Consider the following 842,353-nt stretch of genomic DNA (forward strand, 5'->3'; position numbering starts at 1 on the left):
AGAAAAAATATCCGTAATTCACACCAGGATCGTCCTCAGCATTATTATTTGTAAGCCTTATATTTTACATGCTGATAATTCAAGAACGACACCATTTCACATGATGCTGAATTAAGGAAAAAATTCAAAATCTATGAAGCTAATCTCAAAATTCTAAGGAGGAAATAAAAATGAAATTTTCACCACATTGTATTGATAATTAGAGAACAGAAGCCTAAAATTATAATACAAGTATGGGTTAATGTATAAGTATGGAAGAGCCTCAAATATTGACCATATTGTTTACTCTGCATATGCTCAAGTGTTGGCTTGTCTTGCTCATTAGCTTTACAGCAAATGGAGTCAGTTCCGCTATTTACGCGCCATGAAAAAATATGTAATATTTTGACGCATGATTTAATTACATTAGCAATCTTCATGTAAATTTTCTATAGATTCGCTCCTCCAAACGGAATAAAGGATTTAGAAATTCATTTTAGTAAGAAAAAAATGTTATAATTCACGGATATCATTTCCTCCAACGCCACGACTATATGTTCCATATTCTATATTACCATCTGTATTGTTTCCTTCGCTCACAACTTCAAGAATTATATACGAAGCTCCAATTAAACCCGAACAAGATATTCTCTTAATTTCAATTCTAGGTTCGCATAATTGTGTGATTTCGTTAATTATGTCCCCTTTCGTCAAAGCAATCCTCAATGGGTACAGCAACAAACTGTACCCCAAAACAGCCTTGACAGTTGAAACAAAGAGTCACTCAATATTGCAGGGATTATTGCACTTAAACAGAGATTTTTGCAGCTAAAATCTCTGTTTAACAGCCTCTTCTTACCATTATTAGCTGATGAATATGAGCTCATCAATGAATATACAAATCAGAAGCCCTAGGGAAATGCCTTGATAACATAGATGACTGAGAAAATACATTAAAATATATCTTCACTTATAAAGCTCAGTTTTGACATGATTTCCATTTTTAAAAACACTTTTTTTTCTAGTCGAAGATAGATTTTCTTGCAAGTACTGATGAGGGTTGATCCTTCAATCTTGAAATGCCTTTGCTTACACATAACACAGATATATTTGGAGAGCAAAATCAACACGTCTGATTGCCGTCAAGATTCCATCGGTAGAACAATTTCCACGAAAGGAGAAATGTACCAAATCCCTAACAGGTGCAGCAGTTTAGTGAATAGGGCTGTATACTTGGCAATTAAGGAAATTATATTGCAACAAGCAATAATCAATAATAATTAAATAATTGGATTTAATCAACACCGTTTGTGCAAGGACAAAAATAAATTCCTCGGTAATAATTTGCTATAAAATGATAACGGTGATACATGTTGAAGAAACGTAGAATCCGAGAAAGGAAAATGAGAATATACTCAAAATTTCTACACGCCAATATGTAGGAAAATTGAGGAACACCAATATTCGGTATAAAAAAGAGGATTAAAAAGACCCGGATGCATGAAAGGAGAGCAATAAAACGGCAGAGAGTATGGATGGAACATTCACTCAAATACGTTAGAAAAAGTAAAACATGAAATGCTGAGAAGAGCAAGGAAGATAATGAACATGATTCATTTATTGCATGGAGACGGAAATGCAGTATTTCGATCTATGAAAGGAAACACAATTAACAATGTAAGCCAGCTGTTTGATCAGCGGAAACATAGAATTAGTGTAGCTTTCTCTCTAGAATCATACATTAATAACGAAGTAATCACATGATATTTTTATGGCAAATGCATATTTGATTTGATTGAATTTTAAAATTATAATTTTGCTGCTTATCTAGTACTCCATTATCTATCGTTTTCTATTGACTCATCTTTTGTACAGCGCAGGGGATTCAATGCAATTTTTAATGTATTAGCAACAATGTAAAATAAAAACCCCAAGTTTTGAACCAACTGGTCGCTGAACTACACTTTTTTATATTGCCGATAAAAATCTGAATTTTGGTGGGTACTTAGTTAAATGAATAACAAAATTGCACTCCCGTTTTCTGGAATTAGGTATATGAATCAAGATGCTGATTTAAAGGTCAAAAATCTAGGGCACATGCCATGATTCGCAAACTTGTAATATTATGACTTTCAATATTCAAATTTATGTAGAGATGAATTGATAAACACATACCCAAGCTATTTCTTGCGCTTTATGCACTAAATATGCATTGGCTGCTCTATCGTGTTAGAGGGAAAACTAAACACCTAGAGCCCTAGAAACAAAACTTAATGATTACATATTCTGAGCAAAAAAGATTCTACAAAATGGCAAAAGCCCTATCCTGAATCACTTATCCTACGCAAAATACCAATAATTGTATTTATTATTATAATTATAATTGTTTCAATCAAAGTTAATTAATTCCACCAAATTACATGACAAAAGGAGGTGAAAGATCTCATGAAGCCCATTAAAATTAAACTGATAAACACGTAATATTTCTTCCTGAGAGAAAAAAAAGGGTTAGAAGGTGGATACGGAAAAAGTTAAAGGAACACTTGGTAAGGCGGCCTTTGTCTTCACGCACTTTCGCCTGAATGCCCATCACAAGCGAAGGGATCGACCTAATGTAGCGTGCCCACGTTTAAAAAAGCATTTATCGTAAATTAATTAGCGTTTTAGAGGCAACCACGCCAATGAACGCGAATGGGACGAGAAACAGAGAGGGTTGAAAAGGCCGGGGCAAGGATGTCGGAAGCTCTACCGCAGCGAGGGGAGATAGCTGCGGAGTGAACGACATAATTATTAAGGAACTTCCACTGAGAATTTGGAAATAAATGAGAGCACCATCGGGTTAGAATACATAGAATGGATACGACGAGGCGTGAAATCTTAGGCAACATTCGATTTCCTGCGTGAAATTTTCCCTCGTCTTCCAACGGTTGCATAATTCCACCTCCATCGAGCATCGGGCCAGAACTTATAGCAAGCAGTAAAAAATTGCCAAAATCGCATATTCTAATTTTTTCGCGATGTTCCACCACCTAAAAAAATATCTATACACTGGCCGAAAGATATCCAATGACGCCATTGAAAAACATTTTTTCTTCGTGGCCCTCTAAAAATTATTTTATGAAGTCATGCGTTAGAACTACTCAAATCGACGCCATTTCGCCATGTCCCACCCAAAATTCTTTTAAAAAATTGGACATCTGCCTTAATGAATAAGCTTTAAAGCCGCAAACGGAATTAAAAAATATGCTTTCTTAAAAACATTTTATGAAGACATGCGTTAGAAATTTTCAAATCGACGCCATTTCTCCTTGTCCCGCCAATAATTCTTGAAAACAATTGTACATCTGCCTTATTGAATAAGCTTTCAAAAGCCGCAAACTGCATTTAAAATATGCTTTCTAGACCGAGATATCAAAAAAAAACAGTGAAAATCGTAATTTCGAGCTAGCCGGACCTTTTGGGCCTCTAGCGGGCTGGATGTGTGAGGAGGTTAGCCCTATTTGATCCCAAATTGCATGCTCTAAGTAGGGGGAAAATCACAGAGGGGGAACTTTCACCCTCTTATTCAGCCATGCTCTAACATACTTGATACAAAGATAGCTGTAGAGGGAGAGATATATTAAGTAACTTCCACTGAGACTGGAAATAAATTTAAACACCATCGAAATACAACACATAGAATGGGTTAGGTGGATTAAAGGAGAGGTGAAATCTTAGACAACGCGATTTCAACTGATTTTGGCGTGACTTGGTTGAACGATGAGATATTCATCGTGAAACAAAAACCCAGTACTGTTCCACAAAATTTTATTTGCTGTCAACAAGTTTCGACAGCTATAGCGTTATCATCAAGGCAAACAGCTTGTCTTGATAATGACGCTATAGCCGTCGAAACTAGCCGGCAGCAAATAAAAGTTTGTGGAACAGTACTGGGTTTTTGTTTCACGATGAATATCTTAGACAACATTCGGTTACCACGGTAAATTTTTCTCGGGTCTTCCACTGCGTGAATAACTTCACCTCCGTCGATGTTTCGACCACCGACTTAGTAATCATCCTCAGGACTTAAAACCTTAATGGAATGCATGCCTTAATGCTGACTTCTTCGTCTTATATACTCTTAGTATGTTATCAGGTGCCTCTTGATTACCGAGTCGGTAGTCGAAATGTCGATTGAGATGGAGTTACTCAACCGGTGGAAGCCCCAAAGAATTTCACACAATTGATTCGATTGCCATCAAACTTTTTTTTGCCACGTCGTTGACCTGGAATGGTTAGAAGTCAACTCTTATCAACGACACAAAAGTTGAAAAATGCTTTCAAAAACTGATAAATTGACGACAAATGGTACCTTCGTGACGTTTAAGAATTACGCATAAGTCACAAACTTTGAACACTTTTGCACACATGATGAAAAGATAAATGATCTTTACAAATTAACGTACTTCGCCGTATTTATATCTACAAAAGTCATTTTTTACACTGACAATGAGCATATTGACCTGAACCTCAATCGAATTTCACACCCCAATTACGATTACTTATACCACTGCGGAAACTTGAGCCTTGGAAGCTAGATGAGAATGAGAATAAAATAATGAAGTTATAATAGCTTAAGTCGTGTAATAATGTGTCGCGAGCCAAGCTTATACCTTTCCAAATTCCTTTTCCGGCCGGCCTCGGTGGCGGTGGGGTAAATTCCTCGACTGCCAAACCGTAGGGTTCGAATCCCGCCTGGGTAGGTGATCCTTGTCCAGGGCATGGATGTTTGTGTTGTACTTTGTCAATGTTGGAAACCCTCGTAGTAAAAGGCCATTATGTGCTGTTTACGGGGAAGTTGATAAAAAATAAAAAAAATGTCCTAAGGGAGACATGTATAGAGCAAGGATTGGAGATATCTTTTATCCTCTGAAAAATTAGTTCCTGAAATAAAATATTACTAAATTTAATAGTGGATCTAACTATACAAAGGGTGTCTGTTTTAGGAGCTACTGTTGGGTTCACGGAAATTCGGTTATATTAACCAATAACATTTTGCGATTTTATACATCAGTAAAATAAACCATTCAAAATTCCTGTATTCATTTTAGAGGGTGGAGCAGTACCGATTGAAAGTTAATTACTGTACTCCCATCGCACAATATTAAGAGGCATAGTCCAAAAACTGAAATTCAAACCGAATTTCATCCTATCTACTTTAGATTTGTTATCACAACTTGATCATTCTATGTTATTGCAATAGGAAAGCTTTTATGAGCTATTAACATGTCAAAATAGGAGCCCATTTGTTTTGGAACGTAAGTTGAATAGCTAGAAGATTGCAAAAATCAAGTTAACAAATTGCCTCTCATCACAGGACCTTAGGCTTACGTAGCGAAGTTTCTTGGGAGTAACTATTTAAATAAGCCACTCAAATAAGATACCATTTTTCTCAATAAAGTCGTCATTCACGAGGTATTATATTTCGGAATTGAGTCGCATGAAAATATAATGACATCGCTCATTCTACCAACGACGTAATCAATTAGTTATTAAATACTCTTAAATGCGATAGGTAGGCTACCTCATTTTACACTCAAGAATGGCCTAATATATTCATGTACAAGACCCAAATGGAATACATGCCAATAAAATATTCCGCACACATAAAAAAGCCACAATCACATCCGAAATTTGAACGAAAACAGCTGACCTTAATTGTGAGAACATTTGAATTGAAAATCCTCGAAATAGAATTAAAGAGCAGACACTGCTTGTAAAGATAAAGTATGGAGGTAATAGAATTAGTGCAGGGAGTAATCAAGGTTACGTATTTAATTACGTCCACGAGTACCCTGCAAATAAATTTCTGTAGCAAACGTGTTAAGTATTGAAGGGGTAAAAAATGATATTTTTGTAAAGCAACGGATTCTGAACAAAGAAATAAAAACAAACTTTTAGCAGTTTCTCAGACGCTAATTTAATAATACTGTGTAAATTTCATTAGCCCTTTAACTAAATAAAAATTATCTTAAAAAGTCAGGTCAATTCAATTTAAAATATTTGTCAAACTCAAGTTTGATAAATATGCTGAGTCGTATTCACACGCATGTGAGGAAATTTCTTGAAGCTTGAAACGAGAAATTTCCGCTGTAAGGATAACTCTCACTCAATTATTAAGGCCACAAGTGACGTCATTTAACTTGTTCGGGGTCACGAGCGACATGTTGGCCTGAACTGAAAGCAGAACCATCATAAACGATACAACTTGAATGAAATTAGCAATTTTGCTGTTAGAGACTGGACAAACACAACACAGGAAGGAAAATAGCACCGCATTGCATCGGCAAAATCAGTGGAATATCTCTCCAATTTAAACTCACGGTTCATTCAGCGAATTGGCAACTTTAAACGTACTCCCCAGCTTCCCCAGAGGTTTTTCGCGAACACGACACGTTAAGATACATCGGAGCGTAGGCAGCATCCTCCTCGTCCATTGGTAACGCAACTGCACTGATAAATACTCATACATTTCAGTTCATTTTTTTAATCGACGAATGTTGATCATGGTCTCCGTTGGACATGAGCTTTGTGACGATAAAATCTCTCCATTATTCCCACAGCTCCAGAGGGCTTTATACCCATGCCAATCCCCCGTCAATTCCCTGTTCGCTGCTAAATTTGTTCAAATGAAGGGTCGTACTCGATATAATGGAAAAACAATGAAAAGTAGGTTACGCAGTAATTTATTACTTAGTATTCGCTTTCACTAGTTCTCATTAAAGTAAATTTCATAGAAGATAAACTTTATATTTGTTCGAAAAATCCACTGAGAAAAAAATCATTCGCCTTGACCGGGATGCGAACCTCGATTTTCACAGAGGAGAAAGACTTAGCTTACAGAGGAGAAAGATAGCTTAACTGGCTGCAGCACTCGGCCGAAAATCGAGAGATCCGGGTTCGAATCCCGGTCAAGGCCAATGACTTTTCCTCTGTGGATTTTTCGCACAATTTGTGCATTACGAGTGCCTCCGTAAAAGTTATCACCGTGGCTAGTCCCGGTATACTTAATACATTTATATTTGTTTTGGATTGTAAGTTGAGTAACATGAAGATTGCAAATGCACTGCATGAAATTTCCTGTCATCACAGGACCTCAGGCTTACCTCGTACCTGTGATTTACCACCTTAAAAGCCAATCAAATGAAATACCATTTTTCTCAATGAAGCCATCATTCACGAAGTATTACATTTTGCATTGAGTAGCATGAAAATATAAGTTTTGCTCGTTCTAACGACGACTTAAGGAAGTAGTATTACAAAAACCCTTACGTATGAATAATAGTACTTGCTTTTATGCAATAGGAAAGCCACCACATATATACACTGAAATGAGCACATACATTCACGTACAAAACGCATACAAAGAAGAGAATATTTCATAACTGGATACTTTCATGTAAGTGCCTGGTGAGTGTGAGTTTTCATAACTGAAGAATAAATCTGAGATACTGAGCAAAGATTAATGCATGAATGAAATTTGTTCATTTTCCTGGGCCTATACCCCTTAAGAACAAGAAAGTATACATTTTTTGAACAACTTAAATAACTAGAATATTAGCATAAATGAATTAATAACAATTTGGAACTGACACTGTGAAAATTAAATATAAATTAATAACTATACTAAGAATTTTATCGATGACGCACGATAATAAATTCCTTAATGCCTTCCATATACGTATGGAATCTTTACTACCCGAGAGAGCACTTGCAAAGCATTTCCGTTTAGTGTCATTTATTATGTGTTTCGTCAGATTTCATAACTTGGTAAATTGAACGTACAAATTTTGATAGTTGGTACGAATGAAAGCTCATTAAATATGATTTCGTTCCTCCATTTAATCAGAGACTAGCGGCCAGTCAGTGTCACTCGAGAGGGGTAGTATTCAAAGAAATGGCAAACTTGGATCTTGGATTTCATGATCATATGTAAATGGGTGAGAAGGCAAGGGGTACAAGTGATTTCTTTTTTATACATAGTTAAGTACAGAAATTAGCTATAGAATACAAACGCTATCAATTAGATACTTGATAGTGCATTTGATTTTCCACTCGATGTCAGCACAGAACAGAGACTCACTCGTATCCCTTGGCAACCAAGTTTTTGTGTATCTTATATATAAAAATGAATCGCAAAATGTGTTGGTAAGCGCATAACTCAACAACGCCTGGACCAATTTGGCCAATTCTTTTTTTAAAATGTTCGTTGAAGTCCAAGGATGGTTCTTACGGCGAGAAAAAATCGAATAATTGCCGGGAAAACCCTAAAAACAGCCCTTTTCTTTTTCACATACAAACGTTTTCTAACTAAAACGTAGAATCAATTTGAGCTTTATTGCTATTATATTAAGTTCATATTAAATTACAAGCACTCACTGTTATCTAAGAAATGTAGGCGTGTAATGTAACATTTTAATTACTAAATATATTCAAAATATTAATTAAATTGAAATTACATTTTAAAAATTTAATTCGAGCTGATTGTTAGCCCAGCCGTGGCCCAGCTCGAGTTGACACTTCACTACCGTGTTTGTAAACAAATCTCCAAGCAATTGTTGACAAACGGTAATGTCCGTGTTCCTGTCGAGGAATCGAGTAGTTTTAACTCATTTCCTTGGAATGATTACAAATTAGTTTCAGTGAGCTCATCAACAAAGAGTTCCAGAATATGATTGATCACCAAAAGAATCAAAGATGGTTGATTTAGCGAGCAAGAACGAAGATGTGGATGACTAAAACGAGGTAAATTCAAATAGTTCGTACTCTGCATGGATTCGATCTTTTAAATGTGTAACAAACGAAGACGAAATCACCAAATATCTATCTGAATATTTAAGTCCTTGGACGTACCTGGCTTACCAAGGCACGATTTACAGAAAAATGTAGTTTCTGTGCTCATGATCTTTCGAAGCCTAAACCAACCATAACTATCCAACGGAACGTGTTTGATCATTAAAAAAATTGGTGATGAATGTGATTCAAGCAACTTTACTCAAAGGAAAATTCAAAGGTTAGGAAGTCCTCATTCCGTAGATTCCATGATCTCAACTCATATGCCCTTTTGAGCTTAAAGGTATTCAATTTACAATTCGTGTTGCATTCGTGATAACGATTAAAAAATCGCATGGTCATTTTTTCAGTTTTTGGGTTGTTTGTGCTCATGTGCTAATGAAAACCCATGATTTTCTCATGGTCAATTTAGCGTGCTATGTTCACGAGTCGATAAACCATCCTCTGTATTTCTTCCTTCGCTTCAAGTGCGTAGCTAGGATAGGGGGTTTTGGGTGCAGCTAATACCACGGGTCTGTAGGGAATAGAAAACTCGCTAAGGTGAGCGGGAAGTGTGGGGGCACTTCCCCCAGACATTTTTTAAGATAAATGGTTCAAAATAGTGGGTTTTGTGGCTGTGTGAATAGTTAAATATGTTTTGTTTGTTAGTCATCCGTCCCCCTAATATTAATAACATAATCTTTCATAAAAAAATTCTCTAAGCTCTTGGGGGGGGGGGGTTTATCCCCCAAAACCTCCCCTCGCTGCGTCACTGCTTTGCTTCGCTATATTTATTTAGCTTCATCCGCTTCATCTTGCGCCTGATAACAAAACAAAAACTGTTGTTTCTCAGAAGGTGCTTGAAGCAAGACATTAAACCCGAATGTGTAGGGCTCACCGTGGTGCGTTTACGCATGCAGTACGTTTACGCAGTGCACTTTTTCCAAACAGAGATACTAAAACTGGCGCGCCTTAAGTCATTTAATGCGAATGCTGCTTCATAGGGGCTTTTCTTGCACGATTTTGAGCATTAGTCAAGCGTCGGTCTGGGGTCGTGTCAACCTGCCCCCTGAATGGGCCAAGTGTATGCAACAGACTTGGACCTAAAAACATTTTTTTACAGCTAATAACGCAAATAGCCAACAACTGAATGCGTATAATTTTTATTTCACGAACTGCTTTATTAAACCACAATGCCCAGAATTTCTTAAGCTAAAACGTAAGAAAATTTGTTGAAAAAAATCCGCGTAAACGTGCTCCGATTCACCCTATGTAGATTCGATAAAGAAAATGTCTTTCTGACAAGCAATTTTGGTTCTCATTTACGTAGTTTTATTGAATTTGTATCCTTATTTTATTATAATATTAAACATGATTAAAAACGATACAGCCGCTCTTGATTTATAAATGGTGTAAGTAAACTGTAAGTTCATTGATTGTTAGGCGGTACGAAGTTCGCCGGGTCAGCTAGTTTCTTATAACAATTAACTTTACCTAACTCTGCCGAGAAAAACAAAACTTGTACCCTATGGGTTCTCACCACCTCATATGACTTTTGAGTTTTCTTTTTGAGGATGTCAATAAGTGTGCCTACCCGGCAGGATGTCCAACCACAGAAGATGTTTGACGTAACAAACGGTCATGAGAAAACGATGCAAAGGACGCGTTGGATGTAACTAAAAGTAGCACTACGGCATTTTAGAGCATGAGTTGCACATGTGCACCAACATAGGTTGCAATCATTGCAGCCATACGGATACGCATAGCGGACAGACAAGCAAAAATCCTCTTCAACACATTTAGATGTCCTTGGTCGGCCAGGGAGTGTTTGGGCGCTTAGGTTGCATTTTTGCACGGGTGTATGGAGGTTGAAGCAATTTAGAATATTCTCCTTGAATATTTTTAGTTTGAAGTCGATGTCATCGGACTGACACATTTTTTGTCCAGTCAGCGGATGAGAGGTCGTCAAGAAATATTTCTTCGTTCAATTTTCTAAGATCGCAAAAAGTAAAGCGAGGACGTTTTGGTGATCGGAATACGAATTTATAGAAAACGGATATTTGATCACGGGCAGATTAAAATGGGTCAGGAGCTGTGAAAAGGAGATTGCTTGGTATAACTCGTCCACAATGTATATCCACAATCCAAGATTACATTTTCATCCTAGACTCTAATGCTTTCCTATTTATATTTAAAAGTATTTGATATACATGTTAAAATCATTGTCTGTCTTTAGTTACAAGGTGTATTCTTTGTCACAACAACAGATTTTTACAATAATGCTTGAAATGTATCTGGCTACGGAATTTGTAGATTTTCTTTATTTTCGAAATTATTGCTATGGCTAACCATCCTACTGATCATATTTGGCAAACTAGAAAAACAACCTGTATATTAAGTACAAGTAATGACCGTATCATCTTATGGCCTACGTTATCCCAGTGTAATAAAAATGGCTATTTGTATGCTAAACCAATATCAATTAAAGTATCAAAATGGCATTCCATTGAAAGAACCTTGAATTTTGTATGATAGGTCTTCAAGAGAGTTATAGGGTTACATCTTTAAGCTTAACATTCTTGGTTCAATTGGCTGATAAGTACACAGTTTTCAAGGTTTACTATAAGTGTTGTTTGTTCAGTGCACAATCTCAGTAAACTTTTTTGAAGCTTTTTCATTTCAGTCCGATGGATTGTCCGTCAGCTGGTACTCGAGAAATTCTTGCTAAATAATTGCGTACAACTAGGTACTCAGAGAATATATTTTTATGGGGTCGAATTAATTTTTCACCTAATAGTTACACTGCCCAAGATGGAGACGCATGATAACCAATCAGAGAGAACTTAAAAAAATAACATCTCGTTCAAAATCTATTATGTTAAAAAAATTATATCTCGGATAAGTAAGAGACTATTTCAGCTTTATTTTATGATAAGCCCTTGAATTTCATCATTAACTATTAAATATTCGAATGCATAAAAAGTGACCTTTAGAAGCCTCAAAGAAAGGCAGATTAGTGGCTAAAACTGTACAACCATGATCGATAAGGAGCCTTTACTATAGTGAAATCTAGAATAATTACTGCCTCATAACTGTCTCTTTAATTACGAATGAATGCGTAGCAAAATCAGTGAAAAGCGCGACAACGACGTTATGTGGCCAAACAGCGGCCCGATTTCACAGTGCCTTTCGCCTCAGGAGCCCACTGCGCACGCATCGTTTACTCCGGAACCGTTTTGGACTTACAAGGGAAGTCCCTCCTGTGTCACCACAAAACTTTTTTCGTGTTTTAAAGAATCTCAGAAAACCAAAAATCGTTTCGAAGTATAACGAACAAGGAATGTCCCTACAGTGTAACCACTGGATCTCGTAAAAATTTCGCTAGGTGATAGAAAATGAATACCCATGACGCTTAGTTTGGGTTTCAGCCGCCAACGCTCAGTACTTTTCGAGACATTCGCGACGGAAAGTTAAAAAAAATCCTGAATGTATGCAACACAGAGGACATCATTGCACCAACAGTGTGCTTCGTCTTAGCATCCGCACGTATATCTTTGGATTTTATAATCCACAGTTCCCAGCCAAACTGGCTGTATCCTGGGTATTTCATTTTTCAGTTAGTTTCAGACAGCAAAAATCACTTGATCATATTACAAACTGAGTCATGGCAATATCTTCCTCCTTGCAGTGGAGTATAAGGGATCATTGGAGGGTTGCATAAATTTAGGCGTGCCACTGTAACTTTCCTTCGCTAATGCCACGAAAAGTATTGAGCATTGGCATCTGAAACTAAAACTACAACTCATGGGTATCCATTTCCTGTCACCTAGCGAAATTTGAACGAGATCCAGTGGTTACACTGGAGGGACATTCCTTGTTCGTTAGACACCGAAACGATTTTTGGTTTTCTGAGATTCTTTAATACGGTTAAGTCACACGTTCGTTTCGAACCGATTTGCACTTCAAGTGCATATGCTCTAGGAAATGTTAGGTTTCGTAAATAGATTCGGCTACCGACTCATGGGTTTCCTGCGCGGAAATGCACTCCTCATCGGAAATGAAAATTCAACAGGTCCTTTTGACCCGTATGAAGGCTTTCCATCAACTACAATCAAGCACAGGTTTGCATCCAGATATTTGAAGATGTTTAACGGATGAAAAAGAAACTAAATCAGACGATAGCCAAGGAAGTTTTGACGAGTCAATAAATCATGGTACAACAAACAATTCCTTCAACCGGTGCACAATTAAAATTCAGACAAAAGAAACTAGAAATATTATAGAAATCTCCTTATGATCACTGTTACTTGCAAAGTGACAGCTAGAAAATGAGGAAGCACAGCGAGAGCTATTATATTTTTCACGATACAAAAGAAGCATACACATTGATACATGGGCGTGCCCAGAGTGGGGCAGCTGCCCTCCACGCTGGAAGCAAAAATCGCAAAATTCTTTAAGGAAAATCAGATCTGGATTAAAGCGAAAGTTTTGAACAAATTTTCTTTAAGCCCACGAAAAATGATAAAAGTAACTACTACAACTAAAATAAAAAAACTACTAACATACTACAACTAAAATAAAAAAACTTTTTTTCAAGCAAAAAATTTTAAAAACCAATAAAGCCCTGTTGCAATGTTCGTACCATGTTGGTTTCATTCACCTTTTCCGCGCTAAAATGCAACTTTAACGATCATGGCTTGCTCCACCTAGTTTTTATCCTGGCTATGCCCTTACATGCATATCACCCTTCTACGGATTTGCGTATGAAAAATTAAAAGGGAAGTGCTTTTTCGCATTCGACCGCACACACCTTGAATATGCACCAAGTATATGCGAAACGGTGCAGAAAGACTTCAATCCGTGGACTAAATGAAATACAAAGGAAAGCTGCGCGACTCGTTAAAAAACTGCTACGGGCGTACAGAAAGTGTTACTCAGAAATGTTAAAGAAATTAGGCTGGGAGCCGCTAGAGTCTCGGATGCAGAGCACAAGGCTTAGATTGCTTGAGCAATTGAGGACAGATATCTTTAAGAGTGACATGGAAAACGCCATATTAGATCCCCACTATATTTTCAGGTCCGACAGATAGGATACATAGAAAGATATATTTTTTCCTTTTCATTTGATAACAACTGGTATCCCAACACCCCCCTCCATACGCCAATCGAGGCAGCTTGCGGGGTAGTATGTAGATGCAGATCCTTTACACCAGCCAGCCTTTACACCAAAAGAAAAGCAAGAAAATCAAATTTAATGCCTGGCACCAAATCAGTAACTACACGTCAAAACTAAATTCCAGTGTGCAGAATAAATACTCCTACTATAATTAAAGGTGGTTTTATTTATATTCTTGAAAAATATTGGTTCCGTAGCGAAGAGCGTGGTAGCCTTGTGGGTAGAGGGCTTAACTACGGTTCAGAGGACCATATATTCAAAGCCCCGGTGAAACCTTTGTACACTACACTATTCCCACCGCTCCAGAGAGAAAGATTCAAACGTAAATCTCGGTAAATACTCCTCGCATTCTGATTCATCCATACATCAATTTCATAATTCCGGTTTCCATGGCTGAGTAACCAATTATAATTCCAAATAATACCCAAACTGAAAACGCAATAAAAATGAGCTCGAAAATGGAAAATCATTGTTATTTTAAATTTTCAAGATTCTCTTCCGGTATAGGACAGTTTCTCATTACTGCTGAAAGACAATTATGTCCACCGAATGACCTTTCTGCGGCACTTCCGAGGAAGCGACGCAATATATTTCCAGTGGCGCTGAGTCCGGTTAGACTGTTTCTCATTCCACAGCTGCCTACGTCATCCGAACGGAGTGCGTCAAAGCTTTTAACCTATCTATCCACCTACTTAGTTCTACCGCGAAGCCGACGCGATAAATTCACCCGTTGGATGGGCCAGTTTCGCCGATAGAGACAAGAAAGCGTCGCGACACTATGGCGGACTGGACGTCTTGAGCCAAAATAAGGGTCGCAACTGGATATAAGGCGCAACTGATAAGCGCGCTTTTTGCGAAGAGTCTAAGCCAGCGATCGATTGACAAGAACGGTGACTGACAATCGATCGGAAAGCAAAATCTTTATCAACTAAGAACGGAAATTGAAATTATGAAAACTAAAAAACAATACTTTGCACGACATAGTACGGTTCAAAAATGAAATCTACTGGTAACAATTCAAATTGTTGAAACGCACCGCGCTATAAATTTCCCGACGTGAATACTTTGAATTTTTTTCTATGAATAACTAAAATATGCCTGAGAACTATTATCAGCTTTTCAATAGGGTGGGAAACCACGCGGCAATATATAAGAAATAATAAATCTTTAATGAGTTCATGTCTTTATAGCATGCAAGAGCGAATTTTTCTTGTGATTAATGAAGCTATACTGAGGAGGTGAAACGAAAGCTAGCACCAGATTAAAATGCTCAATTCAATATGTATACTGGAATGATCAAAATTGTATCCTTTAAGACAACACACTTAATTCAACACAAGTTTTTGTTAAAAATATTTTTTTAACTTAAAGGTTCGAAAAAAAATATTTTTAGTAGTTAAAATAGTAAGGAATGACATCGCTAGAATAGATGGAAGATACGAAAGGAAATGAAATAAATGATTCTTGCTCAGAATTAATTGAATTAAAAATATTTTAAAAGAAAAATATTGAATCATTGGCATTTATAAACAATTAATTACAAAATACAAATTTCCAAATTTTAATACAAGCAATCAGCAACAAATAATTTGAAAATACGTCATTAACCATTTCCCCGATTATGTATGAATCAAAACATTTTGATTCATAATTAATTATTTTTTGTTAATAGAATCTTCGGCACGTTTCGGCAAATATTTAGGAAAAATATTCTACAGACTCATCTTTGCAAACCAATGCATGAGATTTATTACCACTCTATTACATCCATACTGAATTTATAAGGCTAAGGCCTCACCAGTAAGCTTCGCTCGCATACTTTCTTCAGAAGCTATTCATATGAATTCAAGACATTAAGCGAGACACCATTGTTTTATTTTGAAAAATCCTACATCAATTATGTTAAAAATGAACAAATGTTCTCAGATTTCACGTGACCTTTTGTGAGAGGAAAATTGGTCGTGCTGAGGATATGGGAGAGAAAAATTATCTTTTTCTTTCCCGATAAAGAAGAAGGCATAAGACGAAATAAAACGCCCCAGATAGCTAAAAATCAAACAAACCGCATTGTATACTCTACGATGAAAAGAGCACAAAGTTTCTGGATGAATAAGATCTCTAAATTACGCTAAGCACCTTTCCAAAATGGGAGAATCAAAGAAATAAAATATTAGTGAATCCTAACGGACTGTTCACCAGAAAAGAAACTCTAATCATAGCAGTGAATGAATTTTCTTCTTTAATACTAGGTTCAAGTTTCCACGCATAATAAATCATTGATTTAATACCAAGGAATACATATGGTCACCATTTTCATGTCGTCGGCTTCAACCTTCTAGCTAGCATTTCGCTGCCACATACCTACCTCGAATACTCAAGAGGGCAAGGTACAGACCTAAAATATGTTTTTGATAAATTTATGAGTTAGCCAAGCGGTTGGTGCTCATTTTTCGTATTGAGCTAATAAGAAGAAATAAATGAGTATAAACACAGAATTTTTACGTATACCAAATTTGCTTTGTTCAGCTAAACAAGTTTTCTATGCGTAATTGTAAACGGACGGTAGGAGAACGTTTATCACTTTGTGTCAGTTATTTCATTTTGGGTATAAACCTTAGTTAAATGAGTAGAAATTTCAAAATGCTATTTGAAAAAATTAATACCTCAATAATAAGAAATTAGGTAAACGTGTATAAATATTATAAAATCCACTCAATTACGCTACACGGTCAAACGGTAGATTCCGCCCGGAAAGCAAATCTTTAAAGTGTTCGAAGGTCATAAACTTTTACCGCATGCAATGGCAAGACATACTTTTTTAAACCAAAGATAACCAAACCTAGAGATCGGGAGAGCGTGATAGACCACGAGTATTAGGAAGCACTGCAATTAATGAATTCAAATTGAAAACCTTGAAATAGCAGTCAGTAATGAAGCGCAATTATCACTGAATAGACATTATCATACTTTTGATCATGCGATAAATGATATATTTTGTGGGTGGACAAAACAGTCGATCTGAGTAATAATGAGCAACCTATGCTTATACAGAGCAGTAGTAGCAGAGCATGTATAGTAGTGTCTGATATATGGAAGAAGGAAAAGTTCTGAGGGATGGAAAAATGGCAGGCGTGGGAGATGCCGAATGACGACAGAAATAAGAATAGAAGAGGAATTCGAAGATCTGATTGCCTTTATTTACAAAATATGGAGTTCTCACGAGTGTGCTGTATTGCGATCAATATTTTTTTCAAGAAATAATAAAGGGGAACCTTTTGAGGGCCATCAAATCAGCATACGAGGAATTTGCACGCACCTAACATTCCCACGTAAAATATTATCGATCGTTTCGAAGACAAATGTTTTGAATGATGATTATATTGAATGGAGGAAGAGAACGAACAAATATTTTAAGCCCATAATACAGTTTTTAAATTTTTGAATATCTGAGGAAATGCTTTAGAACCTGTACTGATTACGGATGATAATATAAAGCCTTGCTACTCCCTCCTTGGTCTCATATAGTCAACGGATACCCGCCCATTACTTCAGCTCCCTGCTTTACAAAAGCCCATTGTTTCTACTTGACTGCTTTGCCACATGTGTGAGAATCATTTACAACGTATTATATGAAGTTGATGCGTAGTTTTCCACGGCGTTGTCTAGATGATGTCTCCATGTTCCTGGGTTTCACCGCGTGGATTTTCTTTGTGACGACAGTTTCAACCTGAAGACGCCGGTTGGAATACCGGCGAAACTATCGTCACAAAGAAAATCCACGCGGTGAAACCCAGGAACATGGAGACATCATCGTGTTATATGAAGACAGCTTAGGTTGATTAAGTTGAATATTCAGCCACTCATCGGCCTTAAATAATTAATTAAAAGTTTATGGCAATATACCACTCTTTTGCATTCGTTGCTAATTCCATTGATTCAAGGAAAATTCTTTCCTTCATCTCTTTTCATCACTCTTTCAGTTCCTTACTGAGGGGCATGCTATTAGATTTTCCTTCTGCTGCGAACTTTTAATTGGTAACTAGAATGAGAATGTCTTTAAGAATGCGAGCATTCCATGAACTTGTTATTTTCATCCTCAGCATATTTTCTCACTTCTGCATTGTTCAACTTTTTATGCCCGCTTCTTTGTTTTGCCCTTACCTCCAACGAATACCCTCGATGACTTCCATTATTTTCTGAGCGGCTTTTCTAGTGGTCAAAGTTAACGACCCATTTTTTCAACACGCCTACGATAATGTTTTCAATTTTTACTCTCTTACTTCGAGCAAGATCTTCTAGGAGGTTTCTCCAACATGAATGCTTTCTTATAAAGTTGTTCTTAGTTCGGTATCCGTTTTTCTACCCGTGTACCACAAGGTGCTTCTTCCTCAGAAAATCTATTTTCTCCGCTTCCCTCTTCTTGGCGAGACATTTACTTTTATTTTCTCCTATTTTTAGCTGCCAGGTCCTCCAAGTTTCAACAAGAAGGTAGATAAAAATAAATGTCTCACTATTCCAATGCTGGAATAACTGCCCAAAAAAGCACAACGTCAATTGTCCTCATCAATAAGTTACTTGGGGGAGAATACCGCCCGCTGAAGCCATTTGATCACATGACTAATCCATGTTCCCAGGGCACAAAGTAACAAGGAGTGAAATTGCTCTATGGAAGAAAAAGGTCAAATTAAACCAATTACAAATATATTATTGGCTTTATTTCTCAATTATTTCCTCTGCCGTGTTATTTTCCAGGCAAAGAGTACTTCTGAATTCGCATAATGAATTTTTATAACAACACCTGCACTTGAAATGGTTTTCAGTAGTATTTAATGTATATAATATTATCATCTAAAACATGAATCTTTGAAATCAAACGTGAAAATTAAGTCCACTAAGATCAAATCAACACTAGACACTTTCGGTCATTATCATTTTCAATCACCACGCATATTTAGAAGGAAATTCACATGTAACGCCTATTACTAGTACACCTAGTAAACGTGTCAGTAAAAATAGAAAAAAAGTCCTTGTCAGAAAACGACAAACACTCATATGCTTTGCACAAAAAATACAATATTACGCTTCCTGTTCCTTGCTGTCGTTGAAATACTGATATTCTATCAGCATAAACCTAGAAGTAGGCCAGGTAGGTGATGCTGGGGACAATGGTGGTATTTGGACTCACTCTACGGGCTGATAGAAGTTAAGAAGAAATATCATAAATAAAAATCATATGTGAAGAGAGCTATAGAGAGGTAGGAAATAGGTAACGACCTTGACCCCCTGTCTCGAGTCATAAACTTTATTCACCAAATTGACCCTCATAAATTAATTACATTCTTAAACAATGGCATGTGTTCCGGTGCCCTATAAATTAAATATATTTCAAGAGTATTTTTTAACACATCATAAATTAGCACAGCACAGGACACGAATATAATCGCAAACTCTCAGCAACACCATTTAAATTATAAACTTCTGTTTCATTTCAATACGTTTCACAAGAGTAATAAATGGAGACAAAGTACAAACCGAGAACATTAAATTCAAAACCAAGACTACTAGAAGGCTTCTCGTTTACATTTTAAATTTAAGTTTTAAAATATCGACTCACCATTACTTTATGTAACATACTTTATTTTCCAGATATCTCTCCAGCATAAAAAACTGGTCTTAAAAAGATGCAACACAATGTTACGAGGCAAAACTTGCTATTTCACGTATATCAAATAATATACAGATATATACGTATTTAGGATATAACTTTGAATGAGTAATGGAAATTTAAGGCAAGTATGTCTTTTCTAAGTGTTTTGTAGTTATAACGTTAGATATGTACTAGAAAGTTTGAGTAATTTGTATTTTTTTAGCTTAATATTTGTAGTTTGTCTTCCTAGCTTCACAGATTCACCAAAGCCATTGTTAACACTTCAGCATTAAAAAATTCAACAGATTGACTTGCAGAAAAAAAGAAAATATTCGTGATATACCATTCATGTTGGCACTTCAATCCTAAAATATTTCAAAATGTGTGGCTTGGGAATAGCGGTCAAAAATTCCTTATATAGAAAAAATATGACATCCAGTATCCTAGTATTTGTTAAAAACTCTCCCATTTTGGGAAAACATGAATTAAAATTTTTTTATCCATGCACGGCTGAGGGCATTAATACTTACTGATATCGCATAAAAACAGTCTGCAACTAACCACAGAGCTTAAAAAGTTAATTTATGCATGCATTGATTGAAACGCTAAGGCATTCACAATTTCGCATTTGAAAAAAATTGTCACCTAATAATAACACCGAAGTTGCAAAAGGTAGAGTGAGGTTGTTAAAGGTCTGTAACAAATTTTAGAAAAAACCCAAAATTACGTTAGCCATTAAATTATTATAAAATATGTAAATATCAATGAAAATATATTCCTACCCTGCTTCACTTCAGCACTCCTATTCGCTTCGCATTGACCCAAAGCAAGGAATATCTTTAATTGGAAAAACCTGGGTGTATAAAAAAGCTACTTGTATCCGAAGAAGTTACATGCCGAAACTTGTTATCAGGAGTTATTGGAAGACAGCTACTAAGAAAAGCCAACTCTTACAGAAGGGGAAGTGAGCAACACAAAACTTGTTTCTGGTAGTGGAAAAGAAAAAGAGAATAAGGTTTCATCAGAACTACACATGCAGCAACCTCCATAATAGATTTCCTGACGAAAAGTGTGATAGATAGTCTAGGCTCATAGACAAGTTGGTTACAAATTTTTTGTCCAACTTATTTAATTAAAAATGTAACCAAACAAAGGGTCACGAATCAAATATTTTTATCATTCTATAAATTATACGACGGCATTTGAAAAGAATTGACTCTATGATTGACCATTGATTGACCCTTGATTTTACTGCTGGAAATCTCCGTAAAATGTCGGTTTTCATACCCTATAAACCACTCAAATTGAGGTCACACGAGAGTGTATCTTCAAAGAAATTGCTTTAGTATTCCACCACATTCGTAAAGCAAAATGTCCAGCAAATCAATAAGGACACGGTCTCGTTTCATTTACCTTCATGCCATAACAATAATAGTTTTTTGATCTTGGAAGAGTATAATCTGCGAAACAGCTGAAAACGCGGTCATCCAACAGGCCTGAATACATTACTAGTAATATAAAAAACGAAGTAATAAAAAAATAGAAGAGTTGTCATTCGTAGCATTATAAAACCAGTAATTCTCATCAACAAGCACATAAAAATTTTCTTGTGCTACAGGAAGCCGCACGCAACTTCTTTCTGAATGAGGGCAAAAAATACAAAAAGTTTACGACCCCCAACATTTTAAACCCATAAGAACTCCGGAAATACATTAACGTGCAAAGGGCAATCTCCTAATTAGGTAGCCTAGGATAAAGAATGGTATTGAGTTTCGCAGGTTTAAGGTTCACCGGGTGGTTTCCTATTATTTTTTTATTGCCTAAACCGAAAGATTATTACTCCTGGAGTACGTATTTCACGCTTTTAGATTTATAAATGACGATATCTATTTTTCGCGATTAAATGAAAAGTGAAAATTTTCAAGCGCGCGAAAACGCGAAGGCTAAGTATGAATGCTGTGAAAACTCCACGTGACGTCGTTCTGGTTCCTGCTGTCGCATATGAGGTGACCTTGGGGCGAGGCTTTGAGCGCTGATACGACGCAGGATGCTAGCAGGTAGAAGAGTACCGTACTAGCTGGTAGCGCTTGGCTTATATAAGGATTATTAATACCTTATCAAACGAAGAAAACTTTCCGACCTTAGGCAGTTTTAATAGGTGATTATTAAGACACGATTCCCTGAGCTCTGTGCCTCATGCATGCCTGCGCCTCATCATTGGTAATCATAGACGATGTAAAACTCCTATCTACTCGTATAGAAACTAGGTCCCTGTGACGTCACGTGGAGTGGCATCGCATGGGCGCCAATCTGGCCTTTTTCAAATGAGGATAAAATTGACCATTGCCATTCGTCTAAACTGGTATTTCTAAAACCATATAATTTGTATAATATGAATACACTAATGGTAGGTAATGAATCGCAATCAATGCTTTTCGTTTTCTTTGATTAAGGAAACTACCATATTGTGGCATGGATGAAATAAGTAAACATCACCACGATTGGTATCGGAATGAGGATAAAGAAGAATCTCATATCATTCGCGACTTTCACAAAACCACACTTAAGTAAGCGCCAGACAAAGTAAAGATATAATTTTCTTAATAGTGTAACAGACTATATATTGCACAAATAAGTACATATAATTTCCGCATTATTATCAGCGATTTATTTGCCCGTCTACGTATCGAAAATTTAGTTCAATGGGTCCAAAACGACGACTCACTATCAAGAGTCCCATCAATCTAATATTTCCTGGCATGGCCTGGGGTTTCAAATAAGACAAAAAGCATTTATTTAAAAAAAAATTTCATAGCGCTGATAATAAAAAAAATCATGGACATTTCCTAGAGTTTCACAGCGATAAAATATAACCGTATTTAAAAATTATAGTAAGTTATACTGTAAATATTATGCCATATCAAAATTTTACTAATATTTTTAATAAATTACTTATGCTATACCATCAATAAGCGACAAAAAATCACATGAAATAAGCTTATCACAATCGCGATTAAAAATAAAAAATAATTCAATGGGCTGGACAAGCATTATGTGGTCTTACGTTTTAAGCAACTCATAGCTCTGGAACTTATCTCCTGCATCTAAAATATTAAGAATTACTTCCGAAATGTGTCAATATTAACGACAATCATCACTGATTGAAAATGGACGGACCATTACATGACAGCAAAACTCAATTACACAAGGCTAAGTGATTATATGTCGCTAATAAACACCAACTACTGGTATACATAAATGATTAAATAGAAGCGATAAACTGTTTTCATAAGTTTGTCATCCCTACTATCCCGAATGTCCAATTACTGTCTAGGTTTTAGCAAACAGTGGAATAAATGAGAAATACTGGAATACATATATATTTTATTATGAAAAATACAGCTTCTATTAAAGATAGGTAATGCAGTGCCAATATACTTATCTTCATGCAGTGCTAATATACCTTTCTTTAGTGCTAATATATCTTTGGTAGCACAAAATTATTAATATCCTGCGTAAAAGTTCTTGCGAACAATAGGATGCAAAATCAAAATACGAATACTTCATTCAAATAAAGCTAAAATTACCAAATCCAGCCAGCAATGAATAAAATCAAAATTTAATCAAAAATTTAACGTAATTAAAATCGGACATGATTATTATATTAGCATTCATGCACTTAACTTTTAAATCTCAAACGGTTACAGAAATAAAGAAAGAAATTTAAAAAACAAAGAGAGTTCATAGAAAAAGATAGAATAAAAAAGGAGCGACGAAGGAGCTTAAGGTGTGATTTAATTAACATTGAGATAATAAGATAAATGAATGAAGATATTCTGAAAGTTTTACACCCTCATATTATTCAAAACACCATCGCGATTTCCTTGGAAATTCAAGCGAAATACGGCGGATTCATAGGCTGGCTCCTTTAACGACATCACAGGAGCGGTTGAATGAATCGCTAACAAGACACAGTTTTGCGCGAAAAAAATCTCGCAAAATTCACCATCCTCAAAGTATTTTAAAAGGGCTCTGAAAAAAACGACAGAACCCGAGGGAACAGGTGGAGAGAAATCCTTTAGAAACGACGGCTATTCCTTCAACTACAGATTCGGGAAGCTGGATAGAAGGAAGATAGGGATCATACCAAGGAAGACTTGAAGCTTGCGCAACACGGCATCGGAGCATTTTCAATAGGCTCGCGTATGGAAAGGAAGAGAGAGTAGAGTAGGAGTTGTGACACTTTACTTCTGGCGCTTCACGACACATGGTGCTAAGCCGTGGAGCATTGAGACGCGCACAGTGACGAGAGAACGATCCATGATAGGCATTTTTTAGGCTCATCAAGCATCCAATCACTGAAAAAGTCTGGGGGGCTTAAAAAGAAGTGAAAAAGGAAATTCTTCTACCGAAGTCATCAGATTTTCCGTGAGCGTGTATTCGCGTTTCAAACGACACATGATACTTTTCAAGTGGCCGCAAACATGAACACGAAGCGCTTAAAATTCAATTTCCCAAAATGGTCTCGCGGGATGCATAAAGAATATAAGCTGACGTTAATGAGGAACTATGCGGGGAAACAGGCGATGATTTCAAGGAGGTTTTTCATGGAAAGAGCAAGCGATTGATACTGCTTTTACGCTCCGATTAACAAGAAGGAGAACGCTAGAATTACACAAAAAGAATTATATCTTGCCGATTAGGGTATTGCCGGAAATGATGGGCAGAAAGAAGTTGCGTGACACAATAGTGAGAACTATCGATTTGACATACGTGCAAAATAGGCATTTACGCATTTGAAATCAACAATGGTCGATAGATAGGTAATGAATGATAAATCGATAAAATTGAATCGTTAAAATAAAAATCGTTAAATCGATAATATCGTTAAATACATAACATCGTTAAATCGATAACATCGTTAAATGGATGCATGTGTATATAATTCGCATTCAAATGATGATGGCTCATTCTGAACATACCTCTACCTTCACCTACCCAAACCAACGGATGGGTTGTACCATTGAGTGAGTGGATGCTAGTACCAAAATAGTATTTATATACTAAGTTGACTTTTAAAAATATTTAAACCTCAGTGCTTTTGATATATGCTTCTTTTCACAATATATTTTGACCACTGGTCAACGGGAATACCTTCCCATGTCACACACAGATGAACCTGCAGATTAGCTTTCGGAGATATCTTGTATGGCCTTGTGGGCGAGGGATAATTCAACTTTCCTTTCTGGAGAGTGAAAAAGACAAGGTCCCACGTTCTGCCGAAAGGCGAGTGATCTTTCTGACCCTATCTCAATCAATCAATCATCAATTTGCGTCACGTCAGGCAAAGAGGTCTCCTTCCATCGCCGCAAAGCACTCCAATAATGCATCCTCACATGGGGCCTTCGAACAAATTACTTAAAAGGACGGCGGCGAGGCAACTTTAAAGCTACTAAACTCTCTTTGTTTTTCATTTTTTTTTTCTTATTTCTGTTTTCGTTTGAGATTTGAAAATTTAACTCTTACTTTCCAAGCATCAATGATATACTTATGCATGTTTTTTTCCAAAGAAATATACGCAAAATTGTGGCAAAAATGAAAAACTAAAAAAATTAGAGTACTGTGTAGACATGTGTACGCGCTATTGCCCTTTGAAATTCATCAGCTCCTTCGAGGAAACAGGAAATATCGAACATGAGGATCGTGAGAAATTAGTGGATTTTTTTTCACCTTCTAACCTCTTGGTTAGAAGGTGAAAAAAAATTTGCTGTTTAAAGTCATGCAAGTTCAATGGAGAGAGAGTTTCCCTGGTTATAAATTCCCCAACGGAAAATAAAACAATGCAAACGCATCGGCGTTCTCTCAGTTTTCATTAACGCGGCATGCTAGGAATTGCACAAGTAAACTCTCCGTCAGATGTTTCAAATATTATGGAGGGCCCCTTTCACAACGGGAAAGGGGATCCGTTAAGGATGTATTCTCAACTCAACCCGCATTATTTGCGCAGTCATAGGCGGAGGTTCACGGTATGCGCGGAATAAATTGAGTGCTAAAAATATATGCAAAAAAGTGTTGTATAAAATTAAAATCAAAGGAAATTAACTAGAGTGCGGATATGTTTAGCGTTGTTTCCCTTTGAAACTCACAAAGGCCTGCGAGGTAACTGGAAGTATCGAAAAGGAGTATCGTGAGAAATAAGTGGACACATTTTCTTCACTTGCTAACCAAAATATTCTGTATTGCTAAAAATCATGCTGGTTCAATGGAGTCACGTTTCCATGACTAGTTATTTATTATTATAATAAAGTACTGTTAAAAGTCGAATATTCGGTCGGGTGGTAACATAGATACAATTAAATTGTTTAAAACACACGAACAAGTAATACAATATAAACGTTAATCCAAGCATAGTGAAACATACAAAATGAAAAGACCCTTACAATTCAATCTCATTCACCTTTGCCATAAAAAACTTAATATTTCGAGGGAAGTGTTCCAAAACTACCTTAGGAAGACCGTTCCAATCCCATACCCCCGGTGCAGGGAAGAATATTTCACCGAATTAGATAGCTGTTTCGGATGGTGTATTTTGTGTTTGTAATATTTTCTTGACAAGTGCGGCTCTTTAAATCTATTTTTAGTATCTATCGATTTAGGATCACCAACATAGGATTTAAAAATCCCATTCAACCGCGCTTTATTTCTCCTTAATTCAAGTTGTGCTTTTATCATCTCCATTACACTGGCCTACCTTGTGAAATTCCCGGTCACGAATCTGGCAACAAAAAGATGAACTTCCGATAATTGTTTTACATCTTGTCCCACGTAAAGATACCAAACTGACCCGCCATATTCTAAAATAGGCCTTAAGAATGTTTTAGGCAAAATCTTTCGTAATGTTGCAGCTTTTTCCAATGGTTCTAATCAACAAGCATAATGCATTAAAATTTTTCGCTGTCCTGCCATCAACGTGCGGTCAACATTGTGAATCCATACTCATTACCACTCCTAACTATTTGCAGCAATTAACCTTCCTGAGAATAGGGTAGTTTCCTTCATCAAAGAAAACGAAGGCATTAATTGCGATTCGTTACCCACAATTAGTGTATTCATATTATACAAATTATTTCGTTTTAGAAATACCGGTTTAGACGAATGGCAATGGTCCGTTTTTATCCTCATTTGAAAAGGGCCAGATTGGCGCCCATGCGATGCCACTCCACGTAACGTCACAGGGACCTAGTTTCTATACGAGAAGATAGCAGTTATACATCGTCTGAGGTTACCAATGCATGCATGAGGCGTAGAGCTCAGGGAAACGTGTCTTAATAATCACTTATTAAAACTGGCTAAGGTCGGAAAGTTTTCTTCGTTTCATAAGGTATTAATAATCCTTATTTAAGCCTAGCGCTACCAGTCAGCAGGGTACTTAGCTACCCGCTAACAGCCTGCATCGTATCAGCGCTCAGCTTCGCCTCAAGGTCACTTCACAGGGCGGCAGCGGGAACCAGAAATATGTCCCACGGAGAGATTTCCCGGCATTCATACTTAGCCTTCGCGTTTTCGCGCGCTTGAAATTTTTCACTTTTAATTTAATCGCGAAAAATAGATATCGTCATTTAAAAATCTAAAAGCGTGAAATACGTACTCCAGGAGTAGTATTTTTCGATTTAGGCAATGAAAAAATAATAGGAAACCACCCTATTTTTCCAATAATGCAGTAATCGGCTAACATGGCATTTCTACTTTTCTTGAATCTAATTAAGTTTTTTTTATTCCTATTTATTACCATTCCATTATCGATTGCCCACCCCTCCAAATGTTTTAGGTCTTGTTGTAAAATTTCACCATCCTCTACCTTCCCGATTTCTCTATAAATAATGCAATCATCAGCAAATATACAAATGGGGCTATTTATATATCTATTAATGACGTTCATATTCACATTCTCCTCGATGAAAAATGAAAAAATGAAAATCTGTGTATTTTCATTGCAACAATGCAAACGCATCGCCGTTCTCTCAATTTACATTAAAGTGGCACGTTAGTAATTGCATTGGTAAACTCTCCGTCAGATGTTCCAAACATTAAGAAGGACCCCTTCCACAACCGGAAATGGAATCCGTTAATGATGTATCTTAACACCACCCACGTAATTTGCGCAGTCATGGGCGGAGGCTGATGAGTTTGCGGAATAAATTGAGAGTTACAAATAAAGCTCCAGGAATCAACAGGAAAAATATATAGTAGCATGCTGAGATTTTCGGATGACAAATTAGTCGTAGCAGAGACAGAGAAGTATTTGAAGAAGATAATGAGAAATATAGAGAGGAAGGTGGTCGATATCAGTAGAAACACAGTGCGATAAAAATGAAAAACAAACTTTTATTTAAGTAAGTAGCAAAGGGGAAAGCAAAAGATAAGAGGGCAATACTAGCATTTGATTCGGTTAGAGTGTGGATACAAATTATAATTGAAATTGATTATTTAGCCCAAATAATCGCTATAAAAGACTTCATCGATCATATTTAAAAGGAGAAAGTTTTGCGAAAAAATTTAACAAAAATGGAGTAATTGTGCACATGAATCTTTTTAAAACATGACAAAAAGTCTATATATTTGGTCAATTAAGCAAATTCTTAACTATCTTTATGCGTTTATTTCACATAGAGACAGCTTACTTAAAAAAAGGTAGGGTGTGCTCCTAGACTGGCAGATGAATAATAACTTCTCATTTAAAACCCTCGGTACCAATCAAATCGTGCATTGACATATTAAAACATGGTGATTTTATTTATGGAATTCACGAATTTTCGACACACTATTTTGCTATAATCATGATCAAATTTATCGATAACTAAAAAGAAATAACCCTTTAAAACCAGTCCAAGCATTAAATTTAAAGTCATAAAAAAGCTAACGTCTTCTACGCAGAAACGCATAAATACTGTTACATATTACTGAGACTAAATAAGGTATAATATATTGATTATTTGGTATGAATTAAGGCAATGAGAGGCCATGGGGCACAAGTGATATTTTCATAGTTATGAGAAAAAATTTTTAAAAAGTAGTTTGGAGTAGCTGGGAAAAGGTTTAGATAAAAAAGTTCATAATGTCACCAGATGTCAGCACAGAACAGAGACTCACTCGCATCCCGTGGTTACTAAGTTTTTGTATATTTCTTCCAACAATTCTTGCACCTAACTTTGTTTGAAATAAAATCACTAGTACCCCTTGGCTTCTCACCCCCGAAATTATCAATTTCAATTATTATTTGCATTCACACAATAACCAAGTCAAACGCCCCATCCTCTTTTACTACTTACTAATATCATGCTCTTTTATTACTGTTCTTAATTTTTACCATGCTGGATTTCTGCTGATATTTGACCATCTTCCTGTACACATTTCACAGTTTAATTATAGTACATAATATGCAGGTATAATAGCATATGTATGATCCGTAAGACAGTGCGATTATTCAAGTTCTCGGAAACAGGCCGAGGTTATAAAAAAATAAATCGTAATACTTCATATTAAGAATCACAAAACCCGGAAATGGGGCAGTCTGGTTGTCTCGAGCAACTTACGGCAAACACGTGTTCACCCTGCATCGCGGAAAAAAACTACGGACGTAAATATTAGAAAAGATGATACAAATATTCCGAGTTTCGCCTCTGAATAAGTTTTTCTCGGGTCCACTGAACTCCACGCCGGCTATTAGAATTGAGCCATTCGAAAACAAAATATCGGCCCCATCGGCCGTGTCTCCCCATATGAGTTCCTATACCCATGGTACAAGGAATCATGGCCGAGCACGCTCATAGAATACAAAATGCAACAAGACTAAGGGTTCCCAAGATCGACGATGAATTGCAAATTCTCTTTTATGCCGCGAGATAAGAGAGGTAGACGGCTATAAATCTCATCGGAAAGGATGCAGAGGGAAGGAGCATAAGAAATCTTTTTTCTCCAAAACATTGGAGTTAATACAAGGTAAGAACTTGGATAACATTACAGAATCATCTTTATGATCAGATTACAACCAAGTGAGTTAACATCTTCTCTGTTCCTCGTCTCTATAACACTTTTCCAGTCACTTTGCGCAAAGTTACTTCCTATTTTTGAGCTCATCAACAACACAGTAATATGAATAAAACTTTTAATATTATTTTCATTTCCTAAACCTATTTTCTTTTTACTGTTTTGCTACGGCTGACTTCCCAGAGAAAATACGAATCTTGTCAATATCGCATTTAATACTATTTTACCGCGTTAAGCAATCTTTAGGCGAATTTCTTTTCCGCTAATATTTTCGAAATGATACACTACCCAGTGATGCAATCTAAAACATAATATAATAATAATATTTATTGCAGAGATTAGAAATTTTACAAAAAACGTATAACATTAATCAAAGATGAAATGTCATTTACAAGAAAATACAATGTGAAAAAAAAAGTCTAGGTCCCGCTAAGCCTTTCAAGGCTTGTCAGCAGGTGCCTATTTGTTTTTTTTTATTCGTGGTCGTACATTGTCTTTTAAAATTGTGTATCTCATAATGTTTCCACTATTACCAAAAACATATTATAAAATTATTGGGAAGCAAGAGTACATACATAAATACACATTAACATTACAGGAATATATGTATTAAATTTTTTTTTATAACGTGATTGCATTGGAGATATTTTTTAATTGGAGACAAAATATATGTATCTTTCTTATATATGTATAAGACATAAATTTTGATAAATTTTAAACAAAACAATGTTTAAAATTTTTAGCAGTATAATGTCATTAAATTTTTAACAATAGACTTTTTTATAATATAAGAAATTTAATGGCAGAGATTAGAAATGGTAGCAGAATAGGTTATAACTTTAAACAAAAATGAAAATAAATGTATTATCACATAAGCAAACATGAATTCTCACCAATAATGTTTCCACTATTACCAAAAACATATTATAAAATTATTAGGAAGCAAGAGTACATACATAAATACACATTAACATTACAGGAATATATGTATTAAATTTTTTTTAATATAACGTGATTGCATTGGAGATATTTCTTGTATTGGAAGAAAGAAAAAATATATGTGACAAAATAAAGACAAAATATATGTATCTTTCTTTATACATGTATAAACCATAAATTTTGGTAAATTTTTAACAAAACAATGTTTAAAATTTTTAGCAATATAATGTCATAAAATTTTTAACAATAGACTTTTTTATAATATAAGAAATTTAATGGCAGAGATTAGAAATGGTAGCAGAATAGGTTATAACTTTAAACAAAAAATAAAATAAATGTATTATCACATAAGCAAACATGAATTCTCACTTATAATGTTTCCACTATTACTAAAAACATATTGTAAAATTATTAGGGAGCAAGAGTACATACATAAATACACATTAACATTACAGGAATATATGTATTAATTTTTTTTTTATATAACGTGATTGCATTTGAGATGTTTCTCGTATTGGAAGAAAGAAATTATATATGTGACAAAATAAAGACAAAATATATGTATCTTTCTTTATACATGTATAAACCATAAATTTTGATAAATTTTTAACAAAACAATGTTTAAAATTTTTAGCAGTATAATGTCATTAAATTTTTAACATATATACATAACATAACATATTTTTAAGATATATACAAGACAAAGAAATAAATGTATTATCACATAAGCAAACATGAATTCTCACATATCGGTATCATTATATTTCTCTAGTAACCAATGTCTCAGACGCGTTTTTAGTAGAGAAATATTTTCTATTGATTGCAAATTTTGTGGTAGCGTATTAAACAATTTAGGAACTACGTGTTCCAATGTTCTTTTCCCGTGAGCGTTGATGAAACTAGGTACATTATATATTCTAGTACTTCGGAGTCCTATATCGTGTGTTACATTTCTTATAGTTTTGTAGCTATTGTGAAAATAGTTGTCCGTTATTAATATGTAGTGTAATAAATCGCGTATTGGAAGCATGTTTAGATTTTTGTAAATTTTAAAGACATTTCTTTCTCTTGGATCCAATTGTAATACCATATTGTTTTGGATTTTTTCCACCTTTTCAACAGGGTTTTATTTGTGGAGTCCCAGATCGTTAAACCATATCTGAGTACTGCTTCACCGAGACTCAAGTACAACATTTTTTAAAATTGAATTGGTAAGGTATATTTCACATAATATAGTTGGTACAAAATACATCTAAGTCTATTACACAAGTGATTAATATGCTCACTGAAGTCAAAATTTTCGTCTACGGTCAATCCTAAATATCTAAAGGAGTTGACTTGGGAAATAAATGAACAGGAATATAAATGACAGTTACTCTTTTTATGGCCAGGGTTACCAGTATGAAGGCATAAATGCGTGTGAAATCTTAAGTTTATTAGTTTTCTCGTTACCTTGGCATTTCGAAATTGCATGGTTACCGTTTTCTTATCATTTATTACTAATTTATTGTCATGGCACCAGCACTGTATCGCATAGAAATCCTGTTGCATTTTTTCCTTAGCCATTTCAAAAGATTTGCTGATTGAAACTAGCGCTATATCATCAGCATACATATATATTTTAGAATGATTGATATATTCTGGTATGTCGTTTACATATATACAGAAGAGTATTGGCCCTAAGATAGAGCCTTGTGGTACACCAGAGGTAACAGATTTAATCGTGCTCTTATGTTCAAATAATTTTACAAGTAATTTCCTATTGGTGAGATAGCTTTCTAACCATGTAAGCGGTATTCCTCGTATTCCACATCGTTCCAGTTTTTTTTAAAGGATGTTAATATCGATAGTATCGAAAGCTTTAGTGAAGTCGATATATACAGCGAGAACGGACCAGTTCTTATTTAGGCTTTTCCTTACATCTTCACTGAAGTTCTCCAGAAGCGATCGTGTACTTTTGTTTCTTTGGTACCCATATTGATGTTTAGTGATAATGTTGAATTTTTCTATGAAGTTAATTAGTTTTACCGCAAAATATCTTTCTATGACTTTATCCAAGGAGGGTAGAATAGAAATGGGACGATAATTGTTTGTGCCGTTTTTCTTTCCTTGTTTATATATCGGTCTGATTACCGCTAACTTTAAATCGTTATGTAATTTACCTTCAGTTATGCTTTTGTTTATTCAGTGGGTTGTTGCAGCAATGATGTCATGTTTACAACTGAGATCGATCATTCTTATATTACCGTGCCCTGGGCATTTATTTTTTGATTGCTGTAATATACTTTGGATATCAACTGGAGTTGCTGGCAACAATAAAAAGGTAGATGGAATTATTTTTTTAGCACCAGGGTTGAGAATGTGTTGTGAGCATTGGGGCAGTATTTTTTGTATGTCATTAGTGAATTGAGATGCAAAGGATTCGCAGACATAGTTTAAATTAATATTCTTAAAATTTGATTTTATTTGCATATCAATGCTTGTCCTACTGGTGACACCCCTAAGGCTATTGATCAGTAGCCAAGTCTTCCTAATGTCGTCTTTGTTCCTTTCGAGATTAGAGCGAACATAAGAGATTTTAGACCGCCTTATCAAGGAAGTTACCTTATTTCTTTGGGTTCTGTAATTATTTCTATGCACTTTGTTTGTTGGATTGGATTTGTATTTTTTGAATAGTGTGTCTCTTATCTGTATTTCTGAATAAATAGCATTATTCATCCACGGAAGTTTAAATGTATTATTACCGATATTTTCCCGTTGCCTGATTTTAGATAATGAATAAACATGATTTAACTTTTCGCACAATAGCTAAAGCGACGCACATCCTTCTCCATTTTTGTATCTTCCCGCGTTTGTTTTTTCGGCTTCGCTATGGTGGTCACCTGGGCATCATCATCGCTGAAACATCGTCGCAGTTACAGGAACCAAGATTAATTGAGAACACGGCGAAAAAGTGACGACAAATACTCCCGAGTTCTACACGGAAAAATTCCTAGAAATCACTTTTCAGGTTCCAGAAAACCGTTATGTCAAGTAAAATTTGCTTAAACTTTACTTGGCATTTACGCACTTAACATTTGCGCACTACATATTAATAACGGACAACTATTTTCACAATAGCTACAAAACTATAAGAAATGTAACACACGATATAGGACTCCGAAGTACTAGAATGCTGTCAGAATCATTGAGTGTAAGTAGTGTCGACCAGTTTATCCTGTTTATTAATTGTGTTACTCTCCGGTCGCAAAGATGAGTAGATTGTCCCATAACCTTATCATCAGGTAAGTTCTTATCTGTGTGTATGAAAACACCAACAGGGAAGTGATCAGATATTTTTGTTTTGATAATGAAACCATCTAGTTTTGAGTGGAAACCTTTAACGTTAATGTGATCCAAGCATGAAGCTGTCACTTTACGTTTTTTTATTTCTATTCTAGTGCTTTTTGTGATACAAACAGTGAGCCCATGGGATGCAAGTAAATTTTTGTATGCGTCCACATTAGTATCTTTTTTCGATTTTAGATTCAAATTAAAGTCACCGATCAATATTATCTGGTTTTCTGATCTACTTTCGAGGAAGGATTCCAGACTAATGAGGAAATCCTTCTTCTTACAATGTGGTGGTCTATAAACACATATGTATTAATAACACTGTGTTAGAATCATAAACCATTTTCAAGATCAATGACTCGCATTCGTCCAACTCGAAATCAACAACCGTTGCAGGCAAGACCTCCCTCAGAAAGACAATCATTCCTCCACCCTTTCGTTCTTCCCTCAGTTTATGGAAAGAGTTGAAACCTAGTAGGTTGTAAGGACCCAATTCTGATTGTTTTATATTGACCTCAGTCAACATACATGCCAATACCTGACCCCTATTATTCAGCATATTGAGCAATACTTTTACTTCATCCCAGCCTTCAGTCACAGTATTCCACCATCTTTCTAGATTTTCCCTGCTTGCATTGCAGCGGTCAAAGAGCCGATTCCTTGCCTTCTAGTGTATTAAGGGATTAAACATTCGGGAGATTATATACACCCATGTCCTTAACCAATAAAAGCTTACATGAGATTTGAACATTTGGATGAGAAACGAGGCCATTTACCCAACCGCCACCGAGGCCGGCCTTGATTCCTTGGCCAGGGACTTTTTCACTTTTTCCCGATAAATTGCTAATTGGCTATATCATTGCTACTTTCCCTGATTAGTAAATACGTTCGAACGAAATATTGTATCCGGATAAATTGTAGACACTCTTTTCATTGTTATCATATCCACTTACATCTACTTTATTTGATTCCATAACGTTTATAGGACACGTGTCATAACTCACTGACGTATTTTGAAGACAGTACGACCCGTGCTTGAAGAATCAACATAAAACTTTTCTAATTTTATCCTAATCGGTCGCATCAAATCCACACACAGATTTGGACCATTTAAAACAAACAATGAGAGTTTCATACTACACTTCATCTAATATCTAAGATTTTTTTCTGTTAATACTGTAAAATACAAATCTGACGGGTACGATCTCTGTCGGGACTGCCTGTTTATATAAATGGGCTACGTCGGACTATCCTATGATTTCAAATACTTACGTGCACTAATTTCTTTGCTGTAGTCTATGCTAGTCAGCGCGGAAATCTTTAAATGACAAAGTGAGTGCCAAGAAAACAACTTGGGCAAATATTGTTAACGAAAACCAAAGTTTAAAGGTGAACTGGGTCAGAAATTCAGTAAACTACGAACACATGCATTTCATTAAAGTATACTGACGGCATGAAGCTATAGGATCCAAAAATATCTGGCATATCACACAACAAGCTCTGGATAATAGTCCCATCCAACTTAGAATTTTTTCCAACGTTCATTTATTATTAGAACAGAATGAATTGAAATGACGTAATTAAATTGAATTCGAATGTAATATTTTGAATTTGGAAACATAGAGAGATGACAAAGTTACTGAAATACATGATTAATCAACCATGATGCTAGAAAACAGATTGACCTGAACAGTTGCTCACTATCGACGACTATCGGTTCACTACAGCCGGATAAACACGCAAACAGTAAACACGTGAATGTTGGCTGCCATAGCGGACACATTAACACGCTCGACTCGTATGATGGACGTTCAGAAAAAGAGTGACTGCGGGGATCCGGATGCTGAGGTGGCTGAAGTGCTTGTTTCCTACTTATTGTCAGTCGAACCGGGTTCAAATCCCGGCGGTGGAAGAGATTTTTCAGAGGTTGCCCGATCCCTGCTTTTTGGAGCAGTTTCCTGGATATCAGACAATTACTAATACCACTTATTTTTTATCAGAGCGCGACCCGGGTCTCAATGAATTATCATCATCTTTAGGCGCAAATTATGATTTGTTTATCTTATTATTGTTACCTAGTTACTTGATGAATTTTAAAACGGACGCCAGAATAGGGGAAAAAGATGGGTAGAGATATTCATTTATAAGAGTACTGTCCTGACTTTCAATAATTTTTAAAATTTCTAACTGCTCCCTAGAGTCCAGTACACGGCGGTCATTGCAAAATTTTAAAATATTCATTTTAAAATCGCTCCTATGGCAGTTTCATATTAAGTGTTTAGCAAAATTACTTTTTTCATTTTTGTTATGCTTGTAAGCACTTAAATGTTCTTTCTTCGTGATTTCAAAACTTCTTCCTGTCTGTTCCACGTACACACCATTGAAATCGTTGCATTTCAATGAAATGAAATTGAAATGAAATGAAACGAAATTAATGAAAATTAGTGATTATTTGGAGCACTTCTAGCGTAGCACTCCGTCCGTCGAATGGGACGTTAAGCCATGGTCCTCTTGGCGCCTTTCGTTAGGAGCAGGTTAATGCCGACGCCGGGTTTCTCTCCACCCTTCCCTCCCTACCCTTCCCTCATGGCGCAAATGACCTTAGCTGTTGGGCGTCTTTTCCAAATAGCTTGCCAAATGGCTGAATTGCTCTACTTATCGTAGTTTTTGCCCATTTAGTTGCGATAACGTTGATTTAATAAAGGCAAATTAATTTCAATTTCCTACCCAGGATAGAGCAATCGTATGCCAAAATTTAAGAGTACATTCCCATAAAATTGAGAAGATTAAAATATTTCTCATATTTGTCCACAAATGTCATTAAAGAACGCTTTGGCACTCTTGTGACCCTCCTGTGCTTCCTATGGTGCCGGTTATCTTATTTAGCAACTTTTATAGCACAAACTTTGACATTCAAACACAGGTTCAGAATTTTCGATCCGAATTGACATGCGTAAAAAATTAATGCGTAGTGACCGTCTAGGTTTGGCCAGTGAGATATTAAAACCCTTACTTGTTTTCGAAAAAAAAAACGAATTCGCGTACCAATCCGTTCGGCAAGGAATTTCTCTTTCTCATTTCTGTCGCAAGTTGAAATGTTGCGCGTTAAAGATGCTTTTTCCCGTGCCACTCTAAAAAATACGAGTGTATTATCCCACTGTACAATAACTTGGATCTAGAATTATCCAATATTTAACCACGAACAGGTAAGGAAATAAGGAAACAATATTTTTGGGTAGAGTGGCTATTATTTGCCATCGCTAATTAATCCATGAGTTCCTATGTCTATCAAGCAGTGACAGCAAATATCGCTCATTCAGCTAGAGGATTACATTTCTGGAATACTCTGCCCAAAAACGTAAAAAAATTCTTTTGTAGCTATTTTTAAGATGACATATTATAATATGTTACTTACTGACCACCAAATGTGGCTATTATTATTTTACTTGTAGTAGTTGGTTTGCATATCTAAAAGTGATATTTTAGCGCAGTTCTTCCATTGTTAACTTTTAAAAAAATATGCAGATGAGTTACTCTACATTCAGCCTTATAAATTATGAATATTGGATTGATATATATTTAATTTTTTTCACTGTGTTTGTTCCATATTTTTCATTTTTCTATTTATGCTGCTAAAAAAATGTATACATATTTTTTTGCTCTTAAGAGGTATTGCCCCAGAACAATTAATAGATTTCATTCATTTATTCATTCATTACTGATGAACCATGGGAACGTTTTTGCTACAACCAATCTTAGCTCTCTCTTTCCCATTCAGTCAATATCTCGCCGCGCCGGTCCGCTGCATGAAAAACATATCCTCCTCCTGGTAGCACAAATGCGCGATACGATAGAAGCGACTCATAAAGCGTCTGTGGCTATTTATGGACAATGGCTGCATAAAAAACCGTTGCAAATTCCCATTCCCGACGATTCAAGTTGTCTAGCGTCCTCACAAGAGGTCAGGGCGGTCACCCCATACGAATAAGAAAGAAAAGAAAAGAACTTCACCACCACGCAAGAGTGCCCCAGCGTTTAACCGACGTTTGGTTGATGAAAACCATCGTAAAGAGAGGGAGAACTAGCATTTTATGTAGTACTAGCGTATGCCAGAAAACTTCAAGATGAGTTCTCCCGACCGATTTTTACATTCTATCGAGCGAGTCCACAAGTACGCCCGTTTTTTTTTAAATCTACATCTATATTCTGCCCAGCAATAGGCCAGTGGCGGGATGCTGTGGTACACCGGCCGTTAACCTGTGAGAGATCACTAAAAATTAACCCTTAGCTGCATGAATTTCTAAATACGTGCCGAAAAAATTCCTCATAGAATATGCCCAGAAACGCTTCAATTACTACACTTTATTAACTTTTTCTGCGATTTTTTTAATTTTTAAGGAAAATTTGAATACATACTACATATGATACATAAAGGTTTAACCGGACGGATATTACTGCGCGCGTCGCTCTCATATTTTCGGCTTCTCCCACTAGAAGATGTTATTTCATCATTTCTAAGTCAGTACGCGAAACGGCGGGGGTATAGACTGTTGTAGCGAGCCACTGTGACCGTTTATTTTCGAAGAGACCCCTTCGATTTTTGACTAGGCCGATATTCGAGAAAAATGTGCAGCGTTGAAATTTTGTTCCCTATTAGGTAAAATTGTGTCGGACACGGTTAAAGTGTTTCCTACGGCTTATAAGGGACACGCCTTAAAAAGAAATGAAGTGCACGAGTGATGTTCGCGATTCAAACGCGGAAACAAGTCGATCGAAGACATTCAACGCCCGGACCGGCCTTCCAGGTCCAGAACTGATGAAAATGTGGAAAAAAAACTCTTACCCTTGTGTAGGAGGATAAGAGGCATACTATTTACGGACTGAACAATCTGATCATTCGTGGTGTTCATTACAGCAAATTTTAGCTTAATACAGTGGCGTAGCCAGAAATTTCGTTCGAGGAGGGTCCAAAACCAGGGGGGGGGGAATATTTGAAAAAAAGGGTACTAAGTATCCTGTTTTTAACTAATTTTAACACTTTCCATGATAGAAAAAACTTCATTTGTTAAAGAAATTATTCCCTAATACGGGCAAGGTGAGTCTGTTGGACTCATCGCATCACATTTTTAAGAATTTTATTATGTTATTGAAATGTCAGCATACTGCAAATTTTTTACTTCTTCTAATTGTATATTTCCTATAAATTAGAGTAATTAAAACTTCTTTCGGAATTAAAGTAACTTAGAAGTAATTTTTTTCCCTGAATTCCCACAAATCCGGGCAAGGTGAGTCTGTTTGCACAAACTGTAAAAAGTAATGTGCATTTTACAAATATTTGGTTTGAATTGTCAAAATAATGTAAAATTATCACTATGTACATGTAACGATAAATATTTGGTGTTTTATGTAGTGAAAACAGAAAGAATTAGTCAAATGGGTCCACTGTACTGGCTGTTTGACTATGTATGAAATTAATAAGTAATGTAGAATTTTGTAAAACAAAAAATAATCAATTTTATGTTAAATGATTCTATGGTGCACAATATGGAAAAATTGATGTGAAAAGTAATATTTTTCACTGTTTAATAGGTTAAATTAAAAGTATAAGTTATAAGAGTCCATTGGACTCACCTTGCCTGATTACGTCAGAAAAATATGTTGCCCGTATTAGGGTTAAATTCATGATTTTTCAATATTTAGTTTTCTTTTATGAAGGGAAATGATTGCGTTCATATATTTCGGGGTAGGTCCGGACCCCCCGTAGTTCATCCCCCGCTCGTTGCCTCCTGACCCAAAGCGGCACGTGTCGCTCATTGCCGCGACTTGAGTTTTTGGTAAAAAAATTGAATGATACTGCTTCCTCAACCACCGTACTCATCTCGCACCTTTTGATTCTTCTTGTTTAAACCGGATGAAAATAGTGAGGGAAGGGAAATATTTTGGTCATATTACGGAGATGAAAAGAAAATCGAAGGCGGCGCTGCAAGGCATCGGAAACGACGAGTACCAAAGGCATTTGCGTAGTGGAAAAAACATTTTAAGGTAGATGCAACACCAGGTCGTATCAGCCAAACAAGTTTTTTTTGTAAACCAACCTGGTTTATTTTACGGTCAATGTTTTGAAATTTGTGGAACGAATCACAGATTCTGTTACCATTGAAAGTGTAAAAACTAAAACATTTATTGATTGAATAAAAAAAAATAAGAGAAGCTTCATTAGGTGACTGAAAGTAGTGGTCTCTTAAAACACATAATAGTAAAGTAACGAAATACTCCAAATAAAATGAATTAGTTAAATAATAACGTTAGAATGTTTAAACCGGATGAAAACGGTGATGAAAGGGAAATATGTTGGTCATATTACGGAGATGAAATGAAAATCGAAGGCGGCGCTGCAAGAATTCCGAAACGACGAGTACCAAAGGTGTTTTGCGAAGTGGAAAAAACATTTTAACCAATGTATCAGAGTAAATGGAGAGTCCTTCGAAGGTGACAAACATTTGTAAGGCAAAAAAATAAATTTTGAATTAAATAAAAGTAAGTTCTGTTATTTTTGGGTCCCCCATCGTATGCATCATATGATACACATACTCATTAAAAAAATTCCTACTAGCGCCCGTTATCTTCACTAATTACTTTCTTATAATGATAAAATAATAATACTGATCACTCCAAAGGTGGCTTTGAAAAATCTTCAGGTAGTCATCCGGAGAGCGGACTTCCTTCTACATCATGAGAAGCTGATCGCCTATAAACCTAATGACTGCTTCGAGAACCACAAAGTGTAGCGGCGGGTTGTATCATTTCTGATGCACCATGCGTTAGAGAGGAAGAATTGTGCCCTTCAGAAATAACCGGCACTGAGTGTAGTGTATCATACATGAGGGGTTGAGAAGCCAACGGGTACAAGTGATTTTTTTCTCGACAGAGTTAGGTAAAGTTAATTGTTAGAAGAAATGCACAAAAACTTGGTTGCCAAAGGATACGAGTGAGTCTCTTTTCTTTGCTGACATCGAGTGGAAAATCAAATGCGCCACTAAGTATCTAATTGATAGCGTTTGTATTCTATAGCTAATTTCTGTACCTAACTCTGTGTACAAAAAAAATCACTTGTACCCCTTGTAGCCCGGTCAAAATAGACATTGACTCTTGCATAAATAGCCAACAAGCTGAAAATTTCCAGGAGCGTTAGGGATACCACTCTAATGAAATCCTGAAAAGTCCCCATCGATCCCGTGTGTGCAGAAAATTTTATTCAAGGTCAAAGGTCACAAAAATGGGTTTTTTGGATTTTTCGGCCAAACGGTTGGTTTTACGATATAAATTGCTCAGTTCAAAATTGTAGAGCAGTTAATTTTCTACAAAATTGTCATCATAATTTTCTCTAAGGTTTATCATTTCTGAGATAGAGCCATTCGAAATTACCCGTAACTGTATTCTCAGTAATATGCATAACTATATTATTGCGCTCTCTGAACATTATTGGACACGTAACACGTGTATTGCTCGAATGGCTCTATCTCAGAAATGATAAATCTTAGAGAAAAAAGTATATGAACAATTTTGTAGAAAATTAACTGCTCTACAATTTTGAACTGAGCAATTTATATCGTAAAACCAACCGTTTGGCCGAAAAATCCAAAAAACCCATTTTTGTGAAGTAACATTGATTGCAGAAATGGCCCTCTGATTTACGCCTTTCTTCCTTCCGAGTCTTGGCCTAATTGGAATTAGTGCATCAATTTTTAGATAGGTATCTAAATGTACCAATGGTATGAAAATATTAAAGGGGCTGGAAAATTTATCAAGAAAGAAAATATAAGTTCGAGAAGCATAAAAATACTTTTTCAGCTTCCAGAATTGGATTTAAACTAGGACCACGATAACACTCACTCATTAATTCAACCAAAACGTCGATTTGGTTTTGGACACATGCCAGGTATACTACCAAAAATTCAGGTTAGGAGGGCAACATCCTTTCCCTGGACAACTTCCCACTTCGAGGACTTTTGTCTGGATACGCAGTGTTGCAGAAACCCATTTACATGGCCAAAATGGGAAACAATGAAATCTCAAAGGATGTTATTTTGCTCTGTGGGCTGTACACAGCACTTCATAATGCGTTCAAACACGTTATCAGCCCATTAACGTGTACACGCAATCCATTGTTGAAGGGACTACCGCAAGCGCAGTTGAGCTGAAGCGAGTGAAATAGCGGCTTCGATAGCGAACTTTGAAGGGATATAGAGATTGGAAATTCCAGCTGTTTTTATAGCCGTAAAATGTCGTCAATAGATGGAGGTAATTAAACTATTTAATACCGGAATGCAGACTTATTTTAAGAAATAACTGTTATACGTTTCGTTTGTCGAAATGTATAATATTTCGAAGACTTGCGCGTGAAAGGCGGTGAAACATTCACGAATTGCCATGAGAAAATTTTCCCCTGGATTCGGAATCGAACCGCGGACCTTTGGCTTCCCGTGCCTCTGCGCAGATACATTTGCCATTGGATTTCAGGAAACTGAATTGCGTAAAAGTCTGAGCTGTGGCCCTATAAGCCAAAGGCCCGTGGTTTGATTCCTGATTCATGAGAATTTTTTATCATGGCAATACATGTATTTTTCAAAATATAGTTTCAATTTACTTTTGGCCACTGAATGTCGCATGAATATAAATATATATGAGTCTTGTCTATTCCTGCGTTCTAATGCATTTCAATACTGGAATAAATTTATTATTGCTATGTAAATGCAAAAACCTAATTTGCCTAATTTGGCCGACAGGTTGTGAGAAAAGGCTTCACACGAGATTTGAATGTAGGATCCCCCGTACAGCAACCCAGTGTCCCACCCACTGGGCCACCACGCGCCACTATAATAAAATTACTCTCTTGAAATTATGGGTTCGATTCGATGGGTGAAGAAGTGACGACAGGAAAGACGAGTAGTGAGGAGGACCAACAAGGGATCGGTAGAAAGCAATATCTGGCCCTTCATTACTTGAAATAGAATATGCCAGATGAACAGGTAGAGCGCCCTTTCTATGGCTTTAATGAAATAGTTGGAACCAAATTTTTTTCCGTATAAGAAATTTCATCAGGTTTACCTGAAAAAAGGATCAAATTTAATTCCTTGATAAATGTTTATAATTACTTTGTAATCACCCTAAACTACCGGTGGGTGTATGATTTTCTATTGTACTCGTCATTTTTTTAAGTGATTTTTGGATTATACCTACTTGTTTAAAAAAATATTGATCATTAGATGTTTCAAGTATCAACCCTCAACGGTACTGGCTCTCATGTTTGGTCTAATTGGACTTTGGCGTCCACATGAACCATATCATTTAATGCCATTATCCCTCCAAGAGTAGGTATACTTGACTCAAAAAAAAAGGAAATAGGACTATTACATATTTCAGGCTTAACCACTCTTCTCATGGCAGGGTAGTATTTTTTTAAGATTCTAATGTGCCTTTGCTCGCATTTAAAAACGATATATAAGATTTACCAACATAACAAATTATGAGACCACTTTCCAATTTTACATGTTATCTTGGTATCACACGAAAGGTGATTCAAAAATACGTTTTAATTTATGCTAATATTTTAAAGGTATCTATGCACACACGTTCTGCAAGTTAATTTCAATAACAGAAATGCATCTTGTTCACTGCAAGGTACAATTACCCCCAATTAATTCTTACCAGCTATCAAAGTCCATCAATTATAATTATTAGTCAATAGATTCAGGAGCAAATATTAGACTAAAGTGGCCGTGTGGGGCAAAGAATAATTACAGTATACCTGAAAATATATATGTATATCCCTTGGTAATTAATATATATGCAAATAAATCAGGACCAATAAATAAAAATTGGCACTCTTCCACTTCAATAAAGATATTTGTCTATTAAATGCGCAATAAAAGTACGCATAAATTTTGTTTCAAAGATGTCTCAAAAAAATTCACAAAACGTTCCGACAAGACACTCTGACAAGACAAGCGTCTTACGGGTTATGACATCGCTACCGAAGAGGTTGCCCTTATCAACGTTGAACGGCAGATATAGAGTGCACCACTTTATTATATCACAAGTAACAAAGCCCAAGGAGTCAACCTTATCTTTATGGACTCCTCCTTCAGTTTCTCGGAAAGTGTTTCCGAAGAGGGAGCTACGACGAAACTGAAGGATGCGAGACCTGGCGCCATAACAACGATTTTTTACCAATACTCTTCGCATCCATCTTCCGTTATCTTTTTCCGCTTAATTATACCAATTTTCACCGGAAAAAGTCCCGTAATTAATAAAAACTTAAGTTAATATAAAATAATTAGAGTCTCCTAAATATCCATGGAGTCTATAATAAATAAATTATTAAACGATTATATAAATAATTAATAAAGTAAATAATAGCATTGATAGTTGTTAAAATATATTTAATTCATGATAATATATAAAATTAATAAATAAATAATAGTCCTAATTTTCTTTGAACATTTGCTTTTTAAATGTACATGACTGGTGTCCCAACACCCCCTGCCAGACGCCTTTTAGATGGCCTACAAGGTAGTATGTAGATGTACGTATAAATATATATATGTACATACATATCACGTCTCCGAACTTAATTATAATTAGGTGAGCTCTCCGCAATTTGACTTGGTACCTACCCTGGTAAAACATGGAAGGTGCTTGAAAAAAATGTTTATTTTATGCTGATATGTTAATAAAATGCATTTATGCACACTTATCCTGCACGTTAATATCAATAGCAATACTGCTACCCTTTTCACTTCAATGGAATATTACCCCAATTAATTATTACCAACTCAAATTTCATTAATTATATTACGTATGTACTACATATAAAGGAATATAATTAATACATCTGAGGATATGACTTTTTTCTTGACAAGTTAAGAATTAGGGTCACAATTTTCTCTTTTGAAAATCAAAGAGGTATGTTAGATGGTAATTGACTAACGATGGAAAAATCGCTACAACGGAATTAGATAAGGGAAAATACTTACGTAAAATGTAGAGAAAAAATTTTTACAGCACAATAACGTACGGTTGTTGCTTAACACTAGTGGGAAGTTACGATAAGGATATGTAAAATAAGAAAGCGATTATTAGAAATGCTGGTAATGCACTTTCATTTAAATATCCATCAAATGGCACATTGAAATATTTACGCGTTGAGGATACCACTCAAAAAGATTAAAAAGGTGCTTTTTCTGAAAATGATCCATTTAAGTCAAATTTTCAAACAGATATGAAATTAAATAAATTTCAAATTGGTAAAATTGTAGATAGATAAATTTTAGTTTCGCAATCATGTCATTTGTATTCAAATACGTGAAGATAAGACTTGATTAGACAAGTTCTAAATATAATAATCCATAACTGAGTCAAAAATAACAGTAAAAGAAATATAAAATACAGCATGGAGTGAATAATATTTTATTTCCAGCCTCTTATGTAAAATGGGAGAGAAAAATTATGATTCCGCAGGAGCTTATATTTAGAACGGATGAATACACAGATTTGATGGTGGTTCAATCCGTGGGATGAAAATAAAAAGTCATTATATTTTCCTCAGTCATCACTATTAATATCTGAAGTCCAAAAATCCTCCTCCTTATCATGGTTCTTGTCTTTTAAATAAAATCTTGTTTTTTAATAAGATGAGAGATGCCATTTAGCGGAGGAATCAAAAACCTTTATTATTCTAGTCAAAAGAAGACTGATGAAAATTAAAACGGCTATTGAGAGGAATGAAATTTTGTCTGGATGCATAAGTTGCTCATAATTTCGCACCCTGAGGATACAAAAATATAAGAACAGAAATTAATGTGGTGATTCAATTTCAATAAATTTATTTATCACAAAATACAATAACTTCTTATGCATTCGATATGTGGTCACTTAATATCATTGCATACTTTCAAAGGAACCAAGCAAAAAAGGATTACCCTTGATGAAGACATAATTTTAAATTGTAATTGAATTTTGACTTATTTTGATTGACTGATGATGATTGTGGTTATTCTAATGTCCTGAAAATGGAGAGTAGAAACCTTCGTGTCATTATTTTACAGTGAATCATTTTAAAAAGATGAGATACGAAGGAGACAGATGGTATGGATGGAGCAAGTACTCAGCAGGGAGGAGATATTGAAAACAGTGTTAGAGGGTGCAATGTTGGTTAAACGAGGGAGAGGAAGAAAGAGAATAGGATTTTAAGTAGAATGAAAGGGAGTAGGACATATAGCGAATTGAAGAGGGAAGTACATGAAAGGAAGGGGAGGCCACCAGTACGTTCCTTAAGTGTTCCTTGGAAACCTATCTTGATAGACAGAATGCTTTAACAATTATACATTCCAAATATGTATGCAAATAATTTTCCAAGATAAAACGAGCAGCTTGATCCCTGCCGGCTAGTTATGCACATAGCTTTTACCACTAAGTAAGTTTTAAGATAATGTAATCATGTATAAACTCCCTAGGCCAAATACTAGCTCACCATTATTAGAATGACCAAAGCTTTGATAATTAATAAAGTTGAGATCAAAACATATTTTAAAAAGATTAAAATAAATAGGTGTATTAAGTTCATCAAGGTGTAAAAGCATTATAATTATTTTTTTTTCTTTTCTTGACCTTATTTAATATATAATATGGTATTTCCTGGACCTATACTCCAGGAAATACCATATTATAAAAGCATTATAATACATCAGGAGTACATGGCATTTAATGGAAACTTAGAACAAAATATCCCATTTTACAACAACAGAGTAGGGAAAACATCTGAGAAACACTTTTTATATATATCACGAAAATCAGAGGAAAAACAATGTCATTAACTTAGCAACTAACTTATAGATATCCTATTACATAGAGATCGCTGTGGGAAACTAACTACCGTCGAATAAAAACCGCCATGGAAAAACATATATAGAAGGGAACAAATGATCACAAATTTAAAGTCTGTAGATGGAATGATAACGATTTTCTATAAGATTTAAAAATTAAAGTGAAGAATTGGATCATCCAAAATCATTTTGAAAAGGTCTCAAATGGTGATAACATGAGCGCCACTACAAGAAGTTTGTCCTAGTTTAGCATTTGGCCACGAGTGCCGCTGTAACTCTCGATGAATAGAGGGGCGGACACGATTTAAAATCACGACGTGAGAAAAACGGCGACGTTCGATTAATTACCAAAAGAAATATGAAAAACATATGGGCTTCATGATGAATCACACCAGTGCTGTCAACGGTAATTTACAACATGGAAACCAATGCCTGTGGTGATTTAAGTCTCCAAGGAAATAGAACGAGTAAACCAAACTAAACAGTAAATCTATATTTTCAATTGTCAATCCATTCTTTGATGTCCGCTCTCGTTAAGTATTAGCACATATGATACAAAATTGAGTTTCCAGATGAAGCAAGAAATTCCAATTTATAACAATTTTCTCCTCATATTTTAACAGAACTGCCAAGAAAATTGAGCCTTTGGCTGAAATGTAATGGATTATTTATTTCTGGCTTTTTTCTGTGTTTATATTTGACGAAAAAAGTTGCAATAAATACCCAATGGTACCGGATATCTATTGATTAGTTTTATTCCATCCATACACAACTTTCACATCAACCACAAAAAGTTCTATTTAGGTGAATCATTCATATCAATGCAATCTTAACCAAAATAACGAGAAATCAATTTACAAGGAGTTATGAATTCTTAGTGATTACTGCCAGTGTTTATATATACATAAGAGTATTTAAAATTGCTACCAAGGATTTGAAACCGAGATCCTATAGTCAGATGTCAACCCATTTCGGCCGGATAAAACTTCGGAAACCTTGCCAACCTACGTCAATATTGCAGATATGATTCTTCTCCAAATCCATTGATACCTATCTCCTACATGTTGGCATAACAGCGTCTTGTTACAAGATAGAGGAAAAAAAATATCGACAGTCTTCTTCTGCCTAAAATAATGACCAACAGGGACACCGCCTTTAGTCATCGGAGCGACAAAAATGAACATATTTAAGTGGATTGTTGAAGCCGCTTTACTGCCGATACTCATCACGGATTAAACAACTTTTCCTAAAATTATGATCAACACAAAAACTGAAAAAATAAATTAGAATTTTACTGTTTGTTGAAATTTTGAAACTTGGAAGCAAAAAGTGTGATAGAAGATATCAATGTATTTGGAAATAAATTAACGAAATATTGACCCGAGTAAGTAGCAAGTTTTGCCGGGAATTTAAAACGCTCCGTGAAAAAAAAACTGGCAAAACAAGAAAAACAAAAAGCGCATGTAGCTCCAGTAGAAAGGACGTGTCGGGCACCATTCCAGATCAAATGTTGGACAGATTATATCAATGTGTTTGGAAAAAAATAAACGATATATTGACACGGACTGGTAGGTTTTACACGGTATTTAAACATGCTTCCTGAAAAATAACTGGCAAAGCGAAGAAAATCAATAAGCGCACGTAGTCCCAGAGAGAGGGCTCTGGGATCATTCCAGATCAAAATTTTGACAGAAGACATCAACGGATTAGGAAAAAAGTAAACGATATATTGTCAACGGCTTGCAATTTTTGTCGAGTATTTAAAGATGGTCCCTGAAATAAACTAGAGAAACGAGGCAAATTATAAAGACCACGTACCTCCACAGGAAGGTAAATTTTACTTAAATATACATATAGCTCGTGCAGTGATACCACGGCTCTCTCTGCACAGCGTAGTGCGTACCTTAAAGCTACTTATTAAGGGTTTATTTTTAATTCATTTAAGCCAAATATTTAAAAGAATGTTTGCTCTACACTCACTCTGGTAAAATATGTAATTTCCAAAACTTTTTTTTCATAGAATTTGAAATAGCAAATTTCTGAGGAAACATATTCTTTACCTTTGGTTCTATATGCGAATAGCATATTTTAAACAATGTCAAATTTGGCTTACGTGAGGGTACACTTTTTTGCGCAAGGTAAAGGGAGAAGGCAGGAATTGGAATGTTTCAGAATTACCTCTTCTGGTATAGAAACACCGTAGAAACTTATAAATATATAGATGCCTCGATGGATGCAAATGTACATGAAGAAAAAGATCAGATAATGTCTCCACAAGGGCGTATACAAGATCAAAACTAGGGGGGGGGGGCAAGCCATTTTAGCACAGAAGAGGTGAATGAAACAAACATTTTAAGAAAATTATACCAGTGCTTTATTTGTTTTTAAAATTATTTGCTTGAAAAAGGAACATTTTTATTCTAGTTACATGCACTATATTAACATCAATTTTAGTAGGTTCAAATAAAACTTGCTGAAAACTAAGTTTCCTGGGTATCAGACAATTACTTTCACCACTTATTTTTTAACAGAGCGCGTGATTTAAATTTAAATATTTAAATCATAATGAATTTAATGAGATGATGATAATTCATTGAAACCCGGGTCGCGCTCTGATAAAAAAAATAAGTGGTATAAGTAATTGTCTGATATCCAGGAAACTTATAATGTAATGCCACAAAGAAAAGCAAGAGTTCGTGAATTTTGTTGAAAACTTTCGTTTCAATCCAGTCATGATTTTTCTTAAAGACTTCTGCGATTTTTCCTTCTGGGGGTGGTGGGGGGGCAGTTTGCCCCCTCCTGCCTCTCTCTGGGTACGCCCATGTGTCTCCACGCAATTGCGAGAAACATTGCGATGAGGGATGAGTAAGGATGGAGGGAGAGGGAAGTAAAAGATGATGGCAGGCATAAGGTTGGCATTAAGTGCTCTGGCCGTGTGCTCCGTCTTGATGAAACCGCAGTGCCAGGAAGAGAAGGAAGCGGATATTATGATGATGGAACGAACTGCCCTGGCACCCTCGCACGGTTTTTATTGCCCCTAGTGGACTCGCCCATTTTCTGACGCATCACCGCATCTTACCCTGCTTCCTGCACCCGACCACCCAACCATTTCCCACCTCCGGCGCGGAAACTCGAGATCATACTCAATAAACAACATACAACCATAGGAAACGATTACCTACATATTATTCTTTTCATAGCGCCTCCCAGCATGCTGTGGGTAAGTTCTTGAACTTCGCCGTCAGAGTGCGACTTCGGTAATCCGACACATATCGATGGCTAAGTTCTGACAACACGTATCTCAAAATTTGGCCATTTTATCAAAGGTATCTTGAACAAAGTGTAATAACGTTCAAAAATACAATTCAAGCAAAAAACAACTCTTTGTTGGCAAATTTATGCTTCTTTTTCAGTTTTAAGAATTTTTGGTATTTGATTTTAGCGTATAATTAGAAAAAATTAACCGTTTTTTGCTCCCCTGAAAAGTTGCTCTTTTTGAGATAAGTGTTGTTAGAACTTAGCCATCGATATGCACCCGTGACGTAGACGGATTATCAAAAACGCCGGATCATTAGAAACATGCAGGAAACAAACAAAATGCACAAAACACATTTTATCATTGATCATTTTGCAATTAAATACATATACTGATGCCAACTCTCCCTACTGCATGGGATCTGAATCAAGGTAGATAACCAAATCAATGGTAACGATTATGGTAGACTAGCATGACACCCGGCGTTGCTCGGGAAGGATAGCATCGACAGAAGTGGGTACATAATTGGAACTTAGCATTCATGGTCACCTAACAGAATTTTTATGTTTTCACTTTGAGGTTGTGAAGAGGTGTGCCTACTCGGCAGGATGATCAACCGCAGAAGTTGTATAACGTGACGCACCAAACAGTAATGACGGAAAAGACGCGTCGAACGCAGCCAAAAGTAGCACTACGGGGTTCGGTAGCATGGAAATGAAAAGGAGACTTCGTTGATTTCCACTAGTTTATTTTGTCCGTACGACATGTTTCGAACCATAGAGGTCATTATCAAGTTGATAATGATAAGTTCGACTTGATAATGACCTCTATGGTTCGAAACATGTCGTACGGACAAAATAAACTAGTGGAAATCAACGAAGTCTCCTTTTCATTTCCGAGTATTAACTTCCACATAGTTGAGCCTAATGCAATTGAACGAGTTCGATAGCATTATATGCAAATCCGTGCAGCCGTATGGAAACGCATGGTGGACAGACAAACAGAAATCCTCTTTTATGTATATAGATAAAGGCAAAATATACCATGGACACCACTGTGACACTGCAAAGAATACTTCTTTTCCCGATTCAGTGGGTCACTTAACCAAAACTTAATGCGAATTGTGAACTGATGAATACCTACATACATAATAGCTAGACAAATACTTACTATGTTTTAAAAATATTTTATTTAAATCTGACGAAATTTTATTAGCCAAAGTGAGGTCGCCAGCCCAGCACGCCAGAGAACTGGACGTGTCTGACTACCGTAAGACTGTTTAACGGAGAAACACTATATTTCATTCGAAAGTTTCAAAAAGGATAATTATCTTATGCGATGATTTCGTGAAGCAAGAAGGGAGAGGGACGCCAGCCAATCAGGAGCCATGTGCCTTGAGACTGACGGTTCGGAATCGATATGGAGGTGAAAAAATTCGGTAGGTAATAATGCAGGGTGAAGGGCACTAATAATACACTAATTATAGATTTTTGGGATTACGATCCATGTACCCCAACTATATACACCCTGCTACAAAAAGTCCACAAGCCTCAACAACTACATCTTTACCTCCTTCTAATCATAGGTTATTGTTTTGTATAGTTTCTATTTACAATTAATTCATTGTGTTATTAAAAAAGAACAAAATTGGATACAAAATTATAACTAGAAATAAGCAATACAAATTGCTGGAAATTTTCTGCAAATTCACAAACAATTGGCAAACAAACTAAATAAATTTATCAGAATGGTAGCACCAAAAAATGTTTTAAATGGAAAAATATCCAATTAAAAGAAAAAATCAATAATAAAATTGTCGTTTTACAAACGTATTGCATTTGTATTGATGAAATACTTTTGTACTCAGTAAAAATATTTATATTTATGTTTCTATTTCTCAATAACACCACTAAATACCAAAAATAATACACATACGCTATTTTTAATGCATAATTGTAAACTGGCTGGTTGGGGTGAACAAAGGCTCACTGGTACAGCAAGAATATTCGCGCCTTCGGTGCAGTCAATCCATGAGGTTCATAACCTGGAATCAACGCCTTGAGGACAATGACGGAGTTAGCTACTGAAACATCAGCAGCAAAATATCTAACCCAGTTGAAAACCCGGAAAGAATCTTTTCGGATTTTGTTGATCTTCTCAATCGATAGTCTTAACAAATCAGACCGACAAAACTATTTTGCGCAAATGAGGGACTCGTTTTATACAATAAAATACCCAAGAAAGACAAAAATGCCTCAAATTCTCACATAGGTTACAGGTTTATTTCTTGCGCCACGATAAGCATAACTAATACGTTAGATAACAAACATTTAATTCAAATTTACACTCCAACGAGACCCAGAGAGATACGACGGATAAAAGTTACCATTAATAAAAGGAATATAATTCATGAAAAAACAATTACTTACAGAGATTAATTTGCTATAAAGCAATATACATATGCATACAGTACACATATGCGTATAAAAAACCCTGAGTATGTATCCCTGGCGAAAAAGCAAAAACCATAGATAAAATCTGACGCACGTTCTTTGTCAAAACGCAGGTCTGAAGACTTCCAGAGCTGTTGAAAAAAGGGGAAGATAAAAATCTCACTTTTTAACAGTAGTGCCTTTCATTCCACGGACACTGCCAGAGGCATGAATTGGATCAAGACCCGAGGACATAACGCTATGAATGGAACTCAAACCCCCTAAAAAGCTCCGGGGATGGCATTTTGCCCAAACCGTCGACTATCAAGCGTTTGACGATAAAATTTATAAAAATCAAGAATTTTCTAATGAAGATATTTTCTTCGGATCATTCATATATTCTATTTATTATACCTTCAAGCTCTTATGAAACTTCCCTTATAAAAAAAACAGAAAGCCCAAGAGACTTGAGAAAATTGATTTTCCGGAAAGCAAACAATTGCCGCTATCGAAATGGATAGCCTAAAGGAGTCCGCGATTTTTTTTAAACCATCATTTCTCAACCGTTTGATGTTTTCAGAATCCTCACGGCATCAATCTAACCTGGGCCACCCCCTTCTAAATAAAAAAATATTGGAACGAAGCTGGATTTGTTTACTCAATGGTGGAAACAAATCTGCCACCATATGTTGCTCAAAAGACGAATATATCAGAATAGACTTATTTTTATGGTTACTACTCTTGTAAATAAATACATATTTATTGATGGGCTATAAATCAATTCCAATTCCTCTAATCTTTAATTTATTTAATCAGAGTTCGACTCGCCGCACTTCGTAAGACATGAATTATGTGCCATCGGGTGGATGTGGTGGTAAAGTTAACCCTTCCGACCTCATTGTCCTTGGTTTATATCCCGCAGGTGGCAGGAGATTTTTGAGGTGTAGCTAGATCTCTGCTTCAGTCCTACGTGGAGGCTATTTCCAAATTATCCGAAATTTCAAGCCGTAAACTGGAGGAAATACTGATGGAATCAGCCATTTTCAGCATGACTACTGCTGATACACCTCAGTCCATTTTGAAAGCTATATCTCTAAAAACATTCATTTTTTTCCGAAAAAGTTTTATCCGCATTTCATGGTATCTTACATGGTAGCTCATATACTTAAAACATAAAAATAAATAGATGCATCTCCATTATATTAAATATATATTCCACCAGGCCAGGAAGACGCCCAGAAAATAAGATTAGGCGCGAAGTTTTGTAAACTGCCAATGAAATTCAGAGATGTAAAACAGAACGAAACGAAAACAATGAAAAGAAGGATTATGAATGAACCTTCTCTGTAACTTCTTGAGCTGAGAGCTGTTCGCCAAGCTATTTCCATTCATCCTCATATTGATCGTTAAATTTTATGACCAATTTTACTCGCAGCAATGGAATGAAAGATAACGTCTGGGATGATGGGTCAAGTTCGAAGTAAGAGAAGCATTATAAATTCGGTAGGCCTTAGGTTTCAATTCGATCTTCATCGTCATTTTGGTTAGCACGGCCATTTCAATACGATTGAAATAGTGCAAGTGACCAGTGTGATTAGGCACGAACGCCAAGGGCTTGTTTTTTGATCATTCCAGGCCTGGATGTGACCAGACATTTTTGACACTACTGAGGCATATGAATTAAAAAAAAAATAGTAATCTATTCTCAACGTCAAAAGCTCTCCCGAATAAAATTACCACATAAAAATATTCGCATCTCAAGCCTTGAATCACCAGAGAATGGACAGGGCACGAAAGAGTAAAGAAGATGAATCTCATACCTTTAGCTGTCCTCAAGTGAGTGTGCCGGCGTTGAGGAAATTTTTTAAAAATTATTTTTAAAATCATCATCACTCGTGAACAATCCTAAGATTTGTTCGACGAACTAAATTCTCCTATCAGCTAATCTTTTCACACCTACATCTATCTTTCCTTTCACATTCTTCTTTACTTGATCCATACATTTCATTCTAGGCCTTCCTTTCCCGATCTTGCAATCTACTAATCCTTCGACGATTGTCTTTATCAGGTCATCGTGTCTCAAGATACGGCCAATTAGGCTGTTCCGTCTTTTTGTCAAGGTTACCTGGAGGCTTCTCTCCTACTATTCTTAGTGCTTCCTCATTACAACATTTTTTAATTAATGGTTATTTTATTTAATAATTAAAATAATTAAAGGAAAAGCGCTTGTAGTTGACACATAGTCATAATCCGGGTTGAAATGCAATGCTTCTAAAAGTTATTCAGCTCAGTACAAACGAATGCCATTGAGGGAGATTACATGATATATCCTTATGCTATCGCTGTATAGAGTACAGTGCGGGACACCAATATATTTTTCAGTTTCTCTGAAGAGCCTTGTATTATTTATTTATTTATTTATTCTCATACCACCGAAAACATCTCCATATGGCCCTTCACATAAGGGTTTTCAACATGTTAACAATTTTAACGTACACGACCAACCATTCCCTGGATAGGGAAAACCTACCCAGGAGGGACTCGAACCCGAGACCTCTTGTTTGTCAGGCGAGGATTATAACCCGCCGCCTCCGAGTCCGGCATTTTTTCATGAAGGCAACTTTTCTCGTTAACATTATATAGGTATGCATGGCTGTATTTTGATGACTCATTTCACATGCATGACTCGATCCCGGTGAATAATATTCTTAAAATTTCCGGTAGCGAGACCAAAAATTTTTCACGAATTTTATATGGGTCATACATTAAACCTCATAAAAAATATACACTCTCAGCAGATGCAAATCCGTACGGGAGCGAAACAACTTAGCAGCTTGGCTGACTAACGAAAAATTGTAACCATGAAAAATCATATATTTTGTGGAATACAATATCAAATACGAATTATAGACATTTTCCTCTGTACCAGCTTATTTGATGGAAAGCACGTAATATATCCGTGATGAGTGTTCTGACTATTAAATGTTAGCTATTAGCGTTCTAGATCATTATCGATGGCTCACGTATTGCCTCGTGTGATACAACCACCAGCGCTAGGAGAGGACTATACAAAAATTGCCGGGGCTCCCTGGTATACAGGGGCGCCGACTTATAAAAAATATTGGGGGGGCCCATATCGGGGTCTTGCCTCGGAAAGAGGTTAAATTCAAAGTGTGTATCAGCACCGTAACACTATCATAATTCACATCACTTGTTTTCAGTTAACCTGCTTACTACCTTATAATTATTGTTATAACACATTGTTGAATGTATTTTAAAAGGTAACTATCGTCAAACATGGGAAATAAAAAACACCAATATATTTTTGTGATTTCACAAAGCATAATATAACTTAATTATTATCTTGAATTATTGAGGGGGCTGCGCCCCCCCAAACGAAACTTTGAGGGGGCTCGGGCCCCCTCAGGCCCCATAGAGTCGGCGCCACTGCTGGTATATCAGATATAAAGATATAGGAAAGGATCTAAACATAACTCCCATCCTTACTGAACTAAAGGCAAACCTAGTACCTAAATCTTGAAAACTCTCTGACCGCAACCAATAGCAGTACAATTAGAAACCCTAGGCACTATAATTCTAATGCAAAAGACAAGCATAAAACGAACAAAAAAAGCTTTCCTTCCCTATTATATCCCCTACCCTTAACTTTTCTATCTGCCACACTATAACTTACCCATGACTGATAATTCCTGAAATGAAAATTATTGAAACCCGCTGTTGACAGCCAAAAGACTGGGAATAGCGATAATATCAAATAGGAAATTTCGGCATAGCGTGGCGGTTCTGCGGGATTTTCATGGCAGTGCGGGTTTTATGGAATTTTGAAGGACGTATAATTTAAATAACAATAATTATAACTACTTCTAGCTCGTTTCAAGAAGAATGGAAAATATTCTTCATATTAGCATTTTTTATCAGACTTAGAGTTTGGCAAATGAACTGCACTCCTTCAAGTACATAGTAGTAATCGTGAAAGATAAACGTTGATAAAAATATAAACCTATTATGATCCCTCGAAGATGATGACCATCTATATGATAACAAAATAGTTTAGACTATAAATTGGGCGTTCGAAATTACGGAGTGATTTATTGTTTAAGTACCACAGAGCACTCAAAAGGCTAACTCATCAAGATTCCACACTCTCCGATTAATAACCAAGTAAAGGAGACGTGTACTCATACATTATCGCATTCAATGAGTTTTAATACTCCATCTGCTTGAATACGTAAGGTTCTGTCTACATATGATATCTCACAAGTACTTTTTTTTCTTTTATCGTTATTTTTTACCCAAAATACCTATGCTCAAGGTATTTCCTTGGGCGTATCGGCGCGTACGAATCAAGGGAGTCCTTGATAATTTCTATGATACCCTATTCATTCTCTATTTATTAATAACATCACTTTAAAGATTTGGAGGTACTATTAGATCGCTCGTCTTCAACCATTCAGCTGTCCACGAATACAACAATTTCGAATTCGTACTTGGTCGCTTTAAATTTTGTACAGATTTTCCTCTCCGGCAGTGCTTCCATTCATATGTGTTTGTAAATCTGTGAAAAAAATCAGTATTTGTCCGAAATAGATTGCTTGCGAATCCTTTTTTCCTCACAATAATTTTTTATACCGAAATGCTTGCTATACTCGGAGTTCTTCGCGACCGTGGTGGTCCCTCCGTCTACCATACGTCAGTGCTCATTCGTACTCCAAAAAGAGCCACCGAAGGTTATGAGGAAAGAGAGAAAAAAAAGTAAGGCGGACGAAGTGTATTTTAGCGTTTCTTTCGCGCCGTTCACTCCTCGCCAGTTCATTCGAAGAGCTGCCGGGTCCGTCTCCCTTCCCCCGCGCGGGGTGTCATCTCCCGGCCAGCACAATCGGACACTTTGTCCAACAGCTTCGGCGGTTCGCCCTTTGACCTCATCCCTCCCTCTCCTTCACGCACTCCCAAGGCCGGCGGAGGAGAAATAAGAAATGGTGCGGAACAAAAAGAAAGAAAGCGCATAATGACCAACGCGAGATTAGACGAAAAATTTTCGGGACGAACGAATGCAATCGCCAGCGTATTTTTCGGGTGCTGGATGCTTGTCGATTCTAAACACGAGACCAAAATCTCTCATAACGGTATTTCAATCAGTAGTCGCGCATATGTTATTCAAGATATCCTCTGAGTACTGGGGCGAGTAATGTAGCAGGAAGGGGGCCGTACATAATAAAAATAATGTACATTTATTGTCGTGGACCCACACTATACCAGATACTTCATAGAAATTAAAGTTTTGCAACATAAATAACTTGCATGAAATAAACAGCTTGAATATCCGGCTTCAACAAACAGCAATAAAAAGAAAGTATCATCTTGAATAAACAGCAACAGCATAAATAGCATGAAATAACCAGCTTGCTGGGACGATAGAAAACAGTAAGAAATAAAAATACGTGTCAAAAAATTACAGCAAAAATATTACATTACAAAAATAAAAAGGACCTTCAATAAAGCAAAATTAAATTCCACTCAATACATAACTAGTCATGAAACATTGATTATCTGAAGCATAAAAAGCACTACGTGCAACTCTGGAGCACAAAACACGCATATAATTTCGTACCAGAGAGATGATTTGAAAATATAACAAAATCGCTTTTATATAAAACATTACTTTCGATGACAAAAAGGACAGCATTACAAATGAAGTAGTGTAATCAACATAAATAGCTTTGAACAGACGATTTATCAACATTAAACCTTTAAAAAGTCGTCATGGTTGTTACCTTAAACTTACGACATCACTATGAAAACCCGTTTCTATCCAAATCTTCTAAATATGCAGAACCCTCTATCAACTTTAAGGCTTGTCAAAAATAGCGTTCGTGAGCAACTCTCACAAACTTGAAGCAAAAAAATGGAAATAGTATGGTTCGAAATCCGGTCCAAAAGTAAAATAATTTGGAAATCTACATCTCTATGAACCCGTGGTTGCTAAATTCAAGTTGACCAGAGGTACTTAGACGAAAAAAGGAGCAGGTCTTCGGCTTGCCAGTGCATTCATCATGCCAGGAATTCAAGCAGAGCCAAGGAAATAGCAATATGATCAATTGGTCGCTACAAAATCCCCATTGCCAGGGTGGACATCTCCGCAAACCAAGGGTGCCCATCTCCCCAATGCTGATGGCGCATTCCTCCCAAAAGCAACAATCTCCCAATATGAACATAGTTACTATATTAAAAACCGCACTTTTTTTTCTCCTGGAATAGTATTTTCTACGGCGAAACTAGTACCATAAAATATGGCCGGTTCTGCAGCAAACTATCCACCAAGGAAGTTTCTCACACTTTTTGAAACCTAGGCATGTTAAGCAGTACAAAGGGATTAATCAAGAAAACGATAAAGAGATGAAGCCCTTCAGCAACACCGGCAGTGAAAACAACAATTCCCTTAATGAAGAGCCCGAGACGAACAAGTAAAATACAGGTTTCTCAAAACCCTAATAACGAACACTCAGACCAATTTTCAAACATTGAAACCAGCATAGAACTTAAATCGGGAGAATTCCTTTGGCTAAAATGCTGGAAGAACAAAAGAATTTTTAAACGTAATATCAGTCGGAGATTATCTTCACCCCTATAACGTCAAGAATTGAATACGGGGAGATAGTAATAGAGCTGTAGAAACCAATCCAAAAGTAATAAATGCGTTGGTTGAATAAATATAGAACACAGAAATGTATTCCTATTAAATGCGCTAAATAATAAATTATAGATGCATAAAATTTTATCCAATGAATCCAAATGAATTTTATCAGAAAATGACATTCGGTAGACACTGTACGGACGTATATTTTCATGAAATTATGTAATAATACGTGGACCAAACGCAAAAGAAGGGCAAGGAATACGAAAAAGGGAAACAGTATGAATGTAAGAGGTAAAGAGTTCGATCCAAATAATTCTTCTCGCGCTCCATCGAATTGGCTGAAAGAATCAACATGCCGTATTGCAAAAACACATACAAACTCATCATTCCGCGTAGTCTATTACTCGTAGATATTTTACCAATAGGCCTCTCTTCTCAGAGGATTTGAACTACAATGTCTTAAATTTCATAGCTGAGCTCAGTGCAACCAAGTCAGTCCAATAAGCTTCATGCAAACATGAGCATATATCTATAGACGCACAAACGACAGCAAAACACTCAAAATGAACTCGAGATTTTTCTCGCACATAACACTTCTTGATCGTTCAGCTGGCCACTTGAGGTCACCAGATAACATACCACTCGGATATTGATCCCAAAAAACTTCCGACAGGAAATGACGTTTTATCTTGAACATGAGGACATTACAGACTTTTACGACTCATTATTGATCATTAGGTTACGAAAATAGCACCCAAAGAAAGCTACATTCATTATATTTAACAGCAAATGGCAGTTTGTGTATACTCTCCTTCCTGCAGAAGAAGACTTTTTCTATGACATCCTTAATTTTTTTACTTCCCACTACAGTAAAGTTCAATTAATATTTCAAAAAACGGCCAGGAGAGTCACCCATGAGTCACGAATTCAACAGTAACATCTCCAACAGAAAGAATATGCAGAGATAAAAGAATACTTAAGTGCTGTGGGATGTAAGATAGTGGATCAGTCAGTTTGAGATACTGAAAAAATACAGAGTAATTACTAATCAAATTCCAAATCACCCCGAATCAATCAGAGAAAACAGTTTTATCAAGACGAATAGTCACTATGCAGGTACGTCCTGGATAAAGAAAACACACCAAATCTCCACGAATGCCTCAGTACCCAAAGAAGGTCATCAATGTAAATCCGTGAAGAGGAGAGCTGTTACAAGTAGACAGAGCCTTATTGGCATTCACGGCTAAAGAGTTATACCACAAACAGATGGCTACCATCTCCCAAACGCTAAGAACTGTGAAGCACATTCCGACATACCGAAGGAGTTAAAATATTGGCTCAGAGTAAAGGGGCAAATTCGCATTTATGCCTGTGTTTCATCATACTTTTGCTTATAGAGCCCGTGAGATTAGAGCTAAAGGTGTCTATTTAACATATTATGGTCCGCTCACGTAAAAGTACATGTTTCCACAACCAGCGGTAATGGTCCGGTCACATATATTCACGTGTTTTTGCAGAGTGATTAGTGACTCTTCTCAACGGAATTATTATTAAATAAACAAAAACACACGAAAAATATATGTTTACAATAAGAATGTGTGTTTTAAAAAATTAAAAACATGCATTAGTTCTCGAGTTGCGTGAGTTCAATCGTATACTTGTAATCATATACCCATAAAAATGTAAAAAAAAAGCCGGCCGCAAGGGCTAGTCAAATGCAAAGGACCAAGAATTATTAAGAATATGAGGCTAGCTACACTCTATAGGGTCGAAGGTCAATACTCTCGCGAAATCACTTACAATTAGAAATTAAACCTGAAGGCTGGAATGAGTAAATTTGAGGAGAGATCGCTACAAATTCAGTCAAAGGAAATTTCACGCATTCAGGGTAGATGGGATAATTCCTTTCCCTGGAACCCCTTGAACTTCTGTTCTATTCTTTATGGGAGAGAAAAAAGCCTTGAATATGCAGCGAGCATATGGAATCCGGTGCAGAGAGACTTAATCCGTGAGTTGCATACAATACAGAGGAAAGCTGCGCGATTCCTCAAAAACTGCTTCGGGCGTAAGACTGCGTTACACAGATGTTTAACGAATTAGGTTGGGAGCCGCAAGAGGCTTGGAGGCTACGTGCTAGGCTTTGATGCTCGAGAAATTGAGAATGGAAATCTCTATGAGCGACACGGAGAACATCATATTAGAATCCCACTGCATTTCCAAATCTGACCGAAACGATAAATTAAGAGAAATAATTTGCCGAACGGATAGGTATGGGAATTCGTTTTTTCTCCGAACAATAACGGACTTGATAAATGCTCTGCGGAACTTGATATAGATGAAAGGCATGACGCGGATGGAAACCTATAAATCCATGGGCGTACCCAGCGAGGGGCAAGGGGGGGGCAGCTGCCCCCCGCCCATAGAAGCAAAAATCGCAAAGTCTTTAAGCAAAATCAGTACAGAATTCAAAATAAAGTAGCCAGCAAATTTTCTTTAGACCCACGAAATATGACATATATTAGTATAAGATATGTAACTAAAATAAAACTATTTTTTCAAGGAAATAATCTCATAAAACCCATGGCTTGAACCCCCCCCCCCCACGCCAGTTATGATCCTGCGTACGCCCTTGTACATATCAGGATCCAAATACTCTTTCTACAAAGCTACCACACTCCCGGCACTCGATGTCGCACCACAAAACAGAAATCAAGCTTGAGAGTGCGGCTACAACTTAAACCCGTGACGCCATCTCATTGGTATTATTTACTCTAGGGTCTGGACGCGGATCGCCCGCCGAGGGAGCCTTTATGGAGGCGGCCACGCGGAATAGCGCTGACTCCTTGGGGCGGGCAGTGACACTGTTGAGCGGACAACGGCGTGAAAAAAGCACTGGGGAGGAGGGAAGGGGTAGCGTATGGGCGAGGGAGCGTGTGGGATGGGTTGTAAATGAGAGCGAAGAGATGATGCGAAGGAGGGAGGCGGGGAGGAGGATTGTACGGGGTTAAAAAGAAGACCAGGGAAGCAAGCAAGGGGGAAGGGGTAAAGACAGTGGTGGAAGGCGAAGACGAAGAAGAAGAAGATGGGCCCGGAGACATTCCGCGTGTGTCAGTGGTCCCCGGGTGATGCTGGAGGGAGGACTGCCAATAGCGACGGGTGACCAACTGGGCAAGGCGGCGGCGGCGGTGGAGGGGCGGAGGCTGCCCTCACGGACTATCTGGTGCTCTTGCAGCTGACGTCGGCCACTCTCGCGGACCGGAGGGACAAACTGGGGTAAAGACCGGAGCGGTTGGAGAAGAAGAGGTGGAAGAGGAGTAGATTATTGTTGTAGTATTGTGGTGCTGCTGACCGAGGAGGTGGGGTAAAGGGGGTTTTTCAAGAGAGACAGGGAGGGAGGAGGGGGGAAAGAAGAAGCAAATCCAGGAGGAGAACCCGAAAGAAGAAGAAGTGGAGGAGAGGTGGTAACCGAGGAGGACAGACGTGGTGGAGAGTGTTTTTTTCTGTGAGTGACGGATCAGAGGATATTTATTAGGGAGAAGAGGGAGGGAGATTAGAAGGAAGAGAGAAGAAGACGAGGGAAAGTAGGAGGAGGAGTTTGGTGGAGAGCAAAGGTTGCGAGGTGTGGAGGTGTCCGTCCGCATCATGGCCCTCTTCCTCCGTCTCCTCGAGGCCTCCACCTCCTCCTCATCTTCCTCCTCCCTCCCCCCTCGACGCCCTCTTCGGCTCCTCCTGCTGCTCCTGATCGCATCCATCGTCGCGGGAGCAAGTGCAGCCGATCCCTCAGGTAAGACCACACGCTTCCTTATCACCTACTACAACTAAAGAGTAAACCTCTTTAGAACTCGCCCACTTCTTCAGAACTCACCACCTTCGATGAACCAACCAACCAACAATTAGGGGAGGAATACGAATAGCCCACTCCACCACATCGCAATGCCACAGCAATAATTCCGGAGATATATGCGGAATATAATAGTAGTCATTTGTTGTCTACTTCATAATTGGTAGAGGAAAATGTGCTTCTTCACAACTCATCTCTTCCGAAGCCAGCTCCTTAGAATCAACCATTTGAGGGAGAAATATGGATAGCTTACCACATCGTTTTGCCAAATGACACCAGTAGAGTACAGTTGAAGACCCAATTCAAATTGAGCTCTGCTGATGAGTGATGACATACTTAGCGTTGGCCAAGAATTTCAGAGAGCTTCTTCTTTGCTATCTACCCATTACAAAAGATGGCCATTCATTTCTCTACAGACAACTTTGCTCTCTAACTCTTAATTTATCGTACTAGTTATGATATCTGGTAAGGTATAGGAAACGTTACTAATGTTTTGATGAAATTATTGTGCCGTATCAATACCTCTTTAGAACTCATTTACTACAATGAAATAACCTTTTCCGAAGCCAGCTCCTTAGAACCAACCACTTCAGGGAAGAATCTGAGTTGCCCACCCCATCGTTGTGCCACATGACATAAAGTAGAAGAATCTCGATTCAAATTGAGATCTGTTGGTGAAATGAGGATCTATTTAGCGTTGGCCAAGTTCTTCGTTATCCATTAACTACTAAAGCGTCAATCTCTAGAGAACTCACCTACTTCTTTTGTACGCACCTCTTCCGAAGCCAGCTCCTTAAAACCAACCACTTGAGGGAGGAATATGAATAGTCTACCACATCGTGTTTCGAAATGACACCAGTGGAGTACAGTGGAAGACCCGATTCAAATTAAGCCCTGCTAATGAGTGATGGTACGATGATATGGTCGTATATTTAGCTTTGTTCAAGAATTCCAGACAGCTACTTCTTTATCACCTACCCAATACTATAATCAACCTCGTGAGAACCCAACTTTTCCGAAGCTAGCTCCTTAGAACCAGCCAATTAGGGGAGAGAGACGAATAGCCCACCCCATCACATCGTTGTGCCGAATGACGCCAGAAGAGTACAGTAGAAGATCCGATTCAAATGTCTTTATTACAAACGAAGTTAGGTCTGCACTAACAGTGCCAAACTGCCTGCTCCACAACCAGGTTGACAATTATGCGCTACCGGCCGTTGCCTTGTCGCCTTTCGTTGTGGGGATGTTGCCTTTCATAGTGTTGCACCTTTTGCTGGTTGCTGGAGTTTTGCAAAGGAGAACCACTGTATTGGGGAGACAAGAATTCATTGTGGCTTGCCACTGTCTATCTCTCATTTTGTGGGGAGGCGGTTTTTGGTCCGTTTTCGCACTTTTTCCCGTAACTTTACGCAAACTCGAGCTACAGCGCTGGAATTAACTCTAAAATGTGCGTGAAGATATTCTACGTCGAACGCACCGAATTCCATCCCTGTAGCACTTGGTACGACTGAGATAGACCCTAAAGTAATACTGCGCAAAATGCAGACAGACTAACACACTAAAAACCTAACATTAATAGATAGACCATTTAAAAAATTTAATTGTTTGACAATCAAATTTGTACACTTTTTGACATTCATGTCCTGAATGGTGGTAAATCCACCCAGGCGGGATTCCAAACCAAGACCTTCAAGTTGGCAGAAGGGGACATTGCCCCGGCGCCACCAACGCCGGCAAATTGAGCTCTGCTTATGAGAGATGATATATTTAGAGTTGACCAAGAATTCCAGGGAGCTTCCTCTTTGTTATCTTGTCACTACTAAAGAATCAACCTCCTTTTAGATCTCACCAAATTCTTTGGAACACACCTCTTCCGAAGCTAGCTCCTTAGAACCAGCCACTTGGGGAAGGAATACGAATAGCCCAATTCACCCCATTGTTATGCCGCATGACACCAGTAGAGTACATTACATGACCCTATTAAAACTGAGCCTTGCATGGGTGGTGATATATTCAGTGTTGACCAAGAATTCCAGGGTTTTTTGCGGAATATAAACAGTACTTATTTATTGTCTACCTAATAATTGGTAGAGGAAAATGTACCAGGAAATGTAGATCTGAAATTATACAAAATTTTCTTGAATTTCTTTTCCGTATGTTTTTTTACTGCATGTATAATTGCATTAAGTATTAGCAATCAAAATTTACACTCAAATGATTGCTATATCTATTGCAGTTATTCAGTGTAAAATCAAATTAATTCTCTCCTTAAATGACCAAAATTTCGGGCGCATAGGCTCTAATTTGGGAAATCGTATCACGGTTCACAATTTCTATGCATCAAAAATTGATGCCTTCGCCTCATTTTTATCAACTCTAAAAAAATGGATGGTTTAATAAATTAAAATAACATTTCGAAAGCAGTTTTCGAAATATTTATCATACTCGATGGTGAAATCCAATGTGGTCCTAGTTAGAAATGATACTCCACGAGTAACAGTTGCACCTCATGAGCATGTTAAGAGTTAGCAGAATATTTTAAGTTGACTGGAAAAATAGATGCAGTAGTAAAGTGACTGCAGACTGAAGTCCCTACACAAAAAATATTAAACGAAATAGAGGACATCTAAAAGGAAAACCAGTTTATTTTCTCTAATACCCATCGTCTTCTATTTCCTCCTTTGGAAATGGTAGCTGTTCTCAAGTATGTTTTCTAATATTTCCCCATTTCCTATGATGCACGGAAATAGGAAAAAAAATGTATAACCGGAGAGGCACTTATGATCAGCAACCAACTTCAAAGTGTGTTCACCCGAAAAAAATTTTACACTTCTTATAATAAGGGAAATTTCAACGGACTTGTCGTCATGAACGTGATACTGGGGGCGGTAAACATGATGGTATAGACCTATAAATGAATGATACGGAACTGATTATTTTAATTAGTAGTTTACCAAATAATTATTTACTTCATTTCGTCCATTGACCAGTTAAGATTTCAAAATTCATAGTCTAGAGATACCTACTTGCTTTAGCACGTTCGTTTTTCTCAGATGATCATAGCATAACATTGAAACCTAAGCATAAATATTTCGAGAAATCACTTTTTCAACCTCAAAAAGGGGAATTATGAAAGTTTTCACCCGGTTAAGGTTATTTTACAGTTAGAACGTTTTGCGGGTTAGATTAGTCTATTTACCTCGTATAGATGACCTCATACACATATTTACATTTTAGCGAAGAGGGGTAGAAATAATTCGAAAATAAAACGAATTTTTATTCCCCACCATTTTAATTGGATAATAGAGCATTAAACAGATCTCAACATTTATTGAATCCACAGGCTTGAGCTTCATTCTTTTAAGCATCTTTAATTTCGTAGGGAAAATAAATTACTTGGTCCAAGCCATGATAAACTAGGCTCACTGTTAATATTGTTATGCCAGTAAAACAATACTATATTTCTGTTCCTATAATTAAGAACCAAGATATCTGTCAGTCTATGCAACGCCAATGTATGGTTTGTTAGTCCGAAAGCATAACGTAATCACTTAGTGAATCCATGGCAGCAAGGGATCTCGCAAAAGGATAACATGTGATGGATAATTTTAAATAAAATAAAATTAAGAAAGGTGTATGTAGCAAAAGCATTCTTACCCACTTTACCAAACTGGAGGAATAATCGAAATTCACCAAGTGTTTTGGAATCACAGTGATGCTATAATTGTTTTTAAATATTATGGAAGAATTACTATCAATCATTTATCCAGAAATTTAGCAAAGAGAACTACCAAACAAATCTACCTTCGACGAAATTGCGAGATGTACAGCGGTATTTCTCTCCACGTAAATTTTAATCGATTCGTGACATATAATCAGATTATTTAACTCACCTTACAATCTATACGTAAACCTATGAGTGGCCCAACTCACATTTTTAGAACATACACATCAATGAAAATATATCTATTTACAGCAATGATTGCTGGCAGTGTACTACAGCCTCTGATCGCTGGCTACAGAAAGCAAGCCCTGAATTAGAAAGACCAATTCGGAAATATTTAAATGTACATTTCTCAGCGTAGTATGTTCAAATATAGCCATGATGTCGATGAACCTCCATGAGCGCCCGATATGACTGAGAAAAGTCAGAAGAACGGCCTTGAAAATTATCAAATTAAAGGTTAAAAAAAACTCATCCGAAGTCTTTGCCGAGGTCTGCCGAATTGGAAGTAATCTTTTTCTCTCTTTCAAAGCTTAAACTCCATTTTATATTTGAATAGTCCCTGGCCGATGAAAGTGGATGTTAGAGCAAAAAAAGTAAATAAGATAGCAGAGGCGACATCATGAGCTGCCGTTTTAATTAATTTTAGTTTTAATTACCTTACCACCAGTAATTAATAGAAATTTAAATGGAAGACAGTAGACGATTGAGAATAACCAATTACAGCTTAGATGTCAAGGCAAATACCTATAATATTAAGCAAAATCGTCACTTAATAGAGAAAAAGGTGGATTAGCTTCCACCATTACTTACGTGCTATCATTGAATGCGACGTTAATGTCCGCGTCAGATCTTCTAAAATTAAATCGGCCACAATCTCGAGTTATTTAAACCTACAGCATCTGATAAATGAAATGACGTAATGATTTAATCGCAAACTTCTACGTTCAATTGAAAAAAGAGGTGGTAAACCAAAATAAAGCTAATGAATACAAGACTTGAGACTGGATCAGTGGCGCCGACTCTATGGGGCCTGAGGGGGCCCGTGCCCCCCCAAAAATTCGTTACAGATGTGAGGAAAAAATGTGTCAAGCTTGTCGATCTTCCCCGGAGTGTCCAGATATCGAGATTCGAGTGCTCAGGGTTCTAATGTTGATCATATGACTCTTCTAAAATGCTTAAAAAACTTAAAACTCACTTCTTATAAAATTTACCGGGTCAAGGTCCCCGGTTTGGACCCCCTCAATATTTTTTGTAAGTTGGCACCCCTGGACTGGATAACAATTACTAAAACTAATTCCAAGTCAAACTTAGCAAACCTTAGCGCAACGGTGACACAAGTCATGAAAGCCTTTATTCAGGTACCTCTATTATTACTTTCTCCGGCGGTATCCATGTTTTAACAGAAAGATTTATTCGAACTATGCGGCTATTCGTCACTCAATACATAGGGTGAATTAAATATTCATTTCTCCGACGAAGCAAAAGATACGTTCTAATCGCGCCAACGCAATGATATTTTCGTGGACTCAGACTGATAATGAAGGATAACGGTTACAAATAAAGGCAAAAGAAATGTCTTCCATTCATCTCATTCAAGATGTTCTATAAGCAATTTTTCTTCTGCGCCAAATTTTCTCGTAATAATTTATGGACTCGGCTAAACATTTTGATAAGAAATGACATCCAACTGAGTGTCCATGAGACGAGTTAGCGAGATCCTTTAAAATGTATTAGAGCTTTTATCCAGGACTAATAAAAGTATGAAAGCAGTTGTCGCAGCCAAAATTTGATATTGAACACTTGTTAACTCGCTAAACGATAAGGGTATAAGGTCATCGCAATATTTTTTCAATGCCATCTGGCATTCAATGCCAGATTTTAATTCAGCTACTTTTCCTCACAATGAATACGGATATTCAGGATTAAATTTAGATATTCCTCCGACTACTTTAACCTTAATAACTACGTAAATGTAACAATAAAAGAAGAAGCTATTTAATCTACAACCCGTTTTCCAACTTCGCTTCTGTCATTTTTAAGCAACAAAAGTGAAGTGTGAGCAATTAATGAAGAGAAGAACAACAACAGGAGATTATTTTTCACATCTTTTACCTTAATTTCCCCACCTCACCATTCACTTACTTCCCGAAAATTATTCTCGCACGGCTTCCACGAATTGGGGAGGCAAGGGGTCCACTTTGATCCAGGCTTCCAGATTTCGGAGGCCTCTGAATAACTTTAAAAAATCTTCCCAGTGCTCTTTAAGTTAGGGTGGAAGGGGCAAAGAAAACATTGGACGAAACTGCATATTAGTGCATGGATACTCAAATTAAGAGATACAATCTTCCATTCGAGCAGTCTTATTTTGATGACTTAATACTTCAAGCTTTCGCAATAATTTTGAAATTTTTATGGTAAGTAAAGTTCACATTTACCGGTGCCTTTAGGAGTGAAAAAAATTACAATAATATTTTATCTGATTAAAATTTTCATATTTAAGGTTTAGATAGACGACAATATGGGTGTACTCTATACACCCGGAAAATTTCACGATGATAGATTAAGCTTTTAAAAAACAATAAGATGGGTGAAACGGCAAAAGAAAATGCAACTAAATATGATCGGTCGAACGGGAGTGATACAGCATCTAAAATCTATTCAGCTTATCAGTTCAGAAGCCAGAATTCAAACTCAAGGCCAAGCATTCCGTTGGCTTCTTGAGAGTTTTATAGTCTCATACCCGGAAAATATACGGTGACAATCCCCAACATATGTTCTTAATCCGTGGTCTCGGGTTTAAATCCCGACGGTGACAGAGAATTTTCTGCTCAACTCCTGCTTGAATGTAATGTGGAGGACATTTCAAGCGCAACATTCCGTCCGTCGGGTGGGACATTAAGCCGTGGTCCCCTTGGCGCCTTTCGTGAGGAGCAGGCTAATGCTGACGCCGGGTTTCTCTCCACCCTTCCCTCATGGCGCAAATGACCTCAGCTGTCGGTCGCATCCTCCAAATAACATACCATTATCATTTATCAGCTACCTTTATCATTCATCTAACGTTCCATTATTTCTAAAACAGCACGCCTGATAACGCGACGTTGTGCATTGCATAGAAAGTAGCCAAAGCTAAAACAAACACCACGGAGCTAACAACAATGTGGGAACTTAAAATTATTTAAAGTATATCATTATATTATTTGGGAAAGCCTAACTTAAAAATGCATATTGAATACACGTAGTCGCTTCATTTACTTGATTCAAGATGTATAAAATTAATTGCAGGAATGGAGGCAAGGAAATTCAATTATTATACGAAACCAAAGAAAATACTTTTTAACGTGATTCCTATTTAAGATTCACAAGTACGGAAAACTTGATTGCTTACAGGAATTCCTTTTTATTCACTACACACTTCCGCCAAAAATTGGGAACCTCCCCGGGAAATGCTTAACATTCCTAATAACCAAGCATGTATGCCACAAAACTCGTCGGTGAATTAAAGTCCAACGATGAAATTTCCATCCTCGTCATACCCGTCAAGCAGCTGCCGTAATTCGTTCTGGTCACTATTATTTCAAAATCTCCACAACGTAGTATTCTAAGCTTAATAGTAAATAGACCTACTTCAGTATGTAAAAACAATATGCCCTGTGCATTCGAAATATTCTTAACCTATAACAGAAATTGTGCCATATGCTATATTTAATGATTATATATGATTGGGTTAATATCTATGTCATTATAATGAAGGCCAATGCTTATTTAATTCAGAACTTTTGTAAAGATTTAGCTCGCTAAGGTTCTCCTCACGATCGAATTCATGGAATTCCCAACCTAATTTTGCTTTTTTTTACCTCTGGACATTGCCTTATTTAACATAGGGTACATAAGATCCAAGATACCTAATAAAGGTTTTACTGATTGTTTCTAACGTTGATCATAACTATCATCTCCATCAAATTTATTCGAAAATTATTCATGGAAGCTCTAAACAAGATTTCCACCATGGCATACGATAACAAAGGTTTCTTTCTCAAGGGAGAGTAGCGTAGAGAATAGGAAGTACAGGCGAAGCCTAAAAAGACACTTGAGATAGCAGTCACATACATAGCAACCATTTGGCACGGATTCTCCACGTTTTCCGCCTTGACGTCCTTGAAAGAATGACATCCTGTAAGTAGGTTGGGCTGATACAAGCGTGGGCCAAAAAGCAGAGCCAGTTCCGCATCAGCATGCATAATTTTTGCCAAGCCAAATGAACATCATGAAATTTATGGATTAGTTCCACATCCAAAAAAGGACAAGAGTACTTATAGAATAAAATGTAAAGATTTGCATTAGAACAAAAACTGTCATCCAATTCTTATTAAATTCTTGTTGAGCTTCAAATTATAATGAAATAACGAAGATTTTCCATGCACTATCTCCAGACCAGCATCATTGCTCCTATGAATCATTCTCGATACTAAAATTGACATCAGGCCAACAACGTTACTCTGGATGATATAATCAGCATCATGGACAAGTAATGGAGCAAGTCCTCACACGACACAAAAGCTTACAGTGCACCACAATGAACGCGAAGAACTTACATCAACATAACGTTTGAGAAGATTTACACAAGATAAAAGAAAGGCAATTCATAACATTCAGAAGCTTTAAATTAAAATTCTAACAGGTTTTAGGTCTATGAATGACCACATATTCAGATTCACAAGTACAGAAAACTTGATTGCTTACAGGAATTCCTCCTATCCACAACAGACTTCCCACAAAAAATGGGAGCCTCACCCGGAAATGCTTAACATTCCTAATTACCGAGCATATATGCCTCAAAACTCGTCGGCGGACTGTATCCTTTTAGGCTTATGAATGACCACGAATTCAAAAGCTTACAACAAGATTCCTTTTGCTTTAGAACTATGTTTTTTGGGAAACTTAACCCGTAAAAGATTCCCTCTTTATTAAACAAAATCATCAATTCATTTAATGGTATGGAAAAGGGAGCATGAAAGCTTAAGCAGCTTATCCATAGGAAAATATCATAAATAATTAGTGAGATGGAATCGGTTTCGCTTCAGTAAAAAATAAATTCACACGCAAAAGTAAGTTCACTTATTCGTGTGGTAAATGGATGCGCGTCGATCACTTCTTACAAGCAGCCACGTTTCCCGAGTAGGGACCCATGGAACATATGTTCCAGTTCCACTCGTTCGTAAACTCAAAATTTTAAAATGAGTTTGATACAAAGGAAACATTAAGCCATAAATCCCTAGATAAACGTTTAAAATTCTCTTTTCTTTCCACTTTTCCAAATGTGAACATTAATCTGAGAATGTTCTAAAGAGACTGAACGCGGCGGAGGTGTTCAATTGCATCTACAGAAATGAACCTACCTCGATCATTGGAGGGATGAAAATGGAGTTTAAAATCGATAGATAAGAAAGAGATAGCGTTTTCCCGTTTTTTCCTATTTTTTTCTATTTAATTAAATGGCTTTTTAAATCAAAACGAAAATTTTTGCATATTATAGGTGAAATATAATGAGGGAAAAATGTATGAGAAAGTACAAGGAATAGCATGAGAAGAGAAGAAATCACTAAATGATTTGAACTGTAAGTAGAGGAAAAAGATGGCTGAACATTTAAGGATGACAGCACCAATACTTCAGGTAAATGGGTCAGGAAGATAGAAAAGGAGCCCATGGTCTATGGATGAGATGGAAGTCAAACCGTATATTCTGAGAGGAACACGATTAAAGAATGGAAAGCTACCGATGAGATGGGTAAAAGCAGCGTATTACATTCAATTTCAAATGGTAGATGACGTCTAATCATTAAAATCTCTCTTCTCTAACTAATATCAACCTCAGTAACGTTGCAACACAATTTGATATTCATTTCCAAGCACTTGGGCGAATATATATTTATTCCTTTACTTATTCCCATACCGCCGAAAAAAGCACTACATTGGCCTTATCTTCGGGGGTTTTTAACAAGCTAACAACTAAACGTAAACAAGCATCCATGACCTGGATAGGGATAATCTACCCGGATGGGATTCGACCCTCGGCCTTCGGTACGGTTTTATAGTCTCCGATAACAATTTTATTTTTACCTACGGGAATTTTCCAAGGGGTATTTTTTTGCAAGTACCACCAATACTTCAGCTAAATGGGCCACGTGGGTCACTAATTAGTAACTTTAACATCATGGGTAACTCTATAGTAGAACATAAGTTGTTAAAACAATTACAATACTTCAGGTAAATGGGTCAGTAAGACAAAAGGAGCCCATGGTCAATGGGTGATGGATTTATTCCCATACCCTTAATTTCGGGGGTTTCTAACAAGCTAATAACTATACGTAGACAACCATCCATGACCTGGAAAGGGAAAATCTAAAAGCTTTTACTAATGTAACATCTTTATTCCAAGAATAAAACATTAATTAAAGCTTTTCGAGGAACCAGAGCTGATTGAAAACGCCTATTCCCCAACCAAGATTCTATCTCCCATAATAACCACTAGTTTTAGTCACATTTAATTGTGAGTCCAAGACCGAATAAAAAAGACGGAGTCAGCTATCCAACGGGTCGGATACAGAAACTGAAATTGTCGCATTTTGCACGATCTTCTGACGGAGCGTAATGCAAAGATGCAATCCAAGCGCGACAACTGGGCCTTTCCATTCCCTCAATTGAATAAACGGAGTCCCTCTTGGCGGACACATGCGAGAAGCATTACGCGCGCGCGGGTCTCGTTCCCGCTTTAAAAAGCCGGTGAATGCGGAGAGAGACAGACGGGTGGGGATCTAATGCTGCCAGTGACGTCACTCGGCTGGACGGCTTTTAAATAGAAACAATGCTGTCATCTCGCGGAGAACTCCAGGAAGCGATAAAATTTATGAGGCTATTTTGAGTCAAAATATGGAAAATACAACCGCAAAACTCCAAGTCGGATTCGCCGGTTCCGCGCTTGAAGTTTAACATAGTATCTTTTCACCAGTAATAAGGAAGTGCACTGGATCAATTAACCCAATACTTTGAGGAAAGAAGAGTTTTTTGAACCTTATGTTATCAGCCATTGCTGGTTAATTAGCGTTAGAAATCTGTAAATTTTATTCAAATTAACAAAACATTTACGATCACATTGCATACAGTATCCTAGAAAAGTGATACATTAAATCCTTTCCACCAATTACTGAGTCTGATTTAAAGGTTTACCGATGTTATTGGCACATCCTCTTCTTTTTGTGTTGCTAGCTGTAGATCTTGCATCTTTATAGAATAGGATTGCACGCTTTAACGAAGATAAGTTAGAATAAGTAGGCCTATTTTTCTAAAAAAATAAATAAATAATTTAACACATTATTTCATCACCGCTTTCACACAGCCACGCTGTAACTTATTCCGATTTAAAGGTTTACCAATGCTATCAGTATATCCTCTTCATTTTGTGGTGCTCGGTCGCCTGAATATTTTTATGATAGGATTGTACGCTTTCAGGAAGATAAGTTAAAAGAGGAACCTAGGCCTATTTTGCTCATGAATAAATAAATTATTTGATATTTCATTCATATTAAATATTCTCATTAATATTCAAATTCAAAACTAATATTAACGGCTTAAGGTAACTTACTACACCAATCTTCATCATAAACTACTATTGACGAATTTGCAAATTGGTTCCCCCGCTAGATAATTGCTCCCCTTAAAATAAATGACTACCATTTATTTAATAATTCTCATAATTACAGCAACGAAAATTTTGTAGCCAAAAAAATTACAGCGCCTTTATCTCCCATAATCTAAATATTTTTACAGCTCATCTTTCCTTACTGATTCTTCTTATCACTTGGCTCTGATGATTGAGCATGTTTTTCATATCTATTTGATTTAAGTCTTCATTTTCTCTATGCATTATTATCCCAATAGCAATGCCAATATAAACTACGGTAGAAAAAAATCCCGACAGCAAAGATCTAAATAATTCAAAATAACCATCCGCTCCTGTAATTGTTTTTTATAAGATAACTTTAAATTACTGAAATGAAATACCAGCTGAGATAATGAGTACGCTTTGAAACTCTAGGTGAAGGAATGAGTATATATTTCCTTTTTATTCGACGTTTTACAGATAATCTCACTTCTTTACCTGCCATATATTTCATCCGATTCGTCTAGCAAACCTTCCCTACGATCGCACGAGCAGTATCAGAGGCTGCACGATCGGCGTAGATTGCTAGAGCAATTGAGAGAGATATCTTTCGGAGCGACACGGAGAACATCATATAGGGACTCCAAAATATTTTTCGATCCTACAAAAACGATAAATTAAGAAACATATCTTGACAAAAAGATAGGAATGGGAACTCGTTTTTCCCCGGACAATAAAGGACATTAATAAAAGGTAGGCGGAACTTCGTTAAAGCATTTCCTTTTTATTTGTTAAAAGTTGGTGTCCTGACAGCCCCCGCCTCAAGTCTATAGAAGTGTTCAGCTTAGTAAAACCACTTGTCTGTTTCCACACACTTTTGTTAAAACCGACCATGGTTTCGGCAACTCGTGCCATTATCAAGGCCTTGATGGACGCGGAAATCTTTGATATTCAGCTTAGTAAAACTGCTTGTCTGTTTCCACACACTTTTATTTGAACCATGGTTTCGGCAACTCGTGCCATTATCAAAGATTTCCACCGTATCACGCCGGACACTGTATCTTGTATTCTAGTTAAGTGGCCTGCGGGGTAGTAAGTAGATGTAGATGAACTTTTAGGCTAACTAAAAAACTTCGGTACATGTTTCGCCGCGGGTGGTTTAAGGACTTTGATGCATGAAAAATTGAAACTAAAAAGTATGGGACTGCGAGCAAAATAAAATTGAGGTACCCATATATAGAGATGAGGTCAATACGCTTCAATTAAGCAATCATTTGCGGCCCATGGAATACTTCAACTCATAAAAACTTTGTAGGGAAATATAATTAAATCCGCAATCAATTTAACTATAATTTTTTTCTCCGCGTTCTGATAAATAGCAATAATTTAATACTAATCGATGACTAAGTTCTAACAACAAGTATCTCCAAATTTGGCCGGGTGTCAAACACAGGTATCTTAAACAAAGTGAAATTACATTAAAAAATAGAATTCAAGCAAAAAGCAACTCTTTGTTGGCAAGTGTATGCTTCTTTTTCAGTTTTCTGAATTTTTGGTTTTTAATTTTAGCGCACAATTAGAAAAAATTAATCGTTTTTTTTTTTTGCTCTCCTGAAAATTTGAAATTTTTGAGATACGTGTTGTTAGAACTTAGCCATCGCAATAGACCATTATAACGTAATTTACTTGACTTCGACAAAAACATTTTGCGTTCATATTTTCGCCTCTGTTTTATTGAGCATAAGGCTTTTGTTAACTAGCGGAACGAATATTGGGCTATCGATAAACACCGCGTAAAAATAAAGATACCCCGAATATTTATCCTTTTCAGTGATTAAATAAAAACGGGGCAATAATTACGATCGGATTCTCATTCCGAGGCAGATTCTTTCTGCATCCAATCCCTTATTATTAAAAAATATCCTATTTACATTAGGTGATCAATACATTCTTGCTAATTTCTAGGATATAATAGTAATTTTAAGGCAAAACAAATTGTAATTAGCATACAACTAACCTAACGTCCATCAAATTAAGGCTTAATTCAGTAACTACCCTGTAGCCTTTGCATCAAACAAGTATAAAATTTTAAAAACTTGGAAATGCCTTCATGACCTTAAATGCATTGACGCTGGACTCATTGCCAACCACTTCTTCCGAAAAATGCAGTCAAACGAGGCAAACCTCTATCATATTTTCAGCGATAAAATCTGCATTTACGTGTATTTGTATGTAATTGAATTACCGAATAAAATCACATTTCAACAGCAGAAAAATCAACGAATTTAGGAATACCATACCAATAACTTTAGATGCCTTTTAAAAATACAAAACTCTCTAGGCGTCTCCAAACAATTGTAGTGACATTAATATATTTATTTATGCAGTTTATTGTGCATATTTAGTAGTTGCTAGCATTACATTTTCGTGTTTTCCGCTAAATAAAATGACAATTTTAAGCATTTTTTCCATAAACATGGGGTCTCAACTACTTAGGTATTGAGCTATGGAAACGCAAACATTTATTTGAATGCACGTCGCATTTACCATGAAAATGGTTTTTCTTGAGTTTCCAGTCTTATCGAAATTTTATTTAAAATTGTGGACTTTTTAGGACATTAAATAATTGAGGTTGGATGAAAATTTGCTTATATAGTAGCCCGAAACTATTAATATCAAATTGGGCGATATTGCCTGATCATATCGCTCAAAATCTCGTTTAATAAAGCTCAAAGAAAGCAGTTTCAGACAATTATAATCGCTTATTTCCGTTTAAACCTTAGATATTTATGGCCCTTAAAAATTCAGAGTGCTAAATAAAATGTCGGAAAGGATGGATACCCAAGAAAAACAGTTTTCATTATAATGGCAATGTGCATTAAAAAATGTTTCCGTTGCCATAGCTCAGTAACTAAGGTGCTGCAACCCCATGCTTATCGGGCAAAAAAATGCTTAAAATTGTTACCCCCTGAAGTAGGTACAGAAGATTTCTCCTCAAATACCCTGTATAATGAACAATGACGATGAACAGCAATTAACAGCAGAAGTTAACGCCATCGACTTCGTTTTCACTGACCATGTAATCCGTATTGTTTCCGAAGCAAGGAGATCCATGCACATTGAGTGGGGAAGCTAAAACGGAATTCAACTGAGACGGAAGAAAGCGAAGGGATTAAGTGGACCCGTTTCACTTGACCCTAGGCGCTTTGCAGTCGCGGACGGCGACGAACGCTAACCAAGGAAGATGACATTTGCCTCCAGAATAAATAACATCAGTTGACTCATAAATAGAGATGGAAATATATTTAGCTGCAGAAAGCGACAAGAGAGTGCCTAACTTTCTCAGAGATGCTTTGGATTTTGCAAAGACTGGGTAGGGTTATGAAACTTCCGAAAATTTTAAAAACAAACATATTCTTTATGTGGACCTGTAAAAATATCGCGTACGGTTTTCCACAATTCAATTTTTGCAGTGGAAACTAAGTATTCAACATGTAATTTTTCCTGTTGAAATAGTTTATTTCAGGATCAAAACAAAACAAAATAAATAGAATACACGGGAAGAATATCAGAGGACTCTTAAGTTAACCACAAACTTAAGAAAACAACCACCGACTTGACATAATACAAGAGAACTACCACCATATAAATGTCATGCTAGGATCTTTTTGACGTTATAGTATTTTTTGTATTTTCCATGGATGACTTTAAATCTCGTCGTTTGTCTAATTTCCAAGAAAACCTGTTGCTGATACACGTGCTAATGGCTCCCATGCAATATTAGAAAAGTAGATGTCAGTGTGGCCGATTCTTTCTTGAGATAAAAAGTAGCTAATGGAGGATGCCAACTAGAAGCACTGGCGTTACCTTTAAAATATTAGCTAATGCTAGAATTACTTGGAGATCTACACCAAAAAAACCCTAGGACTATTGACTGCTGTTGATATTCTTACTGAAATAAGTCTTTTTATTATTTCAAAAAAATGCCCTAAAATATAATGACATACCAATATATCCATCTCGGAGATCTCCATCTGGAATCGTCTTTCCGTCTCCGTTGATGATTCGATGAATGGCTCGCACACCATCTGCAGGGCTAAGAAGATGATTAGCAGGTTGATTAACAAAACGTCTGCGGATGCGAAGGCACATAATTTCATGAGGAATATGGATGGTAATGATTTATTTAAAGAAATTTTATCTCGATCTCTTTTTAATCCTGCAGGGTTATTTGATCCTTTTTTCTGCAAAAACCACTATTTCACTATTGAAGCAGGTGTTACAATAAAAGGTAATACAAAATGGAATGTAAACAATCGTGTTAATGTAGCATTATCTACTGCGAATATTCCTCACACTCATTGAACTAATATAGTGCCTAAACATGGAATTGCAGAAAACAAATTAGTAATTACAGTAGCTCCTCAAAAGGATATTTGTCCTCAAGGTAATGCATACCCTATAAATATCGTTCCTATAACCAAAAATAAAGTAATTATTCCTATTGGTGAAGTATGGATATATTTATAAGATCGAAGCGAAGATACTATTCTTGATAGATCCCAGTGGATACTTCACCCAGTAATCACATCAGGCAAAAATATTACAGGACCTTCTGTCATTAGTCACCTAGTTGTCAATTTCAACACCGGATATAATCTTGCATATATCTCATTGAACACATCAGTTAAACCACGTTTAGGTTACATATGAAGTAAATACAGCAAATTATGCAAGAAAAATGCCAATATTACCCAAATTCTGATAAATTACCTGATATAAAATGCAAAATACTGATTATTCCGCCGTATTTGAGGCAAATAATAATCCATTATCCTTCTCACTGTCCCGAACACTATATCAAAGCAAAACCAAATTCACCGCAAGAGAGAGTTTTCGAGTCTAATTTTAAGCTTTGATGCCAGATACGATCCGTGGATGGCCTAATAAAACAGAATCTTCCCCTCTATAAAGGACTTCAGTTATATTTGAAATCCGACGGCAAACAGCGATCGAAATTGGTTTCCCGTTTTGATTGATCAGAGGGAAATTATAAATTCACCACGTGAGACTTACAGAAAGGGACCGAAAAGATCGGGAAAAGACTCCGAGCACATTGAAAGAGGCGCCGACGTTGTGATCAGTTGGGAAGGAAATAAAATAAAAAGAAAAAAGTCGCAGTGGAGAGACGTTCCGGAATTATGAGAGGAGGTGGGGGAGAGAAAGAGTGTTGCGAGGGCCGGCCGAATGATTAAAAGGAATTTGTTTTTCGGCGTTCGACATGGTTCCATGATGGAGACAAATGTCCCGGGCTTCGTTCTTGCCGGGCGCACGATGAGTTGTTTGGAGTGGGGAGGTTCTCAACCGAGGCCAGAGAGCCCCTTCCACCGACGCCACCACCGCCCGGCATGATGAGACGGGCAGCCACGGATCACTACAAATTGAAAGCCGCCACTTAGAGCGCGCCGCGAGATGGCGGGAAAGCAAATCTTCCGGCTACAATTCATTTGAAATAGGAGGAAATCGACGCAAGAAATCCGGAATTCACAAAGTTGGAAGAAAATTGGCAAGAATTACTCCAATATTACGCCTTTACCGAACAATTATCTGATTTAAAATTCGAGAGATTGATTATTCTGCTGTTCATTTTCCTTCATGCTGATCGAAACATAAATGGCATCGAAACAAAGCCCAATTCAACTGAAATTTTAAGCAATTTCCGGCCTCGGTGGAGGCAAGGTTAAGTTCTTGCCTGCCACACAAGAGGTGACATGGATGGCATGGATGTTTGTGTACGCTTGATTCTTAATATAAATATTTCGATGTAAAAGGCCGATGGAGGTGTTTTCATTGGTACAAGAAGAAATACATTTTTAAAATAGAAAAGGGAAGTTTAAACTAAAATATGATGCCAAATGTAATTTGTGTCTCAATCAGTGTAGTCAATATCTGAAGAGAATCAAGAGATGAATTCATATTACGACATGATCATTAGAGGAACACGTACGTGCAGTGGCTATCATGGCACCCTTCTCACCCTATGGGCCCGGGGTCAAATTCCTGGCGGTTGCAGAGATTTGTCAGAAGTTTCCCGATCCAGATAGAAAGCTGTGCAGAGAGCACATCCAACTACAGCACTCCGCCTGTCGAATAGGGTGATAATCCGCAGACCCCTATGCGCCTTTCGTTAACAGAAGGATATCGCGTCTCTCGCAACCCTCCCTTCCCTACTCTTCACTCACGGCTTAAATGACCTAAGCTGTTAGTCGCCATCTGTAAATAAATCCTACCAAAACAACTTGATTATACATAAGCTCATCCATTCGGCTAGGCTCGATATATATTACAATGTTGTCCCCTTTTAAGAAAAATTTTAAAGCCAAAATTTACGTCTGCCCGCTTTCTAAATAAAATGACCAAAGCGTACAGTGAAATTATTCAGTCAAAAAATTAATTTTAGAATCGTGAAACAACATTACCTCCTCAATTCTAATGAGACGTTCAGTAAAACACTATCCTCTCATGGCTCAACTCAACGCTAAGTTCGAAAGATCCACAGAGAAAAAATCATTCGCCTTGACCGAGGCGAATGATTTTTTCTCTGTGGATCTTTCGCACGATTGTGCATTGCGGGTGACTCCCGTAAAAGTTATCACCGCGGCTAGTCCCGGTATACTTTAAACTCAACGCTAAGTTATTTGTCACATATTATTATGTTACTGTAACATGAATAATTGAACTGGATCCAAGGTAGAGCTATAGTACTTAGGCTTTCCGATTCCAGAGATTGCATAGACACTGGCGAATCAATCCAAATCACGTGAAATCACGGTTTAATAATGCTTTGGGAAAAACATTGATCCACGATTCCTTTGTATGATTGATTCCTTGGATTAAAAAGCATAACAATAAATCCTCTTCGACTACAAGCCGTATGGAGATAACAGCGGAGATTGCATTTTTATCTTCTATTCACGGATTCTTTCTTTTTCAACTCCCTTTACAAAGCGTTACAAGAAATTATTCATAGTAGCATTAGCCTGTGAAATGATGGATAAAAGAAGCTAAGTAAATACTCTTCGGTAGATTCCGGTAGACGTATAATTATCGCAAAATATTTTATATTGAAAACTCAAATTGTGATGTTCCATCAGCGACAGACGGACAGTTTGCTACAGAAGGTTTAATTTATTTCATCAAAATAAGTTCAGTATGAGAGATGAAAAGGTAACCCAGTCTCAACACTCATCTTCAAACTTAACACCGCCATTTCAAACAATTAAATCTCTCCAACCAACGCAAGATCTATCTGGGATTTCTTCAATGAGACTGAACCCTTAATTTGGCAAAGGATAAAAATTAGCCGCCACATCTTGGGTGTTTACGAGAAGGAGAGGGTTACGTGTAACACCATTTGCAGTTTCATATGTCTCTGCATCATCAACCATATCAACGGAGGGAGTTGGATTCCTTAATAAGCATGAAGTAATTATTCCAATGAAAAGCAACAAAATCATTGAGTAACCGAGTCAACAGATGGAAAAAGATTATGCTAATTGCCATGTTAAATCATTTAGATTTCGAACTGAAATTTCTAGACTTTCTAGATTTTAAAGACTATTAGGAAAATTTATCAGGCATTTGATTTATCACAGTTAAATATTAAAATTACAAAATTATGTAAAATAGCAATCACTTTCATCACAAGTCAACAATTGTAAGATTGGCTTGAAAAACTCCTCCATTCCGCTCTCATATCCGCTAGCCTTTTCATAGCGACATATTTCATCTCTTTTACATCCTTTATAACCTGTCCTATGTAACTCATTCTGGTTCGTTTCCTACTCTTCTTTCTGTCCACCTTTCCTTCGACGATTTTCTTCACAAGCCCGTCATGTCTCATGATGCGGCCGACCTAATTGTACCGAATTCTTCGATATAAAATTAATGTCAACAGTTATGGACCACTACTTTCATAGTATTAAGGGAATAAAATGTTCAGACATCAAAGGAATTCCAAAACAATTGAGAAAAAAACCAATATACATTTTCAAACACTTCTACAGTATCAGGGTGTTTGGGTGGGGTGATGGTTTTAAATCTGTATGCAAATTTCTATGGGAGACTAAGATTCTACACAGGTACTTATAGATGTGAAATACGCAATAATTAGTTTATTTTAACCTCGCCACTTAATTTACTAAACAATTTCATATTTTAAAAAAAATATAAAAGGGTATGATGAAAAATTATTATATATTACAATATATAACAAACAATTATGTAGAAAAATTATGTGTGTAGCACATAATGATAGTCGAAGAGTGAGTCACTATCACTAAATAGGAAACACATAAAAAGAAAAACTCACACGGGAAAATTTTCTGGAGCTTTCGTCGGTAAAACATTCTTTCTCAACATCTATATTATATTATAATTTCTATATTATATTATAATATAGATGTTGAGAAATATTACATTATAATATATGTAATATAATATTATTTATTATACTTATTTTTTATTTTATTAAAATTATGGAATAATTATAATAAAATATAGTATATAATAAATAACATTATATAATAAAATATATCGTAAAAATATAGAATTATTATTAGGAATTATTAACTCTAACAATAAATATGGTTTTCTACAAGAGAGGAACCCTGTAGTATTGGTGCCACATTGACAAGGGATTAATATTTCGTCCGACGCAAAGAGTATGGCTTTACAAGCACGGTTTCGTCTACTGAAATCTCTCGCTATCCCTATCCTGAGCATGAGAATGGACTTACAGCGTAATGAACTGAGTACGACGGCAGGCGCGATTCTTTTAACGCCCACTCCCACCGAGATGGAGGGGGGTATAGGGGAGGGAGGGAGTGGCCGAGATGAGGTCCAGAGAGGTCGAGGGGTGAGCGTACTAAAGATGCTGGGGGGCGGGAGAGAGGCTGTGGAACATTCCCGATGATGCGGTGAAGGAATTCGGTTGGGGGCTGACGCGACTCAGTCAAGGCGCAAGGGGGAAGGCGATCGCAAAACATCCGAAGGGTAAGCCGCGCTACCCGAGGTAATAGGCTAAATGCATGTAATAATACGTGGAGTAGGTGGACTGGATGCCGTACGCCGCACAGAGGTTCAAAATTAATAACTCACAGCAAATATAAAGTTTTATAAATAAAAGTTATAATACTTATAATAAACTTTTTTATCGCGAACTAAAAAGAATACAAACACCATGAACGTTGGAATACTTTATGTATTTCTATTTGTATTATTTCTTTATTTATTTCTATTTCTTTATGTATGTATTTCTTTATCTAATTAGGATGCACATATACATCCAGTTTTAAGCGCAAAAAGTAGAGTCATTGAGAAGAAATATTGATTTTTTCACAAATGACAAAACAACTTCGTATTCTTACACGGATTTAATTTTTTGGTACACAGTTTCTACCCCAAACAATTTTTCCTCAGCACAACCACGCTATAAAATGACCTCAGGGTGTTAACAATAGCAGCATGGGTGCTTTGATTTAAATTATTCGCCTTGGTAGCGTTAATAAAATTTCGCCATGGCCTTTCCCGCGTTTAATTTCTTAATTGATAATTACGTTAGGAAAAAAACAAATATATATTTTTTGAAACACTTCCACTTTCTCAGGGTGATTAGGTTGAGCTGTATAGGCCACATCTTGAGACATGATGGCCTGATGAAGACAATCGTCGAAGGACAAGTGGAAGGCAAGAATGGAAAAGGAAGACCCCGAACAAAATATATGGAACAAGTAAAGAGAGATGTGAAAGAAAAGAAATACGTAGGTGTGAAAAGATTAGCTGATAGGAGAACTGAGTGGAGTGCTGCGTCAAACCAATCCTAGGATTGTTGACCAGTGATGATGATGATGAGACACCTTTGCCGTAAAACAGAGATTCTACAAGGCCATTTATGGAGGTGAAATACGCCACATTTAGTTTTTTTTTAACCTTGAGACTTATTTGCTAAACAAGTTAATATTTTCTCAAAATACGTTAATTAAGTTGTAAATTTCACTTAAACAAATTAATACATAAATAATTAAAATAAAAAAATCAAATTAATACAGAAATATTACAAACAATAGCCCTGGATAATTCCTCATGAAGAAAATCGGGGCGAAGATACGTACCGATACTTCACAAATTTAGTCAACACAAATTGCAAACACTCTTGTCCAGGAAAGGTTATCACGACAGAAATCAGGAGTGACGAAGCGTTCTATCAGTTCACAAATCAAATTTACACACAAATTGCGAACACAATTGATTACTTCCGGCGAAACATCGGGAGGGACGACGTGTAAAACTAAATGCCACAATTTTCAATAAAATACTCCCCTTTTTATTTATTTCGTCGTAAACAAGAATGGTTGTCCATTATCACGCGATTCTCCTTGTTTCTAACATCGTCAACAAGAATTTTTACAAGGTAGACTGGCTGTGCCCACGCCTCACATAGGTCAAAATCGAAAAAAAAACTGACCAATGCCTTTAATATCACTGTTTAATAACCATCAACAAAAATTGATTACCCTCACATATATTTTGCGCCGCTGTATCCGAATTGATATAGTGAAACGAGGTGATGATATCATATGATTGTATTACAATTTTTATTAGGAAGATACACAAAAAGCAGAACTCAGCAAGTGTATCTCCTTCAGTTAAATCCACATCATTGTAAAGCGATGGACCGTCAATATGAGCCATGAAGAAATCTGAGATGAGTAAGAGAGCATAACGAATTCTTCAAAATTTTTGGAAACTGCCCCGAAACGTTGCTAATACCGAATCAAAATTCCTTAACAGTGCTCTTGATTAAAAGACCCATCTCCTCCTATTAACAACTCCTACGCTGCTGGAACAACGCATGCGGAAACCGCTGGAATGTAGCGCTACAGGCCAAGAACATTCATTACGCCACAGCATTTACTCGGGAACAGCTGGAGCAGAAAATAGGGCTTTTCTTAACCGGCAACCGTGATTTGAATGATCGCACCAATTTTCAAAAGGTATTTTCACTCCCCTACCACAGGAAGTTTCTTCCAATTCTAACGACATAAATACAGGAAATAGATTCAGCAATTGGATAATTAAAACTATTTAATGACTGATATTCATTTAAAAAACAATAACGGAGGCTTTTTAATGGTCAAAATAAAAACAAACTCCTGTAGAGTAAGCGAGAAAGAAATATTTGAAATCAAAAACAATCTATTAGGATAACTTCACAGGATATACTTATGTTACCGATCCAGTTCTGATAAGCTATGTAAATATAAACGTCGAGAGAATTGTAATGTTCATTGGCTAGAGCAAGATCCTTAAAAAATCGTTGCAACCAATAAGACAAAATTTTGATAGCACATATTTATACTTTAATCTTTAACATACATGTATGGAGTACTCCTTCCAGAAGAAATAAAACCAAATAGACCCCTGAACTTCTGCTGAATATGATTTTCTTTTGACATCTATACTATGTACCTCCAAGCTAATGAATTAAATTGAAAAAAATTGTTCTCACTTGATTCGTAGGTTAGTCAAACAAGAAATCAACACGTTAGCGGCAGCTTACATGAAATATTATTTTGCAATATTGTGAGACTTAAATAATAAGAACTTCAAGAATCCAAAATGGCTTAAAAGCTGAGAGCTAGATATTTCCTAGAACAATGTATTACATGCTCTATATACGATCCATTGGAGAACAAAGAATTTACTGGAAAATGTTTAACCTCCATTGGCTACTGAAAGATCCTTTAAAAAATCGTTAAAGCCCATAAGACAAAATTTTGATGGCATACACTTATAATTTCATCTTTAACATACATAAATCCGGACGTTGACAGCAGCAGAGAAGTCAAGAGTGGAAGCATTCGAAATGTGGTGCTACCGAAGAATGATGAAGATAAAATGGATTGACCGTGTGAGTAACCATGAAGTGCTAAGGAGAGTAGGAGAAAAGAGAAGCCTCCTAAAAACATAAAGCAGAAGAAGGGACAACTTAGTTGGCCACATTTTGAGGCACGATGGTCTGATGAAGACAATCGTTGAAGGACAAGTGGAAGGGAAAAAGGGCAAGGGACGGCCCCGAATGAGTTATATCGGACAGGTTATAAAGGATGTAAAAGAGAATAAATATGTAGCTATGAAGAGATTAGCGGATAGGAGAGAGAAATGGAGAGCTGCGTCAAACCAATCTTAGGATTGTTGACTAATGATGATGATGAAATCCATATTAATAATGGAAAAGTATAACTGATATTCAATTTGCAGATAACTTTTCAGAGACATACCTAGATAGTGCAGACAGTTTCTTGAGCTGCCACTTTTTTCCCACTAAGAACGCAAAACAATGAAGCGCCATATGACCCATTGTGGAAAGCGCCACTGGTATTTTCTTGACAATTACGACGATTACATTAAGTTGGGGCCAACTTATACTTGCATCTAACAGCTCCAACAATCCGCAATCGTGATCATAGCATCGTAGTTACCAAAGGCTAATGATTTTTACAATGAATGGGAAGGCTGAGGTTCGCGAGGTTTATTACCGAATTTCATTCATAATTCAACTGTGAATGAGACTGGAGCCAATTAACACATTCTTAAACTTCTGTCGTAAAGATTTGACCCAAATTTAAACGGTATAAATTCCACATCAAAACAATTGATTCAAAAACAAATTGTTTACATCAAGACCTCACATAATAGCTTAATAGGTAAAGGAAAACTTGATAATTTGACCTCTTTATCAATGGTAAATTTTTATGAAGGGTAAACGCTCGGAATCTTTGCGAGACTAATGACGCTGGAGTAAGATTAAGAACCAAAAGTGCTGACTCCCGAATCGAAAATTACAGCTGGTGAATATCAATGAAGTTGTCTTCCAATTTAAAGGACACTAAATAAAAATCATCGTTCCAGACCCGTCACGTAAATGAAACATGCTTGAGACGAAGGATAACAGCCGACAACCACGCAAACGCGGAGGCGGTCTGGGCTGAAAAAAACGGGGGGCGTCCTTAAGGCTCCTACGGCCGAATTAAAAACCGTCCAAGTCACACTGTTTAAGTGTTTTTTTCGATGCGTAAAAACGCTTATACACAGCAATCAAAATATAAACGCTGCTTTTTAGATATAAACCTAGGATAAGGCACGTAATGAGATTTATTTAAAATCGCATGGTAGTAAAAAAAAACCTTCCACGATACCTAATGAGGTATTGGCCAAAATAATATTTTGACTACAATAAAAATTCCATAGTTAAATAAAAATATTCGATTCGGCTAAAGGGCAGACGAAGATTCATTTTAGAAAAAGATCCATTGACCAGGTACCTCAATATCGATTTTTAATATCAAAGGATTTCATGAAAGAAAATGGGGTTATATTTCGAAAAACGTCGGACACAAATTCATCGTTTATTTTGGATGGTGTAGTCACACAAGAACTCCCTTGTTCCGTGGAAATGTTCAGTATCTAATATCTCGAGAAAACACTTTCCCAAGACACAATTTAGCTCCAACCAAAGTTACAATGTACAGTGCTATTACCGAAGGCCAAACCCTCAATGCTTGCACTAAGTCTGATGCTGTATTTGCCAGTGCATGCTAATTGGCGTAAATATTGCCAGTGAGTTTTATAACGATATAGTGTCTGCTGAGCATTTAGGACTAGAAAATCTAACTACTTAAGTCATGAAAAACAAGTGAATATATTTTCTTGAAAACAAAATTTAATCCTTGCTGTATTTTAAAGTGAGCAAGAATATGTAAGTAAACGGAAGTGCTTGGATTTATTTTTTAAATCAGCTCTCCATACGTGATTGCAATCGTTTGCACAATATAGATTGCTAATATCATTAGATAAATGAAAATATAACCCATGTACAAAAACCGTTCCCAAAGCATACTTATGTCGAAGAGCTCGCGGATAAGATAATTTATGGGATATTTCAATGAAGAGCTGGTAAAGATTTACTTCAGAGAAGAAAAAGAGTCATTGACTAGGTACCTGAACTTTGGTTTTTAATTCCAAAGGATTTCTTAAAGGAAAGTGGGTTGATATTACGTAAAATGTACGACTGTGGCATATCATTTGTTTTCGATAGTGTAGTCACGCAGGAACTCCTTTGTTACACCGAAGAAGATGAATAAAATACCTCAATCGGAGATTCAACTCGAAGGTTGGCATAGATAAGTGAGTTAGAGCTCACCGCAGACTAATCCGTATGAGAGTGAATGTCACACATTCAGTTTTTAATTTTCAGCTTATAGTAAAGTGACGCCGCTTCTTTTGACTGTCTACCTATGCCACCACAAACGGATCGTACGCCACTTCTGTATTTGTCTACTTCTACGTGTAAACCTGGATTGACATTCGACTTCTAAAGCAGCCGGCCCAGGCATATACACCAGTCATCATCATCATAAGTCAACAACCTTAAGATTGGATTGACTCAGCTCTGCTATCCGCTAGCCTTTTTCATAGCGATGTATTTCTTCTCTTTTACATCTTTAATAGCCTGATGTATGAAAATCACTCGAGGCGTTCCCTAAAACTGTTTCCTTACCACCTGTGCTTAGTCTACGATTGGCTTCATTAGGCCATCATGCCTCATATTATGACCAGCTAAGTTGCCCTTCTTTAAGTTGTCTTCTCCTTAAAGCCTAAATCACACGATCATTTTTTTTTCGTCGCGAAAGTGATCACTATCGCGATCACTAGGCGAAATGATCGTCGCCGGCAATTGTTTTTCGCGTTCGCGATCGCGATGAGGATTCACATCGCTATTTTGCATCACTTGTCCGGTCGATTTTTCCGTCGCTAAAACCGTCACTAAAACCCCATATCAGCCAATCGGAACGCATTCCCCTATGGAGCGATTGCAGCGCAGCGTTTGACAATTGTGGGAACGACATAGCTAAACAAACACGCTATTTAATTTCGTGATGCATGTCCTATGACAGCGAGCTGTGATATAGGAAATGATGCGAAAAGCGACGGCGGGAGCGACCTTGTGATTCAGAAAAATTATCACTAGAGCGATCGCTTACGCGACGGGAAAAGTGATCGCGATAGTGATTACTTTCGCGACGAAAAAAATGATCGTGTGAATCAGGCTTAAGGTACCTATTTATAAGACTTTTCTCCCACTATTCTTAGCACTTTCCCATCACTTAATCGGTCAATCTATTTTATCTTCATCATTCTTCGGAAGCACCACATCTCGAATGCTTCCACTCTTGAGTTATCTGCCCCTGTCAACGTCCAAGGCACGCTCCCAAAGATAAATACGCTCCATACGTAACATCTGATGAATTGTTTCCTCACTTCTAAGCTTACACTCTCAGCTGTAAATGACGTTTTACACGGGGTACGTCATTGCGCAAACTGACGTACTATGTGCGAAGGAGCAGTCAAAATTTCATCGTGTAAAGCGGTGAATTGCTCGAGATGGCAAAATAGCCCCTTCTCTAATACCGAGCTCGCGTTATCGCAAACAAATATTTTCAGTTTTAACCTGCGCCATGACTTGCCCCGTGTAAAACAGCCTTTAGAGGATTCTTCCTTTTGTAGAAAGCCCTATTAGCCTGCGCTCTTCTACTGACTGCTTCTTTCTTGCTCCGTCCATATTTGTCAAAAAGGCGCCACGAATAAAGTATTACGAGCGTGATGCGCCCGCTCTTAGTGGGCTTCCCCCGTTCTTTTCAATGCAGGTCCACAGAGGGATAGGCGCGTTTCTAATTTTAAAATGTAGAAAAAAAAGGCAGAGTCTTATGTACAAATTTAATTGGAATGTTTATGTACAAATTGAGGTAAGAGGACCTCTTTAAAGACAACATTGGAAGTAATTACACTATCCTCTGTTAATCGCACATGATGACTCATACTTACGTATCAACAGGAGACTTGAATGTGGAATCAGCCGCATTTTGATAAAAGTTATTTAAAGAATGCGAGATATTGTTGCAAATGAACAAATGCATCCGTTTAGGCGCCGTTAACGTCAGGAGTATTTACCAATTTTTGATTTTTTTTGTTTTTATATTGTTTTTTATATTATTTAAAAACCAATTTTAGGAAACAATAGCAATATTTAGGAAGTAAGATATGCCGTCGCTTGTTCTCTGATAAATTCTGTACATTTTGGTACCTTATTTGTAGAGTTTGGTTGAGTATAAGTTGAGAAAAAGGTATCTATACAGTAGAAATAATATAGAAGATAAAGTATTCTTTTTGTTGACAGCCCTTTGCTTCCTATCTTACTGACGATTTCTTTCTTGCTTTGTTCATTCCTTGTAAAACAGTCGCCACGATTAAAGTATTCTTAAGTATATTTTTTTGTAGAAAGTGCCTTCACCTGTGCTCTTCTACTTACTATTTTTTTCTTGCTTCGTCCATCGTTGTAAACCAGGCGCCAAAAAAATAGAGAATTCTGAAGCATAGTTTTTATTTCATTTCTTACTTCGTCCATCGTTGTAAGCCAACCGCCACGAATCAAGTATTCCGACACCCGCGGAAAGGATAGGGTCGAAATTTGACGCGCAGAGAATTGGGACGATTGCGAGCAAGTCGTTCGCGAGGACGTGGAGGCCGGACCAGATTGGAGAGGCGGGATGGGCGGAGAGGGACGGGGGAAAAGGAGTCGGGAAGACGAAAATTCCCAGAGGAGAGACAGCGAACGGCCGACAGAAAGCTCGGGGGCGGTCGAGGCGATGAAGGGAGGAATGGCCGAGTGGGCTAACGACAGAGGCGGGAGGGGAGGAAGAGGAAGTCTGGAGAAGCGCTCAAGGCGAAAGAAGAAAACAGACCCTCGCAGAACCTCCACGACGATTTGGAAGAAAACAACTTGATTCCTGCGACCGACAGTGGCTCAGTAGGCAAGATCATGTCGTCTGTTCAGTGGACCCTTGAATCTCCTTATATATTTCTACTGTGTAAATACCTTTTTCTCAACTTATACGCAACCAACTCTACAAATGAGGTACCAAAATGCACAGCATTTATCAGAGAACATGCGACGGCATATTTTACTTCCTAAATATTGCTATTGTTTCTTAAAATTGGTTTTAAAAAATGGCCCTTGATATTTCTCTTAGGGGATGAGGCGATCCGCCATCTTGACGTCATGCACTTGCTCCATGGTGCAGAGCAAACCTTTAATTCAGGATATTTAATTGATACCAATTTAGTTTCAGATACATATTATTATATTTTTAGCAATATAACGCGCTTTCAATAATTATTTCGAGTTAACACAGAAAGGTCTTGGACTCAACACGTACTCAGTCTATGGCCATTTTCTGTCTCTCTTTCCCTGGCCTTAATATTTTTGTAAATATAGCGCTTTCCTTAATATTTTGTAAATATTAAGGAAAACGCTAAACAAGAATTAACAGAGGATAGTGTAATTACTTCCAATTTGGGTTTAAAGAGGTTCTCTGACCTAAATTTGTACATTAACATTCCAATTAAATTTGTACATAAGACTCTGCCTTTTTTTCTACATTTTAAAATTAGAAACGCGCCTATCCCTCTATGGACCTGCATTGAAAAGAGCGGGGAAGCTCGCTGGGCGCATCACGCTCGTTTATATAAATGCAAATGATTTTCTACGCATTAAATATGATGAAAGCACTTTCCTATATCCACACTTCTTTAATCTTTCTAGCGACCCAGTTTTCGCCACATGATGCCATTTTCATGGTGCCGAAACCTGGGTCGATACAAAGAAAGAAGTGTGGTAAAAGACGAGTGGTTTAATTTAGGTTAAATGTACAAGGGTTCTATCGAACTGCGCCGGAAACTGTATTTTTATACTAACAGTAAGTGATTTTCTGCGTAGTTGACCAAGATTAATAGGGCAAAATCCTATATTACACTATTCCTGACGTCTAATAACGGTAATTTCATATCTTTAAATACGGTTTACTTAGATTTGAAATTTAATTTACATTAACTTCAATAATCACGAAAAAGGAAACGAATCAGAATTTGGATAAAATATCTTACTCAGACATTCAACCTGGATGTAGTCAGACCCTTGGCGTGGTTCACCTTGCACCTCGAGGATTTTTATTTAAGGGTTATTGCTGGCATTGGTATTTGATCTCGGGACCCTTAAGTCAGTATTCTAACAAAGCGAAAGAAAAAAACATACCTTCGCATGACGTCCACGACGATTTGGAAGAAAACCACTTAATGGGCGTGGGCGAATGTTCTTCATTGTTAATTGTGAATTCCCCATTATAAAGGCCGTAAATGTGCAGTTTATGGGGTAATGGAAATAATTAAATAATGGAAATAAATTAATTAATGTAAAAACTCTTCTCGGGATACCGCGCGGGAAGACAGGCTTTGGTAAATCCATTGACATGTGATACGCATCAAGGAACAACATTTGGGCTTCTTACACGGGTCTCATTTTCAACCAACTAATGGAGTGGGCATGTGATCAAGGGAATTTCCTACACGGGGCATGTAATCATGCGAACGTTCCCGCTTTCTGTCTGACCGACAGTTGCTTAGTAAGTAAGGCCATGTCGTCTCTTCCAGAGAGTGGACAGGGGACGCAGAAAGCTTGTTCAATAGACCCTCAGACTTAACTTAAACGCAAGGGATTTTCTGCGAGGTCGACCAAGATTAAAATAGCTAAATCCTAAATTATGCAATCCCTGAAGGCTGATAACGATTGCGTGATTGCGTAACTTAAAATACTTTTTTATCTTAAAATACTTTTCTGTTTTTTTAAATACTTTATATCTTATTTAAAATTCCGTTTCTTGTTTACATTGACTTGAAGTTTCATTTACATTAACTTCAACGCTCGCGAAGAAGAATAGGTTTCAGAATTTGAATAAAATATCTTATTTAGAGATTCAACCCGAATGCTGGCAGGGATAGGTGAGGGTAGAGTTCCACCCAGACCAAGCCGCAGGTGATTGAATGTCACAAATTCAGGCTAGAAGGCAAGTCAAAATACTTTTTAGAAGCTAATTTCTTCCTCTGTCACTTTCATTTCGATCCCGTGCTTATCTTAATAGCTACCTGTCCATGTAGAGTATTCACAAGCGATAGCACCACAATGGACGTGAAACTGAAGCAAAAAAAACTAGACTCCATCAATACTATCAATATTCGACATGATTCCTTAATGGAGGTGACTAAATTACAGAAGATGGGAAATATTGAAGATTTCGAAAGAGAAATCATCCTCACTTCATTGACAGAAAATTACATTAAATTTTGGGTTATGATTGATGAAACACCTTAGGTTTTTCAAAAATCACCACTTCTAATAAATTGCGCAAGTAACTTACTGCACGTGAAATGTCATTGTATTATTCGATGAAGAGTCGGGTTAGCATTACATCATTTCAAACACTTAATTTATCTCAACTACCCCCTCATAACTTTTATCTCCCACACGCGTTACATAAAGCTACCAAATTAATGACATCATATTCTCCAGAGCTCTTCGAGTCCGGAAAAATATACCATAGAGACGATCTATAGCTTCAATTCAGGGCACGTATTCTAAGAGTAAATTCTAGCCCACAGACGATAAAATCGAGATGAAAGCTTCACCACAAGGTCCATAGAAAAAAAACGTTCTTAAAGATCCTGATAAATTAGTGTTCAACGTCTAACTGGGTGTAATCACTCATTACTGGAATATAACGTGATGCATGGAATGGTTTTCTTCAAATGAGGAAACCTCATAGAAATTACTAAGGAATTCCATGGTTAAATCCCTGGATATCAGAAACCAAGTCATCCATATTATATAAGCTAAGATCTACCTACTACATTTATTAAAAGGATAATTTATAATGCCCACTGCTCCGTTAGAAGCCTATTCAATGTGCTTCAATAATATTTGAGCAAAAATGTCTAACAAGGAAGTCCCACGTGTATCACTACCAGATCTCGTTCAAATTTAGCTAGGTGATAGGAAATGAATACCCATGAGATGTAGTTTTGGTTGCAGCCGCCAACGCTTATTACTTTTCCAGATATTTGTGACGGATAGTACCAGATAACGCCTAAATTTATGCATCCCGTCGGTGTATTGTTTCCTAGCAACAGAATTCAAAGCTCTATGTTGTGATGCAGGTTGAATAACTTTAGGCATGTTCTTGTACTTTCCGCCGATAATACTCGAAAAATATTGAGCGCTGGTGGCTGAAACTAAAACTACAGCTCATGGGTGTCCATTTCCTTACATCCATCAAAATTTGAACGAGATCCGGTGATGACACTTGAGGGACTTCCCTTGTACGCGATTTTTACGTAAATGGAGTACCCTGAATAGACTCCACATGCATAAGATATAATTCCACTACCTGACTTTCACCATAAACACTACATGCATGAATAATGTATAGCATTTCTGTTCGTGGGTGGAACATAATTCCAAAATTAAATGCTGGTTGCTTAATTCATTTAGATTTATATATTAATGAAAACCTCACACGGAGTTATCATCAATCCTCGCTGATCAGGAAAAAAGATTTTTATTCAGTGAAACTTTCACACTTGCGAGGGACTTCGTAAAGGGGTGCCACCGGATTTTTCGCTGTTATTTCTTTAAAATGATTTTTGAAAGTCTCTAAAGGAAAATGAACGGAAAATGGATATACATTAATCCGCAGTAAGATAAAAGAAAAATACTAAAGTTGATGGTCTACAAGAAACTAATATTTTTATATGCCAAGAGTAAATCATGATTTATCTAGGTACGAGTGATTATTTTTCATGTATGGTCTATTGAAAGTTACTTTTCATACATTTGCACCATTCCCATTCTATACATGAGTAAAAACGAGAAATATCAGCTACTTCCTTAAGGTATTTTAAGAATAAAACATCAAACCGCGAATGAATCTCAAAAAAGAGTTGAAACATCTACTTAAGTCTAGAGGATGAAATTTATGACGAGACTTACTCTTCCTTAAGTCATAACTTTCACTCTCTCTGAAATCATTATCCAAACTTTCAACAATCCCTCGAGCGTCCTCGTAGTCTTCAGCTCCGCTTTATCCAAGAAAAACGAACAAGATCATCGGAAAACTATTTTTGCATAAAATGTAGTAAATATGCGCCATGAATCATTTTAGCCTATTTGACGACTCGTCTACAACAATGGATCTTCAGGCCCCATCAGCAGTTAGGCGTTACTTATTCCTTATTCCTCCAAAACTGACATTTTAGATACGGTTTCGGGGTGAAGAAAATATTCGGAAAAATGAATAAAAAGCGAAATTCTGAGAGGGTCAAATACTTACTGGACAAATATTCTTCCAATGCAGTATGTAATAAATATGTTGATGATTGACCAATGACCATAACTCGAGAAATCTTTAATTAAAATACAGACTATAACTCAAATTTCAAATTAAATTATGGATATGGAAGAACTTAATATTTCAATTTCTATTTTCCCTTTGGAAAAGTAATTAGAACAACACTCTAAACTCTAGCTACATAATTTTCATGAAAAGGCCCTAAAATATCGAAGACAACCAAACCTATAATCCTCAACGTAAACCCTATTACAAGTTCTATTTCCGTAAAGCTGGAGTTTTAAGTGTCTCAAAATAAATAGCTACTTCCAACAACCGCAAAAGAATTCATGATACGATACTTTTGAAAATGACCAAAAACCGAAAGGATGCAAATGAAATTTTTTATTTTATTTATGCCGATAAGCACGCATACACGTATGAAAAGGTGTAAATCAGAATGATCTCACGTATTAAACCCCAGTACAGGGCTATTGCTATCATATATGAGCTTTCCACGGTACAAACAAAGCCAAAAGAAAACAATTTATTCCGAATATCTTCGCTATGCGTAAAGAGTACATTAACAATCATTGAGACAGAATTTACGAATGATGACATCTAGGTCTCAGATCTTATTGCATCTTTTAAACAATAACTATCCATTTCAGTAGATTTTAATGAGAACATGAGGATTCTAATATGAATTGAATTTCAAATTATTATAACTTTCTGGTCGTAGCATTTATTCAGTGGTCCCCCAATTCATCAATTTTTACAAATCATCAACAGATGCACGTCTTTCTATCACCCTAAATTGATGGATAATCGATTTAATCCGCAGTAGATTATCTTCATAACGAGGTAGGGATTGAATTAAATTTCTACTTTCACTACTTCCAAGATCGACAAGTTCCACTAATAGTACCCCATAGGAAACGACATAAAAATGTTTAGGAGCGTATTATTTACCGTTTTCTTTCTAAATACTTCCACTCATTGCATATCCTCTTTCCCATGAAACTCAACACTTGATGATTTATTGTGTTATTAAATATTCCACCTCCGAAATTCGTTCCATAAACATATTATAGCACCAGTCAACACCTCTCTCCACACTTTCATGATATTCAAGTTTTCCGAGGAATGCTGGAGAGGGGTAAGAAAAGAGTACACTTTAGAAAAAAAATTATTTTAAACTGTGGCTGAGAAAACTTCTATTAGAAAAATTGATTGGGAAGTCTGGAATGGAAAATCCGTTTTGCCTTCTTATTTTAACGCGCCTGGAACATTTATAAATTTACGTTAGAATATCGCAAAAAATATTTCAAATTATACATATTACAAAAGAATAAGAAATTTTAGGCATTTAAGTTTGAGGTTCAACGATTTTTACCAAAAATATTCTAAAATTAAGTACCCTACCTTACATATGAAGGGTGAGATATATCGTGAAAATATCATTTAACAAAGCCGGTTCTGGCAAAGTTTGGATTTGTATCTCCAAATAACCAGTCAGGTATGGTACCAGTTAAAAAGCCAAGACTACTTACTCCATCGCCAATTTCAAAATAGGTTTTCAGAACAAGGTGTCTAAATTCCACTTTTTGGCACAGGAGACGGTGGCCGTGCTTGCTAGGCCACTGTTGTAAACAAAACCTCAGTCGCTACTCTTTTATGGGTGTTTTCTAAAGCGCTGAATGCAGTAAGTGACATCGTTCGTGCACGGGTGAAAATTTATTTAATCCAAAGGAGAAAATTACCATGAATATCTTCTTTACCAGTCACCCCATCGCAAAAATATACACAAAAATATCCTTCCACATTGAAAAATGATTTCAACTGATAAATTAACATGCAAATATATTACACACTAAGCCGCAATTGTTTGTGCAGCTGAAGCTGGAAGAAGTTTAAACGTTCGAATTAGAGAATATAATAATTCCTATTCTAATCAGGGTAATTAGTCAATTTTTTCGAAGCAATTTATTGATAATCATCTTTTATCCACAGTGATTCACATAAATGAGACGATTTGCTACGTTGACCATCTTTGAATAAAGGGCATTCCGCTATTGGTACAGGGCATAACTTGTACATTAAGTATTTCCTATGAACTCAACCGCTTTATTACCTGGGAGCCCCCCTGCCTCCTTTACAATAGTTTCCAAACACTGACCTCTCTCTTCATCTGAAAATATTCTTTATTTACCTTACTACCTCACCCTTATCCCAAATTTCACCCCCTCTGGTTTTAGGAACAAATGTGAATGACTGGGGCAGTACGATATTTTTGCTACCCCTTGGCGGTGACGATGAGCCGCTAAAACCTGTCGAGCACAATTAAACCACTTGGGCGGTAAACTACTAATATTAATTCCTCGCTTTCCAATTTTAATGGGTTAATTAAACAAGGTCGAGCACTTTTTAGTGAAACTAAAGTTAGGTTTACAACCGCCCCTCAGTGAAGTGTTTCAAGCCAATCCTGTAATAGTACGCTAGATAATGCTGAAATATATGTTTCATACTGTGTGCACATATTGCTGTCTCATATTTTGGCTACATTTTTGAGCTCCAAAAATAATTATTTTCACGTAGGACTAATAGAAAGCTCATAGAGGATAGAGTGGTCACAAGGATCACATATATACCTTTTGACCAGTTTGCCACCGCAAGTAGTTTAATAATAATATAATTTTGTGAGCAGTTGTACAACCAAGCAGCGGGTAACTATCTCATTCGATTTAAATGCTAAGACTTAATTAATATTTGAATTCATATACTTATTATACAATTGGTTCGCTCAAAGCTCGCGCCCTCATTTGCGTATCAAGGGGTGAGAAGGTACGAAAGGAAGTGGGAACCATACAAATACAACGAGCCCAGCTTAAGGCCACACAATTTTTCGATGTGTTAATCGAGCTTGTGAATACATCAGAGAGTGGGCGAAAGATTTGATGGAACTAGACCACCGGAAAGAAGTGGCTATTTTTTTCGAAAAGAATTTCGCAGAAAAAAAGGCAATTTCGCAGATACTTAATCGAAAAAGCAGACAATGATGGAAGGCGCACGAAAATTTAGGAATCCTGACCATATACCGAACGATAAAATGTCGCTATTATCCACACCTTTTATTTTGCCAATTGGTGTCGATGTCACAGACAAATAATGATTTGAGATTTAACTGTCATAACTCTAAATTGACACCTAATATCATATGCATGGAATGTCGCTCGACGTGGAGAAAACAATTCAATGTGAAGGAAAGATATTAAAGACCAAACAATCATTTTTCTGCAAGTAACTCAGGAAAGAAATATTAAATAATTTGACACATAAATTTTTCTCGTTTCCGGAAAATTAAACGATACGGAAAATATTCGGAATGTAATGGACTTGTAATTAAAATATTTTACGAAACAGTTATAGCTCTATACAATCCAATATCATTCTAACGTAATGTCCACAATTTAAATTTACGAGCACAACATATCTCCACCAGCAGGGTATATATTAGTACCATGTCCACAAGTACTGAAGCTTATATTTCTATCGAGACACGAAAACCCCTGCTTTCTGTACAAAAATAAGTACATGTAGGTAGTGCATGCAGATTTTATCTTGCTGGAGGAGAATATTCAATCACTTATTTTTAGCAATACAATTTACTGTATTTAAAAATATGACAATTCGTATTTATTTCACAGCAAGCCCATTGTAAAATAACTGAAATAATGCCGCAGTAGGAGTACCGTAATGAGAGCCATATGTAAGCAATCAGCAGTAAGGTAAACTAAGAAAAAAATATTGGAACCCAATGGAATGTTAACCCAAGCCAAACTACAAATTCCTATACTTTATGCTTATGGGATCGTATTGCTGATATAAATAGCGAGAAAACTCCTTTGCGCAAGTAATATATATCATTTTAATGATTTTTCAGGAACATAAAAGAGATTTTGGACCAACAGGCACACAACAGGATGATAATGGCAACGGCCACTTTTCTCCCTTCGAAATAATAAAGCTAAATGTGAGTAAAACATAGTTAAAACAAATAAAAACTGGAATTAAATACGAAAACGATAGTTATGAAAAAAGTAAGATTTTGTGAAAATGAGAAATATTTTTGCAGGATTCAACTATTATGAAATAGGTTTTTGGCTGATGCAAATTTTAAAAAAATGTTAGAATTGAGGCTTCATGACCCCATGTACATTGTACTATTTGTTAGTTAGTAGTTAAAATCAATGGATAGTAGAGTTAAACCTCTAAGATGTACACCGTGGAAAAAGAACGCATGCCAGCCTTGCGAAGCCACCAAGGCGTGGAGGAAGAGAGCCAGCCGTCCTCAGCCCTTTATAAATAAAAAAAATCTTCATAAAAAAGTAATGGCTATGATATATTAGCATCCCGGAGTCCAAAAAGACGTAAAAAGAAAACTCTGATAACTGCCGTTACAACAGAAAAAAGACGAAAGTTTAAAACCATAAAAACGGAGAGCATGGTGAAAGAAACAGCACTTCGTGCAAGGGGGGAGTGAATGTTATCCCCCCCTTCCATTTATAGCACCAAACTTTCCACTACTCACGCGGATCTCTTCGATATATAATCTCTCCGAGTATACGCGTTGGATGGTTTGATGAAGAAGATACCATCACAGATGGGTCTGTCCATTGAAAATACAATTGTCGCTTTTGTAGTCGATTTCGAAGGTACCTAATTCATTGAACATTATCCCTTAAAAAGCGCCAGATCAAGGATAGGGACAAGGGGGGCAGCTAGGTGGGGGAGCTGAAGAGTAACCTCCCAGCAGTAGTGGGGGTCCGGAAGAAATTACCATTTTATCTGGTGTAAATTGGATACCCAAAGGCGGGCCTATAGCCTCACCCAGCCGCTTTCTGAATCCGCCATTGGCCACTACTATGATGATAATTCGTTGATCTATTGACATTCCACTCCAAATTAACGATAGGATATCAGTTTTCCATCTCCAGTCGAATTACTGTCGACATTAACAGAATATGGATTACAAATCGATGATAGGCAACCGATCGGCAACTGCTAATCACGAGTTATTAAATATCGACCATCAACTGAGGACCCTAGAAACCAAGAGGTACCAGAAATATTTTTACAATTTTGGAGATGATTGGAGATTGTGGTTGGTGGGATACGCAATATTGTTGTGGCAAAGGGACACAAGTGAATCACTGATAAGTATTAATATTTAGATCAAATGACTCGACCTTATCCCTTTGCCGCAACAATATTGTGTACCTAACCAAGCATTACATGCACTTACCTTCAAAATTATTAAAAAATAAAGTTGAACCCCTTGGCTTTTAGGGGCCTCCATTAGGGATTTCATTTTTTCATCCCATCGCCGATATTGAAGCCTTTAATGAGCCACCAAAAGTGAGAGGCAAAAATCGCCAATCGAAAATTTCTGCCGTCGTCGCAAATTAACGGTTTCTTTACTTCAAATTCTAATTTGTCGTTGAAATATCAAATAAACATGCGAGCTCTACATTGCAGCGGGAAAAGCTCACCCCTACATCCCACGGTATGGAAATAGCCCTATTTTATTCTATACCGAAACCTCCTACGATCGAAAAAAGTTATGTGCAGATCACCATTGCCTTGTGGTAACTGTGGAAAAGATTGACGCAAAATTAACATAAAGAGCTGGGTTTCAAGCTATATGCATGAAATTGTGATACATTCGATTACATACTAATCGAAAGATAAAATAAAAATTATCATAAATTTTATTCATTTATCTCTATACCATCGAAAAAAACACTATTGACGACGTTTCGGGGTCTGACTCGTCACTTATCCTCAAAGCTACTTAGCTTACTTTGCCTTAGCCGTCTTAGTAGCCTTGAAAATGGGTGCTGAGTCGGAACCCGAAACGTCGGCGCTCTTAAAATATCTTACCCGCGCGGAAACCCGAGAAAATTTTTAGTATTCTGTTCGGGAAGAAGTAAGATCATTCTTTCTGGGAAAGCGTACAATCATTCATAACACCATTAACCTTTTACATCGGGATTTTGTACCTTGACAATCAAGCGTACAGGAACATCCATGCCCTTGATAGGAGCAACCTATCTATGCGGGACTTGAACTCGCAACCTCTTTTATGGCATACGAGGACTTTACACCGCCGCCACCGAGGCCACTGGGTTATAGTAATTGTCGAAAGTATATATATAAGTAAAATGTCAAAATTATATGATGCATCCGATTGTGTTGCAATGTAGCTTTGGAGGTTTATATTTTCTTCCTTTGCAAACAGGTTCTCCGCCCCCGTGGTGGACTCCGCCAATTGATCTGTTGGAGTGGACCAGGGTCCGTGAACTTCCCTTGGGAGTTACCTCGGCTCCTGGCATCTGTGCACTGAGGCCTTCCACGTACAACGAGTCCACTGTGCCCGACGAAGCTTACCGAATATCAGAGGCAGCGTTGCTGACGGCCAACACGGCGCAGCTATTTCCAGGTAACTATCGTCAACACCTCTTGTCAAGTCTACTTGAATCTGCAGGCATCTATAACAAGCCGTATCAAGAGTGTTTGGCAGGCAGTGAGCCCTCAGCTATACTGCTGCTCAACCAATGACATAGACACGCATGGTTCGAGTTCCTTCCATTTATGCACCGCCTCACGAACGAAGAGCTACATACCTTGGAGAACTGGGTAAGGTAAACACGTTAATACTAATTCCGGGTAGGTGATTAAAATTCACTGTATTCGTGTAATGTTCACAAAAAATGAAATCACGTTAAATTATTCTGAAGACTGACTCTCATAGCGTCTATTTACCGCGGATGGAATTCACTGCCCGATAATGTTAAAGCACGTAAATCTATCGAAAGTTTAAAAAAAAAAGTTTTCGCTTCGATAAATTCAAACATGTTGACATGAAAAGTGAAATTTATTTCGAATCAATGGTTCGCTATTTCACAACGTGGAATGGTGACATAATAGATTCAAAAATAAACTTTGTCATATTCCACATAGTATTTATTAAACATTCTAATAGTTATTAATAAATAATGCGTGGATATCAACAAAAATTATTTTTGAATCTATCGTGAAATTTATAGCAGTATTTTTTGGGTTACTATATATTACGTACACATTCTCATTCATTCTACGTAATGTTATGTTCACATTTACTCAGGATCTTCTAATAGTATGTTTTTAGCCATTTTAGGTTTGAGTATTCCTCACTCATATGCTCCCCTACTGACTTGGGCTTCGTAAATCTCTCGGCAGATGGCTTCCCGCCGGACTTCTCGCTCATGGCAGTGGTGCGGGTGGACCCCCCTAACGGGGACGAGAGTCAACTGGAGCGCGCACGCGGCCCCGTCCTCTTCACCGTGTACTCGGACGTGGGCGACGAGCAGCTATCGCTGTCTCTGGGCCGAAAGGTCGGCCTATTCTACGGCGACGCCGACGGAGACCCTCGCGAGGAACACCACCTCCGATTCGACTTCAACGTCTCCGACGGAAAGTAAGTGCCCACACACGCACGTCATGAATCATCAAATGGAGTGTTAGGTGGAGAAAATGGGTTTAACATAAAATTTTAACAAGTGCATACTGCACATAATGCACAAGAGATGGAAACTTGATTTGCTCTAAAGGCCTGTTTACACGGTAAATTAACACGTACGGGTTAATGTCTGAATGTATGAACGCGAGAATGAACGCCCTAATGCACCGTATAACTACCCAACTTGTGCGAATGCATGCACAGAAAATAGAACCTGTTCTTCTTTGGTTCATGCATTCGTACATGTTCCGGTCCACAAACATCATTCACGCAAACAGACATTAACTCGTACGTGTCAATGTATCGTGTAAACAGGCCTTAACAGAACGAAATTGTAACTTTCCCCGCTGATTTTAAGTTGAATAACGATCGTAAGTTCCCATTCCAAATCGCATCTCCAGCACCTCACCTCACCTCCCACTCATCGCCCGTTGACGTCATTATGAAACACCCCCTTATTCACATTGCCTTCTCTATGAGTGAATCCCCCCCTCATGAAAGGAAAATGATGTACAACAAATATCAAAATATATACAGGGGGATCGGGTTGGTGTGGTGGCTAGAGTGTTGACTTCCCACCCCGTGGGCTTGGGATCAAATCCCGGCGGTGGCATAGAATTCTCAGCATGACTGATCACTGCTTGAATGTTGTGTGGAGGACATTTCAACCGCAACCCTCCGTCCGTCGGATGGGACATTAAGCCGTGGTCCCCTTTTGTTAAAAGCAGGTTAATGCCGACGCCGGGTTTCTCTCGACCCTTCCTTTTCTACTCTTCCCTTACGGCGCAAGTGACCTCAGATGTCGGTCGCCTCCTCCAAATACCATACCATAAGATATGCAGGGTGAAGAAAAATTGTCACGAAATTTTAATCCTAAATCGCTGATGCCGGTCAGAATCAAAATTATTGATGATATTTTTGTCGAAAATCCACCATTTTTAAACTATAGAAACTTTGAGCCAAGCCTTCCGATTGGCGGCGAGTTTGCCCCTGCTTCCAGATGCTCTGGACAACTCATGACTTGGAATACTTTGCCTTCATTGGCCTTTATCCAGAACATTCGGCAACAGGGCCAACTCGCGGCCAATCGGAATTCTTTGCTCGAAGTTTCTGCAGTTTAACAATGGCGCCTTTTCGACCTAAAAATCGTCATTAATTTTGGTTCGTACTCGTATCAACTATCCATGGTTAAAATTTCGAGACACAATTTTTTCCATCCTTTTTATCTATATTGACTGAAATGCACAATTAATCTGTAACCTTTTAAAAATGTGCGCTCAATTCTATGCTCGATCCTCGCAGGTGGCATCGCCTGGCCTTCAGCATCAAGGGAAACTCGGCCACCTTGACAGTGGACTGCGACTCTCAGGGGACTTTACCTTTACCTAGGAAGGACAACGCGCCTCCACTCAGCACTGCTGGCATCGTGCTCATTGGGCAACAGCTACTTAACGAAGGATACTTCACGGTGAGATAAAAATCTATTCCGAAACGGCCAGAAAATATTCCACATTCTTAAGGCTCAAAATTCAAACCCACGTATTAAAAATTGCTATGTTTCAATAATAAATGTTGTCAAATATAAGCAATATATCTTTTATCTTTTCCACTAATTTTCTAAAGACAACTTCAGTCATTTTCAGGGTCCATTATTTTAAAAGATTGCTCTCAGCGTGAAACTTCCAGGTTTATCTTAAAGTTATTTATTATCATAGGTTTGGAAATACAGAAAACTTCCTATGTGTCATTCCAATTTTTTATACTATTTCAATGATAAGTATTAATACCAACGGAAAATACTGGTAAAATTTCAAACAAATTCAAATTTCAAAAAATTCCAACTAGACACTTTAAAACATTCATCCACAAATAAACCCATAAGCAACCTTATTTTGTGATTAATTATTTTTGCCTCAATCCCTTATCTTCAATAGCTTTATTTTTTTCGCACCACCTCAACGCGTGTTGTTAAAATCTTGGTTTAAAGAGCACCAAACTAATCGGGAAGATATGCTGATGGCTTCGTATATTTTCACCAAATATCTCCAGAAATCCCTGGTTTTAAAAATGGAATGGAAAGATCAGCACCCATTTTTGCATTCCATTTCAGGGAGATGTGCAAACGCTTCTGATATCTCCAACGCCGGAGGCTGCGTATGAGATGTGCAATGCCTTCGTGCCGGAGTGCTCGAGGCCGTTGGGTCCCCCGCTGCAGGGGAGCCCTGCCTGGGAGGCGTGGACTAAGAGCGGAGGGGGAGGAGGACGGCGGTGGGAGGTCCGCGGAGGTTCATCTTCAGGTGAGGTCAGAAGTCCCTCCCACGAAAATATAGGACAAAACCTCCATTCTATTAGGAATCCATTAAACTCTAAATCAGGGGTCTCCTATTTACTAGGCCACGAGGACCACATTCCAAGTTCCGAATCGCCCCGCGGGCCGGATAGCGGATTTACCGATGACTGAAGTATTCGATTCCAACGTCTACTGAAGCATCCGGTGGCGTATTTCTTGTTTACGAACAATTGAAGGCGACTTTGACGCGTAGTACAGAGAAGTTACACAGAAGTTACACTCGCGTCGCTGACGGGCAAATTGATCCGAGTAACACGGGGAATTAAGGTATAATTAGGGATATTAATCGAAATTTATAAACATGATAATGTGATTTATCAAATTAATAACTTTTGAACGGTATTCCTTGCATTTGCAATAACCAGACTGCAAAATATTTGAAAAAAAAGGATCACATTGCACTCATCACCGCGCCGCGGACGTTTTTGAAAGCCGATTAAAATGCGATCGAACTGGCAACAGAAATCAGCCTTCCATGGGATGGAATGGGGCCTCCTCTATGTAGTCCTCTAAAATTAAATAGTGGTAGAACGAGGACCCAGGACGGGCTAACTGGGTTATTCTCCCGAGGGCCGGGTCTATAAGCCTTCGCTTTTCACCCGCACACCTTATATGGGGAGGACTGGGAGGGAAGAAGAACAGGAGGCGCCGTCGCGATGAGAACCCGACGATGCTTCCAGGATAGGGATGGAAGGGAAGGGATAGGGAAAAACTTACGACGTCATTGGGACGACGGGGCCCACTACTAGCGAAACTATGCTTTGCTATTTCTTAGAAAAAATACTATGTATGAGCTTGATATTTTTTTGGTAGAGTACGCATAAATAGGATAGAACCTAACCACATAATTTATGGAAATTCCATCAAGCAAAAACGAATTATACAATCAATAATAGCTTTCGCTAACTGTTATAATAAAAATAAACATAAAATTGTAACGAACAATTGCTAATATTTTTCATTTCATATGATCGGTAAATTGGGCATAGGGTATATCACGTAACACGTATCCTGATTGCTCCGCAACCACCCTTCCTTCATTGAATTTTTACCTATTTCTAAAAAAAATAGTCTTTCATTGGACATGAGACCTACGTCAATCTTATCCTTTAATTGCACCTGTCTGGTCTTGGATGAAGTTGTTACGGGCTCCATTTACTGTTATAAATAAACAAATTATTTCTCTCATCACACCATAAAAAAGACCGAAAGTGTCGGTAAAATGCTGAAAGTACTGGGATGGGACACACTAGAACGGAGAAGAAAAATAAATAGGCTTTGCGCACTCTTCCGCACACTGAAAGGGGAAAAGGCATGGGGGGAACTAAGGAAGAAGATTGAATATCCCAGCTATATTGGTAGGAATGATCACGAATACAAGATGAAATGCCGGCCGCAAAGGACTGACGTAAAGAAATTCTCGTACCTCAACGATTACGGAATGGAATAGACTCCCTGCAGAACTGTTTAAGCCCTACCCTAACAACGTAAGGATTTTCAAGAAGAGGTGTAGAGGATTAATATTGGAAAATTAATATCACTGAATTTTAAATATTCACTTTTCTAGTTTCATTTTGGTAATGTATTTCTCATTTGCAATATTTTTGTTTTTCTTTTACTTTTTTGTATAAACTGTTACCACCTGGCAAATAGCCAACTTGTAACTTGTACAATATAATAATAATAATAAAAATCAGCAGCTGAATATAAATTTTCCCTAACCATACATTTTCGGAAAATGTAACATTAAAAGATATCATACACTTGAAATGCTAGAGAGAAAAACCTTAATTATTATATATCATTCTATCGAAGGATTGATAAAATATTGCAATCCTATCCATCATTTTCAACAATATTGATCATAAATAATTTTAATAATAAGCCTACGATCATACCTTTTTTCGTTAACAGCAATTCGCGCACACTGAACTCTTTACCCAATTTTCTACCACAGGTGACAATTGAACACCATGGGTACACAGCGATATTTATTTTTGGGTGCACCGGCATCATGGTTGAATTACTGGCCAGCAGTTTCGTCTCCACTGCTGGAGACCTACTAACAACAAGAGCAATGATGCAAGAGTATAGTCATAATATAATTACTGTCCGTCCACCATTTGATTTCAGAGTCATTGAGATTATAAATTTAAAGCATGATTTTAAGAGTATAGATTAAAAGAGTGTGGGCTTTGGTAAAATCCTTGAGCCTAGTTATGCTTTGGTAAAGTTAAATTGTTCTTGCTCCTCCACAGCATTTCACTATTCTTCACTCAAACCTTTAGAGATTCATACGGTATTAGGGCAGTCCCAAAGGCACAGGTATCCCACCCGTCCTCCATAACACCCGTTGGAATTTTCCACTTTATAGGCATATCAGGTGGCTGGTCTTCGTCTTCCAGTACGTTCACATCGCTGGAGCCAGGGCAAGGAACTGGAGCTACCGGTAGCGCTGGAGCTACCGGTAGCGCTGGAGCTACCGGCGGAGGAACCTACACGTCCTGGAGCACGGGTTCTGGTGGTCGCTCGGAAGGTTCAGTAGCCGGAGGACAAGAAGGAACAGGGAGGAGAACTGGTTCCGGATCTAGGGGTGGTGCATCGTCCGGTGGCAGACAGGGGTCTTCGGCGACCTCGCAGCAAAGAGGCGGCTCGAGGGGCGCGGGAGGTGGTTCGGAATCCAGAGGTTCAATATCCGGAGGCTCCGGCGGTGGCGGCAGGGTCAGCTGGTCCAGCGGGTCGAGGTCCTCTTCGGCCCAGGGCGGAGTCGAGCTGGGCGCCGGCTCTGGCGGGCTGCGCGTGACGGGCTCCGGTGCCTTTGCTACCGGCTCCGAGGACGCAGACGGGTCCGGATTGGCTGTCGAGAGGGTTGGGGTCGGGGCGAGTGCCCAGGCACCGCCAGTAGTCACGCAATCGATCAAGCCCAGGAATCGAACCAGGGTAAGCTCCACCATAGGAGGACGCTGGCTAATATTCTATCCTAAAAACAGGCTTTAACTCATTTATGGTTTACTTTTTGTAACGCGATCAGGCCCAGAGTACCACGCGATGGTACGACTAAGGCTTTCCATTTTCTTCTGTCCTCTGCTATGTTCTTCCAGTTCGACCAAGTTTCCAGCCGTTGCAAATCTTCTCTTACTTCATCAAACCATCACTTGCGAGGTCTCCCCAATGGTCACCTTCCTTCTATTGTCATATCCGTAGCCATCTTATGAAATCTTTCCCCACTCATTCTAATTCCAATCTCCTGCTTTTTAGCACTTCTAAAACGTTCGGTTCTGTTTTAAGACGTTCCATAAGCTCATTGCTTATCAAATTGATTCGTAAAGAATAACTCCAAAGTTCTGAAACTTCAAATTTTGCAAATTTATCACCCAAGTTTATAAGCCAAAAAGCTACTTACGAATGCAAGGTATATCAAATAGTGGCATACATTTGACCGATTTCTAGATTTTAGCCTGGGTAATATAATTTTACAGGAAGATTCCCTAAAAGATATTGATGCTGGTTATGCTCCCAAAGACTTTCTCTGAGGTAAAGCAAAAGCTGGCTCACGTAGTTTCTCTTAAAGAGTAAGCTACAAAATATTTCTCAATGGCACATTTAGATTGCAGTCAGCAGTGTGTGTGGATCATAAATTGCGATGCATTTGTCTACTAGAGCTAGTAAAGCCAACCCTCCAATTTGCCATTCTAGTAAGCACATTGCATAATACATTTCACACCTCAGTGAGTCATAATTTTAGAGCCTGTCTTCCTGATAGACCTCCTTATTATTGTTACCTCTCCCAACTTCAATGCCTGGTTTCTCATGTTTTATATCTTCTTGATCTTCAATACATGCCTCTTTTATTTCAAGTTTTCTGAGGTCACAGTTATTATACACAAATAAAAATATTCCACAGAGATTTATTCGCCAATGGTACCTTTATCACTGGTTCTATATATGAATAGTAGCGGATTTTTAAACAACAGATCCTCACATGGCTTCGGCTACTCTTGCTTCATGACATTATCATTCTCCATGAGTGCCGCAAACAGCTTTATCGCTCTCAAGTAATCAAGAGGAGCAAATGATATCTGCATTTTTATCTCGGGTTTTCTTCCGCGTCAGTTGACTGGTGTTTTGCTGGCAATTCTTCTTAAGGACGAAGTATGCCCACAAGACAACTGACGTGGAAGAAAATGCGAGAGGATAAAATGCAAAGATAAAACCATCACCGCGGAAAACTTTTTATTCTAACATAATGTGTGCAAATTATATAAAAACAAACGTTTCGGTGTAAAACATTAATGCATAAGCACAAATTATCAATAAGTCAGCGAAAATTCTCCAAAACGTAAGGAAGTAAAGCAGAATTAATAATCTTCTCTCCAGTTTGCGCGCGGGTGAGTAAATCTAAAGAAGACTACGCTAGGGGTTTCGTTTCGCTACCCAATCTCAAGGCTACTATTACAAGTAAGAAGCCTAAAGAATGGATAATGAGACGGAAGCGGAAACGTCGGCTGCCCGCCCGCGCGCAAACTCGAGCGAAGTTAATTCATACGCCAGGAAAGTGTTAACTCATATATAGTTAGGTTAATGCCACCCTCGCCATACTTTGCAGTATGCCTTTCAAAGCGCGCTGGACGAAGAACTAGAAGAACCACAGTATGGAGAGGAAGGCGATTACGACGAGGATATAGATGGTGACACTGATGGAGACCTCGATGGCGACGAAGATGACGAGGAAACTGAACCTGAACCCGATGGCGACACCGCAGGCCTGGCAGGACCAGTGGGGGCGGGTGAACCTGAAGGAGAGGCGGAACCGAAACCGGAAGGCGAGGCGGAACCGGAGGTCGAGCCGGAACCGGAAAGGGAACCGGAGCCCGAGCCGGATGTTGAGGAAGACGGGGAAGAGGATGTGGACGAGGTGGACTCCTACGCAGCTCCCGTTTCACCACAGTCTGGGTCGGGGCACTACACACCCTACACACCCAGCACTAACCGGGGACTCCCAGGACCCAGGGGTTATCCCGGTCCGCAGGGACCTCAGGGTCCACCTGGGCCCAAAGGAGACACAGGCCGCGACGGAATACCAGGAACCATGGGAGTGTCAGGGCCTCCAGGTCACGTTTTCATGATCCCGGTAAGTCATAAATTGGAGGGCAAAATTAGCATTTCACACATCACTTTTCTATTATGGAATCACTATACAAATCGATACAAAGAGCTCAGAATGCTTGTGAGACACATTTAATTTATTCTGAGGCATAACTGAGTACATACAAAAACTGCAATTGGAACAAATGGTGACTCTTATAAACTCGCCTTTCCGTAAAAATTAGAGGTTAAAATTTTTATCAAATGGAATAGTTATAATTAATGATGCAAAGGGCTCAAAATGTTGGTGAGACACATTCAATTTATTATGAGGCATAACTGACATGAGTGCAAAAAGTGCCTCTGTTACTATGCTTGCCTTTCCATGCATACCTAAGGTAATAGCTGTATCACAATTAATTATAACGGTAGCATTCGTAGCCATACAGAACTTTCAACACGATTTTTTCCACTTGCAATATGAAACTAAATTGGAATATTATTAGGATTACGTATTTCTGATTCCACTGACGGTTCAACTTCATTTGGCCATAAAATTAAACATATTGGATTTCAATTTTAATTTATTTAAAAATATTTTCTGCGTACTGAATAGTTAGGAAACATTTTTCAGGCATAAAATTAAGGGTGATGAAATAATGAACATAATCGTAAAAGTTGAGTTCAGTCTAACAGAATAGCGAAGGAAAAAACACATTTTTTTCGAAAATCGGCGATTTAACTAATTTTGGCAGTTAGCTTCCAACGACCCGGGAAAAAGGAGAGAAATATTTTAACGCTTTATATTACATTTTGAAAAGTGGCGGAAAGAAGGTAAAGGCAGATATTTGCCTTAAATTACAACGTATTTACTGGAATCACACATCTGATAAATTCCTGGTAGTTTAAGTAAAAAATAACTTCATTATTGACGGTGAAAGCATAAAATTTTAATCGAGGAAATTTTCACAGATTTTCAACTTTTAATTAGCTAGTTAGTTCAACAAGAATAAGACCGATCACCATTTGATGCTGCATTTTGTAATTTTCCCTTATTAATCTAGGGTAAGTTCATACCAAATGCTGATTTACATACAGTTATAAGCCATATTACTAACTTCCACAAAGAGAGATGAACTATGCGTTTCAATTTTTCACAAGATTTACTTTTATTCAATTTTTTTACAAGATTTCATTATTTTCGAGCTTTCAAAAAAGGCTGCATTACGATCTCATTGCTTCTTTATCAACTTGATCATTTCCTTAGTTATAACTTTTTTAAGTATGTAAGTACTAACGCAAATCTATAATAGCATGAAAAAGCTTTGAATGACTGATGAGACTCATCACCACTGTTGCAGCTCAACTCTCAAGGCAATGAAAAAGGACCAGACGTGCAAGCCGAGCAGTTTCGCCAGCTTCTTTCGCAACATATGGTAAGTAAGAAACTTTTATTTACGTCATAAAAATGGGGGAAAATTATGAAAATAATTAATTTAGTTGCTTACATAAGAGTGACCCAAGATCAATTACACACTATTGAATTCCATTTAGAAATAAACAATAATATGCAGTCAATCCGAGTGTAGTTTGATTGCCATTTAGGTAACTGAAATCGGTATCATTTAGCTGTTACAAGTATAAACTGTTTTTCTATGATTTATTTCTAAATTATAGAATTGGATGGATGAGGTAGATACTTTGTGGAGATCCATTATGAGATATGAAGTGAAACACTTTGCACTTTCCACAAAAAAATTATTAAACTACAGTCGACAATTTGGAGTCTTGATAATGCTGCAGTGCAGCGAAACATGTCGACTGTAGTTTCATAAATTTTTATGTGGGAAGTGCAAAGTGTTTCACTTCATATCGTATAAAATTATAGGCTAGGTGAGGCAAACCTTTTGGCGATTTGAGAGCCAATTCAAAAAAATAATAATATACCACCTGAAATCGCTTCTCAACCCAACCTATTCCCCTTAGTGCCTTTTCCCACATCTCTACGAGCTGAAATAATTTCACTACGTGCCCCTTTTGATACGCGTGTTATATGCTCGCCACCCCACTATAGACGTCTATTTTGATAAACTTCGTGTTGTGATAGGCATTAACACATAAAATGGTGCCTACTGGAGGAGGCTTGTGGTATTATAATTTAACTGTTTAAGCTTAAAATTTTGTATCAATCCTTAATGTTTTGCAGTATTTAGTCACAAAATTTAAAATCAAGATCTTTACTAATCCAGCAAACATATAGTTTGCTCATTTTTCACTTCCTATAGAACATACTTCCCTTATCCATTCTCACAAATACCTATCTCAAGACTCTTTTTCCTATGATTAACTAGCAGTGTAATTTACGGAAAATTTCTTACGTCCTATTTTATTAGGAGGTACGTATGTTTTCCTGCACGAAAGAAAAATTCGCAAAGGAAATTCTAATGTAAAAGGGAATTTTCTTCTTGAAAAATGTGTGTTTACTGATCACCTAAAAAATATTACTATATTATTAAGGCGATCCGCGACCTAATATTAACTCTCTTATGACGAATATTTTATATTTAATTTTAGTGAGTATTTTGGATACCTACAGCTCTTTGTAAAGATGAAAAATAATTCAATACGACATGAAATATATATCGTCACATAAAAACTGCCATTATAGGATAAAAGAGCAGTACGCTAAATTACAATTGTGTTGGTCAATTAAACGCTAACTGGCGACAGATGTATACATGTATTAGATTCTCTACACGTAAATCAGACAAGTAATTTGCAGCAATGTACTAATACTTTGTAACCCTACCTTCTTGCAGATGGCAATGAGAGGAGGGGAAGGCCCCATGGGCCTCACTGGAATTTCTGGACCAGCGGGCCCTCCAGGACCGGAAGGGTTGAAGGGGGAGCCGGGGGACGTAGGAGAGCCGGTGAGAATCCCCGACAGGTAGCAGCACTATCGAAACCAATGAATGTGGTCCACTGTGGTCTAAGAGAAAAAATAGAAACGAATTATTTCTCGAGATCAACAATTTAAAAAATATTCTGCCAATTACCACACAAATCAAAGTTTCACTTGAGGTAATAATGACACGAATTTTCTTCATGCCAACATTTGCAATACAAATAATCGCTTTGAAAATTCGAGACGCTCTGCAATGTTTGTCAGCAGCTATTGGGTCATTAATATCTGTACAAACTAATACCATTTCATAATGATCAAAACTCAACAAATAGTCGTTGCATATTTGTAATCTTTTTAAAGCTTAATATCGCCCTCCCCAATTGCAATTGAATATTCATTCCGATTAACTAAATTTTAGTTATCTAAAATACAACCACATGTACTCGAGTTTACCCCACTAGGATTCTACCAACACAAAAACTATAAGATTTCGACCTTTCTCGAATACTCACGAATTTTTATGAGCATATACATAGATTTCGTGAGATTTTGAGCAAAAAAAGAGATATCGTGAAAATGACCCAGTGAACGAATTCCAAGAAATTAATTTTCAAGTTGCGAAAAATTTTATTCGCATTGTTCCCCGGATTTTACATCAAAATCCAGCCGGAAACAAAGTACGTTGTGCACCGATAAGAAATATGGACATCGCGAGTGATAAGGGTTGAACCACGTACTTGATACGTGAAAAGTATGTCTACATGTCTGGAACCTATGCTTCACATTCCAGGGACCTCGAGGCATCCGTGGCATGATGGGTCTGAGTGGTCGAGAAGGAAGAAGAGGTAGACCTGGAAGGGACGGAGACAGAGGCCTCACAGGTCCCCCAGGCGCTAAAGGAGAACAAGGAGTCCAGGGTCTCCCGGGTAAGAGTCGCGCAATACACAGGACCGTATTCTAAGACGTTCCTAGAGGAACGACTCTTCCTGTAAGACGCGTTCCTAGGAGGAAGTCAACCTCTAAGCGTTTTTGAAACGTACCTCTTCGTTTGTAGGACCAACTCTATCTATAAGCATATCGTATCTCTCCCTACTTTTTTGAGCATGGCTCATACCATGCTACTAAATTGTAGGAACGGTTCCAAGGCCTAATATGGCGGAATGCGTAATCACCTCCGGATTTTGGCATTTTTTTAAGACACATGTCGCAATATGCGATCAAAATGCAGTAAAAATGTCGCTTTTTCAACCTGACGATGTTTATTTATTTCATCATGTATTCCTGTTATAAGGAAACGTATAAAAAGAAAGAAAAAAGTGAAGTCCGTAATAGCAATGAAGTAAACAACCATTGCAATAACATGGACGCAGAATTTGCAGAACCAGTGTCATTAAAAATCCGGGATTTTCAATGACCTGAGCAAGCTCATCCACCTTATCTGTTGAGAGGTCAGAGGGATTACCAGAAGTACTTTACTTGTGTGGTTTATGTCACAGGTAAAATGCTAATTAGGCCATTTCTTCGAATTTTTTGCCTCTTTTGCTGCGCATAAAACACTGTCTCCAAGGGACCGTAATTTGCATAGGAAATCAATGTCAAAGATTGAAGTCGATGCTGAAAGTTTTCAGGGAAGCGTTGATAATTATTTATTACTGTTTGAAATTAATGTGGAAAGCATTATACAGAGCTCAACCATTTAAAATTATCTCCAATTAGAGATAATAATAAAATATTGCAAGCCACCTCAGGTGTGTCTGGATTGGGATTTCTTTACAAGTCCCACAATGATATCCACACTTTTCATGAATTCCTTATGCATAACATCGCTCAAACGCAAATATACTTGCCACTAGACTAAGTTTCCATCACGCAAGCATCACTTCAAACAATACTCATTGTGAGAGGTAATTGACAATGAAAATATCTGTTACAGAACAAAACAAATAACTTCACTAGATTTGCTAATGATTTTGGTTCTATACGCATCTTGATTTTAAAATAGAGCCAATGTTTCTTCACCCATGACGGATGCCTCTTTAGAGATCCTCACATGAAGATGCGGGTAACGGCAAAACACTAGCAAGTCAAAGGGGGACTGCGTAAGTTTTTACAACTTTCCCGCAATATTTTAGGAGTACCCAGTGGTCGTCGGGATGAAGGGGTATCCAAAAGAGGATGAGACCGATTCCAGCTTTCCGACTGTCTAACTGCCTTCTCCCAAATTCCAACAATCAACTGATCTGTCCATCCTAAACCTTAAAACTGAAAGAATATGCTTTTGAAGGTTCACTATTACATTTAAAAAGCACGACCCCGGTTTCTTAACATGGTTACATCTTCAGGCGAATCGATCATGCATGCATCTCGTTAATATCAAGTTCAGCGCGACAGTAAGGACATCTACCTGTCGGGAAAGAGTAGGATATATGGATAGACACGACAGATGGACGTCCTTACTGTCGCACTGAACTTGATATTTACAGGATATAGATATATACTGTATATAGATGCATGCATGATCGATGCACTGAGTCAAATTCTGAAGATGTAACCATGTTATGAAACCTGGGTCGAGCGTTTTTAAATATACTAGTGCACCTTAAAAAGTATATTCTTTCATTTTCCAAAATAAAAAGGTTTCACAGATTTCAGCCTGAAATCATCAGTTATTTCTTACGACTGACTTTTTCCATTGGTCACTTCTCCGAGTAACCAAACAATGTTCGCAATACATAGGAATGCCCGGAGAGAAAGGCGAGAGAGGACTACCCGGTAAGACAGGAGAACAGGGTCTGACGGGGCACGAAGGAATGCAAGGAGAGGAGGGATCTACTGGTCTTCCGGGAATGCCTGGAGAAATGGTGAGTTTTATCGTCAAAGTTTTAACCGAAAATTGTAGCGTCGACATTCCAGGTTACTGGGACCATGTCAAGTCCAGATGTAACAATACTTAGAGTAAAATTAAAAATTATGCCGATGTATGTACTGTATTTAATTCAGACCATTTTTAACATAATGAGATCACTTGTCTACTTCCACACTTCCTTATTTCTACAGACTATGTTTCGGAACATAATGCCATTTTTGGGCATAGGCAAGTGCAAGGCAAGGATTGAAAACGGCATTACATGCCGAAACCTGTGTGAGTAGAAATAAAGGAGAGTGGAAATAGACAAGTGCTTTATTTTGTTAAATATCAAAGAATCCCAACGAATTACTCCGCAAACCGTATCTTTTATCCAAAGACTTAATGATTTATTAAAAATTGATTAATAAAAAAACCTTATCTTTTCTAGTCCATATTATTTCTAGGCAACATATAATAGGATCCCCAGACGGTACAGAATCCTCCGTATCTAACTCGTATGCAGATAGTATCCATTGACGAAAAGCGACGGAGCGGTAGTCAATGGATACTATCTGCATACGAATTAGATACGGAGGATTCTGTGCCGTCTGGGTCCTCATGGACAGCTACTTTCAGAAACTATTTCAGGAACTCTCGTCGCAATATCACCAAAACCTTCATAATGCACACTCCTCTTAGTTCTGGTGTACTATTTTTATCGACGGCACACCTAAAGTTTCGCTCCAATGAATTCCGTATTTTTTTGCCACATGCCTCATACCTACGTATTCTTACTTAAAAACCTAAATCTCGCAATGTTAGCTCGTGCATTATAATTTTAAAGTCAAACGTTTTGACACAAAATAATTAATTTTTTCAATACAGGTCAATTTTCAGTTGGTGGGACCAACATAATTAACGCAGAATAGGTATTAAGCAGGGGCATTCATTCATCGCATTAAGTGCTCGTTTGAACAGTTTGAAAAATGACTGAAATTAATAATCGAGATTAATTGTTTATTATCGTAATGAAATGGAATTAATTAGATTGTGGGCAACATTTTATTTGGAAATTTCATAGAAAGGGAAAGCTTTTAATTAAATTATGAACATATTTTTTTACTGAAGTCGTTTATATAGCTGGTAAAGCAAATAAAAAGGAAATTTTAAATTTTGATTCAGCTTAGGCGACTTATAGCCGATGTGGGACAATTATATTATTACATTAAGAGCGTCATTAATTGTCAATTACGATCGGAAATATATATTTTCCCGATGAAATTCTTCCTGGAAATTGGGCAGTGTTTGAAAACGCTATTCTCCCAAACAATTGCAGCGAGATCAATTTATGGTATTATCATATACAGGGTGTTTGAGGAGGAATCTGAAATACTTTAGGAGTTGGTAGGGGAGATAATTTTGAGCATTTTTTGTTCATAAACATTGGCTCGCAACTCCTTAGTTACTGAGCAATGGCAACACAAACATTTTTTTGGTGCACTTTGCAGTAGCCATGAAAACGGTTTTTCTTGGGTATCCAGCCTTATCCCAGCCTTTTATTAAATGCTCTCGATTATTGAGGTCATTAAATAATTAAGGTAGAATAAAAATGCGCTATTATAATTTTCTGGTACTATTAATATGTGAGCTCAATTAAACGAGAGCTTTGAGTGAGTATCAACAATACGATTGCGCAATCTCACCCATTTGGATATTAATTGTTTCAGACAATTATAATGGCACATTTTTGTTCGAATTTAACTATTTAATGACCTTAAAAATCCAGAGTATTAAATAAAATGTCGTAAAGGCTGGATACTCAAGAAAAACCTTTTCATGGCAACTGCAAAGAGCATCCAAAAAATGTTTGTGTTGCCATACCTCAATTACTACGGAGTGGCAATCCCAAGTTTATGGACAAAATATGAATAAAACTGTCTCCCTCACCTTCTGAATTTCTGCAGATTCCTCCTGAAACACCCTGTATATTCTCCATCTCCTAATCACAGTCTGTACATGTCTCTCTCAACTTCCGAAATCATAAAAGCACACATGCAGGTTCTATCTTATGAAATGGAATGAAAAAGTAAAAAATAACGTGTAGGGTAGAAGGGATATATAATAATGGGAATACGTTTTCAATATAACTGTGAGAAATAGCTAATTAAATATGCCACATAATGCGATAAAGGGTATCGGGAAACAACATCAATTGTGACATTATCTTCCAAAAGATTGCGGTATTGATAAAATCTATAAAATACAAACTAATCCCTAATTTTATAACAAAAGTTACATGGTTGCTTTAGATTACCGCAAATTTTTAAATAAAATACGCGTCCGAGTTAGATTACTTTCGTAGATATATTGAAAAAGCAATTTATCGAAATCGTTTTTAAGTTTCTTAGAGCTAACAATTTTTTAAGTGAAATAGAAGATTCTTTAAAAAAACATACGCTTTTAAATAGCACAACTTCCGTATATTCTTTTCGGTGTTATGCACCTAATTCTACCGTCCATTAAAAAACAATCGGTTACGTCTTTATTTTAATTAATAGTTTCATAGATCTAGATCGTAACAATAATTTTCCCTCCGCCAAGGGACCTAGAGGTTTCCCCGGACCCCGAGGCTTTCCCGGAATCCCAGGACCACCGGGAATCCCCGGAAGTGAGGGACCGGTGGGCCCAAAAGGAAATGCAGGGCCTCCAGGACAGCCAGGTGCACCAGGACAGCCGGGACAAGTTGGACCAGTGGGGCCTCCAGGACCGCAAGGACTTCTTGGACCGCCCGGACAAGCGGTATAATTAATACGGTTCACCTTCTTATCAATGTTAAAGTTTTAGCCTTTAAATCGATTCGGATTCTAAAATGAAAACCTGATTTCGGGCTCCTGTTCCTCCCAATTTCCATTTTTGAAGTTCCGTAAAAACCTGACTCAAATCTCAAAAATTGTTATAGGTGATAGATGATTCTCATTGTAAATAGTTTCAAAAATTAAAATCCTTATATTTCCTTTGTTTGGCCAATTACCCCCTTCTAGAGGTATCAGCGGCGACGCATTGACGTTCATAAAAGGTTCACAGAAAGATGCGGATGAACTGTGACGTAACCAAGAATTTCGTTCGGGGGGTCCAAAACCAGGGGGAAAATATTTGTAAAACGGTACAAAGTGGGGGATTTAAAACTAATTTTAAGACTTTTATAATCGAAAAAACTTCATTTTTTTGAAGAAATCTTTTGTAAATTCGCCATTTTTAATATTTTATTTCCTTTTACGATAATGCAAAGTAATTTTGTCTATATATTTCGGGGGAGGGGTCCGCACTCCCCAACCCCCCCTCGCCACGCTAACGGGCGTAGGAAGTGATTCATGTCACTCACTGATCCCGTCTGATCACCACGGACGCTTCGCAATAATCCCTTCCTTTGTCTCCTCACGAGTGGAAGGTAGCTTTCGTGATCCGCTTCTGTTTTAATGCGCAAATGAGGAACCCAATGAAAGACAAATAGTGTTCCGAAAAAAAACTGATTTATCCATTCAGCAAGAAAATTCATCGCAGTGTCAATGTTTCCGATAAATGCGAAGAATTGTTTCAATGCCTACGCTTCGTTTCATATAACCATTTTAAGGACCTCACACCTCGCCTTTTTGAATCTGTTGAACGATTATTTCATTCTCTCAAATATATTTCTATCTTTCATGACCAGAATGCACCCACTTGAAGCACAAGAAAAAATATTTTCACTGAAATTGCATAACCTTTACATTTCGTTTCGAAACTGGAATAAAATAAAATGTCTTTTGAAAAAACTGGACTTAAGAAAAATCATCCGTATTCACTTTTTAAGAGACTTATTTGTATCTATAAATGTTGAGGGACATTTATAATTCAAATCTTTACTCAATAATATGCTAACTCACGGAAACATACTGTCTCTGCTATTCTAACTTCCTCTAATTTAAAAGTAACTGACGCAGGGGAGGATGCGTTTTTCATTTCATTCTCAAATACACTGTGTCGAAACGCGTGTTACATTATTCGAATGATTTGTGGAAAAAATGCCATCTCTCTCTCTTTCATTAACTCAATTTTTAATGTTTTAAATTCTGACTTATTCGTGTATTATTAAAACACAGGTCACGGAGTGTATAATTTGAATCATCATCATCATCACGGGTCAGTAATTCTTGATTGGTCTGACGCAACTCTCCACTCCCAATCAGCTAATATTTTCACTCCTACGTATCACCTCTCTTCACATCCTTCTTTATCTGCTCCATATATTTTCATCGAGGTCTTCCTTTTCGATTTTTGCCATCTACTTGTCCCTCGGCGATCGTCTTCATATAATTTGAAAATGTACCTATAACAAAAAAGGGAATATAACACCTGCCGTCATGTTTCACTAGCAACTCTTTCATAAAAAATGTAATTTAGGGACCGCAAGGTAAGCCAGGAATGCCAGGTCTACCGGGAGCTGAAGGTTTGCCAGGACATCCAGGGAACGCCGGAAACCCAGGAGCCAAAGGAGACACCGGAGCACAGGGACCACAAGTGAGTCCAGCATCAACCATTATTCCCATAAAATTTGCCTTCTTTCGTTTGAATTCAAAACTGCTGAAATCAATTTCCTTATAAAATCATATAGGAGCCTGACCGCTCTTCTAAATGCTCGTAAAAAATTCCCAAAAATATATGGTCATTTTCGATAAGAAAATTAATATTTTCTGAAATATCTACAGCATAAATTAAGCATGAATTTTGCAATATTTTAAATATGTTTCAAACACCTAAAAGCCAGTTTCATAATATCTTTTCCGTTTAAAAGATCAGAAATTTAGTCTATAAACAGGGTAATAAATAGGATAGGTATATCACGTAGGTAATTGAATATTATTATATTAACATGAGAATAGTTTAAGCTACGCGATTAAGGAGTTTTAATGAAATTATATCTAAAATGAAACCGATAAATTATAATAGGTCAGATAGAAAAATACCTCACGTTAGAGTAATAAAATTATGGTAAATTTATCCGTTAAAAACGCGTTTCCAACGATTGCTAGGTTTTTTCTTTAAATTTCCATTTTCCGCGCGTAATTATCACAAAAATAAAATCTGTCGTTTTAACATATAAACCTTCATGGTTCGCGTATGTTTTTCCTCGCGGAGAAATGCCATTTGGACCATTAGTAGCATAATTTAAAGGCGGATGCCTAAATGTATAGAAAACATGAAGCCATTTTCATTACTTCCTCCTTCTCGTTCAGCTCTTTAATTAAGCAATATAGTGGTAAAACGCTATCTTTAGTTTACTTTAATCCGACTTTGATGTCGACCTCACTCATATCAAATCAATCCTCAAGTGGTGAAGCAAACTTTTATAAACTCCACATCCCTTTTTTTCTAAATTCTTCTCTGCCAGTGCCGACCTTTTCAATTCTTTTTCCAGAGAAGTGGGTGTATTGAAAGCAGGTTAAGTTATAGTGGGCGAAGGCGCGAGAGAGTTATCATCAGTCCAATGCATGAGTAATGAGACGATTCCTCAACGCAATGCAATACCGAGATGTAAGAAGGGAAATGTAAATATTGCACTAGAGCCTGCACAGGGGCGTAGCCAGGACGATGTGTTGGAGGGCAAGACCACGGAGGTCAGGGGGTGGAACCACCCTCTGGGACAAATGTGAACATTTTTATCTCCAGAAATGAAATTTTATGCTATTTTGGCACTTAAAATTACACAATTGATAGCTCTTCGGGAAGCTATTTTGCCAAAACATGTTATTGAAATAGAATAAATTTATTTTATAGGTATATCTGCTAAAATTAATTGGTTTGTGGGGAGCCACTTGCCTCCTCTGCCCCCCATGGCTACGCCACTGAGCCTGTATATATTCTGGGTATCTTTTATTAATCTCGTGAAATGATTCCGTTTACTTCTTCTCTTCCAGGGTCCGGTGGGCTTCCCAGGGCCGAGAGGTGTGAAGGGAGACGAGGGTAAACGTGGAGGCAGTGGTGAGAAGGGGGATAAGGGAGAGCGGGGATCGGACGGCGAGAAAGGAGACCTCGGGCCCAAAGGGGAGCGCGGGACGCAAGGACCGCAGGGCACGCACGGCATCGAAGGACCCGAGGGCCCCAAAGTGAGTAATAATTTATATATTCATTAACCAAATTCAGGACGATTCAGTCCTCCCTTAAAACTAAGTTGATAAACTCGCATATGTATCCGTGACCTAGACGGGGGAAAATCCACCCGGGTGGGATCTGATCCCGCGACCCGTGGGTAAGCAGACGAAGACTTTACCTCGCCGCCACGGACGCCGGCATAGTGAACCTGAGTGAGTAGTTACCCGGTCACAAGCATTCTTCGTCCCACTAATGCCTTTGATGGCAATATTTTTCAGGGATTTAACACTTTCTCGGCGATTAGAATGAATAAACTTTTCTCGGGTTTGCGCGCGGGTGAGAAAATCTAAGGCAACCGACGTTTCGGGTTCCATCTCGTTACCGTAGACATTCGTTCTCATAGCCTAAATAATAGGTAACGATCGTGACGGAGCCGGAAATTTCGGCTGCCTTAGATTTTCTTACCCGCGTGCAAACCCAAAGTTTATTCATTTTTCAGGGATTCAATTGGAAGGAAGATCAATTGTGGGAGGAGGGTTCATTTGAGGGTGTACTTCCCAATTTAGGGAATGTGGGATTTCACCACCTCCAATCTAGCTACGTCCTTATGAATTGAGCCTAATCTCTGAGGGTAGATCTTACACCAGGCAAAGCCACAGGCGACATGTGACATCACACATGCAGGCTTAAGGGGCCACCCCCTTCCCAGGGTCACCTCGCCATTCGAGGGTTTGAGTGTGCCCGATGGCTTCATCCGAAATCTGAACCCTGGACCCTTCGGTCAGTAGTCCTCTTCCCAATCAGTAATTACCTTTAAGTGAAAGGTAACACCTGTAGTTAACTATGTACAGCACTATTATTCTTTAATTTGCATAAAGTAAGGATAATTGAGGAGGTGAGGCGCTAAGGGGTACAAGTGATTTCTTTTTCTAAACAGATTTAGCTACAGAAATTAGGAAAAGAAACAAACGAGATCAGCTAAGTATTTAGTAGAGCATTAGATTTTCCACACGATGTCAGCACAGAACGGAGACTCACTCCTACCCCTTGCATCGCGTAACCTGTTAGGGCCGAGAGGGGAAGCTGCACCCACCCCCCCCCCCAAAAAGCAAAAATTCCAAAAATCTTAATGAAAATCAGGAATGGATTGAAACGAAAGTTTTCAACAAATTTTCTTTAAACCCACGAAAAATGATATTAGTATAATACATGTAACTAAATTTATTTTTACAAGCAAATGTTTTTTTTAACTAATAAAGTGCTGTAATAGTTTTCTTAAAATGTTTGTTTCAATCAGATTCCCATGCTAAAATGCTACAACTTGAACATCCATGGCTTTCCCCCCCCCCCCCCCCCCTAGTTTTGATCCTGGGTACGCCCTTGATCCCTTGGCCACCAATTTTTTTAGTATTTCTTCAGCCACTTTCTGTACCTAACTCCGCTTAGAAAGAAATAACTTGTTTCCCCATGCCTTCATACCCCCTTAATTGTTAATTAATTGATTGAATAAAAATTAAGCGATTTTTATGAATACTCAGAAATAAACCAAAATATAGGTTTTGGAATGGAGTTATCAAAATACTGCAACCACAAGATTGTAACTATTCACGAAAAATCAAGCAGCTGACAATAAGTATTAGCAAATACATGGAAATTACTAAATCCTTTCAATGCATCTAATTAATTTCTTATTGATTTTATGTAGCTCTTTAAAATCGAACCAATTTAATTTCAAATAATACGCCACATTCCAGGGCTTCGAAGGACCTCGTGGAGAGGTCGGCACCGTCGGCCCTCCAGGAGAGAAGGGGAAATTAGGAGTGCCAGGGTTCCCAGGATACCCCGGCCCACCGGGAGAGAAGGGAGACAAAGGAAGCGAGGGAAGATCAGGGCAACAAGGAGAGAAAGGAGACAGGGTGAGCAAAGAAATGACGGGTGACTCATTCACATGCATGAGGTTGAGCTGGGAGTGAAATAAATTTAACGCGAAGTGATACTCGGAATCATTGGAATTTTCCCATTTATTTTTTTCATCCGCAGGGCAACTCCGGTACGCCTGGCGAGAGAGGAGAGACTGGACAAAGGGTGAGTATGGCATGTAGAAATAGGTGAATCGCCAATGGAAAATACGTAGAAACCTGCATATCGTAAGTCACGCCACTATGATACCAAAGTATGTCGGTGAGGACGAAGACGGAAAAGAAAATTGACCTTTATCAACATCACCCAAATAAATGATAGAAATGATTTCTTTCGATAGGGCCGATCTTCAAGTATAAAAAACTGAAAGGGACAGGGTCGATCTGGCCAGGTCGGCTGGTCGGCAATCGCCGAGAGCCCCGAGCTTAACGGCCCTGGAGAGCTCGCTGCCATGAAAAGTGTAATAAGAATCAAAATTCAGATTATACAAACCAAAATTTTTTCAGTCATAAAATTCTTCGTTTTCATTAGTTGCTTTATTTATAACATACTCAATGTTAAAATATTACTATATAAGATATAAAGACATGAGTAGATGTAAAATGAGACACTGATGCTTATTTGCAAGGGTTATTCGAACTGTTTAAGGTTTTTTATACTTCATTGCATTCATCTTCAAGGAAAAAATTCACTAAATAGGTAATAGAGACATAGCATACTACATGTTAAATTTTATTACCTGTAAAATTCTCTCTTTTCATATGATTTTTTTCTTGCGAAATTGATATTTTTTACTATCTTTTATCCAGTTTTTAAGATCCAGAATAGAGTTAAAATCCATTTCCGGCATACGATTTCCCAAATATTTTCCGGTGGAGGACCTACGAATACTCCGGCAAGGAGTGCCCCATTATGATCCCCAGCCGAAAGCCCCCAATCACCCCAGACCGCCCCTGGAAATTAAATTTCAACAGCTCTCGGGCATATTAATGGAAAATTAGTATTCACAGATAACAATGAAATAAATTAATTCACAATTAGTAGCTTACACACCTTTTACTGAACAACCTTGACCGATTTCAAAAATCGGGCGCCCTTAGATATCGACTACAAGAAAATAAGTAATACATATATATGTAATGTAAATTACTTGATATGTTATAAAATATTATAAAATAATTTATCTTAATTATATTTTAAACTCTATCAAGTTTCTAAGCTGTTATCCGAGTTGAATAAACTGCAGACGAATTTTCGCGTTGTTTTATTTTGCTCTTTTCATAAATTAGCAACTATTAAATGTTAAAAGGGAACGACAAATTCAGATTCACGCACGGCTCTATCAACTGATAAATTAACTTGAAATTAAACACAAAGGATTTCCTCCTATTATACCTCTAAAAACAGTCTCGATTTCAATTTTTAGAAATAATGACGCTTATTTAATTTTTGAAAATTCATTGTTACAAGCCGATAGATTCACATTATAGATCAATAAGATTTTTAACCAAAGAATAAAGTTAATATTATGTTGCAGTATTGAGACTTAGCGTAACAATATTTTTCCCAAAAGAATCGAAAACATGGTTTAAAATTCAGGCTAACTGGCGAATAGATTGAACTTTTCTGTCAATACTCTCCCACGAAAATGGACAAAACAATTACTTCATTCTATGCAAAAATTCAAAATTGAGGAAAAAACACGAGCAAAAATGGCCATAATTAGGGGAAATTAGGGGTCATAAAGTCAAATGAAATAAATTAACATAAGTAACGGCACTATACCGAATAACTAGATGGGTCTAAGATAATCCCGAGGTAATACAGACCAGTCTACTGTCCTAATTAATTTTCATCACGAGATGAGGTCGATTAGAAAATATTGCTATTTTCCTCATATTCTAACAATTTTTAGCTCTTTCCATGCCCTGTAGAGCTTAATTCCTTCCTAATTAATTCAAATGAACATCTCGTACCTACTATGTTATCTATTCACCAGCATATTTATATAGACATTGACTTAAATTTGAAAATAAGGACTCGCAAATTTGGAGTCCATGGGCTATGGGTGACAAACATTAAATCATATACAGCCAGTAGCGGATCCAGGATAGAGGCGGGGGGGTTAAGTGGGTTGTAAAATTCCAGCAGTAGTGGGGGTCGGAAAAAATTACCATTCTATATTCTAGTGTAAATTGGATATCCAATGGGGAAAGCCTATAGCCCCCTTTGACCCCCCCCCCCAAATAGATCCGCCACTGTATACAGCCTATATTAAATTATCCCATCACATATCATAAATTTATATCTACCCCTTATTTTAATCTTAAATACGTTTGACTAAATTATAAATGTGTCCATTCTCAGGGTAACCGAGGCGTCAGAGGAAGACGAGGCCTTGAGGGTACTCCAGGACCAAAGGTAAAGCCTACAAGGTATTCGTGAGATTTTGCACGGCATGTAAGAGGTGCAGTGGTACGTTACTTATGCCATTGTATTAATATGGGCAGGGTGACACTGGTCAACCGGGATCTTCGGGACCGATGGGCGAGCGTGGACAACAAGGGCCAGAGGGACCTCGAGGATTTGCGGGACCACCAGGGCCCGTTGGAAGTCCCGGAAAGGATGGAATGCCAGGACCTCCAGGAGAAAGAGGACCTCCCGTAAGTATCATTAACCGTTTAGGTGCGAGCCCATTCCGGGATTCGTGAGCGAGGTGAGCGAGGATTTCAATTTCCAGTTTCAGTTCGTTCTTTGCACCTATACAGAGGGAGGTTGTGAGCTGGAGCAATTATCTAATTATTCGAATTTAAGTAAACCGGGACTGGCCACGGTGATAACTTTTACGGGAGTCACCCGCAATGCACAATTGTGCGAAAAATGATTGTGAAAAAAATGAATGATGAAAAGGCGAATGATTTTTTTTCTCTGTGGATTTTTCGCACAATTGTGCATTGCGGGTGACTCCCGTAAAAGTTATCACCGTGGCTAGTCCCGGTATACTTAAATTCGTCAAAGAGAGAACACCTATATGTGTTCTAAGTTCGGACTTGACTCTCCGGCTGTGGCGCCGTGCGCACGATTTGGACTGCTCGTCGCATAATATGGTCAGCAGTCCATACCACCTTGTCCGGTATAGTCCACAAATTTCCACAGGGATGAATGACGCCTCGGTAGCTTAACTGGCACTCGGCCGGAAATCGAGGGATCCGGGTTCGAATCCCGGTCAAGGCGAATGATTTTTTCTCTGTGGATTTTTCGCACATCTAATTGTTCGTTTATTTTAAGTTCGGGAGGATGAAATACTTTAAATAGCCAAATGTAGGTTAATTCGAGTGAATTTAGTTTAATTGTGGGGTCTGTGGAGGGAAGGGAGGCCAAAATGGAAGTAGGCAAAGTGGGTAGAGTTCCATTACGCCTTGTGGTTGTTTATTTATTTATTTAATCCCAAAAAACTAAGGCCTTTACATTAGGTTTTATAAGCAAAATAAATGATGTCAAATATAATTAAAATAAACAAGTATAAAAATAATCACATAAATAACTACCATATACAACATATACAATACATACAAAAGGTGGGTATCAGAAAGATTGGTCTTTTAAATTGGTTGTTGAAATTGGTGCGGGAGGCAAAGAAGTCAATTTGATCAAGTCAAAGAGGTTGATTTGAAGGTTTAGGGGAGTTGACGACTTCCCTAAAAAGAGCGGAGAAAAATTGCGCCGCGAAATTTTAACCCTGGATAGCTGATGCAAGCAGCAACAAAATTACTAATTATTACGGAGGCTTCCGCAATGAGTTGATTGGTGATTGTTTTTCGGGTTCATTCCGCGTTGACTCATAATATAAATATGAGTCAACGTGGAATGAACTCGAAAAACAATCACCAAAATTACTAATGATTTTTAGGTGGAAAACGCACCATTTTTAAAATGCAGAAAATTTGACTCAAGTGCTCCGATTGAGTGCGAGTTTGCTCTGTTGCCGCATGTCTTGGATACATCGCGATCTCCGGCAGACGAAGCATTGGAAGTCATGAGTTACCCAGAGCATCCGGCAACAAGGTTAATTCGCAGCGTGCATACAGCATGCGATGAGTGATATAAATATAGCTTATCCAACTGTGCCATTCCGATTACAACTGGTGCTAAATCATTGATAAAATTATTAAAAATATATGCCTTTTTTGTCATTCAAAGATGGCATTTCTTAAATATAAAAAACAAAAATTGATGTACCCTAAATGAGTCACGACTTGATGTACTATGGGGGAAAAAAGTATCCCAACAGAGTGTGTGCCGCCACCATCGCTTCGCAGGAGAATGGGTTCCCTTCCTAACGGTATATAATCCTTGGAATGGGAAAGGGAAATTCAAATACGGTCTTATTTCAGCCACCAAGGTCGTGACGTTGAATTTGCCTGCCTCGAACCGAGGCTCAAATGTATTTCGTACTTCTCTCTAGAATGTTGGCGCATTCGATATCCTTAGGAATTGTGCCTTCCTTTTACCCGCTGTCTCCCTCTAACCCTCCTTTCCGCTCCTTCTTCGCTCCTACTGCGGCACTCGTAATACAATTCACTGAAAGCCCATCTCCACTTCCTCATTTTCTCGTCTCTGAAAATTTACGGGGTAAATATTCGCTAGACGTAATCTGCAAGGCAGCATTGGCGAGGAAAGATTTTGAGCATCAGGAATTACTCTAAATACACTGGTCAACAAAAAACTTTTTTCTATCCTAGAGATGTTGTTGGGTGATCCTTTTCGTCCTGATTCCAAATCTGGGCTCAGATGTTTTTTATCAAGTCTACTTTCTTTAGGGAAACTGAACTAAATAAGTGTTCAAGGATATTTAAGTAAATAGATCGTGATTTTTAAAAATGTGAAAAAATGTAATCTCATAGGATTTTCTCGTATATTTAGCATCTGGTAAGTCCCTATTCAGTGTCAGTCAGTAATTTGCCAACATGTTGCTGAAATTTTCTTGGTGCTATTTTTCCAAATGTAAAATATCTTGGTCGAAACGCTCACCGTGTTCATCTCTAACAGCGCTGGGGTTGGTGGAAAAAGACAGGGCTTGAGTCGATAAAATAACTTTTTTATATAAAAATAAAGTTTTTAAATTCATATTGCAGCCCATATTTTGGTACGATTTAATTATATTAATATAGCCACCAGATCATGATAATTTTCAGCCATGATATTTCCTAAAACATGTTCAGATACATTTCTAAATGCGTTCCACGCGCTTTTCTCCGTTGACCTAACTTACTGTTGAAATTCCGAGTCCTTCAATTCCTAATCTGTGGCCCAATGCATATTCCTTATTTGATCTTTGCCTCACTTAATTAAAGGACTTTTTGTTTCAAATTAGCAAAACCAGCACCATTATTGTCCATGGCTTCAGCAAAATTTAAAAAAGTCCTTATTAAATATGCAGAGGTGGAAAAAGAATATTTTTTGGATCGACCAAAGGCTGACGAAGGACGTTTTTGGATCCAGGGACGAGTTCATTACGTTCCGGAAAAACTTTTTTCTAGTAACAATTTTTTATGTCTCTGATATCCCATTCACAGATGAAGCAACAACATTTCGTATAGCCAAGCTGTAATCCTAGTAACATAGAAATTACTTTAAGTGGCCACAAATTTTCCATTTATATTTTTGGTAGTGATTTTTTTCTGAAAGTAACTGCATATTCTCGTAAGATTCTTTCATTTCAGTTTCATGAGTTAACAGTATTGATGGGAGCTCATTTACATTATGTAAGAGTTTAGCCTTTAAGATAACCTAGGAGGAATGGATGAACAAACGCTAATCATCTGTGTTTAATTCAAAATTAAGAGTATCCGTAACAGAGAGAACATCATTGCAAAAAGCAAATCGTTTTTTGGAGAATAAACCAAATTAAATTCGTCATGGCGAGAGCGGGACATCAAAAGTTTCGTATTTGGATCCAACAATTTTCAACCCTTTAATCGTGATCCTTAGATTTCACCCTGTTTTTTGGATAAAATGCAAATCGTGCACTAGATCATTTAAATCCTCTTACGTTATGAAATGAGGTCCAGCAGATTTACTCGGTCCAAAATTTGGGTCCTTCGAGTCTCCGAATCCTTCATTATCACGTTCTTGATTACTTTCTGAATCTTTGCTAAGATTAACATACTCCACTTGTAAATTTTCGACACTTGTAAATTTTCGGAGTGAGGGAACGGTAGTATCGCTGATTCAAAGTTGCCTGGATATTTTACTGTGTGTTTTGACTTCGTTGTAATTCCTCTCATTTTTGAAATTGTAATATGATTTGCCAAATCATGGGGACGGCAAATTCCTTACGACGTTTTCCCTTCGATCAACCAGTAAGAAGCTAACTGGTGCCACACAGCACATGGGGAGCCCATCCTTTATCTTGGCCACCCTACAGGCAGTCAAAATAAAGCTTATAACACTGTCTGGAAAAGGGAATAATTTTCCACCTTTGAGCCTTAAAAGTAATTTCACCGTATACATAATAAAAGTCATTATAGATGGTTCACGCACTATCTAGGTCTGATTAAAGCTAGCCACTTATCAGCGAATACATTGTAATAAGCTGTAATTTCCTGCGATCATCGAAATTCTCCATCTTCTACTATTTTCAGAGAAAGCAAACGTCTTCACGCTCCTACAGCTGGTCACATGCTGATGTGAAGTGGCAGCTGAGGCATTATTGCTTTGAACAAAACGGTCAGATAGTACAATTTTAAACATATTTTGACAGAATAGCAAGGCATGACATCGTAGGACAACATGTTTTTTCAGGAAAGTTTTATTTTCACTTTCTCATGCTATCACGATACATAAATGAATTGATTTACTACTTTCGTAAAAGAAAAAAACAAACATTAAGCTGTCCTAAAGAAACTAGAAGTGATAAAAAGAATCTATTCCAGATTCGGAATCAGCGCGAAAAATACGTCTAAGATCACTCAACAAGGTCTCTGGAACAAAATCCTTGTTGGCCAATGATACCTAAACAATTATCGCTTAAGGTTTTAGTGCGTCAATTGCGACTGAAAATTTCCTCAATGTTATGCATATGATTGCTACAAATTTAATTGACGACACACAATTTTTCGAGGTAAATAACATAAATCGTAAAACAAAACTAACATTTTATTTTTCCTATCCAGTGGCAAAAAAATTTATTTTCTGCAGTTTGAATCCTCACTTTTTTCAATTTATTTGAAAACAAATTTTTTTAAATTAAAACAATGCATGCAATGCTGCCAAATTACTTTTGAAATATTTAAGTGTAAAATAAAATATCTAAATTAATGTAGCAAAAAATGAAGGACAAAAAATATAGTCCAATGAATTCATACTTCACTTGGGACAATATCTCTCCTTCTATAAAATTCGAAATGTCAGCAGCACTTTGATATATTATAGTATGTCAGCATCAACATCTCCGGTTGTACACCTAGGTCCTAATCAGTCACTTCTCAGGTGGAGGAATTCTCCGATTTTTCAATGCATCATTACCCTCCCTTATGCGTTTCTCCGAGTAGTGCACGGTCCTTCAATTTAGATTCATCCTTCGCTCTGTTTCCGCTACTGTTAAGCCTGCTTCCAACATGCTGACTACTTCTCCCTCTTTCGCCTGCTGACAAAGGTATCTTCAATCAAGAAAGGAAAATATCCTTCTCGATCGAAAGGAAAACGCGTTCTGGCAATGTGCACGGCAGTCCTACCGGAAAAGCTAAAACTTCTCCAAAACCAACTGCATTCCAATACGTGGCCTACCGAATATTCTCGTTGACCGTCTTGTTTACCTTAAGTAAAAGCTTGCTATGGCCCGTCGTGATTTTTGTCATTTCGTTGAGATAGGCGAAGGAAAATGCAGAGGAGCGTTCCCAATGTGCACACATGATGCAGTCGAATGCCCCTCAATGCTACGGAGTTCATCGCCAGTCATGCTTTTGGTTGCGGGAGACTAGGTAGTCGGTCGCGTATTTGGACGACGAAGATAGGAAATGGTTTGCCTTGTTTGAATTTCCCTCACTGGCCAAAGAATAATAAACCACTGGAAAGGAAACCCAATTTCCCGCGGAGCGATAGTGGCGGCACAAACTTTGTCGGGATACTTTTTTCCCCCATGGTACATGACGGATAATAAACTAATTATAATACAAAATAGATATTAAAATTACTTTATTTAAAAATTATCTTCTGCTTTGAAACGTATTTTACGGCTAAAAACTCATCTAGAGTTAGAATCTATCAGCCATGAAGATAAACTTTTTGATGAACGACAATATAAATCATGGTCGTGCGAATTAAGTTTGCCGCACCGCAATACAAAGGCTAATGAACGTGGACACAGTTACAGTCAATGATTCTCACGATTGATTTCTCCTTTTTTCAGGGTGAAGCAGGATCTCAGGGCCCTCCCGGAGCCCCCGGGGTAGTAGGACCACCAGGACCAAGCGGAGAACCAGGACCAGTTGGCGAGGCTGGATTCCCCGGTCACCCTGGGCTTCCCGGAGAACCTGGGGCCCCGGGAGAGAGAGGAAAAGACGGCGAAAGAGGGCCGCAAGGGCCGCCAGGGAAGACGGGAGCATTGGGAGCCGCTGGAATGCCAGGATTCCCCGGAGAGAGGGGTCTACCAGGAATGCCGGTGAGTCACCACAAAACTACATCGCCAAATGAAACAGTGGACAGTCGAGATTATGATCCATTCAAAAGAAACAATTTTCTTTCATCCGAACAACTATTAAATTGATATTAAATCGTGTGATCTTGCACAACACGTACAAGAGGTATCTCGGTGCACTACAGAGCATATTATTTTGATGCCACACTGCATTTCCAGACCTATCAAAATTTCGCACCTGCCTACTGTCCTCACGAATTAAATACCAATTCCCGGACAGAATAAACAAAGAAACTCAAATCAGATGTGTCTCCGAGGACCACAGAGCATATTATTTTTATGCCACACTGCATGACCAATCAAACGCATTAAAGAATGGCAGTACAGCGTCAATCATAGGCGAGGGTCTCGCTACCTCCAATATTCTTTACATATAATAGCATAAGTATACGGCACTTATGCTATTATATTAAATTATTGGGGTTACACATGTTAACTGCGGGATCCCCAGAACCTATGGGCGATCACATTCGATTCGAAGGGCACATTTCTTTATTCAGGCAACTGTTTAAATAAAAATTAAGAATAATATCTGGTGATTCTAATGAAAAATAGTGGAATTGGAACAAATAAGACGCCTGAACCGGAACACTAAATTTATACCTTTCATCAGCTCAGAGTTAATATCAGAATATCATAAGACTGGTTGTATCAGAGCAAAGCTCACCTAAGACTGAGTACTTAATTTTTAAGCCAATGTTACACATGCACTACAAAGATGTATTATACCATTCCCCTTCACTAAACCGTCAACAACTACCCCTGTCATTTCTGCAACCACAAAATCGCACCTTGATGTTTTAAGGAAGGAGTGGGGTATCCTTATGTTTTACCCAGATTAGAAACAGAATTCAGCGGTAATTAACCTATAACTCTAATATTCATCCACTTAGTCACTAAAACCTTAATTTATCAATTTAACTTGAAAGATAAATATATTGATTCTCGAAGCAAATGTTGCTATCCAACCATGTTTCTTGGGCGTCTATTTCCAAGTAGACTGTCATGTGAAGTCGCAATGTTCTGGAGAGTGTCTATAATGGAATGCCATGAATTATACGGATCAGTACCAACGGCACGGCACGCTATAATCTATGTACCTCATTTTCTTAGGGCACGCCGGGTTTGAAGGGAGAAACTGGCCCTGCAGGTCCTGCCGGGGCCCCAGGTGACAAAGGACAGCAAGGAGAAGCGGGAAAAGAAGGGCCACCCGGACCTGATGGACGCATTGGACCTCCAGGGTCTCCAGGACCATCTGGATCAAAAGGAGAAAGGGTGAGAAAGAAAAGCCAAATTAACAGTGTGGAAATTAATTTTTCCTTTCGGACCACATTTTTCCAGGACGATATACAGAATATCAAATGAAGCCTCGACAAATTCCAAGAGATGCGTTAACAAAATGGCAATGCACTGCCGAACAAATTGCAAATTACGGGAACTGAAAAGACTCGTATTTTCAATAGGGTGGTTTCCTATTATTTTTTTATTGCCTTAATCGAAAGATTATTACTCCTGGAGTACGTATTTCACGCTTTTAGATTTTTAAATGATAATATCTATTTTTCGCGATTAAATGAAAAGTGAAAATTTTCAAGCGCGCGAAAACGCGACGCGTTAGTAGGAATGATGGGAAATCTCTCCGTACGTCGTATTTCTGGTTCCCCCTCCGCCCGGTGAGGTGACCTTGAGGCGAGGCTTAGCGCTGATACGTCGCAGGCTGCCAGCGGGTAGCCTAGTGCCCTGCCGCCTGGTAGCGCTTGGCTTAAATAAGGATTATTAATACCTTATCAAACGAGGAAAACTTTCCGACCTTAGCCAGTTTTAATAAGTGATTATTAAGACATGTTTCCCTGAGCTCTGCGCCTCATGCATGCATTGGTAACCTCAGACGACGTATAACTCCTATCCTCTCCTATAGAAACTAGGTCCCTGTGACGTCACGTGGAGTGGCATCGCATGGGCGCCAATCTGGCCCTTTTCAAATGAGGATAAAAATGGACCATTGCCATTCGTCTACACCGGCATTTATAAAACGAAATAATTTGTATATTATGAATACACTAATGGTGGGTAACGAATCGCAATTATTGCCTTTTGTTTTCTTTGATGAAGGAAACTACCCTATTGTATATCCTTCCAATTTGACGGCTTCGAAGATTCCTGCCCTACACAATCAAACCAAATTCTTTGGGCATTCTTTGGCACCAGGAAACAAAGATTTTTATATTCGTTTATTAAGCTACCTCTACGAAAGAAATCAAGGACATAACTTCTTTCTTCAAATTCAGCTGAATAGGCTGTTTAATTAGCAGTTCAGAGACAAACTATACCTTATAAGAACCTTTTAGGGCACAATATATTAGTAATAGATGCTATCATATCGACAACTTATTGATTACATAGCGTAATTTTAATGCCGAAAAAGTATACTAATGAAAATATTAGAAAATGTAAAAATCCGATGAATCAAAAAGCAATAAATACCTTTCCAATCGTTTTTTCTTTCAAATGAACGGCTGCTAAGATTCCAGTCCCGTTGAGGAAAAGGAGCGTGGTAGCGTGTTGACGCCGCTTGCATGCATTACAAGTGAGAGGCTTTGTGTTTAAAATGTTCAATGAATGCTCCCATTTACCTACTCATGGATTACTTACAGATCCTCAAAATAAGAAAACGAACTCCTCAATCCCCTTCAAGTCCATAATCATCCCCGCAAGCTGATACACAACGCGATTTTTTTACAAAAAAAAGCGATTTATTTTTTGAAAGAATTTTTAGCAAATGGATTCTCGCTCATATGTTTTTCATCAAATCATTAGACAGACTTTTTACGCCACATTCATGATAAGCTCATGGTCAGAGAAGCATTCACATGATTCAGCTCGGTCGCTGGCATGGAAAAAACGTTATTAGTTTCGTGAGTGAAAAATAAAAACTAAAAACTATTTTTAAAAAAATAATTTATTTCTGCCATTTGCACTCCAGGGTGAAATTGGACCCCCGGGTGCAACCGGAAGAGATGGACCACCGGGGCAGAGAGGTCTTCCGGGGGCGCCTGGACCAATAGGTGCGCCAGGAGAGGATGGTGACAAGGGTGACGTAGGACCACCGGGAGAGAAGGGCTTCAAAGGATCCAACGGGGAAGCGGTAAGTTAGCACAACGGTAAAATTTTATTCTTCCCTTCTCGCAGCATAAATCTTTAAAAAACTAATTATCCTATCAAAATACCTTTTTCGCTATTGCAGTATTATATTGCAAATGTCAAATTATGTTTATAGAGAATTAATGTGTAATTAGCACCAGGAAACATAAACTTTTATTTTTACTTATTTAGCTCATCATCATCACTGGTCAAAAAAACCTAAGATTGGTAAATTGATATCAATTAAAGGTTCTATCATATCGACAACTTATAGACTACGCAGCCTTTTTTTCATTATAAAAACGGATGATGTTAGCGTAAGTTTCATGAGAAAAAATCATACAAATGTCAATATTAGCAAATGTATCAATTCGATGAGTGGAAGAGCGTTAATTGACGAGATAGCGATTTTTCTGCTGTCTCATAACTTCGTCCATAACTTTTGGCACTACGATGTACATCTGAAATTATCCCACTAGCTTTGTCCCCCTAAAAGAAACGATTCCAGCGTTATTAATAACTATATATTATTTAAATGATAAAGCTAAGAAGACACCAAGTCAACATTGAAAATATTCAACTAACAAAATGATTAACATCGCTCTTTCACCAACTTCAGCTGAACAAATAATGTAACCCTAGCAGAATACTGGAGCATTGGAGCCAATTTTAAAGCTCACACGTCACATTCTTGAACGTAAAGAAAATTTTTCCGTTTCTCAATCCCTCGCCTACTTCTCGAGCTATTCGTGACTAAAAGTCGACGGCCTCAACCTTTTCGCAGAGAGAGTTTATGACACCACGCACTCCTGTCGAGCGGGTCACTTCTCAATTACTACTCGTTCTCCCGCATCTCCCTCGCTTTGTTCGATATTGTTAATAATCTTTTAAGCGATTCCTTCCCTTAACGAGCGGTTCTCCCCGAACGAATAAATGAACCGGAACTCTAATGACGTCACCAACTCATGAAAACTGACCGGCGACTTTCGAAAGTTTTTTTGTAAGGGATAGGGAATGGCCTCCTCGCGAGGATCGTTGCTGTTTACAATATATTGAGCGATTCGTTCCCTTGGAACGATGTTATAAGAATAGATAAATAAAAGAATGGAAAATAGAATAAATAACAGAAAAGAATAAATGAACCGACACTCTAATGGCGTCATCAACTCGTGAAAAAGTAGCCCGCGACTTTCGAATTTTTTTATTAACCGATAAGGGAATGGCTGAATTAAGAAGATATTTTCATTATAACTAATATTTTCCTTCCATTCACCAAATTTGTTTATGGATCGCAATTTCTGGTCTGAGTGAATGATCCCATCCTTGCAAGGTGTGACCAAATATTTTTATGCTAAATAAAGGGACCAAGTGGCGCTCAAGGGCCTCAGGGACCGAGGGGAGAGCCAGGATCACCAGGACCACCAGGAGACCGCGGTTTGCCGGGAGAGCTGGGAAGGCCAGGCGGCAAAGGAGAGGACGGTCCACCGGGATTGACCGGTCCTCCGGGACAGCCAGGAGCACAAGGCCTTCCTGGGCCTCCCGGGCCCAAGGGAGAGATCGGAGATGTTGGTGGAAAGGGTAAGCTAACGTGTACGCGGACTCGGGCATCACTTAGACCAGTGGTTCCCAATGAGTGGTCAACGGACTCAGGGGCGCAGCTAGGAAAAAAGGCTAGGAAGGGTTTTAGGCGCAACTAATACTGGGGTGTCTGGGAGTATGGCATACCCGCCAGGGTAAGCGGGAGGTGCGGGGGCCATCCCCAGAAAAAATTAGGATAAACAGTGACTTTTACGGCTTTCTGAGGCATATTTTATAAACCCTTACAAAATTCTGTAAGTAATATTAATGCAATTGAGTAAAATGGATTTCACTTTAAGAATTTTATGAGCTCTGGGGCGGTTTTATCTCCCAAACCCACCCCCCCTCGCTGCGCGTATTGAACGGACTCACTGTTCACCTATTTGTCCGTTTGATAAAAAAATTAACAAAAGAAAGGAATAAAGTAGGTCTGCGCAATTAGAGTAATACGTGTCTTATCACATGAAAGCCTTAAGAGGTCATTTTGGCTTCTCTTTAATTTCATTTCAAGTTTTTCATACTATTTTCATAGAAAGAATCGAAACCTTTTTTTATCAATTGGACTAGTATCTCTTAAACTTGGCCGCATAGCTTTGTATCTGCAGATGTTACATTTTATGCTATCATAGCTGCCTTTTAACCCTATCTTATTTCCTTTGGCCTTTTCCAGTTTGATTGCTTATGCTTTGAGAATAAATACTTTGATTGTGTATTGTTGCCTTAGCTTGCTGAAGGCTTGAGGCAGATATACCTCTCTGTATCCTTCGGAGACCGGCAACCAGCACATCAACGAACTTCCTCATAGTGGTATTTCTATAGGTATTATACTGGCAGTCAATGAATTGATGGAGCACAAGTCAACCTTCATTCCTGATCCAGTCATTCAGGCCACGTAAATTTTTATGCCTAAAATCAATAAAAATGCTGTATTCTCTACATTTCAATATTCTGCTACATACTGCTGCTGGCTACATACCCACCCCTATCCTTAATAATATTTTGCATTCATATGGCTACATTTTTTTAATCAAAGCTTTTCCAGTCAATTTTTCTCGCATATGCCCACAGTAGAATTATGAAAAAAATGAAATAAAACATAAAAGTTGTCCATCCATTACTTTTACAGCATCCTGCTGTCATTATGAGATTAACATCTCTAGATCTCTAATGAATAAATATTAAATACAAACATTCACTTGACTTTAACTTTAAATTAACAGCAATAAATTTTATAAAAATTAAGTTGATGCAAAGCCAATTCACAAAAAGTCGCCTGTTTTCAGTAAGACCATGAATTTTGATGAAAATTCTGTGAGAATGTTTTTCTGTCGTACATAATTGCTATTGCAATTCAAATATCAAGCAGAGGATCACCAGCTTCGTATAAAATAAGTCAAAGCAGATTATGTACTTTCACTTAATAATGAGAAAGAATTTAGCTGCCAAAATTTCACACATCCAAATTCCAAAGCCAAATTATTAATGAAAAATGTCATGTAATGTCATATTTTAGGGCCCCTTGGACCAGCTGGACCTCCAGGTGAAACTGGCCCACGAGGGCCAAAAGGTGTGGAGGGTATCTTAGGGCCCCCAGGACCAGAAGGCCTCCAAGGTCCAAAGGGAGACCCTGGACACTCAGGGCCACCAGGCCCCACTGGAGCAGATGGAAAACATGTAAGCAAACAGTTTAAATACAAAGTTTATTAGCCTTCTCATTAAAATTAAGAAGATGCATAGCCAATCCACATTAAGTAGCCTAATTTCAGCAAGACCACAGATATATTACAACTGTGTATATTTTAACTTTTGTATTTCTTAATAGGAGTTTACTCTCCAATAATTTTGATAGGATACAGTAACATCTATCCAAGAGTCAAGAATACCAATAAAAATTGAGGGCAATATTTTGCAGTCAAATGACAAAAATGAAAACCAATGACAACTGAAGTCAATGAAAAATGAGGCATTACCATTCTAATGTGTTTTGCTTTGTTCTAAATAGGGAGAGAGAGGGCCGCCAGGACCGAAGGGTGAAGAAGGAAAGGCTGGCAGTCAAGGAGGCCCTGGACCAAGAGGTCCTCCAGGGCCAGAGGGGCCAAAAGGAAGTCCTGGCCCTCCAGGGTTCCCTGGAGCCCCTGGAGAGCCTGGGCTAGTGGGTTTGAAGGGGGAGCCGGGCCGTGACGGATCTGACGGTGATCCTGGAGAGGCTGGGCCTCCCGGATTGACTGGACCACCTGGGAAGATGGGCTTGCCTGGGCCATCAGGGAAGCCGGTGAGCTCATTTTTACTTTTACTCATTTTAACAATGATTTAAACCCTATGGCCGTATTCTAGAATTTTACTCATACCATGATCCCCCACCAGTGGCATAACTAAGGAGGGGATTAGGGAATACATCCCCCCCCAAAGCCTCAGAGAAATGAAAAAGTTATTTAAACTATTGTCTAGTTTTGCAATTTATTGACTGCATCCGCTTAAAGTTAAATTTTTAGTCCCAAAATGATGAAAAATGTATATCCAGGCATGTCATTTTTCAGAAATTCTCCCGGACCCCCCCGTTGCCTGGGGGGTCCTACCTCAGGCCATCCCATCCCCCCCCAAAGCATATTCCTAGTTACGCCACTGATCCTGACTCGAACTAGATACTGTCGCCACATTGGTATTACCAGACCTTACTCAAGTCCCTAGATGCCTCCTGCCACCACCTCACATTTTAAAAATGAAACATCTCTCGTAAATGTACTTCCACATGTGATATTGTACTACAGTAATGCTAGTTTATGATGGGCAGGAGACCATGTTTGAAAATAGTTTAGGTGAATGCATTATTTTGTACTTTTTACAAAAGTTAATTGAGCCCAAGTGAGTGAAGTTGAAGTTTATTTCTAAAATATGACCTCTAGCTTAAACTTAACTTGAACTTGAGATTTCAACCACTCAGATAGTGAGGACTCAAGATTGATTCAGATTTTGGAATACGGCCCCTAGTCCTCATAAGGCAAGGCAGCAATGTGGTTGATATTTTTATCCATTACTTTTTAATCATTACATCCAGCAGAAGAATACTAGAAATATTCTAAGACCATACCAAAATCTCACTCCTAACAGAACACTCAAAAAAAAATCTTAGCAGGGTTTGAGGAAGGTCTAACAAAAATTGACAAATTGAAGGTGTAAAAAAAAGCTGACATTTTACCATGTGGAGAGATCCTCATTATGGCATTTAATTGTGAACAAGCAGATTTCACATTCTACCATTTTTCACCATCCACAATACCAAAAGTCAGTAATGATGTAGATATATATCTCAAATACCATGACCATTGAACTCTCTCCCAACTTAACTTATCTTTCCAAAATCTGTAAATAATTAATTGAACGATACTTTTTGCAACTTCTCAAATTCAGATCCCTATCAGCAAAACAACCAAGCAGACTGAATAACATATTCCATCCTCTTCAGACCATTCTCATCAAACTATCCAAATGTGGCTAACCTCCTTTACCCTTGCTTAACTCAAAATTCAAAGCTTTCACCCCTTCCAAACATTTCACATGCTTCCTGATAATTTTATCAACACTGATGTATTTCAGTAACCAAGTAAAAAACGTTTTTGTAAAAAAAAGTCATATAAATGAACCTTCCCCAACATGTCCCTTTCATCAATGAAGCCTTCTCACCCTCACACATTACTCTTAAGTAAATATGTATGTAGCTTGAAACTAATTCAGCCATAAATAGCTCATGCACATATAATCCCTCTCACATGAAAAAGTCAAGTAAATTTTTCATATCCCATGGATACCCTAAGGAAAACAGTGCATCAACTACACCATATCCTCAATAAAAATTTAAACTGTCACCATTCTGAATGTCTTCCTGGTGGCCCAACAGCTTCTGCATTTTCATATCCTAATTCATGGTCTCAATTATAACTCTGAAAATAAAAATCTGTTGTGACACTAAAAATTTAAATCTGCAAGAAATTTGCATGCATTTCCTTATCCCAGAACTTCATCATCATAGTAAATTTTATATACCTAACTCCATACATTCTTGAACTTCAAACTCAACTCTCTTCCTTCTCTCTAGGTACCCAATGCTTAAATTTTGCAGGCACATCAGCCTGTGTCTAAATAACTATATTTCATATCTTATAATAAATAATTTTGTCAAAGGGCAATGTAAGAGCACTTATTATGCATATAATAACAGCAGAAATCAAATCTCGATAAATATAATCACTATGATCTGATTGAAATGCTCAACATATTACGACTTCACATCATCGGCTATGATAAGATTTAATGGAATTTTATTTTATTGCTTCATATCAAGGGTCCACAAGGAGCAGCTGGGCAACAAGGAAGTACAGGAATGCCGGGAGAAAAGGGTGACCGAGGACAAACAGGGCAGCCAGGGCCCCAGGGGCCTATTGGTCCTCAGGGTATCCCTGGGCCTCAAGGAGGACCAGGTTCTAGGGGTTCACCTGGTCCAGCTGTGAGTATGGATCATGAGACCGCATGAGCATGGATAGGCATTATATTGAGAGCTATAAAGCCTACAGAATTTCCATCAAAACCAGACTAGAAACTTTTATTGAAAAATTAGTTGACAAATCCGTTCATGAAAGTCTCCACTGAAAGTTCCTGGCCCCTAGGTAGAGTCCAATTTCCTGCCATTGTACCAACATTTATTTGGGAAATTCCCCCATTTATAGGTATATGACTAATATTATCTGCTTTTTAATACATGGAATAATACTAATCAACAGTGCTTGATTTCTAAAATTTTAGGTACAGGAACCAATACCAGCACATTTAATCCACACAATTTTCAAGTATAAGTACATAGCCCCCTTAAATTTCTGCCAAAAAAAGTTTTAACCTTGTAATAAAAGTTACAATGAAGAATTATTTTTTACCAAGTATAAAAAACAATGATTTTTTTTTTACAACATCAGAAACTGAGGCACCACTATGAGATTCTCAATTTCATAAGGATACAAGAATTGAGAAGGAAATGGAAAGACTAAGGATATGATCACGGTCATATTTCAGGGGGATGTCGGACCACCTGGTAAAGCTGGAGCAACTGGTCAACCTGGGAAACCTGGTGAGGCAGGACCTCGAGGCCCGAAAGGTGAGAGGGGACGTCGAGGAATCAAAGGCCACCGTGGAGAACTGGGAGAACCTGGACGAAGAGGAGAGGCAGGCGAGAAAGGAGAAAAAGGGAACTTAGGCCCTCAGGGTCCAGAGGGACCTAAAGGAAATCCAGTAAGTGGAAAAAAGCCCGCACAACTTTGATCTCCCTGCCAATGACACGGTAATGCATACTTTCACAATAACAGTAAGCAGAGGTTTTCCTGTAAATATATAAAGTAGCTATCTAGGCTTATGCTGGAGTACTCTTGGCCTTTCTCTGAGGATTTTTCCTTCAATTAAGTTTCTCAGGTAATTGCTGCATCTTATGGTATGATCACTCTAAGGTCTTGCTTGAAATGTGGTACTCTTTGGTGCCTTTTTTTCCTATTAATATCTCCTTATTTCTCATTTATTGTGTTCATTTTTTCTTCATTACCTCCTGCACCTTCAGTATCTCCTCCAGTGCCAGGCCTGGAAGGCATTCTACTCTTTTCTGATCAACTATTCCAAAAGCCGATGCCACTCCCCAAACAAATGTTAACACATACTGTTTATTGGCAATGTTTAATACCTCTTAAACTTGTCGAGTACCTTTAGTCTTCCTTTGGCTTTCTGTAGTGATTGCACTAGCACTTCAATCTCTTCACAAAGTGCTCATATCCAGACTTACACATTCTTGAAAGATAGATGCACAAATAATGATTTAAGGACATTCTATCCACTTTCTTTCATTGCTGATTTTGCCTTGTCTCCACTATCCTTGAGGTGGGAGCTTCAGATATAAACAAAATTCCTCAAAACTGAATGAAATCCCCAACCTTTGTCGGTAAAGTACTATAAAATGCATCTTCAATTCTGAAAGAGGAGATTCATACAAAGTATATTACTACAGCGACACCTAGGTCTGGTAAGTCTAACTTAATTTCCAACAGATTTTAGAGTAGATAATTTATTTGCAGGGACCAGTCGGCCCGATGGGTTTGAAGGGTAGCGATGGCCCACAAGGGATGCCAGGACTTGAGGGACCACCAGGACCGAAGGGCTCTGAGGGAGGTGCAGGTGCTAAGGGAGAAGCGGGGCCTGCAGGACCACCAGGACCTCCAGGACCACCTGGAGAGCTGCCAATGCTGCCCCCAGAACTTTTGTTCCAGCGAGACGCCGCTTCTGCAGCACCATGGGCATCATCACGTAGAAGACGTAGCACCAGGAGAGGCAAGAGGTAGGAGGGCATTTCCATATGGACAAATAAAATGGCAATGAACTATGGAAAGATTTCAAATGTGCTCACTGTATTAAGTTGCCTTGGTTCTAGAATCTCAAACTTTACCAGGCCCAACATACCTTTCACCCAGTGGGAGACTCAAAGGAACTCAGAGCTATAATTATTTTAAAAAATTTACTGCAATGGAGGATTCATTCACTCTTTCAGATTTTAGGAATGTTTTAAAATCAGTTGAAACACCTGCTCTATTTATAAATGGCTCCACCAAGCCCAAATCAGTAAAAATTCACTAGATGCAAGCAGGAAGAAAAATTCAATAGCCAAATGTACATACTTCAGACTACTCTGTAAAACCCAACTCAGAGGGCGCCGATCCCTTTCCTTGGCCTCTGTCCCAGACCCTAGAAGGATTAAAAGCCCCTTCCTAGCACGAGTTCACGGTCAACTGGCTAAAATATTAATGCAAAATATATACAAATATTTGTTACTCGCACCGATTTTTTTACATTCAAAATGAATTTTGTGTTTTTTCTGAGCGTGCAGAAATTTTAAACGAAGTTCTAACGTTGATTTAGACGGATTTAATGTATTTACTAGTTATTCTATAACTCCGTTGAGATTAACGTTAGAATTTTGTTTGAAATTTCCATGTGGTCAGCAAAAAAAGATGAGTTCATTTCTAGCATTGAATTTCAAAAGTAAGCAACAAATATTTTTTTTGGAAAACACACTGCAAATAACAGTAGTTGACCGCGTGGAGAGGATAAGAAAGGGTCGACCTGAGTGGCCGAAGATGGGACTGGGCTCACGCTAAGGCGGATCGTGAGGGGCGACCGTGTCCGTGGGTCTATTGTGTCCACGACGGTCACTTTTTTCGACCTGTGCCGCACAGGTCGAAACAGGTGCTCATTCGTTGGTTAGGGTAAGAACATTCAGGATGCACTGGTGTGGCATTCGTTGTTTAAGGAAGAAAATCCTCGCCGCACAGGTGAGGCATTCGGCGCGAAAGGGTTAAAATGAGTCCATGATCAACTTAGTGCATAAACAGTATTTTTTAAAATAATTATCGTATATGATTTTCAATTATTAACACTAATACTAGAAAACCTAACATTTTTAAAGCATTAAAAGGTTACTATGTAGATAGGACAGCTGAATGTAGAGCTGCATCAAATATTAATCGGAGCAAATTTTAGCATTGTTGATTCACAGTGATGATAATGAGGGATTCTTCAAAATGAGCAAACCCATGGCTTGTTTGCAATCTTTTTGTTTTTTGTCCCAAAACAAATGGAACAACTGCCATGATACTCCTTTAAATTACTTTTTAACCTTTCTAAAGTCTTCTTAATATATATTTCATCATGCCCAACTCAATGGCCTATCAAGATATGACCAGACACTTCACCACCAATTGGAGAAAATAATTACTTCATTCATTAAGCCATCTAGAAAAAACTCCTAGCTCTCTATTTCCAAAGAAAGTACTTTCAAAAAGCGCAATATTAAACCATTACCAGAAACCCAATGTTTAATAAATGGAACACTATTCATGCTGATCAGCATCGATCTTGGATGCAAAAACATCCATTTCTACATAGAGTACAGCTTTCCTGTAGTGGATTCCACAATTAAGACATGGGCAATTTTTTGGTCCGCTAAATTTTTGCTGTAACGAGGCCCTACTCTACTCCATTCATACATTAACAATTTTTGATCCCTCTACTTAACCTTTTTGGTGCCAGCCTATTTTGCCTGGTTTGTCTTTTTTTGTCGTCTTTGAAGGCTTGCTATAAATAAATTATATACAGCCTAATATGCATTTTCGGAGACTAATTTTTTTTTCGTTCACTCTCAATACTTACGGGCATGACAGATACTAAAAAATAGAGACAAAATCTACACGAAACTCAAAAAATAAAAAGGTGTCAGAGCAATAAAACCCAGCCGATAGCACTAAAAGGGTTAATACTTAATAGGTACCTACATGGAACAGCATCCATGCTCATCATTGGAGCAGAGTCCAAGTATATTGATCTTGGATCTACAAACATCCATTGGCACATAGAGTGTACTTCCCAATATCAAATTACACCATTATGAAATGGGCACCCTAAATTTTGCTGTATGGGTTCCCAAAATTGCTATATGTATTAGTATTCCATAGTAGTAAAAGTGGAGTCACCTGAATTCATGCATAAGCTTTAAATATTTAAGGTCACTGGAGGATGAAGGACTGGATGAAGGTGAGGAGGAAGAAGACGAGGATGAGGAAGAGGAGGACGACGATGACTTTGATGGAAACGGAGGGGTAGGTCCAGCCAGTCGGAAGGACAAGGAGGAGAAGGGCCCCATTGGACAAGGACGCCTAGTGGACATGTACACGGCCATTTACTCGCTGAGGAGGGAACTCGAGAGAATGAGGAAGCCACACGGGACACGAGAGAACCCAGCGAGGTCCTGCAGGGATATATTCTTTGGCCACCCACAGTTCAAAGATGGTGAGTGGTATGCCTCCTACAAGACTACATCCAACAATCTGCATGGTCACTTACTCTAAACCCAAAATTGCAATTATTAATGCGTTCACTGCTGCTTTGGTCATAATAAGAAAAATGAGTCACTTTGTTGGCCTCACTCAGCACAGTGTTGGTCACAGCTACTTCGGTGCCGTCCATATGATATGACCGACACGGTGCAAGTAGCTGGATGCACACGAAAATTCAGATAGAAAGGATCCCAGAATTAAAGCGAAAAGAAAAAGAAAAACGCATTGACATAATGGGTGAATTTATCTAAAAATCCACAGCAGGGAACGTGTTAAAAGAATTCATTACATGGAAGGGACAGATGAGTATTGGCATTCAACTTTTGACTATTAACTCGTTGACTGCCATTGTGTTTTAATACATATCTCCTGTGATGTCATCCGGGTTTCTTAGTCAGTTGTGTATCATTGGTTAATGGAATGAAGCAACATAATTGCTAATAAATCTAAAAATTAATTTTACTCTTTTTTAAGCAATGCGGTCATAATGATTACCTGATCACATTCCATTTCTAAACAATTGGTCTCAGTCACCCGTGTGTGGCATGATTCCATCAGAATTCAGTCACTCTGTGGCCAGTCACTGAGACTGGTATGGCATGGTGGGAACTTTCAATGCCGGTCGCTAAGACCAGAGCTGTGGTTCATTAAAAAAATATGGGTGCTATACGAGACCATTAGTCATATACAAGAAGGTTGTTTCATGAAAATATCATACTTTCTCTAAAAGATGATTGACTTCTCTCCTATTTATCGTCACCTTTGATGAACCACGTTCCTACCCTACATCACCTTCCCTGTTTTGGTCTTTTAAATTTGAGAAAATAATGCTGTATTTTATCACAAACAGTAAAACAAATTCACTTTTGGATTATTGTTTGGCCAAATACTCATGAGGCATTTTGTGGGTAAACAAATAATTACAATTAAATGGTATTGAATAACTATCCTCATACATGTATTTATGCACCATGTTTATTTCTTATGCAGGCTGGTATTGGATAGACCCAAATTTGGGAATGTCTGATGATGCTATATACGTGTTCTGTAATATAACTGGAGGTGGTGAGACCTGCGTCTTCCCTGATATACACTCAAGCAAGATGCCAAACATTCCCTGGAGGAAAGAGGCATCCGATACATCAAGGAGCAGCAATGGGATCGACAGTGGAACAAAAGGAGTGTGGTACAGTGGCCTGAGGGGAGGATTTAAGGCAAGTAAAACATCAAAACTGCTGCCACAGTTTTCTTAGATAAACTTAATTTCTATTGCATAACCATAAAAATTGGATAAAAACATGCTCTCATTTCAAAAGACATATAAACTATTTGCCTTCCAAATGTTTATATGTCTCATTAATGCATGAAAAGCAAATATTGCAAGGTATAGTTTCATCAGGTAAATCCTAATTAAAACCAAAACAAATAATTCCAAAAAAATTTGGGGGTTTTAACAAGCAAAGAACTGAGAGTACTATTCATATGCATATACATCTATAATTTCCATATTTTAAAATCTTTTCACAACAGATATTCCTAGTTCAATAAATCTATTTTCATCTTATCCTCTAATTAAAGGAAATTGTGAGACATCGAGATCATTACTTTTAACCTTTCAGCTGGGAAAAAGTAACATATTATAGGTACCAGTGACTGCGGGAAATACCAACAAGAACATTCATTCATCTCCTACGACCTTCTGTCCCAGGCCCTCATTATCTTTAAGGCCCTTACTATTTCTTTCATGAATGCGACAATTTGCAACCCTGCCATCATACCCAAACTAGTCCCTCCCTTGCTTGTTAGCAGTCAAATTCCATTCCGTACTAACCTGCCCTTACATTATCCTCTCAATGCACTCTGGTGACTGAGTGCAAGAAGCTAAGATGTATTGAAAATTTATAACCTATGTGGATAAATATCTACCAATTTCCTTGGTGTGTGGTATTAAATAAAACAGAAAATTATGGCCACACTTCATAAAATATTTGTTTGCAGAGTGTGGCTGACAAAATAATATCACAAAATTATCTGATAATACACTAATCAATCCCTTAGTGGTAAGGGCCCTCAGAGAAACAGCAGGAGGGGATTCGAGGGACTATTACTTGCTCTGTCCCTTCCAACAGAAAGATGGTCATGGCCTCGTAGGCAAATTTTCCACACAGAGTGAAATACTTGCTCTCTAATTACCGCAGCTGTAGTGCGCACGCGACATGAATTGACAGATCACTTCATGACGCCGCACAGTTAAGGGATCTTGCCAGGTTGTCAGCTGACCAAAGATTAAGAATATCTCAATCAAGTTTTAAAATAAGTTTTATTGCAGAAGATGAGTATATTCTAATCACAAAAGGACTAAAAGTTCTTACCGATGAACCATAGAAATCTCCAAGCTCCTGTGGTCACAATCCACGACCGAACTCAATGAGCGACCAGCGACGACTGACTTACTGCCTCTTACTGACCGACCCCTACTGACTCACCCCTCTTGGTAGCCGTGCCAGTCTTTATATATTGTCTGTCGTGGATTGTTGACGCAGGAGGCGGAAGAGGAGAAGAAGCTGGAAGTTTCCACAACCCGAAAATATACAGTAAAAGTCCGGGAGAAAATCTCTCGGCAAACGGCTGAGGGCCATGCGCCATAGGTCGAAAGTGAAATCACTTCCTTGGTGACAAACAGGCAAAAGCGAAAGGGAAAAATAGCACAATGGAAAATAACAGAAATCGAAAACAATCCCCAAATAATCCCGGTCACAACACAGCTAATGGTCAAAGCCCTAGTCAGCATAGATGTAATAGATAACATAAAATAACTGACTGAATATAAATTTTTTCACCTCAATAGATAACATATGAGACTGTCGGAGTGGTTCAAATGACATTCCTACGATTGCTAAGCCATGGAGCACGCCAAAACTTCACCTACACTTGCATCAGTTCAGCAACAACCCTACCTGGGGCCAATGGTGCCTCTCTAATCCTTCTAGGGGATGACGGTCATGAATATACATCAACTGCCTCTAGGAAAGATGACCGACCAGTAATCATTGACGATGGATGCAAGGTAAGTCCAATGAATACCAGCATAAAGACACTAACACTATCTTTGGTATTAATCACAGAATACCATATGCATTCTAAATATTAGTTAATAGCTCTCATGAGCTTATTTAAAAGCAATTATCTAAATTTTTAAAACTCCAGCACCATTATCCCTAGTTTAAAAATATTGATGATTATAACTTGATGATAATGATTGATGATAATGACATTAAAACTGATTGTAAATCTTTGATTTCACCAAGAAAAAGAATTTAAGGCCTCATTTTATTGTGTGGCATCATAATAGAAAAAAGTATGGTATTCTGCCAAAAATAATGTATATAATAATTTTCCATTCTAAATGTGTAAGTACATATCGAGTGCCATAACATTTTTAATCACAATGAAAAGGATTCAACAGTGAGCTAAAAATAAATGTCAAGAATATGAATAAAATAAAATATGTCTGTTAGAGGTATACCACTCGCTGAAGTCCGTGAACGATTTTCCACAGGGTCGCCAAAGCAAAAGCAAGACAGTGATGGAAGTGAGGGTGGTCTCCGCTGGTCACCGGCCACTCTCACGGCTACCAGTTGTTGACTTCATGCCCGTAGATTATGGAGCACCACATCAAGCATTCGGATTTGAAGTTGGGCCTGTTTGCTTCAAGTGATTCGGAATTCCATCGAGAAGGGACTCCAAATGTGAATAATTGGAAGGAACCAACAGCAGTGGATAAGGGATCATACGTTTCATCCAAGCATAAATCCTGTTGGGAAGGAATTCTCCTTCAAAATTTGTTACAAGGACCAAGTTTCGAGGGAGTGAGCAATAGGAATCGTAAGGAACTACTTGATGCCAAAAAAGAAAAGGATGTGTTCATAAGTTAAGAACTATCTGTGACCAGAAGCATGATCACAGTGCACGCCTCAAGAACTTAATCACAAAATTTACATCTAAGTCAATTTTTTAATCATAAATCCTATAAAAATGAGTTTTTCACAGAGCTATTCAGAAAATAATTCATATCTACTTCAACATACTTTCAAACACCAATTGTCATGATTTGAAACTCTAAAACACCTAAGACAAAATTATTTTTGCACTTAAAAAAATATATTTATGGCTCTTATTTAAATGAGTGCTCCTGGCATCGAAGGCAATTGGTCACTGTGATAAATGATTGGCTTTGTATCTTAAATGCCTATAATCTGCATTATCGTGAATTTAAGTCCACTGCCCAAACCATCAACTATTTATTGCTTCCAAAATCAGCAACTCAATGCATTAGTCAGAATAATGGCAAGTGCAGGAAAGAGAAGTGGATAAGATACAAAATTAGTGGACCATTGAAATCAGATTTCCTAGGATGTGAGGTTGGTAATTTCACCTCTTAGTCTTTCAAACTTACAGGACTGTTGAAATGGCCAAGAGATAATAATTTTAAAATTAACATAAAAATATATTTATAGTAAATTGAAATTGATAAAAATTTTCTTTCATGGACTTTCACTCTTACATGTGCATAATTTCATGCATCATTCAAATAAAACTTTAAACGAAAAGTGAAACTCTCAAGTACATAGTTAATTCAGCCAGCAATTGAGTGTCAACTTGTGCATTTGATTATGTGAAGGCTGCAAAAATCACATTGCACAATTGTGCATGGTAGCTGAACTTGTGCATTGAAGGATTCAAACCCTGATCCGGATGATGAAATTTTATAAAATTCCAGGTTAATCTTATTTGATTATTGCAATGGATAAGGATTTTAAAACACCCTAAATTACTTCAATACTTTTAAATAATAATAATTACTTACTATAGTTTTACTGATTTTTAAATTTGGTTAGTAGGTCTTTAATGAAAAAGAATAGGGAAAATGCACTAAATAAAACAAAAGTAATTTGAAGGATGCTTCAAACAAGAAAAAATAATACCTCTTACTCAACTTTTAAGTAAACCTGGACTGGCCACGGTAAAAACCTTATGGAGTCACCCACAATGCACAAATTGTGCATGGTGGCTGAATTTGTGCTTTGAAGGATTCAAACCCTCATCCAGATTTGAATACCTGTCAAGATGAATGATTTTTTTGAGCAATTTTTGCACGATCTTACTCAAGTTTCCTCTAACTAAGTGCCCACTATGAGATAATGTGCAGAGATATTAATCATCTTCCACCACAATAACGTAACACATAATTATGTGACCTCTTAATAGAATACCTCCTTCAGTAGAGCTACCCCATAAATTCTTCCTGCCATTTCCAATTCTCAGAGGTAAGCAAAGAAATATTTTGTCAAATGAACATAAAAAAGCTGTCAGGAGTCCAACTCTGCCAAAATGTAGTAATTGATTTACTGCATGTACATGCTCAACAAACCGGTCATTCAATCCTAATTGAAATAGCAGTTTCATCATGAATTTGAAATATGGGTGGGAAAAGAGGTTGTTATCATTCATATATGTACTTCTACTTTCGGCCACCAACTAGTGAACAGCAGACAAAAAAAAGTTTAATCCCTCCTGGTAATATTGTGAATAGAGGTAATACATGCATATTATATTTACTGGGGCATAGAATAGGTAAAATTTAAATTTATTCCTATGCTATGAAGCTACTTCGACCTCATAAGAAGATTTGTCAGAAGAGATGTCACCAGGAATTCTATTCTTTGTGTTTTTGAAGATTAATTGAGTCAGAGACGTTCTGATTCTGCTGTCTTGTCTGACATTCCACGTTTCAATGCGGCTGTAAAAATTCTACTATGCTACTGCACTTAAAATTATGACAAACTCATTTTAGGCCAGAAAATGGGTGTCGAACTGGTACAATTTTATGTGAAATGAATATGAAATAAAATATTTTGAAATTCCAGGATGGAGCAAAGCACAATTATCGCCTTTTCCAGTCAATGGATTCCCTGATATTTTTAATGTTTGCTCATTACCATGAAGTACCACCGTGCCACATACTAGCCCCCTTCTCCTCCTCCATGACATCACTGTTTCCATTGCAAAGTCATCGAAAAAAGAGAAAAGATGAAAAATGCATCCCAACAAAAGGATATTAGAGACACACATAATCGATATTCACAAAGTGACCACCTACAGTAAATCATAAAATAATGATTCCCTAATCAAAATTAAATGAAAAAAATTATTAGAAGATTTTTCGCCAATTTCTCAATAAATTAAGAAAAACATGGCAGCCAGAAATGCATAATATCAATATTAGGACTTCAGATACTGACTTACAAGCTTTTTTCTTATTAGAGGAATCCGAAAAAATTACAAATTCAGCTTTTGTGATGACTATAGGTTGAAGACTTGTATTGAAATGCCCATGTTATCCTCAAAACTGAATTACAGGTATGTACAATGAAAACTATCAGCAATTCATGAAGAAAGCAATTCCACTTCATCAATATTTTGTCAAATGAACATAATAAAGCTGCCTGAAGTCCAATTCAGCCAAAATGTATGAATGGATTTACTGCATGTAATTGCTCAACAAACAGGTCATTCAATCCTACTTAAAATAGGAGATTCGTCATGAATTTGAAATATGAATGGGAAGATAGGTTGTTATCATTCATATACTTCTACTTTAAGCCACCTAGTCAGTCCGCCAGCCAATCAGCCAGTTTCCCCAAAGAAAAGTGACACTTAACAACCTACCGCAGAGCCTTCAAATAGAACCATTCATTTGTTAAATTAATGCCCGAATTGCTAGCGACAAAGGGTCAGACTACCTTATTGAGAAACAAATCCTTCATCCACGGTTCCCACTCAAACTAAAACATAAAATTCACGGTTTTTCCAGGTTTTCATGGTATAGATGTCGTCAAATTCACGGTTATTAGGTAAACAACTTTAGGCAGAAATATTGATCGCATAACGATCATCGGCCATGCGTCAACTAAAAATTTAACAAACGCGACAGACGCCGTGAATGCAAACGCAGCAATGAACGTGCTATCTCTAATTACATCACTTATCGTTTGCAAAATTCAGCTCTCGCTAAAGGTTGTCAGCGGGAAAATGAAGGGACCCGGGTGCCAGGAAAATTAAGAAGTGTCTGAATTTTCGCCAGGGTTAATGAGTACTTTGGTTACCAGTCTTTGGTACAGTCTTAATGTCAATGTGTCATCATGGCACACGGACCAATAATTGCGCTTCGAATATTTATTTATTTATTTCCATCGCCCCGAAAACAGCTCACAAGGCCCTTTACATCGGAGGGTATAACATGAAACAACAACTATCACACACAACCATGCCCTGGATAGGGGCAACCTACCCAGGTGGGACTCGAACCCGCGACCTTCGGTTTGGCAGGCGAGGACTTTACCCCGCCGCCACCGAGGCCGGCAATATACATGCGCAAGTAAATTCGTGGACAGTGTCTGCACGTGACTGACGTTGAAATATGATGGACATTTCGATTTTTCTATTGATCTGTCAAACGTAAATCTAAAATCAAGTTTGAGAGATTCTTTTAAGGTTATATGATGAAATTCACGGCTTTTCCGGTTTTTTTCATGGTAGACGAAATTCACGGTTTTAAGGTTTTCACGGTTGAGTGGGAATCCTGTTCATCATTAAACATGAGCTGGCTTACAAATTTTTATTCACTGCTGACTGTAACAGTTGGAAAAATGAAGAGACCCATTTGTTTCTTAAGCTGCCTTACACCCGAGCTGTTCGTGCAAAAAAATCAATGGCCTTAAGGCCGTTTTACACGGGGCACGTCATTGCACAATCTGACGTGTACGAAGGTGCAGTCAAAATTGTGTCGTATAAAGCGGTGAATAGCCAGAACACATGCGAGAATGCGTGGACGTGAGATGGCAAAATAGCCCATTCTAATTTTGTTCATGCAATCGTACAATTCCATACCATTTTAGAAATTAATGCAGTTCTAACCTGTGCAATTCTGTGCCCCATGTTAAACATCCTTTAGACCTTTCGCTGTTAAGTTGATGACAAGAACTTCTCACAAGTGGGTTACAGCATCCAAATATGTGTTTGTAGTTGGTAGCTCATTCATAATAGCAGTACGGTATGGGTGAAGTGGGGTAGGTGAAGAATAAGTGCTATATAAATACACAGACACAAACAGAGAAAGATTACCCTGTGGACAGATGTAGGCAGCTACCCAGCTTACTATGAGAGCTGTGGGGAGCCGAAAGCACCTTGCTCAAGGTCCATACAGACTTAATGAAAGCATGAAAGATGCCCTGAAATTCGTATCAAGTGACAGCAACCAGTTAAGGACAAATAATATAATTCAATTCACTCGCACCAGAATAAAACATTGAATAACAAATCAGGTATCGTACACAGCAATTTATACCCAACAGCCAAAAAGCCAAATCAGTGGACAGAAATCTTGTGCATTGCAGGTGACTCCGTAAAAGTTATCACCGTGGCTAGTCCCGGTATACTTAAATAACCATATGGAATTTTCCACCTTTATGGACAGTTGCAAACCTTGGAGAATTTTCCCCCACCTGACTTCTGATATCAGCATACCCAACCCTTCGAATACACATACATAACCCTTCTGTACCATGATGTCATCCACCTATCTTCTGAAGCCAGTAGTCTACCCTCCTAATACACACAACCCTTCTGTAGCATGATGCCATCCACGTTACTTAGCCACCAGATGGAAATTGAACTTTCCACACTTCATCTAGCCCTTGGCATGTAAGCACCTGCTCTCCTGCCTGTTGTTGGTCTAAGACAATAAAAAAACTGAGAGATTTTCCTGCTAACTTTAACTGGCATTTGAATTTCCTGCCTTAGGACATATATGTACAAGGTATGATCAAAATAAATACCAGACTGGTTTTATAACTTGTTTATTTCGACGGATATAGCTTGATCGAACTTGTCTACCTCAAAGTACGTGCCTTGGCTCACGACACACCATTGCCAATGTTTCTTCCAGCTCACGAAACCTGCCTGGTGAGCTGCTGTAGGGATCCTATTCAGGTCCGCCATATAATTAGTTTTATTGTCTGCAATAGAGTTGAATCGATGCCCTTTCAAGGTTGATTTTAACTATGGAAACAAAAAGAAGTCTAATGGAGCTACATCTGGAGAGTAGGGTGGCTGCAGGATCACGGAAGTTCTGGTTTTGGTGAAAAACTCTGTCTCTATCAGCGTGTGAGCCGGCGCATTATCGGGGTGGAAACGCCATCACGAGGGAAAAACTTTGTTACCATGCACATCATGCCCAAAATGTCTATTAAAGTTGTCTGACAGTATCCAAAACTAATGTTCACTTCTTCGGCTACCTCCTTAACATTTAAACAGCGATTTTCCCACACTGATCATTCACCAATGTGATATGGTTCGGGTCTGTCGATGTGGAAGACCACGAATCTTCATTCTTGGAGTCAGATTTAAAACGACTGCACCTCTCCAAACACTTGCTTTGACTCATAGCTTTATTTACAAAAACTTAATTAAACATTCCAAACGTCTCCGTAGAACTTTTGCGAAGTTTGAAACAAAATTTCATGCACACACGCTGTTACATCATTGCCGCCGTTGCACGCAGCGACGAACAGGTTAATACATGTACCGCTGCTACTAAGTAACGACTTGAAGTAAACAAACGCAACACCTCTCATTTTAGTCGTCAGATGTGTCGCATGTTGTCACACTTTGTTTCGTTTTGATCCGTTGAACAGTTTGCACAGAATAAAATCAGTCTGGTCTTTTATTGATCACACCTTGTATGTACAGACAGCTAATGACTAAAGGACCTTCTGGTAACAAAGAGAAGGGCACCATAATTCTAATGCCAAAAGCTGTCATAAATGGGTAACCCTAGCCCAGGACACAAGAGACCCACTGATCACCTCAGTATGATGAAACATGCTCAATTAAGGTAGGCTTATCTGTAGTACAAACTTCCCTCGCAATAATATAAGGTATGGTAGGAATGTACATATCATGTCAATATGGAACGCACAAAGCATCCATATTTAGCTGAAAATGAAGGTTTCAACAGTATTCTGTGAAAGGACAATATATTTCTAGATGCATAAATTCATTTCATCTAACGAAAGGTCCAATAACTCATCCAAAGCAATGTGATTGGGAGGCCTGCCTAAGTTCTAGCTCAAACACTTTTCCCTGGATTCTAGGGTTTTATAGCAATAAGGAGAACACAAAACAAAGAGCCAATCTTTTCCTTATCTAAATAATTATTGAAGGTTTAGATACCCAGGGTACTCTAGGCATCCTAAGCTATTGACCAGAGCCCTGCACGGAAAACCAAGATCTGTGCCCTTTTGAATCTTTTTGGGTGAAGAAAGCAGAAAGTAAAGATTTTTGGAGTTATTCTCCAAATCCCTTTTTATCCCCTACCTTCATGCCAAATTTCAGCTCTAGCTCTTCTGGAATTGGATGGGAATTCATACCATCCAGAGAGTTAGTCACGATAGGGGCTTTTATATGTAATGAGCATGCTTTATTCGTTAGCACAATGAGTTTCTCGTCCCTTTATAAAAACTTCCCAACAGGATTTTACAGCAACTGCTAAATTTTTGACCTCACATCTTCAATTAATGTGAACTCTTTGCTCATCCCATCATAACACAACCCATAAAGTACCTTTGAATAGCAAACCCCATAGCAAATAAATTGTTACAAAGAGTAGTAAAAATTAATTGAAAGCGTATGATCGAGAAAAATAAATGATTGTATGTTATTCAAACAATTCTCCAACAGCATATTACACAGCTACACAACAATGAACACAGGTATCATTGAAAGGAAAACCAAGGGATGATTTCATCAAGGTGATGTAGTTCTCTTTATCAATGTTTTCATAAAAAATGAAAACATCATAAAAAATGAAAACAAACAATTCCGTCAACTACCTTTTGTGCCATAAAAAGTACAGAATGTCACATACTCTCCAGGATGATGAGGAATGAACAAAATAACCCACCATTTTTCAAAAGTGATCACAGTCGTCAGAATCCTCATAGTCTCATTTCCTCAGATCCTCCACTTCAATGATGAGAACAAAAACAGCCAAATGTTTGCAAGAATTTGGTCCTCGTGACTTGAAATATCAAGGCCATCAAAAATTCATTAACATATGCACAATCCATTCATGACAACTTTTATTTTGTTTTCTTCTTTGGCTTGAATCTGTCTAATACATGAGCTGGTTTCGTCTCTTCTACAATCTCTTTGCTTTCATCCTTCTCCTCTACATCACTAAGATCACCATCATCAGGCAGACCACTTTCCAATTCCTTAACCTTTCGACGGAATTCCTGAAATAAAAATAAAACATTATTTGGCATTAAGTTCAGGAGTCCATAGAAATAATGAGTTTCCTATCCTCACAGAAATCATATCTCAATGGGCACTTACTTTATTACTTTGCTCTTGAAGTTTTCGTCGTACTTTAACAGCAGCACCAGGACCACCTTTACCTTTCCGCTTTTTATCCCATTCAACCTTAGGAGGTTTGACAAACTGCAAAAAAATTTAAGAAATGAAACTGATATTTAAGCAGGACAGCACAAGCAAAAACTACTAAAAGTTTCTAAATGCATTCATTTTCCATTTGAATTGTGGCTTGAATTTTAAGTGTATGAATTTGACTACATGAAGAGATGGGACAGGAACTTGAAAAATACCATTGAATCTACGGATTAAGTTAAATAAGGATGTGCATCACTAATTGGTCAATTTTCCATTAAAAAATCACAATTCTCCAGGATGCGCTAATTTATGGAGGAATCATTGCATGAAAACTTAGGTGAAGACAAATCGCGCAGCTTGCTAGTCAAAAGTACCTGCGCTGCATTCACAGAAGAGTGCAGAGGAAGCACTACCTGATAAACTGCAAAGACTCTTACTTGAGTTTCATGTGAATACTCATGTTGACAAGTAGAAATCCAAATATTTGGGTTTTTATTTGCTTGAAGCTATCCCGTTTTCAGAAAATAAATCAGGGCTATGCGATGAAAATAAAATTAAATACGTCCCCAAATGACACAAGCTCCTGTGGACTACTTCTGCCAGCATTAATACCAACTTCTACCCAAAATTAAATCGCCGAAAAAAATGACTGAAATGCACCTATATTCTTCGTTATTTCATTCTAAACAAATAGAAACTCAGGACTAAAAAATTCTTTCATCCAACAGAATTATTTTTAGTGAAGAGGTTTGTTATACAGAGGATGAAATGCATTGTTCTTATGGGAGGAACATCAGGAAACCAATTGTTTTCGCTGAGGGGAGGACACACATTCTGTAGATGTTTTTTCTGAAGAGGTTTTATTGTATCAAAAAAAATCTTCAAACACAGCTACTGCTATCACATTGCAAAGTTCACCATAGAAATAATTAATAATAAGAAATAAGCAGTAATATCATGGACAAATTCCAACATCCATCCCTATTTAAGATCCAGCCTTTTATAAAAATGCCACCCAATTAATGGTGTAATACAAAAGGCACTTAGCTAAACATGGATCCCCCTAATTTTATTAAATAATCACTCTTCACTGAGCACAATTGAAACCATTTAAGGCAAATTTATTTCAAATAGAACCACCAATATTATGATATCATTAGGGAATGGAAGTGATACGACTTGAAACCACAAACTGTTCAGCTACCCAAACCAGGGTTCCCACTCTAACTACATTATAAAATCCACAGTTTTTTTCCATGTTTTCACGGCATAAATGTCATCAAATTCACTGTTTAAAGATAAGACATTTTAGGCAGAAATATTGATCACATTACAATCATCGGCCGCATGTCAACGAAAAATTTCTCCAACGCAACAGATGCCTTAAATGCAAACGCAGCAATGAAATTGCTATCTCTTATGACGTCACCTATAGTTAGCAAAATTCAGGTCCAGCTCAAGATAGTGTGTGGGAAGATGGAGAGAGCAGGGTGGCAGGGAAGTTATGAAGTGTCTGATATTTTGCCAGGGTTAATGTCTTCCAATCGCAAGCTTAAGGTCAATGTGCTGTCATGGCACAAGGACCAATAAATAATTGCGCCTCGAATACACGTGTGCAGAAAAATGCGTGGACAGTATCTGCACGTGACTCGGCCTTGAAACATGATCGAAACATCGATTTTTCTTTTAATCTGTCTATCGTAGTTCCACAATCAAGTTTGAGAGATATCTAAGGATTTATGACGAAATTCATGGCTTATTCACGGTTTTAAGGTTTTCACGGTTGAGTGGGAACCGTGCAAACAAAACCCATTCCTCGATTAAATAGCCATCACAAACCTTTAACTTTTGTCTAGCTTCTAACTTCTCCTGTAGAGATGGAACATCAACTTCTTTGATAGCTTCAGTGTTGAGAGTAATAAGCTCTGGCTGAATCTGAAAATAGAAAAATAAAAATATTATACACAAATAGAGAAAATTTTCTCTCCCAGACTCTTTCCCAATGCATGACGAGTGTGTGTCATCATGGGTTTTTTATTTCTCTAAGCACAAGATGAGTATGTTTCATCATTTAATGTATATTCACCATCAAATATCATCATTCACAATACACATAAAATCAAGTTAGAGAAACTACGAATGAAGACATCATATAAGTTACAGGTAACTTATTCACTCCAAATACTATGAAATTTCAAATTACTAAAAACAAGTAGTAAATATAAATCCTAAATAAATAATTTATAAGCCATTGAAATAGAATTCGGGTGGGGATGAGGCATGACACCAAAATTAGAAAGGGTCAAGAATGATTTGATATAGAAAGAAAACTACAGTGCAACCTCGATATAACAACACCCCACGGTGCACTAATAAACACTCGCTATAGCGAATTGTCGCTTTACCGGAGGTGGAGCAAATAATAGCCAATATACCTGTTGCGAACAGATATACAGGAACAGGAGTGGTGCGGCGACAGATAAACATCTATCCGATAAACGTAAGCATAAATCCAGACGAAAGGCGATGTTTTTTTGCATCACTAAATTTCCTTACTCAAATAACGACTAACTATTCAAACAATTTATAAGCGCCGCACTGAATAAAAACATTTAAAGCATTGTTTCGTCAATCATTATATTTATCGAACGAGAGTTTACCACATAAATTTGAGACTGAGCACTCCATTAACTTCATTTCTAACAGATCGCTAGCAGTTACAGAGATTAAGGAGTCTTGATGAAAGTCTTCCGGCGATGAAACCCTCGCTATGGCGAGATCCAACGCCGAAAGGGTCTCGTAAAAACGAATTTTTTAACACGCTTATTATAGGGTCAATTGACGGTGCATCGGCTATCTCTCGTAATAGCGGGGGTGTCGCTATAGCCCGTACTCGCTTTAACGAGGTTCCACTGTACTATGTTTTGGATGCGTACAAAGGATGGACAATGTCAGAATTTCAAGGGCTGCCATAAAATGGGTCCAAAAGTTACAAGAGGACATTGAAAATCCAGAATGGGAAATCATGGATTGGTGGTGTGAGAAAATATAACCCTAAAGAAAGAAATGGGCAAGTGAACCTGAGGAAGGACCAAAGAAACTCTTGATTTCATTGGAACACCCAACATAAAAAAGTATTATACTATATCCATTGATTTCAAATATAAAAATACAGTAGAACCCCGTATTTGCATTATCGGAATTTACGTTTTCCCGCAAATTGCAAGTTTTTTTCTGGGTGCTGTCATATTTCCTATCTCTCCAATGTAAATAGATCCCTGTATTTATGCCGTGTTTTTTTCGTTTTCCGCCATGTGCATCACGACGCGCCGGCTAAAAAAAATTATTTGCCTACTAAAACAATAAATCGTGCATATCAGCCCTTAAAAACTATCTTTTGGCTTCCTTTCGCGCATTAGTATTTAAAAATCCAAGAGAAAGAGACGCAATGAGAACTATTTTTGGGAAGAATTTGAATGTGGCGGGACAGAACGCCACTAACGTCGGAAAGTTGAACTACGTCATCTCGTTTTCTGTCAGCGGCGGAAAGATTCACGATATGAAAGTAGGTGTTTTGAGCAATCGATCGATCTCGCGAGCTATGTAATAATTATAATGCAAGAACTCCTGAAGCAATGTTGACAATAATCATGTAGCCTATAATTTGATACGAGAGAGTGAAAGGAAACCAGGCGTGCTGAAACGTGATAAATGCCGGAAATATAAAACTTGACCGACAACTGGGATCATTTGCGCTGACTTCATTCAACAGTTGCGTAGCGTAGATGGGTTAATTAAATACTTTTAAAAAAACTTATTTAAACTTGAATTATCCCATTCACATAGCAGCGTATCGCAAACAACTGTAACTTTCAAAAATTATGAAGTCGCACGACAGTTTGTACTACGCACTTGATCGCCGAGGAGTAGTTCAGATACTCGTGTGTTGGCAAGTTATCCTCAATTAGTACGGGAAATAGAAATTATCCTGCTTGAAAATGGAAATTCGAGGTGAAAAACGGACATTTTTAACTGACGAGAAAATGAAAATTTTAGAGCTAGTTGATTCCCACACCGGAACCCGCATCGATTCAAACGCTGGCGAAGCAACTCGAATGTTGGGATTGGCAATCCGATCGGATTCCCAGTCTCTACATTCAATACCGCGGTGAAAAATCGCGATGCCATTGTAAAATATGCAAACCAGTGTGGACATTTATCAAAAAAGATAATATATGTGAAGAATTCCAGGTAAGAAGAAATAGAACGAATTCTAAAAGAGTAGTTTTTAGGTGCAACATCATCTAATGTTCCAGCAAATGGTGTCATCTAAAGGGCTGTTTACATAGTACATTAACCCGTACAAGTTAATGTCTAAATTATGAACACAAAAATGCACCGTGTATTCACCCAACTTGTGCGTATGCATGAATAGAAAATAGAACCTGTTCGAATTTGGTTCATGCATTCATAGTCTGATTTAGGGACGGGAGATGTGCCCCTCCCCCCCCAGATGATTAAAAAATAGACAAAATTTGAATACGGTTAGCACAGGAGGATCTATGGGCATGTGCCCCCCCAGACACTTAAAAAAATATGCAAGATTTTTAATACGGTCCAGTTATCATTGCGTTCGTTTTGTATAACGTGGTATCATTGTGCCCCCCTTCAGAACAAAATCCTGGATATGGCCTCGCTTGTGCCCCCTAGAAAGAAATCCTGGATCCGTCCCTGATGGTAATCATTACGTTCGCTTTATTTTGTGTATTACTCAAGGAGGCTCAATCATTTAATTCAATAAGAATAACTTTGATATAAAAATAAAGAGAATTTAGTAAAGTCATTGTTATATCTTGTTTTTAATCTCAATTAAGACAAGATCTTTTGCCGGTCAGGCCCTCTGTGCCCCTCCCAGAAAGAAAAATCCTGGATCTGCCCCTGCCTACATTCGTACATTTCCTGTTCCGTTCCACAAAAATCATTCATGCAAGCAGACATTAATGTATCGTGTAAACAGGCCCAAAGGCCCTTGAGAAAAAGTATTTCCCCAGAAGATTGGGAATCAAAGATTCCACGGCATCTATAATGGTTGGTTGGAAAGATTCAAAAATAGGTACAGTCTTGTATACAAGATGGTGAGTGGTGAAAGCAAAGATGTTAACATAGAGACAGCAACTCAGTGGAAAGAATCTGAATATGACTTCTGAAAGGTTACAGCCCAAGAGATGTTTTTAATGCAGACAAAACAGGATTATTTTTTAATTTTTGTTGCCAGCTGTGCTTCAGAGGGAAACAATGTTATGGAATAATGCTTAGTGAACAATTAAAAAATCAACATTTCCAAAGCCAGCATGTGAATAAAAGTGAAAATTCTCTATTTCCCACTATTTGCATTTTCCCGCAATTTACACTTTTTTTCTTGGGTCCCTAGAAAAGTGTAAATATGGGGTTTTACTGTATATAAGAAGACAGGGGCGGATCAAGGATTTCTTTCTGGGGGGGCACCAACAAGGCCGTATCCAGGATTTTGTTCTGGTGGGGCACAAGGATACCTCGTAATACAAAACAATTGCAATGATAATGGGACTGCATTAAAAATCTTATTTTTTATGGTTCTGGGGGGATGGCATGCCCCCCCCCCCCCTCCCCCCCACCAAGATCAGCCTATGTTTGAAGGCAGCAAAAACAAATATTTTAATTTAAAGACCCACTACTGATAAGATGGTAAAAATATCACTGGTGCACTCAGCATATTGTGTGATACCTTGCATTTCACCAAGAGGTTCAATTCCTCTTAACATAACAACAAAAAAAGCATTCCTACCTTCTCCAGCAATGCTTTGACTTCAGCCTCTCTCCTTTGCTGCTTAGTCTGGAATGGATTACTCTCCAATGCATCAAAGTTAGGCTCACCACTTCCTAAATAGGAAAACAAAGTACTTAGTACCTATGGTGAAATTACAAAAAAAGGAAAATAATAGGAAACCATACATTTATTGGAACAACAAGTATTCCTAACTTACAAGTATTTTTCAAAAAGCAACATGATAAAGGTCTTCCAAAAAATGTTTCCACCGAGGAAATTTATTAGAGTTTAATATGAATTTCGGCTTGAAATATACTTTAATAATTACTTTTAAATTGCACTTTTGATAAGCAAAATCTTCAGAAGGACTATTTTGTAGTGAGAATGGCCACTAGGCCAAGCATTTCGGCTTTTTTGAGTCCAAAGCCTCAACCATCCTAAGGTGCACGTGCAAAAAGAAACAAGCGATATTTTTCTATCAAATACTGAGGTATAACTATGCGCAAAACGTTGAAGTTGCACCTTTTGACTTTTAAAGCTACAACATTTTTTTTTCAATTTATTGTCATGGTTCCTGAAATACCATGACTTAACCTGACACATTGAAAGTCCCTCACTTTCTCTGACTTTTCAGGTTTCCCTAAGGAGTGGAATTTTCAAATGCAGAGGACCATTATGAAAAAGTGAAAGTGCTTATAATTGCAATTCAAGCATTGGCCAACTAATAGAGATCCATCATTAAAAAGGTATAAAAGCCAAATAACAGAATAAATTATATAATAACCTACCAGGAATAAGCACACTCTGGAATCCATTATCAGAAGCTACACCAAGAAAATCTTCATAAGGGCAAAATGCAACCTGAGACATTCTCCCACGGCATCTATGACGCATGTAAGGTTTGTCTACAGGCAATACAGTGGGATCTTGATAAACCTGAAAAAGAACAGATATATGGAAACATTACATAAAATAAATAAAAAATGCCAATGGTTAAGTTATTAGTAAAGTCACCCTATTTCACCCTAAATTGACAATAGGCATAGCACAGCCATTACACACACAAAGAGCATGAGACGTTGAGGGCATATGCATAGTTTAATATCATTACGTGGGGATAGTAAAATACCAACAACGGATATCAAGGATCAGAATTCAAGTTAATCCAAGGTTCATAAGAGAATCCAATCCAATAAGAAATTGACAGAGAGGAAGGGATGAAGCAAGCTTCAAAACAATTACTACCATAAGTTTTAGTCACATTAGCATCTAATTCAACAAATATTACCTCAATGACATTCCCCATCCCAGCAGCTAACAGGCCTTTCTGGCTGAATGAAAGATCTGCCGGAGTATATTTCAACTGATATCTATGAAGAGCCCCCATATTTCTCAAGTCCCACACCTAGAATAAATAACAAATACATAAGTTTACAAAGTACAGTGCAACCTCGATATAACAACACCCCACGGTGCACTAATAAACACTCGCTATAGCGAATTGTCGCTTTACCGGAGGTGGAGCAAATAATAGCCAATATACCTGTTGCGAACAGATATACAGGAACAGGAGTGGTGCGGTGACAGATAAACATCTATCCGATAAACGTAAGCATAAATCCAGACGAAAGGCGATCTTTTTTTGCATCACTTAATTTCCTTACTCAAATAACGACTAACTATTCAAACAATTTATAAGCGCCGCACTGAATAAAAATCATGCAAAGCATTGTTTCGTCAATCATTATATTTATCGAACGACAGTTTACCACATAAATTTGAGACTGAGCACTCCATTAACTTCATTTCAAAACAGATCGCTAGCAGTTACAGAGGTTAAGGAGTCTAGATGAAAGACTTCCGGCGGTGAAACCCTCGCTATGGCGAGAGCCAACACCGAAAGGGTCTCGTAAAAACGAATTTTTTAACACGCTTATTATAGGGTCAATTGACGGTGCATCGGCTATCTCTCGTAATAACGGGGGTGTCGCTATAGCCCGTACTCGCTTTAGCGAGGTTCCACTGTATATTCTTGGTGCTCAAAAGATAAATACAGTGGAACTTGGTTAGTACGTTCCTCCTTAGTACGTTTTCCTCCTTAGTACGACGATTTCTCTCGGTCCCGGTACCAACGGAACAAAATACAGGTGAAAGTATTTGGTTAGTACGTTTGAAAAAATTGCGCTTTCCTGGTTAGTACGCTCAATTGCTAGCCGTGACGCAACCCGCAATTTGTTCTCCAGTATTTTCTTAAGGGTCGTAAAGCTCCGAATTCATGATTTAATTTACTTTAACTAGCCATTAAAATTCTTGCATTCATTCCACATATCTTTCTTCGGCCGTGATTTATCCAAATGCATTTCTCAATTGTTATGACGCCATGAATTATAAAATATGGCCATTTATCAGGAATGTCTGACCATGCAAAACTGCAGCCAATGAGAAGCCCCAATTTTCCCCACCCCGAGCTCCTCACCTTCTGTTGCCTCCGGAGTGCCCACTGCGCACAAATTTCACGAGTGGGCAATTATTGCTATGACACGAGTTATCATGATGAAGAAATGAGTCTTATTCAATTCCCACTTTATCTAAAGCAGTACTGCACGACGTCAATGCTACGTAGTACGTGCGTATTTGACACCTGCAGTGGGAGCAGACGATGCTCTGGATCTCCACGCGAAGCTTAGCTTAAAAATACTCGATCTCGGCACGAAAGCAGACGACATTAAACAAATTTTAAAAGTAAATTTCAACTGTATAATATAAAATCTTCTTGTAATTACGTCGTAATCTAATAATCTTGCGTGTTATTATTTGATATATCGATCGCTATAACAATCGATATGGCTTTATTCCAGAAGCGCGAATGTGTACGGCTGTTGCCGTAATTTAAGGTTAATATAATTTTGACCAATTTTTATGATGTTTAAAAACAACCCGTTGACATACTCAGGGTTGTTTTTATATTCTCCGAGTATGCTGTGACAAAAAAGAAGTGACTTAGCTATACTTGTCCTCTTTCTATAAATACATATAGGATAAATCACGGCAGAAAGACGCCGTTTTCATGTAACTGTCTTCGGGAAATCTATGAAACATTGTGATTTTTACTCACATGGTATTGTTTTTCATTGTAGCGCCCATTTTCTTTATTTTAAAGGTGAAAAGAGTTCAGGAAGGCGATCCTACGAGAACTACCGATAGTAATTGTAATTGTGACGACTTTTCCACAGATTGCAATTACCCCGACTGCTATTTATTACTTTCCTCGTTAGCACGTTTTCCTGGTTAGTACGTTCATTTTTTGTGGTCCCTTCAGAAACGTACTAAACAGGTTCCACTGTACTTGAAACAAGTGGACAAGAGAAAAAGATATTGAAATTACAAGATGATGGAAAATATGAATACACAAAATGAAGACAAATTGCAGAAACAATGAGTTGGAGAAACAGCTTACAATAGGGTGGTTTCTTATTATTTTTTTATTGCCTAAATCGAAAGATTATTACTCCTGGAGTACGTATTTCACGCTTTTAGATTTTTAAATTACGATATCTATTTTTTGCGATTAAATGAAAAGTGAAAAATTTCAAGCGCGCGAAAACGCGACGCGTAAGTAGGAATGATGGGAAAAAGTCCGTGCGACGCATTTCTGGTTCCCCCTCCCGCCTTGTGAGGTGACCTTGATCAAGGCTCTGAGCGCTGATAGGACGCAGGATGCTAGCGGGTAGCTGAGTACCTTGCTGGCTGGTAGCGCTTGGCTTAAAAAAGGTTTATTAATACTAGTGATGGGTCGGTTCGATTCCTCGATTCTTCGATTCCTCGATTCTCGACCAAGAACCGGAATCGAAAACGAGTACTTGCCAAGGTGAAAAATCGATTCCGATTCCAGTAGTACTTCAAAGAACAAAATATCCGCGTTTCCAACAGTCATTTAAATTTTCGCGCCACGCAATCGTAATGACAAAATACATATCTTCTATGTGGGATGTGCGAGTACTCGAAATTTCAAGTCGATCGAGTATTTGGTACTCAACTCGAGCGTTTCGAGTAGCATTACGAATGTCGAGTCGAGTAGTTAACGTTACAGAGCTTTCGAGGCTAGTAGGTCCAGCAATCTGCCGACAGGAAGCGCTATCATGAAACTAATGTGATAATGCAGTTTTTAAAGCCGATAAGTCATTCTAATGCCTTGGCCAGGTAGTTTCAGCTAGCCGAATACATTGTAGTTGTCGACGTGGGCGCCGAATACCTTTACGCCAGCCGCGGCGGCCGATCGTCTTCCTACCCGGCGCACACTCGGAAAAAAGCTGGAAGTCCTAAATGACCTTTTTGGGGATAGAGACTTGAAACTTAGCGTAAATACTCATAAATCATTACCAGATATAGATTTATATGTCATTTGACATTAATACGACCCTTTAGTGAGATACAGTGGCCCAAACATGACCAATTTTTCAATGCCACGCGAGATATCGTTTTTCCTCAAAAAATCTTTGAATTTATCCAAGTGGTTTTGCGTTGGTATGAGTTTTATGGAATAAAAAACGCAATATTCCTTTGATCTGGTGCTTTGCCTATACCTTCAATGACTTTTGAAGATTTTGGCTCTCATCTGTCTGGTTTTACAACGTAAAATGGCCGACCCGTTTTTCTCGTGAAATTTGACATAAAGTTGACATTATATTTCGTTTACGAAAAATATAACTCGGAAAATTTGAACCACTATATAAAGTAGAGATTTCTAAAGAGTACTAATTAGAAATCTTGGAAAAAAAGTTTGCGACGAAGGAAATAAGAGCGATTTTTCAATCGCGCGTCAAGGCTGAGCTACACGCCGCGGAACTCTGAGGCTCGGAAACTGAGGCCGATTTTTTCAAGTTTTTTAAAACATTAGCCTTGAAAATCGTCATTTTAAGCAAGAAAAATCGTCTTCATTGACTTAAAACACTTAACTGAGGATATTAAAAAGGATTATGTATAGATCGACTGGACCATTTAGCGCATTACTCGAGTGAAAATACTAAGGATTGGACATTTTTCGGAACCATCCCACGCATAAGAAATATGGCTCGGGTATTGAAGTAAAGTGAAAAGATTAAGTCAGCACGCTTAAGAGAGAGAAAAATGAACTGTTTCCGTGAAAGGCAACAACCGATAGGCAATTTTTCCCTTTCCACCTTCGCCGAGGTGAGTTGCGCGGAAAGGGGAGTTTTTCACACCACAAGGCTCTTTTAGCCTTTTTTTATTACTGCGTCCGTCCGATGTGATATTCATTTGTAGCGTTTAGTTTCTTTCTTGAACTTAAAAAAGGAAAGAGATTTTAAGGTTGATTAAATGACATGAGAAAGAATTTTTTTGGCTTTACAAAACTTAAGTTTAGTTCTATAGTTCGTTCGCTTCGTCCACTTGAATTCCATGAAGATTCAAGAATCAAAAAAATCGTTGATATAATTTGTAATAAAAATTCCAAAGTCTCCATAATATTGCAATTTTGGTATAGGAAAGTACTTGCCCAATCACACAAGTGTGTAGCAAAAGGCAATATTCTGCAGGCAGTAATACTGTAACTTCAAAACCTGCTGGCTGAGCATGTAGAATAATTGGTTTTTCTGCTTGAGAATTTGAAAGGGCCAAATATTACATGATTCATACACATAATATGTAATCTTTATTACAGCTATGAAAATTTCTGTACTCAGGGCTCTCCCTTGTAGTTTGGATACATATATATGGTCGACATATTATGAGTGCCAATATTCTAAAGTAATACCTGTCATGTAACTCCACTTTTCAGGTATGATTTGAAATTTAGCTATTATATTTTAATTACATAGTGATGATATGAAAGATGCTTTTGTCAACTGACTCTTTCACAGAGTAATATTTTTAAAAGTGGTTTTCTTGTTGCCTGGAATTAAGTCATATTTTTCTTGAAGCCTATGACATCAGAATCGATGGAATCGGTATCGGTAGAATCGGAATCGAAATGTCAGAATCGGAATCGGGATCGGAATCGATAAAATTTTGGAATCGACCCATCACTAATTAATACCTTATCAAACGAAGTAAACTTTCCGACCTTAGCCAGTTTTAATAGGTGATTATTAAGACATGTTTCCCTGAGCTCTGTGCCTCATGCATGCATTAGTAACCTCAGACGATGTATAACTCCTATCCTTTCGTGTAGAAATTAGGTCCCTGTGACGTCACGTGGAGTGGAATCTCATGGGCGCCAATCTGGCATTTTTCAAATGAGGATAAAATTTGACCCTTGCCATTCGTCTAAACCGGTATTTCAAAAACCAAATAATTTGTGTATTATGAATACACTAATGGTGGGTAACGAATCGCAATTAATGCCTTTCGTTTTCTTTGATGAAGGAAACTACCCTATTCCAAAATTGAGATTGAAAGTCTTAGCTACATTTAGAAGTCAAGGGTTTCCAAAACATGACTTATCATTCCAGCAAGCAACATAAAACTTTGAAGAAAGAATACATACATTGTTTAACATTCTACTGGTTCATTACAGTAAAACTTTGATTTACGCAGTTGGAGGGACCGAAATATGAGCACTATGTAAAATCAAAGTGTGTAAAATCAAGAGTTGGTATTGAGGAGGAGTATAATTTTATGGATAACACTTGCTCATTATTTTTAGAAGGCTTAGTCATACCTTTTTGTACATATAGTTCTCATTGAAGCCAGAAACGGAACCAGAAAAAGTCTCATATGTGAAGTTTTACGGTAAATGAGCATGAAATCCTTTTCAATCACATCAGATATATGTTTTCCGGATTCAATTACTCATTTGGAGGCAAGAAAATGAAGGCTAATTATTTACTCAGAAGAAACACCACAGATGACGTGCTACCTTTAACTTCCTTTCCGTTAAAAAATAAACACTTGCCACCTAGCGGAGTTAAGCTAATAGCTATTCAAGTTCCAATCATATTTCATTTAAACCCACTGACAATGAGATAGAAGTTGAGTCAGTTCTGATAAGTGCGCCGCGCAATCAACTATCCCTCGCCTCCATTCGTCCCGCTGATGTGGGGTTAGCCCGTGGAATGAGACAACGCATGTTGCTTTTACCATCGTGTTGAATCACCGTCGACTTACATCCATACTAGAAGTACGACTACTTTTTTGGATCACCTCGGAAGCCAAAATTTTGGCACGGGAGGATTTTTAACGGCTCATTTCGCCGTTATATTTCGCTGGGGCGACGGAAAACATAGCGTTGGCAAAATTCTAGAAAACCTTCCGTTAGGGACAGATATTCCGTAGTTCATAATTCTGGATTAACGACCATCTACTGTAATTACAATAAATATGTTATAAATGATTGCCGTAAGTTTAAGGTTTCGATATCCTTCTACGGCAAATTTGAACCAAGAGCGATATTCGCATTCGTAAAGGAGCCTGAAATATTACTGAGAGGACGCAGGGGGAAGCAATACAGTAAACTCTTGATTTTACGAAGTCAGTGGGACCGGAAAATTGGCACTTCGTAAAATCGAGTTTCGTAAATTCAAACCTTTTTCATAAGTCACGAAAAAAATGTTCGCTTTTGTTTCTTCCGCCGTTTTTTGTCTTTAGTGGTCTTATTTAAATGTTTTCGGTGGTTATTCTCGGTATAATTCATAGAAAAGGCTTTTTGCTATCGATTTATGATGTGAAAAATCGTTAAATACCACCATAAAATTCCCATTTTTAGTTCATACTTCAACATCAACGATCGCTAAAGAAATTCCCGACCAGTTTAGAAAACGTAATCAAATAATGAATTGCAATGTTTATTATAAGAATTAACAGTAATAAATTTGTGGTTAGGAGCCAATAGCTACTATTGAGTATGCAAAAGATAGATATTTGTTTCTGACACCCACGGAATTTTAGCGGCAGCCGGCCTAACCGCCATTTATGTCGCCCTCTATCGCTCAGTGACGAGAAAAAAAAAGAAAAACAAGGGTCTTAGCCCGTTTCCAAAATAACCTTCGTAAGTTAATATTTCGAGTTACTTCGTATTTTCAGCAGAATGTGCTCTATTTTCACTGAGACTCAATTACGATCATAAATAACGTAGGATGTGATTATCTTCTGGCGAATATTTGAAGTAAATTCTGTTTGAGTTCTCCGTCCGACTACTGTGTTCCATCATCTTCGCAGACGTTGCCATAAAAGACTTAATTCTTCATCAGGACTGTATTCTTCATACCGGGTGTGAGGAGACCTGTTCATATAGTATGTTTCTCTCCTTTTATGCCGACAGGAGCAAGGTTCCAACCGGAAAACGACAGGAGAAACATCTTACAGTATCGGAGAAATATAGATAGAAACGTTATTATCCACATTGATTGTTTTCCTACAAGAGACGTTTTATCATTTCTCAACGTGGTTAAGTATTGGTTCGCTAGCGTGAATTCCCAAAAAATGACACGCAAAGACCTGTACCGTCACCTCATTTAGTTTTCGTGTTCCTTTCTCCGCCGTATTGAATGTTAGGCAAAGGATCATTGACATAGAGAAAAGATTTTCTTAGTTTTAGCACTAAAAAATAGTCGCGCCATAATCGTAAATAAATATAGTGTGGAAAGAGCAAAGAAATGAATTTCAATTGAAAATTCAGCTGAGAAGAAGAGAGACAATTATAAGCGCGGTCCCATTTTCCCGATAGTGGAAGATACTTCTTCCGCCTCTCTCCGGTTAATAACTTCCCCCCGTTGCAGGTAAAGATGAACCATGCCCTTCTCCACAATCGGGGAAAGTTCCCAGTGGGTGGGGTGAATAAGAGTGGGATGGGGATTGCCTGAGGGAAGAAGTGTGGTCAGCACAAGGACTGGTGAAGGGGGCAGGACAAAGAAGGGTGGGGAAATGGCCTTCAGCTCTGCCTCAGTCTACTTTTGGGGGCCGTATTTTTTTGCGACGCACACAAGCACAGTCTCCTTAGGGAGGGAGTGAATGGGAAATGCTGGGGAAGGAGGGGTTTGGGATGCGTAAGGTGGGTGTCAGCAAGATCAGCCAAAGGCGGCAGGAGGGAAGGGACGGCTTTGGAAAGACAGAACCCCAGCATGGGAGAACGGGGAAGCGCGTGAGAAGAAAGTTCATGGTTAGACTTGGAAGTGCGTCTTCATTACGAGAAGCCTGAAATATAAATTGGCGGTAAATAGAGCCCAGTACTTAAGATATTTAAGTTGTTCATTCACAAAGGCCAATATATACACGAAAAGATATTATGGCGCGGATTGCATGTATCAACGTCCATTTCGGGATGTTATTAATTTCTGTTCCCATTTATAAAAGTAGCAAATAGAGTTGAAAGAATGATAATCATGAATAAAAATATCTAAATCGATATCCAAACGCACATGAGCAAAATAGATGAATGTATACATACCGATCCATCGCAAGTAATACCGCTCAAGCTTCTTCCGGTATAGGACTTTAAAATCCTGGATAATGCCTTGGTCCAAGGGCTGGGACTTGCTAGTCGAGTTCGGGGGTAAAAAGAGGACTCGAACATTAGCCAATTTTAGATCTTCCACGTATTTATGAACGGTGGCATTATCCATTATTAAAACAATTTTGCTGTTCTTTCCAGCAATTTTTCTCTGTAGACGTATAACCGTTTGCTGGAAAATTTCTCGGGTCATCCAGCTGTTTTTATTTGCATGGTAAAAAACGGGGAGGGCTTCCAATTTTTCATGTTTTAAGCACCGTGGCCTTTCAAATTTCCCAATGACAACGGGCTTATTTTGTCCGTGCCCGTTTGGTTGACGCACAGCCCCACAGTAACACGCACTTTACTCTTTTTCCCCCCATGGCACCTTTGCCCTTTGAAACCCAGGGTTGCGTCAGGTAATCCATTAAAAAATAGCCCAGTTTCAGGGGCCAGCGAGGGTGAGCTCGTCGAGGAAAGGGTCCCGGATTAGGGACCCTTCGAAGTGCTTCGGCGAAAAGTAGTCAAGTAGTCTTCGAAGTACGTTCACAGCAGTGCAAAGGGTTAATTAGGGGTGTACGAAATACTCCGCGCGACCTTCCTGACATGTTAAACTACGAATTATTGTCGATGCCATGTTTACGAACAGGCACGTAAATACGGGCATAATGTCAGCCGCAATATTTTAACTGAACTCCTACTCCCCCTAAATTCCCACAGTGAGGTTTTTGGCGACCCATTTCTCTCCAAAGTTGCATTATCATTTACGATTTCGCACTTTTAATGGACCACAGTTGGAAGCGCTGATTTTTTAGCTACTTACGCCGGCGCAACTAGTTTTGTTGACAAATTTTTCGCCGTAGTTCGTATAAACGAATGCCATTTGCTCCTAGGGACCGAGCCGAGGTTCGTAAATTCAAAAAATTTCGTATAATCGAAACTTCGTATAATCGAATAGCGCCATGTATTTAGCATAGGCTTTTCACCGGGACCGCAATATCACTTCGTATAATCGAAAACTTCGTAAAATCCTGCTTCGTAAAATCAAGAGTTTACTGTAATTAGATTCGCGATGTTTTTAGTTTCACGCTCAACAGCGCGACGTCATTTCAACCGTTCCTGTATTCAATTCGAGGAATCAAGCGAGATGGAGTGGAATTGATTCATAATGAAAAACTTACTTGCAATTTTCCACGATGTAGTATCATTGAAACTCGAGTCGTAGTTCCTGTATTCATTTTTGCAACTCATTGAGACGAATAAATAACTTAACTTCATATTGCTCCATTCGGAATTTTCAAAACAAGTCAAAAGACAACTGCGTAAAATCAAGATTAGCGGCCTCTTGGGGGCTGGGGTAATGCTGCGCAAAATCGAAAAACTGCGTAAAATCAAGAAAAGATGTAAAATCGAAGTTTCACCATTGCAATTCCCTATGCTTTCCGGCCGGACTTGAGTGTCGCTGCGTAAAAACCAGACTTGATGTAAAATCAGTGAGTAAAATCGAAGTTTTACTGTATATACACAATTCAATGGTACAAAAGGCAATTTGATCATTTCAATGGTAGACCAAAATGAGTCTCATGCATGGTTTGGTAACAATTTATTTTTGAATTCACTCTAACAGACACCACAATGACCACAGCACTTTGATGAAATAGTGGAGAAATTAGAAATGTGATAAACTAAATTTCTTTTGCAATTTAGAATGATTTACAGTGGCTTTAGAATGATTTACAGTGGCATGTCCTTTTTACAGATTCATATAAGCAAATATTATAATCTTTTAAAGTATTCATTATTCATATCTGATTAATTTATAATTCATGACAGTATATAGGCTGCAATACACATTTAAAACCACAAACATTAGCCCAAATTAATTGGACTTTGATAGCAACTCCTACTAAAAACTGTAATAGAACTTACAGCAAGGGTCCGATCTGCAGCGGCAGTAACCATATAATTTCCTGACGGATGAACAGCTAGGGACTGTAGTGGTGCTTTATGACAAAGCATTGAAACTAATGGCTCTCTGCTATTAGGACTCCACATCGTCACAACACCTGAGTGAAAAATTTTCCATCAATGAATGGTGAATGAAGATCAAATATAACGATGTATGCATATCACTTGACCACACATTAATGACAGGCTTTGCTCTCTCCCAGGAGCAGCAGCATCAACAACTTTTGAGCATAAGTTCTTCCAGCCATTAAATTAATCAAGAGTACCACAATCACTCTAAAGAAATACAACATATATTGGACACTGAGGCACGCATATGGCATGATTATTGATCAACATATGTGCAACAAGACCAATCTGAAAGTTCTCAAGCAAAATCTGTCCAGACCAACTTTTTCACCAAAATTGCCTGAAAATGTAAATAATTAACAACAGATCTCAGCACTGTACACCAAAAATCATCTGAGTTTCTTGTATTGTAAAACTGCCAAATATTCAATGGGCTATTCCATTCTATTCAGCAACAATTAAACACTCATGATTAACTCAAAAAATTATTTGTTCATTCATGCCCCTCCACATTGATTATTAAAAAGATTCTAAAGAAAGCACTTTACCCGATTAGTACTCAACATCATACGTACAATTTTATGCGTATTCCATTACAATCCCAAGAAATATAAATATTATTTCAACAAAAAATTGGGAAATACTAGAACAGAGGAATTTGTTACATACCCTTGCTGTGTCCAACACACATGAGTGCATTTTGAGGATTCTGAACCATTAAATTAAGACGTCCTTTCAAAGCATTAAACTGGGACACAATTTTTCCCACCGAAATATCCAACCATGTCAGGAAGCCTAAATCACTACAAGAAGTCAAAAGAAAATGGAATGGTAGAAACTCAAGACGAGTAACTCGATCCATCCTCTTCAAGCAGTGGAGTTCTATACCTCGGTTGTCATAAATGTAAGTCCAACTACGCTGTGCAACAGCATACATTGTCTCGGTATGAAGCCATCTGAAAATTGATGCATATGATAAGGCTTAGTACAGGCAAAATTTAATGTGATCACTAAGCAAGATATGTTTAATCTTTCTACATCAATAAATGAAATACGCTCGTAAGTGGCAAGCATTTTAACAAGAACTGTATGATATCTACCCTTAATATCTGTTCCATTGGGAAATATTATGTAAAATGCAATCTTACTCACTCCTACTGAGAGCATTAAAACAATGTGATCTTCAGCACCATCTTACCCTTCTAGGAGTATCAGCATTTGTTTTACCATTGTTTGGTGGATTTGAACTTTGAAAAGAAAATATTGCCTGTAGGGCAATTGAAGGGGCTAGCAACCCTTTCAAAAACTAGCTTTGGTTGTAGCCATCCTCCTTTTCCAAATTATTTTCCATTAAAGCTATCTCCATCGCTTCTTGTATTACACTTGAATGATTATCATGTCTTAGTCAACATGCTAGGTTAAACATTTCTTTATTTATAAAATAAAGTTCAAACATTATTTCTAACATGTTAGCAGAAGATTCCAGCATCAACCCATTGCAAGGTTAGGTATGAATTATCTTTAAATTCAGATAAATTTTGGGTGGCTGCGGACCTCAACTTGCTGACAAAGAAAAACTATTGAGAGTGAACATGGTTTAGAAGCTCTTTCATTGGAGCATATAGAAGCACCTTTCATTTTTAAGCTGAGGACTGCACCCAAAGTCATTATATCCTAATATCTTTAGAATTTTGGATGTCAAATGACCTCAACTTGTTTTCGAAAAAGAGTGGCAAAAGAAATTTTGGATTGCTAAGATGGTTTGATAGGGTGAAACAGATCATAAGTTGAAGGTAGTTAGATAACTTATATGTACCACTGAAGAGATACTCCTCCAATTACATTCAGATTTTGTCAGATCTTGGAGGATCAAACATGCACTGCACAAACTTTCCTGGATTTAACATAATGTCGACAGATGAAGTGAAATATCTGGGAGTTACAGCAACTTCAAACCTATCATGAGGAACACATTGAGAAAATATTTGTGGCAGAGCCCTGAAGGGGCTAGGATTCATCAAGGAGGTTGTGGGAAGATTTTCGAATGAAAACTTAAAAGAAAGGTGCTATTTCGCACCCACCTGGCAACACCTTGAATGTGCAGAGAGCATGTGGGACCCAGCAGAGAAAGACTTCATCTGTGAACTTAATGTAACACAAATGAAAGTGGAAAATTTCATTAAAACTGCTATAGGAAAACAGAAAGCATTACAAAGATTTTAAACCAACAACACTGGGAGCCGCTAAATACTTGGAGGCTACATGCTAGGCTTACATTGCTTAGGCAGTTAGGAAAAGACATCTTTTAGGGGGACACAGAAAACATCACACCAGAACCTTGTTATATTTCCAGGTCCGTTTTATGAGGGTTAACTTAAAATTAAGGTCTCCTATGTCGTTGTGTTGCCGTATGAAGCGCTAGGCACTAATCCGCTAACACCACTGTGTTCCTTGGTTCCTCCACTACCATTCTTGACCACCCATTTTTGACATAGCAGCTGTCTCCATGAAGCTTCCCTTCACATCTCCATTCAGGTTTGAAATTCAGTCCGTCACACAATTTTTAACCGGGAAATCGGTGGCACCTATCGACATTTATCACCAATAGGTTGATCTTTAAAGCGAAAAATGTACGGATGTTAACCCTTTAGAGACGGCGGAGTTTTCGTCTTAGCATGACTGCTGTACTGAGCCCCAAGAGACTCTTCTTTCTCATGGTACGGAGCATTTTTGGAGGACATTCGTTAAGAAGGGTCTCGCTGAACCATTTTCGACCCCTCCACGCAGGGACTCCACATTATCTCGAACTCCGAGAGTAGTTGTGCTCCCTCCTTTCCGGGTTTACGACCATACCTGCAGCACTGGTTCACGGTCAACTTACATATTGCTTATATGTATTTAGCAAATGGATAATTGTTGCTTTCACGTAAATTGCAGACGTTGAATTGAATTCCTCATTTTTATCTGAGCATTGTCAAATTTTAAACGAAGTTCTAAGGCCATTATTAACACAGCAACAATTTCCACGTAGATGTTTATACATAACTCGAGATATAAGTTAATATTTGTCGTAGAAATTCGTTTCAAAATTGTAAACGCTGCTCCAAAGACAAATAAGACCTTCCTAAAAGGGGATGAGCTAGAAAACGTATATATATGGCTTTCGATCTCCTGGCCGGGCAAATCTCACACGTATGTATACGCCCGTCGTCTCCCGGGCCAGGAAACGTCCACACGTATATATACGTGTACAGTAGGGAAAAGGTTAAAAACGTTCATAAGTGGTGCCAAAAGTTCCTTTACGGCCGTGCAAACGTCCTCTGCCAGGTGAGTACACAAACAGCTCAACGAAGACCACCAGAGGCAGCACGTGGAATGTGCGGAAGAAGTTGTGTGCTATTTTGAAGAGAAAGAAATTATTTTTTTGGACTCAACCACCCAGTGATTTCTATATGTTGCTTGCCCTGAAGAAACACCTTGGAGGAATGAAGTTAGTGACGGATGACGAGGTGTTAGATGAGATCAACGCCCATCATACAACGCACGCAGACAGAAACCGGCATGACAAAGGGATTTAAGTTTATCATGTGGATAAGGAAAATTAATCGAGCGCCAAGCCGACTCAATTGCAAATTAGCTGAAACCATGACATTTCAAACTATGTATACAACAATGTAAATAAGTGTCATATTTATGATTTAAAAAATTGGAGACCTTACTTTAAGTTTACCCTACAGGACTGAAAAAATGCTAGGCAGAACTTCGTACATGCATTTCATTTCTTTGATAATGGTTGTTGTCCCAAAACCCCTACCACATGCCTGTTGAGGCAGATTGCACGCACAGTTGTATGTAGACGTAAATGAGCACGGTGATCTGCTAAACATTAATAAAAATCTTTAGACAATTTGGCCATCGAATAAAATTTAGGAAGTCATCCGACTGGGCTGCACACATACCTGACATCATGGATGGATTCCATCACATTAATTTCACACATAAGCTTCTTAGTAACCCAATCCATGGCAGCCACATGTCCTTTCTTGCCACCCAGTAACAGATATCGTCCATTTCGAGAGTAATTCAGTCTAAAAAGAGAAATAAGAATCGCTGTAATACTTGGAAAAAACATAGCATGTTTTGCAACATAAAACTACAGAAAAATGAAAAACCAAATTCTATGCAAAATTGAAATTACAAGTTTCATTTATCATACTCTCAAGGGTACAGTGGCAATTTTTTTATCTTAGAGGTTAAAGTTGTTAATTCATTTGCCACAGTAACAAGAGGTAGAGGAGCATGAAATAGCCCCCAGTGTGAGTCTTCAGGAAGTTTGAGAGAAAAAGATTGTAAATGTCTTATGTGATTATCCCATTTATACTGACTATCTACTTTCAAACATCGACAACAAAGAATTAGTGAGTTTTAATCCTAATAAACTTGCACAACCAATATTTCTGGTCCTCACTGAATGCAAGAATCGACGGACACACATTCCTTCCAAACTTACACCCACCTATATGGACCAAACTGATACAACTGAAGTTCAAAATGCTTGGCAGCATTGGTGATATCAACTTCCTTCACGATCTCACTTTGCAAAATACCGGCCGTATCCTCGCCATCCTCTGGGATCAAATATCTAAAGAAAAAACAAAAGATTTGTTACTTCAACACACACCCCTCACTGGATATCAATGCGACTAATAAATCGGGAACGTATGACAGGACCTATACTAAGTATTTTTGAATGCACTATATACCAAATTCATACAGGGTTAATTATTTCCCTTACCCACTTTCCTCCGTCAGCAATAGCTCAGTACGGGCTGCCTGTTCAGCAGAGAATTCGATCAAAGTTTCCTTCCGTTCAAGTCGTTTTTTATGAAATTGGCCTCGCACACCTTTAGAGTCAACTTTTTCTCCTCTGCTATATCGTAAAATCTTTTCCTCGGGTAGAGAAACCTTCGTAGACGAATGCACATTCCTTCCTCCCCTTACACGACGTGGTTTCAAATTAGCTACAGTAACAACTTCTCCAGATATCGCGTCATTAGAAACATCACTATTTCCCTCGAAACTCTTAGGCTCCGGCTTTTTATACTTGAAGCTGTTTTTATTCTTTACAAGTTGCTTTTTCTTCGGACCAGAACCATCCCCTTCTTTCTTGTCGTCAGGTTGATTGAAGTACCGCTTCATTTTCCTTGAATCAAACCGACATATGTGACTGATTCATAGCTCCTTAGCAGTAGAAGTACGAAGGTCAAACAAAAATATTTAAATACTATTGTTTTAGTAATCAAAGACAGATACAACAGTTCACAACACACGAGGACCACCGTTGAAACGTGCATTAGAAACATATGAACACTGAAATTCGAGCACGAAAGGCGCGCGCTTTCAATTCCCTGACGAATGCGTGGAACAAATTTTATTAACGTTTCAGCTGTAATTAATGGTCCTTATCCACGCCTAGCACCGATAGACTAATCTTTGACTTTTAAAAATGAATTTTCCATAGTAAAGAAGGATTTCTGAAAAACACCCACCTGCCTAGAAAATATCCACCCGAAAAACACCCACCTGCGACGGTTACCCACCACCCACCTGCTACAATTGTATGCACTATATTTTTCTAACATGGCATTGTGGTCTTTCAGGAATTGTCCTGAAAGTTTTTTATCAAACATGAGATAGTTACACTTTCTGCTGAGAAGGTAAATGACTACTCTATATATTGCCCACTTTTGGTTATACAACTCATTACATAAGAGGGTGTCCAGCCAATCAAAGCAGAAAAATTCATGCATAATTCTAGGTTTCCCAGGGAAATATCCTGGTTAATCTTACGTTGTTATCGCGATAGATAAGAATTGTAAAACACCCAATAGTAAAGTAAATGCATACATAAAATAAGGCCAGAAAATGGGTGTTGAACTCAACATTTTTTGCATGAAATGAATATGAAATAATCGATTTTGAAATTCCAGGTCAAATCAAAAGTTAATTAATAATCCATGCATAATTCCAGGGACTACAATGTCACACTTAATAGGGTAGTTTCCTTCATCAAAGAAAACGAACAGCATTCATTGTGATTCGTTACCCACCATTAGTGTATTCATATAATACAAATTATTTGGTTTTAGAAATCACAGTTTACACGAATGTTAATGGTCAATTTTAACCTCATTTGAAAAAGGCCAGATTGGTGGCCATGCAATGCCACTCCACGTGACGTCACAAGGACTTAAGATGCTAGATGCATAGTCAGGAGTTTTACATCATCTGAGATTACCAATTATGCATGTGGCACAGAGCTTAGGGAAACATCTCTTAATAATCATCTATTAAAATTGGCTAAGGTCAGAAAGTTTCCTTCGTTTGATATGGTATTAACAATCCTTATTTAAGCCAAGTGCTACCTGCTAGCAGCCTTCATCGTAGCAGCACTCATAGCCTCGCTCCAAGGTGGCAGCTCACTTGGTGGCAGCCGGAACCAGAATGACGCCAATCGGGCTTTTCCCAGCATTCATACTTAGCCGTTTTCAGGCACTTTAAAATTTCCCCTTTTCATTTATACAATCGCGGCTAATAGATACCATCGCGAATAATAGAAAATCGAAAAGCTTGAAATACGCTCTCCAGGAGTAATGATCTTTCGATTTAGACAATGAAAAAAAATAGGACACCACCCTATTCCAGATTCTCCCAGTCACTGTACATCCTGTGTAATAGCATTGCTTTCTTTTCATAGTCCATAGAGCATTTGTTGTGGCGAATATTTAAAGAAAACTTATAGTGAACATGAGAAGTGTCTTCTTCATATATATTATATGTGACTTTAATATATACTTTGAACATTACATTTCATCTTGATGTTTGTGAACTACTAATTTGTATGAATCTCCTCCCAATTTTTTTATGTGTCTTATATCTTTTTTGTAGATCTTTGGACAAATAAATTATTATTATTCTCTTCATTCTGTGGAGCAACACACTTCTAGTACATAGTCGGTTCAAGTTTGTATTCTCTGGAAATTTTGAGTCAGCAGCATAATGCAATGTGGCCATTAATACTGAAACTTATCAATCTTTCCGGGTTACATATTTTCACAATTTTCCAGATATTTTATAACAAGAACTTCACTGATCATAAATATTTTTAGTGGTTTTAAATGTGATCATGTCCAATTAAATTACAACCTCTTAACAAATATACAAAAATTACAATTTTTAAATGCATATTATAGCATTGGTGGAAAAAAATGTATAGCACTAATAAATAACTAAAAAAAATTAATTAGCACTAATAATTATTGGCAAAAATGCAGACAGCTCCAGAACTACTTCAAGTCAGTCAACAAAAATTTTGTACATGTAATGTTCTCATACAACCAGGAATTTTCAAACTGCAGCTTTCTTGTACCAGGGAAACTCAATCATATATGTCAGCGCAGTAAGACAACGAGCTGGAGCTGCTGTCAACTTTCCAAAAGGCAAGGTAGGAATTTAAATGTCAACAAATAGATAAGCACTCAAGATATCAAGGTTCATCCTCTGGGCCTCATGATCAGATCTGAAAAGTTTTTGTGACCATAAAGGTCCACAAGGTGTGTGGAGGACCCTATCATCCATCAAAAAGGCTTGAAAAGTTAAAACGTCTGAGCAATACATAGCATGCTACACTACCCCCTACACCACCATGGCTGTGTGCTCTTAGGTCATGAGGGAGACCAACTTAGTAGGTTGCCTATCCCTTCACTAACCTTTGGTTTACCACCAAAACGTACAGTAAAAGAGGCCTCTAATAATATAATCCAAGTTGGCCTCACACATGATCAAAGAGTACACAGTCATGTGATTTGTTAACACCAGAAAGCTCCATAAAGAGGAGAAAATAAAACTCTAAAGGCTCTTGTATTTCCCTAAGCATGGTTGAGGCATAAAGATTTCACCCTATAGAAATAAGATTAGACTTTCTCTAGGGAACACACTGAGGTGTACATGAAAGTGGAAGGCACGAAGAAAAAGACAACACAATTTCTGAAAAAAAATATTTGTTTTAAAAAGATACAAACACTTCCAACCGGATGAAAAATTATGCATCCACTTTCTCATTAACTCACCCATAATGGGTTAAGATGCAAAAGGAGCTGGGAATATTTAAATAAGTTAGATGGGTAGACACATTTTGAAACATAAAACTTGCACTCCTTTCACATTCACTTTAAATGGGCCGAGTTCATATTGTTGTCATGATAGTTCCACAAGCATCCATAAGCTGTAGGTACTCATCAGCTCCATCCTGAAGTCTCATGAGACAGATCTGCCAAAATACAAATAATATTACAGGTGACAGATGAAAAAACCATTGCCAATTGAACCAAAAATAATAAATATACTTAACAACTTGACCATGAATTTAGAACACTTACAGCAATTTTCTCACATATGACAACTTTCTGCATCCTATTCAGGTGATCAGAGAATATCACTTTTTCATTCAGCTGCTCAAGAACCTACGTGCGACATTAAATGAATCAGGAATGTTCCACAAAATATATAAATAATATATACATGAAACCATCAGAGAGGTGAGAAAAAGATGAAATACAAAATTAAAATTACCTGTGAGCCAGCATATGCCTCAAGAATCAGCTTCTCAACATATTCCTGCACATTATCATACACATGTGTTTTACAGACAGTCAATATCCCATCAACCCACTCATCAGGCACCACCTTAAAAAACCAATTTCAAAAATTAGAAACAAATCCAAATACAGTAAAACCTCTATGTAGTGAACCTCTTTACATCATAAACCTCTATACTTCATACCACCCCTACGGTCCCGTCAGATTTACATGTAAATTTATGGGCAAACCTCTTTGTAGTGAACCTCTTTATCTCGTAAAACCTCCACTTATCATACCAAGGAGACACCCCCGGGACGGCCTAACTACCTCCGCAAATCGTACCGAGACACCCCCGGGACGGCCTAACTACCTCTGCAAATCGTACCGAGACAACTAGAGACCATTAATACAGCCGTGATTACGTACATGGAATGACATATTCAGCAATAAGTGTTTCCCCCTTATTTTTATTTTCTTATAGACCTTTATTATGTTGTAATTTTCATGTTAATCATTAGTTGTGGTCATTTTGTTCCATATGAGAACATGCCTAACAGCAAATAAGAAAAGAGGTATCCAACTATCCTAATCATTTTAAGTGACTGTTGAATTAAGGTAGATCACATCCTTTTCTCTCAAATCATGTGATAGCACTCGCTTTCTGTAATTGTTAAATAATAAATATATGTTCAATAATTCATGCACGTTTGTTTAAATACATAGATATGATGGTTTGAAAGAGATTAGTGCTTTTCATCTCCAAAGGATATGAAAAAATGGTGCCTATCACTTAACCCTCTCTATAGTGAACCTCTATACACCAAATTGCCAAATTTTGGTCCCCTCCATTACGATGTAAAGAGGTTTTACTGTAATAAATTTCCTAGGAAAGTGTAAAATTATAGAATTTTATCCAATAAATTATCTTGCAAAATCAATAGCAAATTCCAGGAGGAAAATTGGTATAAAAACTTCCCTCGCTGTTAAAGCCAACTTCGAAATTATGCATATGAAATGGGCCACATGATGAATAACATACAATGAAAGAGAAACAACTAATACCCATATTCAGATCAGATTGTACAGAATTTCCCAAGGCACTAATGGCTCACAAGTACCAAAACAAAATATAAATCAAACTATGGGGAGAAAATACTAATATGTGTTTATATACTAATATGTATAATTTTTTTATAATATATAAGCCTTTATATAATATATAAGCCTAACCCAAATTTTTTTGGGTTAGGCTCTTGACTCGGAGCCTTTTAATTTCTGATCCAGTTTTTAGTGTAAATAGGAATAACTGAGGAGGAGCCACCCCATATGTTCTTCCCATAATTTCTGGCCTTAAGGCATAAGAAGAAATTCAACATAAATAGACTGATAGCTTTGAATTTGAAACTCTTCAACAAAAATGCAATGAAAGAAGCTAAAAAAATTGGTCTTCTTAAATAAACCTAAATTATCAGGAATTACAAATGCTTAAGGCCTGGTTACACGATACATTAACATGTACGGGTTAATGTCTAAATGTATGAACGCGTGAATGAACACGAAAATGTACCGTGTAACCACCCAACTTGTGTGAATGCATGAACGGAAAATAGAACCTGTTCTAATTTGGTTCAAGCATTCGTACATGTTCCGTTCCGGTCCACCAAAATCATTCACGCAAACGTACATTAACTTGTACGTGTTAATCTACCGTGTAACCAGGCCTTTAGACAGTTAATGTAATTTCCCACCAGTTTTTAAATGAATCTATTTCCATATCCCAGGTTTTGATGTTTATGAATGTGCATCATTACACATGTTTCATACATCATCACCAGAATATAGTCTGCCTAATAATGGTACATAAAATTATTATATTTCACACATATCTTACCCCCATTATTTCATACACATCTTCCAGCAAAACATTCTTCTCAGCCCTTAGTGGAGCACACGACTGCAAACATGTAAGAGCTCGCCGCATGTCACCACCAGAGAGGGCAACCAATTTCTCAAGAACTTCTGTCTCACACTTCACTCCTTCACCTTTGCAAACCTCCTCCAGTTTCAATTGCATCTTGTCTACACCTGAATAAAAGACAAAACGAATGTGACAACATGCATGACTAACACCACTAGTCATGTCAATTAGATCTAGGGTAATATTTAAGATACAAACTAACTGTTCCCAATGAAATGATCAATGATAGGATTACATAAATGGTCAGAAAACAGATCAAAAAGTAATCCTCACTGAAAATGAGAAAATTAAAATAAATTTTTTAAACCTGATCAAAACAGGAAAAAAATTTCAAAGCACAAGGCAAGTTGGTGGTATGTACATACACAACAAGGCAAGTCAGTAACATTACAACTGATATCTGAATTTTGGTATAACATAACGAAAATTTATATTATTTAGGTCAAACAGCAAACAGACTTTACATATACAGCATCCACACAATATTAATTAATAAGCTTTCTGGTAATTCAATGAAGAGATTAAGTCACAAGTGCTTCCAAATATTTAGTCATCCTGAGTCTTTTTCAATCATCGATTTAAAAAATAGTTGCAAAACTCACTAAAAACCATCTTGTATCTTTTTTCAAAGCAGAAATTTTCCAACCAAGCTCCTGCTATATGTGTTCACTTTATGTTTGTGGGTGAGCTTTTGTGAGATCCCATACACTTTCGTAAGGCTTCGCTGATGGGGGGAGATGAGTACTGATAGAGCAGGAGCGAGCTCAACATTGCCAAATGTACATAGCCGCTCTTGTTAGTCACTGAAAACAGGTGAGTCTTGGGTGGCCAAGGGCATTTCAGGCCCGGTGCCGAGATAATACACCAACTGATTAGGAGGGGATTGAGGATAATCCATGACATTGTCAGCTACCACGCTGAATGTGATGCCTCACAGTGGAACGTGAATCAGTGCAAGGGAATTTGTGGAGGACAAGGATAGGAAGACAGTGGAAAAATAAGCATGACCATTTACTTCTCTTTCAAGCTACGTAACCAACATAGCTCGAGAAAGAAATAAATGTAGGACCCATATAAAAAAAACAACTGCCATCAGGCAAAATACTTTATGATAGAGGAAAATATCAAGGTATTTTTTTCACAAGAAAAGTTTGACAACACCAAGGCAGTAAGTAAATTTCTGGCATTTGCCAAAGCTGAACACCATGGTGTGCACTTACCCAGAGGTCTGAAGCGGAACTTTGAGCACCTTGACGTGAGAGGATCTATGATTCTAGACACATAGTTGCAAATAAGGCAGAAACGTGTAGAACGAGTTTCTTTTTCCATCATTCGCCTCAATGCTGCTTGGGCTGCATGGGTCATAGAATCTGCTTCGTCAAGAATGATAACCTTGAACGGTGGGCATGGTTTTCCACTGAAAGAAGAAAAATTAGGAGAGTTTTACCAGTTTTTGTTAATGATATTCCTATTATTGAAAGAATTCCGAAGATTGTAAATTGAAGGCTTTAGTTCCATTCAGCATAATATGTCATACTTCAGAGGAAGTCGATGTAGAATGAGATTGAAGAAAGCGAAGGGCCAGAGCTTGTGGTAAATCAAAATGTCAATGATTGAATAAGCATACATTCTGTCAAAGATGACCTTCCAGTCATGCCTCAAGTTTGACTCACTGGGAAATATGGTAATACTTACTCGGGTCGGAAAGCACTTGCAGTCAATTGCGCGAAATTCTTCACCTTTTCTCGAATAACCTGAATGCCTCTCTCATCCGATGCATTTAACTCAAGTATTCTGAAAAATCGGAAACAAAATATCAACGATAACAAACTAAATAACACCTACGTCCACATAAATTATGAATACCTTATCAATACCAATGTACTCAAACAAAATAGAGGCGGACACTACTGTACAATAATCCCTTGTAAACTAAAAGAAAATTTAGATAAAATGAAAATGCCTTTACATACAAGGTCCATGAACATAAAACAAGAAATCACAAATATACAACTGTACATATGGTTAACTGCAAAAGACTGCGTGGGCGTATTACCTGCTTTTATAAGCATCACCAAAGAGCTGTCTACAAGCTGCGAGAATCGTGCTGGTTTTACCAGTACCAGGAGGACCATAGAAGAGTAGATTAGGGAAGTCACCACCAACGATTGTTTGCCTCAAGACTGACACTACTTCGTTTTGTTCCACCACGTCTTCTATTGTTTTCGGTCGGCTAAGAGAACACAAGTTACAATTTATATTGCCGAATCTCAGAGCAATAATTATTACTCATCAAGAATACTTACTATTTTTCAACCCATGGTACCACCACAGATTTCTTTTTCACTTGCGTCGAAGACGTAGTAGCCTTTGAATGACCACTGTCATCACTAGGACCCAATTTTCCAGTTTTCAAAAAGCTTTGCATTCTGTAATTACTGAAATAGACGCCTAAAAACAGCAAAATAAAATGAAAACACTTTGAAATTACTAGTGCTGAAATGAGCCGCCGAAACGGAGGGAATCGAGGGAATTATTTGCTCGCGCGAGCCAATTACAAAAGAGTAAACAAATGACGGTCGCTATGCCCAAGATTCACGCACAAGGTTCAAATTTGAGTCACAGTGAGTCCTTGGTGTATAAACATTTTCTCGATAAATGCGCCCAATTAACAGATTCAACGCATGATATTTTTATATTAAAGAAGAAATTTGAACCTTAATTTTGTTCAGCTTGTAAAGCGTGACGAGCAAACAATGCAGACATAAACCGAATACACGAAACATACGGTACACCAATAAATACAAAAAGGGAACCATTCACATGCATTTTGTCCCGCAAGAGCATTCCAAAATTATATTGTAGGTTTTTATCTTGGAATTATAATCAAACATGATAATTATATTATTAATATTTAATAAACTAAAATTTTTAAACGCCCAAGCACGAGACTGATAAGGATAATAGGACAATTTTAGCAAGTAAAATATTAGTTTTAAACGCGCATTTGTTTTTCTTTTATGCATCAATATCGAATACATGGTCCGTATCAGTTCTCAATTTATAAAATTTTAGGTACCGCAACGTATACTCACACATGATTTTCAAATATAATCCCCACCCCCTCATCCAACATCTTCCGAATTTTTTTTATTCCAGTAACAGTTACAATTAGGAATAACTTTTTACCATATATTAAAAAATATGACATTTTTAAAAGATTTTATTTATATATGGTACACACAAATGATACTTGTTAATGGTACCCAATTTTCTCTGAGAGGAAGGACGCTCCGGCCAATATTAAGCAGTCGATGAAGATTATTTTTTATAGACTCAAAACTCAGCTAAAAACATAATTCATCCGCGAAAATTTCGGCGAGCACATTTGAGGTAGGAATCTTCTTATTCTAGTACTTTTAAAAAGCGTGCATGTTCCCCATTGGTTTTTAGCCCTTGAGAGATAACATGCAAGTCACAGTATGTATACAGAGTAAATTCTGGACCTCTGGACACCTATCAAGATAAAGACCTTTCTGAAAAGTACGTGTAAATATTAAGCTAAGTGGTGTAACACTTTGGCCGTATAATCTTGCATTCTTTTATTTCGAGCATTTGAAATAGCTGTCACTTGCCATGCAAGAAGAACGTAATTCGCACCACAGCCATCTTGAATGACGTCAGCTCATGCAATAGTGTTGTTGGCGTCCGTGCGCATTACTGCAGAGGAGGTAAAGAATTAGTGATATTGTGGATATTACGCCGTTTTTGTTGTCGTACGTAATTTGTCGATTTGTCGAAGTGCAGCTATAAGTAATGCATTGTGCCTATGTGCAGTAATACTAGTGGAAATGCCTCAAATAAGTATTTTCACACGGTCCCCCAAGACGGTGAACGACGAACTGTTCGGATGAAAAAGTGCCGGCGAATTTCAGTTTCTTGATTTATTGGTACTTTCTAAGAAAACTCTAATATCATTAACTGAAGTAATTCACTCTTGAAACTAGGGAAAGACTGGAGTTTACAACGTTAGAGTAACTCGAATATATGCTTTCAAAACCAAATAAATAAAAAATAAAAAAGATACAATACCACTTAAGAGTGAAGTCTTACGTACCCAAACTGGCTATGCAATCCTTACACGAAAGAGTCACAACTTCGCTTTCGCCGCTCTCCTCCAAAAGACGGGTTTCAACAACATAGGCCTTCGATCGAACCTACGAATACGAGCACGGACGATGCATTCATTTTTATCACGCTTAACTTGCACGTAACCTATAGCATCATCGCGGTATTCTTCTCGTCTTCTTCTTCTCGTCTATTCTTCTATGTGAAAAAAGGATTTAGAAACGTTAAGATCAACTAATACCCTAAGAAAATCAATTTCCAATCGTGGCGATATACTCACCTAGCCATCTTCACTCCCCGGGTCTCAGAATTTATGTAGTTACTATTTCTACTTATGAATGTAAACATTGAGGCAGTTGAAATTTTAGGCTAGTTTCTCGCGTCTCCCTTATCGAAACCAGGATCCATGATGCCCACAGAAGCAAAATAATATCCGTAGTAACTTTTTCACTCTTCGGAAAAGCACGTCACGGCGATATTATGTACACTTCGCAAAGTGACACGCTAACGAAGTGCCGATCCGTGCTGAAGATCTTGCAAATCCGCCGATCCCCCATGAATTTCATGGGACCGCCGCATGGTTGCATGAGCTGACGTCATATTTCCGTCAGCCAATGGAAATACGTATTGAGGTGGGAGTGCCTGCTGTTGAGAAAAGCTTCCTTTTCTTGCGATTAAAAAACATTCCATGGAAAATTATTACATATAATTAACGTTTTACGTATATATTTATCCTTATTGATTTTTTAGAACATATTTGAAGGCAAATTAAAATTTTGTCCAGAGGTCTGTTCCACGTACCAGTAATATCAGTTTTTTTGTGATAATTAGCTCCAATAACGCTTACGTTTTTGCACTCGAAGCGAGGAAAATATGCACTATATGATAAATAGCCCCTTAAAGTTCCCTGCTTTAAGACTATTTGCTAATGCCAGTTCCAGAATGCAATTTTTCGCTTAAAGCGCCAATAACGGTATCGGTAACGGCTTTCCTCACGTTAGTGAGTTTTGGAATATGCCTGTAAAGTGAGTGCCTTAAAGTGCAGTTAACGTGTCCATTAGTAGAAAGTACGAATCGTTAGCGGGTTCCAGAATATGCGTGCTGGTCCATAAGACCACCGTGATGCAACAGTGTAATAATGGGGTCGGCAGCGATTCTTCCGAGTTTGGCCCCTATTAGCCGAGGCAATCAGACGCGCCACCGGTGGCGCGTCGGGTGGAACTTGTCAGTCGTAGGGCATAGAATCAAATGAGTCCTATTAGCCGAGGCAACCAGACTTTCCATCGAAACTAGTCGCCTGAGCCCCGCAATCGCGTCTTCCACTTTGGGTTGCTCAGAATCGTTCCGGGGCATTGGATTATATGTAGCCTAATAGCCGAGGCAACCAGACGCGACACCTGCACCGGTGACTGAATATTGCATGCGCGATCATCACACTGCCCTGACCACGACGCTCCAGGCAGACACACAATCTCAGTTCACAGTTCAATCTATTGGTGAGTTGTTCGCTCTTGTGAATTAAATTTCTGTGAGTTACTATGTGTCGAAGTGAAGAAAAAATGGAGGACCTATGTGCACGACTACAGATGGAAGAAGCGAATTTGAAGACGGAGATTGATAAAAGCACAGTATCTTTCGCTGCAGATTATCGACGCGGTAAAATGAATTACAAAGAAGATATAGTGTATTTTTCATGTAACGAAAAGGGTCATATCAATGCTAGATGTCCGAAAAGGGAGTTTTCAATATGTTAGCGAGCTAATCATTCAGAAAAGGACTGCTTTTTACGAGAAAAATGTTGTAAAATAAATAAAAAACGAATCAAGACGCAAACTATTGCTTTTTTGAAATAAGGGATCGCCAAATGAAAAAGTTATAAGGACAGAAAGCCGAGAGAAAGTACAGTAGCATTTTAGCGTCTAATATTAATAGTAAGAATACATTTGAATTTGTAATAGATGGTGAAGCGTAGTTGATCTAAACGAAACCGAAGCCATGTTAACTCAGGCAGTTAATTTAGATTAGGATGAAATTAATGGCGAGAGAGCTGGAAACATGCGAGTCTATAGGCACAAATTCCGGCCAAAAATATAGGCCGAATTCCGGCAGAGATATTACTCGGAGGTGGCCAAACTATTTGCGTAGTTTATAGAGAATATAAGCACACTGTTCTTTGAAGCTGTGACACTTCTTTTGAAGAGCAGGCTAATGTCGCCTGCGTACGGCAATAGACGTGACGTGACTTAAAAATGACATAAAATAACAGAATTTAGGCTGATGAATAACTGGAGAGCTATTTTCTTAATTCATTAAAAATAAATATCACAAAGCTAACCCCGAAGAATTATGTTTTGCGCTCCACCATTTTTCGGCAGTTGGCACAGGCCTGTTATGAATAAGACACAATGTGTTCTGATAGCGGTTAATTTGTAGTATGCAAAAAAGCGAGAAAACCTCAGAGTACTATTTTATACGGCATTGCTCAAACTATGAGAGGTGTCAAATTTCAAAAGTAATAATAATTCACAGGAGCATTTTGAGCCACGTCTCAAGGAATCTAGAGTTATGATAACAATGAGGAATATTATGTTAGATTCCACAGGAATTTTCTTAAAGTCACCACGGTACACACTGCAGGTTAAGTCGAACGATCAACATTAACATACGCTATGAAGTTTCTTTTTTCATCGAGTTCTTCGGTACACAGTCGTATATGTATTTGAAATTTCTAAAGGTTTTATACGATTTCAAATGGTTTTTTTGCCGTCCTTCATACGATATAATCACTTCTTGAGCAGTAAGAGGGATTTAAATAGGAGTTTTATTTGGCTTAAAAAGTAACAAGTTTCGTTGAATAGGACCTCAGAATGATCGAATGGGCTGATGTCAGTGTCATAAACACTATATTTATTATATACTTTACTAATTTTTAAGAAATAATTGAACACATACAATTTAGTCTCGTAGTTATTTAAATTCCACTAATGTTTAAGAAACCACTGAAAATCAGACTAGAATATTTCCAATTTAGGCTCGCATAAATTGTCGTAAACAAAATTTGTGAATAACATCACTTGAAGGCCCTCGAGCCAAGCCATCTTATCATTGAGAGTTCTCCCGGAAAAGGTAGACGCGGCTACTTTTTTTATTTCTTCGTCTATATAAATTACCAATAAAGATGTTAGCGAACGAGCCCATTTTGATTGAAATAGCGCTTCTTGTTCTGAACTTTGATAATTTTTCTGATTTTGATAATAAAACTTGCAAAGCAAAAACTTAAGACTCTACAGACTCCTTCATTCCTTCAATGGGAGTGAGGAGCCGTGTAATTTTCATCTAACAGTTGCCCATATCTCTGCCTCCATTCTCCTTTCACAGGGGAAATGACAGCGTCCAAACTAGAATCTTTGCCATGCCCCCAGGCTGGAAGGAAAAGGATAGAGGAAACAGGAGCGGAAAGGGCACCCATTCGAGATAAGCAGAAGTTGATGTGTTATGGCAGAGAGAAAATATGGCCTAAGCGGGTGCGGGGTAAGAAGCTGGCATGATTCTGATAAGTTATGCGGGTCGGAAGAAGTTCTGGAATGAAATTAGTCGGAAACACACAGCTACGTGGGAGGAGTGAAATGGTCCTCTGTGATATGAAGGGGTAATTTTCTGGTTTAAATGCTCCGTACAGATGGCGATAATTTTCCTCATTTTTATTATCAAGTGTTTCGGACGGATGACGAAGATTCTCGTAATTTAGGGGCGTCAACTTGAATATTCTATTAAAACTCTTTAATTTAACCCAGTTGAAAAGAATGATACCCTCTCCTTCATATAACTCCAGCCACTTTTCACGGTCACTAATACCACCACCACCAGCAATAGGGTGGTTTCCTATTATTTTTTAATTACTTAAATCGAAAGATTATTACTCCTGGAGTACGTATTTTACGCTTTTAGATTTTTAAATGACGACATCTATTTTTCGCGATTAAACGAAAAGTGAAAATTTTCAAGCGCGCGAAAACGCGACGGCTAAGTATGAATGCTGGGAAAACTCTGTGTGACGACGCGTCGTTCTGGTTCCCCCTGCCGCAAATTAGGTGACCTTGGGGCGAGGCTTAGAAGGCTGATACGACGCAGGATGCTAGCGGGTAGCTGAGTACCCTGCTAGCTGGTAGCGCTTGGCTTAAATAAGGATTATTAATACCTTATCAAACGAAGAAAACTTTCCGACCTTAGCCAGTTTTAATAGGTGATTATTAAGACGTTTCCCTGAGCTCTGTGCCTCATGCATGCATTGGTAATCTCAGACGATGTAAAACTCCTATCTACTCGTATAGGAACTGGGTCCCTGTGACGTCACGTGGAGTGGCATCGCATGGGCGCCAGTCTGGCCTTTTGCAAGTGAGGTTAAAATTGACTATTGTCATTCGTCTAAACCGGTATTTCTAAAACCAAATAATTAGTATATTATGAATACACTAATGGTGGGTAACGAATCGCAATCAATACCTTAAAGCATAAAATTAAACAAAACAATTAATTTAAACAATTAAATAAATAGCACCTACCCTATTTTAAAGCATATCATAGGTAATTTAATCTTTTTTTTTATCTCGGCAAACAGTGGCAGTGAAGATTTCTCGGGTTTCGCACCGGCTAAGTTCCTCTATTTCTCCTTCAGACGTTTCGATATTCAACTCGCCCATCGTCCTCAGGGGTTCAGCAATCCAAAAAGTTTCTTTTTTAATTTATAGGATTTCTAGCTCGATGTTTATCCCGCTTGTTAAGGTATAACTTGAAGGATGTCTCATCCACTCTTCATCAAGTAATGGAAGTTTTTTTTTGTACACAGAGTAGAATTTTTATTGGTTTCCTGAATGGACGATGGACGAGTTGCACATTGAAACGCCAGAAGGAGATATGGAGGAACTTACCCGGTGTGAGACCCAAGAAATCTTCACTGTCATAAGTATTTGGTAGTACGTTTTCAGCTGCTGTTCGTCACTGATCATGAATGGATGTATGTTTGATTACGATGTTATATCTTAAACACTTACGATGTTTAAACCGTAGGAAGTTAGCCCAAATTGACATATATTTTCAATCTCAACACCTCTACCCTTATTCGTTGTTCCCCTTCATTGGAATACCCCGGTACCTAACGTGTTAATAAAAACTACCCACACGAGAATTATACCTTTAAAATAATTAAATCATCTATGAATGGCAAAGTGAATGGCGTTTTGATATTTTTTCTTTTTTTATCCACGCATTATCAATTTAATAATGTAACCATTTATATAAGACGACGGTCCAAATCTATGTAACGACGTAGTTATTAGTGTAAATAATCTAAGTAAGGGACTGAACTAGATGGTGCAAGGTGCAAGCAATCCATGCCCTTGCCTGAAAAGTGCTGTGATATATCCCCTAACCGAATTTTGATGACTCCTGTAATATTACGCAACTTTTCATAGAAATGACGCAAAATACAAATTATCTGACCACCTATCCCCAGGGTGCATTCATTTGTAATTATATATTGAATTTCGAATCCAAGCACATCTGTTTTAATTTGAAAAAAAGAGCTTTTGTGTGGAAAACTGAAAAATAAAGATAATAATCGCGGGCAGAAAAAAATGTTTAACATTTCTAAATATTTCTTACTTTTTTTATTTCTCTTTCGAATAAAAACCGGCATTGTGAAAAATCAGAATGTTTTCCACGCTAAGAGGATTATTTTACATCACTAAATCCACTTTTTTTAGTCTCGTATTCTATCCTCTCCTCTGTTCTATCCCTTTATTAGAGAACGAATGGGTATTTCTGGCCAGGTAAAATACAAATCAAATTTGATTCTAAATTCTTACAGGATAGGAGAGCAACTGATAAGGTCAAGACTTGAATTACACAGATGATAGGCATTCACGCCTGTATGTGATAAAGATCGTGTGTTGAGGGAATCGAGCTTCAGGATGGGTTATCAGAGAGAGGAAGAATCAAAGGCATCAGGACACGATGTGATTCTTTTTTTTTTTCAAAAAATTTATTTATTATATTATTCAAACACAGCCAAAATGGCCTTTGCATTGAATACAAAACATAAAATCTGCAGCTTTAACAAATGTAAACTATAAAAAAACTATAAAAAGGATATAAAAAAGAAAAAAAAAGGGATTCAGTAGATGGCTTTTCGAAGCTGCCTCTTGAATAATCTTATGGGCATTGAAAGATCCAGGGAAGGGTGAGTACTCGAAATGGCATTGAAAGAGGTAGGGAGTTTGTAAAAAAGTGATCTCTGAGAGAGAGAAAGACGGAATTTAGGTTGGTGTAGTAGGTGGTTATTACGGAAGGAGCGGGAGGGAATGTGGAGTGAAAAGAAAGGCATCATATCTGAGGATCGGAACTTGCCATTTAAGGCACAAAAAACATGCCGATTCCCGAGCATTTTCCCTCACGTATAACTATAAACGCATCCATTCCTGGAACAGCCAAGATAGCCGATTACCTCGAATCGTAACCTGGCAGATATGATTTTTGAAGTCTGCCGCAAAAAAGCAATCTTATATCAGTGGTAAGCGATAAACCAAGATTCCCAATGCATGTAATGTGAAATGAGATGGAAGAAAAGAGAAACCTGGAAAAGATAAGGTTTTGCTAAAATTTGGGGCTTCGTCAATTTGTAGAAGCAAAACAATGGGGAATAAGAATAGAAAAGGAAGATAATGGACTTTAACGTGGAAAAGGGACTTTAGATGACCAAAGTAGAATACGAAGGGAATACATATCAGTAAGAATTTGAAATAAACTTAAATGAGTGTCAGTTTTATTCGCAGATATCATTTTTTGCCATAAAACGACATAAACTGATAAGGAATATTGTATTTGATTAATGTCCGAAAATTCCTTGGATCAAAGTTGTCTTTAAGTACTGAAACGCTTTCTATTACCATAAAGAGAAGATAAATAATAAAAAATAAGTATTTGGGGAACAACTGAACTTTTAGCTAATGCAGAGGTATACATTATGCGCTCTCAATATACTCGCATGTTTTTAATATCGTTTCAATTAAAAAAAGAAATTTTTACCTGGAAATGAAATGTATTAAACTAATAATAAAAGGCCAAAAAGTGCTATCCCATGGCAGCGAAATAGGAACAATAACGTGGGCAACGAAGAATAGAAGAAAAGGAAATTGTGTAAGAATCGAAGTTTATTGGATTGGATATCGAAATATGTCATGGAGGAAAGGGAAGTAAAAGATTGCACATCAGAGTTATTGGCGACTAGATTGCCGATTAGATGAGAACAAGGAACTGCTTTTCAAGCAAATGAAAAACCCCTCAGGGCACTTAATTGATTAGGTCCAAAGAGAGGGAAGTAGAAAATCTGTACCATCACAGAAGATACAATATAATTAGGAAGTCAAAGTGAAAACGTTCATGAAATTTAATTTATTGAATAGCATATTACGGCATTGGTAGAACACTAAATTACAAAATTTAGATACAATAAAAAAGGAATAAATATGAAAACGAAATCCAGTGCCTAAGTCAGCTAAAATTTCCGACAACTCGGAATTCATTTATTTCGTTTTGCAAATTTGAGGTTTCGACTTCACCCATGGTAAAAACACCAAATTTGGCCCCGCGTATTCAAAAATAATATTAATGACATTAATACCATCATTTTTTACTTTTTTAGCTAATAATAAGTGTAGATATTGGTAAAACATGGATAGGAAGTATTAAATTTTTACTTAAAGTTGTCTTGTAATGGAACTACAATGAATAATTTTTCTCACGGAGCTTTTAAGTGCACTACTTACATGGGCTCACTGGTACCTCAATTCACTTCCAGTGGCGTATTTTTTACATTAAACTCATTACAGTCAGGAAACAGTCGTAAATATACCAAAAAAGTTATAATACGATTTAACTATGAGGAATCGAGTCGCAGCCAAAGATTTAATTTTCACAATGAATAATTTGAAAAAATATAATATTATCGAGGTAATATGGTAACAAGTTCGTTTTAGACGGATAAACTAGAAGTAGTGAGAGGGCTGCATTTCATGGAGATTACTATGGATCCACTTATTATTGATCTGTAGTTCCTGCATTGTGTACAATGTTGTCATTAAATAGCCAAGTAATTTTTTATTAATGAGGGAGCTCGCATTTCTGCAGTACTTGTGGATAAATAGAAAAATCACGGGTATTGAAAAGTTAAACTTGATCGCAAAGAATCACGCACTACACTCTTTACCGCCGCCACGCATAGAGCAATTCTTAGGAACAATCAAAATTAAACTTGAAAAATCAAATGGGTGATAACTATCGACGTGGTAAAATATTATAATTATGGAAAAGTACGACTAGCTTTCATATTAATATGTCATACTTGTACTATACCACGCCGGAATCGGTTGAATTTATTCGTGTGTTACATTTAATAATACCATTGCAGGAATTTCGTATTATATGAATGAATTATACAATGAATAATAACTGTAGCTTATAAATAACATTTTCTTACAATCTTTCACTTCAATGTGCTTATTCCCAATTGCTTTGTCTCCAGTGAGAGGGCTGCACTCCATGGAGATTGTAACACCTATTTTTTTATCTCTAGCTCCCGCATTTTTTACAATACAGTCATTTTGTAGCAGTACCTATTGATTTCAGTACTGTTTGACTGAAGGAGCTCTCATTTTCTGCTTTGCTTTTGGATAATTTGAAAAAAATGAACGGTGTTTAAGAGCTCAATTTGATCGCAAAAAATAAGCATTACTACCTTTACCACCGTCACACATCGAAGAACGTTCAGGAGCAATATATTTCTCAATCAAAATTAAGCGTAGAAATAAAATGCCTGGTGACTGAAAACGTGGAACTCGTTTGCTAAGTAATAACACAAATGTTGTTGATTGAATAATAACATAATGTATTATAACTATACTTGATAAATATAATTTCCGTATATTCTTATAATTCACAAAGTATAACTCTTTCAATAGTTCCTTCACATTGTACGAAAAATATGGATGTATCTGCAGTTCTATGAATCATTTTCATGTATGCCAAAATAATTCACTATCAAATGATGTTAGAAATTTTACTCCTATTCATCCAAGTTTTGGAAGTTTTAGCATTAAGTGCAATTCGTCAAGGTCACTTGCAAGGTTAAGATGGAGACGGAGCTCCACCGGTGCTAGTCAGTTCGTTCACCCTGTGCGCGCCGGGGAGCTCTCAAGGTGCCCCTAAAGAACTGCAACCAAGCAAACACCGCAGGGTAGCGTAGTCACCCCCTTGTCTCCGCGGGCCCGGCAACAATTTCATCTCGTACGCCTCCCGTAAACTATCTCTAGCTTTCGAGATCGATTTCATCATAATCATCGTAAATAGGAACTATGGATTCTAAGAATGATTTTTCAGCCAAATGATTCACCGTTAATTCCCACGTAACCAAATAGTTTGCCCTCGTTTATGTGAACAATCTATCTAAGTAATATTTTCGAATTATTCTTCTTTCAATTTTTTTAGGCACAAGTATTTCTATGACTTTTCAGAATAGATTTGTAAATAAATTGAGTTTATAAATATCGTTTCCGTATAGTCTCATAATTCACAAGGTATAACTCTTTCAATAGTTCCTTCACATTGTACGAAAAATGTGGATGCATGTATTTGCAATTTTATCCATATATTTCAATTATTATCGCATATATTTCAATTAAGTAATATTTTCGAATTATTCTTCTTCCAATATTTTTAGGCACAAGTATTTCTATGACTCTTCAGAATAGATTTGTAAATAAATTGAGTTTATAAATATCGTTTCCGTACAGCCTTTTACTTGCTTGAAGCAAACTCCCTCAGATTGCGCAATCATTGTGTAAAATTTCCGATTTTTTACAACATAGAAAAAATGGATATATTTTTCCCTACCAATTTCTAATTTATTTTTGGCATTCCTGTTAAATTTGTTGTAAAATAATACCAAAAATTTAAATTTTAACAAGGTGATTGATGGGCTTTCGTCTTATTCCCCGAGCACCAACCTCGCATTAACTCAGCTAGGATGATTATTTTCTCTCGTGTCTTTGCCACCTACACTCATTCAAAATTTCTATCTGATATTACTTTTATTTCCGGGTAGTGAAATTCGCCCTTTCGGATTCTTAATGCATAACACATTTAGCACAAAAAATTTTATTCTTTCGTCGAAAATGGCATAAAATTGTTTTCGCATCCACACTGAAGAAGGGGTTGACACACTACCTAATTGAGACATGATGTCTATGCCTTGAGCACTCGGACCTCCCCCTGTCAATCATTTATTTTCTACAAGGCACTTAAAACCCATGCCCTACTTCCATCCCACAATTGAAGATTTGGCAGGAGTGACTCAACTGAAAAACAAAAGGAACCAGTCCAAGGAGATTGAAAATGCGGAAATGGTGGAAGAGTAAGCAAAATAATTTAGGTCAGAAAAAGCCGTGGGATATAACAAGCGCAATTTATCCAATACATTTTTAATATGTGAACTGTGCTTATTATAATCCGATTGTTGAATGGCAAATGAGAAAAAGTCAGAAAAAAGTGATGAAGAGACTTCATTGGAAATATACATTTTACGATGCGCATGAAATAAACTGAAATAAATACATTGTCTTAAAATGTATCCTTGATTCACAATACCATATATTTAATCATACCTGGTCAAATATTTACACTTGTAAATGCAGTTATGTTAGCCGGGATTGTCCAAACAAATAATTTTAGCGCGCACGTGAAAATGATCTGCATCTTATAATACGCACTATGTCATATAAGTAATTTTCCTCAGCTCAATAGAAAAGGACACTCAGAAAAACCCTTCATTATTATTATTTTCAGATATTATCAAAACAAAAATTTGCTTTTTCCTGCATCTCATAATTCCAGTCTTTATGTACATGTTCATCAGATGACTTTCAGTATTTCTTTTTTTGGTACTTATTGAAATTTAATTTCCCCTCTTACTTATTGCGAGAGGAAATTTTGCGTTAACAAATGACCCAGCCATTTTCCCCTTATATTTTATTGTGATTTCATGGGCCATTATCAAATTTTACTCGTATTCAGCACGAAACCATCAATTTTCCATAATCTCCCTGACGACGCAACCCCAAAGCTAAAGCAAAATATCTATTTCATGTTAATAGCGACATACATACATTAAAAAAGTTTTAATAAGCTTGGAAACAGACGAGAAATGTACAACTGGGTCGCATAGGCATTTCATTTGTAGCTTTCAACACAATTGGCTAATTTAAAGATCACTCACACATTTTCCCTCGTGATTCATTGGATCATTTAATATTTTAAAGATTATTCTTTATATTTACGCTAAACTAATTCCACTTTGGTGTTACGATTTAATTAATTTTCGTAACTACGTTACGTTTATAAATTGTCGTTACTACGTGGCATTACATCCGAGATCAAGGATAAGTTCAGAAACGAATGGGTCCTGAGGGTGATTTTGGGGTTGGTCAGTGAAAGAACATTAGGGAAAATTATCACTTCTTCTCTGGATTACAGAGAGAAGTTTTGATCTCAGAGGACTAAATGAGAAGTCATAGAAGTTGGGAAAAATGGAACAGAAGGTGAACTGCCGCAGTAAAATATTAGCGCTACGCGAAAGGAAACTACTCTAACTCAGCAATTTTAACAAATCTTCAGTCCACGTATAAAATAGATATTTCATTCAGTATAATTTTCAAAAGAGACGTGAAGGAAGATATGATGCGCATACCGTTAGGTAATTTATATACTATCTATACAGTGTACACATATTGAGAAAGCAATAAATGTAAATGAGCATGGAAAAGGAGAGATAATCAGATCATTACATTTTGCCGAATACATTGTCGATCGCAGAGAGGAACAACTTGGATCTTAGTTTTCAATGAAAGAACTGGAAGATGTAAGACTTTAACATACACATCAGCAAGGTAAAAAATGCAGGAAAACGAGGAACGAAGTCATACAACCAAAGAAACCACGAATTGGAAAAACTGGAATGTTCTTCTGCTTACAGAACAGAATTACCACTATGTAAACCAAGAAAGAAAAAAATAACAAAATAATTGGTATTTATGATATTAAAAAAATCAGTCGAGCGTAAAATAGACGATTTCAGTATTTGAGGGAAAATTTCATGGAAACATACGTATTGAGTTTCTTTCTACATGACCGCATGACATGGAAAATAAATTCTTCAGATAGGAAGTGATAGGAAGACTCAAAATCCACTGCAAAATTGGATCATTTAATATTTTATAGATCATTCTCTAGGTTTATGAAAACTTAATTCCGTTTTGGTGTCATTAATTTTCGCATCTACGCGACGTCACATCCGAGGTCAACGATAAGTTCAAAAACGAATGGATTCTATGGGTAATTTTGAAGCTGGCAAGAGAAAGATTATAACGAAAAAATACAACTTCTTTTAAAATCACAGATTTTTGTCCTTTGAGTCTTTTGACCACGCGTATTTATCGAAGGAGGAGCTGAGAAGAAGAGAATAGCGACAGAGAATTCTCAGGGGAATCCTGTGAGAGAGAGGAAAGACTTGGAGACTTGGAGGCAGTGGAGTCGAGAACATTCTTCGGCAACGAGCGCTTGATAAAGGCAGCCATCGGAAGAGGAGTGAATGGAAAGAACTACCGAAGACTTAAAATGAGATACCTGGCTCAAATAAGAGAGAGCGTAAAAAATAAACTGGTGGAGTTGAAGAGATTGCCTGGCAGAATAATAGAGGGGGTGGCTGCGTCAAATCAACCTAAGGGTTGATGACCGGAAGTAATGAAATGACCGACAGTATCTATCACAGCCAGGTCTACACACAAGCGAGACTTTTTCCTGGTCCAATGCATAAAGTTCCTTCATATTTTCAGTATGACAAAGAATGTGGAAGAGAATATCACATGATTATTTAATGATGAGAAAACTTAGAAATTACCCAGAACAAATTATAATTAAAACATTCCTCTTATAATAATTTAATAAATACATATTATATTATACCCAAAATACAATTGATACCTTTTGAAATATTAGCATTGCATTTCCCTTACGCTCCCGGTGTTATATACGCAGTTTTTTCACAAACAAGCTTTACTCTCAGAAAACTTCGATTTAGATAACTACAATTATTCAATTGACTAATTAACCACAAAGGCTGAAATGTTCAATTTGAAAGTAAACTAAAATCATGTCTTATATCATTTCATTACATTAACGAAAGAGAGTTTATTTTGCGAATGAGGAGGGATGTGTTTTTGAAGAGCAGTTTCTTCCCCATTTTAGCCATTATTTTTCCCACCTTGATTTATAACCTCAACTTATGACTCATCTCCGCCTTACCAATAGTGAAGTGATATTGACTTAAATCACTATTTATAGGTAATTTCATGGCCTAGACCAGTGACGAATATTCTTGCAATTGATGAGTCTCCATCCTATCTCGAGATGAGCTACTTTCTATTTTCATGAGTTTTTCCCCCATTTATTCATTTAATTCTCTATTGATAAGGTCTACTTGGCGATATTTTTTTCTGGGCATTACACGTATATCAGGTTATATGGAGCTAGTTTTAAAATTGAGCTACTCATCAAAGCCAACCATTTGACAAAATTTCTCTCAATTTAAATTAGATTTTTGGATAGAACTTAAGACGCTCTACGTTGAATTCAAGTTTCGACCTTCAAGATGACAAAAGGGGATGAAGACATAGTGTTTTGCCTACCAGCTCGCTGGCTTTGTCCATCAAATTAATTTTAGTGGAGGTGATTTATGATTGTTATTTAACACATTCTACTATCTTCGGTATCCACTTAGCACAAATCAAGTCACATAAAATCCTTTCCGGTATCCCAATTATCACGCGACCAAACCTTTGTTTAACGAAACTGCTCATGCCGTAAGAACGTGTAAAATCATCGGTCGCCAGAATGTTTACCCGTGGAAGGAGAGCAATACGCTTGTTTGTACGCACTGCTCGCGGAACCGGTTAAGGGTCAATTGGAGAAGCGAACTCATTTAGCATGAATTGTGATGAATGAGCTCCATGCGTCGGACACCGCGAGATTTTCAAAACGGACGACCTTTTTAAGGTCGCAGCGAGACGGCGAAAAAAAATGAAAACAGCAGCGTTGCCCTCCGGGCACAGCCTCTGGGCGGAGCAGCGGTAGGAGGGGCCTTAGATGAAAGGATGGAGGTTGAAGGACGAAAGGGTATGGAAGGACGCGGAGGAGGGTATTCCGGCAAAGGGGTGGAGGTCCCCGCGTATTCCATTGCACGTAGGCAGGCTTTGGTAAATCGATGGGGCGGGGGTGTGAGAAACTAGGGCCCTGGACTCGCGGGGTTGGAATGAGTCCCTCTCACATCAGCCCCCAACGAAGACCCCTTATTCCCCCCCCTCTATATTCTCTTCGCAAAACCCCCTTTACCCCATCCCCCCTCGGGTTTTCCGCGACCCCTCATTCCATGTCCGAGACCCCACCCCTGTACGGAGGCGCATGCTCGGATTCGTCAAGACCTCGCCGGCGCAGTGTTCTGAAGGACATGGTCGCGGAGGGACCCTGCGAGAGATGTATCGGAATGGCCGCCAAACGCACGGTGAGTTTTCATTTCCAAACCGGCATGCTCGTAAAGATGCAATAAGTAGTGATTGTGAACGATTTTTGGTCGGTGCATGAGAATGCGCATTAATGAGCTCGACATCGTGTTCGTTCACTGTCTCACACTGGTAAGGCAGAGAGCACATGTCTATTGCAATAATATTTGCTATTGAATGTCGGGCATATAGTCTCAAAAATGCAATGAGTAGTGTTTGCAGAGGGACTTTGGTCGGCGCATGGGAATGTGCATTAATAAGCGCGATATCGTGCTCGTTCAGTGTCGCAAACTAGTAAGGCAGAGAGGACATGTGCAATACAGTAAGATTTACTATTATTTGCTGAGCATTCTGTCTTTCATTCAGGATGCCGCTTTTTGTTCATCATATGGCGCATTCAAATGCACAGGGCAAAAGGTCTTCCTATATAGATTCGAAACCTTAGCTGCATGAGACAAATTAATAGCCATTCAATTTACGAGCACATGTGCAAATGGATGATGACATGTTTTATAATCTAAAGAACTCGTTGTCATAGTATGAAGTATATCCTATCGCATACAAATGTGTAGAAACATATTTTGATGGTAAGAAATTGCTTCATTTGCGAGAACTCATAGCTCTCAGCGAGACGATACGATTGTGGGCTTCGTGCGGTGCGGAACCGAGGTGACGAACGCAATGCTGTTCATTTTATTTTTATATCATTGCATTACTTTCCTAATTCGAACGTTAAAGTCACCTCTTGTCAACGTTGTAGAAGTTGAGGGGGCGGCGGCTTTCCTCGAATACGTGAGAATGTCACAAGGGCGGCGTGGTCTCGGGAGCTCGCTTAGGTGCCGGCGTGGTTGCGTCATTCTGCTTTTTCGGCTTCGGCGCGAGGGGGGATGGGACGGATTCGAGCTTGCGCCTCGCACGCGCCGGTCAAAGCGTGGCGGGATTCGTTGGAACGAGAGACCTGGCGATCGATAGCGCCAGGGCCCCGGCGGCGGCTGCCAGCAGAAGCGTGCTCCCGCGTAAAACGGGGGCACAACACACACATCTTCAGCCGCCCCTGACTGGGACCATAATCCCAGACCACTCCCCTCCTCTTTCATGGAACATTCATCCACCCACACGTGCAACATACAATTCTCGCGCCGCAAAATTCCCCCTCTTTTGCCGGCTACAATCAACGACGCAACTCTCGTACCCTCTCAGACGCGAATTTACGCGAATATTTTGATCTTTGAAGGGAGAAAGAGGGAGAGAAACATACGGTGTGAATGGTTGGGTGAATTTTTGTCATTAGGTGGTCGACAGTTAATTTTATTCGCATCTTAACGTTTTGGGAATGGAGAGAAATTCGGTGAGAAAACCAAAAACGATTCTTGTTGGCTCCTGGTAAAATTATGTTCTGATTACACCCAAGATATATGAAAATTTCAAACCGTAAATTTAAACTTAAATAAGTTTGCATGTATTTGAATGCATGCAGAACTATTTATGATCCGATTATGACTCCACAGCGTATTTTTATTCTGTGAAATATTATTGAGCCCTTTATCTCTGATATTTTTTCAAGAATTGTTTTAATGGCTCTTAAAAAGACATTCAATCAGCAATTGAAAAACCACCATCATAGCCGAACCCTCGTTGTGGAAAAATAGCCCTCCGGTTACGTAACTACTTCCCCGCATTTAATCAGGGGTCATTTTTGTCTAATTGCCCTCTACTTCTTTGCTTGTGACTTCAGTACACAACTGAAAAACAAAATGTTGCGTGCTCATTAAAAGCCATGATCAACATTGGCTGATACCTTATAATAACAGTTAACATGGTCTAACATGCCACCCTCCAATGTGTAACCACAGTTGCAGACTAAAAAACCGACATCGACTATTTTTTTCGCATACAATTATTGTTAGAAATTTCCCTTGACTTTTAAATTTTACTTTCAGCAAATTTGTTCTAGTTCCGTGCGGTAAACGCTGGCGTCTGAGCGTGAATCAATGCTTATACCAAGCTTCAGGCCACTATTCACGTGGTGATTCAGAAGAAAACTTTCGTTTTTTTTTAATATCTGCATTGCATCCGGGAATGCAGAGCAAGTAGTTGGAATGAGAAGAAAAATATTAGTGAACTAAGCATTCCGATACTCCTGACCGATAAGATATTTTTGGTAAAACATGAAACCCAACATGCTTCATACATGAAACCTTTTAACGCATGATACTCCGGAAAAAAGATTGTGATCCATGAGGTACATTTTATGCACATTTATGTACTGATAGTTTTTATTAGCTCGTCGTATTGTACCCAGCATTTACCTCGGTAAACGCTGAACTAAAACGCTAAACTAAAACCCATATTTTTCCTTATTTTATCAGAGGATCATTTTACTGGAATCAACAGGATCAGTATTCAAAATCTCGATTAACAAATCGGAATCGAGCGACCGATTCTGCACCAACCGAAATTCGCGTTACAAGGGTAATTGCAATTATTTCTTGCGTACGTCTAAAATTTAGGAATATAATTTAAGACTGCACCGCACCTAACACAAATCATTATTGCGCTAGAAATTGGACATAATGACTTTCACATTGTTTACTCTAAAATTTGAATATATTTCAAAATTAAAATGTTATGCATAAGACATGAAACGAGGTAGTGTAAGAAATAAAAAATATTAATTCTGATATGATGAATTCGTATCAATAAAGGCCACTTATGGGTTACCTCATAATTTTGTGATAATTTGCGTGAATGTCAACATTATCTTGACGATAGATACGTTTGGATATTTCTCAAGACTTAACTACTTGGATTTTTCTGAAACAGTACAAAAAAAGTTTACCCAACTGAAGTTTAAGCCTGAGTAACACGATTTTTTTTCCAGCCTTTCCGAGGGACAGGTACAGCGATTGCTCCAATGATTGTGGGAAAAATGGCAGTTTCACGCGATCGTTTTCGCGATGGCTACAGGGATGGCAATTGCATCCCTTTTTCCACCACTCAGCACGTCCCTTTTCCATCGCTGAACCCATCGCTGGCACTGTCCTTTAGCCTATCAGAACGCACGGCTTCTAATAGCGATTGTAACGCCACCCATGGCTTTTAATTAAATTTCCGTTTTCAATACGGAAAGTGACAGAACAAGCGATGGAAAAAGGGACGGTAGAAATGACCGTAGGATTTAGGATATGATTGCTCAAGCGATCACTCTTTTGGTCCCTGATAACTTATCGCTTGAGCTATCATTCTGGAGGACGGAAAAAATGCTCGTGTGATTCAGCATCTAGTTCGTTTTATTAGGGATGAGTCGATTCCAAATTTAGATTCTCGATTCCACTGATTCTAGGGTATGGAATCGGAATCGACAATCGATCGCCTATAAGGTCGATTCCGATTCTATCGATTCGAGATAGATAAATATTTTGAAAATAGACTATAATCTTTGGGCATAAAAGCTGCCACACATCTGAGCTATTGTGCCCCGTACACCTTTATTGGAATCTCATTTATGAAACAGTAAAAGTGCTTATTATTCTATTTGAGCAGAGGCTATATTACTATGATACTAACTCGCTATTTTTAATGAATATACTTCTTGAGCCACTTAATCGTCTTTGATATTGTATTCCATTCAAATCTTAAAGTTTAATTGCAACAATTCTTCTGAAAACTCAATAGCTGTTAGTATGAATAAGAATCAATGGAATCGAGAATCGGGAATCGATTTTAAAGAATCGTAATTTTAATTGGAATCGAAAAAAAGTGGAAGCGACTTTTCTCAAATGTATCGTGTATGATATTAATTTGCTATTTTTCATAAATATACTTGTTGGACCACTTAATTGACTTTGCTATCTCATTTCATTCAATTCTTAAATTTTAATGACAGAAATGCTGCTGGGAAATCAATATCATACCTATTAGCATGAATAACAATCGATTGAATCGAGAATCGATTTGAAAGAATCGGAATCGAAAGAAAGTGAAATCGACTCGTCTCTACCATAATAGTAAATCGCTGTTTTTAATGAATATACTTTTTGGAACTTCATTATTTTAATTGTCTTCGCTGTCTTTTTCCAATATATTGTTTAATTTTGATTACAGCCATGATTCTGACAAATGAATATTGAAAATAACGATGAAAAAGAGTGTAATCCCTGGTTTTTGGTAAAGCGATAGCACGGTTTAGCGAACAAGATTCGCTGCTCCCACTCATTCCCTAAATACGCGCTAAGGTCTCGCGATACGCACAAACAAAGGCGTGCGAGCGTGACTACACCGTAGGGCGGTGCACGTAGGATGAGAGAAGGGGAATCACTACGCTTCACGGAATGGCGGGATACTCGCTGTGGAGGCCGAATGAGCCTCGGGAATGAATGAGAATCGTGAAGCAAAGGGGAGAGAGACGTCAGAAGGGGAAATTTTACCTCTCCCCACCGTCTCCGACGTGCAAAATCACGCGAGGGGACGCGATCACGCAAAGGTAACCGTCGGCGAGACAGGGTGCACAAAAAATACCCCAGACAGCCATCATAAAAAACACCCCCAATAAAAACCATTCAAGTCATAACGGCAATCTGAGGTGACCTTCGCCTTCCGAAACGCATTTCCGCATTCCACGTCGTCTTTTCCATATTTCTCCATTTCCTTATAGCAGTATTAAGAAGGCGCATCACTTTTCCTCGACCGGTCTTTTTTCCTATCGTTCTACTTGTTTAAAATCTACGCTAACGTCTTGAAATTTACAAGGACGGTACAAAGAGAAGGCAGGGGTGGATTTAGAAGAGGTTACATGGGTCATGACTCCCCCCAAATTTCATCAATATGGTTCATTTTTATTACTTTAACAGTTTTCGTATCCTTTTAACCCTTTCTAACCCAGAGCTGCCTATTGGGGAAATTAAATTTCAATAATTCTCATTTTTTAAATGTGAACATTTTCCGCTCAAACATAATTATAGTGGCAGCTATACATTTCGCCTTTTGATTTCACAGCACAAAAGAATACGTAGTTTAAATCTTTCCTGAATAGAGCTGAAAATGTATACATATTTGATGCTACTTATTGTTAGAAGCAACATTGGGTTATAATGGGCTGAAGGAGTAAAGGGAGTGCATATGCAAATGCATGGCTACAAGTCTCAGAGGAGTTTGAGTTGTATTTATCGTAGAGCGTGGCACTCCCTATTGTAAAAACGTCACATCCACCCAGAGATTATTCCATACTTCCTGGACCCAGGATATAATTTGATACTGAATTCGCCCCTGAGAGTAGGCGTTAGCCAAAGTTTTTATATATCCTTGATATTAAAACTTTACCATATTATCTTCTTGGAGGTAATTTTTTAAATCTAAAATATGGTTAAATGTATATAAGTTTTTATTATTTATGATTATAAAGTTTCTGGATGACAGCGCAAGTTTCAAACGATTTATACGCATGATAAAAGACAAAATGCGGCCGGCTGAGCGATAGTGATGCTTCATCTTAAGCACGGCGTGATATGGAACGATGGCTTATGTCCCTTGCCAATTTTAATTTGACCATGCATAAAATCACATGTCAATTAGAGAAGTTCCTCTTCATATGCTGCAGGAATCGGAACTGCGCATGCGTCATAATAGCTTTGCAATGAGAATACTCCAAGCGACGAACTGAAAGGATTTTTAATACCTGCGACTGGCTTAGTGATCCATTTACAGCAATTTTATATACACATCAGTTTATATTTTATATAAAAAAGATATCCTTCTTATTTTACCAAATGCTGGAAGCAACGAGAGCTCAAGTTATTAATTCCACATATCATGCCCATTTTGTTTTAATGTCTCCAGCTCAACTATTGAGATTTACCGACTCAAAATTGGAATTTTCGCGAAATAAAGAAAAATGTAACTGTTAATAAATATAAACACAGACACCTACTTCTAACATAGAACGAAAATTCGCGAAAATCGCTGCCCACTCCGGAATTTTGTCGAGTTATCAGAAAACCGATTAAATTTTCCATTTCACGGAATCATATTATCCTCGTTGCGGAAATTGATGGTTGGGGGAGGAAAAAAAAACATAGGTAGATATTTAGAATAGGATTTGGGATAGAATTTGTTGGCCAAATGCCAAAAAATGGAAAAATATCTCCTTTTTCAAAATCAGTCGGAATTTTTATAGAAAAACTATTTTTATGAGGAATCTAGTTTTGATGAATTTCCCGATGGAGATCGCGAAACTTAGCGCTCAGAATGATTGGACAGACGTATTTTTATTTATTTGCGTTCAATAAAAAATAGCTTTCCTCTGTAGAATATAACGATGAAAACCGTCCCAAAAATTCAGCCTAGGTACAAAATCAACCCAGGTGGGATTCGACACCGTGTCCTCTAAGTAGCGAATGTCCTCTAAATTAAAATGCGTAGAATGATTTTTCCAGTCCCATGAATGTATAATATAATAATACTATTCCACCATGACGCTAGCTTGACCTTAGGTCAACTTATCCATGTGTTCAATTAAGTATTTATGATTTTTAATTGTTTGGGTTAGCACAATGCATCGCTTGACTAATTTCATATACAATCATTTGATGTAATTTAGCATGCCAGTAAAAACACTGCAGCCACCGTCATGCCGGGTATTTTAGGGGAACAGAGAGGGCGCAAGAATCCCTCTCTCCCAAACCCTGGGACAACTCCCTCTAACTGGGGCAAGTTGCGGAAGGTTTGGGTAGGAGGGGCGGGGCAGCGCGGAGGATGCCGGGAAGGGTTTGCAGCGGAGAGAGAGAATTGTGTGGAGGTGCGCGTGGACGCGAATGCCCCTTAACACGACCGAGGTCAATTGACAATTTTATGCGGCGACTTGCTACGATTAGTCGGCACGCGAATTCACAGAAGCTACCGCGAGAAAACTGACAACCTCTGTTGGTTATTGAAATTGTGGCAACGGCGATGCGTGATTAGGTTAATGCTGCGATGTTAACCTTAGGTCTTGTTAACTCCATTTGGGCAAAAGGGTTCTAGGGATTAATTCTTACTCAACTACGCTCTATATATATTCACTATGTGTTCCTTTTTGTATTTATGATTTTTATTTAATTGGGTTAGCACAATGCACCAGTGAATTAATTTCATTAACCACCATTTTATTTTATTTATAATGCCAAAAAGATATAGGATCATTTGGAACTCACTAGGCTATGTTATTGCACATATTTTCACACTAAAAACCCATTTACATCAAAATAACTTCGATTTCTATCGCAGGTAGTGACTCAATTAATGTATGAACAATAAGCTGCTTCTAATTAAATTCCAGATTCATTTTGTGTATAAGCTTAATTTTGTTGCTGAAAAATGAAGTGCGTTTGTATATTTGTATTGATTTTGATTTTCCACTATTTTTTAGATGATATCTTTTGCACATGTCAACTGGAATAATTAACCTTTCTTCCAAGAGAAAATTTTTCCACCGAACCGCACAAATCACAAGACCTTATTGAACGGATTGAATTAAATGATACATAATGTATAGCAGAAAAATATATTCACTATTAACTATGCGGCTTTTCCATTTCTTATTACTTTTACAATGCAATTTCAAACTATATTCATATCACTTTCCTCTGTGGTTCCTATTTATTTATTAAAATCTATATATATCTATCATATAATATCGTAACTGCGGATATACATACTTCTCTATAGATTGAAGTATTTTAGAAGCGGTCTCTGACTTAAAGAGGTTAGCCGGAAACTCATAATTCTGGAGCAGGAAAATAGTCTACGGGAGAGCCTGAGGTCAGTTACTAAATTAAAATGTAATTGAGTGGAGCTAGCGTGAAAATTTATTTGTTCCAATCTGTTACAATGGTATTTTTTCTCTCAATGTAGCCGCTTGATAAAAGAGTAGCCATTGACTGAAATAAATGAAATTTAATTTGAATATTTCCCTGTAGGTTATATACGATTATCCTCCGTGATTACCATAATTCCAATGCCGACACAAATATCTTGTATGTAAGCATATAAAACATGGGCGTACCAAGCAAGAGGCTGGGAGGGGGGCAGTTGCCCCCCCCCCTTAGAAGCAAAAAATTTCAAATGCCTTGAAGGAAAATAATATTTTTCAAGCAAATAATTTTAAAAACTAATAAAGAGCTGTTACAGTTTCATTAAAATGTTGGTTTTATTCACCTTTTCCATGCTTAAATCTTACCTATAACTTGAACAACCGTGGCTTGCCCCCGCCTAGTTTTGATCCAGGGTACGTCCTTGATATAAAATAATAATATGAAAATAATTACCACATATTCACCACTTCTACAAAATTTAGATCAAGTCGGCATCTCTTTCATGTGTTAAAAACCCATGAAATTAAGTGAGGAAGCCTCAGGTTTTAGGGGTTCTCAACAACATCAATAGCTTCCGAGTTTATCGGGTTTCACGAGAAATCTCTTTGCCAACTTTAAGTTAGGATTTTAGAGGAAAATATAGCTGAAAATAGGCTCCTCAACTACTTCAAACTTTTAACGGGCCAAATTTAAAACATCCGCCGAGTTGAAACAACGGACTATAAAGCTAGCCAAAAATAACAATGACAATACAATCGTAGGAAGAAGAGTTTTGGCAATACAGATGAAATATTTATTCTAAACGTTGGACATTTATGGGCATACAATAGAGATAATTGGGAGCTTATGTAGTTTATAACAAGAATACGGATGCAAAAATTTCGGTGAATTTAGACAGGGTAAATCTGTACATGTTCACCATCGTCATTAGTCAACAATCCTAAGATTGGTTTGACGCAGCTCTAAATTCCTTTGTCCCATCCGCTAGCCTTTCACTCTTATTAGTTCTTCCTTATTATTTATTCGTTCGACCCTTTTATTTCAACATTCTTCGGTAGCACCACATTTCGAATGCTTGCACCCTTGACTTCTCTGCTGCGGTCAACGTCCAAGCTTCGCTTGCATCGGGAAATATGGTCAATATTTAGCATTTGATGAATGTTTTCCTTGCTTCGATGCTTGTATTATCTGGTGTAAGAAGATTCTTCTTATTGTAGAAAGCCCTCCTCACTTGTTACAGGACATTCTTATCTTCCCTTAAGTTTGCCTTAAAAATCTCATCGTATGGTAAAGGTGCACCTAGCTGATGAGGTGTTTTTTCGATTGCAAATAGGGGTATGAACAGGCTTCTGGAGAGCTAGTTAACGGGAGGCATTTTCGACGTTTAATTTTCCATCGCGTGACCTAATCCCACCGCTCAACTCTGCTGACGTGCCTCTCGGGAATCGCAAGACGACTTTCATTTCACCTCGTAGATTCCGACACCATCCCTTAACTACTGTCTTCTTGTGCCTCCTCTTTATATAGTCTCTTAATGCCACCTCTTCATGAAGAAGAAAGCAAGACGACCCTTCCCTGTTGCGAACAATACCACCCAGGGCGCTTAATGTGACCTCACCACGAATTTGCTATTTATTTAAGAGGACGCATCGTACAAAAATTACGCCACCATTTCATATCTTCAGTCAAATTTTCCGAGAAAAAATACTTTAGCAACTTGAAAATGAATTTTTCCTTTTGCTAAATATCGCCTGAGGTATACATCATATATACTGAAAGTTTCTAGATGACAACCTAAGTTTTAGACAATTTACTAAAAAGACCGATTGAGCGAGAGTGATGTGTCTTCGTAGGTAATATAATAATATATTTATTGCGGCTTAAATAATTTAAGCGTTTTATAATATAATACATACAAAAATAATTTTGGAGCTTTAGGTGATCCGCGAGGCCTGCCGCTTGTTGGAGGGATCACCTTCTGAAAAACAATCGTAATACTGTGCATACTGTAGCACAACAAAAAATGTCTCCGAGATGAACTTATGGTACATAAGTAACGTACAATAAAGGTACACTCAAGAAAGAACAATCGAATTGAAATCAAATTAACCAAATTCAAAAAGGAATATTTTTTGAAAACAATTCTATGAGATATCCCCTGTGATATTTTTCCTCTTAAATAGCCAGAGTTTTAAATGATTCAGGAATATACATATGTTGTTTCTATCTTTGATTGTTTTTGGCAAACATTTGTAAAGTTTTGACCCCAAGAAAAGAAATCTTCGTTTGAAAAAATTAATATTTTGTTTGGATAAGGCATATTTAGTATTTTTTCTTATATAGTATGAATTAGACTTATCCAAATGCAAAGGTCCGCAGTCCGAGCCACTGTCGAGGACTGCGGATGCAATGCATTCACCACGATGAAATATTTTACGTAAGGGAGGTAAGAGACTAGATAGATAACCATCCCATCTAACACGTGACTGTAGCTTCCAGTCTCGACACAAGACACCCACCATTGTGTTTTTTGCTTATCAATGGTTAATCTATTTTCAAAAAATGTTAGACCACCATCGAAAAATAACTACAAGCAACGAAGGCTAATGTACGATCCTTTCAAGTCGAAGGCTAACAGCATCAAAATATTACTGAAAGAATAATTGCTGGTCGACGTTACATGATTCGATATTTATATGCATATGATTGGAATACTAATCAATCGCGTAACTACAGTTATCGAAAGTTATCCGCGAAAAAATGGAACTTGTTTATTTCAACGAGATAAATGGGAGCAGGCATTTTATGTGTAAAATGGCAGTCATATTAAGAGGAAAGGTCTAATGAAGATCATCATCATCATCATCATCATTAGTCAACAATCCAAAGATTGGTTTGACGCAGCTCTCCATTTCTCTCTCCTATCCGCTAATCTCTTCATAGCTACATATTTATTCTCTTTTACATCCTTTATAACCTGTCCGATATAACTCATTCGGGGCCGTCCCTTGCCCTTATTCCCTTCCACTTGTCCTTCAACGATTGTCTTCATCAGACCATCGTGCCTCAAAATGTGGCCAACTAAGTTGTCCCTTCTTCTGCTTAATGTTTTTAGGAGGCTTCTCTTTTCTCCTACTCTCCTTAGCACTTCATGGTTACTCACACGGTCAATCCATTTTATCTTCATCATTCTTCGGTAGCACCACATTTCGAATGCTTCCACTCTTGACTTCTCTGCTGCTGTCAACGTCCAAGCCTCGCTTCCATAGAGAAACATACTCCATATGTAGCATCTGATGAATAATGAAGATCAGCGGTATAATAAAACGGGGATTCGGATTCTGCTTTAGGTTTGGTGATCGGCCACGAACGACCATTTTTCAGCATACGAAAATTTCAATTTCTCCGCATATGTTTCAAATAAATTCTCATTGGCTGTAGACAGAAAATTTCCACCTTTTGCGGGAGCTACCATCAAGATTAATGATCCTAAGCATCGCGATGGTCTGATTACCGACCCAATAAGCCAAAATCCTGCTGTCCGATTCCCACTTGTGATATTTTCAGCGGCAATTTTTGAGAACAGCCGACTACACAGTTACTACGCAGTATTAAGAACTACGGTTAGTCACAAATAATGGCCGATTCACATTATGTCTTAACATAAGTTGAATAATTGGAGCAGAATATCCTAAAAATTGGGAGCGTCCAAATAATATTTTAGCATAGCTATAATTATATTGTCAATTAGATATCTTTCTAATATGGAAAAGATTTACAACTTTGGTTTTTAATGCACTTTCTATCCACGATTCCAATCTCTCTCTCTATTCGAGAAATTATTAGACATTTCGAATAAAGTGGAAAATTTAAATAAATTTAGAGCCGGTCAACTATTGACAGGAATTAATATAATTAAATAATTATAAAAATATATTTATTACATACTCATGAAATAAACATTTTCGAGAATTACGTGACTACGGAGGCGTCGCAGGGGTAAAAATAGATAATTTTTAACCCTGGGCAGAGGATTCTTCTCAATTCACCCTTGCGATAGCAAAGGGTCACCGACCCAAAGAAAAAATATTGAGTCGGGGATCCTACCATCGGGACAGGATGACTCCTGAACTCGTGATATCAACGCAAACACCTTTCTCATCCATCTCCCCCAACCGCTACTTCTCCCTCCCCCTACTTCTCACCCTTCCATTCCCCCGACACAAACACTAAATGAGAAAAACATCTCTCTCTCGAGAGAGGGACAGGGGGGGGTGGGTTTGAAACGGTGAACGCTGATTCGCCGAGCGTTTTGGCGCGCGCGTGACGTCATACGTTGACAACTGCGGCAGGAGCTTTCGGCAGGGGATCGGGAGGGTGAGCTGGTTAGAGTGTCGACTTCTCATCCCGTGGGCTCGGGTTCAAATCCCGGCAGTCACAGAGAATTTTCAGGGACTGCCCGATCCCTGCTTGAATGTTATTCGGAGGACATTTCAAGTGCATCACTCCGTCCGTCGGATGGGACGTTAACCTGTGGTCCCCTTGGCGCCTTTAGTTTCGAGCAGGCTAAAGCCGACGCCGGGTTTCTCTCCACCCTTCCTTGCATACCCTTTACTCATGGCGCAAATTACCTCAGCTGTCGTTCGCCTCCTCCAAATACCATACCAGACCTGCTTTCCGCACTCAACTTTGCATGATAGTTCCATAGCATGGACATTATTCGATAGCACTGAGCATCGAAAATGCGAAGATGACTTTTGATTTCGATGGCAATCAGTTAGGACCTATTTCGGATTGTCTTTGGCCGTTGCTTCCGATTTTTTGGGGCAAATCCACTATCAAAGAGCTAAACATTTTTCAATGGCCGTGCACAGGGGGATTGAAAAATACGCAGGAAATTTTAAAAATGCAAACCAATCCTTTCGAGTGCTAAACATGCTAAATTTAACCACCAGCTGAACGCCAATAATCTAGGCTGCTGTACATGGGCGAAGTTTGGAGTTTTGTGTTGGAGGTATGGGAGGCAGCAATCCTGCCGGGGGTGTGGAGGCTTTTCCCCCGGTGAAACGGGGGCAAATTTTCTTTGCATTATCCCCTGAAAACAGCATTTTAAGTCCTATCTAAGGCTAAAACTAATTTAAATTTTTGATATTTTTATTTTCATTGCATTTAAATGTACGGGTTTCGTACTTTTTCCGACAAATACCCATTTGAGTTTGGCGGGGGGGGCGGCAGGCTTCACCTGGCCATGCCAAAACTCCGCCCATGCTTCTGCATAGATTTGAATAATTTCGCTACATTCAATTTTAAAACCAAAAAATGGAGATAGTTGATGACAATCGGGCAGTATCGATTCAATATTCGTTCTTCAGAACCGACAGCATAGTCCAAGGATTAAATTCAGCTGTCAATTGTCGCAGTCAAAAATGAGTCATCGGAGTAAGCTATTCCAAACTGCGCACTTCCCCTACATTTTCCCCCGACCTTTCCCGAGCACCCCTTGGTGTCTCTGATTTTGACTCCGCCCCAACCGTACGGAGCATCCCCTCCCTGCATCCCCCACCAGGGATCCTTCGACCACTTCGTACCCCTTCCCCTAGTATTATACCTTCGGCTCGGCAGTTCCCGGAACCTCATCGGGACCCCAGAAATTCGGATACCCCTTCCGTTTTCGGTCTGGACGATTCTCGACTCTTTCCCTCCACACAAAAAAAACAAACTCGTTTATTCGCTCCCTGCGATGAAACTCAGTTTCCTAGTGAAAAGCGTGGAGAAGACGCTGAGGGAGACTCGAAGCAGCCATTTTGGAGTCATGTGTGATAAAGGCATTGCTCTACATCATGGCGTCATGAATACTTAACTAAAACTTCTGTATTATATCTTCATTGTTTATTTAAATCTCTTTTCAATATATTCTTCTCCGTATCAAAGAGAAACAATATCATCTTCCCGTAACTCCACATAAAAACGTAGAAAGGCGTAAACGATAAAATAACAATTACATCCAATTTAAAAAAGTCAACCACAGGTATTTAACAGCTGTCATAGTGCCACTTCAATATAAAAGTCATTAAACAAGGATTTTTATCACGGTTTAGTGATATCATCTTAATTATTATATCCAATTGAATTATAATGAAAATTGAAAAGATTACAGGGAGAAATGTAGGAAGTAATATGTTCTAAATTGCCAATATTTGGAGTAAACTTTAGCCAATAAATCCGCTATACCGGTGATCAATTTATTTGATTGACCTTAAGCTATCTCCAACTTCATGATATTATACGTGAAATTTAGGGTCGCAAATCATCGCAAGTGCTGTACCAAGAGAATTTTCTCAAGGTAATTAGCGTTCTTCACCACAAAGACTCAGCGCCAATGATGATGGATAATATGTACATAAATTTAAGCATTGTGCCATATTTTTAATCAATTTTTACATGCATAACTCGACATGATTTTTTAATATTTCCAAAGAAAAAATAGAGCTGGTACGTATGTTGTGGGGGTATTTATGCATATGGTATGTGCGTTTTGGAAATTTCGCTCGATTGAGCTTCGACATCTCAGGGATAAATTCAATCTGCAGCAATGGAATTCTTTGTAATTACTATAAAATGTACAAAACAATTCTTGTAACGCTTACAAATGTTATATTATACTTATAAAATTTATTACGCAGTGCTTATAAAATTTATAACCAACTTTATGTTCAAAAGCTTTAAATTTCAATTATTTATCTTAAAAAGCAATTTTGGGCTCTTTCATGGGTTTTTCCCATTTCTGATCATCGTGACGCAGGCAAAATGCGCAGTATCACAGAATGAAGATCAAGAGAAAGCTTTCACCGGCAGCCCACTACGAGAGGGTATCAGGACCTTTTATCCTGTCGCATTTAATCACCGTTAGGGTACCAAAGGTTTCTCAAAATGACCCCTAACGTTTTTCTCATGCTCCTACAACAGGAGAGATTTAATGGCTGGTGACCCGAAGGAGCGTGGGTTGGACTAGTCCAATGTCCAGGGAGTCGGGTTTTCGGCATGGGCGGAGTTGTCAAGACATTTGGAGAAAGGAAATAATGCTTTTCGACATCTGCGCCAAAATGACCAGGCAGCGCTCATGGGTCCATTTTTTTCATGGAGAGGGAGACATTCCCGTTCACATTGGTTTCGCATTTCGGCGGAGCGCTGGTCAATATAGAGAGTGGCGTTTCGCAATATTCTTCTCCACGCCAATCCAATAGTGTGAGGGGTCGGAGATGTCCATAACCGTCACGTATTTTAACGCGTCACACCCATAGCATCAGAAGCGGTCTTTTGAATGATGTGACGTTCAGTAAAATGCGAAGAGAAATGATCTCCGTCACTTTTCCAAAACGAGGACGACGAAGTTCGAAAACGACGAACTGAAACAATGCTGATTCGTCAATAAATTCTTTGAGTCCAGTCATGAGGTATTTTATAAATTATTGTCCTGAATATTTTTCTAGGGATGAAAGACTAAATATTTTTGTCCGAAAAATAAATTAAAGGAAAAATAAGCACCACAATTCATTGAAAACTGCTACGAACGAATTTCGTATTCGGACGTATTGAAGGATTAGCTTGCGGGTTGCTTGACAACTGAATTAAAATTGAGTAAATGGCACAATTTTTAGTTCTCACTTAAAAGGCTGTGAATTTCCACATCAACCAATGTTTTGTAACATTTGCACCTTCAATTGACGATTGAGCTCAGCGACGAAATTGGTGATCGTGGATTCAAATAAAATATTTTATGTAGCAACCAAGTTTATTTTCTACACATAAAACCTGATGCGCGATTCATTCAATAATACACATTTAATACACATTTATTTGGGTTTCTTATTAGGGAAAGTCGGATATTATAAGAGCGAGCATATTGACGTGCAGGAAACGGTGCAAGTACCCCAGCCATGTATAGCATAACGAGGCTAAGAAGTAATGTATGCACTGCGTTGAGAGTACTATGAGTAGAGCTCAGTGATTTCTGTGGTTATCAACTGTGTGCGGGAAAAACGAATTACCGAGAAAATGATTGGCAGCAAAGTTACGTATGCTCCAAACTGATTAGACAATGCTAGATTATCTTTCTGCCTTCACTTAATGGAATTTTTCCATCCAATCACAATGAAATGATACTACTTCCAGATAAAATTTACTGCGACGACGAGTTTCGGCACTGACTTAACCATCACTTGAAGGTGCAAATGTTACAAATCAAGTCGTTCTGTTGAGTTTGATGTGGATATTCACAGCCTTTAAACTGAGAACTAAGAATTCTACCACTAACTCAATTGTTTCCCAATTGTCAAGCAATGCTCAATTTAATCCTTCAATAAGTTGGGATACGAACGTCGTCCGAAGCATTTTTAGCAAAGCCAGCTGCTTTTTTGCCTTAATTCATTTTTCGGGGAAAAAATTCAATCTTAGATCCCTAAAGCCAGCAGAATATTCAGGATGCGATCTGTAAAGAGCCAAATAGCACCTGCCTCTTAATTTATCATCCCGAGACCTTCCCGCAATACGCCCGATAAATTTGAATTCATTCACGGATGAGGAGCAGATGAATCGATTATTTCTGAGCAGTTTTTTACAATTCTCTAAGGCTATAATCATCAATAAGCAGCAGTTGATTTCTCATTAAACTTTAAATTAGGATTTTAAAAAGTAAGAGGTTGCGAGAACCAGAGCCAAGACCTTCTCAGAAACTTCCTTCTGTGTCCTTCCTCGGAAGCATCCAGAAAAATGTCAAGTGACTCTACAGCCTGTGTATTAATAAAATAGCAGAGAAACTATGACACTAGTTATGTATGATTTTAAACTTCCCCGGCGAACAGAATATTTAAACTTTTCTCGGGTTTGGAATATCTTAACCGCGCGAAAACCCTAGAAAACTTTAAATATGACACTTGTATTCGTGTACAGATAAGGTACCGACTGATTACTTTTAACCACTATTTAAGGTAGAGACTAATAGCCACATTGACATTAATCTTCAAAGACAAGTGACCAGGTAAAATAATGCTATAAACGGGCCATAATTTATTCTTTTGTGTATCCAAGTAAATTTCTCCGTAGGGTTTCCTTTACAGAATACCCTATGCAGATTAGAATATCTATCCACGGTCAACTAAGCTGTCGACAGTTTCATGTAATGGATTTTGTGTCAAATACGGGTTCAAACCTAAATTGGTGAAACATTTCTCCAATATGTCTTATAAGTAGAGGTTCGAATTTTCGCGAATCGCGATTTGAAATACGATTAATTTCCACCGTACTTTTACCTACAGTTGTAATAAAGCGTAAAAACAATGCCTACAGATTAAAATATTGCATGCTTTCCCGGCGAATACTATCGATAAAACACTCTCGGGCTAGGCACCGATTAAGGCTGTTTAAGGCCAACGTTTCGATGTGGGAGTTTCTCATTCATAAAATTTACATGCAGTCTTAATACAATAGGGTGGTTTCCTATTATTTTTTTATTGCTTAAATCGAAAGATTATTACTCCTGGAGTACGTATTTCACGCTTTTAGATTTTTAAATGACGATATCTATTTTTCGCGATTAAATGAAAAGTGAAAATTTTCAAGCGCGCGAAAACGCGACGCGTAAGTATGAATGCCGGGAAATCTTTCCGTGTGGCGTATTTCTGGTTCCCGCTGCCGCCCTGTGAGGTGACCTTGAGGCGAGTTGAGCGCTGATACGACGCAGGCTGCTAGCGGGTAGCTGAGTACCCTGCTGGCTGGTAGCGCTTGCCTTAAATAAGGATTATTAATACCTTATCAAATGAAGAAAACTTTCCGACCTTAGCCAGTTTTAATAAGTGATTATTAAGACATGTTTCCCTGAGCTCTGCGCCTCATGCATGCATTGGTAACCTCAGACGATGTGTAACTCCTATCCTCTCGTATAGAAACTAGGTCCCTGTGACGTCACGTGGAGTGGCATCGCATGGGCGCCAATCTGGCCCTTTTCAAATGAGGATAAGAATGAACCATAGCCATTCGTCTAAACCGGTATTTCTAAAACGAAATAATTTGTATATTATGAATACAGTAATGGTGGGTAACGAACCGCAATAAATGCCTTTCGTTTTCTTTGATGAAGGAAACTACCCTATTATGTATACATAAATTGAAATAAAATTTGATGCTTTCCCGGTGGAATATCTCGTGGATGAACTTTTCTCGGGATTCCCACCGGGTTAAAAACATCTGGGCTGCTCTGTAGGATGTGCCTCCGACTTGGCGCTTCGGGAAAAATGGAGTTTTTAACCCGGTAGGAATCCCGAGAAAATCTTAAACACGAATTGTTTAACTAAACTCTGAGATTTTTCTATTCGATAAAATTCGGTGCCTCTGCTGATGAGTCAAGTTGAGCTGCGTTTTTGGACGCGGCTCTAGCCATCCTTCTTAAGCCAATACCCTTGAAAGTCGCCCTTGTGGCAGCTCGCGTGATGTTTTTCTTCTGGATCAGAATGATTTACGAAATCAGAATGAAGGGGAACAGCCGCCCAAGCCATTTCGTTCGTCACGGCACCACGATGTAGTCGGGAGAATTTTTTTTTCACGGCCGGAGTTTACTTTTCCTCCTTTCTTCAATAAATAATGACCGGAGGATTTTACAGCGCGTCACCACTCCCACACAACACCGCCCACGCGCCCAAATATGTTTCCTTGCTATATCACCTGCGACCCTGGCCGAAATAAATGGAATGAGGTAGGATTCTCTATCTCCTGACCATCCCCTGAAAATACAACGGGACCGACCACACTTGTTCGCTCGATTAGTATCTTGCGTCACTGGCATATAAAGATAGCTGAAAAAAAATTCGGAAGGGACAAAAATAAGGGGTCGAATAGTGGCTCAGGGCGGGAAGAGGAGAGAGGAATGCGTTCTTCCTCAGGCTCCATTTTCAGCATGGATGGCCAAGTTTTTTTTTTCATGTTACTCCTATACGATTGGTATATGCACATTTTAAATTCATTATGATTATTGGCTCATGATTGACTGCGTAGCACTCTTATTACGCTTCTGGGACTAACAATAAGATACCAAGGAAAACGTGGATGACCAAGTCTGAATTACCCAGGGAATCGAAAACTTTTTCAGAGGTAATACTACCTCTACTCAGGAACTCTCTGAATCGAATAAAATCCAAATATCCAAGCGTGATGGAGTGGAATTTTTCCATCGTGGTGCTCCACCTTGAAGATGATGTAGTAACACTGAAACCTATATAGAAATACATTTTGTAATCGCGGAAAAGTGCAAGTGTTTATTTCAATATACCTGAATCGTGGTGGTTATCTCCTTGAAAAATCTGTACAAGCTATCTAAGTGAAGGGAGAATAGAATAGAATAGAATAGATATTTATTATGCTCTGGGAAAAAACCCTTGGAGCAAAAAACACAATTTACAAAAAAAAATGGCTCATCAAAGCAAAAAGTTCATGAAAAATGTCAAGTAAAGTTGTTTGATACGCACCTATAAAAAAGGAGGAACTGCAAATATTTCTTCACGAGGGTGGAGGAGTAACATAATTCTTCACATAAAATTGAAAATCAGAGCGGAGTCGCTGAAGATGAAGGCACAAATTATTTTAAAAATTCCATTAATAAGTGACCCAGAACTCTTGATTTTTGGGAGAGGAATAGATCACCAGAAATCGAAGGGGGCAATACTTTCTGATCCCTCGATGTTGCCCCACTGTTAGGGTGTACTCAGATGGCCACTTAAACGCAGTGCCTCGTCGGTCGGATGGGATGTAAAGTCGTAATCCCCATGATGTTTTGTCAAAAGTAGAGATTATTTATAGTGCGAAAATCCAGCTAGAAAAACTAGCCACGGTTGTCACCGTGGCTAGTCCCGGTATACTTAATAAGATTATTTATGCCTTAATAGTTTATACTCCTATTCCAATACCTCCCATCTAAGTTAGATTACTCATTCCAGTCACATGCCTCTGTTTATTCAGATGATTCTGGCACGAGATTAAGGTACTTTTCTGATAAGACTCGTACTCCACTATGACTGATGATAATTAATCCTAATATCATGGAATAAATATATGGAACTGTAGTTATATGTAGATAATAAATAGAACCTTAAAAAATAATGAAATACGACCAAACGAAAAATAAGACACTTAAAAACAAGTCAGTCTACTTGAATTAAATCACCATCCAATTTGCAGCTGGAGTTTTTTCTTGTCAGAGTTTAACTTACCTATCCTAAGGCCATCCATTAAAGCCTCTTTCCACGACAAGTAATCTGGCCAATATTTAGTGTCACCTCTGGGGGCCATCAGCGTAGCCTAGGGCTTATGGGGATCGCGTGGGTAAAAGGACCACCTGAGGCCTCAGTTTCCAAACTTTCCTCATTCCTTACCTTCCCTCGCGCTACGCAGATTATACATTTCCTCTCGCATACTGAATCACTGGGATTATTTCTCAATAAAATCATCTTTTAGATGGATTTTTCGCAGAGTCACCATCGGCAGTTTAGTCTATTTGAAACTATCTTCCTAATTCCCAATAAGCCAATCTCATAAGCATTCAAAATTGACTCCTTTCATCTGACTTTTGCATTTATTAATTTTTTTCCAAAAGATTCCCACTTTAACAATAAATGCGCTCCATTTAAATGCTGTATTGAATATTCCAACTGATTTTCCAGTTAATTTTCCCGGAAGTGCACTGCATCTACTATGGTCATGTCTAATGAGTTTTCTATGGATTTAAAAAGCCTTTCCGATGATTTCATTGCTTTCCTTTACAATTATCCCAAAACAAATCTTTTTGTGGCAATGTAGGAAATTAAAAATGAGAGGGATCCCAAAATTGAGTCCCGTTTATCAATGAGTAACACGATTAAGTGGAGAATTATTAAATTAATGTGCAAAAAAATCCAAATTGAAAAAAAGCACCCGTCCTTTCAGGGGAGAGAGAAAGAGCTCTAAAAGGAGACTCCCAAATCGCGCGGAGTAATTTGCCAATTTTTACACCAAAGTAGCTGTAACATGATATAAAATAACCCGAAGTCTCATGCAAAATAAATCAAGCAAAACTTTCCGAGCAGAAATTAATTTTGAATTAACTAAAAAGTTAAAAATACCTGCATTTCTGTCGTAATGAAAAACGGAGACACGAAACTCAAGGATTGGCTTTAGAAATACAGTTCTTGGCTTGGAAAATTGAGATATAACTTTTGAGTACGATAATAAAAGAGTAAGTAAATGGCGAGAGACAGCCTTTTCATGGGACTCATATGGGAAGCTGTGTATTTTCCGGGCAGTTTTAACCGGCAATGACGCAGAAAAAATAAAGAAATTTTCTCTGGCACAAAATTGCAAAGGAAATGTGAAAAAATATAATTTTCAGAGGAAAGAATTTTCCAACATTCAACTACTCTCGACAAAATTACAAACTCTAGTTAGCTGAAATTGCTACCCACACGAAAACTTCATGAAGCGATCAGAGTTTAAGTGCATTGGTAGAAGTGCATTCACTCGCTATAAAACGAGGAAGGGAAGGGCATATTACGTAGCGCCAATTGTGATTACGCAGGAGCAACGATTGATGTCAACTAATGTCTGCTCCCAGCTCCCTTTACGGGGTACTAACGTCGATAACTCTTTCTCGACTGATGAAAAACTAAAAATAAAACAAAAACGATGAGGTTATTTAAACTTTCGCGGTCCATATGTTGTCAATTAACAAAACTTATCGGTTAACCCTTGACTTGTTGCCTAAAAGTTAACGTTTCGTCCCTTCTACCGGAGTCCTCTTCAGGACTAATGTAATGTGCACAGGAGAAGAAACATCGAATTTTAGGCCACAAGACGCTTCGGTGGACCCCAAATTTTGTTTTATTAATTAACAAAATAAAAAAGATTTTAAAAACACACTTTTCACAAAAACAATGTGAGATGCACTGAGAAGTGAAAAATTAAGTATTTCATCACTCGAAGAGTATAAGCGTGAGTGCTGAATAGGTGTTTTAGAAATGCATGTAGAAGAGCGTTATAGGTGAGTAAGGATTGGAACGCAACATTAATATCTAAACCTTATCAACACCCACTTTTTATTCGCCGGGTAGTGCAGTATTTTTAACCTCATACTGTACTTGGAAAAATTATGTTTCTTCAAATTGTTATATTTATTTTCTACTTTTTAGTGATGAATCATATGCTCGATTAAACCTGAGCTGTTAAAGACCTTTATATACCGAATAAATTAGAGCTACACATAACTAGGGCTATCTATTGATAAATTCTAAAACCTTTTTCTGTGTGGAAATTTAGTTAATTAATTTGAGAACAACGGTACAGAATTTCAAACGTCTGGTTATTGAATATTATATTGCCATAAGAAACAAGCAAGTCTAAAGAATTTCTAGTCGATCCTAGAATGGAAAGCGGACTAAAAATAAATAACACGATTCCATCGATGAAACAGAAGATGACATCTAAGAAAAAGCGTGCAAAAAAAAATGAGCAGGATTATTCTGACACATGTCAGGACAATTCCGTGGTCACTGTTGTTAAAATAAAGCACGGAAGTAAATATTCGTCATTATTATAACCGGAAAAATTGCATCATAAAGAATTTTTCCTCGCATCAACGGCCGGAATACCGCGTGCGACGTCACACTCCAAAACATTCGCCGCGGAGACGGGATACTTCAGTGAGGAGGACTCAAGCCAGCTGGCCCGCGTCACAAGGAAGAAAATATTTCGTAAATAATCGTGAAATCCAACAACCTTCCGAGTCGTTAAGGAAGAATAAACGAAATGAACAAGAATCGGTATCAGTATAGTTTGTACTTCCATCAGGTACATGAATTAAGTTCTCATGGGAACACTTAAGTAGCAATGACTCATATTTAGCATAACCTTGCGTCAGGATTCATGATGGAAGTTTGTGACTACACAAGGGCGCAGACGAAGCAAGTTAAGAAAAGGGTGTAAAAATGCATATTTTCATTTTAAAAATTCAATCCGAATCGGTAATAAAAAAAATTGAGTAAGCGAGACCAATGAGAGGAAGTGAAGTAATTGCTGAAGTTCACTTAATTTCCCGCTTCCACGTAGAAATTGGCGGTGGCGTCGCGACGCGGAGTAGCGCAGGTCAGCGCCCCTATTCGGCGCCAACTAAAGCGGGAGATATCCCTCTCCCCTATATTCCCTGCACGTAGGCGCAGCGTCCTCCCTCCGTATATCCATCCGGATCAAAGACCGATGCGACGAGGTGCGAGAGGGAGTTGGAAGTGGGGAAAGGGGAAGTGGGGAGTGGGGGAGAAAGGTCATTCGCGGCCGTGCATCCATATCCCCTCCCCTCCGCCGCGTGATCGTGCGTGCCGGGCTCGCCAAAACAATCCATTTTTTTAAGGGTCTCGACTCCAGGCGTTCCCGCGCGGGGAAATTGAGAGTGATTCCGAATTAGCAGCGAGTTGTAGCAGCAGTCTGAACGTCCCCCGGTAAAGAGCCATCGAGCCACTCTGAATGATATCGCAATTAAAGAAATGCCGCTTTTCTTCTTTTGCTGTCCGTTTCAGTTTCAAAATTTAAACGATTCGGATGATAAATATTTTATCTCATGATTATTAATTCTTCCTCACTTCTATCTTTAACCTCTCCAATCTTCCAACTTCAATGTCATGCTTATCATTATTTACGAAAACACATGCATCAACACTAAGCTTGATTTTGCCGTTGAAAAGTTAAGTCAAGCATTTTTCATTAACTTTTTCTATTTTTTTCTGCTAAGATTTAAAAAAAGAGCCCTGTCTTTTGAATCTGCGGAATAGGTTAAACTTTGGTGACGTGTAATATCATTAACGTGTCGTTAAATGCATCATCCTTTTCCATAGATCTCAGTTTTGATATTTTCTTTAATAATATTACTCAGTGTGAAGATGATATTTTTTCTTTATTCAATAAAAAACTAGCAAAACAAAGTTATACCCAAAAGTGATGAGACTACCGCCGCGGGAAAAATAAAGAATCTTTTGATGGATTTAGGAGCGAGATACAAGTGAGGATTCGGGTATTCTGGGTATTCACCATTTGGCAAAGATAACACTCATCAGTGTTGTTGCAGTCAGCATCTTTTTTACTGTCATACTTTTCTCCGATCACGTCAAGAAGGCTTTATTTGTAGGAAATTATATTCTTCTGGAAGTAAATAAAAAATTAAAGCCAGTCTCATTCTTAAGATGGTGTTCAATAAACATCATTTACACAAATAAATAGGTTGCAGAAAAATCCTACCGCACCTGGAGCGGCCCATTAGAAAATAGTCATATGCACACTCAAGTCCGTGAATAAGAAACATAACTTTTAGATAATGTTTCTTACATTTGGTTTGGAATTGCATAATGATCCTAACCAGCCTAGAACTGTGGTTTAGTCACCAGGGCTGCATATAGAGATCTCCCTTAGGTTCAACCGATATAATTGAAAATTTATGTTGCTTAAGATGCTAAAAGACTTAATTTTAACTATTAGAAATACTTTTGATAGTGGTACTGTGATCGTTCCATACCATATATTCTTCAATCATTTTCAAGTCTATCCGGCGTAAATTTTCGCCTTAAAACCAAAAAGGTGAGTTAAAACAAGTTAAGCCGTGATCCCTTTCCCGCCTGAGAACGAAAAAGCTAATGCCGGTGACAGGATTTCCTCGTCATAAGTGCATCTTCTGGAAGAAAGTGCAGATTCGTGTGGGAAAAACTTGAAATGCAGCGATGAGAAATAAAACTTGTGCATGGTAGCCAATCAGATAGAGGGCTTGGCTACCAACCAGAGGTTGCCGGGGTCATATTCAGGGTGAAGCCTTTTCATCCCCTAAAGTGAATCCTCGAGATGGCCCGGGGAAAGTAACTGGGCCCTTGCTCCGAGTATGTTATAATCGCACAGTGAGCAAAATCCAGGATCTTGGCGGAAAAAAATCTAAAAACCGACTTTACATTTGGGACAATTTTTGCCATTCGATACCTCCAATGCACAAACGGTCAACAATCACCCAACGAATCAAATCCGCTCATCTAATAGCGCTAGTAGTACTAGATGATCGCATTTGATTCGGCGGGCGATTGTTGAGCGTTTGTGCAATGGAGGTATCGCATTGATCTCATGCCTGGATAGTAGGAGCACCCTTTTCCACCTTTGAGGCCACTACCCTCGGCATGATAGCACCGTTAGGGCCAATGGAAGGCATCCTTTCTCCGGAGACTTATTCCGACCGGGATCAGTTGTGTTTCAACAGTGAAGGTAAGTGATTGAAGTAAGGTGACCAGTGCACAAGGCATATTACAAGAACTTGGCCGGGGCTGAGGTCTAACCTCACTTATCCGCGCTAAACCTTCTGATTTAATCACTGAGTCAGTGAAATCAAAGACATTATTGTAAGCTATGCATCGATATGGAGCGCCCGAATCCAATATTTACTTCACCTAAAGAATTTTTCCCATCCCTTTAAGCAACTATTTTGAAGAAAATAAGTGAAAAACATAATTTTTTTCAAACGTTTTCCGCATCCGACTCTTGTCTCAGGCGTCCGCACTTTTCCCCTAAAATGTTCTTCCATCCCGCCCTCTGATCATCTCCCATTCCCTTTACCGCGCCACACTATATTTAAACTCTCCCGAAAGCCTCAATCATCCCCTTCCCTAACTATCTCGTGCGCGAATCCCAGAGACCACGGGACTTAAGAGAGTCGGGATAGCTTCAGAAGTGGTAACTGTATGTGTGGGTGGGTCGAGAAAGTGACAGGGGAGAGAGAAAGAGTAAGTGAGATATCAGGGCAGGGAGATTTAATCACAAGCATAGAGTGAGGAGGATTTTTTTCCGGATTAAATTGGCGTTGGAGCCCAGGAAGGGAACGAGAGGAGCGACGAAAAATGAACCATCCTCTGGACAGAAAATGGCGCTTTGATAAAGGGTCGTTACTCCTCGAAACAGTTTGGAAGGAAAAACAAAGTGTCTGCCGTAATTATTTTCTTTTTTCCCGAGACGGCATCTGCAAATAGTGAACATATTGATGCATAGGTTCAAAGCTAAACCCCAGAGTATGAGACAGTGATGGATCCGTTAAATCTGGGGAGTACTATTTAAGAAATGAAAAAAGTGCTGTGATGGGCAGCAAGTGCTTTAAAACTTAATGATTGAAATCAAAATCCATTTTAAAGTTCTTAATTCGGATAAAATTAAATGCTATATGAGTTGATGACTTCAGTTTTTCCAATTAAATATTAATTATTAAGTCAATATTCACTGACAAAGAGTGTAAAAAGAAAAATCTTACATATTTTAAATTTGAATACTGTGGTTATTTAAAATATTTCGTTAATCCTATTAAATTATCATGTATCATTTTATTATACCTATATGAATCAAATTTAGCATGCAGTGACTATTGACGAAGGATGCATCTTTGAAGGTCTTAAGTTTTAATGCCTTTCTTTGCTAATGAAGCTCATGAGTAAAATTATCTGCGATTGCGCTTACGCTAATCCCGAGTTAGAATGAAAAATATAATAATAAGAATGTGGACATCTATTCTGTCAGATTAAATTATCAAATCTTTCACCCCTAACAATTTAATCAGTTCTAATTTCATCTGAGGCCCGACTAGCAAACAATTAGTTGCCTTGAGTGATCAAACAATTTTAAACTATTCTTTTCTATTAGATGAAATAACTGCTATACTTTTTTAGGGTAATCGGTTACTCACATATTATAATGTAACTCGTAGTATATTTTTACGGTTGCTACATAAATCAGAGCCCTATTTCAAGCTATTTCTCATGATATTATGTTCATGGATAGGCAGTCGATTTTTAAATGGAAGATGAAATCTATAAACCATAAAAACCACGTCGGACCATTCATTCGCTCATAGAAATTTTTGGTGGGAATGAGACCAGATACGCCGAAAATTCAGTATCGACCCCCTCTAAAATCCCCTGGAACCCTGGAAAAAAATTTCAAAACACTAAATCTGTTGCATTGTCGCGAACTTCCTCTTTGCATCCACTTTTCGGGGGCATTCGAAAGTCAAAAATCGATTTTTTCAAAAATTTCATTTTTCAAAACTAGTCCACGATTGAGGTCGAGATTGATTGGTCGAGAAACCAATTTTCAAGACCGATTGCAGCACTTTTTATTTTGGCCAAATCGTGAAATTCCCCTATTTCGCCCCTTATTTCGCCCAACAATGGAGGGAGATACGGTGTTGCGTCATATGGTTTAACAAAAATCGTAACAACTGGCGGAGTGACCAGGCATTTTCCTGGGGGGTCTGCAGGGCAGAGCCCCTAATTTTATATATATATGTTTCAGAGAGTCATCTGAGTATTGATTAAAATTATAGATACCAAAGAGAGATATCAAGATTAGATAAAGTGACAATAAAACAGCAGGAAAATTCGTTAAGGCCTTAATTAGATAAGCTCATGACTTTCACCTTAATTTTTTTCCAACCATGGGAACAAATAAAGCTCTCCTCCTTCACATCAAATTATAAACATTTTCTCAGTCAGGGTAAAAGGCCCACCATTCCCAGCCACCACTTAAAATTGATCAATGGATTCCTCTCAAAATAAAGACGCAATTGTTTCTCCTCTCGACCAGCTCACTTTGATGGGGTGTCATCTCTGCAAGCTAATGATAGGGAACGAGACACTCCAGAGCGTTACAGTGGGGAGACAGTAACGTGTACCGCTTCGTAGACAGTTTTGTTCGCAAGTGATATCGCTCGCGGAAATTGGCTGAATGAAACTGGCGCGACAGTCAATAAGATGGTCTTCGAGGTCCCGTGAACGTCGAAGTTGACAGCGAGTGGAGACATGTCGTTAGACGGGAGACTTCTAAACACACGGAAGAGAAAACGAGCTCGAGGAGGATTTTTAGAGCGCGACTAGTAGGGTGGTAAGAAAAATAAAAATATACCGAAACGTTAGCCAAAATTTTTCATTTAATTATTTAATACCTACACCCCACGACACTAATCAACATTAATATTTAAGTTGCTCATGGCGATGAATTTCATGAAATTATTTTCACAAAAAAAGACCGAAATATCTTCTTCTTTTAGCATACTGATACAGCAGATGTCATACTAATAAATGTCATTAAAAAATAATAAATGATGGCATTAATGAATGTCTTTTTAATAGTATTATTAAATATAATGCCATTGAAAAACTTCCATTCGCATTTCTACATTTTTATCAGTTCTCCTGGTAGACATTTCACTACTTTCCAGTATACACGAATAAATTAATTATTCATTCACTCATAAAAACTCAAATCCTCCACTAGGGGTTTGTTTGGATTGGCAAGAGCGGAGCCCCTCCCGGGATAAGCCATCTCGCGCCTGGAATATCGGTAACAGCAATGGGATAGAAGTTTGTAGATTGAGTCATGGTTTTTCTAATTATAAGTAAGAATGAACTGATTGTAACGTTTTTCCTGCGTAAAAAATAGAGAAGAATTGAGTTTAAAATGACTGTGTGTAGCTCAATGGATTCCTGTCCGGTCATACGTACGGCCGATGCATGCGCTTTTGTTACTAAATAATACTTTAGAGAGGTAAAAAAAACTACAAACTTTATGTTATACCCTTAGGCCTACCCCTTGCAATACAGTTTTGAAATTGAAGAGCCTTGAGAACGAAGGAACTAGAAGCGCCGCTGGAGCAGGTTGGCCTAAATTCTCTCATGTCAATAGGTATATAGTAGGAAGGAATTTTGGAAACTCGAGCTCTCAGTTGGCCAAGAATCTCTACAAAGACCTTTTATTACGACACGTGAAGCTAAGTGAACATTATTAAACCTTTACTCAACGACATCGAGAGCATTTTCCTTCCATTTTTCGTCACTTCGTTACGTAACATACCTGCAAATACATGAGAAATTTCATGTCTTCATATTACGACTGAATTTCTCTTGTAAAATAACTCCGCTGATTATTTTATACTCTATTCTAAACTCGGAGTAAGAATTTTTTATTATTTTTTATAAAAACATTTTATGCATTTCAAAAATACATTATTAATGCTCTTAATTCATGGTATGAAAATGAGAGGAACTTTACTTATGGCTATACTTTTTATGTGTAGGCCCCTCGTTGAAATCGTGTATGGTGCATTAAGACACACTCAAAAAAACAACTCCCCTTGGCGCCTTTCGTCAGGAGTAGGCTGATGTCAACGTCCGGTTTCTCTCTTGTCAAGCGACTAAGAGCGCACATATAGAAACTTATTATACATGCAGAGAATACAGTTTGAGACGAATATTTTGAATATTAAAAAATAAAAACTGTAAGTAATTCTGTTATCATTTTAACCAATCTCAAAACAGCACCATTCAACCTTTGATTCAACGGCAGCCTTTGATAACCCTATGGATCAATGATTTGGACCGACTAAGGTGTGGGCTCTAACCTAACCTATCCAAACAGAGTAAGGATAGGTAATTTTTGGGCGTGATTTTGGGCTAATAAAATGTGTGAGGAAATGAATTAAACAATATCAATCATTTGACATAATGTAAAGCAGGCAGTTCGGAACGAGGAAGTAATGGCATAAAGGTCGTTTTACACAGGGCACAGAATTGCGGAAGTTAGAACTGCATTAATTTATAAAATGGCGCGGAATTGCGCGAATGCATGAACGAAATTAGAACAGGGGCTATTTTGCCATCTCACCCATGTCCACGCATTCTCGCATGTGTTCAGGGATGCTGACTTACAAAAAAATATTGGGGGGCCCAAACCGGGGATCTTGCCCCGGGAAATTTTATAAGTAGTGAGTTTTAAGTTTTTTAAGCATTTTAGAAGAGTCATATGATCAACATTAGAACCCTGATTAATCGAATCTCGATATCCGGACACTCCGGGGAAAATCGACAAGCCTGACACATTTTTTCCTCACACCCATAACGGATTTTTGAGGTGGCTCGGGCCCCCTCAAGCCCCATGGAGTCGGCGCCTCTGCATGTGTCCTACCAATTCACCGCTTTACACGACGCAATTTTGAATGACCCTTAGTACCTACACACGTCAGATTTTGCAAGTACATGCCCCGTGTAAAACGGCCTTAATAGCAAAGGGAGCAGCAGAAACCTACTTTTCTCCGAAGTCCGATTCGCCTTTCAGTTGCCCTAAAACATCATGAAAAATGGATATTGACGACATGGACAACGACAGGGACGATGTGGAAGAAAGACCAGTGACTGCGTTCACGACCGTAGTCTAGTAGAGGGAAGAGCTTAACGGCACGGAAAACTAGTGGTGTGAACGAGACGTGTTTTCGTGCGTGCTAGGAAGAAGACCGTTGGCGCCGAGACGCTTGGGTGAGGAGACGGCCCGTGCAAAAGGAGTAAATGAGAGGGAACGAGGGAGGGGGAGAGTGGGAGGAGTGGGTGGAGGAAGAGGAGGAGGAAATGACGAGGGAAATTAAATTTCGGCGAAGAGAAGCTCGGAGAGAAGTGGAAAGGAGGAGGAAGGGTGAGGCGACACCTTTTTGGGTGTGGACGAAAACTTGGAAGGAGGTCGAAGAAAACGAGTCTCTTAAGATGGAAACGAGAGGAGATAGGTTTGAGTAAACTTCATATCATCATAGCCACACAAAAGAGGAAAATATTATAGAAAAATTACGACGAACAATCGTGGCATGGACTTGGAATCGTTTCACTTTCGCCAAAAATGACCTACTGTGTGCACCAAAAGTATACATTCGACATTGAACGCTTATAAAAACCATAGCCTTCAACCTTCCGTCGGACACATCGGATCTGACAGGCACAGCGCAAGTTGTTTTTCATTTCTCTGCTCCGCTAAGCAGCATAGACCCTTGGCGCTTATAGTAGCTTTATGTTTTGACACGATCTGTGCAACCATTCATTTTTCGCAGTTATGCCGATTGATAATTGGCGGATAATTCAGGATAACTGAGCAAAATATTGGCACAACTAAGTAAAATCAAAGCATTATTCGGTAAATAAGATTGCAAATTAAAAAACATTGATCTTATAGAATTCACATAATTACACTGCGTACAACAACATACTTAAATATTTATGTGCGTGTTGTTGAGTAAAGTACATTTTTTTCTCTCCGCATATGGTTTTATAAATGTAACGTCAAGCAAACGGAAAAGTGCCAACGCAATGTACACATAAAATAGGGGAAATAAGAATAGAAAAAAGGATCGGCAAGGCAGTGAGAGAGACGCTTAATAGCTAGGAAAGCGTTAGCGTTCCTGAGTGAGTTCTTGAAAACTTCTTGCAAACCCAAAATTATCCAACTGTTACCGTCAACAACGGTAGGATTTCCGTCGTAAGTTTTCCAGGTAGAAAGCACTAGATGCAAGCATTTAGGATAGAAGATGCCTGCGCAATGGCCACTCGTGTATAGAATTGGTACACAAAAAAATTATATTTACTCTCCGAAAAAATAGAAGCGAGAGCAAACTGGCAATCCTTTTGCCTCGGCGAGAACACATACCTGTGAGAAAGAGCGTGAGTATCGTACATACAGGGTGGTATCCAAAAGTAGTAGGACTGATTTTTTTTTAATTTATTTATTGAACATTTTGATACATCGACTCAATACTCTTCAAAATAGGCCCCTTGGGCATCCTCACACTTCTTGTTGGTCGTGAAGGCCTTCCGGAAGTCGTCCTTCGGGATGCTGTTCAGCGCCCTCGTCGTCGCCTCTTGGACCGCTTCCACCTCATCAAAACGATGCCCCTTGAGGTGCCTCTTGATCCTGGGGAACAGGAAAAAGTCCTTTGGGGCCACTTCAGGGATGTAGGGGGGTTGAGGCAACGTGGAAACGCCGAATTTGGCCAGGAGATCCCTCACAATCCACGCGACGTGGCACGGTGCATTGTCGTGGTGGAGCTTCCAATTCTCCACCAGGTCTGGTCGCACGCGTGCGTTCCGATTTCGCAGCCATGTGAGCACTTCCACGTAAAATCTTGCATTTACAGTATGTTCAGGAGGTACAAACTCCTTATGGACAATTCCACGACGGTCAAAAAATGCAATCAACATCGATTTCACTTTCGATTTCGAGATTGACGGATGTCCGGCGCGTTGGTCGTCCTTGGCGACCTCTCTGCCCTCCCGAAACAGCTTGTGCCACTCACATTTCGAGGAACGGATCATGGTATCCTCCGTGTATGCCTGCGTAAGCATTCTCTTGGTTTCAGCTGCCGAGTTTGTAGCAAAACTTGATGACGTACCGCTGCTCTAAATTTTGCTCCATCGCAACCAACGACGAGGCGTCAAAACAGAAGGTCACGAAAACAGTAGTCCACACTCAACTAATGCACACAGGCGAATACCACGCATCATAATCTGTTCCCAAGGCTCCCCCCTGCAACATCCGGTCTTGCAGACCCCCCTCAATCTTTCTGCCCGTGCGGAAAAAAAACAGTCCTACTACTTCTGGATACGACCCTGTAAATACATGTTATGAATAGCCATGGTAAAAACGCAAAAGGTAATTTCCGCACTTTAATTCAAAATTCAACTACCGACCACTGTTTCAACCGACCATTTTATGTCATGTTCAAGGGAAAACCTTGAAAATGACATAAAATGTTGAAACCAAGGTCGGTGGTTGAATTATGAATTAAAGTGTGGAAATTATCATTTGAGATTTAACCATGGATAAATCAAACTTCCACTAAAGTAAGCCTGAAACGATTTTATACGTTTGTAAATACTAATTCACTTCTTCAAATTAAACTGGAAATTTTTTCAGTGCATAAAAATGTGAAGGTATCGCGCAAGAATTACGGCAGAGGGTAGTCTAGGATATGCTGCAGATATAAAAAAAAATCAACAGATTGTACAGAATAAAAATAATGCCTACGGTGACTAGTGCAAGAATGTGTACACAAAGTCAACTCCCTCATAAATTTAACCTTGGAACGTAAATTAAACCAGAGATTAAATTGCTGTTTCCCGCAAAAGATACCAAAAATGAAGGAAATATATCAAGAAGAACAGATCGTCTTTCCATTTACAAGTGGCGCGGACGCTCAAAGGCTTTTCTCGTTATATTTATAAGATCAAATGAGAGATGTGGAGGGGTCGTTGGAAGAGCCGCATCTGCTCAGAATAGCGAGGGAAATAAACGAGGAAGATAGGGTGGAAAATACGAAGTTAAAATGGGAGGATAAATTAATTACATGGAAAAAATACACGAAAAGAAAAAAGACTGCGATAGAGTGCCGCACATAAAAAATAGTCGAATTACTCAATTGATTAAACCACAAATTTTTACGCATATTTTCAACCTTTAGCAAAATATTTACGGATTATTCATTTTTATTCAAATACTTTTTCTGGGCCACAAGAGAACCATTTTCAGGTATAATTACTGACTGGCAAGCCAAAAAACAAATTCATTCAGGTATATAGACAAAATTCATAATATTATTCCTGATTAAATACTTATCTATCGTTAAGAATCGGGAAATACCTTTAGACGATTTATTTCGGGTTTGAGAGATGTATCCCATCATGTAAAAAAAACGTATTTTGACCTACAAACATATTGACTTTGAATCAAATGAATAAAACTAAATGTTATCGAAAATATAAAAACAATTTCTCGTTAAAAAATCAGAGTAATAACATTTTTTAACACAACAGCATACATTTTCGTGAATGTTATCAAAGACCGAAATCAAAGTTAGAATACATATATATTATCAACAGTTTGCAACTGCCTAATTCTTAAGCATATTGCTATGACGTATTCTGACATGGGTAATCTGCTACCTTGAACTTTCCGAGAAAAACAATCCATCGTCAGAAAAACCAACTGAAGTAATCTGGCCGATTGCTTGTCGTCCTCTGTCAATACTTCTATTCAGGGGATTTCTTTATTCCAGTAGCAAAAATGGACAAGCGCTGAGAGAGTTGAATCATTGCTATCTGGTCGGAGAGTTCACGAAAGAGATTGGATTCTGACACTTTAGGATGGATGACGTGTGCCTTGTCTGCCTCCAAGGAATTGACCTCGTGACTGTTTATGCGAATAATCCGGCGCTTACACAATGCTTACCAAGGAAAAAAAACGTGAATCAATTGAGTACTTTAAAATTAACGGATTTGAAACACCTTCTCAAGGCAAAAAAGCTTCCTGGATATATTATTAGCATAGGATTTCTGATTTCATATCAACTTATTTCATTATAAAGTTTTCGTTGACTTCGATTCTTAAAAGGAGCGAATATCGTGAGTCAAACACCCTTTTTATGAAAAAATACTATAATAACAAATCCTAAGATTGACGGAATATGTAAATTTTATACAGGTATTTCAACTCCTGTCCAATGTAAAGATATTCAGGTTTGACAATTATAGAGTACCAAGAAAGTAAATTGTTTGGTATTTCCCAGATGTTTGTTTTTTTAGGTTTCCTAAACTTGTCAAACGGGTGAGACGGAGATAATAAATTTATTAGTAACTAGCGATGCAAATTCAATATAAATAAATTGTATCGTAATAATTAATCCTAATGGGAAACAAAAAAGTACTAACGATTGCTTTAATTGGAAGCAAGCGAATTTTAAAGGGGGAATTCTCGCACGCGAAGTTTAGTTTAGTTTTCGTACAGCATCGGGAGTTAGCGCGGTTAGAGCAGTTAAAACGGAAGGCCATGCAATCCGTTTGAGTACGCAGTGCACAGCGGAGGTTAGCATTTAAAAATAGAATTACTTAGGACAAGAGAACGATCATCAATTAGTCACGAGTGGAGGGCCGAATCGCTACGAGCAACATCGCGCGTATTGATTTGATGTTACCGATTTACAAGGACGTGGCTCCAAAAAAAATATTACAATAATATTCAACCAACGTATTCGAATCAACCTAACAAATTACTTCCACATCTATTTGCTCATTAAAAAAATTGGATAGCGTTTAAATTTACCTCAATAATATAAGAGCACTCATTTAAACAAGTTCATATAATGGTTACGATTGCAAAAGAAAATTCATACTAACAATAAGTTATATTTTTTTAAATGATATGCTTGTACATACGTTGTATATACGTTTTTTTGTCGATTTGAAATATTATGATGTTTGAATATAACTTATGATTTTAGGTTTAAGTGTTTAAAACCTTTCCATCGTGGAAATTGAAAAGAATAGACTTTGCTAGGTTCACTAATATAATTGAAAAAGCACGACTCGGGTTTCATAACATAGTTACATCGCCCAATTTACACTAGATAAAATGGTAACTTTTTCGGACCCCCGCCATTTCTTGGACGTTACCGCCCAGTCATTCCCTCTTGTCCCATTCCTTGATCCGCTACTGTCGTCAGGTAACCATATTATGAATCCTGGGTCATGCTTTTTAAATATATTTTAGAACCTAACTCAAAATCAGTATAAACTTTACAATTCCAATTGTGCTCATTAACTTCGTAATCGATCGATTCATTAAAGTAATCGCAAGTTATTATTAATATTTATGAAAGGAAATAGGCCTCAAATGTTTTTTTTGTTAATATCTTTTTATTGTACATTATTTACGCTTTCCAAATCAGTGCTGACTGTGATTGCATAACATACCCACGCTTGAATATGAATACTTTCACATTGTGCTTTTTGAACGAGATTACAATTATTGTCAGCGTTTTTCTGAGTTTTTGTAATCATATTTATGCTCCAAAGGAAAAGTCCTGGAGCAAATCAACTATCTATCCATCTAAGTCGACAATTAAAGTCGATTTAGAATCGGCAAGGAAGAGGTGGGGGGAGAGAAGAAAAGAGAGACGAAAGTAGATGGGGAAAGGGGAGCGTACAATGGGAGAGGCGTTGAGGGAGGGCGGAAAAAGGGGATGGGGGAAGAGAAGGGGTGGTGTGCAAAACGATTGCTCGGGAGGAGGGGTGGTAGATGTGCGTGCGAATGGAGGGGAGGGGTTGGAGGGAAGGGGAGTCGGGGAGGTAGTCTCCGGGAAGGGAAAATAGGTTGAGGGAGGTTAGGGGAGGGCGGTGCGCACAAGGGGGTTGGGGGTGCGCGCAGGAGGGATATCCGAAAGCTGCCGCGGGCCGCTCTGAGCCTCGCTCTCAGTTTATCTCGCCTAGCGGCTGGGGATGAGAGGCAGACTCTCGCTCAAGTGGTGCTTCGCAAGCGGCCGACCCCGCGATACCTCAGCGCCAACCCTAGCTGCATCATCACCCGGTGAGAGACAAAATACCAACGACACCAATTAAAATAATAATAATAAAACATTGCATAAAAAAATATAGGCAAATATGACTGCGCGGCATGCGACAGACGTCTCGTTCATGCATGAATGCTTGTGGACGTATATAAGAGGATGATGTAACGAGGAGAAGAACGTAGAGGCAGGGAAATTATTACGCGTTTTATCGATGTTCGTCCGGTAAGAGAATCCTGCGATAAAAATGCATTAAAAAACTTAGAAGAGTATAAATTCAGTAAAGGATGATCGCGAACGTGGATTTAATGATGCAAGAGGAGACGAGATTTCAAATATTGTTTTATGAGCATATTATTAGTGAAATTTCAATCGGTTTCTGCCAGGTTGGTTCGGTGTTATCGAAGTCTCGATAGCTCTTGATTCACTCCTCGTATCAGGGACGATGGCTGAATCACGTGGATCGAAACGGTAGGATACTCTCGGCGTATTAATCACTTTTGGAACATCGACAAACATAATCTGCAGCGGCTAGTTATCGATAAGATTCAAGTTTATTGCGGTTAATTCAAGTCTAGAGGTAATAATAGCTGATTATAAGCCTGTGGTGACTGCAAGTTCACCCTAAAAACCTTGTTCATAGATTCAGTACATTAATAAGTTATAGAACGTTTATTGTCTTTATCATTATTCCAAAATGGTTGGAAGGAAAGAGGCTAAGTTTTGCGACATGCTTCTCCTCGTCGAGTGCCGTGATGCTTATGATACCTAAAGATGCATGCAGCATTGCAGTCCAAATCACGCGACGACTTACTCCGGACTCAACGCTTTGAGACATCCACGAGAGCTGAACGCAATAAGTGCAAGGACTCTGGTTAAAAGCAGTATGAATTCTAATCTTGATTTTCAAAATTGTTCCATTACAACGAATAGCCCGCCTTATCATACCGCTTCATTATGGCTAGATGTATTCTCATTGTGACTGTGCCATTTAGGTCTGACAGAAGAATTAATATTTGTTTGAAATTAGCTCGAGAAATTTTTACGGTGACGCCTTCGTGTTTGTGAAGTTTCCATGCCATCAATGGCTCGAATTTTCGCCTGAACTGTCCTTGGATTTCGTCTTAGAGAGCAATGACAGCGATTTTAAGGAGCTGCAGAACATAGAAAAAACATACAATTAGTCTACAAACGTACATGTCCAGAAATTATTTCATATATAAGAAAAGGATAACTTCTATAAAATTCCATTTCGTACTATTTATTTGTGCGATGATGCGACTTTTCGCGAATCAAACCTTTTTCATATACAATATTTAGCTTTCAAAAAACTTCAAACAAGAAAGCATTATTAGGAAAGCAACCTTATGTCACCGCGTGAGTAAATTAATTCAAAGTAAAACTTTGGAATATTCACTCTCTTTTACGACTTATTTGTAGCGAAACCAAAGTTCTATAAAATCAGCGCTGTGGAAATGAGGCTTGAGATATAAAGAAATCTAACGTACTCCCTATAATGCTCTTTTGATCTTCAAACCCCTGTTCTTTTACTGACTAGAAGACTTGAAAATACCATCGAGTACAGCGAACGAAAAAAAGATATAGACATTGACAATTCAGTGGAGAGATTCGCAGTGGCGGATACAGATGGGGGCGCAGGGGGCGTCCCCCCCCCCTAGTAGGGCCACCCGTACTGCCAAACAATGCAGATCCACAATTGTAACTTTTTTATATCATAAGATGGCATTTTCTTATATTTTTACATAATCGCTTTAATTAAAACTTCTTAAACTTTACATGTGACTTAATTATTTTTTATGTAACTCAAGGTATCTTTTGCGCCCCCCCCCCCTTGAGTTTTTTCTGTATCCGCTAATGGAGATTCGTGACGACACCCTTGGTTGTCTTAATGCTGACGAGCGATGCAAGAACAAAGAGCCACTAGATTACGCAGTTGGGCTTAACTATGTTACATAGTTGACGATTTATTTTCTGTTTCGTATATTTTTAGTTTTGTTGTCCTTTCACTGGTTGCACGATTTTATCGTGTTTTTTTTACACATCTTGCTGATGAACTTCTTCCAACATCTTCGACTTGAGAAATATTCTGCCCGGGCGGCAGCGGCGTGTCCCACCGGGTTCCACGCCGTCCCGCCTGCGCCTTGATGGTGCGGCGGGCGCCCGTATCCCGCTCAACGGCGCGGCCGGGTGCGGTCGGAAGCGCGTGGAAGCGAGGGAGGAGAATGGTAGGAGAAGATTCTCAATCCGCAAGCGATTGGCCGTTGCACGGAGTCGGCGGGAAAGCCGAGAGAATGTGTAGGGAGAGAGAGAGAGGCGATCGATAACGGGAGGGTTGGTGAGTCTGACGCCCGGGGGATGCAGGGGGGAACCGCGGGGGAGAGAAAGTGGCCGGATTGGTCGATGGACGAGGTGGAATACAGGAGATGAAGATAAGATGAAGTACGGAGAAAGGATGGAGAAAGGGAGCAGAATGGGCTTACGATGCGAGTCGCCCGAGTTCGATTCCCGGATTTTTTTGTGATCCAATTCCTTTTAAGAACTCTGGGACAACACATCGTCCGTCAAATGGGACGTAAAAATGTGCCGTCAAGCCTACCATACGGGTGGTCGAATCTCTAAGTTCGAATCCCGGCGGAGAAAGACGTTTTCATAGAGAATATACGATCCAACTTAAATATATATAGACGGAGTGTCTTCACATACATTATAAAATATATGTGAAGTCACTCTGTCCATGAAATGGGACGTTAAACTTTGACGTCAAACCGCGTGAAAGTTTGGCCAGCTCTGGGGAAAAGGGCTGGGCTTGACTTGGCCTTCCATTCCCAGGTTCGATTCCCGGAGGGGGAACAAATATTTTTTAAATTTTATCCCACTTAGGGACAGCACCCCGTCCGTCAAATGGGACGTTAAACTATTTCGTCCAACCGTGTGAAAGTCAGACCAGCTCTAGAGAAAAGGGGTGGACTTGAAGAGGCCTACCATAGGAGTCGCTTAAGTTCGAATCCCGGAGCAATTTTCTCATATAATCCCACTTAAGAAAATATGTTAAGATCCTCCTTCCCAAAAAAAAACATCTCAATCAGTTGACCTTTCTTAAAAATATTAGTGGAGCCGAATGGTTCCAAGCGGTGATCCCAAAAATTTAATGTGCGTGCATTTTTCAATTTTTACCACAAGCAATTCAAACATATAGTCTGATAACATATTTCTGTATTTTTTTCTGCAACTAAAATGTTTACTTTGAGTTTTTATCGAATGAATAATAAACATGTTTGTGTACGGACCGTATATTAAAAAAAAGAAATTTCGTTTTTTCGATTAATCGATCTTCTAGTTGAAGTTTCGAGTTTTATTCGATTAAAATTGGATTGATCGAAATATTGAAATTTTTACCGACATTTTTCCATCACTGGACGGAATTGACGGTAATCTTTCACGCCTTTTTCCCGTAATTCCAGTTGAGCTGATCACAACTGTCGCGCCGGCGTCCCCACCACCACTTCCATAGCTTCCACAACTACAACGACGCTTATCCTCCCAAGGCGCCGATTCGTGGGGAAGAGGCATGGAATACAATTTAAGGATGAAATGAGAAAAGCGAGTCGTGAAAGGCCTCGGGAATGTTGCTGCGTGAGAAAATTTAGGAATGCGAAATAAAAAGTCGAGTAGAGACGTTCCAATTAGTGAGACCGGCTCCAGCACCGGGGGAGAATAAACATTTTCTCTTCATTGAGTTTCCTCTCTTTCCGCTTCATTTTTCTTTTTGTTTCTTCATAGAGATATCCGCAGAACTACGGAAATTGCCGTAAGAGGACGCATCCATCCCGCTCGATCGGTCGTCTTTTGTCTTTTTTGTTATAATTACTGTTTTAAAATTGACATTATCTCCTTAGAAATGTTTGAGCACATATAATAGACCTTGGTTAGCATTTGCCGGAAAAAATTTTGACTGAGATGCTGCGAAACCTGTTTCGAAGATTAATAATGAAAATATTTTGCAATTTCCACTTAGACTTTTAATTGTGCACAACGCATTTCAACGCTACAACGATAAATTTACGCGTCGCACAGTGGGCGGAAATCGGAAAAAGCCGGACAAAATTACAAAATGGCTTTTTTTGAGTTATAAACTTGAAACTTCGCAGGTATACTCAGAAATGATTGAAATTTATGGATATGTACTTCATTTGACATAGATCCTACCCGTTACTACGATACAGAGGCTCAAACGTGAGCAAATTTCCATAAAAACGCCCGTCTTCAATTTTCTCTGAAAATCTTCCAAAGTAAGTGGATGGTGAAGTTATGGGTGGATTCTTGCGAAATAAAAAACCACATAATCTGTTGGCATGGTGTTTTTTCTTTAATTTTCCGTAATCTTAAAGAATACCGTCCAGAAATTCTTACCGTGCAGTAACAAAATGGCGGATACTGTTTTTCGACAAAGTTTTACATTTAGGTAGAGTTTCAAATAGGTTTTCGGCAAGGTCGCGCGGAGTAACTTATATGAGAGCATTTGTTGAAGATTTCTTAAGGTATTTATGCAGTTTTCTTTGAAATAAGTTTGCGTCGCCGGAAATGACATTGATTTTTAGACCGCGCGGCAGGGTTCCTCTCCGCGCGTCGGGGGTTGGATTAGCCGCGACGCGGTAAGGTTATTGAAGCTGTATGGGTTTTAACGCTCACCATTCACCGTTTTTATGTTTTTCTTCAAGACACCGATTCTCAAATGGTCTATGGTGAAGACAGTGGAGGTTTTTCATGCGATGTAATTGCACGTTTCATCGAAGTTGATTCCGTTTTCTTTGGATACGATCGAAGAACATACTTCTATTAAAATCGTTCAAACCTCGAAAAAGTGAGTTGTTTTCCTGGGAATCATACAAAAAGACCTACCAGAAAGATACCAGCTGAGACCCTTATACCTTCTTCACTCTCCGATCCCTGACCCTCAGGATTCTACTTCGAAAACGGTCGTTTTATGACACCGCGGAGTGGAGCCTTTGACCGTCTTAACGGGGGTATTTCCACCGGAACTTCTAGCTTTTTAAAAATGTGTATCATACCCTCAGTTCTACTTTGACTTATAGATTACCATGTCTTTTACACATTTACCATACGTTCTTCCCCGTGTACTCATTAGGATATTGGATAACCATAGGTTCGACAAATTTATTATTTCTAAATTTTACTAAGGCTCCATCCGCCACTCAATAGAAAATGCCAATGAAGTAATGAAATAATATTGGAATTGGGAAAAAAATTATTCACTCGGAAAAAAAATATTTGCTGAATTATTTATCGCAGAGGCTGAATTTAAGAAAAGACCCTGATGCTCTGAAATTTCTCAATGACTTCCTGACATACAAAAGTTGGCTCGCTGAATCCATAACATTTCCAGAATTTGTCATGCATCACTTTCCCGATACTTCAACGACAGCCGGTTGGTATTGTATTTTTCTAAAAATATATTCCTCTCAAATTGATTGAATTAAATAAAATTCCCCCTGTAACTTCATGTTACAAAATTCATATTATATTTGCTATGCATTCCCGGGCGGCCAAAAAAATGTCGCACCTCATGTATTATATCACGCAGAAGAAAATTCAAACTTTAAAAACTACTGCTACTACTGCTGGGCTTGCTCTCGCGGCATCTGTGAGTTTGAGAGAGAGGAGAGACACTGCAGCAGCTCACCTAATTGCAGAAATAACAACTACGACCCCTACTCGGGCCATGAGAGTTTTTTCAAAGTGGAGGACGAGTGAAAAGGTCCACACTGAGATGACAGTGGAAGAGGCACTGTCATTGATGATTGCGTCTGAGTTGACCAAGAGTCAATATCGGTCTTTCCGTAGGACAGCTCTGAGCCATGGACACGATTTGTCCCGGATACGACAGAATAGCGCTAACAAAAAAAGGACTTTTATAACGAAAGAATTAAAATAACCGAGACCATGTGCGAATTAAACCTTCAAGCACCACTGACCCACACCATATCGAGAACAATAGCCTGCTTAGCCACCACTTCCACCTCTCAAGAATTAAAATGTGTGGTGAACTACACATTAATCTCTAAGTACGGTTTTGATGGAAGTTTGGGCCACTCTCAATATAAACAAATGTGGCAACAAGTGGATGCTGTAGACGAATTCCTATTCATGAGTTCCCTTGTATCTCTTAGTTTGATTAACGACGCTACAGGTAACGACTAAAGTCTTATTTCCACTTTCTCTTGGTTAATTACATTTATCTCTAAACTTTTGATAAAAAATTTAACTTCCACCAGAGGCACTTCTCACATCTGGGCTCTACAATTTAGGTGACACTATCTGGGAAAATCCACGGCCGACGTCGACACGATTTTGTCATCCCATCCGCTTTAGGTGAAAGAAAGAGACGAAAGAAGTTACAAAATCAGAAAGACATTACCTATATCGAAAGGCAGGTGGATGGCCTTAATGATTTCAACTCTGGATTTTACACGATCAAGTTCTGTTTACTACTGACCATGATCAACGGAAAAGTAATGCTTATATTGCTCACCTTATTTTCCTAATTTTTTCTTAATCTTAAAACCCATATAATTTATTATTCTACAGGAAAGTATAGTCATTTCGAAATTAAGAAAAGCGATAGTTTTTAGTTTGCAACACACTGACGGACAGCTGAATCATGAGGTTCTAAATCTGCGGAGCAAGAGCGTCGGGTATGAATAACTTAGGAGATGTAAAATATCGTACACCTGATACCGATAAATATTCTGTTGGTTTGTGTACGCTGCACTGCCACATACGATTTTCTGAATGCATATTGTATATAACTAATAACTTCAGGCTTTACTTTGTGAAACCTCTCCACATTGGAAGTAAGGAAATAAAACTTTGTAAGGTTCACTGTTATTTAATAATGGGCACGACCCGGGTTTCGTAACTTGGTTACATCGCCAGGTCATCGTCAACCTGACGATGTAACCAAGTTACGAAACCCGGGTCGTGCCCATAATTAAATAACAGTGAACCCAACAAAGTTTTATTTCCTTACTTCCAACATATTGTAAATGTCGTATCGATTGGAATTTAAACAGTGTCATTTGATAATTTAAGCTTTAATTTATTTTAGTTAGGAAAGGAATGCTAAGAAATTTTTCAGCAAAAATTAGTAATATAAATTAAAATAACTATTTTGAAAAAGATGTTCGGGGATTTATTCAAAAACGTACTTATAGGCAAGTGGAATTTTGAAATCTCTACGCTCCACAAACAAATTCAAGTCACTTTCAAAAATTCTGCGCATTCAAGAGAACTTAACTTTCCTACACCACAGTCAAAGTAGAACTGAGGGTATGACACACGTTTTAAAAAAGCTAGAAGTTCCGATGAATTGCCTACCTAAACTACCCTATCTTCATCGGATCTGCTTCAACAACTTTCTAGTACTTACTGTAGGTGCCGAACATGAGATTGTCACGCGATCCATAATTTTCGTCCATAAAATTTAGATTATTTAGTTGCCATCAGATGTTATGCCCTAGCTTCATGATTAGTAGTTATGTTAAGTCACTGAACACTGTATTATTAGCCATATTTATGAACATTATTCTCTGTTTCTCAAGAAGAAAACATTTTATGGATATAAAGTAGAACTGAGGGTATGATACACATTTTTAAAAAGCTAGAAGTTCCGGTGGAAATACCCCCGTTAAGACGGTCAAAGGCTCCACTCCGCGGTGTCATAAAACGACCGTTTTCGAAGTAGAATCCTGAGGGTCAGGGATCGGAGAGTGAAGAAGGTATAAGGGTCTCAGCTGGTATCTTTCTGGTAGGTCTTTTTGTATGATTCCCAGGAAAACAACTCACTTTTTCGAGGTTTGAACGCTTTTAATAGAAGTATGGTCTTCGATCGTATCCAAAGAAAACGGAATCAACTTCGATGAAACGTGCAATTACATCGCATGAAAAACCTCCACTGTCTTCACCATAGACCATTTGAGAATCGGTGTCTTGAAGAAAAACATAAAAACGGTGAATGGTGAGCGTTAAAACCCATACAGCTTCAATAACCTTACCGCGTCGCGGCTAATCCAACCCCCGACGCGCGGAGAGGAACCCTGCCGCGCGGTCTAAAAATCAATGTCATTTCCGGCGACGCAAACTTATTTCAAAGAAAACTGCATAAATACCTTAAGAAATCTTCAACAAATGCTCTCATATAAGTTACTCCGCGCGACCTTGCCGAAAACCTATTTGAAACTCTACCTAAATGTAAAACTTTGTCGAAAAACAGTATCCGCCATTTTGTTACTGCACGGTAAGAATTTCTGGACGGTATTCTTTAAGATTACGGAAAATTAAAGAAAAAACACCATGCCAACAGATTATGTGGTTTTTTATTTCGCAAGAATCCACCCATAACTTCACCATCCACTTACTTTGGAAGATTTTCAGAGAAAATTGAAGACGGGCGTTTTTATGGAAATTTGCTCACGTTTGAGCCTCTGTATCGTAGTAACGGGTAGGATCTATGTCAAATGAAGTACATATCCATAAATTTCAATCATTTCTGAGTATACCTGCGAAGTTTCAAGTTTATAACTCAAAAAAAGCCATTTTGTAATTTTGTCCGGCTTTTTCCGATTTCCGCCCACTGTGCGTCGGTAGAATTTTTCTTCTTTCTTTAGACTACATAAAGAATAAGTCTACCTTCTAAAAACAAGTGTACCTGATGATGACGCAGTAGAGTTGAAACGCGTTGCACTCAATTAAAAGTCTAAAAGGACATAGCAAAATCTTTTCTTTTTTATAATTACGCTATCTCTGTATTATTTATAACATATATGCATATAATAGACCCTGGGCAATATTTCCCTGTGCCTCAAATATATAAAAGAAATTGTTACTGAGACAATACTAAGGTAAAATTTTAGAAAGAGGAAAATGGGTCTGCCTCAAGCGTTCTGAATATTTCAAGATTATATCATTTAAGCGAATCATTCGTAACCAAAAAATACGATCGAGCAAGGAGTTTGCGACCCCTTAGAGATGCCAAATAAGAGCTCAAATATCAGAAAAACTCATTATCTCTATATTTTCAGGCTCAGCCTGCAAGGTGGAAGTTCATTCTATCGTAAATGAAAAGAAAAACTATGTCATCTTCCTTCAATTTGTTTTCAGGTACAACTAGTTTCGACGCAATGACGTCATATTCAGGTACAAACCTTGATTTTACTCTTTGAGTACCTGAAGAGACGCCGCTGACATGAAAATAAATTAATATGGAATATTTTGTGGTGGAATAATAATGGAATATTTTGTGGAGGAACAAAGTTTTTTTCTTTTCATTTGAGATATCGAAAAACTGATTTTTTTAGAGAATGAGATTGAATAATTTTATCTTAAGTAATATCCATCGCATTTCTTTGGCTTATTAATAAGCATTTGTTTTAATAGTCCTAGCGAAATCATTATCTTTACAACGAAGTTATATGTGATGCCTTTTTCATATCTCTTTTGATGTCTCTGTACTTCATTTTTCTTCCCTAGCAACACTGATGATATTCTGAAATAATTTTTCGAAGCGGTGTACTTCGTAATACTACTGCATTCCTTTTCCTTAAGTCTTCAAAGCATGCTATACTAAATGTTGCAGTCCCCTAGTTAATTATTTTTCTCATTGAAGCGAAATGAAATGTCATCTCCTTGACTTTTTTCTTCGTAGTAATACTTTTAAAGAGATTAAGCATCTAGCCTCTCAACATTCTACTTTCAACAGCCCTGAAGATAAACTATTTCAAAAAACAATCAATCAACAGGTTTCCTAAAAGAAATTCAACTAAACGATATTTTCCTGGAATTCTGACGTCTTCAGCTGTCGATACGATGTAAGGTCGTATTAGACAAGAGAGTAAAGGGATACAACATGCCTCTTCTTACTAAATGCTTGGGAGATGTTGCCTTCAGTATCACCCTCTATATTACCCCTTCTCAATTTTTACCCTCCCCCATGCTTTTTTTCTAGTCGCGGCCTTGATTCCAGATCAAATTGTCGTGGAGCACGCCAAGTACATTTTCTACTCAGAATTTATATTTAATACAACTAAAGAATTGCAGTGTTTATTTAAGTCTTAAGACTTATCTATTAAAATAGAAAAAAATTTGAACTCTAATTTCTGTAAATTTAGTGTCTTGGAGTATAGACCTTGTAGAATTTTAAATGCAATTTTTTCCCACGTTTCGTTATAATTATATACATTCATCAGGGCTCTGGATGAATAAGAGTACATAATTTTGATACATAAAAGGAATAAAATGTTATAAAAATATTTAAAAATTAATTTAATGGTTATAACAATTTTTTATAACATAAGTTCAACAGATTCAGGCTTCAATTGGTGGAAGTTAGACGTATTTAAGTAAATAAAAGATCGTAGCACTTTTCCACAAGAGTTTTTAATGCGTACAACGCGTTTCGGCTCACTGAGCCATCATCTGGTACAAGACACTTGTACCTTCTTGAACCGTTCTTGTACCAGATGATGGCTCAGTGAGCCGAAACGCTTTGTACGCATTAAAAACTCTTGCGGAAAAGTGCTACGATCTTTTATTTACTTAAATATTTTTTATAACGTTGGAAAATTTTTGGATTTAAAATTCTTAAAGACCTCCACTCCAAGACAATGAATCAATATTGAACATGGAGGTCAAGAGAAGGAAAAAATCTAGTTTATACAAATTCCTACGCTTTTTTTCGCTTCCGACGAAAATTAATTGTTTAACTTGCGCTCACAGCGCTTACTTTTATTTCCCATTTTCTTGTCTATCCCATTCGTCTGCGTATTTTAGACTGTCTCGCTTAGGACAGGTACAATCGCATCAACAGTTCGAGACACGACACCGTTTCCAGAAACGAGATCCTGGATAGTGAACCCGGAGATGAATGGACCGATTCGAAGGGATTGATGGAACAACTCGGTTTCCCTCCCTTGGTTCCCTCAGGAAATCGGATACCGCATGTCACCGACTATTTACGTGTTTCACTTTCGCCGAAAACGAGAACATTGATCGCGTACGTGGATTAAATTGAAACAGGTCGAAGCAATCAATCTCGACGTTCCTCGTTTCGTGTGGAAAAATATTGCGTTTCACTTTGGCCAAAAATGACCAAATATGCGGGTCGCTTTCTTCAACGAACTGTGTGTGCTTCATTGCTTCCAGGATTAGTATGTTTGGAGCCACATGAGACCCAGATGTTGCACACTAGGGTCAGAATTAACAAAACACTCACGTCAGACGTATAGAATAGAATTTCAAGGGCGCATCATAATGCCTAGTTAGACAAAAATCACATATATGTGACACACACCATCAAAATCATGTGTAATAACAAATGTACAAGGACTGGCTCACTTCGTGGGTAATCAAAAGACAAAGTTCAGCATGGCTTAAAACACTCCCTAGTAATATTCACTACTCTTTCCCTGAGAATAAGAGATAGCGAGGAAAAAAGTGATTGACTATTCTGCCCTATACATTTCCACTAGGTAATTGTGTATTATCAAAGAGCATATTCTATGGTATTATACACTACAGTATAATATACCATGGAGTAACTGTACTATGTACCAATTATGGTAGAGTTACCTGTTTCTTGGGTATTATTGGTATTATATAGTTATCCCCTATCATCCTGTTCTTGATGGATACACTGCATGAGTGGGGTCTAAGTGAAGGGGAGATAAGTAAAAAAAAAGTTGCGGTAGTACTGGGAGGTAGAGATGTACAAGATGACGTAATGAGAGAAATCAAATTGCTCAGGAGAAAGACATGGGATGAAGTGTTGAGGTTTCTGTTTAGAGGAATTTTCTCCCTAAAGAAATTTACGTTGCTCGTCCGTCCTCTCATCAAGGTCTTCTAATTCACGGCACGCAATCTGCAAAATTTTAATTACCTTCTCTACCCTTTCCTTCCGCTTGAATATCTCGCAAAAATACTAATTTTTTTTTATAGGGGCACAATTTTTTATTTATTTTAATAACTCTCAAGCCCATTCCTAGTTTTGTGAGAGCACAAAGTTACGTCGATTTATGCGTGAACACCTGTAAGTGTCCGGTAGAAGAATTACTTAAGCAAGGTATAATTGTTAATTAACTGGTAGCTCACGTTAGGCTGTACACGTTGGAAAATGAAAATGATATATGCATGAAGCAATAAGATCGTTTAAGAATAGGTACTAAAAAGTTAATCATTTCTTTAAGGACTTTTTTCTATTTTTTTGATCAAGGAAATTTTTTTATCGAATCGTAGTTAATGATTCATAATTGAAAATGGTGCCGAAGTTAACTTACCATCAATTTCCACGGTTGCATTTTTTTTGTGCCTCAAGAGACAATAAGACGCAATTCTATTCAGAGTGATATATTTGCCAAAGTGCTTCGAGGAATAATAATTTTACGAATTCGTGATTTATTTATAATTATATATAAAGTGCACGGTTTTAGAGAAAAAATATATTTTAACCAACGGGAATTAATACGCGGTAAAATTCACTTATGACGCTCATTCAACATTGGTTTCTTTTTCAATAGACTAGAATACATTGCCGTAAATTAAACTGAATATAAATACCTCGTATAACTAAGAATCACATTTAACAAGATAGAATCCATTTTCAGCGAAGAGAAGCAATTTCATCTACTGATAAGCTATGGAAATACGTAAGGAGCTGTAACTCCACTCATTTTCAATGCACTCGTAGTTTCTTAAGTATTTCTTGACGAGAAGTAATTGTCTCAAAACTTTTGCTAAATTCCTTTCCGAGAATAGCACAAAAAATCTTTGGAATATCACTGAGATAGAAACCAACACGACCCCAGTACAAAAATCCATCCTGATTTTTATTCTATGGAGCGTGTTAACTTTTTTCTCGCTTTTCATGGCATGAATCTGGTATTTTTGTTTCAATAATTAACTTTAAAAAAACTAAATTAGAAGTTCCAAAAAAATTTCAACTTTCTTTAGTTTTAATTTTGAGCTTTTTAAGTTGATTAAAGTAAGAATTCCATCGTGTTCGCCCGGTCAAAGTTCCCCTAAACCGCATGACATTGAAATGACCTTCAGGGCGACAATGCTCGCAGCCTCCCACCAAAACTTTTGCGTCTCCTGAATTCCAGCAATCGATCGAGCGAAGCGCCACCATTAAGCGCGTACGATGACGAATCAATCCATATCATGGAAAAGTAATATTTTAATGGCAAATTTTTTCTGGAATTTTTATAAGTAATCAAGGATATATAACATAGCTCTTCTCAATTTGTCTGCTTTAATGAAAGACGATAATCTTAAAAGTATTGAAAAGTAATTCTTACGATTTGGACAAATAATCTCAAAGTTTTAAAAGCGATAGACTTTTCTAAAGGTTTTCTTTTCCCTGATCTAGCTTTCAATTTAAGGTACGGAATTTTTCAACCACGACCAGTTTTTCAAAGAATTTTTAAAACGGATTAATCAACAGTATAGGTAAAAAAAGTAAGCCTTCTACATAACTGAATGGCTTGACATGTGAGCCTATTTTTTTTAATTTGAGGGTTTAAAACGTTAAAATTCTTTACTTCCGTAGACTGGCAAATTAATTGGACTTAGGAAATCCACATTGGGGTAAGTCTCGAAGGAAAATTCGGAAATCATATCTCGGAATTGCAAATTACATCACATAACTCAGAAGAGTTCAAATAGCTCATTTTATTCGAAAAGAAAGTGGATGCTAAGGCAAATTAGCCTTTATCCTTGATGGATCAATGAGGAATAATTAATTCAATAATGTCGTCAATTTACTTTTTAAGAAAAGTCTTCACATATAATAAGTTGACTGAAACCACTAGAAAGCTTCACTGAGTATATTGACGGAAAATCTCTCTCAGCTGCACTCGACTTTCAAAGACGCATTATCTCGTTCCTGTATTTCAAAATAAAAATGAATTTTTTTTACCAGGAGCTCATGTAATGGGGCTATTTTTACGGACATTCCAAGCTGTCTCACAACTCTTGACCGATTTGGCAAACCAACGGCATAAAAATAGCTTGTAGCTCATCCAAAAATATAAAACTCAAGAATTATCAAATATTTTTGAGGAGTATCACCCAAAATTTACTTATAAAAATCGTATCTGAAAGAAATTTTATGATAAACGTGGCTTATTAATCATCTGTTGAAATCCTCAGGAATAGTATTTTGAGCTTCATCGAGAACAGTTTGTCTTCTGTGCGATCGTAATGCCTTAAGTTATTGATTCAAGATTCATTACGTTTTGTAAAATACAAAATAAATTTATGAGCATTCAATCGTATGAGAATAAACTTAAAGCAAACACGAAGCGTTAACATCAATATCTTCAATTAATTAGAGCAACGATGTATATTTGAAAGCAAAGGTTTAACAATGTCACCGATGCATTTAATTCAAGTGCTGTTTTCTAACGTGCAATACATTGTTGGAGTGTCCTTGGGAGCAAAAGAGTTCCTGTTAAAATAGCTTAGCGCTTTTTTTGAAAGCTCGGCTGTTGCTACTGCCAACTACAAAGTGGGTCGAATTGAAAGCCTAGGTAAAACGAACTTCAGCACAACGCTGCTTAATACGCGTCCAAAGATGTATCGCTTTCTATTGATTGAGTATTCATTTCAACACTGAATTTCAGACGAAATTCCGAAAAAAATTATCTATTTTAAACGACGTATCAGTGTAAAAAATGCGTATAAAAACTTTAATTTCATTCATAGGGTCTCATTCATGGTTGAAATTTGATGCAGTGATATTTGTATACTTTGCCTTGGAACATGGAATCTTATGCCACTACGATTCGGTTAGCTAAATCATGAAACTGTTGGTCTAATAAGAAAATTAAATAAACCTTAAAAGTTGAGCACGAGCTTTCTATTCCTATTAAAGTCGGTCATCAAATATGAAATATTAAAGGTAAATGTGGCAATAACGCTGAATACAGATCTGCAATCACCACAAATCGCTAACGGTGGATTCAATTTACTTGGTCCATAGATTTTTGAGGGAAAAATAAAATTATGCAAGGATGCATTGTAGGAAGTATGAGGAAATAAAAACTTCATACATACAATGTAGCGCTGAATTTATCCTAGTTTCCAGAAATAAGAAACAATCCAAAAATATCGTAAAACGAGTTTTGATCAACAGCTAATACCTACAGCAGTATTAGAATTGATAACGCTTTTGTTTTTTTTATTACTAATCATCCATTTCAAGTATGTATGCACGGACATCGAGTACAGAGAGATAAATTATGTTATTATTTGATCTTCTATTTTCACACACTTTCTGATTCTTTCCCTTCAAATATGTTTTCAGCAAAAACTGTCACTATCGGAAATATTAATTTTGACCGTAATAAACTCAAACCAAACGAAATGTAAAGCTCTAACACTACTTAAGGCTATCTCTGCCTTGCTGGTAAAGTCAATCAAATCATTCAAGACGTTATTTATAGAAAATTGTGCCATAAATTTGAAATTCTCAATGACATCATCCTACGATGCAGAAATTAAGATCAAATCAAAAGGATTTTGAAGGATATCATACTTCTCTTCATTTGCCCAAAACTAGCGCAACTGACAGCCTTCTGTTTGAAAACGTGGCCAATTCGGTGCATCAGCGTCTCCAAGTTTACGACATATTATTGCGAAATTACGTTACCTCATAATGTTACGACATGCCTACCCTTTTCCACGATTAGCGGCATGATTCTCGCGTTAAAAGCATCCGAGTTTTCCATTGTTCAAATCACCAGGATGAGAAAAGAAGGCAGTAATTGAAGAAAGAACTGTACTCAGTCACCTAAACACGGTTGAATAGTACTACTCAGGCGGAAAAAACATGTATTTTAATAGCACAACTACCAAATTGAGACTTCATAATATAAAACCTTAAGAACAAAATCTGAAAATTTGCCACAAAAGAACTCTTATTCCCAACATAATAAGTGATGTATAACGCCACTGACAATGAGTAGAAATAAAGTAGGCAGGTATAGGAAACATATCTAATATCTTATTTGAAAGATGGTAGGATGTATCACCCTCCGGTAATATTCGTTCGGAATTCACGAAGGTAGGAGACAGTTAAATATCGAAATAAAGGAATAGGAGATGGAAATGAATCTTGGTAATATTTTCCCCTGGCAAAACATGCAATAAATTTGTGCCCACATGTCATTTATACGGACGCAAGTGAAAATCCATGGATGAAACATCTGCATACGTGTATGACAGTCTCATTTAATGAACAGTGAAAAACTCAGGTACAAACATAGAACATACACTCAAAAATATACATTTTTACGATGGAAGGGAGGTCGTTTGCAAAGGATTGATAAACATAATTTTGCGCCACATCTTTATTCTTATAAATAATTAGGTTCAATATTATTTTCATTTCACCCCTCATAAATCAGTAATTTTGCAAATTTCATTTTACTTTAGCAAGCACCATTACAGCAACTAGCAGAAGCTTCATGTATGGATAGTAAGCACGCAAAAATGAGCAATGCAAGCAGTAGCTACCTTTTTACTTCCACAGCGAGCATACGCTACATAATGCCTAGTATTTATTTCATAATTTCAAGCATCCTTCACAAGTATAGTAACAAATAACTACATTTTTTTACAATTCCTAACGAATTTTTGAAAGAATAAACAATGAGTTCGCTTCGCAGAATAAACAATGAGTTGTTAGTAAAAATAAGTTTACTAACGACATAAAAACAAACCCGACAACATTTATTATTTAGCTGTACCCTTTTTCGCGAAATCCAATTCCAAAAGTAAGCGTGAGCAATATTTATTCCTCCAGAGCTATCGATCTCCAATCATTCTAGATGGTACATCCTTTTCGCTCTATCAAGCCTTTTCAATTCCCGACTTCCGCCGCGAGACACTTCAAGGTTTGCATTTCGCCCGCTTTTCCTTCCCCGAGTCGAAGACTGCTTAAAGTAGTTCTCCAGAATCCTCCTTTCTCCTCCACTGGCCTGAAACTCTTTTGCCACGCTGCCTCTGCCTCAACAGTCACCCTGTGATCTGATGCTACGGAGCAATACGATGACGTCTTTCCTCGTGCGATACCCGGATACCATCGTGTTCGCTCAGCTCACTCGATGATAGTCGATCACTCAACCACTCTACGTCTTTTCCTGATTCCTATATACCTTCCATCCCCTTCACTTCATCCTCTCGTCTAAAAGACTCTTCTGGGGATATTTCACCTCCTTTAAACGAGCTTTGTGGACAGAAATTCCCATTCCTGGAAGATTTTCTCGCAGAAAAATAAATCGGTCCCAAATACCAAAAAAAACTAGCAATATCGACTCTTATTCATGCTAACTCCTTGAGTGGGTACTTGCTCTAATACACTGCTAAGTTAAATACAGTGCAATATCCATAGAAAACTGACGATCGTCATACAACTGTACTTAATGCTTTCATTGGAAAGATTCGGTGTAAGCAATAGAAACAGGAAGGATATGGCTACCGAAGCTGCTGTCCAAAAGGCAACACTAAAATGTAGTCCACATTGTGACTTTCTCCATACATAAATTAGTAGATACTCAAAGCATTGCGTAGAACAGGAACTTTGTGCGCAGTCACGAGCACAGGAGCAAAGTTGCTTACACCAAGGATGAAATTCGCCGTGAAAAAAATCATTGGACTTAGCCGAGATTCGAATCCGGATCTCCGGATTGCTACGGTCAGGTATGCTACCAGTTCTATCAATTACACCAACAAGCCATCTTATTCCCATTGGAAGGACCATTGCACCCTTTGAAAAAGATAATAATAGGGGCATAAGTAAAAGAAGGCTACCTTTCCCAGTGAAATAGCGTAGCAAATGGAAAATTAAAGGTTTCAGACATTTGGTTATCAAAATAAAACTCAAAAATATTCCACTAGTCCCGATTTCTAACCTGCCGGAGCGTATAGCCCATACTATGCATATAATGATAAAAAATGCAGCCTTCCTACGCTGCATTTTGAGCCATTCTCGGTCGTCGTTATTTCCAAATAATATCACCAGCACAGAAATTCGAACTCCAAGAAACTTCTTGAGGACCATGAATAGACGAAAATTACTCGACGCTCTGCGCAGGATTCTGAAGGAGTGTTTCTGAAAGGAGGAATTTGAACGCTTCTTGTCAAGTATTCCGCACCAGCCACGTGCAAATAAAGCCATCGGTGAAATGACGGTAGACCACCAGAACTTTGCCGGTACTCAGGTCACCTAACACTGCGAAAGACCAGTTTCAAATTCGAAAAGCTCTGACTCTTGACGCATTGCGAAAATGACGGTAAAATTGTATTTTGTCCATTCTATATTCCGCTGATCCGTGAAATTCATTGCATTCAAATAAGCACAGAGATGCAGAATTCTTGTTTAATACTCCAAATAGGTTTTAAAATGCTTGGAAAAGGCTTTACGAATGGGCAATAAAATAATCAAGTTGCTTTTTTCTAGCTTCACCCCTAAACTCGTTAAGAGCCAACGCGTGAAATATAGGAAATGCGAGTCCCAAGTATAAAAAAGTCAATTTCTAACACATTCACATTGAAGATAATGATAGATATACATAATTCTGACATGGTTTTCTTCGCGAAGAATCAGAAAGAATAGCTTATTATTGGGAGGCAAAATAAATTGAAAAATAAGACTCGACTCTTCAAATTATTAAATTAAAATATGCAGGGCAACATAAAACGATAGTTTCAGTCAAATCAAATTCCATTTCATTCATGGTAAAAATTTTCAATACTGACCCTTTAATTCATTGCAGTATGTAAATTTGAATACCTAGATTTCTGATTGTGAGAAACACTCTACTCTCTCAAATTTTCCTGGTAACTTTTTATTTGAGAAATACGGAGAGTAAAATAAATGCATGATAATACATCAGCTCGTGAGGGAATGTGACACTAATTGTGATGGATGGCTTAAGAGCGCCGGTCAGTCGAGAGGTTTTCACGGGAATATAAAATGCACACGACCTGCCTTGATGTCCAAGATAGATTACTCTCTTTGAAGCAAAAGGCGATAGGAAAATTTGAGAATACAAATTATATTTGTCGTAGATTCTTCGTTAAGTAGAAAATTTTAACGTTGTTGAGTATTTCAACGCTTTGCAGGAATTTTGAGTGAATTAATTTATTTTCAAATCCCTCAAATTTTATTTTTAGTTACTCCCCATAAGAATTCCATTGATTTCTCCAGAGAATTTTCTCCGCATAATTGTAACAGGACTGGAAATCATGCAAATATAAAATTAACGATTACCACCATTATTATTTCCCTTTACATTACATTATTACTATTACGATTTACAGTAAACTGCGATTGCCTGTCATTAAGAATTTCCATCGCATATAATAATTGTGGATTCCGACAGAGGAGCTCTCGATGATTTCTATCTTTAATAATTCATGCTTGAACAAACATGATCATAGCAATCTTTCTATGCCATTTTTTCTGGCTGCCGTCCCTGGGAAGTTTGAATACTCACCGTTATCATGAGAGCGTCAAATTATATTTTTATTCCAATCTTTAATTCCCGTATAGATGCATGACTATATATCCTGTGCGCATAATATAATATTTAATAATCTTAAACATCCATTCAATACCTGATCACTGCCAAGTTATTTATCCACACACAATAAATAACTAGTAATGAAGACGAAGCCTAGGCATTTCTCTTGAAGATATTCGTTTTTCCCAGTTTATTCCTGTTTTTGCGGTAGCTATGATCATGCAGACAGAATCGAATGAGCGTCAACGATGTCTTATAACGATGACTCTGCACAATTACTACATTTCCGCAATAAAATCAAACTCAAGAGGCTTTGAACTGCCTTCCATAATAGAGGTTTCAAAGGAACTCCACCGCTTTCACAGCAGCCCTTAAGTAGTCAGACAACTTCGAATCCCTTGAGAATCAGACTTTATGAGGATTTCTCTGTGCCTGTCCCTGATTCTTAGATTAATCTTCCGTGACCCCGCATATATCAATCTTTATTGCCTCCTCTTATGTAACTCTCGTAAGCCCTCGGCAAGGACAAAGTTTTCCAATATGGTGGCTTAAGATCACAGTGAGTAAATGAAAGGGAACATTGCTTTTGCGAATTAAGCATGGAGTAACAGAGTAGGTAATTTGGTGGATGCAGTATTGACTGACCATTCAAAGGCAGCAGGTAGGTTGGCTTAGGAGTAGATCATCCTGATGGAGAGAGGAGAGAAGCGCTTCCTATCCTATTTGGTGTAGAAATATTACTATGATCAGGTCTGTTCAAGCATTAATTGTGAAAAATAAAAATCTTCGAGAGCTCCTCTGTGTAAACCACAGTAACTACGTACCGTGATATTTCTTAATGACAGACATAACGAATTTAATGTATAACATATATGCTATCGTACGAACGAATGGACACATTTTAATTTCAGTGCGATGTAATGCGTGTTTCAGAAGCGTATATATATTTATGGGTTCTTAGATCTATGTGAGGGTAGGTAAAATAATTTTAAATGTAGGCACTTCATGATATCTTATACTTAAAAAATAAGGAAGTACGATTTCATGTACTTGAAAATGTATAGAAAGTACTGCGATAGCTGTAAATGGCAAGAAATAAAAAGCTAAAAAAAATTCCTCATCTCGATGGGATGCCAGGCGTAACTATGTCATCCTTATCTTTTTGAAGAAATTATCTAAAAAGAGAAAGTAGCATAGACATAGGCTCTTAGGCTTGATATTTTATTGACTACCTCGAGAAAATTACGATATGAATTGATTAATGCCGACATTGAGATTCTCTCAACTACATCTCCGTTCCCGGAAGAATCGCTCCTATCAATTTTATCCATCCTCTAGTGTGTAGTTGACAAAAAGGTTGAACGGTCACCTTGCCCTACACAATCAAAACGAGTGGCCGATAGCTAGCATGTTTTCACCCCCTATTCCCTGTTTATTGGGACATTCATTATTCAAGGGCGGATGTTACGATATTTAACACCTCGCGAGCATGGAAATTGTATTGTTTTTTTTTTAATCCAAGGCCATGTCTTCCTGATCCACACAATGACGTCCAAAGCGTAATTTATGAGCACCGCTCTCAAAAACTTCACGCAAGCCAAACTGCCGAAAGCCAGCGGCTGGGCGTTGATGATGGCGTGAAATGGTTATGGGCTTTAGAAGGATTGAAATCGACAGCGACATGACCCTTCGCTTCTCGCTCGGCCCACAGAATGACGATGACAGCGGCCATCGCGTCGATTAGAGATTATCTACAAATTTATAGAAGGCTCAAAAGCTCGACGACCACCGAAGGGCGCGTGATTCAACGCCATCGCATGTGACTGAATAATACCCTCCCAGTTAACACTCATTATTGTTCCTCAGTACATGGGCGTACCCAGCGAAAGGCAGGAGGGGGCAGCTGCCCCTCCCCCCCCCCCCCCCCCCCCCGTAGAAGCAAAAATCACAAATGTCTTTCAGGAAAATAATATTTTTTCAAGCTAATAATTTTTAAAACTAATGAAGAGCTGTTACAGTTTCCTTAAAGTGTTGATTTCATTCACCTTTTCCATGCTTAAATCTAACCTACAACTTGAACAACCATGGCTTGCCCATCCCCTAGTTTTGATCCTGGGAATGCCCTTGCTTCAGTATTCTCTCGCATAATTACGAGCTTCTTGTCATTCGGTATATGGAATGAATTATTTCTTTAAATGTACCTGAAAGTACCAATTGATAATTCTCACGTTATGCATGTAATCGTCAATTGAACAGCATTACTCTTGTAAGTGCTATACTGAAAATCTACTACGATATCCTTAAGATAATTCTGAATTGACGAGTTTTGTTTTAGTATCCACACTTCGAGTTTAGTTTCGTTTTGCTGACTTTTATTTTATATTGTGCCAACTATTTTGCTGCTGTAATTATTCAATAGGGAATATTTTATTTTCTTATTTTCATTACCATACTGTATGTTTCATATAAAGGAGTCCACTTGTATAAATATATACATCAAAGTTCCAAATTATCCAGGAAGCAAGATTCATTGTTCAAAGAGGGATTACGTTTTCTAGTATCCGCGATAATTTTGCCATCAATGCAATACCTAAAAAAATACGCTAACTTCAACGAAATTCATTTCTCCTCGAAAAGTAGTCAATGAAACCCTCAATTCACTATCTGAGGTAAAACTCATAAACTCTCCAAAGATAGACCACGGGAAATGATTACCATTTTCATCTTTGTAACTCAGTCCTTTTTGCATAAATTTAGCATTTCCTCAGAGTCTCTGCAATTCATTCGAATCCCCTTGCTCTTGCATCGCCATAGGTGTGTGTGAATGACCCTCTTATTCCACGCCATCGCCGCTGAATATCTGTCCCATTCCAAACACGCCTCCTACCCGTTTTCTTCCCGGACAATCTCCCCCGTCCTTCGTGTTAAATGGTGGAGAATGAGTTCCTTGTGCTTCTCAGCTATAAAGACACCCTTAACATCCAACTCCGTTCCTTCTCGCTGCATTTGTTTCCATCGCTTTTTTCAATTTTCTGATTTTTTTCACTTTCTACGCGGTTGCGCTCTCAACCTCCTCAAGTCCGCAAAATCAACGGTGTTAAAACCCTCTTAAATACTAAGAAACGCAGAATTTTATAAATGAGAAGGGACAATTTTAGTGTTTTATTGTATTCATTGTGTTTTTTAATTTAACGGCCAGTTCACTGAACTTTGCAGATTAGAGTTGTCCAAAAATATTCCTCCATCTTTAATCAAGATATCCCCTTCATGATTTATCTTTTGTAATTTACTATTACAATAGCTTTTATTAAGCACTAGTAACCCATTTTGCAAGTTAGTTTGATATGCGTTGAATATATTGCACTAAAATAGTCTAAATTATGCGCAACAAGTGAATGATTAGACAATTGTTCGCAGGGCTTATTAAAGATTTTTTAAAATATATATAACAGGATGCTGAGCACTTATTGCGTATTGTGCTCATCAGCGCCTGCTGCCCCGAGGCTACCTCTGCAAACTGCCCTTGTTCAGAATGTTGACTAGTTTCACTAGTTTCGAAGACTAGCGCTGTTTGACCCCATCGGTATTTTCTACAGCCTCCTTCAGGCGTTAAAAAACTCCTCCAAGACTCTTTTTCCTACGCAGAGATAGAGCGAGGTACCAGTTGATAGATCAAGGCAATGAAGGCGCTGTAACTTGCCTGCTAAACTCAAACTCCAATACTCATAGTTTAAGACACCGAACAGGAAGGTTTACACAACTTTTACACGGATCAGGTTGGAAGCCGCTAGACACTCTTAGCTTACGTGCTAGACTTAGCATGTTTGAACAACGAAGAAGATATTTATTTCAGAAAGACTCGGAATACATCATCTTAGACCTGTTCTATAATTCCAGGGCTGAGAGATAAAATAAGGTATAAATAGAAATAATTAAATAATAATAAAAAGATACAGGAATTCTTTTTTTCCTCGAACAATTAATAAATTTCAGAAATGCTAGGTCGAACTCGGGAAGTCATATCCTCACAACGTTCACCTAATTTTCTTTAGTAGGTATTCTCGTATATGTTAACGCCCAGTGACCAAACACCTCCTAGCACACGCCTAACGAGGTGACCTGCGGGATAGTATACGGATGCTACTGAACGTACATACGGGAGAGGTATAGTAGCCCCCAAAAATGTAAGCAGGTTCTTCCAATTTCAAAATGGGATTTAACTAAACGTTCTAACCAGAATATGAATGAATTATTTACCTCCAAGTAATTTCGTTGAAGAAAAGAGGCACAATTAAGAATAACCTTCTAAATAAAATCAACTGATTCGGGCGTTACTTGGTGGAACGATGAAATGTTCATGGTGAAACAAAACCCAGTACCGTTCCACAAACTTTCTATTATTAGCTGTCAACTAGTTTCGATGTCTATAACGTCATTATCATGACTAAGAGAGCAATAGCGTGCAACGTCAAGCCTTATACACCCAACAACAGTATGAGGGAGGGAGGGGGGACCCAAATGATGAAGAGGGCGTGGGCAGGTTGGATAGACGGTCAAATCATAAAATTATAAAAGCTGGGGGGAAGGAAGGAGCGGATAGAAGGTCATATGGTGACGAGGTTAATGGGGGAGTAGGGGGAGGATTGTCAATTGAGGATTGGATATATAAGGCTGGGCGTTGTACGCTATTGCTCTGTTAGTCTTGATAATGACGGTATAGACGTCGAAACTAGTTGACAGCTAATAATAAAAAGTTAGTGGAACAGTACTGGGTTTTGTTTCGCCATGAATAACCTTCCAGTTCGGAAATTACGTCATAGTTTAGACTACTACTGCACAAAGATCCATAATAAACACATCCATCAAGATGTGATCGCACTAAAAAACAGTCGCAGGCATCACGCTGAGGGATTGCGTATTTTCTCCCCTGAATAGAGGGTCTTGTGCGTGTGGGTATAATACCCTCAATATACATTTCCAATTTCGGAGTTTTTCTCATATACCATCCACCAAAGAGGGAAAGAGGGAACCATCCATAAAAGAGGGAACCCAATATTTCCATCACATACACGATGACTCAATACTTTTCCGGGCACCGACTCTTCATTCCGTTTGATTCCTTTCATGAATCTCAAGACTGGCTAAAAATACTCTTATATCCATTTCTCCATTAGCCCCCGACCCCTACGTTCCCTCAAAGGCTCCGTAAGGAGGTATTACATTTCATCTGCCTTTCAAATTGTTTTTTGTCAATCTTTCATGATTAGGTCTGCCTCGTAATATTTAACATTGACGATTTTCATTTGCAATTTACGGAGAGACTAAGGATTCCCTCTTCACATATAGAATTTTTAAAGATAAAAATAACCTCATTAAAGCAGATTACTCACATACACCACAACACGTTTCAGGAGCCCTTTTTGGTTCGAAAATCTAATATTTTATTGATTTTTCGCGCATTGTACGGCGCAGGTATTTCAATTTTAATTCCAAAGCTAGATTTCAATGTATTTCACAGTATTAGTTGGGTATTAGTTAGAAATATACAAGTATACCAAAAATATATTTTCAGATACTTTGATTCTGATTACACTTTGAGGTAAAAAAAGCTATAAATTTAAAAAATCTGAAATTATTACTGGGAGAGTCATGGATCCACAATGTTTATAATTTAGGTTGATTTCTAATTGTGACTACGCGAACAATTTTACTATTCATCTATAATTACGTACTTAATTTGAATAAAAGCTCAATCCTTTGAAGCATACAATAGATAGTTATTAACGCGCTTCAGAGCGCTTTTGGAAGGCTGCATTAAAGTTCAATACTGGCTAGTCTACATTCTTTTAAATCTCAGAGATTTGTTTATTCGAAGGGAAAAATTGCGAGTTCCAAAACGCGTGGGAGCGGAAAGAAGTAAGACGTTCCTAGGAAGGGAATAAATTTTAAGGAGAACATGGCGAGGGGCACAGAGCACATTTTTAGTCGCATTTGTCACCTCCTTCGGAAAAAGACTGTAATTCCAAAGAACGTCACCGCGGATATCGCTGGTATGAAAAGACTTCATTTTTATCGCAATTTAAAAAAAGTAACAGCGCAGTGCGGATAATGTACTACACGTCCCCGATTCCCTCGGAATCTCGCCCGGCAAGGGCACGGGTTTGTTGGCCTGAATCCTTCTAGCCTCTCGCCAAGGGCGGTTCCAGGATTTTTTTCTGGGGGATGAGGGCACATGGGTCTGACAGGCAAACTGTCTTCCCATGTTTGAGATCAAAAACAACATACAACGATTACTGCATGAAATATTCTCGTTATTTTTAAATGAAAATATCAATGAGTTATATTCTATTTACTCTATTTATCTCAAATACCCCGAAAACAGCACAATGAGGCTTTTACATCGGGAGGTTAAACTATCAACATCAAACGATCACACACACACACATATCCTAGAAGGAACTACCTACCCAGGCGGGACTCGAACCCGCGACCTTCGGTGTGGCAGGCGAGGACTTATCCCCGCGGCCCCCGAGATATATAATAGTAATAAATATGGTTTTAGTTTGCATATATAATAATAATAGTTACATGTATAATCACGACAGTGAGACTAAAAACAACACAGAACAATTACTGTACGAAATATTCTCTTTATTTTTTAATAAAAATATTAATAGGTTACATATTTAAAAATATTAGTAACATATATAATAACGACAGTTTAAGAGCCGCTTCCCCACTTGGGTGATGCTGTTTTTTCGAGTGCTGACTAGCGAATGAGCAAAGACCGGCAAATCTGTCCTATTGGCTTGGGTTCAAGACTTCAATTAGCGTGGCTCCGTAATATAAAAAAGCGAACGAAATGATAACATTATTATAAAATAATTTATTGAAAATCTAGTCTATATTTTAAGCCCCATTCCTCCCCTCTAAATCTCCATACCCTTCCCGCCGCACATGAGACTCTCTTGTCGGTCTTTTGAATTGTACCGCAGGGCCGTCCTACTTTTCCCATCGCGACCCGCAGCCATTCTGTCATTTGCGTCCCGAAGCATATCCCATCCACGTCGCCACATCCTGTGAATGCTCTCCTTGATGAGGTTCTCCCTAGTGTGTCATGGTGCCGCCATCGCACAAAAAAATACTTGATGACGGTATCTTCCAGCTCCTTATTCGAGGCGGTAGACTTCTCCAGTCACGGGCGGTTTGGCCGGGTCGGCTATTCGACAAACGCCGAGGACCCTGAGCTTAGGGGGGCCCCACAACGCTCGCGTCTATCGTGAAGCGAATATGAAAGGTGTAATAAAATAAAACATCGGATTACTTGAGCCAATTCTTTACAGTAATAAAATTCTGCGTTTTCATTGGTTTCCTTAAACCGTATCCATACTCAGTGCAAAACGATTGTAGAACCATAATGCATTATTTAATTTTATAAGCTGTGAATTTCTCACTTTTCGCAGTACTTTTTCTTAACAAATTGCTACATTTTTATAGACTTTTAATTGGTTTTAAGGGCCAGAAAATTGCCAAAATCTATTTCCAGGCATGCGTTTCTACGTTTTAATTAGCTGCTTTTTCATTATATGCATACTCAGTGTAAAAATGTTATATCAAATAATAAATAAAATAAAAGTGTCAAAAGATAAAAGAGAACTAAATGCTGTTTAAAAAATATTATTCGAAAAGGTTATTTTAGAGGTTTTTATTAGATATCAGCGCAGTTTCAAGAAACAAATTCACTAAATAATAGATAGTAGAACCATAATGCACCATTACTTTTATGAGTTGTGAAATTATCACTTTTCATAATAATTTTTATTACGAAATTTCCATTTTTTTATCAACTCCTGTCTAGTTTTCAACCCTTTCTAACCCAGAGCTGCTTATGGGAGAAATTAAATTTCAAGACTTCTCATTTTAAAAAGGTGAAAATTTTCTACTCAATCACAATTATTTTGGCAGCTAAATATTTCGCCATAAAACTTTACAGCACAAAAGGATACCCATTTTAAACCTACCCTGAATAGTACTTACTTACTAGTACAAGTACTAATTTTTTCGGAGGAGGGCCCAGGAATAAATGGTGCCCCTTGGAAAGGGGGGTCCCATCATGAGCCCCAGCTGAGGGCCCTCAAATCACCTCAGACCACCCCTGCTCCTTCTGCACCCTTGAGGATCCGGTCCGAGGAAAAAAATCAATGGTCTCACCGTCGTTTGCGCCGACGGCGGACGGGAGGAGTCTCTTGAGACCTGCCAGAGGGGTACATGTGCTATTTTTCTCCCGCGAGAAACATGCTGTGGTCGTTTAGGGATGCCGAGACCATCCTACCCATATGGTATGCACACGGCGAGTTCAAAGAGTCCCTCCTCTCCCCAGAATTCTGTGCGAGACCGGCCCTTTGATCATGGTGGCAGTCCTGTCCTATCTCAATCTCAAAGGTAGCTCCTATTAGTCCCAGCTTCCCAGTTCGATCAACAGCAACAGATTAATGTGGTCAGCGGAATATACGTTCACAAGACTCCTTCCTCAAGTCCAATTCTGTATACAATTAAACGTTAAATTTCCAATCAACAGGTTATTTCATTCCCTAAAATGCTTCATTTTGCGCAGTTAACTGTAAAGTGATTCGGCTTTTACTCAATTATGAACGTTGGTGTAAGTCCTGGTTCATCGCAATAGTGTAGTCGCATCGCAATCACCTGCAAGTGAATAGACGATTTTGAATAGGTCCTTAAAGTTAACCTTGACTATACGTAACGAATTTACCTTAAAATCAACTTGATACTGAAACAAGCAATACTTGCATAGAATAAGCTAATTCCACTTTTCTACAGCCATACAATTAAAAATTCTTGTTCTTGTTATCGATACATGTAAAAGAGAATGTCTGCTTATCTGTCCGCTATAAGTTTCCACACGACTGCACTGATTGTGACCAAAGTTTTCACATAGGTGTATTTCATGCTCTCGGAACCCGGAGTACTACTTTCAGCTGCGTCAGATGCGTCCTTTGCGTCGTTTTCCCATTAACGTTTGTTACGTCACATCATGCAACTTCTGCGGTAGGACATCCTGCTAGATAGGAAAAAGCATACGCTCAAAATTAGAACATAAATATCCTACATAATCAGAAATCCAAGTTCCAAGTTTCCCATTCCTCTGTGTACTAACCTTTCCGAGCCATGCTGGATAGCCTGCTAGTTATACTATAATTATGGCGTACGTGGTGAGAAATACATAATTACATAGATTCAGTATTCCTAAGTGTCCCTTCGCGGAGGGTCTATTAAGAAACTTGTAATGATACTTGATGAAACTTGTAAAACTTGCATATTTTAAAATGTGGTTATTTGGAAAGTACTTGCTAGTAATTCCTATTTATGGCCACGTTGTCGTAATTTTATATCAAAGTCCTCTTGCAAAATCAACTTTATTTATCGCTATTGACAATAAAAAGTACATAATTGATCGGTAGCAAGGGTGCATTTTTCCATCAATATTCTCGAACGAACTTCTACTGAAGATAAGAAAGAAGCACGTGACTCAAAGTTTCCAGCTAGAAAACACTGACTGGGTATAAAAGATTCAATGAATTTTGTCTTACAGTCCCAACTTATATCTGTCGCGTGAGGTAATGAAAATTATCTTGCATATTGGATTACCACTTGCAATAGTAATAATGTTTGGAGAAGCATTCCGATTCAACTTTTTTTTTCCGACAAACACGCACTCTTGACACAGAAAAAGAAGCACAATGCTCACTTCGCAACCCGCGGTGGTAAAGCGTGCACTTCTGGAAAGTTCACCGTTAGAATACAGCTTTCTACCCCTAGGCGTCCGTGTGACAGTGGTTAGCTTACCACTGTCGGCGTAGGTACCACGTGAAATTCTACCAAGCAAGAGTTCCGGAGGGAGGAATGGTTAGGTTTCCCGAGCCACTTGGTAAACTTAATGCATGTATTTCACGGAAGATAAGACTTAGGCACTGAAACATTTACTAACTACTACAAAGCATCAACGTACAAAGTCAAAAAAAGAAATTTTGGCTTAAAATACAATATATAAATGAAAGCTGTATAAATTAAAGTGTGAATAAAATAAATCATAAAATCATTGTTTCGACGTAGCGAATAGCTTCTAAACTTAATAACTTAACTTTTAACATAACAAATAACTTTCCTTAAATCCACGTTCTGGTGATAAAGCGTATCTTGCATAATATAATAATGATTAACATAATAATATTTTAGAGTGAAATTTCGAGTTTCCGAATTTTCAAATACGATAAATATTTACGCAAAATGTGTAGATGTTTTTTTTTTCAAGTGCTAATCAATTCATTCTCGGAAATTCTATTATCACGTCACATGCTCTTACATAAAAAGCTAATTTTTTTTCAAATACAAAATGCCATAACACCAGTAAACTTCAAATGTCGAGATGTTTAGATTAATGAGTAAAAGGTTGATGGACTTTACTTTACTGAAAAATTACTTTTCTTAAGATGTCCTACCCCCTATGGAGCATTTAATTTAATCCGCGCAACTTCCATCCAGTAGATGAACGAGCTACTGAATAGTGGTGAGCTTTCATAATAATAATTGCCGCGATACCCTCTTCTTCCGCTTATCGCTAACGGCTATGGCGAAATGACGCTAAAAATAATTTCTCGAGAATAATATAATACTCCCAGGTAACTATCATAATTTTTTCTTCGATTTTTCTATAATTTTCCCTCCCATTTGAAGTCGTTTTCCTCGATACACCTCCTGCGATATAGACGCATTTAACGGGAATCTTCCTCATCGATTCCGATTACATATTAAAATATCGAGTTACTCTTAAATTTTTTTCTAACATCATAAACTCGTGTACTATATTGATAGTTCGGGACGAAAACTTGATCCCAGCGATATTTGGATGCCGATAATATCGTTTTTCAGCTACCCATCACAAATGTACGACTATCGTTGATGGCAGACGGAATTCAATGGCCGGAAGAGGTCAATTGTCGAATAAAGAGCTGAACATCGAAATTCGCAGAAATTTGACGACAGCAAGTTTTATTCAGTTAGCCATTGTAACGAATCTCAGGCTGTATTACGATGCTCGGCTTACAAACCTTTCAATTAAGACGATTTCCTATTTAAGATAGATATCAACAATCCGCGATCTTTGAAAACAACGCAACAACGCAGTCGATGACTTTCATTAACATCGGAAGTCCCAATTCATCGAACTCAATATGATGGAATGAAGATATACCCTCACTGAATGAAAGGGAAAATTTGCGAATCAAGTAATTTTGAGCGGAACCTCGAGTACTGTGCTCCTTTTAAATGCATTTTTTTGGGAAATCGTGCAACTTTAAAATTTTTTCACTAAACACCATTTGAACCTTGAAGATGACGTAGTGACGTCGAGATCTAGGTCGGAAGAAATTTTATAAAGCCTGAATCCACTATCATTTTTTTTCGTCGCGAAAGTGATCACTATTGCGATCACTTATCCCGTAGCGAAAAGCGATCGCTCTAGTGATCATTTTTCTGAATCACACGGTCACTCCCGCCGTCGCTTTTCGCATCATTTCCGATATCACAGCTCGTTGTCATAGGACCCGCATCACGAAAATATACAGCGTGTTTATTTATCTATGTCGCTCCCACGATTGTCAAACGTTGCGCTGCAATCGCTCCATACGGGAATGCGTTCCGATTGGCTGATATGGGGTTTTAGTGACGGTTTTAGCGACGGAAAAAGCGACCGGACTAGTGATGAAAAATAGCGATGGGAATCCTCATCGCGATCGCGAAAAACAATTGCCGGCGACGATCATTTCGCCTAGTGGTCGCGATAGTGATCACTTTCGCGACGAAAAAAAATGATCGTGTGATTCAGGCTTAACTGTGGAAAATTGGAAGGGTTATTTCAATACCGCTGTTTTGAATACAGTACATCAAGTGTCCAGGCTTCCATTGGTGAAACCATATATCTATAGTACGAAATAACTCACTCTGCATGTGTTCCACACAACTTTATTATTCCGACCCTGGGTTTTAACTAATTCGGAATAATAAAGTTTCGCGGAACATTACGAAGTAAATTATTACGCACTATACCACTGTCCTCAGTTCAATGTCCCCTTCACAGCGTCGCGTAGGCAGGAGTCTCGATTAATTGAGCCCCTGTCAGAAGCCTACCTATGCAGAAGCCCGCGGCAAAGTGATCATGAACGTGGATTCAATGGGGCGTTGACCTACGCCGTCGCCGCCCCGTCGCTCCACCTAGACGAGAGGGGAAAGGCACTTGTCCCCTGAGACAACTGGCAGGTTGAGCGAATGGCCTTTTGAGGCCATCCAATACACCCAGCGGCCACATGGAAGGATCCTACCGCAAATGTGGCTACGTGGAATCCCCCGGGATGGTGGATGCTTTGGAGAGCTATTTCACGTCAAGGAATCAACCACTGGAAGCAATTCCTACGTTTGATTTCGGGGAAAGAAACTCTTTCATCGGACAAATAAGTTCTTTCCGGGAAATAAATGAAAAGAGAACGGTCCCTTCTTTTTCAACCGAAGACATTTTCCTCTTTTTCAAGTTTTTTTTTAACAAGAAAAATCTTTTGCGCGTAATTTTAGCATCAGAGGCAAATCCCTTCCGTCTTGAGTTATTATCGGCTTGTCTATTCCAGGTGAAATGGATAGAAGATCGTTGATTATTACAGGGGAATTTGGTAACCTCTCGGTTTTAAAACGGACTGATCGAAGATAAACAACTGTTCTGTTTAAGCTCAAAACTACCACATCGACATTTATAACATACTCCTACGTAATTGAACTTATGCTGATTTTTTATGCTTTAAGAACATGTAAATACGTCCTAAAACTATAAAGCGCTTAAAAAAATGTTTAAATCTGCACTATTAGTGAATTTTTTATTGCATGCTAAATAATACAACGGCAATATTTTTATAGGTTTTAGTTGAGCTGAAATAATACCTCCATACCTCAGATCCAGATTCAAATGAGACATCTTTTAAAATACAATCGCTGCATTTTACGCAAATTATACCACAGATTTTACTATCAAATTAAAATAAACACATCCCATATAGTTTAACTTTATGAAATCATAATGATTTTCACTACCATAATTTCAAAAAAATGGTACATTTTCCTCTAGACCATTTTTTACCCATCAAAAAGAAGCAAGAGAGTATGTAGGTCATTTCTTTGTCCTCGCCTCAAAAATAAAACTCTCGCTCAAATTTTCTGCCCAAGGAAGGCTACACACGTGTTATCACCGTCTCACAGGCACCTGCACCTGAGCCTGTTTGAGTCGCCAACCCATCGAAGATACCCACTTAAAGCCTCACTTTGCCTCAACGCATCGCATCGCATTTCCATTTCTTACAACGCAACATGATGAAAAATTGCGAAGGCTGAAAGCTAAGAACTTCAGAATTGTATCTAAAGCCTATTTGTGATTGAGTGGAAATTCTTTATTTTAACTTTCTCAAGGGACTTTTATAATGAACAAACTTTTGAGCCTTATCTTCATTGATATAACAGAAATAAAACAGAATATACATAACATTATCCAAGATTCAGCTCTTAGTTGAAATTAATTAGCTATAATTTGCAATAATTTACCTAATTAGCATGAATTAAAAACCAAAATTTTCATAGTTCAATCAAACAATCGATAATACAAATCTTTTATAAGTTTCAAATTTCTTACTTTTTCAAAAATATTAATTAATTATTATTCATACCCACTACCTTGAACCTCAGTATGTAATAGCCATTCTTGGTGGAAAAATTCAATGGGCTATTATATTCGCCACAAAGATTAAAAGTATAGATTAATAATAAGGACCCTAGCATTTCTAAATATATTGCCAACTCCACAAGGTCAATTTTAGCAAAAGAAATTTTCGCAAAATAAACTCAGAGGATTCAAAAATTATCATTTTAACAATAATTATTGCACGCAATATTTTTACACTCATGATGTTGATCACACCAGTTTCCAAACTGACTTCATCTCTTTATTAAATAAGAATAATTTATTTCTCACTTTACACTACAGGAATAAGTTATTTTCGATTTAATAAAAGAAAAATCTTAGTACAGACAGGCTTAAATTAGTCTCTAAATCTAATATGATGAAATTAAATTCAACCTAATTAATATTTTATTAATTTTCTGAGAAAAAGCTTGAATAGACTCCGAGGAAAAATTTTATATGCACTTCGAATCCTTACAGCGACGCATTCTTCGCTACGCTCGAAGACAAAGCCGAACTGGTCCGTAAGGTATAGAGAAAAATAAGGCATGGTGTTCCCAAGTTAGGAGCTCATATTTTTCACAATAAAGTCCACACCTCATTGAGTTTCAATTGGAGACGGAAGGGCTAAGACCCCCTTCCACGCAGACTTGGCCGGTTCGCAGAGATGTTCCTAGCGCAATGCTCACGCTTCGCTGGATTCTCCGTCAAATTCTCACCGAACACGCGGTCGACTGAGAGGGATTTATCGAACCTAGAAGAGATTGCTTCCTGGTTTTCTATTTGCGGGATAAGGCAGGAGTGAAGGCGGTTTTAAATGGGACACTGCGTCAGTGGCAATCGCTTAGGCGTGGGAGGCAGCGTGACGTGCGATTGACCAACCCTTCACCGCACCCTCCTTGGCATGAAACGAGTGAAACAGCCTTTTTTTCGTTTTTTTAATCTTAAAACATCGCTGAAGCGAGGATACCAGTTTTGAAAGTCCGATTCTCATATTTTGATGGAAATTTCAAGATTTTTTTCTCATTCAACCTTACATTGACGCATAGAAATTACCGATCGCTTAACGCTTAAATTGTTGAACTATGTTGATTCATTCAAAGAACTCATTTTCGTAACGTCGGATCACCTAGGCCTGACTTTTAAATGCTCTAGTATCTGCGATCTTTCGCGATATTCTTAAAACATTATTCAAGCGTCGATACCGATTTTGAAAGTCCGATACAATAATTTTTATGAGAATATAGATATTTTTCCTCATTCATCCTTTCCTTGGAAGCATAAAAATTACCGATCACTGTTATAAGTTTTTAAATTTGTCAATGCGTATCAAGAACTCGTTTTATAATTTCGGATCACCTAGATTCAACTTTTAAATGCTGCATTTTTCTCGTAGGATCCCAGATGAGTTGTGTGCCTGAATGTGAGAAAAGTCGGTTTTACAAACAAGACGCAAGAAATGCAAATAATAAACATTTATCGTAAGAAAATGTGATAATTTAGATTCTTCATCTCCCTTAAAATAGCAATAATTATGCTTCGATTAAGTTGTTTAATTAGTTATCAAGCTAGAAGATCACCAAAAAGTTGCCAAAACCCAAATCGTATTCAATAAAAGTTCTGTGAAAAAGCGAGGTCTCTTCTTTGCTACTGGTAAGTGAACATATACCCACTACCCCCAGGATTCCTTCAAAATGCACTTTACTTATTTCTTTCCAGCAGATATTCTAGCCCCAAGCTCATGGGCACTTACGCGGTATTTTCCCGAGTGCCTAATCTCTTGCATCGTTTAGAATGTCGCAGCGTTGAAAAGTATTCCCCCACCTCCGTCCGTCACGCCAGGGAACGTGTGCATCGTGGTCCAATTAATGCACCCGTGGGTAGATTTTGGAGCGCGGAATATTTTGAGGTATGTAGGAAAAGTTAGCACATTCTCGAAGGAAGGCATACTTAAGCTCGCATGAGTCACACATCCCAAAGGATTGGAGGGTTTTCAGCATCATGGAAACTATCATCATAAATTCAGATTCCTTTTTCAAAAATCACTTGACAGAAAAAAAAATTGAAAAATATATGCTCCAGAGACTGCAGCATATCAAAATTATCAAAACTAATAACTTATCTGCAATTCTTCCGCAATTTATTTTTTGATCTCAGCATGCCAATAGCTTGATGAATTGAAGTTGCGAACTAAACCTTTTACATTAGCTTAGAAATTTTTTTAATGTATATCTCGATTTGCTTCAGCTCGAAAGTTATTTTTTATTACTCCTCTATTTAAAGAGCAAATTTGATATTTTTAAATTTACCGGTTTTAGTCCAGACATAAACTTACCAAAAAGAGCTCAGAGCTACGTTAATGACCGAGGAGACAAAATCCTATGAGAGCATTTAAACTAATCTAATTTGTTCATGAAAAGAAAGGAAAATAAAGCAATGTACAACATAAATCCTGACAAATACACCTATTTCTTCATACATTTTCTTTGACAATGCGTAATAAACAACAAAAACTAGTTTTCTCACAGTCAAACAGTTTTTAAATGTCAAATTCATGTATTCAAAATATTGGAATTTTTAGATCTAAGTTCACGATTTCACCTATGAAAATTCGTTCATCACCAAAGCATGCAAGTTAAAAATAAAAATAACTGGATGGGTGCTAAAGGAAAATAAACTAAAGCTGGAAATCAGAATTAGGGTGAGATAGAAGGAAAATTAAGGTATTGAATGAAATCTACGAGAGATAAATCGTCACCGATAAAAAATAATATGAAGATGTGTTGCACGAGAACGTTGTAGACTCTTGGAAATGCAAAATAGCAACCCATTAGCGAAACGCTTCTTTTTTACGTCAAAAAAAACTGCAACAAAAGAAAATTTTCATCGGTACTCCATATCTTACCACAACTCTTCCTCGCTGTTTCCATAAATCTCATTAAAATCACACCAGCGCTCTCGGAAAGAAATTTCATTATTTTCACCCCGAATCTCGTGGATGCGTCTGGCTTAGGGCCAAATGGAAATGAAGTCGTGAATATGTATATGATAGAGTCGTATCATGTCGTACAAACATTTTATCGTGAATTGCATCGGCTTTGGAAAGGTATCCATCAAAAATAGTTCTCGTCTGCTGATCTCCAAATATATCTTGAGCATACAAAATGAATGAACCTAATTCTTATTTTAGCGAGCGAATATATAAGGCCGCAAAATTAAAATTTCCTTTAAAACTGTAATTAAAAAATGACATGACAACTAAAATCACAGCGTGAAAGCTGTAGCTAAGGCAGGAGGTTGGAAATTATACCACCTAGTAATTTCATTAATTCCAAACTTGCAACTTTCATTCCCCATAAAAGTTTTGCTAAACCAGTTTCATTTATCATAGCATTAGTATCACCGCATCAAACTGCAGGAGGTTCATCGTGCAAATGAAAATTATTACAAAAAATACTCAAGGATGTCGAAAAAGTTTAAATACCACTTTTTGACCCTATCTTTTTAATAAATAAATAAGCTCAGCCCTAGGATATTTCATACTTGGTTTAATCAGCCGTACCTTAGATATTTAACTTCAAAAGGCTCCATATTTTGCGCTGAGCCTTGCGTACTTCAGCTTCCTTATTTGAAAGAAATTTAATTCAATCTAATTATCAGCAGGAAAATCCAAAAACCAGAAGTAAATGAGAATATATATTTCAAGAGAATATATTATATATTACTTGAAAGCTACTAAAAGATATTTTGGGAATAAAATCCTAGTCAAAACACATTTAGCCTCCTCTCCACGTTGATGGACGATTAATCAATAAGAGTATGCTTACATAACCCACTCCTCGAGCATCCTTGAACTCAGAAGGCATCGCCATAGCTTTAAATATTCATGACGCCAAAATAAGGACAAACTCATCACTAGCCACATAATTTCTGATCAGTATCCACGTCGCTCAATGAGTGACCTATTTATACCCAAGACTCAAGGCTAGCATTTTCAATTAAACCTCTCAAATCTGTCACTCAAGTTAATATTCTTTCTTGAAGAAACGATTTGCATCTCTTCTATCCTCTTTATTTAATGGAGTGCACAGATGACCATTACAAAAATTAAATAGGGGCATAGGGAGGCATAAATAGGGGGCTGTCGCGCGAATACTTGAGTGAACGATTATTGTAGGTTACCCCTTTTAATAACATACTGTACTTTAAACGCAACACAATTTGTATGATGCCTTTACACTCTAAACGGCTAGGAGACTTCAGTCATGTTGCGAAATTCGTGTCAATGGGATAGTTTGAGGGCGATCGTTTTGTTTTTTTGTAAAATTCATAATTATACCAAAGACGGCTGGCAGTGGCACCGAGAGAGGATGATGATAAATATGTATGAGTTTAAATAGTCGAGAAAAAATAAGTCAAAGACGAGATAAAATATATATTTATGTACTTAATAATATTAACTATAGATGGTTCCGTCATTTTAAGCGTTACACAGCCATGTATGCTATTAATTTTGAAATTAATTGAAACCAAAACTGGTCAACGCAACATGATTTTTTAGATAGGGCCCTCGATGATAGAAATAGTGAATGCAAAAACATACATAAAGGCCATGTAGATAATGAAATGGCTAATATCTTTCCAAGTCACTAGTTTGTAACGGCTATTGCTCGAATGCAACATTTAGCGATCTCCACATGACATTTTTTTCAGGTATGCACCAATTACTTACTTAAGCAGTGTATGCGATAGCTATGAGCTTGTATCTGCAGATCTTCCCATTGCATATCAAAGAATCTTAAGCCATTGGAGAACCATAGATACGAAAGAAATTATTATTTGTAGTTGAATGGCCATTTTCAATAATACATGCACTGATAACTTGGTTGCGAGAGACAACGAAAGGATTAAATGCCATGGACACCCAGACTACCACCTCTAGGATACCTCGGACGTCGACGGAGCGGAAATCCCTCCTTTCCAAAAGGTCAATGTTTGTAAAATGCTTTAATCGCTTTGGGACACTTAACCCTTGGAAGTAAATACCCTGCGGTCCTATTTGAGTAAAGCCCCCGATTATAATCGCTCTAACTTGCCCCCACATGCTTACACCAACTTAACTTTAAACCGATGAACACACAGTCCTTTCACTAGGTAGGAAGATAACAGGATGTGGGTAGGCGTAACAGGAAAGCACACAGTAATTGGAGTCATCTCCATTCCATTTGGTGTTGCACGTTGAGATCATGGACCGAGTCTGGGCATTAAAAATACATAGGGTTAAAAATTTGAAATTTTTTATAAGGCTTGATTCTCTATAAAAAAAGAATGCTCACGGATGATGTACAATATGTTCAATGTGATCCAAGACGCAAAAGATCCTAATCAGACCGATTTTAGAATGCGAGTCACTAGTGCGGGACCCGTATGAAAAGCGAAAAACAAAATTCATCGAGAAGGTATAAAGAAAGGGAACAAGGTACTTAATGAGGAAGAATAAAAAGAGTGACGGTGTCACTAAAATGCTGCAAGTACTGGGATGGGACTCACTAGGACGGAGAATAAAAGTAAATAAGCTTTCCGCACTCTTACAGGAAAAAGTATGGGGGGAAACTGCGACATAAGAATGAAAACCCCAGCTTTATAGGTAGGAATTATCATTGATCACCAATGCAAGATGAAATGCTAGCCACAAAGGACTAATGTAAAGAAGTTCTCATATTATAACAGGAAGATTGATGATTGGAATAGACACCTTGCAGAACTGATCCATCTTTTTCCTAGAAATAAAAAGATTTCTAAGAGTCGGTGAAAAGAATTATCTCGGGAGACTAAAGTTAATATTTCAATGCTAATTTTAAACTAAAATTTAACCATTGAAATAAATTTAATTAAAGTCAATTTCGACTTCAAAGATCTAGTTTTATTTTGGTGATGTATCTTCATTGCATATTTACTGTTGCCATCTGGCATATAGCTAACTTGTAACAATTTGTATGATGTGATATAATGTAATATAATATAATATTGAACGAGCTCCAACGGAGTCGGAAGTTAATTCAAAGTTAGAGGTATCTAAAAAGTTAATTTCAAGTTTAGATACATATTTAAATTCCTGTGTGCTATTTATATTTCATACTTGACTCAGGATTCATGATCACCATAAATAGCGCCAGCTTAAAAGGTGGCTGTACAATTTCGCAGCGAAGAAGGCATCAATGGTTTCCACACTACAGCAAAAATATTGAAAATTACTACAAAATGTGCCATTATATAAATACTTGATCTGAACGACTTCATTTATTATATTTTCATCGATACATTTGTTTCATTGATAGCTGGGGCAGAATGGTATTCAGCGAAGCCGGGTCGCGAAACATGATCCGAACGAATAAGTCATTTTTTTTAATAGTTACAATTTTTTTATTGATAACTCCGACAAAACAGGAATCAGCACAGCCGGGTTTCAAATCATGATCGAACTAATTAAGTCATTTTTTTATAGTTAAAATTTTTTCATTGATAGCTAGGACAAAACTGGAATCAGCACAGCCGGGTTTCGAATCATGACCCGAACGAATTACGTCATTATTTTTCTTCGTAGTACAATTTTTTCATTGATAGCTAACAAAACGGTAATGAGCACAGCCAGGTTGTGAATCATGACCCGAATTACGTTATCATTTTTCTACATACTTACAATTTTGCCATTGATAGCCGCGCCGAAATGGAATTCAGCGCAGCCGGGTAGCGAATCACGGTCAGTGGCTGCGCCTATTTTTATCCTGGAGTGGCGGACCACGCGGTTTCCGCAACACCCACGCCATTTTCTCACAGAGTCTGTTTCGTCTCTCGGTCGGAAGGGAAAGAGATAGAGGCGCACAGATAGCGAAAAAAAAGGAGCCGGATTACGCGCCCTCACTCGTCACCACTTAAATCTATTAGTAGTCGCCCCGGCGCGGCGGAAAGAGTCCGATGCTCCTTTTTTTTCTCTCCGGCTTTCCCCCACGCACCTTCCACGATTTTTCCGGGCTAGCTGTGCTATTTGGCAGACGCCGCGGAAGAAGTGAGAGTTTATTTTACCCCACAGTGGTTATGTTTCTCGTTTTCAATCCTCTGCGCGAGATTTTGGAATCCAGGTGGACTGTTGACTGAGACAAAAATACTACTCATGAGGTTTTTTTTATCTATTTTTTAACTTCTATGGGGGAAATGTTCGCCATGATGTAGATGTTGCCACAGCAACACATTGGTTAGGATGGCTCTCATAATAACAACAGACGAGAGAGTTGTTGTCCGTGAAATCCAATACAAAAACCCTTCATTCGGGAATCCTATATAAAGATGTACTGATGATTCCTTTCGTCTATTAAGTAATGGCTTGAAGTTTAATTCGAGTGACTACTTCTGTTACAGACCATCTTTCTCAAATATCCTTTAACGGATAAATCAAGGGTCGCACTTCAAACGATTTCGGACTGACACTTCTTCCCTATAGCCAGTAAACTTTCACGTGTATGACGACGTAATAATATTACGTAGGTAAACTTAATATAATTACGTGTACCAACTTTATTCTGCATATAAATCCGTTGAACTCATATAACCGTACTTCTATTTTTTTATACACAATGGCATTCAGGATTCAGCATATTTATAGTTAAAAAAAACTTTAAATAAAAGAAATAAAATATCACGTATTTATATTATGTTCTAAAATACGTATGGTTTTTATTCATGATTGTTTAAATCTTTCCTCCAGGGATGAATTTCGCTGCATTCCTGATAATTCTAGTTTCCATCAATTTTTGCATGAAAACCATTGGATATGAAATGGTTGATTCATAAAAAATTCAGAAGTGGAGCTAGAAAAACATTTCAATGATTTCGTAAATGCTCTAGGCTTACATGATGATTTTGTATCGGTACTGTAGCAAACAACATAGCGCTCAAGAGAGAAGACATCTCACTGGATTTTTCTCACAAAACAATAGAGAATCCTCATACTTTAACGGCTAGGCTCTTAAAACTGTTTTTTTTTTTAATTCTCCGTTCCACGCAATGCATTTAAAAGGTCATCCTAAATAATCGTGCATCGTGTAAAGTGGCCCTAAGATATGCTATGCGCTGTACTTCACGCTAAAAATAAAAGCTGCGTAGTCCTGAGGCTTTTTCTCTGATACATGCCAAGAACGTAACTATTCGCCATGACCATTCTTATTTTTCGCTAAGCTTCATTCTGTTTGTGACTTAACCAATTATCTTGGACGGGAGCTCAAGCAGCTTCCGTGATCTCCCAATGAAACATCAAGACGACGCAGTAACTTACGCCTACACTCAAAACAACCGGGGTGAGAAATAGTTTCAACAGTAAGGTAATCAATAAAATTAGCCATTCCCTCAAGAGGGTATCACTCGGATAACTGCCAAGAGTTCGTGATCGTTCAATTCACCCCTCTCCCCGATTCTAGCCAGCTCGCGCTTTTGCAAGGGGTCGGACATTTATTCAATGAAATCCTGTCTCACGCTTGTCTTGTCTTCGCATTCTTTGCGTCCCGCCTCAACACTCCGTCCCGAATCGCTTTCTCGTTATTTCGGGGAGGAGACCGAAAACTAAAATCGTGAGCGCCATTAAGGAAAGGAGGGTAGGTTAGTGAGGGAAGAAATATTGGGAACGAAGAAAGAAGCGGGTCATTAGCTCCGTTCTCAACCAATAGTGTCAATGGACTCGGGAAATGATTTTTATCCACGGAGCGTAAATAAAGCTTTAGAGGGGGAATATACCTTCACGAAGTAAGGATGGGAAAAATTGGCCTTCGCGCATGCAACCAAGGTAAATATATATGAAAGATAAAAAGCCTTTAAAAAAACACCCGAAGTCACGTGATCCCCCATTTGCTTCCAACCTTAGAGTAAAATGAACTAGAGCGCTTTCGGCTCCTACGCATTTAAGTATATTGGCCGTGATGTGGTGGGATAACAGGAAAAATAATCAAACGAAACTTTTTGTATTTTCCACTATTTAATAGCGAAAACTAGTCAATTGAAACGACTTCTGACTCATAGCGTCATCATCTGGTCGATTAAATAATTGTTTAATAGACCTGACAATGACTATATGTGTCTAAACACGTAGTTCATAACAAATGTTTGCTATTAAATAGAGGACAGTAAGAAAATGTTTATTTTGATTCATTCCTCCTATGCGAACAATATCCAAACGGGAAAATCAAAGATCACACGATGGGTCTTATTGGTGGACTACTAAGTAGTGTGTTTCCATGCTGTTACTTTCGATTGGAAATTTATTTTCATCGAATATAATGCCATTGTAGGCGGAAAAGAATAAGAATTTGTAAAAATCTAAATATAATTTTTACATTCGATAACTTTTTCCTTCTCCCATAACAATAAGATACCTCCACAGAAAAAACGCTCAACAATCGCCCACCGAACCAAATCCGCTCATCTAGTAACCCAACAATACGAATCCGCTCTGCTAGCAGTGTCTGGAGCAGAAACGCTCATCTCCTATTCTCCAAGCTTGGAGGTGAGCGTTTATGCTCCGGCTGCTGCCAGCTGAGCGGATTCGTATTGTTGGGCTACTAGATGAGCGGATGTTATTCGGTGGGCGATTGTTGAGCGCTTTTTTAGAGGAGGTATCGAATACTTAAGTGGTGGTTTCAGGGTTGGCCTCAGTCTTTGATTACTGCGACAGCGCCTCGGGCGTCGACAAGGACGACAACAACATGGCTGATTTCCTAGAGAACATTGTTTAAAATGAAGTGGTCATTTGATTCAATATGTATAAAAATTTAATCACCATCATTAGATAATTTTTCATACGCAAGCATATGAACAATGAAAATGTTATCATCAACTTGTTTGCACTATTTCCTTGGGTAAAGGATAAACTGGCACAAAATCATCATGAAGTTTAGAAGGCAAAGGAGGCAACAAAATTCCAAAAAACTATTCTTTCTCTGCATTTTATCAATCGGTCTTCATTCACCAAGAGATAGGCCAATGAAACACGGCTGATAGTGCTCATTGTAGTACGTAATCAATGATTTTTTTCTCTTGTAGCCGCGATTAGTAGCAATTAGTAGTACCATTAGTGGTATTTATATTGGTTTTAGACATTTTACGGAATTTTATCTTTATGTTCGACCTATTCCCAAAGTAATCTACTAACAATAAAAGTTAAATACCTATACTTTAGTCCCTATGGATTCCGCATTATTCTGAATAACCCATAAGGATTCCATGCGCCCAACCAAAACCCCTATAAGCACCTTCATCTGGAAGGAAAATATTTTTTTATAAATGATACAGACCCTACACTATTTAAAAAAATAAATGTCAATATGAAATTATAACTACTCTTTTTGAATTACGAATACAAAGATAATCAATGTGAAATTAAAGTACTACTCTTTCCGAATTGCAATGATTTGCAAGTTACACGACTGAGGAAACTCCGCATAGGTCAAGCAAATCCGTACTCACTAAAACTAAACGAACTTCAAATAATCACGTGCACTGAAAGCTAAGTTTGTAACCTCCGTCGCAAATCCACATACCTCTCCTTGCATTCACAATGATTACGTCCCGTAATTCACTCCGCGAGCGAACGGACAACCGACCCGCTTAGAGATGCCGAGACGGCAGCGATTTCGTCACGGTCCCTCGAGAATGATGAACTCCGCAAGGATGGCCGTAGGAATAGAGTCGGAGGTAGGTTGGCAGAATAGGGGAACGTTGGAGAAGGGGCAGGGAAGGTCTCAAGAGGGGCAGAGAGAGATACGCCCACATAGGAACCATATTATTTCGCTAAGATGTGGGATTGTGACGTCGGAATCGCTGAAATAATATAAACTTTCTTGAAATTATTGTATGGATAAATATAAGCTTAGTTTTTCCACAGTTTTTTTTATTATAACACGACTATGGTTTCGACGGTTACCGCCATCTTCTGGTTAACAGTTGAAACCATTTATTGCATAATGTTTACATTGGCCTTATATACATTATATATAATTATTATTCAGATGTCTATCCTCATATTCGAACTATTTCCTAAGGAATCTATCCAACCATGGTTTCGAAGTATAACTTCATCTTTTAGCTCAGAAGATGGTGTTAAAAATAACAACCGCCTTCTCTCTTAAACTTTCTTTCTAACAATCCCCTTCTTTTTATCAACATCACGTAGCAACGTTCTTTTAGATGAACAATATGCAATTTAAAAAATCAACCGAGCAAAACATACATTAACGTATAAATTAATACAATCACAAATCCAAATAACGAACGACATCAAATAAATAAAGTTAAATAAAATACACAGTAAGGCGCGAGGTTTTAAGGTCCACGTGGTTACGGTGAATTCTGCATGACGGAAAGCGATGAGCATTTTTGCGGCTTCGGAGTGATAGATAGTCTCTCTCATTATCCACAGCGATTCTTAGCATCATGCCAAATCCTCCACATATTACGTGGATAGCGATGTCTTTTCCGTGAGCAGTGAGATATTGTACTGCTACAGAATGATTTACCGCACATGTGAAGAACAAATTCGCATAAAAGTGCGATTTCAATTAGATCTTCAGGTGCAGTAAAGCTATGCTTAGTTAACAAGGAAATTAACACGTATAAAGGATATTTTAACCCCCATGAAATGAGAACTTTATCTGAAAATTTCAGGGAAAGGGTCCTTCTCCTTCTTCAACATCCCTCTCACGCACCAATGCATGAACCGGCGTGAAAAACCTCAGGCCAGCTTCTAAAGGGGACGAACATTTGTGTACCATCAAAAGCAATGAGCATAAAAAAACATTGAGCGGTTCCAAATGGGACAAAGGTTTGTTTAAGGGGAAATCAGAAGCCTCCGAAGAGACGTAGCAGACGTATGTCGACACCCATCCCAATGTCTGAGGACCAAAACACAGTTCGGGGTGCGAGACACCACGCAGTTCACAGTAGATGACCTTCGAAAATCCTCCCTCCGCACATCGATCCGCTTTTGTTATCTGACGCGAGGGCCCGTTACCCAGATTGTAACTCGGCGATGGTAGGGGGGCGGGGGGGGGGGGGGGAGCTAGCGTATGAGGACATAGGTTGCCAAGGAGATAAACAGGCAAGAAGAGAGGGGGAAAACATAATATTTGGTATGGAAAATAACCTCTCTAGATTCGACTATGATGCGGAATGATATCATTCGAAATTATTAGAGGAATTTGAAGAAAAAACACTTTCAAAATGAACATTTTTCCGGTAAATACCAAAAATAATTCTGCTCACTGCAAGCCTGCCTATGATATCTGATACCTGTGTCCTTTCAAAGAGGAAAATCATGGTATTTTGCATTATCAACTCGACGGGCTTCAGCGGTGATTTTCCCTTCTAGCAAAAGAACATCCGTTGACCCCAATTTCCATTTTTTTACACATATGCTATCCTTCATTCGGCGATAAAAATCTTATTTAATACTTAGCGGTTTCCGTTGAAAAAAATAATCGGTTTATAAAAAGCTCAATGGATTAAAATAGGCGTACTGTACAAAAAAATTATTTTACTAATTCACAAGGGAGTACTCGTTATACTATATAAATTATATCGCAATAAAATAGTTATAGAGCGAGATTATCCCCATCCTTCAAGAATCGTCTTGCAAAAGCTGCGTATCTTCAGATCCGTTACAGAATCCAATTCTTTACCGTTCTATTTTGATTTAAAGGGTACTTATGCTACAGTCAATAGTGAGTTCCAAAGCTTTCTTAAGCTCATTTTCTACCAATATTTTCTAATTTCGATTAATTCGAAAAATATTCTAATTTTAGGACTCCTTTGGATGTGATATTTACCACCTGTATCAATATAATGTATTTATAAAAAGCACTTTAGCTGACTTAATTCCACACTATGCAAAAGAAATCTATTATTGTATACGCAAAAAATCTACGTGATTCCTCGACGACTACCAACTTTCTGATTGATACGAATTTCATCACACCAACCAGCCGATAAAATAAAATTCCCACCGAGTGCTTTAGCCAGTTAAGCTACCGAGGCATCATCTCCCATGTGGGAATTTGTGGACTATACCGGACAAGGTGGTATGGACTGCTGAGCATATATATTATTATGCGTCTAGCAGTCCAAGTCGTGCGCACGGAACCATAGCCGAAGAGCAAAGCCCGAACTTTGAACACGAAGAGGTGTTCGCCCTAGACTAATTTCAGTATACCGGGACTAGCTACGGTGATAACTTTTATGGAGTCACCCGCAATGCACAAATTGTGCGAAAAATCCACAGAGGAAAGAACATTCGCCTTGACCGGGATTCGAACCGCCCGAGTGCTTTAGCCAGTCAAGCTACCGAGGCGTCGCACAATTTGTGCATTGCGGATGACTCCGTAAAAGTTATCGCCGTGGCAAGTCCCGGTATACTTAAATAATTATAGAATGCTCTTATGAGGTTGAGTATCCCCCGAACATGTTTCAAATTTTTGTTAAATAATTAAATTAAATTAAAAATAATAAAAAATTGTTAAATAATATCCCTATTGGGAATTTGAAATAAAATATTTTCTCTCTCTCTACTACATACAAATCACCGTGCGGCAATCACGTGCGGTAACCCACTCTCCTGAATCGTCTTCATTATCTCTCTCTCTCTCTATTACCGAAGAAGACTCGGCCCGCTACTCGCAAGGGGCGCCGTGAGGCTAGGGGGAAGGGCAAGAACTCTATTTCGGGCTGATGGGAGGGAGGGGGATTGAGGGGATGAGGTGGGTGAGTCTAACCGTGGTGAACCCTGGCCCAGCACCAATGGCCGCGTCGCCAGCCAGACAACTGAGCATCGACTTCGAGTGCACTCGCGGAAAAGAGGCTCGGTATCCGAAGCATCAAACGCCAAACATGGGCCAAGATGCGGACTAGGGCTTGTGAAACCTACCTTATTGACCGCTCCTATGGATAACTAGGTGAATCACTTGAATCCCTAATTGCTTTTTTTTTTCAAATTACACCCGTTTGAGTCCTCTAGTGAGCTGTTTAATCGAGGAATAGGAACACCTTTCGGAAATATTTATTCTTCGCAACCTACCTATCAGTAAAATATACCTTATTGACCGCTGAATGGATAACTAGGTGAAGCTCTCGAATCCTTAATAGCTCTTCTTGTAAATTTCACACGTTTGAGCCGTCTAGTGAGTAGTTGCGACTAAGAATGACAACTAACGGAGATATTTTTTCTTCGTAACAGAAAATTTCTAAATATCAGTAAGGTGTAGGCGATAAGATGGTTTCTAGAGAGGCACTGAACATACTAAGCCTGTGGAGTAAATAAGGATAATCAGCGGTCAAATCTGATATGAGTAGAAAAAAAGGAAATAAAAAATTCGGAGTAATTTAAGCTCGCAAATAAAAAAATCGGAGTTATAATATTCCATATTATATGTGTTTACATTAAAATAAGGAATGCAGAGAGAAGTAAGGTAATAGCCAGACAAAATTCGATAGACATTAGCCCGTGACAAACGTAAGAAATGTAATCATCGAACAGACGATTACAATATGTGGAAAATGTATAGGAGGAAGTAGAAGCTCAGAATCCTGGAGAATAGTAAGGAGTTTGAAAGGAAATTCCAAGAATAGGGTAAATGTTATAAGTATAACATCTAAAGAATGGGTTAAACATTTTTAAAAGTTTTTGGAAGAAAAAATACCTCAATATTTGAAAAAAACACAAGCTTAAAAATACAAACGGGAGAAATATAGCGATGGAAATACGCAAAACCAGTAGAAAATACCATACGGACACAAAATATAAAAAAATAACCGAAACTCGACAAATTTGACTCACTCAACTTAAAATAAATGCTAAGGTAGTTGTTTTAAACTTGCTTAAATGGAGAACCCACCCAGCCAGCTAATTTAATATCTTCCCAAAAAGTTTGTTAAAATCAGCCGCCGTTTAACTAACTGGGATGAATACTCAAATCTTATTGGCACATGAATTACTTAGTGCTACCAATCATCTACAACCATTATTGAGATATAGTGGGATTTATTTAGATAGCTGTCGCATCACATAGTGAATTTTCCACGAATAGTGCTGTATAATTGAAAACCTCTTTAATTATAAATTGTGATAAAAATGAATACTGGATGTCATCCAGACCTCTGTTACTATATCGTCAGATGGTTATTTGACTATAGAATTTCATAGATACGGGCTATCATGTACTCAAGAAAGGGCTTTTATCGACGGGAGAAAATTTTAATAATACGAAGAAGGAATAAAGGATATAAGAATACCTCAAACTTCGAAAGCGTTGACCTGATTTCATGCCACTTAACGCCACGTAGTCAAGTAAAACGTTATCTCCTTTCGCACACCCTATTGGCAGACTTAAGATCTTAGGTACTATTCCTCGTCCTCCCTCATCGCCTTCTCTATGCCTTTGGAAAAACCTTTTTCCGAGGAATTATTGAAAACGTCCTGTCAAGAGGCTCAACAACGATGCATATTTTATGAAGAATTTAGGAAACCATAATCAACGAACAAAATTATGTAACGTATAACCATTATGTTCCAATTTAGACGTAATTTTTTAGAAGTTTAGAAATCGCAACTCTGTTACGAAATAATCTATTACTCCATCTCTTCAACTATGCGGTTAGCTTTGAAAGATGGGGGTGAAGCTCGTACCAAGCCTAAAACGCGGCGAGAAGAATTCTAACGTTAAAATATACTAGAGGTACAAGTGTCTTCCGCTGAGTCACTAACACACTAGCAATTCCCAACAAATTCGCAAAAACCATGTAATAGTACCGCGAGGATATACGCTGGCGGCGTTCCAAGGCCTCACCTGGATTTGAACCCAGAGCCTTTTGGCCCAGAGCCCAATTCCCAATCTACTGTGTAAAAATCCATGAATAGCTGAACATGACTGTCCGCTCTCTATACGCTGCTCAGCGCCTTTCCAATTTTCACCTATTCGATGAATGTAGGTCACAATGCCTCTCCCACTCAGCGCTCAATTTAGTTGCTATTTTAGCCCGTAGATTTTTACAAGTTCAGGATTACGTTGATTTGGTGAACCTTGTGAAAAAAATGAGATGTAGAAGATGTTGATATTCTCATCTTTGGTCTTGGATGCAGTTGGTCGACGGTAAGAGGACTCTGAGTATAAACTGCTAGTTCTCCAGGGGTTGGTCGTGAGGCCTTACCCTGAAAATTTTTAGTGTCAGGAAATGGCAACACCATGCCTCGGATAAAGACGGAAAAAATGATATGAGGAAGGTGGGATCCCAACTGGATATGGCAAGCGACCGTAGGATGTGAAGGCCCTTGTTTATTGAGGCCAAGGACCACCTAAGTTTCCAATGACCACAGGATTAAGTAAGAAACTTGGGAAAAAATTGTCAATTTTATATAAATTTTATCTATGCATGCTGTAATCGAGTGAGAATTATGGCGAACGCCACACGTCATACTCGTACAAAGCTCCATGAGACTAAGCGAAGAAAAATTGCCAAAATATTTTGTGATTTCGCACCGGTGCTGTAAGACATGCGTTTAGCTGATAGGGCCAAAGACCATTTAAGTTTCCAACGGTTACAGGACTAAAAAAGCAAGAACCTTGGGAAAAGATTGTCAATTTTCAATTATTTTGATCTATATATGCTGTAATCGAGTGCGAATTATGGCGAACGCCACACGTCATACTCGTGCGAACCTCCATCAGACTTTGCGAAGTCTCAGCTTCCAGACGAAAAAAATTTCCAAAAGATTTCGTGATTTCACCCCGGTGCTGTAAGAAGTGCGTTTGGCTGGTGAGGCCAAAAACCGTTTAGGTTTGCAATGGAAACTATAAAAAAATAAGCGAGGTAAGTAAGTAAGAAACTTAGGAAATAATTATCAATTTTCTATAATTATGACCTATTTATGCTGTAACCGAGTGCGAACTATGGTGAATAGCGCACGTCATTATCGTATAAACTTCCATAAGACTTTGCGAAGTCTCAGCTTCCAGACGAAAAAAAATTGCCAGGAGATCTCGCGATTCCGCGACGGTGCTGTAAGAAGTTGAAAGGGATTTTCTACGTAAGCCATCTCACCTCTCACTCCCTTCTTCTCCTCGTAAACTCCCCTCCATCCCCTCACGACTCTTTGTAATCTCCCCTCCCGTCGACCCCCGGTCCCGCGCACGGGAGTTTTATTTATAAAACGACCTCAGCATATTCCAGCAAAAGAGGGGCATCATTTTTGTCAACGACTGCACGCGAGTCTTGTTGTGTTGCGTCTCTCCCCTCCGCAGCTGCTACTTTTACGATCCCCTTGGGGGCACCTCTTTACTACCTGTCAGGCGGAACGATATGGTCGTGCCGACGCACAACCTTGGCACTTGGAGAAAACATATGAGCGCGAATCTGAATATGTCGCAAGGATTCGCACCAGAAAGACAAATATTAAAACCGCCACGTGTTAAATATGTGCCAAACTTTTATCCGGTTTTGACAAAAAAAATGTTTATTATTATGGGCGTTTCTTATGAAATAAGGAAAATTAAAATAGAAATGTTTGGGTTAAAAGAATCCCTATTAAGATATAAATGGAAATATTGTCTCTCAATGGAATTTCGAGTGCTTGGCAGGCACCTGCAGGGAGTAGAATGATGAGGTGCTAATTTGCGAAGTGACAATATTTGAATGACAGCTATTATTCTCATTTACAAGTGATTTTTTGGCAAAGACCAAAGGCTGAAGGCTTTTAGCCACACAAATGAAGTAATTTTGACGATAGTACATTGAAAGTTAAAAACATAATGCCTTAATAAATGACAATTTGTTTATATTTAAATTCACATGCATTCTGTATCAGCGAATGCTACTTTACTTTTCCCAATAAAAACATTTTTTTCTCTAGCCCGGAAGTAATATTTGACAGTATTATTCTGTTTAGATATTTGTACCCATGTACGATAACTGTTCATTGACAAGGATAAATTATCCTCCTTGAACTCCCAAAATCAAACCATCAATAGTTTGATAAAATACTTTGATGGTTATTATTGGTCTGAAACTTAAACAGCGACAAATAGGAGGCCACTTGACAAACAATTATATGAAATAAATAATTCGCGAAATGGAGAGCGAACATGTGAGTTGGCAAAGATACTGACTCCTTACAACCACGGTTTTGTGGTTCTGAATGTGCCCTCGTCTGGTGGTTGAGAGTTTTCAGAGGAATCCTGATCCCAATTCGAGTGCCGTGCAGGAGGCACTTCAAGTACAGAACTTTGTCATTTGAATGTAATATTAATCGTTGCCTCCTAAAGGCTTTCATTTTAATTAGTAACCGGCTCTCAATCAGCCCCTTTTCTCTTATTTAATGAGGAAAATGATCTCAGTGCCGATAAATTTGCGACAAATATCAATTATAAACCAGAATAATCTTAATTAAAACTTTTATTCGTAAGATTTCATAAAGGGATGAATGCACTATGATAGAATGCTCTACTTGATACCATGTGATTTTAATTATATATACTTTTAACCTTGACAGCCACATAAAAATACAAAATAATCATTTCATACCGAATAGCTCAATTTTTTATCTTAACGTTCTTTAATTTTAAAAAGTGCCATGTATGCGATGCAATTTATGGCATATTTCTTTCATTTTCTCATCTCCGTGAAGATATCCCCGCAGCTACGATTTGCTCTAGATTTTAGAAGAGTGTTTTTTTTATACCTCGACGTCGGTTATTTTATTCGTGAAACACTGTCCAGTGGCACAAAAGGCGATTAAGAGTTTTGGCAAACGTCGCCCGACAAATAAAGATCCATAGAGACAAATTTGGCGCCTTGCCCTCTCAGACACAGTGAATCGCCGCCCTACCCTCAAATTCCTTCAACCGTCTTGATTCACTCGTATTTTGCTGTATTTTCACTTTTTGTGGAGTCCAATAGTTTTAACGACATCGCACAACATTTTTAATTTTACCACTCTCACCCGTTTACCACATGATATTTCGCTACCACGTTTTTACGCTATGTATCGCTCTTATCTTGTGTGTCAATTACATTTGGTATTCCAGTCCAAACCAAACTCGGACCAGATGAATAGAAAGACCCAACAGTAATGAATAATTAATTGCAGTTCCGTTTACTAAACATAGCCAATAGGCATAGCCTTGCATTGCAATCTATTTTATTATCATTAATATAATCGTGCAACTCTGAAGAAAAATCGTTAGTATTTAGTTAAAAGACGGGGAAATCAACCAACAAACTTACTGATAGACTTTATTTATTATATTATTTTATTCTATTTCCTCGTCTCCAATAGCTCTTATTCACTATCCAAAATGATGCTTCTCAGAAAAAAATCTGTGGGCTTTACCGCAAAAATAGTCTCCGTAAAGAAAATATTTTGGAAAATTTTCGCTCCTTCGACCATCATCCTAAAAAGCACATAATACAATAATGCCGCTTTTTTTTATTTGCTTACTTGAGTCGAGATCAAACCTTATGGGTTCTAAGATTACCACTAGTCCTAAGGATCTCCAACATATGAAGGTAAGAAAAGACTGGCACGCAGGAGGAATCATTTAGTAAGCCAATTCATTCATGATCCAAATCTTCGAAAAATCCTCTTATTTCTTTCCCTTTCTCCCCAACGGGACCACCGTGCTCGTCCGTCCGCCACGCCGCAAACGGCTGAAAGGAGAATAGAAGCGGCGACGGAAGATATTCCAACTCCTTTGGACAGCGCCCAGCTCCGTCTTTACCCTTCCATTCTCCTCCGCGGCGTCTCCGAACCCCCACCACTTGCCGCAAAGGATCGCCACCAAACAACATCCGTCGTCCACCCCCGTAGCATACCTTTTGCAGTCCCTTGTGTGTGTCGCATCTCGAAATACCTCCGCTCCTTCCACTCCCTTTCGAATCATCCCAAAACCATTCTTATTCCTCAGTCCCCATTTCGCTCCACCGCGGGTTTTACTTGCCCCTTGCTCTGAAATCGGGGTTCACTCATTTTCCACCCTCAACACTCTTATTTCCAGGTACTTTGAGTGGTACAGGCGAAAAATGTCAAAGGTATTCCAATTTAATATAACATCTTCGAGAACAAAACTCTGTTACATCATTTTTTGGTATATCAGCATGCTGTTTTTTTTATTTTATTCTTATTATTATAATTTTTAACTGTATTATTCCTGATTTTTATTCAAGAGTTAGGTTGCTGCATAATTAATTACTTGAACGATTAACAACCCCAAAGCCGATATATCGGCTAGAGGTACTTTTCAGTTGAGAAGCAAAAGCCGTTAAATCGGCCCGCGGCACTAAAATGTTATTGGTGCTAATATTTTGTTTTCGTCAACAACACATTCCTGTCAACTACTACCCCCAAGATATCTTCTCCTCCCAATCTGCCGAACAAAGGACTCCCAACTATAAAATTTCCTTTAGAAAAACAATAGATTTGTCAGTTAATTGTAGACTATATCAAACCCTTACTTCCTCGAAAAATTACTACTTTAGAATTTCTTTTAAATAATGATCACGACATTATTTTATTCACACACATTGACAATCACGTAGCCTTTAGGTATGCGTAAATAAGTGTCTCATAAGACGTGTGTAAAAAATATTAGTATAAACAATATTATACTCAAGTTCAAATCTCGCGTGTAGATCGACAATTCTCGGTAATGATTTTATTGTATCGCAATAATCTCGTAATATTTCTGTTAATTTTATACCAATCCTGGCCGTATTTGAATACTTTCAAGAATGAACTTGAGCGCAGTACGAGCACAGTACAGTACCCGTGGGATGGGACACAAAGCTGTCCTCGAACTACTTTTGTTAAGAACGCGGCAAATGCTGAATGTGGATTCTTGTTCTAAATTCCACTTATATCTTCAGTAATATTCCTACCTAACTGAAGCACTCACTCACGCGAGATGGGCATGAACTACATTCATGAGTACTGCAGCGTCCATTTCTTCCGTTCTCGCCTAATCTTCCCATCCTGAATTGGCCTGTTTTCATCTCTGCTCAACCTTAATTTCCCGCTCTTTTCTCCCGCACAATCCCTGTCGCCGCCTTTACTCGAGACATCTCACTTTTCCGGCACACTTCACCACAAACCTCCAACCGCAAACCCGTCGTTTGTCGGAGATCTCCCCGCAATCCCCAAGCTTTCTACCCTCGGGGTGAAGAGACACGAGGTGCGCGTTAAATACATTCCAGACGGCTCGACAGCTTGAATTAAAGAATGATTTTTTAGTAAAAGACAGGCGTTTTTTCATAATGAAAGAATCTACGGTATCTTAATCCCTGATCGCCTGTGGGTATCATAAAATACTTCGTTATCTACCATAAAAAAGACCTATGTCCCACAAGGTAACGAGTGTTGAATTAGTATTTTTATCTCTTTCATTTAAATATTTCAAGGAACATTTTTACGCCCTGCACGCGATTCAGTGAGCGGGAGAAACACGGGGACCGCACTAGATGGAAAATTGGTCTATGTATGCATTTTTGGGTTATCTATTTCATTGTGATTATTTTTGATGTGATGATATGAGCAAAAATAAGTAGAATGCTCAAATAGATTCTGCACTGCATTATTTATGGAGAAACTAGTTAAACGCAAAATTATTCAAATCAGTGAAAAAAGTACGTCATCTCATTCGAAGCTCAAGTAAGCAAGTATTCTCTTAAATAAGATCTGTTTTCGAAATGATGATTACAGAAGATAATGTATGCATTAAGGGTTTGCATTAATGGACCCTAATACACCAATTAATCTCTTTTAAATGCTTCGCCAGAGGAGGATAATTAAGTGTCAGATAAACTATCAGTTATTTCCAGACGATTAATAAGCTCCACATTTCTATATTTTCCTTCAACTTTTACCATAATCTAATGAATTATTAATTTTAAATTATGATAATTTGATGCAAAAAAATACTGAAATCTTATAGTTTTTTCGATAACATAGGTGTGTAAATAAATATGACCTGTTGGTACCTCAAAGAAATTTTATAAAGTTAACACTTTTAAGTGAATTATGGAAGTATTTTATGCCTCATCTTGGCATGAATATTTAAGCAATGTCTCAAACAATAATATTGTAGAGAATTTTAGTTAAGCATTAAACGTGATCCAGAAACGATATACTTGAGACTCGTGTAATGAAACATTATGAGAAATAAATGATGTACTTATTTTAACCTATTACCCCTAGAGCATCAATAATGCTAATCTTATAGCCACATTAAAAACTGTGTTGTCTTTTTGTAAGATTTAGGTCCACAAATTTAAATGAATCACATTACAAATAATTATCATTGAATTCTTCAAGAAGATTCTTTTTTTGACTAATATGCAATGTTGCATGAAAATAATAATGTAGCTGATTATGAAAACATTATGCTGCATTTTGTTAGAAAAGCTTCCGTGGCGCGAATACTCACTCGAAATGACGATGAAGATCAAATACTTCCCATACAAAAATTCCAAATCAAAGTAATAAGTTCTAAATTTTTTAGAGGATGCACGAAATACTTGAAATTTTTCGAAGAACGAAATAACGAAAAAAACGAAGAGCTTGAAAATTTTCCAATGCGTTATTTATGGTTACTGAAAAAATTGCATTTTATATTGCATCGATAAATATTATTTTTTAACTAAGCACTCAAAATTGCCTGTCGAATTGAAGCAATTACTGGGTCACACGGTTAAAGTGTAATGGAGAACGGTGATTTTTCAGGATTGTATTTGATAATATACGACGCCTTTCGACGCGATTCTCAATTACAATGTGGTCCATAAACTTGTGACCTGATGATCAAGAGGCGTCGTACATTATCAAATGAATTTATGGAAAATTACCATCTCTTTTTTTCATTAAATCAGGACGTCATTCCACTACATCTCGCCTGTTCCAGCTAATTTAAACCGTAAGAGTGATAAACTGACTGAATCTTGCGTTACTCACGGGCTTGAAGTCGTTTCAATTGACGGAACTCACCACAACAGAGTTAAAAGCAGAACCTGAACGTATAACGCAACACGGCCAAAGCACGTGAGCAAGACCCGATGCAATTCGAACAGCGGTCCTCGCGGTGTACGAGGAAATCCACCTTTTCCCCATCGCTCTTTCTTCTTTTTTTTCACGTGTTGACGCCGAAGAAGCGCGTGACGATGAACGAGCCGGGAAATCAAGGGGATTAGCAGCGGAGGGGAAGGCTGGGGAGAATGTAGGGGCCACACGTCTGCCTCGAGGCATTCAGCCTACGTGCCCCGAATCACGGGAGCGGCTCGAACCTCGAGCAAAACCATCAAAATAACTAGAGGGATAACCCTCAGGGGTGGGCAAAAAAAAGTGGCAAAAGTGACGACAGAAGAAAGGTTGATGATATGGGAGTGGGTTAAAAAGACCCGCGGAAGGTGCAGACTAGAAAGCAAAAATAAATAATGAGGTCAGACCGACGTTGTTCTTTTTGGTGGGAATGACAACGAAAGCTTTGAGACTGATGCGAGAGAGTCGACGTGATCCAGTCATCCATCAGCAAGTCACCACTGTTGTTTACCCCCGCTAATTGGATAGGAAATAGGGAGGAGGGAAGAGGTAAATTAGAAGGGGAGGGATACATCTAAATACAAAAAAAGCATAACGCATATTTTGCGCCACGATGTACAAATATTTCTCCTCGTGATAAAAGATCGCACTAGTCTTGAAAATGATACAGTCCATTGAAACTAGTCAACGATTAAAGGTTAAGTTGTAGAAAGCAAAGTTGTTTTTTTCTTAACTTAGCGTAGGCTTTCTCCGCGAATACTATTGATAAAATCTTCTCTGGTTGGGCACTTAAGGTCTTAAATAGCCTTACCCCGTGCCAACACGAGAATATTTTATCAAACTTTCCTCATATCGAACAAATTTATAAAATATTTTTTCATTAAAATCAAATAATCCGGTGGGTTTTGGTACCCAATAAAAATTGATCAAACTCCATACGCCAAAAAATTTTGTCATAGCACCACAACGGAGTAACAATAGACAATCTGTAGACCACGTATGGACGAATTTTATGACACGCACTTTCACATGATACCACCAATCATTGAAAATTTTGACATGAGAAAAACTTTTTAAAAATACGATGATCACGTAGCAGTAATGGACAATAAAATCGATCTGCGTAGCCTCACAGCTATTTTGTCAAGGTTAGTAAGAATCAAATGGGGAAAGATTAAGTCACTTGGTTAGGTGCGGCGATGAATTTAAAGAAAATTACGAAATATAAGTAAGAAAATGGACACTATTTACTATCCGTATTGACATTCCCGTAATTATTGGTCAACGCACAAGCATCGAAGGAAAGAATTTTTTGTTATATTGCGCCGCGTGACGTAGGCAATAATTCGTAGTTATGTGAACTGATGGTGAGTATACCTTCCAGGAGAAATTTCCGTCCCCGATCGTCATATGGACTTCCAATGGATAGCTCGTGCACATCACGCAATGCACCTGAATTTTAGAGTGAATTTTATCGCATCCATCACACAAATAGTGCCGACGCTAGTTTACTCCAAAGAAATTCACCACTCGTCTCATTCATTTAATCGCGTTCCATAAGTTAATTATTCCTTCGAGAGCCCCCAGAGTTGGAACGCCGAACAATTCCCTTGTTAAGAGCAATAAAAATATCGAGAGGCAATTTAACTGAGAAATACCTCGCCAAACGTTTACCACTCAAATGATTTTACAGCCTTTCGTTACTCTTTTCGTCACGAGATGGTGATATGAAACGTGGGAGCCGCTATTCTTCTCAGCGCCCCACGAATTCCACTTGTTATGAATTGCGTGTCTCTAAATTATTTTTTTTCGGATAAGATTTCCATCGGCCATTATGGTTTGACGAATTTAACATGCATTATGATCAAAGCCCAAAAAAAAGCCGTTCAACGCCGATTTTATGGTAGCTAAAATAAAATTAGAGGCATTTTGTTATCCGAATATCGCAGACATTTCCGCTTCTCAAAAGGACTAATAAACAGCCATTCAACTTGACAATGGAATATCACAAGGTGGAAAAGTTCTAAGTTTGATCGCTTGAAAGATATTTCGTTATATTAATTCATTTTCATATTCCTTCACTTATTTCTCCGGAACTGCCAATCATCTACTTTTTCAGTCTAATTTTTTTCACTAACCACCACCTGGAGTCACATAATTTGTTTATGAGCTCAATAATTGCAATTACCACGAGATAGTTTCAATTTTTTTTCATTTTTCGACATACATCAGACTTTTAAAAGTGGTGGCTATTACTCCTCATTAATTTGAGTCTCCACGATTAGGTTAATATTCATATTCCATTTGATTTCAGCATTATTACGGCCTAATTTAGAACAGAAAGAATATTTAGGAACTGGCTTGGAATATACTATATGATATCATAAAAAATGGTTGTAAATGATATCATACGGTATATATGATATCATATGGTATTATGATATCATATGGTATACATGAACTCAAAGCTGAGAGTATAAAAAACAAGAGAAGGAAGGAGAATAAAAGGAGCGTAGGCCTGAATGTGTTACTGGAATTTGTAAAGGGATGACAGATACGCTGGCGATGGTAGTGAATTGAATGACTGCCTTTAAGCGAGGTTGATTGTCTCAATTGGAAACGAATTACAGATAGCCGGCGAGAATAGACACGGCATGACCAACTGCGCAATGCGTCGAGTCGTTAAATATTCACCACGTACAATTGACTCCCTACAATATATATCCGAGGATAGGAGATAAAAGCATTTCCTTCGACACGATACAGCAATTTTCGATAATATTAGATTAAATATTGCACGCCATATCGTCATAATGGCACACAAAATGATCTAATATTCTTACATGACATTCACCGTTTGTTGAAGAAAGCCACGGAAAGTGAGGACAATACCTGAAATTGCAAAGTTTCTACGTAGCTATCCCAGGCACTCATCACATTTGCTGTCCTCGACCTAGTATTTCTTTCATTTTTTCATTATTTATGCTCTTTATTCTGTGTCTTTCATTTCCTATCGGTATTGAATGGCTCTTCACTTCAACTCAGCTTGAAAATATTAATATATTCCATGAAAAACTTCACATGATTTTCACCGCTAAATATTTTATCCGGTCAAATTTCAATTCCCATTACTGAGTGCATCGTGAACTAGGACTTGACACAGACCGTTCATCGTCATAGAATCCGCGAGTGTTACATGTGGGCTGTGACATTACATGAAATTTCTCTCCTCACGGTCCTAATAAAAAATAAATATCCTCGATTATGGATTAATAAACCCAATGAACTGAGTTTTTTCAATTGACAACTTCTTTCGGCCTTTTTTAATGGATAAAAATTACAGTCACACACGATTCGACACAATTAACAGGCGTTCTACGTTTTTTTTAAGCATTTACGTTTAAAATTTAGGGAAAGCGCTAGAGAATAAATAAAATCTTAATAAATTCGATTTCCAAAATGCATAATCGATTGCTTTTGACTACCACGCATTATACATCTCCTACATAGAAACTAATTAGTCATCCAAGGTCATATATCATACTTTTCCAAGGATTAAATACACTTGCGTCAAATTTACGGCCCAAAATCGAAATAATTACACAATAGCCTACTATTTTGGCCGATACTTCCTACTTATCTTAAGTTTAATTCAACTGAACACCCTAAAACGCTTTCCCCGTACCCCTAACTTCAATATTCCGCTTCCTACTAAATTCATGATGAGCACCGTGCCTACCAATGGCGACAATATCAGTCATAGCTCGAAACAAATGGCTGTGGGTGTTTCAGACCTTCAAACTAGTGTACACTTCCAAGGGCGGACAAAGGGCAAGGGTACAAGAGGAGACGCATGAACGCCTGCCTCGGACTATGTGCTTCATTTCAATTTCCGACGGGGTCCGGTAGATGTTCGCCCCCATCCGGGATCGCTTGCAAGGGTGATGCGCAGATTACTGGCACAGGTAACAGTCAGGACAGAAATTGCATCCTGCACTTCCGAAATAGTGCGAATGATATCTATGGAACACTGAGCCTTCAGGTTAAATGTCGTATTTAACGATTGCCTCTCAGTTTTACCTTATGTCGTCCTCCAGCATGTGGTAGATGATTCAAATGGGAATTCATAAAGCATTATTTTTTTTACTGAGTCCACGCCGATAATTACAAGATATTCCAAAAATCGTGAGAATCGTCATGGTATCGTAAATCACAACAGGTCATTGTTAAATTCAATGAAAATTTTACCTAAGGTATTTTATCGGAGTTCTCAGTGAATAAACGGCGCGGAACATTTAAGCCCGGAAAGTTCATCAAATGAAGCGAATAAGTAGTGATCAACGAAGATTTTTTTAATTACAGCTTACTACACGTGTTTCGATTGTTACACAATCATTATCAGGAACCTACAAGTATTACATTAGATATGTTGTTCTCAACATCTCCCCGCAAAAGTTGATTTTTTACAAATAAAGTATATCGAACTATTTTTCCGGCTGCCTTTTCATTTAACTGCAACTGACTACAATGTTTTTCATTTCAACACGTGCGTAAAATGATGTATGAACTCAGCTATGTCAAGTTTTTATCGAGAGTATAGATATATATGTATTTTTATATTTTTTAGCTTCATACTTATGGCGAATTAAAAGTTTAGGCCTAGGAAGTAAAGAGTACTAATTTTATTCATTGGCACAATAACGTACTTTACGAGCTTTGCAGAAACCTGCAATGGCGTTGTAAGGTTTTTCATGAAATGAACTTATTTTTTCCGAAACCTCCAGGTCATTAATTAAATTAAAGTACATTTGCCGAAGTTCGCCAATGGTATGCGTGATTCGTCGTTAGAATGGATGCAAACCAGGAAAAGTTTGACGGAGGATTTACGGTGACCAAAACTCTCACTTAAAATAATCAGGTTTACTTCTACTTTCCACGCCTTTTTAGTCTGCCTTTTTGCTCAGAGTCATTATTCCCCCTCAGTTAACAGCTTTTAGCGACACGTGTTTCACTCGTTAAAAGGGGTGAACAATAATTTGGGCCATTATTAAAAAAAAAAGAGCTGGGAACTTAGGAGAGGGAAGCAAAAAACGGATAATGGAGAAAATGCTGGAAAAGGACTGAGGGTCATCACCTTGCTTTCATTAAAAGAGGAAAAGGGCTACAAATGAACGTCCCACCAAACGAACGACAAGCTTGCTTCCAGAAATGCTCGACACTAATAGTTTACCAATATAGCTAACATTAAAATGGAATTGCGATAAATATTCTATTTAAAATAGAAATACACACTAGTTATTTATAAGAAGCAGGCCAAAACCCTCCAACAATAAAAAATAAACACGCTAAATTCAAATATATATTGCTATAATTTTCCAAGGTAAGCAACCAAAGTTCCAGGAAAATCAAAGATTATACTGTACCCTTGCTTGATTGGCTAAAGGTCAGAGTATACGTAACTAAATATTAAAATATGCTATGTAGCACATAAATACGTATTGAGGATTTAAAAGAACCAGGCTGAAACCCTCGAGCAAAAAATAATAGATACGCCCAATGCAAATATATATTGCACTCTCGTACATACATTATGACACGATAATACAAGGCAAGTATCAGAACTCCCGGGAAAATCAAAGATAATACGGCACCCTTCTTAGCTTGGCTCAACGTTAGAGTATACGCGACTAAATTTATAAATATGCTATACAATACATAAATACGCATCAGCGATTTCTATGAACCAGTCCAAAAACCCTCGAACAATAAATAATAGATACGTATTAGATTAATATTAAATAAAAGATATCAATGCAAATACATATATACAGCACTTTCGCGTTTATATAGTTATATATTCTAAGCTACGTACCTAAAGTTTCAGGAAATTCAATTAGAATACGTCACACTTCTTAGTTGAGCTTCACATCAGAGTATGCTTGACTAAATATTTATATTGGGTTACTCAGCATCTCTAGCACCATTATGTTTTCACTTCTATGACCTTTATATCACCGTAACCCGTTAATCTGATGAAATTTCATTCTTAGAAATGTAACAACCCTTGAGCAAATTATTCCTTATGATACATTATATTACATCAGAATTTTCATCACAGGAGCGACAAATTTCACAAAAAAATGCGCCGCAACAATTCACCGGAAATGAAAGTGGAACGAGGGCTCGCTACCTTTTCAAAATTCTGGAGTGATTCCTTGATTCAACGGAACTAAATGATGTGCCCCTCGTGTGATCCATTAAAGATGGCAACACAAAGGATTGGGAAGCTTCAAAGAAACCTTACCCGTTGGGCTAAATCCCACTCCAGTGCTATAAAGCCTCGGTTGCCAGAGCATGTGGAAATTCCGAAAACGCAGCGTGAGGGGCGAAAAATACTCTGAAATCACCACGAAAAAAAGTTTCCCTTCGTTTTGCACAGAAGACCGGATTTCTTCACCATTTCACCAGCATTTAACGTCCCCTGCACTGCAGCGTGGAATGTCAAAGGGTGACTCCCAAGGTCACCAACGCGCCCCCGCTAGGATACTGTGATCCATAGGGGTGCATTGGGGGCAGACAGGGTTGCGCGACCCGGATAGAAGCTCGTAGACCGCCCCCGCACCAAAACGGTGAAGTCCGCCCACACGCTAGGAGTCGAAACTCTTATTAAGACCACCGAATCACTACATTCAACCCCGGCGACTTATTCATCTCAATGAAATCTACCCATAGGATAACCTATTACGAGAAATATCGTGCGAGAAAGATGGGAATAATAACTTGATCTTCTTAAGAAGGGGTCAATATTTTCATTTCCTAAATTATTTCGGCCGTACTTTTATTTTAAGGGTGTGGTTACAATGATAATTTAACTGCGGGAGTAAATTGTGGCAATTTGAAAGATTAGACCTTGTTAGTCCATGTAATGTCCATGTCCAGTCTGTGTAACTCTCATAATACTTAGTATTAGCACAAGATTATTTTATGAGAAATCGATTAGAGCAAGCTGCTCGTTTTATATTTGCGTGTGAGTCATTACACTTTTAACAATATTACTTATGAAAACATATCAACGGAAAAGACAAAAAATACCGATCGACATTGCATTTTCCTGAAATAAGCTCAGTTTATCCTCTGGAGTCCCTGGTAAACCAAAAAAAAAACCATGTAATTTGCATAAATATATATCGAGTTTTCTCACCAAATGATGGAAATGTGATAGATTAATCGAGTAACTGCAGCGATGGAAAGTCATAAAATACGTTAATTAACCCCTACAAATCGCCGACCATTCGTAATTCCATCACCATTTGGCTCAAATTTACAGTTCCAAAAATTAAGGTAACCATCGCTTGGTCAACGAATTAATTTCGCAAGTAACTTTGTGAAATTCCACCATTAAATTCCATGTAATAACTTCAAAACTTATATCTACGTCTACGAGATACCGTGCTAGACACCACCAGGGTACAGGCACACCAGGCATGCAGCTATCATCCAAGCCATGATCAGGCACGCGCTCGCTTGCCGGACGCAGGCCAAGCACTCAGAATATACAGCGACAGGCGGTTAGACCAGAAACTAGGAGAGAGCTAAAGACACGTGCATACTACCATGCAAGTTGAACTACAAGTTAGTGATAAAAAAACGAAAAGTTAGCTTAGTAAGAGATTCACGCATGACTTATGACATACCAAAAAACTCATTCATATAGTTGGTATGTTAGAAACTGATAAGTTATCAACTACATATGCAGAGCCTATTGTACCCAGTCTGAATCAAGCTATAATATAGAATATTCTTGCCCTTTCATAATCAAATATATATACCATATTTTACAAAGAAGTTTACATACATTATATATAAGTGATAATTTTATAAATGCACACCCTCATTTGAACCTGATTTCGGTGCTAAGTATTATTACCACCTGATTTATTTATTTGAGGTTTTCCAAACTTTTGAAACACTCACATTTAGGTTGACTTGGTAGAGAATGATGAGCGTCTTAGAAATTAGGCATTGTGGTATAAGGGGCAAGAAGCAAAGTAGGTAAGAGAGGCGCGGCGACAATACAAAGAGCTATTTTTATCCCGTAATGGTTTCCCGGCAGATAGCCCCGAAGGACGAGTGCAGGAAAAGGCGTGGGTAAGATTAATGACCGCAGAGATTGATCCAAAGAAAGACAAGTCGTGCACGTGGGAGTTGCCTTCGCTCCTTTTCTCTCGCTCCCATCTATATTCACCATTATCACATTTTTACCCTCCATGTCACGTGAGGGAGACCCGATCTAAAATCGCAGACTGTGACATAAAATCAACCTCAATCGTCCATTTACACACCCACTCAAAGGCGATCTATATACTATATTAAGTTTGTAACCTGTCAGTCTGTCTGTATTTTGCGCGGTCACACTTTAAAGTCCGGGGTTTAGGGTCAACCTATTTTCCTATATGTAAACTTATCTAATTAACCCTTTCTAACCCAGAGCTGCTTCTGAAAGATATCAAATTTCAAGATTTTTCATTTTGAAAACTTGAAATTTTGCACTCCACCATAATTATCGTGGCCGCTAAATATCTCGTCATTACAATTTACACCACAAAATAATGGGTGGTTAAGATATTTTCTAAATACTTCAGGAAATGTATGTACATTTTTGATGTTGCTTAGAAGCAACACTGGGCTATAATGGGTTAATTGGAGCACAATGGAACAAAGCTTCAAATGTCTAATTATTGAATATTGTATTTTCATCATAAGCAAGTGTTCAAAATTTTCAACAGATCCGACAATTGAAAGTGGGTTAAAAATCAATTTCAGGATTCCATCGAGAAAACACGAAGCAAGTTTAGAAAAGCTTCTGATGGAGCGGATTTCTTAGATTTTGCGCCACGAAAAAGGCAGCTCGCCCACCTGAGGGAAACCATTTTTGAACGAAGCGACGGAGGAATCCGGAGAGCTAAAAAAAATAGAATTGGCGAAACAGGAGAACTTTCTCGGTCTAATTATAACGAGCTTTCGCCCATTTTCCACCAACCAAGAGCCGCGATTACCTACTCGTTTCTCGGTGGTTCATCCATCTAGCTCCTCTTTACGTCACTTCCTCCCATCACACTGACAAGGAGCTCTTTCATCTTTCATTCTGACTTGACTGATTTTCTTAAAGCTTTTGCATCATATTTTGACAAAATGATCAATCAAAAAACCACGCGGGGTAGGGTATTCTACACTTTAAACTTTATATGCATAGTATAAGAATTATATAATTAATTAAATTTAATAAATACATTGTAAATATAATAATAGCCGTGAAAGGATTCTTTCGTGTTGAGGAAATATCTCAATATAGTTTCACTTAAGTTGCATATTCTATTGAAACTCTTTAATTTAACCCAGTTGAAAAGAATGATACCCTCTCTTTCATATTACTCCAGCCACTTTTCGCGGTCACTAATACCACCACCACCAGCAGCAATTCAACTCACCTAGAGGAACCTCGACCCATAAAAGAAATGTTTCCGATTAACTTGCTTTTATTTCAGCGATTCATGCATCGAGTAAGGTTCTTCCTTTGTACATAATCCCAACTATTGCCCGCTTCATCTAACATGAGAAATACGAAAACATTTTTATCTGGATGATCTCTGCATTCTCTTCGGGTTTTCACCGCGACCGTTGGGTTTTGGTTAAATATCATGGGGAGTCCTCGAACATTTATTAGAAGCGTGTTCTAGTATGTGTACGTTTGATGCAGACGGAGAATGTAGATCGAAGAACATCTAACTTTCGCATACACCATTCGTATGCGAGGAAGTTGCTTGAACAATTGGTAGCATTAATTTCCGCAGTTTGTGAAGAATATGCACTATAGGACGAATTTGGTGGTGGTATAGTCAGTCGTCGAGGATATGAGCAGAACCTACATTTTTATCTGGGCACCCGTATTACAATGGATCTTTCAATGGATTTCAATCTAGGTGAGAGATTCTGATTAGTATTAAACAGTATTCTTGCGATGATAAATCTCTTGAGGATGGCAATCAACTTTAACTTAAAGTTCAACCACATAAAGAAAATGAAAACAACGCAGAATTAATTTCCTATCTCTTAAGACCCTTATCCTTATTCCTAACCTTAACCCCTTCTGATAATATCCTGAATATATAATAATAAGAAAGAGAAGAGAGTTTTCAGAGGCAGTGTTTATCAATGGGAAGAGGTGATGAGATAAACAGTGAGAACCAATAGCAACACGACAGGCGCGAGTGAAGAATGAGCATAGGAGTGAGAAATCAAGTTGTCTGCGGGGGTACATTTTTCCAATACCTCTACATCCTGCAAACTTTAACCCTGCAAAATTTGGGTCGTCAATTCGTAATTAACAACTACCGTACTCAAACTTACAACACGCTTCCATGAATTTACATTCCTCCGATTGGATACTGCATATAGAATTGGTACTAACAAGCTCGTAAGCCGGAAAGGCACATGCTTGTATTCCACGAAGGACAAAGGCACACATTCTTTTTTGCCTTCACTTTAAAGCAAAATATTCCGAAAAAACGTTTTTGCACAAAAGAAAACGGCCGAAAAAAACTCACAAGAAAAATAATTCTATGAGACTGAAAAAGGAATAACATTTTAAATTCAAAAGACTATCAAATTGGATAAATTGATAAAACTTACTTTATTTCCGATCAATTCCAGGGATGCATTAACATAAAATTTAATAGAGAAGTCACGAAATTATTAGAACAAACTTAAATACTATACGGAAAAAACAATACACTCATGAATATGAACCACAAAGTATTTGACAGGGATGCACCAATGCACAGCTTCATTTGTTCTTTCTGGGTCTACAGGCTAATAAAGACGTTCCTCTTTCCTCTTAAACATTCGTTCATCGAAGGTTTAAACTCATTACCTTGAGCTCTCAAAACCCAAGAAACAATAATCTTATTAATATAAAACCACGAAATATTTGACAGGGAAGTACTAATTCACAGCATCATTTACTCTTTCTAGGTCTACAGACCGATTATGACGTTCCTCTTTCCTCTTAAACAGTCGAACACCAGAGGGTTGAACTCAGTCCCTTGAGATCACATAGCCACACCCCACTACCCCGATATAATTCTCTGATTTTCTCCGGGGGCCGGGAGCGACGTTAGCTTTCATAATACGTGACTCGAGTTCGTGGAAGCGGAGGAAGTCAACTCTACAGCGGGATGAGGTGCTTCGGAAGAAGTTTCGGGGCTGGCGTGACCCGCTAGCCCGCTCTTCCATTTTCGTCCGCTGACAGGTGGAAGGCCACGCCCCGCACATTATTTTTTCTCTCGCTCCCGTCCCTGAACACACACAAGGGCTCTCTTCAATATACTCCCCGCGCGGTGTCCCGATTCCAAGCAACCGCGACCGCCCAGGCCATGCCTCTGTAGGACACCCACCGCTGGACACCTATCGGCGATTTCAACCATCAAAATTTAATTCACGAATATTGCATCCACGTGATATTGTATGATTGCATGCATGATGTGCTATCACCCATAGCGCACTCAAATGTCTTTTTTTTTTCTCTTTGCGGGTTTCTTCGCACTCAATTTTTAGAGCTACCAATACGTGTACATTTTCCCTTTATTTCCCTATGAAAAAAATGCTTACCTACACCTCAAAAATGAGAAAAAATTAGGAAAAATAGAGAAGCCGTAACAGCAAAAGGTTTTTTTTAAGGCCGACGCATGAAATCGGAAATCATCGTCAAACTAAGAACAATCGACAGTCAAAATAAAGCAGTCGATCCAAGGGGACTGCATAGAGGAGGCCCAATTCTATCCCATAGAAGACTGGTTTCTGTTGCCACGTCGGTCGCATTTCATTCGGTTTTCAAAAATGTCCGCGGCGCGGTGATGAGTGCAATGCTATCCACTTCTTCTATTTGCAATAATTTGCATTGAAATACTTTTAATTTCGATAAATAACATTGAGCTTTTATTAATTTTATAGATTGCATCATCATGTATATAAATATCGGTTAATTCCCCGAATAATACCTTATTTCCACGTGAAATACGGATCACTTTGTCCGTCCGCGACGCTAGTGGCGACTTTTGTAAACCCATTTAAATTCGCGGTGGTTGACAGCTCATTTAGAGGCAGACATGTGGATCCTCTTTGGTACTATTCGTGGGTCGATCCATGAAATAAATATTCTAATTCCCCACAGCAACGTCGAAAATAGGAATTGTGGTTTCGATTTATCGAACTATCGAACAAATCTAATAAAGTCGTCACATCCTCACTCACCCATCACTCACACCTCTTGCTATCACACCATTGTACATCATCGATTCGGTCATCCCCTCCGAATACTTACCATCCCTACCATTCCCAAACTTTTAGCCAATCCATATCTCCTGGGTATACTACCGTGACCTTCGACATCCCAAAAGTTTGGGCCTCACCTTTTGTTTCTGACCTTTCTTCTCCATCTGATGGACTCGAAAGTAGGCCACTAAGCCGGGGAAAGATGAAATCACTCTCTGAATTCCAACAAATTTGTGATTTTTTATAGGTAACATCAAATTATCTTGTAGGTTAAACAATTTTATCGTTCTGATCCTTGCGTAATAAGGTAATACACCTAAGTTAATACACAATACAAGGATATTTCACTTTTATCCTTTCGTTTTTTTTTCCATTTTTTTCTTTCACTATCATTTCACTTTTAGTTATATTAAAAGTGAAATATCCAAAACACCTTATAATCGAATACCACACAGTTGAGAATGACTTAGTGAACCTTGCGTAATACTCGGCCTCAACCACTCCCACCCAAGTTTATTATTCCTTACCCTAATGAGTGGCATACAATGTCAAAATTATTGGTGGTAAATTTATAAACTTGTATAAACTCTCGTAGCATCTATTCATTTCTCAGGCGAATGGCAGAAATTCCCTCCAAAACAACACTTATCATGTCACGGCTGTACTGCACCACTGTTCAAATGGAAAAACAGTTAATTTATGAAAGACTCAAGTGGCTGCCGATATAGAATTCGAATCAAGGAGTTAAATTATCTCCAACAACTGTCGAAGAATTAAACTCTATATCTTTATTCTCAAGCGCCCATTTCTATAATACCAAAACTACTAATAAAGGGAGTAAATAAATATCTTGGCGCATTCTTCACTAGAGGTGTGCGTCGTTAGAAAAAATTCAATGGTAGCGAATCTGGGAATATTTTTGGGGCTTGCAGCATCCTCCTAAGGCGGGACTAGGTCACTAACAGTTAAGAATTGGTTTCCAAGAATTTAAAAGATCAAATATTGAGTATGCACCTTACTACTGATCATATTCTGAGAATTTCACGATCAACAGACTGTTTTTATAGACTTATCCCGGACCTAACACAAATACGATGATTGTGACGACACTATCTTTTTTCTAACATAAGTGATAACATGATAACAGAAGATTGTAGTTGCTCAAGTAAAGCATTCTTCGTCATCCATTTTAATGAGGTTCTCAAACAATGAAATTTAGTAATGTTCAACGATAAACAAGCACCTTTTTTGACATTGATCTAGTGAATAGTGTAGTACAATATCAAAATCCTTTGTAAAATCTTCACTCTTCAAATTCTTCATAATAGATGTACTTACCTCCATCTTTCATAAAAGATGTTTTACAAAATATTTTACAATGTAATCCGGGCCTTAGTGGTTGTACCAAACAATGGTGGGATGCGACGACTCCATTTGCTAGTTATGATGAGGCAATCTAGGGGATTCTCGTCAAAACTCGAGACAATATTTGCCAGCCAGAGTTTCCACAGGCTTTGAGAGAGGATGACAGGAGTGGAGGGTGAGAAAGGAGAGCGAGAGCCCTGTAGCGTGCGCCTCGAAAGGCCTTTGGCGTGTCGAAATTGCTCTCCAAGGGTAGCAGCTTCATGAGGTCAAGGTCACAACGAGAAAAATGATAAACAGCATTCTTTACTTTGATAATACTTAAATCACGATTACCACAAAATCCTCAAATCGGCCAAATATTTTACTGCAAAATATTGGAATAAAGTGGATCGCATTGCAATTACCACCGCCAGTGGCGTAGCGAGGGGGGGGCACGGGGTCTGGACTCCCCCGAAATATAAATCACAATTACTTTGCTTCGTCATAAAAGAAAACAAAATATTGAAAAATTATGAATTCATAAATATTTATATGAAAAATGAAGTTTTTCGGTTGTGAAAACTGCTACAATTGGCGTAAAAACCTCTACTTAGTACCACGTTTTACAAAAATTTTCCCCCAGACCCCCCAGTTTTGAACACCTTCCCCCCTCCCCGAACGAAATACCTAGCTTCGCCACTGATCACCGCGCCGCGGACATTTTTGAAAACCGATTAAAATGTGACCTAAGTGGCAACTGCTCTCTATGGATGGAATGGGCCTCTGTTTAGTCCCCTTGACTTAAATATTACGAGGAATCGATTCGATTCACCATCAACAGGCAAAGAGTATGCCTCCAGGGTCAGGATGTTTAATCTTACAGTCCAATCATGATGCAATGCAAACCTATCAATTAAATTGAGATTCAAGTGATTGCGTTCGATTTTCTTTCTCTAAAATATTCCCCGAGAACTTTAATGGTGGTGGAAAAATTCCTGAAGTTCAATCGAGCATTCTGAATTAAAGATCTCAGTATCTTGATGTATGACAAATTGCACCGAGCAAAGTCTCGCAGAGAAAAATAAAACTTTCACTTTACGTGCCTCGGAGTGTTTCGCGTGAATTAAAGATACATAAGAACTACGCACGCATTTTCCACCATTATTTTCCGCCCACTTATAACATGAATCTACAATATGGGACCGTCTTTTTCGATAGGATAGTGATACAAATATTTGATCGAAGAATAATCCATGCTATGTAAAATACTCCTTAAAATCACAACCACACGGCCATGAGCCACTCTTCAGAGGGTCGTCTGAAAATACACCGCATTAGATTAAAAAATTGGGAGAAATTTCCATTCTATCCTCGAATAAGCTATGTCAGGCTTCGATATACATTTAGTGCGACTTCCCATTCTTTCTGGCTGGGTTATTTGGGGAGTGACGCCAGTCTTAGGAAAGGTAAGCACTTATAAGGTCTCAAACATCTATAGCGTGTCCTAAATTATCAATTCTTTATGGGTAGAGGGACGGAAAGAAAAGGCAAGGTAAATGGATAACCTTGATGTGGGGTATAAAACCCAATCATCGATTGCCATTTCTATTTTACCACGCGATCTAGAAAAATGGATCCTATTTCACCCAAACTTTTACCGCATAGGTCACGATTTTACCACAACGCTTTGATTGCCATAAATTATATAGAAAATGATTCTGATGAAATTTGAGGTGACATGCAATTTTCATTACGATGTCCCAATATTTCCTAAGATAATTAATTAAACCAGTTCCTGATAGAGTTAGTGGGTAGGATAGCGGAATAGACAGTTGCGTCAAACCAATATTAGGATTGTTGATTTATGATGGTGATGATAACAATGACTTCACCTCCAATCCTACGAATTTCTCTAGTTTTAAAAATGATACTGAAAGGATTTTTATTACAGCTTTAAACGTTTTCATATACTTTTCCCACAGTTTTTCCACGGGCATAGTTAATTTTGTGAAAATGTTTTCTTACGAATTGTATTACCAACTACGTTTCCTGAATATTCGGAATAACATTATTATCGGTAAATTTGTAAGGTAACCGGGAAAGTAGGTTCCCCTATCTCAGATAAATATGCCATCCGGATGTTCACACGTTGGGCGGGGTCTTCCAGCGCCTAGCAGACAGAACACGAATTCACACGGGCGCGAAAACAAACGTCGACCGAGCCCAATTTTGCCCAAGCGACGATCATGAGCCTTCCACGTTTCAATAACTTCCCTTCTCACTTTTCCTTGTTGTCATTCCGGAAATCCAAGAGCTTAGTCGAACAAAATGCTCTCATAAAACCAGGTCGTTGGTTGCTCTACCGCCCACTCACAAAAATTTAAAGTTATTTGATGAGCACAGAAACAAAAACTCGATTTATCAACCTTTTACGCTCTAATTTTCACTCAAGCTGCACCGTTAGAACTGAGTCTTTCCAAATTAATGACTGAGAGTTTTCATCAATAAGTGATATTAATATTTTGACTATTACTTCATTGCAACTTAATCTTTTCACACTGCTTGAAGCCATAATAGAGGCATGGATACAGAATATTTAACATGAAAAAATAACAATTCTCGGCATAAGCATCGAAATTTCAATTAAAAAATGGCGGAAAAACTTATTACACATTTCCACAAAACTCGAGATGCTATATAAATAAATCTATTTCCATGGAAACGTTGAAAAGCATTTGACCTTCTAATAAAACATTGAAATAAGTTGCAAGGATAACAAATAGTGAGCCGAACACAAAATTCAATTTTAACTCAAGAAAAGCCATCCTTCAAATATTAGAATTTACAATCAATATACGATAAACACATTATAACTATCAACATAAATGTACTTATCGACATGTATGACGGTAATTTTTATGATAGATGTACTTACATACTAAAAATAATTTAGTGTATAGGTAGAATTTTTTACAAGGAATTCTTGACATTTTGACCAATCCCAGTGACTCATGCGCATTCCTTTTGAGATTGGGTCCATCTGCAATGCGGCGTCTGGGGGTACCTAGAGCCAAAAATTCCTTAGCAGGAAAATTATCACCTAAAATGTATATCAAGTGACTATAAAACATAAATATACTAAATGACCCCTGTCTCCGGAAAAATATGAATAAAATCAATACTCTCGGGAGTGATACATAGTCTGCATCGATGTCAACATTGTCGTCTGTACTGTTAATTTTCCTATTTTTAGTTAGAACACTGCTGTTAGGATTTCGAAGAGAGTGATCGTGAATGACTTATCTGGAGTTACATACGTAATACCAATCATAATAATATAAATAATTCGTGAATCTTTAAGTTTATATACATTTTTCCATTCTGATACACAGAATTAGGGACGTAGATATTTATTATTTCGGTAAACCGTTATATTTTAGGAAAAAAATAATATATTTTAATGGATTTCATAGATTTTGACCTTCATTAGTTTTAGAAATGGTTTTAACTTCATTTACCAATATCAGGTAAACTATAATAATTGCACTTAAATTATATATTTCTGCTATGCTTTATTTTTCATCAACGGTTTTTGCTAATCAATATTTTAATTAATCGATCGTTAATCGACGAGTTAACTCCGTGAAAATTCATGGTAACAAGATAGAACTGCCGTAGTAATTTTACACACTTTTTTTATTTATCTCAACCGGTTTCACCGTTTATGCAGATGTCATTTTCAAGAGTTGTCTCATGAAAGAGAGACAGCTCATGAAAATGATGTTTCTATAAACGTTGATAACGGTTGAGATTAATAACTAAGCGTGAAAATTACTACGGCTGTTTCTACCTTGTAATTCTTTTTTAAACACCCTTAACGTTAAACCCTATATTGCACTGAATACAGCGACCTTTATGATGAGGATTAACTAATATGACATTAGCATTTTGCACAGAATTTATATTTACGATCATGAGGAGGGTAAAAAGTAAGCGATAACATGGCGGTGTCTACGAGGTAAAGCTTTCGCCTGCAATACTGAAACTCGGGAGTTTGACGCCCGCCTGTGTAGGATAAACACAATCAGCCAATCAGCGTGTGGCTACTTGTCATAGTCCATTGTTGCATGTCATAATCCTGTACATTTAGGGCCGGTAGAGGCTGTTTTCGGGTGCAAAATATTAAGGGCCGGTTTTACAATGCGTTAGCGATAAACCTAAGATGACGCAGCCTTCAACTTTACCCGGCGGTGGGTGAAAGTTCTTGTTAGCTTGAAGGCTGATCTAAAATAGGAGCTAACCAGAAGTTTCAGCCACCACCATGTGAAGCTGAAGGCTGTATCATCTACGGCCGCATAGGTGGATTTAGGGAGGGATGGGGGCACGTGTACCCCCAGACGCTAAAAAAATAGACAAGTTTTTAAATACGGTTATCATTAAGTTCGTTTTATTTTGTCTATAACGGAGCCTCGATCATTTAGTTTAATATTAATAACTCTCATATAGAAATGAAGAGAATATTGTCCACAGTAATTGTTGTATTTTGTTTTTAATCTCTCTAGCATGAGAAGACCTATCAGACCCTTCCCCCCAGAAAAAAATCCTGGTTCCGCCCCTGTTTGGCCGGCCACGGTGGCGGTGGGGTATAGTCCTCGCATACCAAACATGAGGTTGCGGGTTCGAGTCCCGCCTGGATAGGTTACCCCTACATTGGGAATGGTTGGACATTTAATCGTTAACTTTGTTGGAAACCCCGACGTAAAAGGCCAATATCTTTGCTTTCGGTGGTTTGGAAATAATTTTTTTTATAATAAAAATAAAATATTATGCTTATCACCAACCAGAACGGGCTCTAATCCCAATATCTCCCATATCGTATGATATCACTAAAAAATTAACAGATTTCAGGCGAAAGCTTGCATATCAATTAATTTAAAGCGAAAATTTTTCAAATCTCATGTGGATGTATAGAGAAGCATACCTAATAGATACAGCATGGAGGTTAGATATACATATATACAGACAGATAATTACGAAATCTGTTCATATTTAAGTGATATGACATGATTTCACCGGGAGGTAATGGGTTAATTTCTCCGTATTTAGAAGCCAAACACTTTTTTGCTCGCTCCATCTATGAGAGCGACTTTTATGTATGGTGTGACGTGACCACCCTGACGTGTCCTTTCTTTCTTCCGCTGCAGGGAATGAAGCTTTCAAGGGCGGCGCTGGTTGGGGAAATGGCGGTTTGGACGCAGAGACCGGCGGCGGCGGGGGGTTCGTGCTGGGGGCGGAGAGGCAAGGGCTGGCGCCGGGTGGGAGGCAGGAGATTGTGGGTGTGGGGCTCGGGGGCGGAGACGAGCTGGAGGGGCCGGGCGCAGCTAAGGACGACGCTCCTCACCTCGAGAGACGGGTGGGACTCATCAGTGGGGTGGCTCTAATCGTCGGGACGATGATCGGTGAGTATACTTAATAAAACCGGAGGCGTGCCTCAATGATGAGCAAAATTATGATGCCCGGAGTTTCGCAGACACTTACCCTGACCGCTGCATTGTTAAAATTAGGTATTAATGACACAAACTAAAAATATTTGTTAATTTAAAAAAAAGTTTTTACCGCGAACTAAAAAGAACACTTGTATACTTTTCTGCAATAAATTTTCGATAAAATTAAGTAAACAAATTTGTTTATGTAGTAACATTTTCCGCTCAACTTTTCAACAGAATGAGACACGGACACTTACTTTGACCTATGCATTATTACAATAAGGTGATAATAATTACACAGACTAAAAATATTTTTTAACTGAAAAAAGTTTTTATCGCGAACTAAAAAGAATACCAGTTCTTTACTTTTGTTCAATCAATTTTTCGATAAACGTTGATTTAAACAAATTTTTTAATGTTGTAAGTTCCTTTCGGGAAATGCTACGTGCTGTACTATATATGTATATCCTGTACTATATGTATATAATATGTATAATGCTGTAGGAGTGAAACGTTGAGCGAAAAATGTTTTCAACGCAGAATTTCCCGAAAGGAACTTACAACATAGCTAAAGATGCTGGGAAATGAATTTGATACAACAAAAACAAATTTGCTGTTATTACTCTGTCATTCTCGTTCGTTTAAAGGATCGCAGCACCGCCATCGGATTTTGGGTGCCATTTTTTCGTCTTTCATTAGTGCAATTGCTTTAATGCTTATGGTAATTTGTAGCATAAGGCCCCCACTAACTGAAAGCAAAAGCACTCACTATAACTAGGATATATTCCCTAAGAGGAAACATTACGAGAGCACTCATCGGCGCCTTCTCATGGGACCAAGGTTGAAAGGTCAAAATACGAAATCAGGAGATGGATCTGTTTGGCTGACTACGACTGTAGCGTTTGTTTTCATGTTTATCATTTCGATTGGAAATTTTATTTCCATTTCGATCACGTCATTTAAAGGCGTTAGGTTTGCGACTGCGAGATCCGAAACATATATTTTCTGCGTATGTCAATGAAAAGAGTTTTTCCATCATGGACGACAATAACGACTCAGAGTATGGATATTTAAATTCTTATAATTTGAGAATAGTGCTTTTCCCAGCTGTGTGAGTCGACCATAGCGTCATTTACATGTAAATTACATGATTTAAATGGAAATAAAAGTCTCAATCAAAATCGAAATTACGCTTTTTGATGAGAAACCCTTGGAAAAAGCTGAACCAGCACTCAAAATTTTACCCATAAGCCATTCTTAACGCCTATTTTAGAATATGGAGGTTCTGTTTTGGATCCTTACGTGGGGCAGGATATAAAACTACTATCAAATGCTCAACATTTAGCAGCCAGAATTTCAGAAGGAAGACCAGTGTAACTGATATAATGAACATACTGCGATGGGAATCTCTTGAATTAAGGAGGAAAAAAGCGCAATAGTGGGACATTTTCAAATCCTATGGTGGTGATCCGGCGTGGATAGACATCGCAAATAGATATAGAGAGCCGAACTATCTGTCAAGATAATATCACAAGAATAAATTAGACCCTCCGAAACAGCTTTCAAATTTTAATAAATATTCTATCCAGCATCTAGGGATTGGAACGGTCCAACAAAGGTAGTTTTTGATCCTTTCCCGCGTAACCTAAAGACCTTCATGAGAAGGTTAAATAATATTGAATTATAAGGGTCTTTCTCATTTATGTAAGTAAACAATGACTAGGGTAAAGTTTATATTGTATCATTGTTGATGTGTTTCTCCATGTATATACAGGAGGTATGTATTTTTTCGTTGCAACGCCATTAACCTCAACTATTTTACCACCCGATCGAATGGTCGACTTGTAACTTTATTTTTTATAATAAAATAATAATACTAACTGAGGCTAAAAAATCAAAATAAAAGGTCATAGAATGTGGATATGTCAATCCTAATATCTATAATACATTAATATAATTTTTTCGGCGATTTGAGCCGACCGTTGCCACATTTTCAAGTAACTAACGTGATTTGACTTCAAATATATCATTCGTTTGGTAATACCACATAAATTAGCATATTGGCGTATCTATATTTAATATTATAGTAATTATAAGGGCCTGACCAAAATTTTAGCTATTTCTCTTTAAAAATATATATTTATTCTATCTGTAATCAATATTGTTTTCTTGGCTTTGAAAATTAACAACAAATGAGGCTGTATAAAAATTCAGATTTTCAAATGAAATTTCCAGAAACCAGGGTACGGATAGTCTATTTAGTTGTGACCGTTTATCAAAGTAGTTCAGCTATATGTTTTTTTTTAAACTTTTAATGAAAATTATAGATAGATATTTCGTTTTTTGTACCAACCTTCAATAACATACGTGAAAATTATGTTTTTACCGCGCAATTGCTGTCCTTGACTTACCAATTAGCGATTCGATCAAAAGTTAAAAATGTAATGATATAGAAAAATATCTTACTGCCCATCAATTTTATTTTAACAGCTCACAACACGTGTTTCAATTGCTGTACAATTATAATCGATTGTATAGAAATAACACGTGTTGTGAGATGTTACAATAAAATTAGTCGGCAGTACGATACCTTTATCGTTCGATATGTTGTTCCATGATATCTCTCCGCAGAAATTTGACTTATTATAAATTCACCCCTCCCAGACCTTACTTATTGCTTAACTTGACTTCGTGTTTTTTCTTCACAGGTTCCGGGATTTTCGTGTCGCCTGCTGGCCTACTGGTGCGAACAGGGTCTGTGGGTTTGAGCCTCATCGTATGGATTGCTTGTGGAGTATTATCCCTATTAGGTAATCTTGGGAGATTTGCCGCCTCTGAAAGAACCAATTGATCGCAATCCTATCATCTGTTGTGAGTCCTGTACCATTGTAATGTATCGACCGAACTAAGAGTTGATTTATTCCTAGCCTTTTTGAAGCGATAAATGAATGTTTTCAAACAGTTTCAGCTCATCCACACCAGCGGCGTTCCATCAGGGGTTCGGTAAGAGCACCTTACGAAGTATAAGTTAGTACGGTTTTTTGGCAACTAAAATCCACTCAAAGTATCACTCAAATCAAAGCCATCATTTCTTTCAACCAGGTTTCTCACTTGTCACAACGGCGCCAGAATCGCTGTCATACCATACGCATATCATCCACTAATAAACGAGTCAATTTTATAGCTAAATTCAAAATATCTTAGGTAAATATATACTGAAGAAATATCAAGCATACTTTTAGCTTCTCCCCAAAATTCAGGCAGTTGGAAAACTTGGTTTTTAAGGGTCCTAAATTCTTCACATGAACAGAAACGATCGTCCACATACATTCACGATTCTGCATCAAACCTAGTTCACTTTATCTCTCAAAATTTTTTTGCCATACTCATTTAGTTCTAATTAAACTGTAAATGAGATATACTTATTTAAAATTTTGCAATCGCGTCATAAGTTTCCCTTGCTTCCTTATTTAGGCGCTTTAGCTTACGCAGAGCTGGGCACAATGAACACATCATCCGGAGCGGAGTATGCATACCTGATGGATGCCTTTGGTCCTGCCACAGCATACCTCTTCTCCTGGACATCCACGCTCGTTCTTAAGCCGTCACAAATGGCTATCATCGTACTCAGCTTCGCCCAGTATGCAGTACAGGCATTTTCGGGAACGTGTGATCCTCCACCTCACCTTGTCAAGCTGGTAGCCATCTTTGCCACGGGTAAGACTAAACTATGTTGGGCTGAGTGAGATGTCGACTCACAAGAATTACTGCTTTCAGGCTAAATGCAAAGAGTTTGCTAATTGTAGACAGTTTTCATTGCTTATTGAAGATTCAGATAACTTAAAAGAGCCCTGATTTTAACTTTTTTTATAAATATTTGGTCAATAACAATATTATACAGGGTGGAGATAAAATTTTGTCACGAAATTTTAACACCGGATAGTTGATGCCAGTAGAAATAAAAATTACTTTTGATGTTCAGGTCGAAAATGCATCCTTTTTAAACTGCAGAAACTTTTAGCTAAGCGCTCAGATTGGTCGCAAGTTTGCTCTGTTGCCAGATGCATTCAACACATCACGATCTGCGACAGGCAAATCATTCGAAGTTATGAGTTATCCAGAGCGATATTGGTTTGTCATGGCATCAGCTATCCTGGGTTAAAATTTTATGACACCATTTTTCTCCACCCTGTATATTTAATTCCAGTGTATGGTAATCCACAGAAATAGTTTATTTATAAAAACTTTGGCGAGGTATTGAGTATATTTTATCATTGATCAACTCTTAAGAACGATTAAAACAAACACACAATAATTAGTGGACAAGTGATCGAATAATTACCTATTTTAATGATGAAAAAACGGATTAACCAAATATACTCCTATAGAAAGGAAAAGAGTACCATACGAATATTTTTATATTCATCGCAGTATGATTTTGAAGCACAAAAATGCCAAAATAGATGTTAATACGTATCTAATGACCGAATCGAATCTAATAAACGATGATACAATAGTATTTTTTGCTTTCCTTGTCAAATCAAGTTAATTTTTGCTAGACTACTAAATTAAAATCTCGTTCAGCAGGTATTAGTCTAATACAACTGTACTTGAGCGTTTTTTTACAGTCATCATCCTACATTATTTAAATCATAAAAGTTGAAAATTTATCTCCAGGCTTTCCATTTTATTCGGTGAAGTTCTTAGTACCCCAACTTATTTTGCCAAAATCAACGACCAAATGCTCCTTAGTTTGACATGTCTTGGTTTTATGGTACATTATAAACATGACCTTCGAGATTTATCACTGAGTTAAATATTAATCGCCCACATCTTTCAATGTAATCGCATTAAATTAAAATTTGAAAATAAAAAGAATTGCGCGTTAAAAAAGAGAAATAGCAGAGAAAGGATCGCCACGCCTCCCCATACTATTTTCGATTACAAATATTAATTTTCTACTTTCTGTCAGATTTGCTTATTGATAGCAATAATCACTCACAATCAGATACATACACATGCATACCACTAAAGGAGCGGAGTTCGATGGAAGCAACGGAAATCTTCGGCTGCCTACAATTTTTTATCGATAGCCAGCCCCCAAAGCACTGTGATAATATTTTCATAGAAGCGCTTCCTTTTTCTCTAACATAAATTAAACTATAGCAATACAATATGTAAGTTTTATAAATTAAATACTTAAAGAATGTACATCCTTAAACCCCGCAAACTGCCAAACTCTCACGTACTGCAGGTTAGTCGAGATTCCTGGAGAGTTTGCATATCGTTTTGCTATGGAGACCACGCCATAAGTCGTTCACCATGTTTCTTTCACGCATAAATTAAAATGAAACGCCTATTTTCAGTTTGAAGTTATTGCATGAAAATAAAAATTATAATAATGCTATAATTCTAGGTACAATTCTAGACGAACGCATACAACACTGAGGTAAATTTTAACTACACCTCTTACACAGCATAATGGATTCTAATAAAAAAAGAAACACGCTCAATCCTTATGTGATGAAACTTCACTCATCATCGCCATCACTTATTGAGATAACTCATGGTGAGAAAAGAATTTTTTACCTTTACACGTTAATTTGTATAAGGAATAAGCTACGCGCTGTTAATATTTGTAACTAAGTCACGAATATTATAATTAAATATTTTTCCAGTCGGCCACTAGATGTGTTATTCACCAGAGCGCATTTAATGGGTTGACAAAATTCTCCACTCGCATCGTTGACTGCATAGCGATCCGAATTCCACAGGGAAATGAGCTATAATTAGGGCTGTTTGCCAAAATTCATTCTCGTGATAATACAATGTATTAAATTTCTAATTTTTAATCACTATTCCTTGCTATTAGTTAAATAGGACATGGCAATATTTTCATTTAATTTATTTTCGCACGTGAAAATGTTCAAGGGAACGCTTCTAACGAAAATAAATTTAGTGTAAATATTGCGATTTATTATTTAAATAATATTAATAACTGTTACTACATCGTGTCGCATATTACACAATACCATTCCTATTCTAATTTTAACTTTTGAAACTGTATGCATATGTATTTGTTTAATGGTTACCAAAATATTAAACAATTAGCTTTTGAATTGAGAAAATTGTTATTGTGATATTTAATTATTCATTGTGTTAGTTCCAAACTGATAATATTTTATTTATGTTAATATTCCATTTATGTCGCTCAAAAATTTATTTTTTTTTTGTTTTTGAGGGATAAAACCCCAGGAAAGTTCATAAATTTCATTCGTTTAATTTGAATCATTCCTTGCGATTTCAAATACTCAATTGCAAAAATTGAGAATAACTGTATCGCGTTGCACTCACCGCCGTGCTTCAGAGTTTTGATAACCGGTAAAAATGCGTCCTGAATGGAAATATAAATCAACCCTCCACGGGATGAACTGGGGCCTAATTCTGTACACGGATACCGACGATCGTCGGTGTCGGTAGCTACCGACGATCGTCAGTTGCACCGACAGAAACGCGATTCACAAAACGCCTCTACCGACAATCGTCGGTACGGTGTACAGAATTCCGCCCCTGGTGTTTCCTCAGTGGTGACAGAGGGGACCCAATTCCATCCCATAAGAGGATGATTTCCGTTGCCTCTTCGGTCGCATTTTAATCAGTTTTCAAAAATATCCGCGGCGCGGTGATAAGTGTAATGCGATCCACTTTTTTTGCAATATTTTGCATTGTAGAGTTTGTAATTGCGAGGAATAGCATTAAAAAGTTACGAAATTGATATATCACATCATCATGTATATAAATTTCGGTTGGCACCCCCATAATTATACATTATTTTTCCGTGAAACTCGGATCACTTTGTCCGACAGCGACGCGAGTGGCGACTTTTGTAAACCCATTTAAATGCGCGGTAGGTGACAGCACATTTAGAGGCCGACTTGGGGTCCCCTTGATTCAGGGAGCCTCATACGCCCATGCTGAACGGGACATCGTGGTGGAGCAGAAAAAAAACGGGAGTCAAAAACCTTGGCCAATGTTGCTTCGACGAGTCTACAAAATTGCGGTGGCTGGAGTGGGGGAGGTGGACAGGGGTTTGGAAAAGGGTCCAGAGTGAAGGGGAGGAGGATGGGTAGAGTGCAAAGGCCGGAACGAGACGGAGAACGGGGAGTGGGTGGGTTGGACGGGAGGGAAAGTTAGATCGATTCCGAAGGCCGGGTGAGAAAAGCGACCTGTGCCAACGTTCGCTGCCGAAGAGCAAGGGAGATTGTCTGCCCGCACTTTCTCACTCTCGTATCTAGACGCGCGGCTGGGGGAAAAAAACTGAATCCCTGGACTCCTCTTGAGGTTTCCACGGTAGGGTGGTTGAATTTCTGAATAAAAATTATCATATTCGGAAAGTTTTTGGATCTTCAAATGAATCGTTCAAAGAGTCACTCACTCCTTGGGGCTACAACGTTGGCTCGATGGAAGAAAACGTTTCCTGAGAAGGAACTGAGCCTATTAATGAACGTTTTACACGTCGTACGCAATAGCGCAGGTCAGAACTGCATTATTTTCTTATGATGGTGCGCAATTGCGCAAATGTACGAACGAAATTAGAACATGGGCTATTTTACCATCTCATTTCCACGCAATTTCGATGCGTTCTAGCAATTAACCGCTTTACACATAGATCTTTTACAAAAGATCTAAGGCTTTACACGACGCCTGACTGCGCCTTTGTACTCACGTCAGATTGTGCAATCACGTGCCCCGTGTAAAACAGCCTTAAGTGAGCCTTCACTCGCGCGCCGCGACGTCGGCGGTTACTTATTGAACTTCCAAACAGTGTACGCGATTAGCTAAATCTGCGGCTTCAACCGAATTTGAGCTTAAATTCGGAATTACAGAATCAGCTAAAGTCCAGGTTGCTTTTCGTTTTTTGGGTGATTCTTTGGGTCCAGCGGGGACAAATGGTTGGAAGTTGGATCAAACTGTAAGTAGATACCTACATTTGCGTAGGAACGCTAAAGTTTCAAGTAATTCAACACATAATTTAATACGTGCATCATCATAAGTCAATAATCCTAAGATTGGTTTGACGCAGTTCTCCATTCCGCTCTTTAATTCGCCAGCCTAACCATAGTGACCTTTTTCTTCTCTTTTACATCCTTTATAATCAGTCCCATGTAACTCATTCGGGGCCGTCCCTTATCCTGCTTCCCTTCCACCTGTCCTTCTACGATTACTCCTATCAGGCCATCATGCCTCATAATGTGGCCAACTAAGTTATTCTGTATTCTCCTTTAAGTTTTCAGTAGAGCAAGCTACTCCAATCAGCGTCTCGGCCACTCCAATTTTTAAATATCAGACATGACGGTAAAACATTCCTGAGGTAAACTAATCCTTCTTTCAGATATCCGGGTGGGGACTATCCGAAAGGGTACATCGGCCAACTGTGATAAAGTGATGAAGATAGGTACTTGGAACGTGAGATCGCTCAGTGCGCACATGCCCATACATTGAAAATTCGATGACGGCGGCGTCTGGGCGTACTTAATGCGGCGTGCGCCTCGTCAATGTCCACGCCGATGACTTCTACAGCGCGAATCATCCACCAACGATTAAACGTCTGCGTCTAGTTCCAAGAATGAAGAGATTCCAAACTATGATTATGACTCGAGAATGCATCATAGTAAAAACTATTTTTTGGGAGTTTCACGATCACTTGGCCGCGGCGTAGCCGTTCTTTTCTTCTCGGACAAGGGAATCCTCTATTCCCTTCGCACAAAAGCGGAGCATTCCTGGGTAGAGAGACGAGGGTCTAACAATACGGCGAATACAAAAAGAGCGCCAAATATTCGTAAGGACGTGACCAAAAATTTTACGATGGAATTTTCTCTGCCCGCACGTCAGGAATGCGGTTCCGCGAGGCATGATAGAAATTCGCTACTGGCTACAAGAGAAAAAGAAAAAAATATATAAAAGAACGAATGTGATTTTTTTTTTTGGAATTGAAATTTTTTCTGAAATTTGAGAATTCCTATTTTGATGTCCAGTAAATATAACAAAAGTAAAAAAATAGGAATTCCAAAAAAGCTACCTGTCAGAGTGAAAAAATGCTAGACAGAAATATAAAAATACATATAACTAAAAATAAATACCAAGACCAGTGAAATGCACTATCACGCATGCATTGTAACACGGCAGGCGATGCAATAGCGAAAAAAGAAAAGAATACTTCAAAACGGTAAAATATTTCCTTACATCAAAATGCTAAAATGTACAAGAGCCATTCTGTTTGTCAACATCGACAATGCAGTACATCACATGAATTATTTTACAATAATTTGCTTTACAAAATCAACCCTAGACTTGATAGTGGAAGAACCTAGGTCTCAGAAATAGGAAACTGAAAATTTTAGCCAATTATCAACTGATGCAGAGGAAAAATATAATATTATAGGTTTTCATATCACTACATGAAGAACAAAATTATGCTTACTAGGTCCGCGGAATCTTTTGAAAAAGTTATACCATAGAAAACATTAATAGTGGGAGCCATTTACATGAGGTGACTGATAATTGCACAGCAAGAGGCATGGGATTCCATAGACCAAAAATAATTCTTTAGGCATGAGTTCCTCCTTTCCACTAAAAAATGGAATGCTTGAGTTTTTAAAAATATTTTTCGAATAAAGTTTTTTTCCCAGATGAATCACAAAATGAAATACATGTGCTCATGCTCTCAAAACTTCTAAAAACATTAGGAAAATCTGAGGAGAAAACAAAATGTATAACATAGTTAGCTTTTTAATATGGAACCGGACTGCCATGAGCAGTCAGGAAGAGTTTTAAAGTGGCTTTAACACTCCTACCCCAACTATTTGCATTGATACTATCACACTTTATCATTAACATAATTCAATAGATAACTAAATTCAATAGCTCTTACATAGCAATATGTACACCAATGTTGAGACAGGCTCCCCGCAATTCTTTCAACTTAATATGTACTAAAAATATATACATATTCAGCCTTACACAAGGTACATTCTTATTAAATAAACACAGAAATATTACATAAGTTATTGTAAATACATAAATTACTTAAGTATTCCAATTATGTTTTTTTTCATTTACAGCTATTATCCTGTTCATCAACTGCTACAGTGTAAAATTGGCAACAGGTGTACAAAATGCATTCACGGCAGCGAAGCTTGCTGCGATTCTCATTATAATTGTTGGAGGTGCCTACAAATTTGCAGAGGGTAAGTCAAATCAACCATATATTTTTTTCAAACAATACATGAAGCTATAAGTCTACTTCACAATACTATTCCACATGTTTTACCAAGAATTGATGATTATTTTTTTCCAAAAAATAAGCATTATTATTATTGAAGTATGATCATGCTTTCGTCCAGAAAATACATCAATGATGGTTTCATTATTCACTTAATGCCTTATAACTTGAGTGATTACTTGTAAACATTCAGTATATACTAAGTTGAAAGGTAAGGCAGAGTTTAGTTTCAGAATCATCATGTTTATACAAATGATGAAAACGGGAAAATTTTATTTTTTACTACAGGAAATACCAAGCATCTAGCAAATCCATTTGTGGGGACAACAAACTCCTTAGGAAGCATTGCAACTGCTTTCTATACTGGTTTATGGGCATATGATGGATGGTAAGTCTTTCATACCCCATGATTTATGATTTGGCTTATTTGAGCTATAAAAGTTCATTCAAAGCTATGATTTTAAATTTGATTACATCAAATGATTACAGTAAAGAGTGTCAATTATTTGCAACAATTTAAGTAAAGCAATATCATTGAGATTTTATTCTAGATATATATTAAAAATATGTATACACCTCTAGATTGACTTAAGAATCTCATCATAATCGTTTGTATTTTCAGGAACAACCTCAACTACGTCACAGAGGAAATTGTAAATCCGTCGGTGTGAGTAGCCATACTTATCTTTATTCTTTATTATTTCATGACAACTTTAGGTCCTGAAACTAGAAACATAATCGAATCTCCCAAATCTGATTAGACTCGTGGATGATTATTGAAAACAAAGGGTGCACTGCTAATAAATATAAATTGATTGTTAGATTATTGAGGATTTAATTCAGAACATGTTTTATAAAATGCAGTTCCTTAATGCTGGAAATGCTTCAAAACTAAGACTAAGCTTGGAGGTAGCCTTCACAGCATAGACCATTGTCTTGCTGGAACATTGAGTAAGTTGTCTCACAAATGCTACACAAATTAAGAGGCCAAAAAATACTAAAAATACTACTATGTACTAGAAAAAATTGCTAAATATAATTGTAAATTAATAACATAAGAACGAAAATTTCTCTTTGATGTATATTTTGTTTGGGCAAAATGCAAAAAGTATATCTTTGGTTTTATTCCAAACAATGCCCAAAACTTAAGTTTGGGCATGTGATATCAACTTGCATATGAACTGAATGATATAGACAATATTGTAATGAGAATATGTTCTAGCATTAAATTTACTACAAGTTACTGCACGAAAAAACATTCGGACTCATTTTGCCGGCCTTCATGGCGGCGGGGTAAAGTCCTCGCCTGCCGAACAAAAGGCCGTGGGTTCGAGTCCCGCCTGGGTAACTTACCCCTATCCAGAGCATTGTTGTTATTGTACGTTTAACTGTTAACATGTTAATAACCCCGATGTAAAAGGCCGATAAGAGCTGTTTTCGGTGGCATTGAAAATAAATAAAATGAATACATAATAATAATGATTTACACACAACTTTATTTCTATTTACAGGAACCTACCACGCTCCATCATCATTGGTATTCCATTAGTGACAATGTGTTACTTTTTCATCAATATCTCATACCTGACAGTAATGTCAGCTGCTGAGCTGATTGAATCAGAGGCAGTAGCAGTGGTGAGTTGGAGTCCCATTGCATGCATAACTTCCCACACCCCAATCAATGACCCATCATTTATTTCATTCAGGAGCGCTTATAAAGGTTTCAATTAAAAGAATAAAAGAATTTCTAAGCCTTTTTAAAAGCATGGCTTGAGTACAGTAAACTGCTATTAAAAATTGTCCAAAAGAAAGAGCTGAGAAACAAATATAATTAAAATACATTTAATTTTCATTTAGAAAAGGACAAGCTCACATGTAAAATCTTAGATTTTCAAGTTGTCATCAATAGTAGCACCATGATTATTTTTCCTGGGTGAGGGCACAAAAATGCATTTTTGGATCCCTCCGTAACTTAATTGCAATGATAGCATCTTAGAGTTGCATACATCATTGCGTAATTGGCTAAGTTTAAGTTTTGAAGACCTGGTATTAACAGCCAATAATACTAAAGGCAATTAACCAGAAAAGCATAGGTAAATAAGCCATTATGAGCATTTCTTCTTTTTGAGTATGAGCAAAGAGCAATGAATACAAGAATACTTAATTCAAAAAGTTGGGAAACACATTGTGCTACTATGAAATGACTTTCATAAAAATAAAATAAGGTCATGAATTTGCTTCAACCAAGTGCTCTTGGGAATAATCTAACTTCATATAAACTTCATTTTGACTCCCTCATTCCTACTTACTAATTAACCTTCCACAAGCCTCAGTGGAACATGATACACTTGTGAATGATGGACTGTGATGATCATCAGTCAAAGAACCACATAAGAACAGGCTAATCAAACAATCACCATATATTGAAGTCTAGTGATTACCTAATTACATTCAAAGTACCATAAATTAACAGTTCCTTACTATCGACTCCAACAATGACCTTAAACGTTAAAGTTAACCACACCTGTCCACCAATCCTTGTGGCATTTACACTAATCCTAGTAATCCATAGAGCCATGTAATTGTTCAGCCTATCTTATTCCTTCCTGTAAGTCTTTACTACAACATCCCAAGATATTTCATTACCCTTAAATAAAAGGCTTGATTCTGATTGAATTTTTAAAATCAATTTCTATAAATTTATCAATCCCCATTTGAGACAAATTAAATTTCAAATTGCAAAAAGATTTTTCTGTTCATCTATGCTCAAAATTGAGTAGAGAGAAAAATCACTGAGTGACCGATTAACGGTGCAGCTAGTTTTTAAAAAATTACACCATCTGCACGTGGTTTTCTGTCCACGTGCCATTTTTGTTCAAAAAAATTCAGTCCATCATGATCAAGGAGTGTAACACTAAAAGTGGAGAGGAGTGTGCTTGCTGGGTATGCGTGCTTGTTGAATGTGTGTGGCAAAGGGTGGAGGGGGACCCCCGAGCGGGCCCTCGCCCACCCTGCCTTCCATGACTGGGTCTGCCTCCGGTCTTTTATTCTGCCCCCCCACGACGTGCCACCCCTGGATCCTGAACATGGCCAACCACCCCAAATGAAGACTTTTGGCAACAGAATCCTTGGCGTCATGGCGTGGCTCATGCCACTCTCGGTCACCATGTCAACCTTTGGAGCAGCCAACGGAACCCTATTTGCGGCTGGACGGTGAGTATCACCCTCCGATGGTAAATGACCACTGTCATCAAAAAAAAAAAGCCCCACAAAAAAAATAATGAACGACCCACGGCCTCCCCTCCTGCCCTGGGAGGGAGGGCAGAGGGACGCCAGCCAATCAGCCTTGTACCTCCTATTCCCTTGCCCTTGCCATCATCTTCACCAGCCTCTGCTTTGCGGCCAGCCGAGAGGGACATCTATTGGACATCCTATCTCATGTTCACGTCCGCAGACTGACCCCTGCTCCAGGCCTGATCTTCAATGTGAGTTTTATCCCCCCAACATTTTATATGGTCCCTGTGTCTATACACAATTATTTACACTAAGTATCCGCTATGCTACATTTGCTATTTTTACCTCAGCCTCTTAATTTTCCCCATTTAAACTCAGTATTCACCATTTTCTTTGCACAAAATGAAAAATTTAGTGGCTTAAAATACAAAACAATCCACAAATTGAATGAAATTGAACCAGAATCAATTGTATATCTCAGCCACTCAGATTCCTTCATCATAACATTAATTACATTCAATTAGATTTATTAATTACATGACACTATCTGACCAGAAGAGTGTTCAAAAAATGGATTGAATGCTATGCCAAATCATACAGAAGGTCAAGTAACAGCCATAGGACCAAAATACATCAAATGCTAAATCACTATCTTTAAACGAATGGAGTGCAGAAGGCAGCTAAAAATTTGGCTCCAAATTTCTACATATTAAACTATGCATAAGCTAAAAAAATGAAAAAATTAAAGAAACTACAGAAAAATAAATCCAAAATTCCCTACCTTTACATTCAGATATATTGAACATCCCATCCAGATAAAACACAACGCATACGTAACAAAACACTTTAAGGAAAAAACTTAAGAGAGCAACAATCAAGAGCATTGCCAAATTGAGTAAAAAAAACTCAAATTTATGTTAAAAAATGCAAAGCTGATATTATTCCTACCAAGCATACGCAATAATGAAGCCTCCATGTAGTCTGTAAATAATGATTAAATAGCCATGAAAAGTCACAAACTATTTGACATCTTAAATAAAAGTAGCATGCATAATCTTTAAAAGCTTTTCAACTGACCATTGTGTTTCTACAACTACAAGTCAAAAGAACTTGATCTCTGTGATGAATTATGGCAGTAAGATATCTACAGTGATATCATAATTTCATATAAAATAAGGAAGCCTAATAATGCATAAATCTTCTGAACTGAAGGGCCTTGATGTTAAAACAATCGTTTTGACAAAAAAAAGAATTCGGGGAATCACACTAACCAAAATTAACTGCGCTCTATAGATGAACAATGACGGCTATTATATCCTTAGGGTGCATCTACATTGGGTAAACGCTAATCCTATTTAAAAAATTAAGTGTTTTTTTCATGAGAAAAACACAACATTACACAAGCTAAGAATTTGATGCGAAAGTAAATCGAGTATCTCTCTTTTTCTGATTTCCTCCATGAAATAGGCCATCATCACTTCTGCCATGGTGCTCTCAGGAACCATTGACAGCCTCATCGACTTCTTCAGCTTTGCGGCCTGGATTTTTTATGGCAGTGCCATGCTAGCTCTCATTGTCATGAGATTCACCAAGAAAGATGCACCACGCCCATATAAGGTGATATATTATGCCATCGAGAACTTAGTTAAAAGAATCATTGGCCTGAGGCCTCCAAAATAAATTAACTTATGGTCAGACCCCAATACTTAGGGCTTTAATGAATATAAGTTACAAAACAAAAATTAAAATATCAAATGTGCAGAAATACAACCAGCTTGATAAATAAATACAAATTCACCACATGCCCCAGATTCCATTGCCAATGGAAATACATAATGAAATGAAGTGATTGTTACATTGATCACAGACAAAAGCAAATGAATACACATCATTAAGGGAAAAAGCAAGTAAATTAAAAAGATTCAAAACATTTCTGAAGTCTAAAAAAATCTGAGTGCTTTCACAGTCTTCACCATGTTTGCACGAAGATCCCAAGCGAAGGGCTAATGTGTTCCGATTATTTCAGAATCAAAATAAATGGAAATAATAATGCCTTATAGTCATGCCACACATACCTGATATGCCAAAGTAACAAGAAGCATATAGACAAATAGTAGATGCTATACATTATAGTAGCATTATACATTTAAAGAATTGCTTGGAAAAGGCAGCTGATCCCAGATGCACAAAGGGGCAAAATCCACAAAAGCTGGCCAAAATTCCAAAAATGAAGTTTCACATATTGAAATTTATAACATTCTGGGTAGATGGTACAATGTCTGAGCTAAAAAAAATGCATTAGATGTGATGGCAAGTGTGCGCCTTCATGTGCAGTTCACTCGTTTGAGTTAATAACTTTCTAGATTGCAGTTTGCAAAGATGCGGGCACAATTTTAAAGGCAATTTCCTGAAAGCCCCTTTAGTAGCCAATTGATAGTATTTTAATATCTCAAATGGAACCAGCTCAGAAATGCAAGAAAATAATAATGTAGATTGATAGCAGGGATAATTTTTATCAGTAAATTCATACGAAGTAAATTAGTTGACATTTTCCAAAATAATTATCTTTTTAAGTGAAAAAGTCTTGAGTGTCCCACTCTGCACCATATCCACATTTTTACAGGTTGTTTGTGGATATGTCATCTAATGGATCAGCACATGTGCTCCCCTGACAGGCCCCTCTTGAGTTTGAAAAATACTTTTACAAGTGTCTCACAACTACCACCTCTATGGCTCTTAACGCCAACGTTTTAATTCGCAATAAATGCAACCTGTTTATTTCATTCATCACAGAAATATTTTTATTTTTATGCAGTCCACTTTCATAGGATCATAACATATTATAGTAGGCTTTGTTGAGCTGGCTTCCTCATTTTCTGGCAAGCAAGACGATAATGGCTAAAAAATTGCAAGAAGGGTTTGTTTCTCATAATGGTATGGAATCTAGCTGGAAAACAGTGGATGAAAACCGAACCTTACTTAAGTAATTAATTCATAACAGCACCGATTTTGCTCATGAAACCAGAAAGTTGCATAAATCATTCCAAGATATATAAAATGATTCGAATTCAATCAATCCAAAGGCTGGTTGGGAGAGGATAGGGATACTACCCTGACTAAGCCATAGGCATGTGAATAATACACATTCTTGGTAGGAGACCGATTCCTTTCCCTCAGCTACCTTTCACTTAATGTTTTGCCATTTGAGAGTGTTCAATTTTTTAATTTGAAGCGGACACCCCTCAATCAATAGCAAAGCACTAGGCAACCTGACTCCTAATGATTTAAAAAAATTTTTTAAATGGATCATGGGCAGAAAAACTTGACACGTAAACGATTGAAGCAAAGTCATCTGCAACTATTAAGGCATGGATGATAATTATGAGCAAATAAAAAGTTACTTCCAATGAATGCAGAATAGTTGTCCAACTCATCAATAGGTCACTACATAATAACATAAGATAGGGAGAGCAGTCTAATGTGATCCACCCAAACGTACTTTGTCTGAGGTCTTGACAGCTAGTACTAAATGAGCAATCGCCTTCAAAAAATACAAGATGGCAGATCACCCAAATTTCCAATAATCCATCAAAAGAAGTCAAATGAAGACCTAATTACTATGAAATACCACATTGAAAGTGACACATGGAATTTTAAACACTTAAAAAATAAATGTGGTGCACGAGCAAAGAATAAAATATGCAAAACTCTACACAGTCAAATGGAATTAATAGTCCAAATTCCAAAAAATACATTGGACAAAAACCAGTATTTAGCAAAACCTGTGTGCATATAATGAAAAATGCATAAAATGTTTTCTAAACTTCATGTAAGAGAGCTCCCAGCAAAATTTAAGGTATCATCACGACAGTTTACCCATTCTACACCAAAAAATCAAATTGTTGTCAATTGTCAACTGTGCAGTAATTTCTCTCATCAATTAACCTCACCATATCTCCTTCTACATTTACCTCATCATATGATCCACCACTACTCATTAGATTTAAAACAAAACTAATGCTCCGTCCTTAAACTGATTATTTATAAACTTCATACAGAATGGATAGGTTTTACAATTATTCTTGGTTCCTTATTGCTCCCTTGAACAAAACCATCCATCTCAGCCTTAAATTGTTAACTCTCTTTTTCATAGAAAATAACAAAATTTCTTTCAGGTGCCTATAATCATTCCATTGGTGGTACTTGTGATTTCGGTGTACCTGATAGCAGCTCCCATCATAGACAATCCACAGATCGAGTACCTCTACGCAGGGCTCTTCATACTTGCTGGCCTACTCCTCTATGTTCCTTTTGTTCATTATCATTATGTGCCCGCAGTAATGGGTAAGCTTCCACTTTTGTAATATTCACATGGAAGAGTCTCATTCCAAAATTTTTCTTGCTGTGTAAAAAGTCATGACCTTTAAAATGGATTGCCTTATAAAAGTGACACTACTGTCTAAAACAGCACTCAATAGGGTAAAATAAAAATTTCTTAAAATCAGAGTGGCAAAGATGAGGCAGAGCAATTAAACTTGAATGTGCTAAAATGAATACTGTACTAAAGTACTGAGCTTTTTTATTAGTTAGAGCTTTAACTATAACTCTGTATGTTCACTATGAACACAAAAGTTGTTTTCAACAATGGAATTCATAACATGCAGTAGAGTATGGTTTTGATCAATGTTAAAATGTTAAAAGCATGCCAGCTTTAGAATGACAAGGAGAGAAAATCTATCATTTCCTATTTAGTTTCTTTTCCACGACGTTGTCATTTCTTAAGGAAAAAAATTATAATTAATGAAATACTTGTACATGGTAGGTATCCCAGGCAATGCATATTTGATATTACAGAATAAATTATTAAAAACTTGAATCCCATAATAAATTCTCACTAAAAGATCAACAAATTCTCAGTACAAATTTGAATCAGCCTGCCTTTGCCTAGGGCTTCAAAGATACCAATTTGAATGTTGAGATATGTACTTTATAATTGCAGGAGGTACTACAAATATCATTCTACTAATAACCTGTATTCTCCCTCTAATCTATTTAGAGAAAATCACAGTGTTCTTCCAGCTGCTGTGCGAAGTTGCTCCAACTCAAATGACTTTTGACTAAGGGCAAGAGGAGAATTTTTGGCTGATCCATTCCGGTTTTAATATCCAAGTGAGGAAAAATGCTTCACCTTGGAGGTATCCGCTGCTGAAACTGGTCCTTGCTGTTTTCCATCCCTTCTGGCATTGTACGAAGCAACCTGCTTCTGTCACCAACATCCCAAAATGGACAAATTTTTATGAAGTTTTGATAACCATTGATATTTTAGTCTCTTTTTTGCCTTATGAGGATGGATTTCGAAAAATTTCTTTTCCAAAATGATAAAATATACATTTTTACATATATTATATATATATACATGCTCATGAATGATTTTCATATCCTTTTGTACGTTTTCCTTTTTTTAAAAAGACTTCATCTTTCACTCTGAGTAATAAATGCATTGTGTTCTTCCAATGATTCCAATTTGAAGGATTTCTTCACTCAAAAAAATAAGACTTAGACACATAGCAAACTTGCTTCATTAGAGTGTGTAATGAAATGCCAATGTCATTCAAATTCCTCCAATACATGCCTAAATGTCATGTGTGCTCATAGTGATCTAATGGCAAGGAAGAATTACAGGATCATCAAAAGCTGCTTGATGTTTTCACTCATGTATGGCCAAGTCATGAAGTGAGTGACTACAGTACCTTCATTCACAAATTAAGAAGTCAGAGGAATAGAAGAATAAGCACTAGGAGTCAACTTGCGTTCCTCTTGATTGTTTTAAAGGTCAAAGATACCTTAACCTTCAATGTAAATTATTGTTTATGCCATTTGTATAAAGTGTACTATAGAAAAATACAATGAAGTTCAAATTGCATTCAGCTACATTTATTCACCTAATATTTACCTAACTTAAGCAAAATAATAAATAAGTCAAACAGCATAATCCTTAGAGAGAGAGAGAGAGAGCTTAGAATTCCACTCTTCAGTAGATATCCCTTTCTCTGAGGAAAAGTATTTCCATCAGATGTTAGAGCAGTAACCATCAGAGCAAAGAAAGGAATGGATATGCTGGTTACAATGTTTATTGCTTAGGCTAGGTAATTATGACTACCAGCAATGCATTATAATGAAGCTCAGTTACCTCATGTACTGTGGGTAGGACATTTTCAAGTTCCATTAGCTTCAGGACATAGAACCACATACGCCTATAATAATTAAAGAATCTCACAGACCAACCACTGATCAGTACATATTTATACCCTTTCTCTCCGTTCCAGCTCCTCACTCTACTATCATTCAAAATATTTTGTTCAGCGCCAGCATGCAGCAATTTTTGTTGAATCATGCTCAACAAACTTAAATTATGTCAGAAATATTTCATGTACAGACTGGTTCTTTTTTAAATTTTGAGCTCAAAACCAATGTAGTAATCTCATGGAAATTGAACATCGCCTGCCACAAATTAGAAATTATCAATTGCAGTGAAGTTTTCTCGGGTTTCGCACTGGGTCAGGTCCTCCATTTCTCCTTCCAACCTTTCGATGGACAACTCGCCCATCGTCTTCAGGGATTCAGGAATCCAATTGGATTCCTGAATCACTGGAGAAATGGAGGACCTGACCCGGTGCAAAACCCGAGAAAACTTCACTGCAATTGTTCGCCGGGAAAAAACCAAAAATTATATCAGTAATTCTCAACTTTGGGCCTGGATTAAGATGAAAAGAGGCCCTAGGATACTCCACTAATGAGGCCCTTTCACCTCCAATTTTTAAGTTTGTAAATTACAAGAGAAATAATAGAATACATTACATTAATTTACATTAATATGTCAAATGAAACTTGTTGTGATTGGTACAAGCATTTATAAGAAAATTATAGCGTTCACTCTTTTAGGAATAGTGTACTGTTAATGCTGCTAAAATTTTTATGTAGGCCCCCCTTGATCTGAAGCCTAGAAGAAAATCCAGCCCTCGGCAATTCAGAGCCCAGAGACTCCTTTATCGGCAAATAACGCGAAAAAGGGATCATGGAATCAGGTGGCCTGTAAAAAGGCTTGCTGACTAGATAGAGGGAGGGATGAAATTCGTCGATCCAAGTTAAATCATTTCCCAATGTTTTCATGTAACCTGATACATTTCCTTGAAGCTTAAGAATCTTTCTCATTCCTCGAAGCCCTGAACTTTATCATTCCCCACCAACTTTGTGTCCCCTTTCCACTTCTGGCAACACTAGCAGTGCTTCACCATATTATGAAAACCAATAAAAAGGAAAATTTACTCACTTCTTCTGACTTGAACAAGAAACAGAAATTCTTATTCACATCAAAGGCACATACCGTATGTGTCTGAATGTAGTCCCCCCTCTTTTTCCAAAAATGCCCGTGATAAAAGTTAAGGGGGGGACTATATTCAAACCCATTTTTTAAATTTTTTCCCGAAATTTAACCCTCAAAATTAGGGGGGGGACTATATTCAGAGGGGGACTATATTCGGAGGAATACGGTAAATATTTGTGAACATGATTTCCTTGCTCTATTATTATTTTTCACCTTTAGCAATAATAACTCTTGATTTGTTCAATGCTATCAACTGTTAAATTTACAAAAATTCACTTCACAAAATTCAAAAGTTTTAATAAATTCACCATACTTAAGTTTTTCTGTTATGTTATCATTAGCCACCATAGTTCTACATCATCTCATGAAGTTTAGCAGGGTTTTCTGCCAGAGTTCAATTGTGTAGATGTATTAATATGGAAGAATCTAATAATTTATCTCAGCCAATAACATTTAAAAAGGGAGATAGTTTCTAAATGCTATTAAGGCTTGAATCCATTCATTCTTCTATTTTTTTAAGAACTCTCTCATATTAAACAAAACTTATGAAATCATAGAAATAAGTAATCCAAATTTAAAATTTACAAAAACGAATATTAGTTGAAAATAATAAAGAATGGCCAGATATGTAAAGAACAATGAATATTGCACACAGCACTCTTTATTTCCAACAGAGTAGACAATGGTCAATGATCACCGAAGGCCCGTAGGCAGAGTCCGATGCCACTCCACTTCGACAGGGTAACCATCAATATTTTTAAAATCTACTAAAAATTTTGCCAAAATTCATGGCAATTGACTTATACGGCAGCTGCAAAGTAGGCGTTCAACGCATTGTCCGAAGAACCATTAGTTAAAATGTTAGCTAAGTCAGTGATTTTGCTACAGATATAATATTGTAATTATTGTCTGTGAAAGTTTATCTGAAATACTGTAATCATCAGTTTAAGGCAAATTCAAGAATTGGGACAGTAAATAAGGCCCCAGATTTTGAAAATCTCCAGGGTCATAAGCATCATTATAGAATTCCATGGAAAATTTAAATTGGTTTGAAAATAATTCTCCTATTTTTTTTAATGCCTTGAAAAAACAACCTAAAATTACTTCATTATTAGAAAACATAGACGAATATACTAAAATAAAACTATGTTTTAGATTATAATATAATATTTTTTAAATTATTTAATTCAATCATTTTGCATCAATGACTGAATCTGCTACTTAACCCTTAGACTCAAGGTACCAATATATCGATCCAGTGCTTTCATCCCCTCGTTCTACATAAACAAAAGAATTTGTCACTTCTTCCAAACCCACAATGAATTCTTATATCAGGCTTGAGCTTTCTGGGAGTGAAAACAGAAATTGCCATTAGAAAGTGAGGGCTAACCACACACAAAATTTGAAAAATATTCCCAAGTTCTACTTATTACTTCAACTATGTTACCTCAGAAATGATTAATTATATGAACATATAAACTTTATAATCATATTTTCTTAACCTTCAAAAGCCTAAAGCACAAAAGACAGGCATATTTGTATGAATCAAAGAAAACTCAGAAATAATGAAGACTCATGAATAGCATAAAAATATAATTTATTACCTCCTTCCCTTCTTCCTTACATTAACAACCTCACCAGCTAATCAAGCTGCCCTGAAAGCAAGATAAGAAAATTATTAAAAACAAGAACTTATGGGATAAACATTCCAATAAGTAGGTGCCTCCCTTCATTAGTTTTTATTTATAATGCAAGCAAATTCGCTCTAATTAACTTTCCTTAAGGTGTTAGTCATAACTTATATTGCAGGGTATTACCTTCATAGTTCTCTGTAGGCATTGCAGGTCAGACCTACCAAACAATTTAAAGACTACCACCCAAAATTTCAATGCTGCAGTGGACAACTACCCCCATATCCTCTTCTCAAGAGGACTGATGGTTTATTTACCCCCTAATGAATAGACAAGGAAAGTTAGAAAACATTCTAGTTGCCATCTAGGAAATTACCTTACAATGCATCCTCCAGATATTCATTAACACAGTAGTAGCATTTTTCAGCTAGGAGAAGTTTTAGTTTCTTTTTAAATACAGGAATTCCCAAGAACCTGGTAATTTCAATTTTCATTTATGAATGTAATTGTTTGTAAATTTTATATTGGCATTAGCCTTGCAGATGTGTGTACTGCCAATGGTGAAATAAATTTCTTATTATTAAGTTCAATTAACATTAAATTATCTATCAAAGCTAGTGCTATTGACATATGTATTTCATTAAATATTTCGTCAATTGCAATAAAAACCAGCAAGAAGATACTTGGCCAAAAAAGAGACAGCATTCAAAAGGGGTATTGGTCTATCCTTGGGTAAGGAAGGCCATTTAAATAGTACCATAACTTACATTTATTTAAATATTGAAACAATACTCTTTTTGCTTAAATATTGCCAATGACATAATAGCCGATTGTTGTCCACACATTGACTACTATCATCTCCATTTTCAAAACCAAATATAAAATAGCACATTGAAAATTTTCTTTTATTGTAAACATTCAAACTGAAAACTTGGCATGTAATTGTTGACTCACACAGGGATTTTAGCTCTAATGCTTCGAATGCGGAATAGAATATGAAAATGCTCCAAAAGCCATACCATATTAAACTCGTCTGTTTTGGACCAACCTGGGTTTACTGTCTTGGTTTGTGGGGATGGAGCAAGTGACCGCAGCGACCTACCACAGCTTCTCAACTGGCAAGTCTAGACACCCACTCACATTCTAACACACAAAAAAACTCCCTGATCTTGACCAGCTTCATTTTATCTTATTCTTCCAAGATAAAATAAGTGTTTTATTCTGTCCTGCTGCACCTTTGTTGTTCACGCTTTAAAATCACTCTGTTATTGATAAAAACAATTTTATACCATTGTAAAACCACACACGAGGAATAATCATCTCAAACATGAAAAAAAATCCTTTCTGCACCCTGTCCAGAAGAGATGCATTCACTCCTCAGCATTTGCTCACCCTCTCAAGCAATTGCTCCACTTTATTCATACAAAATGCTTTAAAGTTGAGCATTTGCTTGTGCTCCGCTATGAAAGTGAGCATTTGCTCACACACTGCCAAAAGAGCTGAGCTAATGCTTACGCTCTGGTTTTTTATTCATACTAAGTGAAGCAAATGCTCCAAATCCAATGAGCATAAGCATTTGCTCACTTTTATTCATCTAGGCCAGTGTATCAGTTATTGGAGAGTATTGGGGCAAAAATGTACCATTACTGCTGTCCAAGGATATTTTTAAGGCCGTTTTACACGGGGCATGGAATTGCGCAGGTTAGAGCTGCATTAATTTCTAAAATGGCACGGAATTGTGCGAATGCATGAACGAAATTAGAAAAGGGGCTACTTTGCTGTCTCGCATCCACGCATGTGTTCTAGCAATTCACCGCTTTACACGACGCAATTTTGATTGCACCTCCGCACGTACGTCAGATTGCGCAATTCCGTGTACGGTGTAAAACGGCCTTTAGAGTTTCCGCTCTTTGCATCAATGGAGGTTTGACTGTTTGTATTAAAAAATAAACACTTTCCAAACCTCTTCACCCCTATCCAATGACTATCCCTCATAACAACAATTTTTCAGTGGTTGTCGCTTAATACAGGTTTCACTATTAAAATTTTTGGCCTTTTTGCCATACAATGCTATGCCACAAAATTTTGTTAACAAACCTCGGATTCGGTTTCAGCAGTCCAAACACCACAAAAGAGGAAGAACTCATGACAACCTAAAAACTTTCCAGAAAAAATTACAATTTGACTGAACTACATAACTGTCACCCTGGTTAAAGGGAGAGAGGAGATTCCCCTAGCTCATCCACATTACATATCATGAGGGGTTTGGCCTTCAGTATTCATAAAAACCATTCTATTACCAATAATGAAAAAGAAGAAAGTCATGGAATGCAGAGAATGTAGGATCATTAGCACAAATCACCACAGAACATTTTTCCACATAGCAAGGCATACCTCAAACATGCGAAGTTCATTTACTACTTACATGGCAAAAACATTATCACTATAACACTATACTGACAAAATGTATATCATGTGATTGCACAAGCATTCCGACTTCCAAAATAAACTTAAGTATAAAGATAATTTTAAATAAATTTGTATTAACCCTTTCGCTGCTGTTCAATCTCCGAAAACCTACTCCTCACATGCGGCGAAAATGTTAAAATGCGTTTCCTGGGCCCATGGAGCAGGTACTTCCAATATGGGTGTGGTACACCCTCCAAAGGGTCGCTAATCCGCGGCCCTATCCTTGACGAGCTCACCCACGCAGGACCGTCTCTTCGACCCTACCAGAAGGGGGCCTACCTCCCGAAAAGGGACCACTCTGACTGCAATTTGAAAATCAATCACTCAATCCAATCATCAAAAAATGATTGTTTTCATCGCAATCCGGCCAATCAAGCATGTCTTTTAACCGTGTTTCTACGATGAAAAATAACGATTTTGTTAACTTTTCTAGAAACGTGGCTGTGGACAACAGGAAAAATGGCCATTTTAGCAAAGTTAACAAAACCGTTATTTTTCATCGCAGAAACACGGTTCAAAGACGTACTTGATTGCATGATTGGCAGGAGTGCGATGAAAACATTAAGTTTTTGATGATCGTATTGAGTGATTGATTTTCAAATTGCAGTCAGAGCGGTCACTTTTCGGGAGGTAGGCTGCCTGCTCGTAGGGTCGAGGAGATGGTCCTGCGTGGGTGAGCTGGTCGAGGATAGGGTCGCGGATTAGCGACCCTTCGAAGTGCTTAAGCGAAAGTGCTGATCGCATGGCAGGGAGGAAGAAAAAGTACGTCCACAGAAGTCTGCCATGCGGACATACTAGGTACGTCCACAGCAGTGAAAGGGTTAAAATGGGTATTATATTTAGATCTCACACTAAATGAGTAATAAGCTGCGAGGTGATGCATAAAGTTGGTCAAACTTCCCATGTACAACAAAATATCCTCTAGATATCTAGAGAATGTTTACAATGTCTTGGATATTTTAGATATCTACTAGATGTCTAGAATAAGTCTGTTCTATGAAAGTATGGCTACTGCTTAGCCTTCAAATATACCAGAATTTTAGATACTGAAAGTAATTCAACAAAAAGATTGTTTAAATAAATGATGCATATTTCAAAAACAAAAAGATTTGTGATGAAAGAGTAGATATTGACAATTCAAGCAAAATTTATTGTTAAACGATTTTAATTTCTCTTGGTGAATACTACTGACGAATTCTTCTCGGGTTCTCAACCAGTTCATTCTTTTGCATAAGCCAACGTTACGGAAGACGACTTATCTCCCATCTTCAAGGCCGTGTTACTCATTGAAAGTCCAATTTCACAAAATCTGGTGTGAAATTGGCCTTTCAAAGAGTTACACAGCCTTGAAGATGGGAGACAAGTTGTCTTCCGAAATGTCGGCTCATACATCAGAATTAAGTAACCTGGTTGAGAACCACGGAAGAATTTATCAGTAAATTGTATTATTTCATTAATCAAAACTGATACGTAACTATGAACTGTCTCAGCTTAGTTATCTTCAATGAACAAATCCAACTCAGTGGAATAAAAGGTACGACAAAATTATAGTCCCTCTTTTAATAAATAATTTAAAACTAAATTTTTACTATCATAACAAATATTGTCATAACCTTTTAAGTATCACAGTTATGTACTCATTCATTCATAGCCCTGATGAAGGTGTTTAAATACGTTGGCTAAAACTTGCATAAAAAATGCTTCAAGACCTATACTGCAAGACACGTCTGAATCACCATTCACTGATTATATTTCAGACTCCTTTGAGAAATCTAAAAGGAAATTGTTAGCTGCATCAGAAATTTCAAATTTGGAATTGGAGGGTGAAGCCCCTATTATTATTTAGAAAGAAGCGAAAGCCAGACAGGTTCAATATTCAGGAAGAATCCCCAGAAGACACCCTACCATCACCTACCGCTCCATCAGCAGGCTGTCCGTTGAAAATAAACTCTTACCATACCGAAGCATATTATATTTGAGTCATTTATCCTGAATTTTCCCAGTGGAATATTCAATTCGATTCATTTTTTCCAATTTGAATATGAATGTCTTCTCAAGAAGTCTTGTAGATATTAGAATAGCGGACATTCAGAAATCCACGAAAGACGAATAAAATTCAGAAATCTAAAAAAAGACCATATCTTCAGATAATGTCAAGAAGATATTTTCTAGGCATTATCTCTAAACGTTCTAGATATTTTCTAGACATCTAGCAGATATTTTGTGCTAAGGGTTGATACATCACTTAACCGTCCTCGGTTTTTTCACTTTTTTGGCTACACAATAATGCAATCTAAAAACACAATAGTGGTCAAGATGGATTAGACGAACAGGTTATTCATGACATCCTGCAAAGAATTAAATATATTTACTCACTTCTTTTTATTTCTGCCAAGTTTTCCGTATGAGTGAAGGATGGCCACTTTATTTTTGTCTTTAGTTTGTATCTTGCTCTTTCGTTTGCCCTTGCCTTTTTTAATTTTCTCCTTGCCCCTCATTAGTTTTGCTTTTAACTTGGCAATGGAATGGGGTTTCTCTTCAGCAACATCTTTTTCGGTTTTCCTTTTCTGATGGAGTTCTTTATAGTTTATGTAATCTTTTTTGGGAGGAATAGCCCCCAAGCTCACCGCTAAGGCAACATCGGCCTCCTCTCGTTCACGTCCTTCTAGTTTTGATGAACTAAACTTCATGACCTCATATCGAACACGCTTCATTTCAATATCTGGTCTTTCATGTGTATTTTCTTTAGAAGGATGTTGCCGATTATGTACTTTTTGCAGCTTTTTATCGGAGGGAAGAGAATTCACATCACTGCTATGAACTTTGAACTCAAATGGTGGGCGTTTTCCAGAGCACACCCGACTGCACTTGGTAGGAATTAAATGAATGTCAGTTTCCATGTTTGATTTGTTAAACCACCAAGCAATTAAACCAGGAAATGGTGAGGAATATTAAGCACAGACTTACTCCGGGAAGCCTGTAAAAGAATAAAAAGTTTTCAAAACATAACAGCACAAACTGGGCAAATGAAATAACAGAGCAGAACCAGCAACTCGGAATACGCTAAACCAGTCTAAAGGTCTTGAGTTCATAACTTTGAGATCAACATACAGCTCGATTAGAGCTGCAAAGTAAAACAAATAAGTCACCTATAAAATAGCAAATGAAGCAAAAAATCCTACTGTGCAAATACGATTTCTGAAACAATCATATTCGTGAATTCTACTCCCGATTGAGTTACTGCAGAAGTCATTCCGACCACATCCATATACTCATTTGCCAAGAAAGGATGGTTGTAAACTTCCGAATGGCCAAAGCCCTATTATTCTCTACACTAAATTCTTTACTTCAAAGAATAGGAGGATTGAGCAATACATTATAGACATTTACTGAAAGAGACCCCGCGTACAAACTACTGACCGGAGTGCTATTTTTCATGAAGTTTCACCACCGGATTCTGCATCCTCCTGATTATTCGTATTTCAAATGAGAACTCGTGGTTCAGCCGATGCGCCGATGTTAGCGATGGTAGCGATTCCTCGTGTTGTATCGCTCCTTCATATCGCAAGTCCACAGAAGCAAGAAAAGGAAATTTTTACATCATATTTTTCAATTCCACTGCTTTCCTGCTGAAAATTAATTTTCCCTGACGTAGCGTAAATTCAAATGAAGGGCATTTAATGCTTCATTCGTAGTCAATAAGTGCCATTCCGGTCAATTAATAAGTTGTTTACATTTGTCAGCAGACGTTAGCGCATCTATTTTTTGCAAGTGCAAGATCGACAACCCCGCGAGAGTTTCGATGGGATCGACATATGATGTATCGATACAAAACTCGATTATAAAATGGCGATGGCTTAACGTTGTGATTTCAGGGATGTGCTGAATGTCTTTTTTATTTTAAATCTTTAGTTCATGCCATTGTGCAAATGAGGAAAATGAAAATTTTCTCCTTCAACATGGTGTTATTATCTTCCTAAAGACATTTCAATCGCGTTATTTCACTGTCACGGGCAAATGAAGTCTATAAATATTATTAAGTGAAACATTTAGTAGAAATGGCTCGAGAGTTGTGGAGGGATTGTGCCACTTGGCTAACAAAATGTGAGGTTTTACGGCAAGATCATAAAGCAAACTGGCCCGAAGCTACAGTCATTGATCTGGCGTATACTCTGAGAGACGGCGTTTTACTGTGTAATCTTCTTAATATGTTGGATCCAGGATGTATCGATATGAAGGAAGTCAATCAAAAACCGCAAATGGCACAGGTTTGGATGCAATAGTATTTAATTTGCCTTGTGAAATCTTACTACACGCATATGGGCTACCAGTTTATTTCTCCTTTCCTTTTTAGTTTTTATGTTTAAGGAATATTAAGATATTCTTACGGACTTGTAAAGCTGCGTTTGGCATCAAAGATGAAGATCTTTTTGATCCACCTTTGCTGTTCGACTTATCAGACTTCTTCAAAGTTCTTAACACACTTTCTAAGCTTTCCAACTGCCCGAAAGTGCAGCGAAGAAACATACCGTAAGTAACATTTATCCTCTTTCTTTGGTCTTGATTTAATTTGAAGGTGTGTGTTATTAATCACCATTTTCCTATTTTATACCCCAGAGGGTTTACTGCAATGAGTAGAAGGCCTCCGTCTCAAGATGATATATACCGAAATTTAAATTCCAGGTTAGTGCTTGTCTTTTTCTGAGTAACTGTAATATTGGTGTATTTAACTGTATTTCCCGAATTTGATGCATCGGGTATAACAATGCATGTGTATTTTTGTGGTAGAAGGTTGGATGTCAAGTCTTTATCTATCTATAAACAGGAAGGAGAGTATTTTTAAATGTTATTTTTATGGGCCTGGGCTCCGCCTATGTTGCTGCTGGTGCATTAAAGTTTTTGAAAGTTACTGGAGTCATTCCTTGAATGCTATAGTGATTTTAATCATTTTACAATAACTCCCCTGTCAGTTTTGCTTGTTGTTCATGGGCGAATGTTTACAGAAATCCCTTAAAGTGGTGGAGTCAACTCATTTATGTTGTACAAATTCACTTCTGTTGTTAGTCAATAAGTTACCCCAAGGCATGTACGGCTAACTTCAAAGGTCATGCTGTGTTTAATTTCATCTTCAGATATCATTGATGTGCTCTACTGCCCATCCAAGTTCAAGGATGGTCAATTTGCTTTCCACTCTTACCATCTATGGCCAATAGATGGTAAGATTCACCTCATGTTGCTTTGTTTTATCATCTTGTTATACCTAAAATAGATATTTCTTATTTAGGTATGTATTCTGTTTATTTTTTATGTTATTAATTTTAGTTCTTACTCGAGGTCTTGGTTTTATATGAAAGTCATCCATTTATCACTTTATTTACTTCACTATCCTTATTGGTGTAATAACATAACAACCTTATAAAAAAACTTTTACTTTATACCTTAATGCATTCTGTGCTGAGCACGTCAATTGACGTGGCCCTGTCCAAGCTGAGATACGGAGCACGTCAATTGACGTTCAGGGATCGGGTTGGTGTGGTGGCTAGAGTGTTGGCTTCCCACCCGGCGGGCTCGGGTTCAAATCCCGGCAGTGGCAGAGAATTTTCAGAGACTGCCCGATCCCTGCTTGAGTGTTGTGTGGAGGACATTTTAAGCCCAACACTCCGACCGTCGGATGGGACGTTAAGCCGTGGTTCCCTTGGCGCCTTTCGTTAAGAGCAGGCTAACGCCGACACCGGGTTTCTCTCCACCCATCCTTCCACACCCTTCCCTCATGGCGCAAATGACCTCAGCTGTCAGTCGCCACCTCCAAATACCATACCAATTGACGTTCTTTGCCAGTCGGACCTTTTGACGACAGGGGGCCTTTCTCCGCCTCCAGACGTGACTAATATCCACTTACGATTCTTGCGATCGTGTGCATGGCCTTCAGCAAGCTTCCCTCTTTCGACCCGTGTGCACCGTTTGTAAATAGCAGTATTTGAACTGAAGTTATGGCACGAAAACCACTCTCTATTTTTCTTTCTTATTTTATCAGCCGATTCTGACGACTTTCATGAAAATCGGGCCCGCATTGAATGTGTTAACACCTTCCCTTAAGGTTAAATGTTTTCAACCAACTTTATCGTTACACAACTTTTTACAATAATCTTGGTAGTTTTTAGAACTTAATTCTAAATTTGCAAACAGTCTTCTCGTATACATCAGTATGCAGTTCATTAACATTGTTCAAGTAAAATGATCTCATTCATTAATACGATAAAACATTCCAGTAATGACTGATTTTTTTAAATCAAATATTTGTTTGATTATAGGTGAGAATAAAATTCCTGAATCTTTCATACTTAACACTCAGCAAGGGTTTCATTAGAATATAGGCTACTTGATTTTCTGAGGGACAAAACTGCAAATGAAATAATTCTTCCGAATACCCCCTACTTATAAATCCGTGTTTTGTTATCTTTGTCATCTGACCAGATTGTATCATTATTATTGTACGCTGACTGTCTATAATTAAGGTTACAAATACTGGTTTGCCTGTTAACTTCAAAGGACACACATATTACTTTCGGATTCACGTATGGACTTAAATTTCTTTCTTTTACTATTGCCTTATATACAAAATTTATATTTCTAATTAGAATCTCTAATTTCTTCTTGATTTATGTTTTTAACCTTTTTTCTGCCTCTACTCTCTTCAGTTACTTTATACCATCTATTTTCTTCAAGTCTTGAATTTTAAAGTGCCCTAGTATTTTGTGCCATAGTGCAGCAACTGCTTTATTCACTTGCATTGGATAATTATCAGGTTCTTCCTCTATCCTCTATTTCCCTTCTTCTGCCTTCCTATTTTCAGTTTCCAATTTTTCTTTCTTCCTATTTTCAGCTTCCAATTTTTCTTTCTTCCGATGTTCAGGTTCCAATATTTCTTTCTTCTTCTCTTTTTCTTCTTTCTTCCTATTTTCAGTTTCCATTTTTTTTTTCATTTTTCTTTCTATGTTCAGTGTCCAATTTTTCTTTCTTCTCTTCTCCTTTCTTCAATTTTTCAGTTTCCATTTTTTCTCTCGTCTCTTCTGATTCCATGATCTCACTATAATTCAATGATACCTCTTCTGTCTCACATGCCAGAGCGTATGCTATATAATTCTTCTATTTTGATGGTGTTATTAGATTTACTGTGGGTCTTAAATTGTGTGTGGCCGAATCTCTTTCTTCATGTCTTACTTCTGGTTTATTTCTTTCATTATATCATGTTTCTTCCCTATCATTTTTTTTTCTTATATCTTCATCTTGGTTTTCTTCTGACTCTTGAGATTCATCAGAATTCACCAGATGCTTTTTTCACTTAACATGGCTTCATCGGTTTCGTTTAGGTCAACTACAAATAATCCATTTGAACCTTTCTTTCCTTCTATTACAAAATTGTGTTTTGGCATTTGTACTTCACCTATTTTTATTTTAACACTATCCTTTGTAAATATTACAGTTCCATTATTCTCTGTAAAATTAGAATCTGACAATTAATTTTTAGCTAGTTCAGGTACTCATTACACCTCTTTTAGTTTACATTTATTCATTTCTAGACTTCCTACTCCTTTGGCTAACATACTTGTATCTTTCTTAGCAACCTTAACCTTATCATTACATGGATGCAAATTTTCTACTACTTTGGTGGAATTAAGCATATGTTTTGTCACTCCACTTTCTATTACAAATTCAAATGTTTTCTAACTTTTAAGATAGACTCAGAATCTGCTGAAAATGCTACTTTATTTTCTCTCTGCTTCCTGTCCCTTTACCCTTTTTCATTTGAGTGACCCTTATTTCTAAAAAAAAACAATGTTTTCCATCATGATTCGTTTTCTTACATATTTTACAACATTTTTTTTGTCATAAAAAGCAGTCCTGTTCTGTATGATTAGTTCGTTTACATATTGAACAACTCCTTTCAGGACATTTAGCTCTGATAAGACCCTTTTCGTTACATGAAAAACACACCATATAATTTTTGTAATTCATTTTACTGTGTCGATGATCTGCAGCGAGAGATACTGCACCTGTGTCAGCCTCCGTCTTCAACTTCGCTTCTTGCATCTGTAGTAGTGCAAATAGGTCATTGATTGATTTTACCGTTCCTTTCATGGAATCCCATGTGCTTGACAAGGGGCGGTAGTCTTCGGAAATAATGGTTACCATTTTTGTCATTATCATTAAGTCGTAAATGGGTTTTCAGTCCGTGTAGTCTGTAGGCAATATTTTGAAGATTGCTCATATTTGCCATGACGTCCTTAGATCGATTGTATCTGTAGGCGCAGAATTCTTGCAAAAGCTGGCATTTCTGTGTCTCTGTATCCTTCTCGTATAGTATATCAACTTTAGTTTTTCGAACATCTGCTTTGCTGTTTTACATATTATTATATGATAGACCACTGACTTGTCTATAGTCGAGACTATGTAGTGTTGGGCCTTGCCATCTCTTGTATACCATCTATTGTTGATCTTGATACATTTCTTTATCTTGGCTCAAATCGTCTCCTTCAATAATTTCCTTCATTTCTTTGGCTCGAAATAATATTCTTATTTGGAAAGACCACATCGTGTAGGTTAATGTGTCCTTCAGTAATTATAGTGTGTAACATCTTCAATTGACGTCATCATATTTTGTATTTCTTTTTTTCCGTTCTTTCTTCTTCTGGCTTAATTTTTACAGCAAATATTGCTCTGGGCCCATAACCTTTTGGGGTTAATATTAATTTTAGTTCTTACTCGAGCTTTTATATGGAAGTCATCCATTTATCAATTTATTTACTTCACTATCCTTATTGTTGTAAGTACATTACAACCTTATAAAAACATTTTTACTTTATACTTTAACAAATATAATTCATGTGTTGATGCCACTGAATATGAAATGTTGAAGCCTATCCTCTGCTGTGGTTTAAGAATCATCAAGATAATTGATTTAATTCATAATGAAAAACTTGAAAGTGATGCTAAAACTCGCCAAGAATTAGGAAGGGCAGTGGATGTTGTTATATGTACAGCCTTTGGTCAAATTATGTTGTTTTATAGATCAATGTTTACAGCAAAGCTTTTTCTAAAACTTAAGAGAAGTCATGGCTTATAAAATATTTTGTATCTCTGAGGATATTTCTCAATTAATATTTGAAATCCTCGTGATTTATATAATAGACATGCTAAGTTTCTCTACAATAGGATGAAAAAAAAGCCTGGGACAATTAATTTTCCTTTGAAAGTACAAATGGCCACATTGGCACTGTCTTTGAAAAACTGCAGTTACTCCACGACCTCAAGTGGGTGTGAAAAATAAACTTGTGGAGATAGCATGAAAAAAATTTGAGAATGTTTCATGAGTACATCAAAGGATGAAAAATGCATTTTTCATTAAAATGCAAAGTTTCATTAAAATCTGATGATAGTGGGTGTCATGTCTGGATGAACTGACATGGAATGATCTGTAAGAGACACAACTGGGCGTAAGATAATTCTCCAGGTGGTCAAATTCAAAACCTTGAACAAATCAACCCAGCCTGTCCCCCTTGTCATGTTGAATTATCTTCTTCATTTCAGCTTGAGGCCTATTATTCTTCATTTTATGCACAATTTTCTTTCCCTGCTTCCTCCTCATCCATTCATATAGGGGGGCTATGAAAGTTGAATTTGTGATTTAAATGCTTTTTTTGTTTGGCACAAAAGGGAAATAGAAATAGTTATGTATTTAGAAGTTATTTTCTCCTACTCCTTGTTTCTTTATAGTTAATTATTTAAAATCATAAAACAGCGTACGCATTGTCATTGCTCCTGGGCCATTGGTGGTGACAATCAGACTCGTGGCAAGTGTTTTGAGCTCCGAAAACAAAGGTTTGGCTTGAGACCAAATGAAGCATTTTTTTGTTTTAGTTTCGAAGTTATTTTAACCAAATAGGGTAGTTTCCTTCATCAAAGAAAACGAAAGGCATTGATTGCGATTCGTTACCCACCTTTAGTGTATTCATTAAATACAAATTATTTGGTTTTAGAAATACTGGTTTAGACGAATGGCAATGGTCAATTTTTATCCCCATTTGAAAAAGGCCAGATTGGTGCCCATGCGATGCCACTCCACGTGACGTCACATCAGGGACCTAGTTTCTACACGAGAGGATAGGAGTTTTGCATCGTCTGAGATTACCAATGCATGCATGAGGCACAGAGCTCAGGGAAACATGTCTTAATAATCACCTATTAAAACTGGCTAAGGTCGGAAAGTTTTCTTCGTTTGAAAAGGTATTAATAATCCTTATTGAAGCCAAGCGCTACCAGCTAGCAGGGTACTCTGCTGCCTGCTAGCATCCTGCGTCGTATCAGCACTCAAAGCCTCGCCCCAAGGTCACCTCACTTGCGGCAGCGGGAACCAGAACGACGTCACACAGAGTTTTCCCGGCATTCATACTTAGCCGTCGCGTTTTCGCACGCTTGAAAATTTTCACTTTTCATTTAATTGCGAAAAATATATATCGTTATTTAATAATCTTAAAGCGTGAAATACATACTCCAGGAGTAATAATGTTTCGATTTAGGCAATAAAAAAAACAATAGGAAACCACCAAGGGCGCCGACTTATAAAAAATATTGGGGGGGCCCATATCGGGGGTCTTGCCCCGGAAAGAGGTTAAATTCAAAGTGTGTATCAGCACCGTAACACTATCATAATTCACACCACTTGTTTTCAGTTAACCTGCTTTCTACCTTATAATTATTTTTTTTCACATATTGTTGAATGTATTTTAAAAGGTAACTATCTTCAAGCATGGGAAATAAAAAATACCAATATATTTTTGTGATTTCACAAAGCATAATATAACTTAATTATTATCTTGAATTATTAAGGGGGCTCCGCCCCCCCAAACGAAACTTTGAGGGGGCTCGAGCCCCCTCAGGCCCCATGGAGTCGGCGCCACTGGAAACCACCCTATTATGATGTTCAAATTGAAATTTAACCAATTTTCCTTCCTATTTCCCTGAAATTTGGGGACTTAGTGTGTAGTTACTCATACAATGGTTATTCATAAAGAAGTTTTGTTGTTACATCGAGATTTTTATAATGGATTCAATACCTAGAAGAATGGCTATGGGTCATCTTTATCTTCATATAACTGGTCCTCTCATGTTATCTCTCATGTTTTCAGGTTTTCTCTCCATTTTCTTTTGCATGTACTGGGTATTAATTTACAGATCAAAAAACACATCAGAACAGCGTTAGAACGTAGGTTTCCGCAGCTATGGTTTGATCTCTGCATTTCTTCCGGGTTTCCTTCCGCGTCAGCATGTTTGTAGACAACAGTTTCGCTGGCTATCCTGCCAGCGTCTTCAGGTCGAAGGTATCGGCTGTAGGTTTCTGCCTCGCTTATATACCATAGGCTGGATGGGAGCTGCAAATCAGGGAAGCAATAGAAATTCAAAAAAACACCATTGAATTTCAATAGAGAAGATGGATACTTCCTTCATAGCGCGTGGAAAAGAGTAATCAAAGAGAGAGCCAATCAGATAGAAGCGCCCAGTCAAACAGACAATCACAGTGCAGCTCCCATCCTGCCTACGGTATATAAGCGAGGCAGAAACCGACAGCCGACGCCTTCGACCGGAAGACGCTGGCAGGATAGCCAGCGAAACTGTTGTCTACAAAGAAGCTGATGCGGAAGAAAACCCGGAAGAAATGCAGAGATCACATCAGAACAGATTTAAAAAACTATAATTAAAACCTTATTATTCCAGTCCTATGTGATTCCCTGATATCTAGGATTTTGCTGCATTGTGGGTTGCCTAAAAATACATCACAATAATGACCTCATTTCTTTGAATCAATAAAGAATTATTTTTATCTCAGCAATTTTATCAATAGCAATTTATTCGTGACAGAAAACTTTAAGGGTCAAAATTACGTTTGTCCATCCTAGGTAGTGGTAAACTCCCATCCTTTTAGTGTTAAATGAGTCGAATACACTTAATGATAGTACAAATACAAACGTCACTGGTTAGAGGCCTAATGAAGCTATTTTTTATTTTAAATGAGTCGAATGCACATGGCAAGCATGGAAATTGAAAAAATCTTTTGAAACATTCATGATTGCTAAAAGAAAAAAAAATTTTATGCATTGGGCCGTGAACCAGCAGCCTTTTCATTTGGAGTTCAGTATGCTAACCACCAATCTTGAGTGCTTGATAATAGCCCAGGTGCAATGAGTACGGGGAGGCTGATTAAAAGCTGAGGCTGAGGCAATTTTAAATCATTAAATGTAAGGAAATGAGGAGTAGATGGGTCAAATAAATACTGTGAAACTACGTATTTTTATTTGCCCTCTGCACCAAACAAATTATGTGGCATTCAAATCCAGAAGTCAGCACTCTCTACCCCCTCCTTGTCTCCTCAATTAGCTTCCCCTTCTCATCAATCAGGGATAGAACTTCCTCTTTTTCTGTCTATCAGTTTTCTCCTGCCCTACTTCTATCACATCTTTTTATTTTCACTCCTGCACAATGACTGACTCATCAACGCTCTTCTATTACTATATGTATCCTTTTCCATTGCCATTGTATTCCTGATACCATAAAAGCTGGAGGGTTCAAAGTCCTCGATATGTCTTCAGCTGCACATCGGAGGGAAAGACAACTCCCTAGAACTCTATGCAAGGATAGCTTTCCTTTTGTTTCCTCTTTTGCTTTAATTTTCACTCCAAATTGTTAAGTTACTTTTCCTGTCCGCATGAGTAACTGACTATTTTGATGATAAGGCTAAAATTCTTTACCTGTATTGCTAGCACTGGTTACCTTACACATTGAGAAGCACCTGCAACCCTTTTGCCAGATAGCTAATCAATGCATGATCAGCTGCAAACTTCAGCGACATCTATCTGCCCATTTAACTCCTGCATCTAAATGGTCCCATGCTTTTTTTACAATATCTATTGCGTGCACATTAAATAACCAGGGTGACAGCTGTCCTCACATGTGCTGTCTGGGCCTAGTATAAATTTCTAGTGACTTATCTTTCCCTCTGATGTGCAGCTGAAGATAGGTCAAGGGGTTTAAACCCCCCAGAAATGTTTCCCCCTTAGTCTCATGTGTCTTCCCTATAAATGAACCCTCCTCTCCCGAAATATACCTCATCCGTAAATGAACCTCTCCTGTTATTCTTATTCTGGTTATGGCCATTAAGGGGAAATTTAAAGGCCTTCTCAGACCAATGATTCCAGGAGTGGTTAATATCACATCAGGTAGGTGTTGGGCTATGAGTATAATTGTGCTTAATCATATCATCACCACCACTCTCTATGGCCTTTTTGTTAAGAAAAATGAGGTTTTTTATCACATAATTGTGAAGAAAGTATGTGGAAATGTGTTATTAGTTGTTATTCCCTTTTGGCCATTAATGTTTTTCGTGTGGAATGTAGCTCTATGGAGATGGAAAATTGCTTGTTGATGTTACCTTGAGGCATGCATTAGAAAAATGTTAATTCATATAAGATTTATTTTTCAAATATGTATGGTAATGAATTGTTTTCTCGTGACTCTCAATATTTTTATTGATTTCCAATTGACTATTAATGCCAAAATAAGTCTTAGTGGCATTAAATATCATTCATGATAACCTTCAAGCTATACCTTTCTTCTTGGCATCATATTTTGTTCAATGAGAACCTATTTTGAATTCTTGTTATTGCTATAAATGCTGTCAAAGTTTTCAAGATAAATTTATGTCCATTGACTTCACATGGGACATTAAATTTAGTTATTACTCTCAAACTATGTATTATCATTTTTTTCTGTTGTGTAATGGTAATGGTTTTAGCTCAGGAAGATAATGGTTTTAGCTCTTCAGCGGTATCAGGTCTGGTTGTTTATAGATTTTTTATAAATTAGGCAAGGGAAATTAATTAAGTCTTATGAAATTCTAAGTCAAGTATTAGCTAATGGGGGAATTTTTTCAGCTGACTTGATCTTGACTATCTTTACTCTGATAGTGTGGAAGTAGTCATAATTGAGCTGTGGTTGCTATGCAGTTTTTATATTTGACGGACAATATTTTTCAGGACTTTGATTAAACTCATTTGTGTCTTTCTACCCCCAGTAAGTTTACCAAATCATGTGATAGTATCATATATTTCACAGCCATTCTGGATTTTCAGTGGTAATAATTTGGACTATGAATTGTCGTCAACCTCTTTCAAAGAACACTTACCCTATCTTAATGACCCTCAGTGCTTGATTGTCTGCATTAGAATATTAGATAATTCAAGAGCTATGGTTTTGTTTGGTAAAAAAATGCAAAAGAAGACTAAGATGGAAGGATAAATGAAAAGAATGTTTCATACTTATAAAGAATGAATTTGAGCTTTTTGGATACATTATAATTTTTACCCTTCAGTTTTTGTCACTCACCCAAAATACATGTTTCACAGCTGAAGGGTTAAAGACAATTTTTAGCAGCTTGTATTCATTTTGTAATTGTTGATTTGGCATAAGTCTAAGTCCATGGTTTTCACTGGTGAATGATGCAGTGTGGTTGGTGCTGGGTTCAGTGGAGATGAAGGATGCTCCTCCTCAAATGCCTGGAAACCTCCCCGCCCTCCGAAGAGGGCATCAGAATGGCCCGAAGGCCAATCCTTTTCTATTGGCCCCGTTTTGAACCTTACAAGTGATGAGGATGAGATGGAGAACAGCGTCTACGAGGACCTCTGCTATGTCAACTTTTCTTTTGAGGTTGTCCATCCTCAAAACACTGTCTTCTATTATCCTTTCTACACATTGATTCCAACTGGATTGATTCTTCATGAATGTCAATTCTAATGTGTGTGATGATAGTTTTGAATTGTGCCGCATGTTTGTTATCTGTTCCTTGTCATGTAATTGATTTGGTGGGGCGGAAATTGGGTCAGTTTTGATAGTTATAATTTAATAACAAGTATCAAAAATTTGATATGAAGTAGACTTTGGGGACCAGTGACGTAGCCAGAATTTTGAAATTTGGGGGGTTTACCAGAGATTTCAGGGCCCTTCCGGGGTGTATGGAAAATACCCCATGCCATTGTGAATTTTGTCTTTTGAAATGTCAAAGAAAATTTTTGGATTTTTGATGTTGAAAATCAATTTTTAGGAATCGAAAACAGTAATTTTGTGCAACTATTTATTAAAATAAAGTATAGATATAAATTAAGACTCAAGGTGGGGTTGTTACCTCTCCCGTGGCTATGACACTCTTGGGGACTCCCTCTTAGTGATATTTACCCATTCTACAGAACATTTAATGTATACGTGAGGCAAATTCCAATACAAAGTAATGATACCATGTTAGGAAAAGGTTGTTTATTGTCATTATTCATGAAATGAATGGTTAATATTTGGAAAGCTGGAATTGATTAATCTGGGATAATGTAAATTATATTTTTTTAAAGGTGTTTTAAATTTACTTTGGCTGAAATAAATTCTGTTGCAAAAATATCATAAATTTTCCAATATCCTACGATGGAGAAATGAAAACAACCTTTGAAAATTAAACCCATAATAAATCAGGGGGGTCTATCTCGCCAATTTTTTCGTATCTCTAAGTAGCTCATTACCTCCAGACCATCCAACTTTTCAACTTATTAATTCAATTTTTTCTATAAATTTTACCTAAGGTCACTGTATATTAAAAGAAACGTTTTGTGAGGCTAAGGAAATGACAATTATACACTAATTTAAAATGAGTTGACTGCTACCCAAGTTTCAGCATTTTACTCATTATTTTAAGTAGTGACACAGTTTTCCTTATGTCGCTTGAAGCTTAAGTAGATAATGTCTTAAGTACTTGGTTTTCCCTTGTGAATGATGAACGGTAATAATTGAAAATGAGAAACTTCCAGTAGCCATAAATTTGCTGAAGAAATGAGAAAATTGCCTTTTTGCTTCAACTTTATAATGCTGAAATGCAATACTCTTGCACTTGAATTTTCAGAATTCTGTAAAACATTTTGTTTTACAAAAAAGGCAGAAAGGGTTATTGTGTCATTATTTCTGTCAGCTGTTCTTAAAACTTTGATATCAACCACTTGATGTTATGTACCTACCTCCTAAAGTATTCAGTTGTTTTTATTCCTTTTTGTTTTTGACAAAATGTATGTTGATATTTATCATTGAATACTGCATGGCATCAGATATTAGTGGGCTGATTTCCTTTAATTTACACTTGATAATATGCATCAAAAACATGTGTTGGAAAAGTACCTTTGAAAAATAATGTTTCTAAATTATCATCTACTGCCAGTATTGTTGGTACATTATCTGAGTCCTTAATCTTTTGAGTAATGAGTTTCTGTGTCGCATGGTTGCTGATCCTTGAGATAAAGTATTTTTTCTAACGAACGAAATAGCCAAATATCAATAGGTACTTGAATTAAGTAATAGGTAGTAGTACTCTTTAAAGTCATTATGTATTGTTGGCTGGATTATTCAGCCTAAAGGGTACAGGGTGGGGTAGTTTCCAGCTAAGGGATGGCTTGCATTTGGATATCTCCAAAATGAATGAAAGAGACTTAAGCTATTTCCAATTTGTTAAAAAATATATTTCACATTTTTGTTTATCTTAATGAATCATGAATAAATTTTATAAATGACTTAAGAGTGATGTATTATCATCGTAACAAGCTGTGAAGTTAAGTTTATGTAATGTAAAATTAGCTATTGTCTTTCGTTCATGTTGCAATCGTTCAATGCAATAGGGTAGTTTCCTTCATCAAAGAAAACGAAAGGCATTGATTGCGATTCATTACCCACCGTTAGTGTATTCATATTATACAAATTATTCGGTTTTACGAACCCCAGTTTAGACGAATGTTAATGGTCAATTTTAACCTCATTTGAATAAAGCCAGATTGGCACCCATGCGATGCCACTCCACGTGACGTCACAGGGACCTAGATGCTACATGAGTAGTCAGGAGTTTTACGTCGTCTGAGATTACCAATGTATGCGTGAGGCACAGAGCTTTAGAAAACATCTCTTAGTAATCATCTATTAAAATTGCCTAAGGTCGGAAAGTTTCCTTCGTTTGATAGGGTAAAAATAATCCTTATTTAAGCCAAGTGCTACCTGATAGCAGCCTGCATCGTAGCAGCGCTCATAGCCTAGTACCAAGGTGGCCTCACACGGCGGAAGCTGGAACCAGAATGACATTACGCGGGCCTTTCCCATGATTCATACTTAGCCGTCGCATTTTTGTGCGCTTGAAAATGTTCACTTTTCATTTAATCGCAAAAAATAGATATCATCATTAAAAAATCTAAAAATGTGAAATGTGTACTCCAGGAGTAATAATCTTTCGATTTAGGCAATAAAAAAACAATAGGAAACCACCCTATTTCACCCAAAATATTTATTCTCAAAGCAAAACCACAGAGAGAGATAACAATGGAAAATATTTCTACCCTATTTGTATTCATTAGTCTAGTTTCATTAGGGTTGTGCATTTGCCTTCCTAAGTCGCACATATTTTGTGCCAAAATTCTCAAAGGTACTTCCATTAGATATTTTTTTGTTGTGGATAGCATAAATGTTCTTAATTCTTTGAAAAATTGGTCACCCTGCAACATATGAAACATGTGTCTGCGAGGAAAATTGCTTATTTGTCTTTCATTATTCAGCTCAAAGCTGGAAGACTGCATGTCGAGTGGCATGAGGATTTACGTGAATGTTCATGCTACTCAACCGTTTGAAAGGTTTTAAAATGTTTTCTGAATGGACACATTCAGCCACGCTGTGTGATCGCCTCTTATCAAGTGAGCGGAATGACATGATGTGACAGCACTGATCGCTCACTGGTTTATTGATTGAGGAAAATTTTCCCTCGCTTCAGGGAAGTAAACAAGTGAGAGTCTCCCTGCATTTCATTGCTTTTAGTGCACCCTCACCGAATGATCACTGAGGAAAGTGCGGCTGAATGTACCCAACATTAATTTTAATTTGGCTGTGTGATAGATTTGAAGTTAATCTGTGGTAAACACACTTAAAAATTTTCCCTAATGTGTCTGCATAATTTATGTGTATGTATTGTCTATGTTGTATTTTATCATTAGTTCATGGTGGTTAAACGTATTTTTTAGATGTAAATAACGCTATAAATTGTATTTTACATTATATTTTGAATCATTTTCTACTTTATTTTTATCTGAATTTTTTTTATTATTATTTCAAGCTTTATTTTATTATTGCTATTTATGCCTATTTTTGCCTATTTATTATGCCTATTTATACATATTCAATTTGTTTTTGTTAGTGATGAGGAACCTTACCATGGGGAACATGAAGATGTGGAATATGAAAGTTACTCCTATGTCTCCAATGAGGATATTTATCATGACTTGTGTTGTTCGGAGAGGGGTAGTATTGCTACTCCTGGGCGGGAATCTCAGGTGAAGCCTAGTCTTCTTTTATTTTGCTGGTACTAAAGAATTTTTGACGCTAAACACTTGCTGTTCAAGTGGCCACCACACAATGAAAACGAGGATCTCATTGCAATCTTAACTATTTCAAAATCTTTGAGAATGTATCTTATTTTTAATATTCTTTAGAATTCCTATTTTGTTTATATTATTTTCAAATGACATTGAGTATGCATTGCATGGTTATTATTCAGAACGGCTGAATGCAATCCTGTCACATGAGGAAATTAATATTAGGTACACACTTTTTAAACAATGCTATTCCAAAAAAATCCTTCATTTGGCTTGTTTCTCATGTTTTAAATTTTTCACTATTACTGTCTTACTAAACAAATTAGTTATTTCTGAATTCCTGAGGATCAGTAACGAAATTGAATTTTTTCCTTTGGGTACAGCTATTAGGTACATGTTAGGTAGAAAGATACCATTAATGATGATTAAAGGCATTGAAATTATACCTGGCAAATACCTGAAAACAAGTTGTTTGACAATGAGGTTTTTAAGAATTATTTACAGCTCATTGTAAAAAAATTACATATCGTTAACAGTTAAAAAATTTACAAAATTTCTTTTTATGGGTCAGTTGGGTACCCATTTTTCAATGATTATATCACTTTTTTCAGTGAGCAAATGAGTTATTACTGAGTTATTATTATGAGTTATTATAACCCATCAAACAAGCTATCCTTTATCTCAATTTCTGTAGTAAATTAACTGACAAGCGTCTTTTTCCAGTCCAATCGAGAAAGGAGTTATGCTGTTAATTTACATTTGAAGGTTTTTTTTAGGATAGCTTATCTGGCTTGTGAAATTCGATAAATTTTTGGTGATTGGGTAAAGCATAATTTCTCCATCTCCTTAACTTGTAAAGATAAGATTTTCTTTTAAAATCTGAGTTAACAAGTTGAAAAAAATGCCTTTATCCAGTCATAAATAAAAGGAAAGAGCACTTAAGTGCTGAAGTTTGCCAACTGAATAAAAGATGATCACAGAGGGAGATGTAAAAAGGTATTTACACCTTGGAAAATGGGCATCCAACTGGCTTCTGGATGCACAAAAACAATTTTTGTGACGGATGGCTTTTCATGAAAAATACATGCATTTAACGTAGATCCAGGTTGGAAACTTTTTGGACCATTACTCCAGCATTGTTATCACATGATGGACATGCAATGCATAAATATTAAAAATTCTGAATGTATTCAGTATTTTGTATATTGGAATTATTTCTTTTAAGAGTTTTTGAGCTGTTAATTTTGAATCTTTAAAGAGCAGTCTTAAACTCTTGATTACCTGTTAACCTTGTTTGCAATTTTTTATTGTGTTGATTTTACTCAATTAATTACCTTCAGTTGCTCATTGATTTGTTCTCTTTTCTTTGATATTTTGTGGTGGGAACATTAGTATGTTTCTTATTTTAAGCATATTTTTCCAAATTATGCTATCATTTTTTTCTGCTTGCTTTTTATTTCATCAAACTATTACTTTCATAATGACTACCTAAAGGCATCACGAAGAATTGTTCATCCCATGGTTGACCATGGAGCAGCATCTGTTGTTCAGGAAAAGAGGGATTATATCATCAATGAACTTGTGGAAACTGAAGGAAACTACCTTCAAGTCCTTGTCACTGTTATCAACCATTTCAAGCTTCCTCTTTCTGCTGTTTTACGGAGGGAAGACTCTGCCATCATATTTGCCTGGTATGAGGTGAGTGGTATTTGTTATTTTTTTCTTTTGAAAAGGATATCTAACGAGTAGAGTTCCATGAAAGAGGTTTTATTTTTTCCTAAAATTTGTTTTAAAACTATGTGATTTCGGTGTTATAGAAAGTCTCGGCGGCGTTCTTGTAATGTTACAATTTTTGCACCCTTGTAGATGTTTTATTATTTTTTGGTACATGTTTCATAGTTGCTTTTACTTTTATTTCAGCATTTATACAGGGTGTCCCATTTATCTTGACCACCCGAAATAACTTTTTGTACAGATGCAAATTCAAAAATGTGTCAAGCAAATGTTCACTAGCCGTCAGGGTGACATTAATCAGCATGATTGCCTTCCTCGTAGCTTTGTTATTTACAAAGATATGAACATCGGTATGTCTTTTTTAAAGGGCACCCTATATTTTTTATTCGGCAATTCATTACCTCTCCTAAAGACTTAATCATAAATGTAGCACAGTAGACCATTAACATAAACATGGAGTTAGGAAAAATGACTGACTCGCTAGCGCTTAGTGCAGGTATGTGGGTATTGGAGCTACTCCACTTGCTGACGTTGACGGTGAACAAATGAAAGCATAGTAAAATGCACACCAGTCACACTAGAGAAAAAATTGACCGAATAGTATTGAAATTTTTTTTCAGTTTCATTGTATTAATTTAGACCATAAACTGAATATTGAAGTTATTCCTGCTTCTTTTTCCCTATAATCGGGATGTATTCTTGGCAAATCAGCAGATCAGCAGACGGCTAATCCCCACTACCCTTCATGGATGTACTTTAAGAGCCATTCCTGAATATTTGGAGTTGTAAATTTCTCTGTGGTTTATCCGAAATATTTATTATTTATGGCGTGGATTATCCGAAATGTGGTGCTACAGAAGAATGATGAAAATCAAATGGATCGACCGAGTTAGTAACGAGGAAGTCCTAAGAAGGGTAGGAGAGAAGAGAAGCCTCATGAAAACCTTAATAAGAAGACGGAACAACCTTATAGGCCACATCTTGAGACATGATGGCCTGATGAAGACAATCGTCGAAGGACAAGTGGAAGGCAAGAATGGAAAAGGAAGACCTCGAACAAAATATATGGAACAAGTAAAGAGAGATGTGAAAGAGAAGAAATACGTAGGAGTGAAAAGATTAGCTGATAGGAGAACTGAGTGGAGAGCTGCGTCAAACCAATCCTAGGATTGTTGACCAGTGATGATGATGAAATTTCTCTGCACTAATTCTAGCATTTAAAAATGCTTCAGTAGAAATTATGCAGTATTCAAACTCAAGGCGTACTTATGCGTGGATTTTCCGCAACACTGATCAGGGTTCCCACTCGACCATGAAAACCTTAAAACCGTGAATATGCCATGAATTATGTCTACCGTGAAAAAACCCGGAAATAGTCGTGAATTTTGTCATAAAACCTTAAAAATCTCTCAAATTTGATTGTAGAACTACGATTGAGAGATGAAAAGAAAAATCGATTTTTGGATCATTTTTCAAGGCCGAGTCGCGTGCAGACACTGTCCACTCATTTATCTACACACGTGTTTTTGAAGAGCAGTTATTGGTCCGTGAGCCAGGGCGACACATTGACCTTAAGCCTGTGATTGGAAGACCGGTAACCAGCAAAGTGTTCATTAACCCTGGCAAAAAATCAGACACCTCTTCACTTCCCTGCCACCCCGCTCCTTCCATTTCCCCGCTCACAACCAGGCCCTGCATTTTGCTAACGATAGGTGACGCCATAAGAGATAGCACTTCATTGCTGTGTTTGCATTCACGGCATGTGTCACGTTTGTTAAATTTGTAGTTAATATGCGGCCGATGATTGTTACTTGATCAATATTTCTGTCCAAAATGCCTTATCCGCAGACCGTGAATTTGACGACATTTAGACTGTGAAAACCTGGAAAAAACCGTGAATTTTATTATTCAGTTGGAGTGGGAATACCTGACGGATACACCACAGCCGGATAATCAGGAGTCTGCTGTGCAGGAGTCTGCGGGGGTGGAGCAAATAATAGCCAATATACCTGTTGCAAACAGATATACAGGAACAGGAGTGGTGCGGCGACAGATAAACATCTATCCGATAAACGTAAGCATAAATCCAGGCGAAAGGCGATGTTTTTTTGCATCACTAAATTTCCTTACTCAAATAACGACTAACTATTCAAACAATTTATAAGCGCCGCACTGAATAAAAATCATGCAAAGCATTGTTTCGTCAATCATTGTATTTATCGAACGACAGTTTACCACATAAATTTGAGACTGAGCACTCCATTAACTTCATTTCTAACAGATCGCTAGCAAATACAGAGGTTAAGGAGTCTTGATGAAAGTCTTCCGGCGGTGAAACCCTCGCTATGGCGAGAGCCAACACCGAAAGGGTCTCGTAAAAACGAATTTTTTAACACGCTTATTATAGGGTCAATTGACGGTGCATCGGCTATCTCTCGTAATAGCGGGGGTGTCGCTATAGCCCGTACTCGCTTTAACGAGGTTCCACTGTATAATCTTTAAAGTGTACGTCATTAGTCATTCTGGTTGAGTGATAAATATAAATATTTTTTCGTAAGTTCTTAGAGTTATTTTTAACTTAAGTGACACAATTGAGTGTATACAGTGATGGAAATGTAAGGATTTTCAGTTCATTGTAAAGTGGTGAGCCTGGTGGTCGCATGGAAATTCTAGCCATAGTTTTGGCTGTACGTTTCTGCATAGAGGAAACTTTTTTGCAGTAGCTAGGGCTACCCCAAAAGATGATGCATTAGGTTAGGCATGGGTATATTTTGGCGTAATAGATCATCTTTAAAGTGTCAATGGTAAATAAGTTGTGCGAGAAATCTACAGAGAAAAAAAATCATTCGCCTTGAACGGAATCTCGGTCAAAGCGAATGATTTTTTTCTCCTGGCCTGGACTGTGGTGGCCTAGTGGGTAGAATCCTTAGATACTGATCAAGGGGTCCCAGGTTCAAATTCACAGTCTCCATTGACGAGGAAAATCAGGAATTGTGCGTGAATTTATATTCCTTGGAATTATGCATGAATTATTCAGCTCCAACCTGGAATTTCAAAATCTTTCTTTTCGAATTCATTTCTCATAATATTTTTCCAGTTTAACGCCCATTTTTTGGCCTAAAATGTGTTTGTCATAATTTTAATCGCAGTATCTCAGTAGAATTTTTACAGCTGCATCAAAATGAGGACAGTCAGACAAGACGACAGAATCAAAATGTCTAGTACTCGTGACTCGAGTAAGATTCAAAAACATGTAGAATGGAATTCCAGGTGACATCAACATCTACTAATGAGGTTAAAGCAACTACTTGGCTTGCTTTGAATAAATTTCAATTTTAAATACTATGTGCTAGCTAACCTATTCCCAGTCAATACATTAATATAGTATTATTTAAAAGTATTGAAGTCATTTTGGGTGTTTAAAAATTCTTGTCTATCACGGTAATCATAGAAGATTAACTTGGAATTTTGTATGATTTCCCTGGAAAACCAGGAATTATGCATGAATTTTTCTGGTTTGATTAGATGGACACCCTGAACTCCTAGGTTAATGTATCTCCTAATCCCCTCAAAAGAAATCTTCCAAGGGCAAGGTGGCTCAAGGAAAGGAATTAATCCTCCTACCCCTTATGTGTGAAATTCACATGTCTGTTGCTTAGTTTGGGGTGAGCTCTATCCTCACCCATTCAAACGTCTGTGGCAGTGGGGTTAAGTCCTCACCTGCCAAACCAAAGGTTGTGGGTATGAGTCCCACCTGGGTAAGTTACCCAGGGCATGGATGTCTGTGAACGCTTGGTTGTTAAATGTTATCAACCCCTTTGTAAAGGCCGAACAGTGCTGTTTTCGGTGGTGTGTGAAATAAATAAAACCAAACCCTTTGGGTTGAAATACTGAGTAAATGTAAATATTGCAGAACTTTTTACACTAAAATTTCCGAGGTTGTTTATATATCAGGTTTTGGGAAAGGGTTATGTCATCTAGCTTGAGGGGATAGAAAGCCTCAAATAACTTTAACTCAGCTTTTTTAAGTCTGACCTTTCCAATCCTTTCTCTGAATTCTTTTTTCTCCCTCTTTTTTAACTTTGGTATATTTGCTCATTTCAGGAACTTTGTGATATACACACCGGATTTCATGAACAACTGCGAATAGCTTGTGGTCATTCCACACCTGATGGAAGTCATTTGACTCACAGAGAGTTGAGACTTGGCGATGTGTTCATGGCATATAGGGAAAACTTCCTGATTTATGGTGATTACTGCACCAATCTCCTAAAAGCTCAAGATTTACTTCAGTCCATATGCTCACGCTCGGAGATTATTAATCAAGAAGTTATTGTGAGTATGAATAATTTAAATTATCAATTATGTATTTATCATGATTTTCTACAATAGGGTGGTTTCCTATTATTTTTTTATTGCCTAAATCGAAAGATTATTACTCCTGGAGTACGTAATTCACGCTTTTAGATTTTTAAATGACGATATCTATTTTTTGCGATTAAATGAAAAGTGAAAATTTTCAAGCGCGCGAAAACGAGACGCGTAAGTATGAATGCCGGGAAATCTCTCTCCGTGTGGCATATTTCTGGTTCCCGCTGATGCCCTGTGAGGTGACCTAGAGGCGAGTTGAGCGCTGATACGACGCAGGCTGCTAGTGGGTAGCTGAGTACCCTGCTGGCTGGTAGCGCTTGGCTTAAATATGGATTATTAATACCTTATCAAATTACGAAAACTTTCCGACCTTAGCCAGTTTTAATAAGTGATTATTAAGTCATGTTTCCCTGAGCTCTGCGCCTCATGCATGCATTGGTAACCTCAGACGATGTATAACTCCTATCTTCTCGTATAGAAACTAGGTCCCTGCGACGTTACGTGGAGTGGCATCGCATGGGTGCCAATCTGGCCCTTTTCAAATGAGGATAAAAATGGACCATTGCCATTCATCTAAACCGGTATTTCTAAAACAAAATAATTTATGTATTATGAATACACTAATGGTGGGTAACGAATCGCAATCAATGCCTTTCGTTTTCTTTGATGAAGGAAACTACCCTATTCTTTCTCATGCAGCTTTTCTCATCTCTTGTCTTATTCTGCCATTACTAGGTTTTGTTATTTGTTCGTAAATCTTCTTGAAATGTGTTATATGTACTTCATGCGGTCTGTGATCTGTCTGTGGTCACACAATAATGTTACCTTGTTTTTATTAATCTTCTATACTTTTGATGCTCTTGTGAGCTTGTCCTTAAAGTAAAAATCCTCCAAATAACCATTACGAAATATGTATTATAAAAAATTCTGCTGTCTTATTAAAAAGATTTAAATATTAAGGATTCATCATGCTGCTTGTGACTATAAAATTGGATATGTAGTTTTCAGCCAATCTCCCTTTGAGATGGTTTTGCATTCATGTAAAATTGTGAGTGTGAATTGAATACCTGAGAATTCATTTTTTAAAGTGGTAGTTTAAGTCAAGATATCCATGAGAATGAACTAAAATAGTAAACTTCCACACAATTTTATTTAAGCACCAACCCGGTTTCGACGCATTCGTATCTTTTCTTATTCTGCCATTACTAGCTTTTGGTATTTGTTTGTAAATCTTCTTGAAATGTGTTATAAGTACTTCATGTGGTCTGTATTAACTCTTATCATTGTAGTTCTCATAATTTCAACTTTGCATGCGTTGATAGATTTCATGAGTTTGTTGTTTTAAATGCTATTTATTGTGTTACTTTCGCACATTTTATCAAGCTAATGCTTATTTTCTCTTGTCGGTTTCAATTATTAGAAATGCCAACAGGAAGCTAATAAGGGAAAGTTTAAGTTGAGAGACATTCTCTCTGTACCAATGCAGAGGATTTTGAAGTATCATCTTCTTCTGGAAAAACTTGTGTCAGAAACCCCTACTGTGAGTATCTTTGAACCTTAGTGTCCGGTGCATTTATTTTCTTGTATTGCACACAATAATGTTATCCTCCTTTTTTGCGCTTCTACACTTTTGATGCCCTTGTGAGCTTGTCCTTAAACCCTTTTACTGCCAGCCCATTTCAGCCCAGCAGATGTTTTTTTTTTCCGCCTTTCCTTTTGTCCACTAGAACTAATTTTACTCTAGTTTTCATTAAATGTTTACCTGGGAGTGAATTAATTAATTAATGATGTCATACATTTTTACAAGAAAACAAGATTTATTTCTATGTAAATTGTTTCCCATATCATTAATCCAAATTTTTGCTTAAATCAGAACCATGAAGATTATAGAAGCTTGGAGCAGGCCAAAGAAGCAATGATTGATGTTGCTCAATGTATAAATGAAATAAAGAAGGACTCTGACACCCTAGAAATCATGCATAAAATCCAGGTAATGGCTGCCTCATGTTATTGCTAAGTATCATTTATTGTGATCATCATCATTGTGTACGCTTGAGTGAATGGTCCATGTAAATGTTTTCATGAGTCAATTTCATAACTCAAAAGTACATGCTATTAGCTCATAAATTCTTTATTTGTCATAAAATTTTTCTCTGCCTTTTTTGTTTGTGTAGCTTATCAGTTGTTCCCAGTGTAATTCATTGACTCTCGCTTTCAACTAAATTATTTCTTTGGATTGTGATTTGATTTGCGATTCTTAGTCATTTGTCATGCAATTTGGCTGTCTATAAAATGGCCTTCCTTAGGTAATTTTTTCAATGTCAGATTTTCCTTTTATTACCATAGAGAAGCATAGTTGAGTGGAATATGCCTGAGAATACTGAACTCAAGGATTATGGGCGTCTTATTAAGGATGGTGATCTGAAGATAAAAGCTCATGATGACCAGAAGGTGAAACTGCGGTAAGGAGTCCAATAATTGTTATGCCATTCATTCGAAAACAAAGAATAGAATTTATAAGAAATTGTCCCAGGTAATTCTTGGTGGAAGTTTATATCTTCATAATAAAACACAATTTTTAACTCGACATTTATTTAAATGTTGACTGACCGACCAAGGTCACCGAAAAAATGGCTATGAGCTGCTGAAACGTGGGTTGATCAGCATAAAAATAAGTGTGGAATTAACAACTGGGTTTTATTATTAAAAAATATAAATAACATCACCATGTCACCTCCCTTTAGAAATTTCTTTTTAATGCTTTAATAATCTTTTTTAGTGGTTGAGTTATCTCAGTAAATTTTCTTTATTGATCTTTTCTTATGTACTATAGTCAATCATTCATGATTGCTTCTTCTATTTAAAGGAATGGGATGCAAAAATAATTTGAATATAAAAAAGTAGTTGATGTCAGTAAACTCAATATCCGCCACCTGTTGCATATCCTCTTAAAATATGAACTCTAAAAGGGAATAGAATTTTCTTGGGAGGTCATTGACCTTTTGTTTTTGATTCATTCTTATCTGGTCATTTAAAGTTTTCTCTTATTTGAAATGGTTTCTGTTTTAATTTATAATTTCTTTTTCTACAGGTATGTTTTTATTTTTGACCAAATGATGCTGATGTGCAAAACTATGAAGGTAAGTACTCATTGTAGCTGAGTAGCCACTTTAAGCTGTAGAAAAAGTGTTATAATTACATATCGCAAACCATTAGTCTTTTTATTAAGATAATTTTGCTTATGCCTAATTTTTTCCCATGATCAGTTTTTCTTTCAATTTACTACTCCCTATTTCTTATTCCCAGATGTTGTATCTCGTTTTTTTATCACCAAAAGTAATTGAGTAGAGCTATTATTACAGTAAACTCTTGATTATGCGAAGTCAGCTTGACTGGAAAATAGGCACCTTGTAATATCGAGTGGCTATTTAAGATGGAATTTTATAAAAATGCTTTTTCTTATTGATTTTATACTGTGAAAGATCGTTAAAAAACCATGTGACCCTAAACTGCCCATTCTTTGAAGTTGAATGTCAATGGTCTTAGCGCTAAAGAAATTCCCGTCCATTTTAGAAAACGCAATCAAATAACATCTTCAAAATTTTTGTATGAGAATGTTGTGGTCAGTAGCAAATTACAACTACAGTAGAACCTTACTTATGAAACTTTCAGCGGAAAACCAAAAAAAGTTTCTTAAGTGAGGAAGTTTCATATGTGAGGTTTTTCAATATTTAGCATGAAATCTAGTCAGGTTTGTTTCCAGAATGCAATTTCTCATTTGGAGGCAAGAAAATGAAGCCTAATAATCTTATTTACTCACAAGCAACATCACAGGTGATGTGTTACTTTAAGAGAAACATAATTTTGTGTGTAATATTTCTGAACCTGCCGCGTGAACGGTGGCGAAATATACAAGAATTGCCATGAGAAAAAATTCCCCTGGACCGGGAATCGAACCACGGACCTTTGGCTTTCCGGGCCACTGCGCAGACCACTACGCTATCCAGGTTCTTTAATTCTCATGGCAATTATACCGAGGCTCATGGTACTAGGTGTTAGGTTACACAATTCTTGTATATTTCGCCGCAGTTCACGCAGCAGGTTCAGAAATATTACACATACCGCTTTGCGCGGCTTTAGCGCAGGTTTGAGGCTCTCAACCGGTTGTGGCTTCTTGGAAGTCCTTCTTCCTCGCGTTGCCATCCTTGATGGACCGCGAGGGCCTAACACCTAGTACCATGAGCCTCGGTATAATTGCCATGAGAATTAAAGAACCTGGATAGCGTAGTGGTCTGCGCAGTGGCCCGGAAAGGCAAAGGTCCGTGGTTCGATTCCCGGTCCAGGGGAATTTTTTCTCATGGCAATTCTTGTATAATTTTGTGTTCCTGAACAACATTACCCACGGTTGAACGTCTAGCATTTCTGGCACTAAGCACTATTATACTTGAGAAATTTTGGAATGGTGATACTAAATGTTCACAGAGAAGCCGATTTTTGAAAAAAAGTTGACTCATTAAAAGCAATTTTCAGGAAATTCATTTTACCACCTATAGACAAACCCAAGATTGGAGATTGAAGAAAAGAAATACTTGAGGAAAGTCATCCAAATTAACCCCATAATTAGGGAGCAAAATTTCACTAATGCATCAAGAAGGCTTCACACCCTGTGGACCCGTTTCATGTCCTGGCAGAGACAGAAAGTTTTCAGAGATGGCTGCACACCTGCTTGAGAGTAGTGTGGACAGAACTTCCAGTGCAACACACTGTCCGGTAGACGGGATGTTAAGCACTGGTTAAGCATATTGTTACAACCTGGCTTATTCCAACACAGGGTTTCTAACCTCCCTCCCTTACCTCACGGCAAAAATGACCCCAGCTGTCAGTTTCCTCCCTCTAAATACCATGTCATAGATAATATGGAGCACCTGGCTGTGGGATAATTTTAGTGGGGGAATGAGGGGATAGATCCCCCTCCAAAGCCTCAGAGAAATAATAAAAAATATTTAAAACAATTGTCTGGCTTTGATATACAGCAACTGCATCTGCTTAAAGCTAAATTTTAAGTGGCAAAATGATGTAAAACATATTTACAGGCATGCCTTTTTTTTATTTTCCGGGAATCCCTGATGCCTGGGGGGTAGGGGAAATGGGGGTAGCCGCTCCACAGGTATTACCATCCCTCCCAAAGCATATTCCTACTTACGCCACTGGCACCTGGGATATTCCGTGACTAAGATTTTTCCTGTGCTTAGATCACTTATTACCATCGTGTTGAATCACCATCGACTTACGTCCATACTGTGAATACGATAATCTTTTTTGGACGACCTTGGAAGCCAAAATTTTGATACGCGAGGATTTTTAACGGTTCATTTAGGCATTATTTCGCTGGAGCAACAGAAAACATCACCATGGAAAATTCTAGACAATCTCTGTTAGAGATAGTTATTCCGCATTAGCAATCATCTACTACAGATAAATTAATATCTAATTAACAGCATCGCTCATTACTAAAACTTATTATTCCTTATTGAAATATCTATGTAATGAGCACATACTACTCCCGTTCCTGTGACTAAAATCGGCACAGGTACAGCAATCTTCCCGTAGAGCAGTTATCTGGCAAGTGGTATAAGTGAGGTATTTTATCTCATTGGACTGGAAAAATAAGTTTCATAACCAAGGTCGTCGTATAAGTGAAAAGTTCCATAACCGAGGTTGGAAATACATGGGTTTATATGGGGTTATTCACTGGACCAAAAAAATCGGTGTATAAGTGAGGTCATCGTATAACTGAGGGTCGTATAACCGAGGTTCTACTTTATTATCTATTAGTGATGATCGATTCCAAAATTTTATCGATCCCGATTCCGATTCTGACATTTCGATTCCGATTCTACCGATACCGATTCCATCGATTCCGACGACATAGGCTCCAAGAAAAAGACCACTTATAACTACAAGGGAGAGCCCTGAGTAAAGTCATATTCACAGTTATAATTAAGATTAAATACTACTTGTATAAATCATGTAATATTTGCCCCTTTCAAATTCTCAAGCAGAAAAACCAATTATTCCAGCCAGCAGGTTTTGACGTCTCCATGTTACAGTATTACTGTCTGCAGGAAATTGCCTTTTGCTACATAATTGTGTGACTGGGAAAGTACTTTCCTCCCAAAATTGCAAGTTATCGGAAACTTGAAGTATATCATCGATCTTCATGGATCTTGAATCCTCATGGAACTCAAGTTGCCCAAGCAAATGAACTAAAGAACTTAGCTTTAGTTTTGTGGAGCCAAAAATATCCATACTTCTCACGTCGTTTAATCAACCTTAAAAACTCTTGTTTTTTGAAGTTCAAGAAAGAAACTAAATGCTACCAATGAATATCACATCGGACGGATGCAGTAATAAAAATGTCTAAAAGATGCCTTGTGATGTGAAAACTCTGCTTTCCGCGCGACTCACCTCTGCGAAGGTGGAGAGCGAAAAAGGGTATCGGTTGTTGCCTTTCGAGGAAACAGTTCATTTTCCTCTCTCTTAAGCATGCCGACTTAATCTCTTCACTTCACTTCAATACCCGAGCCATATTTCTTATGCGTGGGATGGTTCCGTAAAATATCCAATCCTTAGTATTTTCACTCGAGTAATGCGTTAAATGGTCTTGTCGATCTATACGTAACCCTTTTTAACACCCTCAGTTTAATTTTTAAGTCAATGAAGACGATTATCCGGGCTTTAAATGACGATTTTCAAGACTTAAATTTTAAAAAGCTTGAAAAATCGGCCTCAGTTACCGAGTTCCGCGGCGTGTAGCTCTTTTTTCCTTTTTCGCATAAGTTTTTTTCCAAGATTTCTGCTTAGTACCCTTTAGAAATCTCTACTTTATATTGTGGTTCAAATTTTCCGAGTTATATTTTTCGTAAACGAAAGATAGTTTCTACTTTATGTCAAATTTCAAGTGAAAAACGGGTCGACCATTTCGCGTTGTAAACCAGACAGATGAAAGCCAAAATCCCCAAAAGTCATTGGAAGTATAGACAAAGCACCAAGTGATAGGAATATTGCATTTTTTATTCCATAAAAATCATATTAACGCAACACCACCTGGATAAATTTAAAAATTTTTGAGGATTAACGAGATCGCGTGTGGTTTTGAAAAGTTGGTCATGTTTGGGCCACTGCATCATCACTAAAGCGTCGTATTTAGGTAAAATGGCATTGAAGTATATATCTGGTAATGATTTATGAGTATTAACGCTAAGTTTCAAGTCTCTATCCCCAAAAAGGTGATTTTGGACTTTATTCCAGCTTTCTCCGATTTCGGACCGGTGTGCGCCGGGTCGGTAGACGATCGGACGCCGCGGCTGGCATAAAGATATTCGGCGCCCAAATCGACAACTATAGTGTATTCGGCAAGGTGAAACTACCAAGCCAAGGCATTGGAATGACTTATCGGATTTAAAAACAGTATTATTACATGAGTTTCATGATAGCGCTTCCTGTCGGCAGATTACTGAACCTACTACCCTCGAAAGCCATGTAACCGTAACTTACTCGACTCGACATTTGCAATGCTACTCGAAATACTCGAGTCGAGTACCAACTACTCGATTCTACTCGAACTTTCGAGTACTCGCAAATCCCTAGAAGATAATGTGTTTTGTTGTTACGATAACGCGGCGCGAAAATTCAAATGACTGTTGGAAACGCAGTCATATTTAAATTTGTGGTTTGAAATACTACTGGAATCGGAATCGATTTTTCACATTGGCAAGTACTCATTTTCGATTCCGATTCTTGGCCGAGAATCGAGGAATCGAACCGACCCATCACTATTATCTATGCATAAAATAGATATTTGTTTCCAACGCCTACAAAATTTTTAATGGCAGCCCACCTAACTGCCATTTGTGACGCCCTCTATCGCTCAGTGACAAGAAAAAAAAACTTGGCTCATAGTCTGTTTCATAAATAACCTTCATAGGTATGTTTGTAGTTCCTTCCGTATTGTCAGAAGAATTTATGATTTTTTTAATTAGTTATTTTCATTATGATTCAGTTACAATCATAAATTACGTAGGATATGATTTTCTACCAGCGAATATTTGAAGTAAATTCTTTTCAGGCTCTCCGTCCAGCTGCTGTGCTCCATCATCTTTGCGGATGTTAAAATGGAAGACTTTTTATTTGCCATCAAGGCCATTGATGCTAGGAGTGAGGTGCCATGTTTATATAATAAGTCTCTCTTCTTTTATGCTGACAGGAGCAAGGTTCCTACCAGAGAAAAGCAGGTGAAGCATCTTTTATAATTGGGGAAATAAAGAGAGAAACGTTATTATCCGCATTCATTTTTTTTCCTACAACATATGTTTTATCATTTCTCAAGATATTTAGGTTAAGTATTGGTTAACTTCCACGAATTCCCTAAAATGATACCCCAAAATGTATACCTTAACCTCATTAGTTTTCATATTTTTTTCTCTATCGTATTGAAAATTATGTGAAGTATCACTAAGAACTTCAGGCTTGACTTTATGAAACCCCTCCACATTGGAAAAAAAGGAGTAAAACTTTGTCAGGTTCACTATTATATTAATGTGGGCACAACCCGGGTTTGGTAACGTCGTTAAATCTTCAGGTCCAACCGGTTACACCTTAAGATGTAACTACGTTACGAAACCCGGGTTGTGGCCATATTAATATAATAGTGAACCTGACAAAGTTTTACTCCTTTATTTCCAATGTGCGAAGTATCATTAATTTAGGGAAAAGATTTTTTTATGTTAGCGCTAAAAATTAGTCGCGCCATTATCGTAAAATAAATGGTAGCGTGGAAAGGACAAAGCAAATAACTAATTTCTATTGAAAGTCTGCTGAGAGGAAAAGGCGTTGCAAGGAGGAGAGGCATTGATGACGATGGACAAGTCTTTGATTGAATCATTGGCAGAGAGGTTGATGGAGCGCCTTACTCGGACAGACACCCTAGAAGAATTCAATTCGATCATTACAGTGCAACCTCGATAAAACGACACCCCACGGTGCACCAATAAACTCTCGCTATAGCGAATTGTCGCTTTACCGGAGGTGGTGCAAATAATAGCCAATATACCTCATATTACTCCTTTATTTTCTCGCTTAGACGTGTTTGGTGTTTTTTTGGCCATGGTGTGTTTCATCAAATGCTTACTATTCATGCAACTCATGGACGTGCGGGTATGCTGACGACTGCTTTCTGTCGCCCGAGGAACAAAAGAAGATCAAGCATTCGCGAATGCTAATGCCACAATATTTTCACCAAAATTAACTACTTACTTATCGAAAGACAGTTTACCACATAAATTTGAGACTGAGCACTCCATTAACTTCATTTCTAACAGATCGCTAGCAAGTGCAGAGATTAAGGAGTTTTGTAAGTTTTTCCGGCGGTGAAACCCTCGCTATGGCGAGAGCCAACACCTAAAGGGCCTCATAAAAACGAAATTTTTAACATGCTTATTATAGGATCAATTGGCGGTGCATCGGCTATCTCTCGTAATAGCGGGCGTCTCGCTATATCCCGTACTCGCTTTAACGAGGTTCCACTGTGTTTAGTTTTTTCTATCTCCCATCCACGCTAAATGCAATTCCACCTATTTCTAGTGCTAACACTAAAACATCTTTTTTCTACACCAGCATTACATGGCATCATTTTAAATACGATGAAGAATAAAAACTAAAGATAGACAATGTATTGAGATATAATTTTCAAGAGTTCACGAAAGTAAACCAATATTGTAAAATTTTAAATTACAAGATTTTTAGAAAATAATCAGCCCAAAACAAGACTTATTTCTGGCATCATTTAAAGTTGTTGATCATGTTTATAGTAGGTTTACAAAAGGAAAAAATAAGCTCATAATTTCAAATTGATGTCAGGTTTTGGCTCAATCTTCCCTAATATTAAGCAGATTGCTAATTTTTTAATCCCAAGAACATAAAATAATCAATTTAAAAAAGATGGTGTTTCGTTTAGTTTTCCCCAATATGTGATCCGTGCTTCCTACCTTGGTTAAAATTATTAGGGTCAATTAAGGAATTGGCGAGGCAGGTAGCCCAGCGGTATCTTTGCCAGAACGGAGTGGGAGGGCAAGCTAATCTGCCAAGTCTCATGGGAGCAAGGACAGACTAAAAATATGTCAAGAAATGACAAAATAAGGGTCGTAGCCAATAAAATGAATGTGGATGACAAAGTTTTCCTTTTCATTTCCCCGATAATGAAAAATACTTCTCCAGTCTCTCTCCAGTTAGAAACTTACCCCTGTTGCCGGTAGAGATGAACCATGTCCTTCTCCACAGCAGCAAAACATTGCCTGGTTGAGGAAGTGGGGGTAGGATAAGGAAAGGTTCAGAGGGCGGATGGACGAGGGGTGGGTAAAGGGCCTTGAGCCTTGCCTGAGACTACTTGTGGGGACCTTGTTTGTTTATGACACACTGAAGCTCTGTCACCCGAGATGGGTGGGAATTGCTAGGGAAGGGGAGAAATGATAGTGGAGGGGGGTTCGGGATGCGTAAGTTGGGTGTCAGGAAGATCAGCAAAAGGCGGTAGGAGAGAGTAAAAAGGTTTTGGAGAGAAAGATCTCTCAGAATGGGGGAACTAATAGGAGTGCTATAAGAAAGTTCATGGTTGGAGCTGAAAGTGCCTCTTCATTACGTGTAGCCTGCAAAATAAATTGATGGTAAATATGTAGAGCCTAATATTCAAGATTCTCCTCACTGTCATCATCGTCGTCACTGCTGTCATGTCTAGTCCTGGCCACTACGTCTTCCCACTGTTTGCAGCTTAGACACTAGCTATGCACTGACTGAAGCCCCTTACACATTCATTCATGAATTTAGTTCAAGCCCATACCTTTCTATTCAATGCTTCCAGGATGAAAGATAGCCAAACACCGCCTCCCTCGTGTATAGATAGCGAGGTAATTTTGTGAAAACTTAATGCACAGTAGCGTCAAATCTCCGTTCAAATTGGCAATAGAGGAGCCATTTTACCCTCAGTATGTGCTTGTGTGTAAAGTGTTATATCATCTGTGATACTTTACTACATCTCCTCTCCCAGTCATTGACAACTGCAGTATTTTCCGCGACCTCTCCCCCTCCGAAATATAATGATGTCTCTAAAATGAAAGTTTAATTTGAAAAATATTTCCTTTATCATTGAGGGACTTAATTCTCTTCTTTCCTCGTATCTATTGATTTGAAAAGTGGTGTCACGAGGTCGCTTATTTTCCAGCAAGAAAATTGAAATTTGAGCAATTTTATGGACTTGCAGCATTTTCTTGGTATGATTCAATTATATAGGGCTGAAGTAGGAGTGTAAGAAATACCACACATGACCTTCCTCGCATGTTAAACTACGAAGTATTGTCAAAGCGATGTATTGTGTCAGCCACAATATTTTTACTGAACTCCTACGTCTCCTCGATTCCTACAATAAGTTTTTAGGTGAACCCTTTCCCTCCAAATTTGCGTTTCATTTACGATTTCACACTTTGATGCACCATAGTCAGAAGCACTGATTTTTTTGCTGCTTTCGCCGGAATAACTAGTTTTGTTGACAAATTTTTTGCCGTAGATTGCGTAAACGAATGCCATTTGCTCCTGGGGACCAAGCCCATTGTTCGTAATTTCAAAACATTTCGTGTAATCAAAACTTTGTATTATCGAGTACCACCGTGTATTTACCATAGGCTTCTCGCCTGGACCACTATTTCACTTTGTATTATCGAAAATTTCATAATATCCTGCTTCGTATAATCAATAGTTTACTATATCTATCATAATGTAGGGCAAGCTAAAATGGATAATGAAAAAGAGAGATAATCCATATGTGATCATTTTCTTGGTAATTGTTACTTGGTTTTCTCTGTCTTTGCATTGTTCTCCCAATCCATTCAGAAATAATTTTTTGGGGGGAAAGGGTAGAAAATGCAGGATAGAAGTGGGACAGAAAGGAAGAGCTTTTGAGGAGGGGACTGGCTGGAGAAGTGTGATTAGTGCATAATCTAAGAAATTAGTAATGGAGGCTGTAGTGTATGTACCTATTTAAAGTATGTTTACTGTAGACCCTGGATTATGTTTTCCTGCGATTTCTATTTAAGTGCACCTTTTAAAATTTTATATTCATCCCCTCTATGTTCTTTTCATGCAAAATCAAGGATATTTAGAAGTGTCTTTTATCAATTTCAGTTATCTATGCTAAAATTGATAGCTAGGTTATGCTCATGACTTTTCGTAGCACATACATATTGACTCTGTATATATATATGTATACATAGTATTAAAAGTGACTTTTCTTATTATTTTTCAGGGTGATCAGTTCAAGTTCCGTGAGTGTTTGCGTCTCTGGGAGTATAAAGTAGCTGATGAAATAGGCCGACGTACATTGGACCCTAATATAAGGTGGAGTTATCAATGGTACCTTTATCACAAGACTGAAAAAACAGCGTACACTCTCTATGCTCGCACTGAAGATTTGAAGAGGAAATGGATAAAAGCAATTACCGATGCTCTGTAAGTTTGCTTGCTGGTAATCATTACCATTCAGCAATACTAAGATTGATTTGTCATGGCTCTCCACTCCTTTCTCCTATCAACTTATCTTTTCACTCTAATAATAATAATAATAATTTTAATAATAATAATATTGTTCTTCTCCTCCATATTCTTCAGCACCTCTTCCTTACATTTCATCTGTGGCCTCCCTTTGTTATTCTTGCCATCTTATTTTCCTTCAAAGATTATCTTCACCAGACCATCATGTGTCATGATTTTCTGATGAAGTGTTTCGGCCTTAACGGTTTTCTTACCACCCATGCAGAACTGTATCCTACTTATTATCTTCCCACCTTCCTTTTCCATCCTTTACAGCAGAGGTCTTCAACCTTTTTTAATCATCCGTCGGGCGTAATGCATCTGACAGGCAAAGTGCAAGGTTGTTTTTTTTTTTTTTTTTTTTTTTTCAAGGCGGCATAGACCCTTGATGCTTTTTGTTTTGACGTGTTCTGTGCAGCCTTTTTCTTTTCACATTTAAGCCGAAAGGTCTGTGGTAGATTATATTGCATAGTTCAACAAAATAATGGCACAATAAAGCAAAATAAAAGTATCATTATCTAAATAAGTTAGCAAAATAAAACACACTTGTCTTGTAGAATTCACATGGTAAAATACTTTACATATAATAACACTTAATAGCCTAAAGATCACATTAAATCGCACCTCGCTGGATTGGTCCTGGGCTGTATGACGGCATGTAAAGGGGTCTATGCATAGCACAAATGACTTCATGTAAGTGTTCGACTGCATTAATAATTTTACTTTAAACTTTAAAGGTATACCACTAAGCCATGCTATGAGTCAATAATGATTCTTCACATCTGTGCCTCTCAGGCACATTGCGCCTAAACAAGTTGCGCCTGACGAAAGGCTAATGCAAGGGCCAAAAATCGATTTCACATCATCCGGAGGGCCACAAGGCTCCACGTCACTTTACCGCCACTTCAATATCATTTAAAAAAGCATAAAATTTCAAAATGCAGTAATCTTTATTGGTTAAGAAGCTCAATCAATCAATGCCATTTTTAACATTGTTTATATTTGACTAGTGTGTCAATATATACAGTAGATTCCGGTTAATTGGGACATATCGGGACTTGTGATTTCACCCCAATCAAGCGGCTGCCCCAATTAGGCGAACTCTCTTGTAAATGGGCATAAAAAACTTTGAAATGGTAGAAAGAAGACTATATAATGTTTATAATGCAACATAAGTTTATTAAACTATTAATTTAATTAATAAATCAGTGATTTCAGTTAATTTATTATCATTTTTAATAATTATAACATTTTTGTTAAAATATTTTTCACAGCCTCAGGGGACGCTGGATGAATGTCTTTTACTAAGTCCTATCCTCTTGTGGATAGTATAACAACAAGAACTTTCAAAATACGGCAAGAATAGGAACATTTGTGAAAAATAAGAGTAAATCAAAGGAGGAAAATATAAAAATAGTATTCTGAAGGCAAAAAAAATTGATTTCGTCGCGAGTATAGAGTCTATGTCGCCGACTCATGGCCCAATAAAGCGGTATGCTGTCCAAATTAAGCGGAGAATACTCTGAGATATTCTTCTATTGGGTTCTGTTCTTCAAGATCTGTCCCAATTAAGCGGCTGCCCCAAGTAACCGGTGGACCCATTAAACGGAATCTACTGTATTTTATATTGAGTGGCGTGATACAATATTTTCATTAGCCTCTAGAGGCCACAAGAAATTAGCCGGCTGGCCGCATGTGGCCGGGGGTCCACAGGTTGAAGACCTTTGGTTTACAGCATTTCTCCACCTCTTTATTTTAAGCTTCCTTTAGTCCTCTTTCATGTCATCCTTCTAACTTTGCCGTGGCCCTTCTCTAGTTCTTCTACACCCTGGTTTTTCTTCAAAAAATATTTTAGACATTCTGCTCATTTGCTGCTAGTAGTTCTTAAAGTTGAATCATTGATTTAATTATGTACACATTTAAACATTTGTTTCCCTTGGAAAAATGCTAATTTTTTTTTATTTCTTTGTAGTGACAATATAAATCCATCAGGCTGTAAAGATACTGATCACAAATTTCAAATGCGCACAGTTGATCGGGCAACAACGTGCAACCACTGTAACAAGTTCCTCAAAGGTATACTATTTCAGGTGAGTATTTGGATCTATTAACCTGCATGCAATATACTGTGTGCATCTTAGTACTTTAAATTGAAATTGTAATTTTGACATTGAGGTTGGATGTGTCAGTTTCTTGTTGGCTATTTTTTTGATCCATTGGTTGAGTTGCAATTAAAATTGAACCTTTTGAAGCATTCGAAGTTTTGGATCATTCCCTATTGTCCTACTCCATCATAGTTCTCCCTGGAGCCTAAGGTATAAGTGGCTCAGGCTAAAGATATAGAGGTAGATAGAGTCCTTAAAATGTTTTTAAGACTATCTATTTTCTCTTTTGCAACCTTAGTAATCATTACTGGATTTTCCCTAAATTAATTTTTTGATCATGTTATATACCAATTTAAGTTTTAGCCCCTTTAGTGCCAGCCTATTTTTCTCGGTATGCTGAAGAATGGCAGGGCTTTTCTTTTGGCGAATTTGTAGGTTTGTGCTTAAAAATTAACGTAAAACCTAAAATGCATTTTCGGAAACTTTCTTTTTATTTGCTCCCAATACTTACGGGTATGTTAAAGCATGACAGATACTGAAAATAGTTACCAAAGCTACGTGAAACACAAAAATAAAAGGAGTTAGTGCACAAAAAACCCGACTGATAGATGGGCCCTTGGCACTATAGGGGTTAATATTAAGCGATTGACAATTGTTTTCCTTTCATGGTGTTTCAGGGCTACCGATGTGAAAGGTGTTTGATTTCCGTCCACAAACACTGCATCCCCAATTCGGGTCGATGTGGACAAATACCCCCTGAGCTACCTCCTCGCCCTCCTTTGCCGTCTTCAGCATTCTTGCCTACCTCGCATCAGCTTCCTGCCAATGTGAACTCCCACCTAATCAATGTATATACACCGGAGCAAGGTGCCCATGCTCATGGAAATATTTCGTCCTGGGTAAGAGGTTTTTTCATTTTATCTGGAAGAGAATGGTTTGCATTTTTTTCAAATTTGTGATTTTTCATGGGATATGGTGCAGTCAACTGCTCACCTTCCTAAATTCACAACACTTGCAATGGATGACATGCGGTGGAAAGTCGGAAGGTTTATAAGAGGCGGATGAAATAATTTGTCTCATCATTGTGCTTTATGATCACACTAGTATCTGAATTTTAACTTGCCATAGGTTTAAAGAATTTTTCTTTTTTTTAACAATGATAGAAATTTCTGCGAGCATCAAATCAATGTACCACATTTATTGTTGCAGATGAAAATCTTAAATGAGTTAACATGTAGCTTAATTTTTGACGGCATTAATCTCTAGTACTAGATCTTGAACACTTGACTGGAAAAAGAGATGTGCAAGCTTTTTCGTTTATTTGCACTTGCTTAGTGTTCATGCGGTAATACTTCCTTTTACATATGACTCTCATTAATTCCTTTATTTAAAAATAAAATCAACAGATTTGGGCGTTACTTGGTGGAACGATGAAATATTCATGGTGAAATAAAAACACAGTACTATTCCACAAACTTATATTTTTGCAGTCTACTAGTTTCGACGTTTACACCATCATTATCAAGACTAACTCAAACTAACTTTACACCGTCATTATCAAGTTAGTCTTGATAATGACGGTGTAAACGTCGAAACTAGTAGACTGCAAAAATATAAGTTTGTGGAATAGTACTGTGTTTTTATTTCACCATGAATCCTTTATTTAAAGTGAATAAGTAAGATGTTTTAAGAGGCTTTATTCCAAAGTATTTATTTTCAGTGTGTGAAAAGTTTTCAAATCGGCTTTTGCATCAATTGAATCTTTTTAGTTTTAGTTCTAATTCTGATTCGAAACTTGATAATAGGTGTAACTAAGAATTGAAGAACTGAACCAACCCATCACTAGTAGAAACACTGTAAGGAAAAATGTCAATCACTCTTTTGATATCATTTCATAATTTTGCAGCTGTTGATCAAAAAAAGAATTTTTTTATACTTCTGGGAATTCAGGATCAAGTTTAAAAGGTTTTCAAAAATATATTTTGCGAAATATTCTTCACATTTCATGGAAAATGAATGCTAAAAACAATAGTTATAAAATTATTAGCACATGCCATTTCCTTGAGGTTCCCTATCTACCAAACTTTAGGGCTCAAAAGCTTCCTCTATTTCTTTTTATTCTAATAAGTAACTGTAGAGTAACAGCTTAGTAAAAGACATTGTTAATCATAAAATACTGCTTTGGTCAAGATGTACAACTTACATCAGCAGTGTAAAAAGAAAATATTTGGGAGAGTGGGGGGCAAGATAAATTTAAATATAGTTTAAGTATTTTTTTAATACGTGCAACCCATGATATTTTATGTTTAAATTAAATTTTATGTAAAAAAGATCAAGAAAATGTCATAGTAGTGGATAAAAGTAAATTAACAGAAAGTGCTTAGAGATCTCTAAGTGGCATACTGTAAACAGATTTATTGCTAGTAATTTTCTTCTTATCTTGAGGGTGCAAGACAACCTGGGCCCTCCCTTATGTGTGCCCCTACCTTGTATGTTCTCATTTTAACAGAAAATTAATTTTGTCTTTTTTTAAGCAGGAAGCTTCGTCCAATGATGACCACTGCCAAATTACTTTAAATCCTCCACGTCCTTCTCTCCACCTTTGGTTCGTTGGTGAAATGGGCAGAGAAAGAGCCACTGCTCTACTAGAAAGGGAAAAGGATGGAACGTACTTGGTTCGAATCCGCCCACGTGGTCCAACAAACCCCTCTGAATCAGCATATGCTTTAAGCCTTAAGTAAGTTAATTATTCTTATAGAAATTAATAGTTGTTTTTTGGCAACTCCTTAGTATAATTATTTATGTAAAAAGTGCTGAACATAATGTAAGTGCTTGAAAGGGACCTGGATTATTAGCTTTACTTTTATGGATTACGTAACTGTGACAACTAGTAGAACATATGAAACTGTGAATGGTTTGAGTTACATAGGTAATTGAAAGTAAACCTGGATATGTGATGCATACAGTCATGAAACAAGTACAGTATACTCTTGTTATTACGAAGTTCACCGGACCGACAAACTGGAGGTTCGTAATAATGAAGTTCGTAGGAACGTTTCTTTTAGGAATTGTCAAAAAAAAAACTGTATATTATAAACGCGATTAAATTACGCGGAAATATGTATAAACAGGAAAATTCGTTTCAGTTTTTCAACTGAAGAATGACGGCATGACGCAATCGGGGGTTGATATCTTCCCGAATACATTAAGTCTGATATTCGAACTAGATGCGTTCCAAGACCTTGTTCCTAGGTTGATAAACTTACTGTCCGGCCGCCGAGAGTCGTCCAATGACAGACAAAATGGTCTACGTCTGGGTAGGGGGCAAGGCTGCCAGGTAAGAAAGGGAAACGCTAACAAAGGGTTCCGTGAAGAAAAGAACCGGAAGGGACGACAAGCGTGAAGGACCTAGAGCATGGGTTCCCAAACTTTTTTGTACCACACCCCCCCTGCTACACATGTCAGCTTTCCATTTTGCAATACCCTATTTCCACGGTGCCGTACATACCAACCCTACTTGTACAAGTACTTGTACTCGTACAAGTATGTTCCTACTTGATACGGTGAGTAGGTAGATTTTTTTGTTCACTGTTGAATGCAGTAACGCAGAATGGAAAGATTCAATAATTGTACGTATGATGAAAATTAAAACAAGTATTACATGAAAAACTGACTTACCGTTGCGTCTGACAGTAACTGCTATGGAGGGGGACGGTTTTGAGAACCTTGAACTCTTGTGTGTTTTGTAGTTTTAAAAACTGTAACCTTCTTTGATAAAGTTTACAACTTTATTGAAACTTTACAAAAACAATTATGAAAACTTAGAAAGACTTTATTTCAAAGATCTGAGGAAATTATTTTTGTAATTTTTTAATTTATTTCATTTGGGTGTTACAAACCCCCCCCCGGACTTTCTCCACGCCCCCCAGTTTGGGAACCCCTGGCCTAGAGGAACAATCACTTGTTTTGGTGATTCAAAGAAAGGGCTTGTTTTGGTGGCTCAGGCTTATTTTGGTGCTCCATTTATGCATTTGACAAACGTTGTATGACTAGGGGAGGGTGTGAGGTGCGTTTGGGGGACAGTGATTGGCTTTAAACCGTGATGGCACAGGATTATCCACCTCTCCTGTTGTGACATAATCGGACAGCTCTCGCCAGCTGGACTGTATGCAAGTTATCAAGGAGTACGGTTATCCTGCAGAATGCAACACTGCGTATTACACGTATGCACCTGTTCACGATTGTGACGAACTGATCTAGTGGGGCATGCGATGCATCCAGTGCCGAAAAAATAGCTCCGGTGACGAAGAACAGGCGAAACGCTGAACAGTTCCTAAATTCACACCGGATTCAATGATACCTTGTTCAGATTGTTATTACAGGGAGAGTTTCCCAGTGCCACACCGCGTAGTATTGGCCGAATAGATAGATATATAGGCGCCAAATTCGAAATTTGAAAATTTCGAATGCTCATATCTCTGAAAATTCGTAAATCGAATGTGCATAGGAAGATGACTGACTGTACATCCAATTTACGAATGGTTATGAGTGGGTCACCATGACTTCACAGGAATGAAGCTTGTTATGTGATGTTGCGTGTTAACTGCATAAAGAACCATAATTGACGCTCTTAGGCACAGTACACGAGAAGAACTTAAACTTGGCGGGATTATTAAAACTTACGTGTAGTGAGTATCCACCTAAATGCTGTGACTTATGCGTGGAACTTCGTAATAAAGTTTATTTTGTAACTGCCGGGACCGGGACTGGGACTAAGGTTCGTAATTTCGTAATAACGAAAATTTCGTCATAACGTTTCTTTTACTATAGCTTGGATAGGCCTTTTCGTCGGGACCAACGATTTGCTTCGTAATAACGTTGTTCGTATTAACGAGAGTCTACTGTAATGTGTTGAGTCTTGAGACTTAGTGGAGTAGAGAAACTAGTGGATATGTTTGGAGAAAATAAATGTGGTTTATGCTAAATAATGTTTTAACGAGATGGAAGTGTACTGGTAGCTATTGATACAAAAACTACATATTTATTTATAAACATTCTCAGATCTTATCATGTATGCTTTGTGATGCAATCTGTTCTAAATTCTAACTATTGATTAAAGGAGATATTGCACAGTTTTTCTCTGAATTTATTTCCTCACACAGTGTTTTGCTGTTAATTGCAACATTCTCATTTGCTCTGTGTTTCACCGAAATCATCCTAAAATATGTCCATTTACTAATTAGTAGAGGTCCGTATAAGTGGTTTTATTTTTTGCTAAAATTTGTGTTAAAACTGTGATTTTGGAGGTACAGAAAATCTTGGTGGTGTTATCATAATGTTACAATTTTTGCACATTTCTAGGTGTTTTATTATTTTTTGACTCTACAATTCACGGCACCGTGCCGTGAACGGCGACCGGCAAAAATTCGTACCCTCTGAAAGTGGCCTTTCAGCACATTATAGATTCAAAATCTCAAATTCTTCATGAGAGCAAGCGCATCATTCTAGATGTTTCCGTGAATTGTAGGTTTGATAAATGTGAATCGAAGAGAGAGGCTGTGATAAATTTAATGGTAAATTCTGGCCGAGACCTCACTACAGTGCGCAATGTAACACTGATGCGAAATGTGCAAGACGAAACAAGCCAATTGACCTTGGAATCATAATAAGATGAAATGACACTGCTTAAATATCTTAAAGCCATTATGGTGATAAAAATATTGTCTCATGTCTATGGTTGCTGCAATTAAAATTAATGAAAAACTTGACGCCCTATGATCACAATGAAGACAACAAAAGAAACCGCCATGATGATGCCCCGAGCCCTGGCCCCCTGGGTGGGAATCACGTACGCTACCACTACCTCACCTGACCCGTCTACTGAGTAATGCGAAATTTTGGAATTATATACGGCTTGTGAAAAATACCGCATGAATATTAATTAATTACAGCCAAACTAAGGCCCATTCTACGGAACCAATACTAGTTCAGAGATGTGTTCACCATTCCGAAGGCCATAAAAAATACGGCATTGAAAAAGGCGGAACAAGGTACGTGCTCTCCTGTTGAAAGTACTGAAAACTACACGCGGGAAGCAGGTGAAAAATTATTCAATAATACATTCATACCAACAAGTATCTAAAATATTTGAGGTAAGGGTGGGGATCGTGTGTTGCAGAGTGGGAGTATTTAGGGTTGTTTTAGAAAGGGTCATTTTTAAGGGTCTTTGGAGGGGGAGCATGGTAGCCTAGTTGATAGAGTACTTGGCTGAAGATTGAGGGTTTATGAGTTGGAATCCCGGATTAAGCACACGGATATCCCCAAACAAAATCCTTGGAAGTGCAGGTGACCCAATGAAAGGATCTGGCCCCTCTATCCTGAATGTGTGAAATTCACTTGCTTATGGCTTAGTCAGGTGAGCTCTACCCTCACGTAATCAAACCAACTTTTACTTAGTGAGTGAAGAGGGGGCAAAAGATTTCTGGGTGAGGTCACCACCAAAAACAAAAGAGAATGCTACAGATGCACGAGGTACCCTCTTCCCCTTCCCCTTCAAAGACCCTATAAAACGACCACTTCTCCATCAACTCTCATTATTCCTACTCTTCGACACCCAAGCCCCACCATTCCCATTGCCCTCACTCCAATAGTAAAAGGACTTATTTAAGGATGATCTTGGTGAAACACCCAGCACTTGAGAATGTTGTATTTAACAATGAAATGCTTAGTGAGCAAGTAAATTAAGCGGGAAACTGTTACATGTTCCAATTTAATCATTTATCATTTTTAACTTGATAGAACTATTATCAATAACAGAGGAAATTACTTATGTGGTGATTTTCAGCATAAATTTTATTTAAATCGAACCAATTTTTGTCAATTTGACCATCTTTATCAAGTTCACAATGAGTGAGAGAGTAATGGTGTCTGGGAAAGGAAAAATATGGATAGGTACTGAGGCAATGGAAGCAATTGCATGATTGGCCCTTAAAATAAGGTTAGGTTTTCAGCATCATAAGAAGTTTTTGTTTCCAAGCAAGGTGGGAAGAAAAGTGGCTGGGGCCATTTTGTTCAATGCACACAAAATTTATCATTTTATTGAGTTTTCAGCAACTTATAGATTTTCCAGAAGGTTCTGCTTGTGCCCCTTGGTGTTGAGTGAAAAAGACAAATAGAATGAAGTCACTTAGCTAGTTTTCTTATATTTGAGGCTTGGAAGGCTGACAGTGCAAACATTTTCTTTGGATTAACAACTCTTTCACCATGGTACAGATAGCACATCCTGTTTTACAATGTTGGCAGTTTAATGAAAGAGCTTTTAAATTGATCCAGTATACACTGCTTTATATGGAACATCAAAATTGTTTTTTGAATTAAATATCAAATTTTCATGGAAATGTTATTTGTGAAACGATAGCTTGAATTTGTGCCTGGGTATGTTATTGGCTTCAAGTAGCTTGAAGGGTGAATACTGAATCTCTGGTTTATGGATTTTTTCTTCAAGATATATGAAATTCATTTAATTTTTATAGCATTTAAGTGATCGTACTCAACACGTTTGTTACAGATGACACCAATTTGTGTCATCCGGGTCCAACTCAGAGATGCCAAACGGTATCATTTTGCTCCCTAATTAAAAAATTACATATTGGGATAAAGCTGACAAATTTTTAACCGCATCAAATGAGCTAATGCTAATACTCATTTAATGAATCCCTTGCGCTAAATGAGGTATGATTATGATTTGCATTACAAGGAGGTATGTATGGGATACTGCTTATGATTCATAGTAGGTATCGTAATTGGGACATTAATCTTGTACATGAGAATTTATAGTCTCACTCTTCTTTCATCTACTTTTATTATCTTTTGTCATGATGGAAATTACATGCATGCTCCATATGCTCTTACAAACAATTCTTACTAATGTCACTTATAAAGCTTGTCGAAATCACTTCTTTTGTAACAAGGATAATCATGTGTTTTTTGTTGGATAAGATGGAAGTATTCGATTTCTTCATCCCTAATGTTTGAGTAATCATGTATAATTTAATGCCTGACTTGTTTCTTGTCATCTATGACTTTTGAATGAATAAACTTTACCTATTAATCCATTCTCTCTCTATGGCTTAGCAGACAAAGCATGCAGTAAATGCCTACTCACGTATTTCTATTAGTAGACCACCCACTATTCTCATTTCACTCTCCCCTGTTATACATGTGACCTGCAAGCACTTCTCTATCATTCAGTATGGACTGCATCAGTTAAAATGGTCCACACTGAACTGACTAATTACCTGGAACAGCCACGTCAAATTATGAGGTCATTTTATCTCCGCAAGTTTTGTCTTTCTCTGCTCTGAATATCCCAGAAGTTCTTTTGGCTGGTTCCCATTCTTATTTGTGACCTTCAGTCAGATATCATCTTAAAATGCGTGCCTTCTTTTATGGGCCCTATTTTCAGAAAAGTTCAGAATTCATGTCCCACATTGAGTGCGTAAAAGTACTCCGTGCTCAATGAATGTTGCGTGATTGACACTCATTTTTTGAAATTTGATATTTCAGGACTGACTCGAAAGTGAAGCATATGAAGGTGTATGAGAAGGAAAATAATGGAGCACGAAATTACTGCTTGTCTGAATCGAGGTTTTTTCCTTCAATTGTAGATCTAGTTGATTGCTATGAGCAGACAAGCCTCGGTGAAAATTTTGTGGGGTAAGTTTTTATCTATCACTCATGCAAATAACGTTATCTTCCCAGTTTTTGGCTCTCAATTTCCAATTTCTCAATTTTTAGAATTTAGAAGTGCACATGTAAGGTATTATTAATGTTGATCAGTTAAATGCATGTTTTCATTGTTTTACTCTATTCCACAGGTTGGATGTGAAACTCCAATGGCCATATGGACGAACAGAGGCTGTTGTACAGTTCGATTTTGAACCAACAGATACCAATCAGCTGAGGTTGTATAGGGGTAGGCATTTAGTAGTTTTAGGGAAGGAAGGTGATCATAAGGGATGGTGGAAAGGAAGAATTGATGATCAGGTATGGTCATATTTAACTTCAAATTACCATATATTCCTGAATATAGTCCCCCCTTTTTTTTCATAAATGCCCATGGTAAAAGTAAAGGGGGGGACTATATTCAAACGCATTTTTTTAACTTTTCCCAAAACTGAAGCCTCAAAATTAGGGTGGGGGGACTAAATTCAGAGGGGGACTACATTCGGAGAAATACAGTATATTTTCTATTTTTACCATGGCATGCATAAAAATTAAAGCCAATCTTAATCTAGGAAAGTGAATGAAACCTGCCACACATTTTTATATCCAAAAGCCATATTCTCAGTCAACCCTGTAGGGCTAATCGACCCTTGATACATCATCAGCCCCTACATAAACCAATCTCGCCCTACATATGGCCAATTTGGGAACTAAATGGCCCCTGATTGATATAGGGCATCTGAACCAGCCCTACACCCTACAAAAACATGGTAGCCTTATGGGGGTCTGCTGGTCAATTCGATTAAAAAAATCTACGTAATAATGCGCAATAAGGAAGATGAGTTTACACAAGCCATTTTAAAATGTAAAGAAACAGAGCATAAAGGTCCTACCACAGGATATCTATACCCACAGTATACCTAGTAATCCTACTACTAGTATACCTATTAAGTCAAAAAAATAATAAAATTGGCTGACGTCAAGTATTGTTATACATGCATCTTGTTTTGTGAATATATTTTAATATTTTTCACTTTTGGCACTCCGGCATCAATGGCCTTGATGACGAATAAAAAGTCTTCCATTTTAACGTCCGCAAAGATGATGGAGCACGGCAGCTGGACTGAAAAGAATTTACTTCAAATATTCGCTGGTAGAAAATCATATCCAACGTAATTTATGATCGTAACTGAATCATAATGAAAATAACTAATTAAAAAAATCATAAATTCCTCTGACAATATGGAAGGAACTACAAACGTACCTATGAAGGTTTTTTTGGAGACAGACTATGACCCTTGTTTTTTTCTTGTCACTGAGTGATAGAGGGCATCACAAATGGCAGTTAGGCATGCTGCCGTTAAAATTTCGTAGGGGTTGGAAACAAATATCTATCTTATGCATAGTTAATAGTTGCTATTCGCTACTGACCACAACATTCTTAAATTAAATTCTTGGGAACCTGTGTAGCTGAGGAACTGAACTAACCAGTGATTTTGTTCAAAATTGTGTAACTCTTGTCTTATTTCAAATACGATATGTTTATTATTTTAAATAGATGACTCATTTAATGGATAATTTTCATTGTTCCTTCATTCTTAAAAGTAACTTGTGATTCTCATTACAGATTGGCTTCTTCCCAAAGGAGTACGTCCGAGAAATTGTAGACTCTACACGTTTAGTATTTCCGTATGGACTAAATCATGACATTCCATGATCTGTTCAAATCAGCATTACGACTCACATTGTTGCTCCTTCCGTGGAAATGTTACCGAATGCAAGAGCAGACTGGAAAACAAGCATGTCCGCACCTGGCAAGACATATTCGCTCCAAAACATGATAAACTCTTATATGTCTGATGTAATTTCATCTGTCAAGTATTTTTCAGTCAGAGATACGAGGTATTAAGAGGAATGAAGATGTTGATGAAAACATGTTTCCTACCCAGCATTATGGAGTTTAATTTTAGCCAAGCCTCTTCAGCAAGTTTTAGCATTTGACTTATGTATTTCTAAGATAGTCTGTTGTAAATTTAATGTTAGAAATAAGTACTGACAAATGCCAATTTATTGTGCACATTAGGATAAATGTAATTAGTACATTTTTAGCTGTGGCACAATATTCTGTGAGTGATGAGTGTTTCGAAACATTTATTGGCTTTAAATCCTCACTAACTATTGCAAAATTAGAAAGTAAAAGTTATCCTGGCAATGATGTTTTCTCAATTTCGAATTTTTAGTCTTTTTATGAAGTTTATCATTAAATTATGCTAAACAATGCACTGATGGTCTTCCTTATGGTTCCCTGCTCTACAATTATACTGATTTTGTGTATTATATACTCATCTTTTAGTTAACATCATCATGTGTGTGACTTGAGCAGTGCTTACTTTCTTTGTCAACTCTGTTGAAAAAAATAATAAGGATGTTATTTATGTATGTACATAAAAGAAAACCCCAAAGAATTGCTGGGATTTTATAGATGTATTTAAATATATATATATATATGAGAATGTTTATCGCATTCTAATGAATGTATGTTTTAGTCAACATATGTGCATTGTTATATGTATATTGGACTCCAGATGGAGAGGAGTGCAATTTTAAAAGTGTATTTTTGTAATCAAGGGAGATGTGTCCCTGTTTCTAAAATTCACTATTCAAATTCTCTAAGTCCATGTTGAATTACTGTAATTGTTGCTTTACAAATTATCATGTTTGACATGTTAAATATTATCCATGTGCATTCCATGTGCTGTAATGCATTTCTATGTGCCAATGAGAAATCTATATACTGTCGAAAACTTTGGTATAATGTTTGTTATAAATATTATTTTATTATACATGAAGTCCTTTCTTTGATTTTTCTTATTGCCACCCTCTCTGTTCATGTTTTTTCTTCTCTTTCTCTTTTTTTATTTTCTTCAACTTCATTTCCTTTCATAGAATTTTCTAAGTAAGCGCATCTGTTTTATACTCCGGTGATAGCAACTAGAATATGCACTCTACCAGTTTTCATGTGGTACATGTACATATACTAATTTGAGAAATTGCAAAAAGTTAATGTGTACTACACTCTTTATCAGATTGACAGTCACGTGATTTATGACAACATGGCTTTCATAAAATTTGAAAGTATATGATGCAAAAATTCATTTAAAAATGTCCACTGCCATTTCTCAAGTCTTAGGAACAATTTTTTTGTGTGATTACCATTAGTGAGTGTACCTTTAATTTTCAAAAAATATGTATTATACTCGATAGGAATATGCTAAATTATGAATTTGAATGAACTGAGTGATGCTAGATACTATTTATTGACTTGATTTTTTTGTCTCAGTTTGTAACTTCTGGATGTAGGTTTTAAGTCCTATTGCAATGATGGAGTGAAGGCTAGACAGAACCAAAATTATTTTGTGGTCTCAGTACCAGTTCAAATATGTTTGCAATGAATATGGTAAAAACCTGTAAGTATTAGTAATGATAATAAATTTTATGATCATTTGGCCAAATTAGCAATAGATAAAGCCAATTCAAAATACATTAAAATAACACTCTACAGTAAGAAAAAGAAAAAAATCAAGCATTATTCATGCAATATCTTTGCATTCCAGAAACTCTGGAAGATTATAAAAGGTATGTAAAACCAACCAGTTCTAAATTTCATTCTTATGCACATTAAGTGGCATGTGCTGCTTTACATGTGAAGTAAGTCTGTTAACCCTTTCATGCTAAATGGTGCTCATATGCGGTGAGGATTTTCTTCGCGAAAGAACGAAAGCAGCACATGTGTGGCATCAATTTTCTGATGCAAACAAATGAAAGCTGCATATGTGCAGCGTGGAGGAAAGTGACCTCAGCGAAGATAACAGACCCAGGTGAGTGGTCATCCCTCGATGCCCAACTTCGAGCAAGCCCAGGCCCTTCCTTGGCCTCTTAGAACTACCCTTTCCCATCCCCTCATAGCAATCAGCCACTGCTTTTTGCAGTTTTTTTTCCAAAAAAAATATTTGTTGCTTATCTTATAAACTAAAGTCAGAAATGAATTCTTTTTTCGCTTATTACAAGGAAATTTCAAATGGCATTCAATCATAAGTAAGGGTTAATGTGCTGTACATATGTACGCTATCTTTTGTTGCTGTGTGCAAAATTATAGTAACGGCCTGACCCCTGTTTGCTTTTTTTTGGCATGTATACCCTTAAGGTCCAATAAATATTAGAAACATGGTCACAGCGTGCCAAGAAGGAAAAATTAGAAAAGTTATGTCATATAAAGAATATTTTGCCTGTTTTTGCCCTTCTTCACTTCTGGAGTTCTATTTCCCTCACTAAGCGGTAATCCTCTGCCAATATCATCATGACTATTTCACAAAACCACATCCCGGCAATAGTGGACACCATGAGGGTAGGCACATTGTATTCCACTTTCCTTTTTGGCAAGAGTTAAAGCTTGGAAGAGCATTTCATGTATTTAAAAAAATGTTATCATGGTGCAGCTGCGCAAAATTAGCTTATCCTTTACCAAGGTTCTTAGACTGTATGAACTTACTCTATGAACCTTGATCCTTTACATACATTGATAAATTAATTAAATTTGGGATAAATTAAGTACTCAAAATTATGTTGCTGTTTTGTGCGCTCCTGGGGGGAAATAACGCAGATTATTGATTTCTGAGTTAAGTGATGGAAATGGTGGTCGACTTATTCATTGATAATTGAATTCACGTAGCCCAGTGGCGTAGCCAGGAATTTTGTTAGGGGGGTCCAAAACCAGGAGGGAAAGTTTTTGAAGAACAGGCTTCTAGGTAATGAGTTTTTAACACTTTTCATGATCGAAGAAACTTCATTTGATAAAGAAAAATTTTGTAAATTCATGATTTTTTAATATTTTGTTTTCTTTTATATGGGAAAATAATTGTGTTTTTATATTTGGGGGGGGGGGGAGGGTGGTGCAGACCCCGCCCCCTTAGCTACGCCACTAAAGCAGCCCATGGGATTGTGCTGCTCTTGGATCGCTGGAGCATATTATTTCATACCTAACCTTGAATTAAGCACAATTATTTGTTTCATGATTGAACAGAATGAACAACATGAGTAACACCTTCAAGCGATGAGCAAAGGCGAGTCGAAATCGACGGCTTTAGCTTTGATCATCGTTTCATGGGTTCAAGTACCAGTATAAGTAAGCATTCAATTAAATAATTTTTATAAGTGGATAAATTTATACCCATCGTGAGTAAAGACTAAATATCTTAACTGCAATAATTGTCCTCAACGATAAACATTTCAAATCGTAGTCCGTTGGTACGTTGGTAAGTAAAATATGAGTCATAACCAGAATGTTAAATAGGGTTTTCAATAAAAAAATGTAGTTTTTTTAACTGTATTTTCTCTTGAGTTTGTATTTAATATATTTTACAATTTTTAAGCGTGTGTATAGAGAATTTATTGACCAAATGTAGTGCTTCGAGTGGTACTTCGACTTATTTCACTTCCGGTTAATACTCGTGTTTATTTGGATATGGTGGTTGACACGTTCATTGACATTCATTGACAAATTTCACGGAGCCTAAGGGATTTCACTGTTCTTGAGTGGCTGGGGCATGAGATTTACATGCCTAGCTTCGTTATTAGCAGTATTATTTGTTTAATGGTTGAACAGAATTAACAACATTTAGTAACACCTTCAAGCTGTTTCATCAGGTAACATTCATTGAATCGAATTAGAGCATGACCTATAATTCGTGATAATCTCTGTCGCGAATTTGCTGCGGTGGTGTAAACATGTGAACGAGCTTGCGTTTTCATCTCTTTATTTAGGGGAGTAATTAAATGTTTTCGCAGCATGATAGTTTTTTAGGGGAAACATTTGAAAAAAATATAACATTGGTTACCTTGTTAACCATTTACTAACGCTCTCCCACGTGATCATGCATTAAAAGTTATAATCGTCATTTAAGTATTAATTTCTGTCATATCACTAGCAGCTATGTGTTTTAATTGTTAAGGTATGAGAGTACTGTCCTTTCCGATAGTTAAGTACATGTTGTATGCCAACAGAGTAATAGTAATTGTTTGACTGTCGTTCAGTATGCGGATACTTTTGCTTTTAATGCTCACATTCCCAACAATGTTTTCGATTGAAGAATCCCTGCACAACAGGCTTCTATTTCTAACGTCAGCGTTAAGTTGGTGTAGTCTGAATTGTTGCATTGCAGGGCATATAATGGTCCATAGATTTGATGTCGAACATTATGTAAGAGTTAGCAGTTGTAAGAAATAGTAATATTCGCGTATGATAGCGCAGAGTCTGCTTATATGCGCTAATGTTCAATATTTATATAAGTTAACTGCACGTTTATGTCCTAGCGATTAGTGCCTGGTAGTGTATGTCGTAAGTCACTTGCTTTTCTCCAGTCTACGTGTATAAACTTTTACTAAGTATGTCAACGTTTACAATTGTTGGAGAATTGCTCAGTATTTTCATAAATTTTTGCTAACAAAACGTAGTCCAAATTTTGTTTTGTGTTATTCTTGCAAGTGCCGTCGTACACCCAGGAGACAGCTGCAAAGCTGGGAACTGCGGAAAACAACAATGAGAAATATACTTGGACTTGGACTGCCGTCGTACAGCTTTTTAGACGTTAACAGATAGCATCACATTTCAAGAAGTTAACTTGATGTTTACAAATAAATTCTATAGTTTCAATTCATTGAAGAATTTTATGCGCTTGCTAAAAAATTCTAAGTATTAGACATGTGTTTTATGTCGCCTAGATAGAGTACAGCAGCTTTTCTATTAACTGTGGGTGGCTGAGAGTATACAGTAATGTGTGGGAGTACAATTTAATTAGTTAACAAGGGTAATGGAGAGCAACAGCTTTTTCAGCATCATTGGTCATGTGCTACCAAGTATGGATTGGTTAGTAAGCTCAACTGGTCTTGTACATTAGAGATTGGCATTCCTTGGTATTCATAGTTAGCTGCTTGCCAAATAAACAAACTGATCATAATGTTTTCAGTATTGCTATCTTGTCAATAAGGCATTGTTATAGCCGTGTTGAAACTAGTATTTTTTCTCTTATCTATTTTATAAGAATGTTTGATAAATGTGTGACTGAAGAACTAAGTTTTTGGTAATACCCTGTTTTTCTTTGTGTTATTATTAACTTTGATTGTTTTCATGAGCTATTCATTTTGTTTTGTTTTCATGATCTGGTTTTACGTTATCATTTTTTGTATTATGATGCGTCAGGTGTTATAAGTTATGTCCAATTAATATAATTCTGCTTGATTGGAGAATAAACAACACTTCAAGGTGTAAAATTCTTGAGTCTTTGTTATTGGTATTATTCTTCTAAGCGTGATGCTAGGTAAATTATCTTATTCAAAAATTAATTTTGTTGAAAGGGAGAGCCTTGGTCCTAGTCCACGGAAGCAATTAAAATTATTTTTGAGGGAATTGGTAAAACACGCAACAAAACTTATTAAAATTGTGCCAACCTAAGAATTGTTAGTATTTTTCAAATGTAATTTGTTGCATAGTCAAATCATTGGCAAAAACTTAGTTCCTCTTCAATCAGATAAGTTAATGGACGATTGTAGACTTTCTAGGCAAATGATACCTGTAGAATTTTCTCAAGTTTGGCATGTAGTAAGACTTATAAAGGGCAGGATTACAATGACTGACTCTTTCTATGTAATCAGGGTGTAAGGTGGTTGCTGAGTTGGGTTTAAGGCAGGTTTTTGTGGCTGACTAACAATGGTTGTACCTATCTCTGCCCAGCAAAACAAGTTATATCTCAAGATTTTCTTTCATGAAGATAGTCAGGGGTCAAATTACTTGTGTTACGTTAGAATTTTTTTCAAAATAAAAGATTTAAGCAATGCAGGGATACCCTTGGTCACATGCTTAAATTTTGTTAGGTCCATAAGGGTATTATGATAGTTCAAGGCATGTGATTAAGGGTGGATTGAAGAAGTTAATTGTATGTTTCACTTTTACTTGAGGTGACTAATCCGTGTTTCATAATTTTTCAGCTAAATAATGGCATTCCGTGGCGGAGGGAGAGGTGCCAGGTTGCTGGAATTGCTTAACAGCCAACGAGATGAAAGAGTAAGTGATGAGTAAAACTGGTCTATGCATTTAAGTTTCCAATAGTGGCATGATGAAGTTTTTTTTTTTACTTTGAAATTTTTTATGCAATTGGATTTTACTGAGAGGTAAACAATTATTCCACCACCTCTTTCCATTTTAGTTATTGTGTTCTCTTGAGGAAAATTTAAATGAAAAAGGAATCAAAAATGCTATTGTATTGCTTTAAATGTTGACTGTTTTTGAGATCATCAATATATGTGTTAATGTAGGATAAATATTTCAGGTGAAATTTGGAATAAATGAATCATAAATTGTAGGTTTTGTGAATGGGGATGATAAATTTTTTACACGTATCAACAACAGACTGGCTGGTGAAGCTTCCCCTTTGATCTATTTATTGTTTTTGAAAATTATTATAGAAATGCAGATTGTCAGGAAAGTGTTAAAGTACTTTAGACCATCCGTTTCAGTTAAACCGGGTTTACAAATACATGTTGGTGTAGTTTTCCCAAAGACTATCGAATTTTTAACCAGAATTCATGTAATGAATGTCCCGGTCCCGGGACATCCCGGTCAAGGCGAATGATTTTTTCTCTGTGGATCTTTCGCACGACTGTGCATTGCGGGTGACTCCCGTAGAAGTTATCACCGCGGCTAGTCCCGGTATACTTTAAACCAGAATTCATGTAAGTTAATAAGATAGCTCTTACCCCAAGATAATATAGCCGTCAATAGAGTCAAAATATAATTGGTTCTAAATTTGTGGATAACACCCTATGTTCATGTGGTTTGAAATACAGTAGAACTTTTTTAATACAATTCTGCCACATACAAGGATCACAAAAAATGAATTTGCTATCCAGGAAAAACATGCTTACCAGGCAAGTAGATAATAGCAATCAGGATTATTGCACTCTGTGGAAAAATCATAATTACTATTCTTTCGGAAGTTCTCGTAGGATCGCCTTCCTGTACTTGTTTTGCATTGAATATCAAGAAAATTCTGCATTGCAAGAACAGTACCATGTGAATGAATATTGCAATGTTTCATATATTTCCCTGAGACAATTATGTAAAAACAGCATCATTCTCCTGTGATTTGTCATGTATATGTCATAAGAATTTTTAAGAGAGAGAGTTTTTATCATCGATTATAGGCAAGATACTTAAGCATATCGTCGTTAGCAATATCATGACCTTCTTGGACAGACGTAACTTCCTCCATGACTGTTTAGGATGGAGTTTGCTGCCTATTTTTAATGAGGTTCAGGAGAAACCTTCAAGCACTCATTGGAAAGTCAGGCAGTTTGAAATTTCATATCTCTTATCTCATATTTGAGTTATCTCTCTGATATCTCCAATTTGGCAGCAGTTTATTTTATATTTATAAGTGTCCGTGTACTTGAGTTTCAGACATAATAAGTTGATATATGATAAATTTTCAGCCTGCGGAAGAGCCAGAACCTCCTCCTGCTGCCCTTCCCACAAGGCCAGTTGGAAGAGGGGGACGAGGAATGCTTATCCTCCAATCCTTGGATGCCAATCGTGCACAGCCACAACCACCAAGTGTTGAGGTAATCATTTTGTGAGATTTAGTTAAATATTTTTAAGAAAAAAAGCAACAAATTTTCAATGGGAAAATTTCATTTCAGGCTTTATCTGGACAATCTGGTTTGCGTCAACCATATGAAAACTTATTGGAATCTCGTCTGGCTAAGTTGGCCGTTGGCCCTGGGTAAGAAAAATTCTAAATTTCATTCAAGAGAAAACTCCTTTTATTCTTCTCTCCCTCTAGTTATGTGCCTTTGTTGAGTGATATCATTTTTATTAATGATTAATATCTTTATCATTGACATGTCAATAATATTAAGCTTAAAGGGCTGAGTTTAAGTGTGAGTTCTTAAAGAATGTATCTGAAAATTTGATGAAACGTGCACAGCTATCTTAAAGGTTGTTTTCACTGGAATGTTGGTCAAGGTAATGCGGTAGCTGTAAGATAAAAGATAGGCCTGATGGAGTGGCCTTTCCCTGATCCATTGATTTACGTTACATTTTGAATTGAACAAATGTTAGCGGTGAATACTTTTCAGTACCTTGCAGGTACGATTGTAGAGCAAGAGGAATGAGTGAATGTACTAATTTTTTTTAAGCCCACCTCATGCCACCATTGAAAAATTAAACTTAAAAACCTGCAATTCTTATTGCTGCTATTGTATTTTCTTTGTTGCTTTTCCATTTTTTAATGACACTAGTAAGAGATGATGTGATTAGTTTGAGTGGATTCATAGTTGAGGTAAAGCAGCGATATTTGCTTGAAATAAAAGAGAGTAATTGTTTAGACCAAATTGTGTGTTAAGGCGGTTTTACACGGTGAATTTAACATTCGAATGATCTTGTGAATGACCATCATTCACCGCTTAAAACTGAAATTTCCTGTTTTCGAATGACCATTTGAATGGAATTTCAAGCATGTTCTAATTTGCTTGAATGATATGAGTGCACGGTATCCATCTTACCATTGGCACCACCTCAGAATTTTAAGATCATATTTAAAAACTTAAGAAGCATAGTAACCCATGCAATAGCTCAAATAATTATTATGTACTTTGAGAGAGCATCAATTCTCTATAGAGGGTAATTTGGAAATAACATTCAGGATATATAATGAATGAAAGGTCTTTTTCCTTCTAGATTGCTTTGATATATATAGTTTAATTTGCAATTATGAAACTATACTTCATGATTTGAACGCTAAAGTTTGGGGCAAGAATTGCAATTAATGGCAAAATCTCTGTTTATTTGATGAACACAGTAGAACAAAAACGAGCTGTTATATCATATTGGCTCACCCATGAAATCACAATATTGCCTATCATCCATGAGTAGGGACATGCATAAGTCGCAAATGTGGTGACATATTTTAACACGAGTTCCGGGGTTTTCCCGTGTATATACGAATTTTGTGTTGATCGTGATTTTCACCAATTTAGATGCGATTTTCATAATTTTTTTCTTCTGCTCATGCCTTTTCCACGAATTTGTTTTTCGAGGCATATATTCAAGCCGTAATTTTTTCACTGCATTGACTGCTTTCCAACTCGATGAATTTCCGTGGGCCACCGTTTATGCCACAGCGCAGTAAGAGAGATGTCTCATTTGAAAGCGGCCTGAATTTCACGGCACCGTTTTGTGAATGGCGGCCGGCACAAAGTCATCATGTCTGAAAACAGCCTCAAGGTAGCACTGTGTGTATTTCACGCCATAGACGGGACACCGCCGGATCGGATTGAAATGGGCACCTTGCTGACCGTTGACAACGTCATGCCGTCAACTACACGATTCGACTAGTTTGAAGACATCGATTGAAACTAATGGTCATTTGAAAGAATGGTGACATGCCATTGATGACAGTCGGAGCAAAGCCGGCTCGTCTGAAAGCGATAAAAACCGGCGGTGTGCCGTGAAATACGCACGGAGCTGCATTGAGGCAGCTTTCAGCTGAAACGACTTATTGCCGGATACTGTTCCCGGCACTGCATCATGGAATTCAGGCCGCATTCCGATGAGACGACTCTCTAACACATTCGAGGAAATAAGGAGAAAATTCGAGGAATCAAGCGAGATGGAGTGGAATTGATTCATAATGAAACACTTACTTACAATTTCTTGAAAATGATGTAGTATCATCGAAACTTAAGTCGTAGTAAAAATTTTATTTTTGTGGAAAATTGCAAGTAAGTGTTTCATTAGAAATAAGGAGACTTGTTCGTCAAAAGGATGTCTAAACAGCATTCACGCAATGTCTTAAAAGTAGCCAAAAATAGGAAAATCTCAGACGAAAATTTCACAATAGCAACATTTCATTTGAAATTACAGGCATTTAAAAGTAATTTCTCTCTCTATGTAAGCTGGATATATGGATACGCAAAGGATAAAATATGTAAAATAAGTGAATTCAGTCAGTACTCCATGTATATTATTGCTTAAAATTCACCGAAATCATTCTCCTTGTAATTCAAAAGATCATTTGAATGATCATTCACTGTGTGAAATGGCCTATAGTAAAAAATGTTAGTGAGTTCATGTTTAGTGAGGAATACTTGCATGGCTCGATCACAACTAAAAATTTTGACGGAAGATTAATATTTTAGTTCCAAATTTAAGTAGAAACCATAATTTTTCTTACTAAACGTTTATTAACATTAATTTTTTTAAAATGTTGTTCTTCAAACGTTAAATGTTATTGGACATTTTTCTATTCATTCAAAAAGCATGGGCAAGTGTGATTATGAATAAGTGCCTCTACCCAATCATATTGTGTATGTACTCAGTATATTTGGAATGAAATTTTTGGGAACACATCCACTTTTCTACCATCCTTCCACTTCCCTGGCTACATTGTTGATCCTTAATTTCCCTTACATCACTTATGTATTGAAATTATAATCTGGAATGTTTTGAGTTAAAAGTAGAAAAATATTTTTGCTCTGAATTACCTCTGCATTTGTGGGCTTGAAAGATGCAAGTTAAATATTATGTAATTTTTAATTTACTCTATGTATAGGTGCATTCATGTTCTTATTTTTTTCTTTACCTAGTGGGGATGCTTGCACTTCAGCAAGCCACGAAAAAGTAAAAGAAACCAGACTGAAAAATGGAGATTCCTGTAGTGATGATGGAGATAATGCTAGGGTTGAATCTCGTCATGGTACCTGTGGAAGATTGTAAGTAGCATATCATTTTAGATTTGCCTTGATTTGCTGAAAAAGTCTGTTATTTTTCTCATTTTTCTGTTATTTCTAAGGTTTTTAATGTTATTATTCAAGTACCTTTTTGCAAAGTTGGATGTTTAGTACCAATTTTCATGTAACATGGACTTTTGGCTATTAAGTTATCACCTTGTAGTGTGTGCGCTAAGGTTTCCGATGAACTCTATGGTACCACTGAGAATTGGTGCATATGTTCTTGTTCTTATTGGACGCAAAATCATTGGAATTACGGCATTAATGCTAGGATACTCCGGGCTTATTATTTCTGTTAGAATCCCCTTCATACAACGGAAGCGATCGTGCGCTAGCTGCATTCACGGGAGCATGGTGTTCCTGTATCCGAGCCTCACAGTGCATGACCGCGCTCCATGATCACGGATTCACGTCCCACAGCAGTTGCAACCCGGGCAACTTGTGTGAGACGTGACTACGTGGTGTGGTGCCTAACAGTGTAGTTTCCGATGTCAAGCAGTGGTTTTGAAGCATTCTTGCAATCCACTTTTCTGTATCCGTGATCACACAGCCACGAATGTGTGGTTTTCGAAACCAGGCCTTACGTGGAGCAGTAATAATGCGAGTACAACCATGTTACCGCCGCTAAAAAGATTGCGAACTGGCGAAGAAAGCTCTCAATGAGTCCGCGAAGCACTCTTAAATAACAGAATAACTACATTAATAAAAATATATTGTTTGTTTTATGTAGATTATGAACGTTAAAAGACATTAATGTTAAAGTTTGGAATATCCGTGTTTTCCGATTATTCATGCCGTCTCTCCCCATCATTAGCCCGGATAATCGGGAGTATGCTGTAATTGTAATTGAAATTAAATACCAAAAATGAGAAAAAGTCAAGTAAAAGACGTGTCAATTTGGAATGTATGAAAGTGTGAATTTTACGGAAGTAGAGTGTACGAAAGTCAAGGACCACCTGAATATCTAAATATTTTATCTATCTATAAAGATTAGATTGAATAAGTTCTATTAATAATTTTGTCTCGTACATGATTATGTATTTGCTATTTTTAATCTAGAAATATCTGAATATGTTTTTCACCACTGGAGTATGAAATTAATGACTTTTGCATTCCTGGGGCTATGATTTTTACCCCACTATATGCTAAGTAAGAATATTTACCATTTGTCATGGTCCCCATCTGGGGACCTACACTAAAGGTCTTCCCATGATAGTGTTTTCCCAATTGCTTGTCTTTTTGACAAGTGTTTTTGGGGACTTTTATGTAATTATTTAGCCTATTCACTGTGGACCTTGCCAAATGGCAGAGAATGTGTGCTGCAATAAAAAATGGGACCAGTCATTCAACGGGATCTTAAAAAGAATAGAAGTTGAAAGAAAAAAATGTCATTCAAATAAGATTACAACTTACAAGCTGGAGTGAATGGGTTAAAGTGTTTAGCATCATTAACTCATGTTTTTGTCTGAGTTATTGTTAGTGGGAACAATTTTCATTTGGTGATTATTTTTTTTGTTATTTCAGAGTTAGAGCAACATGTAATTACATAAACCTAAACATAAATCCTGGTATGGGAGTATTTGAGTATGAAGTAAGATTTGAACCAAGAATTGATTTCCTGAAGTTTAGGAGAGCTCTACTTTTCCAGCATGAAGACAAAATTGGTAGAGCTAAGACATTTGATGGGGTAGTTCTCTACCTACCTCATAAGTTGCCTGATGTGAGTATTCTGTAAAGTTAATGAAAATTCAGCCCATATTGATTTTCAAATGCCTGACAGTGTAACTTAGAGACATTTCCTTGGTGAAATTTTACTATCAGCCTTAAATGGTGACATTTGTTTGGCTATTATGGGTCATAAAATTTTTATCATGTACTTGCGAACTATTTTTTCATACAATTATTGCCATTTTGTGAAAAATGTTAAGTCTATCCTTTGTTATTTGTAACAGCTTTAACATGTACTGTCTGTAAAAAAACTGGGCACTATAGTTTGATGAAATGTATCGTCTAATCAAAGTGATCAGTTTCAATGCAACTAAAAGGATAGAAGAGAGTTTATTTCTAGGCTGGCTCATATACTGTAACAAGCCCTCAGCCCTGTTGTATTTCTTGTACTAAATTATTTCTTAAGAAAGTAACTGTTTTTTGCATGAAAAATCGTGTTGCCCAACTTAAAGTGCTGCTTATTCCCAGTTTTTGTTCTTACAACTTGCAGTAATGATATAAGGAAGTGGTATCTTTTCCTATCTGTTTGCAGTAAATATAATGTTTCACTTCAAAAATCAAAGAGGTTGTTGTAAACAATTGATACCTCTGCTAACTTTGAAACCAATGAATCAATAAAAAAATCTGTATATTGTAGAGATGGGTCGAATAGCAGATTTCTCGAATTCGAATATCGAATTCGAATATTAAATCATTGCTCGAATATTCGAATACCTCGAATTTCGAATACCTCGAATACTAAATGATGAATGCTGGATTATTTGACTCGGTTGCCTATGCAGCAGGCAACACAAGATTTTGGGGAGTAATTTTGATTTCCTTTAAATGATTCGAACAGGAATTTAGCTGATTAATGAATATTTTAATTTTATGGAAACAATAATATAATTAATTCAACTAACATCGCTTTACCCCCACTCCTGCTGCCAAGGGCTAGCTGACAATCTGAGGCATTTTGCAAAATACAAGCTCTTTTCCACCGGATTTTATTCAATTATTTTCAGTCCATCTTTCGGAGTTCTCATGAGATAAGAAGATGAATTGGAATTGCTATCAGGGAGAAAACAAATATTCTGAGAAAATATCCCTTCGTCTGTGACTGTAGCAATAAATATTTATAGCACCACTCATAAATTGTAACTTGATATATGTTTTCGGAAAAAAATACCTCATCAACTTCGGAGAAGCTCTGCTGCTCATATCGAGTTTCGCCAGAATGCTAAGTCTCCGTCCTATTTTGACATTTATTTCTTTGCGTAAAATGCTTAAATAAACTCAGAAATACGTCGTGTTTGGTCTTATTCTTTTTGAAATTACGCGCACATTACTAATATTTCAATTCAATAAAGGTGTAACATCAATTGACGAAAGTCATTCTTAGACACCTTTTGTGCTAATAGATGACTCATGCAGCGGTTGACCTCTACAGAAATGGGGAACTTCGAAGCTGGTAGGAAAAAAAGGTCAGTGGGGGAGAAAAGGGAGGGCCTGAAACACGTTTCTATTGTTCTCGTGTAACTTGGTATTTTTTTCGAAGCCAAGGTCTTCGTAATATGATCCCTGCGCGAGCTCTGACCTTTTTTTTTCGAAGAAGAGGAAAGCCACAGAGGGGGGCTAGTACTGAATTGAGAGGGATACCGGATCTTGGGAAATGCGCTAATATAAGTATCCCGCGGTACTCACACAGCAGTTGACCTCCAGAAATGGGGAACTTCGAAGCAGGTAGCCAGAAAAAGGTCAGTGGGTGAGAAAAGGGGGGAGGGCGTGAAACACGTTTTTATTGTTCTCGTAACTCGATATTTTTTTCGGAGCAGGGGTCTTCGTAATGCGATCCCTGCGCGAGCTGGGACCTTTTGTTTGATTTCGGAGAAGAGGAAAGCGTCAGAGTGGTTGAGGCAAGTGCTGAATGGAGGGGGATAGCGGATCGTGGGAAATGCCCTAAGGTTGCTATCCCACGGCACTGAGGTTCTCCTGGTGGGGGGAATCGGGGATTTTCGGATTTTTTCACCGACCATTTTCGGTTCCCCTCGTCGAACTCTTTTCACCGCTAAAATCCACGAATTTGATGTAATTCGTCAACTTGCGTAAAACGGCGCTGTGAGCACTAAATGACTACATATCTCTACATTTTTCCGAGTCAACTACCAACGACGTACGTGCGATAGTGTATGACGCGAAATTCAAAGTATTCGAGGTATTCGAGGCGGTACTTTTCGCATAACTATTCGAAACCTCGAATATCGAATACTAACTAATATTCGAGGTATTCGAGTATTCGCGGATACTATTCGCACATCTCTAGTATATTGTAATTAATGTAGGTACTTTGGGAGTATTCAAGTAGGGTATCAGTAGTGTATTCATTATTGATTGATATATAGCCATACTTTGTGTGATGTAGGTTTTTCATTGTCTAGAGAGGGAGACAAGAATGAAGCTAACAGGAAAGGGAAGGTTCCTTGTAGATGTGAGTAGATGTCACAGTGTGCATTTTGATTCTCAGAACAATGGCTGCATATGAGGGGTGGTCGGATCGGATACCTCGGATCCAAATATCGGCGGATAAACCCTTCACTGGATACTTTGGATCCAAATTCGCTGAAGACATGGGATATGGATCCGAAATTTTAAATGAATGCTTCAGTGAATGCCACGTGCCATAAGAGGTATCATCTCATTGCATGCACCGTTGCACTGCAATGCTTGTCCTACTCATGAACCATTGCAACCAATCGGGGAATCTCACAATCAGTGCTATAGGAGAATAACTACGTCACAGATTTCAAAAAGCCACCTACTGGTCTCCATCAGCGCGTCTCTCATATTTTTTTCTTGAGACAACGTAGACCCTAAATCATTATCTTCAAAGGAAAATATCAAGTTACATGGGAACAATGTAATCGTGTTTCATCGCTACCCCATCCCACTGACCATTTTCATCCTACCTGCTTCAATTCACCATTTCTGGAGGACAAGTGCTAAGTGAGTGACTTACTGGGCCTGAAGATGTTTCGACAGCTTTCGGCAATTGGATGACATGAACGAGATTCAAAAAAGAATGAAACCAAACTCGATGCATTTATGACTGTGTTTAGGTTTTTTTCTGCTCTTATTGATTGACACAAAGTTTTTTTTAGATACAACAAAGCCAGTGGCGTATTATCTTTAAGCAGATTTAGTTATTATATATCAATAATTGACTAGTTTTAAATGTATTTTTTATTTCTCTGAGGCTTTGGGGGGGGATCTATCCCCTCATCCTTCTCAATTGTTACGCAACTGAACTAGACTATACTAATATTCAACATTGTCCCAGCAGCACAATTTTCAAAGAAACAAGTGTGGTATCAGCACCCTCAAACAAAAAATACGGACTGGAAAGGCCAACTGCATATATCACCCCTTCACTTGGAAGGCAACGACATCACTAAAGCAAGGTCTGATGTTTTAGTGATTGAGTCCCTCATTCGTAGACTTGTTGCTTGAAAGACAGAGGGAGCACGCTCCTTCTGCTACATCTCTCCTTCACGTGCTTCTGCTGCCTGACCCTCCCTCTGGCTGAGTGGTCCTCTCGTTGCTCCCGCACCTCGTTGCACGTAATGTTAATGTTGTTTTATACACTGTTAATTGTATTGCAGATTGTGTAGTTGCAATTTAATGATATACAGATATGTCTTTCATTGTGTAAAAAAATTTATATTGAGCTAAGGAGAAGCAATGTATGCCATGTTTGGGCACTGTGGTGTGAAACTATTGCAAGGAAGTGCTAACTCCACCTCACCATAACTGAAGCATTTGGAGGTGAAACACAAGTCAGCATGCGATGAGAAAGTTTAAAAATTCGGGGGAAACGTGTGAGGAAAATTTGAATTCAGTCTGTGGTTTATCCGAAGATTTTTCTTATTTTCGTTGCCTAACGCAAGTGTAATGGTTTAGATCCTTAGTGTGTAATGATAAATGTGTTTTTAAAAAAACAACTTGAAAGCTTGCAAAAATGATTTTTAATCAGAAAAAATAGTGTAATGTGTATGGCAAAGTAAACAGAAATGCTTTGATTGTATGTACCCGGAAGAAACTTGAACGATTACTTTGTTTTATACCAGGAATTTAAAAACACATTTGTATCCAAAAATATCAGAGGATTCGGCTCCAAAAATCAAGGATCCGATCTGAAAAAAATCCTGGATCCATCCATCCCTACTGCATATGAATCATGAACTGTTAGCTTATGCAGTGTTGATCGCAACCATGTAGGTCTTTCCTCTTCCCTCTCCCATGACTGAGCTGCCATTGTTCCGAGAAAAAAATTCATTTGAGTAACAAATGATGTTGGTTATACTGTTAGTATTTAATTAAAGTTTTCTATGTTGCTTAAATTCTACAGCACACAACAATATCAAGAAATTGCCAATTTCATCATTAGTTTCAAAGTTAGCAGAAGTTTGTATTTTGTGCAATGACTTCTTTAATTCTTGAAATGTAAACAATTTTTTTACTGCAAACAGCTAGGCATTGATATAGCTTCCTTACATTGTTATTGCAAGTCGTGTAAACAAAAACTCTGAAAATAACAAGAGCTCAAAGTTGGATAATGAGTTTAGATGCAAAAAATGGTTACCTTTTTCTATAAAGATAGGAGTGTCTTGAATACTGTTGGAGAGTGGATTTTTTAAAGCATACAATCTAACAGAGAAATGAAGGCCTTTTTGTACTATGCTGCATTGAAATATGTTGTTTCTCTAAAACAATAGTGCTCCTCAAACTCTTGATGTCTTGCTTTATTTTACATATGGTAATAATTATTTGCATGCACATGTAAGATTCCCTTACCTTGGTTTGTAAATAACTAAAAAAATTATGGTTTAATAAATTTCTTACAAAGCTTGTCAATTTGTTTTAGTTAGTTGCCAAGTTTCATATTATATGTAATGCGTGTGATTACAATACATATAATTTGTTATGTGGATTATGTGATTATTAAATAGTTGTACTTTTTTAGTTTTTTGTCTGTAGTTATCGGTTATTTAAAGTAATTTGAGGTTATTTTCATTTTTAGACAATCCTGGCATCGAAACATCCTACTGATGGTAGTGATGTAAATGTGAAAATCATATTCAAGCGGTATTCAAAGATGAAGGATACTATTCATTTGTACAACGTACTCTTCAAGCGCATTATGTCAGCGCTTGAAATGACTCGAATTGGTAGGCATTTTTACTTGTCGAAATGCTGCTCGCAAATTCCAGCCCACAAGTAAGTAATTTTTTGCTACTAAATACTTTGTTCATACGCTTTTCTTACTTCTTCCTTTGCCTAAATACTGAGTGTTGCTTAGTATAATTTTAGCCAATTTCATTAATTACTATGGACATTCTTGTATAAAGAAACATTTTTTTGGCATGAATGTGCAGGATATGGAGTATGCATGGCATAAATATGAATTAGAATTTTCTACATGTTTTTATTCTTGCCGTGTACAATCAATTATTTAAATTTTGGATCTGTCAGCATCCCATCAATGCTTGATAAGGGTTTTCCTGTTTTGCAAGTATTGCATAGAATACAGTATACTCTCGATTTTTCTAAGCAGGATAATATAAAGTTTCGATAATACGAAGTGATATTGTCATTGCTAAATGCATTCTCACAGTTTTTGTTTCCACAGCTTCCAATAATGATATAAGGAAGCTATATCACTGCCTAGCTGTTTGCAGTAAAAAAATTGTTTATACTTAAAGAATTAAAGAAGCTGTTTGTATTATTAAAACTTCATATTATCGAATAGCACCATGTATTTACCATAGGCTTTTACCACCGGGACCACAATTGCACTTCGTTTTGGTGAAAATTTCGTAATATCCTGCTTTGTATAACTGATAGTTTTCTGTATATTTCAGTTTCCATTGAATTTGACTGATGTGAGCATATTTTTTACTTTTGAGTTGGTTTAATGGCTAATAATTCATTTTTTTTTGTTCTCTAGAATTTCAATATTATCAATGGCTGTAGTTCTTGAAGAAAATAGAAGTAAAATTTAGTAATAAGTCAGTACCAAGCAGATTTAATTTTTCCTCGGTGTTCGGCACCAGCTCTTCATGTTTACCAATTTTTGGTACACCATGAAATGATACCATTTTTCTCATTTTCAGACTGGAAGTGTGGCCGGGATATGTAACTGCCGTGGACGAATATGAAGGTGGAGTGAAGTTGTGCATAGATAATTCTCATCGTGTCCTTAGGACCATGACGATTTTGGATACTATGTAAGTCAATCCCTGAATTTCAATTTTTTTTCAAACATGCTGGACACAGTGCTCAGTTTATCATGGCATTCTTAGTGTATTATTTTTATCCAATTACAAATGCTGAAGATGCTGAAATTAGGATGAATACCATTTGTAGTTAAAAATTTTACTTTGACATTTAATTTCGTGTTTTGCCTTTTTTATTCCTCATAATTAGGAAAAGTTCATAAACTAAATATTTCTGTCATCTTTCAGGAACCGTATCGTACAGGATAATCCAGGGAATTATAAACAGAAAGTGACCAATGAAGTAATGGGTCACACTGTTTTGACAAGGTACAATAACAAGACATACAGGATTGATGAGATTGATTGGAATATGACACCTCGGTCAAAGTTTTCTGGAAAGGATAATGAACAGGTAGCTATTTTTGCAACTTTTTTAGCAGCTCCATTTATTTGGCCTTGATGCTTTTTCATTCATTTTTCAAAACAATTTTTATGTATTTTTTGTTGAAAATTAATTTTTTTTGCATCTTTGAGCTGATTGCATATTAGAAACTGAAGATGGTTAATCACTTATAATATAGGGACATGCAAAAGTTGGGGTTATTTTATAGCCAAAAGTGGTGTTATATTTTTACAAACGTGATGTTATTGTGACGTGAAACGTGACGTCTGAAATCAGTGTTATTTTAACGTCAAATAATTGATGTTGGTTGAGAGGCATGCTTCCAGTGGCCCTCCCATTGCCCTAAATTTAAGATATTATTAATCGGGGATAATTTAAGCAATAATATACATGGAGTATTGACTAAATTCACCTATTTTACATATTTTATCCTTTGCATATCCATATATCCAGCTTACATAGTGAGAGAAATTACTTTTAAATGTCTGTAATTTCAAATGAAATTAGTAGAACCTCGCTTTTACGCCCCCGCAATATACGTTTTCCCGCAATTTGCGACATTTTCGTCAAGTCCCGATGATTTAAGTATCTCTACAATGTTAAGTCTTCCCCGCATTTACGCTGACAAAATTTCAAATGACCCGCTATTTACACCAGGCCTCCGAAGGGAACATGGCGGATAGCGCACTGTAATCAAGAGGAAAGAGTTTTAGATATCGGAGGTAGGGGTAACCTTTTTGCAAGAAGGTTGTAAGTATAGGAAAGGAAGATGTATTTACAACCTCCTTGCCTTTTTGGCATACCTGTCACCAGCGCCACTATCATTAATACGGCCTCTTTGAACTACTAGAATAATTCCTTCTTCGTTTGTTTCTGACCACTCGCGGGTTTTCCTGAGACAGGTTGTTTGCGAAGTTTAAATTTCATTCCATTTGTTGGTAGTGAGTATTGTAGGTTTGCCACTTCACTTGTAAGCATCATATTTACGAATATAGACGCTATGTTTATATTCGTGGTCGTTCTCGTGATGATCCACGCACTGGGTGTTCTCCTTCGCATACACTATTACCAAGTTCTTCGATTAATTTTAAAGTTGTTTTAATGGTAATCTCATTTTCCCTGCTTTTTTTCGTGACACCGTCTATAAACGCGAATCAAATACAGAATGGCCCAGAAACGAGAGAGGAAAACTTTTTCAATAGAAGATAAAATAAAAATTTTGGGGAGAGTTGACTCGCATGTAGGTTCACGCGTTTCCCTTGCCAAAGAACTTGGGATTCCAGTGTCCACATTAAACACTGTTGTTAAAACTGGCAAAAACATAGAAACCAGTGCAGTGGAATGTGGACCCAGTGCAAAGAGGCGAAAATATGTTAAGTACTCGAAATATGATAGACTAGAAGAAATTTTAAAGGAATGGTTTCAGTGCACCAGGTCCTCTAACATACCCATCAGCGGAGTTATTCTGAAGGAAAAAGCACAACATGTGGCAATGAGGCTGGGAATTGAACACTTCAAGGCTTCAAATGGATAGTTAAGCATGTTTAAGACTAGGCATAATGTTGTATACAAAACAATTTGTGGTGAGTCCAATAGTGTTTATCCCCAAACAGTGGCACAGTGGAAGGAACATTGTTTAAGTGAGCATATAGAAGGAACCAAAAGACATTTTCAATTTAGATGAGACGGGCCTTTTTTTTTCAATACACTTCCCCATAAGACTTTAGAGTTGAGAGGTGAATCTTGCCATGGTGGAAAGCTTAGCAAAGCTTGTTTAACAGTATTGTTAGGTGCTAATGCTAATGGTAGTGAAAAGTTGAGGCCATTTGTCATTGGAAAATCCAAATATCCCAGATGTATTAAAAATATCAAGACATATCCCACAACCTATGCCGCTAATACCAAAGCTTGGATGACGTCACATTTATTTCAGGAACAAATGCAGCTTGGCTCTAGATGCCAAGATGGGTGGACAAAATCGAAAAATTGTAGTATTTTTAGACCAATGCCCAGCCCACCCAAAAAATATGAATTTGAGGAATATAAAACTGGTGTTCTTCCCACCAAATTGTGCCAGCCAATTACAGCCATTAGATTTAGGGATAATCCATGTATTCAAATCCAACTACCGCAGGATTCTAGTGAGAAAAGCAATTAATCTTATAGTCAGTGGGAGGGACCCTAAGAGCTTCAAAGTATCAGTTTTAGATGCACTACACTGCGTAGCGCGATCATGGAAAGAAGTTGATGAGGGTAAAATCGAAAATTGTTTTAAAAAAGCAGGATTTAGTTTTTCTTAAGACTACAACTTGGAACAGGATGGTGAAGAATCACTGTAAGAAGGGATAGGTGGTAATATAGCTTTGGGAGCCAATGATCAGTTGCCATTATTTGGAGATGAAATAAGTTTTTCAGATTTTGTGGGAGTGGATGAGCTATTATCAACATGTAAGTCACTTACTATTGATGAAGCTATTGACCTGCATGACAGTGATGAGACAGCAAGTGAGGAGGATGATGATGATGATACAGAAATGCCAAAAGAAAGCACAATCAATGCTATGTCTGCTGTCAGTGCACTGAGGCAACATTTATCAACTGTTGCAAGAAATGAGAAAGAATTAGAGCGGTTGGACATAATAGAAAAAAGAGTAGAAATAATTTGCACAAATAAAATGACTAAGCAAACAAAGATAATGGAATATTTCCAGAAGAAGGCTAGTTAACACTTTCAACGCGGCGGCAATTTTTTAAAGTTTTGCCGGTGACTGAATTTTAATTCTTTGGTTTTAGATGGTTTTGGTCACATTTTGAATAGATTGTTCCTTGGAAGTTATGAAAAAATTTTTTTTTTATGAAAAATCGCAATTTCAAATTTGACGACGATCGTCGTCCGACGTCACCGGATAGCATTGCAGTAGTGTAATGCGTGGTTGCATAATCGAGCCCATTTTTCCGACGACTTTTTCTTTTTACCGTATGCCATGTTCTGTCTCTAATCTGACATGTCAATTGAATATAAATTGATCCGTGCCATAAATATTAATTACTAGCTGACCCGACAGACTTCGTCCTGTCAAAAAAATTTGTAATGTGGCAGTGTTTTGTTCCTACCTTTTTTATATTCTTTGCAAAAAATTATCCTGAACAGAACCGTCACCCTGGTAATAATTCGGAGTGAATTAAAAATAATTAAATAAAACACTATAAGCATTTAAAAGTAAGTAATTTTAATCATGTAAATCATAATTATTAACAAAAAAAATCAGTTCTATTTTCATTGTAGTGCTTTGTGATAAAGGATGTTTTTTGTTTGATTACCTGGCGCATAGACAAACAAATCTGATGGTTTTCCAATACGGGAACAGGCAACATACAATTGACCATGTGAGAAACATGGGTTTTCCAAATTAATACCACAAACACTTAATGATTGCCCCTGGGACTTGTTTATGGTCATAGCAAAAGCAAGCCGCACAGGAAACCGTAGTCGTTTAAACTCAAATGGCACATCAGTCGGAATCATTGGGATGCGCGGTATGAGAACATCTTCTCCTTTATACTTTCCTTTCAATATAGTTGCTTCTATCACGTTGTTTAGTAGTTTTTTTATCGCTAATCGTGTGCCGTTGCAAAGGCGCAGTTGGTTGATATTTCGCAACATTATAATTACCGATCCAACCTTTAATTGAAGATTGTGAGGTGGCAATCCTGGCAAATCCAGCGAGTTTAAAAATTCCGGTGGATAGTTAACTACATCGTCTTGGTTAGTTGCCGAATCAACTGATTTATATATCCTCGATTCGCCTGTAATTTGTTCTTGAATTTTGAAATTTAATTCATTTACATCAATGTTTTTGGCTGCCAATATAGCTCGTTCGCTTAACCAATAATGGTTTCTGTAATTTTGAGCAACATCTGGAAATACCTTCTGAATGAGTTCTTCTTTTGATTGAGTTAAATGACAAAAACTTTGAGGAAAGTTAATGCATCCAGTCAACATGTCAATAGAAAATTGCCATTACCATTGTCAATGAGTTGTTGAGAGAATATGCTTCCAGATTGGTCATTTTGCAACTCAACACGCATATTCTTGCTTAAATGAAGTACTTTGACATATTTCCACAAATTGGATGACTTTAGACATGCGTTGAGTTCATCAGCTGGCGTTGATCGTGGAATCACTGGCAATGTTTGACGAAAATCTCCTGCTAATAAAATCATTGCACCACCAAATCGGTTCTGATTGCTCCGTAGATCTTTTAAGGTTCTGTCTAAAGCCTCCAAAAATTTTTTATGTGCCATCGTGCATCCATCCCAAATGATCAATTGACATTGCTGCACCTCGTCTTATAGGAGGCATTATTAAAATATTGTGTCACATGCAATAACTTTTTTTTCATAGGTAGATAACAAAACACTGCAAACAAAACAAAAGCACACTCAGTAGAGTATAACAGAAAATCCAAGAAAAACAACACCGGCAAAGGCGGCAAATCGACATTGACAGTTGTTTTTTTAATTTGTTTTTTTTTAAATCTGATATGACTTGAAGTCAAATCCTTTAAAGCCATACCAATGTTTTATTTTTTTTGTCGCCTGCCAAAAGTAAAACAAAAGAAATAATATCGCGAAGCCAACCAAGTTGTTATTATTATATTTTGTGACTATTCAATTTGGTCGGGTCCGCGATCACTTTTTTTTAGTTTCGGAACGCGACATTAAATCCTCCAACGACGTATTCTGTGCTCCAACGCACACACGCACACTGTTTTGATAGATATGATTGAATTTGAACTTTGTATAGGGGTAAGAAAGTGCAAATTTACTTTTTGACGTTAGGAACACACCTACATTTCTTAGATAACAGTGAGTGCTTGTAATTTAATATGAACTTTATATAATAGCAATAAAGCTCAAATTGATTCTACGTTTTAGTTAGAAAACGTTTGTATGTGAAAAAGAAAAGGGCTGTTTTTAGGGTTTTCCCGGCAATTATTCGATTTTTTCTCGCCGTAAGAACCATCCTTGGACTTCAACGAACATTTTAAAAAAAGAATTGGCCAAATTGGTCCAGGCGTTGTTGAGTTATGCGCTTACCAACACATTTTGCGATTCATTTTTATATATAAGATCAAGAACGTTGATGGCTGTGTAATATTCGAATTTCTTAGTCGTTGATAGAGAATTATGTGGCATAACCTTTTCTGTTTCAACTTTTTGAATTTCTATTTGAAGGATCCGACGAGGAATCTATCTTTCAAATCAAAGACGAGGTGGGAATTTAAAACAAATAAAGATGTAAATTTCATATATTGAAATTAACACTAAGAGGACGGGAGTTTCGCCCCACCTGGACGGCTAGTGTTCATTTGATCACAAATTCCTTTTATCGAATTCAATGCCGTTTTTCTACCCATTGACGGTGTTATTGTAATATTGTTACATTCCATTTTTTAAAAACTTATCTAAGCATTAACAATGGTATTTCTGTTGAAAACAACACGTAATTATTATTTCTGAAAATAATGAGTTATATTATGTTCAGTTGTCATGAGTCTCGAAGTAAATTCGCTCAAATTTCAAAATTATATTGTTTTAAATGAAAAAAAGGACCTGCTCTAACCATTTATCTATATATAAAAAATGATTTTTCATTCATTGAAACTAAAATGTATAAAATATTTCGAAGCATAATTTTTCAGACACGTTTTTATTTTTTCGGCGCAATTTCCGGGAAATATATTTTTGCGTTGAAACAAACAGAGGAGGAGTAATACAGAGAAGGAGACGACATTCCAAGTGCATACAAAAATTGGGTTTAGACGACAACTTCCGAAGTGCTTTTCACCCGAACCCGACCCGGGTGCTGATCCCTATCTTCTAGGAACTTGCGCTAATGCTTCTTACCCGTTCCAGGAGGGAATACCGAAGTTAGGAAACAATAGAATTTTACATCCTTCGCTCTTCCTCTGCCCTCCCTAAAAGAAACAACGGTTTTCACCAGGTAAATGGTGGGGGGACAGAAAACCAGGCAAAATAAAAAATATTTTGAAATTATTATCATTTAATACTTAAATTTTACATAAAATAAGTATAAATGTGATATTTAATACATTAAATCATTTAATACATACATATTACATACATAATACTAACAATGAACATTTCTATGGAATTCTTGAAAACATGGCTTAAAGCACAGGGGTGGGCATCCCTCACAGGCGGGGCAAAAATATGCCGTATCCTTCCTGAACCCTCTAGACTTACAGAACGTGCAGCGTCGTTGAGGGACACGTTTTCGTTTTTGGTCGATGTCATGTGTCTCCGGAAAGTGCTTAGACAATCCAAGGACCCTGGAGGATAGGCTGGGAGAGGAACGAGGAATAGGTTCGGAATATGACGGACTGAGGAGTGTTCTAATTACAGATAAGCGGAAATCATGGAGAGGAAATTTAGGGTGGGTTTTACGGAACAGGAAAAAGCTATTCACTAAAACGAGGTGAAGTATGTGGATGCCCAGTTTTTTATACCACTTCAGTGTCTTGCGCTCAATGGGATAATATGACATCATTTGATCATGGAGATCGATGCCACTCATTGACTCGTTGTACCGAGCAATGGCCTCCGGTTTGGAAGTGACGCCACCTCCACGCCGGCGACGGACATCGATCAGCTCACTCCCAAATTCAGAGCTGATCATCAGTACATCCCGCTTATCCTTCCACTTCATCACGCAGACACCTTCGGAACTGAATGCATCCACTACTTCACCACGTTTTAGTTTTTTAGAAAGAACGTGAGGTGGATTCCCCTTCCGATTAGATCTAAGAGTTCCCGTACAATAGGTACTCCGCTCTAGCAAGCGGTGGGTCAAGTCAACGCTGTTGTAATAGTTATCCATGAAGAGGGATCGCCCAGAATCTAATCTCCCCTCCATCAATTTCCATACAACATTGTCAACATGACCCGGCCCGCCCACATCAGAATCGGAGGACCCAGTGTAAACGAGAAATCTTAGAACTAATCCGGAAGGTTCAGTGAGCATGTAAAGTTTAATCCCATACCTATGTCGCTTACCTTTCATATACATACGAAAGATAAGACGACCTCTCCAGAGAACCATGGATTCATCTACGCACAGTCTTTGAGTCGGGGTCACAATATCGTCCATTGTTCTATGGAAAATGTCAATAAGGGGCCTTATTTTGTAGAGTCGATCAGACGGTTGCGGCTCATCACGACCAGGATTACTCGCAAAATGCAGAGCTTGCATGATCGCGGCGAACCTGTCCCTGCTAATGCATTTCCTAAAGCAAGGATAATTGAAAAGGGGGTCTACACTCCAATAGTCGGATATTCTACTCAATGGGCATGTGCCCATGTGGTAGAGAACCCCCAAAAACGTTAAAAATTCCACCGATGTGAGCGGCTTCCACTTCAATATTCTTGCTCTGGGAAATACATTAGCAGAAATTAAAACGTCTGCTTGTCTATTTGTCTCCGTCACTATCAAGTCCACCATGTCATCTGTCATGAGGAGGTCAAAATATTTACGGGGATCGTTTCCTGAGTCTTGCGTATTGAGGCCAGGGGTGTCAGTGAAGGGGAATTGTGGGTGGGTTGGTCTTTTGTCCGTCCAAGTGTAAGTCCTTGTCGCAGTTCTCGTCGTAAGGGGAGGGGACTGAGAGCCTAGAGGGCCAGGAGGGGAAGGAGAAGCATATGTTGAGGGATCACCCACCCTGCCTTCTTCTTCATCCTCCGAGGATCCCCACTCCGTTTCCCCGAAGGAGGAATCTTCACTTTCCTCGTCCATTGAAAGAAGTTCCGCCATCTCCTCTGCGGAAAGGATCCTCCCGAATCTTCTTTCTTCCTCCGTTCTCTTCCTTTTTGGGGGTGGAAATGACCGCGAGGCCGATGGCTGCGGACTTGGGGGACGAGAAGGGGTGTCAGGGGGCTGGCGGCTTTCACCAGAACTCGAAGGGCTGGGGTTACTGCTGGAGGTTGGAAGGGGAGGTTTTGAGGGGAGTTGGGTGGTTTTCTCCGGCTTTGACTGGCTTTTGACCGCCCGCATCCCTTTCTTCGGGACCCCTTTCCCCGGTAGTCCCTTCCCTTTGCGGTCCATTTCTCCTTGTTACCCCCGCGTTTCCTTTCTGAAAACAAGAATGTTTACAAGTACGTGTTTATATGAATGTATAACAAGAAAAAACATCGCATAGCAATGAAATAATTGAGTAATGTTTATGATATCACGTACCTTACTGCCAAAGCACTTGTATCGGAAGTTAGCAGGAAACTTCTGTAAATTTTCGCTTCCACTTGTTTGCTATATACAGGAGAAAAAGAAACAATATCAGCAGACAAAATTGAAGCAAATCAATAATAGTACTTTTATTAAAATTACAATAACAACAAGCGCAAATGATGATAAATATTTATCGAATGTCATAAAGGAAATATTCAAGTTACAAGTGACTAGAGTAAAATACTGCAAATTATCACCTATTGAAGACAAACTAGTAAAAAAACGTAAAATATTTGCTAATAGCATATTCCTGGTAAAATAAAATGCAGCAATGTAATTACACGGTCCGGAATGCATTGTAATGCTTAGCCTCAATCTAAACTAGAATCATGAGTATCTGTCCAAAACGGAAATTTTTTTCACATAATGTAACAATTTTACTGAACGACTTTACTTCTCTGCTTTAAAATACAATTAAAGAAAACAACTTTACATTCACGAAGTTATTTTGTAAACGCAATTACAAAACTTTATCACAAGCGATATATCTACAAAAAACATTATAAAAAAATAAAAAAACACCGATGAAATCGTAATATGGGTACGAGGAGAAAGGGGGGGGGGGAGGAAATCGCAAATAAAAAAATGCAAAACTTTCAACTAATGATTTTTACCACATACGAAAGTTGTTTTACGTTAAAAAGGGGTCGGTACACATTAAAACCACAAAAGGAGAGTGATAATTAACAAAAAAAAAGTGTAACTTACCACCGAAAAGAAACAGCTGTAGTAACCTTCCTGGAGATGAGTCGCTCCGGCTACTGACGATGCACTCGCTCTGAGGGCTATTGAACGACTGACAAGCGAAACGGAAGCGCTATGGGTCGGCGTCTCTCGTATATGGCCTTGGAAAGGGAGAGCGGACTTGGACGACGATCGTCGTCCGGCGTCACTGGATAGCACCCGGCGGACGACGATCGTCGTCAGTCAGCGTTGAACGTGTTAAAAGAACATATTGTAATGGTAATTTTTTCATCACTTAATTCATCCCAGAATGTTTAATTTAAATTCTGTGATATATAATTATTTGCTTTAAATTTTGAGAAGACTTTTTGAGAGTTAAGGTTGATACATATTGTTTTTAATTAAATGTTAAATGGATTTTAAGTCAAATATTTTTGTTTCGTTTGTCCAAAGATTAAAATATTTTTACTTTAGAAGATTTTTTTAAGTTTATGGAGTTAATGGAAAATGTTTATCCGTTTTGCTCATTTATCAGTATTTACTTATTTATCGTCCTGTGTTAAAGGATCTCTTTCAGAAGACTGATATTTTGTATGATCTACCTCACTGAGAGTTCAGTACTAATAAAGAATTTTTTGGTATCATAATTAAAGGTAAATTTAGAACATGATTCTTATGAAAAATAGAACATTTAACTATATTTAAAGGGGTTATTTTTCATTAAATTGTGCCTAACCTCGATTTTACACTTTCCTGCGATTTATACTTTTTTTCCTTGTCCCCCTCAAAAGTGTAAAAGAGGGGTTTTACTGTATTGCTATTGTGACCAAATTGTCTTCTTTTAGATTTTTTCTCTTCTCTGTTAACACAGTGCAGGAAAAAAATCTTTCTTAGTCCATAATGAAAGATGATTTGCAATTTTCTGAGTCCACATTTGCAGAGGGGATCCAGATTGCTTAAAGGCACTTAGATGCAAATGATATCTCAGACAATTTGAGCTCCTGATTTGCTCTAATTATATCCACTGAACCCCGGGAATTTTGCATTGTGGTATTTTCTGTAATTCTCCCAACCCCACCATCTACTTCTCTGTCTCCTTTAATTCGAGGCCATGAATTTTTTGTCTTTAAGTCAGGGTTCACGTCTGTAGTCGAAACTTCATGGGGATCAAAAACTTAGATCTTTTCAAATACCTGTTTTCCTGTTTAGGTATTCTACCATCAGAGAACTAAGTTTGGTTGATGCCTTTTTAGCCATCTGCACAGGAATTGACTTTACAGCAGCTGCTTTAGAGGCTGTCATGTTTTGCACATGTAATTAGTAGTTTTATCGAAAAAAGTTCTCTTATAAATATTCTGGAGACTCATTTATAACCTCCTTAACTCTTTCGAGACAGTGGAGTTCTCTCCTTAGCATGACTTGAGGACTGAGCTCCATGAGACTCTTTGGTTCCCTCTGTATGGAGCATTTATGTTGGACATTGTATGTTGTTTAGAAAGGTCTTGCGGATATTCACACACTCTCAACACCAACCTTTTTCGATCCTTCCTAGGGGGTACTTTGCATTACCTTGGACTCCTGAGGGTAGTTGGTCTCCCTCCTTTCGCAGTTTATAACCCAACTAGCGGCATTGGTTTGCTGTCAACTCATGCTTTGTTTATATGAATTAGCTATATGGATGATTGTTGGTTGCACGTAAATTGCAGACTTCCAATTGAATTCCTCGTTTTATTCTGAGAATTTTCAGATTTTGGACTTAGGTCTATTTTCAGTATTAACGGATTTCATGCATAAACAATTTCCATGTTGATTTTTATACTGAAATCGAGATATTAGTTAATATTAATGATAGAATTTTGTTTAAATATTTTAACGCTGCTCAAAAGACAGAATTCAATTATTAGTTAATATTTTATAGAAAGAAGCATGTATTTATTTCGCAAACTAAATGAATGAACAATTGTATGACTGGGTCCCTTACCACAAAGAGGGGTATATAAGATGAGGGGTCCGGGTACCTGTTCCCGAATTTCGAGAGTACGGCCTAAGTCCCACTAGTTAGGTCCCGAAACTAATACTTTGCGAACTCACGACTGTCATAAAAGGGGGAGAGTAAGGAAATGTATATTTTAGGCATTCCTTCTCCTGCGTAGAAAAATCTCCGTCAAAAATTTGCGGCTTTTGTCTCCCGGGTCAAGAAACGTCCTGCCGCATATTTTCGTCGTTAGTTGCAAAAGGGTTAACTCTCTATAGAATGTGTGTGCTTTAGGATAGTTGGAACCTTCCAGTAATTTGAGTGAGTCAACCAGCAGATTCCCATGGCACTTAGGCTACTTTTTAGGCATCGTGTGAACGCGGATTAGACATCCTTGTGACAAACAAGTCGCCTTATTTCCTCGAACGTGCTTCTTTGTGGAAATCATGAATTTTTTTCTCTGCATTGGACGCTCACCGACGCGATGAATTTCTGCAGGCCACCATTCATGGCACAGCGCCAGAAATCCAGTGAGTTGTCTTGTTGGAAAGTTGCCTGAATTTCACGGCGCTTTGCTGGGACCAAAAAAAATCTGCGTATTTGTGAGCTCATCGTATAACTGAGGGCCGTATAACCTAGGTTCTACTGTAATTTTTAATAAAAATTCCAAAGGTTCCGAAATCTTGCAATTTTGGTAGGAAAGTACTTGCTCAGTCACACAAGTGTGTAGCAAAAGGCAATTTTCTGCAGGCAGTAATACTATAACATGGAGACATCAAAACCTGTTGGCTGAGCATGTAGAATAATTGGTTTTTCTGCTTGAGAATTTGAAAAGGCCAATTAATACATGATTCATATACGTAGTATGTAATCTTTATTACAGCTGTGAAAATGACTATACTCAGGGCTCTCCCTTGTAGTTTGGATACATATATGACTTAAATGGTCGACGTTGGTTTTTCGTTTTATAGCTATCAAGTGGCAAACTGGTATCCATAATTTTTTTAAACGTATTATGCAACCAAATTGAAGTTGAGAATTTTGCATCCAATTGTAAGACAAACCCTCTTTCTGCAGGAGATGGCAGGGAGAAAACCTTGTCTTAGATTCGTGCAAATACAGTTTTTGATGAAATTTGACGTATTATGATAATATTGTATGACTTCAATAATTACCTCTCTCCTCCTGATAATTTTCTGGGTTTGCTCCTTTCAAATGGAAACGGATGGATCACTTTTTATTTTTACTTTTTCTGCTGTTGGAAAGCTTCTTTTTGTGTAACAAATACATACGTAGGTAACAGTTTCACAGTTCATTGCTTGTGTAAGATAACGCTTCCAATACATTACATGTTAAGCAAGTATGTAGTGAAATGGTCCTATTAGAATACATTATTCAGAACTGTTAAGGCCAGAGCCCATCAGTAAGCTCATGGAGAATGATCTACATTTATGATCCCTTGGTCACTAAATGTGCTAAAATATTAAACCATTGTTACTTTTCTCCTAGAGGTGTAGACAAAAGTGGGGGGGACTAAGTTCAGAGATGCATGGTAAATCTTAGTTCTGATTTAAAAAAATAGATTTTTTAGATAATGCTTTCTTTTTTGTGAATATCCTGTTCCAATTTATTTGAAAGTAATAGTCGTTGATAAATTTAAATTTAATTTCCCACCACTGTTTTATAGAACCCTTATGATAGAATCCAATAAAGAAAGCCTTCATTTTCTGCACTATGTGGGCAAGTGTTCTAATTGCTTTGTAGTTATCCCAGAGAATAGTGTTTCCAATGTTATTTAATGGATAAGATTGTTTGTTAATGCATTTATCTATTCCAGGTGTCTTTCTTAGACTATTATAATCATCAATATGGGATAAAGATCAGAGATGAAAAACAGCCTTTGCTGGTGTCAAGAGTGAAAAGACTACAAGGAGAACAGGTCAGTCAATTTATGTAACTTATTCCTATCTCATGTGAGCTTCATTGAAAGTGTCTTAAGTTATTTTTTAAGGACAAAAATTTTCATGGCGCAGCCATATGTTTATGCTTCACCCTCTGCAGTATGTTCTGCGTAAGACGTACGTGATAGCATCAGTTCCGAACTTTACCTCGCACAAGTGGTTCTGTAATTTCCAGGGTGGGTTGACTTCAAACTAGCGAGTGTTCTCCGTGTGGGTTTAATAAAGTAAGGTTTCATTTTTATTAGTTTTATTTTTATCTGTCTTCGGACCATCGCCCTTCCAAAGAAACAAGTGAGTACTTTAAAAGATGGACTGAAAATAATTGATATGAAGAAAAGCATCCGGGATAGAAGTGCGTGAATGTTGGAGAACGCCTCGGGCGCTCCGCCAGCACATGACTGTAGGGGTGGGGGTAGAGCGAGCTACCAGGTGAAAACAATAAGTGAGATAAGCCATGAAGTCGAGGCTCAGGCAGGCGTGCCGATGACGATTAATGCAACATTGTTCACGCTGTACACATTGCCAAAATTTCATAAAAAATATATTTATTAGACAGGAACATTACAAATAATTAACTATTTTTGGCCTATATGATCCATCTCACAACCAATCACTATGCCGGCGAAAGCAGTAGTTTTAGGCATAACATGCACATTGCTCTCTTGAATACATGTACTGGAAATGGCGTTTCATGGATTTTTACATCAGAGAGAAATCCATAATAGCAGGGTAAATGCCGAGTGGAGAGCAAACATTTTTAGCGAGGTGGCGTGTTCCTTTTGGATATTTGAAAGATATTATTCGAATCAACAATATGACCTAAGTGTCTTGATAAAGTACTAGTATTCCTGTAATTGGCTAAAACCTTGCTTGAATCCTTTAACGAATATCATAATTACGCGCCAAAATCCTGCATTTCCTGGGACATTGGCAACCTATCCAAACATTCCAGCATCAATCGTTTTCCCGCATACATCGTTTTTTATCGCCCATCCTCCTGAAAAAAGATAGATCGAGGTTCCACTGTATTGCGGTGCAGCCAACAGTAGCCTCCTGCCCTGCCACAGTTTTTTCCTGGAATATCAAAAACATGGCATAGCTGTTTAGGACACACTTTATTCACCACCAATTTTATGAATTAATTAAAATTGTTACGAATTTAAGTAAGACCTTCTCTCCGTGAGTGCTTACAATATGCTAAACATTGAAATAATTATTAGCTAACAGCCACACGAACCACATTGTTTTGCGAGTCAAATATTTCCGGACATGGCCTTAAAAATGGGACTCCAACAGGGTAATGAGATCGAATACACAAAGTTACTAATACCACCTCTAACTACTCTCTACCAATTATGAACCAAGTTGAAAATTTTCTCCTGGAATTGCTGAGGCACGACTTTCATTTTCCCCGGGTATCTTGAAATGAGTGAGATTAAAAAAATTGAGAATACCATGACTCTTCTGTTTACTGAGATTTTAGTGCTGATGACAGCACTACAGACTTATTAGCCAAGATAAGAAAATGAAATTGGGTGAATCCCTGGGGAGTTCAGCTTTAATAACTGTATGAGAATTTTAATGAATGTAATTATAAACATGTTAATGTCTCCTGTGAAATTCACTCGTTGTAAAAATTTTAGAATTGTAAGATATTTTTCATACTTATTAGTATAACAAGGTGTTTGTAAGGCGTGTGAAAACCTTTCACCATCGGAGCTGAAGAGATCTAAATAGAGGTCCCCTATTGTGGGCCCTTATTAGTGAAACCACGCTTTGCTATTCCTACAGAAATGAAAGAATATTAAATAATTAAGAATACTCCACAGGTTTTTCCCTAGATCATTGTCTACAGGGCCAATCTGCCACAGTCGTCCACTACCTACTCGCGGCTTGTGTTGTCAGCAAGAAAACCAATACAAACAACCAATCCGCTAGCCAATGCGTACTCACTCACAATTCTCATTGGTTTATAGGTGGTAGGCAACAATGCTATTTACAAGTCTTCTTACCCAAATCTTTTGTCTTAGTTTTTGCAATAGATTATTTGTGATGGAGCTCTCTCATTTTAGGATGTGAGATGCTCCGGGGAGCCTTGTCTCACAGCATTCAGAGCACATGTTATTTGCCGTGTTGTAGCGTCTACTGCACATAGATATTTTTAGATCAAATAACCTTTTTCCTATGCATTACGAAGACTTTCTTTCTTTTACGTTTTAATCACTGTATTCCATGTAAATTAATTCTTTCATTTTCGTAATTTCAGGAGGTCGAGACTGCAATCTGTTTAATACCAGAATTGTCCTTTATGACTGGATTAACTGATGAACAGAGGGCGGACTTCAGGCTAATGAAGTCAGTTGCTGTTTACACCAGAATAGCTCCAGAACAAAGGCATAGATCACTTTTGAATTTCGTTAAAAGTGTCAATGGTAAGCATTTTTGTTTTTGTTATACCTAAGTCTTAAGGTGTGCAATGTTTCAATTCTTACCCTTATTTAAATTATAGCCTCTCATTTTAAGTTGTTCTTGATTTTTAGAGCTGGCTCGGTATTCACAATTTAGAGGGGTATTCTGTGTTCACTCTCTAGGGCCAAATCTCCCTTGATACATCATCAGCTCCTACTTAAACCATTCTTCCCCTAAATGTACCATAGCTTATTAATCCTGACAGTGGTTGTTTTCAGCACTAAACTGCCCCAGCTAGCTGTATGTTAACAGTATCATCCCTAAACCCTTCATACAAAGAGGTCATCTGATTTTTTCCGCTGTGCACTTTGATAAAAGAATTTATGGTATAATGGATATGATGCAAGGTACACCAATACCTCGTATAACACAATTTCGATATGGCACAAATTCGATCCTCGGGAAAAAATCGCAACGCAGTGTAGCATAATCAAAAAACTTCAATGCTCTCATGATAAAACGTGAACTTCCGCGAAGTACACACAAAATTGCTATCATTTTACGCATATTAATAGTATTGCTTGCCTCAAATCTTCTTTTTGTATATATATTAATCGAAATCCATTGCTGTGCAATGGCCAAAAGCATTACTCGTCATTGGGTCCAGATAGCCGGACTACCGAAGTAATTTATCTCTTCTCCTTAACAGAATGACAATATAGTAAAATTTTGATTTTACGCATCCCTATCATGATGATTATGATTATCTTCCCAATGTTAAAACGCTCTCATATAAGCCTCATTAAGTAACTGCATGGGAAGTGGTGGGGGTTGTGCCACCATTCTTGTGCCAGAGCACATGGCAGGTCAGTCGGTGTCCAGCTGTGGTCGAGTGAAGGTGGTCCGAGGGCTAGTTGTTTTTCGGTCGCTTGCCAAATTGTGTGCTGCAATGGAAAATTCCTGCCAAGTGTGAATTAAGTGTTATTTGATTTTTCCCAGCTAAAAATATTTGGTGGCAGCTATATTTGGAGAACTTTGTGCTGTGTAAGGCCCTATGGTAATTAGTGAAGGATTTGTTCGGGAATGGGTGCATTATTTTAAATGGCTGAACAAATTTCCACGGCAAAGAAAGAAGTGGCAGACCATCTGTGGTTACCGATGAACTGGTTGAGAAAATCAAAATAAAAATTTATTACAACCGACATTTTACCGTCTCAGAACTTTCAGAAGAATATCCACAAATTTCCAGGGCTGTTTTGTGCAAAAAAGGGAGTGACAGGTTAGCCAATTAAAAGTTTTGTGCTCGATGGGTCTTGAAAGTTCTATCAGAGGATCACAAAAATCAATGAATGACCTGCACTCTGGACTTTCTGATGCATTATGACCTAGAAAGAGAATCCTTTCTGAACAGAATTGGGACCAGTGGTGCAGCAAGGGGGAGTTTTGGGGGATAAACCCCCCCCCCCCCCCAGAGCTCAGAGAAATTTCTAAGTTTCACCCATTTTACTTAATTTGATTGATTTTACTAATAGAATAGAGTAAGGATGAATAAAATATCCCTCAGAAAGCCGTAAAACTCACCATTTGGAATAATTTATCTTTAAAATTCCGCACTTTATTAATCTCGCACCTACCGGTTATCCTAGTGGGTATACCATACCCCACACACCTCGGTGATAGTTGCACCTAAACCCCACCCAGCCTTAATTCCTAGCTGCGCCCCTGATTGGGACAGTAGATGAAACTTGGAACAAGTATACGAATCCTGAGACTAAAGAAAGGTGGGGTCACAGGGCATTTTCACACAAACCAACAAAAGCCCAGCAAGATTTTTCTGGTGCAAAGCTCAGCTGGCAACTGTATTTTGGGATGCAAAAGGGATGCTGATGGTTGAATTCATGGAACGTACAGTGAGGAATAATGTAGATTCATAAACTGAAACACTGTAAAACCTACGACGGGCAATCCAAAACAAGTGCTGTGCTCATCTTTCATCTGGGATCATTTTCCTGCATGGCAACGCTCATCCCCACACTGCTCAGAAAGCCAATGACCTTCTGGGCCAGTTCAAATGGGATGCTTTTAGGAATCTACCATTAGGCCAGCGCTTATTTTTTCAAAATGATCCGAATTAAAAGTTTGTGGTATCAAAATGTGTGAAATTGTGAGAAAAAAATTATTAAAAAGTTTCAGGTTCATGCGATGTTGGATAGCTGTGCCTGAGGTGCGTAAAGGTGCCTATAGGGCCTATTTTGAATGTTGAGTTTTGGCCCGTATAAAACATTTTCGTAAGCAAACATATTTTAGAGATCTTGAGGCAAAAATGTCAACCGTTTAGTTGTATCTCGGTTCCTTCATGCCGAAACGCTGCCCCAAAGGTGCCCGCCGCACGCCCCTGCCTCCCTGCCGGCGCCCTGCGCGTTTCTTGATTCGCACGACAGTCCTCAGTCCACTTGTGTGTTTTATTTATTAAAAAAACTGTGAACTTCCGAACAGCCCTTGTATGGAAATATTATTTCAAAAATCATGATTTTGAACAGTCCTTGTATCAATCAGTGTAAAATTGATATTTTCAGAGACTCCAAAAGCAAAGGCTCTACTGGCTGACTGGGGTCTTTCACTGAGCCCTGAAACAATGGAGCTAAATGCTCGAGAACTGGATGTTGAAGATATAATAGTTGGAGGAGGTAGTCTCAGGAATACGAAGGCTGATTTTGGTATGGATATCTGCAAGAGAGAAGTTATTCATGCGGTAAGAACTTCAAATATCCTAATATCCTAGCCCTTCAACTGCATATTTTTTTCCTAACAAAAATACTTTTTTTGCTAGTCAATCTGGGAACAATCAAAAAAGAAGGATTGTATTTTTATATCAATGCAATTTTCTCAAACTTCCCAGTTATCGATTACTAATCAAGCTTCATTTTGCTACAAAGAATTATTTGGGCACTAATTATTAGGTTTAAGATTCTTTAAATAAACCATTGCTTATAGGAACAAGAAATTAATTTTCAATCGTAACTATCAATTCATAATGTTTTTTTAATTATTAAATCTCCTTTGACTTCGTGATGATTAGCCTCAACTATGGAAATGTGTACTATGATCTTTTTCCATTGAGCTTTGTCTTTTCCGGAGTTTCATTCTCCATTCCATGTTATATCCATGTTATTTTTTTTATCCTAAGATGTCTTCTTACATGATTTATGGATTGGATTGGCAAAACAAAGTAAAAACAACATGAAAAACCTAAAAGACTTTGGCATTGCCTGTTCCTAAAATTTCATGATAATTTTCATGCTAATTTCCCCAAGTTCCACACTACTTTTTTGTATGAATAATTTGATTATTATTTATTAGGGTTCCTAGGTTTTGGTAAATACAAACTCCACCATATACATGTATTGGAGAAAGTCGAAAAATTTAGTTACACCATTTATAACTCTAGAATGGCGGTACCGATTTTAATGATATTTGGTTTTTTGGATTCGTCTCAGCCCTGGATAACAGAATAACATTAAAAAATAGTAAAAGTTCATGAAAAAAATTGATCTTGATCTTAGGGTTACTTTGTTGGGGTTGGTAACACTGCAAAAGCTATCAAGTTGGTCAGAACTAGATGATTTGTTTTAACTAATTGAATCTGAGCTTTAATTAAAAAAATTTCAATAGTTGAAAAATTATTTGAAATATTAAAATCATTTAATTCGAGGTAAGCTCAGCTGGAATTGAGATATCAACAAACACGTCTCTACCGTGTTTGTGAACAATTCTCCAAGCAATTGTTGACTAACAGTAATGGCTGTGTACCTGTTGACGAATCAAGTGGATTGACTTCATTTCCTCGCAAGCTTTGCAATTTCGTAACATCAAAAGATGAGCTTATCAACAAAGTGTTCACGAATATGATTGGTAACCGCAAAAAGCACAAATGGTTGATTGAGCGTGCAATTTTGGCAGCTACGAGCAAAGATGTGGATGACTGAAACTTGTTATCAATCAGGATAAAATAGTTTGTTCTCTGCATTAATTCAAATCTGTTGACTGTGTAACAAAGAAAGACGAAGTCACCAACAAGCTATCTGAATATTTAAAGTCCTTAGATTTGTGTGGCTTACCTCGGCACAATTTACAGCTGAAGGTAGCCGTGGTGTTCACAATGCTTCAAAACCCAAACCAACCAAAACTATGAAATGGAACGCGTTTGGTGATTAAAAAACTGATAATCAATGTGATACACGCGACAATACTCAATGGAAAATTCAAAGATGAGGTAGTTCTCATTATGAGGATTCCCATGATTGCAACAGATACACCCTTTGAGTTAAAACAAATTCAATTTTCGAGTCATGTTGCGTTCAAGATGACGATTATCAAATCACATGGTGAGTGTTTGTGCTGTATGTATAGAAACGCCATGTTTTTCTCATTGTCAAATGTATGTTGCATGTTCACATGTTGGTAAACCATCTGCTTTGTTTGTTCTTCCGCCTGACTACATAACAAAAACTGTTGTATATCAGAAGGTACTTGACACAAGTGAATAAAGCTGAATGTGTGGGGTAGACATTATTACAGATACATTTACGCATCGGACACTGCGGCAGGTTTACGAGGTGCACTTTTCTGAACCAAGTTATATCTGGCACGCTGCAAGTCATGACATAGTAATGTTGCTTTTAGGAACTATTTTCACGAGATATTGAGAGTCAGTCAAGCATTGGGCTAGCATTGCATGAACTTTGCCCAAGAACGGGGAAAGACTTGGGCCTAAAAACATTTTTTTACTGTTAAAAATGCAAATAGGTGAGCAACTGACTGCATAAAATTTCGACTTTATTAACTGCTTTTTAAAACCACAGTTTCCAACATTTCTTGAGTTAAGACGTAAAAATTATAAAATTCATTAAAATAAATGTGTATATGCGTGACCCGGTCTAACCTATGTAGATTGAAAAAAGAAAATATGTTTGTAAGGAGCTATTTTAATGCTTTATTTGTTGTTTCATTGAATTTTTTTCTTAATTTATTTAAATAAATCAAAAATCATTAAAATCAGTACAGCCTCTCTTGATTTATAAATAGAGCAATTGTTATGTTCATTGATAATTAGGCGGTACAACATTCGCTGGGTCAGCTGTCTAAAAAATTGGTATAAAGATCCAGCTGTCAGTGAAGGTGGTAAATAAAATCATGAAACCTTTTTCATGTACAAAATGAAAATTTTAATGATCCAAATGCACCTATGGTGGTTGAGGATAAGTCTGTAAAAGCAGAAGTAAGGCTCCTGGGCCATATCTCGATGGGAAGGGGTTGTAGTTCAGGGGTAGTTTGGATTGAGATGCACAATATCATACTTTTTAAAGATATGGGTCAAAAATGTAATTAATGCGACACTCAAGGTAATTTTTTCATATTTTTCGCAGACATGGTAATTTTTCAGTTCCAAAAAACTTGATTTCATGGTTTTTACGAGGGTTGTACCAAAAGTAAGGTTCCCATGTTTTTTACAAATACAAAGCTTTGTTTATTGATATTATTTTTCACATCGTTGAAAAGCTTACACTTTTTCCTATTTTTCAACGTTTTCTCCCTTTTTTTTCGACACACTTTTAAAGATAGTGCTCCAGCTTTTATATCCCTAAGGCGACGAAGTCTCACGCCAACCCGTTGAGGAAGTGTGTGACATCTGCTCGGACTTCATCGTCGCTCTTGAAGCGTTTGCCACCTAAGAGTTTTGTTTCGGGGATATAATGAAATACCCATGCTTCATCATCTCCGGTGACGATAGAGACCAGCAACTTCTCCTTGTTGTCCCCCCTTTAAATTGTCGAAGAAATTTGTGAGTAATGTCAAGGCATTGCTCCAAGAATCCGTCAGTCAGCATGCAAGGGACCCAGCAAGCTCACATCTTGCGATAAACCAACGTTTATTTTTAATTTCTTTCAATTGTGCCGTAAGAAGCTTCAGGAATGCGTTCAACAAATTCACGGACAGTGACCCTCTGATCTTTGAGCAGCTCACTGTGGATCTTCTGGGCAATCCAAAACCGGCGGTCTTCCTCTCCGTTCTTCATCGTTAACTTCCGTGTGACCCTCAGTAAAAGCCCTGCAACATTAGCGGATGTGCTAAACGGACATGCACTCATCACCATAAAGTTCAGTCAGTTGCTGATGAATCTCCAATGGGAGTAACTTCCTTGCAAAAATAAATTGGATTGCTGCTCGATCCTCACACTTGGTGGGAACGGGTATCATCACTTTCATTGTTGACGGTTGCTAAGCCAATAATGAGCTATAAAGTGAATCGCAGACTGGCGGACTCGAGAGTAGGGAAACCACTGTGCATGGCAATGTTGTGGGATTTAGCCTAGCACTTTCGCTCAACATTGTAGCTCATCGGGAATCTTACTTTTGGTACAACCCTCGTAATACTTGGGTTTATCAGTTCCTTAGCCAGATTTTAGCATCCGAGTATGAACTTCACTGTGATCTTTTGGAAATCAGGAAAACACACATATAAAGTCAATAGAATCCTGTGCTGAGTGCTCCCTACTTATGTTGTATTGCTTATATTTTCTATAATCTGGCCTTAATGTGGAGTTTCCAGGTTATTAATATTTCAAAATAGACCAAAATTCTCCATTCAAGTGAGAGCTAAAACATATCATATTGTCACACTTAGTGGAAAGTTTCTTATTAGCATGATTTTCTCTGTGAAAATAATGATTTAATTTTTCTTTTCCAGATTCATCTTGAAAATTGGGTCCTGCTGCATGTACAAAATCAAACTGATACAGCAAATGAGTTTGTTCGGCTTTCTAAAAGATTTGGTCCTACAATGGGCATTCAAGTCCATGAACCTAGGAGGATAGGTCTTCAGAATGATAGAATTGATACTTACGTTTCAGCATTAAAAAAGGAAGGAAGCGATGTAAGTAATTTCTTTGTGAGAATATATCTTGCAGGGAAAGGTTTTCATAATTGTTAGTAGTAAAATATTTTATTTGAAAGTTCATGAAGTCTACAGGAAGAATTGAATTTAATGGCTACACCTTAATCTGGGTTCAAAATTTCTGATCATAAGTAATTGCTATTTGAGCAATGTAATGACAGAATTCTGAATTTCATAGTAGGATATTAAATTTTATTCTGCTGTTCTTTTTTCCACTTCACCTTCCTATGCATGGATGGTTTCCCTGATCCTCATGCTAAATATCCATGTGAGAGCATGCAGATCAGTATGTTGATGTGAACTCCTTTTGAGTACCAATATAAAATAAGAAATCATCCAGTACTTGCTACAGTTTGTGAGACACCCACCAAAAGGAGAGGTTACTGGGGAACTGTCAATTGACCTACAGTGAGTCCTCGTTCTACGTCACCCCGTTTAACGTCATTTCGCGATAACGTCACGAAAATTTTGAGACCGTTATTCGTTTATCGCACCTACGCTTCGCTATAACGTCAAGTCTTTTAAATTTCGCACGAAAAAAAAGGTGAAGCGGCTGGCGTTGCAGGTTGTTCGTTGTGTGGGCGGTGATACAGTCATTCTAAGCAAAGTGTAAAATGGTGTGTTTATTCTTAATTGCGATTACGGTTTTAGCAAAAATTTCTGCAAAATGAATTCTTGCATAGTTGCGTAAGGTTTTACTTGACTTAATGGTTTTCAGGAACCTAAAAAGTGATTTCAAGGCATTTTTCCGTGTAGAACTCTGAGTTTTTATCGTCACTTTCTTCGCTGAGTTCACAATAATTTTGGTTCCTGTAACTGCGAAGATGTTTCAGCAATGATGATGCCCTGGCGACGCTCGCCCGGGCGACCACCATAGCGAAGCAGAAAAGCAAATGCGGGAAGATACTGTAACCCCACCGCGCGGGGCACATTCGGGGAAGGGGAGATTGGAGGGCAAAAGGGGAGAGCGGAGGTGTAGCGGGGATATTCCGTGCACCTGGGGCGAGGGAATGGGATTTTGGGAAAGGGTAGGAGGGGAAGTTTAGGGGTGATGAGACCTGAGACAGGAGCGTTCGGATAAAGAAAGCCGTTCGACTGCGTAGTTCGCTCAACATAAATTTAATGAGTTTAAATATGATCATTTACAAATACAAGCAAATCAATAGCAAAAGTAACAATTAACTTCTTCTCCTTGAATTCAATGAAATACAACGCATAATTCACTATGCTGCACAACAGAAAAATTTCAGTCCTTAACCTAAACCCAAAAAAAATCACGCTACACGTTTTCACATTCATAACCCATACAAAAACCACAAGAAAAGGGGACAAATAAATAAAAAACAAAAAGAAACGGGGGGAATGGAAATATGAAACAACGAAATAGATATTGCACTGAAATTCACACGGTAATAGGGGAAGTACTGTCCTCTTCTCTATTTGTGAGGGGGGAAATTTTACAAACGTTTTTAATGAATTCTCTTCTTGACTTGGTGAAGTGGGAATTTTCTTCTGTTCCTTGAGGGGGGGGAGGAATGGGATTTCGTGGCTTTTTCTCTTACAGTTTGTTGAATTTTCGGGGCTCTCGATCTGCTGATCGTGGCGATTCGGTTCCGCGGCGTAGGCTGCTCCGCATCAACTCCGGCAGGTTCACGAGTGGGAGATGGCTTCTCTGCGACAGTTGGGAGATCCTTTCATCGGCACCACGAGTCTACCTTGCAACTCCTACTCGTATTGGGCACCCTCTCTCTCTCTCTCTCTCTCGGGATCTCTCCACCAACTTTTTTCTCTGCCTCCCCACACTCCGCCTACTCTTGGGAGCGTTTTTTTCTTTGTTCGGAATCGCCAAAAAAGAAAATCATCTAAGCCCCTTTTCCTCCGGTGCACCACGTTATATAGCCATTGAGGGGAGGAAACACCGGGGAGGGGGGGTCAGGGGAAATAAAGGGATGATGCACTTGGGGCTGGACGGTCACTTCACCAAGGACACGGGGGGGGGGGAACCACGTTCTTCTTCGTCTTAAGAATTCGACTTGCACACATTAGGAGGGGGGGGGGGGGAAGGGAGAGCATTACACATTGTGGGGAGGAAAATAGGGAAACATCAAATGGGGACTCAATGATTCATGACACTCACGCACACATTCACACGAACACATATCAAAAGAAAAAAAAACGGCCTTCCTTTACCTCGCACTCCCGTCTCATGCGCCACTATGTAAGTGGGCAGAATGCACCGGTTACAATACAAAAATGGAGAAGGATTTACGTCACTGCTGCTATTGTCATCGATGAAGACAGGAACTCGTATTTATGCGATAGATTAGAATTCCCACCGTAAAAAATGCCCCAGATATGATAGGCTAACATATTTTTCGCGTAGGAATCGTGAGGTCTAGGAGCCGATATTCACTTTTTACATTGTTTCTTATGGGATATTATGCTTCGATTAACGTCATTTCGTTTATCGTCACATTTTTCAGGAACGGTTTGTGACGTTAAACGAGGACTCACTGTATGATTAGCAAGAATAAACATTTGTTTAAAGGGAAAGAATAATTCGGGGGGACTCCACAGTAACGGTCACTGGGATTCAGTGCCGAAAGTGATCGCTGTAGTTTGAATTCAAGGAGAATTTGTTTGGGTGGAAGGGGGGCTCTAGAGCGAGGAAAAGCATGGAGGGGAGGGGGACCGAGCTCCTATTCTGCAGTGTCAGATTTTGGTCTGCTGGCGGTCGGGATCACGAATGGCCTTGGGAGTTTTTTGTATACAAAAATGTGTTGGGTGGTCAGCCCCTCAGTCAGTTTCTTCTGATCTGGATGGTTCCTGCTGTTGAATTCTGCTTGCTTTTTTCAGGGTCTTATGTCTTCCTTCATTCTGCTCTTAAGTGAATGCATGGGTGTATCAAAAATTGCATTGTATGATTATTTAATAAGACAGCATGAGAGACTTATTGCATGTTGGTAATCAATACTGCACAACATAATGGATCGTAACGAGAACGCGAGAAATCGTGCATCACTTTCGTAAATTGCTGTTTGCTTTTTCTCTCTACCTTTGTAGTTGCAATCAGTCACAAAATCCACGTTTATATTTCTTCATTACCGTGTATTATTGTGCACTTCAATTCTAAATTTTCCTTTGATGGCAACGACAGTATAATTTTTGTAATAAGTGGGGTAACCTTTATCAAGTTCACACTGTAGTGTGTTACACAGTCTTATTAGATGTGCTGATAACTGTTGTGATTGTACTATAGGAATCTTCTAGAGGAAAAATATACAGCTTTATTTTAATATCATCCCAGCCAAACTGAGTTTAGGGACTCATTCCATGCAGTTGTTTGGTCTTCTCTATTATGTTGTAGATAAACAGACTTTTTAGTTAGCAAGTAATATTTGACATTAAGTTAATTTAAAGTATTAATTTCTGTACATTCCTCTAAAAATGTTCAACCCATTCAGAAAGCTTACACTAGTCTGTATGTTGAATACTTGAAAACTTTTAAATGCATCAATGCAAAATTTTTTTCTAATTTTTTTGTGAGAAATAATGGGGGCTGCAAAATGACAATGCTAGCTGCAAATAAATCTGAAATGCATTGACATTGATTAAGAATCAGACCGCTATTTTATTGTTCACAGTTTTTAGATGATGTATCTAATACAGAGTTTATTAATGCTGGTAGAAAAGTTTCTTAATTAAAGGACTGGTACTTCTGGAAATGAAATTGATGAAAATACTTTGTTTTATACGAATCCATTTCAGGCTCAAGTTGTGGTCATAATATTCCCTACAAGTAGAGATGATCGGTATGGTGCTGTAAAGAAAGTTGCTTGTTGTGACTTAGGTGTTCCCACTCAGGTAAAATATAGTCTGTGTCTTTGAAACCTAAATGTATCTTTTTGAATGAATTGACTTAATACCTTTATCTATTTTCAGGTTATAAACAGTAAAACATTAAGAAATGAGAGTAAAGTACGCTCTGTCGTACAGAAAATACTGCTCCAGATTACTTGTAAATTGGGTGGGTCCTTATGGACTGTCAAAATTCCTCTGGTAATCCCCATCTTATTTTGTATATTATTATTTCCATTCTGTTGTTATTTGTCTTTTTGCTATTCATTCTTTTACATCTTCTCCTTAGAATAACGTCATGATCTGTGGGACAGATGTGTACCACGACCCCATCAAGAAAGGAAGGAGTGTTGGTGCTTTCATATCGTCATTGAATAAAGAATGCACTCGTTGGTACTGTCAGACAAACTTCATGGATGCTGGTCAAGAATTGGTCAATCAGTTTGTGGTTTGCATGGCAAATGCTCTTAAGAAATTTTATGAGGTATGCCACATTTTAATTATGATTTTTATTAATTTAATTAACCCAATAGCAATTCATTTTGATTGGTGCATTTTTGTTGGATATCAGGTAATTTCATTGAGATATCTTTAAAGCCAGTTAGCCTAGATGCTGCCATGACAGAAAAAGGCAAAACAAGGGTGGCGTTTCACTATGACACCTCACTTGATACACTCTACATGGCACTCACGCGTATGGCAGAAGGAGAAATACAAATACTGGGTTATTCCATGTCAGTCCATCCAGGCATGACACCCACCGACGCAGATTTTGATGACACTTGGCGAATTTCATCCGTCCATGTAGGCATGTAACAGTGTAAAATATTTCTTAGGTGAAACTGCAGTTTTTCAATGAATCCAATCTCCAGAGGCACTTGTACCTCCAGAGGGAAATAATTTGCTTCAGCCACTCTTTTCATCCAATTGGAATGAAAATTTGCAGGTCCACTATAGAAGTCATGAGGATTCCAAATACTAATAGAAAAATATCCTAGGGGATGTTGAATATTCTCTAAACTTGGATGTTTCATAAGATTTTAGAAAATTTTGCGTCAAAAACATGGTTCTATAAAACATCAAATTGTGACCTGAGGCAATATGTGAATCAAGCTAAATTATTTTTTCTAATATTCCTTAAGGTATGACCCACCACCTGTAAAAATAAAATTCATGGCTTTTTGCTTGCTTTGTTGTCAAAAAAAAAATTATGCCAAAAAAATTCCCTTTTCACGACTCTGGTCAGTGTTGGGTCTTCCTTCAAGTTTGATGAAATGCTTGTGTTAACTGTTTTCTATGCTTGAGCAAATATTCATGGCATAAATCTAGTACATGAACAGTGCAAAAATTAAAACATTTTTTAAGTGCAGGTTGTTTTTCTCCCGTTAAGAAAAATATAGATATTTTTTAACAGGAATATTTTAAGGAATTTATAGAAATTACCCATCATTGTTGAGGATAACTTGATTGCTGCTTTATGGAACAAATCAAAATACAGGATTTTTTTCGCGAGATAAAGTTCGCTCTGAGAAAATGGCTTGATGGTGGAACTGGTTAACACGCCTGACTGGCAATCAGGAGATTCGTGTTCGAATCCCGAAAAAGTCAAATATTTTTTAATGGCAAACTTCATCCGTTGGTGTATTCAATTAATGTTAATGTATTTGTCTATTCCTTAAATTTAATTTTTTCTTCATTACAGATTAACGGTCAGTTTCCGGTAAAAATAATTATTTATAGAGATGGCATTGGTGACGGCCAATTGAAAGTTTCCCAGCAACTGGAGATCCCTCAATTCCAAGCATGTTTTGACCGTGTCAGCAGTGGGTATAAGCCTCAGCTCACTGTTTTGATTGTGCAAAAGCGGATTAATACCAGGATATTCTCAATTGAGGTAAGTGGTTTTGTGATTAAAATTTTTGTTTTTCAGTAAGGCTTCCTTGAAAATTCCTTGTTCATAAATGGTGATAACTGTTCATTTTGCAGAAAAATGAGCTAACCAACCCAAAACCAGGTACTATTGTGGATAATGCCGTGACTAGGAGGAATTGGGAGGATTTCTTCCTGGTCTCGCAGTCTGTACGAGAGGTAAGTTGTTTCAATCCCTAAATATGTGGGTTTGATAACTGGCTGGGTATGTAACAAAACATCTGTTTATTTTTGGGGCCAATTGAATTTTTTTCCTCTTTGTTCTCTGAAGTTGTTGGGGTTAAGTGCTTCAAGTTTATTTTTTTTGCAAGTTCATTACCAGGAGGTCAAATCCAAAGTTTAATGAAATCAGAATCTTGATAATGTTTTATTGGGTTGCGTTCAATTTCGTGTTAAACTTAGGCCAAAATTTCCTCTCCCTTGCTGGAGAAGCATCAGGCTTTTAGGACTTTATGCATCACTTTATATCTTTACATCAAGGTCAGAGAATAAGGTAGGTATTGGATCGATAAATCTCCAGGTCCAGAATGTGGAGCATTCTAGACTGTTGGGTATTTCTCAATAATTGATCAACTCTGAGAAAATGTGTTCAAACAGTCTTTATAACTGGAATAGATTTGTATTTCAAAGTAAATATCATGTAGACCGTTAATTTACCATGCTCATCTTCCTTGAACTTACTATTATTCTAATTCAAAATGTTGCCTTAAGATTTTATCCTCCCTTGTTAAGATGGTGAATGATACATGAAAAGTTGAAAGCCGTTCTTGCTTTTTTTAACCGGAAGTTTTAATTTTGAAATATTGCAGGGCACGGTGACTCCCACACACTACATAATTTTGCATGATAGCAGTGAAATGAAGATTGACCACATACAGAGGTTGACGTACAAATTGTGTTTCATGTATTATAACTGGCCTGGTGGTATTCGTGTTCCTGCTCCTTGTCAGGTAAGTGTATGACCACGGTGATTTGTCTTATTTTGTTTTATTTATTTATATTATGTAAATTTAGGCATATTGTGTATTTATTCCTGGAAAATATCTCGGGTGTGGACTGAACCTGGTTTCATGATCATGATCAACAAGGGGAAGAAAGACCTCTATCACAACTACCTATGACAATATCTACTAATTTAGGTGAGCCAACATGACGTAATGGCTCGTTTTCGTTCTACTGTGTTCACCGAAAAAACAGAGCTTTTGTTATTAATTGGGACTCTCACACCAAACTTTAGCACTCAAATCGTGAAGTATAGTTTAATAATTGTAAATTAAACAAAATATTGACGAACTTTAGAAGAAAAACGGCGTATTTAATGATTAAATATCTCGAATGTTATTTCCGAATTACTCACTTTAGAGAATTTATGTTCTCTCAAAGTACAAATTTATTATTTGAGCTATCGCATGGGGTAATATGCTTCTAAAGTTTTTATATATGATCTTAAAATTCCGAGAAGGTGCCAATGGCAAGATGGACATGGTGTCCTCACATCATGCGAGCAAATTAGAACATGCTTGAAATTTCATTTGAATGCAGGAAATTTCCGTTTTACACTGTGAATGATAGTCATTCGCAAGGTCATTTGAATGAAAATTCACCATGTAAAGTGGCCTGTAAATTAAAGTTTCTGTTGGATGAATAGTTTTTGGTGAATTGCTCAGCTTTCTTAAGGCCGTTTTACACGGTACACGTAATTGCGCAGTCTGACTTACGTGTGAAGGCGCAATCAAAATTGCGTCGTGTAAAGCGGTGAATTGCTGGAACACGTGCGAGAATGCGTGGATGCGAGATGGCAAAATAGCCCTTGTTCTAATTTCGTTCATGTATTCGCGCAATTCTACGCCATTTTAGAAATTAATGCAGCTCTAACCTGCGCAATTCCGTGTACCGTGTGAAATGGCCTTTATGCACTTTATTAAGTTCACTAGTTAAGTCTTATAGCATGGGATCCCATATGCTTGGTGCATGTTCAAGATTGGCCTGACGAGTGTGAAATAGCACCTCTCTTGTACTTTCCCTTGTGAAAATCTTCCCACAATACGCCTTACGAATCCTTGCTTCTTCAGGGCCCTGCCACTTATATTTCTTATTTGTGTCCCACACGATACGGCATTGGGCTTACATAGGAACATGATTTGAGGTGATTGTCTTTCATAGGAAAATATTTGCATATAAATTTTATATTTGACGTATAATGCTGTGATTATGTGAGGTTTTTTAATTCCTGTGATCATGATCTGAGAAAAATACACAATTATGTTACGATACAAAATTTAGTCCATAACCCTGTTTAAGTGAAAACATTCCGTGATTTTCCTTAGATCAGTTAGTGGAGGACTAGCTGTATGATAAGTTTTACGGGAACCTTCTCTGTACATCTCATGTCATATATTTATCCTGCCTCCAAGTCATATTTTCTTTTGAGGAGAGGCGGGAACTGTGATTTCTCATTCAGTCTAGTGTTAACTTCCAATCATTTGGTATTGTATTGGCAAATTGATATGACTTTGTATTGGTTTAATAATGTAATTGTTCTCCTTGTAAAAGGAACAGTCCTCCCTGCAATTTTTTTAAATGGATAAATGATCATAAAATGTTGTCTCCTTCTTTGTATTATGTCTATGATTCAATAGGGAATTCCACTGAAAATGGATGATTATGAGATAAAAAAATATCCTTAGTTCCAAAAATTACAGTGAAGGCAGTTCTTCTCTAACCTGCGTATTATTCTTAAAATTCCTCTTTGAAAATTGTAAAGTAATCTTGCACTCCAAACGACCCATCACCATGTTGGCTGAGCTTGGAGTCCAGTAAACAAAACGTTTACGTGGTGCTAGTAACTATTTGTCCCAGTTTGAGAAAAACCTATGCATTTCTCAGTACAATTTATTTTTTGCATAGCATTATATGTTAACTTCATCATCAGTCATATGAAATATTTATCCTGAATAATTGACAGGTTTAAAGAATGCAGATGCAAAGAATGCAATGGAAGATGCAGCACAGTCATGACAAATAGCGCTTATAACTTTGTCATCCTCCTTATTAATGGCATTTTCCACTGTATAAGATTATTATTCTCACTTGATGTTCTGGTGGCACCTTAGCCCCAACAATGCAAACACTCAAATTTATTAACAGTTGAACCTAATGCAATGCTGAAACACCGTATATCTCTCTTCCAGACCTTGGGAATGCTAAGTAAATCGGCGTAAAATATGATATGTTGTGTTTCTCCAAAACGTTCACACATATTCCAATATTGTACCAAGAACACATTAAAAGCAATTAGTAAATGACAGTAGTTAAATGAAATACAAACCAAGCTTTAGATTACTAGCGAATGAGATTGTTGATTTACTTTACGATACGTTTCTATTTCGTGGCTTCTCCACTCCGGGCCGAGAAATCTTCATTACTAGAGAAGAAATAAGCGACCATGACCTTCAGAATGTTCCTAGGATGCGTCTTTATGAAGTTGGAGTCAGCCACTGCGCAATACACGCACCGTAAAAACATTTAAACCATTCACAACTGTTTTTGACCCACCCTTCAAGTTATGAATCGGTATCGTCGTAGATGTTTGTTATCGTTGTTACTGTTTTGTTATTGCCATGGAGCGAATCTGCTTACTAGCATTCTGACGTCACAGGGCGTTTTTGTTGCACGAAAGAATTTAGTAATTTTTGCGAACTTTGAAGCTCTGTAGCAACAAAAACATTGAAAATTATGAAGTCATATTTTGCATATGTTAATAATTTTAACTTACCTATCTAGATATGTAAAAAAATTTCCTTTTTTATTTTATGAGAGCACCCCATTAAGTCACATTAGCTGTTTGTAGAACGTCTTAATAATCCATATCTAAATGTGTGCTAATAATTTTTTATAACATGTAACCAAGTGTAATATTTTTATTTGTAATTAATCGTCTGAAAACTCTTTTTACAGTATGCCCATAAACTTGCTTATCTCACGGGACAGCATACAAGGAGCCCACACTCAAATAAATTATCAAATAAGTTGTTTTTCTTGTGAATTGTTGTTTATGATGCCCCTGTGACATTTACCAAGGCATTGAATTTTACTTACAACCTCAAGTTTGAAGTACTGAAGTTACCTAACCGAAGTTGGTTATGAAGTTTATTTTAAAGTACAATGACGATTTGTGATGTTCAGATAAATACTGTGATTGCTGTGCAATTATATATTTTTGTAATGTAAAGATACCCTTGTTGGAAGAATATTTGTTTTTGTACCAAGGGTGAAAGTATTAATACATTTTTATTCAAATTATACATTTATGGTTGATTGCATCTGTTGTTCACCATTGCTCCGATTGGTTTCTTGTGTTGAAGTTGGACCTTTTGCTTAACCTGGAGCCCAACATGTTAAATTAAATAGTGAAATGCGAGGCTGCTCTTATTTCTACTCCTGCCTAAAATTGCTATCATTATGAAGTACTTTTTGAGGTTTGTTCTAATTAATGATAATTACAATGTTTCTGCAAGAAGTAGTGATTCTAATACATATTGGTACAATTCGTTTCAGTTATGGGAAAGGTATTTTTTAACACATCCTCAGTTTTTGTAAAAATGTTTTAAATTTTTGCAAGACGTTGCTAATGAGTAAATTTTCCCCTTCAATTGGATGATTATGGTGAAGGAAAGAGTATATTACTCTTAACCCTTTCGTGATGCAGTTCTCTCCTTAGCATGACTGATCCCCAAGAGACTCTTCGGTCCCCTCTGTGTGGAGGATTTTTACCGGACATTTGTTAAGAAGGGTCTCATGGATAATTACACACTCTCAGCATCCTAGCAGGGACTTGGCATTATCTTGGACTCCCAAGGGTAGTAGGGCTCCCCCTTTTCTGGGTTAATAACCCTACCAGTGGCATTGGTTGGCAGTCAACTTATGATTTGTTTATATGAATTAGCTACATGGATAATTGTTGCTTGCACGTAAATTGCAGACTTTGAATTGCATTCCTTGGTATTTTCTGGGAATGATCAAATTTTTAAACAAAGTTCTACAGTCAATATCAACAGATTTAATGCATCAACAATTTCCATGTTGATGTTATACTGAAATCGAGATAAAATTTAATTTTTTTAAATGTATTTTATTTACTTAATTTCTCTTTAATTTAATTTAATATTCATGATAGAATTTTGTTTAAAAATTGTAAACGTTGCTCAGAAGGCAAAGAAATCAATTCTTCGACTATATTTATTGAGAAAGGAAATAATATTTATTTGTGAGTATGATAAACTTTGACTGCAGTCCCTTACTAGAAAGAGTCGAGGGGTCTGTGTACCTGCTGTAGGATTTCAAGGGTAAGGCCTGAGCCCTGCTGCATTGGGTCCCTAAACTAAGACTTTCATCTACCCGTGACCATCATAAAAGTGGGAGAGCAAGGAAACATTTTCGGCATTCATTCACCTGTTTAAGAAAATCTTAGACGAAAATTTTCTGTTTTCATCTCCCGGGTCAAGAAACGTCTTGCCTATTAGTTTTGTTGTTAGTAAAGAAAGGGTTAATAAGAGATTTAGTCATGTCAACTCAGCACATTCATGCTGTGCTAAACTTCTCTTTATTTTCCAATTTTTGCATAAAAATAAAACACTAATGGTTCATTACAGGGATACACTTTCTATGTTTCATGTCTGTGCATATATACAATTTTCATACAATGAGAAAGACAAAAGTAGTAAACAAATTAAAAACATATTAAAGTCATTCATAAACTATATTCGTACATTAATCTTTTAAACTTAAGAATATGAGTGAAGAAAATAAGCTGCAGACAAATAAATCTGAGTTTCTTAAACAAGGTTTTTCAAGAACTCAGAAGAATGTCAGCTATTGTCAAAAAATAAATACTATATTACTCAATAGAAAATAGCTTCATAAGCTAAAATAAAAATTTGCACCAAAAATCATCATAGTCATCTAAATTTCCATACTGATGAAGATAGCAATAAAGCTGCAACAGTCCACAAGGTGGTAGAATCAAAAGGTAAACTGCCAACACAGCAGACTTATTTACACTTTTCCAGAGTCATGTGGTTGACACACCGGGAAACAATACACCTGTACACACATTTAAATGCTTTCTGCGCACAAGGTAAGTCTAAAGTAACTTCTCTTTTTAGTAGTATTTTTGTGTGACGAATCCATTTGTAAACATGAGTCTACACAAGAAAATACTTGATGGTAAACATAATAAAGTAATACCTAAAATACTGTACGTAGCAAAGCTTAAATTGTTTCAGTTTTGTCTTTTCACTGAAACTATTTCCAGCACATATTACAGCCAAATAGCTTCAACTGAGGGTATTTCAACAATTGATAAATCTATTAAACAATGACAATAGATATTATTGCGGTGTGATAGGGTATTGTGCACACATTAATACTACAAGAATTTCACTCATTTTCTTCCATTTATACCTTTCTCTCTTCAATACTAAACCTTTACTTTGTCATTAATTTTATTTACATAGCACTTTATAACAACATATTTCAGAGGAGCTAACATTTAATAACACTTCTAGTACAACATTTAAGGTTACCTGGGGCACCCCCTCGAAAAGAGGAATCTTCATACAGTATTTAACCACCAACATTAGCTGTCATCAATTCTAAGACAAATCAGTTTCTACATGGACTTTCCAATCAAATAAAGCACAATTGATATCATAAAAACTTAAATACAACTCAATAGAGTATGTACAGGGTAGATGCATATATCAAACAATGCCTTAATATCTAATTCAACTGAGAGGAGCTTGTGAGAAAGCTAGAGGAATTTGTTACAGATCATTATCTTCTCAGATAGAGGAACCTCATTTATGAGGTGCTCAAAAACACTTTAAATGTAGAGATCATACACTTTGTGCCTGGGGAAAGAGAATGAAGTAAGCAGAGCCTCAAGCAAAACATATCAAACCACCATCAAACTTAAATTGTACTCACAGGTACCATAAAACTGGAATCACTTTTTCAACTCAATCTGGAGGAAGGTAGCTGAATAATCTGAACTTGTCGCGAATATGAGGCCTAACATCCTCCCTCTGAAACAAAATTAAGTAGTAATTAGAATTGAAATCGTTAAGAACTACTGGTCAACATAAGAATTAAAATATCAAATTAAACTTACCATTACAACTAAATCTTCCAGGAAAGGGAGCAGCTTCATAAGCTCACAATCTGTTTGGTCCATAAACCAGCTTTCAATTGGTATTCCGTTTTCCAGTTGGTATCCAAAAGCATGGGGGGAATTATCAACAATGATTGTTTTTGATAAATCCCTTCCTAAAATCGTCAAGTCCTTTATGTAATTCCCATTCACACAAACACAGTGCTCTCTAAAAAGCCTGTATCTGAAAAGGCACAGAAAAAAACTCAATTAGAATGGATAATCACCAGCAAAAATAATTCTTAGAGAATAAATTCCTGACTCGTCTACATGGATTTCCCTTAGGCAAAATTTCACTTACTTAATCCATCGCCTAGCAGGATCTAACAGGTTAAGAAGCTTATCAGCATATACTCTCTTAGAAGCAGTAAACAAAATTACTTCAAAAAGAGATGATACCCTCTCCAGGAATTCTTGAAAATAAGGTCTGGTTCGTACAAAGACCTGGTAACTAACTTCTTGGAAAAGCATTGGGAAGGAAAAAGAAGCATCCTCTAATTCTTGTAAGCTGCAGTGTACCAATGTTTCATCCTGCAAAAGACATTTGACAATTATAATACCTTTTACTTGATACAGTTCAGATATATAGGTGTATAATTGAAGATTAGTTGCATCAAGGTAGCAACTGATTTACCAACTATGTTACCCATGGTAATCCCTTTTAATTTTTGGAAAAAGTTTTTCTCAATATGCCTACATAATACGTAAATTCAAAATATTTAGACATTACAGAGATAATATACCTTTAATACCCAAATTATCAAATATTATGAAATACTCCTATGCAATATGACATTGGAAATTGCAAAAAAAGACTCAATTGCATATCAGTACACTGAGCAGTGACGTTTGAAATGGCACAGCTTAAAAAATGATATAATGAATTGCATGGGTAACCTGTAGGCCTAGAACAAATTATTAAAAAGGTAATTACCATAATTTTAAGCAGGTATTCATCTTAAAGTTCTCTACTGATTTGCCACAAATAATACTTTATGGCACTCAATTAATATGAATGTATTCCAGAAATTAGTATCTTCCTAATAATCATAATAATATTTAATTGTTACAACTCACTGAGATATTATTTGCAGCATAATGTTTGATTGATTTCAATTCAATATTTTCAAATTTATGCTAATTCCTGGCTGGCCATGGGAAAGGTGAAGTCTTCTTTAAAAAACTATTTTTGAGGACTTGGGACTCATTTCTCTGAAGGGGGCCATTTTAAAACCACAGGCTGGACCATGAGGACTTGAAAACACAGCAGCTACATCTTGAATGTGCAGACGGTTACAAAACTTATCAACCACAGTGAATGTTTAAAATACCCAAATCAAAATTGTTAGAAAAAACTTATGGCACTTAATGGTGTGTATCTCATAACAATCCCACACATCATATCGGGCACTGTTGTGCACATCAACATATTTTCTGACAGCCTCTTGATTCAGGGTAGCCACTAATACTCCAGATGACTTACATACTTTTTATATCACATTCATTTAACAAAATTATAATTTATTTAAAACTGTTAAAAATTATTGATTCTGTATCACTGTAGCCTTTCTATCAAAAGAAATGACCATTTCAAATGTTACTTCTTATTTTCTATTTCACCTCGGAAGAGAGTTTAGTTTATTGCTATGATAATGGACTAATTTTGATACATTCCTAATTCCTTTAATGTCTGCAGGACAAACAAATAAATACATTTACTTTAAAAAAGTATACCTTATTTTACAGTGTCAGTCATTCCTGACAATAGTCCTGTTGTAAAGTGATATTATCTGTTCTTAAATGTTTAAGCAATTTTAAATTTAGCATAGTGCCTTATGTTTCTAGCAGGTACCAAACTAATCCATCTGAAAACTACAAAATGCCCCACTCAGAGCAGTTTATGGCGAATCACACCCCTATTTATTTCATTGACTAAATCTTTCTGTGCTGGATACTGTATTTGTAGTAATATATACGTGTATGAAATAAAAACTTGCAATGAACTAAAAGAACAATAAATCAGTTGCTATATTACTTCATGGCCAAGATATTTTTGCTACCAAATCATGTCCTCCCAGAGAGAACAACAAATGTTCAAAATTATTTTCTATTTAAATTGCCTGATCACATAATCACGTATCAAAGAGACCAAAAACTAAATGGAAATTTCTGATACATCAAAAAGTACACATTTATCAAATCTAATTATGCATGTTATTGGATTAAAGCAAAACTTTGTAAGAATATTATCAATCTTCTTCTTCCGTAAGAAACCACAAAGAAAATTCCTCTTCAGCAGAACACTATTTTGCTCAGTAGGTAGCAGTGATACACCTTGATTCCAATATAATTACTGATTATATGACAGGGTACCCACTCAACCGTGAAAACCTTAAAACCGTGAATTTCGTCTACCGTGAAAAAACCTGGAAATAGCCATGAATTTCATCATAAGACCTTAAAAATCTCTTAACCTTATAGAAAAAGAACTACAATTGACAGATCAAAAGAAAAAGAAAGATATTTCAAGGCCGAGCCACATAGAGAGACAGGTATATTCGAAGTGCAATTATTGGTGCCTTGTGCCATGACGGCACATTGATCTTGAGACTGTGATTGGAAGACCGGCAAACAAAGTGTTCATTAACCCTGGCGAAAAATCAAGATACTTCTTTACTTCCCTACCTCACTGCTCCCTCCATTTTGCCACTCACAACCTTAAGCTTCACCTAAATTTTGATATTGATAGGTGACGTCATGAGAAATAGCACTTTCATTGCTACGTTTGAATTCACGGCACCTGTCGCAGTTGATAAATTTTTAGTTAACTTGCGGGCGGTGATTATTACGTCATCAATATGTCTGCCTAAAATGGCTTACCAACAGACCGTGAATTAGACAATATTTAGTCCGTGAAAACCTGAAAAAAACCGTGAACTTTATAATTTAGTTTGAGTAGGAACCCTGTATGATAAATTAATAGTCCAATTACCAACAGTTTTGCCCATTTTTAGAATGCACAACAATTTAACTACAATAATGCACACATGAGCCAAAACTTGAATAAGAAAAACTAGAGAATATCTTAGTTTCATACCATTAATATGTATTTTTAAAAATTATGTTAGTGTTTAATTTTCGAATGGAAAAAAAATTTTATTTTCATATGAACCAGAATATTACTCACAGAAAGTCAGTAGTAATTTTGACTTTTGAAATGAAAGCTAAAAGAAAAATGAAAGTTTAAATAAACTTTTCATTTTTCACCTATTCGCCTATGCTGCCATACAAGTGGGATTCGGCTCCTCAAAAAACTTATACGGAAATAAATCAAAACCAACCCATAACTTTAAAGATAAGGTTTAAACACGTTAAATTAAAATCGAAAGGCGATTGCCCTTAGTGTTCACCTGAATTGGACGCAAGGGAAAGGAAAACAGCTAATTCACATAGGTCTTTCAAAGATATACGATAAAAGGTAATTAACCCGCATTCCCAACGAAAACGTAAGTGGAGAATAATGAGGTTCCAATAGGGTAGTTTCCTTCATCAAAGAAAACGAAAGGCATTGATTGTGATTCGTTACCCACCATTAGTGTATTCATAATATACAAATTATTTGGTTTTAGAAATACCGGTTTAGACGAATGGCAATGGTCAATTTTATCCTCATTTGAAAAAGGCCAGATTGGTGCCCATGCGATGCCACTCCACGTGACGTCATAGGGACCCAGTCTCTAGACGAGTAGATTTACATCGTCTGAGACTACCAATGCATGCAAGAGGCACAGAGCTCAGGGAAACGTCTCAATAATCACCTATTAAAACTGGCTAAGGTCGGAAAGTTTTCTTCGTTTGATAAAGGTTTAATAATCCTTATTTAAGCCAAGCGCTAGCAGCCTGCATCGTAGCGGCGCTCATAGCCTCGCAATAAGGTGGCCTCACACTGCGGCATTCGGAACCAGAATGATGTCACACAGTCTTTTCCCAGCATCCATACGTAGCCATTGCGTTTACGCGCGCTTGAAAATTTTCACTTTACATTTAATCGCGAAAATAGATATCGTCATTTAAAAGTCTAAAAGCGTGAAATTAGTGCTCCAGGATTAATGATCTTCTGATTTAGGCAATAAAAAAATAATAGGAAACCACCCTATTTTAAAACCTGCCACCGAATTATCAAATGGGCTGGAGAAAAAGCAAGTACGAGCTTATTGTTCGAAAACCCCACCGCTCCTCTCTTCCAGGCTCATTAACGCTTTCGCATGTTCCTGAATACCGACGAAAAGAATGATGGGGAGAAGATAACACGAGTTTCGCCTCAAGAGCACATGACCGTATCCCCCCACGAACGAAAAGGGGCGACCAGCAAAACTCTTTAAAGCCCACGTCGCATCTCCAACTTGAATACTGATTTGTCGTCAACAGGTTGTAGTCTAATTAGTAGAGAAACTAAACTACCGTCGCGAATTGAGCCGACCTTCAAACGGAAAAGTCGGGGATGATAGCCAGTCAGCTGCTAAAAGCTAATTCGACTGAAAAAAATATATGCTTCAGACCACGGAAAAGATATCAAGGTCACGAAAATACGACCACGCGTGTCCGCTAAATACATCTACGAGCATGGTGCTCGCCCAAACCGTTCGGGGATAAGGTACGCCTTAAATTTGGCTACGATGGCTCTCGATCACATTTCCTCCACACAGTGATGACCCTGGGCGGCGAATTCGGCAACTGCCGCCTCAAGGTCACTAACACCTCGATAAACTACGACTCGGCCTCAACCACGGCGGCGGCCAAATAACGCGCATTAACTTTGTCGACTACTTATCGAACGGCGATTAAACGTGATAAATTAGTATATAGTTTCAGGCGAGATGGAGTGGAAACGTGACATAATGAAAAAGCAGGAGCAATTTCCACAATTATACATTTATTAATACTACCGGTTTCGCTTTTCAGCATCATCAGGTCCTGACACCTGATGATGCTGAAAAGCGAAACCGGTAGTATTAATAAATGTAAAATTGTGGAAATTGCTCCTGCTTTTTAATTTTTCATTGCGATAAATTAAAATCGAACGACGATTGCCTCGATAAACTACGACTCGGGCTCAACCACGGAGGCGACCAAATAACGCGCATTAACTCTGTCGACTACTTATCGAACGGCGATTAAACGTGGTAAATTAAAATCGAACGACGATTTCCCTTCGTATTCACCTGTATCGGAAGTAAGGGGAGGAAAAAACAGATTGTTCATCAAGGTCTTCCCTAAAATCACGACCTGCGCCACGGGCCACCGATTTCCTAAGTCTCACCACGGGCTTGCGCGGAATCAACGAACCAAATCTATACTTGCGTGCGTTTCATACCTTTTTACCTTCCTGCTACACCGGTGCAGGGCGAGAAAAAATGGAAATTGCATTCAAATCTACTTCCATTGCGACTGGCCGAAGTCATTATCACGAGGCTCAAATACTACATTCGATTAGATTCAGTGGCATTAGGGGAGGAACAAAATATTTAGTCTAGAATCAAAATAGCCGAAATGCATTGTGTGCATTAAAATAATTGTGGAAAAGTGCAATTATATTTAATTAATACGCTCAAGTTCCATTATATCTCCCCAGAATCAGTTGAATTTTCTTGGTATAGTAGGCTAATTTATAGCAGTTGGCATTACTTGTAGAAAGTTGCACGCATTTGTTTTCAAATTTAGCATGATATGCATAATATAACATTCATGGTGAAATAAAAACACAGTACTATTCCACAAACTTATGTTTTTGCAGTCTACTAGTTTCGACGTTTACACCATCATAATGACGGTGTAAACGTCGAAACTAGTAGACTGCAAAAACATAAGTTTGTGGAATAGTACTGTTTTTATTTCACCATGAATATCTCATCGTTCCACCAAGTAACGCCTAAATCTGTCGATTTTATAATATAACATCTTATTTTAATTGCAGCCAAAGATACACTACATGGCACATTAATTTCATCGGAGTAAAACTAACATTCCATAAATCAACTGTTGCAATGAAGAGAGCCCAAATATCTACCTCATGCACCTGTAATTTTGTCCTCCCAAGTATTGCATGCATGGGGATTACACAATTATAACATTTATATGGGAAAACGTGGCATAAAGGCATTGGAGAAACTTCAGTGAATGACAGAAGATTTCCTTATCAAAGCTGCCTTGCTTGTTTACCGAAGGAGTCTGCAGTATTTTAAAATTTCAGACAATGAAAAACTATCCTGAGATTATATTTATTGAAATGAGGTCTCATTACTCAGAGTTGATATAAGATTCCCAAATTTAAAAAAATTCAAGGCTATTTTCTGGCAAAAAACTTCATTTCCCCAGACTCTAGCACTCTTACGATCATTACTTAACATTTTTGAAGAATAAGCATTGGTTGCTTGTGGCCTTTTGAGGGGATGAGGGTCAGGGGCGGATTCAGCATCAAATTTGGGATAATCCAAATCCATGTTCCCTAGTGCCTAACGATTTGGGACACAGCTTACTTTATTTTTGAGCTTGTTTTTTGTTTCAGTAGGGAGATCCATGCTTTCTGATAAATACAAATTGAGCTTTTCCCACGTGTGGGACTCGTAGCCATGCACATGTCCCCCTTTACAAAGATACAAAAACTATTAAACCAATAAAATTTAAAATTTCTGATAAAATTTGGGGGAGTTTATGACCTCTGTGACTCCCCTCTCAAAATCTACCATTGGCAAGGGGCTGGCCTGACCCTCTTCTTGGTACAGCATTTCCTCCCCTACCCCAACAAGTTAATTGAATAATAGCCAAGCAGTAATATTTTTTGTAATTTCAGTACTTATGTTAATAATAATATATTACTGTATAATCTTATATAATTACTAAAATTCCATTCCTCATCTTCCTCTAATCGCTTGCTGAGTGAAAAATGTATTACACGCTGGTGATGAGGGACAGTTTGAAATCAAAATGAAAGCATTCCTGAACTCGACTATCCCACATGAAATCCTAAAAAAATAAATACATTGACAATGCCTGAGATATAAAAGGGAATTGAAACCTGTCCCCAAGAGGGATGTGTCCCTATGCAATGGTTTCACTGTATTTGACCCAGGAACATGGGCTAACTCATGAAAACATCTATGCAAGAAATAAAATTATTGCAATACTCACCAGGTCCAGGACCAATGAAAACTCAGGACTGCTTCTAGTTTTCAGAGGTAAAGCAGGACATCGCGCTCTCATTTCCATCGTAAGTGGTGGCAGGTGCTTGATGAAAAAGTACGGATCAAAGGCTTCCCAATCTTCCTCTTCCACTGATGATGATGACACAACCTCGACGACTCCTCCACCACTCCCGATGCCTGCCACAGTGTACTCCTCCACCACCTCCCCTGGTTCCCCTTCACAGGCACCACAGAGGTGTTGGTGATAGGCACCCTTGTCTTCTTCTTCCCCATTGCTCAGCCCCCTGCATGCAACCCTGGCCCCTAGAAGCATTCCCCCTATACCCCCGACAACCACCATTCCATCCTCACCCATATGCTGCTCACAGTATGAGAGGGCTAGGGTTGCCTCCTCATCAGACGTTATGGTATAGCCGCAGTGATGAGATAGTTCTAAAGGTGGTGGTTAATCAAACCAAAGGTCATTCAAACTGATAATTACACAATACATGGCATGAACCTGGATCTCTACATTGACTCCAAAGGCCTTGTGAAAAGTAGCTGTCAATCCTAGCCCTAAAGAACTTGATCAAACCTAAGTCAAATATCACACCATTTTGCCCAGCAAATGATGACCATGCACGGAAAGCTTTTTCAATATAAAGACTCATTTAAGTAAAAGGCAAGGTTCTTCCCACTAATGAAAAAAATTATATTTTTCTTTCAACAAAAAAACAAGGTTGCTTCAATTTCTCCAACACATTTGGACAAGAGAGATTCCAGGATATATTTTAATATTAATGTAAACTATTTTCCTGCATTAAAAGGACTTACGTCATATATTTTACGGAAACCTACTTTCATGAGCTATAAACTGAAACAGCAAATCCATTATGAAGCCATATTGAACAATGAAAGGGGAGGAGAAATTAAATACAGTATTAATTTAGCAAAACATTTCTAGATAACACAGCTGAGCAATGACAAAGAACAAGAGATTGTGCAACCCCAATATACATAAGCCAAAACTGATGAATCAAGATTCCACATTACTTCATTTCGTTCAACTTTTTCTTGGCTTATTTTCCATGCTATTCAATGCACAGTTAAGACCCATGCATCAAACATGTTGCTGATTTACAGAAATGACCATTGTGCCCATAGAAGTCAAAAAATTTCCGGAGAATATTGAGGAGGATACTTGACATGGTCATTGGGTGGAGTGCTAATATGCAAAATAAGAGATTTCAGTAAGTATTCATAAGGATTTTCTGAGTCTAGGGGGCATAGAGTCAGGAGATTTGTAGTGAAAGTGAATGAAAGGTCAGGAAGTAAAAAATCTAAGCTTGCAGCTTCATAAATCTGTTTTGACCCCTCTTGTTGCCCGTCAACCCACCAATGCAGAGATATTTTCATTGAGAGTAGCTGGCAACATTTTATAAACCACATTTCCCAAATTCTATTCTTATGGCAGGCACTTAGTTGAAAGTAGTAAGCTAGCATCCCTTGACATTGAAGCTTTTTTTGCTCAATGCCTAACCATGAGGTTTTTTGCACCGCAAAGAAGAATACCGTATAAGCGTGTGTAAGAGGCGCACCCCTAATTTGAGCAGGGGCGGATACAGAAAACACTCAAGGGGGGGGCGCAAAAGATATATTGAGTTGCCTTTACTTTTTATCGCGATATCGCAATAAAAAATAATCAAGTCACAGGCAGAGTAAAATAAAATTTTAATTAATGTAATTATACACATATATAAGACAACTCGCACGCTCCGCGCGCTCGTTAAGGGGCTCCGCCCCTTAAAACCCCGGTTCCGGCTTCGCCGTCTACATTTGTGGTCGTTCGAAGACTTTTGAAGTTCGAATAATCTCAACACGGCTAGGGGCCGGCTTCGCCGGCCAGGGGGTAGGGAGGTGCCCCACTCATTCCTCGGAACGGCTTCGCCGTTCCTCGCTGAAGGGCGGCTTCGCCGCCTGGGGGTTTAGTGTGCCAGAGGGCGAGGGCATTTCGGAACTGTTTCACCGTCATTCGTTTAAGGGGCGGCTTCGCCGCCCAGAGGTGGGGGGAGTCCACAGCGGTTGCGCCGCTTGAACATCGGGGCGGCTACGCAGCCCGGGGATTGCTGAAGCTCCCCCTCGCCTACGCCAGTTCCTCGTTGTGGGGCGGCTTCGCCGCCTTGGGGTTGAGGAGCCCCCCCGCGGCTGCTCCGCCTAGCCCTTATAAATGGTCTTCCCCACCGAGAGGGGTGCCCAGGGGGATTCGGGGATTTTAATGTGTTATGCATGCGGTGACCAAAAGTGCACAGTGATCATGTAGCGATGATTGTAAAAGGTAGTGCAATGCGGATTAATAGTGGCGACAAGTACCCATAAAAGAAGACTTAATGACAAGTTTTTCATTTTTTTTTCGGGGGGTTCCTACGGAATACCGGGGGTTTTATACTTGTGTTAAACCAGTGGTCACTAAAAGTTCTCATAAATTCCGTGCCGATAAGTCCTAGGGGACCGGAAGAGTGGTCTTACGATTCTTTTCCCTGGAGAGGCTATTTATTAGAAATTTTTTGGGAGGTTTCACGGGGTTATCGGGGGTTTTAATAAGTGGTAGGGGCACCGGTTAAATTGTGTCGAAAACTATTCGGAAAGGCGAGTTTAAATTTGTTTTATTTTTTTTTCAGCGATGTTCCAGGAGGTAATCGGGGGTGTTCTGGTATTTTTTCCCGTATGGTTTACGGTGGCTCGCCCTCACCAAATATTCCGGATCTAGAGCTCAGAGGGGACGGGTAGTGTGGCGTAATGTTTGCGAGAAGTTCCCAAATAGGAGACTAAATGACACATTTTACATTTGGGGGGGATTTCACGGGGATACCGGGGGTTTAAATGTGTGTACTCCTGGCGGTCACCATCCATTGACATAAATTTCGGGGGGATGAGTCGTTGGGGGCGGTGGAATAGTCACGAAAAGTACCGAAAAAGTAGACTTATTTGAAAATTTTTTTTGGGGGGGGGGGTGTATGTGGGTTTACCGGGGGTTTATAGGTTTTTACTGCCAGCGGTCATCAATCGTCCACATCAATTCCGTAGCGATGAATGGTAAGGATTGGAAAAGCGGCGGAATTGTGACGAAAGGTACCCGACAAGGCTACTTATATGCTAATTTTAATTTTTTAGGGGGTTTTTGGGGGTTAAAAGATGACGGTACTATATGGTCACATTCATTTACTGTCATGTCTAAAAGAATTGTGCCCTATGACATCCATATTTCGAAAGTAATACAATAAAAAGCAAACCAGTCCCTGAAAAATGTTAGCAGTGCCCGCCATTTTTATTTTTTCGCGGTTAAATCCATTAAACTATTATTAAAATGTTTATGTTTTCTGAAAGACAATGCATAGGTGTATGTAACTACATAGTTTGAAAGAAATCGGTTGAGCGAAAATTGACAAAACCTTGTGTTAATCTTTTGAAAATCGTAATTTTCGGTGATTTTCGGAATATTTTAATTTTATTCTCAGTAACCAAGGACGATGAAAGAAAAACGTTACCTACATTTCGTAGACTATGTTATGAGCATATATAATAATCATTTTCAATATCCTACACCTGTAATTACGACTAGGGGAGCGGAAGTTATGAAATATTTTTCGAAAACCCAATTTTTGAACGCCATTTTGGCAGCAAATTTCTTAACATGAAACTTATAACATAACATAATTACGTTACTACATTTACCAGCTTTCAAAAAATGCATTAACGATCCGTGTGGCATGCACGGTTCGCGCGCAGTAAAATAAAAACCGGAAGACGGTCCCCGGAAAAAGCGCAATTTCGGCCATTTTGTCGTTCTAGCGACGACACGTGGCGGAAACTTCCGGTTTTCGGATTTTTCCTCCGAATCATTTCCGGTTCCCCGCACGCGTGCCAAATTTCAGCTCTCCAGCACTTCTAGAAGTGGTCGGGAATTTGTATCCATCAGTGAGTCAGTCACCACGAGGGCTGTATATAGATAGGATGCCATCTTATGATATAAAAAAAGTCACAATCGTGGTTCCGTCATGTTTGCCAATACGGCCGGACCCGCAAGGGAGGGGCGCGCGCCCCCCGCGCCCCCCATCTGTATCCGCCACTGAATTTGAGGATCAAAGCTATAAAGAAAAAAAATTTTGCGACATTTTTTTTATCCTGTCGTGCGGTGTTGCAGACGTATGCCTGGAATTTCGACAGTTATCGAAATTTCCTCTTTCATTACTATTTGAAAGAGGAAATTTTGATAACTACGGCGGTAATAGCGGCATAAGAGGGAGTAGAAAGGGTTCCGATCCTCTCTTTGCATACGGCATCGCTCTACGTTGCTTGTCCTACTCACGAACAATTTTGTTTAAAAGCTCTCGCAGGAGTATTGCAATAGAATTGCAGCCGTGGAAAATTTTAAGGCAAAACACGACAGGCACATAGAATGAACCTTCCCAAGAGATTGGACAACAATCGCGGCAATCTCAGGACCGTAGGATAATAACCACGTCGTAGATTTAGGGCCCCTTGCACACACACACCGATTTTGGACGGCCGGTAAAATATCGGCCGTCCAAATTCCAATAGTGAACAATGGGAGAGCATTGGAGCTTGCACACGTACCGACCACGCACCGGCAAAATGCCGGTTAGCTGCCGGCCATTGTCACTGTGGATCGCCGGCGCCGGCTCAAAAACATAGCAACTTATCGTTTGACCGGTAATAATCCGGCGTATGCGCACGCATCGCTTCGCCGGTAAAATATCGGCCGATATTTTACCGGCCAAATTCCAATAGTGAACAATGGGAGAGCATTGGAGCTTGCACACGTACCGACCACGCACCGGCAAAATGCCGGTTAGCTGCCGGCCATTGTCACTGTGGATCGCCGGCGCCGGCTCAAAAACATAGCAACTTATCGTTTGACCGGTAAAAATCCGGCGTATGTGCACGCATCGCTTCGCCGGTAAAATATCGGCCGATATTTTACCGGCCAAATTCCAATAGTGAACAATGGGAGAGCATTGGAGCTTGCACACGTACCGACCACGCACCGGCAAAATGCCGGTTAGCTGCCGGCCATTGTCACTGTGGATCGCCGGCGCCGGCTCAAATAATCGGGATAATATCGGCCGATATTTTACCGGCCGTCCAGAATCGGTGTGGGTGCAAGGGGACTAACGGAACTACACTCGGCCCTCCATCAGCCAATGCCTCCGCCGTTTTTTTTCTTTCCGAGACTCCACAGGAAAATAGGAAAATATCAAGTTACAGGGGAACAATGGAAACGTGTTTCATCCCTACCCCATCTCACCAACTGACCTTTTTCGGTCTACCAGGTTCAATTCTCCGAGGTCAAATGCTAGGTGAGTCACCTTCTGAGCTCGAAGATATCTCGATATCTTTCAGCAATTGTATGACACGCACGAGGTTCTAAAAAGAATTAGACCTAACGCGACGTATATCTGAAATCATATAAGTTTTTTGAGCTCTAATTGATTGACACAAAGATTTATAGCTAAAACAAGGCTACTAATATTCAACATAGTCAAAACAGCACAATTTCGGAAGAAACAAGCGTAGCATAAGCGCATTCAAACAAGACGAGACGGATTGGAAACTTCAGGCAACGCAAACTGCGTATATCACATTGCTGCGCCTTCGCCCCTTCGCTTTAAAGGTAACGACGTCACATGCAAGATCGGACGTGCTATTCCCTTGCTCCTTCGCTCATAGCCTCGTAGCTTGAAATACGGAGGGGAGGGAGCGCGCTCCTTCCCCTCGACCACTCCTTCAGCGCTCTTCACTTACTAGCATTTCCGATTTCTTCTATCCACCATTTAGTCCAACAATGAACACACTCGTTCGAATTTTTTAAAATGCAGGTTTTGACACAAATATAATTTTCAGTTGCATAAATCCTCATATTAGCGTCTGAAGATGATTTTTCAAAAATCAGGTGCTGTGCGTAATGTAAATTGCTCGGCAAGACAGATGTTGACTATTAACCAGGTATGTCCTTCAAAACTACGCGTTTCTATACGTTTGATACGCGATTACTATATGCAATATAAATGCCGCGGGATGCCCACTCGTGGCAGTAAATTAAGCGCGCGCTCCGGAGCGAATCACCCCGCGCGATCTTTTCAATGCACACCTCCGGGGTACCGACGTGACGGCGCGATGCTTGCAAGAAATTCAAACAGGAGCATTTTAAAAATACGTCACTAAGGGAGAAACTCCCCTGCCTGCCGCTTGAATTTGACCCAGGGTTTCAGATTTCAGATGACTCACGCTGAAAACCAAGGCCACTCAGTTCCCCTTGGACTTGCGACCGGGGAAGGGGAGGGGGGGGAAGATAAGAGGTTTGTATAAGAGGCGCACCCCTATTTTCGGCTACAATGTCTGGGAAAAAAAGGTGCGCCTCTTACACGCGCTTATACGGTAAGTCTACACTTATATATTCATTGTAAGATACTGGTTCCCATTCTTCCATGAATCTGATGTTCCAATGAAATAAAATAACCAATCCAAACTGAAATTTTATACATGATTTTTAAGCAATGGACACAATAAAAATTGAGGCAATAGCATTAGGAATTCTAGAAAAATATTTGTGCCCTTTTTTCTTCAAACTCTACCAGAAAAATTAAAACAAACTCTAGCACAAAAATTTTATTACCAAGTTAAGTTTCTCCTCAAAATGTGAGTAGACAGTAACTAAACACAAAGAAGTATTATACATCCACTTTGTCTGTACTGTGCCATGATGAAGGGATGATACTATCTAGGCTGGATCTAAGCTTTTAAATTTATGCCAGATGCCAATGACAATTTTACACGTAAACAATAAATGTTTTAATAAAAATTATAACGTTAGGAGTCATGAAGTTGGGAGGAGAACGTAATGATATTCCAAGTTAATTTCTAGACACTCAAATCCACATCAGTGACAACTCTATGGTATTAACACCACTAACTAAAGGGTTCCTTGAATAAGGGATCAGAGATCAACAAATTCCTCGGTATTAGATCTACTTACCAGTGCCCTTAGCATCATCATCGTCTAAGAGGCAAGTGATATCATCTGGTGGGCTTGGGGAAGGAGGTGATGCTGGAGATGGCAGGTGTGCTTCTCGCAGTCCATTTTCCACTTCGCTCAAGCCATCCCTCAACACAAGTCCCAATTCCTCTGGTTTAGGAGGGGGACTGCCCTCAAATGGTTGAACAGAATGAAAGGGGGGACTAAAGAGAGACACGTCTACAGTTGCAGTCCCCTCTTCATTCACGTCCAGCTGCTGCCAGTTTTCCTTTGTCTCTTCATTTTCCACGCAAGACATCAGCTTCAGGGGCTGAAATAGTAGTTTCATTTGAGATGTAGATATATAGTCAGGAATCATCATAAAAATTGACCGAGAAATTACAGGTCATATTAATTACAACAAGAGGAAAAGGGAGGCAGAATCAGATGGAGAGGGGGTAAAATACATTGGTGGCTTATTTGGAGGGGGGACACATTAGACCTGAACACCTTGAAAACATTTAACGTGGGTTGAGGAGGTAAGAGGGGGGAAGAGGGTTTGACCCCCCTGACCCACCTCATCTAGCTAAACCTTTAAGAAGTACCACATAAAAGAAATTATACTGCTACATATTACATTCCACTTAGAGATCGTATTATTGGCACAAAAAAAGGAAATCCTTTGGAAAAAGAAAAGCCTTTGTACCAAATTCAGCAATAATCCCACGTTGTGAGACACGGTACTTTACTTTTTGTTTGTTGGAATAAAGAAATGCTTTTGAGTGTTTGACCATTATTTTTAACTTACTACACTGTAGTTACAGTAAGAAGAAAAATGGCAAGAGGATTGTATCCTTCATTTTGTGAAAACTAAATTACTATACAATTGCTCCACTTATATAATTTTTAATTTTACTGAGAGAAAGACATATCTGCAAATTGCTCTAATACATAATTATACCCCTTATTAGACTTTTGAAACAGCTGAAAACAATATCCATGGCATAATAAAAAAAATGAAAATACCAGAACTGCACATGAGAATATATTGCAAAACTTTTCATGAAAAGTAAATACCTACATATTGGTATTTTTCCCGACTCCAAATCAATCACAAAGAAAAATGCTGTGGGGGAAATGATCATTGTTATCATGCACACTTGCTAACAATGAAACTCTTGACCACACACTTATAGAATTTCACCGGAAAGAGGAGCTGAGTGCGATGATAATGTTGCCAGTTGTTTCACCATTACCAATTGCTAAAAATGGTCTCATTATCTGCCGCAAGGCAATTTTATTCTCTGTTATTTATTTTAGGGCTAAAGCAAGAATCAACATGTACTTTCAGGAAAAAATAAGCAAGACTTTTCGCACAGCAGGTATTAAGGCACACACAATGTCAATATTATTACAAATTTCTACAAACATGAATCTAGCAAGTACCATTTTATAGGTCGTTGAATGGAAAATGTTAAATTTTGAAATAATAATTGCCATATAAATGCATTGTTGGTAGAAAGAAACCAGTGGAACAAACAGGCAATAGGGCAATGGCAAAGGAAAAAGAGAAGTTTTCCTATTTTTTTCTAGCATGTTTTTCTTCACTATTTTTCGACCATTGAAACTGAACTTAATCATTTATCCACTCTTTCATGAATTCAGAAAGTATTTAGTAATATAAAAAAGGTGTAAAAGAACATATTACATGATTCTATGGTGCAACAGGAAAGATAGTACACTAAAATTTCAGCATTTTACCTCATGTATAATAAAATCCTGAAATTTCAGTAAGAATTCACAGTCTCACAAATTCTGAAAACTTTTACAGGCCTCAAAATTCAAAGGCCAGCCACACTAATAAGTAAATTCCATTACAAGTAGCACCCTCACCTTTACATTCGGCTTGGTAGCAGACATCGTTGTCCCAGGATTCTTTGTGATTAAAGGAGTAGAAGATATGATGGTTTCATCATGAATCATGTTGTCATTAATACTATTCCTCCTCCGTTTTCTTTTTTTCTTAAGTTTCATCATAGGTGATGCCATAGCAATCATTATAGCAGAATCTGTAGCTGCTGTGGTAGCCATTTGCTGTTCGCTAACCCTTCGACTTCTATTCTCTGAGTTGGCTTTATGCCCTTGCTTGGATGGAGTCACCAGCCCAGATTTAATGTGCAAAACATTTCCTCTAGATGTCTGAAAACATGAGAATATTCACATCAAAAAGAGAACAAAGTAAAACTTTATGCTGATGCTTTATTTTCACTGAACCACAAAGAGCAGGATGGTACTCTATATTTAGGTATTATTATTTTCCTACTGAATTCACTGATCATAGGAAACTAACTCCGGCACAAAAAGTCCTCAATTGTAATCATACAACACAGCAAAGGATATAGGGAATAATAAATACAGTAAAACATAAACATATACACAGAATCCAAAGAAAGGAATTCGCCACATACTAGAGGTGGGCAAGAAATGACCCAATTCTAAGTACCTATTACTGCATGACTTTGCTTTTCACAGTGGGACAAAACCACTTTTAACCTAGATTTTAATTAAGTAACTACTTCATATTCATAAATACCAAGAGAAGACTAATATAAGAATGCATGGAATTATTGTGTGCGATGACCAACAAAAGAACAACAACTGCTACCAATTACACATTTGAATAGTCTGATAAAAAATTTGATGAGGTAAAATTGCAAGAGGAAACTTCCATTTAGTATTCGCCATGCTTCTCAAATTATCCGTAATAATGACCTGGACTACAAGGCTAGTTTCCTTGGTTACATAATGACATACGGCACTTTGCCTTAATTGGGGGAAAACATGTTTTGCTTGATAAACTATGCCAATATCTAAATGACAACTATGGTATTTAACACATATATCCCTTCTGAAAAGAATACGATGCTTAATTGAATCCTTTCATTTGATATGTTACTTACACTGACTGGATTATCCCAGACTCCCAGTGAAAAAGTTGGATTACCGAGCCACTTTAGTGCACATTATGAGGTACCTGCTAATATCCAGTTAAACTGCATCACATAAAGGGGTCAATTAAAGAAATGTACGGACAAATAGCTGCAAGGAAACTGAAAGTATGGTTCGGTACCTTGAACGAAGCATTCTCAACGAGTTAAATCCAAATAGACTACAACACAAAACCTTTTTTCTTTGAGCATTATAAACCATACCCCATACCGTGTATATACCTGTGTTTTACAGTATTTATTACTCCCTATACCTATGAAGCAAATGAGCATATATTTTTTAAATGGTAAGGAAATTTTATTCAGCATACATATTTCATGCCTGCCACATGAAATGCAGTGAAGTTCACATTATTAGCTGTGGGAAAAAATTTCCCTGTTCCAGGGAATTGATCCACCGACTTTTGGCTTTAATAGACAATGAGCAGACCTTTATACAGTTCAGGTTCTTCAATTTTTATGATTGCTGGTAAAATTGTCACGGGATTTGAGGAACTTGGATGGCTTTGTGCAGAGGTATATAAACATTTTTATGTGACGGCCACAATATATATTTCCCACATTTATGTGGGCTGAAGCATTAAAGAGAAAAAAAAAAACAAATCAGAGCTAGTGATTTAATTTCCTCAAAAATTAGAGTATCAGCATTGAAAAATTAAAAAAATATCTTATTTAAAAAAATCAGGGTAAACCAAAGAGATTCCTCTGCTTAGTTTTATGCAACCAAATTAGTGTGACGAATGATACTGTCATTTTGACTTCAAAATGTCATTACAATCACCCTCCAGATTAGATGAGCCAACTATAAGTAAATACACAGGGATTTGTTTGGCAGGCCGAATGAAATTATGCGTTGGGCCAGACGTGGCCTGTGGGCCTTGGTTTGGAGATTGGTTATATTATTGGGTACATTGGATACCCTGGATACCCTGGCTCAGTGGCATGTGGCGTGCCACAGAAAACCATAGGCTTGCGGTAATATTCAGGACCCTAGGGATTTTTTAACCCATAACTATGCGCAAAAGAGTTGAGTATGGGATAATATTTTTCATTGCTACAAGGAAACCTGAGCTATATGCATTACACTTCCGAAGGGACCCCCAGAAAAGCACTAATTAGTGTGTAAAACAGAAAATTTTCACAGAGGTATTGGCTGGAACATATAAAATATGAAAACAATAGAGGAGTGCAAACCTACAGGTTTCATCATACGAGTGAAGAATTTTGGCTCATTGTCATCACTCTACATTCATCACTCATATAAATGAAAACATTAAAAGCTTCGTTCAATGAGACATTTTCCAATACATGTACCAGCAAACTAGAATATCTCAAACTTCTTCCTCCAAATTTCGCAGCTTTGTTTGAGATGAAGAAAAAGCTATGCCAAATTGAAAAATTGAGGGCTGAGTCAGGAGAGAAATAGAGCAAAAAATTGAGAGAGAATCTCATTACAAAATTTTACCCCTGAAACTTTTATTGGGATTTAAATGACCAATAGAATATGCACACACACTAAACAGTAGATGATGGTTACCAACCTCTTTCAATAGATTCACACCATTTCGTTTCCTGCAGCGACATCCTCCCACTCCTCCATTAGTAACCATTCGCCTTGCACGATTGAGCCTCTTGACAGATCCAGTTCGTGTACCACTACCTATTGCAGTTCCACTGGAGTTCACTAACACCACAGATGTCCCTCCCCTCAAGGAGCGACCGATACTCCCCCCACCACTTCGCTGCTCACTACGGAGCCACATGCCACAGTTACACACCAGGCCTTTCACACTGCCCTGGCCAACCAATGGTCTCGTTACAATCACCACTTAGGGGCACGGCAGTCGAATCCCAATTAACTGCAAGAACTAAAACTGCACTTAACAGGGAGTGACATGTCAAAAGTATGACTACACTACATACTCAAAACTTTGATCTTAAATGGAGCTCATCCACTTCACCTAGCAGAGAGCACCATTGAGTTCCGTAACTGTTTTCTTGGAATCATCTGTAATTAGGACAAATTACAATCAGTCAGAATACCATAATCGAATGTTATAAGTTTACAAATGTGATTAATGACTGGTATATAACTTATACATGAATAGATCATGATATTGATAGCATTTCTCGAACATACTAATTTCCTCCACAAGGTAACATAAACCCGCAGGATGTGGTCAGACAGTCATGGATTTAGCAAATTCGTGCATGGACAGTCATTTATGCATTTAAGATCACTCAGACAGTACTGAAACCGCAACGATCATTTGGAAATGTGATGGTAGAACTCAACGGACTAAGCCACAGGTATGAGAGATTCATATTTTTAGGGCTCCCAGGTGTAGGCCTGGGCAGTATTGAAAAGTCAATATTATAATGTGATTCCTTTTCAATATAGGTAATAGAATAGTCAATTACGATAACCAATAACTATCATCTCATTGGGCCTAATTAAATATTATGAAAAAATATCCTTAAATGCTACCCAATAAAAAAATCACCTCCTAATCATAAGTCAAGATATATACAATAATATCAGATGATACATTGCGATAATGGATATCAATAAGATAAGCTATCAAAATATTTTCAACTCGGTGGCAATATTTTTATTTTTCCTATTGTGTGATGTAAGTGTTATTTAATGTGAGTGAGGAAATCTCGAAGACCACGCCACCGCTGGTTCCAAAAACTCTCTAGCTAGTCTCACATGGCTACTTTTGTCCCCTCAACCCTAGAAGCCACTCATCTCACGGCATTCCAGATCCCAACTGTCCCCTGTATCATATTATTTCTTTTGGACATGTTTTGTTGAAATTTCAGAGCTCACATATTAAGTGATGACGATACATGATCCATTATAAAACTTTTATCGAGGATTAACTACCCCTCAGCAGCATTAGTAGATTAAAAATCACTCATTTTTCTTACAAATCAACAATACCAAACATCCCCGTTAACTATTGAATCATATTTATGAATGAGACTTCCGCCATCATAATAATACGATAAAATACATTTCAGAAATTTATTGCCGCTGAAGGCCCTTAAGGTTGACAGCTATTACTGGTATGTTATGGACTGTGTTAAAAAACCTTACATCTACATACTACTCCGCAAGCTGCTTCAATAGCTGAGTGGTAGGGCTTGTAAGGACATCAATCATTAAATTTTTTTTATTAAAGAAAAAAGGAGATGCCCATATTGAGTTCTGCATAGCATTATTTTAATTCTTTCCCTCAGAGGAAAAATGAATTTCTGCACCAATCCATTTAGCAAAAAATCTCTTTTCATTTATTTGCTCCTATTGGACCAAAAAATTAAGTGAGGTTCTAAGACATTGCTCTGTGTTGCTCTAAAAATATCTATTCTTAAATGCTAAATCTATTGTATCCAAGATAAATGACTTAATACGTTGTCTTTATGTTAACATCATCCATAACATATTTTTGGGGATAGTTGGACAAGGCTATGAAAGAAATCCACAACGTCAACTGACAAACATTAGCTTAAGGGGATGACCAACCTAATCTGCAAGTTAATAGATGCAGAAGAGATTACCATATCCAGTGGGATTAAAAAAAACACCCATAAAAGAGGATGTACATTTGTTTGGAATTTCAGTAAAGACAGTATTTAACATATCAAGCTGGAAATAGGCAAAATTTCAGATTGCAAGAAAATGAGCATCAATGATTCAAATGTACAATGAAAAAGGACACTGGAACCTGCATTTAATCCATGTTTCTTGTTCTTGTGTTATAATTACACCAACAATCATTTTACCTAAGGCAATGCATTCTATTCGCCAAAAACGTATTGCTTTTGACTTTCAAAGACAGCTATAACCTTTTACCATTGAATTCAAGATTTAGGATAATAATTAATGGGAGTTTTTATGAACATTCTCCAAAAACCAAAGGATAAGAATGGGTGAAAAAACCTTCATTACTGTCACCTTTACTTTATAAATTCAAAATAGGTTCTAATATAATTTTTATAAAAATAAAAAAAACTTATCTCTGCTATAAGCATTTACATTACGTCCACATTCAACATATTAATCATAAGTTTAGCAAGGAAAACTGTCCTTCTCAAGTAAAAATTTGACAGCACTCAAAATACTGGGCAATATTTATTCATATTTAGGCAATAACTGACCTCTCGTTTACTATTATTACCATTATCCTATCAACAACACAGCTTCGCTTTAATGTGGAATTAATTGCTCAATCACATTTTGTATTTCAAATCATCACAAACCTAACAATCCCTCATAATACGCACTTGGCTATTACAAATAAATAAAAACTGCAATATGAGAAAAAATAACTGCGCCAAGAAATTATACAAAATACATTTCTATTTTTTTTTTACATAATAACAAAATAAAATAGATGCAGAAGGTAAACATTTTCGTTAATTTAGGAATAAATTCAAATAAAGTTGATATTTCAGTAAGTAATTTCATTTAAGACTTAGGATCCTTTAAAACATTGTTTTTTTCCGAGACGTCTCTCACTTTCGGCTCGATTAATCAATACGCGCGAAGAACGAAGTGTGGAACACGCCCGGGGGAGGCGACGTTATGACGTCACCGCAAATTCATGGCATCACGTGACCAAAAACGCCCCCACTCCCAGCCCCTCACACCACCGTCTTGAGCTGTAACGATCTCTCAGACTGGTGTAATTCAAAGATGCAAATACTGACGAGCGGAGAAATTTCAAAAATAAACAAACTAGGTTTCTTGCAGTATTCTGTAATCCTGAATGAAACCAGTTTAAGTGCAGATCTTATAAAATTTGAAGTAAATATTACGCTCCTTACATCGTACATACGTATTGTCATCAATTAGGTAGCAGCCGGTATTCTTACCCGTAAAATGTTTTTTATAATAAATTCTTGAAAAATTAAAATTAAGACCATATCAATGCGAAAACATGAAAATTACTCAAAACAAAAATAAAATAACATGGGACCACACGATCAATTTACTACAGATGCATGAGAATCCTAGGACCATACGAAGTTTCACGTGAGGAAAAAAGACATCCAAGCCCAATAATGAAATCTGAAAACTTGAACGACTCTGCTAAATGCACGGAATATTGAGCAAATAAATTCACGCCATCGGCCAAATTATAATCACAAATCAATAACTGTCACAGCTACGTAGCTAATACAATGAAGTCTCTCATGTCGAACCGGCAAGAATATCACTCCATATCCCCAGCTTAGGAATTGCTTCAACATAAAAACCTCATTCTCAAGTAACTCCCAACAATTTAACCGTTACGGGATTAATTTACTGAACACCTATCCTCCCATAGGACATTACTTTACCCACATTCAAAAATCTTATAAATATTCCGAGTGAAACTGTGCTACAATTATTAAAAGCAACTGCCAGCGCATCAAGCCGGTCAGCACAACAAAATTCCTACACATTAGCACGTGATTAAATAGCAACACTTTAAATACCATAAAGGCGGGCTTTTCTCCCTCCAAATCAAAAATGATGGCTGTCGTTACGGCTTCAAACACACATCAATTTCCTTTCACAAACCTCACAAGAGCCGATGATCTAAAGTCCGTAAAATAAATACGGTGAGCATGCAAATCACTATCAAAGGTTCAGAATTTTTACCTTACCTCGTAAAAACTTGAGATCCTTTTCCTAAAGGACCTTCTTTAGCGCGTCAGATTTGCCCGGATGAGGCTCACTGTCATGGTGGACGAAATAAGTACTAAAATGGTGGACGTTCGATCGACACGGGTAAACATCGCCGTTGCAGTTCGTACCATTCCCGGAAATTGTTTTCATAAAACTTATGTCTTAATATTAAAAAAAATTCCTAGGTTATCTTAACTAAGAAATATTAAATCCAGAAAGTTCCTTGAACTTTCACCAGTAATGAACGCCATCATTCGGGAGTATTAGTAACTACAGCTCATTTCTGTAAGGCGTAGAAGGCAGACAGCTCCTGAGTTCTGCACTGGATGATACCCTCAGATTCTTACGTATCTCAAAATGAAAAAATGGAGCGGAGAGGTACCGAGGAGAATCAAAATCTTATTCATGAATGACATGTACGGTAAAGGACCATGTATTTATACAAATTAACAAGTACATCAATCGAAGAAAGATGAAAACTTTTATCTTCTATCCGCTTTTCCAACACCTCTTTTCCCCGAAAAAAGATGCTTCGGCATCTTAGTGCCAATAAATCTGTCAGCCTCTCCTTTTCTGCCATGTTTGGCTATCTTCTTTTTCAGTGCCTTGTGTGCGATGTTCTTTAACTTCATTTTCATCTGAAAAATAAACATATGGTTGACAAAAGTGAGTAAAAATTCAACAATACACAAAAATTAACATTCCAGCTAAATGCTACGTCGATTAGTCGCAATGCCCTTCCACCAGTATAAATATAATGAGGAAGCCATTACATAGCAGAAATATATTTAGAGAGGGTGAAGTTCAAAGATGAATGAGGGCTCAACTCCCAAAAAAATATATTTAGTTTGGACGCATATACACTACATTCCCAACAGAGGATATACCCCCTCCCCCTTCACATTTTGGTCACAAATTAATCATTTGAAACTGGCTATCATCTTGAAGATTCCAAGGCATGTGTGGTAAATACTATGCCAACATTTGCCTAGATCTTAAATAGAAAAAAAATCATTGAAACAATACTAGTCTAAAATTTCATATTTGAGATACAAGCAAACATTGAATAGGGTCAACTCCATACACCCTGTAAGTTTCAAGGGGACACAATAACTTTGAAGAGACTGATTCATCGGCAAACAAGACCGGTCCAGCAGGCAAGGTAATCAAGGACAGATGAAGCAAATCTCACACTGAAGCTATTACCAAAATAGTCAAATCAACCAATCATTTACATGAACTCATCCTAGCCATTGTAGGAACTTTCTCATCCAGGATGAAGGAAATAATAGTGTGATTCAGGTTCCACCAACTGCTGAATACTGATGGAGCAATATCCAAAAATTCCAAATATATGGATCGGCCACTAATTCAGCAGTAAGGTGTACATGAATGTAACAAGAAAACCCTAAGACTTAATCAACAAAATAAATAAAGTAACAGGTGGATTTGCAGAATTTGGTGGACAGCATAATCACAGATATATAACATAAGACCCTTAAACCCTGAAGGTGAAGAGAAAATCATTCTCCAAAATATGGGAAGATAGTGGCACTAGCCAAGTTGCAGACCAAGAATTTTCCTTTCATGCCCAAGTCGCTGGGATTAAAAATAGTTGACCGCAAACCATTGCTTCAGGAGATGAGAGATGCAGACACACATTAAAATATGTGCAAGCCAGTCCAAATTTTAAAAGAATACACAACATGAATACGGTTTACAAAATAGTAATTTGTTTGCAATACTCACTGGTAGATCTTTGATTCCGGTTTCATCTCTTGGCGGCTTCGATACACTTCGAGACCTGGATCGAGCTAATGATTCCGTCCTAATTTTCTTCAGTGGAGGCTGAGATAAAGACCTACTGCGACTCTTTGTTCGAGTAAAATGAGCCTGAAATAACACACATAAAGCATTATTCAGATGAAACATAAAACACAAGACTGTTTGTCGGATTTCAGTGAACCCAAACACTTACTTCCTCAGTTCCACTCATGTCCACACCAAGTTCACTCATTTGTTTACGAAGTCTAGTAACACTTCGGCCTCTTTCGACAGCAGCACTGGTTCTTGGCATTTTTGGTTTAGTACAAGCCTTTCGTATCATTGCTTCCTGTTTAGCAATAGCTTTCTTGTCTCGGATTTCTTTAGCGAGAGCACGAATTTCCTGAAGGCTGAAGTCTTCTTTTACATCAGGTGGGTCATAAACACCAGCAGCCATTTTAAGACCCTCCTCCTCTTCCAATTTCTCTAATTTCTGGAATAAAATAATGCCTAACATTATACAGAGGAATATAGACCAGAGAAGAAACCCATAGTTTTCTAACAAGGAATGTGGATATAACATTGACCACTAAACATTATTTATAATAGATTTCCTTTGGTCGACAGTTAAAATACAAACGACAGCATGAGCCTTTTCAAACATTGTCACTCAGAAGTCCAACTGTACTAGGCAAGATACATTGGAGCACCTAAACAAATTGAAGTAAATAAAATAATTTGTACTGTCCACCATTGAATGGTGAATCATATACAGAAATGAATGGCTAAAAATTATTTTTACAAAATTTAGTCCCCTATTTTCTTTTCTCCCTGAAATTTTGGGGGAAAGGATGTAGCCCCCACCCCCTTGGGTATCCAATTTACACTAGAAAGAAAGGTACATATTTTTTTCCGACCCACACTACTGCTGGAATTTTAACCCACACTTAGCCCTCCCCCCTTGTCCCCATCCTGGATCCGCTACTGGAGCTATGTATAAATGACACTAAGCAACATTTTTCTCTACATTTATAGAATTGAATGGCTAAATATTAGAGATGGGTCGAATAGCAGATTTCTCGAATTCGAATATCGAATTCGAATATTAAATCATCGCTCGAATATTCGAATACCTCGAATTTCGAATACCTCGAATACTAAATGATGAATGCTGGTATGTTTGACTCTGTTGCCTATGCAGCAGGCAACACAAGATTTTGGGGAGTAATTTTGATTACCTTTAAATGATTCGAACAGGAATTTAGCTGATTAATGAATATTTTAATTTTATGGAAACAATTGGGCATATAATTAATTCAACTAACATCGCTTTACCCTCACTCCTGCTGCCAAGTGCTAGCTGACAATCTGAGGCATTTTGCAAAATACAAGCTCTTTTCCACCGGATTTTCTTCAATTATTTTGTTAGTTTTTTTTGTTAGTTATTATTATTAGTCCATCTTTGGGAGTTCTCACGAGATAAGAAGATGAATTGGAATTGCTATCAGGGAGAAACCAAATATTCTGAGAAAATATCCCTTTGTCTGGGACTGTAACAATAAAGATTTATATCACCACTCATAAATTGTAACTTGATATATGTTTTCAGAAAAAAATACGGCATCAACTCCCGAGAAGCTCTGCTGCTCATATCGAGTTTCGCCAGAATGCTAACAATAAGTCTCCGTCGTATTTTGACATTTATTTCTTTGCGTAAAATGCTTAAATAAACTCAGAAATACGTCGTGTTTGGTCTTATTCTTTTTTAAATTACGCGCACATTACTAATATTTCAATTCAATAAAGGTGTAACATCAATTGACGAAAGTCATTCTTAGACACCTTTTGTGCTAATAGATGACTCATGCAGCGGTTGACCTCCACAGAAATGGGGAACTTCGAAGCTGGTAGGAAAAAAAAGGTCAGTGGGGGAGAAAAGGGAGGGCCCGAAAGACGTTTCTATTGTTCTCGTGTAACTTGGTATTTTTTCGAAGCTAAGGTCTTCATAATATGATCCCTGCGCGAGCTGTGACCTTTTTTTTATTTCGAAGAAGAGGAAAGCCTCAGAGTGCTGAATGGAGAGGGATACCGGATCTTGGGAAATGCGCTAATGTAAGTATCCCACGTTACTCACACAGCTGTTGACCTCCAGAAATGGGGAACTTCGAAGCAGGTAGCCAGAAAAAGGTCAGTGGGTGAGAAAAGGGGGGAGGGCGTGAAACACGTTTTTATTGTTCTCGTAACTCGATATTTTTTTCGAAGCAGGGGTCTTCGTAATGCGATCCCTGCGCGATCTGGGACCTTTTGTTAGATTTCGGAGAAGAGGAAAGCGTCAGAGTGGGTGAGGCAAGTACTGAATGGAGGGGGATAGCGGATCGTGGGAAATGCGCCAATGTCACTATCCCACGGCACTGAGGTTCTCCTGGTGGGGGGAATCGGGGATTTTTGGATTTTTTCACCCGACCATTTTCGGTACTCGTACGGTCGAACCGTAAGAGTACGGTCGAACTCTTTTCACCGCTAAAATCCACGAATTTGATGTAATTCGTCAACTTGCGTAAAACCGCGCTGCGAGCACTAAACGACTAGAGTTCTCTTCATTTTTCCGAGTCAACTACCAACGACGTGCGTGCGACAGTGTATGACGCGAAATTCAAAGTATTCGAGGTATTCGAGGCCAGGGGCGGATCCAGGATTTCTTTCTGGGGGGGGCACAAGCAAGGCCGTATCCAGGATTTTGTTCAGGGGGGGGCACAAGGATATCTCGTAATACAAAACGAACGCAATGATAATGAGACCGTATTAAAAATCTTGTATATTTTTGAGGGTCTGGGGGGGGCACGTGCCCCCGTGCCCCCCCCCTGGATCCGCCTATGTTCGAGGCGGTACTTTTCGCATAACTATTCGAAACCTCGAATATCGAATACTTTCTAATATTCGAGGTATTCGAGTATTCGCGGATACTATTCGCACATCTCTACTAAATATTATTATTTTTTAAATTTCCTCATAAGGATGTAAAGGTACCAATTACAGTTTAACACTACACACTATACTGACAACTAAAAGCACAGGTAGGGTACTCACTTTGAAAATTTCGGGATCAATATAATCTGCTATGTTGTGACCCTCCCAAATTTCTGGAATAATGTCATACTTATAATCCTCAGGAAGGTCATAATTTTTCTTTAGATCCAGTACATAGTCATCACCTTCTTCTAACTCAATCTCTCGCTCCAATTTCCTCTTTCTTGTACTCAAAGCCATCTCAGACTCCTCTTTACGCTTTATGACCGTTTCTGAAAAACAACATTAAGCAATTAAGGAGTTCAATACTTAAAGAATAATTTCCACATCGTCAATGGAACCCATCTTTAGATGAAATCATTGTGAATCAAAAATCTACAACGTACATCAGTATGTAAAAGCTTTCGCTTTTATGACAGACACCACTTTGCAATCATCCAGATATTTTCAAAACAATGAACACTCCATTATGCCACTTCGAATAATAAAATCAATTGCACATTTTTCTATGCTCTTTTCTCTACCCTTAAAAGCTGAACAAATATTTCAACCTTTCAATTCAATTGCATTAAAACCTCCAAGCAATGAATTTGTTGGTACAGGAAAAACCATGACTTCACAGTGGGGGGATTTCATTGCATGGAGGTGATATGGTGGTTGTGTCTCCTCAGGGACATCAGTGTGTTCAGTTCATTTCAAGATGCAAGTCGAATATCATACCTTTATTCACCTAAAAACCTTTCACAATGCAAAGAAAAACAATTATTATTATTTACGATCATATACTGTGGCTATCACCGTGTAATTTTCAATCAACATATTTTTAATTGAAATTGTTTTTTTTGTCCATTCTGCTCTACACCTCATCGCTTCCTTTAGAAAACCATGTACATATATGAAATTAAAGGAACGCCAAAATTGATGCCTGTATATTGCATACTTTTAAAGTACTCCATAATTTTTATGATTGTCTATACAACATTATTCATGGAGTGCAATAATTTAATTTGATTACGATTGAGTTTTAAGTAGCAATTTTGCTTGAAAGAGCACATTTTAAACTTATGAAATAAAACACATTATTGGAATCCCATCGAAATACCAGTATATATCTATGTTCGTGATCAGTAGACACTGTGTATTGAAAAACGAATATAGAAGTTAGGTGGGGCGAGTTAGTTACCACTAGTAAAAATGTGGCAGTAGACAATGCATTGAGGTCACAGTGGCAATCACAGATGATGATGCCTTCATAGAAGATGAACAAGATCAGTATTATGTTTGGCACATCCCCGTTCTTCTGAGCCAAAATGCAGTACCATCCACAAGTATGCCAGGTGATATTTTATTTGAATCCACTCTTTGTAGCCATTCATCCAGTAATGCAGAATGGAGCAATAGACTGAGCCAGGTGGAGAGGAGCTCTGGATTCCCTAACACGTTTCTTATGGTGGTAACTATAAAGAGTTGACTGTGGCCTTTGGCAAAGTCACAGCCACAGTGTCAAGTTTTCTCCATCCTTCCGCTCTGTAAATCTCAGATGTGAACCCTTTGAACCTAGGAGCAGAATGGTGAAGTTGCCGTACCATCCCCTGAGGTTTCACTTCCTGCTTATTACGTAAATATCTATTGAAAAATAACTTATACATAATTGCTAAATACCAATTTATTTTTTCAATGATTTGTTCAAGAGAGGCAGTTTCTACGTTTTGGACCCAAGCGCAGACTTTGTTGCAGAGGTTTTTGTTAGGCACGTTATGGGAGGTTTTCTTTGCCTGCATTGTCCATTGGATGGGTCTGAGACTGGGCCAAAGACTTCAAAATTGAGTGGTTGCCTTCAATTTTGCTGTATGGGATTCCTGGTACAGAGATTTTCCTGTATATTACACAGCAATCTTGTGCACCAGAAATGCCTCATTATTCTCTAAAATAACAATGACATTATAAAAGTTGTTTTCAACACCATTTACTTATTATTGTTTAATATTATATTTAATTTTGCTTATTATTGCAAATTCTATGCACCACCCAGCAATATCGAGCTTTCTGCCTTAATAAAATCGAAACAAATGCAACCATACAAAGGCATGTATTACAATAGAATCTCATAATCAAAATAATAAAATATCACTTTAAAATACCATAATAGCAGATTGATTATTTTATCATCTTCGGTAATAATAAGATTTCAGTAATGGGAGAGATTTTTCAGTTCTTCAGCTTCCACATAATCCAAAACCTCAATTAGCTGTTTCTTTCTGAACCCACATTATGCTCAAACCCAAATGATTGACCTAGGATTGTGGAAGGTTACTCGGGATTTCCACTGGGTCAGGTTCTCCAACTCCATCTCGACCGACATTTCGATGAACGAGTTGTCTATTGTCATCAGGGCGATGACCTGATGACGATGGACAACTTGTTCATCGAAACGTCGGCCGAGATGGAGAACCTGACCCAGTGGAAATCCAGAGTAACCTTCCACAATTCTATACACCAGGAAAACCTGCGATGATTGACCTAGGCCTTCTCAATTTGACTCAAATGAAATATTTTATTCCCTTACTTAAAGGCGATACACACATTATGACCCAATCAGCCAACACGACTGAACTCCCCAACCATCCCTGCTGGGGCCAGCTCTTCAGACGTCCAAACCAATCCACCCAACGCGACTAACTTACCAAATATTCCTCAGTACACAACATGATCACTTGGAGTGAAGTTGGTTTCAGCTAGTGTAGGCAACGGCTCCACACTTTTAGCCAATTAGGTTCTCATTGATGACAAAAAAAAGAGGAGTATGGGCAGAGAAGAGGCTGCTCGAAGTTTCACCTACATGAATTTACTTCGAGAATTGGGTGGAAATGATTTCCGAAATTTATGTGAAGTGTGTTTCATGGAATTGCTTGGCAAGATCAAGCCTCAAATTGATAGAAAAAATAGCTGATAACAGTGCAGACATTGCAACGCGATAGAAATCGGGGTAGGGTGGTCGGCGGTTGGGCAGTCGGTGGTTGGGTGGTCGGCGGTTGGATGGTCTCTTGGGACCAACCAGACTGTCAGGTCCGATTGTTTTTGTTGGGTGACAGACCTACACACCCTCCAACCGTCGGTAGCAACTTAGTTGGTCCTGACAGTTGGGTGGTTTGGTTGGAACAAGTGTAGGGCCTTTTAGGTAACCGATAATTGCAACCCCTCAACCAAGCAAATTACAAAGCACTGCATGAAATAAGTGACATTGTACACAGTCACGTGCATGAGTTCAAAGTTATAGGATGAAGTTCACCATGAAAACATATTTGGCTTAGCCAGGATTCGAACCCGGATCACCCGATATCGGAAGCCAAATATTTTTTCATGTTGAAATCCATCTTTGGTGTACACAAGCAAATTATCCTCACTTAATTGTCACTGGATTTTTGAGAATTTATGGCACAATAAAACCAGCTAAACCTGAGCTAAGAGGCTGTTTTCTATGAGAGATTGGCCAGAGGATCCAAAAAACTTACAAACTTACCAGGAATACATGGTGGCCTTTCTTTCCTATCTCTCTGAGAAGGAACGGCAACATGCAGTCGATTCAAGACACCATCAGCTTTCTTTGTTTTCAATTTAAGATCAACCCGATAAGCCAAAAGTTTTTCACATGCCTAAAATTGAAAAATGTAATTAGAATAACTTATTTAAATTAATCGCACTTCCAGAAATAATATCCCTGACATGCACAATCCAAAAAACCTTCTACATTACCTTCAAAAGGTTTTCTTTTGAAATTACCATTCTCATTAATTAGTATACTTACTTCTTGTTTCACTTCCATAACACCTTCTTCAGTCATTGTAGACATCTGCATCATTGTAAGGGAATCATTATTTTCTAGAGATTCCAGTGCTTTTCGGCGTTCAGGGTTAAGATTTTCCAGAGTTACAACATCGACCTTGTTCAAAACCACAAGGAGGGGCTAGAATGTAAGGAATATATATTAGCTGTGCTATCAATCCCAGAGTTGAAATGATTATTTACCAACCGATTATTATACACAGACTTACCTTATTTGTGAAAAGAGGCTTGATGCTTTCAAATAGGCTCACCTGGAAGGAACAAATAATAGTTTTTTATCAAGATCAAAAACATATGAACCGACACAGCAATATGAATCTAAGTAAAAAAACTCTCAAGAAATATTCCAGAAAGTAGAAAAGAAAATATGATCATTGTCACAACATAAATAAACGTTTTGAATGCACTAGCCTAGCACTTATCCAGAGGATTTTAGTTGGAGTACCAGCAAACTGTCGAAACCAACAAATCTCTAGCTGTGGGAATCAGAAGCCATAGGTTCTGCAAATCAACACCGAGGTGAACCAAGTCAAGTCTTAAATGTATTTGTTTTCAAAATGCTCATATTAACACTTACTACTTAGGAGACAGAAGTTCCTCCATACAACAGAATGTGGCATGGAGGAACTTGCGGCACAGCCTAAACGAAGAATCAACTATACCATTGTGAATTTAGGAACTGTTCAGCATTTCACTCATTCTACCTAATGGCAGGCAGTGACATTTTTTCGGCTCCAGCCTTGTTGCATGCACAGCAAGGTCAGTGTATTGACACAGTTAGTTAATGCAAATTCGTACTGCAGTGTTGGATTCTGCATGACAACTACTTTTCGTATCCTTGCTTAGGTTTCTCAAATTATGAACAAGTTATCGTAATGCATCTTGTTCGTACGTCAAGGACTTACTGCATTGTCAAGCATACATGAGACACAAGCCATCCACACAGGATACTTTAAACTCACACTCAAAAACCTAGTCAACAAGTAAAATAAATACAAAATAAATATTCGTCAAAGTACAAACAGAACACCAACCTGCTCTTCCAGAGAATGACCACACTGCTCAGAAATGTCAATGATGTATAGGACACAAGCTCGTAGATGTGCAAGGGCAGTGACAGCTTGCATTTCAATAGTATTCCGTTCCTCTAACGGATGGTCCAAAATTCCTGGAGTGTCCAATACCTGCCATCTTAAGTAGCGGTAATCCGTGTGACCGACATAGAGTGATTTGGTTGTGAATGCATATGGCTGTACATCCACATCAGCTCTGGTAATCTAATGATGTCATCAGAAAACAAAAAGGACATTACAATTAAATTACAGCTATTTCACACATGATTCAATTGAAATTCAATTCCCTTGAAAATTCCCTCAATTTCGCTACTTCCATCACATGACTTTATAAGTACATCAAACTGTTTCCAGAATTGAAATAAGGAGCATTAATAAAACTGGAAGACATTCATATTTCTTTTTCTGATTTTATTTCATGCTGATTTTAAGAGCCTCCTTTCCTCATTAGGTCAATTAATTGATAAGAGCATTGAATTGAATTCCTTAGGTGGTAGGATGTCATGAAAAACATAGAAACACCAAGTATGAATTAGGATGAATCAGGAAAAAAAATGTTAAAAACATACATTTTCATTACATTACAGCTCGGAATTTATCCTCCATTTACTTTCAAATACTTAAACTGATAATAGCTTAATTATCATGGAGGCTAAGTTCCACTTACTAATGGTCAGTTTTTAAAACTCGACTTGAATTTTGTGCTGTGTGAACCGAAGATAACAAATTATTACATTTGAAGCCTCTCCTTTAATTGATTGTTACTCTGGACTATTTGTCTTTCAAACATTCTCTGTTAAGGTTACAGCTGTATTAAGCTATAACTAACCAGACATACAACTGGCTGTTAATATCTAATTTGTAAAATTTTCAATATTTTTAAAATGGACTTATTGCTACACCAACCTCACCTTATTGATAAAGCTTGATTTTCCCACATTTGGGAAACCACAAATGATAATTGTCCTTGTGTACGGGTCGATGGATGGAAGACGAGCTAAGTGCTGCCTAACTTGCTCCAAGTACTGAAGATTTTGAGCCTGCCTCTTCATGATGGTGGCCATTCTACAAAGAAAGTAACATTTTAACAACACTAAACCTCATAATTCCAGATTTTTCATTTCATAAAATACCACAACATTAATTTCAATGCAACACCAGTTAAAGATTGCACAATAAATTATCTTTTTTAACAGCTGATGCCTTTCACACAGGGGCTCCAGCCAATCAAAGCAGAAAAATTCATGCATAATTCCAAGTTTTCCAGGGAAATTTTATAAACTCCCAGGCTAATGTGATATTTAAGAATTTTAAAACTTCCAAAATAACTTCAATAATTTCAAATAATATTTATGTATTATTTAACGTTCTTAATTTAAAGTCTTAAGGCCTGGTTACACGATACGCTAACACATGGTCCCCACCCAAACTGAAATATAAAATTCAGGGTTTTTTCCAGGTTTTCACGGTTTAAATGTCGTAAAATTCACGGTCTATAAAAAACCATTTTAGGCAGAAATATTGATCACGTAACGATCATCGGCCGCAGGTTAACTAAAAATTTAACAAACCCGACATATGCCTTGAATGCAAACGCAGCAATGAAAGTGCTACCTCTCCTGACGTCGCTGGTAAAATTCAGCTCCGGCTTAAGTTTGTGAGCCAGAAAATGGAGGGATTTCAGAGTCTTCTTAATTTCCAGGGAAATTAAGAAGTCTCTGAATTTTTCGCCAGGGTTAATGAACACTTTGGTTACCAGTGTTCTGGCTTTGGTACAGGTCGTCATGGCACACGGACCAATAATTGCGCTTAGAATATACACGTGCAGATAAATGCGTGGACAGTGTCTATGCATGACTGACTTTGAAACATGATCGACACATCAATTTTTCTTTTGCTCTTTCAAAGGTAATTCTAAAACAAGTTTGAGAGATTTTTAAGGTTATATGACGGAATTCATGGCTTTTTCCATGTTTTTTCACGGTAGACTAAATTCACGGCTTATTCACGGTTTTAAGGTTTTCACGGTTGAGTGGGAACCCTGTAAAACGTACAAGTTTATGTCTAAATGTATCACTATGTGAATGAACACGAAAATGCAGCGTGTAACCACCCAACTTGTGCAAACGCATGAATGGAAAATAGAACCTGTTCTAATTTGGTTCATGCATTCTTACATGCTCCGTTTACGTCCTCTAAGCCATTCATGCAAACAGACATTAACTCGTGAATGTTAATGTACAGGCCTTTACACCTGATAAAAGTAATTACAGTGAGTCCTCGTTCTACGTCACCCCGTTTAACGTCATTTCGCGATAACGTCACGAAAATTTTGAGACCGTCATTCGTTTATCGCACCTTTGCTTCGCGATAACGTCAGGTCTGGTCAGGTATTTTAAATTTCGCGCGAGAAAAAATGCGAAGCGGCGGGCGTTACAGGTTGTTCGTTTTGTGGGCGGTAATACAGTCAGTCTAAACGAAGTGTAAAACGGTGTGTTTATTGTCAATTTCGATTACGTTTATAGCAAATTTTCTGCAAAATGAATTCTTAGGTAGGTGCGCAAATGTTAAGTGCGTAAATGTCAAGTAAAGTTTTAGCAAATTTTACTTGACATAACGGTTTTCTGGAACCTGAAAAGTGATTTCTAGGAATTTTTCCGGGTAGAACTCGAGTAGGAGTATTTGTCGTCACTTTTTCGCCGTGTTCTCAATAATCTTGGTTCCTGTAACTGCGACGATGTTTCAGCGATGATGATGCCCAGGCGATGATGCCCAGGTGACCACCAGCGAAGCCGAAAAAACAAACGCGGGAAGATACAAAAATGGAGAAGGATGTACGTCGCTGCTGGTATTGCCGTCAATGAAGACAGGGACTCGTGTTTATGCCATAGTTTGGCATTCCCATCGTAAGAAATGACCCAAATATGATACGCCAAAATTTTTTTGCGTAGGAATTGTGAGGTCTAGGAGCCGATATTCACTTTTTACATTGTTTCTTATGGGACATTGTGTTTCGATTAACGTCATTTCGTTTAACGTCACATTTTTCAGGAATGGTAAGTGACGTTAAACGAGGACTCACTGTATGCACTTGATTTGTGAATATCACACTTGGCACCTCAAGATATTTGTCATAATTTAAAGAGCTATATAGATAAATAAATGTTTCATAAAGCGCAATTGAAAAGCATACATGTAAATAAAATAGGCCAAAAAATAGGTAAACGTTTATACAACATGAATTTGAAAAATAAGATTTTGAAATCCCAGGTAGTAGCAAAAATTCATGCATAATTCCAGGGACTAAAAATTCTCGCATAATTCGCAATTCTCCAGCTCACTGGGCACCCTGTCATATAATGATAAGTATCGAAAACTTGCCTTCCCAATGCAGCTCTTTTAAGCTGCTTGCAGCGATAAAGAGAATCTCCAAACTTCAACAGCCTCACGTAATCTTTGGAGACACTGAAATAATGATAAAGTTAATGATTACATGCTACACAAAAAAGTAGAAATTTTAGGGTCACTTTTGGTTCATTTTTTTCTTACTTATCGATCAGGTGTCGAGCTGTATTCAATTGCCCAAGAGCTAGCTTGTAGTGATCTTTATCATAGAGCACATTCATTAAATCTGCGTAAAATGGATGTATATCCTGAGGTGAAAAAAATGAAACAACACCGAGTAAGTAAATACAGGAGACGACAAGACATACACCACAGTTGACCAAAAACTTAAATTGTTATACTCACATCAAGTTTAGGAAAATCTTGGATGATTTGACTTAGTCGATCATGGAAGTTCTGCTGGGTGAATTTCACTTTTCTCATATAAAATGCTCGTATCCGAGATATTTTGTAATTTTTATGAATTACAGTAGGTGTTTTACGCTGTGTTTTGGACAGAATAATGTCCACAAAATCCTACAAAAAAAATTTAGAAAATGAAAGTAGAGACAAAAAGAAAACTGATCTACTTTGGCTTACAATGTATCAATACTATTATAAGCCAAATCCAAATTTGACATAAATCTTATGTTTATTTCAAATTCATATAAAAAATATCAGTCTAATCATTTTTACTAAATTTACATCATAATTAAATAATAGAATAATAAAATAATCTACCCTTAATCTTTATTTCAGACCAACCAATACTGAATATTTTATATAATACATGAGGAAGCTGGGGAAAATGGGTTAGTCAGGAACCAATGCCATAATATTTATTTATTGCACAAACAGGCCAGTTTCACATCCAAGTGTAGACATAAGCATTGTATATACTCTAAAATACTTCATGAATCAGACTTTATATATATCCTTTTTTCCGGGCGTGGATGTACTGCGTAGGACCCTATAAGACCTTTTTCCCATCCTCTCAGACAACACAACCACTTCCACATTTTTCCTGCGATGCCCTTCACTCGTCTTTAAAGCCCTGTACACACGGCGACATTTCTGGCACCATAGATGGCGTGAAATACTGTGCCAAATCTTGCCGGATGGCCTGGCGGCAATCGATGGCGCAGTGCCTGCAAGCAATGTGTACACACGAAGCCCTCACTTGTGCCAGTGGTGGAAACAGTTGAGCCCGAGTGACCGCAGTTCTTCCAAAATGGCTGATATTCGAGACGTTCAGGATGTGTTAGGAGTAATAGCAGTGGTCGAAGCAGTGAGAGTGGTTAGGAGAGAAAGAGAAAGAAATAAAAGGTGGAGGAATAGAAGGTGGTGGACGAGGCCGTGGATACAGCGGAGAGATGAGGGTGGAAATGAGATTCACAGTATGCTGTGCAATGAGTTGCGAGTGCGAGAGTTATTTGCAATTTTCAGGATGGGATAAAGGATTAACTGGAGTGGTGAGGCAGTGTACTGGCCTTCCACATCCAAATCTCGGTAAAGAATGAAGGGGCATTCCTAAATTCAATCCCTGCGTGTAATGTGGATTACACTAGTTGTGCAGTACACCGTCCGTCGGATGGGACGTTAAGCCGTGGTCCCCTTGGCGCCTTTCGTTAAGAGCAGGCTAATGCCGACGCCGGGTTTCTATCCACCCTTCATCCTCAGTTCCTAATCCCAAGCTGATCCATTCCTGATTTAAATATTTTAAAAAACTTAAATATACTCCATAGTAGTAACGAAGATAAGAAAACGAACTTTAAAAATTTAAACAATAAAATTCTTAAAAATTAACACAAAAAAAAGTTCCTTGAGCGAGTATCGAACTCGCTACCTTCACATCCACAGTCGGACACCGTATCCACTGGGCTGTCGCCATTTTGTTTATTATGGGCGTTCAAAACAGCTTATATAGCGTACCTTCATTTTTAACGATTTTTAATTGCTTTTTTCTCGGAATTTTACGAGAAGTGCGTCGTCTCGCTTTGGCATATTACATTTGTACCCATAAACTACCGATTCGCAAAATTTGAGCTCGATCGGCGATGCGAAGGTCGTGTATTCCCCTTGTTAGTTATTCAAAACACCTTAGTATGAAATTATGCCTATCAATTTCTAATACAAATCATTTCTCTGAAACTACATTTAAATTAATTATTATAAGAATAATAAGAATTATATCTCACCACGTTAATATATACCGAATACATATACAAAAATTATCACTGGCCATCACAATAAAACCACGCTATGGAAAACAGAAGCATCAAAAAAGACTTCGTGACCGTGTATTTATGCATAGTCTAATCAAGATTTGCAATAATTTGTTTGTCTATAACAAAAAATAGGTGCTTTACACTTAACTGAAGGTCTTTTTGATGTATAAACTTTAATCTTTAAGTATTCTGTCCTCCCAACTTCTCTCTTCTCAAACAATACACAGCGGAATTTCGCCAGATATTGCTGCCAGATCGCTTGGAAAATAGAACGTGTTCTAATCCTTACCAGGGCCAGCAAATCGTATGCGATTATCTCGCATACCAGCAGATGGCATGCGATGTCATTGTACACACAGAGAAATGTTCACCTTGCCACCACTTGCGCCATTTCCGGCGCCAGAAATGTCGCCGTGTGTACAGGGCTTAAAAGACCACCAAATCTGGCCAGCATTTTAAAAACAACAAAACCACCGCCCAAGCAAAATACCTACAGTATTAAACCACAGCCCTCACCCTGATACCGTGCAAGATGCAAAACTTGTCACATCCTCATCACCGAACCCCTTCCTGATCAATTCCTTGCCTTCCCTCTCCCCTCAGTGTCGGACATCTCCTGCACAACAAAAAACATTGTGTATATACTGTTGTGCCAGAAATGCCCCACTTTTTATATCGGCTTATCCACCACTCCCCTGTGCATCCGAATGAACGGGCATCGCTCTTCGTGCAATAGCGTTTCTTCTGTTTCTGCTTCCCTTCCAGTCGCCGTTCATGCTTCCTCCCACAAAGCTCTGTTTGATCAGTGCTATTAAGTGGGAATATTGGCCTCCCTCCCCCTGTCTACCAACCCCCTAGAGCTGAGAGTCTTGGAGCAGGCATGCATATGGGCTTTCCGTGCGTTTTCTGGACCAGGAATCAACCACGCCCACTAGAACACAACCATTCCCTGTCAACCGTTTCTCTTCCCTCCATCTTTACCCTCACTTTCCTCCTCTTCCTACTTGAGAAAGATGGGCAGCGTCCCATCGAAATTTTGAAACAACCTTTCCCTGTAAGTTCCCTACTTTTGTTTTTCTCCCCATCGATAAATTTTTCTATGTGCCCACCCTAGTGCAAGAAAAGTTCATTTATAATTTTTATAAGTACATATGTATTTTTTGCTAGTAATTCCTCATTGGATATAGAAAAAAACTAATCTTCAACCTTCAGCCCTGGATAAAATGAGATGAGGTGACAAACATTCTGAATAAATGCGATGGTGGGTGGCATAACATGGTGGAACTCCTTCATGATGCACAAAGGGTAAGAAAAAAAGAATTTACTGTTCCACAAAATAAAATATATATTCGCAGCCGGTTTCGAAATGGCATATCATCATCTGGCCACCAGAGGGTCGTCAGATGATGATACTCCATATCGAATCTGGTCGCAAATATATATTTTATTTTGTGGAACAGCAAAGTCCTTTGTTTTCTTACCTTTTGCGCATACATTCTGAAGATAGATGCTTTTTTGTTTGAACTATTGGTTATATAAACCCATATGGGGGTTGATTCGTGGACATCTCCCAATGGACAGCAACACTAAAACGTTTGACTGAAATCTGAGACCCAATTTTGTGACACTACCCTTGTGAGTGTTTGCACTATTACATAGTATTGTACCTGATGATGGCTCTGATGAGTTGAAAAATATGCTGTGTAAAATAAATTATGAGGAAAAGTGCACCAGTTTCTCCATTATATGGCTACCTTCCACCATATCAAGCCCAAATCCATCGATAGTACCATATTTTTTTCATTTTTCAATGCTGCCTAATTTTCAGGTAAAAAGCACCACTTAAGTTGATCAATGCCCCCAACCCTTTCACACTCCTGCAGGGCGGGTCTTACATCATTGGCCTAAGATAAGAGGGGACAGACATACAAGATTTGTTGACGCAGTCAGAAAATCAGTAAAAGTAGACAAGCTAACTCGCCCCCATCTGAAAGGGACCTTGGTTACACTAACTAAACATTGGCAACAGTATGCTTCAAATGAGATGTGTGTGCCAAAAACAATGAGTTGCGCGGTTGAAGTGCTTGTTGAATGCATGGAGCGTATGACTTAACCATCAAAACAATGCAAAAATATCATGAGAAATGTATTGATATAGTCACAAGGGTTTAAATGCATCCTTATAACTGAAGACGTCTTCAATTGACTATGCGGAAACTATTCAAAATGGTAAAACAACGCGGTAATCATTTATACCAAGCTCAATAAAGTACATGAAGGCCGTTTCACACGGGGCAAGTCATTGCGCAATCTGACGTACGAACAAAGGCGCAATCAGAATTGCATCGTGTAAACGGTAAATTGCTAGAACTTACGCGAGAATGCGAGACAGAAAAATACCCTCTGCTGTATTTCCGAGCTCGCATTCTCGCAATTTCAACATGTTTTCAGAGCTAACATGCGAAATGTCGTTCCCCAAGTAAAAGGGCCCACATAAACATTCGACAGACTTAGCGATATTGTAGCATTTGAGGGAACCACGTCCTCTTAAGCCCACGACTACAAATCTACCAATTGGCCTTATGAATTTTGGGGGAGAAAAGACAACCCTCCTATAAGCTATCACTGTAATCGCAATAGGTTCACAATGACAGCAGGCCCAAATATAAGTGCTTAAATCTACGCCACAATGCTGAGCATAAAATGGTAAAATATGACAAAAATCAGGCCACAATGTTCAAAACAATAATATCACGGTGTACGAGAATTTTTCGCCAGGATTTCTGATATCCCATCATAAGACCCCATTCAAAACATTTGACAGCGGGCAAATACACTCAAAGAGGTGCACTATCTGTAAGGGTAGACACTGGTATAACCGACAAGCTGAAACTTGCAAGCAATTCACTAGGGCGTCAAGACAGGAGTATTTTTCACGAAATCTAGGCGACGAAGGGGCACAATACAAGTAAGAGCATGATAAACACGTACAAGGTGCTGGGTCAAATATGGAAAAAATGTAAGAATTCTAATAATCATTATTAAATGTCCATGCTTCCGAGCACGGCTGAATATTATATATACTTTATACTTCGGTCCAAAAACCCACTACGTTACCTTAGAGGTAGGAACAACTGCAATTTTCTTAAAATTATACTGTGCCATGGCTGCAGATTTTTAATACGGCCACGGAAATAATTATTCAACTCCAGTCACACGTGTATTCTTGGCCGTGATGGCACCAGCCACCAACAACAGCGCAAATCTACCTTCGACTTTCTTTTTGGCACAAAATTCAAACCAGATTATGGTTGCTTTCTCATTTCATACAGGAAATGTCCTTAACAAAGCTCTCTGAATTTCTGAAACTATGAGGTTACAGTGAAAATTTCTAGGGAAAGGTTTCCAACAGTTTCCCATTCACATAATTATAAACCAAACAGGTAAAACCATAAAAATCAAAATCCTTGTCATGTTTATTTTCTTCCTCCGACATCACGACATCGCCTCTCATTGGTTATTGGGGAAAACCCTCCAGCCAATGATGTTTGCTATTGAGCCAGAAGTTACGGAGGTAGTGGCATCTGTTGACCGAAATATGAAGTATCCCAGACAGTAGCGTAACTAAACTCGAACTTTCGGAGGAATGGTGGGAACCGCTACAAATTGTAATGAGTGTAGCCGTAAACTAGTACCTCGTTGGTATTCTTATCTGTCACATTAATGTTTTAAGGTCATCGAACGATTAATAGCTTAAGGCGCTGAAGCGGAATCCTGTTTGCTCAGGAAATGGATAGCACCCAGGACGAAAAAGAAGAAAGAGAGCACTTCCTCAGAATTGTTCGAGCTTTCAAGCATTACAAGTTAGTACCAGCTACATTTTATTATGCATTATATGTTGGGGAAAGTAGAGGCTGTTCTCTTCATCAACATATGATAACTCTAAAATCTTGAATCACAAAATATCTTATGGTATTGGCAGTGCAATTGATATATAATTTTAAATGTTTCCATTTCAGAGCCCATTCTTTGGATAGAATCGCTCGAACAGAAAGATTTCTGGCCAAACTACCTCACAGGCACAGGGGTCTGCTGGCAAGATACAGTGAGCACTTAGCTAATTTGAAAACATGCGTAGAAAACAATGATAAGATAATCAAGAAAATCACTAAGGATGTCTCCACGATATTTGAAAACTCGCATCTTGTGGACTCAGTACGTTTTTCTGCTTAACATTTGTTTGTGTGCTTGAATTTTGACATTTACCGCGGAAAACTCATCGCATTGACAATTCTCTTGTAGAAATTGGCTGTCAGTTCACCATCAGCCCAGCCAAGCCCTGCGGACATGGAGAAAGTACAAGCTACTTTGAAGCAGTTTGTCCGTGACTGGAGTGAAGAAGGAAAATTAGAGCGGCAGGCTTGCTATCAGCCTATCATTGATGAACTTGAAAAATACTATCCAGAATCCGTACGGTAAGTTCATGCTGCTCTTAGCGAAAAATTGTCTGTTTATGAAGAGTTAGGCAGTTTTTGTAGTTCATTACGAAAAACCATTGTCAATCGAAACATCCTCCATTGCTAAATCATAATTTGAGAATTAACTCTTGATAAGACGCCACAGCGTCCAAGTCTTTTAGGCTCTTCACAGCATTCATAAGTTCAAGCCCCTTGGCCCCTATTTGGTTTTATTTATTAAGATGGAGTTGACATTCCAACAAATGTATTGATTCGATATGCCATAAAATCCATGGATATAAGTTCCGTCCGGGCCATTTGTTACTATGGCTAGGAATTATATGCTGCTTGTCTTCTTTTGATGCCCCTTCATCTCCTCATCATTCTCTTCTTCCTTAACACCATTCTTTGTCTTCATATTGTCGCTGTCTATGTATTTACATGTCCACAGCTGCTTTATCTTTCCTTTTGTATGAGGGCTCTCTGCTGTTGAGTGGTCATTCAGTAACCTTATCCTCCCTTGAAATCAGAGTAGTCCCTTCCTTAAGGTTTATCTTCATTCTGCACATAGTTCCTTTCCTTCTTGCTGTGGGAGAGATCAAACATATGTAGATATCATCAAGATGTTCCTGGTAGTTCATCTGTGTTTGAGTGATCAGATCACCTTCTTGGACATCATGGGTTTTGTGCTTCAGCCATTCTATCAATTTTTCTTAGACATTAGATGCTCAATTAGGTATCTGATCATAACATAGAGAACTCAATGGAGAATAACTCAAAAATGAAGTTGTGACAGTCATATTTTTTCGGTGATACCATTGATGATGCTCTGGAATATGACAATTTGGAGAGTTTTATTCATGAGTCTTACATGTGTTTGAGTCGAGGTGAAAAACTCAGCCTCAAGGTAAGTGCTCAGGGCCAACATGCAGCTTTTATTGGTTTTGCATTTTTACACTCTTTCACTACTAATGCCAGAAATATTCAGCGGTACGTTTTTTGACCAGGCCAACGAAAGCCAAAAATATCCGTCTGAGATTTTACTACACATGTGAAGGAATGCCAAAAATATCGGGCTCTTTGCTCTCCCCCTTTTATGACGGTTAGGGGTATGCAAAGCCAAGATCCGATGCCACTGGTAGGGTTATAAACCTGGAAAGAAGGGAGCCCAACTACCCTTGGAGTCTGAGATAATGCAGAGTCCCTACTAGGAAGGGTTGAAAAAGATTGGTGCTGAGAGTGTGTGATTATCCACGAGACACTTCGTAACGAATGCCCTGCAAAAATGCTCCGTAAAGAGGTGACAGAATGGTCTCTTGGGGCTCAATCGAGCAGTCATGCTAAGGAGATAATTCCACTGCCTCAAAAGGGTGGAGATTCAGAAATGAAGTGCGATGCAACCCTGGAATACATATTTAAAATAATTTCTTGGATGAAGGTCGATGATGATGGATGATCGTTTATTGATTGATGGCACCTCATCCTCTTACTTATCAGTTAAATCTGGTGTGCTGCAGGGAAGTGTCCTCGGTCTCCTCCTGTTTGCACTCTTCATCAATAACATTACTGATGGCATAAGTCCTCCTGGCTGCAATGTTCTACAATAGCGGACAATACAAGATTTTCAGAAAGATGGATCGCCCCCCCCCCCCACAGCTCACATTCCCTTCAATCTGCACTAAATTTTGTCTCTGAGTGGTGCTCTAAAAGGTAATAAAATTTGGTGGACACCTTATTAATGGTAAAGAATATCCTTGGTCAAATAACCTTTTTCTGGCTGTAGCTGTACATAGTGTAGTTTATTAAAGCAATCAGTAATTAATATGATGGATGCATGGATCCGGCAGGAAGGAAACCCATCAGAATGGCTTCCTTCTCGGTGGGTTGTGTCTCTCTAACGTTGTGGTACTACACCTCCATATTACCAACTCTTTTGAGTCTAACTCACAGCTCGATGTTTGTTGCGTAGACTTCTTCGTCACCGGTAACCACACATCACTCATGCATAAACTTAAACACCGTTACAATATACATTCAAAGTATCTATCTCTGATCCGCAGCTTCCTCAGCTCACGTTATCAACGTTTATTGATTGACGGCACATCATCCTCTTACTTATCAGTTAAATCTGGTGTGCTGCAGGGAAGTGTCCTCGGTCCCCTCCTGTTTGCACTCTTCATCAATAACATTACTAATGGCATAAGTCCTCCTGGCTGCAATGTTCTACAATACGCGGACGATAGCAAGATTTTCAGAAAGATGGATCGCTCCTTCGACTCACGTTCCCTTCAATCTGCTCTAAATTTTGCTCTGAGTGGTGCTCTATTTGGCTAATGCGAGTCAAACCATCAATTGGTCAGATTCCTGAATGGGGTTTAGAAAGTGGAGTACTTGCATAGGCGGATCTTGGGGGTGGCAGGGGGGCACGTCCTCCCCCTCAAGACCCTTTAAAAAATACGTAATATTTTTAATACGGTCCCATTATCATGGTGTTTGATGTCTCCATGTTCCTGGGCTTCACCGCGTGGATTTTTCTTTATGACGACAGTTTCTCCGGTATTCCAACCGGCGTCTTCAGGTCGATCTTGGACCTGAAGACGCCGGTTGGAATACCGGAGAAACTGTCGTCATAAAGAAAAATCCACGCGGTGAAGCCCAGGAACATGGAGACATCATCTAGACAACGCCGCGGAAAACTGCGCATCAACATCATGGTGTTTGTTTTGTATAACGAGGTATCCTTGTACCCCCTGCCCCCCCCCCCCCCCCAAGAACAAAATCCTGGATCCGACCCTGAGTACATGCATTGAATCTCCTACTCTAAGCTGTTGGTATTTCCATAATGATTGCAGGATTGTTGTAGGGAAAAATAAACCAGATTAATCTCATCACTTATGTGGGAATAATGCACTACATTGTTGATGAGTTAAAATGTTTCTTAGGAAGTAATTACTCGCCCCATTTCATAAAAAAATCTTAGGAATTCATTATATAAATCCCAACAGTTCCTGAAGAAAAGATTGTTAGAGGCATTCAAGTGCTTGGAAATTCCATGAATAGGTTTACTATCTGTATTTTTTTGCATGGTGCGGAAAGTGGCCCCTTAATAATGGACTAATGGTGATGACTTCTCATTAGAACTGCTGCATCACTTTACTTCAATATTATGCATTAGGTTTATTATTATGCAGTATATGAGTTGAATATACATATTTTAATAGCTTTAAATACTTTTCCATAATTCAAATCTAAAAATTGTATTTTCTTATTTTTCAGCTCAAAACAAGAGCATAGGGTTTTGGTACCTGGTGCTGGACTGGGAAGACTAGCATATGAAATTGCAAGTCGAGGGTTTATGTGCCAAGGAAATGAATTCAGCTTATTTATGCTTTTTGGATCCAATTTCATTCTGAACAGGTGAGTGTTTTTCTTAGGTTGTCATTTTCTGCACCTTAGGCTATTTTGTAACTGCCAAACATGTACTTATGTGCCTTTCAAAGCATCTTCATCCTAGAGCAGATCAAGTGAGATAGATATTTGCTATTGAAATGGTTGGTAGTTGCACATTTCCACATTAACTTTAACCCTCTGTTGGTTGCATGGCTCTACCAGATACCATGCCATTTTCTTTTCTTTGCCAACAAAGTATTTTCATAGTTAGGAAACTCATATTCCATCTGAATTATTTTATACATTGAGTTACATGTCTATATTATACATAATTCTATTTGAAGTGTACTCCCTCTTTTTTATCTTATAAAACTTTATTTTGTGTTTTATTCTATTCACTAACGATAGACTGGGTGAATTTCTGTAAAGTACATAAGGACACTATATTTTTTCATCATCAAATTCATCTCTGTATTTTTAGATGTGAAGGTCCTAATACACTCCAGGTTCACCCCTGGGTCCACCAGTCAGTCAACTGTCTCAACAGTGCAGATCAGACTCGTGGTGTAAGGTTTCCTGATGTCAATCCATCTTGCCTACCTCCACATGCCCATTTCTCAATGGCAGCTGGTGATTTCCTTGAGGTATGGATTGTATGCTCTTTAGTGACTTTTTATTCTATCCTCTGGTTTTGTTGATTACTGTAATATCACCTGAAAATTAATGGAACTGGGGAGAAAATGTGTGCAATGGTGTTTAGTTGCAGACCATTCTTGGTGCCTATAAACTACAATCATATATGTACCCTGGTCATCCATTTTAACCTGGGGAATGCCATTTACAACTAACTGGCCATGTAAACATTGTAGCCACTTGAGATGATAAGTAAGTGTAGAAAATGACTGTGGCTGTTTCTATCTTGCTGGAAGGAGAAATATTGACCTTTATTAACCTAAAACATTATTGTTCCTAGCCCTTTGATCAGGATCTGCCACCATTAACAAAAGGAAGGTTAAACCATGATAAATTCTTTCTGATAAAACTGGTCATAAGTGGGAGGTATTTTTTTTGCATTCACCAGTTACAGTGGTTGGGGAGATTTTTTAGAATTAGGTCCAATTACTTGCTAAAAAAAAGAAAAATTCCATGCACACGCAACTGATTAAAAGAATATGCCATGTTTTTTGTAACGAGACTCCCAACGTGATACTGAGACTCCTAACAACATATTCAGTACCATTTTTAGGTAATTTTTACTAGTAATGGAAAACCCTACTGATGTGGTGCGAAACATAATATACACTGGAAATTGACCAAAAATTACTTTGAAAAAATATAAGATACATTTTAAAACATTTCTTTATATAAATCAAGATACATATCCACAAGTGATTATGAGAAAAAAATCACTAACAATGTAGTCAAATTTTGAGACAAAATACTTTGATTTTGTCAGCAAAGTTATGTTTTATATGGATTGGCAGTTTGTTGTACATTTGCAGCCCTGTATGTTGTGGCTATATTGCAAATTATGTAGTTCACAAGAATGGTTGGTGCTGTTTATATATTTTCTAGTTTTTTTGTGCTGAACATCTGAGTTTAGGTCATAATTACTCAGGCTAATTTTGGAATGGAGAATGGCTAACGTAATGTATGAGCAGAGTATAGGTAATATATAGCTTGTTGAATAGGGGTATGTTCAGCTGCAGGAATTGGCTGACAAAATGATTCGCTCAGTCTTCTTTTGAATATTGAAAAATTTCATGGCACTAGAGCAGGGGTCTTCAACCATTTTTAATACAAGGGCCAAAAATCGATTTCACATCGTCCGGAGGGCCACAATGCTCCATGTCACTTTACCACCACATCAATAAAATTTAAAAAAATATCATTTCAATGTGTAATAATCTTTATTGGTTAAAAGTTTAATCAATCAATGTGATTTTTGACATTGTTTATTATTGACAAGTGTGTTGATATTTGGTTCGCTATGCAATATTTTCTTTAGTCTCTAGGGGCCGTAAGAAATCAGCCGGCAGGCTGCATGTGGCCCGGAGACCTTAAGTTGAAGACACTTGCACTAGAAAATAATCCCCAAAGGATTATTCCGTACGAAATGTGAGAGTAAAACAAGTCATATTAAATGTTATGGCGTACATCATTTGATGCTGTTTGACAAATAAATCTGATAAGGAAATAGATGGAATTTGGATGATAAAAAATTCTAAAGGGCCTTTCTTCTTTTTTTCGTGCCACTAATGACCTCTTTTCATTTTATATATATATACATTTTAAATATCTCTGTAGCATTCATTCAATTTTTATCCTTGCAGATTTACACTGAAAACGATTACTGGGACTGTGTGGCAACATGTTTCTTCATTGATTGTGCCAATAATATTGTAGCTTTCATTGAAACCATTTACAAAATTATTAAACCAGGTGAGTAACTTGTTTGAAATTTAAAGTTCTATTGATTAGTGCTATTTTCTCGGAGCTGGATCAGAAAATATACTCAATACATATGTACGTAAAAGTACAGTATTGGAATTTGCTTTAATATCTACACCTTATTCATATTTTCACCCAAACTTGTTCTTTTAGTAATAAATACACCATTTCCTATGGTTCATCAATTTTTTTGCTTTCCTTATTATTCAATCTGGAAAGTTTTTAATAGTATTGGGCAATGTTACCTTAGTCTTATTGATATTTTTGAAATTGCCATGAATAATTATCATTTTCAGATAAAGGAAAAAATGATGTAACGCTAGAAAAATAGCAAGGTATACTGTATCAGCATGTGTACAATATTTTTGGTATGTTCTTTTAGTAATTGTGTTCTAATAGTTGTGGAATAAAAATATAGAGTCTAATACATTTACTCTTGTCATTTGTGCTGGGTCATAGAAAGCCTATGACTGCCTCTATTGAATTAAAAGAGTTATTCATTGTTCCAATAGGCTTTACTGTTTTTTTCTAATTCTCATATAGGTGGTATATGGATCAACCTAGGACCTTTACTCTATCATTTTGCTGATATGCTGGGAGAAGAATCCATTGAACCTAGCTATGAATTAGTGAAGGAGGTTATTCTTGGCATCGGTTTCATAATAGAGGTAATTTACTTGTTTGATTCTTTTGCTATTGATGTTATGAAATATGCTCTCTTTCAGTGTTGGGGGAAGTGTAACTAAATTCATGTTCTAACGTCCATGGGCTTCTTACCAGGTCAGGTATTCAGGCCATGAAACTGCCGTACATTTTTTTCCTGGAGGCTATCCAGATGTTAGAATTAGTTAAGTAACTGACCTGTCTGAGCCCAGAGCTTCACCCCGAATCTGTCAGATCCAAATAGGCCACTTAAGGGCTTCTTAAAGCTCTTGTAGCTAGTATACTATGCCTGGGGTTATTTGAATTAATTATGTTTATGTTTATGATTTTGCATTTGATTATTTTAATGTACATATTATTCTTTCCTGTCAGAAAGAAGAAACCGGAGTGAAGACAACATATGCTCAGAATCCATACTCATTGTTAAAATACGAGTATGACAGTGTATTCCTAGTTTGCCGAAAACCAGAGCAAAGTTTTTCCTACACAAATGGAACTCAAGAGGAAGTAGAAGATTCTGACTTTGAGGAGAGTCAGCCTGCATAATGAAATGGATTTTTATTAAAGGCTCTTTGTCTCTAATTAATAGGAAGTGTGAGAAGGACTTCAGTGTTTGTCTTCATTTATATTTTTTGTATGTTTTAATTTGTTTATAGGAGGAATCTCTTGTAAAGTGAAGTGATTTTTATGTAATTTTATTAATTGTTAACTATGATGTTAACTTCAAAACTTAGGTAAGAAACTAAACTCTCTGAAGTGGAAGGAAGGCTAGCTCAGAAAAAAACTAATGTCTCTTGCACAAATTATCGTAAGCCTTGTGAAACTCCTCAATTTTAAATTTAACTCGGGCTTGATCTACAAGTGTCATCAAGGCAATTTGAAAAGGCCTTTTATTATCCTCCAAGTTCGCCAAATTCAAGAAAATGGAGTCAGAAAAGGTATTTCTATTGTTTATATGTTTTATTGGCCATTCTTTTCTTAATTTGCTGTTAACCAGCATAGCATAATAATGTAATTGCCATAAAATATTGCCTCCATGTATGTATTTTACATGTATTCCATTTTATACTGAGAGAGGAAGACTAAACAGCTGATGAGAACTGCTTGTAATGCTTCAGTAACTGGTCATGTGGTGACTCTATTTTCGATGTATATCAAAACAGTTATTGTGTTATAATCACTGTTCTTAAATATTCTTGAGTGTACTGCTATGCCAAGTTGATGACTTGGTCTGACCAGGTCCCATTTGGATATAATTTGGACAGGTTAACATGTTGTGCCTCAATGAAAACATAGCTTAGTGAGTAATCATTCATTTGATTATAGCTTTTGCATTTTTTGTGTGAATGAAATCTCATGTCTATGGAGTCAACTCACTCTAAAGGGGTGCATACCTGAGATAAGTTTTTTTTACCAATGTTTAAAGGCTGTGTTTTCCCCTTTGCCGGAACTTGAATCTTAGTTTAGATTTATTTTGTGTGAGCACCTCATGGAATATCCATCACTTTTTGGCCATGTGTTATTGTGTTGCTATGTTTATGATTAGCTTGCTAATGTATTGACCTTGAAAAATTCTATTTTCATTATTCTGATGATAGATCATCAGAATTGTATTTTATAATAATGTGATTAAAGACAGAACTAAATGCATTTTGCACTTAAGATGCGTCACTCATTTTGAAAATGCTGCTTACAGCCTCTTTTAACCCTTCAACTGCTGTACTTATTTAGAATGCAAGTCTTCAACTCTATGCAGGAAAATTTGGCTAGGAAACTACATAGTGACTTTTTTCTGTAAAGAATGGCAGGGGGGAGGGGTCTCATGCCCCCCAGACACTTCAAACATTAACTAGATCTTTAATACAGTCCCTTTTATCATTACGTTCATTTTTTTTGTGTAATCGGTAATAGAGTTAAATTTAGAGGGTACTTAAAATACTTTTCTTTTGCACGGCAATTCAGGTATAAAAAGTTATATCTCTGGTAAAAAAAAGAATGTAGCGAACCAAGATGGTATGACGTGAAAGCAGAAAATCATTGAGGCGAAAGAGAGCATGCCAGGCAAAGATGAAAATAATCCACACTGATTTATCCGCTATTGATCACGAGTTGATAATAGAAAATATAGCCTCAAGGAAACATTAAAGAAAACTGTCTTTATTGTATATATAACTTAAATTAATAATTTCATATTGATAACTTTTATATTAAAATAAAATGTATCTTTAATTGTTGTATGTTGCTCTTAACCCCAAATATAAGAGGACTGTTTGCTTGTCAGACCTTTGTGTCCTCCCCCCTCACACTCCCACCCCCTCTTGAGAAAAGAATCCTGGAAATCTGCCCTTGCATTGGTGAAAGAAAGACTGAACAATAAAGATATGAACTTGGGAGGGCAGGTCAGAGGAGATGGTCAAACTTTCTTGTACATATTTCCAACAGTCATCTGTACACTCATATATATATATATATATATGTACGTTTCCCACAGCTTAAGGATTAATGTTTTTTTAGTTTCTAAAAGGTCTTCTCATATTTGATATTAAAAACAACACAACAATATCTGCGAGAAATATTCATTTTATTTTGATATGAAATCAAATGATTGAGGCTGTGTAATACACAAAACAAAACAAACGTAATGATAGCGTATTAATAATTTTGCATATTTTTTAAGTATCTGGGGGGGGGGGGGTGCGTGCCCCCGTGCCCACCCCCTAAATCCACCTATGGAGTCTGCTATGTTTAAGATTGCAGAAACCCTGATTTGTCCGGGACAAGTCAATTTTTGTAAACTGCTAAATATGATGGTGTGATGCATCCTAATCCTCTTTAGTTTTGTATGGGACTCCCCTTTTGATGCCAACCTTATTTATTTTACTGACTGAGGTAAACTTAACAAAATGGCAGAAATCCTTGCAAAATTCCTCTCTCTTCCATTCCTTTTTCTTTTGTTGGCATTTCTTCTTTATGGCATTGGCCCCCTTTCATTCATCTGAGAGAGGTTTTCTTTCCCTTGCTAGTGATCTCCACTGAGTAAATCTTCCCCTCCTTTCAATCTTTCTGTACATATATAAGTCATGACTTCCCATTTGCCATATTAGTAGTGGAAAACATAAACACTTTGTTTTTCCTCATTAGAAAGATTAATTTAATTCTTATGATAATATGGTTTGAAAATTTTCTCACTGCATGTTTAGCAATTTATATATAATGGGAAAACTTGATCTCTGTATTTTCTTAGGTTTTCTTCCACGTCAGTTGGCTTGTGAACAACAGTTACACTGGCTACCCTGCCTACGTCTTGAGCAGGTGTAGGGTGAAGACCTGAAGATGCTGGCAGGATATCCAGTGAAACTGTTGTCCACTAGCCAACAGAAGAAAAGCTGAGGAATATACAGAGATCAAACCATCACCGTGGAAACTTCCGTTCTAACATTGGAAAAAACTTATTTTATAATGGCAAATATGTCTCCGAGGGTATATATAAGTAATAACATAGGTGTAAGCAATGAAAATATTTGCTGACTATCACAATCTCTTGTAAAAAATTTTCACTGGTTTTGGCAGTCAAGCCACTATCACATTTATAAATACCAAAGATATGGTATTTATGTAATTTAATTTTGATTTGTAGATTTGATATTTATGTACCTGATAGTGGCTTGACAGCCGAAACTGGTATTAATTTTTAAAATAAGTTGTGGAAATCACCAAGTGTTCACCGCGTTCAAGCTTCAAGTTTCGATTTAAAGACAAATGTATTTATGTACTGTTTTTGTAATTTCCTGCAAAGTTTTGCCTTCTCTTTTTTGCCAATTTAATGCTGACTGCTTTAACATGCCCTGCCGTTTGGGGCGGAAGAAATTATTGATGAGTGATCGTTAATTTTCAAAATTTGTCCCATGATCTCACCAGGGCTGGATCAAAGAGGAGGCTCAGACCCTGGATCACCCACTAAGCATGATCTTTCCACCAATATAGAAGTAAATTTCACAAAATCGGAAAACAGAAAACCACCATCTGAGGGGATTCAAAGTGAAGCTGGTTTTTTTGTGAACATATTTAGTCGTCAACATTGAAGTTGATTTAATGCTGCTGATAAAAAACACTTTATCCGTTGCCGTTGTTCCCTATTGGAAATATCCGATTCCGTTCAATTGAAAATTGACAAATTGCAATTGAATATATGGAAATTCAATTTGATTTCCTCATATTCAAATGAATTTCCTCATATGCAATTGAATTTACATATGTATATTCAATTGAAACTTCTCACTTTTCAATTTAACGGAATTAAATATTTCCAATAGGGGTTGATGTAGCCCTGAACGCAACCAGTGGTACCTCCTGGCCTCCCACTAAAATAGGCCCTGGGCCATAGGCGAACCCAGCGAGGGGCAGCTGGGGGCGGCTGCCCCCCCCCTGGAAGCAAAAGTAAATTTAGTTCAAAACGAAAGTATTTTTTTTATCTCCAAGAAAAGTGATGTTAATATAAAACATGTAATATAATTAAAAAATAATTTTTTCAACAAATAATTTTAAAAACTAAGTAGTAAAGCGCTGTTATAATTTTTTTAAATTTTGGTTTCCTCAACCTTTTCTGTGAACTTGAACGACTACGGCTTGCCCCCCTCCAGTTTTGATCCTGGGTATACCCATAGAGGTCCTCCATGGACTCCCATACCCATAGAGGGATCTCTATGGGTATACCCATGAACATACGTATGTTCATGGGTATACCCTTGCCCCGGGCCACCCACATACTAAATCCGTCCCTGGATCTCCCTCATCAGAGAAATCCTAGATAAGTGAGCGATTTCCTCGAAAGCTATTTAAAGCATGTATCACCATGAGATATTTTCTCTCCTCGGAACGTTGGTCTCGAAGACGAATGAGTCACGCGGGGATGAAGTCGTGAATAATTCGTTCAGTCTTCGGGTTTGCCGGAAAAGAGCGGGATTACTCACTCGGGCGTTGATGTCACTGGAGGCTGGTGAGGGGAGCGAGTAGTGTCGGTTTCCGTCGCACAGGTGGCGCCCGATGCGTTCCACGCCCCTCCCTCCGTCGCCCCTCCCGGAAAGAAAATTCTGTTGCTGCTCCGCTGGCCGGTTGGAGGAACGAGTCTTGGGTTAGTGTTCGTTTGAAGCGGTGTGTCGACAGTATAGTGACTCCTTGGTTGTCTTCTGACTCAACCTCCGTCCAACAGGTATTCTACGGGTGACCAAAGGATAGCATCATGATTACGAAGGACCTCATATCTCTTGGATTGCTCCTGGTCGTCGCGACTTGCGTCGGTTCTCAGCGACAGCCCGGCGGTGAGTTGTTTTTCTTATTACGTTTCTAGATTTATGTTCGCCGCAAATCGTGTGGAAGCCGTTTTCAGTTTGGGAGTGGCAGCGTACCTACCTCAGGCGTCCTTGAAGGAGATGCGTCACTTTTACTGTTACCTGTTACTTGCTCCTCGCAAATCCGTACGGGGAAAGGTGGATTTTTCTTGCCTGAGTGATTGTTTTTTTTGTCACGATTGTAGGCGATACGGTTTAATAGCTTGTCGCGACCTCAGGTTTCACGTTCACTTTCGTCGGCAACTTCATTTGCCCGTCTCAGGTGAAGTAGAATTTGTAAGGGGCGAATATTCTTCACCGACATTACTACGATAACGTCATTCGCATTTGTTTGTTAGATCTCGTTGACTCACAGGCAATCTGGTTCCAAGGGCTCTGTTTCGTGTATTGTTGGATGCGGGAGATCCTTTTCTGCAAAAGCCCGGTAACCACCGCCTGTCGCCCGGTGGGTGGGTAGCTCTTATTGAGTTTTTTTTCGTTTGTATGTGTGCAAAAGATGCGGGTCACTTGTCATCTCTTTCCAGAATGCCAGTCCACGTCTACTTTTTTTTCTTAACACATCGCATCACACCCTGCCCTCAATAGCGCAAATTGGCCCGAATTGCCAATCACCTGTCCGAAACCGTCCGCTACCAAAAACCGGCTCCAGCGATGCCGCTTACGATTTCTTCGATGCTAAACGAACCAATAATTACCTCAGGTTTTGATGTTTCTATCATTTATATCAAAGTCATCTTTCCCTGTTCTTCAGGTACGAGTAGCTGCGAATGACCTCAGTTTTCTTTCTTCTGGACGTCCTCTCAACCGAACCGTAATACATACGCCCACGGGAGCCGTGGCATTTTTTACTGGGGCGTGGGTACTTCGGGCGCGCCCGGGCGTAGTCTATGAATTCATCGAGGTTAGGTTGGGTAGGAGTAGAGGCTGCAACGCGTTAGCTTGAATGTGGAGAGAGGAACGTAAAAAAATGACGAGTCAGTTTCTATAGTGAATAAAGGAGTAAAGGATGTACTACTAAAAAATTGTGTCTGAAGACTTTCCGTCGTCAGCCTACTTGGTGCCTTAGTTTTTTCAAGAAGGCTTCACGATAAGTCGCGAAGTATATATATCGAGGTCGTGTGTGGCGAAAAAATGGTAATGGCCTAATGGTAGCCTGCAGTCTTTCGAAAGTTGCCACTCCGCAAAATATTATTGAAATTTATTTTCAAGATCTGGAGCAGACAACGGGAGAATCGGTATCGTTCGAAGTGGTTGGAATTATGCGATGACTTTCGAGTGTCGATTAATTTCAACCTTCGAAGCGTGATCATGATTTAAATATGCAGATCAGCGTAGTTTTAGTTTGGAATCATGGATTCGGCTTTGTGAATCCTGCCTCATTGACTCGTTGGTCCGTAAATCCTCCAAACCCAAAAAGCAGCAAGACTTTGTTTTTACTCGCCCGGATTTCATTTTACCCTGTTTGTCTACACCATTTACATGCACCCTGTTGGTGGTCGGGTGCTTTGGAAATGCCTATGTTGGGATCCGGTGCAATTTTATTTTTATGAAATCAACATTATTAATGGTCTCATTAACATTATCGTAGAAGGACAGGTGGAAGGGATGAGAGCCAGGGGTATAGGCCTCGAATGAGATACACAGAGCAGGTTATGAAGGATGAATAGCATGGGTGTACCCAGCGAGGGGCAGAAGAAAGACATTTTTGATTCTAGGGGGGCGGCTGCCCCCCTAGAATCAAAAATGTCTTTAAGGAAAATAATATTTTTTCAAGGAAATATTTTTAAAAAATAATAAAGAGCTGTTACAGTTTCCTTAAAATGTTGATTTCATTCACCTTATCCATGCTTAAATCTTACGTACAACTTGAACAACCAGGGCTTCCCCCCTATTTTTTATCCTGGGTACGCCCTTGATGTATGGCAGAACTATCATGTAGGTAGTACGGAGGCTTCCACGGTAATTAGATTGATAATTACTTTTCGGGTTTCGGGCGTTGACTCATTTTGGTGGACGACAGATTCGGGAGAATTCCAGCTCTCGTCTCTGGGTCCCGTTGCTACAACGCGGTATTTACCCGGAAAGCAATTATCAATTAAGTAGGCGTTAAAAGATAGTTGATAATAGTGTGGAGTGGAGAGCCGCGTAAAGTCCATCTTCAATGATGACTCTTGATGATAATGGTGTAAGTGTTCCTTAATATTAACTCGGAGACCCGTGTGATACGATGGAGGGAAATCTTTTCACCTCTTAACTGATGAATGCATTGTTATCAGCGCTTGAGAGGACCCAAAATAAAATCGGAGAGACTATGCTAGCCAGTTCAAGGAATCTAATTCTATCAATTCGAACCCCGCCGAAAAAAAGGGTTTAAACCAGCATCGAAAGAGTTCTCTATTATCTGTTTTTTCGACCTCGCAATTGTTAGTTGACATTTTCTGACGCTGGTTTTTGTCCTGGAGTGGAATTTTGCTATGTTGAAATGTGCACTCGCAATTTTCTAAGATTATAAAATTTTATACCGACCTACGTTTCGAACGCTTTTTTCGATTTCAATCCCCTATCCCCGTGATGCATGAAAGAATATTTCACAGAATTTTGAAAACTGTTTCGGAGGGTTTATTTTGTGCTCGTGACCTTTTCTTTGACAGATGGCGCGGGTCTTAAATTCTATTTGTGATGTCTATCCTCGCAGGATCACTAGCTAAGGATTTGAAAAGACATGTATCCAGTGTTTTTTTCTGTTGCTGTGACCTATTATTATTTTCGTATTCTCCGTTATCACTGACGGGAGATTCGTGACTCAGTTTCTTGGAAAGTAGCGGTGTTTCTTCTCGTCTGGCGAAGAGTCGTGGGTCGCTCGGATGTGGGTGATGCGGTCGAGTAAAGATGAGAGTTTTCGCGGTCCTTCATTGTTGCATGAGACGTACGTGAGAATTTCGCTACGCTCCAGGAAGCTGCTACTCCATTAAAAGCGGATTGGGACTTTATTTTTAGTCTTTTTTTCTCATCCTAATTTTCCGTACGGCTAGCCATCGTCTCCAGGCCTTTCCTAACGATGTTTGGACAGGTGTTTCGTTCATAATTCTTTTTCGCTGCGTGGTGGAAAATTTCCATTCCCTCTCTGACATGTTTTAATAGAGCACTCACGAACGTTCGTCGGGGTTATATGTGGGACAGCCTTTGTGATATTTTCATTACTATCCAAATCTCACGATATCTCACTAAGGGGAGAGGGTCCAAAGATACAATCCATAATGAAAGATTTCATTATATAATGACAAATGTTATTATCATGAACCATAGATGAGCAGCTTTTGTATAGAACTATTTGTATAATTTACTGCTGAGCTATGTCTTATTTTCATTGAATGGCAACCCGTACAAATGATTGTATCTTCTGGGGTCCAAAAATCGCCAAAATCACCTCCTTTATCGATACGCAGTAGGGTGGAGATGGATGCATGGAAAGGGATACAAACAAGGAAGGGAAAGAAGGAAGGCCAAGGAAATACATATCGGGAAGAAACAGGGTAGCAACAAGAAATCCAAGGGCTGAAATGATATGACACTTCACTCTCGCTTTACCGTTCGTACGAGGGCAATTTGGAAAGTAACCTCGCTCCGGGCTCACAGTGCTGTAAAAACTGGAGAGGTTGAGCGCAAATTGAAATGGGATGTGAACGATTTTAATCTTTCCCGGTGAATAATATTCAGAGCTTCTTCTCGGGCTCTACACCAGGTTTTTAGTTGTATTGGCCGACGTTTCGGAAAGCGACTTGTCTTTTATTATCAAGGCGTGTTAACTGTGTGAATTTGGACATTCAGACAGTAGAACGCCTTGATAATGGAAGACAATTCGTTTTCCGTAACGTCGGCCAATGCGATTGAATTAACCTGATGTAAAGCCCGAGAAGAATTCCTGAAATGTGATGTGTTTAAACAACATTCCTACAGCCCTTACTTGGCTCATTCTGATTACCATCTGTTCACTGTAATGAAGAAGTTGCATTTGGAATGGAGCACTTCGGTGACGATGAGGAGCTTAAAAACGCCTTGACACATTGTTTTAAACCTCAGGCGGCCGCTTTTTACCCAGAAGCAATTGGTAAAACGGAAAGTGCTTGAAAAATTGGGGAGACCATGTTGAAAAATAGAGACGAAATATGGGACGAAAACAGTCGGCGGAAGGTATTGCGCGTCGTGCGCAAATACTTAAACTAAGTGGGAATACTCTGCAGTGTCTAATTTAATCAATCTTTGATGTGCAAATGGCTTTTTTCTCTGTGCTGATTTGTTTTTTTTACGGCGATTAAGAAGTTACATTACGAATTGCCCTCATAATTTGTCTTGATTTCCTGGCGAATTACCGGCTTAAAACTTATACTATCGTCTTGCAAAAAGGGAAAATACTGAAGTGAAATATTCTTTTGAGAGATATGCGTAAAAAATGTTAAAAAATACATATTCTATGTGCCCCCAAAGTTTCAAGAACAGAGCGAAAGTTTTGCACACGCGCGACGTCATAAGGAAAGACCGGTCCAGCGCGTATGGTGTTAGAATGTTATGAGACTAAATGGAGGACCTTGAGGAGTGTGGCGATTGGGAGAGTGTTTAACTCACTGTTTTCCGGTTGGTTTCTGCGTCACGGACTACTTGAATTCCGAGATTTCCGATCGGCTGCCGGAAGCTTTGGTGATGGAGTGGAGATGAGTTCACAGAGAGGAAAAGTTCTCCATATTCTGACGCAAACCTTAAAGCCAAGGTCGCGAAGAAGGCGGCAAGTCGATTCTGATCGATTACAACCGGGACTATTTTATGGAAAGAAACAAACTTAACGGAAGTTTTGATATTTTAGTGTACACGAAACGCGTATTGCGCAAATAAATTACGTCGGAATATTGTATAGAGTCTAACTTAATCAGCAAAATAAATTTTAGAACCAGTAACTGTGGGATGGAATTTAAATAGTTTGAGAGGAAAGAAGAAGAAAAGAATTCCTGAGTACGTGTGGCTGTAAAGTGAGATAACACCTTCGAACGGACATTCTTCTTGGTCGGACTGCTGCAAATTGCATTCTTCGATAATGATGAGGGGTTTCTGCTGCCTTGACGAGATGATCATCCTTTGTTTAGTTGGAAATCGTACCATGATAATTGATTCTATAGCTACATGATACACCAAGTCCGTAGCGAGCGGATCATGGGAAATATTCCTGGAATGCTTGAAGTATACGGTGGTTAAAGACACAAAGTGTCGAAACCATGGTCGGTCGTTAGGAGTTAAATTAAATTATGTGGAAATTACCATTTGTGTTTTTGTCATGGATGTAACCATATTCCACGAAATCAAACCTGAAACGATTTTATACATACGGTGGACGTATAATCTTCAAATTTACCCTCCCCATTATACACGATTATCGTAGAATGGTGCTGTTTCAGTAATTTATGGGATATTAGTCTTCCCTCGCCTTGCGTTTTTTATGTGGGGTTACATCAAAAGGGCTGTTTATGAATGAAAAAATTCGTAACCTAAACTACTTAATGAACATGATTAATGAAGCAATGGCAACCATTAACGTCGAAATGTTAATTAATATTCGGACTGAAGTTGAGTATCGTTTGGACATTTTTCGAGCGGCTAAGGGCGCACGTATTGAAATTTATTGATTATACAAATAATAACTTAAGTGGATAAATTCGAGAAATAAAAAAACATTCACTCAAAGTAATTCTGTTTTTATTTAAACCATGTTCAAAACAGCAATATTTTTTTATGATAATACAGTATATAAATGTATGGTAGAATGTGGCGTATTGTTCTCGTATTCTTGATTTTCAATATGAAATATGCTACGGGGAGTTATTGTGCTAGTAAATATGCTAAATATATCGGGTCGATCAGAGAAATTTCTCGTGGGCAACAATGGCAAAATGTCAATTATTTGCTAAACATTGGATACCCCAGCAGCTGTTAATTCACTAATGTGCGTATTAAAGGCATGCGCTTTTACGAATTTGCCACCAAAGCTCAAAATGCTTCCTTGGCTCTCACCAGGAATGTCGGAAGGGGGACTTAACGGGAAGGGAGGCGCAGGGCCAATCAGCTGACTCGTGAGCATCCAGCTCAGCGTTTATCTGCCTGAATCAGACGATCATTTTTTCCATCCCTCTGAGTAATAGATTTTCAGGGACCGGAGAAATGATCGCTCGACTCATCGTTTTCTAAGTCGGTCACACGGTCATTTCCACCGTCTAAAACGAGTTCCAGCCCCAATACGTTCCGAAATATTGTTTTTCAAATTTTTAATTATTAATATTTCATAATCAGTTATTTGTAAAATTAATGATAAATGCGGTGGTTTTGATGTACAATATTTTCAGTTTAAATGGCAAAAATTAAGCTAGTGACAGAAATCGATTACATGATTCACTGCTAAAAAGTAGAAAATGAAATAAAATGTAGATGACAATCCTTACTCGTGTTATCAGGCTCTTCTACACTCATTTCTACTAAACATAATCGGCATCTCCGAGTGATGAGAAGCTTATTTTCTTTACTTTTCATCGCATATTACGCTGTTTTTGGAAATGTTCTTTATTTTAAGAAAAATTATTTAATTTTTATGAATTTTCACATTGGATCACTTCCCTTCCTCGTCCGTGACTCACCGTCGCGACGAGTTAACTTGAGTCATGGAGAGTGGTCTTTTTTTAATGTCTTCCTTCCGGAAACCCATTTCCCGGAAAATCACCTGATTCAATCATCCATTACCATGCACGTAATCCATTTTTCTTCGAACTGATTCACAAGAGTATTTTTTAGTCACTTCAATTCTCAAACAATTATCATTGCATCGACAACACGAGGCATATTTTACGTCCAATGAGGCTGCGGAAGTTTGATCCTCAAAACGAAAATATGTATGTGGGAACATAGCCCATTAGCATTATTTTGTCCTTGCATGAATATACGTAAGCATGTAAATTAATCACCGTGCTTAAATTTAAGCTTTCTATGGATGTGTATTTCAGTTACAGGTTCGGATTGCATGAAATGATGCGTCTTTGATTATATCTCGCTACTGTAATGTATCTTGTGCTACCCCTGCGTATGCTCACAGAAACGAACGCATCCCTATTTGAGGTTCAGGCATCCTTTTCTTCAGACTTTAATCTCTTGAAGACAGGGCAGTCATCGAGGGTAAGAAACACTCGAAAGAAAAATGTATACAACTAGCTATAAGCACAACAGAAATACATATTCGGTTTTTTTCTGGGAGATTGAAGTTAGGTTTGTCATTCATGGGCGTAAGTCTCGTAATGAATAACTTCTGAAGTTCAGAGGTAAGTCTGCTACGCTTATAGCTTGTCAAATGTATACTAATTTATCTTTCAATTTTTCCTTACCTTCGATAACTGCACTGTCTTTTTAGGGAATAAAGTCTTGTTTTAAAGGACGGCTGAACCTGGTGGGGGATCCGTTGGTTGCTGAACTGTGAGCATACGCTAGGGAATAGAGTTTAAGCCGCTAGATACTCGTAGTATAAGCACTATGCTTGGATTTTTTGAGCAAGTGGGAATGGATATCTTTAGGAGCGACACGGAAAACATCATATTAGAACCCCATTACATTCCCAGATCTGATAGAAGCGATAAAATGAGAGAGGTATTTTGCCGAACGGATTGGTTTAGGAATTTGTTTTTATCCCTCACGATGAAAGACTTTAATAAATGGTACTTGGGTTTTTTCGTTAGGACATTTCATTTTTCTGTGTGAACGGCTGGTGTCCTAACACCCACCGCCACACGCCTTTTAAGGCGGCTTGCGGGGTCGTATATGTAGATGTAATAGCGGGATCCCACTAAGTAAGCTTCGCCTTATGAAACCCGACCCTATAACCGAAATACACTTTCATGGGAAGATAAAAAAATTTTATGCTTAGTAATGTAAATGTTTTCATCTATTCATGGAAAGTTAGAATAATGCCAAAGGGTTTTCCACGAAGCAATAAAAATAAAAGGTACTCAATAATGATAAGATTAACTCTTGCAGAAATAAGTGTTTAGCTTCGTGTTGTTGAATGTTATTTTTTGATAAAATTTTATAAATGCTTAGTAATGTATACGTTTACGTTTATTCATGCAAAGTTAGAATAATGCCAAAGGGTTTTCCGCGAAGCAATAAAAAGAAAAAGGTACCCAGTAATGATAAGGTTAACTCTTGTAGAGATAAATGTTTAGCTCTGTGTTGATGAATGTTATTCAAAATTAGTAATATATATTTTCATTCGTAACAAAACAAAAAAATGTAATGAAATGCAAATAATAACTTGTAATAAAAAACCCACAGTAATATTTCACTTCCAAAAAAAGTTAAGGAAAGTGCGTTCCGACACTTCTAATTTTGCCATGACGTCACTGGTGGACAGGTATACTCATTGGGAGGTTTAATCCCCGAAAGGTCACGTCCATTTTAATGGACACGATGACTGAAAGGGTTAAGGAAAATGATGCAGTGTAAATGCAAAATTAACAAAAAGAAATACCAAAGGAAAAAGAGAGGCGTGCGTTCATGAGCGAAATTCCGACCGCTTCGTCTGTCGGGAAAGCGTCGCTGAGAGGGAAGGGGAACGAAGAATTTGTCCTCCAGGGGATTTTCCTCTCGTTTGCTCGCACTGTTACATTCCTCAGTCCAGCCAGTGGACAACTGTTTTTTACGGCGCTTTAATATTTTAGTACATACTTCGTCATGGCCGCTTTACGCGGGGCACATACTTGCACAATTTCACGTGTGTGCGATGGCGCAGTCCAAATTGCGTCAAGTAAAGCGGTGAATTGCTGGAACGCATGCGAGAATGCATGGACGTGAGATGGCAAAATAGCCCATTTTCTAATTTCATTCGTGCACTCACGCAATTCCACGCTATATCGAGAAAGAAATGCAGTTGCCTGCGCATTCACTTGCCCCGTATAAAACGGCCATTACAGGCTATAAGGGATGTTCAAACACTAGTAGCGTCACTTGCAGAATTTATTATTATGGTCACTATTTTTCTATTATATGAGCAATCACGCACACCACGCAATTGCCAAAAGCACAGTGGAAATCCCTCTTAATTTCATAAGTTATTCATGACGAGGCTTATGGACATAGATGACAAACCTAACGGAAAATCTTCCAGAACAACCCACATAAGTATTTCTGCGGTGCTTCTTGCCTACCGAATTCATTATGTGATTCCTATTGATACACTTATGCACTCACTGGACGTATTGAGTTACTACTAATTCTGGTGCTGTTTAAAAATCAGTTTTTGCTATAGTCGGGGAAATTATATCCACGAATTGAAACCTGGAAGATAAGTAATTTTAACTCCCGTCCCTTTGTAAAGCATTCGTCACGAACACAGGTGATTCAGGTTTGATTCCTGGTCAAGATTATCCTCCGGATTATAATCAGGAATCCGGATTATCTTCCCTCAATGGATATTCCACACCTCGTTTCATCTGTTTCCCGCGCGTTAGATTTTGCTTTAAGGTCATAAACTTAGATAAATGTACTTTAAGAGGAAGCTTACCAACCTCTCGACTGGTAATATTTACTTTTAGTATTTATTTCTGTTATAATATTTACTTAAGTGTTAATTTTTTGGCGATATATTATTCATATAGAACGATTTCTATCATCTTGAAAGGTTAAGACTACATTATCTAGAGATTTTTCAACATTTTTATATTTTTCAGTCTTGCCCAGGGTCTACTTTGAATCCTGGCTAGTTAACTATTCAAGTGTCCAATGTTGTGGCTGAAAGGCTCGAAAATGATTCGCAGTTTATCGTCCCGTGCATGTAGGATTTTATTTCGCTTGCAAGTCTCGTGGCGACACTGCGATGAAACTTCATAACATCCGGTGAAAGCATTATGACTGGCAGCTAAGAATAAAAACATAAACAATCTGCTGGAGTCGGATGATGATTATTTCTTGTGTTGACGCAGATAATGTTAGTGGTGACATGCATTCATGAAGTGAAGTCATAACGATCATTTTCCTGAATAGTGCCGATCATTATGTTAGAAAAGATCTGAAATTAACTTGCCGATTATCTGCGATGTTGAATTTAATTAGGGAACTTGTTGCTGGGAAAAATATCTAATGGCATTCGCATAAGTAAAATATATTCATCAATACCCTTTTTAAACCTTGGCTGAAGGCGCTACTGAGGGGGTTCTATTCATTCTATAATTACCTAATGGCCTTTAAAACAAGGTTTGGTACTATGTCAGCTCATCAGAAATATTGATTAAAACAAATGAATAGTAATTATTGATGATGATATAATGATGGACGAGTACCGATAAGTTTTTCCTCGTAGTACGTTTGTTTTTATGATAAACTCTCAATGATACTGATATACAATAGTTTATTCTCAATTGTATTTGGAAATTTGATTCAGAAATACATATCAAATTACGCATTGGTTTTATCTCAGTACAGAGGGACGAAAACTATGATAGAAAGTGTAATGTAATCGATCAGTAGCGGTGCAAGTGCTTCGCGGCAATATGAACAATTAATTAATGGTATTTCTATGCGATCAGAGAAAAATTTGCTGCAATTGCAGTAAATGATTAAAGTGAGCGATCTATATCTTGAAACATTAATTATCTTTAAAAACTAATACCGATAACAGTATGTGTAGCACTATGATAATTATTTGTAGAAATAGATTATGGGGAGCATATCCAAATTCACACAAAAATTACCCTCAGCTGTATAGAAAGGCGAAAAATTTATTAATTCCTTGCACCATATTTCGACTTAGCTTACGCGAGTCAATTTCTTCCAGTGCTGAATGGGGCACTTAATCCCGAAGATTTTTTTTGGATATCCGAGGGTAGTATTTGCCTTGCATAAGCCAAAAACATTTGTGTGTATTACATATTCGAAGTGGGGATAATTCCTTTCCCTGAGCCACCTATTTCGGAGAGGATTGTCGGTTTTGTGTGTTCATTACTTAATCTAGATTTGATAGGGGCCCTTAACCCCATCAGTAACCTAATGCTCAAGCCACTACGCGGCTGTTGCAACAAAAAAATTGCGAAGTTACGCAGGCGGAGACATGGGCGTCCGACGAAGTATGGGAATTAATATTTCGTAATGCTCGTCGAGGCACCTCTGGTTTGAGCTGCTTTCCGGGTCGATGGGAACGTGAAAGTGTGGGCGTTTTGGAAATCTGAACCGGGCCTCCTCCTGAAGGAGATCCCATCGAAAAACAACATCACCAAGAACAGGTCTGGGCTGCATTTCAAATAGAAGTATTTTAAAATACGTATTTGAAATACATTTGTAATTTGCATTTGGTATTTCTAACACACGACCTGAATGTATGTTGTATTTTGTATTTCAAATACCGATTTTTGGCATTTTCCCATCCTAAAATAAAAAATACAATTGTAAAATACTTTTGTAGTAGCTCTGATAACACTCCTGCAACATTATGCTTCAGAGATTACTTCGTTTTCGTTAGAATCGTTTTCTTCATGTTAGCAATTATACATAACAAGCCAATGCAGGTTATATTTTGTTTAAGATCTCTTAGTTTCCTTACAAATGAATATTTTATTTTAAAAGGTATTTAACATTATATTTTGTTGTTTTTTTTCAAATGTCAAATGTATTTTGTATTTCTAATACTCCTCGGCCTGTATTTTGCCCAGCCCTGACTAAGAATGCCGAGTAGAATACTTCGTATGGAAAAATTATACTCCATCATTTCCTTTCTACAGTGTTTCTATATTTAACGATCAGAATGTCATTAGGTATCATCGAGGATGTCATAATATTCGAAATGGCTTTGTTGAGGAGGTTAGTCGAGGAAACCAAATAAATGTCATGCTCATGAAAATTTCAAAATTTTTAAGTGTACCTGATTGATTGACGACCATAAAATTCGACTTTCCGCGCTGTTATTCTGGAAATTACATCAGAAAATCCAAATATTTATGCAAGTTGCATTGGCATATGGAAAGCTTATTCAAATAAAGTCTTGTACTTGGGCAGCTTAACAGAAATATTGATAAAAACAAAAAATACAATTATTGCCGATGCAAGAGCACCGATATAATTTTTCCGGGTCAATTGCTTTGCTTGGAAAAATTACGCTCCTTTCTCGAGTATTTCTATAGTTCCTCTATAATTTCCGGGATGTAAAATGCACTGAAAATCGAAGCTTTGTATGCGTATTTGTCATTTTGGCGATAAATAGATGTAATGTTTATATCTGTAGAATCACGATAAACATAAAATGTTTGCTGGTCTTCGGACTGAGTTTGTAGCGAATTAGTACCGTCCTTGAATTCCATTCCCGTTAATCACATAATTTTTCGCTGCTGTTGGCTCAAATAGCTGAAAAAACAATTGCAACGATATATTAATATGAAGTGTTCGTGACGAATGATTTACAGAGGGAATGCTTCACTAACGGACTGAGGGACGCTAACAAAATCAGGGTTACGAATACGGGAGTTAAAATTACAATATTTTCTCTGTCATAGTTTTGAATTTATCCTCGATGGATGAAGTACGTCATGACCATTAAGAAAAATAAAATATGCGGAAAGAATTAGTTTTGAATGCCGACGTCGCAAATCTACGTCCTTAATCATTTCCTCTCCGTTGGTCATATGTGAACAGTGCTCATGTATAAAAAGCATCGGTGTGGGCTTCCCCGATTCGATTCGAGAGTGGATTATTTGCGCGACTGTAGTATCCAATGAAAACGCGAAAAGTCACATGTTATAGATTTTTCACGTTATTTTACTTTTTTATCTTCACATCTTTACTCCGCTGCCTTCTTCATCGCAAAATATGTTATTTTCCATGTCCATTATGACCTCTGTGTCATGGTTCATAAGCGTTAAGAGTTTTGGTGTGAGACATCAGTTATGCCGGTTGTTGTGACTTTCCGGTCTACGTTAAGACGAGAAACTTACTTTCGTTGTGATCGAGGGGGAAGAAATGGAGAGTGCATACGAGTGCTCTTCGTGGGAAATATTTAGCCTCTACCTACGGAATTATTTTGCCATTTATTTTTACGTAGAAAGTAGTACTTCTGATCAGTGATTGCGAAGTTGTTATTATGATTTTTATTCCAGGTTAGATATACGCAATTATTATTTATACAATTATTTGTCATTGATGCTGGATAAATTAGAAATTAACCCAAGATTTGAAATATGAAGTAAAAGCAAAGCTGTAAGATGCATTAGTTTAAAGTCTTGTATTTAAGCTAACAGCTAGAGAATTTGAAGCATTTTTTTAACATAAACACTTTTTTCCGTAATCTGCAGCAGTTATTTTTTCAAATTATTTGATAATTAACAATACAAACTGAATGGTATTTAATATAAAAGGAACGGTGAAATATTTTATCGATGATTATAGCATTTTGAACTTATTTATTAAACATTCTTCAGAGATAAGTTCTTAACGATCCTAGTGACAAATAATCTGTTATTTACATAATTATTATAAACAGTTTTAACACAAAAGTAACTAAACCTTGTGATTGTAGTTGTTATTGATATACTTGCATTTTGAACTACGTACAAGGAAATTATTAAGGTAGGAGAATTACATTTAGGAGGGCCGTTTTTTTTCTACCTCCGATGGGTCATGATCAGAATACGAAGTGATTGATGAAAAATGATTTCATTGGTTAATGTTGAGCACACCTTTTGTGCCCTTTGTACATAATCGCCTCGGTGATTGAGGAATTGGTCGAGCCTGTGTACAAGCATTACCATACCTTCTTCATGGAATGTTTCTGCCAATGACTTCCAATGAATTATGCCTTTGTCCTGAAGCTGATCGCCCGTTTGAAAACCCTTCCCTACGAGCCATATCTTCATTTCAGCGAAAAGATGGAAGTTCCCCGGCACTAGGTCGGCATTGCACGGCGATTGATCGAAAATTTCCCATTGGAATAGGGTAGTTTCCTTCATCAAAGAAAACAAAAGGCATTGATGGCGATTCGTTACCCACCATTAGTGTATTCATAATACACAAATTATTTGGTTTTTGAAATACCGGTTTAGACGAATGGCAAGGGTCAAATTTTATCCTCATTTGAAAAAGGCCAGATTGGCGCCCATGCGATTCCACTCCACGTGACGTCACAGGGACCTAGTGTCTACACGAGAGGATAGGAGTTATGCATCGTCAGAGGCTACCAATGCATGCATGAGTCACAGAGCTCAGGGAAACATGTCTTAATAATCACCTATTAAAACTGGCTAAGGTCGGAAAGTTTTCTTCGATTGATAAGGTATTAATAAACCTTTTTTAAGCCATGCGCTACCAGACAGGAAGGTACTCAGCTACCCGTTAGCATCCTGCGTCCTATCAGCGCTCAGAGCCTCGATCAAGGTCACCTACCAGGCGGGAGGGGGAACCAGAAATGCGTCGTACGGACTTTTTCCCCTCATTCCTACTTACGCGTCGCGTTTTCGCGCGCTTGAAATTTTTCACTTTTCATTTGATCGCGAAAAATAGATATCGTCATTTAAAAATCTAAAAGCGTGAAATACGTACTCCAGGAGTAATAATCTTTCGATTTAGGCAATAAAAAAATAATAAGAAACCACCCTATTGCTTAAAGAGCAGTTGGTCTGTATCAGTGCTGAGATTACGGGCGTTGTCATGGATCAAAGCACCTCCAGAAGTCAGCATGTCTCTTTTTTGTTTTGAGCGGGAATGGCCATAATGTTTCGCACACTAGCCACATTGCATTGAAGAATAATTCTCTTTTTTCGGCATAAAGGTCCAGACATGTCAATACTGACGTCATTCGTCGAGTTTTCTGGCTCTCTCCCCGCAGTGTACACTTGGCGGGAGAATCAATTGAGCCAGTGTAGTTAGTGAGATTGCTACTAACCGTAAACTAAAAACTTAAGGTAAGAAATGACTTGAGCGTGTGGTGTGGAGGACGCTCAATTGCCCTACATCTACATCTACATAATACCCTGCGAGCCACCTCTAGGGTGTTTGGCAGGGGGTGATCAATCGCCAGCATGCAGCATTCATTTGGACTCCCACATGCACACCACACCGTCCAAGAAACGTCCCGTATAACAACAAACTATACTACTATATGCTGTTAGAAATAGAATGTAGAATAGAAATTCAGAAACATGCATTAAGTTTTACATAGGTTAGTAAGCTATATTACGAGTCATGCAATCTATTTACGAGTTCTATTGCTGCCGTTATAATCTCTTATCGATCGTGGAAAAAATGACATTCGGAATCTGTCTGTTCTGAAATCTATCTCTCTTATTTTATTTATATGATCTGATCTTCCGTAGTACGTTGGCGTCCGCAAGATATGGTTAACTTCGTCAGAAAAGACACTGCTCTTGAATTTATCTAAAAGGTTTAGTCTATTTTTCAATTTACGGTCCGACAGAGATTCCCATCCGAGTTTATGTAAGAGGTCAGTTACACTAACAAGACTATCGTAACGACCTTTCACATACCTGGCAGCTCTTCTTTGCACGCGTTCTAACTCTGTTATTAATGGTATTAATGCTACCTGGGTAGTAACCGCCTGTCTCTTGTATTGTGTTTTTGTTGAGCTATCGGAAGTTTAAAAAAAAGCATCCCTCGTATTTTACGAAATAGGTAATGAAAGGTGTAACAGAGAAGATACCTGTGTTTGTGTGTGTGTGTGTATGTATACGTACGTGTGAAAACATTAGCTGATGAAACTGACTGAGTAGGGAGCTGCGTCTAATAAATCTAAAGATATTTGACCGTTGATGGTGACGACAGTCAAGGTGATCACTGTTTTGAACGAACGACATCTGCATTCTCGTAGTTCTCATTGTTAGCTGACACTGTTTTATTTTTCTGGAAACTTTTGGGAGAGTGCCGTAGATGGCAGAAATAAATTAGGAGCAACTACGTCTGCAATCTATTCCGCAAGCTCCTTCAAAAAGCTTGACTTTAATAACACATATTTTGAGAATTCGAGCTATCAAGATTATTTTTTTAGAGCGTCAGAAAGTGTTTCTAGCAGGTCTTTCGCTCCCGCCAGAAGAGAAGGTCACGGTATGATGACGCAAATTTTCGTCGTGCCAGGGCGCGGTGCCAAGCTTGGGCCTCTTATAAGGAAAGGAGGCGATCAAAAGAAGGAAAGACATGGATGGGCGGGAAAGACAGATTGTGAGTGAGAGGGAGGTAGGGGAAGTTGTGTCTCGAGGGGAAGGAAAACTGGTTGGGAGGAGAAGAGACTAGGAAGAACCGCTACGAGGCCACCGGACGCATCGGCGGTGAGCCACCGTTTTCGAAGAAGAGAGGAGGCAGAATCGCGTCCCGGTCACTGTTTGGGTGTCCTAGGGGGATATTTCTCAATCGGGATCGCATAATCATGAAGAAGCAGCGTGATCTCTGGCGCGCCTTCACTTTCGCTTCCGTACAGGAAGCTCATGATGACCTTCTCCTCCTTGGCCGATGGTATCCACCTGTTGTCACGGCGGAACGATGCCCATTGTCGTGCGTCCATGTGTCGTCACGGACCTCCATCATGTATTATGACGCAGGGTTATGCGAACGGTAATCAGTCATTGCTGCATCATCATCATCATCATCATCATCATCATTAGCCAACGATCCTAAGATTGTGAAATGAACTTGCAATTTTGCACGATAGTAAAATTTATTACAAAGTACATTCCAATTATTAATATAAGAGTATTCTAGCGATTAAGGTATAGGTTTCCACGGAGTTATTTATCTACATCTACAAAATACCCCGCGAGCCACCTCTAGGGTGTTTGGCAGGGGGTGAACAACAGTAGCGGATACAGAAAACACTCAAGGGGAGGGGGAGCAAAAGATACTTTGAGCTACCTATATTTTTATCGTAATGAAATATAGTCAAGTTACAGGCGGAATTTGAGAAAGATTTATTCAAACTGATGATACACATATACAAGACATTGCCATCTCATGATATAAAAAAGTTACAGTTGTGCTTCTGCAATGTTCGGCAATGAAGGCGGCCCCTGCGCTCCCCATATGTATACGCCACTGGTGATCTATCACCAGCATGCAATTGGTTTACCACATGCACACCACATAAAAATATTGTGGTATTCTACTAATTAAGGTTTCCATGGAGTAATTCAGAAGTAAGTATTCTGGGAAATTCCGCTTTCTTCAAGCACTTCCCTTTTCAATTTACAACAAGGCCTGTTCCCTGTCATTCTATCTAAAATCCTATTCTTTTCCTTCCTCTCCCTAGTTTGCAAAACATTCTACCCTCTAACATTGTTTTCAACATCCCCTCACCGCTAAGTACTCGCTCCATCCATGCCCTCTATCTCCTCAGTATCTCATCTAAAAGGTTCCTCCCTTCGCCAACCATGTCCAGCACCTCATCGCTCCTCCTCCTCTCCGTCCACTTCACCTTTTCCAACTTTCGCTTCCATAGAGAAACATGTTCCATAAAGTACTGTAGTGAGTACTTACTGTATGTACCCGACGATGGCACGAAATGCAATGGAACCGATTCTTGTTCATTTCATTTTTTCGTCCTTAAAGATTCGGAAGTTCGTTGGCTTCCACGATTGTTATAATGAGGCCATTATACCTTACAATGAGGACCAATAAGTTTTTCCGTTTTCTGCTTGAGGTTTTTCGAAGACTTCTTTTTTCCTACTCTTTTTAGCACTTCCTCAATACCAACGCGGTCGATCCATTTTATCATCATCATTCTCCGAAAGCACCACATTTCGAATGCTTACAATCTTGACTTCTCTGCACCTGTCAACGACCATGCCTCGCTTCCATTGAGAAAAACATGCTCCACATAGTACTGTAGTGAGCAGGGATGCTGACTTACAAAAAATATTGGGGGTCCCAAACCGGGGATCTTGCCCCGGGAACAGGGGTGCCGACTTTCAAAAAATATTGAGGGGGCCCAAATCGGGTATCTTGCCCCGAAATTGTATAAGTAGTGAGTTTTAAGTTTTTTAAGCATTTTAGAAGAGTCATACGATCAACATTAGAACCCTGATACCTCGAATCTCGATATCTGGACACTCCGGGGAAAATCAACAAGCCTGACACATTTTTTCCTACACCCATAACGAATTTTTGAGGGGGCTCGGGCCCTATGGAGTCGGCGCCACTGCCCGGGAAATTTTATAAGTAGTGAGTTTTAAGTTTTTTAAGCATTTTAGAAGAGTCATATGATGAAAATCAGAACCCTGATAACTCGAATTTCGATATCTGGACACTCCGGGGAAAATCAACAAGCCTGACACATTTTTTCCTACACCCATAACGAATTTTTGAGGGGGCTCGCCCCCCCCCCCCCCCCCCCCCGGCTCCATGGAGTCGGCGCCACTGGAAGTGAGTACTTAATGAATGTACCTGACGATGGTACGAAATGTACTGAAACCGATTCTTGTTCATTTAATTTTTTCGGCCTTAACGTTCCGGAAGTTCTTTGGCTTCCACGAAATCGGTGTTTTTTCGTTCGTGCGACGTGGGCGAGCCGGCGTGGCGGGAAGACCCCATACACCGAAGTAGCCTGTTTTCGCGGCGAATTGTTGGGGGGTGACGTCAGACGCGGAATTCCGGCCGTTGCGTTGTTGCGAGGAAGAAATCTTTATAAATATCCGGTTATTCCGGTTTCTAATATGACTATTGTTTACCTCTGTGCTTTTTTTTATGACGACTGGGACCACGGACTTGTACTGACATGTTTCAGAATAACCCTCCTCATTATTTTACTCGCTTTTTCTTGACTTCTTCGTCTGTTTCTTCAATGAAATTCAGATTTTAACCCAATTCTCATTTTCGGATCGACTTGAAACTTTTCACACTTGCTTGATTCTGATGGCAGTATATAATCATTAGAGATGTGCGAAAATAAATGCGACATAGATGCGATGACTGGACTTCTATGATCTTTTTTCGAAATTTTGCCTTTTCGACGGAAAAATTTCCTGCATTTTGTGCCAAGCGCAGTTTAAATGCTCCGCTGACACTCGCCGCTTAAAGCATGTGAGCGACTGGCCAGCTGCTAGTTGGCTGGGACTCTGCGTGTCCGCGAACTACAAGTGGGCGCGGGCAAGCTACACCTCCGCCACTATATGTCTTATTCCTTAATTTATTATTGTTCTACAACGTAATTATTTAAAATATTCTGTATTTTGTCATATAACGGTGTTTCACTATATTTTATCGTCATCTACCTCATTATGAAAATAAAAAATAGACGCTACAAAATGCGATAAACTGTTATTGAAAGTGCGATAAAATAAAAATGAAAGTGCGAATTTCACGTATCTCTAATAATAATCAATGATGAGACATTTGAAGTTTTGCTCCATTGTGCTCAAATTAACTAAATTTCCGCTTGGAAAAATAGGTTTAAACTTTCTCAGTAGATGGTGTTAGCTTCTTTTAGATCTCTTGACAATGAAAGTTGTTGGAGGAAACGAGTTCAAGGCCACTCCATTGGGAAATTTCATGTTTCAAAAATTAACTTTTTTATATTACACAATCAAGTGTTGCTAAAAACAAATGAAATTAAAACAATTAAAAAATAAGCTTTTCATCACTCGAGGAATAAAGCATGCGCGATGATTAGGTTTAGATATAAATATTGCGTGCCAATACTTCACTTCACTCACACTGACTGAGTTATATAAACGTACCCAGCCGGGGTACGTTTATATACCTCTGCCCCCTCCTGCCCCCGGCAAGAAGCAAACATTGCATGTGTCTTAAAGGAAAATAATATTTTAATAAGCAAATAATTTAAAAAACTATTAAAGATCTGTAACAGTTTCCTTTAAAATGTTGGTTTCATTCGCCTTTCCCATGCTTAAATCTTACCTATAACTTGAACAACCATCTTGCCGTGGTTGTTCAAGTTATAGGTAAGATTGGCTTGGTTGTTCAAGTTATAGGCAACCATGGCTTGCCCCCCCCCCCCAGTTTTGATCCTGGGTACGCCCTTGCTGAGTTACAGTGATCTCTAGACTCTTGTTGTGCCATTTGCAGCTGGCTCGTTACCATCTACTACTCATGAGTGCGGACCGTCCGCACGCGGAGGAGCCATCCACATGCCCCGCGGATCAACCGCGCGAGTGCGGGCTACAGAGACAGCTTTGTGTTTACACATGAACTCGGACGGCTGATGCGGACCTTGCAGATTTGTCATTGAAAATGGAGCTAGCTTGGAGATAACAGTGCAAGTGCGTCTTTTCGCCTTGGATAGTCTAATTGACACTGGGAAAATAATTGAAAAAATTATATTCATCAGCGCGTAGTTCAGTAAATATAGCCACTAAAGCTGCTTTAAATGTTCTTCGTGTCACAATGGGGTGCACCCATAACCTCCTTTGACGGACACTTTTCTTCCTTTTTTTTCTAACCTAATATACATCAATTGCTTGAGTTTCACTCAGCAGTGTGACGTCCTTCTACCTTGGCTAGCTACACGCAGCTGACATTGTGCCGGACGCGTACGGATTTCGCGGTCCATTGTTGGCATCGTTGATAAACTCAGAGTCCTCAAGATTGCTCTCTCAACACTACTCTGTAGTTATTATATGGCAATATAGAGGACTCTGGATAAACTTGAATCCTGACGCAGGTGTATGCTAAAAGTAAATCATTCATTCCTATTGAAGTACTCTAATGAGTACGTATTGTATGTAACTCAGGATAGTTCGAACGTACTGAAACCTGTTCTTGTTCATATAATTTTTTCGGCCTCAACGAACTGGGAAGGCCGTTGGATTAATCGATTCCACGGTTTTTATGTTCTGTAATGATCAATCTCCGTTGTGAAAAATTCTCATTTATTATATGGCACCGATAGAAAATGAAAAATGGATTGTAACTGCTATCGCACCGAAAATAATCACGTGCTTTTATGGGTTTATTTATCATTTTTATGATGCAATACTATTTTAATATCAAGTAATTCATGGCTTAATGTATAATATAAAACCAGTGCCTCAGAACCAAGAGGTGTCGCTGAAACTCTGCGAAAGACACCTATAGGACATGCACAATCGGCGTAACCAAGGCTCTGCTTTCTATAATTACTCGATATATTTGCATTTTAACTCTAACCTCCACATTTTCGCCGTCGAAATTTCCGAATACCATGATAATTGTACTCGGAAAATTGTAATTATTGAGAGATATGATATGGCGTTCGTACTTCTCAAAATATGGGAAATAATTCGGCACAAACTGACATATGTACTCAGGTATCCCGTTACGTATCGGTCCACATATTGCCTTGGTGTAAAGTCTACTTTATATGGATTGAGCACCATTCTTCAATGTATAATTGATCACACAAGACCGATTTCAGAAGCTGACGGTCTTAAATTATTCAACCTTTGGTAATAGACTGTGAAGTTTAAACCGGTAAACATTGATTCGTTTCATATTACTGTTTTATATTTACATAATATTAATTTTTAATACTAGGTACAGTTATGTGGTAATTTCGATTTTAAGGAATCGCTATTCTCGAGTTATGAGGGGATCGGGTTGGTGTGGTGGCTAGAGTTGACTTCCCACCCCATGGGCTCGGGTTCAAATCCCGGCAGCAGCAGAGAATTTTCAGAGACTGCCCGATCCCTGCTTGAATGAATTGTGGAGGACATTTCAAGCGCAACACAAAGTCTGTTGGAGTGGACGTGTCCCCTTGGCGCCTTTCGTTAAGAGCAGGCTAATGCAGACGCCGGGTTTCTCTCCACCCTTCCTTCCATACCCTTCCCACATGGCGAAAAATTATTTCAGATGACTTTCGCCTCCTCCAAATACCACCTCAAGTTATGAAAAGGGAGAATTTATGGCTTCAGGTAGAGTGAGGGAGTAAATATTTTTGCTTCTGGACTAAATATTTTTAAATTCACCGTAAGTTAGTGTTTCAGGTTGCAATTTAAATGGATGCATGATGTAGACTTCGCTATCTGAAAAAATATTATAATTTGAGTAGAATAGCGATATAAGTTCGCCTACGCCTACTTGCGTATCAATGACCCATAATACAAGTACACGAGAATCAATAATTGAGAGCAGTAATTGTGAAACATATATCCATTGTATGTGGGTTAGTTTCCGAACAATTTTTCAACACCTTATGGGTTCAATTTGAGCAAAATGTGATTTAGGGTATTCTTCTTTCCTGTTGTTTTGGGAGTAGTTTTTTCGTGGTACTGGTTACCTATTCAGGCATGCTTATTGCCTCGAGATATTTTTACTGTAGCTTCCTCGCTCTTTATGCTATTAATCTTTCTCTCGGAGTATAAAAAGTGCGCGGACTCATAAATACATTAGTTAAAATGCTAATGAAACTCCTTCTATATGGGTCAATCCATTTTAAATCACTAAATTTGTTGTAAAATGCTCAACGTTTTTGATTTTCCTGATTTTTTAAATCATAAGTTCCCTGTGGATAGATAGTCACATAAATACGAAGAAAATTTAATGGAAATAAAATTTCCAATCGAAATACGTAGCTTTAAAACATATGCTATCGTCGAAGTTAGCCAATAAGACCTATCATGTGATCTCGGTTTTCGTCATTACTGTCTTGCTCCCATGCGCATTGCCTGAAAATGCCATTTGTTTACTCCCGCATTCCCAGATGGCATGGAGACAAGTTGAAGCTCTCCTCATCGTATGCGGGCAGGAAAACTTTCACTCGAAGGTCAGCGAATGAAAACGACTTTCGTATCTCCGTGAAGACATTCCTTCTCTTACACCCCTTCAAAAAGAATCTGTTCCCAGCCAGTAAACGGGTCAGAAAGGACTTGAGATGACGTCAGACCACAAACTCGTTTTGATTACGTAAACTGGGCGAATCTCTTCATTTATTTTTTGCAGGGTTACGGTCTAATTCATTACTTTTTGCGTCCATTATTCTCTATCAAATTAATGATTTAGCATTAGGAAGTAGTCAATCTGAAATTATTTTTGGCTATCCATTACTGTTATTGACTTTCTGCAATATATCTTACTTATCTTAAATGTACTTCGAATAGCATGAAGGTGGTTTTCTAGATAATTTATACGTAATTGTGATAAAATATTAATTGAAATGAAAGTACACAACCTTGGTAACTTTTCACTGGAAAATTATTTATTGGTACGACGCGTTTCGACGCTGAGGCGTCATTCTCAAGTAAACCGTGATACGTAGTTCATGGAAGCTCTCTCTTCTGATTTAAGTATTTGTATTTCTACTGTTTTATATGTTGGTTCTTCTCTTTTGATTATATTGTTATTCATTTATTATTTCCGCAATTATTATATATATCAGTTCTCCCAGATTTTAGTGTTGTGATAAATACATTTGCTAATCTATGAACTCTGTCGCTTTAAAGATAAACGTATAATGTAATACGGGAGTTGAGGCTCGGTCACTGGCTCTCGAACATATAGACTCATTATCGATTCGTATCAGACGTCACTAATCGGAAGAATGGTAAAGAACGGCATCTTAAATTCCATTCCATATCTCGATGCAACCTTACATGGGGCAAGTACCGTATGCTTTCATCTTCCATTTGCATTCGGTACTCGTTCTGAAGTCGTGACTTCAACATCCAATCGAGGGATATCGCTTGAGCTCCTACTCCTTGTGATTTTGAGGCTCTGAAGTTATGCGCACCTGGTTAGGTGTCTCGATGAGGAATCATGTCCACTTTCCTTTCTTAATGTCATACTCTTGATTTCCCCTCTCCGCTTTAGCTCTATTTTTATGTGTGATATGGCTTCATTACTTACTCATGGTACTGCATAGTTGTGTAGCATGGACATCCGCCTCTACAGGAAGAAGACAATGGAGAGATTATAATTATGAACGAATGATGGCAATTAAATTTATAGGAAGGGATGCTGGAAATTACAATGGCCTTAATTGCATAGTACGCCTCTGTTTTCTCATGGGCCTTAGGCAGGGTGTGAATTGTCTCTAAAATGCGCTGACATGTGTACGTGTAGTTTTTGAACCCATTTTTTGCTACACGAATCCAAACATGTATGCCGATTGGTTTGCTCTCACTCATCATATACCATTCTTTTAGGACAGTGGTCCATTTTAATGGAAGCTCTGTCCATACTGCACTTACTCTTTGTGGGGTAGGGGGCACGTGCCACTCCCCCGCAGACGCTTAAAAAAAGACGAGACTTTTAATACAAATATTATAAATTTTATATTACTTCATTCATTCACACGGCGCCTTAAGCGCAAACATACAGATAAATTCACTGGTAAGGAAAGAAAGGGATAGGAACATATAATGGAAAAATGGATAAAACATACGTACATACAACGTATAATATACATAGTAATAATACATAAAACATATAATGGTAAATGGAAAAAAATGTTATATTTTAATATAAAAATTATAAATATTTACATATTAATAACTTTTATGTTAAATATTTACTCATTGTTAACTTTTATATTAAAATTAAGAGTACATTTCGTAGAGTAGTTGTTGCATGTACAAGTAGTTTTTATTCCCAAATATGAGAAGACCGTTTGTTTGTCAGACCTTGGTTCGCCCCCCCCCCCCCCCCCCCCCAGAAAAAAAATTCTGGATACGCCCTTGGGAGTTATGCGTACCTGTTTAGGTATCTCAGTAAGGTATCGTGTCCACTTTCCATTATCAATGGTATACTCTTAATGTTTGACTTCCACGTGAGTTTATTTTTTAGCCAGCGATTGTTGAGTAGAATCCATCTCCGGGTGGTTCTTGACTTGGTCGCTGAAATTAGAAGTGTGGACCATATAATTTGAGGAACACCCATTCAGATTTTAAATATCGTCGGATGAGTATGAAAGTAACCGAAGACATTGTTGTGAAATTGAGAAAGATTCAAGATAGAAGCATGGGAAATTCACCTTTTAAACTTGGTTTCTAGTATTCATTCACTCCTCAGCTCAACGCGCTCGCGCTACAAATAGTAAACGTGAAAGGCTTTGTAAAACTGTTTCGTGACTTTATCATCAATGAAAATTTATGTTGTATTACTTACCTTCACCATTTAATTCTTTTCTAGTAATTTCAAATCACTAAATATCTATGGAATAATATTTTTTTGGTCTCGCTAGGGATATCCACAATATACATAATATATTTTAAGTATCACATTGACCCGTTCAAAAATCGCGACAGAATAACTGGGATATTTTTAAAACTTCACGCTTGCACACCGAGATTTATTCATGAATTTAATACGTTGAGTATCCTGGACAACCTGATTTAAATGAGTCGTTCACCGCAGCTGGTAATTATTTATGTAGAATGTGTTTCCTGAAATGGGGTAAAATGTGTATCAAGAACATCAAGCTGTTGTTTGTGTCAAGCACCTGTACCGAACCGCATTCTGCGTTGATGTCTCCTTATAGTGGAGGCATGGCCATATTTATCTCAAAAATCTACTTCTTTCATGATATTTATGAAAAAAAGGAAAAGTCCAATGCTTCATTCAAAGATTTTTTTCTTCGAAAACTGTTTGGCGTTTAGTGGCTTAGAATTGCAGCACACGTTACACGTTCCGAAAAATCAGTGAGAGTCATTCACAATGCGATACGTCAATGGAACTGAAACATAAAGCTCGCGATAGCTTCTTCCTTTCCGAGAAAGTGCTCCGCAAACTATTTCCGTCTTTTAAGGAAAGATGTTTAATGTTTCCTTGATACTATTTTTCATTGTTCCTCATGTTGAAATTTCTCTTTGGAATTCTATTTTCACCGTCATCTGTTGCATCACCAGGAATTTCGCAGAATATGTCACCCCGTTAAAGGACGAAAATAGTTCGCGGATCACTTTCTCGGTAAGAATGAAGCTATCGCGTACTTTATATTTCCGTCTTTTAAGGATAGATGTTTAATGTTTCCTTGATACTTTTTTTTCATTTTCTATTGTTCCTCATGTTGAAATTTCTCTTTGGAATTCTATTTTCACCGTCATCTGTTGCATCACCAGGAATTTCGCAGAATATGTCACCCCGTTAAAGGACGAAAATAGTTCGCGGATCACTTTCTCGGAAAGAATGGAGCTATCGCGTACTTTATAGTTCAGGTTCATTGATATAAAAATAGCCATGCGCGAGGGGAAATAATCAGGAAATTGGTGTGAAGAAGGTGATAAAATAATTTCTTTGTGAGTTTAGTCTCCAACATCATTACGAGGAAGTGAATTTAAGCTACACAATAGCGCTTTTACGTATCGTAAGCTAAGTAAAATAACTGAAAAAAATCTTTGTGAATTTTTATACGATTCAAGATAGAATCATGTGAAAATCACATTTTAAGACTGGTCGATATAAATCACCACTCCTTAGCTCAACCCACTCCTTCTGCAATCACTGCAATGACTGATCAATGTTTTGTAAAATTGTTTCGTATTTCCGCGTTGATTCCATCCTCCCTGGTTATACAACGTTCGCGGTGATGTTCCTCATGTTGAAATTTCTCTTTGGAATTCTATTGTCACTGTCATCAGACGGACAGGTTTGACGACATATTCCATTGTTGCATTCCATACAATGAAACCTATTGTAAAAATCTCAGGTTCACTTGGAAATATAAATATTATTGGAAGCAATTCGGTAGAAAAATTAGTTTGGCTTTACCGTGAGTCGAACCCGTATACCTCGATATCCAATGATGACACTGGCTTGGTAGTGTAAACCTGACTGTAAATCGAGAGATCCGGATCGGCTACTGATCAGTTCAAATGATTTTCGTACTAGATGATTAATTCCTTTGGTGTTAATATGTCTACACCCGCATGCGTGGCTGCATTCATAATTACTTGTTTTTCCAGAAATAAATAATTTTCCGATGATAGGCTTTTATTACTACAGAGCTGTACTGCCTTGAACTTAATGTTTTCTGTGAGCTCACTGCAGTATGAATTCATATTTACTTAATTTCATGACCCAAATTTCATTGGAGGTTTTTGAAGAGTTAGAAATTTTTAAAATGTATTTTTTTCGCCGTCACATCTATGCGCATGTAAGATTTTTCAGTATTTAACGTTTGCGAGGGCGTCGAATTAATGCAATTACACTTAATTGTATATATAACTCAGATTGATGTAATTAAAAAACTTTTGGTACTGGGGATTTTTTTTAAATATAGAGAGTACATAGTTTGAGAATAGGGCATCAATCTATGTTGAAATTAGCGTTGTGTGAAGCTAAAGTTGATGATGATGACCACCTAGTAAGATTTTATCGCCCAATTGCATGTCCTCCGTGGACCTGGTCTACTTGGGTGTTGGGGATTTTATAAAATATTGAGTTAGGTTTGAGTATCTTGGAACAATCTACGTTGTAATTAACGCTGTGTGTAGCAGAAGTTGATGATGTTGACCACATAGTAGGATGAAACTCGCTCAATTGACTCAATTTGAATAAAAAAACCAGCGTTACGTGTTTTATGAGCAAGAAAGTCATGCTCTTTTCTCTCATTTCCTTGCTTGTGTGTAATTAAGTAAATCACGAAACGTTTACAATTCCACGCGGATACAGTTATTCGGTTACAATTTCATTAAGTCGTGTGGTTTTAGTTCAGAGTTCACGTGTTCGTTGAAATAAAAGACGATCGAGCAAGTAAGTGAAATTTAAGATCGGAGGTCTCCGCGACGTTTCTCAACATTGGTAACTGCTTTCGGGCGCTCCTTGGCATAGTCTTGCCTTAAGGCGACTACAGTTTCTGCAGCCATCCTGCTGGCGTCTTCAGGTCAGAAGTCTCGGCGTGAAGAGTCGGAGTATCTTCAGAATCAAGGACCGATCAAAACCCACTTGCGGCAATAGATTAACACGACCAATCAGAGCTGATCTACGACACGCTAGCTCCTATAGTATAAGGTCAATTTCAACGCATTGACACTTCTGACCTAAACAGTGGCGCCGACTCCATGGGGCCTGAGGGGGCCCGAGCCCCCTCAAAGATTCGTTTGGGGGGGGGGCTGAGCCCCCTCAATAATTAAAGAAAATAATTAAGTAATATAATGCTTTGTGAAATCACAAAAATATATTGGTGATTTTTATTTCCCATGTTTGACAATGGTTACCTTTTAAAATAAATTCAACAACGTGTGCTGAAACAAATAATTATAAGGTTAAGCAGGTTAACCCATTACAGCCCAATGTTTCTTCAAAGCAACGTCAAAAATGTATAAATTTTCAACTCTATTTAGGAAATATCTAAACTACGTATTATTTTGGGGTGTAAATTTTGATGACGAAATATTGATCTGCCTCGATAATTATGATCGAGTGCAAAATTATCATCTATTCAGAATAAAAATTCTTGAAATTTGATTTCTACCTTAAGCAGCTCTGGGTTATAAAGGGTTAACTGAATCAAGTGGTGTGAATCATGGTAGTGTTTCGGTGCTGCGACACACTTTGAATTTAACCTCTTCCCGGGGTAAGACCTCCGATATGGGCCCCCCCAATATTTTTCATAAGTCGGCGCCCCTGGACCTCAAGACGCCAGCAAGATGGCTGGAGAAACTGTGGCCGCGTTCAGACAAGATTACGCGGAGGAGCGCCCAAAAGCCATAACCAATGTCAGTGAAGTTTACCCAGCTATACGGTATACTCTGCATTTCAGTGACGTCACAATATCCATTCATTGTTTCATGCGCTGTTTTATTCCTTCTATAACCGCACCCACAGATGGTGTGGTAATATGCTTTCCTTTTATTTATGAGTCATTTATTTTTCAAAGGCCTATTACATGTCTTCAAAGATTTCCTCGTTGACTCCAAGTTCTTCGTGCATCGTCCTTGAGTTAAAAGCTGCTCAAACGAGGCAATTTTTCCTGTGCTATTGAATATTGGTACACATTCGCTCATACCACCGACTAATTCTTTGGCCAGAGAAACTTTTCCTCTTCCTGTGGTTGGGACGCTTCCTCCTGCGTCTTAGGGAAGATATCGTGGGAACTTTTCTGTGGGAAGGAAGACAAAAAATTTTTCTTTTCGGTTTTCTGAGAGCTGCAATGGTGAATCCAGGCCACCCACACTAAAAGAATTAAATGTGGTGTCTGCCAGCAGCAACTTTCTCTTACATCGAACGGCCGGCTAATTTTTGCGCGAATTGGCGGTTTTTGTCTGACAATGAGAAACCTCCTAATTTATTCGGATTCGAAGATGTCTTAACGTCTCTGACGGATCTATAGTTTTCCCGAGTAACATTTCACCGTGAATTTTGTGATTTTTTAAAAATTTGCAACGTGTTAAAAATGATTTTTCCTCAGTAATTAACGCTATCCTGGCACTAACGCATTTACTTCGTTTAGTAAGGTACAAGAAATTTTTTTTGTGGAAATTACTTATTGTACACCCATTTTATGATCAACTCTGTCGCTTAGTCTTCGTATTCAATATCACCACCATTTATAACGCACTCTTCCATTTATGAATGGTTTTACCCTTTAGGGTAATTTATTTAGAACCTTATGCACATATCTACTTCTATTTGGAATCCAAGATATATGATTAATCAGAGCGTATGTTCAGTCCTCCTCATTTTGTATGTCTTCAATCATCCTAACTCCTCTCAGGAATCCTGCACTCAATTTCCTCTCCAATTGTCTTTTAATCTGTCCAGTTTATTTCTATCACCCATCTTCAACTCTTTTTGATCATCAATTTTACATTAGGTAGAATTACACGATAGCAAATGCGTAGTCATAAAATTAACGTTAGATTCACCAAAAAAGCTTTTTTATCCTTTTCCTGAACTCTATATATAATATAAAATTTGAATCTTGGAGTGGAGGGCTTAAAATTGAAATGCAAGTTTCGCTTTACTTATGATTAAAATTACATATCATTGAATATATTAAATTTAACCCTTTCCACTTCAATTAATTTCTGAATATCGTGCTCCTATTCTCTATTTATTTTTTCTGTGTTTCTTTTGAAATGTAATGTTAGGCGATGAAGTCTTATTTTGTAGTTTGTAATCAACGTAGAATAGTGGAATAGAGGTGATTATTATTTCACATTGTAAAGTGTCTAGTTAAATACATCGAGAACAGAGCTATCGCTACTCGTATAAAATAATTTTATTGCTTCCAATACATCATGTTTCAAGGAATAAGTATGACTTTTTTTATGAAAATTGGGGATGTTTTAACTCTGTTAAATTTTTAAAATGTTCATAATGTTCCCCTAAGTGGTGATAAAATTAAGAAAATCTGATGACGAGCCACTCTCGTCATTGCGCGATTTGGCGTCAGATGTTCACGACGAGCTAGACCCGTCATTTCTGGGCAAGGGGTTAATAAATCACTATCATCAGGGCCTGAAATATATAGGAGTATATAATTTTGATACATAAACTTAATGAATGGTTACAGTAATGTTTATTACAATAATGTAACAAAAAGGAAGCATTCAGTCGTAAATTAGCAAAAGGTAAGGGACTAGAATTTTGTCATTTTTTGCTTACTTACTACTAAGTGTGTCTTTTTTTAATTATTTTATAAAACATTGAAGTATTATTTTTTTGCATCAAAATTATATACTCATTTTCATTTCAATCCGTGGTTATGATTAACAAATAAACCGAAAAATGGGAAAAATTTGTATTTCAATTTTAAAAACCTACGCTCCAAGATTCAAATTTGATTTTAAGGTTAGAGATTTACTGAAAATGTGGCGTAATTATCAGTTGCCGAGTCTGCTAAACAGATTTATGTAGTTCTTAACCAGGGCCTCTCATTGGGAGACGTTTGCGAGAAAGAAGCTCACAGTTTAATAGGAAATCAGCTTTGATAAAATAGTGATCGAGGAATGCGGAAAAAGGCAACAAGGTTTAAAAAAAATACGAGCTACCGTCCTTGGTAGATCCTGCATTGATTGCCTATTGTTACGTTTCTGTGATTTGTGTACTGTGGGAAGAAATTATGCTACGCATTTTTGTGTCTCTATTACAACTATAAACATAGTATTATAATTGAATTAATTTGGATTTAAGAATGGGAAGGTTTATCCGACCGAAGGAAAAAATGTAGATTATATCTTTCGTGTAAATTTCAAGTAGAATACTTTTACTGCAAATAACATCTTATGAGCACAAACATCCATTCGCTAAAAAACAAGGGATTCTTCCTTTTGTTCCTTCACGCTCATAGTCCCTTCCGGGTCCTTTCTTCACGGAACCCATTTGTTTACAGGTGACGTGGGCGTTTCCCTTTCTTACCTGGCAACCTTGCCCCCTACTCTTAACACGAACCTTCTGCCTGTCATCGGACAACTCTCGGAGGCCGTATAGTAAGAGTAACCTATCCAAGCGGGACTCGAACCCGTGACTTTCAGTTAGGTAGGCGAGGACTTCACTCCGCCAACATAGAATCCGCAGGGTTCCCTTTCAATCGTGAAAACCTTAAAACCTTGAATTCCGTCTACCGTGAAAAAACCTGGAAATAACCATGAATTTCATCGTAAAACCTTAAAATCCTCTCAAACTTGATTGTAGAACTACAATTAACCGTTAAAAAGATCTCTCAATCATGCCTCAAGGTCAGTAACTCACAGACACTCTCCACGCATGAGAACTGCTGCGTTCATCACCAGTATTTAGCCAGTGAGTTTCGTCGGATTTTTCCGTTCATTTGTGATACTATCTACTATAAATTATATAAACTCTTTGCCCTATCAGCCACTTTACTGATGTGGATATCCTCGTATACATACTTTTATCTGCACGCGTATACTCGAAGCGCAATTATTGGTCCGTGTACCATGACGACACACAGACCTTAAGGCCGTGATTGGAATACCGTTAACCAAAGTGATCATTAATCCTGGCGAGAAATCAGACACCTCTTCACTTCCCTGTCACCCTCCATTTTCCCACTCACAACCTTTAGCCGGACCTAAATTTGGCTAACGGTATGCCATGTCATAAGAGCACTTTCATTGCTGCGTTTGTATTCCCGGCGTTTATCGCGTTTGCTATATTTTTAGTTAACGTGCGGCCAGTGATTGTTATGTGATCAATATTTCTTCCTAAAATGGTTTGTCAACAGACCGTGAATTTGGCGCAATTTAGACCGTGAAAACCTGGAAAAAAACTGAAACTGAACGTGAATTTTATAATTTAGATTGAGTGGGAACCCTGATCCGGTATTTGTCAATATTGAGTGGTTCGAGGAATTGAAAAGAAAAAATGTTTTACTTCTACACCAATTTATTTTCACGGCACTACTAGTTACGAAGCATCGGCGTCATCTTCAGGTGCGTGAAAATAAATTGGTGGAGAAGTACAACATATTTTCTTTTCATTTGCTCAAAATGTACTTCCACAAAGTTGAGCCGGAGACAATAGAGATTATCTAATGGTTCCTGTTGCCATTATTAATCATTCTTAGGAGCTCAACACATTTCTTTTTTTTGTGTATGACGCTTTTAGCAGCGAGCACGCGGATGTGAAATAATTTTGGACGATGCTGGTCACTTCCATTTCCTCGTCCGGATGTGTGAGTCATCAATTTTAAATGAATCACTTCTGGTGCCGTCTAGACGCAACGCAAGGTCATCGAAAGATGTCGTTTTTTGCTACTCCATGTGCCATGTATTTAACGGTCTTCCTTGCGCCTTTTGAGGACAGATGAGACATGACAAGGGAAAAATGACTCAATGCTCTCGATTTTACATGACATCTAATTGTAAGTATTAGGAAATATATCAAGAAGGTTAAGAATAAACTAATATTAATGAAGGTTAAACTCATTGTCTGCATTTTTTGAAAGTTAATTTGATTATATTAGGTGGCGTTACTAGGAATATGCTTTGGAGGGGAAAAGATTGCCTGGGGTTTCGACCTCCCCCACGAAATGGGGGGTCCGGAAAAATTTATGAAAAATGACATGCCTGGAAATACATTTTTCATAATTTTGGCTCTAAAAATTTAACTTTTAGCAGATGCAGTTATTATATGACTGAACAAGGCAATAGTTTTTAATAATTCTTTCATTTCTCTGAGGATTTGGGGGGGGGGGATTTATCCCCTCAGCCTCCCATAGTTACGCCTCTGGTTTTAATAATATCGGTGATCGCCATTAAGTTCATTTTCCGTTCACGAAAAATGTAATATTAAAAATTTATCCGTTTTGCATTCCATCCCTGTTGTGATGTAGCCTTCGCTTAAAGTTTCTGCGGGACAAATTTTACGATGGAATTCTAACGACAGTCAAATTTAATTATAGAGTTGTTTTTTTTCATTCTTGTTTTTTTTTTAGCGTTGATTAATAATATAAAAAGGACCGAAGCACAGGTATATAGATGCCCCGAATGAGACTAACTGGAGTAAAAAGAATTTTCAATTCCTACCTTGAATACCTTATATACATCTACATAATACCCTGTGAGCCACCTCTAGGGTGTTTGGAAGGGGGTGACAAATCACCAACATGCAGCATGCAAGAGGACCGCCACATCCACACCTTACGGGCATAGAAATATTACGCATACTAGCAAAATATACATGCTTATTTATCAAAAAAACTTGTTAATGGTTAGTAATTCCTAGAGCAAATACCTGCAAGGTTAGAACTATGAAAAAAAACATGCAATGAGTGATCCTAGCAAGCGACGCCATTAATCGTATCTATCAATTGAGACAACGTTGCTAACCTTAATAGTACAAGGGAAGAATGACACCATGACTTGTAACACCATGAAAAAATTATTAATGATTAGAACAGTTTTTAATCCAAATGCATTAGCCAAACGTGAGATACCTCAGCCGTCATCATCATCAACTGGTTTTCTGCCTACTGGAGGGTCCAAAACACCAAAGTTGTTTCCACCTCCTCCTGTCCAGGGCTTTCTTTTTGTATTCCTTATACCTTTTTAACCTCACTTCGTCCGTCATCTTCAGCCATCTTCTTCCTCTTCTCTTTTCTTCTTACACGGTTCCCCCGGGAGCTGTATTTAAAATCAATCCCCTCTTAAAATGTGCCCGATCCAATCCTCTGTGCAGATCTCAATGTTCTTGGTATAATCGAATAATCGTGCGTACTTTTTGGAATAACAATCGTTTTTCACTGCACACGAAACCTACCAGGTATGAATCTGCTTCTCGTAATGGGAAACTGGGTGGACCTTGAATTATAGTAGCTATTAAACACATATTTATAATTAAGAATTACTTGAATTTTATTTCTTGATTTTTCGTAGCCTCACGTCATTCTATGAGTGAGTGGAATGAGGAAGTAGGTACGAGTGGCGTAACTATGGGGGGGGGGGGGGGGGATGAGGGAGATGAATCCCTCCCTCCCAAAGCATCAGAGAAATAAAAATATATTTAAAACTATTGTCTATTTTTGACATATAATACATTATAACCCAACCTTTAATGAAACCCAAATTGTATGTACCAAAATGATGTAAAATATATTTCCAGGCATGTCATTTTTCAAAAATTTTCCCGGACTGAGGGGTTTCCCCCTAAAGTCCCCTCATCCCCCCTAAAGCATGTTCCTGTCATGCCACTGTTAGGTATAATATGCTGGTATGCGTAACATTTTTATGACGGTATAGTGTGCAGTCCTCTTGCATGCTGCATCTTGGAAATTGCTCACCCCTTGCCAAACACCCTACAGGTGGCTTTCAGGTTATTATGTAGAAGTAGATATTTAGTAAAGCCAGCTTTAAAATTTACAGCTGTAAGAAATTTCTTTTGGACTCTTTCAATACTTGATGTTTATTTGTTCGCATGACTTATTTTCCACCATTTCTCCCTGGTCAGGCGTCGCCGGACTTGGCAGCGGGATCCGCGAGGCGCGAGTGACGAAGCACGGCAAGGCGGTCGTGTGCTACGTGGCCTCGTGGGCAGTGTACCGACCCGAGAGGGGTTCCTTCTCCATCGAGGAACTCGAGCCCGCCCTGGACGGCTGCACGCATGTGGTGTACGCGTTCGCCGGCCTCAACTCCACCACCAACGGCTTGAGATCGCTGGACCCCTTCCGCGACCTGGAGGAGAACTACGGCAAGGGTGAGTACATACTCTGAAGTTGAGGTGGGAGTCACGGTCCGTTTTTAAGGATTCGGCTCACGTTATTTGATACATCCCAGTTAAAACTTCTAGTGGTAACATTTAGCAGGTTCTGGCTAGATCACTAGGCCAGCCACGGGCGTCAATCCTGTACGTGGGAACAGGGGCGCAGATAGGAATTAAGGCTGGGGGGGATTTTAGGCAGAACTAATACTGGGGTGTCTGGGGGTGTGGAATACCCGCCAGGGTAAGCAGGTGGTGCGGGGGCACTCCTTAAGAAAATTTGCAAGATAAATGGTTCAAAATGGAGAGTTTTACGGCTTTCGGAGGGATATTTTATTAATATTTACACTATTCTGTAAGTAATATTTATCAAATTATGTAAAATGGATTAAACTTTAAAAATTTCTTAGCTCTGGAGGGGGTTTTATCCCCCAAACCCCCCTTCGCTGCGCCACTGCGTGGGAATATTTGATAGTAATAACCTACTGTAAGTCTCTCAGAGATTTTATGTCCCCCAAATTTAGTGAAGTTATTATGAATTATCATACTTAGCGTTATTTTCTCCTGATGGGGTATAAAATTTGGTATAGAATGGGGTAAAAATGCTTTAAAAATCATAATTTCCACAATTTTTTTATTTCCGGTGGAGGACCCCCGGGCCTCTTTCAAATTGGAAAATCGTTCCCAGTTCAAAGTACACAGTTTTGCTGCAATCGCTGCCAATGGATCCAGTTACAATTACTGGCAGAAACAATTGGAGCTAGTTTAAAGTATACCGGGACTAGCCACGGTGATAACTTCTACGGGAGTCACCCGCAATGCACAATCATGAATGAGCACAATTGGAACTCTTTGAATGGTTCATGTTCAAAGGAATTACAAATTAAATACCACTATATGCAATGGTTGGTTTACAAGAACAAGATTTGAAACCAGCTAGACGTTGGGTGTACATGTACAATCCTAATCTTTTCATCCAAAAGTCTATTATACTTAATGCATGAACCTAATAATTTCAAGTTGAAGTTTCATAAATGGTAGATAAAACTAAGCGCAAAGCTTAACACTTATAATGTCAATTTATTTTATTGTACACAGATAATTCAAGTTCTTCATTTGTGTTTTGAAATGTAGTAGTTTCCGAAATTCCTGTTTCATACTCGTCGAAAGATCACTAGTAATGAACATCAGGGCCAAAAATAATTTTTAAATTATAGAAATGCATCATAATGAACTCTAGGCCGGTATTGCGGCAATTTATAGGTACGAGAAGGGTGGCCATTTTTAAACTCTTTTAAGATGATACATATATGTTCAGTGACAGAAAAATTAACGCAAAGGTCATTGGCGTCTGAAGGCGTCACCTCGGAGACAATTCGATGACGTCTGTCTTCCAAAAGTTCGTTCTCGTAATGCTCTCATACAACCGGGAATTTTCAAACCACAAACCCCCTGTGCCGGGGAAATTAATCACATCCGTCGCAGTAAGACAATGCGTAAAAGACCCAACTACGAATTCTTCCCAAAATTTTACGAAATATGCTTCTCCCACCTCTCAACTATAATTAGAATAGAGTTTACTGTCGCGGGGAAATCTGTGAACACGACCGACATATTGAGATTTTTTCCGCCAGAGTACATTTATCAGGATCTAGCTTGATGTTATTAAATCGTCAGTTAAGAAATCAATTTATTTTTGTATTTTATTATAATTCAATGATCAAAGCGATACCTTCGCCCTGTGAAAAGTTCTTCCTAAAACAACCATAACTCTAATGTCGTCACCAACTCATGAAAATTATTTTTACACGCTCTTTCCTAAAAAAAAACACGAGTAACGACTTTTCTAGGCTGTCTTGGCGGGTATGATAAGTCACTCCCATTCTAACCAAAACATCGACAGTCTCATGGTCAATGCGCACTTTTTGGCGAAAATTTTGGCCATAACTCGTTAATACATTGGAATGCACTGTCTAACGCACATAGTAAACCTTTCATCTCACTTATCTGGTATTTCACGAAGTTAGCCTCAAACGTCTTTTCCCAGGCAATGATTATTTTAAATCACCACAGTTACGTTGTACAACTAGTTCAGCTGAAAATAAAATGTTACAAGTTTTAAGTAGCAATTTCCCTGCACATTTACTAGTATTTAATCTGATTCTTGCCAATTGAAATCAATTATCCACAGATTAGTCACAATTTTAGTACAAAAGTATGTATACGACGATATCCCCATTAGTAAAGTGGCAGATGGGGCAAAGAGTTTTTATAATTTATAGTAGATAGTATCACAAATGAACGGAAAAAATCCGAGGACAATCACTGACTAAATACAGGTGATTATGGCAGCAGTTCTCATTTAACTTACTGCATTTGCGGAACAAAACGTTGCCAACTCAAAATATCAGTCAGACAGAGCATCCAAAAATTTTCCAACTAAATTGGCGGAACTTTGACCTCTCTAAAAACTCGGAATGCGTCTGATATTCCAACCTATTTGGCCGCTGCAGATCGCTTCGGTCAGCCATCTTGTCGCTGGACAGCAACTATAGCGGCTGGCTCCCTTGCTGCGTATACCTCCTCTATGATCGCCTCATCTCAATCCCTTCGTATGCAGTGCTCTGGAGCACCACCAGCATCACTGGAAGAGAAGGAAAGGTTTTAGCCCTTGAAAATGACGAACATCGTGTTTATGGTATATCATATTTTTAATATTAACACTATGCCTAATTTTTGAAGGAAGGCATCGGGGTATTACGGCCGAAAGAAATTATCTTGAATTATTGCTAACATGAAATTAAATAATTGATAAATTCAACGATAACTTAACTGTCAAGGAGGATTTAGCGTAAGGTAGCAATGACCTTGGGTCAGTGGAAAGCCTGTAGCCAGTGAAGAAGTTCCATTAGCAGTTAGTAATTACATACTTAGCATTCTTCGTTTACGCTCGTTTGGAAATTCAAATTTGCCGCCAAAATCAACTTTCACGGAAGTAGTTACCCAAACTCTGCGTAAGATGTCTCTGCCTCCGTTTCATGTTTCAGAAACAAATAATAAGCTTTTATACGTCAATGTTTTCATAAATTTGCAATACTGATGAAACAAACAAATTTTCATATTAAATATAAACCAAATTTATTAAATAATTGAATAGTATATTAGAAAAATGAGGTTAATCTAATTGACTTAAGTTAGTTGCCGATGACGTCTTTCAGTGAGTATTCAAACGGAATGCAAAATTCCATTGTAAACGTTGATCCTTCACAAGGTTTAGCAGGGAATTGATGAATGGGTTTTCACACGACCTGTGTGACGCCTGGACCTTCTTACGACACTCCCAGGTTAAACCTATCTGATCCCTTCTTGTGATGGATCCGCGTGTAATTCCTTAACTATCTTGAAAACGCGTCTACGCCATCACGATTGTTTGCATCCGCGAATGTCTGCTATGGAAAGATAAATGTCCCGCAGGTACTTACATTGCGGGCCGACTCTTGCGAGAATTTGGGAGTCCTTAATTTTGAACTTACGAGCGTAATGCGCCCGCTCACAGCGTCCTTCCACCGCTCTTTTCAATGCAGGTCCACAGAGGGATAGGCGCGTTTCTGATTTTAAAATGTAGAAAAAAAAGGCAGGGTCTTATGTACAAATTTATTTGGAATGTTCATGTACACATTGAGGTCAGAGGACCTCTTATACACAACATTGGAAGTAATTGCACTATCCTCTGTTAATACTTGTTTAGCGTTTTCCTTAATATTTACAAAAATATTTTGAAAATATCTTACCCTAGAGAATGCTACATAAAGTTGACCATGAGAGAATTCAGGGTCAGGCAGTAATAAGTCAGCTCTTTGCAAAGTCCGACCCTGAGCCTTGTTAATAGTCATCGCATAGGAAACCTTAATGGGAAATTGTGTGCGAATCAAATTAAAAGGCATGGTGGGATCCGTCGGCGTTAACTGTATTCTTGGGATGAGGACAATCTTGCCGGAATCGATTATTTTTTTAAATCGATTATTATTTTTTTAATTTTAAAAACCAATTTTAGGAAACAATGGCAATATTTAGGAAGAAAGATATGCCGTCGCATGTTCTCTTATAAATTCTGTACATTTTGGTACCTCATTTGTAGCGTTTGGTTGCCTATAAGTTGAGAAAAAGGTATCTATACAGTAGAAATAATATAGAGGATAAAGCGTTTCTCGTAAGAGCATCCATATGTGATATGTAAAACTGGTTACTTGCATTTATTTTTAAACAAAATACTTCGCTATTTCATAGCACATGATGGCTTCAACTCTTTGTCTGCCTCACGAGTGTCCCTGGTTTTTTTCATTTTTTTCTAAAAATTTCCGAAGTTCCGAAACCTGTCAAGCATATAAATCAATCGCTAAATTGTGGATTTTTATTTTCCCGAGACACGTAATGGAACATTATGTGAAAATACGTTATCGTGGGTTACGCACTTTCTTTGAAGTAGTTATTTCGGACGAGGTCTTATAGCAGCAGCTACAAACAAGTAAACCGGGGGAGGGAAGGTTGTGGCTTATTTTTATTTTCTCGGATTCTTTATTCTTTATCTTAAGATGTTAACAACGGGGGAGTAAGAACAGTAAGCTAAAAAATATATCGATAATTGTTTAGCATTTAGAGATCCTTCAAGAGTCTTAAATGCAATAACCATTAATTTTATCAATTTTTATTTTATTGATAATTCCCACGTACAGCAATAATGTCAATTTACAAAACAAATAAGTAAAAATGAAGAGAATCGTTACAATGGTAAGAAATGTATAGGGAGTGACATTATTGATTATATTAATGAATATTTGAGTGCATTTGCTCAAGAACTGTGGCGGAGATCCAAATGACCCCTATTCATTAATTTTTTTGATGTTTTTTCATTTTTATTGGTTTAATTTTCTTAATTAATGTCACTTATTGAAATAAATACTCGCTACTTTCCACGATTATAAAATTAATTACGACCTTGGTTTTAATGTTACTACATCATCTTCAAGGAGGTACATGAAGTAAACTGGAAACCTAGGCCATAATAAGTTTTATAATCGTGGAAAATTGCAAGTGTTTATTTCATTATGGAAAAATTTCACTCAATCACGCTTGAATATTCGGATTTTATTGATGATCAGAGAGGTGAGATTGAGCCAAGTTTGTGAAGACGTTCGGGGATATAGAAAAGAGACTCGCCGCGTTGCGCGCGCTCGCTAAGGGGTTTCGCCCCTTAGAAACTCAGAGTTCGGCTTCGCCGTCTAATTTTGTCCGAAGATTTTTTTTTCGAATAATCTGACCCGAAAGTGTTACGAGGCCGGCCAGGGGGTAGAAAAGCGTACCCTTGGCTGCTCCACCACCGGCTTCGTCGGCAAACTCTTCGGAACGGCATCGCCCATCCTCCTACCGTTGTCCACAAAGTCCCAGCGCACAGTGGGCGGAAATCGAAAAAAGCTTGACAAAACTAATATCTCCGTTATTATTCAACGTAGATCCACGATTTTTTCGTTTTTCTATTATTTTTATCTCCTTAATCCGAATCTAATGTTATTTTTGCTCTAGAACAATCAGGGGCCTCTCTAAAATAAAATGGCGGAAAGAGTAAAAATTCCCTAATTTTAATATTAAAAGCGCTGCATGTTAGATGCTTATTATATGCATACAAGTACTATCAATGACTTAGAAACTTCGATACATAGCCCTAAACAACTTTACCTTAATGTATCGATGCATCACAGAATATGTATCGATGCGCGGTATCTATATAATATTAAGGATATCGATTTTATCAATGTATTCCACGGAAATTAATTCAAGTATTTTTTGATTATTTTCTTTAGAAGTTAAAACCATATTTCTGTATCTGAAATGAATGACTAATGAAATGGAAATAATGCATACCTGAGTAAATACAGTTATAGGTTTTTGTCATCTGAATCAATCTCGTCTCCATCCGACTCTGCGTTCTCGTCAATCAGAAGGAGGTTCCTAGCTCCTTTAGGTACCTTCACATTTCCGTGATTCGAATCGATTGATGAGGATATTATTGCGTCCGAAGATAGAAGAAGTCTTCGAAAAATATCTTCGAATGACACCATTCTTGAAAATTTTCTGGAGTGCTGCTCCCTGAACTTCCTAATATCCTTGTGCCTCGATGCCTCGGCGAAGTCTCTATCCCGCTGCAGCGGGATAGAGGCTTCGCCGCTCGGGGGCAAGGGAGTAGCTTGAAAGGTTGGCTAATACGGATACTTTAACCCGGTGGAAATGCCGATAGGAGTTGACCCACATGAGTGGTGGTAAAGGTTATACAACCTGTCAGGTAAAGAAATAAGTCGATTGAAATTGATAGAAATTGTGGATTTTGGAGTCAAATGATGGAACATTTGGCGAGGACACTTTACCGTATGTAACACTGTTTGAAGTGTCACGTAATACATCAGATATGAATGATTGATAGAACAAGTTTGTTTTGAATTGGAGGACTTCGTGGGTTGCAGAACATTGCAGTCCTATAGTGTTTCGTTAAATCTACATCTACCTCTGTATACCTACTGCCCCACAAGTCGCCTCAAGAGGCGTGTGGAGGGTGTTAGGACACCAGCCGTTTTCGTATGGAAAGGCTTTAAAAATTTCACCTATTATAGTCCTTTATCGTGCGGGGGAAAAAAGAATTTCCATACTTATTAATTCGGCAAAATATCTTTCTAAATTTATCGCCTCTGTCGGCCCAGGAGATGTAATGGAGTTCTAATATGATGTTTTCCTAGACGCTCCATTACTATCCCGATTAAATATATTCATTATCAACTGCAATCTCACCCTCCGAGTCTCAAGTGGCTCGCAACTCAATTCGTTCAACACCTGTGTAAGGCCGTTTTACACGGTACACGGAATTGCGCAGGTTAGAGCTGCATTAATTTCTAAAATGGCGTGGAATTGCGCGAATGCATGAACGAAATTAGAACAGGGGCTATTTTGCCGTCTCGCATCCACGCATTCTCGCATGTGTTCTAGCAATTCACCGCTTTACACGACGCAATTTTGATTGCGCCTTCGCACGTACGTCAGACTGCGCAATTCCGTGTACCGTGTAAAACGGCCTTAAGAAAGCTGAGCAATTCACCAAAAACTATTCATCCAACAGAAACTATAATTTACAGGCCACTTTACACGGTGAATTTCTGTGCGCCCATAGCAGTTTTTGACAAATCGCGCAGCTTTATTTTGTATTTCATTTTTATTTTGTAAATGTATAAAGCTTTTCACTGTCGCCGTATGCACAGCGTTAATCGAAGAATATATGGTGGAGATGGGACGACCGTGATTCCCCGACGAGGCCTCGTCACCGCAGAAGCGTTGAGAAGGCGGTGAATGCACGACCCACCGGCTTTCTCTTTCCAAGTTCAGTTACCTTTACCACTGGCAATAATTGATTTGGCATTTTATCTCCTCCATCTGATTTTTCCCTCGCACCAATCAGTGGAATATATTAACATTTTCCACTTGTGTCTGACGCCTAACTCTGGCTTAGCCTCGTTCTTACTCTAAGGTAGGCGTGTCCAGACGAAGTTGAATTGCGGCCAAATTACTTTTTTTCTAAATGATTTCCTTAGAGATAGATGCACTTACGTAACTAATTTTGCTGGTTATGAGTGGTCGGCAAATCCTTTAATTACTGTTAGTTTTGTATTTCGTCCAAAAAATGGGTACTTTATGGGTTCAACGTGACCGAAGCTGCGGGAGTAATGATGTAGGTCATTTGAGTGTTAAAGATTGACGTTGCATCGTGGTACTATTTATTCATTTCCCCCTTTTCCAGGAGTTGAAGTTGCCATAATGTAACTAGTATTCTCATCTGTTATCCTCAATTATTACGTCTTTCGAGGTATTCTTTCTATTTAATGACGGCTAATACTATAATTGTTTCACCGTTTCCTTTGGCCGATGTCCTTTATCTCTATTTTGTCTAATTGCTTTTTTATTGTCTGTTGGGTGTAACTTTTGCAATCGATTTTTAAATAACATTCTGGTGTCCAATGGAGCTACTATTCGGCAATCGTATTCAATCCAGATGATAATTCATTAATCATTAATTAGATTCAATAATTATCCAGTTATTACATTAGAATCGAATAAGTGACAGGTCCTCTAACAACATGATTTTATCCTTGAAAATATGCACCGCTTGTCGTTACTTCGTTATTCGGGAAACATATTACCTAGGGGTTCGATCTAATTACTAGATTCGTTTGGATATTCTTTTCCGCAAAGCTTTATTGCAATATGATTCAAACGAGGAGACATTATTTTATACTTCTGAGTCCAGTTTTGATTATTGCCTATTTTATATTGGCTGTCTGGAAAAACGATGTCCTGTACCTTGCACCTTTCTGATTCGTGGGCGTACCCAGCTAGGGGCAGGAGGGGGCAGCCCCCCCCCCCCTACAAGCAAAAATCGCAAATGTCTATAAGGAAAATAATATTTTTTCAAGGAAATAATTTTAAAAACTAATAAAGAGCTGTTACATTTTCCTTAAAATGTTGATTTCATTCACCTTTTCCATGCTTAAATCTTAACTATAACTTTAACAACCATGGCTTGCCCACCCTCCCCAAGTTTTGATCCTGGGTACGCTCTTGTTCTGATTATTTATATCTCTCTTTTATGTAAGTGCAAAAATAGAGTTAGGGTACAGCAGTGGTCTACTATGTTCACGGGTGATGTAATTGGATTTTTTAGGGTGACGAGAGCACTTTTTATGGAGTGCATAATTGCCTTAAATTCTTCCTTGTGGTAATACCTGTCCATCTTATATTGCTAAATTTTAAGTAAGCAGAAAAATAGCATATAAATCTTTCATTATAAGTTAACCATGTATTCATGAAACTCAAGAAGCTGAAGTTCATTAAAGTGATGCATAATTATATTTATTGTGAAATGATCTATATTTTTATTTTCTTTTTATCATAGGTACATACCGCCGAATGACTGGCTTAAGGCGGCATTATCCTCATTTGAAAGTTACCTTGGCGGTAGGTGGATGGAATGAAGGATCCCAGAATTACTCAGCAATGGCTGCCACTGCTAATACCAGAGCACTCTTCGTTGCCAGTGCTTTAGATTTCATCCAGTAAGTCTAAATATATTACTTACAATTAGTGTGGTAATCATGAAGTAGGGTGACACCATATTTTTCTGAAATATATGATTTGTGACATTCATTTCTTTTCCTGACTGTAAAAAAATATTATCTTTTGGCTCATGAGTAATTCTGATTTGTCAACAAACCAAATTTTGCCTTTTGGAAAGACTTTGTGAGTCATGTGAGGAGTGGGGAGAGTAAATGTGCATGTCTGAGTTGTCCTTGAGAGTATTGTGGGTCACTTAGCTCCTCTGCTGGATCCATTCTGCTGTGCTACTGATTTGTGAATTTTTTAATCTCAAGGAAGACACATGACAACTCTATCTGGGTTCTTTATACTTTAAAGCAATTGGATTTTGGGACGTGATCACTGATGGATTTAGGAGATTTCACACGGGTCATGACCCCTCCAAATTTTATCAAAAATAGGTCATTTTCATTAGTTCAATAGTTTTTTTTGTCCTTAAATGTCTACAATCGTTCAATTTCATCTGCTGCGAAGAATAAAAATGAAATTATTGTGATGTTTGAAGTAACCGTTGAAACAAAATACCCCACACCATTTTCTTGTTTTGGTATGAGCCCGTATGGTGGTGCCCTGTGGTAGTTGCTTTTTCTCCCCCGCACATGTGCTCATGTTCTTGTGTGTAATTCCTGCCAAATAAAGTGATTTCTCATATCGCGTGCTTATATGTTATCACTAAAGTGTGAATAAACAACAGAAATTTTAGTCTTCAAAATATGTTTAAAATGCCTGTCTCTCCCGGGGGTACCTCCCCAGACCCAGATCATGACGCTGAGCCCCAAATTTGATGCTGAGCCCGCCGCTGGATATCATATCATGAGAGTTAAACAATCCTCTTCTTCATTGGATCTTGAAAGTTTGGTGCTTGAAGTGTGGTTCAGCTGGCAAACTTTGTGTGAAAAATCCACAGAGGAAAAATCATTCGCCTTTACCAGGATTCGATCCCGGATCCCTCGATTTCCGGCCGAGTGCTTTAGCCAGTTAAGCTACCAAGGCATCATTCTCCCCCGTGGAAATTTGTGGGCATTGCGGTGACTCTGTAAAAGTTATCACAGTGGCTAGTCCCAGTATACTTAAATTAACAAACCGGCAAACTTAGAAAATTAGAAAATCTATGAAATTCTGATGCGTACACAGCTTTGCTGGTAGAAAGTAGTATCATTGCAGGTGAATATTTAAGGTACTTGATGACTGCAAGACTGGTTCCTTTCTACAAGGGCCTATGCACACATTGGCGAAGCACTTGAAACTGGTTTGCTAGCCTTAAATAAATGGTAATTTTGAAAACATTTTGTAAAATACTACTTTCCATCCTTATTTATAACATTGTTTAATTGAAATTTCTAGTATATTTTATATCAGTGATAAAAAATATTTGCATTGTCAGGAAAACCATTAAAGTCCACAAAAAAATTGAAGTAATATGGTGTGTCACTATACTTCACAGCTACCCATCTATGCTGTTCATGCTATTCGTCTCATTAATTTTGAAGTCTCATGTTTCCATTTTTGTTCTTTTCAGCAACTATGACTTTGATGGCTTGGATCTGGATTGGGAATATCCATCACAACGTGGAGGAAAACCAGAAGATAAGAAAAACTTTGTTGCATTGGTCCGAGTAAGTATGAGTAATAAGTAATCATAGCACACCAAATCATCTTTCTGGGCATAAAGCTTGGTTGAAGTCCCAGGCGTACCCAGGATCATAACTAGAGGGGGCAAGCCATAATCAAGGGGAGGGGCGGCAATCTAAGTTGTGACATTTTAGCATGGGAAAGGTGAATAAAACTATCATTTTAAGAATATTATTACAGCGCTTTGTTAGTTTATGAGATTATTTCATTGAAAAAATAATTTATCTTAGTTACATATCTTATACTAATACATATCATTTTTCGTTGGTTTAACTGATTTCGCTTAAAAGCTTCCCCCCCCCCCCCCTTGCCCCTCGCTGGGTATGCCCATGGTTGAAGTAATGATGCCTTAATGATGTGCCTTAAAAAAATGTGCCACTTTTTATTTCCTTGTCATTTTGCTTATTTAAGATGAATTATGCTCTTTCAAGAGGGCATATGAGTTTTGAGGTGTATGAGTTTTCCCAAAGATTTATTTCTAAATTGAATATTGTGTGAATTTCGTATGAGTTTTCCTCAATCAAGCAACTTGCTTAATCAATTTCTACTTTTGAAGGCCCTCCCCCCTCTGAGCTAGTTTTCTCATCTTCTCCAATTTTTCCATTTCTCAAGTGAATTACAATGCATAATCTGTATACAATAGAACCAACTATGACATGATGTGCAGTGAACCAGAATTAACAAAGAGTTGCTTAATTTGGGTTAAGTTTTCTGGGGTACATCACCTGGTTATTTGGTGAGTAATGACAGAGTTCTAGTCATCAAGCACTAGTCTTGCCTTATCAACTTACCAGTTGATTTACCTGAGAAAACTTCATCCATACCCAGACGGCACAGAACCCTCCGTATCTAATTCGTATGTACATAGTACCCATTGACTAAGGGGATACTATGCCGCTCCGTCACTTTTCGTCAATGGATAATTTCCGTTCGCGGCCTGTCGACGAAGCGCGTACGCAGCATGTGAATGTCCGCTACTAAGCACGTACGATTGGATACGAAGCGCGCAGGAACACGGCACTCAGGCTAATCTCAATCGATTAGGTCGAAATTAGATACATCGTAACTCGCACGATCGAAAAATGTATCGAACGCAACACAATCGATAGCTACCGACCGTAGCGAGAACCTTGATACGAATCATTATGAATTGTAAGTTCTCAATAGGTAAATAACACCATATCATGAATTCTAATTACCATGAAAGACTCACGACCGACAAAGTTTTTGTCGGTTGTGAGTTTTTCATGGTAATTAGAATTCATGATATAGTATTATTTACCCATTGAGAACTTACAAAACTTACTCGGCCACTTAAATAACTCTGCGAAAAATGAGATTCTCATGGCTAATTCACGCACCCCCAGCATCCAGCACTGTTAAGTGCCTCGTACTTACTTGGAAACCTTGAGATGTTAATGAGAGTAAATTCTTATTAATTTTGACACTAAATAAGACATCACATAGCCCACGAGCATTAAAAAGCTTACCCTAAAGCCTGACGAAATAAAATTTTTAAATAAAAATTGCCGATGAAACAGGATTGCTGACACATCTGCTATTAGTATGATCGAATTCATCAAAATGCAAGCAAAAATTAACGTATAGTTCAGTCTCAGCTACTAAAACTTACCCATATCAGGCGCTAAAGTATTTGAAAAATTATTTGGTATGAGTAAAAGTCCCTAGGTCACTGCAGTAAATGTATCAACCTATTAAAAATATGAAAGTCCTGCCAAATCACCAGCATAAACACGTAAAATAAAACATGGCATCTCTTAGATCACACCTCCGATTTTATACTTACTTTGCATGAAGTCACCACCGCAAGAAATTTTAAAGAGGCAGGAAAGAAAAAACCCACAGAAATACAATACATATATTATGTATTTTCTATTGTCAACCACAATAATATTTCCAATTTTCTCTTCTATCCCACATCTAATTTAGCGAAACAATTACTCTTATTCTCTTTCGAATAGAAAATTAATTAAAAGAGGACTGGTCGATACATACAAACTATCGTCAATACTTTCTCCGATGAACGTCCACTATCACTGCACCAACTTGCACAAATCAAATCCACATCCACAAATATGTCACTTCTGCCACAATGTCTGTCTTCTTGGCGACAGGTAACAGTGAAGCAATGGTACCTTCCTCCAATCTGGGCACCTTCAATTCAGCAGGAATTTTCTCCTCGTCTTCTCGTCCAAGGCCACAGATTATTTTCTGATATCACAAGGTGCGATGTGAAGCTCACACACCTAAAATTAATAAATAATAAAATACCATGTAACTTAATAGGTCAAATCATTTCCAATTTTTGGTATTTCTGCATGAGAAATCAAATTACTAGGCTCGTAAATATAGTAAATATTTTTATGCCTGATATTTTTATTATTTTAAACTATAGCATAAGATAATTTGAAATGATGAAAGCCGACGTGTAATACGCCATAGGGCAAGCTAAGAAGCAATACTCGATCCTATAAACTTGGCAGCTTATTCCTAAATTCTCCTTTAACCACACGTTTACCGAATGAATTAATACAAAAAAGACAACTAAAATGCAAGAATTTTCAAAAGAATTGCTGCTACAATATTTTGAATCACCATTTTTAGTACTGAATAGTACTATAGTACTTCAGTACTGAATAGTTCGGGATGTTGATGCATCAACATCCCGAAGCCACTTCTAACTTAAAATTACATCCAAATAATTACAGCGAGAAAGAGTACATACCTCACAGTTTTTCGTAGGGGTGAAATGTTTTCTTCTTATCGCCCGAATGCACTTCTTCTTCAACTCAGGATCTTTTGGAAAGCTAAAAACTTGAGCCATGTCCCGGAGTTTCCATTACATCCCGACATTACACACACGGAAGGCACTTTTAACAAAAATATCTCACAAACACGTTTCTGAAGCCCAGAGAATGAAATTAAAGAATAAGGGAAACTTCACCATTACCAGACACTCTATTTTTCACAAACTTAACCACAAAAATCCCTGAAATGTGGTGAGACGTGACGTAAACCATGCCATCTCCAACGGCTTGTGAAGGCATGTGATCTTTCTAGGAGGATATGGCACGATGGCACCAGATGGCACCACCCGCGAAAGAAAATAGTCCCAGACCGAATACAGTTTTATCGATGAGATACAATTTTATCGATGCATATGAATTTGCCAGTCCTCTTGCATCTTTTTTCGTCATTAAAGGAAATAAAGAAACAAAACCTTCTAAGTAACTTCCTAAGCGCGATTTTTGTATCTTGATTGTCCACCCTCGTATTTAGGTACGAAAACTTCCTGTGCCGTCTGGGTAGCATGCAACAGGGAAGCTTAAAGTCTTTAGTTACCTACGCTATTTCCTTACCTGCTGTTTGAAGTTGATAAAATACATTCATGCAAAAATACAACCTGGAAGTGACCCTCAAATAGCTGGTTGGGTATACATATGTGATCCCTCTGATTATGTATGAGTAACAGTGATTCAGTACACTCAGCAATGTTTCCTGTAATCTTTTGAAAGTTTAATTTTAACTTTCTTCTATTATCTTTCATATCCTATCCCAAATTCCCTCCGTATTACTTCGCGTCATCTCATTGCTTTTGTTTATTTTCTCACATAGGAGCTGAAAGAAGCCTTCAAAAGCAGGGGATGGATACTGACCTCTGCTTTTGGTGCTGCCAAGGATAAAATAGATGCAGCCTATGATGTGCAAGCCCTTGCTCCTCATATTGACCTTTTCCATCTCATGTGCTATGACTATCATGGTTCCTGGGATCAGAAAACTGGTCACAATGCTCCTCTCCATCCTCCTGAGCAGCCAAGGATTCCTCTTGATGAATATTTCAATGTGGTAAGTCATCACTCTTTAATTTGCTCTCAATTTTAATTTTATCGTTTCCTTTTATTTAAAGTGAGGCTAAGTTTATTGATTGATTCTATAATGTGAATAAATAGTTGTCAGGCTGTTTAGTCCATAGTTATTTCTTGTAAAAAGTCAGAGGTGTAAATCTTGCTTAACAAGAAGGAGAGGGGAAATAAGATGTGCTCACAGTTTGGCTCACTGTGTTGCCTCAGGGTGAGTGCATTGTTGTAAGCACACAAGGAAGCTTATCACTACTGTGTTCTCAGCTTCTCATTCTCATAAAAGAATGTAGGAAGAGGTGAAATACAACTAAAGATGTCTATGATCGACTAGAATTGGGGAATGGAGGAGCAGCTGAGCTTTCAATATCTTTATTGCTCTCTTCCAAAGTGTTGAAAAATAGGCTTCCAGCTGTGTTGACTGTACCTCCCTAAACTATTGTGGACGGATTGGATTGCAAGGATATAAGTTGAATAACAAAATGTACTGCTTGAATGCTGAAATGAGACTAACTTTATTGTATTGGTTCATCACCTTTTCCAACGGCCGGAAAACAATAATGAAGCATAATGCATGTGAAATTCAAATCATTCCATTGCCAAAGGTCATTATTTATTCAAATTAATGCCTTATAACACAAAGCACCCGTAGGATTCCTCAGCTCTGTAGCAGAGAGGCATACAATTTATTTGCTTTGCTCAAGTGCTGTACTGTTATGGCAAGATCTTTTTTTGTTTATTCAGCTCCTGTTTGATTCTGTTGTTACCAGAATTAAGTTCAAAAGGAGAGAAATCTTTATTCTCTCTGAGAAAATGCTAGACTCGACTCATAGAGGAGGTGCAAACAACCTATGCATTAATAGCAATTTTACAGATACTATCTTCAAAAGTATTTTTTAAACTTGTATTCTATGATATGATTCTAAATGATTGTTAACTCATAATTTCCTTTCAAATGCGGTTTTCTGACTTTATTTTGAATTAATGGATTTTAATGAGTGGTTTAATAATCTATGATGATACCCGGACGGCACAGAATCCTCCGTATTTAATTCGTATGCAGATAATATCCATTGACAAAAAGCGACGGAGCGTTAGTCAATGGATACTATCTGCATAAGAATTAGATACGGAGGATTCTGTGCCGTCTGGGTAGACAAAGGAAAAAAATAATCTGTATTTCAATGTACGAAATGAAAATTTTATGGAGTTTTATGATTGAATTGTAATATTTCTCGGAGTCCTTTTGATTTTTTCTAAAAGTTTTGCAAAATAAAGTTCCCTGGGAAAATTTTCTCCCCTCCAAATTTCAGTAGTTTAGTATGTATGTATTTTGATTTTTATTTGTGCGTATAGTGAATAACTAATAATTACTTAATATTCTGATGATTTTTTATTGTACTAATTGTTAAACTAATTCAGAATATCACTTTCATTATTCAACTACTCAGCTGAATGGTACCTAAGCTATTATGTGTAAACAATCAGTTGAAATGCAGCGGTGGATACTGATATGCATTCATTTATGTCCAAATTAAAAAAAATTATGTTTTCCAGGAATACACTGTGAAGCATATGCTTAGACTTGGAGCTCCTCCGGAGAAACTTGTTTTGGGAGTGCCAATGTATGGGCGGACATTTTTACTGGCCAATGAAGATGATGGAAAGGTTGGCTCTCCTGCAAAACCTACTGGTTTCCAGGGACGTTTCACAAAGGAAGATGGATTTATGGGATACAATGAGGTGAATCATTCATAATTTATCAGATCTTAAAATTATATCGGCATTTCTTTCCACTTTTTGACGAGAAAAATGTAGCATTTTTAATTGTGATTGTTATACATTTTAGAAAAAAACTAGCATTACAATTAGTTGTGCCACATTTTATTTAGGGTAAGGTAATGCTAGTTTATTGAGAGTAGGGTATTGCTATATTTATATTCATCCTTCATTTCCCTCAGTGCTAAAAATTACCTTAGCTGCTATGATATATCGAAAGAAAAAAAACAATTAAGTTCCTCGCAAATAAATGTGTAACTTTCATTAACGACTGGGTTTTGATGTGTTGCAGCACCTCCAGGAGAGAAAATACCATCAGCAAAAGCATACTAGAGTACAACATGCATTGCAGTGTTTGCTCTATTTTGCTATATCCTCACCTGAAAATCATGCTATACAGCATAACTTTTAGTGAATGAGTGCCCTCTCCGCCCTTCTTTATCTGCCACTACTTTTGCTGCAGTATAGAGATAAATCAAATATGTTACTTCTCCAAAAAGTGAAAATATGAATGTCACTGATGATATATCTAACAGTTATTAGTAGTTTTTTTGGGGAGAAATCATATCCAATGCTGGTCAACTTTTCATCTATTACTGATTGAATTTTTTTCTGTAATATTTTTGTTATTTTGATTAAATTAGCATAATTTGATTAAATGGCTGTTTGTTTGCCACATTCACTTGTTGCAGAGCAGTCTCTCAATTTGTTTGAACTTTTTGGTATAACGTTAAATATTTTTTTCCTCCATATTTTGTCATGCATTTCCACACTGTGACCCCTTACTCTCCACGTGGACTTTTTCCCAGAATGGCAAAACTTATTTCTATCATATTCTATTGAACCCTTGCAGCTCTGTCTTGAGTTTATGCCACCCAAAGATGACCATTCTGATGGGCATGATCATGACAATCACAACATGTCTCTTACCTGGAGGAAATCTTATGATGAAGTAGCAAAAACACCATATGCTGTCAAAGGAGATCACTGGTTGAGCTATGATGATGAAGCTAGTATCAAAGAAAAGGTAAGAACTTGGTACTTGGATTGTGCAGGCATCCCTGCTTGCACAAGGGCATTCATATACATATAGATATACATGGGTTATAGTGGGATATACGAGGATTCCATAGTTACATAATTGCTGGAGATATATCAGTTTACAAAGAGGATTCAACAGATAATATGCATGGGTATTCCATGTAATATGCAACTGCTATTTTTCATGAATCCTAAATATCATGAGGAATTCTGTTGGAATAACATGCACATAATTTATTTGTGGTGGGGAGTACAGTGGTCTGCATACCAAGGCTTTTGAGCCACACTCGAGTCTTTGACCCCTTGAGCTTGACTTCCATAAAATAACCACAGGGCATATACCTGCTATTTATTGGAATATTTCTCTCCAGTGGCGCCGACTCCATGGGGCCTGAGGGGGCCCGAGCCCCCTCAAAATTCGTTGTGGGTATGAGGAAAAAATGTGTCAGGCTTGTCGATTTTCCCCAGAGTGTCCAGATATCAAGATTCCAGTTATCAGGGTTCTAATGTTGATCATATGACTCTTCTAAAATGCTTAAAAACCTTGAAACTCACTACCTATAAAATTTCCCGGGGCAAGATCTCCGGTTAGGGCCCCCCAATATTTTTTGTAAGTCGGCATTCCTGGTTCTCTCCTATTTGCATGGAATCGGCACTCACAATATATTTCAATCACTCTACTGCTGATATTTACTGGTTAACTAATGAATTTGAGCATACCTCCTATTGAAGTTGAAAAAGTTTTAATGGATTTAATGGTTTCAATGGTCAAAAAGTGACGGCATTCCGAGGTGGTATAGGTCAATCTCAGGGTAAGATAGGCCATCTAAATGATACATTAAGCCTGTGAAGATGCTGTGACTTGGCGATGGGAGGCTGTCAGCAATTACGCCTCCCATCACCCAGGGGAGAGGGCAGCAGATTTTCTTCATATGAGTGAAGGTGGAGACCAGAGCGTTCAGTACAGCAGCACTCATTTCATTGTAGGCGTCTTAACATTTACTTTACAGCTTTAGTACTGTAATGTGAAAACCAAAGGAAAACACCACATTGTTTTCCAAAGTTGTAGCCACTCCAATTTTTTAACGAGAAGACATGATAGTCTTGTGGATAGGAGAGTGGAATGGAGAACTGTGTCAAACCAATCTTAGGATTGTTGGCTTATGATGATGGCAATGCCCTCATGATGTGCCCTTAGCCCTCATTATGTGATATTCACATGCATGCCGTGATGTGATTTTTCTCTCAAATTATTTTAAAGTTTTGTATCTTTATGGTTTTACTAAATTTCCTCCAAGTATGCAAGTGTAAAGAAGCCTTTATTTTACATAATTCAGAAAATATGCCAAAAAATCTCTTATAATTCACAAATAAAAATCAATATTTTCTCAGGGAAAGTAAAAATTAAGCCTCAAAATCCTGGAAATTTCAGGGAATTTCCAAATGAGCAACTAATTGACACCCTGATTTATCTTTCACCAGCTAAAATACAAATAATTTTCTTTAGGAAACACCAAAGATTTATCATCGGGCAACAATCTGCTTATAATGTTTTGCCACGTTGAACAGCTTTTGGGTGAAGCTACTGCCATATCATTAATTTTCTTTGTCTTCTGCAGGTGAAATTTGCAATGTCAAATGGCTTGGGAGGTATTATGATATGGTCCATTGATACGGATGATTTTCACGGAGACTGCAGTGGGGAGAACTCTTCGCCATCCAAGAAATTTCCACTTCTCAATGCCATAAATGATGCTATTGAAGAAAGTATGAATGAAACGCCAAATGAGATACCTGATGGCAAAGAGGAAGAAGACTCTGGATCAATTTCATTGGTTTCATCATCTGTCTTTGTGATCCTTGTGAATTTATTCCTTGTTAAATTTATTTACCAATGAGCTGGCCACAAATGATTTGGATTTACTAGAGAATGGATTAATTTTTTATGACTTTTTAAGGTGACTGGGAAGACCAACAGGGACATTTTTCAAAACATTTTTGGGGAACGTGAGTTACCCAAACCATTGTGCTCCTTAAAAAAATCTGTGATTTTACTTCAGGCATTTAAAAAAGGATTTTCATTGTTGAGTTTTTCTCTCTTTTATCTGCTTCTCGATAGAGATAGTCAGATAAAGCAAGATGATCAGAATAGTGCATCAGTCTCATTTTAATGAGCAGTGTTAAGTTTTGCCTGGTCATTGTCAACATCAATGCTGTGCATACAAGATGCATGTGCCTATATAGGCTACAAGATATTGGCGTGCCTCTACCTAGGCCAACTTGTGCTCAACTTTTCTTGTGCAAAGTTGCTAGTAATGTACTGTGTTACAAGGGTGAGAAAAATGTCTGCTCAGATTTAATTTTTCATTGAGTTATAATTCAGTGAGTAGGTGAGGTTAAAAATGAGTGTTCTTTTAATTTATCCGTCTGTGACAAGAAGCTAGCTAAACAACAGTAAGACTGCTAAAATATCGTAGAATGAATATTTTTAATCATGTCATTGCAATTAGAGGTAATTCTATAGTTTATAAGAGTGCATTTTTCTGGATGCCCAGTTCAAGAAAGGGGAATATCTAAAACTTTGGGCTTGCAAGACAGTCTGAATTTTTTTTTCTAGATATTGTGCATTTCTCATTTCATTTCCAAAATATCAGGTTATAGGTATTTTTATTTTCCACTCGATAGGTATCTCTCCTGTGATTGCAGTTTAATTTTTTATCTGGGTTTAATAAATAACAGTTAAAGGGCAAGTTTCCATTTTTTATTTGGTTTTTGAAATTCAAAATTAGCAAATTATTCTTTACAAAAAAATCACTGTGAGCAAAATTAGATAGGGCAGGTATAAGTTGAAATAATGAAGGTAATTGGTTGTGAGGGTCATTGGGAGTAGACTTTGGAGAGGGTCTTGCCTCCCACTCTAAGTTGAGACTTGGAGGGTGACCGTGTACCTTTCCCATATGTTTTAACATTGATCACTTTCCTTCCTCTTTCATTGACAGCGTTTAACTGGCACTCGTTGTTATGCGTAGCAAAATTTACAATAAATTACCAAAATAATTTCTGTGAAGGTCAAGAGAAGAAATTGCTTACTTCCCCCTTCAGGTCTTTCATATATGCATTTAAAACAGGACCAAGTTATATGATAGTGTGTATCTCAATGTGTAAATGATGTGATTGCATAGAGGATTGATAGAGGTTATACCCAGATGTTCTATTTTAATATTCTATGTACGTAAAATTAAATCATCGCAGCGCAATGCACCATTTATATTTCCAGGTACCTGAGGGAGTTATTGAGGTTGTTTTGCATAATGTTTTCGAAATATTTACATTTTGTATGGGAGTGTTAAAGTACCACCTCATTAATTGTAGTGGGAGAATAAAAATACCACTGCTGCTAGTCCTATAAGGGATGCGGTCCTATCTTACTACAAGGTAAATTAAGACTATGCAAAGTGGAAGGAACTATTAAATGATTCATGTCAGACTATAGAAAAAATAATGATAGCCAGACTATAAATGAAACTAAAAATTAATTCCAAAAAAATTGGCTGGAAAACAAATGACTATTTTATACGCAGCAGATTAGTGTTTGATTTTTGAATTGATTGAATGTTTACAACATTTTTGATAGACCACTGGCTGTCTGCAGCATTTTAATTGAAATTAGACATGCAAGGGGCCTTTAAATGTGGGCACTTTTGGATTTAAAACAAGCAAGAGGGATTATTGTTTTCCCGTGTAAAGCTCTGTAATTGATATTCCATATCATCATCATCTTTCCATGTAAAATGTGCATTATTGTAATATCTGAAATTTCAGATAAAGAGGAGAGAGTTGTAAATAACTGTTTCATGAAAATAAATTTGACTTTTTATCATCCTTAACTTTTTTTTAACCTTTATAGATGTCTTGTACCTTGGGGGGACGACTACTCACCGTTCTCAAAGCACTGATGCATTACGATCAGACAGCCGCTGAGGGGAGGACGATACGCCAGAAGCAATGGGTAGTCAACAAGCCCGAAAGCTACGGAAGGCTAGCAAAAACGTAAACAAATTCTAATGACACCATTTACGAGCTTACCTCCCGACATAGCATACGATACTAATATCCGGCTTCGAAAATGTCCATTTTAGCTAAAAATCCTACGTCCCATACGCAAAATCTGCGAGATTTAGAGCTGGTATCTCCGCGGCGAGAATGACATATAAGAAGGTATCCGTGTAAGTTGCCCCACTTAACTTGAATCTGCTGGGGGACGACTATACTAATCCTTCTCCCCAATGCTCTGTTCGTAATTGGCTGGCGCGGTGCTCTGCGAAAGAAGGATAATGGGAGGTGGTGCATTGTGACTAGCCAGTCGTTCAGGGATGGACGATGCGGCAGACGCAATGGGGAGTCAACTAGCCTGAAAGCTGCAGGAGGCTAGGAAAAACGTAAACTAATTCTAATGGTACCATTTACGAGCATACCTCCCTTCATGACATACGACACTAATAGCCCGCTTCGAAGATGTAGATTTTTGAGCGAATCTGACTTCCCAGATGCAAAAAAAATCTGTGAGATTTAGGGCTTGTGTCTACGTGGCTAATATGACATACAAGAAGGTATCCCTGTAAGTTGCCCCACTTAACTTCAGCTGTTACTGTTGGCGACTACTCACCCTTCTTACCAATGCTCTGTTTGTAATTAGCTGGCGCGGTGCTTAGCGAAAGAAGGATAAGCGGCTCGGGTATATTATGATCAGCAAGCTGTTGTGGGGAGGACGATTCACCAGACGCAATGGACAGTCAACAAGCCTGAAAGTTGCAAGAGGCTAGGAATAACGTAAACAAATTCTAATGATACCATTCACGAGCATACCTCTCGTCAAGACATACGACACTAATAGCCCGTTTCGAAGATGTAGAATTTTGAGCAAATCTGACGTCCCAGATGCGTAAATCTGCAAGATTTGAGGCTAGTATCTCCACGGCGAGAATATCATATAAGGAATTAATCCTGTAAGCTGCAATATCTGCGAGATTGGATGCTTGTGTCTACGTGGAAATAATAACATTTAAGAAGGTATCCCAGTAAGTTGCCCCACTTGAGCTGTTGCTTTTGACAGACGAAAACTCACCCACATTCCCAATTATCTGTTTGTAATTACCTGGCGCGGTGTTCAGCGTAAAGAGGAATAAGCGGCGGGGGTACATTACGATCAGCCAGCTGTTGAGGGGTGGACGATTCGCCAGACACAATGGATATCCCGAAAGCTGCTGGGGGGCTAGGAAAAACGTATACATATTCTAATCATACCATTTACGAGCATAACTCCTGTCATGAAATGTGGGGTTTTTAGGGGGACGGCCTCAGCCGTCTGTTGCGCCGCATCGCTTAGAGCCACTCTTGGCGCCAGGCTGCGCGTGCCACAAAGCCTAAATGGGGAAAGATACGCAAAAACTGATGAAATTTTAGCCCTACGGATCATAACTTACCATGATTACCCTTATTTTGACAGTTTTCGCAAAATCGTATGACAAATTAAGGGTGTTGGTATTTTGGCGCCTCTCGCTAACTAATAATTTTTCGAAAAATTTTTTGCCTATCCTTGTATACCCGAGGGTCATCGAAATCCGGTTGACGATTTTGAAATTAAAAAAAAAAGTTTATTTTTTGGACAAGTTTTTGGACAAAGTTTTTTTTTGGGACAGCCTACCCCCGCACCTTCTACTTGAGGGTACTCCATGCCCCACCAACCTCACTGTATTAGTTGTGCCTAGAACCCCCCCAGCCTTAATTCCTAGCTGTGCCCCTGCATGAGGCATCTCAATTTGAAGGAAAAAAATAACTCTTAGACTGTGGGAATGTTTTTTTGAAGTCATGCTGATTGTGGAAAAAACATTTTTAAACGTTCGACCATTGCTGAACCATCTGAAGTAGTTCACAAAAATTTTTATTGTTACCCGGATATCTTACACATGGGGATTTTGCCGGGTGTGAGGAATAAATGTGTCAGGCTTGCTGATTTTCCCCGGAGTGTCGAGATATTGAGATTCTAGTTATAAGGGTTCTAATGTTGATCATATGACTCTTCTAAAATACTTAAAAAACTTAAAAATCACTACTTAAAAAATTTCCTAGGGCAAGATCCCTGGTTTGGGCCCCCCCAATATATTTTTAAGTCGGCGTCCCTGGGCTTAACTCTTCCAGGCCAGACCCCACGGCAGGGGTTGCCTCATGGAATCTCCTAATGTACCGCTCATTTCGTATAGTTTCCTACCTGATCCATTCTGTTTCTGGTTTCCATGACAAGAGCTAGCCCATCCTTGGTAGGGAAGAAGGAATGGTCACCCGGATTATAAGGGTTCGGTCCCTGCGAGACCATTGGCCAGGATAGAGGGGAAAAATGTTTCTTGCTTCTCTCCCTCACAGGCTGGTAGCAAAAATCATGAACTCCCATAGCCGAAGGGTTAAGGCATCTCAAGTGACTTTTGGATGCCTCCTCTGTGTATATCAGAGAAGCTTATACAGTTGGATCCTCAACAAGACTTTCAGTTGACTCTCTTCTTCCATTGCTAATCATGTGTTTTGGATCTAATTTTGGCTGGAATTAGCAGCTGTTTTGGACTTGAAAAATAAAAGTTGGCTCCATATTAGGTCGAGTTGTCTCTCACTGAATGTGATAACAGCCTTGGTTCTACATTAACCAATAACCTAAGGTCCCACCTTACCCTGAGGGTAACCCTGAGGGTAACCCTGAATGGCTTCCCTTTTTCAAGCTGAGGGTCCCTGACGTTATGATGGAAGCAGACCTAAACCAGGGCTTTAAACTAGTCTTCCCCTACCTACCATGGGATGAGTAGGTCTGGAAATGAGAATATACGAGGGTTGTACCAGAAGTAAGGTTCCCAATGAGCTACAATTTTGAGCGTAGGTGCTAGGCTAAATCCCACAACATTGCCGTGCGCAGTGGTTTCCCTACTCTCCGAGTCCGCCAGTCCGGGATTCACTTTGTTGCTCATTATTGGCTTAGCAACCGTCAACAATGAAGGTGATGATCCCCGTTCCCGCCAAGTGTGAGGATCGAACAGTAATCTGATTTCTCCTTGCAAGGAAGTTACCGCCATTGGAGATTCATCAGCAACTGACTGAACTTTATGGTGAAGAGTGCATGTCCATTCAGCACGTCCGTAAATGCTGCAGGGCTTTTGCTGAGGGCCGCACGGAAGTTCGTGATGAAGAATGGAGTGGAAGACCGCCGGTTTTGGATTGTCCAGAAGATCAACAGTGAGCTGCTCAAAGATCGGAGGGTCACTGTCCGTGAATTTGTGGAACGCATTTCTTAAGCTTCTCACAGCACAATTGAAAGAACTTTAACAGAAACGTTGGGTTATCGCAAGATGTGTGCTTGCTGGGTCCCCCAGATGCTGACTGACGGACTCATGGAGCAACGCCTTGACACTGCTCGAAAATTTCTTCAACAATTTTAAGGTGGGGGGCAACAAGGAGAAGTTGTTGGTCTCTACCGTCACCGGAGATGAAGCGTGGGTATTTCATTATATCCCCGAAACAAAACTCTTAGGCGGCAAACGCTTCAAGAGCGATGATGAAGTCCGAGCAGAGGTCACACACTTCCTCAACCGGTGGGCGGGAGACTTCTTCAACTTAGGGATAAAAAAGCTGGAGCACTGTCTTTAAAAGTGTGTTGAAAAAAATGGAGACTACGTTGAAAAATAGGCAAAAGTGTAAGCTTTTCAATGATGTGATAATTAATATCAATAAAAAAAGTTTTGTATTTGTAAAAAATATGGGAACCTTACTTTTGGTGCAACCCTCGTAATAATACATATCTCATTATTCACAATGGCATTTGATTAGAGTAACTTTATTAAAGAACAGGTTTAAGAATCATACAATGTCACTCAGAAAATTGGTATTTACTAGTACAATTGTTATTTTATCATTATGAAACAATTGTAGATAGGCACTATAAATGCACAAAAGTATCTTAAGCCAATTAAAATATCATAATTAACACTATAATTGGCTAACTGGATGTTTGAAACAGTATTTTACATTTGCTATGAGTAGTAAATACCCAATAATTCCTGGATGCAAAAAATCTGGAGACAGAGTTAAATTGGGAAAGTGAGACATTTAAGATTATAATGATGTAATAAAATGGCCATGACTTTAAGCACATGTAGGATTCCTCCATTCCAATATTATTTTTCAGAACAATGAGATACCTTCTGCTAAATCTCCAGCATATATACTGACAGGCCTTTTTCATAGATTACATGCCACCAATTATGTAATTCCCATTCTTACCCCTGTCGCTAAGAGCAGGAATTGAAAGATTGATGAGCCTAAATTGGTGGCCGCTTGTGGAATGCAGCAATGCAAAAAAATATAAGATTACATTCAAAATGTGTGAACAATGATTAAAAGGACAACAGTTCAGCTTTAATGGTTTAAACAGCCAGTTCTTCTTCAGCAATAAATTGGTTATACAAGCCTCAGATAAGAATTCACCACTATTATAGTCACCAACAAGTCACATTAATGTACCAGGAGGAAGAGAAACAGCAGCGTGACCACAAAGTGATCCTGGCAAGAATGCTATGTTAGAAAGCCATCTTTTCCTTTCACTGCAAAAGCACTCGACTTCCTTTAAAGCACTATTAATTGCAGTAGACATTCCACCAATGACAACCATTTGAGTTCCTGAAAATAAATGCAATGCTAGTTAATTTGGTATTACTTTACAAGAGGTACAATCCGGATTTCGCCTTCAAACCTTCACTTTCCTCTACCTCCCACCCTACCAACTAGACCAGCTCAAGGGATATTTTTTTCTAGTTGACCAGCCCGTACATGTGCCCGGAAAGTGATTTACCCACTTCTACCTCCCACTTTGTTATGTATTGGACCAGCTCGAGGGATATTTTTTTCTTGTTTACAATTCCAAACATGTGCCGTGAAACTCATTTACCGCCATTCCAATATGGCCGCGCATTCGCAGAACCCTAAAAACACTATTCATAAAAGTTAAAATATCTCGAAAAGTATTAATTTGCGCCAGGAATGAATGTCAGCACGTTAATCAGGAGGCAACAATACAATAGGAAAGTGAAGGTTTGATGGCAAAATCCGGATTGTACCTCTTGTAAAATTTTACCGTTAATTTAATGTCATAGTCTCCAGAAAAAAAGTTTTAGGTTTTTTTTAAGAATTGGTTCATTATTCAGCAAAACTTATGCCTCCCGTTAAGCATGCCTTGGATATATTGCAGGATTTTGGATGATCCCAAATTATGAAAATTATGGATTCAGGAAGTTCAAATATACCATAGTTTATTTTTCAAATCAATGAAGTATTTTTGAAAAATATATCAATGAAAATAAATATTTTACTCATTAAGTTAGTAATTACGACATTGCACTTGTAAAAAAATTGATGCAGCACAAATATTTTTTCGTTATATTTTCCATGTTATTACAAAGTTAATGTACACTCACCAACCACATTCTGTACTCAGTTAATCAGTCCAAATAGAAATCATAAACTTTAAAGCATGGTAGGAGTATACACACATTTATGAAACTTTTTCTCTATTCAGAGGTTGCTTCACAAGACTAAAGTAGACTACAGGAGTAAGGACGATATGGTTGACCTAAAATATTGTAATTGTCCAACATATTCTAAGCCAGGTGAATTGTAGGGAGGAAGTATGTAACCATTTGAGGTATTACCACAGTGATACAGCAAATCCCTCAGGGTAAACGAGCACTAGCATGGTCAAGACCAGTACTGGTCTGGCACAGCATGACCAGAACCTCGACCAAGACAGTATTGAAGTCAAGAAAAACAACTGCCAGACCGAAAATGGTATAGAACCATCGCCACCAAATAGAAATATAATTTCTTCTCATTTTTGCTTCTTTATTATTCTATTGGTGTAATCATCTGACGACAAACAAGGCCTTTCTTTTACTTCCTGTATTCAAACGTTCCATATAAAACAGTGGTTCTGCTGCCATTTCACAATATTGTCTACTATACTTGTTCACAAACCACAAACAAATCAATCACGCAGCACAACCCACTCCAACTACTCATGGTCGCAGACTGGCCACAGGCAGTATGCGCTATCTCATAACAGCTAAAGGCAGTCTGGCCGCAACGACAAGTGGGTCTGGCGCTTGGTCTGTGTGGCCAAAGCGTACAGCTATGGTCCTGGGTCCGTCGTACCTTGGTCTGACTAGAGTGCATTGCTCCACATCACTCCATGTTGTCCTGGCTGCACGTATGTGGTATCTACCGATTCGATCGATAGATTTTTCTTCCTCATAGGAAAATATACTAGAATTGGTAGAATATTAATTGCGTATGCTTGGTTTTGCTAATAGTAGGGCCCGCCCACCTTGTGATGGTGCGGGACTCCTCGTCCCTTCCCTTCCTTCCCCGTCCTTTCCCTGGAGGTATTGTCGGGCTCTCATCGCAGCGATGCCTCCAATCCCTTTTCCTTTCTGTCCGCCCCCTTCTGGGTGCAGAGGTAAAAAAGCTCACGCTTATAGACCCTGCCCCAGGAGTGTAACCCGCGAGCCCGCCCCAAGGGTTTCGTTCACACTGCACGTATGTGGTCTAGGTCTTGGCCGTGCTAATGTGCATTTACCATCAGGTTCCACTGAGGCACCACCACAATGGTTTAGCAACACAAATTGTTTTAGGAATTTTTTTGATTTAAGCTTTCCCATGTCATTACAGCCGTATTTTGTGTCTATGAGTACATTCAAAAACATTATTGCAGTGATTTTCAGGAAAGCTAACGCGTTATCCAAACACCTCATACCAAGATAGGAGAGAGCATGTCCATGTCGAGGCACAGCTAGCTCTGCCTGAAGCTTCCATTCCCTTCCATCCAAAACATCTATGGTACCAATACTTCTGATTTCACAATTGTAACCACCATGGTATTCATATCCCATTTGGTAATCTAAAAAAAGTAAGGTATTGCAAAATGTATTAGAATTGTAATTGGAATGGTGAATTTTAACTAAACATGAATATTAGAAGAGAAAAATGAAATTTTCAATAATTATTGCTGCATGGATACAGGGTTATATGCCTGGAAAATAAAGGAAATACTGAAAATACAAACATTTTTCCTGTGTACTGGAGGAATTTCTGAAACCTTCTAAATTTGCTAATAATAAAGCAATGACACAGGTTATGATACATGATATCTAGCAGGTGATATCAGTTTTCAGGACATTTCAGGATTAAAATTCCCTTCCCTTTCTTTCCACCCCACTGACAAGTCCCTCATTAAGATATTGTCCTGTTAGATAATGGTAATCACTGAAACCTAATTAATTTGGCTTTACAACTTGTTTCAAGGCGTATTTGTGTGGTATGAATCATTGATCCGCTGCAAGTTTCTGTCAATTTTAATGTTACAACACCAGTTCCACAATTATTGATTTTAATCTTATTGAAAGTTAACCTGTCAGCTCAGAGGATGTAAGCTTGGATCATTTGTGGCTACAAGTACGTACACTTTTTTCCCCATAACTACACACGGATGACAGTAAAATTTATCTTCATTTTATGATTCATCCAAACAAAATTATATAACTAACACCTCATTACAATGCTTGTAATTAAATCTTCCATTCCCACTCGTAGCCACTGCTAATTCATTTATTGTGGATAAGGTGCCGTGTCACCTCTTCCTATTAGGAATTACTATATGTACACTGGACTGCATTATGGGCAGTGAGCCAAAAATATAGAAAAATATTATTTTATTTACGTAACCAAAAATATGGAAGGAACCTCATTTTTCTTCAATTCTGGCGCCTGGCTCACCCAATAGCTAAATGCAGTATCCTTTGAGTTATGTTTCCTCTTTTCAGTGTGTCAGGAGGTGTGCCTATTCATCAGGATGTCAAACGGCAGAAGTTGCATGACGTGATATAAAGGCCGTTTTACACGGGGCACGGAATTATGCCGGTTGGAGCTGCATTAATTTCTAAAATGGCATGGAATTGCGCGAATGCATGAACGAAATTAGAACAGGGGCTATTTTGCCATCTCGCATCCACGCATTCTCGCATGTGTTCTAGCAATTCACCGCTTCACAATATGCAATTTTGATTGCGTCTTTGCACGTACGTCAGATTGCGCAATTCTGTGTAAAACGGCCTTAACAAATGGTAATAAAAAACGACGGAAAGTACGCGTCAGACGCAACCAAAAGTTGCAATAAGGGCTTTGGGAACATGATATACACCTATTAAACAACTTCGTTCGCAATCCGGGCTGCCGTATGGAGGTGCACAGCCAGTAGTGGATAAAGAGAAAACGCAAGGGGGGGCAAAAAAGATATCTTGAGTTACCTTTACTTTTATCGTAATAAAAAACAATCAAGTCACATGCAGAGCTTCAGAAATTTTTAATGAAAGTGATTATATGCATATTCAAGACAATGCCACCCTATGATATAAAAAAGTTACAATTGTGGTTCCGCAATGTTTGGCAATACAGGTGGCCCTGCAAGGGGAGGGCGTGCATCTGTATCCGCCACTGTGCACAGCAAGCAAAGAGACATCCTCTTCCATTAATATAAGATGGATGGATGATATTACCACAGGTCAATATAAATGAAAGCTTAAGTCATTTAATTTTAAATAAAGACAGCCTATGACATTTTGCATCTAAATATAAATGAATAATAAATATGATCAAGAATGAATGCATGCCATAGCCAATCCCTCGTGCATCATTAATTTAACTAGACTTTGGTAGTACCTCATAATTTCTTTATTTTCCCCATTCCAGCCCCTGGTCCACTCATGCATCCCCTAGTTTTAAACTTCTGTTTTGCAACTGACTCTCATATGTGGAAATAAATGAACTCCAATAAAAATAGTTAATAATGTCTCTTCCATTATTTTGAAAATTTTTATAAATGAAAGAATTTTAATAAAATTACTAATGTTTTAACCTTGCCTTTAAAAAATGTAGCTGCTCCACCAACCACAAATAGTCTGTCATTTATGGAGAAGAGAGATGAATAAGTCCGAGGAAATCGGAGAGGCATAAATGCAAACCATCTGTAAAATAAAGCAATTAATAGTTATTTTATGCACAAATTGAATTCAAACTTCCTTCCAAATATTAGGCGGGTCATTCCACCTCAATCCAATGAACTTATAGGATCCCTTAGGATCTCAGATTTTGATAAAAAATTCTTAATAGAACTATATTCACCTCAAATAAAATACACCTATAGACAGTTTTGGGAAAAAAATTGTGCATTTTATGCTCATGTAAGTTTTTAATAGCATTTTTGCCAAAAAACGTGTCTTGAAATACATACATATGTACATAATTCCTTATTTTTCTACTGTAAATTACAGTAGAGTCATGATTTAAAGCTTATTTAAAGCTAAGACTGGCAAAAGACAATAAATGTGTAAAAAGTTGAAGAAATGCCTTTTAAACATACAAAAAACACACAAAAATTTTTTGGAGGGTGCATATTAAAGACAATCATATATTTTGTCAGGGATTTGAATTCCCTGATACCACCCCTCTCTCTTGACCTCAACCCAGTGAGAAATGGGTGGTGGAATCCACGTGGAACCCACGTGGAATCCACGTTGAGTGGTGGATATTTGGTGGTGGTGGATATTGAGTGGTTGGACCCAAGTGGAATCCACGTTGATTTCAAGTGGATTTGTGGTGATTATCATAAAATGTTAAACAGAATTTCTAATTTGTGGAACTAAACTCTCTGGTGACATTGCGTCATTTATCATCCTGAAACCACGCTAGTTATGTGAAAATGTATCGCACATTCTATTTTTATATAATTCGTGGAAAGGCAGCCATGAGAGCACATGAAAAATCGTAGACACATATATAGAAGGTTTAGATATAGAGTGGTTGAGGTTTTAATGGTTTTAGGACAGCACCAACTGCTGTTTTAATTTTTCCACCAAATTTCCACGTGGGTTCCACGTTGATTCCACGACCAAAAACACGTGGTATCCACGTTAATTTTCCACGTGGGTTCCACGTGGATTCCACCACCCATTTCTCACTGGGAACAACCTTGCTATCAGCTGATATTAATGGACTTATCAAAGGCATTTTTCAATCTGGGTTTACAAAAATAAACATTGTGATACATAAACTACATGACATTTAATTAATAACTCACCTGTCAACCTTTAGGTCAAATACGAAAACAGAATCAGAAATAGTTGCTCCAGAGTTGGTTATGACAGAGGATAGGGAACTACCAAATCGAGAGGCTGATTCCAAAAACAGAGGTGATGGAGCTGAAATCCCACCAGCTACCCATATCAAGTCAAGATGCCTTGCAGCAGCATGACCCACTCGTGGCTCAGGCATTGGAGAAACAAATGACCACTTTCCTCTCTTGGGATTAAATTGCTCAACAGAAGCAAGGATCCTAATCATGAGAGAATGTAAACTTAAAGTAAACTAATTCAGTGCAAAATGCATGTACGCCCATGCAAATATCACATAATCATAAAAGAATCATATCAGCACCCAGAACCAATGTGAATTGCACTATAAGAATTCCAAAGAATCATGCAAAACTCTTTCAAATTTTGAAGAATTACAGACATTCATTTATGTACTTCGTTTAAGCTTTATATTTACTAATTCTATAAGTCTGCAGAAAAGAATTCCAAGAAGTCTGTATGATTTGGAGTCCCATGGAATCCTTGCCAAATTTGGCATGCATATTTAATATATTCAATCAAATCATTTCTAATAAATGAGACATTCCTACAGGATAAAAAATACCATTTCATAGAAACAAAACCAAACCACAGAAGGTGAAAAAAATTAGAATTTCCACTGTACATATTAAATTCCCTCATTGTATTAAATCACTCATTAAATTGCAATTGATGTGCTTTTATCAATCAGTGCCTCAGCTTAAAGGTTGTTTATGATACAATATTGGGTGCACAATAGGATGCACCCCAGACTAAACCACAAGGTGCATAAGATACACCCACACTTAGGATGAGAGGCCTGCTTCTTCCCCTCCATGGCCCACCTTGCACCGTGAGGATTTTTGTTGGCCTATCAACATTCTAATAGTGACAATAGCCTACCAATATTCTCCCTTTCTAGGCCAACATCCACTTTCCGTAAATTAGATCTATTCAGACCCAATATTGTTTGCTAAGCAATACCTTAGATTTGTACAAGCTTCACAGCTTGTACTCTCCAAGAGGCAAAGTTATGAAAAAACTGTAGCCAACATACTGTCCATTTCCATCCATTCCTCCAATAGCATAAAGACATCCATTGGCTGCAATCAGAGAAAAATCTTGACGAGGTATAGTGAGGCATGACAGCTGTTTCCAGACACCATTGGCTGGATCTAACACCCATGTCGTTCCAACTATATCAGATCTTGAAATACTGGTTGCAGCTTCTTTCTTAAATGATCCTAAGTCTTTTTTCACACAACACCCACCTGCAAAGCGAATCCATATGAAGTAACTTTGGGACTTAACACCAATTAAAATATAAGCTCTATGTAGGTATATTGAGAGGAGTGAAAATATAAGCATATTTATATATGCAACAAATGAATTGATAGGTTTGTTGTGTTTTGAGGAATAGAAAGGACTACACTGATATGTGTAATAGGTCAAATTCGTGTATCTCTACAAAAATTCATTTTATATGCATTTTTAGATATTTTAGCATTATCATTTTTTATGGGTGAAAGGTGAACTGGCCCATTGGACCAAATTGGAAATTTTTTAAAATTAACCTCTGAAAACAGCAGGCTCCCACTGGCCCCCCCAAAACTACACCCATAGTTACACAGTCAATTAAATATCGCCATCTTCTCTTAAGTTTGTAACTATGTACAGTATACATCAATCAACTATTTTGCCCAGAACTTACCAACAACATACACAAGACCAGCTAGAAAAGCACAAGAATGGTGTTGCCTCCCTTCTGGTAATGCCAGTGGTACTTGCTCCCACTCGTTTGTACCAGGATTAAAACGAAGAATATGACTTCCATCCGCTCCAATGCTCTGTTTTGAGAAAAAACCTGCCAAGAGCACAATTAAGTTTTTCTGAATTCCCAGAAATCAAGGCATACATAATAAAATAAGAGCCAGTAATACCGACAATGATTCAATGATAAACCTGATTAAAGTTCTTGATGGAATAGGTCACTTTCAGCAACATAGAGTCCTGCCACACAATGGTATTTTTATCTTGGTATTCATCATTTGACTATACATATTTTTAGTTCACAATATTTTAAATTTAAAAATCGAAACTTTAATTGAGGAAGATATATTGTTTATATTGCATTATATTATTTTTTCCAGTCATAACAGAAGTATCTGCAATGCAGCGTTCTTACAAGAGTCCCAAATTCATCCTCCTAGTCTTTACCCTGAAAATATTATAATGTACCCTGACTTTTTCACATTCCTCCCCTCCACTTGCCCCTCCTCGGTTGAGGGTTTTGGTGATTTGTTCAAGATATTTGACTCTTACCACTGAGCAAATCTTGGATATTAAAAGCTTTTCCTCATACCTTGCATCCAAGGACTGGACTATGAGCTTCACTATGGACTTCAAAAAGAATATTTATCTGGCGGTAAAATGAACTTATACTACGTAATTCATTGAAATTGAAATAAAATGGACTTAAAAAGTTGAGGGAATTTAAAGTTTCAAAATAAAGTACATTTCTTACAAAAACTCATTCATCATTCATAAAGTATATTTTTATGTACATATTTAACATAGACTATAATATCTATGAACCACATGCAGTGAAAACCAAGCATGCCGTTACCTTGTCCATTAATACTCTCACCTTGATTATTTTTTGGAGATACAAAATGTATACCATTGGTGCTCATTTTAGGTGTGATGCCACCAAACACAAGAATAGCTTCCCAATCATGAAAGTATAGAGAGGTTGAAGGTATTGAGCTTCTCACATACTGATGAGCTTCACTTGAAATAAAAAAAAAGAAAATAAGTTGGAATATAGGAGATGGATGTATAAGAATGGAAGACACAAAGTTACATACATATTTCAAAGGGTGCCTTCTTATTGTCATTTAGTTTTACGTATTAAACAAACGAAGCATAAGTTTAATATGAGGAGGCATGCACAGTGTGATCTAACCAGGATGACCTAGATGTTTTCAGCTATTCATATTGGCTGTTCTCAACATTGAAGGTCACCACTGGTAGACTACACTGACCTTAAGCTAAGTGGCATCACCTAGTGGTAGCCAATAATAAGGTAATAAGAACAAAATAATAAGGGCAACGAAATTCACCTTAATGAACATGACTGAAGCTTAGATGTGATGTAGGCCATTCTCTTATCTTTTAATGCAAGACTTTTATTCGTTCTAATTGGACTCACAGTAACAGAGTTTTTCCTCCTTTTAGATGATAGCAAAATCCTGTAAAGTGTATTCAAATTTTGATAATGTGGAACAAATTGTTAGCATATATTTATGTCCAACACCGCAGCTTGAAAGTCAGTAAAAATGGTAATTGAAAGTCTTGCTTGGGCTTTTATAAGCTCATTGTGGGAAATGCTAATAACCTCCAGACCTCAAATTCAGCCCCCAAAACACGTACAAGTAGCTAAGCTAAAGGACTTTCTGGACCTAGAGGGTTATGAGACCATTAGGATTGTCCAGGAAGTAAAAAGAAAAAAAAGGTATTCCTGGAGTGAGAATCAGGCATCGTGTTCACGGCTCTATTCATTTACCCAATTCACTTATCACAGAGCAGTTATCTTGAAAATAAACATACCTAAAGAACCAAAACTTCTTATGCCATCTCAGTCAATGGGAGGCATTCAAGCTATCTCAATCACTACAATCTTAACCCTTTCAGCGTGGTGGGCTGATATAGATCGGCTTTATCCGCTCGGGCGAAAAGTGCAGCAGGCGGATATATCGGCTCTTATCTAGTCCATTATTTAATAATAATAATCATTTATTTATCCAGAAAATATTTTTAGCATACAAATATAGGACATGTCAATATTGCATAAATACATATAGTTATAGCTGCATAAATTCATCAACAGAGTTGAAAACATTCCTTTTCAAGAATTGAACCAGTTAAATTTTGAATACGTTGATTGATTCAAATTTATTTATTTCGCAAGGCAATAGGGTAGTTTCCTTCATCAAAGAAAACGAAAGGCATTGATTGCGATTCGTTACCCACCATTAGTGTATTCATTATATTAAAATTATTTGTTTTTATTTGGTTTTATAAATCCCAGTCTAGACGAATGGCCATGGCCAATTTTAACTGCATTTGAAAAAGGCCAGATTGGCGCCCAAGCGATGCCACTCCACGTGACGTCACAGGGACCTAGTTTCTATATGAGTAGATAGGAGTTTTACATCGTCTGAGATTACCAATGCATGCATGAGGCACAGAGCTCAGGGAAACATCTCTTAATAATCACCTATTAAAACTGGCTATGGTCGGAAAGTTTTCTTTGTTTGATAAGGTATTAATAATCCTTATTTAAGCCAAGCATTACCTCCTAGCAGGGTACTCTGCTACCTGCTAGCATCCTGCATCATATCAGCACTCAAAGCCTCGCCCCAAGGCTACTTCACTTGTGGCAGCGGGAACCAGAACGACGTCACACGGAGATCTCCCAGCATTCATACTTAGCCATCGCGTTTTCAGGTGCTTGACAATTTTCACATTTCATTTAATCGCGAAAAATAGATGTCGTCATTTAAAAATCTAAAAGCATGAAATACGTAATCCAGGAGTAATAATCTTTCAATTTAGGCAATAAAAAAAATAGGTAACCACCCTATTTATTGCAGAGTTTAAGACCCATATTTTTTTGTCCTAGTGCTGCATGCCTTGTTCTCACACACCATTGGTGGGGATTTGTAGCATTTCTAAGCTATTTAGCTTATTTAATTTGCTATAACTTATTTCAGTAAAGGTAAAAATAGTTTGTCAGTATTAACCGGTTTTATCTCATCCATTAAAAAAAAACTCATATGGATACGTAATAAAATAGCTTTGCATTGTTTTTTTTTCCTAGTTGCTACATTTTATGAAAATACCCTCAGCATTTCTCACCACTCCAGGGAAGATAGCATTAAGAGGGTTAAATTTACTCTTGGGGACAAATATATAGTTGGTGATTGTTGAAGAAAACTGACCTGAATTTCCTCTGTGCTCTAATTTTCCTCCACCAGCTTTGAATGATTATAGCAGACTTTCTCTTTTTCATCTCAACATGCATCAATTGAAACACCAAGCTCCTCCATTTTTTCCTCAAGCAGTAAGACTTGACATTTCTTTGAATGATACATGCTGCATTGTTAAAATTTTCCCATAGTCTTTTTTTGTTAAGTAAAGCTAGGAAAGAAAGAGATATGAAAAAAATATGCATCAGGCAATGGATAAATTAACTGATCCATTTGGGGATCTATTCGGGGAGCCACAATAAAAACTCTTATGATGCTTTTTTCAAAGACCAGAAATGCATATAAGTAGAGCATGTGCTTAATTGCAGTTGGCTTAAGGAAAGGAATTGACTGTGGCTCAAAATGTGAATGTGAAATCCATATTTATATTTTGGGGTGAGCTCTATTTTAGCGAAAATAGTAATCCGTTGAGAATTAGTATTCTCCTATATGTTTTTAAGAAAACAAACAGGTAATTTTTAATTCCTTTATATGCCACGTCAGCTTTAGCAGACACGCATTACTATATGAGGAAGACCTAATGTCAGCGATAGCTGGCGTGAATTTTTCAATGCTTATAAACGAATATCGGCTATAGCTGGTGCAGGGATAGGGAAGTGACTGCTGAGCTAGCAATGGTTGGAGATATTCCGTCCCTGACTGTGACCCAGCTTAGCAAGACCTCATAGTGCCACTCCTTGGCAATTGTGACCAGCCCTCCCATGCATTAATGATCCTCCTGACATCAGGAATTCACGGAATTGTCAATGATTTTTGGAAAGAAAAATTTGTTACATTCTCTAATTTTTTATACATTGAAATGAACCCTTTATTCTGTTATGTGCTTAAGCAATTTTTAAATGAAATTTTAATGTTATATTTAATGGACTTCTGGAGTAAAAGTCTTAGTACCTACTTTGTGTTAGCAAACTTTGATATTATCAATGCTAGAATTCCAATTAAAATTCTACAATGAATAAAAAAATATTTGTCGTTCTCAAATAATTGGTAAATTATTGAAAATCATAAGCAAAATATATTTTAAAAATCACTGATAATGCATCAAGTTGACCGTGGAATTGTGCTTAGAAAGGGTTGGAGTTCAAGTATAGTGGCCTGATTAAATGCCTGGTGTTTCGTTGAGTTGGGTCCCAAATCCAAGGGACGAGAATACCCGAGCAACTCCTCCCCAGGAAAGAGCTCCATTCAGGGAGGATTAAAATATTCTCATGCTACTCGCAGCATGGAAAACATTTTCCTTCCATAGGTACTGGCAGGAAAGGGTTAAGCTGATCATTTCTTCCCTTATTTTCATAACTAAAATGAATATCAAGTCAGCAGTTTCCAGCAGTCAAGCATGCAAAGCAATAGTATCCTACCTTTTGCTTCTTCAGAGTTTTTCCGCTGGGGCCTTACTCTCTTTATACAGTTTCGTGTCACAGGGCTACACTTTTGTCTTTTCTTCTTTAGTGACAGGGGCTGCACTCTCATCACTGAAGGAGAGCTTTGAATGACACTGATAGCAATGTCTTTCTTTTTTTCCTGAATATTATGGATGATATGGAGCAGTGATTCACTGTTTGCTTTCCCCTTATCTTTTGCTTGGGTGGCTATCTTTCTGGGAAAAATAAAAAAAAAACAAAATCTATATGCTACATCCCTATATTTAAATTTTATTCACACACTTTCAAAGCAGATGATGCTAATAGGAACTGAATGGTCTAACTAAGAGAGTGGAGGAATGCCAATTGGTGCCATTTCGCTATTCATCACTTTATTGCTCTATCATTTATCACAAGTTGAGTGAAGAGCTGCATCAAATCAATTTTAGGATAGTTGATCAGTGATGATAATATCATGATATGGGGAATAATCTTGTAAAGCCCATGAATTGGAATACTCACAAAACTTCACATACAGATGAAATGAGAAAAAAGAAAATCCACCTGCCAGTTGTACTAATGAGACTAAAAAATGAAATATTTTAAACATGAATGACTTTGAAAACATTATGAAAGTGAGGGTATAAGGCAATAAGATTCAAAAATGAGGCAGTCAAAATAATTACACAAAATTTTAAAATTACTACATTAACACCTTAACGATGGTAAACTGGCTATTGGGTTATTTACTATCAAGAAGATTGCTTTGGCAACAAAAATGAAGAGAAAGAAGCCAAAAGTGACGTGAGTGACAATGGTGAAACAAAGTTAATTTTTGACTGATCCAAACAAATGTTGTCTCGAACCACAACAAACATCAGCAAGTTATCATTTTTGAAGGCTATTGATTTAGAATATGCCAGAGCAATCTAATTGCTTAAAATATTATGAAGATGATTTTATGCACTAATGTAGTATTAATGAAAGTAATACAAATCTTTCTTTTAAAAAGTGAAGGAAAAAAAGGACACTTTCCATCATTTGAATTTTACACTTTATTTAAAATTTACATACAGTAATTTAGTATAAAAATTACATAGATATTTTTCATCTATATTGCTACATAAAGCCTTTTCCCTTCAATAGATATAACAGAGGTGATGCATGCTGAGATAGGAGACAACAATTTCAAGTAAATGAGCAATTATGTAACATTCACCTTAGCTGAACATTTGAAAAAATAAAGGTATGGCTGTTCTGACAAAGAAACACATCAAGAAATTAAAGAATGACACTGGAGAAAATTTTCTGTCAACTGAATCCTATTTAGAACCTATCACAACTGCACGTTAGGAAGAAATTCTCTAATTTAAATGAATGACACATCACAAAAACAACTCACATAATTTTTACAAGGCAGCACTTTAAATTTTAAAGAAACAACACCAGAACTAAGCGTGCGTGCAAGTAAATTTTGTTTTCTAACATAAAACATTTCTGTGCCAATGCTACATTCTACAAGGAGATCCAGAACTCTTAGCTACATTCTCAGATCCTTTTAACCATTCTGGAGGTGGGACCATGTGAGGTAAAATATCATGAACATTGGCTTTCAAGTACTGATGACCTGGTTCACCGTAAGAGTCATTATTACTATTACCCTTTGGGTAAGATCCATTCCTGGGTGATACAGGCATGCTACCATTTTGATCATTGCTTTCTACAGTTGTATTTCTTTGAGATTCAACTAATCTATGCAAACCACTATCTTTCATCCAAGATTTATGGCTACCCATGCCTGGAATATTTTTTGGGTTGTCACAAGGGATAGAATTGCTTACATTATTGGAAATATTGGCAGATGCGCTGCTGTGGCCAACAGCTTGATAAGAAGTAGGGTTCGCACGACGCATTCTTTTAATTTGCCGCCGCTTCTTTTCCATGGCTTTTCGAATATTTTCCAGTTCATCAAGGAATTCTTGATAAGAGGAGTACTCCTATAACAAAAATAATATAGATTTCAAATACAGGAAAAATGATGCACTGAGCTCAAAATTTCCCCTCAATCCTCTATAAATAAAGCCATTACATATTATTATTATGGTCTCCTCATCCAACCTCTGATAGTGGCACCTCAGGTAGCAGCTCATGTCTATAGCAGTGAGCAATCAAAAAAAAATTTTTCAATGTTTTTGTTTTTATGCATAATTTAAATGTTGACTATTTCCTTATAGCAAAAGTAGCATTAGCCAGCATATTAGATATTTAACACTGGAGGTTTAAGACCCTGTGCTATGATGAAGTAAAACCCCTTTATAACAAACCTTGACACCAGTGGCGGATACAGATGGGGGGCGCAGGGGGCGCACGCCCCCCCTTTGCGGGGCCACCCGTATTGCCAAACATAGCAGAACCATAATTTTAACTTTTTTATATCATAAGATGGCATTGTCTTGAATGTGTGTTAAATCACTTTAGTTAAAATTTCTGAAGCTCTGCATGTGACTTGATTATTTTTTATTGCGATAAAAGTAAAGGTAACTCAAGATGTCTTTTGTGCCCCCCCCTTAATTTTCTCTGTATCCGCCAATGCTTGACACACCTAAATTTTACCTAAACCCCCATTTAAAAAAGCCATAGCCTTGGTCTGAGGTCCTTCCCATATGTGATTCATGGAAGAATACCTCACATCCCTTTAACGAAGTCTGCACATGAGCAGTCAGTTAAATAACACAGTACAGTAAGCATCACAGCCTGTCAACCTGAGGTGAACACAGAAAACTAGAATTTTCTCCATGTAAAATTTTTATGGGGGAAAGACACAGAATGTGAGGGTTTCCTGAATTTTCCTACGAGGTATTTTTATTCCTCACCTCCATGCAATATTCTCTAACTCTTTTTCAAATGGTTAGGAATTTGCCCACCAATGAGTGAGTCAATTAAGTCACTCAAAGGGCTTTATTTATGGATTCGCGATGCTTAGAGACCTCATTTAGGGAGCTCCACCTCCTATAAACTTTAATGGATGACTACACTGTTCAGCATCGGGAGATGGCTTTGATATTACCCAGTGAGAAATGGGTGGTGGAATCCACGTGGAATCCACGTTGAGTGGTGGATATTTGGTGGTGGTGGATATTGAGTGGTTGGACCCACGTGGAATCCACGTTGATTTCAAGTGGATTTGTGGTGATTAGCATAAAATGTTAAACAGAATTTCTAATTTGTGGAACTTAACTCTCTGGTGACATTGCGTCATTTATCATCCTGAAACCACACTAGTTATGTGAAAATGTATCGCACATTCTATTTTTATATAATTCGTGGAAAGGCAGCCATGAGAGCACATGAAAAATCGTAGACACATATATAGAAGGTTTAGATATAGAGTGGTTGAGGTTTTAATGGTTTTAGGACAGCACCTACTGCTGTTTTAATTTTTCCACCAAATTTCCACGTGGATTCCACGTTGATTCCACGACCAAAAACACGTGGTATCCACGTTACATCTCCACGTGGGTTCCACGTGGATTCCACCACCCATTTCTCACTGGGTAAGTGGCGGAGTTTGAGATTTTTTCCAGGAAATTTCAAGTTTGCACTACATTTGAAAGTGGTTCGAAAAATTTTAAAATCGATGTGCATCCGGATGTGTAAATTAGGAGACCCTTGTTAGCCCATTGTATGCATCTGGAAAATTTCTGTTCCAAACTTTGGCTTTGGTGGGTTTTTGCGGAACTTCTTTAGGTATAAAGAAATGAGCGGCACATCATATGAATCGTATATCTTTTCATAAAATGAATGAACTTTGAGAGAAGTTCAACAGTTTTGGAGCCAGATCCATTATAGTGCTGTAATGTACCAAAAAATCAGTATTTCTCCCATTTTTAATTTTTAGGTGGGAAGGAGGGGAAAAGTTGAGGTTTTCAGAATCCTCCTCTAGATCGTTTTCAGTACCTTGCCTCTATGAAAATTTCATCATTTACCTCGAGAAACCAAAGGGGTTTTATGGTATATGGACATACTTTATCAATAACCATGGTCATATTTTCTCGTCCTTCCAATGAACATTCCTAAAGGACTCCAATGTAGAAGCTATATTTGTGGCTTACTCTTCAATCCAAATGAATGCTTGCTCATCCTGCAGAAACGCAACCCACAAAACCTCCATGTACTGCAACCCCTTACAATGAAGTCCCAATTTTCCTAGTGCCATTGAATTTGTCATTAGGAGGTTTTCACTGCACAATATATCCTAATCAAGAGCACATGTATGGAGTGCTTGTTGTTAAAAAGTCATGGATCATCTGCATTATTTATGCTAATACTGTACATATTGGCATGGATCTAAGTTGAACACTATTCTAATATGACCCAACCAGTGGCACAGCAAGGGGGGTTTTGGGGAATAAATCCCCCCCCAGAGCTCAGAGAAATTTTTAAGTTTTAATCCATTTTTTTAAATGGATTAGTATTGCTCATAGAATAGCATTAGGATTAATCAAATATCCCTCAGAAAGCCGTAAAACTTGTCATTTTAAACCATTAATCTTAAAAATTTTCTGGAGGAGGACCCCCACAACTCCCACTTATCCTGGGGGTTATGCAATACCCCCCACACATCTAGGTATTAGTTGCGCCTGAAACCTCCCCTAGCCTTAATTCTTTGCTGCGCCCCTGGACCCAACTTCTAATCGGTGCCGGCCAAATCTTTGCCCGCTGACAAATAAGTTTTTTGCTTCAAAATGTAAAATAAAATAATTTAACTTATGGAGCTGCTATTTTTATTTTCGGTTTTTCATGCAAAGCTATCCAGTGGCAAACAGGTTATCCATAATTTAGGTCATGGAACCAGCAGTAGACTATGCAACCCACATTTAAAGTCAAATATTTTGCATCTGCTTGTTATATGAGCCCTCTTTTTTGCAGGAGTTGGGATGAAAAAAAAAACTCATCTCAGATTCTTTCAAATATGTACAGTAATTTAAATGATGCAACAATTTTTTTCCATGATATTGACTATAATTACCTGCTTCTTGGGATCCCAGTTTCGCTGCTGTGGCACTTTCAAATCCAAGGCCCTCACCCATGTCAGACATTCTTGCTCATTACTCTTGCCATACCAATACCATACGATGGCGAACCTGTAAAAAAATAAAATCAAACAACCCTTCAGCATCACACCATCTCTTCTAAATGCTTTTTACAAATCAATTCACTACATGGTTGTCTCTTGGAGATACCAGATTTCATTAATTTACAAAAATTACATACTATTAGGATCAGTTAATTTTTTTTTCGGCATCATTTCCAATGTAAGCCAATGAGAAAATATTTAACTTTGACACTGGCATTATGCCATTACAAGTAATTCATTTGTATTATGTGGGCAGCTATAGGCTTAAAACTTTTTTTCCAGGTATGTACAAGGATCTACTTCTCTAAACTGAGAGAAATTACTCCACAACTAGGGTTCAACTACACTTAGCATTAAATTTAGCCATTATCAGATGCAATTGAATAGACTGCCATTGCCTATTAAATGATGAACCAAAACATACGCAACACCATCCTCCACCATCTGGTTTACTTCTGGATGATTTGCAACCTGGAGGAACTCTGGATTTGCAGGGTTACGCCTGATGTCCACAAGCTGCCATGGCAAAATCCACCCAAAACGCACACAGCTCATCACCTCAACAACATAACTAGATCTTCCTGCCCAGTCATACATCAGCCAACGAATAGCAGACATAAAGACTTGCATTTCACTGAAAGAGTCATAGTGAATAAATAAATATGCATGTTCATTCTATCAAAGTCATTAACATTTAACACATTACTGCAAATAAATACATCTTGAATCTATGCATTACAAATAACTGCCACCAAATGTGAATTCTACAAATTTTTAGTGACAGAAATCCACATAATTTTTCATGAGGAAAAAAACTTAAACCTTTACCCTGGTAAACACTCTCAAAGAAAGCCAAATAAAATAAATATGTTTGGTCAGCAAATTTCAGATAAAGATAGCTCTAGCATAGTATAACATCTTGCTCCTCTAGATATACTTAAGCTCCATATAGAAGTCCATAGGCGCCGACTCCATGAATTAGTTAAAAGGATTCAAAACTCAAAATTGTGTGATCCTAATGTTCCTATCTAGTCAAATATGTAGTTCTTTTAAGTAAATTTACCATCTAGTTATAAGATGCAGGCATAGGCTCAGTTTGAACCAGTTAGTCATGGAATGGATAAATGGCACAAGGGACTCCAGAATTGATAAGTTATTGTAACCACATATATATGTGCTGTATGTGTTATAAGGGTGCTTCTTTTTTGGGAAACTCCTATACAGCGAATTTCTCCAACTACTTTCAACTGATTCATTGAGTACCAATTATTATTATTATTATTATTGAAATCCTCTATTTTTGGAAGGTGGACTTTTATTTTTTGTTTCTGTTGAGGCCATGCATGAATGCTCATTGCACCAACTTATGGGACAAAATCTCAAGCTATCCGCCCTCAGATTCATGGATATATATAAGAGCAGTGTAAATGATGGGCAGTAAATCTATCCTTACCAGTGAATTTGGATATAGTTTGATGATAGTAAAGTGCAAACATCTTCCAGGGTTAGCTGAAGGTAGTCATTTGAAGCAACGAGAGGCAGGAAGAAAGTCGTCACTCTAGGTATCATAATCTGAGCAACTTCCTTATTATTCTTCTTACGAGCATCCAAGTATAACATGAAGGCTGTAGCTTCTGAGAATATCACTGTGCTGTCAATGAAGGCCCAACATTGTTCTTCCAGCTCTTTAAAAATTATTCTTTAAATCAGCAATGTTGAAAATCAATTTCAAGAGTGTATTTTTACTTCTAGCATTAATCTACCGTCAAAGTATAATAATTCTTGCCAACAAAAAAACATGCAGGAATCGACAAAACTAGCACTTGCATTTATTTTTGCAAATATTTACTAATGAGCAAATGGTAAATATTAAACATTTTAAAATATAAATGAATATAAAATGTATTTCATATATCTAAGCTCTAAAAAAATGACAGAAAATCTTCAAGGAAAAAAATCTCACAACTATTTCTTGTAACTCCAACTCTAAAAAAACTGAAAATTTGCATAAATTCTTGCTAACATTCCCAACTTGCAGACACCTGAAACTTACAAACATTTAATTTTTTTAATTTCTCAGTTCTAAGAGAGAGAGACAGAAAATGCTCCAGAACCAAATCTCTTATAATAGTCGAGGAAAGATACGCATTAGATTTTGCATTCGCTTGCAAAAATTATTTGTAAAAAAGTTACCATATTTTCATTTGGGAGAAACCTTTAGTTGCATTGCTGCAGGCCAAAATGCACTCGGAAAATGCAATTTCTGAGACGCCCTTTGGAAAACATAATAACTTTGTAGAAAAGAGTCAGAACTGGCCCGGAACAGGTACTCGGGGGTTTTTGAGGTCGCTGATCACGGTTATGATGTTCAAATTGACACCCGGACCACCTGGGGCTCAGGAACACCATTGAACGTCATCTCCGTGGAACTGTCCCAGAGTTCATGCGGGAAAGGAAAAACAAGCGGCATCCGGGGGTTTTTTGGGTCACTGAATTCAAATATGGCATCGGCGAACCTCCCCCGGACACCTGGTGCAACTAAAGGTTTCTCCCAAATGAAAATATGGTAACTTTTTTACAAATAATTTTTGCAAGCGAATGCAAAAAACCGCATTCCGATCCGTCCAGGACGCAAAAATTTCTTTATTTTTGCGTATCTTTCCTCGACTATAAGTATCTCTCATTCTTAGAGACAAAGCAGAACCCCATTACATCATATAAGTCACCATACTCTCAGATTCCCATTTGAATATATTTTAGCACACACTAGCAATTTAAGGCACACTCGCTGTCCCTAGGGAGCTTATGAGGAAACATTCTTGAGACATCCTCAATTTTAATTGCTTACTACCAAAATTATTTTGAAAAATAAATTTTGGTCAACTAAGACGGCTCTTTAGAAAAAGAGCTCAAGTCGTATGGTACTTAATGCACTGTTGCCATCAGAAATCAAATTGAACCATGATATTGATACATGCAAAGTAATTACACAAATGATAGTCAGCAATTTTGAATTTAAAAAACCAAGTGACGAAGGAAAAAAATTGACCTCACAAAGCTAGGCATCCACCAAGAGTTTTCTCTCCAGAGATGCACTGCTGAGAGTGACTCTCAAATGAATGAGTGAACATGCAGAAAGTTGTCTTTTGTCTCCAATAGTTCCTGAGGGCCAGATTTCATGAGCCATATAATGTCTAGCTAACATACCAATTTCCCTCTTCTCCAAGGGAAACTTGTTCAAATTCTTAAATGTATTCAGGAGTTTCTGACAGTTCTGGTACTAATTAAGAGTCAAATTTTAGATCATCAAAATGATCCCACAAGGCTTAGTAGGTACCATATATTATAGCAAGAAAAACATCCATTTAAGGAGTGAAATTATGGGTTATTATTCCACTAGAATAGAATTAATGTGTATCTGGTATGACATACCTCGAATACCTAGGTATTGAGCTGCCATGAATATCTCCAGGATATTATCCCTGCGGAGAAGGCTATAACTGTCCTGACCTGAATGTATCATCCAGTCATATATAAGAGAAAATGCTCGAGTGGTGACCTTACTCTGAAATCAGGAAAACAGCAAATATACAACTATCAAATAACTATTTTTCAATGGAAAATAATAAGGATAGGCAAGAAAATAACTCAGAAAGAAACCCTTAAAAAGGAGCACACTTAATTAACACTTGTTGTGAAGAATGAGAATTGCTTGCAAAATGTTAATAACATTAACATAATGAGAAAACATTAATGTACATTTCATATTAATTGTAGAGGTTCATTCTAAAATGGTTTGACTATTAGTAGGTATATAATACAAACTGCAATTACATACATATATTTATGGATGAAAGATAAAAACTCCCATTGAAAAAACTAAACAGATTGAATGAATGATACAGCTCATTCTTGCTGTAAATTGAAGCATGTACTTGCTAGATGTCTGGTTCTGGCTGGATACAAGTGCTGTATCGCATATACTCAAGGAAAGACGCAGGGGATAAATATACGCATTTTATACAATAAGGTATTTCTTAAATCAATTTAGAAATGGGTAAAATTATGCTCTTTACTTACAGGAGGAAGCTCCACTACTTTCTCACATTCTCTGTCAAAAAATGAGGAGTAACATTGCAAGACCAAGTGATGGCAGCTGAACTGGTTGTTTTCAACACACACTGTTATGTCAGGGTTACTAAAAATGAAGGGAAGATGATATTTTAAACTAATAGTATGTTGTAATACGCGTGGGCAATAGTAAAATTCTTGTGATATGAAGTGATTTATTTTACAAATATTCCACTATTGATAAGTTCCCGCATTTGCCTCGTAACAATGCTGAGGAGATTTTTTTGCAACCAATATGAGGGTGACATAACTAGCAGGGATCAGGGACTATTTGGCAACCAAATGAGTTTGTCCCGTGCAAAAAAATTTCACTACCACATTATGAAAAGCAAATGAAACATTATAGCCATGACTATTATAGGCTCTGGTACTATGCTCAACTATTAACATGCATTATCTTTACAAGAAATTCATCTTCTTTTTTATTTTTGAAATGTGGGTGTGGAGGAAGCTAGAGAGAGTGAAGTGGGTGGATAAAGTGAGGAATGACGAGGTGCTGGAAAGAGTTGGGGAGGAAAAAACATTACTGAGAGCTGTAATGAAGAGAAAAGGGAATTGTATAGGGCGTGTTTTGAGAGGGAAGGGGATTTTGAATACAGCAGTCGAGAGAACAGAGGAAGGAGAAAAGAGAAGAAGGCTGAAGATGACGGACATAATGAGGTTAGGAAGAAGCTACAGGGAAACAAAACGGGAGGCCTTAGAGTGAGGTGGAAACAACTTTGGTGTTTGGGACTTGCCAGTGGAGGGCAGAAAACCAGCCGATGATGATGATCTTTACAGGGTATGAAAAAGTCTCGGAGGATTATGAGTTACAATTCCATCATGATCACATCTTCTCCTTGGTGATACATATTTCCTTCTCCATATAAGTCTGATAGATTGGGGAATATTTTAATGATCTCTTTTTATTCAACTCCTGACAATTTTTCAGAATTTATGCTTTACAAAAATATATTACCGCAAACAGGGTAACAAAATTCATAAGGCAAAAAGACAGTTTTTTCAATTATTTCAAATCCCAATATAGACATTAATGCATGCGAAAAGAGTCAATTAATCTCTAAAATGATCATCTTGGTGGCCAACTTAACATCTATGCAAATAGGAATTCTTTCCACCAACTGAGATAATAAGAATCCGTAAATATTATACTCACACAAAATTCTTGACACGGTCTTCCACCAAGTTCAGCAGGTGTGATTTTGCAGGCAGAGTTAATTTACTCCAATCAATTTCCTGCTCATCAAGGTAAAATGACCTGTTAATAATGAATGCATAAGAATAAGCAATGAAAACATTACATTTCCACAAAATGAAAATTATGTATCCTAAGAAAAGACAATACATTCATATTACACTATTTTTCCACTGTAAACATCAAGCTCTGGATTGTTGCTGTCTCTGATAATCTCTGCCACCGCATCGATTTATCATCATGCCATAGGAAGCCAACACTCTAGCCACTACACCAAATCTGATCCCCCAGGAACCGGTTGAATACGTATTTCGGCACACAGTTTTTCAACCCTGTCTTCTCTTTCCTCAACCATACATTCCCACTCTCTTGTCTCCTCTATCCATTGCGCTTCCCTTCTGCACCCCATAACTCCCAAACTCTCCTACCCCTCCCATTCTCTCCTTTGCCCCTCATCCCCGACACTGTAAAGGTTTGACAGATTTGCACAGTGTGAGCAGTACATAGGATTGTTGTTGTATTGAGCAGGGCAGCTCTCTAAAAGTGTTGCATCTGCCATCACTAGTTGCAGAAATTACTCAGAATCCTTCCCCTTGGTACATTCAAATTTGTCTGTTTTTTGCTGTAATATTCGTCAACTCAACTATAAAATTCTGCATAGCATACAGCTTACAATGACCAAGAAACTATTTACTAGGTGAAAGGATGATAATAAAATAGACCTCATTTCAAGAGACAGACCTACCCCTCATTTAGACTTTAATGTTCACACAAAAAAATTTGAAAAGCAAGCATAAAATTTATGGTGCTTTCCCAGTACCTATATACATTTGATGTACCTTTTGTATTGATACAACTCCAATAGATTGTAACAGAATATGATAAAATGTTTTTTCCTTTGCACCAAATAACCTACTTCGTGCAGAAAAAAATTGTTAGACTATTATTACTTAAAAAGCGTTACAAACATTCCCGTCCTTTATTCATTGAACTTAACATACTCCCGCTAAGATATATGTATTGCTATAAAGTGTTAAAAAATTTTTTTTTGCGTAGTGGATATAGCCCAAAAATTTTTGGGAGCTATGTGCTGTTTAATCCTCGCAGAGGTTTCTCGATCCCTATGCACAAGCCTAATCTAACGATGTATAAAAGGAGTTTTTTGTATATGGGACCAAAATTGTATAATATGCTACCAAATACAATTAAAGAGACAAATTGTTTTGGTAAATACAAAAGGTTGATACAGAAATGGATAATGACTTTTGAAGACATCGAAAAGCTATGGTAAAGGGTCGGTATATTGCAGAAAATACCCTAGGCATCATATGTGTTGTACATTATAAGTTGTATCTCATCTTAAGGTCAGCTCTGTTATTATATTATTACGCACATGTATTTTTTTTCTCAAGGTATTGTGTATTTTGGTTGTATGTGTTATCATTTCCGCAATTAATGAAAATTGAAGTTAGCCCAAACACAGGCTTATTGCCTTATGGGCTACCTTACTTCCTTGAATGGATGTAATATTCTGTAAAAAAAATATGTATGCATGGAAGAATAAATTATTATTATACACCCATGTCTCGTATAGCGCAATTTCGATTAGCGCAATTTCGATATAGCGCAAATTCGTTCCTCGGGGAAACATTGCAACGCAGTGTAGCCTAATCACATATCTTAAACGCTCTCGTGATAAAACGTGAACTTGCGCTAAGTGCACACGAAATTTCTATCAATTTACGCATATTAATATTATTTCTTGCCTCAAATCTTCTTTTTTGTTCATATATTAATCGAAATTCATTGCTGTGCAATTGCCAAAAGTATTACTCGTCATTGGGTCCAGATAGCCGGCCTACCGAAGTAATTTATCTCGTCTCCTTAACAGAATGATAATAAATAATTTAGATCGTTAATTAAGCGTGGGTCTAGTGGAAATGAGTTTTTTTTTCAGCAATACGATTTGAGACGTATTTTTGCCGTCGTAGGTTACCGGGCGATTGACTTCCAGGTAGTGTGTCTACGCTAAAGCCTTCAAGGTCATCGGTATTCACGGGGGAGAAATGGAGCGGTGGCCGAGTTGCGCATGAATAGCATCGACACATAAAAGGGTCCGCTATAGAGTCTCAAACACAATGGCTTCGTTCCCTCCCCGCAGTCTTAGGCCTTCTGCGTCTCAGGAATACAGTTCAGCAGAAGAAGGTGATTTAGATAGAGCCATACAGAGTAAAAACCAAGAGAATATGGCAAAAAATAGGAATTCGGGTGGAAAAAAGAATTTATCAAGAAAAACCATAAACCTAGAAGAGAAATTGATATAGGTCAATTGCTTTGAAAATGGAGAACGTCAAAGCGATATTGCGCGGAAGTTTAAACGCACGATGCCTTATTCTGAATAAAGACTAAGTTAAAACGTCAGTGACCTCAGCCGCACCAACTTCAACCAAGCGGTCTACACATACGGAAAGTTCATAGTGAATCAGTACAAAAAGACGAGAGTGGTAATCGCTCCGAGACATTTAGTGAAAGCTCCGGTTGGTTCCAGAATTTAAACGGCAAGCAGGTATTTTCAGTGCGGCGATATCAGGTGAATCTGCAAGTGTTGATAGCGCAGTCACCGCAACATTTTCTGATGAACTCCAAGCTGTGATTGAAAGTGGCTCCTTTCCCCCTCAACTAGTTTTTAATGTTGACGAGACGATATTCTTTTGAAAAAGAATGCATTCTCGTTCATTCATTTTCAGGGAAGGATTACCTGGGTCAGGTTTCAAGGCATTTAAAGACTGTTTCACGTAGCTGCTAATGACTCGGAGGACTTCAAATTAAAATGATTTATCATTCATAAACTCCGCTGGCTATGAAGTGGCATTTAAAGTAGCATTTTCCTGTCATTTCGATGAGCGACAAAAGGGCCTGGGTGACACAATAGTTGTTTTTAGACTAGTTTGAAAAATCGTCAACTGCCGGCAACGCATTACGATCCCCTGAGATAGCAGATGTTAGCCCACCCGCACGACAGGATGGAATTTCGAAAGCACGTAAGAATTTTTTTTAACGTGAATAAAAGTCTTTGAATGCGTGAATACTATCTTTAAAGATGTTTTAAACTATAAATATTTATAGAAATAACGTTTTCTAAGGCTTTTTATGGGAATATAGATGTTTTAGAAGAAATTCAATACCCAAGATCTATGCTACCAGGAACGCATCCCTATCTTCCCTATGTTAAAACGCTCTCGTATAACGCAAATTCGTATAGCGCAAAGACCCCAAGGAACGCATCCCTTGCGCTATACGAGACATGGGTGTATTATTATTATTATTAATACTTACCTTGAAACTACTGGTTCAGTTTCGTCATCGCTTGTCTTGGTCATGCAATCTGAATTGCTGTTCCTCAGGCCATTTTCTCGGACACCATCTCCGGTTTCACCTCGTTTTGCAATGGGATAAAGTTTCAGGTGATGGGAAGAGTCACTAGGCACAGCAATTTGAGGTTCCTTGTTCACTGAATAGTTCACCTCCCTCTTGAGACCTCTCTGCACACAAAATATTCTCCTCTAATAATCTCATATTTCATAGTAATATAAGTTCTCTATTTAATGGTCATGATATCAAAAACATATTTGAGGGTAAGGGCAGTAAACGTAGAAAAGGTGAGTAAAAAAAGTTGAAAGGTTCAATAGGTATACATTTAACAGAATAACCCATAGATTGGATGATTATTCTATTCTAAAGTGACTAGCTGTGCAGTTTGGAGAAGAATAACAGGAAACTTCAAACATTATGATGAGACTGCTACTGGCGATGAAGAGTAGGATTGGTTGGAAGGTAAGATATGCCTGATGGAATTGAAAAACAATGAATGGCAAGGACTCGAAATGGCTTGCAAGACAAGATTACTTTCGAAGGAGATAAATAATTGGCAAGGCTAATAGTTGAACCATCATAAAAGAGAGAGAGACAAAGTTAATCCAGAATACATATTAGGTATCCCATCCCAACCCTGACCCCATGTTAATGGAAAGATACTGGTTACGTGAGATAGGAGGAAGGGAACATGAGTAATGAGAAGGCAATTAGAAAGTGAGGCAGGTTATTTTTTAGATAAAGAATATGTATAATAAAAACATGCTCAAGGTATATCATGCAGGCATAACTTAGGTGATAATTCTTCTTTTTCTAAACCCACTGTAAAAAGTAAAATACTTCTACATATTATAATTTTAACGTCATATTTTAGTCTTCATCACCCACTGAATTTCAACATGTAACTATCATAAGGAAACACACCTTCATTATTTTCTTCATTTCTAAAGCTGCAGCTGATTTTAAACTATTTTCTCTACTCACATTGACTTTAGCATTTTTGGGATTATCCACCAGAACACTCATCTTCTGTGTTTCATACACCACCTAGAAAAATTTCAAAAAATCACTCAAACAAAAAGTTTGTGACATAAATCAATAATGTAAATATATTTAATACATATATGTAATGATATTTGGCTTTGGTGACTGTGATGCAGAGGTTTCTTTCACCCATCAACCACTGTCCAAAAAATTTATTTACTCCAATCTGAAAAAGCATGTGACTTCAGTTGCTAATTTTGTAACTGAAGAGCTCACTCAAATAACTCGATCATTACACAATATGTATTTCTACCCTGTAATAAGAGACTTAAAGTATATAAGTTTAAAAAAAAATAATAAGAACATTTCATATAGGTTTAAAATCTCTCACCTGATTAGGCACAATTTTCAGGTTGCCACTTGGTGTGTACTGGAATGGAAATGCACTCGGAGGTGCCCCTGCGGATCCAATCACTGATTCTTCCTTAGCACCAGTGTGAACTTTAGAGGAGCTATGATATTATTGTAATGAGGAAATGTGAATACATAATTTATTATTCAGTGAGTACATTAAAATCATTTATTTACCATAAGAAAATCCATCTGATCATAAAAACAACACATTTTTTGCAAAACTAATTTACTTACTAACATTAAATTGATTTAAGATTTCAAAGAGAGTGCTTCACCACTCTTCTTTAGGCAAATATTTACTGAATGTTTTAGCTTACCATGTTGATGGGTCAAACTGATTGCCAGTTTTATGAACATTTGGAGGTTCTTCACTGGTTGGATAGGGTGGGGGTCTCTTCTTTATGTGATCATATTGCTTTAAGAAAACGAAAATATGTATTAGAATTAGTGGGCAAAAGGAATCACAATGGTTGATGCTGAATTATGTAGTACACTACCCATGAATTAGTAATAAAACGTGTAAAAAAGATCAACATCATCAGAAAGGGTACAAAAGTAATGATTCACAGTCCAGGCTTGGTGTGTGTTTAACCCTTCCGCTAAGAATGCCAGAAATGTCCGCCAGTATGTTTCTTGACCGCAGAAACGAAAGCCTGAAATATTCGTCGGAGATTTTCCTTCATAGGTGAACAAATGCCAAAAATATTCAGCTCCTTGCTCTCCCTCTTTCATGGTGATTGTGGGTATGTGAAATCTTAGTTTCAGGACCCAGGACTTATATTACGTCCCTCTATGTGGTAAGGGATTGTGGTCATATTTATATATAAATATTTACTTAATATCTCGATTATAGTACACACTTCAACATGGGAATTATTGATGCATTAAATCCATAATATTGACGGTGGAGCTTCATTCAAAATTTGACAATGCACAAAAAACCGAGGAATTCAATCCAAAGCCTGCAATTTACGTTCAAGCAACAAAAATCCATGTAGCTTATACATATAAACAAATCATAAATTGACTGGAATCAATGCCACTGGTAGGGTCATAAACATGGAAAGGAGGGACCCCAACTACCGTCGGAGTCTGAGATAATGTGGAGTCCCTGCCGAGATGCATCGAAAAAGGTTGGAGCTGAGAGGGTGTGATTATCCGCGAGACCCTTCTCAACAAATGTCCAGAAAAAATGCTCCAATAGAAGGAATGGAAGAATCTCTTAGGGCTCAGTCCAGCAGCCATGATAAGGAGAGAACACCACCGTTTCCAAAGGGATAATCAAGAGAGTGGATAATTACAAGAAGAGTGATTTTCTTCTACCAACAATCTTCTGTATTATTTCTACTGTATAGATACCTTTTTCTCAACTTATACGCAACCAAACTCTACAAATGAGGTACTAAAATGCACAGAATTTATCAGAGAACATGCGAGGGCATATCTTACTTCCTAAGTATTGCTATTGTTTCCTAAAATTGGTTTTTAAATAATTAAAAAAAAAAAACAAAAACCGGTAAATATTCCTGACGTTAACGGCGCAGAAACTGATACATTTGTTCATTTGCAACAATATGTTGCACTCTTGCACTCTTTAAATAACTTTTATCAAAATGCGGCTGATTCCACATTCAAGTCTCCTGTTGATACGTAAGTATGACTCATCATGTGCGTTTAACAGAGGATAGTGCAATTACTTCCAATGTTGTGTTTAAAGAGGTCCTCTGACCTCAATTTGTACATGAACATTCCAATTAAATTTGTACATAAGACCCTGCCTTTTTTTCTACATTTTAAAATTAGAAACGTGCCTATCCCTCTGTGGACCTGCATTGAAAAGAGCGGGGGAAGCCCGCTCGTATATTAAATACCAAATATATTCAATGTCAAAAAATATTAAAAATTTACCTCAGATGCTGCTTGGAACTCATAAGCTTCTCCTCCAGTAGGATTCATGTTAAACCTTCGAGCTGGATGCATTTGCTCATTGCGATCATCATTTCTCTTCCTTGGACTCAGCTCTCCAGGGGCATTCTTAGCTGGTGGATGCCACTCCATTGAGTCATGATGGTTTTGTTGCAGCGCATTGGCCACAGTTTGAGAAGGATTAGCCTGCATGCCATGTAAAGGTTTCTCACATCTACGAGCAGATTCTAACTCTTTACCAAATTTGGCTGCCAGTTTAGGTGATATTTTCTTCAGATTCAAAGCTGTTGAATTTAAAGCTGAACTATCTGTATCTGTTGGTTAAGAAATCATTGAAAAAAAAAATTAAATTGGAATAACCCAAAATATACCATTGCAGATCTGTTCAAAATCTTCCATAACCCGGGGAGATTCTGTGACAGTGGGTACATTATTATGGAAGTGGCAATGCCCTAATCCATGGCATCAAGTGACTCAAAAAGTCTGAAGTAATTTTCTGATGGCAGGATAATTACAGAGGTCATAATATCAGATTAAGATCCTAAAATGATTTTTTGGCTGCAGTCTGGCTGGAATCTGACCCTGATCCACAAAGAGCAGAACTTTGAGTAAAATATAACATGTTATTAATTATATTGAAACTGTTACCTGATTGATTAGAATTTATTGATGATTCTGAGAAATACTCCTTAATCTTCAATCCGTCCTGCTTCCCAGCAAGGAGTGTCAAAGGTCCCTCTCCACAACCAATGTCACGTCCTTGGCTTAGAGATTTTTTAAGAGGTTTATTATTACCCAAAATAGCCTAAAATTAAGCGTTTTTGAGGTAAGAAAAACGTGGATTAGCTAATGAAACATTAAATCACAAAATAATGAATGGCATGTAAACAAATTGTTTCCTTGAAATATTTTAAAACAAGCAGCAATACCTTTCCTCATAATAGAAAATCCATGTCTCTCATTTTGAAGTGTATTTAATCAATGAATATTCTTCATATCTAAATCTTCAATTACCTATTTACCAATATATGGCTGCTCTAATTTTTTTTTCAAATATTGATGATATCTTTAAACTCATTGATATAATCGTTTTTGTAAATTTCTATGGTATTTTAAAGTATTACATAGAAAATAATATTAGATATAATAGCTATTTCCTTCTTTGATAAACAAGAAGTTAAAGTGACTGCAGTGGAAATAAAGTTTTGGATACACTGAAAATCACACTCAGCGAGGGAATCAGAAGTAAAGAAGGAAAATTTCAGTTGGGTTACTCAGTTAATCTTGATAAAAGCTACAATAGTAACTTGTTAAATATTTTATACATATGTACAAAAGAAGAGTCCTTGGATGTTTTAGTTCAATTACTGAACTTCATGCTGTACTTATGTTATTGTGTAATTGATCCCAAAATTTCTTCTGGCTTGAGTGGTTTTTTTATGGATGTGGTAACAAGTAAAACTGGTTCCCAGCAAAATGAAAACCTTTACAACCAAATAAATCCCATTTCATACCCATTATGGAAGCTGATAATGATATTCACTTAGAATACACTCAGGCTTATGAGTTCATTACTTACTTCTGAGCGGGTGACCACTGCACTACTGAGATTCGATCCTCCAGCAATGTGCGTGAATTCTTCCTCAGTACAAACAGATGATGCTGTGGAAAAAAGTAAATTGGAAATTGTTGTATTGTGCCATCTTTCTTTCTAGAGATACCGGGTTTAACAACTGATACCTATCATTCAGACTAGTCTAGAGTGGTACAATACAAAAAGATTTAATTCATTAGCTAAAAGAATGCTTGCATGCCAATCGTTTTAAATATTTGAATCTGCAGTATTTATTATCCAAGCTGAGCATGCACTCTTTAATGGATGACCCAATGGGATCTTTCAATGTTCACTAAAATAGAAGTTCAATAAATAAATTTGGAAGTAGGCTTCACTGGAAAAATTGGCTATCAGTTATCACATTACATAGACTTGATGTTAGTTATTCACAATATGTTGGGATACATTCACTGACCACCACTGTAGAACCACCATACTTGTCTCTCATTGACCAATCTTTGAATGAATAAGAATTTCACACAAATATTTGACACCCATTTCATACAGTAAAATTATGATTCTAATTTAAGGTAGTGGACTAAAATGAGACGCTAAATATGAAAGATAATATTAAACCTTAATAAATTTGACAAGTTCAAAATTTCGACAAAAAAGCAAAATTGTTATTTTTTTCATGACCACATTTTTATCTAAAAACCGATCGGTCACGATGATAATTGGTCTTGGAACTTCAATTTACTGAATCGCACTTTAACGTTTCCTGTTCAAAGGCCACATTTGCGCGCAGTATGCAACCCGCGACACTTTTCCGCCAAATTGCCGTTTTATAGGTACAGTTTAGAACCCAATTAGGGCAAATTTCCAGCCAGAACCAGATATTGTATCTGATATTGAATAGTTACGTCTCAGAAATGAAAAGTTACACTGATTATTTCATGGATGACTTTAGCTATGCTTCACCAATTTTTAAGTTTCTTTGAATTTCAGGGCCAATAATGCTCAAATTATGTTACTTCTCTATCCCTTAGGCCGTTTACACACGTAGGTATCAGCAATGCCGGTATCATTGCCGGCTGCGGCCATGTACCAGCCTTCGACGATTTTCATACACACAGATATTGCCAGAACCTGCAGCCAGCTTGATTTCGGACCCATTTTAATAGATATCGAATCTGAATACAAAAGCAGCGCATGAAAGAGCGTATTTAAAAACATTGAAGCCCAAAGCAGTTGCTGGAGCACCCCCTTACGACTCTGCGAATTCATCATCGGCTTTAACTTCCGGTATCTAGCAGTGCCCAACAGCACATAGTTTGAAAAATTTGATTTGATAACATCGAATCCAGCGATACATTTGGTTACGAGTTTTCTATGGGATCGTCTAGAAATAATGGCTTCATAGGGTTGTTTTCGTCATAAATGGAAAAAATAGGTGGATATGAGTTTTAGAGGAAATCTAATAGAATAAAAGCGGACATAATTGGAAAATCGAGGTTTTAAAGCCAAGTAACTATCATTTCGACCGTTTTCTACGTAACGAAAAACGTGATATTCCAACCAAGGGGTCGACAGCCTTTTGAGACGGAAGAGCCAAACGTTATATAATCAGTGTTGCAATAAGCTGCGTAGCTGCATTTTTATAGTGCTTTCATTTGTTTTCCGGCAATTTATTTATGAAGGGGACGAATAATCCTCTCTCCTTCCTACATACATGGTTTTTATCCTGCTTGCAATATTTTTTGAGCTTAGAAAAAATAATAAAATTATCATTTCTTGCGCAAGGAACTGGAAGGCCGCAATTTGATATTGAAAGAGCCGCATACGACTCGCAAGTCGCAGGTTGGCGACACCTGCTCTAACCGAAAAAATAACAATTCCTTTGGAATTTCTAAACATATAAGAAAAGGCATTTGCCGGTTGGGAAGAAAATAATAAACGCTTGATTACGCCATAGGGATAACTCAAGCTCTCACGAGGGCGAAAATGAAAGACAAGGTTGAACCCTAGAACCCACAAAGAAAGGATTCGTAGCGCTTCGATAGCAAAATTATTTTTGATGGACAATCGATTCCGTAAGTTGAGGAATAGCCAAGGTTTCCGATAATGGGGCGAATATTTCGCTAAGTGGACATCAGACTTAATTCGTGAGCTTAATAAAATACAAAGGAAAGCTGCCCGAATTTTCAAAAACTGCTACTGGCATACAGAAAGCGTTACACAGATGTTAAACGAATGAGGTTGGGAGCCGCTAGAGACTTGGGTGCTAGGGTTAGATAGCTTGAGCAATCGACAATGGATCTTTAAGAGCGAGACGGATAACATTATATCAGAACCCCACTACATTTCGAGGTGCGACAGAAACGATAGATTAAGAGAGGTATTTTTACAAACGGATTGGTATGAGATTTCGTTTTTCCCGCACGACAAAGGACTTTATGAATGCTAAATGTAATTTAATTAGAGGATATCCTTTTTATTTGTAAACATGGTGTCCTTACATCCCACCACAGACCTAGAGAGGCGGCTTGCGGGGTAGTATGTAGATATAGAGAGACACATAGAAGTAACACACTACAGTAATGAATTTGGAGGGTCTCCTAGAGCAATCCGATCATCTATTCTTGCAGTTTACGCTATATTGTAAAATCTCGATGGTGGCACCGTTCGGGCATATTTTTGCGGCGTGTAGCGCTTGTCGCCCGCATCCACACTGATGGTCTCAACTGCGTCAATTGGTCAATAACGATTAAAAATTGAGTTCCAAGGATTAGCCCGTAATTTCTGAAATAATTGACAAGGTGCATAGTAATTTTTAACGTGGCTCTCTAGTGAAAGTTTTATTTCACTAGTTGAACAACGAAATGTTGCAAAATAATCGAATACGCTACTTAATCTACGCATAAAAGATTTCAGACGTATCAGAGGCTGTGTGTGTTGCATACCACCAAGGCGCCGTGGAAAGTAATATTTTTTATTGTTATTAACTTTTTTGGCATGAATCCCAAAACAGCTGGTATTACCCTTATATTGGATTTTAAAAAGTAATTGAAATAAGAAAAAAAAACACAAAATAGCATACCATACTCAACAAGAAAACTTTTGAACGAGCCAATATGTAAGATGTTTGGAGAGAAGAGGGAAAGAAAAGTCGGGGTTTAGAGAGGAAGTCTGAAGATAGACGTTGTGAATGCTGAAATGGATGATGTTATGTCACTGAAAGGGATGTTGAGGGAATTGTTGGGAAGAGGTAGCCAGTAGATTTGAGAAATATCTGGGTTACGGATAAACAGTGTGTGGTCAATGGAAAATGGAAGGGTTCCGTGTTTTACGGAAAAGGACAAGGAGGGGCAGCAACGGAAGAATATCGTCAAGCCTGAATCAACCGATCATTTTTTCCATACCTTCGGATGGGCAGCTCTAATGACCGCTCCAGCGATGGCGGAAAAAATGATCGTTTCTCGCGGTCATTCTCCGCGATGGCTCAAGTGATGGGCTTTCCATCCTTTTTTCATTCACTCGGCACGTCCCTTTTTCCGTCGCCGAAACTATCATTGGCTTCGTCCTTCAGCCAATCGGAACGCAAGGCCGCCAACAGAGATTATTACGCCACGCTTGGCATTTAATTTAGTGACAGTTATAAATAGGTGAAGTGACAGTAAAGCTCTGTAGCTATATATAACGGTGCTTTAATTTGTCTACCGGCAATTTTTTTATGCAAGGGACGCATGATCCTCTCCTTCCTATATTCATAGTTTTGAATTGTGGTAGAATAGTTTAATAGTTTTGATAGTTGTTTGAATTTTTTTGTGTTTTGAACAAAATAATAAAATAATTATTTCTTGCGCAAGGAACTGGTCGGCTGCAATTTGACATCGAAAGAGCCGCATACGATTCGCGATTCGTAGGTTGCCGACCCCTGTTCTAAGCGAAAACATTAAATAAAAATTTTGTTGGAATTGACGACATTTCGAAAATTATAAGAAAATACATTTTCCATGGAAAAAAGGACGGTAGGAATGACCGTGTGATTCAGAAAATGATGGGTCGAGCGATCATTTATTTGGTCCCTGAAAAACTATCGCTGGAGCTATCATTCTGAGGAAAAAATGCTCGTGTGATTCAGGCTATAGGAGCTGAACTGCTTTCCCCTCTCCATTCCAAAACGACGACCTTAATCCGTCCTTTATTCACGTTCTTATTTCCATCAGACTCGCCGTAGGCACGATGGGCGAAGTTTAGAGTTTTATGTTGGGGACGCAGAAATCCTACCGGGGATTTAGGGGCTATAAAAAAACCCCCAGTGAAAAGGGGGTATTCCATATCCCCAAAGTGTTCTTGGAAATTATGTTTAAATTTTTTTACTACTATTTAGTTTTTATTACAATACATAGTATTTTACTACATTTTAAGTACTATCTAAAACTAATTTTTTTAATTTGATATTTTGTTTTAATTGTACTTGAATGTGCAGATTTCGTACTTTTTTTTGGGACAAATACCATTAATTAATATCAACGGCGCCGACCATGTGCGGAGTGGACTAGTTTATGGTGTCGGCGGTGCGCACCTCTAGATTCAGGAATTTCACGTTACCTGGGCCTGACTCCTCGTCGTAATACTGAGCTTTCCTCCGAATGAGAACGATGTCTCCGCAAGATAACTCGGTCTCCTCCAAAGTCACCTGCTTTTGAGAGCGCTTCCTGGTGAGCCGACTGCGGGTTGGCAACAACCGGCGGACACTCTTTCGTCGTCTCTTCGGCGAGTCTCTCCTGCCCTCGAGAAGATCTATGGAGCTAGCGGATTTCCGCGGGTTACTCACTGCGAAAGAAATGTTTCCATTTTCATATATATACACCAACTCAGGACCGGAAGTAGTAGTTTTGTCACTTGTAGAATTACTAGATCTTGTTAATAGATCAGTTTTGCGCCCCCTTCCCCTGATCCCCCTCCTCCTCCCTCTCCCCACCAATAAAATATAATACATCTGTAAACTATTTTTTGAGATTCGGTAGTTAAAATTACACACCGTATGTTTGCTGTTAAGAAGTTTCATTAATATTATTTTTTGGTCATTTATAGAATAATTATTGTCGCTAAATAATTTAATTAGAAAAATTAAAAAAAAATTAAATAAAATTTTAAAAGTTTGCCGCCACCTAATATCTACCGTCTGTGGCACGAAATTTTACATATGTACGAAGGCGCAATACAAATTGCGTCGTGTTAATTGGTGAATTGCTGCTAACCTGGGCAATGACGTGCCCCTTCTAAAAAGGCCGTTTTACACGGGGCATGGCATCGCGCAGGTTAGAACTGCATTAATTTCTAGCGAGGAATTGCGCGAATGCATGAACGAAATTAGAACAGGGACTATTTTGCCATCTCACGTCCACGCATTCTCGCATGTGTTCTAGCAATTCACCACTTTACACGATGCAATTTTGACTGCGCCTTTTTACACACGTCAGATTGTTCAAGAACATGCTCCGTGTAAAACGGCCTTGAGCAGATAGTTAAGTATAAGATAGCAGGAACGTGGCACAGAGGGGCTTCTTCCACCCGCGTAGGTGGAACCCATCCATTACCACCGGAATATATTCGATTCGCTAAAATATTCCTACTGAACTGGAACTAATTAAAAATCGAAGTGTTTTGAAAATCTATAACTCATTATACAAATAAATCCATAACTGCTTTTATAGATTGGGTTTCCATATGTACTCAATGAAATCCTTTCCATCCCTTAAGCAGCTTAAGACTACACGTTTTAGTTCTATTGACCATTTCTTTATTGATCAATCTAATGTGTAATTTTTGAAGTTTTGGACAAAAAAACCTACCTGGCCAATGTTTTGCTTTAGTTTTTACGCCTCATCAAGGAATAGGCTCACTATTAATTATCGTCATCACTAATAACCTAAATACTGAATAACTAAATATTGTATCTATTCCCTGATGGAGATTCTAAAGTGAATTGATAACAAGCGAGGGATTTTTTCTCATTTTAACTAATACCTCAAATTCAACTGAAAAGGGAAATTGGGCAAAAATGTGCTCCTGAAGTTATGCGATCCGATAGGTACGACCATAGAGTAAGTATATTATAAGTTATAAAATATTTCTTTTAACAATTGTTATAAACAAAATCGAATAATTAATGTCTCCACTAAACGTAGCAACCCTTTCTGCTTCAGAATACATTTTTAGACTTGTGGAACGAGCAAATTTAAAAAAATTGCCAAAATTGTTCATAGCCATCTGGTTAATTGTTCTAGAACTACACCAAAAACGTATACGATTTTTGTACGTGTGGTGAGCTCTCTATGTATACTTACTCTATGGTACGACTCATTGAAATGTGGGCACTGCAGCTGTGGTTTCGCCATCTCCCGCATTAAGCTTTTCAAAATAATGATCAGAAAGGGAAATGATAATCAGTATTCCTTCACGCAACACTGTCGTAATTAGTATCAATATTTATAACTAACGTGTTTCTGAAAGACGTTTGTCACAACAAAACACACTCGTAACATGTTTTGGCCTCGAGGCGTGGTGATCACTTCTTGTACTTCGTTCGGAAATTTCTCCTTTTTGTACAATTTCCTCAAAGCACACAGCTTCGACCTGTTTAGTCGCAGAACTTGGGCAAAAGAAAATTTGACAGTGGGCTGACTGCCAATCGCGCTCTAAACCTGTTACTCAACAATTTTCACGCATTCAAATTAAACCTCAGGACTAAACATTCAGCTCGTATGAGAATGTAGACGATAAAAAAAGTTTGAATCAGTCTTACCGTTTCTTCGGTCACAAGATGAGTGCCCACTGAGGTTTACAGTCTCTGTGCTGTGTGAAATTCCCAAAGCTTTGTCAGCAATCTGGCGTCTGCGAAGAGGAGAAGGCATGAAGGTAACAATTCTAAATTACAAATGAAATATATCGATGGCTAAGTCCTAACAACACGTATCTCAAATTCGGCTGGTTTGAGACAGGTATCTTAAAATGTGTGAAATAACATTTGACAAATAAAATACAAGCAAAAAACGACTCTTTCTTTGCAAATAATTGCTTATTTTTCAGTTCGTGAACTTTTGGTTTTTAATTTGAGTGTACAAGTAAAAAAAAATTAATCGTATTTTTTCTCTCCTGAAAAGTTGCTTTTTTGAGATACGTGTTGTTAGAACTTAGTCATCGATATTATTATTATTAAAGTATTCTACCAATTGAATGAGGTTTCCATGCTGTGCTTAAGAAGGATTATCACAGCCTCCCCTTCCTTCATGAGCTTCCCTCATCAATTCTCAATAAGGCCTACTCCAGTGGCGCAGCGAGGGGGGGGGGGGGGAGTTTTGGGGGATAAAACCCCCCCCCCCAAGAGGTCAGAGAAACTTTTTAAGTTTAATCCATCTTACTTATTTGGGTCAGTATTACTTATAGAATAGTGTTAAGACTTATCAAATATCCCTCAGAAAGCGGTAAAACTCGCCATTTTGAACCATTATTCTTAAAATATTTTCTGGAGGAGGGCCCCGCAACTCCTACTTACCCTGATGGGTATTCAATAACCCCACACCCGTAGGTATTGGTTACCCTACAATCCCCCCTAGCCTTAATTCCTAGCTCTGCGCCCCTGGCCTACTCCACTTCATTCTATCCAAAAATCCTATGCTCTTCCTTCCTCTCCCTCGTTTATAGCTCTCGCAAAAGATATTGTCGCTGCGCAATGGGCAATCTTGGGGTTTGGGCCACCGAACTCTTAAAATGCTTGTGTGAACGGTAGAGAAAGGCTGTTTTGTGTGGAGCGGCAAACCCTTTGTAAACGCTACCGACACTCCCGCATCTGGGTGAGGGGTGACTCACCACTATCTTCTAGCTCGGTCTCTCGCGGTAATGGCACACAGCCTGAACTTCTTCCATAGTTTTAAGGGTTTTAAGGGTAGGTCCACGCAAAGGATGGTTTCCTCACTTTCCTCCTAGCCTTGCGTGTATGTGCTTCGGGCCAGTCTTGTGTGTTTCGGTGTGTCCTTGGGACCATTTGAATGTCGCTCACAACAGCCATTTCGGAATTCCAACTTTTTGCTTTAGTAGCTTGGTTCCCCTGCCATTTCCCCTACCCTCTCCTTCCACTACTACCTTCTCTCCCTCTCGCGCAGGACTACGCCAGGTTCTTTTGCGAGAGTTATACCCAAGGGGGCTGCTTAGATGATTTCCAATACCATCCCATTGTGGGCTGCTTTCTGTTGTCACTTGGTCACAATTTAATCGGCTTTCAAAAATTTCCGCAGTGATGATGAGTGCAATACGATCCAATTTTTTTACAATATTTTGCTGTATTATATTTGTAATTTCGAGGAATAGCACTGAAAAGTAATGAATTTGAAAGCTCACGATAACATGTGTTTAAGTTTCGGTTAATGTCCATAGCTATACCTTATTTCCCCGTGAAACTCGGATCAATTTGTCCGTAAGCGACACGAGTGGCGACTTTTGTAAACCCATTTGAATGCGCGATGGGCGACAACACATTTAGAGGGCGACTTGAGGATCATCTATTGTAATATTCGCGGCTATACCCAACATTCTATCCTCTAACCCTATTTTCAACAACCCCTCCCCGCTAAGTACTCTCTCCATCCATACCTTTTGTCTCCTCCGCATCTCATCTAGAAGCTGCCTGTCCTCACCCACCATATCCAGCACTTAGGTCTCTCTCCTCCTCTTAGTCCACCTCAACTTCTCCATTCTTCTCCACACCCACATCTTGAACGGCCCCATTCTTCTCTCGTCCTCCTAAAGTGTACACGTTTCCGCAACGTCTAGCGCTACACTCCAGAACAGACTTTTCTTTTAACTCTATCATAACGATCCTCTCACAAACTAATAGAATATATAAATCTGGAATAAGTAATTGTTTTCATGAGCGCAAAACAAGAGAAACAATTATTCGCGTCGAGTTTATTAATCCCGACTAATTAATACAAAAATTCAAATACAAGATTGAAAAGTAAAGCAAACGAGGACAAATGGTAAACATTTCCTGAATATTACGCGAATTATTTTTGGGATTGACCGTGGCCAATATTCCACTATCCCATTTGACCACTTCCGTGTCATCAATAGGTATAGCCACAGACAAAAAATTGCAAAATTCTTTAAATATTAGTTGAGAGTGATTTCGCAAGCCTCAGGTGGAGACGTCACTGTAGGCAGGGGCGCAGCTAGGAATTAAGGCTGGGGGGGGGGGGGGGGGGTTAAGGTGCAACTGATACCGGGGTGTGTGGGGGTATGGAATACTCACCAGGATAAGCGGTAGGTACGACATTAATAAATTGCGGAATTAGATAAATGGTTCAAAATGGTGAGTTTTACGGCTTTTTGAGGGAGATTTTATTAATCCTTACACTTTTCCATTATTAATATCAATCAAATTAAGTAAAATGGATTAAACTTAAAAATTTCTCTGAGATCTGGGGGGGGGTTTTCTCCCCCAAAACCCCCCCCCTCGCTGCGCCACTGACCTTAGGTATCATTAGGAGGGCCCGGCAGCGAGGAGATACCAGTAAAGGGCTCTTCCAAATGCTCCAAGATTCAATCCGAGTCCTCGGCGATACGGCGCGCCGCCGCGGCGGTCCCAGCACATTGCGACCTTACCATATTTGAACTGTCGCAGCACAATTTCACTTTTATGACATAAACACATAAAATACATTTACTCGTGGTATCTTATAATAATTTTGATCGCTCTTTTATCATGACAAATGACTATTAAAAAAATACGCTACGACGCTATCAGGTAATGACTTGCCAAAAACTACAGCGTCGAAGCTTTTCTGCTATAGGAGATTAATCAAAAGATATCTAAAATGATCATTACAATTTCATACCCATCAGTTTTCACCGTCTTACCAAAGTCATATTAGATTGTGTAAATAAAGTAATTCGAATGAAATAAGAAGAGATCAATGATGTACCGCACACCTGGGATTAAGTAGATCCAACTCCGAAGATGATATTTCTTCACTCGTGGCTGAGTCAACACTTGTTGAACTAGAGTTATCTAGATGTTCCTAGAAAGAAAATAGGAAACATGTAAAAATAAGATAAATTATGGAAAAATTTGATGTATCGTAATTCAGAGCAGCACGGAGTCCACCCCAAGGAAGAGAGGCACACTTGGTCAGGGGAATGGGAAAAAAAAATTACAAGACTTGTTTTCGAAAAAATCAAATATTTTAGCACTAAATGGTTTTCTTCAATGAATAGTTCGGTACTTATGAGCGAGGTAAATCACCAGCCGAAATTCATTTTCACACGCTTACTGTTCACTTTTCAATTAACTTTTGCATCTCTCCTTGTACATATCTTGTCGTGATAGCATTGCTTTTATGGAATATTTTAATGATTCAAGCTTTCAATAGGGTGGTCTCCTATTATTTTTTATTGCCTAAATCGAAAGATTGTTACTCCTGGAGTACGTATTTTACGCTTTTAGATTTTTAATTGACGATAGCTATTTTTCGCGATTAAATGAAAAGTGAAAAATTTCAAGCGCGCGAAAACGGTCCATTCCCATTCGTCTAAACCGGTATTTCTAAAACCAAATAATGTGTATATTATGAATACACTAATGGTGGGTAACAAATCGCAATTGATGCCTTTTGTTTTCTTTGATGAATGAAACTACCCTATTGGGTAACGTAATAGACAACTATTCATATTTTGAAAAAAAAAAACTTCCCAATTTCGTTTTCAACAGAAATCCCTCCTGCACCTATGCTCATGAACCTTTCAAAACCAAAAATAAAAACCAACTTCAATTACTTAAACCCGAAAGAATTATACTGATCATGAGAAGTCACTGACACGATGGTCAAGTGGAAATTATCTTTGCGGGACAGGTGGATGGGAAGAACAGCAGAGATAGACCACGGATGAGGTATACGTGATGAAGGATCTAAAGTAGAAGCATTCATAGGAGTTGATGGAATAAAAAAATTGCTTTTCCCAAGTGGTGATTTATTATGTCCGACTATGGTTTCATTACAGCGTAACATTTTCTAGTTCAAAAATCTTTCGTAGTTATATCATTTTCAATTTTTTACTGTGTAACATTTTCAAATTCTTTGAAATATGTTAAAGTTCAACAATCTTTCGTAAAAATTTGTTTTAAAATGTTACACAGTAAAAAATTACTGTAATCATTATTATTATTAATTTACTATTATTCATTTTTTATTTATCTCAGTTACCCCCTAAAACAGCACAGTGAGGCCTTTACATCGGGAGTTTAAACAATCAATAACGGACGATCACATACATCCATGTCCTGTAAGGGGCAACCTATCCAGGCAGGACTCGACCCGCGCCTATCCGACTTATTCCCGCCGCCTCCGAGGCTGACAAATATTAATAACAGGGGCATTCAGTTAGTAATAAAAGATCGATGAGAGTTTTTAGCGGAGGGCTGTGTTTAACCAATCTTTGGATTGATGACTTATGATGATGATTAGAAGTCACAGAAATTCTAGCTACAAGAAAAGAGGGAATGCCATAGCCAAAGCGAGCGGGGAGCATATCAAGGGGCTCAAATCCCCCAAATTTTTTGAAGAGAGTATGCCCCCCTCAATTTGAACCTTAACCTCTGAAGACCTTACGAGGAGAATGGGTAGAACAATGAGAGCATAGGCGTGGATAACAAAGTAGTTGAAATGAAATTATCGTACTAAATATCTTCATATCGTTGTGAAACATTATTGCCCGCGGAGTCACGTTACGGGTATAAAAAAAGAAAGTACTCAATTTATATGAAATATTCTTTCACTTAAGATCCGTGATTTCCAAAAATATGAAATCTTAGATGAATACTTTCCCGAGAATAGAGAGTATAGTACTCAGTTTTCGCAAGCAGGCCCTTGACGCTTGAAATTTATCATTTCCTGACGCCCTTGACGTCAGGAAATGATAAATTTAAGTTCTCAAATCTTAACAGAATATCAACACAAACTTTCGTCGAAGCATGTAAGCGTGAATGAAAGCCCTCGAATTCTGTTATTCATGTGATGAAAAAAGTCTTGGACAGTAATCATATCGAGGCACATCGTGCAATCTGTGGTAATTTTCACCGTATAAATGACGGCAGGTAGTGTATTTATGAGATAAAGCGTAGGAAGTTTAAGGATTGAAATATATCCATGAAGCTGAATTTAACAAGGGAGGTAAACAAAAATTATAATAAAGTGAATATAACATCCTTACCTTTTCATTGTGTTCACAAGTTTTTCGCATTATAGTCTTTCAGTCATGAAGAATATTAATGTAGCTTGATTGATATCATAAGGCGTTAATTCTCTGCACGCACGCCGTTCGACATCGCATGATTATCCAAACATTTTTAAGTTCCTGAAGTTTTAAACCGGTTTACGATGAAAACATAAATAACATTGTGAGAATGGAAAGTAAATAAAATGTTTTAAAATATTATCTACGACAACAATCGCCTTGACAACCATTTTCTCTCCATTCATTTTCCCACTGCCTTGTGTCTTGAGGCAGCACATGGCCTCCTTTAGTACCTGAATATGTAGTATGGTATAGTAACATTACATGGTATGAAAAGAGGCAATGGAAAAAAATAGGGTGGTTTACCCAAATCTGAAATATCTATTACTTCGGCAGAAGGAAGGGAAGAAGAAGCTACGACGAAAAAAACGTTTTCCCATTCAGCCATTTTCGCGTAAATTAAATGCAAGACGATGCTTAAGTTGTCCCTAGTTTTTTTAGTTGGTGACGTCATTAGAGATCATTTTCTCGCTCTGGAAGGGCCACTTATCAAGAGAAGGTATGATTCACAAGAGTGTGAACAACAACGAACCGTACGCGGACCGCGAGTAAGGCCGTGGAGTAGATGAAAACCTGTGTGTCGTTCGGCATGAGTTTTTGACGTCTTCAACTTTTCCTTGAAAAGATTAAAGACTGTAGGTTTTTTGGTCAGGAATAGCTTGAGAAGTTAGAGAGGAATCTAAAATCGGTAAAATATGAGTCTCTTCATGTTTCAAACTCATATTCGGCAGTAATAAAAAGCGAGCCAATTTTATGCGCGTTTTCTTATTCCCAGAAATGATGCGTCTATTTTCCGCGGATATCGTCAGTGAATTTTCAAGGGTTTTAGGAGATGGATCCGAGAAACAAAGAGTAATTTATTTTAACATAAAGTTAAAAATATGCTCTTTTAAATACGTCTAATCGACGAGCGACCACAAATATAGTACTTCCGTGCTAATTTTCTGGAAACTACATTGGAAAAGTTATATGTTATGCAGGTTCTTTTAGAGAGACTTGACTGAAACAACTAAGACCAGAATATGCTAGGTAAATGCTAGAATGCTAAATTGATTGTGGAATATGTACGCTCGTTTGACGAGAAAGAGTTGTGATGCTTATTATACCATAAAAATCACGATAAAAAAAACAACGTTATCAGTTAACTGATTCCAAGTCAAAGCAAATAACTGAATTTTTTGGGATTTTTGCAAATTAAAGTCGAATCACGTACCCTAATTATCGCGACAATGGGGCCACGGTTGCATCAAGTAGCTGGGGGACGGAGAAGCGATTCCCAAGATAGCATAAATAAAGAATTCGCTATTGGACGTATGGAGACAGAAAGAGCTATAGATAGTCAGGATATTCGAAGCTTGATTCCTATCCAGCTTCATGTAGGTTTTAATGCATAGTAGATCGGTCGATGCACACATTGATAAGGCAATAGACTACAGGACGGAGAGGTTAAATAGTTCATTCATCTAGAGAACGAAAAAAGGCCACAGCATAAATCACCATTGCAAAAAATACGATGAAAAAAATGATATTTCGTTGGACAGTCAAGCCACTAATTGTTAGTTTTTCCTTTTTTGCTTAAAATTACGGAATAAAATGTCAATTAGTACATAATAAATGGTCTCTTTACACAACGCATGCAAGTTTTTGATCATGTCTATTAGGCCCAGGGAATGATTGGTGCATACTTAGAGAGAGCGGCTCAATCCTTGCCACATGATTGCATGTGCAATAGTGGTAGACCTACAATATATCTGAGGACAAGTTGAAGGAAAACTATAACTTACTCCCTGCCATTCACCCCTGAGGTGGCACCCAGGGTATCATGTAGATGAAAAGATAAAGAAGCGTACGAAACACAAACTAGCTCTTAATAAGAAGTAGGTACCAGTGGCGCAGCGAGGGGGGGATTTTGGGGGAAAACCCCCCCCCCCCCCCAGAGCTCAGAGAAATTTTTAAGTTTAATCCATTTTACTTATTTGGATCAGTATTAATTATAGAATAGTGTTAGGATTCATCAAATATACCTTATAAATCCGTAAAACTCGCCATTTTGAACCATTATTCTCAAACATTTTCTGGAGGAGGGCCCCCGCAACCCCTGCTTACCCTGGTGGGTATGCAATACCTCAAAACCTGTAAGTATTAGTTACCCTAAAACCCCCCCTAGCCCCAATTCCTAGCTGCGCCCCTGGTAGGTACGAACTGTATCGGCTAGGCTCCACCATCCACTGGCAAAAACTACGAATAACTGGCCAAGTCAACAAGTTTCTGCTGATTTCACTAAGACCTTGGCGAACGGTGCTTAGGGGTCAAGGGGATCAAACCCCGAATGAATGGATGATAGGGTATTGAGTGTACGACCTCCAACAGAACCCTCCTCCCCCTAATTGTGAACACTTTCTCCCAATGAACCCTTCCGATACGTTTTTCAGCTGCTGCTGCTGCTGATATCTAATGGTTACCGATCAGATATTAACAGTAACTATCATGGGCGTACCCAGGGAGGGGCAGCTGCCCCTCCCCCCCCCCCAGAAGCAAAAATCGTAAAAGTCTTTAAGCAAAATGAGTACTGAATTGAAACGAAAGCATTCAAAAAAATGTCTTCAAACCCACGAAAAATTATATGCATTAGTATGAGTAACTAGAATAAAACTATTTTTTCAAGGAAATAATCTCATAAACTAATGTCACAACTTCATGTGCCCCCGCTAGACCCGGGGTTGCCCCCCCCCCCCCCCCCACCTAGTTATGATCCTGGGTACGCCCTTGGTAGCTATGGTTAAATGTGGAACGAAAATTAACAACTATATCAAGCAAAAACTATTTTTTTTAAATGAGTGATTCGGTCATTTTAGGCCACTTAAGGCCATTTTACAAGGGGCACGTGCGTAATTGCGCAATGTAACGTGAGTACGAAGGCGCAGTCAACACTGTGTCGTTCAAAGCGGTAAATTGGTAGAACGCATGGACGTGATATGGAAAAATAGCGCCTTTACTAATTTTGTTCTTGCATCCGCGCAATTTCACGCTATAACGAGACATGAACGCAGTTCTATCCAGCACAATCACGTGTTCCGTATGAAACGGTCTTTATACTAGCAGCGCCGTGCCAAGGGGAAGACCAATAGGTAGTAGAAAATAATTTCATAGAAACTTGGGTCCTCATTTTAGAACATTTCATCCAGAGAACTACGATTGAATAAAGGCAAGTCTCCCCATTTGGAACAGCCAGTGGCGCAGCGAGGGGGGGTTTTAGGGGATAATACCCCCCCAGAGCTCAGAGAAATTTTTAAGTTTAATCCATTTTACTTAATTGGATCGATATTACCAATAGAATAGTGTAAGGTTTAAAATAAATTATCCCTCAGAAAGACGTAAAACTCACAATTTCGAACCATTTATTTTAAATTTCCGAAATTTATCAATCTCGCACCTACCATTTATCCTGGTGGGTATTCCAAACCCCCACATACCCCGGTATTAGTTGGACCTAACCACCCGCCCCCCACAGCCTTAATTCCTAGCTGCGCCCCTGGTGATCACCACGCCTCGAGGCCAAAACATGCCACAAGTGTGTTTTTTTGTGACATACGTCTTTCAGAAACACGTTAGTTATAAATATTGATATATTATTGATACTAATTACGACAGTATTACGTGAAGGACTACTGATTATCATTTCCCTTTCTGATCATTATTTTGAAAAGCTTAATGCGGAAGATAACGAAACCACAGCTGGAGTGCCCACATTTTAATCCATTTTACTTAATTGGATCAGTATTACTTATAGCATAGTGTTAGGATTAATCAAATATCCCTCAGAAAGCCGTAAAACTCGCCATTTTGAACCATTATTCTTAAATTTTGTCTGGAGGAGGGTCCTCGCGACTCCTGTTTACCCTGGCGGGTATGCAATACCCCACACCCCTAAGTATTACTTGCTCTTTAAACCCCCCCTAGCCTTAATTCTTAGCTGCGCCCCTGGGAACAGCCACGGAGGTTTAACGCATTTATCACAATACAACTGAAAATATACGCGCATTGATAGATTGGTTGTAGTTACAGCAAGTTAGTGATATGTCTTTATACAATGCTTTACAAAATAGGAGGTACTTACTTAATATGAGATGCCATCGACTCCTTCCCACATCATCAGCTACAGAATGCTTGGGTCGCGGCATACTTCCGTGACCATTGGTCACTGGACAGGGCTTTCATACCTGACTGTACCTGGCGTGACTGGACGTGAGTTACCCCAGTACATTCCATCCGCTAATCTTAATTCAGATTGGGCTCATGCTCCTGTTTGACTCCAGCTTCGGTCGCTAGGTCGCGTCCACCTCCGTCCTCGTCGGCTCTTGGTGGCATACGAGTGAAGGATGCAGGTCGCTTTATGTGCCAACCTCACAAGTTTTCACGACCCTGCCCCCAACAGTTAAGTGGGACTCCTGGGTTTGTACATAATTTTGAAAACGATAGTACCAAGGGGACTATGCACTATGCGTGGGAAGAACCTCGGCCCATTTAATTTAAACGAGAAAGCTTTAGGGGGGGGGGGGGGGAGGTCATGACCACCACCCCGTAATTTAGTTCTTCAAGTCCGTTTTACTCGGGGCACGCACTTGCACAATCTGACGTGTGTACGAAGGCGCAGTCAAAATTGTGACGCGTAAAGCGGCGAATTTCTAAAACACATGCGAGAATGCGTGGACATGAGATGGAAAATAGCCCCCGTTCTAATTTCGTTCATGCATTCGCGCAATTCACGCCATTTTAGAAATTAATGCTGTTCTAACCTGCGCGATTCCGTGTCCCGTGCAAAACGTCCTTAATATGCTGCGATAACAATCTCTTCCGCGGGACTCAAGCCTTGAAATTCGGAAATAATATCGCACCCTGGATTCGAATAGCGTTCGTTCACGCGGCGCCCGAGCCAATTAAATAAGTCGGTCGAACAAGAGTAAGCCCCAAAACCGAATCTTACCAAAAATATTTCATTTCTATTAGTTTCACATGTTTTGTACCCTAGTGAAGTAGGGTATATGCAAACAAATGCATGTCCACAAGTCCCAAACGTGAGAGAAGTTTGAGCTGTATTTATAGAATATCGTAGCACTCCCTTCTGTAAAAACGCCCCTCACTCCCGGGGGTATTCGATACTCACCGGACCCAGGTAGTGACCAGAACCCCGGGCTTAACCAGAATCAAAACTGGGGGGGGGGCAAAACTAGCGGTGGTCGTGCAAGTTGTAACTTTTTTGCCCAGAAAAGGTCAATGAAACCAAAATTTTAAGGAAATTATTATAGCAATTTATTTATTTGTTTTTATAATTATTTGCTTGAAAAATGATTTATATTTTATTTCCATGTCTTATGCTAATATCATTTTTCTTCTAAAGGAAAATTTGTCCATAACCTTAGTTTTGAACTAAATTTATTTTCGCTTCTATGGGGAGGCAGTTGCACCTGCTGGGTTTTCCTCTGCTGCTGTGGGTATTTTTGGCCACTAAGGAAATGGTTGGTAATTCAATTTGAAGATTTATCAAAATCTTTTACATTAATTGTTAACTCACTATCTTCTATACATATTGAATGACTTTACATTATGAAATTGGTTGCCAGGACCAAATGTAGTATGTGCTGCCTGTTGAACCAGGAGCAGCATGTGATAATAATTCTTGCTTGAGGGTTAGTGGGACGTAGGGAAGCACATCAGAGTGTTAGAAGAGGCCAGGGAAGATGCCAACTTACAAAAAATATTGAGGGGCCCAAACCGGCGATCTTGCCCCAAGAACTTTTATAAGAAGTGAGTTTTAAGTTTTTTAAGCATTTTAGAAGAGTCATACGATCAACATTAGAACCCTGATAACTTGAATCTCAATATCTGGACACTCCGGGGAAAATCGACAAGTCTGACAATTTTTTTCTTCACAGCCATAATGAATTTTTGAGGGGGCTCGGGTCCCCTCGGGCCCTATAGAGTCGGCACCACTGGAAGAGGCATTCCATGACTTACTGAGGATGGTTTCCATGAACAGGAAGGAGTGGATGGGAGCATAAGTTGAGGCTTGCAGTCTTCCTCTTTTGGCTGGATAGCAAAGCTTCCTTCAGAATTGTGAGGTCCAATTTTGGGATGCCTCGATCTTCAGTGCACCGCATGGTGCACCAGATGATGCGACAGGTCCTCCCAGTGTCTGGGAGGGTAACCTTAAGGCAATAGGGTAGTTTCCTTCATCAAAGAAAACGAAAGGCATTGATTGCGATTTGTTACCCACCATTAGTGTATTCATAATATACAAATTATTTGGTTTTGGAAATACCGGTTTAGACGAATGGCAAGGGTCAATTTTATCCTCATTTGAAAAAGGCCAGATTGGCGCCCATGCAATGCCACTCCACGTGACGTCACAGGGACCTAGTTTCTATACGAGTAGATAGGAATTTTACATCATCTGAGGTTACCAATGCATGCATGAGGCACAGAGCTCAGGGAAACATCTCTTAATAACCACCTATTAAAACTGGCTAAGGTCGGAAAGTTTTCCTCGTTTGATAAGGTATTAATAATCTTTATTTAAGCCAAGCACTACTAGCTAGCATGGTTCTCTGCTACCTGCTAGCATCCTGCGTCGTATCAGCGCTCAGAGCATCGCCCCAAGGTCACCTCACTTGTGGCAGCGGGAACCAGAACGACGTCACACGGGAGTTTTCCCGGCATTCATACTTACCCGTCGCGTCTTCGCGTGCTTGAAAATTTTCACTTTTCATTTAATCGCGAAAAATAGATATCGTCACTTAAAAATCTAAAAGCGTGAAATACGTACTTCAGGAGTAACAATCTTTCGATTTAGGCAATAAAAAAATAATAGGAAACCACCCTATTGGAGCAGGATTTGTCAGGATGTCGCGAAGTGAAGAACTTCGGTGTGTGGTGGGTTCCATTGATGTTCGCAATGTGGAGGTGACGGCATCTGGCCCCAATCGGGCAGATTACTTTATCGTGCGAAAGATCCACAGAGAAAAAATCATTCGCCTTGACCGGGATTCGAACCCGGATCCCCCGATTTCCGGTCGAGTGCTTTAGCCAGTTAAGCTACCGAGGCGTCTTTCTTCCCTGTGGATATTTTCGGACACTACCGGACAAGATGTGGATCTTTCGCACGATTGTGCATTGCGGGTGACTCCCGTAAAAGTTATCACCGCGGCTAGTCCCGGTATAATTTAAACTAGATTACTTTAATCGAAGGCTCCGGTATTCCATAATTTAATTTGTAAATACCCCCTCTTTTGATTATGCCCCATTGAAATAGTCAGCTCCTCATCTACTGTGAAAGTTCCCTCTCCCTCCATTATTCCTATTTATATCATTTATCCTCCTTATTCTCATAACCCATCCTTAAATTCTAAGCCACCAATCCTCTCAGATCATTCCTTCAGGAATATTAAGGAATAAAATGAAATATTGTTCTTCTTTCCAGCTGCATTGAGAAAGTAATGGTATCATGATGCTAATCATTTTTTGAATCAGGGTCATTGGAACAGGCATGAAATGGATTAACTGTAAGGGTTATTTTTATTATATTTTCCTTTTATGACAAAATCTCATGATACTATGGCCCTCTGTGAAACCTCTATTAAAAATGTCAAAGGTGATGCGATTTTTTATCTCTGTGATGCCACTAATAGTTTTTAAAACTGCCACAGACAAAGGTGAAAGCATTGAAATTGCTGCTTTTGACCGCTTCCCAGAGAAAAATATTTCTTTTTCACAGCAATTGCAAAAAGACAGACGAACATTGATAAAGTCTCATATTATTTCATCTTGCAGTATGTGTGGATGCAGGATGACTTGATGGCAAACTTTTTGACCAAAATTTATTTCACTTTACAAGAGAATTCGCTATATGTGCATTGATCAACTTAATTTTTTGCTTTTTGTTATCCTTGAATTGTTGTTGTTGTTGAGATATACTGATGCAGTGTTGAACTAGAACAGGTGAATACGTATGTGTTTTCTTATCCTTCTATATACCTATAGTAGTCGTACTAACTTGTATGAAAAGTGGATTGTGAGGAAGATATACATTTTACTAGAATACACCAGCTTACGCGATTTTAAAATACATATATGCTAATACTAATATAATTTAAAAATTTGTGAGGAATGTTGTTGTAGCCATTTCTTAGAGGGATAGAGATAATTATTTTACCTACATTTAGTGGCAATAGTGTGTTAAGGGGGTGTGTGTTAAAATTATGCCCTCTTAAAATATATATTTATAGACGTAAGAAAATAATATGAGGCAAAATCAGTGCTGTAGTTGGATAAAAAATTTATGCGGTACTCACCAAAAATTCGAACAGCTGAACATCTATTATACATCCGGCCGTGAAGGTATTTTAACCGGTACACTTATAACGAGTTTGGATTTTAGGAGGTACGCCATACTGGCCCAACTATGGCACTGGGCAAAATATAATAAGTACATACCTTCTTACAAAGAACATTTTCTATCTTAGTTTATGTAGGAATTCAGTAATTTATACATTTATTTTGCCCATTTATACAAATTGGGGGCGTGAAAAAAAAAATCGAATACCTTCATTACTCGGCGCACATCACTATAGACAAGCTTTCCTAAACCGCTAGGACTAAACACTAGGGGCAGATTTCGTCACTTAAGGGTTCACCATTTAAATGTTTCAGAAATGGTGCTAATGGCATCATGCCTTCATAGTGAGTTATATCTTTTAATTCAAGATTTCTTGGAAAATGAAGTTTTTTCGATTAAGAAAAGTGTTAAAGCTAGTTTAAAACCCTCTTCTTAATACCCTGTTTTTCAAAAATTTTCCCCCCTATTTTGGACCCCCCAGAACAAAAATCCTGGTGACACCACTGGCCCTGATAACGTGTGATTACTCATTATTAAATTTTAATCGTGTAATAAATAATATTACCCAATTGCAAAGCTCAAGAAGACTTAATTGAGACATGCACATTCTCTGCAAACCATAATTCATATTTGATTTCTAATGTTAATATCATGTAAAGGTCCATCCGCTGGGTCTTGTCCATTACTCTGGCCATCTGTTAGCAGTTCTTCTATTACATGCTATTTATTTCACTCCCGTTTTTGCTGGAATTTGGACTTTAAAAAAAGTGGACCCATGTTTTGGAGGAGTTAAAAATCCACATTATTCTACAATGGTGTAGATGGTGTTCCACAGTTAAACCTCAACTTTTGAAACTCACTTACTAATTTATTATCCAGTCAGTTTTTAGCAATTGAGTTTTTTGAAAATTTTGAGTTGGCAATTTTAAAGGGATGGTTTCTTCATCTATTATTAAAAATATTGGACATATTTTCTTTGTAGCCACTTTATTACATTACAAATGGACATACACATTCCATGATGAGTATTGGATGGATGTCTTCAAACGAAATGAGTATTCACAAATCACTTACAGCGGAGAAATTATGAATTACAAAAACATGAATATATATGTATCCTGTTTAGTAAGTATACTTACTATAGGAGATCACAGTTGAGAAGAAAAGCTATAAAAAAAGGTAAAACAAGCACAACATGGTACAATTTCGCCCAGCAAGATAATTTGAAAAAATTACAATTTTCATGGGCTAAGAGTCACAAAATTATTTTGGGTTTAAACTTCACCAAATCCCAAACCCAGTGATTATTAATTATTTACTGATCACCAACTACCAAGTCCATAGTATGTGAGTTGAGGGTATGACCAATTAGGAAAAATTGAAATATACTATCAGCAGTCATTAAACAAGTATCTACTAGGTAGTTCATATGTTCATCAATAAAAATTTTCAGAACAAATTCTTCATTTTGTACGACGTATGAGAATGGTGTTGTAGGTGTTAAGTCATTAATAGCCACCAAAATTGAGATTACTATTACTGCTGGTTGTGTTAAATGTTCTCTTGTGTTGCATTTAGCATGTCTGCCCATGCATCAACCAGATTGAAATTACCATTGGAACAAAAGTGACAGCAATAAAATCCATTCTAGATTATACATTCAAGAGTATTTTCCTTTCCTCGACAAAATATACTGATTTGATCCCTCAGTATTTGAAGTGCATTCACCAACGTGGTCACTTATCCATCACTATAGAAATTTACTTACATACCTAGCTATTCCATCACAGTTAAGAGTGAAGTGGTGGGCATTAGAACTGAAGATATTAGTCATTGCCCCTAGAATCATATTTCACATATTGAATGGCATACATATTTTTTCTGGTGAAATATGAGAATGTATGTTCATTGATTTTCCATTGATAAAAATTCTACATATTTAACTCTCAACCATTCAAATCATTACAATGATTGGTTAGCTAAAAATGTTTAAATAATGACTGCAAGGAAAGGACACGATAAAAACAAGCATTAAGCAAAGTTTCAAATGAAAAATGATCACCTGAGTTTAAGGTCAAAATTAAGTACCTTGATGGAGTGATTAGATTCATAGGCAAAATATTTTGCCGTGAATCCACACTACATGATTGTTAAGTTGTCAACAGTGTTAAGTATAAGGAGTTGTTCATATTGTTTGTAATTCATTGAACTTGAAATAAATGCCAACCACACTTTTAAATACAATGCACATATTTACAGGAATTTGGCACACTCTCATGGCAAGAAGTACCTGGGTTTTCATTTTTGTGCAGATACCTAGTTCTCTGTGATTCGACCAATTTTACGGAAACCTCTTTTCTTGGAATGATCCCAGCACAATTAAATGCAGTCTAAGCTTAAAATTTAGTTGTTCCTCAAGAACCAACTGGAAGGGCGACCCCTTCTTTAAAATAATGTATCTATCCAGTACAGGATAACATTTTCAAGCCACTAGTAATGATAATTTTCCAACTCAATCTTTCTACACCTGTAACAGCAAAGATAACATCAATAGAAAACTTGTTGTCTACCTAGTTTTTAAATCCAGTCATGGAATCAGAGGTTTAATGCATCTTCTTATTCCAGCACAAAACCACAGCCTTCCCTTCTTGTGTTAAGATGGTTTCAAGAGTTTCCTTAAATGATTGGACTAACTTAATCCATCTCTGTACTTACTGCCTTAAGCATTCAGTCCATTGAACTCTTTTTTGTAAGTTTATCATAAAATCAAAATGTTTTTGAAGCAGTCTGGTGGTTCCCTATACAACCAATCCTCACTAGGCACAGCCATTCATGTACAGTTACACTGGACATGAGACACAGCGCTGGGAAGGAAGACGAGTGCTTTGGATCGAAAAGATCAAAGCGACGCACATTCAAATGTGTGTTGTCTCTAAATGCACTACACCACATCACTTGGGACCTCGGTAGCCGCCACCTCCTCCCCTTCCCCATACCTGAGTGGTTTCCTTCCGCGGAGCTCCAAGTCGTAGGGCGTCCGCATACGACCTCTCCAACCTCATCAGCCGTGCCATTTCTGCCGATGGAGAAGAGGCTGCCACGGGCCCCATTGGCCAACTACACCTCTCACCTCCACCGTCCACGTGAGTTCGCTGGTGGTTCCCGGTGACGGCAGCTACCAGTAGAGCCTTCCCACCTCCGTGCTTCCCTCTCCTATGGTGACGGCGCTTGACATTAGTCGGAGTCTGACACTCGTCAGCGCTGGCAGAGCTCTCGGGTATAGACGGGGTTGGGGTAGGTGGAGATTCTTCGCTTGCTGGCTTTGCATCTGTTTTGCCGTCGGCCGGCACAGGAGTGCTCCCGCCCTCACGGCGTCGCCTCCCCTCTCCCCTCCTCCTCCTGCCGCTTCCACCCACTCGAGGCTCCACTTCATCACGGTTGGCCTTGCGGTATGGCGTCAACTTCACCTTCTCTCCCTCCTTGATTTCCTCCAACTTCCCTTCCTCCTCCTGCTTCGCTGGGCTAGCTTCCTCGGCTGGTGCAGCTGCTGGTTTTGGTTCCACCGATGGAGTTGCCTGCGCTGAGGTTTCTGTTGTTGCGCTTTTGACCGTGCCATCAATGACGACATCATCAAGATGCGCACTCTCTCTCGCCTCCATCAAAGTCCTCTTGAGCACGGCAAATATTTCCCTGAACATCTGCCGTCTGTTTTCTGGAGTATCGGTTGCATGCTTGTCTCCAGGGACACCATTTGTGGCATCCTTTCCATCACCCACCTCTCCCGCAGGATGGTTCTTGACAAAACGGCTCTTTGTGGGTGGTAGGGCTTCATCGTAAATGCTAACATGACAGTCTTCACCTTCGGTGATCTTACATAGCAGTGTACCACGTCTAGCGTTTTCTTCCTCTTCCTTATCACTAGCTTTCTCAGCCTCTGCTGGCTTTGCTTTGGGTTGGGAAGAGAATTCCTTATGATGACAGGCACCGTGACAAGGAGCCATGTGTGTGAATTCATCAGTCTGTGTGGATCTGTGCACTCCTCCGATCGGGTCATCCGAAAATCCAGAAGAAGCTGTCTCAGCCTCATAGAAATGAAGTGAGTCGTGGTTAGCCGAGCTTGCACGAGTGCTCACTTTGGTGTTAGAAACAGAGAGAGTTTCCTGAGTTGTCTGCGATTCGTTAACTCTTTTCTTTTCTTCTTCAGTTGCACTCTCTTCTTTGTGGTTGAAGCTTGCTTTCAATTCCTTGTCTAGACTGATTCCGCCAGCAGTTGGTCCCCCTTGATCAACATCATCCACTTCATAATCTTCTTCCAAATCGTCTTCCTCAGGTAAAAGGAGGGAAGGTGGTCCAGAGAAATCACCAGACATCTGAAGGGAGAAACATTATCATAGTTAAGGAGTAATAATTTTGCATCAATAGGAGCTGTTAAAAGTATCAATGTTTTGATGGCATGAATTAATTCTCGGCATATGAGTAAACCCTTGTATCATACTATAAAGCTTGAATGAAATCATTAATGAGAAATGCCCAGTGAAATGTTATGAACTATGACTGATGATGTTCATGCTTGTCTGTTGAGCAATTGCAAATGAAGGCCTGACCACAGCATATCATAAGCCAAGGAAATGGAATGATAATCAGCCAGGTTATAATCCGATGTCTTTGTAGCTTTAAATGCATAATTCAAGAATAAGGCCAGGGTCAAAAAAATTGGGTACCTTTCTGAATTGAGATTCTTGCGACTTTCTCTTAAAGGATGAAAGAATAATTGATATAGTTACTAAGATGAGTAAATCTTTTACACAATTTTAAATAATAACAGTTGTACATTAACTTGAATAAGGCCCAAGGTATAACTGCTCGAATGTTTGTATTTTGCTCATTATTATAAATGTGGAAAGTTTGGAGCTCCTCTACCTATGTATAGTGCATAATATCTAGTTGTATGATTTAGATATAACATCAAAAATTAAGTCATGATAATTTCAAGCCATCTTTAAGAGAATTAGTCTCACCTGCAGTTCTTCTTGAAGCGAAAGTGGCTGGTCATCACTCTGGTTCTGAGACTCGGGAAGTGAGTTCAGGACCTGCTGTCTGTTTCCTGTTTGATTCAGGAATTGCCTCCTTTGGACTTGCAGTAGAGCTTCAAATTTATCGACCAATGTTTGATATGGACTTTGCGCGAGACAAGCTCTTCTTATCTGTTCAGAAGAAAAATATACTGTCAGAAGTTGCCCGTATATTTCTAGAGTCAATTATTGGTTGAAGTGTTGTGCATGAGCAAATATTAAATTAGTACATGTTTTGGTGCAAAAATTCCACATAGAAAAACATTTGCTTAAATTACAATAATACAAATCTCAGCCATGGCAAATGATTATTCCTCAGGGAAATTTTTGTACTTTGAGTGCAGATGCGGGTGATTCCATAAAAGCCCACCACTAGCTACGGCATGTTTGACTGAATAATATATCTTGGTAATTATAAAAAATGTTACAATACTTGGAAATATTCAGAGGGCCGGTGTCATCAGGAAATTGAAAAATAACAATAGTGAAATAAGCTTTCTTCTACATTCAGCCGCTCTCCCAATAATAAAAAAAATTACCAGCCATTTAATCTGAGATTTGAGGCACGGCCAGAAAAAGGGGGTTCTTGCTTAGCATCCTTGTGATGCAAAAATTGTACCAATGTCATTACAGTTGTAACATATCCCATTTTTAATTTATATGTGTAAGTATTGACTATAACTATGGAAGACTAAGGGAAACAATATTTTACCCAACTCACAGGTTGCCAAATAAATGCACTTAAGTTTAGACCCCAAGATTTTTTATGATCACCATGTGTAATTCCCAAGTTTAAACCAAAATATCACACCAAACATACATACCTGTGAATCAGTTTGGCTAATAATGGAGCCTGATGCCATGGAGTTAGTTTCATCTTCATCATCTCCATCATCAATACCTTCAGCAGATTCATTAGCATACAGCACAGCCAAACAGCGTACACAGAGGCCATTACCATCACTGTGTTAATTCAAAGAGAAATTCATGAATGTTTGACAAATTAACATAAGTCATTATTGATGGACATAATTCCATTTTTGTGGAAATATTTGCTGTGCACACACTAATAAAATTCAAAAGGTTATGAAAGAACATTTATAATTCAATATCAGTAACCTTGGTAAATATTTAAACAGATAAAACTGTCACTGGAGAGGTCACTTTAATGACAGATCATAAAGTGCCTTCTTATTTCCAGATTAAAATTTTATTGCTAAAGCACAGAATATTTATGATGTGAAATACAGAGTCATTGTGATTAACATCTTTTTATCAAATCTTTCAATAGGTTTTCAATTAATTAAAAAAAATGTTGAAATCATCATTTTCAAAATTGAAGTAGTCATAATCATGGAATTTTTTTAATGACTTTAAACTCTAGACCTTAAATGACTTACCTTGCCATTTGGACTTCCTCTTCCAGGCTTCGAGATTTCGCATCACGTTGCTGCTTAACGACCGCCAATTGCTCTTCCAGGGATAAATTTTCCTGAAATAAATGGTTTTACCATTAATACTCAGATTTTTTGCTAAAACTAGCTATCACATGTGACTTAACACTCGATTTTAGTGTTTGATTGATACAATATTCTGAGAAATATCTCTGAAAGTGCATATGTAGTTCATTTTTTAAGATCTTCTAAAGAGGCATGCATTAAGTATGTATCTGGCTTCAGTATTGAACAACATTATGACATGTTATTATGGCAATGGCGCTTTTATTTCTGTACATATTTCCGCTATGCTTTATTATGTATATTATTTGTGTATTACTGCGAAGTAGTATGATTGAAACCTGAGTCATCTATCTTTTTAATTATTGCTTTTCAACCAATTATCAATGCTGACTAAAACGTACAAATGTCGAGAGTTTGATACCAAGCCTTGAATAAAGCAAATGAGGTTATTGCATCGAAGTACTGGGCAAAATGTGTACTGACTTGTGCCAATGCTGCTGTCTGCTCTTCCAATTGGTCAATTTTTCTTCTGTCTCGTGCACGCTGGGCTCTCAGATCTTGAATCTGCTGCAACAATTGAGTCATCTCACCACCATCACCATCTTCACTTGTTGTGGACTAAAAAGTAATACATGAGTAATCAATGCAATGTAGCTCACATATAGGTAGTCATCTTTAGAAATTTATTGAATATAACATATGTACGGGTCATTCAATCAAAATTAGACCAGGTGACTACCATTATGGTAATTGATAAGTGTGACCAACACACACATGACTTTATATTAAAAAATTATAAAATCTTGGTTCGTAATATTACCTTCTCATCGTCATTCTGAATGTGCCACGCTAATTTAATTATTCAATCATTAAGTGTGTGTACACCAATCAATAATAAGGTAGATATTAATGGGAATACATGAATACTCTATTCAAATGAGGTTCAATTTCCTGTTGTGCACCACTAGATCAAAAAATCTTTCAAAATATAGGTATCACAGCATTCCCGTGGTAAAAAATTCGGGGGGGGGCGATCAATTGCCAGAGGGGTGCTCCAGTTGGGAGCCTTGTGAGGAGGTTTGATGAAGGCTCTACTTCCCAAAATTTTTGCCCCCTTGAAAGTGTTTGAACCTCTTGACCGCAATATAGAGTTATTACTGATAATAATTAAATCCTCATTATATTACTATTATATTACAAAATAATTTTCACTTTTTGGGTTAGTTATCCATCTTACTGCTTGCCAATTTGCCAGTGCAGAAAATTTTCCCTATTACTTTGCATTAACACGTTGCGCACGGATGGCGAAAATTCTCATCATTTTTTTCCCGAACGTTCCGGACGGATGACGAAGATTCCCGTCATTTAGGCACGTCAACCTAAGCAATTTTAAAGCGTACAATATGTATTTGTTAGTACTTTTTTCAGTTGTTGTTCATTATTCATAATGAATAATCATCATTAATAATCATCATTCAATAAGCATCAAAACGTTTGATTGGATAAAGTTATATTCGAAAAATTAGCTTTTTAACCATGTTTTAAACCAAAGGCATTACGCCCTAATAGGCACATATTTCCCAGAATCGGCGTTCCTAGGAATTTAAATACCCCAGTACGCAACGTGTTAATATGCAATCCTTGGACATAATAGCATGCTCTTGTTGAGCAGTAATATGCAGGTTACTTTGAATATAGAATGTGCCATAATAGTGGTGAAATATTTTCCTTACCTTCCCCAGAGCATCGCTCATTTGAACATCCAATGTTGGGGATGTTGCTGTGTCCACGAGAGAAAGCCGTCCATTACGAGCTCTCTCTTCCCATTGGTCTACAGTGCGCTGAAGTTCTTCACATTTTGCCTCTAGAGTTTCAACTCCTACTGATAAGCTGAAATTAGGAAGTGCATTTTATTAGATTAAGCAAGAATATAATCCAGTACTAAATTAAAATACCATCGCATAGGTTTAATGACTCGTTGCATGAATCCACTCTGTAATAGCTAATAAAAGACGCATAATTTATAATAGTACACTGATTGTAACATCAGTTGCTTCTAAACTCATTTAAATATACTATTTTCCAAACTATAGTCATGAAAAAATCATAATGTAAGTACATATACATTCTTTTATATCTTTCTTCCATATGTGATTGCTGAGAGTGTTAGAAAATTACAACATAGATATTTTCTTTAATGTATCTCCTAAAATTGGGGATATTGGGTTTACTACCTGACTGTTAGGTAGGTACGTATTAAGACCAACATAAAAAATTTAAAAAAAATAACATCACTCAGGGGAAATTAACTGGCATTCATGATTTTCATGTTACTATACATTTCATCATTGCTTCATAAATGGATTATTGAACATTCCTTCCTTTCGCAATGAACTTTAATATGGAACAGGTATATATGAGGTGTTGCTCAGTTATTATGATAGTTAAAAATTACGAGAGCAATGGTAATGAATGGATTTAGTGATAGAAAGTACATTCCATACTTCTCACTGCAATACACGGGAAATAATTAGGTAATACTAGTTAATAAACTTGTGATAAATCAGTTTTTGCACTCATATGTAAACTAATATCATCTAAAAAACCCAATTAATCATAAAGACTTTCTTATTCTTAAATTAAAATAGGTATGTTCAGGGGAATCCATTGGTATAATAATCTTTCCTGTATAATATCTATGTAAAAAGTTTCAAAAGTAAAATCGCAATTGTCTTTTCAATAAAAAAGCAAGGTTACTTACTTTCTAATGAGCTTTTTGTCAGCCAGTGCATCCGTGACCAATCTGTGGTTGGACCTCTCTAACTCAGTAATGGAGGCTTCTAGGTGTTCATAAATGCCTAATCTTGAGTCATTGACCTCCCTCAGGGCAGCAGTCTGCTTTGTTAGGTACTGAAAAAGATTCAATATTTTATAGTCTAGTCAGTAGCCAACACTTGGTGGAAGAATCATAACAGAAATAATTGTAATTTTATCATTGAATGGCGCCTTCACCTTTTTGGCAAAATAATTATCAACAAAAGTCAACATTAATGAAGAAAAGTGGTAATAAATTAGAAAATGAAAAAAAATCTTATCAATACCTCAATTTCTTGTGCCTGGTCTTCAATGGTAGCCTGCTGTTCTCTTACTGTGGACTCCAATTCCCTATTTCTGTCCAGTAATGTTTTTCCCAACTCAGCTGCTAACTGCATATCTGTGGAAGAGAAAATTTTAAACGGTTAGAATTGCTCGAGTATTCACACTGTTTTTCAATTTGTTCTAATTTCCACAAACAAGTTTGATTCACTTTATCAAAATGTCATTAGAAAATCAATATAAACTGCTGTCTGAACCTATAGACAACACAAAAATATAGTAGTTCATATGTACTACATATCTAGCACACATATACTAGACAGCTAACTAACAGATTCATGACTATTTGGGTAAATAGAATAGAGATGATGGAGTAATTTACATCTAAAAGAATTGAGACTAAATCGATGAAATTTCAATGTCTATATTTGGTCATTTTCCTGGCATACTGCAATCCATGCTGATAAATAAATTCAAGAAAACCAATATGTAGAATAGCTTGATGCACTGATAATATTCTGCAGCTAAGTCCACTCTTCCAAATTTGGAAATTGGTATCAGTGTAAGCTACACCAATTATCAGAGGCGTGTACATATGGAGGTTGCAGGGGGTGCACGCCCCCCCCCTTGCAGGACTGCCTGCATTTCCGAACATTGCAGAACCATAATTATAACATAAAATGGCATTGTCTTGTTCATATGCATAATCAGCTTAAATAAAAATTTCCATCTTTCCATCTTCAAAAACTTCCATCATGAGGGGGGCAGTGGGGTAACGAGGAATTTTGTTCGGGTGGTGGAGGGGGGAATACAAAACCAGTGGGGAAAATTTTTGAAAAACAGGGTAGTTACTAAGTAAAGGTTTTAAACTTATTTTAATATGTACTTTCCATAATAGAAAAAAAAACTTCATTTTTCAAAGAAATCTTAGGCAAATTCATGATGTTTCAGTATTTTGTTTTCTTTTACGTTGCGAAGCAATTGTGTATTTATCTTTCGGGGGGGAGGGCGTTCCGGACCCCCTGGATTTTCCCTCTCGCTACGCCACTGGTGGGGGCATCTGTCACCCCCTCCCTTTTCCCAAATTCACCGGCACTGCTCAGACCTGTGACTGCTGACACCGAGGGCACATTACTCCGTTTATGGACGATCGCCGACGGAAGACACCTCGAACGAGCGAGTCGGTATGTACGCACATGTGCTTACGGCGCTCCTTCGCGAAATCTGATATGGCCGACTGCCGTTTGCAGTGTATGTCGAGGCGCTTTTGAGTTCCGCTCGTGGACGTGCCGCGGAGGTAACCAGATGCCCCTCGGCGTGTCACGCATGGGCGGGACGATACTACCTCTCCCCACTCCTCGGATCAAATCGCTCGGGAGTCCGATGAGGAATGACTCCTCCCACTACCTACTACCAGAGAGGAGAACTACTACGTCGCTCTCCTTCAGGGACCGCGATCGAGTACTTACATCCCTCTTTTCGATATATAATCACAGTAGTGGTGGCGAGCATCGATTGATAGAAGTTAACAACGAAAAAAATTGCGTAACCTATATTGATGATTGATCAAAATATTTTGCGCAACTTAAGTTTTCTTAACGCATTGGGGAAATAGATAAGGATTAATGTTAAGGCGTGCCCCCCCGGGTCACTCCTTAACATTAATCCTCATCTACCTCCCTGATCTAATATCCTCTAACACCGATTTAGATCGAGTTGGGAAAATAACGCTTTCCACTACCGCTTACCGGTTGTCTGATTCATTAAAGTTTTAGTAGGTATCGTTCAAATTACGCCACCATGTAAGGCTTGGGCTTTTCCCGGACGATAGAGTAGATTTATTTATTCTCGGGTTACAACCGATCTTTATCATCATCATAAGTCAACAATCCGAAGTTGATTTAGTTCTATCTACTCCGCTCCCCTATCCGCAAGCCTTGTCATAGCGACGTATTTCTTCTCTTTTCCCTCCTTTATAACATGTCTTATGTGACCCATTCGGGGCTGTCCCTTGCTCTCCTTCCCTTCCACCTCTTATATCCATATATTCCTATTTCGGTCGTCATTCGGACAAGATATCATTCAACTCTCATTGACCTTCACAAGTAAAGGACGTTTTACACGGGGCACGGAATTGCGCAGGTTAGCACTGCATTAATTTCTAAATGGCGTGGAATTGCGCGAATGCATGAACGAAATTAGAACAGGGGCTATTTTGCCATCTCACGTCCACGCATTCTCGCATGTGTTTTAGCAATTCACCGCTTTACACGACGCAATTTTGACTGCGCCTTCGTACATACGCTAGATTGTGCAAGTACGTACCCCATGTAAAGAGGCCTTAAGAGACTCGGAAGCTGCGCGCTGGGCTTAGATTGTTCGAACAATTGAGAATGGATATCTTTAAGAGCGACACGGAGAACATAATATTAGAGCCCCACAATATTTCCAGGTCCGACAGAAGCGATACATTAAGAGAGATATTTTGCCGAACGGATAGATATACGAATTCCTTTTTCCCCCTAACCATAAAGGACCTTAATAAATGCCAGTCGTAATTTCGTTCGAGAATTTCCTTTTTAAGTGCAAATGGCTGGTTTCATAGCACCCCCTGCCACTCGCCTTTTAGGCGGCTTGCGGGGTAGTATGCAGACGTAAGAAATTTCATACAGGAAATATTAACACCTCATGGTATAATCGCGACGAACAAGGGTTTGTTTGCAGTGGGTAGACCTATTGTCATTTCCTTCAAGCCAGAATGGAACGGCACGGCTACAAAATCCGTTAACGCAGGAGAGGACCAGCATCATTAATTCAAGTCTAGCCGGAATGATAACTGACCGAAGAAGCCACCTGACCATAAAGTCAAGCCGCGGCTCCCAAGCAGCGATCCAGCCACCTCTCAAGTTCAAGTCTCGGAAGTTCGGGTGGAATGAATTCGCAGTGAAAACATATGGTGAATAGTATCCATGTTGACAGAAAATTCAGGCTATGCTTTTATCACGTATGCCACTTCAGGTGACCGTTACGGCTTAGGTGAACTAGCATTTAAGATTCAGCCCTTTACGGTCATAGGCTATCTAATGCCTGTTTTTTCCCGTTGACAATGGCAGTGAAAATTTCTCGGGTCTTACCTGGGTGAAGTCGTCATTCTATCCTTCCAATGTTTCGCAGTGAAACACGCCCATCGTCCTCGGGGATTGGCCGGAATCCCTGAGGATGATGGGTAAATAGCACATCGAAACGTCGGAGGGAGATATGGAAGACCTTACCCGGTGTGAGACCCAAGAAATCTTCACGGTCATAGGCAATCTTTAAGAATTACTTTCAAAGGAAATGTGCTCAATACTTCAGATAAATGTAATAATTGCATTTCATCTTATCTTAGTTCCTTTGTCCATGGTGAAATGTAGTGGTCCCACCCATCCATATCACGATTGTTGCTTTTTAAAATTATTTCCATTTGATGCGTGACACACTCAATTTACCTTTACTTGCTTTCTTGAGGTATGAACTCCTTCTCAAGTCATCCCGTTGCTTTTCCATTTGTACAGTTTTTCTTCACCACAAAGTCAAAAAGAAATTGAGCCCCGAGAAAAATTACATTCTGACAGGAAATTGAACTATATACACCTTGGTCTTGCCAGGCCAGCGCGCAGACAACACAATACACAGACTTCCGCCATCTAAGTTTTTTTTAATACATTTTTTCCGCAAATCAGGCGATTCAAGAGAAAAGCAGAGCAGAAGCGAGCGCTGTATCTTATCGAAGTCACCCGCTTGTTCCCGAATGTACAATAAATAGCGAATATTTGATAGAGGAAGAAGCCATGATCTGGACTCGAAACCCGGTACTCCGATTGTGTGATGAGATCTTTATCAATGAAAAAGCGTCTTCTCCCGTTGATTATTGGCTTCAGAAAACGTTATCTTACAGGCTTTATGGAGTGATATAGGATTTCTTTGGAGTACGTGAAATATCGTATGGTATTTGGAGGAGGCGACCGACAGCTAGGGTAATTTTCGCCATGAGGTTAGGGTATGGAAGGAAGGGTGGAGAGAAACCTGGCGTCGGCATTAGCCTGCTCTTAACGAAAGGCGCCAAGGGGACCACGGCTTAACGTCCCATCCGACGGACGGAGTGTTACGCTTGAAATGTCTTCCACACAACACTCAAGCAGGGATCGGGCAGTCTCTGAAAATTCTCTGCCACTGCCGGGATTTGAACCCGGGCCCGCCGGGTGGGAAGCCAACATTCTAGCCACCACACCAACCCGAAACCCCACGTGAAATATCATCTTCCGACTTCCTTATTAAGGTTACTCACTCTATTGCAATAGATCCCCTCAAAATGTTTGATGGTTGCTCGTGTACATGTAATTCTCAAAAGATGAGCGGGCCAAAAAGAGATAAAATACAGACTTACTCTGTTGTACTCCTCTGCGGGAAAGGAAACTTTAATTGAAGGTCGCAACCTTAGGTACATCCGTCAGCTTTTTCCGTTCTTTTGGCTCTTTGCAACAATTGTCCTCGTTTGTGGAACAACTAATCAAAGAGAGGTTTTGAGCTGACTTGAGGTGATGGCCATGAGTATCCATTGTATGCAGAGCTATTCTCCCGAGATATCATGATAACCTGATCGAAGAGGAAACGGGGTACGAAGAAGAGCACACGGCTAAATCATACCACTTAGTATAAGCAAATGTCTAACTACTTCAAAACGACGATTAACTACATTGACAATAAGTATGTACATCCATTACGTGAGCAAGGACGATGCTAGATGTTCTAGAGTTAATAATGAACTATTTATTTGTATTTTCATAAACTGATGCATATAAAAATTATTAGGAACCTAATGCATCTTTGGATTAAAAACTGAAGCTTGCTTATCCATTGAAATTCATCAAACAATGCCGCGATTGCACAATTAAATTGCTTATTCAATATTGGGTTACCTTCCTTCAAGTTATCCCTGAAAATTGATATAGTGAGACAATTACGTTTTAGTATTTTCTAATGATGCTTATTACAATTACATTGATAAGTAGCGTTGATTTCCCTCTGCAGGAAAATACATATTTTCATCGTGTACCCTTTAATGCCAGAATCTTTTAAAATTCATTCAACCTTTTCTTATAATTAATGTTTGCGTCCATTTGCGGATTTCATGATATTTTATTTGTATTTACTTCATTGATTTCAGTCACAAATTCTGGCTACATCATGTACGGACACCCTCCATAAAACCATTGATTTCACCCTATCATCCTTTTTTTGGGGTACATATTAAAAATAAATAAATTGTTTCTGTCTCATTCTTTGTCTAGACTAAGTTAATCACACTTTTGGTGCTTGAGTGATTTTTTTATTATTTTTATCTAGGACGATTAATAACTCTGAATAGATTTAAGTATACCGGGACTAGCCACGGTGATAACTTTTTACGGAGTCACCCGCAATGCACAAATAGTGCGAAAAATCCACAGAGGAAAAATCATTCGCCTTGACCGGGATTCGACAGGGGAGAATGACGCCTCAAATTGGGATTCAAATTTCCACAGGGGAGAATGACGCCTCGGTAGCTTAACTGGCTAAAGCACTCGGCCGGAAATCGAGGGATCCGGGTTCGAATCCCGGTCAAGGCGAATGATTTTTCCTCTGTGGATTTTTCGCACTCTGAATAGAGTTTGAGAAAATGCCTAACTAGAGGTAGCTATTTCCTTGTTTCTGTGTACAAAAATGGTTCAATGCATATAAGTTCTTTATCTATTTGTTGAAGTTCACTCAGACTGATTCACATTAAATCTTCTCACACTTGACAGATTAGGCGTTAGATTATGCAGAAAACGAAAATGGGATTTTAGTTCCAAACCTGTACTAAATTATAAATTATTGTGATAGTTCTCAAAAAATAAATGAGGGTTACACTGCAACATTTACATAAAAAGGGATTTTTTTTCAGTATATTAAATTACATACTGTCCTGAATAAGATACCGAGAACCTTAAACGTTTTATTGCATGAAAAAGAACGGCGCTAAACTTTAAACTTCGTGTCCCTTATGGCATATTATTCCACGGAATTTCCGTTATTTCTTTGAATATATTAGTGTTCACAGGAAAAAAAACACTTATTAGCCGCGATGTCATGTGGAAATAAATTGCACATCAAGCTCTGTCAGTAATTTAACGCCCGATGAACTTTCGACTCGGAGTTAGCAAGCATAGGCTAGCTTTCTCTGAGTGCTGCGATCAGGGATACACTAGTCATTTAATTATCAGATTAAATTATTTTCTAAGCCTTCAAAACTAATTAGAAAATTTGTTCGAAGTGATGGGCAAAGTGTAAAATTACTCGAGGAGGTGTCGTGGGAGTCATAACAAACGGTTACTTTCATCTCCAGGCATTATTTATGCGTGTAAAACGGTAAATGCACCGCATTCCCACCGCCGCCCGCCCAACACCGTTTCATTGGATAGAATGGAAAGCTTCAATTACATAGAGGCGAAAGGCGTTCACATTTGTTCTCACCTCACGTTTTGCCAACAATCCATTTTTCTCCACCCGCATAGCTTTCAACACAAATTGTTATGAACCTGGTTCAGATCAAAATGATCACTGCATTGTGCACTCGGAGAACAACACAGTGTTTGCCCTGCAACTGTGACGTGATCCCTACATTACGGCCGTTGGAGACTTATTTTCTATTCCACGATCGAGGCCGTAGAGCTCACCTTACCTGTTCTATCACTGCATTGGTTTTCGTTCTGTTTTTATTTCGTGTTGTTCCCAAAATTTTGTCACTGTTGTGTATTAACTATAACTGTGAAGGATACTTGAATCAGGTAAAAATTTCGTTGTGGTGAAACAGTATCCAAGTCTTTTAAACAGAAGTGTCTAATAGCATAATCTGCCGTAATAAAAATTGCGCGGATGGGTCTTATGGCATATGTTCACACTCTTCTGCATTTTACCGCTCAGCAAATTAGAACACCAGCAATTAAAGACAGAGGAATTGGGAAAAAGTGAAGATTAAGGTAACGCAAGGAGCGACTCCCCAGAATGGAGAATGCTATGTGTCTAGTAATGAAAGTATGTTATGTGTGTTTATTCAAATGTAGCAGCTCAGCAGCTGTACTGATTCCAATTAAAATACTATCTAATAATTTTTTACGCTACAGGTTATGTTCTCCATGCAGAAGTGGAAATGTAGCTCTGGAAGTGTTGCGAAGGTATGTTTATTTTCTTACATCAACTAAACGGTTCCAAGAATTCTTATCCTGGAAGATATGTTGCTTTCGACACACATGTGGAATGCTTGGTGGTTGGCTGCACGAAACCCCACTATTTACAACGGGCCGGCGCATTACCCTCCGCAGCAACTCGCTCGCAACCGTAAGTTGCTGCGAGAAAAACTTAGTCTAAAGAGATTGCCAATCGCGCTTTTTTAACTTCATAATTATAAGACTTTTTCAGTATGCTACAGAAATTTTCCTTCGTTAGGAAATGAATCATTGAGGAGAAATTAAGCGGAAGTTACAGCGATATCAAATTTCTCTACTGCTTAGAGCAGAAATTCCCTTTGTAGCGGGGTGCCATTACAGGTATTACTGAGGTTTAGACAACTGCTCTACTCAACCACGGCCTCATGGCTTTTGTTCACTGACTTCTTTTTAGCTAATTTCTTTTCGAGTATTCCATTAATTACATAAAAATAATAATGATTATATAGCTTTATTCCAGTCATACATAATTACAGAATATCCTTCACGAAAACAGTGCAATACGTCACCCCATATGAACCTGTTTTGGGGCTACCATCAATCATTGTTCAACAGAACTGGTGCTAAAATGACACTAATTTTCTTTAATTGAATTCATTGATTATTATTTCATATGTGGGTTATTAATACATTGATAATGCATAGGTAATGAAATTAATACATGGGTACTTTTGGCATGGCACATACACTCTACATAAAGGCCTGGTTACACGGTACATTAACGTGCACGAGTTAATGTCTGTCTGCTTGATGATTTTTGTGGACCGGAACGGAACATGTACGAATGCATGAACCAAATTAGAACAGGTTCCATCTTCCGTTCATGCGTTCGCACAATTTGGGTGGTTACACGGTGCATTTTCGTGTTCATTCATGCGTTCATACATTTAGATATTAACTGGTAAGTGTTAATGTAATTATCGTGTACATAGGCCTTTAGGAATTACTGAAGCTAGGCTTTATCTCTATTTGAATTCTTCAACCGCCTCACCGGGTCGACGACTCCTGCCACAAATATCAAAGACGTGCGGATGACTGCCTTTTAGGCACGTTCATTCATGTTATCGTCTTTAAAAAAAAAACCTAGCAGAATTGAATTCGTGGCTAGCCACCTTCCAGGAGGAGTTCTTTCCTCACGTATGGAGGCTCTGGAGTACATTTCCCTTTCCATACGCTCTCACTCTCGGGATGAGTAATGGGGGAAGCTCGGCCGGTGGTATTGAGTTGGAGGACGACTGGATTGCCTTTCTTTCTGGGCCGTAGCGTGGATTATGGCCTCGGGCACCAAGACCCGCAGTGCGGGTTCCGCACCCATGCAAGCATTTCATTTACGCAAGCTTGCAGAAGCGAAACGGACTGCGAAAAGACGAGGAAAAACGAAGATCGTAATGTTTGAAAACTTTCCATGACGATTTTTAAAAATTTGTCCTTCGCCAATACGAGCAATTCTGTAAGATTCTCCATAACTTAGTCACATTGACTGGTAGATATTGTTTAGTTCACTCTGATCCTGAAAATACTATATAATATTGCCACAAATGTTAATGCAACGGTGTGGTTTTGATAACGAATTACTCATGAGATATTGTGGCGTAGTTAAGATAATTCTTGGAAATATAATTTTTGATACATTTTTAGATCGAGATAATGGCATAAGGGAGGATAATAGCATAAGGAAACATGGTAGCAAAATGTTTTAAAATTTTCCAGATCGCTTCTTTTATTTTTCGTTCACCAATACGATCCATTTTGTTGGAATATCAATAATAACGTTAAATTGGTAAATATAGTTTAGCTCACTCTGGCTCTGAACGTAACACAGAATTTTGCTGAGAATATAAATTTAATTTGGTGATTTCAATAACGAAACACTCAAGAGATATTTTGGGGTAGTTGAAACAATTCTTGGATAAAAATGTTTTTGAAATGCTTTAAAAAAAGATAATGTACAGAAACATACAAAGTATAAATAGATGGTTAATTAGTGATGCGAATTCATTACATCACATTAACTTTAAATGCTGAAAAAAATGAATTTATGGATATGTTCTTAATAATTTTTCATGCATTCGGCATTCCGAATGGCATCATAAACATATGGTCGGGTTTCCCACTGTAAGCTAAATGAGTAAAATGTAAGTATGGCCATATTTTCCTAGAGAGCTAAGTGAGAAAATAAGCCGGGTTTTTATTCTAACTCAGTACCTAAACTCGGCGTGGTCCAAAATCGGCAGTAAGTCTCATCCCTGATGACGATGAGGAAGTTTCTCATCGAAACCTTAAACAGCGTTACCCCGGTGCTAAACCCGAGAAGATTTTATATATGTAAATATTATTCGAAGAAGTAAATGAAATTATATAATATAATGACAAGTTGGAAAGAATCGGATTTTCGTTTAGTTTGTTCCCTACTGTGTTCAATTACGGAGGCTTACTTCTGCAATACCGCGACTCAGATGTGAATTTTAAAAATTCATTCCAGCTGAGAAGATTCACTGCGCAAGTCCTTAATTCTGCGCACCTTGAGGCAGGCAATGCGTCAATAAAGACGTCTCCTACGCCGGCGACGACCGGCAAAGGTGAGCAAGGGCACAGGAATGTCAATATATACACACTCGCTCATTTCGAGCAGGTCATGACATTCGATTTCTAACGTTTTTTTAAGAGATTAAGATCAGTGCTTAATTTCTAAAAATGTAGGTACCAGAATGCATATCCACGCATTTAATCCACACATAATTTTCAAATAAAAGCCGCCACCCCATTCTAAAACTTAAAATTTTTTAAACTTTCAATTAAAGTTACAATGAGGCATCATGTTTTTCCAGTTATAAAAAATACGATGATTTTTTTTGAGAGGTGACGGAACGTTGTTCCGGTGTGTTCCGGCCGAAATTATGTAGTGGATTATGTAGAATGTGCAGGTTACGTTGGCATGTTTATTTCGTCTCCGCTAACTGAAAGTTCCTGGAAATGTTCATCCTGCGTGACGTTCTATGAACATTTATCACACTAAATGTGTAGTGATGGAATCTATATAAAAATTGGAACGGTAGATGGATAGATATATGGTAGATTCTGACTTTTAATGCGTGATAACCGATTAGCATCCTGGCTTTGCTGCGAGTGTTACCTAATATTTTTGTTGGAATAGCTTCAAAGCAAGGGTTTAATGTTATCAGAGGTAGATTGATTATAGATAACTACATTGATATCTTTTTTAGGTCATAAGTACAGGGTGGAGATAATTGTGCACGAAATTTTTAACCTTGCTAGCTGATACCAGTATAAACCAAAATTACTAATGATTTTTTGGTCGAAAACGCTCCATTTTCAAACTACAGAAACTTTGAGCCAAGCGCTCCGATTGGACGCGAGTTTGCCCCATTGCCCAGATTCCTCAGATACGTCGCGATCTACGGCAGGGAAACCATTCCAAGTCATGACTTGTCCAGAGCATCCGGCAACAGGGCAAACTCGCGGCGAATCGGAGGTCAAAGTTTCTGCAGCTTAAAAATGGTGCGTTTTCAACCAAAACTTCTTCTTCCTTCCAGGATTAGGCTACTAAGCCTGTTCCGGCTCCACATTACATCTTTTTCTTGGTCTTCCTATACTTCTCTTGCCAATTGGTTGATAATTCATTGCTTGCTTTGGATTCTTTCATTTGGTATGCGTTCCTTCCATCTGTGTTTGTAGTTTTGCAGTTTATCAGTGACTGCCTGGACACCCAGTTCATCTCTTATTTGAGTGTTTCTTATTTTATCCAATATTGTGCAGCCTTTCACTGATCACAAAAATTTCATTTCCGATGATGCTATCTGCCTTAATTCATTCTTTTTTGGTACCCAACATTCTGATCCGTAGAGTACTGTAGGGGCTGATATCACTTTATAAATTTTATTTGTGTTTCTTTTCTCGCTTTGTTTTTTAGAGTTCTTCTAATTGTGCCACATATTCTCTGGAAAGTATTAACTTTATTTACAATATCTTTCTCCTCGTCATATGTTATGTCGTATCCTAAGTATTGGAAATGCGACACTTGCTCCAGGACTTGATCCTCAATAATAATTGTTGTTCGCATCGGGTTGCTTCCTAAAAATGCCATAGTCTTTGTTTTACGAGTTTGTCTCTTAGTTTGTTTTTGTCTCATAGAGCCTAGGAATAGGTTAGGATTCAACCAAAACATCATCGGTACTTTTGGTTCATAATAGCCTCAGCTATCCATGTTAAAATTTCGTGACACAATTTTCTCCGCCTTGAATATAACTTTTGTGTTTGACAAGGAAGAAGGGAAATTTGTTTTGAGGCACAGGTTGCCTCTCACCCTTGAACGTATTTGAAAGACCGTCAGCGCCCGCGGAATTTGGGTTCCACTCCGTCGCACGTCGAGCCAGTTTAAGGGATGTGCTCACTGATTCAAGACACCCCACTCGTCGGGTGGCGATTCTTTTGCCGTGCTGTGTGTCCATCACTCGCCTAGCTTTTCCGGCTTGAACCGAATTCCCGCGATCCAGATACCCCATTCAAAAGCGCCCCATTCACTCGCCGAAGCCGTTTCCGTCCAGCCCAGTGGCTCACAACCGCTTCAAAACATTCCGATCACGCTCAGCGCCATCGGTTGAAAAGAGAAAAAGACGAAAAAAGAAATCTTTCAAACCGCTTCTCGGCCTTGAAAGTTTTCTCGCTCCTCCCCCAACAAGTCTGTTTTCTTTGAAAAGTTTCTCGAGGTATTTATGACTGATGCGCTTCTCTGTAGAGTACAGAATAGCTTTATTTCTAAGCTATGCTACTTTGGCCTTTATGTTATAATACACATTCTATGGAAAAACGCAACAGTCCTTTGTTGAAAACTTATCTTTATAATAAGATGTACGGTAAAAGGTTGCTGAAGTATGCTGTACCTCATACCTTTAATTGTATGCCAAAGGCTTTATGTAATCTCAAATCTTTGGCCGACATTACAAGAAATGTGAAAAATTGGTTAATAAGTGATATTGTAAACTTGTAATTTCTTTATTTTAATATGAAATGTACAACATATTTAAATTATCATAGTTTTGTTTACAAGCCCCTAAAGTTGAAGTTGAAACTTGTAATATAAATGCTATGCTCTCAATGTGCCACATGTTGCATCGAATAACTGGAACCTTCTGACAAGCCATATGGCTTAGAAGGACCAAGTTGGTAAATGCAAATAAAGGCAATTAAAATAGGAAAAAAAAACCTTTTACTGCCACCGGGCCGATATATCGGCCCTGGCTGGTTGAGCGAAAACTGCAAGGGGCCGATTTATCGGCCCGACTTATTTGCCTTTTTTTCGTGATTGTGGCCTTTTCAACGGCTGTAATTTAAGTAAACTCTCATAATCTGGTTAACACTCTAATAATGTGGTTATAAGATATAAATATATCTTAAGTATTTGAAAAAATCTAGATGTATTAAATAAAATTAATAGCTGACATTTTTTAAAACCTGAAATGTTGCAAAATCCGGAAAATACCCTTGGCAGTCTTCGCACATCCCACCCGAAATGGGCTGGCAGTAGAAGGGTTAACGATACCATCTAACATTGGCGGCGTAGCCATAGTGGCACATTATAGTAGATTATTGCACAATGGCGTAGTGGCACAGGGGGCACGTGCCCCCCCAAATAATTAGCAACAAAATATCAACCAACAAAACATACTTATTCTCCCCCACCAATATGCTTTAGCAAAACAGTTTCCCGACGACCCATCAATTGTGTAATTTTATGTTCCAAAATAGCATGTGATGTGATTTCTAGGGATACAAATCCCCCGGTCGTGCCCCCTCCCAAACACACCGCTCTGGTTCGGCCATGGAAATAAGGCAAATGAAACAATGAAAAAATTAACGTCAACCGAGATAAAAATAATCCGTAATAAATGGGTCTGAAACGCGTTCGGATTTTGCATTTAATCAGGTTCCTTAATATCAGGAGTCGACGACAAAAATCAGTAATACTAGGACTATAAAAATCCATGCCAAAGCCAGCTAATAAAAATCATCCGCAATAAATGGGTCCGGAATCCTTATCATCATCAGTGATTTTAATACTGGAGTTCCACCAATTTAGAAGAGTAACAATTTGCAGCTTTCACATAGGCATTATATTTGCATTTACATTAAATTACTTGGTCACATAGAATTAGAGAAATTATCAATCAGCGATGTGAATTCCCTAGGAAATAGTGAATAGACCATGAGTAACTTCAAATGTTCATTTAAAAAACGGCATTTAAGCTTTAATAATCATTTAGCAACATTCATCTGTTATTATTTCACAGGGCCGGAAATTAGACGTTCTCCACAGATGAAAATATACCCGTCAGAATTTTTATGAAAATAAAAAAACGTTCGCGGGGTAATGGAATGGAACGACAGGAAATTAAAAAAAATTATGTGTAGTTCTTCTTCTACAACAGTTCCTTGAAGCTAGCGGGCATCGAAAAAGCCAAACTGTTGTGGAGTTCATATTTCTACCTACGAATGTGTATGGCAAGAATTTTGAGAGAAAGCAATTCTGCCGTTTTGATGAAGTGACAGGAATGTATTTACGGGAAAAAAATTACCTTAGGCCAAATATGATAGATTGAATTTTGTGCCGATATTTCATCATTAATTTTTACTCACAGCCGGATAATTTTTTTTCGTTAAATTCAACAGAAATGACAGCGAAAAAACCGAATCATTTTGATAACTGAATGCATAATTTAGCCGCGAATTAAATAGAGCTCTGTAGCGAAGCAGAGCATAAATTCAGCTATCAACATGATTCAGGGGATGCATGCGTATTTATGTAAATTTTTTGTATGTAAATTAAATGTAAATTATATGTAAATTTATTTATATTAAACTAAGCAAAAATTGTCTTGCATGATATGCAGCACGATGTGGTGGATGTTACTAATATTATTTAAATTAAACATTACAATATCTCTACAGGTTTTATTCGAAACGACGCGTTTCACTGTTACCAGTTGCTACAAAAAAGTGCGCTTAATAATGTTGCTGTGACAACGAAACGCTTCGTATTCGAATAAATCCTTTGAAAATGTTGCAATGTTTCATTTAGCTAACAACTAAAATCTAAAATTGGTTTATTTTAATTGGCATACTACTTTCGAGGGCTGGCACAATAGTAATTTAATCTTTCCAAAACTCAGTTATGCATTTTATTTTACTAAGTTATTATGCTAAGTTATGCTATTATGTCGAACCGTTCATATTCTTCAAGAGATACACCTCATCATTGGGCATGCCGTTTAGATCTGGAAATTGCATCGGATATTGGTTAAGGGAGCCCCTAGCCAATCTCCCAAGGACTGGGTTATAAATTGATCTGAGGTCTGCGGGCTCAAGGCGGGGCTGTTGGAAATCATCGTCTCTTAAACGAGTTGTATTGTCAGATTAATTGGACAAGCCAAAGAATCCAACGTACCACTCCACAGTATGGGAGTTCCGCATTGCGTCATGACCACCCGAGTGAAGCGACGTGTAGGAAGGAATGGATTGGAAGGGAACCCAGCGCGCGGAATAACTTTTCCGATGACAGTGGAAAGTAGGAACAGATTTTTATTCGGTCCACTGGAACGTCTATTACGGAATATCTCTCAAATCAAAATCATAACCCATGCCTGAGGAGAGAAAATATCAGGCACGCCCCTGAATATAATGGTGGTCAAATTTACAACGTGCGAATTCAATTTCTTTTGCGGTCGGCAATTGTTTAAGAGAAGAATAGGAATTGTATTTTCCTCGAGAGTCTCATCGATCAACATTTTTAGCACCTAGAACGATTTCACATAAAAATAAGTGGGTATCTTTCTACGGATAATACGTATAATTAGAAATTATGTCTTGGTTTTCTATTGAATATGGCATTGAAGGGAAGCGATCTTCTTGATACCGGTAAAATAATGCTACTCGGTTTTCTGCGACGTACTGACAATATTGGCCAAAGAAGCAAAAATGGATTACTCAATCAAAAGAAATGAAAAATGAGGGATTGAACTAACTAATTGAGGAAGATAAAATAAATGAAAATAGATTTGAAATAAACGAATAGGTAAAATAGGCTAGTGAGAGGATACTCGTTAACTGAGGTGTAATTTTAGCTTCTATAGATATTTGACCTCTATAGATGCTCGAATGGCGCTGGGAAGAAGGGTATAGGAGAAGGGAGAAGATGGCCATTACTGAAATTAGCCTTATCTTCACGAAGGGCGCCGAAGAGTCTGCTGTTTATCGCCTCCTACGATCGATTAGAAATCGATTAGTCCAGTGGAAAGTTTCCTACGAAATGAGAGACCTCTAGGTTCCAATAGAGTTGAAGATCGCTCCCGTTAATCGCGTCTAATAGTGAACAAAGGCCTCAGCGAGCGTGGCGGGGGTTATATGGCTTCAAACCTTCAGAAATATTTGTGAGATGTTGGGTTAACTGTAGCATATTCGATAATACCCCTTTGTAAACCCCCTCTTATAATCAACATCCCCCATTTTTTTCTGCTTACGGTCACTGATGGAAAAAAGCAGGGATGGCAAGTAAAACTAAACTAAAATGTTTTGTTTCGTCTCGGAGGGAAACGAAAATTCGAGGTTCAGTTTCGCTCCAGTGGGAAATTAACATCACCAAGGAGTTTACTTTCGTCCCGGGACGAAACTTTACTCCCGGGAACGAAACTAAATTAATCGAAACTCCGCAGCTCATAGTTAAGTTTTGATTCCAGAAGCTGAGTGGAGGGGGAAAGGAGGGAATAGTTTCGACCCATTTCAGGACAAGAATGTAGAGAGGTTTAAACATCGAGCTCAAAAATCGAATGGCTATTTTGCGTTCACCGTTCTCCTGCTAGTGGTAAAAATATGAGTGCCCCATGCATCTAATGGCGGTAGGCCGAACCTCTACTTCATTCAACCATTCTTCGTACTCGGTGTGTGGGTCGAAACTAAACTGTTCGAAGGTGAAGCATGTGGTCCCTCCGGTGCAAAATATTATCTGCGTTTCGTTTCGTCCCAGAGTTTTAGTTTAGTTTCAACCCTTAGTAGTTTTGACTCCGATTTCGTTTCGACCCTGAGTTTAAGGGCCGTATTCTTAGTCGACCCTACATATCCGTCCCTACATAACAAAAGGCCCCTACATGCGTTTCTCAGTCGACCCTACATAAGTGGTGGGGGGTGATTCCGTCGTCAAGTTCTCTGAGATGACGTAGATGATGGCGCAGCGCCAATTTTCCACTCTGGCGGCGTACTGGGAATTAACTATGAGACTAAGAAAATTTCTTGTTGTTCTTATTAGTTCAGTCATTTTTATAATTTATTTAACTTGGTGGTTATAAAGTGGTAGTATTATTACATTTCCGCTGTGTTTCTGTACATTTTAAAGTAGTTCGTGTGAGCTCGACTCGTTTAATATGATTACAACGTAGATTCTTTAATCGAAGTGATCAGCAGACGATATTTGGCCGCCATGTTTTTGTAGGGTGTAGGATTGGTTCGGGTAACCTACATTAAGTACGGGCCCGTTTAGTTCCAAAATCGGCCATATGTAGGGCTTGATTTGGCGTATGTAGGGCGATATCGGTTTATGTAGGGGCTGATGACGTATCCAGGGTCGGTCGACCCTACAGGGTCGACTAAGAATACGGCCCTAACTCTCCGGGATTAAATCCATTTCGTTTCGTTTCTACATTTCGCTCCCAGGAACGAGACTATTGAAATTTTACTGGTTTTGACTTTCGTTTAGTTTCTATTGCCATCCCTGAAAAGAAGTCAGTCGAAATAAATTTTTCGAGCAATGACATTTTAATCGAAATGAAAAGCTTGACTAATCAACAAATATCGAAATTTGGGACAGATGGCGTTATTATAGGCCGGTAGTGACGCTGCATTGACCAAACGTAATGGTCAAGACCGAAGTTGAAAAATCGAGTTCGGATCGAAACTTGAATATCATGATTTCGATCTCGTCTATATTTCATTATTAAAACTCGATTTTTTGTTTAATCGATATCGATTTTTCCATCACTACCTACGGCTGTGTAGTGGATACAATGGTTGCAATTGATTTCGCTGTCAAATCTTGGTGAGAAAACTTCTGCAGCCATATTCTTTATTTTTATTCGACCACTTTTATATGCAAGTCAAATTCACTTGCTCCACAGGACTTAAACTGATAGGTTTAGTTTAGGCTCTATTGCCGGCTAAGGAGAATTTTAGTTAGAAGTAATTCACACGTATTTCATCGCCTGTTATGCGGTTGATTCGAAATAACAACATAGCTTGGAACATCAGGTGTTTAATTAGGCCACACTCTTAATAAAAGGAATTCAGTTTAACCCTCGTCATATCAAAAGCCGTAGTTGTTGAGGTATCTTCGCTGCTAGTTTTTTTCCTGCTAAAAAAGTCTTATCATCAGGTATCTTTACGGTAAGGTAGGTATTTTCTCTATTGAACGAAGTTATCAATATCGAATTTGTCGAAGTTCGAATCAATATCGAGTCTTTTCTGAGTTGACGACCATAACTTAAAAAAACGTGGACGTTAATAAAAGTTTTGGTATTTTCTTAGCACGGAGAAACTGATTATGATGCACAATGCTGTCTGCGTGAAATTATAAATAATCATTCTAAAACATTAGAGAAATAAGTTTTTTTTTAATCGTGACACGTAATATTATTGTGACGGACTTCATGACGTCACTGGACATATCCTGGGTAGTGGAATCAACTCAAACCTTCCTATTACAACCTAAACTGACCAGTTAACCTACGAAATAATGACTTGTATAGGCTAAGGCTTCTGCATTTACTGTTAGGCGAAATGCGGTACACAAATTTCAATTGTGTCAGTGTACAGTAATTTTTGACATGGATGATTTTGGTGTAAGGAAGAAGTTAGGGAACAATGCCCATAACTCCACTTTGTGTATGAAAGATCATTCCCAGAAGTACAATTATTCCATATTGAGGAAAGAAATGGAGTATTTTCATTAAGGTCTAAATAATAAACTGCGAAAATCTTATCGCTATTGCGGTCAAATTGGTGCTCGTACCAATGAAAACTATTGTATGAATGAGTGTAATAGAAATTACAGTAAATAAATTTCGGTGTCGTTATAAATTTAAAAAATAGATTTCTACTAAAAAATTTCCTTTAAAATGATAGAAAATAATTGTTTGAAATATACTTGATTCGTAAAATTTCTGTCTGTGACTGGGCCATCGATTTTACCCTATTCATTGATATGAATGACAGTATTTGGAAAGAAATTCTAGGACTTTATTAAAGTTTTTTTAGAAACTAAACGCGCATATAAATCGTTTTTTACTATGCTGATGGTTTATTTTTTTCTTTTTTCATACTTCAATAGATCTACGTCTGTTTTATTCATCAACAGAAAGTACTCAATGATAATTTTATGAGGTACCCTTCAAGAAATATTCAATTGAGGTGATAAAAGGAAATATTTACACCGTAGTTGTAAATTTTTCATTTATGAGATCATATGGCATTTATCCTGATTTTTTCCATAAAATAGTAAAATTGGTGTCGTTGAATCCAACAATTTTTTAGGCTATTAACGTTTTCTTATAAAAAAATTACGGCCGATAACATTAGAAGGAAATTCATAGCGGATAAAGGAAAGAAATATAAATGCCTGTAAGTTATAGCAGCAATTTTTAAAATTATAAGCCTGTGACATTCTAAAAAAAATTACACTTTGCTTACGGTGTCAATGCATCTTTTTGCGTAAACAACTTACACGGAGAGACCAACTCCAACTTTCACTTTTGAATAAATAGTCAACGTGTACGACCCAGAATTCGTTCTCTGAATAATGCGACTTTGCAGTGAGTGTTCTGACGCAGCGCTTTATGAAATAATAAGCAAACAACGTGCCAAGCATTCTCCGCACACCTTTTGTTTTAGAACGACGTCGAACGACGAAGTCAACAGAAACTCAAGCGGCCTGGATATTTCTCAATAGGGCTTTCCCCGAAGAACGAAAAAAACTACATGTCATCAACCAATCAACGCAGCGTCTGTCCGTAAGGCTTTCTCAGTCGGTGATTTTCGTCATCGCCTTTCGATCGGTAAAATATAGTTTCGGCTCTGAAATCAAACTATTCCATGCGCCCGTCGTTTGCAGTATGTCTGGACACGACAGATGACGAGTACGTCCCGATTCCCCGATTTGATGATAGCTTGGAGTGAACCCCATGGACGACCATCAACTCAGCCTTCTTCTGAATCAATGGTTATAATATCGACCGTCGACATTGCCCATCGGAATCCGATTGGCCATCGAAAATCGAGATTCAGGCGCAAATTCTAGCATCAATTTTTCGAATCAAAAGATTTGTGTGAGATGGTTTCGTCATCCCAGCCAGTATTTGATCCCCGGGATGTGCGGTCTGTAACCCATAAATGTTCTAGATACAACTCGCCTTGATGGCCAATGAATGGATGCTACATCTTAAAACTTCCTCGTATTGCACAAAAATAAGTAATGATAATGCTTCAATTGACTCTGCCACAACTTCTTTAAATAAATATGTGTAGGAATTTCTGAGAGAGATTTATTTTCTTAATACTCCAATTCTCTTGAGGTTCTCAGCTCTATTCGCGGCTTATTTATGGCACACGGCTGCTATTTATATTTGTTTTTAAGGTATTCGCTCAATTGAATGCTAAGCCGCAATCATTATAGTTACAATTATTATCGCTCATTAGACAATGTCGATTTGCTGTCATCAACATAATCTATCTATAAGCCAAACGAAGAAAGAGCGCCCAATATGAGTGGAAATTAGTGTGACCTAATGCTTCATTTGGTATGAGTCACGTTTTGTCAATGAGGAAAAAAAATATTGTGTAACTGTTTAACTTGTAAGAGCGGCTTGCACGAGAAAAATCAGCAAGGTTATCCTCAAGTCTGAAGGAGAGTTAAAGTACTTATTTGAAATATTTAGTGATGTTTGCTGCAGTATTTCATTAATGATGTAACGGTTTCACCACATCCTATTAGAAACAACTAAGTTTAATGCCTTTCTTCGATAGAGGTTTCTACTTCAAGTTTAACCTAAGAAAAGAATAATAGGTAGTTGATGAGATATCAAAGCGGTGGAATCAGTGGCGGATGTTGGGAGAGAAGTACAAGGGTCTTGAACCCCTCCAAATTTTATCAAATTTATGTAAATTTTTATTATTTTATTAGTTTTTGTATCCTTTTAAAGGAGTTAAGGGTGTTTATATTCAAGTGCACGGTTACAAGTCCCGAAGATTTGAGAAGTTTGAGTTTTATTTATCGTAGAAGCGTATAGTATATATAAAAATTTTACAGGGGAGGACGCCCATCTTCCTTGGGGGGTATTCCATGCTGCTCGGACCTAGGTCATGACCCCCCCCTCAAATTTGATGCTGAATCCACCCCTGGGTGTAATAGAACCACGTCGCGCAGATGTTCAGAAGCCATATTAAATCGCCTTTTGATGGTAATGCCGACAACGCTTCAGGTGCAAAGCTACCACCTTATAGAGTATGCGATTTACCTTCTTACGCAGTAGACCTTCGGGTTGACCTTGGAAGGTTATCATCCGGAAAAGATTTGCATTCACATCTGATAGGCTACGAAGGATTCACAAAGCTGAGACGATATTGGGATCAAGCTAATCTTGGCTTTAGGAGAGAGAATTACGAAAGTAAGTAGAATTAGTTACTTCTCGTCGACAACTTTCAACGGTTGGGTTTCAAATCTCAGAGGTCAGCTTTAAGTGTGTGAGGACAACATACTGAATTTACGTATTTTGAAATTTGGTCACCCGATACAAAGGCGTGATAGAAACGCAACCGCTGTTAGTATTTTGTTTCATTTCCTAATCTTACGGAGTGCGATATTCCTTGCTAATGAAAGTAACTTCACTTGCATTGATTTGGATGCGGGCGGAGATTTTCCTGTTACGTTGATCTTTTGAGGCTACTTTATTCCTCATATTTTCCTTACCATTACGAATAGTATGCTATTGCACTGATTTTCTGCCTTGGGTGAATATATAAAAATTTTCCTGATTTCTTTTTTCTTGGGTAAAGAACTGGCGAGTAGAACTAGTAGAGCACTAAGCTTTATGATTACCCCTGTTTAATGCCATCGTTATATGCCCTTCTAAATACTGATTTACACCATATATTATTGACAAACTCTTGCTCAAGCACTTTAAACCTGTTCTGCAACGGCTATTGGCATACACGATTGTGCAAAGGTCTGAATGAGTAAACGATAGAAGGTTTTCTGACTACATTCAGACCGATTTATGATGCTAGATTCATTTTATTGCACAAAAACATGTTCAGTAAAACGGCTTTAAAAATATTAGCCGAAGAAACCTTCGAGCTTCTGTTGAGGGTAAAATAGCAGGAAAGGAAGTATTGAGGTTCGAGTTGAAATCTTTCTTGCATAGAGTATAGTAATAAATAGTCTTTTTACTTCCCTTGAACTCCTTTTACAATGTTAATTCAGTGTATTGGAGTATCGGTCTTGAAGAATTTATTGAATAGGTTTACCATACAGTTTAGGTGGAGTTCTATTTTTTTTGTCAGTATACACTTTGTTTTAATGTCTGTTTTCTTCAAAAAATTTTTTTAAGAGTATTCCGATTGAATTGAAGTAGTGAAATGTTTTTTTTTTGGGGAATCTCTGTATAATAATATCATTATCATCGAGTAATTCATTAATTTTTTTATTCTTCAAGACCTATACTCCAATACACCGAATAAACTTATTGTAATATAGATTTTCCTGATTAAAAATAATTTAAGAAGGACAATCAGAGCTATCGGAATAATCACATAGTTTTTTACTCTTTGTGATCACTTCTTAACCATGGGAGAGCTAACATAAATGAGTCTCCTTATATATTCCACATTACGAGCTGTGAAGGCTCCAATGAAGATGTTTTAAAATTTTCTTTTTGATGGTCCTAATAGGATGATAGTTAAAAAAAGTGACATACTCGCACTAATTGAAAACATATTATCGCCGTTTTCAACACTTTAAGCTACTCGCACCCTTATTACCTGAGCTATTGCGTTTTTACAAACCGTTTCCTTCAGCCCTTCGACTTTTCCTGCCACCAGGCTGTTTCTCGATTCATCACGACTTCTTCGTTCGTTCTCTCCCAGCTTTCTGGCTAATCTCATTCTCATCTCTTTCTACGTATTTCCTACGACTGTTTCCTGGCTTTGGAGTTCTCGTGTATTCTCCTCTCTCCACTTCTGAGACTACTTTTATCACTTGCCTCTTAATCAAGGGCTTCCTTTCCGTAACTTTCCACGTACGGCTTCCCACATTTGTCCAGTTTTCATATTCCGTCACATTTCATCTACTCCCATGGAATAATGTGATTTGATGTGAATCTAATCGGAATTTCGGTTGTTTACATATTTTATTATCTCTGTATTCATTTATTTATTAATTGTCAATGTATCAACCATTTACAAAACAACATACTCATGTAAGAAACATAACATAAATTCAAAATATATCCATTAACTTTAGGAAGGACACAAAATTAATAAAAAGATGGACTCAAAAAGCAATAAATAGTTGGTATAAGTATCAACCATATGATAATACAATACTAAAATAATTTGGTGGTTTAACCCTTTTTCACCCAGAGCTGCTCCTTGGAGAAAATAAATTTCAAGATTTCTCGTTCTAAAAATTTGAAATTTCTACTCAATCATAATTATTGTGGCAGATAATAATTTTTCCAATAAGCTTTACAGCACAAAATAACGCGTAGTTTAAATATTTCCTGAATAGAGCTGAAAAAATATACATTTTTGAAGTTACTCAGAAGCAACATTGGGTTATAATGGTTTTAATACACATGCACCAATCAATATAAAGCAAACAATTTATGAATTTCACCCTTTAACTTGATAGCACTAATCCAAAAAAACGTTAAGTTCTGATTATGCATCTCCACCAAGACGAAGGAGTCCTGAGAAGCCACAACCATTTTGCTTGCTGCTTTGTCTTATGGAGTTATAGTCTAGCTTCTACACTGCAGCAATTTCTCACGGAAATAGGATGATCATAAATACCTTTGCGATCCATTCTCATTTTTATATTTTTATTTACAACCTATGCAGTTACTCTTGATCAATTCCTCCCACGGGAAATAAAAAATTCCTGGAATAGCCGCTTCGGATTGTTCTCGCTAGTTTAACGCTCACTGGGAAAAGAATTACGACACCAGAACTCCATTGGCTTCACAACTTCCTCTCCGTTTTACTGCAACCCTTTAGAAAGCATTTCTATTACCACTATAAAAATATTCAACGCGGTTAGTTCTAGCAACAAGTAGCACCATCTTGGAGGTAACAATAGCCAAGGAATATTTCTATTACTTTCAATATGTTAAATGATAAATTCGCGTCTTTATATGAAGCTTATGCTAGATTAAATACGTATGTGTGTTTTATAAATGTAGAATTGTTGGGTAATAATGTACACATGAACAATAAAAAAATAGTGCATATAATTTAAACGTACAATGAGCGTTATTCTTCAAAGAGAGGGAATTTCCATCACGTTAGTGGCATCTTCGACGAACTACATATTATCATCGATGAAAATCATTTGGCAAGTTAGTTTGAAAGTTAAGGGAGTTCTATGCTTTAAGGGAGCTATGCAAATATTATTTTTCGTAAGTATACCAAGGTTTTGGCTAGATGAAACCATAGAGTGCGAGGCAATTATTGTAGTTGACACATTCACACGTTAAAATGAGTGAAAGATTAAAAAGATCGGCTAGAGTTTTTGAGAGTTCACATGTCTTTTCCCGGTTGCCTGAGGGAGGTGGATCGGGACCCTAGGCCATCTCATCCCCCTAAAAGCATATTCCTAGTTACGCCCCTGATCATGAGTGTAAATTGCGGTGGACACCCCTAATTATACCTTATTTCTCCGTGAAACTCGGATCAGTTTGTCCGTCAGCGACGCGAGTGGCGACTTCTGTAAACCCATTTAAAAGCGCGGTGGGCGACAACACATTTAGAGGCCGACTTGAGGATATTCTATTGTAACATTCGTGCCATGTATATTCACGCAAGCATGTGTTTGCTGGATACCTATTCAAATGATGATTCAGACCCGTGTCACAGAAGAAAGCTTCGGCTGAATTCAGGGAATAGATATGCGCAATTGGAAACACGCGCTAATTTGGAGAACCCACAAGTCAGACACAGAGCGTGCCCAGAGTTAATACATTGAATGAATGGAGTTAAGGGCATTCATGCGAGGTGACACACGTTGGGGTCGCAGACTCGGCGATTCCCTCCATCATTTTTATAGCATCTCTATTCGGCATGCGCACAGCATTTCAAGGGCAACACTTGGCCTTTCGCAAGGCGCTTTCGCTTGCGTGCTTTCCCGGCGTCACCAGCTTGTCGCATCTTCCACCACAGTTACTCCCCCTATTTTCCTTATAGTCCGAGAAATTATTCAAGTATTACGCAGGTCGATGTGAGTTTACATGGAACTTTTTGCGAATTATCCCGGCCTAGATAAGGGCGAAATTTCTCCGTGATCGATTCATCGTATCAAATGATAATCGGATCGGTTCCATCGACTCAGTGCAAAAATCAGGATGAAGCAATCGATCATTTGAATAATCGTTATAATATCACATGAGTCGATGCTGGATAATTGGAGAATCTGTTGAGGGGTCATGTGATTTTTTTATAATCGGTTGACTTTTATACGCTTATTCTGGGTAGAAGCGGTTGACATATTATATCATGAAAACTCGAAAATGAAAAGGAGACTTCGTTGATTTCCACTAATTTATTTTATTCTATATTATTTTATGCTATATTTATTTTGTCCGAACCATAGAGGTCATTATCAAGACTTGATAATGACCTCTATTGTTCGAAACATGTCGTGCGGACAAAATAAATTAGTGGAAATCAACGAAGTCTCCTTTTCATTTTCGAGTAGTAACTTCCACATAGTTGAGCCTAATACAATAGAACGAATGTTATATTATTTATCTGCGGAGATCATAGGTGGTAGAGTTGGTATGAGCGTCTTCTGTTGAAAGCTTTACCCGCTGAATAATCGTGGTTCATGTGCATTATCGTGAAGGATGTGAACCCATGCGGCTGAGACCATTTATCGTTTCAAGAAAATCAATCCAGAAGAATTTGGTAATTGTTTGATTTTTTAATTATGTGACGAAGCTCTGCGATGGGTATGGTAATGGCATGCAATATCATTAGACGGGTCCAAACGGTATGGACCACGAATGTTAGGCAGGAGCCATTGCGCGGACGAAAACACATGAGTCGAAAACACCTACAAGGTACATGAGCAACCTCCTGATTTCAGCAAGGTTGCTTAAATTAAAGAATAATGATCTGTCTGTTGAAAACAAAAACGATTTTTGAAAAAAGAATTGGTGAACGGGGAAGTCACTTACAGAAAAAAGGAGTCTGATGATCATATCAAATGTTACTGGAACTCAATGATTAAGATGCCTTTATACACGAGTGAGATAGCTTGTAAATTGATTAAAAAATATTAGTCATGTTAAGTATGAGCATATAAATCGATGGCGGGTAGCCTGGTCTTATACTCGGCTCTTCCGGAAGGAAAAAAAATTGAGCGTTAACCAGTTTTGAATATTAAAAGCTAAAAAGGTACCAGCAATAAATATAAAAATAGTAAAAAAAATTCTATCTTAACGACAGAAAGTACAAATGTTACCACTAATTTTATTTTTTTCGATTGAGATCCACACGTACAAAGAAAAAAATCATCTCTTGATACACCCCTCGAATCGGAAGAATAACTGCTTGAACACATGTTGGCCCCGAAAAAAATACACAACAGCAGTCGCGAAATCGTTGGTTCTGTATTACTTTGCCTATTCGTAAAACAATCTTCTGCACACAAATTTTTACGCTTTTAATGAAGTGAAAACTTGAAAAACGGCCGTGTTGAATTTTTTTATGAAAACAAGTGAAATGACAACTGATAAAAAATCATTTCGTGTAGCATAAACCCTTATGCTATCTGAAGTGTCAGTTACTACAGAAGAACGTAGAATATTAAAAGCATTTTTTTTCATTCATCATATGCTAAGTGATAGCGTGAGGAATAAGATTGGAGAAATAATAACCTTCGTACGGAATTTCATTTATTTTGCTAATTGAAAAATTTATTTGGCAAAAAAGGATAAATTCTCTGCAAAAGTTCATCTAGGAAACATAAAATATTACAATAACAAAATAATTACAATAAATAATGCCTTTCATTGGAAGCTAAGGTCACAGCAAGAAGTTTTTGGGACGGTTCTTTTGAAAGTTGATGCATTTTTTGGAGTCGTTAAAACACTGCGACCCCAAAAAGTTCGGGTCCTTGATCCTTGATCCCGCTTCGTCGGCTACGGCAGTGATGGAGGCCAGCTCTTTTGGAAATAAAGGCGAGAAATACTATGAAACCGAGAATTTAATTAATCGAATAGGTGATAAAGGACGTCGTTATGTAGACGTACTAGTAACAAGCTTACTTCAGCTTATTGAAGCAGCAATAGAGTAAATAAAAAACAATTTCACATAGTCACGCCTCAAACCATCGATTTATATAAGCAATATAGTAGTTTGAGATCAATCAAAAAGTACTTCAAGTTTAACTGATGATTTCAGGCTTAACAGTGTTAAACCTGTCCATAGCGGAAAATGAAAGAATAACCTTTGTTAGGTTCACTAATATGTGTATTTGAAAAATCCCGAACCGGGTAACCATGTTATGAAACCCGGGACGTGCTTTTTCAAATATATTAGTGAACTTAACTAAATTTATCCTTTCATTTTCCATACCTTACGTTTGTTGATAGAAAGCGTGGACGGTGAAAAATAACAGGATTCCAAATATTAATAGGTCACCATTCTGAAGCATAAATCCTTGAAACACAAGAAACCACCATCATGAGAGTACGTTTCTCGTTGGAATTCATATATGAGCTCCTGATTCACTAGCATAAGTTTCCTCGGGCAATAAGGAAGATCAGACTCTACACCGTGGAGTTAACCGCAGGCCAGGTGTACGATGCGGTCAAATATCTCCATTTCAATGTCTTGCGGTGCATGCGCAGGCGTTCCAGTCCCACATTAACCATCTGAACCCGAGTCTTGGAATTTTACGTTCACTATGGTGTCGGAAGTTTATTAACTGAAAGTGAAAGAAGGTGTAGCGCGATTTCCGCACGCTTTATGGGATCTGATAGCCCGTAGCCTGCTCACGGATCTCATTAGCGGGGGAAATTAGGAAATGAATAATATCGTAAATTTTATGCGTGCTTTCCATTCCCTCCATAGTATTCAGTCATTCAACCGTAACGCCTTCGTGCATAATGAACTGCAACCCATTCCTTGACTCGATGTCTTGGCGGAAAGAACTGGTTAACTTAGGGTCGGTTTCATAATGTCTGGTTGGCTCGAACCATGAAATGATCCCGCCGTCAACTTAACGTAGTGGAGGCTGAAAGTTCTGGTTAGCTTAAAGCCTGATCTTATACAATTACTTACTAATTACAGCGTACAATTGAATTTTGAGGCATTGGTTTAACAAGGTATTTTGGTCGAAGACGGCGTCGTGTGTATTAAAATTCCTTATAAAGTATGCTCCAAAAATACAGTGGAGGGCTATGAGGTGCAGTATCTGGGAGCTAAAGTTACGGGGAGTTCTGGTTAGCTGATCTGATAGTCTGATCTTATACAGAAACTAACCGTAACTTTCAGCCTCCCGCATGTAAAATGAAAAGCTATATCATCTTATGGTTAGCGTTAAGCAGACATTATAAAACCGGACCTCTGAGTGTTAGATAATGACATTCATGAATTCAAAAAAGTAAATACTTGACTACAAGGCTTTAATTGGAAGTAATATTCCGGTAATATAATAATCATTACTCTGTCGGCAACTTAATGACCACTGATAACGGTAGTTGTGCACTGACATTTGTTCGCTGTCGCACAACGTGAATAATGAGGCGAAATCAGTGCACCAATCAGAAATATAAGTACGCAAATTTCAGCTTTTAGTCTGTACAAAAGGTGATCCTTTTTTGCCAAAAGCGTGTGGCATAAATACGATTATTCAAATAGTAGTCTTCCTTCAAAATCTGTCCCAACGCTTCGTTGCTTCAGTAGAATTAATATAGTGTGCATAATACATGCCAAAAGACGGAGAACACAGTAGATACTCATATTTATTCTGGTCAATCCAGTTAAAGTAACAATTTTTATCCCGATAAGACTTAAAGACCGCTTTACATGAGGCTTAAATCATGTCGGAACTCAATGCGCACAATTAATGGCTAAACCTAATTCGCGAATTTAAAATATAAACTTGAATAATCGAATTGGATCCACAACAGTGGCGGAACCTGGATAGGGACAAGGGGGGCAAGTGCGAGTTAAAATTCCAGCAGAAATAGGGGTCGGAAAAATTACCATTCTATCTACCGTAAATTGGAATACCCAAGGGAGGAGCTACAGCCCCCTTAGCCCCCCCCCCCATAGATCCGCCACTGATCCAAAATAGCCTATTCTTTTCCACGATGCTAATGACAGCGTGTAATAGCATTCTGTGGAATAAGTTCGACAAGGTTTTAACTTACATTTTGGTCTATTACGACGTTGGGTATTAAAGCTCCTATTTAAGGGATACTCCGAATAAAATACAGGGGAGGAATACCGAGGGACTATGAAGTGAAGTATCAGGGAGATACGATAACCTCGAACCTATCCTGCGGAAAACATACAAGAAATATTTTCGGCTGAGCCATGAAGAAGCTAGAATTCGTCAAGCGTATTGTGGGAACATTTTCGGATGAGAAAGTAAAATACAGGTGCTCTTTCGTACTCTTCCGGCCATACCATGAATATGCAGCGAGCAGATGGGATCTGGTTCACGAAGACTTAATCCGTGAATTTTATAAAATACAAAGGAAAGCTGCGCGATTCGTAAAAAACTGCTGCGTACATACAGAAAGCGTGCCACAGATGTTAAACTAAAAGGCTGGGAGCCGCTGAAGACTCGGAAGCTTATATTGCATGAGCAATTGAGAATAGAAATCTTTAAGAGAACACGGAGAACATCATATTAGAACCTCACTACATTTCCAGGTCCGATAGAAATGATAAATGAAGATAGGTATCGCCTTACCAAGAAGTATGTAGACGTATTGTAATACGAAATTTGAATGAATTATATTATAAATAAAACAGTAGCAAGAACTCAAAATCAAATCTCATTTTGTCAAAGCTACCGTCCTCTCAGATAAAATCTTTTCGAGCCAATGAAACGATTTGGGTGGTCGCCGAATATCGCGACGCATTGTAAATAAAGTGCGCCATATTGTTTTGGTGCATTTAGGTGATATGTTGGGGTTGAAAAGTCACAGAGAAATTTTAATGCTAATTCGTATTGCGATCACGGGATGAGAGATAGTTAAGGCTTAGCCATATATATTTCTGGGCGCTACGACCTCATTAGCTCATTCACTCTCCAAGAATATATCTCCCGTGATTCATCCCAAGCAATAAGAATTTCTTCGACGATAGCAATCACAATTACGGACAGTTGACACCTCTCCTTGTTTGTTTATCGGAGCAAGGACTTTGCACTCGGTTTCAATCGTGTTATATCACATCCAGCGGTGTCATAACAAATATCTCCAGTGGGAGATAATAGATAAGCGTTGAGGCTGGAATACTGGTCTTCCATGTATGAAAGCCGGGTTCAAATTCCAATGCCGGAAAAAATTTCAGTAGTGACTAATCTTTGGCACTTCTAGGGGTAGAGAAGGTACTCCGCCCGTCGGAGTCGGTTGAGCGATAAGCCGTGTCTTCCTCGCAGTATTACGTGACGAGGCGCACCGATTTGTGCGGTAAATATTTGTAATTGACCGATTACAACTTTATCAATGACAGAATAAATAACTGATTTTTCTTCAGAAACAAATATCATCATCCGTTGCATTGAATTTTTTGATGGGAGTAAACGATTACATTATTAAGAGAATTGCAAAACTACGACCCTCGAACCATCATGGTGAATTAGCGCTTTAATTCTGTTGCTGCTCCACTTTTAAGTCATGGATCAAAACTAAGAGGGATACAAATTTTTCATTGGAATTTAACTTTTAGTGATTATTAAACGAAAATTATAATGAAATAAAGCCAAGTTGCCAATGATATTGACTATAAGCAGAATATTCCATTTCTCTTCGCATTGATTGGAACGCGTCACCTGTGCTGCCCCTTTATTCAAGATTTATTTATTTAAAATTTATAATTTAGGTGATCTTCTCTTTCCTGCTATTATCCTAACATTCAATCTCCTCCTAGCCATAGGTGTACACTCGCACGTAACAGACTTACGAAAAAAATAATGACGAAGGGTAACTAACAGAATGGTATGCTAATGCCTTCGTCAGCGGAGAAACTTATTGCCTCAGGTGCTTAAAAGCTCGTTTCGCAGACGGAAATGCTTACTAGAAAAGCTTATATTTAAGTGAAGTCTCCCTGGATGAAGTAGTGTTGATCCCAGGACTCTACAATGAATGAGAGCGGATATCGGTTTAAGAAAATAAATAAACCATCTCTGGGTTCATGTAAAATTACTAGATGCCAGCTATGAGGCAAAACCACGTCTTTCCGCAGCAGAAATATATAATTATTTCAGGTGGGACTGCAAGTGAAAGCAGCTTCAACGCATGGACAGTTGTCTGTTTAACCCTCGTTTCTAATTTATTGCACTCTCTTGATTTCGGTTTTGGGAGCTGGTGATATTTTTATGTCGCATAAACTATTATCCGTGAAAATGAAAGGATATTTCCGGTATCTTCTTATGCTAATCAAAATCGGTGATATGAATGCTTTTAATAGTACAGTTAGTAAGAAAAAAATGAATAAGAACGAGTGTTAAAGTTTTAATTGGGTTAGTTTTTCGTGTTTGTATTAAAACTATGCCTCCGAACTTTACACCTCATTAGTTAAAGAGATTTCAAAAAAATTACCGATCCAGTTTCAGTATTATTGTTTAAAGTACGTGGTATTGCCTTGAATTTTCCAGGACATGTAAAGAAGAAACGTGTTAAAAACGCCTGTATCGTAAACATGAAATGTTCCCTGAGGTAAATAATTTCACGTTAAAGATCGGGGCGATTTTTGAGAAGAGTCTACTCTATGTATCTAACCATAAAATTTTAAGAGAAATGCTTAAAGTTTAAAATAATATATACGTCTGGAAATCTAGACACAACAACCAGTCTTGTGGACGTGGTGGGTCTCCTTAGGTAAGAAAAATAAGTGCAACACAAAGCCATGCGTGCTGAGAGGAAAAACGTGTCCTAAGGATAGGGTCATCGACCAATTTTCACGCGACGGATATTGCGCTGGAACCACTAAATACGTTCCCTTGTCCCCTAAGGTATGGTTGGGAAATTTTACAGCTAGGACACCGCGAGAATTCTAATAAACCGCTCACGGAGGAAGTGACCGTTAGCACCAAACCACGCATGCTATTCCATTCAAGGTTTCATCCCAAGGCGGACAGCTCATTCAACGTGCAACTTGGCGTGGCCGCATGCATCCACATTAATTCCATAAATGATGACCGACGGATTCTAGCATATTAATTTATGACAGGACCCTAACACCGCTATTCAAAATAGCAGTCGCGGCTCGCTGGCAGTGGAATTCAGAAATTCCTCACCGTCTGGAGAGAGAATATTTTAGAAGCTCAAAATTTTTTATTAAGTCTTCGAGAGAAGAATGAAATAAATATTTTCAATTTTCCACTATTGTAAAATATATTACGACCTTTGTTTCAATGTTACTACATCATATTCGAGTAACAAGTACATTATAATTAGACTTGAAAGTGGCCATCCTCTCTCTGGGACGACATTAGTTTCTTTTTTTTTTCTAATATTTATTTTTCTTTGGAAAAATTAAATTCGAACATTCAAGCGTTATGGAGTGGAATATTTTCATATTGAAATAAGTGATCGTGGCAAATTGCAAATATTTATTTCAATATGGAAACTTTCCACTCCATTCCGCATGAACCTTTGGATTTTATTCTTCCAAAGAAAAAAAAATAGAAAGTAAAAAGAAACTAATGTCGGCTCGGAGATAGGATTGCCACTTTAAAGTTTAATTATACAATAGTTGTCTTAAGAATCAACGCTCTCAAGGAAAGACTTCTGTGTAGAAACCTTGACCAATTTCTCGTTTCAAGTGAACGGTGAAAGGAATAACTAAAACTGTATTTCATCAATGCCTCGAATCCACAATGACCTTCATCGGGGTTAGACAAATCCATCGTGGTGGCTAACAAGTTTTCCTCACAATCCCTAGTAATCAAAACTAAAGAATGATTGTGATCGCAATATGCTACTCTTTTTGTCTAGCTCCAAGGTTTCTTGCTACAAGAATAGTATGAATCAGTTTTCTGCAATAAAAGCTGCAGTCACTTAAGAGTCTTTACAGTTATGCAAGTGCATTGAAAAAATTCTGTCATATACGTTGTGTGTTTAGAAAATAATGGGAAGTAAATTCTCAAATTTCTCAAGTGTTTCGAGAGTCCGATTGTCAACGTTTTTTATCATGTTCGTATACATATCACTTAGGTATGATCAAATTTTCAGCTGTATTCATTGTTTAATATGACTGTGGCAGCCGCTAGGGTAAGACGAGTTTTTTTAACAAGTTTTCTTGGATATTACACTATTACTTATACCACTTCTTTTTACATGGTGCGACCCGGGTTTCGATGAATTATCATCATCTTCAGGCGCAAATTATGATCCATATATCTTGAAATTGTTACCTAGTTACCTGATGAATTTTAAAACGGACGCCGGAATAGGGGAAAAGGATGGGTAAAGATATTCATTTATCAGAGTACTGTCCTGGCTTTCAATAATTTTTAAAATTTCTAACTGCTCCCTAGAGAAATAGTGTAATATATAAGAAAACTTATAATGGAATACCACAAAGTTAGTAATGAGTTAGTGAATTTTGTGTTTTATAACCTCGGAGATTTCGGCTCTCACTTCATTGCTCGTTCGTGAATTTTTGTCCACAAACCATACTGTAACGATGGCTCAGACGTGGCTACGAATTTTTTGCCTATTTCCAAAAATATAAAGAACTTTAAAGGGCCGTCGTTTCAGTAGCATATATGACATTAAAGCTAAAAGCTATCCCAAACATCGAGTTTGAGAAGTGTTTTGAGGATTGGAGGAAGCGCTGGAACAACTGCTTAATATCTAATGGGGATTTTATTTTGATGGCGACAACATTAATGTAGACGAATAACTAAATAAATAAAAATTATTCAGTAAAACTAAAATTCCCGTCATTTTCCCGCTATTTTATCAAATTCCTGTCATTGGTTTTCAATTTGCAAGTAATTAGTTTTAAATCTGCAGATTTAAAACCAATCAACCATAGCATTTTTTTAAATTCCTTTACTGAAGTGAAGCTCTGGAAAGGAATAAATATTTCATTTAAAAAAATTCGACGTCTCTCAATCAGTGAAGGTTTCTTGATCTTCTCCTCACAAAATATTTCCCTTTTACCGAAAAATAAAAGCGAGTTTAATGCTTTGTGACCTGCTTCGTTACAAAATTATACCTTAATTTTATTTTATACGGATTACATCGTTTGGCGAATTTTGTTATTACCGATAATATTCGGCGTTACAAGAGATAACAAAAAGACGTGAAATCGAATGGTGCTATCAGCACATGAAATTAACTAAGCGCATCATTCATTCAAAGTGACGTTGAAGTCTACGCATAGAATAATAGAGTAATCAAAGGGTAAGTTCCTCCGATAGGTATAGGATTGAAGTTCAGCGCTTACTCAATCGGATGAGACACAGTATAAGATAACAGTTGCTCAAGTCTACCTTTGCATCCAATTGGTCTGATTCCATGCTAAAGTCAAAGTGCGGACGGCATTGAAGACAGCCTTGGGGGATCTCTTGGCGCGATTTCTCGAGTTACAGGCGCCACGTTCAGGCTTTCTTCCTTTCCATTTTTTAAACGGAATCTTGCCATGCTCGCAGCTTGTGCTCATTGTCCTCATGCATGGATTTTGTCCTTCCGTCTCAGTGTTCGTTTACTTGCTCCGTCATGCTTGGAATACCTCCGCTTAATAAGGATCATCCGCGTCTAGAGAATTTGAGTTAAATGAATGTTCTACCTGCCATGGGCGTACCCAGGAAGGGGCAGGGGAGGGCAGCTACCCCCCCTAGAAGCCAAAATTGCAAAAGTCTTTAAGCAAAATCAGTACTGAATTGAAACGAAAGTATTCAACAAATTTTCTTTAAATCCACGAAAAATGATATGTATTAGTATAAGGTATGTAATTAAAAATAAAACTATTTTTTCAAGGAACTAATCTCATAAACTAATAAAGCGCTGTTACAATTTTCTAAAAATGTTAGTTTTATTCACCTTCTCTACGCTAAAATGCCACAACTTGGCATGCCCCCCCCCCCTATTTATGATCCTGGCTACACCCTTGCTACCTGCTTAAGAGGACGCATCGCTCTCATTTAAACTGTCTCCGTTTCTTTTCTTTTATTCCAAAGCCACCGAATACAGCTCATTTTGGCCTTTCTATATTGGGTAATTAAACAAATTTAACAACTACACGAACTCGAACAACCATGCCCTGGATATAGTAAACCTACCTGGGCGGGACTCGAACCCGCGACCTCTTGTTTGGCAGGCCAGGACTTTACCCCTCCGCCACCTTTTTCTTGACGCTTAAAACTTCGGATATCGTAGTGCGAAATAAATCACTTACTTGTTACTATTGTTCCACAAAACTTTATTATTCCGACCCTGGGTTTCAACTACTGAATGATCATTACCAAGGTCTACACTATAGGACTATCTGGTAGTTGTAACCCAGGGTGGGAACAATAAAGTTTTTGGAACATTGCAAAGTGATTTATTTCGCACTACAGATATGTAGTCCCACCAAGTGAAGCCTGAACACTTGATATATATTCGGATATCGTTTTTAAAGCTCCAGAGCAAGTAATGCAAACTCTCGCCAGCATTTTCTAATATTTCAAATACAGTAATTTGACCTTATAGAAAATAATTGGACACAATTTCCATATTAATTATTCAGGAAATTTCTAGAATGGCGTACTCTTTTTATTCCCTGAAACCTTCAAGAAGATAGCCATGAATAACAAAATGACCTGCCGGGCAGGAGTAATGAGTCTTATTAAAGTGGTTTCGCTATGTCTAATTCAAATTATTCCAATATAGCATAACGTTATATTTATCCTTCTGTCAACGGACAGTGTTTTCATTGATAACGTTTGTAAGCAACCGATGGACTAGTGGACCAGCCAAATGCTTTGACCGCAAACTAATGTATTTCTTGAAGGGATTTTGTAGCATTATTAATTGTTTTTCAGCGACATTTTACGCGTCAAATATGTATATTGCGTACTTTAATTATTGAAATACTATGTGAGGTAATACATATATTATGAGAAGGTCCAAATGGCTTCATTACTGTACAATAAGCTTCAGAGTTATAAGAGAAAATATTTACGTTAAAGATAAACATGTATTTTCTCTTCATTTGTAATCCACTCTCGCTAAGATTTTCCGACTATCATTAAGTTTAATCGGCATAAAATAATCTGTGAAGTGGATTTTTAAAAATTCATTTAGACACTACGTTATTTCAGGCATGTTAGACTTAAGTACCATGGTTTAAGGAAGCCAGACTTTTCCCAGCACAATATTAGATTAGTTCGATAAATGCACAAATACTATAGAAATTATTTGTATATTGTATTTCATACGAATAAGTACACAATCATGGTTTAACAATGGCTGACTTATTAATATTGACACAGGCTTGTTTATTAAATACAATCTTGTGAATTATATTGCCTCATGACTACCTTCCAATCTCTCCATCTGAATTTATACTGGTATCTATTAAAATGTAATAGCCTCCAATGTTGGGTATTTAAAGTTTGGTGTCGAGTAATTTCAGACATGATATACCTAAGTACCATGGTGTAAGGATGCCAAACTTATGCCTGCACAATATTTGATCAGTTCGATCAATGGCAAATGCTATAGAAATTCCATGTAATTTTTATATCGAATTTTATGTGAATGGGGACAGAACCATGGATCTCCTTTATGATCCAATCATTTGGATGCCAGCACAATAGCTGATCAGTTCGATCAATTACAAATGATTAAGAAGTTGTATGCACTTTTTACATTGTAAATCATGTGAATAGGGATTGATAATTCAATCATTAGTAGAAGTGAAACGGTCGAAAATTGAAGTCAAAAATACTTTCCAAGCTCGAAGGAACGCGGCATTCTGAAGGAAAGATCGCTACGTGAGGACCAGCGTTTACGTTGACGTTATGGTTGGCGTTCGTTTGTTTTCTGTAGCGAGGGAGGGACAGAGGCGCCTGTATCGCTTACATTCCAGTTTTTTACACTTCCTGTCTCGGGGACAACCACTTATAAAGAGTTGAACACGCTCACGTCAATGGAAGGAATCAAGTTACGAAAGTATGGGCGTCGCCTTGCAGCAGGTTAGCCCTCTAACCTGGCAAGGATGGGCAAAGGAATACTTTTTATCCTGACAGTAATTACTCCACAAGCAGTAAATATCAACCGCAACAGCTGACATTGAAACAATGATGAATGCGTTATTTTAACCGTTCAAGGTCAGAGGCAGTTGATGGTTTTGACGTCCTTCGCTTTAAGACATAACCTTAGTACTTAAATAACGAGCGTATATTTTCATATTTAACAGTTTTTTTTACACAAGAATACATTTACCAATTGCAAAAATTCGTGACTTTAAATGATGTTGGCGTTTTAAAACAAAATACGTGGATTTGCTGCCTCGACTGTAAGTATCTCTCATTCATATAAATTTATTTTTTGAGGCCTTCGTCGTTAGTACGATTATAATCAAGGAAGTGGTGGCTAAACTCATCGGTGTGAATCGAGTCTCCATGCGGATCAGAGACCATAAAAGGAAAATATACCCGTCAGGAAGATAGCTTGGAACTTGAGTCTTAGAAGACTTTGCTGGGGAGGAATTGGACAAGTGAAATGCGAAAGAAATGAAGATGAGAAGGATAAATTACGTGATTGAGCAAGGGAAATGTAGAATATTTTAGGAGAGAGTTCGACTCAATAGGGAGTTATGCAGAACCGGTTTTTCTCCAGAGAATACCATTAATATGGGCGGAAATAAATTATAAACCCATTTTAATACCATGCGGAACCATCTATGACAATATATCCTCGAGGATACAATTGTGTGAATTACTTCTCTTATCTGGTGCTGTTTGCTCCACTCAGAAACCCTGATCTACTATCTTAAAATTATAATTCTAGCGATCGAGATTGGATGAGGGTATTGAAAGAGGATGTGAACGAAGGGTCGTTGGCTCAAGTGGCGGCAGTTTTCGCGTGTGCAGTGTCCATAATTCGCGTTGATGTAAACTTTTCCCAATATATTATGATTTAAATTATACATAACAGAAGGCATTTATAGTCGGAGGTAAAAGGGCCTAGACTCAGTGACCCTACGTAAAAGCTAAGCTTTAGATCCGCGTCTATCCTCGCACAATTAATTTTTTGCTATAAAAAAAACGATTTCGATGACACATTTATACAGGGCAGAGGTAGAAATAAAGGGTACCGGAGTCAGTGCCCAAGTTTCAAGTCTAGATCCGCGCCTGCATTCGAAGGTAGGGATTTTCGGAACTGACTCATTTGCCTACACTTTTGCGAACATCCTGACCCCATATATCCCTCGACTCTGCTTTTAAGGGTTACTTCTAGGGTTTCTCGGGATTCTCCTCATTTTGGTAACCATACTAATTATTATAATTTAACTACTTTAATTACTAATTATTAACCATAATAATTCTTTAATTTAGAAAAAATAAATTTTAGCTAAAGATATGATGTCAGGGCAAAAGAAGCTAGAAATGGTCAATGGCTGCTCGAGAGATAGCCGTCTTCCTATGTGCAGTACTCTTGCCTTGCGTACAATTTGCCTTGAGTAGAATTTTTAAAAACTAAATAAGGATTTCAACCGAAATTATTTTATTTTTGCATGACATTTGCAATTTTTGTATGTCCTTTCACTCTTCTGCTTTAAGGATCATTGGTCGTTTGAAAAATAAAAATACCAGAGATGGATAAAATGATAAGAAAAAGGGTTAAGGTTCGTTATCTGCTTGAGTTCTGATCGTTTTCGTATGTGCCTTATCCTTTCCGTGTGCGTGAGTAAAATTTTTGAATTGAGGGGGTTAGAAGCTAAGTAGTGCCAGTGATTTTTTTCTAAAAAAGTTAGGTACATAAATTAGGTAAAGAAAAGAAAAGAGATCAACTAGGTATTCAGTAATGCATTTGAATTTCCACTCGACGTCAGCATAGAACAGGGACTGACACTAGCATCCATCGGCCACCAAATTTTTGTGTATTTCATTTTATTTCTGTACCTAAAACTGTTTAGAAAAAATCACTTGTACCCCTTGCCGTCTCACCCTCTCAATTTAAAACTGATTTCAACAACAATAATTTGAATTTTATGCGTGCCTTTTGCAAGCCCTTTCACGCAACTGCTTTAAGAATTATCCTTCCGTCAGAAAATCTAATACCAGAGATCGAGGAAATGATATGGAATAGGGTAAAGAGTCGTTTTCTTCTTGAGGACAGGCCATTTTCGTTTGTGTCGCTGTGTACGAGTAAAGATTTTGAATAAATTCCGAAGATTCAAGCGAGATGGAGTGGAATTTTTTCATATTTAAATAAATACTTGCAGCTTTGCATACTTTCTCTTGCAGTGGCGTATCTATAGGGGGGGATGGGGGGACAGATCCTCCCCCAAAGCCTCAGAGAAGTAAAAAAAATATTTAAAACTATTGCCTAGTATTGGCATATTATAACTGCATCTCCTTAATGTTAATTTTTTAGTGCCAAAATGATGTAAAATGTATTTCCAGGCAGGTCGTTTTTCAAAAATTTTCCCAGATCTCGGAAAAAAAACACGTGTACCCCTTGGCATCTCACTTCCTCAATTTAAAACTGATTTCAACGACAATAATTTTAATTCGTGCATGCCTTTTGCAAGTCCTTTCACGCAACTGCTTCGAACTATCCTTCCGTCGGAAAACTAAGTACCAGACATCGAGAAAATGAGAAGGAATAGGGTAGAGGGTCGTTATCTTCTTGAGGGCTGGCCCTTTTCGTTTTTATCATTGTGTACGAGTAGAGATTTTGAATAAAATCCGAATATTCAAGCGTGATGGAGTGAAATTTTTCCATATTGAAATAAATACTTGCAGCTTTGCATAATGCCCTTGCAGTGACGTAACTATGGGGAGATGAGGGAATGGATCCTCCCCAAAGCCTCAGAGAAGTAAAAAAAAAAATATTTAAAACTATTGTCTAGTTTTGGCATATTATGACTGCATCTCCTTAATGTTAATTTTTAAGAGCCAAAATGATGTAAAAAATATTTCCAGGCATATCATTTTTCAAAAATTTTCCCGGATCTCCTGTTACCTCAGGTGGGTACAGACCAGTCTTCTGGTTCAGACCAATCTTGTACCAGAGGATGGCTCAGTGAGCCGAAACGCGTTGTACGCATTAAAAAACCTTGTGGAAAAGTGCTACGATCTTTTATTTATTTAAATATGTCTAACTTCCACCAATTGAAGCCTGAATCTGTTGAACATTGAAAGTATTTATATCAATATTTTTTAATTTAAACATTACATCCGCAACAATAATTTGCATTTTATGCATTCGATTATCAGTTTTTCCATATCCTTCCATGCAACTGCTTTAAGGATGATCCTCCCATCGGAGAATAAAGGAATAAAACAGTGATGGAGATGGTGATAGGGGTAGTAAGGGTCGTTGTCTGCTCTTGAATGTCGTTTCCGTGCCCTTACCTTCGAGCATGCTCCTTTCGAACTCGTCCTCCTCGTCGTCGAGGAGTCTCATGGTGGTGGTGGCCCCCCTCGCGGAGGCCGCCCCCGCGCCCCCGGCCAGCACGTCCCCTCCGCCCCCGACGCCCACCACCTCCCCCGCCCAACCCCCGCACTGCATGTCCATCTCACGCTCCAAGTGGCACGAGTCTCAGCAGACGCGAGTACCGCTGCGGATTGCCGCCTGGCTGCCCGCGTGAAAGGGCGCCTTCCCACTACTATGCGGGGAAAAGATGCGAGACGACTGCTCCACCAGAAGATTCTCCGGCACTGCTACGAATCCCTCTTATGCGCCGAGCAACACTTTTCCTACCTATTTACGTCCTTGAGGTGGCTCCGCAGTGTCTAAACCACGTGCACGGAGGTTCCTCCGAAGTTCACCAGTAGATTCACCTCCAGAGGTCCTCCTTTCGACACTGCTATATACCTCTTATGCGCCGAGCAACACTTCTACCTATTCACGTCCTTGAGGTGGCTCCCAGATGTCTAAACCAAGTGCACGGAGGCTCCTCCGAAGACGGCGAGGGTGTAAAGAAGATTTAGGTAGGTCTTTGGCGTACGACTCCAAAACTCTCTTCCGGTGGCGGTGCTATGTACGGTCCTCCCTACACTTCCGTTGGTTCAAGCCGCCCTTATTTGGCCCCTCAAACGATTTTGGTCCTAAATGAGGCTCCGTTGTATCACTACCACATGCACAATCGCTCGCACAACCTCCACAGGTGTATGTGAGGATTATAATATTGTAATTTCTTTTTCTTCTGGACTCCTCAACAACCGCGGTACACGACAAAGTCCTGCGACACGTTAAAACAACACTTCTTCCTTCATCCGTCCTTGATGTGACACTTGAAACTCAACCTTGATGTCCAGGGTCTCTTCCTCTTTCAGGTACCTCCCCTCTACATTCCTCCTCAAGCACTGTGGTCGATTGAGCGATTATCTTCTTGTCTAATGATTTTACATCGTCTTTCTCTCCGGAGACTGATGTGACACAATGAGTCAAGGGACACTAGGTGCGCTTCCGTTGCGTGAAACGCAAGTATCTTAAGACGGCTTCAGGAGGAATTCTCCCTCTGAAGCGACTTCCCCTTCCCCTCTATCCCGTCTCTCCGGCTGGTTGTTTCTCAACAACGCGTTTTGATGCAAGGCCGGCGCGGGAGCGGCTGTCTTGTTTTTTTATATATATTTTTTCCGTAATCCTCCCAACCACCCTCTCACCCACTATGTCGATGTCCTCGGGTGGGGCTGGGTGATACAGCACACAGCGGACTGGTGAACCTATGCGAGGTAAGGCTTCCGAGTCGACATTGGGAAAACGATCACGAACGTGCACGACAAAACACCTGGTGACACGGGCGACTGTGAGCATAAGCCCTAAAGGACTGTGTGTAAGGGGATATCACTTAGGTGCCGTTTGCCTATCTTCTTGGAGACCTTAAACTGACAGAAAGAGGATACAAGATGATCCTAAGCTCCTTATAATATTCCAAATTCACCTGTTCAGACACCTCAAAATTATCCTCTTGTCAAATTCCTCTTGGGGTTCCAGGTGTTTAATTTGTACCTGTCTAATATGATGGGTACATGAGTTAAACTTAACAATTCGATTTTTTTAAGTCCTCGACATCTACCCGAATATAATATTTTTTCTTCCCTCGCTTGGACAGAGCAGAAAGATAACGGAGACTTATTATTTATGTATCACATACGATTCGTTTAAAACGAAGCTATAAATAGTAGATATAAATAATACTATGTAATCTTTGGCTTGGCCGATCACAGAAATTGTGAGAAATTGTGTAAGGAGAGACCCAAGCGGTCGTGAAACAGTCCTCAAAAAATTTTCTCCGTCCTCGCTCCAGAGAGCATAATTTCTATAATTTTTTTTGGCCGCCGCCGCCTTTCCTTACGTCACCGAGGAAACGGCTTGACTAGTGACACTGTTTGTTCGACGCTTGGATCAAATGAATTGAGCACGCGCTACCCCCACGTCCACATAATAAAACAAGTGACTAGAGAGAACCACACCGAGTCTTGACCGCTCGATGATTGCTTCGCTTGAGCACTGTTATTGTCACTCGCGACGCATGGATATAATATCCCAAGATTTCCCTCCTTTCGTCTATAAAATAGTGCTCGATAAGTTAACTTGCTGGCGGATATGGAGGACGAACTAATCTCCCGCCAAAATGTCGTGCGAGATTCTCTTCGAAGCTGTGGCCGGCGTGATGTGGAATGCAAAGAAAAATAAAACTGTGACGCCGAGAAACTCTCGAAGGTTGAGGAACCGGCCTCAAGGCCTTGTCGGTCGCAGTAGCAGCACAAAAAATTATGATCCCAAATGGGTTAGCGTAACAGGGGACGAAAAGATGTGGCGGCCGATCAAGAGGAAAGCTGGTTGGAAAAAAGGATTTAAAGAAACGTTCAGGCAGACTAGTGGATGATTCACCGAGGAAGCGCAGTAGTTGAAAAGTTTGGGATTCCCGCTAGGGGAATTGAATGAACAAGTGAATACGGAGAAATCGCTAGAACTCTAGTACGCTGTTTGATCTGAAATTTTTGAAAAAATTCAAGCAAAATCAATAGATTTTCCGAACTTTAACGTCGAGTAAATAGTTTTGTATCTGAGCAACGCACTTAAAATCGCAAGCGAGTCTTGTATCATCGATCGTTTTCCTGCTCGGGTTAACGAGCCCCAGAAATTAACAGGATTCACACCAGACACAGTGCTCTGTGGGAGGAGGTCCAGTTTGGATAAAGTAGGGGAGGGGTGCCGAAGACATGGAGGTTTTTTTAATGAGGGGGGTCAGACGGCGTCGAACTGGGAAGTACCACAGTGCGCACGCAAATATATGACACGCGACAACCGAAATTATCCTTGCTTGAGATAACTGCCAAGCTTGACCGGCGAGGGAGCCACGCGGTTTTGCTGTAGCTCTTTTGTCCCCTAGACTAGACAGTTCACCATGATAGTCGAGGGAATTAAGGGGTATGATGGGAAACTAAAAAAAAGTACACACTGCCCCGAGACTGCGTCGTCGTGCTGAGGGGAAAAGAAGATCCACTAGAGTGCAGCAGCAGCGCTGACGTCTCCTCCCTTCCACAAACTGTCGGATGAACAACACGCGACGTCTTTGGAGAAGTTAAAAACTTGATCGCGAGGGGCGAATTTGAAGAGCAACTCTTGTTGCCAACTTGTCCGTGGTCAGAAGGCACGTCCCTTAACACTCCGAGGCGACTTCTTGCACTGCACACTTCCGCGCTTGGGTTTAAAAACACTGCGACGGACGACGCAGACCACCCGGAAAAAGCTGAAGACTTCGAGGCGCACCGACGGAAAGGAAGGAATGACTTGGGGAACGACGAGATGGAATACGGGGGCGCCTTTCGCACGAGTGTCCTGCTGCTCTATTGTGAGGGTGTGGCACGGATATTAACACGTATACGTGCGGGATCGAGTTGACACGCGGAATGTGTGCAGGTCGTGACGGAAAAACAAGTGAGCAGCGTCGACTGGAGTGAGAGCCAGCGCCCAGCGGCGAGGCTAAAGCAAAACTGCTGCCGCTCCTCGGGCAATCAATACTGCAGCTGTGTTCTAGTGGGCGAGCCGATGTAGGGGGGATTGTAGGGGAAGGGCTCCGGGAGGGGAGGTGGCTGATGGAGGGGTGGGAGGAGTAGGGGGTAACGGGAGTGGGGCACGCAGGGAGGGGTATCGTGCGGGTGGGGATAATATTGGAGAAGATAAAGGGGAGAAACAGGTAGGCCTAAGGGTTGCCAACACCATGCAAACCACCGGAATAAGACCACGAAGCTGAAAAAAACCTTTTTCGTCGAAGGACAAGTGGAAGGCAAGAACGGAAAAGGAAGACCTCGAACAAAATATATGGAACAAGAGAGATGTGAAAGAGAAGAAATACGTAGGTGTGAAAAGATTAGCTGATAGGAGAATTGAGTGGAGAGCAGCGTCAAACCAATCCTAGGATTGGTGACCAGTGATGATGATGCCATTGTGCAGGTTATCACTAAAAATATTTTTTGAAATTCCGAGAATTCGAGCTCGGAATTAGAGCAGGGGCAGTGGTGTAGCCAGGGGAGGTCCGGGGGGTCCGGACCCCTGCCCCCGAAATATAAAATCACAATTATTTTCCTTCATAAAAGAAAACAAAATATTGACAAATCATGAATTTAGAAAATATTTCTTTAAAAAATGAAGTTTTTAGATTATGGAAAGTGTTAAAATTAGTTTAAAACCGTTTTAGTATCCCGTTATTTTTTAATTTTCCCCCTTGTTTTGGACCCCCCCGAACGAAATTCCTGGCTACGCCACTGAGCAGGGGCTATTCTTCCATCTCGTATCAATGCATTCTCGCATGCGTTCTAGCAATACACCGCTTTACACGACGTAATTTTGACTGCGCCTTCGTACAAACGTCAGATTGCGCAATGGCGTGTCCGGTGTTAAACGGCCTTCACTCCTTGCGCTGAAATGACGAGACATGAGCTTCCCGATGCCAAATCGCGCAATGAGGAGTGTAGCTCATCATCAGATTTTCGTAATGTTAGCACTACTTAGGGGAACGATATAAATATTTTGAAAGTTTAACAATGATAAAACGTCCAAAATGTACAAAAAACTCATATTTCATGAAGTATGATGCACTGAAGGAATAGAAATGATTTTATACGAGTACCGATAGCCGTGTCCTCGGTGTTCTTACGAAAAGAGGGTTCTTTCGCGAACAATATGAAATAATAATCTTTTAGTTTCACTGTCCTACATTGATTACAAACTACACAGTAACATTTCGTTATCTACAATTCCAATTGAAAACAACCACAAAAACATAATTGGAGGATAGGAATTAGGAACACGATATTCAGCAAATAAATTGAAGTGGAACGCTATGTGTCCAGCCAATGGAGCGAGATTTAAATTTTGACTCGCTTTCACATCGTTATACTTCGATTAAAAATCTACCTCACATCGAGCCTATGCATAATATTTTAAGAATTAGGTACCGAATAAAAAATCTACTGTTATCATTTTATGAGTTTAAATTAACTTATCCTTCAACTATGGTTCTAATTAAAATATTTTGCAAATAAATTCGAGATTTTTCTTGACTTAAAGGCGTTCGCTATTAAAATTGCAACTAATTCCCAATGTCAATGAGTATTTTCAGATAACCCGAAAAGTATAATTTACTATTAATATTAAATACAATCTATGTGGAATTTCAATACAATACACCGCCACTAATGTTTCATTCCGATTTAAAATTTTAGTGAAGACAAGCGGAAGAAATTTAATCAATATCGATGTTTTTAAAGACATATAACTTAAAAAGTTCTCTGGGGAAACGAAAATTTATATTAGGCTTCATTGAAAGGAACTTGGTCAATAAGTTATGTGGCTGAAAAAAATAACTTTTGGCGAATTTGCATAGAAAAAATAACCAAGCTGGATAAAATTTACTTGCAAATGGTCGTCTGTTGCCTTCGGATGCTGCATTACTTCGTTGTGCGCGTTGCTATGAGTGTCTGTGGCCATTGCCCGACGAATTATCGCGATAGATTCTCATGAGGAAACTTATTTACTCATCATAGATTCCTAAACGTAATTTATTTTACATGCATTGTCACGACTTTTAACGCAGAAGTTAAAAAAATGCTTGTTTATCCGATAAAGTTAAATTCTTTCCGTTAACATTACGGAAGTTATATCTCGTGATGCCGAACACCTTGCTCTATAAGCAGCATGTTCGCTTCCAAAATGTTAAATGCCTATTTGATTCTGATATCCGATAGTTGTAAATTTTGTAGTCGAATACTAATTTATTGAGGTACATGCATTCTCTGCAATAGCAAGTTATTAAGTTTACGAGGAATAAAAATGTGGCGATGGTTTACATTGTTCGTGGTGGTAAAAATGAAATTTCTAAAATTTCTCCACCTGGGAGAGGAAAACTGCGCGGCTGAATCTTAGTGAGTTTTTGTGGTGACATAAAAAATTTCTCCGTTGAACTCGGATGACATCCGAAAAATTGAGCAACGAAATGATCCCGTGGAACGCCCTGTTACGGACACAGAATTTGTGGTCCATCAAACTGCGGGCGATTAACCCATGTAGTCTCTCGCAGTACCTGCGACGCTACCTGGAAGTTAACCTGCTGTTTGGCAAGAGTAAACGCCGTTTTACACGGGGCACGACATTGCGCAATCTGAAAGTGTACAGGCCGTTTTACACGGTACACGGAATTGCGCAATCTGACGTACGAGTGAAGGCGCAATCAAAATTGCGTCGTGTAAAGCGGTGAATTGCTAGAACACATGCGAGAATGCGTGGATGCGAGACGGCAAAATAGCCCCTGTTCTAATTTCGTTCATGCATTCGCGCAATTCCACGCCATTTTAGAAATTAATTCAGCACCTACCTCCGCAATTCCGTGCCCCGTGTAAAACGGCCTTACGAAAAAAATTGCTTCGTGTAAAGTGGTGAATTGCTAGAACGCATGCGAGAGTGCATGCATGCAAGATGATAAAATAGCCACTGCTCCGAGCTCGCATTCTCGCTGTTTCAACAAATGTTTTCAGTGCTAACCTTTGCGACGACGTGCCCCGTGTAAAACGGCCTTAATGTTTAGTGCCGCTATATTCGAACGAGTCTTCACTCCGCCACTAGTGAGTTGGCAACCCTTGCGGGCATGAAGGCAGATCCGTGCGAAGAGGGGAAAAGGGGTTGAAATGTATGAAAGAGGGTTGACACATCGAGACAGGGTTAGGGGGGAGAGGGAGAGTGATGGAAAAGGGGGAACTGGGGCGATGGGGAAGGGGTAGGGTGGGGTGGGGTCTTGGCTAGGGTTCGCGGCGCCGGTAAAGGCCATGGGGTGACTTCAGATCGGCGAAGTGCAGACAGCGTGGCTGAGCGATGTGCACGTTAAAGATCATTGCTGTGAATGCATGCTAAAAGTGAATGCTGGGAATGATATCAACTTATTGCGAAGAAAGAAATGAGAATGAAATTTAGAGAAAGCGAAACATCTATCTTCTATCTATACATACGTAAGAGAGGATGTCTGTTTGTCTTTCCGCTATACATTTCCATACGGCAGCACGGATTGCAACCAAAGTTAGTAACTAGGTGCATCTCATGCCCTCAAACCCAGTAGTGCTACTTTTGGTTGCGTTCAACGTGTAATTTGCGTAATTTTCACACTGCCGTATTTTACGTCACGTCATACAACTTCTGCAGCTGAACATCCTGCCGGGTAGGCACACACTTGACTCGCTCAAATAGAAAACACAAAAATCCTGCTGTGTGACGATGATAAATTCCAAGTTACAAGTTTCCCACTAATCTGGTTACTATCCTTCCCGAGCAACGCTGGGGGCCTTCTAGTTTTAAATAGACGAGAGGAAATCAGATGGCATCTAATATTAATACGGGATATTAAACTGATATGATTCTAAACGCAGTTTTACACGGAGCACGTACTTGCACAATCAGACGTGTGTACGAAGGCGCGGTCCAAATTGCGTCGTGTAAAGCAGTGAATTGCTAGAACGCATGCGAGAATGCGTGGACCACTGAATGACCACTGTTCTAATTTTGTTCGTGCAATTGCACAATTCCACGCTGCACTGCGCAATTCCGTCCCCTGTGTAAATCAGATAGCATCTAAAATACGAGGTATTAAACTGAAATAATTCTTAGCGCCGTTTTACAAGGGGCACTTGCACAGTCTGACGTGTGTGGGAAGGTGTGGTCAAAATTGCGTCTTGTCAATTGGTGAATTGCTAGAACGCATGCGAGAATGCGTGGACGCGAGATGGAAAAATAAACCCTGTTCTAATGTCGTTAGAGCAATTGCGAAATTCCATGCCACACTGCGCAATTCCGTGCCCTGTGTAAAACGACCATAATACAGTATACCAGCATACATAAATAGTATACCAAATTAACTCAAAGAAATGTGTGCGATAAAGAAAAGGAATTTTTTTCATAAAACGAAGAGTTATCAGATTTCATCAGCAAAAACTTGGAAATTATGAACCTCCTCATTGAATTATGTGCATAGAAATAATGAGATCATTGCGGTTGATTTTGGACTGAATGAAGGAATTGACCTCATGTTCCCAAATATGAAATCGATTCATTTTTACGTACGATTGAAATAATAAATACGAAGAAAGCCTTGAATCTTCAACGAGCATAGGAAAATTGCAATGAACCGGGAAGGGAGAGCGAAATTTTTGTTGTTAATTAAAATGCACTCAATCAGATTCATGCAGCTTCACCTCATCATACGTAATGCAGGTAGTGTTTAATTTTACCGAAAAGACTTATGTTGAAAAGTCTGAGAGGTGGAATTTATTGTAAAACTAAGTTGCTCCATATGTGGCCTTTCACAGCGTTGAAAACTTATCTGAGGACACAAAGAAGAATTAAAACAAAGATTTACCAAGAAGGAAAATTTTAGACTAAAACTAAAGCGAATGACAAATTTTAAAATGAAAAAACAAGGTGGTTGGCTTAAATACAAAAGTTTTCGATAAGTGCTGCAAGCCTCTTTTGACAACTGATTATAGGTACATTTTCCACTGCATTTGTCTTGGAATGTTTTTGATTACATAATTTTTCAACTTAATGCTACATTACTTTTGAGCTATTCATATATTTATTTCCATCTTCGCCATTACATGTCAATCAATATTCCTAATACCAGCGTTTAATATGTGAAATTGTCTCTTTCTAGAAAAATATCTTTGTATTCATACCGATACCACCGTATGAGGTTGAATACTTGCGAACTACGCTTGAATTGAAACACTTTTTTGGCTCGCTTTCTTGCGAGCTTCCAGGGAATGGTAATACATATTCACCTCTGTCCTTTCATTTCCAAGTGCGGCCAGAGGATTGCACATGGAGCTGCGCCAAGTATTATTTCAGCATATGACAGGTAAAATGAAAAACCAGATTCTTATAAGACTTCATTTAAATTCGACAGATACTTTTTCAATTCATTACTTTCTCCAAAATTACTTTTATCCATCATTTTAATTGTTCTATTTCTCATCGCTTTGCCTTTGAATAATCCTAAATTTTCATCTACTTTGTCCTATTGTTTAAAAATTTCGAAGTAATGCGCTAAGTATTTCCTTTTTTCATTCCGTTTTCTTTTTTTATTTCTCTTCTGGTATATCTATCTCTATGTCACCGTTAATATTATTATTTATCTATATTTTTTCCACTTTTTAAAATTACTACCTCTACATTTATCTAAGTACTCTTACTAGTCCGCAAGCCACCCTCCATAGCTGTTAGCCTGGAGGTTTCCGTTGTGGCTGGTACTGTACCCATACCTACTCTTAATAATGATAATAAATGTATTATTACTCAATACAAAAAATTACATTTCAATAGTAAATATAGTCTCATTCTAAGTCGCCTTGAAGGAGAACATTTTTAAGGCTACCATCAAATTATAATACATCATGCTTTTACCTAAAGTACAATATAGCTCGTGTAGTGATATCATGACAATCTCTTAGCAATATAAGTGCGTGCCTTAAAGCTACCTACTAACAGCTTATTTATAGCTCATTTTCATAAATTATTTACAAAAATATTTGCTCTATACTCCCTTTGGTGAGAAACCAAGAATGTGCATTTTCCAAAAAAAAATATTTCGCAGACTTTGAAATAATATATGACTGGGGTAATATATTGTATACCTTTAGTCCTACATCCACTAAACATATTTTAAACAACGTCAAATTTGGTTTTGGTAAGAGTATACTTTTTTACGCAAGATAAAGGAAGAAGGCAGGCACTGCAATGTTTCCGAGTTACCACTTCTAGTATAGAAACACCGTAGAATCTTACACCCATATATAATGCTGTGAAATTTTTCTTATCCCTGTGCTCGCGCTTGCGTTTTGGCAGATGATGTTTTTGAACGTAATCCAGCGTAAGAATTTTTCTCATATCCCTTAGATATGTGGAAGACTATTGTATCGATGGAAAGCCTCTTTTAACCACTGACGATAGGTATATTATCCAGTTCATATGTTTTGGACTTAATTTGTAAACCTAAATTTTTAACTCAGGGCTGCATTACCTTTGGGCTATTGATATATTTATTTCCATCTTAGGCATAAAATAAGAATTTTTTTTCATTCCCACTTGGTTCTTTGGTAGGCTATCACTTATGTTATGGATGGAAAGGACCTATACATAATTTATTGAAAAATTTCCTGCCCTATGCACACGAATGCTTTTTGGCTGATGATTTCTGTTTTGATCGTAATCCAGAGTAAGATTTTTTTTCTCATCTTCACTTGGTTGTGTGGTAGGCTGACTGACGGTATGGATTGAAAGGACTCGTACATAATTTTGTGGAATTTTCCCTTCCCCTAAGCTCACAATTGTTTTTTTGGATGATGATTTCTTTTTGGCCATAATCCAGAGTAAGATTATTTTTTTCTCATTTCCACTTGGTTGTGCGGAAGGCTATGGACTTACGGTATTGATGGAAATGAGAACTGCGGATCAGTATCTACGCCACTTAAGAATGCTGGGTGAAAGGCTGATGGTATGGGGAGGATATTAGATCCGTGAAAGGGGCATGATGGAATTCTTGGGCGCTATTCAAGGAAGGAGGAAAAGTATTCCTGGGGGAGGGGGAAGAATTGAAGGGGACGACAAGGCGACGGTTGATGAGATAGCTCGATAGCTCGATATACTCGATATCTCATATATATCGCTCACTGAGACATCTATTTACCCGTATACGCGATCAGTGGCGGGTCCAGAGAAGGGCTATAGCCCCCCCCCCCCCCCCCCCCTGGGATATCCAATTTACACTAGATAAAATGGTAATTTTGTTCAGTTGTCAAATATATACAGGAACGAATAGTTTGAATAAATAAAAGATCGTAGCAATTTTCCACAAGAATTCTTGTGGAAAGGTGCATTGATACTGATCCGCAGTTCTCATTTCCATCCATACCGTAAGTCCATAGCCTTCCGCACAACCAAGTGGAAATGAGAAAAAAAATCTTACTCTGGATTATGGCCAAAAAGAAATCATTTCCACTATATGTCTAACCTCCACCAATTGAAGCCTGAATCTGTTGAACTTATTAGGAACGAATAGCTTTTTTTTGGATCCTTTATAATAAAGAATAAAAACGGAATACATTAGAGCAATTTACAATGTAAAATTACTAAAAAACTTAATTATTTGGAAAATTAGCAGTGAGGCAACTTTAAAGTGTTGTTACAAGCCTCGAAATTCTCGATGTTTTCGCAACTTTTCGGACCCCCACTACTGAGGAAAGGCTTTCAACTAGCCCCCTGCTTGCCGCCACTGTATGCCACGATTGCCACGCGTTGCCCAGTGACGTGCGATGGTCTGTGTGACTTCGATGTTTTGATTCACTTCCGAGGCTAATCCGATTGTCATTTTGCGCCACCGAACGTCATTTTATGTTAGTCGTTGCATTTAAATATTGGAAAATTAAATGTACTAAGTAGAGACGTAATTCCTCAGAGCAAGGTCACTTTTATCTGTACTTATTTTATCCATGCTTTTAACTTCATTTATGTCATATCCCACATTGATAAAAATTTGCTATGCCACCATCACAATATCCAGACTAGAAATAATAAAACCGTGATTTCAATCGGCTAGTTCGTCCTCTGTGAAGTAAACAATTTCACGAAGTTTAATTGATTCACATAACTTCATTGTTGGTTGAGATAAAATATTTCTAGGAAACTGATGAATCGCATGATTTGCATTGGAGACTAAACATTTTTCTTAACAATGACGGATTGTCGCAAAATTTGTGCTGTGAATTGTATTGTGATGTCATGTAACTGCTGCCACATTACTAACAAGTAGGGTTATCTTTAAATCGCAGTTAAGGCAAGTCTCATTTTAAATAAAAAAATTCTTTCGGTACGTTGTTGAAGAATATTATATTTCTGACAAGGCTATTACTAGCTACTTATAGGTAGTAGAATGCCTCATGTTTAAAGTATGAAATTATGAAATGCTGAACACAAGCAAAGCATATCGATCCAGTAAAATATTTGATGCTGAAGGTGAATCGTGTCGATCAAATTTTCAGAGAAATTGATAACAGCGCACGCAGGTAGTTATAAGGGAAGACTTCATGGAGTATCATCCGTCAGAGAAGAACGAGAGGGTTAGAAACTCCTGCAGATATTATAAAACGTGTTGAGAATATTCGAAGAATAAGCTCTACGAGGTAGACCAGGCAGTGGCGCCGACTCCATGGGGCCTGAGGGGGCCCAAGCCCCCTCAAAAATGCATTATGGGTGTGAGGAAAATATGTGTCAGGCTTGTCGATTATCGCCGGAGTGTCCAGATATCGATATTCGAGTTATCAGGGTTCTATTTTTGATCATATGACTCTTTTAAAATGCTTAAAAAACTTAAAACTCACTACAAATAAAATTTCCCGGGGCAAGATCCCCGGTTTTGGCCCCCCAATATTTTTTGAACGTCGGCACTCCTGAGACCAGAGACAAATGATGGCGTGAATTTGAATGAAGCAATTTTTTGAAACATACATCTCTTTCTATACATATTATGCCATCTCCATCCGATTGAACGAACACCGCTGGGGTCTCAAAAATAAGCATTGTGATAAGTAGCGGCAGAACATGTGTTCACTAATCCCGGGCATCAGATTATGATTGATAATGCTTAATTCATCGCCAAAGAGAAGCAATACTTCCCTCGCACCATCCGGGAGGCTTTTGAAATCGAAAAAGTGGCTGAAAATTTCAATGGAGATGATGGGCAAAGGTTTAACACAACATGGAAAAGACTAATGGGCAAAATCACGCCAAAATCGGGGTCCTCGACGCGGATTGGTCGGTCCACTCGTAGGCCACCCTTTATAATAAATAATAAAAACGGAATACATTAGAGAAATTCACCATGTCGTAAAATTACTAAAATGTACAACGATATTTGTTTTTAAAACTTAATTATTCGGAAAATTAGCAATGAGGCCACCTTAAAGTGATGAGATATAGAGGGCCATTTCCATCTGTCGGAACTCAGACCTGATCCAAAGAAGTGGCCAGCGTAGGCCACGAAACGTCATCTGAAATCAACTTCGACGCAGCTAACACGAAAATCAAGGCGGCTGCATGGAGGAGGCCCAATTCCAACACAAAGAAGGCTGCTCTGTGTTGCCACTTCGGTCGCATTTTAATCGGTTTTCAAAAAAGTCCGCGGAGCGGTGATGAATGCAATGAAATTCACTTTTTTTCCTATATTGTCCATAATAATGTCTTTTAATTGTGAAGAATGGCATTAAAGATTTATGCACTTGATAAATCACATCATTATGTATATAAATTTCGCATAAAGTACCTAATTAAACCCTATTTCCCCATGAAACTCGGATCATTTTGTCCATCAGCGACGCGAGTGGCGACTTTTGTAAACCCATTTACTTGCGCTGTGGTTGACAGCACATTTAGAGGCCGATTTGAGGATCCTCTTTTGTAAAATCTGTGCCGAAAACCATGGGGAGAACTGCAATCCAGCGCTGTGAAAGCTTCAAAGAGAAACCACGGTGGCATTAGACTAACGGACTATTAGACTATTGAGGAGTATAAATGTACTTAGATGTAAATTTCATTGTTAAAATTATGTTAAACTACATTAAGCTGATAATATTGTAGCAGTTGTAGTCATTGCCATTTTATCTGCAACTAGCAATCACGTAATGATGCACTTCTCAAAATCGGTTCTCATTGGAGAGCTACGAAGGTTTCAGGATGTGGATTCGAGGCGGAAGGCCAGTCTGAGTGGTGAAGAAATAGACTGGAGAAACAGAATTAAATATTCAAGCGTGGTTTCGAGGCCAGATCGTTGGAAAGCAGTAGCGGAGAAAGAGCCGGAAGTCCGAAGGCAATTTTGTCTCGATAATGGCGGCGGAATGGTCGATAAGCTGAAACAAGCCGAGGGGAAGCGAGGGGAATATTTGGCGAGATAAGTAATAAATCTGGGCTCTGTGTGTGCTTCCAACTTCTACTGCCCTTATTTTTAAAAAATTGCTAAAAAATAGAATATTCTAGACGTTTAATAGTTCATATCACCAATTCACCGTGCGAAGTAAAGAGTGTGTTATATGTTGTACTCAAAATACTCATATTATTATTGAAGTATTCTATCGATTAAGGTATGTTTCCAAGGGGGATCCAGGATTGTTTTCTTGGGGGGGGGGGGGCACAAGGGAGGAAAACGATATTCTCATGCTTGAGATTAAAAAAAGATACAACAATTACTGTACGGAATGTTCCACTTATTTTAATATGAAATTTATTATTATGAAATGAAATGATTGAGGCTCCGCATTGAACAAAAAACAAAACGAACGTAATGATAACCGTATTAAAAATTTTGACTTTTTTTAAGCGTCTTAGAGGTGGGGGGGGGGCCGTGCCCCACCCCTAAATCCGCCTATGTATGTTTCCATGAAGTACATAAGAATCATTCTGGCTGCCACCCCTTCCTTCATTTACTTCCCTCTTCAATTCACAATAAGTCCTACTCTCTTTCATTCTATCTATAATTCATATTATCTTCCTTCCTCTCCCTCCTTTATCCAACTCGTTTACCCTCTAGGGTAGTACTCGTACAGAAAATAAATTTTGATGCGATAATGCCTGACTTGGAGTTAATTTTTAAGTGGGTTTAATCCCTCATTATACCCACGTATTTCTTTTCTTATCATTTAAATTTCACAAGAAAATAATTTAGGTGGTTCTATTTACGATACGCCTAGTATTATCTCCTTCACCATCATTTGTAGGGTGCAGTTAGCTGCTCCTCAATCGGGCCTCTTCTCAAGGGGTCTTTTGCCTCCCTCTATCTCTCTAAGTAGCAATGGGGTAGCCAGGCAGGGGCGCAGCGAGGGGGGTTTTTGGGGATAAAACCCCCCGCAGAGCTCAGAGAAATATTTAAGTTTACTTAATGGGATTAGGATCACTTATAGAGTAGTGTTAGGATCAATCAAATATCCCTCAGAAAGCCGTAAAACTCGCCATTTTGAACGATTAATCTTAAAATTTTTCTGGAGAAGGGCCCTAGCAAATCCCGCTTTCCCTGGCGGGTATGCAATACCCCCAAACCCCAAAGTATTAGTTGCGCCTAAACCCCCTCCCCTCCAGCCTTAATTCTTAACTGCGCCCCTGTAGCCAGGAATTTCGTTCGGGGGTTTCAAAATCAGGGATAAAATTTTTGAGAAACAGGGCACTAAGTAGAGGGTTTTACACTAATTTTAACACTTTTCATAGTCAAGAAAACTTCACTTGTCAAAGAAATCATGTGTAAATTCATGATTTTTCAATATTTTGTTTTCTTTTATGAAGCATAGTAATATTGTTTTTATATTCCGCGGAGGAGGGGTCTCGAAACCCGGACCTCCCCCCTGCCTACGCCACTGCTAAGTAGCCTGTCTCCTCCAATCCTCCGTCTCCTCCGTCATTATCTCTCATCTACCTCGTTTAACCTTTCCTTACAACATTCCCTCCAACACCTTCGTCATCAAAAATTGCTTCGATCACAAACACCCTTTATATTCACCTCCCGGTTTTGCTTCCAAAATGGATAAAATATAACTAGAAACGGGACTCCTGGAATGGAGAGGATCGAAAATCCTTACAATCTAAAATAAAGACATTAAACCTTCAGAGTTAAAGCGAAATCAAGTAAACTCATTGCCATGTCTGTGTGCTCATGTATCAGATTGTACTTAGGCTCTTATTTATGTAACAATGTTGTGATGAAACGTACATTTTAGAAATCTGAGACGTGAATATTTTTCACTCCACCTAAGTGATCACCATAATGCAGGGCTAAATAAGGGGGAAGGGGATCAAATGGGACTCGGGTACCCCCAGAAATTAGGAAAAAAAATTAGTTCTGTCGTCAGAATCGTTTGAATGAATTCCGTGCCAAGGCATGGCCGAAGCTTGAAGTGGTATTATGTCATTTTTTTATAATTTAAATAAAAAAATATCAATGAGTTTCCTTAAGCCCGTATGAAACTACCCAATTTATTGGCCAATCTATTGGATATTGGATTGTGGTCCAAATGACAAACACCAATTTCTAGTTCAATATCCTTTTCACAATATTGGACCCAATTTCTTGCCCAGTTTGGAATTTAGAACAGATTCTATTTTCTCGCGGCCAATCTCCAATCAGAGGTCAGTTATGTTGACTCCTAACGGTCAACACAAGAAGCTCTTTGCAAAACATAAGGTTTGGCTGCAAAACATTGTTTTTTTCCGAAAATTCGCTTGAAGTTTATAACATGTGGACGAAATAAGTTGTTTCACTATTGATTGAAGCGTACAAATAACACGAATACAACGTAAAATCATCGAAATACAATGGCGTTCTCTAGCGGGACATTAGAACACTATTTCGGCCAACATAGGTACAATTATTGATGCGTGTCGTACGGTACGTAACGCCCAATATTTTCAACAATATTGCGCTCCGATTTATTGGCCAATAAATTCGGAAAGTGTCATACGGGCTTTACTTAAAATTACATAACCTGACCTTAAATTGATATTGCCCCACCAAGATATGAAGTTTAATTTTCTTTTCTTTCTATGGGCTGTCTGAAAGTCTTTCGGATCCATCGCACCCGCGACCACCTGCTCTTTGCCATTTCTTCAGTTTCATCAGTGAGAGTGAACGCGCTAGAATGGCTACTTGGGAACTCATTAAAATGATGCACCGATCGTCAGCCTAGCAGAAACACTATTTGCAAATGAAATTGAACTAAGTTGCCATGCAAGATACCCAGTGTTCTCACAGCTAACAGATGATTCACTTAACATTCATGCTAAACATTTATTTTAGATTTGCTATTTTGGAGTCACGAATTCGAAACAACTTAATGGTAGTCATCGTATTGATAATGTCGTCCTCGTTTATACTTCTGGTAATGTTGACGCTGATTTTTATACATTTCCTCAAATTTCTTTCATAGAAAAATAATGTATTATTGTTAATCAAATGTTATCAGGTGCATTCGTTGATGCTCTTAATGGAAAACTACGCTCTCTATTGTCATCAAATTGTTACAAATACGCTGCTTAATGTTTTTATACCCTAATCCGTCTCTTAGTTTATCTTTAAGGCTAGCAGAAATAATTCCAATTGCATAAATAAAAGGGTGGAAATCGGGATTGCAATACCAACAGCTTCTGTCTGTAAATATGACGTAAATTAATAGAAGTAAAAATAGAAGGATATCGAAAAGACGATTTTAACTTTCCTTTATCCAAAACTATGCTATCTCTGAAGATTTAATCCAGATTTATCCTGGTAGCTGAAAATCATCCCTCCTCCCCTCTAAATCCGCCTATAGATCCCATAAAATTTTGACACGTTAACACTTAGTGGCCAACGGTAATTATGAAAAAAATTCTTTGATGAATGAATCACCAAAAATATGTTTGAAGGATAGCTAAGAAGAACAGGAGCGAAACATCTAAATTCTTCAGCATAGCAAGCAGACATTTTTCTGAGTGGAAATGTGTTAAAATGGGCCCAGAAATTGTTGCGGTCATATACTATGGCATGCAACACAGAAATAGTATTCTAAGGGCTGCTGTGGAAAGTCATTCGTTAAAGGTGAGAGCGGCCGACAAGGGTCGGGGAGTGAGAGTGAAAAATCCATGGAATTTTGAAGGGGCGCGAACACTCGCCTTTACCACTTGCGACCTTCGTGCGAAGCACATTTGAATTGCGCCTCCCTCCCAAGCACTGTCCATTGTGATGAAGTGTTGCATGACAATCGATACCTTTTTGGGGCGATGATATGAATTTTATATCTATCGTAATAATTGAGTTTTTTCTTTCCCATGACCTCTATATTTAACATTACATTAATCAGTGAGAGGTACCCTAACATGGCATGAATATGGATAAGTTTTAAATCGCCTCCTATCTTGTCTTTGATGGGGAAACCAAAGTAAATGAAAAAAATCTACCTGCACTCCGAGACACTAATATAATTTATGAAGGGTCTAGCAGGTTAAGATGGTGAAAAGTGCCCCCAGATATTTTGAAAAATAAAAAAATATGCACTGAAAGCGCATCAAAAATTATGTGTTTCCCCAAAGTTTCAGGCCTCAACAATGGCAATTTACTACAAAAAAAATTGAAAACACGATTTTTAGTTTTTAACCATATCTCCAGTTTTTATTTTTGGAAAAACGTTTTCTTGATTTTAATATGTATACACTATTATCCTCTGCCATCCTGATTTTTTTTAAAATTTTTTTACCTAAAACTATAATTCTTTGTAGGTTTGAAATTTTAAATTAAATTTGGAAACGATTGCCGCCAAAAAATTATATATTGTCACCCCTACATCATAGCATATTCCTAAGTTTTTTCATATTTTTAAAATTGGTGGAACAGTGTTATAAGCACGATTAACTGCTTTGCGCCACTTACATCTATATATTCCACGACGAATTTGATTTCATTGTTGAAAGCAACGACTGATTATTGACCATTTTGTAATATTATTGATTGTAGCCTTTATTTCCAAGACCTGGATCAGTGAGGTTTATCCGAAATCGGAAAAAGTCTGAAGGGACCCGCATAATAACGAAATATTGAACGGCGATCATGATGTTTCGGAAATGGTTACCCGAACTTCGGTCAGTTCAATGTAAAAAAATTTCGGGTCAAAGTCAAAATAAAAGTCAAAAAATATTTTTCCATTGATCGGTAATGAAAATGAGGAGTGGAAGGTACTGTGCGTGTGAGAGAGCGAAAAAGTCTTTCATTTCGGTGTTCATAAGGCTCCTCTCACAAGTAAAGTACGCGTGAAGTCCAAACTTAGCTATTTAAGCTGTATTTCCCATGCTTAGAACTGGGTGAAAACGTTTGGATTACATACAAATGTGGCTCAAATGTCTTTCTAGAGCGTAAGATGACTACCGACACCGTGTATAGGATCGTCATCATTTGTATGAAAACGCAATATACGACTCACGGTTGAGATAAATATTAAATTGCAGAAAATTCAATTGAAATGTAAATTTGAAAATTTGGATAAAAATAAAAATATCCCATTCATTTAGTCCACATTTAATGTTTTGAAACACTACATGTTTGTTCGATCAAAACATCGTGATTTTTTTCTGCCAAATTTCTTGACATTATTATTTGTTTCAATTAACGTCTTCTAGAAGTAGTTGATGGTATTATGCCTTTTTTCCTTTTAGAAATTATTTAAGTTTTTTTAACTATTATATTTTGGGATTTACCTAATATTAAGGTTGTAGAAAACACAGGGTATCAATTTTAACATATTGATTACTTCACGTTCTTCTAATTTTTGTAACTTTGCGTATGTATTCATAGAGTTGAGCGTGGACCTCAGAAATTAAACAATCGAACCCAAAGCTCAGACAATCGAATGTATGCATAATTTTCTACTTGCGTATTACATTCGGACGTACCTTCGCTTTCAAACAATTATGTGTTGCTGGATGCAGAAAATTCTTCTTGATAAATGGGTTATATCTGGAGAACTGAGGAATGACTTAGAAAGCAACAAGCACCAGGGAAGTTTCAATGCGTGTGTCAGAAAATGGAAATCTACATTACATGGCTTAGAGCTAAGAAATCTCATTAAACTTCTGGAGGAAAAATATTCTTAATGACAACGTTCTGAAATCTTAGTTGGTATTTTTAATGCTCGTCACTTCCTACTTATTATTAAAATATTATCACAATTAAAGTCTAAATCATTTATTTTATTTTATTTAAATTTTATTTGAATTAATTATTTTTATTCATTTAAATTATTTATACATTGATTCAAATTAAAAACTATATGCATCTCAGTATACATAAAAGAAATTTTTTTTGCCTGAGGATATTAGTCCTGTAAACGATATCCAGAACCAAAATTTAATTTGCGTGCTTACTAGCCCATTGCATCTCCAACATTAATGCTCGCTTAAAATCCATTGTTTTGATGGTAATGGAATTCAGGTATCTGTTCATTTATCGACTTTCTCCTCACTCTACCATATTATATTTGGAATGGTACTTAGATAACTTCATCGGACTCTGCTGTAAAAATGTGCCCCTCGCAGCGTCATCTTTGCGGTGCCTGGTGAGATACTAGGTGCGGAGTACCTCACCACGTGGATATCTTCTCCTGCAGTGGAAGTAAAAGGAACATCAAGACAAATTCACTGCAGCATCACGGCGAAGACTTTGCGGTACTGCGCCTATGCATTAAGTAACTGTTTGATCGATACTTCCTCCCTCGCGACTCTTGGCTCCGGGGAAGCCTTCGCACCAACTGCGACGCCCAAATGGACTACTTTTCACACCACCACTCCTGTTCTGCGCTGATTCTATTCGAAGCGGTTACGAGCTGCGTCAAAACTGATCCGCGGAGAGTTCGCGACGTGAATATTGTTACGCTCTCTCTTTGAAAATTCGGATTTTGGCATTCATGAAGATCGCCGAGTTGCCATTTCTCCCAATTTTGGAGGATTCTAAAAAGAGAAAATATCGAAAATTTCGAGATCACGAATGATGTGGCTTGAAATGTTTTTTTTTTTATGGACGATGTGAAAAGAATTTCCTCGGGAGAAGTTAAATCGAATCTGAGATGTCAATCCTGTGCTAATGCCTTTTTATGCTTCTTGATGATAGAATTAAATATCCGCGATAATAGAGGTGACTTCAAGAAATCATTAAAAAATGTTTAAAATAAATGGTCAAATCTTTGACTTATATCTTTGTACCTACTCCATGAATCCGACAGGTGACTAAAATATTGAGAGCTTTCATTTGCATGAAGTTTGCTCCATCTCTCCACGTAAGGCGGAGAATTTTATTTTATATTTTATAATTACGTATAAGCATTCGAATTTATCTACTCCTTATATTCCTTCTTTGCTTTACCCGTAGTTACTTTCAAAATGGGTTCAAAATGTATTTGTTTCTCTGAATAAATCAAAGAAAATAGAGTATATTATGTCCGCAAAAGGTGTCTGGAATCAAAATTTAATTTTGCACGTTTACTAGACCAATGCTTCTTCAACATTCACAACCGTTGAAAAACCATCATTTTGATGATTATGGAATCTAGGTTTTGTAATATTTCTAAACCTGCCGCGTGAACGGCGGTGAAATTTTTTATTTTTTATTTTTTTATTTTCGCACTTCCCCGTAAACATCACATTGCGGCCTTTATAACGGGTTTTCACAACACAAACATCCATGCCCTGGTTAGGGATCACCTAACCAGGCGGGATTCGAACCCACGACCTACGGATTGGCAGGCGAGGACTTTACCCCACCGCCACCGAGGCCGGCATACATATACAACAATTGCCATGAGAAAAAATTCCCCTGGACCGGGAATCGAACCACGGACCTTTGGCTTTCCGGGCCACTGCGCAGAAATTTTTTCTCATGGCAATTGTTGTATATCTAGGTTTTGTTTCATGCATCGAATTCTTCCGTACCCTATTTTTCAGTTTCATATTAATGGATACAGCAGTAAAATGCCCAAGTTGTGTCAATTGCATCATCTCCAGAAGACTGGCCGATTTGTTTACGAAGACCTATGTCTGTGCTAATTCATTCACTAGATATTTTTTTCAAATTTATGTGTGGTGGCCGCCAGTTATCACAGGTCTCCAGTAATTCGATACCTCCAATGCGCAAACGCTCAACAATCGCCCACAGAATCGAATCCGCTCATCTAGTAGCCCTAGTAGTACTAGGTGAGTGGATTTGATTCGATGGGCGATTTCTGAGCGTTTGTGCAGTGGAGGTGTCGACTTGACTTATATCGATTGTCGATAATAATTGATATACAATATTCGTTGCTGAATTTTGCTCATACGTACGTAGCAAATCGGGGCCCGAGTACACAAAGCATAAGGATAAAATTCACAGCGATTGAATCACATTACATCTCGACTCCATCCACCATGAAAGCTGAAGACTATTGACAACTCATGACCATAGATAGTATCCGAGAATCAAAAAGAAGTCGATTTCTGACGACATCGGTAATTGCCATCGCATGGTTGATTGTGGTTGATCGCAAAATTATACTTAGTTGTCGCTTCAATGAATTTAAATATTGGCCAAGCCGATAAATCTAATGGTTGTTGGACATATTTGACTAAACAGAAATATTTTTGAAAGAACGCGCAATAATTTGTACTTGTCCAATGGAATCGTGGTCTAAACAGACATGTGAATAAAACCGTTGAAGGTACACTCCAGTAAACTGCTTGGATACATAAATGCCTCGCTTATGAGTAGATTTACTCGTCATCTTTCGAAACGACTTGCTCAATGATTTGAGTCGGAGAGTTCTTCTGGCCGCTGAAAAACCTGTCCTTAGTAGTGAGTTAGCATTATTCCTCTGAAGAGGCTAAACATGAAAGACAAGAAACGTCAAGAAAGGAAATGATATCATCGCCGCATACGTTCAAGCAAAGAAATGCTAATATTTAATCGAAGAAGTGAACGTTTTCACCCAATATTTTTTTCATAATTTGAAATAAATCATCGGACGTTTGGTTTTGTTTTTTATCTTTCCTTTACCAGCCTTGCGTGACTTCCGGAGAGTGGAATTCCAATATCTGGTTGTTGTACCCACATTGGTGGCATGCTCGGAAAGTGATTATTAGATCTTGGAGTTCGAATACTTCCTTTGGCGAAGAATGTGCGCTTAAAATAGAATAATTACCTTCACTAAGACGGAACACTATTTTATTAGGTGTGAGAAGAACTTAGACCTTACTGCGCTGGTTTTTAGCTTTTTAGTGGGAAAAAAAGAATCGTTCGAAAGGTTTAAAACGTTTGAATTTTTTTTCTCCATTCTACTCGAAGGAACCTGAAATTTTTTTCAATAACTGATAGATAAAGGAACTTTACACGGAACTGTCGACGGAATTCATTGATTCACTTAGACGGAACACTATTTTATTAGGTGTGAGAAGAACTTAGACCTTACTGCGCTGGTTTTTAGCTTTTTTGTGGGAAAAAAGAATCGTTCGAAAGGTTTAAAACGTTTGAATTTTTTTTCTCCATTCTACTCGAAGGAACCTGAAACTTTTTTCAATAACTGATAGATAAAGCTTTACATAATGTGTCGTATTAATTTAGTACTCTCAATCTTACTATCATATTTATTATACCTTGTACATGTTACTAGCTCCTTCCTTCGGTTTCTTCACTATATTCTTAAGAACGAATTCCCAAGATATACGTGTTCTAAGCCACTGACAAAGAGTGTTGACATGTGCTTTTTCAGACGCTTTAAATCTAATTAAAAATACCTTTCATAAAAACGCATCATTTCATATTGCAATATTTCCGTGAAATGACTAATCTTTATAATATATATAAGAGTTCCACCCGACCGAATGGTCGACTTGTAACTTTACTTTAATAATAACATTTTTCGGGAAAATATAAACTAAATTCTCAGAGGACATGGCTCTTCACGTAAAAATTGAATGCAAAAAAAGGAAAAAATCTAATAATATGACGCTTTAACGGGCAATTGAAAATATTTTTGATCACTGATATTTTCTAAAAAACCGACGGCTATAGAAATATTTCTCACTGGCTCCCGACATGACTACTATTATTCCACCACGGGGGTTTTGCACACATGGAAGATTTCTTTGTCGATAAAAGCCACGAAATATCGTTTTTGAGCTACTACCATAGCAGTCAACGCCGACAAGTAAGCCAGGCTTTGCACCTCGACCACTATCATCCTGGCGCTACTTACCAACCTCTCCAACTGCCTCTTCTACTAATCGCCTCTCCTAAGCAGCTTCCCCTCAAACACCTTGGAAGCTCTTCTGAGCCCGTTTTTCTCCTCTTACACCGGGGTTCTCTTTCCTACTCTTTTCTCTCACTTCGTAAGTGGACGTACTATCTATATGTATGGTTATATCCCAAGCATTATAGTTGATTTTACTACTCTGGAATAGAGTACAGCTTAGGCTAGCTATTTTTCTTTATGGCATTCTATTTTTCATTAGTTTTTCAGATAAATTTTCACTGATGATGAAGCCCAAATATAGGTTCATTTTCTATAGCTGGGCATCTCGAAAAAATACGAACTTTTTTAAAGGTTTAAAACTAAAAAAAAATTTTTTTTCTTCATTCGACTCGAAGAGAATTTGAAATGAATTTTTTTTCGATAAGTGATAAATGGCGCTATTAATAGTGTATCGTATTAATTTAGTACACTGAATCCGATTTCCATATTTTTCACACTCTCTTTCGATTGGTTGCATTTTGTCGTTTTCATGACGTTTTGCTTGTTTAAAACTGCTCCCCTTCATCACTTAATATCCACGTAATTTGGACCAATTGTGTAAATATTCACACCTCCCAGTGGCCCACATTACGCGGTGCTTTACATTTGAATTCATTCAAATGCAAATTGTGTGCGAAATATGATACAAAAAAAGCGCTTGTAAAGAGAGTTGTGGCTTAGCTTAGTTTTAGCTCCTATAGTTTAAAAAGTTGACGTGATAGATAAAAACGGAGGTTATTTTCTTATCCAGCGGACAAAAGTTAGTCAAAAATAAGTCTCAGAACTAAAACAACAAATTGGTTTTCCCCCATTGTAATGTCTTAATAGGACGACTCACGGCGTGTATTCCCCATTCTTGATTAAATTGTCTTTGAATATACGGATTACAAACTCGCGTATTACGGTAAGCTTCGCAGCACGATGCACTGAACACGTGGAGACAGTTATTTCGGCGAAGGGTTGGCTCCGGTTCGATTCCCCATGCTGAGGGGGTCGATTGAACGTGGAAGCTTCGTGACCGGGTGGTGAAAACGCATTTGCGTGAGCAAGCGTACACGAAGAGCTATGTTGGCGTTGTCCGGAGCACGAGGCTATCGAGGACACGAAGCGAAGTGAGGGCGTATTTTGTCACGCGAGCGCGATGATCGCGAAGACGATAGCTTAATCCTCGGCGAACGAGCATATCGAATTTAAGGAAAAGTAGCCCAGTCACCGTTCGGGGATACACTTCGGGGCAGTTGGTGGTAAGTGGCCATTTACACGATCGTGACGGCTGTGTCGTTGACTCGGAGAGGATGGTTGTTTTATTAAAGGGTTGCAACGGCGTTGCCAAATTCATGGGCTAAGGCCTAAAAATCGGTGATTCAACGCGGAGGTGGCTTTGGATTGTTTAGAGTCGAGCCCTTCCAAACTTATTATAACGATTATTATTATTATTCGTCGTTATTGAGTGAAATTAGTACTATAGAATCCCATCCTCCATCTAACCACTCGTCATGCATTAAATATTTGTACATTGTCTAGTTGCCCTTGAAATTAAATATTAAAATATATCATAGATTAAAATTATAAATAAAAATTATAAATTAGAACAAAAGAGACATAGGAGTATGCTTTGAAAAACAAAAAAATGCAAAGTAAACAAAAGCTGTAAAAATATGTAAACAAACGTAAAAAAACCTAATGATAAAGACTTTCGCCCTTATTGGAAAACACCCTACTGCAGAAAAACGCCCGCACAAGATGTGAACTTGACACATTAAGGGTCAAGTTGGTCCAGGGAGGGGGCCATCCCTGGACCAACTCGCACTTCGAGAATTTTTGCTTGGGGATGCCCGCAGACTTAACCCAGAATTTGAACCTCGATGATTAACCCAAAACTCAAAACACTGGGTCACTATATGCTCATTAAAGCCTACGACGAATGCTGAGGAGATGAGAGGGTGTTACATCAAAATAAATAAACTGTTACGACGGCGATTTTTAGTTTTTATCTACAATTAATTAATGACTTAGGCTAGAGAAATAAATTGTACATCCAATTATTAACTCAATATTTGGTCTAATCGGGCTCTACTATACGTTTTGATCTAGAAATTAAAGTTTTTTGAAATGAAAGTTTTAATATATATAAATGTGGTGATTTATTCATTTCTGGCGTTTTTATACTATAAATTCATAATTATTTTGTCAAAAGTATAATTAATTTTCAGTTGAATTCAAATAGATTTTAAAATGGAGTTGCTTAAAATTCTTCAATATTTGGAATATTTCATTCGTGTGTTTCCTTGCAAGTATGAAGGTATCAGTTCGTTCCGCGGGCGTATTAGAAATTGAATTACTTTCTGCTCCTCCGAAATATTTACTGCCTACTTCCCGGTCGAGCACTGGGTCACTGCAAAATTATAACTTCACCACTAGGGAAGGGGATAGGAAATTTACCTATGACTGTACCGTAGTTTTAACCTAACCCAAGGAGGATAAGTAAGTATCCAACTCATAACCTTTAAACATTTTTAAGTAATAAAGGAATACGTAACTTAAAAATGGTGGAAATAGAGTTTATTGTTAACGTTAGTTGGAAATATATAAATATCTATTGCTCATTTCTTCTCGTTATTAAATCGCCGACTTCGGTAGTCATAATAGAATGAGGTCTTCACTAAGCTAGTTATCAGGAGTTCGAAATTTTTAAGCTAAATTAATTCGGAATTCATTGCACAATATGAACCGTTACTATTTCTCTTTTCGATGCAAATATTGTTGCTCGTTAGTTACTGTGCTGTAATTTTCTCTCTTCGAAACGCTTTTGAAATAGCTGATATGATGTTCTCAGAGTTTTTAAGTGCATTTTAACATGCAAATTGTGTCGAAAATTCCCTCCCGGAAAATTACCAGCGCAATGCAACTGCTTTTATCTTTGGATATGAATGGGCTGGATCTCGTTGTTAACATTAATGGGAAAATGCTTTTGTTTCAAGATATTATAATTTGCTTCTTTCAAAGTTTATGAGTATTATGCGTGTGATATTAAAAGATTAATTAGGCATGATAGCAATAAAAAAATAGTATAACGCGAACAAGAATAGAATTAACGGAGTTCCTCTTTAAAAATGTATGTATGCATGAAAAGTGTACCATTTTATGCAAATTGTGTGGATATAATGTATAATGGTGAATGAAATCAAAGGCTATTCTGTCTTTAACTGCAGAATGGACTATATAGCCGCCTCCAATAACTTGCATTAATAAAGCTTTAGCTCCTATTAATTACCAATAAAAGCTTAACGAAACTCTTTAGAATCGATACCGTCTTCAATTTACGAGTCTGTTGTTAAAGGCTTTCAGATGAGGATAATACGTAACCTATTCTTGTTAAACTTGTTTAATTTTTTTGATATTTGTGAACTGTGTAAATAATGATGACATTTTTTTCTCAAAAGTAAACAAGAAAGAAGGACTATTTTACACCAAGACACACCCATCCATATGAAGTTGGGTGCTGAATTTTCTTAAAACCCTAGTACATCGTTTGATTCCGACATCCAGTTGTGTGAAGCGAAGGAATCAGGATTTACTTAAACTTTTAATGCTCGCACCCTCCAAGATATTAGCTAAAAGATAACTCTTACAGTTTCAACGTCTAATCTTGTACTACAAGTGTTAATACCTTAAAAAAATGGAATGCTCGAAAATTCCTCTGACAAGGAATTTAGCACGGTATTACTTACAACATTGCGTAATTTTCAATTGGTATAGTGCCATCTCGAATATTTTATTTACGAAAGTTAGGGTGTAAAAAATAGCTCTTTAAAATAGCACCAAAATATGGTCGGAAAAATGAATTCTTTAGGAGCGGATTCGGTGTACTCATTTCTATTCGCATTGCCGAGTTCACCACATTTACCGTAGATTGCCAAGTTATATTTTGTACTTTTTACAATGCAAGAGCACGAAAAAATTCCCCTCATTTCCCTATATCGCACACGTCATCTTAAAATGTTCCTCTTTCATCGCAATGTGCAAATTCGGATGCATTCCACAAATGAGACCTCAAACTTGAGGCACAAGGCCGAATCTATAAGCAAGCTCACCTGGTTTCGAAGTCTCCGACGAGTGACGGGCACATGTTCGTGACGCGGTAGGGTAGTTGCTCTCCATGTGCTGTACTGATGCGGTTTCCCGGAAATTGTAGTACCCCTAGAACAGCACACGTGGGGAATCTAAGGGAACCACCAATGCACGTTTAAGAGTCTAGTTGACAATTTTAAGTCACAACAATGCCTCTGACCGCGATACTATCTAAGATTTATACACTGCTTGGATAATATGAAGTGTGTCACGAATATTGAAAAATGAAAACGGAGCAGTCGATGATTTTTATCCGTCGAACATTCATAAAAAGCAACCTTAATCGAATCAGGCAAATGCCAAACTGCCTCGGATATGGATAAAAAGTTTCCTATCCCGGTCCCAGATGCAAATAGCAACGTCAGGCTGTGAGCTCGCCGCTTGCTTGACTAATGCGAGCTCTGTGCACCACAAACGTTGAATTTCCTCGGACAAGTGGATAGAAAATTCGTTTATGTGAGTGGGGAGGTAGCATTAAGGAATTTGGAAGATTTTTCCCTTTCCAGACAGTCGGGAATGCAAAAGTACACCCATCTCCCTCTCCGTTTCCTCAAGGAAACCCAAGATTTCTCCACGGAAGCGCTTTACGTCACACATTATTGGGAAATAATTTGGTATTATAATAGACAAAAAAATACAAAAGGTCCTCATAAAATGTGAATATTGATTCATTGCATGAAAAAAGTGACTGCGTTCGCAGACACACGCACTGATGCAAAGTTATATACACCAAGGAAGAAGTTCGACATGAAAAAATATTTGGTTTAACCGGGATCTAAGGGTCTTTACTTGGCCTGATTCGGGTTCTTGGGAGGTCCGGGTTCAAATCACGATTAAGCCAAATATTTTTCGCGGCAAACTTGGGGTGAATTTTGATGTCATAAGATGAATTATAACCAAAGTGAAAATTCACGCAATTGGTTCCGGCATCGAAAACGATTTCAATTACTGCTATCCCCTCCATCCAAACATCTACTCATCCACCAATTACTCCTATCCATCCTACCGGTTAAGCTTGCTTATTTTACCTGCGATTTACTGGCTAATGATCTTTCAATTCCCAAAATATTATGACTTCCATCATCAATCCCTCTTCCCCTTTTCCATTACCAAACCAATGAGTGATTGAAATTATATTTTAATCTGACTCTACGCCCTCCTTAGAACTAGTGGAATATTTTTACACTGACTGTTGCCTTGGATAGATAAACGTATGGTTTGCGGCTTGACTTGGTGAATTTTCTTCATGATAGAATGAAGTCATTATTTAATTATTCTACCGATTAAGGTAGGTTTGCATGGAGTATTAAGGAAGTATTCTGGCATCCTCCTCTGTTATGTACTTCCCTCTTCAATTGACAATATAGCCTAATCCCTTTCGTTCTATCTAAAATTTCTATTATCTTCCTTTCTCTCCCTCATTTACCCAATACTCTACCCTCCAACACCGTTTTCAAAGTCCCATTCCCTGCTAAGTGTAAAAATGTAAATTTCACCCTGTAAGAAAACTTGCGTGAAACTATTATGGGGGTATGGTGTCAATGTTGGAACACACTTCAGCTAAAACATAACGTCCGTTCCAACGTAATGGAAAAATAAAAATTACTAAGACTACAGAAGAATATTAGGGATATCCGAGTACTGGAAAATTTAAGTCTAGTCGAGTAGTTGGTACTCGACTCGAGTGCTTCGAGCAGTATTACGAATGTCGAGTCGAGTAGTTTAGGTTCTAATTCCAAAATTTAGGCAATTTCTCAAAGTAGTTTAGGTTTAAATTCCAAAATTTGCTGACAGGAGGCGCTAGTATGAAATTAATGCAATGATGTCATTTTTAAAGTCGATACGTCGTTCTAATGCCTTGGCCTGGGAATTTCAGCTTGCTATATACGTAGCAGTAAACCACTATAGTCGTCGTCCTTTCGCCAGCCGCAGTGGTCTTATATAAAATTTACAAGGGAATTGGAAAAATGAGGATATATTGGAGATTCCGTTGCTGTATTGCCTGGTCCAGAAATTACCATACTCGACTCGATACTCGCGAGTAGTTTTCAACTCGACTCGGCACTCGAATCGAGATCAAAAAGTGCTACTCGCACATCCCTAAAGGATATACATATTATTGCAATCCAACGATTGGTATACCAGAGTCCTCAAATTCTCCAAATCCTTAGCCAATTCTTTCACTTCTCCTCGGCTCTTCTACACTATAGCCTTCTTGACCTGCCTTAAACAACTACTTAGCTCATGGTCTTCCTCAGGTTCTTTTCCCTTGACTTTTCCCGCCATTAGTTTTCCCATATAACGGCTGTGTTTAATGACAGTCCAAACGGGCCCTTCTTTGGCTTACAGTACTCTGCAGTTCCCCTTCATATCCTATTTTTCTTAATACCCGCTCGCCTCCAATCCATATTCCACTTTATAATCGGTATCCTCCACCTGCATTAAGTATAGCAGGCCCAAACGGAAAGAAACGATGCCTCGAACTGGAAAGTAAGCCAGGGGGCCGGTCGGTTTAAATTTGGGGCGAACATCACGATTCCGACTCTTGAAATCGAATACCATTGAATTCTGACCTGGATTTAAATTTTTCAACTTAATGTATAAAAAAAACTTCCGTTATCACAGAGGAAAGTGATGTCTTTTATAAATCGTGTTTGTGAGGTACAAATGACCGGTGAGGACGAAGGTCGATCGCGGGCTTTTATAGAGGAAGTGGTTGTGACCTGCGTAATCATCACGTCATTAAGGATTCACTTCCGAGGATACGCTAGCGTAAGGCGCTCAATTCGTAATGACCGTGCACACACTTCAAAACGCTGTCCTCGTTAAATTGCTCTATTAGCTTACGTGAAGGTATGCAATGCAATTATTTTAGAATGCGGTTGGTTATGAGGAATAATTAATTCCGTCGCTGGCGTGGAAAGTCTGTGAGGCGTTCGCGGTCCGATGCCTGCGGGAAGTCGTGGTTGAGGGAAGGTAGCCACCGTTATGAGCGAGCGAATTGCTTGCAATGGAGTGGATGTGTTAACGCTTTCTTCAGTCTCTTTCCGTTTCAATATGAGGATGAGTATGGCTCAAATACCTTCAGGAGCATTAAAAATTGATTTGAGTTTTAAGTAAAATATGCAAACGATGCATTGTTATCTCGTAAGAGTCTTTAGGAAAAATGAGATAAGAAAAATTGGCACATTAATACTGATATACTTATGAGAACGTAAAAGATAGGTGCTACTTCGAACACGTCCGGCCACACCTTAAATATGCAGCGAGCATAAGGGATCTCGCACAGAAAGACATAATCAGTGAACTAAATAAAATATAAAGGAAGGCTGAGCGATTCGACAAAACTGATACGGGCTTACAGAAAGCATTACACAGATGTTAAAAGAATTAGGCTAGAAGCCGCTAGAGACTCGGAGGTTGTGCGCTAGGTTTAGAGTGCTTGAGCAATTGAGAGTGGATATCTTTCAGAGCGATACAGTGAACATCATATTAGAACTGCACTATATTTTCAGGTCAGACAGAAAGAATATATTAAGAGAGATATTTTTCCGAATGGATAGGTATGGGAATTCGTTTTTCCCCCGCACTATAAAGAACTTCAACATATGCTAGGCGTAATTTCGATAGAGCATATCCTATTTATTTGTAAACGGCTGGTGCATTAACACCCTCCATTACACGCCTGTCGAGACGGCTTGCGGGGTAGTATGTAGATGTATTTATGACTCTTCGGGCAGTAGATTGTGGCAAGGTGCCTAAATATATGCTGCTATATAAATACAATTTTCATTTTTTATTTATTTAATGAATGAATGAATGAATGCTTTATTGATGCTCTGGGAAACCCATAAGAGCAAAAAACCTAAATACAATTAAACATTCTGCTCAAAAATACAATAATTATGAAATATCACAACATAAGCAACATAAGCAAAATTAATCAACTCAATGATTTGTACAACTCAAAACAATACATTTACGGTTTTAAATATTCATACAGTTTACTCTTGAAAGATTCCGGGGTGGAGGAGCGTTTTATTAAGGGGGGTAATGAATTCCAAAACTTAGAAGCAGTGATATGGAAGGAATTTAGGTATAGGTTGGTACGGGCTTGGGGTATATGGAGAAGGTTAAGGTCTGACCGGGTTCTTCGGAGGGAAACACTAGTCCTGTAAGTGAATAAATTATACAGGTATTCAGGCGTTTGAGTATGAAATAGGGAGAACAGAAGAGACCCCAGGAAGTACTTCCTTCGGGAGCCAATAGGCAGCCATTTCAAGGCAACAAAGTGCTCAGAAACATGATCGTCTCTGCGAAGGTCGAATATAAATCTAATGCAGCTGTTAATTAGTCGCTGGACACGTATTTCAAGAACATTTGTTAAATCACAATACACTAGTATACAGTAATCCATAATTGGAAAAATCAAAGAGGTTACAAGTGCTATTCTCGTGTGGACAGGTAAATTTTTCTTTTGAAGTTTCAATACATAGAGAATTTTATTTCCCTTATTGCACATTTCCAATACATGCTGATCCCAATTTAAAGTAGTGGAAAGAGTGATGCCAAGGTATCGAACAGTTTTTTTGAATTTAACAATGCTCGTGTGAACACGAATAGGTGGAAGACTATCGTGATGGATGCTATTTAAAAGTCTTGAATTTCCGAAAATGATTGCTTGAGTTTTTAAGGGGTTTAATTGTAGGCAGTTGGTATTGGCCCAAGAGATGATGGAGCTAATATCACTGTTAATAGTTTCGATAAAAAACGGAAGTTCGTCACGAGAACAGTGAATATAGATTTGCAGATCATCAGCATAGAGCATATAGTTGGCGTGACTAATGGACTTAGCCAGGTCCAGGGTGTACAAAGTAAAGAGGAGAGGTCCAAGGACGGATCCTTGAGGTACGCCGCATGAAATCGGGAGCCATGGGGATAACTCGTCACCTGAGCCCTTGACAGCTTGACTTCTGCCCGTCAAGTAGGAGTTAAACCAGTTTAGGGCAGAGCTGGAAAAATCGAGGGACTTTAATTTGCGTAAGAGAACTACGTGATTGACTCGATCAAAGGCCTTACTAAAATCGAATAGAACCATAATGGTTACCAATTTCTTGTCGGTGGCGAGACGAATATCGTTAGTGACTTTAAGCAGGGCAGTTTGTGTGCTAAAACCCTTGCGGAAACCAGATTGGTAAGGGTCTAGTTTACCAGATGATGTTAGAAATTCCATGACTTGAGAGTGCACAATCCTCTCCAGTGTTTTAGAGAGGGCACAAAGAATAGAAATGGGCCTGAAATCAGATGGGTTTTCAGGCTTGTTGACCTTTCTGACGGGCGTGATAAGTCCTTTTTTCCAGGCAGCTGGAAATCGTGCGTAGGATAAGGAATAATTAAAGATTTCAAGGATAAATGGAAGTAGGAACTGTGTGGCTTTATGAACAAACATAATAGAAATATTATCATGACCTGGGGAATTAGATTTCGTCTTCTTAAGGTGCTTCAGGGCAACATCCGGAGTGATGTGTTGAAAAAAGAAATTATTGGCATCAAACGGAACATGAAGGTCGTCAATGGTCGGTGCATCTGTTGCAGTGTTGCTGGTACTACTCGACAGAGAGGTAAAAAATTGATTTATTTGATCAATGTCAATATGACCTGGCAGGGCATTGGAACGCTGACGTACTAATCCGAGGTTCCTCAATTCACGCCATATGGACTTTTGGTCACCGAGTTTCGAGAGTTTTGATGTATAGTAATGGTGTTTGACTTCCGTTATGCGGGCTTTGACCATATTGCGATAATCCTTAAATGATTGGAAGTCTGCAGGCTTTCTGGTGCGAATATATATTCTACGAAGATGATTACGTTCGCTTATTAGATTACGGATTTCTTCATAAAACCACGGAGCGTGAACGCGCTTAGGATAGCACGTCACTAGAGGTGCCAGAGCATTGATACATTTCAGTAAATGAGAATTAAAGCAATCGACCTTAAGGTCAATACAGTCGGACTTAAAGATATCGCTCCAGTCCAAAGCTGCAAGTTCATTCTGGAAAATACATTCGTCAAAGTTTTTAAGTTTACGGAATTTAAAAGGCTTTGGGGGTGTTGTATAGAGTTTAAATCGATAGGAAATGTGAATGAGATCATGAGCTGACAAAAAGGGGACAGGCATTTGAGAGTATGAGATCACCTTATCAGGGTCATCAACAATAAACAGATCGAGTAAAGTATGACTGGTTGCTGTATGATGAGTTGCAGTAAACGGAACTAAATGAAGATTGTTACACAAGGTAAAATTCCTAATATACTGACTATCAGATTTGACTTGGAGGAGATCAGAGTTAAAATCTCCAGTTATCACAACGTTGTTGTAGGTGGGAAGAAAACGAAGAAGGTCGTTTTCGAAAACACTCATGAACCCAATTTTGGGAGGACGATAAACAACACATAATAATAGCTTTAAAGTATTTGGGCTGATGATGTCGACAAAAAGATACTCCGGTCGGGAACAGTAAGTTGAGGGAGAAGAGGCAACGACTGAGACCTGAAGATCCTGGCGAATAAATAGTCCAACACCACCTCCCACTTTACCGAGACGATCATGCCTCAGAAGATTGAAGTTGGGCAAAGACACTAGGACATCTGGGATGTCGGGTTTAAGCCAAGTTTCAGTGAGGCATATGATATCAAAAGAACATTGGGAAAAGTAAAGTCGGAATTCGTCAATGTGGGCGTACAAAGATTGGCAATTAACACAACATATCTTAATGCAGTTAGATTGAAAAACTCTTTGAACCAGATGGCAGCCCTTGGGTTGACAAGTTGGTTGCTAATCCACCAATGAAGAAAGTTTATCAGTATCCTCCGTCGAAGAAATGGTGAGGCGCTCGGAACCGTCTTCTTTGCGAACGTAAATCCTTCCATTGCGCACCCAAACATACTTGATTTTGCCATTTTTCTTCAAGTCGCGAACCACTGAGTACAGTTTACGATTGAAAGGCGTAAGGGATTCATTTACGTACACTGGGGCCGCAGGAGAGAGGCTGAAGCCTATATCTTTGGTAGTGAAATTTCTCTTCCCACTACGGGCGGCGACAACCTTAGAGGCGAGTGAATGCCGAAGAAAACGGACTATCACTGGGTTAGGTGAATCAGACCCTTTGCCATGCAATTTAAGGCGATAGCAATAATCAAGGTCAGACACACTGATGTCCACACCAAGCGCTTGCCCTACGTTACAGACGATAGAGTCAAGGGTTTCACCATCGACGCAGGGAACACCACGAAATTCAACAACATTTCGTAGCCACTCTTGCTCAGCCCTATTGAACTGAGCTTGAAGACTCGAAACACGATTTGAAATTTGGATGTTGTCTTCAGATAGGTTGTCAAGGCGTTGGTTAAGGCTAGTGAGAGAAGCCGAAATACCTTTGAGGGCATCCGCATGATCAGTGATGCACTTTTGGATGTCGGAGAGAGACGATTTTATGTCCGAGTAACCCTCTTGAAGTTGCTTTACTCTATCAAGTAGCTCCTTAACCAGGTCAGCAAGAGGCTCTTCGGAAGATTTCCCTATGCCAGGTTTTAAGGGCGTGGAGTCAGAGCGAGAAGCACGTTGCCGAGATGTACAGGAATCACACACCCAGGTTTTCTGCAGGTCATCCAGAACTTGCAGGCCCCCATCGGACATAGCAACACAAGGCGGATGGAAAAATGACTTGCACTCGCCACAGTTTAGGCCCTTTTGACCACGTCGAGAGCCTTGATTACACACACTACAGGTAGGCATAGCGAAAGCAAGGCAGGAGCTCTGAGGAGACAACCTTTCAGCTCGAGAGCAGAACTGGAACTGGAATGAGAGTCCAAAGGACGAAGCGACCGGTTGTCTCATCGAATATTCTTAAAAGGTGCTAAAAAAAAAATTAACTTGAAAGTTTGCTTGAACTAGTATACGGAAGAATAAAGGTGGAATTTAAAAGGGACGGAAAAAAATTGTACCTTCCCATGGACCAAAGATGAAATATATCCAGATATGGAATAATATCAGATTCATCATCCAGAAACTATCTTTAGCCTAGGAAGACGAAATATATCAGAGCGAATGACTACGTGGAATTTAAGACCACCCTCAAGTGATATCAAGGAACTAAATGGGTATTTTGTCTATGATCTCCATTGGAGACGTTACATTCTAATGATGAAAGCGATGGTCGTGATTTCTACGGCACGCACGCATTTCGTGCAGTTCTTATTGCAAAGAATAGTAATTAGCAATTTCCTTCGTGGTGGGGGGATAAATTGACGCCTCTAGGATAAGAAAGAGAAAGGACTCTCTCTCTCTCCTAATGAAAAATTAATAATGGGCTAACTCTGTGGGTGGGGTCGCTTTATTTCTATTGCTATCGCAACCACGACTCGAGCGAATAAAAGAGTTCGTGAATGGGCTAGGATTGCGTAGGGGAGGAAACACGATGGTGGCAATGGCCTACAAATGAGACAATGGAAGAAGAGGGCTTTATGATGCTGCAGAAAGAGTCCTTTTCTCATCGCCGAATCTTGAGATACCATCCGCTCGAAAGCAAAGCAACGTAGCCAACAACGTGGCATCCTTAAGATTTTCTCAAATACTGCCGCACAGTGGGCAGCAATCGAAAAAAAGTTGGCCTTAAATAAGTAAATCGAATTTTTCATTTCGCACCGGGAATAGTATATCATCATTTTAGAATTTCCAGGGCATGTTAAAATAAAGTTAATTTTTTTCAAAATAATTTTTAAATTTTTTATAGCTCGCCAAAAATCAACAAAAGGTTATGAAATCTTGAGTGCGCGATTTTTACTAAAATTTCAATGTTTATTCTCCAAGCAATAGAACTCAATTAATAATTCGGATTTTTTTAAAGGATATTTATTGCTATAGCTGCTCTTTTAATTATTTGGAAACGAAATTTTGTTATAGTCACTTGTTTTTTAATTAACTTTATGATTTGTTAAAAATATCACCGTTTTTCGTTAATTTCTTACCTAATGCTAGGATGAAAGTAGTAGCGGCGACATAATTACCCGCTCCCCAGTAATTTAATAAAAAGGTGTAATGACTGGACTTCGAGTAACTGATACGATTTTCTCAGCTTAAAAAAGCTGAACTTTACGTAAACCTTTATCCATGGTATTATATGCCACCAACTATTCACTAAGTTTGGAGCGGGAATTGTGAAATAGGACATTCCTCCTACTGGATAGCTTTCTGAAAAGCGTTGGAAGCGCGTCACAAGTATATAAGAAGATATCTTGTAAAACACATGAGGAAAGTTTCTATGATTGCTACAAACCATGACCTTTTCCATAGGCTTCTGATTACATCAGATCCTTTTATTTCATGTTCTGCGGGGGTTCCCCGTTAAGTAAAAAAATTACCTGAAATTTACAGTGAAAAAAATTCTTGTAAATATCGAAAATATTTTAGACATGAGAAGTCTTTATGCTCTGTCTTAGAGTAGGATTTTAAGTGGCTCACCTTTGTTTTTGAGCAATTAGTGATAAAAATATTTGTAAATGGTTTTATCCTTTATTATTACGCTTCAATTACCAACATTTCTACTTAAAAAGACTCAGAAGTCATTATAAATCATTACTTATCTTATGAAAAGCTATTAGATAGCATGAATGTTGTTAACAATAGAAGAAATGCTAACTTTCCCTTGATATTTCCGTATCAAGTTTTCGTAATGCTCCTGGCAACTATGGTTCCAGCATCAAATTTTTCCTATTTTTAATTTTTATTGCTCTCCTAAACAATATTGCGGATTACATCATTCTAAATAAGTTTCATTGTACTCTAACAATGCACAATTCAAAAAAATTTAAATTAATTTCGCAATTATTTTTATTTCAGGCCACTGTGTGCCGGCCGAAGTTCAAAAAATCGAAATTTGTCTATGATTCTAGGGTGATGGGGAAGGTGAGGAAGACTATCTACTAAATAAAAATAGAACTGAAATCAATATACTTGGCTTTCACTTATGTCAGTGAGAATTCATGCAGAATAAAAATTTAAAAAAACCTTTGAAAAATTTCACAGGATTTATTTGGTAGCAAGGAAATATTCTGAAAAAATTTACAAAGGTTATCTTCATTCAAAAGTAGTTTATCTTTGACGAGACTTGGAAAAATTTATTAACACATATAAATGAAAGATACGACTTCGTGATTCCACATATTTTTAACTTACTATGGGTTCGACGTAAAATGTCATAATCGGGTACTAATACTGGTATAATTTAAAATAACGCAAGGACATAGCAAAGAAATTTTCCAATTTTTAGTTCAATTTTACGTTAGGTGGCGGATTACTGTTAGGTTGACATAGCCACAAAAATTAGCGTAAATTAATAAAGCTAGTAAAAAAATTAGCGAAACTTTCGGCATCGCTAGTAGATTATGAATTTTTCCTCGGGTATGTCTTCATAACTCTTCACTAAATCCCCGTGAGGAATGTTTTGACGCTCATATTTTTTAAATGATGGTTTTGCTCCTTATTATGTCAATAATAACTTTAAATTCAAAATATCTGAAATTTAGTGTAAATAAAGAAAACTTTTTAAAGTTTGTTAAAAAGTCATGTTAAAGGTGACGTTTTATTCCATTGAATTTTTCCATCAGAGCCACAAAATACTAATTCAAAAAGATTTTCCAAGAAAACTGAACGGAGAGACTCTTAGCTTTACATTTAGGTAAGAATAAAGTTGTGAGCATGCTTATTTAGACATGAGAAGGACTTAAAAACAGTGTACTTTAGTTTTAAACAAAAAAACGCTTAAGTAAATTTTTTCTTTTGCTTCTTAAGGGGGGGCACTTTGCCTTTTAGAAACAGAGTCGCCACGAGTACCCTTGGGTAACCACCTCGCCACTGCGTGGAAGTTCTATACTGAAGGAAATTTCCGATACATCGCAGATAGTCTGCACTGAACAAGCTCCGGGGTTTACATCCGGACAAGTCGCAAGTGATTGCCTACGAGGAAGGAAATAACATACAAATCATTTCCCGTACTCTTTAACACCTCACGGGCGATTTTCGCAAGTCAATCAGCGAAAATAAAATTAATCCGCTCTCGCTCCCGGCACTTCAAGCGTTTTCATTTTTATTTTAACGGATGAGCAAATGGGCGCTTGGCACCATTAGAACGTTTTCATCCCCCGAAATGAAGGAAATGAAAGGGAACGGACATGACAGGGAGAGATACTCCGTCGAGGAGTCCATGAAATTTTCACTTCCACTTAATATCCCGCAGTTGGTCAGATCGTTCGCTTCACCGACTATTGAGCTCTCGCCAACTTGAAGATGAATCGCCGAATGACATGCACCGCGATCTCTCAAAGAGAGGCCGCTGGCACCGGAAAATCCCCAAGGGCCATGTGATTACGCACCTCATCATCTAAATCTACGGGAGAAGGTGGAAATACGACTTCCGAAATCATTTATTCCCTCGGAAAGGACTGGCTCTGAATGGGTGAGGTAAGAAAGGTGAGAAAGATAGGGGAAAATTGAGAATAAGGTGGGATGAAGAAGCGTAGGCAATGCCTGTCGTGTTATTAAAATTAATTCAAGAAAAGCAGAGATTCTTATGGACCTTTTAGGCATGTCAAATTCCATGATAATCATTGTTAAGTGAATTAAATCTGATTAATCAAGTTAACATAATTTTACGGCTTCTTAACAAAATAATACGATTTCTGCAATCATCTATTTCCTCAATCTTTGTTAAAAACTCTTAAAGGGTAAGGTAAGAAAGATAGGGGAAAATTGAGAATAAGAAAATTGAGTGAGGTAAAGAAATGTAGGCAATGTCAGTCGTGTTGTTAAAAATGAAGTCAAGAACAGCAGTAGCTCTATAAGCGCTTTTAGGCATGCCACCTTCTATGATAATCTAAAAGGGTAATATCTGATAATAGTAGCAAAACAGTAGGAAATATCGGTCATGTTATTAAAAAGGAAGTCAAGAAAATCTGTTTATTTTGGAGCTTTAAGGCGTGTTAGCTTCCATGATAATCAATATAACAGGAATTAACTCCGCTTAATCAAGTGAACATAATTTTCCGACCACATAACATATTAATACGACTTCTGAAATTATTTATTCCCTCGATCTTTGTCAGAATAGTCACCCTCTAAAAGGGAGATAAGGAATATAAGGGAAAATAGAGAATAAGAAGTTCGAGTGATATAAAGAAAGATGGACATTGCCTGTCGTGTTATTAAGAATAAATTCAAGAAAATCGTAGTTTCTTTTGGAGCTTAAATGCATGTCAGCTTCCATGATAACCAGAGTCGCATGAATTAACTCTGTTTAATCAAATTAATATAATTTTCCGACTTCATAACATATTAATACGACTTCCGAAATATTACGTCTTTCCCTCTATTTATTCCCACAATCTTGATCAGAAAGGACTGGCTCTAAAATGGTAAGGTAAAGAAGTTGAGGAAGTTAGGGGAAAATTGAGAATAAGAAGTTGGGATTGGTTGGGATGAAGAAACGTAGGAAATGCCTGTCGTGTTATTAAAAATGAATTCAAGAAAAGTGGAGTTACTTTTGTAGCTTTTAGGCATGACATTTTCCGTGATTATCTAAAAGGGTAAGGTAAGGGAGGTAAGAAACACGAGGGAAATTTGATAATAAGAAGTTTGGATGGGATTAAGAAATATTGACAATGTCAGTCGCATTATTATACATGTCATCTTCCATGATAACCAGTGTCACATGAATTAACTCTGTTTAATCAAGTTAACATAATTTTCCGACTTCATAACATAATATTACGACCTTCGAAATATTCCGTCTTTCCCTCTATTTTTTCCCTCAATCTTTATCAGAAAGGACTGGCTCTAAAAGGGTAATTAAAGTCGGGAAAATATTCAAAACGGACTACCTCCTTATATGCCCTGAAAACTTCAAGATGATATCATAAGTTTTTGAGTGTGTAATCTGCCAGGAAAAAAGACCGGTCGAACTGGAGGTATGCACACTGCACAGGGGCGCCGACTTATAAAAAATATTGGGGGGGCCCATATCGGAGGTCTTGCCCCGGGAAGAGGTTAAATTCAAAGTGTGTCGCAGCACCGAAATGATTCACACCACTTGATTCAGTTAACCTGCTTAACCTTATAATTATTTGTTTTAACACATTGTTAAATTTATTTTTAAAGGTAACTATCGTCAAACATGGGAAATAAAAATTACCAATATATTTTTGTGATTCCACAAAGCATAATATAACTTAATTATTTTCTTGAATCATTGAGGGGGCTCCGCCACCCCAAACGAATCTTTGAGGGGGCTCGGGCCCCCTCAGGCCCCATGGAGTCGGCGCCACTGGCTTATGCATCTTCTCAAGACTCATTCATTATTAGTTTCTTGCTCGTCACTCCTCATTCGGGAAGACTCGAGGAAAATAAAAATTTGTGACAGTCGATGACTACAACCAGCGTTGCTGAACGGAACAATGAAACTTCGGAACTCTGGCCACATCCTCTCTGTCTTCACTTCGTCACGTGCCAGACCTGACCACACTTCCACGGGACCATGAAAATCCTGTCAATTCACGCATGGTCACCTCCCATTAGGCTGACCAACTCCGGAACTTGGGGATTCTAGCATCCTCCTCATCATCAAATGCGTTTGCCGGCAGCGGCGGCTCTGAAACCACCTCTCCGTGAGGGTCGGGTCTTCACTCACATGCCTCAGCAACTCTTTCCAGACGAACGGAACTGCATTTGGGTGAAACGACTTCTTGATTGCATGTGCAGTCTTCATTAACCATCGATGCGAGCTCTAAACGAGTCTAGGACGAGAATTACCCCTGATTTTATGGTTACAACGACGATGAATGGGACTTTCCTACCTCATTAGCAGTTGATAAGCCCACTAAGACATGCATCGCTCACTGGTTTAACTGGTTGAGGCACACCGAGAAATTAGACCAAATGAGGCATTCCAGAGGTGTCAGTAGGAAAATTTCTCTGATTGGTCTTGAAATAAAATAAAATGACAACTGCACTTTCTAAACTTGCCCTCCTGTCGCCCGAGGCGTGTGAGGGAAGGTTTAATCAATTATTTTTCTAGATCTGTCTGTCGTATTGTAGATTTTTTACGTCAATAACTTCTAATATAAAAAATAATTACACGAAATCTTTCATACTTGAACTTTATGCGTGGTTCATGATAATTTTACTTAGGACTATGTATACAGGGTGTCCCATTTATCTTGATCACCCGAAATAACTTTTTGTCCAGGTGCAAATTCAAAAATGTGTCAAGCAAATGTTCATTAGCCGTCACGAGGACATTAATCAGCATGACTGTCTTCCTTTTAGCTTTGTTATTTACAAAATTTACAAAGAAATGAACAGCGGTAAGTCCTTTTTAAATGGCACCCTATATTTTTTATGAATGACTGGTGTGCATTTTACTATGTTGTCATTTGTTCACTGTCAACGTCAGCAAGTGGAGTAGTTCCAATACCCGCGTACCTGCAATAAGCGCTGTTGAGTCAGTCATTTTTCATAACACTGTTTATGTTAATGGTCCACTGTGCTAAATTTTTGAAAAGTCTTTAGGAAATGAATTTCCGAATAAAAAATATAGGGTGCCATTTTAAAAAGACATACCGCTGTTCATATCATTGTAAATAACAAAGCTACAACGAAGGCAATCATGCTTATTACATCTACATCTACATCTACAAATTACCCTGCGAGCCACCTCTAGGGTGTTTGGCAGGGGGTGATCAATCACCAGCATGCAGCATGCATCTGGACTCCCACATGCACACCACACCGTCCAAGAAACGTCCCGTATAATAACAAACTATACTACTATATACTGTTAGAAATAGAATATAGAATAGAAATTCAGAAACATGCAGTAAGTTTTACATAGGTTAGTAGGCTACACTACAAGTCATGCAATCTATTTACGCGTTCTATTGCTGCCGTTATAATCTCTTATTGATCGTGGAAAAAATGACATTCGGAATCCGTCTGTTCTGCAATCTATCTCTCTTATTTTATTTATATGATCTGATCTTCCGTAGTACGTTGGCGTCCGCAAGATATGGTTAACTTCGTCAGAAAAGACACTGCTCTTGAATTTATCTAAAAGGTTTAGTCTATTTTTCAATCTACGGTCCGACAGAGATTCCCATCCGAGTTTATGTAAGAGGTCAGTTACACTAACAAGACTATCGTAACGACCTTTCACATACCTGGCAGCTCTTCTTTGCACGCGTTCTAACTCTGTTATTAAGCCTTTTTCATGAGGGTCCCAAACACTGGCAGCGTATTCCAAATGTGGTCTAACGTCCCCCTGACGGCTAATGGACATTTGCTTGGCACGTTTTTGAATTTAAATCCGGACAAAAAGTTATTCCGGGTGGTCAAGATAAATGGGACACCCTGTTTTAAAACGAATCAATTTTCAGATCTAATTTTAATTGAAGGTGGTCGTTATTATCAATCTTCCAATACTTCAAGGTAGTTATATAGTCTAAATTCTTATCAATGGTCTCATGCTCCTCTGTATGATTGCGAATATCTGCAGTTTACCTCAATTTAGAAGAATTAATTGACCTTAATTAAATCAAGCTTGGTCGCAAATCCAGATTTTTATGATTTATGATGATTAATGAGTACGACTGATCGTCTAAAATATGGCAATGAACTTCAATTGGGATATTGAAAGGAGGAACAGTGTTGTTCGTAACCTTTTTAAAGCTGGTTTCATGAATCAAATCTGTTGGGCTCTATGTTAAATTCCTTTAGCTCTTAGGCTTCTGCATGTAGCCTTATGAATGGCAACACATCATCTTGATGTGTACGAGATCAACTCAGAAGTAGGGTTCATATTTAAAAAAATAATAGTACTCTATTTAAAACCGGTAGGGTTCTTTGTCACGTACTGTTCATGAATGGTGGAAAATATTTAAAAAAAAAAAGGACCAAGGATATCTTAAAAAGAGAGATTTCAAGAGATAGATTTCTGCAAACAGCAATTAAATCGTTTAAATGAGGTTTTGACAGGAAAGACTCCTATTGTTTTATGCTTCGAAAGACTCGGATTGAAATAGGTGAAAAATAAGTATCAATTTTTATTCTCTCACCCGATTCTTTCTTAGGTGACAGGTGGTAGCGGAAAGTACCCCATGAACGATGAATTTTGTCCTAGCACGTGGCATCAAAGTTGAGTTAACATATTTCATAGGCCATTTTCAAATATTCCCGATTGGATATCATGTAATTAAAAATGCACTCACAATACTACGCAAAGACAATTCGGAGAACGATTTAAGAAATAATGGCTTGGGTTCAGTGGGTAAGCGTAAAGGAGGCTATCGATTATTCGGTTGAAAAAATTGGTTTGGATTTAACTTGTGCCCATAAATGGGACTAGATGAGATGTATCGGTAGAAATAGGTTCGAAAGAATATTCATTGAAGAAAAATGTTGATAATTTAGTGTGCACAAAAGATTATGCGCATTCAGTCCTTACGTCAGAGATATAATTCAAGTCCCACAGCAATGGTAAATATTTTTTAATTAAGAATTTTATGAGATAGAAAACATTGCAATGAATGGCAGTTGCACTTTTCCACAGTCATTCAATGTGCATGACGAGTTTCGGCTCACACAGCTGTCTCTGTCTCTGGTCAGTGGCGTATCCAGGATTTTGAACAGGGGTTTACCGGATATTTCGGGGCCCTTACGGGATGCATGGAGAACACTCCAGGGCAAATCCTGGTCCTCCACCGGAAAATTTTGGGATTTCTGATATTGAAATACGTGATTTTTATGACTTAAAAACAGTAATTTTGTAAGAGCACTTATTAAAAGTTATTTACTGTTGGAATTTTACTGTTAATAATAATTTATTGGTTTAAATTTATCGGTTTTAACCCGGAAAACCACCCCCATGGTTACGCCACTGTCTCTGGTACAAAACCATAGCTATAAGGTATTGTACCAGATGATAGTTCTGCGAGCTGAAACGCATCTTACGCATAAAAGTACCATGAAAAAGTGCAACTACCTTTCATTTCAATGTATCAAACTTCCACTAAATCAGGCCTGAATCGTTTGAACTCATCAAAATAGGAAATCACCTATTGTATTGGTGAAAAAATTGTCTCTATTGTGGCCTGTATTGTTGCACGTACTAATTGCATTCTTTTCCTCGCATAGCTCGGTGCCAGTGCCCGGGTTTACACTGGCGTGACTCGGATGTGATGAATCACGCCTAGTGAAGCGATGAAAAATACCAATGGACTTGAAATACAAAAAAAGCAACACTGCAATCGCCTCAAGACTCCATCCGTTCGCCCAACAACTTGTGCCCTGAATCCGAGATGCATTCCTCTGTACACTTGTGGAGCATTGATCTTAGATCGTGCCGTTCCATTTTTGGATCAAGATCGTACCAGGCCTTTCGATCGATATCCTTTGATCACTCCCGTAACGAAGTCCTTCGAAAAAAGAAAAATAATGCCTCTCCCTTGATATCCGGCGCATTATTCTCACGCTCGATGACCCCGAAATTTTTCGGAATCGAAGCTTTTTCTGCGTCAAGCAATTCATCGGCGAAAACCGAAGTGACCGTTAGTTCCAATGGAATTCAATTGCACTTACTTGGCCAATCATCATTAGCCTAGATGATGGGTGACGAGTTGGAGCCCGAAACGTGGGCGATCTATCGATTGTTTACCCTCTACTGGGGTAACTTTGGCCAAACTTTTCGTTACTTCTTGAAAACAAACATACGTATCTAATTCGTTTATAAACCTCTAACTATTTTAACAGCCAGTATTATTCTCTCTTCAAAACTTTGGGCCAAAGTTATTTTCAATTGTGGTAACTTCGGCCCAGTTTAATAAAAACATACAAATCTAGTTCTTAATCATGGGTTGGAGCTAAGATATCCCGCTCAAAATATCTCTTAGCATACTAATTTCAAGTGATACTTGATTTTAACCTGTAAATTTATTTTATTCCGGTAAAAATGAAAAAAAAAAAAACATTTTTTCTCGGAAAAACATACTACATCGCCATGCATTAATGTAGATATAACCAATCAATGTAAAAAATTCCTTCTATTCTATTGAAATAAACCCAAAATAATTCAGAAGTGAAGCAAGTTCTTCTATCCGTCGACTGATTTAAGAATTAAGTTGATAACTCAAAGCAAATGACACAATATACAACTACGAATCCTTTTACGTCTGTGGATCAAAGTTACTAGGAAAGGGCCAAAGGCCCATTTGACCGTACCCGTTTGCATTCCCGAATGAATTTTGCGAAAATTATTCACGGAAAAGAGAAAAGTAATTAACACTTTTTACAGTTCAACCGACTCAGATATATAGGTTTCATCATCTCCTTCGAGTTTTTTGTTGTTTTTTTCTGCTAGAAAACGTTGTGGTATATAACTGATTTTCAAAACGAATGTCGATTGATGCGCAGGGTATTAGGAAAAAGAGTGGGGCTTGAGTAGATCTTTTAGTGAAAGCCAAAATAAATAAAAATATTCTGCTCGCACTTAAACGCCCATTTGACAGTGCAATTGTACAATTTTGTTAGAACTTAAACCAACTTCCCTTTCTTAGATGAATTCCCATAGTTCATTCGTGCGACTCAATAGTCACATCTCACGATGTCGCGTGTTATCACGTAATACTCACGGTTTTTCCGCTAAAGAGGATGAGATACTCGGAAACACTTACCTGGAATGGAAAGAAATATTGTCACATTAAAAATGGAAAAAAATATTCCAAAGCAAAAAATAAAAGCTATATTTAGTAATATGTTGTGGAATAATTTCGTTAACTCTTGCTTCTCACAACAGACAGACAACAGCTTAACATAAATCTATCCTTTGAAATAATGCCAAACGTATCCCTTAGCCATGTCCAACTTGCTCATCAGGATTTTTGGAATTATTCTTGAAAACAGTTAGTACATATGAGGATTTCAACTTTTAAGTAACCCCGTTATGTCCAAAAATCGTATCTTAGAAAGTAATTCGTTCTTTGTAAGCCATTTTAAACGTGTTATCTTTCATTTTAATCCCTACTTTCGCGAATTAAGTGGTGAATTAAAATTTTCACCTTATTATGGAGCTACATTAGACGGAAGCGTTGGAGAAACAATTACTCTGAACACCCTCAGTTTAAAATACATCTCATCTTACTGTCACGAATTTAGGCTATTAATCTTCTGTTACAGCACCCATAAAAACTTCCCAAACAGTGGTATGAGATAAATTTCATGTTTGATACTGAAAATCGAAAATTACGAAAATAAACGCCGTGATGCCCGTAAAAAATCGATGAAAACATCGATCCGTCTAAAATATGGAAAAGAATATATTTTCCTCAGTAAAAAAATAAAGTTGCGTGTTTATCACATCAGTGCTGACCCAGTTTTCCTTTTCACGTGTCATTTAAAATGTATTACCGGTAAAAATTATATAAATGGCTCGCTATGAATTTTACCCGAACGATACGGTATTGCCAGCTATTTCGAAATCAGATCGAACCTTTTATGTATGAAGCAATGAGTATTTTTCTCCTGATTTAATACAGATCAGTCTAAATTGCAAACTAGTTTATGCCATAATTATATGGTCCCAATTTTTCCTGCTCTATGACCTTCGAGGTTCCTTCAGAAATATGCTTGACAATTATAGCAGAGAACATTTTTTATCCCCACTATTCGAAGCTTAATAATACAGTTGAGAGGGACTATTTTTTATATTTTCCGACTTTAATATGGTGTTTTTTCTCTAATTTATAACTTATTCTCACGAAATACCAACCATTAACGAATGATTTTAATTCTGGAATAAAAAATGCAAGCCGAGATTAGCCAATTTCTGTAACATTTCATATTTTGCATTTTGTGGCTTGATTAAATTTCTCGATTTATTTTCATCCCAGTGCTATTCTTCAGCGATCAGTTCTATATACGCCCTACCGTCAAAAAAAAAAAGAAAATAGAGGCAAGTGGAGGGATGGTTATTTAATATTGACGATATTTGACGGCATTTCTTACCTATTCTTCCCTAACATCTTACCCTTGCCTTATATAAGCCCCTTAGCGTACGATAAGCTGCTTATCAATTTTTTCCGTAAGAAAACCATAAGAAACGGTTAAAGGCTCATATTACCTCGACGGAAATGGATGTGAAAAAAATTTCTAACTCATGAGTAATTAAAGTATGCAATGTAATTAACCTCTTCTAGATTCCCTTTCGTAGAAGTGTAAAAAATGCATTATTTAATAAATTAAGGGTGCCATTATATATTTAGCGCTATATCAAGCAAAATCAGCGTCTATTCGTATTGATCCCGTGCTTTTTTGATACTTGAGTTAAATTAGTACGTTAATTTTTACCTGGTTATTTATATATGCTTTTATTTGAATTGAGTTACGATTCTTTTGTTAATTAGCTTGAACAAATAGTAACTTACACCTACATTGTCGACCAGTTCTTCCATCCCAATTATTTATCAACGTATAAAATCGTTTCTGGGCTGAGTTGGTGAAACTCGGAGATATCCGTGATGAAAGAACACAAATGGTAATTTCCACACTTTTTAATTATAAAACTTAACAACAATGGTTTCAACACATTGTGTCATTTTCAAGGAAAATGAAATAAACACTTAATTTGCAATTAGAGTTGCGTTATTTTTCCTTGAAAATGACACAATGTGTTGAAACCATGGTCGGTTGTTGAGTTTTGGAATAAAAAAGTGTGTAAATTACCATTTGTGTTCTTTCATTACCTATCAATTATTTATCGTTCATGAGCAATTAACGCAAATCTTGTCTTAGGTTACCCACCAATGTGGCTGAAAGAAATAAAATAACCTGGATTCTGGCTCTGAGTCATTACGGTTGGTGAACTACTGAAAACGAGTAAACTTGCTCCACCATATTCAGGTTCTAACGTCAAGGACAACGAGTAAGTTTAAAGTATGCCGCACCTTGAGGCTGGCCAGGCTTTCAACAAAAAATATTTCTAAGATGTAAAATTTTGCTTGTTACGATCTTCGAACTTCGAATGAAAAAATAAATTTGTCGCTATTGATGTTTATATACATGCAAATATGTCAATTCTTCGCTGCAGTGCTTTCATAGCTATACTTATTGGGTGCCATGTACTTTTCTAGAAGAAAGAGTCACACTCACTACCGTAAAAAATAAATGAACCAGCAACAAACTAGCTGAGCACCATTGTTGGCGCTGTATTCAGAGTTACCTTTACGGGAAAAGGCTCACCCCGATGATCCCATTTGCCAAGTTTAGCTGTTATTGAACGCTTGATACAGGAGGTTCTCTTAAGGTCTATGTACATGATTTTGCTAAAACACTGCTTTGCCTCCGCCTTGTATTGTGTGAATAATTCTTCTAAGGTGATTATCATTGAGGCATGCTTAAGGTGCTTATTTTTTAGGTCCCATACCTGCGAAAAATGTAATCGGCTTAATTAGTGCCTCGAAAAATGGATTAAATATCATTAATCCCGGGACATAAAGCATAAAGAAATCAAACGTAAATTTTCAAGCCGCGCGAATTTCAAAGCGGCGGTAGATAATATTTCCATGTAAAACACCCCAGGATTTTATTCTTACCACCTATTAAATTGCCGCGCCAACTTAAAGCGTGTCTTTATGCAAATTTGAGGAGTTTTTCAACCCATTTAATGATTATTTCCACCCATTAAGCTTCTATTCTCAGCAAACTGAGCTTATCCTTAGGCATGAATGATCTCGGAGGTTTACAGAGAAGAAGTACAAGTTGGCACGTTTTGCGTTTCCAGTGCGTGAGGGTGATTGAGAGCAGGCCAATATCAGATTAACCCCATTTTCTTGGAAATGTCGCTCGTGGGATCACATATTCACTGTAGGTAATCCTAGAGCATTGAACGCTTCGTGGGTTGAAAATCATTCTTAGCTCTTAGACTAGCAGCATAACGCAACGAGTTTTTTTTTTTGTTTTTTGTTCACCTTACACAATTATATCGTAATTTTTATGCATCATATAACATTTAATTTAATATTCTGATTCGTCAGGTTAATCTTGTGAGATTAGTACCAGGAGTCCAAATCTCATTATTACGGTACACCTTTTAATGAGGCGTGCAGCTCACCAAGGTAGATTAACCTTTTTACCGAACATTTTTACTTTTTCATTTATATTACGAGCATGTAATCGTATTTTCGTTATTTAGATCATATTATATTTGGTTTGATAGGCTTATCCGTCGCGTTAATTTTCTTAGATTAGTACCAGGAGTCTAAATCTTTTAGTTACGGAACACCTTGAGCTGAGAAGTGCATTTGACCCATATAACTACGAGTAGGTACTCTTTTTTATCTCTGAAGTGCGCTAATATATCATACCATGGATCGAGAATTCAGTTACGTATTATCTTTATTTTCGTTTTTCAAACACACCATCTAATTAAACGTCAATGGAAATAAACACGATAATTCCCAACCGATTTTTTTTATACGTTCTGGGTATAAATTTGTGGGAAAAATCTATGCATATTTTAATTTGATATTTTGATATTTAGAGCATGCATTCACTTGCATATAAAAAACCGCATCGCGAATTCTTGACTCTTTTGAATTTCAATGCATCGTGGACACTCATAATTGGAGAAATACGACTATGATACCTTCGCAATGAAAATAGGAGATATTTTAATAGCCCTTGGGGTTTATTTAGTCCGATGAAGAAGCCTGGTATTTGCTTAAATCGTCGATATGTATCCATATTAGCTATCAAGGAAGAAATATTCATGATGCGATTGCTATCCAGCTCTTTTACCGCGAGGAAATGACAACAAAAAATGGTACTTTCTCCCTAACTATGCATAAAGAGTGGATTTTTCACTTCATGTACGAATGCAGTTTTTTATGTTATTAAAGAGGATTTCCTTTAGCATGATAACCTACGCCTTCTTTTTAATATCATGCCATTTTTATATTTTTTTCAAGAATCAGAGAGGACAAGCAATGATTTTGCGAAACAAAGTACGCTATGATGGAAACATACCTTATATACCATGAAAGCAATTCGCGTTTAATGTTTTTACTGACAAGATAGCACATTTGTTTTCGATATGCTATAAAATAAAAATGAGTATCTTTTGATGGCAAATTAAGTTTTTCAAATTATGTGAAAACCGATTTGATTCTTCGCATAAGAGATAATTCGATATAATACATGGTAAACTGATTTAAATTTCCGTATCAAGGGATGTACGAGTGAGTCATACAAACGAAAAAAAAATATAATTCATGCAACAAAAATAAAATTTTCAAATATTGTAAATTATTTTAACTTTTATCAGTCATTAGTAACGTCAAATGATATTAATTTTTTATTATAGAGGAAAAATTAATCAGAGTAAATCTAACCATCCCAAATCCATCTAATAAATATTGGATACGTATGCTGTTTATGTCGTTAGCTAGTGAGTTTCATGTAATACGCATATTCTCCCAATATAATAGGTATGTTATTAACATACTGAAATTAATATATTCAAACATAGCCACAGTATCTTGTAAAGCTGTTGATTGGATAAATTGCTCAAATCGATATAAAAATCTTAAGCCCACAACAAATTTTCCATCTCGTGATGTCCGATGTCTTTGAATGCTGTTTCCATGAAGAGATAAAGATAAACCCTTATACAGAACCTTTTTTTTTGACGCCCCCAGTGATGGTAAACAACTTTTATGGCCATGTATCAAACTGAAAGCCCACTAAATAGCTTGTAGTGGTGAGAGAACTCTTGACCGAGGTGTATACTTACGGGTGAAATTGAAAATAAACTGTTCTACGGATCGCTGAACGAAATAAAATTCCATTTCGACCTACTTCCGAAAACAATGTACCTACTTTTGAAGCATTTTCAGTCATTTCATTGCTTTCACACCTTCGAATTTAAGTTGTCTTCTTGTTATTTCATTTGTGCTTGGCAATTAATTTAACCGCGATGTCAGATACGGTTGAATGTATGTCGCGTTCCCATCCTCATCATCGTCACGAGTCAAATATACTAAGATTGGTTTGACGCAGCTCTTCATTACGCTCTCCTATCCGCAAGCCTTTTTATAGTGACGTATTTCTCCTATTTTACGTCCATTTTAACCCGTCCGATGTAACTCGTTCTGGGCCGTCCCTTCACCTTCTTCCCTTCCACCTGTCCTTCTACCATTGTTTTTATCAGACCCTCCTTCCTCATAATGAGGCCAAATAAGTTGTTCAGTCTTCTCCTTACGGTTTTTAGAATACCTCTCTTTTCTCCCACTCTTCTTAGAACTTCCTTATTACATACTGGGTCGATCCATTTTATCTTCTTCACTCTATACTCCAGACGCGTTCCCATTGATGGAATGATGAAGAAAATTGCTGCGCGTCTCGGCGTAAAGTGCTATCAATCTGAAGTATGATCACTTCATTCAACTTTGTTTGCTCGGATGTAGATAAGATTAAGATGAAATCAATCGCACTGAGCAAGGTACAGCTTAACAATGAACCTGCGGCGATTATCTCTGTTGCAAAAATGTAGTGAACCATGAACATGCAGCGTTATTTTAGAATATCGATGCAGCCACGTAGAAATGGAAATTTAATGATTAAATCCATGCACTTGAAAAAATTTAGCACGCTCTTAATTGAAAAAGGTTAGCATCCAGCGGTAAATAGTTGCTATTGCATCTGCCAATCGAGCACCTTCACTTAATGATGATGTTATATGTGAGTAGATCCATATTTCTCATATTCTGCGCAATGTGTACGACTCAATTTGAATTTTTCATTTGAAGTACTGATTAGTATTTAATACGGCCAATTCATATTTATTTTCCGCTAATTAAAAAGCATCAACAAAACATCATGCTCCTACGAAGGGTAATTACGCCCGTCATGAACTTGCGGGGTAGAAAAATGATATTTTTTCCAGCAGCACAACACGCCACATCGATGTCATTTATTATTTGGCGCCTTCTTGACTGCTCGTTTTCACTGACCGCGGCGTGGTCTTTGTCTCTGCTCCTTTTCAGGGTAGCAAATTACCGTTGAAGCCACAATGCCAAAGGAAGGAAAACTTCCAAAAATGAGATATTCCGAATTTGTCAGAATGAAATATCGAGGATGCCCATGAAAGTGCAACAGGTGTACGGTGACCACATCGGACCGACGCGTAACGCAAGGAGAACGTCAGACTCGTGTTAAAACCATCAATATTCTTGGTGAAAGCCTACTACTCGTTTTCACTGACCACAGCATTGTCATTGCCTCCTCTACTTTTCAGTGTAGTAAAATAACGTTTCAACCGCGATACCAATGAGAGGAAAACTTCTAAAAATTAGATATTTCCCAATTTGGCGCAATATAATAATGAGGATGCCCATGAACGAACAACATGCGTACCGTGACCATATCGGAACGACGCGTAACGCAAGGAGATTGTCAGAGGGTGGTTGAAACTATCGAGATGCTTGGTGAAAGGTAGTGCACATGGTATTCGACAGTTAAGGTCATACACCCCGAGTCGAGAAAGTAATGAGGTTATTTATTCCAGAAAAGTCTTGAGGAGACTTACACTAATTTTCCTTGCTAAAACAAGTCTTGAAAGCCTATGATGGGTCATGATGGCGTTTAACCTTTAGTCGCTGTGAATGGTTTTTATGTACCAAAAAAATCGGACGGCTATTCCGCCACCTTTCTCTTGCACACAGCATGAGAGTCCAATACCTTTGTAAAGGTGCATCCATTATTATCGGGGAAGTTTAAGGGGGCATCCATTAGTAACGTGAGGCGTTTAGGGGGGGAGTCAAGCCCATTTTCACCCAATCTCACGTGGTGAAGTGGGATCCTGACAAGTATCGCGTAATTTTTTTTCCGCAAGAAAAAGTGTGAAATTGCGATTTTAGTAATCTTTAATGCTGGTTTCAAATAATCTTAAGTACAAATAATTTTAAAATTAGTAACTTTAATAAATCCAACACAATCAAGCATAGATTAACGAATTTACGCTGGAAATATGCATTTTCAACTACCTCACGTGACATTTAGAGGGGGGTTCAAGCCAAATATCACTACCTCTCTCTATGAGGAAGGGGGGGAGGAGAGGGTCAATAATCCTCAAAATCACCTCACGTAATTTTTGGACGCCCCCTAACGGTACTGCGTCTAATAGTGGTACTGAAAGATGAGCTCTCTCGTTAAAATATAGCTGAACCAATGCGCACTTTATTTATAAGTCTTCCGAAAGTGCATGCATATCTTAATTTGAATTAACATTTAATGTATCTGCACAAGGATGAAAATCGTCATGAAAAAAATCATTTGCCTTAGGCGGGATTCGAACCCGGATCTACTCATTACCGTTCCGGTATGCTTCCACACCAAGCCGTCTTATTCTTTGGTGAATCTCAGTCTGAGTTTCAGGTTCGGTAAACCCAAGCAGAGATTCGCCTTGGAAAAAGATGGGTTGGTGGTGGCATTCCTAGTAACCCTAGTAACATACCAGACCGGCAAATGGGAGATCCGGTTTCGAGTCCCGGATAAAGCAAATGATTTTTTTCATGGCGAATTTCGTCCTCGGTGCATATAACCTTGCACCGTGCGCGTGACTGCGTACAAAGTTACTTTTTAGAAGCTGTGATTTGTGGTATTTATACTGTTGTTAAAAGTGGTATTATGTATTGTTTCAGAGAGCAATTCCTCAAGTGATCACTGCGATAATATGCGATTAGTCGGTGACGTGCTCTGTGTGATGTTGACGCTACTATTGATTGTTATTGTTGCTTGTTATCATGTTTGCAGGCGTGACTCTCTGGTGGCTTCCGTAATATTTTCTAGAATGAGTGTAATATAATAGAAAAAGAATAGTTTTGTCATTTTCATTTCTCAAACTGACTCTTAGCAAAGAAATACTCTTTATGGATGAAAATTCTCCATTAATATAACAACTCTTTATTGCGATGGCTGCTACTAACGGACACGAGTTTAAAGTGCTACAAATTAAAAAAGAGGAGACATAAATTTCGATTCTCTCTTCAATTCCGCCGAAAAATAGAGGGAAAAGAAAATTGCTTCGAAACCGGTATCATTTTTTGTCAAAGTTAAAACCTCGTGGAAACTGTAACTTGCGAATTCAAGAAATATTCTGTAAATTAACGAGGATTCGTCGGCCGACTTTCATGTATATTTTTGCACCAAGTTTTCAAAATTCTCCTCTCTTAATTGTGTCCAGGGATTGACATGCATTTTTCTTCGGCAGAGGTGGACAGTGGAATATGGACCAAGATGCATCACGAAAGCTTCGAATCCCAACTATCCTCATTGTGATCAGAAAGCTTCCGCATACGAAATAGAAATTCAGGCATTTTTCCTAAAACTCTATCATATCCCTGTAGAGAACACATCAGAGTGAAACAATTTTTTATTTATTTATTAAATCCATACCTCCGAAAATAGCACTATTCGGCCTTTACATCGGGATAACAATTAACAATATAACATGCACAAACATCCATGCCCTGAATGAGGGTAATTTACTCAGGCGGGACTCGAACCCGCGACCATTGGTGTGGCAGGCGAGGACTTTTGCCCTGCCGCCACCGAGGCCGGCAGCAAAATATTTATTCTTGCTTGTTGTTAATGTTGTTTGCAAAATAACTATTATCCGCCAAAAAGCGGTAGCTGCATGAAATATAGTTATACCTAGAATGTAAATTGTTATCATTAAATAGACAGGGAATTGTAATTTTCCACACATTTTTACTTTAATGTCAAATACTTCTACTCCATGGGTCGCTGTAAATAAATCGATTGTATTAAGATTTACATGAATGCTCACTTCAGATGTAACTTTCATCTGAAGATTCCCTGAGTCTCTATAGAGACGAGAGTTCTAATTCAAAGAAATGCTGAAGAAACTGAATTTTTTGCCTAACTCGGCTTAATGTTCTCACCGTTTAGCTTGGTGTTGTTCTCACTATTTATTCAATATTTAGGTTTATGGAAAAAACTGACTTATTACTCGTCGGGTGAAATTTACACTTCATGGTCCGGCGCCCTTTACATTTGACTAGCCCTTGAGGCCGCCCTTTTCTTTATTTTTCGGGGAAGTTACTGGTGTACAATTAAACTCACACAACTCCAGGACTAATGTATGTTTTTAAATTAATAATTTCATTATAAACATATATTTTAATGCATAATTTTAATTTAATTTTTTGCAAGAAAAAGAACTTGGTCCGAATAGTCAAAAGTAATTTTATGGAGAGGAGTCATTATTCACATTACAAAAACACGTAAAAACAATACGTGAACGGATCACTAGAACTGGATGCGGAAACACAAAGTACTTTTCCGTGAGCGTACCTCAGTGTTGAAAAATCCTGCCTTTCGACCACGTCTTGTCTTGTGATTATTTTGATTGAGGAAAGAGAATATAAAACGAGATTTGTTTCAGACGTAAAATCTGTCTTGGAAATCTCACGCAGGTACTAACAGAATGGTAATCTATTCCATTGAATCCTAAGCTTACAGGCAGATGAATAGTGACGTACAGTTTTAATGTGCTATTAAACCGATGTAAAATTTTTCTAATTAAGTAGTGACGTGAAGTGGCCGGCTATTCATTATAACGAGAGCGGGAGTAAAAACATTGATTCGCCACCAAATGCATACATTCTTCAGGATTAAGGAATCTCGAAAAACAATTAGTTCTACTTGGAAACTTTCATGTCACTTTTAAGGCGAACCTTCAAACAGTTTACAAATTAAGGTTGAAATTTATAAGTGCCGTCTTGTACTTACTGAACTCGTAGAGAGGGCATTACTAATATGTGGAACGAATAATGCTCGGAGCCGCTAGATATTCTAAGGCTGCATGCTAGGCTTTGATTGCTTGAGCAATTGAGAATGGATACCTTTACGGGCGACACGGAGAATGTCATATTAGAACCCCATTATATTTTCAGGTCCGGCAGAAACGATCAATTGAGAGAGATATTTTTCCGAACGGGAATCGGTCGAATGTATGGGAATTCGTTTTTCCACCGCACCATAAAGGACAATAATAAACGCTAAGCGTGATTTTGTCAGAGAATTTCCCTATTATGTGTAAACGGCTGGTGCCCGTTAAACCGTCCGCCCCCCGCCACAGATCTATTGATGCAGCTTGCGGGGCAGTATGTTGATGTACTGCATAACTACCACCATGCTCAGCATCCATCAAGAATCGAAGAAATTCAAATTATAAAAAAATGGGCGAAGTAAGTCAACCTATTCAAGTATGTCAATGGCCGGGAAAAAGGAAATTAGTTCAAAACCGGTAGAAATTCTTTTCCCGGTCAAGATCTCGAATCAAGTATATCCACAAATAAGTCAGGAATCGGAGGAACTTTCATATCAATCGTTGAGAGAAACTTGAAACTCTTCTCGATGTCTCCATCGTGTCCAGGGATCGATTTGTATTTACTTTTACTAAGGAAGACTCAGAAAGATGGGGCATCATACGCATGATCTTCCTTGGATATATCTCTCTAAAGGCCTGATTACATGGTACATTAGCTCGTACATGTTAATTTCTTAATGTATGAACGCGAGAATGGACACCAAAATGCACCGAGTTGCCACCCAACTTGTGTGATTGTATTAACAGAAAATAGAACTTGTTCTACTTTGATTCATGCATTTGTATATGCTACGTTCAAATCCACAAAAATCGTTCATGCAATCACACATTAACTCGTACTTGTTTAATGCATCGGGTAAATTAATCTTAACGAAAGAGAGGCCAGTTACCTCTGAAACTAAATATGAGAGAAAAATTATTATATGCCAAAAATGAAATCAAAATGATTACATGCTTAAAGACTGCCTCTGACTTACTGTCACTCATAGTGCAGACACGACGGTTGATATGTAAGGACAGTGAAAAGCACCCGGTCTATGACATTGGTGAATGAAATGCAAATATTTAAGGTAGGCTAGGTAGGAATATCCTACATTTGGATCACTTGCCATTCACCCTTAAGTTGAGACTGGTATCATTCCTAGAGAAAAATCTCCGAAACAATCAAATTCGAACCCAAGCCTTCTCCATCTGGAACTATGCGCTCGGCTCACTAGACCACCACGCCCTATTTGTTCCCATAGGTGTATAAGCGGTGAAAAATAAATTTCCTCCTAAACCGGTCTGATTTTTTTCACGGTTAAGGTCTTGAAACGAGTCAGTCAAATAAATTAGGGGCCAACGCAGAAACTTTCATATCATTCGTCCGGAAAAACTTGAAGACTTATGTCCCGATTGTGTCCGAAGTCCTGCATGCAAATTTTTTTTGCCCGTGGAGACGGAAGAAAAAGACCCGGAGAGACGTACCATTGAAGGAGACGCGCGCATCTTCTCTTTCTCGAAACCCGTGCGGACGACGCGTTTCATTTTTTTTATGCCTCCAACACTGACGTGTGAATGAACGATGCCGTGGGAGAGAGAGTTGGGGAAGGAGGCAAATGAACAGAGGTTAAGGAGTACGCGCGTGCCGCCCCCTACGGCTTACGATTGCCGCGGGATGAATGAAAGTAGGCGTGCCACTCACAGACACTTATTCAGTGGCGGCACAAAGACCTGCACGGACGAGATTTCTTTCGTGTGCAAGAAGAGAGAGCAATTTTTTGACTGCGCTTTTTAGTTTTCAAAAAAAAAAAACGTTTAAAATAAAGTTAATTTGTATCATTCCTTCCGATAACCTGCATATCGATGGCTAAGTTCTAATAACACGTATCTTAAAAATAGCAACTTTTTAGGAGAACCAAAACAAATATAATTGATTAATATTTTTACTTGCACAATGAAATTAAAAACGAAAAGTTCATAAAACTGATAAAAAAGCATTCATTTACAAACAAAGGGTTGTTATTTGCTTGTATTTTATTTTTTTAAATTTTATTACACTTTGTTTAAGACACCTGTCTCAAACCGGCCGAATTTTAGATACGTGTTGTTAGACTTAGACATCTTAGAGATCTTCCGAAATAAATTGGTCAATCATGGTAGAAACAAGAAAAACACAGTAACGTTTCACAAACTTAATGTTGCTGTCGGCTAGTTTCGACGGCTATAGCGACGGCTATCATTCTCAAGTCAAACAGGATGAGAATGTTTGTATTGAGGCTGTATTTCATGAGATTGACGCTATGGCCGTCGAAACTAGTCTCATGAAAAACAAACAAATCTCACGAAAAAGAGCCTCGATACAAACATTCTCATTCTGTTTGACTTGATAATGACACTATAGCCATCGGAACAAGTCGACTGCAACGTAAAGTTTGTGGAACTGTAGTGTGTTTTCTTTCCTCTACCATGAATATCTCCTCGTTCCACTAAGTCATGCTAAAATCGGTTTATTTTATAAATGTTTTGGTCTCATATCTAACCGAATACTTCTGTAAAAAATCAGTCTTCAGTAGAAGAAATAGTTTTTAGATTAATATAATGATCTGTACCAGACTCAGAATTCATTTTTTACGCAGACAAACTATATATTCTTGAGTTCAATTTTTTATAGGCCTAGCTTTGGGGAAGATCATTATGAAATTATGATGAAAGCATGTTATTCTATTTAAATCAATCGGGGTTTTTATTCGGTACGGCTAGTTTCGACGCCACTGAGTCGTTATCAGGTACAAGCTTAATATCCCACTATGTTCACAGAACACTTCCGTCTAACCAACACCCTCCCTTTGAGCATTTAATTTTATTTTTTAGTATATAAACACCGGAATTGAATTTTATGCTTGTTACCTGATAATGACACAGTGGCTTCAATACTAGAGGTACCGAATAAAATTAATAAATGTGGAATGAAACCAAGTTGTTTTCGTCATTATTTCAGTATATTCTTCATACCTTGCCAGCCCTATGTTTAACATAGTGTACATGTACTTTATATATTTTCATTTGAAAACACAATAGTGTTGCTTGAGGATAGCATTTTATTAGACTTTCAAGCGAAACTCATTATGTGTTTCACCGCTATTTTGAACATTAACCTACTCTATTCGAGGTTTTTGTCCTCGCATGAATCGTTTTAAGGATCGTAGAACTCTTCCTTCGTATTAACACCTTCCCCTTTGCCCTCATTTTATGAGAATTTATACCACTGGAATTGAGTTTATGCTTGTTACCCGATCATGATGCAGTGGTGTCGATACTAGTACTACCGAATAAAATATTCTGTGAATTTAAACATAGTTGTTTTCGTAATTATTTCAGTAAATTCTTGATTACCTTGCCAACAAATTGTATGGGACAGGTCACGTATATATGATTATATTTTCATTTAAAGTGCATTGTATAAATATCGGTATTTCCTTCTCAGCCGAAAAGTGCCACGAGCCGAAATATCGCCTTTGTGGTATTTTTTGTTCAAATCAATAATTATACAGCAACTTAACTCTTGAGTAAAAAGTCGGGATTTATTATACAGTAAAAAATGAATATATTAAGAATAATTTTTTTTAAGCGTGTTGATATACCGAAATATGACGCAACAGAATTTTTTTTCTCGAATGGGTATCATTTAGTTTTAATACCTTTACCATTTGTAGACAGTGCCATTCGAAATACGTGGAACGAAGAGAGTAAAAGCGAAACTCACAATGTGCTACGCCGCTATTTCGACTATTAGCCTACTCTATTCGTGGTTTTTCGCCCTAGCATGAACCGTTTTATGGCCCATACAGGTCTTAATGAAATGAAAGAGAGAGTTGATGCGATTTATCGCCGGGAGCCGAAAGAAACCTACTCGTGAGCACGAGGACCGGGGGAGAATGAACGAAAGTGAGGAGTGCCGCCACCAGCATGAGAGATGAGTGTAAAATGTGTACGACGCCCCGCCGTGATGCTGGGGATGTATCTTTTCGGTAAGTGGTGGTGCACAGGTGATGGGAAAGTGAAGGGCTTTCCGTTCTGGTGGGATGAGATTTTCTTCGGGACTGCTGGCCCCAGGGTCGACTATCGAAACCAAAGGAATGTACTTACTTCGTTTCGACCCAGAGCGATACAAAAACATGGGATTCTGGTATAATCGCACTCACACGATCAAGGAGACTCAATCAAAGGATGCCCAAGAACGTGGCGGTTAAATATTGTATATATGTTGCCGTTTCGCGCTCATTTTATTCTGCGGCGCCATTACTATAACGAGGGAGATGTATCTCATTTTGTTCGAATTTCGCCATTTATTGTGGAGGAAGTGGACTTTTTAGTTGAAAATCGTCTCGCATGCATTGAATGTGTTTTTTATATGAATTATTGACTCAGTAATGTATTACTGCCGTGTATTTCCCCGTGAAATATCGATGACTGGTAGCGCCGCGAGTGGCGATTTTGAGATCTGATGTTAATGCGCGCGGAGCGACAATAATTCTAGCGGCGGATATGGGAATCCTCTAATATAATATTCGCGCACACGATCATCATTGACGTACAAGTTGACACAATTGACGTACAGCTCGTGCGATGAATCTAGGGCGTTAACAGATTCAGTGATAGCAGCAATGATAGGGATTGCCGTCCGTTTTTCCAATAATTGTTGCCATCTCGTTTTCCATCGCTGAACAGTGAACACGTGCGTAATACAGCAAGAGCCTATCAGCGCATGAGACCAAACAAGTATTGTGTCGACACCATTGACCTTAATGATAACGAGCAAAGTAAACATCAAGGATGCCTAAAATACTCGTGTTATACGGAAAATGATGGCGTAACTATTCATTTTCCCCGTCGTTGAAAAACACGGAAGAAATAATCGCAGGACTTGTAGGTGAAAAATGATCGTGCGATTCGAGCTTCTATAATATCGTACCGGCATGAAAGAGTATTTAAACGGTATTACCTGAAAAACGGAAGAAAACTTTACATCGGGACGACATCTATCGTATTCCAGGGTGCGAAATAATCGGATATTTTGTTTGTTGGTAATTTTTCATGGTGGAGGATTTTTATTATATTTTTATTTTTGGCGGTTATATTTTTTCGTTCGCGATATTTTGATTGTAGCTATCGACATCGCGATTTATATCGGACTCCCAAATATTGTCTGCGTTTAAAACTCAATACCGGATTCCAGACACATTTATGTGAACATAAAACTTGATATTTTCCTACATTGCTATACGTATTCCTAGTAGGAACCCCCGAGTACTTTTGACACCTCATCATTACGATCCTGAAAACTCTTTGGGTTGCATTCCAACTCGTTTACGCATTTCGCTCACGCGAAAATAACTCTTCAAAGTTTACTAGCTTTAACTTTCGTTTCGATTACTATTCTTGTCAGTATTATGGATGGAAAAGTGAAGGGATTTCGCTAGCAGGGAGATGAGATCTGTTCTGGGACCACCTGTTCACACACAAAAAAAATACGGCGAATGTTGGGGAGGAGTTTTCCATAGGGTAAGTTGGAGATTGGGAGAGTGATGAGACGAGACGGAGAAAGCCTTTCGCCTTTTCCCCACGCATGTAAGTCTTTACATGGATCCCTTTCTCAAGCTCGAGGACAGCAGACGGTAAGACGTCGTACATCGAATGAAGACACGCCTCTTACGAAAGTCGGCCAGACGCAACCTTTTTTAAAAAGTCTACGCGCTTTTATGGCTATATAAAAACACGCACACACGTTCGAAAAGGACTTTTTAATCGATGGGGAAAATGTTGAGAAATCGTAACGATTTTCTTGCATGGAAATGCCGACGTAATATTTTCTAATTCTTACGTAAAAAGAACGAGATGTATTACGTTAGGCTTCTTTGATAGCTGAGAGTCTGTTTCTAATGAAGGATGTTTCCCAAGTGTTAGTCTTATCTTAGTCTTTAGTCCTACGTGCAATTCTCTCTCTTCGTTCGAAACATTACTTGACAAAGAGAAATGACCCAACAGGAAACAAAGTTTCATTACGTGAGTAACAGTATTTTTTTTATAATTTACCATGAAAATAGTCAGCTTCTAGTTTCAATCATTCGTGAGTTTCATAGTTTATTGGTTATCTCTACAATTGGTTGAATCAAGTGGATAGTTATGTGTCGGGGAATAATGATGATAACTTAAAAGATCTGGGTGCGTATTGTATGCATAATATTTCTAGTGAACCCTTCGGAAAAATAGTGTGGATTTAAGAAGACAGAATCACAAATTAAAACACATAGCGTCGAATATCTGAGAAAAATTCATCCTCAATATATCTTTTTAATTTGGTTAGAGGACTGGAAAAATTTTAGTTTTATTTACCATGTGAATGGCTACGATCTAATGACAGCAGGCCGCAGCATTAGGAACAGCTTATGTGGCCTAGATATTGTAAAATATATCTTGTAATTATTTGAGAATATTAATGCAAATAAGATTGCTATTTATGAAGTAATTATGATGAAATTTCACGGCTTAATCATATTAATTGCTTCAATGATTAGCGTTTTCTCACGCGTGCGCGCAAAGTTGATCATGCCAACCATCAATAGGTTACCAATCCAAGAATAATAATGTAATACAATAATGCATAACTTCTACAATCTCCAGTTGCGAAGTAAGTCAGGCCCTCATCGATAATGCAGCTCTACTACTTAGGGATCAAAAACTTTCGTCAAAAATTCCATGATTATAGTAACGCAACCAGGCTTAGGGGTCTTCAGCCACCCGGAGATTTTCTTTTACTTTATGGTGACCACCTGCGATACATCAACCAAGGAGAGCACTAGCCCTGGTGCACTAATGTTCCCTTTTTCGATTTTGTTATATTTCATTATATCTTCCACTTACGAACGATAAATTAAAATTTTATCACTGTGCAAATGAAATATATGAAGCTCACTTAATGTTCATCTACATCTACATAATATTCTGCAAGCCGCCTCAATAGGCCTGTGGTGGGGGGCAGGGGTATCATGGTGCCGGAACCCGGTTCCGGCACTGGTTAACGAAAGACATAATAGTCAGATAACACTTTTATCAATTTGATGCTTAAAAATTTCTAGTATATTCATTCGTAACCAAAACAAAAAATTGTAATAGAATAACTTGCAATAAAAAACACACATTAGTATTTCACTGTTAAAAAAAGTTACGGAAATTGCGTTCCAGCACTGCTAACTTTGTCATGACGTCACTGGTGGGGGGTTTAGGACGCCAGGCGTCCTTAAATATAAAGGAAATTAACGAAATTACGACTAGCATTTACTAAAGTCTTCTATCGTGCGGGGGAAAAACGAATTCCTATACCTATCCGGCAAAATATCTCACGCAGTTCACGGATTAAGTCTTTCTGGACAGTAACCCATACGTTAATAACGGTTTTCCCATGCGCGCGAATTCACAACAAAACATCAGTAGAGGCAACCCGCATACCTCCAGTTAGTCCCCCCACGAGGCAAATTTCTGACCTCGTGCCTGGATGATGGACGTCCGAGAAAATCTCCGACCTTACAGGACTTTGAACCCGGGCCCTTGGGATATGGAGAGCAAACCTCCCCGCCACAAACTCGATTTACGCGGTCGTGAGCGAAACTCCTTAATAAGCAAACTGTTCTCGCTCTCGACCCGATGACTCGTTTATCTACTCCAGTTTAAGTTTTTTCCCTCCCCCCATCCCACCCTTCCTTCCTTCCTGCCTGTTCCCCCACCCCACCCTCCACCGCGAGCACGACGTGAAACGAGTCCTTCGATATGATCTCCGCACCGTCCTTCCACTCCGCATTCCCTTCCCAGGAGGTATATATAATGCCGGCGAAAACCTTCGCCCTTTCCTCCCGCTTGGACGGCAATGGATGCCGACTGAGGATATAATCAAGGGACACGCCCACCCCGGAGGATAGCCACTTCTCAGCCCAACCTACACACACTTCTGCAAAGCTTTTGCCGTAAGGAATGCATTCCCAAAAAGTCTCTGGCACTTTAATCCGTGGGAATTTCGCACAATTAATACAAATGAACTCGGGCACGATATGACTCTACAATTAGGGAGTTTATGCTACCAAATGAGGCAAAAATTGTTACCATCATGCTGGTATTAGTTAAACAAGTGATCTCCAGCTACTTATATTAGTCTGTTAAATTATTACCTATTTCTCGAAATTTCTCAATGTCGTATAATGTTAAGTACAACAGTCAGTGCCATAAGGAGTGAATTTTTTTCGAAAAATCAGGCGGATTTGGGAGACGAACGCCTAGAGGGATAACGGATTAATGGTGAAATACTTGGTGTTTCTAATGCTTGCTGTTCGTGAAGATGATTCAGACATTTTTAGCGCGGAAGCTAAGTCCATACAACTAAATGGACTTACAAAAAAAAATGATAACGAGTACCTATATTAATCCCCTGTCATAGATTACGCTTAGTTCTCACGGCAAAAATGTTATGAAGAATTTAATATGAAAATATTTCTAGCAGGACTACTAGGGGCGAAACATCTTTATTTTTTAAATAGTTATTGTCACATAAGACGAAATACATTTAAATGATTTTCAACTAAATCGATTCCCCTTTAATTATAAAAGTTGTATAATTATAACATTATTACAAAACAGATATTTTTCCTCAAAGTGAAAAAACCATAAAAATAATAATATGCAGAACTTGCAGCATAGATCAAAGCCTTTTGGAAGATGCAGTCAGTGGATATATGCCCAATAGTGATAACAACAACAGGAATCACACCGTGCGAAGTTTTACACCAGGTAAAGAAGCTAAACTTGGAGAAAACTCTACTAAAAATACAAAAATCAGTTACGCTGGACACCTGTCATATTGTCCGACGGTTCCTTTCAATAGAATAATAACTGAACTAATAACAAAACATAGTTGAACTTGACCTGGTCCGTTCACTGTGAAAAAACCTTGCAAGATAGTAAGAGGGAAATAGAAAATAATATTAATGAGAAGTGTGAATTTTTAAGACAGTGAATTTACCAAAAGTATTAAAAATATAAACAAAAAAGTTCGCACCCATTCAAACCAATGCACAAAATGTAGCTATGGCTTGATTCGAATAAGTGAGAAACAACATGGGGAAATATAAGCACTACCCAAAATGAAAGTGGTAACAGAGAGTGTGTGTAGAATTTAACCAAAAGTCACGCCTGCGCTCGGGGGAACATCTTATCAACCTACTTTTGACCGAGAAGGAAAAGTTGCTCCACAGTTTAACTCAAGATGCTCCCATAATCGGAAAATACTCGTCCGGGAATGCAGATCTTCGGCCGAAAGCCGTGCCCCGCGGTCAGACGCGAGCCGACCTCGACGATTTTTCATGGTTCAACTTTCGAAAGACCCCTCGCGATATTTTTTTAATGATGTGGCTGAAGGCGAGAGTGAAAATTATCTCCGAGCATGTTACATGGATGCCCGTAATTAATTAAGTCTATCATATGATTATTCTCTGTCAGCCCTGCCATTATCGCAAACTTTCTGCAGGGTAAACATTGAAGCGCCACTGTTTTTGGATTTTTTTGCATCTCATTAAAACTAATTTTGTCAATGAATGAAATTAAAATTCAATAAATGAAAATTCTGGCGACAAAGAAAAAAGTTCTTCCTCATAGAAATACGCCTTATATACTACACAGGGTGACTTACTAAAAGTCGTGATCACAAAGATAAATTTTAATATTTTACTATGCAATGAGATTATTAGTTTGAAGCAAATATTTAAAAGCACTTGCGTGCTGATAGAATGGATGTTTTGGTGTCGTACGATTAATCCGTGCCGCTTCATTGAATGAGATGAGGCTACAGAGAAAAGCATTAACCACAGAAATACAACCAGGCAACACTCATTAGCCCCCTTGTACTAGATATCTTGTAGCGATAATCTACTCTCCAACTTTTTTTATGTCAAATTATGGAATTACTTTCGACAATATTTTCCGATTAAATCTTTTTGAATTGCGTAAACGAACTGTAGAGATAACTGTGGTAAATATGAGTAATATCTTATTTCAAGGATCGATAATCAAAAATCAATAAGCCAAAATATATCACCGTCGACCAGCTAATTAGTCATGAATGAAGAATGAATTGAATGATTTTTGCGTGATTATAAGTACGAATGATGTTGTCTAAACGCTTTGACGTATCCAACGAGATAACGTTTCCTTTAAGATTCAAATAAAGGAGTGAAAGTCCTGAGGCAACTGCACCGCATGTAACTAGCATCGAATGCCTTATCTCTCCCATCCCAGGGCTGTCATGAATGGGAAACATCCCGAATAATGAGTGACCGCTCCGAGGAAACTCTGCTGGCATGTTCTGAACGGAATGAGGCATAAACTCCGTCGGCTTTAACAGTCTGTGCAAATGTCAATGAGATTCAGATTATCGTAAATCATACAATCACGCCAATTTCGTTCCTTTCGCGCCACTCGGCAGTGGCGCTTTGTCGTGACTCGTCTGTTTCTTTAGCAGACCGCCGCCGGCGCTGCGAGCAAAAGTCTCCGCTGCAGAGAAAGCTGTTATGTCGTGGGAAAATGGGTCGCTTGCCACGAGCCGGTATGCTAAGGCCGCGCGCTTCAATCAAACACGGCTTCGTTCAACCCATTACTCGAGAGATATTAATGATATCAAAACTTGCACGCAGAACTTTACAATACACGTCTACAAGTAGAATCGGTCAGACATCAGTGAGGTGGCGTAATCTATTTGCTCTTTGTCCAAACAAAGTGACGGATGCAGCTCGACCTTGAGGGCATTGACCTGTCCCAATAATGGATATATAAATAGATGGAGAGGATAGCGAATTTTAGAGAAGGCCGTGACGAAATGCTGATTTTATTTCGATTTCAGAGGTTATTGGCATCTGTCGCCATTTTAAAAATTCCTCTACTAATAAATAGCTAATTCTTAAGATGGAACAACAGTGATAGCAATTTGAGCGTACATTTACTTCTATATACTTTCTAATGTGTAAAATTTTGGCACAACGCATGGGTAACATGGTTTATCGTCAAAAAATAATTCTCAGTATTTCAGACAGATAGTGCGAATATACGAGAATATAAGTCATATTAATAAAATATGCTCTTCAAAGCTTGTATCTTAACTTTTATGAGTACCAGTATCGTCAACTTATACGAATAATTTTGATATAGAGGAAAATATCATTGGTAATCAAACTATCTCTTACGTGGCCAATTAGTATATCGTAATGAAAAATATTTCATAATACTTCAATATCATTAGAACCGTATGGACAAGAATATCCGAAGTATTTTCAAGTGTTTTCATTATCATAACTGTCTCCCCAATTTTTCACGCCTACTTATGCTGAAAAATTATACGAAATATGTGGATCATAAACGTGTAAATTAATAGTTCTGGTTCAATTGAGCGGATATACGACGGAATATGGTCATATTGAGGATAACGTTGAACTTACCCATTATGTATCAGGGTTCTCATAATCTCGTTACTTTTGTTTTCAAAAAGTATCGCGCTCCGATGAAGGATATCTCAGAGTTGAACCAATAGGGTGGTTTCCTATTATTTTTTTATTGCCTATATCGGAAGATTATTACTCCTGGAGTACGTATTTCACGCTTTGAGATTTTTAAATGACGATATCTATTTTTCACGATTAAATGAAAAGTGAAAATTTTCAAGCGCGCGAAAACGCGACGGGTAAGGATATCTCTCCGTGTGACGTATTTCTGGTTCCCCCTCCCGCCTTGTGAGGTGACCTTGATCGAGGCTCTGAGCGCTGATAGGACGCAGGATGCTAGCGGGTAGCTGAGTACCTTGCTGGATGGTAGCGCTTGGCTTAAAAAAGGTTAATTAATACCTTATCAAACGAAGAAAACTTTCCGACCTTAGCCAGTTTTAATGTGTGATTATTATGAGATGTTTCCCTGAGCTCTGTGCCTCATGCATGCATTGGTAACCTCAGACGATGTATAACTCCTATCCTCTCGTGTAGAAACTAGGTCCCTGTGACGTCACGTGGAGTGGCATCGCATGGGCGCCAATCTGGCCCTTTTCAAATGAGGATAAAAATGGACCATTATTGCCATTCGTCTAAACCGGTATTTCTAAAACGAAATAATTAGTATATTATGAATACAGTAATGGTGGGTAACGAATCGCAATCAATGCCTTTCGTTTTCTTTGATGAAGGAAACTACCCTATTAAGATGATTTTTTGGAAAAAAAATATTTTCATCATATTATGTGATTTTCAAAATGCTGCGTAAACGCAACGCTGGGAAAACTTCGGTTAAATAAATACAAAAATAACTAATGTTAAAAAATTAGGTTACATCTTTCATTTTTCATCTTGATTTGTACACTCGACATCTTCGCCGGGAGTTATCAGTATTCCTTGGGAGGAAATGCCCTATTTTGCTTTGACGGACATGCAGGGGAATGTCATTTTTCCTTGGGTGTCTCGTATGTGCGCATCGATTTTTGCACCAAACGCCATCAGTCATAAGATCACAATTAATTGAATGAAAATGTTGGTGAAAATGACAACGTTAGAACTAGAGATACTTTAAAAAGTTATTAAATCGAAGAAAAAAATATTCTGAGGTAGAAACTTGTTATGAGAATTAGAATTCAATAATGTTGCGTTAACGCAACGCTGGGGATTCATGGGAGGCTCGGGGGGATTTTAGGCGCAACTAGACCTGAGGCGTGTGGTATACCCGCCAGAATAAGAGGGAGGTGCGGAGGCTCTCCCTCAGAAATTTTTCAGATAAATGGTTAGTTTTATGGCATCCTGAGGGAAATTTTATTAATGCTTACACTCTTCTAAAAGTAAACTAATCAAATTGAGTAAAATGGATTAAACTTAAAAGTTTCTCTCAGATCTGGGGGGTTTTATCCCCCAAACCCCCCCTTGGGTATATGGGTATAGTTACGACTAGTATTTAAGATTTCTAAGATCGTCGTCTAGAATCACAATTTACACTGTTTTTTACGGAACAAATGACGTGATACTTGCCAGGACTCTCCCTCTCCCCACGCTAGATTAGGTGAGACCCTCTTCCCGCCCTAAACACCTCACACAATTAATTGATGCCCCCTTAGTAGCTTCTTTGAATGAAGCATCTTCCTGGAAAAAATGCCATCGGAGTTTCGAAATCATTTTAAGATTCTTTGAAGGAGGGAAATGTTTTTGGGGCGATTATCGAGCCGGGGTGGTGCAATCAAATTGAGTAAAATGGATTAAACTTGATAGTTTCTCTCAGCTCTGGGGGGTTTTATCCCCCAAACCCCCCCTTGCTGCGCCACTGGTCCACACTCCATCGAGCCACTGCTTCTAGTGCAAGAAGAGGAAGTAGTCACAAGGTGAACGGTATGGACTGTGCGGTGGGTGGTCAAAGAGTTCCCGACGAAAAGCTTGAATTTTCTTGTTAGTTTTGACAGCACCGTGAGTCTGTGGCTTACAATTAGCCCAATTGGTTCAACTCTCAGGAGGCGAGCTTCAAATGCAGAGGGGTTAAAGAAGCTGGTGCAGCGGTATGAAAAATGCTAAGAAATGAACGGCGATTATGTAGAGAAGTAAATTAGGTTTGTAGCCGACTAAAAGTGCCAATAAAATGAGTTTCATATGGGTATAGTTTTTCCTGTGAGCAAACGGCCCTTACTTTATTAATATTCATCGTATAATGCTTGGGTATAATGACACGTTCGGTACTCCTTGGAGAGATTCCAGAGTAATAATGGTGTTTATGCGACTTTCACTTGTCGTTGCAGAACACTAAAGTGCATTTGAAACTCTCCAAAATTATAACTTTTAGTGGTCATAAAATAGAAAAAACAGGAAAATCCTCAAGAAATATCAAGGTTTTTTTTACACGTCACGCATAGTCGATGCTATAATCATTTTTGAGGGAGAAACGGAGAATATATAAACTCAAAATTATCAAAATAATCAAAGATAAACATAAAAATAAATATCTGCAGCGATGATGGCTGGAAACAAGTTTGGTTCTGTTGCCATGTGAAAATTATGGGTAATCATGTAACTTTCGAAAAGTTTTGGGACATCACCCTACTTCTAAGGTAATTTTTTAGGTGATGCTAGTCGTAGCTCATCCTATCTTTTCGACACCTCGAATCCGCCCAATCCCAAACAAATCTGCCTCGTATGATTTGTTTAAGTGACATTACCCGTCCTCAACTCATCTCTCTTCATTTCCTCCTTTGCTGTCAAACTTCTGGATTATTCTTCCCCTTGCTTGCTCTATGAGTAATATGTTCTTTTTTCAACGGTCACCAGTTGAATTATTTTCCTTCTGCTTCGGATCATTCGATATTTTTTAAATAGATTGAGGTAGAAATTTTTGTAATAATAATAATAAATGTAATAATAATTTGTAATAATAAATGACTATTGGAATAATGAGCAATAAATTATGCGTCAATTAACTGGATCATGATGATCAATAAAAATCAGTGGAAATTCCATATTATCCATTAATGACGGGATAAAAGTAGAGTTTAGAGACAATAAGCAGTAGTATATTATCTGGTTATCGGTATTGTATCGACAACTGAGCGCCGCCGGTCGACAATCAGTATCAAATTTATGATTCCCATTATCGACTTCAGAATTTACCAACGCATTGTTGATACGAAAAATAATCGATGATGCTATCGACGGAAGCTACTACACGTTACTATTCATTTAATCATGAAAGTATTTAACGAAAATATATGTTGATTCATGTACATGAAGCTGCACTACAGATTCAGAATTTTTCATTTTTGTTGAACTCACTAATGCGAAAATAATATGATGATTGAAACGAATTTTAAACGCCAGCAGAGTATTTGGAGCATTTACATATCTACTGTTTAATCAAGAGAAACGAGTTTAAATAACATGAGTGAGGTAAAAGTTTCCATTCCAAATAGACCATTGGATCGGAGAAAGAATTCAGCGACCATAGGCAATAATCGATAATTTGGTTATCGATAATGAATTGTCAACAGCTGAAGTCGACCATCAACACCAAATTTATGATCCCCACCATAGACTTCAGAGGTTAACTTCGCATTATCAATGGAAGCTACTATATGTTACTGATGTTTTCTCTCGTAATTATTTAACGAAAGAATATATTGATTGATTGATTCATGTTTATAAAGCTGCTCCGCCGATTTCGAATTTTTGATTTCCGTTGAATGGCTCTAATTGGCGTATTATATGATGATCGAAAAACATTTTGAGCGCAAGCAGTGCATTTGCAGCACTGGTATTTTACCGTACGTACGGTTGAATTACGAGAAATGAATTTGAATAACATGCGTAAGTTTAAATTTCCTAATCTTCTTCTTCGAGGTCTTCGGAGAAAAGTCTTCGAGGAGGGTAAGATTGAACAGGTAATGAGATGTAACTTTCCCTTGATCCTGTATAAAACCTTTATATTGGAGATCACTACAAAAATATACAATATGTAAAGAGTGTCTAAAAAAAACATACAAAACACCTTATTTACCATACGAAAAAATCATCTATATGCATAATTCTCTACGTATTCATGCGATTGCATAAGGCTGCGAATAGTTCCCAAATAGAATCTGCTAGAATCAAATATTGGCTATGCTCAGTTCAGTTAAATTATTTACCATGTAGTTCCGAGGTTGTTAATACACGTCGGATCGTTCAGTCACATGCATTTGCTGCGACAGCGGACATCATAGGAAAATTGATTGTTTCATTTTTTTCTATGTTATCCGTTCATCACAATTATCATACATTTGGGACTATTCCTACCTACTTCGAACCATATCATGCCTTTATTAGAGGTTAGAATTCCATTTTTTCTCGTGAGAAATACATATTGTGATTCACGTGGGAGTATATAATGAAAAACCCTTAAGATCAAATAAATTCACAGAAGAAACTTTTATTCAAGGCCATCGCTACATCTTCCGATGGCGAAAAGAAATTATTCAGAGCATCCCTCTCAGATTAAGTTACTTATTTTCTTATGGGTAATTATCCCATTTAAAAAAAATCGAGGAGTCACGAAGTTTGCGATTGAAGACATGATTGTTCTCTTCGGAGAGTCATGAGAAAAGATTGGCCTGGAAAAACGTTCTTGCCTCCCAAATATTTACTTTCCCTTCCGACAATCGCCGCAGACGGATCACCGGGATCTCATCCTAAAAAATTGCGGTGAGTCAAATGCACGAAAAAGCTTTCAAGCGTAAGGTCAGGAAAGGAGTACCGACTTCGACACCCTTTCATTCCGAGTAGAAAAAAAACAACAAGAATCGCGAGGCTTGTCCACGCAGAGGATTCGAACGTAACTTAATCCTATCAATGCCAGCGGGCCGATATATCGGCCATCTTAAGATGCACGAAAACAGCAACAGGCCAATCTTTCGGTCAAGCTGTTTTCAGTAATAATAATCAAATAGTTTTTTTCCAAGAATTCTTCTCGGGCTCTACACCAGGTTAATTCATTGGTATTAAAATCAACTGATTTGGGCGTTACTTGGTGGAACGATGAAATGTTCATGGTGAAACAAAACCATGTAATATTCCACAAACTTTTTATTATTAGCTGTCAACTAGTTTCGACGTTTATACCGTCATTATCTTCTGTTAGTTTTTATGATGACGGTATACACGTCGAAACTAGTTGACAGCTAATAATAAAAAGTTTGTGGAATAGTACTGGGTTTTGCTTCACCATGAACATCATTCGTATTAGCCGACATCTCGGAAAACGACTTGGCTTCCATTCTCAAGGCGTGTTACTGTCTGAATGTCCAAATACACAACCAAACGACTTGACCGTTTGGTGAGTACAACAATAAGGTTTATTCTGATTGGGTGATGATTGTTGTACTCGCCAAACGAAGATAGTAATATGCCTTGACAATGGAAGAAAGGTCGTTTTCCGAAACGTCGGCCAATATGACTTAATTAACCTGGTGCATAGCCCGAGAAGATCATTGAATAGTATTCACCAGGAAAACTTGAAATCGTTAATGAAATAGTCAACTTTCCTGCATGAAAATAATTTTTATCCCCAACTATTCTTTCATGGTTTTAATCCCTAAGTATATTGTCCGCATTGGGGAAATGTTATACATATTAAATAAAATGAAAATAATTCAAAAACTTAAATTTTGTGAAAGTTTTTAAATAGCCTAGGCTGTCTTCGCAAATTCCATTCAAAAAGGGTCAAGTCTGATGGAAGGCGTGAATATTCCCGTTTGATTCATTTATGCTCATATTGGAATGAATTTTTGCATGCCCGTTTCATAGATAAAAGCAGTCGGCATTACCGAAGTCTTGTTCTAAAAATTCAGTTTTAGCGTAAGGTTACATGGAAAATGAGATTATTTTAAAATTCTAAAAAAATATTGCTAAAATAACGAATGGAAAATAACGCTTGATAGATATCTGAATGCGTTACTAATTTTCGTAAAAACGTCTCGCTCAGTAAATTCGCGTTTAAGAAAAAGCTGTTTAAAATGCAGCTGACGGTTTCTCTTTTCAAATGAATAATTTCATTCTTCCCCTTTGATGAAATGTGAGTTTCCTTCCGAAATGACATTCCAGTCCAAAGATTAAACTCAATTCAAGATAAGTCATCTTTAATTTATACGTCATGAATTAAGTGGAGAGGAAGAGGATCTGAGTTTCAGTGAAGAATACACGACCCAGGATAGCGACGAATGGGCAACTAGGGATGGGTAAATATAACCGGTTAATTGAGTGGGTGAAAAACCAAGGGGTACAAATGATAATTTTTTTCTGATGAGTTAGGTACAGAAATTATCTATACATAACAAACGAGATCATTTAGATACTTATTAGTGCATTTGATTTTCCACTCGATGTCAGCACAGAAGAGTGACTCACTTTTATCCCTTGGCAACCAAGTTTTTGTGTATTTCTTCTAACAATTGACTGTCTAGAAAAAAATCACTTTTACCCTTTGGTCTTTCACCCCCTCAATCGTTATGCTTAACCATAACCTGCAATTTTTAAGCATGAGGGTATTACTCTCCTGTAAGTAAACGTTGCAAATATCGTGGAGAAATAATTTTATCAATATGTGGCGGAAAATATTGTGAATGTAGCTAATTTCTAAAATGAATTTATCGGAATTTATTGCATGCTTCGGTGAATATTGAACATTATGACATTATATTGAGTGTTATAATTTTGATTTCGACTCGAATCATCGGGTATGTTACCTGAACGCATTTATATGACTCCTCTCGTCACAAAAGTGAATTGCTATTTCAGAAGATACGAAATGCTTTTCAAGCTATTGAACCAATTGTGGTGGCAAAAAAAGAACTCTTTTTCTACTTTAATTTTAATTCAAATGAAATGGTGATGATTTTTCGTGGTTATAGCATTTAAGTCCTATATTACACAGTCTCTCTCAACATGTGGTGTATATATACACGTCTTGACACACCTTAAAGTAATTGCAAATGGCATTATTAGTGGTCAATTTCAAATCGGCAAATTACTGAAGACATAGGATCGTGCGGAGATTTATTATTATACACGGTGATTCTTTAGGCCATTACTTCAAGAGATGATAGGGGGGATAATTTTTTTGAATGTTTGTCCCATGATTTGCAGTTACCATGAAAACGCAAAATAAGTCCAAATGGTTGCCACCATTCGCGCTGCTTATGAAAAAATGTTACGATACCTTTTGGTTTTCTCTCAGTTACTACTTCAAGTTGAGATTAACGCAATACTAAAGGAAAAAAGTGACGGCATACATTGGTTTTCTCTAAGTCAGTATTTTAAGTTGTTCTTAATTTATGACGTGCTTCGCAACTTGTGCTGTGAGCACGATTTTACTTTCACTACCGGTAATTGCAATTGATAAATCACCGATAGTTCTTCCGAATAAAAAAACTACGCCGAGTAAAAATACCTGAAACGGCTTTCGAGGAAAGAGGGTCAGGAAGAGAATACTTTGGCTCAATTTCATTTCGCAAAGAGAAACAAAAACCGACGTCGTTGCCTCTTAAAAAACATACATCATCCGTCGTAACGACGACAAGGAGCCCCGAGGCGAAAAGCTGATCCGTAGCGAAAATTGCGGAGCTGGACCAACCCCATTCGTTTACTCTCTTAATTCCAATTGTCTCGAAGACTCCGGAACGGAAAGATTATTCGCCGCATCAATTGCTGCGTTCCTCGGGAGCCAAACGATTTGAGGGCGAATGTAAGTATGCCCTCCAGGCGCTTAGAATGATACTCCGGAGGAATGGGCAAGAAAAAACCTATCCCCATTTTCTCTTTTGGCTCGAGGTTGTGAAAACCAATGCAAACTCACGACTTTCCGCGAGTTTCCTGACGTTTTATGCCATGAGTGCTGTCTTATTTTTTATGTCACAGGAAGGAGTGTCTGCTTGTATTTAAAGCCGATTATTCTGTTTGCTTTTTTATTTGGTGAGCGGCTCCGACGTTTGAAAGGAACATTTTTACGTTCGTCCGCCTCCTCTCTGGAGGCTATTTATCCATTCATGATTGACTCGACCACCTTCCATTCATGAGCTTGGAAACATTTTTTTTACCGACAAAAAATACATAAATGAAGAAATATAGGTTAATTTAGAGTCGTAAACCGTGCTAAATTAGAAATAAAAATGTGGTGTGTTTGGCAGTGGCCTAAAGCACATTTTATTTCCTTTAAAAACTTATACGATATTTAAGGATTATATAGGTACACTATTTTCTGTGATTTTTCCCGGAATTGCTCCCATTTACATCAAATTTTGTCGTTTTATAATCATTCTTTGTCAAGAGTACCTACTTGGAATTGTTGATAAAGGCAGTATCAGTTGATTTAAAAATAGAAAATAATCCGCGGCAACTTTCATACAAAAGCCTACAAGATTTAATTGTGAGCACAATTCATCACACGTCAAGACGATTTGCCAAAACATAGATTAGTGTCTATCGAGTTATTTTTGCAACAGCTGCTCCAAAACCTTTTTCCTTATTCGGTGACAGGGATAACATTATCACCTCGAGGATCACAACCGAACTGAATACAGAACGCATGTTGCACAGTAACTACAGATTCCGTCTTCGCAAACATTGAACACAAAAAGCTTTCTGTTCATTATTCGACATCTTCGCTAATATATAGCTTTTTTCTACGGATGGCAGCAGTAATATTTGGTGCACATACGCATTGATCCCAATAACAAAACTGTATTAGTTGTTCTTTCATTCTTTGCTTTAGTTATCGCAGTAAGTTAAGTGCAATGAATATTATGAAGTTTTAAAACTCCGCTATTCATTTTGAAACACCCATTTTCACATGCATTAACTTGAGAAAAAGTTCCACAAAATTTTATCACATTTAAATAACAATTTCTAACATTCCCTTGTATACCAAGGATATTTTTGATTTGCTGGGTTGACGAGATGACTGGTTTACCATGATTCATTCTAAACAAGCAAAATTTAATTAATCTGTCGTTCGCTATTAATCAAAGCAAAGATAATTAAAGTCTCCCGTGTTTCGCCGTGTCCCCAATTGATGAAAGAGAATACTAATCATTCGATGGTCTGCGGACCTTTGCGGGAAATCGTAAATGGAACCCATTTTCGCACATATGGAAGTGATACTCGCAGAATGTTTGAGAGAACTTGTAACTGTCTAATTGAATGGAAATGGGGATAATGCGACAGGGATAGGTAGGTCAATGTTTGCTTACTGCGGTATGCTTAGAGTTTCCTAAGATATGTTTGCGGTTGCAGTTAGCAGGTGAGGAATGGCTCGGTCAGATTGTGATTTCTAGTTCCTGTGACGTAAAATACATGATTGCAAATGTTCACTGGGAAGGAGATGCAAACGATCTTTATTTATCTTAAAAAACGCTTCACGTTAGTGGCTACATTCCTTTGTGGCTACATATATTGATCCTTGCCTGTCTGTTTAGATAAAAATTATATAAAAAAACGGATCACTAAGGAGTAGTTATAAGTGGACGTGGAAGCACGATTTACTAGAATTAGCTTTAGATAATTAACTATAATAATAATAACGTGGCTCCTTTAAAATTATGACAGCCAAATAACTTGATTTATAAAACGAGTAAAAATCACAGCCAAAGATAAATTAACAAGGAATTTCATCGAGGTTTAATCTTCACGATTCGAATCATGATCATTTAAACCAATTAGTATTTGAACAAACAATTTTCCTGGATAAAAAAGCCGTCACAATTACGAAACCATTTTTAGATTCGTTGAAGGATGGAACTGTTTTCGAGACGGTACAGGAGTGTGAAACTGATTCGCACATGCCTTAACCAACCACACATATTTTCTTTTTTACCGATTTTCACTAAGGTAGAAGTTGCTTACTTACTCCATTTTTGTAAATAAAACATGTAAATATTAGGGTTTAGAATTTTCTCTCAAAAACATTTCTTAGCGGTGGTCTCTTGGAATCCAATTGAAATGATACCTACATGTGTGCGTTGAGATGCACTCTTGAAGTTCATTATTTCAAAGTTTAGATATTGCGGAGGATAAATGATGTGATAAGAAAGCTAGTGGTTTATTCTCAAACTTGGCCCATCACAAAGAGAAAATTACTCTTGGAGCGTGAGTTGTTCAATCTAAATTGTAGACACTACATCAAATAAAATTATTAATTCAAATTAATCAGGAATTTCATCGAGGTTTAACCTCCATCACGATTATCGAAACCAATTTGGGGTCGCGGCGTTTATTAATCACAAGAGGTGATTTTGGCGATTTTTGGACCCTCCTTCCTCCTTAGAGAGATATCGTGAGATTTGGCTAGACCCTTCCCCTCTAATCTCACGTGAGATTGTTCAAAGTGTTCAAATATTTTTAGTGTAAACACGTTAATTTATGCTTCCTTGCTTTGGATTTATCAAAAATATTTTATTTTTAATTTAATTCTATTTTAATTATTAATTTTTTAATATTGTTTAATTATTTTGTTTAATTTTAAGTACACCGGGACTAGCCACGGTGTTAACTTTTACGGGAGTTACCCGCATCATGGTGTCCACGAAATATCCACAGAGAGGAATGACGCCTCGGTAGCTTACCTTGCTAAAGCACTAGATCGGCTCAGGGGGATCCGGGCTCGAATCCTGGTCAAGGCGAACTCTGTGGATTTCTCGCAGTATTTTGTTTAAGATTAGTCACGACTACTATTTAAGATTTCTAAGATCTTCGTCTAGAATCACATTTTACACTGTTTTTTCTGCGGAAAAAATCACGTGATACTTGCCAAGACCCCCATAGAAATACTTGTCTCCCCCGCGTGAGATAGGGTGAGAATCGGCTCGACCCTCCTTCCCCCTAAACACCTCACACAATTAATTGATTCTTTTTAATTAATTCTTTGAATGAAGCATCTTCCTGGAAAAAAAGCCATCTCTGTTTCGAAATCATTTTTAGATTCTTTGAAGGAGGAAATGTTTTGGGGCGATTATCGAGCCGGGGTGGTGCAATCAGAGTGTCGGGGCGTGGGAATTTTCGATCGGAGGCAAGATGAGCGACCCTCCGGGGTCGTGGACCTCTCGCCATGCACCCGAGGACTAATGCCAGAGAGAAAGATTCGTCCGAGCGAGCCTGGGATACCTGGAGACCCACAGACGATCAATCGCAAACTCGCATAATAATCAGTGCCGGAGTGCGTGCGAAGACGATTGCGAAGAGAAGCCAAGATTCTCCATTGAGATGGTAGGAATGTGGCGACGAGTGTTCGGTGACTCACGAAGAATACACGAATCTTCCACTTATTTGCTTATGCTAATTTCTTTTTTTACCGGTTTGTGCTGATGTCGAAGTTTCTTCGTCACTGTGGTGTTGTACATCAAATATGACGAAGGGAGAAGCCATTGAGTACAAGCGATTTTCTTTCTAAACAGAGTTAGGTAAGGAAGTTAGGCAAAGAAAACAAACGAGATCAACTTTCAGTCATGCATTATTTTGTGTTGACTTGAATTTCAACTTTAAGTTATGCATTATTTTGTGATAACTTGAAGTTCAACTTTAAGTTATGCATTATATGTAATTAAGTTATGCATTTGATTTTATGCTCAATGTCAGCGCAGAACAGATGATTACTCGAATCCCTTGGACACCAAGTTTTTGTATATTTCTTTTAACAATATCCGTACCTAACTCTGTTTAGAAAAAAATCACTTCTACCTCTTGTCTTACCAGCCACTCATATGTAAACATCATGTTTGAACATTTTCTCTTCACCACATTCCTTAGTTGCTTTCTTGAAATCGGTTTGAAATAGTCCCGACAAGTTGAGATGCGCTCTTGAAGTTCAATATTTCAAATCCTACATATTGTGGAATATAAATGGGATAATAAGGAAGCACGAGGTTTGACCGCAGGCTTTTCCGGCGTATCGAATAGTGGAAGATTATTCAGGCATTCCACCGGGTCAGGTTCTCCCACTCCATCTCGGCCGACGTTTCGATGAACGAGTTGTCCATCGTCATCAGGGCATGATGACAATGGACAACTCGTTCATCGAAACGTCGGCCGAGATGGAGTTGTAGAACTTTACCCGGTGGAATGCCCGAATAACTTTCCACGAAGCTAGAGGTTTCTTCTCAAACTTAACCCATGACAACGAAAAAAATACACTTTGAGCGTTAGTTGTTAAATTAAATCGCAGACACTTCACCAAATATAATGAAATAAAACGTATCGTCCGTCAATTCCAGCGACTGCTATGTTCACCTATTTTATTTTATGAGTGAATTCGTGCCATTTGACCTTAACCCAGATCTCAACGGCTGTCTGATGATGGAAATAAACCGTCAAAGCTCTTCTAGATTTCAAGAAGAAAAATCCATCTTAACTATACCGTTTGCTCGTAATCTTGGAAACATTTTAAAAAGAGAAGCGCAGGTTTATTTCCGCTTAAAAATGTGAATCAGGCTGATGGGACACACCCATTTTGGCCGGATGATGGGCAAGAGGCCTGAAATAAATATAAAAAATCGGCTGGAAACGACCTAACGGACGGAGAACCGACACGGTGACCCAGCAGCCGTTTGAGCAACAACACATCCTCCAACTCCCGCGAGAAGGCTGCGATTGGGATGCAGGTGGCGTGATCGACCACTTCGACGCATAAGGGGAGGAAAAGGGCCGAAAGAGAGAGAGAGAGAGAGATAAATGGGACGCGGTGCACGAATCTTGCAGCCAGCGTTGGCGGGGAGAAGAGGCTCAGTATGTCCACCTGCTGAACACCTGCCGGCCGCTAGTGAGGAACGTGTGCACTGGCCGAATGATTCCCAGTGCGCCCATTAACCTTTAGCCTACAGCACCACCCTAACTAGTACCACCAAAAGGATTATATCTGTATGTTTTTAAGATTTCAAAATACATCGGTATACATATTTGCAAAATTGTATATTATACATATTTTATACATGGCTGATGATCCATGGTCCCCTATGTATACCAGAATCTTTGAAATATACGAATAATATCCTTCTGGCGTAACCAGGGATCATCAGACATGTATAAGATATGCATAATATACAGATTTACGACGAGTTATACGTATTTAATCTAAATAAAATCCATATAATGGCAGCAGATATAATACGTATAATATCTATATATTGTCTGCGTAGTAGAGGACATTTGCAATTGCTTTTAGGGCTTGGGCTAGTAGCTCCAAAAGGATTATATCTAGATTTCATACGTATCATGTACACTAGGTGGGGGCAAAGCCCCCGCGGACCCTCCTCCACCCCCCTTGGTTATAGGCTCGTAGCCTTTTTCCTAGGGGCCGCTTTTTCAGCCTTGATATGGATTTCAAATGCCGACTCACTCGTCTGCGCTTGGCGCATTGTGATTCAATTTTGCCCCGGCTTTCGCCGGGCTAGTGTCCCCCTCACCTCCCGCAAGCTGCGGCAGGATCATTGGGATACGTATCATGTACAATGTATACATTTTATATCTGTATAAAATACATGAAAATGTCCTCTACAACGCAGATAATATCTAGATATTATACGTATTATATCTGCTGCCATAATATGGATTTTTATACAGAATAAATACGTGTAACTCGTCGTAAATCTGTATATTATACATGCCTGATGATCCCTGGCTACGCCGTAAGGATATTATTTGTATATTTTAAAGATCCTGGTATATATCAAGGACCATGGATCATCAGACATGTACAAAATATGTATAATATACAGATTTGCAAATCTGTGTATCGATGTATTTCGAAATCTTAAAAATATACATATATAGTCCTTTTGGTGCTACTAGGGCAGGGCGCAGCTAGACATTAAGGCTGCGGGGGGGGGGGGGTTTAGGTGCAACTAATACTGAGGTGTGTGGGGGTATGGAATACCCACCAGGATAAGAGGAAGGTGCGAGATTAATAAAATGCGGAATTTTAAGATAAATGGTTCAAAATGGTGAGTTTTACGGCTTTCTGAGGGATTTTTTTTATTAATCCTTACATATTTCACTATTCTGTTAGTAATATCAATCCAATTGAGTAAAATGGATTAAACTAAAAAATTCTCTGAGCTCTGGGGGGGGGGGTTTATCCCCCAAAATCCCCCCCTCGCTGCGCCACTGTACAGCACAACTAGTGGTTAGTAGGACTGAACAGGACTGATATCTGAAATTAATAGAGTATAGAGCAGAGCGGCCAGATTCGTGATGAGTTGTTACGATAAAATTTGCAGCGTTTCATAAATGTTAGGCGAGTTAGGATGAGAACCTTCGCTGGATAGTTTCCATCAGTGGCGCAGCGAGTGGGAAGGGGTTTGAGGGATAAACGCCTCAGAGCTCAGAAATTGTTTTTAAGTTTAATCCATTTTTCCAAATTGGAATAATAATTGTTATAGAATGGTGGAAGTATTTATAAAATATCTCTCAGAAAGCCGAAAAAGACACCATTTTGAACCATTTACCTTGCTGGAGAAGGCCCCCGCACTTACCCCCGCAGACTCCCCTGTATTAGTAGAACCTGAAACCCCCAGAGCCTTAATTCCTAGCTGCGCCCCTGGCTTCTATTGCTGTCATTTTTCTAATATGGGGATGAGAATATTCACGGAATTGCTTGTAAAGCTATCCTTTTTCCAGCACGTCAACAAGTTAGAATGAGAATCATTACAGTAGCGTAGAGCAAAATATAGGCCTAATATTGCTAGAGTTCATTTCAAATATCTTTGTGAGAGACAGGCCCAAGTTATTTGGGAGGGTGAGAGCCTAGGACACGTGACTTCCTGAAAACCAACCAAAATGCGGTAGGCGGAGCCTAGCCTCCGGGAAATTCAGTCGCTTTCAGACCTCCGTGGTGTAAGCTTCGTGAGTATATCAGCTGTGTTGACAAGTCGAAAAGGGTTTTTGTGACACCCAGTCGTTTCCATTCATGAAAGTCTTTTGAGAAAACATGGCAACGCCTGCCTCTATCCCTAATGCCGCAAGTCTCACCATCTGACGCAATGCCGCTCGAAACACTGGGCGAGTCGCAAAGATATTTGAAAAGGGCCAGAGCAAAAGAGGAGAAGTAATTTCTCATTAGACGGATCAACGGATTATCTCGTAGGGTGATACATACGCGAAATATGCGGGATAGCCGACCGTATATTGGGATTTGTAAAAAGAAATCTTTTGGAAAGGGGAAAAAGATAAGCTACACGACTCTACTTATACACTAAATTAATTGCTATAATAGTACATACACAAGATAAATATACGGTGATGATTGATATTTTATTCTTATTTATATAAGTTTTTGGATAACTCACCGTATGATTAGTTCAGTGCATTATACTTTTCTTGTTTTTTTTAAGAATTTTTTTGTGTTATGAGAATTCAATTTTAAGGAATATTGCTGCCAAATAGCATCTTTGTGAAGAGGTTTCATTAAAGCAAAGATAGGTTTGATACCAGGCTAAAAAATGTATAAAATCATAGTTATTACACAGATTTTCCCCCAGGTGTCGAAGTAATTTATGAGGATTTAATTTAAGAAATATGAAACATTATAAATTTAGGAATAACTTACCACGAAATATGAAATGTGTCAACTTTTTATGCTACAAACTTAATCGTCATTCATACAAAAATTAAAAGCATCGTTAATTTCTCTTAGTGCGTACTTGATGGGAGGGGGTGAAAAGCAAAGGGGTAGAAGTAATTTTTTGTTATCCAGAGTTAGGTACAGTAATTAGGTAAAGAAAACAAACGGGATCAACTAAAAAATTGATGGTTCATTTGATTTCCTATTCGATATTGGTACAGAACAGCTTAAACTAGGTAATTAGTTTCAGAAAAAAAAATCACTCGAACCCCTTGCCTTCTCACCCCCTCATATATGATCACGAGGAGTTAATTGGGGGAAACTAGAAGTACTAAATGGCTTAAATTACAGTTAAATAGAAATATCATACCCATTCCTGACTTATACGATCCTATGACTCGCGTATCTCGTGCTACGTAGCGTAGATTCAGAGGTTGGATTTGTGCGGTTCCCTACCCCGTGAGTCGACGAACGGTGCTTTGTCAATAGGCTAGGAAACACTTGTCCGTCGGCCAAAGGACGAGTGGTAAGAAGGACGCCGACTGGTGCAATCGCGGTGGCGGGCGCGAGACACGGAAGCAATGTCGGTAATTAAAGGTTGGATAGCGAGGTGGTCGCGGGATATGAATTATGAGCCGTGGAACGAACGGGTAAGGGAGATGGACTCCCTCCTCGCTTCCTGCAAGGCAAGGAGATTGATAAGATCCACGCGGGGGGGCGTGGGGAGAAATTCTGGGGTGGTCAGTCATAACTCTTCGAGATTTCCCATCCGCAATGCGTTACCGTTCCCATCCCTTGAATACTACTCGCTCAGACGTTAATGCGAATCGGAAAAGGGAGAAATTCTTCGGTGACTGGTTGACGAGTGGTTAGCGAACGTTTCCCGATTCTGCGAGGATTCAACCGGACGTTGTTCACCTTTATTCCGAAACGAAAATGAAATTTATCGAGTAATTCTTTATTGGATTACTTGTACGGTAAAGACACACGTAAGGCCTTCACATGCAATTAATAGTTACTTTCATTCGAAAGCAAAATACAAGATGGAAACCGTATTGTAGTATTTATATCATGACATCTCTCATCATCTTAATTAGTCAATAATCCTAGGATAGGTTTGACGCAGCTCTCCATTCTTCTCTCCTGCCCGCAAGCCTTTTCATAGATACGTATTCCTTCTCTTTTACATCCTTTATGTCCTCTTTAATTGATTTGGGGCCGTCCTTGCCCTCCTTCCCTTACACATTTCCTTCAATTGTTTTTAATTTCTTGTCAAATATACGTATTAAAAGGTCAAAGTTTCTAGCATCTTTATACATAATTTTACTACTTACGCGCTGGAATACCATTTTTCATAGCCGCGTTGCAGGGATAGTAAAAAAATATTTGAATTCCAATTACATATCTTCACTGTACGAGCGAGTTGACTTCTGACATTATCACACATATTTAGACCCATTCTCTTTTTGAACGCAAATATCGCAAGTTATTTTGCATTCGCATTTTATGATGTATTTAATGAGCCGTCATGACAAAATGTAGTTAAAATAAGTTTTCCTTTTGTTTAGTAATTGGTTTCTGCCGACTTTTTAACTATGAAATATTTTTTCCTTAATCTGGATGCACATAACGTAAAACTTCGTAATTCCACTAACATATGGCGACTATGTAGAATTAATGTCGCGGCACTTTTCAAGTTTTCAAATGCCACCGGAAATATGATTGCCACAGTTCGCCAAACAAAATATGTACGAAATAATTTACTCACAAAGCGATACCCATACGCCTTCCTTATTTTTTGTACCATTCACCTGTTACGGAATACGGCTATGAAAACCGGATTCCGAAGAAATTGGATTTCTATAAGAAAATCTCATTTTTACGACTGAAAAAAGTAACCAATATATTTTTTTCATTTTTCCAATCTAAAGCTGTGAATAAAAATCAGTGTACCTTCCTTATGATGAAAGCCGGATTAATCCAAAGGTAAACGATAGATTGGTCAATAAAAAAACCTCAATGTGGTTGAAATTTACTGCCGTAGTTACGCTCCACTACTGTCGGCTTAACCAAGAGGATTTGTAGCGGTTACGAAACTATTATGTTCAACTTTACGAAAAAATTTCCACTACCTTCAAAACGTTATAAATTCTATGGCCGAGTTAATTGCGCCCGTACTGTTGCTCTTAAAATCGCCTAGAAAGGTTCTCCGGTGTCAATGTCCTTGCGGCCGAGGTAGTGTCTCCAACAAGTTTGAGTATTTTTCACTTTCTCATAGATTTTCTTAATGGTATTGTGCTAATTCTACGTCTGTACGACACATGCCATTCTTAGTTCCAGTGAAACGCTTTCACCATGGTAATGAAATTTATGACAGTAATACGTTAGGAAGCTGTGTTTTATCACAGCTTTGGGCTATTCATATTGTAATTTCATTTCATTCATTTAAGTATTCTACTTATCAAGGTAGGTTTCCATGGTACATAAGAAGCATTCTGGCAGCCTCCCATTCCTTCTTATACTTTCCTCCTCAATTCACAGTAAGGCCTACTCCCTTTCATTCCATCTAAAAATTTTAATCTCTTCCTTTCTATCGATTCGGTTTCCACCATCAATAACTTTGCATTTGATGAAAGATTTGCGGTGTTCTTTGGTTTTTATAAATTACTAAGAAATCCATTCTAGGATAATAGGGTAGTTTCCTTTATCAAAGAAAACGAAAGGCATTGATTGCGATTCGTTGCCCACCATTACTGTATTTATAATATACAAATTATTTCGTTTTAGAAATACCGGTTTAGACGAATGGCAATGGTCCATTTTTATCCTCATTTGAAAAGGGCCAGGTTGGCGCCCATGCGATGCCACTCCACGTGACGTCACAGGGACCTAGTTTCTTATACGAGAAGATAGGAGTTATACATCGTCTGAGGTTACCAATGCATGCATGAGGCGCAGAAGGAAACATGTCTTAATAATCACCTATTAAAACTGGCTAAAGTCGGAAAGTTTTCTTCATTTGATAAGGTATTAATAATCCTTATTTAAGCCAAGCGCTACCAGCCAGCAGGGTACTCAGCTACCCGCTAGCAGCCTGCGTCGTATCAGCGCTCAATTCGCCTCGAGGTCACCTCACAGGGCGGCAGCGGGAACCAGGAATACGTCACACGGAGAGATTTCCCGGCATTCATACTTACGCGTCGCGTTTTCGCGCACTTGAAATTTTTCACTTTTCATTTAATCGCGAAAAATAGATATCGTCATTTAAAAATCTAAAAGCGTGAAATGCGTACTCCAGGAGTAATAATCTTTCGATTTAGGCAATAAAAAAATAATAGGAAACCACCCATTACACCCACCCAGCATTCCCATTACAACTATCCTCCGCCCGGGCCCATCAAGACCCCAAAAATTGCTTATTTCCATGGCATGAACATCGTAATCGCCTGATATTTACCTTTTACTGCTTCGATCATTTGAATAGCGGATATGTGGCTGTGGAAAAATACAGGCCCTAACGTCAAAATGTTTTTCAATAGAGGTCAGGAGAAGCTTGCCTTGGAACATTAGAAACACATGCCTCACGAGTCGCACTGCGCATAGGCAACACGAAACAGCTGAAAACTAAGTCATGAATGGGCTTCTAAGGTTAAGATACGAACAGTTAGATGTGAAGCATTAGTTGGTAATTAGCAGTACAACATCTAGCCTCGGTAACATTGCCATGAGAATTTAAGAACCTGGATAGAGTAATGGTCTGCGCAGTAGCCCGGAAAGCCGAAGTTGTAGAAAAGGAATAGACTCTGAAACAGATGAATTCAGAATTCCGTTTTTTCAGCGACCAATGAGAGACTAACGGTTGCGTTGGGTCACTATAAGTCAACTTAAAAGCTAGTTGACTTGTAGGTACTGTAGTCCACTAACTTACGTATTTCTCAATGCATGTTTCTGAATTTTCCTATTATTTCTAATAGCATTTTTTGTATGTTATAGATTCATAGGCAGATTGCCTTCATGAGTAGCTGATAGGTTTTGACTTTACATGAATTTGGAAGCATAATTTGTTAGTATTCGTAATATTTTTATAATCGTGTGGTCTGCATTTGGGAATCCCCTTGCATACTGGTGATCGATCATCCCCTCCCAAACACACTAGAGGTGACTCGCAGGGTATTATGTGGATACGAATACTTTCATCATGCATGGGCACATGTTACTATGATGAGTCATAGATGAGCTACTTGTTTAAATCTCATTTGTTAAATGTACGGCTGAGAAATGCCTTATTTTCATTGAATGGCAACCCGCACACAAGATTGTATCTTATATGAGGTGCCTAATTGCACCGATTATCTACTTATGGTGTACTTTTTGGGCAGTGAAATAAATGTCTTTATTATTATTAGATGAAGATTTTCGCGTTCTATTCCCATGCAATATTTCTTCTCATGGTAGTTCCTGTGATCTGGAGGTCTGGCTCAGTGGCGGATACAGATGGGGGCGCAGAGGGCGCCGTATGGCCAAACATTGCAGAACCACAGTTATATTGGTCACAATTATGATGGCATTGTCCTGTGTATATGTGTAATGAATTTAACTAAAATTTGCTTAAACTCTGCATGTGACTTGATAATTTTTATTAGGATAAAAGTAAATGTCACTCAAGGTATCTTTTGCGCCCCCCTCGAGGTTTTTTTCTGTATCCGCTACTGGTCCGGCTTAATGTTAGAACAAAGTGCCCCAATGGTGAAACGAAGTAAGAGGCGAGACCGTTTTCGTGTATGATTGAAGTTTAATTTTTTCCGCCCTTCATTTCCCTGGAAAGCGATCCTCATAGTGAAACCGCCCCCGCCTTATCCTCTACTCCTTTAGGGCCTCTCTCATCCACCTTGCACTCTCTCCACTGCGAGCCATCATCCTCAAAACGAATTCACCCAGGCCACGACTCACGGCGAAGCAAAAGTCTTTTCGCTTTTGGCGGATCATCCATCATCCGTCCATCTCGGATGTTGAAGCGATTTCTCCTCCGAATCGAATGCGGCGACAATGCGGCCCATTCACCTGGCGAGCCGAACAGCCGCCGCCCGCGCTGCCAAGCGGGCAGGACCGGAGCCGATCAAAAGGAAGGCACGAGTTGCGAGCGTGGTTGACAGGAAGAGATTGAAGGTTTTAGGTGCTCTTTCGTGCAGTTCACTTTTTCTCGCGCCGGAAGACATCTCGTCGTGCATTCTTCCGACACATCTCGTTACATGCGTTTCAAGAGTCATCCATTACCTACAAATTACTTCGGAATTTCGCCAAGAACTTCATAATCACACATCTATCACTGCAGCTCAAATTTTTATCCTACTCTTAACCCCCATAAGGTTATTTTTCACTAAAATTGTCAAAATTTCAAAGTTTTCCAAGTTATGATCAACTTTTAATAGAAGCGGTAACTTTAATGAAACGACTACTCCAAAGTGGCTGAGATTAGATCAGGTATAAGAGTAAGAAATAAGCTGGAATAAGAGCAAATAATGGCCTACTATAGTATGCGCAATATTCATTGTCACTTAACTAGCAGGTGGTTGAAAAAAAAGCGTAGAAAGTAAAATACATTTATATCATCCTCATCCATTATAATATTGAATTTCATTATGAATCACTTGCGATATATATTTCACAGCTAAAAGTACACTTGCGGTATTTTGCAGCGAAATTAGGCGTTAATGGATTTTTTCTTTGCTGTATTAATTGACGTAAAATTAAGTTAAGTATCTGGATGTAATTTCTACAGCTACATGCGATGTACGAATGAAATCGGTCATTCTATCCTCTAATTATCATCTACGATTTTTTTCAAATAACTGCATTTGTTATGACCAGAAAATTTCATACTTCTCCAATTTCTTTTCAAAAAGTGCATTTCCTTCGTAACTTAGGCATTAGGTTTACGAATGCGTACTTGCGGTAACACTAATGCTTGCAATCGACAACTTACAAATCATTGTGACTGGTGCTTCATCAGTTCCGCATTTCTATTATGAACTAATTTTGACGGATCCACAAAAGAACATTAGAGTAGGATAACAGCCCAATCAATTCTACTGTATTCGTATAAAGCATTTCTAAACCATTTATTATTCGGCCTAATTGATAATCGATGGGCCTCTGAACTAATGCCTCGAAAATTCTGTTTGTGTTGAGGCTTTTTATTATTAATGCTTCAAGGTTGGATAATTATTACTTATACCAAATTACGGATATATTCACCCATCCTTTTCCCCATATCTGCCGTCCGTTTCAAAATTCACCTCTTCTTCCGTTACGTAACTAAGGTTACAAAAATAAAATTAATATATACCTAATAATTTACGCCTGGTGACGGTGATTATTCATCGAAATGTGGGTCGCTTAGTTAAAAAAAGAGGTGGTATTAGTAATATGAAGTTATCAAACCAATAAACCGTAAAATGGAATATCACACAGTTAAAAATGAGTTAGCGAATTTAGTTATTATTTTTTGTTCGGCCTAATTGACAATAAATTGGGCGTTAAGGCTGGTGCCTCGTAAATATCTGTTTATAAGGAGTCGTTTTATTATTGTTTGGTGAGCACGAAAAAAGTTGTTTTGATAAGTAAATCTTGAGCCGCACTTGAAGGAAAAAAATGGAGTAAATTTGTCTTCGCCTCGCTCGTGCGAAACTTCGTGTTAGTTCCGTGTTGTGGGGCGGTCACGGAGTTTCGAGCGCGCGCCCCTTCCCGAGAGCCTCTGCGCAAAAAAAAAGAAGCGCGATATTGCGGCCCGTTCCTCATTTCCCACGTGTGGCTCCCCTCCCCCTTGCGGCCAATTCGTGCACTTCTCTCGCGTAATAGATAGGGAGCGCACTTTACGTGCCTCCACGTAGAACCCGATGAGAGGAGAGGAACAAAAAAAAAGACTTTTGTGTCCTACACCGTCCCGTTACACATATAATTCCTTTGGTCAGCAAACTGCGAACTGAATCCTTCCCGGAAGTCTTTCTTTTCTTTGGGTGCGCGAAAATGGAGCTTGCAGACTCGCTCTAGGAACAGAATGACAGAGCTGTGTGTGAGAAAGGCCGATGTCAAACAACACGATTTTAAGTGCGAGAAAGAATGTATGTACCCTTTTGACAAACGGTATTTACTCACAGATGATATATAATCTCAGTAGTTTATACTGATGCCTAGATAGAATTATATCTTAGTCAGTTTTTTAAATGAATAAATAATTCTTTTATTTCCCACTCATTTTGTTTTAATTGAAAGACGACTTTCACACCAGAAAGCGACGTTAACCGTCGAATCCATGATCATGTTTTCATAAAAAAGTCCGTGGAAAAGCAAAGTTTAATTCAATTATTAAAAATGATCAGCAAAGTCCACAAGTATCGCCAATATCACCAACTTTCTTTGGCATTTACTGCGGAAGTTTAATGAAATAGTTATAATCATCTAAAGTGTGATAAAACAGGCTAAAACATTCCTACTCCGACCTGGAAGTCTTTTTCTTTGGGTGCGCGAAATTGGGCTTGGAGACTCGCTTTACGAACAGAATGACTGAGCTGTGAGTTTGAAAGTACAATGAAAAATAACACGATTCTAGGTACGAGGAAGAATGTATGTACCTTGGTGTTAAATGGATTTTCCTCACAGGTATTAAATGATCGCGGTATTCTATACTAATGCCGAGATAGAATTAAATCTTATTCAGTTTTTTTTATGAATATATATTAAATTTTGTTTTCGACAGAATTTTTTTTATTAAAACACGACCACGGTTTCGATGGCTATTGTGATAATGAGCTACATGGCTATAATTAGACTAAGCGATAAGAGCTTATAACGGTAGTGTTACGATTTAGAAATGTTTGTTGACTGTCATTGTAGCTTACTACTTACGAATGTTTTCCAAACTGCAGTGGCGTAACTAGGAATATGCTTCGAAAGAGGGAGGAAAGAGGAGGTTTAGTGGGGGCTATCCCCCAGGAAACGGGGAGTTCAGGAAATATATTGAAAAATAAAATGCCTGAAAATGCATTTTACATCATTTTGGCACTTAAAACTTAACTTTTAGCAAATGCAGTTATTATATATCAAATCCAGATAAGATTTTAAAATATTTTTTTGATTTCTCTGAGGATTTTGGGGGGAGATACATCCCCTCATCATCCCTCCTCCATAGTTACGCCACTGCCTTACTGCATATGTTTCTGAATTTTCCTGGTATTTATAACAGTATGTTTTGCATTTTCTAGGCTTATAGGTAGATTTCCTTCATAAGTAGGATATACTAGATTATGTGTCATATGTATCGTACATGATGCGCAGCTTCTGTTACTGGAAGTAAATTTTAATCCTCTGTTGCATGTTTACGATGGTGCACCCTCAGGCAAACACCTATGGTGGCTTGAAGGATAATGTGTAGATGTACTCCTATGGTTGATAAGTGTGGGATTAGCCTGTTGTACCAGGTAATATGCTTCCGTTCAATTTCGGTGCCTTATTATAAAGAACAAATTACGAAGAATATTTCGTTCAGACCCATTGATGTATAACCGCTCTTTGTTAAGTTTTCCATCGGGAAAACTGCAGGAACAGTGATCATGAGAGTCATAAATAAATGGTTTCCTTTTCTCTGTAATCGTGGAATGAGCAAAGCATATGCCGTAAACAGGTTACAGAAAAGACCGCAGGCTGATTTGAGCGCAATCACATTGCCAACTACTGATTGTGGAAAATTTAAATTTCACGCCTAACTTATACTTCCAAAGACCAGTGGGATGAAGACGTATACAGATATTATCAACACCAGGGAACTCTCCAAAAGAGTCTATTTCACTAATTTTTCAACGCGCGGTCCGGCTTTAGTCAGTTGAACATCAGATTTAACAAGACTTAATGATTTTTTTTAATGTACCATGACTAGCCGCAGTGACAACCTTACGGAGTCACCCACAATGTACAAATTGTGCGAAAAATCCGCAGAGAAAAAATTGTTTGCCTTGACCGGGAAGACTAAATGCGTAAAAAGTTCGGGCATCTCTTGACTATAGAATCGTGACGGCTGCACCAATGTGGACAGTTGGAAAAAAAATTACACGATTTATTAGATTAAAGACTGCGCGAAAAATGAGAGACTTCCTGCGTATTATTCAGCCTTTCACTCATATCATTAGGAGCAGCCTCTCTCTTACGAAATAAATTGAATTGAGTCGGTATTTTCCAATTGGGAATTGAAGCAATACCCACGTACAGTACGAACTCTAATGTTGAATTATTTTTTCAGCGATACTACTCTGACCTTGACCGTAAAGAACGAACTAGTCATCTGAGAAAGCCTCAAACAGGGCGCAATAAAATGTTAAATTATTATGACACGTCAATTCGTTACAAACGTATTTTTAGAACCTAATATGCCAGAGAAAAATTTTGAAAACTATCCCTTCATCGTCATCTGCAGCTCTGTAGAGCGGTGTGGGCTTCGTCTTCCCCTGTTTTACCCCTCCATTTACTTCTTCTTGCTTTCTCCCTCCATCTTTTAACAATAATAATAAAAAGTTGTTGCAATATTAATTCAATTTTTTTTTACAAAAATGGCTTCCCTGAAATCAGTGACAATAAAAACTAGGCTCACTATTCGAGTAAATGAGCAGGTGTGTTGTCGAAATAAAATATTTATAAAATCTATTAGAAAATATGATCGTCACTGCTCTTGAAAATTAAACTTCAAGAGTATTCCTACATATTTGGCTCCAAACAATTAATCCCTCACTAAGACTTTTTTGTGCACACAAATTCATCCCGATAAATATATTTCCATTTTAAGGAGACACAATCTAGGACTCAATGCCGCTCTGCCCAGATTAGAAAGAAAGTCATGTTGTTACAGTTGAACCGTCGTAAAAGTCCATGAAAGTTAAATCATGCATCGAATTGAAGCTGCGTAACTTTACACGAGTCATTAGACCATATTCGTCAAATAAAGCCCTTCTAATGCTATAGAAAGCTGCTTTACCGCGGGCAATCACTACATCCATCACGCTGTAATCCTGTTATTTATGCTCAAGGAACTATAGCCGATGGGAATTCATGTAGGAATGGAACTCATGATCATATTTAGCTGTTTTCGAGATCATGCAGCCCAGAGGAAATTACACTCATTATAGGTAATACTCATCGTTCTCGTGATCATGGTTGGAGAATCAGTCGCACTCTTTATTTCCGCTTCATATTCGATATAGTCATTTTGCCTCTTCGATAAAATCTTGATGGAGCGGCTGATAATAAGAATGCGTTACGTAATGTTCCCGAAGTCCATGCCCGGATACATGAAATTTGCTCGAAGGATATGCCCTGCAGTATACTCAAGATTATTATTTATGGTTTCCTTTATGATAGGTGAATATAATATGTCTTCTTTGCATATTAATTTAGCCCTCATGTTGCCGCCATCTTTACTGTAAAAAACTAAAGGATCTTTTTATTTTTCGATCCAACTGATTTATCTGCAAACATATTCGGTCCATAAATTGCACAATTTAAATCTACCTTCACCGCTACAATAATCAAAATAATAAATTTTTATTCGACTTATTATATACTAAAATTTTATAAATCTTAAACTCGGTGAGGTCAAAGCATGAGCAGTGCCCAGGTTCGGTAAAATACAAGCTAGCATTAAATAAAGAAAATGGTTGGTAAATAATTCGATATTTCGGTACCTGCGCCTCGATTCTAGGAAGTGAGAATATAACACAATTATTTATCATGCATTGTTCATACCAGTAGTGGATACAGAAAATACTCAAGGGGAGGAGCGTAAAAGATATTTTGAGCTACCTATATTTTTATCGCAATGAAAAATAATCAAGTTACCTGCGAAATTGTAGAAATTTTAATGCAAACTGATTATACAAATATACAAGACAATGACATCTTATGATATTAAAAAGTTGCAGTTGTGGTTCTGCCAAGGGGGTACCCAGGATAATAACTAGGTGGGGGAGGGGAGGCAAGCCAAGTTGTGTTATTTGAAAAAATAGTTTTATTTTATTTACATATTTTATACTATCACATATCATTTTTCGTGGGTTTAAAGAAAATTTGTTGAATACTTTCATTTCAATTCAGTGCTGATTTTGCTTAAAGACTTTTGCGATTTTTGCTTCTACAGGGGGGGGGCAGCTGACCCCCTTGCCCCTTGCTGAGTAAGCCCATGGGTTCTGCAATGTTCGGCAATGAAGGCGGCCTCGCAAGGGGGGGGGGCGCCCCCTGCGCCCCCCATATGTATTCGCCACTGGTTCGTACTTCCAATGATAGTAGTGGGACCAGCATAAATTCACGTCATTCGGTAATTGTTTTTCATTTTGTTCCTCTACACTGTTTTGGCTCACCTGGGCCCTGTACATACAATAATGAAAGTCCTCTGTTCATTTATCGGTCAAGGTGACATGTTTGTTTCCAATGTGTCATTTGTCATCGTTCTGACACCTCTACATCACCGTTTTGTGTGTGCCTTCCATCTCTTTGTTTCACATGTACTTTTATACTTCGCTTATGGCGAAAAAGTGTGAATGGAACTTTGGTTTGTAATATGGAATAGATACTGTTTATGTTTATAAATAGAGAGATAAATAATTGGATTCTAACGGTAACGTAACTTTCATACGTTCTGCGTGAGCAACAAAGATTGAAATATAAAAAACCTCAGACCGTGTGATCTTTGATGGGTCTGATAAACTGAATTAGATGGTATCATTTCTTTACATCCTATCTATACAAATTTTAATTTTTAATTGCACCAATTTTTACGCTCCCGAAGAAGGATAAATGACGAAATTTATTAAATTTCATCCATAAGTATTTCATTAGTCAGCGGAACAGCGCAGGCGAAGAGGGCTTTCTACAAAAAAAAGATTCTTCTTACAGCTGAGAATACAAGCGTAGAAAAAGGAAACAATTCACCAGATGGTACATATGGAGTATGTTTCTCTATGGAAGCGAGGCTTGGACGTGGACAGCAGCAGAGAAGTCAAGAGTGGAAGCATTCGAAATGTGGTGCTACCGAAGAATGATGAAGATAAAATGGATTGACCGTGTAAGCAACGAGGAAGTGCTAAGAAGAACGGGAGGAAAGAGAAGCCTCCTAAAAACCTTAAGCAGAAGACGGGACAACTTAGTTGGCCACATTGTGAGGCATGATGACTTGAGGAAGACAATCGTTGAAGGACAAGGGGAAATGATGAAGGGCAACGGACGGCCCCGAATGAGTTACATAGGACAGGTTATAAAGAATTTTAAAGAGAATATATACGTCGCTATAAAAAGGGTAAGCGGATAGGAGAGAGGATTGGAGAGCTGCGTCAAACCAATCTTAGGATGACAATGATGATGATGAAGTATTTCATTCGCTAACTTATTCAATTTCCCATGATTAGATTTAAGTAGGCGGTTTCAATGTTGGCCTCAACTTTACGTAGTGCACAGTCATATTTAGAGCTCTCTTCCACGCTTTTTCTTAAATTACTTCGTCTTTTTCTGGTTCATCGATGGAACCTTGTAATTGATGCTTAACCACACTTCCAATTGTCGGATCACCTTGAAATTTTACACTTTTTCTTGTATCTAATTTCAATCCAATATCTGATAATCAGGCATGCGAATTTTTTTCCATTGCGCTCTTATTAATAATATTAATTTCCATATGGAGGAGTAGTTTAAAAGTAGGATATTTTCAGATTTCTCAATAGATAGCGTTAGTTTTTATTTTTTGGCATAAATTTACTCAAAAGTCCTTATTTAATCGATTTCATGAGTCACCACTGATAATAAAATAATGCAAAAACAAGCTTTTTTACAAACACGATTTATAATTCGTTAAAAAGTTTAAAAAATTAAGTTTTTCATCACTCGAAGAATAAAGCGTGCGAACTGGTTTTGACTTTTTGAGGGGGAAGTGGCCACGCCTCGGAAAATGCCCAAGTACCACGGAGCCTTATTATTGCGTGTAAATCTTTACTCGCCTACTGGCTCTTCTAAACACACTTCTGACAAACCTAATTAGCACTTACGATTTTATCTACGAGTGATGGAAAGCTTATTTTTATTTTTAGTGCTATTTAAACTATTTTTGGAAGTTTTTTTATCCATATCTTGATACCTGCAAAGGGCATCCAAAAAAATGTTTGCGTTGCCAGTAACTCAGTAATAGCTCAGTAACGAAGGAATTACGACCAAATGCTTAAATTACCCTACGGTACCGTTTCTTAATACATTGCAGATTCATCCTGAAACACCCTGTATTTCAAAATAAACTATTCTGCTGTGAAGTATAAAAATATTAATTCTTTCATAAGTTCAAATGTTTAAAAATAAATTTATCAAAATATGACTGATTGATTTTATTGTAGTGCTATAAAAAAGCTTAGAATGCAGGACGGGAGGTACCAAGTCCAGAATTATTGCAGATTCCTCCTGAAAAATCCTATATTTACTCTAGAGCCTGCCACCACTGCCTTGGAGACTTCGCTGGCAACTTTAGCCTCAGAGCCCAGCAGTGGACACGTGGGAGATACCTCGAGGGGGCCGTGGACGACGCCTCCGGACTCGGGCGATGCCACCACGTACGCCTCTGCCTTTCGATCGGCGGCGGCAAGTGCCCCCGGGGGTCCGGCCAGACGGGCTGGCGTCCACCGGCCACCGCCTCCTCTCCTCTCTCGGAGATGTGGGCTGCTGGGAGCAATGCCCCTCGAGTCGCCCCAAGAATCAATATGGAGCGAGCTATCTTGCTAGACGGCGAGAGAAATATTTTTGGCACGCTCGCTCTAGACGGCCGGTCAGACTACTAGATGACTAGACGCGGAAAAGGTCTCACAGAAAAAAATGGGAAAACATAAGATGCTGCTGCATTGCATAAAATTATTTTCACGAAGAAAAACAAAATTATGAGTAAAAATCATGGAACTTCGCTACGGCTCATTCTTGATCAAGGTTATTTCTATGGGAATCTATTTTGCCTGTGAATCTTTAACTGCGTTTTTAGTTTGAACTATTATTGGAGGCGTGATTCGTGGACAGATCCCGATGGACTACAACACTAGAAAGTTTTATTGAAACCTAAGACCCGGTTATCGGGCACATCCCTTTTCAGATGACTCGAGACTTAATATCTTCGATACTCACATCTTCGTGTAAAATACAAGGTGCTCAGGAGGAATATGCAATGCTTCAAAGGTGGTAGGCGAGACAATTCAAAGCATTTTTGCCCATAATTACCGTCAGGATGAAAGCATTCTTCTGCCTATTCTTACGAGTGTGAGGGCTAAACCTACAAGGTGAGGCCTATACTTTCGTAACTCGATTCCCTCCATTGACGCGAGCGTGTTCAAGTCTTTATAAGCGGTTGTCACCGAGAGAGGAAGTGGAAGAAAAACTGGAGAGTATAACAGATATAGGCGCCCATGTCCATCCCTTGCCACAGAAAACAAACAAGCGCCAACCATAGCATTACCGTAAACGCAGGTCCTCATGGAGCGATCTTTTCTTCAAAATGTCTTGCTCCTTCGAGCTTGAAAAGTATTTTCCAATACGATTGCGCAATTACCCATTTTGAGATTAGTTGTTTCGGAAAATTATAGCCTAGAATGAATTTTTTTCATGGAATGTATCTAGTAGGTACATGTTGCTCAACTGCTTGTGTGACAATGTACTCAGTGGCGTAACTAGGAATATGCTTTGGGGAGGATGAGATTGCCTGGGGTGGCGATCCCCCCACGCAGGCAACGTGGTCCGGGAAAATTTTTGAAATATGAATGCCTGGAAATAGATTTTATATTATTTTGGCACTAAAAATTTAACTTTAAACAGAGGCAGTTATTAAATGTCAGCACTAAACAATTATTTTAAGTATTTTTTTTATTTCTCTGAGGCTTTTGGGGGGAATCTATCCCCTTATCCCCTCCAGAGTTACGCCATTGAATGTACTACGTCACGCCTGAAAAGTTACTTTTCAAACATTGTATTAATATTTTAATTCGTTTCTGCTTTCATTTAGCTGACGAAAAATTGTTTCATCGATTATAATCACTGGCTTGTGCCCATTCCCTCCTTAGATTCAAATGTCTAAAACCCATGCTGTTTGCTCGAAATTAAAAGAATCTCAATACGCCTTTAGCCAAGAGTTCTGGGCCCACCTCGTGAAGGATTCTGCGTGGATAGTTGTCGCGGGTCACCGGTGAAATCCGCGCCGTTCTCAAGGCGATCGAGTTGTTTGGTGGGCCTCCTGGGCGGGTCCAACAAAGCACGAAAAAGCAATACTACCTGCAGTCCAGAAGTGTCTTAAGAATTCAAACAATCCGTTGCCTAAGACTCAATTTGATGTATTGAATTTCATCATCAGATGAGGAAAGAAAATCTCTCTTAAAAACCTGGAAAGGAGCGGTCAAAACCTTTTCAAGAACAAATGAACTATTTCGGAATGCGTCCTAGATTTCGGTCCTCTCATTAACCAAGTAATCTGCTGAGGAGATATAAGATTTGGTAAATGTGAAATGGACAAAATATTATCCTTTACGCAATAGGTGTAATTTAAACGAAAATGATGCCTATCTAGTTTTGAAATCCGTGATGCAGCATCATCCCTTATAGGCTATTATTAGTGAAATGCCCACTGTCTGTTTTTTTTAGGGTTGAGGTTCTTCTTACAGCTCTGGCGAACGCAAAAATACTCTTGCTGAGCAGAGAATAATATTGGACTTCCTGCATAGATCTAGTTTTAACCTAGTGCTGATTTTAAGTGCTATAGAAACAAGTATTCGTTCTCGAAGAAATACAGATTGCTATTGTTTTGGAAATTTCTCTCACCAAACCAATCCTAGGATTGTTGATCAGTGGTGATGATTTACCTGTGACAGGGATGATTTTCAAAGTTGGTAATTCGAAGTTAAATAGATGCCAACGATATGAAGTACAGCATGGAAAAGCGTACCGAAAGAACTAGTGTTGTTAGGCATAGAATGGCTATCATTTTACTTAATATTACTGCATCCGTCTTATAATTAACGCAGAAATATACATTTCTTATAAAATTTCAGTCACTACAAAAATCTAGAATGAAAAATTTTTGCACGAAATATTCTAGTTTACGTTGCTAAATAGCGAGTGCAACAATTAAATTTGTCAATCCTGAAAGTTACTTTTAAAACACTGGATTAATATTTTTATTTGTTTTTGCTGTCATTGACCATCCCAAACATTTTTGTCTAGCCATAATTAAAATTCACCTGAATAATACCGCAGAAAAGAACAGGAGGTGGTTTGGGTTGGGATGAGGGCCCCTAGGACGGACTCATGCTATTTTAAATTATTACATACTTGTTTGTGTTATTAAAATTCACTTGCATTTGTCACGGTAGAACAGGCAATGATCATTGAACTGACGCAATAGTAAAGATTTTTTTCATAAATTAATGGCTACTTTTTTTCGCTTAGGTCCCATGAGAAATAAGTGACCATGGTACGAGTTCCTCGACATTAATTTTAATACTGTACGGGCACATGGATGTTTTCTGGAGATTTCACGGTTTAATATTTTCGATTAATTAAATAGGAATGAATTACAACTAGAAAAATATCCTGCTCTAAAAAAATTACGGATTAAATTTGTAATTAATATAGTGGCCGTATACCTATGCCGAATCACTTACAATACTACTGCTTATATGTACATTGCATTTCGCTAATATTATGGTTTGTATTATTTATAATCCCTTATATTCAGAGCCGGCTTTTCCTTCAGGCTGACTAGGCTTGAGGCCTGGGGCCTGAAGATCAAGAGGGGCCTACATTCAGATTGTTAGCAGCATCAAAGTTACACTATTCAATAAACAATTAACACTATTATTTATTTCTTATATAGGCTAGTCATAGTACCAATTGTAATAGTAAATTATGGCACCATTCACAACATCTTTCATCAAATATATTGGTATATATCAAATTAATGGTGTATTTTATCATATCGCATGTAATTTACCAACGAAATAAGTTAAAGGGCCCCGTCTATGGCCACTTCATTAATTAAAAACTTAGTATGATGTTTGTTCAGAACAGGATATTTCTCTCGTTATGATTTGTACCTACTTATTTAATCGAAAATTTTACTCCATGAAATCACTAGAAAAAATCCATTTACTCGATCAATGTAAAAATTAATATAAAGGAAATCGCATCATGTTAGCGTTTCCGTATGGGACTTAAGCGAAACAACCTTATGCGTGAAAAATCTTTAATATTTCTTCCGTTCATTTAATTTATTGATATATGTCTCAGTAATGATGTATTTTATTATCTTCCACTTAATTAACAAGCTAAAAAATGGGAGGTGGAAGCAGGGTCGGTCTGGAGTAATTGGGGCCCCCCGGTTTGGGCTCATGATGGCGCCCTCCTAAACAGGAGAAAATTTTTAGGAAATTGCATGCTTTTAAATGAATTTTGACGCTTTTATTTCCCTGAAAAACTAGATAAAAGTTAGTAAAAATTTGCAAATTCGTGGGAAAAAATACTACGAAAAGCTAGAATTTCACAGCTTATGAAATTTAATGTTGTATTACGGGTCTATTACGGGTCTATTTAGTGGATTTGTTCCTTGAAACAGCATTGAAATCTAAAAAAAAACTTAAATAGACTTTTCGAGTAACCGTTTCAAAAAGCTATTCCTTCTAACTATGGGCGAACCCAAATTAACCCAAATTTTTAAATAAATTTTTGAACAAATTGTCTATAAATAGAAGGAAAGTTATATAAGTGTAACATGTAACTAAAATAAACATTTTTTCCGCGCAAATCATTAAAAATAATAATAAATCACTGTTTTGGTTCCATAACCTTGTCTGTGTTACAACTTGTACGACCACGGCTTGCCCCCCTCTAGTTTTGATCCTGGGTACGCCCCTGCTTCTAACACGTTCATTTTATTTACTTTTATAATCTTTTTACGCTATATTGTAAAATAAGCAACTGATGAAAACGTATTATTTTATAATTGAAAAAAAATTGGTTCGAGTATTCCGATCCTTTAATTACTACACCTTTCACATACGCTTCACGATAGAACCGAGCGTTGTGGGTGGCCCCTATATCTCGGGGCCCTCGGCAATCGCCGACCAGCCGACCAAACCGCCCCTGGGTGAAATAGCTGCGTAAGTACGCTACGCTACGCTGAAATTTCGCGGACTTTGATTGTAGCTCAAGTTCCCAGCTGTTCTAGTTGTCTACTGAGAATTTCTGCACTTTTGATGGTTTCAGTTGATTGATTTTCTCTGTGTGATCATTGCATAGTGTCTTAGGCTAGATTAGGTGGGGGTGGGAATATGGGAAGGGATATTGAGCAGTCTTGGGACTTCATGTTTAGTGGATGGTGATGGGGTATAGTCCCTAAGGGATGATCTCTGCATTTCTCCAGGGTTTTCTTCCGCGTCAGATTGTTGGTTGACAACAGTTTCGCTGGCTATCCTGCCAGCGTCTTCAGGTCGAAGGTGTCGGCTGTTGGTTTCTGCCTCGCTTATATACTGTAGGCTGGATGGGAGCTGCACTGTGGTTGGCTGTCTGACTGGGTGCTTCTCTCTGGTTGGCTCTCTCTTTGATCACTCTTTTCCAGGCGCTGTGAAGGAAGTATCCATCTTCTCTATTGAAATTCAAAGGTATTTTTTGAATTTCTATCGCTTCCCTGATTTGTCTAGGGAAGTATCGGCACTCCTTAACTAATAGTTTCTTCTCGTCAAATTTAATGTCATGGCCGGGTTCCGACCATGCATGTTCGGCATGTTAGGGATGTTAGGAGTTCTTTGTTCGAAGCAGGGAAGGATTTCCAGCACCGGGGAAGGTATGATTTCAAAAGGCAAAGGAGAGGGGTTAGTTTTAGGTCTTTTCTGATGTTTTTGTTTGACATAAACCAGGGTTCTCCGACATTTTTTTCAACTATTGTGCTTTCTGTTGAAGCCGCATAAGTAGAATTTCTTAGGGCATCTTTTCATCTAAATCCGGTTGTGCTTATGTTGATAATAAGAGGGTAAAAAAACATCCGCCAAAGGTTACAAGGCATAGGGGGAAGGATTATTTGTGGGAAACTAGCGGTATGATGTTTGGGACCGAACAACAAAGGGATGTGATGCTATCGGTGTGAGATTGGCTGGAAGGTGCGAAAGTTGAAGCACTTTTTCCATTTCACTTTCAAGAGCAGCGGGAAAGTGGGAGGGGCCGCTAAAGAGAAGTGAAAATGATCCCGAAGGTCATAAAAAGGGAGGAGGGACCGTCCACGAAAATCCGTTCGACGAAAAAGGTACCCTTCGTCATCGCTACGTAGTAGTCGTCACACAACTTCCACTTATTAAAAACGAGAATATAATCTCCATCTCAAACAAGATGGTATAAACCTTTAACCAGATCGAAGACGTCCCACCTTGTAGGAAAAGAAAAGAGGGATCAAACTCCTAAATATTGCTTTATACATGGTCTATTTTCGAGATAAAACGTATATTGAGAAGATAAGAACGTCATCGCTCTGTAGTAGTTGCCACACTACTTCCACTTATAAAAAGCGAGACTGTAATCTCCATCTCAAACACCATGGTAAAACCCTTTTAAAAAATAGAAGACGTTCTATTCTTTTGGGATAACAAAGGAGGGACCAAACTCCTAAAAAATGTGATATGCATAGACAGCTTTTATGATGAAATGTATCTTGAGAAGATAAGAACATATCGGCTTTCTATGCCATACGAATCGCTTGAGATGTTGAAAATTAGTTTTGATCAGAAGCTCATACATTTGCAGGTTATGCGCCATTTGTTCGTAAAACATTGGTAAGGAATCCTAGTTATATCTGAGCCTCTCAAATTCTCACTAGCATTAAATTAAATTTATGCACATTGGTATAAGGGCTCTGATGAGGCGGATAATTGATATAATTAATAAATCATCAGTATCAGCAAATATTTTGTACTTTACAATGAATTTCAACCTAGTTTGAAAATTGAAAATTCTTTGGAGTATAGTTATGGCAATTAGAACTTCTCACGCATAAAATTGGTGATGGTAGATATTTTTACTATTGTAGAAACTTATTTATTCTTAATCTCTCTCCATCATATCAAGAATCAGCAGCGTTCGCCTTCAGGAAAAAAAGTACCAAGATTATTAAAATATCACCCTTGCTCTCAGTAAATTCGCTTACCCAAATTTCGATATTATATTAGTCGGTGATAAGATTGATATTTTAATATTTACAAAAGAAACTACAACTTTTAGCTGCGCATTTTTAGGTATTCCTGTCCATGTGATGAATCAATATCGTTATGTTTATGCACTCAAGCTGTTTGGAACGTTCTCACGCCGATATCACGCCTCCATGCAATGGGAGTCCCGAAAACACATTTTCACCTTCTATCGGAGCCCTCAGGCCTTGATTCGGACAGGAGCAATTACGAAGAATAGGTCGCCATGTGTGTAAAAATTATTTTTTTTTTCGCAGACGGGACGTGGCGAGAATCTTAAGCCTAATATGGAATCCGGCTCAAGGCTTGTGGGCTGAGATGGAGAGGAATGACCTCTGGCTGGGAAAAATAAATAGGTAATTCCATTTTGCAAATCATTCCCTTCAAAAACGATCTTTGTTTAACAAGTTTCTCATATTAGCTCAGTCGACTTCTATGCCTCGTTGCATAAGTAAGAATGAGATTTAATTTAAAATATGACACCCTCATAACGAACTATCGTTTTTAAAGTGAAAGTACTTGTTTAGCGGTCACACTAATTTTGATTTTCTCTGCACAAAACTAATTCTAAACCCATCAACAACGGTATAGATTTTTTTCATCGTTACATTATGGAAAAGCAAGCCAAAATATTTGTGGCAATTAGTATATTTGAGGTTATACATGGTCTAAAGAATCTTTATTGGAGTTCAATGAGGTATTCTTGGAAAAATGCGATCCTACTATGCTCACAACTGAAGTTAAAAGTCGAAATATGGTGCTCCCGGCAAAAAATATAAGTAAATAGCGCATAATGGATTGTCTTGGTTTCCGAACCCAAACATATCCAAGTGGATGTCATTCTCTGATTTTATGGGTCAAAACCGTGATATTGTGAAACTAAGCTGGTTAATGTGTTGAATCCCACACCTGTAAAATTATTTCTGCGGCCATGTTCTAGTTCTGAAATGTAAGTGGATATTTTTATTTGGTAGTATTTAGTGTTTTGGCTCTCTTTTACTAATTTATTTCTCAAATATATGTACTAATATATCTCCAATTATTCTATACAGATATTTTGAAAACGGTTCCAAAGATATAGCTAGAATAATGAAGGTTTTGCGTGCAGATAAGTTATCCATATTTGAATTTCCATTATTTTATCTTGGTACAGTGAACGACAGTAAAAACAGACTTTTAGTTCAGCCGCGTATGAGGGATTTAACTTCAGCATTCGGGGGTCAGAAATGAGGTGTTTCATTTTTCGCTGGTATACTACTATGATCCAATCCTTGAACTGATTAGGCAAATTGGTCTCCCAGTCGAATTTGAAGACGCTGATAACAACTAAAAATAATGACTAACAAAATAAATAAAGGAATGGGCAATTGTGAATCCAAAAAACAAGAATATGTCTATAAATGTAGTCTAAAATAGGACACGGCCGTAGATTAAGAGAGCTGTGTCGTGATTAAACAGTGTTGTAGAGTATACGATTGGGAAACGACGTAGTCCCAATATTTGTCTTCCTTATTATATTTTCATTCAACGAACTTAGTTCAATTTCCGACCTCCGAAATCAACGCATTCTTCCGAGTACATTTAAATTTTTACCACGATTTTTATTACCTTTACTATTTTTATTTTTTGTGGTGCCTCTCCCTTACATCATGCTATAATGCGGCCACTAAACTTTTCTTTCGTGATAATTGCTCTCTCACACTGATTTTCAAGTCCATTCAGAATTTCAGGAAAAACGAATACTTCCTGTAAATTTTGAGGAACCAACAGTAATTGAGGGATCTTTGTAGGGTGTTAGCACCGCACGTTGCGTGACATGAGTGTTTACTGCCAACGAATTTTGAGAGAAACACGTATTTATTTAACATGTATTTTCAACTTCAAGAGCCGCCGATCCTCGTCGAGTTCTTACCTGGCGCTAAAGGTCAACTAAAAGAATGAATGGCTTTAGTCTTCCCAAGGTCCACTACTTGAAGGTAGATGATTTTCCCTTTGATTTTCAACCGAGTCTGGGTATCCATGACTACCCTCATTTTGGCCGCTGAATTTTCATCGAAGCATCGGTAGTCGTGGGACCAGCCGGTAACGCGGAAGTAAACCCGAGACATATTCATGCATATTTGAACAAATTACGAAGCCACACAAAACCACAATTCAAACCACAGATCTTCCTCACACTCTCAGAAAGGTGATTACGTCGGCTTTCTGGACGGAAGTTCATTATTTATTAATTCCTAATGTACCACTTGTTTTAAACTCTAGCAATAATCGTGAAAATTTACATGAAGTAGGCTCTTCATTTAACTGTACCTGAAAATATGAAAACTAACCTCAGTGAAGGGTCTACGATCTTTAGGGATTCAACCTTTCTCACGATGCGATGACAAGTTTCACTCGGTATCTTCTGTCGGACCTTGCTACGTCTTTTCTTGATTAAAAATTTCCCCTATTAACTTTTAAACTTTTATTTTTTGCTGAATTTCAATGAGAGAGAGAGAGAAAATGGTTGTCGTCCTCCTCCCTCGCTACTCTCTCTCTTACCCTGTTCCGACTAATCACAGATTCCGCACGGAACCAGATCTCTGAGGAAGGAAAGTTGATATAGAATGAAAAGGCTTGAAGCGGAGATGTGGGAAGAGTAAGAATCGAAAGAGTGCGGGGGAGTTGGATGGTGGGAATGTTAGGGATGTGGGAGGGACTGAATCTGATGGGGGAAGGGAGGCGAGGGCAGAGGGAGGATGGGGGGGGGGGGGGATTGAGGGAGAGTTTGAAGCCCGCGGGAAAAAAATGGAGGGTGGAGTCTGCTATGAGGGCGGACGTTATTTTTTTACACGCTTTTTAAAACGTTTTTATTAACTCGCTTCGTTTTTTGCCATCTTGGCCAGATCAAATATTGAAACTCAATTTTAACCCACTTTCCGATTTCCTATCGAGCTGAAATTTTCACATTACATCAGAACTAGATGGCAATGCAATATTCTAAAATTTTCATCATGATTTTAACTATCTCGATAGCTATTCACAGTTTAAAATTAAATATGGAGATTAGTACAAAAAATAGCCACTAAAATTCGATGGCAGCCCTCGCTTTGTTTGTCAATATTGCAACTCAATTTTAATCCTCTTCTCGAATGGCTATCAAGCTGAAATTTTCAGGATAACTCAGAGCAAGATGACAATTTTCTAACATTTTTATCATGATTTTAACTGTATCTCGATTGTTATTAACTATTTATAACTAAAGATGGTGATTAGTCCAATTAATGGCCACTAAAATGATGGTGGCGCTGCTATCATTTAAAGTAACGATAATGATAAAGAGTTATAACTACAAAGTTGTCCATAAAGTGAATTTTTAGTGGAATATGCGTCCAACATTTTTCGTAGTAAATGTTGCAAATAATTTGGAGACTCTTGTCAAGCTCACAGGAAAATTTTTGGATACGTTATAATTCGCATTAAAAACGTTTTTGATAAACATTTATTTTTTATTTTGTATTTTTATTTACAACTTGATTCGTCTGTTTAATTGGCTGAATCTTGAAATTGGTTTTGACTATTATTTTGTATTTTCATTGCTGTAATTTATTTATTTATTTCGCACAATCTGTAATTTATAAAGAATTTTTCTTTATTCCACTCAAGTGCAGCACGCAATATATATTTGAATATCTAAATTGTTTTTCTACAGCTTTTTATAAAATGTTCGTCCATCTGCACGAGCCGCTGGTTTAATCTAATATATATATTGTCATCATTTCAAGATGTTCGTGGTAGGAATCCGAAAGATGATCAAACCTTTAATTAAACCCCGCGGAAGCCTACGCAACAACATTTACCCAAGTATTTTCTCTGAGCTAATATTTTCATATCCATATACCTTAATAACAAGCAGTATGAATTACGATGAAAATGTTCACACGCTCATATTCCATTTCTGTAAGGCTAGATACACAACGTGAAGATACTGTAATGCGATTCGCAGTATAGGTTTGTGGCAGGGGTGTCTAATCTAACCGCCTAAACGGAAAAGTGCATGTTTTTAGTATCTAATCGACTTAATTTTAAGAACTTCAAGACTTCGACTGTCGTGCCTACAATCCAACGATTTGATCGATGGATTTTCCTCATTTATAGGAAAATTCTCCAAAATCGTTGGCATATTAATGGCTTTGCCTGGTTTCGCAAATAGTAGGGCCCCCTTCGCTTCTATAGCGTTGGGGTGTTTTTCCCTCGTTCCGTCCCTTCCGCACCTTTTCCTTCCCAGAGGCGTCGACGGGCTCCTATCGCGGCGGCGCCTCTTTCCTTTTCCCTTCCTCTCCAGCCCCTCCCGGGGTGATCGGGCGTATAAGCCACGGGCTTGGTTCCCGGCCCCGGTGTGTTGTATCCATCGAAGGGTTCGCCCAGAACCCTCATACTCTTTGTCGCGCCTACAGTGGTGCTGTAGTCTACTGGTAGCAGATGCATAGGCTAACCTTACTACGCTAACTTTTCGTTTGCTCTCACTAACTAATAGTTTTATTTTACATGGTAGAATGTCCTTGTCCTTAGCACTCTCCTAGTTTCTGGTCAGGCCGCTTGCCATTGTACTGTGTGCTTGGCCTGTGCCCGGCAAGCGAGGGCGTGCCTGATTAATTCTACGATGATTACTGCGTGCCTGGTGTGAAATCACATCGTGCCACACACCATGGTAGTCGCTTGCACGATACATCGTAGATGCAGAAAAATGCATACCTGTTAGCTGCATAGAATTGTATTGACTCCATTTTAACGGCATTTCGACAATTTCGAAGTCAATTGCCGTGACGTTAGTATTCATTATTCTTAACCCGGGAGAAAAGTGGAGAGATCTTAAAACCTGTGGTTTGAAGAGAGAGTGAAGCCCGCGGGAAAAATTGGGGGGGAGACGACGTGTGGGGGTGGCCATTGAAGCCGGGTCCTCGGCATCGCCCCGCGGAACTGAAAGATAAACATGCTTTCGCCAGGAACATCAGCCCATCCCCCTCATACAGTCAGGAAAAGAATGAATGTGAAAAAAATCATCGTAATGCCCTACTTAATCCCGAGCCCCGACTTACTCACTCAATCAAGCATTACAACCCGAAGGTTGGTCCCTTCGGTGAGGGTAGAGGTTATCCAGTATCAAGTCGCTGGAGCGTAACAATCTGGGAAGGGTGACGGTTTCTTTTCGCTGAGCGACTTTCGGACGACCAACATGGAATTTCGGAAATACATTCTTCTATTTTTCGGCACTACTAGAACTTTGGTTTCAACTGAACAAAACAATCACGCCAAAAAAACCAGCACTGTATCTACTGATAGTATATCACAGCACCACCGAAGCTTGATACTTTGCCTAACATATTGGTTTTTCGATTACTCGGATAGTGTCAAATATTTCCCAAAACACAACCATAAGGATAATCGCAGGGTAGTATGTTCACATCGTGTATCTAGCGTCAAAGAAATAGAATGTGTGCTGATTGAAAAATGACATAATGATTCATACCTTATATATTAGATGCAGTAGAAGATCTACTAGTCTAATGTGCCATCATCATCAAAAATTCCTAAATATCGGGAGATGCGCTTACAATCTAAAGTTTTTCAAGAGTAGGTCATAATAAAGTTAAATAAAATTGGATAAAATATTGTGAAGTGATAATACGTGTAACATGTAACAATATAAAATAAATTATAATATTATAGTTAAAATGAAAATTAAAAAATATAAAACTGAAAAATGAAGTGGTAATTACAATTTACAGACCGTAAAACCGAGTTTCTAAGAAAAATTGAAGTAAATTACAAGAAATATTTGAAGTGACGGTGATATAGCTGGATACCCAATACCATCATAGTTGTGCTTTATACCACCGTTTCATCGCCCAATTGGTCATTTCCATACATGTCCAACTGCGTTGTCAGTATATATAACAAATACATGTAAACAGCAGCACGTATTTATCGCTAATAAAACATTAAGTCAAAGTAAATTTACTCGCAGAGGATAATCATATCATAATTGCCCTGCAAAAGTATTTAATGAGCCACAATATACATCTGAATTCCAATATCTCGTGGGCTGAATATGTTAACGCGGCTTCAGTATTATACTTGATCTCAATTACATATTTATGATTTTCGCTTGCTCATTAAATATTGGAGTTAAATAAATAAAGCATAATGTAAAAAAATAATTGTTCCAAATTAGGGCAATAGTAAATTTTTACTCGAATACGTTCCTTTTATTCCGCTCGTCCTCAGAAAAGTGTGTCCAATCATCCATTTTTCATTCTTAAAGCATTCGCACCATCCTCACTGGGGATAAGATGATACCCGCACGTCCGGTCAATTGAAAGCATGAATCTGCAATTCAAAGCGGATATAAATGCTATCGATTGCTTGACAGGCTTCTGATGAACGGTGAAATCAATCACCGGTCAAGGCTACGTTCAGAATCGGGAATCTCCCTTCACAAAAAAATTGGTGGTCGGACGAGAAAATCTGCACGAAATGTTCATGTGACCTGCTAGCCTTAATACTGAAACCCAAGCATACAATTTTTTTACAATTTCTTGGACGATGTGCGAATAAGTAAACATTCTTCCTCAGAAAATCACCAGCGAACTATCCCTCTGAAGAAATTTATCTGCAGATGGCAGTGAAAAACATTTTGGGGTATGTCGCCGCGTCAATTTATCCAGGAAATCTTTAATCTCTTAATATCTAATCTAAATAATCTAATAATAAAGTTATCAGCATCGTTCGGGAAACATTGGGTCCGCCCAAAAAATGACGCGGCGACGTAGTGCAAAAAGTATTTAACTTCCAAAATGAGAACCCGCGAAATTTTTAACGAAGAAAATCTAAAAAATGTTTAATAAATTATAACGTATTTTTAAAAGGGATATGATCACACGAGAGAGCTTAATTTCGTGAAAATGTAACTGGAATAAGTAAAGAAAACACCTGGGATATATGAGCATACTTTTTATTACTATTATTCCGTCAAATATTTTAGATTGCGTGAATAGGTAGAATTACATCTTTACCACAGGAGATAACCTCCCGATAATCTCCCCCAACGATTTACTTATGTAATCTATAGGCCATTATTTCTCAAAACTCCGGGCCAGGGGGATTCAATTAAAAGAGGTCAAAGAACATGGCGGTTAAACGTTATATTAGTTGCCGCTTCGCGCGCATTATACTTGGCAGCGCCACTAGGCAACTGTATCTCGTTGAGGCTATTAACCGCAGTGGAAGTGGTTTTTTAGTTGAGAAACGCGTCAAATGCGTTAAATATGTGGTTTATATGACTTATTGGCTAAATTACATATTACTGCTGTTTATTTCCTCGTGAAAAGTGGAAATCGATGACTGGTAGCGCCGCGAGTGGCGATTTCGAAATCTGATGTGCGCGGAGCGACAACAATGCTAGCGGCGGACTTAAGAAACCTCTAATGCAATATTTGTGGTCGGGGCTAACAGAATCCCAGCCGTAGAAACCAGCTGTTGGCGTTGGTACCAAGCTTCACGGCCATAAATGGTCCATAAGGTCCAGGTGAAACAATTACAGAAATTGAACACGAAAAGTATGTTCGACCTTCAAACCTGTTGCCTTCGCCGTCTGTAAATGTTTTCACCGGTTTCTCTGCCACTCATTTTGTTTTCTTTTTCCTCGCCATTGCCGCAAGGGTGTTCTGAAGACGGGTTAAGAAAGAGAAAAGGTATCCACTCGCTTCCGTAGACTCTAATGCCTCGTTAACAGCCACTTAAATTGGCGTCACTTGACTTCATCTCACGAAGATATTATCCACTGATTCTAGCCGAGATATCCGACCACGTTTTCAATTTTAGCGAGCCTTTACGTATTAAGAACTATTAAAAAGCATTACTATCTTCGTAGTTATTTGTTTGAATCAAGTAAAAGATTAGCTTTTTCTCATGGGAAGGCTTCTCCAAATCCTGTTGCCCTGTTTTGAGAGGACGCAACACTCCCTTTGACAAGTATATTTTCGAGACGTATTATTAAAAATATATAATGTTATAAGGCTGAAATATTGAAGGTTTATAGAGTAGACCCTTTACAACGTTTCCCAATGTTACAAGGTCGAAAAATCTTTATCTGTCTTTCCTCAGAAGCATATTTTTACATTTGAAGCACGGTAAAATGTTGGCTAAAGTCTTCTCAATGCACCCTAAGAATAGCAAGATGATTGCGTTAGTTATGAGAAAAGGGATATGTGGTGATAACAGACAAAATAAGATCCGTAAAGTAAGTGCGATGTTTTCCCTTAAGAGAGTTCTGTACCTCGTGGGAAAGCGCAGTTGTAGGTTATTACAATTTCCCTTTTCGTAGCATAAGTTGGTGCCGGTACTCAACGCACAGTAAATTCAATATATACTTAATTTATTTACGGTACATAGTAAGGAACAAGCCGTATTTTAAGTATTTGCGTGGTCATTTCAAGAGATAGTTCATTTTATTTGGATTTTGAGGAAAAACTGATTTTCAACTGACGTTATTTAATTTTAATGAACATGATTTCATGATATTTTTCACTCCAATAAGAAATATGTAACGTAATAGCAGCGAATATTAATCCTTGATCTTTGTATAGAAACGATAGGAATTACTGCGTATATAATCCACAGTACGGATTCACAAATCAAAAATTTTTCGCTGGCGTTTTTTCGATGTCAGCTAAAAAATTCTAATTATGGGTTCCTATGTGACCTCCTTTATTATCCTACCCTAATGTTGGATTGAACAGGTAGGAGTGACGCTAACCCACGGATAAGCCACAAGGATGTGTCAGGGGCCAGTTCCTTTCTATGGGCCAGTAAATACAGTGCATTATATCATAATTCATATTATAATTCCCACACTAATCGATGTGATAAAATAAAAAGGTTACTTCAGATAGGTAAGGGAAGGGCTCATATCGTACCGAGCCAGAGGTATGTGAGTTACACATTCATGGGATAAGGAGGCCAATTCTATTACCTGGGCCATGGGCCACCTCGCACTTCGAGGATTTAGTGTGAAGACGTCCAAAGGTTTCACCCTGGTAGCGAACCCTGGATTCCACGCACCCCATATCATAATTACTTCCAATGAAGACCAAGGGCGTACCCAGGATAAAACTAGGGGGGAGGCAAGCCATGGCTCTCCAAGTTGTAGGTAAGATTTAAGCATGGAAAACGTGAATGAAATCAACATTTTAAGGAAAATGTAACAGCTCTTTATTAGTTTTTAAAATTATTTTCTTGAAAAAATATTATTTTCCTTAAAGACATTTAGGATTTTTCTTTAGGAGTAACAGCTGCCCCCTCTTGCCCCTCGCTGAGTACACCCGTGGTGATGACAGAACATTTATGTGAGGGGGTGAGAAGTCGAGGGGGTGCAAGTGATTTTCTTTCTAAACAGAGTTAGATACAGAAATTGATAAAAGAAATATACAAAAAAAGTGGTGGCCAAGGGGTATGAGTGAGACTCTGTTCTGTGCTGACATCGAGTTGAAAAACAAATGCACTACTAAATATCCAGTTTAACTTGTTCGTTTTACTCTACCAAAGTTCTGCTCCTAGCCCTGTTTAGAAAAGAAAATAACTTTTACCCCTTGGCTTCTCAACCCTAATGCAATAAATACAATAGTATATAATGCACTCATATGAAGTTAGAAAAAAAATCACTTGTACTCCTCGGATTCTAACCACCTCATACAATTACTACAATAGTGAATAATACAGTCATGCAAAAATAGACGGACTATCGCTGCCTCTATACTTTTCGATCGCTACGCTTTCCGCTGATGTGGTTAGACCCCTTTTGAAAGAGAAAAGGCATTCACCACCATCCAGACACCCTAACTCACCTCCTGGGAAAATGTATTACCGCCTGCGCTGGAGGGATACAGGGGGAGTTGTAAGCGGGGGGGTGAAGACGCGACTGCGGAGCCGCCAGGGACGCGTGTGACAGGTTGGCCGGAGAGAGCGCCGTCGACGGAGAAAGGTGGATGGAGAGACGGAGAGAGAGAAATTGGAAATCTTCGCTCTGGAAACTCGATTCGTGATTCAAATTAATGGATCGTGTCCCTTCCATGGGGATGATGATTTCGGGTGTCGACCCCCCCAAACCCCGAAACCAGACTTGTTCATTGGTTCGATTGATAGCAGCCGTCGTCGATATTTTAGACAGGGCGCCAGTGGCACGCTAATCGCGAAAAAATGTCATGCAGTCGGCAGACGTTGAGGCTCTTTTATTGTATAAGACTTCTTTCGTAAACAGATGGCCTCAAGGGTGCTAACTTGCGAGGGTGCGAACCATAGAATTTGTTGTGACTACTAGTTTTTAAAAAGTTAATAAAAGGAAAAAACGTTAACAACAGCTGTTGCCTTTAAAATAACTTTAATTCAAAGTAATCGCACTTCATGGTACATATTAAGTTAAATAGTGTTTGACTCAGACCAAGCCTTAAATATTTTCATGGCAATCAAACAACCACCTTCATCGAATTAAGTTCATTACCTTTGAATTAATGCACTGAATGTCTGAGACCATCACGTTGTAGAGTTCCAATTCCAGTTAGGAATAATATACATTTAAATAGTTCTTGGAGTGTAGGTCAATGTATGTTATGCAATAAAAGTTTAAGCCAACGTTTCTGTGTATTTTAATCCATCCTCAGGGCTTAACTTTGTACATATTTATTGATATTTTGTTAATAAATAAATATATACAAAGTTAAGCCCTGAGGATTGTTTAAAATAAACAGAAACGTTGGCTAAAACTTTTATTGCATAACATACATTGACCTACACTCCAAGAACTATTTTAATATGTATTAAACGAGGTCAAGATAAGAAAAAAAGGAAAAAAAAGAAAAAAAGTTAGGAATAATAAAAAATGCGCTTCCTACAAATTTATTTGTAATAATGTTTAGGATGCAAAGTTTTTCATTTTTCCTTAATCGTCTTCGAATTAATTAGACGCAACTCTTCAAAAGCAGCTCTTCATTATGAGATTTAGCTTTTTAAACGGTCCTGGAATGTATAAAGTACAAACGTCATGAGGCCCTTTCAAGATATTCTGTGAAAGCGCTGTAACTTCACGACAAGAATATGCCATGTAATGGTGATGAAAGGGAATGCCACGTTGAAAGTTTTGATTCTTCTGAATAGATGGAGGCTTCTGCTTTCTAATCAAAACATTTTGAAAAAGTCACATTTCTGCCTAAGGTCCTTGAAAATTCTGTTCTTACCGGTCCCACGGCTAACCAGAATTCCACTCTATAATTCGTTGAACAGCGAATCCAAGTGGGCCATATTAATTTTGATTCCAAAAATATGAATTTGGCTTGCTTTCCAGGTTGTTGTGTAATCTGCATAATGTATTCTTGTTTATTTAGAATCTTAATATGCCAGGAATAACGCTTAGGAGCCAACCACCGTATCACGGGTTAGATTTGGGGCACTTAATACGATTAAAAATGAAATGGCTTGGTACGATTGCTTCACAGAGCAGAACCGATTCACAAAGAAACCTAAAAGAAGCATTTGAATAAGCTTATTAAGCAATTGGGATAAGTTATCTTATTCAGCACGAATTTGAACCTCCAGAACATAAATTAGATTGATAACATGATTAAACTTGTTACCCAGCCATGAATGGTGTTGTTTAGTGGCTTGTGACCATACAAAAAGGGAGAATTTTATAAGAATGGTAAGAAGGTAGAATTTTAATCATCGTCTATCACCCAAAAATGGATCGCAGAAATATATAGGGGTAGATATATTGATCATTTCTGCTTTCTTCACTTTATTTAAAATGACTATTTACAGTACCACTAAGTAGGCTACTTTTCCTTGGCCCGTAACAATAAGAAACATTAGAAGAGGTGCGGGTAATTTTAGCGAGTAGCCAGTGGAAATACGACCTATTTGCAATGACTGCACCTGCAGCTTATCCTGATATTGTGATAGATATATAGACGCATGGCAACGGACAATAATAAACTGACTATATCGTGTTTGGTCCAGCGACAAACGCAGGCGATTATCCTGATGATAGGCTCTGTTTTCTCTGCCGAGCAATTTTTTAATCGGGGGTATGCGATATCATTTTTGGCCAAAAGGTTTTCAACTATCCATTTTTCATATGAAAAATGCTGTTATTTGCATTAAGACTACGATATTTTTATCAATGAGGCTAATCATTATTTTAATACACGTAAAAATGCAAGTGGTGAATCACAATACTAATCAAATCCGCTTTCTTACCCATAAATTCATTTTAGTACTTTGGGACTTAATGTAACTTTACGGCGCGGAAACATGAAAACATATGGAGGACGAGAGGAGACTGGAGGCGTTCAAGATGCGGGTGCGGAGAACAATGGAAAAAGTGAAGTGGACGAAAAGGAGGAGGAATGACGAAGTGTTGGATATGGTGGGTGGGGAAAGGGAACTTCTAGATGAGATACAGAAGAGATATAAGGTATCGATGGAGCGAGTACTTGCGAGTACTAGCGGAGAGGGGATGTTGAAAACGGTGTTAGTGGGTATAAAATTGAGTAAACGAGAGAAAAAAAGAAAGAGAATAGAATTTTTAGATAGAATGAAAGGGAATACGCCTTATTATGAATTGAAGAGGGCAGTCGATGACGATAGGCTATACTGCTAGAGTTATTGTAAAATACTCCATGCAAATCTGTAGAATACTTAAGTTTTCATAATTCCACATTTTTAGTTAATTTTCTATTTCACTTGATTTGGTTTAAGGCAAAAATTTCTCTGTTAAAAATAACTATTTTCTGTGATGAGTTCGGTAAAACACAAATAAAACTAGAATTTTTCAATAATATAATGGGAAACCAGGAAATTTCGGGGAAAATCAGTTTGATATGTGAATAGTCACCCTGGATAAGGAATATTCTGATTAAATTGTGGGAGGAGACAAAAATTTAGACGAAGGGTGTATTTTCAAGGTGGAGAATACAGAATGCTTCGAGGCATAAAGAATACTTTTGGATCTTGCAGACTCGTTAGATATAGAATTTTTTCCTATGTAAGGATAATACCATATACATTGTTTATTTTTAATGCACGTCACAAGTCACATACATAGGGAATACGCTATCTTATTGAAAGGTGTACAGTAAAAAGGTGGAATAGGGTATTAGTACGCACAATTTCCAAGTATTATTTCTTAAGCGGAAGCTGTAAATAATTAAATACTGCATGCAAACCCACCTTAGTCGGTAGAATATTTTAATAATAACCCATTAATGAGCAGCTAGGGAAGTGGGTGGTAGAAGTGGCGTTAGATGTCGAAACACCACCCAAAATCTGCCATCTATGGGAAAGGCCTCTCTTCGTATATAGCTTTCAGAAGGGATCATAACGGGGTCGCACCTCAGTCACGGAATATCTTCCTCTTGACACTCTCCTCCATAACTTCCCGTGTCCGTACGTCACATACCTCCCTTTAGGTGAAGACATCATGAACCGGGACTTTTTGACATGTTACCGCGATGATAGTGTCTCTCCTAATAAAACAAGCCCGATGGTAATCTCACTGCCATACCCAAACCATTCAAACAATGGATGTTTAAATATCAACGGGGAGAATCTTTATGTCATCGTCAGAACTACGTGGCAGCTAGCGAATCAGAAATCTCATCGCCATCTCAAAATTAATTGAGGTGAAGCATCACTACCTTTCGACCAGCAGTGTTTTGTTCAATTTAAATGACCCATGGTACGGCCTACGAGAGACATGTACTATCAGAGGTAGCAAATCACCTAATAGAACACAAAATATTCTATATTTATATGTTTTCTGGTAGAATATGGTATTTTTCCATTCAAAACAATCTTCCCAGTCACTTGAAAGCAACGTTTCTTAGTTCACCATTTCCTACCTCACCAATTATAGCCTTGAAATGTCCTCAGCAACATCTGAACTGCTGTGCACTACCAACTTAACTCGTAATCGTATACGTTAAGACAAGATGTCATAGCATAATACACTGCAATGGAATCATAATAGCCAAAGAGATTAAAAACATTGAATACTACTCTATTGCTATACAGAATATTTCTACCTTTTAATTTATACCTTAATTTTACACACCAAAAATTCGAATAGGGTGGTTTCCTATTACTTTTTTATTGCCTAAATCGAAAGATTATTACTCCTGGAGTACGTATTTCACGCATTTAGATTTTTAAATGACGATATCTATTTTTCGCGATTAAATGAAAAGTGAAAATTGTCAAGCGCACGAAAACGCGACGGGTAAGTACGAATGCCGGGAAAACTCCGTGTGACGTCGTTCTGGTTCCCGCTGCCGCAAGTGAGGTTACCTTGGGGCGAGACTTTGAGCGGTGATACGACGCAGGATGCTAGCAGGTAGCAGAGTACTATGCTAGCTGGTAGCGCTTGGCTTAAATAAGGATTATTAATACCTTATCAAACGATTAAAACTTTCCGACCTTAGCCAGTTTTAATAGGTGATAATTAAGACATGTTTCCCTGAACTCTGTGCCTCATGCATGCATTGGTTATCTCAAACGATGTAAAACTCCTATCTACTCGTATAGAAACTAGGTCCCTGTGACGTCACGCGGAGTGGCATCTCATGGGCGCCAATCTGGCCTTTTCCAAATGAAGATAAAATTGACCATTGCTATTCGTCTAAACTGGGATTTCTAAAACCAAATAATTTGTACATTATGAATACGCTAATGGTGGGTAACGAATTGCAATCAATGCCTTTCGTTTTATTTGATGAAGGAAACTACCCTGTTATCCACGATCTTTTAGCATTGCTTGAATACAAAATACTAGGAACCAAGAGAAATATTCGAATTAAAGAAGTTCGAATTATCCATGTTCCACTGTATTACCATTCGGTTATATGTGGTTGCGTTTCAACTCATATGAACACCTAAGTACGAGGGAGGTTTTTTTTCAACCTCTGATCGCTCAGCAAGAATACAACAGGGGTGACAGGCGGGTACTGCACGGATAGGGGAAACTGCACGTCCTTCGCACCACACGCACGCATTATTAAATGAAGTTGTCTAAAATTGCCATCTCTCTTTTTCATGACATCGGGATTTAATCCACTAGATTCCACTACAGACAACGTTTCAAATACTTTGGGCCAAAATATTTAGTTTATCATCGAGCTTAAAACGAAAGGGAGCCATTGGAAGTTCGTAAAAGTATCAGAAATTAACACCGATATTTGACCGTGCGGTGTGCATGTAGCGGTCTTCTTGCATGCTGCATGTTGGTGATAGATAACCTCCTGCCAAACATCCTAGAGATACAAGTAGATCTCCCTTGCGTAGGTTAACTTTAATGACATGACTATCTAACATTGATATGGTGTACATGAGTCATACATATTCCCTGGAATTATGAATGGCCTTGATAGGTTTATATATAGTCATACAATATTTATTCTCGAAATCTCTTCTCACTTACCCTCATAAATTCATTAGCCCGAACTCAACAACGATAATATAATACTCCATGAGTACCGATTAAAGATACTTCGTGACTTCTGACCTCACAACGTCCCTTAAAAGACAAATATTCTGCAACCATTTAACATCCGCTAAGTGTTCTTTCTCTTTGTTAAGTGCCCCCTTTCCCTTGTATTTTGGTGACAATGCTGGTAGCGGGAAGAAAGAAGTACAGTTGTTTCCTCATTCACAATGACATCGTAAACCCGAGTTTCTCACGAGCAAAAATTCGGTATCATAAATTACGGAATACACTATGTTAAATCACCACAACGGTAATGGAGATATATAGTAAAAACTATGTCACGAGATATTCCAGTTTCTATGGCACAAAGACAAATGAAGACATGCTCTTTTATTACCAGCCAGCCGCTCCCCATAACGTTTCCATCTCATTACATTCTGTCTCGTTGATGTATTATACATGGTTATTTCGAAGGATTCGTCTTAAAATACCCTTGTTTAGTTCAGTAGATGATACGGAAAAAACTCGAGGGGGGGCGCAAAAGATATATTGAGTTACCTTCACTTTTATCCTAATAAAAAATAATCAACTCACATGCAGAGTCTAAGAAATTTTTAATTAAATTTATTACACATATATTCAAGACGACGCCATCTTATGATATAAAAAAGTTATGATTGTGGTTCTGCGAGGTTTGGCAGTACGGGCGGGCCCGAAAGGAGGGGGTGCGCGCCCCCTATCTGTATCCGCCACTGGTTTAGTCACCGAAAGGAAATAAACTTTGAGATCATCCACATAAAACAAAGAAAGAAAAAAATTGAATATGTTGGTTAAAGAAAGTTATTTTCAGTCGCTAATGAACAGCTCTTTGCTTTTGGTGGCCCAAACAGGATCTAATACGATCAATCGATCCTATTACGGCACTCTTTGAAATAGCAATCGTATGTAGTATCAGAGAGGAGTAATCTGTAGTGCTCTGACCGTTCGTAGAATATTACTATGTCGATAGATGTTCACATCAGTGGAACGCAATACGTTCCCATTTCTCTTGCGTATTTAGCATTGACTGGTATTGGGAATAACCTCAGGCTTGTGGCAGTGACGTCATGGCAAAATTAGCAGTGCGGGAACGCACTTTCCGTAACTTTTTTTAGAAGTGAAATATTACTCTGGGTGTTTTTTATTACCAGTCATTACTTACATTTATCACAAAATTTTATGTTTTGGTTACGAATGTATATATTAGAAATTTTGTGGCAACTAAATTGATATAAGTGTTATTTGACTATTATGTATTTTGTTAACCAGTGACGGAACGGCGTTGACGTAACAATGGAAACTCTGGCTGGCGCCCCAGTAGCAGTAGCGGATACAGGATAGGGACAAAGGGGGGGCTAAGCATGGAGTAAACTCCCAGAAGTATTGAGGGTCCGAACAAAAATTACCATTCTATCTAGTGTAAATTGGGTGTCCAAGGGGGAGATATCGCCTCCTTAGCCCCCCTAGATCCGTCATTGGCTTGTGGTGTACTTTTGCGTAGTCTCCACCGTATGCAAAGAAAAATTCGGGAGATGCCATTCGGGTCGATAAATTATTCCCGGGTTTTGCGTGATTAATATGAGTCTTGGCTTCCGGGCGTTGCTCCGCGTTTAGATGTCCATAAGTGACGACAGTTTCAGACAGGCTAGACTTCTGACCTGAAGACGCCAGCAGGATGGCTGGAGAAACTGTCGTCACTTACGGGCATCTAAACGCGGAGGAACGCCCGGAAGCCAAGACTCATATGAAGAAACGCCGCAGAAACCGCAGATGAAATTTGTGTGATTGTTCGTGATGATAATGTGTATGTATTTCAAATAAAACCCTAGAAAAAAGGTTTAAGCTTTTGACCGACCATATTTTTCACGCATGCACTCGCTCAAGCACCTGCCTCATGTAAAGCAAGACTCGCGAAGTCTCCTCCGAAGCTACACATGGTGTTATGGAGTCCGGTCATCTCGTCATGGTGACAGAGTGGACAACGAACGCACTTTCAGCACCCAACCGGTCGATGGCTGCTGTGCTGGTGGGGCCGTGGGAAACTGCAGGCTAGTTTGTCGCCCTCGAGCGCACCTCCAGAAGAGCGCGCGACACGCTGGCTGGCCAGCTCGTGCAAACAGATGAACAACTACTTCGAAAATATCCTCTCCGATTTTTTTCTCCAGCATTTCGGATCCAGGAAACTACTTAAGCATCTAGACGATAACTGGAGTAACCAGATACGTACTCGAGTACCAAGTAATTCTGTCGAGTACCTGTCTATGTATTCGAATACAATCTTGGTTCTGGGACACATATACACATACCGTCATATGGTATAACTTTGGCACGAAATTTTATGATTTCTTTGAAACAAACAAACTTATCTAATTTTAAAAATTAATAAACAATGCATATAACGTGGTTAAAATTATTAACAGATCATTTCTCTTCGATCAAAGGCTTTATATGAACATCAAACCATTTAAACAACCAGGATTCTTTTTTTTTATTTGGTCCATATTTATCTTGAAATTTGGTAACTTTAGTCCAATTTAATAAAAGTATTCAATCTATAGATTTTCCCAGCCTCCATTTCCATCTACCTTCTTCCTACCCCACTGAAATCACATCATTTTTATAACATATAAGAGCGTATTTTATGATTTTAAGCTTGTAACCTTTGTACCTGATGATGACGCCTTGCGTAGAAACTGCGACGATACCCCACAAAATATTATATCACTTAGTATACTGTTTTCCATCGGTCCTTGATTTGGCAAAATGAAGAATTATGAATTTTTTTACGCCTCTAAGCCAAAGTTACCCCAGGTAACCGTACGAATACATATATTTTGCGCGGACAAAATTCGCAACGCTTAGGTGATTTTTTTTCTCAGGATATTTGGACATCTTCGTTCTGGATGTCACTTCAGGTATAGGGGTATCCATGCATTCGATTGAGTCCATGAGTTCTCAGACGAGTACATGGATAAGCGGCGGAATTCACCCGAACATCCGTGCTGCATTCATTCAGAGTATCGAGTGCCCAAGGGTAATTGACTACATGAGTCATCCAGTACAATTGGTACCCTCTAATTTAGGGTAAACTCGGACAGGTCCTTGGCGTCATCTGACCTCGAGTACTCGGAGTATTGGACCGCGTGATGGTATCATTGGAGCCAGTGCGAAGAGTACCAGGAAAAGCGAGTTTAGGGTTAAAGAAGTGTTGATATTGCTAGTGAAATGGCCTCGATTCGCGTTGATAAACTACTGCAAATTACGTAATTTACCTATTACAGTCATGAGGGTGCCGCAATTTCACTAGCCTCACAAAAACTCCGAAAATATGTAACTGAAAATTTTAATGGAATTTATAGCTGCTGAAATAGGGCTCAGTTAAATTGTATGATACCACATTTAATCGATTCTATTGGAAAAAAAACACTTATGACCAAAGGGATATTGTTACTTGAGGGAATGGTGGTTTTATAACACAATAAAAATGTCAGCATATTGGAAAAAATAAAAACATGAAAAATTAAATGAGTAATGTAAATTATTACAGTTAACAAATATATTCATTGAAACACATTATGTTCAAATGACTATGCAATAAAAAGACCACTTCTTGGCTGGTAAAACTGTTAGTTGCTGGCAATTAAGTAAATTTCTTTCCTCGGGCGCGGGCGTGACTTCATGGAATCGACTTAACGCAATGAAAAGTATGTCATTACAAAGTTTTACTTTTAACAATATCAATAAATTCAACAGTAAGTGAACATTATATAATATATTCGATGAGCATCCAACTTTGTAATTAGACTTCAGGTGAAAAATAGATTGCATCTAGACGCGTGACACCTCTTTGAGTCCAACGATTAATCATGATACCAAATGAAACCCTGATAACAATTCCTTCCATGATGATATCCGGTAACTATTATAAACGGCTATGAAATCAAGAGTTCATCAAATGTTCTATGTTCTGAATTGAAATGCAGTTCTTCCGTAAATGATTCATCGCATGCCAATCAACTCGCTCATCTGTGGGGATATGTAGAGCAATTTATTTCTGATGCTCCTTTCCTTTCCATCCGAAATAATTATTTTCTCCAGCTAAGCGAACGATTTCCTCCCTTCGTCCAAATAGCTGTCACAAATTCATGTCTTAAAGTATGCCCATCAGCTACGTGTAAAATTCGGGGAACATAATTTAGAACTGCACGCCAATACCAGGTGCGATAGACAAGATAGATAATAAGAGAAATATTTTGACGAAAAGATATGTATAGGAATTCGCTTTGTTGTTCCCGAAAAAAATGCAGGTCCGATTGATAACATAAAATAATTGAGATATTCTGCAGAACAGACTGGTACATGCATTAATATTTTCCCCTTACAAAAAATTATAATTATTGCTAGGTAGGATCAATAGTCAAACATCTCCAACGCGCTCCAATATTTTTCTCTGGCAATTAAACGACGGTTTGCCGGGTATTTTGCAGTTGTAGATTTACTTTTACGAAGTTTTAGAGTGAGATCGCCAATTATATAGGATCTCTCTCTCTCTCTCTCTCAGCGGTATGCTTTTGACTGCCGCTCTTCCTCTTTAACGCATCACTCTACAATTTTCCTAGGTACCCAATTCACCTCCTGGCAATACTCATTGGAATGACTCGTTTAAACTACTACTCATAGTGAGAGTATGCGCATGTAAAAGCAGCAGTCTCACTTAATAGTGATGGCTTCAAGCTAGCGGAAGAATCCCGGATATGCGCTAGCAAAGAATGAAAGGGGATGGGGGAACAGTTTGTGTCGACAAGGGTCTCGATTTAAGACATTTTCGATTGATTTAAAAGATCACCTTTCAAGATGTGCGTGGAGGTTTTTAGCGGCATCACACGGAAGTATTGAGGAAAGATAAGTTTGATCCACTCTCAGCTGAATTGGCAACCAGAGCCGAGAAGTGAAAGGTGCAAATTAACTCTTAAATGCGACACGCGAACTTGAGGTATTGCGAGTAATGAACTTCCATAGGTCGGACGAATTCCTAGGACTGCCGGCTGAAATTTCTCCCGGCTGAGGTAAATTCTTCGACGAGGGGAAATACGACAATACCTTGTAAATTCAATGGGGGTAGTAAAGTAGCTTTTATTTAACTAAAATACCTTGAGAAATCGCCTATAAATTGAGCGTTAATTTTTAAGACCCCAAGAGGTGGGAAATCATTATCTGATTTTACTTATGAACGATTGCGAGAATGAATTTTACCTTGCGATTCCAATTAATCCAGCTCATTTGAAATTTGAATATAAATCCTCAGAAGGCAATGACTGAATAAATGTACTATTTTGTGCGATGGTATGTCACGCCTGTGCATAATGTACTATATAACTACTTATATACTATCTTCAGTTTTAAAAAAATGTACTCCGTTGTTTTATGTAAGCAATAAAATCGAAAAGAAGCCATTCAAATTATTTTGATAAACATCAATCGCAGATAGCAATGAAGTTGGGCGCTTTCTAATAATCTTAACCTTATTGTAAATTGTATGGCTTCCTTAAAAATCGACCTATATGTTAAATTATTACTGCGAAAAATTAGGAAAATATGTTCTTCCGTTATTACGAATTACATGCGTTTATATAAGATCAATAAAATCAACTCTATAACATGATTGTTGATGGAGGCTTCCGTTTGTAGTGCTGTAAACGCAGCTGCGTTTCCGGGTTACCCTTCGAGTCGATTCATCTTTTTCACGTGACGTTAGATGAATCGACGCGGGGGACAACCTGAAAACTAGCTGCGCCTCTATAACATGAGTTTTGTTAAGCGTAAAAAAAGCATGCGAAAGATGAACGTAGTAAAGATGCAAGAGTTTCCCCAAAATCCTATTTATTTAATATGCCAGGCAAAAGCCGCCAAATTTTAACTTTTCTACATTACTGCGTATTTCATAAAAAAAGATTTCGCGACTTCCATAATGAATTTTAAGTATTTAACTGATAAAATATGAAAATTAATAATCAATTTAATGTGTCGAATCGAAGCAGAAACAGTCGAAGTTTGCAGTGTTGCCCCCAGCGGTATAAGTACATAGCATTTTGCAGTAACCGGTACCATCCGCCTTTCTTAAAAGTTTTCTCAAAGCTATAAAAAAAGTCATGTTACTAAGTTAGTGTGACTGATTTTAATTGAATTTTTGCCAAGTCATAGAGATTACAAGAAAGCTATTTCTCTCCATAACACATCATAACGGAATAAATTGATACACTCCACTGTTATACATGAGTGGAAAGCGTTGATTAGGAACATATTATGGCGGCGTTCCAAGCCATTAATTTTGTTTTCGCAATCAATGTTGGAAGCAAAACTAATCGTGAATGATGGCGCTTTTTAGTTTTAGCAGTTACTACTCTCGGAGAATCAATCAAGATGTGATGATAAGAGGATGCTTTCTGTGTAAATGGAAACGCTTTAGGAGCAAGATAGGGATTTATATCGTGGAGATAATTCGGCACGGAGGACATATATATTGCGAGTTTGTTCGATGAATTTCCAAGATATTAACGCGTACAGAATGCCTTTCTGTGTCTCGATGGGAAATCAATAAGAGCGGAAAAGGAAGCAATTAAAATCAATTTAAATCTTCACGTCTAGAGTGGCGAGACCTTTTTTGGAAGTACTACCGGCGTCGTAAACGAAACGCGCACGGCTTATTGAAGAGTAATACTCGAACTGCTAAACTCTTTAGAAAGTAAGGGGAAACGGAGCTCTAGCCCTCTAGCGAAGAGGGTGAATGCAGGCGATTGCACATGGAAAAGGCTTGCACACGGGGATGTAAAAAAATCTGCAGGGAAAGGAGGGAAAGTGGAGTGTGCGATGAAAAAGAATAGGAAAAGCTAGACTTGAGGCGTTCGAGTCTGCGTTCATTGAGTACGGCAACGCGTCTGGAACACACACTGCTAGCCTTTCCGGACGATAAAATACGTAGCGAACGGGTTCCAATTTTATAGTCACGGTTAGGTTGCGCCTACGACTTTATTTCATGTTTGTGTCTATAACTATGTGAACGATGCAATGTGCGTAACACTCAAAATTATCAAAGAAAAGATATTATGCAATCACCTTCGCCGATACATCTGGGGCCTTTTCCTCCAAGCTACGGTTACCCAAGTTAAAAGTATACCGGACATTTCTGTTTTTCAAAATTAATAGTTTATACATTTAAATACTACCGCTTTAAAGGATTATAGGTTCTAGGCAACGATCCTAACAGCAAAACGTTTTACGCGGTTTTTTAAACTTACTTTGCCCGTCTTCCTATTTCATCCAAGGAGTCTTGTCATTTGTTCTGTAACCCACTTACTTGAGGAACCCGAAAATCAGCACTGACCAAACCACTTATGTAGGGTGAGGAGAAACAGCATCTAGATGAAATACGGGGGAGACAGAAAGTATGGATGAAGCGAGTACTTAGTGGGGAGGAGATGTTGAAAACAGTGTTTGAGGGTAGTGTGTTGGGTAAAGATAGAGGAACTGCGGTGGTGGATACGAATGGGGGACGCCCCCCCCCCCTTGCGGGGCCGCCCGTCATGCCAAACATTTCAGAACCACAATTATAACCTTTAGGATCATACGATGGCATTGCCTTGTATGTGTGTGTAATCACTTTGACTGAAATTTTCTGAAACACTGCATGTGACTTTTTTTTTTTCATTACGATAAAAGAAAAAGTAGCTCAAGATATCTTCCCTCACCTCCTTGAGTTTATATTTGTATCCGCTACTGGAAGGAAGAGTATAGGGTTTTTAGATGTATTAAAAAGGAGTAGTCTCTTGTTGTGAACTGAATAGGGAAGTTCATGAAGGTTGGATAGACGGCCAAAATACGTCTGAAATACTCCAAGCACACCTATCTTCATCGGTAGAATACTTTAATTATAATTTCCACTGTCGGATTGGCTTAATATTTTGAACTTTCGCTTGCTTATGATGATGATACAATATTCAATAGTAAGAAATTTGAAATTTTGTTCCATTGCGTTCTTATTTTAAAGGATTACATTATTCAGCTCTAAACAGTAGAAAATAAAATCGGGAAAGGTTTTTCCAAATACAGTATAAAATGCCCTGAAAAGTAAAAAAGGAGCTTATCATCAATTGGATAATATAATAAGCGGACGCTGATTAGCTTTAGATATTAAGATTGCGTGCCAATCCATACTCACCTATCAGGCTTATCTACTCCTATGTCTAATATTTCTAATCAGCATTCACGTATTAGTATTATTCCAAGTATTGACAACTTGATTTTTTTAAATAGCATTTTTTTGATGTTTTCGGAAAAGCCGTCTTTGTAATCTTTTTAGTTTTATTTTTATTTTTTCAAGAGGAGCCAACCCTGGACCACTAGGTTCACGCGCATCATGAGTCGCGCAGCGCATGAGCAAACCGACGCTTCTAGCTCCTCAAAACTATATGATGAATGGGTTCATCGAATGAAACGATTGACAGTTTGACATCAGAGGACCGGGTCAATGCTGGGACCAATCTTAGAGCAAGCACTTGACACGTGTAACCGTCGAATGTATCACGTGACTATGGGATTTTAATCATCGATGTGCCAGGGATGAAAAAGTAGGCCCATATAAAAATGTATTAAAACATTATTAACTTTACTCACCTTAGAACGGTCACTGAATTTCCCTAGAACGATTTTTCTTGGCATCCAAATGCAAAGCAATAATGTACCATTTCGCTATTCACACGCAAGCCGCGCGACACAGTACCACGTCAACTTTAAGACACTCGAGGTATGTTGTGACCAAGGTAGTGACGTCACCCACCCTCGAATAATCAGTACTCTATTGGATAAACTGGCTGGAACTGGAGTGGAAAGGTGTAAATTTTTGCATACATGATCGTTGGTTCAGCTGTAGCAATTTTTCAAAAGTGCTTCCAAGGTTACAGTTTTGTGATTCGCTTCATTTTAGCTTTGATCTTTCAACAAATGACTTGAAACAAAGTCATTTCAACGAATTTCTCTGAATGATTTCAAATGGGAAAAGCTATTTCTCGTTTTAACTAAATTATGTATATCCTTTTGCTCAAGAATCTTAGGTTTACTCTCTTTAAACTAAAACTTAATTCAGTGTCCTGACTCCTCTTTTAGCTGTTTCACTCCGTCCATCAATCTCGTCAATTTACCATTTATAAAGCATGCTTCATGGGAATTCAATTCCACACGGAAATCTGATAAAAATTATTTACAATGGACACTCCTTCATTTCATGGCTTTACCTTTTGAAAACACAAAAATAGGGAGAGAAAATATACATAGTAATTTCCGTACTGACTCTTAATATCCAAGCATGGATTCGGCATTTTATGTGATTATTAATGTCTTGGGTAACCTTGATAATGACATAAGCTTCGAAAAACGTGTCAGTGGGGAACACACCAAGTGCATTTTTTTCCTATAGCCATCATTAGTACTTTGTGCCCTGTGAGATCTTTTCGAGTCGTAAGCCACATAGTAAACAATTCGATTATTCCTGCGATGTTTTTTCTCCCTCTCTACCACGGTCCATTGGACCATGTAGCACACAAGTCTTTGACTCAAAAAGCCAAAGGAAAGGCTTTATGTAACATGATATTTTATGGCAATGCATCTAGTTATTTTTTATTAAAATAAGCATACGTATTTCCCGTAAAAGGCAGTTCGAAACACTTTCAACGATTCGCTATATTTCACTGATTTTCTACATAAAATATTAGCGAAAGGCTTCTTGGCTCACCTACTTGTCAGAAGCTCAATCAGTAATGTGGCAACGACCACATATGCTTGTCTCATTGAAAATTGAAAAATAGGTAGAAAGTATTCGACAAAAAAACGTAGTTGTATGTAATTGTAGCCTATAAAATAAAGAAATAAAGATAAACTTAAAAATCTTCATACTATCACCTAACAAAAACTACGTCTGCCTAATAATAAAACATCACAACTTTATTTGAGAACTAATAATACCGGAGTGCTATACAAGACTAAAAAAATTATCCATGATTAATGCCATGCATGGAATGTTTTTAGCACTTACAAACGCTGCGTATTCATTTTTCTTCTCATTCCTCGCGGCAAAACTGATCGTCATCAAATTTTCAATCCGCAATGGAGTATCTAAGTGATGCCCTGAGGCTAAAAAAGTTTTAATTAAAGAAAAGAAAATGACGAAACAATGTAAATGCTTCACAACGTCCGCGTTTGTGATTCCAGATTGTTGTTCTCAATGTGTCTGCGCCTTATTTTTCTAAGCTGTCGTGTGTCGTTACATATCCCATTTACTTTTTCTAATGTTCTGAAAGGAAAATTGAATTCAAATTTAAATTTCCAAGTAATTCAACCAAATTTATTCTCCATAATTGAATCTCCGGTTATTTTAAAACTTAAATTTATTGAGAAATTTTAGTTTTAAAACTAATTTTTATTGAGAAATTACAATTAAAATTGAATTCTTGAACAAAAAAAATATTTTTTAAATGCTTAACTTAGCTTCGAAGGGCCGGTTTTATAATGCCTGGCTAGCATTAGCCGGAATTTAACATAATGAAAGCATTAATCTATTTCCACACGTCTTCAATTCTACCATCCCAGGTTTGGGTACATAATGCCATTTTCAAGGGTGAATCATGTGCTGAAACCTGGGTCGATATAAATAAAGAAGTTTCGAATTAAACAAGTAACTTCATTATGTTACAAATCAAAGCTTTTCACCGAATTACGCCAGAAGTTGAAGCTTATACGTTAACCGTGACTTGATACTGCCGTAACCTTTATTTGCGAATATTTGAAAGTTACACTAAAGCAAAGTAGTTCAAAATAACGTTTACTATAACTTAATTACCTAAAATTGAAGAAGTCATTAACTTTGGATTTGAAATCAGAAAAATTTTAATCAGACATTATAAAGCTGGCCCTAAAATTTCTAACCTTAATTTTGCTGTAGTACATCCGTATAATGGCATATTCATTCTCTTCAATTAGTCACGACACCGAAAACAATGCAAACGCGGAGAAAATGGTGTCTTTATTACTATTATGGTCCAAAAACCACCGCACGTTGCTACTTTCTACTTCATGGCCATGCAACAAGTTAGAGACAATGGAACAAAAATTGTATACACGCGTGCATGACACGACATTTTGGAGCCCGCGCGAGGATGTCCAACGAGCAAATGAAAAAAAACACACGCGAAATCAAGAAGCAGAAACGGGTAGTGAGGTTCCCAAGAAAAACCAGATGCAGATCGGCGACGTGAGACTGGGAGCACGGACCATGTATTCCCACCAGCGAGGTGGGTGGTGCTCTGTATAAACACGTGGGGTAGGAGGGAGAGATAAAGAGGAAGGGAAGTTACCAGATTAGAATTGTTCTTTCAAACAACCTCGTTTGGAGGAGAGAGAAAAATATATGCCCAGCAGCGCGTTGAGGTGGATAGAACAGGTCCTTCGCACCAAAAATCCGCATAAAATATCAGGTGTGGCGTGGTTATCTTTTACAGACTTGGGTAGTTTACCAGACAACCCTTTTACAGATAGAACAGCTCGGAATGTATTCAAATCAGGGTACTCACCGCTATGAGACCAAAAATCCGAAGCAGACTCCTCGAGGGTAGCCCAGTCCGTGAGTAAATCTTGGTAGCTCGCCATTTTGGGGCACTGTGCACTGCGGAAAAAATACACATTGCATTATTACACATTAGAAAAACAAATTATTGGTGAACCATGTAATTTAATTTCCATTCAAATATGGTCATTGCGATAAGAACCGCATAGTTGGGTACAAACGAACCAAATAAAATTATAGATCGCAAATGAAAAAAACATCCTACCATGACCTGAGAAATTGTAAAAACAAGTACAAACCAATTCAATACCAAGAATTTCATATAGCATCGTAAGAAAAGGCCTAAATAGAATGTATGAGGGTTGAAAAAATACGAATTTCGGAGTTATTTCCTTTACTGGAAGGTAGACATTTTTGCCACAGTTTATTTCAAGTACTTTTTACGGCAACCTCAAAAAAGAGTACATTAAAATTCTTACTTGACCATTAGCACAACCATTCATAGCAAGTAGTGTAATCTGAATAATGAATAATTCAAATCATGAAACCACTTGTGTAATGGCTGGCATTATAACCTATATTTTAGTCGCGTTGGTGTCCTTAAATTATAAAGAGACTGATTTGTTAACTTTTTAGGTCTTATTTCTAATTTTTTTATTCTCCTCACCGAGGGGAGCTTCTTAAGACTCAGTCAGCATAAACATCCCACCCCATCGAATCTCCTTGGAACGTAGATTCGGTGGGCTGCAAGCCAAGACATCCTCCCTTGTGAACTCTGCGACTCCAAAGGAACGCCCATAAGAAAAAAATAATAATTCAGCCAAAGGGTGTGGAGAAGGCAGCTCTAAGTAACATGATGAGATGAGAATGCTTGTTTCGTTTCGGTTCGAGTCTTTGTCACACGATATCCTTTTGATTTAAAGATAAAATTTACCTTTTCATAACCCACACACCCACGCTCATCTACGTGGTATCCTTCTCCGCAGATACAAGTGATTCGGGATAGGTAGAATTTTCATTCGTATCATCGGGGCAACAGAAATTGTTGTCGTTGGCGATGAATTATTGGCATATTTTTTTATTTATGGTATAAGGTTTGGCACAAAAATACTTTTAATTTTCGTAATCGTAGTGATGCATCATTTTTATGCAATAATATTACATTTGTTTCCTTCCCTTTCTGATATACTGTGTGTACTTACTAGTATACTATGTATACTTACGCCAGCGCTTTTTCGTATATTCGAAGTAGTAGTTTTGTTTCTGATGTAGCATTAAGAACTTTCGGCAATTCTATGTGAATTCCTTCATTGAGGTAAAAGACCGACCATTCAGTTTTCCTTAAGCAGCGTTATTTTCGTATATATTTAACCTACTTGAATTGAATCCTAGGAATAACAAACTTTTATCGTTTTCCTGGCTTTTTGATTGTTACATGGTGTGCCCTAATGGCCGCCACAATGGCTTATAATGCCATTAACAAGATTCTATGCGATGTTAAATTTCCACATTAACATCGATGTTTTGACCCCAAATCCCCCAAATAGTAGAAGCATTGAGGCAGTTGGCAACTCTGTAATGCTAAGATAATTTAGTGTTCTGACAATTTTTCCTAGAGTTTCAAACGATTTTGGTGGGGATAGATTCTAAGACTTTGGTCTCGTTTCAACTATTTGTATGCACCAGTCAGATGTCAAAGGTAGGTTTTATATCTACATCTGCATAATACCCTGCGAGCCACCTCTAGGGTGTTTGGCAGGGGGTGATCAATCACCAGCATGCAGCATGCATTGGACTCCCACATGCACACCACATAGTTAATAGATGCAAACATAGATGTGCTCTGTTCATTCTTTTATAGCATTCTCCTATCGGATTGCAGTTTGACATGGCATCAATCATTGCCAACTGAGGTTGAAAGGTTAAGAAGTAGCTGAGCGTCACCCAACCGATCATGACAAAATTAATTCAGTATGAATTCCTTCATTGAGGTAAAAGGCAGTCCATTTTTCCTTAAGCAGCGTTATTCTAGAATATATCTAATCTACATGGATTGAATCCTAGGAATAACAAACAGTCCTTAGTTTCCTGACTTTTTGACTGTTACATGGAGTTGACTAATGGCTGCCTCAATGTCTTATGGTGCCATTAAAAACCTTTATTTGTATTTGGAGGTAGATTTATAGATAATGAAGGCAAACGTAGAGGTGCTCTGTTCGTTCGTTTACAGCATTTTTTCCATCGAATTGCAGTTTGACATGGTATCAACGAAGGTTGAAAGGTCAAGAAGAAGCTGAGCGTCACCCAACAGGGAATGACAAAAAGGGAAATTCACCCAGTTGATTAAATAACTGAATAAATAATCCTCAACGAGACTGGAGGAGGAAATAACATTGTCTGTATAAATCAATATTTGAATTCAAGTGAACGAGAGCTTTGAGCGAGTATCAACAGGACGATTGCGCAATCTCATTCATTATGACATAAATTTTTTCATACAATCACAATAGCACACTTTCGTCCAACCATTAATTAATTATTAAGTGTCCTTAAAAATCCAGAGTATTAAACTTAAATGCCGAAAAGGCTTGATACCCTAGATAAACCGTTTCCATGGTGGCTGAAAAGTGCATCCGAGAAAGAATTTGCCACACCAATGCTTAGTAACGAAGGAATTGCGACCCCATTTTTATGGACAAAAAAATGCTTAAAATTGTCGACCTTCTACTCCACTACGACCTCCTAAAGTATAAAACCCCCTGAAATATTGCAGATTCCTCCTGAAACACCCTGTATGGACGCAAATAAGAGTGTTCTCTATAGTCATTCATTTTCCGCATTTGTCCCATTGAATTGCGGTTTGACATGACATCAATCGGTGCCGACGAAGGTTGAAAGGTCAAGAAGAAGTGCCTAAGCGTCACCCAACCGCGCATGACAGAATGCGAAAAAGACCCTGCTGATCAAGGAGCCGAAGAGATAATCCTCTGAGAGATTAAAGGATGAAATAACAGCTGGCATTAGGAAGACGAGCGCCCGGCGATGGATGGATTCGTCTTCTACTTTCACTCAGGCCTCTCGCCAGGTGCAGTTGAATAGCATGCGGTTCGCTCGCTGCGTTTCCTTGAGTTTCCTGTCCTCCTCCTCAACTTCCGCCGGCATTCTGAATGAGCTGCATTCCTCCGCTTGACCCGCTCACTGTTTCCACGAAAAAATGCTCGGCTCTCTTGTTTATTGACCATTTGATCTAACTCACCCTCCGTTAATCGGAGGCCTGAGAGAGCAAATCCGACTCGGAGAGAGTTCTCATCGCTACCTGGATTGACTGTAGAACTCGTCTACCACAGTAATGCAGTACTAAATCTGTTTGCATCATTACTCTTAATTTTCGCCTTAAGGCCGTTTTACACGGTACACGGAATTGCGCAATCTGACGTACGTGCGAAGGCGCAATCAAAATTGCGTCGTGTAAAGCGGTGAATTGCTAGAACGCATGCGAGAATGCGTGGATGCGAGACGGCAAAATAGCCCGTTCTAATTTCGTTCATGCATTCGCGCAATTCCACGCCATTTTAGAAATTAATGCAGCTCTAACCTGCGCAATTCCGTGTACCTTGTATAACGGCCTTTAAGCTCATGCATGAAAAATGTACCTCAATTTGCTCTGAAGGAACAATTCCATTACTCAGTTATACTTATTGATGGTAAACTTATACTAAAAATACCCTGCTAACTTCATAATAATGGAGTTAGTTTTAAACAATTAGCACGCCAAGAAATATAAGAGATATATCATCAGTTTTGTACAGACACTAATAGAAATAATAAAATGCGAGTTTGAATATGACCGTTTAGGATACTAGTGGGTAAATGTTAGCAATAATATAACACTCAAATGCGAAGTAAAATAATGAAGACTACAGCAGGAAGATCGGCCTTTCATAAGCCGTAAACCTTAATTACGAATATCTACGATCACTATCATTTCTCAGACGACATAAGGGCTCATGAATAACGATAGTTACGTAATTTACCTTTTCCAATGTTACTTTGAAGAAAATTTATGGAAAAATACGTTTCCCCTTCAAATGCCATCTGAGAATTTTCAACACAATTTATCATTTCCAGTACGATTGCAGCGAAGAGTTATACTTGAAATAAAAAAGGTGCGTTTTCAAAGTTGTCACAGTAAGTGCATGATAAGAGCACAATAACAGAATTCTGAGGCATAGTGAGGCAAGGCAACTGATTTATTAGGCAATTCTATTTTCAATTGTGAAAATGCAAAAATGTTAAACTAAAGGTATCTTTATCTCCTAATGTTTCTTTAATATGAAAAGGCCAGTGGTGCTACTGACTACTACAAACAAGATTTCATTTTTAACCAAATATGGCTTGATTTTTCCAATATGAAAATTATTCTTGATCAATTTTTTACGATAATCGAAGTAGGTTTTACGAATAATAAGTTACGAAGAGCAAAAATAGCAGGGGAAAAAATGTAAATCTACTAGAACCTGGATTCTTCAGAAACGCCAGGCATGTTTGTAGAAATTAAACGTTATTTAGTCAGTAAAAGTAGAAAATTTCATTAATTCTTATACATTCCTAAAATTAATTAAACAAGCTTGATAGCAATCTCTATAAATTGCAATGAAAGCAGCTGTGTATCCCTATTAATCGCGATACAATGCATCTTTGACTGAGCCGCCCGCGAGGCAGCGACAGAAAAATACATGTTGTGACTGTTTTATCTGCTCATAAATTCTTCCTTCATACACGCTGACCACAATAGTGGAATAAATACCACTGTGAATCAGGATGAGGCAGCCCAATTAGTTCATCTGGATGCCTCAAAAGAGAGTAGAAGCAAATCGAAAAATGTGCCCTAGGAATTATCGGCCAACAACACAATATTGAGGACATGAATAAGTACTATAATGGCTAATTGCGGACTACAGAGCGACCCAACCGCATAGCTCGGATAAAAGGGAACAATTTGCCACGTTTCTCCGCTATAGAAGGCGAAATAACAAAAAAGTGGTCTTAGTAGACTCTCCACCAACGCACTAAGGCAATTGAAATCAATCCTCTTGTCGGATAAAAATGCTGTCGCAAACCTTTTGACTAGAAAGGCATTATAAGAGAAAGCTGCACTGAAAACCACGCATTCTACTTCCATTACCATAATAGGATTAACCGTTTTAAATGATATAGACTCAACACATTTACCTGCGAACTTATCTGAACGCAGTAAAACACTAAATAAAAAGGGAATATCGATACTCATCATGGGTGGCACGAAAGATTTACTCGAGGTATTTTATTTTGCGTCATTAAAGTATCCCCGTATATTTTATCCCCCTAGTATATCCCCCTAAAGTATATTTTCGCGATGACTTAAATAGAAAAATAATCGACTGATAGCTATGAATGACGGAAGGGTATGGAAGAAAGGGTCGAGAGAAACCCGGCCAAGGGTATCGCAGCTTAACGTCCCATCCGACGGATGGAGTGCTACACTTGCAGTGCCCTCCGCAAGGTACTTAAGCAAGGATTGGAAAGCCTCTGAAAAATCTCTGCCACCGCCGGAATAAATGCAAATGACATAATATCTATATGATCATCATCATCATTATTAGTCAATAATGCTAAGGTTGGTTTGACGCAGCTCTCCATTCCCCTCTCCTGCTCGCAAACCTTTTCATGGCGACGTATTTCTTTCTCTTTCACATCCTTTATAACCTATCCGATGTAACTCATTCGGGGCCGTCCCTTGATCGTCTTCCCTTCCATTTGTCCTTCTACGATTGTTTTCATGATACCGTCATGCGTCATAATATGGTCAACTAAGGTGTCTTGTCTTCTCCTAAACCCTTACTAACCCTGAGCTACTGGGAGAAATTAAATTTCAAGAATACTCATCAAAAAAAGGGAAAATTTTCGACTCAAATATAATTATTGTGGCAGGTACATATTCCACCATTAAACTTTACAGTACAAAAGAACACGAAGTCTAAATATTTCTTGAATAGAGCTGAAAATATATACATTTTTGATGTTACTTTAAAGCAAAATTGGGTTATAATGGGCTAAACACTCATGCACCAATCAATATAAAGAAAATAATTTATGAAATTTACCCTTAAACCTGACAGTACTAATTCCAAACAAGTTAACTTCTGATTCTGCATCTCCACCCAGAGGAAGGATTCCTGAGAAGCCACAACCGTTTTGCTCGCTACTTTGTCTTATAGAATTACAATCTATCTTCTACACTGCAGCTATTTCTCTGAAAATGAATATATTTTTGATGTTATTTGGAAGCAACATAGGGTTATGGTGGGTTAAGGTTTTTAGAAGACTTCTCCTTCCTCCTACTCTTCTAATACTTCCTAATTACTTACTCGGTCGATCCATTGTATCTACTTATATTTTTCCCATTATAATGATTTCTGTCTTAGGGTTACGAACCACCATATGTTCGGAAGGTAAAATAAAGGCAAAGGAGAGCAGAGAAAGCGAAAACGCGTGCTCAAGGTGTATCGTGCCGTCAAATGGATCGCCTCCGTCGGTGTTGGCGGGCAAAAGTATCGCCTGAAGCGTTTGGCGGGCGAAAAACGCGGGTGCTCGGCATTCTGGACGAAAGCGAAAACCTCATTACGAACCCGCTCTTCGGGGCCGACTTAATGGAGTGATAAAGCGTTTATGTTAAACAGCAAATGAGAAATGACTGGGTGCAGTGAACCGTTTGAGGAGAAATGAACGGCCGAGAGTGAGACCAAGCACTTCGAAACGCGTGCTGAGGAGAACGTCGACATCCCAGCGCAGCAGGTTGAATTTGTTACCCCAACCACCCTCTCTTAATGATCACGATGACAAGTGTTTCTAAGCGAAATGAATTGTCCACAAATATCGGATTAGAATACGAAATTAAGATACCAAGAGTACAAGCTCCAACCTTGGACTGTGTTTAGGAAGAATCTGATTATTTGGATGAAATTTGAAGGTTCTGGAGGACCTTGAATTTTTTATACGATAAAAAATAAATCTAAGCCAGAATTTTGAATTTATTAGGTTCATACCCCGTGGAAGGTGGATCAGTAATAATATCCAGCGTTGAAACTTTTCAAATGGAAATAAATTATCCCGAAAATGTTCCTTTTGTTTGGTATTTGTTTATTTCAATTTTTTCACCTCTAATGATTTTTTCAATAGTTCTCATTCCAGGATCACATTTCTATGCTTAGATTACTTAATAAAACCTCAACTTCAAGCAAGGCTTTGATGGCTTTTTTCTCAAACGTATCACGTCAACTCAGCTTTACTATTTTCCGCGGTTGTTATACGCCGCAGTAAATTGATTTACCATCCGAGTGTGAGAAATGGTTGCGAGCGTGAAGTTCGCCGAACTACATATGAATCGCACTTTCCTTTCTTAATGCTTTTACTAAACAAAGACTCAATGGAATGGCGATACTAAATATTCAACGCAAAAACTCTCAACTCAGTTCATCGAAATTTGGCCGTCATTTCCTCATGCTTGTATGTCTGGACTGAAATGAATTCGTATTTCGTGATGCTTCAAGTACACAAAGAATGTATTTCTGTGCGCATGTTATCAATTTCGTGAGCGCAAACCACTCCACACTTCCTTTGAACTCTTTCAGCGAGTGTTGAACGGAAAACGTAGCTGTTTGGGAACACCTGGCTTTATTGAACCAGGTCAAATCCATCGCTCTTCACACGACACGTTCTAAGGTGGAATAGTAGGCTTCGACGGCGCAAAGATAACAACTACTATAGGAGCCGATCTTTTTTCACTGAATGAACGGCCTTGAGCGAAGTTATTCGACAGCAACCGTGCCTTTCTCTCGACCGGTGCACTCGGAATGAGGCGACGAGAATGAAGATCATGGGAAAGCTGAAACGGGAGTGACAAAACCCATAAAAAAGCATTTCATTCTTCGTCCCAAACAAAGAAATTGGAATCCTAAGGACGTTTATTGTTCGGATTAGCTGAAGTAAAAGTAAATTAATAAATTACATTGTCTTGGCGTAAAAACATTAAAATAGGATTTAAATAAAATAATAATAATAACAATATGATTTACTGTTATTGGACTTGTCCACCAAGATCATAATGGGGTTATACAATACAGAGCTCATAATACACAACCGATAAAAATTAAAATGTGGAAGAATAGGAACGGGTGGATACATTACAGTGAAAATAACATGAGAATATAAAAGAGAAGAAGTAACAATGCCAGGATTTTTTCTGGGGGGGGGAGGCACAAGTATCTGACAGGCTAAGGATCATCTCATACTTGAGATTAAAGCAAGATACAACAATTACTGCACGAAATGTTTTATTCACTTTAACGTGAAACTCATTAATATTAAATTAAACGATTGAGGTTCCATAATACACTGAACAAAACGAACGTAATCATAACAGTATAAAAAATGTAGTCTATATTTTAAGCGTTTGAGGGGGGGGAACACATGGGTGGGGGGACGGGGGATTGTGCTCCCCCCCCCCTTAAAACCGCCTACGCTGGTGAACTCTCCTCGGGTTTTCCTTCGGGTGAGCTGCTTGTAGGCCGCCGTTACGATGACTGCCTCTGCCATCGAAACGTCGGCCTACAAACAACTCACCAGGTGGAAAATACGATGAGATTTCACCAGAAATAGTATATTTTCGAGATTCATTAAACTACATAGTCAAATATATTACTCATGACGAAGATATATTTTTCTAAATTTTGTAGTGACAATGGTACATGCAGTCACGAAATTAGGTAGTAGAATTTAATGAGTGTGACTGAGTGATAGGGTATAACTGCATTTCAAATTCGTTCATCACATTTTCCCACAAAAATGATATTTAATCACGAGCTGTTCATAACTTTACATTCGTTTCCTTCACTTATTTCTTTAATTGTCGATCGTAATTCAGTTTGTAAGACAAGAGACCTCACATAGTATTCTCGTCCGGGGACCGATGTATATTCGAATGCCCTTGAAACCCTAGAGTTAGTTGATTCATCCCAATAGGCTATGCTGAGGATGTCTGGAGGACGTTATACTATAGAAGTATGATATCCTGGCACGAATAAATTAATTCTCGTGTTTTTCACCGGGTGAGTTGCTTGTTGGCCGACGTTTCGACGGCAGAGGCGGCCTGCAAGCAACTCACCCGAAGAAAAACTCAAGAAGATTTCACCAGATGATTCTTTGCCGCAGGTCACACACTTGCTCAGATTGACGCTACATTTTTAGGCGTATGAATTAAGGTACCCATTTTTAAGATTTAAGGTTTTATTCCATTTTCCGATCCGACGCCTACTTTTCGAGATATTCCCGACAAAAAATAGACGCACTTTAACCTTATGAAGGAAAGTTGATGACGTCATTTACCTGTGTCTTCCGCATTTTCCTTGCGTGGCCTTTTTTTCCTCTCCTGCTTGTGATTCCTTCCATCATTGACTTGTCCATTCTTAATGGAGTTATTGTAACAGAACTCAAACGATGTCGCCAACTCATGAAAAATGGGCTGCAACTTTCGCGGTCTTTCACTTTGAAATTTTGAAATAGGGGCTGAATGATGAAGTTTTTTCCGTCACAACTCATCTTTCCATTCCATTTGCCAAATTCTCTCACTGAATTGCGATTTCTGGTCTGAGTGAACGGCCTCAATTCGTGGAAAGAAAAAAATTGAAGCGTCACGTGACTGACCCAAAAGAATGGAAATGCTCCAAGAACGCAATGCATACATCGGAACAAAACGTTTAGTTTATTTGTTTTGATATCACGTACCCAGTGTCGAGGTCCTTCCCACGTTACTTCACTCCTGTTTATTATTCTTGAGAGTTCATGAGATTCTCTCGGCCTCCGAAGTCGTTGACGTTCGGCCTCCGACGAATGGTTGAATTAAAAAGCGAGAAAAATTGTGTCACGAAATGTTAGCCCTAGATAGAAGATGCTAGTAGGAAGTAGTAGTGCCTAGATAGATGATGTTTAGGTCGAAAACGCACCATTTTTTAATATAAACTTTGAGCCAAACGCTCCGATTGGCCGCGAGCGCGCCTTGTCGCAGTACGTCCTAAACAACTGATGACTTTGAATTCTATTACTGACTGACTTTGAATGGATGACTTCGTTATTTTTCGTTCATTATGAGTTAGGAAATAAAACTTGAAGGGCATAATAATGCATTGGCAAGAGCCATCGCCATATATATAAATGATTAGAGACATTATGGTCGCCGTATTACTTCCAATTCTATTAATAGTTAAGAAGAATATTTTAAGAAATGTAATTGCGTGAAAATGCACTAAAAACATCTGGATTGTGCGTATTGCTCATAAATCATAAGATGCTCCCGCGCCGATTTTTAGGAGCCGTCGCTTTTCGCAATTCATTATTTTTTCGCCAAGCAGAGGAAGGGCAAAATTTGCTGGCGGAGCGAGAGCTCTCATGGCGTCGACGCAACGCATGGCAGTGAAGGCACCCTTAACCTGTCGCAGATCACGTTGTATTGAAGGCATTTTGGCAACAGAGCCAACTCGTAAGGTAAAATATAGCTTATATTTTTATAGTAATTTCAAACTTCATTCCTACTATGCTATAGGATATTCTTCTCTCGCCGCTTAAGGCTTTATTCGGATATAATTCCCGGGGCGAGGGATTTGCATATGCTCTCATTAGAAAAGCTGATATTGTTCATAAAACCAATTTTTACATTACGCCATTGCAATAGTTAACGTAATAAAATTCTCTGCATTCCTTTCCTATGCTACCTTCAGTTGCACTCCCAAATTTTATTTCACCTGCAACCAACTCCACCCCCCCTTTCAGAGCCATTTCCATGACCTATTCATCCTCTTTTGACCTTTCTCACTTTCGGGAAAACGGCAGTGGTGGTATCCACCTTTGATCACGGAATCGAAGGAAATAAGGATTGGCATTTGAGAATCATTTATTTCCGATGCCGAGAGAATATCTCCAATAAAGGAATAAAGGTGACTTGAGTTCACTAACCCGAATAAACCCTGTCGTAGAATGGAGGCGAAAAACTTCAAAATGATTTATCGGAAAATGAATCTGAATATCTGTCGGGGAAATATGCCTCTCTAACCTTAGACGCCGGCAGAAGACACTTTGCCCTCTTCCTTAGCGGCATCGATGCACGATCTAAGAACCTCACGTTGCTACGCTAAGGAGACCCAAGTTTTGTTCAATAACCGGCGACCTCATCGCCATGCAGCGTGAAATATCAATATTCTGCCAGGATTCGATAGCGGCATTAGAAAAATGTTATTCCGAACCGATACGTTTAAACTTCTTCCACCAGTGGAAGATAAATAACACAGTACGATTATTCGTTCAGATTTAAAACATGGTTTTTCGTCATTCAGGGAAGATATAATCGAATAATCTCTCCTATCTAGCAGGTTTAGAATTCTTCCCTCATGTTTATTCGCAAATTTGAACTAATGAATTCAGTTTGACTGAGTTTGTTAGCTAATACATGATATTACAAAAAATAAGAGTTCGATAGTAGCCAGAGATCGACTCTAAATAACCATAAAAGAACTCTTATTAAAAATTGAAAATTATTTTCAAAACGCAAATTCGGCTTTGCAAAAAAATTTACCAATTCTTCACACGTTGTCCTTCCCGCATAGAGCTGCCGACAGTTATCAACTCGAAGTTATAGGCGTTTCCTCCGACAAAGGAAGCAGCTGCCACTTCCCAATAAAGTAATTAGTCTGGCATTATTTTCTGGATCTGCCGGACCTATCATATGGTTAACTACCTATCTGACTCCCCATTCTCCGACGGCCCTCATAGAAATAGACACTTGAATACGGCAAATGCTATTCGCTTTTGATCATCAATAAACCAGACCACAATAAGAAATCGAGCACGTTCAGAACACCCTAAAAATGGTGAAATTGTGCTGTAATATTTAAATCTCCAGGGTGAATAGAGTAGGCCTTGCTCAACATTTGTCTGTAACTCAAATTTGAAAATTTTAACTCGGCATAATCACAAATGTAGATATATACTAGAGAAAAAATTAGTTTTAATAAAGGTCTAATCAATGTACTGCGAAGTTTTCAAGATGGTAGCATAGGTTTAGAAGGAGCAATTAGTAAATAAAGAGATAAAATACTACCGGCCAATTGGGAGGAAGGTGTTCTGTAAATTTATGGTATGTTTATTCATTAAATTTAATGACAAACGTTTATAAAAAAGTTTCACACATTTCACGTCCCCTTTCGATCGTGTGGAGTCGTATACCCATAAGAAATTGGCGAAGAGTCGAACGCATCCTACTTCAAATGCTGACCATCTGCTTAGAAGGAGTGTGAGGGGGGTATTATTTTACTAAACTGGAAGACCAAGACAGGTATAAGAACAAGTCGCGTCCTTCAAGCGATGGGAAAACTGAAATGTCAAGTCCAGATCGCCACAATAAGGCTCCTACGGCGAGACGTCGAAACGAAAGCGACTTTCTACGGAAAGGAAGAAAATCACCCCGATGAGAATGTAGTAGCCGTGCAGCTAATAAGATGTCCGAAGCGATGCCATTTAATTACGGCACTTTATTCCATTCTTGTCCATTTTCTTGGACACGCCCGCGTATATCCATTTAAAAAAACAATTGTCGCTCGCCCAGTCTCCTTTTCATGACCGAAATGTGAAAGCGTGGGACGTTCCCACACATGAGTGCTCCGTCATAATTTGGCGTTTTAAATTCTTTTTCTTTATCCGCTCAACACAATGAAGGGAGACTAAAGAATCTTGAGTACACGCAGGGTGAACGTGAATGAAAGGGGTGCTACCAGATCAGGTGACTTGTGCCTTCAGTCAAAAAGGGTCAAAATCCTTCGTAAAAAGAGACTACGGTACATGGCGTACCCAGCGAGGGCCAGGAGGGGCAGTTACCCCCCTTACAGGCAAAAATCGCAAAATTCTTTAAGCAAATTTAGCACTGAATTGAAACGAAAGTATTCAACAAATTTTATTTTAACCCACGAAAAATGATATGTATTAGTATAAGATATGTATGTAACGAAAATAAAACTATTTTTTCAAGGAAATAATCTCATAAACTAACACAGCGCTGTTATAATTAGACGATGTGCTTTCCGTATCACCTTGTGATACGGAAAGCACATAATCTAGTTTTGGCCAGATATTTGTGTAAATTAATTCACAAATAACTAAGCGATGTTTTATTTTCCAACAAGCACTCTTACCATCGGAATGATAAAAATAACCATAACGTTTTTGTTTTACGGATCGCATGTATGTATTACGTTCAAATTATATAATCACGAGCATTCCCACAGTGAAATAGTGAACCTCTTTCATCACTAATTTACAAAATACTCTAAACATCACAACCCAGACAGAGGCTGGCTCCATCTTGAGCGATAAGCATCTTCCTAGTCGGGATAGTTGGCTTAATCTGGAGAGATAACGGAATCGTCTTGATAAAAGGAACTATCAGCCCATATCTATCCCTCTGCATGCATAGACTGCTCGGAAATCGTAAATACCTCTCCTTTTCCATGACACAGCAGTAAGACAAATCTACAGCCAATGAAGACTGTAGCTTTGAACCATTGGTCTGACGTCCACCCCGCGGGAAGCGCTATACTGTCGTAAAGAGCATAAAATCCCTTAAAAACTATCCCAATCTTAAGATTACCTATGGGGAGGGGTTACAAATAATTTCATAACATGCTGAAACATAAATTAAGGCATTGCAAGCTGTACTACATGCAGTAAAGTATTCTTTTTATCCACGGATTTGTATCAAGTATGTATTGGCCAGCAAGCATATGTAATTTAAATAATTTTGCATTTTATTAATTCAATCACGTCTCTTTAAAGCTTACTTACTGAATGATAGTATTAATTCTAATGATCTGAATAACGCAGATAGATCACTAATCCTGCTGATTTTTGTAATTTAAGTCGAGTTTACACACGTTTACTCCTTTATAGCTGATGTTTTGTCCCCGTTCGTTGGCGACCAAACAATGTTATTTATGTTCTCGGCAACAATACCTCTTTATGTGTTTTTTTAAATAATACATTCTTTTTAAAACGAAGAGTCAATTCATTTCAGTTGAAGTTTTGTTATCCATTTACACCAATAAGAGAGTGTTCCAAAGGGAACATAAGTTCATGTCGAAAAAAAAAAAACTAACACATTCTGCTCCGTGTTTCATACTACAGCAAGTACTACTTTCAAATCGCTCTGCCATAAAATTTCTTGATTTATTGTCAATACAAACATTATCGCAAAAACCTAGCCAAAAGTTTAATAGGAAATGAAAAGAGTCATTTCAGTAAAAATACCTCACTTCTTCAAATAATATTATGTTTTTTACGTGAGATACTTACTAAGTTTTATTGTATGAGATAAGTATTGAATAAGAAGATTAAGTTCAACGCATGGACAGACCTAGTGCCAATAAAAAACAATGCTGTAGTATTGCGGGATTCGGTACATTTTGAAGATTCAATTTACGTGATATGATTCATGACGATTATTCGATTATTCAAATCGTTCATAATGATCGAATATATTAACATTCACGATTCATTAGATTGAACGTTTGAATCTTCGGATTGGCTTCAACCTAATCGGAAAATGACAGAAGAAAGTATGCACAAGTGACTTCACACTCCAGCCAAAAGTGGTACTGTTTTCTATGGCGCAAAGTTTGAATATCACTGCAGCAATTGGATTACCATCATTTACTCTCAACAGAAACACCAGATTTATGGATTCTCAGTTAATTACGAATAAGATGAAGCCTTTCACTCATTATGAGAGATGTCACCAGAGATTCATGATCCAACCCATTCGTCTCATCCCAATGAATCTCTTAAACGAACGATTCACACGTGAACGACATACCTCTACAGTGCAAATTGTAAGATAAGAAATCAAAATTTTATTTTATTTCATTTCTGAGAACAAGAAAACTCTTTCAACCCCGAGAAAATTATTGACCTTCGTCGGCATCGCTCAGATATCAGAACACGATAAAGTGGTCATTGAAAATCGTTTCAACTAAAACCATATCGCCTCTTCAAATCAATCGGAAATCTTATGTGGCGGTGTTTCCATTTTTGTATCAAAAATCCACAACTCGCAAGAAAATCTGTCTCCTAAATATGATTTTGAGAGCAGAATTAGGTGATATCATTACCAGCCATAAACAATGATATTATGAAATATAGCCCGGTTTATTACTTTAAACCGCTTTTTAAAGTCTATTTTGAAATCATTCTTGTGGATGTTATAAGTGATGGAAAACTATTATGAATGTTTCAGATAGGAAGCATTTTTTCCTTAAACGAATATTTTCAGTTTTCTTTGAACTATTTCATATGTGTGAGTGACAATCACTTTAACTATTGAATATGATACAAGAAATTTTATGGCTAAGCGGTTTGAAACTAGAGGTTGCTGTAATAAGAAATATGAAGCAGGATAAATGAATGGCAACTATATGAGTTCCTCAGATCTATATAATTAATATTGGATTTCAAAAACTGTCACTAAGTACGTTACACAGCGCAATATGTAAGCGAGAAAGAGAATAGGGTGGTTTCCTATTACTTTTTTATTGCCTAAATCGAAAGATTATTACTCCTGGAGTGCGTATTTCACGCTTTTAGATTTTTAAATGACGATATCTATTTTTCGCGATTAAATGAAAAGTGAAAATTGTCAAGCGCGCAAAAACGCGACGCGTAAGTAGGAATGATGGGAAAAAGTCTGTGCGACGCATTTCTGTTTCCCCCTCCCGCCTTGTGAGGTGACCTTGATCGAGGCTCTGAGCGCTGATAGGACGCAGGATGCTAGCGGGTAGCTGAATACCTTGCTGGCTGGTAGCGCTTGGCTTAAAAAAGGTTTATTAATACCTTATCAAACGAAGAAAACTTTCCGACCTTAGCCAGTATTAATAGGTGATTATTAAGACATGTTTCCCTGAGCTCTGTGCCTCATGCATGCATTGGTAACCTCAGACGATGTATAACTCCTATCCTCTCGTGTAGAAACTAGGTCCCTGTGACGTCACGTGGAGTGGAATCGCGTGGGCGCCAATTTGGCCTTTTTCAAATGAGGTTAAATTCACCCTTGCCATTCGTCTAAACCGGTATTTCAAAAACCAAATAATTTGTGTATTATGAATACACTAATGGTGGGTAACGAATCGCAATCAATGCCTTTCGTTTTCTTTGATGAAGGATACTACCCTATTGGTTGAGTAATTAAAGGCCTCTGGTTAAAATCCTGACAGGGCAGATCGCTGAAATGTCAAAGCATACGACTTCATTGACGAAAAATAGGTGATTATTAAATAACTAGAAAATTAAGGTGGAAATCAAATATATCAGGATGTTATTAAATACCATAGAGAGTAATTCTAAGAATCTTTAAACACTAGCGCTGTCACATCTACAGTCTACGTGATTACATTGCGAACTACATACGAAACTTGTACCACCTATATCAATGAATAAATTACCTGAATACCCTGACGATTTCACTCTTCCGTGAAAACATGAAAATATTCAAGTCTTGTATGTGCATCGTCGAGGAAAGAACCCTGCTCTGATGTTGGAGATAATCTTAAATCGAAAAGAAAATAACCAGTCCACTGGAATAAAGTGGGTTACAGGGTTAAAAAGTGAAGTTAACCATTTTTCCGTTGATTGCCGAGAAACCTGACTTACCAACATGAACTCCTTGTTCTTTAGTGCATGGCATAATACCATTACAAACCTAACTAACACCAATCATCGCTATCTAACATAGCCGAATATATCTAAGTAAGGGATTAATTTTTTTCCAACGAAATTATCTCAAAAAGATTTCTCGGTTTATCTTCCAAGGGGCAGTGACATGAACCGAAGTATATAAGGCAATGGCAACCATTTTATTCGAGGTGAATTTTCATGTTAGTTTACGACCATAAACATTTTTATGAAACGCTATTGCCACCCATGCTACGACGAGACACAGAAAATGAACGGGCGATTCAAAATATACGCTAGAAAAAGCTTACTTCACAGTAACCCGAAAGGAAATCTGAGATATCCTCTCTCTATTCTTTTGTGATTAAAAACACTTGCAATCAAATCCACTAATTTCAAGCTGTCTTAACGAAGTTTCCTTCACCATACGAAGATACTTGAAAAGATCTGTTGCGATTAACTTTTCTGCTTTTTACTGATTCTAGTTATTTCACGTCATTTTAAGTACAATTAACAAGCGTAACTGACTCTGGTATATTAAAAACTACACCAGACAAAAGTCATGAACTATATTCTTTCTTGGAAGAATTTTCGTACAGCGAGCTCAATTGCAAGTGCTTCTGCTGAAGCCCATCGCTTACAATCCCGCCGCTTATTGACTTATTCCAAAAATTTTGACAACAATAACCGCAACTCTTCGCTTCACCTCCAACGAGAGTGCTTTAAATACAGCGCTGGCCTTGAAACTGAGCGGCTACGTATTTGCCATTGTATTATGAGCAATACTGATTGCATCACCATTTGATCTTAATGCAGGAATCCAAAGGAAATATTAGGCACTGGTGGGTGGTGGGTTATTGGTGGTTTAACCCTTGAATCTTGGCGCGAATTTAAGTATTCCTTGTTGGAGTCCATGTCGCAACCAATCTTTTTCTCTGTGGTGGATTTCAGTACTTATTAGAACTGAGAGTTCTCTGTTGATACGTATTTCCTCCAATACCGTGATAAATTTTGGATCCCTGATGGCGTTTTACAGAAAGTGAGAAAGGTCAAATAAGGATGGATGGAAATGGCCTATGATAAATATAAAATCCAGTAGCACAGAAACGAAGAAGTTTTGAGCAAATCTTGGAGCAGTTGACTGAAGGAAATTAGACAATAAGGAGAAATGCATGGATAGGGAAAGACTAAAAATAAATTTATAATAATGAAAATAGAGAGAAATGAAAAGACGGGGAAAATAATAGCGTAATATCGGCTCTGTTGAGAAACAGGTCAAAACTAAAGGCTACTAGCAAAAATAGAGGCATGCACTAGCGGACAATAAATGCAAGTAGTTTAGACCTGCCACGTGTTGGTTCTCTTAAAAAGAAGAGCCAAAAAATTAAAACTTTTAAACATCAGGATTAAGGGAATTATTTTTTTTCCGCTTAACAATATTTTCTTGACTCCGTGGCTTATTTCTTAAGTAAAGCTTTCACTTTGACCTTCAAAAATGTTGACCATATAAAGCAGACCATGTCATGAATAATCTTTATCTCATAGAATTTTTATATGCTAGTACTAAAGTTGTTTATAGCCAAGTAATTAGCCATACAGATAAAGAACAACCATGTTGAAATAAAATTCATATTAGTAATATTCCTCGCAATGTATATTATTTGAAACGCTCAACCAACTAAGGTTTCGGCATATACAAAGAACAACCTTTCACCTTGGTACCTGGAAACTGTCACATTTGGAGTACAGGCGGTTTCAAGATGATGGCGTAAGTTTTGAACTATATATACACCAGGTTATTAACACGAGACACGACGGGTCGAGCGGAAAAGACGCAACCCCTTCTACGAGATTTGGATCGGGCTCAATTCTTCGAAGGTGTTTATCGACAAGCCATTCACCTTAAAAATCGAGAATAACTTTTCACCTCGGTGTCTGCACTGCGAAAACCTGTCATATATGAGATGCAGGTGGTTCTAGTATATGTTCTGAAAATTTTACGACTACATGATAAATATAGGTAAAATATGCTCTCTGCATGTATAGTTGATAACTTTTTACATTCGCAAATTTTACCTATCTGGATAAATATTTGGTATGTTCTCATGCATGAATCACTCACCATACTAACTTTTCAGTTTTCTAATACTATCCAGTAGTTTTAATCGTTGTAGAACGTTCGTGTGTCCTTAGCACTCTCCTACTTTCTGGTCAGAGTGTGTCTTTTTCTTGCTTGCTGGGCCTGTGCCCGGCAAGCGAGCGCGTCCCTTATTAAGGCTGGGTGTGGAATCACCCCGTGCCACACACTCTGGTGGTGACATCCAAGGTACCTCGCGGACGTAAAAATATTTAAATAATAACACGTCATTAAATCGAGATAAAACGCGGAATCATCGATCGGAAGATGTTCGTCCTCTTTAATTGGCTTCGGTACAAGCCTTCGAAGTTACCCATTCCGTGTATATGGCGTACCTAAAACTCGGGCGAATAGAAGGGAGGTCATTGACTTGGCAATCAAGCAATGAATGGGCCTATTCGTGAGCTCCTAGCCGCCGCCGGGGAGGTGTTAATAGTCGTGGACGCGAGAGATCAACTTGAGTTATTGTCCTTCCGGAGTCTCGCTCCCGAGGCGAATTTTCGGAATGCTTTCGGGAGTGCGAACGAGCTGGGGAACCTCGCATTGTATTCTTCTCCGAGGACCAATGTATCTTTGAATGTCCTTGAAGCCCTTCAGTTATGTGAGTCATATTAAGAGATAAGGCAAGGCTGTGGATGGCTTGAGCGCTGATACGACGCAGGCTGCTAGCGGGAAGCTGAGTACCTTGCTGACTGGTAGCGCTTGGCTTAAATAAGAATTATTAATACCTTATCAAACGAAGAAAACTTTCCGAACTTAGCCAGTTTTGATAAGTGATTATTAGGACATGTTTCCCTGAGGTCTGCGCCTAATGCATGCATTGGTAATCTCAGACGATGTATAACTCCTATCTACTCGTATAGAAACTAGGTCCCTGTGACGTCACGTGGAGTGGCATCGCGTGGGCGCCAATCTGGCCGTTTTCAAATGAGGATAAAAATGGACCATTGCCATTCGTTAAACTGGGATTTCTAAAACGAAATAATTTTTATATTATGAGTACACTAATGGTGGGAAACGAATCGCAATCAATGCCTTTCGTTTTCTTTGATGAAGGAAACTACCCTATTGCGGAATTTTAAGATAAACGGTTCAAAATTGTGAGTTTTACGGCTTTCTGAGGGATATTTTATTAATCCTTACACTATTCTATTAGTAACATCAATCCAATTAAGTAAAATGAATTAAACTTTAAAGTGGAAGAAAATGGAAAACATGGCGCGGTACAACTTCTACATTAGACATTTTAAACAGTAGCGAAAAATTGGATCACTATGAATCAAAAGTGCACTACTGTCATTTTATATTACAGATGAAATCGATCCAATAATAAAATCCTTCTGCCTACCGTTGAAAAATGTACTCGGATGTTTTGCCAGGATAGATGGTGGTAAATGTTAGACGAAGGAAAATTAACGTACAAATTTGAAGGTATTTTGCCCTAATACTAAGCATGAAATGTATCTTTACCGTGAACCCATTGAAATATCTTAAATGTACACAACTACGTGTGAATGACCTGAAGACTGAATATGCCTGCACAGATCACGAGAACAACGTGTAGGTGATGGACTTATTGCGGGGAGACTACCCCCCAAGCCTCCATGATGTTCCATTGAAAGATTCCCCCATCATGCAATCGCTAGTTAGTTTTCTTTCCCACCCATATATCCGTCCGACCCGTAAGATTCCAATTAGATAAATGACTTGCAATGGAATTTCCATCAGTTGCATCAAAATATTTTATAATCCGCTCATCAAGCAAGACCTTTCACATCACATTCCACGTAAGCATGAAATTGACAGCGTTATAACTTCTCACGGCAACATGATATAGACATAATATTTGTTTGTTGAGCGAAACTTAAACTAAGCTTGATTCTTGAGCTCCATTAATTGCTATGGTTATTCCTATTTCGCTTTTTAACCGCCGTGAGCAATTTGTAGGTCGGCGAGAACTATAAAATGAGATAATGCAGTTTAAGCATTTATTTATGATGACAATTTATACTAAATGTGTACTGAAAGAATCACGACCACTCTCTGAACGACTCGTTCATTCATACAAACGGTCATGCAGAACAAGACGATATACGACAAAAAGTCATGGAATCCTCCCCTCTATGAAATCGTCTGTAAAAATTATCGAAACACTAAAATTTCAAATTTGATCTTTATCACAGTGATGTCCACTGCCTCTCCTTTTTTTGGGGCATTCGGGGGTTAAAAATCATCGCGGAGCAGCTTTTGAACGGCACCAAAGTCATCGTGGCAGCTATAGCACAAACACACACCTTCGTAACAGTCAGACACCCCGGAAGCTAAGAACTGTTTGGTATTCCGTAGGGTTCAATTAAAGTAGGTTAGATATGACCGAAAAAAAAAACATCCTTACGGAGCAAACGGTATACAAAAAATGTCTAAGAACTGGCAGGAACATAAAGGCCGCAGGCTTTTTCCGGGGGGAATCTGAGGGGGCAGGGCCCCCCAGCGGGCGTAAGCGATTAATATATAAGTTATGCTGACATTTCCATTTTACTCTAATAAAAACGCATATAAAAAGTTTAGTGGAAACTTATTTATGGCACGATTGGCCGTACGTACATTTTTCATATAGTCGAATGCCGTCCTAGTTGGTAAAAAATTGCCATCCTCTCATATACCGTACTACCGATATTTAGCTTGGGCAAAAAAATCTCACCCCAAGACAAGTACCCCAAGTTGAGATGATTGGGACTGCACTATTGTCTGTAGACACATTGACTGGGCTTTAAATCTTATAATATTTTCATTGTTTTTAGTATATAAAATGCACTATGCACATGATCATACTCTATTCCCATTCCTTCTTTATATAAACGACATTGGCGAAGTAGTACACAGTAAGTTACGATTATTTGCAGACGACGCTGTAGTTTACAGAGAAATCCATTCCAGCAAAGATATAGGTGAACTTACGAATGACCTTGCTGCTATCCAAGCGTGGTGCGATGCATGGCAGTTAGAATTAAATTTGAAAAAATGCGTCGTAATGAATTTCTGGAAGAAGAATAACTCCCTACAACGGAGCTATATCATTCGGGGTACCCAATTAGAGACTGTTGAATCCGTGAAATATCTAGGAGTAATAATCTATCGTGGAATAAACATATTCGAGAAATAACCGGTCAAGCTAATCGTAAAATGGGTTTTGTTAAAATAATATTAGGTAAGTGCGGCGACAAAGTGAGAGAAATTAGCTACTTTTCCCTCGTTAGGCCACATCTGGAATACGCTGCCAGTGTTTGGGACCCTCATGAAAAAGGCTTAATGACAGAGTTAGAACGCGTGCAAAGAAGAGCTGCCAGGTATGTGAAAGGTCGTTACGATAGTCTTGTTAGTGTTACTGACCTCTTAGATAAACTCGGATGGGAATCTCTGTCGGACCGTAGATTGAAAAATAGACTAAACCTTTTAGATAAATTCAAGAGCAGTGTCTTTTCTGACGAAGTTAACCATATCTTACGGACGCCAACATACAACGGAAGATCAGATCATATAAATAAAATAAGAGAGATAGATTGTAGAACAGACAGATTCCGAATGTCATTTTTTCCACGATCAATAAGAGATTATAACGGCAGCAATAGAACTCGTAAATAGATTGCATGACTTGTAGTGTAGCCTACTAACCTATGTAAAAATTAATGCATGTTTCTTAATTTTATTATTATTTCTTACAGCATATAGTAGTGTAATTTGTTAGTATACGTGACGTTTTTTGGACGGTGGGGTGCGCATGTGGGAGTCCAATGCATGCTGGTGATTGATCACCCCCTGCCAAACACCCTAGAGGTGGCTCGCGTGGAATTATGTAGATGTAACGTCCTATCCACATATGCATATGTCAGATTTGCATCAAATTATTTCAAATAACAAATAGCGCTGCAAAGTTTGAAAAGCACTGAAGGACTGTCCAAGACGAGATCTGGAGATCAACGTACCCCATTAATTTATGAATTTACCTCTAACTCAACGGAATAACCTTTGAGCCACCTCTGGAGTGTTTGGATAGAGGTGATTAATCACCACCATATGCATCAACATATGTTGTACCCTTATAGTCGTATGTGGGGTGTTTGACAGGGGGTGTCAATCGCTAAGGTCATCCTAACGAAGGCAAAACTTGCAAACGGTTAGTAATTTCTATTGCAAATCCATGAAAGGCAAGTACAATGGAAAAATTAAACAAATTATGCAATGAGTATTCCTTGTGAGTGACGCCTTTATTTTTATTAATGGATACACCATTGCTACTCTTAACAGTACCAGGAAATAATGACATTTTAAATGTCTCTGTTCTCCGTGCAACAGGTTACCTACATATAGGTACTCATATAGTCGCCTAGATACCGCGAAAGGCGGATGGAAACATCTTTAAAGCGGATCTTTTCCTGAACTCGGCACTCCCGAAAACTTTCCGGGTTAATGGTAATAAATTGTGAAAATTTACGTTATTAGTGTAGATTGGAGCAAGGCTAAGGAACTACCGGCAATGATCTCTTACACTGCAAAAATGAGGTCTTTACTGCTGTCCCGGTGTTTTGACTTGGATCTAATTTCAAACTCGTGAAAAGGACACTAGGGTGTGGGTGGTCTGCGAGAAATCGGGAGGTCATTCGCAGTGACGAGGTCATCGGAAACATATGGATCGCAGGAATATCAAATGGATATTGGAGGACAGCGATGTCTTACTCTAACGCATTAAATGTACTCATCAATCTATAAACTAAATTCAAGAGCACTTAGTTTTCCGACGATGTTGGCCATGCCTTAAGGCCGTTTTACACGGTACACGGAATTTCGCAGTCTGACGTACGTGTGAAGGCGCAATCAAAATTGCGTCGCGTAAAGCGGTGAATTGCTAGAACACATGCGTGGATGCGAGACGGCAAAATAGCCCCTGTTCTAATTTCGTTCATGCATTCGTACAATTCCACGCCATTTTAGAAATTAATGCAGCTCTAACCTGCGCAATTCCGTGTACCGTGTAAAACGGCCTTTACAAACGGCAACTTACTACGGTAGATCAGACCATAAAAATAAAATTAGGGTGACAGACTGCAGAGCAAATAGATCTTCAATTTTGTTTTTCCGCGATCGATATAAGACCATAACGGTAGCGTAAGAACTTGAAATGTATAAAGGAGAAGTACAACGCCCGTCACCGAGTTCAGCTTTTATGGTAATGTTTAAAAAGATGTGTGTTCCCTTTCGCTGGTCTACAGCCATGCAAGCAGCAAACCTCAAAAACATCCTCTGAGAAATTCATACCCTCAAGAAAAAAAATACTTTTGCTGAAAGTTATGCGCAAACGACATGCGCATGTCGGACACGACGTTTATGATATGACCATTTGATGCCTTTCATATAGAGCAGGTGAACGCTGAAAATGTAGACCAGTAGTGTAGCCTACTAAATTATGCATTCCTGAATGCATGTTTCAGTATCATTGGCAGATTACCTTCGTAAGTAGAATATAGATTAACCCAATAGCTTGTGCCATGTGTAGCGTAATTTTTGCGTTTTGAATTTTCGTTGAAGTAATTTGAATTCCCATGGACGGTATTGTGCATGGTGGATGTTGGTGATGGTTGCATGTTGGTAATAGCTCACACCTTGCCAAGCACCTCTGCTGGTGGCTTGCAGGGTAATCTATTCCATTTTATCTAATCTATAGTAAATATATCTGTTCTACAGTCTATCACTCTTATTATATTTTATGATCTGATCTACCGTAGTATATATGTTGGCTATCGTAATATAGATATGGCAAACTTTGTCGGAAAATAAAATGCTCTTGAATCTACATAATAGGTTTAAACAGTCTAGCTTTCAATCTACGGTCAAATATCGATTCTAATGCGAGTGTTTTAAGCGGTCTAACTATAGCGGTTTAATACTAACAACGTCTAAGATTTTGCACACCAAGGAGAGAGGGAAACCATATAACTTTTTGAGGGCAGCTCTCAATGCCCGTCACCGAGTTTAATTTTATGGAAATTTTTAAAAATATGGGTGTTCCCTTTCGCTATTCTATAGCCATGTAAGCAGCAAACCTCAAAAATTTCCCCAAGGAAGTCGTACCCTCAAGAAAAAAATATTTTTATTGGAAATTATGCGCAAACGACATGCGTATGTCGGACACGACGCTTATGACATGACCATTTGATGCCTTTCATACAGAAAAGGTGAACGCTGGCGCCGGGTTTCTCCCTCTTAATGCTTTCCATCCCCTCCATTAGTTCTACTGGCCAAGCCCGTTCGTCGCTTTGGTCAAATCCCATACCATGTAAACACTCGGCTAGCGAAACGGGAGTCAAATTCCAGGGACCAAAGCCCATGCGGATGGAATGCACTGAAGAAACTCACGCCCACATATACATTGGGCTATGTTTGGTAGAGTTCTTTCGGGCTCCGAGGCGAAGTTTTCCCTCTCTTTCAGATTCATATTTGGACTCGCCGCTTATGTCCCGATCGAATCCCTTACCATGCGGTACAACTTGTTTGAATTCAAATCGGAGCACGGAATACTATTCTTTCTTTTCCAATAAATTTTCTTTGCTAGCTATCCTTTATTTAAATAATGAAAATAACACCAATTACTGCATTAAAACTTATCCTTTATTTATTGACAATAATGCTAAGTACTGTACATTAATGCCTCGGGTAAAATCTCCTGAGAATAGGCAGGTAAAATAGTATCATAGACTACGAAAATGTATACATTATCCATTGAATTGCCAACAGAATTATCCCTAAGGAACAGCGATACCTGCGCAGTTGAATGGATTTTTGTGGAACTTAATTACTACTCGATAAATTGCGTGATTTTGGAGATGTACATTGTTTCTCCGGAAGATCTTCATCTGGTTTTACCGCAGAAAATTACGAGTATCATGAAATGTGAAATAGATGGAAACGGGAAAAATTCATTTCTACTCTTGCATACTACCAGGTCCGATAGAAGCGATAAATTAAGAGAGATGTTTCGCCGAACGGATAGATATGGAAATTCGTTTTCCCCCGAACCATAAAGGACTTTAATAAACGCTAGTCCCAACCTCGTTAGAGCACTTCATTTTTTTTGAAGTTGTAAACGGCTGGTGTCCTAACACCCCCTGCCACACGCCTTTTAGGGGGCTCGCGGGGTATTATGTAGATGTAGACTACCCTACGAGCTACCTCAACAGCGTGTGGCGTTAAGTGAGTAAACACCAACATGCAGCATGCAATACGCTACGTCTAGTGAGATTGTAGTCGTCGATAAAGTAGGTCATAAAACATGCCAACAGGTGGGCTTTTCGCGCCTGATTCAACTATATCATAATGTCAGCCATTGGTGAAGACATCACCAGCATCCTTGCAAGCCACCACTGGAGTGTAAATCAAGGGCTGAGAAATACTCCTCAACAAGCACTAAGCTATATTTAGGTGCTACTGTGCAACTATGTGGCAATGGTTAAGTCTAACCAATCATGCATCATTCATTCCACTTCCTTGCAATAGTACGTAATCCCAGGTGCACATACACCACATAGGGTATAAAAGAAAAGCAACTTACTTATCGTCTGTTTATTATTAGAACATACTGACCGGTTATAGCAAAAGTTTTTTGGTGAAATAAAATGTCAATATAAAAAGAACATTTTTTATTTCGCGGTGAATTTGGATTATTCCTAGACTTGCAGGACTAGCTTCGACGGTGATGATTTCTGTTAAAATTAAAATTAAGTCTGATTTTAAATTGTATCGTGTATTAATTTTTTAAATATTTTCCTTTCTTAAATAAGTGAACTTAGGCGAGGAACAAATAGATTTTTTAAATTGTGGTCATTTTTTCATTGGATTGCTAGAAATTACGTATATCTGTAGGATAAATATCCCTAGGTCCGTAAACATTAAACCGCCTGCTCCCAATCTGTGTAAAACTTTGGAGTGGTAAATTCTTTGCAGGTCCCAAGCCGAGCTTATTAAAGCTGCGATGGTATGGACGAGTACAAGTGATCTTTGACTAAAGAATGAAAATTGGAGCAGATGAACATCCACCCCCTGTCAAACACACCCTTGGCCTGCTGATTGTGAGAGCATTATTCATAGTAGAACCTATCGATTCATATTTAATCGTTTCTTGGAACGTAGGCCACAAAAATCTGATCATTTGGAAATATTATGCCTGCACTGAAATACAGGCAAAATATGTATTTCAAATTAACTACTTCAAAGAAAATGTTGAAATTATTTTAAACGAATATTCGAATAATTTCATTTTGAACTAGTGTACGAAAAATTTAAGAATTGTGAAAATGTTCGATTAATTTTTCAATGGTGAACCGAGAATCTATATTGGGAGAATAATTAACATCAGCTCAAGATGCCTTACCTGCGGATGTTGAACGCCAACAAAAATCAGATCCCGCCAAGACTCTGGTCCACCTAGATCACCTCAAAGTGAATGCGCTGTGGGCTCTTCCATGCTGCTATGCGATTCATATCAATACAGTTGCACGCTTGGAAAAGTTAATCTCACCAATTAATTGTTAAAACAGGACACAAAAACCGGAGACTTCAACAGCTGTTAGATGTGTTCACAAACGAAGCACGAGTAAATCTTGCCTTCAACTGGTATCTACAAGTCACACTCTCCACATTAAGAAAATTCACTCTTTGAACAAGTCAGGCGAACATTTCAAACACTTTCGATGATTGCTTCTTTGACCGGTCCATCAATACACAGTTGAGGAGTCCAAATTTCACTTTTCCTTCCCGCCAAAGTTTTTCAATTAAGCTTTCTTTCACTCGCGGGTCAACCAGCAAAAGTTGAGGCTGCAACAGTCTTAAGATCGGGCGAAAAACACAGTTTTTGCAGTCTACGTGTATGTAACTTGTTTTCACGTTTCGAATCTCAACGGTGCCCTGGAATTTTAACTCCGCGCGCGCGACGTATTTCGCGGATTAAATTTTTGGAACTACTACCGAATGGAGTCGCACATGCCTCAATTGGGTGCAGGACTCTTGCCGCTCGTCCTGATTACGGAGTGTCGACTCTAGGCGGCCGGGTGCCGCGTCCACTGCTCGCCGCGATCTTCCCCGAATAGCTCTTCCACCGGTGTCTCTAACACTGCCCCGACCCGCATGTGGAGCCGCGCCTACCCGTCGGAATGCGTGGACGGACGGACTACGCAAGGCTTGATCCCCGGCCGTGTTCGTTGGCGCAAGGCGAACGGGAGACTGTTTGCGCCTCGGAGGAAACCCGCCGTGGTTTCTCGGAATGGCGAGTGTGTGTGTGTGAGTGTTCGTTCCCAGCCTCCCCTCCAGCAGACGATCCTCCTCGCGGGGAGTCACTTTCTTCCTTCCACCACTATCTTTCGCCTCCTCCTCCACCCCTCCCCTTCTCTCGTGGGTTCCCTACGAACTCGAAAGGAGGGACTATCAGTGGAGTTGAGGAGAGGGGAGGTATTGTAGGAGGGGAAACGAGTTACGTCCTCAAGTTTGTTGTGTTGTGTGTGCTTCGTCAACGGTGAATAGGGCTGGACAGTATTTCATATACAAGTAACTGGAATACTATTTTGTATTTCAAATACCCTATTCAAAGGCATTTCTTAGTTTGCATTTCACACAATAAGACAGATCTGTCGAAATGAGGTGCTACCGAATAATGATGAAGATAAAATGGATTGACCGTGTAAGTAACGAGGAAGTGCTAAGAAGAGTGGGAGAAAACGGGGGACTACTTACTGTTAGTTGGCCACATTTTGAGGCACGATGGCCTGATGAAGACTATCATAAAAGTGGAAATAGCAAAGTTGTTGATCCTTCTATTCCTGCAATCTTAGGATTGTTGACTAATTATGATGATGTAGAGAGATATACTGTAGAAATATTTTATTTGGGTGTCCAATTGCATGCTGGTGATTGATCATCCCCTGCCAAACACCCTAGAGGTGGCTCGCACGTCATTATCTACATCTACATAATATCCTGCGAGCCACCTCTAGGTTGTTTGGCAGGGGGTGATCAATCACCAGCATGCAATTGGACTCCAACATGCACACCACACAGTACAAAAAACGTCACGCATACTAACAAATTATACTTCTATATGCTGTTAGAAATAATAATAAAATTAAGAAACATGCATTAAGTTTTACATAGATTAGTAGGCTACACTACAAGTCATGCAATCTATTTATGAAATCTATCGCTGCCGTTATAATCTCTTATTGATCGTGGAAAAAATGACATTCGGAATCTGTCTGTTCTACAATCTATCTCCCTTATTTTATTTATATGATCTGATCTTCCGTAGTATGTTGGCGTCCGTAAGATATGGTTAACTTCGTTAGAAAAGACACTACTCTTGAAATTATCTAAAAGGTTAAGTCTATTTTTCAATCTACGGTCCGACAGGGATTCCCATCCGAGTTTATCTAAGAGGTCAGTTACACTAACAAGACTAAAAACGTATATGTAGAAGAGGTAAGCGTTAAACGAAGCGTTAAAATGTTCAAATGTCGAAGATATGTAAATGTGACATAAGACGGAATTTCGTCAAAAAATCCCTACCTTATCGAATTCCCTCACATTCCATATCTTTTCCGTCACACCAATCCTCCATGATTCTCGCTGACTTGTTTTTAATTTTCTCCCAGAATCTGACTGACACGAGCAGCCAGGTGCGTTAAGAGACGTTACGATAGTCTTTTTAGTGCTCTAGATATAGATTTAGTGTTACTGACCTCTTAGAACAACTCGGATGGGAATCACTCTCAGACTTTAGACTTATAGACTAAAACTATTATGCAAATTCTAGAGTGTGTTATTTTCCTGGGAAATTAGTCATATCTTACGAACGGCAGCGTAGGTGCTACGGTACATTTTTAGGGTGTTTGGCAGGGCGGTCGATCAGATCATATAAATAAAATAAGAGAGATATACTGTAGAACATATCAATGAGAATGTCGTTTTTTCCACGACAAATAAGAGACTACATCTACATAATACCCTGCGACATTGGCAGGGGGTGACCAGCATGCAATTGGATTCCCACATGAATACCACACAGTTCAAAAAACGTCACGCATACTGAAGACTATAACGGCAGCGTTAGGGCTAATAGGTTATCTGACTTGTAGTGTAGCCAACTAACTTTTGTTTTCCTTAATGCATGTTTCTGAATTTTCCTAGTTTTTCTAACAGCATGTTTTGCATGTTCTAGTTCCATAGGCAGATTACCTTCATGACTAGTTGGCAGGTTTTGGCATTGCATGAATGTGGAAGTATAATTTGCTTTATGTGTAGCATCTTTATGACCGTTTGGTGTGCATGTGGGAAACCTCTTACATGCTGTCTGATGGTGATTGATCACCCGCTGCCAAACACCTTAAAGGTGGTTCGCTGGGTTTATGCACATGTAGATATTTGTAAAGATCTCTGACGCGCTTAACAGGTTATATTTTTAAAGATCCCCAAGTTTCCGTAAAAATGTATTTTGTATCTTGAAAAGAATTCCAAAAATACCATTTTGTATTTTATATTTCAAAGCCCTATTCAAAGGTATTTTGTAGTTTGAATTTCAAATACATTAAGGAGCAGTATTTTGTATTTCAAATACTCCTGGGCCTGTATTCTGCCCAGCCCTGACGTTGAGTGCTGTTCCAGAGGAAGGGTGGGGGATTTTGAGGGAGAGGAACGAGCAGGCATTCCTCTATAAGAGCCCCCCTCGACCCATTCCTTCCCCATCCTCCTCCCGCCTCCACCCCTCCACAACAATGCGTGGAGCGTGTTTACTACGGCCGCCGTGAAGCATTTGCCGTCTCTCGCTCATTCCACGTTCGACGGAAAAAAGACGAGGCCGACACAAGAAAAATAATGGTCTTCAAGTTTCCCCGAACATAACCTGAGGAGTGAGGGCTTTGAATCAAAATGCGTTCGCGAAGGAATGGAATATTTCGAAAGGGGCAGTAGGTTAGAGTAGCAGAATTGAGCATGCATGAAAATATCGTGGAAGGTTATTCGGGATTTCCACCAGCTAAGGTTCTCCATCACGGCCGACGTTTCGATGGACGAGTCGTCCATCTCCATTATGGCATTTAAATGCACAGGAGTACCTTTTTTTCAAAGAGTAGATTTAGTTATATTTATTTCCGGCCTCGGTGGCGGCGGGCTAAAATCCTCGCCTGTCGAATAGGAGGTCGCAGGTTCGAGTCCAACCTGGGTGAGGTTATCTCTATCAAGGGCAAGGTTGTTTGTGCACGTTAAATTGTTAACATCATAATAACCCCGATGTAAAAGCACGTATAGTGCTATTTTCGGTGGTATTCAAAAATAAGATAAATAAAAATACATCCACATCTACGTAATACCCTGCGTGCCACCTCATGGGTGTTTATCAGGTGATGATCAATCACCAGCCTGCAGCATGCAAGAGGATTCCCAAATGCACACCACACGGTCATAAAAATGTTACGCATACCAACAATTTATACTTCCACGTTCATGCAAAGGAAATACCTGCCAACTACTCCTGAAGGCATGATGCACTCTATCTGACACACTGATGCCCAGATGACTTTTGACGACTCATTCATCGAAACTTCGGCCGTGTGGCGGTTCTCTTGCATGCTGCATGTTGGTGATTGGTCACCCCCTGCCAAACACCCTAGTGATGGTTTCGTTCACAGGGTATAATGCACATGTAGCAGGAGAGGAAATCCCGACTAACCTTCCACGTTACAATACGCCGAGAAGATTGCGATCATTCTTCATGAATGAAAATAAATTAAAATGACATGCTTTTGGAAATTTTTAAAAGTCCGCAACTGATATAACAATGTTTGAAAACCACTTCTTTCGTTTAGCTGAATCTGTTGGCTAATATGTAAGCCTTCAATGATATCCAGTGATGTTCTTTAGGGCGATTTCGCGACTCAGTTTTGAAATATGGACCAATAGTTTCGTCTCCCCTGCTGGGGACTTCTTCAATGTAAAGGGAGACGAATTGCCCTGAAGAAACTCAGCTGTGGAGACGGAATTGGTGGAGAATATTTTTAAACTGTGGAGCGTATTTACCCAAGAAAATAACTGGATAGCAGTATATAATCCGAATGTAATTCAAATGTAATACGACTTTATTTAAATTCACCCCTTGCCACACACCCAGGTGTTGGCTTTCAGGATACTTCGTATATATAGATCTATTCTCCCATGATTGCATTGATTTTCTTAATTGTTGCACAAAGGAGGTGCGCATAAATATACTGCAGATATGAAACGTATTTATAGTTTTGATTCTTTGCTACTTATAAAACAAAATGACTATTGCATTGGCGGTATGAGGTATTCGACCACTTTTGGCGTGTTAACATCAGCAGCATCTACATCTACATCTACATAATACCCTGCGAGCCACCTCTAGGGTGTTTGGCAGGGGGTGATCAATCACCAGCATGCAGCATGCATTTGGACTCCCACATGCACACCACACCGTCCAACAAACGTCCCGTATAATAACAAACTATACTACTATATGCTGTAAGAAATAATAATAAAATTAAGAAACATGCATTAATTTTTACATAGGTTAGTAGGCTACACTACAAGTCATGCAATCTATTTACGAGTTCTATTGCTGCCGTTATAATCTCTTATTGATCGTGGAAAAAATGACATTCGGAATCTGTCTGTTCTACAATCTATCTCTCTTATTTTATTTATATGATCTGATCTTCCGTAGTACGTTGGCGTCCGCAAGATATGGTTAACTTTGTCAGAAAAGACACTGCTCTTGAATTTATCTAAAAGGTTTAGTCTATTTTTCAATCTACGGTCCGACAGAGATTCCCATCCGAGTTTATCTAAGAGGTCAGTAACACTAACAAGACTATCGTAACGACCTTTCACATACCTGGCAGCTCTTCTTTGCACGCGTTCTAACTCTGTTATTAAGCCTTTTTCATGAGGGTCCCAAACACTGGCAGCGTATTCCAAACAGCAAACGAGGGAAAAGTAGCTAATTTCTCTCACTTTGTCGTCGCACTTTCCTAATATTCTTTTAACAAAACCCATTTTACGATTAGCTTGACCGGTTATTTCTCGAATATGTTTATTCCACGATAGATCATTATTGAGTCTAACGCCTAGATATTTCACGGATTCAACTGCATTTAATTGGGTGCCTCGAATGATATAGTTACGCTGTAGGGGGTTATTCTTCTTCCAGAAATTCATTACGACGCATTTTTCCAAATTTAATTCCAACTGCCAAGCATCGCACCAAGCTTGGATAGCAGCAAGGTCATTCGTTAGTTCATCCATATCTTTGCTGGAACGGATTTCTCTGTAAACTACAGCGTCGTCTGCAAATAATCGTAACTTACTGTGTACTACTTCGCCAATGTCGTTTATACTACAGCACAGACTTCATGCTGTATTCAGCAATACAGCATGAAGTCTGTGCTGGGAATATCAGAAAACTTTATGATGGTTATAGATAAAAATCTGTTATTAAGGGTTCCGTAGTTTTAAAGGAGCACAAGGTTAGCGAATCAAAATGATAAGGCCCTTAGGCCAGGCGTTGACATCTCCTTTAGTTCAGATACGGCGAAAGTCACATCCGGTATACCACAGGGAAGTGTTATTGACCCCACGTATTTCCATTTGTATATTGAAGACATTTCTTCCGTTGTATCAATTAAAATTCGACTTTTCGCGAACGATGCAGAGCTGCACAGGGATAAAACACCGATTCCGACAAAGGTGTCCTTAAGAGAGATCTCAATGCTTTAAAAGATTGGTGTGATATTTTGAAATTAGGGTTAAATGTTAACAAATGTGTAATAATGAATTAAAGGAAAAGGAAAGACTTTCCTAGCGAAGCGTATTCAATGAATCAATCAGAATAAATAAATGTAGAGTCCGTTAAGTATTCAGGAGTATCTCTTACACAGGGCTTATCCTGGGAAAAGCACATTCAGAAAATTTTCTGTCAGGCGAATCGTAAATTAAGGTAAGCTAAAAGAATTCTTGGAAGATGCGATGAAAAAGGAATAGAACGATGATACTGTTCTCTCGTCAGACCTCATTTGGAGTACATCGGTAGTGTATGGGACCCGTATGAAAAAGGAATGAGCTCGGATATAGATAGAGTGCAAAATGCAAGCAGCAAGATTTGTTTAAAATTGCCAAAATAAATATAGAAGTGTAGCTAAATTAATTTGGAATTCATAGCAGGAAAATATAACCGATCGAAGGGAAAATTTTTCTTTTTCGGAAATTTCAAGTAGAATACTGATTTGTCTGATATCCAAGATATTTTGAGAGCCAAAGTATTATTGCAGATTACGATCACATTAAATATGGATAACAAAAGGATAACATTAGGGAAAAAGACTGCAGAACCAATAGACTTAAGATGTCGTTTTCTCCGCGTACAATAAGGGACCACAATACCCACGAAAGCTTAGCTCTACGATAGCTTGATTTGGCCTAGGTTAAATACCGCCTGCTGGCATTGGCAGATTTAGTGGGGGCACGTCCCCCCCCCCCAGACGCTTAAAAAATAGAAGACGTTTTTAATACAAATATTAATACATTTTATATTTTAATAAAAAGTTATAATTATTTACATCATAAATGCTTTTACGATACATTAAAATTAAGAGTATATTTCCTAGAGTAATTTTCCATGCAGTTTTTAATCCCAAATATGAGAAGACCGATTGCCTGTTAGACCCCCCCAAGAAAAAATTCTGCATCCATCCTTGTCTGCTGGTATAAATAATAATAATTATTTTTTTTGCAAATACCTAATATCTATCGTGCATGAAATTTTTGGCATCTTATAACTCACTTATTGCGCTATTGCGCATGCATCACTCATTACGCTAACTTTTCGCTTTTCAATTACTTACTTGCAGTTCTATTTGCATGGTAGCATGTTATGTCCTTAGCACTCGTTTCTGGTCTGAAAGTTTGTCGTTGTCCAGTGTGTTTGGCTTCAGTCCGGCAGGCGAGCGCGTTCCTGATTAAGGCCAGGATGATTGCTGCATGCCTGGTGTGGAATAGGGAAGTGCACTAATTTTTTTTTATTGCTGAATTTGAAAGTTTAGCCTAAAAAAGAAACATTAGTATGGTCACTTTTATTTTCTGCATCTGGGGTATGCACTTTAAAACGTTTTGAAAGTCGGAAAATTTCATGTTGCGCTGAAACACAGTGCCTCCATCTTGATTGAGATGTGACGTCACAAGGCAGTAGTCACCAGTGGAGTATCGCTGTATTCCGTCGCCTTCTTTAGCGCGGCGAGAGTTTCCGGGAATCGGTGGAGTTTGCTTCCTAAAAATGTCGTCTAGTACCGAAAACATGAATTCAAAATAGAATTATAAATGATTGTTTGTTCCAAATTTCATCTCGACGTCGAAACAAAAGCCTGGAGAAGATATTCATTCCCGTGCCTTAAGCACAAGCTATACGGAGTAAATGGTTCAAGGCTGCTCCTGACTCTTACCTATCGATGATATTCTGTTTTGAAGATCATTTGAAGGTATTGTGAGATCAAATTGATATTTATATTATAATAATTTACTTAATAGGTACCTCAGTCACAGCAGAAAGTGTGTTGAGTCAAAATATAGCATCTTCCGCGTAGACCTACGTAATTTATAAACTGAAAGTAGTTTGGTTAAAGAATTATGGCGCGACTGTTTTTTTACACGACCGGGCAAAATGCGTACTTTGCCCATGATATGTGCATATATGATAACAAACGATTTTTGTTAAAGTTAATCTTTATTTGTTGAAATTAGTACATTTATAGGTGATACAGATATAAAGGTACACGGCAGGTCGCGCGGCGTAATTTGTACTCCACTGGTGACGGGTTCATCTTGCTGATCTAAAAAATTAGCTACAATACCTCGAACTTTGAAAACTCGCAATATAGGCAGTCAAAGTACATTGTAAGAATACATGAGACCATTATAGCCCAGAATGTACGTACAATGTCGAAATCCTTGGTTTTCAAAGATTGACGTATTTTATACGCCAGCGCGCCCGTCCAGGGTTATCAACTTTTATTTCATCCTATTTGTTAGTTGAAATTATATTTCAGAATGGTTCTTTTAGCACTGCTACTGAGGTAAACTGGTAGGTACTGAGTACAAGGTACTGAGGTATGTACTGAGTAAGTAAACTCCCTTTGGAGTAATGTGAATTACAAGTGTTCGATATATATGGCATTTTATATTCGCTTTGTGTTCTTATTAATTATGCCTGTACGCATATTGTTGCTTGCCGCAAGCCTTTAATGGTATGTGACCTTGCAAGAGTGGTTTTCATTTTTAATGTGGAAGTTGGTCAGTATAAGCAAAGAAAAAAATTAACATTTTAGCGCACACCAACCCTTGTAGTAATCGTATCTCGGCGTTTGTAATGACACTGCTAAAATACCTAAACGCCATAATGACGATAAAAAAATTGTCTCATGTCAATGATTGCTGCAATTATAATTAATGATAAACTAGACGCCGTATGATCACAATGAAGGCAACAAAAAATAATGCCATGACGTAGACTTGAACCACGGCCCTTCAGATAACATCTTTCCTTTGACTCATGCACTCTACCACTACCCCAACCGATCCATTGAGAAATAGGGGATATTTTGAATTTATATATATAACTTGTAAAAAGTAACGCATGACAATTAATTAATTACAGCCTAACTAACGCCCTAATTGAAAAAGATGCAGCAAGGTACGCGGTCTCCCCTTGTTAGCCTTAACGTCTCGCATTTCTATGGAGCGTTGAACCTGTCCTCCTTATTCAAAAATTCAGTAACCATAAATACATCAAAGTTTGGTATACCATTTATAAATCGTTGGAATTTTCCTTCTCCCAACCAAGATTGTCTTTTCTTGAACCCATCCTGGACAGCGAACCATTGCAACAACCAGCCAGCTCGGAAATAAGGCTAACATCCCATGATTCTAGTTGCGAAGGGCGAACGTTCCGGCCGGCGTGAATACATACGCAACGAATAAGTCTTGCAGCAAACGTCTGAAATAGGTTTATTAGTTTGACTCGGTTCTTACAAAAAAAAGTTTTGGCATGATAAACGGCATTGTTTGGTTTTCATTGTATGTTGGTTTGGTTTGGAATGTAGATGTAGATGTAGATGTAGAAGATATTTTATGACAGCAAAAAACGGATACCCTCAAATTCTGTAATTTTTCTATGCAATAATAGTGGTAGAACTAAACGGTGTAGAAGCTGCCTTCTGCTACTGCCTTGTGACGTCACGGCCAATATTCAACATGGACACCCGTTTTCGCGGCCTTTGAATTTTTCCATATTTCAGACGGTCATCTCGAATCAAGTATTCACTATTAGGATTTAAACTGTGGTTTTACGACATTATGTTATTCTGAACTCTAATTTAAAAAATGTGTTTGGTGCATTTGAAACACTAGTGCACTTCCCTATCACCCCGTGCCATGTTCCCTGATGGTGGCTTGCACGGTACCTCATGGATGTAGATTATTCATTTTACCAATAAGCATTTGCGTATGGGAGATTGTAGCGGCAGCGAATGAGCTCGTGGGTGGATTGCATGACTTGTGGTGTGGCCTACTAACCTATGTAAAATTTAATGCATGTTTCTGAATTTCTATTCTGTATTCTGTTTCTAGCAGCATATAGTGGTATGGCTTGTTATTGTACGGGACGTTTTTTGGATGGTGTGGTGTGCATGTGGGAGTCCGGATGCATGCTGCATGCTGGTGATTGATCGCCCCCTGCCAGGCGCCCTTGAGGTGGCTCGCAGGGTATTATGTAGATGTAGATGTAGCGATTCATGAGGGCGTCCCGGAGGTTGGATTCGATTCCCAGGGGTGCAACTGGGAACCGAGGCTGGGTTTGCTTAGGTGAAACTAATACTGGGGTGTGTGGGGGTTTGGAATACCCACCAGGAAAAGCGGTAGGTGCGAGATATTTAAATTGCGGAATTTTAAGATAAACGGTTCAAAATGGTGAGTTTTACGACTTTCTGTGGGATATTTTATTAATCCTTACACTATTCCATTCCACCGAAGAAGAAAGAAGTTTACGCAGCCCTCCAAAAGATATTTTGATCTGGTGAACGATTTTGTACCCTAATTTAATTGCCATTTATGCAAGTTAGAAGCCATGGTGGAGGCGGCGATGGAGAAGATAAAAAAGAAAAAAAGAATCGCAGATTTTTTTGGTAATTTCTAATCGTGTATGTAATTGGGAGTCCAAATGCATGTTGGTGATTGATCACCCCCTGCCAAACACCCCAGAGGTGGCTCGCAGGGTATTATGTAGATGTAGATGTACCTATCCCTTATACTTGTACACAGGCCCCCCTAGAATGCATCTTTTTGTCTAACACATAAGACTGCTGGACAAATGCAATTGTATAAAATGCTAATCCATGTAGATTAATGTATTAAATAAATATCTGCATGCAAGACTTGTATCAAACTGAGGGAATAGCGTGAAATAATTTAGGAAAAACAAAAATGGAATAATAAATCATCATCACTGGTCAACAATCCTAGGATTGGTTTGACGTAGCTCTCCACTCAGTTCTCCTATCAGCTAATCTTTTCACACCTACGTATTTCTTCTCTTTCACATCCCTCTTTACTTGTTCCATATGTTTTGTTTTAGGTCTTCCTTTTCCGCTCTTGCTTTCCACTTTTCCCTCGACGATTGTCTTCATCAGGCCATCATGTCTCGAGATGTAGCCTATAAGGTCGTTCCGTCTTCTTTTAAGTTTCTCATGAGGCTTCTCTTCTCTCCTACTCTTCTCAGGACTTCCTCGTTACTAACTCGGTCGATCCATTTGATCTCCATCATTCTTCTGTAGCACCACATTTCGAAGGCCTCGATCCTTGCTTTCTCCGCTAATGGAAAGTGAAAATCATGCTTACTTACGTCCTGGCGAGAGTCGCGATTAATTTCATGACTTGAAAATCTGTTACTATCCCAGATAATTTGATTGAAGAGCGGAATATTAATTTTCTGTATTGTAAAGCCGATTTCCTTAATCCATATGATTTGAAGCCGATTCCCTCTGTTAATTCCTTCTACCATAGCATGAGGGTAAGCGAATATAATATTTCTAAATATACATCTACAAAATACCCCGCGAGTCAACTCTGGGGTATTTGGCAGGGGGTGAAAAATCATGAGCATGCAAGTCCCCTCATGAACATTACACGGTTATTAAAATATTACTCATAATGACGAAAAATAATTGAACATTTATGCAAAGGCGAAACTTGCCAACGATTATTAATTCATTTATTAAATCCATGCGTGGTATAATTAGGTTAATTTCTCCTAGGTTAGCTTCCCCGCCACCCCTTACCATCTCACTTGGATGCATTTCATTCGTCTACATTTACGAGCTACCGTGCAAGCCACCAACAGGGTGCATGGCACGTGGTGATTCCAGGAATGCAGCAATCATCCTAGCCGTAATCAGAAACGCGCTCGCTTTCCGAACATAGACTAAGCATTCAGGACAACGACACGCATTCAGAAAATGCTATGGTCACGAACGTGCTACCATGAAAATAAAACGACTAATTAGTGATAGAAAACGAAAAGTTACCGTGGTAAGTGATTCCTGCGCGAGCTATTACATGCCAAAAGTTTCTTGCAGATAGTATTTACAAATATAATCTGCATCTATTTTACTTCATCTGAATCAAGTCTGCCATGAATTTTCTGAGTAAGTTAAGCATATACTTCGCCCTTCGCAAAATTTATCAACTTGAATCAATAAATAAAGAGCGTGACTGTCTTAAATCACGGCGCGTCCGATCGGAAAGCGTTCACGGCGTAACCACCGTGAAAGAAACGGCGAACTTGACGGTAAGAATTTAAGTTTTGAAGACATTTTTATTATTCATGAATTTGGAATCTTATTGTACCAATGGAAACAAATCGTGAATGTGGTCCCATTACCAAAATTGAGAACAAAGGCATGTTTTCTTTTCATCGTTCATCAGGAGATCTCATAAGGATAGACGTACAAGAAATCTGCGGTAAACTATATTGGAAATGGGATTCATGTAATCCCTGGGAAATGTGATGAAAACATGAAAAAAAATGTTACTGATAACGCTGCCTCAGTAAAGCCCCACCGATAATATTTTGCTAGTTTATGGTATCTGTATGTAGCCGGCCTGAAACCAGAGGAATAGCACAATTTTTTGTAATACTTAGAGGTATTAGTACGATATTGTTGTCATCCAGAAAACTATTACTGACGGAAAACAGATTTATTAAAGTACTGAGATAATATAAAAAACATACCCACGTTTAAGAATATTTAGAGTCAAAAGTTATAAAATGTTGAATACTTGATTCGATGAGTTATGATGACCGCTTGTAAATTGTAGACGGTAAATCGTGAACTAAATATTAATTAGTCTTGCGAGAATATATGACAAGTGTAAGTGAACGATAACGACATTTTTATCATAGATAGAATCGCGAGTGAAGCCTAAATTTTTCCCAGCGTTAATAAAACTGTCAGAGTATTGAGATAAGATTTTCCGTCAAATTCATAGATGTGACTGATGGAGCACGTAAGGATGGTTCCAAAAAATTGACTGAGGTACACCTACCTATACTCTATGTAATACCGAACGAGCCACGTTTAGGGTGGTCGGTAGGGGGTGACCTGTCACTAGCATGCTAGAGGAACAACTTATACACCCCACGGTCACAAAAATGTAACGCAGGCTAACAAAATATTCGCCCACATTCATGCAAAGGCAAAAATTGCCAACGGTTAGTAATTCATTTATCTAGTTATTGATTGTAAGGTTACATCTACATAATACCCTGCGAGCCACCTCTAGGGTGTTTGGCTAGGTTAGAACAATGAAAAAGTAAAAACGTGCAGTGAGTCGTCCTAGCGAGTGATGCCACGAATTTTATTAATCTAGACATCGTTGCTATCCTAGTTAGCACGAGAAAATACTTATATATTAAATCTATCTGTTTATTGGTATATTTATTTTATTTTCTTCTCGTGCTCACGTCCATCATAGTTCGACTTTAAACGTACGATTTGTTTCGCGTTTTCTGAGATAAAAATCTTCGAAATTACCACTGTCTGTAAAAAAAAGTAAGACACCTGAGTTTTAGGAGCTCTATCATATGAACGAAGAAATTAACTTCAATGCAACATAAAGAAAACACTAGAGAATTTATTTATACATCAGTATCAAACAATTTTGACCCATTGGTTTCGAAGTTGGCAGAGATTTGTGTTGTTTGCAACAAATCCATCGATTTTAGAGGCATAAAAAATTGTCTTCTACAAACTGTTCATAAACGATCTGGCTTTCTTACATCAAAATTTATTATTTGGAACGAGTTATTGAAATTACGAAATTTACGGGAATACCAAGGCTCAAAGTTGGGCAACTTGATGTCACGCGTAAAAAACGGGTCCTTTTTTTTACAAAAATTTGAGTATAAATACCATGAGAACAAACATTTTTTGCAGTAAAAGATCCACCGTAGAAATAAATTGCTTATCGTTTGCTTTTGTTTTGTATTTTGTTGTATTTCGTTGTTTGTTGTATTGGAGTTGATTGCTCCGTTTAGACGATAGAGCTCCTCAAACTCGGGTGTCCGGCTTTTTTTTACAGACAGTCAGTAAATTTAGCCTACTCTTAGCTTACGAACGAGTAATGCTTCACATAAAATAGATCGATCGCATTGACCATTCTACGTTTACATTGGCGCCTACTTTCACAAAATACTATGCGAACGCAGAAGGGAATGGATGCACTATTTCTCGGTAAAAGGAATATCTAAACAAGAGCCTATTTTTAAATCTCCCTTGAAAGTTTGCTATCTGCTCCACCCTTATCTCTGAAAAAAAATCCTGAGGAAACCTCTCCACCGAACTCATTTTTGTGAAAGGTAATGAGGAGGCTTACCTTATCTCGGAATGCTTTATTCCTCGACACGGAGTGACTTCGGCGTGGAAGTGGAGGGGTTGAATCACCTCGCCAGGCTCTTGGCGGGAGATTGAGAGCAAGACGTGAGTGGAACGGCCAAGCGGGTTTGGTCGAGGTGAGGGCCGGCAGAGGAGAAATACCTGCTACGGCCGTTCACTCTGACCTCCCATTCGAATCCCCGTATTGGAGAACAAAAGACAAGTACAAAGCGCACCAGAAAGCAATGCCAAGGGTGGCCGTGACATATTATGAGAAGTTCCGGCAGCAAATGGTAATGGTGGACCATTATTTCTACATCTACATAATACCCTGCGAGCCACCTCTAAGGTGTTTGGCAGTCAGTGATTAATCACCAACGTGCAACATTCAAGAGGATCCCCACATGCACACTACAAGATCGTAAAAATAATACGCATAACGACTCATTTGGAATCTTGCCGCCCAGCGCGGTGCTCTATTGATTTCAGCTTAGTCCTACTCCATAAGGGTCCCACATGCTGGCAGCATACTCTAAGTGAGGCCTTGCAAGAATCATGTAGCTTATCTCCTTCACATTCTACATTTATAAATACATGGTACCGTGCAAAACACCACCAGGGTGTGTGACACGGGTGGATTCCACACCAGGCATGCAGCACTCGTCCTATCCTAAATGAGAAACGCGCTTCTGTATGGTTAACATAAATAATGAGTTCGAAAAAGGTAAAAATACACGTACACGGCGAGGTAAGCGACATTGACTTTACGTTGCATGATATATCCTCGTCATTTGAATACCTACAGTTCATCCATGGAAAGTCATAATGCTCTTTGAGTCATACCTCTAATTTGAGGATTTCCCCGCTCGCATACTCGTAACAGGGAAAGGAAGGCAGTTCCATTACCAGCCGGGGATTATGTTGCCTTGACTCAAGGGTACAAACCCATTAGCAGCCAACTCAAACAACTATAATCTCCCTCGTCCCCCGTGGAGCTACTCCTCAGCGTCGCATGCATTTCAGGGCCCGCATTCAACCATATCACTCCGGTCCATTCAAACGGGGATGTCGACCAAGGGTGACCCAAACGCTCAAGTTCCCAGGTAATCACCTTCCTCCCTTCCTTTTCACAATGTGTTCTCGGAACACGGGAAAATCTGGTGTAGAAATGACTGTAGGACATGTTAACATCAGGAGATAATGTTAACGTGTCTTAGAGTTGATGGGGGTAAAAACCGATAATCCGTTGATGGGGTAAAAATACGACTGCGAGTGATGCAAAACCATGAGCATCGCCCATCGTGGGTAAATTATGTAACTCACGCGAGACTTGATGTGCGCAGGTTGGCTTCACTTCTGAAAAACCTGGTGTCTTTCTGTTCTGAAATGACTCTCTGTCGCCAATTTAGCGTAAGAAATAAGTAGGTACATATCAGTGGCATAGCCAGGAATTTCATTCGCGGGGGTTTCAAAACCAGGTGGGGGTAATTTTTGAAAAACAGGGTACTAAGTAATTGGTTTTAAACTAATTTTTGCATAATGAAAAAAACTTAATTTGTTAAATAAATATTTTGTAAATTCATGATTTTACAATATTTTGTTTTCTTTTATGAAGGATAATAATTGTGTTTTAATATTTCGGGGGGGGGGGGGGAGGGGGTACGGACCCCCCAAACCACCATTAGTTAAATAAAACATTGCAATATTACCAGTGAGTTTTTTTTTGCACGGCGCTTTTCGTTGTTACAACAACATTAGATTTCTTGAGCAATTGAGAATGAATATCTTTCAGAGCGACAGGGAGAACATCACACCAAAACCCCCCTCTTTTAGCAGGTGCGACATAAACGATAAATAAAGAAAGATATTTTGCGGAGAGGTATGGGAATTCGCTTTTACCCGGCACGATGAAATAATTTGATAAATACTACGCGTGATTTCGTTAGAGCCAGTGGCGGATACATATGGGGGGCACAGGGGGCGCGCGCCCCCCCTTGCAGGGCTGCCCGCATCGCCGAATATTGCAGTACCACAATTGCAACTCTTATATCATAAAATGTCATCGTCTTGTATAGGTGGATAATCAGTTTAAATAAGTCTATCTTAAAATTTGCATGTAACTTGATTATTTTTCACTACGATAAAAGTATCTACATCTACACAATAGCCTGCGAGCCACCTCTAGGGTGTTTGGCAGGGAGTTATCAATCACCAACATGCATTTGGACTCCCACATGCACACCACACCGTCCAAAAAAAGTCCCGTATACTAACAAACTACACTACTAAAATAGTACTCTATACTAGTATAGAGGGTTCGAAATATCTTTTGCACCCCCCCTTTTTTGTATACGTTGCCGGTTAGAGCATTCCATTTTTATGTGTAAACAGCTATGTATTTGAACATATAACGCTTTCCTGGTCATCATTTCGCTACTTCAAGACGGTCACTCATTGTCAGTCAGGGGTGGATTCAGCATCAAATTTAGGGGGGTTCATGACCAGCGTTCGGTAAGAGGGACGGAGGGAGGGAGGGAGGGATACTTGGGTGAGAGGGACGTTTTTACAGTGGAAAGTTGGCAATGTGATCTAAGATAAATACAACTCAAACTTCTTTTACGCTTGAAACTTGTTGCCATGCATTTGCACATACACTCCCTTTACTCCTTTGAAAGGATACAAAAACTATCAAACTAATAAAAATTATTTTTTTTATTAAATTGGGGGAGTCCATGAGTGTCCCCTGCACTCAGTCCTTGGGTGAGAGAAATTGGTATTTCTTCCTCCAATTACCTGCTTGTAGTAAAACTAGTTGAATAAATGCAAATACATTATGCCATTAAGATGCTTCATAATTTTCAATTCATTCCAGTCGTTATTTTATGTGACTCTACTCTAGATTCCTTTCAGATAAATTCAAGAGCAGTGCATTCTTTTCTAACAAAGTTAACCATATCTTACGGACGCCAACATATTACGGAAGATCAGATCATATAAATAAAATAAGAGAGATAGATTGTAGAATAGACAGGTACAGAATGTCATTTTTTCCACGATCAATAAGAGATTATAACGGCAGCGATGGAACTCATAGATAGATTGCATGACTTGTAGTGTAGCCAACTAACCTATGTAAAACTTATTGCATGTTTTTCAATTTTATTATTATTTCTAACAGCATATAGTAGTATACGAGAGAAAAGAAGGTAGACCTATCAGCATCCAGCATGAAAAATTGGTGCCAAAAATGAACCATATAAGTCACCAAAAATTGAATCCCGACATCGACCTGAAGAAGCCGGTTGGAATACCAGAGAAACTGTCGTCACAAAGAAAATCCACTCGGTGAAACCCAGAAACATGGAGACTTCATCTAGACAACGCCGTGGAAAACTACGCATCAACTATAGTAGTATAATTTGTTAGTATACGTGACGTTTTTTGGACGGTGTGGTGTGCATGTGGGAGTCCAATACATGCTGCATGCTGGTGATTGATCACCCCCTGCCAATCACCCTAGAGGTGGCTCGCAGGGTATTATGTAGATGTAGATTTACCCTTTACAGTACTTGATCATATTTTTGTCATCATTACAATGTTAGTTTATACTCAGTAAAATTTAAAATGAAATTAAGTTAGAAATAAAGAAGTACAGTCCAGCCGGCGAGAGTTGTCTGATGACTTTTCAAAAGGAGGAGCGGAGAACCCTGCGCCAGGACGATTTCCAGCCAATCGCTTTCCCCCAAATGCACCTCACACCTTTGCCTAGTCATACAACATTGTCATATGCATATGAAACAAGCCAGAGCCACCAAAACAAGCCCTTTCTTCGAATCACCATATAACAAGGGATTCTTCCTTTGGATCCTTCACGCTGGTCGTCCCTTCTGGTTCCTTTCTCCACAGACCCCTTTTGTTTACAAGTGGTGTGGGCGTTTCCCTTTCGTCGTCGTGAGGTCATAGCAAGGAAAATTTTGGGAGGGTTCTGTAATAGGAGGTAAACTTAAGACTACCTTCCACACATTTCTGTAGGGGAGGGTTGAACCCTTAGACCCTCTGCTACAGCCATGGATAGGAGCATCATCCGGCAAAATTGTCCCAGATTATAATTATTCATAAGATAAAATTAAACATCACCATGAAGAAGCAAGGAATCTCTCTGAATTTATATGTATTCTCCGTATATTGAAGATGCACTAATTACTGATCATCTGAAGATATTTATCAAACATTAGACAGCTCCCACCTCTTCATGCCATTTTTTTTGCACAAATATGGCAATATGGTGGCATTAACACATTCAATGCGGACCCGATTTTTATGAACGTCGTCAGATTCGGCCGATAAAATAAGAAAAAAATATAGAGTGGTTTTCGCGCCATAACTTCTGTTCAAATACTGATATATACAAACGGCACACACGGGTCGAAAGAAGGAAGCTTGCTGAAGGCTATGCACATGATCGGAAGACTCTAAAGTGGATATTAGTTGCGTACGGACGCGAGGAAAGGCCCCCGTCCGACCGGCAGAGCACGTCATATGACGTGCTCCGCGCTGAATGTGTTAAGCTATTAAGTGTTTTCAGTAATGGGAAACTATATATTTGACCTTTCTTTAACAGGATACTGCCACCTTATGAAGTTCCTTCAAATATGAAATACATCAGTGATAATAATGGACGATTTATCACCATTGTTTTTCAGCTATCCATGGGAGAAATTGAGAATAGGCTACCAAGGACCTACAACACAATAAAAATCAAAGGGACTGCTCCACATGTTTAGACTAGGGCCCTTTGAATGATAAAGCTGGCCGTGGAACCTAGCAGAAATAACTGTAATCCAAGTACACGGATTCGAGGTGATGAATTCTGCAGATTTATCCGACCAAAAAATAAGTCTATATTTGAACCATTTTGGAGATTAAATTTAAACATTTCGGATCTAAATTCAGTTTTTCCAAGAAAAATATGTCACGAGGGTACGTAATTTTTTAAAACAATATTAGGCCGATGCCAGAATTAGATGCTTCAAATACACCTC

The 842,353-nt window shown here is 38.0% G+C and overlaps 13 protein-coding genes and 1 long non-coding RNA gene across 23 annotated transcripts; 6 read left to right on the forward strand and 8 right to left on the reverse strand.

The window, feature by feature from the left end:
* Positions 1–62,254: 62,254 nt before the first annotated feature.
* LOC124165378 (collagen alpha-2(XI) chain-like) lies at positions 62,255–151,465 on the forward strand. Its single transcript, XM_046542762.1, has 31 exons — positions 62,255–62,943; positions 102,021–102,221; positions 103,001–103,238; positions 104,583–104,748; positions 105,391–105,577; positions 108,005–108,570; positions 110,237–110,761; positions 112,077–112,151; positions 113,535–113,645; positions 114,411–114,546; positions 116,357–116,481; positions 119,070–119,267; positions 120,909–121,025; positions 122,423–122,611; positions 124,352–124,513; positions 124,638–124,682; positions 126,885–126,938; positions 127,028–127,180; positions 132,928–133,179; positions 134,329–134,490; positions 136,199–136,360; positions 137,718–137,934; positions 139,448–139,608; positions 139,937–140,206; positions 142,274–142,435; positions 142,996–143,211; positions 144,039–144,298; positions 146,519–146,802; positions 147,840–148,063; positions 149,698–149,916; positions 150,409–151,465. The coding sequence occupies exons 1-31, from the start codon at positions 62,802–62,804 to the stop codon at positions 150,565–150,567; spliced, it is 6,138 nt and encodes a 2,045-aa protein (XP_046398718.1). The 5' UTR covers positions 62,255–62,801; the 3' UTR covers positions 150,568–151,465.
* A 6,136-nt stretch (positions 151,466–157,601) lies between these two features.
* On the reverse strand, positions 157,602–181,010 carry LOC124165573 (WD repeat-containing protein 46). The gene is made up of 11 exons (XM_046543029.1): positions 180,444–181,010; positions 180,165–180,290; positions 179,608–179,736; positions 176,318–176,604; positions 175,541–175,677; positions 165,455–165,571; positions 164,955–165,102; positions 164,185–164,279; positions 160,200–160,295; positions 158,307–158,411; positions 157,602–158,206 (listed from the first exon to the last, which is right to left on the reverse strand). Exons 1-11 carry the CDS (start codon positions 180,845–180,847, stop codon positions 158,051–158,053), a joined length of 1,800 nt encoding a protein of 599 aa, XP_046398985.1. The 5' UTR covers positions 180,848–181,010; the 3' UTR covers positions 157,602–158,050.
* Positions 181,011–183,691: 2,681 nt separating this feature from the next.
* On the reverse strand, positions 183,692–188,785 carry LOC124165756 (replication factor C subunit 4). The gene is made up of 8 exons (XM_046543244.1): positions 188,573–188,785; positions 188,323–188,499; positions 187,962–188,060; positions 187,487–187,683; positions 186,180–186,373; positions 184,280–184,393; positions 184,087–184,170; positions 183,692–183,977 (listed from the first exon to the last, which is right to left on the reverse strand). The coding sequence occupies exons 1-8, from the start codon at positions 188,692–188,694 to the stop codon at positions 183,894–183,896; spliced, it is 1,071 nt and encodes a 356-aa protein (XP_046399200.1). The 5' UTR covers positions 188,695–188,785; the 3' UTR covers positions 183,692–183,893.
* Positions 188,786–204,938: 16,153 nt separating this feature from the next.
* LOC124166122 (b(0,+)-type amino acid transporter 1-like) lies at positions 204,939–336,258 on the forward strand. 2 transcript variants are annotated; one of them, XM_046543777.1, is made up of 13 exons: positions 204,939–205,059; positions 316,538–316,792; positions 319,528–319,629; positions 320,294–320,536; positions 326,941–327,066; positions 327,390–327,489; positions 327,724–327,768; positions 328,613–328,736; positions 330,211–330,314; positions 330,490–330,586; positions 331,803–331,952; positions 334,511–334,679; positions 335,392–336,258. In XM_046543777.1, the coding sequence occupies exons 1-13, from the start codon at positions 204,960–204,962 to the stop codon at positions 335,454–335,456; spliced, it is 1,680 nt and encodes a 559-aa protein (XP_046399733.1). In that variant the 5' UTR covers positions 204,939–204,959; the 3' UTR covers positions 335,457–336,258. The 2 variants fall into 2 exon arrangements, with proteins under 2 accessions (XP_046399733.1, XP_046399734.1); XM_046543778.1 differs by lacking the exon at positions 204,939–205,059 and adding an exon at positions 241,029–241,155.
* Positions 336,259–339,299: 3,041 nt separating this feature from the next.
* Positions 339,300–345,368, reverse strand: LOC124164876 (uncharacterized protein C1orf131-like). 3 transcript variants are annotated; one of them, XM_046542096.1, is made up of 3 exons: positions 345,240–345,368; positions 344,196–344,796; positions 339,300–339,374 (listed from the first exon to the last, which is right to left on the reverse strand). In XM_046542096.1, the coding sequence occupies exons 2-3, from the start codon at positions 344,717–344,719 to the stop codon at positions 339,365–339,367; spliced, it is 534 nt and encodes a 177-aa protein (XP_046398052.1). In that variant the 5' UTR covers positions 344,720–344,796; positions 345,240–345,368; the 3' UTR covers positions 339,300–339,364. The 3 variants fall into 3 exon arrangements, with proteins under 3 accessions (XP_046398052.1, XP_046398053.1, XP_046398054.1); XM_046542097.1 differs by lacking the exon at positions 345,240–345,368 and adding an exon at positions 345,002–345,111; XM_046542098.1 differs by lacking the exon at positions 345,240–345,368 and adding an exon at positions 344,969–344,992.
* Positions 345,369–345,645: 277 nt separating this feature from the next.
* LOC124164874 (protein vav) lies at positions 345,646–392,720 on the forward strand. 4 transcript variants are annotated; one of them, XM_046542092.1, is made up of 17 exons: positions 345,646–346,087; positions 346,174–346,349; positions 346,437–346,502; positions 356,375–356,576; positions 361,799–362,002; positions 366,143–366,373; positions 367,830–367,949; positions 368,283–368,399; positions 368,756–368,871; positions 369,501–369,549; positions 378,759–378,961; positions 381,015–381,132; positions 381,825–382,046; positions 383,682–383,884; positions 389,713–389,862; positions 390,024–390,192; positions 391,499–392,720. In XM_046542092.1, exons 1-17 carry the CDS (start codon positions 345,878–345,880, stop codon positions 391,586–391,588), a joined length of 2,646 nt encoding a protein of 881 aa, XP_046398048.1. In that variant the 5' UTR covers positions 345,646–345,877; the 3' UTR covers positions 391,589–392,720. The 4 variants fall into 4 exon arrangements, with proteins under 4 accessions (XP_046398048.1, XP_046398049.1, XP_046398050.1 ...); XM_046542093.1 differs by having other exon boundaries at positions 383,685–383,884; XM_046542094.1 differs by lacking the exon at positions 356,375–356,576 and adding an exon at positions 360,127–360,262.
* Positions 392,721–395,029: 2,309 nt separating this feature from the next.
* Positions 395,030–443,591, forward strand: LOC124165233 (piwi-like protein Ago3). Of its 2 annotated transcripts, none has more exons than XM_046542540.1 (20): positions 395,030–395,053; positions 397,912–397,987; positions 399,415–399,543; positions 399,622–399,704; positions 402,568–402,693; positions 404,236–404,431; positions 409,496–409,692; positions 410,589–410,702; positions 410,940–411,105; positions 423,898–423,999; positions 426,288–426,453; positions 429,007–429,182; positions 433,178–433,363; positions 437,153–437,248; positions 437,327–437,443; positions 437,532–437,726; positions 438,945–439,136; positions 439,229–439,330; positions 439,981–440,121; positions 443,129–443,591. In XM_046542540.1, the coding sequence occupies exons 2-20, from the start codon at positions 397,919–397,921 to the stop codon at positions 443,213–443,215; spliced, it is 2,640 nt and encodes an 879-aa protein (XP_046398496.1). In that variant the 5' UTR covers positions 395,030–395,053; positions 397,912–397,918; the 3' UTR covers positions 443,216–443,591. The 2 variants fall into 2 exon arrangements, with proteins under 2 accessions (XP_046398496.1, XP_046398495.1); XM_046542539.1 differs by lacking the exon at positions 395,030–395,053 and adding an exon at positions 395,380–395,574.
* A 1,146-nt stretch (positions 443,592–444,737) lies between these two features.
* Positions 444,738–469,369, reverse strand: LOC124165604. 2 transcript variants are annotated; one of them, XM_046543066.1, is made up of 9 exons: positions 469,262–469,369; positions 465,145–465,611; positions 462,489–462,794; positions 460,617–460,926; positions 453,570–454,015; positions 446,683–446,912; positions 446,343–446,565; positions 446,159–446,256; positions 444,738–446,082 (listed from the first exon to the last, which is right to left on the reverse strand). In XM_046543066.1, the coding sequence occupies exons 2-8, from the start codon at positions 465,364–465,366 to the stop codon at positions 446,191–446,193; spliced, it is 1,803 nt and encodes a 600-aa protein (XP_046399022.1). In that variant the 5' UTR covers positions 465,367–465,611; positions 469,262–469,369; the 3' UTR covers positions 444,738–446,082; positions 446,159–446,190. The 2 variants fall into 2 exon arrangements, with proteins under 2 accessions (XP_046399022.1, XP_046399021.1); XM_046543065.1 differs by having other exon boundaries at positions 444,738–446,256.
* Positions 469,370–469,700: 331 nt separating this feature from the next.
* On the reverse strand, positions 469,701–487,874 carry LOC124165603 (nucleolar GTP-binding protein 1). The gene is made up of 13 exons (XM_046543064.1): positions 487,720–487,874; positions 482,741–482,911; positions 482,540–482,643; positions 482,372–482,455; positions 479,902–480,055; positions 478,952–479,194; positions 478,127–478,168; positions 477,880–478,038; positions 477,595–477,727; positions 474,135–474,346; positions 471,262–471,540; positions 471,033–471,176; positions 469,701–469,921 (listed from the first exon to the last, which is right to left on the reverse strand). Exons 1-13 carry the CDS (start codon positions 487,765–487,767, stop codon positions 469,766–469,768), a joined length of 1,929 nt encoding a protein of 642 aa, XP_046399020.1. The 5' UTR covers positions 487,768–487,874; the 3' UTR covers positions 469,701–469,765.
* Positions 487,875–488,218: 344 nt separating this feature from the next.
* Positions 488,219–497,225, forward strand: LOC124165605 (carnosine N-methyltransferase). Its single transcript, XM_046543067.1, has 8 exons — positions 488,219–488,465; positions 488,622–488,817; positions 488,905–489,077; positions 492,336–492,476; positions 492,931–493,093; positions 494,783–494,891; positions 495,444–495,568; positions 495,936–497,225. Exons 1-8 carry the CDS (start codon positions 488,392–488,394, stop codon positions 496,107–496,109), a joined length of 1,155 nt encoding a protein of 384 aa, XP_046399023.1. The 5' UTR covers positions 488,219–488,391; the 3' UTR covers positions 496,110–497,225.
* A 3,427-nt stretch (positions 497,226–500,652) lies between these two features.
* Positions 500,653–557,404, forward strand: LOC124165323 (probable chitinase 2). The gene is made up of 8 exons (XM_046542681.1): positions 500,653–500,881; positions 535,757–536,002; positions 544,995–545,154; positions 546,714–546,810; positions 550,463–550,693; positions 552,262–552,447; positions 553,337–553,510; positions 555,144–557,404. The coding sequence occupies exons 1-8, from the start codon at positions 500,803–500,805 to the stop codon at positions 555,420–555,422; spliced, it is 1,452 nt and encodes a 483-aa protein (XP_046398637.1). The 5' UTR covers positions 500,653–500,802; the 3' UTR covers positions 555,423–557,404.
* Positions 557,405–561,386: 3,982 nt separating this feature from the next.
* LOC124165556 lies at positions 561,387–564,554 on the reverse strand. The gene is made up of 2 exons (XR_006866253.1): positions 564,368–564,554; positions 561,387–562,239 (listed from the first exon to the last, which is right to left on the reverse strand). It is a non-coding gene; the product is annotated as an uncharacterized LOC124165556 (long non-coding RNA).
* An 81-nt stretch (positions 564,555–564,635) lies between these two features.
* Positions 564,636–605,387, reverse strand: LOC124164951. The gene is made up of 27 exons (XM_046542189.1): positions 605,176–605,387; positions 602,899–602,987; positions 599,717–599,805; positions 597,517–597,741; positions 592,927–593,009; positions 591,996–592,152; positions 591,330–591,661; positions 589,739–589,836; positions 589,399–589,519; positions 588,948–589,070; positions 587,988–588,193; positions 584,613–584,714; positions 583,406–583,523; positions 582,758–582,890; positions 580,779–581,010; positions 579,750–579,959; positions 579,218–579,332; positions 575,701–576,185; positions 574,186–574,424; positions 572,780–572,978; positions 570,899–571,027; positions 570,424–570,566; positions 569,488–569,640; positions 568,834–569,047; positions 567,746–568,000; positions 566,530–566,633; positions 564,636–564,643 (listed from the first exon to the last, which is right to left on the reverse strand). Exons 1-27 carry the CDS (start codon positions 605,203–605,205, stop codon positions 564,636–564,638), a joined length of 4,392 nt encoding a protein of 1,463 aa, XP_046398145.1. The 5' UTR covers positions 605,206–605,387.
* A 9,231-nt stretch (positions 605,388–614,618) lies between these two features.
* Positions 614,619–823,577, reverse strand: LOC124164900. Of its 2 annotated transcripts, XM_046542128.1 has the most exons (10): positions 822,707–823,577; positions 795,355–795,446; positions 623,285–623,397; positions 622,945–623,093; positions 621,917–622,073; positions 620,667–620,801; positions 620,124–620,215; positions 619,548–619,686; positions 618,670–618,855; positions 614,619–618,021 (listed from the first exon to the last, which is right to left on the reverse strand). In XM_046542128.1, the coding sequence occupies exons 2-10, from the start codon at positions 795,428–795,430 to the stop codon at positions 616,603–616,605; spliced, it is 2,466 nt and encodes an 821-aa protein (XP_046398084.1). In that variant the 5' UTR covers positions 795,431–795,446; positions 822,707–823,577; the 3' UTR covers positions 614,619–616,602. The 2 variants fall into 2 exon arrangements, with proteins under 2 accessions (XP_046398084.1, XP_046398083.1); XM_046542127.1 differs by lacking the exons at positions 795,355–795,446; positions 822,707–823,577 and adding an exon at positions 663,660–667,260.
* Positions 823,578–842,353: the final 18,776 nt, after the last annotated feature.

The sequence above is a fragment of the Ischnura elegans genome, chromosome 9 (genome assembly GCF_921293095.1).
Source record: "Ischnura elegans chromosome 9, ioIscEleg1.1, whole genome shotgun sequence".
Classification (NCBI taxonomy): Eukaryota; Metazoa; Arthropoda; class Insecta; order Odonata; family Coenagrionidae; genus Ischnura; species Ischnura elegans.

Excerpts from the sequence above, each read along its gene's own strand:
- LOC124165378 (XM_046542762.1), top strand. The coding sequence starts at position 62,802 with ATGGCCCTCTTCCTCCGTCTCCTCGAGGCCTCCACCTCCTCCTCATCT. Across the intron at positions 102,222-103,000 it reads CACGGCGCAGCTATTTCCAG|ATGGCTTCCCGCCGGACTTC; the intron begins GTAACTATCGTC and ends ATCTCTCGGCAG. Across the intron at positions 144,299-146,518 it reads AGCACCAGGAGAGGCAAGAG|GTCACTGGAGGATGAAGGAC; the intron begins GTAGGAGGGCAT and ends TAAATATTTAAG.
- LOC124165573 (XM_046543029.1), bottom strand. The coding sequence starts at position 180,847 with ATGAAGCGGTACTTCAATCAACCTGACGACAAGAAAGAAGGGGATGGT. Across the intron at positions 179,737-180,164 it reads TATCAGTTTGGTCCATATAG|ACTGAATTACTCTCGAAATG; the intron begins GTGGGTGTAAGT and ends TTCTCTTTTTAG. Across the intron at positions 165,572-175,540 it reads CTGCAGATCGGACCCTTGCT|GTGTGGGACTTGAGAAATAT; the intron begins GTAAGTTCTATT and ends TATTTATTCTAG.
- LOC124165756 (XM_046543244.1), bottom strand. The coding sequence starts at position 188,694 with ATGCAAAGCTTTTTGAAAACTGGAAAATTGGGTCCTAGTGATGACAGT. Across the intron at positions 186,374-187,486 it reads GTTCCGCTTCAGACCTCTGG|GTGTAGACAAGATGCAATTG; the intron begins GTAAGTGCACAC and ends TCTTTTATTCAG. Across the intron at positions 184,394-186,179 it reads ATGTGTATGAAATAATGGGG|GTGGTGCCTGATGAGTGGGT; the intron begins GTAAGATATGTG and ends TGGTTTTTTAAG.
- LOC124166122 (XM_046543777.1), top strand. The coding sequence starts at position 204,960 with ATGCTCGGATTCGTCAAGACCTCGCCGGCGCAGTGTTCTGAAGGACAT. Across the intron at positions 205,060-316,537 it reads GAATGGCCGCCAAACGCACG|GGAATGAAGCTTTCAAGGGC; the intron begins GTGAGTTTTCAT and ends CTTCCGCTGCAG. Across the intron at positions 319,630-320,293 it reads TGGAGTATTATCCCTATTAG|GCGCTTTAGCTTACGCAGAG; the intron begins GTAATCTTGGGA and ends TTCCTTATTTAG.
- LOC124164876 (XM_046542096.1), bottom strand. The coding sequence starts at position 344,719 with ATGGAAACTGACATTCATTTAATTCCTACCAAGTGCAGTCGGGTGTGC.
- LOC124164874 (XM_046542092.1), top strand. The coding sequence starts at position 345,878 with ATGGCTCGAGAGTTGTGGAGGGATTGTGCCACTTGGCTAACAAAATGT. Across the intron at positions 367,950-368,282 it reads TTGTGTCAGAAACCCCTACT|AACCATGAAGATTATAGAAG; the intron begins GTGAGTATCTTT and ends TGCTTAAATCAG. Across the intron at positions 389,863-390,023 it reads CTCGGTGAAAATTTTGTGGG|GTTGGATGTGAAACTCCAAT; the intron begins GTAAGTTTTTAT and ends TCTATTCCACAG.
- LOC124165233 (XM_046542540.1), top strand. The coding sequence starts at position 397,919 with ATGGCATTCCGTGGCGGAGGGAGAGGTGCCAGGTTGCTGGAATTGCTT. Across the intron at positions 399,544-399,621 it reads CACAACCACCAAGTGTTGAG|GCTTTATCTGGACAATCTGG; the intron begins GTAATCATTTTG and ends ATTTCATTTCAG. Across the intron at positions 404,432-409,495 it reads TACCTCATAAGTTGCCTGAT|ACAATCCTGGCATCGAAACA; the intron begins GTGAGTATTCTG and ends TTTCATTTTTAG.
- LOC124165604 (XM_046543066.1), bottom strand. The coding sequence starts at position 465,366 with ATGTGGCTCCGTAGTGAGCAGCGAAGTGGTGGGGGGAGTATCGGTCGC. Across the intron at positions 460,927-462,488 it reads CTACCAAGCCGAATGTAAAG|CCCCTGAAGCTGATGTCTTG; the intron begins GTGAGGGTGCTA and ends CTACTATTTCAG. Across the intron at positions 446,566-446,682 it reads CCTGCTAGGCGATGGATTAA|ATACAGGCTTTTTAGAGAGC; the intron begins GTAAGTGAAATT and ends GTGCCTTTTCAG.
- LOC124165603 (XM_046543064.1), bottom strand. The coding sequence starts at position 487,767 with ATGGCACAGTATAATTTTAAGAAAATTGCAGTTGTTCCTACCTCTAAG. Across the intron at positions 479,195-479,901 it reads AATCAAGCTTTATCAATAAG|ATTACCAGAGCTGATGTGGA; the intron begins GTGAGGTTGGTG and ends TGACATCATTAG. Across the intron at positions 478,169-478,951 it reads GTCATTCTCTGGAAGAGCAG|GTGAGCCTATTTGAAAGCAT; the intron begins GTTGGTGTTCTG and ends TGTTCCTTCCAG.
- LOC124165605 (XM_046543067.1), top strand. The coding sequence starts at position 488,392 with ATGGATAGCACCCAGGACGAAAAAGAAGAAAGAGAGCACTTCCTCAGA. Across the intron at positions 489,078-492,335 it reads TACTATCCAGAATCCGTACG|CTCAAAACAAGAGCATAGGG; the intron begins GTAAGTTCATGC and ends CTTATTTTTCAG. Across the intron at positions 494,892-495,443 it reads TTACAAAATTATTAAACCAG|GTGGTATATGGATCAACCTA; the intron begins GTGAGTAACTTG and ends ATTCTCATATAG.
- LOC124165323 (XM_046542681.1), top strand. The coding sequence starts at position 500,803 with ATGATTACGAAGGACCTCATATCTCTTGGATTGCTCCTGGTCGTCGCG. Across the intron at positions 546,811-550,462 it reads ACTTTGTTGCATTGGTCCGA|GAGCTGAAAGAAGCCTTCAA; the intron begins GTAAGTATGAGT and ends TTTCTCACATAG. Across the intron at positions 553,511-555,143 it reads AAGCTAGTATCAAAGAAAAG|GTGAAATTTGCAATGTCAAA; the intron begins GTAAGAACTTGG and ends TGTCTTCTGCAG.
- LOC124164951 (XM_046542189.1), bottom strand. The coding sequence starts at position 605,205 with ATGCGAAAAACTTGTGAACACAATGAAAAG. Across the intron at positions 602,988-605,175 it reads CTTGTGAACACAATGAAAAG|GAACATCTAGATAACTCTAG; the intron begins GTAAGGATGTTA and ends TTTTCTTTCTAG. Across the intron at positions 576,186-579,217 it reads ACTGGGATCCCAAGAAGCAG|GAGTACTCCTCTTATCAAGA; the intron begins GTAATTATAGTC and ends TTTTTGTTATAG.
- LOC124164900 (XM_046542127.1), bottom strand. The coding sequence starts at position 663,822 with ATGGACATGCAGTGCGGGGGTTGGGCGGGGGAGGTGGTGGGCGTCGGG. Across the intron at positions 623,398-663,659 it reads CGAAAGGAGCATGCTCGAAG|ATATGCAGTTAGCAGCTGAG; the intron begins GTAAGGGCACGG and ends TCTCTTCCACAG. Across the intron at positions 618,022-618,669 it reads CGCTTCAAGAAGAACTGCAG|ATGTCTGGTGATTTCTCTGG; the intron begins GTGAGACTAATT and ends TTCTCCCTTCAG.